The 1,153,433-nt window shown below is 41.6% G+C and overlaps 1 protein-coding gene and 2 long non-coding RNA genes across 9 annotated transcripts; 2 read left to right on the forward strand and 1 right to left on the reverse strand.

Moving 5' to 3' along the window:
• Window positions 1-299,740: 299,740 nt before the first annotated feature.
• LRRC4C (leucine rich repeat containing 4C) lies at window positions 299,741-916,683 on the forward strand. 7 transcript variants are annotated; one of them, XM_083750681.1, is made up of 6 exons: window positions 299,741-300,511; window positions 534,872-534,961; window positions 619,520-619,690; window positions 770,321-770,407; window positions 830,823-830,995; window positions 914,017-916,683. In XM_083750681.1, the coding sequence occupies exon 6, from the start codon at window positions 914,059-914,061 to the stop codon at window positions 915,967-915,969; it is 1,911 nt and encodes a 636-aa protein (XP_083606807.1). In that variant the 5' UTR covers window positions 299,741-300,511; window positions 534,872-534,961; window positions 619,520-619,690; window positions 770,321-770,407; window positions 830,823-830,995; window positions 914,017-914,058; the 3' UTR covers window positions 915,970-916,683. The 7 variants fall into 7 exon arrangements, with proteins under 7 accessions (XP_083606807.1, XP_083606803.1, XP_083606805.1 ...); XM_083750677.1 differs by lacking the exon at window positions 830,823-830,995; XM_083750676.1 differs by lacking the exon at window positions 534,872-534,961 and having other exon boundaries at window positions 299,742-300,511.
• LOC310851195 lies at window positions 859,670-873,450 on the reverse strand. Its single transcript, XR_014567615.1, has 5 exons — window positions 873,321-873,450; window positions 870,946-871,017; window positions 868,795-868,939; window positions 864,609-864,655; window positions 859,670-860,050 (listed from the first exon to the last, which is right to left on the reverse strand). It is a non-coding gene; the product is annotated as an uncharacterized lncRNA (long non-coding RNA).
• A 47,567-nt stretch (window positions 916,684-964,250) lies between the features above and the next one.
• On the forward strand, window positions 964,251-965,366 carry LOC310851223. Its single transcript, XR_014567622.1, has 2 exons — window positions 964,251-964,738; window positions 965,217-965,366. It is a non-coding gene; the product is annotated as an uncharacterized lncRNA (long non-coding RNA).
• The last annotated feature ends 188,067 nt before the right edge of the window (window positions 965,367-1,153,433 follow it).

Genomic DNA, 1,153,433 nt, shown 5'->3' on the forward strand with positions numbered 1-1,153,433 from the left:
AACACAGGTTGAGGAAAACTCACACTGTTGAGGGCTACCTAGCGACAGCGAAGCCAGTGAAGAATGTGTACTTTGCTGTCTCCATTACATCCTTATTGTGCCATCCAGCAGAGCTTTCCAGGTAGTGCAGTCTGGCCTTTGGTTGCAGAACTATAGCTTGCTGAGACTTGCTTGCAAAGCACTTTGAGGATAAAATCATTTGCATCCCCCAGGATCTTGACTCCGCTGTTATAGCAGAGGAATCTCAAGGGGTGTCCAGAGCACTGTCTAGTCCTGTGCTGGATGAAGTAGAATCTTTGTGAATGAGAGAAAATGTGTAAAACATGAACTGATTGATCGCTGGATGAGGAAAAGGTTGGGGGTAAGAGGCACTTCCTGGGAAGCCCTGTGAATAGTACTAGTCTTGAGAAAGTCATGCTGTGTGGATCCATCTAGTTAAATCCATCTTTGGTTAGTTTTTTTAAAAGGCATCCAGTTAATAAAAGTGGTTAATCTCTTTTCATCAATGTCTTCAGGATGAAATTCAGTTCTCAAACCACCTGTGACACTGGGAGCAAAGGAAGTTGAAGAATAATGAACTTTCTGCAACTACAATTTAGTCTGCACAGATGCCAACCCAGGTGCAAGGATTATAGGCATAAAATTGCAAGAGACTCCATGAAATAAAAGCAATAAAAAGCTAAGTCCTAAAGAACTCTGTGGGGAAGAAATGCAGATGTCTTACTTTTGTCCAGCTACACGAGAATACTCTTTTCATATTATTATTCAGCTTTGTTATCTAACCAACATGGTTGCTACTTATGGGAAACAGATACGACTAAGCAGTAGCTATCGCTAATAAAATTCCTATTTAAGGCATGTACTTTGCCTCCATAAGTATATATACTGTATGTTTGGTTCATAATGAATAGGTACAAGCATTTTGATGATTCTCTGAAGAAAGCCCATTTTTTTGCACTTGGAAGTCTACGGTCTAAACCCTCAGGTACTTTTTATTTACAGGAATAGCAACTGTTGGTTGATAAAACAATATGCCTTTGTATGTGATTTCTTTGCTGGTCAGTTAAAGGGGAGTTTTCACAACAATAAATGTCAATAGTACTGGGGGGCTCTAAAAAACCCCTTTGCACATTAGTACTGCTTTAATATAAAAATTCAATCAATTAATTTTAATGTAAAGTTAAATCTGATCTTTAAAAGCTGGCTTATCCATGAGATTTAAAGTTTGTGTTTTTGTTAGATATTGTCAGGGAACTGCCATTGGAGCCAGAGGGAGAGGGAGGGCTCCAGAGGGATTCCGGAGAGCGTCCCGGGAGGGAGAGAAGCAACCCATCTTCTGGGGAAGGAAATCAGCGTAGCACCAGTGGAGAAGGGGGGCAGATGGGGGAATCGGCGAGGGGGCTCCATGACTCCTCGCCGGAGACCAGCGGGGAGAGCACGGGTCCTCCGCTGCCCACACCCTCCCTGCGCAGAAGACTTCTGTGCAGGGAGAGTAGGCGGAGACTAGGCATCAAAGAGCTTCTTTGCTGGAAGAAGTTCAAGAAACGCCCACTGACGGATTCTGCCAGTGATTGAGACAGCCATGGGTGAGTGGCTGCCCAGACAGAAAGAGTCCACCCAGGTAACCCAGCCAGGTGTGGCACCGATTTACGCACGAGCAACCCCTAGAACCATTACAGATATATTTTTACCTAGATTAGATTTTAAACTACTTTCGTATAATATATCACCATTTAAAAAAAAAACAGGTCAGCAAATGACCATCACTGTGTATGCAGGTCAGGCCAGATTGAAGACTTTGTGCACTATATTCTGTACTGTTGTTTATAACACTCATCTAGGGATAGATCCCTGTCTCCTTTTCAGAATTTTCTAGAACGTTAATCAGATTATTTTCAAATTAGTTTGGTGCTAGCTAATGTAGACTAGCTTCTACTGATAGGGCATTTATATATGTGCTATAAAGCTACCTGTAATGGTTATAGGGGTTGCTCGTGCATAAGTTGCCGCCATTCTTGGCTAGGTTGCCTGGTTAAACCTTTTCTGTCTGGACAGCCCTTCACTTCGTGGCTGTTTCAGTCGCTAGCAGAATCCGTCAGTGGGCGTTTCTTGAACCTCTTCCAGCAAAGAAGTTCTTTGACGCCAAGTCTCCGCCTACTCTCCCTGCGCAGAGGTCTTCTGCGCAGGGTGGGTGTGGGCAGCGGAGGACCCGTGCTCTCCCTGCTGGTCTCCGGTGAGGAGTCCTGGAGCCCCCTCGCCAATTCCCCCATCTGCCCCCCTTTATCCGTGGTGTTACGCTGATTTCCTTCCCCAGCCGATGCGTTGCCTCTCTCCCTGCTGGGCCCTTCTCCAGCATCGCTTGGGAGCCTTGCCTCCGCCTCTGGCTCTGATGGCAGTTCCCTGACACTACCCTATAGGTAAGAACTATGTGCCTTCATCTGTACATGAGCACTTTCAATTTTATGCCTCCAGAATGATTGTTCCCCAGCCACATTAGGGGATGCTGCTTGACAGGATGTGCATTGTTGACCCCTTAATTAGTTCTTACCTGTAGGGTTCACACACACCCACATACATATGAAAGCCATACTGTGGACACAGCCTTCCAGTCAGTTCTGAGGCCTAAAATCTTTCATTTTGTAAATGAAGCATAAATGAAGACCTTGGAAATCCAGGTGATGCCTTAGAGTTCTGCTTCAAGCACAGCTAGATGCTGTGATTTCACTTCTCATTTTTCAAATGTTCATTTATTTATAGACTTTTAATTGTTCTGGTTTTACTAGGGTGATGGATGGAGCAGATGTTTGGGTACCCATGCCTAGATCTATAAATAGATGCTTCTTTGTGCAGAAAATAGTCTTTGTCTATATTCCTGGTAAAGATTTTCTATGAAAGGGCAAAAGACTTAAACTTTCATATAGCAGTGTGATCGAATCCAAGCAGTAAATCAAAAGGGGAGAGTGAAGAGCTAATGTTTTCTTTCTCAAACATGAGGGCCAAACCCTGTCTCCTGATTAACACATAGTGCACATCGAAACAGTTCTGCGCCCAGGTTCATCTGTGAGGGTCAAGCTCCTGCTAGCTTGCAAAAGCTGTGGGAAGCTCACATCACCTTGAGGTCAAAATTTGCATTGTCAGGACAATGCTTCTTTCCTGCTGTCAGATAATGAAGCATTTGAGTCACATTTCTACAAAACCTAGAAATGTTTTTACAGTGGTGCCCCGCAAGACGAACGCCTCGCAAGACGAAAAACCCGCTAGACGAAAGGGTTTTCCGTTTTGGAGGCGCTTCGCAAAACGAATTTCACTATGGGCTTGCTTCGCAAGAAGAAAGCCCATAGGGAAATCTCCGGGGACCTCTTTTAAATGCTAGCGGTGAGGAGCAAAGCCTTTCCCCACCCCTCCGGCCTTCAGAAGAGGTCCAGGAAGGCCGGCGGGGGCCAAAAGGCTTTGCTCCCCACCGCCAGCATTTTAAAAGCAGTCCGGGATAGCAGGAAAGCGCTTCCCGCTATCCCGGATGGCTTTTGAAGGCAGGCGGGGGGGGGGGAGCAAAGACTTTTGCCCCCTGCCCACCTTCAGAAGAGGTCCTGGACCTCTTCTGAAGGCTGGCGGGGGGCAAAAGTCTTTGCTCCCCCCTGCCTGCCTTCCCGGGAGAGCGGAGAAACGCAGCGCTGCGTTTCTCCGCTCTCCCGGGAAGGCAGGCAGGGGGAAGCAAAGACTTTTGCCCCCCGCCAGCCTTCAGAAGAGGTCAGGGGACAGACTGTCCCCAGACCTGGTCTGAAGGCGGTTTCCATAGGAACACATTAATTGATTTTTAATGCATTCCTATGGGAAACCGTGCTTCGCAAGACGAAAAACTCGCAAGACGAAAAGACTTGCGGAACGAATTAATTTCGTCTTGCGAGGCACCACTGTACAGACAGTAGGCTAACATGAAAATGGAACCATATATGCCACTGCCAATTAAAGGAATGTGATCCAGAATGTACTGTTTATTATAAGAGTATATATACACCATGTTAGCGCCAGGAAAAGTCACACAAGTTCGTTTGCTTTATTTGGCAGGCGGTTTTGTGGACGGGTCCTGTGCCTCTCTGGTGAACCAGCTAGTGCCAGGCTGGATCATATGCCTGCCACCCAATCAGCCAATGGTGGCAGGACTTTGTGGGCATTTCCTGGGCACAGGACCAACCACCCAATGGTGGCACTTGGTCCCATGTCCAGGGCTTGCATATATTTCGGGCCTGCCTGGCAATTTGGCCTCTTGGCTCTGTACTGAAGAAACAAAAAAAGCTTGTAGCTATAACACTCCCCTCCAAAATGCATGATGTGTCAACACCACTGATATTTCAGCAACAAGTGAAGGCACGCTTCTTTGCTTAGGATTTTGAGAGGGGTGAAGTTTAATGCTGATGGGTAGAATTTCTTGATGCTGCCATCTGGATTTTTATTGATGCTTTATGTAGGTTTTTAATGCTGTATATCAGTGATGATAAATTTGCGGCCCTCCAAATGTTGCTGGACTACAACTCCCATCATCCCTCACTGTTGGCCATGCTAACTGGGCCTGGTGGAAGTTGGGAGTCCAACACCATCCCTGTTGTCTGTGTTCTAGCCTGTGAAAAACAGTTTTAATGATCTGTGTTTTCCACCTTGGAACCTTTCGGTAAAGGGCAAGTTATAAATACAATTTCACTCTATGACGTCAAAGAGACTTGAGGAAGTGCCTCTGCGGCATCAGGATTCAGGGATAAGCTAGAAGTGGCCAGGATTTCCCACAGTACATTTTTCTCTTCAAAGCAGCTATATGGGAGCCTTATTTTGTGGGAATGTTTCTAAGCCCTCCTGCTGAAACAACTACAGTGGTACCTCAGGTTACAGACACTTCGGGTTACATATGCTTCAGGTTACAGACTCCGCTAACCCAGAAACAGTACCTCGGGTTAAGAACTTTGCTTCAGGATGAGAAAAGAAATTGTGCGCTGGTGGCGCAGTGGCAGTGGGAGGCCCCATTAGCTAAAGTGGTACTTCAGGTTAAGAGCAGTTTCAGGTTAAGAACGGACCTCCAGAATGAATTAAGTTCTTAACCCAAGGTACCACTGTATTAGCATCACATGGGCTGTGCCTCTGTGCCCATGTGATGCAAAGCGCACCATTGCATTGCCCCTCTCAGCAGCAGTGATGTATGGCATTGGGAAGACAGGAGAGCAATGCAGCTCCTCTCTCAGTAACCAGCATTAACACATGGTACTGAAAGACAGGAGAGCAATGCAGCCACCTCTGCCCTGCCTTGCTGGCCACTCCTGTGCACATGGAACTGTATCCAAATGCTTATTTCCTTCAACATTCTAGCACAACTAGCCATCAGTTTGATTAGGACCATGTTTTTCAACCGCCATCACAATACATTGGACCCTCCAGATATGAACTTAATTTGTTCTGGAGGTCCGTCCACAACCTGAAAAGTCCATATCCGGAGGTGCCACTTCTGCACACATGTGCAGTGTGCAGAACGCTTCTGCACATGTGCAAGGTGAAACCCGGAAGTATACACTTCCGGGTTTGCTGCATTCACAAGCCAAAGTTTACGTATCCGGAGGGATACATAAGTAGAGGTACAACTGTATACTAATACTGATAATCCAGTTTTATTAAAACAATTTGTGAAAATATAAATTGCCACTTCCTTTGTAGGTTATATTAGTTTTCCCACTTTGTCTTTTAAGGTCACAAAAAATCTCCTCAAAAACATGATGATCAGTAAGTCTTTTTTATGACCTCCAGTGTGTATCAAAGTATGTCAGTAATTTTATTTTGGTGCTGGCATTGTGGAAGTTTTTGTTGTTGTTGTTTCTAAAAAGAAGGACAAGTCATATGCCACTTCTTCGAGCACCGAGAAAAACAAATCTTTGTTTTTTTCAGTCTGATTACTTCTGACATCTCAGCAGTAAATATGGATCAGATCGCCTCATTGTTGTGGACAGGGCACTAAATTCCCCATAATTCTGACCTTGTAAAGGAATAGGGGAAGTGTTTGTGTGAAATGGGCTTGCTCTGCAATAGATGGAAGAACAGAAAACATTTTAGTCCATAAATGTACAAGGAGCTTCTCTTTAGGGAATACAGCTCTGAAATATAAGTTGCATCCTTACGGACTTCAGCACTAAAGCCTTGCAAACAGAATTTATATCAATGCAGTGATTGCCTTTGGTTGGTAGAAGAAGATATATGAGGAAATTAACATTGAAACAATTATTATTATTTCACACAGAGAAAGCCTAACTATAAAACAGATGGACAACTTCTTTAGCACCCTGGGCTCTCCCTGGAAGCATATTTATTCTTTTATTCATTCATAATTATATTTTCTGCCAAATCTTGTTTGAGGTGGCTCACATAAGTATGAGGCAGAAGAACCTCATAAAATATTAACACATCTAAAAACAAACCATTAAAACTATCCCAGTCCAGAGAACTAAAACAGCAGCAAAGAACACTGGCAATTAAACTGTTCTTATGCAAGCGAAACTAGACTAGGCATGTGTGATCAGAGGAATCTGATAATAGCAGCTGGAAGGCCTGGGGTCTTTAACCATTTCCGTTCAGAATGCTTTTTAAAAAATGGCCGCTTACCGTCTTGCTGGTGAGTGGTGGTTGCGGCCTGACACATCACCTCCTCTTTCACCTGGATGCATGGCACCATTTTATGATGTTTTCCCATCCCCTCCAGCCACCGCGGAGGCTCATGGGTTCCCACCAAACCTGTCCTTCAAACGAGCCTATCCGTGGTGGCCCTGGGGGGGGGGCATGGCCAACTACTTAGCCTGGCCAACAGCTCAGCACAGCACCCAGTCGGCTGGGAGCATCACCCACCCTCCCCTTCCCTTTATTATTATTTTTTAAAAAAATATTTTTATTAACAATTTCAACATACCAAATTATCAATCCAAATCCCAACGAAAGAACAGTGGCAAGAAATACTGATGAGCTATGCGGAATTGACCAAATTGACATACAAACTGTGGGAATAGGGCAATCGTGACTTCAAGGAAGAATGGGAACTCTTTACCAATTATCTAAAAAGACAACAAAATGATCTGGACTCCTTGGCAGCTTTTGAATAAACATCCACTAATTTATTAGTTGAGCATTTGACAGATAAGGCAAAGATATGTACAATTTTAGAACATGCAGAGAACAACATGGGCAAAGAAATCAGAGAGGGGAGCTGAGGGAAGTTCTTGGTGGGAGGGATGGTAGTGGTGGGGAAAAAATGTAACTGATTATTCCCTTCCCTTCATTATTAGTTGATTACTGCTCTAACCATTTCCTTTTCAGCTAGGAGACCTTTGCTGTGGTCTTTGGACTGTTGCCATATTAGGGTCGAGGAAGGAATTTCCCCTGCTCTGCAGGTTTCTCTTTCCCCATAGCACTGGTCCCAACTTGGGCGGTTTAGGCCTTGGGTGGAATCCTATAGTCTTTCATCCAATCGGGGTGTGATGAAGTGGTGACTCACCCACCCCCTGTTCCCTGCAGTGGCGATAACAGGGTGCCCTATTAGAGGGGTCGGGAGAGAAGTCTCTGTCCAAAGAGCCAAGTGCGTAAGGCTAGTGGGCCATAGAGTTTCCTTCAGCGTTTGGGGAACAACCCTGCATTTTGTGATGGATCCACCCCTGAATAAACCCTGTCATGCTTCAGTCTTCCAGCAGGGGGGGCTGAGAGGGATACACACCCAAGGCCTATGCCAAAGCTTCCTACACCTGAAATCAATGAAGTTGCGGCTGTTTAAATCCCAGACAGTTGTTGTGTCCATTCATTTTACCACTCAGCAGTTAGGCGTGCTGGGAGGGGGGGGGGACTTTGCAGCTGGGCACGCAATAAGCATTTGTCCCATGGTTGGGAAAGCAAACTGGAAGGCAGGGTAAACAGGGCTAGCCCTACGGTAAGGCAGAATGAGGTGATCACCTCAGGTGATGGTTGCCGGGGCAGAGTGGATGCCGGGTTAGCATTAGTGTGGAAAGCTAATGTTGCATAGTGCCTCAGAGACCAAGTTGTATACCATGAAGTCCCTGATTCAAATATATCATCCCCGCCATTAATGCACTAGGCAACCCTCCTACTTCTTAGCTATTCATTGCAACATGTGGACAATAATATCAGCATAATTGCAGAACTGCTGTCAGGATTTCAATGATAATGAATGTGCAGCACTTTGAGCACTCAAATAAATGATTGTACATAAACACTATGATTACTAATGTGTCTGTGAAGTTTTTCTGTGCTGGCACAGAATCCGTGTATCATTTGCTCTCTTCCTTCCTTTAAAAAAACACGCAAAAAACCCCCCACCAATAATATTGTTATTGTTTTTACATGTTACAGATCTTCAAAGAACAGTAAATTGGAAAAAAATACTACCCTTCTCATTACAGTGATGCCAGCAGCCCTTAGAACAATACAATTCTAGTCACTTATCCAAATGAATAAGCAAATCACTGTTTAAGATTACACTAGCTAGAAAATTTTTGTAGTGTGAGGGAAATTCCACCAGTTCTTCTTTAGCTATGTAGATAACAAAGGCCTACTAATCTGTTGTAAAGGTGTCCTTTCATTTTAAGCCTCAAATTTTCTGCCAAAGCTAATGCCATACTTTCTTATACTCTGTGGCAACTGAAACTCCTTACAGAAATTTCCAATACTTTGCTAGTACTAGCCTAGCTGCCAACAATAACTGACCAATAAGGTGTTTGAAGTACAGGTTCAAGTTATCTCCTAATTAAAAAAAAATATGAGTAAGGCCAGCTCTGGTGATTTAACAATGCTTTTGTCCTGTTGTGGCACACGGTTTCCCAATGCAAATTTCTCATGCTTTAACATGAAAGCACAGATTGGGCATCTGTATGGCAGTCAGATGATTGTTTCCCAGTCACCTAATATTTTACATCAGCTTCATGTAATTTGGAAGTATGATCAAATAATGATCTTTGATCTCTTAATGTCTGGCAGCATTATTATCTCAAAGTAAATGTTGTAAGGTTGGGTCCTAGAAGCTATGTGAAGTTATACTTTTGCTAGTGGGTGTGCACCAAATCTGTGTGCATCAGAAACATGGGATTTTGAACCACAATCCTGGAATTCCACCTCCTTTATGACATTGTATCTGAAAGTCCAACTTTGTTTTTGTTGCCATAAACAGCATATTTTCTTGAGAGTTGTCCCTGATACAGCAAATGAATAATCAGGCTGCAATATTCTGTTCATGTTTGAAATGTACAGATTTGAGTGGCAGATGAAAATGATAGACTTTGCAGAACTGTTGAAGCTGACGGGAAAAATCCGAAACCAGCATGATCAAGTATTCCAAAAAGATTGGAGTAAATTTATACAAATTTATACAATATTTGAAAGATCATTGTAAGCAATTAACAACACTGGTACAGTTATTTGAAGAGTTGTAATGAGAATTTTACCATTCTGTATTTATTTAAATTCTGTGGTATTTTATATATTAGAATTGGGAAATATATAAAATGCTGTGATATAAAGGTTAGTTTTGAAAGCCAAGAGGCGGGAGGGAAGGAAGTTGACAGGCTCGAAAGAGCCAAAGAAGTAAAGTGGATAATAATGATGTGATTATATAAGTTTAAATGGAAAATTAATAAAAATTATTTTCTTAAAAAAGAAATGTACAGATTTTCCCCATCCCCCACTCAGAACTAACAAATTGGAGAGAAGAAGAAAATGAAAATAGGTGATATTGCCTATTTGAAATGCATGCAAATCTACCACATAAATCTGAACAGCAGCAGAATACTGCAAAATCTTTTTTTTAATAAAAATTTTATTAAGATTTCAACAAATTTTTTATCGTAACAAAACAAAAACATAGAAAACACAACACAGAACATAGAAAACAAAAAACACATATAAGTTCAATTCTTAATTTCTTATACCTTACTTTCCCGACTTCCTCTTGCCTCCCCTTTCTGTATTCCAATTTCAAATTTATTTCCAGCAAATCCTTCCTTACTTTTTAGCTTACTTTTAATATTGCTTATTCTCCTTAAATTAACCATTACAGCTACTAACCACTTAATTTCTGATCCCACGTCATTTTAACACTCATTAATTTTGCTATATTTCTTTAGATAGTCCTTGAATTTTCTCCAATCTTCCTCCGCCGTTTCTCTTCCCTGGTTTCGGATTCTGCTCGTCATCTCTGCCAAACCCATATAGTCGATCACCTTTATCTGCCATTCTTCCACGGTGGGTAGGTCTTGTGTCTTCCAGTACTTTGCAATGAGTATTCTTGCCGCTGTTGTAGCATTCATAAAAAATGTTCTATCCTTCTTAGACACCAATTGGTCAACCATGCCCAGGAGAAAGGCCTCTGGTTTTTTAGGAAACGTATACCTAAGTACCTTTTTAAGTTCATTATAGATCTTTTCCCAGAAAGCCTTAATCCTTGGGCACGTCCACCAAAGGTGGTAGAATGTTCCTTCAATTTCTTTACATTTTCAACATTTATTATCAGGCAAGTGGTAAATTTTTGCAAGCTTGACTGGGGTCATGTACCATCTGTAAATCATTTTCATAATATTTTCTCTTAAGGCATTACATGCCGTAAATTTCATCCCAGTGGTCCACAACTTTTCCCAGTCAGCAAACATAATGTTATGACCAAAGTCCTGTGCCCACTTAATCATTGCCAATTTAACCGTTTCATCTTGTGTGTTCCATTTCAACAGCAAATTATACATTCTTGACAAATTCTTAGTGCTGGGTTCTAACAGTTCAATCTCTAATTTTGATTTTTCCACCTGGAAGCCAAATTTCCTGTCCTTTTTAAAAACTTCCATTATTTGATAATAGTGAAGCCAATCTCTCACTTTCCCTTTTAATTTCTCAAAACTTTGCAATTTCAATCTATCCCCTTCTTGTTCCAAACTTTCCCAGTATCTCGGCCATTTCGCCTCCATATTTAGTTTTTTAACTGCCTTTGCCTCCATAGGCGACAACCACCTTGGAGTTTTACTTTCCAACAAATCTTTATATCTAATCCAAACATTATATAATGCTTTCCTGACAATATGGTTTTTGAAACCCTTGTGAGCTTTAACCTTGTCGTACCACAGAATACTGCAAAATCAAGGTGATTAGAGGAAGGGAAAGGAGATTGTTAGCCGCTTTGAGACTCCTTCGGGTAGTGATAAAGCGGGATAGCAAGTCCAAACTCTTCTTCTTCTTCTTCTTCTTCTTCTTCTTCTTCTTCTTCTTCTTCTTCTTCTTCTTCTTCTTCAAAAGTGCCTTATGTGGGAGAGTAAAAACATTGGGGGGGGGGGTAGCTCCAAAACTATAGTGAGCATAGAATCCATTTTTATACTGTAATCAAAGTATGAATACATAGCATTTTAAGCAGAATTTATGATGAAATGACAACCAGAGCCTGTTCATTTGCACCACTGATATGCTCTGCATTTAAAAGGTTATTAAAGAGTTGTCAGAAAGTCAGTATAGTGCTGGCAATTTACATCCTTTACTGGAGAAGTAGGAAGCAGTATTTGTGACTCTGGTAATTTTCTGCAGTTCACATATTGCTCATATTTTAGAACTCTGTATGTGCAGCATTCATTTTCAATTAATTAATTTAAAAATGTATTTGGTTGTAGTCTTATACTCACTTTCTTGGGAGTAAGCCCATTGAACTTAGTGGGTCTTACTTCTAAGTAGAAATGCATAGGATTGTACTGTACAGTGCCTTCAAAGCAGCAGGCCCAAGAACACAGTGCAGAAACTCCTTTTGCTTCAGATGAAGAAGGTAACTCTCTAATATAAATAGGTTTGTGCGCTGGAGATTTCCAACAGTTATTCTATATGCACCATTTTCCCTCCAGTGCATGGAAATTCTTGACAGACTTGTAATCATCATCATCTTGCATTCTGATGAAGAAGAAGATTGTGCACTGCAACAAGCTATTGGGCAAATCTCCAGCTTCATGGCTGAGTGGGAGCAAGGCCCACTGAATTCAGCGCTGCTTACTTCTGAGTAGATACGCTTAGGACTGCCGTGCAATAGACTATTGCTGAAAAGAAGAAACTCCCAATAACATCCAGCAATTCTTTCAAGAAGCTAAGTGGAAGAGAGACCACAGATGGCGAGACTCTTTCTAAAGGTATGCGATGGAGATTTGGTGATGGACTTTATCTAGGTAAGTAAATCAATGTTAATGTTACTGCCAGACTCCTAATGCTTTGAGCTGGAGTCAAAACACTATTGTCAAATGAAATCGCCAAGCCTGGAGCCCTGCCCGGTAGACACTTTGAGCCTATTACTAAAATCTTAGTTTTGTTCTGATTTAATTACCTACTCTAAATACACATGACCAAATGGTTATTCATTCTGGACGTTTATTCTTTTATGAATCAATTATGGGAGGAATATATCATCACTGTCATTAAATGTGAACAGACACACTAAGCAAGATGCATTTATTACTTAAACATCAGCAATTCAGTCCCAGCGGCCTATCAGATGTGTCACTTACTCCAAATATGATTGTGGGCTGTTGCCTCATATAGAATTATTCTCAAAAGTGCCTCATATAAAGTTATTTAGGGAATGGAAGTGCAAAGTTTTATTGGTCCCAGGACTCAGTTTGTGCCAGGAAACAAACATGGAACCAGTTTCTGTTCCCCAAAGCTCTATCGGTGACTTTGTGAGCTGTAATATTAGGATGTCTAGATTTAACCTTCAAACACCTTTTCTGACACTGTCGATCTTATTTTACACAGAGGAAAAGGAAGACGGCATAGAACTTATCTATCCTAAAGTTGCTTCTCGCTCAGCAAATGAATGCACCATAACCCTCTTGCTAGATCTATGTCTGCTACTTTTTCACAATATGCAGGGCAATCCATGTTTACTCAGAAGTAAGCCCCCTTGAGTTCAATGGGACTTGCTTCCAGGTAACTGAGTATATGGATTACAACCTTAATCTTAAATATATCCAAGAGTTCTGCAAGTTCAGCACCTACCTACCACCCACTGCAATGTGCCCTTCCCTTTCATTCCAGCTTGTGTCATTCTTCTTTAGAGTCTTCCATGTTGTCTATAACCTGGCAGTGATATTCATGTATTTGGGGGTCAGGTTTAAAAAGTAGTAGCTGTGATTTTCCGGCAGTCTTAGTTGATTTGTCAGTTTCTATCTACAGAATAAAAATCTGTATGTACATGCACTTGGGAAATCTGGTCCAACCAGGCTTCCAAGGTGGATGTATACATACAAGGTGGATGTTAAGGATGTATGTATACAGATATATTACCCCTAGTCTGGATGTGTTTGCTGCAGAAAACACCAGTGTAACACTGCAGTCATGACAACTATAATATGTGGTGCTGCACTTCCTTATTTACTACTGAAAATCAGTGGACAAGTGCTCATTTTAAAGCATTTCAGCTACACCAGAAATTATCTTGAGTAAACAGGGGAAAATAACTGTCACTGAAATGCGATGAAACAACACAATGTAAAAAATTTAAGGGTAGAGATTAAACAGATGTAAATCACAGTGAATATCATATTCCAAACTCCCATATGTTCACGGCTTCTAGGGAAACAGTTCTTCAAAGTCCCTGCCTTATCTGTTAAATTAAAGGTGATCCTTTTTTCCTTGCTTTCATTATGATGAAGGATGACAAGCAGAGTTCTGCAGTGCAATTCTAGGCATGTCTACGCAGAAGTAAGTCTAGCTGAGTGCAACAAGGCTTACTCAGAGGTAAGCGCAGATTGGATTTCAGTACGAATGACCTTTATGAATTTAAATTGTTGATGACTTTTGTAATTGTCTTTTTATTTCATATCTTTTCACAATTACTAAGTAATAAAACATTAATCTTTTGCTTCACGTTTAGATGGTTCATTATGCATAAGGCTGGAAAGAAGCAAAACTGGCAACTCTCAAGCACAGTATAATATTTCTGTTCAACTTCCTTGCTCAGACAGGGCTGACTGAACACTAATTAAATAATCCCCTGTGTGAAGGGTTAGAGGCATTGAGCCGCATTAAAGTTTGATGCTAGAATTTGATTATTATTATTATATATAGAATTAGAATACTCCAATATATATAATCTTCCAGTATATCAACCATCTTGGACCCTATGCTCAGCAGGGGAGGCTTTTTTGGTGGTGCTGGCCCTGGAGACTGATTGATGTTCCCCCATGATAGGGCCTTTTCAGTGGTGGTTTCCCATTTGTGGAATACCCTCCTCTCTGAGGTGCATCTGTCTCCCTTATTACTGACTTGCAGAAATTTAAAAAAAAAAACACCCCAAAACATTTCAGGAAGTTGATGGCTGAAAGACACTGTTCCTAGCAGCTCTGAGATCACAAGCTGATAATGTTTTTCCCTGTTATTTGGAATGCTTTTACAATGGTACCTTGGTTGTCGAACTTCATCCATTCTGGGAGTCTGTTCGATTCCTGGAACCGGTTGAAAACCAAGGCACGGCTTCCAATTGGCTGCAGGAGCTTCCTGTACACAAGCAGAAGCCGCAGAAGCTGTGTCGGACATTCAGCTTCTGAAAAACATTCACAAACAAGAACACTCACTTCTGGGTTTGCGGCGTCTGGGAGCCAATGTGTTTGGGAGCCAAGCTGTTCGACAAGCAAGGTACCACTGTACTGTTTTTAATAATGGTGTGTTTTTTTTAGTATATAAATATTTTTATAAATAAACAAACACTGCCAATCTTTGTGATCAAGTCAAAGCAAAATGTATCTACCATTGTCTTCTTGCCTGCTTCAAGGAGAGTAAAATTGCAGCATGAGATTTATAGAAACAGCTACATGTTAGGACCTCATGTTGGGAGCACAATTTGTTACACTGGGGAAAGGAAACACCGTGATAGCTGGTTTACAAGATGCAGACTTTTCAGGATTTCTTCTACACTTTGGAAGAAATGAGACATTTTAATTTAGATAGGTCTTTGGCCTCCTAAGCTGACCGATTATTGCCATTGCACATTTAATGAAATCCGTTTAATTTGTTTCATTGTTACGTTTTTCCTAACTGGTTTACAGTATATGTTTTCATTGGCTATTGTGTATTTTATTGTTGTTTAGCCACATTTCCATTTGGTGGTAAGGTGGGATACAAATGTTACAAAAAAAGTGAATAAATAAGAAAAAGGAACAATACTTTCCAGAACCATAGATCAGCTGAAGCCAATGCAAGTCACAACATATGACAGGGAGGCTCAAGACGTCATTATTGCACTGAACAATGACTGCCACACATTACAATTTTGTTTTCTTTCTTTTAAAAATAAATGTAGCTGAAAGATTCATCTGGCTTGTGGTTTTGTCAATTTTATCTTGGTGTCTTAGAAAATACGTGTTTCCATATTTATATTTAGACACTCTTTTCTCAGGAGGCAGAATACGAAGTGTCAGTACAGAAAAAGTGAGAGGCTGACAGATATTTCTGAGTGTATCAAAACAATTCCCCCCACCCCAATACAACCCAAAACTTAGTCTTACTGATTTTAAATAACACTCTCTCCCCACCAGCCACCTTGGGGGATTTCAGAAACCCACAAGAGAATCTGGAAAAGGCCGTTTCCTTTATTAACAGCAAACAGCAAACCACAGGGATGGGGAAAGTATTTTTGGTATAAGAAAAGAGAGTGTCACAGAGATGGGTACGATGAAATGAAGAGACAAACACTGGAATGAACATTGTTATTTGAAGCTTGTTCTGTGGACAGTCAGACATATTGATGGATGAATACCCACCAGTATTTCAGTATATTTCCATACAGTATCCGCAGATGAGGTTATTCCCAGCATCTTCACTTTGGAAAGTGACAACTAATTTATTCACATGGCCGAGCCTACTTCAGTGCTGCAGAACTAGGATGGACCACTGATAGCACAGGAGGGCTGCCAACGTGTTGTTAGCTTTGGGATGTTACAAGGGACAAACCGATGATCAAAAGCAACTGCAAAAGTGTGTCGACTCATGCTTGCTGACACAAAAAAATTCTTCTGGGGGTAGGAGGTAGTCAAATGGTGTTTGTGTATTCCTTCTGCAAATGATCTATCCAGCGCTCTGCATCCTATGTGTGTCCAGAGAGACTGCCTACCACATGCTTGCCATGTCATAGAATCATAGAATTGTAGAATTGGAATGTACCTAGGGGTCATCTAGTCCAACCCCCTGCAATGCAGGAATCTCAGCTAAAGCATCCATGTGTCTGATAGCCATAGCTGTCAACTTTTCCCTTTTCTTGCAAGGAATCCTATTTGGAATAAGGGAATTTCCCTTTTAAAAACAGGGAAATGTTGACAGCTATGCTGATAGCTGTTTGCTATTTTTTAAAGTGAAATCCCTTTTTGCTTTTAAAGAAAGATGAATCCCAAGACCGTAGATTTTAATAAAGGGAAGGACTTTCTCTTAAAAACAACACCAGTGAGCATATAAATTTCCAGCACTCAATAGCCAGCCTTCCTGAGCTTCCATTAAACCCCAGAGGAAGATGTCATGAGATAAACCCTCCCATGTGACTTTTCCATAGCAGGGTTTTTCAGGATATAGAGAGCTGGAGAAATGTTTAATGGACCACCTTTGGCCACCTAGGTCAAAGTTCAGCCTTGCACCCACTGAAATTCTATAGAAATTTTGAAGCATTCTGAAAATGATGCAGAAAACAGAAACCTCTTTCAGGAAATTGTAGGATAAATTTCAGCACAGCGCTCCTAGCAACGTTCAACAGCTGAGCCCTCCAAATGAATCTTTGCAGTATGCTGTCCTTTCCTTAGAGAAAAGGGAGAGAGTGAAAAAGAGAACATCTTTTTAAAAAATAAATAAATTGCCAAGTCACATTGCTAGCTACTGCTATATGAAGGTCATATTCTGCACCTACTGCTACACACTGCATTTATTTATTACCAACAAATAAATGTATCAATACATGAGAAATTAATTCAAGGTCAATGGCGAAATGCCTATTGACTAGGATTATCCAGCTGCTAACAAGGTAGGCTGCAATATTGTCTTTGTTGTCAATATAAACATTGTTTTTCTACCATCATTGCATCAACATCGAATGTCAACACTGGGATAGCAACCTAAAATAATTCACACAAATAAAATAAAAGGAGAAAAGCTGGATATACCATGAAGATGCTTTGTGGCATTTGATGCACTTTTATAGGTTCTGCTGGAGTGGGATGGAGGCAGTGATTGATTGATTCAAAAATCAAAGAATAGCCACTCAAGCAGTGGAACTGTAAGCTGTGCTCCCACCTTCACCAGAATAGGTACAAATGGCTATATGAATGCTCAATTGTTCAAAGCTGTCACTTTGTGACGCCACCAAGCTGTTTTTTTCTATCTCAAGCTATTGATTCCTCCAGGGTTGATACTGGCCGTGATCTTTAAAGTGCCCTTTATTGCATGCCAGGAAAGCACTTTCATGTGCTGCAGCACTGACTTAATATTTAAAGCAAGGGGAGTCAATGTGATGCCCTCCAGTTGGTGTTAAACTACAACTCCCACCAGTCCCATTGAGCATGGCCAATGATCAGGGATGTTGGGTGCTGTAATTCAACAGCTTCTGGAGATCATCATGCTGACTACCCTTTGGTTTAAAGGCTGGTAATGATATGGGAAAGACCCACACAATTGCTCTATGAAAAGAACAATCTCCTTTAATGCTGATACGTCCAAAAGGCTACCAAAGCCCTGCAGTTTCTAGCTCAGAGATAGCAGCTGGATAGAAAACAACAACCAGATTCTATCTATTCCTTGCCCTTTCCTAACCTCTACACTTAATCTTATGGTTCTCTGGAGTGCCCAAATAGCCTGCTCTGTTTTTCCAAGATGTGAAAGTGCTACAGAACATGGTTGATTCCAATTCCAGCTCCAAATACTCCAAGTCTAAACTTATATTTAGAAGATTTATCCATCCAGCACCTTTTTTTTTTTAAAAAAAATCTTTATATTAAGCTCTCTATGTACCAATATTAATTACAAGCCAATTAAAATTATAATTGCAACACAGAGATTAGATAAAGGCCAGACTGCTCTCAAACAACAGAAATCAATTGCTATAGAGAATGTTATATAGCCTGCAAGGTTGGAGCCAGAAATAATACAATATCATAAAAAATGCTAGGTTAGTTAGATAGGTAGCCGTGTTGGTCTGCCATAGTCAAAACAAAAAAAATCCTTCCAGTAGCACCTTAAAGCTCATACCAAGAACTAACTTAGTTGGTCTTTAAGGTGCTACTGGAAGGATTTTTTTTAAATAAAAAATGCTGGTAGCCTACATAATACTACTCATTTTGTTTAAATTTATAAATGCATTCCCCACTTCCCACAATCAGGTTGCCCTACCAATAGTTCAGAAGAGCCCTAAAACATGTATTAAACATGTATGTGTTAACATAAAGTAAAAGAACTCCAGCTATGAAAGAATATTGGACAAATCAGTCTGTAACAACGGCTTTCCTTGTCTGATTCCTAGGGCAATGTTAGTGGATGGCCAGGTAGTCCAAGACTTGAACCATTTGTGGTGGGCCCAAGATTGCTTACGCTTTCCCCTTTAATATTATTTATTGTATTTACTTTGTTTATAGGGTGGCTGGCTGTGTTGCTAAGTCCATTATGGTCCCTAGACAGAACAACAATTATTCATCCAGTTTTGTGGGGCAAATTTTAGGATAACTGATCACGATCAGAACTGTAGGGTTTACTGAGCTAAGGAACTTTTGCAAATTATCGCCTTACTTCTCCAGCTGGTCTCTTCGAATGCAGCCTTTAGTGAAGGGAATCTTGCGTTTCCACGCCTAAGGGCCTACTCAAACAACAATTCCAGCACAAGGCAACTGGAGAGCAGCACTCTACTCCTAGCTCTGATTGTTCCTGTCTAACACTTGAAAATTTTTGATAGCATTAATTGAATTGAAAAGGTCAATAACTAGCTATATCCAGATGTGTTTTCTCCCACTGAAGAACCATGAATAACACTACCTTTGTTAATAATTTATATACAACTACTTTCTGAAAATGGTACACATACTTCCCTTTTAATTAAAGAAATGCTTGTTTTCGGGAAACAATACTTGATTTCTCTAAATGTTATCTTTCAGAACAATTTATGTGAAGCACAAAAACTAGAGAGGTTCACATGACGTCAACAGCAAAGTGCTCTAAACAGGAGAGGCACACCCCTATTGTGGCCGACATTCTCCATATAGGCACACTCCATTTGCTTTGAAAAATAGCCCAATTATACTCCATTTCAGCGTGCAGAAAAATGATCTATCCACATAACCGCAAACAATAAATCTAACACTTAGGAAAGCACCCCCATGCAATTAGTTGCAAGAGTGAAGCAATTTACTTCAGAAGAAAACAAATACTTACTTCTATCACTCACAAAGGACATACATAAAGTCCTCCTATTATGTGAGAATCCTGCAATTTATTGCTGATACGCTTTGTTAAAAAGTTGCGGCCCTTTTTTCTGTCAAGACTTCCATATGTGGATCAGAACTTTATGTAAGTGTTCTTGAGATACGTTCAGTGTTTTTTTTCTGGGGGGGATGCAGGGGTACACATACCCCTAAACATTTTGTGAATCTAAGTTTGGCCTCATTGAGGGGCAGTATTTCAATAGGAGTAGGAAAATGAGAGTACTATACCCCTAAACATTTTTTAAGAAAAAAACCCCTGGATTTGTTGCATCGTGTAGCTTGGCCACCAAATTTTATGCCAGTGCAAGCGAGTTATATCAAGGAGGCGCAATACAGTGGTAGTGGTCAGAAAAATGGAAGCAGTGGTTGGAAAGAATGCTCAGTCTTCCCAACTTATCATGTCAATGAGGATCATGAACTGGTGATTTCACAGTGCCACATGCAGAAAATAGCAGTGTTGTCAAAATGCCATGCCACAAGACAAAAGGCCTTGGTCACATGTACTTGGTCACACACACAATGTAAAAAGCATGATAAAGACCACACAGAACAACCCCCTCCCAAACATAGGCATAGATGGCAGAAATATCCCCAAACCAGAGAATAAAACCTGATCACCAAAGAACAGAACAGCAGCTATCCACAAGCAGGACTAGTAATGCAAAAAAAGCAAATTACGGTAGATGCAGCATTTGGGGAGTGCAGCCTTCAGTCAGGGAATGCCTAGTCCAAGCTATAAATATTTGCCAGTTACACCAGGACACAGCTGAGACAACTTGTATGCTACAGGATCATTAACTATCACCCTGAAATTCAGACCTTGCCCCCTCTCACCTTGGCCTTGCCTCACCTCAGTGGCGTAGCATGGGTTGTCAGCACCCGGGGCAAGGCAAGTAATTTTCGCCCCCTAACCCGTGGATTTGCGCCCCCTAACCCGTGGATTTGCGCCACCTAACCCTAACCCCCCGATGCTGTGCCCGGTGCAGCCGGCCCCCCCTGCACCCCCCACGCTACGCCACTGCCTCACCTACCTGTCTGCCTGGGACTACTAACCATCCCCTTGCTTGGGCCAAGACCTGTTCTCAGTGGTGAGCATTCTTATTAATAGAGATATGCACAGGGTTTGATAAATAGACTCTTTAACTCATTTAAGGGCCAACGAGGAGGTCTCTCCTAAGCTCTGTCCCCTTCAACTGGAGCCTGAACCTGGGGTTAAGCATGAACGGTATATACTCCACCACTTAGAAAAGCATTGAATAGCACAACAGCCCCTGAATAAGATGAAACCTTCCTTGGAGGTTTTTAAGCAGAGGTTGGATGGTCATCTATTATGGATGCTTTCGTAGACCCTCAGGGGACTACAGCTCTACAATTCTATGATTCTAAATCCCTAAAATGGCAGTCTGAGTCACCATTCAAGACATCAGGACAAAGACTATATGCCTCTTCATGTTCTTGAGTGATCATGCTTCCTTATCCACATATCCAGAAATTATCAATGAAAGAAGAGTTATTTCACTGATGCAGATAATTTTGCTTGCAAGTCTGAGAGGATAAACAGAGGCATGTATTTGGGACAAGCTGTGAGCACAGGTCTTCTAAGTCTTAACATGGGCCTCCAAACCACTGAGGAACATCATGAAATCATACATAATGTTTTGTTTGTTATTCTTGTAACCCTCATTAGTCAGAATCCGGAACAGGATGTGTACTGTCACCATAGCAAACATGATGTGAAAGCATATTAATTAGTGCTTTACCTGTTTGCTTCCAAGAAGAGTTATCTCAGAAGGCATTTTGCTTAGGACTTTATAGGGTTTGCTGTAGTTCTTGATTTTTTCAAGCACTTATTGCTATAGTGAATGGCACTAGTGAAAGTGAAGCAGCAACCATCTTAGACAGACCTTAGGATTGGTTTCCCCTCATAACTGAACACCACAAGGCTGTTCACAAATCTGTATTTTGCAAATTTCAGACCCTAACAACACAACGTGAAATAGTGTTAACTTTTGTTTTTGTAAAAAATAAATAAGAAAGAATTTGAACTGATTCATAATGCTGATTCTTTCTCCATCACAACAATCTGAGGAAGTATTAGTATTCTCATTATTTATACGTCATTTGATGACAGAATAGGCACCTAAGTGGTTTACAAGTATAAAGATCAATTATACAAGGATTAAAATATAAACATCCATAATTAAAATGTACAATTAAAATACTCAGTAAAACAATCTCAATGAAAACTGCGCAATAATTAAAACAGAAGAGTCAGCCTGAGAGATCAAAGGAATGTGTAGATAGGTGCCTCTTTAAAAATCGGCAGAATGCCAATGCAGATGGGGCTTCTATGATTTGAATAGGAAGTGCATTTCATAACACTGCTCCCACCATTCCATCTATTCAAAAGCTTGGGAAGAGAAACTGAAACACATTGAGCTATATAAGACCCCTAGAAACTCAGGGGTTCTATCCTTCACCTTTTTTTTTCTTAAGGCAGTGTTGATGCCTTAAAATATACAATTAACTCTGCCGCTGTCCATTTTTTCCTGACAAACATTTGAAAGGAGAAGTTTGCATAGCCCCTCAAGACTTTCATCTTTTTTTTAGATTACAGTAAAGTGCTTTTGTCAGTGCTGGACTAAGAAGAATTGCTGGTTCCAACATGATTTTTATCTCCAAACACTTTCTTCATGATTAGGCCTTGGTGGTGGACAGTTCACATTAAAAACAATCTGTCATTAGTTTTAACTCTAGAAGTTGACCTTTAAAAACTTCCTGAGGTTAGTGTAATGTTATCTATTTGATGTTTCATTTCTTAATTGGTTCACAGTACTGTTGTCCCAAAAAATGCTTAGCATTTGAACTTGCTCAATTTTTTTTGCAGCGCTTTTAAATGGTATTCAGTCCGGGATTTTGATTGGATATGTTTAAGAGGGAGCCATAGTTTGGATCAAACCAGTGCCAAAGCAGAGGTAGTAAACCACATGTGACCCTCCAGGTCTCTCTCTCTCACTCTGGTTCTCATGACTCTCTCCAGACCACACCCACTTCCCAGCCACACCCCTTCTCTGAGAGCCAGTGTGGTGTAGTGGTTAAGAGCGGCAGTCACATAATCTGGGGAACCGGGTTCGTGTCTCCGCTCCTCCACATGCAGCTGCTGGGTGACCTTGGGCCAGTCACACTTCTGTGAAGTCTCTCAGCCCCACTCACCTCACAGAGTGTTCGTTGTGGGGGAGGAAGGGAAAGGAGGTTGTTAGCCGCTTTGAGACTCCTGAAGGGGAGTGAAAGGCGGGATATCAAATCCAAACTCTTCTTCTTCTTCTTCCCCAGGTCACACCCCTCATCAGCCTTGCTTTGCACCGTCCTTGAGTGTTTTAGCCTGGCTAGAATGTGTCCATGAACTATAATAATGCTTCTTGCTTGCCCACATGGAGGCTAGATGTGTGTGTGTGTAGAAACTAGGCTACTGTACATGGGTAAGATGAACATCTGTTGTACTGCCCACTTTTGCTTGTTCCTCTGCTTCCCCCTCTGCCTGGCACGTGGCCTCCAGAAGGTTGCCTAATGGGAATGTGGCTTTTGGGCTGAAAAGGTTCCCCACTCCTGTGCTAAACGGACAACAGTTCACCTACTGACAACTGCCCCAGCTGGGCCACATAGTCACCATCTTTCTCAACTCCTCAACTATGTATTCCTATTCATTTGATTTGATCAGCAGTTCCTGTGCACTGAAGGGTTATAGCTCAGTGGTAGAGTATCTGATTTGCATATGGAAGATTATCAAGTTCAACACCTGCCATCAGGTGCCATCAAATAGGGTTGGGAACATCCCCTTTCTGAAACCCTGTGAGGAGCTACTGCCAGTCAGTGTAGACAATCCTGAGCTAGATGAGCTATTAGTCTCACTCTGTATAAGGTAGCTTCCTAATTTCCTAACTCTGTTCATGGCATACTCCAACTGGAGTATGCAGCTGGAGTATGCAACTGGAGTCTTGCAGCCTTCGGTTCTTCTTGAAAAGTTGCTTCAGAAAGACCCTCAGGAAGAGAGTTGAAGGTAGAACAGGGGACTGAAGGGGGATCAAGTGAAAGCTGGCCTTCCCTGCTCCTTCCAGCAGGAGCCTCCGCAGGATCTCAGTCCCTTTCGCGAACAGGAGGAGCCCTTCCATTCATGGAAGGTAAACTCTGGACACAACTCACAGTCTCTTGCTTCAATCTAGAAGTCAATAGCTGAGGCACCTAAGCTGAAAACCCTGCCAAATCCTCTGTTGCTGAAAACGCTCTTTGGAGATGGTGTTAAAAAAACCCCCTTTGCTTCCCTTGGTTCATGAATAGACCCAACATCAGTATAAGAGGCTACCATTGCAAGTGGCCACTGCTGATCTGAATCGCTGAAAGTATATCAACAATGCTGGACCTGTCAGGTGATAGGAATGAGGAAGAGGAACAAAGGGAGAGAGAAGGCAGTAGCTAATCCCCCTCCTTGCTATTGTGGCTCTCTCCCTATGCCCTATCCCTTGCAGGGAGTGATTCATTAGGATTTATGAGCAATTTATGAGCAACAGCACTGCTACTCCAGACTGCAGCAGAGCTGGGATACTCGTCTTGTGACTCATGGAGTTCCCCCCTCCACCCCAACAATGTCTCTGCTCCTGATACAGCACAGAAGTCAGCCAGCCCCACTCTGGTGTGAAAAGGAAAAAGTGAAGAAGTAGTGTGGGTATAGATGTATGAACTCCAACCTGCAGTCACCCTGCAGATCTCCTTCCAATATGGACATAAATCAGGAGCTCACACAACTAAGGTGCATAATGGGGGTGGATCCCAAGAATTTGGGGCTATGCTAAGATCTGGATTAAGAGCCCAGGAAGACAGTTGCCTGTCAGTAGTCTATGATATATAACAGGTTTCGGAGAGAGGCCAGAAACGATAGGGTATGTTCATTGTGCTGAAGGCTTGGGGTTTACCCAAATCATCAAAACAAGCATCCTGAAAGCAAGCAGGAGATTTGTGGCACTCAGTGAGTAATCTATGCCTACTTAAAATCTTTTGGATATAACACTATATATATTGGAGGCAAATCACCAGAGGAAATAGCTTTTTAACTTGAAAGCTAGAGGCTTGAAATTTATATATATCAAAAAATACTTCTGAATTTCCACCCATTTCAATTTTTACATGGATCAAGATAGAACCAGAACCGTTTATAGTAATCTTTTTCCAGCTGTGTTCATTCTTGTTACTTTTCTCGTTCCTGGTATTTTTCTCTCCCCCATGTCCCTGAGTGATTCCAACAAAACAAGGACACTGTAGTGATCATGATGATGCCATAATGATATGCAGCCAATCAGATTTGGCTACAGAATTACATCACTTAGTCTAAATAGAGCCAATTGAGAGGGAGGACAATGCTTTCTGCATTAGTCATATGAATGACCCCAGTCAATCAAATTACTGATTGCTATTCCTTGGCTTGTGTGAAAAATTCTGCCCCCTTTTGATGAAAACCTTGGGAAATAGCCCAGGTTTATGCGTGTTTCAAGGCTTTTCATGCTGGCAAAGATGCTTGCAAAAAGGCAACCTGCCTTTCAGCTCAATTAATTCCTGCAAAATGTTACTTTCCATTGAATTAATTCCTTTTCCCTTTTGAAAACAAAGCTAAACACCTATTTCATAAGCATTAAAAGTCAAAACTATCTGTTCTGTCTGGATTTGCAGCAGGAGGCTTGAAATAGTTTCTTCCCTCCCCACCCAATGACAGCTGGAGTACCTGAAATGTAGCAGATGCACAAATGATTTTCCCACTAGAATTGAACAGCTTTAAAAATTAAACTTTTGTTGTGGCAGTTTTTGAAATCAACTGAACAAAATGTGCTGTTTCTTTTTCCCTTAGAATACTTTCAAATATCTTTCATTTTCTGGTGGGCTTTGCTTTAGAGGCAGTTCAGATGCTTCATTACTTTTTAATTTTTTTTATTTTATGTGATCTGTGATCACTGAAGTTGTTTGTCTTGAAGTAAATCTCAGAGGGCCATGATCAGAAATGCCCTGGAAGTGAGAAAAAGGACCAGTAAAGCAAGGAGATATGTATGTTTGTGTGTAAAAACAGAACATGAACAGCTACAGAAAATGCCAAGTACAGAAATGAGTTATCATGGATCACAGGCCATGACTCCTTGTCTGGCCATAAGCTTTTCCTTTCAAAAAAAAAAATAACCTGTCACACTTAGAGATGGGTGAATCTGTCAATTTCTGTTTCTTTCAGTTTCATTTTTCTAATCCTAAATTCTAATCCTTACATTTCCACATCAGTTGATAATCTATATCTATCTATCATCTATCTATCTATCTATCTATCTATCTATCTATCTATCTATCTATCATCTATCTATCTATCTATCTATCTATCTATCTCTATCTATCTATCTATCTATCTATCTATCTATCTATCTATCTATCTATCTATCTATCTATCATCTATCTATCTATATCTATCTATCTATCATCTATCTATCTATCATCTATCTAATCTAGCTATATCTATCTCCTCATGAAAATTCATCAACAACCTGGTGCAAATCTCTCCAAATGACATGCAATTGTGACTGATATACACATGGTTGCAAACAACTTCCCAATAATAATAATAATAATAATAATAATAATAATAATAATAATAATTTTATTTATTTGTACCCCGCCCATCTGACTGGGTTTCCCCAGCCACTCTGGGCGGCTTCCAACAAAATATTAAAATACATTAATTCATATATAACACATGTACATGTTATTTTCACACTTTCCACTTATATACACATTATTTGGTCAAAGTACTGCATCACAACATAAAAAGAAGTGTGAATTTAAAGGGTAGGAGTGTTTCAGTTCACATAGTGTTTTGGGAAATGTGAATTAGGTAGGCTTCCATCAAAATCTGAACCTAATACAAATTTCTCTTCCCATCCCCAAGGAAGACCCTTTCCACACACAGATATCCATTTCAGAATCATCATCATCATTTATTAAATTTCTATGCCACCCTTCACCTGAGGATCACAGGGCTGTTTACAATATGAAAACACAAAAATACAGACCACCGTAACAAACAAAAACAACAACCCCACAGTTTAAAAGGCCAGAGAACGTTTAATTAGATAAAGGGCTGGGAAAAGAGGAATGTTTTTGCCTGGTGCCTACAGATACGTAATGAAGGCACCAGGTGAGCCTCTCTGGAGATAGCATCCACAAGTGAGGAGCAACTGCAAAAAAGGCCTGTCCTTGTGTTGCCACCCTCTGGACCTCTCGTGGAGGAGGCACCAAAAGAAGGGCTTCAGATGGTTATTGCAGGGTATGGGTCTGTTCATACGGGGAGTGGCAGTCCTTGAGGTATTGTGGTCCTGAGTCATTTAAGGTTTTATAGGTCAAAACCAACACTCTGAACTGGGCTCTGAAACTAATTCGTAGCCAGTGCAGTCCGGCCAGGATTGGCATTATATGCTTGAACAATCTTGCCACAGTAAGTGAGCTGGCTGCTGAATTCTGCACCAGCTGAAGTTTCTGAACCATCTTCAGAGGCAGCCTCTGTTAGCATTTCACTCCTCTGTTGCAGGATGTGTGATTGTTACATCCCATGTCTGTGCTTACTTTCTAGATTTGGAAAGCCTGAGAATGGAAGTTAGCCTTATCTCTTCCACTTTGTTGTGTTTTTGTACTTTTTAGTTTCTATTCTCTCTCGGAGCTGAAGTGAGAGAACGCCATGATCGCTTTGTGCTGTATATACTGCTTAATAAAAGCTTAGAATGAGCACACCAATCACCACTTGGTTTCTGCTAAACTCTGCTGAGTGTGTGTGCAGCAGATTTATGGGACGTCCTGGAGCTACACAACTTCAGGAAGACACCTGGAGAGGTTTGTCTCATCTCAGGGGCTGTGTGGACCCCCCAGTGTATTCCGACAGCCTCATGTATAATGTGTTGCAATAATTTAGCCTAGAGGTTACCAGAACACAGACAACAGAAGTTAGGCCATCCCTGCCCATTCGGAATTTGATGACAAGCACTGAGGCCTTGCTGCCGCACCAACACAGATGAGGCTGCCCAACTCTGATGGAGGCAAGGGGGAAAAGCATTCAATATTGGGGCCACCCAATATGGGTTTATTGAGAGCAGTACTTGAACGGGAAGAACCATGAGTTTGGCCCCTTACTCTACTGACACAAATATTCATAGTTTATCTCTCGGAACAGCAAATCTCAAATTCACTAAACCTCAGGAGATTTTTTAAAATAAATAAATAAATAAATAAATAAATAAATAAATAAATAAATAAATAAATCATGTGCCCATGATACAGTGATTTTCCTTTCTTTTCCTAAAACCACAAAACAATATCTGAATCACAGGTGCCAGGCTACAGTAAGGAAAGGAATAAAACATCTTCTATTTTCTTGGACCCAGTGGGGAAATAACAGGAGTGAATGCACCTGCTGTGTGATGAAACGGAGTGTTTTCAGCTTGGACAAAGACTAAGGGAACGCATGGCGTGGTCTTGTCTTTTTCTTTCTCAAGCTTGAAAGCCAGAGTGCAGTGGACATTGCTGCAACCTACACAAAATTCTGGTGACAAGCAACGATGGGGTGACAGTTTATACTGCACAATCCTTTTATTCCTGGAACGATTAAAGCTTATGTCAGCTGACAACTGACAGTCTTTGCACTTTTTAGCTCTCTTTGTGATCACTGGTCTCCTCTCTTTGCACGATCTCAAGGTGCTTTCATATTATGTTATGGAATATATACAACTATATTTTCCCCACTTTCTGCCAGAGAGCGGATTTAGATAGCTGAGATGCATGCGGCTGTTGCTTAAAAGATTACTTGTGCACTAGTTCCTGCAACCATGTATGGAAATGGGATCCTGTATCTTTCAGCATTATCATCCTTTCATGCCACTTAAGTGTTCAGACACTACAACTGAACGACTTCTCCAGTGGTTAAGCTCAGGGTGTTTGAGATCCCTATTACAGTGTTGTTCATAGAATCAAAGAATCATAGAGTTAGAAGGGACCCCAAGGGCCATCTAGTCCAAACTCCTCCAATGCAGGAATCTCAACTGAATCATCCAAGACAGATGGCCATCCAACCTCTGCTTAAAATCCTCCAGTGAAGGAGTCCGCAACCTCCTGAGGGAGTCCATTCCATGTGGAACATTGTTGTTCCACTTTGGGATAGGGAAACTGAGTAAATCAGAGTAGGGGGGAACGATTCTTTTCGCACCCATTGTTTCTGTGCTCTAAATATTCCCAGGGGGCTTCGTCCTACTTGCAGGGTTCCAGTAACACATTTATCATTGCAAACACATAACCAGAAGTCTGTGGAGTCACGTCATTTGGGGGAGGGGGTGATTTAGTGTGCTGAAATCATGGCAGCAGAAAAGTTTAAGCATATCCACCATTTCACTATCAAGCCCTCTGTCCCCAAGCAACTTCATTAAACAAACAAAAACAGCATCACTACATACAACTGGTGAACCCCATTTGTCAGAATGGAAGTTATTGCAGAGAAATAACAGCTGGAAAATGTGTGTGTGTAGAAAGAGGGAAGGGGAAAAAACATGAGGAGAAGAAGAGCTGGTGGCAGCAGGCGCAAGGGAGGCCGCAGTTCGAATTGTCGGCCATCAGATTTTCCCTCTTCATTTCAGACTCCAAAAACATAACAGTAAACGAAAATGAACAACCAGCAGTTGAAAGCACTTGGTGTCATGTCATTCACTCCTTCAAGAAGCCCCTCCCCCTTTTCAAAAAAAGTTAAGAGTCAAAATATACTTAAATTCCAGTTTTTCAGTTGTTGGTTAGTACACAGTTCCAGTGGGACTCCCTCTTTGCTCATCAGTGATCTCAAGGGCCACTGCTATGTTTCTCTGGACCACAGATCCAAGGAATGGATGAGAGACCCCTGTTGCCTTGCTGGCATAGTATTTGGAAGGGGAAACCTTAACTCTTGCAGAAGGCACAGATCTATGTTACCTGACTTTGCACTCTGCATACTCCAAAATTAGGAATAATCCTTCCCTTCCTTATTTTCTTTACTGTGTGTACTGCGGCACACTTCTCTATTCTCACTTTCCCTAGGCTTTGGGTGGTTAGGAATTCTTTTACTCTTCAGGATTAAGGTGTGTGAATCAGATTTGCTAGTATTTCAGGGCCACAGATTTTATAGGATTAGTATCTTAACTGCCTGTAGATGGCAGTGCTGCACTAAGAACACTGGAGGCTGGTGAAAAGGTGACTGACATATTAGTTAGCGTGACCTGCTAATGATAAATTTGCAGCTGCGACTTGTAGATGGAGGGCTGTTTATCCCCACCCCACTTCAATAATTCTTCAGTAAACATTTTCCTCAGCACCTTCATGACAACAAGAAAGCAAAGGGGCACTCTTCACGTGGTTTCATCCCCACCCCCCGTACTTCATTCTGCTTGTTGTCATTGCCGTCTTCAGTTGCTGATGATTAATACTGCACCACAAGTAACAAGGAAGGCGAAAAGTTACTTGTGAAGGTGTTGCTGTAATTGAGCAGCAGCCTTGATGAAATGCTGCATGGTGCTGAGCCTCGCTAATGAGAGCATTTACTTGAATTTGCTTCCCTCTCCTCCTGGGTGCCTGTGTTTTCACGCTGCTAGAAAGACTCCATTAATCAATAGGTTTTTGCTGGGGACTATGTATTTTAACAGTAAATTGTCAGGCGCAATCCTTTGCCACGCCGCTTGTCCCTCAGCGCTGTTTTTTCATTGTTCCCCTATTAATCAAACGCGCAAAGGTGAGGATGGCAGCTGGGGGGAAAACTTCCACAGGTTTTTGTTGCTGTTAAACATTTCTCATCCTCAGACATTTACTCAAGGAAGCCTCTTCCTAACACCAGTCTCACAATTACTGGAGATGAGCTCTAAGGTTTTTTTTTGTTTTAGTCTAAAGAGAACATGCCTGTGCATTTAAGTTATCGTCACTCCATTACTAAGGTTCCATCTGCACTATACATTCAAAGCAGTATCATGCCACTTTAAACAATCATGGCATCCCTCAATGAATCCTGGGAACTTTAGTTTGTTGAGGATGGTGTGAGCTCTCAGGAGACCACTATTCCCCTCATGGAGATACAATTCTCAGTGTGGTTTAACAGTCATATCCTTTTCTCAGGGAATGCTGGGAATTGTAGGTCTGTGAGAGATACAGGGCCTCTTAACAATTCTCAGCACCCTTAATAAACTTCAGTTCCCAGGATTCTTTGGGAAACGCTTTTGCTCTTTTCCTATGTTCTTTATGAACCCCAGGTTGGAGAAGGCTGGTGTCTGCATTGCTGAACTAGAAAAACCAATAGTCTGACATACTTATGGGTTGGGGCCTACATGGCCGCCTCCATCCCTCCAATCCTATAAGAACAGTTCTTCTATCCGTACATAAGCGTGGACAACCATCAGTGTAGGGACTTGCCATGTGATCGCAAATGTGTTTAGTTAGAAGTAAGTGGGACTTTTCTTCTGACATGTGGCTGCAGCTTAAATGAAGTTTGTGTGCTTAAATCGCATTAATGGCACAAGGTGGTCACAACTAATTTGTCTTGGACTTAAGGACATGACTGACTTTCTCCAGATTGGGGCCAGTGTGTTCAGGAATGCAGCCTAAGCTAAGCCATTAGCTCATAAATTGCCTGTTTTATTATTACCTACATTGGGCTGAAGATGCAGATCAGCCTGATTGAACATGGCCTTTTCATCTAAGCCTCACTGGCTCTTCTGCTGTGCTTGCTGCAAATTAGGCCAGCCATACACCTTTTATTCTTCCTTTCGGTTTAGCATTTAGCTCAATACATTTGCAAGAAAATGGAAGGTGACTCGCAGTTATTGGGTGATAAATGGCGGTGATCATTGACAACCAAGATGTCAACCCCAAATATCTGCTGAAGCATGAAATGATATCTATCAAAATCTCTTTATTCGAACATGAGTTGAGCGTGCCAGAGCCCCTTTTGCACAGCATATTTCTCACTTTCAGTACACGTAATGCTAATGAAGAATAAGCTTTTATTCCTCAAAAAGGCTATTGATCCCAGAGGATATAAGATTACTTCGAAATGCGCACTCTTATAGTAGCATATAGTAGCATTGATGTTGAAACTGACCCACTCATAAGAAACTGGGGAAGAGCAGTCAAGCAAAATATAAGTTTTTGTTTGGTTCCTCTCCATTTGATGGTGGTGACATGGAGCAGGAGAAGGAAGATGACGGTCAGTTTTGAATGAGAGCCAGGAGATGTGATCAGACCCAGATTTGAGGGAGGATGCAACCTCAGCCTCTCTTTTCTTCCCCTTCTCCCACTGTAGGATCTAGATTATGGGACAGCAGAAATTGCTGCCCTACATTTGAGTTATTTTGGGATTATTATGAGTTCACATTGAACTGCATTGTTTAATAGAATTGGGTCCCCCCCTTTACTTATATGCTACTGCGTTTTTTGATATGGAAATGTTGTTTGCTTATCTTTAATACTGTTATCAGCTGATTTGAGCTCAACGTTGCTGTTGGGAAACCAGCATACAAGTATTTAATCACAGCTGCTCCATGTGGTGAGGTACCAGGGATAGAGATCAAAGCCTCTCACACAGCAAAGAAGTATTGTCAGTGCTTTGTTTCAGGGGGTACTCAATGGTACTCAGTACTGGCACATCTTTTTGTAAAAATGTGGTACTTACTGTAACAACTTCATGGTGAGTTTTTTTCTAGAAGATAAGCACTGAGTATCCCTATACACTAGAGTGACTCCTTCCCATCAAGAGCATTGGTTGTCCTCAATAGGAAGGTCTAGGCTGAACAAGAACACAATGAGAGTCAATGGCCCATCTAGTCCATCGTTCTCTTCCCACAGTAGCCAATCAGATGCCTGTAGGAAACCCGCAAGCCAGAACTGAGCACAATAGCAATCTTCCCTCCTGTGGTTCCCAGCAATTGGTATTCATCAGAAGCATACAGTCCCCAACAATGGAGGTAGAACATAACCATCAGGATTAGCAGCCACTGATAGCCTTGTCTTACATGAATTTATCAAATCCTTTATTAAAGCCACCCAGGTTAGTGGCCATCTCTTCCTTTTGAAGGAGGTGAATTCCATCATTTAAGTATGTGCTGTGTGAACAAGGACTTTTTAAAAGTCTGCCTTTAATCTTCCACCACTCAGCCTCAATGGATGCCGCTGAGTTCTAGTCTTCTAAGAAATAAATAGAGAGAACCTGAAATTTCTCGCTGTGGTTCAGTTTGGTATGTCAGTAATAGCACCCTCTAGCCTTTGGCCCCCTAGCATGATCTCTCAGGTCTGTTCTGTCCCCCTTATCTCTAATCTGTGGCTAGACCTCCTGGTCTTCATTTTCTTTTACCTCTGATTCTTGGCACAACTCAAGGCCCACTTCAAGCTCTGCCTCTTTCTTTCTTTCTTTCTTTCTTTCTTTCTTTCTTTCTTTCTTTCACTCCAGAGTTTTCTGTTAGTGCACTCTACTTTTTTATTGAAAAGTAAGATGGCAATTTATACTTCCTTAATTGCACATAAGCACCAGTTGTGTAACCTGCATATCATCTCCTTTCCCTACCTAGAATGCTGCATGAGTGTCCCAGCCAGCTACTTAGTCTAGTACAGAACCAAGAGGGTTGATTGAATGGGATCAAATTAGGCCATGAGTTTTTTGACTACAGATGAAGTGGTTTGGCATAGGCATTGGGTAAGCATTTATTTCTGGGCTGCTACCGGAAATTGCACCAGGGTCAACCTGGCAGCAAGGATTCCTATGACTTACATCAAATAGGGGCATCCCTACAGGGATCATCACCTCTAGGAGTGCTGAGGCCCAAGCCCCACATCTGGGCAAATGGACAGAAGCAACTCCATCATGGATCCCTTTAATGGGAAACCATATTTCTGGAGAGGAAAGCGAGGCTACAACCACCAGGTCTAAGGTTACCTAATGCCTAAACCACCAAACTTGTCACGATTGCTATGGGGTAAGCAAAACCTCCAGGTCATAGCCAGTTTGCCTGATAGGCAAATTCCTACCTGGCTCCAAAAATACGGCAACCACCGCTTCCACAGAAAGATCAATTCAATGAGTAAATGCCCAATTACTGGAGTGGGTGGGTAGGTTAATCTGATGAAGAAGAGCTAGGTGTTGGGGGCTGGTGCGGGCTGTTTTAAATCCCCAGGGAGTGGACATGAGGGAAGCCTGATTGTTCCCTCGGGCCCACCTCTGGAGAGCCCAGTTCTGATGTGGAGCTCACGCTCTGGCAAGGAGAGACTTCAACACATAGCCCTGCATCGTTGTTGGGGTGGGCGAGGTACTGGTCATCCTGCAAAGGCACCACACCCCTAAAAGGGGGCAAGCAGACTTTCGGGGGGGGGATATGCTAAGGGGTTCAATTTCTCTTTGTGGAAAGGACTTTTCCCATCAGCTGTTGAAGAATATTGAGGCCACGTATGCTTAAAAGAAGCCTGCAACACATCTTGCTATGGTTGTGAGGCAGCTGATGTGTCCATGACAATAGAGACATTTGTTGTTATCATTAGTGGTGAACCTTGATGGGTGGAGTTTAAATGATACCACCTGCAAATTTGTTTTGACACGTGGAGATCTATCTGAGCTCTCTCAGCAGGATTTGCAGTTCTCAGTTTTCAAGATCAGCCAACTGCAAATGTCAATTTGTATTTGAATTTTAGATTTCAGAGATACATCTCATTTTTAATGCAGATATTTTTATCTTTAGAGACTAATCTTTACATAATCTATGCACTAAGTACGTTGCGATAAAGATACATTTTGCTACAGACTTAATATTTCAGCCAATTCAGTCTCCTTTCAGGTAGTTCCATCAATTCATAATATTGATAATTATTCTCTACAAGAAATATATATTTTTAAAACAGTTATTAGAATCAGACAGAACGAGGGAAATTTAAGGGTGTTCCCGCAAATTGCTCATTCCATTTTTTACAGCTTGAATACAGGATTTCGTTTCACAAGTCCCAGCAATACGGATCAGTGACTTGAGTAATCCTTCTTATCTTTTGTGTCCTGCAGGGAAGAGGACTTGAACAAAATTGGAGAACTCATTCAAAAACACACACAAGTCAGTCTTCTGCAAAATCTTTTCTGCAGTTCTTGCTTAGCTCTAAACCTTTGACTGTTTGAAGACAACGAAGGTGAGCAAATGTGAAGCCTATGCCTTTTGACGAGAGAGACTCCTTTTTTACTGCAGGACTTCACTGTTTCTCTTTAAAAGTGAGTTTTAAAATGTCATACACTGCGCTGTTGACTATACCAGCTGTAGAGTACTGTTCTACTCAGGAAGATAATCGTTTAAATTGCTGGAAGACTTACCAAAATCTACATCGCTTTCATTGATCAGTGAAGTGTTTTCAGCAGCATGATAATTTGCATTTCTGAACCACTTATGTCTGATAAAACATGTGCATATGCACATGGAGCCTTCATAACCCAAATTACCAGGTCTGAGGAAGAGTGACCTGTAGCCCTTCAGATGTTGGACTGAAATTCCCATTATCTCTGATGATTGATCATGTTGGTTGGGGTTGATGGGAGTAAGAGTCCGAAAACATCTAGGGTCACAGATTGCTTACATCCGGTCTAGACTGTTAAATGGATATTAAACCATCATAGCATAAAATGGAATTTCTGCTTTCAGAGACAGCATATTTCCAATTTCAGCAAGAGATGGTTATGCCATTATGTCCTGCTTGGGCACTTCCCAGAGTTCTCTGTTTTCTGCATAGGGGTGAATGAATTTGTCAACTTGTGGTTTCAGTTCTTCACTTCAATTTGCTTTTAAAAAGTTTGCATTAAAATGTGTATCCATTTTTGTATACAACATACCTTAATGGACATATTTTTGTAATCAATTCCCCGTAGTATAATGCTTTCTTGTATGTGTTTAGCACTTTTTCTGTATGCATGTTTTGCTAGAAGAGCTTCTAGAAATATTCACTGAAGGATATTTTTTGAACCACACCTGCTTTTGGGTTTGTGTAGTTGTTTGAGAAGTGTGATTAAGTTATTTGGATTAAAATGCAATCTATGGGTGGTATTCAACTAAGTTTTACTCAAAGTAGCCCCAGTCAATTTAATGAACATTACTATGTCAGCACTGTTAATTGTAATGGATCTATTCTGAGTAAAACTTTGTTAACTACCAACCCTAAATTTATTTCTCCCCCTATCTCTAGTTTCACTCCTGCAAAATAGAGTACTGGACTAAATAAATAGGTTTTTAATTGGATCTGGGAAAATTCATGTCTTCATTTGGGCTTGTTAGGTGAGAAGGAAACTTCCTAGCATTTTAGAAAGTTGTGGCTTATTTCGCTTGACCTCACACTACCCAGCCGTAAATAATAATTTCAAAGGTTGTTGGATGTAGATTGATTGCCATATATTAGTCCATAAAGCCTTGTGCCCTATCTACACGTGGGCCATACAGTTTGGAAATAACTTATTTTGTAGGGGAAGGATATAGTACATCACATTCAGTGAAATTTCTAACAAAAGAAACAAGTATATCAAAATGAAATATGAAGAACAGTTCTCTAATTGGGAATGGGGCAGTTCTTGCAATGCCTGGTTGTCTACATGGAAAGCTGGTACCTGCATGGTACCCACCTTATCCAGATTCTTCCAGGTGTCCAGGAGCTTAAGAGCTGGACACATCAATCCTTTAGAAATAACAACTTCTCACATTCCTTATAGGGCTCTGTGATTCGTTTGTGCTACTTTTGAAGTGGCATCCACTAAGCCACAAAAGATTCCTCTGCAAATAATTCCATCAGTGATGGCATCTGTCTAGCTTATGCTGTAAAGATTCTTCAGGACATCCCAAGTATGATGGGATGCAACTATTGCAAATGTATTCATGGGTAGCCACATTGACCTCAGTGGTCCTTGCTTACCTGCTCCATCTTCACTGTATGAAAAAGTGACTGCTGGGTAATTTACTAATGCCCATATGCATACAATTTCCACCTACATCATGCAGCTGGAAGTGAAATGTTTTGGCACTATGCTCCAGTACTAATAAGCAACAGCAATATTTCCAAAGCTTGTTTTCTTCCCTTCAGAAATAAAGATCCACTGTCTGTACCTAAAGATAATTATGGGAATACACTAAACAAAATCAGCAGCATTCTCCCCAAATTAAAATCCAGTTTTTAATGCTAGTCTTTATTACTAACACTCATGAAAATTTTCAGAAATGTTTGGTATTCAGTATGCTTTTGGAGCAGATGAGTTCTAGAAGATGCTTATGTTTTGTATAAACCTGTGGTTTTATCAGGCAGAAGCTGCTGATGTAAAGAACTTTGTAATTTCACCCAGGTTGCTACTTTGGCCTCCTGTTCCAAGAACACAACTGGAGCATACTGTCTGCCAACGCAGCAATGCCTGTCATGTCTTATCATTTAATTGTCAACCGAGAGCATCTATGTATTTGTACAGCAATTCTGACACTAAACAACTGCAGGTTTACTGTAAAGCAACCCAAGTTAATGTATTAGAAATGCAAAACAAGCAATGATATTTATCAGCCTTTTAGACTTAATTAAAGCAATGACAAACCTAAACAGCATCTTAAAAAGTAGAGACATGACCTTGCCAACAAAGGTCCATATAGTAAAAGCTATGATTTTCCCAGTAGTGATGTATGGAAGTGAAAGCTGGACCATAAAGAAGGCTGATCGCCAAAGAATTGATGCTTTTGAATTATAGTGCTGGAGGAGACTCTTGAGAGTCCCATGGACTGCAAGAAGATCAAACGTATCCATTCTTAAGGAAATCAGCCCTGAGTGCTCACTGGAAGGACAGATCGTGAAGCTGAGGCTCCAATACTTTGGCCACCTCAGGAGAAGAGAAGACCTCCCTGGAAAAGACCCTAATGTTGGGAAAGATGGAGGGCACAAGGAGAAGGGGACGACGGAGGATGAGATGGTTGGACAGTGTTCTCGAAGCTACCAGCATGAGTTTGACTAAACTGCGGGAGGCAGTGGAAGACAGGAGTGCCTGGTGTGCTCTGGTCCATGGGGTCACGAAGAGTCGGACATGACTAAACGACTAAACAATAACAAAAGTGGCACAATAAAAGTGGACCAACAGCACAATCCTTTAGATGTTTATTCAGGAGAGACTGGCTGATAAGTGAATGTGGATATGATTGCAGTCTAAAAACATGATGCCAAGTTGAGGAAATCCTGATGTGTCATCTTCTTTGGTGCAACCACTGATTGGCTCCTCTGTGTGGGGAATAGGGTCGATCCACCCCTATGAATGTTCCCCACCCTCCACAAGCCCACCATTTTAGCAAGCATAGGTTTGGGAATACCCATTTGCTTAATGCCTTAGCTTTCTCTCAAAACACAACTGAAGATGAAAATGACACTGTGTTGTGCAATCCTTCTTCCCAAATCATTCTAGAGTGTAAAACTTCTTTTAGCCACAACTTGAATCTTGCTCCAAGTTTCAGAAACAGCTTTTCCAGAAAGAGAGCGAGAGAGTGTGCACATGAATATTTCATTTTATTCATAACACTTAATCAGTAGTTTTATTAATCAAGGTTCACATTTTCTGCAGTTTCCCTTGGGCTGACAGGTGTGTTCATGGGGATTCTAATGAGGGTCAGATTGCACGTTCCTCATCAGGATGTTCATAAATAATTTTTTCCTGCTCAGCTAAAAATGTTTCCTCCTGATGGCAGGATAAAGTTGTTGCAAATTTCAAATCTGCTCATCTGGGATCCAATTGTTGCAGTTGTTTGTGAATGTTGTTCAACCTCATTCCTCTTTACCAATGTTCAAAAGAGCTGGAAATAATTTCTCTGCAATTTCAATTTATGCAAAGTTATATAACCGTAAACTAGCATTGCCATATTTCTGCCCAGACAGCGCTTCCGACTGGTGTATTGCAGGTATATGCGAGAAATGCTGGACGTATGACAACCCTACCATAAACTAGTGTTTTATCATTATCTCCACTAGCATTGATCACAAAATCAGCAATCAGCTGATATACCCTTTGCAGGCCTGCCATCTTTGCATGAAACTTGCTGAGAATATGTTACCCAAGTTGCCAAGCTCAGCTTAGACAATTCACATTATTAACCATTCTACAGTGTGAGCAATAGCAAGAACATATAAGAACCTGCTGGATCTCATCCAGCAGCCTGTTTTCACAGTGGCAGGGGTAGACCTTGGTAATATGACACACACTGTGATTCCAAAATTTGAAACAACACACACTCCCTTCCAGTCCTCACGCTGCCTTCCCAAAGTGAGGCACGAGGCTTTTGTATAAGATCTATATGTTGGTGCAATTTCATTTACAAACAAGTACAGAAAGCCCTTACAACCCATGTATCTCTATGGAGAGGACTATTTCATCAGTGAACCTATTATGTGTGTGCCTTACTGCTACTTTTTGTGAACGATAATCCAATAAAATGTACTCCACGTGTTGTTTTTATGTTATGTTTATGGTGTTACTGTTGAAAACCAATAAAAAAAAATTAAGTACAGAAGTAACGGTCTGTGAATATATATATATATTGTGTGTGTGAAACTTGTAATGCAGTCTGAATGGAGTTCCATTGACCAAAAATTCTTACTGTACTCATATTGCAAAATGAGACTATTATGAATTTATGTGTTGATTTTGTACCTGTGCAGTCTGCAGTCATCAGGCCCAACACTCAAAGCCAGCCGTCCATATTGTCACATGATCAGAATTTGATATTTTAACCCTTCCAGATGTAATTGACTGCTGAAACTGACTAGAGTAAACTTTTTTTTTTTAATGGAGATGTAATTTACTGAACAATACTTTAGCGTCTGAGCAATCAATTGGCCCAGGTATTTCCAAGTTTGAAAAAGCCAGGGACACCCCAAGGGCATGCAGCATATGAATGTGACCTTTAAAGTACCGGTAATTCACAAGTCCTGCTGTTGGAGGAAAAGAAAATGCTTGTCTTGTGAACAGCAAACTGATCAATAATAAAGTTCAAAAAAGTAAAGTTCACATCCTCATGCCAATGAAGCATACAGGTTGGTACATGTGACCTACAACCACCAGTATTGTAAGACTGAGTGAACAACTAACTTTGGAGAGTCTTGCATTTTCTGATTTCTCATTCCTGTGGATGGGCCACATAACTCAGTGGTAAAGCAAATGCTTTGCATGCAAAAGGTCACTATGGTTTGGCTTGGTATAAGGTAGCCTCCACCACTACTTTTCACAGTAAGCCTCTAAACATTTCTCAGTTTTCTTCCTGTCTAATTTCTAGATTTCTCCCTCCCTGTTGCCCCAGTGGCCCTGATTCTAATTGCTGAAGTTCACATCAGAACTTTCAGCTCGTTTTAATTATAAGCCAGGGGTAAAAAAACCTCTTGAAAATAAATTGGATAAAATTGATATTGTTATAATGATGCTGCTATTGGAATGATATTGGAAAATCAATAAAAACATATTTTAAAAAAACCTCTTGAAAATAGCCTATTTTTTCACCCCGTGAGGCAATTCCTCAACCCTGTTCACATCTGCCATATTGACTGAATCACTAGTACTTGAATTTATACACTTTCAAATTGAATGTGGTTTTATGCTTTTAAGAATTTTGATAACAATACCATTCGTTATCTTTGTTTGCAGCTCCTGAAGGAGTTTTGTACTCTAAAACATGTAGAGCAACAACAATAAAGATCTTTCTGCAGTAACCACTGGAGGTTGGCTCCTCTTTGCCTGACACAGACTTGTACAAATTTCCAGATCAGTTGGGGCCATCCTTGGTGGAATATTGCTTTTAGTTTATTATTATTTCTTAAATCACTATAACACAGAAACATAAACTCTCGTATGTATGTTCAGCACTTCGAAGACTGTAGCACCAGGGATCTGTACCTGCAATAGAAAACTATAGCACACAACAAATAGAGCTTTCATATCTCTTTCACATTATCTAAGAAGATAGTGCTTCTTCATACAGTCAGTTCATAAATCCTCTTTCACAAATAATGAGAAATTTACTCAAGTGATGTACATCCATGAGTGGAGTGGACCAAATGCAATAGGAAGGGGCAGATTAAATGTTTTCCAGGTATAACGTCCCGGGTTCAATCTCTGGCCTCTCCCGTTAGGAGAGAATTGAGTAACAGGAGATGTGAAATTTTACTATCACATCTGTAGTGGGCACTGTTTTATCAACAATTCTACTTTAGATCTTTTAATTAGCATCAAAGCACTAAAGCACTTGGGCTCCATGATCACTGCAGATGGTGAAAGCAGTCATGAAATTAAAAGACGCTCGCTTCTTGGGAGAAAAGCGATGACAAACCTAGACAGCATCTTAAAAAGCAGAGATATCACCTTGCCAACAAAGGTCCGTATAGTTAAAGATATGGTTTTCCCAGTATTGATGTATGGAAGTGAGAGCTGGACCATAAAGAAGGCTGATCGCCGAAGAAAGGATGCTTTTGAATTATGGTGCTGGAGGAGACTCTTGAGAGTCCCATGGAGTGCAAGAAGATCAAACCTATCCATTCTTAAGGAAATCAGCCTTGAGTGCTCACTGGAAGGACAGATGGTGAAGCTGAGGCTCCAATACTTTGGCCACCTCATGAGAAGAGAAGTCTCCCTGGAAAAGACCCTGATGTTGGGAAAGATGGAGGGCACAAGGAGAAGGGGACGGCAGAGGACGAGATGGTTGGACAGTGTTCTCAAAGCTACGAACATGAGTTTGACCAAACTGCAGGAGGCACTGGAAGACAGGAGAGCTTGGCATGTTCTGATCCATGGGGTCACAAAGAGTTGGACACGACTAAACAACAACAAAAGCTTTTTTGTTGGCAATACTTTAAAAATCTAATTTTTCACAGAATAGTGCTAAAATGAGTGTTACAGTGCTTATCTTTTATTTATAATTATTTAAAATTTTAGAAGGATTGTAGCTCAGGGTTAGGGCATCTGTTATGTATGCAGGAGGTTCAAAGTTCAGTCCTCAACATTTCCATGCAGGGCTGGAAGAGATTCTTGCCTGAAAGCCAGAGAGGTGCTGCCACTAAGTTCAGACAATCATTGCGCTAGATGGACCAATGGTCAGATTCAGTATAAGGCAGTTTCCTATGTTCCTGGAGTCCACTTTAAGATGAAGTAGACCGTAGGCTAGGTAAGTAAATAGCTTGTTCTGGTATAAGGCAGTTTCCCATGTTCCTAATGCGGACTTCACAGAAAAGTGGTCTGTGGATCATTTGTTCAGCTGCCCATCCCTGATGATAGAAATAATAATTTAGGAGGCTATTTCTGAACTCCCTTCCCCTCGAGCAGCTGATAATATATCTAGCAAAAGTTTACTTGTTAATGAGTGTCAGGGATATTCATATTTAAATTCCATGACATGTTTCTGCTATTAAATGAGAAAATTATTTTTAATGCCTCATTTAATGGAAGTGAATCAGTCAGATATACTCAGGATAATACGAGTGCTGCAATTACAAGGGCTGTACCAGGATTTTATTTTATTTTTTTAAAAAAGCACATGCACACACAGAACAACAACAACAGCTTAATTGGAACATCCTTTCCTCAGTGTGGATTTTCAATTACCCAGCATTGATGTGGTATGTCATGCATATACATTTGTACTGAGAATATATTTTCTCCTCCCTCCTCTGGCTGATGAAATACAGCTGATTGCAGAACTGTCAAATCTGATATGCCAACGGTGATTCTTCAAAGGACTAGGCAAGATTAGCAAAACTGAGGAAGGGCCATAGCTCAGTGGTAGATCATCTGCTTTGTATGCTGAAGATTCAATCCCTTGTATCGTTAGATAGCATGGGGAGAGTCTCCTGCCTGAAACCCGGGAGATCTTCTGCCTGTCACTTTAGCCCAGGGTTTCCCAAACTTGGGTCTCCAGCTGTTCTTGGATTACAGTTCCTATCATCTTTGACCACTGGTCCTGCTAGCTAGGAATGTTGGGAGTTGTCGTCCAAAAACAAGATGGAGACCCAAGTTTGGGAAACCCTGCTACTGAGCTGAATGGGCCAAGTATAAGACAGCTTTCTATGTTCCTAATTTAGAATCCAAATGAAAATTAGATTTTGTGCGATCCACAAATGTCACAGCCATGCTCCTGACTTGATGGCCGATCCCCATAGTGCATTTGATGCTCTTCTTGGTCCAGGTAAAAGAGAAGGGCTGTGAATACAATGGGGAGGTACCTTTCTGCCTTAGCCTTTTCAAAGGCCTCTGGGGTAGAGGATTTCACAGAGGACTTCAGATTGCTTGAGGGTTGAAACTAGCATTCCCCTCCTGTTCCTGACAAATGCAGGCCAATAATCCCAGACTTTAGTCTATTACTTATATTCCCCATAGAAGAATTGGGTTCAGTCCCCAGCATTAGTATCAGGATGATGTGGCCCACATGTCTGAGAGTCAGGTTATGACTTATTTTTAGAGGATCTCCAGAGATGATTTGTTTGAGCTCTTGTTTGTTTCTAGTAGAAGGAGGACTAGCTGGTGCTGATCACCTACAGTGGCCTTTAATTGGGGGTTTACAGCAAAAGTAAATTTAAGATATTTGGGAGTAAAAGACCTGCCACATAAATGGGTTAAGGACACTCTTTGGTCAACCCACACTGCATTGCTTTGTGGGTGCTTGCGAGTGTCCTTTTGCACTGGCAATGTGCATGAGGGGCCACAGTGTGCTTGTTAGGTTCACGTGCCCAAGGCTCTCTCAGCAAGGAGGAATAATTTCTTCCAATCCTTGCCTTCACCGTTAATGAACTGACATAAGATCAGAGACCAGATGATGTCTGCTGTATGCCTTATCAGAGTCAGAATAAATGTCCTTTCAATATTTTTACTTTTTTGAGACTTGCAAAGCTATAAGGTTCTATTTAGAAATCACCTCCAGTACAGTGGTACCTCGGGTTAAGAACTTAATTCGTTCTGGAGGTCCGTTCTTAACCTGAAACTGTTCTTAATCTGAAGCACCACTTTAGCTAATGGGGCCTCCCACTGCTGTTGCGCCGCCGCTGCACAATTTCTGTTCTCATTCTGAAGCAAAGTTCTTAACCCAAGGTAATATTTCTGGGTTAGCAGAATGTATGTAAGTGTATGTAACCTGAAGCGTATGTAACTTGAAGTGTATGTAACCCAAGGTACCACTGTAGTAGATAATGAAGCATCATTTTGACAAGCCTTGAATGATGATGTGTGAGTTGACTCTTCTTCATTTTATTGCCAAAGTTGAGTTGGTAGCACCAAAAGAGTACTGCTAAATTTGACTTAAAAACTGGGTGCCAAAAAGAAAGAATAATGGCTGGGGCTCTGTGGAGGAATAGCACAGCTGGTTGGCTATGCAGGAAAAGCACATTGGTTTCCAGTTGATTGTAAGGGTCACCAGGGCAGTGGATGGAAGTGAAGATGGCTCCATCAGAGCCTATGCTAATTCTTATTTGAATCCATACCAGCATCTGTAATATATGTATCAATCCCATGCATTTGGGCATGATCTATCAGCAAATTAAATTTTGAATGAAAAATGTCTGCCCATTCTGGACATAAAAAGTGTGTTCTGTTCATTTGACCCAATACAATGGCCCAGCAATCTGCAATGCTTTTCAAAAACCTCCTATCATTCTACATAAATTGCAGTGTTGCATTTGATAGGATTAGTAAAACAGAAACCCAAACGTATGGATGTTCTTTAGTTATTTTTCCACCTTTGTGAACTAAGATTGTGTTTTTGGCTGAGCCCCCAAAGATACAAAATTGAGGGCTTCAGGATTACTGGAGATCAGAGCACAGTTCATGGGAAGTCTTATTTCCTTACTAAGTCTTCTTGCAATTGCTGTATCTGTCAGATTAAGGAAAATCTGAATTTGGTGTCTGTTGCTGCAGATCGAGAATGCATTCTTAATTAAGGATTTACAAGATAATTGCATTTGATTAAAACACAGTGAGCTCAGTTTCACTTGATTGGTAATTAAAGATTTTTTTCTTGGCTGTTCCACTTTCCATTAGCATTTAGTGGTTAATCACTCTGGAGCATACTGGAACTGGAAAGTTTAAATATAAAATTCAAGGGTGAGTTATCTAGGTACTGCACACAATACAGAAATCACATGTTTTCTACCCAGTGTGCTTACAACCTACTCAACAACACAGAGCAAAAGATTTGATCAAGAATTGACGAGCATGAGATCAGATCAATTTAAGGAAAGCAAACAGCACAGGGTTTATAAGGCTATAGTGGTCTGTGGCTGGTCTGTGGGAGACATGGCCCTGGAAGCTGTAAAGGATGATGGGGAGATGATTATGGACAGAGCAGAGGAGGCTTTTCTAGGTATGTGTAGCTGGGGAAATCAATCAGGACTATTTAACAGAACATATGCAGAATATAATCCTAGCATGTCCATGGGGGAGTACGTCATATTCTGTCCTGTGGGGCTTACTCCTTAAGAGTTGTGTTTAGGTTTGTAGTCTTACACATCTGTGCATGTTTACTTAGAAGTAAGCCCCACTGTGTTCAGGTAAGTATGTGGATAGGATCTGGAATGGCTGTTTTCAAAGGTAAATGCTGTACCAGTTCCTGGCCATAGGGGGAAATGGACCCAATGCCTAGAGCAGTGGTAGTCCACATGGTCAATCCAGATATGTTAAACTACAGTTCCCATAGTACCTGATCATTGCCCATGCTGATTCAGGCTGATGGGACTTGGAGTCCAACAACATCTGGAGGGCTCCACATTGGATGTCCCTGGCGTACAGTGTTCCATGTATGGAAGAGATACTCCCTGTTTCACACAAGTTCCTTAGGTGTTCCATCAACCTTCCATGAACTGCCAAAATGTATGCTATTTCTTGAGAGCATATATATTTCAAGCCATTAGTTCCACACACCATTGTTATCAGTAAATTAATGGCCTATACACAATAGCTTACCAAAAAAAAAAAAAAAAAAAAAAAAAGTTGTCAGAGGATTCTATTTGTAATTTGTGCCTGTCCTTAAAACAAGCTGTCATTCTTTAAATAGAGGCTGTCATTGTGAATGCTAAAATTGTAAAAGATACATTTCCAGAAAAGGGAGGGCAAGCACAACTCTTCCCAGGGCAGATTTTCTTGGTTTACAAAAGTACATGCCTTGTCTCTTCTTTCAGGTTATACAGTCTTTCTTACAAATCATTTTTTTAAAGAAACACTTTATTTACAACATGGTCCACAACAACTCATACATACAAACAAACCCACCACCACTGACAATTTAATTATCTTTTTTTTATATAATATTTTTTATTGATTTTAAGAATACAGAAAAAAGAATAAAGGATAGATATAAGAGAATAGAATAAAAGAATAACAAATTTCCATGTTCTTTTTTCATCAAATCTAAAGGACTTCCCCACATCCTCCAGACCCTGCATTCTCTGTCATATAAAACATCAGCAATTTGTTAACTTATTTCAAAACTTATTGTATCTTCCATTTTATCATGTTCCCTGATTTCAATTTTACTGTAACCCAATTCTTGTACGCTTTGTATTAAACACAATAAAGCTGTTTCATTATTTTACCTCTAAATTCTTGTGTCTTAATTTTCATTTCATTAACTTACATTTGCTGAAGCTAGAGTTTCCTAAAAGGTGCATTTTTTTTTAACATTCATACAGCTTATAGTGTTTTTTCAAATAGTCCTTAAACTTTTTCCAGTCCTCCTCAATTGTTTCTTCTCCCAAGTCTCGGATTCTGCCAGTCATTTCAGCCAATTCCATATAGTCCATCAACTGCAATTGCCATTCCTCCAGCGTGGGTAAATCTTGTGTCTTCCAATATTTTGCAATCAAGATCCTTGCTGCTGTGGTAGCATACATAAAAAAAGTTCTGTCCTTCTTAAGCACTCTCTGATCCACCATGCCCAGAAGGAAGGCCTCTGGTTTCTTAGGTAAGGTAAATCTCAGTACCTTTTTTAGTTCATGATGGATCATTTCCCAGAAGGCCTTCACTTTCGGGCAGGTCCACCAGAGATGAAAGAATGTCCCTTCCGCCTCTCTACATTTCCAACATTTGTTGTCAGACAGATGGTATATCTTAGCTAGCTTGACTGGGGTCATGTACCACCGGTATACCATTTTCATAATATTTTCCTTCAAGGCAGTGCATGCCGTAAATTTCAAACCGGTGTTCCATAACCTTTCCCAGTCTACAAACATAATGTTATGCCCCACGTCCTGAGCCCATTTTATCATAGCGGATTTGACTGTCTCATCCTGTGTATTCCACTTAAGCAGCAAGTTATACATTCTCGAAAGTAGTTTACTTTTTGGCTCTAACAATTCAGTCTCTAGTTTCGATTTTTCCACCTGGAATCCAACCTTTTTATCTATTTTAAAGACCTCCTGAATTTGCGCATAGTGCAGCCAGTCTCGTACCTTAGTTTTCAGTTTTTCCAAGCTCAGCAACCTCCAATTGTCTCCAATTTTTTCAATTATTTCCCAATATTTAGGCCAATGGGCCTCCATGTTAAGTCTCTTACGTGCCTTGGCCTCCACCGGTGAGAGCCACCTCGGAGTCTTATTCTCCAATAAGTCTTTATATTTTGTCCAGACCATCAAAATTGCTCTTCTGACAATATGATTTTTAAACAATTTGTGCACTTTGACCTTGTCATACCACAAATATGCATGCCACCCAAACGCATTGTCAAACCCTTCCAGATCTAGGACGTCAGTGTTCTCCAATAAAATCCAATCTTTCAACCAGCAGAAGGCTGCAGATTCATAATATAACCTCAAGTCTGGCAGGGCAAATCCCCCTCTTTCTTTCGCATCAGTTAATATTTTAAACTTTATTTGGGGCTTTTTGCCCTGCCAAACAAACTTAGAAATATCCTTCTGCCACTTTCCAAAACATTCCACCTTGTCCACGATCTGTAGGGCCTGAAACAAAAATAACATTTTCGGCAATACATTCATCTTTACAGCAGCTATTCGGCCTAACAAGGAAAGTTTCAATCTTGACCATCTTTCCAAATCTCTTTTGATTTCTGACCAACATTTCTCATAGTTATCTTTAAACAAATTCAAATTTTTGGAGGTCAGGTACACCCCTAGGTATTTTACTTTTTTAACCACATTCAACTCCGTTTCTTTAGAGAACTCATCTGTTTCTGTAACTGTCAAGTTTTTTGCTAAAACCTTGGTTTTTTGCTTATTTAACTTAAACCCCGCCACCCGACCAAAGTCAGAAATTAATTCTAACACTCTTTTAGTACTGGAGACTGGTTCCTGAAGTGTTAATACCAAGTCATCTGCAAATGCTTTCAATTTATATTGTTTCACTCCGACCTCAATTCCCTGAACCAACCGGTCCTTTCTAATCATGTTTAGCAACACCTCCAGAACTGAGATGAACAATAGGGGGGATAGGGGGCACCCCTGACGTGTCCCTTTTTCAATTTTAAACTCCTCTGTCACCACATTGTTTACTATCAATTTAGCTTTTTGTTCTGTGTAGATTGCTTCTATACCATTTTCAAACCCCCGCCCCACTCCCATCCCTTCCAAATTTTTCTTCATGAACATCCAAGAAATATTATCAAAGGCCTTCTCTGCATCAATAAAAATTAAAGCCGCTCTAGTATTAAGGTTTGTTTGTAGAAGTTCCAAAATGTCAATAATATTTCTTGTGTTATCAAACAAATGCCTACCAGGGAGAAAGCCAGCCTGGTCCTTATGAATCACTTCATTTAATACTTTTTTAAGTCTACTTGCCAAAATATCTGCAAAAATTTTATAATCCACATTTAGGAGTGAGATGGGGCGGTAATTCTTAAGTTGAGTCTTTTCAGTTTCTAGTTTAGGTATCAATGTGATGAAAGCTTCTTTCCACGTTTCCGGTGCCTTCCTTCCCTCCATAATCTGGTTACAAACCTCCATCAAGGGTTGTATCAAATAGTCCTTTAAAACTTTATAATATTTGGAGGTTAGGCCATCAGGGCCTGGAGACTTGCCCAATTGAAGATTTTGAATGGCACTTTCAATTTCTTGCTGTGTGATGTTACAGTTCAGGTTTGTTCTCATTTCCAGGGGTATTTTTTGTAATCCATTAGTTTTAAGAAATTGATCCACCTCGGAAGCTTTTTGTGGCCCTTGTGAGTAGAGTTCTTTGAAGTACCTCTGGAAACACTTTCTGATTTCCTCGGGTTTCTGAACCATTCTCCCTTCAATCTCTAGATTTGTAACTGTATTAAGCTTTTGTCTCTTTTTCAACTGCCAGGCTAGCAGTTTCCCACACTTATTCGCCGATTCGAAGGATCTTTGTTTCATTTGTTTAATTTTCCATTCCACCTCTTGATTTATCAATTTTGAATATTGCGCCTGGAAAAATTTCACTTCTCTTAGCACATCCTTCGACTTAGGCCTAGATCTTAATTTTTTCTCTCCTTCTCTTATTTTCTCCAATATCTTCTCCTTCTTTTCATTCCAGAGCCTTTTCTTAATCGTGTTTTGTTGTATTAGAAACCCTCTCATAACTGCCTTACTTGCGTCCCAGATTGTTCTTTTTTCCACGGTGGTATTCAAATTTATCTCAAAATAGTCCTTTAAAGTTTTTTGGGCCTTCTTCACAATCTCCTGATCTCTTAATATAGTGTCATTCATTTTCCATCTAAAGGATCCGGTTGTATTAAGTCTCAATTCCACTTTCAAGGCATTATGGTTGGAGCAGGTTTTTGGGCAGATTTCCACTTTTCTAGTCTTAGGTGCCAGTCCTCTAGTTGTCCATATTTGGTCGATTCGTGTCCATGTCAGATGAGCTTCAGAAAAGAAAGTCCCTTCTTTCCCTAGAGGGTTCTTAACCCTCCATATGTCAACTAAGTCCATATTGTCTGTCATTTCAAAAAAGGTTTTAGGTAGTCTGCCATCTTTCGATATGTTGGCACTTTGGGACTTATCCATATTTACAGACACAACCCCATTCATATCACCCAACATAATGATGTTATTATAGTCCAAGTAATCCAGCATAGTCTCATGCAGCTTCCTGAAAAATTCCGATTTTCCCTCATTTGGAGCATATATTCCTAATATCAAAAATTTTTCTCCTTGTGTCTGTATTTCAATCGCCAGAATTCGGCCATGTTCATCTTTAAATAAGAATTTCGGTGACAGGCTCTCCTTTGCATATATCACCACTCCTCTTTTCTTAACTTTGTCCGAAGAAATAAATTCTTGGCCTAGTCTTTTATTAATTAACACTTTTCTGTGGAGCCTTGTCACATGTGTTTCTTGTAGGCAGATAACGTCCAATTGTTCCTTTTTCAAAATGTGAAAAACTTTCCTTCTTTTTTCCGGGGAATTTCCGCCATTTATGTTCCAACTGAGAAGCTGCAGAGACATCCTGAATCAATTGACGGGTTCTACAATGGGGTGTCTAAGCTTCCCTCCGGTCCCGGAGGAAGTAGTGCTGGTCCAGATCCAGGTGGTATAACTCTTGAAGGTGGTCCCGGTGGTGGTGGAGGCCAAGAAGCTACAGCTCCTTTTTGCAGGTCCTCCTCGTGGTCGTGTAGGAACTTCTGCTGGTCTTCAGGTGATTTAATTTTTATTTTCCTTCCTTTGTAAGTAAATGAAAGTCCTTGTGGAAACTCCCACCTATAAGGAATTCCGTTGTGTCTCAACAATTTAGTCAGGTCTATATAGGTAGTCCTAAGTTCCAAGAGATATTTAGGTATATCTCTGTAAATTTCGGCCCTTTTGCCTTCTATCTCCAAAGATTTCTTGAAATGTAGGCCTAATATCTTATCCCTCTCTTCTCTTGATCTCAGAACAACTAAGCAGTCTCTGGACTTGTCTTTCTTTACAGATTTTCCCAGTCTAAAGGCTGTCACAATTTTAAAGTCCTTTTCTTCCTCAATTCCCCAGAATTTGGAAAACAAAAGTGTCAGAAATCCCTCTAAATTGTCTTGCTCCAGTTCCGGGATAGCCCTTATCCTGAGATTGCTTTCTTTACTTTTCAGTTCAACCAATGACAGGTAGGCTTGTTGTTCCCCTACCTGTCTTTTCAGAGGCCTTACTTCCCCTTTAATTTCATCAACCTTTATATTCGCCTGTTCTGCTTTTTGGTTGGCTTCCACAGCTAATTTGTAGTATTCTGCCGTAGCTCCTTGCAGTTTCTCAATTGCCTGAGTGTGCTGTGAAACCTGTTCAGTTAATTTGCCAATAGAGGATGTAGCTTGGTCAATTTTTGATGTTTGATTGTCCACTTTTTGATTTAAAACTGCCAGTTGTTCCAAAATTTGTTTCAAAACTGTTTCAGATCCTCCAGTTGCCATATCTTCTGCGGCAGGCTGTGCAAGTTCCACCTCCTGTGCTGTCAGCACAGTTGGGACGGATGATCTGCGGTGATGAGTTAAAGTTGTTTGCAAGAGTTGCCCAGATTTTTTCTCTTTTTCTTTATCTTTGGCTTTAGCTGCTCTTGTTCTCCCTGAGCCGCTCATTCCACACCTGCCTCTGTTCAAGGTCAAATGATCTTTTGTCCCATGGGAAAGACAGGTCCAAAGTATAAACAAATTAAACCACAAAGAATTTCAATAAAGTTCAATTCCCAGGCCACTATACTTCCACAGTCCTATAGGGGGAGTATTTCAAAGTTTCAAAAAAGAAAGGAACTATTTTCCGCCATTGAAGTTCCTATATTCCCCATGTTAAATTTTTGTAGTTCCCAAACACAAAAGGAAGGTTTCCAAGGCTTCCAGTCTCTTAAAATCCAGCCACAAGGTATCAAGATAGGTCCAAGCAACAATGTTAAACATTAATGTCTCAGACTATGCAACAGTTTAAATTTCTGCAACAATGTCGTCAATTTGACAGCAGTTTGACAGTTCTCTTCTATACACTGGCAGCCCGATGACGGGGTTATCCCTTTCAACTCCGTTTAGCTCAAAAATAGGGGGACAGTTCCAAAAAGTAAAAGTCCATAAATTTCACAATTCTTTCCCTTTTATCCTCAAAATGCAAAGTCTATCAATGCACTCTTTCTTCCAGTTTTACAATCCCTTTTAAATACTTCAGCTCGCTTCAGAGCCCTTGCTTTGATCTAATTAGCAGAGTCGGGAGGCGGACTTCCTGTTACTCGCCTCCCGTTTTCAGCCGAATTTCTTCAATTTAAATTAAAAATTTAAACCCCTTACTCACGGGTATGTTACTCCAATTCCGATATTTTCAAGAAGAAAGGTCAGCGCTCATCAGCAGCAGCAGCGCGGCTTTGCTTCCACGAAAAGAGCGATGAACTCACAGCGCCGCTCCCCCTTTCACGTTCCGGAGCTTCTGGGGGGGCTCAAGGCGCCCGCCGAGTCCCACGGCCGCAGGCTCGCTCTGCCTGTGGTTTTTCTTGATGGGTCTCCGCTTTGCCGCAGCGGACGACCCTTTTTCGCGGAGCCCCTCTTCACAGCGCGAAGAGGACCGCCATTGCTGTTTCGCGCCGCCTCCGGAAGTCCACTGACAATTTAATTATCAAGATTCAACTCCTATCCCTTACACAAAGAAAACATAACATAAAAATAAGACTTCCTTTATCCTGTAAATGGCCTCCTCATTTACTTCTTGTATACTGTTTCTTTTATATGTGATTATTACAATTTTTCCTAATTATGACTTAAAAAACCACAGTCTTTCTTACAAATCAGTTACATTTGTTGTGAGACATTAGTGTTGAGTACAGTATTATACCTTTATCTTTTACATCTTTGTTTTCTTATGGAACAAAATATATAATTAAATGCCAGCTTGTCGTGTTCATGCTAAATTTTCGGCGAACTCAACCTTTACATTGTCTCTGCATGGAGGAGCACTAAGGGGGAAGGTCATTATCCATTATCTTCTCCTTTCCCTGGTGCTCACATCATCACCAATGGACAGGGGCGAGATTTGCTGGTGCTATGTACTTCTGCACAAAAATGACCACACCTAGAAATGTGGCTGCCCACCTAAAAATAGAGGCTAGCTACAGGGCTGCTTGTGACCAAAACATACCTGTCGTCCATCCATCGATCAAATGTAATACAGAAAATACACTGCAATAGTCATCATGAGATTCCTGTCCTACCAACTCTGTAATAAAGCAAGTCTAGTAATGTTTTGATTTCAAAGATGGGTATCAGATTAGTTCATAAAGTGAGGTTGCCTAGTCCTCTCTCAAGCTCCTCCAAAACCAAAGCCCGGACATCTCCTAGAAGCGTTGTAAGCCTTTTCCATTTGGGTTGGGCTTTGGGAGATGTTAGGAGTTGGGAAGACAGGGTCTGAGTGAAGTGAAAGGGAGGGCCTTCTCGGTAGTGGCGCCCACCCTGTGGAATGCCCTCCCATCAGATGTCAAGGAAATAAACAACAATCTGACTTTTAGAAGACATCAGAAGGCAGCCCTGTATAGGGGAGTTTTTAATATTTGATGTTTTATCATGTTTTTAATATTCTGTTGGGAGCTGCCCAGAGTGGCAGCGAAACCCAGAAATATACTTCCGTGTTTGCCGCGTGCATATCTTCGAATTACCGACGGTTGAAGAGTGGCAGACAAAGATGATGGACTATGCGGAACTGGCAAAGCTGACGGGGGAAATCCAAAACCAGAGTGACCAAGGGTTCCAGAGAGAGTGGAGTAAATTTATTCAATATATGGACAATTATTGTAAACACATAAAGACACAAGCAGCACTGAGATAAATCTCACAATGTTTAATAGAAGGAAGCTTCTACATGTACTTAAAGACTAAAATACTATGGGAAAAGGTAGAATTGAGACGGTATAAATGTGTGGAAATATGATGTAGTCATATAAAAACCAGATGACCGGATGGAGGGAAGTAGAGTGGCTCCCTGGAGCAAAAAAAATTGTAAAAGGAAATAAGATGTTATAAAAATGTTAAAAATTGGAAAATCACACACACACACACACACACACACACACATGGAAAAGACCTCTCTCCAAGTCCTAAGGAGAGCTGTTGACCATCACAGTAGCAGACCCTCCAAGTGTGCCTATTTTCTGTTTTTTAATAATATTTTTTATTAATTTTAACACATAAATTATAAAATGTACCACAAAACTTATCACTTACACAATCTTTTTAGACTTCCATCAACACCTCTGATGATCCACCGTTTTAACCATTTCTTATGCATTTCTTAACTTTATATTGCCTTTACATCTCTTAGCAAATCATCCTCCCCCTTGTCCATTTTTACAATACTTCTAATAATACTCCTCACAAAACTTCTTGCAACCCTACAATTGTTGTCTGTTCTTCACAATTACTTTTCAAGTAGTCCGTAAATTTACTCCAGTCTTCCGTGAATTTCTGGTCTCGCTGGTTTCGAATCCTTCCTGTCAGTTTATCTAATTCTGCACAGTCCATTAACTTCATCCTCCATACTTCAATCGTCGGTAACTCTTCTTGCTTCCATTTTTGGGCCAATAATATTCTTGCTGCTGTTATTGCATATAAAAAGAGCTTACATTCCTTTCTATTTATATCACTCCCCACAATGCCTAATAAAAATGCTTCTGGTTTCTTTATAAATGTATATTTCAACATTTTTTTCAATTCATTATATATCATCTCCCAGAAGCATTTCACCTTTTTACATTCCCACCCCATGTGATAAAATGTTCCCTCTTTTTCTTTACATTTCCAACATTTATTACTGACTTTATACATTTTCGCTAACTTGACGGGTGTAATATACCATCTATACATCATTTTCGTCACATTTTCTTTTAGGGCATTGCATGCAGTAAATTTTAAACCTTCCTTCCCTAATTTAAATTCACCCAATCATTCAGCTGTATATTATACCAAAATCTTTGGCCCAGAAGTGTGCCTATTTTCCAGGGACAGTCCTGGATTTACGAAAGCTATCCTGGCTTCTGATTTGATCCCATAATGTCCTGCTTTTCCTTAGGATCTATTTTCATCAGAGAAATGTTGGAGGGTATGCAGTAGGAATACTAGTGGGCTGACTCAAGAGAAGAAAGCTCCTTATAGCCTATTAAGAAATACACTATGCTTGTGTCACTGTGGTAGACTCTACAGTTAGGTAATAGGTAACCCAAATTCAAGTGTAATAAAATCAGTGATATTTACTCAGTAATGCTGTTCCTTTTTCCAGGGCGTGCACTTGCTCTGAAGATTGATTATGCTATTTATTGTGCAAGCTTGTAAAATGCAAAGTGATTAGATGTACGGCTACTGCTTAATCCCATCTCTGTCACTCTCTTAGTCAACAGTGGCACAGTTCTGGCGGCTTTGCATGTACTTTTACAAAAAGGTCACATTTAGCCATCAGCGCTGAAAAGCAATCTTGAAGGGCAACTTAACTGCATTATAATGAGAGCCAGGAGCACCTTACAACATTCCAACTTCTATATGATACACCAACTTTTCTTTAAAAAGAGATAAATATGGTGGCAGTGGTATCTCTCAAAATGTAGCTAAGTAAATCTGGGGCTTCTCTTCTGCATCCTGACCCCATTGGAAGAGCGATTGCATGAAAAAGCAATAAACCAATATTCTGTAGCTTCAACAGATCTGTCATTTTCCCCCATCCTTTTAATCAAAATACAATCACACATATGACACTTTCAGTCCTGGAGATGTCTTGGGATGAGAATTCAACTTCCTCAGTGTCAGAATATTATACAGCTCTTTCTATTTATACAGGGTATTTATATAACTCATCATTTTTGGCATATCTGTACACATCTAAACAGTTCAGGATTTTAAATAATTTAACTCTCATGGTTGCCGTCAAAAGAATCCCAGGAATTCATCTTACCCAACGTCATATCAAGCCTCAGAGGGAAACTGTTAATGTTTCTGATTCAAAGATGGTTGAAATATAGGTGAGAGTGAGTGACTTGCCCAAGTATAATTTAAACCCAACTTCTTTTTTTAGCTTACACTGTCAAATATGCATAACATTCAGCTCACAACATAAAAACACAACACATGCCACTGCTTTCAAAAGTAGAACAAAGTGCATTCAAGCATTCAGAATGAAAACAAGGCTACAATTTAGTAACCATCTCCTGTTTTCCTGTGTGAAAGATCAGCTATATATAGTATTAAAAACGCCCAAGGAAAGTATAGCAAACATGACTGAATGTGTGGTGTATTTAAACAACAATCACACTAATCCTCTTACAGATGGCCTGATTCAGGGGTGCCCAAACATTTTTCAAAGAGGGCCAGATTTGATGAAGTGAACATGCGTGAGGGCCGACCAAAGTTGTCCAGCTTTTAGGATTGAAGAAGTTGTTGAGCTTTTTGTTTAGGATTTAACCCCAAAGTTGTTGAGCTTTTAGGATTGAGGTTGTTGAGCTTTTTTAAGGATTTAACCCCGGTACATAGCGTGTTCTCCTTCATGGAGAGCATGTGTTGAGGTGGTGGCTAGCAAGACACCCCACTGTTGCTGGGCAGGAAAAGAGGTTGGCCACCATTATCATTGAGCTCTTCTTGTTGCTGGGGAGCTTTATATGTTGCCATTTTGTGATTGACAGCCATAGCCTTTAAATACCCTGCGCACAGCGTTGAGCTTCCTCTTTTCGCTGCATGCATCGAATCACACCCCCCCTATTTTCAGGGCTGTTTGCTTTGACCTTGCTATGCCTGTCATGGGGTTGTCTGCTTTTGGGGCATGGGCCCGGGAGGAATTTTGTCCATTTGGCTCATTGGCTGGTGCCATTTGGTTTTTGCCTACTGCGTAGCAAATCGTCACAACTTGTAAGGTTTGTGGTTAGGCATTGGTTTTATGAATTGGTTGGTGGAGGAGTATGGATTTGCTGTGACTGCCCCTCCAAATGCTGCTGCCGCAAGGGTATTCCGTTAAAGGAATCCAGGGGCTCACCATGCTTTTGTCTGCACCCCTGTCAAGGGGGCTAGGGCCACGCAAGAGCCCCTGGGAGCATTTGGGGTGAGGTGAGGGCCTGGCACCCAACTCTGTCTCTCTCTCCCCAAAATGTTTTCCCTTTCTGACTTCACGGGCGGGCGAATGTCAGCCTGTCCCCGTACGGGGTCAGATAGTCGCAACCAATGCCTAAGCAACCACTCACATTGCTTGTATTTTAATAAAGTTGTGGCCAAAATTATGCCAAAAACCTTAAACAAAAATTATGCGTCAGTTGTGTTTTATTTGGGGGGTGTCTTGGGGACCTCGATACACAAATACTGCCATGGGGGCACATAACTCCACTGCTTAGGAGCTTGCACTATGTGTCCATATACTACCAGGTCTAGTTCAGGGTTCTTGTATTTATAGACAAAGTGCATGAACATTATTTGTATCCACCTGGAACCATACACAGCATTCAGTATTGTGGGTCTCATTCTGTAGAACTGCCTGCCAGCTGAGATCAAACTGATTCCCTTTCTGCTGAACTTCAAGTACTTGACCAAGACCTTTCTATTTTGGCAAGCATCTTAAGTAAGTGGTACTATGCCCATTTATTAAATTTATGTTTTATCTGTGTGGCTTTTTCATTTATTTTAAGTATTGCCTTACTTTGTTTAATTGTGTTTTTTTAAAAAAACTAGGAACTGGCAAACTGCCCTTTTTTGGTATTGTTTTTAACCTTCCTTGCAAGCCTGAGCTCATTCTGAGCTTTGGCCTGCCTGATCTTCTCTCTGCAACTGTTGGCTACTCGTGTATACTCTTCCTTTGAGATTTCCCCTTTCTTCCATTTCTGATACACCATCACCCGTTTTAAGCGAAACGACCCCACTTTTTTAAAAAGGCACCCCAAGCTCTGTCCCAGGGGCACCTTAATTTTATGTGGCAAAGTGCTGCTGCAGGAATTTTGCCTGTAGGATAAATAAATGTGTTAGCTCAGAGATGGAAGCAGGAAGAAATCCCAATGGTGGTAGAGTGGAGAGCAAAATTAATAGAATACGCCGAGCTGGACAAACTAACAGGGAAAATAAGATACTTAAAAGATCAAAACTTTATTGAAGACTGGGGGAAATTCGTGGGTTATCTGGAGAACAAATGTTTTGTAAATACAACGTTAGTGGCATTTAAAGAGGCTTTGTAAAGAGCTAACAAGTATTGTTTAATTGAAACAATTGTAAAAAAGGAGGTACGAATGGCAATATGAAAGGATGGGATGTGATTCTAAGACTCAAATACGAATGAATGTCAACATCGCTGAAGGAAGCCCAAAATGATAAGAAATGCCGAAACTCGAATATAATGTATATAATGTATATTTAATCGAACTCAATAAAATTTTAAAATGCAAATAAAATAAAATAAAATAAATGTGTTTTTTTAATTGACTTGCACACCATTTTTGAAAAACACATTTATTTGCAGCTTTCCAACATAACATGTCTCAGTTTTTGACCTAGGGTATGGACCCAGCTACATTAGTAAAGAAACAGCGATTTGAATGCGTTATAATCACCACAGAGATGGCACCAGAGAGCAGGAAATTTTAAAACACGATTTTCCATAGAGATTTTTTCTTTTGTTATAACAATCTAATTTCTGACTTATTTATAGCAATTTTCTCCTGTGTTTAGATCCATCCTATGTCACTTCTTCCAGCTGTTTTCTTTCTTGGAAGGTATTGACTTACAAAATATAGGACCTGAGGGACACAGTTGAATATGTCTCTTTAAGGTACACGGGTGAAGGGAAATCAAACTTTTTTTGATCTGAATACCGAAAACAATGTCTGACAGTAAAGCAAGTGATATCCGTTGAAAGTACAATCTGGAAGGAATTTATATTTTGTTTGACAGAGTATCTAAAGATGAAATCTTGGTCTTTCAATAATAAAATAAAAATAAATCTCAAGCAAACTTGAAAAACATAACAATCAGTCTACAGTATCCTCATCATGAGCTGAATTAAATACAAGGCCTGTAACCATTCTGTTGATATGTGAAGGAGCTTTCCAAATGGAATTATTTAGGGAGAAACAAAAACAGCAATTGTACAATTGTGAGGAGAACTTAAGCATTTTGCTCAAATGGTATGGCAATTAGCAATGATGACAATGTGATTTATACTAATTGAGATTAAGTCAGACAAAACGGCAACATTAGTAATCATTTGAAGTACTGTATTACTCATTATACTGTGCTTTGTAAACATCTCTCTTGAAATTAAAAAGTAATTAGTAGCATTTTAGTCATTTAATTCACTATAATTAGGATTTTCGAGAAAGTACATCCTGGCTGTTGGAAGCTTTTACTGTTTGATTTGAGAAAGTGGTTTTGTTTGCTGTTGATATTTAAAACTTTAAGCAGTACTTTTCGTACCGATACGTCATTCACAAAGCCAAAAACCAATCATATAATTAGAAGCATTATGTAGGCTTTTATTGGAGACGGTCAAGGATTGACATCTCAATCTATCTTAATACAATAATGAGTTTTGGCTAGCCCAGAAATTAAGGCCTTTCAGAGTTACTGTTTCGGAGTCAAATGAAAGAGATCAGAGAGATAGTATTCTTGAGGTGCACTTAGATAAATTTGCAGTATATCCATCATTAGCTAAACCGACCATTGACACAAGGAAAGATGCTGAAGTGCATAGCATTAAATATATCTGTCATTTGCTAAATGAATATATGCAGTGGAGGTGCCCAATTGCCCAACTTCCCAAATTCCTTGGAAAGAAAACAGGTGAAAATCAGTGGACCATTTCAGATTAGATCCCTCCCCCAATCCAGTCCAACTCATGGAGGAAGTGAGTGACCACAGTTCTTCCTTGCCTACTCTGCCATCCCCACCTGTATGTGAGGGATAGCCAGATTGGATTATATAAGTATAGGCATCATTCACACCATTCAGGGGCACATCACAAAAGTGGAGACTTACCACCAGGTACGCAGGGGGTGGGGGACTTCATTCATTTGCTTCTCTCCATGCACTGGATAGACTTGGGAGAAAAGTACTGTCTGAACTGGCTTATCACCATGCTTCATTATGTACGTTAGGCTGGAACCGTCAAGCAATTCCTATGAAAGGGACAAGACATGATTCTCCCAAGTTTTCAAAATTTGTATTTTAGTGGCACTCTTTCCCCTTGTTCCTGCCCTCTTTTTCAGCAGACTGATTCTAATAAGAACCAACAGAATTACCTAGCACAGAGAATGCCCCCCCCCCATTTCTCTGTTCCCACATCTTTCAAATACTAAAGGATTTGTCTGCATCCAACTTTGCTGATGAATGAATACACAGCTGGTGGTCAGGAGAGTTTTACATTGGTTCTATGTGATATATCAGCAGCAACATTTTTTTAAAAAAAGAAGAACTATAGAATAATAATAATAATAATAATAAATTGTAATTTATTTATATCCCACCCTCCCTGGCCAAAGCCGGCTAATAACAGTAAGAAGAAGCTTATTATACAGTCATTCATGTTTGTAACTTTACAGATCAGCTATTGCAATTGAAATGACTTTGGAAGTGGCAGCTGCTAGAGAACATGGCTGTATTTGGGGATGTAATACATCAGGGTGTTTGGCTTTTCCCTTTTCTCTGCAGTGGTCGCTCTTCCAGTTCCGGTTCAAAGTAAAGATCCAACCAGGCTTGGGCAAGGGTATCCCAGGAAATATATTTTTCATATGAACATCCTAATTTGTTGAATTCTGCAGATAATGAGAATCTACACTTGGTTCTGATTAGGGTTTTTTCCAGCTGGAACTCATGGGAACTCAGTTTTGGCACCTCTCTGGTTGGCGCCATTGCTAATATAAGAATATTCAACACATCACCCCATATCTTTCCCAATCTGGGTTCTAGCCCCACATTTTGGGACTGAGGCTGCCTTAGTTGCTCCTGTTGTAGAATTGTAAAGGTAGAAGGGATCACAAGGGAAATCTAGTCCAAGCTGCTGTAATGCAGGAATCACAGCTAAATAATCCCTGACAGATACCCATCCAACTTCTGTTTTAAAACATCCAACGAAGGAAAAACCACCACTTTCTGAGTCTGTCCATGCTAGTGCTGAACAGCTCTTACTGCCAGAAAGTTCTTTCTAACTTTTTGTTAGAATCTCATTTCTTGCAATTTGAATGTATTGGTTCAGGTTCTACCCTCTAGGGCAGCAGAAAACAAGCTTGCTGCTTCATCCATGTGACAGTCCTTTAGATATTTGGCTATCATATCACCTCTTAGTCTTCTCTTCTCCTAGCTAAAGATACCCAGCTCCTTCAACCTTTCCACATAAGCCTTTGTTTCCAGACTCTTCGTCATCTTGGTTGCCCTCCCTTGCTTATGTTCCAAGCTTGTCAACATCCTTCTAAGACTTTGGTGCCCTGAACTGGACATAGTAGTTCAGGTGGGTCTGACCAAGGCAGAACAGAACAGTACTATTACTTCTCTTAGTCTGGGCACTACTATCTTTTAAGGTCAATCTGAAGGACTTTGGGGCACTGGTGGTTATTCCATCACTCCTTCCTGTTCTAGCACTTTCCCCTTCAAATCAGAGCAAGAAGCAAAGCTGGTGAAAATGTCCAGACCAAGAGGCCCGAGAAGGTCCTGTCACATGGCCGTTTCCTCAGTCATTTTTAATTGTCCAGTTAAAACATCTTAGATGTTCACCTGAAAATGCAAGGCAGTCCTTCAGATGTTCTGAAAGATGGTTAAAAAGAAGAAGAAAATACTTTATTTCTCGTTCCATGTGGGCTGGGTAGCCTACATGCATGCCTTCCAAGATGTCAGTGTTATATTAGCTTAAGCTCATCATGGCATGCTTTGTTGTTTTACCTCACGACATCCTGCTGATTCAAATAATCAGAAGTGACAATCTTGGCTAACTGATTGGGTAGCAATATAATTTGACTGATTATAAAGAATAGTGTACAAGGCAGCAATGATGTACTCCACACTCTCTGCTTCAGCACACCTCAGGAACCCTGGCTGTGAGACTAGCTTGAGACAGACAAACCGTGTTTGGCATCCCTGAGTGAATGCTGCAAGACAACTGAATTTACCCCAGGACTCAAAACTGGCAAAAAAATTCACATCATCCATCGAATTGTAACTGACTTGGGAAGAGAGAATCACACTGTAATGGATGAAATCCATCTTCCCTTCAGTCTGAATCAGAACCTTTAATGAGAGCTTATACTGGTACAGCTTGAGGGCTTTCTTACGGTGACAGAAAGCCAAGAAGGAAAAAAATACATTTTGATCCAGCTTGGATAGCATACTTGGTACTTAGCATACAGTTAGCGCATTGCAATTAATGCAGCCTGACAAGGCACTTTAATTGACATAATTGGTTCTGCAATAATCAAGTATCCAACTGTCAGGGATCTTGTGACTACCTTGATTAGTACTAGGGTTTCATCAAATGTTTTTTTCTGTTTCATTCAGGGTGCCAGAATGATTGCTAGGATGGATGGATGGACCAGGTACCCCAGTATTTATTTCTTCTTTTCATTCCTGTTTACAATTATTTTTCCCCAGCTGTGTTGCTGCCACTTAGCACACACTACATATTCCTTTGCTTGTGATTAATGAATCCTTTTCCTGGGATAATTTTACAGGCGATCTCTAGAGAAGCAGGGATGTAACCAATCACAATCTGACACAATCTAAAGCAGCATCACTCCGGGCAAACAAAAGTAATCCAGAGTAAGGATTTGAAAAGTGTTTTCAAACTTCAGCTGGTACAAAACATCATACATTAAAACATGTTTAAAGCACATAGCTCCCCCCAAAGAATTCTGAGAACTGTAGTTTTCCCCTCACCGATTCCCTACAATTTCCAGCACCTTTAACAAACTGCAACTCCCAAGGTTCTTGCTTTCATTGTATAATGTTGATGCGATGAGTCTTTCATTGGTCAACATTGCTAGCTCTCTGAATAGGTAAATACATCTGCTCCAATTTGAAACTTTGTGGGCAAGCAATATGAATGACACTCAACTCTGCCTCTACCCCTCTTTTTCATCTGTGTATTCCAGGGAGGCTGTGGAACCCCTGGAGACTGTTTTGTGGTGGATGAAGTTGAGCAATCTTAAACAGAATCCAAGCAAGATGGAAGTGAAGTGGGGAGAAGAATCACTGTCTCTTGACCAAGTCCACAATCTGGGCGATTGTAGACTTGCCACTTTGGAGGAAAGCTCATGGGGCAGCTGTGGCAAGGAATATTATTTACCTGCTTCAGTTGGTATTCCAATGTTAACCATATTGTTGTTGTTGTTGTTGTTTAGTGTTTAGTTGTGTCCGATTCTTTGTGACCCCATGGGCTAGAGCATGCTAAGTATGTTAACCATACCTAGACATATTTAATCTTGCCTTGGTTCTGCTTTCCCAAGCTTCATTACTGTAACGTGCTTCATGTGGCGCTGTTTATGAAAAGTGTTTTGAAACTTCAGGTGGTACAAAATTCATTTATTCGCCTTTCTCTTTGGGCTGAGCAATGGAACATATTGCACCTACATTATATGACTTGATTTGGTTGTTGGTTTGTTTCCAGGATCAATTCAAAGTGCTGGTGATGATAATTATGAGCAGTTTGAGACCAGGTTAATTGATAGACAATCTGCATCCATATGAACCTGCAAGGCAACTGATTGAACCTGCCCTAAAGATATTTGATACCAAATGGCTCATTGAAATCTGGAGCTGTGATCTGAACTCCATTAAAGTTTATGAAACTGTGTAGAATAGCCCCCCCCCCCCCCCGGGAAGCTGTATGAACATTAGCAGCTCTTCATTGTACAGAATCCAGGTGGCCAAAAGCTGAAGCAAGAACTGAATGTGATCTGTTAAAGTATATTAAAAGAATTTCTGCTATGCCAGTTGAGCATTTTCCCATGCAGTGCTATATGCAATTGGATGAGAATCAATTGGGCATTTTCCTGTGCTATGCTGTGTGAAATTGGACAAGAACCAACTCTGGAAAACAGCTTGTCAATATGTTTTAGACTATTATTATTCTCCATACCTGAGCTCTGCATTGAGCTTGAATAAGTATCAACTAGGTCTGGCTGTTCTGGATAGAATCTAGAAGGGACCTGTAACTAATTAGAAACACCAAAATTTCCCCTTAGAATCCACTCCTGAGAACAGAACATTCTTGAGTTGATTATGTCACCAGTTTCCTTAAGAAAGGCCTTTATTGAGGTACTTTTCCAAGTGCTGCCCACCACAGGCTTGAATGGATGCTATAGGAAGGTCCCATATGCAGACAGACTTTGTATATGTGGTCAACCTCAGATGGAGGGCCTCACTCATTATCTATTAGCCTGCCCCTTATATAGAGACCCAAGAGATTGCTTTCTGAAACTTCTGTTCATACAAGCAAGCACATACAGCTTACTAGAAATGGTTTGGTTTCTTTTGAAGGACAATAATAGCTTTGAAACATATAGAGTGGCCCTTTATGCCATGGCTGGGGAAAAACCAGGAGAAAGGAGTTAGATAAAATTGCTTTGGTGTGAAGGTTTAATCTGAAATCAAGCTAGATTTAAGCTTTTTGGTGTCTCTAGTATCTGCTCTTTCACGATGGATGCAGACTTATTTTATGGATGTATGCTCTGTATTATTTTATTAATACTATTGCTCCAAGTTTGTCATGGTCTTTGGCTAGAACAATAAACATATGAACTTATTAACCTGCCTGTACCTTGAGGCTTCAACTGGAGGACTTGCTTAAGAGCCATCAGCAAAGGCAATCAGACTGATCGGCACTCAAAACAGAGTCTTCTCAGCAGTGGCCCCACAAGTGTGGAACTCAGTTGCTTCCGAGACTCAGCAGGCCTCTTCCCTGCCCATCTTTAAGGGGCCACTGAAGACTTATTTCCCATGCTGAGCTTAGAGGGGGGCGTCAATGCATATTGGAGTTTTAGACTAGGCCTTGTATATATTTATACATTTTTGCAGGCATTTGGTTTTATTTTTAGAGGAGTCATGGAATCAGTATTTTATTATTATGCATTGAAATCCTCTTGCTGTAAGCTGCTTTGTGGAGAAGCATTCTCAAAAAGTGAGGCATAAATGCATTAGATAGATATATAGATAAACAAGCTTGCCAAAGGGAACACATTTTGCAAAAGCAAAGTTTTCAGCTCAGCCTTAACTGAAACAATTTATTAATGCTACTCACAAATTTCTTCTCTTCTCCCAGCATTCTTTCACCTGCTTTGGTGTAGAAGATAATAGCCAGTGACAATGTAATATTTAAATAATGAATACCAGGGCAGTGGAGAGGTGGGAAGAGGGCAGATTCATTCAGGATTTTAATGGTCCTTTACATCAGCCTGTCCCTTTGCCTCAGGGAAGCAGTGCTTGCTTGTAATTGTCAACACATTCATTAACCAAAGGTTCAACTTTGCTCTGGTGTGTCTAGGTACAAGTGCCAAGCCCATTTAACACCTGCCAGATATGCACAAATGGCCTCATAACAAATAAACACTCAGCCCAATGACTCTGGAGTCTTGGCAACTCACCTGAGGAGCTGGAGATCAATAGCGTCAAAATGAGCTTGGGTTTTGTTTTGTTTGGATAATGTCGTTGCAGGAAAAAATGTTGTCACATTGAATGAGAAGCAATGGAAGCAAGCAGGTGATTTGCAGTTCTGGCAGCATGGAAAGAATCCTAGGATGTCTCCAGACCATCACTATACTGCAGGAGGAACAGAAGCACATGCTGAAAATTCAGGCTTCTGCCATTAAAGTGAGTTCATATGCTTTGTCACTCTAGCATGACAATTCCACTACTCCTCCCCCCCAAAAAACCCCCATCCCTGGCTTTTTGTAGTTTAAAGAGTGATGGGAAAATGCACTGAAACATGTGAAATGAACAAATGATGTCCAGGGAGATGTATAAACAACCTGCACGCAAATCAGGATAAATGTTGTATAATCACCCTATAACCAAATCAGAACAAATGTTGACTAAAGAAAGACTGGACATAGTCCAAACTCTGCTTAAGCTTTGTGCAAGCAAATCAGGATGAATGTTCAATAAACAGGTCACCTGGAGGACCCTCCAACAGCCTACAGACTTTAAAAAAGTAAAAGAAAAGAAAATAGTTGTTACTTGACCTGCAAGATACTGAATGTAAAAAAGGTCCCTTTTCATCCATGGTTGCCTCCCTATATCCTCACCAGAATGAGAGCCATGTCTGATAGCCCTCATTCTCAATGCCTCAAGGACTGCCTCTTTCCATATGAACCAACCTGGTCCCTGAGATCATCTTCTGAGGCCCTTTGTTGTGTGCCTCCTCCTCGAGAGGTCGGGAGGGTGGCAACACAAGAACGGGCCTTCTCTGCAGTGGCTCCCCGTCTGTAGAATGCTCTCCCCAGGGAAGTTCACCTGGTGCCTCCATTATACATCTTTAGGCGCAAGACAAAAACGTTCCTTTTTAACCAGGCCTTTGGTTGATTTGATTGACATCCTTTTTTAAAAAATGGGGGGGGGGCTATTGGATTGTTGTTTTTATTTTAATTAGGTATTTTGATTTTATTCTGAGACCTCCGGGTATAGAGTGGTATATAAATTCTAACAACAACAACAACAATTGGAGACAGCATTGCAACTGGCAAGTGGGCTCCTGAGAGACAGCCTGAGAGACTGGCCTCTTCAACAGCCTCAGCTATTGTAGCTGGAGTCAATCAGGGCCCCACCCTCCCAGACCAGCTGGAAAAAGGCCTGCCAGGCAGGAAGCAGGTCTTTCCAGAACTCACAGCCAAGTTAGTTCTAAAGACCAAAAGCTTTCCGTAAATCAACATGTATTACAAGATTGCTAGCCCCCTGAATTGTTATTCTTTACTGATTGTAAAATAAAATAACTACACTTCATGATGCAGGAATGGTAATTACACCATAGTTAAATTACAGTTATGGTGCCATTCTAAAGTGCAATTCGTAGAATTAACCTTCTGTTTAGCATTTTGCAACAGCTACATGTACCACATGTGCCAATTCCAAATAATTAGAAGGTAATATATTAAGTATGACATGACTTGGGGTAATTATGAGCAATTCTCTCATTTAGTTAACCTTCCTGTTTCAGGAATTAACTGGCAATTACAGAGAAGAAACAAAAGCAACCACAATAGAAATAATATCGCTCATTTCAGGCCAAAAAAGCCATGTGTCCCAAATGAACTCGATTCACACTCAAGAAAGGTGTGCTAGGATGGCCAGTCATGCCATAATGGAGGTGGAGATGCATTTGTATCCACACCTGGAAGGAAGAGGCAAGATGTAGCCTTTACTAACATGCCTGGTGAATAACTATGGGATTCCTGGTCACTAACTTCAGAAGGGCAGAGCATCAGATGTTCAGTGGCATAGCATCTGCTTTGTAGGCAGAAGGTCCCAAGTTTGATGTCTAGCATCTTCAGGTAAATGTGAAGAAGTTCCTGTCTGCAATCCTGGAGAGCCACTGTCAGTCCACGTTGACAATCCTCCACTGGATAGACCAGCTGTCTATCTCAGCATAAGGCAGCTTCCTAGGTTCCTAACATTAACATACAAAGTGACCACTTAGGTATTGCCAAAGTCTGTCCACCATTTTGTATCTTCTCATCCAATGATCCATTTTAAGCTTTCATGGAACAGCACAGTAGAAAACACCTGGGAAGAATAAGTACGGCTCTGAATATGTTTATAGGGACCCCTGACCATTAGGTCCACTCATGGCCGACTCTGTGGTTGCAGCGCTCATCTCGCTTTATTGGCCAAGGGAGCCAGTGTACATCTTCCTGGTCATGTGGCCAGCATGACTAAGCCGCTTCTGGCAAACCAGAGCAGCGCACGGAAACACCGTTCACCTTCCCACCGGAGTGGTACCTATTTATCTACTTGCACTTTGACATGCTTTCGAACTGCTAGGTTGGCAGGAGCAGGGACCGAGCAACGGGAGCTTACCCCATTGTGGGGATTTGAACCGCTGACCTTCTGATCAGTAAGTTTAACCCACAGTGGCACCCATGTCCCACTGTATTCCTTACTGATTTATTTGTCCATCCCAATTCCACCAGGCATGCTCTCCATATAAATAGAAATAAATAAATAAATAAATGTGATGAAGTGCCAAAGAAGACTGAAATGTTCTCAAACGTGGGAAAGGGAAACATTCACATAAATGTCAATGTAAGAGTAAATTTCTTCTTAGTGGGGAACCCAATGTTGTTTTTCTTGTTGGGATTTTGTGTGTGTATGTAGGTGCATGCATACATATTTCTCTCTGCTTTGTTTAGATTGCTTCCAATGAAACCTACTGTGCATAGAACTAACTGGCTGACAGAACTTTCCCCACTGCCCTTCCAAAAATGCAGAAACGCTGATGTTATGAGTGATTTTATTTGACTTCCATGCCAGGCCTTCAGAGAGGAGAGGTGGTTCATCAGCTAATGGGACATACACTGTGCTTCTCACTTGTTTTCTTGTGTTATATTGATTAGAACAGCAGGAGTAGATTTGCCATTCAGCCTCTTTCAGTCCAACAGCCTAATAGCAACTTGAAATGTACAGAGCAGTACCTAGCAAAACAGATGCAGTGGATAGCAAATGAGAAAGACTGTGTGTTAGCCTCTTCACACACACACACACACACACACACAGAGCACTCGCCTCAACTTTCTTCTCTTCTCATATAAGTCACTTTAGAGAGCAGCTTTCATGATATCTGATTAATTTTCAGTTTCTGAATATATTCTCAGACTGAGAGAAGCCCCCCCCTTCCCAATTACTCTATGCAAATATGGATGTCTTTTAAAGAAAAAATAGATTGGACTTTTTAGATTGTAAAACCAAGTAGATCTGTTGCTGTTTACTCACCTTTTCAACAAAAACAAATCCCAGAAATGATAAAATAAGGAACATCTTCGTATGACAGAGGAATAAAGGAAGCACATTTCACTCCCTACCAAACTCATTTAGCCATGATCCTTGAAGTAGGCCAGTAAAGTTATAGGGGTGGGGGGTAGGAGATCAATAGGGAGTGATGCAAATCATGAATAATAAGAAAACTATCTTTCTCAAAATAGAAACGTACCCACTGGTCTTGGTCAAATGCCATTCAGATCCCCCTTAAATTGGGATGTATGTGTGTGAAATGAGCGGATGGGTCTCTATGCCCAGCTCCTCCAACTAAGCCAGCCGTCTGCCCATCAGTCAGTGAATGGGCAGGAGGACCACTGGTGTGATCTCCATAACCAGCAGCCAGTAGAAAGAACCAAACTAGGATGTCCTAAGGATAGGGTAGGACTGAGTGGTTTCAGTAGATTGCACAATGGCATGGGTATCTATCTGAGCTGGACTGCTGCACCAATTCCAGGCTGACACAGTGATCTGGTTGCCTCTACCTTTCAGTCCAACTGCCATATCACGGGCAGTTATCCCCTCGATCCCTACAGAAGCAACAGCCAGGGGATATGGGTGTGGTGCAGCCTTAAGGAGGAAATACTTCATTCAGTGTATAATTAAACTGTAGAACTCGTTGCCCCAGGATTCTTACTACAGGTGCTCAGAGCACATTGAAACTTGCTTATTTGTGTCCAGGAAATATGCCTGTCTGGTACACAAATGATTGGAAATTTAGCTCTACTGCTAGGAAGCCCTTCTGTTGGCTTTGCAGAGAACAGGCTGCTGTCTGTCAAGTAGAGCTGGCCCAGACTAGCATGTTTACTATAATATACAGGAGCACAGCATGTCTAACACTATGCTGGAATGAATGAATGAATGAATGAAAATCTTCATGGTGAAGAATGAAGGAAATGTAGGCTTCCCCTGGCCATAGCAAATCTTTGCTGGTGGAAAGGGTGCAGAGATGGAGACCTAAAGCCAGAAGCTCCGGGAGTTAGTCAGACTTAGTTTTACCCAGCAAGACTTCTCTGGAAAATAAACTGGAAGGAAGATTTCCAGGTGCATAAAGATTATCTATCCTTCTTGACAAAAGGGTTGGTAGAAGTACTGGATTCTAGATGGATGTGTTTCAGTTCTAATTCACAGGTCACACAAGTACTCAGGACTCTCAATAGCTAATTTGCCTTTATTGAATTAGGAAGTGTAGATTGAGTTTTAGCAAAGCCAAGAATGATGCCTTTGGATGTGGAGATTATTGGGCCAGCCAAGGAGATCTTTGAAAGTGTGGATCAGACCAGCTACTGTTTGACTCTACTCATCGCCTTTGAAGGCTCAGATTGGGCCAACTGTCAAAAGCAATCTTCTTCATCAGAGGACAGTTTTGAAGATCACTAACCTCAAGGTCTCTTCAGTGGAAGATTACTCACTGCATTGGGAAGCAAGGCCACTGCATAAATTTCTTCTGACCCCTGAAGAACATTTCCTGTTCCCTGAAAATAGCCGTTCCTTGGGAGGAATGCTGAGAAAACCTGGATTCAATGCTTCAATAAAGCATAACCTGCCAGCTAACCTTTGGTAACAAAATAGATAATTTTGAACTAAGATGATGGTGTGGACACCCAAAATAGAAGTGGAATAGTGCTCCGTTGTAACAGAATCCTTCTACTACCACTACCTGGTTTAGGAGAGGGGAGGGGAGGGGAGGGAAGGGAAGGTTGTGGCCTACACCTGCCCCTGGGATCCGGGGGTGTGGATCCTGTCCGAAGCCTGGGTATTGGCTAGGGCCACACCACGCCCCCATCAGGGACCCTGGGGAGCTTACAGTTGATGTACATCAACAAGGCTTCCCCTACTGATGGTTGACCCTTATGAGACTATCTGCATGACGGGCAGATGTCAGATATAGTTGGTGCAGTTCCAATGCCTAAGCCAATACCGCTCACATCTGTAAACAATAAAGTTGTGGCCTTATTTATCCCATTAACCCAAAATATTGGTGTCTGTGTGTTTCATTATCTAAGAAATGGGGTGATGTTTGGGGCCTCGCCATGCAACAGGATTCTCCTGCCATGACCTAAAGCAGCTTTTTGAAAAGACAGCTAATATATGAGTGATATATGGCGTGCTCTGGTCCATGGGGGTCACGAAGAGTTGGACACGACTAAACAACTAAACAACAACAAATATGAGTGATAGATCTATTTTTAGATAGAAAGTGTGTCAGCCAAAAATTATTTACATTTCCAGAGATGCTGTATGACTAACTACTACCATTCTGCCTTTATTGTACCCAGAGTTTCCTTCTGGAAAGTCACACCCTTGAGACTTGCTTTCGACAGGAGATACAGCAATCTGGCTTTTAAGGCTGTGAGTTGTAAGAACATGCAGGACATTGACCTGAAGTGAATGCATGCACATTTATTGTTTTTTTTAAATTCCTTTCCCAGGAAGCGAGATTGAATTTCATTTGATGAAGATCTCATTTTGTGTGTTCACTCAAGAGGAGGTTTGCTTGGGCTTTGTGGAGGCCTTTTTCCAACAGGAGGTTCAGCCAAAGTAATCAAATCTTGCTTTGGTGCTTGAGATGCAGAGATTGCAGTGAAAAAGTGGTATTTAATGCCCTCTTGAGGCAAATCATTATGATAAACTTGGACATGCTGATCCAATTAGAGCAATATTCTGCAAGATATGAGAGGGGAAGGATTGCCTATGCTTGCCCAGTCTGATCTGCTATAAAACAAAGGGGTGAACAGCCTCATTCTCATAATATCATAATAGCTTCTACTGAAGCAAATAGAATTTGAGCAGACAATACCTTGGCAAAATATACCTTAACAGCCTAATCATATATTTTGTCTCATGAGCATGTAGGATTCAGTAAGTGAGTGCTTGTACTGGCATCAAGTGGCATATCCTTCACACATGCTGTGAACTGACCTAGGCCTGGAGGATGCCTTTACCAGGCCAGTGTTCCTCTTTGCTGCCCGCTCCAGCATGTACATACTGTAGCACACCATTTTAGGCAGGCATTTTATATGGAGTCTCTATTTGTGTACACATAGCTTGGTTGAACTATTCCCTTTCCTTAGTTGAGAGGGTGTCAGGGACAGTACTGAGGAGGCCTGCACTGAGGAGGAATGGTGGGAGTTACCCCTCCCCCTGTTCCTGCTCCTGCATCTTCTCAGGAGCAGGAGGGCAGTATAGATTTGGAACAGCGGTTTGCAAAGGGGCTTAGTTCAGAAGGCAGAAGCTGGGAAATACTGGATGGGGAACAGCTAGGAGAAGAAACACTGGAAGAGAGGGTCAGCAGATTCACAGTCTCTGGAAAGCATTGTTCTGGTCTCCCCAAAGTTTTGAAGACTTCAGAAAGTCTCAGAACAGCAAGCTCAGAGGGTAAAGATCAGATTACAAAAAGTAGGAGTGGTGTAGATTAATAGGGATGTAGGGGTGTGTGATCTTTCATTGGGAGCACTGACATTTCTAGGAGATGTGTTCTTTGTTCTCTCACTGTGATTATTAAAGAATTCTAAATGGTAAGACTTTCCTTCGTTTGATCTCCTTATCTACTGCCACAGTGGGAGGAAGCCGATTCCCTGAAGCCTGACACAGGGAGAATACTAGCATGGATGCTGCATGAATCATGCGTCCATGAGAAGCACCTACCTCACAAGCAATTTGTCTGGTGAAGGGGACAGTGAGAAAAGAATCACTAATGTGGTAAATGTATGAACTATAGAATCTTAGGTCAATATAGGAACAGCCTTCAGCTACACTGGTACTTTCCCTACAATCCTGTCAAGGCACTGTAAGCTGCTATGATGTAAGAAAGACACAAAACAGTGACAAAGTCCATCACCCCCACCTTGGAAATCCTCATGCCAATCACCCCCACCTTGGAAATCCTCATGCCAAATTTGGCCATGATACCTTGAGAAGCAACTGAATTTATGGCTATCTTGATTCAAAATGATGGCCAGTGGCCCAAAATCAACAAAAATGGCTGCCTCCACATCAGGAACTTTCATGCTGAGTTTGATGATAATATCTTGAGAGACATTTGAACACTTAGACAACAAAAGAAATAGAAAAATAGACAAACCGTTTTCCAAAATATATAGGATTTTGCAATCCAGTTGAGAAAAACCTAACAGCCTCACTGGAAACGCATGATATTTTTGATATGTTTTCTAAACAAAGATGATAGTGATGAATCACCGGATCACATGATTTACCTTTCCATGGAATTAACATGAAAGGACTCCCAACATTGTTACAATGTTTTGCAGAATCACATCAAAAATATTTTCTTTAAACTAGGGTAGGTTCCATGCAGATAATTTTATATAACTCAAGACTATAAATTAAATAAGCTCTTCATTTTAGAAAGTGCTTTCATTCTATGAGTCACTCTTTCTGTTCTCATTTTGACATAAGGGGTCATGGTTTCTGATGTGCATAGGATACAATTAAATGAGCAGTATTTAATTTTCTAGGCAGTAGGAGGCAGTGGCAGCCTAAAATTGAACCTGAAACCTAATGTGCTCTAAACAGACACACCTGTCTCAGAAAAATTATTTTGGCATTGTGGATCAGAATTCTACAGTAGCCAGTTCTCTGGAATTTCTCCAGCTTGGAATGGTTTGGAAAAGTTTGGTACACCATCTGGATTCAAACTGTGTCCCACAGAATCAAAAAGTAGGCCCAATCCCCCTTCTCACTCGGGAAAAGTCTCACCAACTTGGACAACTAGATCTCTGAAGGCATCTGAATCAGTGCAGTTTGGAACATTTGGGTCTACTATCTTGATTTAAAATAGCATCTGACAGAGTACAAACGTAGATAAAAACCAGTTCTTCCATTTTGAGAACAGCCATGTCAAATTGGGTGACAATAACTCAAGAGGCATCCACATGCAGACAGAGCAGACAGATTGACCACTTTCCAAAATATATAGTAGAAGAAAAGAAAGAAAAATAACTTTAAAATGAAGTGTACTTGGGAGATTCTTCAGCCTCCAGTACCTCATTAAATGGTTATTCATACAATATGTTTCCTTGCCAACAACTTCACCAGTAAGATACATCACAAATGGTGAGTAATAAATCTCTGTGAATATTTTATGGCTCTCTCTGGTAATTAAGATTTAAATGACATCTTCCATGTACAGCCTATAAAATCAGAATCCAGAGATAATTTCAGGACAGACTAAGAAATATGAACCCTTATATTATCATTCCAAAAATCCAATTAGATCAAACATGTTCTGGACTTTAGGACATCTTCAATCAGGGATAGGCAACTGTTTTTGTCCTGAGGGCTACATGTGGAGATAGGTGAGTTGTCATTTGGCCCCATTTTTCTTGGACTACAGCTTTGGAGGCCAGACGTTTGCTGATTTTGAGCATTAGCTCATGACTCCAGATTCCTTTATCCATATTTGAATTATGATACTCCCATCTTGAATATCACATTTTGAATTCCAAATAAGGATAGAAGAGAAATCAGTTTTAAATGGCACAAAATTTGATGCTTCCAAACTGAGCAGACCACTTCTTGCAGCCACTTATGTCCAAGCTGCTTATGCATTGTCAGACTTTTTAAAGCCTGATTAATTATATGCAAGATTATACACCAAAATTACAAACCAGATTTACAAACATTATTCATATTAAAGTGTGAAGCCCCATACGGCACTATACCTCTGAAGCATAAATTTATAAGGATAAATGCAGAAGTGTTTTTCTCAGTATTTTGCATTGTTGTATGTCACTTTTTACTGTATGTGCCAGTAACTTTAGGGAATCTAGATTGTGTGTAGGTTTAATATCCATATGTTATACAGTGGTACCTTGGATTACAGACACCTCAGGTTACAGTCGCTTCAGGTTACAAACTCCGCTAACCCAGAAATAGTACCTCGGGTTAAGAACTTTGCTTCAGGATGTGAACAGAAATTGTGTGGTGGCAGCAGGAGGCCCTAGTAACTAAAGTGGTGGCTCAGGTTAAGAACAGTTTCAGGTTAAGAACAGACCTCCAGAAAGAATTAAGTTCTTAACCTGAGGTACCACTGTACACAGAATAATGCATATAATATGCAATAATTGTTTGAATATTTAGTGGAACCAGTAAAAAATTCCTATTGTCTTTTATTGACATCAAGGGTCATGAGGGGAATTAGAAAAATCCATGCAGATAAGCAAGTCTTCGATATTTTTGGAAAGTTCCTTCTCTATCTCAGATTTGAAAATCTGGAAGTTAATTTAAGGCTGATCAGAATGACCAAGCAGATGTACTGCATATGTATCTGCGTTGCCTTACATTTCTATGAAGCCTCCCTTTTCTGATGTCCTACAAGCTCCTTGATCCAATGCCACCAAAATTAGGAATAGTAGCTTTTTTAAAAAAATGTAACAATGAAACACATACAACTTTCCACCTTTATTAATGAATGTTGCTTAGCCTTTCTCTTTTCATATGCATTTTGGGGAGACAAAAATGCCATATCCATATATCTAACAAAATGTTGGAACATGTCATGTCACCTATCATGTCCTATTGCATACTGTATGGCTGCAAAGCGAAAAGCCTTTCTAGCTGTACTGTTGATCACATTTCTGTGCTTATAGAGACATTTATATATTTACACTGATCTTGCATATGGTGGATAGTCTGAGCAGTGAAACAAACTTGTTCCACTTATTCAGGAGCTGGCATGTGTGCAGCTTGATGATTTAGTTATGAATCTGTAGTGTCAGAGTTTCATCTCAAAGCTTTCTAAACGATCTAGTGAGGCATGCAGAAAACAGCTCTTTTCACTTTCCCATCCCTCTCCTTGCGCAGAATGATGAGAAAGGGGGGAAGGAACACACTGCAGTTCCCATAAACAAGGCTTCTAATCTTTACGGTCTTGTCTCGGGGGGGCAGCAAGACACAGTGATAAAGCTAATACATGGTTATGTATCTCGGAAATGCCAGAGATAAATGCGGGACAATGAATTCCCCTCACCACTGCCTGCATTTTTAAAGCCCAGTTTGGGCGCAAGCCAGCTCTCTCGTGAAATAAGATGGGATTCGACATGTTTGTCAACCTCTTTGTGCTGACAAAACACATGGATGCCATAGGGTAGCCTTCCAACCTTCCCTTTCACGTGCGTGGAAATCAGGTGCCTGGGTCAGACAGTCAAATCCTTACATTCTGCTGGCATGTACCTGAACTGATTGCAGAAATGGAAGGAAGGAATTACAGCATTTTGTAAGCTGCTGTAGAAGCTGCCTTTTCTCTCATGCATATGCAAGAGATCAGTCACAGGTTCAGCCCTTGGCATCTTCAGTTAAAAGGATCAGGTAGCTGCTGATGGGAAAGGCATCTCTGCCTGAGACCTTGGAGAGCCGCCGCCGCCACCAATCAGAGCAGATAAGGCTGGGTAGATGGACAAATTATCTGGCACCTGTTGGTATGCTATGTTCACGTTAAAAACAGATTTCTCCCTCAAAGGCTTACATAAGAAACACCACATTGAAGCTGAAGCAAGATAAAGCGAGTACAAGAAAAAAGCAGATGAGGATAAATAGGTATGCAAGAGCCACCAGATTCATCAAAACGCTTTGCAGAAAAGAATGTTTTCATCAGGAATGTGGCATGGGAGTAAAGGGTTAACACCTGATGATCATCACCAGCCCCCCCCCCCCCAAATTGGCTGCTGTTTGAAGCTATAGGAAAGAAAAAGTGAATCCCATAGGACTTTCTCATATGACATTTGCGCTCGTGTGAATGCATAGGTTATTAGGTGGATGCCATAGCACATGTCTTTTTAGATTGTGAACCCGAGGACAGGGGCCATCTTATAACTGATTTTTGTAAGCCACACTGAGAGCCTTTTCATCTAAAGAGCAGGGAATGGGTGCTGTAAATAAATAACATAATGATAAATATCCCATGAAGGCTCACTACTTTGAGGGAGGTGGAGCATAAAACCATATTAAATACATTTTGATGATGCCTTTAATAATCAGTCTTATAAGTGGTCCTTCAAATGCAGAAGAGCAGCCTAAATTTATAATCTTATTCTGATTTCCTGCAAAGAGATTGTTCAGCATACCATTAAACTAAACTAAACGCTTTTTGCCATTAAATAAAATGCTTTCTTACTGGCTGAATTTCCAGAAATAAAAAATAAAATAATAACGTACAGACAAATGATTGAAGCAGTTATATTTTAGAAAATAACATTCCAAATGTACATTTGTTTTCTTTCTGTTCCTTCAGACAGGAATTCCCAGAAGAAACACATTCTATCCATGAGCCTGCTCATTATCTAGAGACTCTTTTCTTCCCATATTTACTATCCAAACTGTTCAGCATTGAAAAGGCCTCAGGCTTCTGCCTTTGATCTCATCAGTTCCCACAAAAGCCTGTTTTCTTTTGTTCCCTGGTAGCAATCAAAATGGTTTTGTACCTGTTTTGAACAGAACCATAGGAGGATTTGCTACTTTGCAAAATATATTTTGCTCATGCGACACTGTGGAAATATGTGGATTTGTTCAATTAAATGTCCAGCACAAAGACATTGTCACTTCATTCAGTCTCATTTCTGATCTTGGCAGGCATCACATTTATGTCTTGAACCAGCTGTTTGGAAAACTGCTGCCATGTTGGCTCTGCAGTGTGGCAGACTGAAGCAGTCCATAGACCCAGGGCTCCTGGCATGATCCCAATACTTCAAGCAGGCTTGCTCTTGGTTTCAAGTTAAATATGCAATGCAAACAGAGCACCAGTGCAGAGTAGGGGACAAAGTGTTAGATGAGGATCTGGGAGACAAGGGTTCAAATCCCCAGTCAGTTATAAAGCTCACTGTATAACCTTGGGCCATTTGCTATCTCTTAGCTTAACCTACTTCACACAGATGTTTTGAGCTCCTAGGAGCTCCTTGGAAAATACATAGATTAAAAAAATGTAATCATAAGTTTTATCAGCTTTACTATAGTAAAGAACTTGGGTTTTATCAGCTTTACTATAGTAAAGAACTTGGGATGAATTCCACAGAACTAGAAGGTTACCAAATCACACTCTTTATTGCTGTAAGAAAGCTGGGTCCTCCCCAAGGTACAAACAATACAAACATGTAATAAATACAAACAAAACAATACAAACATGTAATAAATTGTGGGTTGAATGCCAACTTTGCTGCCACTCAAGGGATGCTCCTACTGTCCGAAGAGGTGAAATGACTTTTACCAATGCCACCTTCCCCCTCCAACATCTTGTGCCTCTCCAAATCTCAATGTAAGTTTGGAGGACCTTCCTGGTGGAGGTGGGAATTGGCCACAGTCACCTCCCCACTTCCAGCAGCAGGATCCTCTAATGCAGACTTTCTCAATGTTGGGTCCCCAGATGTTGTTGAACTACAACTCCCATCATCCCTAGCTAGCAAGGCCAGAGGACACAAGGATCTGGGGACACAAGGTTGAGAAACACTGCTCTAATGGATCAAAAGCCTTCCAAGGGCAGAAGTTCTTCTGTTCTGGATCTGATGTCTGGTTACTCTGAATATCTAAGTGAAAATTGGTGGTTATGTATGAAATTTGTGTTAATTGTCATGGACTGGTTGGATGCAGAGGAATGGTGGGAGCAACCTGCTGGGGAATCACCAAAGGAAGAAGTCTCAGAGCCTGGGGAGTGGTGGCGGGACAATGATGAATGGTCACAGAAGGAAGAGGGAGCAGACCAGGAAGAGGAAGTGTTGGAATAGTCTGTGGCAGAGAGAAGTCAAGAATCAGAGGCAAGCGAGTAGGATGAGGGAGGTCAAGAGGCAGAGATGAGTCAGGCTGATGAAGAGTCATGAGTGTCTCCCAACAAGTTTCCATCCCCCTGACTTCCAGAACAAGAAGAAGCCTGAAATGGGAGGAACAAAGACAGGTGGCACACAGGAGTAGTCTCTGGTTGCTTGGAAGAAGCCCTGGAGAGGAGACATAGATGGCCGTAGGGAGGTGGGGACCTTTAGTTTAAGCAACAGATTTCATGGAGTAAGCCCAACAGGGAATGAACTGCTGTGCTCACGAGGCCTGAAACGCTGTGAGTTAACTCCAACTTTGAACCATGTGATTTGCTGACTGGCTAACTCTGTGACATTATTGAGATGTCAGTTGTTTTATAATGTGGCTGGGTGGTGGATCTTCAAATACAGTTCCTGTAAGGAAAAAAAAACAGAGATTATTTTTTAGAGTGCTTCATTTGAGTCTAAAGAAACTATCCAGCCTAGAATCACTGCAGAGGAAGAAGGAAGTGAAAGTACAGCATCTATTTAGTTATTTTTTTATACAAATCTGTAGACCGCTTAATGATTAAAACCTTGGTGCAGTTTACAAAGAACATAAAATATACTTGAAAATTATCAACAGAAGGCAGGAGTTAAAAACAAGTTGACCTAAAAAAGCATGTCAAATGTAGATATCTGGGTAGGCTTATATAAAGTTATTTAGCAGGTGCCAATATCTATATAGTGAAGGTGCTGGCCTAAAGTCCATAGACAGGGATTTCCAGAGTGTAGGAGTTGCTTCACTGAAAGATGAATTCCTCACCAGTGTGCAATGGACATTGTGTGGCATTTGCAAAATTACTAGTTCTGCAATACATTTACAATACAGCTGAGCATTACCAACTGGGATAAAATGCATAATGAACCAGTTTGGTTTTTCCTGTTTTTCTCTGAAATTTAGTCAATTTCCCATGAAAACATTGGTAAGCACAGAAAGTCCCAACCACACGAACCATCAGTATTGTGGGAGCCTAAAACCAGCTCTAAGTTTGCTATAATCACCGTAAGTATCACAATATCTGCACACCTATATTAAGTATCTGGCTTCTGCTTATTGAACTGGAAGTTCTGGAATGCTCGACTGCCACATTTGATTGGGAGATGAACACTTAAAAATAGTCATTCAGTGTGAAATGAATTGGGCTTGAGCTTGTCTTTGATAAACATACAACTGCTGAGAATACCCAGTGGGCAAAGGGAGGAGAAGAAAGAAAAGAAAGACATTTTTATTGCAAGATGGAAACTCATCAGTGTATCCATCAGTGCACTTGCACGCCTTTTGAGTATTTGCATAAATTATTTGGTAATTAGTAGCTTTAATTGCTTTCTGACACTAAACATTAGTTTGGCTGCCCTGCTATGCATTCTCAGTCAGAACCATTACCATTCATGTCATTGGAGTTTAATTCAAGGCTATGTTTATCACTTGATTTCTCTTTCATTAAGTAGATTCAGATGATACACAGCACCACAGGACAGTGGCCTGCATTCTGAATGGCAGCCCCTTCCACAAGTGGAACCAGTTGCCTGATCACGTGGCATCACCTTCCACCCACCCTTTTCAGTCCAGTACTGAATGTGTCATTAACTCATTTGAAACAGTGAATTACTATTCTTGACCTGTGATGGCCATTCACACATTCAAGTTATTATGTGATGTTGTTGTCTTCCAGTAATGATTATGCATGTATTGACCAACTTTATTTCACTATTGTCATGAAATGACAGATGGGGCTTGTCAACCTGCAAAGATAACCCATCTAGGAGAAGGAAAATTCTTATCCGAAACCTCCACTGCCTTGTGGGATATCTCCAGGACAAGAAAAGCCTAAGGAGTAAATCCTACAGAAATCCAGAGTGGTGTCCCTAAGATGGTTGGATAGCACCTTATATGTCTCCTTTGAGCGACTCCTGCAGCCAAGCTGGTGTCAGACATATTGCTCTGCTTTCCTTTGGACCACATCAGTGAGATGGAGGGGGGGGTCTTATCATCTGGGCAGCCCAGGACCTCCATACAGACTGCCAAGGTTTGCACCCCAGGGAGGTTACTTCAGTGCTGCTAACAGTGGTTTGACTTCACCCCTGGAGGTACACTCCATTGTCTATCAAGACAGACGAATGCAAACAAATCATGAAACCAACTGAGCAGTGATCTCTCAACTACCAGCTCCCCTGTGCTATTCCCATGGTGATTGACCCCATGCTTCTATTAAGCTTTTCCCCATGGGATGGGAGGGGATTTCTGTCAAAATGGGGAGAGGGGTGGTTTAAAACTTTCCTCTCCCTGCAATCCCCTGACCGGGGAACATCTAAGAGTGGTGAAAAAGAGGCTGAACTACAGAAGGAAATTGATCTTCATCTTGAGTTTCCATCATTCTCCCCTGCTGCTTGGCTAATCAAAGGGAGTGTATGCTATGGGCCATGAACTATTAGACAGTGAGCCACTAACGGTTCAGAAGCACAGACTGCAGACTTCTGAACAAGAAATAGAAAAAATGCATGTTTCTTGGAGTCTATGCATAATGACTGGAGAATGTAGAAAATTCAGTCGATATATGCATGTTAAAGGTAAAGGGACCCCTGACCGTTAGGTCCAGTCGCGGACGACTCTGGGGTTGCGGTGCTCATCTCACTTTACTGGCTGAGGGAGCTGGCATACAGCTTCTGGGTCATGTGGCCAGCATGACTAAGCAGCACACAGAAATGCTGTTTACCTTCCCACCAGAGCGGTACCTATTTATCTACTTGCACTTCACGCTTTCGAACTGCTAGGTTGGCAGGAGCTGGGACCGAGCAACGGGAACTCACCCTGTCACGGGGATTCGAACCACTGACCTTCTGATTGCCAAGCCCTAGGCTCTGCGGTTTAACCCACAGCGCCACCCGTGTTACACAACATTTATTGTGTATTACACATAATGGTTGGGAAATTACATAATGGTTGGAGAATGCACATAATTCAGCCCAGATATGCACATTCCATAAAGCCTGTTGGGGATTATACATAGTGGCCACAGAATGTACAAAATTCAGACAGCATATGGACTTTCCCCAAGGCCAGTTGGAGATTATATATATTGACTGGGGAATGTACGCAATTCATGGCAATCGTATGTTCACATTTTCCTTGAGGCCTGATGAGTGTGTATTATGGCTGGTTGTTAGGCACATTAACTGCTAAACTTATATCTCCTTAACACAGATAACTTAATTGTGCAGGTATAGAGATAAATTTGATGTAACAGCTTGAGTGCTATTAACAAAGCATTTTGACTTTGTTCTCCTGAGTTTATAATGCCATCAGAGCTGTGAGATACAATTGCAACGTTTTTTTTTAAAAAAAATGTTCAATTGGCCGCATCATTCTCTTTGTTATTATTCTGATTGTTGTTACTATTATTCATGTCCCATTAGCTTCTTCACCTTGAACTAATATGACATTTCACTGCTATGGGAAATCAATGGGGCAAAAATTTCTCATGCTTCCACAAACAATTACTGTTGATTTAAGTACAAAGACTAAATACCACATAGACAATATAGATAAAGAGATTAGAAAGGGTAAGGAGAAGCCATTCATTATTGGGCAAGTTATTTTAAAAATGTGTGTCTTGTGCAGAAAAGAAAAGAAAAAGTTTCATTATTGAATGACCGTAACTTGACAGAAAGTTGCTTTCAACATAATTCGGTAAGGCCTTGCTTCTGGTAATGGTTGCAAACTTCAGATTTAATTAGAGAGTAATTGCTCTTTTAAATTATCCCAGTTTGCTGTCTCTGCACATTCTTCCCAATCTCTTTTTGAATTTATTTGTACAGAAACAATTATTTTCAATATAGATCTTAAGTCATTTACCCCCCTTCAATGTATGATGATTTACAAAATTGTATGATTTTACACTGCTTGTCCAGAGTGTCTGTGACTAATTTGCAGCAGACACTTCAGCAGCTCTTGAATGATCATCGGGTTGGCCATGCTTTAGTTCCATTGAAATCAATGGTAATGAAGTTAGTCGTGACAAATTGTCCCCTTGATTTCAACAGGTATAGAGTATGGATAAGAGGAGACTGAGAGGAGATATGATAGCCATCTTCAAAGTTGGGTGACCATTTGCCTTGGATTCTTTAGTTGAGATTCCCACATTGCAAGAGATTGGACTAGATGACCCTCCAGGGTACCTTCTAATTCTATTATTATATGACCAACAGTCTGAAACCAAGCTACTGCATTCTGCACAACATTCTGCCTCAGCCTCCCTCAACCTGGTGCCCTCCCACCAGCTGCTCATTGGGCAGGCAGGCTGGGGCTGATGTGGATTGTAGTCCAAAACATCTGGAAAGCACTAGGTTGGGGAAGGCTGCTCAACACCAAATAGACCACCAAACATGTAATACGCTAATTAGGAGCAGATGTATCTATCAATTTTGCTTTCTCTCCGCTTTCCAGTCTTAAGTTCAGTTGTCCATATTTCAACAAGAAAATGTCCACATGAAAATTTATCAGCGTTTTAGTGTGACAGTTCTCCTAATATCCTTGGCTGGATGGTTTCGTGGGAGCCGATTGAAACTAAATCCTTCGAAGACAGAGGTCCTATGGCTAGGTCGGGATGGCATGGGGATGAGGGACCAACTCCCTTCTCTTGCGGGGGCCCAATTAGTGCCATTGCCTTCCGTTAAGAGTTTGGGTGTAATCCTTGATGCCTCCCTTTCCATGGAGGCGCAAGTTACAGCAACAGCCAAGGCAACATTTTTCCACCTTCGCCGCATCAAGCAGTTGGTCCCTTACCTTTCCCGCCCCGACCTGGCCACAGTGATCCATGCGACGGTCATCTCCAGGCTTGACTACTGTAATTCGCTCTATGCGGGGCTGCCCTTGAAGCTGTCCCAGAAACTCCAGCGGGTACAGAATGCTGCAGCGAGGCTCCTCACGGGGTCTCTGCCATGGGAGCATATTCACCCAGTGCTTTTCAAGCTGCACTGGCTCCCAGTGGAGTACAGGGTCAGATTTAAGGTGCTGCTTTTGACCTTTAAAGCCCTTCACGGCCTAGGACCCTCGTACCTACGGGACCGCCTCTCCTGGTATGCCCCACAGAGAGCCTCAAGGTCCATAAATAACAACACCCTAGTGGTCCCAGGCCCTAAAGAAGTTAGATTGGCTTCAACCAGAGCCAGGGCCTTTTCAACTCTGGCTCTGGCCTGGTGGAACGCTCTGCCTCATGAGGCCAGGGCCCTGCAGGATCTGATTTCTTTCCACAGGGCCTGTAAGACAGAGTTGTTCCGCCTGGCCTTTGGCTTGGAGCCAATTTGATTCCCTCCCTCTCTTTTTTTTCTTTTCTTTTCCTTCTCCTCCTGCGATGAGGCTACATTTTAATATTTTAATGTTCCGTTATTTTAATGTTGTATTTTATTTTTGTTTTTAAGTTGTAATCATTCATCTTGTTTTTATTATTGCTTGTAAGCCGCTCTGAGCCTGACCTTGGCTGGGGAGGGCGGGGTATAAATAATAATAAAAAAATATTATTATTATTAATATACAGATTTTTTTTGGTATGCAGTTTTCTCTAATGAACACATTTTTACAAAGCACTTTAATGCATTTTTGCATGCTATTGGCACTGATATATGCATTTTAATGCACACTTCAATGTCTTGTCATCTTTGGCCGTTGTCTGGGCTCACTTGAGCTGGAGCTGATGGGAGTTGGAATCCAACAACATATGGAGAGCCACAGATTTCCTATCAGGGCAGATTTAGAGCTGTGTGAGCAGTGTGTTAGAATTCCTGCTCCATGATTGCAGTCATGGGATTGTTGTCTTTCACATGGTGGTGTATGTTTTGACTCCACAGAGTGGGAAGTAACAGAGACAGGATGTTTGTTTTACTGTGTTCCGTGAAGTGGGACTATTGTCCTTTGTTCTTTCTTTTTGCTGTCTGATGCTAGAGAGAGAGGGAGCCATGTTGCAGTGCTCTGTGTGTGTTTATATGTAAATAAAGTAGATTAGCCAAAATGCTGAGTTGCTGAGGTCTGTTACGCAAGCTGCGAAGACTCTGCGGATCCCTAAGTGTGCCGATGTCTGTTGGCATCGGTCGCTGTGATGTTCGGGAAGAAGAAAGCTTCTGAAGCTCCCGAACGACCGACCAGGAGGGATGGAACATGCCAGTCAGGCATGTGTCTCTGCCAGGGTCCTACTTGAGAGTAGGACGAGCTCCTGACATAGTGCACAGGGACTGGGTGTTGAGCTGAGGAGGCACCATCACAAAGCCCGGTAAGTGAGTGAGTTGCTAGGTTTTGGGAAGGAGGTGTGAGGCTCTAATAGGGTCCTAGAGTCCTCCAACCTCCTTTCCAAAGCCTAGTTAGCACTTCCCCAGATTTGGGAAGAAGGAGGGAAGGCTCTATGATCCTGCCAGAGCCCTTGTGCCCCCAGGCACCTCCTTATCCACCTTTGGGATGGCAGCCTGAAGACTGGTGGGGGAGGTGCTAAATTTTGGCCTCACACAAGGCACCATAGAACCCAAGTCTGCCACTGTTCCTATCCTTGTCTTAGATCAGGCATCCCCAACCTGTGGCCCTCCAGATGTTTTGGCCTACAACTCCCATGATCCCTAGCTAACAGGACCAGTGGTCAGGGATGATGGGAATTGTAGTCCAAAACATCTGGCGGGCCGAAGGTTGGGGATGCCTGCCTTAGATGTACAGGGCAGTCTTGTGTGTGCAAACAGGCTCACCCCTTGGTTGTGTGTGATAACTCTATCTCTTCCACAGCTATGTGGTTGGGCACTCACTATGGAAGAGAAAAGAATGAGGTGGATAAAGAGTTTCAGAGCTGTGCCCTAAGCACCAGCTGCTCATGAAAGGCAGGAGCTTTGTGATCTCTGGTTCAAATTAACCCCCAGATAGTAAGGCCCACTCTTTCTTCTGCAAAGTAATATTTCCAAATTGCTTTAAAGCCTGGCTGCACGTAGGATTAAGGGAGCAGGGCCAGATCTGTCAGTTTGTTTGTGGCTTGCTTTGGAACGCTGCTATTTCTTGAAGGGGAAAATACTTTGTGGCTTTTATAGCCCCTAGAGAAGCAGGCGAGATTCTGTCACCTTTTGATTTATAGAGTGCCTTTTGACTAAGTAATCAAAAAGGGCAAGAGATGTGTATCATGGGATAACAAGATTTATGAAACATGAAATCCGCCCGCCCCCTTTTTTTGTTGATCATATCAGACTGAGCATTCAGGTGAGGAGGGAGACAGAAGAGCTGGAGGTGGGAATTAAAAGCCGGAACATGATTTACAACTTATCGGGGCTGAATACAGATGTATGTGTGCACAACTCTTTTGCTCTTAATATTGGAGACCTATCTGAGAGCCTGCTGGGAATGTCAGTAATTACCAGCTGGGAGTCTGACATACTGCAGATCTGCAATTACATGCACTGGAGACCAATAGGAGGTTCAAAACAATTAAATATTAAAGGGAAATGAAGGACAGCAAAGGAGGAGGCTGCAGGCTATTTTCATAGACCCTGCAGCTTTAATAAGGTAGCTATTTAAATTGCGAAGACGTCCCCAGGGTAGCAAGGGTGCTTTTCTGTCCCCTAGCTCTGTAAAAGTTTTGGGGAAAGCATTTGTCTTCAGAAATGCAACTTGACATATTTATTTCGAGCTGTTGACACCGTGGATTTCCAATCCTCCATCCCTGCATTTGAAAGTGAACCACTGCGTGATTGTGTTAGAATGTCTGTGTGCCTTACTTTACAGAGGCCAGTTCTCTGTTTGAAGGTGCCCTCTGTTTGAGTAGGGCATGCTTAAGTACATTTCATGGAGATTAGCTCAGTGATTTAAAAAATAATAATTAAAAAAATAGGGGTAAAGTAGCCCAGTCCCTCCAGCTCAATGAGATCTTATTGTGTTAGTGAAGAATCCCAGTGCAGTTGTAACATTGGAAGAGAACAGGAGTAAATTGCCAACTGAAACAAGAATGAGGTAGTCGAAATATATATAAAAAATATAAAAAATTGTCCAGTAGCACCTTAGAGACCAACTAAGTTTGTTCTTGGTATAAGTTTTCGTGTGCAGATCTGAAAAAGTGTGCATGCACACGAAAGCTCATCCCAAGAACAAACTTAGTTGGTCTCTAAGGTGCTACTGGACATTTTTTAAAAAAAATTATATATATTTCGACTGTGTTAGACCAATACAGCTACCTACCTGAATCAAGAATGAGGTAATTTTTGATCACAGCCAGTCTGCCAGTCAGAAAGATCATTGATGAAGAGAAATGAGAGAGTCCTGGGCAGGCTTATTTAGGGGTAAATCTTTGGACTTATTTTATACGTTCCAGGCATGACCTGCACTTTAAAGCTCCGTGTCCAAACATCCTTTTCTTTTTCTCCTAACATTATTTGTCTCCTTAGTCTGGGATTATTATTATTATTATTATTATTATTATTATTATTATTATTATTATTATTATTGCCTTTCCCTCAGTGACTTAAAGCTGAAATTTGTTGGGCTTACGTATATTGGTGGAAATGGCATTGGGCAGGATCAATACAGTCAGTGATTTTTTTCTTTAAAAACTGTTTACGGGTGCTCTCATTTTGACTCAAGAAAACCACCATTTTATAGTTCAAATCAGGAAAAATAAATACAGTAAGTGGACAAAAGTACAAAGAATGTGCATTACACCAGGAAAGGAGATGAAGCCGCCATCGGAGGTGGTAACAATGAAACTGACCAGTCACCGTACTAGATTCCAACTCCTACTTCACACATTAAACATCGTCTGAGACTCAGGAAACATCGTGACAGGAAATGAGGCCTCCATCAGGGGTAGCAACAGAACTGATGATTCCCTGTATTAGAGAAGAAACTATTCCTTTTTAAAAAATAAATTTTAAAAAATTAGGTTCTTCTCTTGTTAGATTCACAAAATGTTTAGGGATATGCGTACATCTGCGAATCCTGAGAAAAAAGCACTGAATATAGTGCCCCCCCCAAGGGGCCTAAGGGAGAATGATTGGCCATGGCATGCCCTAAGCTTATGTTAGGGGCCCTGCATAGCTGGAATATTTCACCCTGGTCACCTGTAAGACCAAGCTTGCTTGGCTTGCACCATGCTGGGGCACAATGCTGGGTGATTCCTATGGAGGGAGTTGTGGTATTTCCAACCCTAACAAAGGACCCTTCCATCAGCAAGGGCTGGTGAAAAGTAGAATGGGATCCTGGCCCTTCTGCTATGTCAATCCCACTTCCTACTGTGGTCAATAAAGATTTGGCCTGATTTTACCCAATCCTGACTCCTGTCTAGTTATTTCACCACTGTCACAGGGACCCAATTTTTGCCTGCCAGGACAACCTCCACAGCCAAAAATATGGTGTGTTTGTGTGTCAGCAGAGAGTGCTCAGCTGCCCCTTTCAAATAAGCATAAGGGGCAGAAAAGAGAGGGAGGGAGAAAGGCAAGGGGTGGAGGCAGCATTTCTCAAGCAACATTGTAGTCACAACCAGTCTTAGAACCAGAACACTTGTCTATGATTATAGAAAGGATTTGGTGCAAGTGACGCCAACATTCCAGAGGGGCAAAAAAGCTGCTGTAAATATGTCCTAAGAAAATAAGTTTCAGTTAGCTTAGTATGTAAAGCCAGAAGTTCTAACCAGTTAATTGGTATGATTAATTAATTAATCAGATATCAAAAATATGGTATTTTAATTAGATTTTAATTGTAGCTGGCCCATGAGAGCAGGTTTCAGTGGTTATGATGATGTTCTGCATAATGCAATACTGGTGTCATGTAGATGAAATAACCATTTCTTAATTAAATATCTTCTTGGTTTCATCTGTGTTCAGATCCTCCGAAGTATCTTTTACTCGCTTACATAATCAGTTAAATGTACAATAGTTAAACAAAAACATTTAATCATAAATCATAAATCAACCCCAAAACATTTAGAGCAGCAGCCTAATTCAGACACAACCTCTCCTTTAGGCATCATTCCTAAAGAAAATAGTTATTGTAATTTCCCCCCTCCCCAAATAACTAATCTTTGCACATTGCATAGAATAACAGTGCAATCCTAACTCAGAATTCCTCCGAATTCAATGGGGCTTACTCCCAGCAGGTAAGTGAGATCAGGATTGCAGCCTAAGATTGTAGAATTATATATATCTGCAGGTGAGGAGGAAGATGTGGTTGCTCCCCCATGTAAAAATGCAAAACCATGTTATAAATTGGGGATGAGGTACCTGTGGCTCTGCAAAGCTGGTCCAACTACTACTTCCATCAGCCCTAGCTAACATTGCCAGTGGGAAGGGATGATGAGAGCAGTAATCCAACATTATCAGAAGGGTATTAATGGGCTGATGAAGTGCAACAGATAACATCTCTTACTCAAATGTCGGCCTCATCTGCTGTCCACACCAGACTCAATATACGCTGTTTACACAAACGGCTCTGACTACTGAAGTGCAGCAGGATAATAGCCCCATAATGATGTTGCTTGTAAAGAGCAAATTAGCAGCCCCATAAAGCTTCTTTGAAGTGCTGCATCATGTTTTAAAATGTAAAAGAGGTCTAACTTTTATTTTTCTATGTGGGGGAGAATTCCTCTCACCTACAGGCTGCTGCACTGCTATGTAGAGCTCAACCATTCAGTGCTACATAATGTGCAGATCAAGGGTATAAATGTCTCTGCAATGGACTCAAAAGGAAAGCGTAAGTGCTCAGCCCCATGGAAAATGAGTCTGCAATTGCACTGCTATATAAATGTGGAGAAATGCAGTTCCTCATTTCGCGGGGAATAGATGCTAGAAGCAATTTCAGGTCCTTCTTTTCTTGTCTCCTTTTAGCATTGTCCTTTCACTGATGTCACAATAAGCACAGAGGCTCTGGAAACACTGAAAGGATGCATTGTTTTTCTTCACATTGCCTTCACGGCAAAGGAAATTTGTAACAACAGAAAGAGAGACCTTGTAAGGGAATTCCCCCATCCGCTCATTCCATGGCAGTGAAAGTTGCCAAAGTGATGTGAAGTAGCATCCGACTCCATTTTTGTGTGTGTGTGTGTTCTCAAACCTACTGCTCAAGCTGCAAATCTGAGCCATTCACTGCCATCCTAAGGGTACCCAATGGCAACACATCACTAAGAGGACATCTCTTAAATGGTGGCAGGTACAGTTGGAAGGCAAATAGTAAATGAGAGCTTTTTAAAAAATTATTGCTCTTTACAAGTAACATTATTGTGGGGTTATTTGATCCAGGAGCAAGTTGGTACTTTGTCATGCAGCAGCACTCATCCAAAACATTCTTTAGTCCTGTGCTTTTGGAACAGAGGCACATCAGTGGGAGAAAGTATTGACTTGCTGCATCACACCAAAGGCCCATTCTATTTTAAGAGGTGCCAAGCAATATGTCATTAAACCCTGGAATTCACTGCTGCAAAATGTGGTGGCAGCAACCAACTGAGATCGGGTGTGTGTGTTAGATAAATTCATGGCGTATCAGGCAATTGGTAGTATGGTGTTTGCCTCCTAGGTGGGTCATAAGGAAAGGGTTAAAATGAGTGTGATATGATTGGCCAGTGGAAACTGTTAGGAGGAGTTAGGGTTAGAGGGGGAGTTGTGTGAAAGTCATTTGAGGGTGGGGAGTTGAAGAAGGAAGAGGGAGGATATAAGTCTGTGGGTTGGTCGAGTTGTGTGGTGAAAGAGTGAGAGGAATTGTTAGGTGGAGTCAGATAGATAGTTGGAATAATCAGTTTGAAGTTGTTAGGAACGAATAGGACAGTTAAGGAACTAAGATTAAGAAACTGCCAAGAAAAATTAACTGTAACCAAAAGCTTGTTCATGCCTATAAAATAAACTTGATTATTTGTTAATGTTACAACTGACTGGACTCCGTGTGTACCCGTGAGAAACGGGTTGGTGGCAGCAAAGAAAGCAATCACAGTGGTGGCACAGGGTCAATAGGCCGTCAAACGTCCGGGGGCCCTTTGTGATCGCCACAAAAGCTACTAGTTATGATGAGTATACACTACCTCCAGGTTCAGAGGCAGCATTCTTCAGATTATCATTTGCTGAACCCTTTAAAAGTTCAGAGACAGAGATGGTATGCCTCTGAATACTACTTGCCAGAAACTGCAGGAGATGAGAGTGCTCTTGTGCTCAGGTCCTGCCTCTGGGCTTCCTGTAGGCATCTGGTTGCCCATTGTAAGAACAGGATGCTGGACTAGATAGGCCACTGGTTCTTCTTTGGTTTGTAAAAATGGGATTTTCAGCAGGTGCAGCTATGCTTGTTGAAATCCCCTTTTCTCCGCAGCTATTGGAGCCCTGTACCCCTTTTTACCTGACCACTCTACTAGCATGCAGTTACAATCTGTTCATTATGATTCCTCTCTCTAACTCTCCTTAGGCATTCAGGGAGAAACATGTTTGGACTTAAAGTGGGAAGGGGAAGGAGATGTGCAAGCAAGTTGCATCCCAGTGCTCCCATCAAGCTTGCTTCTCTCTCAAACCTGATGCATTCAGGACAGAGGTAGACATTTATCCCTGAAAGGAAATCCTGCACAATCCAAGGGATGATTCAAACTGTTTTCAGCAGAACATGGTTAGAAACTCCCTGAGGAACTTCGCACTGAACACATGGAAGTTGGGAAAGAAGGGATGTTGCATTCACTGGGATATTGGAAGTGTCGGGGGGGGGTGCACACCCAGTACCCTCTATGCCAAGAGTGGTGAACCTTTGGCCCTCCAAATGTTGCTGAACTACAGCTCCTAGCAGCCCCAGCTGGAATAGCCAGTGGCCGAGGATTATGGGAGTTGCAGTTCTATAATATCTGGAGAGACCAAAGTTCCATGCATCAGTTATGTGCATGTTGTGCCCTGGTGTGTATTTTTGAATGCTTGAAGAAAGCTTCCAATTCACCATGAATTAGCATTCATTGTTGGAAGCACAATGTGCTACATGTGTGGTTGTATGTATGACAGAGACATCATAATTTTCTCCCTGTGTAAAATATAACTGTAGGAAATTACCAAAGAGAGCAGGATATCACTTGTCCTCATAACACTTATAGGTTAGAAGGATCCTATTAATGTCTGATTTTAAATAACTTTGCCCTGAGCTTCCTAGCCAAGCAGAGATTTATACCAGAAAGATCTGTAGACACTCCTTTGGGGTTGGCCGCTATGCTAAGGAGATTGATTAATGCTAGTGGATTTAAGCAAATAGATAAGGTATTTGACAGCATGGCTAATTCCAGGTAGCAGTGAAGAATGGGAATCTCATCTAGGAGACACTTTCATGGAGATGAGAAATCCCTTAACCTGCTGTGCATCTATCTTAGTGATCAATTCCTTCCCTATATCCTGTCATGATCCCTGAAAGCCCTGTTTATGTTATCTGTGTGCAGAATTTGTTAGGGATATGCGGAGGCTAGAGAGACAAGCAGCAGCAGCAGCTAATCCACACTTACAGAATTTGTTGCTTCTGTAGGTTTGCTAGTATTCTAGCTTGAATGTATTTCAAAGATGTTGGCCCAACGATGTGACTTAGCACAACACAGCTCTCTATGCTTTCTGTTTGGGGTAGCCTTTGCTTCTCAGAGCATTTATTTATTTATTATCCTACAGTTAATTAAAATATTATGTCTGTGATGTAGCAACTATTGTGAGTCTTCAATGAAAGCAAGATGTTCAGAACATATTTTTGAATTTAATTATATAGCTTTAATTTCTGCCAAAAAAAGGAAAGAATATTAATTAGAGGCAAATATAGGGAATATATTACCTGGAACAACTTTCCCTCCACCAGGGGTGTGTGTGTGTGTGTGTGTGTGTGTGTGTGTGTGTGTGTAAAACGATGCTACATGATGACTGAAGGTGGTTCCCAAGGAATAACATGATGGCTGCCCTTACATTTTTGAAACTCATCTCCATTTCAAAACTCATTTTGCTAAGAGGTGCTGCTGTTCAAGACAAGCAAGCCCCACTCAAATCCATAGAACTAGTTCCCCAGCAGTTTGGAAACTTGCTATTTTCCTCCAGTATGCACATATTTTGCTAAAAACCAAATGTCTATTTTCCTTTACATTCCCTGTTTGACTCAGGCTTCAGCAACATGCTGAGAAGAAGGCAAACAGCTAGACTAGAAGAGTAGTATTAAAGTACTATCTTGACTCTTGGGAGGCTAAGGACATATAGTGCAATCGTAGATGGGCAGAACTAAGCCACAATGAATTCAATGGGAATCCCTCCCTGGTAAGTGTGTATAGGATTGCAGTCACAGGATTATATCAAGGTGCCTTCTACCATGTTAGATCATTGGCTCATATAACTCAGCATTACCTACACTGACTGACAGAAGTTCTCTGGGGTTTCCATCAGCAGTCTGTTCGAGCCCTACCTGGAAATGTTATCGTGCAAATGATGCGTTCTGCAGCTGAGCTACTCCCCTTCAAGTGTCTTCTCATCACATTTGCATTGACTGAATACTGTCAGCAGCCAAACTGGGATATGTAGGAACAAAATTACAATTGCAACAAGCGGCAGCAATAAATTTCAAAAGCACTTTACAAATTAATTTAAAACATTTTATAGCAACAAGTGACAACTATAAAATAGGAATATAAGAAGAGCTCTTCTGGACCAGCCCAATGGCTCACCTAGTCCAGCATCTTGTTTTTACAGTAGCTGACCAGATTCCTATGGGACCTGAGCACAAGAGCACTCTCCCCCCTTGCAGCTGGTATTCTGACTGTGTCTTACTGTGGAGACAGAGCATAGGCTTCATGACTGCTTCCAAGGCTGGAGGCAGTGTGCTTCAGAATACCAGTTGATGAAAATTTGCTATACGAATTTGTAAAGTGTTGGTGAGATTCTTCTTCTTTAAAAAATACACTCCAACATGGCTGTTGATAGTCTGCAGTTTTTGTTGTTCAGTTTGATTTCCTTCTGGTTTTCTGCTAAATACTCATACCATGCCGTGTCTGAAATCCGTTCTGGATTAAATCCAGCCCAGCAAGAGACCTTTTCAAGGCCAATTTAGAAGCATGATTTGCTTGTTATCGATCTTATCTAAGCCACTCTCTGAGCCCTTTTTAGATAAAGAGCTGGCTTGAAATACTTTAAAAGAAATAATGCGTATTAGTTCTGCAGCCCTATGGTCTTTGGCTGTGTCCCATGGACCCAGTGGAAGTGTTGGGTCTCTTTCTCTGAAAAGAAAGGGTGATCCAATGTCAGATGCCCCTTTGCTGCCACCATGGAAACATTAGAATGGAAAAGAATGGGTGAAGCTGTGGCTGTGAAGGAATGCTTCTTTGCAGCTGTGGCCTGAATTTGGTACTGTATGATTTTGACACTTTGTCCTGTTGTGCCGATTTGGCAAAGTTTGGATAACCTAGGGAGCAATCAGGAGTTCCCAAGTGCCTCTGACCCCTGCCAAAAATGGTGCAACAGGGAAAGGTGCCAAATGTATGCATCACCAAATATTAAGCTGGGACTGCAAAGTAACCATTTCATCACTGTTGGATCTCGCCTGGCAGCTGATAGTGATTGCCCAGTCCTGACCTAGGCCATCTTTGCTACCAGCTAAGCATTAGTCCGCTGCACAATTCTTATATTGTTACTGATTAATACATTTGGCAGTACTGCTGCAAAATCTCCCTGTCTGGTATAGGCAAGTGCTATGAAGAGGGACAAAAAATTCAATGGCAGAGAACGCACTTTGCATGCATAATTTCCTGGTTTCATCATTTGAATCCCTAATTAAAGAATATACATAGACAAAGAGAAATGTTTCATTGCTTATCTTGACGCTAGTACTGAAGTCCCCCAGTGGAAATGATCAGCAGTAGGTTCAGGAGAGTCAAAGAAAGCACTTATTCACACAACACATAATGAAATTCAGTGCCACAAGCTGAGGTTATGATCACTAGCTTAAGGTTTTGGTTTTTTTTTTAAGTCAACTTCATAGCAAGTAGACTTATTATCAGCTATTAGCTATGAGAGCTAAACAGGAACCTCAATGTTTTAGATGTATATAGAATATCAGATACCGGGCTTTGTGGAGGCATTTGGAAATAGAACATTGGTCTGATCCTAGCTGGGAGCATCTTACATAGCAGTGAAAGGAAAGGCCTCACTCTAAGACTTTGCCATGTTTTTCTCAATTAGGCAATATTGGGTTTGTTGCTCCAGCCAGTCTATCAAAGAGTAACATGGCAAGGAGAATGTGGATAGAGAATCTCTCCAGTGTTCTTATACCCCAAATCAAAGGCACGCTGGCTATCTTTATTTCACAAACAGAAAATGGACACTTGCCTTTGAAAAGGTACCAACTGCAATAGCGCCGACGTCGGACACATCTTAAAAAAAAATAAAAATGTAGACGTGCCAGAACGTCAGACCTACTTAATACCCCAATTCGCCTGGAGACACAGATACAAAAAAGTCCTGACAAAACTGCCTGAGCCTGATGTAAATGTTGCTGAGCCGTCCTGATCCTCACATGCCTGGAGGCTGCATTTGACAATAATCGGCTCGATGCTACGCATTAATGTCTGCACTCCATGAACCTGCCGTTGAAAGTGTTGAAAATCTTTGGGATCTGTATTATAGCACAGAAGGCTGTAATTTTCTGAGTTGGAGAATCTGGATCCTCGGGTGTCATTTCAAATAAGTCCAGCTGCAGCAGTGCTGGTTTAAGCCCAGAAGAGAGATGCAGCTGGCTGTGAGGGATGAGCAATGTGAACCATAAGTATTGCCCTACCGATGATGCCCAGGGGCGCTCTTCACATGATTCAGCTAGTCTTGCAGGTATAGCAAGGACTTAGAGAAATCCCCTTCTTGGGTCCATTATGTACAAAGATTATCCTATCATTTCAGGCAATGCTTCCTTAGGTTGTACAGTGCACCCAAAGCTGGACTGAGATGATTACAGTCAGAGCAGGGAATGCAAGCAGCAGCACTAGTGGCATAACAAGGGAATTGGGGGGGGGACACCACATTTCATCATTATCTATAATGCTAGGGATAGCTTCGTCTTTCTCCAGTTTGTGTTCAGTATGACTGGAATGATCAGAGTGAGAGAATTTTGCAGCACCTAGCAGATGATTCTGCTAACCACTGAATCATCACTGTGAGGGAGGAGGGAGGGTTTGCAAAGAAGCATCATTTTAAATACTTGACTTTCCAAACGTTAGCCCATACTTTCTCTGGGAAGACTTGTTTGAGCAGGCATAAAGTGGAATAATAATAATAATAATAATAATAATAATAATAATAATAATAATAATAAAAAAAAAAAATTATTTGTACCCCGCCCATCTGGTTGGGTCTCCCCAGCCACTCTGGGTGGCTTCCAACAAAATATTAAAATACAGTATTCCATCAAACATTAAAAGCTTCCCTAAACAGGGCTGCCTTCAGATGTCTTCTAAAAGTCTGGTAGTTCTTATTCTCTTTGACTTCTGGTGGGAGGGTGTTCCACAGGGTGGGTGCCACTACTGAGAAGGCCCCCTGCCTGGTTCCCTGTAGCTTTGCTTCTTACAGTGAGGGAACCGCCAGAAGGCCCTTGGCGCTGGACCTCAGTGTCTGGGCTGAATGATGGGAGTGGAGGCGCTCCTTCAGGTATACTGGGCCAAGGCCATTTAGGGCTTTAAAGAACCTATCTGGATGCATTTGGGGAAGGAGAGGGGGGAAACCCCATTGAAATAGTGGCACTTACTGTGGCTCCTGCCACTAGCATACTGTTTAGTTGAATCCTGGTCTAGATCTGGAATGTTTTGGTTATGAAAGAGAAGGATTGTGTTGTGCTGTGTAGCCTCACACATTCCACCTTACCATTGTAAATCCTGAGCAAGGTTTTGCCAGTTTCTTCAGTAGGTGCTGAACTCGGAGTCATCCCTCTGAGGTTATCATTGTTGAACGATGTAGAAAACACCTACATTACAGAGATGATACACCACTTTCACTAAATACACACCAGAAGCTAGTGTTATTGCTGGGTTTGATAGAATTCCTTTCAGCTGTTGGTTTTCAAACAACTGATTAGGAAAGACGTTTACTATTGCTGAAGGCTTTCCAACTGCTTCTATAAAGGTTAGTAGTAAAGCCTTAATATTACTCCTGGCACTTGGGGGAAAAGGTCTTTTGGGGGACTATCACAAGTATATAAATGTTTCATTCGGCTTGCATAAAGCATTATTATCTTGGTACACAAGACTTATTTATAGGGAAGAACTTGACAGCTGAATGCCCCCACCTCCTCATATTTCCCTGTGGCTATAAACTTTCAATACTTTGACAGTCACAGAATGTTTTTATCATATCCTTAACTGGTGTTTTCCCCCTCTCAGTTAGAGCAATTTCCCAGACTCTCCTTCAATAAAACCAGCCACAACCAATTTTGCTTAGTTTTGAGGATGGGGTGAAAGGTGGGGGTTGCTTTTCTGAGTCCATATAGCCTCAGAAAAGCCTTGTTACCCAGTGTGAGAGACATGGGTGTGCCAAGAAAATCAATGTGCCCTGTATAATCTCCCAGAAGCACCCTACAACAAACCAGGTTGATGCAGTTCCTCCCTCCGCTGTCTGTAACGTTCTGGTGGCTGCTAATAAGGTTCTTTCTAGTGCTGAAGGTGAGAGCACAGACACTGCGGTACTGCGTGCACTTAGAGGTGCTCAGCTGGAAGTCAATCTACTTGCTCTTCCATCCTTGCTTCCTTCTGTTTCTCTGATGCTTACAGAAAACAAGCACTTAACAAGACCCTTCAGAGACTCTCAGCCTCTGACACGGTTAGAAGAGAGACTTTGAGAGTTCCTGCAGGAGGCCTCAAGCCCTGCCCTCTTCACCCCTGCTTCCCTCTGGGTCTGTCACGTACAGAAGGAAATAAAAACTTATTCTCTCTTATGATTCATTTCTGGAGTCTTTCAACTGTTTAGGAACTTTGTGATTGGTTATAAGTTGAATATGGAAGGCCATACGCTGTTTACTTTTTTTAAAAAAAATAATAATCTTACTTTTCTTCTCAGATCAAGGTGGCTTGCAAAAAGCAAGTAATGAATACATATCACATGCAAAAAGAAAACCCATCACACATGCACAATTAGAAGCAGTGCAAAAAAATTAGCCCATCTCCTTTTTTTAACGACTAGGCGGCAACTACCAGCAAGGTCATTGACTGTAAAGGGTAAAGGCAAAGATTAGCTGTTTCAACCACATAGATCATAGAGGTATATTTATCAGACAGCTGTAAGAAAGCCAGTGGTGGTGTAGTGGTTGCAGTGTCAGGCTAGGACCTGGGAGACCTGGGTTCAAATCCCCACTCGGCCATGAAGCTCCCTGGGTCACGTTTGGCCAGTCACTGCCTCTCAACCTCACCCACCTCATAGGGTTGTTGTGGGGATTAAATGAGGAGGGAAAGAACCACGTGTGCCACCTTGAGCTCCTCAGAGGAAAAGGTGAGATATAAATGCAATAAAGAAGTAAGAATAGCCCTGCTGGATCAGGGCAGTACCCCATCGACTCCAGCATCCAGGTCTCACAGTGGCCAACCAGCTGTCTGGGTGAAGCCTGCAGGCAGGGTCTAAGTGCAAGAGCACTCTCCTCTCCTGCAATTACTGGCAGCTGGCATTCAGAATCATATTGCCTCTGACCATGGTTAGTAGCCACTGATAGTCTTAGTGATAGCCAGAGTGGTTGAGGTTCCTGACAGAGGATACTCCATGAGGCTCCTCACAATCCCTAGTGCAATGGGTGATATCTCCTTTGGATTCCAGAAGCTATTTACGCCTAACTATTTATGCCTACTTAGGGTTGCCAACCCCCCAGGAATGACTTGGTATCTAGGTCTGCCTGCTCCCTCCCTCCAGGTGGCAGGGAGAGGAATTGAAAGGTGGTTGAGGGTACCACTCTTACTTAGGCTATCTAAGCAGAGGCGAATGAATTATGTCCCCATTTCAGCTGGACCTGAGAACATCCCCTTTAGCTAATATTTTTAACTTAATATCCAACCAATGATACATTTGGTCACTTGTTAGACACCTGACTATGTTTTCTTCCAAGTTCCTGCAATTTTCACTAGCAATTTTCAAAGAATATTTTTCTTGCTGCACTTTGCTTTTTTTGATGAAAGATGGCCATGACTCAAAAAGGTTTTGAAACCAACATTCCAGTTTCCAAACTAACTGTAAATGGGCTGTTGACTATTATTATGCACACATTATGCTCAACATATGCTCAGCATATAGTCAAACATAATGCTGTTAATTGTTTTCTATCCAATACCAAATGTAGGTTGCCCTGTGTCTATTTTGATTTGGCAGCAAAACTGGATACCTCAAAAATAGTTTCTGGGTACTAAGGAGTTTGTGCATTACAAGAACAATAATTTTCAAAGAAAGGTTCAACCTATGAGGACTTATGGGATGTTAGATTCAATTATCTAGAGAATACTGGTGATATCAGTGTTCATTTTTTTGAAGAAAGGAGAATGGTAATATGGAGAAGAGGTATTAAGCCCATGCAAATGCATTTTGTGAGGTTAAAAATCTCATGCTTACACACACACACACACACACAGAGAGAGAGAGAGAGAGAGAGAGAGAGAGAGACAGTTTTGTTCGGAAAAATGTTTAGCGGTACTCTAATTTTGACTCGAGAAAATCACCATTTTATAGTTAAAATCGGGGAACATAAATACAGAAAATGAACAAAAGTACAAAGATTCACAAAATGTTTAGGAGTATGCGTACCCTGTGTACCCCAAGAAAAAAGCACTGTGTGTGTGTGTTTGTTTGTGTGATTGATTGATTGATTGTTTTTGTGTGTGTGTATCCACTTTTTCAGCAATTCATAGGAGCTATGTAAAACAGTGCCCAAATGTTTGTGGGGTGATGGGAAAATTTTATCTGAAATTCTCAAAGTGGGATGTTGCCTTTAAGATAAGTCTATGAGCTGGGTGGCGGTAGCCCACTTTTTCTGCACTTAAGAAGAGTTGCATTTCTCTCCTTTATTTCTCAGAACCACCACATATTGGTGGGAACAAGTCTTTGTCAAAACTCTTCCTTCTGTGCAGTATACAGGGAGGTTTCAGGAGAAATGGAGATGAATGTTGGAAGATTCAGGACAGATAAAAAGAAGGGCTTCTTCACACAGTGCAAACTATGGCGTTCACTCCCACCGGAGTCAGTGATGGCCACCAACTTGGATGGCTTTAAAAGATAACTGGACAAATTCGTGGAGACTAAGGCTATCAATGGCTACTAGTTATGATGACCAAGATCTGCCTCCACAGTCAGAGGCAAACCAGGTGCTGAAAACCACAGGAAGGAAGAGTGCTCTTGTGCTCATTCCTGCTTGTGGTCTTCCCATGGGTATTTGGTTGGCCACTGTGAGAACATGATGCTGGACTAGGTGGCCTGTGGGCTTGATCCAGCAGGATGTTCTTATGAGAGGGGGAAAGTTCTCCTTTACCTTTTCTTGTTCTTCAGAAATCCCATAGGTACATTTGGCTCATATTTGGCCATAGGGTTGCTGATATCCCCAAACCTGAGACCTTTCCTCCACCCTCCTGAAGCCACACCCACACCCACACACCCACCCACACACCTGTGTGCCACAAAGAGCATTACATATGTCTAATTCCATTCTTTTGGAACCCTAAAAGCAGACAGTTGTGATTTTCTACTTACTTTTATTAAAAGTAGCATACCACCTGATATTTTCAGGTGCCTTTCGCGATCCAGGAGAAAAAGAAAAGAAACCTCTCAGATAAAGGGTTTATATACTTAAGTCTCTCTCATGCATCTGCTCACATGGCTGCCCATCTTCCTGTTAACTGAACACCACAACAGACTCCAAGAAAACAGCAGAGCAGTTGATTAATTGGACAAAAGATAAAGAGGACTAGCTCTGAGGCCAGCTTACACAGATTTGAACTGATAGAGGGCTGAAGCACACATGTAACCAAGCACACACATACACACAAAAATCAATTCTGCCCATTGAGTCATAGGAGAAGCAATTGTTGCTCTTCATTTTAACTATTTATACACCATATACCCCAAAGGGGAACATGATACTTGAGTGTGGATAGTTTGCAACCTTCTCTCCTTCGCTAAGGTCATAAAAGACTTTAGGTTTGTACTCCCCTATTAATAGCACACAGACATTACTCAAGGAGTCCTTTTTCATCACAATACCCTCTCCAAGATAGATAGTGCTTAATGAAAATGTATTGCACCTCTTAATGCAGCCTACATCTCAACAGAGAGTCACAAATTTTAATCATTTAAGGATGTCATTTAAATATTATCTATTCTCTATGAATATTTGATGTTCATGAAATATTCCTCAGAAAAGTAAAAATAACACTTGCATTTGCTAAGAGATTCAACAGTAGGAGTATCCAAAAGCTTATTTCACCTCTAGCGATGGAGTCCATTTCTTCTCTCTGCCCAATAAATTGCATTAGGCAGAAAGGAACAGTTGGTTGTGGTGATCAGATCCATTTCCCTTTAATTCTGTGCTGTGCTGCTTTTGTGTACTACACACAGGGCACAGAACTATAGAGTTCTTTGGGGATCCATTTCTATTTAGCTTCTCTGTGTCTTCATGCAGGAACATGTTGCTATTCAATGAGATGGATTTTCTAATGATTCTACCTATTCTAGATCTTACATATAATAGCTTGACATTAAATGGAGAACACTACTTACAACTGTGAGGAATGGCTTTGGGCACTCACAAGCTCCATCTTATACAAATCTATTAATGGGGAAACATGAAAAGGGCATCCTGAAACAGCCCATTAGGTGGACCTACACTGATGATAGCTTTGTGGTCTGTGGCTATCCAAAGAAAAGCTGTGGATAATTAACAGAGCAATCCACCAGCCCACATTTGTCACGCTGGAGGTGGGGATTGCATGGGGCAATGGTGTCCCTCCATTTAGACCTGCCTGGCCTTGCTAGCCACACCCATTGGGGAAGATCAGACGGCAAGGAGCACTCTAATGCTCTTGCCCCAATGATAGGTGAAAGAATCTGCTGGGAACATTCCTGGCGGTGGTAGCCAACAGAATCCTTCAAAGTATGGCATGGTGGGGGATGCCACAAGCTGCACAGTTGCTGCTGCATCCAATCCTCTCCCCAGGTCCACTGTTCCAAGTCCCACATGTCCAGCAAGGAGACAGGTGTTTTCTTTGTACTTCATTTTTTTTAATAATATATTTATTAGCAATTTTTTAATTTAGTTACAATTCCAATAAACAATACCATATAACATATCTTTTAACATAATCTTCTTAACTTCTTTGGACTCCCTCACATCTCCCGCTCCTGCGTTCCTAGCCAAAAATTTTTTTCCCAGCAAGTTTATCCCCTTATTTCGATTCTTATTATCTAATTTTCCAATATTATATCTCTAATTTTTAGTATCCTTTATTCAAATCTTAAAGAATTAAATATAACTTAAAATTTTTCCAAAAATTTGTCTTTTCTTAAATTTAACTTTTCTTCATATATCACTTCCTCTATCTCAATGGTGCCCAATTGTTTACATTCTAGCATCCTCCTTAACATTCATATAATTTACAATATTTTTGTAGATAGATCTTAAATTTCTTCCAGTCTTCTTCCAACGTCTCTTCTCCCAGGTCTCAGATTCTGCCAGTCATTTCAGCCAATTCCATATAGTCTGTCAGTTGCATCTGCCATTCTTCCAGCGTGGGTTTTCTTTGTACTTCAGCCTCTGCACTACTAGAAGTAGGCTTTGGTGTTTGCTTGCAAACCATCCAAAGGCAAGCGCTGGCTTAGAGAACCCAGCTCTCCTCATTCTCTTATTGGCCCAAATGGCCTCAAGTGTTCCTGTCACCCCATCCCCCCAGGATTGGCAAACTCTCCAGTCCTTCTTCTGAAGGGTGGGAGGGAAACATACTTTCACCTTAAAGGTGGGAGTGATAGAATCATAACCCCGATACCTTCACCCAAATAAAAATGGATCAACCAGTTGCAAAGCATTTCAATTCAGATAATCACAGCCTCTCTGATTTATCAGTCATTGCAACTGAGATGACATTTAATTCAATGACACTGGAAACAAGAGAAAACATCTGGGTCTGTTGACTCAACAGCTTACGAACGCGTGGCCTCAACCTTAGAGGAAGTATCTGAATTACTCAGCTGCAGCAAATGCATCTGAATATTCTATCCTTGGTGTCATATAACTTCCACTGCGATGACACAATCCTTTAATTCACAGCTGAAGAAGGTGGAAGCCGAAAGGTTTTGTTTAAGACTTTAATATCTCAATTTTGTTAGTCATGGTAATACAGTGATTAACTACACCCTTCTAGGATCCAGAGCAAATTTGTCTGAAATGCTGTTTTTGAGAGAGTGAAAGTGTGTGAGAGAGTTATAGAACAGCCCTGTGAATGTGTATCTCACAATATAAATGCAACCTGTGTGGGTTGCACATAAAGAGAGAGTCCCAATTACCTGCCAAGACACACTGTAATTGGGTGCTGCTTTGCAATTAGTTTGGTGGATCGTTATAAGCTATACAAACCTGCTATGGTAGAAGCAAACAATAAAAATAAAAAATAGGTACGACTTGAACATCCTATACTGAAAGGCAGAATATTTAAATGCATGTAATAAATAAATAAAAACAATTAAGTTTTACTAGGTAAGCAAGTTTTAGCAGAGGTTCCAGTTCAGATTTCTGGTGGAGTATTGGGATTTGGGTGAGGTGGCAAAATTCACACACCTGTTCTTGGCCATATTGTCCAAAGATATTGTAATTCCCAGACCATGCTTTAATATCTCCTGATGAAACCCTTTAACGGGTATTGTGCTTATTAGAGTTGAGTCAAAGCCTGTTCTACAAGTTCTCAAAATTTCACTTGCAAAATAGGCTTCCATGGGACATTTTAGGATTTTGTTTTGTAACTGAGGGTGTGGGACTGAGCTGCTTTTATAATTGTGAGGGGTGTGTGTGTTTCTTTCTTCCCATCAAAATTTTATCCAGTGCTCTTCAGCCTCCCAGGGTGCCTGTGCTTCATGAACTGGAAAAGCCACATGGGAGGAGTTATCTCATGATGTCTTCTCCTGGGTTTTAAATAAGTGCAAGGAACTGGGAATAGCAGCCAGCAAGCACCTTAGGTGACTGCAATTGGCAATTTTATTTAAGAGAAAGCCTTCCTTTCTTTAAAAGTAAAAAAATAAGCTTCATTTAAAACAACAACAACATCCTCAGGTAATTAATTCAGGGGAGGAGAGTATCTAATGTATTGTTTTGTTATAGGAAGGCTAATCAGGATTCCAGTCCAGAGTCACATAGACTGCAGTTCTCCATTAGCTCAAGTGGCTCATTGATCTCAACTGAACTTACTTATAGGCTGCTATATAGAAGCTTGCTCCCACATGTCATGTACAACAGGGATGGGGCTGATGGGAGTTCAGAGTCCAGCAACTTCTGGAGGGCCACAGGTTTTCCATTCATCCCTTAAAGTTTCAGCTGCCTATGTAGCTGTGAGGGAACAACAAAACAGTACTTTTCAAGGGTTTCAATATGACCATGTTCAAAGGCATGTCTGAATTTGATGGTGATTTGGGGGGATTTATTAGATTTATCACTTGCTCTTCCTTCCAAAAGAGATCGATTAATTGATTGACCAGGTAGTTGATGTTTTAATTTATTTTTTACTGAAATAAATCAAACAAATCAGTAGAAAAAATAGAAGTACATATGATTGACCAAATAGGAATGTGCTTATATGTATTGGTTTAGTCCTTCAACCAGGACACTGTTACATTAAAAAACAAGCAAGCAAGCAAAAATCAAACCTGCCTTTTAGCCGTTCCTAACTCCACTCCACTAAACCCTTGGCCTCAGCCATATAGCACTGAGAAATCTGTCACAGCCATGGATTAATTTTGTCATAAAAAAATGATAATCTCCCTGAGTCACTCTTTTTACTAGCTCTGTTTCTCCCCTGCATTGCTATAAAAGAGAATGGATAGGGACAGGGTTTTTTTAAAAACAAAAACAAAAAAATCTTCTCTTTGCTGTGTTGTTCACTCACCTCCCTTTGCCCACATCTAAAGATAAAAACCAGAAAGATAAGTCAGGCATTGGCTGTACAGCTTGCTAAGCTTTGTTTGCAGGTTCTTGCTTTGAAAATTGATAGCTGGTGTAATCCTAGTGGTCGATTGTAGGAGGTGAGCCAGGAAGTTAGCAGCTCAGCACAACACCAATTCTTTATAGGTTGTACCCAACACTGAGTGAGTGCCATTCCTCTCATTTCCTGTCCTTGCCCTGTGTAGGTCCCAAATCTGCTCCATGTCTCCCCACCCACCCTCTGGATCAAATTTTAACGTTGTACAGGGAGTATGTTGGACAGTAAGATGAAGTTCCATTGCACAGGTGGAAGTCTTTTGTACAAGCAAAATAGCAGCGCTTGTAATTCTGTATGTTTGTCTATTTAATTTCTCTTTTTAAAAAAAGTTTTATTTTTTATTTACACTTATATATGTAGTATAAGTTATGGTTATTGTACACAGAAAAAGTGAGGTATTATTATTATTATTATTATTATTATTATTATTATTATTATTATTATTATTATAGCTAAATTGGGTTGGAATGCTATTCACGTTACCTGGGAGTAAGTTCCACTGGAGTTGGTGGGACTTGCTTCTCAGTAGACATGTATATGTTGGGATATGAGTGCAACACTGCTGCAAACCAGTAGCTTGATGTTGACATCACATGATGTGGCTAGTCCTGGGAAAGAATGTACCAGGCAGTTCTTATCAGAACGGTTCACAGGGATTTGTTCTGTGTGTAATATGAGACCTTCCATTTGTGCATGTGAAGGAAGTCTTACTGAGTTACTTGGAAGAGACTGAACTAAACGGTCATGTTTTTGTACAGCTGTAAAGTCAGAAATAAACTGTAGAGATGTAGACTTTCTGACTATCTTCTTTCTCCTGCTAGTATGCAAGGAGCAAAGGGGTTGTGCATATTCCACGCTGGGTCTCCCTGGACTTCTGGAGATGCCAGCCAGGGCAGATCACCGGTAAACAAGCCTCGGGAATCTAAGAGGGGGGCCAGCCTCTCCCGAGGGGGCTAGTTTTCCAATGGTATAGGGCTGCACTGTTAGTTTGCTCCACATTTTAGCAAACCTTCCCTCAAACAAACAATTTGGGGGAAATCTGGAGACAGTCTTGGCACTATAGAAATTTGGATATGGCACCAGGCCTATGAGATACTATTCCAGTTACCCCTTAAAGCAGCCTGCGAGAAGTGAGGTTACAGGGACCCAGCAGAGGGCCTTCTCGGTAGTGGTGCCCACCCTGTGGAATGCCCTCCCACCAGATGTCAAGGCAATAAACAACTATCTGACTTTTAGAAGACATCTGAAGGCAGCCCTGTTTAGGGAAGTTTTTAATTTTTCAATATTTGGTGCCCTGCAGATATTTTGGACTGAGGAGCTCATTAGTCCCAATCTGTGCAGTCATTCTGGCTGGGGCTGATATGAATTGTAGTGCCAAGTGTCAGAAGGACACCAGGTAGATGAAAGCTGCCCTAAATGATGTAGATTGCATAGCAAAAATACCTGGAGGTTCAAAAAGCTTGAGTGACTAGGTATGTCTTAAGTAAATGGCAAATCTGAACTACTGACAAGGCATGATGCACTTCGAGAGGTAGGGAGATGCACACCATGAAGGACCTGTTTGGGTCACTGTCCATTGGGCATTGCCTAACAGCCAAGCCACCAGAAAGGCCCCCTCTGCAGATCTCAGTAGGTACATGCTGGAAGGGCTACTTCTTCCAAAAAAAACCACAAAAAAACGGGCCATATAAGTCAACACCAACTCCTTGAATTAAGCTCAATGCAACTAGGCCATCAGTACAGGTTACAAAGAACTCAATAACTGAGCATTCTGCATTGATCATTCCAATGGTCATTGTAAGAGGATATATTAATTACATTTCACCCTCTACAGACCCACATGTGTGGGTTAACTAACAGGCGAAAACACACACACACACACATTCTTCTATCCTATTTGGTTGAAACACATTGGTGTACTCTAGCTGGGGCTGGACCGTGGTTTAGTTTCATTTTAGTCCTCAGGGTTCAAGTGATGATTCTACCATTTTTTTCTTGGTTTTCTGGTGACTCTGGAAGTATACTAGTTCCAGTCTCACCATGTCCTATCATGATTTATTTATTCGATCATTTTCTGTTCCACCCTTCATCATAAATATCATCAGGGCCATTTATACAAGGTTACTGTCCAATCAAGCTGCAGCTTCCAGCCTCACTTGTGTGTTCTGAGTGGGATTAGTACTGACATGTGGGATCTGCAATGAAATGTTGCAGTGCATCCCCCATCCAAAAGGAGGGCTCCTGTTCAGTGTTCCAGTCAATGATTCTCTTTAATAATGGGTTTCTATTTCTCCATCCCCCTTACTTCCAAGTTCAGACTTTTCTGTTTCATTTTACAATACTCACTCAGCATTCCCTGACCACCAAATAATCCTTAATGGGTTATGTTTGGGTGGAGGTTGTTCCTTCCCTCTTTTATTTCTTTTTGTAAAGATTTTACTATTGCAGGATCCCCAAGAATGCTGATTCTTCCTGCTTTTCTACTGACCGTAATTCTGACAGCATTTGAGACTTGAATTTGCTTGTAGAAAGAGTGGGGTAGTCAATACAGAGAGAGTTTATGCTGCTATGCCACCTTCTTCGAGCTATTTTACCCCTTCAATAAATCAAAGTACTCTTCTGTTTGGGGCTACAGACCCAGTGCCATCTGCCAACCCTTAATTTATGTTAAATTAAATGAAGAATATTCTATCTGCCAATAATTGCTAGCCATGAAGTTAAGAGCATTACCTTAAGGCCATCTCCAAACGACTTTTGAGTGTTAATAAGATGGGAGTTCAGGACACAGTCGTAACAATAATAGAATTTGAAAACATTAACCCACAGCCAATAACAGACTGTCACTGCAACTCCGTTAAAGGCAATAATTGATAGAAGATCTCTGGTGCCTCAAAGCAAAGTATAAATATTTCAGGAAGCTCTTTGACTGGCTTGTAATGAGAGCCCTCCAGATTTAAAAGTAAAACAAGGGACAATGTGAGGATATATCTTTCTCAACAAGGACAAACATCTTAGAGGATCTACAGTATATCTTAAGGAACCTTTGTTGAGAGGGTAATTAAAAGAAATGAGAAACGGGGCTAAAATATATGGAATAAAGATGAACTCAAACTAGAAAAAGGAAGGAAGTTTTGTGAGTTTCAGTATAGACATTTCAAGAGTTTTAGTAAGAAAACTACAACTAAGAGGAGCACATTTTTAGAGTTAGGGATGATTTAAATGCTTGTAATGCACCCTTGGTTGTTGTTGGTTAAAACCACAGAGCCTAGGACTTGCCAATCAGAAGGTCGGCAGTTTGAATGCCCACGACGGGGTGAGCTCCCGTTGCTCAGTCCCTGCTCCTGCCCACCTAGCAGTTTGAAAGCACGTCAAGTGCAAGTAGATAAATAGGTACCACTCTGGCAGGAAGGTAAACGGCATTTCCGTGTGCTGCTCTGGTTCGCCAGAAGCGGCTTAGTCATGCTGGCCACATGACCCGGAAGCTGTACGCCGGCTCCCTCGGCCAATAAAGCGAGATGACCCCAGAGTCGGTCACGACTGGACCTAATGGTCAGGGGTCCCTTTACCTTTACCTTTAATGCACCCTTGACATCTCCCACCCCCACTTCTTGGGAGAAAAGGGGTTAGGGGAGGGGTAATACGAAGTGGCGAAGCAGCTTAAACCGTTCCATTCGTCTCATTCCAAAAGTCAAAATCAAACTTTTCCTCCCAGTCACAGGCAGGATTCCAAATGGTTACTATAGTGAACTAAGAGGCATTTCATACCGAAACATTTTTTTTCTGCAAAAGCAATGTCTACACTACCATAAATATTACAAATTCTTACTAGGGAAATTAGTATCAGCCCTTCACAAGTACTATTCATTCCTCCTCCTCCTATATACTTTCCATCGTAACAACTGAGTTCCTACCCCAATCTTTGCTGTTGCCATCCCTCTGTCTCAAGAAACAATGGAGTGTTCCTCCAGAAATGAAGTCAAACCGCTGGAAAATCACAGTGCCTGCTGTGGCTGCAGAGAGCAGTAGCTTGTAACTGCTGCCTCCCATGTGTGTTAGCGGCACTGATATTAGCTCTGTGGCACACAAACCTGGATAATGTGTTTGGAGGTCCTGGACAGTGCAGATGACAGGACCCCACCGCCTCAGCCTCACTGGTATGGTCCAAAGAAAGCAGAGCAATACATTTGGCCCCAGCTTGGCTGCAGGAGTTGATGGATGGAGGTGTACAAGATGCCATCCAACCATCTTAGGGACTCCACTCTGGATTTGTGTAGAGTTTACTCCTTAGCCTTTTCTTCTTCCAGAGATATCCCACAAAGCAGTGGGTATTAATTTTTCTTTGAGGTTTACTCCCAAAGCTTTTCTCATTAATGCGCACAGCTGCAAGGCAGCAGAAGTTTTGGTTCAGAGTTTTCTTTCTCCTAGATGGGCTACCTTCCCAAGTTGACGAGTCCTATCTGCCCCTCACTTCCCAGTGTGGTGTAGTGGTTAAGAGCGGTAGTCTCGTAATCTGGGGAACCGGGTTCACGTCTCCGCTCCTCCACATGCAGCTGCTGGGTGACCTTTGGCTAGTCACACTTCTTTGAAGTCTCTCAGCCCCACTCACCTCACAGAGTGTTTGTTGTGGGAGAGGAAGGGAAAGGTGAATGTTAGCCACTTTGAGACTCCTTAAAGGGAGTGAAAGGTGGGATATCAAATCCAAACTCTTCTTCTTCTTCTCTGCAGCGCATGCAGAAACTACCGTCTTCACTGTTGGATCCACTATTGGTCTTGTTTGCTCAATCCACTGGAGTTTGCCTTCACATGCAAGGGAAGTATTTAAGTCACTGAGGGTTTGATACCCATCGGGTAATCTCACCTGATTTAGCCAACCAGATAAAGCCGTTTCCTGGGGTGTGGCTGCTGTCACAAGTTTCTAGGAGCCACAGGTGAGCAAACTACTCCAGAAGTAGCACAACATGGGCCCACCAGAGGTACTACCCCTCCCCTAACATTCCGTACTCCCAAGTCTTTGTACACTCTATAACAGCCATAGGTAAACTTCAACCCTCCAGATGTTTGGGACTATACTTCCCATCATCCCTGACCACTGGTCCTGTTAGGTAGGGATGATGGGAGTTGTAGTCCCAAACATCTGGAGGGCCGGAGTTTGCCTATGCCTGCTCTATAATTAAGCACAGAGGCACCAATAGAGCAAGGAGAGGAATATGGGAGCAAGTTTAAACCATGGAAGTATATAAATTTTGCTAAGTTACATGTATTTAGGCTTATTTTCAATAGGAGATTTGGACTGGTTTTTCGTTAAAAAGCCAGGTTTTGATAAGGAATTTGAAGGGAAAGAGAGGCAGAGTCTTGGTCTTGTCTGACACAGGACATCTCTCCTACTGCCCACCCGAATTCACTAATAATTTAATTGCTTTCTATACATTACATCAATGAAGCCGTTCTCAGATGTCATTTGCTTGGGTATCTTTAAGATAGGCAGGGCTAAAATGGGCATGCGGAAGAAAAATGACACTTCTGCCATCGCTCTCGGGAGCAAGGAGGGAGAAGTCACCGGTGCATTATCCCATCGTTTGTGATAAATTAACCCTGACATGCCGCCAAACTTATGTGTATTAATAAGTTTTTCCTACTGATCCCCAGTGGCAGTCAGATGGGTTCATTGGTAGATTGTGGTGGACACTTAAATGTCTGAGCTGGGCAAGTGGAGATGAGCTGTCATAAATTATTAGCTCTGCTGAAGGAACAGTGCCAGGAAGTATCTGGCTGATGACTTAAGAGACACCTAGTAAGCAAAACCAAAGCCCTGCTTGCTCGGCAAATTGTGGAGCCATGCTAAGAAGTGTCTAAACATGGGGAGTGACCGGTGTAAGATGCTACAGCATCCCTGCAACTGGGGATTAAAAAGCTCTTCATCATTAATGACTTTAGATTAAAGCTCATAAACAAGATGCTTCAAAATTACAAGACGAACATATTTCCTTCCAGGCAAGTGTGTGCGTGCCCCTCAACGTAATTGACAGAGCTGATTAACTTCTGGTGGCTGTGAGAAAAACTTCATGATGCTGGCAACCTGCATCTCTTTCAACTGCTGTGTATCTCGGTTTAAAGGGAGGATTTCTATTGACAATCATCCAGTCCACTGCTTAACTGCTAAGGGACAGAGTGGAATGGGTGTAAGAAGAGACATTGAAGCGGAATGGGGCAATTGATTGATTGCTTTTGCATCTGAGCCCTCTGCTGCAGACTCTTCAACACAGAGTAATCAGCAGGGTGTTACCCTTGATCTGCCAGTAAATGTAACAGAGGTGCTCTTGGTTCCCCAAGGCTGTACTCCTCCTTTCTTAGGTCCCATCAGCACTATACATTTAAAGCAGTATTGTACCACTTTAAACAGTCACAGCTTCCCCCCCAAGGAGTCCTGGGAACTGTAGTCTGTTAAGAGTACTGAGAATTGTTAGGAGATCTCTGTTCCCCTATTTCCAGAGAAGTTCAAAAATCAATCCTGCATTCCAGAAAATTCTTCTAGGGTAAACTGATATAGGAAAAGTATACTTATGTGCTAAGGTAAAGACACTAAGAGGGCAGCATGAAAAGGACACCATGAGTCCTTCAATCCCAACTTTGCCCTCCCTGAGCAGATTTGCGAGGCTGGAATCTGATCAGATCCCAGCTTCGCAAAGCAGCTAGGGATTGGTGTTGCTTCGGTAGCATTGGTGGCAAGGGCTGGGTTGACATGGGTGGGCTCCTTTCGTCCTCTTCACACTATGCCCCCCCCAGCACATGTGCGCCCCATGTGCCATGGGCATATGCTCTGCCACTGCTGTACAGTGAAGACTCAGGGCTTTCCTGTTAATAATAATAATAACAACAACAGCAACTACAATGATAAAAAATAGTTTCAGTTTGATCACAACTATTTATTCCCGATCATCCTTATGAAATTAAATAAGACTGTTTCAGAGGAAAGCACTTAAGCAATGCAGCCTTTCATTATGGAAAGTATTTTGTATGACAGTAGGCTGGGCATTTGGGAACAACTAAGTAATTTTGTTTTGATGTGTATGTTAATGTTTCTGCTTAAAATCAATAATTGCTTAGCACACTTTCTGGCTAAGATTTCCAAAATTGATTTCCAAGGTAAATTTGCATTTCATAATAAATGTGACGCTTTCCCTAACACTATCAGTCATTCTTTTCCCCAGGGGACATCCTACCTACAGTGCAAAGATCCTTTTGCTATTATTGATGAGTGAAAGCTTAAATCATCAGTGCTTGGTATGTTGAATTGCTGGTGTATATATTTACAAAATATCAAAATAAGCTGCTGATAGTTTGTACAGTTCTTGGTTAATATTATACTAGGCAAGTTCAACTAATGTTTTATAATGGCATGCAATGTAGCTGATTCCTAAACACATTTTGTGACAGTGCTTGACTGATACTGTACGTGACTGAGGTTTGCTCATAATTCCTTCTGTCCATGATCAATGAGTGCCTCTTTGTGTGTGTTTGGGAGCAGGAGACTCTGAAGTAAATTCTGTCATTCTCATAGCCATTTCCAGTGTAAAACACTTAAAGGACACTTCAAAACTTACATTCTTGTAAGAATCTAAGCATATAAAGTTTGAATATGACAAACATGTTTGTAAACACTTGTCTCATGGAAATTCACATATCAGAGAGCTGGGGTTTGTTGCTTGTCCTTGAGGGGTGTAGACTCTGAAGCAATAGCAAACCTGATGTTTGGGATATGATCCCATGAATATGTACTTGCCCTTTATGCCTTGCATCCTTATCTTAAACATGTTTCTTCCATGGGAGCCCCATCTGTGATTTACGGTTTTTACTAATCAGTAAACTGATTAGGACCAGGATTTCAGGGCTGATCTATGCATACATGTCCTCAACCCCAAGATACCATTATCATCCCTTGACTTATGACATATGATAAGTTGCACTTGAATGTTTGAATTGCCTCATATGAAGATGAGAAGATGGCAGTTCCTGCCAGCTTCTCCTCCTCCTCCACCACCACCACCTCTGTCCTCCTCCCCTCAACACATTGATGCTGGACTTTTTTCTGTTTACCTGTTAAGGTAAAGGTAAAGGACCCCTGACCACTAGGTCCAGTCGTGACTGACTCTGGGGTTGCAGTGCTCATCTCTCTTTATTGGCCGAAGGAGCCAGCGTACAGCTTCCAGGTCTTGTGGCCAGCATGACTAAGCCGCTTCTGGTGAACCAAAGCAGCACACGGAAATGCCGTTTACCTTCCCGCCGGAGTGGTACCTATTTATCTACTTTGACGTGCTTTTGAACTGCTAGGTTGGCAGGAGCAGGGACCAAGCAATGGGAGCTCATCCCGTTGCGGGGATTCGAACCGCCGACCTGTTTACCCGTTAGCTGCCAACAAAGTGGTAACAGTAGGCCCTTCCTCAGGAAGAGGCATTGAATGTGAGGTCAGCTGGAGAGCACCTGTACCACATTAAATGTTTGTGGGTTTTTTGGCCACCTAAAACAGCAATTTGCTGCCAATGTGCTGGAAGTGCATGCCTTCTCAGAGCAACCTAACTCACAATGCCTCACACTGAGGAAGCCCCCTTTTTGCAGAGCAATGCATCGAGTGTCCATCACCACCACTGTTGGCAGCAAGTGAGTAAGTAGGTGGGAAGAGAGGTAGGATCAGTAGGAAGGAATGTCAGGAAACAGAAGCAGTGGGCCAACAGGTGGGAATGGCAGTGGGCTAGCCAGCTAGTCCGTTTCAATAACCCTGAGCCAGCAGATGGGGGCTAGAGAGTGCATGACCTCTTAACCTGCCATGTGATTCTTGGTTGGGCTGACCTTTCAAGTATGCTGGGTGGGCACTGAATAAAAGTGTGCTCTCACTCTCCACTATGCACATGCTCTGGATATTATTCAATCAGGTCTAAAAGTTAGGTACACACACTGAGCAATATGTATACATGACTTCTATTCTGCTCTTATTTTCTTGCTTAGAAATCACCTTTCTCTTCATATCCCCAAATAAATGTCTATAGTCACTAAACACACACAGAGCATATTGAAAAGAGCTGGACAAATTGTAAGGCTGTGGTTGGCATCATAATTTTGTGTAGGCTCATCAGAGGTTTTCCTTTCTTCCCTCTCTGCTTGAATTTAAATTCACACTGAATGTGCTTCCCTCTTTCTCTTTGACACGGGCTCTGCCAATGGTGAATGATGACTAAATACCAAAGCATTATTTAATGCAGCCTAGAAAGAAAGTAGTGAATGATAGCCTATTACCACTTTACACCAAAGATCATTCTCTAAGTTCCAAGGCTGTTCTCTTAGCCATGCCAGAAAAAAATTACACAGGCACTACTAGTTTTTATAACCCCCTTCGGCAATGTGGGAGCTATAAACATGATGGGAATGAAGTCTCACCATGTGTATCTAATAACACCAAGGAGAGGAACTAGAGTCAGTGCTGACACAGCGTTCGACTTGTATTAAAGATTTAACATATTACCTCCCTATCTATTGGTGCGTCTTCTGTGGCCTTTATAAAGGAGAAGGAGACATGACTAAACCAAGGCATGTGTGTTGGTCTGTGCCTGGTTTTATCATGCGTAACACAAACAGCATATTCATATCTTCCCACCACTACCATCTCAAAAGAAGCAGAAGCAGGCAAAATAGTGAAAAAAAACCAGAACGACGAAGAGAATGTGTAGAAGCTGAAAGTTAAGGAAAGTGTGTTTTCTGACTAAGGTGGGGCATTGGGCTAAAAATGAGTCTACCATATTCTCCACAAATGTGTACTACTGCAGAAAACTCTAGCTCTCAGTTTGCCTCCAGTATGGAACACATTTGTTCTGCCAGGAAAAAATACCACGCTGAATAAGTGGTTTAAGGACTGGTTTAAGGACCATTTTACAAACCCTCCAATGTTCCTCAGATGAAAATAGGGACATTTCTCATCCCCCGCAACTGATCCTCTTTGACACCCCTCCCCCACAGAATATTTCCTGTCGAAGGAAGAGTGAGTGCCCCCCCCCACTACAGGGCACAACACACACACCCTCCACTGTCCTGAGAAAACCCCTCAATCCAAATTTTATTTTATTTTTTGGTAGATTTACAAAAGAATAAATAAATGACATGCCAATAAATAAATTTTAGAAAGGGGAAAAATTAGGTGTGGAAGGGAAAAACATTATTTATTTATTTTTTAAAATCAAGAATCCTTGCACTCCGCTTCCCCTTTCTTCCCACCCAGGGTGGACCTGCCCTCTGCCTGCCTCTCAGAGCCAATGCATCTTGCAGGGCTGGGATAGCTTTTGTGATTCTGGCACTGTCCCTGGAAAATTGAGACACTTGGAGCCTATGGGCTTCTGCTGTGTATGCCTGTAGCTGAATGCCATTTTCCTGCACAGAACATATATCCATATAGGAAAACTGTCTTGTGTGAAGAGGTCATTAGAAAGCATTAGAGAGCAAGTTATGGAGTTGTTGTTTCTTTAGCAAACCTGCATAGATTGATATTTTGTTTACTCTTCTAGGTATCTGAAACACTAAAGGCAACTTAAAAGTGAGCTCTTATTTCCCTCCCATAAAAGGCACCAAAATAATATGTTCCTCAGATGCCTGAGCGCATGATTTTATGCCTAATTTGAATGTTCAGTGACTGAAAATAAGTTGATCATATAATTACAAGTGAAAATGGTCCATTACCCTCATAATTTTCCATTATGGAAGCATACCGGCATGACTTGTCTGTACTGTTGGAGCAGCTTTTCAAACATAGTATGGCCACTCAGGCAGTTTTGAAGAGGCTGAAATACACAAATGGATGCATGCCACAAAGCTCTGAAGTTCGTATTTATCATCATCATCATCAACAACAATAACAACAACAACAAAATAAACTAGCTGGTGCAAACTGTACCCCTTTGGAATCAATGCTGGAAAATGGCTATTGATTTCCGTGGATATGGAATTGATCCACTATTAACTTTTGTTTCAGCAATCAAGTTCTGGAGTAAATTCATTGATTTGTCATGTTTGTATTCTGGCCCTCCTCTCATCTCAGGTAGCATAGGTGCAGCCTTCTCATTTTATGTTCACAATAAACCTATTGTTGAGAGAGAGAGAAACAGACAAGACACTTGAAACACAAAAGAATTTAATGGATGAATGGAGCTTTGAGCCCACATTCTCCTACCTAGCAATCTACTGGTCTGACTCTATGTATGTTTTATGCATAAAGACTATATTCACAATGGGCGCCCTATTGGTCTATGGCACCAGCCCAATGCACAATCTTAACCAGTGGGGTACACAATGGCCCTAGTAATGAGCAACAAGACATGGATGAATCTATCAACTTTTGTTACTCTTGTTTCTCATTTTTCCAATCTTTCCAAGTTCAACCACCTACAAATCCACCTAATAGCTACCCCATCAAGCCCACATTTTACAAGCTTATCTGCAAGAATTTCATGGGGGACTTTGTCAAAAGCCACCTAACAGTTATCTCGTCCAGTCCTTCATTTTACCAGAGTTGTGGACACTTTGCACCAACCTGCCTGGAGGTGCAGTGTTTGCTAAACAGGTTCCTAGTAGGGAATGGGGAGACATGTGCTCACATTTTAATGCAAACATACCTGATATGCAATTATACTTTAGAATGCATATAACTCCAAATTTTGTAATGAGGTTCTCATACCAAAAATGTGCATATTAGAGGAAGGTTTGCACAAAATGCATATATTACTGAAAATTATGTAGAATGCATTATATTAAGGGAGATAGCTTGAACAATGTGTGTATTAGAAACAAAATGTGTTTAAGTGTATCTATTGGGATAAATTAGTAAAAAGATAGGTATGAATTTTCATATGGACATCTTTAAAAATACAAACTGATGCAGAAATGGGATAATAATAATAATAATAATAATAATAATAATAATAATAATAATTTATTATTTGTACCCCGCCCATCTGGCTGGGTTTCCCCAGCCACTCTGGGCGGCTTCCACAAATATCAAAAATACACTAATATGTCATACATTAAAAACTTCCCTGAACAGGACTGCCTTAAAGTGTCTTCTGAATGTCAGGTGGTTGTTTATCTCTTTGACATTTGATGGGAGGGTGTTCCACAGGGCGGGCACCACTACCGAGAAGGCCCTCTGCCTGGTTCCCTGTAGCTTTGTTTCTTGCAATGAGGGGACCGTCAGAAGGCCCTCGGCGCTGGACCTCAGCGTCTGGGCAGAACAATGGGCTCCTTCAGGTATATGTCGCTGAAAAAAGAATCAAGATTCAATCACCACAATTTAAGGAGGATATTGACAAGTTATGTGTGCAAGGAATGTATGAGAGGAGGGTAACCAAGATGATCAAAGGTTTGGAAACAAAGCCTTATGAGGAACAGTGAAACGGTTCAGGGAATTTGGCATGCTTAACCTGGTAAAGAGGAGCCTGAGAGGAGATATGATAGCCATCTTCAAATATCTAAAGGGCCGTCACATGGAGCAAGCTTGTTTTTTCTGCTCCAGAAGATAGGACCCAAAGCAATGGATTCAAGTTGCAAGAAAAGAGATTCTGACTAAGCACCAGGAAGAACTTTCTGACCATAAGAGTTGTTCGACAATAGAACAGACTCCCATGAGAAGTGATGGACTCTCCTTCCTTAGAAGCTTTTAAGCACAGGTTGAATGGCCATCTGCCATGGATGCTTTAGTTGAGATTCCTGCATTGAAGGGGGCTCTGAAGGAGATGTGAAAGATGCATGGCATCCTCAACCCTCCTCTTGTCCTCCTAGGTTCTTTCAGCCTACTCCCACACAGGGTGTAGTAGGGCAATGGTAATGCTGACTAAGTAGACTAAGTAAATCATAGATGAGATGCTTTCTGTTGTTTTCTTTGAGACAACCTGCATTCCAAACTCTGCTTGTTCTATATTAATGGTAGTATATTAATTAGGTTGTTATCCAGTCAGCAAACTGAATCACCCTGCTATGAAATCTTAATTCCATGTAGTTGTTGTCTGTATTTATTAAGCCTCACTGCAAAGGGAAAAGAGCATGGGGAAATCAGTTTTACTGGTGACATGCTGCACCAAAACAGTCAAAGCTTGTAACCCGCTTCACATTCAGAATTATTGCAGGCTGCCTTATATCATCAGATCTTTCATCTGTCTAGCTCAATGTTGCTGTGAATGGCTGGCCAGGGTTTCAGAGGATAGTGTCTCTCTCTCAGCTCTCCCTGGAGCTTCTGGAGATCAATCCTGGGGCCTTGGGCACACAAAACATGTGTTCTCCTCCTGAGCTATGAGCCAATATCTGGTTTTCATTGTTCCACTTGTGGATTTGGTGAGGAAATTGAACTGAAACTCAGTGATATGCTTTTGTTTTGGCAAGACTTTGTGCAATCTCTTGTACAACATCCAGGATGCAAAATGCACAACCTCTTGCATAACACCTCATGAAATACCTTGCACTTCTCAAGATTTGTGCTAACACAAGAGCTCAATACACTTGCTTGCACTAAGTCCCATTTTCTGTTGGATCTTCCAATAGCTCCTATTCAACAGTCTGTAGAACAGCATCATCAAAAGAAATTTATTCCACTACCATATCACTGGTACCCACCCATAGTCTAGTTAACTATCCAAAGTTTTCTAGATAGTATATCAATATTTTCCTGCTTAACAATCTTCCTCTTCATTGTTCTGTCAAGTCCATAGAGACCACAGTTTGTTCCCTCACTCTGGTCCTACTTGAAGTTGTCCAGGGTGGAGTGGATGGACAATTTCTTCCCTTTAGCTGTCCTCAGCCATCAGAAGTAAAGCTGGGTAGGACCAGAAACTGGCCTTTTCAGTAGTGCCACCCTGTCTCTGAAATTTTCCCCCTAGAGAGATTCCCCTGCTGCTGTCATTGTTCTCTTTTTGCTGCTCTTGGCTGTGAGTCGTGGAAGACCTGCTTCCTGCCTTGAAGGCCTTTTTCTACCTTGCCTGGGAGGCTGGGGCCCTGACTGACTCCAGCTGCTGAACAGAATCTTGGGCTGAGGTATTGTGGGTTGTTATTTTTTGGTGGGGGAGTTGTTGCTGCTGTTAATTTTTTGTATCTTCATTTTGGATTTTATGATTTGTGTGGATTTGTTCATTTTGGTTGTGCACCTTTTGATGTTTAGTTTACTGTTTATGACTACTTTTGTTATGTTTGTAGTTATGTAATTTTTTATACGTTGTAAGCCACCTTGAGCATGGTTTTAACTTTGGAGAGGTGGCATATAAATAAAATGAATGAATGAATGATCAATTGAAATAAAAGCTTTTGCATTTCCCCTCTTAGATCCATCTGTTTTAAATGAATTAAACTCTGAAATTTTTATCTACACCATTGTGTCATATTTAAAATTTTACATTATTGTGAGCATCTTTGGAAAACCTGTTGAGGGAAAGTCGGGGTGTTAATCTTGCAGGAAGGAAAGAATCCCCGCTCCACATGTTTAATGTGCAGTGCAAGAATCTTTTGCCCAACATGGGGCTCAAACCCATGACCCTGAAATTAAGAGTCTCGTGCTGTATCAACTAAGCTATTATGAGATGCACTTCTTTCTAGTGCTGACTTAAGTTTTAATGGCAGAAAACAGCAACCTTGTATTTTTAAGCCCTGAGAATGATTTACCACCATTCATATACATACAGCAGATCATAATACATCAAGGAGAAAGGTTACATAAATGACAATGTGCAATTTTATATAACAATAATATACCTTAATGTATAAAAGGCAAGTAAACAGTAAAAACTCTCATTTCCCATAAGCTGAAACAAGTACAAAGGGGTTAGTGTGTTTGTGTGTTTGCACACACAGACACGTGCATGTGTTTATCCTGATGCACCTGGAGACAATTTTTCAGTGTATTCATGTCAACTGTGCTTCAAGCAGAATCACTGATCAAAACCATCCATCTTGGGTCTTAATTAAATAGCCCTAGAGAATGGAGTACCACAGGGGGCAAAGTCATGGTGAAAACTGTAATTATTTCCTAGAGATATTGATTTTCCACTAATGATTTTAAATGGTGCATAGTTCTGCATCTAATCATCTTGCCTGGAATGTCAGGTGGTGATTTGAAACTTCTGGTCCAAGTGAGACAGGCCTATTTGAGCAATTTCCCATGTATATATTTCACCCATTAAAAAGTTCAGGGGAAAGTGGTCATCTTGAGTTGAATAAAAAAGTTTGAATCCTCTTGGGTATCTTAAATGAGGAACCAAAGAAGCCACTGGGTGTCATTTCAGCTATTTTACTGGGGGAGGAATATTTGTACAGTGAATAGCACATTTGGTACTAAATAAATCAGAGCCTTGATGCATTCATAACCCTCAACTGCCCCACATTTGCCAGGACCACTACAGAAACAATTAACCCATCACAGATTCTTCCTTTGCCCTGAGATATCCCAATTTAAGCTGTTCTAAAAGGGGTAATGGGCTTGTTGCTAGTTTGCAGTTTTAGCCTAGCTGCAATTTTGCCCATTGCCCCTTTAAGAATCGCTTGGCTACCTGTCTTCTGTCCCCATCCATGGATATATTATGCAGAGGGGAAGTCCCCAGGTGTTTGGAGCCTGCAGCATCCAGTAGGATGCTGGGAGGCTGAATGTGTTGGTGCTTTCTTCCCTTCCCGCCCCTACATCTCCCCTTCTCTCTCCAAATTCATCTCTTTCTGCTTTTTGTACCCAAACAACAGCTCCCCTCCCTTGCTAAACAGTTCCCACTCACCCACCAATTCAAAGCTGATGCCATATTTTCACAGGAATCATATAACAATGGGGATGAGAAACATTGAGATGTGTAAAACATGGAGTAACATTTTCCTCAGGAACTTATAGGAAGAAGAGAGAGATAGCAATTAAAAATCCACTTTATAACTTCTTCAGCCCTATAGAACAGGTACCCGTTTTAGCATGGTGGTTTGGAATTGGCATTCTGGTGGAATATGAACTTCCTCAGAAAATAGAAACATATTCTATTACTAACTCCATCTCTGCTGCCTAGTTACTAAAGAAAATTCCTATCTCATTATCAATCAATCTTTACTACAGTCCAGAGACCCAACAAATTGTTACAAAGCAATACACAATTCATACAGCCTACCTCCAGGTTAAACAAGCATTTTGTTCAGAATATAGGGATCATTGGTTCTTGCTACCACTGATAGAAACTTGGCCACTGCTAGTGTTCTAGCGTTTGTCTGGTCTTCCAATAGGAACCTGACAATAGTGAGCCTCTGATTTTCCTGGGAAAGGTACCAGCAAGGGTAATATCAGTTCAGCCCTGGCTTGCTCATATTTTGCACAGTGCAACAAAATATGTTTTATGGAATCGATGTCTTGAGCACACGAGCAAAGTCTGTCCTGGTAGGGAACTCCTCTCAACCTGCCATCCAACACTGCAGAAGTTAGGATGTGAGGGCGATCTGGCTGCGACATCTGTCACCCCATTGATCGCCAGGGTTGATTCGGCTGATCTGGCTGGCTAGGTGGGTGTCCCCTTCCTCCCTCACTGCTCCATGTGCGTCCCTCCCGAAGCTGTGCGATCGGTAGAAGAGGACGACCATCCCAGATAGAAGGAGTGTGCCGTTCTTCGGTCAAGGGTATACGATAGCTGTGCTCCCCTGCTAGAACTTCCAAACAAGCTCAAGGTCCATTTGTAGGAGAACATAGAGTAGTCAAGCTATCTCATTATTTTCTCTGAATATTAGAAATAAGAAAGCCTCCCTTTGTGCTTTGCCCTTTGTGGCTTGTTACTTTTAATTTGATCTGGAACATCTGCAAAAAAATGGCCAGTGGCAATTTCACTGCAAACTCGTGTTTCCTCACTAAGAAATGAACCTGATGCCTGTAAAGGTTCTTAAAATGATGGGAAATGCAGTCAAATCTCAGGATCTGCATCCAAAGATTTTGAGTACATTTGGGTATCACAGTGAATGGGTATATTGTTGCAGCAAAAACACAATGTACCTGTTAGTTTATATGGTGCCAGAAGATTCCTTGGTTGCTCATAGGTTATCTGTTTATTGAGCATTTACCCTGATTTGAAGTTTGTGGGTAGGTTGGAGGAACACACAGAAAAGTCTATTTCCTTCTGTTCATCCATTAGATATCTCCACCCCATTGCAGCATGGCCTCTTACTGTGAAAGCTATTTGCCTTAGTTCTTTACAACGCGTGTTGTTGATTTCTAACATAGACACATTATACATCAATAGAGACATATATTGCTTTACAATATGTACATTTACATATTTAATGCTGTATGAATAGAAGCACCACTTCCCTTTTCTTGTTTCTGGAGTGTTTTATCTCTTTGAGAGCCAGTGTGGTGTAGTGGTTAAGAGCGGTGGATTCGTAATCTGGGGAACCGGGTTCGCGTCTCCGCTCCTCCACATGCAGCTGCTGGGTGACCTTGGGCTAGTCAACTTCTCTGAAGTCTCTCAGCCCCACTCACCTCACAGAGTGTTTGTTGTGGGGGAGGAAGGGAAAGGAGAATGTTAGCCGCTTTGAGACTCCTGAAGGGGAGTGAAAGGTGGGATATCAAATCCAAACTCCTCTTCTTCTTCTTTTGCTACCTGTGAATTTTATCTTTCATCCTCAGTTAATGTACTAATCTTTTTGTCAAATGAGAACCATCTGGATTTGACTGCCCATTTTTGATCACTCAATACCCTCATTTAAAAGGGGAAAATTCCTAACCTTCCTTCACACAAAAAAGTTTCCTTGACTTATAGCTAAACTGTCCCTCCCTGAGTGAGGGACCTGAGACAGGATAACAAAGTTTTTAATGAATTGAGAAAACAATGTATCCAGAGGGTCTGCAACCCCGCTTACCTTGGAGCAAAGCCCATTGAATTCAGTGGGATTTACTTCGGAGTATACATGGTTAGATTTGCAACCATACATGTTTTTTTTTTTTAATGGGCCACTAGCTACTTAATTAATTTTGAAAGAGAACACAAAGAGAAGGTATCACAGAGAAGAGCTGCAGGAGACATGAGGCTGAAAAGGAGTCCTCCAGCTGTGGAAAAGAAGAAGAAAAAACAACAACAGAGAAAAAGAGTGAGCATCAAGATCCAGGCTCTGCAGTGAAGTCACTCCAGCAGCCCCTTATAGACTGGGAAAAATCATTAATGTGTATATGTGTATTTGTGGATGGTACTGTGGTCTAAACCACAGAGACTAGGGCTTGCTGATCAGAAGGTCAGCGGTTCGAATCCCCGTGACGGGGTGAGCTCCCGTTGCTCGGTCCCTGCTCCTGCCAACCTAGCAGTTCGAAAGCATGTCAAAGTGCAAGTAGATAAATAGGTACCGCTCTGGCAGAAAGGTAAACGGTGTTTCCGTGCACTGCTCTGGTTTGCCAGAAGCAGCTTAGTTATGCAGGCCACATGACCCAGAAGCTGTCTGTGGAGAAATGCCAGCTACCTCGGCCAGTAAAGAGAGATGAGAGCCGCAACCCCAGAGTCATCCAAGACTGCACTTAACTGTCAGGGGTTCCTTTACCTTACTCTTTGCTATATCCTAAGAAAATATAAAGAGTTCTCCTGGACCAGACCAAAGACCCATCTAGTCCAGCATCCTATTTTCACAGTGGCCAACCTGATGCTTTTGGGTAGCCCACAAACAGGACCAGAATGCAACAGTGCTCACCCTGCTTGTGATTCCCAGCATTGGTATTCACAGACTTGCTGCCTCTGACTAGTAATCACTAATAGTCTATCTTCCATGAATTTGTAAGTCGGTTGTTCCCCAGGTTGACATGACCAGGAGCCTGTGGGCCACTGACGTCATGTTCTGGCACTCCTGTGGCCTTAAACACAACATGCACTTGTTTTAATATTTGTGAATCCAATTTGATAGTAGTAGCATACTGAAAAGTATTTCTATGCATCCCAGAAATACCAACTTTGTCAACTGTCTTTTTAAAAAAGATTTCTGCTTGGGCTAACATTTTCCCCATTTTGTCCAAGCTAGGGAATTGAAAGTTCTGAGGTGGGTCAAAAGAGATTGCACATATGAAAGGCAACCTCATAGACCCCAAAGGCTAATTGTGCATGACACACAAAAGATAATTTCTTCTTTTCCTACTGTTAATGTTTTGAGCTTGTGCATGTGTGGCAGTTTCCTTTAAAAAACTAAAATCTCAGTAGACGCATATGAGACACTTCAATATTTCATGGACCATTAACCTTCTCTGTAGTTGCTGGCATAAAGCTGCTAAATACGAATTAGGATCACTGTGGTTTTAACCCATGAATTATTGATTCAAGCAACTCTGGGAGTTTTTGAACATTTAGAATGTAAGATACTCTGTGTGGATTGTAAGAGCACATCATACAATTATTTCAGTCTGCATAACTTGAATATATATATATGTGTGTGTGTGTGTGTGAGAGAGAGAGAGAGAGAGAGAGAGAGGGGGGGAGAGGGAGAGAGAGAGTGTTGTTTGATGGAAGGAGTCTTCTTGTGATAGAACAAGTATTCCTCTGATCGAGGAAACCAACAGAAGGAGTCTTCCTGCTTAAAAATTTGATAGATCAGCATGAGGTTATTCTTTGCTGTGCATTGATCTTCATAATCCTTGCAACAGTGGTAGTGAACTTGTATTACTAAGCTCTATAAGCCTGATGCAGGGTTTCTAAAGAACACAACTACAGCAGAACTCAAGGAGCTTCCTGTGGGGACATAACAGCAGCCTACGTAGCCTTGCCAACGTTTAGGAATTTTAAATTGCTTTTAAATGGCACAATAAGCTCTCTCAAACTTGAGCACTATTGTGGTGAAATTCTCATCTTTACAGAAATGTAAAACCAAAATAATGTTAAGAGGATCAAAAAGGGTGATGTGGGGGCTTGAGCTGTGTTCCTCCCCAAAAGTGAAATTGCATACACTATCCAATAGTTCAGGGGCCATCAAACTTTTTGGTCCCTTGGTCACATTTGCCAACTTGAGAAACTGTCATAGGTACCACAACATCACACAATGCAACCTAGTCTATTGGCTACAGTAGAATCCTCCATACAAGCCTAATTTCAGTGGGAGTCATGGTTCCTGTAGACATCAGAGAAGCTTCTGTGGATACATGGGCACTATCAGGGCCTTTCTTCTAGGAAAAAAAGGTGTCATGAAGTTGTTACAGTAAGTGCCAAACTTTTAGCCAGTGCTTTTCTTCTAGAAAAAAAAGGTGCTGGCCCTGCATACTCTTGGGTACCCCCAGAAAAAATGCAGAGCAGTTTATAAACATGAGGTCAAAGCCCACAAAGTCATGTCGTTTGAGCAAGAAGCCACATCTTCCCCAGGCATACCTCAGGCACCCTCAAATCTGACCTGGGGAGAACCCAAAGGACAGATTTGGGAGGCACATGGTGGGAGAAGAGATTATATTGTACAAGCAGAAGTCTTTGTGAGAATGAGACAACTTCATAGGCTATGCCACATGATGAATAAATAAGACAACTGACCATAGAAGAAGAAGAAGAAAGAGCAATGGAAAGTGGAACACAGCCCCCAAAATCCTTGTGCAGAAGGGAAGCCTTAGCCAGCTGCTTTGAATGTCTTTTTGCATTTATGCTCCAGCAGTTTAGTCCAGGAAGGTGATAGCTGACAGGAGTTCAATATCTCACAGTAATAGACAGACTATCCTATATTGAATGGATCAATGCCTTGATTAAATGCTGTAGATGCAAGCCAGTTGGGGTGATCAAACCTGTTTGCTACTATTGATGTTCTTCTGCAACCTGCTGAACCATTTGGTCAACAAAACAGAGTGGTGTGTTACAGCGCGACAATTACAGGCAGCACATTTGGTAATAGATTCACCCAGAGAAGCTGGTGTTGCTGTTTTCAAACAGCACAATTGGAACGCTCCACTTCAGTGGCTTCACAGAATCACTTAGGGACTTCAGGACAATTTGGCTTAACATCTAACAGAAGAGACACATTTTCGAGCGCATCCACTTGACTGGTCTTGAAACAGCTTAGATGGAAAATTTGTAGCTTGGATTTTGAATTCTGGTGGGTTTCCTCCCCCCTAGCAAAGCCCATGCAAGGGATTGAGATATAAGCTTTTTGAAGGGTGTGGGGGGGGGGTGATTGAAGAAATGAGCCTTCAGTGAAATCCTAAAGAAGTAACCCTTATAGAGTAGGCTTTTAGGGAAGCATACATACGATTGCAGCCTTAGTCTCTCTGATCAGAGACGCACCCCCTATTTAAAACAAACATTTTTGTTCTATCCATAAAACGGTATGGCCTTAATGTTGTATTGGTTGTTTGGCCTTCTTTAACATTGAATTTAAAAGCGGGGACGGTGCCAGGCATTTCAGTGAGTTTTCACTCTTATCTAAACTGATCATTTCTTAAAATTGCTTTTCATTCCCATTTTCCCCTGCCCACTCCTATTTCAAAACACATTGGGTTGCTCAATACAGGCTGTCTGAAGCTGTTTGCAATAGCGAAGCATCATCTACATAGTTAGGAACAGCTGGATTAGCAGGCTATGAGCATATTACCCCATTTTAAAACAGCAACTTTGGTTTCCCTTGTCTTCTGGGCTCAGTACTAGGTGGTTACTTTAATGTTTAACATCATGAACTGTGATGACGCCTCTTGCTTGCTTGCCTGAATGAAACAGTGTGTGAGAGAGATTGTGTGAGAGAGAAACAGAAACCTCAGAATTTTGCATGACTGGAATGAAGTCTACTATACAAAAGGTCAGACCACACCTCTTTGGCCCTGCCAACCCCTGGCCCTTGGAAGGCTGCTGACAAGGGGATATGGCCTTTGGGTTGAAAGAAGTTCCTCACCCCTCATCTAGAGTGCTATTTGGTTTAGGCCCTCTATGTGAAGTCCCACTTTTGTTCAATTCTATCCTTCTAAAGAGAGAGAGATTTTTTAAAAAATGGGTTTAGGCTGACCAAGTGAAAAAAATGACCACCTCTTTCTAGAAAAAGAGGTGTCATAACTCACCATGGACACTTCCCTCGTTCTCTTAGAACGGCAATGGTGCCCACCTGAGAGGTGCCAGAATTCAGTTCCAGCGAGTTCCAGCTGAACAGAAGCCCTGGGCTCCATTAATAGTTTGTATTGAAGAGAGGATTCCAGCAGCTTTTATTTCCATGACAAGTATTCAGCACAACTACATTAAGGGTGTTGGGATCCCTGTCCCCCTTTTCACCAAGGGTCCTTAACTGGGTTGCTGTACACTTGGACCTCCAAATGGAGCACTTGCTTCTCATAGTATGTTAAGATGACTGTATGATGGAGGTGAAGTGCACATGGCTGCTCCTCTGCCATGTGAGTCAGTAAGGATCAGTGGTATTTAACTTAAGTTTTATGCAAAGTAGGCCCATTGAAATTAATGAGCAAGACTTAGTTAAATCTATTAATTCCAATAGGTCTACTTTGAGTAAAGTTAGTTGACTAGCATCCTGTGTGTCGGATTCAACTAAGGGAGTAAGTACAAGTGTTCCTGCTAGAAGAATGGGGCTTCCCCCTCCCTCTTCAGCCCCCTGCCAACTTGCTCCCCCAGAACAGCACCTAGCAACTTCAGCAATTCATTTTTAAACCTCGTTCTGGAATTCTGAGTTAATTGTTGGCAGAACCTTAGCTGAGCACAGCTTCACTGGCCTCCAAGTCAGAAACTGGCACCTCCTTTCACCAAACACTGTCGCTCATTTGCTTCAGATCTAAATCCTAATATGGACAGCAAATTTTCAGATGACACTGAACTGGGAGAGGTAGCTAGTGCCTCAGAAGACAGAATCAAGATTTAAGATGACCTTAATGGATTGGAGAAAAGGGCCAAAACTAACAAAACAAATTTCAATAGAGACAAATGTAAAGTTCTGCATTTAGGCAGGAAGAATCAAATGTAAGGTGGGGATAACCAGCTTGCCTGTAGCACATGTGAAAAGGATCTAAGGGTCTTAGTAGACCACAAGCTTAACATGAGTCAACAGTGTGATGCAGCAGCAAAAAAGGCTAATGCTATTCTAAGCTGCAGCAACAGAAGTATATGCAGGAAGAACTTTCTGATGGTAACAGTGGAGTGGACCACTTTGGAAGGTGGTGAACTCTTCTTACTTGGAGGTTTTTAAGCAGAGGTTGGATGACCACCTGTCATGGATGATTCAGTTGAAACTCCTGCATTGTAGATGGTTGGGTTAGAGGACCCTTGCAGTCCCTTCCAATTCTACAATTCTGTGATTCTATTGTTGCATTGTGGGATGCATAGTGAACCTTTGGAAACAAGTAAGGCAAAAAAATGATCAAATATTTTTTCAAGATGTACTGAGAAGATACTAAAACAGAAGGGTTTTTTTAAAAAAAAATTAAATAATTTACAGAACAATCCTATACAAGTTTAGGTAGATATAAGTCCTATTATGTTCAGGGAGGCTTACTCCTTAGGAAGAGGGTTTAAGATTTTCATCAGAACGTTACTTGGAACTGAATTTTTAGATGTAAACCTGGTCAAAGAGGCCAGCTGCTTCTTTAATTAAAAATATTGAAAGAAGTTTCATTCCATAAAACTCAAGAACTTGAGATTTGTTCTCATTTTTAAAATATAAAAATAAGAGAACAAATATGCTATTACATGGTTCATATCTCCATAGCTATAGGGATTGCATCCAGTCCTTCTGTTTTAACACAATTAATTAACTTCATTGCACATCTTTAGCTGTGAAGAACCATATCACAAATTAAATTGCTATAGGCAAATGTTTTTGTTTTGCATGTAGGAAGTTTTGTAAAGCATAAATTATTTCTTAAAAGGATCTTCCTCATTTTTTTAAAAAAAAACATTCTCAAGGTTTTCTTTTGTCTGCTGCTATCACAGTGAGTGGGTGATTGGTCCCCCCCCCCCAACTGACAAAAAGCTTAAGAGGATTCTTCAGTCTTTTGGGGCAAATGGTTTAATCACTCTGTGTGACCACAGGTCCAAGGGAGCAGAGTCAACATGTTTTGTACAGCATTTTTATAACTCCATAGCTCTAGGCAACAAATGGCACTGAAGGAGCAGGTCAAGTCTATGAATCTTGTGAAAGCAGCTCTCAGGGACTGTGAAACAAAAATAGAGAAGTCACTTATCTGACACAGATATTTTTTAAAGATCTCCACCAATTCCTGCAGTGTAAGGCTCACTAACGTTCTCAAAAGACAGAAAGGAAGTGTCACACACACACACACACACACACACACACACACACTCACATCTAGTTTCCACACTAATAGATTTTTTTAAAAAAGGCTTTGTGTGTCATAAACAAACACTTAAAATGGGGCAGGGCTTGTGTCAGGCACTTCTCTAAAGTAATTGGAAATAGCTAGTTAATTAAGAAGGGAATACACTTCATATCCTCATTACAGAAATCAGTAACTTCATAAAAATGAAGATTTCTCATTCCAATGTGACCTACACAGAACAAATGCCAGCGAAGAAATTTTATTAGCTGCTATTCTCTTTCTTTTAGGGTTTTAATAGCACATATACAGTTTAGTGTATGGTAATTCCAATTTTTGATCCCACCCAAGTTTATTTCATGATGTCATCCTCTGCTAAATGTATTTCCATACCTTAACAAATGTCAAATAACTCGTTGGACTAACGTTGCCAAAGGATGTTGTAATGGCCATTATCATAATTGGCTTTAGAAAAATATTATATAAATTTGTCACAGGCTACTCTGATTATGAAAGAATCAAGCGTTCCATATTTGGAGACTGCATACCTCTACTTTCTGAATACTGGAAAGGAAGATCAGGGGATGCTTTCTGGCTTATGGTCCTTCATGAGAACCTAGGAAACTGTGTTTCATAGAGGTAAATGCTATCTCTTCTATGGTTTGTTTTCGCCCTAAGAATATTCAAAGGTTATCAAAGGTAAAGTTAGAAGCATGCTCTTGAGGCAATAACTGGGGTAATAACTGGGGTATTTCGAATATCGTAGATAATAATCTCTGTTCAGTTGACAAATCAGTTCTTATTCTCTAAAACAAGAAATATCCAGACACAGTCTAGTAGACAAATTTAATTTTAAAGCATAGGAAGACAAAACTCAAATATGGTCAAATTCTCATACTCTTTATTTATGCTGAGAGCTCTTTGCTAAATGGGACTTTTCAGGAGGAAGAGGAAGAATTTATTCACCATGCCACCATTGCCCCATCAATCTTACCTCCTCTTGGGAAACAATCAATGAAGCAGTCATGTTGATTGTAAAAATGTATGTATAAACACATGCCCACTGGGAAGTATTAATTTGTTTGATGATAAGTCAGAAGCTAGGCTGTCATTACATATACTTATCTTGGCTGGCATACCAAAGAGTGCTGGAATGAATTGAACATCAGTTACACACCATGGAGGTGTGAAGTTTTAGAAGGAATAAAGAAGCAATTCTATAAAACTGCAAAATGAAAGCTATAGGGTTAAACACAGCAGTATTTACAATATATTATCCATATATAACATGTTCACAAGTGAAAACTCAGTACTGGCTCCAACATATGTCTATCATGATTACTAATAAGTCAATCACTTTGTGCTTCACTACTGACAGCTGACCATGTGAGCAACCTTCATTGAAAAATATTGTGTTTCAAGGCAGGGGTGGAGAACTTGCAGCTCTTTGGATCTTGTTGGACTCCAGCTCTCAGAATCTCTGACCATTGTTGTGCTGGTTGGGGCTAATGGGACTGGGAGCCCAACAGCACCTGGAGAGTCACAGATCTCTCCTCCCTGGTGTAAGGTGACATTAGATAATGTCTGTGCTGAGATCTACAATGGCTTATTCACATATACAAGTCATAAGAGATGAACAAATTATGTGTAAATCAGTCCCAGTGCAGTGGTACTTTGGATTACAGACGCTTCAGGTTACAGACTCTGCTAACCCAGAAATAGTACCTCGGATTAAGAACTTTGCTTCAGGATGAGAACAGAAATTGTGTGGCGGGTGCAACAGCAGTGGGAGACCCCATTAGCTAAAGTGATACCTCAGGTTAAGAACAGTTTCAGGTTAAGAACAGGCTTCCAGAACGAATTAAGTTCTTAATGAAAGTAAGTAAAGGGTTTTTATGTACTGTTTTCTTTTATGTATTGTTTTTGTATTGTTTTTTAATTGTATTGTCTGTTTTCTACTTATATTTTTTCTTCATTTGTTTTTTTCTTTTTCTCTGTAACCTTTTTTAAAAAAAATCTTAATAAAAAATTATTTTAAAAAACCAAAAATGAATTAAGTTCTTAACCTGAGGTACCACTGTACTGACAACATGCTATGCAGTGCTGGTAACTGCTTCTTGGTAACTCACAGCCGATTGCTACACTTGCTTCTCTTGCGTCAGTGTCTTTGGTTTGTTTGGCAGGTCTCTCTGTGTGTACTGCTTTCCTTGGTGGTCATGGCATCTTTCTCCCTTGTCTGGAACCCTTTGATATCTCTTTGAAAACCTGCCAGCGCTTAGACCTGCTCTTGGAATCTTTTGTTGAGTAATGTTTTCTCTCTCCCACTACTCCATAGCTGCCTACCGTTACATCAACTATGGGATACCTTTGGCCCTCCAGGTGTTTAGTTCCCATCAGGTTCTTAAAGCATGGCCAATGACTAGGAAAGATGGGAGTTGTGGTTCAGCAACATCAGCAGCATCAATCTATACCCGCTTACAAGGGAGCAAGCTCCATTGAATTCACTTGACCTTACTTCTGAGTTAAAATGGTGAGGATTGCGGAGGGGCCACTAGGGGCGCATCGGAAGATGGCTGACAATAACATCTCTCCGACCCACAGGGGGTAATTAGGAGGCTATGATGGGAGTAAATAGCCTCCCTACCCCCCCCAGGTTTGGGGGGGCTGCCCTTGCCTGCTGTGCCCTATACCACCCCCGAATTTGAGGGGATGGGAGCACTAGGCAGAATGCCCTCCTGTGGATTTCGGCGCTCCTGGACGCCGCCTCTGATCCGCGCCGCTAGCTGCAAGAACTTCAAAAGGAACAATTAGGAAGAAGCAAATGCACATATTTCAAGGAAGGAGGGGGAGTAAAGACTGCTAACTGAAGAGTTCTCTGATAAATAAGATGAGTCGGAAGAACAAGAATCAATCTTGAGAAGACAGCCAAGACTCAGTATGGCAAAGGGACTGGATGGGGGAGGGGGAAAACTTTTCTTTCTTTCCTCTATGTGATTAAACAAGACCCCCCCCCCCCCACAAGTCAGAAATGCCGCTTTAATGACTTAAGCTGTAGATTTACGACTGTGTGGAGATAAAGTTTCTAACCAAAGCATGTTTTAAGAAAAGCGTGGAAAGTTTAAGAGCTCTGGAATGACACAGTTAAAAATACCGTCGCCATATTGGTAAGCTCTGTCGGAAGACACGAGTCTGGGAGGTGGAAAGAGCTGTTTTTATACTGTGGGTGAGACTTCTCAGTGGGACTTAAGAATGACAGACCCTGAGATTAATGATGGAAAGAGCGATGTTATTTATGAAAGTGATGATATATGGAAACCATCATGATATGAGGATTGGTCAAACGGAAAAATCCACACAGGATATAATTGGTGTTTATCTGCTTAAGGAGATTATCAGAAGAGAGCATAAAGGAAAAAGAAAAATGTACGAACAAGATGAGATGTGGAAACAGCAAGATAAGACTGGATAGAATTATGAACTTTATCTGGATTGATTTGGATATGAACGCAGTAGCAAAAAGATGATCTGAATCCCCTTTGAAACTTGAAATATGGGTCCCCTCAACAAAAATTTAAAATTCGGCTTTGTAATTCGGAATTTATGTGATCTGATTTGATTTGATTGGTCGGTTAAGAAAAATTATATTTAAAAAAAAATGGTGAGGATTGCAGCCTCAGTCACTAAGCGGGACAGATGAAGGGATGCTTCAGAGAATGTGAGAACAAGCAAATAAAAGACAGTCATAAAGGGCCTTTTTTTAATAAAGTGTCAATCAGAGTATAACAAAGGGACTAGAAGATACAGGATCAGATGCTCCAAGTGTCCCTATTTTCCAGGGGCAGTCCTGGATTTACATAAGTCACCCCAGTTTCTTATTTGATTCTATAATATCCCGCTTTTCCTTAGGGTGTCCCCATTTTCATTGGAGAAATGATGGAGAGTACGGAGTTATGTGTCGTGGCTGGGGCAACCCAGTCAGATGGGTGGGGTATAAATAATAAAGTTGTTATTGTTATTGAACAGGATGTCCCTATTTTCACTGGAAAACTGTAGGAGGGTATGCAGGATATACCTCCGAAGTAGGGGAAAATTAATATAATTGTTACTAGGTCTGACGTTACAAACGCTTCAGGTTACAAACTTCGCTAACCTGGAAGAGTTACCTCAAGCTGAGAACTTTGCCTCAGGATGAGAACAGAAATTGTGTGCTGGTGGCGCAGTGGCAGCAAGAGGCCCCATTAGCAAAAGCACGCCTCTAGTTAAGAACAGTTTCAGGTTAAGAACGGACCTTCGGAATGAATTAAGTTCGTAACTAGAGGTACCACTGTACCAACATAGTTTGCCAAAAATGAAGATTTCTAGGGAGAAAATGGGCAAATATCGTGAGCCATTCCAGTGTTTTAGAAACTTGGACTTTGGATTTGTTGTGCTTTCTTCACGGTGTAAAGGAGTAATGCCCAGCAAATAACTTTATCTGTGGAAGTGTATGGGGTCTGGTTTTACTCTTTGTACTATTTAGGGAGCTGAAGGAATGATGTCCTGTTTATTATCAACCCAGCCTATGCTGTAATACAGAGTTATGTGGAAATGTAAGTAGGATATGCCTCTGCAACTGGAGTTCCCAATGAAAGAAACAGATTTACAGGTTAACGTTCAGTGCAGCGGAGAATCAGGAGAATGGCACAGAAAAATAGGTTAGGTCAGGCAATCAATGGTTGTATTGATTGTATTGTGATTTAAAGGATTATAGAAATTTCATCTAATAGCCCATTCAAGCTATGTTTGAAAAGTTTTACAGCAAGTGCAGGATTATGTATTGTTTACCTTGTTGCTTGTCACACCATAATTACTTCCAGTTTTCCTTTTTTGATTATAACCCCTTCTTGGTTCTTTGAGAAATTGTGTTTGTGTGAAATGAGGCAGAGACAAAGAAAGGATCAAGAAGACCAAGAAATTGTCACCAGTCAATCACAAGGATGGTACAACCTGAGGCAAACTGTTAAGATCCTAATAGATAGCCAAGTTTATGAAAGAGTATGTAGATACTTTGTGATAAAGCATATAATCAATGCCTTTCTTAAAGGGCCAAGAAAACTTAAATGCAATTCTAATCCTGTTTATTCAGAAGTAAGTTCTATTTAATTCAATAAGGATTACTCCCAGGGGTTATGATTATAGTGGGGTTAAGATTACAGTTAAGGCAATATTGAAGAAATTGCAATAGAAGGAGCCCAATATTTAAGAGCCAGGTAGCATTATAACAGAGTGTAAATTTACTATGTGAGGGTACAATGGGGACCAGCAGGCTAGCCTACTTGTGTAGGGTGACCTTGTGGAGCAGGGAGCCTCCTGGACTTATAGAGACCTCCTAAGTGCAGAAGTATAGATGTATAGAGGAGGAGCACTTTAGACAGTTGCCTTTCATGAGTTGAAGGCTGCCTGGAATGGCAAAAGCAGGGTAGAGCTAACACACGTGTTCCCATTGTAGTTACCACTACTTCATGTGGTAACTTGACTGTAGCACCACAACAGATGAACAGGTTTGACAGTCAAGCAAGGAGGTCAAGGCACTCCGTTGCTCCTTTCCTTGACCCAACAATAACCCAAACTCTTAATAAAGAAACTCAATAAACTACTTAAAGAAGTATGTAGGTAGAATGCAAGCAGGGGGGTGGGGGCTTTCCAATGTTTGGCACTGTCTGTCACAAGGACACAACTGAGACCAGGAGAAAAACTTAAATTAGGGCAACAAGTAAATCAGGAGGAGGGTCTGTGTAATCTGTGTTCAGTGCTCTGACTTCCAAGTTTGATTTTCCATGGCCTAAACAGTCTCTTCGGCATTATACCAGGCCAGCTTAAGGAATCACAGCCATGTCCTTGTGGTCTTATGATCCAACCTGCATACAGCAAAGGTGAAATACTGACAGTAGAAATGATAAAAGCTATCTGTTAAAGAGCAAAAAAGAAAAAGAAAAAGAAAAAAAGAAGTTTCCTGTTCACCAATCAAAGCCAGAATGTTTCTGCCACAGAAGGAGCTCTGTCAGGCGAGTTTCTAGGACATAGCTGCAATAAAACATAGCATCCTAGGTTTTCATCTTGAGTTGAGAATGATAAAGAATCCTATATAGAGTCATAAATCCTCAGCTTCTAGTCTCCATTTAATCTTCAGCAAGGACCTTTGTCTGACAGTGCAAAGAAAATTGAGTTGCCTAAGCACATATTGGTCAATAGTTTCTCACTCAAAAGCCTCATACTTCCCATTAGCAGATTCATTAAGCTGTAGTGTCATCAAAATGTTGGACATTAATTCTCACAGGGACAGGGCAAGGAAATTATTGTTAGATCAGTTATGTCCTAAGGAAAGGGGAGCTTTCCACCTCCCTCTGTGTTCTCTCATCCCCAAATATAATCAGCAACGTGGAGAAAATCTAGTCTATGCTGCAATGATGCCAGGAATCACAAAATAGGCTTTTGTAGCAATTTGTGGCTGACCTACACAGACAAACCAATTGTGTTCACAAGCAATGGTGAAACCATGAAAATGAGTGACCAATAAATGTGGCATATTTGATTATGTGCATACATAGGGGCATGCCCAGCATAACTTATTATGTATGGTGTTCCATCAAGCCCCTTTTAAGCCTCCAGATGTTGCTGCCTGACTGGCACTGCAAACAGCAGAAAGGTTCTTAACATTCAGAATATCACTATCTTTTCAGCCTATTTTAATTTTTATTTGTTTGCCATTTGAATGATTGTCTTGCTTTAACGGAAGCTACTTTTTAGTTCAATTGAGGGGAGGGCCATAGAGAAAAGCTGTCAAATTCCATGCCACTTTCAGTATCCTTTTTGAGTTCTAGTGCTTCAGCCACTGAGAAAAGTCATTGTGTTCTTTACTTAGGGCTCAAACATCATTGAGAGGGTAGGCAGAAAATGGAATGCTAGTAAACTTCAGACACTCTGAAGTCTTTTATCAGTAAGGGACTTACATTTTTAGAAGTTAGAGTGGTGCTAAATCTGTGTTATCTAACAATGTAGCTTCCTTCATCAGCCATCTATCTGAAATCTGGTATACCATGCTCAATTTCTTTCTCTTTTGCTATGAAATGTCCCTTTCAGGTATCTATAGTAAGTGCTTGTATCTGACCCCTCCTTTGTCTTTTTGAAGAGGTTTGGGGGGGATATTTTTTTTAAAAAATGTGTCATATACTTGGATTGCTGTTCTTCAAGTTTCAGATTCCTCCTCAGTTTTGAGAAATTAAGCCCCTGAGAGGGAAAGTAGTAGATGCAGGATTGATTCTGCAGGAAGATTCTGCCTCCCTACTTCATCTGGTAACCCCACCCCACCCCACCTCCCCGCCGCCATTCAAAGATGCCAAATTGATTTTAATGTTTCTGCTTTAACTTAGAGAGTTATAAAACTCTCCAGAAAGCATTTTTAGTATTCTAGTCTGTGTACTTTAAACTTGCAGATTTTTACCTGTGTCCTAAACCCCAGTTACTTGGAAGCAATTTCTATTGATCTCAGTGTAAATTAATTCTAAAGAAAGTGTGATGTTAAGGTTGTGCCTTTTATAGCATATTTACTGAAATCAATGCAACTTCAGCCAGGATCAGATGAGGTCTGCCCACCCACTAACCCACCCACATTAGCTGGATGCATCTGATACAGTGATCAGCACTGACGCATGTAACAAGGCTAGTAAAATTTCAATAAGAAGCTGTTTTCATACCCCCTCTAAAACCGAGGCAGAAAAGTTGATAGAACTTTTTGGATTGTTGGATATTTTTTGTTTCATTATTGATACAGAGATAGTGATGCATCATTGCCACATGACCCGGACAAACACCAGCTCCCTCGGCCTGAAAGTGAGATGAGCGCCGCACCCCATAGTCGCCTTTGATTGGACTTAACCACCTAGGGGTCCTTTACCTTTACCTTTTTACCTCAACTAGCAGAGGGAACATGGGGACTGTCCATGGTGCTGACTGTTAAACCATCCATGGTTCTTATTGCTGCTCACATGAAACTGCTGTGACGCAGGCTGGATCTAGACACATCAAAGAAGCGTTTCAGTTAAACACGTTGTAAACTTTGTATGAGAAACTCCAAAGCGCCATCTGGTGCCACAGTGTTACAATGCATATACAACACATATAAAGTACCTTTTCTTTGCCAATATGGCTGAGCCCACAGTGTGACATGGCGGGTGGTGAATTGATTTGCCTTGGCCTGGTGTCATGCCTAAACTACCTCAGCTTGACTGTTTTTCATATGACCTACTTAACTGAACCTGATCTGCTTCCACCTGGATTTACCCAAATTGGCTGCTTCTTCGCTTGCAGGCCCCAATCCCTCTCAAAACAGTGGCAGCCATAAAGTGAGGTGGTGGCAGGGAACTTTGCGATGTGATGACATCACATCATGGTTTTTCCCCATAGTACTGTTATGTAAAGGAGAGGAGATGAGGGATTTCAACATCCAACCATCCTTTTTAGTTGTATACTGGAGGGAATATATGGTTGTAATTAAGGGAATTCATGTAGGCAAGAACCTGGAATTTGATTCATACTCAATGAGTGGTAAAGTCACTAATATGAACCCCTAGGAAAAATAGGAATTGTGAGAATTAATAAGCATGATAAAATACTTCTAATTATTTGATTAATTACTATGGGGTTTCTTCCCTGCCCTTCTACTTTAAAAACTAAGTATTCAGGTGGCTAACTTAAATTTATAGACTATCAATGGAGAAAGAGCAGTCATAAGGGATGTATTTAAATGGCTATGACACCACTCATGTAGATCGTCACATTTTTGCCACATGGGATACCATGTAATTTTGCTTTAGCATCATGCTCTGCATGTGATTTCCAGTGTTGATCCAGTTGTAATTGGTAGAACAAGCAACTATTCAATACCTGATTTGCTTCATTCTTGATAAAGAAAGTGAGTTGTGATAAGGCAACTAGAAAATTGGCAAGAAGAATTGGCAAGAAGAAAGGGCACAGGTCAGGGTAATAAAAGAGTCTGCCAAGGAATACTTGGCAATGTGAACAAATTCAGGGCATCGGGGTCTATTCACATTCACTTGTGGATCCCAAAGGAACTGGCTGAGCAAATCTCAGAAACATTAACTGTAATATAGGCGCACTCATGGAAAATTTAAGTGATCCCAGAAGGCTAGGAATGAGCAATTCTAGTGCCTACATTTTTTTTTTTTTAAAAAAAGAAAGCAGCATTCTTAAGTACACTTGCTTGGAAGTAAAAATCCTACTGAAATCAGTGGTACTTGTTTCCAAGATCTGCTGGCTGATTCTGGATTGTTCATTTAAATAGGTGGACCAAAAGAAATTCTCAAACATCCTTTGTCCAGACTTTAGATTGGTCTGGGCATTATTTAAAATGGATTTGTAAGATTCAGCCACATACCATTTCAAAATTCATACCCTTCGGTCAAGCTCCACACAATTACTGTTTTAAAACAAAAGTAAAAAGGACAGGTCTGCACCCTGAGGCACTTACAACCAATTTCTACAATTGGGTAACAACAAAAGGAGAGAAGAAGAAGCAAGAATAAACAATGGATTGATGTGAGTAAATGAAGTTACTTGCATTTAAGCACTGCTCCAGTTGGGAGCGAGACAGATAGAATCTAACTGTTGAAAGAACCTAACATGAAAATGATTTGACCCAACACCAAATAGAGAGGTCACATAGTGAGCAAGATGGAAGTGTTATGGACCACAGCAATCCCCACAACCCTCCAATCTGTGCTGATGGTGCACTGAGGACCTGGGCAGGCATAGCTGGGCAATAGTCTCTCACTCTTGCTATTCCAGGCCAACTCCAGTCTCTCACCCTTGAAGTCGCCCAGAGACAAAAACACACACAACAGCACTCCCCCAAGGGGAAAAAACCCAACACAAGTTTTAAACCACACAGCAGTGCCCAAATAAATACATTTAAAGGGTGTGAGCTCTTGTTCTGATTGCATCCTGAAGAAGCCCAAAGAGGTAACCACCTTCGTTGTCATCCGCCACCAGCAAACTGGGTTGTCTGATTTCTGCTGTCATTAAAAGATAAATGCATGAACCTGAAGGGAGGTTTAGTTGCAATCATTCATAGGATAAAGATCCAGTTCTGCACTTGAAGAGCTTCTCCACGATATATCCTGAGAAATCTAAACATTTCCCCCTTTTTATTTTTTTGGGAAACTTACAAAGCAAGGCTGGAGTTGGGAAGGAATGTATGAATAAGCTTAGCATTATATCTCAGTCTCTACAGACTTGGAAAATTCATAACATGATACATAACAAAAACAACTTGGAAGAATCTTTTCAAGAATTGTTTTACGAATACATTCTTGTGAATTACATTTTAACAACTGGAGCATTGGGTGTAATCTTGTTGACGTCAGTGCAGGTTTTATGAAATGAAATTAATATTAGAGTGGGATGCTCTGATAATGGGTGCCAGGAAGGCAAATTCTATTTATGTTACCATGCAAGTCTTCACTTCCAATTACTCAGTACATGCTCCCCTGTGGTCCTTACCATCTATCTTGTGAAAAACAGCATCTCTCTGGGGGAAGGAAATATATTGATCTGTCTCTTGGTAATCCTTGCTGGCAAGTTATTTAAATAAGCAGGGAAAGCTGAGGGGAGAATGGTTTATTTGCTGCACACAAACCTCTCAGCTGTAAGGCAGGACAACCCAAGGCCTACATCCTACTTACATCTTCTTATCCACCCACCATCCTGTGCACTTATTGGGAAAATAAGTGGCTGTTCTGCTCTTAATCTGAACAGCCTTGAGTAAGGCACTAAATATCATGAGGCAACCAGCTATTATGACAATGAGAACACAACCATTTCCAGATAGTGGTGTGATAAAGTCTATTGGGAAATGCTCTTCTAATTTCTCATTCATGCAAACAAACCAGATAAGATATATTCCGCAATTCTCTAGTAGAGGGAGGACCATAGCTCTGTGGTAAATAATTTGCTTGGTACATAGAATCTCTTAGATTTAATCCCTGGCATCCCCAGGTAGGGCTGGGAATGTTCTCATCCTGAATCCCTAAAGAGTCACTGGCAGTCAGTGTAGATAATACTGAACTAGATGGGCCTATTGTCTGACTCAGTATCTTTATTTCTCACCCCCATACAGGCATTCACCTCTAACTCATAGGTGTAGGCATACACACTAGGCAACCCCATTGGCTCCAGGCCTGCCCTTTCCGCCTTGATTGAAAAGGCCTTCATTTTTTCCTGAAGGTTCCCTGAAGGGAATCTTCATCTTTCTCTGAAGGTTCTCAGCATGTTCAGTCAAGGCCCCTTCAGGCCGTATGCTCACCAGGCTGCTTTATGCCCTGAAGTGTTTTTGCCTAGCTAGATTGTGTCCTTGAACGAAGATCATATCTCTTCTTTGGATGACCTTTGGCATGGCTGGAATGTATTCAACTGTACAACGGTAAAAGCAGCATCTTCTGCCTCACCCACCACTGGCAGGTGGTTCTCAGAAGGGAATGTGGCCCTCAGACTAGAGCCTGCTATAGGCTCTAGAAGTAGGCTATTCATTTACAAAACCCCATTCAACAAAGCGTGTTCTCCTTCATGGAGAGCACGTGTTGCGGTGGGGTCTGCTGAGCCACCCCTCTGTTACCAGGCAGGGTCTCTAAAGATGGTCTGGGGCAGTGATTGGTTCACTGGGTTGCTGGGGTAAAAGTTATGTTGCAATTTTGGTGGGAGGGGTAAAATGTTTAAATACTCTGCACGCAGCCTGGAGCTTTCTCTTTGCTGTGTGCAACGGATCACCTGCCCACCCGCCCTTGAGTAAGGGGTTGTTGCATTGACCTTGCTATGCCTGTCATGGGGTCATCTGCCGTTGGGGCAGGGGCCTGGTAGGAATTTTGTCCATCTGGCTGATTGGCTGGGCCATTTGGTTTTTGCCTACTGCGTAGCAAATCGTCACAACTTGTAAGGTTGCGGTTAGGCATTGGTTATAAATTGGTGGAGGAGGGGTTAGGATAGGCTGGGCCTGCCCCTCCATGGTTGCTGCGGAAAGGAATCCTGGGGCTTGCCTGGGGCTTGCCATCTTTTCGTCCAATCCCTGGAATGGGACTAGGGCCGGCAAGCCTTCGGGGAGCATGCGGATGAGAATTGAGGGTCTGTGACTCAGCTCCATTTCTCCCCTACTTGCTTTCCCCCGCACTGTCTTTCGGTGGTGCCCGGAAGTCAGTTCTGTCCCCAGGCGGGGGGACAGATAGTCTTAACCAATGCCTAAACAACCACTTACGGTTTTGTATTTAAATAAAGTTGTGGCAAAAATTATGCCAAAAACCTTAAACAAAAATTAAGTGTGCGTTGTGAGTTATATGGAGGGTGGCTTGGGGACCTCGACAGGCAATAGCAGAGCAGTGCAGAAGCTGCTTTTGCATTCCCTACATCTTCCAATATTCTCTGCCTATTGGAAGAATGTAGCCAGAGTGAATGATCTTCCCATGTGAACATTACACAGCTCACAGAATGTGTGACCAGACCACAGGGTAGCTGCTCCTATGCTACAACAGGAATATATGAAGTGGATATGAGAGTGTGTAATTGTCTTTATCTCGCTCCACTTGTGGGATAGAAAAAGAGAGAAAGCAGTTTCCCGTTGGCCTGAACCCATAAAACAGGGTTTGTGTATTGAACGGCAGAAGTTCATGTTTCAGATTCACAAGTATTATCCCTGCTGCCAAAGCCCTAGAGGTATAACTAGGCCTGCTATTATTACAGGTGAGAAGCTGAAAACTGACCTCTTCTTGCATCTTCTTACCTCCTTTTCACTCCAAGCCTGCTAGGAGCGTTAGAAACAAGTTTTGCCAAGGCTGATGTGCTGGCAGCTGCTGTCTCACACATTAATAAAGTCTGTTGTGATTACAGGGCAATGTAAATCATCAGCTTCTTTTTTCTCCAGCAGCAAAAATGATGTTGAGCAAACTAGCGTTAACATCAGATTTATGCGAGCATTTATGTCAACAAGTCTGCTGGAATTTGTTAGATATTCAGCCACATACTTTGATTCTTGGCTGGCGCATGTTAGTGCATCGCTTACTGAATGAGATGCAAAGGTTGACTTTGTCACAAGCTCTATATGCAGCATATGCCATATATCTTAAAGAGTGCTTAGCCACACTGAACATGTGTGTCATTTTACTACTGAAACAAGGGACATAAAGCAGACCAACTTTAGAGCCTCACTAAGTCTAAGCATTTTTTGAAGTCCAGATACTTGCATTTTACAAGGGGTATTCACATGTTGCATTAAACAAGTGTACTCGAGTTTTATACTTGAAGTGGAATTTTGAAGAATTCAAGGAACAACAGAAACAGGAGCGGATGTCCCACATCCAGAACAGAAATCAATACAGATGAGTATTCCCCCCCCCCATTTATAATTGTTTACTAGAAACAATAACAGTTGCCCACACTGGTAAATAGATACACAAGTAAATAAATTGAACTTGAGAATGATTATTTGTTGTTCCCAGTCACACACATATGTTATTAATGACATTTTGGGGCTGAGTAGGGCAGGTCCATTCTTTTTATAAAAATATATATTTTTATTTGCACTTTTAATACAGAAACAAAAAACACACATCCCACATCCCCTTTCCTCTACCCACCAATTATACAACTTTCATACCAATCACACCATACAACTAAAAACCTAGTGACTCCCCTCCCACCCTCTTCCTGGTTTATTTTTCTCCTCAGTCACGTACAGTGGTACCTCAGGTTACATATGCTTCAGGTTATATACACTTCAGGTTACAGACTCCGCTAACCCAGAAATAGGACCTCTGGATAAGAACTTTGCTTCTGGATGAGAACAGAAATTGTGCTCCGGTGGCGCAGCAGCAGCAGGAGGCCCCATTAGCTAAAGTGGTGCTTCAGGCTATGAACAGTTTCAGGTTAAGAACGGACCTCCAGAACCAATTAAGTACTTAACCTGAGGTACCACTGTATTCCAAATTTTTAGCCTTCAAATTTCTTCCTCTGTTAATTTTTGTTAGCTCCTATTCTGCTGGATTTACTCAAGACCTGCTAGGGTTCTTAAAATATTCAATAAACATTTTCCAATCCTTCTTATATTCCTTATCATCCTCTTCTCTTATCCTATTCCTTATACCTGCCAATTCAGCATATTCAAGCATTTTAAACTGCCACTCTTCCTTAGTGGGTACCGTACTCATTCTCCACCTTTGTGCCAATAAGATTCTAGCTGCAGTGGCGGCATATAATAATAAATTCTTTTGTTTTTTAGGGACTTCTGTTGTTGCCATTCCCAAGAGGACTGCTGTTGTTACTTTCAGTCTGCAAATGATGCATAATTGATTGTATTTCCCCCACACATTTGCATTAAGTTTCCTTTACATTGATTATTCCATTGTTAAGGTATAAACAAGGGAATCAGTTTCAGCAAATAATTTACATATATTCAAAGGGTGTATGAGAGGGAGATTGTGTGTATGAATGTGTCTGTGTGTATATATGTGTATAACAATGCCTATATATATATATATCTATTGTACCTGTCCTTCCTCTTTGAGACTGAATTCTGATCATAGGGTACCTTCCTATTGAGCCACAAAAGACCTTATCAACTGTAAATGACCACGCAATCCTGGCAAATTGCTCCAGTAAACAAACTCTTAAAATTAACAACTGTGCCCATGTGCTTATTGGCAACCACTTCCCCTTCATCTAAGATTTACAGGCTTCCCCCCCACGCCTTGAAAGTAAGCCTCGCCAGGGCTTAAAGTTAAAGGTAAAGGTACCCCTGCCCGTACGGGCCAGTCTTGCCAGACTCTGGGGTTGTGCGCCCATCTCACTCAAGAGGCCAGGGGCCAGCGCTGTCCGAAGACACTTCCGGGTCACGTGGCCAGTGTGACATCGCTGCTCTGGTGCGCCAGAGCTGCACACGGAAACGCTGTTTACCTTCCCGCTAGAAAGCGGTCCCTATTTATCTACTTGCACCCGAGGGTGCTTTCGAACTGCTAGGTTGACAGGCGCTGGGACCGAGCAACGGGAGCGCACCCCGCCGCGGGGATTCGAACCGCCGACCTTTCGATCGACAAGCCCTAGGCGCTGAGGCTTTTGCCCACAGCGCCACCCGCGTCGCCAGGGCTTACACCTTAGTAATTTGTTCAACAGCAAGGATTGAAGAGCAAAGGTGAGTGAGTTTAGAAAAGAGGCAATGAAAGATGGTACATGATAGAGGTGTATAAGATAATGGAAAGAGTGGACGGAGGTCTTTTCTCCCTCTCATAATACTAGATTCTGGGAACAGCCAATGGAACTGAATGTTGGGAGACTGAGGAAACTCAAAAGGATGCACTTCTTCACACAGTTCATATGTATAGTGATGATTACCAACTTGGGTGGCTTTAAAGGAGCCCTGAGTGCTCACTGGAAGGACAGATCGTGAAGCTGAGGCTGCAATACTTTGGCCACTTCATGAGAAGAGAAGACTCCCTGGAAAAGACCCTGATGCTGGGAAAGATGGAGGGCACAAGGAGAAGGGGACGACAGAGAACGAGATGGTTGGACAGTGTTCTCGAAGCTACTAGCATGAGTTTGACCAAACTGCGGGAGGCAGAGGAAGACAGGAGTGCCTGGCGTGCTCTGGTCCATGGGGTTACGAAGAGTCGGACATGACTAAACGACTAAACAACAACAACAACAAGCCAAGTTTAATATTGCAACCTTTGTTTAGAATGGTCTTACTTGATTTTTTATAATTGCATCAACTACTTTACTTGCTTTAATTGTCTGATTGTATTATATAATCATATCATATGCTTATATTACATAAGGACCATGGAACCTTATAGTGAAGGGCAGATAATAGACCCTATTAATAATTTATTTAATTATTTATAAAAGTATTTATATATCACTGTCTCATAAAACATGGAAGTGCTATACTGCAATAGATACCAATGCAACAAAACACCATAAAAGCAATACGAAACAACCATTAACATGGCTGTCTAAATAATAAACTCTGTTAAAGGCATTAAAACTTCAAACCAAGTGGCAATGCTAAGAAAGAAAGAAAAGTTGAAAGAAAGAGCTGCCATTACACCTAATTGGATTTTCTTCTTTGCAAATTAAAGTACACCTGCTTTGGGAGGAGATGTTTTGTGGAATCCTTCCAGTAATTAGGAAGGCAAGGCAGGGCTGTCAAAACTGTTTTCCTGCCTGCCACTCTGTTGGCAAGAAGCTTCTGGGGGCCCTCTTTAGTGGCTTTGTGCCCACACCCCCCACTTATTGAGCCTTTGCAATGTGACAAACGAACAAAATTTTCATTTTATAACGTCACAATTAGAAAATTCAAATAATAAAAACAAAATGAGCAAACCCAACATAGACCATAAATACAGTGCCATTCAAACATAAAAGAGGTGGGGAAAGAGGAGCGAAGGAGGAAACGGTCTCCTGCTGGGCCTTCTGATCATGTACTTTGCAAAAACAGCTCCATATAGGAAGTCCATATGTCCAAGCACCTAGCTGCTTGTTGTTGCTTTGTATTGAATTTTGCAGTACATTAACAAGAGACAAAACTGATATTACTCTAAAACATTCCGAGTGTTGTATTTATGGATTTATCCACCCATCCCTGCAAGCACCCAGGGCAGTTTACAATAAAATATCCCATTATGAAACAAAGAAAACAATTGCAAACCCAGGAACATAGGCAGCTGCCATTGGTTCATCAAGCTCAGCATTTACTACAAGCTCAGCATTTTCTACGTTGATTGGCAAAGACTCTTCAGGATTTCATACTAGCTGGTCCTCTTATCCTACCTGGAGATGCTGAAGAATGAACCCCAGACCTTCTACAAAGCAATGCAGGTGCTCTCTCGCTGCATTGCTGCCTTTCAAGGCTTCAGGGAATCCTAGTCCTCTCACGGTGGGATGCCAAGAAGCAGAAAAACAAGGAGTTCTTATGAAATAGTTTATTCAGTATTCACAAAGAGAGACAAAGGAATGTTGTCTCTCTTAGATAATGGCACTGTGATATTGAATTTATTATCCATTTGCTAAATTGATGCTTTTGTCCTATTTTAGTTTGTTGATACGTTTTGTAAACTGTCTTGTCTTCCCCATCCCCAGTGCTCTGGATTTTTGGTATCTTGAATTATTGTTGTAGCCACGTTTGGCACAGCTCACTGTGGAAAGGCAGTATATAAAATAAACTAAAATCAGTCAATCAATAGCTATGATTATTGACAGACAAGGGGAGTGGCCTGTTAGGGCACAAGGTCCTCTGGTCAATAAAATATATCAAAGTGTACTTCTTTTCTGGTCTCCAGTCCAGGGGAGTCTGTTCTATAAAGAAATAGAGCACTGCCTTCTAAAGAATCCAGCCACTGGTACTAGCTGAGTACTTCCATCTTTCTTAGTAACAGATGATATTCATACTGATAATGGGCATGCCATAACAGACATCACTGATTGGTGGCACAACGAGGAGGTGTGGGCTTTCAGAGTTCAGCATGTCTTTGAAAATGATGTAAAACCTAACAGAGTAAATGAGATACACTCAACAGTGAAGGGCTTGTAATACTTGTCATGATGAATCTTTCACACAAAATTAATGCTTAGAGAGCACTTCGGAATATAAAATGTTTGGTAAAGCAAAACTAAAACCAGCCTAAAATAAATATCCACTAAAAACAAAAACAAAGAGTGGCGATGTAATATAATAATATGCAGCTGAAAACCAGTAACAATTCATGACCGGGTGAGAATATGATCTACAGCCCAAAATAAATATAAAGGATATTAGGAAGATTAGTGTATGAGACTCTTAACACAAATCAAAATATACAGTACCAAATTGGATTGCTTGCTATACAAGAACAATGCTACAAATCTAATAGAGTGGATACGCTACATTATAAAACAGAAGCTGTGCACTTGTGTTTCCAAGCAGCAGATAAATACTCCGTAGTAGCACTATTCATAGCAAGGTACTGAAGGGTGATGAAGATAAATTAAGGAATGGCTGTGAGGATCAGTAAAGACTTTCATTAAATATCTCATTTATTTGTATTTCATCCCACATTATCATAAAGACTCAGGGTGAATATATTTATAAATAACAACAAAGTAATAAGATCACATATAAACCATCAAGATGAGCCCATGCAATCCAGGTTGAATCCCAACACTGCCATATACTCTACGGCAGTTTATGTCTGGTCACTAAAATAAATTTTATATAGGGCTTCAAGTGAAGCAAACTTAATAGAGAATAAATGCCACTGAACCCGATGGAATTGATTTCTGAGTAGATGTGCTTAGAATCCCACTGTAAAAAAAAAAAAGCATCCTTTGGTGCAGTAACTAGACGAAGGTAGTTCTGGAAGTAATTCAGTTCAATTAATGTTTGGCACAATGGATGTTTGTAACCAAATTTAGGCTTATTCAGGTGAAGCGAGAGGGGTGGCAGATTTCAGTAGGTATTGCCTGTGCTTGGGAGCTTGGGTTGGGAGCACCCAAGCAGAGGTGGAGGAAGGGAGGGTGCGGAGGGGTGGCGGTCCGCTCCGAGTGTCATCACTGAGGGGTGTGTGACAAAATGACAAAAATATGAGGGTTTTTTAAATGGGCTCATGAAACTTTTTTGTTCCGTCAACAAACGTAACCAAATGTGGCTGGCACTGGGCACCACACTGCGGGGCCCGACACTTACAGCAGGGCCTGCAGCGTGCCCGAGTCATGTGACTCAGAAACGGCAGTGTGGGGCTTGTGTCTGCCCTCCACCTCTCCCTCAGTTGTGTTACAGTCGAGGGGGAAGCGGCAGAGAGGCCAGTGTGGTGTAGTGGTTAAGAGCAGTGGACTCGTAATCTGGTGAACTAGGTTTGCGTCTCCATTCCTCCACATGCAGCTGCTGGGTGACCTTGGGCCAGTCTCACTTCTTTGAAGTCTCTCAGCCTCACTCACCTCACAGAGTGTTTGTTGTGGGGGGGAAGGGAAAGGAGAATGTTAGCCGCTTTGAGACTCCTTTGGGTAGTGATAAAGCAGGATATTAAATCCAAACTCTTCTTCTCCATGCAGCACGCCCCGCCCGCATGGACACCGCACCCTCCCCCCAGTTGCAGGATGCATGGGCTGCACCCGAGCTACACCACTGCGCTCAAGGGGCATCAATCCCAGCTGGGCTTCTGTTTTGCACCAAATTTAAAAGGTGCCAAATGCAAGCCCCAGTTGTAAAATAACAATGGCTCCTGGTTGTTCCTTTGCAGCTGGACCTTCACCTGTTCCTCACCCATCACCACATACCATAGAATCATCGAGGTGGAAGGGACCCTGACCCCCTGCAATGCAGGAATATGCAGCTGTCCCATACAGGGATTGAACCTGCAACCTTGGCATTATCAGCACCATGCTCAAACCAACTATGTCTGGTGCAGAGCAGATGAGCACAGTTTGTGGAAGACTCCCTCACAGACCAAATGAGGACCCCTTCTGGACCTAGTCTGGCTTGTGGGTGAGAGGTTTCCACATGGCTATCCTAAATGGATCGGCAGTGGGTTTCAGATACATCTCCTTACTTAGCAGTGCCAGGGATTTGAGCCAAGGTCTTGTGCAGGCAAAACAGATGTTCTACCCCTTAGCAAACAACCTTACTCTTAAGAAGGGGAAGCTTTTTAATAAATGCCTCATACATTGCGAGCACCACACAATGTAGGACCTAAGGCCCATGGGCAGCCACAATTCCATTGCTCATGATCATCGTGCAATGAGGACTGGTGACTTAAATATCAGGTGAGCTATCAGAAAAGCAACACCACAGATATACATTCCAAATAACCTCAGCTGTTGTGTACTCAATTGCAAGCTTGTGTGAGCTACTCCTTATTTCACCACTTTCAGATTGATAAATGCCAGCATTGTTTTATTTATTTGTTTAACTATCTGCTCTGAAGCAGGCACCCAGGTTCAACAAAGACTTACACTTATCAATTAGCCACTGTTCAAATCTAACTATTGTTGCATCAGCTGAGAGCCTTGTGTGTGCTCCCGTCAAAATATGGAACTTCACTAAGAGTCAGAGAGCCTCTCCTTTCAATTTGTTGGACAAGGCAACTCCTCATATACATCCCTACACAGAAAGTCTGCTCTGACGCAGGCTTCCATACCGCTTATACAGTATTATTCCTTTCCCTGCAGGCATGTTCTGCCCTTCTCAGCAACAAACAAGTGTCACAAAAGTATGCTTGATTGCATTATAAATGTTTCCACAGAAGGCTTATTTGCTGCACTTTTTTTAGGTCATGGCTGAAGGGAATAGCAAGTTGTTTTTATTTTGCAAGGTGAGACTAATTTCTAAATAAATAAAGCTGAAAAATATCTGTTGCGGCACTGGTGTGCTGTCCCACTACTGGGTTGAGAGAGGTTTTTTAAAAAAAACTTCCAGTGTGAAATATGTAGCAATATCTTTTGTTTATAATCTCTCATAAAAAATATTAGAACAAGCCTGAGCAGAATAATCATAAACTAAGTCATATGTAATAATTTCTCCTAGTAGCTCCATTTGCAAACAAGATATTAAAATTCCTTCTGCTAATCACCTTTCAACAAGCCAGTATGAGAGTAAATGAAGTATGAAAGTAGACTAGGGATGCTGATTTGCCCATTTAAGAGCCTCCATAAACAACTTTACCTCAAGGAGAGCTACCAAACTGCTGAGATGCTTTTTCAAATGTGGAAGTTTCTTTCTTTAATGATTTCTACCTTTACTTCTCTAAATAGCTTACAAGAGGACTGACAAACATGAAAGCAATAAATACAACTGTTAAAATAACCTTATAAGAGCAGGGGAAGACAATGTTTTAAAAGTAGATCGATAAAAACATTAAACTAAAAGGGTTTTTTTTAATGGCACAATACAAAAGGTCATAATGCATGCCTGAAGGGGTTAAAAGTGAAGAAACTAACCACACTTCTTGAGGGACAGAGCTCCATAATATGGGTGCCACAACAGAAAAGGCTCTGCTTCAATACCAATGAGTTGTGTGTGTGGAACATAGGAAGCTGCCTTACACGAAGGCATCCCATTGGTCCCTCTAGCTCAGAACTGTCAACAAGGCCTACCAGTGGCTCTGCAAACAGGAGTCTTTCTAGCTGCGCTTGGATCTTTTCCATGCAAAACATATGCTGTGCCCTGACCCACAAGTGGGAAACATATTCTATGATTCTATAGCAGAGCCTCCAATGCTGAACTCAGCGGTGGAGGGGTCAAATGGTGGTACCCCAGTAGTAGGAAAAAGATCAAGTGGAGTTTGGAGTTTGGATTTGATATCCCGCTTTATCATTACCCTTGGGAGTCTCAAAGTGGCGAACATTCTCCTTTCCCTTCCTCCCCCACAACAAACACTCTGTGAGGTGAGTGGGGCTGAGAAACTTCAGAGAGTGTGACTGGCCCAAGGTCACCCAGCAGCTGCATGTGGAGGAGCGGGGAAGTGAACCCGGTTCAGCAGATTAGGAGTCCACCGTTCTTAACCACTACACCACACTGGCTCTCACAGACACCCAAGTAAGAGTGATGTTGATATAAACATATGCACAAGATACAAGCCAGAATAACAAGCAAACACCATTACAGTGGTGCCTCGCAAGATGAAATTAATCCGTTCCACGAGTCTCTTCGTCTTGCGGTTTTTTCGTCTTGCGAAGCAAGGCTATTAGCGGCTTAGTGGCTTAGCGGCTTTAAGAAAAAGGAAACAAACTCGAAAGAACTCGCAAGACGTTTCGTCTTGCGAAGCAAGCCCATAGAGAAATTCGTCTTGCAGAACGACTCAAAAAACGGAAAACTCTTTCGTCTTGCGTGTTTTTCGTCTTGCGAGGCATTCATCTTGCGAGGTACCACTGTATGTAAAGAACAACAATTCTTGTCCAATCAACACAGTATATAGAGGACAACACAACAATTCTCCAAACAATACAGATGAAATCTCAAAGACTGAACCTCATTTTGTGCTTCTTCAGAAACCAATTGAAGAATATGCAACCCCTAATTGCTTCAGTTTTTCTTTGAGATTTTTCTCTCTTTCAGGGGAACATTCTTACTGTAAATCCTGTTTAAGTTCTGTTGCATCCTCTTGTCCCTCCAAGGTGGTTGTAACTCTGAACACTGTGGTCTGAAAATGAGGAATTTTCCATTCCCAGAGGAGGGGTGAATACTGTATATAAAAGCTACTTGAACTGAGTCTGGAAATAAATGAGTAGTCAGTGCAGATATAACAAAACTGGCCTAATATTATCAGCAAAGGGTGTTCCAGAAATCTGGAGCCTGAATTGTCTGCCAGATGAAGTTTCCAAATGCTTTTCTGAAGAGAGCCCACTTTAGATTGTGCTGGTACTGAAGGATTTCAATGACAAAAGGGTTAGACTTGATGTATCCTTGGCATGGACATTTGAGGATACTGTCCAAAAGAAGTAGTTTGGCACTAAGGCAACCCTTGAACTAACATTAAGAAGCCATGTACTAGGAATACAGGACCAAATCAGTGGTCCATCTAGTTCAGTGTTTCCACACTGACTGCCAGTACCACTCCAAAATTTCAGACAGAGAATCTTCCCTAGCCCTCACTGAGCATGGAATTAAACCTGCAAATCAGATGTTTTACTGCAGAGCTACCACTCTTTCCCCAAAGAACTGCAGAAACTACTGACTAAATTTGCACTACTGTGAAATAAATTCTTAGAAATTAACAGTGTTGTATAGTATGAGAGACTGTTTCATATCCTTGTAAAAGGCCCTGTATAAGATCTATCTAAGAAGCATGCAAACAGGACATGAGTGAAGTTGCATGCAGTTGTACTCAGAGGTGGCAGAGAATTAGAACTAGCTTAAAAATTAGTCTACCTGCCCTCCTCCAAAATATATATTCACAATAACTATTTAAGTGACTGCCATACAAAGAAAAGGCGACATTTATAAAAGCCAAATTGGTTTGGGTTTAACTTGGTCTGAGGCCTTTTTATTCATGCCTAATTGGCATACCAATTATAATCTCCAGCTTGCACATCTGATCACGCCAGGCGACAGTCCTAATTTAGACCATGGCGCTGTTTCCTTAGCCATGCGCTCCTGGCATATGCAATGTCAGGGGTGGGGTTGCAAAGGAACGGTTGTGGGAGTTAGGTATGTCTAGCCTGCAAAAGAGGAGATATGTGAGCCATCTTCAAATAGCTAAAGGGCTGTCACATGAAAGATGGAGCAAGTTTGTTTTCGCCTGCTCCGGAGCATAGGGCCCAAACCAATCACTTCAAGTTATAAGGAAGGAGATTCTGACTAAACATCAGGAAGAACTTTTTAACAGCTTGAGCTGTTTGACAGTGGAACCGACTCCCTCCGGAGGTGATGGACTCTCCTTCATTGGAGGTTTTTAAGCAGAGGTTGGATGGCCATCTGTCATGCATGCTTTAGTTCAGATTCCTGCATTGCAGGGGGTTGGACTACATAACCCTCAGGTTACTTTCCAACTCTACAATTATATGATTCTATGAGGGGGGAAATGGGCTACCTGGTTTGATTGCTTCCCTCCCCTCCCCTCCTTTTCACAGTGTGGGCTTCAGCCCTTACAATCACACTTCTGAGGCACTTCATTGTTAAAGCTGGAAATTGTTTCACAAAAAAGATGTAGCAGTTGAACTTTTTTTTTTTTTTTGGCCTTACAGTGATAACTGCTGACACAGTAACCAAAGTATTATGTTAGATTTATTCTAAAAATAAAAGATAGATTTCACAAAGAGTGCAATGCATGTGCTTTCTTTCTCACACTAACATCAATGGGACTCGTGCATAACTTTGGATTACACACAGAAAGAGACACACACACACTATAGTTAATGAACCTTCAATCTTCTGAAGTTTTTCCTCTGGTTGTTTTCAGTGTCCACTGGGAATAAACCACAGGGAAAAGCCATCGCCTTCATGCCTTTCTGAGCTTCTGAAGCAACTGGCTAATCGCTATTGGAAGCAGAGAGTTGGCTTAGTCAGACCTTTGTCTAATCCAGCAAAGCAATTCTCATATACGCCTTTCAGACACAGAGAAATGGCAGTAACTCATAGGACTGGATAGCAGCGGGGCCTTGATGCTTTCAGAGAAGAAGCAGCCAAGCAATGGGGAAAGGAAATAGTTTCACACATTACAACACAATCTATGTGAGCTTCCCTTCAAACTAAATCCAACTTCCTCTTCTTTTCTTTTACATTCCTGGTATTCTACCTAACACAATCTAATTGCTTAGTATCTAGAAGAAGAAAAATAGTACAAATTCTGTGCTTTATTTTTATTTTTAAGCACCTTGGCAGTTTGCAATCCCTACTCATTTTCTTCTTCTTAACCTCCTTGTCTCTTCAGCCTACGTGATATGCCAGTATTCCCCCACAACTACATTTAAGTCACTAGAAGCCAACTTACATTGTCTTGCTGGAAATAGGGGATTAATTGTTTTTACTCGGCTCTGTAGGTGTTTTAATGGAACCTGTTATATGCTTTATTGAGCCACTTACATCCATTTACTGTCAGAGATGTGCAAGGATGAGAAAAAGCCACTTTGCCAGCTCTCTGCTCTCCACTCAGGGAAGTATGACGGTACCCATTATTCACAGATACATGCATTTTAGCATGTAATTACCTGCAGTGAATCCGGCATCAAGCATCTCTCTTAGGGAAATCTATTATTTAATCCTTACACCCACCTCCGGTGCCTCACTGGGGAGGAGTTTGGTTTTTTGAAAAGCAGAGTTTATTCAGCTTAACCACTCAAATTGTGTTACTTGGACTTAAGGCAATGTCCAGTTTTCATTTCACTGGTCTTAAGGAAAGGTTTGCATTTGCATTTGTAATTGTATATGAAGGTGAAATGGGATCTAGGCTCAAGTTCTTTTTGCAAGCTTCCTCTTAGTATCTGGTTAGCCACAATAAGAATAAAGTGCTGGACTAGATAGACCACTGACCTGGACCAGAAGGATGTTCTAATATTTTTTAAGCTATGCTGTTTGTCTCGACCTACTCTCCATCTGTATATGTGTAACATATACATCATATTTCTCTGGCAATGTTTACCTCTAAAGGAAAACCTGGTACAAATTACCTTGAATGTGATTAGCTGTTAATTCCCACATCAGAAAGGGGCCATCAATTGTAACTGGAGACTGGACTGCAATAAGTGAAATTCTCAGGTAAATCATTGGATATTTACTTGAACAGGAATGGATTGAATGGTTGCCTGATCAATTATCCATGTAAATGTACTGCCCTACCCTTTTAAAGCAAATAATGTATTAATTGTTCAAGCCATAAGGCTATAAAAATATCAAGCAGAAGGTGCCAGTGAAAACATCACAACATACCAACAATAAGTATGCACACAAAACTATCTCAGCAACTACTAACCATACCATTTATACAGAACGATTGTGGTGTTTTTGGGCAGCTGTGCAAATCAAGGCACCATTTGCAGCTCACCACTTATAGCATAATCATTCAAAAATAGATTTTATATTATCATAGAATCATAGAGTTGTAAGGGAACCAGAGAGTCATTTAGTTCAACCCAATGCAGGAATCTCAACTGAAACATACTATATATGCTTAAGAATTAATTCTAGTGGGTTTAAACCTTAAGATAGAAACATTGGTAGCTGCCTTAAACTGAGCCAGACCATTGGGTCAATCTAATGCAACATTGTCTACCCAGAATAGCAGTAGCTGTCCATGGTATCATGCAGGGTTCTCTCCCAGTCCCACTTGGAGATTATTGGGGATTGGGCATACCACATTCTGCATGCAAAACAGCCCCTCCCCAAATGATGGGGCAAATGATTGGCTATTTTATGTTCCATACAGAAGCAAACAAGGAAGGGGAAATGGAAACTAAGCTCACAACTCAGGAAAACCACCAAGCCCCTGCTCCCAGACCCATTAACCCATTAGTGGCCTTTTCTTCCCAAAACATTGGATATGAATTAAAGGCTGTTGCCTGTTCCAAAAGAAAAGGAAGTCTCACTGTGTTCAGCGTGTGTTAAGATTGCAGCAACCCAATTAGTTGATGTTGGGAAGCCAACCTAAAAGTTTTCCCCCATTCTGCTCTAGCAGCAGATGCTTTGCTTTCTGATAAGTCCAAAAATTGTTGAAAAGATTTTTGTGCATCTGAGTTGAGCGCCTAGTGATCAGCTCAAAATGTGGCTGGGAGAACCATGGCCTTCAAAAACAACAAGCTGACTAGCTGTGGGGGCTCTGCTTGAAGTATGGGTCACCTTAACTTCAGCTGAGTGTGAAAACACCCTTACCTGCTAGTGGATTTCTTTTATATTAAAATGAACTGTTCTTAAGAGAGGCAGAGGAAACAGCAGATTGAGACTATGGACTCTGACAGCTTCTTAAAAGGCCAATCCTCTGGCCTTTTCCATTCCCTACTCTCCCACCTAGCATGCTCTTGCCTGTGGAAGGCATTTGGTTCAGGGAAAGGTTCTGGCCCTACAGGTATTAGAGATTCTTCTGAGGGCCTCATGTCCACCAGACTTATTTGTCTCTCCAACAGCAGGCTCACAATCCTGCACTTGGTCTGGTTCTTTAGCTGGAGACTGCGGCTTCTGACTTGGAGCTCTGATCACTGCTAGACTCTGGCAGTCATGGCAGAGATTTTAATGAGTGAATGCTGAAGCACCCAAGGCAAATATAATGCTGAACTTTCAAAAATTGAAAATGCATAATAATCCCTATTATCTGAAGTGGGAACCTCTTGCTCTGTGATCCTGCATACAATCTTCCTTTCTTCCCCCTAGATGCCTCAACCCTAGCATTCTTGCAGCCACCACTCTTGCTGTGCTCAAGCAGCGTCCAGACATTTCTATCTTCGACTGAGGTTTTGACAGGCCAGTGGGGGTACCTGACAGGCAAAGTAACAGGTCCGGGCTGGGCTTTAATAAGGAAGGAAGATCAATTGTACAAGTTTAAACCTGCCCTACCTTAAAATACTTGACACATTCAACAAACTACCTGTTACTGAGCCAAAAGCAAAAACACAAAATAGCAATAGCATGTTTGGCATTTGACAATCATGTAAGGCGATACCCAGTGTTAATTATACTGAAAGTCAACCTATTGAAAGAAATTAAAGTAAGTAACCTGAGACCATTGCAATGGTCTACTCTTCCTATAATTTGCTTGGTTCTTACATAGAAAACAAACTTCATTATAAAGAAAAAGGCTGTTGTGACTTGGGGTACAGTAGTTTTCAGCATACCAAGATTTAAAACAACAGCAACAAAACCCTAAATTATACTGAACTACAATTAAAGGTTGAGCACATCCTAAACGCTTCAAGACTGGGGTCAAGACTGGGGTTTGATAATAGGCAAAAGCTATATAGCCTATTATCAAACTACAAAGTCATCAGTGTTTTTTTATATAGCCACAAACAAGCCAACCAACCCCAAAACCAAGGCTAATGTGGGGGGGGGGGGGCGAGGGAGAGAGACAGAGTTTAAATTTCATGCTTGCAAAATGTCAGCTTTAAATAAGCCATGCAAGAAGTCTGTCTAAATGAATGAGTCTATCACTGGATATGAGAAGTCAAATGGGAAATGCTATTTGATTGTTAGAATGAAATGCTCGGTGTGGTGAAGAATAGATTAGGGCTTCTCACAGTCACTGAGCAGAGATAATAGGAGATGATATGAATGTGGTAATAGCAATTTGTGATGGGCTTCATAACACTTGTAGCATGTGTGTGAACAGGGAGAGCATAGGGACATTATTTTCATTTCTCTACTTTAATATATATACATAAAATGAGCCAAACATATTTACTTGAGATATGCAGTACTACATGTTGCTCACAATATGAAAACACCACAAGGCAAGGCAAGGCAAGGCAAGGCAAGGCAAGGGGTTCTGCAACCAGTAGCCTTTCTGAAACAGTATGCTTCTGGTCTTGACGGTGTGAAACCAAACACTTTCAAGATGGCAACACAGAGAGAACTTCCCTCTCTATCCTCTTTTCAACTGAAATACCTCCCCGCCTCTCAATTTCAACCAAAAACCCAAGATGAAATGAAGTGAGACCAGCCCTGTTGTTCATATAATAGTGTTGCTAGAGAGAAAAGCTGGCAAATAGTGAGAAACAACAAGCCTGTTTTGCTTCAGTAGTGCTGTGGCCACATATACAAGATTCTACAAGGTCAAACATTAATTTTCATAGTATACGAAAGGTGAAAATCAAAGCCACAACAACAGCCTGAAGTAAGGAGAAGAGACGCCACTGCCACTCACACACTCCACTACTGCTGCCACTGCCTCCTCTCTCCCCTCTTGGTACTGCTAGTGGCTGGATCTCTCCCCACCTCCCTTTTGCTGCCGGCCTCCTTCCCTTCCTCCCGGTTGCACATTGAGAAATGGCAGGGTGGAGGTCCTCCCTCTGAGCAATGATTTTTGGGCAAAGGGGCTGGAAAATTCCTTGTGCCACTGCCCCTTTGTTGCACTAGGTAGAAGTTTTACTTTGATTAAAAACAACAACTATAGATACTTTGCTCTGAGGAAGGGTGCCTGTCTCTTTCTCAGAGCAAGGCTAATGGGAGAGGGATAAGGAAAGCTCACATAGGTGGTAGCAGGGTGTGGGTTTGAGCCGGCAGCAGGGCAAGCAAGCAGGAGGTCCAGAAGAGGCAGAAATTCACCATGCCACATCCTCAAGCTGAGACCCTGTTGAAAATGTGGCTGCAAATCACTGTTACTTGTCTCAGCCTCCTATCCTTGTTAGATTTGGATTTCGGATTTACTTAAATGAATATTGATTTACAATGTGGAATCTGTGGAAAGCAACATACGTTTTGTGTACTGTGGGGAAAGTCCTCCAAGGCTGCATAGATATCCACTCCACTTACATGGAGGTAAGTCCAACTGAACTTAATGGGACTTACTTCTGAGTAGACAAGCATAGGAATGCACTGTTGTAGTCTTATCTGCAATGGTTAATTACCAGCTCATATCATTGGTGTAGTGCTGCCAGGAAACCTAAATATTCCATGCATATCACCAAGATAATTTGCTTGTTACATGTTTCTTAGTCATCTAATTATCCCCTCGGTGTTTGCTAATATGGAGTTACAGTAAGCCCTATAAATAAAACATCCAGCATTTCAGTCCAATTGAACAGCAGCGGACCTCATGAATGTGAATGTTTTTGAAGGCATAGGGGCCAGGATGAAGAACGGCAGCATTCGAAAAGCAAAAAATGTTGTTTGCAGATAGATGATAGATAATAATAATAATAATTTTTTATTTATACCCTGCCCTTCCCAGTTCAAAAACCGGACTCAGGGCAGCTAACAACAAATTTAAAACACTTAATTGATGCAACAAAAAACAGCAAAAAATATGAATAACAATAAATTCAGAATTCAAAAATCAATTTAGGGGGAAAATCCATCCAATAACATTAGATGATCACCAGAACTATCTGGCTAAATTAGTCCTATCTGGTCCAGCATGGAGACCAGGGGAGAATTAGCTGTGGGATCCCAGAGCGGGCAATCTTCATAAAAAAGGCAGGTGGAGGGAAGGAAGGGGAATAAAAGATCAGGCTAAGTTCAAGTTGAAAGCCAGGCGGAATATAAGTGAATCTTGTCCTGCAGTTTCCCCTATAATGGGGGGCGGGGAGCAGAAGGTAGACTGAGATCTTACTGGTAGATCTCTGAGTGATTTGCAGTAGATCAGCAAGGATCTGACTCCCAACTGTTTCAAAGATCGCAAACCCAAAAAGTTGTTTTTTCTTCTAAATTAGATTGCCAAGAAGAAGAAAGCTTGTGGGGAACCTAGGAACGGTTTGTATTTGTGCGGAACGACATTTGCAAAGGAAGGCTTATACATCCGCAGCTGAACACAAATGGATTGTCCGGGGGGGGGGGTGGAGGTGGGAGTGGGAGGAGCTCGTTCCTGATTGCACATTCAACCATTTTGCAGATGTCACACTGAAGAGTCAGATGTTGAGGAAGTGGAGCCAGGAGGAGCACATTCCTCCTCCCCATTGGTATACATCCCTTGTACACATGCAGAACATCTGGAAAAGCCATCTTCCATTGTTCAAAAACAAGTTTTGTAAAAGGAGTTACTTTCAAGAGCTGGCATCGTTTTCTTTAGCAATGCAGCCTCTTGAGATCTGTCTGAAAAATGCCTAGCCGAAAAAGAGATATAAAAGAGTTTCCTGGAGCCGCCCCCTGCTCACGCTCCCTTTTGCAGTGCAATGGCTTGGAGGGAAGTCGGGTACAAGGGGAGAAACAAGCCAGATTGCTTCTCTGTAGCCTCCACTCCTCTGGAGAAGGAGCTCAAGAATGATCAGGCATAGTACTAGTCCAACACAGTGGACCCATTGGAATGAATGGATCCAATCATGACCATTAACTTCAGTGGGTCTACCCTGAATATTCTAGCATTGGTTGCAACCTTCACTGTTGAAAGGTCTGTATCCCCTCTTGTCTGTCTTTTTGATGGAGAGAGGAACACAGGTGGGAGCTCTGGAGGCAGTGGTGGCACAGCACACATTGCTGGTTTCTACTTGAGTATGGGTGAAACAAAATACTTGAGCATGGATGAAAATGGGGATTGTTGTGCATGCAAATATATAAAAGAGCTGGCGATAGCATCATATCTACAGGTCTCTACTCTGGCTGTTATCACACTATTCTTCCTAGACAGGGTGATTGATGTATAAGAAACATACTTGTTGGCAGATATTGGTTAAAAAGTAATCACCTCTTTCTCTTAATAACAAGTGTTGAGAAGCTACCTCCCGTAGGATTACACATTATAGTTACAGTATAAGGGACATGTCGGAGGAATTTTCCTCATGATTAATGGTGTGTCAGTGACTAACAAAGCCAGTAATAATTGTTTGCCACTCGTTATCAGGTGTTTCAGCTTTCTTTGTGCAGAATGACAATTTGTCAGGGAGAATCTTGCACAACTCTTCATTACAGGGTTACGGTGCCTTACAAACAAAATTCAGTCAGGATGAAATTTTGCCACCATTTCTTTTTTCCATTTTATTTCCCCCAGAGAGTTTGTTCTTATTTTGCACAAAACAATATTTCATGTTTTGAGACAGGTATGAAATCACAGGCAAAAATGTCAGGAAAATCCAAAAATAAATATAGATTTCCCCCCTCACTTTCCAGACATTAGCCAGTGAATTCTAACAACTGTGGTTATGGGAAAATCACAGGAACAAAGGAATCTGCTTTATATCTAGTCAGACCATTGGCACATCTAGCATAGCATTGTCTAAACTGATGGGCAGTAGCTCTCCAGGGTTTCAGATAAAAGGGATATTTTCAGACCTACCTGGACATCCCAAGCATTGAATATCAAACCTTCTGCATGCAAAGCAGATAGTCTAGTACTGAACTATATCCCTTCCCCTGTCACATCCCTTTTTTGTTATCAAGATTTAGAATTGCCCACATAGGATTAATAAAACTATTATTCATTGTAATCATAGAATTGTAGAGTTGGAAGGGACCCCAAGGGTCATTAAGTCCAACCACCTGCAATGCAGAAATCTCAACTAAAGCATCCATGATAGATGGCCATCCAACCTCTGTGCAAAAACCTCCAAGGAAGGAGAGTCCATCACCTTCTAAGGGAGTTCATTCTACTTTCAGACATTTTTTATTGTCAGAAAGTTCTCCCTGATGTTTGGCAAGAATCTTCTTTCCTGTAGCTTGAAGCAATTGGTTTGGGTCCTAGCTTCCAGAGTGGGAGAAAACTCCATCTTTTGCTCAATCTTCCACGCGACAGCCCTTTAGATAGTTGAAGATGGCTACCATATCTCCTCCCCTTCATGGATCACTGTCTTGCCGTGGCAAAGGGGCTTGAAGAACTCAGAGAAGCTATGAACTATGCTGAGCAGGGCACCCAAGATGAACAGGTCATAGTGGAGAGTTTTGACCAAACGTGATCCACCTGGAGGAGGAACCGGCAAGCCACTCCAGTATCCCTGCCAAGAAAACTCCATGGACAAAGACAACAGGCATATTTAAGTTATGACGCTGGAAGATGAGCCCCTCAGGTCGGAAGGCGTCCAACATGCTACTGGGGAAGAGTGGAGGGCAAGTACAAGTAGATCCAGAGCTGATGAAGCGGCTGGGCCAAAGCCGAAAGGACGCTCAGTTGCAGATATGCCTGGAAGCGAAAGGAAAGTCCAATGCTGTAAAGAAAAATATTGCATAGGAACCTGGAATGTAAGAACCATGAACCTGGGTAAGTTGGAGGTGTTCAAAAATGAGATGGCAAGAATAAATATTGACATCCTGGGCATCAGTGAACTAAAATGGACGGGAATGGGTGAATTCAGTTCGGATGACCATCATATCTACTACTGTGGGCAAGAAACCCGTAAAAGAAATGGAGTGGCCCTCATAGTCAACAAAAGAGTGGCGAAGGCTGTACTGGGATGCAATCTCAAAAATGATAGAATGATCTCGATACGAATCCAAGGCAGACCTTTTAACATCACAGTAATCCAAGTTTATGCACCAACTACTGGTGCTGAAGAAACTGAAATTGACCAATTCTATGAAGATTTACAACGCCTTATAGAAGTGACACCAAAGAAGGATGTTCTTCTCATTATAGGGGATTGGGATGCTAAAGTAGGGAGTCAAGAGATAAAAGGAACAACTAGCAAGTTTGGCCTTGGAGATCAAAACGAAGCAGGGAAAAGCTAATAGAGTTCTGTCAAGAGAACAAGCTGGTCATCACAAACACGCTTTTCCAACAACACAAGAGACGACTCTACACATGGACATCACCAGATGGGCAGCATCGAAATCAGATTGATTATATTCTCTGCAGCCAAAGATGAAGAAGCTCTATACAGTCAGCAAAAACAAGACCTGGAGCTGACTGTGGCTCAGATCATCAGCTTCTTATAGCAAAATTCAAGCTTAAACTGAAGAAAGTAAGAAAAACCACTGGGCCGGTAAGATACAATCTAAGTCAAATCCCTTATGAATACACAGTGGAAGTGAGGAACAGGTTTAAGGATTTAGATTTGGTGGACAGAGTGCCTGAAGAACTATGGATGGAGGCTCGTAACATTATACAGGAGGCAGCAACTAAAACCATCCCAATGAAAAGGAAATGCAAGAAAGCAAAGTGGCTGTCCAATGAGGCCTTACAAATAGCGGGGGAGAGAAGGCAAGCAAAATGCGAGGGAGATGGTGAAAGATACAGGAAATTGAATGCAGATTTCCAAAGAATAGCAAGGAGAGACAAGAAGACCTTCTTAAACGAGCAATGCAAAGAAATAGAGGAAAGCAATAGAATGGGAAGAACCAGAGATCTGTTCAAGAAAATTGGAGATATGAAAGGAACATTTCGTACAAAGATTTCCATAATAAAGGACAAAAGTGGAAAGGACCTAACAGAAGCAGAAGACATCAAGAAGAGGTGGCAAGAATACACAGAGGAATTATACCAGAAAGAAATGGATGTCTCGTATACCCCAGGTAGTGTGGTTGCTGGCCTTGAGCCAGACATCCTGGAAAGTGAAGTCAAATGGGCCTTAGAAAGCACTGCAAATAACAAGGCCAGTGGAAGTGATGGTATTCCAGCTGAACTATTTAAAATTTTAAAAGATGATGCTGTTAAGGTGCTACACTCAATATGCCAGCAAGTTTGGAAAACTCAGCAGTGGCCAGAAGATTAGAGAAGATCAGTCTACATCCCAATCCCAAAGAAGGGCAGTGCCAAAGAATGCTCCAACTACCGCACAATTGCACTCATTTCACACGCTAGCAAGGTTATGCTTAAAATTCTACAAGGAAGGCTCAAGCAGTATGTGGACCGAGAACTCCCAGAAGTGCAAGCTGGATTTAGAAGAGGCAGAGGAACCAGAGACCAAATTGCAAACATGCGCTGGATTATGGAGAAAGCTAGAGAGTTCCAGAAAGACATCTACTTCTGCTTCATTGACTATGCAAAAGCATTTGACTGTGTCGACCACGGCAAACTATGGCAAGTTCTTAAAGAAATGGGAGTGCCAGATCACCTCATCTGTCTCCTGAGAAATCTCTATGTGGGACAAGAAGCTACAGTTAGAACTGGATATGGAACAACTGATTGGTTCAAAATTGGGAAAGGAGTACGGCAAGGCTGTATTTTGTCTCCCTGCTTATTTAACTTATATGCAGAATTCATCATGCGAAAGGCTGGGCTGGATGAATCCCTAGCCGGAATTAAGATTGCCGGAAGAAATATCAACAACCTCAGATATGCAGATGACACAACCTTGATGGCAGAAAGTGAGGAGGAATTAAAGAACATTTTAATGAGGGTGAAATAGAAGAGCGCTAAATATGGTCTGAAGCTCAACATCAAAAAAACGAAGATCATGGCCACTGGTCCCATCACCTCCTGGCAAATAGAAGGGGAAGAAATGGAGGTAGTGAGAGATTTTATTTTCCTGGGCTCAATGATCACTGCAGATGGTGACAGCAGCCACGAAATTAAAAGACGCCTGCTTCTTGGGAGAAGGGCAATGACAGGCCTAGACAGCATCTTGAGAAGTAGAGACATCACCTTGCCAACAAAGGTTTGTATAGTTAAAGCTATGGTTTTCCCAGTAGTGATGTATGGAAGTGAGAGCTGGACCATAAAGAAGGCCGATCGCCGAAGAATTGATGCTTTTGAATTATGGTGCTGGAGGAGACTCTTGAGAGTCCCATGGACTGCAAGAAGATCAAACCTCTCCATACTGAAGGAAATCAACCCTGAGTGCTCACTGGAAGGACAGATTGTGAAGCTGAGGATCCAGTACTTTGGCCACCTCATGAGAAGAGAAGACTCCCTGGAGAAGACCCTGATATTGGGAAAGATGGAGGGCACAAGGAGAAGGGGGCGACAGAGGACGAGATGGTTGGATAGTGTTTTCGAGGTTACCAGCATGAGTCTGACCAAACTGCGGGAGGCAGTGGAGGACAGAGGTGCCTGGCGTTCTCTGGTCCATGGGGTCACGAAGAGTCGGACACGACTAAACGATTAAACAACAACAACAACAACACCATATCTCCTCTCAATCTCCTCTTATCCAGGCTAAGCATACCCTCTACCATTCCTTATAAGGCTTGTTATCATTCACGTGTTCTCTAAATTCATGGTGGGAGGAGTGGGACCATGCCAGCTTGCTCCCATGAGCCTGTCAATCAGTGGAAGTGGTCCCTACATGTATGCCAATCTATATAGGTGCTTAGCAGCCCTCTCATATTCAAGTGAAAACAGAGGTGTCAGGGACATAACCAGAAGAAATATGTGAAGGGAATGAAAGAAAGGGGCAAAAGTGGATTCACAATGGTTTATCTCAGGTCTTCTTTTCAGCCAGAATTTGCCGGAACTCAGGTCTGGCACCTCTCATGTGGACACCATTGCAAACCCTCCAAGTGTCCCTATTTTCCAGGTATGTCCCTGATTTAGAGAAGGTTTCTGATTTGATCCTGGAATGTCCCACTTTTCCTTAGGATGTCGCTATTTTCATTGGAGAAATGTGGGTGTATGATAGGATGTCACTATTTTCATTGGAGAAATGTTGGAGGGTATGGAGTTATCCAATCCCCAAGCCATGCGAAGGCAATCCTGTATAGGGAAGTTTTGTTAATGTTTAATGTTTCATTATGTTTACTATATGTTGGAAGCTGCCCAGAGTGGCTGGGGCAACCCAGTAAGATGTGTGGGGTATAAATTATCATTATGGAATGGGACTTCCCTATTTTCATTGAAGAAATGTTGGAGGGTATGCCATTGTCATTCTAAAAGAATACAGGTGGCATTCGTGGTGAGTTCCGGCACCTCTTTTTCTTGAAAAATAGCACTGGTTAATCTACCGTACTTACATACTAGATGATCAGTGATTGGTGAGAAATCTAGAGCCTTGACGTTAGGCAAAAAAGGCAGCAAAATAAGCCTAATCATGTCCACTCAGAAGGAAGTGCTGTTGAATTCAGTGGATCTTACTCCCAGGTAAGTGGGGTTAGGATTGCATCCTTAGTGAGGAAAGCATCCAGGGAATGGAAAGGGCAAAAACAATTGCCGTAAGATTGACGAAGAGTGTGTTCATTCATTTCTGGCATTATTTTAGCAAGAAGAGATCTAACAACAAGCGGAAATAAGGAAAATGCAATTCTCTTCTAACTCTTGGTCTACCCCCACCCTTCTTTCACTCTGCTACAATTGCTCAACATTTGGTTACAATCTCTCCCCCCCCCACACCTTTAGATCTTTAGAGCGGAAAAGTAGATGAACTGCCAGTCAGATGGTCTGCAGAGTCCAGCAGCAAATAAACAAGTGCTGTGGTTAATAAAATGAAATGCTGCTTTGCTAATACAAATTGCGTCCACCAGTAAGAGAGAGCAAATAACCTCTGTTTATCAGTGCCTGGAATGCACCCAAATGTTGTTCTTTTGGCTGAAACATTTATCACCCTGAAAGAATCATTCAAAATGAGGTCCCTAAACATGCATAGGTTGGACTTTTCATTGAACTTTCTGTTGTTTATTATTAGGCACGGTAATAAATTCTAATAGATTGGAATGTATTTGTGCTTGGGTGAGACACACACACACACACATATAAAAAAACCCTACAAGGTTATTAATAAACTATTGGCTCTCTCGCTCTCGCTCTGTGTGTGTGTGTGTGTGTGTGCATGCGTGTGTGTATATATATAGTCCATATATATAATATTGAATCTCATATACAATAAATCACACAATTGTCTAGCTATGTGGTTGTTGAAGTCAACTGAAAATTACGCATTCTGAAAATTTAATGGTTGCTGACATTTCAACGGGGCTACACTAATGAATCACCAGGTAATTGCAGCTGTGATTACCAGTTGTGATCATGATTAATAAGAGGTATTGATTAATCTCCCAATAACTCTGGCATAGTTTATGGCTAGAAGAATAAGCCACACTTCATGGGATGCAGGAAGCATGATTAACAAAAGCAATAATAAAAACACTTCACTCTCATTACAGAGCTGTCCTTGGGGGACAAGATTTGTGGAGGTGGAAAACATGGATAGATTCGCTAGAGGTGGAAGCCAAGGTAAAACAACATTATGCCAAAGATTGCCTTAATAAAAGAGACTTATAGGGAAACCAAGGTGCATTTTTTATCATGATGAATCGTCCCTTGGTTTGCATTCATTACACATACCCCTCCCCTTCAAATCAGCTTTCATTATAATAGTGCATTACTTTCAGTCTATCCCTGGCTGCTGGTGCTACTTTCTAAGTCCTTCAGAGAAAATTAATAAATCCGGCAATGTGCTCCATGACAAGCTGTTCACAATCAGTTTCTTCAGCAGAAAATCCTGAACATTTGGGGGAACAACATCAAATGGGAAACAATTTTCCCCTCATTTGAGTCAATGGACATGAAAAGCGCATTAGCGGCTGCCATTTTAAGCGCTGATGAGCTTTGCCACTGCTTTAGATGCCGAGTGTGGTGTTAAGATATGCAGCAAAAAGTATAGCTTTTTTAAAAAAAAGTTTTTAGTTTATCCAATCTTCAAGCATCCATCCAAAACTAGAACCAAAAAACCAAGTCAACTGACATTTATTTAAATAGGGCTTGGTCCATGAAAACCTAACAGTGGATTGTGCAAAAAGGCCTTTGTTTTTAACTCATCCTAAACACTAAAAAGGATGAGTTAAAAACAAAGGCCTTTTTGCACAATCCACTGTTAGGTTTTCATGGACCAAGCCCTATTTAAATAAATGTCAGTTGACTTGGTTTTTTGGTTCTAGTTTTGGATGGATGCTTGAAGATTGGATAAACTAAAAACTTTTTTTAAAAAAAGCTATACTTTTTGCTGCATATCTTAACTTAACACCACACTCGGCATCTAAAGCAGTGGCAAAGCTCATCAGCGCTTAAAATGGCAGCCGCTAATGCGCTTTTCATGTCCATTGACTCAAATGAGGGGAAAATTGTTTCCCATTTGATGTTGTTCCCCCAAATGTTCAGGGACGCAGGTGGCGCTGTGGGTTAAAGCCTCAGCGCCTAGGACTTGCTGATCAAAAGGTTGGCGGTTCGAATCCCTGCGGCGGGGTGCGCTCCCGCTGCTCGGTCCCAGCGCCTGCCAACCTAGCAGTTCGAAAGCACCTCCGGGTGCAAGTAGATAAATAGGGACCGCTTACCAGCGGGAAGGTAAACGGCGTTTCCGTGTGCGGCTCTGGCTCGCCAGAGCAGCGATGTCACGCTGGCCATGTGACCCGGAAGTGTCTCCGGACAGCGCTGGCCCCTGGCCTCTTGAGTGAGATGGGCGCACAACCCCAGAGTCTGTCAAGACTGGCCCGTACGGGCAGGGGTACCTTTACCTTTTAAACACTAAAAAAAGTAGAATGAAAGCCATCCAGTGTGCCGTGTGTAGTTTTTCATGGACACACTTGCACATATGGTTGGGATCCCAATAGGACACAATTTAGCCCTTTCCCTCCTTTTCTCCACAACCATTAGTCAGGCACAAGTACACACAGGTCCTGAATGTACGTTCCCAGGAAATCATTGAAGTAAGGAAGTGGGATACATGAATCAGCTGTTCATGTATCAATGTTTGGGTATAATTCTTTGTGCTCAGATAAGTGAAATTTCACCTAACAAGTGTTGTGGCTGTGGGACCTGAATGTCATTCTGAACGCACTGCAACACTCCTAGCCATTACTTCCATACAGGAGAGGCCTTCACATGGGTAAAGTGGGGCATAACCCTGCCAAGATTCTGAACCCCCCCCCCCAAAGCCATGTTCAGTCTTTTTTTCCTGTCACCCACAATCACATTAACACATATTCAGTGACGGAGGCTTTCTAGAAGCTTCTGTCCTCTTCTTAGCTAGTCATAGAACTCATAAACAAGATTCCCCACCCCTATCTCCCGGGGGGGGGGCACTTGAAAAAAAACAAAACAGACCAAGAAACTATCTAACTATCTAACATAGAAAGGGTTTGGGGTAGGGTGGGGTCAAGGCTTACCCTTCCCCCAGCTTTCGTTTCTCTCAGAATCAAAAGTAAGACAAGCCCCCAAAACACACAAAAATAAGGAGGTGGAGCACAAGCACAACAACAACGGGCAGAAAGATACAGAGTGAGGCACTTCTTTGGGTCTCAATCAGTTTAGTCTTGAAAGGGAAGCACCAACACCTTGAACTGGGATCAGAAGTAAATAGATAACCAATGCAACATTTCAGAATCTTTACTAGGATCCATCCTAGCTTTACCTGTCAAAATCTGGCAGCCACATTTTGTACTCCAAATAGCAGAGTAGCCAGGCTAGTGATAATGTGCCTCCAAGCTACTGTTTTTTCAGGAAGTGCAACCAACACCATCTAGAATAGAAGGGATGAGAGCCACTCACCCCACATCAACTACCATCCTGGTCTCAAGATTCAGCTTTAGTTTATTTGCTATTAATCCAGCCCATTACTGAATCCAGGCACCAGTTAAACACCTGCAGTGTCGCACTTGACTCAGGTGATATGGGGGTGGGCGGGGACTGAGTGTGATCAGCATATTGATGACAACTCACTCCAATTGTTCTGATGACCTCACCCAGATCTAGCTCAGAAGGTAGCTTCCTGTAGTCTTATGTATCCATTATCTGCTGATTGTAATTTACCAAAACTTATAGAGTTTTGCTGACTAATTAGTGTGACATCCAGCTTCCTTCTCTACAGGTCTGTTTCCCAGGTTGGTCTGTGATTATTGCTTCTTCCTTTTTGGCAAATGGGCTATAACATGCTGTTTAGGGATTATTTATCACTATAGTGTATCTTTTATTTTGGAGATGTATTAAACTTTACCAATAGTTTGCCTAGTGCTGGGGAAAATCATGAACTGTGGTTAAAGCTATGATGCATTATCACCAGGCACTAAAATGGAAACAAGCACTCCAGGTGTTCACATTTTCAGGAAGTGTTCTGCCTGAGTCCATTTAATGACAGTACCAGTTTGGTATTGATCTAGAAGGAATGAGTGCAAAAGACAAAGAACAACAGCATAACCCTCTGGGCATTGATCCAACCCAAGCTAAATACTTTTAAACCCTGTTAATTTCACTGGGGAAAATCTGATCACATTGTTTAATGCTTCCTTTGAAATAAATTGGATTTGAATGTGCTTAATTTTGCCTGAATTCTGCCTTTTCATCATTAATTGGCAAAGGTGTGTGTGAATTCAGATGAAGTCAACAAGTAGTAGCCATTTATGTGAAAGCGCTGATATCATCATAGCTGCCAAGTGGTGAGAACAATGCTGATACAGCCACATTAAAGGAGTTGAGATCCTTATACAAAGCCACAGTCCAAGGATGTTTGAAAAAGTTGATATTTGTGGATCCTGATAGGAACTGACCCGGACTAAAGTATAGATTGCAATGTAGCTATGCATCAAATCTCATAGTTCTCCAAATGGCATTAAATATAAATGTTCTGACAAGGGCAAAGCATGACTTTCAGCTCTGACTATAGTCTGACCCTCGCTGACAGGGAATGAACCTTCCCAGTTCCCTTGCAACAGTGACAGAAACCTTGCTAGTAAATTCCGAAAATACAAGGATGAAAAGTGACCAGGAAATGGTGGGACTGTTAGGTTTCTCCTGATCAATAAATGCAGAACACAATATTCACCGAGCACATGTTTGCCTGATGCACATTTAGAATCATTCCCTTCAGTAGGCTATGTTCCAAGTAACTGATTAGGTTTTGCTTTACTAATTTGTGTGTCTCATATATCTGGCTTTCTGAGGTAGGCATGCATGCAGCAGCCAATGTCATGCTGCAGCATACTGAGACAGAGAAGGAGTGGGATCAGTGAGGTGCAAACACATCAATGGAGCCCATCAGGTGCTCCATATGGCACACTTGCACTGATCATGTCACTGTCACACACACAAACACACACACACACACACACACACACACACACACTGTCCTGGTACACTGCAGCAGCTCAGTCGCACAGTGGTCAGTTGAGTCCCATAGCCCCACTGTTGTGATGATCCCCAGCACCTGCCTCTGACAGTAGCAAGAAAACAAAGCCACCAGGCCATTGCTCAACTAAGGCCTTTGGGGCCTCGGCTTTCACCACATTGTACTTTGTGTCGATGGCAGACTTACAATAAACCACACACTTCCAATGTTGTGAGAATAACCTTCAAATGCTTTCTGTTTAAACAGTGTGTCGCTTCACACAGCTGCTGTAAACACCATGGTGGGCCCTAGAACACACTGGTTTTACTTCCTGTAGACTTTTCCATTTTGCATTTTTATATGAACAATTTGGTTAATGATGACACCCAGCACTGTTAAGTCATTTCATTTTTAATTAGCTGTGGAATTAAAGTGGGTTACATTTAGACCTTATTTAATTAAAAATGGATAACCCATATTTCACAGGAAAAGTACAGATCTTCTCTGAACTTTCCCCCTTCTTTTGCCATACCACAGACATAATTAACAGGAAAGGTTCCAATAAATTCTTAACAAGAAAGGGCAGGAATTTTCTTTTCCTTAAAAAAAGAAAGAGGAAAAAAAAGACAACAAGCTGCTTCAACACTGTAGACTTTCTAAGGGGTTGGCAGGAATGTTTATTATTCAGCTCAATATACCACGCTGACATTTCTTATCATTTCAGCATAACGGGGGCCAGAGGGTCTGTAAATAGTATTTGCCTTCTGGCAATTTTACACAATGATAATGTCCTTTGATGTCTAGGCTGTACCCAACTGACAGAGACCCTGAGGCTATCTCTGTGCTTCCAAAAGTTGATAAACCCTTTTTTCCCCAGTAGCTAAAATGTAGGGGGGGGGATACCCACCAAGCCCCAAACATAAAGCAATAGAAATGTGTTCAATTATGGAATTCATTTTGCAAGAAGAAAGGCAGGCATCACTAGCTTGAAGGTTACAGGAGAAATCTTAAAAAGAAGAGGACTCCTAGAAATCTGCCTTCGGCGTGTGCATGCAGAACATCTAACATATTGCAACACAGAAAAAGATTCTTCCCATAATGTTGCAGTCAACATTCAAACAGCACATTCGTGCTATGAAATTTCTGCTATGCAATATACTTAAGCTATAAACATGGGCCCCATGCTTGACTGCTTATGGGCACAGAGGTTTCTTGTCACTATCCAAAATCTTAAGTTTCCCACATTTCTATATCTGTTTGCAAGTTAGTTAGTTAGTTAGTTAGTTAGTTAGTTTGTTTTTTAAAAAAAATCTGTCATGAAAATTCATAAGCATTTTTGTGCTATTTTCTCCCATTATTATTATTACAGTGGTACCTCGGGTTAAGTACTTAATTCATTCTGGAAGTCCGTATTTGACCTGAAACTGTTCTTAACCTGAAGCACCACTTTAGCTAATGGGGCCTCCTGCTGCCGCTGCGCTACCGGAGCCCGATTTCTGTGCTCATCCTGAAGCAAAGTTCTTAACCCGAGGTAATATTTCTGGATTAGCGGAGTCTGTAACCTGAAGCATATGTAACCCGAGGTAACGCTGTATTATCATTATTATTAGAATTTATATACCACCCTATACCTCGAGGTCTCAGGGCAGCTCACAGAACAAAATCAAAATACAAAACCACAAAATACATAATCAAAATGAAAACAACAACCCAATAACCTCCACCCAACCCCCTACCCCACATTTTAAAAGGGTACAGGATGTCAAACAGATCAGCCAAAGGTCTGGTTTAAAAGGAATGTTTTTGCCTGGCACCTAAAGGTGTGTAATGAAGGCACCAGGTGACCTTTCCTTGGGAGAGCATTCCACAGATGGGGAGGCACTGCAGAGAAGGCCTGTTCTCGTGTTACCACCCTCTGAACCTGTTGAGGAGGAGGCACATGAAGGAGGGCCTCAAAAGATGATCTCAGGGTCCGGGTAGATTTATATGGAAAGAGGCGTCCTTGAGGTATTGCGGTCCTGAGCCATTTAAGACTTTATAGGTCAAAACCAGCACTTTGAATTGGGCCCATAAACTAACTGGTAGCCAATGCAGTTGGACTAGGATTGGTGTAATATGCTCAGAACGTCTTGCTCCAGTGAGCAATATGTTTCTATGCAATTTTGCATAATATTGTGCACCATTATATTACATTATATTATATCCATGAAAATTCACTAGAAGTGCAAAACTGTTCGATGAAGATATTTCTCTTTCAGCAGGTATTTTAAGTATGCTCTGCTATGCCCATTTATTGAAATCATATTTGGTTTCTGTTAGTTTTAAACGTATTATTTGGATTGATGGATTGCCTTATCATTTGTTCTGTAAACTACTTTGTGACCATCTGTGGTGAAAAGTGGTCTATGACTATTGGAAATCAATAAATATCTGTGATATATAGGCCTGTTCAGAACTGTGTTCCACAGAAGCAATGAGGAAGACTCAAATATACAGGATTTCCATGCACATTGTGATACGTATTTGCAGTACAGTGGTACCTCGGGTTAAGTACTTAATTCGTTCCGGAGGTCTGTTCTTAAGCTGAAACTGTTCTTAACCTGAAGCACCACTTAAGCTAATGGGGCCTCCTGCTGCTGCCGTGCCACCAGAGCACAATTTCTGTTCTCATCCTGTAGCAAAGTTCTTAACCTGAGGTAATATTTCTGGGTTAGCGGAGTCTGTAACCTGGAGCATCTGTAACCCGAGGTACCACTGTAATGGTTATTAGAGATTTAAAAATATTAGCAAAAGGAATGCTATGATTTAATCACCTTTTGACTGACTTATGAGTTCATGAGATATCATGTAATATCTGGATAATCAAACTATGAATCATAATTGCACATACTTATTTGGGTACATAGCAATTCTTACTTCAACCGGGTAAACTGAAACTTTGAAGTGCCCTGAAATACATATTTTCCATCTTCAGTATTATCCCATGTCTCCTAAACTATAATATATAAGCACTTTGGTTTAGTGATCTGTGAGGCTAGAACGTAATATAAATGGATTTCCACATTGTAGCAGAATGATTTTGAACAATGATGCTTGAAGTGGTGGAAGAACTCTATAAAGGACATAATATGAATCATGTCTAAGAATCAGCATTATGCGCATGACTCAGACTCTAATTTGCATAGAATTTAAACCAGTGATTCTTTTGCCATTGACTTTAACTGTATTCAGCTTCCTTCAATACGTTACCAATATTATGATAGATAATTAAATAATAAGCTACATTCCCCAGCATTATTTAGGCCAACAAGGATGCTGCATGCAAACCCACCCTCATTTATTTTATTTTTTTTGCATGATTCTGGCAATCATGATGCAGTTACGTTCTGGCATGAGGAGGGTGGTAAGGGGAATATATTAGAAGAGAGCTTACATCAGATTCTTGCCTAACTCAGGGCACTGCTAAGGGATGTTCTTTACCAACCATAGTTTTGATTTCTTAATTGCTGGGAGTTGGCCCTTGGGTTTGTTTCCAATTTTATGATTCTATGACTTTCTTCAAGAAAGAACTAGCAATCTTTAAAGGTTTTCCTCCTTTGCCCCAGAGGGAAGTGAAACCTTCTTAGAAATAAGAGAATCTGCATGATTCAGTTAAAACCAAGCATAGTGTCCTACATACCCAGAGTAGACCCACTGAAATGAATAGAGATTACTAAGCTAGCTCCATTCAGTCCACTGTGTCTGTTCAAAGTAATACTTTGGGTGCATTCAAATGTGTGGTTAAAACAATTAGAACAGAGCCTCTGGCCAAATAGTGGCTATCAGAACTGTGAGAGAACAGCCTCTAAATCTTCTGCTCCTCAAATAATCACCCTTTATTCTTTGATTTTGCATTGCAAAAATAGTAATGATGGGAAATAGCAGCTGCTGGCATAGTCCATTGTAAATAATGTTCACACCTGGCCAGTGGCGGGAGGAACTAGCTGGGCATACTTTTCTACCTATCACAGAAGTTTAATACAGTTGCCAGTTGAAAAGTTAGCAACCCCAACTGCAAACAAAGCCATTCCCGTAAGCCTTTAAAAAAACCAGTTTGGTTGCAAACATGAAACCGTTGTATTTCTTTTAAAAACAGCACTCGCATTTCCCCCGCCCTCATCCTCTGCTTCCTCCCCAATGCACATTAAGTGTCATAAAAACATGAACAAATCAATGCAGTGCCTTCATTTCTTGCCTTTACATTCAGGGCAATGGCAGGTTTGAAGGTGTCTTTTGGGGGCAGCTTCAATGCTTTCTTTCCACTCAGAGAAAAACTGTATGAGATGAAAAAGGGCCTCTGAGATTTAATTATCTTTCTATATTACCTCTTGCCAGAAAGAAAGAAAGAAAGTTAGTGTTTGACAGTGTTATTCCAACTTAAGAGTTCAGCTCTGGATGCTCCTTTTATTTTGGGGAGGCATCTATCATTTTAAATAAAGTACTCGTATCTCTTCCCTCTTCTGCCTTTGCCCTCGCTGTTTCTCTCTTGTGCACAGATGTATTCATTTAAAAGCAAAAATGGAACAATTATATTACCACAAGGAGGAACTCAGTGTTCTTATGTTGAAAGTTTCTCAGTTTATTATGGTTCACCCTGAACTCATAACTGAATATTGGGCGGGTGATTGGGTGGCACTTAACTCATTTAAGCAACTTTTTATATTGTAAGGAAAAATGTTTTTACTTTCTCTCTGCCATCTAGGCTTCTGCATTTCCACACAGGTCATATACTGTAACAGAAGAAGCTCTTATACTTGTCCATTTAGCCCAGTATTGTCTGACTGGTAGCATCTTTCCAAGGTCTCAGGTATAGAGATGTTCTCCATCACTTGCTCCCTGAACATTTAAAACAGGTGTGGGGGACCTTTGGCCCTACAGATGTAGCTGAACTACAACTTTCAGCACACCATGACTCACATGCGTGAATGAGCTAGCACAGTTCTAACATCAAATAAAAGCCTTTTGGTATTACCTCAAATCTCAATTGAGTTTTCCTTCATATAAGAAGCTTTTCAGTTGAGTTAGTTCATATATTGTTGTGCAGTCACAGTGTAGAGAAATTTAAGTAATGTATATGCATGTGAGAAGTAGCTTAAATATACCGAGGTATAGGGCGATATATGGAACCATAGTATAAAGACGTCATTCAGGTGTTGGCTCCTTTACATTAAATGTACAGGGTGATTCATAATGAAGTATAAAATTTCCAGGTACTATAAGACAGTAACAGGCAGCGACACAGACCACAACTGTGAACCATGAGGTAAAAGGTTGTGCGCTCTAGGGTTGTGCGCTCATCTCACTCTATACGCTGGGAGCCAGCACTGTCCGCAGACACATCCGGGTCACGTGGCCAGCGTGACAAGCTGCATCTGGCGAGCCAGCGCAGCACACGGAACGCCGTTTACCTTCCCGCTGGTAAGCGATCTCTATTTATCTACTTGCACCCGGGGGTGCTTTCGAACTGCTAGGTTGGCAGGCGCTGGGACTGAACGACGGGAGCGCACCCCACCATGGGGATTCAAACTGCCGACCTGACGATCGGCAAGTCCTAGGCGCTGAGGTTTTACCCATAGATACTATAAGACAGTAAAAGGCAGCGACACAGACCACAACTGCGAACCATGAGGTAGATGTACTCATAAAGTTTGTGTTCTGCTACTGAGGGAAGTAGCACGTGTTATGTGACTAGTCAGGCAAAATGGCTGTGTCTGCAATGGAGAAGGCATTTTGTGTTCTTGAACTTTGCAAAGCGCAATCTGTAACTGTTATGTGATGGCATTTTCGATCGCATTTCGGGGGGGGAACCTCCAAGGAGAAAATGTATCTATGATTGGCATATATATATTTTTTGAAACTACAGGCTATTTGTGCAAACTACAACTAATCCAGAATGTGGCAGCTAGACTGGTGACTGGGAGCGGCTGGCGAGACCACATAACACCGGTCCTGAGAGATCTGCATTGGCTCCCAGTACGTTTCCAAGCACATTGCAAAGTGTTGGTGCTGACCTTTAAAGTCCTAAATGGCCTTGGCCCAGTATACCTGAAGGAGCGTCTCCACCCCCATCATTCAACCTGGACACTGAGGTCCAGCGCCAAGGGCCTTCCCTCACTGCGAGAAGCGAAGTTACAGGGAACTAGGCAGAGGGCCTTCTCGGTGGTGTTGCCCGCCCTGTGGAACGCCCTCCCATCAGATGTCAAATAAATAAACAACTATCTGACATTTAGAAGACATCTGAAGGCAGTCCTGTTTAGGGAAATTTTGAATGACTGATGTTTTAATGCATTTTTAATCTTTTGTTGGAAGCTGCCCAGAGTGGCTGGGAAACCCAGCCAGATGGGTAGGGTATAAATAAATTATTATTATTATTATTATTATTATTATTATTATTATTATTATTAAACTTAAAAGTCCTGGACAACTGTGTGTATTGGAAGAAGTCATTTTCAACAGAAATGGATTACCGGTTCGATGTGTGTTATGTGACACAGATAGAACATCTGTGACTGTTTCTAAAAAAACAACAACCTTTAAACATTCCCCTACAATTCTGTTACAGGTAACATAAGATATATCACATTCTTCTTTTTTTATAGTGTGTTGAAACTGTATACTTCATTATGAATCACCCTGTATTATATGTGCATACTCATAGCTACCTAGTATTTGTATACAACCAGAAAGGAATCTGATCCTTGCATAGTTAATATCTATATTACAGTTGTGAGTGTATCTACTCCTGAGTCAGGAATCCTGATTCTACTTTGGTGTACAAAAGATGTAATGTAAGAAGACAATCTAAAGTGAAAGAGTGGATACAGGATTAAAGCACACTTTACAAAAGTATTCCTCTGATTTAAAATCTGAGCATTGTTGATCAAAATATGAGAATAATATTGTGATACTATTTTATTAGTTGATTCACTTCTGACTACCGCAGCACTTTGAAGTACACAGAGTATGCAGTACATAAAATACTTGAAAGCATTAAATTCTACAGTAACTGCCTAGCCCAAGTTAAACCTAATTTAAATAATTCTGGCTTTAGCATCACTTCATTTTTAAGTGACATAATTAAGCGCTCTTCAAAGGAAAATAGACTCTGATGCTTCCAATATTATTAAATATTTAAATAGCACATCAGTGCTGTAAATTTTCTGATGGTTTTTTTTTTTAACCAAAGCAGATCAAATGAAAACATCACATTCTGTTGTAGTAAGTGTACCCAGTTCCTTGAATTATTCACCACTATATATTTATAGACATAAAATATACATGCAGTAACTCTACAAAGTAGTGCCTGGGTGAGTCTAAGAAAGCATGTTTGGAATATGTTTTGCAATACTCCAAATCTCAGATTAAGCATAAGGACTGTTTTTTGCTATGTACATCACAATGGGGATTGCACTGAAACATGAACCAGATTGAAATTAAACCAAGCTGTAGCTGAGAAGGAAGGCAGTATGACTATATTGTTTAGGGTATTTTTCTCTCTCCTCCATCTGCGCAAATAAAGAAAGGGCTAAGGAATTCCGTATTCTTAAACTTGAACTAGTGGCAAATGTTTCCCTTAAGATTTATGGGGTCAGCAGCAAAAAAGTGAAGCTGTAATTATTTGTGTCCTAGGTTACCTTTGCTTGCAAATTACCTCCCCTGAATCCCATCGTTTAGCTCTTTTAGAGAGCCAGTGTGGTGTAGTGGTTAAGAGCGGTGGACTCATAATCTGGTGAACTGGGTTTGATTCCCTGCTTCTCCACATGCAGCTGCTGGGTGACCTTGGGCTAGTCAACTTCTCTGAAGTCTCTCAGCCCCACTCACCTCACAGAGTGTTTGTTGTGGGGGAGGAAGGGAAAGGAGAATGCTAGCCGCTTTGAGACTCCTTCGGGTAGTGATAAAGCAGGATATCAAATCCAAACTCTTCTTCTCTTCTTCTTCATCTAGGCTTTAACCAGGGACTCTGTGTGGGGAGTTTCTTCTTCTGGGTAACAGGGGCATTGCTTTAGTCATCTGAGGAAAAGGTTTTTTTATCCTGAGAACAAGATTTACAAGCTTCAAAGCCCCTCAAACCCTGGATATTTTCAAGATTAAATGCATAAACCGAACCACCAAACACCGCTTGTGACTTCATGGGCTTCACAACGAAAAGGAAGGGAGGCAAGGCAACCATCCAAACTAGCCGCTCCTCCTTGGGATCTCCTCTGTTCTGTGACCATGTGGGTATATAAGTCAATAATTTTCAGTTTCTAGGCTGGTTCACTTTCTATCTTCATTTCTTCGATGGTGTTCTGCTTGTGCTTTTTGAATTCTAATGGGCTCTCTCTCAAAAGTAGGCACTCCAGCTTAAATCACAGATGTCATGATGGACACGGTGAGAAATATCGCCCAGTTCTAGCTTGCCACTTGAAAAAGCAAGTGGAGACTCCCCGCCCCCCAAGTAAAGACACTTACAAACATTAGGATGGGATACAGAGGCTTATGTACATTACTTTAATAAATGACTTTGTGTTTGATTTTGTTCCTCCTCAGTCTTCTAATGCTTTTTGAAGTGTAATGCGCTGCAGTAGAGATTTACCGGCTGGAAGTCAAAAGTGGCAGTGGAAAGAGGAAAAGAAGAATACAACACACACACACCATTTTTTTCGGTCTAGAAAATGTGATTTAGTATACTAAAACATAAGATGGGATATATTGTGTATTTGCTTGTGAAAGTTGGGGCAGTGTAGTGACTAAGAGTGTGTGCTCTGAACCAGAAAATCCCCAATCCCTGATTCAGATCTAGTATTGGCTTCAAACACACTAAGACAAGATCAATCTGTCTTGCCACTACACTATGATGCTGTACTTCTAGGGTTGTTAGAAAAGGTCACTGAGATAATATATATGAAGCATTTTAAGCTCACAAAAACTGCTCTATAGTTATTAAGTCCTATGGATTGTCTAATTGACTTGGTGGTACTTGCGTATATTAATGTAGTCTGCAATGTTGGCAGTTTAGATTATTCCAATTGTCACTTTTTTAAAAAAAAGAAAGAAAAAGTATTAATTTTTTTCTCCAGCAGCCTGCCAAGTTGTGGAAGATGAATGTGCATTGTGGTTTTAATCCATGTGCCAAATTAAAGAGAGAGATATTCTGTATAGTTCATGGTGGCTTTAAATGAGGAAAGAACTCTCTGTGTATATAAAGAATATAGCTTGCGATCACCTCATTCTAGAAGTGGTGCCTGAGTAAAAACTCATAAATAGGGAACCTGTAGCCATCTAGTTGTTGCTAAACTCCAACTCCCATAGTCCAACAATATCTGAAGGGCCAAAGGTTCCTCACCTCTGTGATAACACTTTACCAATGTTAAAAAGACAGGCCATGGGGCAGGGATAGCTCACCTGTGGACGTCCAGATGATCTGGGGACTTCAGCTCCCATGAATCCCAGCCAGCACAACCAATTGTCAAGAATGATCAGAGTTGAACTCCAGCAACATCTGGAAGGGCCACAGGTGAGCCATAAAGAATGACATATATTTATATATTTTAAAAATGGTTTATTTATTTCCTTTGTTTGATAAACCTTCTGAGGTAGGTGCAATGGCTTCTTTAGGCTCACACACTACAATGGAAGGTTCAGTATGTCACCTTCAGTTTCCCTAACAGAAGGAGACAATATCATGAGGAAAGTCAGTGAAGATTTATGGGCTGTTGAACACCCTATTCCCTCCCCGCCGCCTTTCCCAACAACTAATGTGAGCAATAAAGAACCACAGAACACAAAACCACATAAGTCTTTATGTCAGTTTTGTCACTTGGATTCAATATATCCTGGTATGAGATGACAGTCTGCTATTGTGTGGGTGACTATCCTAAAAAAAGGATGTGGCTTGCCCCCTTTACCTTCACCAAGAAAAAGAATACTTCTAAAATTTTGCAGATAAATTAATCCATTTGTCTTGTTTATCCCTCCTGATTTTTGGGCTTTGTACTCATTTGAGGTGGCTGTCACACTTACCTCTTCCATGTTCTTTCCTCTTCAGTGTTTTTTTTCAGGGGTGGGGGCAGCAGAGTGCTATCAGATCATCAATAATTCCTGACAATTTACTCCCTTTTCGGTCAAAAACAACAAAATCTAACCATTGTGTTGAGTGGTTTCTCCCTCCCTCCATTTTCCAAATGTCATAGATAACGGTCCAGAAGAGATTTGTCACCTTCAGAAAATGAAAACTCACTCTGATGCGTGTAACTCTAGTTTGAACTTATCACAGTACATTTTTTTTGTCAACACTATCAATAGTGAAAACAGCATTTCAAGCCCCCAGAAATGGATGGCAAGGCAGGGCATGTGAGTTCATTTAGTTTTTTGTTTTTTTAAGACTTAGAAGAAGTCCTGAAAAATATATAATTGTAACAGAAAGTTTTCTTTTGTCTGTCTGAGTGGGTGAGATGTGGTCAGGTACCACATACATTCTGAGGAACATATAGTAAATAAAAGTGGAATTCAATGTTGCACTATAACAACACCTGCATACGTATTTCAGCTTGCCAGATGGAATGACCTCTTCCTTCCTCCCCACATGTTCTTCTGGGTCAGAGCCACTACTCTTCTGCAGGGCTTCTGCTGACTGGGTTCATTAGGTAAATCCTACGCTGTACAACTGCTGGTGGGACTCTCTCTCTCAAAATGTAGGCCAGTGCTCACATCTTTAACAACAACATCCATCCATTACCAAAAAGGATGGTGGGGTTTACTCTACCAGCCTCTAACAACAACAAAAAGACATAGAACAATTCACCTCAATCAGACTAGAGAGCATATAGTCTTCCATGCACCCCCTAATTTTGTGAGACACTCCATGTACAAACAGATGCACACAAATAGCCCTGTTATAAAAGTGATGATGCCATTCAGTCTGCTACTTGAGAGGAGGTGTAAGATAGTGATGGCCAAACTTAGCCCTCCAGCTGTTTTGGGACTACAACTCCCATTATCCCTAGCTAAGAGGACCAGTGGTCAGGGATTATGGGAATTATAGTCCCAAAACAGCTGGAGGGCCAAGTTTGGCCATCACTGGTGTAAGCAATAAAATTACACCCTTTCTGCAAACCCTCCAACATGTCTAGGCCAAATACTGGGCCGCAGTACTGGGCAAGTCACACGACCCATGTGAGATTGCTGTGATTTTTCAGGCTGAGATTGCAGTGCCCAAAATAGCTGCAGTGCTCTTGCATGAAAATATGGGATGTCCCAGTTTTCCCAGGACAGTTGTGGGGGATGCTCACTTAAGCATCACTTAAAAAGGGGACACATTGAGTCGGTGGAAGAAGACTGGAAAAAATGTAAAGATTATTTACAGAAATACTGTAAAATTAATGAATGTTAGAAAAATGTTGGAATGAAGTTATATGGCTTTAGCAGAAATGTTATAAGGAATTAAGTATAAATAGATTTTTAATGTATTAAAGGGAAAAAATAAGGTTAGAATAAGTTAAGATAAATTACAGGACAGAAAACAGAGGAAAATGGAAAGGAATTGCTGAAACAGTTAATTGAAGTGGAATACAAAAAGGGAGGTGTGAGGAGGTCGTGGAAACAAGTGAATGAAAGATAAGATACTGAAATTATTGGATGTGTTTTAAATTGTGTTTGTTTTGTTTTGTTAATTCAGTGTTTTAGTGTTAGTGTTACGTAGTGTTTTTGTTTTTGTATTGTATTGTTTTGTTGTTTTGTTGAATTCCTTTTCTTCCTTTTATAGTCTTTAAACTGTTAATAAATATTTTTTTAAAAAAAATAAAAAGGGGACACATCAAATTTGTATGTTTGAATTTATATTTATAAAAGCAAAATATAATTTTATACTTTAAATAGAAAGTCAATATATCTCACCTAATATAGTGCTAAAGGATGTCCTGCTAGCTGTCCTTTCTCAGCTTCTCAAAGAGGCTTCTATTTTTCTGCCTCATTCTTGGGGCTTTTTCAAATTGTAGAATTTCTTCAATTTTTTTGTGGGTGTGGGTTGAGCTTTGTTTATCATTGCAGTGTGACCCTGGGTGGTGTGCATTTGCTTTTCTTTCCATTAAGCATTTCTCCAAGCTTTGCAAGATCCCTGACTGCAAGAACGTCGTGATCTGGAGAAAGCCCATACGAGGAACTTTAATTGAAGTGAGAGAAGCTGGTCTGAAATCAGTGCATTCACTGTTTTTGCTTTTAAAATAAGTCCTTCGTTTTACATTTTGCAAACAAAACCTTCCTATTCTGTGTTCTTTAAAGGGGCGCACGCACGAAGGTTTTCCTTTGAAACGACAACAAATAACTACCAGGTACACAATAGGCCACCTAAGGATGTTGTGGGGATCTCAGGAGGGATTAGCACCCAGGGAGACTTCAGAGTACAAACTAAAGGAACGATTATATGAAAGAATGACACTTTCAAGCAGCCCTTGGACACAATGAAAGTACATTAAGCACAACAAAATCCTGCACCCCTCTCATGATAATGTTGCCAATATTTTCCATTCTCTTTGATAATTCTCAAATGGAGTTTATTGCACTATTAATTTTTCAGAGAATGGCAAAAATAAAAACAAGACAATTTTGGGCACAGCACTAATCTTGTTACAGCGGAGAAGAGTGCAACGATGTGACCTGTATGCTATGGGCAGTTACAACGCCTTCCCTCCTTAGGATTTATTATGTTTCACCCTTCATATAGAGGACCCCTTCAAATAGAGGACTGTCAGACTTGCAAGTAAAAATGTGCCCTCTGCAGCATCAGACATATGTTGACTTTACTTTCTGCTCAGCCAATAGATGATGTCTTTGTCTTAGCAGGATTTTATCATCTAGGTGGGCTACTGTGATACCTACTTATTATAAAATAAGAATAAGAATAATACTTCTTGCATTGAGGCCTACTAGCTGCACATTGGACAAGTCTGCAGCTGAGGCCTATGCTCACGTCGCTTTGAGGACTGTTTTACACCTTGAAGGTGCACACTAAAGCTTTGCTCAGTCCACGAACTCTTGTAGCACAAGGCAGGGATATTGATGAAATGCCTGTAAGCTTTGTTGCTAGCGGCTGAGACTTTAGGGGTGAGGAATGTGTATGAATTGGCTGCAATTGGAACATCCTGCCTTCCACCCTCAGCAAACAGAATCTGATTGTCAGAGCCATTCCACTCCCCCCTTCTAATTTTGTTTATTCTCGGGTTCTTAGCTATGCCTCATTACTTCACTTCCCCTGAGGCAAGAGTGACATTTTTACAAGGGCAAAATACATGATTGAGATAACAGAAATAGTTTAGTGTCCAAGAAACAACCTCAGACAAGTTAAAGCTGTAAGGGTTTAAATTACAAAAATTAATGTACTCTGTGCTTTTCTAATTATGTTTTGCTATTTCCCCGCTTTGCTGTTTTGCTGTCTAGCCAATGTGCCAGCTGAAAAGCTGCTCATTGCTACCTTATTTTGCTTTCTTTATTGAGCATTTGATGCAGAGACGGAAAAGGGGGAGAAAATTACAGTTATAATAATATTGCTTTCATTCCATTGTTTTTGTTCCCATAATTAATACCATGTTCTGCACTGGAGAAGGATGAAATTATACCCTCATTACAGAAATAATTAAAGTCAGATTAAGCGAATTGATTCATTTTCCCCCTACTACTAAATTTTATTCTCCTTCTGGCACCAAGACAAAAGCCTAAGTCACAAATTGTACCAATAGCAGCAGGGTATTCAGCAGAGATGAAAAGTGGATTACATGTTTTCCCCAAACTCCCATAATGTTAGTCTGGTCCCCAGAAGATTAGTGACAATAGTGGATGAAATATTTTGCTGTTGCTCCATCATGTTTCTACCAGCACTCCTCCCCCCTCTCATTTCCATCCCTTTTTCACTGTTGGCATTCAGAGTTAAAATAACAGCCATAGCTGAGTGGTAGAGCATCTGTTTTGCATGCAGGAAGCCTCAGGTTCAATGCTCAACATCTCCAAGTAGGACTGGGACTGCAGTCTGAATTCTAGAGAGCTACTGTCAGTCAATATAGACAGTTCTGAGCCAGATGAACCAATGGTCTGACTCAAGGACTTTGAGCTAGTCTGCTGACATCTTTGTCCTTTTTCTTTGAAACTTCAGTTAGTTTCAAAAGACGTCACTATGAGACATGGTGGAAATGGTGAGCTCATGGTACTAGCTGCAGTGTTCTTTGGATATTGCCTATCGATTTTGTGACTAAGGGCAGAATTCAATGTCACACAACTTGAATAAAATATTGGGGGAGCCCAGGTAAGCCCCACCCCGCATAATATCACAAGATGCGGCACATGTGAACCATTTGAATAGCAATGCTCATCAGCTTTGGGGTGGTGGTGGCAGCCCCCTCAAATAATTTATTGTGGGGGCCGAAGGGACCTTGGCCCCTAGGAGTTGGCTTCCTCCCAATCCTTCTATGCTGTTCTCTTGACCACTCCCCCCAGGCAATTTCTGTTGGTGTGGGGGCACACAGGGGGAAGATGGGCAAAGCTTCATTGTACAAGTGAAAGTCTTTGTTCAGGACTTCCACTGTCAGGATTCAGTAACTGAATCCCACTCTATGATCTTTAAAATGGAACCTAAGATGTAGAAATGTAGAGATGGAGCCAGCCTAGAAGGCTGTTCATAAGATTCAGTCTCTTGTTTGATTTCCACCTCTGAAACGACAATGGATGGATATATTTTCCCAATCCAGGGCAGAGTAAAAATGGCTTCCAAAATTCATCACTGTTTTTGCAGGGTTGGGGTATACCAGCTATTCTCTGGGAGCAAGCAGAATTCTCTTGCTATTTGGGGATAATCCTAAAAGAAAATTCTGGGGAAATTCTCTTCTTTTATCTTGATTAAGTTTCTGAATGAAACTATATTGTTAATACATAGTGGTGGATAATAGAAGCAATAGACTAAGAGTCCCCTTTTTTTAGTTAGCATTGTTGGGTGAGAAAACTTGCCCAGGGGTGGGGGTGGGAATCAGGGGCATGCAGATTGAACAGGTCTAGGCTGGTAAGGTAATGCAAGCCTACATTACATTTAAAGGAGGGGGGGATGTTTCCACTTTAACAAGGACTAGAAGAGAGTTTCAGAAAGCAAGACTGAAGCAAACAAAGTATTGCTGATACGCTCAGGTGTATGCACATTTAGCTTTAATTAGAAGATGGCTATTTGCTGTTCCAGCAAAAACAAAATCTTAACAACAAAAATGTGCCACATGACTCCCTTGGCAAATGCAAAGAAGACTTACATTCCTATTAAGCAGAACAGAAAGATCAGCAGAAAGAAGAAAAACAAAGGAGGATGAGAAAGCCCATGAACTGCTTCCTCAACAAAGTTTGGGACAATGGCAATTGCAAACAAAGAATTACGGTAAATGGGAATGGAAGTAACTGAGGTGGCTGCACTTTGTACTACTTGGAAACTATGAAATTCTTCCTTAAGAAGGCAGTGTGCAATGATATTCCATCTTCAGACAGCCTATGCCTATTTCTTTCTGAAGTAGGGAAGAAGTCATAGGGAATGGCTGCTAGGTTATCCCCCAGACTCTCAATCTAAACATTCAATGAGATGGCACACAAGACTCTGAAGACCAAACAAGATATGATGTGGAAATCTCCAACATCCATATTGTATCAGTATTGATTCTTTTCCCCACATTTCTCAGCTAAAATCAGTTTTGGAAGGCATCTTATATTAGAGGAACAGCGTGGGGAAATAATTACGGTACCCTGCCCACTTCAGCACCGAAGCCTCAATCAGGCCTCACAGCTACAAAGAAAACAATGCAGAGAGATCCAGTCAAAGAAATCCCATATCATGTCTTGGCTTGCTATAGGCAGAACAGCAATTTGAGGAAGTGTCCAAAGAGCACTTGGGTTCCTTAACACACCAATACTGGAGCGGCAGGCTCAGAAGATGTTGAATCACCACCACCACCATTTATCAAAACAATTGGGGGGCGGGGAGTGTCTATAAAGTTGATACTGAGATTTTCAGACAACCCCACCCCTAAATCTTGTGTGTTCTTTGATCCTTACATCTTATTTATGTTTCCCTGTATCTTGGTTAAAAATGATGTGTTAGAGAGAATGTTCTTAATTAACCTGTTTGCTTACACATGAGTATAATGAACACCTGAATAGGGCTTTTGCTGCCGCTTCTAAGACCTATTTGGAAGAAGGAATAACACATTAGTTGAAGAGTATAATGCAGCTATTCTATAATTATTATTATTATTATTATTAGATGGCCCTTTAACCGGAGTTCCCATGGCAGTAAACGTACAATTTCAACAATAAAAATGTGAAATTTATCATAAAATACTACTGGTACATCCTTTACAACAGAAAGAAAACAAACCAACAATCCTGCCAGTCTCCAAGGGCCATGCATAACAGATATGTCTTCAATAGACATCCATGTGGAAGAAAAGTGTTTATTCAATGGGAGGGAGTTCCACAGCTTGGGTGCCAAAACTGAGAAGGTCCTGCTAGGAATTGCTGCAGAATTTGCCACAGCTATAGGTGGAAATATCAGCAGGATCTCCCCAGAAGACCTCAAATCAATTATCAATCACTTGATAGCACCCTATGATCATTAGTAGGATACAGCCAAACTTTCAACCTGCTGATTTTTTCCTTTTCAAAATAGACATAACTACTACTACTACTTTACAATGTTCCAACAGTGCAGGTTATCTGGCCATGCAAACAAGCGCCTGGTGCAAAGGATACATGTAACAACAACATTACTCCAATAAAAACAATACAACTTTGTTTTCTTAGTTACATTTTAATAAAGTGTTATGTTCTCCAACTGATCCAAGCAAAGATCCTTCCAAACTGTTCTTACCTATCTTTTCAGGTAATATTGAAGAATGTAATTGTTTCTCAGGTGATCTATTGCAGAATGCCTAATAAGCCTTCATGCAATCCTCTGGGGAAGCCATTACCCTTCTAGTCTTTGAAAGGACACTGTAAAATGGAACTATTGGGCTATTCTTTAGAGGTTCTTCACAGAAGATTGATAGCCAGCAAAGCAACAGTCTAGGTACAATGCCATATTTCATTAGGTGAAAGAAATATTAAAGTTCCCAGCAGGGATAGTATCAACCTGAGGGGTTGAAACAACAACCAACAGGGACTTCTTGTGGTCTGTTTTCCTCATTACTGCAATGAGGAACTCAAGTGTGTTGTAAGAGGTAAGAAAAATATTTCTAGTGAGCCCTTCAGGAGAATTTTTCTCTTACCAGAACAGTAGGGTTGCTGGCTTTTACACAATGCTGAGTGCCATTGCAGGCACATGGTCCTGCTTGTGTGCACTGGCATCCATCAACATCAGCTTTCTGTATATTATTTGCTTGATTCAAAATGCAGCAAATGAATACACAATCGTTTATCTGTGGAAAAGTCAAAATTACTATCAGGGATTCTTTGTTGTTACCTTGATTTAAAGGCAAGCTGGCATACACAAACTGTAAGAAGCCCTCTCTCACAATGCTGAAACTTTACTTGATTGCATTATCACACACACACAAATACAGGCACAAAGGTAGTTCAAGATATAGGAGCTGTAATTCATCAAAACAATTCAGTCTCAGCCAAGATAGGCATGAAAAGCCTAAGACACCACAGAGATACTGATGGGGAAAGAGGCTATGTGCCACCTGCTGGTGGATTATCCTAATGTACCTATCTGTCATCAGAACTCTTGCAACAAAGACATTTTTTTTAAGAGTGACTAACTTCCAAATCCTAGCTTCAACTCTCTTAGCAGAGAAAGAAATGGCACCATAAAAAAAGTTATAAACAACATGCATTCATCTATTTATTCCCCTTCCTTCCTGGTCTGGAATAGCTTGCTAATCACACTCTGAAGTTTATGTACCATCATATGCCACCATCATTAAAGGGCCAGGTAGGTTAATTGATACGGTAAGTCAGCCACCAGGAAATGCTGCAATAAATAATGTTTCCTAAAGTGACTGTACTGGGTTAAGGAAAACAGCGTGGCAGTGGTGAACTTTGTGGATTCTCTCGTTTGAAATATATATATGTGTGTATTCATTCATATGTAAAACAAATGCTGGTGTGCATTGACATTGTAATTATCAGCTTTCCCCATTCTCTGTAATCAGACCTTAACATAAATAGCATGGGGTGATTTAAGGCTCCATACTTAAAAGCATATATAGGATTGCACTCTGAGGATTCAGTCCTGTGCACACATACCATATTTAAAGTAAAGTAAGTAATATGGAAGTAAACCATATTTAACACAGCAGGGCTTACTTCTGAGTAAAAATGCATGAGATCAGTCTATACCGGTAAGTGTATTTTTCACATTGTACTGTTAAGGTTTGACTATTGTTCATGAGACTGAAAAGAGTGGGCAAGAGTAATTTGTGAGACAAATCAACTTTGTGGCCAATGTATGTTTTACAATTTCAAAAACAGCTTTAAGCATTGTTTGAAAGCACTAGGAAACAAGCCCGGTTGAGTTCCATGGGTCATAGGCCACTTCACTACATGTATCTAGCACTGCAGGCCAAGATTGTTTCAATTCACCTGGGAGATGAATAGGAGATTCTTGTTCACTCATACAGTAAAAAGAATCATCAGAGGATTTTGCCTGACGTATATTTGAAAAGAAGTCTGTTTGTGTGAAACATCTGAAGAATTTCAGGTGAGATGGAGGGGGGTAGCAGGAGTATCCCTTGGGTGACATTGTTGTGTTGTAAGGCAAAATGTTCCAGTTGGAAAACTACAACCTACCTCTCTCTCCCTCAGGGAACCCAAGAGTGTTTTTAAGGTGAGGAAGAAATATGTCAATGCAATATTAAATCAAACAATATTGAATCAAACCCCACCCCCTTGGATTGAAAAGACAGCTCATGGACATTCTAGAACAGCAGATGAATGAAAGGCTCACTGTTAAGAGTTTGGCCTCTTGACTCTCAACCTCAACTCTATATGATGCTGACTCTTCTCTCCTCTCACATTAGTGCTCCAATCCTCCATCCACAGCAAACTCTGCTCCCAAAACACCACAAGCAAGATGGTAAACTCAGTTGCTGGGTTCTATAAAACAGGCTTCACCTCTACTTCTTGACTTTTTCTGAATTACATTTAAATGCAACAGCATTTGCTTCCTCTGCCTGGCCAATCTGGGGGGTGAGTGGGGTGGGTGTAGTCTGTTAGGATTCTTGCTCCGTGTTTGCAGTCATGAGATTGTTGTCGATCACATGACGGTGTATGCTTTTATTCCAAAGTGTGGGAAGTGACGGAGACAGGATGTTTTGGTATCACTGTGTTCCGTGATGTAGGACTATTGTCCTTTGTTCTTTCTCTCTTTGCTGTCTGATGTGAAAGAGGAAGGAGCTGAGTCAGAATGCTCCGAGTGTATTATATGTAAATAAAGAGGATTAGCCAATATGCTGTGCTACTGAGTTTGTTACATGAACTGCTAACACTCTGCAGGATCCCAAAGCATGCCAATGCCTTTTGGTATCAGTCACTGTAATGTTCGGGCTGGAGAAAGCTTTTGAAGCTCCCCAACGATTGACCAGGAGGGAGAGCCGGGCATGTGTCTCTGCCGGGGTCCTACATGCTAGTAGGACGATCCTAACATAGCCCCCGGTCCCCTTCAAAAGCTCCTGTTCTCTGCAAGATTAAAAGAATAATTAACCAGGTGCAGTTCTGGATAAGTTTAGCTGTGCTTGGGAGATGTCTTGGCTGGTGGTCCATGCCTGATGCCCTGGGTATCTCAGTGGGATTGGGATAACGCCTGCAATGGCATTGATAACTGGTTTACTATGCCATTTGTTTGCTAACGTTTCAATCAGTTTGATTCCCTCTATAACCCTCTTTAATTCCTCTCCCCTGCAAGTGCAAGCAGCATGATACTGTGTGTGATGTTTAAGAGCTGATTCAAATGTTTAGCAAAGGCACATGGTACATTAGCTGAAGAGGACCTTGCCACAAGCTTTTGAAAATATTTGAAACAACTTTCCCTGTCATTTATTCAGACTTGGTGATGATTCTTCTTATTCCAAAACAAACCTCTTTTTTTGTCTGTGATGAAATCCGAGTATCAGTTCTTTCTTCCAGAAATTTTTATGAAATAAAATACTTAGAACCATCCATCAGTGAGCACCATTCTTTGCTAGACAAGATAATAAACGTTAGATTTCTCTTCTGATCCCAAATTTATTCCGTAATGACTTGTGAGTTGTAAAGGTGCCTGTGTGTTGAATGCTCGAACAAATGTTCCCTCCATCCCATAGTATGATACCTTTTTCAAGCATTTTGCTTTTTTCCTTGGCCCAATTAGCCTTTATGGCAGTACGTGTTATGTAGCAAATGCAGCTAGCAACAAAGAAAATCCCTTGAGCTCTCGTCATGGGGCAAAACAAAACCTGCATCCAGGAGCTCACAACATGATCTCTTCCAGTAATGAGCAGTTTCAAACTTTATCTTAGAGCATCACAGACTCTCAGTACATTATGCGACTGAGAGCCCAGCACACTTCCATCAATTAAGCACTGTCCCAGAATACACTGGGATGTCCAGAAACAGTTATACCCAGGCCTTGATTTCATATTGTTACAAGTTTCTGGGAACCCCTCCATCATAGGCTCAGGTTGTGTATATAAATAAACCATATGTTTTAAAAACACCACAGCCTCTGCCTGAACCCTGGGTAAGGGCCAAGAATCCTGTAATCTTACACTACTTAGAAATTGGTGTGGCATGCAACAACATGAACCTAGATCATCAAAGCCAACAAACAGGCCTTCCCTCGTTTGTTACTTTAGTGCATCACATAGAACATGATTTTGTTTGTTTGTTTTTTTGTTTCTCTAAGGAAAAGAACCCCGCAAATAACTCCAAATTATTTGAGGGACATAAGACTAATGTATTAATAATTTTCAGGGAGACAAATGCTACCTCTCATTTTGTCTCCATATGTGACTTGTCAACCTACCCTTTGTACGCCTGAAGCAAAACTGTGATATTATTCATACTTGTATCTGCCTTTCCTGGTACAACTCAGTTAATGCATACTAACCAGATGAAAGTTGAACTGAAATCCTATACTTACTTATCAGCAGGCATGAAACCCATTGTAAGTTCACAGGCTCAACTGTGTTTGTCAGCAGCTTCAGAGAACAGTTTATCATGTAGTTCCTGAAATGTTGCATGAGTGGCATTCTCCTATGTTACTACTAACACATAATAAGAATAATATAAGTTGAGGTGGTGAATGCATTTTTGATGGCATCTTCAAAGAGCCTTGGAATATTGGCAGATATTCATTAGTTATTCAAGACAATCCATTAACAATACTCCATGTATATGGGAAGAGCTGCAGCTGAGTGGTATAGCACCTGCTCTGCATGCCAAAGGTCCTGGTTTCAATTCTGGACATCTCAAGGTATGGCTGGGAATGTCTGCTGTCTGAAACCCTAGAGAGCCTCTGTCAATCAGTGCAGACAATACTCAGCTAGATAGACCAACGGCCAACTCAGTATAAGTCAACTGCCTTGTGTTTCATATTCCAGAAATATGCAGTCCTCTTTTAAAATTAAAGAAGTGCATCTGGAAATCCAATGTACAGGACATATTCTCTTCTCAGGGTGAGAGAAATGATTAGTGGTACGTCTATTACAAAAGGTCTGTTTGCCTTCATGGCATACAATAGGACTTATCTGTACCTCTCAAACTTTTCAAAGGAAGTAGTAGATTTAATTGTGGAACACCCTGGAAGCCATGTAAGCCATCCACTTTGTTGTAAGTGGAATAACTCCGAACTCTTAGGCAAGCATTGTTGTACACTTGTAATTTACTTACATTCACTATCAGTGACAAATATGTCATCCTGGAGTCCTTTCAAGTCGTTGTTCTAAAATAGCTAGGGCAATCTAAGTGCTGCATGCTGGCTGTGCCTAGTGAATTGCAAAGACCAAAGATCAAATGTATCCCTTTCCTCAAGCAAGCACCTCGAGAGATCTACCTGGTCAGTGTTCTCTGCAGCAGACTTGCAGTGTCGATTTTGCTCATTGTCATCTTGAAGCTTGTTTAGTTTTAGAAACATGAGGAGACCTGTCCGATCCACATCTGGCGTGATAAAAAGCTTATGAGACACTGAATCAGATGGCTACTTGATGTATCAAGTTAAAGACAAAGTGTTTAAACCAAGTGGTTTTGCCCATTTGGGGTTGGGGCCAAGGTGTGGAAGTGCCTTTATGAAACAAAAGCCTCAATTTTGTATCTCATTATAACAAAGTATTCCGTTATTCCTCAAAGAAAGGAAACATCTATGGAGCTGTCTCTTTACCTTCACAACAACCCTATGAAATAGATTGGTTGGGATGGTGATTGGCCCAAGTTCACTCACCCAGGGAGCTTCACATATTTCTGCATATCTGAATCAGAGTTTCCCCAATCCAAGTTCCAAATTGTTCTCTGTTGACTTTCCAGTCTAGGTGACACTCAGGTGTATTTTTGTTCATTTTAATGGATTATTGAAAGGGCCACATCTGTTGGAGATGTGAGCAAGAAAATACATGTTCAACGTAAGTTGAATCGCCAAAGCGAATATAGGTTTACATTCAATTGCATCACTGTTTTAAAACAGAGTATTTCAGGTTTATGGTTTGGTGTTTTTTTTTCTTTAACTACATTGATCTCTGTTAAAACACCTGCTCTGTTTCTTATGAATTGGCTCATTTGTCACCATATTTTCTGAAAGAGGATTTCATTTGCTTCTGGAGTAAATGCTAACGGTGTTTCTAAAGTGTTCTGGCCTGCCATACTGCTCTGAGAAACCATTACAAAATATACTACATTTGCCATAAGAGCTTTTCCCGTCATACCCACCATATCCAATTAAATTTTCATCCTAAAGCAAAACACTTACAGTTCATGTTTGAAACAAACACTTGTCATTTGTAAAAAGCTCATCCTGAATGTTAATCACAGCTTCCCACTAAATGATTGCGAAGAACGTACATTTTATGTTGACATCTATGTGTCTCTTTCTTCTTTAAAAAAGAATAATAACACTGATTTGTTGAGCGCAATGTAATTACAGTTGAGAGAAGTTCTGAAGACTTCTGTAAAATATGTATATTTTAGTCTAAGAGAAAACAATATGCGTTAGTGATTCAGCTTACAAATGTACCGACTAATGATGCTATTCTTGTTTATTTCTTAAAGTTAAGATGAGTGTTGTAAGAACATTAATCCTGCTGCTTTTTCACACTTTTCAATAATATTTGGAACAATCCATCAAAAATCTCTTCTGTATAAGCCCTGTTGAAGTGAAATCTGCAGGAACAGATTTGTGCTATTTTTGAAAAGCACCATTTGTGTAACTGGGATTGTGCAGGAGGCACTCCAGATTCCTTCTGTGCATAAGGAAGCTTTCACCTGTTAATGTAGCTAAAAGTGTTGAAATTTTATTCCCAATCCTGAATAAGCATGTTCAGTGAGGGGGCGACACTGCATCAGTGCACCATCCATTACAGCTAATGGAACTGCTTTAGTATCTAGGAGAGGGAGTTGCTTTCTTTGTACAGAAGAATATGACCAGAATGTGTAGCTTGTTAAGAAATGTTGCTCCACTCTCTTGAATAAAGCTTAACTACAGAGAGGTGTCAATAAGTCACCAGACTGCAAAGTTATGGGTAACCGTACTGAGGGCTTTTTCTTATAAGAACATTTCTCAGACACTCCAATGTTCTGCCTGAATATATGTGAAAATATAAAAATGTAATAGGGAGAGCCAGAGTATTCATGGTTGTTGTTGTTGTTGTTACCTTCCACATATATTTCTTTAAATGATGTACATAGCATAATGAAAGCAACTGGGGAAACCCCCCATACAGTTTAAAACAACTCAGAAAAAAACAGCAAATTCCCCCCCCCCCCTGTGTATTTTTCTGTGTATAAGACTAGGCTCCCCCCCTTTAAAATAATGTCAAAAATTAGGGGCGTCTTATACACAGATATATCTCCCCCCATTTTCTTAAACCTGAGTCCCCCAAAATCAGGGGCGTCTTATATATGGAAAAATATGGTAACTGAAAAACAATAGGAGATGCCCATGACAGAGACCTGTTCATTCAGCTGTGAAAGCTTGTTTATGTCTTAAATAACATGTTTTAATGCTTATTAATACCTATTAATGTATTACACAAATCCCATATGTAATTCTCAGGAGTGAAGACAGTGTCCTTGTTCAGTCATTCATTTATGTGCATTCTCAGGATGTGTGAAGGAAGGATGTCTGCTAGATTCACTGCCAATGTCCCTGTTCCTGCTGGTCTGCAGTCTCAGACCTTAGTCTGTTGAGCAGAACATCTGAAGCGGGGGATCTTTGTGTGGTCATCTGAATGCACATGGAATCCCCCAAATGTATGGGAATCTAGCATGACAGGGGTTCCCACTCACATGGCAGATTACAACCACATGAAGAAGAATGCATGGCAAGTCCCCCTTCAAATCTTCCCAGTTCATTGCAAGGCCAGGGAAGAGGCCAGTAGGGATGGGGATGTTAGGGGCAGGGTTAGCACCTGCAAGCCTAAGAACATTAAAAAAGCTCTGCTGGTACATAATGTCCAGCATTCTCTCCCCACAGGGGCCTTGTTACCCATGGAAAGCTTACAAGAAGGATCTTGAATGCAGCAACCTACTTCTCCCTTCAAGCATCGTCAGGGAGCACTTGAAAAGAGCTTGAGTGCCCCCACTTAGGAGGGTGAGAAGACCACAAGAGGCAGAAAGGTTAAGAAACCATCTGATAAGTCAAGTATTTCACCATCCCCTGTTCATCCTGTGCTTGGAGCGATGCTTTGATCTGAGCATGGCTGCTGGTTGAAGGAAACATAGGGAGGAATTCAATGGCACACTATGCCAATCATTTCAGCTTACCGACAGAACAACCTACTTTCTCCTACCATGTGCTGCTCTGGGGGATCTCCTGACCCCCTCAGAGCCATTGGGAGGCATGGGGAGGGGGGAAGCCTTGTTGTGCAATCAGAATCCACTGATGGGACTCATTAGTTGGGTCCAGCCCTTTATTGGCAACATGCTTCACATCTTGGCTGGTTGCAGCATAGGGGCCAACAAATTTTTCAGTTTTATTTCTCTCACCTTCTCATTTTTCCAGTCTTAAGTTCGCTACTCTGCATTTCCACATCAATTTGCAATTTCCTCATGAAAGTTTATCAGTATTTTAATGTGCATTTTCCCCTTAATATACATGTTTGTATGCAATTTTGCTTAATACACAGATCTTTGCAAAGCAATTTTGCCTAATTTTTTTATATCTTATTTTCACTAATATGTACATTATGGGCACTTTATCTCACTATGTGCATTTTGTACACATTACTTGGCTGGAAAACTGCACTGCAAAATTTGGAGAAGTGTGAATTTCAAAGCATGTGTGTTGTATTTTGGTTCTTGTGTGTTTTCAAAAAGTGTGAATTAGATCTGCTTTTAAATGTGAACTGAAATGAATCCTCTCCCATATCACTTCAAGATTAGCCATGGGTGCTTCCTCTGTGTGTGTTTCAAATATTGACAGGTATGAATAATGTGGGATATAGTCCCTGGATTTTCCACTGAAATTAGTATCCAGTGTATTGGCAAAAGGGAGAAGCTGGCCAATCTTGAGTTATTGAAAATTACCTCATGCTCTGATTTTCTTGTTCAACTAACCGCTTCCATCACACTGGGGAATCTTGTGTGTGTGTTTGTTTTGTTAACTAGCTGCCACAATAAATGACCCACCTTGCAAATCTATTTTCATTAATACATCTATTGGCAAGGCAGGAGAAGGGTTTCTGCACAGACCATTTTCTTTGCTATTGTTGCATTTTTCATTCATCTTTTCCCCCCTTAAAGAAATCACGTCAGCATAATATATTTTATCATGACTGACAGAGCTGTAATGGATTTTTTTGCTATTGTCATCAGATTACTGAAGAAACTGGGGACAAGTTTCACCAGTCTAGCCCCATATGGGTTTGACAGCTCTTAACTTATAAATTATTGTGTACCTTTTTTAGAAGTTGATTACCTTTTTGTGGGAGTGGGACAGAGAGTTAGATATAAATAAAAGTAGACAAGACAAAGCACTAAGATGTCCTGCTTGAGCTGTTTCTGTTTCTGAAAAGAATGTATTCTCTTAACTTGGACCTCATTTTCATATTTGTGTGTGTGCCCACACAGATGTGCATGTGCTAGTTTTTACCTTCAACCCTGTATAGTATTTATATTCTTCCTGATTAAGAAAATAAGATGTGCCTTCCTACTTAGTATGTTTTAAATAACACACACACAGTTGTATACAATATGTATAATGCATAGTGGAGTGCCTGTGATTTCTGGTATTCTGTGTTGCCTGTCAGCTTAAGTGTGGGCTACATCTGGAAATCCCTCTGAGTCAGGATAATACTTGTGCTTGCACACTGCTTTGGTAGAGGGAAACAGCTTGCCCGAAGCTTCCTTGTCCTAAATGGCAAAGAGTGAATAGAAAGAAGAACCATGGCCTGTCAGGGCACAAATGAATCTCATAAGGGCAATTCTGAAAGCAGATGAAACCAATCACTATGAGGAAAAGGGTCCCTGTCCATTGTGGCTAAACCAAACTAGAAGACAGGGGGACAGTCTTATGAGGTCTCACATTTGTGATGTTTAAGGCTTGTATGTGGTGAAATTGTGGAAGACCAGAGTTTTGGAACCAGGGTCTCATGAGGTTATTCAAAGGGAACTGGGAAACAGGCCATCAAACTGTCAGGCCATCTGAAAGAGCAAGGAATCAACATGGCCCACCTGCCCCCTTGGGAAACAGAGTACAATGGGCTTTTTTTAGCACCAAGTGTGCACAGAAGAAAATTTTGATGTTGCGTTCATGGTTAATGCATGTGTTACATTAAACCACCAGAGAAAACTGTTTGTCTAGTGATCTAACCATACCCCCCTGCTTGTAGCCTCTTTGATTTAGTTAAATTCATCCCTAAAAGATGAAAAATTTTGTTGATTATTTGCTTACGACTTGCTGAGACAAAATGCGTGTTGTTTTCTCTTTCTCATCACTCTCTGTTAATCTCTGTTAAAAATGAACTGTCAAAGATTTATTTTAATCTTTTGAAAAAGTTGGATTTTATTTTGGTTTACTTTTTTAAAAAAAATGTTTCTGCTGTGACTTGTTCGTAAACTAAATGACAGGGTGGTTTTAGTTATTGCTGTTTTAATCTACTGAATGTTCTTATCTCCTCTAGCACTCTTTTGCCAAGATGGCTAATGGAGGGGGTCGCAGGTGGGGGCAGAGAGAGAGAATCACAATAAATGAAACAGGAGTCTCAAGTACCCAGAGGATTCCTTGGAAAATCTTTAAAGTTTCAAACAAACACCACACTCATCCTATTTGCCGTAGCAAAATGCTGCATAACTGAGAAAATTGTCACTTATTATGTCCCTGGGGATGCACTTCAGCAGCAGTAACAACTTAATCCAAAACACCTTGAAATTAATGAAAAGACTTGGGTTGTAAGATTTATTATTTGTGCCAGAAGCTATCAGCCTTCTCATTCGCATCCACTATGACTAGTATACCTAAAGTATATTCATTCTTTGTCTCTGAATAGGTTTTTATTAATTTAGCTGAGCCTAACAATTGATATTTTCTCTCTCTCTCAAACACAAGCACAGGATCATTATAACTAAATTCCAAATGGACATAACTCCTATTAAGATTTAGAGGTGCTTCATCACGTCAGGAGGATTTGCATACAGAAAATAGATTTCCACATCTTTACTTAAGATAAAACCATGCAGTCTTTCCCCCCTTCCCTCTGCACTGCTGTGGCTGTGGTCCTATACATAGGAAGATGCCTTAGTAAATGGTCTACATAGTTCTGTATTTTCTACATCAGTGGTGCAGAATTTGTGGCCCTCCAGATGACTCCAACTCCCACCAGTCCCAGACAGCATGATAAATGGTCGTGGATGATGGGCATTGAAGTCCAGCAACATCTGGTGGGCCACATGTTCCCTGTCCCTTGTCTGCAGTGACTGGCAGTGGTTTTCAGGGGTCTTTCTCAGTACCATCAGGGATTAAAACCTTATCCTAAACATATAACCTAAGTTTGAGCGGATGTTTTGGCTACATTTTTCCATGTTCCTGGGACCCAATGAGAGGAAATAAATAGTTTAAACAGTGAATGGGGAGCACATGTTCACCATATGCCCCACTATTGCAGATTTGAAACAAAGTATTTTCTACATATCGTTTTTCCCCTGAAAGATGTGTTCATTTGCTATTTCTGTAGTACATATGATCCTTCTGTACATTATAAAAAATCCCTCAAACTATTTAGGAGTAACTGGAGCAGGACGTGTCTCAGGTCATATCTATTTTTAAGATGTCACCAAATCCATACATTATGGTCTGACTTAGCAAATATCAAGTTATCAAGGAAGGAGAGTTGCAGCAAAATGTTGCAGCATGGAGGGCCCCTGTTCAGGGTTTCAGCCCGCATCTTTTCCAAGATGCTGTATTCCATTGCACACTTCCTGTTTTTCCATTCTCCCTTCTCCAGCTGTGGTGCATGTGGTGCAGCAATTGCATCCTCCTGGTGGTGGCACTGCGAGGTCAGGGGAACCCCTGTTTGGTGGCTGCAGGCCCATAGCTGTGTACACCTGCAGGATAATAATAATTTATAATAATAATTTCTTATTTATACCCTGCCCATCTGGCTGGGTTTCCTTCTTGTTCTGCCCCATCTCTGTCTCAGTAAATACAGCACTGCCATCACCCTCTCATGAACCACTGCCGGTTCCATGTCACCAGCATCTCCTTCAAACTGGGCCTTCAGAACTACTGCTATACAGTGGTGCCTCGCAAGATGAAATTAATTCGTTCCGCAAGTTTTTTCGTCTTGCGAGTTTTTCGTCTTGCGAAGCATGGTTTCCCATAGGAATGCATTGAAAATCAATTAATGCGTTCCTAGGGAGACCGCCTTCAGACCAGGTCTGGGGACAGTCTGTCCCCGGACCTCTTCTGAAGGCTGGTGGGGGGGAGGACTTTTCTCCCCACCGCCAGGCTTCAGAACAGCCTTCTGAAGGCTGGCAGTGGGAAGAAAAGCCCTTCTCCCGCCGCCAGCCTTCAGAAGAGTTCCTGCAGGGCTGCCTAGGCTGCGAATAGCAGCCTGCTGCCCGGTGCGAGGGACGCTCTGAAGCAGAGCGCCCCTCGCGTGGGGCAGACATCTGCAGCTTGGGGAGCCCTGCCGGACTTCCCCACAGGGCTCTCCAAGCTGCGGATAGCAGCCTGCTGTCCCGCACGAGGGGCGCTCTTAAGCAGAGCGCCCCTCGGGCGGGGCAGACATCTGCAGCTTGGGGAGCCCTGCCGGACTTCCCCACAGGGCTCTCCAAGCTGCGGATAGCAGCCTGCTGCCCCGCACAAGGGGCGCTCTTAAGCAGAGCGCCCCTCGCGCTCGGCAGACATTCACAGCTTGGGGAGCCCTGCGGGGAACTCTTCTGAAGGCTGGAGGCGGGAGAAGGGCTTTTCTTCCCACCGCCAGCCTTCAGAACAGCCTTCTGAATGTTGCCGGTGGGGAGGAAAAACCCTCTTCCCACCGCAAGCCCCGGGAAGAGAGGAGAAGCTGTGCGCCTTCTCCTCTGTTCCCGGACCTCCCACCGCAAGCCTTCAGGACAGGTCCGGGAACAGAGGGGAAGGCGCGCAGCTTCTCCTCTGTTCCCGGGGCTTGCGGTGGGAGGAGGGTTCCCCGCTGTCCCCGGAGATTTCCCTATGGGCTTTCGTCTTGCGAAGCAAGCCCATAGGGAAATTCATCTTGCGAAGCCGCTAAAAAATCGGAAAACCCTTTCGTCTTGCGGGTTTTTCGTTTAGCGAGGTATTCGTCTTGTGGGGCACCACTGTAATGAAGTGGGGTGAGAGAAAGAAATTCTGTGCTTTTTTTTTTAAGCATTACACATAACTATGGAATTAGGATTGGCAGTAATCAATTTACGTTAAAAATGCAAATGTGAAAATTGGGGACATTCAATGCCATCCGAATCAATTAATGATAGGTGATGAAGTTACATGTAAAACTTAGGTAAAAAGCAGTAAAAGTTGTCGTAACCTGAGCAGGGAAAAGACAAATGGACAAGGTAGCTGAGTTTATGATCAAATATTTAAGAGAATGATTACTTAACAGGGAAGAGTTGCTGATATAAATATGCCTGTGTTACTTTACTTTCATATATCCCATTGAGTAGATCTACTGTGTTCTGTGAGCTGTACCTAAAGTTACTTAAAAGCTTTTCACTGCTATGTGTTAAAGGGAAAGAGTAATAAATAACTTAGGAGAACAAAGTTTTGACCTTTCTTCCTCGCTATGTTCTTCTAAGCTTTTATTTTTAATTCAGCCCCTGGATTGGGTGAAAAGTTGAAACCAAAGCAAAACAAAGTAGTTTGTGGAAGCTACATATCCAGCTAGTAAAACACATTTCACTTACTGTGGGGGAGGAGGATGGGGGATGTGTCTATAATGGTGGGCTTGTTACATTTCCCACCACATTCTTGTTCTATGATTAGCTGGATTCAACATGCTAGAGACGAATCCTTGTACAGTGGTACCTCAGGTTACATACACTTGAGGTTACATACACTTCAGGTTACACACTCCACTAAGCCAGAAATAGTGCTTCAGGTTAAGAACTTTGCTTCAGGATAAGAACAGAAATCGAGCTCCGGCGGCACGGTGGCAGCAGGAGGCCCCATTAGCTAAAGTGGTGCTTCAGGTTAAGAACAGTTTCAGGTTAAGAGTGGACCTCCGGAATGAATTAGGTACTTAACCCAAGGTACCACTGTACCTTCCCCACATCGCATAAAGATTGGTCATAGAAGTAATGATATTTTAAGCTTGATTTTTATTTTCTAATATCTTATAAAAAATGGCTTATAGTGGCAAAAGAAATTAAGTGAGATCACTTAGAAACTTTTTAGGTTAAAGAAATCTTGGAATGATCAACTGCCTCTGAAAGTGGTAGTGGCATATCCAATTTCTTTTCTACTTCCATTACATCTAGTAAAGGAGGAGTCAAAATGGTGCCTTTCCGCCTGCTGTTGACTATAAGTTCCATCATGCTGAGTCAGCATTCTCTGGTTTGGTTGGCATCTGTCTGTCTCGGGAGACAATGGAGGAGTGCGCCTTTGGGGTGAAGTCAAACTGTTGAAGGTAGCAGTGCTTGCTGTGGCTGTAGAGACTGATATGGGAGAGACAGGTATTATTGCAGCTGGGGCAGACGAAGGTGTCTGATTGTGCTGCTGCAGATGCCCCTTGGCACTTTTTCTCTCTGCGCTCCCCCAAAGTGGTCATTCCTCCTCTGGTCACTGCTATGGATTCACAACCTGACTGATCGTCTCCAAGCACTGCAGTTGTCTGCAAGGGATCCCCACACGGCGGGGTTGATGTTGCCAGCCTTCATGTCACATATGCAGACATAATTCATCTGCCAACAGGCCTGGTGCCTGAAGCCAGCTCCCCATGGTGCATGACCTTGGGGATCTTGCCATTTCCCATTCTGTGGATATGACCAAGCCAGCAAGAAGTTGTAGTCGAAAACATCTGGAGGGCACCACATTGACTATCTCTGTTCCAGCACTCATTAACTATGTTCTGATGTCATAACATTCTGAGCTTCCCTATTCCATGCCCCCATCATTATCTGCTTATGTCTAGTGGGGAAAATGCAGAAAAGTTTGACAGTAAGTTATGGAGGGATATGCGGCAACCAGATGTGTGGCTGCCATTTTTGAGAAAAGCATCACATTGTCTTAAGCAGGGCTTTTTGTCAGACGCAACTCACCGGAACTCAGTTCTGGCACCTCTCAGCTGGGCCTTATTGTCAAGGAAGGTGTTCATGGTGAGTTCCAGCACATCTTTTTTCTAGAAAAATAGCATTGGTCTTAAGTAGTTTTGCCCTTAATGAGCATGGCCACAACAGACTGCACTGTGGGCTTTTACATTGTTGCCTCTCCTCATCCTGAAACACTAAAAGAGGCTCTGCAGGATAGATATATGCAAATGAAACCTAAGGGGACAATCTCTCCTACTCCCCAAAAAATCCAGACCAATGAAAATTGAGCCTCTTCAATGGGCACAGACTGCTGAGTGTTGAAAACAGAAAATCTGATAGGAGAATAGAATGGAGTATCCTAAAAGAAGGCATGTTTGGCTGGCTGGAACCCTAAACAAGATCACTGCACACTGCAACATCTGTAGTTCCATCTGTAGACACCGGCCTCTCATAACGCACCTCACTTCCTTCTGTGTGAACCAAGACATAGGCAAAGGATTCTTTAGCCTATTTTCTCCCCAACCTGGTGAAATGTTCTTAGAGTTCTTCCCCTTCTGCACTCCTGTGCCTGCCACTTATACACGGGCTAATAGGAAATTGGAGTGAACTTCTGAAGTGCATTAGGAGAGAGTTAGGTTGAAGCTTCTCTTGCTGTTCAGATGGTGTGAGAGTTGGTATTAAAGGGACCTGTTGAGTGAACGCTGTTCCAATAAGTGTTTCCCAAAGCCACTGTTACTGCTCCCACCAGAGCTGAAGGGCCTCAAGAGTAATTTGCCAGTGTTGCTGGCCTGCCATCCCCTGTTCTGTTTATCGAGCGAGTCAAGTTCCTGAAGTAGAAGTGAGTTTGAGTAAAAGCAGAAGAGATTGTTGGGACATAAGGTGGCAGAAATGGTGAAACCATGTCTTTTAGTTTAGATGCAGATTTTGATGCTGGAGGTTAGCATTTCTGTCCACTTCTGATGACCCAAGAACCTTCTCTGAAATGTTTTCCTCCTTATTCATTTAACAGTACAACATCAGCAGCTGCCTGCAAATGCTACACATACTAGTTCATGCTATAGACAGATGAATTGTCCTCTGCCTGTGAGTGGGAATCAATCATCATCACAAAATATTATAGATCATTTCATTTCAGGCACTCATATTAGGTTTGATATTAATGGTTTGCCCTTTAAATGAATGTGACGGCCTGCGTTTTGTAGCGCTTGAATAGTGGTTGTTTCACACTGTGTTTGTGGTTCTATCAATCCCAGGTAGGGGATGTACAGTGTGGTTGCTCCCTTATTGACAAGTTGATGTCAGTCAGCCGATTATTGATCTCTGGGGACTGTAGTGAGCTGTCTGTCTTCTGAATGTGTGGTTCAGATGAACACTGTGTAGAAAGGGCAAGTGGTATATTTAGTCAGCTTGAGAGCTGCAGAGCAGAACAGGAAATACTTCCTTTTAGTTGCTATGAAATCCCTCTCTATGTATTCACGTTGGCACATCCTTTTTCTCCATGACAAATGACAGAATAGCACATCAGCAGATGCCACCACTCTTAGCAGAAATTAGGTTGTTCTAACAACAGCTACTTTGTGTCAAGCACTATCATTTGCAGTCCAATCATAGCATTTTAGCATTGGCAACGGCTGCTGCAGGAAACCTCTACTTACCCAAGCTCTGCTCTGTAAGATTGCTTGTGTGTTTCCAGGGGTATGGATGTTTTGATGTGCAAACTTCTAGCCTGAGAGACACACAATTATATCTGTCATTAGCCACATCTGATTGTAGCCTGGTGCCTTTACAACAAGGAGCCACCATACAAAAGAAGCTATCATCAATTTTTGCTGGGGTGCGGGAGAGAACTTCTTCAAAGATATGGTACACTCCAGTTCTAAAAGGGGGGGGGGGAGACTCCATATTGAAAATAACTGTGTGGTATGGAAGGCACATATATTGACAGAGGTAATAAAGAGAATGGAACAGCTCAGCTTCAAACTAAATTCAGAGAAATAATATTTCTGTCATCCTGAAGCAGCACTTGTGCCCAAGGAGCACAGTAAAAGTTCACTGATGTTTTTGAAAAAGGCTATCCCAGGCTGTTCTCCTTTCCCTCTCCATACTCATAGAATCATTGAATTGTAGAGTTAGAAGGAACCCACAATGGCCATCTAGTCCAACCCCCTTCAATGCAGGAATCTCAGCCAAAGCACCCATGACAGATGGCCATCTAACCCCCGCTTAGAAACCTCCATGGAAGGAGAGTCCACCACCTCCTGAGGTTCCACTGTTGAACATCTCTTACAGTCAGAAAGTTTTTCCTAATGTTTACCCAGAATCATCAGGGTCCCTAAATCAGAGGGCCTAAAATACTGTATACCTAAATTTCGGAGGTGTGGTATTGCTATGAGAGCTCCAAGGGCAAATCTTAGCAGTTGTGTCACCTGGGGTGATGATACACACACTAGATAGGTGCATGGGGTTAGGGGCCTGTAGGGAGTGCTACTGGCCAGTCAATAGCAGCACACCTGCACAATGTTGCTGTCCCTCCTGCAACATTACTTCAGTGTCACAGCCAGCCATGTCTTCTTTCAGGATAGTCTGTTCCATCCACCTGACAGACAATATGTTGCCACTACACATGCTCCTTGGGAACAGTGAAAAAACTTTAAGTAGCTTTATTCCCCACCCCACCCCCTATTTCATGTAATTTATGAAAGGGGACCAGAATCTCAAAGTTCTTTCCATTCCTTTCCCTTCCTTCTCTTAATCACACAATTACAGCAAGTTTCAACACTGTGGCAACATCATAATATAGTTTATTAAACCTCACACCGTTTGAATGATGGGAGCACACCATTTAGCTGCCATCAACATTTTGACTGCAGTTCACAAGGTTCCAAGGGAATTATGGTGTCCCACCCACCCCTTTCCAGTCTTATTATATGAGAATGCAGGGTCATCCCATAAAACTACTGGCAGAAGATTGAGAAAAAGAAAAAGGGAGAAGTATAATTTAATAGAGTACAGTGCTCTGATCCCTGGGAGTGTGTTCCAGAAGCCATAGGATTTTGAGAATCGCCTTCGCTGTGAGTGGAGATGGACATCTGCCATTGGAAGCCCCCCACAGCCCAGCCTGTGCGGAAAGGGCTGCCCTGGCACTCGAATGGCAGACTGTGCAAAATGGGGGCCTTCCAGAGTCATGTTGGATGCAGGCCGGAGGCCCTCCCCTCCGTTTGACATGTTCCCATGATGGAAGCAGGAGTTCACCAGCCCGGGAGCTGCTGTACTTTTCCCTCCAGTTGAGTCTCCACCTTCCTCCAGAGCAGGTGTGAGACTGACAGGGCTCATGATTTGACAGTTCCACCGCTGTTGATTCTCCCTCTTCCACCCTCATTTGATTGCTCTTTCCCTTATGCAATCTACAGACATAGGATGTGGTGCTGGTCACTACCATATATGGGTTGAAAAGAGGAGCAAATGCAGGTAGGTCTATCAACAGCTCACCATGCTGGAGTCTCCATAAATAGAACCTCCATGTTTGGAGGCACTGTATCTGTGAGTGTGATGGCCTGGGATTCCGATTCAGAGGATGAACCAGAGGAATCCCAGCCTGCACAGGAGTCCCCGCCTCCAGGGCCGGCTGAACTGGGGCAAGGCCTAGATGCTGAAGAGCCTGCACCTGTGGCAGAGCACCAGGAGCTGGCCCCAGGTGAAACCCTTCTGGCCCCAGAGGGGCTTGAGGACTCAGTGGCTACAGGTGAGCCTCCTCCAGGGCCCAGTAACCCTTCGGCCTCTCCTGATCTGCAGAGGCTTAGGGCAGAGAGGCGAAGGGAACTGGTTGCTCCCAGGAGGAGTGCTCGCCTTAAGGCCAGAGGAGGCGGGGCTCCTGGGGGCCGGGACCGTCCCTGGCCTTAGAAGAGGATAAAAGCCCAGTCAGCCCAGTCCCAGGTTGCGGGAGCAATGTCGTTGTTGGCTTTGGACCTTCCTGTGTTCCTGATCCCTGCTCGGCCTCCTGTTCCTGACCATCCGGTGCTCCTGTTCCCTGCTTGGCCTCCTGTTCCTGACCATCTGGTGTTCCTGTTCCCTGCTCGGCCTCCTGTTCCAGTGTTCCTGTTCCCCGCCCGGCTCTCCGCCTCGGACCTCGCCCCTCTTCGTGTGGACTCAGACTACGCTCACGGTACCTTTCCCCCGGGTCCAGCACAGTTTGCTCCCGCCACACCCGCACTCCCCCTTCGTTGGGGTGCGTTCGGGAAGAGCCAGAAGCCATGGCTGACCAGGCGGCTGCGCTGGTGGCTTTGGCCCAGAAGAACCAGGCCTTGACTCACACCGTGCAGCAGCTCAGTGACGCGGTTACGACACTTCAGCAGCGCTTGGAAGCCCTACCGGCTCCTGGGGCCGACACCCCGGCTCCTGGCAAGTACCCAGTGGCTTTGCCCGAGAAATTTGATGGGGCCCCGGCCAGCTTTCCCATGTTCCTCGCCCAAGCCAACTGTATATTCAGGGGCGAGCCCGGAACTTCCCTGACGACCGCACCAAGGTGCACTTCTTGATTAGTTTGTTAAAGGACCAGGCGGCCAAGTGGGCGTTGCCGCTACTCAGGCAAGACTCCCCCTTGCTGGCAGACTATACGGGGTTTTGCAATCTTTTGGAGGCTGCGTTCGGCAACCCCCAGAAAGGGAGTCAAGCCAACCGGGCGATTCGACGGTTGAAACAGGGCAAGTCCACGGTGACCGCATATACCACGGAGTTTCGGCTGTTGGCACAGGACTTGACCTGGAATGACTCGGCACTGCGGGACCAGTATCTCGAAGGGCTTTCGGACGAGATACTGGACCAGCTGGCCACAATGGAACGCCCCACCATGCTAGACACTCTCATTCAACGGAGTCTACAGATAGACGACCGGCTGGAGGATCGTCGCCAGGCCCGGGGCCGCCGACACCTCCAGTTCTCGGCACCAGTTTCTTCCGGCAGCCCCATGGTCACAACTGAGTTATCGGAGGAGCCTATGCAGCTCGGGGCAGTGCGGCCATGCCTTTCCCCCACAGAGAAGGTGCGGCGTCGGGAGGGGAATCTATGTCTGTACTGTGGCGGAAGTGGACACTACGCTCGGTCCTGCCCTGAGAAACGCCAGCCGCAGGGAAACCGCCAACCCCCAGTAGCTGATGGCCCTAGCTACCGGGGGTCCCAAACAGCGCAGAATGGGCCCGCACCAATGGACTTGCAACATCTTATGGTTCCGGTACGTTTATACCCTCCAGGTGGGCCCTGGATTCTTACCCATGCTTTGGTGGATTCAGGAGCAACCCGTTCTTATATGGACGCTGCTTTTGCTGCCCATCATCAGGTGCCACTTCGGAACAAGCCAGAACCGGTCCAGGTGGAAGCAATTGACGGACGGCTCCTACGTTAAGGAGCCGTTACTCAGGAGACCCAGCCCCTGGTCCTGTGTCTCCAGCAGCACCGGGAGTTGCGAACTTTGGACATTGCCTCTATGCCCCGGTTCCCCCTAGTGCTCGGGATGGACTGGCTGGAAGCTCACAACGTTCAGATTGACTGGGTCAAACGGACTGTGCACTTCCCAGACCCATGTTCCCATGCTCAATCCGAGATGCTAGCGGTCGCGCCCACAGAGGAGGCAGCACCCACGCTCCCAGCCGTGTACCAGGACTACCAGGACGTGTTCGAGGAACGGGGGGTAGACCAGCTGCCGCCGCATCGGCCTTTTGACTGCGGCATAGACCTCCAGCCTGGAGCGCCCTTACCAGTGAGTCGCTTGTATTCTCTAACAGAGCCAGAGCGGGAGGCTTTGCAGGACTTCATGCGCAAGAACCTGGAGCGTGGGTTCATTAGGCCTTCCACCTCGCCTACCGCGGCACCAGTGCTCTTTGTTAAGAAGAAATGTGGGGAACTCCGCCCTTGCCATGATTACCGAGCCCTGAATAAAATTACCATCCCAGACCGGTACCCCTTGCCCCTTATCTCGGAGTTGCTGGAGCGGGTGCAAGGGGCACAGGTGTTCACCAAGCTGGACCTCCGGGGGGCCTACAACTTGATTCGGATCCGAGCCGGGGATGAGTGGAAGACAGCGTTCGGGACCCGGTACGGGCAGTTCGAATACCTGGTTATGCCTTTCGGTTTGTGCAACGCGCCTGCTGTGTTCCAACGCTACATCAACCACGTGTTCCAGGACTTGTTAGACAAGTACGTGGTGGTGTACTTGGATGACATACTGGTTTACTCCCGTGACCCGGCTCGCCATGAGGGACATGTCCGGACCGTGCTGCAGTGCTTGCGAGAGCACCGTTTGTACGCAAAGCTCAGCAAGTGTGAGTTCCATCAGCGGACTGTGGACTTCCTTGGCCACCGGCTCTCTCCAGATGGGGTGCAGATGGACCCTGGGAAGGTGACAGCGGTTCGAGAATGGGCGGCACCTCGGAACCGCAAGGACCTGCAGCGTTTCCTGGGGTTCGCCAACTACTACCGGACCTTCATTGCAGATTATGCTCAACGCACCACTCCGTTGACCCGGCTACTGCGCCCAAAGACGCCGTTTTCCTGGGACAAGGAGGCAGAGGAGGCGTTTCAGGTTGAAGGCCTATTTCCAGAGGGCGCCAATCTTACAACATCCTGACCCCTCTCGACCCTTTGTGGTGGAGACCGACGCCTCCAGTACGGCTCTCGGTGCCGTCTTGTCTCAACAGAATGGACCTGAAGCGCCACTCTTACCCTGTGCCTTCTATTCCCGCCAGCTCCTACCAGCGGAGCGTAACTATACGGTGTGGGAGCGGGAACTACTGGCCATCAAGGTGGCCTTTGAGGTCTGGCGCCACCATCTTGAGGGGGCACGACATCCGGTGGAGGTGAGAACCGACCACCGGAACCTGGAGTACCTCCAGACCACCCGCAAGCTGAACCAAAGACAGATCCGGTGGGCGTTGTTCTTTTCTCGGTTCCAGTTCCAGATCCGCTACATCCCTAGCTCTCAGAACCAGAAGGCGGATGCCCTGTCCCGGAAACCTGAAGACAACGCAGACACGGTACAGCAAGCAGTACCCACCACGATCCTACCTCCAGCTGCATTCCTGGCCACCCAGGAGGCGGAGCCACTGCAGGCTCGGGTGCGGGAACAGCAGCGGGTCGACGCTTGGGCTCAGGAACGACTCCGGGAGCTGGCTGAAGGGTCCAGCCCTCAGTATCCGGGGCTGGTCCTGCATCAGGGCCTTCTGCTGCACCACGGTCGTCTGTACATCCCGCCAGGGCCACTGCGGCTGGAGGTTCTCCGGATGGCCCATGATGCCCCAGCAGCGGGGCACTTTGGACGGTATCGGACCACCCATCTAGTCAGTCGTGAGTTTTGGTGGCCCCACCTGAAGGCTGACGTGGCTCGCTACGTTGCTGGTTGTGATGTCTGCCGGCACGCCAAGGGCCCTACCGGGCGACCCCCCGGCCTACTTCAGCCATTGCCAGTTCCACCACGCCCTTGGCACACGGTTTCGTTGGACTTTGTAGTGGACTTACCCCCGTCTCGTGGCTGTACCTGCCTTCTAGTTTTCTCCGACCATTTCACCAAGATGGCGCACTGCGCCCCCTGCCCATCTGTACCCACAGCCAAGGAAACCGCTCAGCTGTACCTTCAACATGTCTTCCGCCTGCATGGCCTACCTGAGCGTGTGGTGTCCGACCGGGGCGTTCAGTTCACATCCCGGTTCTGGCGAGCATTACACCAGACCCTCGGGACAGAGGTCTGCCTCTCGTCAGCCTACCACCCACAGACCGATGGCCAGACGGAACGGGCGAACGCGGTGCTGGAGCAGTACCTCCGGTGTTACTGCAGCTACCAGCAGGATGACTGGGTCGACCACCTGGCATTGCCGGAGTTCGCCTACAACAACGCGGTGAATGCGTCCACCCAGCAGACCCCGTTCCAGGCCAGTTACGGTTATCATCCACGGCTGTTTCCAGATGTGCTGCCGGCATCCGCGGTTCCAGCGGTGACGGAGTGGCTTCAAGAGCTCCAGTCCCAGCAACAGCTTTTGGTGGAGCAACTGCACCAGGCCAAGGAAGCGTACAAAGCCCAGGCCGACTGCCACCGCCAGGTGGGGCCGGAACTTCGCGTCGGTGACCTGGTTTGGCTCTCCACTCGCCACCTCCACCCCTCTCGACCTTCGCGGAAGTTGGACGCCCGCTTCACCGGCCCGTTCCCTATCGTGGACCAAGTCTCTCCTGTGGCATTCCGTCTCCGGTTACCCGCAACCCTGAAGGTTCACCCGGTCTTCCACAGGTCCCTTCTGAGTCCGGTGGCCCCACCCGACGAGTTCCACCCGAACCGTCCCCAACCGCAGCCAGTGTTGGTTCAGGGAGAGCCTGAGTACGAGGTGGAACGCATCCTGGACTCCCGATACCGCAGGGGAAAGCTGCAGTATCTCATTGACTGGAAGGGGTACGGACCGGAGGACCGTTCCTGGGAACCAGCAGCCAACGTCCAGGCACCTGCCTGCCTCCGAGAGTTCCATGCAACGTACCCCGGCAAGCCGGGTCCGGACCCTCGGTTGAGGGGGGGGCCTGGGAGGGGGGATGGTGTGATGGCCTGGGATTCCGATTCAGAGGATGAACCAGAGGAATCCCAGCCTGCACAGGAGTCCCCGCCTCCAGGGCCGGCTGAACTGGGGCAAGGCCTAGATGCTGAAGAGCCTGCACCTGTGGCAGAGCACCAGGAGCTGGCCCCAGGTGAAACCCTTCTGGCCCCAGAGGGGCTTGAGGACTCAGTGGCTACAGGTGAGCCTCCTCCAGGGCCCAGTAACCCTTCGGCCTCTCCTGATCTGCAGAGGCTTAGGGCAGAGAGGCGAAGGGAACTGGTTGCTCCCAGGAGGAGTGCTCGCCTTAAGGCCAGAGGAGGCGGGGCTCCTGGGGGCCGGGACCGCCCCTGGCCTTAGAAGAGGATAAAAGCCCAGTCAGCCCGGTCCCAGGTTGCGGGAGCAACGTCGTTGTTGGCTTTGGACCTTCCTGTGTTCCTGATCCCTGCTCGGCCTCCTGTTCCTGACCATCCGGTGCTCCTGTTCCCTGCTCGGCCTCCTGTTCCTGACCATCCGGTGCTCCTGTTCCCTGCTCGGCCTCCTGTTCCTGACCATCCGGTGTTCCTGTTCCCTGCTCGGCCTCCTGTTCCAGCGTTCCTGTTCCCCGCCCGGCTCTCCGCCTCGGACCTCGCCCCTCTTCGTGTGGACTCAGACTACGCTCACGGTACCTTTCCCCCGGGTCCAGCACAGTGAGTAATAGCTGCTGGAAAGTACCTGTGCACTTAGAAGCATCTTAGTGGCCACTGGGAAACAGGGTGCTGCCCTAAATGGATATTTCAGCGGTCCAGCAGGATTCTTCTTATAGTTTGATGTGTGAGATAGGGGAAGCGATCACACAGTTTTGAAGTCTGTTCCAGATCCCATGCATCAGGTATAGTTAATGTTTAACGTGAGACAAACAAGTGACGTTTTCAATCTTTGTTGTTAAAATTAATTCTGCTGCCTAAAAACAGAAACATGTCAATGTGTACTGTAGCAATTGTCTCCTTTATATGTCATGTGAAACAACTATGGTGATAATAGAAACTACAACGTAAGGTGCAAAACCCACAGCTTGTCACGCTACAAAGAGGAAGGAGCAAGGAATGGGTTTGCAAAAGGAAAAGACAGGTATCCCAAGAGACTATTCACCATTTCAGATGCTGGAGTTCAACTGTTTCCCAAGTCCAAGGGGAAGCTGTATGTCGCCAAGAAACTGTGTACAGTGGATCAGCCAGCCGCCTTTTACATATTGCTGAGAGCTGCAGGATTTAGTCACCGAGAGACTGAGTCACACTGCCATCTACAGCCTGCTGCACTAGACAACAATCATCATGAAGGGTTGCTCTGACAACAGCGATGCACCATTTCTATTTTGGGTGGCTATTGCTTTGCTGCTGCATGATTTCCAGCTTTTCTCGCCGCTTTCGCTGTGGCTGTGACAGCGTGCTTCACTCGCTCACCAAATACGGAATGTTCCTCGGAATGAACTGGTTGCACTACTGACTGTTTGTACTCTGCGGTGGCAAGGAGAGCAATGCCGATAGAGCTAACACAGACTGCTTTCTCCCCAGCCTCCGTCAGAAACATTCTAAGTCAGTCTGCCAATGCCACTTTTCTCACTTTCCCCTTCTCAAAGAAACATACTGAAGATACATGGAGAAGCACACCTGATTCTGCTTCCTAGCTCTGAAATTCCCCTTTGGTTTAAAGGCTCATTGAAAGCTAAGCTTGGGCATGTATCACAAGCAATGTAAGACTCCCATCCCACATGACAACACATTCAAATCCTTTACAAATAGATTTTAATGTTTGAGGATAGGTGTGGCAGTGTTGCTGTTTCCTTCTTTTTCACGTGGTCTGGGAGCATAAAAAACCTTAAAGACAGACCTCCTGAATTTCTACTCTGCAAAACAATCTGCAAGCTGAAACACAGCCATCCTCTGACATTTCAGAGCGCCGTTCTCCAGCCCAGTAATGTGTACAAAAATGCACATACTTGCGTAAAGTGTGCATAGAATAGTGGAAATAACATACATAACAACATTCTATTAGGGAAAACTGCCTTGCAAAATGTGTATATTAGGATGAATGTGTGCTACGATGTTGCAGAATTCTCATGAGGTTGTTTAAAAATAAGTAACTCAATCAGAAACACTTGTGGCTATCTGGAGAGCTGACTAGGAAAAATATGAGAGAAACCTGATAGAAACTAAACTAAGATAAACCAAAATGGACAGATTTACCCATCCTTAACTAGGATCCAAAGAACAATACATGTACTTACACTTGATTGGAGTATAAATAAATTATTATTAATTATTATTATTATTATTATTTGCAAGTGCACTCCAAGAGTTGCCAACGGGATTCCCTGTCTCTGGTAGACTGTATGTGAATTGGACTCTGCACTAACCACCCCATTGCCAGCAATCTCTTGTCGAGAACTGCTGCTTATATTCATATATTACCAATATGGGCAATTTGAATCCATAGTCTGGATTTAACATACATTCATTTAACGAATTTCTAACCTGCCTTTCAGAGTTTCTGCCCTCACAAGGCATTTTACAACAGTTATAAATAGTGTGAAACCATAATCATATAAGAGATCATAATTTAATAACATTAAAATAACATTGAAAAGATAGCAGCAGCTAACAGAAAGAAAAACCATCTCAAATGGGAAAAATAAACAGTTTGAGTACCATAATAATTAAAAAGCATTTTAACATTTAGAAAATTAAAAGATACTAGCAGATAAAAAGAATTCAAACAGAGAAATCAGCAGCCCAAGTTCTTTATGAATAAGATCAGAATTTAACAACATCCATGAAAAAAGAGCAATATCCACACGGCAGAGTAGATCAAGTGGCATCAGAAAATGAACAAAATATTCTTGTTTTCATTCAGAAAGACTCTAATGATGACCTCTGAGAAATGAATTCCACACTCATCTGGCCTCCACTATTGTACCCTGCACTGTCCCCTCGCCAGTGCTGTCTAGGCATGAGAGGCAGGGGCGGAGGAAGGGGGTTGCGGTCCTCCCCGGGTGTCACCACTGAGAGGGATGACAAAATGCTGGCAGCACTCACTGCAGGGTCTGCAGCGCGCTTGAGCCACACATCTCTCCTGGGAGAGATGTGGTGGCTCGGGTGCTCACAGGTTCCACAATGCCTAAATGGTCTGCCCGCTGCCTCTCCCCTCAGCTGTAGGGCAGCTGAGTGGGAGGAGGCAGGCAGACTCCGGAGGCCCCACGGTGCACCCTGCCCCTATGGGTGGCTCACCCCATCCTCACCCTGCCCCTATGGGCAACATGCCCTGCCCCTGGACGCCCCACCCTGGGTGCCCGAGCGGCTGTCTCAAAGGGGAAAACCTCCAGAATGAGCATTGGTTGTTCACGTGAGTGTGCAGAGTTTCGTCTCATTCGGACATTCTACACATATTTAGAAGACTTCTCTTTCTTCAAACCTTTCCCCAACATTTGGGTAGCGCTGTGTGAGGGTGGGCTGCTGCAGGGCCTGACAAAGGGGGTGGTGCAAGCATGTATGGACCACACAGTCTGCCCACACAATATCCTATGGAGAGAAACGCCTAAAAGGTATTTGGAAAAAGGAAGGGAAATGCCCACCTTGACACTCAGATCTAGGTGTGCGATTCTTCAGAGCATGGCTTGGATCATGAAAGATGCACCTGGTCCATATTGCAAGAGTGTGCTTTAATTTCAGGATTTATGAAATGTTTGCTGCTGTGTAGATGGAGCCTATGCAGTTCAATCTCCACTTGTCGAAAAATGAATGCAAAGGCAAGTGAATGAAAGTTCTGTGCATTCTGCATTCATTGCATTTTGGGGTATGCGGGGAGTGGGGTATTTCCTTTAGTACAGTGGTGGCAGCAGGAGCTGCCTTCAACAGCCACAGTGGCAGTTGTGGTGGCTATTTTATTTGTCTTCGCTGCTGCATTACAGTGGTACCTTGGTTTTCATACTTAATCCATTCCAGAAGTCCGTTCCAAAACCAAAGCATTCCAAAACCAAGGCGCACTTTCCCATAGAAAGTAATGCAAAACAAATTAATACGTTCCAGACTTTTAAAAGCAACCCCTAAAACAGAAATTTAACATGAATTTTCCTATCTAACGAGACCATTGATCCGTAAAATGAAAGCAATAATCAATGTACTGTACTATAAAATAAATAAGACAGTGCTGTAGATGATAAAAAATAAAATAGTTTTTTTTTCTTACCTGCACTGATGGTAGTCATTAGCTGAACTGGGTTCCACACAGTCACAAAAACAAATTAATCGAAAAAGTCTTAAAAACAAAAACACAAAATAAATAGCAAAAATGAAAGCGCCAAACTTTATCTGTTCTGGAAGTCTGTTTGACTTCCAAAATGTTTGAAAACCAAGGCACAGCTCCTGATTGATGCAGGTGCCCTGGAAACAATAGCTGAGAGCTGCATCAGATGTTTGGCTTCTGAAAAATGTTTGAAAACCGGAACACTTATGTCCGGGTTTTCAGAGTTTGAGAACCTAAGCATTTGAGAACCAAGGCATTTGAGAACCAAAGTACCACTGTATTATGGAGCATTAGGGTGGATAGGGGATGTCCAGTGGCTTCCAGAGAGAAACAAAATGGTTGCTGCTAGGAGAGGCTGCTAGTGTTTATTCTGCTGTTGCCACTACCACAGACAATGGTGAAAATTAGTACAAAATAATGATAAAATGGGCCGGGGAAACCCACAACACCTGCAGATAACTGTGAGCTCTGAGATAAGTGGAGTGCTAATGACTGTAATCACAAAAACAAACAATATTTTAACAAATGACAAATGAAACCAAGAAAGCTTTCAGTAATTAAGCCTTGTGCATGCAAGCCTAGGCCTGCAATGTTACATAGGTTACAGATAGCAAGCCAGAAACATTCTTAATGTGTGCAACAGCTACTTATCAAAGTAGAATAGGCTAAAGTCTGGCCACAAAAACAAAACAAAACAAAACAAACAGACAGACAAACAAACAAACAAACCCAAGAATACCCACGACCCTTTTCTGTCATTGCATTTACGGCAAAGTCAATACTTCAAGCAGAGAAAGAGGCTGTGTTCCCTTCTTGAAATACTTCACTGAGGAAGAAAGTGTATAGCATCCAGCCTCATCAGCAATGCTTAGCAGTTTCACAGGCTGAAGGGTCTCATCAGCACTCAAGACTTCTCTAAATATACTATAAAAGTACTCCACTTGTCATTCTTAATGAGTCTCTGCTGCCACTTAAAGTGATTGGAGCTCCATTTATAGGGTTGGTTCCCCCCCTCCCCCAACTGAAACCATTTAGATCTTGGAACAAATTAAACAAATCACAGTTTACATTTCAATGTGAGGAATAGAAATGTTGGCATGGGGAGGTTTTTAAACACATATGTTCCATTTGTAAGGCTTCTTCAACCTAGGGCCCTCCACATGTGTTAGACTACAACTCCCTGAAGCCCAAGCAGCACAGCTGTAGTGGGTTGGGCTGATGGGAGTTGTAGCCCAGAACATCTGGAGAGCACTAGGGTCTGCAAAGCAAGCCACGAAAACTTATTTGCCTCCTTCAGGTGTATTTTTCACACATTGGATTAGGGTGTGAGGTAGAAGCGGGGCTATGCTGCATGCATAGAGGCCTCCTTCTCTTGGCGTTCGTATTCTACAGTGGTACCTTGGGATGCAAACAGGATCCGTTCCAGAGCCCTGTTCACATCCTGAATAGAACATAAGATGTGATGGTGCGTCTGCACATGTACAGGTCTCATTTTGCCGCTGCTGCGCATGTGTGCGATGTCATTTTGAGCGTCTGTGCATGTGTGCGTGGCGAAACCCAGAAGTAACACATTCCGTTACTTCCGGAGTGCAACTCGAAAGCACTCAACCTGAAGCACATTCAACCCGAGGTATGACTATACATCTGAATGGGATGGTGGTTGTGGTGGCTCAAACTATAGAGCGTGACACCAGGGCAGTGTTTGCCTGCATGTGAGCAATAAAAAGAGGCTTATTGCATGGCTTCCTTTAAATAAAGGGGTGCCAGATGGAGAATCCAGCATTTTCGCCTGTTTAAATGCTGTATCCGACAATAGAAAATAACAGCCCAATAAAAAGAGTCCCACAAAACCAATCTCCTTTTTGGCACAACATTAACAAGGAACGTTCACCCTTGACCTTCACAGCACAAAGGCATAATGGGATTTTGTATAAAATGAGTATGTTTCTTGAACACTGAGGATTCGGCGATAAGGAGAAAGAAGACAGAAGTTCATGAGACGAGAGGAAATGAAGATAAATGGTTCAAAGAAGGCCTTTTAATTTTTTTAGACTTTCAAAACCACTCATTGAAAAATTGTTCACGGGGTGGGGGATTTTCAGTGGGGGTGGGGGATATTTCTTTTTGTAGAAAACTTACTTCCTTTTCTATCGATGTAGGCAAATAGCAACCAAAAATACTTTCAAACAAAATATTAAAGCTTCCTCAAATTTTGGTCTCTCTGTTGATGCTGCACGGCCTGATCGTACATATCTTTTACTCAGCAGTGAATCCCACTGACAGTCCAACTGCACATTATGGCCTTCACACTTTTTTGCTGGGGGGGGGGGGAGTGAGCTTAAATGGGCCACTTTATTCTGAATAAAAAGCTGCTATGCAGATACGGATAGCAAAGAAATATGATTCAGTTTGCATTTAAGACTGAGCCTACCTAGTTTACATTTTTCAACACAACACACAAACTGAAATGCAGCCATGCTTTGAAATTTGTACATCTCTGAGATTTGCAATGTGGTTAACTAGCAAAGTAACATGAACTAGAACAAAAGACCATCAAAGTGGTTTACAGGGCAGTCTAAAAGACTCATTTAAAATCCCAGAAAAATCATTAAAAACAGACTTTAAAAAACCCTACTAAAACAAAATCAGTAATTTTAAAACATACTAAAATTACACATCAAATCACAAGCTGATACAAAAAAGTTTTTAGCTGGGCTGATCAAGCAGGGTTTTTCATATATTCTTAGACAATAGTCCTGATAGTCCACACAATTTCCAGGAATCAGCAGATTCTTCATAGTGGCCTTCTCATGTTTTATCAAGTGTTTGTGTGTGAGAGAGTATGTGAGTGTGTAGAAAAACCTTTCCTTGAGGTGCAATTGTACTTCTGTGTATGCAGCACGGTGCCAACCAGGATGGGAACAGTTTTGTGGAAGACAAGTCCTGGGAGTCCAGCTGTAGAGCAGTCAGGATGTTAGGAAGCAATTCAGGTTAGCTTTACATAATTTATATATAAAGGGTGCTAAAAAGCTATTTCTCTCCGGGAATGCACACTAGCTTACGTAACCTTAGATGGCATCATAAAGCCCATTCATGCACTGCCTCATTCCATTCGAAAATATGAAGGATGATGACAAAAGAAAAGCCTGCTAGCTCTGAACACTGGCTTGCTCTCCTTGGCTTTCTGTTTTTCTTCCCATCCCTAGCAACTTAATTCCTTAATAAGGGCAAGTACTGCACACAGAGAGCCTCTTATGAAATGGATTTTCCCATTGAACATGCCCAAAGATGGCAAACCTTGAATGAAAAAGCTACACTTAGTGGGATCTTTTAGCTAAAATTGACTTGATCAGGCAACAGTCATTTCTATGCCAGCAAAGCTAAATTTTGTGAGAGCATTATGAATGTCTACCCAGGATAAAAATGAACCAGCAAGAAAAATTGTCTTCATTGGGAAGAATAACAACGTTGTAACCAGGTACTGGTGTGGACACTCTGTGAGAGTTTGATGACTTAATCTTAGCAGGATTGCATTTGGTTTGACTGTTTTTAAGGAAAGTGGCTAAACAAAAAGCAAGTGAAGAAAAGGATTGCGGTTCTGGATAAAACACATAGCATGGAAACAGTCTGACTAGTATAGAAAAAGTCAGAGACAGATGTGGGGGGAGTTGCTTGAAGAGCAAAACATAAATATAAGCAGTTAACCACATTGCCCAATGAAGTCAAAGCTGTGTCCCAAATCAGACACAGTTGAATAATGTGATTTTAAAGAGTTGCTTTTAAAGATTGTATATTTAGTTGGATTTGTTTATTAAATGTATGTACTGACTTGGGTCAATAAAAGCTCACAAGGCAGATCAATGATATAATGGAAGAAGCAGAATATGTGGAACTTGTCTATATCAAGGTGCACTCCAACCTCAGAGCCGACCAATACCATCTGCCCTGTGGGAGGGGAAAATAGGTAAAAGAGGCAGAAAAAGGAACATCAAGGCCTGCTCCCCACTTCACCACAGAGTCCCCACTTCATCACAGGGTCAACTGACACCATTTGCCCTGTGATAAGCTACTGTGGGGCCAGTTCTTTTGTTTTGTATGTTCTTCTTGATTTATCTGCGTGTATGTATATATGTGTGTGTGTGTGTGTGTGTGTGTGTGTGTGTTGCTAGCTGCTTTGAGAACTCTAGATCTTACTAGTAGTAGTAGTAGTAATAATAATAATAATAATAATAATAATAATAGTAATAATAATAATAACAATAATGATGATGATGATGATGATGTAATGGAGGTAGGCAGTATATTCAATTACTGGTAATAAGCCTGTGACTGTAGTCATCACAAACTGGGAAGTAATTGAATCCAGTGCTCCATAAAATAACATATTTCTGGATTAAAGCTTGATAACATCTTAGAAATGGCTCAAGATTGGTTAATTAAGAATAATTCACATTCTTATTTTTTTTAATTAGATGATGATGGTGATTTATGCTGCAAAGTAGTTGTGGGCTTTGGTTTCTGAAACACCTCCAAGGCAGACTACAGAGTTATTTCTATACAGTAATATATGACAGTCTTACCTCTGAAGCTGGTGCATATGCCAGAGAAGGTGGCCAAGATATCCAATCTATACAGAAGGCAAGCTTTGTTTGCTTTCAGTAACCAGTAGTTATGCTCAGCACTTTATATTAAGTGCCCTACTTCATATGGCACTTCATTTAGAGCTAATAAAATAGTGATTGGATGTTAAGTAAATACTGAGCAAGTATTAAGAACATCAATTTATTAAAGTATCACAATTATGCAACACAGCAGTCAGAGTAATTTGTAGCTAATTTGAAAAGTGATCCAAAATTCATGCAAAAACTCAGCACTTTTTTTGCTCTTTACTAATTTGGCTGAAGCTGCTTAAAAAAACAAACCAAAAACAAAAAAGAACCCCTGGCACATCCACTTTCCTTATAAGTCTTCAAAAAGCAACTCTTGCTTTTGTCTTAATTCCCTTTTGAATTTATTACTTAATTTTGGTCGCCAAAGTGTTGCTGATTCTTGATAGAGACATTGTCACACAATGGATTGCCCATTCTTTTCACAGCACATTTCAAGGGCCTGGAAAGCGTAAGCCCTACATACCAGCAAAAGCATTAAGAGAAAGTTATATAGGAAACTACCAAACTATCCAACGATTGGAAGAAGTGGCATATAAATTTAATAATAAATACATCTGTTTTCCTTTCAGGGCAAGAAAGGGCTCCTGTGAGATCAAGTACTGATTAAATTAGTACTTGGGTGTTTCCAGACTGTTGCTATTTACTGGTAGGATTCAGTCCCATAATGCAGATGCAGCTTGCACAATTAAGTTGGCCGGAAAGTATTGAGCAACAAACCCATTTCCCTAAAGATCGGACTTCTTGCAATAAAGAAAGTGACTGGAAAATGCCCCGAGAAGTGTGAAATAACATTTGCTTTGATGCAGAATCATATAACCTCCCCACAAACGACGGTCTTTAAAAATAGCCAATGTTGTCTAACCTCCCTGCAAACAAAATGGGATGAATGCTTAAGAAACAGGTTACCCGGATGTGCCCATTGTCTCTCATAATTGTAGTATTCTGACTGTCTGTCATGCTGGCTGTACCATTTAATGGTCAACACTGCAGAAACATGGTGGCATGCATCTTTGTGAAAACTAAATATAGGCAAAAGGCCCAGAATGACAAGGAAAGAACTGGAGATTGCTTGGGAGTGTTCCATTCTGAGAAAGTGAGCCCACATCACAGAAATGAACTGCTGCTCTTGCTGGATAAGAACCAAGGGAAGCAGGTTCTGGAACAATGAAGAAACTGTAGTTTTCAATACTTGCAAAGGAAGAGATGAACTGAGACCTGTAGGCCAGAAGACACTTTTTGTACCTCTTTCAGTCAGGAAAGTCACAACTTTGGCGGTATCAGGCCTTAGGCGGAATCCTTTAATCTATCTTCCCCAAATTGGGGGTGAGCGTGTAGCAGTGACTCACACACCCCTTCTCTTTGTGGCGGCGATACCAGGGTTCCCCGTTAAAGGGGTTGTTTGAGGGGAGGCTTTGGCCATACGCTGAGAGGTTGTCATTGCTCTCCCTTGCGACAGCAGTGTAATGGGGGCGGGCTCTCTCTGCTTGAACATATGTTCTCCAGAGCCAGCCTATCCCCCCCCCCCCATACACACACTCTGGATAACCCTGATGTTCCCCAGATCCCTGGCGGGGACTGGGAGGAATAAACACCCAATGCCTGAGCCAAGGTCTACCCACATAATAAAGTTGTGGCCAATTTTAATCCCATAGCACATCATCTTGAGTCTTTATTCCACACGGAGGCCACTCAGGGTTTTGAGGGGTTCTGCCTGTCCACGCAAAGTGACATAGAGCAATGGATTTGCTGCTTGTACAAATGCAAAGTTGTTTTTCTCCATCTTTACTCAACCGAAATGTTCTGAAACACCATTTGAGTTTTCATCAGCCTCTCATTCTAGATGAAGCCAAATGTGGATACTTTTGCCCCAGGAACTTCTCCCTGTTCAGGAGAGAGACAACCACAGAGCAATTTGGGGAGGGGGGGAGGGAGATGTTCCTGCAACCAGAAAAGTCAATGAGGTAGTACTATCATCATAATAAAGAACGTTAGAAGTTTCATTCATTATCTGTGGCATCCAGGGATTGCACCTATGCTGTTTGGCCTCCTTTTTGATCAAATAAAGTTTGATCAGGCATTTCTAATATGACTTTGGCTTCCAATGCCTCTGCAGGATCTATTATTCATCCATTTTTCTGGCTTTCTTCCTAAAACATTATGACTCAAATCAATGCATCTTTGGCTATTTCTTGGGCTTTTTTGTTAATGTAAAATATGAAGACTCCTTAAAAAAATGTGCTTTTGGTTTATCTATAAGAAGCAGTTCTGCATGCAATAGTACAGACAGCAAGGGATAGGGAGAAATTTCATTCAGTTTGCATTTTAATGCAAAAGTCTCTAATTCTAATTTTCTGAAAAAAATATGTCAACAGAAACATTGCTGTCTTTTGAAATTTGCACTTCCCAATATTTTGTGATATTTTGCAAGTATTTCTGTGTACAAAAATGTATGTGTTAGGGGAATGTATGCATAAAAGGAGTATACCAGTGCAATTTTCTCTTACAGATTTTTCTATGCAATTATGCCTAATGTACACATTCCTGAAAAGCAATTCCATCAATATATAACATTTTATGCTTTTTACCCTGATACGCACTTCGCTGCATACTTTGTCTCAGCATATGCATTTTGGTATGCATTACTTGGCTGGAGAACCACACTGCAGTATTCAAAGAAATATACCGGTACATTTCGAACAAGGTCTATGTTTTGGGTTGCGTATTTTTTCCAGAAAGTGTGGACTTGGTAGATTCACCTTTAAATGCAAACTGAATTGAATTTCTCCATACCTAGCTATGACAGAAGACAGAAAAAGAACTAGCACTATTCTTAAAGCCTTGATCAAGTATACTTTCACTGGACAGAGTGTGACAGATCTGCATTTTCTCTCTATCACTTATTACATTTCTGTCACTTCATCAACTTCTACATACCTGTGATTTACCATATCTCTGTGATAAACCTTTGATTATGAATGCTGTATACTGACCTGAGCATCTGTATACTGTCCAAAGCTCAGTATTTTTATTTGATATTATTGTTAAATTTATATCTCACCTTTCTCACCTTCCTTTTATTCTCAGAACAGCTCTGTGAGATAGGTTAAGCTGAGAGAGACTGGGGCTGGTCCCAGGTTGCACAGGAATGTCCATAGGTATTTGAACCCTATTCTTCCAGGTCACAGTCCAACACTCTAACCTCCACACCGTACTAGTACATGGTGATTGTTCAGCATGAAACACATACAAAACACATCTGAATGCAAACCTCCTGAGAAGACAAGAACTTCTCTAGCTCCCATCTGCAAGTTGCAGGGAGCTTAGACCACATAGATGCTATTTACAGAAAGTAAAGTAGCTTAATGCACAACAGTGGGATGCAGAAGTTTGTGCATTAGTTTCTAATGGACCTGTGAGTGCATTTAGGCCCCTAAACTGCTGAGACAAAAGAAAAGCTATTGCCTGGACAGCACTATGGATTCCCTGTGGCTGGGCTGAGTGCAACAAGGGGGAGCCGCAGAGAGGAGCACCATTTTATTAAAGATGACTGTTTCGGTGAAGAAGGAAGAGAGCGCAGGGAGAGATTAGTGGAGCTGCTGACTGTGCAGAGAGGGAACAGATGTTGGAGGTTAATGGAGCATTAGGAAAAAGGAGGGGGAAATCAAAGTTTCCTAATACCTGCCATGGCTTTTCAAGTCACAAAAAGTTCTTTGTGGAGAAGCACAAGGCCGACTCTCAGTTGGAAGTTTAGAATGAGGCAGGAGTGAATCCCTTTTGAGCTTTGGTGTTGCTCAATGTGAACTTAACGCACCATAAACACTGACTGCTGTCATTTTACTGCCATGGTTTGTTGTTGTTGTTTTTAATAGGCGTCTCCCAATGAACTGTAATAGATGACAAAATTGCTTTTGCGGAGTCAGGTACATGTGTACAGAGATAGAGTGTGAAATCCCCATAGGGCACAATAAAACATTGAAATAGTGGCAACTCCACTGGTTGAACTCTACCATGTTAAGCAGAAGTTCTATGTCAGCAACAGCCATTCAGAATGTGCAGTAGTGGTGTAGAGACTCTCTACATAAAGCAGCAAATATACAACAGCTGAAAACAGGAGTCATCAGTGTGCTGTCTTCCAGCTCTTGCTGAACTCCAGCAGCCATCAACCTCAGCCAACCTACTGCATAGTACTATTTTGGAGCCATCTACCAAAGAAAGTGTTCTACATGGAACAGCCATTCTCCTTGAAAACAATGACAAAGTTTTTTCATGTTGGCATTTAATGTTTCTCCAGGTTTTCACCCCATTTAGCATTCACATCTCCATTTATTTCCATGGAGCCCTGCTATGGGCATTTACAACTCCCATGATTACCAATGAACCTTCAGATAGGTTGCCTTCAGATTGTTTTCAATGGGCATACTTGTAATCAGTATTTAAAGTGTCCCCTGCCTGCATTGCACACTTTTTGGAGGGGTGTGTGTGTGTGTGTGTGTGAAAGGGAAACACTGGGGAATGGGGGATTTTGAGTATACTGAGAAGGGGCACAATGATGCTGCTCTTTAATATTGATTCAGCCCCCCCCCCAAAAAAAAGAACCCTTAATGGGAGTTATCTCCCCTGAACTGGATGACATGATAGTATTAATTTATCTTCTTACACTTCTTCTAACTTTTCCCCCAATTTTAATATTTTTAGGAAAGGAACTTTATAGTGTGTAAGCACTTTGAGGGAACTGAAAAAACACTACACAAAATAAGTGAAAAATATATTTCATGATAGTTGGCTAATCTGATCTGCCTGAAAAATGAATCCACAAAACAAGGCTTAAAATATGAACACCATGCTAAATGCCTTATGTTGCTGGAGAGCCAGTCTCATCAGTAAGGAAATTCCCAGATGTTCTCTCTTTTTCATTTTTGACATCCTCCTTCTGTTTCTTTCAGCCTGCAGTTTCTCATCCTGCTGTCTGAGGTGTGTTTTCTTAAAATGCTGTCATCTCTAGTTAATGATAAATAAAACACTTTTAAAAGAATGCAGAAGGCAAATGTTATTTTCCTTCAGAAATTATCTTCTGAAACAAAACCCTTTGTGTCCCCATGGTTAAGGCAGAGAGAAGCAAACAAAACCCTCCGACGACAAGATGAAAGAGTTTAATAAATTAGATGTTGATGTGAGATGGAGTGGAGTGACGCTCTACAAGTATTTTAAGGGTGAGTATAAATATGTAGGGAAAGAATGAATGACTGGCTGATCTCAGCAGGCCTCGGTAGGATTAATAAAAGAAACAAAACAATGGAAAATCTGTGTGCTAACTGACAGCAGCTTTTCACATTAATAGGCTGCTGAAATGGGATTTCTATAGAAACAGGTATAACTTCTTCTCAGAAGAACTGTACCTTTTTGGATTGCAGGTAGAAGATTTGATATTTGAATGCTTACTTTTCTGAGTGGGAGTTGGGATTAACATATTAGGAAGACACTGAATACAGGATACCTCTCTTACTAGAACATTTCCCCCTTTTTCTTTTGATACATAAATACCTATGGTGAAAGTATTTGGTCATCCCCTACAAAAAGTCTGAACTCGTACAAGCCAGGGACATTTTTAAATTATTCTGCTGTTTTAAAATAAGCAGTTTTGGAATTGAATGCATATAAACCTTTCCATACTCCAAAATGTTCTTTTTCCCCAATGAGAGATAACATTCATATTGTTGAAAAAAACGTTTTCTTATATGTTTGCAGTTCCCCAAGAAAAATCCTGTTGACTTGGAAGCATGCCAAATACCGTACATTGACATACATTTTGATATTTTCTACTTTATTTTGGACAATCTCTTTGGGGTTTTGTTGTAATCCAGTATTTACAGAGCAATCTAAGCTCCCCATTGTGCTAAACTGGTGAAGGTGGTGTTTGGACTAGGCGGATGCGTCCCTCCACAAAGCTCTCTCTGCTAAGACTCACTTGATCAATGCAGGACTCTCCCTTTTGCCGACCTGCTGAACATATGGGTGTGTAGGAGCACTACCAGTGGGATATCTACTGGCAGTACCCAGTGAAAAACCCAAAACAGTGAATTCCAGAGGTGGGAAGGGGCTGAGCTGGGCTGAGATTGGTTGGATCCCAAACCAGTCTCATGGTGCAATGACATGGAGACCAACTACTGCAGAGTCTGATCACTGCAACAGTTCCAGGCTGATACAACCATCTTACTCCCTCCTGCTACCTGCCCTGGCCACTATGTACACCTGGACTGCAGATGGCCCTATTGCTCCACAAAGCCATCCACTGGGTGGGGATGTTGGGATTGTAGCCTTAGTCATGCCATTCCCACTCACAGTCTGACAACCGATATGGCCCACAAAGACGTTATGGTATGAGAACCAACATAATGCAAGCAGGCATCCACTTGCCTAATAGCACTCCTGCCTCTTCTTCCACCTTCTGCCCTCCCCTCCACATCCTTCAACTCTGCTCCAGAATGTTGGGGTACTCTTGAGAGCAAATTTTGGGGGCAGAACCAGAAGTCCTATTGTTCAAGCGAATGTCCATTGTGCAACTGTATGGACATCTTTGGGTGGCACGTATGATATAAACTGGGCTTTAAATCAGGCTATTGAGACTGAGCCTTTAGACAACATTTTTGTTACAGAATCCATTGTATTTACACCAACCATTTGTGCAAGCCTGTATTTTTTCAGCCTCTCAAGATTTGTTATTATTCCTTTTCGTGTTGTTTCCAGGTTGTTGTTGTTGTTTTTTAAAAAGAAGCTCAATACATGATGACGCACGATTATGCAACAAATTCCAGGAGCAAAAACCCAAGCTATTAATTTGGCTTGTGTAATTCACCTTAGAAAATCATGGGTTATATGTAATTAGTGAGTGAGAAAATGTATTTGTTGCAAGCGTTCTTTGGAAATCAAGCCAACATCATTATTTAACTAACAAACGATTTGCATATTCATAATTTTCTCCGTAAGGTTAAACATCTCTCAGAGGTAAATCTTAAGAAAGCAGCAGAAGCAATTTGGGATATTTTACCTTCTGCTTCTGTATAATCTCCCACATGCTTCTTTAACTTCTCTATTCTTCAGCTGCGTCTTTTCTTAAATTGTTGTGTGGCATTGTTGCAGTCTATTAAACCATTTTTGTTTCCCCCACGTAAACAGTTACACTTCTATAGCAGATAAAGTGATTTTCCCCCCTTAGTATACATTTGCAGCTCTATCAACAGCAAGTGAAAGCCTTGGATGTGCCACGATTTTCGATCGTGACAAAAAGGGCTTTATAAGTGGGTGGCATTAATTTATAATTATTTTGCTTTTTTTTTTTTGAAAAAAGAAAATTGTTGGGTGTATTTGGGACACCAGAACCAGCTTTGCTAAAGGAAGCGTGGCAAGATTAAAAGATGTTATCTTTCTCCTCCTTGGTTGAAAATTACTTCTAGATAAAAACTGCAGATACAGGGGAAAAGTTTAAACTGTTGGTGAGTTTTCTCATATGAGGCCATACATCACCTTTGAAGGAATGGATCTGGCCTGGTAGAGTGCATCAGCCATCTCTCTCCCTTTGTCTCTCTTCACTACACACACTTTTGTCAGTGTGCAATGCCCTCCCCCTCCAGTTGTCCTACATTTGCCATATAGGAGCCAATGTGGTACTTACATTCCAGGTAGGAGATAGGCAACTATCCTCAAGTCACTAATATTGAAATGGTCTCGTTAACTTCAATTAGATTACTGTTGAATAAGTGATGTGGGGATTATAGCCCAAGAGAGTGACATAGTATAAAGTGCATATATATGACTGGCAGCCTCCCACGATCATTGGAGAATTTATAGCTGCTCAAGACCATTTCTAATTAAAGCAACTGGCCAAGGTAGTTAGCAATGCAAGCAAAATTAGGATCTGATCAGTTGCATATTTTAATACATGCATAAATTATATTATTTCACTTTAGGGAAGTTGGATGCAGCAGAGATAAATATCTGCCTTATCTTGGAATATTAAGAAGCAAGTGCTTAAAAACACACATCCAAAAACAGCTGTCTCCTAGACTGATGGTACTGCAACGTTTGCCAGTTTAGCTGGTCATTGTAAATGGTGTTTTCTCCTTAGTGAGCTTTATTTCAGAAACATGCATTTTTTTCATTGGCAATGGACTATTATGCTAAGTGAGGCTGCCCTTGGTGATACTTTCAGATGCTGCAAAGTGCCGCAGCTCACCTTCTGACAGAGGTGTGCCATTGCAGGAGGGTTATGTCATGACTCACCTGCCCTATTATCTTCAATGTAAGCTTCCAGTAATGACTTTATGAACCACTCAATGACCACTTTGATCAAGTGGAACAGTAATCTACTCACTAGTTTAGCATCACTATGTCTCATGAAGACTGTAAGGGCATTCAAAGAAGCATTATTCATATATGTTCTTCAGCTGTGGTATACCCAAAGCCTTGGTCTAGCATTCTGACCCCTAACCCCGAAAGCAGTATGAAATGTTTTAGATGGCCATTGATAGATTAGGATGAGCTGAGAGGATGATGATTTGAATAAGTATAATGGAGCTTTGTGGCTTTAACATTTTTTACTTGACCTGAACTTTTGGAATAAGCTATTCTATAAAGCAAATGCATCAATTTCAGTCTACAGCAGATAACGATGGCCAGCAAATCTTGTGATTGTAGAAAAGCAAAGATTCCTATTGTCAGTGAGACCAGCCTCACTTCTCTTAAAGCTCCAGGCTGCAGTGGCAACTAGCCCCAGCATCAAAAAGTGGTCTGTGCAGGATTGGTCCTTGATATACTGCCACTGCTAAGCAGAGTCTTGCATGAGTTGGTTGGGCAAAACCCCTGGTACTGTAGCATTTGCGCTGACTTTATCCAGCCTTGGGTCACATTTGAAGATGATGCATTTGGATGTTATTGCAGATAATGGCCTGGATCCAACATGCCAGAGAGACTGCTTGCCATATTTTGTGTACAGGTATCTGTAGGATAGATATTTGCACAAGATGATATAGGGGGCTAAGAGTAATCATGTGGGAGGAGGATCTTCCTTAGAGTTGGCCATGCATGCAATCCAAGTCATGGGCAACTAGTCAGGCAGCAACTAAAGGCCCTGAATGGAATTCATACCAGCAAACCAGGCATAGGCAAACTCAGCCCTCCAGATGTTTTGGGACTACAACTCCCATCATCCCTAGCGAACAGGAACAGTGGTAAGAGATGATGGGAGTTGTAGTCCCAAAACATCTGGAGAACTGAGATTGCCTATGCCTGATCAATACAATGCTGATCTGCATATAGCTATATAGTTCTGGTCACCACATCTCAAAAAAGATATTTTTGAGTTGGAAAAGATTTAGGAAAGGGCAATCAAAATGATCAAAGAGGTAGAGGAATTCCCTTATGAGGAAAGATTGCAATGTTTGGGCCTTTTAGGTTTAGAAAAAAAGGTAGAGTTGACTTGATAGAAGTTTATGAAATGATGCATGCTATGAAAAAGGGGATAATCCCCCCCCTTCCTCTCTCAAAACACTAGAACTCATGGATAAATTCAGGCTCTCAGCCTTGACACATGAGATTAAAAAGTAAGTAAGGGGCTGGAGAGGTGTATGTGCTTCTGGCATTTGCACATATTGAGTGTGAAGGTCTGAAATGGGCTTCTAAGAACATTCTGCTGAACACATTCTTAAACGCGTTGAACTGTCTTATCAGGATCTTGAACTGACTTTATTGTTGACTTGATTTTGTTTTAAGAATTTGTGTTTTATTCTGTTTGGATTGTGTATATCCCTCTGATGGCTTTATGCTGTGAAGTGGTCTATGAATCTGTTTAATGGTGAACAATACCACCATCCCCTCCAATTGTGAGGAGGCTTATAAGAGCATTCAGGAAAGCCGACGTAGAAGTCCCTTTCGGTTTTTCTCACTCAACATGGGAAGGCTGGTTGTGGAGTAGGCACATCCTTTGCACATGAGACACTGAAGGCAGAGGAAGCATGGATTCCTCTTCTCAAACACTTTTTTCCCCTTTGCCCTTCAATGTTCAGTCTGAGCACCTGTTGAGACTGTGGCAGTATCCAGCGCTCCTGTTCTGATAGCGCGAAGCAATGGGATTTCCCCCTTCTCTTTTCTCCCCCATGTGCTCTCTAAATCAAAGCTGGAAATTTAGGAGGCTTTCCACAGAAGATTTTGGAGGAGCCCAAAGGGAGGCTGTTGTGCCAATTGGACTCGATTGGCATGGCCCCATGTTGTTACTTTTATTATTGTAGTGATAGGATTCTGTGTGGCAATAAAAGTGTGGAACTATATGGGAATTAAAAGTGAACGGATTGTGGAATGAATTAAATGAATTGTAGTGAATCAATGAAGGTGAATGAATTGTAGATGAATGTATATTTTTGAACATATTATTTCAAATATTATTTCGTGGTAACACCCAGATTGCCTAAAAATAAGTTTACACAACTTGAGAATTATGCCAGGATGAAGCACTTGAGTATTTTATGCAAATAAAAACATTTTTTCCTGATTCCAAATGTTGAAACTCACACTCTTCCTTGGGGGGGGGGGGGAAGATCCAGCACATATTTTATCATTTTCACCCCACAGAGTATAGCAAACAAACTGATTTATCAGCAATTTGAAATAACTTTCACATTTAGAGACCAAAAGGATATTGCTTCAAACTGTTTTATCAGAGCTGATAGGAAGGACATTTCTGCTCAGGCAATTTTCAAAGCATTTTGAACATTTCTAACTCTCTGAATAGAAAATTGAAACAGTGACATTCAGTATCCTCTAAAAACTAGACGGGTGGGAATATTTAACAGCTGGAGGTATGAGTGAGTATAGATATGCAGCATTATCTTGGTTGTACCTGCAACGTCTCCAGGTGTTTGATTACTGTGACCACTTGTTCCACGAACCTCCTTTGGTGTTCATTTGGAATATATTTCAAGTAGATGGGTTTCCTCTTTACTGATAAACCAAACTATTTACAATATCAACTATTTGCAAGGCAAACTAAGATGTTTACTTCACAAAGGGGTATAGCTCTTTAGACCGAATGTTGCAACAGTTAACAAAACAGAACACACTTTTTACATCACTTCATTTGCAGGTGGACATGTATAGCTTTGAAGAACTCTACAACAGATGTGCTCTTCATTAGATTCAGGTTAATGCAGTGCTATTTTTCTAGAAAAACCGGTGCTGGAACTCACCATGAAAGCTTCCCTTGTTCTCTTATAATGGCAATGGCACCCACCTGAGAGGTGCCAGAACTGAGTTCCAGTGAGTTCTAGCTGAAAAAAAGCCCTGGGTAAATGCATGTTAAACTATTCATACCTTGTATTAAGAATATACGTAACCAACATGTTAGACTCTGAGATTCCCAGAGTCTAACAAAGGCATTAAATTGTTATGGCTAGATTGACAGATTGAATCAACTCCCTTATCCCACAGAAAGGCTCTCAGGTTTCAAAAACCTCATTCGCATTATCTCTCCTCCCAAATTTGTCTTTCCCTTAGGCATTTCTTGGTGTTACAGTCAACATCTTACAAAGGCTGCCACTGGAGACACAAAGATTGTTCACTTTTCTGTTTAACTAACACAGCATACATTTATTATGCTAAACACGTTGGTTAAGTAGATTCTTAATACAAGCTGTGAATAGTTTAACACGCATTTTCTTGAACCATTGCCACCCTCCTCTGCACACATTCCAGCTTGTCAATATCCTTCTTAAATTGTGGCGTCCAGAAATGAACACAGTACTCCAGGTGTGGTCTGACCAAGGCAAAATAGAGTGGTACTATTACTTTCCTGGATCTGAACACTATACTTACAGTACGTTAAAGCAAAACAATGAAGGATTTTTTTTAAATAAAAACCCCCCAGCTTAAATTATACTTTAAACTTTTTAAAAAAAGAAAAATACCTTTACTGCTGTGATTTTTAAATATAACAACAACAACAACAACAACAACAACAACAACAACAATAATTCCAGAGGTTTTCAGTCCTCTACTGGAAATGTTTTGGAGAACCTCTCCTCTATGAAAGCCCATGGACCTTGAGAAACAAATAACTAAGTTGTAGAAACAATTGTAAACCCAACCAGTTATGTTGGTTAAGGAAACCATCAGAGCAATTAAATGTTTTTAATTATCAGTGATGCTTAGAGACAAATTTAGAGACGTTATTAATAGATGTAAAAGAGAAACTGCAGGTACAACCAAGATAATGTTGCATATGTAAAAAGAGAAACTGGAATTTCAGGACAAGGCATTGATTTTATGCTTGGACAAATAATAAAATAAAATAAATGTATCAAATAAAGAAAAAAGAAATGAAGAGACTAAATTGCACAGAGTAACAGAATGACGCAGGGCTTTGTGGAGACCCTGATCTAACTCAGAGAGAAACTTTACTCCAGTTCACTGAGGTACACCATTAGAATAGCCCATGAAGCTTCTAATCATATAAAGGAAGGGAATGTGTATCTGAGGTTGGATCCCTGGTAAAGTCTATATCAGAGTGGAAAACCTTTATGTGTGCAATTTTGTTTCAACATTGTAGTGAAACATTGTAGTCAGTGGTAGTGAAACATGAAATCCTCTACCAGGCCTCCCTAAATTCCAACACAACTTTCCCAGGTGTGGATTCTCAAGTGCTTTTAGCTGTTCAGAAGCTGTAGAAGTATTTGAGCAGATGTGAAAGATGGCACATTATTTTTGCCCAACTGACAATGTTATTCTTTCTGTGTACGGTACGAGGACCAGGATTTTTGCTTAAAATGATAAGCGGCAAAGCTTTAGCTCTCACAGAGGAGTTCAAAGTTTTATTGAAGTTCCCACTGAAGTTTATTATGTGAAGGCTTTTTTATTTTATTTTAGTTTTAATCTGTATATCCACTTCAAATCTCCAGGTAACATTTTGCTGCTTTTATCATCACTTCATCCCTATGCCTCCTGGGTTTTGCTGAGACCCCAGTCTCTTTCTTTCTCTCTCTTTGGAGATATTTTGTTATCACTGAGGCGATAGAATCAGAGACTCCAGTGCATTTTAGCTCCCCTGGAAATGCATTTTCCCCCTCAGTCCCTTGAATATGTGACAGACAGGAAGAAAAACACAACAGGCCTCATTCTATGAGAGGGAAAAATCCTCTGTTAACCTTCTCTGAAAAATATAAGCACCAAATAAATCTTTTTGAAATTGTTCATTAAAAGGAATCCTGGGAACAGCTTTTACAGCTGCAGGGTGTGTTGGAAGGTGCTCCTCAGAGATGGAGACTACCAGCTATTAGCACTGATTTTATTTTCTTCTGCTTTCCCCTGAGTGTGATTTGTTTAGAAGAAACATGCAGGAGAAGATGAAAGAACACCACCTGTTTCTTAAACCAGGTAAGAGAAAAATGTATTGTGTTAACACATCACTGAGCATCGCTAATCAATACAGTAGTACCTCTGGTTATGCGCTTAATTCGTTCCGGAGGGCCGTTCTTAACCTGAAATTGTTCTTAACCTGAGGTACCACTTTAGCTAATGGGGCCTCCCGCTGCTGCTGTGCCGCTGCCGCACGATATCTGTTCTCATCCTGAGGTAAAATTCTTAACCTGAGGTACTACTTCCAGGTTAGCGGAGTCTGTAACCCAAAGTGCTTGTAACCCGAGGTGTTTGTAACCCGAGGTACCACTGTACATCATATACAGTAGATGCTCGGGTTGTGAACGTGATCTGTGCAGTAAGCACGTTCGCAACCCGCAGCGTCCACAACTTGCAGCACCGCATCTGTGCACGCACAGGTCGTGATTCGGTGCTTCTGCACATGCGCAAGCGCAGAAACCCAGAGGTACCCTGTTCTACTTCTGGGTTTGGCGCAGTGCGCAACCCGAAATTGCACAACCTGAAGCATCTGTAATATGGTAAGCTTGAGTTTGTTTGAGAATCATGCTTAATTACTATATGGGGGGGGGGGGAGATGAGAATGAAGTATCTTCCTTAGGAGGAGATGGAAAGTTTTCTAGATACTGGATGCAGGACCTAGCTGAAACATATACCATTTTGTTGCGCGAATGTTGCCTGGCTCTTCATTTTTGAACATACCACATGCTGGAATGGAATGTGAGGAATTCAGAAACAGTTTCAGGAATTATTCCAGAGAGTAATGAACTTCTAAATACTGTTAATCCGATCTTATCAAAGTACTGCACAGATATTTCAAAATGCAGTGTAATTTTACAACTGGCAGTTCATGGAAGGTGACTGAATGGGCAACAGAGCAAAATGGAGCTAACGTGATTACTTATACTGGATTGTAATACCCGCATAGGGTTGTGCCCTCCCAAACTTTTGTTCCCGAACACCCCCCCCACACACAATTCTAATCCAGATTGGAAATGAGGATTTTAGTGAAGCTGGGATTGGATAAAAGTCTGCTCCTAACCCAATCCATCCCCCAAGTAGCACCAAAAACAGCATTTTTGGCATTCATTGTCAAACTAATAGATCCATCTACAGGGAGATGATCTAGAATCATAGAATCATAGAGTTGGAAGAGACCACAAGGGCCATCGAGTCCAACCCCCTAGTCTAGACTAGTCTAGTCTTTTATTATTTTTATGTCCTCAAAGAATGGAAGCTCCCAAATTATTATCTGTTCATTTTGGGATTTCGTTTAATTTAGAAGCCTCTATAGTTCTGCATACTCAGGAAGTTCCCCAAATAGAAACTACCACCACCTGAGTTCATTATTAGAGAATATTCTAGTTTTTAATATGCATGGTACTTGATCTGTAATAATTATGACCTTCTGCTGTTTTCCTTCCTTCCTTCCTTCCTTCCTTCCTTCCTTGCTTCCTTCCTTCCTTCCGGCACTCCAATTACTATTTTCTGAAAGAGTCTTGGGATTATGTTGAAGACCATAACTCTTCATTAGGAAACATGGACAACTTAATATTTGCTTTGTCTTGCCTCCATTTCCAAAACATCATTTGTACACATATTTAGGGAACTACAGCACAAACTATTTTGTTGGGTAAACTATTTGATTTTAAAGTACATTTTAAAATATTTGATTTCCCTCAATGTCCATAGGCCTTCTTAGTGGTAGCCCCCAACTGTGGCACTTGCTCCGTATAGAGTACCAAAAATTGGCATCTTTCACCACCTACTTAAAACTCACCTGTTTACCTGACCATTAAAGTATAGATTTTTAGTTGCACTCCCTAGAAATAGTGCTATGAGTTGTATCACCTCAGTTGTACTTTCACAGTTAGTTGATTTTTCATTCTTTGTGATACCACTTTTCTTTCTCTTTCTTTGTTTATAAAAGCATACACACACACACACACTGCCCGCTCACAAAATATCAGGGCAGTAGACAGCAATGTAAAACACTTAAAAACAACAACCCACAAGCAGTACAGAACAATAATTAAAATGACTGGCTACTCAAGAAAATTCTAAACAACTTCATAGGCCTGTTGGCATCAAAAAAGTCTTCAAAGAGACGCCTGAAAGTCAAAAGTGAGGCTGCCTGCCAAATCTCTGCTGGAAGAGTGTTCCACAGCATGGGACGAGTGACCCTAAATGCCCAGCCTATAGCGGAGGCCGGTCAAAGCTCTGTTAACTCACCCTGGGACCTTAGGATGAAGGATGTGTAAGAAATTCCAGAAATAAATAAGAATTGTAGATATGTAAGAGTATTCTGAATCCTGTGTCAGATATCCTTATTCTCCGCTCCTCACAGAACTACAATTCTTTATATTTCTTGGAGGAATGCCATGAGAGTCAAGCTATTTTCTTTCCCGGAAATTACTGCTCAGAAAGCCCTTACTACGTTTAACAGGAAAGCGATGATATAATGACTAGGTAGTTTGAAGAAGGTATATTAAAAAGAAGGCAGATTTTAAAGATATAAGAGACTTTTTTTACAGTGCCGTGTCATAACTGCAGTTACAGAAAGCTGAGGGAGTTAGAAGTGGGAGACTTAATGGCACTTGCAATTGGCATCATGGTACCATGATCAGAGACAAAACGTATTATTGGGAAATGAACTCAGAATCAGACAAAGTTCTGTGGTGGGTGGAATACAATATTGCAATGCTGCAAGATAAGCCAGACCTATTGGGCATGGAGAAGACAAGAAGATCACAGGTGCTTAATGCAGTACAGAGACTACCTAGCCTCTTTTACATGGAACATGCCCCCTCAGAGATGTCCATGTCAGTGGATGCCAGGATTGAGCACCCTCCATTTTGAATGGGGAGAGATGCAAAGAGCTTCTTCCTGTGAGCAAGTACAGTGGAGGCTAGTATAAATGCCTTTTTATATTGATGGAGGGCAAGCCTGCACCTTTTCGAAGTTCAGTCTATCTTTCTGCTCTTCTAGATGTGGCAGCCATTTTGTGCTATTCCACATCTCCATGGCAGCCATTTCATAACTGGTGGTCACAGCACTCTCTTAAAATGCCAGATTTGCTTGCTGCCACCCCATCCACGCCAAATGGCAACCCCTGCTTTACACAATGCTGATGACAGTATTCCTCACTGGAAAGATGTCAGTCCAAAAGGAAGTAATTTTTTTGCTAGAAGCCAGGCAAATAATCAAAAATGGCAAATTAGATGCTGGGGCACAAGTTAATATCATACTTAAATTCATTCTTCGTGAAATGAAAATTAAGGGTGTGTATTCAGAGAATTAAAAAAACTAAGCTCTGAGAATGGAATAAGAATCTCATTCCAACTACGGGCATCTGTGAATTAAAAATTAGACACAAGGGAAATATTATAACAGCTCAGTCTGTAATTCTTCCAGGGGAAGAAAGTATCTGTTATTGGATGAAATGCCTGCAAAACCCAGAATTTAATTCAAACAGTATATGCTGTTGAGCAGCAAGTCGTAAGTACTATAGAGGGCCAATCCCCTGGTGTATTTCATGGTATAGGGAAGCTGTCAACGGAAGGCTGATTGAATTTCATTCCCCCACCATTTAAATTCCACCTCTTGCCTTAAGAGAGAAACTGAAAGAGAAACTAAACAGATTGGTTGCATCAGACTTCAGAGCGACAGCTTCCTGGGCAAATTTACAATTCGGTGTAGAGAAAAGATTACTTCCCTAAGGCTATGTGTAAATGCAAAATGTTTACATAATAATAAATAGATACACATATGTTTCAACAGTCCCCATTTCCCTGAGAAAGATATGGTTTCCCCAAATATGCTCTAGGAATCCAGGTGAATAAATTGCCCAACAATTGTCCTAATTTCTTTTTTTCCTTTTAATTTTTCAATTTTCTTTTTGTGCAGCTGAAATATGTGTGCACTGTGGTTCTATCAGATAACATATCAGTGGGTTTGCCCCACTGTATATGTGGTTTGTACATGTGGTTTGAATTCAGCAGTGTTGCTTAGGTCTCCCATCACTGAAGACGGGGTTATAGCTTTCTGTGCTTCATGGAATGCATGGACCTCCAGTGTAGCATTGCTGGGTCCCTCCCTCACTACCATCCCAGCCTGAATGGGGTGCTAACTTGTCTAGGGCACTTGAAATCCAACTTTGGTGGCTTTTGAAGAGGTGGAAGATAAGTTATCAGTAGCTGCTAGCCATGATAGCTATGCTTTGCCTCCACAGTTGGAGGGAGCAATGCTTCTGAATACCACTTGCTTGAAATCATAGAATTGGAGAGTGCTGTTGTGCTTGTCTTGTCAGCAGAGCCTTTTTATATTGCCAGGTATTTATGTCCAGGCAATTTAGATTTTTTCTCCCTCACCCGTTTATACCAGGTAGTGTAGGAAAGATACTTCATCAATATGAAAACCCAGCTGGAGGAAGTTTAATCAAACAGTCAGTCAATCTTAAATTAAAAAATAAGAATAAAACACCTCTCGTTTTAAAAATTACTCCCATTAATCAGCAGCAGGCATAGCCAAGAGAAATAAATGAAACAAGAGCACCTCTTGCAAACTAAGGCATTTAGTTTTGGCCTAGAAACTTTTTGGCCAGGAACGTAAACAAGGCAGTGGAGTCTTCCTGAATGGAAGTACATTACTTTACAAGACAATTGTTGGCGTCTTTAGTATAGTCTGACCTTGGTCACAAACAAATTGATTTGCACATGCACAACCCTATTAAGTAGAAAACTGTAGAGCAGATGGAGATAATTAATTTGTAATTAAAGAATCAGCACAAACCATACAGACAGCATTTAACTTACGTTCTAGAAAGTGACCTATCAGTGCTCAAGCATCCCTGGAGAACTTGCATAGAGTGATAGATGTCAAAGGAGTCAGAGGAATGCCTTCACATTTATACAATAGTCCCCTTGGTAACTAGGATTTCCTGAACTGGATAGAAAACATTCCACCATAACAAGCACAATTCAGTATGACTTAGACAGAAACTTCATTAAAATTTTGAAACTTACTGAACATGGGGCTGCATTTTCTGTTGCCTTCAATGGTGTGCATGCACCAGAGCTTTGACTAGAATATAGATGATAGGGTCTAGTGTGTTTGAGAATATACAAAGACCTGAATAATCTGCAAAAGACTTTCTTTTCCCTGTGTGTGTGAATATGAAAAAGTGGGTTGAAATTAACGCTGGGTGCACTTTTCATTGTAAAATTTACACAGAAGTAGATCTGCAACATAATCCTTCTTAAATATTTTCACCTGCACAGTACTAAACAATGTCTCCAAATTTCATTCACTTACCATTTTGTTTTATTTCTGTAAATAAAAAGCACATAAGGCAAAAACCATCCCAATAAAACCAACTGATTCTAACAAATGGCTGTAGGATTCTTTTTACCTCAAGCAATGTTATATTGTAGCAAGAAAATGCCTCATGTGATTTTTCAAGCAACATCTGGCTCACTGATATAGGCAAAGGGTCCTTTTTCTGACACTCCAAACCCGAGGGGGTGGGGTGGGCAGAGGGAGATCATGTCACGCTAATCATGAGGCTGGACTCTGTACCTTGGCAAATAATTCTTTTGTTGCAGCAAAAGCCAAGTGTGGCCTGGGTTCTCTGCCACCAATAGAAGAAACTATACCTTATAGTGCAGAGATGCCACTTTCCACCCTTGACACAACAGGTAGCCTTTAATCAAGGATGCAATTTTCTGTCTGTGTGTCATACAGTTTGCCTTTCCTGTGTTCATTTCGTAACCATAGGCCTGGCGCATTTGCTGGGTGTGACTAAAATGAGATATATGCAGGTGATGCCAAGGCCATAGTTGAAGTTGAAGCATAGTTAAAGCATATTTATTTTGCCAGGGCTGTGTTTGCACCTGATTTATTCATTGCTAATAACTTGATTTAAACACCTTGATTTACAAGTATCTTTGTCAGCATACCATATCCAGAAAATGCATGATCTTTAAGCATTGTCCTCTGGAATTCTGACCTTACGAGACCAGCAAGCCATCTGGATAGAAATGCAGATGCTTAGTCAATGCAGTCATCCATTCTATAAAACTTTGTTCAACAGCAGTGGTCTGTTAAACCCTCTTGACTTCAACACTTAATTTCTTCCTGCATTAATTAATCAGCCCTTGTGCTGACATCCACAGCACTTAGGTAGTGAACACAAGCTGTCCTGGCAGCAGTTCAAGACTTAAATAATTCTGAAGGATTGTATATGTGGTAGGAGAATTTCAAAGCTAGAAAGTCACATGCATGGAACACTGTTTCAAAGTAAGATATTTCTACACAACATCTTAATTTTGCCACACTAATTTGAAGGCAGACATGATGTCTAATATCATTACCGTCCTCCAAGCACTTGATTCTGCACAATGGGGCTCCCATTATTCTGTCTCAGCTTCTGCCAACCTAGCAGTTCAAAAGCACACCAGTGCAAGTAGATAAATAGGTATCACTGTGGTTGGAAGGTAAACAGCATTTTTGTGTGCTGTGGCTTCAGTCATGGTGTTTTGTTGTGCCAGAAGCAGTTCAGTCATGATGGCCAATTGACCCAAACACCAGCTCCTTCAGCCTGAAGCGACCCCATAGTTGCCTTTGACTGGACTTAACCATCTATGGGTCCTTTACCTTTTTACTGTCCTTCAGCTTCTCACTATCTGGCAGGAATTACTGGAAACCAATATGCTTAGGGGTGCTGTTTTCCTAAAACTTTTTTTGCATACAATTGTACACAAGTGCTGGATTATGCTATAGGTGAAGAACGCATTTGACCTCTAGGGAACATTCATGGTGGTGTAGATAATTGAGGGCTCCTTATGAAGATAATTCAAGGTTTTGTGAAATGGGATATCTGTTCCCATCTATATAACAAATGTCTTCATCTTCAAGTCTTACAATTCTCTCTTTCTTATTTGACCGGCCTAGAAGCTTTTTCAGGACTCTCCCTCCCAGCCATTCCATATCCTACCAATGTACCTGTGAAGCCAGGCTTGTTTGTTCTTTGTTGTTATTGTAGAATAGATTGTTTGGATTAAACGGATAGGCTGCAGTCCTAAACCTACATCTTAACCAGCTTTGCTGAGAGGTGGAGCCACCACCACATCTGCAGACTGGCTGTTCATAATGACAATAACAGAGGGTGTGCAAGGGAAGTGGGGGATGAGTAGGACAATGGGTCCAAATTCCTGAACCATCTCCAAGCTGCCACAGGGATATGGGTTGGATCAAACCTGATGCAGCCAGCTGTGACAGTGAGACCTGCTTGGGGTCCAAGGGATCTTGGGCCAGCTCAGTCCCACCCACAGAACATCCTTGTTCAGGGCTTCCTGCTGGTGGGGATGGCACCAGTGGTTCTCCCATCCAACTATACATTTAGCAGGTGGAATGGGGCATCAGTGGCAGTCAATAGGAGGCTAGCTTAGCTGGCAGTGGAGAGACACCATCTCTCAATCCAGCACCCTACCGCCAGAGCCTAGCCTAGGGTGGAATTGGATTGCTCTATTCCTTTCACATTTGGCATGTAAGTGACTGTTCATTCAGGGAAAGACATCCTCTTGGATTTTGCACTTTCACCATTACAAATATTTGGGAGCCTTCTACTTATGTGGCTACCTGACTGCAGAACTTGGTGAGGGAGGCTGGGCTTCATCTTGGGCTATAAGAGACTAGCTGGTCAAATTCTTCTTGGTTGAGCAGGGAACTGAACCCAAGTTGTATGACTGTCTAGTACAGAACAATTTTAAAAGAAATGTTATCATGATATCCTTTTTCTTGTGTTATTTCAAGAAATGAGGGAGCCTGCAGAAACAGAGGAACCATGGTAACTTTTTTGTAAATGAGTGAAAACCGGTTGTGAAGGACGTCAGGCAAGCCCAATCTGATGAGTGCCATTATAAAATGGAACAAACTAGAGAGCAATCAATGAAAAGTGTCCTTCTCTTAAGCTATAAAAGGCCTTCTGACTTAGAGTGGTTGTCAGCTGTGTTCTGGGCACTTGGATGAAAATGTATCAAGTACCCTTAGCTGGTTTGTGACTTCAGGCAAACTCAAGGGTTCTTTGTCACAGAATAAATCTTAAACTATTTGTGACTTGTACCTCCCATCCTGGATTTTCCCTAAACACACACATCATTAAAATGAGACAAAAAGTAAAGGTAGCCAGGCTGGACCATAAGGGAAATTGCAAAATAGGACCATACTTTTATTAGCCCAACTTTTATTAGGAAACATTTTTTTTCAAATAAGAAAGGAGACAAATCTGAGTGACAGCTGGTTTTTGTATTTGCAGATATGGGGGATCAGCCACCAGGTGGTTTTTTTCTCCCTGGGATGTCTGGGTGCAACTTGAAACTGCCAAAGCATCTGAAAAGGCCTCATTTGAATGTCTGCTGCCTCCCCCTGCATTCCATCTTTAAGATTCTTACATGGCCAATGGCAGGAGCAGCCAGCAGGGAGGGGCACCACCATAGCCCTGGCCTCCTAACAGCTGCTGTGTACCAGGATTGTGAGTGAGCAGGGGAGGGCGGAGATCAAAGCAGGAAAGTTCACCGGTCAGAGTGCCAGATTGGCTCTGCTAATGAATTTGAATGGTCACAACCTTGCTATATTGTTTTTAACACTTGATTGGAAGCCGCCCAGAGTGGCTGGGGAAACTCAGCCAAATGGGCGGGGTATAAATAAATAATAATAATAATAATAATAATAATAATAATAATTAACCTAGTTTGCTTTCTACCTGTTCTTCCTCTCAGTAATTGACAGTGACATTCAGCGTTACAAAACTAGGGGAGCAATGCTGTGCCCTGCCTGCACTTCACTGCTGACAGCTACTGCCATTTTGTGACATTTTGATTGTGCAATGAAGCTATTTTCCCAATATTGATTTTGGAATTATTAACTTGCCTCATCACCATGCAACCCCCTCCCCCCCCAAACCCTCCTGTTATCTATTACCCATCGATTCCCAAAGCATCCCCTTCCCAAAAGACTGAACAAATATTTGGCTTATATACCTTTGAACAACAGCAGAGGAGGTTTCGCTTCAATTGAGCTTCAATCAGTTCATCAAAAATGTTTGCTGAAGTGATTAAAATGTTGTATCTTATCCAGATAAGTTTCTTTATTTCCTCTTGTGGTTTCATATCTGGCCTCCAGCCAGGATTCATGATCTGGCATCCAGTCAGGAAATGATGAAGAAATTTGACATGGCAACATTTCTTTTGCCCATAACCCTTCATTTTCACTAATGGATATTTCTCGATAGGGGACGCAATAGAGTTGCAAGTACAATCAGTCAGTAATTGGATAGGTTTGACTTCTGATCCGGATATTTAGGTTCTGCTGTTGTGCTCTGTTATCTTCATCCCTCCATAGGTATGATTCTATCAAATTTGCATTCTGCTGGGGAAAAAGAAAGGATAAGCAGTTACAGGTGAAAATTCAATCTAGCTGAGGGTTTAAGAGTAATTATGAAATATACATTCAAACGTGTTCCAGATATTCATCCAATTAAAAGCAACCCACAAAAAAGTGCAGCAACACTCTGTACCTCCTCATGCTTAAAAGCTGTGGTGTAATATACGCAATCACTGCAAATATATCTGTACTTGTTATTTAAGAATTTAAGGCATTTACAGATTCATTGAACTAGGGTTGGTGATTTATTTTTTATTTTTTAAAAATCAGTCTGCTGGTGTGAGAGGTAATTAAAAATCCCAGCTTGTTCTACTGCAGCCTCACAATTACACAGCTTCAGAAGTGCTATATATATATATCATGTGTCTTTCAAGTAATTGATACAGCTTTTCCCTCACCCCACCTCTCCCAAAAAGAGAAATAAAAAGACAGATTAAGCAGATGACCTGGGATAATTTTTACTTTTATTCGTATCTTCCCTTAAGACCCATTAATGGCTGTTATTTTGAAGAAAATAAAATAAAAACCCTAAATCATGCTAATGAGTAGCAACTCACCCTGCCAGGATAACATCAGTAAGTCAGTTCCTGAAGCTCTGAGGCATTTTCTTCTGGTGTTATTCAGAGTGCACCAAATTGCACCCACATTGGAAAACAGCCTTTCCCTCACACATACCATTGATCAACTGCCCACCCCTTGGCAGGTCCAAGGCTAATCCAAGACTAACAAAACAACAGAAATTAGATGACTCGAGCAAAAATCCACATACATATAGAAGACATAATAATAATAATAATAATAATAATAATAATAATAATAATAATAATAATTTTTATTTATATCCCACCCTCCCCAGCCGAAGCCGGGCTCAGGGCGGCTAACAACAATCAACAATCAAACAATCAGATATTCACACATTCTAAAAATATTTCATTATAAAAATCAATTAAAATCAAATTAATGGCAACTAATTAAGCAAGATTCTAAGCAGGTTGCCAGAGGAGGGAGTCAGGCTGCGCCCTGACCAAAGGCCTGGTGGAACAACTCTGTCTTGCAGGCCCTGCGGAAGGATGTCAGGTCCCGCAGGGCCCTAGTCTCTTGTGACAGAGCGTTCCACCAGATTGGAGCCGCAGCCGAGAAGGCCCTGGCTCTAGTTGAGGCCAGCCTAACCTCTCTGAGGCCTGGGACCTTGAGGATGTTATTATTTGCAGACCGTAGGTTTCTCTGTGGGGCATACCAGGAGAGGCGGTCCCGTAGGTACGAGGGTCCTAGGCCGTATAGGGCTTTAAAGGTTAAAACCAGCACCTTAAACCTGATCCTGTACTCCACCGGGAGCCAGTGCAGCTGGTATAGTACCGGATGAATGTGATCTCAACCCACGTAGAGCGAGTTACAATAATCCAGTCTGGAGGTGACCGTCGCATGGATCACAGTGGCTAGGTCAGGGCGAGAGAGATAAGGGGCCAACTGCTTAGCTTGGCGGAGATGAAAAATTTCTGATGCTCTATGGCCTTCTTCCTGTCACTCTTGATGTCAGTTAATGCCCTGGTGGATATTGTACCCAGGTCCCAAGACTGGACAGGAAGGATTTCCCTGGGGCAAGTCTCTGGTTTCTGCCTACAAGTTTGGACTTTCTTTCCGAAAGAACTAGTTCTTTTCATCACCTATAAACTGCTCAATGACCCCCCCCCCCCGAAAAGCTGTATTTCAGCTGTTTTTCATGTTCATAATCATGGTTTGTTAAAAAAGAAGTCCAATATTATATAATAACACAGCATTTTTCCTGCAATAGATATATATGAAGAAGTGTTATTTTGGATGGTTTCATTTGGATAAAACTGCAGTACACATTGAGCCCTATGAGAAGGCCTAAAAATTAAGATAAATCAGACAGCATGTTGAAGCAGCATGCCTTTTTGACTAAATAGCAGGTGTATTTTGCTACAGGGACTGTTTTATTCTATGCCATTTTGCCCAGGAGAACACATAACAGACGAGGAAGTGCAAAGTCTGACTGCTGTAACTCTCATAAAAAATGTTTAATTAGCTACCCTTTTTTTTGTCAACCCCATAAAGAAATATTCTCTCTCTCATCCTTTCCTTCTTTAGCTCTTGGAGAAATGGAAGAGATTGCATCTCCTTTATTGCTGAAATAGATCTTCTTTAATGCCTTGGAATTTCTCCTTGGTGTCTCAAATCAGCAGAATTCAGGAGACATAATGAGAAATAGTGAGGTGAGATTTAAAGAGAAATGCATCAGATATCCGTACATGTAAGGCTGACAGAAGATCTCCCCCCCCCTCCCCACACTACGGCACTGACAGAGTGAGCTTGTAACACCACTGTGGAGATGAACTCTGGGAGATTTTGAGCGATGCTTTAGGCTCTTGAAGAAAATGAGAAAAACCAAGGTTAAAAAAGTGCACAGAGCTAGATAAGGAAGCAGAAAGGGTAAGGAATTATTTTGCCTGAGTAGCAGGAGAGTGGAAGAGAAGCCTGCAGAAGTCAAGCAGAAGAGCAGAGGAAAACATGCTTCATTTTATTTGTTTTAAAGAAAATAAACAAAACAAAACAAAACCACCATCAGCTCACAGTATCATGCATGAGTATATACCCAGGGGTGGGATATCACTTTATCTCAAGGTAAGCAAACTGTTGTCCTCCACGTGTTGTTGGTCTCAAACTCCCATCAGTGCCAGCCAAAGTGGAAAATGGTGAGAAGGCTGATGGAGTCCAGCAACATTTGGAGGGCAACACATTAGTTAGCCCCTGGATCGAGTGATCCCTTGAGCAGAACTTCTAGCCTCTGCGTACCTCAAAGATAGGCTCCAGATTTTTTTTGGTGGTGGGGGGTGGGGGTGGGGATCCTTCAAAACAGCATAGGAGTGCTGTCAGGAGTGCAGGTAGATAGGGAAATTGGGGCAGGGGAATCACTGCTTCAGCTTCTTTCATTAGCAAGAGACTTGATGAAAGACCTTTCTGGAGCTAAGCCAGGGACAGTGCCATAGTTAGTGTGTTAGATCAGGGCCTAAGAGACCAGGGTTCAAATCCCACTCCACCATGAAGCTCACTGGGTTACAGTGCCTCTCAGCCTAACCTACCCCACAGGGTTGCCGTAGAGATTAAATGAGGAAGGGGTGAAGCTGCATACAACCTTGAGCTCATTGCAGAAAAAGGTAGAATATAATTAGTAAGTAAGTAAGTAGGGACGCAGGTGGCGCTGTGGGTTAAAGCCTCAGCGCCTAGGACTTGCCGATCGAAAGGTCGGCGGTTCGAATCCCTGCGGCGGGGTGCGCTCCCGCTGCTCGGTCCCAGCGCCTGCCAACCTAGCAGTTCGAAAGCACCTCCGGGTGCAAGTAGATAAATAGGGACCGCTTACCAGCGGGAAGGTAAACGGCGTTTCCGTGTGCGGCTCTGGCTCGCCAGAGCAGCGATGTCACGCTGGCCACGTGACCCGGAAGTGTCTCCGGACAGCGCTGGCCCCTGGCCTCTTGAGTGAGATGGGCGCACAACCCCAGAGTCTGTCAAGACTGGCCCGTATGGGCAGGGGTACCTTTACCTTTTAAGTAAGTAGGACGTGGAGCCTAGGACTTGCCAATCAGAAGGTCGGCAGTTCGAATCCTGCGACGGGGTGAGCTCCTGTTGCTCGGTCCTGCTCCTGCCAACCTAGCAGTTCGAAAGCACGTCAAAATGCAAGTAGATAAATAGGTACTGCTCTGGCGGGAAGGTAAACAGTGTTTCCGTACGCTGCTCTAGTTCGCCAGAAGCAGCTTAGTCATGCTGGCCACATGACCCAGAAGATGTACGCCGGCTCCCTCGGCCAATAAAGCGAGATGAGCGCTGCAACTCCAGTCAGTCATGACTGGACCTAATGGTCAGGGGTTCCTTTACCTTTTTAAGTAACTAAGTAATATATAGAGTGTGCCATATCACTATATTTATATTCCACTTTTCCAACTGGCCTTCAAGGAATCTGACAATAAGTGAAAAGTGAAAGGTTACAAAGGCTTGGCGTGGAGGTGTTAGTGACAGCAAATGTCCTCTCCCTGTTTAGATTATGTTTGCACAATATTGTGCTGCTTGATCTTACAAATTCTTGCAGGAGTTCAAACCTACATGTTGGGGGTCAGTGAAGGTGGAATTATATTGTGAGTTGTGCAGTTGAGGCTTGAGAGTAAAATTATAGAAGATGGACTCTGAAAAGGAAAAGGAAATAGATTATAAGCCGGCAACAGACATTTACAATGTGGCCAGACAAGAGGGGGACCGAGAGGCCAGCTTTCTGTTCTCTGAAGGAAAAGGTTAGGTGCCCAAGACCTGCTTGCTTATTTTTCATCGGTCAAATATGCACACACAGAGGGTTTGTTTTGTTTCTACCCAAAGTGGAGGGAGGAGGGGAGATTGAGGAGATCAGGACATGGAAAATGCAGGTGTGAGACAAGTATACATTATGTCGTAGGCTGCATTATGTGTAAGTTAGCATGTCCATGCATCACAGTAAAATTTAGCATGTCCATGCATTTACAGTAAAATTAAGATTTTAAACAGCTTCCGCTTTGATCACTTGGAATTTGCACCAGAAGACATTGCATTCTGCTGGGTTCTCAGAAAGACTGGCAGCAGAGGGTGGGGGAAGCTTTTGTTTCTATTATCTGTTGAACATGTAATGTTTCAGCCTGGTTTCAATATTTCATAGGAAGGTTGTCACTAGAAGCCCCTTGGCAGCTGATTGTTTCTGAACTGTTAGCTCATGGCTTTTAAATGCTGGCCATTTACCATTGCAATTGTTCCTTTAAGCTGCTGACCTCAGCAGGCAGCAAGCACTTTGGCGGGGCTAATCACACCTCCCACAGAGCCCTCCTAAAAAGGTGTGGAGCTAGCACCTTTACAGTTGTGTGCACAGAGAAGGAAAAACAAAGGGGGACCTTTCCCCATTATGCTCTCATTTTTATATACACTTGTTTTGACACGCACGTCTATGTCGACACATCAGAGGCAAATGCATGAAAGCCAAAGTGACTTATGCTTAATTAAAATGTTTTCTAAATTATGACTGAGCTTAAAAGCAATTTGATATACATAGGCCCTGGACAAGGATGGCGGGGGAAGTTCCGCAAACTGGGGTCAAAACAGCAAACAAGTTCAGCGGGGAAGGAAAACGACATAATATTCTTTAGTGATTCAAGTTCCAGTTTCACAGATAATTCATGAGACCACAGGGTCTATGACTGCACGGTCAGATCCTTGTTTGAGGGAGCACTAGGCACAGTGCTCAAGACATTTTGCCACTTGAGGCAAAACAGAAAATGGAGCATCTTCTCTGCCACCCCCCCACCATTGTTGCCTCCTCCTCCACTGCCTGGAGGTGACTGAAGATGGCCTGGGGGAAACTCTGGTGTGCTGAAGGTGGTGAGGGAGAAAAAAGGAGGGTGGAGAGGAGACCAGAAAGCAGATTCTAACTAAACATCTGGAAGAACTTTATGATAGCAAACAGCTATTCAACAGTGGAATGGAGTCCCTCGGAAGGTGGTTTGCTGTCCTTCATTGGAGGTTTTTAAGGAGAGGCTGATTGGCCATCTGTCATGGATGTTTTAGTTGAGATTTCTGCATTGCAAGGCATTGGTCTAGATGACTCTTAGAGTTCCATTAAAATCTGTGATTCTGCGATTTGTTACTCACCCTTCGCCGTAATGTCCTGAGATGGATTATAACAATAAAACATGTATTTATTTTTAAACAAACCATTACAATAATAGAACACACAAAACCATTCTGAGTGGAACATAACACAGGAACACAATGAAGATGCTGGAAGCCCCTCTGTAGAAGTAGAGCTTCACAAGTTACAGGGCTGCCACAGAGAAAGCCTTCTCCCCAGCTGAGGATGACAAAACTTTGCAGATCTTAACACTTGAGAAGGTTGGTCAGCACAGAAATCATCACAAGGTCAGGGCATTTTGGAAAATTAAAAGGGTGGCTAGATCCAGCCACCTGGCACTGGTTGGAGTGCTAGGATTGGGAGGTCAGAATAAAGTTAAGGGATGCCTGGGGCAGTCATAAACAGTTGGTCTGGGGCAGTTACCGGTCAGGCAATGGACTCATTGGCCCAGAGCAGGAGCCATGGAACAAACCAGTAATCAGGGTCATAGGATCAGTCAGAGTCAAAGAAGTAACCTGAGAAACAAGCCAGAAGCCAGAGATCAAGTCAACACACCATTCTCAGACTCAAGCATGTTGCTTAAAGCAGACTCCAGGCTGAATTCTAGCTCTGTTAGGTAATAGCTCAGAACTCACTTGCCTCACTATCTCACTATCACTATCCCTGTCAGCTCAAAGCAGCAAAAGGAATTGAAGATGGAGGAGGGTGTGCAGAGCTGGTAGACCTGATCAGCAGAATGAGCCATTCTGAGTTTTAGCCCTAGTGAGTGAATGTTTTCATAATTAATTCAAGCTCTACAAGAAAGCTACAAGACGGAACACTTTTAGTCAGATTTCATGGATGGGGGAGTTGAGCTTTCAAATAATTACTCCCAAACAGTTCACAGCTGAGATGGGATTTTAACCAAGACCTTAAACTACATACCCACTGGATTACATGGCCTCTCTTTATCCTGCAACCTGTTCTACATTCGCCAACTACCATGTTGCAGAACGCCATAGGGATTTTCAGCCTTGGTAACTTGACTATGCCCACCCTTCTCCCTCCTACTAGCATATATTACATTTGTTGGCAATGCTCTTGAACTTTTGAATACACATTTAAAAGCTTTTTGTTCCTCTTTAAATAGAGCCCCATAAACTAAATCATAATATATTCATTTAAAAGAAATTTTGCTCCAAAGTAAAAATTAAAAGAAGAAGAAATTACTGGCACACATTGCATTTATTCTTTGAACAGGTTTATTATTACAAGACATTTGTCTAAATGGGCTTCAATGTATTATCGATTTTCTATCACATTGCATTTTCTAAAATATGGAATTATCATTTTTTCCATTTTCTCTCTCATCACCTTATCTTGTGTTATAGCGCTCTCATAAATTAATTCTACATTATACTGTATGTTTCCACACTCCTTTATAATGCTGTGCTAGCACATTGTTCCCCATGTACAGCAGGGTCTCCAACCTTTTGGCTATTACAGAGTCATATATAATTGCTCTGGTTCACACAAAGAGCCAAGCAGCATGATCCAAAAAAGAAGCCAAGGCAAAAGACCAAAAAAGAGACAAAATTAGAAAAGGGAAAGTAAAGTATGGAGTAGAAAGAAAGAGAAGGATAGGCTGAGTATTGTCGCCAGTGCTCTGGTAGCCTCCAGACTTGAAGGCTTTAATGCACTCTATGTGGGCTGACCCTGAATTAGGCCCAGAAGTTACAGCTAATGCAAAAAGTCAGATAATCCAGGGCAGTGATGGAGGAAGGGGAGTGCGTTCAACCCTGGGTGTCAATACTGAGGGAGGTGACAAACTGGAAATAATAAGTATTTTTTTAAAAAAAAAACTTAGTGAAGCTCCTCTCTTCTCTGGTGGGTGGGGCTTCCAGAGTCACAGATGCCTTGCCTTGGAACCTTTGCCCCAGCCCCAACTCAGCTGGCCAATCGACTGCAGGCTGGGAGCAATGTAAAGGCAAGGAAAGGGCTGATTCAGCCGAGGCTGACTTCCTTAGCACCCCACCAGCAGTGGTTGGGTTTTTGGGGCCGCTGTGGTGGCCTGCCGAGGAAGCAGCAGCCCACGGAGGCCAAGACTGCCCGTGGAGGCCAGCAGATGTCACGGAGGCCAAGGGCGCCTGCGGAGGCCAAGGCAATCGCCAACAGCAGTTGGGTTCTGGGACGACCTCTTAGGCTGCTGGGCGGCTTTAGCCCCTGTCAACAGCGGTTGGGCTCCAGAGTGTGCAAGTGCCACGGACGATCTCCTGGGCCACTAAGCCAAAGCTGCTTATGCTCACAATGTTCAGTAAATAAACCAGAAAATAACACTTGCGACTAAGTATCTTATTTTTCCTTCTTTTAATAATTTCAATGGGGAGGAGGGTTTGAAAATAATTTTTCGCACCGGGTACCACCTGACCTTCTTACACCTCTGATCCAGGGGTCAAGAAGGCCAATGGCCCAAAGCCACAGGAAGCAAGAAGCAGCAAGGTCTGTCCAGGAACAACGAATGTTGTTTCCAGCAATTGACTGAGGCTGGAATCCCTGCTTAAGAAAGCTGGTTCTCATCAGGAGCAAGAAGGCTGATCAGAAGCAGGTAGAATCACTTTGCCTTCTGGTCCTTCAGGCTGCTGCTCAGCAGGTGATGCCAACTCCTGGCCCATGACAGGCAGAATATCACCATCATGGTACACAACGTCTGAAAGAATTGCACTGATTTCCGCTGACCATTTCACAGTGGGGTGGCTGGGAGGGAGGGAAAGATTGTACCCCAGGTACTCAGATATTTCACTTTTTTAGAACCTTCCTTTCAAAAACAAAGTGGGAAGCAAAAAGACACACATTCTATCATGTAAGCAAGATGCAGGGAGAGTGAGAAAATCTTGCACATCTTTGACTCACATTGACTTGACTGAATTTTCCCCTTCTCTTCTAAGAAGGTTGACAACAGTTATATAACAGTTGTATGACAATGCTGCTCAGCTAAGCTCTGGAATCAGCTAGTGTCTCTTTAAAAAGAGGAAGAAGAAGAAAAGGAAAAGGGAGCTTCAGCTCTTCATGCTACTTTGGACGCGGGCACTGAAATTCCTTTTTCTCCTTTGAGAGCAATAGTCAGTTGTTTTGGTGGCAGGCATTCTGGATATAGACTTCAATAATAAAAAGCCAAGGATTTGTGGCTGATCAGCACATTGGATCCATCAGTATCGGATGAGAAAAGGGACTAAGAGGAAAGTGGATAACTTTATTCTTGAACATATTGAGCCTAATTTGCTAGTGAAGCATTTAAAACAGAAACATTAGATAGTTGGAGGTGCTGGCTTAGTTGGAAGGAAAAAGTTAACGGGTACAGCTGGGTGTTATCAGTACAAAGGTGGCACAGAAACCCATGGAATCTGATTTCCTATTGTGTTCAATGGAGCTAACTCACCAGCAAGTGTGTCTAGGATTGCAACTTTGTTGGGATTTCGATATGAGTGATCCATATTCATGGCCAATTTACCAATCACGTTTCTTGAAATAGTATAGCTGATTCTCTGCTTTCCTGTTAAGATGCCCCCCCCCCCCCAATTACATATTGTGATATTTACTGTTAGCTCTATATTTCCTAGTGAGAAAGATTGAGGCAGTGGTTTGTCTTGAGCCCTGAATAATTGGTTTTAGCATTTGAAAGAGTTGGTAATTCATCAGAGTCACTTAAATAGAAACTATGCACCTTGAGCGGCAATAACCGCTTATGGCTTCTGAATCGTTCCAAGCCTGGAGGTGTTCCAGGAGAACTGTACTTTTAATTAGCAGACATATAGGTCTCCTTCAACGTACAATGAAACCAATTCTGATATCAGTCTAGTTATGAAGCATTTCCACTAAAACATTTGACTCTGTACAGTTGAATCAGAAGATCAATAAAGCGTTGAAGGAAAGACAATATCTATGGGGTATAATTTTGAGTAGCAATTGGTGGTAGTAAAAGAAGCTGAGGTCTGTGGTAGGGTCTATAAGCCATTCATTAATTGAACACTACAAATGGTTAGATACAATTATGATTTTGAAATATATCATTTCTGTTCAATGTACAATTTCAGCATTACATGGTGTTTTATGGTTGATAAGACAGTGCCCACTTAATTTTGTAGAAGTCACATAGATGCACAGGAGTCTGCCTTATCCTGTGCCAGACTACTAGTCTATCTCACTCAGTATTGACTACAGGGATGGGTAGGGGATTTCCAGGGTTTGAAGAAGGAGACTTTTTAAGCTGTAACAGAAGATGCCAGGACTGAAACCAGTGCTCTACCACTGAACTATCTCCCATCCCTTTATTACATGTTGCAATAGCAAATAGTTAAAGGAGCAATATGAACTGGGAGTGGTGGGTCTGAACCAAGCAGCAGAACCACCTACATATCAGAAGCCCTACCATTCATGCTGACCAGTGCATTTTCATCCCATGTTGGTGTGTCAGCTCCAAGCTCATCTAGCAGAGAGGCCCAGCAGCTGCATTAGCTTAGGATCCTGCAGACCCTTGGCTGGCCCAAATCCCCCTCTTCCTTGCCCCCACCCCACTCCACCCCAGAAACACAGTCGTTTTTATTTGTATGCTGCCTTTCCATAGCTAAAACTATGGCAGCTTACAATATTGTTACAGGCCACCCCAATCCCTACTGAGCCGTGCATGGGATTCCAGGGGTCTTGGCCTTCAATCAGAATCCATGGTCCTTTAGAGAAATGTAGATGCAGCAGAGGCTGCTGTAGTTTTAAGGAACATGATTTACAATATTCACATATTTACACATGAATTTAGATGAAGTTATAGGATGCTCAACTCAAGAGGGGATTATTTCTCACAGCAGTATAGAACTGGAGCCCAAGGCATCTCTCCCAGCCTCCCTTCAGGTAGCCTGCTAAAGAAACATCTTTGTCCTTTTCTCTCTCTGCCTTGTTCAAGTCACCTTTTTCCTGTCACCACCACAGAGTTACCTTGGCAACCTTCCAAATCCCCAGTCTCTGCTCACACTTCAAGACAGGGGGGAAGAATAGTTCTTTTGCATTGCCAATGACCCTCAATAGCCCTGTATTGTTTCTTAATGGCCCAAGCTTGGCCAGATCATTTTGCATAGGAATTCCTCTGCAGCTTGCATATTCCCTTCATGTCTAAATAATCAAAATCTTACCATTTATTCATTTCTAGGGTTTGGGGAGAGCCCCATAAAAACTTATAGCAACATGAAAATATTTCGATAATTACAAAAGTAGTAATAAACAATAAATAAAACATGCCAAAAATACACAACGAAACTGAACCATTTCCACATAATGATAAATAATAATAATATCAAAAAGATACAAAGATTAATATGAAGAACAGCAATAAAAAACTCCAACAAACCTCCCTAAATAATATTGCAACTCAAGAGCACTGGTAGAGTAAGGCAGGTGCGGGGGGTGCGCTCCACACTGGGTGTCAGCCATGAGGGTGGGTGACATTGCCGCACCCCCCCCCCACGCTTGCTGCATGGGCGATGCCCCCAGACGCTCGCTGTATGGGCGGAAGGCTGCTAGGGACGATGCTGCCACGGGTGACTAGCGGCACCCCTCCTTTTTTTTAAAATAATATTTATTACTTTTGAACCTTACAAAAAGAAAAAGAAAGAGATGAGAAAAGACGAAGAGAAAAGGCAAAAAAGAAAAAAAAGAAGAATAAAAAGATACAATACAATATATAAACAATACAAAACACAACCTTAACACATTAAACTAAACAAAGCAAAACAAAAACAATTTAAAAACATACATCATGCCATTTCAATACCCTATCTTTCATTCCCTTGTTTCATCGACCTCCTCTCACCTCCCTTTTTGTATTCTACTTCTATTAATTGTTTCAGCAATTCCTTTCCATCTTTCTCTATTTTTTGTCATATAACTATCTTAACATATTTTTAACCTTATTTTCCATTAATACCATAATACTTAATTATGCTTAACTCCTTATAACATTTCTACTAAAGCCATATAATTTCATTCCAACATTTTTGTAACACTCATTAATTTTACAATATTTCTATAAATAAACTTTGAACTTTTTTCCAATCTTCTTCCACCATCTCTTCTCCCTGGTCTCGGATTCTGCCAGTCATATCTGTCAATTCCATATAGTCCATCAACCTGGTGATCTTCTGTCCGAGGCTCTTAACTCTTTTCCAAGTCCCTTCTGCAGGTCTTCTCCATATTTATACATGCATTTTACTTTGTCTTCTACTGATCTTGTTCTTATTTTCCTTCCTTTGATGCAGAGGAGTAAGTCTCGAGGAAGCTCCAACCTAGCAATGCTTTTATTCCTTCTCGACAGGTCAGCCAAATTTCCATAGTTGAAACTGAAATCCAAAAGGTATTTCAGGACATGTTTCAAAGTTCCTCCAACTCCAAAGGCCCCCACAACTCCAATCTTCTCCTGACCCAAGTCTAGGTCCCAAAGGTCAGTAGATCCCTGCATGAGGGGGTCTATCCAACTCTCCTTCTCCAGTCCAAGCAGGGCTCCGATCCTCAAAATCTGACTTTTTCTAGATTCGATCATAAAAGGCCTCAACTTATAGTCCTCAATTTGCCTCTGTAAGGCTGGGGCTCCCGCTTGTATTACTTTAGGTTCAACAACAGCAACAACTTTTTCCTTCGCTTTCTCCACAATTTGCCATGTCAAAGTAGATTCCTGTATCATATCCTGAATAATTTCTGTATTGATGTTCACTCTTTGTCCCAAATTTGTCACTTTTTGTCCCAAGTTATCAATTTTAGTAGTCATAACATCCGTCTTCTTGTGGAGCTGTTCCAACAAATGATTTATCTTACATAATGCAATCACTAAAGCTTCTTCTGTCGACATTCTTAAATGGTCCAAGGTCAATCCCTGATTCTCACAGTTTCTTATCTTGCAGCTCAACTCCTGTAACAGTTTCAAAGGCTCCCTCTAGAGGGAAACTGTTTCTATTTGTATCGATCCTTTTAAACACAGTTCAAGCAATAAAGTTAGTTTCAATTTTCAGTTACTTTTCCTCCTTTTTAAGCGCAGAAGAAGACAATGTAAACAATATATTTCTCTTATTTAACTAGCTGTCAACATACGTTCTATTCACAGTCAATGGACTTTCTCAAAAACGTCAATCCCACTAGCAGCCCGTTTCCAGGTTCAGAGCGGTGGTAATTTGATTTTCATCACTCTCTCCTGCAAGCTTACTAGGTCCAAAATTTCCCCCCTCTTCTCCTGCTTCCAAGGGGGGTTTAATGATTTTAACTGATGGAAATTTAATCCTTTATGAAAGGCTTTCCAAGACTTTAGCTTGCAGCGTCTTTGCTTCAATCTATTTACAAAAGAGGAAGGCGGACTTCCTGTTTGAAACTTTCCCATTTCGGTGCCAAATTAAGATGTTTAAAGATCCAATTTTCCATTCTACTCACGGGTAGTTGTTTAAAGTCCAATTGTCCACAGGAAAAAGTCAGCGCTTTCCGGCAACAGCAATGCGGCTTCACTCCGTGAAAGAAGCAGTCAATCCGAAGCACCGCGCCGCTCACCCCACGTCGCTCCGGATCCCCGAAACTGGGTTTCCCCACGAGTAGGGGAGGCGCAAAAGGTGCCAGCCGAATCCCACGTCCACAGGCTTAGCAGCACCCCTCCTGACACTCTCCGTGCAGGTGGTAGGCAGCTAGGGACGTGTGCCATGTGGGCGGCTAATCCTACCCCCGCAGGCTGGCTACCCCTGCCCGCACGCTGCTCCGAGTGCCAGGGCAGGTAGCTCCGCCCCTGCCCAAGAGTTGAACATTAGAGGAAAGTTCTCAGTGATAAGAACTGTTTGATAATGGAAGCAATTCTCTTGCTTGAGGTCTTCAAGCAGCATCTGGGCAGCCTGTGTTTGAGATGATGTAGCTGTGGATTTCAGGCCTGGAGCAGAAAACTGGTCTAGATAGCTCACAAGACCCTTTGCAACTCCTATTCTGTTGGTTGAGATGCCCTATCCCCTTCACTCTCCTCCAACTGCCACTCCATTTCTCCCACCTCCCATTTTCCCTTGTCACTCTTGCTCCCTTCCCATTGTCTGCCAGGGAATACCTTATTTGGATATATTTGTCTGGTGTTGTGAACATAGCCCTCCCCATCTGACCTTACCTAAAAGGGTACATGAACGGGTATGTCTTTCAACAAAGGTTTCTGTCAATTTCCAAGTTAAAATTGGGATGAACAGAAAAAGAGAAGAAGAGCTTGTTAGATTAGGCCAAAGTCCATCTAGTCCACTATCCTGTTCTCACAGTGGCCAAACAGATGTCCATGGGGAGTCCATAAGGAGGATACAAGTGTGAAAATGTTCTCCCCACCTGTGTTTCCTAGCAGCTGTAATTTAAAGGCATACTGTCTCTGAAAGAGAACATAATAATTGCAGCTAGTAGTCACTGATAGCCTTATCTTTCATGAATCTGTCTAATCATCTTTTGAAGCCAACTCATGGTACGCTACACGAATGCATAATGAACCTCATCATGACATTCCTCTCACTGTCTGGTGTGAGGAATTTGTTTTTTTTTTTTTTTTTTTGCTGCCTCATTAACATTGATTGGACTACGGTAGGTAATTTTTCAGAATGAATGTGCAGCGCTGTTAAGTCTGAGACCACTGGAGTTAAAAGTGTATTTCTGTCATCACCAGCAATTTCCCTATGAACACTTTTTTCCTCTACAGTGATTTGTGTTTGCGTATGTCATGACAGCTTCTCAGCTGATGGTGACTCATAAATGCAGAGCCCAAATAAGGTTTATTTATTTATTTGTTTTGTATTTTGTCCGCTTGTCCAAAGTGATTTCGTTTTGCGAAAAAACAACAATAACAACCTCAGTGTTATTTTATAAATGCTCTTGCTATCTGTGATGCATAATGCATCATATTGTGCATTGTAGCCAGGGAGAAGTTCTGCATGGATGGGTTCTGTTTAATGAAAAACCCTGTCCTGGATTTGGAGAGCTGGAATGTGTTCCGTAATCAATCACTATGTGTGTGTACACAACCTGTGGCTGTCAGTCATTAGCCAAGTGCAAGGCGTCACCAGGTATACACAGATGCAGGTATACACAGATGCAGCACATCTCAGGGGACATAATATCATGGGCTGTGGGCTTTGACAGGAATTCATTCACGTATTTAGTGCTTGGCTCAAATCATAGAATCATAGAATTATAGAGCTGGAAAAGACCATGTGGGCCATATAGTCAAACCCCCTGTAATTCAGAAATCTTTTTGCCCAGTGTGGGGCTCAAAACCACAACCCTGGAATTAAGAATCTTATGTGCTACTAACTGAGGTATCAGGGAGATCTGGTGTGTCTGCAAGTACCCCTCAAATAACTTGGAACAGTGCTGAATTCCATTAAATTGTGAGTGATTAGATTATATCTAGTGCTCTGCTGCACCCTACCCACTGATTTCATGAAACTCTTTGCACCAGTAATTCTTCTTCCTTCTTCACAGCATTGGGGAAATGTTGGCGGATTTGAAGGTACCAGGTGGGTTGGGAAGTTGAACACTTACTCTGATGATTAAAGTTATGTTTGTTGAGGCATGTGCAGAATCTTCTTCTCCTTCTCCTTCTTCCTTAAAAAGATAGAGAGAATCCTCATTCCATTTGCCAGAACTGTCCCCAGTCAATGCACTTCCTAAATGGCCATGGGAGGATGTTGCATTATGACATCATCCTATGGGCATTCCAAGGAAGCCTTTGTCTGACTAAAGCTGGTCCACCATCTGTATATGTTTTTAGAGAAAGCCACTTTGTCCATGTTGATACCTAGAACACTGCGCAGATGTGTGAGATATAAAGGACACAAATGATGTTCTTCGGGCCCAGTCCAAATCTGCCTGCATGCAAGTAGGCGCATGTAGCAAATAATGGCCCCAGATGGAGAAGCACTGCATCGGAAATAGTAGCCAGCTGCCCAGATAGTTCAGTGAAACTCAGATGAGTATTGTGATGTGGTTATGGATGAACATTGAGACATGCATGAGCTGTTTGTATGGATCTCCCTTGATGGCTGGGGGACTTGATACACAAACATTCAAGAAACTCAAAATAAAGGCAAACCATGCCAAGAAATCAAAAAGCTACCCACTGTAGGGGACATCATAAACTGTGACCATCAGCCATTATATAAACAACAGCCAATTTGACCTAGTTGTGGTCATAATGCTATTTAAAGGTAGTCATAAGCTTTACCGGCCTTAATATGGCAATTTTAAAGAAACTGGCCTTACTGTTTTTGGTTACATCTATTCATTAATTGATGATAACTCCAACAAATGGAATTGGACAGCCATTTCCTAGTTGGAAAGAGAATTGTTGTTTTCAGCTACACTTTTTAAAAAAAAACTTATTGAAGTATTGTAGGCAGCTCAGCTGTGACTGTTAGTCTTGCAACTATATAGTCCTATAGTTCTGGTGCTCATGGTGATGAATTAATATTCTGTTTTGCTTTCATGGTTGAACAAGCATATTTACTGCAGCTTAAAATCCTAATTATTTTTGGAACAGATGCATAAAGGGAATTTAAATTATTGGCAAGTGACAAATGTAGACAGTACTTTCAAACAGTAACATTTCTGCATTGTAGATCTGTGGGTTTTTCTACTTCTTCTAAAGCCAGTACTTTTTGCTTTAGTAGGATGTGAACAGCTGTTTGTGGCTTTCTCCAGAATGGGAGCTATGGACAAAAAGGAATTGCCACTGGAGAAGCCAGAAGGCACTTCTGGAAAGGCTGCTGCTCTGGTCACATTAAGGCATACTGAAGAACAGTAGTGGCGGCGGCAGCAGCAGCTGGGTAGCCATTCTGTTCCTTAATAGTCAGAAGCCCATGAAAAACAGCTTTCTACATACTTCCATAAATCTCCAGGACCTTGACTATGAAGCAGCCTGGGGCTGGGGAAAGAGAGTCAGCCTTGGATTGCAAACTCCAACTTTCAAGTCTTCATCTGGTTAGAAAGACTCATAGAGTGGCCAGCAGGGGTGGACAAATATGCCAATGACAGTTTCTCCCTCTTTCTCATTCCCCCCAATATTAAATTCAGTTTGCCACATTTCCACATCAGATTGCATTTCTTTCTTTCTTTATGAAGTCCTCATGAAAACTTGTTAGCATTTTACTAAGTATTTCTCCCAGTATACAGATTTTTGTATGATTTTTTTGTCTAAAACATATTTCTGTAAGTACTCTCCCCCAATTTAATGCGTATAATATTTCCGCTGATATGTGGAGTTTTATGCATTCTTCAAATACATGCACTTTCCTACACTTTTTGTAGTTGGAAAACTGCATCACAAAACTCAGAGAAGTGTGACTTGAAAAATGCAAACTAAAGTAGGTTTCTCTGCCACCCTTAGTGGCCAGGCAGCACCAAGGACTAAACACATGCGTTGGATAAATTCACCAAGCAGCACCTCTCCATTTAAGCAGTTACACAGTATAAAATGGCCTTTTCCTGTGTATAATAGCAAGTCATTTCAAAGCATTGGGTTAGGAACTACTCCAGCACTCTGAAAGCCTTATTAAAGGTCACCATAGCACAAGGAGCTGTTGTTCGGAAGGAATAAGGTCAGGAAAGGTGAAGCCCTGCATTCTTGCAGATCCATTGAGTAAATTGTTTTTGGAATACTATTGATGTAATGCAAACAAATAATAGATTCATTTCAGCATTTGGAGGATAAGGAGTCAAATAAGCTACAGCAGGCTACCTTGCCTTCTATTCTTGGGCACTATCCTAGGGTCTGTCAGGCAGATCAGGCTGCTGAACTAAATAAAAATGGAAAGGGAGCATTGTTATGCATATTTGGGCTGAAGTAGTGCTCTTTTCCTCTTCAGTCTCATGAGTTCTGTCCATTTCACTCACCATTTCACTCAGTTTCCTTAAATGCAGAAAGGAAATTTATCAAACTGAAGAATGGAGCACATGTGCACTCCATTACTTGTGTCCATTTTTAAACAAAATCTCTCTACAACGGATCGCTTGTTAAGGTTTCCAAGGCATGGCTTTGAGGATGTTAATTCCAAGCATACCTAGTTCTAACCCATATCCATCACTATTATTATAAATAGTAGAACACTAAAGAAAATATGTATACATTAAACACTTTGGTCAGGAGAAATGCTCAACTAGAGCAAAATTAAAGGAGAAACAAGCTGACTTCATGCAGTGGTCCCAATTACTTGGAAATGCAGGCTCCTCTGAGTCATATGAGCCATACAGATGTGCTGTCCAGGGTGCTGATACTGGAATATTTTCTGCATGCATATGTGCAGACTGATATGGGCTTCTGGACAAATGAAGGCATAGCCTCAAGCAGAGCCCAAGAAAAGCCAGTTGAGGTCTCATGCTGGAATCAGATATGGAAGGAAGGTCCCATGATTTCCATCAATGTGTGATTATGGGTGCTATCATAAGATCCTAGTTCACTGGTGTCTTAGGAACATGATCTGATCTTTTTAAAGATATAATTAAGGAACAGGAGTATGAATGTGCTCTCATTTTGTAGCCAAATGAAAAATAAAACAATAGTACCCAATTCAATTTTATACTGAAAATGTATGGATAAACAAAAATGACTAGGAAAAGCGAAATAAAAATACCAATCCATTTCATTTTCCTTATTTTTGATAGTTTTGCATTATTGGTGCTTGTTTACATTCACTATAGTCTGGACTAAGTGTACAGCTCACACAAAGATCATAGGGATAAGAAAGACAGAACAATGAAAGTGAAAGTGTAGAAAGCTTTATTTTGAACGAATCCTGAATAGGTTACAGAAAGAATCCAAGGAGTGTGGAAAGGGGGAAAATGAAAGCTTTATTAGTTTAAAAATGAGTCAGGCTGTGTCAAAGCCCTTTTAAAATTGCTCCTTTGTCCAATCTTTCTGAAATTTGGAAAATGTAAAAAAAGTTGACTGAATAATTAAATCGCTCTAGTCTATTGCAATGACTGAGTAAAGTATATTAATTTGGTTTTTAAATTATTGCCAAAATTGAAATGAATGAATTCTTTTGGGTACTTAATACATAATTATGGCATTTTGATATTTATATTTGATTACATGCTGGAATGAATTAAGTAAGTCATTAAACAAAAAATAATTTTAAAAGATCCCGTCTTTCAAAGAACAAATGCTTTTAAGGTGGTTTGCAATAAACACTAGACTACATTTTTTTTAAAAAGCAACAGAAAGCATAAGGAACTTTCTCATTGGGTAGCTGGTAGTAGAACAGATGTATAGGGGGAAAGGGAGAATCCAGCTGGAGTGGGCTTCATATACTGGCTTGGAGAAGTGCTAGAGCTCACTGGCAGAGTGTCTGCCCTGCAAGACTCAATCCCCACTGGCATCTCCAGGTGGGGTTGAGAGAAACTCCTTCCTGAATTCCTAGAGAGCTGCTGCCACAGTGTATAGACAATACTAAATGAGATGGACCAATGGTCTGACCTGTTCCTATGCAGGCTTCATCCATGCCCCTCTGTTTTTATATACATTGTGCCATATATTGCTGTGGTTCTAATTTGGGGGATAATTTTTTGGATAAAATGTACAATTCATAGGGCCTAGTGTCAGGGACTGGCTGGATGGCAAGGAGGGGTGGGAGGCACCAACTAGCTAACCCCCTAGGGAAGCCTCAGAGGAGGAAGGTTCAGAGCCCGGGGAGTGGTGGTAGAACGCTGAAGACAGGTCAGAGGATGAAGTGAGGAGAGGAATGGTTGGCTGCTGAAGGACATGAAGAGCTATGCATGTGGCAGAACAATGAGCAAGGGCTCCCTCCCACCATAGTTTATGTGTGATGGCCTGGGAATCTGATTCAGAGGCTGAACTGGAGGAATCCCAGCCTGCACAGGAGTCTCCGCCTCCAGGGCCGGCTGAGCCAGGGCAGGGCCTTGAATCTAAAGCGCCTGCACCTGTGCCGGATCCTCAGGAGCAGTCACCAGATGAATCCACTCTGGCTCCGGAGGTGATTGAGGACCCATTGCCTTCAGGTGTGCCTCTCCCAGGGGAGTGTCAGGGGAAGGTGAGCCTCCCCCTGGGTCTAGTAACCCTCCAGCCTCTCCTGAGCTGCAGAGGCTCAGGGCAGAGAGGCAGAGGGAACTGGGTTCTCTCAGGAGGAGTGCTCGCCTTAAGGCCAGGAGAGGCGGGTCACCTGTGGGCCGGGACTGCCCCTGGCCTCAGAGAAGATAAAGGCCAGTCAGCCCGGTCCCAGGTGGTGGGAGCAATGCCGTTGGGAACCTGTTTCTGCCAGCACCCAGACCTGTTTTTCCGGAGTTCCTGACCACGCCCGGCTTCTTGCCTTGGACCCCGCTTCCCCCTTGGTGGACAGTCTCCAGACCCTCGGCCCAGGACCGGACCTTGTTCATGCCTCATAGTAACCCCCCCCCCCCGGGACCAGGACATTATGCCTATGTGGGCAACCTTCAGAGGAGGGGACTTAAGGGGTAGTAGGAAACAAGAACTGTCAGTCCAGTCAACTGTGCTATGGAAGCTGGTCCTGCCTTGAGGCTTCTCTCTGTTGTTTGCTGTTTTCTTGGCTAAAGAATTAAACTTCCTGCCTGTCTCTGCATTTGAGTGCTGACCTGCATCTGACACCCTGACACTCTATTTTTTTGCTGTCTCTTAATGAGGAGGCAAAAATAGGTGGGAACAGTTGGGTGATGGGAGCAAACACTTTGAATTGTGCTCGGGTGTGTGCAAATCTACGTCACCTGCATTTCCTCAAACAATACGCAAACTGAAATGCAGGCATCCTTCAAAATTCACAGCTCTCTGAATTTTGCAGTGCAGTTCTCAACCTATATGATGTATGCATATGACTGTATTAGTGGAAATAGCATAGAAAGATGTGTTACATTACGGAAAAATGCTTGTGAAAATGTGTATATTAGGCAAAATTGCATTAAAAATGTTTATATTAGGAGCGATGATGATGAATTTTCATGAGAACTTAAGAAAAGACCTTGTAAACTATGGGAGGAAATGTGGAGAACTGAATTTAAGAGTAGAGAAATGAGAAATGAGAAACTCAGACTAAACTGAAAGATGACTCCATCCCTACACAAGACTTGTTAAATTCTCTTGTAGTTAGGTATATGAAGGGATTAATCATAATTTTACACATTCTCTGTTCTCTATTGTAATGTATTTTTGCAGATCTGAATGCTTCCCATTAGGAATGGATTAATTCCCATTAGGAATGGATTAAAGGGACGCGGGTGGCGCTGTGGGTAAAACCTCAGTACCTAGGACTTGCCGATCGCATGGTCGGCGGTTCGAATCCCCGAGGCGGGGTGAGCTCCCGTTTTTCGGTCCCAGCTCCTGCCCACCTAGCAGTTCGAAAGCACCCTTAAGTGCAAGTAGATAAATAGGTACCGCTTTATAGTGGGAAGGTAAATGGCATTTCCGTGTGCGGTGCTGGTGCTGGCTTGCCAGATGCCGCTTTGTCACGCTGGCCACGTGACCTGGAAGTGTCTCCGGACAGCGCTGGCTCCCGGCCTCTTAAGTCAGATGAGCGCACAACCCTAGAGTCGGACACGACTGGCCCGCAAGGGAAGGGGTTCCTTTACCTTAATCAGCTTCATTGCTTTTCATCCCACCCCCCAATTTTAAGAGCAGTTCATCCCATCCCATCAGTTTTTTTAAAAAGAAAAATTGCTTGAAAATTTGTGCATATTTTCATGTTCATTTTTCCTAATTCACACATTTTTGTATGAAATTCTCTCTCTCTCTCTCTCTCACACACACACGGCAAGCACTTTTTGTTAATGTATTGCATTTTTGTTCATTGTTCTCACTAATATCTATGTTTTTATGCACTTTTGCCTAACATATCCAGTTTTGGATTTGAGAACTGCATCACAAAATTTGGACAAGTTTACATTTTGAAGGAGAACTTCACTTTGGTTTGAGCATTGGTTGGGGATGTTGGGTGAATCAGGTAGATTCACATTAAAATGCGAACTGGATGAATTTCTTCCCATCCTCTATTCCCCATACCAAAATGGGATAGAGATGGTACAGGGTATTATTTTGATAACATGTTGTGGTAAATTAGTTTCCTGATCTTACTGATATATTTCTACTCAAAATATTTAACACAGTTAAAACAACAACAACAATTGTATTATAAATTCTATAAAAGATCTCCAGGGACAGACACGAGAAGCAGACGACCTTTTTCCTTATCCCCTCAATCTGTGAGTTTATGGCATTCATGAGGATGAGAGTAGGTTGTGATCAGCAATTTGTGAAATGTCATCTGCATAAACTAAATGACTCATGGGAAGAACCTTAATACTTACACATGGGGGGAGGGGGAGGAAGCATGCATGCAAGCCCAACATTCGATGCTGACAATAATTTCAGATGTTTTGGATCTGATTTTCTATACTAGGAATTATTCAGGACATTTCCCCCACTGTTTATTTGCAAAAGACTTCGAACTTTACAAATGCTATTATCTATCTATCTAACATCTATCTATCTGTCTCTCCCTATTTCAATTCAATGTGCTCATGTTAGTGTTTAAAGCCCAAACAACTCAGGACACAAATACCTGAAAGGCTATCTCCTCCCTACAGTCCTTCTCAGGTGCTAAGATCAATTGCCCTCAGAAGCTCAGAGGGTTAGCAGTGGCCCAGGTGAGGGCATTCTGTGGCAGCCCCTCAGCAAAGGGAAGTACACACATTTTTACCAAGGCTTTTGACATGTGAGATGTATATTTTTAGCTAGCTAGGTGATCTCAAAGCTCTGGGAAGAGGTAGGCTTAGAACAAGTCAAAGTCCCATGCCTCAACAAGCCAAGATGCTGCAATCAGCAGGCAAAGTATAAAAGGGCAGCATTGCTGAGGTGTTGTGTCTGCTCAACTGCCCATGTTGGTGGACCTCAGCTTGGATGTTCCAGGATCTCTATGGGACTGTACAGTGGTACCTCGGGTCACATACGCTTCAGGTTACAGACGCTTCAGGTTACAGACTCCGCTAACCCAGAAATATTACCTTGGGTTAAGAACTTTGCTTCAGGATGAGAACAGAAATCGTGATCCAGCGGTGCAGCGGCAGCAGGAGGCCCCATTAGCTAAAGTGGTGCTTCAGGTTAAGAACAGTTTCAGGTTAAGAACGGCCCTCCGGAACGAATTAAGTACTTAACCTGAGGTACCACTGTACTTCACTTTAGGCACATGGATTGACCCTGGACTGGGGACTTGACATACTGGTTTGCTGCCAGGTAGGCCAGGGGTTCGGGACACCTCTCAATCCCACAGTCCTAATCTAGGTTGCCAGCTATACACTATTCTTTATTTAATGTCATTTTTGCATGTGAATATGAGCTGATCGTCCCACTAGCCCGGGTGATTTCCTTAAGCAGGGGTGGAGAAACTCTAGTCATTCAGATGTTTTTGTACTACAGGTTCCACACTTTAAGCATTGAGATCAACACATTCTGTCAATCTGTATGTTTTGCAGTATACGCCTGAAAACTTCTTTTCGGTGATCAGTCTCATCTTCAGAAAGACCTTTGCACTTTGCACCTTGAATGGTAAAAATAGGGTGCACCATACACAATATTTGGCCTAACTGGCAGAACTCACCTGCCTTAGGAAAATGGTGTTGGAAATAAGCCATTCATGTCAAAAGACTATTGCACCTGACAGGTGGAATGCATAGCTTATTAATAATTGAAAATGATTTCTGTGGTCTGTTACTGATGGAATATTTAATCATTTCTTCAGTCAATATCAGTGTCCCATTTATTATTCATTAAAGATAAATAATAAGTAATGCATCTGGACTGAAATGTGTTACACAAAGATTATTAAGAGCAACCGGAGTTGATATATTATTTAGAAATCGATTAAACTTTTGTACAGATTTTAAATAGTCCCTCGTCCCTTTCAAGCTGATCTCCCACCCTGCCACACCCCCCGCCACTGCTTTGTTTTGTTTAAGGAGTAGTTGGGAAGCGATCTACAAGAAAGATTTGGTAAAGCAGCACTTGGAAAAGAGCAAATCTCACAGAGCTGTTCTCGTAGAGACACATGCTGACAATATCAGCCAGACCTGGCTCACATAGCTTCAGCCTCTGATGTGAGAGTTAGTCTTCTGCTTTTAGCACCTGCTGTGCTATGTCAAGGTAACTTTGCCTTATTTTATTCTGGTGCTCTTGAAATCACAAGCCGGTTCCCCCCCCCCTTCCATTTTCTTTCCAAGTTGTGTTTGCTGACTCTTTTGAAGGACTTTATGTATCATTCATAGAGGCTACTCTTTCCCCCTTCTTTTTCTTTAGTTCTTGCATCTGTAGGTAGTGCCAAAGATCAAGAAAGTAGAACTGCACTGCTCCCCCTGTTCTGTTGTTGGTCTCTCAGCACTGGTGGAGTAGAAGAGGGACGTTTCCTTCCTTCCTTCCTTCACTCTGCCTCTACTAAGCAGTCACCTGGTAGTAAAAATATTATTGTGTAACACAGGACAAGCCAACTTGGTGCCCTTAAGAAGTTTTGGACTCCCATTAGCCCCAGCCAGTATGACCAACAGCCAAGGGTATTAGAAGCTGTAGTTCAAAACATCCAGAAAGCACCACTTGGACTAACCATGGTGTAACAGATTGACAGAAAGTTAACTAACCACAATTGCTCTTCTCTGAAGCATCTTGATTCTACCATCTACTTTTTTTATCACCTCAGCTTCTTTTGACTGACTTGTGGTTGAGTTTTGGAGGAAAACCAGGATTTGGGGAGGGTTTGAAAGGCCTGAAGTATTATTACAAGTACATAGGCGAAGCCACATCCGAATATTTATTCTACATTTAGCATTTAGGAATGGATGAAACTGCCTTGTATTGAGTTAGACCGGGCACTCCCAACCTGCGGCCCTCCAGATGTTTTGGCCTACAACTCCCATGATCCCTAGCTAACAGGACCAGTGGTCAGGGATAATGGGAATTGTAGTCCAAAACATTTGGAGGGCCGAAGGTTGAGTTAATCTATTTCAGTATTGTCTACAATAACTGACAATGGCGTTCCAGGATTTCATACATTCCCAGTCCTATTTGGAGATACTAAAGATTGAACCTGGGATGTTCTGCATGAAAACCAATGCTCTATGACTAAGCTATGGCCCTTATTGTCTGATAAGGATCTCTGTACACCTGAATCTAAGCACTTTCAAGATAATGGCCCAAGCCCATCTGCAGTGCATCATGACTAAGGCTGCAACTTTCAACACACTTGACAGAGAGTAAATCCCACTGAACTTGTTGAGCATTAACTGCTGACTGTTGATCATTAACTGCTGTTCACAGAGTTGCAGTGTTGAGTTCCATCGAAAGCAATAAGACTTAAGTTAATCATGGCTAGCATGTCCCATCAGTTTCATGGGACATTACTGATTTTGCCTGGCTTGGTACCAAATATTTCAGGCTGGTTTAGTTAAGCAGGCAGTTCAGAGGTAGAAGCAAATAAGTCAAATATGACAGTTTCCCATAAATCTGGAGCTGTCAGGACTAGGGAAGCAGAGGAGCTTTCATTTTACCAAAACACCAGGCTGAAGAGAAAATTTTAATACAGAAGAAAGTGTTGCCTTTGGCTGTATTCTAATAAACTAGACAATTTACAGCAGGTGCCCTGCTGTGTAAGTGAGTACCACCTTCTCACCTGTCATGCTGGAGACAGGTGAAAATAACTCCCACTCTGGATGTGTCCACAGAGAATTGTCACAGACTTTGCCCCAGAGCATCTTCTCATTAAAAGTGAAGGGAGAAGACAGAGTGTAAATATCCTCACCTTCATAAAGGATGGTTCACTGATGGTGGTTTTACTGTAACCGGTTACACATATTCAGGGACTGACAAGAAGGAGAGGGAGATGAGGCTGGAAGCTAACAGAGACACTAGTCTCCAAGGTACACCTAAGGGAGACCCCCTTCAAACATGCCATACTCCCACAAGGAAATGGATTTTAATTATTATGCAAAGTACCTGAGGTTTTGTAAAGAGCTCTGATGCAGCAACTCAGAATTTCCTGTGGTCTAAAGTGTGAGAGCTTGCTTAAGCAATGGGAAAGCATTTTTGCATCATTGCTCTTCTTTGCAAGCTTAGTAGTTTTTCTTTTTTTTTCTTTTACTAGAATAATGGTCCAGTTAGCATTAGTTTAGATACTTTCCCACCTCAAAACCCACAAAATCAGAAGCTTATACCTTCCTAGCGTGTTTTCTGATGGGACTACACTGGAGGTGTAAAGCATAGGTCTGGACTCCCTAACTAACTGCAGGAGGATGATTTGCTGCAGGGAAGCAGTGAATGGGAGGCAGTCCTTAGATCTTCCTCCACCTGTTCCACAAGCACCAGGGATCAATTCATGCAGAAAGATAGTATTTCATTCGTTGTGCCATACTGTGTTCCTTTCTTCCTTTACCAGATCTTATGGGGGGGGTGCAGTCTGGGAGTGTTTCTGTTTCTCTTTCATCTCTCCCCCCCCAACTCCCAGTTGTAAAACACCATCCATTAACTGTGTGGGATTTGCAGTAAGGGGACTTCACATTTTTCTTACCTATAACTATATTGATTCTTGTGTAATTCACAGCCCTGCCTTTGACAGTTATAAATTCCATGCGAAAGGAGCAAGAGGCTACAGACCAAGCAAAGGCAGAGATGATCAATGTTGGCTTTTTAACCCCTCCTCTATGCCCTGAGACGAAGCTGCCATTAAATTTGACTGCACAGTGGAGGGAAGTGTAGATTAAGTGGCACAAAGAGGGCTACTAGGTGCTTTTGCCTCAGCCACAGTCGACTGTTTTGCACTTCTGAGCTCTCCAGATAGTAGAGAAAATCCCAGAGGGAGCTTTACAAGGAAATGGGGTTTTTGTGTGTGTAAGGAAGGGAGCCCTGGAGATTCCTGGTATCTTTGTAGCATCTGTTCATTTGCACTTACGCAAGAAGAACATATGGAAAGCAAGCATGGACACCGGAAGCATAGAGGTAACATCTGCTGAGCCCTGAAAGAGTGCTGCAAGGTGATGTGGGCCGAGCACTCCAGAGATACCAGGACTCGATGCACAAATGTGTCAGGGAAATATATGTCCTTACCTATTGTTTTTTTGCACTTTATCAAAGACAGAAACGAACAGGGAAATATATTAATCTGTCAGACTATTTTGTAACGATTGAAAGACTCAAGTCTTTCTCTTCCTGAAACAACAGCAACAAAAGCATCCAATCTGCAAGAAGGTTATGTTTCAAGGTTAGGTGTACATTAATTTAATAACCTTCAAGTGTCATGCCTGGGAATTAAAAATACATAACCCAATCCTACTTGGCTATGGTTGGTATGAGTATCAAAAATGCATAATACAAGGTCTGCTTCATACGGTACATATGCAGATAAGCATCCAAGGGCAGGCAGAGCTTTAAACCTGGAAATCCCTCATCTCCTCCTATGTGGCACTGCTTAGATGACTAGATCAGTCATTCAGGCAGTTAACTGTGCACATTAGTCAATTTAGGAAATGTATAAACCAGATCTAAGGCTTAAGGCTTCAGACACTGAGTGAGGGCTTCAGAGCTTTTGGGAGTGGACCCAGGGGCTAGAAAGAGCAGCCCTCCCTCAGTTTCTTCTCCTCCTAGCCAGATGTCAGAATAGGAAGGCTGAAAGCTGGGCTTCTTTTTTTCTTTGTTATTGCACATACATCACAAGAGGGAAATGTCTTCTGGGATATGCAGTTTCCTTTCATGTTCATACCAAGGCAAACTCTAGATGAAGGGACTACAATTCCCAATAGGTCACCGAGCAGTGGTTGCTAGATTTCTAACAAGCTGGCATCTCTAGTTAGCAATCATTCAAACACATGTTCAAAAGGAAGAGTGGGTGGGCTGAATACAAATATTGTGCCAGGCCAAGAAAACCCATGCAATGTCTCTAATTGCACACACAAGATCAGAGCTCTTCCGTACTCTTAGGGGCTATCAGGGTCCTGGGACAGGAGGCAAAGCATGCTCAAAGACAACCTCTCACTTCAGACACACATTTTATACCTTCTCACATGTTTTGCACTCTCTCACTTCAATTCTACCAATTCACACTTAATATTGGTTAATATTGTGTTGAACACCGCAGAACCAATCTGACTGCTTTTGAGTTCAGCACTTTAGAAGACCTGTAGATTTGGGTATAGTATGAGTTGCAAGTTACCTTTCTGTTGGTTGTCAGAAAGCTGGGGTAAGTTATACATCTGGGAGCTGTTCTTTTGCAGCTGGTCATTGGCAGCATGATGCCAAATGACATTCAATTGTAACATACTCCCCCTCCCCCAAGCTAGAGGCAGTGGGGCTTTTGTATTTGAGTTTTTACAAACTGGTTTCTTTTATAAATAAAACAATTGGTACATTGAACTTTGCAAGCATATTTAATATGCCACAGAGAGGTTAGTCTGGCCTCAACTAGAGCCAGGGCTTTTTCGGCTGTGGCTCCAATCTGGTGGAACGCTCTGTCAGAAGAGACTAGGGCCCTGCAGGACTTGACATCTTTCCGCAGGGCCTGCAAGACGGAGCTGTTCTGCCAGGCCTTTCAGTCTGACTCCCTCTCCCCTTTCATAAGAACTTGCATGAAAGCGGCCTCCGAATTTTTCTCACAGGTCCATATAAGTTCAGCACAAACAGTTGGGCCTGGTGAGCATTTAAGGTCCCCAACCCTAATCTGCGGGTTGCCATCTGATTGGATTTTATTCTGATCCTGATCTGATTTGAGGATGTATTTTAATTGATTGTCTGATTTTATATTAATGTGTTATACATTTGATGTTAGCCGCTCTGAGCCCGGCTTCGACTAGGGAGGGCGGGATAAATATTTATTATTATTATTAATAATAATAATAATACTTTAATCTTCACTGAAAACTATTCTTTAACAATGTGCATACACAGAATTACAAATGTTTGCTTAAGTTACTCATGCCTAGTGCATTTAGATGTGCTTACCCTGTTTGTGGTTTTGCCAGCTAATGTCAACTTCCTCTATAGCATATAGTGAATATTCAGGCATAGTGAGTGTCAGGGCATAGGGTTTATCCCTGGAAGAGATTCTGTTTTAAGTCCTGTTAGAGTTATATACCTGCATCGATTCTCTCTATTATTTTACAAACCATCACTAGGGGTGAGCTCAACTGCTGAACTCTGCTGCAGAATGATTTGATGGATCTGAAAGGTCTCCAACTACATGCAATGGTGACAGTGATGCTTAGGGACATCTGCAGGCTAAGCTAGTCCAGAAGTGCCACTGGACTAGTAATATTATTCCTCTGTGATGTCTGAGTATGCAGCAAATAGCCTTATATGGCCAGTGATGCATTTGTACATGAATACATTAGGGTTAGAACCTGGTACAGAATTTGGTCATCCTATCTAGATCTCATGCTGAAAAATGTTATTTATGGTGCCAAACAAAGCTAATAGACATAAAGGGGATTGCCAAAGGAGGATAAAAGCCATGAAAGCTGGTGAAAGTTTTTTTGAAGTAACATGCACCCAATGTAACCCAAAGATGGCACACTGTATCTTACAACTCAGAGGAAGTTCTACAATACAAGCAGCACTGAGCTCTTCCCCCACCCAGAGCATCTGCAAAGGCCCACAATCGCTTAGTGAAATGGAGCTGTGTTCTTGTATGTGGCCTACTATGACAAATGGTCATAGTAATGTCACACATAGAAATTGCTGCTAACGTAAGGCCTGGTGCATTATATATTTAACTTCTCCACAACAATCCAGTCACAGAGCTGGACTGACTGCATGTAGGAGAAAGTGCTGGCGTGCACAGGATTCTCCTCCCTCCAAACGCTGAAAACATTTCCCCACTTTAATCACAACCTGCTATTCTTATGGCATCTGCATTTATATCTGTTTATTCTGCAATTCAGCTCCATTTGCATATACCACTTGATACCATTTCCTGAGGCGGCCCCTTTTTCATTGTCGAAATGCCGAGGTCCAGTGAATACCTTGGCAATGCACCAGCGGGCATGTTTGTTCCGCCAGGTGCAGCAGTGAATAGCAAAAATCCCTAATCAGCTCACTTCACAACTCATCAGCTTCATGCTCTTTAGTGCTTGTAATGCTAGTGGGGTGACTGGTGTAAACCGGACTTAGATGTTCTTTAAATGGCGTTGCCTGCCTCCACTAAGTGGGCACAACAAGGGAGAAGAGGTCACTGGAATCTGCCTCTTTAAGAATAGCCTGCTGATTTCTTTTCCTGCTAATAGCTTATTTAATGTTCCTTCCAGAAAAGGAGGTGCATACATCAGTGAAATTGCAATACATAGACACAGGCAACTATGCCCATGTGGACAAAATAAGCCTGATTACAATCTAGATGCAATTATAAATGTTGAGGTTCTGTTGCCAAGTGTATTATGGCCCAAATACACTCTTGTAAATAAGTGATTTGAGGTTTCCTTCCTCCTACACCAGATGCAAGCTTCCACTTGCCAATGGATGCAGGATCCCATCAAACAAGGGAAGTAAAAGAGGAAGTGAAAGACATGAGCCTAATCTTGTTCCTTCTTGCTCCAATGGGGGGAAGAGCTGGTAAGTCTTAAAAATATTAGCATAGTGAATCATTAATTAAGGGCAGACAGTTGGTTTTTTTTTATGATGTGACAATGATTAATTGCTGATTTTCTATTTTTGAACCAACAAAGGAACAGAATAAATTAACGATGATGCAAATATAGCTCGATATCCATAATTTTGTACCAAAAGTTAAAGCAGCCTCTAAAATATGGTTTTCTCTACAAGCAAATATGGAGACCTCGTCTAACTCCCAGGCAGCCAGGGATGAAAGAGGAAAATGCTGGAGAGTCAGGTAGATAAATGTTGTATGAGGGGGAAAGAGGTGATGAATAGGCTGTACAAAGAAGCAAAGGAATGGGGAAGGTATAAGGAGGGAAACTCTTAGTATTCTTGCATTTCTTTTGGCTCTTTTAGGGTGTTCTCACTAGTGCCGTGCCAATTTTTTTTTTAAAAAAACACCATTCAATTTACAAGAAAATGATTTGTGTTTGAACATTATGAAGGAGAAGATAAAATGTCACTGAAATTCTGAAGGCTGCAATGTTTTTGTTACGTGAAACTTCCATTCCAAGTTTTTAATGTGTATTTTTGGTTTCTATGGAAGCCACCCAGAGTGGCTGGGGAAACCCAGCCAGATGGGCGGGGTACAAATAATAAATTATTATTATTATTATTATTATTATTATTATTATTATTATTATTATTATTCCATTCAAGGTGGGCAAGGGGTGTTGGTGAGTGCCCTTTCTTTCATTCACCAAATCATTTCTCAAGTTTCCCTCACAGTGCAGTCTTCCTGGGTGCCCACATTTCCTGAAAACCCCATGATGTCCCTTAGCTGGGTTTTCTTGTAAGCACAGAAATGGGTTTCGAAGCTGCCTACCTTGTGCTTGACAATTTTTTCATTGCATGCTCAGGCGCTTGGTAGCCAGCTTCTTGTGCTTCAGTGAAAGTTGAGGGGATGTTGTCAGCAACATTTCGCATGGGGATTTTTCAGATCAAGAAATGCAAGCAGCTAGGGAGGCTGCAGATTGCTGGCAGAATGTTTAGTGGGAAGACACACAGGCCATCCACAGCCCCCTTGCAACAAAGTAAGCTGAATTTCACCCCGCTGAGAATTTTAAAGAGTCCTGAGAAACACGCTGAAAAATAGAACGCTTTTTCAGGATAAATCTTTCAAAAAATTGGAGAACAGGACTGTCTCTCACACATGAGAATGAACCAGTGGGTCCACTATGGCCAATATTAAGTGTGCAGCTCTCCCACATGCTTTCTGCTCATGAGAGGACTGAGAAGACAGTGGCAGGAGGAAAGTAATTCTCACATGTGGGGCAGTGCGTATAGAAGGAGGATGCAGTGGGGAATTGATCATCCCCTATTTACTTATTTCCTCTTGTGTGTCCTGCGATGCTTGTCCTTATTTCTAAACCTTGTTTAAGTGGGACAAAAGTAAGTGGGAAAGAGCCATTTTCAGATAGCTTACATAATCTGGTCAATACAGGTTTTACATCACTTCGTGAGCAGATGTGGTGATTGTCACGGATGCTGATTTCCCCTAAACATGTCAGCCACATGGGAGTACAGGGGGAAATTTTTAGATCCAATTTCACTTGAGATGGAAGAGATATGTGTTCTCTTCTTGAATGCTGCATTTCGAATAAGGATAACCCATGGATCCCTGTAATAAATGAAAATAAAAAGGAAGAGGTGGGGGCATGCTTTGCTTCAGCATAACATGCAGTTTGTCCTTCAGAATATAAGATCCAGAACTGTTCTTGTTTTCGTGGTGTATTTTATTATGGGTTGTTATTTATATTTTATGATTTGGTTGGTTGTTTTTATTTTATAGCATGCCATGGAGTTATAAATGCCTTAAATAATAAATATCTAAATGCACAGTGTTCTGGCAGTTTCTTTATTTCACACCTTCCAAAATTCTAGTTTTGGTTTGAGACTCAACCCTTCCCTGACTGTCTGTCCCCTCTCTTATAGGAGGAAACTTTGTTGTGGTTTTCTAAGTAATTAATAGTAAATTAAGGTGTTTTAACAAAGTGATGGGCTGAAGTTGCTGAAAACAGCTCAGCTCTCTGTCAGGTCCTGCAAGCTTTGCAGCATGTTTATGGGTTTATTAAAAGAACTTACCCAGCTTTAAGCAACCCAGCTGCTGATGTTTAACAAAGTTTCTTAATTAGCTGATTTGCCAGTGTACAAAGCTGAATATGCCTAGACGAGAATGCACAGATTTGGGAAGGAGGGATGGGCGAATCTGTCAGTTCTGATTTCTCTTAGTTTCACATTTTTCAACTCACACATTTTTCAGTTCACGCATCAGTTTGTGATTTATTTATTTTTAAAGAAGTCATAATGAAAATTTATTTTAGTGTGAATTTATCCTAATACAGTGGTACCTCAGGTTAAGTACTTAATTCGTTCCAGAGGTCCGTACTTAACCTCAAACTGTTCTTAACCTGAAGCACCACTTTAGCTAATGGGGCCTCCTGCTGCTGCTGCTGCGCCGCTGGAGCACGATTTCTGTTCTCATCCTGAAGCTAAGTTCTTAACCTGAAGCACTATTTCTGGGTTAGCGGAATCTGTAACCTGAAGCATATGTAAGCTGAAGCGTATGCAACCTGAGGTACCACTATACAGCCTTTGTTTTAATTTTGTAATTTTCCCTAGTGCACATAAAAACAGTCTGGATCAAGCCCACAGCCCATCTAATCCAGCATCCTGTTCTCAGCGCGGCCACCCAGATGCTTGTAGTAAGCCTGCAACCAGGGCCAAAGCTCCATTTCTCTCGCCCCTCAAAAAATGGATTCCAGCAACTTGTATTCAGAAGCCTATTGCTCCTGACAGTGACTTACATGAGTTTGACCAAACTGTGGGAGGCAGTGGGAGACAGGAGTGCCTGGCGTGCTCTGATCTGTGGGGTCACGAACAGTCTGACACAACTAAACAACAACAAAACTGTGCATCTCACCATAGTGGGAAAGATGACCTATATGCACACTCAGTCTGCTGTCCTGGTGCCCAATGCTGATGGGCATCCTCAAAGTCTCTGGTCTCCCATCTTCATCTTTAAAGTGGACATGGCCCAAAGAACCCTTCCCACAGAGGACTCCTCCCAACAGAGAATTGTCCTTCGATATCCCTTTGTGCTGGTACCGGGGGGAAGGTTACCGTTGGCGTAGTCAAAGTCCGGTCCTGGGTCACTAGCCTGGAAACAGTTCACAAGGAGGGGGGCGAGGTCCGAAGCCAGAAGCCGGGCGGGGACAGGAACATTGGAGGGACAGGTCTGGGTCCGGGCAGGAACAGGTACTCAACAACGACGTTGCTCCCGCAACCTGGGACCGGGCTGACTGGCCTTTATCTTCTCTGAGGCCAAGGGCGGTCCCAGCCCCCAGGAGACCCGCCTCTCCTGGCCTTAAGGCGAGCACTTCTCCTGGGAGAAACCAGTTCCCTTCGCCTCTCTGCCCTGAGCCTCTGCAGTTCAGGAGAGGCTGAAGGGTTACCAGGCCCAGGGGGAGACTCACCTGTAGGCACTGAGTCCTCAACCACCTCTGGAGCCAGAGTAGATTCACCTGGTGCCTGCTCCTGAGGATCCGGCATAAGTGCAGGCACTTCAGAATCAAGGCCCTGCCCCAGTTCAGCCGGCCCCGGAGGCGGGGACTCCTGTGAAGGCTGGGATTCCTCCGGTTCAGCCTCTGAATCGGATTCGCAGGCCATCACACCCTTTAAATACAGTGGTTCCTTGGGTTAAGTACTTAATTCGTTCCGGAGGTCCATTCTTAACCTGAAACTGTTCTTAACCTGAAGCACCACTTTAGCTAATGGGGCCTCCCACTGCTGTCGCGCCGCCAGAGCACAATTTCTGTTTTCATCCTGAAGCAAAGTTCTTAACCCGAAGTAATATTTCTGGGTTAGCTGAGTCTGTAACCTGAAGCGTATATATCCCAAGGTACCACTGTATAGCAGTAGGGACAAAACCCCAGCTGAGGGGTTTGATCCAGCCCCTCTGAAACTACTTCTGATGGCTCTCCAACATTTTTTGGCAGTGACACATCTGAAGGGTGGTATGCCCAGCATCAGCTTTCTAAACCACTTCACTCCAGCTTGGGGGAGTCTTTGGTGTGGTGACCAGAGCTCTTTTCCTCTTACCAGTGCAAGGAAGGGCAAGCCTCCTAATTAGCAGCATGAAAAGAAACATCAAAAGGAGAAAGACCCCAGCAGCAGCTGCTGCTTCCCACTTTGCCTCTGCTGGGCAATTTCCACCGTGCCGAGTGATCTGGTCAATTTTGTATTGTTGTGTCCTGTGTCAGTATGTGTTCTGTATGTGAAATTGGCCACCCACGTTTGGTCACATCCACCACTGGATGTGGTATGGTTGGTGAAGGGTGATTGTTGGCCAAGGATAATGTGACCCTCAGTCAAAGAAGGTTAGCCACCTCCAAAACAAACCTCTTTAGATTATATGCTCATTCTACTGTCATTGTGTATGCATAGCAGAGTGAGAGAAACTGAGGGAGGGCAGGTGATTCTGTATTTTTATCCATCCATTCTGTACATCTAATAGAACAGGCATAGAGGTCATGCTTGTCTTTTATATTTCCACAGAACCTTTTGGGATCCAGTAGAGTCCTGCCTGTCTCCCCAAAGGCTGCCTTCTTATGGATGACTCTTAACATGTTTTGGCCTTGCAACTTCCCAATACAGTGGTACCTCTAGATATGAACTTAATTCGTTCCGGAGGTCCGTTCTTAACCTGAAACTGTTCTTAACTAGAGGCGTGCTTTCTCTCATGGGGCCTCTTGCTGCCCCTGTGCTGCTGGCACACGATTTCCATTCTCATCCTGGGGCAAAGTTCTCAACTTGAGGTAACTCTTCCAGGTTAGTGGAGTTTGTAACCTGAAGCGTGTGTAACTTGAAGCGTATGTAACCCAAGGTACCACTGTAACTCGAGGTACCACTGTATAAAACAGTCTTAAATGACATTGCTTTTAGTACACGTTTTGGAATGTCACTGGAATAAAAGCCTATATTTAAATAGCAAGCATTGTTTCCCTATAATTGTGTGTGTTGTGGATAAAATAAAACTGAGGATGGAGGCTTTCAGATCAGGGGAGGAGCCTCAGCCGCTCTCTTCTGGATTGTTCAAAAGTTGGCATGCATAAGTATTTCCTCTTCATCACACCCTCCATACTCCCCAGCACAAATTAGAACCATTTGCAGCAGGCTGACATCAAGCCCTTACGCTGTTGTTCAAAACAATTTTCTAAAGGGCACTTTTAAGCCCGTCAGCATGTGCAGTGGGGGAGATGACAGTTTAATTTAAATACCACATCTGACAGGTTTGGATCTCAAAGGATGCGTTCCCTGGCTGTGCATATGCATTTTGATACTGTCAGTTTGCCTTTGCTGTCTCTCCGAGGTGATCTGCTGCTGTGCCCTATGTTTTCCTAGCCACTGCTTTCAGGAAAGAGCTGGGAGACAATCAATGGCAACTAATGCAGTGTTAGCTGTGTGATGTGGATCTGTAGGTCATACATGAGTGAGTCACATTCTAACAGACAGCTTCATTATGGCAAGGCCATCCAGCATCTAACTCAAGCTTTTCTGTCATGGAGTAAAGGAATATAAATAGAAAGCCCAGTGTTGTCTTGAGTCCAGCTAAGAGATTTACTTTCCCACTTATGAACTATGCCATAATTATGTTGACCTGCATGGGAATCCTGTTGGTCTAGCCACTGAACATATGTCTAGTTCCATTTTGAACCCCTGAATCTATCTTGGATGGGGTTGGATGTCTGGCTTGAAAAGGCTTAAGGAATGCTTCAGTTACTCTGATACACCCTGTCCTCTAAACATATCTCCTCCTGGGAGGAAACCATTGGTCCCTTAGTGGAACTGTTTTGTTACAAAAGGGCACAGTCTGCATTGACAGGAACAAATTGTCAACAAATGAAATATTATCCCCCCTCCCTTTCTTTCGTTTTCAATGGTGGCTAGCAAAATGTGGTCACTTTATACTGATTAAAGAAGCACCAGGATGCTTCAACCGAAACTGTATTCAGTTAACAACATTCCACTTGAGATGATTAATTGTCGAAGTGACTGGCTCCTGGACATGCCTGCTATCATGTCTTCCTCTTCATATTTCAGGGAAGTTCTACATTATTGTTCTACATCTCCCATTGCTTCTGACCATTGTCCATGCTGACTGTGGCTGATGATGAGCCAACTCAGGTGCCATCATTTTTTATATGCCAGATTATCCTCCACAGGAAGCAAGGCTTTCCCTGAAACTGCAGATTGCCTTGCCATGGCCTTCATGCCATGGCCCTTTCCTTTTGACATTTTGTAAGCAGCTTAAGGCACCTTTTTTTCCTTTTACCCTGTGCTATGGTTGTTGTCCCCCCACTCTCCACCTGGTGTGCGAGCATCAGCATCATGGAGGTGAGATGCCCATGTGGCCTGGCCTGGTCCACTGGGCGGGGTCAGGACGTGTCATGTGATGTGTCACATGATGCATTATGGGCAAGTCGGCACCTCTGTTAGGATGCTTCAACTTTACATACCAAGTGGACTGCAAGAGCACTTTAAAATGGAACCCGTGGGCTGCACACTGCCTCGTAACACAGGGAGGGAAGCAAACCCAAAATTTGGCACATGCACACCAGCCCTTGTGCTGCCTGCCTAAAGTCCACTAAGTGAGGCACTGGGCTTTGGAACGGAGGCACGAGGCTATGGTAGGGTCCTAGAGCCCTCCCACCTCCTTCCCAAAGCTGGGAAAGCACTAACTAGGCTTCGGGAAGGAGAATGGTGGACACTAGGACCCTGTCACACCTCCTTCCCAAAGTCCAGCACTTCGCTTATCCAGCTTCAGGAAAGCAGCATGTGGGCTGGGTGGGTGGTTGTATTAAATGTTGCTGGGGGTTGCCAAAAAAGGCATTGATGGCTGCATGTTGGACCACCCTGCTTTATGTGAATGATGAAATTGGACAATTCAGTAACTTTCACATCTTTGCAAATATCTGGTTCAACAGTCTGGTTGATTATGCCCACTTTATAATCATTGTTCTTCCCAGCATTTCTTGGTTTTGTTCAATTTATTTCAATTCTGCACACAACTGTACAGGCCAACTTTGGTGAAAGCTGTGCAGGGTTGAGACTTCAGTGCAAACAAGCTTCGCATAGTCTGTTGCTGACTGCTCAGCCACCAGACTGGCCATTTCAGTGGCATGTTAGCACAGGCTGATGTGATGACCTTTCTGGTTTCCATGACTTAATAAAAATCTAGGACGTGTGTGTGTGTGTGTGTAGAATGGCAGATGTAAGTAACACAGTTGATTATCAGCAAAGTTAATTTAGTGGAAAATTGTAGCGAGATAATTAATTCTTTAGTCTGAAACAATGATGTAATATATTTATGAGAACGGTTCAAAAGAAATGATGTCAGCCTTGGTGTCAGAATTCTTTTAGCATATTTCAGTCAACATTCTGTTGACAGTTAGGTGCCCAGCATGACTTTAGTACCGTATGTTGGAAGAGTTCTTATTACAGTTTGGATGGGCTCGTTTTCTGAACACTGTAAAGTCTTCTTCATGCTAAACTCATCCAGTGGGTTGAGCATCTGCTAATTAGATGAAGCCTTTCAAAAACGTGATCATGCTGACATATTTCCCACTGCTATTCTCACCCAGTGTTCATACCATCTGCTACATGTGGGGGTAATTTCTCAGAGAACCCAAGTACCTTCAGCTTGATTTGCACAACTAGCTTCTCCTGCAGAAACTTTCTGTAGTTTCCATGAAACATCACAGTGAAGCAGCCATACTTTCATTTAAAGAAATTAACTGCCTCTGATTGAAAGCCTGGCAGATGTGTAAGTACATCTACATGAGTTGGCTTCCCCCTTCAGTTCAGCAAACAGGGAGTCCTGAAGCTGCAGGGTTTTTTATGTGACTGGTGCCATGGATCCTCTGGGTGGGTTATGTGGACCCCTTGAAGTCCATGGACCACCATTTGGGAACCACTAGTCTAGATTGCTCATATTACCCTAGACACATGGTAGCATTTTTGTATTTTGGTGTTTTTTATTCTTTAAAAAATTGTTACAATAAGCTGGTATTCATTTATTTATTTTCGAAAGAATCTTAGAACACCCACGGGTCATTCTGAATCACTTGCAGTATGATTAAGTAAATCTCTGGATTTTGACACATATATTTGATTTGAATAATGTGCATATAGAGCACTTATAGAGCAAAACTAGGGGTGTCAAAATGTAAGTTTCATTAAGTGCAATGGGACTTGCTCCCAGGGCAGTATTTCTAAGTTAGTAAAACTGTTACAGAGGCTGCATCTCTTAGTGCACTGGACATTAATTCAATTAATGCAATTTTATTTGCAAGTATAAGTTCAAATTGGGTTCAAGCACTACTTTGAACATTTCTGTGCAAGTGCTTCCCATAAGGTATGAGGTCTCATGGTCAATCTCTGTCAAATCATACACCAGGGCTGACCAAGACCTCCAAGAGATAGAACTGAGTAAGCAATTCAGTGATAGATTGACCATCTTCAGGATAAGGCAACTTGATACGTTCCAGTTTAGCCCCAACATCTGCTGCACTACTGCATTTTCCTGTAAAAACTTTCCCATTCTTCCTGTAGATATACTCTGCGAACCCAAAAGGTTGTATGTTATACTGGTGGTGCATGATAACATAAACAGGAGCAGAGATCACCTTGTATGCCTCCTCACCTTGTTTCTTCCAGCATAAGAAACTGGAAATAAAATAAGTGGCTTAAAAACAAGGAGCTGGAAAGGAAACATTCCATAATTGCAGTTGTGGCTGCCTTCAGGGCACCTGCTCTGATATATTTCTATATCAATCCTACAGAAATTTCTTTCAATTCTTGCTCTGATTTATAAGCCATGGACATTTTAATAAATGCACTTGTCACTTTTGCAGGATGGATGGCTTGTTTGGAGCCGTTCCATGTAGTGCTGATCTGATGAAGACTTGCTGCTCTGTCAGCATGGAAACCCAATCACCTTAACATTAAATTTTAATCAGGACCAAATTACTTTTTTTGTTCGCAGGACTCATACTACATATCCAGTATTTGAACAGAAAGCTGGTTTGTGACTGAACGACAGCGGCGATGAAAGGTCAATAACATCAGTTGGACTGATGCAGGAGGATGCAGTTGCTTGCAGAAATTAGAGCTGGTTTAAGTGACTAAAAAGGATTTGCATCTTAGCCTCATTCAGCATAGAAATATGAAAAATGTAATAGAATAGAGCAAAGTGTAAGGCAGTCTTTCCCAAACCAAGAACAAAAGACATCCCTGCTGGATTAGGCCAGTGGCCTATCTAGTCTATCATTTTGTTTTTACAGTGGCCAACTAAATGCTTATGGGAAGTTCACAAGAAGAACAGTCCTTTCCCCTCCTATGTTTCCAGCAACTGATAAAAGCAGATCTCACAGCTGTGTTGGATGGAGCAGTAGCCTGAGACACCTGGAGATCACCAGGTTGTAGAAGACTGGTGTAAGCTGACTGATCATGTCGTCTAGTATACAGAACAAAGTGAGACAACATCATTATGGTAAGTGTAAGATGAATACGCATTTATCATTCCAAGAAATGGTTCCCCGACTGCACAGCATCAGCTTTCTTCTGAGAGTGAGGGTGTCATGCAAGAGGGATTGACTCTTTGTGCCATTACACAAACAGGTCTTGGTCATTATATTAACAAGAGATGTTCTCAGAGCCCCAAGTCCATTTGGGTTTATCAGTACAATAACTGCAACTCAATTTGTTGTCCATGTGCATTGAGTTGTTAGATAATTGGGAAAAATATATAGAAGCATATAACTTGCAACTGTCCTCAGCAGTTAGTTATACAGTCTGTGTGGCAGTGGAGCTCGTTTTCAGTGTCATTTCCAACAGCACGTATCATTAACAGATGCTGTAAACTAGGATCTCATAAGATGACTGTCAGACCCTCCAAATGTCCCTGTTTTCCAGGGACAGTCTTGGATGAAGTTGTCTGTTTCAGATTTGATCCTGGAATGTCCTGCTTTTCCTTAGGATGTTGCTATTTTCATTGGAGAAATGTTGGAGGGTAATGGCTAAATCCATTGCAGAAATGTAATTATAACATTTTTTTAAAAAAAGAAAGGGAGGGCCAAAGACATAGAAACTTGATGACTTGAAGGAATAAAGATGAAACTTGTATGAAGACGATTCAAATACTATTTGTGATCCAGCTGGCATTGTAGACAGTGAGATACACACACACACACACACACACAGAGAGAGAGAGAGAGAGAGAGAGAGAGAGAGAGAGAGAGAAACAAAATACTTTCATTCATTCAGCCTTTATTGGCATAATCAGTAACAAAATAAACATAAAACAACATAAAAACTTTATCACAAAAGTAATTTCTAAATAAATGACCTCGTTTTAGTATCTCTAAAATTTGTCATCTCATATAAATCCATGAGTTTTTGGTGGTCTCTAGCTGTTGTTTCTCTTGTTCACAAAGTCAATAAAAGCATACCATCCACACCATATATTTCATCTCTAGCATTCTGCATCTGCAAGGTGATTTTCCTTAAAATACTCTAACTCTATGGACATATGTTAATTTGACATCACCTGTTTGCTACTGCCAAGTGCCCTGCTTATCAGTAAGATAAGATAAGGCACACGGGTGGTGCTGTGGTCTAAAACACTGAGCCTCTTGGGCTTTCCAATCAGAAGGTCGGCAGTTTAAATCCAACCTAGCAGCTTGAAAGCACACCAGTGCAAGTAGATAAATAGGTACTGCTGTGGTGGGATCATTTCCATACACTCTGGTTTCCATCACAATGTTCTGTTGCAGTTTAGTCATGCTGGCCACATGACCTGGAAAGCTGTCTGTGGACAAATGCCAGCTCCCTTGGCCTGAGAGTTGAGCGCCACAGTTCCATAGTCTCCTTTGACTAGACTTAACCATCCAGGGGTCCTTTACCTTTACCTAAATTATTGATTTCTCCATCAAGTATTGATAACAATAATATTTGTTCTTTATCAATATTTTGGTTCCTTTGTTTCTCATTCTTCTTTAACAATATACCAAGAAGTATTTACTATATTACACTCCCACCACATATGAAAATATGTTCCATTTATTTTATTACCCCTCCTGCTGTTATAGTTTATAGGTGTGGCTTGCCTTTGGTGCAGTAAGATATCAGCAAAACAATTTTTTTTAAAAAATTCTTATTTTTGTTGTCATTTTGCTAAACGTCTTCCATAACATCTTTTGATGACCAGATAAATTTAGATATCTATAAATCCTTCTCTCATACAGCTTTAAGTCCCTCCAAAGTTTCTGTAGATTCTTCTACCAGTATACTGCTTGTTTGTTTTTAATACCAGGGGTGGGACAGAATCTTGTGAATTAAAAATGTGTAAGACGCCATATTGCCAGACTCTGGGCTACTGGTATATTAATAAAATGCCAAATCCTTAATAAATATTGTACCTTTTCCATGACATCCTCTCATTTTAATGTCTCTACTCCCTTCTGCAGATTGTGCAGTTTGTTTACTCCTCTTGCTTTCTAATTTCTATATTGTCTTCAAGTTTTGACAATAGAAAATAATTCATGACACAGAAAATATTTATATTAAATCTGGATTCCTTTCTAGGCTTGCTATGGACTCAAAGCTCAGGCACTCTATCTATCCCTTTCTTCACCATCTGTAAGGGCATAGCAAACTATGTAACATATTAATTGTGTGGTTTAAAACCATTTCAGGGAATTATTATTATTAAGTCCTTGCTTTGGGGTGAGGGAATTCTGTTGGGACCACAACACATAGGGTGAGTAGCTGTAAGCTTTTCCATTCATAATGTGATCCCAATGAAAATTACCACCATGCCATTGCAAAAGTAGGGTAGAGGAGCATTCATTGGTGCCGATTGCAGTAAGTGAATTTCAGTGGAAATGCTCACGCCAGGGATTACATTTTTTTTTTAAGGTTGTGACTGAAATTACATTTAGTACAATATGTAGCCAGGTCCTTAAAATATCCTTAACTTTACAGAATCTTGCTGATAAAATATATAGGTGATAAAATAACACTGTATGTGGGTATAAACATATTTTTACATTTTGTAGTCCCTGGTTACTCTCAGAGATTTTCACACAGTTCTGACCTAAAATAGTATTTTGTGACATTGCAATGTTCTGTCAACCGAATGTCCTAAGGTCCTCTGACAGGGTCCAAGAGATGTGTTTTTTTTAAAGCCAAATATTTTAATGGATTTCAAGGTAATGGAAATTCCTTGCAGTGTTCTAAGCTACAATCTAAGTGAACAAATTGGCATGGGGAAATATGGTGCAAACATAATGCTATAAGAATTATGACTGTTAATTAGTTGTGGGCATCTTCTTCTGCCTTATTTGCCTTTGTAAATTCATCAACTTGTAAAATACCTCAGTGTTGTGAAGATAATAAGGGTTTGCAAAGCTGATACCTTCTGTTTACCACACAAGGTCCTGAATTTGCTAGTTAGAATGGCACTTTTTAGCAGAGAGGGAATTAGTTGATTAACTCATGATGGTCCTTTGGGCGAACCCTGATAAAACCATCAGATCAGTGTGACATTATACAACACAATACTAAGCAGCATTGTGTATGCTTTCTGTGATCACAAATCAGCTTTTGTGAATTACCTGCAATATATTATTTATTTCTCAAAGTCAAAGCATTTTCCCAATAAATAATTCAAACAGGGTTACCATATTTCAAAAAGTAAAAACCGGGACACCCTGAAAATTGCTGAGCCTTTTTTGGGGGGGAAACTCCCCAAATTTGTTGAGCTCTTTTATACAAAAATGCCCCAAACCCATGATTTTTTTATTGACTTTCCTAAGATCCAGGACAAAGCACCACCTTTCACAAATTCCCTCTGGAAGTCAATTCTGCCTTTGAAATCCCAGTAATGTCCAGGAAAATCTGGACATATGGCAGCCCTAATTAACACATCTCTATAGCTAGATATCATCATGATATCCAACTGTAAAATATGGTGATGAAAAATATAGCTATAAGTTGTGTCCAATGAAGTTATACTCAGAGTAAACCATATGAAATTAATGGACCTAAGTTGGTGATGTTTATTATTTTCTATTCTGAATACAACTACCATTGGATACAACCCTGTGTGGGTATCAGAGAGTGTTGTTAATCAATCACAGCAGTTCTAGTGCAAGTCAATCCAGCTGAGTGGATACAACTGCTCCCTTGGTTACATAACCACAGGTGAACCATTAGGTGAAGGCTTGCCTCCAGCAAAGAGTCCAATTCAGTTCAAGACATAAAGAACCCATGGATGAAGAAATGGAAGCATGTGGCAGCTGCAGAAGAGGATGCACTAACCCTTCCTCAAATCCTTCCCTTGCTTGTCAATCATGCTGAACAGTCAGGGGTGTGTGAGTGTGATAGATAGAGAGATGCGTATATGTATTAGTAAAACGGAAGAACATGTGCAACACACTAGCCCACAGCACCCTAATCACTATGGGGGACAGACCAAGATTATGCCTGAGAGTCACCATTACTTACCAGTCTGTTTTAAGAGCTGCTTTGTCAAGTTTTGTGATTATGTTCACAGCCACAAGTTAGTGGAGAAAACAAATGCCTCCCATGAAATCACAATCTTGCTCTTGCAGTGGAGAGATTGTTAAAACACTTAATGATTATCTGTAAGAGGATGATTAAGGACTTTATTGATCTGCGCTATCGTGTTGAACTGAGCCCAGGGACTATGCAAACCTGGTGCATGGTGGGAAGAATTTGCCCAGCTTAGGATGAATCCAAGGTAGTCCTGGCAGTGCTTGCCAAACTTCCGGAAAAAGTCACTCATGCTATTTCCCCCATACCTCCAGAAACCTCTGAGATCTACTATGTGGCCCACTCTCAAATTTATTTCTTATACCTCATGCATTTGACTGAGTTGCCCCTGTCACTCTGGATGGCTTCTGACAAAAATACAAATAAAACAAAGTGAAAAGAAAAGAAAAATCAAACATTAAAAGCTTCCCCTCTTCCAAAGAATTATGGGAGCTGTAATTTGTTAAGGTTGCTAAGAAAACCTCTATTCCCCTCACTGAGCTCCCTGGGAATAGAGATTGTTAAGCAACTCTTAACAAACCATTGCTCCCAGAATTCTTTCCCCATGATTGTTTAAAGTGGTATCACAGTGCTTTAAATATATGGTGTGAATTCAGCCTTTGATACAGAATCTTTCTCAGGATCCAGCTGTCTGACTCTGTCCTTAATTCCTAAGCATGGTGTTTCTTTTGGCTTAAATATTTTAAATGGATTGCTAATTTGGGCAACGTATCATTTTATAGTCCATGCATTAGGAAGAGTAATTATCACACCAGGTGTCCATGAAGCAAGACAAGGAGCCACATTTGAAAGCACAATTAGTACATTAGGCTCAGTGTTTTTCTATCGGATATTTCTTTTCCCCTACCTCAAAGGGGCATGTATGCTGAGGGTAAATTCATTAAGGAGTTCAGACACCTCGGTAATGAATGCTACGTAAAGGCCAATAAATAAAATAAAATACCAGTCCCGCCAGGCACTGGCAATGGATATCTGAGAGTGAGTGTGCCAAATAGCTTTGAGAAGTGGGTAATTTATTCAGGACTCACAGGTGATTCATTTTGATTACTAAGCTTTAATGTTCTCTCACCATTTCACAATGCACATATCACATCTCTAGGCTTGACCATGCATAGCCAGACCTCTCCTGAGCTCTCTCTCTCTCTCTCCTGCCAAGCCCATCTCTGTACATCAAAAATAAAACTGTGCTTGTTCCCTCCCTTCTGACATTTGTTATTTCCCCCTCATCTGGATAGTTCACTTGCCCATTCACAATTTAAAGCATGGAGTCTCATATGCAAATTGACCCCCACAGTGTAGTGTTTCTCCCCCTCTACTGGATATCTGCAGAACTGCAGGTGTTCCCCAGAGTAGTATTATATGGTACAAAGGATTCAGTTTTGCCAATATTGCACCTGCAATTCTGTACCAAGAAGTATGTTGAATGGGACTTACTGCATATGGGACGTAAGTGTGAATAGGATCATTCTGCCAAAAGACAAACAAACTTTTAAGTTCTGTCTCATCCCTCTCCCCCATAGTTGCTGTGCAGTAGTCATTCTGTCTCACTGATATGCCATCTCTCAAAATGTCAAGCTCCAAAAGGAAATGTTCATAGAATACAAATACACCTCTGCCTTCAATGCCTTTCATTCATACAACTGACTAGATTATGAACATATCACTAAATAATTAGAATTGTCCAATAAGCATGCAGACTAGAGCAAGAGTGGGGAACCTTAGGTCCATAGGTAGATTGTGGCCCCCAGTTTTCTCTATCTGGCCCTTGTAACTCTCCCCAGGCCACACTGCTCACCAGCTCTGCTTCACACCCCAAGTATTTTTTTAGCTGTCTGGAATGTTTGCTTAGGACTGTCACATTTCAAAAAGTGAGGGTTTTTTTTTGGGGGGGGGAGTTGTTAAGCTTTTATTATTATTATTTTAACGGAAACTTGCCAAAATCTACATTTCCGACACGGATTGCCATTTTCACAGAGATTTCTGCAATTTTCACCTGGACAGATTCTGACAGCCAAATCCTGAGTTCCAGTCATATGGCAACCCTAGGTTTTCTTGAACTCTGATCTTGCCTCTTGCTTTGCTGGATAAGAGGGGTGTGGGAGCAAATGTAGAAACAAGCCTGATCTACAAAGGTAAAGTAAGTTGTTCCTTTCACTTTTCCCACCAGTGGCATGTGATCCTCAGAAGGTTACCCAGAAAGGAATCATAAAATTGTAGAGTTGAAAGGGACCTCAAGGGTCATCTAGTCCATTTGGCCCATGGCTGAAAAATGTCCCTCGTACCATGTGTAGATAATGATGTATTTCACAGTATAGTTATTTTAGAGCAATCTAATTAAATTCTGTTTAGTTGTGGATTTTTATTTTTTTGAATGGAAATTAAACTTTGAATGAAGTATGGGACAAAGTGAGGTGGAGATATATATTTCTGTTTTCTTATGCAGAAGACTGGCTGTGGAATCTTTCTGAAAGCTTTCCCACATGTTCACAAGATCAGCTCAAGTGGTCCTGAAAACTTAAAGATGTTTGGCACTTGCTTTTCTGACATTTTCTGTTTGAGAGCCAATGTTGTATAGTGGTTAAGAGCGGTAGACTTGTAATCTGGTGATCCGGGTTCGCGTCTCCGCTCCTCCACATGCAGCTGCTGGGTGACCTTGGGCCAGTCACACTTCTTTGAAGTCTCTCAGCCCCACTCACCTCACATAATGTTTGTTGTGGGGGAGGAAGGGAACGGAGAATGTTAGCCGCTTTGAGACTCCTTTGGGTAGAGATAAAGCGGGATATCAAATCCAAACTCTTCAAACTCTAAATAATGATGATTGGATGATGACCATGTGGCACTGGGGTTATCAATGAGTATCTGCAAGTAACAGACAACAGAGGCCTGCTGGGACAAGGAGTCATAATCATACTGAGTGGAAGAAAATAGAATGTGGCAAAAGCTCTACTTAAGGCCCAGAAACAGGAGGAGATGTGAACTCTCAGGAGGAAGGAAATGGATTCATAATGACAGAAGGGCCATAGCTGAGTGGCAGAGCATCAGCGTTCCCAGTATCTTCTGCATAGGAGTGGGAATCTCCTCTCTGCAACCCTGGAGAGCTGCTGTCACTCACAGTAGACAATACTGAGGTAGATGGACCAAAATGTTCTTCACTACTGGATTTGCTTCCACAGGAGGCACTGATGCCACTAATTTGGATGGCTTTTGAAAGGGGTTAGATATATTAATGAAAAATAAGGTTATCAGTGGCTACAAATCTTGACCGTGTTCTACCTCTAACCGCAGGAAACAGTATTCTTCTGAATACTAGTTGCTGGGATGTCACAGGATGCTAAACCAGATGGGCCACAGGCCTGAGACAACACAGCTGCTCCTATGCACTTATTCCAGGTGAGGCTGACTGGCTGGAACACTGAAAAGAAATTGCAATGTTTTGGGATCCCCAAGGATTATTGTAGGGAAACAGAACAGTTAAATCCATCTCGACCCTGCTGATGTCTGCGGTGGCTTGGTTTCTGGTTGCAGAAGAATGAACAGGTGCAACATTTCTCTCCGTGAGTGGCAACACGTCAGTGCTGAGTGAATTGCTCCCTACCGAAACTGTCATAGGTTAACACACAACTTGATTGGTGTTTAACACTTGTATGTCACTATGAAGGGCACGGTGCTATTATCTATGTCTGAAGAAGCAGCAAGATGAAATGTTTCTCTGGCACTGGAGGCAAAATTTCTTAAAATGACAAGGCTTTTCTTCTTCCTTAGAAGTGGAGAGGAGTATTTATGATATTGAACATTATCAGCTGACAGTACAGTTTATCCCACTATTAGCATACACCGACACTTGGCTCTGCCTTTCCTTTCTTGGTCTGTCACCATTACTAGGATACACCATTCTTTGATCATAGAATGTCATGAGCCTTAATACTAACAGTGTGAGGTAGACATTTGTAATTGACACATATTGCCATGTAAAGGTAGAAATATATGGTGGAACTGAACACCTCACTGTGGTGAACATTGCCTTTAAGTTGCACTTTGCCAGACAGACAACCTCCTCCTCTTCCCTCCAACATGCTGTTCTGGGAGTTCTCCTGACCCCCTTAGAGCTAATTTCAGGTGTTGTTGAGGGGTGGAAGAGGAGGAAAGCCCCTTTGTGCAAGTGGAAGCCCTTGAGCAAGGCTGCCAGGACTTACGTATGAGGTAAATTCTACCCATAAATAGCCAACTAAGTCATATTCAGGGTAGATGTACTCAAATCACTGGGCTTACTCTGGATATGACTATCATGTATATCAGGGATGTCCAACTTCCAACCTACTCCCACTATAAAAACACTGGCAGTGATCTAAAGTTGTTGAGTTTATTGGGGGAGCCTTCACTAAAGTTGTTGAGCTCTTTTTTCAGGGAAGAAGACCCAAAGTTGTTGAGCTTTTGGGGGGCAGGAACACCCATAGTTGTTGAGCTTCTTCTGGGGAGGCTTCAGCAAAGTTGTTGAGCCTTTTTGGGGGGCAGTGATATATAAGGATCACAAGATCGACCAGGGACGCTCCGAGGTCAGTTGGTTGATCGTGATTGACCAGTTGGACATCCCTGATGTATATGACATGATTCAGATATGGCATGCAGATAGCTTCTGAAGATTCAGGCAGTGAGCCAGGCCACATACTACAAATTAAGACAACTGCTAATGTCACTAACCAAACTTATATACCTGGCATTTCTGTCTAGAATAGAAGTGTTACATCACTGGAGGGGGAATTGATTGTGTGACATTCTTTGTGCTGGTGCACCATTTGGCATATCCAACTGTATTGTTTTCTGAAGCAGCAAGCCTTTCATCAGGCTGTTAAAGTCATGGAAAGTTCTGCCAGTTCTGAGTTACATTCATTCACTCCTGTTTGCTAGAGCAACAAGCCTTCTGTCAGACTGTTGAATCTTTGAAAGTTTTATGTTGCATTAATACAGGCCTATTTTACCCAGGGAAATCCCATTGGCTTTTATTTCTGCTACAGCCACTTTATTTGCATTTTATTTGCATACACATCTCTCCAAACTGATGTCAGTGATCTGGATTTTGAACTCTCTGTGTCCCAACATTTTATGCTAATAATAATAATAATAATAATAATAATAATGAATAATGTTATGACAGTTTCATTTTCCTTGCTATTTTTATTAGTTTTCTATGGGGTTTTATGACAATAAGCATTTATACTTATCTGATTGCAGGGTGTTTATATGTCTTTCTGTTAATCATTCATTCATCCCATAATTTTCAGCTCATTTCCCTGTCAGTTTACTAACCACAAGAAGTCTGGTGCTTTGTGGTGCTGTTTACTTTTTGAAGTGGATTTTTAGTGTTAGGCCAACAGGAAGCTGTAATCCACTTTAATTGTGCAAGTCTAACTTTTCAATATGTGCATTTCAATATTGCCTCCTGAAAAATAGTGACTGTCACCATCAGTTCTGCGACAGACATTTGTGTAGCACTATGTTTTACAAGCTTTTCTGATGGGCTAAAAAAGAAAGTGTTTCCCCACACTTTCCAGTGCATTGCCTCATCATTTTCCTTATCACAAAGAGTCCTTTGCAGAAGCAGTTTTGTTGCAGAAAAGCTCAAGAACCAACTGTAACTTGAATTTGCAAATTCGTGATTGAATCCTGCTCCAAAAGACCTAAAAATTTAAGATGTGCCCCTCAGATGAAAAAGGGAATTGAAATTCAGTTCTGTAGCACAGTAAAGTTTGGGCTTAATTTGGGCATGTTCTTAAGATGGCTAAATATTTTGAAACTAATCCTTACAGCTTCCTTTAAGGAGCATCTGTTTGAATTGCAGAGAAATTAATAGCATCCATTTTAGAATAGCTTAATGGAACATATGCATTTCCTTTGATAGCATCACTCAATGTAGGCTGGGAGAGCAAGGTTCTAGTCTCCATTTGGGAGCACAGTTAAACTATAGAACTCACTCCTGCAGGGGGCAGTCACGACCATCAACATGGATGGCTTTAAAAGAAGATTAGACAAATTCATGGAGGAGAAGGATATCAAAGGCTACTAGCCATGATGGTCATACTTTTCCTCTGGGGTCAGAGACAGTATCCTTCTAAATACTAGCTGCATGGCAAAAGGCAAACTGAAGCATTAGAACTGTTACCTTTTGCTAACAGGGTCCCTTAAGGCAAGCCACTAGGCACAGAAGTTTCTGTCATCAATAATGGCTGCCACCCTAATAACCTTATTGTGCAATGTATGCTGGGATATCACCCATTCATGTGCTCCTATCTTAAAGTTGAAAAAGTGTAGGAGTGTCTTCACAATTATGACTGTTAAAATGAGTGCCACTGGAGCACTGCGTGCAGCTAACAACAACAACAACAACAACAATATTTATACCCCGTCCATCTGGCTGGGTTTCCCCAGCCACTCTGGGCAGCTGCCAACAGAATACTAAAAATACAATAAAACATCAAACATTAAAAATGTCCCTAAACAGGGCTGCCTTCAGATGTGAACCAGCCCTAAAATAATATTAACAATAATCAGTCAGGTCTTGTATCCATAGCAGTGACCGTAGGAGGAATGATCGCTGGGAGAAGCGCGGAGAGAAGAAACCATGGTGCATCTGCACCAGCACAACCAGATGCCTTCATCTGCCCCAGCTGCAACAAAATATGTCTCTCCTCTATCGGTCTCTACAGCCACAGCAAATGCTGTAACTCTCCAACAGTGTGACTTCACCCCTCAAGGTGCATTCTTCTGTTATCTCTTGAGACATACAGATGCCAGCCAATAATTATTATTCATGTTTTATATCCAGTAATTCTCTTCTTATGGGTGGAACCATCAGTTCTGCTGCCAAATGAAGTGCTCATTTCACACCTAATTTGGATTAACCTTAGAACTGTCAAGTGTTTTGCTTCCAACTTGTCTGAAGTCTAGTAAGAAAAAGAATAGTTCTGTTTCAAAACATTTCTTCCTAGGGACACAATCGTTAGACATAGCTCCTAATTATGTTTACTACACACCTCTCATTCTCTTTCTGCTGAATAAGGGGGAAAGACTCTCCCCCTCTTTTTCTGCTGACCCAAACGATTTTTCTTTTTGCCATGATGCCCAAAGACACTTAAAACACCATTGTTACATGACAATAGGCTGTATGCATTTGCATTTTGAACATGAGCTGCAAATCCAAATATCCAAGGGGTGAAATAATGAGCTTCACCTCCTTTCTTAGGAAATGTGCTACACTCTGTTCAAAATTAGGTTGTCAGCTGTCAACCCAGGAATTCCAAACAAAGAAAAAGTATTCTGGCACCTTGTCCTCAGCCCAATTCTGCCACAGAACCCTTACCATAGTGGATGTGCAGGACAATGTAAGAAGCATATTCTTTCAGATAACCTGGTCTTAATTTGTGCAGGAGTCTGGAAACTAATAACAAAACCTTAAACTGGACTCAGCAGCAAGTTTTCTGCAGGTATTTGGTTGGCCAATGTGAGAAGAGGATGCTGGCCCATTGGCCTGATTCAGCAGGGACTTCATATGTTCTTGGAGAATGAGGGGGCAAGTATGGGAAAGGGGAGATGAAGGCTTGATTAATACTGGAAATGAATATAGCAAGTCAGTAGAGAGTCGCTTTAACCAGTCACTTTAACTAGAATTATCCTATTTAATCACTGACATTTGGTATAACTAAAGTGACTGATGTGTCTGCAAGAAACATGAAAAACACACCAGTTTCTTAGTATTTAAACTTGCCTGTTCACACACTTACTAATCACACTTGTATTTCATACTCTCATTTGACTTGACCACATCTTTCTGGAATTTTGTTGGATTGATCTAAGAATAAGTCTATAATGGGTCTAGGTCTTTTTGCATGTGTTCAACTCACAAATCCATTCTGTCCTGTTACTGCAGAAGAATTTGTATTTATATTTCCATTTAAATGTCTTTTAAAAAAAAATATATGTTGTCTCAAAATATGCACGACTGATGCTTCTTTGATTTGAGACTGGGGTTGGAAGACAAAGGAAAGTTGCAAAAGTTGGTAGAAATCTAAATTTCAATTTCCACATTATTCCAGAAGGTGCCAGACCAGGTCATAGCAGAATTCCCAAAAACTGATTTTCTCAAGCATCCCTCATGTCAGGGCGACCCAGGTCCTTGGCGCTTCTACAGATTATGTCAAAAAGAACATTTAGTCTTTTCTTTTTGCTACAGCTTTTGAAATCCTGCAGATATTAAGCTTCTTATATCTGGCAATTCATTAGAGTATTCAAGTGTGGCCAAAAAGTTCTGAGTCATTCATTTGCATTTATTATACACTCAACTTTTTCTGCAATAATTATTTAAGGTAAATACACTTTTAAAATCTCTCCTGCATTATCTGTTACAGGATTTATTTTCACTCTCCTTCCCAAGACAGGGTAGTCTGACTTTAAGCTGAATAATGTACCCTGAGTGTCATTGGAAGTAGCCTGGAAGTGCAGGACAAATGAGCATGCTACCTGAAGAATAAAAATGTATTTTGTGGAGAAATGAAGACAGGTGTGGGAAACCTCTTTCAGCCCACGGGCCGCATTCCCTTTATGCATTCTTCTGAGAGCCAGATGGGTTAGAGTCAAAAGTGGAGCAACAAATGTAAGTTTGGCTAGTTTCTACACACACTAACATACTCCCCTCTATCCTCTATCCAGACAAGCAAAAGGCATTGTGGTTAGAGGACCCGACCCCCGCGAAGTAAAATGAAGACACAGGGACACGTGATATAAGGTTAATGGGCTAGAAAAGGCCACAACTTTATTGATTACAACAATGAAAAGGTATTGGCTTAGGCACTGGATCGCGAAACAAGTGGGTTTATTCACCAGGGGTTCATCACCTGTTGATGCTAATCCAACTATAGGCTCACCCCTGATGTCACCGAGGGTCGTGCCATGGCCTCCCGCCAAGCAGGCTTCGGACGGAATACATGACCACCAGATTCCTTTAATGGAATACCCCTAGACATTGAAGGCATAGGCGATGGCCACACCTAGCACTTCGACACACCACAACACATTATTCCAATGCCTAACCTACCCACCAATACCACCAAAAAGTTGTGACGATTGCTACGAGGTAGGCGAAAAAACCAAGAAGCCTAATGCCAAATGGAAAAACTTCTACCAGGCCCCCCAGGCAACCGGGGCGACCAACCTAAGGTCCATAGCAAGGCCAATGACCTAAGCCCTAACTCAAAGGGAGTGGAGGGTGGGTGACTCGCACAGGATGACAAAGAGAAATGAGGCCGGGGAAAGGCTGGCACTGCAGCATAAAGGCTGCTGGACACCCCCCCCATGGCACCTGGTTGGACGGCCACCGGGGGGGGGGGGCGTGAGTGCCAGCCAGGTGAGCTGGAGGCAGGGGGCAACGCCCCCTGCTAGGAGCGGTGTTCGGGCTCCCGTCCACAACCACTCCCCTCTCTTTCAGGGAGGAGAGTCTTTATCAGAGTAAACTAAAAATAGCCAGTTTAACATTATCGCTTCCCAATAGTTTCCTCATTCCTCCAAGACACTGACCCTTGACACGTTATCAGCCTACAAGCAGCCTTCTGAAGTTCTATAGCTTCAGCTTTGAGTTGTAATTTAGAGGCACTGGGGGGTCTGTTGTTTTTGTAGCTATCCAGCAGTCCTCAATATGTCAGTGCTGGTTTTTGCTCCTGCTGTTTCCGCTTGCAGAACCATGGAGGGCTTGGCTAAAATAGCTGCTCCTGGAGTTCAAGGGGAACAGCCTCCACCCAACTCCTGCCAACATTTGCTACTATGGTCTCTACTCGGAGCTTATCAGGCACTGGCAAAGAGCCACGGTTGTTTACTTGTAATATGGCCACTTGCCATTATACAAATCTGACCGCAAATAACTAATAATAATTTTACATATGAATCAGATTTCAAAAATTGTTATAAAAGCTATACCTCTATAGTAATAGGATCTCCATAGTAATCATTAGTATGCACTAGTACATAAGGCTGGCGTAGACTGCCTAACTCTCCGGTGAATCATCTGCTCTATCCAACTTCCTCACTTTCTACACTGACAAACATTGTCCTCAAAATTATTCCAGCAGTTCTCAGTTCTGGCATTAACTTCCTCCTCCTTCAAGATTACACTTGTTGACACTTCAAATGTCACTTCAAATCAAAGTTGAATGATTTTTGGAAGCAATTCCGCATCATGGTACCCCAAGCGGGCCACAGAGGTGAACATACTTGTGGAGTACCTATAGAAAGAAAATATTTACTTAAAGTGGCACCCTAACAGTGCAGATCAGCAAACCGATCTATGCTCTCAAGGGCACAAAATGCTGTCTTCTGGTAAACTAATCACCCATTTTAATGGTGGGTGATTCTGTCAATTTCTCTTTCTCTCAGTTTTTCATTTTTCCAATCTTGAGTTCAATTCATATCACCTTGCTTTTTTTTTTAAGTCTTCATCAGGATTTTACTGTGATTTCCTCCTTACATCCATATTTTGTATGCAATTTTGCTGAATAACCACATTTTAGGGAAACAATTTCCCTAAATATAATGCACTTTTGTATGTGACCCGCATATGCATTTTTGTAGACACTACTTGGCTTGGGAAGTGCACTGCAAAAATTCAGAGAAGTGCAAATTTCAAAGGATGACTGTTTTGGTGAATGTGTGGTTTCAGAAAGTGCAAATTAGGTAGGCTTGCCTTTAAATGTGCACTGAATCAAATTTCTTCCCCACCCCTGGTTCCTGTCTAATACAGTCAAAGTTTGGTTCTCAAACGGCTCCGTTTTCAAACGTTTCGGCTCCCAAACACCGAAAGCCGAGAAATAAATGCGCCAGTTTTTTAAGATTCTTCAGAACTTGAATGTCTGACATGGCTTCCGCTTGAGTGCAAGAAGCTCTTGCAAGCTGCGCCTTGGTTCTTGAATGTTTCGGAAGTGGAACAATCTTCCGGAGCAGAATATGTTCGACAACCAAGGTTTAACCATACCAAATATATCCGTTAGTATGATTGGGCTTCTTTGTGAAGAAGAAAAAATGTAGGAAAGAATCAGATATACGTAGACCAAGAACAGGCCTACTCTACACACCATCCTATCTCAACTTAGTAGTAGCTTCCACTGCCTCAGAGGACGTAGCCTGGTACAGTCCATGTGAAATTTTTGTTAGAAAACTATTTTTCAATTTGGCAGGATGTGTATATTTAAGGCAGGGGTGGGGAACCTTTTTCAGCCATAGAGCTGCATTCCTTTCTGAAGTATGGCCAGAGGTAAATGTGGCTGGAGCAATCTTTGTACAGTCAGCTATTTTCTACACATGCTCACATACCCTACTCAGTCCTCCATCCAGGCAAGTGAGAAGCATTACTGTAGTTCAAGGAAACATTTCAGCCGGGCAAAAACACTCAGGGTGTAGAGCAGGGCCAGGGAGGGATGTGACAGGACTTTGGTCTTTCAAATTTCACCTTCCATTCTGCTCAATTCACTGCATCACAGTTGTGACACCCTGCAGCGCCCCCTAGGCTTGAGGCGCAGAACCGGCTACACTGCCCCAAATCCACCTGTGGGTGAGACAGTGAGGGCTAGGGAGAGGTCTGAGGGCCAGATAGAGAAAGTCGCTGTAGACTCCTGGGCCTGGACTTCCTCACTCCTGATCTAAAAACGCGAGCTCTCTCATCCAAGGTCCAATGGTACCATTTAAGCTATGTTGCACAACTGCCTGCCTTCAGAGTCTTGCTGTGTTCCTCCTGAACCAGAACATCTAACGCTAGTTCCATTAGACACACCTTACAAAAAAGAGAGTATGGTGTGGCAGTGAGAGTATCAGATTGAAATTTCTATTAGGCCATGAAACATACCAGAGGACTTTAGACTAGTCAATATCTCTCAACCTAATCTGTGTCATAGATTTGTTCGTGATCGTATGGGAGGAACTGGACACCTTGAGCTGCCTCTTGGAATGTGGAGAGATAAATATATGATGTTAAATTGACAAAAAAACAAGTGTCTTCTGGTCAATGTGTTTAATGTGTCACCTTTATTCAGTTAACTAACGTTCAACTTTGGAAGGCCCATAGCTCCATGGTAGAGCCAGGGCTGGATTGAGGTTTGATGGGGCCCTAAGCTACTGAAGGTAATGGGGCCCTTCATATGTCCAGCTGTCCTTTGTCAACAACAAATTGTTGCTGTTTTTTTGTGTTGAATATATGCTATATAGTAATTTATGGACCTAATAGGTATCTAAAGCCATTTGCACATAACAAAATATGTATTTTATTAAAGTAATTGTTGAACTGAAATACAATTAAGAATAAGTTTATCTTACATTTTGGAAATGTACATCCAGGTGTGTTTTTTCCCTTTAATTTTTTGGGGGGGCCCCGAGAGAGTGGGCAGCTTTCTGTAACCTGTGCTCTTAACTTCTATGATTTACAAATAACTTACCTTAGATATGAATCACTGATCTCCATTGGGGTATCCTGTCCCACTTTATAGCCTTAGCTAAACCAGTATGCAGAAACTTCCCTGAAGTATGTGTATGCTTGTTTGTCATAAGTTTCTCCTCTTGTGGCTCTTGACTGAGTCATATCTAGCAGCATCTGCTGGATAGATCTGGGATTGCAGCCAAGAATAATTTACCTGCTCAAACGCCGAGCAAAGCTTGGCACAAGCAGTAGTGGCTTCGATATTCTGAGGGAACAAATTCCGCTGAGTGCAGCTCTACACACGAATTTGTACATGGATGATCAAAGATGAATGCACTGGTGGGGACAGCCACTGCTCAGCCAACCTTTTACTCTCTCCTCTTTGCTCCAAGGCATCTCATTAAAGCCAAGGCATTGTATGAAGAACTTCATATTCACATTCCTGGTTTTCTTTTCTTTTATAGAATTGGGGGAGGAAAGAGTAGAAGCAAATATCCCATTGACACTGAGGGAAAACAGCTGAGAATGAAACTGGGCTGGGGAATGGAGGAAACTGCACCAAGTTTTGACTAGTCTTGGTGCAGTTTTTCACTCTTTCTCCAACCCCACACCCCCAGACCCCCCTCCCAAAAAAAAAACCCCAGGTGATATTTCTAATTTCTTTCCTAAGGACATTTGAAAAGGTAGGTAGATAGATAGATAGATAGATAGATAGATAGATAGATGATAGATAGATAGATAGATAGATAGATAGATAGATAGATAGATAGATAAATAGATAGATGATAGATGATAGATAGATAGATAGATAGATAGATAGATAGATAGATGATAGAGATAGATGATGATGATGATAGATATAGATAGATGATAGATGATAGATGATAGATAGATAGATAGATAGATGATAGATAGATGATAGATAGATAGATAGATAGATAGATGATAAATAGATAGATAGATGATAGATAGATATAGATGATAGATGATAGATAGATAGATAGATAGATAGATAGATAGAGATACGATTTCAGCCACAGCACTGAATGGCCATTTCCACATAGTGCTTCAGCTGTGGAGCCAGAACCTTAAAGATTGCCCCAGACTCTTCAGAGCCTTATTTACTTAATTTGTCTCTCTTTCAGTGAACATTTCTTTCTCTCTTAACTGCCAAGGCATGGCTGTAGGCTTCCAGGGAATTGAGCACTCACTCTCCTTTATATCATCTATCAAATAAGATCCCTGCCTCTGATCTTCCTTAACAGAAGTAATCCAAATAAATTCTTCCTTTGCCAAATGTGGAAGCTGCCTTCATGGAGCAAGTGCAAATGAATTCACAGAGTGCTCCCCCCTCCCCTAGAAAACATGCAGGCACAGACCTGCTCTCTTCCTCACACACTTGTGCGCGCACACACACACACAGAGAGAGAGAGAGAGAGAGAGAGAGAGAGGCACACAGACTACGTAGAATGCCTTGAAGAAACTGTAGCTAACCACCTTATTAGTATTCCTCTCTCCACTGTGTTTCACTTGCAGCAAGGGAGGGCTGAGCAAAATGCAGTAGAACAGGGACAGAGACAGAGCTGGCAATCATCTCAATGCAGGCTGCTGGATGTAGGGGGTGGAGGGGGGATGCAGCAAAGCAAGATTAATAACCTTGCCATAATCCCGTGCACCCTGGCAGGAGGTGCCTCTGGTGACCAATCCGTCCCTCTCTTGATTAATTAGACAGCGTGAGTGAGTGGCTGGCAGTCCACCTGGCTTTTTTGAGGGGGTGGGGGGCTCCCTGCATTTGCCGTTCTTTGAAACCTCTACCCATCAGGGAAGGTAACAGTGAGACGTACCATCTGCAGCATACACAGCCGCTATTGGAGGCTTACCACTGACAGTTTTGCTATACAGTTTTGGTGAGCAAGGAGCAAGGTGTATCGTGCAGAGGGGGGATTTCTATCATTGGGCCACTGATTCCCCCCCCCCCCAATAGTGTTTGAATTCTGGACTTACTTTTGGCAAAGTCTCTTGGACACCTTTTCTCTCCCTCCCCTCCCCAGGGTTGGATGATCAGGAAATGATGGACCATCTGAAAACTAATTTTTGTGCTCCTGTGTGACTTCGGGTACAGCTGGAGGAATTTTAATTGCCCTTGGAGAAGTTTTATTAACAGGGGGAACTACCAGAAAGGTAAGTGAGAGGTGTTGCCACCTTTTCCTTCCTTCCTTTTTCTTTCTGTTCTATGAGATTTTTTCCATGGTTGAAAAAGAGATTTGGGTATATAGAGAGAGTGCCTAATGCCATGCTGGAGTTGCCTCTAGGTTCAAGTGCTTGTCTTTTACAACTCCTTTGCTCTTTCTTTGCTGGGCAGGATAGCACCTTTCAAAGACTCTTGCATACTGCTGATGTACAATGTTTTGAAAATGTATTTTGAAAGCTTGTTTTAGAGGATTTCTGTGGCTTGTGGAAAAATAAGTGTATAGTATACACTAATAGCCTACCTTCCTATAGCCTACCTCTATTGAGGCATTAACTTGGATTTGAGTCCTTGTGTTCCCTTAGCTGGTACTGGGGTGTTTTTTTTTACCCCTTCCTCCTCTGTGCATTTCTGCCTGCTCAGCTGAAATGATGGATATGTGGGTTCAGAAAGCTGCTCCTGCTACTCTTGGCTAGTGTAGATTGATAGCAAAATGGGAATTAGTCAGGGTTTGTGAGCTGCTGCTTCTTATATAAAGTTTCTCTGTGATGTCTGTGTCGCTGGTGGGACTTGGGTGCACAGATTTATCTTCATAGGCTGTCTTTCTTTTTCTTGCCTGGTCAGTATGTTAGCCACATCTGATTTTCCTAGCCCCTTTCAATGTTTGTGCGAAGGTGAGATGCATATATACATCTAAAGCAACACTTGGACCACTGTGGTTTACTGTGACAGATTGTTTCCCTGAGTCTGGTGGTTTAGTTTTCATGTTCATCCTTGCTTCGTGTACAGGTGTTGAAGTGAAGGATCTGAGATTCTCTTAGCCTTTTCCACCTTGCAATTAGTCTTTCAGAGTGAAATGTGATTGCAGTGGAGTGACACGAAAGGACTCCTTCACCGGAGTATTTTGATTGCCACACTGGCATCACATTGGTTTTTCAAGAGGCTGAGGAACCTTCTGTAAATACAGGAGTAACGGTTCCCAAGAGGGCTTGCTGGGAATATCTTGCTCCATCTTAGTGCATACATGTGAATTATTGGATGCAGTTTGAGACACTTATTGGATGTGAGATGTATACAGTTAGGAAAAGGCAGAGGTTGCATCATGTCACGAGCGATCTTTTTATGCAAGTCTATATATATATAATGTTTAAATGGTGATATTTGATACTTAACCTATCAATAAAGGCAAAACTACTTGATTGCCTTTTTATTTAATATGTTCAATAAAGAGAGTTTTATTTCCTTAAAGGCTGTGGTACAGTTAAACTGAAAACTTAATAAAAAGCCTCTGTCACAGCACAAATCAAAGCGCCTAGTGATGCCGTGTGTGTGTGTGTGTGTGTGTGTGTGTGTGTGTGTGGCTTGCCTGTCACTTTCTCCTTGAAGGTTTAGTGATTGTTTTAGCAGAAAATAGATTGAAGAGGGGGAGGTGTTTAAAGAAGGTAAGGTAAACCCAGATGCATTTTCCTTTTCATCTCCTGAAAGCAATATGCCAGCCTGCCATTCGCGTTGCTGCTCTGAAATATGACATTCCAATCTCTCTCTAGTTAAGATGACATTTACTTTAGATTTGTTTTGCTTTGGCATTTCTTCTACAAACTGCCTGTCCTTCCATTCAACACAAGGATTGCAAATGCTTCGTGACGGTATTCATTTTCTGGGTTTGAAAACATTTTACATACATCTTCGAAACAGTGTCTTTTGAGATACAAAGATCTAAGGTGATGGAGGAAACTGATGTTGCATGGGATACCCTGAGGATATCAAATCTAAAGGTGCAGAGAGGTAACAAGAGACAGTCTTGTGCTTTTACTTACTGAGGTCGAGCTGTCCTCAGCAGGAGTTTGGAAAGACTTTCTACTTGACATGAGGCAATCATTGAGTTGCTAAATAGGTGAATAGATGATGCTGTCATTTGTAGTTGGACCAAATTGCATGAAATTATCATATGAAAGTGAGAAGCATTTCTGTCCTGCAATGCTGTCTGCCCGTGAGTATTTGTTGGGTGCCTCTTAAAAAAACAATTTGTAACACTGCATTATTTCCATTTTCAACCTGGATTTCAAATCAGTGTAAGTTATCTGAAAGTCATACTGGATAGGATTTCAAATCTAGACATTCATAACTCACCGTCAGATAGCAAACATATTAACTTGGAAGTAAGGCTTGCTAAGTTCAATGAGACGTACTCCAGAGTAATGTGCCAATGAGAATGTAGCATTAAAACCCAACAAAACTGTGTTGGTACATTTAAATGTTGATGCCCCCCCCCACCTACTCAATTATCCTTTAAAATCCAGCAGAGCTAGACTGTATTGCAGAACTACACCTCAACCAATAAAAAGGCGGTACTGACATATTCTGTGGCAAACTAGCTGATTTATGAAAATCCAGGAGCATTTTGGGAAGTAAAATAGAAACTTGTATATGGTCTCAGAGAGTGTTTCACTTGGTTTATTATAGGTATGGATTTTCTTTTTCAAGTGTGTATGTTTCCCCCCCATTTCAACAGTGCAGAAGATACCACAGTTCATTCTGTGGGTATATTGCTTCAAGTATTATGTAAAAGTGCACCTTTCTATATTCTGGTACTTGTCAATGTGTTGCTATGGGAAAGTCTCTGAGATGGCACAAACCAAAGTAAAGTGATACTGCAGTGAACAGTCCTCAGCAAAGATGTAGGCGAAATGGAAATCTGAAAACATATTATTCAAACATTTTAAGAAATGTGGTTAACAATTTTTTAAAAGTTTGCTTCTTCCTCCTTGAGTAAGGTATGATCACTCAGTTGTTCCTTTTGCTGCTGAAATCATTTAGCCCTCCAGGCCCTATGACTCTTGCTCCACATCCGAAAACCCTAGGCACTTTACACATGAATTCTTCCTTTCCTCTGAAACATGCTGGGATGACAACTGGCAAGGTCATCTTGGAATGCTAAATAGGAAACAAACAAACATTGATCTACCAAAAACACAAATTGTGTGGGCTGAGGATGATGCGTACAGCCAAGTGGTTAATTATGTCTTCTTAGTATGGAATAGTATGTCCCATGGAAGTGATGGTGGTGGAATTGGTGACAAATTGAACAGCTGTGATAGTTGAAGGAGTTACACCTAAAGTCACTGTGCTCATCTTTTTTTGACAATAAAATTCCCTTGTAGTGAATCAAATTATGCAGATGGTGTGGTTGCCAATGGGAAAAAATGGGTGTTAAAATAAGAACCACTGGGAAATTGTTTTTATTGCATATAGAATTATTTAATTCCCCTCATAACTTTCTGCTCATTTCAGAACAGCCAACTTATTCATGTTTCTTTCCTTCAGCAGATGCCTAGGATAAAGCTTATTAAAGAGCCTGAATGTAATCTTCCCACTCCTTGAAACAGCAGTCTCATAAGGACACCATCCCAGTGACCTAGGTACCTAGTTCATTAAACCCCCTTTGAGCTCTCTGAACTTAGAGCACCTTTTTGCTGTTTGTCCTTTATGAAGTGTATGTCCGTTTTGCTCCAATTGGCTCCTGAAGAGACTTTTGGACCTATGCATTTACACCTTTTAAAACTTTTTCTGGTCAGTTTTACTAAGAAGCAGTAGCTTCAAGCATCAGATTCCAAAAGGAAAGCATCATTCTGCATTTTGTATTTCTTAAATCAGTGATGCCTTAGATCAGTACAGCTCCAATCATCCCGGACTATAGGTCAGGCTGGGTGAAGTTGAAGCAGTTGAAATCCCACAACATCTGAAGAGCCAAAAGTTAGCCACCCCCATCTGAATTTATTAGCTCCTGCCCAAAGCAAAGGGTGTGACCTGGACCTTTCACATCAGGTGTAAAATGCCTAACTCTAGCACTGTTTGTTTGCTCTGCTCTAAAACTGTCTCGTTGACTAGTTCAAGTCATCTTGTCAATAGTAACTACATATCAAGTGTTAAGAACTCGTATCAAGAATTCTCTATGCTAGGGATGGCAGAATGTAAACCACATTAGATATCTAGCAGTTTGTGGTTGCTGGGATTCTTGCAAGGGATGGAAGACAAAGTGGACCATTGCCTGGCTCAGCAAGACACTTTCTTAAGAAATGTGCACATGAAGATCATGTAGCACATACCAGATATGTTTTTTAAAAGTGAAAAGGGTCCCAAGTAAACACTGTTGCTTTATAAAATAGAAACAAAACCTTATTTATAATTTGGTGGTAGTTTCACCACTTTCTCATCTACTAATTCTTGGTGTTTGGGGTCATTGCAATATTAGTAGATGGGTTTGGTTGCAAGAATACTTTGAAACTCTAAGCTTCTAAAATGATGTACAGTGAGGAAAATTTATTGAATAGGCTAATAGCTATTCATCAAACAGTATTTCATGAATCTAATGAGTAATGGCAGGGAAGCTGAAACATGGGATGCTCTCATTTGAGTTGTACGCATTCAAATTATGGTTATTTTAAGGAAGTAAAAGCAATCATCCTTGCTCTTGCAGAATTCCATTTTAAGAAAAATAATAAATAATGATCATTTAAAACTGATAAAGCACCTACAATTTTCTAACCACCGTACATGCATTAAAAATAAGACAGACCTGCCTGAAGACTCACAGTCTAATAGATGAGCTACAAAATGAAAAGGGGATGGGGAGGAAAGAGAAAAGCAAACATTGGAAAAGCTGCTTCTTTTCTGGCTGATAGATGGGGGCAGACTGGTCCTTACTATGCCTTTATGTTCATTCACACAATGTCGCTTTGCCAACTTCTTGAAAAGTGTGACACTACTGTCAAAGCAGAATGTGGGCCCATCCATGACCCATGAATCTGACTGTGAGCAGATATGAGGAACAATGAAGAACCTCTGAGGTGTGGTTTAATTACTTAGAAATTACTTACTTAGGTTCTAGATACGGTATGCACAACAGCATTCTGGGTCACTGAGATTTTCAGAGGCCCTGCTGATGTTGCCACACTCTCCTGAAATTAAACCAGAGGCCACTCGAAGTAGGGCCTTTATTGTGGTGGCATCTGCTGTGTGAAATTGCTTCCCTTTAAAACTAAGGCATGCACTTATTACTATATGTTTTTGGCACACACCAAAGTATTTTCTGTTTGCTCAAGCATTCCCGGATCATTGCTATTGACTGGTGTGTGTTTTTTGTGGGTCACCCTGGAGGAATTTATATTACTACCATGTATTGTATCATTTTTATTTGGTTTTGTATTATCATATGGGTTTTGGACACTCCTTTGAAATTCTCAAATATTAAGCAGTATACAGGTGGTGACCATTTTGCACGGGGGCTCCATTCCTGGCCCCAGTGCGCGTCAGTGGAATGCATATAAGTGCACCCCACCCCATTCTGCCCTGTCCCCATTTTCCCCACCCTGCCCCTGTTCCAACCCAATTCTTCCCACCTCCACCTCCCTATTCCACCTTCTGGGTCCAAAAGGACCCACACGTTGGCTATCACATGTCAATTGCACAAGCCTAAAATGATTGCCGCCCGTATCAGTGTGATAGATGCCTAAGGCTGTAATCCTAGACTTATTTGCTTACCTGGGAGTAAGCCCTATTAAATCCAACAGTCTTAAATAACAAGAATGAGTTGGTAACAAGATAACAAGAATCAGTAGTTCATTTGACCCAAGTGAAAATATAAATGTGTTCAGTCATCTGTTAACAGTGTTTATGTAATTTGTAAATGTGCTGTTGTTGAGGTTCTTTAAACATAATTCCTTCTTGAACCCAGGATTTTTTAAAAATAATGCTTTTCCATTGAAACATTTTAGAGAGTTTATTTGCAGAAAATTGGCTATGTGTTTAACTTCTTAGAGTACAAAAGTAGCAACAGCATAACAGTGACCAGAGCAAGCCAGTCTAGGACAGAACTCATGAACAACATTGCTGTACTACATGCAATGATTCTATTCAGAGCAAATGGCATGTGATGTCCAAATTGTCTATCTCTATACACATATAAAATGCAGTAGCAGACATTGTAATTCATGCTAGCAGAGGCTGCCTAATGCCTTCCCCATCGATGGTTATTTTGCTAACTCCAACTTCTTACAGCAGTTGCTACAGACTACTTATTTATATCCTAACCTTGGTTTTCTAGGCAAGAGGACCATTCAGTGCAGCCTACAATATCTTAAAATAAAGCAATATAACAAAATGAGAGGCATACTTAAATAAATCATCAAAAACAATGAAAGCAGTGTGAAATTGCAGATGCTTCAGAACAAAACAGTCAGGCACAGGAAAATTAACCAAAAATGCAAGTATTAATGTGCTCCTGAGTGCAGAACAGGGATGGAGATCCTGTGATCCTCCAGATGTTGTTGTACTTCAAGTCCCATAATTCTCAGCCAGCATGGCCTATGGACAGAGATGATGGAAGTTGTAATTCAACATTATCTGGAAGGCCACAGCTTCCCCAACACTGCTGTAGAATGGTGTGCACTTGCTACACATTAGTTATTGATTTGCAGAACATGAATATTTATCCCCATCATGGAATTATTTTGGGAGCACCATCAAATAAGTTGAGTGTAGGTTAAAGCCTTCTGGATAAATCTGCTATGTCCAGCTACAAAACAGACCTGCTGCCTTTGATCACAATAGGTATACATTCTATTTAGCATGCCATTAAACCTTCCTTTGAACAAAATTCAGCAAGGCTGCAATGCTATGCTGTATGGAAGTAAGCATCACTGAGGTTCATAGGAATTGCTTGAAGACACATACCTAAAATCAGGCTGCATACTCCTTGCCTCTTAATCTCTCCAGACCTCTGTATTTTGGAAAGACTTCTTCATTATTATGCAGTCAGCCAGAGGATGAAACTAAACACTATAAAGTCTACTTAAGTCAGAAGCTGAATGTAGCCCAGGAAAAGTTTTCTGTATTATTAAGCTGTGTTAGAAGAAGCTCAATATGAGGATAAACTGTACTAAATACAGACTTTGGAAACCAGATGGTGAATACTGTGTGTTCTTTGCCTCTTGTGCCAGCTTTTTGGAAGAGACTATTTTTGTGATGCTTGAATTTCAAGGCTATTTTGCAGGAATCTTTAACCATAATTGCCTCTTTTGTACCAGTGTTCTTCTTTCACATATTACATTAACATGTATATTGGTGGCCGGTGATGGTGGACGTCAGACGCTGAAAAGTTTAGCGTAACTTTGAAGGCCCTGCACACATAAGCTCCATGAATGGAAGACCCTCTCTGCTCACAGAGCAAAACTGTTGTATCCACACCATACAATATGGGCATATATAGGCTGAGTCAATGTGGTCTGGAATGCCAGAAAAGGCAGAAACTCAGTGATGCATACCAACCCTACATATGCAAAGGTCAATCCATTACATTTTCATTTATATTCTGACATTTATATTCCATTTTTTCCATCATGGAACCCAAGGTATACGTCTGGTTCCCAAGGAGGCATCTATCCAGGTACTAACTAGATCCAGACTTGCTTAGATTCAGCACAGCAGTAGCTTCATGTATATCTAGGCCATGTCTTAGGATGGTGCCTGTATTCTTGGTAAGGTGATGTGAAGTACGACAACAAGCAAATCTATGGAAACACCAAAAGCCCAAATACCAATAGTAGGAAGTCAGCCATGACATCTTCACAGCCGTTCCTGGTCCCGCAATTGTCAGTCATATGGTTGGAGAGAAGGGCAACACCTCCTGAAGTCCCTAAGTTGGATATAATGCAGAAGTCCATCAAAGAACCTTACAACCAACCCAGTACAGAGGTGTGCATGCTTTTATTTTCTCCTTTGCCACTGACATCTATTGGATAACCTTGTGACCCTTATTCTGTAGGAGGTTAGTCCTCAGAAACCATAAAAGTACTCACAAAACCAGGATTCCCTGGCAATCAGCTTTATAGAATAAGCAGCTTTTCCCAGTCCTGAGAATAGTGACAGAGGAGAAAGGTAACTACCCATCCCCTCCCTTGCTCTTAAGAAGTTGGCATTTGCAAGTTAATTTTAAGAGACTTACAGTAAGAGTCTCCTTCACTTTGTAAAAAAGACAAATTGTTTTCTCCTTTTGGTTGGTTCTAAAGATGCTGTTCCAATGCACAACCCCTATTAAGGTTAATGAGACTTGTACCACTATTTGTGAATTGCAAGGTAACCCAGTAGGATAGGGTTGTTGTTGTTGTTGTTGTTGTTGTTGTTGTTACAACCACCACATGAATGCAAAGCAGTGCTGTGTTTCATTTGCCCTCTAGTTACTCCTGTTAAGTTTGTGACTAGGCCAGTGATGTGGTGGTGGTGGGGATGTGGCCCTCCAGATGTTTCTGGATCAACTCCCATTTCTCCTTATCATTGCCCATGCTGGCTGGAGGTGATTGTCACATGTTCCCCATTAGTGTTTTAGCCCTATGAACTTTGTGAATGAATGAATGAAATGTCACTCACAGGCTAAAGCCACTTAAAAAACATTGTGCCTCTTTTAACAAACTCTGAAACCAGCAAAATATCTGCTGTTATGACAGGTGTGTGTGTATGCATGGAGGGAAGCCTTGTGTTTGCAAGGAACATTGATAATGCTCTGTGCATGGGCACACATTTGTGTTACTGAAGCCATGCACACATAGCCACATCCTGGGTTCCTTGGCAGTAAAGATGGGGTCATGATTTGGAGGTTGTTGATCTGTTCTTATCCTCAAAATTCCAGTGCACTTGAATATGATGCTTGAATTCTTCTCCATCTCTGTGAACATCTAACTTTCACTTATGTGGGTTGGAGTATAGGGAATAACTTGAGGAAAGAACCTGCTTCCTAGTAATGGTAACTTCACCATTGAGAACTAGGCCTTCAGTTGTGCTTCTTATGCTGCAAATGTGTAACATCTTCCGGTATGTGAGTCACATTGAACTCAGTGAGGCTTACTTTTGAGTAGATGTGCATTTTGATGCCTAAAGCAGAAGAGCAAAAACAGTCAAGGTGCATTGTAACCCATGTTTAGTTCTGTCTGTGTATTCCTCAGGAACAAAATGGAATGCAAAATCCTCTTTGGCAATGCCTTATTAGATCTCACCCCTTCATTCATCCACATTAGTCAAAGAGTGAAGAAGCGTCTTCTGTTTTCTCTGTTGGCTTTCCTCATACTTTGTTGGGGATTGAGCTCTCAGCTGAAATAGTGCTATGTATGGCGAAGCCTTTCTCATCAAGGAAACGTTGATGATCTTAACATGTTACTGGCAATATAGTAGCTGCATTTCCCCACCTGTCTGCCAGTGTAGTCTCTTCTATTCACAAAAGAGCCTCTGAGAAAACTGGCAGTGTTCAGCAGTACATTAATATGCAGCTCATGCAGCCTGTCATTGACATTGTGCTGGGGAGAGCATCTTTCTTCCAAGTGAAGCACTAAAAGTCCTGGATCGTCTAACCTGAATCCTGAAGACAAATCCTCTTCACTTATTGCATACCTGCAGTTATTCAGGATGGTGCCAAAGTAGAGTATCTAAGTGCATTGATGACTAATACTGCATGCTTCCCAGACACACTGAGAGTGTGAGATTCTGGTGTGTGTGTGTAGGAGAAGATCTCTTATGCAGGAGAATTCAACTATTAAATAGATTGCTTGATCTGAAGTTTGCCTTTTAGATGATTTAATTAAAACACAGAGGAGCCGTATGTTTCACTGCACAGTATTTATTGCAAAGTAAATGCAAATATGTTCCAATCAATACAAATAACTCACTACTGCTCTCTCTCTTTTGCCCCAAGTTCAAGGTTTTACTTATTGTTTCACTTCAATGCACATAGTTTTAAAAAAAGAAAAGGTAAGGACCCCTGGACAGTTAAATCCAGTCAAAGGTGACTATGGGGTGCGGCACTCATCTCACTTTCAAGCTGAGGGAGCTGGGATTTGTCAACAGACAGATTTCCGGGTCATGTGGCCAGCATGACTAAACCACTTCTGGCGCAACAAAACACCATGATGGAAGCCAGAGCACACGGAAACGCCATTTACCTTCCCGCTGCAGTGGTACCTATTTCTGTTCTTGCACTGGCATGCTTTCAAACTGCTAGCTGGCAGAAGCTGGGAGAGAGCAATGGAAGCTCACCCTGCCACAAGGATTCGAACTGCTGACCTTCTGATCAACAAGCCCAAGAGGCTCAGTGGTTTAGACCATAATGCCACCCTTATCCCTGGGTGTAACATGATGTTTCAAACCCCTACATAGAGGTGGATAGAGTAAGTAGAGCCAGGCAGTCACATTGAGAACAATTCTCAATCTGTTGGAATCCTGTCACTTTAATAAGATGGAATAAGGAAGATATGTGATGATTCAATACAACAAAAAATTAACCATTTGGAAAACTCACAGTTGCTGCTTTTGACCCTAGCAACAGCTTCACTAGGTGTAATAGTTTCTATCTTTGAATGATTACCATAAAACAGTGTGTCTCTCATGTGTTGGTCCAGAGGGAATTTTCCAGACAATAATGTGATAGTCCTGAAGTGACAGCTTTAACTATCTAACTCTATGAGAACAAATAGATCTCTAGTTATTATGTGGCTCTGAATGCATTCCTTACACTCCCCCATCCCACCATTCAGCAGCCTTAAACTGAGTCAGATCCTTGGTTGACGTATCTAAGTATTCAGGTGGGTAGCAGTGTTCGTCCGATGCAGTCGAAATATATAAAAATAAAATTTAAAAAATTGTCCAGTAGCACCTTAGAGACCAACTAAGTGTGTGCATCCACATTTCTTCAGATACACTGAAACAGAAGTCACCAGACCCTTATATATAGTGGGAGGGTGGGGTGGGGTTTTCCTCAGGAGGGTAGTAGGAGATGGGTGATTGACAGGTTTACCATAGCCATTGAGTCAATCACCCATCTCCTACTACCCTTATGGTGACTTCTGTTTCAGTGTATCTGAAGAAGCGTGCATGCACACAAAAGGAGCAGAGGATACAGGTGAGAAATTGACACCTGGGGGCATCATAGTAAGTAGTGTGAGATATCCTCAACACTGGACTCACAGATACAAAATCTTTGGTGAGGTAGAATGTTGTTTGAACCTCCCATCCAAATAGGCAGAGGGCATACCCGGAAACCCTAAAGCTGTGAATGAAGATTTCTGTTTTAAGGAGCTGCAGTAAGGCTTGTAAACTATTGCTCCAAACCAAATGTCGTGTTATATAATGGGTACTAAGTAGAGTGTGACATTTGTGTGATTGAATAGATGTCCCACTATTTGGAATAAAGATGGATTTAAAAAAACTACACCCATGTAAATCTGATGGAAGATAAGGTATATGGAACTTCCATATTAATCCCATAAGTCTACAGAGTACAGTGGTACCTCTACTTACAGACATGATCCATTCCGTGATGCCATTCACACCCTGAAAAGTCCATAAGTAGAGCGCCACTTCTGCGGGTGCGCATGACATGATAGAGTGCTCCTGCGCATGCGTGAAGCATGCAGATCTCTCCTGCGCATGCGCAAAGCCGAAAGTAAACACTTCCAGGTTTGCTATGTTCATAACCTGAAAAAATGCAATGTGAAGCAAACGCAACTTGAGGTATGACAATACTTCTCCCTGAATTTACACAAGAGCTTTCAGCTGAAGTTCACAGTTCTAGGAAGAATTGGGGGGGGGGGGGGTAGATGGTAATTTCAGTCAATACAGTGCAAGTGCAACATGAATGAAGGTTCCTAGGGTGAGCCATTTTGTCCTGGCACCAACAGCACTTTTATCAAGCTATGAGTACCACCAGCACCTTGTATTTTACAAAAAGAAAGCACTGTCTGGGACATTGAACTCAATGGACCTTGCTCTGAGTTGGTACGCCTGCCTAGGATTGCTATATTTGTTTATATGTTTGTTTCTTTAGACATTTATATTCCATTCTTTTAATCCCTATGCACAATTGCACCCGACAGTTGAAAATCAAAATCACTTAAATAAAAATGCACTAAAAATACATTAAAATCACAAATGGTAATCACATCAAGATCATATAGGTTTGTCTATGTAACAATGTAATGGAGGGAAAACAAAGCACATTAAGACACAAGGAGGCAGAGCAAAATATGGTTGTATAAATGAATAGAAGAGCCTTTACATGGGTATTGTTCCAATTTGTTAAGGGGATGCTTTTGAACAGTGATATAAGGTTTGAAGAATACATTATTTGTTAGGACCAAGAGAGGAGGCATACATCTTTAAAATAAATCAATTTAAAATGGGAAGCTGTTTTAGCTCAGCCTTAGCATTGATTTCTTAAGTTTACAAACAGCATTTTGGGCAAAATCTCACAGACATTTGCACAGCACATAAGATAATTCCTACGTGCATGAGTTCCCAAGTGCATGCTCTTCACTTGATGACCGTCTCATCAAATGATGCCTTGAATCTGACAAGGCTACTGAATCAGCACTGTTTGAGCCTTCCAACTGAGCACTGAAACACAACATTAAAACACTGCATTAAAAACAGTTCTGAACAACTTCCAATTACAGAAATAAGGTCACACACTTCTGTTTGTTGTGGGCTTCTTTGGCTCCTGGGAAAACACCCAATCACTGATCAAAGCACCAAGTAATGTGATTGCGAGAAGGAGGGGAGACAGGCTTGTGTATGGGTTGCACATGAATGATGTTGCTTTACCATAACTCTGAGACTCCATAGGGCAGAATCAGCACTCTGGAGCAAGATGCAGAGGGAAATGTGCTTTGGCGTGGACCTGTTGCAGCATGGGGGATGAAATGGCAATTAAACAAAAGAGAAGAGATGGAGAGTATAGGGCAGCAGTCAAATGGACCATCCCCTCTGCCTAGCCCCAAGATACAGGTTGTATGGGGCTCCAGAACTCACAGCCCTGAGCTCAAAGGAAGCTGCACTGAAAGACACACATAACTTATTTTATATTCAAAAGGAGTGGGACAGGCCTGGTTTAAAACCAAATGATCACCTGTAGGCCGCAGCTCAGTGTCAGCATTATATGAAGAAGGTCCCTGGTTCAATCCCTGTTATCTGAAGATAGGGTTAGGGATGTTCCCTGTCTGTAACCCTGGAGAACTGCTTGCCAATCAGTGTAGACAAAGCAGAGTTTAATTTCTTTGGGATTTCATCTATGCCACATTGGCAGCAAGAATTTTAATTGCAAAAGTTTGGAAAGGAGAAGCTATCCCATCCAAATTAGACTGGCAAAACAAATTGCGAGAATATGCAGATCTAGCCAGAATATCAGCAAGGTTCCGAGATGGTACCAATGAAAAATTCAACAGAGAGTGGGATGTATACAGAGTTTATTTAAAAGAACATTGCAAAAATATAAATCCGTTGGCAGGTCTGGAATGACTTTCTGCATGTAATAGTAGGAGAATCTTGTAAAATTAATGTAATTGAAACAACCTAGAGGAGACAAGGTTTAGTGTGCAGATAAAGAATATAATCTGGGAACCAAAATGGGGGGACCGGAGGTCATGTTGAATCCAACTACAAAATGTTATATACACAACAAGCACCAACTATGGAATGAATGTATGTTTGTTTATTTTCATTTTCATTTTCTGTTTATTACTTATGTTACACAATTTTTAAAACCAATAAAGCATATATATATTCTTCTTTCTTTGGCGATCATTCGTAGCTGAGTAAGATTGTCTTCCATAAACACGGTTTTAACAATGAGTAGGTAAGTGATTGTGGTGGCCAGTTCTGGATCCACACGCCCTTCCAAAGTGGGGACATCCGGGTGAGAGTTGATCACGATGTGGATTTGCCAAGCGTGCCTTCTTCTTAGCATGTTTCTCCCTTGTGTACTGAGTTTGAGTGCCTTCAAAGCCCATGAGACCTTCAGTAAAGGCTGTTCTCCAATTAGAGCACTCGCAGGCAAGTGTTTCCCCAAAAATGATTTTATACTACATTTTTTAAAAGTTGCCTTGAGACAGTCTTTAAACCTCTTTTGTTGACCATCAGCATTACGTTTTCCATTTTTAAGTTCAGAGTAGAGTAGCTGCTTTGGAAGACGATCATCAGGCATCCACACAACATGACCAGTCCAACGAAGTTGATGTTGAAGAAGCATTGCTTCAACACTGGTGATCTTTGCTTCTTCCAATACACTGGTATTAGTTTCGCCTGTCGTCCCAAGTGATGTGTAAAAATTTTGGCGACACCAGTGAAAATCTTTCGAGGAGTTGGAGATGGAATATATAACATGGTCCATGTTTCACAAGCATACAGTAAGGTTGGTAGTACAATAACTTTGTAAACAAAATGTAGGCCCTCGTCGAAAGATAACTGCCCAGGTAGGAGAAGTAATCAACATTTTCCAACGTTACACCATGTTCATATATATAAAAAGACAATGCAGAGTTAGGTGGACCAACCTGATTCTGTAGAAGGCAACTTCCTATGTCTCTAGGTGGGGCTGCTTCATTGCTATTTGGTGGAAGCAAGGGATAAATAACAACCTTAGACCAGCTTTCACAAAACTGGTTCCCTGCAATTATTTACTCTACAACTCCAAGCAGCCACTGCCAGCATGGCCGGTGGGACTTGCAAGGCCAAAACAGCAGGCAGGTATCTGCCCCACATTGTCATTTTTGGAGGGCAACATATAGCAATGTGCATGGAGGTTAGATAGCAAGGATCCTTAGAAGTTAAGCTGTGTTCCCAAAAGAAAAGGGAGGACTCCTTTTTAATTTGAGGCATGGGTGCTGTTATGGCAGAAAGTTGGCCATTCCAATCCAAATGAGTACCAGTAACTGTGGTACAGCTACTGGATGAGCTTGGTGAGGTGGCTAAGCCTGGTGCTGGTTTTTGAACTAACTAGTGAGCAGAAAGAAACAGCTTAGCTTTTAGCACATCTCTATCCATCTCCCCTGCCTCCGCCTGCAATACGGGAGAAAGGAGCATCTAAAAGGTGCAAAGGAGAGAGATGATTAAAGGACTGCAGCAATATATAAGTACTTGCTACTGTTCCTTTCTACTTCTCAAAGATCCAAGTGATTGCATGAGCTTTCAGTGTCCAATTATGTTGAAACTTGACTTTATTGCCACTATTTCAACAAAGCTGCATGGCTTTGTAACAATTTTATTAGAAAAAGAAAACAGCAACCCACTTTATTTTTATCCCTCCATTCTGTTCTGTGTTTAAATGGCATATAATTGCATTTAATAATCCTTATGATTTCATGTGAGCCACCTTGAGGGCATTTTTGAAGACCAAGGGTGGGCTGGAAATTGACAAAACATATAATGACAATTTAAACCAGGATATTTCACTGGATTTTTTATTACAAAAATGTGCATGTGTCTGATACAACCACCTCAAATTCTAAGGGTGCTTTTTTTAGGGGCTGGGAGAATCAGAATGCCTGGAATTCTAAGGTAATGGTAGTGGGGATCCCAATGCCTTTTACCATCTTATCCAGAGCCTTGCTCAACTTGACAGGCTTATTTTTAAAAAAGCGCTTTTGGTCTGTTTCCCCTCCCATTGAAAAATAAAGGGAGGGAAAGTGGTGAGAGAGCTTTAAACATTCTCAGAAGCACATCTGAAACTTTCCCAAGCGTGGCAGGTGTGTCATTGGACCAGGAGAACTTTGGATTAAACCAAAGTTTGATTGATGACAAATTAAAAACCTTACCTGATACCATTAACAGCCTGCTGCATCAGGCCAATGAACCACCTTACCCAACATCCTCTTCCTATGGTGGCTAGCTAAATGTCTGTGGGAAGCCCAAAAACCAACCCTGAGCACTGAGTGCAACAGCACTGTTTCGATCAGTGGTTCCTACCAACTGGCATTCAGAGGCATACTGCCTCCAGCAGTGGAAGTAGTACATACCATTGCGGCTAGTAGCTATCAATATCCTCCATGGCTTTGTCTAATCCTACTTGAAAGCCAGCAAAGCTTATTGGCATTAGTGGTGTAGCCTCTCTGCCGCCTCCCCCTCAGCTGTGGGATGGCTGAGGGAGAGGCGGTGGGCAGACGTAAGCCCCACGCTGCCATTTCAGGTAGAGCGGAGCCTGCAGGCGCCCAAGCCACCATGTCACTCCCAGGAGAGACGCATGGCTCAGGCACGCTGCAGGCCCCACGGTGAGTGCCGGCCCCCATGGTGTGGCACCCAGTTCCAGCCATGTTTCGTTATGTTTGTTGACTGAACTAAAAAGTTCAAAAGTGAGCCCAATTTTTTTATTAAGAAACCACACTCATATTTTTGTCATTTTGTCACCCACCTCAGTGATGACACCCGGGGTGCACCGCACCCCCCCCCCCCGCACCCCCTTCCTCCACCACTGGTTGGCATCACTGTTTCTTGTGGGAATAGAGTCCATAACTAGATACTAGGTAACTTCCTTTCACCTGTCCTGAATCTTCCAAGCTCTAGTCATAACCACAGAAAAAGAAATTCACCAATTCACCAATTTTTTAAAAAGAAAATTTCAACTAAAATATTTATTATTTTATTTCATTAAATTAACACACTGCTTGATTGTAACAAACAAACAAAACCTCAAAAATTTACAAAAAGATAAAATAATTTAAAAAATCAATATTACAACCGTGCTTCCAAACATACAGATGTTACAATACTAAAACAGATTAAGATTATCTCAACTTTCTAAATATTTGGGTAGGCTTGTCCAAACAAGAATGTAAGTGTGCCTTTACATTAAAATATATGCCAAATAATGATAAGCAAAAGTTTAAAAAAAGAAAATTAAAATAGAAAAAAATTGAAGGAACTAATATAGCAAAATCTTCCCGTTAAATCTTTAAATTAAAGCATCCGATTAAATCTTTGCCATTTGCCATGTTAACCCCAAGCAGGAGTTACATGAGTTCTAAATGCAACTCAAGCCAGTAGTATGGCTGCTACATTCTGGATCAGGTGAAGTTTCTCAGTCATCTTCAAGGGCAGCCCCACATAGAGCACATTGCAATAATCCAATCTGGAAGACGTCCTGGAGTGACTGAGAGGAAAGTGAAGATGATAAAGATGATAATAATCCAGTGGAAGGCTGTAGTTTTATTGAGGATAAAACAGTAAAATCACAAAGTGAATTGCAAATAGTAGTAGTAATAAATGGATGTGAGTAGAAAATGCATGTGCTTAGTACAATCTGAATCACTGACGTGACTCAATAGAGCTGACAACTGTGCCCCCTGCACAAGCAGATCTCCTAGGCCTTCAGATAGCTACCTCAAATGCAGAAATGTTGCAGGGGATGCTAAATTATTCACTGTTACTTCATCTTTATGCCAGGGAAACACCATGTGCCATGTTTCTCTCTTTCAGGCAGATGTACAAGGCACAAGGCACTGCCAGAAAAAAATTGGCAACAATATGGTCTGGTAAATGACCCTGGTGGCATTTAGCAACTCTCACTTTTTCTGTGATCATCATGTCACCCAAGAAGAGCATTCTCTTCTCTCTTTTTCTTCTGTAGGAGAGGAATGGAGTGGAATATTCCAAACCAGTAACAGCACCAGCCAGTAGAAATTCCAAGGTCTGACAAGTAAAAAAGATTGATTCAATGTGCAAAAGCACTCAAGGCATTATAATGAATTTTGAAATATCATTAAAGTCATTTGTAACAATAAAAGAGAAGAAAATAAATGAATCATAAGGAGTATGGCTTTTAGAAGATTGGGAAAGTCTATGGTCTCTTTGAAAGATTATTCTTCATTCTGTTTTAAAAGGAGTGGGAAGCACATTCTTGACCAGTTCAAGTTTTTAAGTGTTCATGGTGGAATACATTAAGAAGGAAGGAAGAATGGTGAAAAAACCCAGAGGTGGTGGTGGGGTTTTCAGTTATGCCTTTCTTTAAAATAATCCATTGTCCAGCAATACAGTCAACCAAATTGGTTTGATGTAGCTTTCAAGGATAAGTATCAGGATAAGAAGTGATATATTTTACTATATTTGCTGTTCTAATGCAGAAGACTGAAGTCTCTCCATCTTGAGGTACACCTGTTTTGGAAGATGTACCACATAGTAAACTAAATAGAAATGACATCACTTTCCAAGTGAAAACTGCACACAACTCCTGATGGGAGTCCAAATTTATGACAGTTAATATGCACTTACTTACACCCTGAAGGGTGCCATTAAGAACTTCCACCCTGACTGCTTACTAAACCTTTTATGCCTAGAAACCACCCGGTCTCTCACTCTCTCTGTCTTAACTGTGCTCATGTCATTTCAGGAATCCTAAAATAGAATATACGGTAATCTAGAAAATTCATTTGTCTCAACTTTGGGCCTTTTCTTGTAGTTATCATTTATAGTGGTGCAACCGGTACAGTGGTGTAACTACTTTGAGGTTTTCTGCAATCAAGCATTGTGGTTCGAGGACCCGAGCCCCGCAATGTGAAATGAATATGCAAGGACACGTGATATAAGGTTAATGGGCAAGAAAAGGCCACAACTTTATTGATTACAGCAGTGAAAAGGTATTGGCTTAGGCATTGGATGTCTAAAACAAGGAGGTTTATTCACCAGTAGGTGGAGCCTGTTGATGCTAATCCAACTATAGGCTCTCCCCTGATGTCACCGAGGGTCGTGCCATGGCCTCCCGCCAAGCAAGCATTGGACAGAATACACGACCGCCGGATTCCTTTAATGGAATACCCAAAAATTGAAGGCATGGGCGATGGCCACACCTAGCCCTTCAACACACCACATTATTCCAATGCCTAACCTACCCACCAATACCACAAAAGTTGTGACAATTGCTACGAGGTAGGCGAAAAAACCAAAAAGCCTAATGCCAAATGGAAAAATTCCTACCAGGCCCCCTGGACAACCAGGGCGACCAACCTAAGGTCCATAGCAAGGCCAATGAACTAAGACCCTGAGCTCAAAGGGAGTGGAGGGTGGGTGACTCGCGACGAGACGACGGAGAGAAGAATGAGGCCGAGGAGGAGCTGGCGCCGCAGCAAAAGGCTGCTGTAAACGCCCCCTCGGAGGCATCTGGTTGGGTGCCTGCCGAGGGGCGTGGGCACCAGCCAGGTGAGAGGAGGAGGCAGGGGGCTAACGCCCCCTGCTAGGGGCAGAGCTCGGGCTCCCGTTCACAACCACTGCCCTCTCTTCCAGGGAGGAGAGTCTTTATATAAATTTTATGACATAAATAAATATGGCAGCAATCATTAGCTGCATACAAAATTTCATCACAATAACCAGCTTTGCAATGGCTTGGGTAGATGTGTAGTTCCTCTTCTAATCTTATATACTCCCACAAAATGAGAAATCTGAAAAACTAGGCTTTAAATACCCTGCCCTCCAACAAGGCTGTAAAAGGGTAATCCTTGTGCACATGTTCATCACACCAGAATTTCCTGGCTAGAGGAGCATGGGGACAAGGGTTTATAAGAGTTGAGACTACAGCCATATAACTTTTTTCCAGTTCAGGCAAATCCCACCATTAGTGTCTCGCCAATTCAAAGTTCACACTTTCTGTTGTTTTCTTTTCTATCTCGTGAGTAACCCTGATTTGCTATTTTTTCTCTATGTTGTGAATTGTACGTGACGTGTTGCTTTTCCAAGGTTTCTTCTCTGTCTGTGCACATCACAAGACATTATAAGGTTGGGATTACTAGTGCAACGGTAGCTCTTGAAGCACCAGCATCATGTATCTTACCTAATTTATACTTTCAAGCAGCACACATGCAGCAAGAGGCCCTTGGAGGGGTAGAGGGTGGGGACAAAGAAGGAGGTCACAGGCCACCGAGTGGCATTTCTAAGCAGAGTGCCTGATGTGCTGTGCTCCATCGTGACCACTAGGTGTTGCTCTAGATCTGCATTACATTGTGACTTGAAGCATGTCACCACAACACAAGCAAATCGTGACTCTTAAAGGATGGTTCCTCCCAAATCAAAGTGCCTCACTTCATTAAATCAGATTTCTTCTGAGCAAACATAAGGCAGTTGTTCTAACAACTGATTAGTTAATTAGCCGCATGTGCTAATGGGATTTAATTGGCTTGGAGTCGAGAACATCAATCCAATAAACATCAGGGAAACTTTGTCTGTTACTTCAGAGGTGCTTTTCACTTTAATCTCTTGATGCTTGAAATACCTGGAAGTGTTATCACCAACTGAAGAACATAACGTGAAATGTATAAGAATGCTGGCAAAGGGGCCCAGCTACATCTTGTTTTGCTTGGTTGTGTGCTTTGTCTCAGTCTGTTCTGTTCCTAGAAGGACCCCAACAGTTCTGAGGTGGAACACTAATAGTGGGGGTATTCAAAGTTTTTGTGGCTTGGGCTGGTTCACGGTCCCACAGATGCTGCGGTGGGCTGGCGTGCACGCTCAAGCTCATGCCCAAACGCTATTTTCAGTGCTCCTTCCAGTGCAGAGGAAGCGTGTGCAGCTTCCTATTGGCTACAGGAGCTTCCTGCAGCCAATGGGAAGCTGGGCAGTGTCAAGAAAGGCAGTCCCCACTCTGCTCCATGCTGGTTTAGTGTGGTGCACGGGAGCTAACCGAGCAGGCGGCGGGGGTCCATGAGCTGCTTAAATGGCCCCATGGGCTACTTGTGGCCCATGGGCCTTAGGTTGCCAACCCCTGCTCAGATTAGTCCCTGTTTGATCAGAGTCTTAAACCTTAATTAAACATGTGATGAGGAGTCTACCCAGACTGCATCTCCTTCTCCCTGTCCCTCCAGCACTCGACTACCACCCCTTTTGACAGCCCCAGATAGCTCCAGGTGGATAGACCAAACCTGGGGCAATTTGGAGCTGCCTCAACCTGCTTCAGCCAAGTCACCGGTCTACCTGATTCAGCCTGTTTAGGTTTGGGATCCAGGATTCAGTCAGAGCTGGTGCACAGGCCTAACATTAGCAGCTAAGCACTACAATTATAGATAACTACTTTGAGCAGAGAACATGTAATAGCATATGAATATATGTTTGAATCAGGTTTAAGAGGGAGAACTTTTGTAAGGCAAATGGAACACACTTTTTTATCATCCCAAGCCTCCCCATTTATTGCAGATCACAAGCAATTCATGCTCAATTTTTGTGCTTGCTTGATTTTTTTTTTAAAAAAAACCCTGCTAATTTTCACCCTTTAAAAACCCCCAAACCCTTCCCCTGTATTTTGCAAGGGAAAAGAGCCATTTTATTTTTCTTGTCACTGGAGAAATCTCACTCGACATTTAGTATGGGACATTTGTTAGAATGTCAGGTTGATAAGAGCTATTATTACCCTGAACAGGTTGAAAAGGACAGTTGTCTTGCTATATTTTCCATAATGTACTTTCAGGCTGACAGCTCTGCAACAAGAAAATGGTTTTGGTTTTTTTAATCAAACAGACTTTAATTCAATTAATTAGACAATATTTCTCTCTACTCTTTTTCTCTTCCTTTATTTCTGCAACATATTTCATGAGTGTCAAGGTCCTCAGTAAACTGCAGCACAATACTATAAATGCAAATGAGCCCTAGCTAAGAAATATTTTAAAAAAATAAAGGGGATTTTAAAAATCCAAAAATGGAAAAGGATGACTACCGTATGTGCAAATGGTTAGGTACTGCTTTGACTTCAGCTGCCTACTATGCTTTTTGTTTGTGTGTTTATCTGTCTGTCTGTTTGTCAGTGTAATACATATACTGTTCTGATATGTGAATAACTTGAAATATAATATTTGTTTTGCTTCAGTGTCACAGAGGTTGTAAACATGTATCTTTTGTTCACAGTTAGGAGATTGTGTTATAAATTGCAGCTCCATATGGATAACCTCACCGGCTGAGGTAAGATGGCTGTTGACCAGCACAAGAGCATTTTGGGTGGCACCTTCAACACTTCAGAACAGCCTTCTCAGGGATCCTTGCCTGGTGTCCATCTTGACGCCAGGTAAACATCATCTTATAATCCAATACAAGTTATTATGAATCATACTATTGGTTATTTTCTTTGTTTTCATTTGCTGCTTGGTTGTTTTTTATATTGATATTGGGTATTGTTGTTGTTAGTCATCATCATTGGTAAGCCCCTGCTGGGCCCACACCCTGAAGAAAAACCTGCTCTCTGACTAAGTCAAGGGGATCCAAACTTTGTGGCACTGGAGGCAGAGTTGCAGGGGTGGAAGCCAGCCCAATACCTAGGTCTGATCCAGAGTCTCAGCCTATTGTATCATGGGCTCTTCAGCCAAGGACTCCTGAATCAGGACATCCAGAGTCTGCATCCACCCAATCCCTCCATGCCAGGGACCTGCACCCCAATGTTGACTGGTCAATGGAGACAGCACACCTAGAGGGAATTGTCAGAAAGGAGGAGGAGGCATTCCTGGCTCCAAGCTGGATGTGCAACCCATTAAGGCTTTCTACTCCTTAAGGAAAAGGGCAGAGTCATGAGAGAGGTTAGCCAGTTGTGTTTAAATGCACTACATAGGGTTGAAATGTGTTCCTTTAGCTCTGATCATACTTCTTGCTTGCCTGGATGGAGGATGAAGAGCTTATGATATTTATTTGCAGTGCGGAAATGTAGCATGGTGAACAGAGAGAGGTAGGAGTCACATCCATTGCCTCACCCAGTTTTTGCCTCTGCCCCTGGCTCATCCATCACTGACATATGACACTCAGAAGGTTGCCCAGGATGGAATGTGGGCCTGGGACCAGGGAAGGTTCTTCACATCTTCTCTAAACAGAGTTGACTGAAGGTGCTGGTGGGTGAGTGAGCATCTGTGAGTGAGAGAGAGAATTATTTTAACGCCACATTTCTGAGCACCTGTCTTTCTATTTTGCAAGGCTGATCACGTGAGCAATTCAGGAAGTGGACAGATGTCAGTGAGCAATTTATTTTGCATGCTAAAAGCACCTGCTGAATAACAGCATAGACGTTACAATCACTAATATAAAGAAGTTCATTGAGGAGTGCCTGCTTTATTATTCTTTCCAGAGAATATAGTAAAACTTCCTGCTCTGTGTTTTTTTGTTTTGTTTTCATTAAAAATGTGTATACAATGATAGTGAAGTCAGGAAGTCTTGAAATAGCTATTTGTGTTATTTTAGCTGGCTTTTATGGCTGAAAAGGAATCAAATGTCCAAAGTGCCTTTTGTGCCACTTGTACATTAAGTTGACAGAACATGAAGAAAATGCCTTGAATTTCTCATTATTTTCTCTATAGCTATTTAGATGAGAATTAAAAAACATAAAAAGCCTCCAAATTGCAGCTGAACATTTGAGGCGGGAGTGCACCAAATGTGGATTTTCCTTCATAAATAATACACATCTGGCTGGAACCCAACCCAGTTTGGGGGTGATAGACATAAATGGAGTGGGTGAGGAATGGTCGTTGAGGAAAAGTCAACTTGCTATGGTAACTTTTCGTAAGAATAACAATAACCTGCTAGGACTACGTTATGTGCATTTAGATTTGCTTGTAATTTACAACTTCTCATATAAGTCTAGCTCCAGTTATAAGTCTACGCATTAATTTCTTGGGGAATAACAGAGATCTTTGGTAATTAGATAGATGGGAGATGTCTAATGTTTTTATAATGAAGTGTCTGCTTAATTGTATAACAGTCGGTTATACAAGAATTGGTCTGATAGGTTTGTTTGTTTAAATATATTCTGCGGTTGTCAAAATTTTAGTATGCTTTAATGGGATGCAATTACATATTTTTTTCTGCCTTTTTCTTGGAGACTTTTCAGGTGATAGATACTTCAATTGTTTTCTCCTCAGTTTCAGTCCAAGGACTTAATAAAACATCACTGTAGTTTTTATTATCTCTGTTGAATGATCTGGCCCTCTAAAACCATTTCCATTTTCACTGGCTGTTCAAGGCACTGAATTAAATTCCCCCACAAAAAATGACTTTCTAGAATTTGGGAGCTGGTGGTGGCATAAAGAAATGAGGGGGAACCATTTCAGTGGCTATCACTTATCCTGGAGTGATAAATTAAAGATTTTGGGGAAGAGCACAAGATTACAGGAGAAATTTCTGTTCAAGGAGCGACTGTGTTATGAAGTGTAAGGTGGTGGTGGAGGAAAATCAAAGTGGAACTTTGAGTGCAGATGTTTGGTTTCTTACTGCCAGTGCCTAAAGTAAAACAATTAGGCACTGAGCTTTATTATTTGGAAGGGGATTGTATTGTTTTTGATTTAAAATATATGTCTGGATTAATTAGGGTGGCATATCCTATTTCACTGCTTGAGGCAAAAGGGGAAGTGCTGTTTTGCCCGGCTGCGGCCTGTACCCTGTTGCCTTCATCGTCAGTGTCAATTTCCAGTGAGATCTCATGTGTTCAGCATGATCTCATGTGATTTCGGTGAAATCTCACCAGAAAGCAGCACTGATGCTGGCACTGCTTCTCAGCAACATAGTGGGCAGGGTGCTGCCTCAGAGGCTTCTGCGGCCTGAGGCAGTGACGTCACCTCACCTAATAATTGGACCAGCCTGGGGATTAATGCAATGTCCTGTAACCTCCATTCCAGTGGGTAGAGTTTCCAGGGCATACCACAAGGCTGCCATCGCCACTAGTTCTGAAGGCTGTACAATATCTCCAGGATCAAAGGCAATTTGCCTCCAAATACCAGGCACTCAGAAGGACCTTTACCATCATGACCTATTGGTGGGCTTCACATAGGAATTCCCACAAGCTGGCCACTGTTGGAAACAGAATGTTGTCTGGACAATACGGGCCTTTGGTCTGATCCAGCAGGGCTCTTCTGTAGGTTTGTCTCAAAATGTGCCATGTGTAAATATTTCTATGGCTGCGTACAGCTAGGCTGCTTTAATCTGTTTGACTGCAATGGGACTCAAGCAACCTAAGTCATATCCCCTAAGCACCCTATTAGGAAGTAAATTCTACTGTAATCAGTGAGATTTACTTCTGAGCAAACACACAGAGATAAACATTGTCAGTCTTCTGTGACAAAAGATCTGCTAGTTTTCCCCAGAGCTAAACACAACTATCACACCTTCTCTGTCCCAAATATTGGAAATATAAAACCCTAAAACCCCAAGTATTCTCCTTTGTACATTAGCCTGGGCTGCTTGGTTCATATTGGCATCTCTGTTGCACCATGCAACACTTTCATATCAACGCATGGGGGGAAAACGTGCACAGTGAAATAGCCTTGTTTGAAGAAAATGCCTGGCTTACTGCAAGTCCAATTTTCTGTCTCTGCAGAACACAGTGTGTGCTTTTTCATTATTATTTTTCCAGAAGGGCCTTCACCTAAATAGCCAATCCAACTAGATCAATGACATGATTATTTGTTCCAAAATTAAGTGGATATAGAGGATGTGGGAGATAAAGATGGGAGGGGAAAAATTGATTCAGTTCACATTTAAAAGGCAAATCTATCACATTTGTACTTTACCAAACAATATGAGAAGCAAGCACAGCCATCTTTCAAAATTCACAGTTATCTGAATTTTTGTTATGCAGTTCCTGGACCAAATAATGTTTAATGCATATACTGGGGGGAAGTGTGCATACAAATGAATATGTTAGTGGAAAGTAACATAAACACATGCATTATATTGAGCAGAATTTCTTGCAAAACTGCATACAAAAAAATGTGTTTGTCATGAGAAATTCACACTAAGATACTGATGGATTTTCTTGAGCATTTTTTGAGAGGGGAAGAATGTTGCAAATTGCTGCAGATATGTGGAGAACTGAATTTAAGATTGGAAGAAGAACTGAGAGGACCCAAATTTACAGAATCCTCCATCCCTTGTGGAAGATAAAAGCTGAATTCCCAGTGGCTCCTTGTCTTCTTGTTAATTAACTCCAACAAAATCACCCTGCTTGGTGTTCCCTCCCCACTCTAAGTAGCACTCTTGATGCTGCATTGCACGACTTTTGAATGCCTCTTGCGGTTCCCCACCGACTCGCCCCACGCTGGCCTGCTGGCTGCCCTGTTGTAGCTGCTTCGTTTGCTCTGTGGCAGTCCTCTTTAACAGGGCCTTGTTTTCTCTGAGCCTGTCAAGTGTCAAGATGCTGAAGGGGGCTTGAAAAGAGCTCTGGAGTCCCTAGTGGTGACAGAGGAGGAAAACAAATGGCTCTTTCTTTCCCCCTTTCATTCGCCGGGAAGTGTCTGGGAGCGAAGACAGCAGCTGCACCACAGTGAATGCTAACTAGCGGCTGGGAGGGCATCAAGAGCTTTTTTGATGCTGTTTACTAATTCTGACATGGTGGTTTTGCCACTTTAGATTCCAAGCTGCTGTTTTGTGTCACATTTGCAATAAGTTTCCTCAGCAGGGCTCTTTTGTCCTTCAAGCGCCTTGTAAAAAAAAGTATAAAGAAATGTCTTTATATTAAAGGAAACAGTTTGACTCGAGAACAATGGGAGTAAACAGGTTGCTTCCCATGGTTTGTTTTCTTCTTGTCCCCCCCCCCTTTTTAATCCCTTAACCTTAAGTCTGTTTTGAACTGAAAGGCACTGCAACGCTGGCCTCAGAGTTTGTGGGCTTCGTATGCCGGGCAGGCTAATCCTTGGAAGGGAATGGCGTTGAGTTCAAGTGAGTTTTCTTTCAAGTAAACGTGCAGAGGAGGATTGCAGCAACAATTCTCGGATGTCTCGGGGTGTTGTTGTTTAAGTCGATGGACCCCATCTGCACTATACAGTTAAAAGCACAATCATACTGCTTCAAACAGTCATGGCTTCTCTCCCAATGAATCCTGGGAAGCAAAGTTTGTTAAGGGTGTTGAAAATTGTTAGGTGCCCCCTGCCCCCCTCACAGACCTTCAGTTCCCCAAACGGCTTAACAATCTTCCCAGGGGACTCTGGAAATAGTAGGCTAATAGTGGTCAACTGACAACTCTCAGGACCTTTAACAAACTATAGTTTCTAGGAATCTTTGCGGGAAGCCATGACTGTTTAAAGTGTTGTGATACTGCTTTAAATTATCTGCAAGTGAGCTATGGGAGAGAAACTGCCATTAACTCATCTGCACAACTCAGAGGTGTGGAACGTTTGCAACTTGAGGGCAAGGAGCTTTCTACAGAAGAATCAGTGGTGGGTGCAGACCCTCCAATTGCCTCTATTTTTCAGGGACAGTCCCAGATTTACAGAAGCCACCCCAGTTTCTGATTCGATCCCAGAATATCCTGCTTTTCCTTAGGACATCCCTATTTTCATCAGAGAAATGTTGGAGGGTATGGAATTATCTGACCCCCGGGCCATCTGTATAGGGAAGTTTTTTAATGTTTAATGTTTTCTTATGTTTTTATATATGTTGGAAGTCACCCAGAGTGGCTGGGGCAACCCACTCAGAGGGGCAGGGTATAAATCGTAAAATTATTGTTATGGAATAGGATGTCCCTATTTTCATTGGAGAAATGTTGGAGGATATGTGGGTGTGACCTAGAAAATTGGCCATGCCTGGCCCAGCAGCGTAATTTTAAGCTGTGCAAATTCTTTGGAGGGCCAGATACTGTTCACATGTCTTACATTGCTGCCTACTGATATAGTCAATGTAGATGCATCATGATATGAAATAAGTACCCTTACCTACATTACTGTTCTGCAGTACGAGCTGATCTGTAGCCTGGAGTCTTCTTTGAAACTCTTAAATGTTTGCCAAAAGAAAAGAAAAGAAAACACAGTTGGGTTTGTCATATTGTAACACATCTGCAGATTTATTTATTCTTGCAGCTTTCCTTTGAGTAGAAAACAGCTGAAGTAATGGCAATGGAATTTTGCAGGCGTTAAAGAAAAGTGACATGACCCATCTATATGTATAATAGTTGAAAAAGCATTTTCTGAGCTGCCTCAGCACAAGGTGATTGGCCATCTGTGTCCCCTACTGAAATGACAAGGCAGTGAAGTTCAGTCTTTGGCATTTTCTGCATACAAATTTCCTTTCCTTTTCAAAGATTTTTTAAAAACCTCATTGAAATCAGAAGTGAATGGTAAAAGTCTTAAAATAATGCAGGAGCAAGAACAGGGTTTGAAACTGGAGGAGCAGGAATGGCAGGCGAGATAGAACAAACTCTCCATTTAGGTCCATCTCAGCTAGAAATAAAGAGATGGCACTTAAAATGCTTCATGAGTTGGACTTAACACCTCGGAGATTATCTTATATAAATTCTACACTTTCACCATACTGTTGGAGGGGATGCCAGCAAGTGGGTACCTATAGACATCTCTGGTGGGATTGTGTAAATATACAAAAGTTATGACTTTCATATCACCATCACAAATTGTAGCATAATGACCACCTCATAACCAGAACGTCTAAATATATTTGAAGAAAATGATAAAGGGTCATGTTGTAAGGAACTAATGACCCACATGCTTTTTTTAGTGGTGGCTCCTTGTTTGTGAAATGCTTTTCTCAGTGAGGGCCACCTGGTGTTTTTGCTGCCAGGTAGAGACTTACCTCTTCCCCCTCCCAAAAGTTTTGGATGGACTACATTGATGCTATTTGCTTTTTTTGTTTTTTCTGCCAGTCTTTCTGCTGTTTTTAGGGATCACTTTATTTTTTTATGAATTGCATGTGGCTTTCTGTGAATGTGTTTTCCATAAATGTGTTTAGATTATAATGTATTTTTTACTTAAGCTTTTAAATATGGTGTAAGTTACTTGGAGACCATTTTGTGTAACGAGTGACCAACAGCTTCAGTAATATGTTGCTGTTGTTGTTTATTTGAAACCAATGAGAGGGGAATTAATTTACTGCCAGAACAAGTAGATTTGGGATTCAGTGGACCTAAGGCCATCCCACACACTCCAGAATGCCTTAGATCAGGGCAAAATACAACTATTGTGTACATGTATAAGCATGGAGCTTTCTGGGGGGGGGGGGTTCTAAATCAGTAGAACATCCAGCTGGCAGATCTCCACCCTCCTATTCTAACATCTCTCTCAACTGGACTTCAGTAGGGGGTAGGAGTGCTCTGTAGCAAATGTATTGTGGTATTTTTTTTAAAAAAAATAATGCAACTGTACTGTCCCTTTAAACTGGTGCAACTGTCCTTTGGATGTGTATCAAGTCAGGAGCATGAACTGTGCAGGGTGTTCAGAGTAGTTGATAGTGCTATCTTTATGGCAGGATATACTTAGATTATATAGGCTTTCGGTGTCTGTCTTATCTTTATAATTCTTGACTGTTAAGGACAAGGCTTTCTAGATTATCCTTCCGTTTAGTTCTATTAGTCAGCAAACATTTTGCTCCAGGCTGGCATGCACAAGGCCTACCTAACTCTTTTTAGAAGTACGCATGTGTTGCTAGAGAATGAACAAGCTAAAGGTGTGAGTGATGTACGTGCTCTCCACTTCGATAACACTGTCAAGTTGTTTAAATTAATTAACATCTCATGCTGGATACGTCACCGTGACATGTCATCTGACAGGTTCAGCAATTTGCTTCTCAGCTCTGTATCATTTGTCATCTTCACTGCTGGGAGTCGAGCAATATGCATCCAGGTATGCTTAGGGAGTAATTATTTAAAAAACCCCAAAACCTTTTCAAAAAAGATTTTTTATTTTATTTTAAGGATCTGACAGGGGAGTGTGCCTCTGCCCACTTGGTGGCCCCATGGTCTCCCCCCAACACTAAAATTATGTTTGAAAGAAATGTTGTATTGCAGCAGGGTATAATGTGGTCCCATGACTGATTCTCCAGTTTGCAAGTAACATATGAACATGCGAACAGCCTGCAGGATCAGGCCAATGGCCCATCTGGTCCAGCATCCTGTTCTCACAGTGACTGACCAGATGCCTACAGGAAACCCACAAGCAGGAATAGAACAAAAGAGCACTCTCCCTTTTGTGGTTTATTCAGAAACATTACTATATTCAGAGCATAGTTATCATGGCTGGTAGCCACTGATAACTCACTCCTTCATTGAATTTGTCTAATCCTCTTTTAAAGACATCTAGAGGCCTGAACTGCCCCTGTGGGAGCGAGTTCCATAGTTTAACCATTTATTCTTTATTTACTTATTCCATAAAATTTATACACCACTTGATTGTAAAACAACAACAACAAAATTCAAAGCAGGTTAGAAAGGAAATAAAAATGAAATTATCAGTACAAGGGGTTAAGCACAACTATTTAAAACATTCAAAAAAAAAAAAAACTCAGCAATCATCTAAGAAAAAATGTAAACCTACATTTACATTCCACATGTCTGGATAGGCGTTATCTTAAAAAAAAATGTTTTTACTAGGTTCTGGAAAAAAATACAGGGAATGCACCTGCCTGATGTTAATACGCAGGGAGTACCAAGGTGTAAGTCATGGGTAGGCAAACTAAGGCCCAGAGGCCAGATCTGGCCTAATCGCCTTCTAAATCCAGCCTGTGGACGGTCTGGGAATCAGCGTGTTCTTACATGAGTAGAATGTGTCCTTTTATTTAAAATGCATCTCTGGGTTATTTGTGGGGCATAGGAATTTGTTCATCCCCCCCCCTCAATATAACCCGGCCACCCACAAGGTCTGAGGGACAGTGGACCAGCCCCCTGCTGAAAAAGTTTGCTGACCCCTGGTGTAGGCGCTGTCACACTAAAAGACTTAGAAAGACACTAAAAGATTCTTAGAAATGCTGACAGGTATTGTGTGGTACCTGTAGTAGTGCCAGATCCGCTGATTGAAGTGGTAAAGTAGGCATATATGGAGAAGACAATCTCACAGATAAACTGGTCCCAAGATGTTAAGGGCTTATATACAAATAGTAGCCCCTTGAACTAGCCGAGTAGCTAATGGGCAACCAGTGCAAATCTCTGATAAGGTCTCACCTTATATGCTGATAAGGTCTCCCTCATACCAGTAATCGTGCAGAATTGTGCACTAACCACAGGTTCTGGATCAAGTGCAAGGCAACTCTCACATCAGATATTTGAGGATTCACTGAATATGGTTGACAAGTCAAGATACGCTCTTGACAACTGCCTGTGTTGTCTGTCAGGAGCCATTGATAACACCTCTGTTGTTTTAGATTAGAAATAATGGATTAGAGCAGTTCTAATATGCTAATATTTTGCAGGGAGTTCATATCAAATCCACCTATGGAACCTGATGTGGAGACTACAAGTAATTTTGCAGGCTATAGATGCTTGCCACAGAACTGTTAATATTAATTGCTTTGGTTAGGCTTCTTGACAATGACCACCTGGTGCTGTTAAACTATAGACAATCATGAAATGATAATTATGAAATTATCTAGCCACATAATATCCAGCATCCATATCCTACATAGAAAGCTTTTTGTTTCAAACGTAACATCCGCACAACTCTGTTTCATATGTGGATTAGGCACATTTGCACATAGCAACCCCATCAGTGCTAGTGATGTCACCAATACTCATAATTATTCCACCCTACAAATCTAGCCTGTTCAGAATTCCTGTATGCGTAACAAGGCCTGACTCTGAGCCTCCTAAATGGTAATACATTAGCAATTAAACCTGAGACTGATTATGATTCATGTGATCTTTTTATGCACCTGTGTAGCTTGCGTGGTTGGCATGACAAAACAGTGAAACCCTGCCATCTTTCTGCATGTTCAGATGTTGCTTTCTCTAATATTCAAGGAAATGAAAAGGTCCACTCTTGGCACAGAATAAATATGCTTAAACTCTTCAGTTACTGTTTCCGCTTCTTTAAAAGTTTGCATCTGATACTGTACAATAACTGACTGCGTAGAAAGATTCAGATCAGCTAATTTGTCCACCACATTACTTTGTATATTGAGCCATCAGGGAATGGCACATTGTGACACATTACCTCAGTAACCTGTAAAGGGAGACAGGAAGAAACTGCAGTGGCGTAGCGTGGGGGGTGCAGGGGAGGCTGGCTGCACTGGGTGCAACATCTGGGGGTTAGGGTAAGGGGCGCACATCCACGGGTTAGGGGGCGCAAATCCATGGGTTAGGGGGTGCAAATCCACGGGTTAGGGGGTACAAATTACTTGCCTTGCCCCGGGTGCTGACAACCCACGCTACGCCACTGAGAAACTGTGGTGCATTTTGCACACAGATGCAGCATTCTGGTCTGAACAAAGTCCCAAAATCTAAAATGAATGTGTTGGATCATTAACATGTTAAGTGATGCTCCACAAACAAGATCAGAATGAAGCAGTTCCCTCTCTGTATTATGACTTCTCATCATCCAAAGAAATAGCAGTAAACTGAGGAGAGATAAAAGAGAGTACATTTTCCTACAATGCATAATTAATAGTTGGGGAGCACTGCAAAAAGACATTGTGCTAGGCAGTAGATTAGATTTCTTTGCAGCAGATTGGAAAATAATAACGGAAGATGGCTCTGTCAATGGCTATTAGTTAACATGGCTCTATGTGACCTCCAGAGACAATTTGTATCTCATTAGCCACTTGCAGGGGGGGGGGGGATCTAGGATGGTGAACTAGATGGGCCTATGAGTCTGATCCAGCAAGGCACATCTTATTAACATACAGAAATGGAATTCTAAAATCTGTAACAAAATTGGAATGGGGGGGGGGATTTTGCAAGTATTTCTAGATACTTCACGCTGAACTCAATTTATATAATCTAGAAGAGCTTTGCTTGCTAAATCATGGTTTATGGTATCCTGGCAGGCATACATTATTGGTTTTCTGTTCTCCGTGCAGGATAACCTGTCACTCCGAAAGCAGTTTTTCTTTCTTGTTTTCATGTACTGTAATCTCCATGCATTCATTTCAGTGCATCCACTCACATGCAGTAAGTTGAGACTCAACTTACATTATTCTTGCCCTCTTAACAAAGAAGGAACCTGTGTTTTATGCTGATATTGACTCACATGAGACCACCTGGCCTGGGAAGTTGGGGCTGTGACTGACTCCAGCTACAAATGCTAAGGTGGCTGAAAAGACTCTTGGGTTGGGGCATTGTTTAGATTGGTCAGGCTGAAAGAAGTCTAGGCACATGTTACAGTATATGTATTTTTTGCCCACAGGGGAGAGGTATTTGAAAGTCTCCAAAACATGTTAGTTTATTACTGGCAAATATTCAGCCAAAGTAGTAGTAGATAAGCAACTGAATGTAACAACAAATGTTTCTGAGGAACTATGAGCTGTATCTTACTAAATCCTACTCAGAGTAGACCCATTGAAATTAATAGACCTAAGTTGTGTCTGTTAATTTTAATGAGTCTTGCCTGAGTACAGCTAACACTCAATACAGTCCTATTATTGTCTTGTAACAGGGAGATCGGATATATATATAATAATAAAATTGAATTTTTGCATGCACATCAGAAGATTATTTGTTCATTATCAAAGCACATGCACATTAGCTCAGCAGTTCTCATCCTTATTAACATAATAAACACATTATAATTTCTTAAGTATGTTAATTATTGAATTTATTCCAATAACCTAAAACATTCATATGTAGGGTTAGTGAGATATTGGTACTGCCGGTCAGTGTTAATTGCAGTAGCGTTGTAAAGCAATACTTGCAATTAGCTGGGTCTCCATCTCTGTAACATTTTTCATGTCTGATTAGTACCTAATGTCCTGACAGCAAATGAATTTCATCATGTGTAATTGGTTTGGAAAATTGGGAATTCATACTGCACAGATCTTCAGATGTGTGCGCCCCATCTATATTTTATTGTGCTCGTTGTTATGAAGTGTGTGACACAGATTGGCTGACCTGCTGTGATGTCATGGAATGTTGTGACTATCAGGGAACAAAACTGTCAGAATGTTTCCAGTTCAACTTCTGGGAAAGTTATCTGTTTGTCTGGGTTTACAATTTCACACAGGCTCCAGCAACAGGAGTAGTTTTGTGGGGCAAGAAGATGAATACATGAAAGAGGACCTATACACAGGGAGTATAGGACCTATTGTATCTTTTTCTCTATAAGACTCACCTTTTCCCTCCTAAAAAGTAAGGGGAAATATGCGTGCGTCTTATGGAGTGAATGCAGGCTGTGCAGCTATCCCAGAAGCCAGAACAGCAAGAGGGATTGCTGCTTTCACTGCGCAGCGATCCCTCTTGCTGTTCTGGCTTCTGAGATTCAGAATATTTTTTTTCTTGTTTTCCTCCTCCAAAAACTAGGTGTGTCTTGTGGTCTGGTGTGTCTTATAGAGCAAAAAATACGGTAAATGATAGGGAGCTAAGAGACCAAGTGGCTGAATGCATAATGCAAACAGGCAATAAACTAAGACACCTGACAAAATAGTAGGTGAAGGAAAATGGGAGCTAAATACAGGGCAGCAGAAAGTACAGTGGTACCTTGGGTTAAGAACTTAATTCATTCTGGAGGTCCGTTCTTAACCTGAAACTGTTCTGAACCTGAGGTACCACTTTAGCTAATGGAGCCTCCTGCTGCCACCATGCTGCCACCATGCGATTTCTGTTCTCATCCTGAAGCAAAGTTCTTAACTTGAGATATTATTTCTTGGATAGCGGAGTCTGTAACCTGAAGCGTCTGTAACCTGAGGTACCACTGTATACAGAAATGAGAGGTAGCCCAGAAGAAATGTTTGAAGTTGGGGTGGGCAGGAGTGAATGCAGATGCAGTGTATAAAAAGGCATGAAACTATAACCAAGAAACAGATTTTAAAAGAAGAACAGATTAGGCAATGGGCTGAAAAGCAGGGACTTGGGGAAACAAGAAGTGGTAGAAGCACAATAAAAAAGTCAAGGAGAGTGAAAGGTTCAGAGATAATCCTCCTTTTGAGTTTGATGTGGGAAAGAAAGGTATACTTTTGACAGAGGCTGGGTAGGGAGCCTGCTGGGCAGAGGACGGTGAAGTGTAGAGTCCTCTGGATGCAGGACTCTGTTCAGGCATTCTTATGAACATGCATATGTTGTAGAGTGGACTGCACCTCTCATTAGAGATGGGAAAACCTAGTGGGGGGGGGGGAATGGAAAAAACAAAACAGGCGAGAATTCTGGAGTATGGGGGGAGGGGTTCCCCAGAAGCCATTTTTTGTTTTTCTAGAAAATAATAATAATAATAATAATAATAATAATAATAATAATAATAATAATATTTTCTTTTAGGTTGACCAGAATGTTTAAAACAAGGTGTCCATATACCGTAGTTATTCCCCAAAATGATTTCTAAAACTGTGTAACAAGTACCAGTATCTGATCAAAACAATTTTTGTACACTGAGGACAAACAAGTCCTGAGTTGCACATGACAACATTACTCTCACATGCAAGAGCAAGATGCATTTCTGCTTCTTGGAGGACGCTACCATTGTCACAGGAGAGAGAACAAGGATTCAGTGCTTTGTTTGCTGTGACCTTCCTCTTGTCAACATAGTTGGTGGGTTTGTTTGGGGAAAAGTACATAATTTTGTTGCCATACAATTCGTGCTACTGCAATTCTGTTGGGTCCAAGATTCAAAAGCAGATATGTAAGTGATGACAGCATAATAATAATAATAATAATAATAATAATAATAATAATAATAATTTATTATTTATACCCCACCCATCCGGTTGGCCTTCCCCAGCCACTCTGGGCAGCTTCCAAAAAAAATATTAAAATACTGTAATACATCAAACATTAAAATCTTCCCTAAACAGGGCTGCCTTCAGATGTCTTCTAAAAGTCTGGTAGTTGTTGTTCTCTTTGACATCTGGTGGGAGAGCATTCCACAGGGAAGGCGCCACTACTGAGAAGGCCCTCTGCCTGGTTCCTTGTAACTTGGCTTATCGCAGTGAGGGAACCGCCAGAAGGCCCTCGGTGCTGGACCTCAGTGTCCAGGTAGAACGATGGGGGTGGAGACGCTCCTTCAGATATACTGGACCAAGGCCATTTAGGGCTTTAAAGGTCAGCACCAACACTTTGAATTGTGTTCGGAAACATACTGAGAGCCAATGTAGGTCTTTCAAGACCGGTGTTATATGGTCTCTCCAGCCACTCCCAGTTGCCAGTCTAGCTGCAGTCTATTTCTGCATTTGCCTGGATTACAAATAAAATAGCACACTTAGGGCCTGATGTTGGAAATTAGGCAAATGTAATTTGTAATTATTATCTGACTTTACTTTTAATATACCAGACATGATAATTCTATGGTAAACTGAGTTATACATAATGCATTTCATGTTCCTAATATGACATATTGATGTTTGAGACATGAAGAATATTTTTTTTAAAAGAAATGTTACATTTTCCTGAAAATCCGCCCCCCCAATAAATTATGCCTTTGTATGAAATAAAAAAAAACTTTTCCCCATGAATGTTGGAATCTTATTTCATATCTGTCATGAGAGCATTGTTTTTCTATAGAGCAAAGAGATGGTTCTCACTATGCACAGCAATATTTTACTGAAATGTCACAACATTTTGCACCATTTGGACAAATCTAAGCTGTCACAGTGCCAAACCAAACACATCCTTGAGAAAATAAATACCCTTCTTCATGCTCTGAATGATAAAGGGAGATATATGTGTTTCTTAATCTCTTGGAAGGGGAAGCATTATCCTTTGGTGAAATTTTCTTGGACAAGTTGAATGAGAATCACAAAACCCACTGTGTTCTGTTAGTGACCATCTGTCATGGTAATGCACGCTTTGTTATGTTCATATTGGTTCTCTGGATTCTCTTCGGCTAAGCTTTTTTTTTGTTTAAATCAATATGTGTCTGTCTAATATCATATAAGTTCTCAGCAGTCTTTTCATCACCATGTAAGGACATAACTACACAGCAGGTGTCTTCCCCGTGGTACGCCAGTAGCACAGTATGCCCTGTTTACCTCAGTCACTCTCTATGTACATTCCGCAGTAGTCAAGAGCATTCATGCTGAGTGGTGTCTGTCAAGTGTGTGTAAAAGGAGTTGAACAGAGAACTGAACCCCCCCTTCCGCTGCACTACAATTTTAGACTGAATCTGCTTGAAATGCCTGTCACAGAATGGTGCTCCCATCTGTTCACAAGTTCCCTAAATTCACACTTCTTTTTCAAATTTCCCAAATATCCTTGGGAAAGGAAAAGCTCTGAGAAAAGTCTCATCTCCACAGTGAGCTGAGTTGTTCCAAGGAGTATCTTAGCTCACAGACCATGCCCTTGGGTATCACCAGGCTGCCATTTCTGGGTGGTGGGGAAGGGTGTTTTAAAGCATGCCCTGGAAATGTAGGTATCTGCATATGAAGTGATCTGTTGCACAGATTTCCCTGTGAAGAGCAATTGACCGTTAAAGCACTCTGTAGCTCTGTGAGGGGAATAGAAATGGCCTCTTGGCACTCTTGACAAACTACAATCCTAATGATTCTTTGGGGGAAGCAACAACTGTCTAAAGTGGAATGATACTACTTTAAATGTATAGTGGGGATTGGTCCTTAGTCTAAGTCTGCATAAGCTTTGTGCAAGTAAATCTGGATGGATGCTCCAAAGGAAAGTTATCTGGAGGAGCCGCTTCTCCTTGTTCATGTTGTGGCGTTTGCCTCCTAGGTGGGTCATAAGGAAAGGGTTAAATGTGTGTGAAGTGATTGGCCAGTGGGAATCCAAGGGGAGGAGTTAGAGTTAGTTGGAGTTGTGTGGAAGTTAATTGGGAGTTGGAGAAGGAAGAGGGAGGATAAGTCTGTGGGTTGGTCGAGTTGTGTTGTGAGAGAGTGAGAGAAACTGATAGGAGGAGTCAGATAGACAGTTGGGATAATTAGTTAGCAGTTATTAGGAAAGGTATAAGCCGGTATAGAAACTAAGATTAAGAAACTGACAAGAAAAATTATCTGAAACCATAAACTTGTTAAGGCTTATAAAATAAACTTGCTTATTTGATTTAATGTTAACAACTCTCTGGACTCTGTGTGTACCTGAGAGAAACGGGTTGGTGGCAGCGGGAAAGCAATCACAGTGGTGGCACAGGGATCAATAATCCGTCTGGGGACCCTGTGTGATCGCCACACATGTGAATGACAATCTTCTCCATATAGCTCCCATGCTGTGTTCCTTTACTAAAGTTATGCCTTGCTTTATCCCAATTGTTGGTGTGTTCCTTCTTCTCCCCACTGCCACCCATGCAACATATTTTTTCAGTTAATGGAATGAATATTTTTCAATTACAAGCACAAGCTTTTCAAACGAGAAAGCAAATGTCAGAGGGGCAATGGTAAAAACCAGCTACTTCATCTACCTTAGCAATTAATGTATTTATGAAAATCATATATTGATTTATGTTAATTAGATACAATTTAAGGGTAAACGTCTGGCTAGTGTTGCTAAAGGGCATCAGCTCACTTTTATTTTAAGTCTCCACACTGTTACTTTTTCTCAAAAGTCTCTGTTTTGTCAAATGACTTCATTGAGCTTTCCACTAAAATGCCATAGAGGAGAAATTGACTATTTTGATCCCTAGGGTATCAATGTAAAATAATAATAACAACAATACAAGCTGGTATTCTTTCTGTATAAGTAGCTTTTTCCTTGCAGCTAAACATTTCTTACAAAAGCTAACATTAGGAACAGAAGTAGTGGATATGGTGTAAGGAAAAACAGGCAGTTTTGCCATAGACTTTCTGCTCTTTCGGGATCAAAACTAATGACAGTGCAATTCATTTTAATGGGGTGCACAGGATATGGGAAGCATTTAGTTACTGAGAACAAGAGTTAGTATATCTGCTTTCTTATTAATTAATTTATGGCTGTATGAGACAATGAAATGCAAAAGTCTTCACGACACTCTCTCTGAAATCTCAAGTGGCATCCAAAAGTATATAGCACAAACAGGCAGATCATTTTCTAAGATACCTTGGAAGTCAAACGGAATCCGTTCCAGAAGTCCGTTCGACTTCCAAAATGTTTGGAAACCCAGGTGTGGCTTCTGATTTGCTAAAGGAAGCTCCCACAGCCAATTGGAAGCCACAGAAGCCCCATCGGACATTCGGCTTCCAAAAGAATGTTTGAAAACCAGAACACTCACTTCTGGGTTTTGATTGTTTGGGAGCTGATTTGTTCAGGAGCCAAGGTGTTCAAGATCAAAGGTACAACTGTATATGGTAGGTAGATTAGAGAGAGAGAGAGACTAGCCTGACTCATTAGCACTGGAAACAAAATGGAACTCACATTGGGCAGACTTCTGTACATGTCCTTCCAGAATATGTCACAAACATTACCACTGATGAGGTCAAGTGCAGACAGCTTTCTCTCTACCCCTACCTTGCAGTTATACCCCCACACTGTTAAGAAATCACTGGCTTTAATGTCTAAATACCATCTACAGGATGGAAGAATGCAGCAGAACAATTTCATCCCCTGAGAAGAAAAAAGAATGTAGACAGTGGAAGTGAGTTGCATAGAATATGTGTGTGTGTGTGTGTGTGTGTGTGTGCGCGCGCGCATATATATATGTATGTATGTATGTATATATGTGTGTGTGTGTGTATCTACATATATATATGCATGGCAACCAGCCCGGAGAATCTCATGCCAGAAGAGTTGCAATTACTTACTAAATGTGTTCTGCTTATCCAGAGGAGATGGATTAGCTATCTAGCCATTTGAAATGCCATCACTACGCCACAGCAGATAGGAATTAAGACTGCCTGCTCATTTAAAGGTGCCTAAGATGATAAGCACCTGTGTGGCTGAGCAGCCATCTAAGAAACTGGACAGATTGGTCTCCTAACATGTTATATTGAGACCACTTAAGAAATAATAGTATCAAATTGAAGCATTATGGGAAGTAGATAGGAATGGCTGTCACAGTTAATATTCTTATTCTGGATAAATACATATGGAAGGCAACATATTTACACACAAGGGTGCTTATTATACCTTATATTTCGCTATGCACAGTACATGGGCATGCTGTGAATTTTGATGGTTACTGATCAGATCTGGACCACCTGAACATGTATACACATCACTAGTATACACAAATCTTTTCACATTTACTGTCCGAGAGATGGAAAGGAATTTCATTTAGTTCAATTTTTAAGCAAACCAACCTAATTTGCACCTCGGACTAATGCACAGATTGGAATGTAATTATCCTACTGATTTCACGCTGCTCTGAATTTTATGGAACAGTTTTTAGCTTTAAAAAATTAACAAAATGCATTTTTTAAAAAATCTGTATCCCACTCCCACCCTCATCAAGGAGTTTCCCCTGTCAGCTGGGTATGATTAATCAGAAAAGAAAAAGTGGGATGTGTTGCTGTTGTTGTTGTTTGGGGGAAGGGGGGAGAAACATTGACTGTTATTTAACTTCATGGAAAAACCTGGACAACAGAGCTACTTGAAAGTTTGGGCACTCTTTGATCCGCCTTAACATTCCTTTTTAATGGTGCAATCTGACTCAGAACAATATCTTTATCCTCACAAATTTGCCTCATTATTTGGAGTAAAGAAAGAGCCAATACACATCCTTACAGGATATCCAACTCAGTATACTTTCTTTTTTTCAGTGCTTCCTTGTCAAGGCGCAAATATATTTGAACCTTATTATATTGTAGATCAGGGCAGCCCAACTTTACATACCACATCGGGTGCAAGAGTACTTCAACACAGAACCTATGGGCCATACACTGCCTCGTTATGTGGAGCAGGGGGGATTTAGGCCAACATTTGATCCCCCCCCCAGCCCTTGGCTCTGGCAGGGTCCTAGTACCCTCTTGCCTCCTTCCCAAGGCTTGGAAAGTGCTAACTAGGCTTTGGGAAGGAGGACTCTGGGACCCTGTTTGAGCCCTCAGGCCTCCTTCCCAAAGCCTAGCACCTCGCTTACCTGGCTTGGGGAAAGCAGCACAAGAGCTGGGGGCGTTTGCTTCAAATGTTGCAGAGGACTGCCCAAAAACACCTTGAAGACTGCAGCATCCTGTTTTAGATGATGCATTGGTATAGGTGGAGGAAGGAGGTGGGGCCCATGTCATCAATGTTGGAATAGTCTCCTTAAGCAGGGATACATGGCTGTGTACATGGTCATGTATGTTGAATCTATTGGGTCTTTGGTGTAACCATGTTCTTGTATGTGGAACTCCCAAAATGTATAGGACAGGCTGTTTTAGGCATGCAATATTGTTTATTAGAAGAGAGTGATATGAGAATTAATGAAACGGGGATTAAGTTTTGCTGGCAGTGGACGGTGGTCATTAATTATGAGTTAGGCTTCTCTCTCCAGCTGCTTCTTATTGGGGATGATGGAAGAAGTATTCCAAATCACTAGAGGGCACTAGGTTGGGGAAGGCTGCTGTCATACTTTAATCCTGTGGCAGAAAATGAATATTCATTCATTGTTCATGTTGCTTTTGTCCTACAGAGCTTTGTAAAATGTCTGGTTGATCTTCCTCACTAGCTTGTGGAAACTGATATGCAGTCAATGATTTATGAATGGGACTAGAAAATAAACTTGAAGGAGGCAATGTTTTTATAGGAGACTTCATCCTCACAGTTCCTTCTCAATTCCATATTCACTTTTCACACATCTATTCTTTCTAAGTGCCCTAGTTCCATCTGAGACAGAAAAATGGAAGCCTGGTACTGGATTTATAAGGGCGCAGTAAGTTTTTTATTGATAACATTCAGATTACCACAGACTGGCTGGAACAGCAGAGAGGTTTAGTTAGTGCCCATTCTATAGTAATACATCTCATTTGTCACTGGGCAAGCTCAGCAAAGAGTGAGCTAGAAAAGATATGTTATCTCTTTGTCCACTCACAGGCAAAAATATTGATGGTTGGCTGCAGGTTTTAAAAGAGCCAAAGTGCAATGAAAATATCAGAAAAGCAAGCAAGCGAATAGCAGGATAAACCCTCTGTTCATCGGAAGAGCCTTGCCAAGATCAGGCTGTAGGCAGTGCCCATGTGGTTGAAGAGGTTTCACTGTCTTTCCCCTGGGCTAAAAGTACCACTCTAACATCCACTTACTACCAGATAAAGCTCTGTGAAGATCAGCTACAATATAAGAACTTTTTCAATTGGTGTGTTCACTCTCACTAATGCCCTGTGAATTTTCGTTTGTGAATGGGAAAGGAAGGCTAAAAGAGAGTGATGAGATGTAGGTCTTCCCGATTGAAATTTATTGCCATCTCCATGTTTAGGCAGCCCTTCATCAAGTTGCCCACATTGAGTTTCCATCTTCCTCTTCAAGGCTCTGTTGCCCACTTCCTTGTTCGCTCTTTCTCTGGGCCCAATCTATACAACCACCTAGAGGACTCTTGACGTTGCTTGCATGCTTGGAGACAGCAAGTGAACACAGATGTAGTCCACAGGATGAGAGAGTATCCAGAGAATGGTAGTCCCCTCCCACCCCCACCCAGCAGCGATGTGGACCTTGACAATGCCTGGTCCTGGCACCACCTCTGTTGCAAGTCAAGCTCTTTACTCACTGGACAATTCTAAAATACCTTTTAGGATTTGAATATTCATATAATACCCTCCCTATCCCTGACTGCCTTTCAAAATATCTTTACTCATCTCCTGTAATTTCTTATTTCATTTTCCTTTCACATTCAGTATGTACCTTATCCCTCTTCTCACTGCCAGTTTCTTTCATCCCTCCTCCTAGGTCCTTTTGCATTCACTTCTTCCTCCTATAAACAGTTTCCCATTTACCTTATCTTATCCATTCCCAATTTATTTTTCCTCCTCCTCCTCCTCCTCCTCCTCCTCCTCCTCCTCCTCCTCCTCTGTCTCATTTTCCTCAGCACTTCCTCTAGCCCTTTCTCCTCATTGAGGGGGAAAAAATTCCTTCCTGGCCGCCCATCTTGTGCCGAGCATCTCTATTTTCCAACCACCTTTACTTAGCATCCCAGAAGTTGCTGATGCTGACAATGGTCCATCCAAAAGGCTATGGCATGTCAGGGGGAGGGGGCACAGAGGCACTGAACAGGCTGTGGCAAGGAGCCACTCCCTGAAAGTAGCACAAGGCCCACAGGAGGGTCCCAGCCCACTTTCTGACACTCATTGACTTATAAACTTCATTTTATCACTCTGCTGAGAAACCTTCACCTGCCTGTTCATGAGCTTGTGTAAGCAGCCCTTGGCACTGCTCTCTGACACTGTAGAAGGACACCCCTCTGTTCAGTGAACCAGTGAATTGAATGAGAGATCAACGGTGGGGCGACTGCTCTCTTTGTGTTTTTCTCTGTTGGAATCTAGGAAGCCCAGCTGCTTTTAGATGCCAAGAACGGAGGAGAGAACCAGATTTCACACTGAGAATAATTAGGAAGAGATGGGACTCGTTTAATTATTTGAAGGCATCATTCAAACTATTGCATGGCAACTGCTGTGCCCTCTGGTTCTTCTGAATGCAAAGTGGCCTCCTTTCTTTTTTAAAGCCTCAATGCTGGGACAACCAGGGCAAAAAATACTGTGAGAAATTCATAAGAGTAAAAAAAAAGAGAGAGGGGAAAAAAGAGGGAAAGCTTTATTTTTACGATCTCCTCTTTGACTTTCTGGCTAGCCAAAATGATTTCCCACTTGGCAGCTTCAAACACCTTGAGTTAATCCATTAAACAAATCCTGTGAATCACCTCCTTGACCTCCTTTCTCAGCAGAGAGCTTTGATTGGAAGACTGATGGCAGAGGAGGTCCCTCTGCAGCCCTTTTCCGAAGCAGCGATGCAAACGTCTGCAAGCGGGGGGAAGAAGCGTGGGGAGGGATGGTGAGAAGAACCAAGATTCCTTTTCCACTCATGAAAAGAAATATATGAGGTTGGGCTTTCAGGGGGATGGGGGGAAGGTGTTGGTAACCATGGCAACTCAGGGTGCATTCTGCATAAATGTAAAAATCCCAGCTGTTTAGAGCCATATGCAAGCTATATATAACCACTGCAGAAGTGATGTTAGCTTGAAATTATTAACTCTCTTTTTAAGGAGGTAAGTGTGAGTCCAAATCTTCATATATTTTGCAACGTGGTAATTGCTTTAGCATTTTATCATTAATCCCCTTCTGGGAAAGGTAGAAGGGTGGCTTGTGTGTCTACGTGTACTGAGTGCAGGCACCATCTTTTTGCGCCCGCTCTACAAACCTCCAAGGACTGGCCAGAAGCAACTCTCCAGGTGGGATGGAGCCTTTATGCTATATTCCCAGGAGATGGAGAAGTGGGAAGCATGTGGCAGTGGGAAGGTTGTTTTGGTCCTGCCAGTGCAGCACATTGACCTTCATCCCACCCAGCGAGCCGCTTCTGGGATTGGCTACCCTGCATCAGGGTATCTACAAGTTTCACAAGACGTTATACCTAGCATACATACAGTGCCTATTCCAGAATATGCCTCTGGAAATCACACATTCTGCAAGAAATCATGGAAACTGAGCTTGACGGGAGAATTGACTTATATGATACAATTTCAATTCTTTACTATTTTAAAAAAATAATGCTGTCTTTTGTGGCTTCGTCAAGGGCTCCTGCATCCTTGCATTGTGAGAAATACTATATGGAAGAAAATAAACAGAGGAGACTTGTAAATAATAGCAAGTCTCCCGGCCATGTATGATAAATAAACATTGCCTCCAAGCAGTCAAGATGGAAAGCTTTGGTAAACTGGAGAGTGTTTCCTTCAGTGTGTCACAAGTAGTTAATAGAAATGATGTGTGGGGAAGGATGCTAGTTTTTTTCACCTGGGGGAGTAATATTTTATGGACTGATTTCAATCAAGGTTGTTGTAGAGGAGTCATATCTATTATTAATTATTTTTATTCATTTATTAATTCATATACCACCCTTCATCCATAGATCTCAGAGCAGTTCACAATATAAAAATACAATATAATAAAATACATCATATTAAAAACAAGACCAAACCCCCCCAATAAGGACTTCCGGTCGGCGCCAGCGTTTTAATGGCGGTCTTAGCCTCGAGCTCCGAGGCGAGACTGCTCTGCGAGTTCGGGTCTGACCCGCTACGGCGAGCGGGGGACCCCTAAAATCGCAGGCGCTGAAGCCTGCGAACAAGGAGACTCGGTGGGCACCTTTGCGCCCCCCGGTACTGCGAAAGAGCCTTTTTAAAGGCTCCGGAGCGGCATCGGGTGTGAGCGCGGTGCTGAGAGTCGCTACCCAGCCCGCAGAGTGAAGCCGCGTCGCCATTAACGGAGAGCGCCGATTCCTTCCTGAAACTACAATTGGCATCGATACCCGTGAGTAAGAACTTCAAAACAACCATTAACGGGACTTAAAAACTTGGATTTGGCTGAAAACGGGAGGCATTAAATCAAGGAAGTCTGCCCCCCGGAAACTGCATGTTTAATCAAGCAACGAAAAAATCAAGTTGTTTTTATATGACAAGTGCTTTTTAAAACTACAAGCCCGACATCAGAGAGTAACCTCCCCCCCTTTTGGGCAGGAATAGGGGGGGGGGGAGAAAAAAAGAGACATTATTAACCTGCTGAAAACATTAAGAGAAGTCATCCCCCTTCACCGCTAAACCCCCCTGGTAGGGGCTGCCTGATCAGAGTTGTATCGCCGGAAAAGGGGAACTGTCAAAAGGGAGCTGTCAAAATCGGACGGCAGATGTGAATGACTCTATTTGATAAAAAGTAACGGTTTTGGCTTATTTAGAAGATTGTTTTACCTTGATATAAAGTAAAGTTCGTGTTGGACTATTGGATTTGTATCGATACATGCTTAAGGCTTCTTTGTGACTTTCACTTTTGGGATACATTCTACTCCCCCTAGAGGGAAAGAGAGACATTGTTCCATTGGAAAAAATAACAGTGGGATTTTCCACTTAAACCTTTCCTGTGAGAACGACCTTGGCTATGAGCAATCCAGTGGAGGAAATATCAACAAGGGCCAGAACAAAAGCACAAGCACAAAAGAAAAGGGCCTCCACGGCAGGCTTACCAGCTGCACAGGAAAGAGTAACAACAGCATCAATGGATTCTATGACACAGGCACTGCTTAAAATAAACCAGTCTCTAGAGGCATTGACAAAGCAATCCACAGACAACTCCAAGAAGTTGGCAGAAAATTCCAGAAAATTGACAGAACTTACAACAAGATTAGACCTGAACACAACAACGATTTCATCTCATACTGACTCCATAAATAAATTAATACAGGAAAATACAGAAACGAGGAGGATAGCCGAGAGTGCTCAAAGTACGGTTGAGGAATTTAAAGGAAAATTTGTTCCAATTGAGAGGAAAGTGGGTGAACATGATGCAACCTTGGCCTTGATGGAACTTGAGAGAAAAGGGAAGAATCTGAAGCTGAGACTTGTCCCTGAGGAAGAAAAGGACGACCTTAAGGGATTCCTCACAGAGAATATTCATGGATTTTGGTTGGAGGACTGGGAAGGAGAAGAGGATTTTGAGATAACCACAGCCTTCCGGCTGGGCAGGAGACAAGGCAAAAAGCCGAGGGATTGTCTAATCACATTAAGATCCAGAGAAGAGAGAGATAAAATATTAAATCTACATTTTCAGAAGGCATTGGTGATAGGAAATTCTCAGATACAGATTTTTAAAGACATCCCTCGTTACATTTTGCAAGTAAGGACCTACTTTAAAGACCTTGTTGACCTGCTGAAGGGAAATAGCATCCCATTTAGGTGGGAATTTCCACAAGGATTGTCCTTCAACTTTAAAGGGAGGAAGATAAAGATCAAAACAATACAGGACAAGGACCAGTTTTTGGAAAGAAACTTTGAGGACTTACAAAAAGGGACTGTGACCCTAAGAGAACCAACAGACATTTCAAATCTATCATTTGGACTTACTTCACCACCACCAACCGAAGAAGAACAATTATTGGGTGCGGTCGGAGGAACAGATACCCATCAATAAACCAAGATGTCTCTGCAACTATTAACCTGGAATTGCAATGGTTTGAACCTTCCCCGAAAAAGAAAACAAGTTTTTTATATTCTAAAAAAAGAACAATTGGACATAATATGCCTCCAAGAAACACATATAGCCAGAACCCACAGGAAGCTTCTGATAAATAAGAGACTAGGATTGGAATTTATATCATCAGATAAAGTCAAAAAAAGAGGCGTAGTGATGTACATTAAAGAAAAATTGGTCCCAAAAATGATATTTAAGGACGAGCAAGGAAGATATTTGGCAGTTGAAATTCAATCGCAAGGAGAAAAACTTTTAATAGTAGGGGTGTATGCACCTAATGAGGGGAAGGCGGAATTTTTCAAGAAACTGCATGAGACTCTATCAGACTTTATGGACTATAAAATTGTAATGATGGGCGATATGAACGGAGTAGTCTCCACAAACATGGACAAAGCCCAAAGACTTGTGATATCCAAGGACGGGAGACTACCAAAGGCTTTTTTTGAAATGACCGACAATATGGACTTAATAGACATTTGGAGAACAAGGAACCCTCTAGAAAGAGAGGGAACCTTTTTCTCCGAAGCAAAGATGACATGGACTAGAATTGACCAAATTTGGATCTCCAGCAATCTGGCATCAAAAGTTAAGAAGATAGAAATCTGCCCAAAAACCTGCTCCGACCATAATGCTGTAAAAATGGAAATGAAACAAACAACGGCGGGAACATTTCGATGGAGAATGAATGACACCCTCTTAAAAGATGAAGAAATCTACAAGAAGGCCCAAAAAACTTTAAGAGAATACTTCGAGATAAATTTAAGAACAAATGTGGAGAGAAGAACAATCTGGGATGCAAGTAAAGCCGTGATGCGTGGTTTTCTTATCCAGCAGAATTCCCTAAAGAGAAGAAAGCAAAAGGAGAGGGAAGAGAAAATCCTGGGAAAAATAAAGGAAGAAGAGAAGAAGTTAAGATCTAAACCAAAGTCACAAGAAATATTAAGAGAAATAAAATTCTATCAGACGCAATATATGGAACTGATGAATCAAGAAATAGAATGGAAGATAAAGCAGATGAGACAAAAGACATTTGAATCGGCAGATAAATGCGGGAAACTGCTATCATGGCAATTGAAAAAAAGACAAAAACTGAATACTGTAACATCTTTGGAAGAAGATGGAAGAATAATTACTAGACCAAATGAGATAAGCAATTGTTTTCAAAGCTTCTTCAAAAAACTGTATGCGCAAGGCCCAACAAACGAGCAAGAAATAGAGGAATTCATCAGAAAATATGGACTTTCAAAAATCTCAGAACAGAATAAGACGACCTTAAATGGGAGAATAACAGAACAAGAAATAGAGGGTGCCATTCAGAATATGAAATTGGGGAAATCTCCAGGACCGGATGGTTTAACTGCAGGATATTACAAAATGTTAAAAGAATGGTTGATTCAACCATTGAAAGAAGTTTGCAATCAAATTTTGGAGGGGAAAAAGGCTCCCGAATCGTGGAAAGAGGCATTCATCTCACTTATACCAAAGACAGAGACTGGCAAAAGCCAAGTAAAAAACTATAGGCCTATATCACTGTTGAATGTGGATTATAAAATTTTTGCAGACATTTTGGCAAAAAGATTTAAAAGAGTGCTAGTAGGGGAGATTCATAAGGACCAAACAGGCTTTCTCCCAGGGAGATATATGTCAAGTAATGTGAGAAATATTTTAGACATTTTGGAACTGTTGGAAATGGACATTAACAAAAAGGCAGTTTTGATCTTTGTGGATGCGGAGAAAGCCTTTGACAATATCAATTGGAGTTTTATGATGAAGAATCTCCAGGGAATGGGGGTAGGCCAAAGATTTCAAAATGGTATAGGTGCGATATATGCAGAACAAAAAGCAAAATTAATCGTGAATGGTATGGTGATGGATGATATATCAATAGAAAAGGGTACACGACAGGGATGCCCTATGTCTCCCCTCCTGTTTATATCTGTCCTGGAGGTTTTGTTAAACATGATTAGAATGGACCCGCTGGTTAAAGGTATTCAGGTCGGAGCGAAACATTATAAATTAAGGGCATTTGCAGATGACTTAGTTCTAACATTGCAACAGCCAGAGGAGAGTACGAAAAGAGTGTTGGACCTAATTGAGATATTTGGTCAAGTGGCAGGATTCAAATTGAACAAACAAAAAACCAAAGTGTTGGGGAAAAATTTGATACCGGAAGAAAAAGATAGATTTCAAAACGTAACGGGTTTGGAAATTGTTAAAAAAGTTAAATATCTGGGGGTAAACTTAACATCAAAAAATGCTAACTTATTTAAGGACAATTATGAGAAATGCTGGACAGAAGTCAAAAGGGATCTAGATATATGGTCTAGACTGAAACTTTCCTTGTTAGGCCGTATAGCTGTTATCAAAATGAATGTATTGCCGAGAGTGTTATTCCTGTTTCAGACTTTACAAATTCTGGACAAGATGGAGTGTTTCAAGAGGTGGCAAAAAGATATATCTAAATTTGTCTGGCAGGGCAAAAAGCCCAGAATTAAGTTTAAGATCTTAACAGACGCAAAAGATAGAGGGGGATTTGCCCTGCCGGACTTGAGGCTCTACTATGAGGCAGCAGCTTTTTGCTGGCTAAAACAATGGCTACTTCTTGAGGACACAGACATCTTAGATCTAGAAGGTTATGATAATAACCTCGGCTGGCATGCGTATCTGTGGTATGACAAGGTGAAAGTGCATAAGAGTTTTAAAAACCATATGGTACGGAAGGCATTGTATAATGTCTGGATCAGGTACAAAGATTTAATGGAAAATAAAACCCCCAGATGGTTATCACCAATGGAAGCAAAAGCAGTTAAAAAACTTAACATGGACTCAAATTGGTTAAAATATGATGAAATGTTAGAAAAGGATGGAGAAAAGTTTAAATTAAAGAGCTATGAAAAATTAAAACATAGAGTTAGAGATTGGCTACATTACCACCAAATAAATGAAGTGTTTAAGCTGGACAGGAAAGTAGGATTCCAGAGTGAAAAGTCAAAGCTAGAAACGGAACTGTTAGAACCCAATACAAAAAACTTATCTAGAATGTATAACCTGCTGCTGAAATGGAATGTACAGGATGAAACGGTAAAATCAGCTATGATTAAATGGGCACAAGATGTTGGTCATGACATTATGTTTGCTGACTGGGAGCAGTTATGGACCACCGGTTTGAAATTCACAGCATGTACTGCTTTGAAAGAAAATATTATGAAAATGATTTACAGGTGGTACATGACTCCAGTCAAGCTTGCTAAGATCTATCATTTGCCCAATAACAAATGTTGGAAATGTAAGGAAGCTGAAGGAACCTTCTATCACCTTTGGTGGACCTGCCCAAAAATTAAGGCCTACTGGGAAATGATCTATAATGAAATTAAGAAAGTCCTTAAATGGACGTTTTCAAAGAAACCAGAGGCTTTTCTTCTGGGCATGGTGGGCCAATTGGTACCGAAGAAGGATAAGACTTTTTTTATGTATGCAACCACGGCAGCAAGAATTCTTTTAGCAAAGTATTGGAAGATGCAAGAACTACCCACTCTGGAGGAATGGCAGACGAAGGTGATCGAATATATGGGATTGGCAGAGATGACCGGCAGAATCCGTGACCAGAGGAAGGAGGCGGTGGAGGAAGATTGGAGAAAATTCAAAGTATACCTTAAGAACTATTGTAAAATATCGGACGGTTAAGATGTCGAGAGGCTAGAAACAAAGAACTACAGCTGTAAATCGTAAATTAAAGGGGGAAACTTAATGAGAACATATAGAGAAATTGACTGAAGGGTTGCTGACACAATATAAAATAATGATGCAGAGAAGGGGAGGTATGGGGAAGTCATGTTTTATGTATTTGTTTGTGATTTGTTTGTTTTTCCTATACCCTTGTTCCCTGTTTTTTTTTCGTTTTGTAAAAACAATAAAAAAATTATGATAAAAAAAAAACAAACCCCCCCAATAAGCCCCCTCCCTCTCCCACAATCTAATACCAGACCTTATTTTATTTTAAAGATGAAGCACATATGAAAGAAACTTACAAGTCAATGGTCTGGTTTGCACATCATGCTAAGTAGTGGTTTAATAACCTTTAGTTTGCTTACAGCCAACAAACCATTGTTTGCTGTTGGTGAATAACATTGGTATGTTTTAACTTCAGCTTGGCATTACATGTTAACCCAACATGCTTCCTTAACCATGTTTTGCTGGGCTACCTCGTCTGTGAAGCTGTAAGATGAGAGCAGCTAAAAAACAAACCAAATTTTAGAGAAGCAATCCATGATCGGTTTGGCCATCTGTGGGGGCAACTCATGGTTAACTCAGGATTTGCTAAACAAATCATAACTAAACAAACTGTAGCTTAGCATTATGTGTGGATCCACGCCAATGGAAATATATATACAGGCTTTGCTTGCAAATGTTATTTGGATCCCACTATGTCTCAGTCTCAGGGTGATAGCCCCATATATATTTATTTTCTTGGTACATGTGGCCCTTTTACTCATCCAGATACAGCATTGAGAAAGAACTATCTCACAGGGTTACATTCAATGCTAGTGGAAGCACAGACAGGATGCAGAAGCTCCCCGCCCCCATTTTCTTCCCATACCCTTTAGACCCTTGAACCTCCAAAAGGTTTCCCAGGTGGTTGGAACTGATGAGCATGCAGCATTCACCAGAAATTGAGTAGACTCTTTCATGTAGCAGTACTCCAATGGCTCAAGATTCTTCCATCTAAATTCAGATATCCCTCTCATGCTGGAGTTTTATGCAACAATGCACCTGTGCTGGTCCCGGGGGGGGGGGAGGTTACCATGGGGCGAGGTCCAGGACCTGGGTCAAGAGTCGTAGTCTGTCCTCCATGGGTGAGGTGGGGTTCAAAGTGAGGAGCCGGGCAAGGACAGGAACTCTGGAGGAACAGGACTGGCTGCTGGCCAAAACAGCTCTTCAACGATGTTGCTCCCGCAACCTGGGACCGGGCTGACTGGCCTTTATCTTCTCTGAGGCCAGGGGCGGTCCCGGCCCCCAGGTGACCCGCCTCTCCTGGCCTTAAGGCGAGCACTCCTCCTGGGAGAAACCAGTTCCCTCCGCCTCTCTGCCCTGAGCCTCTGCAGCTCAGGAGAGGCTGGAGGGTTACTAGACCCAGGGGGAGACTCACTTTCCCCTGACAGGGCTGGGAGAGGCGCACCTGTAGGCAATGCGTCCTCAATCGCCTCTGGAGCCAGAGTGGATTCACCTGGTGCCTGTTCCTGAGGATCCGGCACAGGTGCAGGCACTTCAGAATCAAGGCCCTGCCCCAGCTCAGCCAGCCCTGGAGGCGGGGACTCCTGTGCAGGCTGGGATTCCTCCGGTTCAGCCTCTGAATCAGATTCCCAGGCCATCCCATCACCTCCTCCTGGTATAAATAATAATAATAATAATAATAATAATAATGATGATGTGCATCTTGGGTGTATCCAAGGAAAGTCCTTCACTTTAATGTTTTGCTTTCAAGAATGCAAAACTAAGGTTGTTGTTGTTTGAAGTGTGGCTCTCTCTCTCTCAAGGTAGGATATGCCTGTAGTGTGAAAGCTGTGTGCTAAGGCCCAGCTAACCTCAGACAAATTTTCGATTTCAATCTTCCATGGCTTGCAAATTGTGAAACAGCTTCTGGCACTGCTGAGAAATGTTGGAAACAGTCACAACACTTCACAGCTAAGAGTTAAAAGCTGATGGTGCCTGGTGTCTGGCTCGGAGCAATTGTCATTGCTTCAGCCATTTGCAAGAGTCCCAGCAGTTGTTTCATGGCTGCAGGGTATGCCTGGAAATTGCTAAATATTGCCTACAGTGCTGTGCTAAAAAATAATTGTGTGTGGTGTTGTTTTTTACAGCTGTACTCCATTAATTAATGATAAAATAAACTGCATTTGATCATTATCAAAAGGGAGAGAAAATACCCATGAATTTTCATGAATGGGACTAGGATTTTTGTTATGGTTACCTTAATTTCAAGGTGGCTGAAGGGTCTGCATTCTGTAGCCTTCAATTACTGCCCAAGTGAAGACATCACAAATTACATTCTTGTAACACTAAAACATGTTTTAGCATTGCATCCTAATGCAGCCCAATTTTATCCAACAAAGGCAATGTTGTTGTTGCTCTTAAGGGTGAATGCTACATGCGGGTGGCGGGGGTGGGGGTGGAGAGCCTACATGAGGTAAAATACCGCCACAAAATCTTATTAAACCTGAGTGCTTTGGGGGACTCATCTCTATATTGGCATCTGCCTGACACATGTATTTTCTTAAAAATAATAATGCTTGAGTCATATATAAAAGTGCAGCTGTGAGAGCCTGTTCTGAAGAGGTACTTCGTCACTCTTCAGAAGAGATGTCCCTCCCAGCTAATCAAAGCTACCGCATGGTGCCAAGCAAAGTTCCAATGTTACTTGCAAGAATGACTCAGGCATTTTTATCACATACTTTCTGATAATAGGCCCATGTAGCAGCAATGCTGCGCATGGCTATGGATCATATTATCTAACGAGTGAGGGACGAGGAGGCATTGCACAGCAATGTTATGATATGTTACTGTGCCGAGCTCAGTGTATTTCCAGTGAAAAATTTCTACCATGTCATTGTAATTTGAACAAAAAAAATAAAATCAGAGGCTCTAAACATTTGGCAGGAAAGCCTGGAGCTTCTGGCCCTTTTAATATTGCTTTCTTGATAGAAACTTGTGAAGATTTTTCACTACTCAGAGATCTTGATTTATCACATGAACTTCATGCTGAGCAGGCTTTATTAATGTGTGTGTGTGTGTGTGTGTGTGTGTGTGTGTGTGTGTGAGAGAGAGAGAGAGAGAGAGAGAGAGAGAGAGAGAGTTAACACACCAGCTCTACTACTATTTTCATCCCTTTTCCAGGGATTTGAGTTGTACAGGTAGCTTATGTGAATAGAACAGGGTCCCTGGTTGAGTAATCCTTCCTCCTTGCAAGGTAGGGGAAGGAGATACAGTGGTACCTCAGGTTACATACGCTTCAGGTTACAGACTCCGCTAACCCATAAATAGTGCTTCAGGTTAAGAACTTTGCTTCAGGATGAGAACAGAAATCGTGCTCCGGCGGCGTGGCAGCAGCAGCAGGCCCCATTAGCTAAAGTGGTGCTTCAGGTTAAGAACAGTTTCAGGTTAAGTACGGACCTCTGGAACGAAATAAGTACTTAACCCGAGGTACCACTGTAGTATGATCATCCTCTGCTCCACCTCTTCTCCCCCTCCAGAAAAATGTTGGGAAATAGGAAATAAGTTTGGAGATGGTCTTCATATTGACTTTGACCAGGGATAGAAAAGGAATGTTCTATTGCTTTTCCTGAATCTGGCATTTTCCTTTGGTTCGGCTTCATTTTCTCTTTTCTTCCCAACACACTTTTGGAGGAGATGAAACATTATTCAGATAATGTTAGCCTTTCGACACTTCTGCCTTTGCATAAGACTTTTTAAAAAATCAGCAAATATTGTATCCTTCAGAGAGATTCTTTTGCTAGATTCACAACTTGTATTAATGTTGTGAGGAGCAATGTGGCATAACTTAATGTTAATATATTGTAAGCAGCGGGCCTTGAGCTTGTCTAGCAGGGTCTTTGGAAAGGGTGCATGTCCTCACCTGCTCAGCTACATTTTGATATGCTTCTGCAGTTTATTCTTCCCCATAAATATTTATAGCTGTTCATACTTCAGTGGTTTTGGGGGGAAAGCTTTCATAGCCATCATCTTTGACTTAACAATGCAACCTGAAGGGAATTGCTTTGCTAAAATACTAAAGAAGTTCAGAGAATCTCATAGAGTTGGTCCTTCATGAAAGTGAGGCAGCATTTCTGCTCCTACACAAAGGTCTCTGCCATTGCTTAATAATAATAATAATAATAATAATTTATTTATACCCCGCTCTTCTGGCTGGGTTTCCCCAGTCAAGAGGGGAGGAAGCGCCATCACCTGCCCCGCATATTGAAGGGTAGTCCGATAAAGGATTATGGGGGGGGGGCCTGTCTGAAGCCAATGGAGGTGAGGGCCTAAGGCACGCCCCCGAGCTGTGACCCCGGGGGAATTCCTAGTTGATGTGCATCAGCAGGACTCCCCCTTCTGGTGGTTAACCCTTCCCGGACTTCAAGCAGACGGGCTGAAGCCGGATAGTCTGTTAGGACCAATGCCTAAGCCAATACTGCTCATCACCTGTAACCAATAAAGTTGTGGCCATATTTAGCCCATTAACCTTAAATAATTGTGTCATTTGTCTTTATTTCCACTGGGGGAGGATGGGAACTCACCACACAACAACAACAACAACAACAACAACAACAACAACAACAATTTATTTATACCCCGCACTTCTGGCTGGGTTTCCCCAGCCACTCTGAGCGGCTTCCAACAAAATATTAAAATACAATAGTCTGTTAAACATTAAAAGCTTCCCTAAACAGGGCTGCCTTCAGATGTCTTCTAAAAGTCTGGTAGTTGTTTTTCTCTTTGACATCTGGTGGGAGGGCATTCCACAGGGTGGGTGCCACTACTGAGAAGGCCCTCTGTCTGGTTCTGTGTAATTTGGCTTCTTGCAGCAAGGGAACTGCCAGAAGACCCTCGGAGGAGGACCTCAGTGTCCAGGCAGAACAATGGGGGTGGAGACGCTCCTTCAGGTATACTAGGTGTAGAAACAAAGGTTAGGACAGGATCCATACCTGGGATCCATATAGCATTGTGCCAATTTTTCCTTTTGGCTTTACCAAAGAGTTTCCAAGTATTTAGAAATAGGTTTTCAGCAGATAGAAGAGGCTGTGGGGAATAGGGTGGCTACTTCTGCATCACCCCATACAACAGAAACCCATCAGCCACCCATGGAACAGAAGAAAGGGGCAAAAAAGGACACAGATTTGCATAAAATTTGCTAATGTTAATTAATAAACATTATTTCTAACCTGCGCTTCATTGTTCACAAATCCCAGAGTGAGAAAGAACATTAATATACAGTAAAAGCAATGTTTTATTTAAATTCAACGTAATGTAAAACCATCACTACAACAGCCTAATAAAGGGCACTGTAGTATCCTTCTTGTTCCAAAATCTACCCCAGTTGAGTGTCCATGAGTTTATTTTAGCCCCAGAACCTTCTTGCTCTGAGGAGGTTCAGAAGAATCAGCAACAGCTTTTTCTAAACAAAGAAGTGGTACTGTGTTTTCTATTTTATTGTAACTTTTAAAAAATCAATGCCTACTGTTGTAATAATCTTCTATAAACTGCTTTGTTAGGTCCATCTGAAAAGCAATATAGAAATAACAGTTTTTAAAAATGCTGAAGTTCATAATAACCAGCTTTATTAATGAACTCTGAGGACTATAATGTTTGGTCTGTGGCAGCTAGACTGGTGTTGGTGCTGACCTTTAAAGCCTTAAATAGCCTCGGCCCAGTATACCTGAAGGAACGTCTCCACCTCTATCATTTAACCCGGACACTGAGGTCCAGCTCTGAGGGCCTTCTGGCAGTTCCCTCACTGCAAGAAGTGAAGCTACAGGGAACCAGGCAGAGGGCCTTCTCGGTAGTGACACCCACCCTGTGGAACACCTTCCTATCAGATGTCAAGGCGATGAGTAACTATGTAACTTTTAGAAGTCATCTGAAGGCAGCCCTGTATAGGGAAGCCTTTTCATGTGTAATGTTTTATTATGTTTTTATATATGTTGGAAGCAGCCCACAGTGGCTGAGGCTATCCAGTCAGATGGGTAGAGTACAATTATTATTATTATTAAATCCATTTAATTTCCCAGGTATCCTGGTAGCAATGGACACTTCCAAAACTGCTCATTTAAAGTGCCCATTGCCCCTGGTTTATGTAGTGGCAAGTGCTTCTCAGTTGAATGGATTGGGCCACAACACATTTGGAACGGCACATCCCAGGCTCATTCGTTATGCTGAGCTGCATATTCATTTGCTGTTTAGATTATAAGACGAGTGTTTTCCTAGCCCATTTCTAATCTAAAGAAAAGACACCACCTTGGCTATTAGAGAACCATAAGGCAGGTTGCTATAGAGTAAAGGAATATGATATACAGGTACTAGAGCACAGACTTCTGCAATGTGTAATGATGAGTTGGGGAAATTTCAAGTTTGCACTTCTCTGACATGTTGGCAAGCATGGCTAAGTGAGGTTGGGAGAGCATCCTGGTGCCAGCCTCAAAAAGGCGGTGGGGAGGGGGACACACTGGGAGGCCTCCAACCCTTTAAGTGCCATTGGGCTTTTGCTCAAAATGGGGCTGGGTGTAAATGAGTTCATTTGAGCCTGATGTGAATTGAGTCAAAATTAACTCAGCTGAGATGAGCCCAGCTGGGGGGAGCTTGCCAACTGCAAGTGGACAATGAAGCTTGCTAATATATATCTATACTGATTACTTGTAGATATATTAAATGCACCATTTGTGAGAAATAAAATATATGCCACAATGCACAATATAAAATCTTTATTAGGCTACAAAACAATGCTTTCTCTTACTGCTTGTGGAAAATATATTCTTAGCAGTAAAATTCAATGACCACTGCCTGGAGCTACCAAAGACAAACGAGGGAGAGACGTTCCTCAAAAACAAGCAAAAGAAACCCCGGCTTGAGTGCTGAAGATTTCATCCAGAATTAAAGTGAAATGAGAATAACTGTTCATGTCGGCTTCCATCTCTCTTCACTTCATTTTTTTAAAAAAGAAGAGCAATAAAGCAACAAATTTTCTGACTCATAGATTACAGCCAGCTTCCTTAGGCTACACATTCAAGAGACTAGCCCAAGACATTTTGCTGCCTGTAGTCAAGCTACCCAAGGCCACTTAAGTCAAGGTACCCAGATCAAGGTATCCATGGCCACAACTTATTTTGGCACCTGCGGCAGAGCATTCCGCAAGTGCCTCTTCTTCTTCCTGGCAAAAATAGTAACAACAACAAAAAATTGAATACCTGTTATTTCATGGCACACAAAATCAGCTGTCTAAGATAACTCCATCAACCTGCCTAGTGGAAGGGCCAGCCCTGTGATATATTCACAAAGCTATATAGCACAATTGAAGAACTGAAGAATAAGTTCCTGTATTGTTTATATTCCACATCCATATGGTAGGTTCATACGTTGTGTTGCAGTGAGGGTACTGTTTTAACATAGCTAAGTCCTTTGCTACTCTGTGAATGTTTGAATTGGGGGTTCATATTGTACACAGACTTTCGAAGGCTTATCCTGGATGGATTTGCTGATTGGTTTTTCCTCTGGTTTAGTGTTTTATTTAACTTTTGATAATTCAAGTAATTGATCCAAAAGTAGGGAATCAGAGATGAGTAATCCATTTGCGTAATTCTAGATTTTTACCAATGTGCAGAGAGAATATTACAGGTGAGAATGTGTGCACCCTTTGCTCTTTGGCACTTTGCCAGAATCAGTTTGGCAAGCCAGCTTTCTCTTATTAAAACAAAAGACACTGTCTCTAAGGAACCTTGTTAGACAATGATTTAAAAGGGAGATTCTCTTGAAGAATGATTCCTGCTTGATTCATTGTAACTATGCATATAAAAATCAATGACACTAGACTTGACAAGGAAAAGTCCTTCGGTAATGGTTGTGTCATAGGACAGGTTTGCGGTTACAATGTACAGCCTTGAGAGCACATGCTTTGGCATCTCCTAATTATTATAAGGAGTACTGGAAAGCTTCATTTATATCTCTCTGGGGGAAAACACATTCATTTATACATCTCTTACGGTGCAGAGTTGTGTGTGATCACATGGGCGAGACAATTCACATGACAGTCATCACCAGTTGCAGCTGGCACAAGTCCAGTTTCCTAGCCATGCAGAGTCAAAAACATTCTCTGCACAAAGCCCCCACAAGGCCAAATTAAAATCATATTTAGAATTTTGACATTTAGGATGCAAAGGTACATTGTACTTGTATAAGAAACACAAGCGGGTGGTGCTGTGGTCTAAACCACTGAGCCTAGGGCTTGCCAATCGGAAGGTTGGCGGTTTGAGGCCCCGTGACGGGGTGAGCTCCCGTTGCTTGGTCCCAGCTCCTGCCCACCTAGCAGTTCGAAAGCATGTCATAGTGCAAGTAGATAAATAGGTACCGCTCTGGCGGGAAGGTAAAAGGTGTTTCCGTGTGCTGCTCTGGTTCGCCAGAAGCGGCTTAGTTATGCTGGCCACATAACCCGGAAAAACTGTCTGCGGACAAACATCAGCTCCCTCGGCCAGTAAAGCAAGATGAGTGCTGCAACCCCAGAGTAGTTCGCGACTGGACTTAACAGTCAGGGGTCCCTTTACCTTTACCTTTTAAGAAACACAAGAGCATAGGACCAGATATGAAAGAACCCAGGAAGGGATCAGTAAGGGCTAGTGTATAATACACACATAATTATGGGGTAAACCATGGGAAATTTATGGGACCAGAGTTGCTACCTAATGCTGCCTGAGGCAAAAATTTAAAGGCAACTTGAGATATTCCTGCTCAGAATAAACAGGGCTTGGGAATCCAGTGGAGACCTAAAGGAGAGGTGCAAGGATGCTTGAAAAATGTACCCAGTGCTGATCATTTCAACACAGATCAGCATGGGGCAGGTTTGTCAAGATTCCCCCCACTCTTCCAAGTTCTGGTTGTGCATGGGAGACTTGGAAATCCCAACCCTGACTGATCCATTTAATCTCTTTTCCCCTCTGATTATAGAGAAATTGAAGCACTTTAGGCCTGGGTGCTGTGGGAGGGGTCAGGTCCCTGGCTTCACCGGATCCATTCTCCCAAGTTGGGGTGGGGCACACACATCCACACAAACACACACAGCAGCAGGCACATTAGCAAGCCTGTAATTTTGCCCCTCTTCAGCCAGGGCCACATGCCCTCTTTTGCTCCTTAGATCCAGCACTCTTTTCCTGATAAAAATTCTGTCCCCAGGTTATGTGTCTTGTTGCGGGTGGAAGATACACAGATCCTTCCCCTTTCTGTTAGCAATTTTCTTAAGAAAAGTTGAAAGGTTTCAGGGAAAGTGTTAATAACCCACACTCTGGTGCTGTTCTTGATTGAGTTTGAAGCCTCTCATCAAAGGTTGTAATGAAGAAAAAACAAAATCACCAGGCGATGCTCCACATGTCTCCTGCAGGCATCAGGTCTTGCTCTGCTTTTCATTCTCACCTGGAGTGATTGCAAAGCATTGGGGGACTGGCTGAAGTCTCCTTCTAGCAAAATGCTCTCATCTGACTGTTGCTGTAATAAGTGTTCTGTGCAGGACTGCTTGAGAGCTATGGCTTCAGACTCTGCTGAAGAGGGGATTACTAAATGAGGTTTTTGAATATAGCACAAAATATTCTAATTTGGGGAATAAACTGAGTGGTGCTTTTGATTTATTTGCAGTTGTGGGAGCTTTTCACCTGGTCAAGAAACATAACCTTGCATTTCCTTTGCCAAAGTTTGCTTAAAGAAAACAAAAACATTCATTTTATTATGTTGTAAGGGAGGAGAAAACAACTTTAAGAGTTTTTTCTCAGATGGCATGAAATTATGCATCATCTTAGTAAATTTGCCGAAATAAAACCCTGCAATCTTGAAATCTTATTACAGATTTTTCATTCTTTCTCACCTTCATACCATTCCATTCCTAGCCTGAGGCTCAGTCTTCAGCTGCCATAGATTGACTTTCTAGTCCCCCCTCCTTCAATTAATTCATGATATTTTGGCTTCTGATCCATCTATTTTGAAATTCAAAGCTTTGGTTGCTTATAGGCCTGTTTCTAATAAGTGACAGAAAATTACTCTCTACTCATGGGTACATAGACCGTTTAGGGAAATTTTGGCCTTGATGCTAGTTTCTTCAGAGTGTTTTGACAACCCAGGTTGCAGGAGCCTCTAGCAAATCACAGGTACTTATAATCATGTTTGAGCAATGAGATATTTCACATGCTGGTTATGACCTATAAAGTCCTATATGGGTTGGGATCTCAGTACTTTACAGAGCACTGCCTCTCCTATATACTTACCCATACTCTAAGGTCATCTACAGAGGACCTTCTCTGTGTGCTCCCTCAAACTAAAACTTAGAGGGTGAGCATGAGAAAGATGGTGTTTTTTATGGTGCCTCCTGCATATTGCCAGCTATGGACTGCAGGCCTGCAGATTTAGGGGAGCACAACTGGTTTGGTTGCACTGGGCATGCAGCCTCAGGGGGCCCACTGGGAACACTGCAACCATGATTTAGAATGAGGCAGAGGGATGCTGAATTCTGGCCACTGAAATTTGAGACCCCAAGATCCGCCACTGCTCCAGCTCTTTTAAAATTTGGTTTTAAGTTCCTATATGCATTTGATGTGTCTTTTAGTTCCATGCTATATATAGATTTTATTCTTTTGGTTTTATTTTGCCGCTTTGTACCCGAGTCTTTATGCTGGTTGTCGCCTTAGGGGTGAGATACAACGCGGTGTGAAAGGGGGTGCACCTGTGCAACAAGTCTTCTCCTTCCTCTCTTCCTACCAGCTACCCACACACATTGGGGACCCTGTGGAATAGATTTTAGGGGTACACGAGGGACTGGGTGAAGATTTCCATTGCACAATTTCATTTAACTTATATATTTAAAGGCACTTCTAAACCACTTAATACTTAAGAAGCTCCAAGCAGTATAGAAAAATACAACATAAAAACAATAAAACAGCCATCATAAAACAGAGCTAGAACATAAAACTCAGTAAAAACAGCATTTTAAAAACAGGAATTCAGTAACAACAGGTCCATTCTTATGGATTGGCAAAAGCCTGTCATATCATCATTGGATGTTACCCTTAGTTTATTGTAGTTTTATTACATTTTTTTCTTCTCTTTTTATTTGTATGGCAACCAGAGAATTGATTTTATGAGTCTTGTGAATATAATAATAACATATGTTACAATAGTGATATTTAAGGAGCTAGGAGTAGTATCTCCGTGTTTCAGATGCGATTATTTAGGAGCACCTGTATGGTTTTCGTGCTGTGCCACAAATACATCTAAATGGGCCTGTTTAATACATTTAGTTAATACATTTAGTTTAATACAACTAAATGGGCCTGTGCAGACTTTTAGATAAAAAACTGAAACATAGCTAACTTAAATTCACATTTCTCTGAATTTTGTGGTGCAGTTCTCCCATTATTATTATTATTATTATTATTATTATTCCCTTCCCTAAGGGCCAACCACAACATATGTCCACAAACACATGTATTGGGGGACAGTGTGCATACAAATGCATTCATTAGTGAAAATAACATACAAGAAGACATTATATTAGGGGGAAATGCTTTCAAAATGGCTATACTCTGCAAATTTGGTGATAAATTTTCATGAGGACTTAAAAGCAACAACAAGAACAACATAAACTGATGTGGAAATGTGCTTAAGATTGGGAAAATGAGAAACTGAAAGATCCCTACATAGAAACAAGATTCCCCTCCCCAACCCTTTGAGAGCAATAGTTCTAAAGTATAGAGGAAAAGACGGGAAGAAATGAAAGCTGGTGATGTATGCTGTAAAACTCTTAAATTGTGAGCTATGGGAATAGGTACTCGCTGGAGATATCTCTCTGGAGAGAAATATGGTGGAAGCAGGCAGGCAGCAAAGCATCACAAACATTAGCATTCAGCCTGCATTTGCTGAACTCAGCCAAGAAATATGAATAATGCAGAAAAATGAGGTGATTCAACGCACTGGATTAGGCCGTTCATCTTCACCTTATAATTATCTCTCTCTTTCTGACTCCAATAATTTTTTTGGGCAAAGGGAGAGAGTTATGAATAAATGCACTGAGCTCCACAGGGACCCCTGATCTGTGATGACACAGGTCCGCTTGTGAGCACCAGTGGATGAAATCTGTATTTGTGATGGGGAAATTCCAAGCTTTTCAGTTTAACACCATTGTCTTGACCAAACTTTTCAAAATAAGTTTTATGTCCAAATCAAGTGAATCTGCACATTGCAATATAGGTTCATTGAGTTAAATTGAATGTTCCAAAAGTGTCAGCTTAAAGGCTACTCTGTCACTATTTGTTCAACCTATGTCTGTTTGATCATCTGAATTGTTTGAACTGTCCTTTGAATGGCAAAGATAATGCAGAGGTGGGCTTTTTCACCAGGGGCACCAAATGTACTCCCTGCTGAAATACCAGAGGCCCTATCCTTATTGGCATTCTGCCAGCTCTTGATGGTCGACTTGTTCACACAGGCATTCCCTTGATCTCTCAACCTGAGCCTCCTGTTTTAATTACTTTATGGTTTTAATGGAATTGTTTTATTCTAAATTGTAGAACACACACACACACACGCACGTACAGGCAGTTTTTATACATTGTAAATCGCTTAGAAGGCTATTTCTGCATTAAGCGATCTATAAGCAAACAAACAAGAAGATAAACAATGCTAAACTCTGTGTATTAATCAAAATGGAGTGAAATCAGTCTCCTAGTTGGGTAGGATATAAATTTTATGGCTCTTATTAATAGCAGCAAAACAGGATGCAGCTGTCACTGATTCAAGCTCTTGGAAGATGGAATGAACTGTGGCATATGTTTACTTCATGCTCTTAGGAATATGCTCTTGGTGCGCTTCTCTCCCCCCCCCCCACCCTCACAAGCCACATTCCAAAACACTTCTCATTTCCCTCAAATGATTATGAGTTTGTGACACACCAGCGTTATGTGGGCCTTGATTCATTTGCTGCCCTTTCCCCACTGGCCATGATGATAAGCATTTTGTCTACAGCACATTAAACATTAAAAACCTTCTTTGCCGTATCTCTCTTTTTAATGTGCTTTATTTTGGTACCAGTCCAGACTGTGGAGACAAAAATCCCCTTGGGACTCAAAGTAGAATACAATTTGCTTGGCAGTTTTGGCTGTAAACATGATAATAAATGAGAAGATGAATATTCATTAATACACATACAAGTCCCCATGCCCACCTTCATTTCCTTTCCCCTATCTTCACTCGATAACACCTTTTTAAAAAATCCCGTAGTAAATGTTAGTTTTCCAGGCTAGAAATATTCACTCAGTTGCCTCCCTGTTTAAGAGGCCGGCCTACTTGCTTAAAACCCAACAGAGTCCTTTTTACTTGACCTCCAATTTGATATCCTATGCTCTTTTAAAATAATAATTTATTATTATAATAATAATTTATTATTTGTACTCCGCCCATCTGGTTGGGTTTCCCCAGCCACTCTGGGCGGCTTCCAACAAAGATAAAAGATACACTGAAATGTCACATATTAAAAACTTCCCTGAACAGGACTGCCTTCAGATGTCTTCTGAATGTCAGGCAGATGTTTATCGCTTTGACATCTGATGGGAGGGCATTCCACAGGGCGGGCGCCACTACCGAGAAGGCCCTCTGCCTGGTTCCCTGTAACTTGGCCTCTCGCAGTGAGGGAACCGCCAGAAGGCCCTCAGAGCTGGACCTCAGTGTCCGGGCAGAACGATGGGGGAGGAGACGCTCCTTCAGATATACTGGACCGAGGCCGTTTAAGGCTTTAAAATGTGGTCTTTTGGGGGGGGGGGTGTCTTTTTGGGTTGTTGTTTTTATTTTGATTATATATTTTGTGGTTTTATATTTCAGTTTTGTTCTGTGAACTGCCCTGAGACCTCTGGGTATAAGCTAATAATAATAATAATAATAATAATAATAATAATAATAATGTCGTGGCAAAATCTGTCTTCCATTTTTGCAAGTGTTCTTCCTTAATGAAAGAGGCTTCCATTTTCCATTCTCAGTAGTGCTGTGTGCCAGATTTAGCTGACTCCCAAACCACAGAATCAGGCCAATTCTGGGGAAGGGGAATACAGGCTTTACCCAACACAGGTGGAGACAGCCCCAGATTTTGCTGTGGGTTGGGCTGAGCCAGACTGGGCCAGGAAGGAGAGGCAGGCATCAAACAGAAAGAAGGAGTTGTCAGACAGGAAAAAGAAGCAGGAAAAAGGTCTAGGAGGAGACAACAGGGATCTACTGGGCCTGGTGCATCTTCCCAGAGAAAAGCAAAAATGTTGGGGGATGCCTTCAAAAGCAGGTTCAGGGGGCTCACTTTTGGATGTGGGGTTCAGGGTGCTTCTTTGCAAGTAGCTTTCCCACCCTATCTTTCCTTCTTCCTGCCTTACACCTCCCTGCGTCCTGCCCAGTGCCCCAACACCTAAATCAGCATGTCACAGGACCAAATCCTCTGCTCACCTGCTGTTGATTCAGTTCTTCAGGGTACAGAGAGCTCCTTCATGAGCACCTTATCTGTAGGGAAGCCACTTGCAAAGCAGCACCCCACAGAATTTAACACCACTGCTCTTGGTTGGGACAGGAGGATGGAGACACTCCTCCCCTACCCCCAAACATTTACTTCAGTGTTGTTGCTATTAGGTTTTTTTTATCATCAAACATTAACCCCAGACCAAAATTGATTTGGGGCCATGTCTAGGGGAGGTTGGGTTGGCCTCATCTGGTGCCCCAATTCTCAGGGCATTCTCAGGGCATACCTGTAATATCTAAACCTTTGCACAATTGGGAAAAAAGACATACAAAAATTTCTATGGCAAAAGAAAAAACCAAGGATCAAATATAAAATAATAGATGAGAAACAAAGGAGGGGAGGTTGCTCTCCTGGATTTGAAACTTTATTATGAAACATCTTGCTTAAAATGGATGAAGGAATGGATAGAACTGAAAGATGCAAATATTTTGGATTTAGAGTGGGCTGATCTGATTTACGGGTGGCATGCGTATGCATGGTATGAAAAAACCAGAGTTCACAAGGGTTTCTTTAACCATGTGCTTAGAAGAAGTTTATTTAAGGTTTGGACACAATGACATTTTAGAAAGGAAGCAGTTGTAGTAAAAAGGTGAGCTATGGATACGATTTGGGGGAAGTATAAAGATCTCCTTGAATACCAAGAGGATAATATAAGACTAAGAGACAGGCAGGATATTTCTAATTGGATACCTGATTGGTTTCAATATTTCCAAACAAAGGAGAAGTTCAAAAAAGATAAAGAGGATTTATTCAAGAAAGTTCAGAATTTGAAAAAGGGATTCTGGGGCCTAATAAAAAACTAATCACTAAAACATATAAGCTATTGCTAGAATGGAAACTAACGATGAACTTATAAAGGAGGCAATGATTCAGTGAGCCATTGACATTGGGCATAATATTGAAATTGACAAGTGGGGAAATTTATGGAGCCACACAATGAACTTCTTTGCATGTTTCCAAATAAGAGAAAATATGAAAAAAATGCAATACAGATTGGCCAAAATGTATTTTAAAAGATGCAAAACTCTGTTGGAAATGTCTAGAAGCCAGTGGCGTAGCGTCGGGGGTGCAGGGGGGGGGGCGGCCGCACCGGGCGCAACATCGGGGGGTTAGGGTTAGGGGCGCAAATCCACGGGTTAGGGGGCGCAAATTACTTGCCTTGCCCCGGGTGCTGACAACCCACGCTACGCCACTGCTAGAAGCTGAGGGTACATTTATTCACTTATGGCGGAAATGAATTTTGGGAAATAGTGTTCAACAAGTTTTTTAAAAAATACATTTCCTAAGAAACTGGAAGTGTTCCTTCTTGCCATAATTGGGTATGAGATACCAAAAGAAGAAGAAGAAGAAGACCATAACTTATTCTTATATGCAACAGCAGCTGCAAGGATAGTATACACTAGATGCTGGAAACAAAGAGAGACCCTAGGGAAAGAACAGTGGTTAAATATATTGATTGAATATGCTGAGCTTACAAGTATGACATCCAAAATAAGAAATGTAGATTTAGGCGAATATTTACAAAAGTTCGGTCTTAAATACAAATTCCAGGTAGGGGATACCTTTTGACCAGCAGTGACAATATAAAGGACATGAAAAGGTTGAAAATAAAGTGAAGGTATTATTGCAGGCATAGGCAAACTCGGCCCTCCAGATCACCCCTAGCTAACAGGACCAGTGGTCAGGGATGATGGGAATTGTAGTCCCAAAACATGTGGAGGGCCGAGTTTGCCTATGCCTGTATTATTGTATAGGCAGCTAATTAAGATGTACAAGGAACTGTCATGTAATGTTGGGTTGGAAGTCCAAAAGAATTACTGTATAAGAATGGAAAATGAAATGAGTATATAACTGAAAACTAACAACAACAACGATAGAATTCCAGGAAACAATTCCTGTAGGGACTTTTCTTAGCATTCCATATAAGAGTTTGTCCCGAAGTTTTCATTCTTTCCTCAGTAGCAAATCCTGACTTAAATGTCTGTAATCATGTGGTTTTGATATTTTGAAGAATCCCCTATTTCTTTCTTCACTAACTTAAATATTATTAATATCATCTTTGAGAGAAGAAAAGGCTAAGCAGTAAATACTACACAAATCCAGAGTGGTCCTAAGGTGGTTGGATGGCATCGTCTCCTTCTGGCAACTCTGGCAGTCAAGGTGTTGCCAAATGTATTGCTCTGCTTTCCTTTGGACCACATCAGCAAGGCCAAGCATGGGGGGGGGGGTAAGACTTGTCTTCTGGCCAGCCCAAAATCTCCATACACACTGCCCAGGCTTGTGTCACTTTGGTGCTGCTAACATAGCAAAAACAATGTGGGAGGCAGCAGTTCCGAGTTACCCGTCTCTGCAGCCACAGCAGGTGCTGTGATTCTCCAGTGGTTTTCACCCTCAGGCATGCACTCCATTACCTCTCATGACAGATGGATGCCAACAACAACATTTCTGGCATGGGGCTCACAGAGTATTACATTGCCCCCTGAAGGAGCGTCTCCACGCCCATCGTTCTGCCTGGACACTGAGGTCTAGCGCTGAGGGCCCTCTGGTGGTTCCCTCTCTCAAGAAGCCAAGATACAGGGAACCAGGCAGAGGGCCTTCTTGGTAGTGGCACCCGCCCTGTGGATCGCCCTCCCACCAGATGTCAAAGAGAAGAACAACTACCAGACTTTTAGAAGACACCTGAAGGCAACACTGTTTAGGGAAGCTTTTAATGTTTGACAGACTATTGTATTTTAGTATTTTGTTGGAAACTGCTCAGATGGGAGGGGTATAAATTATTATTATTATTATTATTATTATTATTATTATTATTATTATTATTAATTTCCATGTGGATTTTGCTATCTTTCCATGACTGCAACATCTCTCATATGAAAAAGCTGCATAGTTAAGATGAGTTGGTAAGCCACAGCAAAAATATTCAGTATCAGAACCAAAACCTGATTTTAACCCAAAGTACATGTAACATGGAGTCCACTTTTATTTTATTTTATTTCACCATATATTTTGATCCCTGTCCCTTGCTGCCTTTCCCCCCTCTCCCTACTATCTCTTCTGTCTCCCTTTCCTTCCACTCCTTCTCCTGCTATAAGCAAACATCCCAAATAGAATGCAGAGTGATGACCCTATCTCAGGTAAGAGTATGAACCAGTAGTGGATTTCCTCCCCTGAAAAACAATGAATTGTGGGAGCCAGCTCATCAGAATGGCTTTCCTTCCTGCAGCTTTAATGCCACTTTTAAACAGCTCCATGTGCTTTCAAAAATTGAAATCTGTTTGTCGCCTTGTGTATTTTTACATACAGATGATAACAAAGGCACTCAAGGCAGTGTGGTTATCATGAAGGTAAATTCACCTCCGAGGGATTAGATATACTTGGTTGGTTCTCATTTCTTATCATTCCTTTATCCCTCTAGAGGTATAATAATCTTAGTGTGCCTTTATGTCTTTAGTAAAGCAACGATTTCCCCTTGGAACATGTCCTGTGCCAAGGACTGAGGAACAGAATGGAAGAGACTCCTCTTTTTTCTGGTAAACAGCATTCCGGTAAAAGGACAATGAAAACAAATAGGAACAACAACACAAACCCAGAAGAACAATGATGAATTCTACAACCAACTGCCACCCCACCAGAAATATTTTCTAGCTTGCTCATTGTCACACACTGACAAATGAAGCACACATTTCCAATTAGCATTTGCAACTGGTTGCATACCATCAGCTAACAGATAGTAGATTAATGTAGCTCTGGGAAAACAAATTATACAGTAAAGTACAGAATGTAAATTGCAGCCTTTCATTTCTGTAAAAGTCAGGAGCAGGGTCAATTCATACTGTGAAATGTCATGAAAACACCTTTTATCATTCCCTTTAACTACTTCACGGCTTTATGTTAGCAAAGACAGGGATACAGAATTCTCAATTTATGTCTTGCAGTCAGATGCCTCACCCAGGAAATGTCAGTTTCATATCTCAAAGCTGGTTCTTTGGTTGGTTCCATATCTGAAAGTTGATTTACTGAGAAAAGAACTATTATTGTGTACCAAAAGTAAGGTGCTGGGACTGTGCGACTATTTAAGCTCATACTCTGTCACCCTTCCCAACCCAATTTCCAAAACCCAGTTAAACTTCAGGTGCAGTACACATTTCTACCAGTTGCTTGGGGGCTATGTAAATATTTTTTTTCTGGGGACGGGGGCAGGTTCTTTTTCACCTAATCTATGATGGGTGTTATTGGCTGCTGTTAGGAGGAGGTTGCAGTTAAACAGGTCAAACTCATCATATCTTGGCTGAAATATGTGAGAAATAGTGCTGGTAAGGATAAGAACAGTTCATCAACTTTCTGGGTGATCATTCTGCCCAGAGGCCAGCTGCTCAGGGCCGTGGTATTCTGTGGGCTGTATACTGAGCATCTTTGAGGTGGACCTCCCTAACCCAGGGCATCAGGAGCTGTTGAGGCAGGAAAGGCTTCCTACTGATCTTAATAGTATAGCTCAGGTGCAGGAGACATGGCTAGTCCTGCTTCTTGCCAGAATACAGTTGTCCAAGGTAGTTCAAATTTGGTGAGATTCCTGCACTGCTATTTTCCCTCTGAAAAGATCCATGCAAATAATAAAATGTAGTTCAACCCATACTTTGTACTACAAGGTAGCTGGGTCTTGCCTCTTCATTACGTGGTAGAGAATGGTAGATGTAGAGTGCCAAAGAAATTTTCGACACAGCATTAAACTGAATATCACAAAGATTCAAAACAGTACTCCTGGCTTGATCCAGATTTCAGATGTTTCCAGGAAGCATCTATTCATGATATTATCATGCATCAGAAATTAGTCAGAGAGACAGTCACCGAACAATCAGAAAGATCGCTTGCTGGTTCTTCTACCTGCCCACCTCATTCCACCAATAAATCAAAGAGAAAGTAAAGGATTACCTTGGTGCTTGTGTTGAGATTTCAAGACATTTAGAAGAATTGTTATTCTTGATCATGCAAATTGTGCATTGTTTTACAAAACCACCTGATGCTAACTTAAAGCATTTGGCATGGCAGGTTTTCAAGGCTGGCAGGTTTTCCTTTGCAACCCTCTCATTATTTCAAACCCACACAAAGGGAATTAACATTTCATAGGCAAGGTTGGAGGATACATGCACTAGAATTACCAGTATCTCAGCCTAAGACGTATTTCTTATACCATATTTCAGGTTAGAAAATATAAGAATTTCTAATAAGATATAATTAGTCCCATGTGTCTCTGCCATACCAGCAAAGCTATTCATATGCCACTCTTGTCTTAAGGAATACTGAATATAACTGACTTGACCACAGGTCCTGCCCAGCTGATCCCAGAAAGCTGAAGGAGTGAGGTGGTGGTACACAGCCACATGTATTATTTATGTTTGGATATGCCTCCTGGTGTGTGCATATTACATGAAAACAGTCTTCTTTTAGCTATGTGGGACAGGACATGAGCACTGTGGTTTCATTATCCATGCATATGCAAGACGAGTCTGTATAGAAATAAGTCAGTTTGATGATCTGGGCCATTCCTGTTGTTGTTGCTCCATGTAAATTTCTCATTTATTCATTCTTTACTAATAATATAATAGTAAGTCTTTGGAGTACTGATTGCCATTCTTTTCAGCCTACTGCGAAAATGTACTGTATCAGCTCTGATACAGAATATCTGGTATGATTTATGAGCCCCATGGTTTAATCTCAGAGGGTAGCCCAAAGCAGGGGCACCTAACCTCCAGTTCAGGGGCCTCATCCAGGCCCCCAAACTTATTTATTTATGTATTTATTTATTTTCTATACCGCCCTATACCCAAGGGTCTCAGGGTGGTTCACATAAAATATCAAATACATAAAATCAAAACAAAACCAACAACCCAATAACCCCCCCAAATATTCCTACCCCCCCAAAAAAAGGTTGACAAATGGCAAAGAGGCAATAACTTCCCTCCTCATCTGACTTCCAATAATTACTTGATGAGGGGAGAACTGTGTGTTTGTCTTCTGTGAGCCCACTTGCACACAAGAGTGTGAAGTGGCCTCCGGATGATTGGCAAAGGGTGTCTGTGTTGCTCAGGACAAAAAAGGTTAGCCACCCCTGGTGTAAAAGCATATGCTACATTCTTCTGTTGAAGTGAGGTACAGTGGTACCTCAGGTTACATACGCTTCAGGTTACATGTGCTTCAGGTTACAGACTCCACTAAGCCATAAATATTACCTCGGGTTAAGTACTTTGCTTCAGGATGAGAACAGAAATCGTGCTTTGGCGGCGTGGCAGCAACAGCAGGCCCCATTAGCTAAAGTGGTCCTTTAGGTTAAGAACAGTTTCAGGTTGAGTACAGACCTCTGGAACGAATTAAGTACTTAACCTGAGGTACCACTGTAGTTTGGACATGTCTGGATCCAAGCTGTCTGGGTGAGGGATCATTTTCGAACTGTGCTGTTTGGTACAAAACCAGGATAATCCAATCTGGAAATTTGCTGAGCAGAGTCATTAGGGTTTAGCCCTGCCCAGACCTGGAACCCAATTGATTGCTGCCAGTGATGTAGAAAAGCCATTGAATCAAAACATCCCTCGGGGCCACAGGAGCAGAGTGGATAGTCAAGCATGAAGGAGATTCAGAGCCACTGCAAAGCAGGAGCGAAAACGTGGGAAACTTTCTGAAGCTTCTACTGTGTCCTGGACTGGCAGTATGGTGGAGGCAGGGGGCAAAAGAGGTGGCCAGCAATTTATGGTGGTTGATGCTGCCTACAAGGCAGGAGCCAGGTCAGGGGGAGGAGTGAGAGTCAGGTGTCAGGATGTGGCAAAAGAAGAATATGCTGTTCAGGCAACAGATGGGTCAATAGACTCCCCGCCATCACCTGCTCCACTTTCTCCTACAACCAGGTAGGGTTTGAAGCAGGATAAGCAACTTATGGCTTCCGTGCAGAAGTCTCGTGTTGCAAGCACACGACCCATCAAGGAAGGGTATATAAGCTGACAGATGTGTGGCAGTCTCATTGTTGCGGCAACTGCTCTGCAGGGCACAGATCTGTGATGGACAGTTGCTTAGTGGCTAGAGTGGGTGTGTGTCCAGAGCAGTGAGTGAGCTTCTGTAAGTGCTTCTTTGGTCAATAAAGACTTAACTATCAGATATGTGCCTTCTTTAGTTGGGGTGGGCCAGGACATACTGCAGGCCAATATTCTAGTTTTATATTTTTTTATTTTTTAAAATGGTGACAATATTTTTTAAAGTGTTTTCATTTGGAAACATAATGTAATAACTCATCATTCAGGTGACCACCTTCCCACTTTGAAGCCTATTTGAAAATGAAGTCACTATCTGAATTTATATTTGCTTGTTCTTCAGACTGAACAGGGGTGCAAATTGGTAAAACAAAAACTAATTGTGGCTACATGACCCTAGCTCTTTCTTTCTCTTTCTTTGCTTTTCATTTGCCCGCTGTCTTGTAAAGACAGCAGTTTTTGAGGGAAGTAATTTTAAATGACTGAAATAAGTAATTAAAAATTTATTGTGTTTTTAAGCAGTTTGAGCAAATGGGGCGGCGGGGGTGGGGGCAAGGCATACTTGCCTCCTCATTTCTTCACTTTGTAGCAATAAACCAGAAGCCATCTAATGAACAATTGTGAATGTTTGTTTGTGGGGAGAGAAGAAAATTAGCCTGTGGAGAAGAAAACAAAAACTGAAGATCAGCTTTAATATGCCATGAATATTTCACAAGAAACAAAAATAAAGCCTACTTGTTAAAGCAGTGGATGGATTTTTCCATGGCATCCAGATCTTCTTATTCATTATATTTTGAGAGAAAGAAAAAAATGGCCCCTCTTATTAACCCCCACTTCTCTTCCTGCTTCTGTGTGACATATAGCTTGCTCAGTTCACTTTGTCCTCGAGAGAATTTGGAGGTCATTCTTCTTCTTTAATTCTGTTCTCTGCTTGTGGCATACCATGGGTCATATACATAATGTTGGTGAAAGATTCCTGTTTGTGCAACAGAATTTGCTTCTGCTCCCCCCCCCCCACGCTCCCCAAGTCTACGCTCCCTGGGTGGAGGGGAAACCCCTCCAGACTTAGAGGTTGAGTGAGCATGAGGAGAGGGTGTGAAAGTTTCATTGCACAGCCAGAAGTCAAACAACTTTTTTGGGTGCTATCCCATGGCTTGAATTATCCAGATAAAACCTGCAAAAATTGGTGTATGAAAAATTCCGTCTTGAGATGTGTGTGAGTTAATGCCATTTTGGTCCTTCCATTTCATTGATTTTTATGTAAGAATTTCATGTGGTTGCATGAACTGTCATAGAAGAGCAATTCTCCTCCACGGTGTTCAGATGTAGGTGTGAGAGAGGATAATGTACATGGTTTAATCTGTATTAGAATAGGTTTGAAATACAGTATCATGAGAATGCTTGGTGAGAACAAATGAAATACCTTGCTTGCATGGTAGAGATGGGCAAATTCTACCCAGTTCACTTTGCAAAAATGAAAAATGATATGAGTTCCTCTAAAAGAATAAATGGAAGATAGGTTTTTTTCTGTGTCAACTCAAGACTCAGGAAAATGAACCATCTTTTCGATTCCCGTTAAGTGCCATGTTGTAAGGGAAAGTTGTAGCAGAGGACTGTTTGTTTCAGTCAAAACAGTAGGAACAGCAACAAAGTGTTTCAATGTAGAGTTTGCCTCTTTGAGATTCCATCCAGATATGTCCATTCTTCCGGAATAGTGCACTCCATTCCTTCTCCCCTCCCAATTTTCTGTTTCCCTACAACAGACATTCAGCATTCCATGGCTACTGAGGATTCTCACCTATCATGAGGCTGTGGGGTTGGAGGTGGGATGCCCACTTACTCGCCCCCCCCAATTCTTGCTGGACTTCTGCATGCCTTGGGGTTCCCCTAAGGATGCAAATGAATCTGTTTTGTTTATTAGCTATCCTGTTTTGGCTGCAATTATTTGCCACCCAAGTCCAGTATTAGAGGGAGTGATTCTTGACCTCTTCTATCCTAGATGTTGGAATCCCTCCAGTCAGCTAGTTAAACATTGAGTGTGATGCAACCTCTAACCAAGTAAATTGGAATAAGTGAGAGGTGTAACTGGGATGGATGTATAGCCTGGGAAGAGTTCCATGACCAAGACAGAGAAGGCTGAAGGGCCACATACCAGCATCCCCACTACCCATGCTTGAGCGTCTCAATCTCTGTCTTAAGCAATGGCAAGTCTGTGGGATGAGAAACCTACAACTATCCCTAACTTTTATTAATGGCATTAATAATAAAGACACACTTTTTAATTAAGAAGACACCCTGAGTCTCTCCCACTCACCCCCAGAATGCATTCTCTTGCAAGTAAAAGCAGGGGAGAAAGATTTAATGAGGTCTTTTGCTTTTGACCTGATTAAGTACTTGCTCTATTTTATCTTCTTCTGCGCTTGGCCTCTGCAGCTCATAAATAGTCCTTGGGATCAGTACACTGACAAGGCCACTGTAGGCAATAGGTTTCCTGCCCTTCTTAGATATGATGATTGACAATGTAATCTGAGAGAATGTTATGGTGTCATGTCTGCTGTGATATATTATGAACATTCTCGATTGGCTACCAGGCTTTTTCTTAATTGTGATGGAGCGCAGCATTAGATTTATTGATATGCAAAATACAGCCACACTAACCAGATTTCCAGCATCACCTTCATACATCTTTTCGTTTTACTTAGGGCTGAGTCAAAGGGATATTTTTTGGGGCGTGGGGAGGTGGAAAGCCGAGAATGATTTAGGAAGGACATCCCCCCCCCCAAAAATTTGATGGTCCAAATGGGTTTCTGTCAGCACCATTTTTTTTCCTGGAAGCCAGCCCTCAGCCCCTAAAATGAGTGTCATCACTGAAGCATGGGGAAATGAAGTTTTCCCTTGCTTGTACTTGAACACTTTTATCTTGTTATTGGTTTTATTTTATTTTTTTTTATTTTTTTAGCAGTTTAGATATTTTTTCAACTGATGTGTTTATATGAATTTTATGTTGTAGATAGCTTTACTTAATTTTTCTAAAGAAAAGTGGAATACAAATTTATAAATGAAAGAATGAACACTTCAAAAATAAGAGTGGGAGTGAAGGTGCTGTTGCAATTACCCTGACCCCCTAAAGAATTTTGAATCACTTCAAACTTTCCCTCCCCATATTGATGTGAGGAGATTCCACGGACAATGGACTTCCATGAGATGTTGTTGTTGTTTAGTCGTTTCGTCGTGTCCGACTCTTCATGACCCCATGGACCACAGCACGCCAGGCACTCCTGTCTTCCACTGCCTCCCGCAGTTTGGTCAGACTCATGCTGATAGCTTCGAGAACACTGTCCAACCATCTTATCCTCTATCATCCCCTTCTCCTTGTGCCCTCCATCTTTCCCAACATCAGGGTCTTTTCCAGGGAGTCTTCTCTTCTCATGAGGTGGCCAAAGTACTGGAGCCTCAGCTTCACGATCTGTCCTTCCAGTGAGCACTCAGGGCTGATTTCCTTCAGAATGGATAGGTTTGATCTTCTTGCAGTCCATGGGACTCTCAAGAGTCTCCTCCAGCACCATAATTCAAAAGCATCAATTCTTCGGTGATCAGCCTTCTTTATGGTCCAGCTCTCACTTCCATGAGATAGAAGGAGACAAACAGCAATAGTGGGTGGTGGAACTAGCATACCTTTAGGGACCTGGCTTCCAACCTGTTTGGTTTCATATGGAAAGCTGATGAGCCTTGCCTAAAACTGGTGCAGGGGATGGTAAGAGAGACAAAACATGACTGTGAACATGCTTTCCATTGCTGCAGCAGAAGCAAGAGGGGAAATGTTCTGAAATCCTCACAGTAGCACTCAAAAGCAGTTCAGGGGATAGGTGGTGAATGCAAGAAATGAACCTAAGCTCTGCTCTGCTCCTTCGTTGGACTAATTCACTGTGGAGCTTTTGTAGTACAACTGCTTAGATGTCTATTGACTGGTAAACACGCTATGAGATGCAGCTAGACTATTCCCCTTTTAATATTTCAGTTGCCTCGAGGCAGCAAAAAAAATGTCCAAGAACAGGAAACTAACGAAAGCCTTTTCAGTAATTTCCTCCTACAGCTTTGAGCCAACTCTAGGGTCAAACCATTTGGTCTAACCTTTTCACCTTTCCAAGCTCAAATGTAATTCAAATGGAGAGAGGAAAGGCTAAGGTAAACAAAAATGGAACCGATATATAGGAATGAGGAAAAATATTACCTCCTGCTTAACTCTGAATTCTCTTGGACAGAAACAGAATTGGTGCTAGAAATCAAAGCAACTTTATCTAGTTGCCAGAATTTATTTATTAAATGTTCAGAAATTTAGCTCCTGATATGGATGGGTCCTTCCACACACACCATTTATAGTGATGTAGCTGCTGTTCATTTTTGGAGTGAAATTGTAGCAGACCATTCACACCATTGGTTGCAGGTCACTGGTTTTTGGGAGAGTGGTTGCACGGGATATGTTCAGATTGAGAAATCTTCTCTGGTTGTAGCCACATCACTTCTTTTCTTGTGTTCCTCCAACCAAGTAAATAGCAAAGTTATGAGCAGGCACAGAGGGTACTGATACCAGCGTAGGTCACGAGACATGCATGAAACTGCAAATGGTGCAGTAGAGTAATGATTCTAAATCGTGCAGGAACAGGTCCAAAGACATAGTTCTGTTCTGAACCATAAGTAGTTTTTACATTGCTAAATGCAAACCCTGTAGTGCTAAAATGTAATAAATTGGAACTCTGTCGCCGCTTTCCCCTTAAGAGTAGTGGGGGGAGAGACATGGATCTGCCCCTACCCACATAAGGGTGGTGGGGAAAGGAAAAAGCCTTGCAAGTATGGCAACCTGTAAAGTTAATGATGCAAAATGTCTGCCAGAACTGTCTGACTCACTTAGCAGAAGATGCTGATGGGTGCTGCTTGCATTTTCAAGCTCCAGAGAAGCTTGTTACTTCAGCTGGAATGATTGTTATTGTCTCACTTTATTTGTCGTCAAGGACAAATTCTGGAATAATATGATTTCAGGCAAAAGGGAAAATATGGTTGGTTGAAATCTGATATTTTATGCCAATTTATTACTCAGTAACGGAACTAGCTTTATTCCCTATGAATAACAGGAGTCCATACTAAAAGATACACTGACAGATTATGGATTATAACAACGTTTAAGTGGGAACTTGGGTAAATACAGCCTCCCTTTCTCTGCCTAATCCTGAAGACATGTTACTGAGCCAACTAACAAATGCTACCTTAATATAACATTATCTGTTGTTGTTGTTGTTGTTGTTTGTTTTACTTTTCCTTATTGTTAGCATCTCTAGATATTTATGGAATAGAGCATTTTTCTTGCTGTGTGCTTACTAGTCCATGGCTGTTTATTCACAGTCACTTGGGAATAATTTAACAAATTTATTACAGCATAAGCTTTCATGGACTAGAGCTCAATCTGTCAGTTGTGTCTGGTGAATTGGACTCCAGTCTGCAGAAACTTACATCATAATAAATGTGTTATTCTATGATGTTAACAGAGAGCACCATTTCATGTCCATTTTGAGCCCCTTCATGATCAGCTTGGCAGTTCCACTTATGCAACCTATTGAAAAGGGGTTTACTCAATGGCCCAGTCATAATATTATTTTAATTATTAAATTTATATATCTCCCTTACTATTAGGATCACAGGGCAGTTTACAGTATAAAATCACAAAAATATATAACAAAATAGGAAGCAAAACAATAACTCCTCCCCCCAGTTTAAAAAGTGATTAATTCACCAAAGGTCTAGGAGAGAGGAATGTTTTTGCCTGGCACCTAAATATATGTAATGAAGGTACCAGGTGAGTCTCCCTGGGGAGAGCATTCCACAAACAGGGAATCACCAGGGCAAAGATCCATTCCCAGAGCTCTTGTGAAGGAGGCACACAAAGAAGGGCCTCAGAGGATGATCACAGCTCTGAGTTGGATGAGAGACAGTCCTTGGAGTATTGCCGTCCTGAGCTGTTGAAGGCTTTATAGATCAAAACAAGCACTGATGGTATCAGAAGCTGCTAAGAAGTCAAGGAGAATTAACAGGAACACATTTTCTGTCTCTTTCATAATGCAGGGTGACCAAAGCAGTTTCTGTGCCAAAAGCCTGATTGAAATGAATCTAGAAATCAGTTTCCTCAAAGAGACCTGTATCTGGTCCATGATAACCACCCAATAACTTTGCCCTAGATGGGGTGACTGTTCACCTTCTGGTAATTATTTTCATATTCTGAATCCATGGAGGGTTTCTTAAGAAGTGGTCTTACTACTGCCTACTTAAAGCAGGCATGGAGCACTCATTCTCACAAGGAAACATTAATCACCTCCCTGGCCCAGTCAGCTGTATCTTTCCTGTTAGTTTTTATCAGCCAGGGCTCCAGAGTTCAAGTGGTTGCCCTGATCAATCCAAACAACTTGTTCACATCATCTAGCCTCACCAACTGAAATGCATCCAACAAAACAGGACTGGACATCGCTCTAGACACCCATTGAGATTAATCTGCTATAACAGCAGAGTCAAGATCCCAGTGGATGCAAGCAATTTTACCCTCAAAAAACTTCCCCATTGCTTTTATGGATCATGCCATCTGATGAAATTTGAGGCCTAGAGTGTCGAGTTCTTTCCCCACCATTTTCATGGGTGAACCATGAGGGAACAAAGGTACCTGTTTGCATAAATGGTGATAACATGTCCAGTAATGGTAACTGTTGTGTCATGCAATGCCCACTGGTGTGAATGAAATTTAAGGAGACATGGCAGTATATTTTTCAGAAAACTACAGTCCACAATGCATCAGGTAATTCAGTGTGAAAGGAACATTAGGAACTAGGAAAGAAGTGCTGGCATTATAACCAGGAAAACGAATGCAATAATCCCCACATCTTAATGCACCCATAAAATACAACGGTGTGTGGATAGTCCAATATAAATCCACCACTAATACACTATTGTTATTGCATCAGTGACATACTGCAGAATACACCTGAGGGAAGAAAAACATGAGTTTGATAAGGCTAAAGATAGACTATGTTTTTTCCTCACTAGACAAGTAGATGCTGTGTGTCTGTCTTAAAAGGTTGAAACAAGAGGACAGTTACTGCTTTGAAAAGCATATCACAAAAGTACTTTGTGGGGTTAAAGCACAGGAGACAGCAGGTAGCAAATGTTACAAATGGCAACAAAACCTTCAGCTGAAAGTGCTGCCTAGTGAATTAATCAGTGCATTCAGTCATAAGGCCAGAAGCAGCAGGACAGAGGAAACAAGGAGGTTAGGCAAGAAAGAGGTTTGGAGAGGAGATATGAAAAAGATTGTCAGTGAGGCACATGAAAGCACAATGGTCATGCTGCCGCCGCCTTGAAAAATAAAGGAAGAGAACAGAATATTATTGTTTATGGAGCCATCACTTCTGAAAGAGAAATTCGGCTCCAGTGATACTGTTGAGACATCAGCAGCCGTTTTCTTCTTGTTTGATTATTAGTTTGGTTTGTGATGTTCTGCAGCTTTTCATTGCCCAACAAAAGAAAAATTGACAATATTTTCCAGTAGCTGTCATAGGAGGGACCACTCACTTAAGGCGAATATTTGTGTTCTCTACCTTGGCTGCTTCCCCAAGGAACACCAAGGAATGCCTGTGCAGATACATGTGCACCAGTAGATGCCCAGTTGATAGCACATGGTCTACAGGCTAGCTTGTCACTGTGTTTGCATTCCCATGGGTGCCCACATGTTGGGGAATCTGGTTCTCTGAACAGACTATGACTACAATTCTCAATTAGGGTGGTAGGATGGAAAAGAGAATGCCATTAATATCTGTGTAGAAAGGGGAATTTCAGCAGGCATACCCTGCATGGCAATTTACATTGGCAATGAGTCCTGATTTGCAGATGACAGTCCTCAATTTGATGGGCTGCTGGAGGTCAGTCCTGTTTTTAAGGGGCTCTCTGGCCAAGTCTGGCTTAAAGATGATAAACCTGAAGAAGGAAAGAATACGAGCCTTGAGGTTTCCCATCAACACTTGACACCTAGGCAGGCACACTGGTCACCTAGTATGGTGAGATGTTTTTGGATTTAATTATTTGAAAAGTCACACCTATACATATAAATTAGTATATACACATTTTATACAATTGTGTGTTCTTTCAAGTTCTTTGGGTGAGGCATTCCTTCCCCCACCCACAGCCCCAATCTGGCTCTCATTGTCTGTTATTCTGGCTTCAGGCCTGTTCTGGACCATTGGTATTGGCTTAAGTGGAACTGCTCCAAAATGAATTAGCTCTTCCATAACACCGCTTCACACCCTAAGAGGAAAATCCGGCCTTCATCCAAAGTATCATACTTCAGCAACTACAATGCATTTTTAGTTCTTTCAGCAGTTCTACTGTTACAGATTTTTATGTTTGAAAATAGAAGGAAAGCTCATCTTATGTTGGGTCCTTGCTTTCCTCCTAAACCTCATTAAAGCTACACACAGAGTCCATCAATAATGAGATTGTCCCTCTCAGCAACCCTCATTGTCCATTCATTTTTCTTTCCCACCTGCGCCCACAATGGTGGCTGTTTGCTCCCACATATATTCAACAAGGCATCACTTGTAAGCTGGCCCCCATTCATTTCATTCCATTCCTGTTTGAAAAGCCTGACAAAAAGCCCAGTGAAAAGCCTTTCAATGCAAATGTCACTTTAATGACTTGGTTCATTCACTGGAGGGGAATCCATGATAACTTGACTTCTCCCTCCTGCAAATAGAAGAAAATGTTTTCATAAAGCCCCCAACGTGTCCTGTTTGTTAATGAAAATGCCCTGGTTTGAAAACCAAAATCAGCAGCTCCGAGAGTCTTGATAATGCATTCCACCCCCACCCCCCTCACCAAGCCTCTAGCCTTCTCTCTGTGTGTATCTGACTTTAGAAATTCATCTGTTTTCCATGCCTTTCATTTGATTCATTTTCTCCACAGAGAATTTTCCCTTGAGGATTAGAAGCCTGATAGGTTTGGTTCCTTCTGAACATGTTTAAATATCAAATTATGGGAGAATTACATGTGTAGTTACCCTTGTTAAAGCCAAAGGACAAACAAGCTCAGTCTAATTTTGACAATCTGGGTTTGAGGTTGGTTTTAGAGTCATAAGTTCTTATTTTTTGTTTACTGTCTTGAGAGAGCAGAGATAATAAAAACCACAAGGATTTAACATTAGAAATCTGTTCTCTAGTCAGTCTTTGTGCACAAACCCAGCACAATGCTATTAAGCAAGGGAGATGTGGCATATTGGCATACTTCAGCCATTAGAATTCATTTCAAAATGCAATTTAAGAACATGAGATTTGCCTTGTGTGTTTGGTAACCTCTCTAGCAGGGATGGGGAACCTGTGACCCTCCAGCTGTTATTGGACTCCAATTCCCATCAGCTCCAGCGGGGAGGACAAATGCATGGGGATGATAAGAGTTGTAATCCAACAACAACTGAAGTGTGACAGGTTTCCAGTCCTTGATCATAGAATCATATATTTGTAGAGCTGGAAAGGACCCTAAGGGTCGTCTAGTCCAACATCCTACAATGTAGGAGTCTCGGTTAAAGCATCCAAGACATATGGCCATCCAACCTCCATTTAAAAAATTCCAAATGAAGGAGATTCCACCTTCCAAGGGATTCCACTGTCAAATGGCCCCCATTTGTTCATTCACTTTTATTTGAATAAATAAAAATAAAATTGTGTTCATTCACTCATTTTTAACTGTTTTGGTCCTGCTTGCTAGTTTCTCATAAGCATCTGATTAGTCAGAATATATGACTAGATGGGTTTTCAGCCTGATCCAGCAGAGCTCTGCTTATGAAGTCATTGTTTTGCATTGAAGAAATAGACAAGAAGTCAGGGAAAGGTCACAGGAAGAGTGAAAGCAAGAGAGCAGTGAAACTAATAGAGTGGAAACCTTTATGCAATTTAGTTAGACTGCACATTTGAAAATTCCTCTTTTTAAAGGAAATTGTCCTTGGAAGGTTGGAATTTGTGTAAATATTAAGTTGTTTGGGTGGAAATAATCAAATGTAGCATAAGACTGGCTTGATCACTTATTGAAACGAAGGGTGGGAAACAGAAATTAATGAATCAATAAAAATGACTGTGAAATGGGACAAAATAGGATTTAAATGCAAATATAAATGGGGAAATGGGGGGAGTTCTGCCTGCCCCTAGTTTGAATAGATGGGATGCATCACTAAAGTTTCTAGAGTTGCCTTATCCAAAGAGATGAGGCTAATGAAAATGGCTCCTAATATAAAGTCACATGTAGTTTGGGCCTCACATCCTTTCCTCATATAATCCCCTCTAATATAATGAATGTGTTGTTTTGCAGTAATAGTGCTAAAGAGCCCTAAGCATCTCTTCCCATTTCAATTTAAGGAACAGCAAGTCCAAGCTGAGTTTTCTGCCTTATCTCAAAGCAATGCCGGCACATTTGCTTCCTTACTTTTGTGACTACCACTTGTTTGCACCATTTAGGAAGTGTGTTGCATTTGTAAATGTAAACATTTACACTCTGTGGGCATTTTTGCTGTAAGCATTTTCAGCATTCGAGTACTCTGTGTTTGTCTGTGCCTGAGGTTAATGTTTTGCACAGAAGCTAATACTTAGGTGTGTGTCTCTACTATTTGTATGTAGGTATCAAAAGACAACAAAAAGTAGGGGAACTGTCCTCAAAGTACTGTTTTCTTCCATTGCCCCTTCTGTTCCTTATATCAGTCTATTGCCTCTGTTAACATTCTTCCCACCTCCAAGAACATAAAAAGAGCGTGCTGGATGAGGCCAATCACCCATCTAACCCAGCATCATTTTCTCACAAGGGCCAAGCAGGACCTGAGCACTTCTGATTCAGAGTTTTGTCAATTGTACATGCTGGTAAATTGTACAGCAATGAGAACAGGTTTTTCTTCTAGAACATGGCTGTAGCCATAGCAGCCTTGGGAGCAGAACTAGGAGAGTCAGATCTGAGAACCAACATGAACTGGTCTGCATTGGGTCCTTTTCTAATGTGCATAGATGGAATTGTCTAATGCGGTTTGTGTTTTGCTGTACAGTGGTACCGCGGGTTACATACGCTTCAAGTTGCACACACTTCAGGTTACAGACACCGCTAACCAAGAAATAGTACCTCGGGTTAAGAACTTTGCTTCAGGATGAGAACAGAAATCGTGCTCCAGTGGCACGGTGGCAGCAGGAAGCCCCATTAGCTGAAGTGGTGTTTCAGCTTAAGAACAGTTTCAGGTTAAGAACGGACCTCCGGAACGAATTAAGTACTTAACCCGAGGTACAACTGTATTTTAAATCATTGGAAATTGATGGAAAGGGGGATGCACGAATAAGCAGGGGAATGTACAGGTGATTTGGTTTACCAGCTCTGAGCTTGCAGCTGGAAATGATGCATCACCATGGCACTAGAACTGACTATACCAAAGAGGTAATGGGAGAAATGCTTTAATAACAAATAACAGCCCATTAGTAGTAATGATGGTGGTGGTGGTTAAAAAAAAAAAAAAATTGTATCCCATCCATCTGACTGGGTCGCCCCAGCCACTCTGGGTTTTCCAACAGGGTATACAAAAACACAACAACAATACAACAGAACATCACACATTAAAAAATCCCAAAACAGATGAAGACTTTCTGAGTGGTAGCCAGACAGCAGGGGGGTGCAGTTGCTGCCATAGTCAGGATAGGGGCAAGGCCTCTTCCTGCACCAGAGATTTTGTGGAGCTTCCACATCTCACAAGGCTAGGCAGCATAGCAGGTCGGGGCAGCATGGTGGACCCTGTAAATGGGCTGGCAGGCTCCACCACCAGCCTCTGTCTTGCTTCGTGGACTTCAGGGCAGTACATGAGGGCCCCTTTGGACTTGTTAGTGGTGCACCCAGAGGAGAATGACTTGGGCAGCAGAAAAGACCTGACCTGGAGCGGTCAGTGAAAGTGGATCTCACCCCAACTGTAAGTGGGTTTCCAAAAATAAATAAATGTCCAGACAACCAGATTTGAGGGAACAAAGTTTATTTTGATTGGTATCCTACTGTAATACCCTGAGGTCTCATGGCAAATAAGAACCGGTAATCAGTTAAATAGCTAAAACATGTGAAAGGATCCCTGCACTAGGGGATAACTTTCTGCCTTTCAAAGTAATTGCAGTGGGGAAAACACTGGTGCAAAGTGATCATTGATTTCTGAGAGCGGAGCCAGCCTCCACATCCCTTAGGATGGCCCTAGATGCAGTTCTGACCCTTGAAATACAATGATTTCAAGGGTCAGAACTGCATCTAGGGCCATCTTAAGGCAAAACAAAGGCAAGCCATTAGTGGGAGTTGGAGTATTTGAATTTCCCAGCAGGAGTTTAAAAACAGAAAACAACAACAGAGAAGAACCCCTGAGCTCAGGCTGCTTGGTACACTTCAGCAGCCTGTTGCTGCACCTGCTGCTGATCCTCCACAAGCTGCCAAGGCTGACAGACGACAGCTCTCTGCAAGTGCAGGAAGCCTGGCAGTCAGACTGCGCCAGTGCCTACTTATGATATAGCTGCTGCTCTGTCCTTCTGTGCCCCCACTACCTCTGAAAGAAATAGTAGGACATCCTATGATGCTTTGTCATCAGCTGGAAAATGTTCTGTGTTTAGAGTTCAGAGGAACCAAGATTCTTGATGTTACATTTTGTTCTGTGATGCTATGCATTTCTTGGAATATTTGGAGGAAAGATGCAAAATTGGAAACAACAACAACTTCCCCTTTCTCTCTCTCTTTTAAAACATCTACAGTGGTACCTTGGGTTAAGAACTTAATTCGTTCTGGAGGTCTGTTCTTAACCTGAAACTGTTCTTAACCTGAGGTACCACTTTAGCTAATGGGGCCTCCCGCTGCAGCAGCACAATTTCTGTTCTCATTCTGAAGCAAAGTTCTTAACCCGAGGTACTATTTCTGGGTTAGTGGAGTCTGTAACCTGGAGCATCTGTAACCTGAAGCGTCTGTAACCCGAGGTACCACTGTACTTAATTATCCTAAGAGTGAATTTCACAGGATGTTTAGAAAGCAACGTGGGGTTTCTTCTGTTATATTTGATTGGATGTCTGTATACTACTAAGAAATTGACCACATTGTCAGGACATTGATAGATTCTTAATGCAGAAATTCTTTCCCACGAATTTTCAGTTTGTGAGGCAGAGACTTGTCGGTACCATTTTTAGTCCACAGCCGAATGAAAAACTGGGGGGGGGGGGGACAAAAAAACCTGTGCCTTTTCTTGTCAAGTGTTGTCATCTATGCTCCCAGTTCACCTACTCTAAGCAACACTAGTCCAGGTGCCACCTTTCCAATCTGAGGTATGGATGAGTACCCTACGTATAGGAGAATTGGGAAATTCTGACAAAAATGGAAATGGGAGTGAAAATTGCCATTGTTCGCTTCTTCATCCCATGTCTGAAATGGAAATCAATCAAGTGAATGTGATTGATATTTGCAGTTGTTATTGCTTCCAAATTGTAATTTATTACGCCCGCCCCTAAATAATATGCATTGTGTTTCATTTGCAGTTAAATGAGTGGGACAGAATAATGTAATGACAACATTATTTACATAATTAACAACCAAAGCTGTGTAATTTCACAGACAGCAGAAAGTGAGGAAAAAATAACATAGTTTTGGGTGCAGGGGAATGGAAGCAATGCTGCATGTGACATAGCATGGAAGGGAAACAGTGCCTTCTTATATGCCTACCTCGGTATATAGTATAGTTGGTGGGGGAGGGATGTTTGAAAGGAAGAGAGATGGATAACAGGACCAACCAAACTATAAAGTACATCTGCCTGACCTCCCAGATAGGCAGCAGCATGATTCTCCAAGTAACTTAGTATTCAACCATCATTTTCCTGGATAGGCAAACTCATGTGTAAAGGTAAAGTGATGATATGTCCTGAGGAAAACAAATTAATCTAGTACATAGCAACAAGCTAGTCTAGCCATAGTTCTTCTAACAAGATAAGTCTTTTCTCAAACCATAGGTTTCCTCCTCAACAAAATGGGGAAAATATCTACAGAGAAGCTTGAAAAAGCCATGATACTGATGATGATTAAAAACACATTTTAGCTTCATACACTGTGTGTATTACAGCTCAATTACCCTCGGCCTTGTTAAGTTGCTTCTGTGCTATAGTAATTTTATTAGGATACATTATGAAACATGTCCTACCACAAATAGCCATGGATCATGTCTCATTTTTGTGTCATCTTGGTTGTTCCTGGAAGATAAAAGCAAATGCAAGTGAAATGTTCCACATCCTTTAATATTAAAGGAAAATACAAGGGGGGGGAGTATGTCACTTACTTGTGAAAATTTATAATAATAGCCATAATATTTCAAGTTGCAGATGGCAAAAAGAAAATAACAGTCTTATCTTAAACTGATTATTAATCTCTATTTAGGTTTCAATTACTCCCAGGTAAGTAGGGTTAGGACTGCAGCTTGATTCAGATACTCTGCCCAACTATTTTCTCTATCTTTATTCACTCTTTTACTGCCACACTACTTTTTCATTGTCTTATATATTTATCTTCAAATACAGCTCTTTTTCATTTGTCAGGAGGCTAATGCCTATTGTCGTTTTTAATATTCCACATAGGTCAGGATGCTAATGTTTATTAACGTAGTACTCACAGCTGCAGTCGCAATATTATCCCAGTTGGAATAGGTGTGGTGGAAATTGAGTGAGACATAGTTCACAATTTTGGTTATCTTTCATTCCTAAGGTAAATTCTAAAATGACTTGGGCTGACAGACTAACTGAAAGTCAAACCTTTTTATGGAAAGATTCTTCACAATACATATTACAATACATATACAGCTTAAATACATATTAAAACGTACTGGAAAAAACTATAATTTAATATGAACTTAGAGAAACCAAAGCACAACACAATCTATACAATTCTATTTACAATCAGCCACTGACAGTCATGATGAAAATGTGAGTCTTCAAGGGATTAAAAGTGTTGAGAGATGAAGCTGCTGTTACATATGATTAAATTTCATAACTGCTCAATTACCTCTGTCAGTTTTACTGCTCCGCCCCCGCCTTGAACTGCACACTGCAGTCCAGGCTTAAGGTTGTATTCTGAACTTTCCATTAATAGCATGGAAGGTTTTGGATGCACCTGAAATATTCTCAGGTGAAAGTGGGGAGAAGAGAGAATATTCGCTAGTTCCCCTCTTCCTTGCAGCCCACCCCTAAGTCCCAAAGGGTCCTCAATTTCTCTGGAACAGATTTTAAGAAGGTGCAAGTGACTGTGAAGGGAAGGGAAGGGAAGGGAAGGGAAGGGAAGGGGGAAGCAGTGGAATCCCCTCCCTTTTGCTGTCAGGATCAGAGTTGGGATCCAAGCCAATGTACTCAATTCAAAATGGTGCCACCAGTACAAAGCAATTGAAAGTGAATGGGAATATGAAACAAATGGGTTTTGTTTGCCTTTTCCCTTAATTTTCATTATAAAAACAAATGGGCTCATTTGTTTTCTTTTAGCTTTAAAAAGAATAACTGCCTATTACAGGGAACATATGGCCCCTAAGCTGCATGAATCCATGTGTAAGATTCATGAAGGATGGTAAAAGGAGAATGGTCTTCTTGAATTTATATATATACATTTCTTTGTGACAGTTTTTCAAAATTTGTATGTTTTGGTTCTCTCTGTACAAGGTATGAATGCTTAAAATATGATGTATAACTTGAAAATCAAAATGAGCAATGCTTCCTTGTATTTCTTTTACAAAATGAACTGTCAAAACTACATCCTACATCTTTTTCACTTTTCCTTTAGCAGAGAATAATAGCTCTAATAACAATTTTACTGTCACTTGTTGTTGTTGTAAAGGACCAGCAACGCCCATAGAGTGGCCATGTTTAGACAGACTGTCCAAGACTGTTTTCAAGCAATGCCTGAAATGCTTATTGTGGATCAATTATTGCTGATGAAGGTTGTGTAAACATAAGCTACCTTATTCAGTCACAAGCTCATCAGCTTGATAACCAGGTCCTTGGCCAGTGAAAGAGTTCTAGTTTCCAGTGACAAACTGGTTCTCCACCTCTGTGAGAAATAATTTGCCTAATAAGTGATTAAAAAACCCAAAACAGGCAGTTTTTCATACTGCTTTTCTGGCAAGCCCAAAATTCCTACTTGACCCACAGTGACCAGTAACAAACTGGTACTGCATCCAAGTGAAAGGAGATGGATGCCAAATAATGAAGAGGACAGGGATGGAGGAGCAGCCTTAACTTGCCCTGCAGCCCCCGCCCTCACTGGCACCAGCATGGAGTGCAAAGCTCCATGTAGCCATGTCCTGTTTCTTTCTCTCCTTGCTCCCAAAGTATGTTGTTGCTCAGTGAGCCTTTGGAGCAATGGGGAAATTTGTCAGGTTTTGTTTTCTCATTTTTTCCTGAATCTCCAGTTCTCCATATTTCCTCAACAATTTGGTAGGGTGTTTTTTTTGTTTTTAAGTCCTCAAGAAAATTGATCATTAGTCTAATGTGATTTTTTCCTGTTGTACACATTTTGTATGCACTGTTGCCTGATCTAATTTACTTTTGTATAATATACTTTTATATGTTAGTTTCAGTAATATATGCACATTTTACTCTAATTTGTGCATTTTGGTTGAAGAACTGCAAAATTCAGAGTAGTGCGAATTTTGAAGGATGACTGTTTCAGTTTGTGTATTGTTTCAGAAAGTTCATATTAGGTAGTTCCACCTTTAAATGCAAACTGGATCAAATTTCTACACCATTCCAGTGATCTTGGGACATGATTCTCTTCCCTCCTCCTCCTCCTTCAAGATACACTGATTTTTCCCATACCTAAAAATCCATTTAAAACATATTTGTGCTTTAGGTCTATGTTCTTGGACCAAACTGAACTCACGTCACTGAAAAAGCAACATATATGTTGTTCTCACAAACTCTTTAAAATGTCACAGTCTACGGTTTCAAATACAATCCAGCTGTCTCCCTGAATTCTCAATGAGATGGAAAACATGTATTGACTCTTTTGATTACACTGTGAAATTTCACAATGTTCCCCCTGCTTTTCTTGGAGGCGGAGGAAACTGCCAGCAGAATAACCTCTTCTTACCTACAACAATGAGGGTGATGGATGGGGGGGGGGTCAAAAGGGAGTAAAATGCAGAATGTGTTTTCCACTACACATTGCTAATGTAGCCTTTCCTCCCACACCACAGAATGGATTTAAGACCAGGCATTTGGAGGGAAAGGGTTTTTTTTTGGGGGGGGGTAGACATAGACCTGAAGAGGGAGGGCCACGGAAAAAGGAGGTCTTCCCTTGTAAGCGTCCCCATTGAGGGTATGGAAATCTCTGCCACACTTATTCTTTGATCATTGGGGAACCAATGGTGGTAATAGAAAAATGGGGCACACTAGGGAAGATTGTGGAAGGTGTTGTATCTATTGGATCCAGCATTTTTCCACCCTCCCACTCCCCCTAAACTCCTCTGAAAGCAAACAGGGAGCATTTCAGCCCTGCAGTACTTGGAGGGAAAATTGTTTTGGGGCAGCAAGCACCAGCCCAAAGAGGAAAAACTTGAGAAATGTTGCCTCCCCCCCCCCATGTTCTGCCCTTCTGGGAGGGGTACTAGTTAGGCAGTTTCTTTTCCTCAGTTTCTTTCTCCTGCCCCCAACTTGCTAGGATTGCTCTGCCCAGGTGTCCTTTAGCATCTTAAAGCTAAACATATTTATTGCAATCTAAAACTTTGTGACACTCCATTTGGCTTCATGGCTCTAGTCCATGAAAATGTATACTATAATAAATCTGTTCATATTTAAACTACCACACGTCACTCCTTTGGGTTTGCTTTTACAGTGAAAGAGGGCTCTCTCTCTCAAGAATTTAGCAAATCAAGCAATGTCTCCTGAACATTGGTTAAAGGGGTTAAAGAAGACAAATGCACTGGAATGAACACTGTAACTCCCAGAACTCTGAATTCTGAACTCCCAGACAATATTCTTCTGCTCTCTGGCCATTTTGAAAAATTCCTTCCCATCAGGTCTACTCCAGAATCTCACATTTCAAAAATGGCTCCTTGTGTGAGACAACTCTCTTTTCTAGTGTGAGAAATGGAGGGAGTGCCAGGAGTTTTGACAAAATTCTTCTCAGTCAGTCATGTGGGATTCACACACACGCACACACTTTCCACCCTGTAGATGTTCATTTCTTCATACACAAGGTGAGGTGAGGTGAGGTGAGGTGAGGTGATCAGGGCTGACCAAAAACATTTTGCTGCCTGAAATGAAAGATGAGCTGGCAGTTCCCCACTCCCGCAATTCCATGCACATTAGCCAACTAGACTGGATGATGCGATAGCATCCTTCACCTCACTCAAGAGCAGCAAGCTTGTTTAGGAGGTAGACAATAAGTCATGTGGCATACACAGGTCTTTGTCTCACCACCCTCTCCTTCATCACCTGCCTGAGGTGGCCACTTCTCTCTACCTAGTAGAGAGAGGAGTTCTTCTTCTTCTTCTTCTTCTTTTCTTCTTCTTCTTCTTCTTCTTCTTCTTCTTCTTCTTCTTCTTCTTCTTCTTCTTCACAACCAGCAGAAGGACATTTACATGTGAAGGAGGATGCCCCAGTACATAGACTGCTGTGCTTTCAAACTCTTCCCACATCTTCCGCTCATAGTGTACTCCTAAAACAATTTCCTTACCTGTGAATATTCTGCTTTGGTATATTCCAGTAACATTGCATTAACAGATCTATCGATCTGGGAGAATATGTTTTACTACTCTAACTACTTCAACACACAAAAATTCCTTCCAGTAGCACCTTAAAGACCTGAAGAAGTGTGCATGCACACGAAAGCTCATACCAAGAACTAACTTAGTTGGTCTTTAAGGTGCTACTGGAAGGAATTTTTTTGTTTTGACTATGGCAGACCAACACGGCTACCTATCTGTTACTTCAACACAGTACGAATAATCTTGATTGATATGTCAAATATGACACCTTGACCTTAGAGATTACAGCAAAAATAATTTAATATCATTTCTTCTAATGTGCATAATTATAAAATCATCCAGTTAAAGTTTTAGCTATTCATATCCTTAGTCACACGGCTTGAGAGATCATACTCCTCATTAGTCTTGCTAAACTTTTTCCCCTCAGCAAGTTTTACCAGGTTTCCTCTGAGACATCTTTCTGCTTAATGACTATGTGCTTTAAGAAAAGGCCAAAAGTCTGGGGTGGAAAGAAAATGTTTCTTTATCTTCTTCCAAAGGGGAAACAATATAAGCATACAGCTTTATATTTAATGCTTAGTAGTTGTATTCATGTTTGGAGGTTAGGGAAATTTATTCTTCATGTTTGTGACACCAAGGAGTGGTATATTTACTACATATCAGTTCAGTGATTATGCTGTGAATGTAAGACTATCCTCAGACCATATGCCTGAAATGAACTTCATCCAGCTGTGACCAAACCATCCTTCACATAGTTTGACGCCTGTAGAATTAGCATAGTTCAGGGATGGGAACTCTCCAGATGTTGTTTGGCTACACTTCCTGCCATCTCAGACCATTAGCCATGTTGGCTGAGGCTGGTGGAAGTTGGAGCCCAACAACATCTGGTTAGCCACAGTTTCTCCAGTTCAGGCATAGATAGTTGAATACAGACTTCCTAAGGAAAGGATTTGTTGCTTGTTTATATTGTTTTAATGTGTCTTGTGTACAGTGCTCAGATTTCCTTATGGACGAAGATGAGCATGCAGAGAAGAACATATGTCAGCATGTGTCCAATAATTTTCAGAAGGAATAGTTTAAACATGGAATAATTTCAGTGCCAATCAAGTGGCAACCGTAGTAAAGTTTAATTTCTTGTTATGGACCTCAATATGGCAGCAAGTGTAAAACAATAGGCCCACTGCTTTAGAATATTATTTTACAATATGAATAGGATGAGGTGAGGCTTGCATCTTCTGTCAAGCCTGAGATTCTTACTTGGACATCAGAAAGCTTGAGTGAGAGTTTCAATAAGGTATTCAATCTTTGCTTTGTTCTTCACCTCTCGGCACTGCTGACTAAAGCTTACACCAGTCCTGGGATTAATTTGCAGGGCAGGGTCTCAATTACCCCATCCCTTTCTTTCTCCTTGAGGGATGGCTGATGTGTATCATTTCCCAGAGTTGCCCGTAACCCTATTTCATGTTGTGTTTATTCCTAGCACAAAGAGGGAAAGCTGTATGGTCTATTTTCAGACCTGCCATGAATATTTATATGTTGCCTACATCTTTACAAATTAGAGAGCAGCAAGATGAATGAGGGCACTGAATCAAAGAAGACGTACAGTGTAATGCTGGCAGAAGTTTACTATCTCATTACTATTTAAAACCTGATGACTTGGAGAAGGGAGGCAGTCTGCATCTATTTCAATATATGTCGCTAATGCTCTCAAACATGGAGGGTAAGATTTTGATCATTTAGTCGGAAGGGTGAAAGGTGGGAAAGAGCTGAATACTTCATTTTCAGAAAGAATTCATTTTCAAAGTGCCAATAACACTTTGTTTTGCTAATCTCTAATTTACCACCAGTTTAGTTTCTTAAATAATATTCTCTCTGCCAGAGTGATGTGCTCATAATTGTCTTCAGGATTATATATTTTACCGTGTAAATAAAACATACAACATTTTGCCTTAGGTGTTCTGCTAATAACTATTTTGTATTTATTTAAGTTTTTTTTTGTAGACGGTTTACTATCCACCTTGAAGCACTTTACCAATATTGCCAAATGGCTATTGCAGTATATCAGGCATGGGGAACTCACTGCAGTCAAATTGCCTTCTGAGCAAGCTTCTGAGGGCCACATGCTCATGGTGGGTTAGGGTCAGAGGCAAAGGTGGGCAGAGCAATGCATGCAGATTTGATCTTTGTACAGAAGTGTAATTTACACACACACACACACACACACACACTCTTCTGTGTCCTCCTTCCAGGCGAGCAAGCAAAAAGCATGATTAGGGTTCAAGTAGCAATATCAGAGAGCTGGACCATAAAGAAGGCTGATTGCTGAAGAATTAATGCTTTTGAATTATGGTGCTGGAGGAGACTCTTGAGAGTCCCATGGACTGCAAAAAGATCAAATGCATCCATTCTTAAGGAAATCAGCCCTGAGTGCGTGCTGGAATGACAGATCATGAAGCTGAGGCTCCAAGACTTTGGCCACCTCATGAGAAGAGAAGACTCCCTGGAAAAGACCCTGATGTTGGGAAAGATGGAGGGCACAAGGAGAAGGGGACAACAGAGGACGACATGGTTGGACAGTGTTCTCAAATCTACCAGCATGAGTTTGACCAAACTGCGGGAGGCAGTGGAAGACAGAAGTACCTGGCGTGCTCTGGTCCATGGGGTCACGAAGAGTCGGACACAACTAAACAACTAAACAACAACAACAAGCATTATCAGGGTTTCTAAAAAGAAATGTCATTTTACTCTCATATGGTAAAAGACTGCCCAACTGTCATAGAATTGTAGAGTTGGAAGTGACCATGGGGATCATCTAGTCTAACCCCCTGCAATGCAGGAATATTTTTGCACAATGTAGGGCTCAAACCCATGGCCCTGAGATTAAGAGTCCCATACTCTATCAACTGAGCTATCCCAATGTGTTGTTTGTGTTGGGGAACCTGTGGCCTTCCAGATGCTGCTGGACTACAGCTCCCATCAGCCTCAGCCAGCATAGTTAATGGTCAGGAATTGTCGGAGTTGTAGTCCAACAGTGTCTGGAGGGCCACGGGTTCCCATCCCTGATTTAGACTTTGTTTTAGAGGGTATAGTGTCTGTTTCAAAATGGCATATTCATTTTGTTTATAAATTTTTATAGCTCTTCCTATTTCAGTTCACTCTTCTGCCTAGTTCTTCAATATTATATTTTTTCCAATGTTGGCACATTACACCCAAGTTGCTGTAAGAACCGTGGACTATGTGTAGGATATAGACACTGACGCTTTTTGAGTACCAGACTGCATCAAGCTGTCAACATGGATACAAACAACCTGCAAATATGTACAAACATGTACAAATCACAACTCAAATATTATATAATGCTACCCCTTTTTTTGCATGTTTTCAAAACCACCTTTCGCCTTGTGCATCCCCACATAGTTATCACATTCCAAAAGATATACAAAATTTAGTATAATATATATACACCATCTAGTAAAGCGACACAGCTAATTTTGTGCAGTATGATTGCATTGTCAATGCCAGGAATTTGGTGGGCTGCTTGTAGTATTCTCTGCTCCAGTTACCAAAATATGACCCCCAATGTACTATGCATTTTTAAAGCAGTATCATGCTACTTTAAACAGTCATGGCTTGCCCCAAAGAATCTGGAAACAATAGTTAATTGAGGGTGCTGTGGGCTGTTGGGAGACCTTTATTCCTCTCAGAAAGCTACAATTCGCAGAGCTCCCTATAGAGAAGGATTTATTATTAAGCCATTCTGCAAATTGCTGTTCTTTGGGAGGAATAGTGGTACCCTAACAACTCTCAGCACCCAAAACAAACTACATAATCCCAAAATTCTTTGGAGGTAAGTCATTCTTGTTTAAAGTTATATGATAGCATAGACGGGGCCATGATTTTGAGGGAGTAAGGGCTTGCTTCTGAGTAGGCATGCATAGTATTTCACTATAAATTTTGCAAAATACTTGGAACTTCAATACGGTTATATATGTCTACAGTTATAGATGACAAAGTAAAATAAATAGAGCTTAATCTCCATCAGGAACTAAAACTTAATAGGCAACACTTTTCTTCCATTCTTCACTCTAATAGCAGCAGCACTGAGGAAAACAGTAACACTCTATCCTCATTTAAAAATCAGCATCAGGTAGTTTTAATCCTTCACTGTCTGACACATCCATAGCACACAAAAACTTCTTGCCTTTTTAATATATACATTCCCATAGCAACCAGGCATAGTGTATTACAAGTCACTCTATTTCCCACTCTCCTCCTATTAATGTAGAACACAACAGCTGAATCTTCTCTAGAACCATTCTTGTTTTGCTTTTGCAGTGAAAACCTGCATGTTTCTCAGGTTGTAATCCTATACCCAATGAACCCAATAGAACTTGCTTCTGAATAGGCAAGTACACAGTTGTGTTGTGAGTTGGTTTACAGCAGCCTTCTCCAACCTGGTGCCCTCCATATGTTGTTGGACTAAAACTCCCATCAGCTCCAGCTATTGTCAGTGTTGAGGGTTGATGTTCCAAACATATGGAGGGCTCCAGGTTGAGGAAGCCTGGTTTGAAATGTGTTTTCCTCATCTCTTATATACCTGAAAACACCCCCACTTCTATGAATGTAGAACTGTGGACAGAAAGCAATTGGACAACTTATAGCTATCTTTGGAAGGCTATAAAAATAAGTAATTTGGTTCAGCCCGTGAGTGCTGGTCATAACTTTGTTCATCAATATTATTTAAAAATCTCAGTTTGCCACCATTTACATTGAGGGGGGGGGCATCTTAGCGCAATGGGGCTCCATGGTTGACAATAACTTGGCATCACAGCCCAGATCACAGCTTGATCTAGTGAGAATCAATTGGTTTTCTTCAAGAGCAGCCCCACAAACGTTTCACTGCAGTAGTCTTACTTGGCAGGTGACCAGAGTATAGATAACAGTGGCTAAGCTCTCTCTGTCCAGGAGGGGTCAAAGCTAGTGTGGACATTTTGTTTTACTGATACCCAGTTATGATGCAGATCCTTTTATTCTTTCATTGGGAATATGACATGAGCCACTTGCAGATATTTGTTATGAGGTGAAATGCCCTCCATGCATTTATCACTCTTTGTCTTGGGCTGTAGGTAACAGAAGACTAGAAAACATCTTTATTAAAGCTCACTATCAATATGCTTGGCCGTATCAACATTATGATAAAATTACAGTGGGTCTCTAACCTTGGCTATTATGCAGTAGTAGCTTTGTATTAACCACTATCTATAAATTAACACTGCTTGGAAGCATATTAGGCATATGAAGCGTGGAGCTGTCTTATGTTATTACCCAACCAATCTCCTGTAATAGTGCCTGATTCACCTCTGCTTTTGTCAGGTCATTTCAATTCTTCCCTAGTTAGAATACAAGGTTTTTTTAAAAATAACTTATTCAGATGTTGGGTGATACAGATGTTGGGAATAAACAGAACACTGAAATAGTTTAATGGTGTAGAAAAAAATTTATGTGAATATGTGATCTTGGCGCTGTGGTCTAAACCACTGAGCCTCTTGGGCGTGCTGATCAGAGGCCGGCAGTTCGAATTCGTATAATAGGTTGAGCTCCTGTTGCTCTGTCCCAGCTTCTGCCAATCTAGCAGTTCAGATAAATAGGTACCACAGCAGCGGGAGGATAAATGGCATTTCCATGTGCTCTGGCTTCCATCACAGTATTCAGTTGCACCAGAAGTGGTTTAGTCATGCTGGCCACAAGACATGGAAAGCTGTCTGTGGGCAAACGCTGGCTCCCTTGGCCTGAAAGCGAGATGAGCACCACACCCCATAGTCTCCTTTGACTGGAGTTAACCGTCCATGGGTCCTTTACCTTTCTACCTTGTGACTTATTCCCATTTTCTTTAACATGGTGAATATGTCACTATATATCTGCATTGGTACTCCAACCACCCAGTGAACTTTATAGCTGAATAAAGATTCAAGCCATGACTAAGTTAGCTGAACTTAGATGCCATTGAAATCAATGGGATAAGTTAGTCATTACCTAATTTAAGTCCCATTGATTTCAGTGGTAACTAAGTAAAACTAATTTAGTTTGGATCCAAGCCCAGAGCTTTTAAATAATTGCTTCCTTTTTCTTTATTTGCTGGTGTTGTTATTGACTAAAGTATCTCATGATAGGCATTAAAATAAATCATTTCTAAAAAATTATGTCCCTGTTTCTTACTGGACTTCTCCCTCTGCCACACCAACACATGCACACATGGACAATTAATTTAGAGGTAATTGTTAACTGAAGATACATTCTGGATAACTTTTGATGTAAGCCTAGTATTCTGAAGTTCCACAGCTTGGCAGCCACAAGCTCTTCTGCATCTTCGGTTCAGGACAGGCATGGGGAACCCCAGGGCCCAAATGTGGCCCTCCAAGCCTCTTTATCTGGCCCTTTGGACTCTCTCCAGGCCACACTCACTCTCTTCAGGCAATGCCCCTCAACAACTCCACTTCACATTCTTCTTAAGTGTTGTTGCCAGGTTGGAATGTGCCATTGAACCCTTGTAATGCTTCTTGAATGGCTGGACAGAGGATAGAGAAGGGTGTGAGAGTGTGCCAACTGTGCAAAGCTAACTTTTACATTTGTTCCTCCACACCCTTTGGCCCACCGCTAGTATGTGCCCCGCAGGAGGGTGCCCAGAAGAGAGTGAAGCCCTCCTGATAGGACTGGTAACAAGGATTGGGTACCCCAGACAGGGGGTTCTTAGCATCCAGACTTTTGGAAGTTAGTTGTGAAAAGGTGCTGCACTGAAGGTATTATGATGCTTTTATGATGCTTTTCACCCCTCTGGGAGGGTACAGATCCAATGTAAAAAGTAAGTCAACTCATGTGCAAGAACTCCAGTATGAAAGTGATCAAGGCAATCAGTTTTCCTGCAGGTTGGGAGGTTTGTATATGACTAAGAAAACATAATAGACATTTTCTGCACACAGGTTAAGAGGAGATGCCCAGAAAGTGTACCCTATTTTATATTATATCTGTATGTTGTGTTCTTTCAGTTAAATTATGATACGTTTAATCCCAGCTATTGGCATTCCTCTCCTTCTTCACCTCATCTAGTAGAAAGAGATATTTATCAGTCAGGATGGGACATTCTAAAAATCCTGATGGTGAGCAAAGTTGCATGGATTCCCCCCCCCCCCAATTCCAGTCTTGCTCCTTGAACTTGGTTTAACACAAGGTGCTCTCCCCACCCCCATTGGCTCCAATAAAATGCAAACAATTGGAACAATGTGCTCAATTATTGTATGTATGCAGAAGTGGAGAGGGGCTAAAATGGTCAACCATGTTCCACTTTCTTTGTAAAGTAAGTGGAGCTAGCAAAAACTGCTATGTATCTCTAGTGGGCCAAGTAGGCGACTAGTTGCCATAGAAACTAATGACTAGAAAGAGTGCAGGAGATGGCATGACTCCCCAATGCCTTCTCTGGATTCCTTGCAGATACATCCACTCCATTTCTACTTCTCACCCAGTCCCACCTCAATCTCTCCCACTGCATTTAGGATAGAAAGGTTGGTTTTGGATGTTCAGGCTCAGTAAGAGAGCAAAACTGAGTAGATGAGTTTTATTTCCAAAATTTATATACTTATTCATTGTTTCCATGAGAGAGAGAATGTTTTGAGTTTGGAGATCCTCCTCTGTGATTAGCTCACCACTGCCTTCCCTTGTTTGTCCCCAGGCAAAATTATCTCTCAGGCAATGTGTGTAAAATATGTACAATTACAAAAGGTAGGAAAAATACAGTTGCCATTAACATTCAGCATTCCTGAAGGGCTTTATAGGTGGAAACTGGCAACACCAACACAGTAAATAATATTTGTTGTGGCCACCATTATCCCTAGCCTGCGCTGCAACAACACTAGTTTTGAGAATTTTCAGCTCGTACTAAAAAGTAATAGGAGGGAAAGGAATGAAGGTGCTGCTGAGAGTACTTATAAATTATTTGAATGCGGTCTTTGCCAAAGATGTTTTAAAACTCAATAGCAGTGATCAGCACGTTTCTAGTTTAGTGAAATCGCTTGTTAGTATACTAGGAATAATAGAAAGTGTCTGACCCTTGAGACTTCCATGTCCCGTAGCATAGAAAGTAAATGCAATTCATTAGCAACTATATTTTTAAAATGTGACATTAAAGAGTGGTGCCGCATATTAATATAATAGGATTGGGAAAGCAATCAGGCAAGTAAGCCACTGATGGAATGTGGGTTTATATGTAGGGAAGGCTCACTAAGTTCTACAAAATAAATAGGTAGCTTTCTATGAAAGTGAGTTCTGAAAAGCTATGAAGACCCATGACAGTTACCAGAACACGCTTTAACTCTGTTGATCAAGGTCACTTCCAATATTTATATGCAAGAAAGGGCTAATGAAAAGGGTTGATATACAACTGGGCAGTCAGAGGCTTAATACAACTGGTCAACTGTGAACTACAGTACATTTCAGATATAGTGTGCTGCTCAGAAATGAACATGTCTATCCAGCCTTTGATACACAAACTTTGAAAATATAATTGAACTTGACTGATTCTTTTGTTAGAAGAGGTGGCCTGGGTTCTGTGCTACTCCTTCAATAAAGGAATCAGTTATTTCTTTGCTACATTTGTCTCAACCATTCCACATGCTAAAAAGACAAGATTCTGTTCACATTAAATAGCAGTTTATTTCATTAGCAATGGAAGCTGCCACACCCAGAGTCATCAAAGTTCCAGATTCTTGAACTCTTGTCCAGGCTAAATCTTTTACTAACTCAAGTAATTCAAGTATGGGTTTTGAGCAGAACCCATAGTTTAAATATCCAGACTTTCTATATACAAGCTGTAGATTCCAGATTCCAGAAATGTGACCCTCAAAAGAACAAGAAAAAAGTTTTGATTGAGATAGAATGCTACAGCACAAGGTCATTTTTGTTTTGTATCATGGTCTGTGGGGCTAATTTGTGGATTAGTTTTCAACTGTGTCTGCCTCTTGTTCTAACCTTAATGACACAAAAGGGTTCAATAGTTGCCAGTATATCTCCGATAGAAAAGTATTTGTTAATGGCTTCCATCCAGTTTTGTTAACACAGACTGCTTTCCAGAGCAAGCCCTTGTTAGCTCTCAAACACAAAGTTACATACCTTCGGTGCAGATTTGTGCTAGGTTACAGTTGAAAATAATGGTGTGAGTTTCAAGTGCTTGGCTGCACTTGTAGTTGGATAAGTTGTTTGAGGCACATATTTTATCATAGCACAGGAAATGTAAAACACAATGTTGTAAGCAGAGGCAGTGTGTACCTAGGAAAACAACAGGAGATGTACTAGCTTTTAAACTTAGAGCTGTGTTTTAATTTTGGTTTTAATAATTTTAAAATATACGGTAAATAACAATGGCCAACAGTCATGCAGATGTTAGGCAGAATCCCTGCCTTCTTCATTTACAGGAAAGCCCATCTGACAATATCATGGATGTTTTAGCTAGCATGGGCGCCTGTGAAGGCTGCAGAGTGCAAACCACCAGAAATATAATTTTCAGAATTAAAGAAGGGACACGTTTGCCACCTTTAAAGTAAGCAAAGGCACCACAAAAAACCTGCACTCCACTTATGCGCATTTCTCCAAAATGTTCTGTCCCTTTTGATCTTTTTCAAATGAAAGTTGTTTTCTCATTCATTGGTGGAGAATGGTTGGAAAAAGATGCAGATTACATTTGGGGGGGGGGGGATTGCACTGTTTAAAATGGAAGGAAAAGAGGTGGAATACACCTCTTTATAATATTATAAAGAAATATTACAATATTTCTTAATTATAATATAATATAATATAATATAATATAATATAATATAATATAATAATAATTAATATAATATAATATAATGATACAATACAATGCAATGCAATGCAATACAATATAATATTGAACTTCCTGCTTGCATCCTATGTAATGCTTGTTATTTGTTTTTTTTTTATAATAATATTTATTAAGTTTTTGTTAACACAATAGAAAACATACATAATAACATAGTATTTTCCAATATCCACATTTAATTCTCATCTTTTGACTTCCTCACATCTCTTGTTCCTGCATCCTAAATTCATAAATTTTACTAGCAAATTATTAACTTGTTTCAATTCATATAATATATTTTTCCAATATTTAAATCTCAGATTTTAGAATTTAAATCACTTTTTTAGAGACTTGGTTATAAGAATTTATCCAGAATTTGTCTTTTCTTTCAATTACAATTAGATTTGTATTCCTTGTAACTAATTTGTTGGAGCCATTCTATTGCTAATCTTACATCTTTCTTAACATTCATACAGTTTACAATATTTTTGTAGATAGTCCTTAAATTTCTTCCATTCCTCCTCCATCAGTTCTTCTCCCAGATCTCGGATTCTGCTAGCAATCTCTGCCAGTTCCATATAGTCCATCAGTTGCATCTGCCATTCTTCCAGTGTGGGCAAATCTTGAGTTTTCCAGCTTTTGCGATGAGTATCCTTGCTGCTGTTGTAGCATACATAAAAAAGGTTGGATCCTTCTTTTGCACACTCTGGCCGACAATGCCTAAAAGAAAGGCCTCTGGTTTCTTAGGGAAGGTATACTTAAATACCTTTTTCAACTCATTATATATCATTTCCCAGAAAGCCTTCACTCTAGGGCAGGTCCACCAGAGGTGAAAGAATGTTCCTTCAGCTTCTTTACACTTCCAACATTTATTGTCAGACACATGATATATCTTTGCAAGCTTGACTGGAGTTATGTACCACCTGTATATCATTTTGATAATGTTTTCTTTCAAGGCATTACATGCCGTAAATCTCAGACCTGTGGTCCATAACTTTTCCCAGTCCGCGAACATAATGTTATGCCCTATGTCCTGTGCCCATTTTATCATAGCTGATTTGACCGTTTCATCCTGTGTATTCCATTTTAGCAGCAAGTTATACATTCTTGAGAGTAACTTAGAGCTGGGTTCTAACAGTTCTGTTTCTAGCTTTGATTTTTCCACCTGGAATCCTAACTTTTTATCTGACTTAAAAGCTTCTTTAATCTGAGCGTAATGTAACCAATCTCGCACTTTCCCCTTTAATTTCTCCAAACTCTGCAGCCTCCAATTGTCTCCATCTTTTTCTATTATTTCCCAATATTTCGGCCACTTGGCCTCCATATTGAGTCTTTTCGGGGCCTTAGCCTCCATTGGTGATAACCACCTTGGGGTCTTATTTTCCAATAAATGTTTATATTTTATCCAGACGTTGAAAACTGCTTTTCTGACAACATGGTTCTTGAAAGCCTTATGTATTGTTATTTGATTCTCTGTGACTTATCATGGGTGGTGCAGGAGTGGCTTCATGGGTAGCTTCATGAATTACCATAATATCACCAATGCAGTACTATGCTCACAAAGCAAAATCACATAGCCTCCCTCTCTGTCACACACACGCTGCCACAATTCCAGTCTCAGCTTTGGACTAGAAAAGTGAAGTGAATGTAGCTGAAATAGAAAAATTTCTTACATCTCCATGTTGAAAGCTGCTAGGGATTCGCATGGCATTTTAAAAAAGCACTTTGGCTTCCTTGATGCCAGTGTTCAGTGCTTGGAATACATTTTTCTCCAATGCACTGAATGTGCTTGTTAGGGCCTTTAATACTCCGCCTAGGCTCAGTGTGTCTAAAGGTATGGAAAGAAAGCAGCCCACTGTCAAGTGTGTAGACAACCACTTGCAAGTCTCTTGTGTTTTCAGCTGCTTCTTCTATGAAAACCCCAAATAGATAATTTTCTATTAGTCTTATTAACTGCATGCATTTTATTTGGTTTCTTCGAGAAATAATTTGTTATCTTGGCAATTTTGACATTTCCAATTATGTGTCTGCGGATGTTTCTGCAGGATTCACATCTTGGGACTTCAAGTCACTCTTTGCAGGGGATATAGATATATTTCCTCGAGGTCATACTTGCAGGGCAGCCTTCACTGACCTGATGCTCTCTGCATATCTTGCACAACAACTCACATCTGTCCAGGTCAGCATATTTGTCCTAGGGAGAGCAGCACCCAAACCAGGGCTGGATTTAGGTTTGATGAGGCCCTCGGCTACGGAAGGTAATGGGGCCCTTTATATGTCCAGCTGTCTTTTGTCAACAACAAATTGTCACTGTTTTTTGTGTGTTGAATATATGCTATATAGTGATTTATGGACCTAATATGTATCTAAAGCCATTTGCACATAACAAAACATGTATTTTATCAAAGTGATTGTTGAACTTATCTTATATTTTGGAAATGTACATCCAGGTTTTTTTTTACTTTAATTTTTTTGGGGGGCCCCAAGAGAGTGGGGCCCTAAGCTATAGCTTGTTTAAATACAGCACTGATCCAAACCACAATCTACTGTTGCTGATTAAATAGGGTTGCTCATCATATGCGTCCGGTGTCAATGTTTGCATCATTTTTGCTGAAAGAAGATGTCTGAGTATGGATGTCAAATTACCCTTTTTGTAGGACTATTCATCCACAAAAGTAGGGAGGGAATTTTGACTGTTCTCATAGGGAAGAATCAGATTTCTAGGATGTGGGGGACAGCTGTCGTACCTTACATTACAGATGAAGTAGTTAGGGTAGGGTTTTTATTTCATTAACACTTTTTTGAAATCTCGCAACCACTGTTTGCAGCTGGCAGGATGCTGTGTCTCCACAGCCTTCTGAGTGCCTTCAGTCATGTTTCTCTTCCTGTGCCAGTCAGATTTCCATGGAAAAGGTCCTCTATAGTATTGCTTCCTTAGTGATTGCCAAAGAAAAAGGAACACAGCCTCAGAAGTATCTCAGAAGGCTGTAGAGATGGGGAGTCCCACTTCATGGTGAGCAAGACTCTTTTTACACAGCCTTCTAAATTCCTTCTGGCTGTGTTCCTCATTCTGTGCCAGATCACCATGGAAACAACACTATATACCATTGTTACCATGGGAATCTGATTGGCACAGGAAGAGGAACACAGCCAGAAGGATTTCAGAAAACTGCAGAGTCTCATTGTCCACAATCAGCAGCCAGTGAGGCCTTTGCTTTTAATGTGAAAAATGGGGGGGGGGTAGCTTTCTGTTACCTTGTCTGTGAAGCTGAAATCCTCATAAATTACTTCTGCCCCATTCTAATTTTAGGGAATTTTTTTCCCACCACTCCTTTTTCCTATGAATGCTCTGAACCAGTTCATCAAAAAATCGGGGTGGAAGTTCTAAGCAAGACACAATCTCTCTCACTTTATATTTAAGTTCTGCAAAGGAGAATAACATCAGAATAAACACACCTCGTTTCCTCCATTGCAGTTGCATAGTGTTAGTGTATCAAGATTTGTGCTAGTGGAAATGTTACCAGTATTGCTAGTTTGATTGCAATATGCATTATCTTTCAATGGGTCTTAATCATAGGAATTTATCCCTAGGATTGAAACCTCAATGTGGGAGACAAAGATTTAAAGATTTTTCCATAGGATCTAATAAATCATTGGGGTGAGAGTAGAACTCTGAAACAGTGAAATTACACCACTATTAAAACTTGTTTGGGGGGGTTACTTTCATAAAACTGGAATGGGGAACCTTTAACCCTCCATATATTGTTAGATTACATACCCAACAATTCCTGACCTTTGGCCATGGTGGCTAGGGCTGGTGGGAGTCCACTGACATCTGAAGGGCCACAGCTTTCCAATACTTGTGTAAAGGCTGCATTTTTGTACTTTCTGTTCTATCCTGTAGACCCCAGTCCTGCTCCAGCAAGTAAAAATTACAACCTCTTAATTTACCCTGTTTGTGTTATCTGAGGTTCCCCTACTTAGCAAGTTATCAGAGAAACCTAAAGCCTGAAAATACTTGAAAGTCAGAGATAATTCATGGTAATTTGAAGATTCTGGTGCTCTCTTTGTGTGATAACAGTCTGATCACATGGCATGTGAGTTTCCTTTACTGGCTAGCTTTATAGTCCTATGATTTGGCAGAGAGCTAACTTCAAATGGAGAAAATCCTGTGTAATAAGTGCAACTACTATATGAAAAAATATAGTCTGGAAATTCTATCAGATTTTCAGTCTATTAGAAAGCAAGTGGTGAGCAGGGGAAGAATATTTCTTAATATTTCTGTAATTGTTGACAGTCTCCTTCCCCTTGCAGTTTCGCAGTGGTCTGACCTGTCCTAAGCAAGAACCTTTGAGGCAGAGTCTCAGCACCTCGGACAGCTCCATGTGCACAGCTCCTTTTGACAACAGCTGAAGGATGACTGAGGTCTTAAATTCCTCCAGCTACATTTCCAGTTCTTAGTTCAAGCCCATGCCTGAAGAGTGTGACCTTTTAAAAGGGCAAGCCAATTCTCTTCTGTGGCTTTTTGCCTGTTGCTTAGAGCTCAGGGGAAGTCTTCGGTGGTGGCCGACATCTGAAGCCCGCAGGTTCATGACCATCCTTTTGGAATGGAGAACCTGGTCCAATTTCTCAGACAGACCTGGACTTCACAGGCTGATCCACCTCTGTGTGTGTGTGTGTGTGGGGAATAATAATTAAGTAAAAATGGCATTTAGATCATAAATTAAATTAAATTATAATCTGTGTCAGTAAACAATTTTTTAGCAGGGTAGTGACCCAGGGAGTAGGTAGTTATTGCATTTCTTCCATAAGCAATTACAATAGAACATAGGGAGCCGCCTTATACTGTGTCGCACCAATGTTCCATCAACTTCAGCATTGTCTCCCAGCCCTACCTGCGACCTTCTTCATACATAACAATTGCTCCACCACTGAGCTATGACCGTTCCCTATCAGTTTGTATGCAATTTGTCACATTTGCATCTTCCCTTTTTCTTAATCTATGTACTGTGTGTGTACACTCACAAACACACACACATTACTAGATTGGTAAAACATTCACAAGCCTTGATTGCATATGGATAGCTATCTGTAGTGGCTTTAATATTATTAAGTTTGTTAACAAATGTAGCTATCACAATTGAAACATTACTCAGCATGTCATACACATTTATCTTTTTATTGCAAGGGATTACTAATACATTTCATTCAAAAATGTAACAAAGGAAGTCTATTTTTAATATAAAAATGTATATTTGCTTCATCTATCTTCTTTTAAGTATGTGCAAGTCAATTTGAGCGTGCTTGCTGCTTTATATAGCTAAAAATATTTTCTTTCTTTTTAATATTGCTCATATTATTTTTTTCTGGAGTGTACGGGGTGTTAGGGGAGGGGTAGTACCTCTGGTGGGGGTACATATAATGCTCCTTCTGGGGTCATACCCCAGGAAACAGCTAAACCAAGTGAGGGTCTCAAATCTTTGGTGAGTTAGGGACTTCCCCTGCATACAAAGACAGGCTCTGGTGGATTGAGCAGACAATTCCAATAGTGGAGCATGTGCACATACTGTAGAGGGAAGTGAGGGGAAGATGGGGCTCATCTACCTGGGAAGGTAGTCCATCTAAGAGAATGAAAACTTTGATCTTTAACCCCTGCTGCCTTGCAGGAGACTAAAAGGCTAAGGAGTAAACCCTACACAAATCCAGAGTAGAGTCCCTAAGAGGGTTGGATGGCATCTTGTACACCTCTTTCCTGCAACCCCTGAAGCCAAGCTGGTGACAAACGTATTACTCTACTTTCCTTGAACCATATCAGCAAGGTGTGTGTGTGTCTTGTCTTGTGGGCAGCCCATGACCCCCATACACACTACCCTGATTTGCGCCCTGGGAGGTCACTTTGGTGCTGCTAACACAGTGGTTTGACTTCACTCCTGGAGGCTCACTCCATTGTCTTTCAAGACGAGGATACCAACTATTTTTTACCCAATATATAGCAGTTAGACCTCTTGGCATGTCAGTTTCTTTCTGCCCAGTGAATATGTCTCCTCTAGAATATCAGAAAGAGTGGTGTAAATTCCTACAATGCTTTCATCCTGAGGACTGGTATGCAGGGGAAGCCAGTGACAACTGTGGCAGCCCAAACTCATATTGAAGACCTAGGATACCTTAAGAGCTGGTTTGGTGTAGTAGAACTGCCTTCCTGATGCCAGCATTATTGCATATTACCTAGAAAAGGCAGGGCTGGGAGGTGATGAGGTCGGGTCCATGCAGATAGTTGCACCTGTGGAGCCAGCCTCAGGCTCCTGCCAGTGCATCTACACAACCTTGGCCTTGTTTCAGGTAATTTGCAGCAACACCAATGTTGGAAAAGCAGGTTTGCTCCACCTGCCATCCATTACTGGCCATGAGACAGGCTTGTAACATGTTTGTAACTTGCCCAAGGCACTTCTGGCAGGATGGCAAGTCAGTGATTGTCTAAGACTACCCATTTCCTTGTTTCAGAGGAAAGAAGTTTAAGAATGGGAAGTGGCAGGGCTCTAAACTGGCTGACACCCCCAGATCTCTGTTCGTTGGAATTAACTAACACTAGGTTCTCTTTTATGCTTGGTGAATGACTGCTCAAAGACCCAGGGTACTATAATAATTAAGCCAGAAATCTTTAGCATGTTGAACCCATTAGATTAGGATCACATCATACAGATGGCTGCATCACTCCTGCACTTACTTCAACAGGCCTATTCATACTAAGGTTTGCAGCAACCTTAGTCATGCATCATGTCAATGATGCAAGTAAGACTGTTGAATAATCTGTTTTGAGGGATTACAACAGATGCACCCCAGCAGCATCTCCCTAAATTAATCAGACTATGTTAAGTATCCTAGCAGATTATTAAGGGGTTATTGACACAGAAGTGATTGCTAATTGAGTTCGATACAGAACATTTGCTACTTTCTTTCTATAAGTTATTTATACACTGCTTAATTACCAAAGTTCCATACACCTTTGAGGTTTTTGTTTTTGTTTTAAAGTAAACTTTCCAGTAAAATATTGTGCTTGTGCTGATCTGAAATTCATTTCAGGCTTTGGACAAATGTGTTAGTTCTGATAACAGCACTGCTGGAAGACGACTCCACAGCTGATGTCCTCTGTGTCATATAAAACAATATATTTTTAAAGTCCCATCTGTGTCCTTTTCTATGGCTCACAAGCTTAGTTGGGGAAAGCTGTTGGAAGTAAACAAAGTGAGCTGTTTCAATAGGCTGACTAATGATCCCCACTCCACAATGACCCAGTATCTCAACATTTGGAGTATGCCTTTGCTCTGAACGGGAAAATGAATGCATGCAGAAGTCCAGGAGTTCAAAGGCCAATGGATTAGCCTAATCTCAATACACCTCAATTTGTCTAAACCCTTGATTTATTGCCTTTCATGAAAAGGTCAGAATCAGCTAGGCTTCTCATTGTGGTCCAGCTCTCTGTTCCTGAGCACTTTCAAGCTTCTTTGGTGTAAGCTCCAGCCACAGTGGGCTTATTTTATCAAATGACTGTGACTATTTAAAAACGAGTTATACTCTGTGGAGTGCTCTGACAATGTGGGTAATAAGTAGAGGAAGCTTTTGAAGGTTAAAGGGAAATGTTTGGGGAAAGTTAATCTGGTTAGCAGGGGACAAAGAGCCATCTGCAGCATGCTCTGTTCATAGGAAAGATAGCCAAATATTTTTCCCCCATCAGAGCCTTTCTAGAGGATCATTTTATAGCACAATTAATGTGCACTTTCTGCACACTGTTGGGGGAGATCAAGTTATCTTTTCAGAAGGTAGAAGTGCTTCTGTTTATTGTCTTTCTCAGCACTCACAGTACTTTATCTTTCCTGAGCTGGGAAACCGTCAAAAGCAATTGTTAGTGCCTGTATAGAACAAGCTTGTGCAAACGTAATGAACAGTATGTCCCGTAAGTAGTCTTTGACACCACAAATGATGAGTGGCACAACCACCATTACTATGTTTCTTTTTTGCTTCCTTTTTTTACTACTTAGAGATTGACATTTTCCCCTATTGTATCTTTACAGCTTTTTTTAAAAAAAAAGCTGTGAAACTGAGCAAGGCTGTCTCCCAATCTGTGGAAGTACTCGACCAGCTGGTGAACTGTTCCTGCATCCCATTTCTCCATTTTATACATTCTTCAAAGTCTACTTGCTCCTCTGCTTCAGTTCTGAAGCACATAGTAGCCACAGTCCAACACATGTGCTTGGCATCTGAAGCCTGTTGAGATCAGCTGTTTTAAACATGCCCAATGTTATTTTGGATCGTAACTCAAAACGTCAGCTACAGTTATGGTAACCTTCACAACACACAGCCATCCCTACTTTCTCTTTCTCCATATCATCATATCTATGCCTTGCCCAGCACAGTTATGCTCATCCAATATGTGGGGTACACAGTAACCCACCACTTATTTGAAATAGGGTTATTTTGAATGTAGCTCTAAAGAAAGAAGCCTCGATCCAAAACAGTTATATTTATGGTTTAAGCATGCCTAACTATTGCAGTGGATTTTGCTCAAAATGTGAGATTTTGAATTATTTGAATTGTTTGATAATCATATTTATTTGTGCCTGGAGTTATTTTCAAGGTAACTCGGACAGTTAAACCAATAGCAATGGGAAGGTTGTTGGTTAGGAGGACGAATTTGTGAACTTTGGTTTTCCAAGTTTCTCATATTTGCAGTCTTGTTCATTCTCCACTTCTACACATCAATTTGTGATTTCTTTTTTTTTTAAGTCATTGTGAAAATTCATTGTCGTTTTAGTATGAATTCCTCCTAATATTTTAAATAGTTTTGAACAGTTTTCTGAACAAACACATTTTTGCGACCCATTCTCCCCAAATATAATGCACGTGTGTATGTTATTTTCACAAATACATGCATTTTATACAAATATTAGTCTAATCAATGCCTTTTATAGGCATTACTTCACTGCAAACTGCATTGCAAAATTCAAAAAGTGTACATTTTAAAGAATGTCTGTATTCCAGTTCCCATATTGTTTCAAGAAGTGTGAATTTGGTAGATACATCATTAAATCTGTATCCAGACAAGAATTCCGAGGAACTCAGTACTTGACGGAATATTTAATTTTATGAAATAAATAAAATAAACAAATATTTCCTTCCCAAAGCTTTGAGATTCTATGGGAATGCTGTGGAACGATAGTATAAATCCCTCCCCCCAAAAAGCATTGAAGTAATTCTGCTGGAAATCTCTCTCTCTCTCTCTCTCTCTCTCTCTCTCTCTCTCTCTCTCACACACACACACACACACACACACACACCACTGCCACTACTACCACGACCCACATTTTTGCACATATTCACTAATGCACTGTTGCCTAATAATAATAATATTTATGTGTGTGCTTTTCTTGAATATACACATTATGCATAGTTTCTGGTTATGGAAGGTTGGCTTTCAAACCACTTCCATGCTTTGGTCCATATATTCTTTCAAGTTGTATGGAGTGGTTAAGTTCTCATTAAAATGATAGCAGACTGGATTTCTGCCCCATCCCTACTGGCAAAAACAAATGTAAAGAGGGAGATTCTAACAGCTCAGTATTTTTCTAATTCTGTCGCCCCAACCTCAGTTATTGCCTCTGTATTCTTCAATACTTCCGTCCTTTGGGAAGCTGGACAAATTTGCTATCACTGAGCGGTGAGTCAGCCAAAGTTAAGTATTCCCTAACATTTTCTAAAACACTTCAGGTTCCAAAATTTGGAGCCCGAAACCCTTAAGGGGCTGGTACCAATGTTAGGCATATTTCAAATAGGATGAAACAGTAATTCTAAATGAATAACATAAATTAATAAAAAATTGTACTGCAGCAGAAGCTTTTTATACTATTTGGGGTAGCTTTCTTATTCTACAAAGCCATTTAAAAATTTCATTGCCTCCCTATGTGACTAATTATTTTTTATTTCCCTGGCTGAAGCCCAGTGTAGTGTACCCATTCAAAGTCTATGTGAAGTAACTAAAGTATGCTATGCAAACTTCTTTGTAATGTTAAACTTATGGCAAAGGGACTTTAAAATACCTTTTGGGTGCTTTGCAGGTGTCTGTTTAATATGCAAAAATGTTGACTTGCTTAAAGGTAAAGGTACCCCTGCCCATACGGGCCAGTCGTGTCCGACTCTAGGGTTGTGCGCCCATCTCACTTAAGAGGCCGGGGGCCAGCGCTGTCCGGAGACACTTCTGGGTCCCGTGGCCAGCGTGACGAAGCTACTCTGGCGAGCCGGCACCAGCGCAGCACACAGAAACGCCGTTTACCTTCCCGCTATAAAGCGATACCTATTTATCAACTTGCACTTAAGGGTGCTTTCGAACTGCTAGGTGGGCAGGAGCTGGGACCAAAAGACCAGAGCTCACCCTGCCATGGGGATTCGAACCGCCGACCATGCAGTCGGCAAGCCCTAGGCGCTGAGGTTTTACCCACAGCGCCACCCGCGCCCCGTTGACTTGCTTAGGTCTGTATATATTTATTTAGAGTATCATTCTCTGTATATATTTATTTAGAGTATCATTCTGCCAATGTAAGCCCCTTTGCTTTGGCATGCGCTTTGTTATCTCTTGTCAAAGTTAAGAGGATTTATTGGTGCTTTCTCTAGATCACACCATTCATTCATTCATTCACTCATTCATGTGAAGTAATTATAATACCTAGCACTGTGTAAATTAAAATAGCATGCAGAGTTTTTTAGTTTCCACTTTCATTGCACCAATGCCACCCTGGGCAGAGAGATATATAAATATTTTAAATAAAGAATGAAAGTCCTGCTGGATCCGGCCAAAGGCTTATCTAGTCCAGCATTTCATTCCCCACAATGGCCAACCAGATGTCTGTAGTAAACTCACATAAAGACAATAATACTCTCTCTGATTGCTGTCCAGAGACAGGTATTGGACGTCATGTATAAAGCAGGGTAGGGAACCTCTGACCCACGCACCTGATGCTTGGAGTTTGCATACACCTGTGCATGACACTTTGCAAGCCCCTCACAATCAGTTCATGCCATGTTTGTACAGCCCTCCGGCTTTGCCATGTGGTTTGATTTCAAACCACATGGGCAAAATATCAGTGTGACATACATCTGTTTCTTGACAGTGGGTCTAGAGCCATACATCCTGGTTTTCTTAGACATATATGAGATTCCACTCCTGAAAATGGCATCCGGAAGGAATTTTTGGAACTTGGCAAAATGTCCATGGAAACCCGGGCACATTGTAACGGGGGTGATTTCTTGCTGAAATCATTATTTCTTTCACAGCCGCCTCGCTCCCCAGTTCCCTCCAGTGTTGTTCTCTCTATCTCTCTCTCTCTCTCCCCTCCTACCTTTTATTCTCCCTCCCTCCCTCCCTCCCTTCTCCTCTCTCTTTCTCAGTGCAGGGCTGCTCACACAGACCCTTCGCCACCTTCCCAGGCGCCAGCAACCCTATGGGAAGTGGTGAGCGACAGAGGTGAGCGATGGTAGCAGTGGTGTGTCTGGGTTTTTGCCCTTTGGAATATTGCGACCCTACAGTCGGTCACCCCATCCACCTTTCACATTTGGCCCTCAGTCTTTGGGGAAAAAGATTGATGTTTCCTCTAAGCCATCCTGACTAGTAGCCATTGATATCCCTCCATCTAAATTGGTGGCAATCACCACATATTGTGGAAGTACCACCACATCCCATAGAAGCAAATCTAATACTGCATAACTGTGCACTTTGTGAAGAAGTACTTTTTTTCTGTGGTGAACATCTCACCCTTCTGCTTTATAGGATGACTCTAAGGTTATTATTAGCCACATAGCAAATGGAAGTAAGTACCTAAAGCAACCTGCCGTGTATACAGCTGAGGCGAGATGTGAACTAAGGACTGTCTGTGTACATGCTCTTTCCCTCTTTAAGACAAAGCTCAAGTTAATATGGTTTACACTGGAAGACAAACAAAAGTAAAGACAACCTAATGAAATTATTTCAAACAAATAAATCCATGCAGCTGAATTGCATGAACTGGGCACCATCATATGTGATCTGAAACATAGAAGGAGATCTGCCCACTTTCTCCATTCTCCTCAGCAAAAGAAAGTTTACAAGCATAAGGTTTGGGGGGTGTCAGCGTGGGTAGGAGCATCATAAGCATATGTCTGAGGGGAGGAATTACTCAATGGCAATTTATTTGTTTTGATTCGTGGGGGTGTGGTTGGGGAACATGCAGTAGAATTAGGAAATAGCTTTATATGAAGTCAGGCCATTGGTTCATTTAGTTCAGCATTGTTGACACTAGGGGTAGAGACCATCAGGCCTAGGAGCCACATGCCTCCCCTCTGGCCTCTCTATGTACCCTCAGACCTCTCCCCAGGCCACACTCATCATTGGCTCTGTGCTGTACCCTCTTTGAGTACTTTTACCAGGCTGGAATGTTTCCTTGGACTCTGATAAAACTTCTTGGTTGGATGGAGGATGGAGGTGTGTGTGTGTGTGTGTGTGTGTACAGAAACCTTTGGCTTTTGTGTGTGTAGAATATAGCCTACTGTACAATCATCTCTTGCTCCACCCACCTGTCTCTGGCACCACCCACCACTTGCATGATGTTCCAGGGAGGTTCCCCATCAAGAAATGCATTCCTTAGGCTGAAAATGGTTTCCTATCCTTGGTTTACACCATCAGTAACTCTTTTGGGGTTTCAGATGGTGGAGGAGTCTATCTCAATGCTTCCAGAAGACACTGGTGATTGAACCTCAGCCTACAACAGTTTAAATTTGCATTAGGTTTCACTCATATCATTTCTAGGGATGAAAGTTCCTTCACAATGGTTGTGCGAGGGCCGGATTTAGGTTTGATGAGGCCCTACTGAAGGTAATGGGGCCCTTTATATGTCCAACTGTCCTTTGTCAACAACAAATTGTCACTGTTTTTTTGTGTTGAATATATGCTCTATGGTAATTTATGGACCTAATAGCCATTTGCACATAACAAATAGGAGCCAGCACAACACAAAACACTGTTGCTGTATGTAGGTTTCATTTTATTTGTTTTTTATCTTAAATTTTGGAAATGTACATCCAGGTTTTTTTCCTTGAAATTTTTTTGGGGCCCCCAAGAGAGCGGGGCCCTAAGCTATAGCTTGTTTAGCTTATACATAAATCCGGCACTGGGTCGTGCTGTAGTATGTATCCCTTAAGCTGTTGTGGCAGTATGTCAGATCTTGCTGTAAGAAAATTCTGAAGCAGAGGCGCTTGATCTTTGATAGTATTTTCTGAAAGGTAGGAGATGAAGGCACATGGCAGCATGTTGTAGAAAATTGGGATTTCCTAATGAAAAAAGCATCAAAGGAAAATATCCATCACTGTTGACTAGGGTAATATAGGTAAGTCATATAACATTTAAAGAAACCTGCTGAATTGTGAGCAGTGACATTTCAGTCATAATAACAGACTTCCTTAAACTAAGTTAATATATTTTAAGCTTGTTCTGTCTTGAGACTTAATAAAACCAGGGTACTGAGTGATTGCCCAATTGTAAACAGATTGGTTCACGTTTTAAACAATGTCAGGTTTAATTTAGCTGCTATATTAATTTGTGTGTGTGTTTTAAGGAAAGAAAACAAAATAGGAATTGTTATGTAAGACCTTTTTCCAGCAATCTTGCAACTGCTGTATTGATGTTCACAAGCACTGCACAGGTTCATAGACATATGAGATGTTAGGCAATTTGCACTGTGTTTGGTTTGCTTTCAGGTCTATAGCCCCAGAGTATTGTGTATTGTTGTGGGAAGTATTGCATTGCTAGGCCTGCTTTAATCAACAGGCCCTCTTGGTTGCCCACATGCTAGCCCCACCCCCCACCCCATTATCCAGTTAATTTCAGCAAGTGACTTCACATGACAATGGCCTTGACAATAATCAGATGTGATATTTTACAGACAACTGAGAATTCAGGTACATTTTGACTAGGCTGTTCAGTTTTGTGGTACCTTCCCCATCACAATATCTCTGCTGGTATCCTTTCATTTGATGGTCCCAGGTTTACTTTTCCCAACATCTGAAATGAAGGCACAAGGCAATAAGTATGGCTAAATGATGGCAACAATATTATCTATCTTCTTAGAGAACCTGCAGCATTTAAAGAGTGATTTAATCATGGCTACCAGCAGACATATTTAAGAAGACTTTCCCTGAGCTGTGATCTAGCCATTTATCAAATATTAACTGGACATCTGTAAAAAATGGTTTATTTGTATTTTATATAAAATGTGTTTAATCGCTTTTGTTGCACACCACTATGAGGGCTCAAGACTGTGAGGTGGTTTATGAATTTGTAAAATAAATAATAAAATCAGCCCTGAGGAGGGAAAATTTCCAAAATGAACAACACCATCCTGACTCAAGCCTCCAACACCCATATTTTGCCTATCACCACCAATAACACGGCTTACCCATTGCTAGGGGCCTACCCTACCGGACTGGCACAATAAATATGTGTCACTGTTGTTGTTATTATTATTATCAATAATAATGTTTATACCAGCTGGTGAGATCTAGCCTGGCATATTCTATTGCTAACCAAAATTCAAGTGATATGTTGCCATGGGAACTAAATAGTGAATTGCTTCTTGGTGCCAAATCTTTATTGAATTGTTCTGAATAGTAAGAATAATCGGAGAAGTGGGCAGATGAACCCCTCTCAACAAAGGTAGGTTGTAATCCAGTTCTGTGTCTAAAAGAAAAGGAGTCTGAGGAGAGAAACTGCAAGTTGAGGTAGTTTGAAGCAGAGGCAGAGAACTGAAGGTTTTGGACTCTAGATGCATCTTAGGAAGCTACCTGTCTTCCTAGAAATCTAATGTGGGATCAATGGATTTTGACCTATCTGTTGGAGTGCTTAAACTCCATCTTTGTACAATCTGCTCTCTGAGAATTGGGATGTGTGTAGCTATATCTATCTAACATCTGTCTAGTTAAATGGCCATTCCCCTGCAAGACCTCTCTTTTGGGGGCCTTTCCTGACACAGCCACGCACTAACCTTAACATCTAGCAGTTCTGGTCTTCACTTTTCAAATCTTCATGCACTCACATCATCCAGGTCACAGCCTTTGCTAGCTGTGGTTAAGGAAGCTGTTGAGGTTCCTCTCACTTCTGTTTTTCTCCTTTAATTTTTTCTAATGCTAGATACTTGTGTTTCCCACCCCTCTCTTCATTAGTTTCCTCCCCTTCAGGGTCCAAATTGGCAAAGTGCAGACTTCCTCTGAATGTGGTGCTATGGTTGTTCCCTGTCTAGTGAACAGGGAGTTCTTATGCAAGGAAGTGCAGCTGGAGTCCAACTCCCACTGTCCCCTCTAGGAGTGGAGAGTGGTCTCTCTCTGATACATTTGCATGCTGCAGAACCATGGAGTGCAATGAGAACACTGGCTCTTGCCAACAGAAGAGCCCTCTGTGTTCCAATAGTGTACCACAGCCAACCTCAAGAGCCTGTATATAGCATTAGTGCTTGATTAACTGAAATTCCTCCCCGCTGCACATTTTCTGTAAAGCAGTTACTCACCTCCTTTAGCTGAAAGGCTGTGTGACATACCACAGTGGCATGGTTTCACTGTTCCCGTTTGATTTACTTCAGCACTTAATTGAAATGAAACCTAGTGAAAACCCTGGGTTTTTTAAAAATAGTAACTTTATTATTTTCCCTCCCTTTCCTTTAAAGAAACAAAAGCACAACTTTTACTGTTGCTTCTGAGGCAATTAAGATAATTAAGCCATTTGAGAACTAACAACCAAGTGACCATAGAACCTCTAATTTTTTTTAGGGGGAAATGCAATAAAATGGCACAATTGGTAATTGGAATTTTAACGTCCCTTCCCTGCATTTGGAGAATGAAAGAATGTGTTGCTATTAAATCTGTGCCTTTTAAAAGATGTTTTTCTAAGCAAAAGAGAAAATTAAGCAAATGGATTATAATTTGCCCCCAGATGGATTAGTCTTTTTAACATTTTCAAAGAGTTAGTGCCTTTCACTTGGAAATACCCAAGCATATGCACTGCACTCTTATATTTACCATATGGAAACAAATCCCGTTGATTTCAGTGGGATTTGCGTAGGCCTTGCATTTGGGGGTGCTAGCTGTATAAACTGATGAGACCCTTGCTGTTGATGAATAGATTCATCGACATTGTTTCCATGTTTTTACTGAAAGCTGATTATTCCTCTCACACGTGAAAGTTTCCTTACAGTGGTACCTCGGGTTAAGTACTTAATTCGTTCCGGAGGTCCGTTCTTAACCTGAAACTGTTCTTAAACTGAAGCTCCACTTTAGCTAATGGGACCTCCTGCTGCCACCGTGCCGCCAGAGCATGATTTCTGTTCTCATCCTGAAGCAAAGTTCTTAACCTGAAGCACTATTTCTGGGTTAGCAGAGTCTGTAACCTGAAGTGTATGTAACCTGAAGCATATGTAACCTGAGATACCACTGTATTTCAAAAAGCCTACAGAAATGTGGGCATGACAATTTTGCCATAAACACACACTAGAATTGGAGGAGGGATACCTCCACTTGAAGTGTAGCAGAAGTGTGCTGAGTTCTGGGGAGTGCTGGGGAAGTGCTGGGGAAAGAAGGGGCTTTGAAATGAACAAATCCTGCCCCTTTCTCACCTTGCCCATCCTAGTGAGTAAATGAATGAAAATTGGTCATCCTTTTGCTTCTCACTCTGTGTGTGTCTCGCTTAAGGAAAGGGTGAAATATCTGTGATAATGAGGCATTAACTGAACCTGGCCATCTCTTTGTCTGCCTCCTGTACCACCATTAGCTTGAAGGCTTCCATTCAGGAATTTGAATAGCAACTTTATTTGCATGTGTTGAACTTTACATGATGTGAAGTATTTCCTGAGATGAGGCCAGTATGAGGTTTAATAATAATAATAATAATAATAATAATAATAATTTTTTATTTATACCCCGCCCTCCCCAGCCAAGGCCCGGCTCAGAGCGGCTTACAAGCAATAATAAAAACAAGATGAATGATTACAAACTTAAAAACAAAAATAAAACACAACAATTAAAATAATGGAACATTAAAATATTAAAATGTAGCCTCATCGCAGGAGGAGAAGGAAAAGAAGGGGGAAAAAGAGAGGGGGGGGGAGGGAATCAAACTGGCTCCAAGCCAAAGGCCAGGCGGAACAACTCTGTCTTACAGGCCCTGCGGAAAGAAATCAGATCCTGCAGGGCCCTGGTCTCATGAGGCAGAGCGTTCCACCAGGCCGGAGCCAGAGTTGAAAAGGCCCTGGCTCTGGTTGAAGCCAATCTAACTTCTTTAGGGCCTGGGACCACTAGGGTGTTGTTATTTATGGACCTTGAGGCTCTCCGTGGGGCATACCAGGAGAGGCGGTCCCGGAGGTAGGGTCAGGCAAGATTCAAGATGGAGAATCTCATGTCATATTTAAGTTATGTCAATCTTATACTCATGCCATGATCTACAGAGATAAACCATAAGTTCAGATTCACACACAGGCAATTAAGAATACACCTATCCACAATTGTTTAACTTTTATTATGACAGCCCTTTAAATTTCCTGGTCGAAGAACAGTCATAAAATTACATACCGCAAACAAAAATACCTTAGTATTTGTACTAGAAACTTGTATCATTTTCAGAACTTACCGTTAATGATTCTGGATAACAATGGGTCCATGGTGAGGATACATACTCTTCACATAGTTTGTTAATAATAGTTGATGCTGGGTAGAATTCCAATTGGATCATTGAGAAGAATCTAGAAAGATGTTTTTAATATACATACAAATGTCCAACATCAAGAGGATATTGTAGCAGACATTGTATTTAACTTCAAGAAACTGATTTCATATTGAGAACATGGAAATTACATTAAGAGTTGAGACATTTATCTATACCATGAAACCTCATTTTCCCACTCTTGTTGCTAACAGTTTCAAAAAGAGATCCTTGCTCCTCTTATTCAACAGACGTGGAATAATATAGCAATGGATATCCTCTTTTTCATTAGCAAGTGAAGAAAGGCTTTGCTCCTGAAAGTTTGTTATAATGACATTTCCTGAAACAGAAATGCTATTTCATCTCCACTAAATACATTGAAAACCTTTGTCATGCCAAATACTTATAAGATTCAACTAACATAACCTTCAATGGACACCACATATCTGAAGTGTTAATTGTTGCATCTTGTTGGAAGTCAGAAATAGACACTGCTTGGAGCAGAGGTCAAATGTGATCATGTTTTATTTCAATCCCATTGTAAGTTTCTTTACTAATTGTGAGTTGTTCTAATATAGGCTATTTTTGTTATTCTGCCTCTTAAAGATGCTTGATTGTCCCCTTATGCTGCCAGTACAAATCCTTCCATTTATTTGAATGGAAGTGTCATTTATGAAACTACTAAAGCTTGTCAGAAGATGTACAGGTCCTAAGGGAGTAGAATATATGTCAGTTATTACTTACACCAGTATAAAATTTTGAACTGAGTGAGATTAAATCTCCTTGAGGAACAACTGTCATTCACTTCTGAGGTATATATTGGATGAAGCTTTGGATATTAGTTCAAGTGTTGATATATCATTTTCACTTGAGATGCTGGTTCTTTCAATAATTGCTACCGGTTACATTTACTAGGGGTCTGCATTGACTCTTCTGTGTATCCTGAACTGCGGTGATTTGGGTTGTAATATTATGTTCTAGAGGGGGATTGTGCTATTAATAAGGCATCGTAGGATGGATCAGGGACTTCCTAAGCTTCAGAGTTGTTTTGTGGACTTCAATTTTGCAAAAGGTCAAATGAATAAGAATGAGTGACTATTTCAATTCTGGTTTCTCCTTATTTTATTTTATTCATCCCAGACAAAGAGAATAAACACTGAGCTGATGGGAGAACCACTCCAACTATCTTTCTGAAATGTGGCAGGTTTTGGCCCTTCAGAAGGAGTGACCATGCAACTTCCCCTCCCAGACTTTTCTGCTTAATTCATTTTGCAGAGTTTCTTTGCCTGCAAATTTAATCCACATATGTGAAAAGGAAGTGCGGAGATATAGCCATTCTATCATGAATGGGGACAAAACAGAGTTTTTATTTAACAGGTAAGATGTGAACCAAAATAATGAATTAAACTGGAGCAACACAGAGCAGATCTGAAACAGACTGGGATGCTTCCAAATGCTGCAGATGCAAGGTGACTTTTGTGTCCACTGCACAATATTTCATGTATTTTCTGTCACTTGAATGCAGCTACTTCTATTTCTTAACCTGAGTTTTCTGAAGACTGATTGTGAATGGGGAACAATAAGTTAATTTTATACCAAGTGACTCAGAACTCAAATTACAGATTAATGCCAAGGGAGTGCAGTGTGACTCAGAAACAGATTATTAAGTTTTTTAAAAATGCACAGATACAAGATGAATGTTGGTGTCCACACACATCCCAAGTAATAGTGATGGCCTTTGACCTAAACTATCTTACTTCCAACTTTCCCCCCTCATGTGGCAGAAATCCCCATTGTCTTATTTGCAAAACTAGCATTTTTCACCCCCTGTTTGACTTATTTACTTTATATTTTAACAGGGCTGAGTATATTGCATTGCCCTTTTAATACAGTTTTCTTTGGCATCTCTGTAATCCTGCCCTCCTTATCAAACAGCTTTTATCATTACCATATAGTACTTTTAAAAACAGGATCTGATATATTTTGGAAACTTTTTTAGTTTCATTTTCTCTCAGTAAGTCCATCTTCTCATTCCTTCATTCTTGTCTTTGTTTAAGTCCCACTCAAGTAACTCCTTATTTGAAGATCACATAGGATAGTAGGAAGTATGCAGATTAAACCTCCTGTCTGCTCAAAAGCTTTTGGCTATCCCCACTACTGGTATATTCCTAACTCCATTTCCCCCTAAATGTCTGCTTAAATTGAAACTTTCTTCATCAAACACAGATGTGATACCTGATGGTTCACTGGCTAAGATTTGTATATGCTCATCCCATATTGCTGGATAGATATTTGTTAGATAGCTCTGTCCACTATGGGTAATTTCACCAAAAGTGCACTCCTCCATTGTCTCCCAAGACAGACAGATACCAATCCAGCAACAATGGACATCCATAAGACATTTTGAATATTTGGTTTAACTGAAGATTCCTCCATAAGTCTTAAAAGTTTTTCTTTCTCCTAAATCCAATGTACCAGCAACAATAAAACATCCACTCTGTAGTAACTTTCTATATCCAGAATACCGAATTTTCCCTTCCTACTTCCTTAGCAGCCCTTGCTGTTTTACCTTAGTCTATTAGCCTTTGCCAGTCCTGTAGAAAATAAATACCCTACCTAGAATTACATTTGAATACAACAATATCATCAGGTGGTCCTAAGACTGCTAGCTATAAGGTCACAATTGTTCCTCTTTCTGAGGATGAAATTCCACAGGTGAAATTGCAAAATCTTAAGGGGAAATATATCATACTTACTGATAAAAGTGAATACTACCAACCTATAAAAGTGCTCGGATGAGCAAGCCATGTGTGAGTGCTCAGTGGAGCAGAGTCTAAGTTGGTGAACTAAAATCCCTCCTTCTACTTTCCACCTGGCTTGGCTGACCATTGCAAATCTCACCAAGAGCTTCTGATGAGATCACTGCCCATCCTGAAAACTGATATTTTCACTGTGTTAGTTTTGTTACCATAGAAACCTATTTTTCTGACATAACTGACTAACTAAACATGGTTAGTTAATTCTGAAGGGATTGGAATTGGAACGACTGGTTCAGTTTTTAAAGATATTTTTTTCCAAGCCCTGAAATCAAGGAAAAACAGAACTCAGATCAAGATAATATATTTGAATAAGCAAAGAAGGTTGTTTGTTACTTGCCAATTTTACCTGGTATTTATTTCAAGGATGGAAAAAAATGGATGTATTGCAAGAATGAATGGATACAGCTGATTATGATGGGCACTGTATATTGGTAATACATTATATAGAATGTTGTTGTATGGAACATTGAGACATATAACTAAATATGTTTCTCTTCGTTGATTTGTAATGGCTTTCCTGAAACATCATTTCCTAATTCACATGTTGTCTTTTGTATGTACTGAAAAAGCTCTGCAAATAAGCATTCACAAAGAAATGAGGTTGTAGCAGAGTTAATGAAAAATACAACATATCTGATCAATCTAACTCTTCTTAGCAAGATTTTGATTAGAGCATATTTTAACAAGTATGACAGAGAAAATATTGTGGAAGGATTAAATTAATTTAATAAATGAAATATGAGACTTGTAAGGAGGGGAGAGTGCTTACTATTTAATCTCATATCATAGCTATTAAATGCCACAGCAAGATTCCCCATCCTTACAGCCCAAGACTATGTACATAGACTTGGAAATACATTCCACTGATCTTTATTGGGAACATGGGAATCTCTTTAATTACTCTTGCATTCCTCTAGTATGCTGATGTTGTAACAACTCTATTTCTCCATAATATCTGAATCAGGAGAGGCTGTGAAAGCTCCAGATTGGTGTCTGATTGCAGTGGTGGACTGGATGAGAGTCAATAACCCCTCTGAATCCTAGGAAGATGGAGACTCTTGGGGTGGGTGGTTCTGAGAGATTCACAAGTTACCCAATTTGGATGAGGGAAAAAGCAGAGACATCACCTTGCCAACAAAGGTCCCTATAGTTAAAGCTATTTTCCCGGTAGTGATGTATGGAAGTGAGAGCTGGACCATAAAGAAGGCTGATCACCGAAGAATTGATGCTTTTGAATTATGGTGCTGGAGGAGGCTCTTGAGAGTCCCATGGACTGCAAGAAGATCAAACCTATCCATTCTTAAGGAAATCAGCCCTGAGTGCTCACTGGAAGGACAGATTGTGAAGCTGAGGCTCCAGTACTTTGGCCACCTCATGAGAAGAGAAGACTCCCTGGAAAAGACCCTGATGTTGGGAAAGATGGAGGGCACAAGAAGAAGGTGGTTGGACAGTGTTCTTGAAGCTACCAGCACGAGTCTGACCAAGCTGCGGGAGGCAGTGGAAGACAGGAGTGCCTGGTGTGCTCTGGTCCGTGGGGTCATGAAAAGTCGGACACGACTAACCGACTAAACAATAACACTCCCTCTGAAGACGCAAGTCTATTTAGCCCAAAAATGGAAACAAGAAGAAATACCAACAAAAGAAGAGTGGCAGATAAAGATGATGGACTTTGTGGAATTGGCGAAGCTGACCAGAAAAAATCCGAAACCAATGTGATCAAGCTTTCCGAAAAGACTGGAGTAAATTTATATAATACTTGAAGGACTATTGTAAGCAATTAACAACACTAGCAGGGTTGTAAGAAGACTTGTAATGATAATTGTCACTACCCTTTATTTTTATTTTAAAATTGTGATATTCTGAATGAGTGAAACGTAGAATGGAAAATGTATAAATGCTATGATATACAAATGAATTTTGAAAACCATGAGGTTGGAGGGAGGGAAGTCGACAGGCTCATATGAACAAAAGAAGTAAAGTGGTTAACAAATATGTGTTTAAATATTATAAAATGTGGAATTATTTAAAAAAATTATAAAAAGTAGAAGGCACAAGTTTATAGCTTGAGGGTATTATTAGATTAAGTTCTGTCACTTTGAAGCCCAAGTGTCATTTGTGGCTAGGCCTTTTACCAGGTCTGTCTGCTTTGCTAGCTGTAGCCATTCCTAGACAGTGATAGCCTGACCACTGTCATCCATGCATTGATAACCTTGAGGCTGCCAAATTTCAGAAGAATATCCTCAGTATTTTTTCTGCATGGACAACCTTTACAGTTCTGGGGTGCCTGATAAAGATTCACTTAATCACCCCCTATTGTTTTATATAGAGACTTTTATGAAAACAGGTATGTGTGTGAGAGAGATACATGAGTAAGACACCTGTCAAATTAAATCTGGTATCACCTTTTGTGTTGTAAGTGAAAGAAATTTTTTCCCATCCCTGTGGTTTTCTGGGCAACAATTTTATTATTAAAATGGCATACATTGCCCCTAGAAAAATAATCTGCGACTTGCCAGAAGAATGAGGAGGGGAGGTAGAGAGTTATGGGGAGAGGAGGTGGAGAGTTATGGTTTATGGCTTGTGCTCTGCTCAATTGGCACAAAAACTGACAGAAATAAGTGCAATGTGGGCATGTGGCACAGAGGCAGAGGGAACTGGATGTTCAGCATGATCCAAACAAACACCACTAGCAGAACTAGCAAAGACCACAGAACACTCAAGAACAATGTGACACATCATCTCAACATCCCTTCCCAAAGCACTGTGATTACAGAACTCTGATAAAATCATTGCCTCTGATTAGAAGCTCAACCTATCACCAAAAGCCTCTCTCCCCACCCAGCCTCATACACCAAGCTTGAGAACAATTCCTCTTCCTCCTCTTCATGATCCTCCTCCTCCATTTTGCAAACATTGCAAGCACAGTGTTTTTGGAAAAAGCAGGAGGCCCATCTGATTCCGATGTGGAAGGTCTGTAGCACAGTAGTAGGAGAACATCTGCTTTTTTGTGCAGAAGGTCCCAGATGTGGTGTAGTGGTTAAGAGCGGTAGTCTCGTAATCTGGTGAACCGGGTTCGCTTCCCCACTCCTCCACATGCAGCTGCTGGGTGACCTTGGGCTAGTCACACTTCTTTGAAGTCTCTCAGCCCCACTCACCTCACAGAGTGTTTGTTGTGGGGGAGGAAGGGAAAGGAGAATGTTAGTCGCTTTGAGACTCCTTTGGGTAGTGATGAAGCGGAATATCAAATCCAAACTCTTCTTCTTCTTCTTCTAAATTCTCCAGGTAGAACTTAGAATGTCTCCTGTCTGAAATCCTGAAGAGCCAGTGCCGGTTAGTGTAGTAGACAATGCTGAGCTCCATGGACCAATGACCTAAGCTGTATATGCAGCTTCCCATGTTCTTATGTACATAAGAACCATATTCTTATATTTGCTAAGGATGCTTAGCCAAAACAGAGACAAAACAGAGAAAACAGAGAGGTAACTGACCTTTGAAGACCACATTGATAAGAGGGCTGCCCATATTTTATAGACTGGAACTTGAACAGAAAAGTGCAAGTGGCTTTTGCCTCCATCAGTTCAACTGCCCTTCCCTGGCAAAAAGGATCACGAATCTTTTGGCATGCAAAAATGATTTGTATTCTTATGGAGGGTTAACTTGGTAACTGCCACTAGGTGTCACACTGACATCATTTATTGAGGGTCAGGCCAAGGAATTTCAGAAATACTGAGTGGGGGATGCAATCTGTGTTGGAAGGTTCATTTCTCACTATTTTTCTTTGTTTCCATTGTAATTCATCCAAACAGGCTGACTTTGCAGGCTGTCATCACAGCGGGATAGGTGCTGCAGGTCCAGATTTCTGTTTGTTTTGCTTCTTGTGATCAGCTGTATTTAATACTGTATGGCAACTTGTGAAAGTTCAGAATATTTGGGTTCATATACAGGGCTCAGTAATTGTCCTCTAGAAATTGCCTTTTTTCCATTTAGAAAAAGAGACAGATTCCAAAGGAAAATGTTGCTACTCCCTAAGGTGAAGCTGTGCTCAAAATATATGGGGGGATAAAAATGAATGATGTCTTTATTTGCTTGAGAGGCATATATCTGAAAAAATTTAAAGCACAGCAGACTCTGGAGCTTGTCAAGCTGGAAAACAATGTAAACAGGTTAGAAAAACACACCTGTTTTGTATATTATTTCAGAAGCTGAACATTAGGTGTGTGTGTGTGTGTGTGTGTGTGTGTGTGTGTGTGTATTCCTTCCTCTATCTTAAGTATAGCAATTGCATTTTCTCTGTCTATTGGATCAAGATGCTTAGTTTTTCTCAATTAAATTATAGTCCATTAAAATAACCTAAAACTACTGGCTGCATCTAAATTTTTCTATGGTCTTTTTTTCATTTTCTTTTCTTTTCTTTTTGCCAAATGGGCTGTTTCTGAAGAAACAAGGCAGTTTTCTCAACCATCCATTATTTTTATTTTATTCTTACTCTGATTGCATTTTGCTTTCTCAGCACCATTATTTCCTTGATTGGTTGGGATTTTCATGTGGTTAATCAGGGGTTGTGGGGTGAATGGGATCATCTTAATCTGCTGTGTAGCCAATCAAGTCTTGCTGTTTGCCAACATCAAGCAAAACAAGCAATGCCATTTTAATCAAATTCCCCTTCAGCTTCCTGCAGTACCTCCAATGTTGTTCTAGAAGGTTCTCCAGCCCCCTGGACCAGCTTTCTGGGGAGAGTATAGAATATTTTATAGTGCAATTGATGTGCAAAGAGGCTGAGCCATATTGCTTGAGAGCCTTCCAACTAGAAATGCCAATATGTCAAAGGGCTTAGCTCAGGGATAGAACAGTTGCTTTGCATGCAAAATAAATAAATAAATAAAATAAAATAAAAAAATACCCAAGGTCCTCAATCAATCTCTGGCATCTTCGGGTCAGACATCTGCTTGTCATTGTAGACAATACTGGGCAAGATGGACCCAATGATAAGATGATTTCATTGTAACTTTAGCATGCCAAGCATGTGCTCTGTCACAAAACCATGATCTTCCCTTCCTTATACCTTCACTGTGAAGTCCTTGACCCACAGCACTTGCCAAAATAATAGGTAGATTAATTCATGGTGAAAGGAACTCCATGTGACTAAAGTGGATCATCCCTGTGTGCCTCTTCCTGGTTCCACCCTCAAGACCACTAGGCACCAAACAAAGATCTGAAGAAGGACCCAGCATATTTATGGGTTCTGATTGTGTGGACAAGTTTGCAGGAATGAAGTTGACTTCCCAATCAGCCCTTCACTCAACATATGGAGGTTGGGAAGAAGAATACACATAAGCCACTCCAATTCTTCAACCATCTCTACTTCTGCTAACTGTAGGTGGCCATGAATTTGCCCTACCTAAATCATTTATATTATTTTATTTTACAGTCATACCTTGGATTCTGAATGCCGTGGTACTTGGATGTTTCGGCTCCCGAATGCCGCAAACCTAGAAGTGAGTGTTCTAGTTTGTGAACATTCTTTGTAGCCCGGACATCTGACGGGGCTTCTGATTGGCTGCAGGAGCTTCCTGCAGCCAATCAGAAGCCACACTTTGGTTTCCAAAAGTTTGGGAAGTCAAACGGACTTCCGGAATGGATTCCGTTCGACTTCCAAGGTATGACTGTATTTGTAAACTTAGAACTGTATTGAGCTAAAATTAAAACTTAAAAAAACCTAAATAACATACTCTAGTTCCATTCTGCAATTCTCTGCAGCTGGATTTTAAAAATTTATTTATTTATTAGTCAGTATCCAAATAGATTAAATCCGTCAAAACAAAGTATGAGAAAAAAAGGGAGGCTGGAGGAAAACCACACTGTCCTTTCATTCTCCTTGTGCCATGGTAAGGTATAGGAGCAACTTGTCCATCCTAATAACATTTGATATTAGCAGCATGCTGAAGAGACTTATTTGAAATGTTTAAAAGTCAGGTCTCTCTGCCAGGATTCAAATGGTCAGCAACAACAATTGCAGCTCTGAACCTAAGTGTGGGAATGCGGGAGAAGGGATTTCAGAGAGACGGCTGTCAAATGAGATTATATTATTAAAAATGCAACTCTCTGCCTGTCAATTACAGCACATTTTATGGTCTGTAGGAAATGCAGCTGATTATTAACGAGAATGCTAGGTTAATAGTGTTTGCTGAGACTTATTAATCAGGAAACCTGGGAATGCGCAGATAAGGAAACTGAGCATGGGCGGGGGGGGGGACACACTGATTTAATAGACAAGGGGAAACACTGCTGTTATAATACATCAAGGCTGGAAAGGGTTTAGTCTTATAGAGCAATCCTATGCATGTCTGCTTAAAAGTAAGCTCCGCTGAATTTCATGGGACTTGGTGAGTATAAGATTGCACCCTAGAGAACCTGAGGAAATGTTGGCTACAAAAAATTAGCAAAATATGAGTATCCAGTGGCTTAACAATATCCAAAGCAATGAAGTGAATCATTATAAGATATGATACAAGTATCCCTTGACATATTGCAGAGGTCAGTGCTGAATATTGTTATTCTGAACACTGTCATTAATTTATTCTCAAGAATAGCAAACCTTCTTTTTAAAGGTATATATCAGTTTTATTCTCAGTTCTCTTTTTCCACGTAATGATGAGAAGATAAGTAACCTTTGAGAGCTCTACTGTTTCAACAACGTTTGCTACCTTCTCCAGTTCCTTTGGAGACTAATGGTTCATTGGTCTTTGGTTTGACATTAATAATACCTTGCTTTATAGGAACATTTTTTTCTTTACTTGTCCAGCACAGAGACTGAAAGTTATAGATCATAATGACTTAGCAGCTAAAAGAAAGAAGCAAAGTGATCTATAAATTTGAGATACCACCTAGCAACGTGTGAAACTCTCTGAATAAATGTTGTTAGCATTGTCCCAGCAATATTTTGCCTTTCCTTGATGTTATTTCACTGTTACTCTTCTGAAGGCCCCTTCACCCTGGCAAACGCTACCAAATATTTTTAGCAATCTTCAGTTCCCCACCCCTATTGTAATAGGACATCATCAATGCCCCTGTGGTTTTCTGTTTCTTTCCTTTCACTGCCTCCATAAGACACTTCCAAGAGAAGGTTTAATTAAAGAATATACCCAGGTATTTAAATGAGCAAGTTTGTTCCATGGCCTACGGATCCAAGCACCATCTATACCTACTGTAGGACTGTGCTTGCAAAAAATCACAATCTTGGTCTTAGACTAATTTATAAATAGTTCAGTCCCCCCACCAGGTAAAGTAATCATTAGTATCATGAACCAGACAAACTTTCCATGCAAAAAACCCCTATAGATGCTCATGTTCTAATGTTTATTTTAAATATGTGTTTTCCTAAGCAATTTAAAAGGGTTGTCATTGTTGATTCTGCCAACTGAAGTGAAGTGCAACTCATTGCAATCTAAAGGGAGCAGGAGAAGCTTCCAAGACCTTTAACTTCAGCATCCAAAATTGCTCAATGGCACCATTGTGTAGAATTCCTGCTCCATGATTGCAGTCATGGGATTGTTGTCTATCACATGACGGTGTATGTTTTGACTTCACAAAGTGGGAAGTGATGGAGACCAGATGTTTGTGTCACTGTGTTCCGTGAAGTGGGACTATTGTCCTTTGTTCTTTCTCTTTGCTGTCTGATGCTAGAGAGAGAGGGAGCCACGTTGCAGTGCTCCGTGTATGTTTATATGTAAATAAAGTAGATTAGCCAAAATGCTGGGTTGCTGAGTTCTGTTACGCAAGCTGCAAAGACTCTGCAGATCCCTAAGTGTGCTGTTGTCTGTTGGCATCGGTCACTGTGATGTTCAGGCTGAAGAAAGTTTTTGAAGCTCCCGAACGATCGACCAGGAGGGAGAGAACATGCCAGTCTGGCATGTGTCTCTGCCAGGGTCCTACTCTAGTGTAGGACGAGCTCCTGACACATTGGACCTGCTCCACCTGTACTCTTATAAGTGATAATAGCATGAGTTTCTAAAGGAAAATTAGCCTGAAAGGCAGACCTGAAAAAACCATGTTACTGGGGAAGAATGCAAAAAGTGAGTGCAGTCACCAACCCAATATTCCTTCCACAGTCCCCCACGCCCATTGTACGCCGCTGCTGCCACCCTCCGACCCTTGCTGCAATGCAGGGGCTGAAGCGAGCCATTCCAGTTTTAGACTTGGGACTCAGCTACACAGGTCAATTCATAACATTAAAATGTGTAATTAAAAATGCAACACGAGATGGTGCTGTAGAGCAGAATCCAAAGTCCATGGCATATTCCCCCCCCGGTAGCATTTTTTTCTATAGCATTTTTTATATCTGTATAGATCCAACCTTGGATTCATTGTGCAAAGTAACTGTATAAAGGTAAAGGGGTAAAGGGACCCCTGACCATTAGGTCCAGTCGTGACCGACTCTGGGGTTGCGGCGCTCATCTCACTTTATTGGCTGAGGGAGCCGGCGTACAGCTTCCGGGTCATGTGGCCAGCATGACTAAGCCACTTCTGGCAAACCAGAGCAGTGCACGGAAATGCCGTTTACCTTCCCGCCGGAGTGGTACCTGTTTATCTACTTGCACTTTGATGTGCTTTTGAACTAGGTTGGCAGGAGCAGGGACCGAGCAATGGGAGCTCACCCCGTCGCAGGGATTTGAACCACCGACCTTCTGATTGGCAAGTCCTAGCCTCTGTGGTTTAACCTACAGCGCCACCCGCCCTGGGGACCTTGACACTCAAATATTGTCCCCCATCACAAAATGTAGCACACAGGAGAAGAGAAATGAAACCTCCTCCCACTTTAACTTCCTTGTGCTTCATTCTTTTTTAAATGCAGTTTTTCCAACTCCTACACTGATCTCACAAAGCGGGAGGGTTGCTTACAGTGACAGTATGCAGCAAGGTCATAAAAGGAGTGGGCGGGGGCTTACTTACTCCTCAACACTTCATTTCTGTGCTAAATAGACCACCCCCCAACTCTCTGAATGAGGCAGCCATGTGTTTAACAAACATGAGAGGGACCTGAATATCTGGTTTGGCCGAAGATCCTTGCTTTTAGTTTTTATAGGCCATTTCCAAACACAGCCTTCACCTGATAGTCAGATCTAATATCAGACAAATGCTTTCAGTATTAAAAGTTTGTTTGATTGTTCAGCTGTAAAATGGGAAAGGCGCTAGAAGCCTTATATTATCACTGAGCTGTAAAATGAAAATATTGCACCAATTTACAGATCAGCTAACAAAGGTCATGTGTATGAAGTTGCTTTATTCCCCCCCCTCCCCCTAAAATCCATTATTCCGTTTGTTGTTTTCTTCTTACATAGATCCTGAACTTGAAAAGAGCAGAGAGAGAAATGTTGGCAGCCAAATTGAGCACCAGTTCGTTGACTCTCTTTAAAATCTTACTTTAATACGCTTGACCGAAGTGCAACCTCTATTCCCTTCCATTTTAATGTGAGTTCCTGCTATTGTAAGCAACCCAGAATTAAATGTTTAATCTAAAAACACTGTTTCTTTTACATAATAAATGTCGCTGTATAATGTTAGACTACTCATTAGCAAATGTGCTGCATGCCTGACATCACAGAGTCAGTTGAGAAGCAGGCATGAAACCATTTAAAATTATTTAAAGTTTCCCATTTATGGATAGAAGGACAACTTCAATTACAAAAATAATGCTTCTTAAAATAGAATTTATTTCTCTTTACAACAATCTGAGATTGCACAGTGATGTGCTGTGATACGAACACTTTTATCAAAACAAAACAAAAATCATTGAAGCCAATGAAGCATTTACAAAACTCCATTGAGATGGATTCTAACTTAGAATTAGAATTTGGAGCCTGATTACAAGGTTACATTAGAAGCCTTCGGTAAACAGTATATTAATGATGACATTAAAGTCATTACTTGAATGTTCTCAATCTCTTTTAGGACAAAGCTGAACATTGAGTTTTCATCCATTGGTTAAAGATGGGGGGATCTATAGCATAGATTTAAGGGAGGCTGCAATCCTATGGTCCCTGAGAATGTATTTCATTAGATAATTTACAAAACAGGACACCTTCATCTGCCCCAACTGCAGCAAAACATGTCTCTCCTGTACTGATCTCTAAAGCCACAACAGGCACTGTAACTCTCCAACAGTTTGCCTTTACTCCCAATGGCACACTCTTACACTGTCTCTCAAGACATACAGATGCCAACAACAAGGAGATGTTTATATGGTTGCCACCGAATGGCCCAAAGGCAAAAGTGTTTATTTAGAAAAGCTAAAATTGTATTTTCACCAGATTTGTGCTTTTGGGAGAGTTTCCAAGATGGATTCCAGACTGAGAACAATATAAAGAGAAATCAAGAAATGAAACCAGTTATTGTTTTGTGTCACTGCGGTAGCATACATATATTATGGTGCATTTCCTTCTCCATGGGTGGGTGGCAGAAACTTCTGCCCTTAGAGAGGGAGGTCTAGTTAAAGAGGTCTCCCTGGAGCAATAGCAGCAGAAAGGTTTGCTGTTACAGCTTCTCTGCTGTTGCTGCTCTAGTAACAGAGAGGGCAAAAAGAGGGGTATTCTGTGGGCATTCCAAGGACAAATCAGAGGAAGTGTTGGCTCCACTGGAGACAAAACCTTCCTATCATACCCTCCAACATGCCTCAGTGGGACATGCGTCTTTTCGGGCTGTGTGCCCACAGGAGACAGGTGATTCATACGAGAGACAGCCTCCCTTCCGCCCATTCTCATTAAAGCCAAAATGGGACAACCTGGGATTCAGACAGAAGCCAGGATGGACTCTGGAATTTGTGGTGTCCTGATCAGTTTGGGCAGTTGACAGCCACGTCCTATTTCCTTATCAAACTCTGGAAGCTAGGATAAAAATATTGCAAAGGAGGCTTAAATTAGGGTTGCCATACATCCGGAATTTCCTGAACATAGCTGGGATTCGGCTGTCAGAAACAGTGTCCAGGTGGAAATCACTGAAACGTTCAGGCAACCCATGTCAGAAATGTAAATTTTGGTGAATTTCGTTAAAAATAGCTCAAAAAACTTATCTTTGGAAAAAAAACCTCAACAACTTGTGTGTCCAGATTTTCACTAATTAAAATTGATGTTTCTCCCTCCCTCCCACATTCTAACCTGCTGGTTTTAGATTTGGCAGCTCATTTGACATTATTGTTTTGTTTATTTATCTGTTGCTTACTGCATAAAATCTCAAAGCAATTACCAATGGAGGGAAAGACATAGTACAAAATTTAAAACAACAAAAAGATAATAGAATGTTATTTGCGAAGAAGAAGAAGAAGAGTTTGGGTTTGATATCCCGCCTTTCACTCCCCTTCAGGAGTCTCAAAGCGGCTAACAACCTCCTTTCCCTTCCTCCCCCACAACAAACACTCTGTGAGGTGAGTGGGGCTGAGAGACTTCACAGAAGTGTGACTGGCCCAAGGTCACCCAGCAGCTGCATGTGGAGGAGCGGAGACACGAACCCGGTTCCCCAGATTATGTGACTGCCGCTCTTAACCACTATGTGCTCATCCTGCAATATCATAAAAAGGATGAATCTTGTCCCACTCTACTAAAATGTGAATGCCAATGCAGAGTTGGGTATCATCATACCATGTGACCCCAGTTAAGAATCAAATGTTAAGGTACATTTTTAGCAGGTGCCTAAAAGTTGCAATTGGTGGTGCCAGTCACCTCTCTTTGGGAAGAGCATTCCACAGTTGGGAGCCAACAACAAAAGGCCCCTGCATCTTCCTTGGTGCATGGATGGAGGAAAAGAAGAGCCTCCGTTGACAAAGACAGGATCTGTGTAGGTTCATGTACAGAGGCACTGGATACTGAGGTTCTGAGCCACATAAAGCACAGGTGGCGTTGTGGTCTAAAGCAATGAGCCTCTTGGGCTTGCCAGTTGGAAGGTCGGCAGTTCGAATCCACATGGCGGGGTGAGCTTCTGTTGCTCTGTCCTAACTTCTGCCAACCTAGCAGTTCAAAAGCATGCCATTACAAATAGATATATACGTTCCGCAGTGGCGGGAAGGTAAACAGCCATTCTCTGAGCTCTGGTTTCCATCACGGTGTCCTGTTGTGCCAGAAGTGGTTTAGTCATGCTGGTCACATGACCCTGAAAGCTGTCTGTGGACAAATGCTGGCTCCCTCGGGCTGAAAGCGAGATGAGTACCACACCCCATAGTCGCCTTTGACTGAACTTCACCGTCCAGGGGCCCTTTGCCTTTATAGGTAAAAAAAAATACTATAGCCAATGGCATCAAAAACTGTGAAGAGATAAAGGAGAATCTGCTTTCTGATGAAGGGGAGATATGGTTTCCATGTCAAAACCAGGCTTAAACTCCAATTGAAATGGATCTGGAAAATTGGTCTCAGCCAGGAGAGCTTGGATCTGGTTAGCAACCACTTGTGCCTAAGAAGGGAACATTAGTGATTGATCAGTAGCTGTTTTAATTTTCTGGATCTAGGGTGGGCTTTACCACCTCCTCTGGCAGGGACCATTCCCTCTTTTATAGAGGAGCTGATCACCTCTCTGACCCAACCAGCTGTCTCCTCTGTACTTGTTTTTATCAGGCATCCTGGAGCCATGCCACAACACCCTCTTCCCCCACCAGGCAGGACTGGTCCATGCAATGAATAGATGGAAAGAGTGATTTTTCTCTGCAGTATGGACAAGTCCATAAGAATTAACAATTTAATAGGGTTTTCTGATTTTCAGCATATAATGGAACTTGGCTCCTGAGAAAAGTAATTGAAGTTCAAGTGCAGAAGAAAATCATTGGGGTCTTTTTCTTTTTTAAAAGCCATTTGTGAGAATTGAAGTAAAGTGTTTCGCAGCAGTGCAAAAGAGTCCTGTCATTTGCCCCTCTTCTGTGTTGCTTAATTTTTTTTTACTAAAACTTGTCAGTGTTAAACTCTGATGGAGCAGTAGAACAAAGGTGAAAGAAGCATAGTTTTATAAGGATATATCTTTTTCCTTTAAAAATGCATATGCACAAACAGGTAAAACAAATAAAAAAATTTAAAAAATGTCCATTAGCACCTTAGAGACCAAATAAGTTTGTTGTTGGTACAGTGGTACCTCAGGTTACATACACTTCAGGTTACAGACTCCGCTAACCCAGAAATAAGACCTCGGGTTAAGAACTTTACTTCAGGTTGAGGACAGAAATTGCGCGGAGGCGGAGTGGCGGCAGCGGGAGGCCCCATTAGCTAAAGTGGTGCTTCAGGTTAATAACAGTTTCAGGTTAAGAATGGACCTCCAGAACGAATTAACTCGAGGTACCACTGTATACGAAAGCTTATACCAAGAACAAACTTAGTTGGTCTCTAAGGTGCTACTGGACAATTTATTTTATTTTATTTTTATATATTTCGACTGCGTCAGACCAGCACGGCTACCTACCTGAAGGTAAAACAAAGAATCAATTCTGAACAAAGAAATCACTTTCCCTGGCTAATAGTCTGTGTCGTTCAGGTCACAAACCAAGCATGTGGCTAGTAACTAAATTGGTTGTCCATGGCAACTGACACTCAGGTGCTCTGCATATTTCATATAATCTCAGAGTTGGAAGGGACCCAAGGGTCATCTAGACTAAGTTCCATTTTGAGTTGTCATGGCTAATATACAATGATAGCAGGAGAATCCATGAACTACATTGGTGTATCTAAGAACTGTCCATCACCACATATTTAGCTAGGGCATTCCAAAGTTAATTATGCATTGTGCAAAACTAAATTCTTATATAAATAATTTTGTATTCATCAGTCAAAATAAAAGTATTATTTTCAGGACCTTTTTTAAGGCTCATTTAAGCTTTTATGGGGCTCACAATAAAAGAGAAAATAAAATAGAATTGCCATAAAATTTAATGCAAAACCAACCAACCAAGTAGGCAGGTAAAACATCAACAGAATCAACCGCTTAAAACAAGTTGTGATTTAATTATTTATTTTAGTGGCATATCTCATGGTGTTTGCACCTGGCTCCACAGGGTGCAAAGAGTGTTGCACTGATAACAATATAAGGGGCATTTCTTCCAGAAGCGGGGATGTCCTTATATGATTCATATCAGACTACTTCATGAACAAAAGACCTGCCTAAATAATATGCCTTTGCCTTCCAGTGGAAGTTCAATTGTGTCATGGCAAGGAATTTCAGAGCTTCAGAGCAATCAATGAGAAGTCTTCCCCTTGAATACCCACTAAAGATGTTTCAGATGTTGGCAGGACAGAGAGAAGAGAGAGATCTCTTGAGGGTCTTTAGAATCTGGCCAGGCTCATATAGTAAAGTTGTATCTGGATTTGTCCTTGAAAGAAAATATCAAGTTCTGATGTCAGTAATATTTAAATATCATATTTCAGAAAATGTGGTCAGATTCCATCCATCTTTAGACTGTTGTCTCAAAGCCGCAGCTGTCTTTCTTTATGGGGGGGGGGGGGGAGGACAAAAGGAAAAGAAAACAACTAGAACCTTCCACCATGCATTGTTCTCCACTATCAACAACAAGGATCAATTGACAGGGCTTTAGTCTTCTTCGTAAGGTTTCGTTTTGAAAACTTTATTCATTTTTGAGACATAAGAAATAAGAAAACAAGTTGCTGTTGACTCATGAAGTCATATTTCCTAAAGAGGTGCAGCGGCTCAGGAAGCATAGCTCAAGTCCACTTTCTGAATAGTCGGCTTGTCCATCAGTGGGTGTTGACCTTGACATGTATAACAAGAGGGCCAGAGTATCACAACTAATATCTACTACCAGGTATCATTACAGAAACATTCCATTTCTTAAACATTCAGGAGGCCAATGGAAGTATTCATTGCATTTTCCATATTCTTGTCTTCTCCTGTTCCTTTCTTACAGGAATATTCAGATTCATTATTCATTACTGACTTTGCAGCTAAGCTATAGTGCTGGAGAATTCTCTCTTCTTCCCCTTAGAAACTCACTGGCTCTGCCACCTTTGTAGATATCCTGCTGAATATTGATATGGCATACTAAATGGTACATTATGAGCTGCATTCTGATACTGTATTCATAATCCATTGAATTAACTATCTAAAGATCCCCTCACCAGCCAATGTACTAGCCAATGCACCCATTGGTGACCTTCAGAAATGTGAATTCCTACATAAAGGAGTTTTTTTCTCACTCCATGCCAATTTGTTACTTTATGGGTTTTTTTAAAGTACAATGGTTTCACAAATGTGGGCATTCTTATCTGTGAGGTATTTCTGAGTGAATGACTGTTGACTTGGGGGGGGGGGAGGCATTTGTTTTGTGTAAGAAGTAAGTGGATATATAATGCATTTCCCAACTTGCAGGCAGGAAAGCAGGACAGAAAGAATTGTGTAAAAAAGAGCTTCAGGAATAAGCTGTTTTCCACCTGGAGATTTTGCTCTGGTAGTTTGATCTCCATGTATATTAAGTTCTCATTCCGCCTGATGAGTGACAAGTGTGACCCATATTACTCCATCCTCTTTTGCTGTTGATCACCGGTTGACCAGAAAGTGTCGCCACACCTCTCTTTGTGGATATTTTATTCAACAGCATAGAAAGGTGTTGATTTGCAGTTTCTAGAATCCCTTTGGACCGTTGGATAGGCTTCTGGTCATGGTTTCATGGAAACATCTAAATCAGAGGTTTTCAACCTTTTTTGAGTCCACAGGTTCCTTGAGCAACTACATTCTTTCCGTGGCACTCCTGTGGGGCTCAGAGACCCAGTTATGTCACCCCTTGCCTGCAGAGCTGGCAGCCTCTAACCCCTTTTTGAACATCCTCCTCTCCTCTCTACTTGGGATTCCTCTGGGCAGCCACTGCTGCGCCCCTGATCTTGGAGGTGCCTCCCAGAGGCACCATTCACTTGTGGAGCTTGTAGCCACGGCTGCTGCAACAGCTGTGCAAATATTGGGGAGGCGGAGACACGAGAGGGCATTAGAGGAGGGAGGGAGGGAAGGAAAGAGAGACAAAGGCCAGTGTTGCCCATGGCATCCCTGAGCATCATTCATGCCATGGTACACTGGTTGAAAACCACTGCTCTAAATCAAGGAGATGCAACAAGTCTAAGATATAGTAAAAAGCTGTGAATGAGAAGGAAGAACTGATTCTGAACTGAGATGCCTGAGAAATTTGGTGTCTTGGCACTCCAGTGCAAACTGACCTCATCCTCTTCTCCAAGACTAATGTGCGGATTAGACCACAATGAATATTCATTGGATTTTGCGCTTTTCTGAATGATGCGATAGTAAAAAACAAAACAAAACAAACAAACAACCATGCCAAAGCTGCGTTAATTTAAAACGTATGTTCAGCGACAAAATATGCTGAAAACATCACAATAAAATACATGTTAAAATATATACCTGAAACATATTTTTAGAGGCACATTTACATTCATTTTTTTCATATATATATATATATAGAGAGAGAGAGGGTGCAGATTATTCCTCACTCACATTTGCCCACCTGCTAGGGAAGATGTGGTTGTGACATCGGCAAGCTCTGGCCTTCCTTTTACAAGGCTGTCTTAGAATCATAGAATTGTAGAGTTGGAAGAGATACCAAGGATCACCTAGTCCAACCCCTTGCTATCGCAACTAAAGCATCCATGATGACAGATGGCCATCCAACCTCTGTTTAAAAACATCTCTCTCTTTCTCTTGTGTGTGTGTGTGTGTGTGTGTGTGTGTGTAATCCTTAGTTTGAATTTCAGGGAAGCTCAAATTATTATTAAATAAACCTAGCAAAAGATTGGAGAGGTGATTGGTATGTTTAAAGGTTGTCACCAGATTTCCGCAAAATGTTTTGACATTCCAAACAACATTAATGTACACCACCACAGGCGTGAAATTTGATGGGAGATACTGGAAGAGTTTCATTTCAATTCTTGTGCATGTATGGAAACACATACCCCTAAACAATTGTTGTGTGCCTGCTTAGTTAGCGGACCTTTATATCACTGAGAACTCCAAAGTTCAGTTCCCAGTAGCTGCCTATTTGTGTCCCTTTGATAAATTGGTATAATACAATATATGAAGGCTAATTCTCCTCCCACCCCAGTCCTAAATGTTCTGAATAAGAAAAGCATCATCACATCATGAATGCGCTTGATTTGGCTGCTCATTTATTATTTAAAATAAATGAGAAGCTATATTGCCAATGAAGATGCACTGAAATAATCAAGTTCTGCTTTGTGCAGCCCTTCATAACACTGCAGACCGGGAAAGAGTGATTTGAACGGTTGATTGAAGAAATAGATTCATTGTTTGGCTAGTTTGCATTTCATAACTGAATGTGAAAATGCTAAGTGTGTTCCTCTTGAGCTCCCCAAAGGAGAAAGTTGCATAGCTCAGTCAAGAGGAATAGCACTTCTTTGATCATTACAGACTCATGGATATTTGAACTGAGGTCTGACTATCATTATTTCTTTCAGCCAATCTGGTTATTAAGCTGGAAACAGATCATTGCTTCATTTTGCAACACTTTTGCCATTTATAGCAATAAATGTTTTTTAATGGCAGCCAAAAATGTAGGGCCATCATAATAAAGTGGCGATATAATGAATTTGGGTAGCCTTCCTTGCAGAGAGCCTGACTTTGCACACATCATGTGATAAAAGGAAAGAGGAGAATTTATAAGTATTTCATGTTCTTTCCTTTTGTGAGCTCCAGAGAAGAATATATTGGGTGTCTTAGGTATTTCTCAAAACTTCTTGTTTCCTTCATTTATTGTCAACACATTCAGACTAAAGTGATTGGCCATTCATGGTATGGTATGGTGCAACAGCACAGGAACTAGTAAGATTTTTGTGTTGATGGAACTTAAGATTTTATCAAAACACATTTCCCATAATGAATGATTACCTTATTTGTTGGTCACCAAAAAAAAGGTATATTCACTTTGCATTGATGCCAGATTGGTCCCCACCACTCGTTCCTGGTCATGATGAAAGTCCATGTTTTCTTCCTTGTACTATCTTTCCAAACCCAGTGGTGTTGGATAAAAGTTTGAATGACTTTAACTGTTAACAATGCTGAAAAGTTGCACCACTTGTTCAAGACAACGTCCAAACTGTATCTAATAAAGATAAATGGTAGTGGTGTTTTTTTTTTATAAAAAATATCTAAATTGTATTTGTTTATTTAAAACATGTTTACCCTTCTCCTCAAGCAAGAAGTCTCCCACAGCAGCTTACAGAATAAGGTAAAGGTAAAAAGGTAAAGGACCCCTTGACAGATAAGTCCAGTTGAATTTGTCTATGGGGTGTCACACTCAGCACCAATTTCAGGCCGTGGGAGCCAATGTTTGTCCACAGACAGCTTTCCGGGTCATGACTAAACAGTTTCTGGCACATGGAGGACTGTGACGAGTGCCAGAGTGCACAGAAATGCTGTTTACCTTCTCGCTGAAGTGGTACTTATTTATCTACTTGCACTGGTGTGCTTTCCAACTACTAGGTTGGCAGGAGCTGGGACAGAGCAATAGGAACTCATCCTGTCACACATATTTGAACTGTCAACCTTATGATCAGCAAGCCCAAGAGCCTCGGTGGTTTAGACCCCAGCACCTGATTCCCACACAATAAGACTAATAGCAGACAAGATGCTCCCTTGGTACTCTGGCCAATTCTTCTCTGCAGATGCGGCAGGGGAAAGTGAAAAAATGTGTGTGTGTTGAGCTTAACTTATTAATAATATAAATTGGCTAAGGGTCTTCACTGCTCTTTAAACTTTTTTCAGATGCACTTGCAGCCAGGCAAGACTTTCTGGAATGCCCATGGGCCAATGCAGTATCATCTTCCAGGATATTCTTCTGGGCTGGCTTTATTTCTTTTTCTTTTTAAAAAGCAACAGACTCCTTGACCAGTTTATACCATTTATAAGGTAAACACAACCACCTAGCTCTAACCTCTTGAATGTTCTATCCAAGTTCTTGTACTCTTTCAATGAGTTTGGTTTCTCCTCCCCTTGATAATGGTTGAAAAAGCTTTGATGAAAAGCTTGGTTCAGCATTTTGTCTGCTCACTTGCTTGCTTAGAGGGAAATGAGCAGGTGGCAATGAGCAGGGAACAAAACCTTATGAAAATGTATACCAAATCATGCCAAAGGACTGTTCTTTTCGTGGTGAAAAGAAGGTGGGAGAGCATGGTTTTGGAGTGAGTGATCTTATTAGACACATACATAATTTTGTTGTTGTTTAGTCGTTTAGTCGTGTCCAACTCTTCGTGACCCCATGGACCAGAGCATGCCAGGCACTCCTGTCTTCTACTGCCTCCTGTACTTTGGTCAAACTCATGTTAGTAGCTTTGAGAACACTATCCAACCATCTCATCCTCTGTCGTCCCCTTCTCCTTGTGCCCTCCATCTTTCCCAATATCAGGGTCTTTTCGAGGGCATCTTCTCTTCTCATACATAATAGACATTCATATATCAACAACATTCTCTTTCAGGAACTGAAGCAAAACATGCAGGGTATTTATTTGAGATTTCTGGGATTTTTTTTTAAAAAAAATACTGTTCATGTTCTCTGGATATGTCTATCAAAACAATCAACGTTTGTCCTAGGTGATCTTCAGGGACAAGTGAGGTAAGCTCCCTTGCTGAGGCACTGCAACCCACTTAACCTTTTCTCATTAAGATCACCATCTACCAGAATGATGGCCTTTCAAGCATGCTGCCAGCTTGTTATGCTGTGCTAGTTGCCATGGTAACTGATCACCTCCAAGGTATGACAACGTGGGAGCTCAAGGTATAGACAACACTTGTTTTCAGAACAATTAATGTGGGCGATTATCAATGTTTGAATCTGCAGAGTCAAATGACCTGATCTGGGTCATCTGAGCAGACCTATTTTATTCTCATACAGCACTCATCCAGGCAGAAAACTACTTTTTCTAATTTGTGCAGCAAGTAAAAAATAAATAAATCACTCACTTAAGAAGTTAGCTTTTATTTTCTTCATCATATATTTTAGATGCTTCTTTCTTGGAAATAACTTGGTCTTTCTTGTAAGTATCACATGAGGACATCAGCACCAAGCACCTAGTACATCGTATTACTCATATGAATGTATAAGTAAATTGATCATACTCTGGAAAAAATATGCTACATAAACAAATGAGCCTGTATGAATATGGTGGCACTGTTTTCCCAAGTGATGGAAAAAGCATATTTTTATCCTTAGTGTGGGCTTTGAATATGATGTATATGCTATATTAGGTGAGGAACAACTAGTTTTCCATTCAGATAATTGTCTCTGGAAATTCAGGTAATTAAAATTACGTTGGGTGATCATTCTCTTGAGTACCTACATACGACTACTTTATCATACATTATGATAAAATGAAACAGATATGTGGAGAAGTGCTACTTTCCACTTGACAGGCTGACATAATAGCTGTTCACAAGTATGTCCACCACATGTATACTCTACTCATGGGAGGAGGTAGAGGACTATGTGCACTGGCCACACCCAGTGTCCACCAGCCTTCCACCTTCACGCATACTAAGGCCCATCCATTCAACAGAACCTTCAAGTGTAAACAAAAAAAATTCCTTCCAGTAGCACCTTAAAGACCAACTAAGTCAGTTCTTGGTATGAGCTTTCGTGTGCATGCACACTTCTTCAGATACACACCTTCAAGTGTAGGTAGACATGTTCTCCACTTGCTTGGGAATCCTGTGCACTTGGGGATCCCGATCATACAGAAAGTCCATGTGAATATAGAGACTTGATGGTGTTCCTCTGATGATGCTGATTTTGGGGGCAGGTGAGTGTGGATGTCAGGGACAAAGCTGACATGTGGTCTACTACATGTACTGTATACACCATTCACATTGTATACCATACACATTGAGGCTTACTAGTCCTGCAGAAAACATAGTTATGTTAGGGTCAGAGAGCTTTGGGTCTTAAAGATATGCATGAACAGTCACCTGTTGCCATATGTGAAACAAGGAAATGCAATATCTTGAGAAAATGAGTTCTCCCAAAACAGAAAATTTTAGAGTAGCAAAGAACACACACAAAATTCTTGCATTTGAAGGTGAACATCAGAAATGCCAGATGGAGCAATATCATCACAGAGATGTGTCAGTTTCTTTCTTTCTTTTTAATGTATATGTGACTTGGGAAATCACAAAGGTCTTCCTTCACATAACTGTTTTCTTATTATTCTTCCATGTTGTTTTCTGTGCTTCAGCTTTTGATTCACATTCTGGTGAGTCATTAAATGGATAGTTGCCACCGAAACTAAAGCTAAAATTTGTTAACCCTATGCACAATTTAAGAGGCACAGAGGGAAGTAGGCAGATGATAAGCAACAACACAGAGATGCCTTTGTAACACGTGAAGAGTCAGGCATGATGTTCAGCAGCCCATTTGCCAGATCTGCTCCTGTCAAACCAAGTGAGGCAAGCCTTAACAATGCATACTAGGAGGTAAGAATCCTTGGTGACTTTTGAAAGCACTTATTTATACATTTTTGAAGGAGTTGTTGTAAACAATTAAAAGATGTGTCCTTGACAAATGGAATCCTAATACTTTCCAGGGATTGATAGATCAACTTAGTTTCAAATTGCATTGCATGTTCATTGTCACTGTAAGTCTGTTCCATCACATTCCACTTCTACATATGTACAGTTTTGGTTATTTTAAGCCTGAAAATTATTATCAAATTATGCATCCTGTTATGAGGTGATCTTAAATGCCCCCAACTCCACTTCTTGTTTAACAGGTAATGGTTGTTTGAAGTGGCATAACCTGTAATGCAAGAATTTCTTTAAAAGGCAATCCTTGAATCACCTCATAATAGTGTAAGTTAGTCCTTGTCCTGATTTGCAGAAATGTAAAAACCAACTGATAAGTATGTTCCAGTACACGCAGTTCAGAGGTGCAGGTTGGGTTAGATGGTGTTAGAATATAAACTGATCAAATTTACTGAGCATCCCTAATGTTTTCACGATCTCTCTCTCTCTCTCTCTCTCTCTCTCTCTCTCTCACACACACACACACACACACACACACACATGCAAACATTTAAATAGTTTCAGAATGGGTCTTGAAAGTAATTATATTTTGCCACATTTTAACCCCTCGTGGATGAAAGTCAAGAAGGGTTGAGATCATAAAACTGTTAATTAGGCTTAGTTGCTTGTGCATGCTTTGAAGTTGCACACGGATGAACAGATGGCAAGCCATCCTAAACCCTCTGTGTTAGTGAAGTGCTGTCATTTCAGATCAAGGCGGCAGTTCATTAGTACAAAGAGACAAAATCCATTTTCTCTATAGTAGGACATTTCAGCAACAGACTTGATCATAATGATTAATGGCAAAGGGAAAAGTTGTAAAAGCTGCTTTGGTTAATCTATGTGCAAATGTGTGTATAATTTAGAAGGCTGGTCTTTGAACTTAGTTGGGCCTAATTATGGACATGACCCAGCCAAAGTTAAGCAGTTTCCAGTTCCATTGATCTAAAAGGAAGAGGGTTAAGCGTATGCGTAACTGCCTCACTGAAATAAAGGTAGCTTAGACATGCTTTACTTTGGCTGATTTCCCATGTTTGTTCTATCCTGGTTTTACAAGGAATTAAGGCCCATTTAATTCTGTTATGTGGAATTGATTCAAAATAACTGAGATTTTATGAATTCTTAAAAGGTGTTTGGAGATCCTCAGTGCAGCTGTTGCAAAACTGAATAATAGAACGAGTATTTCTGTGGTTATATATCCATAAACTAATTCCGTGACTAACCTATTACAGTGGTACCTCAGGTTACATATGCTTCAGGTTACAGACTCCACTAACCCAGAAATAGTGCTTCAGGTTAAGAACTTTGCTTCAGGATGAGAACAGAAATCGGGCTCCGGCAGCGCGGCAGCAGCAGGAGGCCCCATTAGTTAAAGTGGTGCTTCAGGTTAAGAACAGTTTCAGGTTAAGTACGGACCTCCAGAATGAATTAAGTACTTAACCTGAGGTACCACTGTATAGGCCATCTATCAGTCATTTTGTAAAGTATTTGGCAGTCAATGACAACTATCTGACCAAGCAGAATATTGAACTCATTTCTTATGGCTAATGACAATGAAGATGCTGTTGTTCATATGTACTCCTCATGTGAGAAATAATGTTGCCTCCAACTATTTGTTAACTGTTGTCTTAAGTAAATTGTGAAACTCTTTGATTGGGTCCTGACCAGTCCCATGAGGAGAAGTCCTGCACAAGAACTTTCGCTTGTACAATGCAACTTCCCCATCTGCCACCTCTGCAGGCCCAAAATTTCTGGGGTTGGGACAATCCCCTGGGCAATGCATTGAGGAGTAGAGAGGGGGGATTGTTCCATTTGGCAATCTGCAATCCTTGTGCAAACATAACGTGTGGAAGAGCACAACAATGAATTCTACCCTTTAATTCCTTAATAAACCAGTTTAGCAAACCTTTAGCATTGTCAGAGATTTCGTAGTGCAATCCTATGCATACTTACTCAGAAGTAAGTCCACCGTTTTCAAATCAGCTTACTTTCTAGTATGTGCGTGTAGAAACCCAGCCTTAAATTCATATTTATTAAAACATTCTAAATATGGTGTTTTTTGTGTGCTAGTAAGTATGCAATGGTCACTTCCTCTTTATGATTAATTGATGTATAGCCATTGAATGCATAATGTAAGCTTGAGGGTTTGTTCTTCCTCCACTACACATAGAGAGTATAACCTATGGTAATCTACAGGGCAAAGTGTGCACACCTGTAATCACAACCCATGAGAACTGTTCGCCCCCTTTTTGTGGGAATGAATCCTATGAGTGGACATATGTGCATATGACCAGGTACATGGCCTCTTGTATTGTGCAGCCTATAAATGATGTGTTGGTAGTCTATAAATGATGAAGGAGAAGAATAGGCATCTTAGTTTCACAAATACCATAAAAGAAAGGCAAGGCTTTGGTCCCCACTTTTACCCTCAAGTCTTATAATCTATATTAATAGTGACTTCATTTTTGCAAGTTTGGGGGAACCCAAACAACAACAACAACAACATACTTTACAAAGAACCCTAAAAGGGGGTAGAGGCACCAAACAGCTGGACAAGGACTGAGCATGCTCAGTGGCTACAAAATGTGGGCTTTCCTGTGAGCAAACAGGAAATTGGGGAGTGGGGAATAGAATTGAACATCCTAGGAGAGGGCATGGCTAGTTGTCTCTCTGTCTGAAACCTTAAACACTTTGCAATCTTTTGTTGCTGGGCCTACTTCCACAGAGACATTATTCTTCATTGGATGCATCAGTTATACTTCTGTTCACTATGAAATATTTCAAAAAGACAAAATAAATAGATCCCATCATTGCCGTCATCACCATCCTGTGGACATATACCCAATTAGCTTTCTTCAACTTGTCCTCACCAAGCACACACTGACACACGTACTTTACATTCACTAAAGTCGTTGGCCAGTTATCCTGATTAAAATAGGATACTAAGCTTTTGGTGTCTTAACAAGGATAAAATGGTAACAATTTCCAATCCTTCTGTTCAGAGAATGATCAGATCACCATCTGCGGTCTGGAATGGGGAAGTGGCATGAGTCATTGTTGTGGTTTACAGATTCCTTTGAGCATCTGGTGTTGGCCTCAGACTTATAGAATATATTTGACTAGAGGAATCTAGGATACTTGGTATAGCAAGGGACAAAGGTCTGCAAACTAAATCCTTTTTATGATTCTCCGGCAATTGTCAATCAATCAATCAATCAATCAAACCTTTATTGCATTAGCATACAGCCATAGCAAGATAAGACAAAAATGCAAGAGACAAGCAACCAAACAAAATTCAAAGCGATATTACTGGCGTTATGACATTTAAATTACCCTAAGACAATAATGTAAAGATTTAGTTGCCAGCGCCGGGAATCCAAAGTGCGGATGTATATAAAGCATATAATGGCCCAAAAAAAGGCTCGGCACATTAGGTTAAAAGGTAATAAAAAGAATTCAAACAGGTCCAGGTCTAGGACACACTACCCAGTCAGAGTAGCCCTGAGTTTCAAAGCCTGCACTATAAAGATTGCCACCCCACGTGAAATTTGGGGATTTGCGTCCACAAGAAGCGATTTCAAACAGTCTTCCTTAGATGTGATGATGGATGGGATCAAGAGGAGGAGCTTAGTTCTTATTAGCTCATAAATAGGGCAGTAGAAAAAGAAATGTATGAAGTCCTCTACTTCATTCATTGTGCATGGACATAGACGCTGAGTAATAGGGTCTTAGAGTAAATCCCCTGCAAGAAGGCCGTGGGTATAGAATGGAAACGGGCCATGGTAAACGCTCTTCTCAAATTGGGCTCCGTCAGGTCTATCAAGTAGTTGGCAAGTGATCTTACCACTTTCACTTTAGGAAGCCACATGGAGAGGTGAGCTGTGGTGGACTGTGCCCGGTCCATGGCCTCGTCTCTTGTAAGAATCCAGGCCCGGATTTTATGTTGGTCCCAAGATGACAGCGTGTCAAGATCTGGGAGGAAGTAGTGTGCAGTAATAGTCTCCATGGCCTTGGACCATTTGTTGCTATGAGAACAAGTTAAAAAGGCTTGCCTGGCTAGAAGGGAACCTGGGGCTTTGATTAATTTACAATAAAAACTAATAATTCTAATGTGGGCTCTCGCAACAATGGAGGAGAGGCCCAGTTCTGTTCTTAACTGTGCAGCAACCGAGCCCTTGGGGAGACCCAGTAACTTTCGTGCAAAAGAGTTTTGTAAAATCTCGAGCCATTGTAGTGTTTTTTAATTCCACCCCCAAATTTCAACCCCATACAGTAACATCGGGAGGACTTTGCTGATAAATGCTTTTCTGATTGGTGGAACCAACTGGCCGCCTTTTGCAATATGCAATTGAAAAAATAAGAAAAATCAATATAAATTTTTAAAATAATATCTTATAATTCTTAATGCTCATGGTAGTTGGTGCCTCCATCTCCATCACAGAATGGCTCTGGCTCTAGATAATTTGTGTAATGGTTGCTATTGGGCATATATTTTATCTACAACTGTTTGTATAATCCTATCCACAGAGTCTCATGCAGAGTGATCCCCGCCCCCCATTGACTATCTACATTTGTTCCCTCATCTCTCTTTTTGCACACTAGTTTCTAAGCCCTGGTCACTTTATTAGCTTCTGGAAAGGTTTTTTTTAAAAAAATCAATCAATCAATCAATCAATCCCAATGCCCACTGGAAAGTTGTTAGATCAGTTTAAAAGTTGCATTGATTTTGAGCAAATAATTAAACTTAGTTTTGTAACAAATTGATCCGAGCTGAAGAGCCCCTGAACTGCTAAGAATTCAATAAGCAAAAGTGAAGACGCAAATGACTTTGGAGTTATCAAGTCTTTGTCATTCATCAGCATGATAATCTGACTCATCATCACTCACAGGATCACAGAGTAATAAATAATTATTCTGTTTCATCATTTGTACTAGTGTAGTATTGTTTTTCTGTTTGCTTTTCTGTAAATCAATTTCATCGAGAAAGATGGGTGGGTGCTTTTGTCCCTTTAAAATGTGTCTTAGAGCAGCTTACAAATAATGCTGTGAGATGTCAAATGATGAAGGCATTGCTGCTGTGGAGTGCTGTGTGTAATAATGTTCAGGAAACTGAGACATTAAGCATACATTGTTTCTAGACGATTTAGACTTTTCTTCATTTGGGCTTGGGGGCAATATTCAATATGATTCACTTCAAACCTGCTTTTCATTATGATATTCTTCTTAAGGCTCAATACAAGAAAAGAAATTTATTACAATGTTGCTAATTTAGGCTACCAGCATACTTTCACATATCTCCATGGAGATGCACAAGAAAGCATACAATATTTACAGAAAATTCCTCTTGGAACCATTTGCCATACTTGTTCCTCAATACAGATCAAGTCTATCAACTTTGGAAAATGTGGCAGTAGAAAATTGCTGAACACTTACGAGAATGTACAGCCTGATTCTCAAACTAATTGTTCTAATTTGAGCTTTTTATTTTTAATATTACTATAATTTCTGCAAAGGTGGTGGTAAAACCACTTCAGTTTGGAGCTTGTGCATATTGAATGATAGTATGAACATCTCAGGCATGTGTCAAATTTTTAGATATCGCTGACCTTTTAAATTAATCACACAAGTTGCTTTCATTGTTTTCAAATACTTAATCTTTCCCACTTTGTGATTCAAATCAGACAGGTGTTACTAAGAACAACATGGACTCTCTAGCTAACTTGGGTTACATATTGTAAAAGTCTGGTGTTTTATAGCCTCTGGAGGCTGCAGCAGCCTGATAGGATCCCGCCAGAGCAGTGTCGGAGCTTCATGCTCTGGCGCCGGGGGCGAAAAGCAGGTGTGGCGGGGCTGGAACACGTCCTGGGGGCGGGCATGCAGTCCAAAGGGGCGGGGTGCGTGTTCTGGCGGCAGAACACGCCACCCAGCACAGGTGGGGGGCAGCTGCGATGGAACCCCACCGGGATTGCGCTGCCGGGGGCGGTGCGCTGCCCCCACATTCCTCTTCCTCCGCCAGTGCGTCAGAGTAGGGGTGTTGGAGAATTCCATCAGAAACAGAAACTGGAATGGAAATTGCTGGTGTTTGCTTTTTTGTCCCATATCACGAATGGAAATTCATCCAGTGAATATGCTGGGAATTTGCTGTTGTTGCTTTCACTCCACAAACAATATGTAACTGATTACTCTCTGTCCCCCTGTCCCCCAAATTTGCACTGCTTTTTATTTCCACTGAAATGAATGGGGTGGAATAACATAATGTCATTTATGGAATTTCACCACAACAGATAGCAAGAATATATTTTTTGAGGGAAGCCGTGTACTTTTATTTTTTGTTGTATGCAGCAAGCATTTAGCATTTTTTAGAGGGTGGGTTGGGTTGTACATATTTAAGGTTGTATATTTTCTGACTGAAATTTAGTTCAAAGTTAGCTCTTCAGCTTCCTGATCTCATTGTATTTGCTATGCTTTCCCTGCCTGTTTGGAGAGAAAAAAGTGTTCTCAGAGCCTTAGAAGTCTCTCATGAAAAGTTCTTCCTTTGTTTCAATTTCAAAGGAAGTTTAATTACAAAGTATAACTTGAATTCTCTCAGGAAAGGATTGAGGATAGCATTTCCTAGCCATAATACTCCCCCGCCCCATGTAGCAATCCTCTTTAAAAAATTTTTTTAAAAATTCTTCTCTTTATGAATTAAAAAAAATATGGACAGTTTAAAAGGAGCTGAAAGACACATGACAGGGATTTCAAGTTCCCTAGACAGCAATGTTCATGGATACAAGGGGAAATGTTTGCCATGTGCACCTTCTCACATCATTGTCACACAGTGACAGAAGCTCAACTGGCCTTTCCTTTTTTCTGTTATATTTGAAAATGTTCAATAAATATTATTTTAAAAAAAAGAAAAGAAGCTCAACTGGCCAGTTTTCACTCTTTATTTTTCAGAGTATGATTTTATACTTAACCCAGCACTAACCTTTGCTGAGCCATGTCAGAATCTTCCCTTATCAATGTTCTTTGAGAAACAAGATAAATTCAGACAAGGCATGTGAATTAGGTTTGGAATCTGCGTGTTTCCTCCTTTCCAACATATGCTACAACTAGCTCATTACCTTTCTTGTTAGCGGCAAACCATACTACCTTGTGTCCTCTGAACTGGTATACTATGGTTTGTGCTTGCCTGTGTGAAGAATTAAACTGCTTTATTCCTCCTCCAAGTCACTGTCATCTCCCTTAGAAAAGGAGAAGGGTATCACAGAAGCAGGGCCTCAGGTGTTCTCAGGTAGTATCCGGCTCATAAGTGGGGGAGAAGATTGGCAACTATGCCACTAGGTCATGACCCTGTTATTGTCCTTGTATGTATGACTACCCATTGCATGTTAAACTTGCTAGGTTAGAAATAGTTACCTATTTCTCTGATCTTAGACCTCTTAATTTTATGATCAATATAGACATAAAGTTAGGATTTCCTGATAGTGCTTACATGAATATTTCCTCAATTATTTCCAGTATATGTTCATTTTATGATCATACACAACCCTGGTTATAAACCCATACTGATTAGACTGTTTAAGACTACCTGTAATTTAAGAATCATGAACAGAATGGTTTTAGGAGAAATAGCCAGCTAGAGTGTTGACAGACATGGTTTCTGTAAGATGCAGGGAGAAGCAATTTAGGATAGTAATCAATTATCTTTGCATTCATTTAACAGCTACAATCTAGTCATTGCAGGGGGAAATGTATTGGCTTGTGGGGGAAATAGAATCATTTGAGCTTCTGCCATATAGTATCAGTAAAGGTAAAGGACCCAATGACAGTTAAGTCCAGTCAAAGGCATCTATGGGGTGTGGCGCTCATCTCGCTTCAGGCCGAGGGAGCCGTCGTTTGTCCACAGATAGCTTTCTGAGTTATGTGGCCAGCATGACCAAACCGCTTCTGGCATAACGGAACACTGTGAAAGAAGCCAGAGTGCAAGGAAATACCATTTATGGTACCTGATGCTGTTGCATATAGAAGTTGAAGGAGAGTTAGAAGTAATATGCTTTGGGCACAAGGGTGATGAAGCATATACTTTACACATATAAGGTGTATGTGCCAGCAGTGTGCATTGGCTTTGTGCATTGACCATATGATAAGGTGACTTGAGGTGATCTGCAGGTCTTCCCTTCCCTCTTGAGTTGAATCATGATGCCTGCCACTCCCCCAAACCAGATCAGCCCAAAGCCTTGTGTTGTTCTATCACTCTGATGTTTCTTCTGTTCCTTATAACTCCCTGTTTTGCTAGGCCAGTGGGCTAGCCAATGAGGCTGTCCAAAACGTTGCCTGTGGAGCACTGACAATTTCTGGCAGATTTGATCCACTCTGGAAGGACTCCTTTGTCTGTAACTTTCATTGAAAGGGAGTAAATGAAGTTTTTCATTTTTAAATTCCCCATTATAGTGAATGGGAAGAAAAAGAGGACTTTGGATTTAACAGATCAGATTCATACTTGATTAATGAATTAAATCAAAATAACACCGATCATATCTGAAACAAATTGGACTGCTTTCAAACACTACAGATACAGGGAGATGGTGAATATTGAGATCACTGCAGATCATATTGAGAATAGTTGCTGTCTATTTTTTGTAGTAGAGGATATGGTAATAACTAGATTTCATTAGTTGTTGGCTTGATACATTCTTTTCATTCTTTTCTCATACCTCTGATTTTATTTCCTTTCTATTTGTCTTGCACATAACTCCTTGATAATTCGATGAACCTAAGAGAATCAGAGAAGGGTGTACATACATAAACAAGCACCACAGAAGTTATGAGAAACAATTATTTCCACAATTTAAGGTTCTCAGATACGTCTAACAATAAGGGAATAGCAGATAGTGCCCAACCAAAATGCATTCATTTATTCATTCCTACAAAGCACTATGCCCTCAGTTTGTCTGATTTCCACTCTAGCAATATATATTAGGAATTAGATAGTAGGAACAAAATAGAAGGTTTGTATGGAGATGCTTTAACCTGCTCCCGTTGAAGACATCCTAATTTAAAGGAAGCGGAGATTTGTGGCTACAGAAAGTGGAAGCAGAAGCTTGTCAGGCACCTTGCAAGTTCAAGGTGTTTGCTGCTGTGACTCCAGCTCTCTGAATTATCTCCTTTTAGCAGCTTCTTGATGCTACCAATTTAGGCCATGTCACACTTCCCATGTGCTTTTGGGAGGCCCTGCTAGACTCTAAATTATATCAATGTATTTCAGAAAAGGAAGCTATCTTTGCCATTCCTGTAATTCTATAATGGGGAAAGAAGGAATCTGTTTCAGGAATTCATAACATTTTATGTGAGGGTTGGGGGTTGAGACAAAAGTCAGTTTCTTCAAAGAACATAGTATATCTCATCAGAAGTGAACATGACAATGAATGGCAGCATTAAAATAAAGGTACCCTTTGAATTATTGTTCAAAGGCAGAAATGTTTCATACTGGACAGTGTTGAATGTAGACCAGGAAGGATGGTTTTGTGTAAGTTATGGCTTTCTCTAGAAAATGCAAAAGATCCCAATGGTTTCATTGGGGTTGGGCAGCTGGAATTTTGAATGATTTAGGTGGCATAGAATTGCAATATATGTAATTAAAGAACCTTCACACTGGTGAACTTAATTGCTTTATATAATGGTATTGTGTAAGCAAAAAAGGAATTTATTGATCAGAATATTCAATGCAAGAGCAATAAAAGGGAATGTACAAAGTCAATGCCAGCCTTAGACAACTTGCTACCTAAATTGGAGAGATACCTCTTTCTCCTATACACACACATACTGCCAAGGCCAATCCTTTTAATAGTTGCGCAATTCAGACATCACTTCCTGTTCTTAGTTATCTTCCTTCTATATAGTTATCTTAGTTATCTTCCTTCTATATACTCTAGGGGAGGGTCACATCACCCTATTGTATGAGGAGCCAGCCCTGTACATGGTGGTAGAGTGTCTTTAAGTTAGAAGAAAACTAGGAGCGGATACTGACTTTCACCTTCATGAAATTTCAAGTGAATGTCAAAAAACTCTGCTTAGGTCAAATGCTTGTTCACATTACCGCTTATTCTGCATCCAGTGCACTTCCTCTGCTGATTTTTGAAGACACATTGACACAACGTTAGCCACAATCCTGTTATTTCATATTTTTATTTTTGCGTGGCGAGTTCCCGCCCCCCCCCCAGTGGAAATAATGACACACGACACAATTATTAAGGTTAATGGTCTAAATAAGGTCACAACTTTTTTTGGTTACAGGTGATGAGTGGTATTGGCTTAGGCATTGGTCCTAACTGATTATATCCAACTTCAGAAGTCCGGGAAGGGTTAACCACCAGTAGGGGGAGTCCCGCTGATGCACATCAACTAGGAACATCCCCGGGGTCACCACTAGGGGGCATGCCTTAGGCCCTCACCTCCTTAGGCTTCGGACAGGGCCACACACCCCGGAATCCTTTACCGGACTACCCTTCAACATGCGGGGCAGGTGATGGCGTAACCTCCCCTCTTCCATCTACAGAGCAATACCAATGCCTAACCGCCAATACCAAGAAAGTTGTGACAATTTGCTACGAGGTAGGCGAAAACCAAGTGGCTGGTGCCAATTTGCCAAGTGGAAAAATTCCTACCAGGCCCCTCAATGACGACCAACCAAGGTCCATAGCAAGGTCAAAGAACGAAAACCTTATAGGGCGGGAAAAGCAGGAACAGCTGGTAAGTGGAAAGAGGAAGATCCCCGGATGCATCCTGCTTTAAATAAGGCAGGCCACACCCCCAGAGCCAGCTGATTGGCTGGCCAGGAGGTGACACGGCCAGGAATCCCCCCCAGTTGTACAGTGACTGGGTTACAGCCGCCGCACACTTGGTGGGGCCATGAAGCCCACAACTCCACCTCTGCTGAAGGGTGGAAGTGGCTTTCTCAAACTGGTTGGCTTCAAACTGACTAGAAAACTTAAACCACATTCACTTTGTACGTATGAATGGTGTGATTATTTGAGGCAGCTTTTGGGCGTGCACTAATGAGTGCACACATGCAGACGAGATGCGTAGGTGCTCTGGAGCGGTAGAGAGATGGATAAAAGGGTTGTGTGCTTTTTGTGAAGACATCACATCTCCTCTCTGGTGTAAACAGTATCATGTTAACACTTCTTGAAATGCAGCAGGGGAAAATGGCCTTCCTGCATTTTAAACTCCTAATTCAAAAATACCCTATATGGTAGTCATAGTGATGAATTTATAAAGAAAAGTGGGTGTTATGAAACAAAGGAAACAAGCAAACAGAAAGCAGCATAGCATTAAGGAGGGAGAATGATTCCCCCCTCAGCACACTTTCTGACTTACTCATGCTCTCCTAACTGTCCTGAGGCATATAAACCTGTTACTCAGATACACCCATTCATCATTACACTGCTGCTGATGTTGTTGTAGCTTCAGTTCTGGGAAATTCCGTCCTTCACTGCAGGGCTTGGAAAGATTCTGAACTGACAAGCCAAGATACCCAGAGCATTTCTGCCTTTCCTACACGATAGCTATTAGTGGTTGATATTGCTTTGATTAAAAGTTGCATATTTCCCTCTCCAACATCAAATGCATATTCTCGATGCCTCTTGTTCAGCTTACATTCGGGAGAAGAAAACACAAAGCTCTGCCTTACAGAGTGTAACAATGGCCTTCCTCCTGCCCCACCTCATCATTAACTTCATTTCAATCAGCAGCAATCAGTACCCTTTAACCCGCATAAACCAAGCATAGCAGGTTGTTATCAATTAAGTGACACATGCTGAGACATGCTGGCTAAGGTTTGATGATAATGTTACTTTCACAAAGGACAAAGTGGAAGATACATTTCCCTTGTACTAAACTGAGCTAATTTTAATTTGTCTCAGTGAATGCAGTCAACACAGAATTAAATATTCTTAAACCTGGCAGGTCTAATTCTGATTTGTATCGAAAAGATAAGCATTTGAAAATATAATATTTGACCTGTTATCTGTTATCTGGAAAATATGCAATCTTCTTTCAGAATTACCATAGGTACATTTTTATCCAGTTAATTAATTTTCCTGCTATGGGTAACTTTCCCTCTGGGAGAAAAATCACTGATCTGAGCCCACTGATTTTTCTTTCATATCTAGACTTCTGCAGAGCCCCCCCCCCCAAGCAATAATGGGACTCAGGGGTGCCAACTGAATAAAGTATTTGGGAAACAGGTAAGGCCGCCCCACATAATTGATCACACATAGCATTTGAATGACAATGCCCATCAACTTGGGGGGGGGGGGCTCCTCCAATATTTTATTTGGGGAGGTGAATAGACCTTTGCCCCTAGGAGTTGACTTCTAAAATGGGACTATATCACAGAGCTATTTCAATATTCTACCTACCAAGCCACTGTTACAAGAATTTTAAGGTCGCACACACACACACACGCACACACACGCACACACACATATAAATTTATATATGTTCATAACTGTATATATAAACCACATGTCTGAAACCCCACAGACTAGGTCCTGAACAAATTGACCTCAAATATTTCTCTGCAAGGTCAAAGTGGGAAACATTCCCCTTGTCTCTTTCCTCACAAATCCTGTCCTCACAAATCCTGTCTTAAGGGCACATTCAAGATATGAACAGGGTGTGAGCAGGGTTTTTTTTTTTACTTATATCACCACACTGACAGTACAGTGTTCCTGTGGTGCACATACTTTAGCAATAAATTATTAAACCCATTTTACAGAAACCAATCTTATAGGGATCATCCTATAACCCACTAATCCCAAGGGATCTGAATTCCTCAAGTCAATTCATTGCAATTTCATCACAATGAAGGTACTTAAAAAAAAAAAAGTTAACAGATTTTTAACTGTTGCCAAGAAGCTTTGAAAAACAGGTTTACAATCAACATTATGGGGTGTCATCTTCTGTGTACCATTAGCAATGCCCCCTTCAAAAAGCAAAAAAGGAAAGTGAGAGAGTGAGAGTTTATTTTAAAAAACCAGGCATTTGTGGGAGTGATCCATGGCAGAGGGGTTGTTGTTTTTTCTTTGTGAAGGTCACATTATTTTTTAGATTACATATGGATTAGATTGAACTGGATTGCCACTAAGTGAGCCAAGAAATGGAATACAAAAAAAGTCAATTGCATGAGGAAGCTTTGAACAATGCAAAGTCATCTGATAAATATGAATGAGACTATTTTCTTTAGTTATTTTTTATTTCCTCGCCAAGGCCATAACTGATGCCTTTGCTTCTGCTGGAAAAGATGACAGACTAATTGTGTCTGCCTAGCACTGGGTTGTAAGTTTACATTATGATGCATGTGTTCTGTCATTATTGTACTGTATGGGAGGATAATGGCTTTGACTGCACTATGCCACAGGCAAAGCTGCTTCTAAAAGTCACTTAGGAATCAACATAGCAGAAGATTAATCTGCATTTTTTTATTTACTGTGCATCTAACTCAGGCTGATTATTATTCACGGGAGGTGCTGCATCTTGCATATTTCCCAGCAGACTCTCATAGCACCGCTCCAGTCCAGGAGTATTTTGGTAATGGATCAGTGGAACAAGCCTCCCGCTTCAAGAATATAGCACATCAGTGCTTTCAGAAGGCATTAAAGTTAAGGGAAATTCACAAATACAGTCACAGCCAATGCCCGCTATTAACAGCTGTGATAGAGATTACTCCTCAGGCACTGTGGCAAAACCTATCCAGAGTGAAGATTGGAGGCTTGTGCAAAATTAGTTCTGACATGGTGACCAGATCAATCTGCATGAAGCTAGGCTTCATTTGAAGTAGCACAGGCACTAGATCCTGACTTGCCTTTAGTGAGGAATTGTACCGGGACCTTGGCCACTGGCCTTTTTTGTTTTCTCAATTGCTTTACAGTGATAGCAAACAGAATAGAACAGCTATGCCGCAGGACAGTAAAGTTCAAGCATAGGTGTGAATGCTCCTGGAGTCAGTGAGGCATGGGTATCATTAACATTAAAAGAAAGTGACTTTGTGGCACTGTGAAGCCTTTGAGGCAAAGAGAGGGATAGCTGTACTGGGGTTGCTAGCACTTTGAGCAGCCGTTCAGTCTGGTTTTCTAGTTTCAGATATTTATGCATTTGGGCAATCAGCTGGGCAGAATGTCATCAAAAACAGCAATGGCTTCCCCCCCCCTCCTTTCTCTACGGTTGCCTGCTACAGCAAATATTTATGAAGATATGGATGGTGGGCTTGAGGGGGGGAAAGCCCAATTCCAATTAAAACCCACAATCAAGCCTTTTGATTCCTTGCAAAGTGGATTCCTCTGTTGCCCAAATGGTGTGCTTCCTGTGCATAAAGATGGACGGCATAAAGATGGGATCAGGATTGCACCTGCAGACTCTGTCTCATTATTGTAGTCAGCCTCCAGATATCCATAACTCCACCTGCACAGGTTCATATTTGTATATATGCCAATATGAATGTAGGCACTGTACACACAAATCTGTAGCCTCCATTTTCCAGAAAAGGTATTTGGTATTCACAGCCTATGTGCATTGAATTCTACGCATGCAGCTCCTGTGCAGATGTGCATGGAAATTTGGTGTCAGGCCATTAAGTACAGTCCTACCCTTTATATGTATATTTGTTCACATGTAGAATATTTGCACAGGGCTAACATAGCATCATGCACTTCTCTAGTAATGCATGGAATGCTAAAACAACATAGAAATGACATATGACTTGTTTGTAGTGACAGTCATTGGTATCATGGGTGAAGCATATGTACTGCCTCTCATATGTTTTCCCCTAATATTAGAGTGCTATGGAAAGTATGAGTACACAGGAATTACAATCACACTGCTTTGTTAACATACATATTTATTGGACATTATTTAGTCCAAACATTCAAAATTCCAGCTCTCCAAACCTGTAAAGAAGATTTTGTATATTTATTATATCCACATTGCCTTTCCCTTTGATGAATTCAGTAACGTACATTAAGGTCTTGAGAGATTCTCTCACTTGGGCATTGCTTGACCAGAGCTAGACTTCCTTAGCGTATAGAACATGTAGAACATTGACCTGTTCAAAGCTGGCTTTCAGAATGAGCGCATTTGTGGTGCCGAAATGTTGCTTTTGTGCAATGTTTCTCTTAAATAGCAGTCTTCCAGGATACGTTTTCTACGACTGTTTACCACAAGGTGCCACTGTTGGCTTTACTACGAAGTGTCACATTTAGATAACACTTTGAGTCTCCTGCTCTTTGAATTAATGCCATGACCCTGCCACAGAACAATTGTGGGCAGCAGCATGGCAATAAGTGCCTGAAAAACTACTGCTCTTGAATGAACTTGGTGAACTTGATCTCTTGGAAACCCGGCTCCAAATTTTTGTGTTTAATGATGGAGCAAACAGCCCTTTGGTAGGGCTAGTAGGAGCCTTCTGTACTCCTTTGCCTGCCTTCCTGACACTCTCTGCTTGACGCAAATGTCTACATACACAAGGAGTGAAATTTATTTGTCTTACAGTTAAGATCAATGGTAGAGCATTTGTTTTGTATGTAGAAAGTCACAGGTTTGATTCTCAGCATCTCCAGGTAGGAACCCTCTGCCTGAAACCCTAGAATGTCTCCGCTATCCTGTGTACCATATTTTTTGCTCTATAAGACTCACTTTTTCCCTCCTAAAAAGTAAGGGGAAATGTGTGTGCATCTGATGGAGTGAATGCAGGCTGCACAGGTATCCCAGAAGCCAGAACAGCAAGAGGGATTGCTGCTTTCACTGTGCAGCTATCTCTCTTGCTGTTCTGGCTTCTGAGTTTCAGAATATTTTTTTTTCTTGTTTTCCTCCTCCAAAAACTAGGTACGTCTTTTGGTCTGGTGCGTCTTATAAAGCGAAAAATACTGTAATTGTTTGTGTATTAGTTGCAATATTTATAGGCTGCTCTCCCTTGAATATTTCCTATCCCAGATCAGGGAAGAAAGTAATAAAAACAAACAGAAGGAAACAATTACAAAAAATACAAAATCATATAGAGGTCCAGTAAACAGCAAAGTACCTTATGACAGCATTGTTAAACAAGCAAAACTACAGTGAGATTTTCCAGTTTATCCAAATATCTAGGTAGAGGACAAGACAGTCAAAGAAAAAGAGCCCTGTTCTATGCCAACAGACTCTCACTCAGCGGTTTCTGAGCAACTTAACACCTTTCTCTCCATACTCTTAAACCCTGAGCAGTATGAATTGTTGCCCACAAGCATCCATAACAAGAAAGTTGCCTCTTGTCCATAGAAGGCACAGAGCAAAAAACAAGCACAAAAGAAAAGGAGGGTGCTGATAAGCCACAGCCAGAGTTTTTCTCCTCTTCCTACTTCTAAGAAAATGCAGGGCCTGAACATCAGTAAGGCTGCTTGTGAGGCACATTAACCCTCTGATTTGGTCGTGCAATTATTGGATGCCTGGTCACTCCATAATAAGACCATGCCCACCCACAACTTGATCATGGATCAAGTTTTTCAGAAACTTGGATGTTTTGGGGCAATTCTATTTTTTCTTAACCAAAACTCAGAAACTCAGAAAGGCTTAGGGGGAGAGGAGGATGCATGTCCCTACCTCCTATCCTAATTTATTTTCCCTATTCAGAATAGTCCAATGTAGCAATTGCTAAGCATTATTTCTCAGTAAATTACATCACTTCAATGTCCCAGGCTCAGGTGCTTCTGCTGGATGGGGCTGATGGGAGATGGAGTCTTACAACATCTGGGGGGCCACTGGTTCCCAGCTCTCCCTTGAAATAAAAGCTGCAGTGACAGTACTATTCACTTTTACTTTGAGATGCCTCTGGCCAAATCACGATGGGGGGAACTTTTCAGTGTGATCAGTCACTCAAAGCAAAGCTTATGTATATTCTGTTATTCCAACAAAACTGATAACAAACCCATAGCAATATCATAGTTGTTCTTTGGAAGCCGGGAATAGCCCACCTGTGAACTAGCAATTTTAGATATAAAATTACTCTAAAATATAGCATGCAAATTTAGTAGGTTTTGCAAAGTAACAAGGTGCCAAAGTACAGAATGCTTTGTAGCAGCTTCATGCCAGACCTGCTAGGCAACATTGTCTTAACTTTGCTTCTTTTACTTTGCAGTTTTATTGTAGCAGGGAAGAAATTCTCTCTCTCTCTCTTTCTCACTCTCTGGTCTAACAGGGAAAGCTAAAGATAAACAAGGTTGAGGAATGGCTCAATTGTCCTGTAATGAAACAAATGCTCTCTGCGGATGCTTTCATTTTAAAGCTATTACCCCTAGAATCCTCCTTATTCTCTGAACTGGCTTTTTGTGATGATTAAAGTCTTGACTGATGATTATTCCCTGTGTTGCTTTCATAGAATTTATGTCCTTCTCGCCACCATTATATATGTTCCTTGGTCCTCTCTTCAAAACCCCTCCTGTCACCAAAAGGGGTGGGCTAGACCAGAATGTTATTGGCATTTGAATCATCATAGCTGCTTTACCAGTCGAAATGTCTAGAGACTCAATCTAATACAGAAGCAAGTAGCAGAAACCCAGGATTGCAAGGTTTTAGATTATCATTCCTGGGCCATGTTTAATAGTCCCATTTGTGAAAGTCATTTTCCATGTTTTACATTATTGTTCAAGTGACTGGGAGCTTAGAACAAATTTAAAATGGTGGTTATATTTCTGTTTTATAGGAGCACAACAAGAAAGTAAAGATTTTTCACTAGGCAATTGGCTCCCCCCCCCCCGCAGGATAAAAAATGAACTGCATATCAAACACCTTGCAATTATTTTTTTAAACATTTTCTGATTTTGGGGAAATGAATCTCTTCCAGCAGGTATAGAAAGCTCCTGACCTACAGACCCAGAATGCAATACACTTTTATATCTGGCTCACCAGTGGTCTTGCAAATTTGTCACAAGGTGCAGTAAAAATAATAATAAAATAAAATAAAATAAATCACTCCATTTCCCTCTGTATACATTTCATATACATCCTCACTGTATTGCTATATCATGTGCACTCAAAAAACCAAGTGGTGCCAATCTGCCAGAGCAAACACCTGCAAAATCAAAAATACAAAAGTTGGCCAGCCTTGCATTGAGGGTTGTATTCAATGGTGCCCTTCTGATTCAGCTCAAAATTGTGACCTAGCTAAGGAGTCATACATTAAGATCAACAAGGGAGGGCAGTACTCAAGGATGCTAGTTGGCAGCATCAAATAAAGATGGCAGTCACAAGGTCAAGATTCTGGTTTCACCCAGATCCTGCTACAACTTTGGCTGTACAACCCTTTACGTGTCTATTCAAATATATGTCCTCTCAAGTTCAATAGGACTCACTTCAATGGGACTCCAACCTTTTAAGACTATTTGCATGTTAGTGTTTTCAGGTAATAGAAACAGTAGGATTTTTTTTCTTTCATGGTAGCTAACACTGAATTTGTTCTTGAGTACCGGTAGTGGTATTGTTCTCCAGATATGTCTAAAGCTGACACCAGATTTGTCTAACATTTCAAGGCAAAACAAATTTGGCGGAGATAAAATGTTTCAGAAAGGAAGAGGGCATGCTTTCACATCCTTCCTAAGGCTGTAAATAGGGAGACATTCTTTCTCCTAACTTGTGTATCATTTTGATCCCAGCTGCAAAACATCTTTCTGACTAGAGGACGCTTGCAGGTCAGCGTACTCCCTTTGATGCAGGAGCGGCAGAATCTTGAGTGGCCCTGTGGTTTGCTTTTTTGTCAAGTTGTTAAATGTGTAACACATTTCACAAGACCCAATTGACTGAAATCAGAGAGGGGAAAGTCTTAGAGAGCCGCCATGCTTGACCTCAAAACTGATTGCTTCTGTGACTCAGATGGCTTGACTAAAGCACCAGCTCAGCATCTTGCCCTGGTATGAAAGGCTTGCAAATGCTTTGGATTGACCCTGCGATGTGTTTTCCTCCTGATCCAGTATCTGTGGTTAATATTTTGATAGTTAAAGTGGCAGGGTTCAAGGACAGCGGAGCTGCAGTGAGTGCGAGCTATGAATTTCAATCCAGTGTGTTTACCCTGTGCCCTTGGAGAGATTAGTTTTCTGCTATTGTTTGACAAACACTGAGTACAGAGGCACTAAAAAAAGAAAAAGAAATAATTGGCATGATCTCTCTCTTTCTCTCTCTGTCTCTTACTTTCTATTTCTCTCTCCCAAACAACCAATGTTAACATTTTTATTTATTTTATTTAAATAATTTCATGGCTAGCATTTTCTCTTGTCACAGCTCTTTCAAGCCTCTCTGAAAGCTTTCCTGGCAGAGATGCTGTTGCCGTTTCGACATGCCGTATTACTGGAAAGAATAAAACAAGCTGCAGCATATGTAGGGAAAGTGAATGACACAGAACCCAGAATGGCAAACTGCCTGTCCATTTACAGGCGGGGAGGAAATGAGTCTGCATTTGGACGTACTCTGTAATCCATCTCTCCAGCACATACAACTTGTTGTTTTGTAATGAAATAAAAATATATACATGTTGCTCTTGACCAAACAACAGAAACTGCTGCAGAACTAAGGCCTGCAGAAAATGTGGCTCTTATCTTACCTGCATTTTAAGATCTGGATTTTGCTTTAATACTTCAGTACAAAGCAGAACACATTTATGTTCAAACTCAGCAGCCATTCTTTATGGCAATGGTTGAGTCTGGGATAAATAATCTCAGATAGCAGCAGTCTTCGTCATGTGTGTGTTTTGTTGGCAGTGAAATAGCGCCACACAGACAAGCCACATTTGGGCGTTTGAAACATGAAACCAATTCATCTGCTGTGATGAATGGAAAACAGGCCCACTGTGATGAATGGAAAACAGGCCCACTGTCCAATGGAAAACAGGCCCACTGTCCACTGCCCCATCAACCTCCATTTGCCCTCTGCCAGCTCTCTTCAATCTGCCATCTTACTTGCAACCAATCTAGAGTTGGTTATCTCTAGACTGGTTATCCATTTCCTTCTCCTTCATCATAGTATTGCACCTTGTAGGAAAGAGGGGACAAAACCACAGCCAGTTGATTCTATTCATTGTTGGCTCTGCCTCCACCTACCATTGGTCTCCTGCCCTACCAGCCCTAAGGCACACTAGTCACCACTTCCCACTGTGCTGTGTCTTAGCCATACTATGTAGTCTGGTTCACAGGAAGCCTCGAAAGTTCTTACATATTGTCAGAAATTTCTGGGTAGCTGCAGCAGCTATTGGTGGTGGTATAGTCAGACAGAAAGGGACATTCTAGCCCTGTCTCCATGCATTCTTTTGCTCACATCATCCAGCACTTCTTTTTGTGTCACTGGAAAGGAACTAGATTATCAAAGCATTCTGGGAACTCACTTCTTCTGGTACTGACAGAAGAATCTTCACGCTGTTAGAAGTTGTGCAGGAGGACCAGTAGTGGTACCAAGTGAAGGATGAGAAGGTGCTTTTCAACTGAGTGTGGTACTTGCCAGGAAATAGTTGCTACTGCCAGATGGAAGCTCTAGATAAATAGTGCCTGTGTGAACCAGGAACACATTGCTTTTGGGTGGCAATCAGATGGCGGACATGAAGCTGTCAAGCTCTGTAGCCTAAACTCTGAAGCCAAGATCTGTTCTGGGGAAAATTAGGCAGCTGCTTGTGGGCTTTCTGTGGGCATGTGGTTAGAGTGCCCACTTACACTTTGCCAAAAAGGAGGAAATGCATTGCACACACACCCTGCCAAGAGGACAAAAAAGGGCATATAATATGCACATCCTAGTTGATGTGTGTAGGTCATCTAGAAACTATTCCTTTAGTTTAAATAACAATACAATGCATCTTGCTGTATTGGGAAAAACTGATCAGTTGACTCGTGTGCCAGCTCAGTTGGCTGTCCAGTGTTTTTGATGGCCAACGTCAAGGCTCTTAATCTCCCTTTTTATAATGTTCTTTATATTTAAAATGCACTTGGATTCAACAATCCCCCAAATAGAGGGCACCTTCAAATGGATGATTCTCTAATTAGAGGACTGTCATTTGTATTGCAGGATACATGACCACCATACATAGAATAATAGAATACTAGAATTGGAAGGGATGCCAAGGGTTATCTAGTCTAATCCCCTGAAATGCAGGAATCTCAAGATGACCATCCAACCTCTGCTTCCAAACCTCCAAGAAATGAGAGTTCACCACCTTCTGAGAGAGTCCTCTCAATCCCTCAACCATTCCTCATAAGGCTTGGTTTCCAGACTCTTGATCATATTGGTTGCCCTCCTCTGCACACATTCCAGCTTGTCAATATCCTTCTTAAATTATACTGCCCACAATTTGACACAGTGTTCCAGGCATGGTCTGACCAAGGAAGAACAGAACAAGTACTATGACCTCCCTTGATCTGGACACTATACTTCTGTTGATGCAGCCTAAAATAGCATTATTTTTGTTGTTGCTGCATCACACTGTTTTCTCATGTTAAGCTTGTGGCCTACTAAGACCCCTAGATCCTTTTCACCTGTACTACTGGCAAGCCAGGTGTCCTCCATCTTATATTTGTGCAGCTGGTTATTCCTGACAAAGTGTAGAACCTTACATTTGTTCCTGTTGAAATTCAATTTGTTTGATTCCATATAATTGGCTACTGTGGGAATAGAATGCTGGTCTATACTTGGGTCTGATCTAACTAGGTTCTTACATATATTTTTTTTTAAAATGAAATAATAGAGTTTAGAGGCACTCTGGACATCTGGTCTGTTCCAGACCCCTATTTAAAGAAGACCAGACATTTCCTCCCTGTGAAAGAAGGAAGTCATTATAGACTAATAGCCAAACATTGTTAAATTCAAGCAGACCTTTTTAGAGTAGTCAAAGATGACCATAAGCAGAATAAAAATAGAGAAGGTCCATCCAATTCAACATTTTGCCTATTGATTGTGCTCAAGAAGAAAAAAGCTGTTTCACCAGCAAGAATTGATGATGATATATCAACATTCTGGAAATTCTGGAAATAGGAGGTATACTCACTTTGAGGTAGATGACCTTGCATTTTTGAGAAACGGCAAATACTATGCTATAGATTGGTTGTTGTTGTTTTTAACTCTCCTGTCTCTTTATAGTATTTCCCCCCTATGCTAAGCATCCCCAATTGTTCAAGCCTTTTTATGTGGAAAGAAATCTCCTCCTAGATCATTCTAGCTGCTTTCCCTGCTCACTGCATGAAAGACAAAATGAGCTGAATTGCATACAGTACTCTACATGTGCATGCATTGTGCACTTAGGTGATGCTAGGATTTGAAAATCATCTTGCAGCTTTGTATCCTATAGTAAATGAAAGTGTCCAGGGAACACATAAACTGGATACCTGTTTTGATTTCCTAAAGCCTCTTGCCTTCTTTCCCCTGCCTCCTGGTCATGGTAATTTGTATAACATATTTTATATTCTGACACCTTTCTATTTGGATTCCTCCTTAAAATGCTTTGCACTAAAGCATCTATGCCAGTCAGATTTGAAGGATTAATGCTACATCCGCTCTGATGCAAATCTTGAGCCATTCAACTCAAATCTGCAATGCTGTAGTGGCTTTTCATTGGGACATTTAATTACAGACTCTTGAGCCAAGTGTTGCACTTGATTTAGATAAGGAAATGGGTAAACTGAAGCTGCAGACAATTAACTATGCTTGCCCCAACACAGGGACAAAAGTCCCTAATGAGCCAAGGAGAAATGATGGTTTCTTGCATATTGCATAGTTGAACTGAGAGTCGGCATAAGACAGCGTGTGCTGCTCCAAAATATGGCCAATCAATGACATGCTTGTGTAGGATAAACTCTTTTGATGTCACAAGTTTGGCAGCACTTGAACTTAACCCTGCAGGAAACAATGTCCCCAGGAAGCGTGTCGAGTATGATCTGCTTCCAGGATTTCAAAGAAGCTCGCTTGCATTGCTTCTGAACAATATGACAGGATGAATAATAACTGAGATGGGATAGCTCCCTCCACTCATTTTAGTATCTCAATTTGCCCAAGTCTCCAATTATTCAAAAGTGTCGACGCTTGGCACAAAGATATGGAAACGGAGCTATAAAGCAGAATTTGCTGCTGCTGCCTCAATGAGGGTGAGAGGTGGCAGCCTTGGTGAAAGAATTTCACAGTGACTTGTCAGCAGAGGCTGTTCTCTAGCAATTTTATTCGAGAATTAAAGTGAAACTTCCTTTGAAATAAGCTTGGGGAAAAATAAAACCTGTCCACATTCCTGGAAAGGCTTAGAAACATGGACCTAAAAATAGAAAGCACCGAGAGATTCTGAAATGGGTATATATTTCCTCTTCAGTGATCCTCTCAGCACATTTTTGTGTGCCTTGGCTGGACGATGTCCATTCTCTCACAATTTCAGGATGCATAGCTATACCCTTATAGAGCAATCTGACATGTGTTGTATTTCTGATATGGTCACTGATGCAAAATCATTTCATATTATGACATTTTACTCAGGGCATTGTATCAGACCAGTCAGGATATTAGAGCAGCCACTACTGATGAAAACCTTCACCTAAGATGAACTATATACTGTAAATATACATTAAAAGACAAGGAACTCACCCCCCCCAAGACCTCAAGCCAACCTTAAATTGAGGTGTTGTGGTCCTGAGTCATTTAAGGTTTTATAGGTCAAAACTAGCACTTTGAATTGGATCTGGAAACTAATTGGCAGGCAGTGCAGTTGGGCCAGGATTGGTGTAATATGCTCAAACCGTCTTGCCCAGTGAGCAACTTAATTGCATTAGTTTCTCCCAGGTGCTGCAGGCTGCTCCTAGATTTTTGTGATAAAGAAGCAATTGCTGATCTCTGTTTTTGATAACCATAAAGGCTAGCAGTTGTGGACTCAAATGCAGTGGTCCTGAGGCCACCAGGGGAAAGGGGGTTGGAAGTATAAAGGCAGTAAAGAAAGGAAGACAAGACCTGGTATCATGGGCCAGGAGTCAGCTTCACCTGCTGAGAAGCAGCCTGAAGGGGGATTGACTCCACTTGCAGCTGATCAGCCTTCAAGGACATGGAGGAGAAGGCACTGATGAGAATCAGCTGGCTTCAGCTTTCTTAAGCAGAGTTTCCAGCCATAATCAGATGCCGGTAGCAATGCTTGTAGTTCCTGGTCCCACCTTGCTGCTTCCTGTTTGTCTTGACACCTAGCCATCGCATTCCCTGACTTTTGGGTTTGTTTGGCTTGGAAGAGCTGCTGCTGTGAGTAAGACCATTTCCTACTTCTCAGTGTCCAGGTATGAGTCTGCCTCAGAGAAATCATAGTGAGCCATGAAAAGATTTGGGGTGTGAGGCAGAAAGTAAGTTGGGCAGTGGGAAGAACGTTTTGCTTGGGAAGAGAAGACATGGATTGGAGGTGCACAGAAGGCAGAAACACCACCTTCTCACAACTTTTTGTTGTGGGCCTCACTTCCTGTACAACTGATGCTGTGGGTCAGGATGGAGATAGAATCTCCTCCAGTAGAAGATGAAAGTCTGTTGTATCAGGCCAATAATAGTCCTGCATCCCCTTCTCACACCTGGCCAACCAGATGCCTGTGAGCAACTGGTAAGCAGGACCCAAGCACAAGAGCATCCCCTCCTGTGGCTTCCAGCAACTGGTATTCAGAAGCATTGCTGCCTCCATGTCCATCATAACAAGGAGCCATTGACACCTTTGCCCTCCAGGAATTTGTCCAACTTTTTCTTAAAGCCATCCAAGTTGGTGGACATCACTGCCTTTTGTCTATCCTGAATCTTAATCTTCTAATGTTGGACTCCATTAGATGTCCGCACATTCTGGCATTATGAGAGGAGGAGAAAAACTTTTCTTTATCTTTCTCCAGGCCATACATAATTTTATACAAAAAGATGGCATCCTTGTGGTACATACTTTCTCTAACAACGCGTAGCAACACCTCACTTACCCGATGCTGTGACATGATTGCCTTTTCTTTTTCACTCTTCCTGCCAAAGGCAAGACAAGTGTGAAATAATTCAGATGGTATGAATAACATAAGCAGCACTGCATGTTACAAATAGCATGACTTGGTGGGACAATCTTGGGAGTTAGCACTAGGCCTTTTGAAACATTTAGTTCCCTCCCTGTGTGTTTGGTGAAGTCTTCTAACTTGCAGGTTTTTTTAAAGCATTTCTGCCACTTTCCTATTTCTACACATTATCCATACGTTTCATCTTTATAGCAATATGTTCTACATCAGTAGCAGCTTCAACAGGTCTCCTTTGTGTCCTAGGACAGGATCAATTTCACACAGCTTGCTATCATGCTTTCAAAAGCATGTTGTTGAGAGAATAAAGTGGGGTGGTAAAGTAGCCCTCTTACAAGAAGTCTAGAAATACAGTATGTATAAATAAATATTGCACCAAACAGTCATAAATAAACTTCTTCGTCTTTAATGCATAATTGATGCTGAGTAATAGCTGCTAACACATCTGAATAATAATGCTACATTTTAAAGCTATTTTCACTCCCTTTTTTTTCCTGCCTGCCTCAGCCACACAGTCAGACAGTTAAAATATGGTCAAATCTTCCGAGTCTGGCACAGTAATTTTTAGTTAGAATTCCCAGTGGGCTCTTTAAAAAACTAATTAGTAACAACCATTAGTGTTGGCTTATTCCTCAGCATTAGACAGTAAATAAGCAGCATGGATTGCAAAGTAAACACCCCTCAGCACACTCAGAATACTAACCAGGTTGGTTCTTTGCTTTTATATTTCTGGTTGCCTACTAGAAAGAACAGTGTAATATGCTATTCCGCAGAGACATGCTTCTTAAAGATCTGCACTGGCTGCCTATATGTTTCTGAGCCAAATTCAAGGTTTACAGATGATTTATAGAGCCCAGAGTGACTTGGGACCTCAATTCCAGAGGTTGCACTTCTCCTTGTTTGTTGCTGCCTAGGAGTGAAGATTGTCTAGGAGAGTAGTCCTCCTTAGGAACCACCAGGAATGGTACGTCTGCCTGGGGGTGACACAAAGGCGGCCTTTTTCTGTTCTGATATCTTTGGAACTTCTTCCTTCTTAAAATCCAGCTGGCTCACTGATAGCTTTCAGATGCCTGGTTAAAACCTCGCTGTTTACTTAGCCCCTTTGAGCAATAGTGCTGCTGTTACTGGAGATTGCTTTCACTGTTGTTTCTATTGTACTTTTTATTGTGTTGCTGTGTTTTAGCAGTTTTAGTTTTATTTACTTGGATTAGACAAATCCATGGAAAACAAGGCTATCAGTGCCTACTAGCCCTGAGAGCTATGTTCTACCCCTACTTTCTAAGGTAGTTTGCTTTTGAGTATCAATTTCTGGGAACTGCAAGTGGGATGAAGACTCGGGTAGTAATGCACAAAGATGATGCCTTGCATATTCCTCCCAAAAACATGTTAGTTGTCTCATTGTCCACTGCAGCAAACTGTGGTTTGTTAAGGGTGCTGAAAGTTATTAGGAGACTCCTATTCCTCTCACAAGGGACACGGGTGGCGCTGTGGGTTAAACTACAGAGCCTAGGACTTGGCGATCAGAAGGTCAGTGGTTCGAATCCCCGTGACAGGGTGAGCTCGGTCCCTGCTCCAGCCAACCTAGCAGTTCGAAAGCACGTCAAAGTGCAAGTAGATAAATAGGTACCACGCCGGCAGGAAGGTAAACGTCGTTTCCGTGTGCTGCTCTGGTTCGCCAGAAGCAGCTTAGTCATGCTGGCCACATCAACTGGAAGCTGTCTGCGGACAAACGCCAGCTCCCTTGGCCAATAAAGCGAGATGAGCGCCGCAACCCGAGAGTTGGTCACGACTGGACCTAATGGTCAGGGGTCCCTTTACCTTTCTTCCTCTCACAGAGCTATAATTTTCAGAGTAGCTTAATAGTCAATCCCTCTTCCCAGGAAACTCTTCAGAATTGTAGCTCTGTGAGGTGAATAGGAGTTATTAGAAGACAACTCCTACCTCCACTGCTTCCCTTCCACCTATATAAATAGTAACTGTTGACTTTTTGTTGTTGTTGCAGCCATTTTACAACATGTACAACCAGATCTACAATGAGATTAAACATTCTGTGTAGCATACTTATGATTTTTAAAACAGTAAACTGTTAAGAGTTGGATTGTGGCTGCGCTAGCGTGAAAACCTACTATATAAGAGCTGTTGCGGAGTAAAGGAAAACAATTTACAGTATTGTATAAAAGCCTTCCAGTTATTTAATGTTAATATTTATACCTGGCAATATTCTAGGCATTGTATCAAGTAAAATAAAAAGCATCATCCCTGTCTAGCATTCTCAGGAAGGTCAAGAAAGACAAATGCTCACTCTCAAACTTATTTGTCTGAATTAAAGGTTACTAGTGACAACACAGCTGAAGGAAGAATAGAGTGAGTAAGGTTTAGAGGTGTTTCGCTTGTACTGCTTAAGAATTAGACTTGATTCTTGTTTTTATGTGAAAGTACTTGGGAAATCTTGCTCTTTTTTTCTATATTTGATTTACAATGAACTAAACCCATGCCACTGTAGACAGGCTGCTACTTCTCCATTCTATTGAATGCACTCTATTGAATCTTTCAGAGACACCTTGCAGAACTAGTACTTGGCTATTTTTAGTATCCCTAATTAAAAGGGGGGAGCAACAAACCGCTCACTTTTCATGCTAATGCATCACACACATTTGAAAACAACAACATCAAGTCTTACTACCAAAAGTGTGTAATGGTAATCAGCCACTCTGTTGTCATTCAAGTTCAACTTGCTTGATATGAGGGCAAAGTTTTTCTAGACAGTACAGTCTGAAATGTGCTGAATACTACAGGGATAGGAAGCTTTTTAAAGCCACCTATCTGAATCTGAAAAGAAAAGAGGGGTCAGATAGAAAAAGATGAGACCTTTTGAGACAGAGAGCTGCTTTCCAAGGCTTACTTTTCCTCTGAGAACTCAAATTATTTCATTGATATTAATTTATCTTCTCCACTACCTCCCACCATATCTGTAATGTGCTTGTAAACCATGCCTGGCTGGAATCCTTGCCCTTTTCGCCAAGTGAGACCTTGCCAGCTTGGCTTGCACCACAAAAAGGGCTCAGCACTGGGTGACTCCCATGGAATGGGACTGGCGTGTTCCAATGCCAGCAGATCCCATTACACCAGTAGGGGGTGAGTGGAATAACCCTACTGGCATAGAAACCCATACCCTGCCTACTGCAGTCTATTGGTGTAATTTCATCCCAGCACCTGGTGCCCTGGCTGTTCATTTGCTGCTCTTCTGGGATTCAGAATGTGCCTGCCAGGGCAAAATTGTCCAAAATCACACACACAAATAAGACTCATTCGCATACCCCATGTGATGGGGTATAGCTAGCCCTCCAGAATATCTAATTAAGAGCATGCTTGAAGGGCAAGCCTGACATGTGTTGGGAAACTGGAGATAGTTCTGTGAACTCTTAACTGTAATTGTAAAGTGACTCCATCTGTATGGTAGAAACAACAAAATAATCTATTTCCACAGCTTATAGCAATTGGCCTTGGGGGTTGGTTATATTTCATGCTTAAATTGGGGTTCACATCAGGGGTTTTATCTATACATAAGAGGGGAGAAGCAAAAGCCATGGAAGGTTTTGAAACTAAGGATTTGGAGTTAGTAGTAGATTCAAGAGCACATGGGAAATCACCTTAGTAATTTTTGAGGGCTATCCAAAAAAGCAAAAAAGAGGAGCTCTTCCAACTAGTTAAAAGCATCAGTTGATTTCATTCTTTGACCCCTCTAGCACTGATCAGTGGATTCATTCTGCCACGGACTTAACATTCCAGAGTTTTCGTAAAAAGCAATCTAAGAACGAGGGCCTAATCCAGGATTCCAATATCCAGAGGAGTTACATATAAGCTTCCAGATGCAAGGTGCTCTTCAGCTAAAAGTGGCTTGTCCCTTATGGCTCTTGGAGCTGCTATAGCCATAAATAAATAACTCAGACAGCCCCAGCCTCTTGTATGGTTCACTTCTCACTCATAGGCATATGATAGATTCTTTGGATCACAGCCCAGGTCTTGATCATCACAAAAAATGGGCAATGTTTCAACTCTTCAAAACATCCAGTTCTGAGCTGAAGTTGCAATCTGGCTAACTTTTTAAACAGCTTTCCTCTTTAGGATTAATAGAACACTCCACAATTTAGCATTAATCTCCTTAATTTGGATGGCATTCCATAAACATAGCATGTATCAGAAGAATGCCAAATTCATTCCATAAACATAGCATGTATCAGAAGAATGCCAAATTCACAGGTCAGTGCATTAGCTCCTTATCATTAATGTTCCAATCGTTTAATTCTTCTACACATACTTTGTGACATACACAACTCTTAGGAGCCTGTGCAAAGGATACTTGACGACCTGCAAATGCCTTCAGGAGTCCAGGAAGGAGTTAAGCTCATTGATAGAGTACATGCTTTGCACCCAAGAGGTTCCAGGTTCAATAACTTGCATTCCAGTCTGAAACCATAGATAACCATGGCCAGTCAGAATAGGTCAGAGGTAGCCATGTAATGCACTCTGGATATGCCCTCCACATAGTCTTCTCTTTACATCCCTGAACACTGGGAAGCAGACTGGGGCTGATGGTAGATGGAGTCAAACAGCATCTGGAGGGGTTTTGGTTGTCTACCTTTGAACAAGGTGGACCAATGAACAGACTTGGCAATTGTTTAGAAATTCCTGGATATGAGCATTTAAGGGAAGGTTAGGCATCTGCTGGTAAACTTCCTTCTTATTAAGAAGTAGCTAGCTCAGTGCATTGAATAGGGATTCTGGGTCCGTATTTTACTTTTTGCGTGTTTGAAGCAGGGTTGTAATTTTTTCTTGGTTTTTACAGTTTTGTAAATTGCTTTGAGGTTATGTTATGTTGCTTTATTTTTTTACAGTCAAGTGGCGAATGAATTTTATGAACTAAATACATAATAACAAAAGCAAACAAACTTGAGTGCTAGTTGGCAAACTGCAACTAAATTTTGAATCCATCTCAGAATTGGCCTCTGGTGAAAGAGCTACTGTTGGGGAGCAGGGGAACAAAAAGCCAAACTTAATTTATGGTTGGGAATTAAGGCTACGTTCCCATTGGCACTTACTCTGGAGTAAGTCCTATTGAGCTTAGCTAGCTTTGCTTCCAGGTAAACATGGATTCCCATCGCTGGTTTGCTGGAGGTTATCAAGCACTTGGCATTACAAATAAATGATGATTGCAGCTGGAATCTTACCTGAGTGAACTCGATGAAACTTACTTCTGAGTTCCCATAGGATCTGTCACTTACCTCTTCTTCAACAGAATTAAGTCCTTAAGCAATGGCATTTCTCATCATAACTTGCATGCAACACAGTCAAAGGGGGGAGGTTAGCTTGACTCCCACGGTGACCATCCAAATGCACCAACATGGGGAGTGGGATTGTTCAAACAGTCTTCACATTATTACTGACCAGCCTAAATGGTGAGTGGAAGTGAGCATACTTTGAGTGTTGGCAGGAGCACCTGCTAGACGGGGGGGGGGGGGGGGAGGGTCTTTTGGCATGCTTCCATGCTTTGTTTAAGCAAGCATTCTATGGAGGGAATGAACAGCTGACAACCTGATCAGTGCCTCTGAGCCCAGGTTGTGGCACACAGGTGAAGGGATTGGAGATTTTTTTCATCCTTCACTATCCTAGAATCATAGAATCATAGAATAGAATCATAGAATCATAGAGTTGGAAGAGACCACAAGGGCCATCGGGTCCAACCCCCTGCCAAGCAGGAAACACCATCAGAGCACTCCTGACATATGGTTGTCAAGCCTCTGCTTAAAGACCTCCAAAGAAGGAGACTCCACCACACTCCTTGGCAGCAAATTCCACTGTCGAACAGCTCTTACTGTCAGGAAGTTCTTCCTAATGTTTAGGTGGAATCTTTCTTCCATTGCTCCGTGTTCGCTTCTCTGGAGCAGCAGAAAACAACCTTTCTCCCTCCTCTATGTGACATCCTTTTATATATTTGAACATGGCTATCATATCACCCCTTAACCTCCTCTTCTGCAGGCTAAACATGCCCAGCTCCCTTAGCCGTTCCTCATAAGGCATCGTTTCCAGGCCTTTGACCATTTTGCCCTCCTCTGGACACCTTCCAGTTTGTTAGTGTCCTTCTTGAACTGTGGTGCCCAGAACTGGACACAGTACTCCAGGTGAGGTCTGACCAGAGCAGAATACAGTGGCACTATTACTTCCCTTGATCTAGATGCTATACTCCTATTGATGCAGCCCAGAATTGCATTGGCTTTTTTAACTGCCGCATCACACTGTTGGCTCATGTCAAGTTTGTGGTCAACCAAGACTCCTAGATCCTTTTCACATGTACTGCTCTCAAGCCAGGTGTCACCCATCTTGTATTTGTGCCTCTCATTTTTTTTGCCCAAGTGCAATACTTTACATTTCTCCCTGTTAAAATTCATCTTGTTTGTTTTGGCCCAGTTCTCTAATCTGTCAAGGTCGTCTTGAAGTGTGATCCTGTCCTCTGGGGTGTTAGCCACCTCTCCCAGTTTGGTGTCATCTGCAAATTTGATCAGGATGCCCTTGAGTCCATCATCCAAGTCATTGATAAAGATGTTGAATAAGACCGGGCCCAAGACAGAACCCTGTGGCACCCCACTAGTCACTCTTCTCCAGGATGAAGAGGAACCATTGATGAGCACCCTTTGGGTTCGGTCAGTCAGCCAGTTACAAATCCCCCCCCCCCCCAGCTTTGCAAGTTCCTGATTTTAATAATGTTTTGGCTTTTAATTCCAAATGTTTTGTGTCCTCATTTCTGTTGCAATCTAAATTTTCTATTTCTGTATTAGTTATGTAAATAACTCTCTCTCTCTCTCTCTCTCTGTGTGTGTGTGTGTGTGTGTACACACGCATAAAATCTTACCAACTGCAATACTGGTCTTAAAAACAAGCAAACAGCTATATGTGTTTTGGAGCGTCTTTGCAAATGAAGTAGATGCATTTTTCTATACAAAGTGGCTCACTGTTATTAGTTGGTTCTACACTAAGAATTGCACATTGTCTGAGCCTGTAATATAGGGTGATTTATAGTAAGTAGTACCTTTCAGTTTGGAAAAGTGGGAGCTATTCCAAAATGTGTTTTATTGTCAAATAAATATTCTCGATGGAGCATTTATATGATAAAGGTATATAGTTTAAATTGAACATAAGAACTGTTGAGCATTTAATGAAATATTTGAAGGTCTCATTTCCTCACAATGGTTATGCAGAGTATGCCTTAAAAGTCTTCTGTTTTGTGAAGTGGGCTTTCATAACTAGAGAACGTGGCATCTTGAAATTCCTGTCCCTCCTCCCCCCCCCCTCTCTTTTGAAAGGCATGCTGATTCAAACAGTGTTGATTACCTTACTGTCTTTATTGATTAGATGCCTGCACATAGTGACTAAGGGGATCTTTTCAACAGAATAAAGTGGTGTTTTGTGGAACTGTTATCATCATATTAACATTAAGTATGCATTTACTAACAGTGTGGGTTTCAGTGTTGGCTTTTCTTTATGCTATCCATGCACATCCTCCGAAGATGCCAGGCATGCACTATGTATTACACAACAAATGCAGGAATACCCAACTAATTGTCATATTGTAATTAACCAGGCATAGGGCCTTCTTGGTAGTGGCGCCCACCCTGTAGAATGCCCTCCCATCACATGTTAAGGAAATAAACAACTATCTGATTTTTAGAAGACATCTGATGGCAGCCCTGTTTAGAGAAGTTTTTAATGTCTGATGTTTTGTTGCATGCTGCTGATGGGAGCTGCCCAGAGTGGCTGGGGAAACCCAGCCAAATGGGCAGGGTATAAATAATACATTTTTATTATTCATTATTCTAAGATGGCTTGAAGGGGGCATATGCATGGGAGAAAGTGTTTAAACCATGGATGGGGAACTGTGAGTCCATGGGCTGAAGGTGCCCCTCCAGACCTCCGTATCTAACTACACAACTTTCCCTGTCCATAGATTCTCCGCAGGAATTGTACCCTACCTAGTTTTTCATATCTCCTTCCATTTGCGTGTGTAGGTCCCCAAGCCACCCCTCAAAATAATTCACAAATCACATATAATTTAAGTTTAAGGTTTTTGGGCACTATTTTGGCCACAACTTTATTAAAATACAAAATCTGTGAGTGGTTGCTTAGACATTGTTTATGACTATCTGTTTTTTTAAATAATTTTTTATTGATTTTCCAATTTTATCGACACAACAACACTAAATAATACATACAACAACAGACACACACAAAAAACATAAATCCTACTTTCTTAACCTCCTTTTCGTAAGCCTCTTTTCTCGGACTTCCCCATACCTTCCCCTTTTTGCATCCTAGTTTCACAATTTTTCAGCAACTCTTTTAGCCAATTAAAGTTTAAACTTATTCTCCTATTCAATATCACATTAAATCAAAAAGAATAAATATAGCTGTAATTATACATCTTCCTTTCCCTTCACACTTTAACACTCCTCGATTTTATAGCGATTTTTAAGATATACTTTAAACTTCTTCCAATCTTCCTCCACAGTCTCTTTCTCCTGGTCACGGATTCTGCCGGTCATTTCTGCCAGTCCCATAAAGTCGATCACTTTCGCCTGCCATTCTTCCAGCGTGGGTAGCTCTTGTATCTTCCAATACTTTGCTAGTAGAATCCTTGCTGCTGTTGTGGCATACATAAAAAAGATCTTGTCCCTCCTTGACACCAGTTGGCCCACCATACCCAAAAGAAATGCCTCTGGTTTCTTATGAAAAGTACATTTAAGTACTTTCTTAATTTCATTATAAATCATTTCCCAGAAAGCTTTAATCTTTGGGCAGGTCCACCAAAGGTGAAAGAAGGTACCTTCAGTCTCATTGCATTTCCAGCATTTATTATTGGGCAAATGATAAATCTTAGCAAGCTTGACTGGGGTCATGTACCACCTATAAATCATTTTCATAATGTTTTCTCTTAAGGCATTACAAGCCGTAAATTTTATACCTGTGGTCCACAACTGTTCCCAGTCAGCAAACATAATGTCATGTCCTAGGTCCTGTGCCCATCTAATCATTGCTGATTTAACAGTTTCATCAATTGTATTCCACTTCAACAGCAAGTTATACATCTTTGATAGGTTCTTAGTATTGGATTCTAACAATTCAGTTTCTAACTTCGATTTTTCCACCTGGAACCCAATTTTCCTGTCTGTTTATGACTATCTGTCCCCCCACCTGGGAGAGAACTGACATTCCAAACTCCATCGGAAGCCAGTGAAGGGAAAGGTAATGTTGGGGATCAGTTGAGCTGAGCGTCAGTCCCTCAACGCTCACCCAACCAGCTCCCCAAAGCTTGCCGGCCCTGGTCCCATTTCAGGGATTGGATGAAATCGTGGCAAGCCCCAGGATTCCTTTAACAGAATTCCCTTTCAGCACCATTGGAGGGGCAGGCACAGCCTATCCTGAGCCCTCCACCACCAGTTTTTTATAACCAATGCCTAACCGCAACATTACAAGTTGTGACGAATTGCTAAGTAGTAGGCAAAAACCAAGTGGCACCAGCCAATCAGCCAAATGGCAAAATTCCTACTAGGCCCCTGCCCCAACGGCCGACGACCCCATGATAGGCATAGCAAGGTCAACCGCAACACAGGGCGGGAGGGCGGGTGATCCGATGCACTCTGCAAAAGAGAAACCAAAAGCCAGAGTGCCCCAATATTTAAAGACTATGGTCCCCCCCCCGATTAGCTACATCCGATTTGCCCCAGCAACTGGTCAACCAATCGTTGCACCAGGCAATGACCATTAACCTGCCTGGCAACAGAGGGCTGGCCTGATGGCCCACCCCGCAACCTGTGCTCTCATGTTAGGGAGAACACGCTTTCTCTGACACAAGAAATAAGCCCACTGTGAGGAAAAGAATATAGGGAGTGTCATGAAGTAGTGATCCTGTGAGCAAGTACCACTGGGCGGGGTCCCTCAGGCCAGGTGGTAACAATTAGTCCCCCAAATGGGGGCATGTGATAGTGTTGGCTGGTTGCCAGCATTCCCCAGTCACTATAAATCTTCAAGTTCACCTGCATGGGGAGAAAGAGGACACACCGTGTTTTAGACTTGCTGTTGATGTTCTGTAGTTGATGCCAGAGAAAAAGCCAATAAAGTCTGGTAACCCATTCGGTGCCTGCGTGTGATTGATTAGTAGCTTGGAGGGAGGACTCAGGAAAGCGACCCCCTCCTTGACAGGGGGTACATGCAGGAGCACCTACTGATTCTCTGCTTTGCCCTCCACATGCATCAGGAAAACTTTTTGGAGCATGTGTTTGCTAAAGGAACATGTACTTCCACCTAGAATGTCTAATGGAATTATGATTAATCCTATTTTCCACACACAAAAATGTTTTTCATTAATTCATGGGTTGTCATCAAACTGTGCTAAGTGTTGTATTGTTATTTACCCTTCACTCTAAGGCCCCAGGGTGAGTTTTAACAATTAAAACACAATATTTAAAAAAACTGCTTAAACAACTTAAAATCTTAGATATATGGAGCTACTTATGCTTGGAGCAAGGGGCTTCCCCTCATCTCCTCTTCTGCCCTCATGCACCCCTTAAATCTGTTCTGGGTTCCCCTCCACACCCCCAGAGCAGATGTGGGGACTGTATGGGGCAGATTCAGGGAGAAGGGAAGGGAAGTCAAACTGCACAAACTGCACTATTTAGTTGAATACCGCCCATGCTATTTAATATTGTATACCACCCTTTATACAACTATATTACAGGGTGGTTCATGATAACAAATTACAATGAAATCAGGGGCATAATTAAACACTACTAAAGAACTCCCACATAATTAAAACAAACACACTGTCCAAATTCACGTTAACATCAAAACCAATTTAAGCAGCAAAATAAATGACTCAGCTACAGTCTTTAAAATGTAAGTTCCTGTTTTAGTGATTTTTTTTGTTTTTTTAAAAAATAAATTAAAATTCCTGAAGATAAAAAAAATGTCTCAAACCTCCTAGTATCTGAAAGACAACAGAGAAATCAGATGAGCTTCCTTATTGAAAGAATTCCATACATAGGAGACAGTCAATGACAGCCTTTTGCTGCTACTTTATTTTTGATAGTGGTATTCTGATAAAGGACTTCATGGAATATTTTAACTCCTCTGTAGGTTGGTATGAGAGAAGATGGTCCTTAAGGGATGTGGGTCTTCCAAAACAGGTTGAATTCCACTTTCCGTATTGAGGAATTATCCATCTAATATTGCTTCTGTCTTGTCATGATTGAGATTCAGTTTTCCAACCCTCCTCCTCTTGGCCATTGCCAAACTCAGGAAACAATTCAATTATTCCAGCATCTCCCCTTCATCAGATGATACCATAGGAGCCAAGTTCCCTTTGCCACCCCCTAAAATATTTGAGGGGGCTGGGCCCCCCAAAAGTTGATGGGCATTGCAGTTCAAATGGTGTGCATGTGCCACGTCTTGTGATTGATTATGCGGGGTGAGGCATACCTCGGCTCCCCCAATATTTTATTCAGGTTGACACCCCATATGACACGGAGAGAAACAGAGCTGGTTGTCACCTGCCTATTGATGGCACTTCACTTCAAATTCCCAGGTGGCCTTTCTTAGCTGTTCCATATGGATGTTAAATAGTACGATGAAGAAGATGTAATACTGTGGAACCCCATACAACCAGAAACAGGAATGTGAGTAATCCATACCAAGCCACTAAATAGGATTAGAACTGCATGACTGCCCTGACTGACTTCATGGTAACCCTCACAGTTCACGGTGTTACCATGGTTAATGGTATCATCAGCCATTCAGAAGTCCAGGAGAATCAACAGGGTCATGGTCCCCCTGTTTTTCTCCTGATACAAGTTATGCATTAGGGTGAACAAGGCAGAAACCAAGCCTGAAAGCTGACTGAATTGGATCTAGTAAAACAGTTTCACTCAAGACCACATAGTAAACCAGCCATCACACTCTCTCTATTACCTTTCCCCCAAGGGGGATGCTTGCTGATAATTATTATAACTCTCTGGGTCCACATCTCTCAAAAAAGTTAAGGTACATGATACTCAGGATGCAATAGCTGAGAAACTGCCATTACTGCCAGCAAGTAGGCTTCATGGTGGGCTTTCACATTAGTTCTCGGCCTCTATCCCTGCTTCATTGCGCTGTGCTCCTTGGTAGTCCATGGAGCTTAAAATGCTCTGGAAATTCAGAAGAAGTTGCTTCAGAGCGATTGTGCTCAATTCAGAGTGACCAGAGCTTTGACAGCATCACCAGCCCTGAGGGTCCTGAGATATAACACATTTATAAAATCTATATAAAGAAATGGAATTTAGTTTGGGGATTTAATTTCTAACTTACCAGTATTAATAAGATAAGTTAGCGATGTGTGACTGCTAAACAAGATGGTTGCCATTATGCCCCATTATGTCACTTACTTTATGTAGGAAAGTTGCATTTACCTCTCATAACTGAAGTACGCTTGTAGAAGAATGTGCTATCTCCACAGCAACTAGCTTTCCCCAAGAAAGAAAGTCCAGTGAACTGTTTCTGTGCAGTTAACATCGACCATTTCCCCCTGACAAGCCCATTATACTCTTTCATTTTACTAGCTACATAATTCAAATTAAATGTATAATTTTGATCAATTTTTAAGAGATGTTAAAAATGAAAGCTTAATGTTGTGTTCAGGCAATTTCCACACACACACCCCGACACAATCACCATTCAAATAACAATTAGTAAATTGTAAAAATGGATGGAGTATTTCCATGGGAAATGAGAATTACAGAAAAAAATATAAACATGAGTGAATTTCCATTCTTCTCCATAATCTTTGTTTGTGTGGGCTGACACATCCTTAATTGTAGTCAGAAGATAAGTACTTTATGCACTGCAAATTCATTCTGGCAAATTCAAAGTATTATTCCTTTATCATTATAGTTACTTGCCTTAGTCTCACCTGACAATCTGGTGGCTCGACAAAAGAAGCTGCATCAGATCTGTAAGAGGATCTTCCATAGTTTTTTTTTGTGGGTTTTCTTAATTCAAAGTACCCCTTTGGGGCTGTTCATTTTATCAGGGGTATGTTTAACCCTTTCTTGCCAAGATTCAACTATCAAAATCACCTTCTTTAAGCCACTCTTTACCTTGCAAGGGAGTACGTGTTGTGTGTGAAGCATAAGCATACAGCTATAGTAACTGTCTATTTTTTGCACTATTTTTGTCTCTTTTTAGATGGCATCTATGATTTTGTGTAACACTCAAGGCTATGCTCCCACCTGGGAGTATGCTGCCCACTTCTTGTTAGACTCATTACATGGCCATTTGTCAGTCTTTCACTTCTTATCTTCTTAACAAGTATGGTTGTCACTGCGTATCCAGCCAGCTGAGGGGTAAAAGCCATCTGTCAGTCTGAATTATTGCCCAAGCAACTTGTTTTCCAGTAGTCCACATGACTATTTTGATTCCCTCCCCCAAACTCTTAATCCCATCTTTTTGTGTCTTTACAGTGCATTTTGACCATTTCCCTCACCTGTTTATTCAGGCAGGTGATGGGAATCCCTCTAGAAGAGCTGCCTCAGCTGCATTGTTTTTGCAGCACTGAAGTGATGTTGCTGGGGAAAAGGCCTTGGAAGTGTGTATGGAGGTCCTGGGCTGCCCAGACAACAAGACCTCCCTCTTGGCTGCACTGACATGGTCCAAAGGAAAGGAAAGCAATACATTTGGCACCAGCTTGGCTGCAGGAGTTGCCGGAAGGTGGTGTACAAGGCACCAGCCAACCACCTTAGGGACTCCGCTCAGTGGCAGAGGAAGAGGTGTGCAGGGGGAGCGCCCCACCCCTGTCAGCTTCACCAAAGTGGGGTGCCATCGCAGCTGCCCTCCCCGACCATGCTGGGCGCCATGCCCCCGCAGGTGCCACACCACACGCCCAGGACGCGCGCCAGCCCCACCCCTGCCTGGTCTCCGCCCCCTGGTGCTGGAGCATGAAGCTCCACCACTGACTCCACTCTGGATTTGTGTAGGCTTTACTCCTTTGTCTTTTCTTCTTTCAAAAGATGTCCCATAAGGCAGTGGGTAAGAAGAGGTACTACAGCTGCAATGTATGTGGAATTCATGACAGAGGCAAGCTTTGCCTTTGAAAAGCTTTTACTCTACTTCTGTTCCATATAGGCTATTATTGTGGATACCTTTGCTCTCCATCCATGGTGTGTCCTATTACTCTTTTGTTTCTTTTTCTGTTCAAGCAAATTGTGAACAAATTAATTATAAAGGGGGATACTCCTCTCTCTCTCTCTCTCTCTCTCTCTCTCTCTCTCTCTCTCTCTCTCACACACACACACACACACACACACACACACACTGTTCAGCACACAATTGCTAGGATTATTCTCTTGTCCATTAGTAAAAGGGTGCTTCATTTATACTCTGCACCTTTTAAAGAACACTCCAAGACAGATTATGTGGGTGATTTGCACAGAAATATTAGAGTGAAGTGATGGAAGGGAGTGTCTGGGAGGTGCAATGAGGAGATATGCATTAGGCAATAAATGATGTCTCAGTTTTAATCTTTCTACCTACACTCCTTATGGTGCTGCCATGTGGCTCTTTTTATCATTTCTTACTTGTCTGTCTTCAGTGATTGAACCATGATTACAGCTTCAAAGTTTCATAATAATCTACAGAAAAGGGACTTTGGATAAACTGGGATTGCTCCTAGGGATTTATTTCATTTTTTTTTAAAAAAGTGCTTTTATTTTTAAAAATTCTTATGTTACAAAGCAAATAAATAAGGAAAAATACATATGGCCTCTCCAATTTAAATTCGTGGAGTCTTTTTCACAATTCATTTACATTTGTTTGGTTTTCTTCTGGAGAATGTAGTTACAGGGAAACAGCAGTTTATGATCCTAAATTTGCTTAATTGGAAATTAATAATAATAATAATAATAATAATAATAATAATAATAATATTTGTATACCACTCTTCATCCAAAAATCACAGGGCAGTTCACAACTTAAAAATAAAAGATGAGGACACAAAATACATAACAAACAACAATACCTTATAATCTCCCATACAACAACACATTTAAAAGGTCATATAAAGTTTAATTAGCCAAAGGCCTGGTTATATAACTTGATTGCACTTGTGGGACTTACTTCTAAGTAAAGATGACAAGAATAGGTGTAAAAGCATCTAACAAACCATTTGGACTCATTTATGACTATCCTCTGTAAGCTATTATAAAGCTACAGTCCACATAATGAGTCACAAGCAAGATGTGCTGTGGTGACCTGTTCTGATCTTGACGAAAAATCCATGGTGTGTGATAGGCAAGGCATGCCAGTAGTTGCAGCAACATGAAAACCCCCTCTGACCAACTTCTGAATAAGACTAGACTTGGACTGAATCCTTTCATATTCTCAAGACCAGAATATCCTTCACAATTGCTTCCCCTTCTTTGAACAGAGGAAGACCTTTTCAAAAAGTGGGCCTCTAGTCTCCCTTCTCAGACATCTCCTTCCAGATTTGTTGGCTGTATCGACAGACCAATGTGTTGCAGAGTTCATTGGGGGTTCAGTTACTGAGCGTACAGTCTCTTGAGGTCCCTCTTCAGGGTCCTAGGTCCCAATCTGATGGGTTCAGGCATTATAGCATCTCCCCTTCCAGTTCCTCTGGTCTGACAAATCTGACTGGGTATGTTTAACCTGGAGAAGTGAAATCTGAGAGGTGATCTGATAGCCATTTTCAAGTACCGGTATCTGAAGGAAGACGGAGCAAGCTTTCTTTCCTGCTGCTCCACATGGTAGGACAGAAGCCAGTGGATTCAAATTACAAGAAAGGAGATTCCAACTTAACATTAGGAAGAACTTTATGACAGTAAGATCCTTGGAAGGTGGTGGACTCTCCTTTTTCAATACAAGTTGGATGGTCATCTGCCAGGAATGCTTCAGTTGTGATTTCTGCATTGCAGGGAGTTGGGGCTAGATGACCCAACAATTGTAGAATTCCAGCTCTACAATTCTACGATTTTAAGATATATCAAAACTTTGAGGCAACACTATGGATCTTCTACCCATGGGCACACTTAAGACACACTTAAGTCCTGACTTTGAATACAGGCTCTGTAGCTAAGATGTAGTTAAGTCTGGTTCAAATTAAATCGTGGTCCGGGGCAACAGATACAGGGAGATATACCTTGCAACTTCTTCATCACCGCTTCTTTAAATACCTTAATTATACAATCTATTATATTTTACTTCCTTTACACTTTTCTTTTCTTTAAAGAATCCATTCCAATTGGTCTTAGCTCCTTAATACAGTTCCGTCACAGGTGATTCTGTTTTACTTAAGGCAAAGCCACTTTCACCTAGACAATACAATCTGAGTGTCTAATAGGAGAGGCAACTATTTCAAGCTGGAATTATAGGAAGTTGGGGAGGAGAAATGAAGTAAGAGTGAGCCGAAATGGTACACAAGGAAATACTTTTCCTGGAATGGCCAGAACCTGTAGGAAAAATTAGCATGCAGAATGCAAATGAATCTAGCGGAAGGGAGCTAGATTAGCAGGCTTAAGGGGTTTTAGAAATAAATAAAAGTGAAGACGCTGACATCTCAGAAGAGGAATTTAAAACACTAATTACAGCGGTGATTCTTTTAACATCTCTGCTGATACTTATTCATTTAAATATTTTTTAAAAAAATTGCACAGAATATAGGGCATGATCCACTGGGAAGCTCTGCATGGGTCCTGTCCTCTTTTAATGGGGTTTGAGAAGGAGAACATGCCACCAGTTTTTAATATTGCTCACTCAAGTCCTTCCTATGGTTGCAGGTGATAGCCAGATGAAATCAATTGCAATGTTTGTTTGCAATATTAATTTATTTTGGTTGGGTCATTTGCAATGATTTTGCTTGGAATGTCTAGTCCTGAAATGGTGATTAAAGTTTGGCAGTTTTCAACTCAAAACAGCTTGACTGCTTGTGTGTGTAGTGGTAGAGAGCTTGTCTCTTGCTACAGGCATATACGTTGTGGTTCTCCAGTTAATTTTGAATGGAAAAAAGAGGTGCATGAGTGTGTGTGGGGGGGGTGTTAGAAAAGAGGAGAAAAAGTTAATTGCGGAGGGGGGAGGGGGGAGGGCAGCTAGTTAGGCATAGTGATACAGTAAGAAAATGAAATAGAATGACCTCCAATAAATTATAAAAAATAAAATAAATTATGGAGACACAGCTGCTCTCCTTAACACCTTTCTACTCCATCTGCATTCTGACCTCCTTATCGGTTCCAATTGTGGCAAATGTATAAGAGCTTATTATTTCGTAACCTTCTGAGCACAGGGTTTTGGATTGTTTTTTTAATTAGCATTTTAATTGCTCATCAAAGTAATTGAAGACAGTGTAGGAAAAATGGAGCGGTTGCTAATCCCTTTGGTGCCACCAGTCAACACTAAGCTTTTTCCCAAGGTCAAGCGGTGTGAAGTTGTGATAGGAGGGGTTTTCTTTGCTGGCTCCTTGGTGACTCACTGCAGCCTGACCTAATACCCATTGAAAAAGGTGAGATGAGAGAGAAGTGATACTTGTATGTACCAAATATATGGAGATGATATATCCCCCCACCAATTCCTCATGGGCATTTTTGCCATAGAACAGAGGAAATGTACAGTGCTATGTGCTAAGGCAATGTTTCTCTCGAAAACGCACATGATTCCCAGACTATTAGAAAAATGCAGCATGCACATTTTTGATGACGAAAGGTGAGTGTGGAGCTGTTGTCCTTGCTTCTGGTTTAGTATTAGCAAACCAGTTCAAATACATAGGAAGGAATCCTTCATATACACCCTATGTATGACTGACAGCTCTATAAATGACAACCATGATGAGTGTGATCTGTGGCAAATAGTGGAACATTTCTGTTCAGAATGCCAGCCGGCCACAATTTCTTTCAGGAGACTCCATTACATTTGCTGCTTCCAAGTTTTCTGTCCCTCCTCTCCTTAACAGAACAGCACCATTCTGTGCCCACTGATCCTACTCTATGCTTATTGGACTCTTGTGGGGCTCTCCCCCTTTTTAGTGCACTTCTGCAAAGCGTACAGTTCCCCCAGATCTGTTGTTACTTCCCTGGGTGTTTTTCTCTATCCAGAATTGTTCATACTTGTCCTCAATGTGCCACTTTCAATCTAGATTGATGCTGGATCCTGCCATCTACAAGGGTTGGATTGGTTACTTGATCCACAGTTGAAAATCCTCCCTTGTTTAGATTATCCCTGCCTTTTCTTCTCTGCACATGCTCTAGCTGAATGAAGAAGGAAGGGGTGATTATAATCTTGTTATATGTTCCCCCGCAAAGTCATTGGACAGATGTGGGGTAATATGGAATCAATCCACAATGAGCTTTGATTTTTGACTCTGGAGGGTTGAAGAGATAACCCAAAGTAGATTTTCTTTTTTTTTTTTTTTGCGGGGAGGGGGGAGAGGTGCAGTAGCACATGAGGAGAAGAGAGGGAGGTAAGTTATATTGAATCAGTACTATTTTTTCCATTTCTGCAATGATAACTGATACGACCCTTTGTTTTCCGGATTAGGCAGGTGACTTAGGAGGTGTAGTTGCTTGAACTGTAACTTCACATATACTTGCTGTGGTCACTGTGCATAACTTGGGACTTTCTCTCTTGGTGTGCAGCTGTCAAAGGGTTGTGGAGGTGCATGAATTGAGAACCTGTGACTTGTGGGTGTTAGGAACACTTAATATGCACACCTGAGCCCCTGGATGCAAGTTCTGTTCAGAAGCAGTCCAATAAGCAATGGGAACCTGGTAATTAATGGCACTGCTCCTGAATGGCCACAGTTCAGGTTCACAGGGAGTCTGTTCAACCTGCATTCCAAAGTGGCTGAGCCTTGACATGAGCAGAAATCTGTATCACCAATAAATTATAGGGCCAAGGTGTGCATGATGCCAAATATATGTCTTTGTGGCAGGTCTATAGACATATGGCCCAGTTAGGATACTCCAGATACCAGTTCATAAACAAATATATAACAGCTGCTGTTGCCAAAGTCACAAGTTTATTAAGCTTCTAGTAGAATACTTGAGAGTCTCTGCCTCAAACTCGGTCAGAAGTGTAAAAACAAAAACAAAAAACAGGTGTCCAAGAATAGTTTATCCGATCACCCAGCTGCTTTACTTAAAAGGCCATTGCAATTTGAAGCACATGAGGGAAATCAATTGGACTGGCTCCTGAGAACTTCTGGCAGTGTTCCACAAACTCTTAACTACCAATGAAAATATATTTGTTTCTGAAAAACAATTTGGGGAAAAAAACTTTGCTTTTAAGATTAATTTAAGATGAGTTGATATCAAATGCAGATATTTCTTCCTCTCAACTGAGATTTTGATGAGAGTCACTCAGTAGACTTAAGAAGCTGCTTTTTCCAAAAGTTGAACAGATGTGGGTGTGTACATTTGACTGTATTTGAGATAACAGCACAAGCATCCAGATTCCTCAGAGGTTTCTGGTGTGGGAGAAGCCCACTGCATTGTAATGGAGAAAGCAGCAGGGGAAAAAGCAGAATGGAGGCAGAGGAAATATAATTACTGCCTAGACACAAAATGTGTTTCTTTGCTTTTGTTCAAATGCAAACTGTAATTTGGCATGGGAAGCTTTAAGTTCTAAATGTGTGCTAGGGCGTATTTGCATATCTTAACTGTGGTGTGATTTGTCAGCTCCAGAACTGTTTGCGGGTTGCTGAATCTCATGAAAACCCACAACCCCACCTTTATAAATGGCAGCAGTTCCTAGTAAACCAAGGGCCAGGTAGTCCTACTGCTCTGTAATAAATGAATTGGTTGTATGGTATTAAACTATTCATCAGCTGGTGTCATGGAATGAGAAATTCTTTGTACTAATTTAGCTGTTGTCCACACAATAGCAGCTACAGTTTTGAAACAAACCTTAGGTCTTCCTGTGTTTCTTGAATTCAAAAACATTTGGGAATGGGGTTTTGGCTTTTTGAGAACTAGTACAGTGGTTGTTGTTGTTGTTGTTGTTTAGTCGTTTAGTTGTGTCCGACTCTTCGTGACCCCATGGACCAGAGAACGCCAGGCACCTCTGTCCTCCACTGCCTCCCGCAGTTTGGTCAAACTCATGCTGGTAACCTCGAAAACACTATCCAACCATCTCGTCCTCTGCCGTCCCCTTCTCCTTGTGCCCTCCATCTTTCCCAACATCAGGGTCTTCTCCAGGGAGTCTTCTCTTCTCATGAGGTGGCCAAAGTACTGGAGCCTCTGCTTCACAATCTGTCCTTCCAGTGAGCACTCAGGGTTGATTTCCTTCAGTATGGAGAGGTTTGATCTTCTTGCAGTCCATGAGACTCTCAAGAGTCTCCTCCAGCACCATAATACAAACACATCAATTCTTCGGCGATCAGCCTTCTTTATGGTCCAGCTCTCACTTCCATACATCACTACTGGGAAAACCATAGCTTTAACTATACGGACCTTTGTTGGCAAGGTGATGTCTCTACTTCTCAAGATGCTGTCTAGGCCTGTCATTGCCCTTCTCCCAAGAAGCAGGCGTCTTTTAATTTCGTGGCTGCTGTCACCATCTGCAGTGATCATTGAGCCCAAGAAAGTAAAATCTCTCACTACCTCCATTTCTTCCCCTTCTATTTGCCAGGAGGTGATGGGACCAGTGGCCATGATCTTTGTTTTTTTGATGTTGAGCTTCAGACCGTATTTTGCGCTCTCCTCTTTCACCCTCATTAAAAGGTTCTTTAATTCCTCCTCACTTTCTGCCATCAAGGTTGTGTCATCTGCATATCTGAGGTTGTTGATATTTCTTCCGGCAATCTTAATTCCGGCTAGGGATTCATCCAGCCCAGCCTTTCGCATGATGAATTCTGCATATAAGTTAAATAAGCAGGGAGACAAAATACAGCCTTGTCGTACTCCTTTCCCAATTTTGAACCAATCAGTTGTTCCATATCCAGTTCTAACTGTAGCTTCTTGTCCCACATAGAGATTTCTCAGGAGACAGATGAGGTGATCTGGCACTCCCATTTCTTTAAGAACTTGCCATAGTTTGCCGTGGTCGACACAGTCAAAGGCTTTTGCATAGTCAATGAAGCAGAAGTAGATGTCTTTCTGGAACTCTCTAGCTTTCTCCATAATCCAGCGCATGTTTGCAATTTGGTCTCTGGTTCCTCTGCCTCTTCTAAATCCAGCTTGCACTTCTGGGAGTTCTCGGTCCACATACTGCTTGAGCCTTCCTTGTAGAATTTTAAGCATAACCTTGCTAGCATGTGAAATGAGTGAAATTGTGCGGTAGTTGAAGCATTCTTTGGCACTGCCCTTCTTTGGGATTGGGATGTAGACTGATCTTCTCCAATCTTCTGGCCACTGCTGAGTTTTCCAGACTTGCTGGCATATTGAGTGTAGCACCTTAACAGCATCATCTTTTAAAATTTTAAATAGTTCAGCTGGAATACCATCACTTCCACTGGCCTTGTTATTTGCAGTGCTTTCTAAGGCCCATTTGACTTCACTTTCCAGGATGTCTGGCTCAAGGTCAGCAACCACACTACCTGGGGTATAAGAGACATCCATTTCTTTCTGGTATAATTCCTCTGTGTATTCTTGCCACCTCTTCTTGATGTCTTCTGCTTCTGTTAGGTCCTTTCCACTTTTGTCCTTTATTATGGAAATCTTTGTACGAAATGTTCCTTTCATATCTCCAATTTTCTTGAACAGATCTCTGGTTCTTCCCATTCTATTGCTTTCCTCTATTTCTTTGCATTGCTCGTTTAAGAAGGTCTTCTTGTCTCTCCTTGCTATTCTTTGGAAATCTGCATTCAATTTCCTGTATCTTTCACCATCTCCCTAGCATTTTGCTTGCCTTCTCTCCCCCGCTATTTGTAAGGCCTCATTGGACAGCCACTTTGCTTTCTTGCATTTCCTTTTCATTGGGATGGTTTTCGTTGCTGCCTCCTGTATAATGTTACGAGCCTCCATCCATAGTTCTTCAGGCATTCTGTCCACCAAATCTAAATCCTTAAACCTGTTCCTCACTTCCACTGTGTATTCATAAGGGATTTGACTTAGATTGTATCTTACCGGCCCAGTGGTTTTTCTTACTTTCTTCAGTTTAAGCTTGAATTTTGCTATAAGAAGCTGATGATCTGAGCCACAGTCAGCTCCAGGTCTTGTTTTTGCTGACTGTATAGAGCTTCTCCATCTTTGGCTGCAGAGAATATAATCAATCTGATTTCGATGCTGCCCATCTGGTGATGTCCATGTGTAGAGTCGTCTCTTGTGTTGTTGGAAAAGCGTGTTTGTGATGACCAGCTTGTTCTCTTGACAGAACTCTATTAGCCTTTGCCCTGCTTCGTTTTGATCTCCAAGGCCAAACTTGCCAGTTGTTCCTTTTATCTCTTGACTCCCTACTTTAGCATTCCAATCCCCTATAATGAGAAGAACATCCTTCTTTGGTGTCACTTCTATAAGGTCTTGTAAGTCTTCATAGAATTGGTCAATTTCAGTTTCTTCAGCACAAGTAGTTGGTGCATAAACTTGGATTACTGTGATGTTAAAAGGTCTGCCTTGGATTCGTATCGAGATCATTCTATCATTTTTGAGATTGCATCCCAGTACAGCTTTCGCCACTCTTTTGTTGACTATGAGGGCCACTCCATTTCTTTTACGGGTTTCTTGCCCACAGTAGTAGATATGATGGTCATCTGAACTGAATTCACCCATTCCTGTCCATTTTAGTTCACTGATGCCCAGGATGTCAATAAGGTACCTTGGGTTAAGTACTTAATTTGTTCCGGAGGTCAGTTCTTAACCTGAAACTGTTCTTAAACTGAAGCACCACTTTAGCTAATGGGGCCTCCTGCTGCCGCCGCGCTGCTGCTGCACGATTTCTGTTCTCAACCTGAAGCAAAGTTCTTAACCTGAATCACTATTTCTGGCTTAGTGGAGTCTGTAACCTGAAGCGTATGTAACCTGAAGCGTATGTAACCTGAGGTACCACTGTACTTATTGTAGTTTCATCACTTGGATGCTGTTAGACCTATTTAGGCTAAATCATTGTCTATATGAAATTACTGCTATTGTTCACTAAATCCATTTTTGTTTTATTTTCCCATACTAACACCTTTTAAAGGCCACTATTTCTTTGTAATTAATTTGTGTTACTTGAAAAAAAATTGTAATGCCTATAAGGGAAATCAGAGTTCACCATTTCCTCAACTGTAACTTAAGAAACATCAAAGGTAGCACCTGAAGTTCTTTTAAAAAAATAAATAAATCATTCTTTATTGAGATATTTGTTTGGTGCCTATTCTGTAATATCTTCATGGTGACATTTTGTGGCATTTTGATGCAGGGTGGGATAAAGGGCTTTCTCCTTTTCAGTGCAATCTTAGGTTACTTCCAAATGTCAACTTTCCCAGGTTATTACAATGCTTGTGAGAGATCAACACACCTGACACCCACAGTCTAAACATATTAGCAGGATCAGTATAGCTGGTATTGCAACCATTCATCATGTAAACCCAGTGATGGTATTTCTGAAGTCCTGTGATCAGGTACCTCTTCTTTGAGGTACCACCGCTCTTACTTTCTACCTGAGCTCTAGCATTGTTGTTGTTGTTTAGTCGTTTAGTCGTGTCCAACTCTTTGTGACCCCATGGACCAGAGCACGCCAGAGCTCTAGCATTACATTAACTCAAAAAACTGGCATTGGAAGCAGCTACAGTTGATACTGATTTTCATTTGCAGAAATCTTTTTAGAACAATTTGTAGTCAGGCAAAGTGTCCAAAGAATTTCAGGGGTGGGTCAGAACATGGACAGGCACATTTCTCTAGGATTAGCAAAAAATTACCACTGAGCTTTTATGCACTCCTGCCGGGAAGGAGCAGAAGTTTAGTATTAGATGTCTTAGCATTAGCTGCTAGGTTGTGTTGCATCTTTCACCAGCAAAGATTGTCCTACTGGTTGTTTGATGGGAATAGCAGGGAAAGTTCTCACAAGCTGGGCCCTGATCTACTCTATCATCTCAGATCTCCTACACCTACTTTGGTACTTTGAGAAGACTCCCCCCCCCCCAAAAAAAAATGCACAATTGTAACTTTCTATCCACGAATACATACATGGATGTCTGGTGCTGAAGGATATCATTAGGTAACAATGGCACTTTCTTTTTCAGTGTCTCAGATTTTACAACCCGTGTTGAAAAATCATGCTGATTTCCTAAGTTTTGCATTCAGCCATGGGATTCTAAACTGAAACTGGAGGAGGTGCAGCAATCCATATTCAGCAGGAGGGAAAATTCCTGTTAAGTCTTCCCCATTTGACCCTAAGGCACTATTCTGCTTAGCAGTGCAAGTGTAAATAATCTTTCCTCACTTTTCTGACCCTTATCTGTTGGGAAACATATCATAGATTCTAATCTGATATAGCTGTCTGTTGTAGGCATGTCAGAAGTCAGACTTCAAAAAGTAAACATGATTTGGTGTTGCTTCCAGGTGAAAGTACTGTTTAGAAATCCGTTCCATTTGGTATCCCTGAAGGTGCCTGCATCAGAGCTCCAGTTGCCTATAGCAACAGATGACTGCAGTAAGAACTCACCAGTAAACAACCATGTTATGTACTCTGTTATTGTATGAAGAACTAGTAGCAAAGAGGGATTCCCAAACAGCACTTAAAATAAATAACATAATTAAATTTAATCGGAATACTTCAGTTAAAAACAAAATGCAGAAATACAGTGTGACTTGTGAATCGGGCTAATAACTTATGCACAGATGCCAAGAAAATAACAAGGGTTTAAAAAATAAATAAATAAGATATTGTTATTTCCCATCTTTCCCCTCTTTGGTATGTAGGATCTGACTCATATTTTTTAATGAAATCAGTGAAAAGTTTGCTGTTTACTTAAGAGGAGGGGTAAGGGAATGTTGTATACCAATACTAATAACTAAAGCCAACACAAAAAAATGCCTCTTCACTTCAATGGCTCATTTTTTGCCACCAGCGAGAGTGGGGGTCAGGGACTGGCTGAATGGTGGGAGCTTGCCTCCCAAGAGCCCCCCAGGGAGGAGTCCAAAGAGGACACTTTAGGACCCGGAGCTTGGTGGTAGGGCACTGAGATGCAGTCAGCAGAAGGGACATCCTGGGATCTGATAGAAGCAAGAGACTTGAGCGATCAGGGGGGAGGAGTCCGAACAAGGAGGGCATTCTAGGACATATTAGAAGCTGAGAGTCACAGCGTGCATGCAGACAGTCCCAGCCCTGCTGACTCTCCTTCCCCCTCTCTCCCCACTAAAGTAGGGTCCTGCACATTGCTGAGCAATGAGCCAGACAGGCCCAGAGGAGGAGATCACCCCCTCAACACAGCTTTTGCCTGCTTAGGAGGGATCCAGAGTGAGAGGCTAGAGGGGGAAGGGTGTGCTTAGAGCTTAGTTTCAGCAATGCCTTCATTAAGATGTACCAGGGACATTGCTGTGTTCCATGCCTTCCATGTGTGTGCCTGCCCTGGCTTGTTGATAGCTCCTTGACAGTGAGGAAGTATTTTGGGTGATATTCTTGAGAGCAGAATAAATTCTTGAAAGTTGTTGTTCCTAGAGGTGTGGGGACCCAGGGCAGGATCCTAGGCCCTGGAACACATGCTTCTCCTAAAACCATGTTCTATACCCTTCTTGTTTTCTTGCCTGACTGGAATGAGTCCTTGGGTACTTATATTGCCACTTGCTTGCCTAGATGGTGTGGGAAGAAACTTCTGGCTGAAACCTGGCTTTTGTGTGACTAGAATGTACCCTACTGTACAAAGGTATAAGTTACATCCAATGTTCCACCCACTTTTGCCTCTGGCCGCATTTGCTACTGAAATGCAGACCCTGGAGGTTCCCCCATGAGGGAATGTAGCTTTCGAGTGGAAAAAGTTTCTCCATCCTAGGACTTTTTTAAAAAAAATTCGCTATCATTTAAACCTCCCCAGCTCCACAAAAATCTGTGTGACATTTTGCTTACATGTGTGCTGTCTTACCTTGTCCTGGATAATTGCATGTCCCCTGGTAAACACAATCCTTCCCTTGGTCCCAGGACTCTAGTTGTGAAGAGTAGCCTTCAAGTTGTCTGAAGGTACTAAACCGGACTTGTATTGTATGGAGCTCAGAGCCTTCTTTGCGGAGTGAGGGGAAATGTGAGCTCCGTGAGCTGATTAATCTGAAGTAATTAACTTTTCTTCCATGTGAGACCATACCACACTATTTAAAATATGCATAAGGCAAATGAACAGCCCAAGGAGAAGTGGGGGGAAAAAATCAAAAATGGAACTCCAACTTAATGGAGTCGTAACGTGCCTATTTCCCTACCAGAAGGCAGTCAGGTATTTCATTCATCTCATTTGGTAGAAATGCTGTCTGCTCAGGTGCAATTATAGCCCAAATACCAGTCCAATAAAATTGGCTGTTATGCCTTCTGTGTGAGCACTGCATCCCTTTACAAGCAAAAATAAATTTTCTGCTTTTCCTAGTTGCCCAGGTCTGCAAAATTCATTAGACAGTTGATTCTCAAACTATACTTTTGTGCTTGTATATATATATATCTGCTGAGCCTGAAGCATTGTATTTTTTTTAAATTAGCTCCTCTCTTTTTTTGGATAACACCTGAAGAGTTTTGTTTCCCCTTCAATGGTAAGAATTACTGATTTATACAGATTAATGTTCCATATTATTTCCATTTGCTTGGTGACTTCTGGACCTCAGCATAAAACAAGATATTTAACAAGGGAAAAAGTAGTAGGTCGTTGCAAAATAAATGCAATAAAGCATTGAGCAGGTTACCTAATATGTTTTGAGTTACTGGATGAATGTGTGCAACAATATTTAGGAATTTGTAATCTCTTGTTGGGGCTCCTTATAAATTATGTTATTTCTATAGGGAATTAGTCATCCTGGTGGCTGCAGTTTTCGATCTATGCTGAAGTTAGTTCCTGCACCAATAGTTGTTTCCTTCTGCAGGTATTGGTATAAGTTTAGGCTTAAATATAATGGCACTAGTTCAACTCAATCTGTGTTTGTCTCTCTTATTCAACATGATGGCTTAATAAAATCAGCATAAGGTTCCAAGGGTGTGCTACTACAATTACCAGGATTTCTCAGATATACAAATTCAGCAGTGAATTGAATGTTGTGTGCTGCCTATGGGCTCTTTCCAATAATGGCAATAGCAAGAACAGCAATAACAGACCTATAAAACTATTACTTAAGTATCTTGCATGTTGTTGTTCTGTCTGTAAAAGAATTACATCATTACCCAGAACATGCCTTGCTGTTTCCTGCAATGGGTTTTGAAACCAAGGTTAATGAGTGGATACATCCTGTGGTTTACCTGATGACATTAAATGAGAAGAGAGAATGCCATCAGTTCTCCCTCTTAATAACTGCTTTGGGAATCAATGTTTTGGTTCAAAAAGCTTCACAGCAGCCTATGTTGTATGTAGCAGCACAATTATTTCTATGTTCTTTGAGATACTGATGGCAACATATTTTGGAAATGGGAGAGGATCCAGGAATAAAGCCTCTCAGGGAAGAAATTCCTTCCTGAGCATAGATCATGGTATGAGGTAAGTCAACAGGTGCAGGGTCAGCCAAGGCGGTTGCTATGGCAATGACTCAGTGCTGCCTATATAAGTGATTAAGGCAGGTCGGCTCATTAGTCAGTCTGAGTCTTGTGAAGTGGGTTGGAGTCTGTGTTATATCTTGAAACCGGAGCAGCAGAGATTCTTTGTTGTTCTATATACCTGTACCTACAACCTGATGTATTAATCAATGTCTGGAACTGTATTACTGAAGCCTTATCTTCTGCAGCAATAGTTTTCTCTCTAATTTTTTTAATGGAATTGTAAGCTGCTCAGAGAACTTTTGGGTAGGACCTCAGTCAGCAGAGCATGAGACCCTTAATCTCAGGGCCATGGGTTCAAGCCCCATGTTGAGCAAAGAAGATTTGAGCATCACATGGGGTTGAACTAGATGATCCTTGTGTTCCCATCCAACTCTGCAATTCTATAATTCTACGATTTTGGACCTTCAGCTGCCTCTCTGTGGAGACTGGAACTGGGGACAACTTCCAATGCATGGGTATGTCACCTAAGATTCCCACCATTTTTTTAATTTTCATAAACTGCTTACTGGTTTTATTACAATCAAGCAGTATATAATTTTTGTTAAACATTAATAGATTGGAGTTATATGTTCCATACAGTAAGCCCCAGTTAGAGACTTGGCTTCTGCATTGGTTCACCATTGCTGCACCATGCTGCCACTGGGCTTGGCTAAGGCACATTCCCACTGGGAGACTGCAAAATTTGAGGAAACATTTTGGACACTTGGCATTAAGGAAGCATGATTTTCCATGAGGGAACGCCCTAGATCTGCATCATAGTTCCAGCTGGTTAGCTATGCAATTTCCCCCTTCACAGAATGATCTTCAAAACCCTATTCTTCTCTGCAAAAAAACAAAAAACAAAAACAAAACCCAGTCTGGACAAATGTTCAACAGATTGGGGGTGTTACATCTGCACCATTCCGCAGAAAATAAACAACTTGGAAGCATGGTGGATTAATGGCAGCTGGTGCCTAGAGCCAGCTCAAATATACATATTTGTAAGAATTCATTTCATTGTCATCATTTGGTAGCATTTGGTTTTCTTTCTTGCATATGCTGTACTATTTAATGCAGAAACGTGCAAACGGTTGACTAGTGGAACTTGTGCTCTTAAAATTGTTCATTTGTATATAATCTAAGCTTTGCCACTGCCTTTTCCACAATACATCTGTTTCTTAACTCAGCACGATCTTTTCTTCTTTTTTTTCCTTTTGGAGAAGTAAGATAATCAGAATCTCAAAGTAGGCCATTTTACTGCTGAAGGACAAACACAACAGTGGGAATTTCAAACACTGTGCAGCATGCTTGCTGGAAGGGGTTTAACGATTTAGGCAAGTTCAACATTTATATAGCACAGAGAAGTGCAAATAGCAATATTCACCCAGGATAGAGTTACACTGATGTTTTAAGATTTAGTTGCTCGATGGCAAGTTCTTTCTTATTCATGCCTTTCTTTCCTTTGTAAGATTTATGTTGCACATTTTTTCAAAAGCTGCAAGTATCTAAATGAGCAGGAAGGAAAGATCTGGATGTGCCCAATAATTTATAGTGGACAGAAAAGGAGCATACATAATTGACACAACAAGCTGCAAAACACTGGGACAATTACATTTTACACTTAGTATAGTATGTTTCAAAAGGTTTGCTTAATAATTGATCAGTTGTGATGCCTTAAAAGTAAGGGAGGGGGAAAAATCTATTATACTTAATACTTAACTAAAGGGAGATTTGCAAGGCAAAATTTGCAAAGTGCTTTGGTAATCGTGGCCTGATGGATGAGTAAAGAATCTGACACATTGGCTGGGTGGAACTTGGATCACTTTATTACATTTAAGTCAAAAAACACCTGCAGAGGGGAAACAACCATCAGTGCAGAAATTAACTCCAAAATATCAGGTGAAGCCTCCATCCACCAGAGTGGCAAACCTGTTTTGGTAGTAAATATGGGTATGTGGTACAGCTGTACCCCTTTCTCCAGGCCATACCATGAAGTTAACCAACTTCCATTTTGCACCTTTTCTCCTTATTTCCTTTTAATAGGGGGTCTGTCACTGTAGTCTAAAGTGAAGTGGATTGCACAGACTGGCAATATTCTACAGGATCAGAATTGCATGTCGAGGTCCCCTGGCCACCCCAAATAACTCACACAACACACAGAATTTTTGTTTAAGGTTTTTGGCATAATTTTGGCTACAACTTTATTAAAATATAAAAAATGTGAGTGGTTGCTTAGGCATTGGTTGTGACTATCTGCCCCCCAGTGGGGGACAGACTGACATTTCACAAGCCTGCAAAAGTCAGAAAGGGGAATACATTTGTGGGTAGCGACAGAGCAGGGAACCTATCCTCAGCCTTCCCCAAGGGCAACCAGGGGCTCTTGCATGGCCCTAGCCTCTTGACAGGGTTCAGACAAAAGCAATAGTGAGACCCTGTATTCCTTTAATGGAATCCCTCACAGCAGCATTAAAGGGGCAGGCACAGCCAATCCATGCCCCTCAACCAACCAAACCATAAACCAATGCCTAACTGCAACCTTACAAGTTGTGACGATTTGCTACACAGTAGGCAAAAACCAAATAGCCCCAGCCAATCAGCCAGATGGACAAAATTCCTACTGGGCCCCTGCTGGGGTCTCCTGCTGTAGCTGCGCTGCCGGAGCACAATTTCTGTTCTCATCCTGAAGCAAAGTTCTTAACCTGAAGCACTATTTCTGGGTTAGCGGAGTCTGTAACCTGAAGCGTATGTAACCTGAAGCATATGTACCACTGTATGTACTTTGTAATGTACTTTCACTTTTACTTGGGTTTTTTTTCCTGTTCTCTTGGAGCTCGAGTGAATGTATGCCATTATGCTTTTTTCTGTACGTAGTGTGTAAATAAATAGATTAGCTCTATGTTGTCTCATGCTTCATGCTGTTATGCCAGAATTGTAGTGTGCATATACCATGTGGTATATGTCGCTGAGCACACTGGAAGAGAAGGGAGATGCCTTTTCCAGAGCTGTGCGTACTGGAGGATGCTCAGAGTCAGGAGCAATCATGGAGCAGGAATTCTAACACAGAGTTCCGGGAGCTTGCAGCCCGACCCCAGGGCGTTTTTCCAACAGCTCACTCCACACATTCCAGCTTGCCCCTTTGTACATTCAAACTGAACATCTGAAGCAAGATCGAGTACCTTGGAAAACATTGATTCTACAGTGGTGCTGAGACTATGAAAGAAGAACCCTGTTCTTGAATATTTGCATTATTGGACTTCTTTTTCTTTTCATTAAATGCTTCATTTTTAAAGATGACATTTGGTGGGCCATGCTGTTATGTTGTTGTTGTTTTACCTACTGTTGTTCCAAATTTGTTGGGAGTCAGGTAGATTTTATTTTATATATATTTATTGTAAATTTTATAGGGCAGTAGGGTGTAATAGAGGGCTTGTAGATACCATTAAGCCTCTCTCTTCTCCCCCCATAATTTGAAAACTGGCTGAGTGATCCCATGAATAGCTTCTCACTTCTGAAAACTGGCATGTTCCACTGCAGAAATAAGGATTTGAGCCTTTGGGACTAACTCTAAAGGATAAGAACAAATTAGGCTAATATAAATCTGCATTTTCATATAGCCAAGGTGAAGTTATGTCTTCAAGAAGGAAGATGTTTTCCTCTGACCTGTTTTTTCCTCTGGTTTTGTTTTGCTACTCATCAGATGGTGTGCTTACATTTTCTTTAGGGAGAAAAGTTCATTTGGATGTTATTGTTTATTGTGCACCAGAAATATTCTTTATTCCATAGTATAAATTATGAAAGATAATGCAAGCTCTAGTGGAGTCTCACAGGTGAATATAATTCTATTCTCAAAGCCAATAAGGAGCAAAAAGATTTAGAACAATAGATTACACTGGGCTGCATAAGCACGCCAGTGGGCCAGCGGTTCATGTTAATACTGTTGTTGTGGTTGCTACTAATATTTGTTAGATTTATGATCCTTGCTGTGCCTAAAGCTGAAGGAGGATAACAAGATTGCCTGCTCGCATTCCTCCTTATGAATAGTCTGTGAAATACGCAACTTTCAAAAGTGTTATTTGTACTTCACATGCACATGCTGAAATTCTGTTCTGGATACGTACCAAAATCTGCACCCAAAATTTAAAGCCCAAAGTAAGTGAATCTACAGGGAATGTTTTATTTTCTAACACAATTGGGTTGATTTTGACTCCCTTCCCCCCAGGAATACAATCTGTTTTGTGGGAATTGAATAGTCAGTAAATTTAAAAAAGGTGGCATTGAAAGATAATCAAAATGGAACATTGGTTTATGAGGTCGTGAGGAAATATCTGTGTGGCTTGTTGCTAGGGAGAACACAAAAAGCTATCCAAGGCTGGAATTTCATTGCATTCTCAGAGTTTGGCAGGTGCAACCAAAATGTTTTCGGGTATTTCAGTTATTTAACCATGAGATATAGGAACTTTCTTTTTCCCCAGAAGCCAAAATAGTTTCAATGAACAGAATGTGCTATATCAATACATGCACACTTGAATCAGCCCTGACTGCTATTCCACTTAACAATTGGGACACTGTTCCTAAAAAAATAAAAAATAAAATAGTATCTTTCTCAAAATCATCCTGGTACTTCAAGGCAGAGCCATTTTCTCTGACTGATAACAACCTAAGTTTTTTAAGGCAGATGGGTGATCACCCAGTGGTCCAGGCCTTTATCAGGGGAATCTGGGTTCATGGTCTTGGTAAACCTACGGAATACTGGGAGCCAAATTACTTTTCCTTTTTTAAGTATCACTTGCCTACTACCATCCAAAAACCTAAAATGATGGGCTTCTACCTCACAGCAAGCTTGTAAGATAAAATACCATCGTTTCAGGTTTTTGGATGACCACAACTAATACTAAAACTGATACCAAAAAAATTAATAATTTAGTTAACACTATTCAGTACACAACAAAATTATTATTTCGTTTTTAAGAAAAAAACTTCAAAGTGGTTTATGACCTACATCAAATAGAATAATCCTGAATAAAACATTACGGAAGAAAATCAGATATAAAATATACATTTAAAGCAACAAAATTAAATAGGAAACAAAAATATTACCTTAAAGGTTTCAAAGTAAAAAAATACAAAAGAGGTCAACTACATAATGCAAATTCAACACAATAAAGTTAGCAAACTTAAAAAAAAAATACAAAACGAAGTCAAATATAAAATGCATATTTAAAACAGCAAAATATTAAAATATTAAGCTTACCTTTTGTGGTTGCTGCCAATGCGAGGATAAATAACTGTAAAATATTGTGTACATTAGAATTGTGTAATGTAAATCATAAATCATAATATGTTGACTGTTTTCTATTCTTACTGAAAATTCTTCCTATATATGCAATACCTCTTTTTCTTATTTTATTTATAATGAACAGTGTGAAAAGATGACTTAAAACACCAGCTGTACACCTGTGCTTAATGTGTTGGTTCAGCTCTATTTCTCAGACAATGACATATGTTTCATGAAGCAGGCAACAGAGAAGAATTCATACTGTTCTTTCTGCTAACTGTCCAGAACCGCAGCCTTGTATTTATGAGACTGGCGTCCCTCAGGGTTTTTCTCTAAATTTAACAGGAGCTGCTCACTTGAGGCTGACAAAGTTCAGGCAGAGATACAATAGCAAGATGGATAATATGTAATCAAAGAGCAGCACTTTAGGGAGAACCTGTGGTGTCCTCATGCCAGCATAACGACCTTGTGTTTATTTAAATAAATATCCCCAAGCAGAGCACTGTCGAGGAGTTCAATAGCACATATATTTCTTCCATCATTCCCACTGGTGAGGAAGCTTGCTCTGAAAGCGCCGTCCCTAATTGAAAGGAGTCTTTGCACTCATAACGGTTAAGCCTATTTCATTTATTTATGGCAAGTAACTGAAATACATAGGAAAGGGGTTGGCTGAAGTCAAAATTGAGATAAATGCCCCTTCTGGGCTTGGTGTAAAGCCCAGTCAGATCTCCTGTGATATTTCTGTATGTGATGATAATACAAAGATAATACAAAGTATCTTGTCCTCACAAGCCAACAACTTGTCCATAGGAAGTCTGCAAGCAAGCAGGACATAAGCACAACAGCACTCTTCCTACAAATACTTTTTTTTTTTTACACCATATCCCCCAACTGTCCCACTTCATTTGGGACATCCCAGAATTACAGAAGTCATCCAGGCTTCTGATTGGATCCTGGGATGTCCTGTTTTGGCTCCCACAACAGCGTGGCCCCCAAAGATGCCCATTTTGGGGGAGCATGCTCTGGCGCAAGTCACCTGGTTCCTGTGGGAATGCAGCCTCAAAAGCTGCATATTTTGGGGGCCCTGACTCATGCCAGAAGAAGAAGTTTGGATTTGATATCCTGCTTTATCACTACCCAAAGGAGTCTCAAAGTGGCTAACATTCTCCTTTCCCTTCCTCCCCCACAACAAACACTCTGTGAGGTGAGTGAGGCTGAGAGACTTCAGAGAAGTGTGACTAGCTCAAGGTCACCCAGCAGCTGCAGGTGGAGGAGCAGGGAACCAAACCCGGTTCACCAGATTACAAGTCTACTGCTCTTAACCACTACACCACAGAGCATGGCTCTGAAAGATGAGCATCCTGATTTTCCTCTTCTGCATGTTGGAGGGTAACACACACACACACACACACACACACACACACACACACACAGGTTCTGGGTTTGTTGGTTACTGGTTCCCTGCTGGCAGAAAGGCACGGGAAACAAGATCAACAGGAAGACAAAAGTTTAAGAAGTTAACAGAAAGAAGGACTAGGCAGCCAAGGAGCCTTAACAATGTAATGGAAGAAACTCGATACAATTAGAAGCAGGTAGTAGAGATAAAGGCATCTCTCAACCCCCAGCACCTGTCTTTGACAACCTGGTACCCTCCACTCTCATGAACCCCAACCACAACAATGAGGAGCTGTAGTCAAAAATATCTGGAGGTACTCAGGATGGCAAAGGTGGGTTTGGGGAACTAGGGATAACAGTCTGCAGTCTTTCTGGATTATGGCTCTGGTCCTATTATTGTTCTTCTCAAAGGACAGAAATATTTTGAAGGCCTTTTAATGGACAATGCTGAAATAAAAACACAACTCTGTCTGGAAAATAGACAAACTCCTTCAAAATATCACTTCTGCTGGGTTGGATTCCGGCTTGGAGAGCAGTCCTATGCGCAAGCAGTTGACATACAGCAATCTGGCATAAATTGACTTGGCATAAAATACACCAGATCCAAATTCCACTCAGCAGGGGGACTACAGCTGGTTGAACTGGCCAAAGCCTGGAAGAGGGACAACAAGCCTTTAAAATAGTGTTTGAGTTACACTACCCTTTTTGCCTACTTAACCTTTACTGGTTGTGAGGTCACAAGACCAACCTGAACATGCTTAGGAGCCCGCCTAAGTCCCCCACCCTTCTGTCATGCCTCCGGAATGCCCCATTTTCCAGGCTTAGTGCTGGCTCATGATCCACTGGGATGAGCCAAGGATGAAGAGTATCTCTGGTGCATCTCTGACTGAGTGACAGAATGGGAGTAATGCCAATGCACCTTGGCTGTGCCAATAACCTCCCAGCTCAGCCAGATATCCACTTGATCCTAGCCCTGCTCATCCTGGCAGAACTTGCGATGGGATTGCTTTCTTAGGCTCAAAGCAGACCTATTCAGTCCTGACAAATTTAAGTCCCATTATATTTCAGTGGATGTATTGATTACAGTATGATTACTGGGTTGAACCAATAGTTTTTGAAAGGAGTACGATAAAACGTTTTTCTGGCCAAAATTCTTAGGCAGCCGAAAATGCATTCTCCCCTTCCCCATGATGATGATGATGATGATGATGTTGGTTTAGCTGCCACATGAAATTTTTGTTGTTTAGTCGTGTCCGACTCTTTGTGACCCCATGGACCAGAGCATGCCAGGCACTCTTGTCTTTGCTGCATGAAATGGAATTCCTATTTATCATTACAGGAATTTTCAATAGGCAGAAATACAGTTTCAAAAATCCCGCAGCCTCTCCTCCCCCTCCCCCCTTAGGTAAGTCCAGTATGAACAAGTGGATGGAAAGGAGTGACATGCTAATTGGTTGCTACAGAAATCAAAGAAGCCCATAAGTGTGTTGCTGAATGAATTTGATTCTACGGAGAGTACAAAAACTGTATGGATTGAGAGACGACTGAATTGGCATAGAAGTTGACTGGGAGTCAAATATGTGCATTTTCTCTGAGCAACCAGTCAATCACTTTAAGTGGACAGTTCTTCCCTGATCTTAAAAGCATTTCTACATACGTTGCCAATATTTACCTGCATCTGCTTACAATCTCGCTTGATTTCAGTTACTCTTACAGCTATTGAGGGACTGCCAACTATACAGACTCTGATGATGTCGGGATTTTTGGATAATGAATTGAAGTTGGCAATGAATCCAAGTTGGCAAGTGTGATCCATTGTTGTAGAACTATTCCCCCCCCCCCAAACAAAATTCACTTTTGAAGTTAATCTGAAAAGGGGAGGGGAAATAAAAGGAAGTTCCTGGGTAGCCTGGTTGCTATTTCTTTTAAGAGCATGACAGTCTTCTCCTGCTGTCGCCACTGGCCTGCGACTGCTTCCAGCTTCCTTCCTCTCCATGGCAGGAGGAGGAGCTAGAGCTGCAGCCATTGAGGCTGCACCACATTCGGCTCCGTGCTTGGCTTCCTTGGGAGGAGCCTGAGAGGAGCCGAGCACAGCTGCAGGCAGCACAGTGGAAATGGCCATCACTTCACTTCCTCCTGCCACTACCACTGACCTGGGGCTGCCTCCAGGCTCCTCCCCCTCTGTGTCAGGAGGAGATGGAGCCATGGCTATGGAGGCCATGCCATGCTCAGCTCCGTGCTTGTCCTCCTCAGGAGGCCTTCGGACTTCGGGGGGGGGGGTTAGCCCCCTCCCAAAATTACTGGGGGAGCCCTAAAGGGCTCAGTCCCTAGGAGATGGTCTCCTGAATCTGAACAATGTGGCCTGGTGTGGGGGGTGGGCAAAAGGTGAGAATGGGAAACTTGCCTTCCTTCTCCCCAGAGACCCCCACAGCCCACCTCACATTTTCTTTTGAGGAGGTGAATGTGACCAAAAGAGAGAGCACGGGATGGAAAATGTTGTTCTATGAACTTCCCTAAGTTAATTTGTTTTAGGGTCCAACACTGTATATATTTTATTTTATCTAAGGGTGAGATCCAGTGTAGTGCAACTAGACGTCTGCTCCTTCCTCTCTTTCCCCTGCAGCCTCTTGTATCCCTGAAATCTTCTGTGGGTTAAGGCACCCCCCCCCACCTGCCATTGCACAAGTGAATTTCTATTGTGTAAGTGGATGCAGATCATTAGATGTCACCCATAATTTAATGGGGAGTTTTTCTCATATACAGGCACCACTTCTCAAGGGTGATGATCCCATTTAAAGACCTCAGCTATGCTTACCTGTTGCACCGAATGTGGTTTATCCGTTAAAGACTGACAAATCTACTGTTGTTACAGGAATGCTTGTAAGAAACCCTGAGCAGTGCCCTTAATCCCTGTGAGTACTCTTGCTTGTAGCCCTTTCATTCGCCAGAGATGCAACTGTTTGAAACATTGAGCTTTTAATCAAAAGCAAACCTTCAGTAAAACTAAATTAGAGTGACTGATAACACTGTGGGATTTATAGTTTGTAGAAAAGTCCAGGTGCCCAGACAGTTGTATCGATGTGTTGTCATGATGTGCAGTGAAGAAATCTTAGCAGGGCAGCAGGGACATCTCTGTGTTTATTGATCTGCAGTCTTCTATGGAAAATACTACACTTCTGAATTTTTTGAGTGGTTTTATATCGATAACGGCTTCTGCCAGAATGAAATCTGCCAAAATGAAAGCTGCCAAACTGATTGGGTTTGTCAGATGGGCAAGCCCCCAACCCTTTTACAAAATACCCCTCTTGTCTCAAAATAAATAAATAAATAAAAGTGCATATGACTTTACAGTTGCAAGGAGCCAATGGAAGAATGTTTTTGCTGCAGTAACTGTCAGAATAAATACTGCATACTAACACAGCATTGTGCATGATATATACCAGTAATGCATGCATGAGTGTGCACAGTAAGAATCATAGGACTTCACATAAATTCTGAGGTACGCCATTTGTACTATTTGGTGTCTGTTCTTAATATTGTTGTGAGTTTAAGAGGGAGAAAGTAAGCTGCATGCAGGTCGTTCTAATCCCTGGATCCCATAAATGTTAAAATATATCCCAGGCTATATATGCAATTGCCTGGGTGACGGGCCATTAAGAGAACAAATGAAAGCGGGCTCTGTGTGAGATAGCAAATCAGTGGCGCCTCTCCATCAACTTAGTTGCTGAAATGTGAAAGAGTGCATAAGGCCTTCCAGCCACCTTAATTTTGTTTTGGTTCTATTTAGATGATGAATAGATTGATTAGAACTGACCTTTCACAGGCACACACACTCTCTACAATGAGCTTTACAAGCAAACAAGCTGACCATGCATTTCCAACACACTGCAAATGTTGCCACCGCAAAGGCAATGCAAAGGCCAGGAGCACCATATTGCACGAGAGAGACGCACCCTATTGAGTTCTGCCCCACGAGAGCTCTTTTGAAAAGAGTGAAATTCTGTTGAGGCAGGATCTGCAGTACGGTGTTCCCTTCATATATGGACCAATACAGAAGAAACTCCTTACACAAGATATAGCTGTTTTCTATTTTATTTTTTGCCTTTTGATGCACTAAGGAAGTAAAGTGTGGAGTGGAAGAACAGGTCCAAGCCCCCCCCCCCATGCATCTACACTCAGCAAATAGCTGGTCAGTAAAGCACTGCATCCAGAGACCTGTGGATGAATAAGAACCCATCCCCTGCTTTCCTTCCTAAGAGGAACACAGCCATGCAATTGGGCATCTACATGCATGTGTTCACCCTTTGCATCATGTGTTGGGATGTGACACACAACTGATCCTTCACCATGGAGAAAGGATCACCGACCTTCTAAGGACACAAACTGGGCTTTAATTTGTGATTTCTAACATCCCTTCTTTCGTCCAAGAAGCTCAAATGTCATGCCTAATTCCCCCCCCCCCCCATTTCATCCTCTCTCTGTCTTTTAAAATAATAATAGCTATTTTTGCCTTGACACTGAGATTTCTCTAACCCTTGCTATGTTTTAATCTATTAATTTGCTAGACGAATCAGAGAGCATATTCGGCAGCCATTTTCTTCCTTCTTCTGCCAATAGCTTCTGTACACAATTTAAAATGCCATTTTAGAATACGGTAATTTAAATGATAATATAACAACTTATTAAGAGAGGACTGGAAAGCACAATAAATAGGACACAAGTATGTTTTCGCTTGGAATTGATCTACGCATTGCCTGGCAATCTACACGTTACATGCAAATGTTTGCAACTATACCCGGATGGCCTATTTTTATTGTTTTAAAAGTCACTTGGGGGGAAGAGAGAGAGTGCTCAATGCAAACCTCATCCATCATTTCTTCCCTTGCAGGGTTTAAAAATTGGGTTTGCTAAAATTAGGCAGGGACTTACATTACACCGAGGAAGCCTAAGAAATAGAATAGCTGAAAAGATTCCTGTTGGGATAGAACCATTGGTTAGATACAGTTCCTGGAGAAACTTTCAATTTGTCTATCAAGTCAAGCCCTCAGTACCCTTTACAACAATCTAACCATGATACTAATTCAATAGCTTTGTAGATTACTCTATATTCCTCTGTCCCATTATGCATGCTTGCTTCTTCCTTTTTGCTTTTTTTTTTTAACATTACTGACCTTAGAGCAATATTATTGTTGACACAAATTCCACTTAGGCTAGGTACACCTTGTAATGGCAAATTGCTTATATCTGTAAAAAGCAATCCTTTCATCTCTGTATATTTTAGACTGTATATTTTTTTTCTAGAGAATAACCATATGGAATCATAAAAGTGATTATGACCATTAAGCACCAGAGACCAGAGACCTCTTTGGGCATTGCAATCGGTGTGAACATTTGGAGGGGAGGGGCAGTAGGGGCAAGCATGCTCAATCCACCCCTACCTGTCACTGTTTTGGGAACCCTCCAAATTGTGGAGGGTGAGTGTTGCAGTGGGCATGTTCGGCATTTGGGGAGCCACCCGATGTGCTTTAGAACTCAGGAAGGACTTCCGGGTTAGCGCCATCAGCGAATGGCGGAGTTCCTCCGACTGGAGGAACGGGCTCCGTGGAAATTGGGTCTTCCCGTCACGGCGAAGGCAGGGACCCGCTAGAAATCCCAGGCGGAGAAGCCTGGGAATGTGGGGTTTGGCAGAGCACCAAGAGCGCCTCCCCTACTCACAAGGAAACCTCTTTTTTTGGGCTCTGGAGTGAAGTGGGGTGAGCAGCGTGGTGCTGCGAACCGATTGCTACTTTCACGGAGGGAAGCCGCACAGCCATTGCCGGAGAGCGCTGACTTTTTCCTGATGACAATTGGACTCTAAATCAAGTACCCGTGAGTAAAAACGGAAAATTGGATCAAGAAATTTGTGAAATTTGTGAATTAGGCAACGAAGCGGGAAGGTTTAAACAGGAAGTCCGCCTTCCGCTTTTTGTAAATAGACTGAAGCAAAGACCTTGCAATCTAATAGCCTGGAAAATTGTTTTAAAGTTGGAAATTTCCTGCATCTACAACCAATAAAACCCCCTTGGAAGCAGGAGAAAAGGGGGGGAAAATCGACTGCTTAATCCTGCAGGAGGAGAGTAAAGGAATTTAAGTTTCCATCGTCCCAAACCTGGGGACGGGGTGTCAGGACAGAAACTGCTTGAGACGTCCATTGATTGAAAGTGGAGCACTTTGACAGATAGTCAAAAAAAGAGAAACAAATTAACTTCAACGCTGCTTTCTGCATTTCTAAGAAACAAAGTATTTGAAAACCGAAAGTAATCTTCTTTGTTGGATACATTTTAAAGATAGATACAAACAGAAATTGTTTCCCCTAGAGGGAGCCTGTCAGTTTGTTGTTGCAGTTTACTTGGAGACCTTACAGCTGTGAGATTGAGATCGTGGGACCAGCCATTTGACCTTGAACAGAAATGTGTTGGAAGGAAGTTTTGGAGTCTGCCCTTGGCAAGACAAATGCTTTGCTGGAGCAGCTGCATGAGAAAATGAACTTGATGAATGAAATGTTGGACTTGATGACTGCTGTAGCCAGTGAATATGAAATAACAGGAAACAAGGATAAAGAAGTTATACAGTGACCAATTCAGGAATCTGGTTTGACAGGGCAAGTCCAAGGGCAGATGAAGACTGTGATTACACCTCAAACAACACAAATGGAGAGATCCAAAGTCCTGCAGGAGCAAAAGCCACTGCATTGGAAGATTGAACTTGGAGTTTGTCTGGAAGTGTTTGGAGTCAAGAAAGCTCTTAACTCTGGTGGGACTATGAAACAGGTTGACAACTATCTTTTGGATAACTATTTTTTGGATTACAAAGATGATGGCGGGGAGTGGGACTGTGGGGAATGGGCTAGTCTGATGAAGGAAAATGGAAATTATCACCGGTTGGAATTCTCCGGAGACCCACTCCCCAAGGAGAAAGGGAAGAAACTACGAAAGAAACCAACAAAAGACAAAGAAGTGCGTAAGCACAAACAAGAACAAGAAAATCTGCAGAAGGGGCATAGAAGAGACTTAAGGGCCTCGGACATAAGATCACCAGATTGATGGACTGGATGTAATGGTCAGAAAGGACTGACATAACCCGAGACCAGGAGGAAGGGACGTTGGATAAAAATTAGAGGGGGGAAAGTTTATAACAAGAAAAATTTCTTTTTATTTTTGGAATTAGTGTAACACTAATGAAATATCAGGGAATATGCTGGAAAGGAACTAATTGGCTTTAATAGAAAAGATTTAAGGGGGAAGAATTTGCTGGAGTAATGAATTAAATTAGAACACAAAAAGGGAGGTTTCAGGTTTAACATCAGTAATGAACATATTTAGATTTCAGCATCTATGCCCCCAAAACATAATCTTGTACAAAGGCACATTAGATGAGTACATTGACTGCTAATACTTTTGTCAACAAATGTTGAATTACATTTTTTTATATAAAACACACACACACCCTGATTTTAAAAGTCCGAAAGGAAATATCTGTTAAAGTGACTTGATTAAAAATTGAAGTGAAGTACCAAATAGACTGAACTGAAACCAGAATACTTATGTCAGCAAATATTTGCAGCCAGACCCTCTGCAGAAAAAGGGTAAGGCATTTCCATCATTCCACACCAATGATTTTTCAGAATCATTTAGTGTAAACAAGTGGATATTTTTCCCTCTGAGCAGTTCCACTTAAACCTCGTTCCTAGCTTGATGGTTTTAACATGAAAGAGATGATTGACAATGAACTGGAAGACTGTTATTTGCATAGGGAAGTTATACACCTGAATCAGTTGAAGTTTAAAACGGCACAGGATTTCTAGGTTCATATACATATATTTTTAGATGAGCTCTCCCAGGTATCCTGAATCTCAATAAATTCTTCAAACCCAGGAAAGCACAGACTTTAGGTGCAGGGTGCAAGAGTGTCTAATGCATTATGATCTATAACCTGCTGCCACACAGATTCAGGTCAATTGGGATAAGGTTCAGAAATCAATTAGTACTGTTATAAATTATTATAAGAATAGGTGGCAATGGTGATGATGATAAAATATGTATGGCACTGACAATCGTAAATGACCCAGCTGATTATGTGTGGTCATCTGCGTGGATCTTTGCTGCAATACCCACCTGGAGCAGTGGAAATTATGTTGCAAAGATTCATATGACTGACCCCAACCTAATTGGCTGGATCATGCAGGTCACATGACTGGCCCCGCCCCAGAGACCTCATCATGAAAGACACCCTGATGAGTCATTGAGGGGAAGATTAGAAACATGCCAAACAAATGAATGCATGTGGATATTCTCCATGTGGCAGCAGCTGCTTATGGATAAACAGATATCATGAGGCTGGGAAAGCAGCAAGGAAAACAGCATAGGAGTATAGGAAGCTGCCTTATACTGAGTCAGACCATTGGTCCATCTTACTCAGTACTCTCTACACTGACCGGCAGCAGCTCTGCAGGGTTTCAAGCAAGGAGTCTCTCCCAGCTCTACCTGGAGATGCTGGGGATCAAACTTAGGATCTTCTGCATACTAGGCAGATGCTGAACCACTGAGCTATGACCATTACTCCAAGGCACCCTGGCTGCCTTTAATCCATCCAGTGTGCACATTAGGACAAAGAGCGCTGCAAAAAAAGGTGCCATAGGCTTCCAGGGCTCTAGGCCAGCTACCAGAGAGAACAGTTAGAGTTCAAATTACATGGGAAATCAGATTATGATTAAATGTGATAATGCTCTGGCAAAGGAGACAATTGCCAATTATTTTCAAAACTGTAATGGCTAAGTAGTTTATTTATAATTTCCCTCCATTCCACTTCCAACTTCCTTTGATTCAATATTAATTTCTACTGGGACCTGTTGCTTTTCGTTAAGGGGTTGAGAGTTATTGGAGGAAAGGACTGACTTGGCAGTTTGCCTCCTCACAGCAGGATTGATCGTCTTTCATTAATGGAAATGCAAGGAGGAGTCCAAGGCAGCAAAAATAATTGATCTATAGTAGAAACGCTCTGCGTTCCTATATTGCCTGTGTGAAGGACTATTTGAGCAGCAATCTTTATTCGCTTAAGAACTCTGCTATGATCACACATGACACATGCATAGCAAGCTGCATTATACTGTGCCAGAATATTTGTCCATCTAGTGCAGTATGGCCTCCTCCAAACTTTTGGTGTGTTTGCAAACCTAAGAAACCATTGTGGGCACCAAACACACCTCACAGCTAAGAGCACATTGCACCCTATTACGTTGGCTACAATAGAATGTTTTTTTCATCCCCAATCTCAAACCCTTTGGGGGCACATGTGGAACTTTGGGGGCACATGTGGACCTTTGGTCACCTTGTTGCTCTTCTTTGATGGTCAACAGCTCACCAGGATCTCCATATTGCTCATCAGTTGCATCCTGATCCTTTGAAATGCAGATGTCAAGGATGGAATCTCAGAAATGGTGCAGAAGAGACACACATCCTGTCACTTGATGGATTGTACAGCATACAGTTGCCATATAGAAATAGTATCCCTTGAAGTACCTGTGAAAGAAGTGTGACTTTTATTCTAGGATACCATGTTGGCTTCCTTTTCTTTTGTCATGGATGCTGTTTTCTGGGATAGATTTTCAGTATCTATTCAAAGCTGAAAACCTGTGTAAAGAACTCCAAAGAAACCCGAAAATAAGCTACCTTAATTACCATAACAAGGAAACCTTTCTACTTTCCCCTCTCTCTCTCTCTATATATATACACATACACTTTCCCACCACCTTATTGTTAGTGATTAGAGTGAATGCATAGTTCTCAGAGCCCATTTGAAATGAAATGAATAAATGTTATCAATACATAAAGAGAGCTGAAAAGATCAGCTATTAATAAATCTGTGCATTGTTATAACTGGGGTTTTCAATAGAACAAACCACTACATTTTCTTAAAACCTCAAATATGCCTTTTTACTCTTTTGTGCCTGACCTATAAACAAAAATCCAAAACAAGTGAACAAGCAAGCCCCTTGCACAGCTAGAGCAGTGTTAATGAGTGTCAGTTTCCGATCAGAGGCTTGCTTCATTGCCTGCCAAGAAACATCAGTTGTCATGGTGATTAGATGCTCTTCTTTATTAGACCAGTTGTCTTTAAATACAGCAGTATATTGCTGGAGGTGGCTTGGATGTGCTCATCTTTCTGCTGCTGGGGAGCAAGAGGTGGGGGCTGCAACGTGCTGAATCCTCTAAAGATTATCCCAGGTAATACTAGTTAGCACCACAGTGTTCTTGGTCAGCATGTAAAGAGTCCTTTACTTGTGTGCCTCTTTGCAGAGGTCACATTCATACCATATATTTAAAGCACTACGATACCACTTTAATTGGCCATAGCTTCCCCCAAAGAATTCTGGGAGTTTTAATTTGTTAAGGGCACTGAGAATTGTTAGGAGACCCATGGGGCTTGTCAACCTGAGAAGGTAGCCCTGAGAAGGAAAACTCTGATCCTAAACCTCCACTGCCTTGTGAGATATATTTGGGAGGAAGTAAAATGCTAAGGAGTAAACTCTACATAAATCTGGAGTCCCTAATACCTTGTATGCCTCCTTCCAGCAATGAGCGCTCTTACAACATGTCAGTGATGTGATGACAAGGACCTTGTGCCAATCTGTCTTTGGCAGTTGAAATCAGCAAGAGTCTTAGTGGAAGTGTTGCTGGTTAGAATAAAAACAATATTTCAGATTCAGTAAGAGCGAATTTTTGAAAGAGATGAACAAATTTACTTATTTTTTTATCTTGCTGGAAGAATATATATTTTGCTAGATTGATTTATTCCAGTCAGAGTCACATGTCTGCTGCAAACACTGGGGCTTTATTAGACTACAGTATAACCACATGTTCCCCTTCAATGTAACATAATCAGAACTCTCCCCTGTGTCTTTTTCTATTGCTCCAGAATTTGACTTGTGTTCCACATCCCCTTTGGGAACCTCTAGTGCTTTCTGTGGAAATGAAGTCTGCAATCGCATAGGAACAATATGGCCTTTACTGCAAGTCGTTGTAATAAGAGCCAATTTCACATTTCATATTAAAGCTTATAAATGAAAAGCATGATTAAAAAGGACACATCAGGAAAAAATGTGCATGCAAATATACTCCCTCGCTAAAGTTTGCCAGGGCATGAAAATGCTGCAGATTGGCCATGCTGCTTTATCAAAATGCTATAATTTCTGAGCATTTTGAGAAATGAAGGACATAGAAAGGCAAAGCTAGGATTTGCTAGCTTAACCTCAAGAGAATCTTAAACAATACCAGTGATAATGTACCTGCTGCCAAGGTTATCAGCAATAAGATCTGGGGAGAGAACAGATGAAAAATGCTATTTTGCACCACTATCCTATGCATGTTTACTCAGTCTAACTGTGTTCAGTGGAGCTTATTTTGAGGAAAGTGTTCATGGGTTTGCAGCCTTTATCTAAAAGATTCAGCCCCAGTGTTCATGGCCATGTGACTAAGGAAATAACCCAGGGGTCTATTATTATATCCCCTTCTCTCTACAGTGGTATCCCTTGCTTTTAACCCCACATTGCAGATTGGTCTGAGAGAGTAGGACACAGCAACCATGCAGTACACTTTGTGTTACGCCCCTCTTACTGGTGGAGGGGCTGTTCTGAGAAAAAGCCCTGAAGTGTGGTCCATTATTAACATAGATATCGTGTTGCAGCAAAAGTCAGTCTACTTAAATTGTCCTCTCGGATTTCATTCATGATAAATCTAGCAGTGGACTCGTAATGTAGTGAACCGCGTTCGCTTCCCCGCTCCTCCACATGCAGCTGCTGGGTGCCCTTGGGCTAGTCACACTTCTCTGAAGTCTCTCACAGAGTGTTTGTTGTGGGGGAGGAAGGGAAAAGGAGATTGTTAGCTGCTTTGAGACGACTCCTTAGGGTAGTGATAAAGTGGGATATCAAATCCAAACTCCTCCTCCTCCTCCTCTTCTTCTTCTACCACCACCTCCTGTTCCACTGTTTTGCATACAGACTGATTGCACATCTGAAAGTCTCTCTCTTTCTCTCTCTCTCTCTCTCTCTCTCTCTCTCTCTCTCTCTCTCTCTGATGTATTCAGCCAAGTCATTCTGTTTCTACTAGGACTTCTGCTTGTGCAGTGGAACTTCTCTCCTTCTCCCCTCTTTCAGCACATATCTGTTTTGGAGTTCCTCTGACAGCAACCCTTGAGCAGATTTGAGGGGGGCATAGGCTGTATGTGAAGAGGAGAAGGAATAGAATTTTCATTGCACAAGTCTTCGACCGATACAACCCTTTCCAAATTTTGCACAGGAAGTAAGACCCAAGTTAGAGCAGGAATTTGTCTTGACCTTTACTTTCTAGGCATGGGTCTGAGTGGTTTTCCTCTTGCCTTGCTCCTTTCCAGGGAAAACCTGCTCTTTAGAGACAACCAAAATTGCCACTTGCCCCAACTGAATGCTAAACAGTAATTTTCCCTGGGAGGAAGCAGCCAGACAAGAGGAGGTGTGGATAAGCCTTTTTTTTTTTTTTTTTTTTTTGCTCTCTTGGGCAACACAAACACCATGCTCAGATAAGACATACACACCAGGAATATATTTTGTAGTGGGCTTCACTTTCATTTTAGTATTCCATAATGCTGCACTGGTCTCCTTCCAGTTTAGATGAGACAGGTCCCCTCCTCATAGAACTGTCCGTACCTATTGAATCACACATTTTAATTGAAGTCTGGTTTTATAGTTTTGATCAATGTTTACCTTTCCTGTATTGCATTTCTTGTATACTGCTTAGAGATTATTGTAGCTGAGCAGTATGTAGATGGTTTAAATAAATAAATAAAATTTAAATTAGTGCTCTGTTTTTATGACTGTTAGAGCCAAAGCACTGAACCTAAGAATAGGGGTTTTATCTTCAATATTCCCATTAGATGATCCAGTGTCTCATGGGACAAGAGGAATGTATCTCCCTTGTTATCTCATTTCAAATGATTCCAGCTTGCCTGCACATTCCTGTAGCTGAATTGTTCCCCCCAAAGAACCTAGGAGTGGGGAATTATCACAGTGAATTAAAAGAGAGTTTCTGCCAAAAATATCATTTCTGAACCAAAATGTCAAAGAAAATCAGGAGGTTCCAGCCCAGACAAAACATCTGAGGAATTGGGAGGAAAGAAAAAGAGTTATTGGATGGGCCCAAAGCAAAATTTCAAGGTGAATTTTCAGGTTCTAAGACATTTCAAGGGATGTTGATAAAAGTTGTTGTTGTTGTTTTAAAAAAAGAGGGGTGATCTCTGTATGTCTCAGTGTCCCTCGAACTAAGAAGTCTAGGTAGAGCAAAATAAATAAATCATGCCCCATCTCTTTTCTCTCCTTAATAGTACTTCAAGTAATTATCAGGAAGCCATGCAGTCACTGAGCAGATTCTTTCAAATCAGACAGGGAAAGCCACTCAGTGACACAGCTGTCATTTCTTGCATTAATAAAACCTCTTGCTGTTTGCTCAAGAGTGACTGTGCTGGTGTGCATCATAGACACAGTGTGTTGTCATCTACTGCTGCTTCCTTTTTTTGACCAGTGTTACATTGTCCTTGAGTAAGAATGCTTTGCTAGCTGGAAATCCTGAATAGATTCCTAAATTCTGCTTCAGGTTTGAATGCTGCATTCCCATCCTCTAGACACCCATTCCCCTTTTGAACCTGCCTGGGTAGTTTCAAAGGAAAATAGGCAGCTGTAAAAACCATGGGTTTTCAGAGTACTCAAAATTACACCCAGTGATTTAACGATTCCCCCCCCCCCCATGTTTCTATTCTGCCTTTCTTCTGCCATGGAATCCAAAGTAATATATATGTAGTTCCCGAGACACAAAAGAGAAGCAATGCAGAAGACAATAAAGACCAACATTATTTCAAAATGGAATGCTCACACTCTGCTAATAAGAGATGTTATAGATGACACAAGCAAATTAACCTTGTAGTGCTATAGAGGACTGGTATTAGCTAAGCTAAAATAAATTATCATACATATTTTTTTTTGGGGGGGTGATATTTCTGAATCTGCCATTTGAACTCTGAGACCTTTGAACATTCAGCCGGAATGTGCAATTTTCACTTCAGTATTTGAATGCTCAATTTTTACTTCAAAATCTGAATGGCTTTTGACATCTTGTGATTGCTTTGATTTCAGGAGGCTTCACATATGAAATCTCATACATTTTCACTTATGAAATCTCCCAAGTTGTCACTGTCAAACGCTAATTACCATTGCTTATTATTTATCAGATCAGATGCTGTCAGATACTAAATATGATTGCTTGTTATCTGTTGTGGAATATGCATGGGGGGTGTAGACAAATTAATCTGGGAAACATTCCATGAAGATTGAACACATGGGAGGACCCCAAATATATAATTTTGTATTAGATATAAGTGCTCCCTGACACTAGCCACAATTGTATTCAATATTGTTCAATATCAACTCCGATATCAAACACGGAAAGGAAATCATTCAGTGTTAAATTCATATATCAAATATCTATTGACTATTCACCAAATATTTATGCTATCAGAGAAGATTGGATATCAAAAGATCAGATATAACACAAAAACCAGGCCATATTTTAATGAGATCAACAAAAGCATAAGACTGGGAAGACAAAGACACTCCCTCCCCCACAAAAAAAAAGTTCATTTTTTTAGTTTACTATTCAACACACATTTGCTGGTGGAGAGAGGACATTTAGCCTCAAGCAACAGCATTCAGGAGGAGTCCTTTCTGACCGTTGAATTTCTTCAACCTGTCTATGGCAATTTACCATTCCCTCTAAAATCAAAACTGTACATGCTGACATGAGCATTCTATGATCAGGTATCTCTGTATTATTAGCTTTGACTTAAAAGCAGCTATGTGGATGTTGGCACTCTGAATTGGACTGGAGCAGTGGTGTGCCATTTCCCCAATGTAAATCACAGTTTCCCACAAAGATGCTGTTTGTCATGTTGGGGGAAAATAAAGTTACTCGTCCTGTTATTGTGTTTTCTGCTGCAAGACATATAGCATCAGGGATCAATTTAATTTGGGACCATGGCATGAAAGAGGAAGAGGAAGAACAAGAAGAAAAGGATTAAGCACCCCTCTCCCGGCACTGCTGCTCTTATCCAGTTCAGAGCTCACAACTTGGAAGAGATGTGCTTGATTGAGAAGCTGCTGTTAGGGCAGAATGCTGCGGCACAACGGCTGACAGGAGTGAGACCTTATCAGCATGTAACACCTCTGCTCAGAAAGCTGCCCTGGTTGCCAATCAACTACTGGGCCAAGGTCAAGGTGTTACTCTTAGTAGATAAAGTCCTTAACAGCTTGGGACCAGTTTACTTGTGAAATGCCTTGCCCCATATATGCCATTGTTAGTTAAAGTTTTTTTACATTTGTTTCTTCTATGCATGTACGAAATGCGGGAGGCAGGAAATAGGATTGGCTGGCCTTGCCTCCACTTGTTCAAGAGTAAAAGGGGATCACAGGGGTTGAGGGCAGAGCTAGTGAGTGCAAGCCTGCTTCCTTTTCTGCATGGAGTCATATAAAGAGGGCTTAAGGATTGTAAGGGGCCAGAAGATCCATCCCTATGATTCAGTTGCCTGACCTTGAGCCATTTTGCATATTTTACCCTTCCCAGCCTAATGAGCTCAAATATCTCATTCAGTGTGGTGAGTCTGATGACCTCAAATAGAGATGCTTCAAAGTTGTGTTTGTGTGTGTGGTGTTTTGTTTTGTTTTGTTTTGTTTGAAAGGCTACCGGCAAGCGAGCATTGCCCACACCTTCTGCCACAATACTGGATCTAATGGTCAATCAGCTTGGTAATCCTTCCTCAAGGACCAGTCCTTGCATTTAAAAGACAACACCAAGTCTTACTGCATTGTACAGAAGTTTCCTTTTTGCAGAAGTTAAGGGACAAACTTGAATGGCATTACCTACGAGTTAGTTGCTCTGGCATTCCTGCTGCTTAACTCAAATAAACTGCTTACATGAGCACTGAAAGGGTGCAGCCAGGGTCAAGAAGCAGTCTGCTGAGGTCCATGGGGTCAATGCAATAAACTGAGACTGCAAAATAATTCAATAGATTACATGCTACTCCTCTTTCAACATGCTGCTAGCCATTCCCTTAAGGCATTCCAATATGTACTATGGCCTACATTTTTTGAGCTGGAGAATCTGAATTCCAGCTTTGTGTTGCAGTTCCAGGGTATGCAGCAATTACCTATTTACCGTGGACTTCGTTTTACCACTTTCTTCTGCTGTGTTATTTCCCCCCACCTACCAACACTAAATATACTAGCAGCATGTGACTTGATGGTTACATCATTGGCCGTCAGTTTACAGCAAACAGTTTTTTAAGCATCTGCTCCTCTGTTTTATGGATCAGAGTTCTCTTTATTGTCTTTGACAAACTCCAGATGTAAAATGGCATGTGATTATTTTTTTAAAATTATGTTTTTATCATTCCTATGGATTTCTGCCAGGCTGCAGCCGTCTGCTATCTTTAGCCTGGACCCTCAGGCCAACTTTGGCTCTTGGCCAGATAACTTTGGCCCGGTAATGTTTTGCCTAGAGATGTGGAGAATTTGTCCCATCTATTTATTCAGAGTTTTCCATTCTTCCATCACAAAGTACTGAATTTTCATGACAAATTTGTAGCATGTCTCAGATATCCACTGAGTTTCCAAACAACTTCCAGACTTCGGCACATGCCCAGGTCTGCTTCCTTACCTGTCTTGTGCAGACACTTTCAAAGCATAGCAATAAATACAGTTAGTAATGGAGATCTTTTCCATTATGCTAGATGCACACACACACAACAAAACCTATCATTTTTCTACTGGGGATATATACATCGCAATCTGGTTTTTCCCAACATGTAGGCCACTTCCATTATAACCATGAAGTAGGATTGTGTGAAAACATTCCCCCTTATCCCATTCACTTTGTTTAAGACTGCATTGCATGTTCGGTCAATTTTCACAGAGTTCTGGTATTTGCTATTGCTCATTGTTCATGATTCAAAGCACTGACTGGCTATTTTGCTTCATGCTGAGCTTATTACTCATCACTTCCCCAATTATAGGAGACAGAGATTCATCTAGCTTTTCTGTGTAATCTGAGCTATTGTCATCAGTTCCTCATTCAAAGCCTAGATCCAGTTAGCTATTGTGCAGTGTCAGGCTATTTCTCATGGTGTCAGGCTATTACTCATCAGTTCCCTATTTAAATGACAGACCCAAATAGCTATTTCATCCCATTCCAGGTTATTGCTTTTCGTTTCTGGTGTCAGCAAAGAATTGACTAGCCAATGTGGGACAGTTTTCCACTGGCAAAGGAATGAGAAATGGGAAGCTGATTTGTTCAGGAGCACTGAGCATGCACCAACACACACAAAGAGAAATCTTTATCAGGGAAAATGCAGTCCATAGTACCCTTGATATTGAAATGCATTGCTTTTGCTATGTGAATCCTGTTGAAAATAATTTTGCTGTGGTGTCTGATCCCTTCTTTACAGTAGCTTGTAAAACCACCACCATGTGGATGGGGGGGGGGGGTCATCCCAGTGATAGTTTTAATGCCTCATTCCTTATTCTCAGCTCTGTCAATGACAGGAATGGGATTTTCAATTATCCATATGGGATTTCCAGATGTGAAAGCTATAAATGGGAGCTGTCAATAAGTGAAAACAATTTCCAGCAGTATCATGTATTCTGATGCATGTTAAATGTTGCACACGTTATCTGATTATTTTCAAATTAACTGTTGCCACTACCTACACCAGTGAACCCACCCATGGGGGGGCAGTTAAACAATGGCAGCAATTGAAGCAGTATATTAAAAATGGTTCATCTGTACATATGTGTGATGAATATGCTGGATTTAGTTTTAGGAAGGACTGAAGCTATTTAGGAAGGAGAGCAGCCATTTTGCATGTAGAAGGATACAGGTCCACCTCTGGACTCTTATAGTGCTGGCAAATATCTATATCTGAAATACTGCAGTCTTTGCTGGTCAGTATAGATAGTTGCGAGTTAGATGGACCCATGCTCTGATTCACAATAGGCACCTTCTTCTGTCAGTAATAATAATAATAATAATAATAATAATAATAATAATAGCAGCTAAATATGTTCCTGAATCATTTAATCATTATTCTAAAAGACTAGTTTATAGCCAGATAGTGAAAGAAAATGATGAAAATGAAACCTGATATATTACAGGCACACTTGTCAATTTCTACAATCACTGTGGCTATGATACAGTTGCTACAATATAAATCATCTATAATTAAGCAATATGAGTGTACTTTCTTGACATGTTTAATGGTACTGGAGGAGGTAATGCACTGCACATGAATTTTGCAAATTGTTTGGATTGAATTTTTACACAAAGACATTTTGGCAGATACTGGAAATGCCTTCAACAGCACTGATAGTCATTAGATTGTTGAACAGTCACTTAAGGCAAATGGTGTTCTACACTGTGGATTAAAGACCAGGACAAAACACTGGAGGAATGAGGGAAGAAAAGCTGTGAGCTGGCACAATGAGAGCATGTCCACATCATGAACTAATAGGTTTTCCGTGTTATAGGAAACTTATGCATGATTGCCAACTTCTCTGATTCCCTTCTGAGTCTTGAAAGTTCTTAAAGCACCAGTTGCTGAATCTGCAAGTTGAGAAGGAACACTTGCAGCAAGTTCAGGTCCCAACACTGATGTTGTGATGTGATAGCCTAGTTGCTGCTGCTTACCTGGAAGGAGAGGGGGAGGGGGAAGCAAAGGGGAGATTAGTGCAGTGCAAACACAGCAGCAGCAACAGCAGAAGGAGCACTGGATTGGGTCTGCAGGTGCATTTGCACTGCACTGACCTCATTGCCAACTTGATCTCTCCCTCTCTTCCTCCCAGTAAGCAGCCAGCACTGACTCAGCTGCCAGGAGATGCCACCCCAACTGCTACTGGATATGAACATTAAGTGGATTTCTTTTCTTTTCTAACATAGTTATCAGTTTACCCCTACTTACATTGAATCTCATTTTCATTTTGTTGCCAATTCACCCACTTGACAACAATCATAATTTGAATGTCTCTCAAAACTGATTACCTATCTGTAATCTCAAAACTGAATGAATAAGGAACAAATTGACACTTTTTACAGGGTGCTGAGTTTTCACTATCCTGGTTAACTGGGCCCACCTACTTGGTTAATTCACTGCTTAACCCTTAGCCCAGCTAACTTATGAACAAGTTACATAGTACTGGTTTCATAGCAGATCCATAGGGAGCTCTACCCTCTGCTTACAAGTTAACAAACCATAAAACCAGATGGGGCCCTTATAAATGGTGTTGAATTCCAAATCCCATCAGGCTCCGCCAGAATGGTCAATAGTCATGGATGATGGGAGTTGCAGTACAACATCTCAAGAGCCACATATTGCCTGTCTGCATTATAGGACAATAGGACAATGCATTTGCTTATCCAGTCATTGCAACATTTCCATAAGTGCCTTTGGAGAAAAGTGGAGAGGAGTTCAAGAATATATGTGATATGAATAGATAATTGTACAAGTCATTCTTCCCAGGAACCTTTTCCAGCTTTCTGGTGGGTGTCAATTTGAATGGTTCCCATCCTCCATCAGCTTTGGTCCAACATTATATTCTAAAGGCATTAAAAATCCAAACAATTTCTCTCCCTCAAAAAGACTGTGTTATAATGGCATGTACATATTCACAGCTATGTTTCTAGGCATGCTAAGGAGAAAGCTGTCCTGTTAGGGTCCTCAGCTAACAGCTTCAGCTGGGACTTTGCAAGGCTCATCCTCTCTACAGCGTGCTGTGTAGCAGCAAGATGCCAGTGACAATGTGTGCTGTGTACAAAGGGGGTCGATGGGATTAGCAGAAGCAAACAAGGAAGGCTGTGATGTATAACAGAGAGGGAAAGGGACAATCTGGTTGGACTGAACTAAATATCAGGGCGGGGGAGGGGGGTTAAGACTATCAACATTACTCACAGTGTAGATAGGTAGTTGCCTTACACTAAGTCAGGCCCTTGGTTCATCTATTATCCTGGAGAGAATCAGGATTGAAATTGGGACTTTTTGTATGCAAAGCATGTACTTTGGGGAGAAATACATTTAAATATGGACAAACTTCCAGGAGAAGGGTGTGTGGAGTGGAGGTTAAAAGGCAAATACTGTGGAAATGTGGCCATGTGAACTGTAAAATGGAAAGAAAATGAAAGAAAATGAAATTGACAGATTCATCGATCCCTGGCAAGGGGGAGAGGGATCTGGGTCTTGTTCTGTTATAACATCCATATTTTTAAAATGCAGCAATTCAAGTTTTAGGGTAGAGGATGTTTTTTGCTCCGAGAATAAATGGGGTTCTAAAAACCAAACAGTTTTCCTCAAGCTAGAAAATATGCTCAGTTCTATTGAACCCAGCTTCAAGCCTGTTTGAATTGTCGAGCAGCAGTACTAGAAAATAACATTCCCCAGCACTCCTTTCATTTGGCATGTGCCAGTGCCAGAGCAGCAGCAAGAAAGAAAGAAAGAAAGAAAGAAAGAGAGAGAGAGAGAGAGAGAGAGAGAGAGAGAGAGCTGGGAAAGGATTTGGTATGTATCTCTGTGTTTGTGTGTGGATCAGCAGGAGGGTGGAAAGAAGGGTGAAGGGAAAGCTCACTTCTGCTATGGCTTGGACTTTAATTTGAGTTAGAGAAGAACTTTCAGAGTTTTAATGCTTGCATTACAAACCTGCTTGGATTTGCAATTTCTGAATTAGGCTCAGCTAATGTTCAAATCCAGCGCTCCTCCTAGTGCATGTATACTATGTTTGGGACTCAAATGCATCTGGTTCTTTGACAGATCCTCCTCCTCTTTCTTTCTCTATCATCATTTATCTTTCATTTTCAAACCAAGGTATTACAGGTTAAATATAGTGGATAGTTTTTTTTGTTTTGTTTCACCAACACCACTTCCCCTCTCAATCCCCAAATGTGTAATTGCATTTAAATATCAAGTACCTGCTTAGATAATATGCATTGTCTGTATTGTCTGGTAAGGACAGCATCTTTTACATTCCTGTTTGTTTGTTTTTTTATTTTGTACAGAAAGGAGTTAGATTTATGGGGTGGTAATTGCTGTCATAATGGAGTATTGCAGAGAGGAATGCCTGGAGAAGGCATTTGCATTTGTAATGCTGATCCAGCAAGAGGGTGTTTTGATTTGCTTTTCAGGTCAAGGGCTCATCCTGAAGGCAACACAGAACAGCTGAGGGTGGGTGGGGGGAAACAAACCAAACCAGAGGTTAGATAAGTTCAGAGTGAAGGCATGGCACAAGAAAGATAGCCTAAACGTCAGACAAAGTAATGTGTTAAGTGGATTGCTCATGAACCATGAGTGAGTCATGAAATAGCCATACCTTTCTACAAGGGTGACAATGAACTACATTCACAATGTTCAATTTTATTATTATTATGAGATATGATTTTAATAATGGAAGGAAGCAAATGGCCATCTTTTGTTCCAAACCCTTTGATTACCATACAATTGTGTTATTGCCTTTGACAGTAGTCTGACTGACAGACCCAAAGTTTGCAAGCATGATAAACGGGAGGAGTATTTGGGGGCAGGGGTTTCAATTCTGTGTCAGAAAATCTTTCCTCAAGCTGTAAGTCAGGCTGTTGATAAAAAACAGAGGGCCAGGGGAAAAAATAACCCAAACTCCCCCATAGTGACCTGTCCAACAACGGTTCCCACCAAGCTAGAATTGTCTGTGTTAGACGTCTTAGGTCTAAAATCTGAGCTTTTGTAGTGCTGGTGCAGAGCTATTACTGTATTGGCCCGAATATAAGCAGCACCTTTAAAATTCGGGGGGGGGGGGGGGCGGAGAGACAATACCCGAATATAAGCCGATCCCTTAAAATTATGCAGGCACTCACACCTGTTCCGTTTTACAATATGTCTGTTTCAGCAACGATAAGGTAAAAAAAAGCCCACATTTTTGTAAGGTTGCAAATTTAAGCCACACTTTAAGCCATGGTCAGAACTTGGAACAAAGGTGTGGCTTATATTCAGGCCAATACTGTTGGAAAAATGCCCTGGGGGTGCCTGCAAGTCCCCCAATCTCTGAGCATCCTCCGGTAAGTGCAGCTCTGGAAAAGGCATCTCCCTTCTGTTCCAGTGCACTTCCTAGCAACACATACCAGCTGGTTTTAGCACACTAATCTTCTGGCATAACAGCAATTAGATTGTGACATGGTAGAGCTAATCTACTATTTATTTACACACTATGTACAGGCAAAAGCATAATGGTGTCCGTTCTCTCCAGCTCCAAGAGAACAAACACAAAGAAATAAAAGCGAAAGTAAAGTGTAACAGTACCCACAGCGGAAGAGATAAGACAGTCTTCATTCCACAGATTCGTCCCAGACAGGCATGTGATTTACAACAATCTCATCTGCAGCATCGGAGGAGTGAAATTGCTAACAAATACGGTATTACTGATGTTTTGAAGAGTGGTGGAGCCAACAGCACATCCACATTCAAGCCACTCATGACAGCAGCCATGGAGGTGGGGGGCAGGCAGACTGGACCTAGGGATGGAGCCTGACACCAGCTGGAGCTCACTGTGGAAGCAGCTCAGCATCCATCAGCCCTGTCCTACCTTCAGAACACTCCATTTTGAGACATCAGGAAATACCAGGCTCAATCCAAGGCATCTCCAGGATTGATGCCCTGGACTGGAAGATAACCCTGTCTAAAATCCCAAAGAGCTGTTGCCAATTAGTGAAGGCAATACTGAACTAGATGAGTCAAAGGCACTGGTGGAGGAAGAGGAGTGTGGGGGCAGCACACCGCCCCCGGCAGTGTGATCCCGGTGGGGTGCCATCGCGGCTGCCCCTCCCCGCCGCGACGCCCCTGCAGGCCACGCGTTATGCCCCAGGACCTGCAACATGCCCTTGCGGGCAGCACGCCCCACCCTGTCCCTGGGATGTGTGCCCCACCCCCAGGACGTGCGCCAGCCCTGCCCCCGCCTGCTCTCTGCCCCCTGGTGCTGGAGCATGAAGCTCCGACACTGGTCAAAGGCAACTTCCTCACTAAAACCCCACCCATGAGAATTTGTCAAAATTTCCTCACCCCTTTGACAATGTTCACCACATTTTCATTTCTTATTATGTAATGGAGAATGGACCAAAAAAAAAAAAAATCATTGTTTGGTGTAAGAGGGAATCAACACAACATTGCTGAAAATGTCCTGCTTGTCTTCTACAAACTGCCCCCTCTTTTCCTCCCTGAATTTTCATTAAAATCTCATCTTTTTTCAAGGACTTTCGCCTGTAATTGTTCTGTCAATGTCTTACATTTGTGTAATAAAATATCCTGATTAAAATGCAAGCAAGCAAGCAAGCAAACAAACAAAACCCGCCACCCTGTTCTATAACTTGATGGACATCTGAAATGCTTTTTTAAAAAGATCATGGTGACATAGAAAGATGGGACATTTCCCCATAGAACATCTTGTAATCTTGAAATGTTCCTCTATTCATGTTATCTTTCTAAATTAGATTATACATTATTTAGGCGAAAGCCCACATCTTTTTCTGAAGGCCTGTGCTTTTTTCCACAATGCTTCTTCATTAACATCTTCGTTGCACTCTGCTTCTGGAAAGGGTGGCTGAGTAAATAATACTTACTGCTTGCATATTTAGTCTGGGACTTTGAAGTTATTTTTCACATTAAAAAGACATACAGGATGAAATCAACCAAGTTATTTAAAATGATGAATGTCTAGTTGATCAAGAATGACTAATCATCCTTAATCACTCAATTATTAATGATTCGTGATTTTAGTCATTCCTAATCAAACCATTAATTATGTTTCATTTCCCCCCCCCATTGTGTTAGGTGGTTGTGCATGTTTTCTTTGATGTATGTAGTGCATTTATTTATTTATTTGATTGATAGACAACTTGCTCATCCCAAGTGCTTACAGAACAATGTAAGATTTTGCATTGAGAACAGGGGGGAGGATACCCTTCCATTTGTTCTTCTTGGGCAGAGTATGTGGCCAGAGTATCCTTCCTTTCTTCTACAACCATCTGCCTAGTCCTTGAAATCTGAATTGAGGACTCTTCCCTAGGTCCCCCCACCTAATGAAGTGAGATGCATGGTTTCTATGGGGAGGGCCTTTTTGATGGTGGCACCCCATTTGTGGAATGCCCTCCCCAAAAGGCTCCCTTGGAGCCTATTGGATGGCCTTTAAGTGCCAGGTAAATACTTTTGTTATTCCCTGAATCATAGTGGGTACATCTAAATGGTGTGTTAGAGTTTAGCTTGAATCCTTTCTTATTCTTTGTTGGTTTTATGTTGCGTTTAAATTGTTTTGCATAAGCTTTAGATGCTTACGTTGGTTTGTTGCTGCTGTGATTTTTATGGCTGTTTTAATGCTTTTACCATGCAAGATTTTGAACAACATTTGTGTGTGTGTGTATATATTTAATGTTTGTGTAAACTGCCCAGAAAACTAAGCTGTATGGGGAGTATACAAATAGAATAACTAACTAACCCTGCAATCTTACGGCTCTGGAAGGCTGCCCCAGGGGCTGTAGGAAGCATCTGATCTCACTTGCTGGAGAAGACAGAGATCTGACCTCAGAAAAGTTGATCCAGCTTCAGAGAGGTTTATATGCCCACATGAAAGCCTCCATGGCCCTTTGCCCTGCCCAAACTAGGCCTTTGCCTGTGGATGTTGGAGCCAAAATCAGGCATTCTGGAGGTGGATTAATCAGGAGGAGCCATAGCTCTCCCAGTTCCTTGGCATGCCTCCAGACCAGGGAAGAAACTGTGCGAGCCTTGTATGGAATATGCTGAATTTCCTTTCCAGTGTTCCCAATGGCAGGGGAATAGGTGTGTGGAATTAAAAATGGAGAAGTGTGGTGATGCCTATCTACCCCTTACTTCAGAACTTTGGCTATTACAGTTCAGTGTAGAATCACAGAAATGTACAGTCAGAAGGGAACCCAAGGGCAACCTAGTCAAATCTCCTGCAATGCAGGAATCACAGCTAAATCACTACAGTTTTTGTGATGATGTGATTTTGTGACTTCCAATCGTGCTTCCATCTTCCGGACCGGACCTTTTGGACTGCACCCCCAATGAATCTGTGACAAAGAAAGGGGGAGGGGAATTAGATGGTTCATGGAATCTCGTGCCATGTTCCATGTCAGAATGATGTATACATGGATCAGGCATCCACACGTATATCTCTTGTTGGACTGTCCTGTGCAGGCATAAAAGACTGGTGCCAGAGGATCTTCCAACTTCCCACAGCTACAGAGCTGTGTGTGCCATTTCATTTGATTACACAGTAGTCCCAATTAGATGTTCAGGGCCTTTGACATCAATGATAAATATATCCTGCCCCCTTTCCTTCCTTCAGTCATGGTGTCCTGCTTTACATATAACATTCATACCTTTCAGTCCTATATATAGCATTCATACCATATCCAAAAGAGGGACGTGGGCAGCGCCGTGGGTTGAACCACAGAGCCTAGGGCTTGCTGATCAAAAGGTTGGCGGTTTGAATCCCCGCGACAGGGTGAGCTCCCGTTGCTCGGTCCCTGCTCCTGCCAACCTAGCAGTTTGAAAGCACAAAGTGCAAGTAGATAAATAGGTATCACTCCAGCGGGAAGGTAAACAGCGTTTCTGTGTGCTGGTATGGTTCTCCAGAAATGGCTTAGTCATGCTGGCCACATGCTGGCGAAATGAGCGCTGCAACCCCAGAGTCGTCTGGACCTAATGGTCAGGGGTCCCTTTACCTTTTACCATATCCAAAAATATTTTGATATTTCTAATTGATAATGTTAACGTTTGTTTTATTTTCTGGAAACTGCTTCAAGGTTTTGTTTACAATCAAGTGGTTTACAAATGTTGTTAAATTAATGAATTAAAACACCTTCCTTTTCCCTTTAATTTTTAACATTTTATCACAATGGGGTAAAAATACAGCCAATACATTTGTTATAATACTTTTCTTCATATTATAGCTGGCAGGTAGTTCAAATAAAGGTTTCTACCGATGCAAAAATTTAATACACTAAATTAGATCAAAAGTATGTTTGCTTGACTAAGACAAGGTATGTTGAATACATCCAGTGAGATAAAGAAAGATGCAAGAGATGAGAATTTCATCAAAACAAATTTGCCTGATTAAAATGAGTATTTGCTTAAGCTTTGTGTTACTCCTAAGGCAGCAGTTTTGCCTGCCTTATACTTGGAAGTACAGCAAGCTAAATCCATGCCATTATTCCTAGTAGCACTTTTTGCATCTAAGGTGTCAAGCCAGGCAAATTGTCCTTCAGCTGAGATGCTTTCTAGAGTGGGGATTTAGTAACAGAAATCCTGGCTGTCTGGAGCTTCATGCTGGGTTGCTCCCATGTTTAAAAGAAGGTTGAAAATATTTGTATAACAAACAACGGAGACATAGGCTGTGTGAACAATCAATCATGCATATGTCAAAGCCACTGGCAGGGTCTTCTGAAAACAATCTGTACTTTTTTATTGAAGGGTTTAAGAAAGATTACACAGCAACCAACACACCATCAAAGCTTCAAGAACAAATCAATGTATGGCTTACCTCCCAAGGTCTGTCCCCAGGTTTTATTGTAACTGACAATGGAAGTGATGCCGTAAAATACCATGCATTGTTGCTTCCTTGCTGTTCCCACATGACGTTCTTTATCCTTGACATGCTGCATCACTCAAATCAATGGAGGGTGACATTGAGGCCCCTCAGATCACTCCTTCCACTAGTCTAAGCTCCCTCACCCACCCATTGCTGTCACAGAGCTTGCACCCATTAATCTTTTTTGTGACTTAATTTTAAAACAGCGATTTGCTTTATTTTCTCAAGGATATCAAAAGCGGTGTAGCCTCATTTATCTGATTCACTCAGGGAACATCCATAGCATTAGAGGTTATGCAAGTATGCAGGCTATTTGCATACAGCTCGTCCTTCCCTTCTCCAGCCACTAAAACAGCTAGAGACTGAGAGCAGCCTATCTTACATATTCCAATGTAACTTTGAAGGCATGTATAAAACTCCTGGGACTTTCTCCCCTTACAGGCTTAAGGCAGCCTGGGCCTTATCCCTCAACAAGTACCAACTGGAAGGAGGAAATTAAATGTACTGGGCTAGATTTGAGTCATAGTTTTGTCTCTTGACATAAACAATGACTAAGTTAAATTATTTCCGGAGGACTAAAGCACAACTTACTTAGGCTAGAATTCTAGCCCCCTTGATGGCTGGGCATGGGATAGTATGCTGCTCAATCCCGCATCTAGTAGCACCTTGGAGACCAACTAAGTTTGTTCTTGGTATGAGTTTTCGTGTGCATGCACTTCTTCTGAAGCTCATACCAAGAACAAACTTAGTTGGTCTCCAAGGTGCTACTGGACAATTTTTAATTTTTTTTTATATATTTTTCTACTGCGACAGACCAACATGGCTACCTACCTGAATCTAGTCCCCTGTCTGTTGGCAGAGAAAAGCACTGCTGGTGTGCTGTGATGGGTTGAAGGGGTGGGGGTCTCCAGTATAGCCTAAGGTTACCAGGCGTCCCTGCTGTCTCCTAGCAGCTGGAGCCAGTAGGGGGATTCAGATATGACAGGAGCACTGCTGCTCTGCTATTCTCCAGCTAGGATTGCTGTGCCCATCTGTATTCAATATTTTACTTTCTGCTATGTTATGGGTTGTTATGTACAATGAGACAATGAGCTGGCAATATGACTTGCTATGAACTCAAATAAAAAGGGCATAGTAAAGCTTTAATTATCTCAGCATAGGAGACAGCAAAAGATATTCATCACTTGGAAATCTCATTTTTTATATCTACCTACTTCCCCCTCTCATTTGCTGCAGGAAGCTCAAGATAGGCAAACACTGGAGCTTTATCATGTTGTCTTCACATGACTAAATTGGGTCTATTGGTTCAAGTCCACTATTAGATAGCTAAACAGACAGACCCAAATAGAATTTAGTTTCAGTTGCTAAAGGTGTTACTTAAAATGCTTTATTCAAAAAGCATTACCAAGGCAAATGCAGGTTCTAATATTTGAACCCCAGTTTTGATTATTTAATTTCTCTTCTTTTCACTTGATTTGTGATCTTTGGCTTGTGTCTGAGAACAAAAAAGAAAAAGAAAGAAATACAGTCTTGTTAGTCTAAGCAAAGCTTTTACAAGTTCCCTATTTGCCAAAAAAAGAATTGCAGAATCATGTTTTCAGTGACAGCTCAAATCAAAGCCCACAAAGTATATTTCCCAAGATGCACCTGATTCTGCTGTTCTGATGTATTTCAATCACTTATCTCTGGAGAACTGTCTTTTTTCCTCTTGACAAATTAGGTAACTTGACAAAATTGATTTAAGATCTCTGCTGAGTACTTCCCATGAGACATTCCTGTTAAATTTAGGAGACTCTTGGCTGATCCAGGCCCAGGAATTGTCCGTAAGTGAGCTGGTTTGTTTTCAAGTGTGCATACTGAGACTCTCCCTCACACAGGAATTTGTGCTTTTTAAAATACTGAAGAAAAATAGATACTGAAGAAGGAGAATGCTCAGTATTTTGCTGATAGATGAATGACATAGTGTGTGTGGCATTTTTAGCCCTCAATGCTAGGTGGAGGATACAAAATGTTGTCCAGACTTCCAACACTTGCGTGTGTGTGTGTGTGTGTGTGTGTGTGTGTGGATCTCTTAAGAAAGAATCCCCAACTCTGAGAAATTGTTGAAAAAAGTTTGTACCCTGCATCTGTTTGCTCACATGGCCCTCCAAATGTCTTAACCTACAAATAGTATGGAGTATTTTGAGAGGCTGCACACACCTCTAGGTCAAATTGATATATTTTATAGTGGCTAAATTTCACTGATTTAAGAGAACGTTTCTGTTTATTGTTGCTGTTGTTGTTGTTGCTGTTGTTGTTACATCAGTGTGCAGGGTACTTTGCAGAGTAAAGAAGGCTGGATCCCTGCCCCTAAAAGCCAACAATCTAAAATCTTACACAAAGGAAAAGTGGAAGTGGAGACAGGCGTAAACAGCTTTGAGGAAAAGGGCAGCTTTGAGGGGATTTGAAGTAAAAGAAGTGGCATCACACATTGTGGAAGATACTACAGCAGGGGGGGGGGCGTATATCTTGCAGTATAATGTTGTTATTGTTGTTGATAACATATTTACCTCACTTTTGGTTGGAATCCAGGACCCAAGTTTGGGGCAAGTAATCTTTGGTGAGAGAACCCCAGCAGAGATCTAACATTAACAAAATACATGGTGAACCATTTCCCCTCTGACTTGAATTGATGTGGAACAGCTGAAGGCTCAATCTTATATGGTTCAGTTTAGCATGGAGAGCTAGTATGCTAAAGTGCTAGTGAATCTCTCTGTCTGCTTGTATTTTCACAAGGTTTACTTCTAAGACCAGAATAACTGTATTATAGTAGAGTAGATCATGGTGTACCGCCATCTCTTAAAGTTTATGTAGCTAGTGTGTCTGTGCTTGTCTTGTGTCATGTGACAATAAACACCTTAGACTCTAAACTGAACTGAATGAGTAAGGAATTTTCGTAACCAGGAACTCTGGAGAAAGCTGACTATTGGAAAGCAGGAAAACTCTGGTGTTCTGCTGAAGACTCTGCTGGAGCTGTGCATGCTCTTCTGATCACACTGGCTGAAATGTGGAGTAATACCAACAACAGAGGATGGGCCCAAGTCTCAGGTTATGGGCCAACTGACGTCTACAACTCAAAACAAGGTGGTCCCTTGGCTTCATTTTTCACATCTGAGGCAACGCTTAACCACATCCTTTAGAAAATATGCTTGGGAGCCACAGTGTAGCTTAGTCTTCCGGATGAGATGTAAAACCAGACTAATTGTGGTAGTTACAAACCTCATTAGTCATTATGTTCTTCATGAAACAGCAGAGGGCTTTGCCATTGTGTTCTGACCAAATGTCAACATTAGCACTTGTGTTCCGACTCCATAAATAACTGCTTAATGTTTAATTTGAAAAAGTGTTCTTTGCATCACTGCTTAGACCATAGAGCAAGGTTGATAGATGAAGTTAAACTTCATCTATCTAAAAATGGCTGTACTTCAAGCTTGGATGACATTCTTAATGTAGATGAAGCAGGGATGGGCAGGGGACAATGGGAATTTCAACTGACCAACAGACCTTGCCTAGAATAAGTTTGGCTGCTATTTTGCCCAAGAATATTCCATTTCAGCTTCTCATTAAAGCCTGGGTCCCATTTGGCCAGTCTCCTTTTCTTTTACAAGCTTCCTAGCCTCACAGGACAAAGCCCCAGTTATGGTTTCCTGGTTCCTGAAATACTGATTTCTGTGAAGGGTGCCTTCCTCACTATTGGCTCTCTGAGCCATTACCAGCCCCTCAATCATCAATATATCTGTCACTTTGCACAATGGCTGCTCCACATTACATGCAACTAGCTGTTCCTTCTGTCAATTTAGAATGAGGAGAGATTGGCTGGGTTCTCATTGTGGCCACATTCACACCATACATTCACCGCAACTCAGAGATCCTTATGAAGAGGAATTGATAGTTAAACAGTGCTGAGAATTGTAGCTCTGTGAGAAAAATGTTGGTCTCCCAACAACTCTCAACATCCTTATTCCCATTGAAATTACAGTGGTACCTCAGTTTTCAGATGTCTCCATTGCCAAGTGTTTCGGTTTTTGAACATTCCTCGGAGGTTGAATGGCTTCCACTGCATGTATCTGTTGTTTTTCACAATTTTCTCTGTTGAATTGGCAGGCCGCCCTCTGCTCATTGGTTTTCTAACGTTTCGGAAGTCGAATGCTCTTCCAGAATGGATTGATTACGTTCGAAAACCGAGGTAGTTACTAACTTGTCCCATTGATTTCATTGGTGAGACTTTATCTGCTTAGAGTAGACACAACCTACTAATTTACTAAGCCTGAAGTGAGTTCAGTGGGATCATTATTACTATTATTATCATATGCACATACTACTTAATGCAAAAATATGTAAACATTAAAATATGAACAACATACTTAAAACTAAAACAAAATACTAACACATTTATAAACATCTATAAATAAAACATGTGATAAACAAGCCAGTTAAAATAGCACAAGAATTAAAACAGGACACGTAGGCCAAAAGATCAAGGGAATGCTATCAGAATGCCAATACAGGTGGGGCCTCACTTATTTCAGCAGGGAGTCTAAGAATGACAAAGTATGAATCCAACCCATTATTCCTTGCTGCCTGCAAAAATGCAGGAGATTATGCCTTCACAAATACACAGATATAGAATGTCATATGCACTGCTCCATGAAAAGCAGGAAAATAGCAAGGCTGTATCATATCAGCTCCTCTCACTTCATGAAGATATACATGTTGACACCAGTATCTTTTCAAGTACTCAAGTCTTTGTGCAAAAAGAGGGACTTTATTCAATTACCTATCATACTACCTTTCTGTTCATAGTTATTCTTATTAGTATTCTTGATGAGCTTTGAATCACTGAAGCAATTAAAATATATTAATATATCCCACTTTCTTAGGGAAATGATCGGATTTTAGTACTGGTCTTTTTTTAAAAAAAAGTATTAAATAACCTGAAGTTTTTCAGCGATGACACTAGACTATTTCCTTTATGAAAGCACTTAGTCATTCACAGTATGACTTGAGTCAACAGAAGGATTTTGGTCTGTGCCCTAAGAGGGAAGGCAATTTTTGCCCATTTCCCTCTGCAACCCCCATGCCATCTTTCACCCGTTCCCCAGCTCTCAGGTGCTCATGCTGGGTAGGGCCACTGGGAGTGCAGTGGGGAGAGTATTTGGCAAAAGTTCTCTCTTCTCTTTTCCCATTTGTGGACACATCCATTGGATCAAAAGCCCTTCCGTGAATATTAGGGCACCAGTTGAAGCCCACTCATTATTTGTAACTTTGGTATCTTAAGAATTCTATTTTTGTTTGTTTGCTTGCTTGCTTTTTAGTTCTTGGGGTGCCATCTGATAAACATTCAGGCCCCACAGAAATTAGTGAAGCATGCAAAGATCTTTTATAAGACAATTTAAGTCTATTTAACTTTTGGTTTTTCTTCTTCTCTTCAGAAATGAATTTCTCTCATACAAAAGATCATGATGGCTTAAAGATATGGAGGCCAAAGAAGATGTCATTTGACTGGATATGCTGAATATTGTGTGAGTGTACTGCTTAATTGCTTCATAGTGGAACTTCTGCTGTCAATGTTGGTTAGCAAATGCATTTTGGTTTTCATCAGAAAGATACCCTACTCTGCATTCCTAGTTGATGTCAGCTGTCAAATTAACATGAGACCAAGCCATATATAGCAAGGCTAGGACCACATGCTCATTTTCCCCCAACTGTGATTTGCGAAAGTACTTCCTAGAAGTCACAAGCTGCTCTTCAAACTCATGAGTTCCAAAAGCCATTCACTGGTAAATGAGAAGTGTAACCTTTTTCTTCTATGCCTAGCATCTTATGGTGTCAAATCTCCAAATTGCTTTTCGAAATCAGTGGAGAGTAAAGAGATGTTTTGGAATTCCAGAGGCTTCTGAAAAGGTGTTGGGAAGATTTTCCATAGACTTTTGTACATCTCCACCCATATATTTCCATTGTGCTTTATTCTGTAGCTTCGTAAGATAGGTGTTTTGTGCTGGGCTAGGTCACTGCAGTGCTTTGAGAGAGCACTTAACAACAGAAAGCCACAAATCTCCTTTAGTACATAATTAAAATGTCCACCTTCAGAGAAGATAAATAACTGACATTTCCAAAGAAAGACTTTTGTACTTCCATAAGAAGGGTGTTTATTATTTCTCAAATCTCCGAGTATACCAGCTAAACTGTTTTGTACTTCTTGAAATGTTGGTTTTTAATACAATCTAACATTGTAATTTTATGTATATAGTGTAGCTTGCTTCTTTGAGAGGACTTTGTCTAGAAATGTGGTCTATAAATATATAAAGAAAAAGAAAAGAAAAATGAAATGAAATGCAGGCAACCAGAGAAATTATGGAGGCAGAATGTCTGGATGCTTGTATTACTTTGTTTTTTCTCTCTGGGGGTTTTCCCCTCCGGAATTAGTTTGGTTATAAACTGAGAATGCCACTCCGCTGAGCCTTGAATGTGCCATCTGCTTTGGGAAGTAGGAGAGACTTCTGGGTGGCTTTAGTTGGCCTGTGTCATGTATCATAGGACAGCCATATGCCTTTTAATCCCTGCTCTCTTAATCCCTGGCACAGCCCCCCTTCCACCCTTCCCTTTGCACAGTGGGCTTCATTGCTCCCTGCCTTTTGGGGAGCCAAGGGGTAAGTTTTTGTTGGTTTTGAGATTGGTTGTCCCTGTTCTCCTTTTTCACCTACTTCATACTATATGATTGACTAGGATGTGGTATTCCTTGCTGCCTAGGCTTTCTGTGGTCTCTTCTTTTGTCACAGCTGCCAGGTTGGGCCATACAGAGTAGGGTCTAGGGCTACTTTAGATGAGCACTTGAAGGCATCATCTGGGTGAAGAGCTGCCTTGCAACACTGAATCTTAATGCTGCCTGGTTTAGTGTGGTTAAGGAGAGTAACCTCACTTGAATCCCAGATGCTTCTTCCCTGTGAACACTGTCCAGTGGGGAACAGCCAAGGATTCAATCTGCTTGCTTTTAAAGCTGGCTAACAATAAAGGCTACACATCAGCCACTTTATGAATCTGTGGACTGGAGCCCGGGTGTGATGGCCTGGGAATCAGATTCAGAGGCTGAACCTGAGGAATCCCAGCCTGCACAGGAGTCCCCGCCTCCAGGACCGGCTGAGCCAGGGCAGGGGCTTGAACCTGAAGGGCCCTCACCTGTGCCGGATCCTCAGGAGCAGACACCAGCTGAATCTGCTCTGGCTCTGGAGATGATCAAGGATGCATTGCTTGCAGGTGCTCCACTCTCAGCCCCGTCAGGGGAAGGTGAGGTTGCCTCTGGGTTGAGTAACCCTCCAGCCTCTCCTGAGCTGCAGAGGCTGAGAGCAGAGAGGCGGAGGGAACTAAGTTCTCGCAAGAGGAGTGCTCGCCTCCAGGCCAGGAGAAGCGAGTCACCTGTGGACCGGGGCCGCCCTATGCCTCAGAGGAGATAAAAGCCAGCCAGCCCAGTCCCAGGTTGCGGGAGCAACATTGTTGGTAACCTGTTTCTGCAGACACCCTGTCCTGCTCTTCTACCAGAGTTCCTGACCTCACCCGACTCCTTGCCTTGGACCCCGCTTCAACCTTGAACAGCCCCCATACCACGCCCCCAACCTTGGACTGGACTCGGACCATGCCACACCGGGACCAGCACACCAGCGGTGTAGTCCATCTGAGAAAGTAAAGTCTGGGGCACCTAGAGTTAGTCAACCTCACAGGGGGATAATTAGTTATAATTCATGCTCCTTGCAGATTCATGCTTACTTATTAGTTAATCTGTGGTTTTATACCCCCCCCCCCCCCGAAACAGTTGTCAGTATCTTATTCATTGGCATGTGGCAAGGATTCTCACATGTTTCAGTGTGATGTCTGCCTTTGTTGCAGGCACCTTAGGGTTTTGTGGTTTTGGTTTTTGTTTAAAAAAATCTCCTAACCTCAAAGCATTAGTCTCTATCACAGAACTGTTTCTCAGTAGACATCCATACATCTAGGAAAACTCAAGCCTTTTACTTTTTAAAGGGCATCGCAGACCAAGATTGATGATAATTAATAAAGCTTAGCAAAGAAAATTATAAAGGCCCCAGATAATCAGTGGAGTGACCTGGTGTCTGATCAGTTCTTCTCCCCAGAAATAGCATCATGGTGACCTTTATGCTGCAGGGATGCCACATATTAAACTACAGAGCCAAAGACAGGTTTAATCAAAGTGTACATCTCTTTTAGCACTGAGAACGTACTAAGTAATATTAATGATGTGCACAGAGGTATTGCACTAATACACAAGAGAAGGACAAGACGCTTTTTGCTCTAGCTTCTACTCTAGCAACATCCCAAGTGATGTTGTCCTGACGTTGCAAAAGCGTGTTTAACATTGCAGATCCTGTTTGCCAAAAAGTTGGATGGGTTTGCTGAGAGCCAAAACCTGTTTCATACTGAGAGTTCTCAGATCTTCTGCTCTGGGATGAATGAGTACTACAATTTTGGTCAAAACAAAAAAAATTCCTTCCAGTAGCACCTTAAAGACCAACTAAGTTAGTTCTTGGTATGAGCTTTCGTGTGCATGCACACTGTCTCACTTACCATGTCTGGATTTTGAATGAATGCCTAATTCTGTTATTTTGATGTCCTTTGAGGAGTGGCTATTTATCTATGTATTCCCAAGCAAGCTAGAAAATGTGCTGCAGAACCCTGTGCACATTGTTGCTTATCATTATTTGTTCCCTGCAACTTTTAAAGGGTAGTTGTGTTAGTCGGTTGCAGTAAAAATAACTAAGAGTCTTCTGGTGCCTTAAAGACTAATAAATTTACTGTGGCATGAACTAGAGCCTACTTCATTGTATCTCTTGAATTGTATGGTCATTTGGCACCACTATTTCAAATTCCTTCTTTAAAACTATGTATTGTCTAAGCAACACTAAATTACAGTTGGGAATGGGAACCTATATTCCTAAACCATGATGAATCATTGTGTGCACCATGATGTAGTTGACTCTGGGGCAACTGAAATGTCCTTAGTATGGTGCACAAGAAATTGACCTAGGATATCCTAGTTTTTGCGTCCCATGTTCTCACCCATATTCCTTTCCATTCCTATACAGGAAGGTGTTGGTTCTTGTTTGTAGAGTAACATCAACCCATTTGACTGTGTTAGTGGGGTTTTCTGAATCTGCCTGTGTCAACAGGAGAGTGACACAGGCGGTGGTGATGTGATGGCCTAGCAGACCTTGTGTCTCTTCCTATATGCCTGTTTGCAGATACAGTGACAAGCAGGATTGAATTAGCTATTCAGTCTCCGTATCAATAGCTAAATGCCCTTGCTGCATGTTGCTGGCTGGATGCCACATACCTCACAAAGTGCCCAAAAGAGAAAGTTTGCCCACACCTGCTTTCCTAATAAGGCCTTAAGGGAATGAAGTACCAAAATGCATTTATACATATTTCACATAGAATGAAATGCATAATGTCCACACACTTGAAATGAGAGATCTGTCTGGGATTTTGTCATATGTGATACAAATTCTGCCTGATGCCATGTAAAGATCATATTGATTACCAATACAAAGAGATAGCCTTTCATTTACAGGATATACAAGGGTCAACAACTTTTTTTTCTATATCCATAGGCATATTTTGATTTGTGAACCAGTGGTGTGGGTGCTATCTGACACAGCTTTTGCTACTTCCCCAGATCAGTAGCCACAGCCCCCTGAAAGACATTAAGTACACTGCTTTCCCAAGGGATATGCATAAAAGTTGTATCCCATAAAATTAATCTGAGCCTTGAAAAGTATATAGAGCTGAAAGGAGAAGTGGGAAACGGTGTCACTCTTCCAACTACCTTCTTCAATTCTATCTACTTTTCAAGAGGTGAAAAGGTAACCATCTCACCATATCATGACCAAGAGGGCAGCTAGTGTGGGCTCAGAGTTTTTGCGAGACCTCATGGGTATCATTGTGCCCATGGGCACTGCATTGGCAACCCATGCCATAATAGATCATAACCAGATCTGCAGAAGGGAATGGATTTTCCCCTTTCCATGATGGAAATAAAATGGGCACAAATGTGAATGGCATGTCATCATTGATTTTGCTATTTTACATTGTTTCCATTGATTTATTTTACTTTTATTGTATTTTTCTTTTGTATTAACATGCCGTTCAATACCCTGCAAGCTTTTGGCCAAAGAGCAGTATATAAATATACTTCAACAACCTATTGAAGATTTAAATATAAATCTTCAACATTCAACATACTTCAATGAGCTCAAAATTCAATGTATTTCAATTAGCTCAAGAGTGCCTATATTTATAAAATGGTGGCTTTGTATGCCCCTTATTTTACACATCACCGGTCCATAGTACATTTGATATGGCAGTCTAATTGATATCTAATTGATATCAAGTCTAATTGCATCTGGGATTTATAAAGTCATTAATTACACTGATGTTGGGAAGAGACATGATCCAGAAAACATATTATATGCTACTTTTTTGTCTTCAAAATCATATGCATCATATGAGAAACAGTCACTCTGAGCCTGCACGTTCGTCTTGTAAGAGCCATTTTCTAATTAAAATAAGGTTACCAGATTTTTTTCAAAGAATCCGGGGACACTTTTTTTCTTGAAAAGAGAAAAAAAGTTATTTTTTTTAAAAAAAGTTGTTTATTTTTACAAAAATTAAGAAGTACTATCTTCTCTTTTGTGGTCTCCTCTGTCGCACAGCCTTCCTCTGGGCCCCGACTTGCTCTCTTGGAGTGCTAGCCACCGTGGAGTAGGCTCAGGTCAGGCCTGGGCTTGACCACGTGTCCTTGCCCTCCCGGTGCTCTCCTACCTCTCCTCCTCAGTGGCACGGCCAGGTTGGGGCTCCTCTCTTTTTTCTCCTTCCTCTTTCTCTCTCTTCCTTCTCCTTCTCTCCTCCTTCTTCCTGCTTTGGCCCCGGAGCGCCACTGGGCAGTCGGCTGGGTGGCTGAGTGCTCTCACTCCCAGCTCAATTTGGGTGGTGGTGGGGAACGGTTCCCCCAGTTGATGTGGCGGGCATCCCCAGTGCCCCCTTGGCAGTGGCAGCAGCAGCAGAAGTCTCAGCAGCCCGGAGCCAGCTTGGTAGCATAGTTGGCTCTGGCTGGCTTCAGGAGTTGCTCACTCCGCCATTTTGACTTGCCAGAAGTCCCCATATGATGTGTCTTGTGCCGATGAACCAAGCACGCAACATTCATTCCCTACTAATAAACCTACAACACATAAAATATAAATCCAGAGACATTAAATGAAATCCAGGGACATTCCAGGGATGGATTTTGTCCGGGGGACAAATTTGTAAATCTGAGGACTGTCCCCGGGAAACAGGGATGTCTGGTAACCATAAATTAAAAGGCAGCAAATGCTGCACTTGAACATTGTGAACTATTATTTACCATTTTGTATAAATGGGCGAAAACATAGCATAGAAATGTGCAACAATATTTTATAGCAACATGCACAAAAGCTTTGTTTACTGAAACTCCAACTTGCATGCAAAAACACCTTTTAGCAGTGGTAATAGAAATTACATTTCAATCAATATGCTCTTTGCTATTAATCTGTTTTTTCTTTCATCTGAAGAGACCATAATAATACATTCAGCAAATCATACTGTTTAAAAAAGTAATTTGAAATAAAAGTGATTTTGAATCCTTGAATTCCAAGCACATATTTTTGGCAGGAGTAATTATATGTTCTCTTGCTACTAATGTATGGATTTATGCTTGCCTCCTGGATTCGTAAGTGTTGGGGGGGGGGTGTCTTTTCTAACAAATAAAAGTATTTTTCTCCCCTGGAGAAAGGCATGATCCAGATCTGCTTTCTTCATTTGTAAGTGTGTACAGAATTTCAGCCATCTACACTTGACTAGCACTGAAATGTTTGACTGAAGTTAAAAGCAGCTTTAATTGATTTGTCTGAGGAATCACTTAAACATTTCAGCCCTAGTCAGGGGGGCTGTGGCTCCGGGTGCAGATTTCTGAGAGGGCGCAAAACAGGCAACCTCACGCAAGTGCCCCCCCCCGTGGCGCAGCCCCGCACTCCTCTCCTAGCATTGCAGGAAGCAACACTCGTGGAGAGGAGCATGAGGGCAGGCCGGGCTGTGCTGGGGGTGATAGCATTGGGACGCCTGTTTCACACTCAAGTGCTGCGTCAGCTGGGTGGACAAGCAGAACTTGTACATGCAGTGGCGTAGCGTGGGGGGTGCAGGGGGGCCGGCCGCACCGGGCGCAACATCTGGGGGGGGGCGCGCGTGCTCACACTCACAGCTCTCTGCCCCTACCTAAAATCCACGGGTTAGGGGGCGCAAATTACTTGCCTTGCCCCGGGTGCTGACAACCCACGCTATGCCACTGTGTACATGGAATTTAAAAATAGACAGTAAGTGCCTTTACTAGTGGGGCGAGCATTCCTTAAAAAAAAAAAAACAACTGCCATTTTTGGATCCTGGAATTTTTCGGATCCTGGTGCCTTTGAGGGTGGAGCACCACAGGCAGCATGTGGTTGTTGCATCATTCTTGCACCATCACCGCCCTTGCAAGGCTGCTGGGGGTTGCTGGTGTGGGAGCACAATAGGCCTTTCATTGCCTTGCCACTGCCTTCAGGGGCCCATCAGAAGCACCCACCTCCTGGGCCCCTAGGCTGCATGAGAGCTTTGGCAGCCACTGAGGTGCTGCTTGACAGGCTCTTGGTTTGACTTCCACTGGAGCTTCTGGATGCTGCCCCCAGGTGCCCCCAGCGCTCCTTGTCGCCAGCCAGCTGCAGGTTCTTCATAGTGGGAACCTGCTGAGGAGTGAGCCTCTCAGCTCCAGCCCAGGCGCCTTCCCTCACGGGGCAGCTGCTGCTGCTGCCCTGGCCAGCTGGGCTCTGCCAAAGACAACGAGGGCAGAGCAGCAGCCGGATCTGGATCAGAGCATTATCTAAAGCAGTGTTTTTCAACCTTTTTTGGGCAAAGGCACACCTGTTTCATGAAAAAAATCACGAGGCACACCACCATTAGAAAATGTTTAATATTTTTTTCTTTAATGGCAAACAAAAATGTTGCAGACCGTTCTCTGCTCAGCGCTGAGCCGTCGGATGACAGCTCCGTCTCTGCACTGTGTGCGGAGATGGAGATGTCAGAGCCCCGCTGCTCTCTATGGGGAATTGGATGAGAGCGGACCGCCTGTCCGCTCTCATCCGATCCCATCCGATCTGATCCCCACCCAGGACGGATGGAAAATAGGGTGGACACAGTCTGGCGCCCGCCTAGTAGGTGAAAATTTGACATTTTAAAAAAATCTTTCAAGTTTTTCCCACGGCACACCAGGCAACATCTCGCGGCACACTAGTGTGCCGCAGAACAGTGGTTGAAAAACACTGATTTAAAGTCCCCAGCGCACCACCAGCCCTGCTGTAAAATGCACGTCGGGGAGAGACCCATCTGTTGGCTTACCCTCCATTGACACAGGGCCCCTTGGATGGAATCCGTCAGCTCACCATTGCCAGGAGGATGCTCACCCGCCTCCCTTATTACTGAAACCTCCCTACCGGTACCCAGGAGTGGCTCAGATGCACGGTTGCTGCATCCCCACACTGCCCTCCCCAAGCAGCTTTTAAGGCTCAGATCTGAGGTGTATGGTGCAAGAAAGGTGCAACAACCATGCTGCTTGGGGCTGGTGTTGCTCCAACAGTGGTAGGTGCTGTGTGGGCTCCACTTGTCCTCCACAGCTTGCCCCACCCCCTGCATGGGTGTGTGCACCCCACCCCATCCTACCCGGCATGGAGACATGCTCCGCTGCTGCAAAGAGGCATACAAGGGGCCAGCCAGTCATCTTAGGGACTCCACTTCAGATCTGTGTAGGGTTTGCTCCTTAGCCTTTTCGTTTCCCGAAGATATCACACAAGGCAGTGGACATCCTTCTCCTAGATGGACTGCCTTCCCAGGTTCATGAGCCCCATCTGCCCCTCACTACCCTGTACAGCCCATGCAGAAACCACCTTCTTGACCATGGTATACAATAATGCATAAAATATTCAGGAGTCATTTTACTTTTAGAAGATCCTAGAAGAAGAAGGAAAAAGTCAAGATCAAGGAGGGAGACGAGAATTCGCAAGAATCTTTGTTAACAAGCTCAACATTGAGATTTTCAGAAACTTTGATCCCTATTTTCCACCTTGGTAGGATTGTGGAATAATCTGAATGCTGAAGACAGTAAACTGTGGCTCTGACAGCCATGATTATAGTTGTCTCCCTGTAGAGTCTTGCCTGTTAATCAAACTGGCAGAGTTGCTTCATATATATATATATATATATATATATATATATATATATTCAGTTGCATACAATGAAGCGGACACTGGATCACTTCACTTCTTTGTGGAACAACTTGGACAAGCTTTGCCACTAGCTTTCTCAAGGCAACGTAAGTGAAATATCTGAAATACCATGTTAAGCTTGGAAGTAGCAGACCTCAGCATAGTTCCTCCGCTAACCATCAGCGAGTGCCCTCAATCATGCCGACATGCTTTGCTTTCCATGAACTGTATATCAAAGCAATGACAGAGGGCATTTTTTCCTTGTGGAAAGTGTGCTTTTCAAAGCACAGAGTTGGATGAACCTTATGAGATGTATAAAGGAATGATATCTTTAGAAGTCATGAGGATCTAGGCAACGAAGCCTAGAAGCTGGAGCAGACAAATTGGTTTTCACCTGGAGGCCACTTTCAGTTGCTCCTTGTTCTTGCTGTTAGCTTGCTACACAGATCAAATATTTCTTCCTCTCTGATATAGTCTTCATTCTGTGTGTGTTCATGCAGAGAAAATGTATTGATCAAGTGGCATATTGGCTGACAGAATTGGCTTCTTTCATGCAAGCGATACCTGTAAGAAATTACTAAAAACATTGTCCATGTGAACATAGAAGACAGAAACATAGAAAGCTGCCTTATACTGACTCAGACCATTGGTCCTATTGTTTTGTCTCCACTGACTGACCAAGGCTCTCCAGGGTCTCAGATAGATTGATGCTTCTTGTTTGCCTGGATGGAGAATAAAGAGGGGTGCTTAAAGGCAAGGAAACTTGAATATGGTTACAACGATTCACATTCATTTCTCTGATTTGATCTCTAAATGTGGCCACTTTTGCCTCTGGCCCCACCCACCAGTGGCATGTAGCCCTGGAAGGTTGACCAGAAGGGAACATGGCCCTCAAGTTGAAAAAGCTTCCCCACCCCTCCTCTGTCATAAAGATTCTAGATTCAAAGTATTGAAAACAGCTTGTGCAAAGGTCTTACTTGAGAAGCTGTGCAACTGGAAGAACCGCTTCAGGATTGTGATCACTTTTCTCATGCAATGCTCATCAAAAATAGCAGTTCGCGAACAGAAGACGCCATCTTCTAGCTGAAGGACACTGTTGGATCAAAGTAAATCACAGCTCACACAATAGGATATTCTTACTTTTCCTTTCCACTGCAGTCTCCTGTGACTCCCAAAAACTCTTCCACAAGGCTAGAGGGCGATCCAGCATGGTGTAGGATGTGTGTGCCACATCTGGTTGGTGTAGGAGAGGGGAACTGGCAGGAATTGAGTGAGTTACCTTGTCCAAACAGGTTTCCCAACTCTTCCAACAGATATTAACAGCATTCTAAGGGTCTGCAGTGAAGAGGAGAGGGTACAAAGTGACATTGCATCAGTCAATTTCCCACATAATTTGAATCTAACCTATGGTATTTGATCTTCAGTGTCTAGGCTACTATGATTTTCAATTGTCTAAATCTGTGAGTAACATAACATGTTCCTAGATAAGCAAAAAGCTGCCTTATACTGAGTCAGGTCATTGGACCATTTAGCTCAGTATTGTCTATTTTGACTGGCAGAGCCTTTCCAGGGTTTCAAAAAGGAGATATTCCCAGTCTTACCTTCTTATGTCCATGTGGTCATCTCTCTCTCTCTCTCTCTCTCTCTCTCTCTCTCTCTCTCTCTCTTGCAAATTCCACACTAGACTTTTTTTTCTCAACAAAATTTTGTGTATAAACATTTTTTTTCTAACTGGAGTGGAATATTGCTTGTTTTTCATCATCTTCAATATTCTGGGAAATCATCATAATTGCATTTACCATTTTAGTCACCTTTCTCTCCCCTTCTTTCTCTTTGTGCAGTGACGTTTTCAGTAAAACGCAGTGGCTATTTTTAGTTGAGAAGATGAACATTCCAGGAAACTTCATTGACATTTCTTTTTAGGTCATTAAAGAAATGAAAAATGTTGATGCTGGTAAACTACTCACTCCAGAAAGGTCATAGAAAACAAGAGAACATGACCTGCACGCTCAATAATATATATATATATTTAAGTCTTCCTCATCAAAGGGAGTTTCAAGAAGCTCCATTTAATAGTAGAATATGAACCCCAGTCCAACAAATTTAAGCATGTTTAAATCTATTTAAATCCAGTATCATTTAGAAGCAGTCAGACCAAGCTTAGTTGTGCATCATTCACCATCTGAAAACACTTAATTGTGCATTCTTCCCCATGTAAAAATGCACAGACCTAGCTTAGTGATCTTACAGGTCTATACATGGGCAGATAACAGATCATCTGGGGAGATTCTACCCACTGTGCTACAGAATATCACAGGACGGGCATGCAAAAATGGGCATTTTCTACCATTGTCTGTGTACTGTGGAATGACCTTGCCTCTGCCACATGCAGAGCAGCAACTATCAATTCCTTCAGACATCTTTTTGCCCAGGTTTTCCCTGAACCATAAAATTGGATGATGTTTTACACATTTGAATATTTTGAATTTCTGTTTTATTTTATTTTATATGCTTGCATATAATTTTATATTGCCGTTTTACTGGGTTTTTTTGGTTATTAAAAAATAAGGCAGTATATAAAATTGTTCTGGTAAGGAGAGTAGGTGTATATTTTTAGGATCCCCCTTATTTCTGCAATAGTTAGTTATTTTAAACTGTTTTAATGCTGTGTTGAAATGTTGTGTTTTAATGTTGTTACCTGCCCTGGGACCTTAGGGTGAAGGATGGGAGGAATAACAACAACAACAACAACAACAACAACAACAACACTGGTCAACAACAAATTTGTTGCCTGTGTTTTTTCAGTTGATTTAGGACGAATCTAATGCGCTGAATCCAAAAATCACATTGGTTTTGCTCAATCAGGTCAAGTTTTTGAGCTATGGCCACATGTCGGTTTTTTGTTTTTTTTACGTTTTTGTTCACATGTACGCTTGTGTGGAGCACTTTAGAAGAAGTTGGTGGGGATAAAATGCCATGTCGAATAATTATTTTGATTGGGAATGATTATTTTAATGACAAGAAGTATTCAGGTCCAATAGTTCTGGGTGATTATGTCGAAAAGGGATCAGTTTGAAGTCATAAAACCTCAAAATCTTCCATAAATTAGTGCGGCTCCATAAATTGGTGGGATCAACAGAAAGAACTGGAGCAGCCTCAAGTATCCTGATCTTCAATCAGCACGTTGTCCTGTAGCTCATTGTGATGAAATTCCAGTGCCTATCTTCGGAGAACTTCCTGACATTAGTGACGAAGATGCCTCCACTGTTGAAGGACATGAAGAAGAAGAAGAAGTGATTCTTGAAGATGATGTTCCACATCCATTTTCCCAAAAGGAGTTGAATGATCTAGTTCGCGACCTCAACTTGTCAAAGGACTCTGCCGAACTGTTGGCATCCAGATTGAAGGAAAAAAATCTCCTCTCTGACAGTGCTTGCATCAGCTTCTTCCACAACTGGCATCAAGAGTACCTCCATTTTTTTCTCGGAAGAGAAGGACTTGGTGTACTGTGCAGATATTGCGCAGCTTCTGCTCAAGCTTGGAGTGCCACAGTACGAACCCAAAGATTGGAGACTGTTTATTGACAGCAGCAAGTGATCACTGAAATGTGTTCTGCTACACAACGGCAAACAGTTTGCCTCTATACCCCTGGCTCACTCGACTACACTGAAGGAGAACTATGAAGCGGTGAAGTATGTGCTGGAGAAAATTGGTTATGATCAGCATAAGTGGTTTATTTGTGTTGACCTGAAGATGGTGAACTTTTTGTTGGGACAACAGTCTGGCTTCACCAAGTACCCATGTTTTCTGTGCATGTGGGATAGTAGGGACCGTGCTCAACATTACACAAAGAAGGCCTGTGCGGGAGGAATTGGTGCCTTGCAAAAAAAGGAACGTCATCAATGACCCTCTGGTGGCCAGAGACAGAATACTCTTCCCACTGCTGCACATCAAGCTCGGCTTAATCAAGCAGTTCACCAAGGCTCTGGACAAGGATGGTGACTGCTTCACTTACTTGTGCCAGGCTTTTCCAGGATTGATCATGGAGAAGTTGAAAGCTGGTATCTTTGACAGTCCTCAGATCTGTCAGCTCATCAGAGATCCAGAGTTTGGAAACTCAATGAATGAAGTGGAACTGGAAGCGTGGAAGGCATTTGTTCTGGTAGTGAAGAACTTTCTTGGCAACAATAAGGCCAGAAACTACGCAGAACTTGTCAACAACATTCTGACTGCTTTCAGAAACCTGGGCTGCAACATGAGCGTCAAGATGCACTACCTATTTTCACATATGGACCGGTTTCCTGAGAACCTGGGTTCAATGAGTGACGAGCAGGGGGAGAGATTCCATCAGGACATGAAAGAGATAGAGACCAGGTATCAAGGTCGCTGGGACGCAGTCATGATGGCTGACTACTGTTGGACTCTGAAGAGAGACCTCCCTGCCGCTGAGCATTCCAGGAGTTCCAAGAAATAGAAGTTCAAGCCCTGAAGTTTGAAAAATGGTGAAGCAACATGCAATTTACGTATACTTACCTTTATCAATGCCCACCATTCAGTCTACAGTAAACCTCACCTGATGGAGAGAAACGGATGCCATTTCCTGATTCAGCAGTGCAAAAATACCCTAAATCAGTTGTAGAAATCTAGACAACATTCAAAAAGTAAAAAATTGTTGCCCAGTGTTAAAAGGTTAAAAGCCTTTTGCTGAAAGCAGGTAGATGAAATATTCAACTTATATATGTTGATAATGGTTTCTATAGACTGGATTTCTTATCTCCACTGTACGTTACAGAATGTAGTGCATAAGCATTTTAGACAAGATGTGACATTTTCAGCTCATTCAATATCTCTCTGTGTTTGTGGGAACCTTAAGGCAGGGTTCTGTTCACTCTGAACTGTTGGATGAGTCTAAATATGGTGGCAATGTATTGTTAATATGCATAATTTAGTAGGCATTTTGCAACTCTTCTCAGCTCCGGATTGTTTCCGACACTCACTCGATATGTCTATGTAGATACTGTAACTCATTAGCAAATGATGTTGCTAACAAGCATATTAACATTTCTAATACTCAATAGCCTTTTCGAAAGCAAGCCAGCTGCAGCCCGCCCCTTCCCCCAAATGAATCAAATTGTCTGGCATTCTGGCAACCTGTTATGCACAAAATAATCTGAGCAAGGTAAAGAGCTGGATCTGTTTCAGAAATGAATGGATGCTGGAAAAAAGCAAATATTCCCAAGGGGAGGTGGATGGCAGATGGTAGGACATGCAAATAAATTGGAAGCACCGTAAGTGTTAATCTGAAGGATTTTAATTATTTTTACAATTAAAGATAGGTATGGGTGATGGTGTTTTCTACTGTTCCTGCTGCCTTCACTTTCTATAGGTCCTAATAAATAGTTGCTCACATTTTTTTCTACATTGAAGAACTATAGATTATTGTAAGGTAAAAGGTAAAGGATCCCTGGACTGTTAAGTCCAGTCAAAGGCGACTATGGGGTTGTGGCACTCATCTTGCTTTCAGGCCAAGGGAGCCGGTGTTTGACCACAGACAGCTTTCTGGGTCATGTGACTGGCATGACTAAACCATTTCTGGCACATGGAACACCATGATGGAAGCCAGAGTGCACAGAACTGCTGTTTACCTTCCCACCGTAGTGGTACCTATTTATCTAATTGCACTGGCGTGCTTTCGAACTGCTAGATCAGCAGGAGCTGGAACAGAGCACCGGGAGCTCACTCCATCACGTGGATTCAAACTGCTGACCTTGCAAGCGGCAAGCCCAAAAGGCTCAGTGGTTTAGACCACAGCGCCACCCGCGTCCCTTATAGATTATTGTACAAATTAAATGGAAGTGTGCTATGCCGAGACCCAATCTTCAGTTTCTCAAAAGTTTTCTTTCCCTGCAGAAGAGGCTTCCTATTTAGAATTTATTCAGATTTTTGGCAGACGCAGGATTGAGCTTGGTTTATTGTTGCAAGATGGCCATGGGTTGTTTGTGTATTTTTATTTCCAGTTAACGTATATCCAACACTCCATTGCCTCCCTAGCTCCCCAGTTCTTCGTGATCTGGAAAAAAAACACCCATTGGGGGAGAAATTTCAAGACATCTTCTCTTGAGCTTTAATCTTTCTGACACTAAACATAAACTTATCGTACCAGCAGTTCTAGGATGCTCCACAACTATTTCAACATGAGACCAAACAGATCAACATAAGAAAGTGTGTGTGTATGTGTGTGCTTGGAGTGTGTTGAAAATTCAAAACATATAAGTGAATATTTACAGATATTCAATTTTTAATGAGCCCACACAGCTGATTTTGCATTTGTACCAAAAGACAGTCTGGGGATCAAAATGTTCTGTGCCATTGAACAAAACTGCTATGTGGCATGAAGAATAAAGACCATAATGTGGAGAGGAGTTGGTACTGATTATAGATTAAGTTTCCTTTTAATTCTTCCAAGCTCTGTAATGATACTGTTTCAGGACTGGGTGCTGGAAAAAACACATGGGTAAATGGTAACTGGCAAACAGAGACAGGGTTAACATATTTGTCCCTTTATCAAACTATCCTTTTCAACAGCTATCATTTGTCATTCCGGGAAGATGTTATGTATCTTGGCTGACCACTGCAGCTTGCTGCATATTGCCTTCATTTGTTTTTATTTTAGAAAAGTTCAGGAGGCAGAAATGTGATTTAAGTGACCCTTTTCATCCTTCACTTTGAAGAAGAATGAAACTGACAAACTTCTGACACTTGCAAAGCTCCCTGTACATTCCTCTTCTTTTCCTCTCCTCTCTGCCCCATCTTAAAACCCCTGTCATTTGAAGGTTTGCTGGTTTGTTTGTTTGCCCAAGTCTCATAGTAATGGTTTTTATGGTATTATTTATTTAAATACACAGATAAATGTATTTCAGATTGATTTACTGAAATGTAATGCATATGGAAACAAAGCAACATGCAAGAATATTGACGATTCAGTACCACAGATACTTTACCTTTCCTGAGCACTGCTGCTCAAGGAAATATTTCAAAATCCCTAGGAATGTATAAATACTCCTCACCTGTTGGGAGTGAGATCACATCTGCCAACCGTACAATCCATGCAGCCACCATGCTCTGGCCACAGCCTCTACTGGCTGCATGTTAGATGCACATGGTCCTTGTATGTGTAGAAGACCTATGTGTTGCATAACACTCCTCCACATGAGAAATTCTAGCCAATCAGGATTCTTCTGTGTGCATATATCAACATGTTTGGTTGCAGGGTGGCAATTCTAGAGATAGTCCAAGTGAACCTATGACCCCAACACACATTTTTTGAACAGGTAACGCTCACAGTGGTACAACTGCTGGCATCCTGGGAAGGACTGCTCCAAGGAAGGAACGGTGGTATTAGATCTCCTTACCCCTTATGTGCCCATTTGACTGCTTTGATCTGTGGAACTGGTACTGTTAGAAGTGTTACATAATACTCGTTCCACACTTGTAAGAAACAACAACCTATGGACATCAGGCAGCTGTCTTCACTGTGCTCTTTTCAGTGCCTGCTTAATTTTGTTTGTTTAAGCAAACCTAACCAGATTTTAAATGATCTTTCAAATGTTTTTAATAGCTTGTTTTTAACATTTTATTGCTATTTTTTTCTTGTAAACTGCTTAGTGATTTATTCATCCTCCTGATATGGAGAATGTCAAGGACAATGGGGGCAGCCACATAAAAAGTGCTGGGTCTTGGGAAAAGAAGGCTTTACATTTCTAAGAGATTTAGAAATGGAGATTCCATCACCAGACCTTTAGTGAATATGTCCAGGCTGTCTCACTTGTGTTTTGTGTTTAAGATTTGCTCAGTTATTTCTGCAGAAAATGTAATGCAAAAAAACACACCCATTTGTGCTTCCTCAGTTACAGTGAAGGACTTAATAGATTAACTGAAGCATTGACATGTTTGTTATATTAATTTGTTGCAACCTGTAATTTTCATTCTCTCCACAAGCTTAATTTTCTAATCTGTTCTCCACTCGCAAAACACACATAGGCAATCAAAGCAGGAAAGGGGAACAGACGGGCTTGTTATGTTCAGATGGTGCAGTCTAATTGTGGAGTTGTCCTTATAGCAGAAACTCATACTTTCCCTTTGATAAGAGAAGCTGCCTGAATGTCATAATTTTTTGAGTAAGCTCAAGAATGGGACAATTTGAAGAGCTGTTGGTTGACCTGGGATGCTGTGAAAGGCTTCTTCTTCCCTCCAAGCAGTAGGTTGCCTGTGGCAAAGGCTATTTCAGAAAACCATAGAACCATAGAATTGCAGAGGGTCCCTGCAATTGTTGTTGTTGGCATCCATCTGTCTTGGGAGATAATGGAGGATTGTGCCATTGGAAGAGAAGTCAAACTCTTGGAAGGTTACAGTGCCTGCTGTCGCTGTAGAGACTGAAGCGGGAGAGACATGTTTTGTTGTAGCTGGGCAGATGAAGGCATCCAGTAGTGCTGTTGCAGATGCACCATGGCATTGCTTCTCTCTGCATAGTCCTTTTTAAAAAGGCATTCAAGTTGGCGGCCATCACTGCTTCCTGTGGGAGGAAGTTCCATGGCTGTACCTATGCACTGCATGAATGAGTACTTTCATTTAGCTGTCTTGAATCTCTCAGCAACCAGCTTCATTTGATGCCCACAAATTCTAGTGTTATGACGAAGAAGCTGAAATCGATGGATCTGCCTGTTCCTACTCTCAAGCTATATTTATATTTCTTCTTGATGCATGAAGCTCATATGACTAAGTACAGGTGAGCCTAAATATATATGGAATCCCCCTCCCCGAGACATTAAGTTTGATTTTCTGGGTTGCTGTTGCTTCATTTTTTAACTGGAGGTGGGTAGGTGGGGAATATGTGGAAGTTTCTCCTAAGTATGTGGAAGCTTAAAATGGATGTCAGGTTCTTCCATCATTCCCAAAGAGGAATTTAGAAATGTGTGTGGGAGAACAAGACAACCCTCTTCCTTTGTGAATTTCAACCTGTGGAGCTAGGTTGATTAACTGTGACTGCTCTTGGCTCAGTCTGAAAAATTTACTACCTAGTTTACTGAGTCATTGGACAAGCATTAAACTCCATTGATTTCAGCAAAGCCTGACCACAAGTCTACACTAATATTGATGACAGCAGTTTTAAATTAAGCTTCTGGATGGTTTCCCTCTGTTTTCATTCGTGGTTTCTAATATTTATTTAATAACTCTTTCTTGTATCATGTGTTCTTTTGGTGGCTCACAAATCCCCCAGCACTTGCTTAAATTGAAATCCGCTTCTCAAACTAGTGCTGTGTTGAGCACAGGTCCTACTTTGGCAAAACTCCAAAGAGCCATTTGGCTTTCCTGCTTCTTTCAAGAAATCAGGAAAACTTTCATTGGTTACATGAGTGAAGATTGTGCTTTTTTATATTAAATGGTTTCTTTTTTATTCTCCATGCAAGCTAAACAAAACCACCAGGATACACTCACTGAGGTGCACCAATTTTTTCCAGCAAGGAAGCACTCCCTTACTGTGGCCACACAATATTTTGTGGTCACAGTGAGCCTTTGTGAGATGTCTAACACAATGAGCATGTAGAGGAAGAGTTAAAGAATGGAGCACAAAAAGTCCACCTGGCACCTTGTACACTTACTATTGTAAGAGCAGTTTTTCTGTCCACCCCCACCCCCTGTGAAAATTCTCCAAGTTTCTCCCTGCCATGGGAATTTCAGAGGCCACTTTGATTTGCCCTCTCCTCTCCAATTTTTATTTTTTTTAAATTGTGTGAAACCTTCAACACAGTGCTACATCAATGAGAATGTGCTTTTGGCACACAGTTCCTTTCTCTGGTCGATATGATGGGGCACAAAAGTGTCAAGAAAATATTTTGTTTTATTCTCGACTTGGTGCTGGAGGCCTATTATTATGCTATAGAACAGCATGACGAAGGACTGATAACCTCACACCACATGCCTGCCATTATTCTGTGTACAAGACATCATCAACTAAACAAAGACCTTAATAAGACTTTGGATAATCATGTAGGTTTTCACTTAAAAAAGAAGAAGAAAAGCACTTCACATTCTGCTCCCATCTTCATAAATATAGAGAACCGTTCAGCTTGCTGCTAAGTCCAGAAGCTGTGTTGCTGCCTTCCTGCTTAGCAATGGAACTGCTGTGAAATGTTAGGGGTTTGCCTTTTAATTTGTTTTATTTTTTGGGCAACTATCACCATGGTAACATGAGTATCCTTCATGGTTTGAACTGATAACTGCCTGAGACTTCATTTAAAAAGAACAAAGTTAACAGCTCTTGCGGTGAGTCAGAGTATAACTTGAATAAATGAAGTAGTATTGTTTCCCAGGACAAAACATGGTCAGTTTAATGATTTATTGTGTCTCTGAAACAAATAACAGAGAGCTGCTTTGTTTCTTTTGCCTTAGAAATAGTAAGATGTCTCTTCCCCTAGCCTAACCTACACTAAATCAGGCTAATTCTACCCTGGGCTCTTTCAAAATATAATAGGATACATAAATGTAAATATGGTTGCATCTGGCTAATATCCATATACCATGTGTATCTGGTGGAAGAATGCATTGGGCCCCATTGATGTAGAGGCTGGCATCATGAATGAGTGACCAAAAAGAGAGGCCGCAAAGTGTGAATATTGATGGGAAGGCATGCAAAGCAGGTCTTAGTTTAGGATGGTGAGTCTGGTGAATTTTTACAGTCTCCTGCTTATTAAGTATAAATCCATTCAAGCCCTACTATTGAGATGCATAACAATTTGTGGAATCAAATCTTCACATTCAATTAAATAAGCAATTTTAAGCTTGTGAAATGGACTGTACAAATCAATCAATACAGAATGATTTCTCCATAGCATCACATTTGTTTACCTTGGGCAACTACACAGGGGAACAAAATGAACTTGCAGACGATTTCAACTGTTTGAGCTTGATCTGAAAACCACAGTGGCAGATTTTATTAGTCCATGCCACACCCCAGCATGCACGGGTATATTTTTATTTGCTGGTGGCCAAAAGAACACTGTTTTGTACCACAGCGGACTATAAGACACAAAACTGGGCTGAAGGACCACATTTTATTAACTATCTATGCAGGATGTTCAGTGGGATAAATACAAACCTCATCTGCATGTTGTCTCCCACTCCCACCTCTGTTATAGGTGAATCCCATGCTGTTTCCAAGCATGTGAGCAGTTGCCATAAATCCTCCTAGTTCTTCAGTGCCCCACAGCTGTGGATGTGTTGATGGAGGAATACTTTAGGCATGGTCCCTGGGCCCAATACTTTTGGGTGGGTGAGGCAAGGGTTCTGGTCTCTGTCTCCTGAGCCCAATGGGCACCTACAGAGCAGAGCTTCCTCTTCTGGTTCCCTTGCCATTTGAAGTGCCATGGACACAGCAGTGAGAAATTCTTCTCAGTGGCAAGGCCTGGTGTTCTCCCCAGAAAGACTCACCTGGAGCCCATTGTGACATCTTCGAAAAACAACATCTTTCAATAACAAAATACTTTTTTTTTTTACTTTTTTTCATGTTGTGAAACTTCTCTTTATCTCTTTTTACTCTAGTTATTTTGGTGTTATTTTTATGCTGTTTGTATCCATTTGCTGCTTTCAGCTTGCTTTGATGTATTTTTGCTTTATTTTATAGTGCTTTTAATAGTTTATTGTAAGGCCCTCTGATAATATGCTTGAAGGGCAGAGTGTAAATCTCAATAATAAACAAAGCAGCAGATTTTGTGAATCCTTTATATTGCATCCTCAACAGCCACTGGCGAGTAGGTGATGCAAAAATGTATAGCACTCTTTGCATATTCTTTCTTTGCACTAACAGGAAGATTGTTAGGTAAAAATGTCCCCTAACGTGGCATTTTGCCCAGGAAACAGGTCATTGTACATTTTCCTGATGTTCAGCAGGATGCATCATTAATCCTCTTTTTAAAAAATACAGAGTAGGAAAATGTCTTTTGAGCAGATATATGGTGTACTTATCTATCACTGTGTTGAATAAAAGGCAGCAAGATAATTCAGGTATTAGACACAATTAGTACAATAATGCTAACCTCACTACAAGACTTTGACCTCATAGCAAACCTTGTTGAAAGAATAGCACAATCTACACATATACGGAATGTTTCCAATAGGGTAGTGTGTGTGTGTGTGTGTGTGTGTGTGTGTGTGTGTGTGTGTTGTCTAGCTGGCCTGGTTTTATCAGCATGTACTGGTATTCTGATGCACACAAGATTGATCATTTGTGCAACAGTCAATTTGTAGAATGGCAGGATGTGGTTACAACTGAAGCTCATTTTTATATTCAAAGGAATAAGATTAGCCTTACATTTCATAATATGCATAACATGTCAAGGAAATTATGGATTTTAGTATGCTTTGCAACTACACATTTTAAATGTGTGGTGTGTGTTTCTTAAGTAGTTGGACATATGCAGTAGCTTCTGAATTGTAGATATATTTGCACAAACTTTCTTTGAAATGTCTCATTATATAATGTGTCTTGATGAGAAATACAGATTGGTTGAAATTACTTATAATCCTTTCCTAGCAAAATGACAAACAGTCAGGTATATTGGAATAAGCCTGCTCCTAAATACTTCATCTTGGGTGGATGTGTTCTATTTCATAATTCCAACCTTCAGTTGCTTCATAGCAAGATGGAATTATCAATCCTTCTTTTAACATTGAAATCCTGTTCACATCTACTCAGAAGTAAGTCCCAATTCTACCAGGTAAGTGTGTAGAACATTGCAGTCTCAGATGTCTTTAAAATAATAATTAAGGACAGCTTCAGTAAGTGTTCAGTTTTTAGTATAGTTAACCCATAATTCATATTATTAGCAGTGCTAGAGTCAGAACTTAACAAGCCATTTTAACAAGTAGTATTAACTGAATAATTTAGTTCCCTGGTATTAACACTCTTCAGAATAGTAATTCAGGTGGTATATAACATAAAATAACTTCTGTTACAACTGCGTGAAAAGAGAACTGGGAATGATATATTGGGAGAGGGTATGGAAGCTCATCAGGGACGCAGGTGGCGCTGTGGGTTAAAGCCTCAGCGCCTAGGACTTGCCGATTGAAAGGTCGGCGGTTCGAATCCCTGCGGTGGGGTGCGCTCCCGCTGCTCGGTCCCAGCGCCTGCCAACCTAGCAGTTCGAAAGCACCTCCGGGTGCAAGTAGATAAATAGGGACTGCTTACCAGCGGGAAGGTAAACGGCGTTTCCGTGTGCGGCTCTGGCTCGCCAGAGCAGCGATGTCACGCTGGCCACGTGACCCGGAAGTGTCTCCGGACAGCGCTGGCCCCTGGCCTCTTAAGTGAGATGGGCGCACAACCCCAGAGTCTGTCAAGACTGGCCCGTACGGGCAGGGGTACCTTTACCTTTACCTTTATGGAAGCTCATCAGTCTCTTACTGTGTAAGCATTCATGACCTTTACTACAAAATTACAACTTGGAAAAGAATTGAATATTGAAGGGAAGGGAGTGGAGATAATGCTTGCTGGATGTGCTCAACAAGGTACATATAAAATAGTGTGTGCTGGGCATGGCATGTCAACAAATACAAATATATTGGAAAATATTGAACGGCAAGGGATAGTAAACCCACCTGATAGAAGTTATACCAGAAGGAAATTGTTTCTTTATTGTCCGTATGGTGTAGTAATTGGAGTGCAGGAGTATAAAATACATACTTTAAAATATTTTTCTGTGTCTTTAAGGATTTTACATCTCCATTCTTCTGGGCAGAATTTACTTGGGTATACCTCTGTTGAAACCCATCTGTCTAGGTTCCAGATCTGCCGTTCAGATGCCCAGGCATCCTCTCCTGCCCCCTGGTCTCTTTCTCTCCAACACAGACACACACACACACACACACGCACACACATGCTCACAGAGTGAATATCTTTCTCCCTTAGGAAGAAGTTCCTTTTGCACAAGGCTTCATATTTATTTATTACACCATTGCATATTTAATTTAAAGGACACAGGGCAGTGTGGTTGTTCTCCTTTGACCTCACTCCCCCCCCCTCAAAATGTTGTAAGGTGTTGTTTCTGTCCTACCTTCACAGATCCCTTCTTTCTTTTCAGAGAGCAGAAGTAGAAAACTTATCTATCATGCAATATGCAGCGAATGGGAAAAGGGATATTATGCAAGCAATGCTAGATTGGGCATTCATTTGCATGAATCAAATCCCTATGGTAGGTGGGAGGTTTTCCCCTCCTGTTTGTTTGTTTGTTTGTTTGTTTTTTCAGGCAGAGGGCCTTCTCGGTAGTGGCACCCGCCCTGTGGAATGCCCTCCCACCAGATGTCAAAGAGAAAAACATCTACCAGACTTTTAGAAGACATCTGAAGGCAGCCCTGTTTAGGGAAGCTTTTAATGTTTGACAGACTATTGTATTTTAATATTTTGTTGGAAGCTGCCCAGACTGGCTGAGGAAACCCAGCCAGATGGGCGGGGTATAAAAAATAAATTTATGATTATTATTATTTCATCATCTTAAAGAAGCCCATGTATAATGGAATAATGCACACTTGCCAACACATTCCATTTTAACACTGTTTTCTATGACTAGCATAATACTGCTAGCTCTTGAGTCTAAGCTGCCCCGGGCATTGCACGCACAACTGACTGACTACTTTGGACAGAGAGCACAGCAGCAGCAGAAGCCACCTCCTGTTATTAGGCACAGATTGTTGCTTTCTTCCCTTTGTGCCTGCTACCTTTCGCTGTTGAAGTCAGCCATACTCTTTGAATTATTGCCATGGCTCATTTGGCTGACAATAGAGGTGTCCTTTAAATACTTGGCAGGGAGTTTGTGCTTTGCCATCACTTACCTTGAAGAAGCTGACAATAGGATAAGACAAAGAAAGAGCAATTTACTGAAACCGGACAAGGGAATAGAAATGAAACAAAAAAAAAAAAGAGAGTTTGTCTAAATCAGACCACCTCTTACTATGAGTGCTGCTTATATCTCAAGCACTCGTGCACTGTCCTGCAAGCACAGAAATGTGGGGCACTGCCAACTGTGCATTGGACGCAGCTGTCAGATTTTATTTTATTTATTTTTTTTAGAAAGTCTTCTCCTTTTAAGAAAAAGTTACAGATTTTTTGTTGTTGTTATGGTAAAAAAAAAAAGGAGTTCTCTCAAACAAAATCAGAAACAACACCAAGCTCAGACACTTTGTTGCCAGCCTCCCTGGCTTCCCAAGCTTCAGTGAAAGCTCAGGGGAAGATGCCATGAAGATTCTACATGTGCGTTTTTCAGAGCAGGAAGTAGAGGCAGCTGGAGTGGCTGCAGAGTGCTGGTAAAATGTATAACGGAAAGAGAAACACACACACTATTTGTGGCCACCTTGCAACAAACGTGTAAGATTGGCGGATCTGTTGTAGTATTCTGAGCATAAAATCTTGGCTTGATTCGATTTTTAAAAGAAGGTTGGAGCTCTTGCATTTATAGAACATTACTTTAATTTCACCATATAAAATATTGTACATTTTAAGTGGCAGTTAGCTTTTCACCCATTTCTCTTTGATATTTGTTATGAAAGACTTTGGCCCTAGTCCAGAAAGAGACACCTTGTGTACAACTGTAGGCTGTATGCTTGTTCCCATTATTGGGTGCCATCCCTGCTGAAGCAATGGAAAGGTCTCTGAGCTTCAGCATCAATTGAAAATCTGGCAGAAGAAGGGGAGAGATGAAGTTGACTGTAATCAGTTAACCTTCCCTTCAAGCAGGTGATTGGGTCTATGAAAAGATAATGCCCATCATGTGTTTAGCGGGATGTGTGCCATGCAGGGGCATAACTCATAAATCTTATTATTATGATGGATATATGAATGCAAACCTTCAATTTTTTTTTTCTGTTGTTCACAGTTCCATTAATAATTTAAAAGCTAACCAAATAAGAACAAAATGTGTTAAATGTTTAAGGCCCTTCCCATTTCCTTCTAAACTATGGTAGGTAGGCAGTTCATGTCAGCACTCCTCTTTATTTCATCCGCCCAAGATGCCATTCCCTTCTATATTGCCTAATGGAATGTATACAACACTTGGGAAAAGCAGCAAAAAGGCTCATTTGCACAGCTGATCCAGAAATTATGATTCATGTTCATGGCATGCAAAAGTTGCATCAGGGTCTAAAAAGAGAGGCAGCACCAGGTGTGCTTGAATAAATAGAATCCAGGTGGTATCATTTCAGAATATTGGATTCAACAGGGAACATAAATTTTTCATGATCTGGAAAAGAGTCTAAGTGGGGAAACATTTTCATCAAGGTTGCAAATATTGAACGGAGTAAAATGTCAGGCAAATGTTCAATAGTCATTTCAGTATGGGGGTGTTGTCTGAAAACCTCCTCCATACCAGGGGTAAACTGGGGGACAACAAAAATTGAAACTAGGGATGGGATGGGGGTTAGAAAAAAAACTCCTCCATTTGTACAATGAGTCATTATGAGCTCAGTTCAGGCTTGGCTTATTTTGACCCACACGATGTTGACACTCTCTGCTGCCAGGAAGCCTTTATTGTCATGAGTCCAACCGTTTATCAGAGCTCACTCTTACAAAAATAGTTTGGGGAGATGCAATGGATTGTTCACAGAAGGATCTAGACTGCCATCAATGGGAGCAGGGATGCTGGTGTGAATGGATGCAATAGACACAGCCTATTTTTAATTCCAGCCTGTGGAACTTCTGTAGATACTAACTATATCTAGCATGTTGTAATATCACTCATTACCTTTTTGACAAACACATCAAGGAAAAAACACCACATGGAGAGTTGAGCCTGAGACACGTCCCCAACTCAGTACCTTTGAAAGGTTAGTGACTCACTTCTGCACCCTTTCTAGAAGATCAATTGGATCTTGTCATCAATTTTCTTACTACAATAATGCTAGAAGGAACCAAAGTGTCCTGTTACAGATGCATGGAAAGAAGTAGTTATGGGAAAGACTAGCAGGGAATCGATGCCTAGAATAGCTGCTATTATGAGATCAGTTGTTGTAAGATTTGTGCACTGTTAAGAAAGTTTGTTCCACACTTGAGTCTGACTAATGAATGAACAGCATTCATAATTTTCCAAAATTTTGCTGCAGCAAATATTACTGTAGGGACAGATAGCAACTGACTACTGATTTGTGCTGGTGCCTTCCTTTGCTGGTATCCATGTGCAAAAGGTGAGTCTTTTGATAGACTCTTGAGTTTTTTTCTGTCTTCAACAATTATTTATTGTAGGTTTGAATGAATGGAACAGAATAAATGGAACAGCTGTTCCATGTGTTCAAAATCCCTGCCACAAATGCAATCAGATTGCTGAATGAGGGAGGCTGACTTTCTGATATAGGACTGGGCAGTCCTTTCTGCACCGAGGTCTGCACTGGAAATGTACCATTCACATGAGGAATGCAGTTCATTCACTCTCTTTAATTGCTTCAAACTAAGGATGGTATCCAATGAAGTGGTTCTGTTAGTACAAGGATTTCCATTTTGCAGTGGAACATCCCTCCCTATCTTCTCCCCATGCAGCCCCTCTCCATATCTGCTCCAGAGACGTACAGTAACCCATGAATAGATTTAGGGGGCATGTAGGGAGTGCAAGGAGGGGAGAGGGTCGAGAAGTATTTTGCATACCCAGAAGTCCTTGAGCTAATGGAAATACTTAATTGGATAATGCCCTAACAATATTGCCTATGCTTTTATGTGACTTAATGAAACCATAACTAGGGAAAAGATTACCCTTTTAAAAATACACTTAATCTAGAATTGTTAATCTGAACTGTGTTTTGCTATGTCAAAAGTACCGTATTTTTTGCTCTATAAGACTCACTTTTTCCCTCCTAAAAAATAAGGGGAAATGTGTGTGCATCTTATGGAGCGAATGCAGGCTGCACAGCTATCCCAGAAGCCAGAACAGCAAGAGGGATTGCTGCCTTCGCTGCGCAGCGATCCTTCTTGTTCTGGCTTCTGAGATTCAGAATATATTTTTTTCTTGTTTTCCTCCTCCAAAAACTAGGTGTGTCTTATGGTCTGGTGTGTCTTATAGAGCGAAAAATATGGCAATCTACTGGGTTTAATTTAGCAATGCAACAGAAGAATCCTATATGTAATCACATGAAATAATATCTGTGTATCTCTAGTATCACTTGGTCATGCCCTCATCTCATTGTTCTGTACTTCATTGTAGCTTTAAGGCCTAAAGCATCTGCCTCAAACTTGAGTATTTTTAGATGAATAGGCTTTACCAGGTAATTTTGATCTACAAGTCAACTTAAAACACAATAACTAAACAGTGTTAAAAATGCATACTGCTGCTGTCATGGCTTTTGGGGTTTTCAATGCAAAAAAAGCCTTCTACTTGCATTGAAAACCTCAAAGGCCATGACATGGCTCACTTTGCAGGTATGCTGAAAGATGAAAGAGAAGAGTGAAAATTTGACCCATATTTGCTGCATATCAAACGTTCAGTGATTTAGGAAGGTCCCTTTATAGTTCTAAGCATTATTTAGATGTGATAAGTCTCTTGGTGTCATAAAGTGGTGCTTTGTTCTTCCCAGCAGGGCTTGTAGCTAGGTCACATACATCCTAAGCTATGACAAAAGGTTTACCTAGGAAAAACTTTTTATTTTTTAAAGACAGGTATAATATTAACAACATTTAACTTGAAAAGTGCTGTATAAATGCTTTCAAAAGCACATTACATGCATTCTATAAGCCTCAGTGGGAGGCATTCTGTACGCTATGCCTGGGCTGCAGAGAACCCTGCTCACCATGCTGGGAGTCAACGGAGTCTACTTGCTGTCTTTGGCCCTTGGACTAACAGGCTGCATTATGACAGGGGGATCTTGGGTGGTGCTGCGCAGCGCTGTGTGTCCAATACTCTGGTGTGAGGGCAGTTGTTGAGGATAAGGAGAGGATGGAGAGTCAAGAAAAGGCTGTGAGTGGTGGGAGGCCCTTTCCCCATCTTCTGGACCTCCTGGGGAACTCAACAAACCTGCTGCACCTGGAACTGGGTGTGGTGAGTGCATCTGAATCAGACACGGGTGTGGGCAGCCTGAGTATGTACCATCCATCCTGGGCCTGCTCATGAAAAGCAAACCTAAAGTAAGGTGACCATCTGTTTCCAGGAACTCTTCTTGTTCTGAGACTTTTGTGGGTGAGCTGAGAGTTTGTTTGGACCCTGGGTGAGAACCTGGAGGCTGAAAGTGAGGATGTGTCAGAAGGGAAATGAATTGATATTGGTTTATACATATTAATAACTTTGAATTAACTGCTTCAGGGGGATGCACATGCAGTTCCAGTGTAAAATATCTCCCTGTCATTGCTTTACAAAGACCTGAGGAACTCAAAGCCCAAACCTAGAGTTGATATTGCTTTCCCTCCATATCAAAACGTTGAGGTAGACTTGGATGCAGGTGAACAAGTAGAAGAATTTCAGAGAGTGTAATGAAGTTGGATAAGAGTGGTTGGGGGAACCCAGCCAGATGAGCGGAGTATAAATAATAAATTATTATGATATATTATTATAAGACTATTGATGTTTCTTTGGACTCTGAACATGTGTGTGTCTGTTTGAGGGGTGGGTTGGGAAGTCCTCTACATCCTTAGCCAAGGCTTCTCTCACTCCTGTATGAGGAGAAATAAGGATGTACCAAAGAGCCTAGTTGGGTGAGATCAAATATATATGTAGTCCTAGTCCAATATCCTGTCTCCCATCATGACTAATCTGATGCCTCTTGATAAGCCCACAAGCAAGACATGAGTACAGTAGCCCTCTCTCACTGTTGTTCCTCTTAAATTTGTGTTTAGAAGCATATGGCCTCTGACACTGGAGTTAGTCTTCTTCCTTCTTTGGCGATCACTCGTAGTCGAGTAAGATTGTCTTCCATAAACATGGTTTTAAAAGTGAGTCCCTAAGTGACTGTGGAGGCCAATTCTGGATCCACATGTCCTTCCACATTGGGAACATAAGTTTCAGGATGCAAGTTGATCAAGGTGTGGATTTGCCAAGTGTGCCTTCCGCTTAGTGCATTTCTCCATTTCATCCTGAGTTCGAGTGTCTTCAAAACCCACGACACCTTTGGTAAAGGCTGTTCTCCAATTGCAGCTCCCAGTTGTCGGTGTTTATACTACATTTTTTAAAGATTTGCCTCGAGAGAGTCTTTGAACCTCTTTTGTTGACCACCAGCATTACACTTTCAATTTTTAAGCTCGGAATAGAGTAGTTGCTTTGGAAGACGATAATCAGGCATCCGCACAACATGACCAGTCCAATGAAATTGATGTTGAAGAATCATTGCTTGGACACTGGTGATCTTTGCTTATTCCAGTACACTGGCATTAGTTCGCCTGTCTTCCCAAGTGATGTGTAATATTTTTGGGAGACACCGTTGATGGATTCTTTTGAGGAGTTGAAGAGGTGTTTATAAGTGGTCCATGTTTCACAAGCATGCAGTAAAGTTGGTAGTACAATAGCTTTGTAAACAAGCATTTTGGTTTCCCTATGAATGTCCTGGGCCTCAAACACTTTGCAATTCAATCGGGAGTTAGTGCAACCATCATGACCATAAGGCTGTTCTGCATTAATTTGTCTAGTCCCCCTTTAAAGCCAGTCAAGCTGGTGGCTGCAGGGCCGCCTTTACCCGGGGGTGCAAGGAGTACGGGGCACCTGGGCACCGAATTCTGTGGGGTGCCAAAGGTATACCTACTGTATACCTGTCGCTATCGATCGGCGGCAGTGAAAAGCAATGGAACAAAAGCCACCCCCCATATTCTCGACGAGTCAGGAAACAAAAGAAAAGCAGTTATTTCCACTGCATTGTTGCTACAGGTGACAACCTGTAACCATCGTTGTTACAGGTTACAGGTTGACAAAGGTCAACAACTTTGGCTTTCCCACTCCCCAAGAAAGCTAAACAACTTTGAGTTTGGACCCGCCCCCCAAAAAAATGGAGGCGTCTAAACTAAATTTGGGGGCGCTGGACAGATATTTGCACCCAGGCGGTGCATATGCTAAAGACTGCCCTGGGTGGCTGCCACCACATTTTTTAGCAGTGAGTCCTGCGAGTGAGATGGTCATGCTTCCAGATGTTCCTTCCAGAGGCAACTTCTAGGATGGAATATTTACAACTCAGAGAAACAGTAAACACCCCGCCATCAGAAAAGAAACAGCTCTTAAACAATCGTCTGGGCAATGGTTAGAGTGATGGAAAGCTGCTGTGTTTCAGAAATGAAGAGCTGCATGATATGTTAATAGTAGAGCCACTTTTAAACAAGATGCATTTCACAGCCTTCAGCAGCTGAATCTTTAATAATTTGCACACAATGAAAAATGAAACATTAGAAATCTTGATGTAAATGCCTTTAACCCAATAGTTTTGCTGCCTTGAAAGGCTCTGCTTCTTTTCTTTTTTCTCTCCATCATTCCAAAATAATACCGAGGGCTTTTACTGAAGTAACAGCAGGGGTTCCACTTCAAAACAAATCTACATTCATAATGCTTTTTGGTGTGCTCAGGAATTTGCATGCTGCTATCTGAATGCCCAGATGGCAAAGCCTAGGTGACTTGAGTGGATTGAGTATTTTGTTATAAATGTATCCGGAACCTTTTCTGTTTCACCTGTTTTCAACTAGAGAGAGGTGGTGGATTTTTAAAGCATGGGGCTTATTCTCCAGTTGGACCTGACTGACAAATGCCTTCCATGAATGTCTTCTCTCTACCTAGCTATTAAAGTATTAGCAGGCAGTTTGTGGAGAAATCAATGGTTTCCCAGCATCATATACATATTCAGCTGCTCAAATTGTTTGAAAGTTGATATTCAGTAAGTCAGCACAGATTAAGTATATAATATGTTTATTAAAACCATCTGCATGCAAGAGACACTATTGAACTATCAGTGTTATCAGCAGCATTTTATTTTTTATGTCCAGGTGCACAAAGCCAAGTGCAGATTATTATTTCCTTTAAAAATAGTACACAGGTGTGAGATAGCAGCAATTCCCAACCTTTTTAGTATGGAAACCCAGAAGTCCAGATTTACTTGGTATGGTAACTCATCAATTTATTGACACGTGAATGTTGGATCTTTGCTGCCAGGCATGAGAGAGTGGCTCCAAGTGTTAAAATATAAGAACCGAGCCTTTCAGATATTCAGTTACTAGTATTACAAGTGCATGGTACTTTTGAAGTTCACAGAGCCCCTGTTATTTTCCAAAAGCCTGATAGGAGCTTTCAGTTCAGCCTTATATAGATACTATTCTAGTATATCCAGTTCCACCAGGTAGCCTGACAGTAGAAGCATCTTACTTAACTATGAGTGGCACCAAAAGCATGAGGAGAACAAAAGTTGGGATGGTTTCTACTTTTCAGACATTTGAAACTGAAAACTGTCCTGCCAGATGAGAACTTGAGGTGGGCAACCTGCATGCTACCACATCGTCAAGGTCATTTGTGTTGAATGAAAACAGAAATCTCTCTCCACCCAGTATTTAAGTGTAAGGCATGGGTAGGCAAACTAAGGGCCGGGGGCCGGATCCGGCCCAATCGCCTTCTAAATCTGGCCCACGGATGGTCTGGGAATCAGCGTGTTTTTAGATGAGTAGAATGTGTCCTTTTATTTAAAATGCATCTCTGACTTATTTGTGGGGCCTGCCTGGTGTTTTTACATGAGTAAAACATGTGCTTTTATTTAAAATGCATCTCTGGCTTATTTGTGGGGCATAGGAATTTGTTCATATTTTTTTCCCAAAATATAGTCCGGCCCGCCACAAGGTCTGAGGGACAGTGGACCGGCCCCCTGCTGAAAAAGTTTGCTGACCCCTGATGTAAGGTGTGTGCTTCTGATGGGATGTTGTGGTAGCTAGTAATATACATTAAAGAGGCATTGGTTTTCTTTCATCTTGTTCTTGAAATCACCAGGGGAGCTTGGCATTCTTGAAAAGTGGGGAACATCAGGTCTGGCAGGGGAAAGTGCCTCCAGTCACATCTTGTTTCCATTTCATGTGATGGCTGTATGCAGAGGCTTGCTTGAGGTAAACATGGATTGCTTCATAGGCCTAGCATAGGTAGGAATTGTAGCCCTGTTGAAACTGGGGCATTGCATTCTCTGATCTGTTATACCATATACCACAGATCTCTGGACCATGAAATCCTAATGGCATTTGCATCTGACTCTTTTTACTGAGAGAAGACAAGACTGGAGGGAGTAGGGAAAAGACAACTGAAAGAATACCAGTCCCCCCCCCTTCCCTTTTTGTAGCTAATATGACAAAAATAACAATAGATTGTGCTGCCAGCATGGTTTCCCCCATGCATGGAGACACCCTGGGGCAACCCGTGGCATTCCTCAGAAATAGTGAATTGCTGAACAAGGTAAGGAAACTACTAATATTATTATCTGACATGCACTTCGGAAGTCGTCCTGCTGTGGGAAGACATCTCCTGAGGCTGTGGTGTAAAGGAGGGGTCTCATAGAAAGGAAGTAATTTATCATAAAAGAAGAAATACAGAATGGATTTCTCATGCAGATTAGTCAGTAATTGTGCTTCTGTGATGCATTTAAAATAAGACTTAGTAAGTAATGAACTACAAAATTAACTTGAACTTTGCATCGTTGTACACATCAGACCAGTACATGAGACAGTTACCTAAACTGAAATATCTTTTCAGGAGCAAATATATTTTTGTTCTTGATTAATAGTCCCTGGAAATGAGAGGTGCATAGATTTTTGAGAAAAGGAGCTGTCAGCTGCCTGCTTTTAAAAAAGACACATTTTTAATCAGACACATTTAGGGAAATGATAACTGCCTTCTGTAAGAATCTATATAATCAATTGGACATAATTAAGGTGGTGCTGTGGGTTAAACCACAGAGCCTGGGGCTTGCCGATCAGAAGGTCGGCGGTTCGAATCCCCGTGACAGGGTGAGCTCCCATTGCTACGGTCCCTGCTCCTTCCAACCTAGCAGTTCGAAAGCACGTCAAAGTGCAAGTAGATAAATAGGTACCGCTCCGGCGGGAAGGTAAACGGCGTTTCCGTGCGCTGCTCTGGTTCGCCAGAAGCAACTTAGTCATGCTGGCCACATGACCTGGAAGCTGTACGCCGGCTCCCTTGGCCAGTAAAGCAAGATGAGTGCTGCAACCCCAGAGTCGTCCGTGACTGGACCTAATGATCAGGGGTCCCTTTACCTTTACCTTGCTGCTTACAGTTTATCATCTTCAGACTAAAACGAGTTTTCTGCATCATTGCCTTGGAACTACAAACAAACATTTGTGAATCTTGATAGATGGGTATAGTATAATACATGTGAAGTCCGGTGGGGGGGAGTAAAGGGCAAGCAAAATTTGCTTGTGATATGCTCTCTGTGGCATTCCACCCCAAAAGATACCCACCTGAAACTAGCCTTACAACCAGAGGTGGGGAAATTTTTTGTCCTGGCTGGTCCCCTGCCCTGTGGGTGGCTGGGAAGGAAGGGAGATAGTGACCAAGGACTGAACACTACGTTCATCAGCTAATGCCTAGGTAATTCATTCTTGCTTTGTTCAGGATTTGGGTGCATGTGGGAAGTTCTTTGCAGGTGAAAATGGGGAGACGTGCTGGGCCAAATTAGGCCCACAAGCCAAAGGCTCTCTACCCTTGATTTAGGAAAAGGAAAAACCCTTTAAAAAAGCATTTTAAGGGTAATCAAAAGAAGTGCAGGGGGCTTCCTTGATGCTTTGTAACTTATCCCAGAATTGAAGCCTGATTTGGGGCAATTTCCCCCTCCACAAGCTGTCTCCTATGTCTCGTCCCACGTTGTTCAGAAAGGTCCCCAAACCTCTGGGGAGTCACAGATGGCTATAGGGCGAAGGAAGGGACAGGAAAATGTCCTTCCCTGATCTTCCTTATATTACCTTATGATCTAAGTCATATTTTCATTTATGGTTTTCCCATACTTTTGTCTTTCCGTCATGAAAAGTGGTCCACTTATATGTTTAGAAATATTATTTGACTATGAAGAGGGTATTGGAATAAGAATCATCTGTGTTTTGAAAATCAGCTGGAACCTTGTATGTGTATCTTTAGAGACTGGAAATGAGCAATACTATACTGTATGTCACTCCATAAATAGCAAATTCAATTAGGAATGTAATACAGTACCACATGCACTTTAAACATATCTTCCTTTTTTGTCTGTGTATTCAATTAGTGGTGACCTACAAGGAGACTTGACCTCATTCATTCTGTTAAAATAACTTCACACAATGTAGCTCTGTATGCAAGTGTTTTCTGGGAATCTGCTGCTAGTATTGGATAAAGCAGCTGGTTGTTGTTTTTTATTTGCCTTCCTGCCTATGGGCATTTTGTAACATGTTCTTGTCTTTTGCGGTTGGGTTCACTCCATCAATGCAACTTCTGCACCGTGTTGAGGAACAGATGCAGAGTGGGCACATCTTATTTTGAAATTCCGTTGGCCTTTTCACCTCCTTTAGTGTGTTGTCATAAGAACCAAGTTATTACTGGCTGGAAAGGTAATGACAGATGGAAGGAGACGTTAAGCAGTAATGTGCTTTTTGTGTGTGTGTGTGGTGTGCCTTGACTTCAGTGGCATGTACCATATATTGAACTGCAGGAAATGTCCCTAGGCAGATATGCTGCTTGTTGGATTAGAAAGAGATAAATAATGGAATCTTGCTGTTCAATGCACCTTAGGAGCTTTGGAGAATACAATACATGTCTGCAATACACCAGGACTGGGATTAAATAAAGGCCTACTTGTGATATTAATATAGGTTAGCAATCATGATATGGTTTTCTAAAAAATAAATAAAAAGAAGGTGCATCCTTTGGAATGCAGGACATGGAAAGGTATAAGTTCTCACTCCCCAGTTAGGTAGAACTCTCTATATATGCTAATCACCACTAGGAAAACATCCCATTGGTGCCACCCTACTTTCTCTACATCATGCATAATTGTATAAGCCTCTATCATGTTCCCGGTTACTCACATCCCTAGATTGTAACCTTTCCTCATAGGGGAGTTGCTACAGACTCTTCGTCAATGTTGTTGCCTTTTCTGCCCCCTTTCCAGCTCTATGCTGTTCTTTTTGAGATGCAGTGACCAAAGCTTTTGTTATCGTTATTACTGAGCAACCTCATAGCCACCAAGAACTGTGTGTTCAGTGCTGTGGGTCCAGTTTTCTGGAACTTCCTCCCAGTTGAGGTCAGACAGGCCCTCCCTGTTGAACATCTGGCGCCTATTGGATATTTTTTAAATTCCAACTCACAGTTTGATTAAATTTTGATTTTATATTTTTAACTGATTTTCTGTATTGCTTTTTTTGTGTACACACTTTAGAGACCATAGTAGTTAAGGGATATATAAATTGTTTAAATAAATAAAAGATAGCTTTTCCTGAGCTGGCACTGCCTTTTCAAATCCCTTCACGGTATATATCAGGCATAGGCAAACTCGGCCCTCCAGATGTTTTGGAACTACAACTCCCATCATCCCTAGCTAACAGGACCAGTGGTCAGGGATGGTGGGAGTTGTAGTCCCAAGACCCATCTTGAGGGCTGAGTTTTCCTATGCCTGGTATATATGAAGTTAGGAATCCTCCCCTACCAAAATGTGCATCACTTTATACTTACTATTTAAGCAAAGGTTTGGAGGCCATCTTTCAGGAATGCTTTAGTAGTGGATTTCATCCATTAGTAGAGAGCAGAACTGGATAATTTTGGGGGCCTTCCAACCATGATTCTACTTTCATTAAACCACATTTGCCATTTCATTGCCCATTTGCTCAGGTTGGAGAGATCCTTTTGTTTTCAACAACAGGAATAATTTGGCATCATCAGAGAACTTGTCCAACTAGCTACTCACCTCACCACATTTATTTCTAAAGTCAAAAATCACCAGTCAAAAATGCAGATCCTTGACAGACACCACTTTTTACAACCTTCCATTATAAGAACTGTTCTTTAAGTAATTACCAATCCATAAGTGGACCTATTGTGCATTACTATTTTATTTTGAAGCATGTGCTTCATCCAAAACCTAAATTCCAAGGTGATGTACATAAAGTGAAATACCAGTATTAAAACAATTGGAAAAAAATATATCAAAATAATGAAGTCTGAGAAAAGAAGTTATACTCTTATTCCATTTTGAATGTTCAGGTATATACTATAAATTTCCTTCCAGTAGCACCTTAAAGACCAACTAAGTTATTTCTTGGTATGAGCTTTCGTGTGCATGCACACTTCTTCAGATGCCTTCTAAGACCCTTGGGTATAATGTCCAGGTTCTTGCATTTAGTAAGAAAGAAGATATCAGTCTGTACCTGTGCAAGTTTCTTGGTGAGGTTGATGGACTTCCATTTCATGCGGCTCAAGTGGTGCCTTCCATAGTTCCAGTTACAGATAGGTAGCCGTGTTGGTCTGCCATAGTCAAAACAAAACAAATTTCCTTCCAATAGCACCTTAAAGACCAACTAAGTTATTTCTTGGTATGAGCTTTCATGTGCATGCACGAAAGAAGAAGAAGTGTGCATGCACACGAAGAAGTATGCATGCACACGAAAGCTCATACCAAGAAATAACTTAGTTGGTCTTTAAGGTGCTACTGGAAGGAAATTTGTTTTGTTTTGACTATGGCAGACCAACACGGCTATCTATCTGTAACAGGTATATACTATGTCATCCCTATGCACATGTTTGCTGGCACTCTTAGATAAATCTAAAAAGTTACTGGGACAGATTTGTCTTTGGAAAAGCCATGTTGATTATTCTACAGTAAGACTTGTTCTCTGTACTTGATGTCATGTTCAGCAACCTACTGTGTTTGCTAATTGACCACTATAGTTGAATTAAACGTTGTTCCAAAACAGATTTTCATTTGTTCTGATCTATTATTAGAACAAACATTAACAGGCGTGTATAACAACAATTTGTTAAAGCTTTTTGGATTCCGCTCATTGTGAATATAGGACTGTTTACCATTCAACATTTCGCAGCTAGAAATTGGTGGAATGGGGGAACTGTAACTTCACCAATTTAGGTGATAGGCATTCTGAAAATGTGATGCTTGGGAGCAGAACTCATTCAAAAATGCATAGAAATGGAAAATATGGCAGATAACGTTGTTTGAAAATCCAAGCAGCCATCTTGAAATCAGCCACTACTTTCATTGAATCCTGTGTGTTTACTCCATGTAGTCTTTGCAGGAATGCATTCATTTGAATTGCATCAAGTTATTTTTAAAAGCAGAAATATGCCTATGTTCTATTAAGCAGGTCCTTAAATTTTTATACACAGGGAAAGTTATAATGTAGGTTATATCTCTGTTTAAAATACTCTATTCAAATTATGTAGATAAAAGTGTCTTCCCCCTTTCCTTTTTACAATACATTCACTTTCTTGATAATCTCATTTATGTAGAAATAAGTAATAAGATGCAGGAATCAGCCGAGGGAGACCATAATGGTACTCTTCACATGGAAGCTGGGTGCAGCCAAAGCCATGGGAGCCAAATTTAATGAGACAGGTACTGTCAGGGAAGCACATAAGCCATAAATTAGCATCATAAGAAAGAAGACATATAAAAGGACCACAGAGGAAATAAAACATGTTTGACTGGTAAAATACAGTGGTCTCCAACTGAGGGCAATCACAGACTCTTCACAATGAAAAGCAGCAGACAGAAGAGCATTTACTTATCACCCAAATGAGCTCATGATGTTGCAGATATAAACTTAGAACCTAAAAGCTTGCTATCTGTGCACAAGCGGAGAACTGCAAGCTGCCTCCTGTTAGGAAGTGCTGGGGAAGACAGTGCTGGTTAAATCCTCTTCCTCAGTCTCCTAGCTCTTCCAGCTATGAGTGCCGGTCTTACTACAGAAACCTGAAGAGGACATCAGATCTGCTGCATTTTATCCGTCTGGGCAACCTGTTGCAGAGAGGAGGCTACCAGCACCTTTCTTTGCCATTCCACATGACTAGTCTTTGATCTAGGACAGGCATAGGCCAACTTGGCCCTCTAGATGTTTTGGGACTACAATTCCCATCATCCCTGACCACTGGTCCTGTTAGCTAGGAATCATGGGAGTTGTAGGCCAAAAACATCTGGAGAGCCGAGTTTGCCTGTGCCTGATCTAGGATGTTCAAATGTAATCACTTGTGCACTGAGGGACATGGAAGAGCTTGGCCACATTTACTTACCTACTTACTTGCCTTCCTCTCAAGTTGAGATTCAGGGCATCTTAGAAAACCAACATTACAAAACTAGTTTCAAGCAATGATTAAAGTGCATTAAAACACAAGACCTGTCTGAATAAGAGGGTCTTAGCTTAGTGTGCTAGCCTCTATGGCTCACCACACTCCCAGCCATGTCCCCATTCATCCACCATCCATGCATCTGGTAAACACATAACAAGGTACGCACATGTACATCCTCCAAGCAAGCAGGGTGGTGGTGGTTCCTTCACATACACATACACTGAATGTGTAACTGGTGGGCACGGAAGGGGCAGGGTAGCCATGCAGCCTCATAGCCCTTTCACACAGGCTTTCAATGTAGGTTTTATTTGTGTGTGGGGGGGTGGCTTATAAGCCTCCCTTCTGCCTATCACCCACGGTGCTGACTTGCTCTGTCTGCCTGACAGGTTGTCTTAAGGTACTGGCATCTTGTAGATAAATCTCTTTTTCCCCCTCCAAAGTTTAGGTTCATCCTAAGAATTTGACTGAGATTGATTCAAAGCCCATAAAATGAAGCACTTCTGAATCCTCTACCTCATTGGCTTGGACAGTCTTAGAGCAGAGCTAGACAAAAAGTGGCAATATTCAACTAATGTTTTGTGTGAGCCTAGGATTAGCGGGGCAGAATATTACGTTGCAGAAGGAGAAACCCTTCAGCCAATGGAATGTTCACCTTAGTGCTACACTGGATGCAATTTAGTATCCACAGCTTTAGCCATAACAGCAAAATGGAATCTCTATGTTCTGAAGCAGGCCTGGTATAGTTTTTTCCCCCTGCTTCTACGCTTCTCTATAGCATCTGAGTGCTCCTCATTAGAAGTGTGATGTGCTGGACTAGATGAATCCAGCATGGCTCTTCGTATGGCTGTACTGCAAAGCCCACTTGCAGAAAGGAGAAAGTAAACCCTGAAAATATTCAAGAGGCGATTGAAATGTTGCTGAAAACAACTATCTATTTTTGTTTTCATCCAAGCAACAAAATGAAATCAGAATGGTTGGTGGCTCAGCACTAGTTGACATCTGAAAGACCTTGGATTATATCAATGTTTGACCACAAGGACCTCATCAATAGAGAATTCAGAGAAGGGTGCCTCTTGGAAATTTGGAGGTTTTGATTCCTGACTGAGAAGCTTCAGTTGTAATCTATGTAATTAAATAATGAGCACCTGAATACAGCTGCATTTAGGAGAAATTGGCTTCTTTCTTTCCTTCCCTCGACTCTTCCTTCTTCCGTTTTGCCTCTTTCTTTGATGTGTACTCTTTCATCAAGAAGTATTTATATACAGAAGGGGTCTGTAGATGTGCTGCAAAATAAATAGGTAATTGAAATCTCCCATTGCCCTTTGGTTCCTTAATCTTTGATTATTCTAATGTCTGCAATTATGGTTTCTCATTATCCACAGAAGTTGCTTTTATGATGAGAGAAAATTAAATTGTGTGCTGGGATGTTTGCTGTTAGTGCCTGTTATTTTTACCAATGTGCAACAACATCAATGACATGCCTTTGACATTTACACAAATAGTGGTGGTGGAAGTCCCCCCCCCCCAATTCTTTCCCCCCTTTGCTTCCTTTACCCTTCTTTGCAACATACTTTCTGCTGTAAAAGGACAGATGTTTGTAGAATATTTCTTGTATGTAGAGGCATACATCATAGAACTGCATCATATAAATTTTTTGGGGGGGTGAACTTTGAAGGAATAGCAGCGTTTCAGTTTGCATATCATTTTGGGAAATGTCAATTAGGATTGTTTCACATTAAAATGTGAACCAAAACAAACTTCCCCCCAATCCTGATTTATTATCCATGCCTGCTCCAAAATGTCCTTTAAATTTCTGTTTGCTTTAGAATCATATTCCAGAACTCTCCCATATATTTAATGATGCCTTGAGGCAACAAGTCTAGTTTGGGTTCAGTATGTCTGTAATCTTGGCGATATTAAAGTATCATCATGTATCCATTTCATGGAAAAGCACTATTTATTGGGTAATAAGAGGTCTACCCTCACCCAATGTGCTTACCACCTGTCATCTGTTGAATTTCTTTCTACAGCAATAATAATAATCCTATTGCAAACTGAACTTAATGCTGCAACTCCTCCTTTTCCGGTTTAGCTGGTAAACTTAGTTGAAGAGAGTCTATACAATGAATTGGCTACTTTGCAATAGAGTGAACTATCCACAAAAGAATGAAGGAAGTATTCAAGCTTGCTATTTTACACAGGTATTTCTACTCACTCTCTAGGGCCAACAATCAGAAGCCAATGAAAAGGCTGGCACTTAATTTATTTTTTTACAAGCCAGCTCTGTGTCATGATTCCCAGCAGCAAATATTACACTCGTAATGCAAAGAAGACTTTTGAGTGTACATATCTCATTGCTACCTACTTCCTCCCACATATACCAATTATTAGCTATATTATCTGCTTTGTGAGCTCTTTCTCTGAAACTAAAAGAAACCTTTCCAGAATTTTCAAAGCAAATAACATAGCTAGATGGCTGAGAAATTTCACACCACAGTGCCTTTCTTTCTAGCTACAATTGGTGAGTGACCTTATCATTGTATAAGCGAAACAACAGGTTTGAAAACCTATAAATGCTGTTCAGTAGCTAAATTGGCAGTGGTTCTCCACTAATTAACTAACTGGGAAAGTTATACACAGCTAAATATTAGTAAATAATATGCTGGTGTACAACAATATAAATATAATATGACAGATAAAGACAGGTTTCCAAAATAATTTATTGTTTTTGAAAGTGTGAATAAGGTTGTTCATTTTAAAATGTGAACTGAATATATATTTCTTTTCTCCATCCTTACGGGAAGAATAGGTTTAGTGATGGCAATGGTATCTAAACAAATGCTACATGAATATCCGTTGCTGGAAGGCAATCAACAGAGAAGAGCTTTTGCCCTCATGCAAAGGAAGCAGCATCTGGCTGGTCAAGGCAGGATGCTGGTCAAATTCTCCTCTGATCTGATCAATCTCACCAGTTCAATCTAGTGGGTCCAATGATCAAGAAGGTAGTTTCTGCATATGTAGTAGAGGAAAGTGAGGGGCAGATGGGGCTCATCACCCTGGGAAGGTATCCCATGCAGGATTCCTTCAGGATTCTGGTTCTAAATGTCCATTGCCACGAAGGATATTTTTGGGAGAAGAAAATGCTAATGAGTAAATGCTACAGAAATCAGGAGTGTAGTCCTTAGATGGTTGGTTGGCCCCTTGTATGCCTCCTTCCAGCAACTCCTGCAGCCAAGCTTGTAATAAACAATAACAACAACTTCTTATTTATACCCCGTCCATCTGGCTGGGTTTCTGTAGCCACTCTGGGCAGCTCCCAACAGAATATTAAAAACACGATAAAACATCAAACATTAAAAACTTCCCTGAACAGGGCTGCCTTCAGATGTTGTCTAAAAGTCATGTAGTTGTTTATTTCCTTGACATCTGATGGGAGGGTGTTCCACAGGGCTTTCCTTTGGACCACATCAGCCAGACTGAGAGGGGGGTCTTGTCGTCTAGGCAGCCCAGGAGCTCCATACACTCTCCTCAGGCTTGTGCACCTTGGAAGGTCACTTCAGTGCTTGCTACCACAGCAGTTTGAATTCCCCCACCCCCGGAGGTGCACTCCATTGTCTCTCAAAACATATGGATGTCAACAACTGAGAGAGGCAGTGAACAGGAGTAAAAGAGAGAGAGAGAGATGTGGTTATATACAGTGGTGTCTATGCACAAGTACTTTTCCTTTCTCTCCTCCCCCCATGCACAGCCCCCTTCACCAGTGTCCTCCAAATCTTCTCTTGCAGGTACAGTGAGAGTAGAAGTGGAAATTCTACTGGATGATGTTCTGTTGCACAAGCAAAGTCTTCCTGTGTGATATTAGATGATACCAGTGGTTTTGTGTGTCTCTTGGAATATTACAAGCTCCCTGAAATTCCTGTGTGTGTGTGTGTGTGTGTGCGCGCGCGCGCGCAAGCTGAAAATGTTACATGTTAAATACAGCACTACCCTAAGGATTATTAAACACAGACTTAAAACAAATTTCAGCTATTCCGGTGCATTTAACCAAAACGAGCATGTGGGGGGCAGGCGGGAAAGCATTGCTTAAGAGGTAACTAATCTATGTGAAATCATCTCCTGAAAAATCTCTTCAAAATTTACTGCCCAGTGGTGGTAAATGTACTTCAATAATAGAAGCATATTCCTGCCAAGACAGTGTGAAAGACATTTGAAAGACATAAAAATAACAGAATGGTCTCATAATAAAACAGAGGGAGGGTGGTGGAATACTGGATTTCCTAACAAGCAAATCCTACACTCTGTGTATCAATCATGCTCCTTTGCTGATGTCTAGAAAACTGAGCAAGTAAGATCTTGACAGCCAAAGCATGTGTTGTAATTGTTTTAAGCTTCTGGCTGGTAAATTAGTCAGAGGTTGATCAACAGAAGTAAAGCCAATCTGCAGAGGGTCTCCCACCCACTTTGAACTGCAAGAATATAGTCTTCCTGAAAGGAGAAGGATGTTGTTGAGCCTTCCACAGACATTTTGGAGGTAAGAGGTACAACAATTTTGCTGCTGCCACATGCATCCTTTGTTGAATCGAGCTAGACCAGGGGTCTGCAACCTTTAAGACAAAAAGAGCCACTTGGACCCGTTTCCAAAAAAACAACAACAACTGGGAGCCGCAAAAACATTGCAACATTTAAAACAAATATAACACTGTATATATTGTTTCTTGCCTTAATGCTGTATATACAGGATCGTGCAGTCAGCTGTCAATCTCAAGAAAAAAGGACAAATAGCTAATTAAAATATTTAATTTACAACCAGTAAATTAAATACCACTTCAAAACAGTGACCAGTGTATATGGCCCCTTTCAATGCAGCCTGCTTACAAAGGCGGGAAAGACCAGCAATAAGCTGTTGCATAACGTTCCCCAAGGAAAGTGTTAGCTATTCACCAAACTTCCCCCTGCTTAGTTTAAAAAGGGGCTTCAGGCAACTAACTCCCACGTGGAATTTCCTATAGTAAGATGGCGGCCGCCTCAGAAGACCACATGGGCAGATAAGATGGCTGCTGGGACGATCCGGTTACCCAGCAACAGCACAGCTGTTTCCGACGCTTTTGAAAGCAGCCGGCAAAGCAAGCGTTGGAGCGCCGAAGCCACCTAACCCCCACAACTAGAATGCTGCGCATGTGACCAAATGGCGAGGACTTACTTTGCTAGAGACAAGCCCCGACACTACCACAAGCCTCCCTCTCTTCGCACCGCCCAGCCTCCCAAGAAAAAAACCCCACCTCAAACAGTCACAAAGCACAAATTCCACGCGACCACAACTTGCTATGCCCAATAATCAATGCCCCAAAATGCCATAGAAAATTAATCAGGGCCCCAGTGTACCATAAATCATAATCAGTGGCTGATGTAAATAATAATTAATAATGAGGCATTCGTCATTATAAAAATACCTTTTTATTATTCATTTGTTTGACCCCTCAGAATTACTCCTCCTCATAGAAATAAAATTAACAAGTTACCTTTTTTTGAGTGTGTGTTCTTCACTCCCCTTCAAAACAGTGACCAGTGTATACGGCCCCTTTCAATGCAGCCTGCTTTCCCCAAGGAAAGAACAATTCACCAAACTTCCCCCTGCTTAAGTTTAAAAAGGGGCTTCAGGCAACTAACTCCTCCGCCTCCTCCCCTCGCCTCCTCGCCTCACCTCGCCTCCTCCCCTCGCCTCCTCCCCTCGCCTCCTCCCCTCGCCTCCTCCCCTCCACTCCTCCCCTCCACTCCTCGCCTCCTCCCCTCGCCTCCACTCCTCGCCTCCTCCCCTCGCCTCCGCCCCTCGCCTCCTCCCCTCGCCTCCTCCCCTCGCCTCCTCCCCACGCCTCCTCCCCTCGCCTCCTCCCCTCGCCTCCACTCCTCGCCTCCTCCCCTCGCCTCCTCCCCTCGCCTCCGCCGCTCGCTTCCTCCCCTCGCCTCCTCCCCTCGCCTCCGCTCCTCGCCTCCTCCCATCGCCTCCTCCCATCGCCTCCTCCCCTCGCCTCCTCCCCTCGCCTCTGCGGGTCGTGCCATGGCCTCCCGCCAAGCAGGCATCGGACAGAATACACGACCGCCAGATTCCTTTAACGGAATACCCCTAAACATTGAAGGCATAGGCGATGGCCACACCTAGCACTTCGACACACCACAACACATTATTCCAAAGCCTAACCGCCACCCGAGCCGAAAGGCTCGCCGCCAATACCCTCAAAGCTGTAACCAATCCCAGATGCTTTGCTGACACTAGCTAACCAAATGTTGTTCCCCAGATTCGATAGGTGGACACCGTCATTCCGGTATAAAGCTTGGTTGCCGATCCGGATACAGTCATGATAAATGACTCGGCCATACAAAAAGTGCACCCAACGGGCTATTGCACGATTTAAGAGTTTCCTGGGTTTTTCAATGGCCATACAGTTCTGCACACCGTGCCACACAGTTCTCTTCAGGAAGGAGGACCAGAACACCGTTGTTCCGGGACACAAGGCAGCCACCTCATCCAAATCTCTTTATGTGCCACGACAAGTTCACACTTCTTCTGTTAACAAGGTCATTTCCCCCTAATTGAAGGAGAAGTATGTCAGGAGGGCCAAACGTGGCAACTCTCCCTCTCAGCAATGGCATAAGCAATGCCTCGTCACGAAAACCAGGAAACTCGCACTCCAGGTGGCTGTCAGGAGGGCCAAACGTGGCAACTCTCCTTCTCAGCAATGGCATAAGCAATGCCTCTTGACGAAAACCAGGAAACACGCACTCCAGGTGGGTGTCAGGAGGGCCAAACGTGGCAACACTCCCTCTCAGCAATGGCATAAGCAATGCCTCGTGATGAAAACCAGCAAACACGCACTCCAGGTGGGTGTCAGGAGGGCCAAACGTGGCAACTCTCCCTCTCAGCAATGGCATAAGCAATGCCTCGTGACGAAAACCAGGAAACACGCACTCCAAGTGGGTGTCAGGGGGGCCAAACGTGGCAACTCTCCCTCTCAGCAATGGCATAAGCAATGCCTCGTGACGAAAACCAGGAAACACGCACTCCAGGTGGCTGTCAGGATGGCCAAACGTGGCAACTCTCCCTCTCAGCAAAGGCATAAGCAATGCCTCGTCACGAAAACCAGGAAACACGCACTCCAGGTGGGTGTCAGGATGGCCAAACGTGGCAACTCTCCCTCTCAGCAAAGGCATAAGCAATGCCTCATCACGAAAACCAGGAAACTCGCACTCCAGGTGGCAATCCGAGGTTAAAAGAGAAGAAAAAGGAAAAGAGGGAAGAAAAAAAAAATACGGATAAGTAGAGGTAAAGGAGCAAGGCGCATTCTAACGAATGTAACCTTTATAAGCGTTGGATTCCACCGGCCCATATCCTTAATCTCATCCACTGGCAGGCCCAAGCGTGCAGCTGTTATGGCGGTGCCAATCCTGAATGAGTGTGCCGCATAATCCTGGGAAGATAAACCACAGGCATCAATAATTTTGCGGAGTGCCCTTGTGAATTGGTGTCTCAACAAAGGTGACCCATCCTCGTGAACCAGGAGTGGGTCAGGACCGGGCAGTCTGAGGTAAAGGTACCATCTAGTGTCTTTTGACCGGGCATGGGCCCCGCTGCACTGAAGCTGTAAGTTTTTACGAGGGGACCCATACCTGCCTGGTCTGTTTTGGATTGACGTATGTGCACAGTCATGCTAGTTTCGGTCAACTGCACTTCCTCCCACTTGCGTTAACCTCGGCTACCACTTCACCAACCCTCAAGGCACCAATGAAGGCGATCGCATATGCTGCAGAAAAGAGGCGGGCCTCGAACTTGGCCCAGCAGATTGACCTAAGCTTTGTGCGTATCTGAGATAGCAGCCCGTAAGAAATTGGCTTACGGCTCTAGGGGGGTTGTAGCCTGCCCCAAACCTCAATAACTCTGCGGATCAGGAAGTAACTACACGGGACAGAGGAAAACATGGCTTTAGCAAAGAAGCTGATGGCGACTATGCGTATCTTTAAAGTTTTGGGGTCCCGTCCCAAAACATCAAGATGGAAAAGGTATTGCAGAATGTCGTCTGTGGTGGGTCGCACGCTAGGCAAAAGCCCCAATATCCCTGACCTGAAGCCCATGAGTTCCAGGTGCAAGCAACCGGAAGCGAGACATCTGAGAGCGAGACCCTTAGGGTAAGAAAGGTTGTGGATTAATCTAAACTCACCATGGGTCTTTTTGGGTACAATACCAAGGGGTGAGATATGCAGGTTTGGGAAAGGGAGGAGTACGAATGGACCAGCCACCCTCCCTGCGGCCACTTCCTTAGCTATTTTCTACTTCTGCAACCTCAAGCCTTTCCCTTACTGACATCTGGTTAGGGGAAATCCTTTGCAATTAAAGAGTCGGTTACTGGTATTCTGAAACCCTCTGACAAAACCCTTCCAACGAAAGGATGCTGTGCTTCCGTCTGGATAGCTAGACAAGAGGTTGCGGAGAGGAGGGAGCTGGATCAGTGGAAATACTAGACCCAGAGGGTCCCTATCGTCTAGAATGGTGGAACCCCCGACCTCCCCGAAAGGGCTGCTTCTCTTTGTAACACGCTGCGGCTGGGAGTACCCCTGCACACCTCTCGCATTCGTGGGATACTTACCAGACTGCCTTGGCATGACCCCTTATTGAATTACCAACGCACCTTGCGCTTTGGCTCCCTGCTTAAGTCTGGCTTACCCATGCAATGAGAATCTAATGGCTTCTTCTCAACATACGGGATGACCGCCACCAACCAGATGCCCCTTCCAAATTGGTCCCAGCGTGCTTGCGGGATCCTGGGAGCCTTCCTTCAGAACTTTTATCATAGCTAACGGTGGCGGCCCCCCATGAGGCACATAGGCTGTTCTGACTCTTCTTCCGTGTTGCCCATTTTAAACTTGCTCCTCTTACACACGTGCTCCTTCTTGGTGCGTCTTTTGCCTGACGGTTTGTCCCCCTCAGCTGTCTGAAGTCCTCCCTCCAGCTGCTGTTCCTCCTCACCGCCTGACGAGGTGCCCAATTCTGGAAGCTGGACCCAGGGCTGCTTATTCTGCGAAGGACTAGAAGAACTGGACACAACAGGGTTATTGACACAGGCCGGCGGCCTCCTCGCAGGCGACCCAATGCAGTTCTGAGGACCAGATGATGCCGAGTGAGCCCGAGACCTAGTTTGCACTGCTGCAGTTACTGTCCAAGAGCTTGGGCCTGCACCTGAGAACTGAGAATCGTTGAGGAGGTCGGCAGAGGTGCCTGGAAGGTCATCAAGCTGGGTGAGAGGCGGGCTCTCCGGGACCACCTGGGCTCTCCGGGACCACCTGGGTATCTGATATCATATCAGGGGTAGCAGCGGAGGGCATGGGGTTAGGGGATTGATTGGAAAAAATAAATAAATAAATAAATCGCTACTCATAATCATCAATGAACAATCTAAATGCATTTAGGCAGTCTAAAATAGGTTATAATCCCGTCTATGTGGCGCCCCCGATGAATCACGGCTATTGGCACCCATGCAGCCTGAGGTGTGAGCTGATTCCGTTGCAGAGCGCTTCCTCTTAGGTGCCATGGATAACATGCTAAAGCTACTGCCACAAACACAAGCTACCGCTTACAAGCGGTTGTACAGGGACATGTAATTGATTCTGGAAAAATATACTAATTAATGATTGTTCTACTTATAATAAACAATGATTCCCAAGCATTCCGTTAAATGTTTAATTGTTTATGCCATAAGTATGTGCTGCGTGTGTTATTTATTACTCTCTCTATATATATTAATTTATTATTATACATATATATATATATATATATATATATACACACACATATATTAAAAGATGCTTCCTACTTCATATTATAATATCTCATTCAATCCCCTGCAATGCAGAATATACTGGGGTCCCGTACAGGGATCAAACCAGCAACCTTGGCATTATAGGCACCATGCTCTAACCAATGAGCTATCTAGGCTCTCTAGAATTGTGTGGGACCCCAAGGGTCATTTAGTCCAACCCCTTGCAAAGCAGGAATATGTAATTGTTCCATACAGGGATAAAACCTGCAACCTTGGCATTATTGTCGCCACGCTCTAACCAACTGAGGGTTCCGCAAAATATGTAAATTATATATTATTATAAATGAATTTTATTTTATTTTATTTGTTTATTTATATATTTATCTATAGATTTGTTCAATTAATTAATCAATTTAATCTTGGTATGTGACGTCATTCCACTTATTCTCTTTTATTATTATAATGTATATTATCATTATTATAATTAATTAATAATTAATTTATTATGATGATGATGATGATAATTATTATTATAATTATTATTATCATACTACTATTATGATAATTAATTAATAATTAATTTAATATTATTACTTATTCCTACTCTAAATATCTAAATTAAGATTTATTACTATTATTATAATCATAAACCAATTATTAATTTATTATTATTATTTATTGTCACTATAGTTTATGATAAAATTGCTTGAAATCAAGTGCAATGCCTTTGTCAGGTAATCAAATAAGCAATTCTTAAATGAGAATATCCTAGTATCCTGCCACAGCTTCCAAGGAATCAATTGCCCCCACAGCCAGGCCCCCTGGCTGCACTACCCTGAAATGCAGTGATCAGCAGCACTGGAGCTCTGGCCACTCCCACCAGGACACAGTATATGCTGGCTCCTAAACAACTGCAAAGCTACACTTTGTTAACCAAGGCAGGAAGATGCTAATTGCCCAGTTGCCGGGCGACCAGCAACAAATAGCTTGGCGATCCTCAAGCTGCACAGGACACAAAAGCTAACCCTGAGAAGTACCTGCAGGGCACACCTCCTCTTTACAAATGGGCAGGCAACGGAACAAAGCCCTAAAGTATCTCTCGTTAGCTGCTTTGCTGCTTTGTTTACGCACTCAGCAGTGGCTTCTATGGCAGGAGAATGAGTCACTCAGAAAACAAACAACTGCTGACCAAATATCTAAAGGGAGGGGGGATGTAGGAGCTCAGAGCCCAGGTGGTCTTGAACGAAATGAAATAAATGAAGAAACAAAGGACTAAAGCAAGGTTGGGGGGGGGGGAGTAGATGAGTAGATTCCCTGTTCAACAGCAAGTTCCACAGGCAGAAACAGCCAGGCTAAGTGAAGCCCCCCAAACAAAACACCCTTTAAAGAAAAGTACCGGTTGGAGATTTAAAACACACGTGGGAAGCTTTAACAGACGTCCCCTTGCCTATAGTAATTCTACAACCAGACCAGCGAAAACCACCATTCAAATTACTAACTAAAAGGAGGCCAGTGGGTTTTTCTATAAAAACGTAGGAGGGGGGAAAGCACAACGCCGTGTGGCTTTAAACAATGAAAAAGGGGACTTAAACAGCAGCGAGCAGCAAGCTAAACAATGAAGTAAAGTGAGCAGCAGCCAAACAAGAGAAGCCGCTCTCCTATAAATAATAGTATAATAGTAAACTTCAGGGAAACATAAGCTTAAACTTCCATTAAAGAAACCAGTTTTATATGCAGCTGTCCCTTATGGGGATCGAACCTGCAACCTTGGCATTATCAGCAGCACCCTCTAACCAACTGAGCAGGGAAGGATTAAAATTAACCAAGTGAAACCCCAGGCAGACATGGAAATAAAATACCCACTTTAAAACCAAGCGGGTGGGGGAGGTAGAGGGGGGGAGAGCTCGGAGCACAGGGGAGGATTAAAGCTAAAACAATAAAGAAGGAAAAATGGAGGTAATAACAGTGGTCAGCAAGGAGGTTTGGAAGGAGCAGCCGGCCCCTGAAATTGTGGACGCGTGGGAGAGGGGGGGAGCGCAGCATAAAGTCTGTTAAGGCAGAAAGGTGAAACGTTGCCCGCCAGAAAATGCCCTGACCACGTGTTCCAAAATACCAATAGACCAGTAGAGGAGGATGAGTTAAGATGGACCCTCCTGCCTGCAGACACTCAAAGCAAACACACAGACACCAGCAGAATACACACCACGACCATCTTAAGGACAAACAAAAGGGAAGGATTACAGCTAAAGCAATAAAGAAGCAAAATGGTGCAACAACATGATTTTAGTTAAATAAACCCCAAGGGGCAGAAGCAGCTTTGCCTGGCAAAGCCCGTCAACAAAATACTATTTAAAAGGCAAAGAGAGGCTGGGTTTAAACACACAGTCGGCAGGCAAAAGGAGGAGGAGCGGCAGAAATGCAGCTGGAGAAACTGGGAGAGGATAAGCAACGTTGTTCACAACCACGCACAAACCACTTTAACAACTATAACTGGTGCAGCAATGGCAAAGTAAGGAGCAGAGCTAGCCTTGATGCTATGTATTAGTTGATATAATTGACCCCACCACAAACACACACACGCCGTGACAAACCCCAGGTCGGCAGCGGTGCCCCATAACAGCTGACTAGCAGCTGAGATTCAAAAGACGTTTCACAGCTCCATACATTCACAGGCAGGAAAATTTAAATACAGCAAGCACAGCGATACTGCAAGCACACAGGCGCACACACAGACTGTCCCTCCTTAGATCGCCAGGGCGCTGAGGAACAGCACACACACATGCACACACAGAGTGGCTATCCACAGGTCGGAGGAGACAGCTAAATAATACAAATAAAAGGAAAGTAACCAGGCAGTGAAGAATACTGCACTGTGGCAAAAAACAAAGTCGCTAACCCAGCAACAAGTACCCAAAAGAAAAGGAGGACTTTAGGCAGTATAGTCGGGAGGCAGAGAACACTAGAAGTAAAGTCTTAAAGGGTAACGTAGAATTTCCGGAACTAAATAAGCTCAGCAGATGGAAACAATGAGAATAGGCTTTGGAAATCTAAATGAGAAAATAAGGAAGAATGAGGGGGAAGCATTAGGGAAATGCAAGGTACAGGCAAGGGGGGTTAGCTTGGACAACAGCAACCACATGGCGAAAACTCCCTTTTAAAAAAGTCGTCTTCAAAGTACAGGCTCCACGTGGTCGCTCAGCTGGGCACATGGAAGAGGAGATCCTGATGAGATGACTCGCCACGGGACGACGATGAGGAATGAGGCCAGGGAGAGGCTAGTGCTGCAGCAAAAGGCTGCTGAACACGCCCCCTCTGTGGCACCTGGTTGGATGGCCACAGGAGGGGGCGTGAGCACCAGCCAGGTGAGCTGGAGGCAGGGGGCAAATGCCCCCCTGCTGGGCGGTGCTCGGGCTCCCGCCCACAACCACTCCCCTCTCTTTCAGGGAGGAGAGTCTTTCTCAAATCTCCCATTGGTGTAGTGGCATGAGGAAAAATGCTTGGTTTAGAAGGTGAGCAAATTGTACTGAATGGCTTGTCATACTGAGACAGCTGCTGTAAATCCTATTTAAATCTTGTTGCATGTAGGGCATTGCCCTGTTGAAAGCAGAGCTATACTGTTAACCTCATCCCTATCACTGGGTCTTGTTCATTCACTCACCACATGATGTGCACAACTGTCAGCAGAGAAATTCAAATGTGCAAGCTTCTATTTGACCATTCAGCCATTGGAGAAACCCTATTGTACAGTAGTCCTGATTGCGCAGTGTCCCCACACATGAGACAACCACACAAAATGTGCAATTGTTGCAGGAAGAAGGTCTTATGGTTAAGGATGTCAGAGAATTCCAACCAAAACAGAAACAGTATATACCTAAAGGTATACATTGAAGGTGTTAGGGGAGCCTCCATGGGGAGAGCTTTCCATAAATGGGGAGCCACCATTTGCCTTTCCTTGGCATTGAAATAAATGGGGTAGAATAATGTAATGACAGAGATGCGGGTGGCGCTGTGGGTAAAACCTCAGTGCCTAGGACTTGCCGATCGCATGGTCGGCGGTTCGAATAATCCCCACGGCAGGGGGAGCTCCTGTCGTTCGGTCCCAGCTCCTGCCCACCTAGCAGTTCGAAAGCACAATTAAGTGCAAGTAGATAAATAGGTACCGCTTTCTAGCGGGAAGGTAAATGGCGTTCCGTGTGCTGCTCTGGTGCCAGTTCGCCAGAGCAGCTTCGTCACGCTGGCCACGTGACCCGGAAGTGTCTGCGGACAGCGCTGGCTCCTGGCCTCTAGAGTGAGATGAGCGCACAACCCTAGAGTCTGTCAAGACTGGCCCGTACGGGCAGGGGTACCTTTACCTTTACCTTTACCTTTACCTAATGTAATGACAACATAATGTGCATAACTAACGGCAGGTGCTACATAATTTCACAATAGCAGACAATGAGACAAATAATGTAGTTTTTGGCAGAAGATGCACTGTAGCAGAACAGAAACAGAAAAGAACAGAGAATGATGCCTTCTTGCATTCTACTGGGGGTAGGAATAAAGACAGATATGCCCTATCTATGGGCTACAGAAAGTGAGGAAAAGTGATGAAGAAAGGATTATGTACACCAGGCTCACATGACTGTTTTTGGTTTTTGTGTCAACAGGAAACACTGCTTCTGATAGATATCATCCAAAGTCTCAGCATCACACAGCCTGGTGTTTCTGTGAATTTTCCCCCATCAAGCATTCCTAAATATAAGATAGCAGATTTGACAAAGTTCTATGCAGCTATAAACAGTCACACTCTTCAGTTAAAGCAATGAAATCATTCAATTCAGATTATTCCCCACCCTTAAAATATGCAGTTATTGACAAGGGCTTCATTACAAATGAATTAAAATGCCGTCCCTGTGCTGACTTTGAAAAATATGAGCTACAAGTGCAGTCTGCAGAACTGACAAGAATCCAATCCCACTGCTGAGTGTAATGGGACTGGAAAATTGGCTGTAATTAATAACTTAATCTACACATTCCATCTGTGAAGCAGCAAGATGGCATCTCACAGCAGCACTGTGGCAAAGCATGCTACATTGTATTTAAATGGATGCAAAAAGGATGCAATCCTTCTTCCTCTGATCCTGAAGAGCAAGGTGCAGAGCGGAGTGGGTTCCCTACATGGCTGCGGACTAATGTTCCCTTTCCCCATCATGTCGCTCACTCTTAGGGCATGGGAGTGTTCTTCTGGGTGAACTGCAACATTGCCAGGCCATTAACAACAAATTTAAGGCCCCTACCTTACCTTGAATCATTCAATAACTTTTCTTCCACTGCATAGACTACTCAAAGTGGAAGGAGTTAGCCAGTGGACACTTAAGAGGTGAAAGGGGATAGCCTCCCTCAGCTCACTATCAATGGACTTTGGATCTTATCCAGCAGAACAAAAGCACATCCAGCATGGGAGAACGTGGGATCAGATATAGTGCACTGGCCCGCCCCACTTGGAGGACTTTTATTTTACAACAAACTCTGGTCAGTTACGCAAGTCAGCTTTGTAACTCATTGCTTTTAACTGACTTGTTTCCAAACTTATCTGAATTACATGCAAATGCAGCCATGATGCAGAAATAGGGAGAAAGAATTTTGTGGAAGGGATTGAATCATTATAGAAATCGAAATCTGTTCAATAGATTGGGGGGGGGAATGGCAATCACTCTTTAATTTCTGGCTTATTTTTTTAGCAAAACAAAATAAGCCTCCTGCTTTTCCCTATGTACTTCCTCTATTTAGGAAATATGAAGTCTAACATCTATAAATTATAGCAGAATGCTGTTATTTCTTTGACACAATAAGAGCTGCAATAATTTATTTTAATGATGTCACTTAAAGCAAAATTTAAATATAATTATACTTTATGATGGTTCCAATTAACATGTCAAATAACTGTAAAGCTAAGAGTTTAAAAGTCCAAAGCTCTATTATGATGATAGTCTGTCATGTTACTCTTGTGCCTAGGGGTCTTGGTCTATGATCAACGTCCTGCTGAGTTAGCCTGATGGATAGAGTTGTACTTGGGAGGAAGAAATGGGCACTTACATTTGTGTTTAATAGAGAACAGAAGTGGGAGGAATAGATAACTAGTAAAATGATAAATAATGTGTGACATCCCGTTCCGAAATCAACATGATAATATTAGCTGGTTTCTTCAGAAAATCAAAGGATATTGGACATTAGGTTAGACAGTGCTCTACAAAATTCTACATGATGTATTATATCTGTAGAGTAAAATTAGAAAAGTCAGTTAATTGATATACATTTGAACTTGTATGCAAAACAGCATTAATATCTTCAGGAAACGGTTGAATCCCAACTGTTCATATGTGCTGCTGATTATTATTATTATTTTACTGTGCTGTCAATGACACACAAAGGGAACACAGGTGGCAAAAGAAAATTGTCCAAATGGGCTAGGAGGTATTCTGTTTTTTGAAATGTGCAATGTGTTTCCAAAATTCTCTGACTCAGATTTTATAGCTGCTGTATGGATAATTCTTGTGAACCCATCTTCTTTTCAACTCACTTTCCATGAGTGGGGGGCAGGCACAGGTGGCTGAGTTCACAAACGCTTGGGTTAACTTAGACAGACATTTTAATACTGGAAGTTTAAATATGGAGGTGAACATTTAGACGTATATCACATTGAAAGCAATAGACAGTGTATCTTTTGGTGTTCATTCAGGGCAGTGTTCCAGTGCATGTTTGATTTCCATCATTTGTTTCTGAAAGACACTCTGGTTTCCATGGATATCTGAGATCATGTGTTCATGGATATCTGAGATCATGTATCAAAGTCTCCAAGGAAATGTGCAGGTTGCATTACAGACATCCTGTGCTTAACTTCCCATGTGCTTAACTTCACTCCCAAAATAGTACTAACCACATCCCAAAATAAGTGTGTGGTCTTTGATGGATCTAATGTAGATGTGATGTTAAAAAGTATCTTTTTTAATAACCCAAAGTAGAATGGGGGGGGGGGATAAAAGTTCTATGGATATTTTTTTCTTATTACCTTTTAGCACAGAAAAGCAGTAATAATAATGTAGTGGATTTTTATGTGTGTTTTTTAAAATAAAGTGCTTTAAATCTTTAGACCTGAATACTGCCATGGTACACCTTGGGATAAATCACATTTCATTGGTACTGCAGTGTTTTAGTTGCAGGTAAAAGCACTATATCAAGAGAAATAATGCATTGATTTACATAGTTCTGTGTAAGTTGGGGCAACTATGTAAAGCTGATTTTTGCAGACAGAAATCAATGAATTTCTAATATGTTGAAAATTATATTGCCAAGAGGAATCCCTGTACCCTATTCAATTTCTGTGAGAACAGAACTGTGATTATTAGTGGTGAACAAATCACTATTAGGTTTGCAACTAAGTTAGGTTTATGCTAGGTGTATTTTGATGGAAATATGTATTTATATTGATTTATTTCAACAATTTCTACACTGCTGAACACCGTAGGCTCTATATGTTCTACAATAAGATTACAAAAAAAATACACTCGAGATGAAAGCAGTTAAAATGAGCCATAAAATGGCTTATTACCTGCCACCTAGGGGGGAGAGGCAGTTGTGGACCAGTGCAGCTGTGGCAGCAGAGCGATCTTCCAGCTGCATCCAATCATGGACGAGCTTGGGGGCATGGTTTAAGAAGTGGACCAGACCCAATTTTGGGAAACACATGGCTACCTCATAGCAATTGCCACAACTTGATGGTGGATAAGGCACTGGGTTGGATCCTTAGTCTAGGTAAAAGTGAGGTGGGAGACCTCCCCTCAGTCCAAGGAATCAGGGTAACCCATCCAGGGGAAGGTGCTTCTGTCCGGACACCCAGACAGGGACTGATGGCCATAGCACCCCAAATATGGTGAGGGGGTCACCCTGATGTACGCCTTTAACCTTGGCCAAATCTGCCAAATAATCAACCAGCAGACTTCAAAAGAGGTGGTGGTATAACACTGGACAATAATGGTTGAGTGGACCATTTTATGAACAACTATGTACCATAATTGTATTTAAGATTATGTCTCCCCCACATGCTCCCAACCCCACCCATTGTTACACTGCTGTAACATTATGCTAATAGAGTTGTGTTGTGAAAATACGCTACGCCATCACATCTTTGCAACACAGAGAAAACTAGTATGTCAGGGAGAAGGGCTCCAGCGAAACCTTTTGGTGGATATCTAAGTTTTCTATGTGCAGGCATTTTATTTATTTATTTATGGAGGAGTATGCTCTTATATGAATTAGTCTCCCTGATTCTGTAATGTGTATTGGCAAAACACTGTTATGTTCCAAAATTCTGGAGAGGAAAAAAAATTAAATGAAAGGAAGGAAAGCTTTGACCAGTTTTCTAAACAGTCACCAAGGAATTAGCCCTCTAGACTTCCTGAGAGAGGATTACAGGACAAGGAATAATTGCTCCTCTGTGTTATTTAAACAAGGGGACATTGCAAAATGTAATTGTGGTGCAGTGAAATGGGGATGAAAGCAGCTCTGCCAAAAACATAAGCCAACTGGAAGTACTTATGAACCAAGGCTATTAAGATGTTGATGAGAGAGAAGAAAAGTGGTTGGAGCAATATTGTAGTTCGACAACAAAATTGGGAACATGCATTTTGAGGAAAACAATATATATTCAGTTAATTAACATGCACACACACACACACACACACATGCTGCTTACTCAACAGAAGACCTCCAAGCACTATAGAAAGTATTCAGCCACTGAGAACTACAGAGCTATTTTAGACATATCCAAGTGTTTAATATTTGAGGCTCCCACCCTTTCACCAGAAGATCTTTAAAGCCAAATAGCAACAACTTTTGAAAAGTCATTCAATTTAGTTACAGGTGCATTTTCTGTGGATTAAAGCAGACTGCCCTTCCCTAGGTTCACTCAGAAACAGGCAAGCTACTTTCACAACTATGAAGAAACAGTTTGTTTCAGACCTGCTCCAAATTCTGTCTACTATCCACAGCACCCATCTAACCACCCACCTCCAGTGCTTTCATTTGCAGCCAGGGATCATGGGCAGTTGCAAGACCCCACAATTCTCAGTTGAAGATGACTGCTCCACAGAGAGAACTTGCTACTTGTACAAGCATCATTTTGAACCTCAAGTAATGGGCCAATGATCACACAATGCAAAGATATGGCAGACAGCTGAGTCTCCCTAGGGGAAGTTCTTCCCCTGAGCTGTGTGGAGTTATTTTTTTCAGCTGAGATCATGGTCACTTCAAAGCACTCAAAATCTGGGAGTGCAAAGATCTTATATGCTACTCACTGCACTCCAGAGTAGGGATGTCTGATAATTCCAACAGAAGCAGGAGCAGAAAATGCTACAATTCTCAAGTTCATCTGAAGTCGGGAACAGAATTCAGGCAAGCAAATGCAAGTGGTTATTTCCTGCTTAAAGAAAAAAGAAAAAAAGTTTCACTTCCATTGAAATGCATTTAAATTCTGTATGTTTTCCCCCCCCCATATTGGATAGTGAGGTGAATAATGGAGGTTTTATGTAACAGAAGTTGAACTGTAATGGAATGGGAACAGCATTGATTTTGACAAACCCAGGATGAGATGGAAATCGCTGTCTTCTAACATCCCTACTCCACCGGAGTAAGAATTCTGCCATCCCAATAAAATTCTAGTAGGGCAGGAACACTGCCCCCACCCACTTAGAGAATTCTCTTGCCTGAAGGGGGTGTTTCACCTCCTTCAGAGGTATTAAGGAGAGCCATGTGCTTCTGTCCTACGCAATCTAATGGAGTGGTGTCAACAGAGAATTCAGGCAAGAGTTGTATCATTTGCAATCGCAATGATTGAAAAGCCAAGGATCTTCAGTGCTGTGTTTCTGTCTGTCTCTGTGTCCTCCCCACCAGGCATTTTAGTGTTTTCCAGGTATAGGCAGCAGGGTGTTTTTCAAGCACACTGAACTCTAGCCACAGAGAATTTTCTTTCAGGCCAAGATAGTTCCTCTGTGGAGGGCACTCCTGAGCTGTGAAAAGCTGGCTCTCCTCCCTGGGGTGTTGGGAATTTGACTGTGGCTAGAGAGAATGTAGAAAGAGGTCACATTTGCCTCTTATTTTTTGAGAGATTTGCAAACTAGCCAAGCTTGTATAAGGGACCAGGCCCTTCACTAGCATATTCTTATTTGATTTGTTATGTGCACGTTGTGGTGTGTGTGACTGCTGTTTGAGAAACAGAAGCTCAAAGCTCCCTTGTTCCAAACTCGTTGTGCAGTTCTTTCAGTCCTGGCCACAGTCAGCTTAATATTGAGTGCTGTGAATCAGTCATGCAGTAAAAGGTGGGCTGTGCTAATGGATCCTTTGCTTTAAATTATAAATGACATTTGTGGATTCCTGTGCAAACCTTTAAGTGATGGCTCTCTTAATTACAGTATTGAAGATCTGCCGTTTCCCTCCCTTGCTGAACTGAACTGACCACGACTTTGATCTGTGACTTTATTAGCCATGCCTTTCAGGAGTGTGGAAGTGAGAACTCATTATGGAAAGTCACTTCAGTGATTTCAGAATTAGATTTTCAGTGTCACTGATTGATCCCTGAGGCTCCAAAGAACCATGCCAAACAAGTGGGCCTAAAATAAGAGGATGCTGTATGTATTTGTGAATACAGATATCAGTTGGTGGAACAGGTGTAATAAATGTAACTGCTTTGGTTGGAGACTCTTCAGGGCAGGTTATCGAGTGCAACAGAAGGACCAGACACCTGTATCTTCCATCGCAGTGAAGAAGATGCAGGTGCACTCTCAAGCCATAGTGTGATATGAGTGGCAAGGGTTTCATCTGTCATGTTTCCCTCTTCTGAGGGCTATTAATAGTGCAAGCCTATTTCTATTGCATATGGCCACTTAACCAGCATGGGTGAAGAATGCCCTCAGGCTTAGTTATCTTTATAAAAAGGTAAAGGGACCCCTGACAGTTAGGTCCAGTTGCGGACAACTCTGAGGTGGCGGCGCTCATCTCGCTTTACTGGCCGAGGGAGCCGGAATTTGTCCACAGACAGCTTCTGGGTCATGTGGCCAGCATGACTAAGCCACTTCTGGTGAACCAGAGCAGCCCATGGAAATGCCGTGTACCTTCTTTCTGGAGCAGTACCTACTTATCTACTTGCACTGTGTGCTTTCGAACTGCTAGGTTGGCAGGAGCAGGGACCGAGCAACGGGAGCTCACCCCGTTGCCTGTATTTGAACCGCTGACCTTCTGACTGGCAAGGCCTAGGCTCTGTGGTTTAGACCACAGCACCAACCATGTCACTCAAATAGAATTAATGCATCCTTATCTGAGGGATAAGGGACGCGGGTGGCGTTGTGGGTAAAACCTCAGTGCCTAGGACTTGCCGATCGTATGGTCGGCGGTTTGAATCCCCGCGGCAGGGTGAGCTCCCATCGTTCGGTTCCAGCTCCTGCCCACCTAGCAGTTCGAAAGCACCCCCAAGTGCAAGTAGATAAATAGGTACCGCTTTATAGAGGGAAGGTAAACAGCGTTTCCGTGTGCTGCGCTGGTGCTGGCTCGCCAGAGCAGCTTCGTCACGCTGGCCACGTGACCCAGAAGTGTCTTCGGATAGCGCCAGCTCCCGGCCTCTTAAGTGAGATGAGCACACAACCCTTTGCGTGAGTTGACTTTTACAAGGTGTGAGGAGCTCAGGATAACTTCACTGAATGCCTTCAGGACACATTTTTGAGATGAGGCTGGTATCAGGTTTGTACCAAGGTTCATGATGGAGAATATCATGTCATATTTAAGTTATGTCAACCTTCACTTATGCTACAATCTACAAAGACAAACCATAGAAATAAGTTCAGATTCACACACTCCTGTTTGCAAGCAAGACCTTTTACAAGTATACAGGCTAGAGACTTGGTTTAGATCCTATTGACAGTGGTTTTTGGTGAATTTATTTATTTATTAAAAGTATTTATTAAATCTTTATCCCATTGCTCTACAGTTTTAACGTTTCAGACTAAGTTTTCAATCTGCAAAACACAAGTATGCCCCGTCAAACACAGCTGGAGATACTTCCAATCAAGCACGCATAGGATTGCACTATAAATCCAATAAGCCTTGTGTTTAACAAGCATTCCAATTAATTTCAACCAAAGTCCCAGGTTCCCTTTCACTTGAACTACAGCTGTTCATCAAGAGGGGTTAGATAACAAGTCAGCAAAGCAATTTCTTGCAAAAATCAAAAGAACTGGTGGAACAATTAATCTATCTACTGTGACCACAATGTTTAGTTCTACAAAATGTGCAAAGAAACCATTTATACGACTGGGAATTAATGGTTTCTGTTTATTTACCTCACAAATTAAATGTCAGGACATTTTTTTTTTATAATTGCATTGGAACTGAGTTTGGTGGAGAATCTGGAAAACAAAAATCATTATTGCCTTCCTGTTTGTCTGATAAATCAGACTAGAGAGATTTGTATCCATAATGACATCCAAATGTAATAAAGAGATCAGCACCTTAATTTACTGGTCCGTGATAATTACCCTATTTGAAAATGGTTCATCATTGGTAACATTCAGACTGCATATAGAACAGTTATCTGAAAGTATTAACTGTGACAGGTAGCAACCGTCTTTTAAAAGACACTATAAGAGGATACAGAGAAGATTTGTGTTTGCATTTGTTCTGGAAGCTGAAACCAATTGCATTTTAGGTTTGGCAGGGCTTCTAATCTAGTCTTCAAATCTTGTACTACTTTAGTCTGTGGTTCTTTCACTCAATTACTCAAAGTTCTTTCAGAGCAAATTGTTTTGACTGTGTGTGGATTTGTTTTGCATTCCTTTGCCAAAAAGGGGAAAAAATGTTTGAGGGCAAGTCCTTTCATTTCAGATAGTTTGCATCAGCTCTTAAGCACCGTGGATTTCCAGTGTTCACTTTTTGGTATTTGCTTTCAGGTGAGGATTTCCCTTACCCCCTTACAAGCACAGAGAATTCAATTCTCTGCTCACTTATATTTTGTGCAGATGGTCATTTTAATTTGCTTTCAGCAGAAACCACATGTTTGCAAGGTGCCTGATTGATTTTAAGAGATGGTTACATAAAGGCTTGTGTGTGTAAGCGTTGGCAAACATCTAACAATATTTAATGGTGTGATGTGCTTCATAATAGAAAGGATCTTTCAAAATGCAATGTGGGCCTTTTAGTTCAATAAAAGGAAACAGTTTATTTTAGTTAAGTATAGCCCATTAAAGCGACTTCATTTTCTTTGCCAGTACCCTTGCTTCTTATGACACACATTGATTCCATTCTTTTCTTTCTTATGAGGATCCTTTTGTGCTAAGAGCATCATTAACAATGAAAGGTAATTTTGATAGCAACCAATGGGATTTTGTTTTATTTTTGTAGGAAAGAGACAACTCGTTTTGCCAAAGCTTAAAGTCACTGAAATACTGTAGGTTTGACACAGGATCAGATATGTTCATTGACTATTCTACTAATATTTTTGTGTGTGTGTGGCAAAGGAGTGGAATGGTATAAAAATGGGTGAAAAGGTTTAACCTGAGAGCAGAGAAAATAAAATCAATAACCTGCTGGCATTGGTATTGTTTGCCATTATCTCTGTTTTACTATTAAGAAAAACAAGTATAAAATAAAGCTGAGAACACTAAAAATGCAGATTGCAGTTTCATAGGAAGCCACATTTTTATTTTGTTCTTATTCCCATTTACTAGTGTTCAAAATAAGATTCAGGGTCTAACTTTAGACAGCTAAATGAGATATGAAATATATGCACATTATCCAAGTACCCCAAAATTTGAGGGAGCCAAGGGTTCTGCTGGCTTCTGCTAGCACTTCAGGATGGTTGAATCAGGGTTCAAGGTCATCAGTGGGAATTTTGGAGGGGAGTGGAATGGGGAGCAGTAAAATCAAACACTGAAGCTGGCTAGTGTTTCACAAAAATTGAGAATTACTTTATTTCACAATGTCACAAGTTTTGTAAGAGGAGAGTATCAATAATACCAAGTAAGTATTCACGCAACAGTGGATATATGCAAGCCCAATTGTAGCCATATCGGGGTGTTAATGTTGTGGTTCGAGGACCCGACCCCGCGAAGTGAAATGAAGACACAAGGACACGTGATATAAGGTTAATGGGCTAGAAAAGGCCACAACTTTATTGATTACAGCAATGAAAAGGTATTGGCTTAGGCATTGGATCGAAACAAGTGGGTTTATTCACCAGTAGGTGGAGCCAGTTGATGCTGATCCAACTATAGGCTCACCTCCTGCTGTCACCGAGGGTCGTGCCATGGCCTCCCGCCAAGCAGGAATCGGACAGAATACACGACCGCCAGATTCCTTTAACGGAATACCCCTAAACATTGAAGGCATAGGCGATGGCCACACCTAGCACTTCGACACACCACAACACATTATTCCAATGCCTAACCTACCCACCAATACCACAAAAAGTTGTGACGATTGCTACGAGGTAGGCGAAAAAACCAAAAAGCCTAATGCCAAATGGAAAAACTCCTACCAGGCCCCCCGGACAACCAGGGCGACCAACCTAAGGTCCATAGCAAGGCCAATGACCTAGGCCCTAACTAAAAGGGAGTGGAGGGTGGGTGACTCGCCACGGGACGATGATGAGGAATGAGGCCAGGGAGAGGCTAGTGCTGCAGCAAAAGGCTGCTGAACACGCCCCCTCTGTGGCACCTGGTTGAATGGCCACAGGAGGGGGCGTGAGCACCAGCCAGGTGAGCTGGAGGCAGGGGGCAAATGCCCCCCTGCTGGGCGGTGCTCGGGCTCCCGCCCACAACCACTCCCCTCTCTTTCAGGGAGGAGAGTCTTTGTGGTTCGAGGACCCGACCCCGCGAAGTGAAATGAAGACACAAGGACACGTGATATAAGGTTAATGGGCTAGAAAAGGCCACAACTTTATTGATTACAGCAATGAAAAGGTATTGGCTTAGGCATTGGATCGAAACAAGTGGGTTTATTCACCAGTAGGTGGAGCCAGTTGATGCTGATCCAACTATAGGCTCACCTCCTGCTGTCACCGAGGGTCGTGCCATGGCCTCCCACCAAGCAGGCATCGGACAGAATACACGACCGCCAGATTCCTTTAACGGAATACCCCTAAACATTGAAGGCATAGGCGATGGCCACACCTAGCACTTCGACACACCACAACACATTATTCCAATGCCTAACCGCCACCCGAGCCGAAAGGCTCGCCGCCAATACCCTCAAAGCTGTAACCAATCCCAGATGCTTTGCTGACACTAGCTAACCAAATGTTGTTCCCCAGATTCGATAGGTGGACACCGTCATTCCGGTATAAAGCTTGGTTGCCGATCCGGATACGGTCATGATAAATGACTCGGCCATACAAAAAGTGCACCCAACGGGCTATTGCATGATTTAAGAGTTTCCTGGGTTTTTCAATGGCCATACAGTTCTGCACACTGTGCCACACAATTCTCTTCAGGAAGGAGGACCAGAACACCGTTGTTCCGAGACACAAGGCAGCCACCTCATCCAAATCTCTTTATGTGCCACGACAAGTTCACACTTCTTCTGTTAACAAGGTCATTTCCCCCTAATTGAAGGAGAAGTATGTCAGGAGGGCCAAACGTGGCAACTCTCCCTCTCAGCAATGGCATAAGCAATGCCTCGTGACGAAAACCAGGAAACTTGCACTCCAGGTGGCTGTCAGGAGGGCCAAACGTGGCAACTCTCCCTCTCAGCAATGGTATAAGCAATGCCTCGTGACGAAAACCAGGAAACACGCACTCCAGGTGGGTGTCAGGAGGGCCAAACGTGGCAACACTCCCTCTCAGCAATGGCATAAGCAATGCCTCGTGACGAAAACCAGGAAACACGCACTCCAGGTGGGTGTCAGGAGGGCCAAATGCGGCAACTCTCCCTCTCAGCAATGGCATAAGCAATGCCTCGTGACGAAAACCAGGAAATACGCACTCCAGGTGGGTGTCAGGAGGGCCAAACGTGGCAACACTCCCTCTCAGCAATGGCATAAGCAATGCCTCGTGACGAAAACCAGGAAACACGCACTCCAGGTGGGTGTCAGGAGGGCCAAACGTGGCAACACTCCCTCTCAGCAATGGCATAAGCAATGCCTCGTGACGAAAACCAGGAAACACGCATTCCAGGTGGGTGTCAGGAGGGCCAAACGTGGCAACACTCCCTCTCAGCAATGGCATATGCAATGCCTCGTGACGAAAACCAGGAAACACGCACTCCAGGTGGGTGTCAGGAGGGCCAAACGTGGCAACACTCCCTCTCAGCAATGGCATAAGCAATGCCTCGTGACGAAAACCAGGAAACACGCACTCCAGGTGGGTGTCAGGAGGGCCAAACGTGGCAACTCTCCCTCTCAGCAATGGCATAAGCAATGCCTCGTCACGAAAACCAGGAAACTCGCACTCCAGGTGGCAATCCGAGGTTAAAAGAGAAGAAAAAGGAAAAGAGGGAAGAAAAAAAATACGGATAAGTAGAGGTAAAGGAGCAAGGCGCATTCTGTATGCAACAACAGCAGCAAGGATACTCATCGCTAAGAACTGGAAAACTCAAGATCTACCCACACTGGAAGAGTGGCAGATGCAGCTGATGGACTATATGCAACTGGTCAAGATGACTGGCAGAATTCGAGACCTGGGAGAAGAGAGGGTTGAAGAAGACTGGAAGAAATTTAAGATTTATTTACAAAAACATTGTAATTTGGTTGAATGTTAAGAAGGATGCTAGATCATAAATAACTGCCCACCACTAAATTAGATTTGAATTTGATGATAAGTGAGATTAAGGAAAATATAAACCTTTTGGAGAACTGTTAGATTGTATTTAAATGAGTGGATATAAGATTGTAAACAAGATGATAATTTGCTTGAAAAACGTTTTAACGATGTAAGTGGGAGCGGGAGACGTGAGGGAGTCCAAAGAAGTGATGAAAATATGTTATGACATAAGTAATGCTGTTTATTATTTATGCATTTATATTCAAAAAATTTAATAAATATTTATATATATAAAAAAAGGAGCAAGGCGCATTCTAACGAATGTAACCTTTATAAGCGTCGGATTCCACCGGCCCATATCCTTAATCTCATCCACTGGCAGGCCCAAGCGTGCAGCTGTTATGGCGGTGCCAATCCTGAATGAGTGTGCCGCATAATCCTGGGAAGATAAACCACAGGCATCAATAACTTTGCGGAGTGCCCTTGTGAATTGGTGTCTCAACAAAGGTGACCCATCCTCGTGAACGAGGAGTGGGCCAGGACCGGGCAGTCTGAGGTAAAGGTACCATCTAGTGTCTTTTGACCGGGCATGGGCCCCGCTGCACTGAAGCTGTAAGTTTTTACGAGGGGACCCATACCTGCCTGGTCTGTTTTGGATTGACGTATGCGCACAGTCATGCTAGTTTCGGTCAACTGCACTTCCTCCCACTTGCGAGGAATGAGGCCAGGGAGAGGCTAGTGCTGCAGCAAAAGGCTGCTGAACACGCCCCCTCTGTGGCACCTGGTTGAATGGCCACAGGAGGGGGCGTGAGCACCAGCCAGGTGAGCTGGAGGCAGGGGGCAAATGCCCCCCTGCTGGGCGGTGCTCGGGCTCCCGCCCACAACCACTCCCCTCTCTTTCAGGGAGGAGAGTCTTTGCCAGGAGCATTCATCAACACAGAAGCAGGGAAGCAGCAAGTAGCTTTGCCCCTAGCGCTTTCTTGAAGAGTATAAAAGCCTGTAACAAGAGTTGCATGTTTGAAGGCTCTATTGCTGGATCACCCTTAATGATGTGAGCACCTTGAATTGGTCCCTGAAATGCAAAACATTATATTTAGTGTAATAAGACCCATGCAAAAAAATTCAAATCTTTATGTGTGTGTATTATCAGATTACCATTGTAACATTAACTGGTTGTAGTTAGGGGAAACAAATGTGGAAAATGGAGTAAAAGGAAACTGACTTACAGCAGACCTTAGATATGATGTTTCCAAAATTAGTTATATTACTCATTTTTTCTGGCTTCTCTTTCAAAGAGAGGAGATGAGGGAGAGAAGTCCTTAAACCTGGAAACAGGACAGTACGATAAGTTGTAATTTTAATGGAAAGATTTTATGGTATGGTTCCTAGTGAGTAGTTTAGTTCAGTCTCACATCCAAGCATAACCCATTTGATACTACAGCAGTGTCTTTTTTTCTAATATGCTGACTCCAGCATTCAGCAGAGCAGGGAAATGATATCCATTGGAATCCGCCCAGGTTTTCTTTCCCCTTATCTTCTAAGACACAGAGAGATGTACAGAGAGGGTTATGAAAGCAAAGAGTGTTCTGAGCTCTGGTATTATTTTAGAATTATTTGTTTTATTTATTGAATGTATTTATAAAGACTGAAGTTGGTGTTTTCCCAGTAGCTGGGAAAAGGGAATACAGCAGTTTCTCATTTCCTTGATAGTCAAGAGGCTAGTCTTAAATGCATATGTTCATACTAGAATTCATAAGATGTGTGCATACACATGAAATGCATGTTCCAATGTGTGAAATCTGGGCTCATTAGCACTTTTGTGGTGATAATGGCAACACTGTATTTACTAAGCCTTCTTTTATTACATTGTAAAGCAAGTTAGGGTCAAGTCAAGAAGATAACCTCGTCAATATGAGTCTTTTACAATTCACCAAATGGCACACTTTCCCCTGATTTCCTGCTAGAAAACAATGAGTGAATTGTCTGTTATATATTCATTTGTATGCTGTTGAATAAAATATTTATGTCTCTCCAGAGACCCCATAAAGCAGGGACTTCTAAGCTCTTGTGATCCTTTAAATATTCAGCAGCACTTATATCTAAAATGCCTTGTCTTTGTCCGCATGATAACAATATAAAATCTTTTCACATTTTATATCAGATAGATATAAAATCTATCATCTATCTATATCTATCTATCTATCTATCTATCTATCTATCTATCATCTATCTATCTATCTATCTATCATCTATCTATATCTATCTATCTATCTATCTATCTATCTATCTATCTATCATCTATCTATCATCTATCTATCTATCTATCTATCTATCATCTATCTATCTATCATCTATCTATCTATATCATCTATCATCTATCATCTATCTATCATCTATCTATCTATCTATCTATCTATCTATCTATCTATCTATCATCTATCTATCATCTATCTATCTATCTATCATCTATCATCATCATCCATCTAATCTGTCTATCTATCATCTATCTATCTATCTGTCTATCATCTATCATCTATATCTATCTATCTATCTATCTATCTATCTATCTATCTATCTATCTATCTATCATCTATCTATCTATCTATCATCTAAATCTATCTATCATCATCATCTATTGATCTTCTGCCTAATGTTACCTTTAGAAAATAAATTACTTATTAACCTACATATCTTATTTTTTAATCACCTTGAAAACACTGTGTAAGGTGACCTGTGCAAAGTTCTCTATGAACTGTGAGCCAGCAAAACAGTATTAACTGATCTAGCATATTATGAAGATATTGTAAATGCTCAGCTATTTGTATATGAAAGTAGAATTGTTACTGAAATCTATGGTTCCTTGGCTCAGGCTACAGACATTGGCAACTTGTAATACTTGTTTAAAACACAAGGTGTTTTCCATTGTCCATATTTTTCTTTGGCTCTGATTTTTTTAAAAAAATAAAAGAAAAAGAAAATTATCAGCCTCATACCTGGCATTGCTTGTCAATTCTGTCAAACCTAAAACTCAGTGCAGTTTTGAAATCATTGATTAAAATCACGGCCGTTTTGAAAGGTGCAGTCCTCTATCTCGATTCAAAATGTCCAATTGCTTGGATGTCTCATCCAACTATGCCTTTGTAGTAGACAGCAAGTCTGTGATGTATTGTGAATTAAATCACAGAGGGTAGCAATTTTATCTACGCCTTCTTTGGCCCCAGACCTTCCAGCATTTTTCTGAGGGCATAGTTTCTTGCCATCCTGTGGCATGTTGTGGAGGTGATCCATTAGGTTGGTTGCAGAATACACTCTGCACAATTTACTCCTGTATCTGTCCCTTATTCACCATAGTCTTGTTGGTATCCTTAGTTCCTCACCTCTCTGCTCGTTTTCTATTGGCCTGCCTGCTATCATTAGTGACACATTCCTTAGGGCCAGAAATCCACAACAACCAGCAAATCCCAGGAGGTGAAAGAAAGAAAGAAAGAAAGAAAGAAAGAAAGAAAGCTAGAGATAGACCCATTTTTTGTTCAGCTGCATTGAAAAGGAACATGCTCTTTCTGAAATTCGTACTGAAAAATTGAAGCCATACATCCACGGATAAAGAAGCAATTTAACACTTTTCTATTCATGCTCCTGTGGCCTGCTCCATACTTCCTCCATCACACCTGCACCTGTGTGTGAGGCAGCAGAGGGTTGTGAGAAATTGTTTTTATGTGAGCTTCAAATGAATGCCTGAAGAACTAGAGTGACAATAAATAAATAAATAAATAAATAAATAAATAAATAAATAAATAAATAAATAAACGAGGCAAGCCTTTATTTATTTATTTTCCCTTGCAGGTTTCCCCCCATCATTCACACTAGCATATTTTGTCATTACTTGTATAGTTTTACTGATTTGGTGGTCATTTTTTCCTGGGGAGCCATCTTTCATGTTGAGCTGCTTACTAGGTTTTTAATTATCTTTTTTGCCTGCCTGACAGACTACTTCTCAATGCTGTCTGCCACCGCAGAACAAATTGAATTGAATAGGGCAGACTGGTGAAGGATTTTGAAGACTAGGACACAAATCCTAGCATGATTTCCTTCAAGGAAATTCATGTTTTTTGGGTTTATTGCAAAGAAGTATGAGGCTCGTACTTCAGATGTGTACCAGAATATTCTCTAGTTCTTGATTTATCATCTGCTACTTTCCTAGAGCAAGTTGTGGCCATTAACTTCTCTGTCCATGAATAAAGTGACACAGCTGTGGATCCAGTTGCAATTATTGTTTAATATTGTTGAAGGAAGCATTGGGTTTGGCCTCTGTCCTCCCCCTCTATCTTCTTAGCTCAGTGTTCAGCAGCATGAACTAGCAATGTAGTTTAATACCATTTTAACTGACCTGAAATGTAGCAGAAGATAATTCTCTGAAAACTTTTTCTGAGAATGTTCTTTTCAAGTGTTCTGAAAAATGTTAAAGATTCCATCCCATTCTACCACTACCACCTTTAAAGGCTCAGGTAAGAGGGAAGTTAAGGGACAGTCTGAGGTCAAGATAAATAGAGGTTCAAACAGGGGCTCAGGCAATAGGCAAGCTGAGGGGCTGTCCAAGACCCAGACCCAGACACCAGGTACATGAAACAATGCTGGTAGCAAGACATGGTTCTAGCACCTCTTACAGCCTCACATTGAAGCTTTTGAACCAGAATCTTACCCTGGGGTAAGCTGTAGCCTCCTAGAAGTTTCTGCAGAAAGTTCTCGTCATGAGGAAGACCCTACTCCTGAGCAGTCCTTTACTCACATGGAGGCATCTTCTGCACCAGAGCACTCCCCATGATAGTGAGGGTCTCTGCCTCTTGAGATGCTACTGCTCCTAGGGTCTTGGAGGTTGTTCTACCTCTGCTTCAGATGCCAAACTCCCTTTCTGTGGATATTGACCTCTGCCAGTCTGCCCTGAGGGTCCTGGTTCTTTCTCACCTGTTCTGAGCTCGTCCTGAGTTTCTGGGGGCTCCAGATCACCATTGGCCAGATCCTCCTTAGAGGGGGGGGGGCATGACATTGCACCTATAAAAACTTAGCCTACCAAATAATCAGTTGAAATTTTACTCAGGTTACAATGCTTGCATCTCTGGGTATGGAATCTTTACACCGTAATTTTCTTACTACTGCATCTCTATAAATTCAACTAAATAGGTAAAGGTAAAGGACCCCTGGACAGCTTAGTCCACCCAAAGGTGACTATGGGGTTGGGGCGCTCATCTCACTTTCAGGCCGAGGGAGCTGGCGTTTGTCCACAGACAACTTTCCAGGTCATGTAACCAGCATGACTAAACCGCTTCTGGTGCACGGAAGACCATGACAAGTGCCAGAGCGCATGGAAACGTTGTTTACCTTCCCACCGCAGCGGGGTGGGAAGGTAAACTACTTGCACTGGCATGCTTTTGAACTGCTAGGTTGGCAGGAGCTGGGACAGAGCAATGGGAGCTCACCCTGTCGTGGGGATTTGAACCTTCAACCTTCTGATTGGCAAGCCCAAGATGCTCAGTGGTTTAGACTCAACTAAATAAACAAAATAGGACCACACAAATGTGAAATGACTGCTATGCAAACATGAACTTTGCAACAGCAGCTACAGCACATTATCACTCCTCCTTTTTTCCTTGACACAAAGGACATGTCACAACACTTTCTTGCATGAATATTTCTCTTTCAGAATAAGTGTCGAAAGATATGGGGAAAGGTAAATGGATCTTTCAACCTCTCTTCTGAGCTTTTCTTTTACATAGTGTGCCGTATAAATGCTACCCTACTGGGAAATAATCAAAGAATGTTAATATAATACTGTGGTTCAGGAAAGAAACATGACAGCAATACATTCCTGCAAATTGAATTTAATGAGCTTCTTAGCACTACACGAGTGACTCTTTGAAACACAAGCTATTCAATTTAGATCATTTTGATTATAATTAAATCATTTCACATTTATCACGGGGGCAAGTTGAATCTTAATTAATTAGACACTTGTATTGAAAGGTGATATCATTTCACTTTTGTGTGTCTCTGGTGTGTATGTGTGTATGTGTTGATCCCCACCCCACCCTGAGCAGCAGCCGGTGCTCTGATGCAGATGGTTAGGCCATGGCCAGAACTGCCAAACCATTAACACTTAAAGAAGTTGCCCAACCTATTTCCAACCATCATGACTGAGCTGAAGCCAGAAGCCATTGGATGGTGATAGTAGTGGGGAGGTGCTTGAATAAGGAAATCATGCATTGGGTCCTCTAGAGTCTCTACCCTCAGATTATGCACACCCAAGAAAACAACTCCCTCCATACAAGGAGGAAATTGTGTGACAAGAAGTCGGGTGCTAGGCTTCAAGTGAGAGAGGACTGCTCCTTCAAGGCCTTCCACTCCTCAAGGAAAGGGAAAAGCTTTGTTTGAGCAAGCAGCTGCACATGGTTCTCTCTTGTCCCCTTGTTCTTCTTGTCAGGGACAGCACAGGAAATTTTATCTGATAACAATGCATGCATATCCCCCAAACTTCATTTTCTTTCTTTATAGCTGGTAAGGACTTAACAGCATAGAAATGGAAATGAGTGTCCTAGCACCTGAATGCCTGAGAGCAATAGAGCTTCTAGAAGAGGGAGTTCTATCTTCTAGAAGGCAGTTCTATCTGCCTTTTGTGACAGGAGTCTCTTCATTTTGTGGGACCCAGCTGGCATTAGCAATTGTCAGCTCTGGCAGAGCAGAGGAGAGTGTGTTTCCATCGGGCTTCTGAGCAGGAGGTGGGCCAGAGAGATAGCACAATGGGCTCCCCTTGCCTAAGTCCTTCTGAGTTAGTAGGGGCATTGGGGGCTGAAGGCCATTCTCTCTCCTGCTCTCAGTTCCTTGCCTCATCTCTTAAAGATGGAAAGTCCAGCTTCAGATTCATGACAGAAAAATTAACAAATCCCCCCCTCCCTCTTCCCCATGTTTATCCTCTTCTTTCTTTTCCCGCAGCTCATGGTCTGCATCCTGTTTTCATTACATCATCTCTTTTGGAACTGCCTTCAAATTCTTATCTTGGAGTGAACTGTTCCTAAATGGATGCTTCTTTTGTCTTTCTATTAATAAACATGTTTTACTTAGTGAAGGGCCAAAACTTAAGAAAATAACTATTCCCTTCCCAGAAACTTTATGACGACACTCTACCATCTAGGCAGCACCAATACTTCGGAACTTCCTTCCCTTGGCATCTTCACTGTACTGTTTTTGGTGCCTACTAAAAACATTCCTGTTTAGACTAGCCTATCCAGATGTTTAGAAAGTTGAGGTAATCCTAACCTGTTTCAGTATTCTAACTTCTGTATGCTTTAATTTTTTTGTAATTTTTTCTTGATTTTACTATTTTATGTTTTATAAATCGCTTTGAGGTTGTTGTTGTTTTTACCATCAAGCAGTGTGCAAATTTTATGAAATAAATAAATAAAATATAAGAAAATGTAAACCCAGGGGTCCGAAGGTTTGCGTGTGAACTCCTGCTCATTTAGCTAATGTACTTCCAGCAAGCTGTTGTTAATTTAGGTTAATGTACTACTTTCTGAGTCAGCTTTACCAGTTGCATAACAATCAGTCCTTTGGAAGGAATAAATCCAGGGACTCTTGGAGTAAAGTACTTCTTCGGATGCCAGATTAATTCCCCAATCACTCATATTTATATATATATATATATATATATAAAAGAATCAGGTTCAGATGTATGTCAGATACAACTGCCCCTGAGCAATATGGTAACAACTGTGCCCTCTTCTATTGCTTCAATGGGATTGGAAGCTGTTCTGCACATTATACTTGAAATGGGAAACATCCCCTCCTTAATTTCCAGTGAGTACACATATATATTCTGGACCAATTCTGAATCTAGCCAGGAATAGTTTGCCTGTTACTTGAACTAGTTGGTTGTTGGACTGTACTACTTCACACTAAAGTGTGGGGGTAGGGGTAAAATTTTACAGCAAAAAACAAGCGCTTCCCTGCATATAGTAATAAGTGATATAGCTGTAAATAAAACTAGTACATAAGAGAGTAGTCTAGCATGTCAGAATTTAATCCATCACCCACCATTTCAAATTGCAGTCCAGAACTCTGCAATTTTCGGATGATAACCAATATTGCGAAGGTGGATTTTCCATAGCTCCTTCCTCTCCTACAGACTGTTACCCCACACCAGACCTGCCCCAGAAGGTCTACCAAGTGTTCAAAGCAGATTTGGTGAATGTACAAGAGGCTGCAGGAAGAGTAAGTCATGACTTACAGGAAGAGTAAGTCATGTTGCACAAGCGGAAGTCTGTTCTGCTAGCAGACAGGTGCAGTTGGATCTCAGCCTCTGTCTGCTATCTCATTCTGCACAACGTGTTGCCCTCAATCAAACACAAATTTAAGGTTACTTGAATCCATTCATTTTGTTGGGTTTAAGCCTGTTTAATTTTGTTTTGAGTGCCTCGTTATGTCTAAAGATGTTAAGATTTCCCTTAAAGCAACTTTGTTCTATATCAGTTTACTGGAAAGGTGATGGTATTCAAGGCTGAGTAGTGGAAAGACATTTCGGTTAATACTTCAACCAGCAAAGGTAATTGTGTAGATTCCCCCAACCCCGGTCATAAAATGCGTAGATATCAGCAATTTACCCTGCACAGTGCAGATTTGGAAGAAGCTCAAAGTGTTTGGAATTGCTACATTGGCACTAACTACAGTAATGTAATCATATAACCAGTCATGACACAGTGGGCTTTTTGGCGCTAACATCTCACTTTTTCTGCAGCAGAATGCAAAGTCTGTCATCCTGTCATTCTATTTCACCATCTCATATTTTTCCTCTTGCCTCCCTTGACCTGGAGAAATTGCTCTTCACCCTTCTCTTTCCCCCCTCCCCTACTGACACACAGTGTTGAGATTCAGCAACTGACTGGCTGGCTCTCTCGAGAGTCAGCGTAGGATAATGCCTTCTAAGAATCTCATTCCAAATCTTTTTTGAGGGGGAGAGAGTGAGTTGATTTAATAGTCAAGTGCACACCTGTTTGCTGAAACACCATCACAGCAACTGAGTTTATATATTTAATCAACAAAGTAAGCACACATACCACATGAGGAAGGCCGACAGGGAGAACAGATATATGAGAGCATAATCCATTGGTGTGTGCTTTATTCCTGCGCTTGGTTTTTCCCAGTAGCTAACTGCGTGAAAGATTGTTATTTCTTTATTCTAGAAGCATCTAAAAAAGGAACCCACATTTTAAGGAAGGAATGAAGCTAACTATATACTAAAAAGCAAGGCAGAAATACTCGGAAATGATTACAAGCTGTGCTTTGGGAGTCAATCACAAAAATGTAGCATTTATCTGAGATCTTAGATATGACTTTGTTTGCCTCATGCGTGTTTTGCTGGAATTAGGATGGACACTCTGCACATGCCCCAACATCAACAAAGTCTACATTCAGGAAATAAGGTAACAATGCCAATCCATATTTTAAAAGCTTGATTAGGATAGGAATGCTCTTGAAATTGCACTGCACTTCAGGTTTGCATTTCAATGAAATTCAGTTCTTTCTCCAACAAAGTGGTCCAACAGATCAGGAGCTCTAAGACCAAATGCCTACGTAGGTAAATGGCATCATGTAGACCCACTGGATCCCCCAAATAGGAAATCCAGAAAATGGACCATGTAGACTGAAAACCTGACTACCAGCAGGGAGATGAAGGTTGCACACCACCCATAGAATAGGATTGGGAGTCCGGGCCCAATCAGATGGTGTTGCGCCAAAGCTCTCTTAAACCTTGACCATTACTGGCTGTGGCTAAAGGAGTTCACAACTGGAGGGCCACTAGCTGTTGAAGGCTGCCAAAAGGAGTGTTTAACTCATGTAATCTTGTCCCTTTGAAGCAAGTCAACGGTTCCTAAGGTGAACATTGATTTTTGATCTTACAATTTCCCATTTGTTCTGAGCTTAGTGAGAGACATGGCGGCTTTCACTACTGACAAAAGTATTTGTGCACATCACATCTCCCCCATTCTACATGGCATGGATACACAGACCACATAATATCTTTCTACGTTCCATTTTAGCAGTTTGTCATGTAACCAGTGACAAGGAAAAAAATGCATGAAGTTTAACAGCGCCCACACAATGTGCATGCTCATCGTTATTTCCATCTCTAACAGCTCCCATTAGTAATGCTAAGAGTGATGAAGAATGACTTGCTGTGGGAGTTATTCAAGTAAATAAAAGTACTAGCTGGAGTAATGGCATATGGCAAGATTCCATCTTTGCATCTATTTTGAGAATCTTTTAAGAATATTTACATTTTAATGTGTTTGGAGTAGGAATCTCCAGTCATATTTCTTCATTATCTTTCTGCACCAAACGTTCTAAACTGAATCCCTTTCATTACAATTTTTACTATTATTTTTCTTTTTTAAGAAGGAGCTGTGAGGCTCAAAATGAAAGTTGTTCCTTTAGTTCTGTTATTTTGTAAAAGCTCTCCTTTTTAGCACACACACATACACAATCAATATGTCTAGGTTTTATTCTTTCTGTATGATATAAGCCCTACACCACAGAGAGGAAATGTAGATTGTCAATGACAGTACTGGTATTCCCAATTTAATGTTTGCTGCCAACTTGCAAAGTAACAGTACAAGAGGTGGTTACAGGGGGGAAAGTACTAGGTCAGTACAGTCTGCAAGAAAGCATCTCTTGCAACCACTGTAGATATCAGTAACTTGGACCAGGCCTTTCAGTGGGGCTTCTCCTTCTCTGTGGAACAGCATACCTGTCAAGATGCAACAGGCACCCACTATCTGTACTTTCCAGAAACAATGGAAGACATTTTTGTTCTGACATTGTTTCTCAGCTGAGAAAAATGGTCTCTGTCATGGGTGTCCATTGTGGTGCTTGCATTTAACTGCTATTTATTTTTATTTTCAATAGTTTTTTTCTCGTTTTTTTCATTAGAAAATAGCACAAAGAGAAAGAGAGAATGAGTTGTTCTCATGAAAATCCACCAGCATTTTACTGCTAATTTTTCCTAATATACACAAGTTTGTATGCAATTTCGTATGCAATTTTGGCAAAGCAGCTTTCCCAAATATATGCAGTTTTACATATATGTGTACACATAATTGGACTACATAACTATATTGCAAAGTACAGAGCAATGTGTGGCTGTGTTTTGGTTCTCATATTGTGCAAATTAGGTTCACCTTTAAATGCAGGGACGCAGGTGGCGCTGTGGGTTAAAGCCTCAGCACCTAGGACTTGCCGATCGAAAGGTCGGCGGTTCGAATCCCTGCGGCGGGGTACGCTCCCGCTGCTCGGTCCCAGCGCCTGCCAACCTAGCAGTTCGAAAGCACCTCCGGGTGCAAGTAGATAAATAGGGACCGCTTACCAGCGGGAAGGTAAACGGCGTTTCCGTGTGCGGCTCTGGCTCGCCAGAGCAGCGATGTCACGCTGGCCATGTGACCCGGAAGTGTCTCCGGACAGCGCTGGCCCCTGGCCTCTTAAGTGAGATGGGCGCACAACCCCAGAGTCTGTCAAGACTGGCCCGTACGGGCAGGGGTACCTTTACCTTTACTTAAATGCAAACTGAATCAAATTCCTCTCCCATTCCTAGTAGGGCTTTTGTTTTCTTCACCTTGCAGAAGATATCACTTGCTAAGTATAGATTCCACCCCATGCAGGGAGAAGGAATTGGAGAAATTAACCCAAAGCAGTGGAAAATAGGGGGGCATTAACCCCAATAAACTAGGGAAAGTAAGGATCTGCTGTTTGGCAAAATATCTCAGATCTAAACCAACAGTGACACAGTCCATAAACTACTGATTCCCTCTTCCCTAGCCAACATCCCCTCCTGACTTAAATGCATCCAGAACCCCTACAGGATTGTGCCTTATTTCCCAGGAGGAGGTATTTCAATTACTGTTTTTAATTAATGGGAATTTCTAAGCACAACTGAGTTCGGGCAAACAGAAAGGAGTACTCAAAGCACTGCAATTAGATACCAAGGCATCCTGTTGGGACTATTCTATCAGTTGGTGATTCTTACATCTGATGGGTTGGGGTTGGGAATAATGGCCAGAGGAACTAGCGAGAACCAGTGCTATTCTCTATCCCATATTTCAAAGGACAGTGGCCATGGTGAATGGAAGAGAGCAGATGATTCATTTTCTTTCCAACTCCACTGCTCTGCCCACTTGGTGTAGAGATTGAATGTCTCCTATGAGCTTGTCAACAAAGCTATTATTCCACTCATTGGTCAATATATGTTCATTTTCTGCTGACTGCCCTGGGAATCGATGCATTGTATGCTGATCTTTTCCTTGAGTTCATTTTCCTCGAGACGCTAATGTCTAATCCTCTGTTCATCTGCATCATGCAAACGTCCCGATTATGTGGCTTTCCAACTGCTGAAATAATAATTCTCTTCAGTGGAGACTCAAGGACAAAAGGAGGTGATAAAAAATTATCTGTGTCTTTGTGAACCTCTTAATTGAAGCAAGCAACACTGCAGTTTCATCTCGCCCATCTCTAGTTCACCATTTCCTTCTTTCTCCCCCTTTCTAACTTGAATTTTACAGGGGTGTGTGGAATTGTTCTGGATACAACAGTGTAAAACATAAACAAAGATGTGATTAAAAAGATGCCAAATAGAATTTAGAAGCTAAATATTCCTTTAAAAGGGCATTAGGCAAATGCTTGCATCTTGATTACCCCTCTTCCTCCAAGAATACAATTTATATACTAGTACAGTCAAGTCAGAAACAAAGCAGTGAAAACAGATCATTTTACAGTGGATAAATGACCCTGTATATCTCTGGCTTGGAGTGTTAACATTGATATAGAAGATAAATGGGAAACAATTTTTCCAAAAAAAGTAATTTTTCTACTTCATTACTCAAGTCATCCAATCTTGTTTCCTTAACTTGCTTGTGATTGTAAGATCCCAAGATCTTTGATGCTATGAGCAATAGACAGTTGGTAAATTGGACTTTCTTAGAAACTGAATAATCTTTGATTTATCAGCAGCAAGCTAGTGCCTAACTTAGACCTTCCAAAGCTGCAAAGGGAACCTCTTTCCACCTCCACTGAGAAGAATTAGCAAAGAGGCAAACAGAAGATCATGACAAAGAATTCACTGAATGTTGTCAAATACAGAGTTCTACAAACCTTGAACAGAGAGAGATGTATCAGTTGTTTTCACAGCCATGCAAACAATTACCAGATACCCTTTTATACTTTTTAGTTTTGATTTCTATTTATTAAAATGCAAAATCAAACATAGAACAAAATCATATCAGAAAACAGGTTTGAAATAGTTTAACAGATACAAAAGGCCCTTTCCCCCTTTCTATCCCAAGTTCCCCCATCAGCTTGGTTTCATTTCTTGGAAAAATGGGAAGTGTTTCTGCATTTAAATTACTTGGAAAAACAGAGGCAACAGAGCTACTCAGAAGATGTTGGCATTCCTGACCTTTCCTCAAATACCTTGCTAACAGCAAGATCCAGTTCAGGAATTTGAGTCTGTCCCAAATCACCCTAATTTTGCCGTTTTATTTGGGGTACAAACAGATCCAATGCACATCCCTACTAAATCACAGAATTATAGAATTGTAGAGTTGGAGGGGACTCTGAGAGTCATCTATTCCCACCCTCTGCTATGCAGGAAAATCTGTTCTATGGAAGCACAATTGCTGGATTGAAACCAAATCTATTTTCATTTCTTATGATGATAAGCCATTTGTTGAGGATGCTATATAGGCATCATAACAACATCTGGTTGTAGCAGCACTAGGTGGCTGCCTTATGTTCCAGAAAATATTCAAACTAAGTTTGGTTCATCTAACAGATATTTACTGACAAGAATTATTTGCAGCTAAACAGCAGGATTATGAGGATGGTAAAAGTAATAGTGGTGCTGTTGCATGTTTCTTGTCCAAATCTATTTTATACAATTTCAGTTGCATGTTCTTTATACTCCTGGGAATCATCTGTAGAGCTAACTCCATATTTCTGTGGATCTGCAGGTGCCTGAGGGAGTTCCCCTTTCTCTTAAACTTGCCTCTAGGTGGGTGCAAGTGTCCTTCATTTTGGTCACACCTCCATCTCCCCTCATTAAAAGTCAGGTCCCACCCCTGTCCCCAACAGCACTTCAGGCAATTCTGTCCATTCAAGCTGTGCAGTTGTGATGAAATCGGACATGGCAGTCACAGGAGAAGATGAAGCCAACAGAACGAAGAAGGGAGCAAGCAGTGTGGTGAGCAGTGGCAGCTCCCTGAGTGTTTAAAACACCACCATCCTCCTGCTTGTTCCTGTCCATTACTCGATCAGCAGGTCAAATGGAGAAAGGTGGTCCTGCTTGAGCATCAGAAAGAGTGCACAAACCTCCTAGAATGGTGGATGGAAGGAATAATTGGGGAGTCACAAATAACTCAGTGGTAGAGCATCTGCTTTGCATTCAGAAGTCCCCAGGTTCAGTCCTAGTCCTCTCCAAGTAGGGCTGGGAATGATCCATGCCTGAAACTCTGGAGAGCTGCTGCCAATCAGTGTAGGCAATACTGAATAAGATGAACCGAAAGTCTAACTTGATATAAGGCAGCTTCCTATTCCGCAATAGGTTTGTGTGGTCAAATGAACATCTGGAAAGGAGTACAGAGAAACACCTAAGGAAATAAGTCTGTTCAGGTGTAGATAAGTTTGTTGTACGCGGCAATTGGTTTTGTAGGATATGCTCCTTCATGTATATATGTTTAAAAACAATGTGTTCTACAACACTGCTGTTAAATTGTAGTAATAAAGCAAAAACACAAAGCCCAAAAACACTTTCATATTTCCTATTGGTACAATAAAATAAAACATATGTAAAATAAGTAGCATTTGTATAAGTAATATCCATAGCAATGGCATAAACTACACAGAAGAAGAACTGAGCAATGAGTGGTACACAGATATTTAATATGTACATATTTCTAGACATTTTCTAGGCTATAGAAAAATATGAATATGAATCCAGGAAATAACTATTGGGACTTGACATCTATTATGTATTATAAATTTAACAGAGGTTGGGGGGGGGGGGTTCTTTTCTTTTCAAAACTATGTATTTTGCAGAGCTTAGACTCTTATGACTGCCTGTGGCATTGTATACTGTTGTGGCCATATATTTCTGACATTAAGAAATAGGGGTAGGGCTATTTAGTTTTTGTGTAATTTAGTAAAATCATTGCCATAATAGTGCTTCTTCCTTTGTTGCTTCAAGTCATTATGGAACACAAAGAATAGGAGGTGTATATAAATATAAAAATATGTTATTAAATTAAAAGGAGTATTTTATTTTATTCACAGAAACTGAGAGTCCCAGGTGGAGACTTTGAAAGGGTTAGGCAGAAATGTCTAGATTTCTGATATATTCCTGGTCTCCCAGCAATGTATTGGGTCACATTCAGTTTAGCCTTCATTCTACTAGAAAAAGGATATTTGAAATTAGATTACCAATAGTTACCTGAGGTTATCCCAATCAGCAGTTTGAAGTTGTTGTGCTCAGCATTTGAGAGGAAAGAATGTGCAGTTTTGTTTTCTGAAACATGGTAATAATCGCAGTTGTTAGAGCAGGCAAAAAGACGAGTCTTGGCAAAATTCATTTTGAGGCATCAAAATTTATAAAGCAGAAAATAGAAGCTGGTGATGGATAACATCCTTTCGTCAACCTGACAAGAAATGCAGCCCAATCAGAATCTAAAATGTGAGGGCCACAAAACAAGCTGAAATGATTGGGTGGGGGCAAGCACACCTGATTGAAACATAATGGAGGATGAGGTTTTGCTTTGTTGTTTTTCAAATGAACAAACATGTATGTGATGCAGATGGATCCCACCTCCTTTAAAAGGTTGCTATACCAGAAATGTGGGAACATCAAAACCAGGATCAGCGCTCACAGAAAGTTGGGACGGGAGGATCTGACTATCAAACATCTGTATTCAGTGAGGGATTTTTCCCTCCTCATCTACATATGAATCAAAATACTTTAACCTGCTAAAAAATATTTTTCCTTTCCTTTCAAGACTGAATGTGTGTTTAATCAAAGCAAACAAAACCTGCATAATCTGCCACATTTCATTGTCCAAATGTTCATCTGTTAAACTATCACTTTCATGGAAGTGATGTTGCATGTAGGGTTGGGGAAGAATCCAGTTTTCTCTATATTTTGGAGCAAACCTTCCAATTTTGCCTTTGATGCATGGATCTGATAATAGATTAAGCTGCATAACCAATGAACCAAACTGTAAATGGGTACATAAAGTTTTAATGAGAATGGTCTAGGGGCTGCCTCTTCTCCCACTTAACATTTGAAGTTGCTAAGAGCAGATCTGTTGCCAGGCACTAAAACATCTGTTTTAAAATATTCTCAAGAAGTAACTGTCTTTCATAATATGCGGACCCTTCATATGGGAAGAAAGATGGCCACTCCCATATACCTATGTGGACCACCATCTTTTTTTCCGTAGAATGTCCCTGGTAGCCTTACAAGGATAGAATTTGTTCACATGTATGCACTTCCATGAGGACTTGCTAATATATCTTCAGTCTAGATAAGTATCTGAAATGATCCACTGATGGACTACAGTCTTCCCAATAAACATTTCGCCCCTGCTATTAAGTGGGGAGTCCAAAATATGACCATTTTTTTTACTCTTAGCCACTTATTCTGGTTCCCTATTGGTCAGAAAAAAAGATTTGGGAGCACTATGTTTTGATCCAAATAGCGTACCACCCTGTCCTATCATATTGTCATCTTGGAAATGAAAGACAAGGACAAATATCATCTGGGTAGTAGTTTTTAATAGCTTTCTGAAGAATAGAAATATCTGATCTTGCCTGGGAATGGATCATTTCTTGTCCTCCGTTGTGTGCATTTCCAGAGACAATATGTAACCTCCTTGCAGAAAATGAAATATAGTGATGGCTGGTACAAGTAATAAAAGATATGAAATTCATTTGAGATTTAATAAAACAATATTGAGAGATTGAAAATACTGTCCTGAACTCTTCTGACATAGTGGCTTCCATAGCTTCCTTTAAACATAATGTATGCTTGAGGATTATTTTCTAATACCATTCAATGTATTTACTTTTTTAAAAAGAAGAAAAAAGGATTTGAAATATATTTGAAATTACTGAAAGTTTTGGAATTTTTAATTATCAGTGCAGTTGTCTTTTAAATTAATCCCTACAGAAAGAAACTGGCTTTGATGATTCTTTTTTCTGTCCACAGTTTGAGAAGGATGGTAGCTCAGATTTACCATAGGTTTAACTTGATAAAATCAATTTATGAAACTGCTACGTTCATCAGATAGACTGTCTACTCAGAAGATTGACAAGCATTGATGGTTTGTGTTTGAAAAAGAAAAAGGTGGATATAGCTAGATTATATAAATTTGAAGGAGATATGCCTGCCCATACCTTCAATATGAGATAGGTTGCAAAAATATACAAGTGTGGTATCATATATGCTATTCATGATCCAACCTTCTGTGCATTCACTGGAAGGTCTGAACAGATCCCTTCATATGTAAATGTACCGGTACTTCCATATGGCCAGGATCCTTGCAGAAAGCAAGCTGTAAACCAGGCATAGGCAAACTTGGCCCTCCAGATGTTTTGAGACTACAATTCCCATAATCTCTGACCACTGGTCCTGTTAGCTAGGGATGATGGGAGTTGCAGTCCAAAAACATCTGGAGGGCCAAGTTTGCCTATGCCTGTTGTAAAACAGAGTCCTTTTTGCATAGCTTTATGTACACCTTATGTTCAAAGTCTTGGGATGTGAGTGTACTACAGGGTACGCAAAGGTTTTGAAAGAATAAATCATGCCTCAAGAACTAAAGCAAGGCCTCTTCCGGCAGATTCAGGGCTTGTCTGAGTTTAAGTGGTATCTCTTCACAATAACCCTGAACTGAAATGGAAGCTCCAAAGTGGCTCGCAGCACTTCAGAAATTCAGATTGTTTAAAATGAAAAATGTGCAGAATATTTCTCCCCAAACTTGTCATAAATGAAAAACACCAACTTGGAGAGATGAGGGAGAGCAAAAGCTCTTGTGGGACTGACTGACAGATCTAGCTTCCAGTGAGAAGGAAGGGTTTTACCAGGCCTCTCCAATCACAGTACTTTGGGGGCAGGGGTGTTGATGTAATGTTATCACTTGGTTATTGTTGGTTGTATATTCACCACTAGTTCTGCTAGTGCTGCTTGCTTGGAAAATGCTGAACATTCAAATCCATTTGCCTCTGTGCCACATATCCACTCCTGTCAAAACATTTTTACACTTAGTTTCTGTGACCTTTGGTGCCAGTTAAGCAGAATACAAGCCTGAAGCATCTCCCCCGTTCACCATAACTTCTGAGCCACTGCTTCTATCCTTCTGAGTTTTTTCCCCAGGTTATTTTCCCAGCTCAGCAAATTCAGTTTTAAAGGTACATAGTAAAAACAACAACCCTAGACTGATTTGCCTGCGGTTTTATAGTAGGTGTACCTTTATAAGCATTAAATTGTAGAGCTAGTCTAATTATGCAAGGTGGTTACATATTGTCTCTGGAAATGCACACAACAGAGGACAAGAAATGATCCATTCTGTTGGGAGCTGCCCAGAGTGGTTGGGGAAGTCCAGTCAGATGGGGTATAAATAATAAATTGTTATTATTATTACAGTCATACCTCGGGTTACATACGCTTCAGGTTACATATGCTTCAGGTTACAGACTACTCTAACCCAGAAATAGTACCTCGGGTTAAGAACTTTGCTTCAGGATGAGAACAGATATCGTGCTCCAGTGGCACAGTGGCAGCAGGAGGCCCCTTTAGCTAAAGTGGTGCCTCAGGTTAAGAACAGTTTCAGGTTAAGAACGGACCTCCAGAACAAATTAAGTATTTAACCTGAGGTACCACTGTATTAGGGACGCGGGTGGCGCTGTGGGTAAAACCTCAGCGCCTAGGACTTGCCGATCGTCAGGTCGGCGGTTCGAATCCCCGCGGCGGGGTGCGCTCCTGTTGCTCAGTCCCAGCGCCTGCCAACCTAGCAGTTCGAAAGCACCCCCAGGTGCAAGTAGATAAATAGGGACCTCTTACAAGCAGGAAGGTAAATGGCGTTTCTGTGTGCTGCGCTGGCTCGCCAGATGCAGCTTGTCACGCTGGCCACATGACCCGGATGTGTCTTTGGACAGCGCTGGCCCCTAGCCTCTTAAGCGAGATGGGCGCGCAACCCCAGAGTCGGACACGACTGGCCCATACGGGCAGGGGTACCTTTACCTTTACCGTACCACTGTATTATACATTCCCATGATCTTGTTGCTTTAAAGTAGGGTTGTACTGTTTTCTTAATTTTAATTTTTTTATATGTGCAAAACTACTTTGAGGGTTTTTACAATCAAGCAGTGCATAAATTTTATGAAGGGGGATGCACTTTTGAGTTACCTGGTGGTTTCTGAGGTATTGCCCACATCCACAGGCACTGCTGTGCAGTCATAGATAACAGTGAGAAATAATTTTTTGCTCCCACTCAGTTGCACTCATGACCAGTTACTGGCAGGTTGTGCCTAACAAACTGCTTCACTGATTGCTGCTGAATATTCTGTTTTCGATATTGCTTTTCATAATTGAACAGAAATATGTGCAGTTCCACCAGAAAACCCCATCATCACCTCTTCTTAAATTTAAGAAGAGTTTATGTTTTTGGCAACTGTAGCAATCTATTATTGTTTTGCGGCTATTTCTGTGGAGAAAATGTGAAGCATTTGAAATGTTTTAGTATTTTTAAAGACTGTTTATATAGAATGAAATAATTATTTCAATGTCAATATTTTCCTACCCAGGTCTAAGTGAAAAGAAAAACAGTGGGGAATGGTCAGAGGGAAGAACAAAAGCAAATTGCCCTATTCAATCTGTTGATGAGGAGACATACAGAGTAAGAGACAACAAACAAACCAGCAAATGGACTCCATTTTGGAAATTTGGGATGTTTTCCAATGAAGAATCCTGCACAGGTAATCCGTTATTTATTTATTTTTTCATTTCAAGTTCCGTGACATTTCTCTCTTCCAAGAATGTGTGCATAGCTGCACTGTGAGTGCCATTTCTATTTCATCCATGTCATTTGTTTTTAGTAGTCTGTTACAAAGAGGAGGAAAACAACCTTGTAAAAATATTACTGCTGATGGTGATTTATTTTTTGGGGAATTGATGTTAAGCTGACCTTAAAATTGATGATGTTGGACACTTCAGTGAAGTTGAAATAGCAGTAGGACAGTCTCTTCTGCATGAGTCTTATGGATGTGTCTGACTTTGTTGTCAGCGTTCCATGTTGTGAATGTGGTTGCAAATTGTGACATTATCACAAAACATAGTGTTTTGGGAAGTTGACTATTTCCCCCCTTTGTGAGCTCTAAAGTTGGCTCTGGCAGCTTGATGCTGCAATCAAATGAAGTTATTTTGTATTTAGTTTGGAAGAGAACTTGTTGCATTCCATTCAGTGCCATGATAACTTTCAAAGTCATTCTTCCATATGTGAATTCAAACTGGTGTGTCCAGATGCAACCCATTTACACATCCTAAAGCAGCCTTTCCCAAGTTGCTGTCATCCTGATGTTTTGTACCAGATCCAGTAGGCATGGTGAACAGTCACATGCATAGGATGTGTATTTCAAATCCTCGGGAGAATGTAAGGTGCTTTTCTAAAGGACTACAGGAACATCCTAATACCATTTTAAAACTTTGATCAAAGTTCAAAACCATGTCAGGATAGCTGAGGCTGGAAGACTATATAAATAAGCCTGCTAAATTACATTGTCATCATCTCAGCACAGTAGATTTCCATTCTAGCATGTTGCATTAAAGAAGAATGTACAGTGGTACCTCGGGTTACAGATGCTTTGGGTTACAGACGCTTCAGGTTACAGACTCTGCTAACCCAGAAATAGTACCTCAGGTTAAGAACTTTACCTCAGGATGAGAACAGAAATCGTGTGGCAGCAGGAGGCCCCATTAGCTAAAGTGGTACCTCAGGTTAAGAACAGTTTCAGGTTAAGAATGGACCTCTGGAACGAATTAAGTTCTTAATCCGAGGTACCACTGTAGCTCACCCCCCCCCCCCCGCAAAGATACAACAAATCTTTTCCCCAAGTTCCCAAGCTATGGAAGAAGAAACCCAAAAGACTTTCAGTCCATTGGCTTCTTCCACCTGCTGTTGGACAAATCCCAAAATAAATTTGGGTCGATATAGGTGGTCATGATAGAAAACTAGCACCTTAAGAATCTACTCCCTAAATATGATGAAAAGCCAACTCTCTAGTGTTCACCAGCAAGTGACAACTATTCATTAATATGACAGAAACAGCTTCAGTGGCCCTAGTGGAAGAACTCAAAGCAGCCATTCACCCCTGCTGATTATTCAGGACTCCTCACTGGCACTTTACGCTGTGCAGTACAAATCCATATTGATCTTCTTATATGAACTGAGAAGTTGGAATGCCTTGTTGGCAGCAAGTAGGAAGCCTACTGATTTCTTTTCTTTTCTTTTCTTTTCTTGGAGAAGACATCCAAAGGGTAGCCCTCCTTGGAAATGCTTCTTCACTAGCTTAGAAGCTTATGTGCAGTTATGTATGGTTTTGTTTTGGCACATATATTTTTCATTGTCTACATGAAGCCACCAAAAGAATTTGACTGTAAATTTGAAATTAGGGTTTACCAGTATGCTTATTACACACTGTTCTGCAATTCATTATCAGTTCCTAGCAAGCATATTGTTCTCTTCTGAGACACTATCTGGGAGTGATGGTTGTACAGAATCAGGTCATTCTTAACTGTCATTTGGACCAGCCAGAAGTGATGTCAGTGGGAAAGTCAGGGAATGTTGCAGAAATAGGTTTACCTTTGATCATTGGGACGTTGGTTGCCTTCTTGGATAAGGTGCACAATGTGGGAATATTCCAGGCTTTTTGTTGTCCTCCAGTTGTATTGCCAACCTTTTGATTGATTTTTATTGCAATTCATTTATTTGTTGCATTGATTACTTTATTTTTTTTAGTAATACTGATTACTTTATATTCATGTTTTTAATGGTATCTAGATTTTCATGTTTTTAATGTTATCAGGATTTTATTATGGTACGTTCTTACCTGCTTGTAGTTGCTTCAAACTTTGCTGACACAATGGATCACAAATGCTTGAATGACACTCGTAATTAACAATGTATGATGAGCCTTATTGAGCCTACAGTGACTATTGCTGCTCTAATGAGACATGACAATTTGAAGTAAAATAATTTGTTGACAGAAGACTTAAACAATAAGATACATCTGACAAACCTATGTGAGTTGAACATTTTGTGCTCTAATTTATGTGAAGATCTAAAAAAGAAAAAACATTTAAAGAATACCTTGTGAAAAAGAAGGAACAAAAAGGTCCAGAATGTGTTTATTATTATTATTATTCTTTCTAAAGACCACAGATTACAGAAAATTGTGTAACCAGCATGATGCAGCCTTGTGAGCAAGTCAGACATATGGGCCAGGCGATATCCCGTAGGATAATGCATGGTGCAAAACAATAATAATAACTGTACCTGGAAAATAAAGGTCACCAATCATAGTTAATGCCAAGAAATAATCAAGGATTTGGTAGGACCTAGTAGTACAAAGTGAGAGTATATGTATATATTTATTTTAACCTGAGAACATCTATTCATTGTGGGCAAGAAAAAGGAGGAAATTATAGGAAAGGCTGAAAAGATATTTTTGTTTGAGGGAGGCATTCTTATTATCCTTATACAATTTATGTGGCTCACACAGGATAAAAGTGTAGTCTATAAAGTAAAGCTTCCCACAATTTCTCCTCCACTGTATAGCACTTTGCTCAAATTCGATTATAGGTGAAATGGACCCCTCAGACGCATGACTATTGTAAGAGGAGGGGAGGAGATTTTCTCTGATTGCCCTGTCCTGCGATAGCTCCCTCCTCTCCCCAAAATATGTTCCAGAGGGTTGGAGGAACTTACAAAACAGTGTAGATGTGCTGATTCCAAAGATGAATTTGATTAAATTCTCTCTCCTCCATTTACATTAGCTGATATGCTTGCTGGGTTAAAAAAAAAAAAAATGTTGCATGAGTGGAATCCCTGTAACATTAGTCTAAGAGCTCCTAAATGGATCAGATGCATTATTTCATTTATTTGGAGAAAGGCGGTCTAAACATGGATTTGACTATGCATGTGGCTTAAATGCCTTAACTGAAATGAACAGAGACCCCACAAGTGTGCATTCATGCAACTGTTGTCTTGTTCTGTCTTTTGTGGGGTAGATAATAAATATATCTACCAACTTTGGAAAATCAGTTTTACTCCTCCAACTGACCTTGAAGAACTTGTTATGTGTAGCTACAAATCTCATCAACCTTAGCGCATCAGAATCTGGGCTGGGAAGCAATTGGGCAAAATACGGTAAATTCTGGAACAGGCTCATGGCTGCCAGGTAGAATCTGCCAAGGAGATGGCCTGCTTTTTTTTACATATGGATACACATTGAGATTTTCTGGCTCATCCCAAGGTAATATTTGCTGTGGCAAACGTAGGGAGATGATTCAAGAAACTGGGGGGGGGGGGAAGCATTATTACTTATTACTGAAAGTCTTACTACAATTAACTGTCAAAATAGCTGCTGTTTTAGGCTTCATCTTGACTGATGTTTCCCAGAACTGCTTTCCGCCATGCACACACAGGCATGGACAACTTCAGTACTGTACATGTTATCATTACAACTTCTCCATTTAAGGAAAATATTGTATCTTTGTGTGTGTATGTGTGTGTTTTTTAAAAAAAGATGTATGAACTACTGGTGATACCTGTGTAGCATTGCAACCCCTTCCCCACAAAGGAATGGTCTGTTAACTACCTAGGCCCTGAAAAATAACTTTGTGGTCTTTGTGGCTTTTGCATAAGAGATCCGGAATTTCAACTGAGAAGCCTCGTCTTTAAACATTCACTTCAGATAACATTTTCCAAAAGCATGCAACTAGAATATTAAAAGTGGTTCTGACTTTGAACATTTACAACTTTTTTTTTTTAAAAAAAATATATGCATTGGCTTGTTCCCCATGTCAATTTAAACATTCACTAGTTGTGGGATCGTTATGAGAAGATCCAGACTTCACTCATCTCCTGGAAATGAAAAACTTTCTACCAATGCAAACATATATTTGCCTTTATGTGTTCTTTCTTTAATTTAACTAGCACGGAGGCAATATCCCCCCCTCCCCAATTTCTTGTCGATTTCACTAGTGGTAGTCAGGGCTTTTTTTCAGCTGGAACTTGCCAGAACTCAGTTCTGGTACCTCTCAGGTGGGCACCATTGCCATTATAAGAGAACAAGGGAAGTGTTCATGGTGAGTCCCAGCACCTCTTTTTATAGAAAATAGCAGTGGTGGTGGTGTTCCATGTAGGCTTTGCAGGCAAGACCTGACTAGGTAGTAACATGAGCTCTTTCTTCTGTTTAGTGACATATTTTGCCATCATTTCTCCCCCATACAATGTCCTTCTTCAGATGATGGTGTGTCATGATATAACAGCATCTTATGCCCATTGTGAGAAACATGACAGCTCTTCAACTAGTAGAGGCCTCCCCCACAAAGCCACCAGAATTTTGGGATTTAAACTGATGTGCCTTCATACAATTACTCTGTGAAACTTCTGGACAATCAAGAATAATCTTCCAGGGAAGAAAAATCAGCCATCTGTTTATGTGAACCACTTGATAGACTTGTTCCTCAAATACTGATCAGGTAGCAAAAGTGGAACGCATCTATAGTGAGAGCTTTCATCAAAGTTCTAAAGGGACTCTGTTGTTTAGACCACAGTGCCACCTGCGCTCTGTCCCCGCTCCTGCAAGTATATAAATAGGTAAAAGGTGTTTCTGTGCGATCTGTTTCTGTCACGGTGTTCCGTTGTGCCAGAAGTGGTTTAGTCATGCTGGCCACATGACCCAAAAAGCTGTCTGTGGACAAACTCCAGCCTCCTTGGCCTGAAAGTGAGATGAGCACCACACCCCTTAGTTGCCTTTGACTGGACTTAACTTTCCAGGGGGACGCAGGTGGCGCTGTGGGTTAAACCACAGAGCCTAGGGCTTGCCGATCAGAAGGTCGGCGGTTCGAATCCCCGCAATGGGGTGAGCTCCCGTTGCTTGGTCCCTGCTCCTGCCAACCTAGCAGTTCAAAAGTCTGTGCACTGCTCTGGTTCACCAGAAGTGGCTTAGTCATGCTGGCCACATGACCCGGAAGCTGTACGCCGGCTCCCTCGGCCAATAAAGTGAAATGAGTGCTGCAACCCTAGAGTCATCTGCGACTGGACCTAACAGTCAGGGATCCTTTACCTTTACCTTTTACCCAAGTTCTAAAATATGTAGGAAAAAATTTAAAAAGTGACCTTTGTGAAGTTTTGTTGGATTTGAGAAATATCTTCACTTTTATCCAAAGATAATAACTTTGAATTTTATACAGAGTATTACGGGGAAATTTTAAGTGCTTGTATGATTTCTCTGACATTGTGAGATGACATTTTAAACAGATAAGACGACACCATTAGGAGATGGTTATACATCTCTCTGGCAGTTATTTTGATCACACTCTGACTGTGTGAAATTGCCCAATAGCTGATAGCAAGCAATCTCTGAACATGTGTTGTCACTGCATGGAACCCATTATGATGAGTCTCTAAATTACATAACCCAGGGGAAGTTGAGCAGTAATATTGCAAATAAGAGTTCTTATTTGAAGGGTTTTGTATTCTTAATCCAACTTTGGATTTATTACACTTGTTCCTGGAAAGCACTGATAAACTAAAAACCCTGACAAATGCTCAGTCCTTGGGAAACTTCCACTCTAGAGTTGAAAATGACTTTGTGTATCAGACTGGAGAGTGGGGTGTTTTGGAATTGCAGAGCAAATTATTCCAGCAGATAAATTCTGCACAGCTGATATATACATTAGTGAAAAATTACTGCATACTCAACAAATACTTCTTATGTGGGACAGGACAGCACAGCACAGCACAGCACAGCACAGTCTGCAAGGGTCTTAGCTTGTTGAAAGCAAATATAACCATATATTTCATGTTTTGTTTGATGGCCAATCTTCTTTCTTGCGGTACTTAAAGTGAGAGGCACAACTGTTCACTGAATGCAAAGAAAGGATGTGTATTCTTCACATAAACTGTGTAGATAAGCAAAAAAAATGGTAAACGGAGCAAATATCTGGACTTTAAGTAAACACTGATGGAGCCTGCATAAACTCTTGGGATTGTGCAATGACAATGATGTTCAAAAAAGGCAAATTCCATGATGGGGAATCTTGGGAAGATGATTTGGGGGGGAAGGGGGAAGGGTGTATTGTAATTCATTTATACATATCTCTGGGACAGACCATACAGAAGGCTGATCACCGAAGAATTAATACTTTTGAATTATGGTGCTGAAGGAGACTCTTGAGAGTCTCATGTACTGCAAGAAGATTAAACCTATCCATTCTGGAGGAAATCAACCCTGAGTGCTCACTGGAAGGACAGATCCTGAAGCTGAGGCTCCAATACTTTGGCCACCTCATGAGAAGAGGACTCCCTGGAAAAGACCCTGATGTTGGGAAAGATTGAGGGCACAAGGAGAAGGGGACGACAGAGGATGAGATGGTTGGACAGTGTTCTTAAAGCTACGAACATGAGTTTGACCAAACTACGGAAGGCAGTGGAAGACAGAAGTGCCTGGCGTGCTCTGGTCCATGGGGTCACGAAGAGTCGGACATGACTAAACAACTAAACAACAACAACATGGGACAGCTACATCTGGACTACTGTGTACAGTGCTGGATATTATAGAGTTGAACATAAAATGGACAATTGAAATACTGTGCTAGTGTCAATGGGGGCTGGTAGGGTGCAGGGCAGGGCAGTTAATAGTGTGCAGAACCAGAGGTAGGTACAGCCACAGATAACCGTAGGTGGATCAAGCAACTGAGTACAGGCTTTCCAATCCATTGAACACAATGGGACTTCTAAGGATTCATAGGATTTGTTCTATATATTCTGCCCCCATCTCTTAGATGGCCAGATACAAAAAAGGACAGGACTCCTGCCCCTAGTTATGTAGAAGAGGGCAAGCTATTGATTGCATCTATATGTCTCAGGAGTCAATGGAGGAGTGCACCTTAGGGGGTGAGGTCAAACTCTTGGAAGGTTACAGAGCCTGCTGTGGCTATAGAGCAGAGCTTTCCAAACTGTGCGTCACAACACGGTGTGTCGGCTGCAGTGTGTAGGTGTGTCACGTGAACACTCTTTGTGCTCCTCCCAGGGCTGGAAAGAGGTTAGTTTAACCTCCAATTTGCTAGTAAAACTGAATTACTGTTTCGTGAAATGATGCATGTCTAAAAAATGTATCACCAACATGAAAAGTTTGGAAGGCTCTGCTGTAGAGACTGATGTGGGAGAGACATGCCTTGTTGCAGCTGGGGCAGATGAAGGCATCTGGTCATGCTGCTACAGGAGTACCATGGCATTTATTCTCTCTGCACTCCTCCCAGCAGTATTTCCTCCTCTGGCCACTGCTATGGGTACACGACCTAACTGTCTCCAGGCACTGCAAGGGATTCCCACACAACAGGGTTGAAGTTTCCAACCTTCATGTCACATTTGCATTGCATCACATCTTTGTAATGCAGAGTTGGTTTGCCAAGGGGCCCGATGCCTGAAGCCAGCTCCCTGTAGAGTACGTCCTTGGGGACCTTGCCATCTTCCATTCTGTGGACATGACCAAGGCAGCATAGATGTTTCTAAGTCAGGAGTGTGAACATGCTGGGAATGTGGGCTTGGGAGAGCACATCCTTGTTTGAATCTCTGTCCTGCCATGTGACACTCAAAATCCTCCTGACACATGTGGAAGGGCAAGCTATATCTTCCAGAAGTCTCTGTTCTACACAGGCATTAAAGTTTCAGGGTCCTTTCCTCTTTTACATCTGGCCTCTCTCTCACTCTTTCTTTCATCCTTCTGCATCTGTGCACCATTCTTTCCTAAGCACAGAGTGCCATGAATGCTTGCGTGTGGGTATTTTTTGCTGTTGTTGTTAAATTACCAAAAGCAGCATCTTGTTCTCGCTTCTGTTAGTGAAACAACTTAGTGTGCAGTCAGTTAAATTACTTCAACAACCGAGGTAAAGAATTCCACAAGCACTCACTACTGGGTGTAAAAACAAGCAAACAATCAACCCAATAACAACAAATTAAGTAATAGTTTGATGCCCTTTTATTATAACCCCAATCTGCTGCCTGAGGCTGCCCCCTCTCTTTCCATAATGTCAGGGCCGATGTCAGGGCCGCCTCTGCAAGACAGGAATAGTTGCATAGTTTTACGCATCCTTTCAGGTACTTTAAAGCACAGACTAAGGGGAAAAAGTCATTTCAAGCCCTTTCAATTTTGGCTTCTCTTTCTGTCATTCAAAAAAATAGCCCCCTTTTTATGGAGGTCACCTTCCATCTCACTGGGTGTGAATTTGATGGCAAGAGGGAGAAATGCCTTCTCTCCTTGTTTGTATAACAGAAAGCTTTCAAGCTGATCTCATCACTCTCTGACTGCATTTTGTAGGCACTGACATCAAGTCAAAAACATTTTCCTTCTTCAGTAAGAGACAGGGAGGAGCTGAGTGCCCATGCTATGTGCTGCATAGAATGACAGGTTGGTGAATGGGAGTAAGGGTACATAGGGCAAATATCAAATAGTAAATGGGGTTGTCTGCATTCGCCTTACATTTAGTTCCAGGCTGACAGCATAACACCTAGAGGTTATTCTCATGATGGGCATCAAAGAGTCAGATGTGAATGGTTTTCCTTGATGCTTTGACTTTTATTTGGTCTCATCAGCAAGCGCTGTAGAGGAACAATGCCTGTTGCAATTTCTCTTCTGCGGTGTTCAAAACTCAACTCAACTAAAACCCTAACAGAATCGCCCCAAGGACAATCAGTTGAGGGTGGCTTCTCAAGTTCCCTGGCAGTTCTGAAGGAAGAATAGCGTGTGAAGGAGGAAAAAGCACATATCCATTGTGGATAATAATAATAATAATAATAATAATAATAATAATAATAATAATTTATTATTTATACCCCGCCCATCTGGCTGGGCCTCCCCAGCCATTCTGGGTGGCTTCCATAAAAACCAAAAATACAGCAAAATATCACACGTTAAAAACTTCCCTGAACAGGGCTGCCTTAAGATGTCTTCTGAATGTCAGGTAGTTGTTTATCGCTTTGACATCTGCTGGAAGGGCGTTCCACAGGGTGGGTGCCACTACCGAGAAGGCCCTCTGCCTGGTTCCCTGTAGCTTTGCTTCTCGCAATGAGGGAACCGCCAGAAGGCCCTCGGCGCTGGACCTCAGCGTCCGGGCAGAATGGTGGGGGTGGAGACGCTCCTTCAGGTATACTGGACCGAGGCCGTTTAGGATCATGGGGGGAACAAATTCAAACCTGTTGGAGAGTTCGTGTCTGCTGTGGCTGTAGACAGCAATACAGGAGAGAGATGTTTTATCACAGGTGGAGCATATGAAGGCATCCAGTTTTGCTGCTGCAGAAGAACCATGCCATTTCTTCTCTCTGCGTTCCTCCCAGCAGTCATTCATTTTCTGGTTACTGCTGTGGATACACAACCTGTCTGTCTCCAGACACTGGGTCATCTGTAAGAGATTCCCATACAGCGGGGTTAATGTTGCTAGCCTTCACGTCATGTTTGCAGACATCTTTGGAACGTAGAGTTGGTCTGCCAACAGGCCTAGTGCCTGAAACCAGCTTCTCACAACCGATCCAGGAATTAGTTCGATGGAGGTGCTGTAAACGTAAGCACTCTCTTTGCACATTGCTGAGAAATGTGAAAAGAGAAGTTCTTTTGGAATTTCTCAGTAACATCCTTAAGATAAAAATGCTTGAGCTCAACTCTGTCTAATTTCAAATAGGGGATGACTACTAATGATTATTCAAAGGTGATGGAAAGTATCTGTGTATATTCTCAAACTTGCCTCTTTGTTGTCATAGATCTATTTTTTCTGGACCAAGCTACACCTCAGTTTAATCTAACATTGCATATAAATAAACAAGAGGAGCTATATGATTCACATTGATGAATGATTACAATCACCATTAAACTTAAAAGTTTGTAAAGTCCACTGGAAATATTATAACATTTTAACATTTTCAGTAAATGTTACAACCAAATGAGTGCCTTCAATACATGTTCAAAGGTCTATCTGTTCCAGACAAAACTATTTACAATGTCACTGGTGTGTCATTACTCTGCTTTTTGACACAGAGATTTCCTGTATTTCCTATTGGGCCTCATGTAGCTTTTTTGATTATTGGCAAATGCCAACAGTCACCAACTTGCTAACATGTACATAAACAGGGAACTTCCGATTTGTGTGCGACTGCTGACACCCACCCACACCATTTTCAGCACTGGAAGGGGGCGGAACGGGGTGGGCTGACTTGTGCAATGCCTCAGAACGCAACCCCCCAGGTAAATACTTACAGTTCAGGCAAAAATCAAATAAGGCTGTGAGTTCCTTTTAAAAAACTATAATGCACCCCACTATAACATGTAAATCAAGTCCTCCGTCAGAAGACAATACGTGTGAAAGTAATCCTGACTCCTGAAGGCCTCCAAATTCAAACAAAACTTAGGTGAGACAGAGACAGGGTGGAAATGAATTTGTGTGTGTGTGCGTTTGACTTTTCATCTGCCATTGGAATTGTACATGAGTGTCACTTGTTGCATTTTTTAGTGTTTCCTTTTTTTTAAAGTGAGAACTGCGGAGTGGAGTGATGTAGGGTGTGTGTGAAGGGTGTGGTCATTGAGTCTTGACAGCTTGCTTCCTGAATTCCTGATTTGTGTGTGCTCTTACATGTGAGGATGCTGTTTGTGCATGTGACATTTTTGAGATTCTCAAGACATATATTGTAATTACTATACGTTGTGCTCTGAAGCTATATCTCGATGTATTCTTTATTTTGTATTTTATTCACTCTTGTTTCATTTTCATTTTTACTTATGTCTACTGTTTAGAGACATTTATTGCTTGATTGTATTACTTAAAATGCGGATTGTTGTTAATTACTAGTATTGGTTGCAGAGAACATGGAAATTATATATATTTATATAATGCTGATTTTTGTTGTTGGAGGAGTTATACTATTTAGAGATTTGTTGGAATATAAAGCAGTATATAAGTTCAAGAAACAAATGGCAAGCCAGTTTTAATACTGGCCTACAGATGCTCCGTTGGTAGTGGATCCAGGAATGGGGCATGTCTAGTGAAGCCATGGATCCATGGGATCCTGTTCCTCCTTATTCTCCTGAGAATCCCAACATAGGCCCTTAAAGTACCCCAGCCCTGGAGCTGGCACAGTTAATTCTCTCCTGTTGACTGTAATGAGATTGGCTGCAGCTCCCCATTATGGCTGCTGTAAACTGGCAGGGATTTGGATGTTGCAATGGTTCAGCTGCTGACTTTCCTCCCCCTGTAGGGAGAATTGCTCAGAACATTTTCATCTGAATGCATTCAATTATTGTATTTCCACAACTGCTGTGGGGATGAGGGGCGGGATTGCCATCAATGTGGTATGCTTTTGCTATCATTAGCGCTTGGTTCCAAGTATGGGCCCAGAGCATCTTTGCCCATTCAAGCATACATTAATGTACAAGAGCCTGCCATCAATCCACCTCGCTAAAGCATCACTAATGACGAACGCAATGCTGTGAGTGAAAAAACAGGAGGTTTTACCGTGAACAAGTTGCAGTGATGAAGCTCAGTGCTATTGCATTCCCCAAATGTTCTAATAAGTTATTTATTCATGCATTTATTCCCCGGGAGAAATGTTTTTCATGAGGATGATTTCCTTCTCTTTGCAAGGAAGAGGTGTTTTTCACACAAGCGATGTTAGCTCTATTGATTTTTCTAGTGATTAACATGGGGAAATGAGTGATTTGCCAACAATATGTTGCAAGTCCACTATGTTGGACACATAGAGAACTAAGAAGCTTAAGCAGGGCAGAAGTCAAGGACTTGGAATAATGTAAACTTCTGTTGCACTTGACATTTTGAGCTCCCTCCTCATTTTCTTTTATTTATTTATTTATTTATTATTTATTTATTATTTTTTGCTGAGGAGTTCTTTGTGTAAAAGTCCATTCTTGGGCATTACTGTCACTTCTGCTTTGACTATGGAACATTAACTCTGTTTTTGTTGCTCACATCTAGCAATGATGAGATGAAACGTGGCATATCCAGGCTGATAACCTAACATTTTCATACTTTTAAATGCGTGTGTGTGTGTGCACGCACGCACACACACACACTTAAAACTCTCCTTTTCTTGCTGGTTTCTTTGGTTGACTATTCCCTCTGTTTAGAGCAGAACAGCAAGGAAGGTAAAGGGAAATTAATACATCCATATCTTTACGAATGATTTTTCTTTCTCTTGATTCAATGAGGTACATGGTTATGCTAAAAATGAAAATGTTTCAGGATTCTATATTGCAATAAATATCCCTCATGCATCTCATTAGATTCTGTAAGATAAAATGGGGTTTCATGCACTGCAAACCCTGAAGTGGAATGCCTCAAAACAGTGGACATGAACTTGTTGGTGAATTTCCACATAGATCATAGGAAGATCTCTTGTACTGGGTTAGAACTATTTGTCTATCTAATCTTATAGGGTCTACTCTGATTGACGGTGACTCATCAAGATCTCAGGCAGTTGCCTTTCACATCATCTGAAACCTGGTCCTTTTAAACTTTAGGTTTCAGAGGATGAACCTAAGACTCTCTACATACAAAACACACACTGTACTACTGTGCTTTGGTCCCTCCCATAGCTTTGTAGGGGAGTACCTGATTGCTAATGACAGTTGAAACAAAACAAAAAAATTCCTTCCAGTAGCACCTTAGAGACCAACTAAGTTTGTTATTGGTATGAGCTTTTGTGTGCATGCACACTTCTTCAGATACCAATGATAAATGATAGTGTTAGAAGCAACTGGCATTCAGATCAGTTCACACTATGAAGAAGAAGAAGAAGAAATCTAGTGCCATTCCCCCTTAACAGAAGAGTTATAGGGGGATTATTTTCAGGGCTGGGTTGAAATACAAGCCAGAAAAGAAAACCCCCAACAAGTATTTTGTATAGTTAAATTTTCACCTCTATCTTCGGTACATTTTATTTTATTTTATTTTATTTTATTGATATGGCTAGTGGCTAATGCAAATAAAGATACCGGCACTTCCGATTCTGAATTTGAGGCTTATAATGGTCATCTCTTTTTTGAGGTGAGTACTCTGAGTATCTGAGACTTGTATCCATAACCTTGGAAACAGAAGTGTTGGTCTCGGTCTCAAGGGACTAAAGTTCCCAGATTTCCTTGGCAAATGGAATGATTTGAAGCAGTTTAAGGCCCCTATCTTGATATACCCTCACAAGGAAAACAAACAGTAGGTCTTTCAGATCAGGGTTAACTAGCCGATGATATTGATGAAGTAAATCAGATAAAGGCAATGATTAAGGGAGTTGTCTGATGGTCTCCTTGTGCCAGCCATCTCTATATTGTGGCCTCCAGGTGTTTTGTACTATAATTCCCATCAGCCCCAGCCAGCATGACAAATGATCAGGGATAATTGGAGTCCGAAACATTTGAAGAATGCCATGGAGGGGGAAGTTGTTTTGTACTGTCAGTCTGGTTATTCAGCTACCTGCTCCATTATTCTAACTCGGACAGTATTCATCAGTACTGAATTAAGTAATTAAAAAGAAGTGAATGAACCAGCAGTGTAAAGTCTGGTATTCTGCACCTGCAGAGCAAACATGCCAGAGTTTAGCTTCTGCTCTCTTTAGAGCACTGGGTATTGCTTGGCAAGGAAGAGAAAAGTCTCAGGTTTGTGATAAATCTGTGCATGCTGTCTTCTGCCTGGAATCACTAATTCACTAGGACTTTCTTATGTCCACCGGAGGGTCATTCATTTTCTGAATTGCTCAAACCTTCACACAGAGACATGCACACTCTGATTTTGGGAAGCAGCCGAGTGAATGTGTGCATCATTAATTTCCATGGCCTGTGCTGAAAATTATCCAGAATGTTTTCCATTAAAATTCAAGGTTCATATCTTCACACCTTCCATGTAGCACTGCTCCAAATTAAACTCACTTATAAATTAGGAAAGGTGCCAATGCAATCATAGTATATAGCTTAAGTGCTAGAATGATTTCCTGGGTTTAAACTAACTAATTCTCTTCCTGCTTTGGTATGTTTTCAGCCCTCCCCACTCCTACTCATACAGCCCTCCTCAAATTTGTTAAGACCCATGAGATCATACTGCTAACGTGATTTGTAGGGTAAGAAGAAGAATATGAGACTGAGTGGAATGTGAATGGAAAGGTAGCTTTATATTATACTGATAGACGTTAAGATTATTTGTTCTTGTGGAAGTTCATTGAACAATACAGAGCACGACTTAGTGGCTTTCTTTTTGAAGCTGTCGTAGGGGCATGTTCCATAATTGGTTGGGCATCTGTTGTGAGCATACCAATCACTTCCCCACCCTTTAGTCTAATACAATGGTCATATCACATTTGTTTTGTAGGCATATTTTTGACATATACTTGGCACACACCCTCTGTTTAAAATCAAATAGTCCAGTAGGAGCTTTCATTACAAAATGTATGCGCCCACGGGTGAACCGGTAAAAGCAGTATTGACAAACAAAATATATGTTCTGGGTTGTTGCTTTATTCAGGGAAAAAGCAAAAATTTCAAAGCTAGTGGCAGATTTTGCTAAAGCAATGGGACTTTTGTGATACAGGAAAACCTTGCATTATTAAAACTACTTGTGTCTTGCTGACAGTGAAGCTTGAACAACCTTACCATGATTTTGGGGCTTCTTTTTGCTATGCAAATAACAGGGATTGATGGCAGTTGAAGTCATGACTTGTGCAGAACGTTCAATTGACATACACCAGGAGACCCTTACAACCCCTGTAAAAACAACAATTCTTGTGGAGCATGGAGACTCAGGTTATAGCTCTCCTGACCTTGACATATTTATCTGCTTTCTTCAGTAGAGGCAACATTTCTGTGTGCCTAGAGTCCAAAAGTTGTATTCTCCACTGGGGTGAATTAGGAAGCCTATATGTGCAAGAGTTCTGAATGCACATCATAGTGCACACTGGATATTATATACTGGAATATTATATATGGAAATGCCTTAAAAAACTAAAGGCATACCTTGCATAAGCTTTACAAAATGTGATTGTGATCCCAAGTCTGTTAACAGAATTACAGTCCTCAAGACAAATGAACTACCACTGAACTGTTTAAACTTGAGCCTCTCACTCAGTCACCTTTCCTTAATTAGTCCTACAATAGGGATCCTTGACAATGCAGAGTTTTACATGATTCTAAGTTCCATAGAAGAAAATTGGGCTTACTGCAATGGAGTATGTTAAGGATTACAACCTTAGGCTGTAGGCATAAAGGTAAAGGACTCCTGCACGGTTAAGTCCAGTCAAAGGTGACTATGCAGTGTGGCGCTCATCTCACTTCAGGCCAAGGGAGCCAGCGTTTGTCCACAGACAGCTTTCCAGGTCATGTGGCCACATGACTAAACCATTTCTGGCACAACGGGTCACTGTGATGAGTGCCAGAGTACATGGAAATGCCGTTTACTTTCCTGCCACAGTGGTACCTATTTATCTACTCATGCTGGTATGCTCTTGAACTGCTAGGTTGGCAGAAGCTGGGACAGAGCAACAGGAGCTCACCCCATCACACAGATTCGAACCACCAACCTTCTGATCGGCAAGCCCAAGAAGCGCAGTGGTGTAGACCATAGCGCCACCCATGAACTCAATGGGACTTACTTGCAAGCAAGATTGTGCTGTGCCAATTGACTCTTACTATAGGGTTTGAAATACCACATGACTGTGCAGAACTACTGAGAAATTGAAAATGTTTTCTTTCTTCCTTTTCTGTTTGGAGCAGGAACCTCCAAATTCAATTGGGGAAACACTTGGTGGCAATTTCCTAAATTTGTGCAACAGTAGGAACAACTAATGTGGCTTTTGCATCTCTAGTTGCCTCCTGTGAAGCTTCTGCCATCCCATACCTCCTATCCCTTTAAAAGGGTAAGAATATCCTGCTGTGGTATGCTGGAAAAGAGGCACATCTTGGTCATAGTTGCTGGCAGCTAGCTGACAAAATGCTGACAGCAGCATAATAGCTTTTTTGCAAATGAAATCCATCACCTTGGGCCGTGTTCTCTTCATGTCTCATAACCTAGTAAACAGCATCTGGCCTCTTCTTGACTTTATGCAGGCAAATCAAAGCAAAGGCACATGAGTGGAGAGTGGAGAGGGTGTGCTCTAGGGGAAGAAAACGCACTTCCACTGAAAGTGCTTTTCCACTCTTTGCAAGCAAGGGAATGGCTGGGTAGAAATACCCAACTTTTCCATGTAATAACGTAGCACCTTTTGTTACTATTCTTCCTTGAAGGAGAAAAAAGGAGGGAGGGATAGCTAATGGCTTTAGAGATTTCTCTCTGTGTAACAGAGGTACGTGCAGAATCTCCTCGTGGGACTCAGGCAAAAAGGTATTATAAAGTAGCAAAGATCTCAGTTTGAACTCTGCTCTCTCAAGAGACATTGATGAGCTCTCATTACACTAGGCAGTCAGACATATTTTTTATTATTTTTTTTTTTTGAAGCTGAGTAGCAACAGGAAGACAGTAGTGGGGATGGTGACGCAAAAGACCCTGGGCCCAAGGACACATGCAAAGCCCCTCTTTCACACCCTGTGAAACATAAATGACAGAGTTTTTTTTTAAAAAAAACCTGGGCAATGGCCACTCATGACTCCCGAGCCTCCCCATATCTCCTTCCCCCTTCCCCCTTTGTTTTGCCTGATCGGGCGAGGCTCGGGAGTCGCGGGTGGGTGGCCATTGCCCTTTTTTTTTTTTAAGAAACTCTGTGCATTTATGTTTCACAGGGTGCAAAAGAAGGACTTTGCACCTTGCCTGGCAGAGAAACCGCGCACCTTGTGCCCCTCCTGGGCAACGGCTGCCTGCCCACGACTCCCGAGCCTCCTCCGATCTGTCAAAACAAAGGGGGAAGGGGGCAGGAGATCTGTACCACCAGACGTCCCGGTTCCCCTTTGGCAGTGGCGGCAGCAGCGAGCAGTGAGCAGCGAGCAGCTCCTGAAGCCAGTCAGAGCCAACTGCGCTACCAGGCTAGCTCCGGGGTGCTGAGAAGGCTGCTGCCATGTTTCCCGGGGACAGATTTGCAAATCTGGGGACATTCCGGGGACAGAATTTGTCCAGGGACAGATTTGCAAATCCGGGGACTGTCCCCAGGAACCAGAGACGTCTGGTAACCCTACGGCCTAGTGGGTAGTGTTTGTCCTCAGTGACCTTACGTTGTGCCTGTCTAAGTTGCTCCTATCCAAATTCCAGGACTATTGCCAGAATAAAAATTTCACAATAATATTATGTTATTATAGACATATAAGTGTTATTTTCTCATGCTCCTTGTGATTTAATTAATATTAACTGGGATGTATTTAAAGCTTGGAAGAATGCTCATTTAAGCTTGCTAGGTCTAGTAGCTCATTAATCTCTTGAAAGATGCCATCTCAGATAAAATGCTTCATCAAACAATAGTGCTTCAGTCATAAAAGAATATAATAGCAAAAGCATTCAAAACTGAGTTCCTAATGTTCCATTTCCTAAATGAGGCAGCCTATTAGCTTGATCTCTGCCTTACAGATGAATGGGAAGATTGCATGCTTCACACAGAACTTTTTATAGTTGAAACAATTGTTCCTGTCTCCCTCTGTTCATGTGTCTTCTTGCTTTATATATCATATTGAAATCGTTTCTCTCTCCCAGCATGACACAAGCCCTTTTCAGATATTCAGTGGATGTGTATAGGAGAAAAGGAGGGAAATCACAATTGCACACATTGTCCCTGCTGACTCTTGCCACCACTTCAAATAGGTTTTCTCAGCTTCTCATATAAATCCTGAAGTACAACAGAACATTTAAGCATGGATGCTTATAAAGAGCTTAATTCTATAATGCTGCAGTCCTAATCCCCTTGATGTTGATGGCTGGGGGGTAGGGTTAGGATAGCACATAGTGTCCCCTCCTCTGGTAGCAGAAGCTCCGTCTCTAACCAACTGGGCAATAAATGACCATCGAGAATAACCAGCAGAAAGCCCACAAAACAGCCTAAATGCACTCACATATCTTTAATACTTATTAGATCAACCAATTTTCTTACTTAAATATAACTTGATTCAAAAATGGATATGCATTTTCACGTAAATTTTAAAAAAGGTTTCAAATTCTAAACAAGGTATTAAGTCCTAAATATAACATTTTTTTTATATTAAGCCTATGTTAAGCCTTGAATATAATAGTTTCCCATCATGCTGCTGAATGTTGGTTTTAAAAAATCAATTTTATTTCTTTAATCAAGTGGGATGGAACCCAAGAAGTTCACTTCCTTTATTCATGCTCAAACAACAGATATTAATTAAGTGATTAAACAAACTCATCAGATGTGATGCCATCATCCATCACTTCCTTTTCTACCTACTACTGGATCAAATTTCCTTTCCCAAACTAGGAAACTATGTTTTCTATAAACCATCTCTTGCTTTTATTTTCATACTTCACTTATTTCTTTACCCTCTTTCCCCCTCCTATTTTGTTCCATGCCACTCATGCAGATTTATAGATCCCAGAGGAAGCTGACTGTTCCTTTTCACTGAGTTCCTCCAGCTCAATTTCAAATCCCAGCCTCAATGGGCATCATGTGATTTATACACAGTCACTGGAGGATCAATTCAACTGCAGAGCCTATTGAGACACATGGAAAACCCACTTTTATGTAAAAATTTATGTCACTTGTGACAGTTAAACAGCTGATAATTTCCCCAAAACTAGACGAGCCACATTTTTACTCCAGTGAAGGACTGGCAGTTCCTAGATTTATTCCCCTTTCTACCCCCTTTTCTCCTTTTTATTTGAAATGTCTGGTTTTGCTGCTCACAGCAGGAGATCTCCTGTCTCCTATATATCATATTGAGGCCACATGAAAGATTGTACACACTACTGCTCCCAGCATGAGTTATGACTGACTTTATTACAGCATATTATATAAGCACAGGGAACATGCAACTTAGTTGTTATTTTCCAGAGGACTGAAACATTGCAAAACTTATCTTTATATTTCTATTCCATTCATTATTGGCTCTAAATCTCCTCCTCTGCCTTTCTAATGTCTCTGGCATATCAAGTGTTGCTTGATTCTTGTGTCTGCTTGGGAGGCAAGAGGAAGCATTAATGGAAAATATTTGTGCTCTTGTATTTTTCCCCTCCTTATGGGCTGTCCTTCAGCCTAAGGTAAAGGCAAAGGTACCCCTGCCCGTACGGGCCAGTCTTGACAGACTCTGGGGTTGTGCGCCCATCTCACTCAAGAGGCCAGGGGCCAGCGCTGTCCGGAGACACTTCCGGGTCACGTGGCCAGCATGACATCGCTGCTCTGGCGAGCCAGAGCCGCACACGGAAACGCAGTTTACCTTCCCGCTGGTAAGCGGTCCCTATTTATCTACTTGCACCGGGAGGTGCTTTCAAACTGCTAGGTTGGCAGGCGCTGGGACCGAGCAGCGGGAGCGCACCCCGCCGCAGGGATTCGAACCGCCGACCTTTCGATCGGCAAGTCCTAGGCGCTGAGGCTTTAACCCACAGCGCCACCTGCCTAGGACAAGCCAAATCTATTGCTCAGCAAAGAATAAAAGATTTGGATGTACTAGAGTTGCTTACATCAGACAACGCACCATGTACCTCACACTCACTTGGTCTGCCTAACCAATGTATGCCACATCTATATTTTCTAAAAATAACCATGTACAGAACAGAACCCTTCCCAGTGGTTGCGGCTCGACGCAGAACCTCCTCCCCACTTGGGCACGCCATGCCATCTTTGCCTGTCTCCCTGTCTCCCTCAGCTGCCACAGAGGCTCACAGGTTCCCGCCAAAACCTGTCTATTCAAACAAGCCAATCCATGGTGGCCACGGGGATGAGTGGGCGGGGCATGGTGAGCGGATCTAAGGGAGGCAAGCTTTGCTCAGGTCCTTCCACCATCTACCTAGCCTGGCTGACTCCCATTTGGCTGGGAGCGTCACCCACCCTTCCCTTCATTAATAGTTTTTACTGTTCTAACCATTTCCTTTTCAGCTAGGAGACCTTTGCTGTGGTCTTTGGACTGTTGCCATATTCGGGACCAGGAAGGAATTTCCCCTACTCTGCAGGTTTCTCTTTCTCCATAGCACTGGTCCCAACTTTGGCAGTTTAGGCCTTTGGCGGAATCCTATAGTCTTTCATCCAATCGGGGTGTGGTGAAGTGGTGACTCACCCACCTCCTGTTCCCTGCTGTGGCGATAACACGGTACCCCATTAGAGGGGTCTCCGTCCAAAGAGCCAGTTGCGTAGGGCTAGCAGGCCAAGAGCTTCCCTCAGCGTTTGGTAGGCATCCACATAAACCTGTGTTTTGCAATGGATCCACCCCGGAATAGACCCTTTCATGCTTCAGTCCCCCAGTAGGGGGGGCTGAGAGGGATACAAGCCCAGTGCCTATGCCAAGACTTCCTATATCTGAAATCAATAAAGTTGTGGCTATTCCAAATCTCAGATAGTTGTGCTCATTCATTTACCACTCAGTAGTTGGGCGCACCAGGACTCTGCGGCTGGGCACGCAAGTGTCATTTTGTTGGCACATATTAACATTTTACCCTCCCATATCTGAGACGGAAGGTTTACTAAAACTCCCTTCAAGGCCAGGTGCTGTCCTTACAGTCATTTAGAGCTTGAAATGGTCTCAGATGTATTTTTTTCTACTGTGGAATCTAGCAACAGGCCAAAAAATGCATAATTATGAGGCAGCTTTCTGTTCAATCCTTAGGGAGCCTTTTGAGTTGCATCGAGGGGTCTAATAAATTCCTGAATGCTGTAATATCTGCTAGCTCCCAACTTATCACATTTGTTCTTCTGTGGTTATGGTTAATTTTTTAAATATATAGAGTGCTTTTTTCTAGGGGTACATAGCACCAGCACCTCTTTTCCCTCAAATGTTAGAAGTGTACCAGCACCATGTTGTTGTTGTTTAAAAAGCAGTGTGTGTGTGTGTGTGTGTGTGTGTGTGTGGATACAGGTATAGATATATAATGGTTTGTTGACTGTTATAAATATTTGCTTGATATCTGAGGTCTAGTATGCACATATTATTATCATTAGTAAAGTCTTCTCACAGAACAAAAGTCTATCAATTGTTATTGTATTTGGGTGGGTGAAAGGTGCAATAAGCATTAGTGGTGAATTCATATGTATAACATAAAATGCTAAGTATGCATTAACACCTCTGCCAGATGCATATGGACAGGGAAACACTATTCCCCCCATATCCTTTAAGACTGCATTTGGACCTTGTTAAATGCACTGAACTTGTGAATTTCAGATTCATAACATGAGAGCTATCCTGATTGTAACCCAGTTCAATCAAAACTGTAGAAGCCAGCTCTGTTATTTTCAAAGGCATCCCATAAATTTTTAATTCATAAAAATGTCATCTTCTATGACTGCAGAGTTATAACATTCACAGGCATAATGCTAAGCACGCTTATTAGTAACCAGATGCTGAAGTATGTGTGTGGCGGGAGGAGAGTCCCATGCCTTTCACTGAGGCTGAACCTGCAGATATGAGGAGGACCAGCTTTGCTTTTAAATATCTCACTTGGTCCCAGACTCAAACTGTATAGCCTACGTATAGCCTGTGGCCAAGTACAACCTAAGCCGCAGTGGTCAGCAAACATTTTCAGCAGGGGGCCGATCCACTGTCCTTCAGACCTTGTGGGGGACCGGACTATATTTTTTGGAGGGGAAATGAATGAATTTCTGTGCCCCACAAATAACCCAGAGATGCATTTTAAATAAAAGCACACATTCTACTCATGTCAAAACTTGCTGATTCCCGGACCATCTGTGGGCCAGATTTAGAAGGCGATTGGGCTGCATCCAGCCCCTGGGCCTTAGTTTACCTACCCATGGCCTAAGGGCTTCTGTATAGTCCAGTATTCTGTTCTCATAATGGTCAACCAATGCCTTTGGAAGCCACAAGCTAGACCTGAGGTACAACAATATTCTCCCCACTTCTGCTTCCCCATAGCTGGTATCCAGAGGCAGAACGTACCCATCATGGCTAGTGGTCATTAATAACCTTAGTCTCCATGAATTTTAAAGCCAGCCAAGTTGGTGACCACTGTTATTTCAGTATGTTCATTTGCCTGTCCCGAATCTTCCAACATTGATGTTCCTGAGTTCTAGTATTATTGCATCTTTATCAGCCTTTCTTTTTAAATAAGCCCTATGTATTTTAACATTTCCTCAATAGGAAGTTGTTCCAACCCCTTGTTCATTTTTGTCACTCTTTTCTGAACCCTTTCCAGTTCCACAATATCTTTTTCTGAGAAGAGCTGACCAGCAGCTGGATCCTCACACAACATTTGTACAGCAGCAGCTCTTTCATCGGGCTATGTCAAAATGTCTGAGAAAAGAATTTTTGGACAATTTTGTTTTCTCCTTTTCAAAGCTGCTTCTGAGTTGCTGGAGAACCCGAGTGTTGCTGCATAATTGTCATGGGGAAAAACTTTCCATCCATGCACCCAGTTTTAGTACTGTTTATATTATTTTATTATTGTTGAATCAAGCAGTGGTCTTGCCCCCTATTTCTTCCAGTCCTCAACTCTCAGCTTACTGCTTGTTTCCTTCACCAATGCGAACTAATAACATTTCATTCAGCATTAAGTGATTCAAAATTTCACTTCTCCTCCAATAATATTAAGTGAACTCTCCTCCTGCATTTCACCACCCACAAATAAGCATGGAGAATTTTGGAAGGTTTATTTTTGCTCAATCCTAGTTTTGCCTCTCCCAGAAATGTAGAAAGCATCTCTCTCTTTTTGTATTTGTGTGCTTATATTACACCTAAAAAGAAGCGACTCCTGCATGTTGTGGATGGGTAATAACCTGAAATTGGATTTGTGTAGTCAAGAGCAGCATTAGCTAAACGAGTTGTTCCTTTTTTAATGAATCAGCTGGTATACTCTATCCAAGCTAGTATAGTTTATTCGCATCACAGCTTCCCTCTACAGATTTACACTCAAGGCTGTGAAGCCTGACTTCATTACTCTGGCTTCAGCTCTGAATCCAGAGGACCTTTTACTTAGCACTTGCTTTGCATTAAGAAATATCAAAAGGCACTTTATATTTACAGCTCTTGACAATGCTTTAAACCTCACAGGTCGTTCTTGCTAAATTAAATAAAATCTGCAGCACAAACTATGCAAATGTATTTTGTCATTCTCCTCTCCAAAGTGCCTTTAAGCATTCCATCACAGGAAGCATGATTAGGTTAGGATATTTGCTTTCCCATAAGCACCTGTTGAGGGTTGTTGTTTTTAGTGCATTGTTCTTTGCTGAAGGCAATAAAGTTAAATATTTCCTTCTCTAATGAAATGACATTAACATTAATGATAATAAATAACGTATCTATGTGACCAGGGTTAGAACAATGGCTTACAGTCAATTGATGTTCTCTTTAGTGTTCCTTACCACAGTGTATAGAATACTAAAAAGTGGATAATGTAGAATTTTAAGGATCAAATGATTATCAATACTTTCAGATGTCTGAAAACCAGAACCTTCTGCTAAAACCAAGTCTCCGCCCTCAAATAATCTGCTGTAAGTTTCTGTTACTTTCCCCCTCTGCTAGGGATGAATGAATTGATCAATTCATCTTCTCCCAGCAATCTTTTCTGCAGCAATTTGTGATTTTTTTTGTGGTGTGTGTGTTGTTGTTAAGGAATCCCCATGAAAATCATTAGCATTTTAGTGAGAATTTATTCTAATAAAACCATTTTGTTATAAACATTTGAGAAATATACACATTTTTTTCAAAATACTTCCCCCTAATAATATATAGTTCTGTGCAGAGCAATTTCCCCTAATATAATGTATTCTGTATGTTATTTTCAACAATATATGCAATATATTCATATTTTAGCCTAGTAGCTGCATTTTTGAAACTGGGTTGGAGAATTGAATTGCAAGATTCAGAGAAGTGCCAGTTTTGAAGACTGGCTGTGTTTCAGTTCATGTATTGTATCAGAAAGTACGGATTTGGTAAATTCACCTTTAAATGCAAACCAAGTCAAGTTTATCTGCCTTCCCTCCCTTATTTCTAGAATACAGTTACATTTTTAATCTCCCAAGTCCTGTCAGAGGCTCACTTCTCTAACGCCTTTCTAAACCACTGAAATCTTTACTATTTAGGGAATGATCTGGCTTTAGTTTTGAATTTTTTTGGCAGACCACAATTTCCCCCCCCCTATCTGGACCAGGAATTACCTCCTTTCCAATTAATACGCTGGAAATATCAAAGTGACATTATTTCTCTAATCAGAGTCTAGCTCGCTCTTCACACTTCCATGGATTGTGGATGGAAAGAACCAGTTGTAAATCAAAGCCTTTGCTGCAAAAGATGTGATATCTGGCTATTTCTACCAGACCCATTAGGTAGATAAGAACAATTTTCTCTGGCTCAGCTGGTAGAGTTGCTATTTACTGCGTTCTTATGTTAGCCATGCCTTTTTGAATAGATTTAGTTACAGCATTTGTATTACCCTTGGAAGTCAGGGTGTGATTTAATGATTTACTCTCTCAGCACTAGATTAAATGGGAAGTATTGTCAGTTGATCAAAGTATAAGATATATTGGATTTTTTTCTCTCGTAGCATCTTTGCTAAGTCAGGCATAAAAAAGTGAACCAGTTCACTGAACTGAGCAACCAAGTGATGTTAGTAAATGCATAGCCCTAGGCGGCATCCGTGATGGCATTTTAATCTATTTTTAAAGATCAGTTGCATTTTTTGTGTGTGTCTGTGAAGTGACAAGGGGCCTTAAGAAAATCCTGACTGTGAAATGTGTCAGTGGTACAGGATTTGAGTAAGTTTGGTGCAGACCAGCACAATAGGTGCTTCATAAAGTTGAACAACATGCACCATGCATGTTGATATGCATTTGACTTTACAGTGACATGTTTTGCATCCCAGTCTGTATGTTACTTTGAAGTGAGGCTTATGTTCTCCACAGGCCTTTAAAGTATTTCAAGAAAAGCTGTGAGTAGAACCAGATGAGAGCACACATGTGCAGCAAGATGTTTTAAACAAGCTATAGCTTAGGGCCCCACTCTATTGCCCCCCCCCAAAAAAAAAGTAAAGGAAATTTCCCCCCAAAAAAATATAAGGATAAAAAACAAATAAAATAAAACCTATATACAGCAGCAACAACAACAGTGTTTTGTGTTGTTTAGGCTCTTATTTGTTATGTGAGAATGGCTTTAGATACATATTAGGTCCATAAATTACCATATAGCATATATTCAACACAAAAAACAGTGACAATTGTTGTTGACAAAGGACAGCTGGACATATAAAGGGCCCCATTACCTTCAGTAGCTTAGGGCCTCATCAAACCTAAATCCAGCCCTGCCTAAGAGGGAGGATGTTTGGGCTCTGCTATAGAAACCAATATGTTTTGACCCAGTACTCATTGTGGGACCTTAAGCAACATTGAAGGCCATTTCTTTGTAGCACAGGGCTACGTTGTACAGCCTAGCAGCCTCCCGCATTCATTTTTTCTGTATGTGGGACATTGGCTGAAAACTGCTTACCGTATTTATCATCATGTTTATTAGGATTACTGTCAGCTGAATTCCATTCATTTCTGTTCTATAAATAGCACCCCCTAAAACTGTTTGAGAACAGAGCCAGTTTAGCAACCCAGAAACTTACTTGCTTTTATTCCAGGTCTGAAGAAAAGAATGTATGAATGAAAACTACCATTTGGTTGAATTCAATTTTTTTGTTTGTGTTTTAATCCTGTGTTAGGGATCAAGGATAAATATGATTCAATTTGCATTTAAGGTCAAAACTATCAAAGCTGAAATTTCCAAACAATGTGAGAATCAAAACATAGCCATCCTTCAAAATTCACACTAATTCAAATATTGTGATCCAATTTTACAACCAGTGTTTACAATATGCATATATATGGGGGGAGTGTGTATAAAAATTGGTTGAAATAATATACAGAAATGCATAATACTATGTGATGTTGATTGAAAAAATGTGTACATTAGTCAAAACTGCATAATAATATGTTAAGTGAAATTCGTATTGAAATGCTGAATTTTCTTCATTTTTTTAAAAATGCTAATTGATGCAGAAATGTGAACTGAATTTAAGGTTGGAAAAAAGAGAAATTGAGAGAACCAAAATTGCTTTCATTGCTACCCTCTGTATGATCATCACAGAGATGAAGATTGGCATGAATGCCACCTGTGACTGATTGCATGGCTACAAACTTCTCTCCCATTGTCTAACCTTATTCTTGCTTTTCTAAGCTGGAGGCCTGACTACATAAATGTGCTTTGTGAAGACTGTTCAGATATGGCAGCCTGAACAAAATTAGTTGGTCTTCTCTAGGCTCCTCTCAAGAACCATATCCCACCAGTGCCTCCAATACTTTGCTAATTCCCACCAGAATCTGGGAGGCAATTCACGTTTCTCTCCTATAATTGTTTTGCTTCCTCCATTGTCTCTCCCATAACAGATCAACTGAGAATGTCCTCTTAATCAGACCATCCATACACTGAGAGGGACTGTCTGTTCCTGCCTCACAGTTTTGGAACTTGGGATGAAGACATAAATTGAGACTGTATGTCTTGTATTTGGCTACCTTCTTATTCTTTTTCAGCATAAAGAAAATACAATGTGTTATATCACAATACATTTCATTTCTTTCTTCTGTCTTTTTTCTGTCTCTTCTCCAAATGCCCTACTTTTTATCTTATTGTCTCCTTCCCTGTCATCAGCTTTTGTACACATCTCCACAGACTGGCATATCTGTAAATTGCCTCAATTCCATCTTCATGAACCTCTCTGAAATTTTTATTTCTCTGTTACTCTTTAGGGTAAGGGTGGGGAAACCTCTTGCCTAGCAGCAAGTTATATCTCTTTTATCTTTCCAACTGATTCTCATAACTATTTGGGCTCTGTCAGCCATGTCTGTGTTTACTGAAGAATGTACTTTCTGAATGCATTTTCCTTCAGAGAAGTAAAAGCGGCAAAGAGAAGGAAATCTGTGCTTTTTGTTCATTCAAATAGTATATTTTTCATTGGACACAGCTAATCTGTTACTCATGGAGGAGGGGAGGGTCTGTACAACTGAAAGAGAATGTGCATTATTGAAATAATAATTATCTGTGGATCTTAAATGAAAATGGGGACTGTTTTCCTCCAGGCCTAATCAGGATGTTCAAGGCATCCATCCTAGTTCCAGCAATGTAGATCAAGGCCAAGGCCATATATCTATCATGGATTGGGCTAGTTTGATCACAGTGGTCCAGGCACTGGTATGTTCAGGACTAGAGACTGTATCCAAAGTGACTCTAAGTGACTCATTCCATCAATGCAAGGAGTTCTGTTTGAGCAATGGAACTTCCACCTCCTTCCCTCCCCCTGCATACCATCTAAATCTGTTCTAGGGGCTCTGCCAAATCTCTGGAGCAGATCTGGGGAGGGTGCGGGGTGTGCACATTGGGGGAGGGAGGAAGGAAAGTTCCATTGCCTAAGTGGATTCCTTGCACTGATGTGAAACAACAACAACAACAACAACAACAACAACAATAATAATAATAATAATAATAATTTATTTATACCCTGCCCATCTGGCTGGGTTTCGCCAGCCACTCTGGGCGGCTCCCAACAGAATATTAAAAACATCAAACGTCAAACATTAAAAACTTCCCTAAACAAGGCTGCCTTCAGATGTCTTCTAAAAGTCAGATAGTTGTTTATTTCCTTAACATCTGATGGGAGGGCTTCCACAGGGCAGGCACCACTACCAAGAAGGCCTTTTGTCTGGTTCTCTGTAACCTCACTTCTCGCAGGGAAGGAACCGTCAGAAGGCCCTCGCCGCTGGACCACAGTGTCTGGGCTGAACAATGTGGGTGGAGACACTTCTGCCAGTATACATTATTTAGATACTGCCCTGGATTACTGTAATGCACCCTGTGCAGGTGCTGGCACAGCAGGTTATTCTTACTCTGACACTCCTCTGGTAACAAGAACATAGTAGGCTGGTTCTGAGAGCAATTTCATCTCTAATTCTGATCCATGGCTTCATTTCCTATAAGTGGAGTGTCATAACCTGGGGTCATGAGAGGAAACATCCATGTTTGTTTAAGCTAGGTATAGACAGTGTGCAATCTGTGTTCCTTTTGCATGAGTTCACTCAATAAGACAGTCCCTTCCATTATACATATTAATCATTTATAAATAAATATTCATTACATATTTAACATAATTTCTTTAAATGCTCATTTCTAAATATATATATTTCTCTCAAAACTAGATATTTACCACTTTTTCCTTAAAAAAGAAGAAGAAGAACTGTGCCAAAAACAAACATTCAGGAAATGCAAAAGCTTGTGTGTGGCTAACCATTTTATAATTCACACATCAGCTCAGGAGGTGCAGATGAAGTCAATTCATACTGGAAATCACAACGATCAAATTCCTCAAGCATCCCTAATTTTAACAGAAGCCCATAGCTTTATTGATTATGCTGGCAGAAATCAATCCATTGATTCAATCAGACAGTCTGGCAAAACTCTCTTGAGTAAAATGAAGCACCTAATCAGGTCAGACAGAACAGCACTTCTCCCAATTGTGGGATATTTTTGCTTGAGGCTCATTAAGCCAGATTGTCCACTTTTGGATTAGGGGATAGCTGTCCACTGGGTGATGTGTTCCACTGGCTAATTTAAAATTGGCAAGTTCTCATCAATGTAGTTATTTCTGTGCTCCTATTGCTTTGTTTATTTCATTTTAAGGGTTGGTTGCTTGGCATTCAGCATCAATTTGTTCTTTGTATGAGTACTCTTTTTGTTTGTTTTCTGCTTGAAGTGATTCTCTATGTAGAATCACTTGTGCAGTGTGATATGATGTTATGATGGCTTTTGCAGGAACAGCTGGCAGAATCTACATAGAAGATACTTTAGGCTTAATAGTTTGTCAAAGTCTTTGCACGCAGGAAAGGACAGTGTATACAAGTTCTGCATCTCCCTTTCCCTTCCCTTCCTTCTTTTCTCTGTTTACCAACATGGCAGCTTCTGGCCCAGAGGCTTTAGGCCCTCATGAAACGCTGTCAATTTTCCTTTAAAAATATGCAGATCACTCTGGGTGTGTGTGCAAAGAGCATACAGAAAAGAACCTTATTTGATCCCTCCAGTTCTAACACACTATTCTTCTTAATGGCCTTCTCTCTCTCCCTCTCCCTCTCTCTTCCTCTCTCTCCCTTTGCCAGAAGCAGTGAAGCCTCAACCGCTGCAAACAGCTGATACTAGCTGTCATCTTTGCAAACCTTGCAAGATTGGGCAGGGCTCTGCAACAAGCACTAAATCACTAATTCCTCTGGCATGCTTTGCAACATCAATCATGAGGTGTCCTATAGAATTCCCTTGCAGTTTAACATCAGCATCCAATCTGCGCAAAGTGGTTTTGACAGTTTTTTAATGTGGTGAAAAGAGCCCTTCCAATATGCAGCCTGAACAAATATTCATTAAATAATCTAGTGAGTTTATTTACTTTTAAAAGATTTCTCTGTGTGGGTCCCCCAGTGAAATGTATTTTTATATATAAAGCCGTAGCATAGACATGCCAAGCATTTATGAGAATAGATTATTATTATACTGAACCCAAAACACACAAGCCCTATCATTACATCACTAAAAGCCTAGTGGCTCAGGAGAAAAGGGGGTAGAATAGGGGGTAGCTCCTTGCCTCATCCTGCAGCTGAAATGCCTACTTTTGGATTAATTATGCTGACTAAGCCAGGATGAGTTATGCCAGTGTATTGCCAGCAGAACCAGGATGAGGGACAGCCTCATCCAGGACAGCCCAAGACTCACCTATTCCCAACTTGCTCATCTTGGCTTATTTGGGTAATAATAATAATAATAATAATAATAATAATAATAATAATTTATTTGTATCCCACCCTCCCTGGCCAAAGCCGGGCTCAGAGTGGCTAACAACAAGTAAAAATAGCAGTGTACATAAAATCACACAGTCAATTAATTAAAATACATTCTAAAATCAATTCAGAATCAAATTAATGGCAACCATTGGGTTAGAGTTCTATGAGGATTACAGAAGGAGAGAGGGGGTCAGACTGTGCCTTGGCCAAAGGCCTGGTGGAACAGCTCCATCTTGCAGGCCCTATGGAATGATGTCAAGTCCTGCAGGGCCCTAGTCTCTTGTGACAGAGCGTTCCACCAGAGCGGGGCCATGGCCGAAAAACCCCTGGCTCTGGTTGAGGCCAGCCTAACCTCCCTGTGGCCTGGGATCTCCAATATGTTTTTATTTGAAGACCATAAGGTCCTCTGTGGGACATACCAGGAGAGGTGGTCCCGTAGTTATGAGGGTCCTAGACCGTATAGGGCTTTAAAGGTTAAAACCGACACCTTAAACCTGATCCTATATTCCACCGGGAGTCAGTGCAGCTGGTATAGCACCGAGTGAATGTGATCCTGTGGCAAGCACCCTGTAAGGAGTCTCGCATTCTGCACCTGCTGGTGTTTCTGGGTCAGTCTCAAGGGCAGCCCCACATAGAGTGAGTTACAATAATTATCAAACCTGGAGGTGACCGTTGCATGGATCACAGTGGCTAGGTCAGGGTGAGAGGGGTAAGGAGCTGCTGACAGGTCTAAAAGAATCAGCAGCTCTGACCCACCTCGATCCAGCTGCCTGCGCAGATCATCTGTTAGGGTGACCCGAGCCATCTTGGTCCCATGACCAGAGCAGAAGCCGGGCTAGAATGGATCCAGAGCTGATGTTTCATCCAGAAATCCACTAAATTGTTCAGCAACCACTCCAAATATGGGTTTGGATTATGCTGTAAATCTCAGTATCACCCCCACAACTACCTAGGCTTCTTTGATATCACTGAATGAGGAAGCCCCTCAAGCTATCATATAGAGCCTACAACTAAGGGCATTTAATTGTGTGTATTCATTACTATTATTTTATTAGAAAATTTCTACCCTGACTCTCAGCCCCACAAATGATCCATAAGGTAGCTTCCAAATTAAAAGCACAAAAGTATGTTTTTTTAATAATAAAAAAGAGCTTTAAAGTGAATTTTTATAATCAGTTAAATCATTAGCAGCATGAGCAGGGTCAAGTGTTTTTTAAAAAACAAATACCTCTTCCCAGCAGGCTGTTACAGGGTTTTTGTTTGTTTGTTTGTTTGTTTGTTTGTTTATGGATATAATGGATACTGGTTTACTGTTGATGCACTGTTATTAGGTTCATGGTTGGTAGTGAACTGCTTTGAGCAAAATATACACAGAGATGTGGCATATAGATAAAATGGCTACGCTTGTAATGCGTAGTATAAGAGACCCATAAGGGTGAAGATATAGTGGTGAGGTTCAGATAAGTTGGGAGAGAAAATAATGATTCAACATCTGCCTAGTCCCTCTTTCAGCTCTTGTCCCAATGGGAAGGTTCCTGGTTACCTTACCAACCTGTTCTCTGGACTGCTGTTTCTGTTGGTGAATACCAGGTGCGAATGTCACCCATGATTTAATTATGAATGAGGGGGCCCAACCTGGCTTGTATCATCACCAGGATCTAAGCTTGTGCTATATACTCAGCATTTAGGACTAAGTGGTACCACTAACCATGGTTTCTCCTGGGTAGACTGTCCAGGTTAGATGTGGAAGGCACTATTTGGTGATACCTCTGTTCCTTAGATGGAAGTTTCCAGAAACTGATGCTAAGAGATTATGCTACTCCTTGGCTGTCATGATTTGGGGTTCTATTTTTTACTTCCATGCTGTTTAACAACTACACGAAACCCCCTGAAAGAGGTTATCTTGAAATTTGGTCTGAAGTGTTGCCACTATGTGGATAACACCCAGCTTTATCTTTATTTTTCATCAGATGCTGGTGTGGCTGTCCTGAACAAGCGTTTGGTTACAATAATTGACCAGATGAGGGTAATTGACCATGAATCCCAATGGTTTCCCCCTTGCCCCACTCCTCTCCTAAGGAAAACCCACTCTTTAGTATGAAATCAGAGCAAACATCAATCCTGAGAAAACCTGAATTGTTGTTTGCTCCAATTGAGCGCTAAAGAGCAGTTTCCCCATAGGAAAGCAGCAGGACTAGAGGAAGTGAGGTGCAATCAAATATCGCTGCGTGTCAAATACAGATATCCCATATTCACAGAGACTGTTTGGAACATTTTCAAGCCCTCAGATAACATATGGTGAACATTCAATGGCAACATTTACATAGGAGAATTTTTCCAATTATTTCATCCAAAATCGTTTCGGTTCAGAACTTTATTGGCTCATATACTTGATATCACATTGGGTTCTGACTAGGTGGAACATTGCTCTTCCTGGCCTGAAATAGAGTGATGATTAGTAACATAAAATCAACACTGTTCCGCTCAAACAGTAAAAATAAATCACCCCCCCCCCGCCACAACCCTACTGTTTAGCATTCTAATATGATCCTACATGAAGAAGAATTGTATTTCCAGCAGTTATAAACTCTGAAGAAACCCTGCATGCTATTTGAATCCAATGAGTCTTCTGTACCCATAGGAGCTCAAATAACTGCAAAAGACTCAGAGAAAATGGAGTCTAGCTCTTACCAGTGTTGAGAAATTCATTATATGTTCTTATGAGTGGTGATAATGGATCCCGACAGTAGTGGCAGCAGCCAGAGAGTAGTGTGGGTGGGGCTCATGGGCATAGCCAGCATTTTTGTTAGGGGGGCAGAACCTCAGTTTGCTATGTATTTTTATTGAATTTTATTGATTGGGGTCAGCTGCCCCTCCCTGCCTCCACTTGGCTACACCCATGGTGAGGCTCCATTATTCTCTCAGCTTACCTACATAGGGGTTCGCTGCTGCTTACCAAGAGAGGGAGGGTGCTGTGCTAGGAGCTCAGTGTGGCGTGTGGCTGGAGAGCCAATATGTTGCTCTAGCTATCATGTGCTGCATTGAACTGAATTCCCCATGCCTCAGACCTCTCTGGTGGCAGCAACCCTATGGGCTGGGAAGTTGGGAGAACAATGAGGGTCCCCCCACACATTTCATAATTGCTACTGGCTGCCAATCCCTACAGCCATAGAGAACCATATGTAAACTTGGGGACTTGCAGAATTATGGATATTTATGTTATTCTTCTTTGGCAATCACTCGTAGCCGAGTAAGATTGTCTTCCATAAACACGGTTTTAACAATGAGTCCGTAAGTGACTGTGGAGGCCAATTCTGGATCCACACATCCTTCCGCAGTGGGGACATTGGTTACCGGGCGGGAGCTGATCACGGTGTGGATTTGCCAAGCGTGCCTTCCTCTTTGCACGTTTCTCCCTTGCGTCCTGAGTTCAAGTGTCTTCAAAGCCCATGACACTTTTGGTAAAGGCTGTTCTCCAACTGGAGCGCTTGTAGGCCAGTGTTTCCCAGTTGTCAGTGTTTATACTACATTTTTTTAGATTTGCCTTGAGACAGTCTTTAAACCTCTTTTGTTGACCACCAGCATTACGCTTTCCATTTTTAAGTTCGGAATAGAGTAGTTGCTTTGGAAGACGATCATCAGGCATCCGTACAACATGACCAGGCCAACGAAGTTGATGTTGAAGGATCATTGCTTCAACACTGGTGATCTTTGCTTATGGATATTTATGTACAATTGTCCCTTATAACAGTAGACCAGGGGTGGAGAAACTTTGGTCCTCCAGATGTTGCTAAACTACAGTCCCCATCATCCTTGGCCCCTGTCAAATATGAACTTAGAGCTGCGTCAAAACTTCTCTATCAACTTTTCAGTCTGTGAACTTTCAGCCCTCCCCTCACTCAATTTTGTCAATACTTTGATAGGGGAACAACGTTCGACCTCAACCAAGTGCTCCTCTTAACTTCAAGTTCATTTTGTCAGTTACTGTTCACAGCTGTGATCATAACAGCCATTTTCTTGTTACTGTGCCAGAAGAGAAAACAGGATAGAGTTGCCTCGTTACCTAGGCAACTTGTTGATGCTTTCCCCCTTGCTATCTTGTACTGTGTTGTAAAGCACAACACTAGAGGGGGGAAGCAGTAAGGATTTACCTAGCTTTTTGACATAAAACTGGAGATAGGTTGGGTTTTTTCAAAAGGAATTTCATACTACTCATACACCCCAAACTTCCTTTAGAAGTTTCTTCTGGCCAGAACTTTGGAACAGCCTTAAATGCAATATTTTACAATTTGTTCTTGAGTGATTTGCAGCTATTCCTGTGTATATAGTCCTAATCCCAAAATAGGTTTTAAACCTCTCAGTTTCTCCACCTCCTCACTTCTTGCCCCATCCCCCCCACTATACTATGGTTTAATAGTGAATATGCTATTTCTTTTCTTGAAGAAAAGGAATGAAAACTTTTTTATTTAAAATGTCATCTTTCACAGGTAAGTACAAATAAAAAGCAGGAGAGAATGAAAAAAAGCAACAATTCCATTCTGACATACTAATTAAATCCTACAAGGCAAGCCTGAGCACTGCAGGACTCAGATAAAACAAAATACCACATTGATAGTAATGGCAGTTTTGTTTTCAGTATATAAAATATTAATGCACTAAGCTAGAAGTGCATCCTAAGGTGTTATGGACCCCATAAAATTTTTAATCAGATCCATCGTAAGCACCAAGCCTCCTTTGAGGCCTATTTACAAGAAGGAATCTGTAGAGTGGTGTTTTGTTTTTATTAAAAAAGGTTTTAGTTCTGAGAGAAATTGCATTTCCACGGAGAAAGGAATAACTGTCAGGTTTGCAGAATTTCAGGTCTACAAATTTCTCTCTGAGTTAAATAGATTTTCTCATTTTAATCAGGCACAATGGATTAGCACTAGCATTAAGTCCTTGGGTTTTTTTGTGAAAGGACAATGGACATTTTTTTTTCATTCATAGGTAAGATCTAGCATTACTTTGGAATGGATTTTCTTTCAGCTCAAAGGATTTGTCACCTACATTCTGCATGGTTCACATCCAAATCAGTTAATTAAAAAATAATAATGAAATCTTTCCCCTACTATCATCTCTTGTTATACACATCTTGTCACTCCCAGTTTTCTTGGCCCTGCTTACTTTAAAAATCATTACTGTATGATCTAGGCTACTGAAGGGTCCCATCCTTATATTTATGAATCTATATAGCTTTTGCTGCTTATCTATATCAGAGATTCAAACAGGCAATAGTACTGGAAGAAGAAGAAGAATAAATTGCACAGTAAAGTATCTACAACACCATTAAATGCTATAAAGTCAAGTTACACATATGCCATTGGCCAATAAAAGTCTGCACAAATAAGAAGGTCCTGCAACATCCCCAAATAAATTTTCAGGTTAGAGCATGGCTAGCCTCCTGGGAAGTGACTTTTGCTTTGGCAGACACACCATTAACAATGTAAGCCTATGCACCTATGCACACTTAAGAGGAAGGATCACCAAAGGCAGCAGAAGGTATTTGTAAGTAAACACGCATAGGCTGACTGCAAGAATGCCTTTCTCTATGCCTTCATTAAATGGACTCAGTTCCCAGATGATGTAGCCCAGAAGTTACTGTCAGTTGATATTAGAGATCAAAACGGACTATAGCAAAGGAAGCTAGGTCTGTAGGATGCCTGCCACCTTATCTTTACACATGAAAACCAGCAACTTATATTGAACTTGACAAACTATAGGAAGCCACTGCATCCTTTTGAATGCTAGTGAGAGATGCTCCCCATGAATGACTTCTGTCGGGTAGTAGCAGCTTTCTGGCCCAGCTGCAGTTCCGTGCAGAACAATTTACAGCAGTCTAGTAGTCTAGCCTTGCGGCAATGGACAGAAGTGGAGGAAGAGAAACTGGGAGTGCAGATGATGCCAGACAGTGAGAATAATAGACTGTAGTTTCTGATACAGCTTTATTTTGCCACTATGTTGGCAATTATTTATAGGATTATGTAGAACCCATGGCATACTAGGCACTATTCAGTGTGGCACTGTTTTACACGGCACTTTGCAGACAGAAATCACAATAATCTTTGAATAATAATAATAAATAGAACCTCTTTAAGTAGGGCTGCCATACGACTGGAATTTCCCAGACATTGCTGGGATCTGGCATTCGGAAGTTGTGTCCGGGCGGAAATTGCTTAAATGTCCAGGAAAATCCAGCCATATGACAACCCATGTTGAGACTTTGCCAAAAAAGCTCAGCGACTTTGGACCAAACTAGAAAAAGCTCAACAATGGCTGTATCCGGATTTTCACCTTTTGAAATATGGCAACTCTACTTTAGGTAATTTGGTGAGCTGAAAATGTGGGGATCTTTAGTGAAAAATAAATGATGAGTCAAGATGTTTAAAAGCAAATTATAGCTGTCAGGGAACTGCCATCGGAGAGTCAGGTGGTGGAAGGGCTCAAGGAGGCTAGGAGAGCTTCGGATGCGGAGGAAGGAACCAGTAGGGGGAGAGGGAGAGTTCCTGCAGAAACTCAATCGGAGGAATGGCTCCAAGATGTTTCCAGTGAGAACAGCGGGGAGGGCTCAGGACCTCCGCTGGGGACGCCCACTCCGCAGAAGAAACTGTCACGCAGAGAATCCAGAAGGAGAGTTTCCGTCAAGGAACTCTTATGTTGGCGTAAATTCCGGAAACGCCCACTGACGGATTCTGCCAGCGATTGAGGTAGCCACGCACCCATGGCTCCTCGGACTGGGAAAGTTTAGGAACTGATGGTAAAGCTTGGAGGACTTAAATGCTTACGCACGAGCAGCCCCCTTTTCCCATTACAGCAATCCGTCAGTCGCTGACGCTGCTTGTGCGAAGGAGAGGCATCATGAGCAACCCAACCGGAGCCGGAGGAGCAGGAGGAGCTGGAGGGGGACCAACTCTGGAGGAGAGAAACAGAGCTTTGGAGCACCAGCTGGCACTGCTAACGGCGCGGCTCGAGGAAAGGAGGGCGCAGGATGCACAGGGGAAACCCACTCCCATCGGAAGGAAGGTACCTGGGTTGGTACAGAAATTTGGGGGTCATCCAAGGAACTACCAAGCCTTTAAGACAGAGATGCAGCATGCACTGAACCTGCAACACGATGACTTTGCCGATGAGGAATCGAGAGTGGCTTTTGTGATTGGACACCTCGAGGGAGGGGCTAGAAATTGGGTGAGACCCCTGATGGCAAACAATAATAGCGCCTTAAAAGACTTGAGGAAATTCTTTGGTGCGATGGACTTGATGTTTTCCAGCCAGATTGAACAGGGCGTGGTACGCAGACAGTTAATGGCGTGCAAACAGAGAAATCAATCAGTCAGAGAGTATTGGGCACAGTTTACCATGCTTATACATAAATTGGGGTGGGATCTGTCTTCGGACCCGATACAAATGCTGTTTGAAGAAGGCCTAGCCCCAGCGGTGAAAGATGAACTTTCCCGCGCGCCCCGTCTGGAGTCCATGGATCAGCTGACCAAGGCAGCACTTGCGATTGGTGCGCGCCAGGAGGCGAGAGCGCTGGAGAAGCGGGAAGGGAGAGGAGAGCGTTGGAATGATTTCCGCATTCCTGAGATGCCGGCACAACCTTCCCCGCCAGTGGAACCGATGGAGATTGGAGGAGCAAGCGCGCGCGGAACTTCAAATGTTAACGAAGGGCGGAAGAAGGAAGGGAAGAGCACCAAGAAATGTTTCCTTTGCCAACAGCCAGGACATTTTGCCAGGGTCTGCCCGCAAAGGAAGGGATGGCAAGTAATGGTGGGGGCTGTTGGGAGTGAGGAGGAGGGGATTAAGGAGCAAGTAAAAGCCAACGCCTGGCTGCCAACGACAGGGCACAGCAGTCAGGCCAAGGATCAGTGAACGTGCCCAAGCCTGAACCCCCAAGAGCTGCTCTCGTCGTAAAGGTGCTGCTAGAGCTACCCAACGGACATCCACTCACTATAAAAGCCCTCTTAGACTCAGGCAGCTCCTGCAATTTCATGAGTAAGGAGTTTGCGTCAGAACACCAAATACAAACGCTGCCCTTAATTCCTTCCTTGCAGGTGACAGCGATTGATGGGAGGGAACTGCTGGGAGGGGAAGTGAACCAACAGACGGTCCCCATGACAATGAGAGTGGCAAGGCACACGGAAGTCATTGCATTTCATGTAGCCACACTAGCGGGACCTCCCATCATCTTGGGAATGAGCTGGCTGGCGCTACATCCCACTAGTGGGATGGCACCAGCAGACAGTCTCTTTTGGGTCAGCGATTGCCTAGAGCACTGCAAGGGAAGAGAAATGCAGGGGCTGGCTAGGGCCAGTCTTGCAGGGATGGCGGTGGGGGAAAAGGGAGAAATACCCCAACAATACGCCGATCTGAGTGACGTCTTCAGTGAGAAGGAAGCAGATAGACTGCCCCCGCATAGACCCTTTGACTGTCAAATTAACCTACTCCCGGGAGCCCAGCTACCAGTGGGCAAGCTGTACGCCATGTCAGACAGGGAGATGCAGGAGTTAAGGGAGTTCATAGACAAGAACCTGAAACGAGGTTTCATCAGGGAGTCAAGAGCGGTGGGGGGCAGCCCAGTGTTTTTTGTGGACAAAAAATACACTAATAAACCCAGGCTGGTCGTGGACATCTGGGCCGTCAATGCAGTGTCAGAACCTGTGGCCTTTCCCATGCCCAGGATTGACGACATTTTGACCAGGGTGAGGAAGGGAAAGATTTTTACCAAGCTGGACCTGAGGGGGGCGTATAACCTGATACGGATGAGGAAGGGGGATGAATGGAAAACTACCATGTTCACCCCCTTGGGGGCCTTTGAGTATCTCGTTATGCCCTTCGGACTACAGAGGGGCTCAGCCTGTTTCCAATCATTCATGAATCACGTGCTGGGACCTTTGCTCTATAAGAACTGTGTAGCCTTCTTAGACAATGTGTTAGTCTACTCAGAGGATGAAGAGCAGCATGTCCGAGATGTCCGAGAGGTCCTAAGCCGACTGCAAGCAAACCAGCTGTGGGTCAAGCTGGAGAAGTGCCAGTTCCATACTAGAGAGGTGGAATTCCTGGGGTACCGTTTGTCAGACAAGGGATTGGCCATGGATCCTAGCAAGGTCCAAGTGGTACTGGAATGGAAGACACCCAGAACCAGGAAGGACGTGCAGAGATTCCTGGGGTTTGGAAACTTCTATCGGAAGTTCATCAAAAACTTTGCCCACTTAACGGCTCCCATCACCGATTGTCTCAGTAGTAAGAAGAAATTTGCATGGACGGAAGAGGCGCAGCAAGCATTTGAAAAGCTAAAGAAAGCGTTCGCTTTGGAAGAACAGCTCTTGCACGTGGATCTACAGAAACCGATAAGGGTGGAAACAGATGCATCAGATCGAGCGGTAGGGGCGGTTCTGCTCCAGCTGGGGAAGGATGCGTTGGACTGGAGACCGTGTGCCTTCTTCTCGCAGAAGTTGAATAAATCCGAAATGAACTACACAGTGTACGACAGGGAACTGCTCGCCATTTATGAAGCGTTTCGACGATGGCGGCACCTGCTAATAGGAGCTCAGCACAAGGTCCAGGTGTGCACGGACCACAAGAACCTGGAATATTGGCGAACGGCCAGAGTACTGAACCAGAGACAAGTGCGATGGGTGCAGGAATTTTCCAAATTTCATTTTGAGATTCGCTACGTACCGGGACCAGAGAACGTGAGGGCGGATGCTCTCTCTCGAAAACCAGAGTATATGGAGGGGGAGGGAGCGCCCGAAGAGAGACATGTCATCCCCAAGGACCACTGGGTGTGTGGGGCAGCATTGGTAGGGCAACGAGAACTAGTAGAAGGGACAGAGAACGATGAATACGCCCAAGAGAAGCTCAGAGGGCTCAGGAGAGCCGGGGAGATCACCGGGGGGTTTGAAGAAAAGAACGGGGCGTTGTACTACAAGGGGGCCTTGTACATACCAGAAGGGGAATTGAGGGGTAGGGTACTCAAACAACTGCACGACAGCCCCACCGCGGGGCACTTTGGGCAACACAAAACAATGTGGTTAGTTACCAGGCAATTCTGGTGGCCCAAGGTGAGGGAAGATGTACGAGAGTATGTAAGGGGGTGCGACCGCTGCCAGCGAGCAAAAGGGGAAAGGGTGGCACCAGCGGGGTTGCTAGAACCATTACCCACACCTGAACGGCCATGGGAGGCAGTTTCCATAGATTTCATGATGGATTTACCAAGATCCAAGGGGAAAACTGCGGTAATGGTAGTGGTAGACCTGTTAACCAAGATGTGCCACTTTATAGCTTGCTCACATGCGGTAACGACGGAAGAAACCGCCAGGTTGTTTGTAAAACACGTTTTTAGGTTGCATGGCGCCCCCTTGAGGGTGGTTTCAGATCGAGGGAAACAATTTGCGTCCAGGTTCTGGAGGAAGCTCATGAGCTTACTGCACGTGGAGGTCAATTTCTCAACTGCCAAACACCCAGAAACAAATGGGCAGGCGGAAAGGGCAAACAGTATTCTGCAACAATATCTGAGGTGTTATGTAAATGACAGGGAGAATGATTGGGTAGAGAAATTAGCCCTGGCCGAATTTGCGTACAATAATGCGGAAAATGTGTCCACGGGCATGAGTCCATTTTTGGCTAATTATGGGTGTCACCCCAGGGCCTTTCCAGAGGAAGGGGGGGAAGATGGAGCGTACCGGCAGCGGAACATTTTGTGGAAGAAATGGAAGCAATACACCAACAGCTCAAAATGAATTTGGATAGGGCCAAGGCAGAATACAAGAAGCAGGCAGATAGGAGCAGAAGGGAAGGAGAGACCATAAGGGTGGGGGACCGGGTGTGGTTGTCAACACAAGGGTTACCGTTCAAGGGGGGTTGCAAAAAATTGCGGCCAAAACGACTGGGACCCTTTGAGGTTATACAGCAGGTCAATACGGTGGCCTTTAAACTCAGGCTGCCAGACAACATGAAACTGCATCCAGTACTCCATAGGTCATTACTATCACCATACAGGGAGGGGCGAGAATTTGGGAAACGCGAAAGTGGGGTTCCTGCGGCACCGCAAGTAGAAGAGAGGGAGCGGAGCAGTCATGTAGCAGAAATTCTCGACTCTCGGTGGAAGGGGAGACAGGTGGAGTACTTAGTGGCATGGGAAGGGGAACCGGAGTCCGAAAATACCTGGTTACCGGCAGAAACGGTCAAGGATGAGGTCTTAGTAGGAACGTTTCATCGCCGGTTCCCGAGGAAGCCCCAGCCCTTGGCTAGGTTCTGGGATGAACTCTTCGGCACCACTGATGAGGAAGAGGAGTTTGAGGGGTTCCCAGAATCAGGACAGGAAGAGGAAGAAGAATCAGATGGGGGAGAGTATGGGGGGAAGAAGGGATAGTAGTAGGTGGAGGGCGGTTTTCGAGTCATCCGAAGATGAGGAGGATTCTTTCAGGGGGTTCCCAGCCTCACCACCCAGAGAAGAGGGGGAAATGGGGGGTGAGGGGGGTCCTGGAGGGGAGGTGGATGTCAGGGAACTGCCATCGGAGAGTCAGGTGGTGGAAGGGCTCAAGGAGGCTAGGAGAGCTTCGGATGCGGAGGAAGGAACTAGTAGGGGGAGAGGGAGAGTTCCTGCAGAAACTCAATCGGAGGAATGGCTCCAAGATGTTTCCAGTGAGAACAGCGGGGAGGGCTCAGGACCTCCGCTGGGGACGCCCACTCCGTGGAGGAAACTGTCACACAGAGAATCCAGAAGGAGAGTTTCCGTCAAGGAACTCTTATGTTGGCGTAAATTCCGGAAACACCCACTGACGGATTCTGCCAGCGATTGAGGTAGCCACGCACCCATGGCTCCTCGGGCTGGGAAAGTTTAGGAACTGATGGTAAAGCTTGGAGGACTTAAATGCTTACGCACGAGCAGCCCCCTTTTCCCATTACAATAGCCAAGGCTGCAACCCTATGCATTTACCTGGATATACCTGGCCTACCCCCCCCCCCAAAGTGGTTAAGATTGAAATAATGAATATGTTAATGATTTAATGGCAGAAGTCAGGTGGGGTGGCAATGTTGCTCTGCCCTCAACACCACCCACCCCACTTGCTCATGGTAAAGTCAAAATAAATGAAGAAAGCAAATGTTTGGATAGTCTAGAGAAGATTCTTTTTTATATAAACTTGACAAGAAGGAGATTTAAAGAATTGGGCTTTTCAGAACACTTCAAACATTAGGGTAGAACATGGATGGGTGGGCATTCTGGCCCCTTCTTATTAAATCTCACTAATGAAGAAGTAGTCTTTTACTCCTGTTCATACCATTCACAGAATAGAGAAAGAGTACTCAAGTTCACATCTGTGGCACATTTAACAGTTCTGTTGGCTCATAAACGTAAACGTATTGTGCAAAAGCAAAGCCAACAAATAATACTAGAGCAAATCAACAGGTTTGGTGGTTATTGCTTTTTTAAAAAAGCTTTGCAACTATCTGGCTTCTATATTTGTTCTTTATTGAGCTGCCTTATTAATCACAGGGCAGAAAGAAATCACACTGACAGATGAGCTTGAAAGTGTGTGTTTGTATTGGGTGTTTTACCATAATAAGATGGACTCGGAAAGTTTCTGTGCAATACTTCCTCAGCTCAAATAGGTTTGAAGATTATATAATTACAAGTGGAACAAATAGTATGCAGTTGCGTGTGTAGGTCCCCAGGCCACCCCTCAAATAACTTCACACATAACACGTAATTTAGTTTTGGTTTTTGGGCACTATTTTGGCCACAACTTTATTAAAATACAAAACCAGTGAGTGGTTGTTTAGACATTGGTTATGACTATCTGTCCCCCCGCCTGGGACAGAACTGACATCCCGAGGTCCGATCGGTAGCCAGTAGAAGGGAAAGTCAAACCTGGAGGTCATTTGAGCTAAGCGTCGGACCCATGCCGCTCACCCCAGCAGCTCCCCGAAAGCTTGCCGGCCCTGGTCCCATGACAGGGATTGGACGAAATCATGGCAAGCCCCAGGATTCCTTTAACGGAATTCCCTTCAGCGCAATAGGAGGAGCAGGCACAGCCTATCCTGACCCCTCCACCACCAGCATATTATAACCAATGCCTAACCGCAACCTTACAAGTTGTGACAAATTGCTGAGTAGTAGGCAAAAACCAAATGGCACAGCCAATCACCAAATGGCAAAATTCCTACTAGGCCCCTGCGCCAAGGCAGACGACCCCATGACAGGCAAAGCAAGGTCAACCGGAAAAGAGGGCGGGCGGGCGGGTGATCCGATGCACTCTGCAAAGAGAAAGAGAAACCAGAGTGCACCAATATTTAAAGACTATGGTCCCACCCACCCAATTTGCAACATACAATTTGCCCCAGCAACCCGGTTATCCAATCACAATGCCAGGCAACAACTATTAACCTGCCTGGCAACAAGAGGCCTGGCCCGGCGGCCCACACCGCAACACGTGCTCTCATTTATTGGAGAACACGCTTTGCCCATATATCAGTGGTGGCTGGAGGATTTTGAGGCTGACGGGATGGAAGGAGGGACAGCACAGAGCAGCCTTGAACCCTGCAGGCAGCAAATCAGGCCTGAACACTGGGATCTTTATTTCCTCGCCCAGCAGGAAATCCCCTATTTTGGAGGTGATGATGATACATTTGCAGCTTTATGTTTGAGTGTGCCTGGGTTTTAAAAGATTAAGACCCTGCTGGGAAGATGTTTTGTCCTCCATCTTTTCCCTATGCATAAGGGAAGCAAGATCACACCTTTCCATCCTGCTCAGCGGTTGCACCGCTGCATGAAATACCATACTCTCCAGCTGCCCCGAAAATGCCAGGACCACCACAAAGACCCTTAACTTAAGCCATCACAGTTATCACTTTGTCACGCAGAGACCGGAATTCCCAAATACAGGCCTTTCCTCCCTTCTTCAAAAACAAACCTCAAACCTTTCTCCACCTTTTCATTCATTGTGCCTTCCATCTCCTGGCCAGGCAATGAGAGAAACAGCAATGATTTTTGGGTTCTCATTTGCACGCTCTTACCATTTCCTCAGCGACATCACATGCAATGGGGAGGGTCCGCTCTGTGTCCAAACCTCTTAGGTGCCTGCCCAGTTTCTCTGCATTACTGCCTCATTTTCATTGCCACTTTTGTTTAGGAACCTGAAGTGTCGCTGAGTCCCCACCACCTGTGTGTGTAATGGGCGATTCCTCTTTGGCTCCTGCTTTGAGAGATGCAGAGAGATCTTATCCTACCACTTGGCTTAAAATGAACCAGAATAGATTCCTAGAGAGGAAGGGGATTTGGGAAGATGGGGAGGGGTCCTCTGGAGCAAAATCACCTCCCTCCAAAGCACCTTCCTGCCTGGCTTCTCATATGGATGGGGAAAAGACAGTAATCTCTCCCATTAGCTGAATTTGTGGCTCCTTCTGAAATCCGTGCATTTGGGTGAAGGGGAACCCCAGAGTAGCTATGGAAAGGGATCCCTGGGGGTGGGTGTCTGTGCAACTGATCCATCCAGGATTCACCACTGCAGTTACTTATGCATTCCTAATTTGCTCAGAAGTTTGAAACACTAAAAAAGGGAAGTTTATGTATCCCCAAACTCAAGTTTGTATGTCCCTGGACCCAGGGTCGGATTTTGGTTTGATGAGGCCCTAAGCTACTGAAGGTAATGGGGCCCTTTATATGTCCAGCTGTCCTTTGTCAACAACAAATTGTCACTTTTTTGTGTTGAATATATGCTATATGGTAATTTATGCAGTGATATTTTAGGGGGCAGGCTAACAGGCAGGGTCCATTATTTACATCATAGGAGCCTACAAAACACAAAACACTGTTGCTCTATGTAGGTTTTATTTTATTTTTTTTTTATCTTATATTTTGAAAATGTACATCCAGTTTTTTCCCCTTTAAAATTTTTTGGGGCCCCCAGGAGATTGGGGGCCTAAACTATAGATTGTTTAGCTCATACGTAAATCTGGCACTGCCTGGATCCCCAAATAAACATTGGGATACCCCATATCATACACCTGCACAGTCAGAACAATGATGGTTGTTCAGTTATCATGCTTTCAGTATACTCATAAATGCATGACATTACATAGTCTTAACACACACACACACACACACAGTCATTTGTATTTATTAATCTGGGGTTTTCTTTTTCCCTCAGGCGTCCCTAAATGCATTGCATAAATCCAAAGATTTCTGTGCTTAAAATACTATAGTTTCCTCTAATAACTTTTATACTTGACCAGGAGGAAATGCTCAAGCAGTGATACTGATGTAGAATAGAATGTCCCTATTTTCATCTGAAAAATGTTGGAGGTTATAAAATATTCAATGCACAGTGAGGGAAGTCAATTGCGCTTTTCAGGGCTCCTAACTGGATATTTACGAGTGTATGTCCTGTTCAAATGTTACAGCTAGGCAACCAACTAGGTCAGGGTGGGGAGGTGGATTCTTGCTCCCTAGCTGTGTTTGTGGGAGAAGATACAACTCAGTCCAATTTTACATGATTGGATCCAAGTTTCATGTGTTAGCAATTGAGCTAGAAGTCACAAAGTTTTGATTTCCATGAAGAATGAAAATTATTACTATGAAGTGAAACATTTCTTAGCATCAGCCAATTAACTAGCATTTGATTAGAATTCTCTGCATGTTTATGAACTAAATCCTCTCTCTTTCTAAATATAATGTATATATTAAGTCAGGGGAATTCATGAGCATTTCAGTGTTTCTCAGCTGACAGAGCTCAACAAATTATTATGTTAGGTCAGCATTTAAACATTGCTCTTTGCAACTGGATGCGGATTAAAGTGTAATTATAAGTTCTGTTTGTAGCCTATAGTCCTGAAGTCTTTTGGTGAGTAAAACACATTAATAGATAATATAACCTTATGGAACAAATAAAACCTGATCAGTATTGCAGTCTCAATTCTGTATTATCTCAATTCAAAACACACAGTTTAACTTAAATAAAAAGCAACTGCTAAAAATATGAGTGTCTGCTACATGTCATACAGGTACACAGATAGCACTGTTGAGATGGGGTGGTCCCAGAAACTCACAGGTATTTTTTTAAAAAGTAATTTGAAATAAAAAATGCAAAACTGAATAATCATCCTCTCATATCATAAGACTGGGAAATGCTGGATTATTATTTTTTCATTCTCAACAATTGGGGGGGGGGAGAATGAACAAATCAAGCATTCACATTGCAACTGTATTCTTTCTTAAAACAACAACAACCTAATTTAAATCACATATTTTGATTCACAGATTACCAAAATTCAGGGCTTTCCTCCAGCTGGAACTCACAGGAACTGAGTTCCGGCAGCTCTTGGGTGGGTGCCATTGCCATTATAAGAGAACAAGGGAGGCATTCATGGTGAGTTCCAGCACCTCTTTTTCTAGAAAAATAGCACTGCCAAAATTACTAGCAATCCAAATCTAGGCTGTAGTAACAATGCCCACATCATCTTCATTCGCAAATGCTTTGGAAACTAGAAGAAATTTACATGCAACAAAACATAATTAAATTACAAAAAAAACCCCTGTAAATTCCCTTGCCCTTTATCCTTGCCTGCTTCTTTTAACTTTGACTCAGAGAGAAGGCAAACAACTCACATAATCTTCATGTTAATGACTTCTGAATCTCATTGTAAGCCTATAGTTTAAAAGAAATTGTACTGTGCTGCTTCAACCAAATGTTGTAATTCAGCAGAAATAGACTGGATATGTTTGTTATTCAGAGTTCTGTGTTTGTAAAGGACTCCCATTGACGTCTGTGAAATTGCAAAGTCTTTGTATTCACAACTTTCTATAACTTGACAATGGAAAAACCACATTTGTTTTCTTAGAGTGCCATTTTTGCTGCAGTGAGGATGGGCTGATTCAAACATCATGTTAATCACATTGCTTTGGGTCTTAAATCTTAAAATACTGAGTATCTGGCCATTTTTAGGAAAGAATTAAGTGCTGAAAGGGACAGGTTACATTTAGCACTGTGGGCAGAAAAAAACTGTAGTTTTCATGATCATTTTTCAGGAACGAAAAGAAAAGATGGCATCACATATCCAGCAGGCATTGTCCAGAAAATGTGTCATTTGCCTGCGTAATGTTATTGGATCATTATCTCACCCTGATTAGCTAGAATCACATCTAGGGAACCATTACTTTTACCTAAACCAGCTTCATTTGCCCCAGTTGGCTTAGACCACCCATTTAACATGACTTGTCTTTGCTTGAATCTAGTGACAGAGCATGTAGCTAAATCTGGGTGTGCTGCATCATAATAGGTAAAGGACCCCTAGATGGTTAAATCAAGTTAAAGGTTATATGGGGTGCGGCGCTCATCTCACAGTGTTCGTCCACACACAGTTTTCCGGGTCATGTGGCCAGCATGACTAAAATGCTTCTGACACAACAGAACACTGTGACGGAAGCCAGAGTGCACAGAGATGCTGTTTAACCTCCCGCTGCAGCAGTACCTATTTATCTACTTACACCAGTGTGCTTTCAAACTGCTAGGTTGGCAGAAGCTGGGACAGAGCAATGGGAGATTGCCCCATCGGACGGATTCAAACCGCTGACCTTCTAATCAGCAAACACAAGAGGCCCAGTGGTTTAGACCACAGTGCCACCTGCATCCCTACGCTGCATCATAATAATACAACTGTCATTATATGTTCTATAGGAGAAAAAGATACATATCAAAGCATCGCTAGTGAACATGGATGAAAAGACTATTCTGTCATTTATTAACAGTGAAGGGAGTTTGTGTTGGATAAAAAAGAAAAGGAGAATTCATATATGCCAGGATCCAAGTTTGGGACAAGTGCTCTTTGATGAGAGAACATCAGCAGAGATTTGAAATCATACAGCACGCAGCAAAGTAAAGCATAGAAATATAGGCTGTTAGACCTTTAAAATATGCCCTTGTGAATTCCAGAAGTTCCCTCTTCCCCTAGCGTAAAAAAGACCACACGTTTGGAAAGTTAAAGATTGGTTATTTACAAACTCCCCAAAGGTCAGATTCATGTGCTTTCCCATACAGCATTCAGAAAATGTTGCACAGGCAGTAAAACGTGGTTTAGTTACAAAGTGGTTAAAACACCTATATTATTGTTACAGGAACTCAATAATGGCTTGTAGTATGAACTTGGACCAACCAGCTCAGACCTCCTCATTGAGCTTCTCAGGTATACTGAAGAGGAACAAAGACTTGATTACCTAGTACAGGCATAGGCAACCTTCAGCCCTCCAGATATTTTGGACTACAATTCCCATCATCCCTGACCACTGGTCCTGCTAGCTAGGGATCATGGGAGTTGTAGGCCAAGACATCTGGAGGGCCGAAGGTTGCCTATGCCTCACCTAGTTCCTCCCAAGGTGAGGAAAGCCTGACAGGACAACCTACTCTTTATGAATTAATTAGAGTTAAGCATGGTTATCCTACAGTTTGCTCCACCCCATCTACAGGAGGAAGGCTTGTGTGGCTACCTCTGGCAGAGAAGGGGACTAAACTACTCATCACACCACCTTAGGTAGCCAACAGGAGGGAGGAAGCTGTCTTCCATAACATGAGATTCCTTCCTCTTAGAGACATAGCTGTCAACATTTCCCTTTTTTAAAGGGAAATTCCCTTATTCCAAATAGGATTCCTTGCAAGAAAAGGGAAAAGTTGACAGCTATGCTTAGAGATCAAGCACAGCAGGAAACATTGAGTGTGAACAAGTTGATATTTTTCACAATGACCAGATGTAAGTAGTGGGATCCCCCAAGAACCAGTATTTGGACCTGTCTTTTTAAACTTATTCATAAATTGCCTGGAGTTATGGGTGAGCAGTGAGATGGTCAGATTTGCTAATGACAAAAAATTGTTCAGGGAAGTAAAAGCAAAAATGCATTGTGAAGACTTTTGAAAGGATTTCTCCAAAGTAGGTGAATGTTCCAACATAGGTTTCTAAAAGTAGTAATTATGAAGAATGCTGGGGGGTATTTAGGGGGGGGGGAGGAAGTCATTTTTCTGTCCTATATCTCCTCCATCCCTCCATGCATTGAAAGGTGTCTCCAACATACATTTCACCTTCTGTATTTCCCTTCCTTACTCCCACCTTTCCCTTCTGCCCTTCATCTGTCCCTTGGCACTTCTCCATTTTGCATCAGAACTGGCTGGATCTACAGTGCTATTACAGAACTTCTCAGAAATAATATGTGAACTTTTTGCCTTCCCTCAGAGGCATGTTCTTATATATATATAAGCTCTGTTCCAGTAACAAGAAGCCGAAAGCACCAGCCTGAAGATGACGAGTGAGACCTCGTCGAAACGTCGCCTAGACACCCCAACTTTTACACGGGAAGACACCCGAGGACACCAAAACCTGCATTCCTGTACCCGTGAAAATCTACGAAAGCATATATATATATATATATATATATATATACTTCAGTGCCAGGCATTAGAGACATGTGGATGAAGTGCAGCAGTGCCAAAGCCAATGAACTGAATCAAGTTGCACAAGACATACACTGATTTCTTGGCATATACAGTAACCTGGCTACAAAATGTTATTTAGTTTCCAGAGCGTTTAAATAAATGTGTTCTATTCCAGGAGAGGGTCTTGAACCCATGGAATGTGAAGCAGTTATTTGAAGTTTATATAGAAACCTAGTACACATGAATTACCTGGCGGACAAATCTGCTTCAATACATTTTTAATAATTTTTAGATGCCACCCAACAATTGTGGCTCTGCGAAAGGAATAAGGATCTCCTAACAAGTCTCATCACAGGGGACGCAGGTGGCGCTGTGGGTTAAAGCCTCAGCGCCTAGGACTTGCCGATCGAAAGGTCGGTGGTTCGAATCCCTGCGGCGGGGTGTGCTCCCGCTGCTCGGTCCCAGCGCCTGCCAACCTAGCAGTTCGAAAGCACCTCCGGGTGCAAGTAGATAAATAGGGACTGCTTACCAGCGGGAAGGTAAACGGCGTTTCCGTGTGCGGCTCTGGCTCGCCAGAACAGCGATGTCACGCTGGCCACGTGACCCGGAAGTGTCTCCGGACAGCGCTGGCCCCTGGCCTCTTGAGTGAGATGGGCGCACAACCCCAGAGTCTGGCAAGACTAGCCCGTACGGGCAGGGGTACCTTTACCTTTACCTTTAACAAGTCTCATCACCCTTAACAATTACAGTTCCCAAGATTCTTAAGAGGAAGCCATCATTCTTTAAAGTACTACGATACTGCTTTAAATGTATAGTGCAGATGGGGCCTAAGTATAAGTCACATACTGAAATCCACAAGTAAGACAGGAAACTGAAAGGGAATTGTTATCACCATCTTTCCTGTTGGAAGTGCTCAACATAAGATTGTGGGTCTTCGGTTCTGAGGGGCCAAGCAAAAATACTTCAGATACTTTCTTCTCTTTTTACTTTTCCAGCCTGACCAGGATACCTATATATTGCACCAGTGGGTGGTGTGTGCTGGTTGCAGGGACTTACTGGTACTGATTGTACTCTTCAGCTAGTTATAAGGTGCAAGGCCAGCCTTATGAGTTGCTCTTCCAGCACAATGGTTCATTACATGCACCTTTTCAAACTTTTATATCAGAAACAATGATAGCTAGAAACTTGCTTTAAAATAATGAAAGCTGGCTGCCTTGGGATGTCAAGTTCTGCTCAAGAGACTGCATAGTCATTATTACTGATTATTTGCAGATCCGTTGTTAAGGTTGACTTGATTGAAGAGGATACACTCCAAAGTGCAGCATCATCATCTTTTTATTACTGTGCAGAATGATGTTCTAATGACATTTTCCTAGTGTCCAGAGGCCTTATTGAGAAGTTGTTCCAAGTGCATCAAGAGTCTTGACAATCTTTTCTTTGGACAGCAGAGCCAGGAGCTTCACTTGACCACTGTCAGATTCTGTATTATTGTACTAACTCTGCCAGATCCTGACACCTCATTTCCCCATAATCCTCCTGAAGAGAGTCTCCAGTGCCAAGCCGACTTAAAATAGCCTGAAGTATGAACTCATTGCATCTTAACTCATTGATGACAGTTTCTAGTCAAGTGAATAAACTGAAACCATACTTTTCATAACCTGTTCATACTGTTTGTTTCTTTATGGAGGTTTATTGATGTGCCAGTGAATTCAGATGCAGGCTATGTTGCTGAGTGTTCATTCATGCCAAATTTGCTATATTAATTTTTGCCTGCATTGGTTTACTTTATCTGAAATGGGTCACAAAATCCCAAGCCCCTGCGGTGCAGAAATCACAGCTAAAGAATCTCTGAATCATGAACAGAATGAATTTTCTGAACAAAAGTCAGAGTACCATTTTTTATCTACTGTACTTCCAAACAGCTGATTTGCAGAATTTTTAGAAGGGCATCGGGTGTAGAGTAGCGCTCTTGGATCAAAGTTGGAGTCATACATATTGGCTCCTAATGTATCTTGGATATGCACTTTGAGATTGTGACTGTAGCTGTATGGAAGTGAGTTTAATTCTCCAGTGTTTTTAATATTACAAAAAATAACAACTCTCTTGATCCAACACACGCAAAATTAAAAAGCATTATTGGTTCTGTGAAAATAGTTCTGCCTCAGCAGAATCCTCTTCCATCACTTTTGTTTAATAGGTATTTGTATAATAAAAGATTTGTTTGATTTTAGCAATTTATCTATTCAGCTCCTTTTCTAACTCCCAGGTTTTAATGTTAAAGCCAAACATTATCCCTGATGCAATAATGCTTTGCATATTCTTACATTCCTGTTGTTTTTTTTTTTTTAGCTTTTATTTTCAATGCAAAATCGTAACAAAAATTACAAACATTGAATACACAAAAACGAAAAAACACACATCTACAAAGCAAAACCATATCATAACATACATAAACATAAATTGACTTCCTTCCTTTGTTCTAAGACCTCCAAAGATATTTACTCTTACTGTATTGTTGTGTCTAATTAGATTACTTCCATCTTTATGCTTTTTTACATCATTTTTCTTGTTCTTTAACCCTGTAAAGCATCACTCATTACATACCAATATACTGACTCCAGAACAATGTTTTTTCATATACTCTTTAGCACAACCCCATTCTTTTAATAGTTTCTGGTCCGATTGTCCCCTTACATTCCTGTTTTAAAGCATCATTCCCCACCACATTCTGTTAAATTGATGTAGCTGCAGGCCAACTCAGATGGTGCCCTTGGACTTTTTTTGTTTTAATTCTCTAAATTTTTATAACACTTTTCCGCAAGGCAGAGTGATTTATTATGAGAATCAGTAAAACATTATAAAAATACAAAACCATAACCATGCATTATTAAAAAAAACAATGCAATAAAACTAGTAAGTCAAGATAATAATCTGTTTGGCATTCATTTGTAATCCTCAAGCCCAGGAATCAAATGTTGCCCTCTAGGTGCCACAATGTGGTCTTGAGGACTCTCTCCAGGTGATCCTCTTCCCAGGAACACACACACACACCTTCACTGAGTTCTTTTTTTACAGTCCATGAACTCTGATGAGGCCTCTTGCTTGCTTCAGTGGAGGACTTGTGGTAGGTGTAGAAACCTATGGCTTTTGTGGAGCTAGAATGTAGCCCACTGTACAAAGGAAAGAGTTATATCCATTGCTCCACCCATGTTTTTTCCTGACACCACTGGCATGCCTAGGGCTGGCCCACTCATGAGGCAAGGTGAGGCAACCACCTTAAGCAACAGGATCCACAGGGGCAGCAGATCTGGTCTCTAAAGGAATGCATCACCCACTGCTGCTGCCATGGTGGCACTGACAGCTGTAGTGTGCTCCTTCAAGGCCAGATCTTCCAGTTGGTCCCATTGTAGATCTTTATTTGCTCCTTGTTCCCACCATTGATCTTTATTCCCTGCCTGTTCCTGGTGCAGATATTCACTCACCCCTTCTCCCCTGGCAGGTCCCCTGCCCTCCAACATGTTTTGGTTTGCTTCAGGTGTCAAAATGTATTGAGCTGGCCCTGGGCATGCAGCCCCCAGAAAATGGTACATGAGAAAATGTGGCTTTCAGGCTGAAAAGGTTTCTCCACCCTTGGTCTATGAAGGTTGCCTGGTTGCAGTAAACAAGTTCCAAATTCATTGTCTGCAACAGAAACCTCTGTTTATACAACACTGAAGAGACGTGTAGGCTGAAATCTTTAGTTATTTAGTTATTCTTTATTTATTAATTTTGTACACCACCCTTCATCCAAAGATCACAGGGTGCATGGTGACTGAATATGATGATATTTTTTCCAAGCAAGAAGCAACCTCCCCCAACACAAAAGAGCAGCTGCCAAAGGCTTAAACCAGGGAAGCTGCCCCCCCCCCCCCCGTGATGTTGTTGAATTGCAACTTCTGTAATTCCTGACCATTAGCTATGCTGGTTGGAGATGGTGGTAGATGAGGTCCAATAACATCTGGAGAGTCACAGGTTCTCCTCTCCTGGCATAAGAGCAGAGGGCTACATCCAGCCCATAAAGTTACTCCCAATGGTCCACCCGCGCTTTCCCAAAATTGAGTGCTCTGCTGCTTACCCACAATTCACTTGTAAATAAGTCTCTTCTCCCTTTGGCTCAGCACCATTGCTAAAAGATATTAGCATACAGGAAACAGGAAGGATAACTCTGGTTTCCTGCTTGCTAAGATTGTCTAGAAATGGTTCATCTTCAAACATTGTACTATGTTGGCGTATCTTGGAGTCTCTAATTTCAGTGGTGTTCTGTGCAACGTCAAAATTCTGCCTCCCCAACCTTTTGCCTTCCATTTTACAGAATGGTTTTGGTGTCCCCAAGGCTCCGCACCCAGTGCAACTGAAGCAGTAGTGCTCCCTTAGGTTCACTTCTGCTATAACGGGGAGGAGAGAAATCACTGTCTCATTTTCATTATTTGAAAATGAAGCGGGGTGTTATTCACCACTGAAAGGATGCAATGGGGAAGTGGGGCTCAACTCAGAAGCTCTTGATTTTTAGGGAAGGATCTCAGAAGAGCTGTGTGTGTGTGTGTGTGTGTGTGTGAGAGAGAGAGAGAGAGAGAGAGAGAGAGAGAGAGAGAGAGAGAGATGGTTTGTGTTTGTGATGAGTGTGTTGCATGTGTGTTGTGGGTTTGGCAGATGCATGTGCTTTTGGTCATATCCACTACCGACATGCAGGCTCCAGAGGGGTGGCTGTCAGTGTCGTGCCCCCTTCCAAAAAAGGATAGTCACATCTACCTTAAGGCCTCAGGGACTTTAAATAACCAAACAAAATGCTATCCACATAGTTGCAACATCCATTTAAATTCCAATAGCATGCGGCAGAGCATCCTGTAGGTGTGTTACTGTCACACCTGAGATTCCACAAAGTCTTCTGTCTAATATGGCATGGAAGCCAGGAAATAAGATGGTGGATCAAATTAATTTGGATGAGGTGGTGTGGGGAATGTATCGGTCCTACTGGAACGGAATGTCTTGAGTCGGTAGTGCAGGGAAGAGACAGAAAAGGGGGGGGGGGATGTGTGGCTCAAATACATCAGAGGGAAGGTCATGCTACAGGTTGTCCCAGAGACAATTGCAATTGCATTAGTACTTTCGAGCTTGACATTAAATGTCATGTTCAATTGCAGTGTATTTAAGGTGATGCCTGTGGCTGGTAGGAGTGGTGAAAAGGCAGACTGAATGTTTTATCTAATAATAACCCAGAGATTAATGGGAATTTGGCCAAACACTGCTGAAAGAGAAAGAGGGGAAAATGTATCTTTAACTTCATGTTTCTAAACTGCATTTTCTCAGCTTCAATGCATTGTGTTCTTCATTTCACTGCCACTTTATCTCTTAATACAATGAGAACTAGAGTAGTGTATTCTTATTGTTTATTATTATTATTATTATTATTATTATTATTATTATTATTATCACCATCCCCTTTCTCTCTCTCTCTCCTGGTCCCAATTCCTTGAGGTGGCACTAGATTTTCCTTGAGGTGGCACTAGACTTATTTACTAATTCATTATTATTTTTTTGGTTAAATTTATTCAAATCACAATATTTCTAATACACATGAACAAACCCATACTCAACCAATTTATTGACTTCTTTTATTTGTACTTCTGGACATAACAGCAGCCTGTGGAAATGAATTCCATGGGTTAGTTTCACAAATCCCATGTGTGATGAAGAACTTGATTTTTTTGTGACATTGTGTAGTGCTTAAGGTGTCAGACTAGGACCTGGGAGGCCAGAGTTAAAATCCATACTCAGCTATTAAGCTCATTGACTAACTTTGGACCAATCACTGCCTCTGAGCCTAACCTACCTCACAAAATTGCTGTGGGGATTAATTGAGAAGGGAGGACCATATACTGTATTTTACCCTGAGCTACAAGTAAGTAAGTAAGCAATTATTTTTTTAACAAAAACATTCTTTTGTTTTTGCTTCTTCTGCATTTTCCTCATCAGACTCCTTAGTCGCCAGGACAAACATTGTTTTCCCAAGGTGGTGGACTTCTTTCTTTCTTTTCCTTCCTTCCTTCCTTCCTTCCTTCCTTCCTTCCTTCCTTCCTTCCTCCCTCCCTCCCTCCCTCCCTCCCTCCCTCCCTCCCTCCCTCTTCATTTCTCCATTCTTCTTCTTTTTTAAGATGAGCCTTCAGGATTGTACTTGAATGAATGTGCAAATCATTTGCTATCCATAAGCAACCATTTATTCATATCAACTAAAAAGGAGAAGCACCGGTATATAGTAAGCCATAAACAGCAGCAGCTCATACACACATCAGCACCAGACAAGGGAGCTAGATATTGATCAGGACTCAGTACAGAAGCCCATGGTATGCTGTCAGCAAAGCAATCTCAGAATTTACCAGAAGCAGACATCCCTGAAATATATATTCCTCTTCATGAATTACAGGGTAGGTAGAATGATACTTAAGCCCATCTCTATTAAGGCAATATAGACAGCTCCATTTATTTAACCCAGGGTGGCACATGGCATAGGTCTCCATATGACAATTGCTTTCAGAATAGAGAAGTTGAATTGCTTCTTTGAAAACACCAAATACATAGAAAACATTTAACATGATATTTAAACCTTCTGAATAAGATTCTGATCCCAGGGTGCTTTCGGGCAAGTGATTCTTCCATATACGTTCAGACCCAAATGTTTGTTTTGAGTCTTAGGCCCAACATGAACGGCCTCTATCACATTGTTGCTTTTGTGGTTCCCCTGCCTACTTGAAGCTTCTGCCCCAGCTGATTAGGATGGTGGTAATGGTTATGAACATATAATGCACATTATCCCCACTGCACAGATAACATTCAAATAATGTCTTACAAAGGGTCTCAGAAGTCACCAACACTTTCTTCTCTTTGTTGTATAGCAGAATTCTACATTAAAAGGAACATGTCACCAAAATAGGTCCCTCACTTTCCATGTTGAGCTTTCCTGTCCCTCTTGATTACCTGTAGGACATCTTACATTATGTCCTGACATAGTTATACTGTGTATTTATTGAGCTGCACCATGATCCACATCATTGGCTGTAGCCAGTGGGGACAGAGAAATACTTAACACAATGACATCAGGATTTGGCATGAGTTGTACAACACACCTGTAGGGAAAGGAGAACTCAACATGAGGCAGCCATTATTGGCAGCAGCGCAGCGTTTCTTGTAACGTGCAGTTCTATTCTTATAAATTAATGAGGCCCTGCTACATCTCCCTGCAAAGACTCAGCTGGGACTGATTTTGTGATTCCAGTAGGGGGTTTATTTCTTGTGTGTGTGTAGCTGAAGGCTACAAAGGACTAGTTTTCCATAAAGTATGCTTTTCACTTAACTAATGACGTGCGTTTTCTGCCTCTATGATTCCACCCATTGTGTTAATGGAGAATGCTTTGATTAAGCTCTTTAATCATGTGGCTATCTTTCTGGTATTGTTTGTGCCTTTTAACCATTCTAAATTTAAAATGGCACTTGAATGTCGATTTTCAAATAACTCCTAACTAGCTAAAGTGACTCGATTGACCAAAGAGGATGTTGGATCCTATTTTACTCCTTTTTTGGAATGATTATCCCTGCTGATTTTTTGTATGGCAGACAAAGCAATCTGCCATGCTGGAGCGGGGCTGGATGAAGTGAAGGGATCCCTCTACCAAGCTGTGCCTGGACCCATCAGTCTCTGCTGGTGGTGGAGGTCCACTCCCAGTGGAGGAGCCCCATCAGCAAGAGGCATACAAATGCAGCTACTCAAACAGGAGGGAAGCAGAAGCTACCACCAGTGGTAGCCAGTGGAAAACAGTTAAATGTGGTATTGAGGAGTGGGGTCCTCTGGCCAGAGCAGTCTTTCCTATTGGGCTTACTGGCACATTGCGCCAGGGCACTGGTCTCTCAGGGGCGCCCCAGCGAGTGGGGGAGCTGCACGGCTTTGCTGGCGGCCTCCCCTTTCCCTGCACACCTGCCAGCTGTGCCCATCAACCATATGGCTGGTGGGCTGCAGCTTCCTTCCCAAGCCTCCGCAGGAGGAGAGCAATCCCTGCAGAGGCTTGGGAAAAGGTCGACAAGTTGACAACTCTAGGAAACGGGGAAGGGGGTGCCCAAGGGATCTTTGCACCACGGTGCCGGATATGCTTAAGATGGCCCTGCCTAAGGCCTCCCTGCTGCTGTCACATGTTGGCAACAGTCATCATCCAAGTCTCTTTGCTGCACCAGCCCAGGAGCTGCCATTACAAAGAGGCATTTATTCTGTGTTCCCACCCCCCATTCCACATTGGCCGGCAAGAGTGTCAGTGGTAGCCTGCTCTGTTAAGCTCTAGTGCTGTTGGCCAGGGCTTTGGAATGCGCCCAGAGTGTGATTTGGGCAGGCATTTTCCCACCCAGATACAGGCTTGATTTAACAGTAGAACAGCCTTGAGCTTGTTGTACTGACAAACTGGGAGTTGTATGAACTGAGATAACACCTGTACAACGCTGGTCTGTTTACCTACAGAACTAGGCATCCTGATGTACAAAAGGTAAATGCAGTTTTATTGTACTTCTAATGAAATACTGATTTGGTCTGTGCAGGTAAAGTCAACATTTCCACGCTGCTATATCCCACGACCTTTTTAGCAATCACCAGCATTCCCATTTATGAAAGCAGGTTGCAGAGTGTGGTTCTTTGTATTCCAAGTGTAAACTAGCTTGCCTGCTGTTTTAAGAGGAGCTTAATGAGAGTGCCAGCACTTCATGATGAAGAACAGTTGCCAGATTGCATATGCTGAAAACTACTTAGCCATGATTACAGGTTGTATAAGACATACTGTTACTTAGCCAGATGTATATAGTGAAACCTATTTAGCCATGGAAACAGGGTATTTCAGACACATGACAAGCAGATCTTCCAAAATGATAGTAACTCCCCCCCCCCCTGTCTAGAAAAATACATGCTAAATTTATTGACAGATAATCTCATTTTATTTGGATACTTAGCACAGTGTGTGCGCTAAGTCTATTTTCACCCCATGCCTCCATATGCAAGCAAGTCTGTTCCATCCCATTTCTGTGTGGATTTCTTAGGGGGGAAATCTAATATATTTAAAACTAACTTTTCATTTTGGAAAAATACTGTGTTTTGAATAGCTTGAGGCTGCTTGGAGAAGCTGCAGAGTACATCACCTATTTCACAAAGTAAGTAAGTAAGTAAGTAAGTAAGTAAGTAAGTAAATGCTCCAAAATATGTCTGCATATTATGACACTGTCCCTTTTTCAATAATTCTCTGGGATAAGAATGACTGTTTCCGATGTACTTCTGAAGACAGCCACCTTCTTTTCTGTACAGTGTTCCTGGTAGTGTCATAGGAGCATTGTATGGGGGAAAGATGGCTGCTCCTGCTGGTACATGGGGAGCAGCCATATTTTCCCATACAATTACCCAACAAGTGATGGCATATCCAAATGTGCTGCCTCTTCCTAGAATATATTCAGAAGCACTTTTATTCTGTGGGGAAGGCATTCTGAATTGTAGCCTTAAATTGCATTGTAAATACATACATACAAGCACACATTGAAAGCTTGCCCTCAGGCTACCTCATCAAAACATAAGTAATCAAATGTGTAGGGGACGCGGGTGGCACTGTGGGTAAAACCTCAGCGCCTAGGACTTGCTGATTGCATGGTCGGCGGTTCGAATCCCCGCAGCGGGGTGAGCTCCCGTCGTTCGGTCCCAGCTCCTGCCCATCTAGCAGTTCGAAAGCACCCTTAAGTGCAAGTAGATAAATAGGTACTGCTTTATAGCGGGAAGGTAAATGGCGTTCCATGTACTGCTCTGGTGCCAGATAGCTGGAGCAGCTTCGTCACGCTGGCCATGTGACCCGGACGTGTCTGCGGACAGCGCTGGCTCCCGGCCTCTAGAGTGAGAGCGCACAACCCTAGAGTCTGTCAAGACTGGCCCGTATGGGCAGGGGTACCTTTACCTTTAATCAAATGTGTAAAGAAAAGGTATGTGTAGCTGCACAGTCCCATATCCCATTTTGAGTGCTGGTTCCAGAGGTGCAGAGAAGTTTTCTCCAAATGCAAGCCAATGGAGGTGATCTGTTGTTACACTGGTCTTTCCTCCCCCGTTAGCCATTTCTTCAGATCAATGGGAAGGCATGCCCAAGCATCATATATCTGAAGCAATGCTTCCATTTGGACCTAAGCTGAAGCAGGCTGTGCCCAAAGGGACCCAAGGTGAAGCAAGCCACAGTCTTCCTGTTCACAACCCTAGGTCTTAATCAATACTTTGGGAGGCTGGGGTTTACATTGTCTAAAGATATAAAATAAGTGATCCTGGCTGAACTGAAGTGTGGAATTGAGCATATCTGATTAACCTCTTAGTCTGGTTGGGACTAAGATGCTCTTTTTATTCCCCAGCCGTTTCATAAGCTTTCTGCCTCGGCCTTGTTCTGATCAAGCAGATGTGCATGAACTATTCTGCTAGCTTCTTTCCCTCCCACAAACATCCTGTTTATTTATCTTGATTACACTGTAATGCTTTCAAGTCACAGCCCTGACAGTGTCATGTTTAATTTACCTAATGAATATAGGATAATTTATGTGCTCATATCCTGCCCTTCTGCTTGATGATGCATTAACGTTCAGCTAGATTCCTATCGGCTTCAATTTACTTTTCAGGGGAGGGAGGGGGGAGAAACAGCCTTCAGTTTTTGAAGGAATTCATATAAGGTTCATGAAATCAACCTTGCTAAAATTTGCAGTTATTTCTTCTTTTTCCCGTGGTCCCCAAATCGGTTAGAATCAGTGGCTTTGCTCCCAAAGGGAATCCTGTCATCTCCTTGCACTTTTTGAAATGATGAGTATTGAAATATGACAGGGCAGGCTGTGGAAGCAAGACGTCTTTGGTAGACATTGCATCATTTATTTCTAATACTTTGAGAATCTGAATGGCCTCTCTTAAGCACAGTACTGCAATTGTATCTATGTATACCTTTGGTCCTCCTTATAACTTTTGAATACTTGAATAACATGGACAAATGAATGAATGGGGACTTGCGGAGTGCACCAAAAGATGCTAAAGGTAACAGGAAGTTTTGCTATCCCCCCAGTACTGGAAGGAGGAGTTGTGGCTCAGTGGTAGAGCACAAGCATTGCATACAAAAGGTTCAGTCTCCAAATAGGTCTGGGGAAACCCGGAAACCCTGGTGAGCCATTTCAAGGCAACACAGACAATACTAGTGCAGAAGGACTGGTAGGTTGGAGTGGCAGGTTGACTCTGCCTAAGGCAGCCAGCAATCTGCGTTGCTTTCCTCAGCTTGTAACTGAATTGGGGTTTCTTCCTAATACATTACTTGTTGTGAAGATCTTTAGTTCTTGTATGCATTTAAGTTGCGTGTCGAGGTCCCCAATACACCCTAAAGGAAAACACAATTGACACTTAATTTTTGTTTAATTTTTTTGGCATAATTTTGGTCACAACTTTATTCAATTACAGCAATGTGAGTGGTTGCTTAGGCATTGGTAGCACTAACTGCCTCCGCACGGGGACAGCTCTGACATTCACATCCCCCGCGAAGTCAGCAATGGTAAGTCACCTGGGGAGAGAGACGGGACTGGGAACCATGCCTCACCTTTCCCCAGCATGCTCCCAGGGGCTTGCGTGGCCCTAGCCCCTTGCCAGGGGGTTTCGGACAAAAGCATGGGGGAGCCCCTGGGTTGCTTTAACAGAAAACCCTTGAAGCAGCAGCAGCATTTTGGAGGAGCAGGCACAGCCGAATCCATACGCCTCCACCAGCAGCAGCATTTTGGGGGGCAGGCACAGCCGAATCCATACCTCTCCAGCAACCAATTCCAGACCATTGCCTAACCGCAAACCTTACAAGTTGTGACGATTTGCTATGCGGTAGGCGGAAACCAAGTGGCACACACTAATCAGCCAAATGGCAAAATTCCTACCGGGCCCCTGCTCCAAAGCAGACGACCCCATGACAGGCAATAGCAAGGTCAAGCAAACAGCCTAACATTAGGGAAGGGAGGGCGAGTGATCCGAAGCACGCAGCGAAAGAGGACGTCCATTGTTGGGTGCCTTGTATTTAACAAATAGGGCTGTCAATCACTAAATGGCAACATGTAACAGCCTGCCCCAGTAACAGCCCACCCCTGCTTACGAGTTGGCCAAAGCATCTGCCCAGAAACAGCAAGGTGTCTTGGAATCCCCAACCGCAACATGTGCTCTCCGTGATGGAGAACACGCTTTACCAGCCCAAGGTCAAATTACTTACTATTTTAATTAAGAAATATTCTCTCCATTTAAAAAAGATAAAGAAAATGAAATTCTTAATGTAATGGGAATAGTGTGTTTTGACTAAATTCTGGCTAGCATTTTTTCCGCAGGGCACATTTTTTCCCCGCTTGCATTCTTTTCTCATTTTTTGAAGAGGGGGCCCTAAATTCATATGTGCTATATTTATGTGAAACAGTTGTGGCATTTATTCATAGAATAGAATAGAATAGAATAGAATAGAATAGAATAGAATAGAAGGGACCCTGAAGTTCATTCCAGTACAAACTGGTTGAAAATCACCAGCACTAATTTTCTTACCCAATGGCATGCGAAGATACTTGAAAAATTACAGGCAGACATTACATTTTATTTTTAAATGATTTTCAGATATAGATTAGGGCAAGAAGCCATTTACAGTGTTGCTTAATGAGGCATAATGCTTCCTTTTGTCACTTTCTAATGGAGCCTAGGACACAGAGGAAGACTGACAGATTTCTGAGAACTGGAAATTGGTGCTTGTGCTGCAAATAAAAATGAATTGGATTATTCTGCAATCCTGTGCCAATGAAAATGGGGGCTATTTAAAATAAATTGTATGACATTTCTAAGAGAAATGTAATTGAGTGTTTAAATGCAATCAATTATTTGATGTCTGAGTTAACAGAAGCAAATGGAGAACAAAAGGAAGATACTTTACATTTTTATTTTATGTACTAGAGTACAAAATGTGTGATGATGAATGGTGACCTCACAAAGTCAGCACAGTGATTTCCATTAGTGGTCACAGCACCTTTCTTGTTCCCAGTTCTTGCCCACTGCCACATATTCAAAAAGGGGCACTTTAGGAACTTAATATTTTTTTCCTTATACAGTCATACCTTGGTTTTCGAACATAATCCAGTCCAGAAGTCCATTCGACTTCCGAGAATGTTCGAAAACCAAAGTGTGGCTTCCGATTGGCTGCAGGAGCTTCCTGCACTCAATCAGAAGCTGCAGAAGCCATGTCAGACATTCAGATTCCAAAGAACATTCAAAAACCAGGTTTTCGGCGTTCAGGAGCCAAAACGTACAAGTACGAAGACATTCAAGAACCAAGGCACGACTGTACTAATGATACTATTATAATACTTTTGAAAGTAAGACTTTCTTCAACAGCTTCAAGATAAACCTCAGTAAACTTAAGGGCATAACAATTCTCATTTTATTAACATGTGGGAGGGATTTATTGTTTAGAAGTACCACTGTTTCAAATAGAGTGGCAGGAAAATTCTGATTCAAGCAGATTTTTAAATTGGATATGGAGGAAATGATATCTGGGATGCTTTTTCCACCATCCATTTGAAATGGAAGAGTCCGAAGGTATTTGGGCAGATGTGTGTGTGGATGGGGGCTTTGGAACATAAGAAGAGCCCTGTTGGATCAGGCTAAGAATCCATCTGGTCCAATACTTTGTTCTCACAGTTACCAACTAGATGCCTATAGGAAGCCTGCAGTTCCAAAAAACTGGCATTCAGAGGTATACTGTCTATGACAGTGGGTATAGAACATCGTCGTTGTGACTAGTAACCAATGCTAGTCTTGTCCTTCATGAATTTGTCTAATAATCTTTTAAAGGCATCCAAGTTGGTGGTGTGGCTATCATTACTTCTTGTGGGAGCAAATTCCATATTTTTACTGTCCACTGAAGTATTTTCTTTTGTCTGACCTGAAACTCCCAACATTGAACTTTATTGGATGTCAGGGTTGTTAAGAAATATCTGTGCCTGATGTGCTCTTCTTGGTATACCCACCTCTTGCTTCTTGGATAGAGACCTTTATTGAGGAGTCATCGCTTTCAGGCCAAAGCCCAGCAGGCCATGTGACTATTCCTGATATTGAAGTCTTCTAGTATTTGGAATTTTTGGAGAAAGATAGCCAGAGACCATGTCTTAGATATGTTAGTATCATTTATGCAGGGAGCTTTTCCAGTTTGGAAAAGTTCAAGCAAGTGTTTCACCAAAGGCACGCTGAGTGTCAGGAGTCCAGGCTGCCATCTTGATAACACAGCACGCGAGTTGTAATTAGCTTGAAGATTTATTGCAAAGCAAACAATTAGCCTCTGATGCTCTAGCCGAGCGTCCGTGTCTTATGATTCAGTTGACCCTTCTGAAGAGTGCTTTCTGCTTCTGCAGAATATCCTGAACCTATGACCCGTACGTTTCTGGGTTTGTTTTCTGTCTAATACTTTCCTCATTCGTCTGCGCCTTGGGCTCATGGGGTTAACTACCTCCTCTTCCAGTGAGGAAATGCTTCCCCTCCTGCCTTCTGAGCCTGCCTGTGCTTCTTTCTGCATTCCTTGCATTGTCAAGAAGGGGGTGAGTTGACAGCCGACTGCTTCCAGCTGTCTGAGAGAAATGCAAGCCTCTTCGTGGCTGACTGCATTCTAACTCATGCTGTACTTCTTTACTTTGGGCAGACGTGTTCATGACACTGAGCTACTACTGGTCTGAGAGAGGGTAGCATTGTGTGCCCCATTGCATAATTTGATCAGCTTTGTGTCACTCAGCCTACACTACAGATAGTACTTCTCAGGGCTGTCTTACTAGGGCACTAGGGATGTAGGACATGTGGGTGCCAGGCTCTCAGGGACGCCTGGCCAAGAGTCTGGGGCCCAAGAGTTGAGTCCGGGGAAGAGCCTGCCCATTGGTCAGAGTGCCATGGTGTGCTCTTCTGCTGTGGGCAGCTCTATGCCACAAGTTCAGGGTCAAGCGAGACACTGAGGCAGCCGGCCGACTGCACCCTCCTGCGTGCCTGGGACTGGGCAACCTGGGGGGTGGGGGGCGCCGGATGGATCTTTGCACCCTGGCGCTGCATATGCTTAAGACAGCCCTGGTACTGCTATCTGCTAATTGTGTATTTTTTTGTTTGAGCATGCTTTTCTTGTTAGAGTAAGTGAGAAAGAACCATCTATTTCCAGAAACTGAGAGAAGATTCTTGAAGATTTTTGAAGCATTGAGGTGCAAGATTGTTTAGTCCACAGCAGCTATAAATAGCTGGGGAGCACATATCTGTGGACTTGCATTATTCCTGCAGAGGAGAGACCGCTGAGCTGAGTGCTGGCAGCATGTAGGACTGAAGTGTGCCTTATAATCTGTGTGGTAGTAAAGCTGTAAATAGTCTTCTAGCGTCAAGTTGGATGTTGCCTTTCAAGTAAACAATGCTGGAGTGAGGTTTACCACTTCCATGTGTTTTATTGCCATCGGCCATGTGCAACTTGATTCTTTCAATGCGAAGCTGTGCGATCATCACTCTGCTATGCAAGGGAGCTAGCATACACACAAGGAAGTGTTGCTGGACCACCCTCAAGATTTATGGGTGGAGATCATAAAATCTTCATTTCTTCCTTCATGAAACACAAGGTGTCACACATATGATTTCCAGGTGGCCACCCACTGACCAGATGCAAATATGCTTAGCTTCAGAAAGGTAGCTGTCTCATGTACTTTCAGATCACAGCTTGGGCCACAATAAGTGTCCATGTGGCAAAAGTCCTCCATCTGAAGGGCAATCTGAAAAGGCAGATTGAAAGAGACTTCTACTGAAAGGACTGCCTAGCTCAAGTCCTCTTTAAGGATAGGTTTTTTATAATAAAAAAAATTGCAAGGGAGAGGAGGACCTTGAAACTGCCCATAAATATCACCTGAGCAGTAGACTGAGCAGCAACACAGGTCACCTAGTCAAAGTCTTCCTCATTTGGATGAGATATATTGTGTTTCTGTTTCAATTATAATTTGTACCTAGCCAGATGAATTATCATATACACATTTTATGCAAATCTAGGTCCCATCACTCCCTGTCCCACCCCCCGTTGGGTTCTAAATTTAGTATTATGGAATCTATGGCAATGAAGAGAGCATAGGAATGGATAGTGTTGTAGACAATTCTGTACCATTTCAAGATTTAATATGGAAGCAAAGGGAGAGTCTAGGTGTTCAGAGAATAGAATTAACAAATAGATGGACTCTCTCTTCTTCTATATTCTGTGCATTTAGCCATGCATCAATACCAATACCACCTTTACATACTAATAGTGCCATTAATATTCATCACTATGCAGCTTTAAATTTGCAGCTAAAATGAATTGGCCAGCAGAGAGACACACAAAAAATACACCCCAAGTACAGTTCTGCACTATTTATTTCAATTATATGCCAGGGAAAGAGCAGAGGCATCACAAAAAGAAAAGGCTTCACAGGGAAATGTTTGAAAGAACAGCTAGAAAGTTCATATGGACAGTATGTGTGGCAGTAGATTTTATAATTGGGATGTGTGGGCCACCTTGCCTTCTTGCTCCTGCACTGAGGCCATAGACAGGGGTAATACAACGTCCCTAGCTGCTACCATGCAGCTGTTTCTACAAGGGTAAGCATTTATGAAGTAAATGGTGCACATCTGCACTCTTTTACCAAACCAGATTTGCAGTAGAATATTATATTGGCTGTGACAAGACAGCCGTCCGTTTTGCATCGCAGCAACTTATGAGGAAGAATTGGGGAATAAGTAAAGAGAAAAAGGGGTATATGAGGTAAGCACACTATGATATCTCTGAGAATATTAAGAATGTTAAGAACACATCTCTCACACTACTGAATAAGCACATCCATCCCTCATATCTGGCACTAAGGAGAAGGAAGTACAGCTTGGAGACACACATTAACTCTTGCACTTTCTTTTTAGAAATGAAGCATTGGCCTAAGGTAGCTATTAAAAGAATGGCAGCATTGATTTTATCTCACTGACCTCTTGGTGCAAAATGCCTGGCGGTAAACAGTATCTGCAGATCTCTAGGAACGTGTGCATGATTCATAAGCACTATATTGGTATGACATGATGATTTATTGCTTGACCAGAGTGCCGTGCTCTCTGGATCCTGAAGGATTTCCCTAAATAGCCATTTGCTTCATTTCTTTTCTTGTATGGAAAGTTCTGCTGACAGTAATGTGAATTTAGTAGATCGGCTGAAGGTAATGTGGATTCAGTGTTGGAAACAATGAGTTATGGGGATGGTATCATTAGGGATCCTGCCCTCTGACTGCCACAAAATCCTTAAAAATTAAACTATTTCACTTTATGGTATATAAGAAATTTTATTGACATTGCATGGAAGATTTCATTTTTATATGATTTCATTTTAACCTTTACTGATGTGTCAAAAGGCTTGCTTGTATTTGTATACAGAAAAGTCCTAACTGCTGTAAGACTATAATAGTTGGCATATGCAGCCCTTAAAGGTTATTGATGATTAAGTGGTATAGATAGATAGATGATAGATAGATAGATAGATGGATAAGTTTTTTCTGTTTTAGTTTTAGGCTGGCTTTAATGTATGTTTTATTTATCAATTGATGTATGTGTAATAAATAAATAATATGAATTCTATTAAATAAAATAAAAATAAGAGTGTTAATGTGCATCCAATTAGGAGCCTCTGAAGCAGTGTTTCTTAACCTTTTTAAAGCCCATGTCCTTTTTTGGTGAATATAAAAATCCTATATCCCCCTTCAAACCTTACTCCCTTTATTATTTTATTTGTATTTTCAAAATGATTAAAATACCATGACTTCTAATTATAAATAATATTTGGGAGCCTTTAATAAAACCAAATCAAAGAGCACATTTTAGTTCATTTTCAAAATCCAGTCTTTTGCACTACTTTGTTTTAATAGCTATTATAGCAGGAAAGGGAGGAGCTATAGCTCAGTGGCAGAGTACCTGCCTTGCATGCAGAAGGTCCTGGGTTCAATCCCTGGCATCTCCTCTTAATAACAAGGAATCAAGTGGCAAATTGGGGACGCGGGTGGCGCTGTGGGTAAAAGCCTCAGGGCCTAGGACTTGCTGATCGAAGGATCGGTGGTTCGAATCCCCGCGGCGGGGTGCGCTCCCATCGCTCGGTCCCAGCGCCTGCCAACCTAGCAGTTTGAAAGCACCCCTGGGTGCAAGTAGATAAATAGGGACTGCTTACTAGCAGGAAGGTAAACGGCGTTCTGTGTGCTGCGCTGGCTCGCCAGATGCAGCTTGTCATGCTGGCCACGTGACCCGGACGTGTCTGCGGACAGCGCTGGCTCCCGGCCTCTAGAGTGAGATGAGCGCACAACCCTAGAGTCTGTCAAGACTGGCCCGTACGGACAGGGGTACCTTTACCTTTATAGCAGGAAAAAGCAGTTTCTTGAAGGCATGCAGATGAAAATGGACAATGCGTAGAACCTGCTCTCCTGTTTTGGGGTGTAAAAGTTGTTAATTCAAACAAATCTTTCCCAAAGTGAATTGTTTGAATTCATCTTTGGCAACTGAATTACACCGAGTTCCAAAAAGTCCTCTTGGGAGATGCTCTGGCAGGGACTGAGCATCAATGACAAAAGGGTTCCTCACACTGAGCTCTGCAATCTGCAGGATGGTCTGCTCAATTCCCTCTGCCAGCGCATTTTGTATTGACTGCAGAATCAAATTGCCAACCAATGAAGCTTTTTCAGAGGGTTTCTGGATGGTTTATTTCAAACTCAGTCTTGACTAAAGTTGATCTGGTCAATTTGAAAGTCCTGACTAGGAGATGGAAGAGATTAGTGAGTAATGCCAAAAGGAGTTAATAAATTCTTAGCAGTTCTCTGGATTGGCTCACTAACTGGATTTCCTCAGCCTCTCATTCACTGGTGAAGTTCTGTCTCAGTCTCATATATTTGTGCATGTAATGAGGGACGGGAACATGGTGAGTGTAGCAGTCCTCCTCTCCCCCCCCCCCAAGAGTAAAAACCTGTTTTGTTGCTGAAATATTAGGCACTGAGTTTGTTCATATAAAAATATAAACAGAGCTGGAAAATAAATTGAGTAAAATTGAGATCAAAGTGTGAGATGGAAATTTTTTTAAAAAAGGTGTATGTTAGCCTGATATATTTTTGTCTTTAATGTGTCATCCCTACATGCCATTAGTTTTGTGAAGGCTTAATAACAGAGTCTGGCATCTTCCATTAAAAGAATCTCAAATTACACTAAAATTCAGCTTTTTTATTTAAAAAAAGTGATTTTAGAAATATGAAACTATTGAATCAGTTAGTACTGGAAAGTAAAAAAAAAAAGACATATGTTTTTATTGGAGCGTCATCCATCTCTAAGTGAAATTCAAAGTAACATATCTTTTCATTAAAAGTCTGTGCTCAATCCACAGGAGAAAATCCACTGTGTACTGCTCTTATATAACCCTCATTCATTGCAATGTGAAATTTCCAGGAGTGGTGTTCTTGTGGCTTACACCTGCGATGAAACATTCCTAATTCACATGTATATTTTGCACTCATTTAAATAGTTTAATTAACTACAGTGAGATGAATGAATGTTCATTGTAGTCTGCTATTCCTCTGGAGATATTGTCATCATAATTCTTGTTGGCTCCTTTCAGCTCCAAGTTTGCTGAAAGTGACCAGAATGAATTATTTCATGCAGCCGTCAAACCCATAAATAGGTTCTTTCAAGTCATTACTGAGTCACTGGCAAGAACTTAGTTGTCATTTCCAGTACTCTCATGGTGGTTAACTACAGAAAGCTACAGAGTTGTTAACTTTATCTTTTGTTTTTATTATTATAAATGGAGTATGTCAACTGAATGGGTGTTGTAGTTTGTTTTTAAATAAAATGTTACTAGCACAGCAGTGCATAGCTTAACATTAAAATGTGGAAAACAAGTTGGCTATTTTTGTACCAGTGCTAAAAATTATTCTCACAGAGTTCCCTTACGTGTTTTCTGTGCATGTGCCTGATTATGATACCTGCTGGGCAATTCCTGATGTTCTGCTTTCCTTTCCTAATATGCCCTGGGATCATTTTCTTTGTTGTCCCTCTTCTCCTCCCATAGTTTTGTATAACTCTAAAGATTATAATGAGAGAGGTGTGTAAGAAGCTGTGTCTGTCTAGATAAGCATCCGTATAGAAAAACAAAATGAGAAATGGAGTTCTAGCCAGGAAACTTGTTGAATTGTGAATCATGCTATTATTGCTGTGTGCCACTGCTGTAGGAGTGAAAGCAAGGAGGCACTTTCTCACTCAGCTTCCCGCCCCCACCCCCTTTGTCCTGACAGCTCTGCATAAATGTTGGCTTTCTTTGTTTGCTGTGTTTAGTATCCAAGCTGACCTAAGAAATGCAGTATAGGATTGGTTCTGCTCTACTTTCCCTTGTTGGAGAAATAAACAGTAATTTGGCTGATGCTGTCTGAGGTCAGCAGAGAAAATAAAACCCTCAGAAATATAGCAATGCTCAATCCTTAGAAAGGTCCACAGACCTTTATTCATCACTCTCTCCAGCAGATGCCCTCATGGGCAGAGCAAGATGGAAGCATCAGCAGTCTTCACTCTGCACTCTGTTTCTTTCTAACCACATCTATACCTGCCCCACACATGAAACTGTGTTCCATGTTTTGAATAAACAGTGCACAGCAGTTTTCCCATTACACACACTGATCTGTTTGGATCCAGTTATAGCAGGGATGACCAATATAATACATATAGCTTTAAGAGTATCTTCTGCCTGGTTTAAGATGGGTAACATTTCCACTTTGCTGTATGTATGTATGTATGTATGTATGTATGTTGTATGTATGTTGTTGTTGTTGTGATGGCCTTATTTTTCTTCCAAGTTGCTCAGAACAGCTTCTTCATGTCGCTTCCAAGTGCTCTCCTAGGCTAGAGACTAGATCCCCTTCAGCTGTTTAAACATATTGTGTACCTTCGGACCATTCTCTGGGTGAGCATAATCCCTTTCTTCTGTATGGTGCTGCAGCATGCTGGTCATCAAATCCCGTTTCCCTGATCCTCATCGAGCAGAGTATAGATTCATAAAAATGTGAAGCTCACTGTTAAATTAGGAGGAAAGCTTCTCTCTGCCCTAAAGCATTTGTGTAACTTCCCTTCAACAGTAATGGGATTTTTGCAAGCATGCCCACGGGACAATACACCTGAGACTGTTTCATCTAAGGCTTCTGTGATGCTGAGTAGGTAAGATAAAAGGAAGCTATCCTTTTCAAGCAATTTCTTCCTTATACGTATTTCTGGAGAAGCCAGTAAGGAGAGACTAACACAGACTAGCTTAGCCACCACTATCCTTATCTGCTTTACTCTGCTAATACGGCATGCCCTTAACAGAAGGGGAAGGAATGAATAAAGAAGATTAAAATGCTATCATCCAGCTGCCTCTAGTTATCCCAGTTCATGAAAAATAATAGGTAACATAATATCTAATCAGAACATCTGGCAATACATAGGGTAGTTAAGCAACGGGATGGCTGCAAACTGCCTCAGGAGTACATCAGGTGGCTTGGTATTACATTCAGTTTACTGTCCTTATGAAAGGTTGACAGAGCCTCACAACTGTGCAAACTTGCTGGATAAGACAAAACGGGGCTGCATGCTTATGTAAACATTTATGTGGGGCTACCTTTTATGACTACTTGGGAACTGCAGTTTTAGAAAATATTAGTAGAAGCTAGAAAGTCTTCTCTTACACCAATCTTCCATTATCTAGTTCAGTTCCCAGTGTGTTTCTGGACTCACTTTAAGACACTCATTTGGACTACCTGCAGCCTTATGACTACCTGCAGCCTTATGAATCTGCCAAGTCCATAAAGAATCCCAAGATCCACAGAGTTGGTCAACATGATGCCTTTGAAGTGTGCAACAAAACTTCTATCATCCTTAAGTGTTGACCATGCTGGTTGAGACTGATGGCAGGTGTAGTGCAAAAACAACCGGTGGACACCGTATTGGTTACCCCTGCACTATTGGGAAGGATTAGGCAATCCTCTGCAGGAATGTGTAACTCATTATAATATTAGTGAAAAATAAATAAATTGGCCATACTTCACTGAAAGATCCCAGAGCAAAGCACATATATTCAATAAAGTATCTTAAATAATATTAACAATTACTTTAAACCGTCTGTCTATCTCATATCCTGGGCAAAGCCCATGTCAGAATGATGTAGTGTGAGAGGGGCTAAGTTTTTCTTGCAACTGTAGCCTTTCCCATTGCTTATATGGTTATCATGTCCCTTCACAACAGTCCTATGAAGTAGTTCAGACTGAGGCTGAGAGAATGTTCAAAGGGTGAGCTTAATAGAAACAGAATTGAAAGGGACCACAGAAGTTATACAATCTAACCCTCTGACAGTGCAGGGAATGTATTGCTACACCAAAATCCATAAGAGGTAGCCATCCAGCCGTTGCTTAAAAACCACTAATGGAGAAGAATCCCTCAGCAGCATTTCTGAAATAATACCTAATGGGAACAGTGTTGTGACATAACATTATTTCCATGGAGCATTCTGTTCAGTAATGTTGCTAGGCTACTAGAAAGAAAAGAAAAGGATGAAAGGAAAGAAAGGCAGGGGGTGGAGTACCTCTCTACTACACTTAATTGTATGATTCCCCTATACCAGGCATAGGGAAACTCGGCCCTCCAGATGTTTTGAGACTACCATTCTCATCATCCCTGACTACTGGTTCTGTTAGCTAGGGATTATGGGAGTTGTAGTCCCAAAACATCTGGAGGGCCAGTTTGCCTATGCCTGCCCTACACACTCCACAAAGTTGTAAAGGTCTAATAGCCCGGGACTATTTAAAACCATGTCTGCACAATTTCTGGCCCATGAAGCAAAAAACAAAACATCAGGAGTAGCTCAATTCTTTGCTAAGTTGCTTTGAGACATTTTGAGAAATTTAATAACAATAATGGCTCCTGTTTTGCTGCATGCATTTAAGTACAACAACAGGAGAATTGTCAATACTTGAAAGTCTGGAGCAGAATAATAGAATTGTAGAGTTGGAAGGGACCCTTAGGGTCATCTAGTTCATCCCCCTGCAATTCTAGAATATCAACTAAAGCATCCATGACAGATGGCATCTCACCTCTGCTTCAAAACCTGCAATGAAGGAGAGTCCACCATCTTCCAAGGGAGACCGTTCCACTCTTGAACAGCTCTTATTGTCAGAAAGTTCTTCCTGATGTTTATTCAGAATCCCCTTTCTCATAACTTGAAGACATTTGTTCCTAACCTCTGAAGCAAGAGAAAACAAGCTTGCTCCATCTTCCATGTGACAGCCCTTTAGATATTGGAAGATGGCTATCATATCTCCTCTGAGTCTCCTCTTCTCCAGGCTAAACATACCCAACTCCCTCAACCATTCCTCGTAAGACTTGGTTTCCAGACCCTTGATTATCCTGGTTGTTCTGCTCTGCACACAGTCCAGCTTGTCAATATCCTTCTTAAATTGTGGTGCCCAGAACTAGACACAGTACTCCAGGAATTGTCTGAATAGAGATGCACTATTACTTTGCTTGATCGGGACACTGCTTCTGTTGATGCAGAATATCATGGGGGACTTTTTGTCAGAAGCCTTACTGAAATCAAGATACACTATGTCCCTAGCATTCCTCAAGCTTATAACTCTATCCGAGAGAGAGAGAGAGAGAGAGAGAGAGAGATTTGTCTGGTATGACTTCTTTTTGAGAAGCCTATGTTTAGTGGAATACACATTGGCATATTTGGGTGGCTCACTTGGACAGGCTTTTCCTAAACTGAGGAGCAGACTATCTTGCAATAGCCCATATAACTTGATAACCTTCTTGGCAAGAATACTGGAAGTCTGAAGAAATGTATGTATTTGAAACCCAGGGGTTGACTGAAAACTGAAAAACTGAAAAATATCACTCTAGCAGACTGAAAGAGAATCCTGTGGCTTTTAATCTTTAATCAGCTTCCTTTTGTTGTCCAGCACACACCTTCAATATTTCAATTAGCATATTTTGGTCTTTTTCATGTCAAAAAAAAAAAAATGCTGCATATGCAGCAATGTACCATCCACAAGTCAGCACTTCAATGCATTTGTGAACTCCAAAGCATTTCTATACAGGATTCCTCTACCAATCAAAGATTGTCAAGGGTCAATGTAATTGAGGTTGCCAGCTCCAATTAGCATGTTTGTATTGGGGGGGGACTTGGAAGGCAATTTTGACCAGGTGGGTACTGTTCACTTTCTCTGTTCTATCATGATTTCATGTAATGGGTTTACATTCTATGAAATCATAATTATTTCCATCTCTGAAGTACTTATGACACAGATCAATGCATCTCAATGTATTTTTAAAGGCATTAGCAAAATTAGACACTGACAGCTAGATAGATATCTTAATTGTTCCAATGACAGAAAACATGACTTTTTGAAGTCTCATTCCTCCCCCACTCTCCGTGACCTTGAATTTGAAGTGTTAAAGTTTCATTTGAGTTGAGAGCAATTCAGATTGTCAGAAAGAGAGGTGGTAATAGGCTTGTTCTAGTACTTGAGATGGAAACAATTAGAGCTAGATATTGTTCAGTTTCAATTTCCAGAGAAAAATTTCAGTGGAGTAGAGATTAAGCCTTTCCAAAGTTTTAAATTCCACTAATATTCACCTTTCTTATTCCTGTTTTGCATCTTTATCCTGACTTGATTGCTGTCCTTTCCTTCTATCTGAATTAAACCTTAATTTAATTAAAGCCATACAACTGGGTTTCATGTAGTTAATAGTACGACATATTGCAGTTACAACCAATCTGATTTTGTTGTGCCATTTCATCACGTTAGGACAATGTAAATATATATTTCAATATATCTGATCCTTGCAACATACTGGAAAATTGTCACAAACAGGAAATATTTTTCAATACCACATTATTATTATTATTAGTCATCTTAGTAGTCATAATCATCATCACAGTAATATATTAGACTCAGCTTTAGGAATAATGGCTTAGTTACTGTTTCCATTCTTTCAAGTACCTTAAATCCCACTTTTTCCAGTTCCCAACCTTCACTAACAGAAAGTGGAAGGCAAATTTGTTGATTTCTCCTTTCCTTTAGCTTGTATGCCCTGCCCCAGATCTACTCCAGAAGAGTGAATGACCATTTACAACTGTATGGGAAGCAACATAGGATGTGCCATCCTACGTTTCTTGTAGATAGAATTTCTCTGATATTTAGGCTTTGGTGGTTTCTGCAGTCATGCCCCTTTAGACTAGGCTGCTAGCCACCTTATTATTCCTATTCATTAAAAAATTAAACAACAAAAGGAAGGAAAAAGGAAAATTCACAAGATGAAGCCGTGATGGTTATAAATTAGCATGTTACTTCTGCCTTCATGCGGGACAGGCTTCAATTGTTTTAAGTCATCATTAGTAATAATATGGTAGTGCTGTACCCAAACTTTCTCCCACATTTTTTGAGCTTTCTCCATGAATTAATGAGAAAAGAAATTCAAAAATTATCAAATGAGAGAAAAAATGTCGGTGAAATTCTCAAGCGTTGGGTGCAGGATTTTTGGAACAGATACCTAACTTTCAAGGTGACCAAGGAGTGTTTGTGAGTGCCTATTATTTAATTTTACAAGTCATTTCCCCAGCCTTCCTTGGTACCTGGGCATCCTGATAACCCCATGACATCCTTGGCTCAGATTTTCTGCAAGCATGAGGGTGTAGGTAGGCTCCCTTCTGTGCACCTGACAGCTCTTCATTGTTATTTTTAACAGTGAAGTCATTTTGCATTTAAAGAAATAGTTTTTGATTTCTTTTTTAAGGGAAAAGGAAGAGCTTCTCTAAAAACAAAACCAATGAACACTGATCTCAGGCATTCCATAGCCAGTTTTTCTGGCTTCTCGTTCTGCAGTTCAAGCTTAGAGGAAGGTGTTATAAAGTAAATGCTCCCATTGAGTGCACGCGCTCTCTCTCTCTCTCTCTCTCATATAGAAAACTTTGGTAGCTGGGGAGGCTGCACAACTGTAGAAAAAAAAAGTTTAATGGAAAGAAACACAGACATACCTCCACTGTTGACTACGTCATGGTGGTAAGGTAATTGCAACTCCCCACTAACCAAAGATGTTCTGAAGTACCGTACCTTGAGAATAAGGCAGCATAATGGAAGTCTTATTTTACAGGGAAATAAAAAGTTTTGAAAAGTTGGAGAAAAGGTTTTGGCACTGCGCTAAAATATTGCTATAAGAAAAGAGTGATAATGTTTTGAGTTGTCTGGAGTTGTAAGAAAATGGTCAGTACAAGGAGCAGAAATTGACACAATCTTGTAGCACCACTTTCTGATCATTGCAGCAGAAATTGGTCCCCAGTGGCTGGCCTTCATGTAGCATAATTAGTGTAACTGCAGCCCACGTCTCTATATCATACATGTATATTTATAGACATGTGAACCATCTGCATTACCCAGTTTTTAAAAGAAAAAAATAATAATTCTCTGAATATATTTCTTCTAAAGACTTAATTCACTGAACGAAAGAAAAAACCTCAGCAATGGTAGACTACAAATCAGTGAACGACATAATGGCCAGCTCAGTCATGCTGAAGATATACATATAAAAAAGCAGTGTAAGAACCAGTGAGGTGAGAAGAGACAGTAGCACATAGTAGTTAGAGCAGCCTCACTCAACCTTGGGTCCTCGGGAAATCTTGAACTACAACTCCCATCATTCCCAACATTGGCCATGCTCACTAGGAATGATGGGAGTTATAATTCAACAATGTCTGGGGGTCAACAGTTGAGAAAGGCTGGGTTAGAGTGCTGCCTATGTCCTGGGAGACCAGGGTTCCAGTCTCCACTCAGCCACGAAGCACACAGGGTGACCTTGGAACCATCACTATTTTTCCTCAATCCCAAAATGCCTCAATCCCACTCCAATTTGAGATTGAAGGTCCCTTACAGAATTCTGAGCTTGCTCAAACTGTGTAGCTGTGTCTCTCCCCTCAGTGAAGCATGTGATTGCCACCTGCACTGAGCTCAATGAAGCTGAGGGACCACAAACCTGGACCTAACGAGTCCCTTGATCTTCATCTGATCAACTTGTAAGCTGGGGTGTGTTCTCTTGCCTGTCTTGGTCTCTTAAAGTGTACTTCCTGCTGTTCGCGATGCCTCAGAGCCTGTCCTGTTCATGGAGAAGTGGGCACCTCTGGTTCTGGTGATGTGTCTACTTCCCCTGGCTCCTGTGAACTGTCGGCTGCCCCTCTGACACCCTGTGTTCTCCGTTGTGTACCTCCTAAGCTCCCAACCTCCCCTTCCCTGGGCATGTTTAGCCTGGAGAAGAGGAGGTTAAGGGGTGATATGATAGCCATGTTCAAATATGGATGTCATATAGAGGAGGGAGAAAGGTTGTTTTCTGCTGCTCCAGAGAAGCGGACACGGAGCAATGGATCCAAACTACAAGAAAGAAGATTCCACCTAAACATTAGGAAGAACTTCCTGACAGTAAGAGCTGTTCGACAGTGGAATTTGCTGCCAAGGAGTGTGGTGGAGTCTCCTTCTTTGGAGGTCTTTAAGCAGAGGCTTGACAACCATATGTCAGGAGTGCTCTGATGGTGCTTCCTGCTTGGCAGGGGGTTGGACTCGATGGCCCTTGTGGTCTCTTCCAACTCTATGATTCTATGATTCTATGATTCTATGATTCCCCATCCTCAGCTTGTCCTGGTGTGCACCAATTGTGGCTACACCCTTTGCTGGGATCCTCTTTTCCTTCCTTGGTGTCTTGCCAGTTCACAACACCATATTACATCTGTAAACAATAAAGTTGTGGCCTATTTGATCCCAATTGATGGCTTGCCATATGTTTATTTCCTTTTGTGGCTCTCCCCTGGCACCCATGGGCTCACTGTGCCTGGGCCCACAAGAACCCACTCTGCTGCCATGCCCTATATGGTGGGCAAATTACATTTTCTCCAAACTGACCCCATGGTACTCTTCATCTGCAATACAGTCAAGCTGGGTTTCAACATAGTGCCCCCACTCCACTGCTTTTGTGTTCCAGTTGAGGATCAGTTGCATTAAACAGAGCATTAAAAATGTTCCTTGCAGATGGTGCCCTGAGAAGTAAGATTACAGGTCTTGAGCGGAGGATGTTTTTCACAGCTGCCTGTGCCTGGGAAAGCCTCAGAGAGTGAGTCACCCAAGCGATATTAACATTGCCTATGCAAATGTTGTTGTTTTGTTCTTGGGATGACTCCTTTGGCAGTTTGAGCAGAAGGAAAATATATTGGAATCACTGTAGAGGGCAAATCATTGGTGTAACAACCTCACTTTTGTTAGCACATTTTCAAAACTCCATAGCGTTCTCTGATACCTTGTTGTGATGGATGGATGTATCTTGGGTTTCAGTTGCTTTCTTTGTGTTATGTCTTGGTTGTGGTGATGGGTCTAAATAAAACACCCCACATGTTCCAAAATAATCAGAATCCTTTTGAGTTTAAGCACTGTTTTTCCAGCATGTTGCTGGAGAAGAGGCATAATGCAAGCTGTTTCACCTATTCAATGAACATGTAGAAGACGGAGGGAATTGGGCGCATACTGTTAGAAATAGTGAAATGGTCACGTCAGGTGACAGATGCTAGGAAGCAGGGAGCAGGGTGAGGTGCTGCAGGTTAGTGCTGCTTACTTAACCCATATGTCCCACCCTGCACATCTAAGCTACCCTGCTGCCACAAGTGCTGTCTGTTCCATAGATTCAACTGACCACCTGCCTGCCTTCTGTATGTAGGGTGGGAGACACCAGGCAGCATGTCCAGAGCCTACAGACATATGCCTATGTTTATCCACAGGTCCTGCTACTACTTTGAAATGAGCACATGGAGGCCGAGAGAGATGTGGGGATCAGCAGTGATGATACCACTGGGGACATGCTCACAATTTGTGCAGAAACAGCAATAGTGGTGGTCGATTAAAGATATTGATTCTCTCATATCATATCATATCAACCCACATGAATGTAAGAAAACATAACACCCTAGCCAAGGATCACTGCCCATGCCCCCATTCAATAATTATTATAATGCTGAAGGCTCTATAGTGGACTAAATCATAGAATCATAGAATAGTAGAGTTGGACGGTATGCTAAGGGTCATATGGTCCAACACCCTGCAATGCAAGACTCTAACCTAAAGCATCCATGACAGATGGCCATCTGACCTCTGTTTAAAAACCTCCAGTGAAGGAAAGTCCACCACCTTCTGAGGGAGTCCATTCCACTGATGAACAGGTCTTACTATCAGAAAGTTCTTCCTGATGTTTAGATATAATCTCCTTTCTTGTAACTTGAAGCCCTTGGTTTAGGTCCTAGCCTCTGGAGCAGGAGAAAACAGATTTGCTCCATCTTCCTTGTGAAAGCCCTTTAGATATTTGAAGGTGGCTATCATATCTCCTCGCAGTCTTCTCTTATCCAGGCTAAACATACCCAAGTCCCTCAAGCATTCCTCATAAGGCTTGGTTTCCATGCTTTTGATCGTGTTGGTTGTCCTTCTTCAACCAAGTTGAAGGAATTGGTTACCAGTTTGTTCAACCAAGTCATTTATAAAGTTATCGAACAACAATGGGTCCAGGACAGACCCCTGTGGCACCCTACTTGCCACTTTTCCCTATTAGTGAGACCCTTTAGTGAGCAACTAGTTACAAATTCACCTAACAGTTACCTCATCCTGTCCACATTTTACTAACTTCACCACAAGAATATCATGGGGGTTTTGTCAAAAGCCTTACTGAAATCAAGGTACTGTAAGTCCACAGTATTTCCCTGATCCACCAAGCTTGTAACTTTATCAAGAACAGAAATGAGATCTGTCTGGCATGGTTGTTTTTTGTTTTGTTTTGTTTTGTTTTGTTTTGTTTTAGAAACTCATGCTTGCCTTAGTAATCACAGTATCCTTTTCTAAGTGTTCACAGGCCAACTGTCTAATTATGTGCTTTATGATCTTTCTTGATATCAACGTCAAGCTGATCGGTCAGTAGTTACCTGGAATAAGTTGTATTAATTCGCTCTGCAATCCTTTGCTGATTAAATAGCCAGGAAGAATTTTCTTTATAGTAAAGGTTTAGTAGGAAAACAAATTTCGGGGGAATCCACACACATATAAAAACTGTTCTGAAAATGCTTTTTAAAAGCATTTTAAAAAATACATTGAATTTTCCGTAAGGCTCGCCATCGCCATCTAGTGTCACATTGTATATTGCAATTAAAACACACTTGAAACGTTTTATTTGCAGCTCAGTCCTTTGAATGGTTGTTTGAATCTTTGAGTTTTTCTTAAGAAAAGGACCAACTTTGTGTGTACATCCTCTGAACATGCAGCGTTTCCAGACTTGGTGTCTAGCACCTTCTCATCTCACCCCTTCTTGTGTGTTTTGAGCTGCAACACAGAAGTTGGCCTAAGAGTTGACTCTTTAAGGAAATAATAGGTGTGACTGCACAATGGTAGTCTTTTGACTATATATCATATTATTGCATTTTGTGAAGGCGTCTCTCTGATTTACTGCGTAAAGCAGCATTGTATCTGTAGCCATGGGCAACAAGGAACTGCATGAAGATGAGTGGATGGAATTCTGTAATGGAAAATGTGTGGGCTTTGGCAGAAGGGATGGAGTACTCTGTTCACTATGAGTGAAAACAATTGAACTGCCTGAGGAACCATAGAGGGTTGATGAAGGACAGGCAGAACCAGGGCTTTTTTCAGCTGGAATTCACTGGAACACAGTTCTGGCGCGTTTCAGGTGGGCACCATTGCCATTATAAGAGAACAAGGGAGACAGTCATGGTGAGTTCTGGCACCTCTTTTTATAGCATTGAGTAGAACTGCATATCTTTCCCCTGCAGACTAATAGGGAAGTCCCCCACCCCAGGCTAGTAACATTCATGAGCTTGTTTACAAGGCTGGTGTAAAGTTTTCATTTTTACATTTGGTGAAATCCGAATGAATTTCTGATGTGCCACAAGCTCAGAGAGAACAACCCCCACACTGCTCCCCATTCTGAAATGCATTGCTGACACAGAATGAGAGAAACAAGCAGAACATCTAATTAATAATGGGGTTTCCCCCCCCCCCCATCTCTCAGCATCCAAAATGGAATGTTTCTCCTGTTTTATTTTATTAGTCACACAACACACAATAATGCTTCATTTAACTATGTCAAAACCAATCTTAACTCTCTGCTATTTACTTTCCTTTGTATAAATTTTAATGCATTTTTAATTCCACCCCACTGGTTGGTAAACCAACCATTCAAGTTATTGCTGCCCTGTAATGTATTTCAGTCATTTCTAATAAACCTGGACCTTAAGATGATTTATTATTATCTCTTTAAGCTATAAAAATGCATTTGCTTCCTCCAACAAAGTGGGCACTGCAGACATTTCATTAACAAGGATGGATTTTAGTGATACAGGACCAACAGTGTGCCAGATTATTTTGAGTAAAGTTCTTAGATGCTGGCTCATGCTTTCGAAAGGTTATTGAAAATAAAAGGGAAATGCCCCATAACAGAGAATCATGTGATGCATAGAAAGATATTCACACCTTGATTTTCTTCTCACAGGTCCAAAGAGGGCAGAGTGTAGGAACCAAAATGGCTTTTATATCTAGATTTGTATGCATTAGCCCATATCTAGATTTATTCATGTCTTACCCATTTAGCATCCAGTAGCGCGCAGAGTCCAGTTGATCAACCAGATCCTTCAGATTGACTTTTCTAGTAGGGAGCCACAGATAAATCATTGTTGCTTGAATGGGGTTTTGAAAATCAGCATTTCTGCTAATTAATAACATTCCTGTGTTTCTTTTGTGGGAGGGAATGGCTGTTGTTGTTTTTATTTAGTTATTTATGTGACTTGTTATTAATCCTGTGCTGCAAAGGGATTTACCGAAATAGGTATAATCTGTCAAATGCGTGGGGGAAGAGGTTGGTTTTAACCTGGTGCCAGTAATATGTTAATGATGGCACCAGGTGTATCTCACCAGGGAGAGCATTCCACAGATGGGGAGCTACAGCTAAAAGACCCTCTCCCTGTACCTCCCTCAGAGCGGGTATCTAGCAGAGGGCTTCAGCTTCTGGGTAGGTTCATACCAGGAGAGGTCCTCTTAGAGAAATTGTGGCCCCGAGCCATAAAGGGTTTTTATAGGTTAAAACAAGCACTTTGAATTGGGTTCAGAAACATTCAAGCAGCCAGACTGAGCCAGTGCAGATGTGCAACGTGATCAGCTCTCCATGAGCCTGTCAGCGATTGACCCATTTTGAACTAGCTGCAGTTTCTGAAGTCTCTTCATTTGAGAGTGAAGATAGAGCTGATCATAAGGACATTTCACTGAATGTCTGCACAGTGTTCTAGTTTGTCTGGCATGTGGCCCTTTTCAGAGACACAGCTATGACCCAAGAGGCCCACTCTGGAAGAGCTGACTCAGAGGTATGGCCATTCGAGAAATGTTATTAGCATGCTTTGCTGGTTCCAATGTCATGTCAAGAATGAAGTTTCATTCTACCATTACCTCAATGTGTAGTGAGTTTCTACAAAAAGACGACGCAGAAGACAACAGAAAGGGTAAAACATTAAAAATGTGTTTCACAATGTCAAAAGTTATTTGGGATGATTTATTCAGCTGTAAATAGAATCAAGAGAAAGCTGTACCTAAGGCCTGGACTGTAGTATATTAAGAGGAGGGTCGAAAAACAAAGATAATCAAGTTCAAGGGTGATGTTACATGTGATCCCCTAGCTTGGGTGCAGATTTAATTTTCCTCAACTGGCTCTTTTACAGAGCTAACAATACATGAAATTATTAGTTCCCTTAAGCCAAATGAGACCATGATGCAGTCCTTGTTGGTTCAGTTTTCTACTTTGTAAAATATTCTATTTCACCTATGGCAATGTTTCCCAATTAGCTAAGTACGATGGACACCATATTTTTCAAAAGCCAAGCCATGGACCCCTACTCTTAAAAATGTTGATTTCTCTTTTTTATTATGTGAATGTTGTGACAGACCCCTAGGGTCCACTGACCACCAGTTGAGAACCACTGAACTACAGTATTCTAAATCTTGACCCTGAATCAGTGAGTGGTGGGCAGGTCTCATCTAGCATATAAGTGGGGGCTTTTGGTAGAACATTCCGTTGGCTTTGTATTTAGAGATATGACATGATTGACTTTGACTGAAGGCTCAACACGGTGCCTCTGGGTGTACATGTGCCCGCAGAGGCCTTTCCTGGCACCCATAAGGTCTCCCCACAACCCTGAAATTAGGGTTGAAACGTTCTATTGTAGATGAAATAATAGGTTTTGTTGTGTGCTTGGTTGAGGTGTGTGCGCGCTCAGAACAGTTTCTTCAGTTTGCAGACGTATCCATTTGAGTACATCAGTCTCCGTGCTGCAGACGTTTAGCCTCAACACATTAAGCTGGGGTGTAGGAGCAAATATGAGAGGCGGGGCCAAAAGTCCCATTCCCGCTCTCTTGCGTGATTATAATTGGTATGGGAGGGACAGCAACTGGATAGGGCTTATTATGAGTCTATACAGTAAAGCTTTGCCATGTTCCGTATCTTTATATTTTATGGGTACAAAATGATTGGTGGTAGACAGTAGGGGCAGTTGAATAGGGAAAAACTGTGTCCAAGGCTTTGTGGGCTTTAAATTAGTTCCCTGACACAAACTGAAATTACTTTCCAATCCATATTGACATATGTCAGTTATAGCCACTTAATTCTTCTGGGCAGAGATAAAAAAATGAATAACTGTTTATTATTATTTTCTTCAGCAACTCTCAGGAATGTGTATTGACTCCTTTGTTCATCTTTGATGTTTATCTCTAACTGAATTAATACTTTTTCTTGTCATCTTTCATATTGGTTTTCACTGTTGTATTAACAGCTATGATGGAACATCAGCGACAGTACACATTTTGCTTCTTAGATTGTGAGCATGCTTATTTTCATTCTAGTGCCTGTGTCTAGGCATATTCAGGTTAAGAAGGTTCCACTTCTTTCAACACACACCTAAGATCTTCTCAGAAGTGAGGGACTGGGGTTTTTTTTGGTTTTTTTAAAGCCATAGGTTTCAGTGAATAACCCTTCTGCTTTATATGGATGTGTTTTGTTTGTTAACTGGGCATTGATCATTGTGGCTGTAGTGGGGTCAAATGCCCCTGTTCCTGGGGTGACCCAAAAACCAATAAAATCACTGTCAGGGGTGGAACGATATACTGTATAGTTTAAAAATCATATCTAATTGAGGTTAGGCTGATTGAGGCTTGGACTATAGCAGGGATAGGCCATGTGGTGTCTGCCAGTTCCAGACTACAGACTTCATCAGACCCGGCCAGCAGGGTCAATAGTAAGGTATGGTGAAAATTGCTTTGTAGTCCACCACGTCTCCAGGGCACCACATGGACTGCTCCTTCGGATACCATTTTCTTGGACCTCTACACAATTCCTAGAATTTTAATTGATCAGTCAATTAATTTCTATATTACCATTCCAAGGATCACAGGGTGATTTACAATATAAAAACATGAAAGATATAAATTTATTTCTAGTCTCTTAGACAAGGTATAAATACATTTTAATGTAAGTTTATTTTAAGGTTAGTTGACATTTGCTATATAACTATATATAGCTTTTTTAAGATTATCCCCAAAATGAGGATGAGGAGCATATGCCACCTGAAGATAGGACTTCTTACTCTCCCCAACCACTAGGTAAAGTTACCCAATTTGACTTCCATTGGCTTTCAAAATACCTATTTTAAAACCTAAAATTAATCTCTAGAAGTATTTACATAAGGATTACCTAGTATCTCTTTATTCCCATCCTCCACGTACTAAAGGATCAGAGTTAAATAATTTGGCCCAATTTTGGGGGGCTTTTTGAATTTATTTAATTGTCTGAAACCCATATTTCAATGTTAAATATGATTTATTTATTAAATTAATAATTAATGAGATTGTTGGTTAATGTTATAGCTAACTTGTTTTTGTAACAGATACCAATTAATTTCATTTACCATCCAGCCATTTCCTGTGTTTTCTCCTGTTTGATAACAAATCTATAGCACTTGTGCTTCCCCCCTTTCTTTTTTTATAGGAGATGAAGAAAACTCATAAAAATGAATGACCAGTCCTCATCAAATTGATGAGCTGTAGAGGCCTCCTTTGATCCCAGTACATTGAAATATTACATTCTGAAGAATCAGTTTAGCTAGAAGAAATCCAGAAATAAATGCAATGGCTCTAAATCAATCAAAGGAACTTAAATATCCCAAGGGCAAGTAGAAGTAAAAATGGAGAGCTTTTCTTTCTTTTCTTTTTCCTGAAATGATGACAAACAGGAAAATCAATATGACAGGCTGAGACTTTGCTTGTACTCAGAGTCCAGATCCTACCCAGATAATATTAGTTTTCCACATTGCATAAATCTAAATACCTGCAGTCTTAGAATAGCCTGACTTCTAGGGTGACTATTTATATTTTTACCTTGTCTGGAATTTGAAACCCAAAGCATTTTTTCCCTCCTTTTTCTGTAGTGGATGTCTCTCGTGAATGTAACTGTATAAAAGGAACCCACAAATCATTAAGACATAGAAGAAGACCCTTAGGTGGAGAGTGGGATAAATAATCCTTGGTAAACAAGCAATGAGGGAATAAAGGTGTCCCACATCCAGCCATCCATTTTCAGCGTATCACACACAAACACCTGCCTGCAGGGAGAAAGAAACAACTGAAATTGATCATTTGTGTTTCTCTTGGGACACTAGTCAAAAGCTTCACAATTATAATACATTTCATGTCTCGTGGCTTGCATCTGCCAACAATCAGATTAACTCATATCAAGAACAAAGGGAGAATGCTGTGGGTCATGTATTACACAATATCGAAAACAGGATTTTGTCATCGGTTCTAAGTTCTGGGCTATAAGATGAGAGTTTTCTTGGGTAGTTGGGTATGACTTGAGACTGTACCAGACATTTTAATTTTCCATGCATCTAGATTTAGGAAGAACCATACTTTTAAACAATCTCCCCACTGTGCTGCTCTAAATCATAGGTGGAACCATTTCCATTCTGACCATGGTTTTTTCCTCCCGAAACAATTTCCTGGAAGGTGCATACTAGTAGTGGGCTGGGCCAGAGGCAAAAAAGGGGTGGAGCAAAGGATGAGACTTTTATACTTGTACAGTAGGCCACATTCCAGCCATGTAAAAGCAAGAAGCGCTCTCTCTCTCTTACACACACACACACACACACACACACACACACATCCATCCATCCATCATAGTTCAAGGACAATTCCAGTCAGGCAGAAGACCCTGAAGAAGTCATGAAGCAGGGGCATGGATGATTGTGCTATGGTAAAAGAGGGTTTGGCCAAGGAAAATTCCCTAGAGAGTCCAGATGGTAACATTTAGCACTGACACCTCATGCTCCCCAGTGGCGCAGGAAGTGGGGTGCAGGGGATGCGGGCCACCCCGGGTGTCACCACTGAGGGGGTGGTGATGGCTTGGGTGCAGGTTCTGCGTTGCCCAAAATGGCAGTGTGAGGCTTGCGTCTAGCCACTACCTCCCCCTCAGCTGCCTCCCCCTCAGTGGGCAGACTCAATGGAGGCTCCGCTGCTGCTGCACGAGTGGATTGCAAGGGCGGGGCTGCTGCTGGGTGGCACACGTGAGGGTGATCCGGCGCTGCAGGCACTGCTGGGGACCTTTGCCCGGGACCTCTTTGCTGAGCCACAGCCACACAAGGAGCGGGAGGCAGAGGAGGCGAGGGCACAGCTGGATCCTCCCAGGGCACACAGGGTCCCTGTGCATGTAGGCAGCAGAGGGTCAGTGCACACGTGCCCGCTGAGCATGCTGCTCTTCTGCGTGGGATCACTTGCTCGCGCCACTGCCATGTGGCCCGGGAGCAGCTCTGCGTGAGCGAGATCCTCTGCAAAGTGCAAGGCTCAATGTAGTGCGTCCATCCCTGGCTCACCCCATCCCCAGCTCGCCCTAACCCTGGGCGCAGGACATGGCTTCCGCATTAGGCGCCCGGGTGGCTAGCTACGCCACTGATGCTCCCAACCCTGTTCTAAATGATATTTAGATAGATAGCCACTTTTCTATTATATAGAGTATATCCCTACTTCCCAGGCATGCATATATCATGTGGAATCACTGTCTTCTTTGTTTCATGACTCAGAAGTGTTAAAGAAAGTGGATGGCATTTTGTGGAACGTTCGTCTGGATTCAGGCTGAGTTTTCTCGGCTGCAAATTGATGAAATCCAGCTTATTGGCTTTTTGATTGATTTTAACCAGGTTAAGGCTCCTGGCCAATGAATTTGCTCTTGTACCTGTTGGAAATTTCTGTTTGCTGCAAATAAGCACTAATTTCTAGCCAGTTAAAGTGTAAGCGAGGAAAGATACATAGAAGATCTAATTATAATTCAGATGCTTTCAAAAGCAAATCCAGGCTTTGTGCTTCTATAATCTTTCTCTTCAAGCAAAGTAAAGCAATTACACTTGTCCCAGGACATGGATGTGTGCACAGCAAGGGCACTGGCTCCTGGGGAGCCAAGGCTCTGTGGGCACCCCCAATCTCTTTTTTTGAGGGAATTGGGACCCCTCAATGTTCAGAGGGCCCTACGCACGATGTCCTGATGTCAGGCAATGTCAGGGCAGGCCCTCTCAATCCTCCAGAGAAAGTGGCACCTCTGGTGAATTCACAGTACCCCCTCCTATATTAGGGCAATAAAATGGTTTGCACCACAAATACAAACAAATGTTTGAGGGCGGGATGAGAATTCCATTCATTTTCGGTTTCCGGAGGCGGCGCGAACGGTAATGGCTGCCCTCTTCTAACTAGAAAAGGGAAGCTCCGCTGAAAACGGGTCGTCCGCTACGGCGAAGCGGAGACCCACATCGGAAAACCACAGGCGGCAGAAGCCTGTGGTCTTGGGACCCGGTGGGCGCCAGGAGCTGCCCCCAAAACGTTGAAGGAACCCCGTAAGGGGCTCCGGATCGCGGAGGGGGTAGCGGCGCTGAGGGTCGTTCCGCAATCAACGGAGCGAAGCCGCGTAGCTGTTGCCGGTGAGCGCTGACCTTTCTTCCTGGAATTTGTGTTTTGGAAAGCAACAACCCATGAGTAATAAGGACTTTTTAAAAATCTAAAGATTTAAAAGTTACGGAATTTGGCTGAAAGCAGAGTGACGAAAAAAAAGGAAGTCCGTCTTCCGCTGCTACTGAACTTCAAAGCAAAGAGCAGGAGGAGTGGAGGCAGAGAGTGAACTTTTAACCTAATGGATCTGAGCACCCACTGAACTTCTTTTGAAGCAGAATAGGACTGTAAGCATTGGATTTTATGTTTTTGATTTGGACTGTGATATCCTCTTCTATTGGAATTACAATTTAAGTAAGAAACCCAGGTGAAGGAACTGCCTGAGTAACTGTAGCAGTCAGTCTGCAGATCTGGATACTTTGAATATAAATTTGGAAACAATCTGAGGGGGTCTGGATTTGCTACTTTGAGGCACCATTTGGAATACCAGCAAGCACTGTTTGAGACATTGTGTTCTTTTAATACCAACTCTGCTAAAATCTATTATTTGAAGGTTCCTGGACATTAATTCTGATTTTATGAACTTTACTGGAATTGATCTCTTCCCGAAAGACATTTTAAGCTCCCCCTAGAGGTTTTGGAATTTACAGCAGTGGCACTGTTTTACTTTCTCTTTCCCGGCCTCCTGTTTGACTGTTACCATCTGGGCCGTCTCTTTCTCATGGGAATAACTCAGCTTGACCTTGACTTTTAGATAACTTTGGAATGAGTGGTGCAAGGAAAAAGGAGCCTAAAGAAAAGGAACCTAGAGTAAGAACTAGACAAACAACCTTAGCCTCAGCCTTACTGTCACGTAGATCGTCTGTGCCTATTTTGCTTTCTGAGGAAGAAGCTGTTTCTCTGCCACGGGCAGGGGAAGGAGAAACTGAGGAATTACAATTGGAAGATATGGCCTCAGGAACAACTGTTTCTATTTTAGAGAAAATCTATGAAAAATTGGAATCTTTGGACAAGAGAGTGGAATCTTTGGATAAAAAAGCCGATGAGCAAACATTCAAAATCGACCAAAACACAGAATGTTTAAATAGACTAACTGGACAAGTGGCACAGAATGCACAAGCAATTGGAGAATTGAAGGAGGCTACAGGTGAAAATCAGAAACTGGCTGAGGATACCAGCCAAAGACTTGGAAAGTTAGAAAAAGAGGTGAGACCACTCAGTAAACAAGTAGGTGAACACCAGACCTACCTTTCTATGATTGAATTGCAGAACAGGGAGACTAACTTAAGGATAAGGTTGGTACCAGAAGTGGAAGAAGACAACTTAGCTGAGTTTCTGACCAAAATATTTTCCAAGTTCTGGAACTTAGAGGAAAAAGACTTTAAAATCGTATCAGCTTTCAGGCTTGGAAGACTTATAAAGAAAGACAAACCCAGAGACTGTTTGATAACATTGAGATCAAAGGAAGAAAGGGACAAGATCTTGGGCCTGCACTACGGAAAGTCACTGGACATCTTGGACAAAAGAACTGAAATTTACAAGGACATTCCTAAACAACTCTTGGATCTTAGATCTGAGTACTTGGAACTAGCAAGATTGTTGAGGAGCAACTCAATCATCTTCAGGTGGGACTTTCCTCAATGATTATCTTTTACTTTTAGAGGGAAGAAGATTAAAATTAGAACATTGGAAGATAGAGATAAATTTCTGAACGCGTACGGAGAGGACCTCCAAAAAGGACTCGGATTACCCTCAGGGCCTGGAGCACCAGAGGCACCTGCACCCTTGGATTCTGAAGACCCAGTGAACAAGGTACCACCCCCAGAAAAATAACCAGATTTATTCAGGATGTCTCTGCAACTTTTGAGTTGGAATATAAATGGCTGTAACATTCCGGAAAAAAGGAGGAATATTTTTCATATATTAAAAAAGGAACAATTGGACATTATTTGCTTACAAGAAACACATGTGACTAGGCTCCATAGAAAAGTGTTAATAAACAAAAGACTTGGTCAGGAATTTATATCTTCAGATACAGTAAAGAAGAGAGGCGTGGTGATATATGCAAAAGAGAGCCTGTCACCTAAATTTTTATTCAAAGATGAACATGGAAGAATTTTGGCAATCGAAATACAACATCAAGGAGAGAAGATTTTGTTATTAGGAATTTATGCACCAAATGAAGGGAAATCGGAATTTTATAAGAAGTTGCACGAGACTATGCTGGAGTATCTGGACTATGACAACATCATTATGATGGGAGATATGAATGGGGTCGTATCAACTAACATGGATAAGTCACAAAGCCAAAATGTTACGAAAGATGGCAGACTACCAAAGACCTTTTTTGAAATGACAGACAATATGGACTGGATTGACATCTGGAGAACGAAGAACCCCTTGGGAAAAGAAGGAACATTCTTCTCTGAAGCCCAGCTGACTTGGACAAGAATCGACCAAATATGGATAACTAGAGGTCTGGCACCCAAGGTCAGGAAAGTGGAAATCTGCCCAAAGACCTGCTCCGACCATAATGCACTGAAAATGGACATGACATTATTACCAACCGGTTCCTTTAGATGGAAGATGAATGACAATTTGTTTAGAGATCAGGAGACCATTAAGAAGGCCCAAAAAGTTTTGAAGGACTATTTTGAGATAAACATGAACACTATGGTGGAAAAAAGAATTATTTGGGACGCAAGCAAAGCCGTGATGAGGGGGTTCTTGATACAACAGAATGCTGTAAAGAAAAGAACACAAAATGAGAGGAAAGATAAGATCTTGGAGAAAATTAAAGAGTTAGAGAAGAAGTTAAGATTAAATCCGAAGTCACAGCCGATTCTGAGAGAAATTAAACTCCATCAGGCACAATATTCTAAACTGATAAACCAGGAAATAGAGTGGAAGATTAAATTAATGAAACAAAAAACGTTTGAATCGGCAAACAAATGTGGGAAACTGCTGGCTTGGCAGTTGAAGAAGAGACAAAAGTTAAATATAGTCACAAACCTGGAAATTGAAGGAAGAAACATTCAGAACCCCGTGGAGATTAGAAAGTGCTTTCAGAAATATTTCAAAAAATTATACACTCAAGGGCCGCAGGATGAGGTTGAGATTAAACAATTTTTGGAAAAAAATGGACTTAAAAAACTGTCACAAGAAAATAGATCACTCCTGAATAGTAAAATAACACGACAAGAGATCGAACAAGCCATTCAGAACATGAAATTGGGCAAATCTCCAGGGCCAGATGGCCTGACCTCCAAGTATTATAAGACATTAAGAGACTATTTGATACAACCATTGATGGAGGTCAGTAATGAAATTATGGAGGGAAAGAAGGCGCCGGAATCGTGGAAGGAAGCTTTCATCACATTGATACCAAAATCAGACACTGAAAAGACACAACTCAAGAACTATCGTCCCATCTCCCTTTTAAATGCGGATTACAAAATATTTGCTGACGTTTTGGCAAGCAGACTCAAAAGAGTTTTAAATGAAGTAATACATAAAGATCAGGCAGGCTTTCTCCCAGGTAGACACATGTTTGCTAACACAAGGAACATTATTGACATTTTAGAACTTTTGCAAACAGACATAAATACAAAAGCAGTGTTAATTTTTAAAGATGCGGAGAAGGCCTTTGATAATATCTCTTGGAAATTTATGAAGGGAAATCTAAAAGAAATGGGAGTGGGACGGGGTTTTGAGAATGGGATTGACGCAATATACTCAGAACAAAAGGCAAAACTGATAGTTAATAATGTGGTTACAGAAGAGTTTAAAATTGAAAAAGGAACACGACAAGGCTGCTCGATTTCCCCTCTGTTATTTATTTCGGTTCTGGAGGTGCTCTTGAATATGATCAGAGGGGACCGGTTGGTGCAAGGGATTCAGGTCGGAGCGAAACAATATAAACTCAAAGCTTTTGCAGATGACCTAGTTTTGACTCTGCAGGAGCCAGAATCTAGTACAAAAAGAGTATTACAACTGATTCAAGACTTTGGTCGGGTGGCGGGATTTAAACTAAATAAACAGAAAACTAAGGTGCTGGCGAAAAACTTGACAGACACAGAGTCAGAACAGTTTCAGAGAGAAACAGAATTAACTATGGTAAAAAAAGTAAAGTACCTAGGGTTAAACATAACAGCAAAAAATCTGAGTCTATTTAAGGACAATTATGAAAAATGTTGGTCTGAAATTAAGAGAGACTTGGATAGTTGGACAAAATTGAAGCTTTCTTTGTTAGGCCGAATTGCTGCTATTAAGATGAATGTATTGCCAAAGATGTTGTTTTTGTTTCAAACATTGCAAATTGTGGACAAGACGGAGTGCTTCCGGAAGTGGAAGAGAGATATTTCTAAATTTGTCTGGCAGGGCAAAAAGCCCAGAATTAAGTTTAAGATATTAACTGATGCGAAAGAAAGAGGGAGCTTTGCCCTGCCAGACTTAAAGCTGTACTATGAAGCCGCAGCTTTCTGCTGGCTAAAAGACTGGCTACTTCTCGAAGACACTGATGTGTTGGATCTGGAAGGTTTTAACAATGCTTTTGGTTGGCATGCATACTTATGGTATGACAAAGTTAAGATCAATAAGGCCTTTAAGAACCATATTGTCAGGAAAGCAGTATTTAATGTCTGGACAAAATACAAAGACTTATTGGAAAACAAAACTCCGAGGTGGCTTTCCCCTCTGGAAGCTAAGGCCCGAAAAAGACCCAATATGGAGGCCAAATGGCCAAAATATTGGGAAATATTAGAAAAAGATGGAGACAATTGGAAATTGCAGAGTTTGGAGAAAATGAAGGATAAAGTGCGAGACTGGTTACATTACGCCCAGATTAAAGAAGTTTTTAAAAATGACAAAAAATTAGGGTTCCAGGTGGAGAAATTGAAGTTGGAAACAGAATTGTTAGAACCAAAGACTAAGGTATTATCAAGAATGTATAACTTGCTGTTAAAATGGAACACACAAGACGAAACGGTTAAATCGGTTATGATAAAGTGGGCACAGGACATTGGGCATAACATTATGTTTGAGGACTGGGAAAGGTTGTGGACCACTGGGCTGAACTTCACAGCATGTAATGCTTTGAAGGAAAATGTAATGAAAATGATATACAGATGGTACATGACCCCAGTTAAACTTGCCAAAATATACCATTCGTCTGATAATAAATGTTGGAAATGTAAAGGAAATGAAGGAACATTCTTTCACCTCTGGTGGACTTGCCCTAAAGTGAAGGCCTTCTGGGAAATGATATATAATGAGTTGAAAAAGGTATTTAAGTATACCTTCACTAAGAAACCAGAGGCCTTCCTCCTGGGTATTGTCGGCCAGAAGGTGTTAAAGAAGGACCGAACATTTTTTATGTATGCAACAACGGCAGCAAGGATACTCATCGCCAAGAACTGGAAAATTCAAGATCTACCCACACTGGAAGAGTGGCAGATGCAGCTGATAGACTATATGCAACTGGCGGAGATGACTGGCAGAATCCGAGACCTGGGAGAAGAAAGGATTGAAGAAGATTGGAAGAAATTTAAGACTTATTTACAAAAATATTGTAATTTGGTTGAATGTTAAGAAGGATGCTTGATCATAAATAATTGGCCACCACTAAATTAGATTGGAATTTGATGATAAGTCAGATTAAGGAAAACATAAACCTTTTGGAGAATTGTTAGATTATATTTAAATGATTGGATATAAGATTGCAAACAAGATGATAATTTGCTTGAAAAACTTTCCAACGATGTAAGTGGGAGCAGGAGACGTGAGGAAGTCCAAAGAAGTTATGAAATTTTGTTATGATCTAACCAATGTTGTTTATTATCTGTGCATTTCTTTTATAAAAAAACCTTAATAAATATTTATTTAAAAAAAGAGAGAATTCCATTCATTTTCTCCTTGCCGCTTCCTCTGACAGAGGATAAGCACTAATAATTTTAGTTGGGAGATAGTTGCATGTAGCAATGTATGTTACTTAATTGCTAAAATGAGGATATATCGATCAGAAGGAGTGTGTATATCTTGGAGTAGAAGAAAAAACCTGCATTCTAGGAAAAGCTATAATGTACACTTCATTGATAACTACATTTTTTAAAAAACAAACAAACACATTTTTCATATTTGAACTACCTCCTGGGCAAAATTAATTTGCCTAAATGTAGATGCAGCAATTACATTTTGGTACCACAAAACAATATGCATATAATTTGCTTCTCTCTATCAAAACTCCAATATTGTTAAATCCAGCTCTCACAGTAATGACTCACATTTTGGGGAACTGAATGACTCATGTTTTGGTGAACTGAACTGAACTAAACTAAATTTAATAATTATTTATTATTAAATGTGTTTATTAAACATATATCCTGCCCTAACTTCAAAGTAGCCCAGAGTGGCAAGCAACAAGCAATAAAATATTTTTTTTGAAAAAAACCCTTATTGCATCTTTAAAACCATTCCAGTATTGATGCAGACTGTTTTGTTCTCTATGTTCAGTGGATCATAAGAAATCCATGCACATTTTTAACTGGTGGTCAGGCATCATGCATGGTAACTGTGACATCCTTGTTTCTCATGCTCCTTCCATCTTCAATGAATGATAAGCCAGTATGTGCAATGCTGGGTGTGTACACCCCTGAACCAAGCTACACGTGGAATCCCTCAATTTATCCATGTGAGAATCAGGCCTAATTTTCTTTATAATGCAGTGAGATTTACGCCACAGTATGATTTGCTCTGGAAGGAGGATGGGCACGACAATGGTTTGTTTGTTTCCTTCCTTGGGGACTGGTTCTGCTGAACTTGAAGCAATTGGGGTAGAGGCACTTAAGTAGTTAATGGAACATGACCACTTAAGCAGCATGGTAAATATTCAATTCAGCTGAGGCTCATTGAAGCAAATAAAAAACCAAAGCCCCGTAGAGATTTTGTCAAATGAAAAAAGAAAAGAAAAACATGCCAAGGTCCTTTTGTGGGATGAATAACATTTCATATAAATAACTGGCACAATTGATTGCTCTGCATTTAGTTAGCCTATTATTCAATTTATTAAGGGTGGAAGAACAACAGCTAACGATAATAAATCCCTGGAGAAGAGAATGAAGTGGGCAACTTTCAGAATATTTAAGTTCTCTTTTGGCTCTCAGTTCACACTTCCCAATATGTACTCCATTCTGTTTAATGACAATATTCATTTCTCTCCCAGTGTTAATGGTGTTGCATTTCATTGCTCTACAACAAGGTCAATCATTGTCTGGCTTTGTATGGAAAGCAAATGGAAGAAATGTCCTGGTCCCCCAAAACAAATTGTATTCATGCCAACAAGGTTTGTTTTTGTCAAAAACAGCACCCTGAGAATCTTGTTACCTGGTGTTAACGATGCACAAGTTATGTAGAAAGGTGAGTTGGAGCTGTCTAAGTTTCTGCTACTGCAAATAATGCATCAGGAGGTCAAGATTTTGTTTAGAAGTAGATGACTCCACCTAGATTTGGTCTCTTTCCCTGGCACATGTTTTAAGCCATAATTCTATTCCTTTTCCACTTTTATCTGTGCATTTTCTCCGAAGTCACAGCCGATTCTGAAAGAAATTAAACTTCATCAAGCACAGTATTCTAAATTGATAAACCAGGAAATAGAGTGGAAGATTAAATTAATGAAACAAAAAACTTTTGAATCGGCGAATAAATGTGGAAAACTGCTAGCTTGGCAGTTGAAGAGGAGACAAAAACTAAACACAGTTACAAATTTAGAGATTGAAGGAAGAAACATTCAGAACCCTGTGGATATTAGAAAGTGCTTCCAGAGATATTTCAAAAAATTATATACTCAAGGGCCGCAAGATGAGGTTGAGATTAAACAATTTCTGGGGAAAAATGGGCTACCAAAACTGTCACAAGAAAATAGATCAATCCTGAACTGCAAAATAACATGACAAGAGATTGAACAAGCCATTCAGAACATGCAATTGGGCAAATCTCCAGGGCCAGATGGGCTGACCTCCAAGTATTATAAGACATTAAAAGACTATTTGATACAACCACTGATGGAGGTCAGCAATGAAATTATGGAGGGGAAGAGGGCGCCGGAATCGTGGAAGGAAGCCTTTATCACATTGATACCAAAATCGGAAGCTGAAAAGACACAACTTAAGAACTATCGTCCCATCTCTCTCTTAAATGTGGATTACAAAATATTTGCAGACATTTTGGCAAGTAGACTTAAAAAAGTTTTAAATGAAGTAATTCACAAGGACCAGGCAGGCTTTCTCCCAGGTAGACATTTGTTTGCTAATACAAGGAACATTATTGACATCTTGGAACTTTTGCAAACAGATATAAACACAAAAGCAGTGTTAATTTTTATAGATGCGGAGAAGGCCTTCGACAATATCTCCTGGAAATTTATGAAGGGAAATTTAAAAGAAATGGGAGTGGGACGGGGCTTTGAGAATGGGATTGATGCAATATATTCAGAACAAAAGGCTAAATTGATACTCAACAATGTGGTTACAGAAGAGTTTAAAATCGAAAAAGGAACACGACAAGGCTGCCCTATTTCCCCTTTGTTATTTATTTCGGTTCTGGAGGTGCTCCTGAATATGATTAGAGGGGACCGGTTGGTGGAAGGAATTCAGGTCGGAGCGAAACAAATGACCTAGTTTTGACCCTGCAGGAGCCAGAATCTAGTACGAAAAGAGTATTACAATTGATTCAAGATTTTGGTCGGGTGGCGGGATTTAAATTAAACAAACAGAAAACTAAGGTATTGAAAAAAAATACAGAGTCAGAACGGTTTCAGAGAGAGACAGAATTAAATGTGGTTAAAAAAGTAAAGTACCTAGGGGTAAATATAACAGCAAAAAATCTGAGTCTATTTAAGGACAATTATGAAAAATGTTGGTCAGAAATCAAGAGAGACTTAGATAGTTGGACAAAATTGAAACTTTCTTTGCTAGGCCGAATTGCTGCTATCAAGATGAATGTATTGCCAAAAATGTTGTTTTTGTTCCAAACACTACAGATTGTGGACAAGACAGAGTGCTTCCGGAAGTGGTAGAGAGACATCTCTAAGTTTGTCTGGCAGGGCAAATAGCCCAGAATTAAGTTTAAGATATTAACTGATGTGAAAGAAAGAGGGGGCTTTGCCCTGCCAGACCTAAAGCTGTACTATGAGGCCGCAGCTTTCTGCTGGCTAAAAGACTGGCTACTTCTTGAGGACACTGACGTTTTGGATCTGGAAGGTTTTAACAATGCTTTTGGTTGGCATGCATACCTATGGTATGACAAGGTTAAGATCAATAAGGCCTTTAAGAACCATATTGTCAGAAAAGCAGTGTTTAATGTCTGGACAAAATATAAAGACTTATTGGAAAATAAAACTCCAAGGTGGCTTTCACCGCTGAAAGCTAAGGCCCGAAAAAGACCCAATATGGAGGCCAAATGGCCAAAATATTGGGAAATATTAGAAAAAGATGGAGACAATTGGAAATTGCAGAGTTTGGAGAAAATGAAGGATAAAGTGCGAGACTGGTTACACTACGCTCAGATTAAAGAAGTTTTTAAAAATGACAAAAAGTTAGGGTTCCAGGTGGAGAAATCGAAATTGGAAACAGAACTGTTAGAACCTAAGACTAAGGTACTTTCAAGAATGTATAACTTGCTGTTAAAATGGAATACACAAGATGAAATGGTTAAATCGGCTATGATAAAGTGGGCACAGGACATTGGGCATAATATCATGTTTGAGGAGTGGGAAAGGTTGTGGACCAGCGGGCTGAACTTCACTGCATGTAATGCTTTGAAGGAAAATGTAATGAAAATGATATATAGATGGTACATGACCCCAGTTAAACTTGCCAAAATATACCATGTGTCTGATAACAAATGTTGGAAATGTAAAGAAAATGATGGAACATTCTTTCACCTCTGGTGGACCTGCCCTAGAGTGAAGGCCTTCTGGGAAATGATATATAATGAGCTGAAAAAGGTATTTAGGTATACCTTTACTAAGAAACCAGAGGCCTTCCTTTTGGGTATTGTCAGCCAAAAGGTGTTAAAGAAGGACCGAACATTTTTTATGTATGCAACAACGGCAGCAAGGATACTCATCGCTAAGCACTGGAAAACTCAAGATCTACCCACACTGGAAGAGTGGCAGATGCAACTGATAGACTATATGGAATTAGCTGAGATGACCGGCAGAATCCGAGACCTGGGAGAAGAGAAGGTTGAAGAAGATTGGAAGAAATTTAAGAATTATTTAAAAAAACATTGTAATTTGGTTGAATGTTAAGATGGAGGTTAGATCATAAATAATTGACTACCACTAAATTAGATGCAACTAGGATGCTAAGTGAGATTGAGGAAAAATCATAAACCTTTGGGAGAAATATTAGATTATATTTTAAATGAATGGGACATAAGAATGTAAACAAGATGGTAAATTGCGGGCAAGAACTGACAATGATGCAAGTGGGAGCGGGAGACGTGAGGAAGTCTAAAGAAGTGAAGAAAATATGTTATGATATATGTTATATTGTTCATTATATTTGCATTTATGTTTAAAAATCTTAATAAAAATATTTTTATTTTTTTTAAAAAAAAGCATGCTGTAGTTGAAGTCTGTAGGGAAGGATGTAGGGTTTTCCCCAAGAGCAAAACTCTTCTTACAATACTGATAAAATGCCGCTCATCATTCTGAATCAGTAAGAAGTCGAACCTGTAGGGTCATGTTAGAGAAGGAAGTTTGAGATACCATATGATAAAATTTCTTGCTATCTCCACTTACGGAAAATTAGCTCTATATGTGTCTATAGTGTTTTTGGCATATATAGATATTGCTGGTTTGCATGCATTAGGGGGGCTTTAACACATAAATAGTACGGTTTATGTGTTAAAGCCCCTCTAATACATGCAAACTGGCAAAGTCTATATGTACCAAACACACTTTCCAGCAAAATAAATGGATTGGTATAAGCACATTTATATTCAAATTAAGAGAGAACCCCCAAATGCTCCCTCACTTTCTTATCTTGTTGCCCTATCACAGAGATTTTGGGAAGAGGCTAAACCTATCAAGGTTGAATGGAAACTTGAATGTGAGCAGGTCAGCTTGAAAAAGGGCTGTCCATCTCCCTTCAAATTTTATGAGCTGCATGTTTTTGATAGTTTCATTTATATTTCATTACGGAGCAAACCAAATGAATCGACAGAGAAAGCAATCAACACACAATGCGCCCGCTGGAACCTCTAATGTAAAACGGTGGCTGCTTTTGTAAACATTGCCAATTACCCAAGGAGGTACTCAAAAGAGAAGCAATCGCCTTTTTTGAAATAAGAAAAAGGGCACTCTGGACTACATCCATATACCTGTTAGCAGAGGCAGACTGGCTCCTTTCTCTTTTACAGATATTAGAAAACACTAATACTGGGCACAGGTTATATTTATACCAAATAAGAACCTTAGTATGCATTATAGAGTAACTTACTACAGTCATCTCACTGTTTTCTGTTCATATGCTTGTTCTCATATTTGCTCCATCTAAAATATGGAGATTTCCGGAGGCTCGGTTGTGTTACTTTGTTGCAGCAGAAAGGACAAAGGGTTTTATGGAACCCTAAAAGCTTACTGTATATATTGTGGTATAAGCTATTGTGGAGGACAGCCCATTTCATCTGCTATGTGGAGTATTACACACAGTGGTTTTTCCCCCGGGGAGACAGTAAACAGTGTGTTCAGTGAGAGGTGAAGTACAGAAAAGTACATTGTTAATTATGTAATTAACAATGGTAAGTAACAAATATTAATTGTGCTTCTTGGTATTTTTCTTGGTATGTTAGATCACTTTAATTTGGTGAGTGCATGGATACAGGAACACACAGCTAGAATTATTTTAAAGCAGTTTGTGCACGTTTGTGTGATTCTGCAATCACTATCAACATTGCAGTGGTTTAATCAAGACTACCAAACTGAATCTTTAGTTCGGGGTTGGGGACTTGATTTGGCTGTTGGTCCAGATCTTTATGTCCTCTTCCCTTCATGGGCTGAATTTGACAGCTGGGTGGGGTCATTCACCTGAGATAAGGGGGAAAGCACCACACAAAGCTTGTAAAAAGCCAATTCAGTGCCATGAAGCTCTGCTGATCAGCAGGCTTGAAGTTGTTGCCTCTCAGCTTGGGGTGACTTCCAAGTCCCCTTTCTGAAGGAGTTGGCTGCAGATTCAGTTCCTACAAATAAGTTCCTTATCTAGTTTCATCTGTATCTGCCCCACACCTGACAGCATTTTCCAGATTTTTGGAAAAATGGCTTTCTGGGCCAAATTGGGACTCATGCTGGGCCAAGCTTGGCCTGAAAGTCAGAGGCTCCGCTCTGCTGCTTTAGATGAACCTGAACACCAACTGTTAACATTTTAGAACAATTACAGATAGGTAGCCGTGTTGGTCTGCCATAGTCAAAAAACAAACAAAAAAACCACAATTTTAGAACAATATTGACTGGAAGGGACTACACAGAGAAGCACAATAATATGTTAAGCAGAAAGGATGAAGGACCTTGATATATTCCACCTGCAATTAAAATTCTTGGAAAGGAGATGTCTTAACAAGTTTCAGATATGGTGTTGGATTTTGGGGTACAGAGGGGAACTCTTGTTCCCCCTAACCCCTGAGGCTGGGACATAAATCTCTGTGTCCTACCCAGCCAATTTAAAAAAACATTGCTTTAAGTTAAATGTTAGGAAACACTTCCAAGCATATAAGACCAGTTCAACAATTGCATCAGTTGTCGAGAGAAACTGTAAAATCTCTTTCTCCCAGCTTTTTAGTACAAGTTTAGACAGTTATTGCTCCAGGATTCTTAAGATAGATGATGCCTTGTTTTAGAACAGGTGATTGGCCTACAAAATCCATTGGGTCCCTTCCAGCTTCATAACTCATTAAACAAAACCATGCTACCTAACATTTTTGTACAGCACAATCCCAGCATTGCATTGCAGGGTCCTGTCTTGTTGTCTGGATTAATGCACATGTCTGCTGTCATGCTTTGAAATGACTGATGGAAGATGTTCTTTTTTAATAGCTCCTTTGTATCTTTGGCATCCCCTTCATCTTTATAACTTCCTCTATCTCAAACCATTTAGTATACAATGGGTATTATTCATTTATAGATTTACAGCAGAGATCTTTCATCCTGAAGGGTTCCACAGCCCTTACAGTCCAGCATACATGCATGGGAAATTCACTGAACCAGAACTGAACTCTCTGGCATTTGGGAAGTTTGTGTTGTCCATAGCCCTAAATCTGAACCTCTTCCCCCCTTGGCTAACAGCCAAGATATCACAAGAATCAACATTCTGGGATGTAAGGCCTCATAGCTATAATTTGTATTCGGTCACTAATTTTGAACAATTTAAATAAGGTTATATTTTTGAATAATTTTCATCATAAAAGAAATCTAACTTCATCTCTAAAGCAGAGACCAAAGGAGAAATTAGATTCCAGTACAAGCTTAGGGTGCTTGAAAGAGGCAACACTAGTTAAAACTGCTTTGAACAAAATGTACATGGAATGGAGAATTGGCTGTAAATGCCTTGGGCTTAAACCCAAAGTCAAGATTAAAGGATCTGGTGGTTCCATGCAGAGTTTTGGGAGGCCTTGTATCTTAGACAGTTGTTTCCACTGCATACTCTTCCATATGGATCACAAGCTTACAACCCTTTCTAGATCAGGTTGCATTTGCCTCCATTATCATTCTGGTATAAGTGCACCCATTGGCTAATAATAATAATAATAATAATAATAATAATAATGTTATTATTTATACCATGCCTGTCTGGCTGGGTTTTCCCAGCCACTCTGGGCAGCTTACAGCAAATCTAAAAGCATAATAAAAACATCAAGTGTTAAAACCTCCCGATACAGGGCTGCCTTCAGATGTCTTCTAAAAGTTGTGTAATTCTTTATCTCCTTGACATCTGAAGGGAGGGGATTCCACAGGGAGGGCACCACTACCCAGAAGGCCCTTTGCCTGGTTCCCTGTAATTTCACTTCTTGCAGTGAGGGAACTAGCAGAAGACCCTTGGAGGAGGACCTCAATATCCAGGCTGAGTAATAGGGATGGAGACAGCCAAGGCTGTTTAGAGCTTTAAAGGTCAGCACCAACACTTTGAATGTTGCATGTGCTGTGGGGTAGATATTTTTCATTGTGAAACTAAAGTAATCTCTGATGCCTGCTGTGATTCGTTTGTGGAGCACCTAGTAAATAAAAGGGCACATAACTGATTTGATTCATATGTCACACTACATGTGGAAGAAGAAGAAGAAGAGGAGGAGGAGTTTGGATTTGATATCCAGCTTTATCACTACCCAAAGGAGTCTCAAAGCGGCTAACATTCTCCTTTCCCTTCCTCCTCCACAGCAAACACTCTGTGAGGTGAGTGGGGCTGGGAGACTTCAGAGAAGTGTGACTAGCCCAAGGTTACCCAGCAGCTACATGTGGAGGAGCGGAAACACGAACCCTATTTACCAGATTACGAGTCTACCACTCTTAACTGCTCCTCCACACTGGCTCTGGAGTTTGCACTGCAAGCATGCTTGGCCTTCCCTGAGCAGAAGGAAAAATGTCAGTTATTGAATTTGAGGTTGCACGGGCAAGCTGCTTAGAGAGGTTCTGCCAACCGATTGACTGCTTGATCCCTGCTTTCATAGATAGTTAAAGCCAGCTGTGAGTTGAGTAGGGGCTCATCAGAAGATCTTAAGTGTTTGGGGGTTAACAGAGGAGAATCAGCAGCCAAGCCACTTAGGCATTTAAAGTAAGAGCAAACATTTTGAAAAGGCCCTAGCAAGTGTGGATGCTTCAAAAGAAATGATTTCTGTTAAAAGAAGAAATTTTAGATCATGCATATTAACTTGTGGATTACTACATTGTTTACGAGCTGACCTTTTCAAACCTCCTTCAAAGACAGCTCTATCTAGAGCATATTACACCAATTTAAAACAGAAGTCATCAGAGCATAAATGATAGTTTCACAATCTCTTCTAGCAGTGATGTAGCTGGCATATTAGACAGAATTCATAAAAGGCACTCTGGGCCACAGCTGCCACCGGGAAATCCAGGAGGAAGTCAAGGTTTAACAGCACCTTCCATGTGGATCTAACAGTGGACTGCAAGCCATCCCGATAGTCAAATCCAGCCAATCAATCCACACTATCTAGACTGGTTTATTTACCCTTATTCCATCAACTCCTGATCCAAACACATATCAAGAACTCCACTGCCTTACATGGTCTGATTCAAATCAAATAGACCTGGGCATCGCCAGCATGCTGATGACACCAAACCCCATGTCCTCTGATGACTTCTCCTAGTAGATGTTGAACAGCATAGATGGCAGTTTGCAGCTGAGGAAGTGTGAAAATACTATTTCTTCTGTCCTCTGTAGACTGATGATTCCATATTCTGCTGATATCCTATGTGGAACAGAACTTGGAGGCACCGGGCTTCAGTGTTTCTGTTCATGACTCACTGGCAGAAGACAGATGGTAGTACTGGGAGACCAGTGTTCTTCCCAACAGGATTTGCCCTGTAGAGTTCTGCAGAGTTCATTTCTCAAGCTTTGTAACATTAAGCTGTTGGGGTAAAGTCATCAGAGATTTGGGAGGAGCTTCCCTCAGCATGATGGTGCTACAAGCTCTGCTCTCCCCTTCCTTTCATCTGATCAATGTAATGCAGGGGATCCCCATAACATGTGCCTGGAAACAGTGAGGCCAAATAAATTGAAGCTCAGTCAAACATAAGAGACGGTACAGCCAGGAAAGGCTCGTTTGTCTTTTCTGGATGGTTCACATTTGCCTTTAAGGAGAAGAAATACAATTTAGGGCTGCCCCTGATCTCTCAGTGCTCCTGGATACTCAGGTGGCAGGTTGGCATCAGTATTGCCTCCCCCTCCCCTGCCAAAAAATAAAGTGTTCAGAGTGAATGATCAGTACTATATAGCCTAGATGCATAGTATATTATCTGGAGAAGCACAGCAAAAATTACAAGGAATTCTGTGTGACTGCAAATGATGACAGATGTTTGTGCCACTTTGCATCCTGAAGCTATCAAAGCAGTGTACAAGACAATAAAGCAATGGGCAAAACAAATAAACAAAAAACAGTTTTTTAAAGCAATCAAACCATTCTTACAAGTTCAGTGAGGGTGACATGCCGCCTTATTACTAAGTGTAAAATTCAAGCAAATAAAAGGGAGATGCCTGCAGCAAAATGAAAAGATGTTGGAACCAAACACACACAACGCACAAAAGCAACAGCTTAATTAACAGTGTTAATTTTTGGCAGCAGAAGCTTTAACCATTCCTGCTCTCCACAATTCCCACGCTTGAGGAGCCACAGCAGCCACTTTTTGTATGGCAGGGACACCACTGCATTTTAATAGCTGGAGTTGGCTCTTGTGGGATTGGAAGCTATTTCTACAGTGTCTACCTCATGTTATTTAAAATGGAAATTGCTTTATTAAAAACGAGTCTCTTTCAGTGCATCTGTTCCTATGCAACAGCAAAGGTAATACTTGCAATATACGGCATATTTAGAAATGTTATAACTCTGGTGGAATACCCTCCTGGGAGCCTTATGTAAGTCTCCTGCTGCAGCTCTTTGTTCTCTGTGCGTGTCAAGTTGTTAAACCAGCTTTGGCTAACCCCAGAGTGTCCGTATCCCAAATTCTTTTTCTTTTTTCTTTGGATTAGTCAAGCATGCAAAAATATTTGATTTTATCAGTCTGAAGGTGTTGCTCAGGTTGCTATTAAAAATGGACTTTGTTTCACTCTGATATTTTTTGCATCACTGAGATTTCAAATCTCAAGGTGAAAAGGGAGCAAAATGATTCATTCTCACTTAGCCGATACATAAAGAGCCTAGTCTATTGTTATGCAGTGGTGTTTTACTTATAACCATCACTTGCAAAAAGGGCCCAAATGCTATTACACAAGTTCTGAGAACTGGCATAGCTGAAAACAGGAAATGCCACACAAGGGACAGGGTTATGGGCTAAGACCTGAAGACAGGCCTCACAGTTCCTAATGCCAGCACATTTTTCATTTGCTAAAAACACATAGCAAGCGGCTGTGTGTCAGGTCAGAATAGAATCATAGAACTCTAGAGTTGGAAGGGACCCTGAGGATCATCTGGTTCAGCCCTCTGCAATGCAGGAATCTTTTCCAAAGCATCCACGACAGATGGCCATCCAGCCTCCAAACCATTCCACTGTCGAATAGCTCTTACTGTCAGAAAGTTTTTTTTCTGATGTTTAACTGGAATCTCCTTTCTTGTAACTTGCAACTATTGGCTTGAGTCCTGCCCTCAAGAACAGGAGAAAACAAGCTTGTTCCTTCTTCCAAGTGCCAGCCCTTAAGATATTTGAAGATGGCTATCATATCTCTTTTCTGTCTCCTCTTTTCCAGGCTGACAGATTGCCTTGAAAGCTCAGTTTCAATGTATAGGGAGGAATAATTAAATCAACATGCACTGTGGTTCCAATCCTGACTCGCAACACCCCGCCCAAGTTGCTGCTCAACATCAACAAAAAGTAAAACATTGTGTGTGAAATGTGATCATGCAGTTTCTTACATGACCTAGTTTGGCCCTAAAGCAACGTACAAGCAATAAAACAACCTTTACATATAAACACATGCTGGAAAAGAATATTGTATTTTAAAATGTGGAGTCCTAGAACTCCTTCACAGAAGTGAGCATACATGTCTAACATTGTACTGTGAGCTAGCTACCCCTACTGACTGTTTCTCTGCTATGGATTTGCACCATGACCAATTGATCAGAGTCACGTCTACTGGCAGATTCATGAAGCTAGATGGTAACAATTCAGTCAACACATACATTAGTGAGTCAAAACTATCCATTTAAGAGATACAGTTATAACTTGGACAAGGGATTTTAGTATGGTTGCCCCTGTTCTGTGGAACAGCATTCCTGTCAAGATGTAACAGGCACCCATTATTTGCACTTTCTGGAAACAATGGAAGACATTTGAGCCATGAAGCTTTCCTAACTGGATGACTAGGTCTCCATTTTGTATTATTTTAAAACTTAACTTCTACTATTTCAATAACTGTTTTTTTAGCTGTTTCATTACATTTTCTATATTGTCTCAGGGCATACTGTATATGAAAGGCAATTAATAAATAACAATAGCAATAATAACATCTCTACGGTATATCCAATATACGGAAGAAGAATACTACAAAACAATCAAATAGCAGCTACAATACAATATTAATTCACCAAACCTTCCTTGTTAAGAGATGTCTTCAACTAATGACTAAACATGAATGAAGAGACAGTTTGATTTCCATAGGGAGGAAGTTCAACAAGTGTGGTTGATGCTACCAAGAAAGCCTTGTCGTGTGCCACCACATCATGAGTTCCACTTGCTGAGGAGATCAAAAAACAGACCTCCCCTGCAGTCTGCAGGACCTGTACTGGCCAATATGGAGAAAGCCTTTCCACCAAGTATGTATGACAGCTTCAGGGTGAAATTCACTAAAGTCCATGTTATATTGTCAACTTAATTATATCATCATAGTACATGCCCCTATTCCAATTCTTGGAATAACTGTCACCACTTTAATAAGATTCTGATCTTATTAAAGTGGCAACAATTATTCTAAGAATTCACACAAACACAAAACTGATATTTTCCACAGGGTCCCTAAGAAATTGGTATGAAGCAGTTGGTTCTTTGGGGTGAGGTGTCTGTTGTTGTAACCAGTGAATAGAATAATGTTGGGAAGGATATTCTATTAACTGAGTTGCTGAGGTTTTATTTTTAAATTCTACCTTTCACTGGATGTCACGTTCATTCAGATATGTTTTCAAAAAAAGCAGTGTGTGTTGAGTACATTCTCTATGAAGCTAGTTGTATAGATAATTAATTAGTGAGGTTGGCAATGACTGCTCTAATTGCTATCTGAGAGGCTAGTTTATATTTGCCAACATTCCCTACCTTCTAACAGCCAGCCTCCAATTGGAATGTTAGCATTAAATAGATAAAACAGCCGGTGGAGATTTTTAACTCCATCTAAAGAGTTTATTGTCATTACTAGATATCCAGTGGCTTCGCTGAGATCAGTTGTCACTTCCATATACATCAATCCTAAGTGGAAATGAAGTAGGCATTCAACAAAGGTGGGCACTCAACTATGTGAGCATCAGTGATTGAATTGCTACAGGCAGAACCCAGGGAGGCCCTGTCCCCCTTAACTAGGCCTCCTGCTTTAATTCTTTTTGCACCCAGGCACCCTGGTCTACCCACTACCTGTTCCCATCTCACAAAGACCTTGAATGTTAGGAGAGTAGGAGGATAGGGAGTAGAGTCTAGTGATGATAAGAGAGCCTCATCTGGTCTCCTTTCTGGTAAAAATGACATTTTCTGATTGTGAGTAATGGTGTTAGACTACAAGTCTCATCATCCTTTGCAGGAAATGATGTTCAGCATCATTCGCAGGCAATAAAAGATCTAATTGTGGTCTAATAAACACAAAGTGTGTTGTGAAGTATGTTGAGTGATGCTTATGTTGCTCTCATGGGTCTGGACCAATAATCCTTAGATTTGGGTTTCACACAACAGTAGACTGTGGAGGACATAGAACACTGTGGAGGCATTTTTTCCACCAGATTCCAATGATTGGCCTATTTTGTAGGTTCGGGAGAGATCTGAGGCATTTTCTCCCAAAGAAGACCCTGCAACTTGAAACCCTTGTTCCTGAAAGAAAACAATGGCTTCAGAAAAAGTAAAACAGGCCTTTACTTAGCCAAATACAATGCTCAGGGGAAGGAGGCTGAGTCTTGACTATGTAGCCAAGAGTATAAACACTTGGGCAGTTTCTCGAGGCCAGTACTAAGACAACTTGATGCTTCTGCATGAGAACTCTTCTGGTGGTGCTGAACTCTGAATAAGTACCTTAGTCCTTGCCCAGGGTCTTACCTTTGCCGTACTTTCCATTCTATTTTGCAGCCCCAGGACTACCAATCTCCATCTTACTTGGGCTCTTGCCTCTTTTTGGTGGTAGAAATTGTAAATTATCTCCAATCTGATGAGTTCAATCTGTGCTATCTCCAACCTAGTGGGTTGGTTTTTTCCTGTACTGTGGAGCACTAACAACACAGATATACAAACACAGACACATTTGTCATATAGTTTGCAGAGGTATTACTATAACGCTGTGAATGATCATCTCATTCCTCAGCACACCATTTTTTTCTGCCACTGAAATCCAGTTTTATCTAACTCTGTTTAATCTTGCTGTAAACTTCTGCTTGATCATTGCACACAATGCCAAAGCAACATACAGATTATCCTACTTGTTGAAACAGCTCGAGGCATGAACCATTGTCATCTGTGATTGTGTAGCATAGCAGAAGGTCAGTTATTGGAAGAGTGTTACTTTGAGTCAGTTGCATGAAAAATATCCCAAGGACTGAGTTGTATATCAGGCTGAGCAGCTGTGAGGGTTTAGCTAAAAGATTAAAGTAGCAGAGCTCAAATATTCAGAGTTAAATAGTAACTTCACAGGGCCCAGATGGTAATTATTGCTGTGTAAATTTAGCTGAAAATATTTTATAATGCAATCTTAATGCCTCTCAATTGTTACATGGTATTAAGAAACATTGGGATCTATAGGATCTATTTCCACTTGATGGCTGTGGTCCAGGATCTATTTCCACTTGATGGCTGTGATCTACACAAACACAGTCTCCTAGTTGCCATGGAATCTCTCTCTGCCATAACCCACAGAGAGAATCCTGTGCCCCAGAGGGGTTATGGATCATGGTTTATGCACTTGGCTTAGGATGCTAGTATACTCTGCCATGTTTAACTTTGTTCCAGTGATTCATCTTCCTGCTTGATTCCTAAACAATGATATTGGCAAGGCTACTTGACCAGGAATTGAGCTTCCTAGATCAGAATGGAATACATACACCCTAGTCCAGCATAGGGCTGGAGTTTAATGGTGCAGCATGCAAAAGGCCCCAGGTTCAGTCCCTCACATCTCCAGGTTGGATTCGGAAAGAGACTCCTATCTGAGACCAACTGCTGGTCCATGAACCAGTACTGAGCCAAATGGACTAATGGTTTGATTCAGTATACTGGAGCTTCCTATAAGTCCTGCATTCACAACCAAGCTTCCATTTGCATATCAATGTCACTTGCTATAATCTCTGTGCATATCAGCAAATAGGGGTTCTGAATATGAATGCTGTCTATCAATGGCTAGTACTAGTGATGGCTAATATATACCACATCCACAATCAAAGGCTACCAGTTGCTGGGGGGAAAGAGCAGGTTGTTGCACTCCTGACCTGCTTTGAGGCTTTCCACATGGATATGGTTAGCCATGGTGGGACACTGAAGAACTTGCTGGATCAGGCCAATGCCTGTCCTGTTTTTCACAGTGGCCAGCCACATACCCATGAGAAGCACATAAGCTGCACCTGAGCACAACAGTACTCCCATGTCCTGTGGTGTCCAACAACTGGCATTCAGAAACATACCACCTCTGATAGCAGAGGTAGAACATAGTCACCAGGTTTAGCAGCCATATTGTGGGAGGTGTATGAAGAAGAAAGCTTTTTGGCTTCCCAAATAATATTATTTTGCAGAGCAATTCTATGGTAGGTGTGGATGGAGAGAGTCCATAGCAAAGCAATCCTTACTTCCAATATCCTGATGGCATGCTGCAGCCAGGGTGAAAGGTGTTTCTGAGAGGCTTTATTTTTGTATTTAATGATTACTACAATATATTCATACCTTGGTTTTCAAACTTAATCAATTCTGGGAGTCCATTCGACTCCCAAAACCATTCACAAACTAAGGCATAGCTTCCAATTGGCTACAGGAGCTTCCTGCACTCAAGTGGAAGCTGCGTCGGACATTCGGCTTCTGAAAAGTGTTCACAAACCAATTTCGGGAGCCAATTTGTTTGACAGCTAAGCCATTCAGGAACCAAGGTACCACTGTACAAGCAATATAAAAATACAGCATTAAAAGCAGTTAAAACCATAGAGATAACCTGTCCTCTTAGCATGGAAAATGATGATAACGATGACTCCAAAGCCAAAAATTCCTTTTTAAATCTGGACCAAACATATTTTCCACATTCAGACACCTTTACATGTCAAATTGATTCCCTGCAACACACACACACACATCACTGCCTGCTGATGTCATGTGCCCTGAGAAGCTGAATGCCTGGTTGGGAGGTGAAGTCAGGAGAACTGATTGAAACCAAGATCTAATCTGATTTTTTGACTCCTTAACCTTTGTGGTAAGTTCTGTCCCTGAATTTCAACAAGTCTAAAGAAATCTAGTAATTGCTTTGTGATAAGAAGGGCTGCACTAAAGGATTTTCCTGAGGCTCAGACTATTGAAGGTCCAATAAACCTGACAAAGTCCATGAGCCCCAAAAGGCCACTGAGGTTGGTTCAGCTGGAGGCTAATGTACACTGGGGAAAGGTCAGATGGCTATAGAAAAGCCAAACAGCCGCTGTCTATTCAGCATCAGAGAGTGCTGGAGCCAAGTGGGAAGAAGAGTATACTTGGTATAAATCAGCTTGCTTGTATATTTTTGCCTCTTTTTTTTTACCCTCACCATTCCATTTCTGCCTTTCACAGCTGCAAGCCACGAGTGTCTAAGATGAAGTTCCCCCACAGCATGCCTACAAATGAGAGGGAATGGCCCACTGACTTTCCCTTTCAGCCACTATGCTCTCTCTCTCTCTCTCTCTCTCTCTCTCTCTCTCTCTCTCTCTCTCTCCCAAGATCAGAATGTAGAACACAACATGGACAATGCACTTTTCCATGAATGGGCAATCAAAGATCTCACTCACCACTTGCTTTTCATAACTAGGCTAGGTCTGTAATAAAGGTATTAACAAATGGAAGTGCTCAAGGAATAAGAAACACTGCACCATATTGTAGTTTTCTGGGAGTTCTAGAATGGACCTGTACTGTTGGAAGTTAGTTTCACTTCTGTATGTGTCGCAGTTTTCTGTACTGGTGTTCAAAGAGCACAGACGTGTGGATGGAGTCTCTGTATTATAAGACTGTAAATAAAGTAGTTTAGGAACTACAATAGAGTCTTTCTTCTGTTATGATATGCCAGAAGATTGGCGTGCTCTTCTCAGGAGAGAAGGGTCGCTTATCATCGGTCTCTCTGGACTGAGGGAGATTTACAGCCAGGGACATAGCTGTCAACTTTTCCCTTTTATTTCGAGGAATCCTATTCGGAATAAGGGAATTTCACTTAAAAAGGGGGAAACGTTGACAGCCATGGCCACTGGAGAGACACTCCAAAGACTTAGGAAGTTGGTAGCCTTCCCGGGGGCGTGTTTTCAACACACTCCATGAGAAAAAGCATTTCAGCTTGCCAGACAGAACAATCCTCCCACTGTGTGCTGTTCTGTGGGTTCCCCAGAACTTCATTCAGAGCCAATTCCATGAGGGAGAAGAGGGGTGAAAGCTCCGTAGCAGAAGTGGAAGTCCTTGGGTGGGCTTCCACAGAGGGGACTCATTAGTTAAATACGGCCCACAGTTCCCAGGATTCTGTCGGGAGCATCATAACTGTTGAAACAGTACAGCAGGGCTTTAAACGTATAATGTGGATATGGCCTCCTTCTCTGTACACACTGAAGAATTATCACAACGTGCAAAGGCTTTTGACACAGGACGCGATGTGAGGGATTGCAACAGTTCTTTAAAATAGCAGTCTGTCTGACAGAACGAAGGTGTGAGAACAGCCCGTGGCACTTTTGTCAGCAGGATTCTTTCTGCTGAGTAGAGCCTGACAAAGCATTGAAATTTTCAGATCACAGGACATCCAGGGGAGGTGAATGTGCAGGCCATCAGAAGCTTACCAGAATTTTCTGAACATATGACAAAATTAATTAGCATTAATTAATTAGCCATCAGCTGAAGAATTGTTTACAGGGGAAAATAATTTATATCAAAAGGTAGCAAAGATTTGCTATAAAATAATTTATAAAAGAATTTGCTACAAATAATTTATAGCAAAAGGTGGGGAATATTTGATGTAAAAGCTATTTTATCAGCACCATTTCTCTGTTTGAAGTATATGGTAGAAATTAAATATGTCAATTTGCCCATCTCCTATATTTTTAAAAGGGCTTTGTGAAAATGTCTCAAGAAGTAATTTTTCAGGAGAGAGACAGGTGGAGTGTGATTCTTTTGGTTCTTCTTGATCTCTCAGCTGCTTTTGAGATCATTGACTGTGTTATCCTTCTGGGACTACTCAGAGGGAGGGAACAGTTTTGTTCCTACTGCAGGGCTGTCACCAAAAAGTAATTGCTCAGCCCCAGGGCTTTTGAATTGTGAGGGTCCCACAAGGGTGCATGCTATCTCCTTTGCTATTTAACATTTATCTGAAACTGTTGGACTGTTGCCCAAGGATTTGAAGTGCTAGTGAAGTGCTAGATGGGAGCTAATTAACTGAGGCTGAACCCTAACAAGAAAGAGGAGCTGTGAATAGTTGGTTCCCATGTCCAAAAATTAGGTGTATACCCTGTCCTTGGAAGTGTTGAATTCTCCCAAATGAACAGGTTCATAGTCTCAAGTGGCTTCTGTGTCTTGGGGTATTTGTACCCAGCTTAGGCTATTCACCAGTTACAGCCATTCCTCACCAGGGATAGTCTGTCCTCTGTTGTCCATGCTCTAGTAATCTCCCACTCGTGTCATGGGGCTTCCTTTGAAGATAGTCCAACAGCTGCTGGTACTGCAGAATGCAGCTGATAGTTTGGTAGGTGGGATCATGTATTGCTGGTCCTGAAAGCTCTGTGATGGCTGCCAGTAAGCTCCTGAGCCCAATTCAAGGTCCTAGTGCTATCTCAAAAATCCCTAAATAGCTTGGGACCCAAATATCTAAAAGAGCCATTTCCCCAGTATCAATCTCCTTGGGCCATACAATCAGCAGGAAGGGCCCTTTTGGTGCTGAGGCTGGTTGACATTGACCCATCACAGGGTCTTCTGGATGGTGGCTCCTCATTTGTGGAATGCCTTCGTGGGTGGGGTGCATCTATCTTCCTCATTATTGGCTTTCAGAAATAACTTAGAAACATTCCAGTTTCCCCTGGAAGTTGATGGCAGATACTGCCCATGGCAACCATGAAATTAATAACTCTGGTTTTAAATGTGTTTAGATGTTCTTTTCTTTTTTTTATGTGTTTTTTATGGTTTTGTTCTTAAATGTTATAAATATATTTATATTCCAATTTAAATTGTACTGGTTTAATATTTTGATGTTTGCTGCCCTTGGTTCCTTTTGGAGGAAGGGTGGGATAGAAGTTTAAAGATGATGATATAAAAACATTTCTAAACTGATTTCTTTGTAACGGAATGGAAGTAACAAGTTAAACCAGTATGAGGATGTGAGAATTGAAAAAGGAGGCAAGACTCTTATTCTCATTGTTTTAATGCAGTCAAGGCTATATACACAAGCTCTTGTTCAAATGTCAGAACAAAGTTTATTGTGGTTGTTTTAGAGGTGCATTGTTGTGCCAGAAGACTAAAATCTGATGTGCAAAATTCAATCTGTGAACCTTATAAGTATCCTCTTTCTCTTACACCACCTTTAAAAAGTCCTCTGTTGAAAGCAATGGATCATGGGTCAACGGAACAATTCAAGGACCACAATTCTTAGTTGATTGAAACAGATTTCTACTTGCCTTACCTACAAACTTAAATTTGAGAATTCCCATTTTTGATTGTGGTGGCTGGAACATTTGCAATCCTTTCTGCTCACTTTGAAATTGGTAACTTTATCAGCTCCACATATGCCAAATACCAATCTGCTGCATCTGGCTGTTAAGCTGTTTAATCTCTCTGGGGGGATGTTGGTTCAAATCCATGACGAACTATCATATAAAAATATGTCCATACCAGATGTCTTTTAACTTCTGTAGCTTTCGAAGCTGGGACATACACTATAGTTTCTCGATGTTTCAGCAAACACCTCAAGCTTGCCTAGTTCGTTTTTCTCTTTCTTTTTGCTGATTGAAACTTCCACAGGTAAAGTGGAGTAGAGATTGTAATAAAATATGGCCTGAGAATGCGATGCTTTCTCTGTCCCTACTGAGTTCATAAGACAATTTATATGTAACCATCTGTGGGATGCCTGAAAGCACAGCCATATGTGGCCCATAGGACTGTCTTTAGAGTCCGGAAAAGTTCTCTGTGTGAAGATTGGGGGGAGAACTCTGGTGATATTTTGAGAGTTGTTTGAAGAGATTGGGGGAGGAAAGAGAGACTGAAAACACTGCAGAGTAACTATGGAAATATAAACCAGGGAGAATGAAAAAATTCCTGTTTATGGATTTTCCAGGATTTCAAAATGTGTGGGGCATTGTATGGATACAAGAGGCTGCTTGCTGCCAACATTCATTTTCCACTTCCGATGAAAATGGGCATGGGGGACAGAAGTAGTTTGCTCACTGCTGGTGGTAATTTAAGCATTAACTTATACCTTTTAATAGTTCCTAAATAGGGCTAGAGTGATGGAGACCATAGGAGCCAACTCCAGAGGGCTGAAGGGACCCCCAATAAAAAAATTTGAAGGGGCCAAGTTGATTGGCATTGCCATTAAAATAGTGTGTGTGTGTGTGTTGTTCCTTGTGATCAGTTATGTGGGGTGGGGCTTACTTGCCCCCCTCAATATTTTATTCAAGTTGGTACCCTAGACAAAGACTGAGATCTACAAATGATCCCACCTCAGGGCTGTCATTGCTCAGGGCTGTCATTGTCTGAGTATTCACTCACCTGTGGACCACTCATTTAATTTATTCCATCTCTCTCTCTCTATCCTACCTTGAACTATAAACCCTTCTGAATTATTCACCTTGCTTCTTCCCCTCTCCCTCCCCCCCCTTCAATAAATTCTTCTTCTTTCCTCCTCTTAGTTTTAAGTCACCCGCTGTTTCTTTCATTGTTTCCTTTCAGGAAATATGAAGGTTGAAATTTTAGTGATCTTGTGCTATTTTTGTGCTCTCTCGTTTTTTTCAGATATGTTTTATATCATATAACTGCTGTTGGCATATAGTTTTTGCTGTTTTATTGGTTTTTTAAAAACAACAACAGCAGCAACAACAAAGTTTAGTATGCTTTAGAAAAGATCAGGAAAGAGCAACCAAAATGATGAGGGGGATAGAGTTACTCTGTGAGGGGAGATTGTCATGTTTGGGGCTTTCTAGTTTACAGGAAATGTGAGAGATGACATGACAAAAGTTTATAAAATTCTGTACACATTGGCGGAACTACATTTTTTGGACCCTGAAGCATGAACTGTTATGGGACCCCCTTTTCAACCAGCAACCAAGTCTGGGTAACCACTGTCATCTTCTCCAGTGGGGTTGTTAAGACCATCTTCATAACATCTGTGCTACTGTCTCTCAAACTTTGGGATTGTTGAAATATATACAACAACAACAAATATCAATTTGATCCATACAACTCCAATTAGGTCTACTGAACCCATTGATGATGCAATGTGGACTAAAGTCAGTTCTGGGGCCCCTCCTGGATTAGGGGCCCTGAAGCTTAAACTTCATTAGTTTCACAGTAGATACGTCTCTCTCTTACAGCACTCAAAGACTTCCAATGAAGCTGAATGTTGGATAAAAACAGGTATTTTTTTGATCACTATATAATTAAACTGTGGAATTCACCCCACTGGGAGTGATGGTTGCCTACTTGGATGGCTTTAAAAAAGGATTAGAAAAATTCATGTGAGATAAGACTAACAGTGATTGCTAATCCTGATAGCTTTCTTCCACTGTCAGAGAGAATGTGTTTCCAAATTTCATTTGCTGGAAAGCACAGAAGGGGGAAGTGCTTACCTATGGTAAGTGACTGGCCTGTCTTGCATGCTTCCTATGGTATGTGACTGGCCAATGTAAGAACAAGGTGCTAGACTGGTTGGGCCACTGACTCTTCTTAACATTCTTATGTATCAAAGCTCACCAGATATGAATTTGGATCTTACCTCAACACTGGTGATGAGGCAGTGTAATTCACTGCATGTAAACACAAACAAGCTAGCAATGGGCAAGCTGTGTGTTACATACACTGTTTTCCTGAGTCCCTGCAAGGGAAAGTGTCGGGATCTAAATAAATATATAACAATAATAGTTACCCAACGTCCTATCACCAATCTGCATTCCACTGTACCTGCCGCCTGAGGTAGTCTCCTTACTTTGTCAAATGGTAGGGTCTTCCGACATGTTTTTTACCATTACAGATTTATTTATTTTTTCAACAATAGTGGCATATTTTGTTTTAATCACTAAATGACACCGGACTTCATTGTATCAGGTATTTCCTGTATCTGTTCTTTTCAAGTTGGAGACTTGCAATTCCTGTCTAGCATCCTGACTGGTGTATCCCTTAAGCCTTCCAAAACACCCTCTAAACAAACACAGTTCACTGGGTTCTCTAGGAGCTGGAATTACTGTTAAACTGGTTTAAGTTGGTGGTGCAGGTGTGTGTTATATTTTAGCAGAGAGAGCATAGTAAAAAAACACACCAAAAAACCCCACTCCTTGCGTTCGTGGAAAATGCCTATTTCTTTGTCTTTTGACAACAAGGTTCCTACTGTTTGCATTAATCACATTCAGTGCTTTATAATTAAATATGCAGTGCTAATTCAAATAATTAAAATTAAATACAGCAAATCATCTCAAACAATGTAAGGGAAAGCAGAAGTGGAAAAGCTGTGTTCCAAGGTCTTTTAATAAGTTTAGATTTGTTTTAATATAAAAAGGCATAATAACAGGGTTTCTAGGTATTTCTTTCATTATTTAAAGATTCTTTTCATAAAATGAACATGCTGGCACCCTTGTTCTGTTTTCACAGTGTGTTCATAATTACAATTTTTTAAAAATAAAACTCAACAGAGCAAACTTATAATAAGGTAAAATTACATCCATGAAATAATATAATTTTCCTAACAGCTAACTATTTTTCCATCAGCAATAAAATTCAATAGTCACCTATTTCCATAAGAGAATTGTAGGCGTTTTGAACAGGAAAATGTCATGGTGGTTTGTAACCTTTTCCTAAAACCACAAAAAAACCTATATGAAAATTAGCTCACCACTCATGGTATTCAGGCTGCAATCCTCTAGACCCTTAGCTGGGGAAAAGTCCCATTTAACTCTTGAGCTATATTTACATACAGTGGGCTCTGGCTTCCATCACAATGTTCCGTTGCTCCAGAAGCAGTTTAGTCATGCTGGTCACATGACCCAGAAAACTGTCTGTGGACCAACGCCGGCTCTCAGCCTGAAGTGAGATGAGCGCCACATCCCATAGTCGCCTTTGACTGGACTTAACAGTTCAGTGGTCCTTTACCTTCACCTTTACCTTTTACCCTCCAGATCTTGTTGAACAACAACAACTATCTAGCTCCATAACTAGCTGTTATGAAAATTATATTATTTCATAAGATGCAATTTTACCTTATTATAAGTTTGCACTGTTGAGGTTGTTTTTTTAAAAAAAATTGTAATTATGAACACACTGTGAAAACAGAACAAGAGTGCCAGTATGTTCATTTTATGAAAAGAATCTTTAAGTAATGAAAGAAATACCTGGTCCATTGGCCATACTAGTTGGGGCTGGTGGGAAGCAATGTCTGGTGGACCACAAGCTTTAAAAGGATGGAGTTTTAGAAATAATATATGGAGTGTTGAAGGCTGGAAATCTGTGCACACTTTAGTGGGAGTATTTTCTATTAAATATAGATAGTTTTGCTTCTGGAAAGATGGGTGTACAACTGCACTGCAAAATACTTGCTAAAACTAATACAGTGGTACCTCGGGTTAAGTACTTAATTCGTTCTGGAGGTCCATTCTTAACCTGAAACTGTTCTTAACCTGAAGCACCATTTTAGCTAACGGGGCCTCCTGCTGCCGCCGCGCTGCCAGAGCACGATTTCTGTTCTCATCCTGAAGCAAAATTCTTAACCTGAGGTAATATTTCTGGGTTAGCGAAGTCTGTAACCTGAAGCGTATGTAACCTGAAGCGTATGTAACCCGAGGTACCACTTAAAACTGGAACAAGTATTGTGCTGCAAAATCTTATTTGAACTGGATTTTCAGATATATATTATTGTATGTCAGTCTCTTTTTCAGGTTTAAATTTTAAATATATAAGAGCTGACTAACTAAGAGTAAATACGATATGTTACCGTTATAGGATGAGATTGAGATGTTCATGGGTTGAAAAAAGAAGTCACTCACCTTCAGCATGGAAGCTGTCTTCATGTTAACTGTTTTAACTTGGGATTTGATTTTGTTTTCTTGGTCTACAAGCATGGAAGCTGATCTTATTTATTTACCTAATATATCCATACAATGCACAATACAGTCTATAAGCAGTTTACAAAATAACAAACACAGATGTACAGATATGAAAGAAACAGAGAAACTGAGGAACTGCAAAGTAAGGCAATGCAATGCCGTATTAAATAAAACTACAATACAATAGAACAAGTAAATAATACCCCAACAAATTTTTATCTGATCACGTTCTCCATACCATGTATATTTTGTAAAACATCATGTCACCTCTAACTAGCCTTTTCCCTAAACAAAAAAGTCCCAAACCTTTCCTCATAGAGGAGTTGTTTATCCCCTTGATCATTTTAGTAGCCTTTTTCTGAACCATATTCAATTCTACAATATACTTTTTGAGGTGATGCAACTAGACCTGTTCACAGTACTCCAAATGTGGTCCCACCATAGATTTGTATGATGAAATGATGATATTGACAGTTTTATTTTCAAACCCTTTCCTAATGATCCATAGCATGGAATTGACATTCTTCACAGCTGCCCCACACTGGCGAGCCCTTCCTTCTCCTGCCTCCCTCTTACCAAGGCACATCCTGACTCACAAAACGTTACACACCACACTCTGATTTACATCTACACAAATCATACACTATCAACTACTCACTCACTATCGCTCATCACATTCCACTCACTCACAACCGCCAATACTTGCAAATGCACCACCCACTCAATCACTCCAACACCTCCCACACTCAAGTCAGCAACTGCTCTTGCCAGTCACTCCTTCAACTGAAGAAAAACCTCTTTAGAAAACACCAAGGAGAAAATGAAACCATTCGCTGACAGAATTGTATTGTCAGGCTTCGAGGAATTGGCTTCCTCCCGGCATGGCAGTGGATAAGACATCAAAGAAAAGGAACACCTTACCAGTTAGAATCTTTAATAATCACAGCGAGAGAACAAAGAACATATCTCCTAGAAATGGTGGTGTTCCCAATTAAGGGACACTCTCCCCTCCATCCCTATTAATCTGCGTCACTCCTATGACATGTAATTTGAGTTTGCACCCTCTGTGCTTCTGTTCTGACACTTTCTGAGCTCTTCATGACTTTGGAGAAGGGGGGATGGATGCTAACCAGATAGTTCTAGTTTTTCTTCTGCTAGCTGTTTGCCATCCAATATTTCCCAGCTTCTGGCTTCTGAACTATGCCCCTCTGCAAACCACTGTTCCAAATCTATGCTGTCCTCCTGCTCCTGAGAAGATTCAGGATCAGGACCGGGGGAGCGGGCGGCTCCCACCATTCTTCTTCAGTGCAGCACTCCTCGGCATGGTCCCTGTCATGTATAAATAATGATACAAATTGCAGCTCCTCAGACACACAGGTAGACTGTTTCTGACAGCTATCTGGCTCTCATTCAGATTATAGAGATGAGCAGAAAACCCCCTTCTGCTTTTAGGAGACCCTGACCAGGTGGACAATTTTCAACTACTTTTAGGGGGCAAGAAAAGTTTGTGGAAGTGTTTTTGGGGGTCATTGTGTATGTGTGTCTTCCATAGCTTACTTAATGTTATGAGATGGTGAGGATTTCCCCTCTTCTGTGCACTAAGAAGTGCTCCAGTCAGACACAATGCACACTGTAGCCCCACTTGCCTTCTCACATCTCTCTGTAGCCTTCCAGCTTTGTTTCTGACACGCATGGAAGGACTCAGGATTTCTGGGCAGTCCAAACTGAATTGCAAAGACATGGGTTCTGCAGGGCAGCCCATCTTTCACTGCAAGGACAACAGCTGATATGTGTACAGATGCTTAAAAGTATATTAAAAAGGACGTAAAAAATACTGACATTTTTTGTATTTCGTTACAGGGAATAGTCTTCCATATTTCACCATTTTGTGTTTTTCTCCTAGCATTGGTTAGCAAGCAAGAAAACAAATCTTTATATACGGTATATTTGAATTCATGCCATATGTTTCATATAAAGAAGACTTCTTGAAATAATCACAAATTATGCATCCATTATATGGAATTTTAGAATCACTTCTCAGGAATTCAGTGTTCAAGTTCCCTTGAACTGTTTCTTTAGTAAGCATTATGATTTATTTTTTCTCTTTTTAGTTTTGTGTTAGTTTTTCCATTTGTGACTCAAAGGCAAAGAGAATGAATACAGACCACTCTAGTTAACAGCAAACAGTTGCATTAATAGTCTCCCATTTCAGCCACTTATTCTCCACAATGGTTTTTTTGTTTTGTTTTGTTTGGTGGTTTTTTTTTTGGTATATTTTATATAGGCATTGCTCACAGAATTAGGATTTCTGATCATCCCAAGTGAAGTGAGGCTTTTGGTTTAATAACAGGCACATTTGCTTTGATTGCTTGGTCAGTTTGTTTGTAATGCAATAACTCCACTGAACATTAAAATACAATAATGAAATTCAGTATATGTGTTCAGGGCACAATTATATGTTTCAATACTGAATAGCTGTGTGACTCACTTTTCTGCATTACATTAGCAAAGTGGAGGTGGAAACGCAAAAAAGTGACTTTTTGATCACATATCCCTTGAACATGAAGACGTTGAATTAAAAGCTAACACACATAATCATGAACTAAGTTGCATTTTAAGTAAAAAACAAAGAAACAAAAGCACCATTTTGATCCTAGCACTTATTTTCAAGAGAGCCAGACATGAGTGTGTGTTACTTGTTCAATTGGAAATGCTAATCTTTCTCTTGAACTATGCAGGTTGCACTTCCTCCTCCTAAAAAATTAAAATGGAGCTCAATGACTGTTGCCCCATTACAATGTTCTCACCTCTGCCCTGGCCACACTGAGTGCCAAAACACCATACTGCTGTATAAGATGTGACATGTTCAATCAGCAGCAGCTGTCGAAGTGGCAGCATCCTTGTCCTTCTGTAACATTGGTCTGCACATGAAAAAGGAGGAAATCTAAAGATACTAAAGGAATTTGATCTTTCTGAACTCCAATATGAAATGACTAGATGCTGTCAGGTGGCTGCAAGCAACTCCTATGGCCAGTTGCCCAGGAACGTACAAAGACAAGGAAAAGTTTCTTACCATCCACTTTTTATTCAGCATTTAGAAGAGAAGGGCTTTGGAACACAGCCTCTTGGATAATGGTGTTGTCCCAAGTGAATCTCCACCCCTTCCGTCTCTCCCACTCTCTCATGCGTCATCCCTAAGCACCCTCTGCCCTTGAGCTCTTTGCTCTCCTACTTTCAAGGCTCACTGAGTTCTGGGAGGGGGGTCTGGAATGTGTTCTAAAAACACTGTGTCCATCAGTTGTCACCTCCATGGTGCTTTCTCTTCTTCCTCCTCCTTTCCCATTATTTTGCAACCTTTCTGCTCATCTGCCTCTGAGCTGTGATCTCCCTCAAACCTCTGTTGTAATTCTGAACTGTCTTCCTCTTCTCAGGAAGAATCTACACATGTCTAGGACTCATGTGATGATTGAAACAGAACTTACCACTGGATTTCTCCCATTAAAATAATAATAATAACAGTTTTCAAAAGTATAAACATATAAAAATTTGGGTTTAAATATTTATTTTGAGAGAAAACACACACATTTAAATTCACATTTTAAAAGAAAGCACCCATAAAATTTCATATTTGAAATTGAGCACCTTTTTTATTCTCATTGTCACAGATTAATTTGGACAGGGAAGGGAACAGAATTAAAGTGAAAAAACAGACAAGAATTAGATTCACTTATCCCTTGGGAGAGCTGATGAAAATGACAGACAGATAGATTCTATTTTAAAAATGAATGAATAGATGTCCTGACATGCCTTTACTTGAATAGAGATGCACAAACTGTGGATATGTTGACATGCATATTGTTGTATAGTACCTAACATATGCAGACAAAGCCTTCTATATCTTCGTAACAATGAACTAAATGTATAACATGTATACAATGCCTACAAAAATCAAATGCTATGATGTAAACAGTTTCATTATTCAAACATAATCCATTAATCTACTGCTGCTATTGACAGAGCCTGCCAACAGTGTTGAATTTACGCAAATAGCTTTTCTTGGCTCAAATCACTCCACTTCTAAATTGCTTGATTCAACAGGATGCCTGTCCATACTCCCATTTTGACTGACTGAATTGTGAGTCTACCTTGCCCAGCATTTGCTTCTTGTGCCTTCACCCAGATGCCAGAAATGAAACAAACAAGCACACATGCACATGATAAATCTGCAGCATACTTTAATTATGTTTTCTTAAGAAACTCACAGACCACCATATGAAAATTCTCTTATTAAGGAGAACAGAATCTGTGCAAGATCTAAGTAGGAATCCCTGAATTGCACTGCGGTATCTCAGCAATCTCAGCGACTTCTAAAAAACAGTAGATAAACATCTAACTAAAAGAAAAACTATGACTCTAAAGTTACCATATAAGAAAAAGGTCAGTATGTAAGAGTAGAAGAGAGGGAGACATCAGCTTTGTAAAACTGAAATTTATGTCTCTAGTTTAAAAAAACACCAGGTTCAGGATTGGCCTAGTTTATAATTGGAGGGAATGATGTTATCTGAAAATGAATTCCTTTCAGTTCCTCCTACCTCAAAATCAATTTTAAAGGTGCCTTGCACAAAATATTTGGCTTTTGAGAGGGTGACTCTCTTATGTCTGCAATTTTCAGACTACTTACCGTCAAAACACTTACGGAGATTAATTTATTCCTTTCTTACACACATAGAAACAGTAACAGCTGCCTTTGCAGGAAAACTGGTGCACCTATTCTGAAATTTGGTAGGATTGATGCCCTCAAAAAAATTGGATGCAATTCTGACCAGAAATAATTTTCAATAAATTATACCTGATTCCTTTTTTGAAAAAAAAAAAAAACAACAACAACCCAAAATATCAACTCTAATCCAGTGGAGTCTACACCACCTAATCCTCTGACGTCCATTTTGGAGAGACTCCTTGGTTTGACACCAGTTAGTCAGAATCTTTGTATGTGTTGGATTTGAGTTTACGGGCCACATGTTCTCCTGCAATGATTTTGCAAATTTTTTTGCAGATAAAATCGCTCAGATTCGGGAAGAAGTAGACTCCACCGTGGGAGCAGGGCCGGGGCGGGAGAGTGCTAGAGTTCTGTCTAGTCAAGTTGAGTGGGATCAATTCCAATCTGTTACCTCCGAGGATGTGGACAGGCTGCTTGGACGAGTGAAACCAACCACCTGTCTCCTGGATCCTTGCCCATCCTGGCTTATAAAAGCTAGCCGGGAAGGACTGGGCGATGGGCTTCGTGGGGTGGTGAATGCTTCCCTCCGTGAGGGAGCCTTCCCAGACCCGCTGAAAGAGGCGGTTATTAAACCGCTTCTTAAAAAAACATCTTTAGATGCGGCCACGATGGCCAATTATCGCCCAGTCTCAAACCTTCCATTCTTGGGCAAGGTGATTGAGCGAGTGGTTGCTGAACAACTCCAGGCACGCCTGGAAGAAGCGGACCATTTGGATCCCTTCCAGTCAGGATTCAGGCCTCATCATGGGACTGAAACTGCCTTGGTCGCACTGGTTGATGATCTCCGGCGGGCTAGGGACAAAGGTGAGAGCTGTTTCCTAGTTCTGCTGGATCTCTCAGCGGCGTTTGATACCATCGACCATGACATCCTTCTGGACCGTCTTGAGGGGCTGGGAGCTGGGGGCACTGTCATACAGTGGTTCCGCTCCTTCCTCCTGGGCCGTGTTCAGAAAGTGGTGGTGGGGGATGAGTGTTCAGACCCCTGGGCTCTCACTTGTGGGTTGCCTCAGGGTTCTGTCCTCTCCCCCATGCTTTTCAACATCTACATGCAGCCGCTGGGAGGGATCATCAGGAGGTTTGGGCTGGGTGTTCATCAGTATGCAGATGATACCCAGCTCTACCTCTCTTTTAAATCAGAACCAGTGAAGGCGGTGAAGGTCCTGTGTGAGTGTCTGGAAGCGGTTGGAGGATGGATGGCGGCTAACAGATTGAGGTTGAATCCTGACAAGACAGAAGTACTGTTTTTGGGGGACAGGAGGCGGGCAGGTGTGGAGGATTCCCTGGTCCTGAATGGGGTAGCTGTGCCCCTGAAGGACCAGGTGCGCAGCCTGGGAGTCATTTTGGACTCACAGCTGTCCATGGAGGCACAGGTCAAATCTGTATACAGGGCAGCTGTTTACCAGCTCCATCTGGTACGTAGGCTGAGACCCTATCTGCCTGCAGACTGTCTCGCCAGAGTGGTACATGCTCTGGTTATCTCCCACTTGGACTACTGCAATGCGCTCTACGTGGGGCTACCTTTGAAGGTGACCCGGAAACTACAACTAATCCAGAATGCGGCAGCTAGACTGGTGACTGGGAGCGGCCGCCGAGACCATATAACACTGGTCTTGAAAGACCTACATTGGCTCCCAGTACGTTTCCAAGCACAATTCAAAGTGTTGGTGCTGACCTTTAAAGCCCTAAATGGCCTCGGTCCAGTATATCTGAAGGAGCGTCTCCTCCCCCATCGTTCTGCCCGGACACTGAGGTCCAGCTCCGAGGGCCTTCTGGCGGTTCCCTCACTGCGAGAGGCCAAGTTACAGGGAACCAGGCAGAGGGCCTTCTCGGTAGTGGTGCCCGCCCTGTGGAATGCCCTCCCATCAGATGTCAAAGCGATAAACAACTACCTGACATTCAGAAGACATCTGAAGGCAGCCCTGTTCAGGGAAGTTTTTAATATGTGACATTTTAGTGTATTTTTCATCTCTGTTGGAAGCCGCCCAGAGTGGCTGGGGAAACCCAGCCAGATGGGCGGGGTACAAATAATAAATTATTATTATTATTATTATTATTATTATTATTATTATTATTACCATTCTAGACACTTGTATTGCAGCCTGGTACCAGTATGGGATGTGGGTGGCGCTGTGGTATAAACCATTGAGCCTTGGCCTTGCTGATCAGAAGGTCGGCAGTTCAAATCCCCACAACGGGGGTGAGCTCCCGTTGCTCGGTCCCAGCTCCTGCCACCCTAGCAGTTCGAAAGCATGTCAAAGTGCAAGTAGATAAATAGATACCGCTCCAGCGGGAAGGTAAACGGCATTTCTGTGTGTTGCTCTGGTTCGCCAGAAGCAGTTTAGTCATGCTGGCCACATGACCCAGAAGCTGTCTGCAGACAAATGCCGGCTCCCTCGGCCAGTAAAGCGACATGAGTGCCACAACCCCAGAGTCATCCGCGAGTGGACTTGGTCAGGGTCCCTTTACCAATGGCATTGGTCATGGTCCCTTTACCTTTACCTTTTTACCAGTATGTTTCTCATTCATAATGTACTTTATAATGTTTAACAAGTGGAAGGATAGCAGTCTGAATTATTATGAAACCACAACCCGGGGGTGTGGGGAGGTTGTGACCATTAATGCAGTGATTCATTCAGAACATGTCCTACATTGTGCTACTTGGATGAAAGGTGAGATATAAATGTAATAAATATAAATATGTACGTAAGTCTCCCAAAGCCACTTTCCCCTTTAAGCCCTGTTCTGTCCCCAATAAGCAGGGGACGCCTTTGCCCAGCAGTGCTGTAGCCCATAGATTGCAGCAGAATACTGGGCAAGGTTTTTCCCAGTATCTTCTCTGTGTGATGGGCTCATGGGGAAAAGCTGTCCCATGAGCCCTTGCTGCAGAGGGAAGGAGAAGTCTATATAAGGCTGCTTTCCCTCAAGCTCACAGCCATTCTGCTTTGAGAGCATCCTGCCCACCCACCCTCAGCTTAGAGCCTTCACTGAGCAATTTGGAGGCGCTGGTTAACAGGGCCAGAAATAATATTTTTCTCTCTCAACCTGATTGGCACTTGGTTGGGTTTTCTTCTGCCATTCCCTCGGTGGCTTTCCTTTGTTAGGCAGAAGAACATTGTTTGTACAAGGGCAGAAATGGCAATGAATAGGATCAGCATAGTATAGGGCAGCCCCCATAAGGGACCTGTGGATTGACTATGGCAAATCCAAGTGTGGGTTAGCTATCTGCCTGGTTGGAATCTGACCCCTGGTTGCCCAGTGAGACCTTGCTTGCTTGGCTTGCACCATGGGAAGTTTCAACAGTAGACAACTCCTGTCATACAGGTTTGGAGTGATCCAAACCCAGCGCATCCATTCCATCAACATGGGGCTTGTGGAATGATGAACTGTTCCTGGGACCCAATGCCATGCCAACCCTTGCCCCGCCTGCTGCTGTCAGTCAAGATTTGTCCTGATTTTATCTCATCACCCTTGTAGAAGCTGGTTATTTTGCTGCTCTCACGGGTCACATAATGCTCCTGCCTGGGCAAATGCAAGGCTGCGTGTTCAAGATCAAAATGGTAAAATGGAAGCTTGAAAATTTCAGTCTGGATTCCAGAGTTGTTTGGGTTGTGTAATTGCAATTAATTAATTGATGTATTGAAAGATGTACACTACACCTTTCAGGGTAAGAACATGCTTGCAGATAAATGATACCAGCTCCCCACACCCTGATCATTATATTTTGAAAGATTGCATCGGTATGGAATTATTTCTACTATTGCTTTTCTGAAGCAGAGGCAGGCCTGGAGTGTTCATTTATTAGTATCTCACTGTGTAAAGATTGTATTTGGACTAGTGTCGGTTTTTTAAAAATGTGAATGTACAGTTGCAATTAAATATGACTCACACAGCAGCAAAATCTGCCAAGGACTAGCTTAATTGAATTCAAGATGAGTGGCAAGGTAAAATGAAGAATAAGTTTCTCAGAGCAGGAAAAATAACTTCTCTTTATCTCTCTCTCACACATAAACACAAAATAAAATTGTACTTTGATTGCAGCCCAGCTTGACTGTTCTACACTCCATCCCTCTAATTGCAAGATATTAAAAGAAAGCCAGAAAACATTTTGAAGAATTGGCATTGCATTTTCTTTTTGAAAATCATCTTTCTACATCAGCACATGTATTTCAGACTAAGGCAATCTTGTACTTAACCTGTAAGGATGGAATTCTTGCACCCCAATCTCAAAGAGCTGAGAGATATCTGGGGTTCTGGCTAATCTAAAATTTCCCCCTATCTCCCACCAGTCTACTGTTACTTCTGCCAAAGCTCTGACAACAGACCTGCAAGGGCATCAGAAATGCCTGTGCTCACAGCTAGGAGGCCTGAAAGATGGGAGAGATCAATGCTATCCTTTGACCCCCTAGGATGTGATTCCAGGGACCATAGGACTGTGTACTTAATTGTGCAGGATTCCATTGTCACAATTATAAAATGATTTGTCTTGGTTTTGTTAAGTTTCCCTACTTCATAATCATAGTATACAGTATGTCACTGTAATTTCTTTTGCATTGTGTGTGTTTTACTTGGTATGTCAAGCAAAGAACTGTTGTCCTAGGGCACCCTGTAAACTGAAAAGAGAAGTACAGTGGTACCTCAGATTAAATACTTAATTCGTTCCAGAGGTCCGTTCTTAACCTGAAACTGTTCTTAACCTGAAGCACCACTTTAGCTAATGGAGCCTCCTGCTGCTGCCGCGCTGCCAGAGCACAATTTCTGTTCTCATCCTGAAGCAAAGTTCTTAACCTGAAACACTATTTCTGGGTTAGCAGAGTCTGTAACCTGAAGCGTATGTAACCTGAAGCGTATGTAACCTGAGGTACCACTGTAAATAAATACACGGGACTTCAGTTATCCTGCCTTCCTCCCAAAGTTTGTACGGGGAGCAAAACAGACACTTTCTGGAATGATAACATTTTGAAGACTTTCCTAAAGCAGACTTATTAATGCAGGGGTACGCAGGTGGCGCTGTGGGTTAAAGCCTCAGCACCTAGGACTTGCCGATCGAAAGGTCTGCGGTTCGAATCCCTGCGGCGGGGTGCGCTCCCGCTGCTCGGTCCCAGCGCCTGCCAACCTAGCAGTTCGAAAGCACCTCCGGGTGCAAGTAGATAAATAGGGACCGCTTACCAGCGGGAAGGTAAACGGCGTTTCCGTGTGCGGCTCTGGCTCGCCAGAGAAGCGATGTCACGCTGGCCACGTGACCCGGAAGTGTCTCCGGACAGCGCTGGCCCCTGGCCTCTTGAGTGAGATGGGCGCACAACCCCAGAGTCTGTCAAGACTGGCCCGTACGGGCAGGGGTACCTTTACCTTTACCTTACATTAATAGAGTGTTGGGATTTGCAGTTTTAGATGTGACAATTCGGCTCATTTAGAGTACTGGATAACTGTCCTCATGCATGACATGTTCAGTCAAGTAGACGAAGAGCTTGTTAGCAAAGAAAAGAAAAGAATGCAATGTCATATTCACAAAGACACAAGTAAATACTTCTGTTCCTGTAAGTACTTTTTAGGCCTCACAGGCATGGGACGCAATACAAAGTGCATCCATTTCTTAATAGCATACTTTTGATTTTTGAAATACCAATGCACTAATTTAAGGTTTGCCAAAACCTTAGTTTCAGATTGGAAATGAATGATTTTCCTCCCCTTTCCATGAGTTAATTGTGGTCTGCAATACATGAATCCTGGTTTCACCTGAAGACTTCCAAAAAGTTAAGGTCCCTTCAGAGTGGTATGTTTTCGTAAATATATTCTGCAATATTTCATTGACACAACAATTGTGCATTGGTGAATTTATATGGGATCACCCATGAATCATTCTGTTTTATTAATTTTTCTTCAGTTTGTCACTGCTGTTAGTGCATTATTGTTTTCTGGACAGACACTCATAACAATAACAATAAGAATTTTATTAAGGTAAAGGTAAAGGATCCCTGGATGGTTAAGTCCAGTCAAAGGCGACTATGGGGTTGTGATGCTCATCTCGCTTTCAGGCCAAGGGAGCCGGTGTTTGTCCACAGACAGCTTTCAGGGTCATGTGGCCAGCATGACTAAACCACTTCTGGTGCAATCTGATGGAAACCAGAGCACAAAAACTCCATTTATCTTCCTGCCACAGCTGTACCTATTTATCTACTTGCACTGGTGTGCTTTTGAACTGCTCGGTTAGCAGGAGCTGGGGCAGAGCAACAGGAGCTCACTCCATTGTGGGTATTTGAACCGCTGACCTTCCGACTGGCAAGCCCAAGATGCTCAGTGGTTTAGACCACAGCGCCACCCTATGTCACACATCTGGCTGGGTTGCCCCAGCCATTCTTCCAATATAGTGCAACAAAAATGGCGCATACAAAGCAGCAATATCCTGGATCATTTGTGTTATGAAAATTTACAGGATTTCGGCAGAAATTTATGGAACATCCCCTGATTGGAAATGAAGCAGTAAATGTGCAGGCACAAATAGTATTGAGAGCAGGGTTGCATATAACCACCCTGTACCATGACAAGTACAAATCATCAATGCACAATAAAAAGGACATCTTGAGGAGTCCTTAGTTCTGGAACTGGAGAATTTGCAGTTTAGTTCACCTTTTGATTTCTTTAGTTCACTTGCAACTTTCCTCGGCCTCCCATTTTTGATGCACATTTGTATTGAAATAAAATGCTGCCAATAAACCTGTTCAGGAGGATGTGCCAGGGACTAACAGTAGGAGGGGGAAGAGAAAAAATTGACACCGCTTCCACCAGCAGGTGGACAACATTCCATACTACCTTATGGTCTAATGTGTTGGCATTGTATGTGAACTTTCAGGTCTTTGTACAAAGCAACAGCCTCTTTTATTTAATTAAAGGACCTTTCCAGTACAATTAAGAGCTTATTTTATTGCTAAGAACTTTCTCAGTCTTACCTACAGTGATCCATAGTGGTCAGACTGACATTTCTTATATGCATATAAAATAAAGCACAGAAATGCAATGGTTTAATTTTGTTCAGCAAAAGCTTCACAATTCTCATATAATGGAACGGTTTGTTATAGCTGAACGTCATAATGGTCAATTGAGTCTGTCATAAACATTAGCAGATTATTTACCTCTGGCAAATCATTCCTGCAAGTGATCATGGGTATAAGTAACTACTTTTATTAATTTATTCTCTGATGATTTTTGTTGTACAAAAACAGGAGAGGCTGTTAAGATTTAGGAGAAAACAGTTGGGATGGTGAGAATCTATCACACACTGCAGAAATAGAAGCATGTATTATTACTATTTTTTTTTTAAGTGACATGTTGAGAATCATGAATTCTGATGAGTATAAATAAGTCTGTTCACATTTTCTTTAAAGGAAATCCAACAGATTTACAATGTATCATAAAAAGCTAGGGAAATGTGAAAGCTAGAAAAATAATAATAGCATATTCAAAGATTGCACTTTTCCATTCCCTCTCTTAATTCCTGAACCAAGTTGTGAAATTTTGTACAGAATTTTGAGAATTGCTTTTACTTATTTTTTGTTCTTATAGGGGAAAAACAAGCATATTCAGGCTTCAGTCTTTCAATTATACTGAAGAAATCACATTTAAGCCAATGAGAAATAAACAGCCCAGATTGCTGGTTTTGTGTATACAGTTACACAGATTTCTGATTTCATAGATGAATGAGGAAAGATGAATTTTAAGTTTCAACGTGAGGCACATTTTTTTTTTGTAAAGTGAATTCAGTTAAGACAATGGGACAGGTTTCTGATGTCCTGACCCAGAAGTTAGGTAAAAGTAAAGGGGCCCTGATCATTAGGTCCAGTCGTGGCCGACTCTGGGGTTGCGCACTCATCTCGCTCTATACGCCGAGGGAGCCAGCGTTTGTCTGCAGACAAGAACCAGAGCAGCGCACGGAAACGCCGTTTACCTTCCCGCCGGAGCGGTACCTATTTATCTACTTGCATTTTGACATGCTTTTGAACTGCTAGGTTGGCAGGAGCTAGGACTGAACAACGGGAGTTCACCCCTTCGCAGGGATTTGAACCACCAACCTTCTGATCGGCAAGCCCTAGGCTCAGTGTTTAGACCCCAGTGCCACCCACATCCAGAAGTTAGTTATGCCTAAATCCCATTAGAATCGGTTATGCCTAACCCATTGATCTGAACTGGAGTTACGCATGATTCACTTTATCTGAACTGACATCTTTTCCTCAGGTTAATAGGTGGTACTTGAGACCCGACAATAACAGCTACATGCTAAGCTCCTGTCAGAAGCTGCTGGGATTTGAGGATGACTGCCCTGTGAAGTAAGCCACTGAGCTTCAGGTGGAAGTGTTTCAAGGTAGTATTCCCTCTGGCCCTGGACATCTGCTCACCAAGCTGGTCATGATGATCCTTCAGGGACAGGAAGCAGTATAATAAGACTTCCTGTCCCAATCAAGTCTTGCTTAAGCAGCATGGTACTTCCAAACTTCAGCATGTCGTTGAATCCTTTTTTAGTCTTCTGACCTGACCTTTGTTCCTTTCTCTTTATTTCTCCCCTGGTTCTGACTTCTTTTTTCCAGTCCTGGTTACTTGCTTGCCCCATGGATTCTGACTCCAGCAGACCTCAGACTTTTGCCGCTGTCCCAGTCATGACAACTCCATTCCTCCTCCAGTTTCATACTTCCTAGTGCAGTTAATTGCATGAGATGATGTTATAAAATTGTGTGTTTCATTTGCCTGTTCCACCTTCATTGGCTGCTGCTGGATGAGGGAGGGGTGGAGCAGGAAGAGTGAAGGAGGATGCAAAACATTGGAATGCTAGGCATAAGTAGATTATATCATATGCTATGGAAGGGAAAGAGGAATTAGATGTGTAGTTACCATATTCGGTGGAAGTAATGCATTAGGCATTATATCAGGTTTGCTCCTTTGATTTCTTGTATATGCAGCTTCCATTGAAATCATTGATGCATTACGTAATGACATGCACCATGACTCACACCACATTGTGATGTCTGCTGATCCTCCTTTCTATTAGTTGATACAGCCATTCCATGCAGAAATAAATGGCACAAAGTATTTGAGTCAAGTTGTTGTTGATCTTCAGTCTGGCAGACTGTCTTGCCAGAGTGGTATATGCTCTGGTTATCTCTCGCGTGGACTACTGCAATGTGCTCTATGTGGGGCTACCTTTGAAGGTGACCTGGAAACTACAACTAATCCAGAATGTGGCAGATAGACTGGTGACTGGGAGCGGCCGCCAAGACCACATAATACTGGCCTTAAAAGACCTACATTGGCTCCCAGTACATTTCCAAGCACAATTCAAAGTGTTGGTGCTGACCTTTAAAGCCCTAAACGGCCTCGGTCCAGTATACTTGAAGGAGAGTCTCCACCCCCATCATTCTACCCAAACACTAAGGTCCAGCGCCAAGGGCCTTCTGGCGGTTCCCTCACTGCAAGAAGCAAAACTACAGGGAACCAGGCAGAGGGCCTTCTCAGTAGTGGCACCCGCCTTGTGAAATGCCCTCCCACCAGATGTCAAAGAGAACAACAACTACCAGACTTTTAGAAGACATCTGAAGGCAGCCCTGTTTAGGGAAGCTTTTAATAGTTCATGAATTAGTGTATTTTAATGTTTTGTTGGAAGCTGACCAGAGTGGCTGGGGAAACCCAGCCAGATGGGCGGGGTATAAATATTATTATTATTATTATTATTATTATTATTATTATTATTTAGAACAAGGTGAAATACACTATTATTTATATAGCACCATCAATATACATCATTCATGTCACTCTAAATGATATGTGTAGGTATGGCCAGACAAACACATTCACACATACACCTTGTCTCTATTTTATAACAGTCCATATGTCCTGTGTTTTAATGGAGTAAATTTTTTAAAAAAATATTATTTACAGCCACCTTAATCCAGATGTGTTGACTTTAGCTGCACACCAAATTTCACATTTCTGTGTATTGGGAAAATATGTGTTTCCTTAATACTTAATCTAATACCCAAGGTAAAACATATTTAGATGTGATGCCTGTTGATCCATTTTAAATCACTCAGCAATATGTCCATTGATTCTAATGATTCACTGTCCTGACTTTATGAAGATTTTCTTTCTAATATTTCCTTTGCTACATTTGATCATCCCCCCCATCCAGAATTTTACCATTTGAGGAGTAGAAAAGTGCTATGTGACATATCAGGCTATGACGATGTAGCTTAACACCCTCTGCTTTTGAAAGACACATTATTCTCTTCAGCCCTTCTTATATCAACTCATTTTATGGTTAGAATTTGGAAATGAGGTGGGAGGGCAGGAGTGAAATATGAGCAATTTCTATAGCAAGAAGTGAAGACGAGAGAGAAAATGTCAGTGTGTATGACTCACAACTGATGGCTGTCAGTTGTTAATTCTATATTTGAAAGTGCCGAGATGAAGGCATAGTGGGGTACAAATAACCATCTTTTACTGCATATTCCTTCTTTGTTTTTCCTTGTAAGTTATTCTTCAGGCTCTATAAGGAAGAAAGTAAATCTTTCTGAATCCATATCCGTATAGCACTGGTAGAACAAAAAGCAAACAAGTTAAAAATAACAATCTACATATCAGTTAGTTGCTCAATAACCATTTCCATAGGGCAACTGCCAAAGGAGGGGAGGAGTTTGCCACTTGGAGTGAAATATGTTTCTTGGCAAGCGACCTTTTTTATTCTTTTTTACTCTCATGTGCTTGTGCAAGACTTCATAAGAAGAGCAATGCTCTAGGGTGGGGTGGTTCTAAAAAACCACCAACCCTTCATTTCCAAGTGTTGTCTTCTGTTGTTGAGGTCAGAGTGAGCTTTTTCATTTGCTTATTTTCATGATAATCCACGTGTACCTTGTGTTAAGAGGAACCCACCTGAAAAGATTATGAACTACGAGTGTCACATTTGTAAACAGGTAGCATCACCTTGATGACAAAGGTCCGTTTAGTTAAAGCTATGGTTTTCCCAGTAGTGATGTATGGAAGTGAGAGCTGGACCATAAAGAAGGCTGATCGCTGAAGAACTGATGCTTTTGAATTATGGTGCTGAAGGAGACTCTTGAGAGTCCCATGGATTGCAAGAAGACCAAACCTATCCATTCTGAAGGAAATCAGCCCTGAGTTCTCACTCGAAGGACACATCCTGAAGCTGAGGCTCCAATACTTTGGCCACCTTATGACTAAAGAAGACTCCCTAGAAAAGACCCTGATGTTGTGAAAGATGGAGGGCACAAGGAGAAGGGGACGACAGAGGACGAGATGGTTGGACAGTGTTCTCGAAGCTACCAACATGAGTTTGACCAAACTGTTAAAGGCAGTCGAAGACAGGAGTGTCTGGCATGCTCTGGTCCATGGGGTCACAAAGAGTCAGACACAACTAAACAACAACAGCACTCTCCTCAGCTTCCTATTTCCTCATGCACTGGTGCAAAGGGGCAGGCTGTGCCTGAGACCAGTGAAAATTCTTCGTGCTTTGATGTGCACTGGCCACCCTGCTTAACAAAGTATCATTCCCTGATACCAAATCAGTATTCTGTTTTAATTCAATCTATAATCCATCCAAGTAAAAATGTTGTTTTTTTTTAATTTAAAAAAAGAAATTCCCAGGAGCATGTGGGAGGGAAATGTTGAGTGCTTTGCTCCAGAGCACGACTTGTAAATAAGCCCACAAAGGTACTAGCCAGAAAAACATCACCTTTGGTTACCCGGCTGGTAGGAATGGAGGAGGAATCTGATTTAAACAGATATATACACATAATTTGGTAGGTCTGGCCAGATTGTGCTTTGCTGGTATCAACTATCTTATGTCTGAACTACCTGAGCGTTGCCAGGTTTATGGGTTGTTGTTTTTTTAAAAAAGAAGTCTGACTAATTATATGCAAAATGGTAGGGGGAAAAACAGAAGTATTTGCAGTGCTTTTTACCCTAAAAAAATGTTTAGGGGTACTCTACGCATATTGAAATACTGTCCCTCAATGAGGCCAAACTTAGAATCACAAAATGTTTAAGGGTATGTGTACCCCTGTGTCCCCCCAGAAAAAATCACTGAGCATTTGTTTGCAGTTGTATGAATCATTCAATGTGTCTGTTTATGTGCTGTAACTTTTGGAAATCTGGAATGTCTATACCAGGCATAGGCAAACTTGGCCCTCCAGATGTTTTGGGACTACAACTCCCACCATCCCTAGCTAACAGGACCAGTGGTCAGGGATGATGGGAGTTGTAGTCCCAAAACATCTGGAGGGCCGAATTTGCCTATGCCTGGTCTATAGGTATAATCTGTATATATTTTTCTTCCTATTGGAACCCAGTTTGTACCCTTAAATGACATTAAATGACTTGCTATTTTGTTTTCTTCTCTGATAATTTGTAACATTCAACTTACTGTTGAGAGTTGACAGAACACACTGTGTAGGTGAGCTGTTTGTTTTGGCTTTAATATCTCTTTCAAGGATAATTTAATATAGTTGCTGTGTATCTGGGATGTGACTAGTCTCCCCCACCCCAGCTCTCTCTTACAAATCTATTCATCTCTCTCCCAGTTCAAGACAGCTTTCAACATAGTTTAAAACTAACAAACTATTAAACATTATTAAGTCAGAACTAATTAAAATAAATTAATCAACTAAAACAGCAGCCAGACTGTGGCCATAAGACTATCAAAACCTCTGTAGAGCAATTAGTAGCTAAACAGCTTCATAGGAAGCAGATTAACAGAGAGCGTTAAGCGAATGTCAATCTTTTGTTCCAATCTGCATCATTTTTCACTTAGGCTGTATCTCATCTACACTTGTGTTGCCCATTTCCACAGTTTGGAGAGATCCTTTTGAAGCTCTTCACAGCCTGCTTGGTATTTTACTGTCAAATAATCATTTCATGAGTGCCATGCTCCAACTTCTTCACCTCGTTGTTCTTTAATCTCCCCCAGTAGCAACACAGATCCTTGAGGAACACTTTTGTTTATTCCACTCTGCTATATACTTTTTATTCCTACCCGGTTCTAGTGTTTGGAATACTGGTGGTGACCCAGTTTCTGTGAGTCATGACAACCTTTCCTAAGTTTTACCTGAGTTCTCCTTTTTTTTGCACATGACTGTCAGCTAGACACTATCCAGTATCTTCTTGACCATGTGAACTGCTTCCCATCAGAAATTGATATTTGATGGGTTCCTGCAAGGCCTAGGCCCACAATAATGTGAATAACTAACAAATGTATAGACTAGAAAATTGTGTCACCATTTCAAATTACAGTGGAACCTCGGGTTAAGAATTTAATTCGTTCTGGAGGTCCGTTCTTAACCTGAAACTGTTCTTAACCTGAAGCACCACTTTAGCTAATAGGGCCTCCCACTGCCGCTGCGCCGCCGGAGCACGATTTCTGTTCTCATTCTGAAGCAAAGTTCTTAACCCGAGGTACTATTTCTGGAGTCTGTAACCTGAAGCGTCTGTAACCTGAAGCGTCTGTAACCCAAGGTACCACTGTACACTTTTCATTCATGTAAAAAAGAAATTATAACGTAAAGCAATGTGTATTTTCAGGAAGGAAAGCTAATATGGTAGTCATGTTGTCTCATGCTTTTGTATAGTTAAGGATGTATGTCCTGAAAGATGGAGTATTTTCACAGAAGAACATTGGTTTGCTGTTGTGCTATCAATCTAGCAAGTTCTGCTTTGAAGCTTCATCTTTTCACAAAGATTCAAAATTTGACTTTTCCCTCTGCCATTTTCTTAAAAATAAATCTTAGGAGAACATATATGTGTTATGGTGACAGTTATATTCTATCTGCTTGTGTTTCTCTTTGATTTCAGCAGTGTAAGGTATTCTGTGTTTTACTCCAAGGTGTTGTATAATGTTCTGAGAATAATCAAAAGATGAGGAACTATTGGCCAAGGTTAGAAAACACATTGATTTTTTTTTAGTATTCAAAAGTATGAATGTAGCTTATTGATATTTCGGGTTGCCTTTAGGGAATATTTGTTTTTTTATTTTCTCCCAATCAATTTTGACTTGTTTGGTTGGATAGCATAAAGTAGTAATAGGTTTTCTCCCTTCTTTGGGGAGGAGAAACTATGCAAACTACAGTGCTTTCAACATTTTGGCAATCTTTAAATATAATAATCCAGTTTCAGAGTTAAAGTCCGTGGAGTTCCATTGGCACTCCATGAGGAGGCAACAAAGGTGCCTCTTTGCTTCCAGGCTGAATGTAAGGCATTAATGCTGACATACAATGTCTAAACAACTCAGGGTCCAGGTATCTAAAAAAACACTTCTTCCTGTATCAGCCTGCCTGAGTCTTTAGATCTAGAGGAAGTCTTCCCATTGTCTCACTGCTGGGAAAATTTGGGGTTATTCTAGCCACCACTTTCAGTGAATTTGATGGAGGCTTTGTGACTGTTTTATGGTTCATATTAGGGTTGTATTTATGTACACATTACTGAGAATTGTTGTTTTAATCATGTCATAAGCCATCGTATGGGCATCATGCCATCCAGTATAGACAAACTCCCTTCTCAGGTCGCAACAATAAGAAAAGGGAGTATTATGTAGCTGTTCTCAGTTTCGTAGTTCTAATCTCTTTTGGTTTCTTTTTTGGTTTCTAATAATGCATGGATTAATTTTAAGGCAGCCCAACCTTTTCATTATTCCTGATCTTACCACTAGATTCTCTAGTACTCTTGCAAAAAATAAAATAAAATGTATTCTTTCTAATTTTAACATTGTAAAACAGAACTAACACATTTCACTATCAGCACTATATAATGCAGTCCTGCTATCTTAAACGGGTGCTGTGTCATTTCCTTAGAGCCAAAAGCATCTTGTTATTTCTGACATTTCATTTGGATTGCATTTGGAATTTTTCTTTAATAAAAAGAGATTCACTTTCAGTATTACCTACCAATATATGAGACCTTTAAGATATCTGCATCAACTGAAAAGAAATTACAACACTTCTTTCTGAAGTCTACTTTTAACATACGCTATATCTATCTTTGTTTTTGGCATGACCTTAAATGTCATTCAAGAAAATCTCTTGTGTCTAATAACAATGCATATTTATGGGTTCACTTTAATCCAGAAGGATCCAAAAGCTTTTGCATACAAAATAGGGATGGTATAAAAATTCTCAAGTTTCAAGTCCTGATGCAAATTCAGTTGTTTCACAGGAATTTGCATTAGGATGGGAAATTAGACTTGCCTCTACTGCATCCAATTTCAGAACTTTGCAAGAGATAAAAGGAAATAAGGGAACTTGGACTGAACCATTGCCGAAAGCATATATATTACTTCACAGAGGATAGGTAGACAAATACTTAGAGAGCTTCAATGAATCCTGATCACTATTGGGGCAAAAAATCTGAAGAATGGATATTTCTACAACTCTTTCTGACTACAGAAAGAACCAAAATATAACTCCAATGGTTAAGGCATATCCAGTGCAACACAGAAAGGTGACATTTGGCACCCAGGTAATATGCAGCTCAGTACACAATAACCATCTTCAGGAGTTAAAAAGTTCTAAGCTTATGGAAGGTGTGGGACATTGAGCACTCAGTTCTAAAGGGGCTTATAAGCTTGTCTCTTTGCCTTGCAATAAACACATGAAAGTTGGGGTGGATGGGATGAGGCCAGCACACATGCCCTGAAACATCTTATCCTTGGGATACTAAAAGAGCGCTAATTGTAAATAATAATAAAAAATGAGTCCATTTTGCACAGCTTTTCCCCTATAGCAGGCTTTCTCAACCTTGGCCCTCCAGATGTTTGGAGACTACAGTTGCCATCATGCCTGACCACTGGTTCTGCTAGCTAGGGATCATGGGAGCTGTAGGCCAAAAACATCTGGAGGGTTGAGGATGCCTGCCCTATAGCAACAGTTGAAAAACATGGAAATTCTACCTGTTCTTGCCTAACGAGTTAGCTATCAAGTCTAGAGAGGAAATAGTCTACAGTGGTACCTTGGGTTACGTACTTACCGTATTTTTTGCACCATAACACTCACTTTTTTCCTCCTAGAAAGTAAGGGGAAATGTTTGTGCGTGTTATGGAGCGAATGCCTATGGATGGCGGGGGGATCTGCTGCAGTAACCCAAGGTACCACTGTATCTAGATTCCAGTGATAACTGTTCTGCTTATGTGCAATGTAGGCAGCAAGTGGCAATGGTGATCCTGGTGGTGATTTATGGGAGCCATAGGCCAGCTTTTCTTTCTCCTCCAGGTTAGACAAAACTAGCAGCAGTGGAAAAGAAGCGGTATTAACAAAATTCTTAACAATCAAGTTATAGAGTGTTGTTGTTTTTCAGTTGTACTGCATCTCATATTAAGATAGTTGGACCTATTATTAAAATATCCTTCATTTTGTCTGTACTAAAATACCAATTTTCCCTTATTTAAATACCATTCAGATTGCACTTGAAGAAGTCAATTCTTAAAACAACCAATACAGTAACATAGAAAAATGATGGGTTAGGGATAGATAAATACATACTGAATGGTGAAATCAATACTTTGTCATTATACATTGCCAGAAAGGTCAGCATTCATGCTAATCAGGGAAGGTGCAGAGCCTCCAGAAGTCAGTCATGGAGAGGCGCCTTGTACAGAGATATCAAAGGGACTTGATGTCCAGTTTTTCAGCATCCCTAAATGTAACTCACATCATAGCTGGAATGCAAAAGCAGAAGATATAATGTACCAGCTGTGCTACACCACATAACTTAACTAGCATAAATTGACAGGGAAATTTACACTTCACAAGATGTGGTTTTTGAAAGTATGATATTATCGAAGCTGGAATGTGGCTAGGGCAGCAGTACACTGCCTTCACCTGCAGAATTTCAGAAACATCCTCACACCTGGCTAATAATTTCTGAGATATCTTCACTGCTGTCAGTAAGCATTGTGTTAACAGATGTTATTTCCTCCTATTAGAATCAAGAATTCATGTTGCTCCTTCCTCTTCTGTATTCAAAATTCCTGTGTGTGGAATCCCCCACCCACACTTTAGATAAAAGAATGGTGAGCGTCTTCCTCATAAAACATCCTTGGTATATGGATTAGTGCAAATGTCATCCTTGCCCCCCCCCCCCCGCAAACTGTGTTACATTCCCCACACAGAGCTTCAGCTCAAAGCTTTGCAACAGTAAATTCAGTACCAAGGACAGCAAAGAACATCTGCCACAATCCTGAGCTTTTCCTCAGCAGCCTTGTTTTCAGTGAGTTCTCACGTTTATGCTTTTAAGCCCTTCATAAAGTTTAAGAAGAATGAATAAATCAGGGTCCTGTCATTACAGCATTACATACTCTGATAGCAATTACCCTCCTCCCAAGCTTCAGACTGTTGCCTTATAGCTCAGCCTTTCCAAATCTGGTTCCTTGCAGATGTTTTGTATCCCTGACTCCTTGAACACTCTGTCTGACTCAAGAGGGTTGGAATGCAGCCATGTCTGGAAACCACCAGTTTGGGCACGGTTACGGTAAAACCTCAGCGCCTAGGACTTGCCGATCGCATGGTCGGCGGTTCGAATCCCTGCGGCGGGGTGCGCTCCCGTCGTTCGGTCCCAGCGCCTGCCAACCTAGCAGTTCGAAAGCACCTCCAGGTGCAAGTAGATAAATAGGGACCGCTTACCAGCGGGAAGGTAAACGGCGTTCCGTGTGCTGCGCTGGCTCGCCAGATGCAGCTTGTCACGCTGGCCACGTGACCTGGAAGTGTCTGCGGACAGCGCTGGCTCCCAGCCTCTAGAGTGAGATGAGCGCACAACCCTAGAGTCTGGCAAGACTGGCCCGTACGGGCAGGGGTACCTTTACCTTTACCTTACCACACTTATGTAGCACGGACGTTCCACACTCAAACTGAAACAGTGTTTCCCATAAATAATTATTTGTACTGGTTTCAAAACGTATGAAAGTGCTCTGTTCTGGGCAAATCTAGGTTATCCAGTTTCACTTTACTTTGCTGGTACTGAATTACACAACCAAATAAAAAGAGGGTCCTACTTCTCACCGTTAATCAGCAGGTGGTGGTAGCAGGTTCTTCTGTGGAGGATTAAAGAAAATCTGGACTTTCCAGCTTCCTGATTGAGGCAGAGACCTGCAGGGGCCATATCCCTGTAAGAAACTCCTGGAATATCACATTGCATAATGCTCAGGTTTTTAATAATAATAATAATAATAATAATAATACGGTAGTTAGAATTAGAATTAGAATTTATATACTGCCCTATACCTAATGTGTTTCAGAGTGGTTCACAGAATAAAATCAAGATGTAAAACCACAAAATACCTAATAAACAACAACAACAACAACAACCCAATAGCCCCCCCTTTTTTAAAAAAAGCATGTCAATCAAATCAACCAAAGGCCTGGTTAAAAAGGAACGTTTTTGTCTGGTGCCTAAAGATGTGTAATGGAAGCACCAGGTGAACTTCCCTGGGGAGAGCATTCCACAGACAGGGAGCCACTGCAGAGAAGGCCCGTTCTTGTGTTGCCACCCTCCAGACATCTCAAGGAGGAGGCACATGAAGGAAATCCAGCCATGGTCTTTCTTTCTACTAGGTCCAGGTACATTAATTCATAAGTGACTGTTGGACTCTGTAAAAACACTTCAGTAAATGTAATAATAAGTATATATATAACCATGAATACAACTGGATAACTTGCTTCAAGCCCCATGTTGGACAAAAGATGATTCTCGTTGTCGCTTCCACCTCTACAATTCTATGATTCTGTGAACATGTGCCTTAGAATCATAGAACTGTAGAGTTGGAGAGTACCCTGAGGGTCATCTAGTCCAACCCCCTGCAATGCAGGAATCTCATTTGAAACCATGCTGGACCCTGCTTAGCTTTGCAAATGCTCTAGCAGTTTTATTGCTGCACCACTAGGAGATCTCATTCTGGCATATTTGTGAACGCTTTAAACTCACAGATTTTTCCATGCTGACCTTTTACAAAGTTTATAGTTGGAACAATAAGGATTCATTTTAGCAAGATGGGTTGTTGGCATTTCATTCTTTCAAAATGTCTGTTGTTTCCAGTCAAGCTCCCCATGCTTAGTGAAGCAATCTGGAGCCTGGAGCAATACTATCTCATTACCACTGCCAGTACTTACACATGAAATAGGTTTGTGCTTGGAGACACCTACCAGGAAAAAGAGAGATGTTGTAGAAATGGCAATTGTGATGTGATATGTTTTTTTGTTTGCAAAGGAGAAATCATACACATTGGAACTTCTGCCTCAAGTTTAACCTAATTTGATGGTACTGTGTTGTTATGTAATAGGAAATGATGGAATGCTTACACATCTATAATATATGCTTATATTTTGGTATTCTGTTTGTGACACGAGGAAGTAAAAATTTGAAAGTTGTACAACATTGCAGGAAGACAGCAACTTAAAACAGCCACGAGAAACAGAAATGTGAAAATAGTATGTTTACTGAGTTAACATACTTGTGGGCATGATCCTTCCTTCCTTGATTCTCTCTCTCTCTCTCTCTCTCTCTCTCTCCTCCCTCTCCACCCTTGTGATTTATCAGCTGTTTGTGAGAGCCAAGAATCATGCAAACAGGACACGTAAAAATAGATGTACGCCTCTAGATCTCAAATCACACAATAAATTCAACTAAGTTATATTCAGAGTGGACCCATTAAAATTAAAGAACCTAACTTACACATTATTTTTTTTAAATTTCAGTGGGTCTCTTCTGAGTAAAACTGAATTAAATATCACCCTATTGTTTCCCTAAGTTTGAGACACAGACTCACTCCAGCACCCCATTATATGTTGATTTAGCCCACCCAGGCTGGAAGCTTGAACTAGTGTCTGAAAAACTGAAATTGAGAGACTGGGGGCTCTTTGTGTTCTTTATATATTAAGAGTAAATATATATATTATTGTAAATATAGATCATGAATCTATAGCTAAATGCCTGAATGATGGAGAGATGGATAAAGAAGAGTTGTCTGCTAGAGCATTTCTTCTGATGGAGAAGGGAAGAATAACTGGGTAATTTTCACATATTATGCAAAATAGAACCATAAAACCAAATTAGGACAGCTTGAACTATAGATGTGAACAGGAAGCTCTGACATCAGATGCTGGGGGCCAGAGAACTTCACTTAGGGCAAGCTAAATTATTTGACAAAAGCGTGCCTTGCTGACCTGCTGATTATATTTTTGAATCATTTTCTCTTAATGCTATTGAACTATGACTCCCCACCCCATGTACATGCACTTCTTTATTGGAAGCATGAAAATATTAGGCAAGGAGTGTAGATAACAAAAAAGAATTGACTTGCATCCTAAATGAAATCCTTGAGATTCTTATGAACATATTCTATGCACTGCAGTGCTCAGAAATTAGGGCAATACAACCATTCAGGGGATTCTTCCAGCTAGACCCATTGTAGCAGCCTACATCTGCTGCAAAAAATGCAAAAGGTCAGGAAATGGATGGAGCATCCAAATGGACCAAACAGGAGCCAGGATTGTACGGGAAAGTGCTGCTGAATAATTTCATTATTTATTGTCAGGGAGTTGCATGGCAAATGGGGAGGGCAAAACTGAATGGTGATCATGCCAGGCTTGGAAAATTATTTCAAATCCATAGGGATTTTCATAATACCACCTGCCTTTTTGCCAGCAGCCTTGCACAGAGCTAATCATGATTTCAGTGTCCTATGTGTCTCCAGATAACCATAGGCTTTCCCCCCTCCCCGCCGCCTGTACCGAGTAGAGCATAATGCTGTTTGCACTGGCACAGCTCAGGGAGTTTCATATATTTGGGAAGCCACACTGTAAATTTATTAGTGCCAGACTTATCAGCTCATACCTTTTACCACCAAAAGCAATTGCATGGAGGTGCTTGGATGAAAAGAAAGCTCCAGTATGTACAAAGCACGGGAATCTTTCTAGAACCCATTCCAAGTTGGAGATGAATTGTGAATATTTACTTATTAATGTTGCGCTTTGTGTGTCTCCATAATTAAACATTACCTTAAAATTTGGAAGGTTGAGTTGATTAGTGGACCATTTCAAGCCTGCACAACAAACTCAGGCAGTATGTTCTCCCAGCATCCAGCATCCTTTTCTATATCTCACATTAACACAGTACCAGTCCCTTATCCTCTTCTTTGTAACCTCCTTTCATAGTAGTTGACTTCTTGACAATGGTTTTTAACCTCTACTTTTACAGTTCCTAGTCATTACCCTTTCTCCTTTTTATGCCTATCTCATCTACTGATCTGTTGTGTGTTGACTCTTCCCCTTTTTCATCTTGACCTTGAATACTCATTTTTGCTTTTCCTTCAGCTAATTCCATGGAGCCTCTGGGCCTTAAAATTCTGCAGTCATGTCTTCTAGCAGGAACAGGGACAAGGGTTCACTTTCTCACTTGACTCTTTTGACAGCTCACCTTGAAGCGTAATCCCCCACTCTCAGACTTTGGCTACTATCAGGAGCTATGGGGAGCATAGCTGTCAATGTTTCCCTTTTTTAAAGGGAAATTCCCTTATTCCAAATAGGATTCCTTGCAAGAAAAGGGAAAAGTTGACAGCTATGATGGGGAGTAATAAAATTGATTTAAAAACATGTTGGGAGGGTTCCATTTTGCTTATAGGTTACTTGCCGCCATTGCTTGATATTTAAGTAATGAATTGTCAGAGTTTATAGAAGCCTCAAATCTGACACCATTAAAAATGTGTGATGAAACATAGTTGTGACATAGCTTCTGAGGCCTTCCACTGAAGGGATCCCAGATAAGAGTTTGGAAGGGAAAAAAAGAGTTTGAGCATTGGGACAACGAAGAAACTTATTCTTACCTCAAACTAGTACTGGTCTCCAATTCCAGCCCCAGAAAGTTCCATTGCCATTGTTGCACTATTGTCCTGCTGCAGCATGGCTCTTCTGGGATGGGCACGTGGTCCCCTCCAGCCTACTTGGAGAGCATCCTTGAGTTCCTTTGGGGCCATAGGAGCCACAGCCATGATTGACAGAAAGAGAACAGGTGGGAGCTTCTTGCTAAGTGTGATTCTGCCCTGCTTATTCTTGCTTAATGTTAAACTGCAGTGCAATTTACGTGTTCTCTGCCTTCCTTCCCTCTTCTGTGTTGTTTTGTTGTGTGTGCACAAGGTGTTGTTTTGACAGTTACTGATGAATGTCAGATCATGGAATGAATTATTCTTGCAGTACTGTCTCCCCCTCACTCCTCACTCTCTGCTTTGCAATCATTTATACTCCCACACTGTTCTGTAGGAAAGGACCAGAATGTGCTTATATCCTTAGGACCACTTAACCTCCTTTACCTACTTCTTGACACTCACTAGTCTCACCATCCAGAGTTATCAACTTCTTGGAGTTTTCCTCACTGCTCAAGGCCTTGTTCTCTGACCTTTCTGCCCTCACATATTCATATCCACTGTAATGCACAGGGGGGAAAGGCAAATTTTTCTTTTGTCTCTCCCCGCTGTCATCAGCTACACATTGAATCTTCACTTTCTACCACAGAATCCGCCCCCTGTGCCTTTACATTTCTTATTAGTTTTTATTATTTATTAAATTTGTATACCGCCCATCATTCGAAGACCACAGAGTGGTTGACAACAGATGAAAGGAGAACACAAATGCATAATAAAAATGGGAACAATAAAAATACAAAATCAATAACCCCAATAATTATTATTGCATTTAATTCCCTCATTAGTGAGGAATACTGTGTGCACTTTTGGTAAACAAAAAATATTGCAGTGCTGGGAAAGATGCAGAAAAGTACGACAACTTTATAAGGAAAAACTCAACCTTTGTTGAGTTTTAAGCTTTTAAAAAAGGCAAATGAGGGACATGAAAGAGGTGTGTTAAAATTATGCATGGTGTGTAAAAAGTGAAGTTTCCCCCTTTCATGATACTAGAATCTGAGGTCATCCAGCGAAACACAATGGTGGGAGTTAAAGGCAGATGAAACTATGGAATTTGCTACCTCAAGGTGTAAAGATAGTCCCAACTTGGACTAAGAATACCCCTTAATGGCAGTTGGTGAGGAATATTAGTGGCACTCCTGTGTAGCTTGTAGGCTTCTGATAGGTATCTGGTTGGCCGCTATGAGAATAGAATGCTGGATTCAATCAGCCTTTGTGGTCTGAATCAGCAGGACTCCTGTTCTTAAGTGTGGTAAACCTTGATGCAGTCTTCAGGGTGTACACTATGACATAAGGCTTCAATTTGGCTCTGAAAGTTGTCAGAGCAAGGTGTCTGCCTTGGAGCTATTTGTGGTCCTGCAGACTGTGTCCAGGGAATGCTTCCTCTCTTATCTTTATTGTCTCCAGATGGCCTTCACCCATTCTCCTACAGTTGTCTAGCTGCTGGTTTCTGCTGCCTGCCAAACTGTGATTCCAACTGGTGCCAGTACATTGTGTCCCATCTCTGCAGGCCTCAAACAACCAAGCAGGAAACTGCTTGTCTAGTAATCTATTTACTGTAACTACTGCAGATAACGGGAGATATGTAGCCGCTCCAGCAGCATATCTCTATTTCCTCATATCCAGAAACCTAAGAAGGGCTTTTACTCTTGCTAGAAGCTCGGCCTTGCCCTCACCGGTTCTGGGGAAGGCTTCTATAGAAGGGTCCCGTACAAACAGAGACTTTGCGCCTGCCCATTAGGGGAAATAGGAAGCCTCAAACATATATATATATATATATATATATATATATATATATATATATATTAGGTGTCCTTTTTATGTTGAGATACATAGAGACACCATTGATCCTTTGCTGAAGAGGCTTGCTGATCTTTCAGACAAGTCTAAACTTAATTCTCTCCTCTTAGGCAAAGATCAGAAGATGACCTGGCTGGTAGCCAGATTCTGCACCCACATTTGTAGGCACAGATCATCCTCTAGAATAAAATAGCTTACTAGGGAAATGCTGAAGTCGCCCTTTGGGGTGCCTCAGGGTCAATTTTTTATGGTAGTCCAAATCTCAGTTGTACGGGTGTATTTATATATATCACTTTTAACTCATGAGCTATTGCTGCAATCTGCTCCGATTGTATATTTTATCTTTATTAATGCTGTTTTTATTGTGTTATGTTATGTGAGCTGGTCTTTGACCGTAATAAATTATCTGTCAACTGCAGAAAACAGAATCCATGACCACAATCACTTACGACACAAATTTCCTTACATTATACATTGCTTGTTGTTGGTGATTCTTGTCGTAATGAATAGGATTTGAGGTCTTTCAATAATGAATGGGATTTGAGGTACTTTGGTGTAGGATCTGAGTGTTCCTTCTCTTCTTTGAAGGCATATATGGGAACAATCTAGCCCCAAAGGACAGAACACATGACATAGTTGTTAATTAATCTGACTACAGACAGAAAGCACAGTGCTTGTTAAAAAAAAAATCATGCAGGTAAGGGGGCATTTAGTATCTGACCTTCTTTCCATCTTTAAATCGCTCCAGGCTCTTTGAATTAAATTTGAATCTTCCAAGACAGTATCAAAGAAAAGGTTCTGCTACATGTCTGACATGCCAAGTCCTTTTGCTCACCCCCAGTGGTAAAACTACTGAATCACAATCTCATTGTACATGGACTCCCACTTATCCTGGCATAATAGCAGCTTGTTTAGTTGGATATCCTCACAGAATGAGAACTTACCTTGACAGGACTGGTGTCATTAGGGTGATATGGTTTGTGCTGACATTCATTCAGAAACACTCAGGTAGTGTTCAGCATGCGCAGCATGAGACCTATATCTCCCATTGTGTTTTGAATGCATTCAGAAACAGAGTAGTGACAAGGATTCCACAGGACCAGCATGTTTCATACTTGGCCAATTCTACCACGGAGTAAAGTGAAGCAATCTGCTTCAGGTGGTGCCATGAGAGAGGATGGATGAATGCAAGGATGGAGTCTTGTTGGCACACCAAGACTTTTCAAAATGTTGGGTTCAGCAGGAAGAAGGCATCTGGGCTCCATTTTCAACAGTAAAATTTTTGGTCTTGTACTCACTTTACTTGTCAGGTCTTCCTGGCTGCCCTTACCTTCAGCCTGTGTTTTGGGTTCTAAAATGTGTTACCCATTCACTATTACCAGGAAATCTAAAAGTGGCTGTACATCTCCCCACTAGGGGTAAAAATTTCAGGTGCAGAAACCCTTCCAGACTGAATTAAGCCTTCCAAATTGCTGATGCAGTGGCTTTTGTGAGAGAACTTTCCTCCATTATCAATAGCAGGGCAATATTTTTTATTAGGCCAGCTAAAACACCAAAATCCATTTTTGTTTCATATTTTTGAGGGGTGGGCTTGGGCCTTGTCTCTTGCTTTTTCTTACCTTAAAAAAGAAGAAGAGGTAGCCGATGTATATATTCTTACTCATGCATCTTTAAACCTTCCTTGTGGTTGTTTGTGTCAATAATGTTTACATATTGAAAAGGAGATAATCTGTGTTTCAGAAGTATGAGCTATAGCCAGCACTAAAATATGGGGGTGGGGAAGCTTTCTCTTCCTGTGAAATGAAACAAAATGAAACGAAATGAAACCTTTCACTTAGTAGTACCCAAGATTAAATCACATATATTAGACTACTGAAACCAAACCTATTGCATGAGAAAGTCTACTTAAACGTTTGCTTCTCCAGAGGTTTCCAAGGAAGTCCTTGATGCCCTGACCTCAGGCACACATTTTTTGTGAGTGGACTAATGAGCCTCTATCATATCAGTAGCAGAGAGAGCAGAGTTAAAAGATGTCTTACAAGTTAATTACATATATAGTATGCATGCTTTGCATTATTTTCACCGTGCTGCCTTGTTTCTGGTTTCTTTTCCTTTTCTAGAAAAATAAACATTTTTCATTTTATTGGGGAAAATCTCTTTGCCTTCTCCTACACTGCTCAGCAGCTGACTATCAAAGAAGTGCAGCATCTCTTACTCTACACATTGCACCCCCTTGCTGTCAGATGCTATGGCACTTGGTTTGGGTGGAGAAATTGTCAAGGGCATTCTTCCTTTTTACATCTGATCAAGTGACAAACCCATTTTGACAGGGTGAAGTCAACCCAAGTGGATTTCATTGTGTGGGTGGGGTGGTGCAACTGTCTCAACAGTTCTCCAAACAATGATTCATCACATATTTTTTAAAAATTTCCAGAAGTTGTCTGAGCCTAGCCTGTGGTAGTAAATTGACATATGGAGATATTCTGGAATATTCATGTCTCTTTAACCGTATGCTGAAGTCAACTCTGGATGAAAAATGAGAATGTAGATTTGGTTTGTGAGAGGCTCACTGCAAGGCAGAACTCATAAACAAGTTGCATCTTACAACAACCCGAGCTACTGAAAATTGGAGTGGTGAGGCAGTTTGCTGGGCAAATTGCTGGCCACTGCTATGCATCAAGAAAAAAGCACACCAAGAACTCAGGCCAATAAATTTCACTAGTGGGAGTGGTCCCTACTCACAAATCAATGGTCAATAGTAACAAAAACTAGTCCATTCAAAAGTATGTATTCTGACAAGGATTACAAACTCAAACTCATAAAGACATGTATAACACAATAATTTGTTACAGAATTAGAGGTAAGAGTTTATGAGCAGAGATAAGTTTATGTTTGTCCATAGTCAGATTCGGCTTGGAGGTCTTAGTTTCAATCATTGAGCAGAAGTCAGAAACCAGGACAGGGCCCTGTTTCGATGTATTCACCTTCATCAGCTGGACGTATCAAATATTACATGAAAATACATTTAAATTCTAAATTATCATAAACTACAAAACAGTCATAAATTATAAAACAGTATTATATATCATTTATATAACATTTGTTTCCTTACCTAATTTTTAAAGGGTCGTGTAAGTTTGAAAACTTTCAGATAAATATATCCTGTTATTTTCTACATTTCTCAGGGATAACAACTGAAAATAATCAATATTAATAATAATTACATGTCTTGAATCAAATTAAAAACTCTAAGGCAGCAAATAATTATATGATTCCTCACCTACGTGTGCGTAGATCAACGTGTATCTTGTATGTAGGTCCATATTTCTACCACATTGAGCAATGACTGTGTTTTGCCACTGTTGGCATCTGTCTGTCTTGAGAAACACTAGAGTGTGCCTCCAGGGGGTAAAGTCAGACTGCTGTGTTAGCAGCACCAAAATGACCTCCTTGGGGCACAAGCTTGGGCAATGCGTATGCCACTGACTAGCTTCACCTGGTTTAGTCACCAGCCGAAGCTGTTTCCTGGGGTGTGGCTGCTGTCTCATGCCAACTGCTTCTAGGAACCACAGGTGAGAGCTGAGTGCAGGGTGGGGACCAATGGTGGACAAACTATGGCAGAAGGAGCATGACGCGTTCTCCACCAGTGGTACTGCCACTCCCCCAACACCCCATACACCCTACTACAGCATTGCCTCCAACCCACAATTTCTGCCTCGACTAAACTGACATACCTTCATATAACAGATGTATCTATTTCCATTTAACTACCCAAGACACATACATTTTTGATAATCTGTAATATCCATGTCTCTTTTCCTGCAGGACCAATGTCACCTTCATCACCAGCCGTCATATTTTTTATTGTGCCGACTGTCACTTCAGTGCAAGCATCCAAAATGATTTCTTAAGGTAAGGCTGATCTAAATTTGAAAATAAACCAACAGGGAAGGATATAAAGGTGAGCTCACATTTCCCACCTAAAATCTCAGCTCCATTCTCGGGGATATGTGAGGGCGCAACTTTATTTTGAACAGCCTCTGATGGTACCTGCAGAACTTTTGAGATCTTATTCTCAAAAATCTTCTGGGTGTGGAATATATCTGTGTTCCCTCTTTACAGTTAACGATGGTGATACATGATGATGGCTTTTCTTTCTGTGCAAACATTTTAAACTGGCATTTCTGCATTTTTATTTGGCATCACAACAATTATGTCTTGAAGGTGTATCTGAAAGTTTGTCACATTGAGAAAGAAATAGCAGCATGCACACCATAATGTGAGAAGATGAATTAAGAGAAGATGAATTCATGAATTCTGGGAGAGTAACTGTGTTCATCTGTTGCATACTGAGATAACCTAGTGCTGCAGTCCTGTGCATCTAGGAGCAAGTCCCATTGAACTGGATGGGTCTCATTTCCGAGTACACATGTACAACGATGGCACTTTAAAAGTGTTAATACATCTGTTGCGGTATGCTCTATATGTAAGCCAGAACTTTCTTCACTAGATGCATGGAATAAATAGCAAATATCCTGCAAACACATTCAACAAAGGGGAAGGAAAATGTTGTGTGTTGTCTGAATAAGTGTTGTTGTTCCTTTCATGAGATCAGTGCATTTATAGATGGACACAACATGAGGCTTCTGGAGTTAGTTGACAGATCTGGCACAGTGTTATCAAGACTGACTCTGTGACAATGGAGAATAAGAAGACTGGCTAAAGAGCAGGAGACTTTTGTTGTGTTGTTGAGGATGGTAGTGTTGGTGGAGCAAAGATGAACAACAGTTGTGCTTTGTAGGATGAGACAGAGAAGAAAGCAAGCCTGGGGAGATGGCATTCTTTGGATTGGGGGAATTATGTGCAGACTGAGAGGAAAATAACTGTACAGTATCTGAACAATTTGCCTAGGAATGATTTCACTAACACACTAAATTTAAACTGTGATGCGGTTGCATAGGTATCTCTTATTCCCACCCCCCCTGCCCCCACAGCTAAATACCTGAGTTGTCATTACGTTCCTTTGTATGTGATGGTCTAGTAACATTGTGAATAACAAGGAATCATTCAGGTATGCCTAAGGAAATGAAAAAAAATAATGGATCATCATGATTGTTCCTGTTCAGTCAGATATTGACAACCTCTCCCCTCTCTCACACACATACAGCAGCATAAGAAGCAGCTCCCCATTAAGAGACCCCATGCCATTGTTAAATACATGTGAATATTAAAACCAGATGGATAGGGCCAACTATGAGATCTTTCCAAGCTAATAGACACCTTTTGCCTGTAAACCATGTGCTCTATCACTGGATTACAACTCTTCCTCATCCTGGAGATCCATAGCTGAGAACTGACTTTGTGCCTGCTGTCATATTCATTCCTTGAAAAGCAGCCCACATGCCTACTCTACTGATTTGAGCATGAAGCTATTTATGACAAACCAAGTTGTTTCCCAGGTTTGTGTTGGCACTTGATGAGGATGAAACATGTGCCAAGTATCGCAGTTCATAAAGGGACACCATTTTTGTTTGTTCACTTTTTTCTTACACGAGAAGAAAGAGAGAAAAGGCTCCCAAATATCTGACATGCTGAGAAAACAGTATTATCCCCCTTCTCTACCCTCATATCAGAGCCTCTGAAAAAAAATTGCCAAATGGAATTTTGTCAGCTCTCCTGAAACTGTTACCACCTTTGGGGCTTAGAAGAAGACGAAGAAAGTTCAAGCCTAGAGGGTAATTTATTTCAAAATCTATAAGCACCCGAAAATAGAGGACTGAAATGAAAGTGTCTTTAAAACTACTGTGAAACGGCACCAACTTTCATCTGTGAATACTTGAAAAGAATACAGGAAACTGCACCTACAGCATATGTGGAAGAAGAAGTTATTATCTAGTTGTGCCGTGAACCTTTTTCTCTTGGTAGGGTTCTTCTGCATTTTTGTCAGGTTTCCCCAGACACATATTCACAGAGGTTTTCCCTCCACCTTTCCTCCCATTTCTTTGTCTCTCATTCTGTCTGGTGTAGTTCACACAAACAGCAAATGAAGTGGTAGAACTGCTTGCAGTAGATGCTAGGCAGCATAACTGAATGCTCCTCCATATATATCTATAAGCAAATATATTCTCAGGGTTGCGGGTTTGAGGTCCATGTTGGGCAAAAGATTCCTTCATTGCAGGGGGGTTGGAGTAAACGACCCTTGCAGTCCCTTACACACACACACACACACACACACACACACACACACACAAACGTAAAAGGAAATAAAGGGGGAAAGCCCCAGTGAACTCAGCAAGACTTGCTTTTGAGTAGACTTATATAGGTTGGCGCAGTTCCTTCTTATTCTGCGAGCTGACAACAGTTTATTGAAAGCATTTGAGACCACTTATTGTTGAAATAATAGGCAAGGAAACATCAATATTTCTAAACCTAACCCATAATATGTGCACATGAAAGAGCCCTCACTCACACAACCCTGCTTTTGTAGTCTGAAGTAATACAGTTCAGGAATGATTTTAATGATTTCACTGGTTGGAAGTAGTCCGGTCTCTCTTCATGTCACTTTTCTGAGGTGTTCCATTGCCAAAAATCAGGTATTGTCTTTCTAACAGATATAAATAACCCTCCATATCTAGTTGTTTACTCATTTGTAGTATGTAGTGTTTCTAGCGGAAGAGTCCTTGTCCTTGGAGAGCGCTGTATCCATTTTCTTCAGTCTGGAGCAAGAACATGCAGCTGTGCATTTAGGTTGTGTGCTGCAAAGTGAATGTAGGATTGCATCCTGAAACTGACTGGCTTGGTTTATATTAAAATTCAGGCTGAAGAGGGAGGAAATAAAGGAATAAAGTGAGTATAAATAAATAGCTGAGATTCCACATTTTCCCAACACCCCCTTTAAAAAAAATACATTCCTAATTCTTTTGCTTTACTTCTTTTCAATTTTTTTTCATGAATTTAATGTTGTGCCTGATATATCACTTCCCCCTTTTTTAATTGACATTTTACTTTTGAAAAATAATTTACCTGAAGGCTTCTAATGAATTAATGGTTTAAAAAAGATTACAGAGGAGATTATGTTGAGGAGTGGAAGAACCATTAGTAGAGGAACTGTAGTATCTGTTGTGCTGCTGTTTTGCTGTTGGATGGGAGCATGTCCTGTTTTACCTCCCATTTGCTGCAGGGGCAAGGAAAAGTAATCAACTATGCCAGCTTTAGGACAGATGTAAAGTCATACCGGTTCCTGGGGAATGTCAGTGTGGGGAAGAGAGGCTTGGGGGCAGAGAGAATGTAGTATCGCCATATTCACTCCCAGTATGTCCCATTTTCTATTGCTTTGTCAGTGGCACATGGTTAGTGGGCAGCTATGTGATTGGAGCTTCCCATCAGCTTGTTGGAAGACTGGGGATGTAAGCACCATCCTACTGGCATACTGGCTGTATGTTCCCTGCACTAGTGGAGGTTAGACCATTCATGCAAACAGGGTGCTGCCCCTCCAACCGCTGGCTGCCCTCATCCAGCCTCCACCTCGCTGGCTGCTTACTTCCATTCAGGACAGGGGGTGCCGCTGTCTGTTAACTTCCTCATCCACCCTTGTCTCTGTGTTCCCTCAAGAGGGAGCGGGATGGAGACAAAACTAGGCTTAGCTGGTTCTGCCTGTCACCTGCTCTCTGTAAGAACAAAGGAGGCTGTAAATGGCATGAAGGGCTTTGACAACAAGAACAACAAAGCAACTACTGATTTCTTGAGTTGCCACAATAGTTTGCTGGTGAGGAGGGGATTGCTACAGAAAGCCGCCATTCGCTCTGGATCCACCTAGTGTTGGCCTTTCTGCCTTCAACCCTACCAGTCCCAATGAGCACCAGCCACAACTGCACCACACTCAAAAGCCCCTAAGGCAGGCATAGGCAAACACAGCCCTCCAGATGTTTTGGGACTACAATTCCCATCATGCCTGACCACTGGTCCTGTAGCTAGGGATGATGGGAGTTATAGTCCCAAAACATCTGGAGGGCCGAGTTTGCCTATGCCTGCCCTAAGGCCTTACAGTAAGCATAGAATTGTGCCTTTTAAATGCAGTCTTTCAAAATAGTCATGCTATCTCTTTTTTTAACTAAATTCTCACTTTTGTCTTTATTCCATTATAACTTCTGCCTTACTTTTCAAGTTCTTGTTGAGTTCTTCCTGAGTGTCTACTGTGTTTTTACTAGTTTCAGCCATCTTCAAATTCAAGACAACAGATCATTACTTTTTTTAGAGTGATCATCACTTTTGCATCTCTCTTCTGAACTTTCAACTAAGTTCTATTTTGACTGTATTCCTTCATCTCCAAAACTACTATTTCTGATATCTTTGTGTGTGTTTGTCTTACACACACAAAATGTTCAGTTCTTCCTGGAATAAATTTCCTGGTGCTTGGCACATTTTATTTTTATTTTTGCCTTTCTGTTCTGGAGTCCTCATTTTCTACATTTTTCTTACCACCTCAGTTTATTCCAAAATTTACCGATAATTAGGGGAACTTCACTATTTAAAGATTGGCAGAGACTACTCTCTAAATTTATTTGGCAAGGAAAAAGACCAAGGATTAAATTCAAATTGCTCACGGATCAAAAAGACAGGGGGGGATTTGCGGTCCCAAATTTACAGTTATATTATGAAGCAGCATGCCTTTGTTGGGTAAAAGAATGGATTGTCATTAAAAATAAAGATTTGTTAGATCTAGAGGGTTTTAATTTAAGATTTGGATGGCATGCCTATCTGTGGTGGGATAAAGGAAAGAAACATAAAGATTTTTCTAACCATATTATTAGAGGGCCACTGTTAGAAGTGTGGGAAAGGAATAAAAAATTATTGGAACAGAAAACCCCCTGGTGGTTATCACCAATCGATATCCTGACAAAAAAGAAAATAAACACTGAAGGGGAAAGATGGACATATGAAGATCTATTAGTTAAAAAAGAATCCGGGTGGAGAATCAGACCATATGAAGAAATAAAAAATAAGTTGACTGGCTGGATTCAATATCACCAAATTAACTCCATGTGGACGGAAGATAAAAAGATTGGGATAAATGAGAAGAAATCTAGATTTCAGATTGAAATAATAGAAGGAAGAACAAAATTACTATCAAAAATGTACAACCAGTTACTTGAGTGGGACACCAAAGATGAGGAAGTGAAGGAGGTGATGGTGAAGTGGGCAGTGGATTTAGGTTATAATATAGAGTTTGACAAATGGAAGGCATTATGGTGTAAAGGTATGAACTTCACGGCATGTACAACACTCAAAGAGAACATGTATAAGATGATGTACAGATGGTACATGACGCCGGTAAAATTGGATAAAATTTATAAAACAGGTGATAAAATGTGTTGGAAATGCAAGAGTAAGGAGGGCGACTTTATACATATGTGGTGGTCATGTGAGATACTTAAAAATTTTTGGGAATCTATCTATAATGAATTTTAAAAAGTCCTCAAATACACCTTTAGCAAAAAACCTGAAGCCTTCCTCCTGGGGATAATTGGTGAAGAAATCAAAAAGGAAGATAAAACATTTTTCCTATACGCAACAGTGGCTGCCAGAACCCTCATAGCACAGTGTTGGAAAACGTCTAAAATCCCAACGATAATAGAGTGGCAATCTAAATTATTTGATTATTTAGAACTGGCAAAATTGACACAGAGAATAAGAAATCAAAAAAGTACAAAATTTAATAATGAATGGGATAAATTCAAGATATATATGGAAACAGAAATAAAAGGAAAATAAAAATGTTGATAAAAAACAAATATATATTTGAAAAAATCACAGTAGGTATGAGATAACGCTTACTACGTAAAAATTGCTTGAAGAATGAGACACTGCAGATAAAAAATATGATAACTTTTTTCCGAAATCGAGATAAAGGGAAGTTGATGAGTGTTTGTCAATGTAAGTTGAGTTGTCTATGTTTTTATGTATTACATGTTTCGTTTTTCTTTTTTCCTTTTTTTCCTTTTTTCTTGGCTGTGTAAGTATGTTTGTGATATGTATGTATGTTAAAAAGCAATAAAAAATAAAAAAGAAACTTTTTAGTTCAGTCAACAAACACAACAAAACGTGGCTGGTACAGCGGGGCCTGCAGTGTGCCCGAGCTGCGCATCTCTCCTGGGAGTGACGTGGTGGCTTGGGCACCTGCTGGCTCTGTGCTGCCTGAAATGGCAGTGTGGGGCTTGCATCTGCCCACTGCCTCACCCTCAGCTGTCCTAAACCTGAAGGAGAGGTTCCGCACAGAGTGCCCCACCACCATGGGTGGCTCATCCTGCCCCCAGCTGCAGGACGTGTGTGCCACACCGGGCACTCGAACAGCTAGCTATGCCACTGGAATACCCCTTCAATAGGTAAAGGTAAAGGTACCCCTGCCCGTATGGGCCAGTCATGACCGATTCTAGGGTTGCACGCTCATCTTGCTCAAGAGGCCGGGAGCCGGCGCCGTCCGAAGACACTTCCGGGTCACGTGGCCAGCGTGACAAAGCTGTGACTGGCAAGCCAGCACCAGCGCAGCACATGGAAACGCTGTTTACCTTCTCGCTGGAGCGGTACCTATTTATCTACTTGCACTTAGGGGTGCTTTCGAACTGCTAGGTGGGCAGGAGCTGGGACCGAACGGCAGGAGCTCACCCTGCCACGGGGATTCGAACCGCCGACCTTACGATCAGCAAGTCCTAGGCACTGAGGTTTTACCCACAGCGCCACCTGCGTCCCCTTTAATAGCTTCATGGTAAAACTTATGGAATATCCTCTGGAGTACGCTGCAAAATTGCCCAAACACCTAAACATTTCTGAAAATAGGTTTATTTCTTGGATCAACAAGCCTAGAGTTGGAATCACTGCTTGTTGATTTCTCAAATACTGTATGGCGCTTCCAATGTGTCTGTAGGCTCACATGAATTGCCCTTCAGGATACATATTTGTTTTTATCATACAGCTTCCTGTATCTACAAACATTATACCCTGTAATCTTGATGGATTTTTTTTCTTCTAAAAAAGAAAAACAAACAAACAAACTGGCTGCAGTTCATCAAAACAAAAGAAAGTGTGCAACTATTCTGGAGAGTGTTAGCTAGCAAATGCTGTGAAAGCAGTTTGGTTACCAGAATTTACAAACGTCTCGGGCACTCTGCTAAGGAAACTGTACGCTTGCAGATGGCAAGGAAGACGAGGAAATATATACTGGGAAGAAGCCAGAATCAGAGTTAATAAATTATGTTGTAACCTTTATTTTACATACAGTTACAGCAAACTGAGCTAGAGGTGTTAGAATATGCGTGCGTGTTTTCTGCTCTCCAGTTACCCAATGAATTTGTTTGCCAATCCATGCCACAATTGTGTCTCAGATGCTCACACTTTAGCCTAACCACCTGTCATGAAGCCATATGGTGAGGCTGAGAGTGGTCCCATCATCGGCTATTGCTCCGGTCAGTTCACTGGTCCTTGCCTCCATCGCGCAGGATGGCTCAGAAGAGGCATCCCTCTCCAGTCTAAGTGGAGACACTCCCATGTTAAAAGGGTTAGAACGGGGGCACCTGCCTAACTTTAGACCTCCCTTCTCTTCATCTTCTGACCCCATCTCCTACTGGTGAAAAGTAAGCTGTTATCTAAGAACACAAAGTTTCCTACAGGGGAGGTGAAACAGTAACCAACTGAATCCTGGAGTGAACTTGTTATTGTGGTTGGGTTCTGTGGTTTGCTGGCCAGGAATGCAAGGCATTCACTGATGGCATTGGGGCATATCAACAGCAGTGGGCTTGACTCTGCCTTTCACCCCTTAATATTTCACCAGCATATGGGCTAGGTTATTGCCTCAATTCAGGCTATTGGGGATCTGAATCTTTGCTCTCCGCAATACCAACACTGAATAAGCTTCAACCACATTTTTCACTCTCAGTCTCTGTTCTTCTACTCTGCCCTCACTCCGAGAAAGGGAATAATCAATAGATTGCTTGCTGTCAGCTGGAAAATTTAAAAATTAACAAAACTTAAATTTTCAAAAGCCGTCTGACAATGCATTGCACTCCTGCGACATATCAAAACATGGATAATCTTTTGTGTGCACCAAAGAGAACACATCAAAACAATTTTCAGACCATCCCTGTAGCTTAGTGAATAGTGAAGATGGCAAGATTGATGAAGGGTGGGGAACATCTTTATTATTATATTAGATTGTTATGCTTCAGCTCAGAGGATACAAGGATAGTAGGAAGAAATGCTTCTGTAGTTTGAAAACTACTTCACACCCTCCACAGTCAGGTGATAGCAAATGTTTATCCATACAATTCCTGCAGCAGGAATATGCTGTGTTGCCATAAAACTTGTGTAGATATGCTGTGGAGCCAAGCAGTATTATCATATTCAATAATGATTTGAATTTTTTTCCTTTCCTTTTTATTTCCCTTCATTATTCAGAAGATGATAGATGATAGATAGATGATAGATAGATAGATGATAGATGATAGATAGATAGATAGATAGATGATAGATAGATAGATAGATAGATAGATGATAGATAGAGATAGATGATAGATAGATAGATAGATAGATAGATAGATAGATGATAGATAGATAGATAGATAGATAGATAGATGATAGATAGATAGATAGATAGATAGATAGATGATAGATAGATGATAGATGATAGATAGATAGATAGATAGATAGATAGATAGATAGATAGATGATAGATAGATAGATAGATAGATAGATAGATAGATAGATAGATGATAGATAGATAGATAGATAGATGATAGATAGATAGATGATAGATAGATAAAAGAGATAGACAGATATATGATAGATGATATAGTGTGTGGGTGATTCCATTTTACGGCTCTCTCTCTCTCTCTCTCTCTCTCACACACACACACACCACACACACACAAACACACACAAACACACACTCATATATATGAGAGAAAGAGAGAAGACAGACAGTCGTATAAGAGGCATCTGGTTAAACTACCAGTTGGGTTGTGGGTGTGTTTATGAAGAGATCCATGGAGTCACAGATGTCACAGTTGCAGATCTTATTAGGACTGTATTATTAGGGTGTGGGGAGTCCCCCCCCCCATGCTATACAGAAACTGTGGTGCACTTTGCTTCCAATCAATGCAATAAATTGCTATGGCATTCTGTTGAATTATCATAATCCAGCCACTGAGAACTTTTCCTTCATGGGATAAGTGTTGCTTGGTTTATTGCTGTTCTAGGGCATGCAAATCCTTCCTTAGCTACAGTTGTGATAATATTTTATCAGACAATTCATTGCTTCTGTTAGATAAACATATTTTTGAAATAAACTCTAGTTATTATTTATATTGATTTGTTCTTCACTTTAAGTTTCAGTTAATAGGAAGATAATTGCAACTGCATTTGTAAAAAAGAAAAAAGAATATAAGTGAAGCCAGTGTTGAGCACATTCTGCTGGATTATTTTTTTATGATGAATTTTTCATTAAAGTTTTCAACATAAAATACAATAAAAATCACACTAATCTAGAGAAGAAAAATAAAAAAGCAAAAATAAAGAAAAGAAGGAAATGAAGAAGAGAAATAAGAATAAAAGGAAATGGCAAAGGCCTCTGTCAAATATACATCTTAACCCTTATTTCACACATGGAAGAGTGAACCCTCCCAACTTTCACCTGGGAGCTTTGCCCTTTTCCCTCAGCCTGAGAGATCCTCTTTACCCTGCCTCTTGCACAGGGCCTTCATCTTCAACCCATCACTTCCCAGTCCTTTCACGTTCATCTTTCCCCCAAAAAAGGCCAAAAGAAGCTCTTCAATGTTTATTTTCATTAAATGTCAATCATTGTCCTTTTCTGATCCAGTATGGTGAAGTTCTCTCCAAGGGTAATCCATAATTATTTGTTAGATCTTTGTTGCTTTATACCCAATTCCACATATTTCAGTCCCATTTCCTGTTGGCCATGATTCTGTATCCTTGCTTAAAGAAAAAAGAAAAAACATTTTCCCCCATTTCCAAACCAATTTCCAAAATCTTGAGAAATATTCAGTATACTGTATTGTATTGTTTTAATTAGTGTTTTTATAGTTGTTTTGATTTTGTGTGGAGTGCCCTACCTAGGTGGTTGGAGCAGCCAAGTATTTCATTGTCCCTGAGAGGGGGCAATGACAATAAAGATATTGTTATTATTATCATTAGTATTATTATTAGTATTAGTAATTGGACCCCAAGCCATTTAGGGCTTTGCATACTTAAATCAATTGATCCCAGCAACTACCCAGTACAGACGGCTGCAGTGTTTTCAACATAGGCATTGTATGGCCTCACCTCACTCTGCCTCATGGCAGTGGCATTCTGTGATACCAGAACTTCTGGATCATTTTCAAGAGTAGTCTCTTGGAGAGCACATTGCAATAATACAATTATAAGGTTATCAGAGCATGGATTACTGAGACCAGGATATCTCTATTCAGGAACGGCCACAGCTGGTGAATCAGATGTGAATCACAAAATCCTGTGATGCAGTTTGCCAACCAATTTAATCTAGGGAGTGCATTTTCCCAGTGGCCTAGCATTTTATGTAACACTTAACTTAGCCCTTATTTACAGCACCCATAACACAGAGAGATTTTTGATGACAGGGTGAACCTGGATCTCTGGGGTTTTGTACACACTCCCATTTTCTCTTCATTCAGTGCTCTCCCACAACTGGCTTTTGATGCTGTGTACATGATGTTAACTACTATCCACATCCCTCCCTGTAGTTTCTGTGTCCAGGGCAGCTGTCTACCAGCTCAATCTGCTACACAGGCTGAGACCCTATCTGCCTGCAGACTCGCCAGAGTGGTCTGCTCTGGTTATCTCCCACTTGGACTACTGCAATGCGCTCTACGTGGGGCTACCTTTGAAGGTGACCTGGAAACTGCAAATAATCCAGAATGCGGCACCGGTGACTGGGAGTGGCCACTGAGACCGTATAACACCAGTCCTGAAAGACCTACATTGGCTCCCAGTACTTTTCCGAGCACAGTTCAAAGTGTTGGTGATGACCTTTAAAGCCCTAAATGGCCTCAGCCCAGAATACATGAAGAAGCATCTCCACCCCCATCATTCAGCCCGGACACTGAGGTCCAACTCTGATGGCCTTCTGGTGGTTTCCTCACTGCGAGAAGTGAGGTTACAGGGAACCAGGTAGAGGGCCTTCTCAGTAGTGGCACCCACCCTATGGAATGCCCTCCCACCAGATGTCAAGGAGATAAACAACTATTTGACTTTTAGAAGACATCTGAAGGCAGCCCTGTTTAGGGAAGTTTTTAATGTTTGATGTTTTATTGTGTTTTAATATTCTTTTGGAAGCTGCCCAGAGTGAGCGGGGTATAAGTAAATAATGATGATGATGATGATGATGATGATGATGATGATGAAATACTGCATTTGGAGGCAGTTCCCCCCAAATGAGCTCCAATCCATTTTGTAAATGTTAACCATATATGAAGACCTCTATGCTCCCTCTCTGCCCCGGTGTAGACAGACAGCAGACAATCCAATCATACTGGTGTGTACAATGACAAATGGATGTGATTTGAAACAAGCAAAATAAATAATCCCAACCTCAGTGTGTTTTAAGATGCTAATGTGAGCACAGCCATGGTTACTTCCCACAGCAGTGGCCTTGAAGGAAGAAATTAGGGCAGAATAATTTAGGAGAGGATCACAATCCAAATATCTATACAGTACCAGCATGACATGAAGTGAGACAACGGTAATTTCACTCTTTCAATCACCAGCTATACTCTTTTTCATTATTAAAAAATAAAGCAACTAGTAAGGAACACTATAAATGTGATATTCCCCATATATGACTGGTGAGATTATTCCCATGTAGAGGGGGAGTGTGACCATTGTCATATATGAAGAATGAACTTGGAATGTAACATTCACAGCTTCTTATTGTTCTCCACTGTGAGATGCTCCATCAACCACAGTTTCAAAAGATGCACAGATGCCACTAGCTTCTTTTCCAACGATCATCAGACATTTCAATGAAGCAATCTGCCTCCTATTGAAAAGAATGGATGTAAAATGCAGGCATCTTCTATCACAAATTGTTGCTCTTGACTGAGACTTGCGCTGTTAACCCAGCTGGACGGCTGCAAAAGCAAACAAACAGAAAAAGGCTCTGTGGGGATTGGAATCAAGTTAACAAGGAGCATCTGCAGCATTTTAATATTTTCCTTCCCAGGAAATAGTTCTCTGTTCCTAACCAGACGATACCTGAAATGGGGGCTTAATAGCTTAATTCAAGGTTAGATGAAATACAAGTCACATGCAACTTCCCAGGCACTTCTGCACAGAGCTCTGGAACTAGCAAATTTATTCTAAAATGAACTTCTCATCCTCATTATTCTACATTCATTTGGGAAACCGTGGCAATGCCATGATCCAGAGAAGGGAAAGGGAAGGAGAATTTTGGACAAACACTGCCACAATCACATAATAACAGAATTGATTGGAGCTGGAGAGTGAAAACTTTTCACGGAGCAGAGCATTTGTTAGGAAGAAGCTACTTATAGAGCTTAGCAGGCACAAATCGGGACCGGGGAGACAAATCCTTTAACTGAGCTTATCAGTTGTAAAGCCAGGTATATATATGGAGAGAGGGAGAGAGGAAGTCACTGAGAGTTATTGGAAAGGGCAAGTTTCTGTCCTACACCAGCTGTCTTGGGCATGGAGACCCATTGCTAGACTTGCTTGGTTCCTTCCCAAAAAGCTATCCAGTAAGACTGATCCTTCACAATAAGTTTCTGTCATGTTCTAAAGGCAGAATTCCATGCAAACACCCTTTGTGGTGTTTTCTTCCATTCCCAGTTCCTCAACTCATTCTCTAATTGTTCGAGAAGTTGACATCGGCCATATGAGGACTGGCATTTGCAATATACTTACAGTTTTCATAGGCCAATAATGTGTAATAAAAGCTGAAGCCCTCTGGTTCATGGAAGATTTCCACAATGTGTGTGAGTTCTGAACATTTGCCCATCCCCAGTGCAGCTTCCTAGGAAAGTAGCTCCTTTACTTGCCTCTTGTCTTGAGGGAAGAAAAAATAGGATACAACCTGGGTGGCCCAGATCCAAAATCCTTTGATTTGATGGGCAAAACCTCCTAGTGATACTATATGATACAATGGAAGTGTTTGGCAAGTTTAACATCAGAGTGCTTTATATGACAATTATCTGCTACATTCCAGCAGTTGGAGACCCCAAAGTTGTTTCCTTCTTCCCAAGGCTTCTAGGAAGAAAAACCAGACAAATAAACCACAGATTTTACCTGCAGTAAACTAGGGGTTCCCAGACTGCAGTATGTCTGTAAACATGCAATAAAAGTCATACAGCTTCTAACACAGTATGTTATGGTAGCTGTAGCAGGCAGCAATTTTCAAGTTGCCTAGAAGAGGAAAAGTTTGGGAAGTTCTGACCTAAGTAATAGTAACTCCCCGCACCCCGTTGTTTTGCCAAATGCAAGATGGGTCTTTTAAAGTTAGATTCAGAAGCAATACAAATGCAAGTGGGTGAGAAGATTAAAGATTTTATTCCCAAATAGCAAGCAAAATATACATTACCAAGCAGCGCTTCAATCTGCCACAGAGAAGCACTGTGGCCACTGCTGAGCTTCTGACTGACATGCCCCCAAACCAGATATTTTATAGACCTGTGTCCTGTTGGGCTAATACAGGCTCAACCAGAGCTACTTTACATCAAAAGACAAAAATGCCAGGCTATACATAAAAGGCTTTGCTGACCAGTGTCATCAAAGACCTTTTCACAAGGGATATTGAAAGTAATGAAACACAGATAGGAGAGTTAGGAAGAGACCAAAGAAGGAAAGGTTGACCATGTCAGATCATGATCTCCTTGAAATTACAATAATCCTCCACAATAATTATCCCATACATCCTTATACCACCAGTATTAACATTTCCTTGATTATTTGTGAGGAAGCCAGGGCACTTAAATCAAATTCAGTTTTAAATGTGGATTTTCCCCATTGGGGGGGGGGGACTATAATATTTGAATCACTTTATAAATCTGTGACCAAGGGCTGTGTGTGATGACCACGAGATTGAAATCATGCCCCAGTTTCACACTTTGTAAAAATGACTCAGCTCAGAGCATTCAGAGGCAGCTTGACTGGACTCAGAGGTCTGAGACTGCTTCATTCCACCCAACCCATTCACTACAGAGAAATAAAAAAAAATATGGCTATAACTTCACTTCTTTTTGACAGAAGTGGATGAAAGTTTCAGCTAAATTGGTTGTCTAAGTGGAGAATGTCTGCCAAATTACAGGCAAATAGGTTTTTGCATGTGTGTGCTGGACACGTCTAAAATGTTTATTTCCAAAACGAAATGGCTATTTGGGGGCAGAATTGGATGAATACTGCCAAAGTTCAAGATAAATGCTACAGTTTTCTCCCCACTTGTGATTCCCAGCAACTTTCTTTTTTTAAAGGGAGTCACAGCTTTTAGGAGTCTCATTTAAATCTCAAATTGTAGCTACAGCACAGCTCTGAATACAGTCTAATATTCCTTTTAACTTTGCCAAAAATATACATTTTAGGAATCCTTAATATTGCTGCAATTTAGAGTGTGAATTTCTAACTAGTTCTGGAATATATACACTGAAAAATAGAGATAATATAGTCTACGAAATAGATATGATTAAACACATATCAGAGCTCTAATATGCTGAGACTAAGGCTTTAATTTCCACTTTAAAATTTTATTATTTTTAATATGGCTATTATAATTTATCAACTAATAAACCAGAGAAAGTTAAATGACTAGCCCCTTAGATCATAGCTTCAAAGCAATTCCACTTGAAAGTGTTTAAACTAACTGCAACTTGAAAAAAGGCAAAATATATTTTTCTGTAATAAAATATTCCAAATTAAATGCTGTTATCTTGTTTTCAAGAGAAATGGACATGCATGTGGAATTCTTTCCCTCAACCCTTTTTTCTTTTTATAATGCCATACAAATGCATTTTGACAGCACTCAAACACAGACAAATTTTCCGGTCTCCGATCCTAACCCCACTTACATGGGTGCAAGAAACATTGCATTCAGTGGAACTTACTTCTAAGGAGATATGGTTAGGATTGCAGCCCTAGCATGATTAAGCAAGATTTAACATTTTAAAGTCCCATTTATTTCAATGGTTTATGCATAAATCTGTGATCTAATCTGGATTGGAGTATGACAATGACTACTCCCTTGATGATGTCTTATTAATTTATTCTATCCATTAACTTCATATTCACCTCAACATTAGTTACTTTCAAATACTAGGAAAACATGGAATATTGTAGCTGGGAAGAATTCAAACAGCAAAGCTGAAATCCAATGCCTACTTAACCTGGGAGTAAATTCCTGTGAAACTCAATGCACTTAGTGGGCATAGATCCAGTGACTCTTATAGCAATATCAGTATCTATCAACCATATTTACATATCTACCTATATCTATCTATCTAAAGGGGAGCTGAAAGAGAATGATATATAGCATATAATATTTTTTTTCATTGGTTTAACTCCAGGGAATAACAGGACTTGGGAAGAAAGAGAAAAGTTGGCTGCTTAATTTTGAGAGGAAAGCATGCAGGAGTGGAATGAATCATATTCGGATATGCTTGGCTTTCAGCAGCAGCTTTTGATTCTGAAGACTTCCCCTATGCATGAGTCAACTGGGAGATTGCCCAGTCCCTGTCCACCCTTGAAAATTTTAACGATGTGTGAAACTTCATCAAGTTTGGATACTCAGTCTTCAATTGTTTCTGCATGCTGAATGTTAAACATTAAAAAAAAGAAGAAGTTCTGAAGCTTGCGGCTCTGGAACTTCCTGCTATGATGAACAATTTATGCTTAGGGCAAACTATGTTCTGTGGAACAACTCCCTACCTCTTCAGACCCCTCTTCAGTAGACTTCAGCTTAGCAGTAACCCACACACTCCTGAAAAAGTAACACAAATGTGGGGGTGTTTGAAATGTTTTTCTGCTCCAAGTTTGGGGTAAGTAAGATGAAGCCCAACAGCCATGTGTGTTGTGTCAGGAGAAGGAAGCTGGCATGTGTCTCCTGGGATCAGTTTTTGCCTGATCCCAATTGGCTGAGAGAAAGCGGGGGGGGGGGGGAAGGACCCAATATATTTGTTTGGTTATCATTCACTTGGTTCTCTCATGTGTAAATTGAGTGTATGATGTGCATAAAACTGGCCACTATGCATATTCATCTGCTTCCATGGATTATGTGTGCATAATTCTTCCACGAAGAGGGAATTGTGCACATTTCCTGGTCAAATATATATAATCTCCAATTTTTTGACTCAATTTTGTCCATTTTCTGAACATTATGCACCATCCCCCAACAGGCTTTGGGGAAGGTGCATATCTCGACTGCATTTTATACACTCGTCGGGCAGTATATTCATTGTCCAGTGAGCAAACATAGTATCCAATAAGCATGTTTTCTTCTATTTCTTGTTGAGTGCAATCTGCACTCTCCAGGCTGCTTCTGACCCACTGCGTAAACTTACACTACCCACAACATACCATCCAATGATCAGCAGGAAGAAAGGTGGGGCTCCAGATAAATATTTTTGTTTTTTATTTATTAAATTTAACAAATAATTCAGAGAACATTTGGAAGTGGTGAAAAGGGGGTTGAGCTGCAAAAAAGGCTCCTTTGGAGGAAAAGGGATATAATTTGAATAAATATTAATTAAATATATGTGCCCAGAGCATGTACAAAAAACATTTAAGACATGTGCACTGCCCAACCCCTGTTGGGGATTATGCAAAATAGCCAGAGAATAGACAAAATTCATCAATATATGCACATTCCTCAAGGTCTTTTGGAGAGTGTGTTATGGTGACTGGAAAATGTTCAGCATTCCCTCACTTTGGAAAAATTATATGCACATTTTCAGTGAGGCCCGGTAAATGTGCACAATGACTAGCTGTTATGCATATTTACCATTCAATGTACATTCCCTGTAATATATTCAGAAAGAAAACTTTAAATGTTAACTGGGAACTTGGGGAGATGCTGTACTACTCTGATGGTGATCATGTCCTGGAATAAGGATAAGAAAACTGTAGCTCTCCAAATGTTGATGGACTATACAGCTTCCAGTATCGCTGCCAATTGAACATGCTGTCTGAGGCTGATAGGAGTTTGTTGAGCAAACATCGGGGTGGGAACAAGTCCACCAGTTCTGTAGAAGGACTGTGTTGAAGGTCTCCTTCTTTGTAACAACTCCAGTGAAACATGCAGTACCGTGTCATCTTACTCCCAGAAGTCTGGGTTAGAGCAAGTCCCTTCTCTCCTTCCTCATATCTGGATCCCAAAGGGAGAACCTGTTGCCCCCCAGATGTTAGACTCCAATTCCCATCAGCCCCAACCAGCATATCCAATGGTCAGGGATAATGGGAGTTGCAGTCCCTGGGGCATGCAATCTCAGCTTTAGCGCTAGCCTTCCCTACTGAACCTTCCACTGATCTCCATGATCTGAAGGCCTTTAAAGAGATTTTGATGGCTTATATTTCTTTGTTACATTGGGTAGAGGTGGATGTGAAACCACTGAGAGACTATCCTAATGAGACTATTGCTGCAATCCTATTTGCGTTTACTTGAAACTCCTGTCGAAGAAAGTGAGGCTGGCTTCTGAGTAAGCATGTACGGCATGGGGCTGTAAATAAAGTGTGTGTGTGTGTGTGTGTGAGAGAGAGAGAGAGAGAGAGAGAGAGAGAGAGAGAGAGAGAGAGAGAGAGAGATCTGACAGGAAAGCATCAACATGCCTTGTGCACTCTCATTTTCCTTGGCTAATTCCCCTGCGCCCCCCCCCCTTCCGTGGCTAGGCGTGCACCTGTGAACACTGCAGGCAGGCTTTTAAGAAAATGAGTTTTGACATTCCTTTCCTGAAGATGAGCCCTTGTTTTTCAATTACTCCTTCCCCACTTTCGGAAGTTTCCTTGAGGTTAACAGACCCAAGGCTGTTTCCCAGCTCTCCGCCGGGTGGCAGCAGTGCCCTATCGCAGGAGCGCCTTTTGTCCTGACATCAAGTGCTAATGCAATTGACCAATCAGTGCTAAGATGATGGGAGGTAATTGGGTAATTGTATTTTACTGATCACAAGGGGGGGGGGGGATGTAGAGAGATGAAGGTAAAGGGGGTGGGGAGATCGACGGAGAGCAGGAAAGCTTGTAAGCAATAAGGCTGGCCCGGGGCCCTCTCTCCAAATCTCGGGGTGCCATTGCATAGCGCAAAAGGCGAAAGAGCGGAGCGCGCTGCCTGCAACTGGATCTCCGGCTTCTTCCTTTCCTTCCCCGAGGCGGGAGGAAGAGATCAAGGCGGAGCTGCTGGCAGGGCGGAGAGCGAGCCGCCCAATTGTGTGACCGAGTGATGGAAGGGCTGCAAGGAGCCGCGTCCGATCTCCTCCCAGGAATGTGCCAGCGGGACTGACATGTGCCGGAAGGCGGGGAGAACCGCCCAGCGCCGCTGCGCGGGCGCGGAGTCCAACTTGTGGAGCTAAGATAGAGAGCCAGGCGCCAGATCGCCTTCCTCGCTTGGCTTGCCGCGAAATTGCAGGAGGAGGAGGAGGAGGAGGAGGAGGAGGAGGAAGGCGGCGGTGGGGGGCGGGGAGCGGAGGGGGTGCCAGGGAAAACAGCCCCCTCCCGTCACGGCCATCATCATCGCCGCCCCCACTTTACATTTATTTTAAGGGTGTTTGGAGTGCGCGCGCGCGCCTCTCTCTCTCCCCCCCACCCCCCCCCCCACCAGCCACCCCATATTCCCAAAGAACAACTTGATCACGGGCATCGTCGGTCTTGGAAAGGCTGGCTGTGCAAAGATGGAGAGGGAGGCGAAATGAAGAGGAAGGGAAGCCCTGGGCTGGTGAAATCCAGCGCGGAGGAGAAGAGGACGCCTCCCGCAGGGGGAGTTTGCACGCCGGGAAGGATCGGGAAGCAATAGCAGGACGTGCAAGGAGAGAGGGGCTTTCGAAGCCACCCACCCTGGGAGCGGACTCTCCTTTAAAAATAAATAAATGATGATGATGGATTCTTAACAGCTGGTGGGAATTTTTTCTCTCTCTTCCTGCTTTCTCCTCCTGCCGCCAACAAGCTCGCCGCCGCCGCCGCCACCATCAGCATCTCTTTGCATTTGATGTGCGATTCTGGGAGGGGGGAATGCAGAGGAGTTGGAGGCAAGGCTAACGGATATAATAACGCGGAGAGTTTGGCGAGGAGAAGACGCGGATGCTCCGGATTGCTGGTTTGCTCCTGGCTGAAATCAGAAATCCGATTGCGCACTGGGTTGTGATTGGAAATCTAATCAGATCCTGGGATCGGCGAGGGGGGAGAGCGTGAGAGCAGCGGAGGGGGGGCAGAGAGGGAGAGAAGAAAAGAAGAGCCCCAAAGTTGGCGTTTCTGAGAAAATAATTTCAGATGTTGCAAGGGGACGCGCCTCGGTGGAGGGCGGAGGGGGAGACACGGGAAGCGCGGCCGTGGGAACCCCCGATGTAACGTGGACGCACATGGATCCGCTCGCAGAGAAGGAGCCGCTTGGCCGGAGCTGAGCAGACATAACAAAATCGTGTTTTTAAACCAAACAGCGGCCGTTTGAGACAGACGGGGCTGCCGCTGCTGCTGCTGGTGGTGGTGGTGGTGGCGGCGGCAGCAAGGGAAACCTCCCGCAGAAGCAAAAAACGCTTCTCTCCCACCGAGAGGGATTCCAAGGTGGCTGAGGATTGGAAGAAAAGGGGAGTTTGGGGGGCCGGCGGGGAGGATCCAGCATCCCCGGAGAAGATCCAAGGCTGGAATAAAAAAGTTTCTCCGAGGAGAAAGACTCCCCCTCCGCGGCGCGGAGAGACCTGACCTTCCGCTTGCTCTTTTTGAGCAGCGAGCGGGAGAGAGAAGCCAGCTGCCCGCCTCGCTTCGGCCCCCGACGACGAAGGCGCAAGTTGAGAGACGCGGGGACATTTGAAGCAGTAGCCACGTCCTTAAGAGCGACGGGGGGAGGCGAGCAGGGAGCCGCACCATGTAAAGGAAGGTGCCGCGGAAGCAGCCCACTCGCGGTGGATTGGAGCCCGAGCCCGCCTGGACTGAACTCTAGATGGAAAATTGCAGATGGATATTGAATTTCCTTTCTTTTTTCCTTTCCGTCAAATTGGATTTGCTGCCGAAATGATGTAGTTTTGCCCTCCGTGGTCTTTTTCTGTTTCCCCCCCTTTGTTTCCCCCCACACCTTTCTTTTCTTTTTTTTTTTCTTTCCCCCCCCTTTTCCCCATCGGAATTTCATTCTGGATATTTCCCTCCTTCTGGGCGATTTCTCAAAGACAGTGAGTGCCATTTTTCTTCTTCTCGCTTTCTGCTTCCCGTGTCTTGTTGCCTGCCATTAGACACATGTGATGGAGTTTGAACTGGGTTCTCTCCCCCCCCCCCGCTTGGGGTTGGGGGTGGTTGGCTGGGCTGGGGGGACAACCGCGAAACTCCATCCTAGCTTAATGTTTTCTCTCTTTGCGGGGGGGGGGGGGGAGGTTGTGCCAGCGAGCTTTGCTCCGACGTTGCGGCTCTCTGGGTGATGCCTGTGCCTTGAGAAGGGATTCTGCCTTCGGAAAGCCCCTGCAGTGTGTGACGGTGCGTTGCTTGATTCGCTCACTGGCCGAAGGCTGCCAGGTCTCTCATGACAGCCTGAGGAGTTTGATGTACGTACACACACACACACACAGAGAGAGAGAGAGAGAGAGAGAGAGAGAGAGAGAGAGAGAGAGAGAGAGACTTGGGGAAGACGGAGATTGGAAATCGAAGGGATCCTATGTAAAGGACACCATCCTGGCAGACCTTGCGGGGCAGACATGGTGTATGAACGTGGGAATATGGTAATAAGGCGAGCAGGTGGGAAAAAGGAGGCTGTGCCTTTGGCATCCCATGGCTTACAAAAGGCGATTGAGGGAAGAGAATTTAGGGAGCTGCCCCCCAAATACAAACACACCACAAGCGCACTCCGTTCTACACCTCTTAGCTCCTTTTGGCTGTGGTTTGCTGGGTAAATCCTTCTTGCTCCCCCAGGACATGCCTTTGGCAGCGAGATTATGGGTCCATCAGCAGAGACGTCACTATCTGATCTCAGCTACTATTAGTAATTCTGTGATTGCTTGCAGCTCATTCAGCTTTCCGACTTCTAGCTGGAGGAGAGGCCCATTGGATTCAGCGGGTCCTTTAGGACTGGGGGGCAGGGGGCAACGGCTTGATCCCCAGCATGTTTACCCAGAAATAAGTCCTACTGTGTTCAAGGAGACTTGCACCCAAGTAAGTGTGCCTGAGATCGCAGCCTCACCCCTCACTGTGCCAATGCCAACAGTGCATTGGTGTTGACTGGTCTTCACCTAACTTGGTGGGGGAGCCAATAATTGTGGCCTATTTCTTTGATGGGGAAATTGAAGCTGGGAAGCACAGGCTGGATAACCTGTCCACTTAAGAATGCTAACTCTCTGTTCCCCAAAGGATAAGATCTCATCTGTATGTGGATGTAGAGCGTGGAAGCAAAATCAGAAAAGAGCCAGGATTTAGCTTGACTTACGGTGGAATGGCAAGAAAAGTTGGGGGCAATTTCTTCCATAAAGGGATCCGTCTCTTTTGCTTTGCCTTCCTTGCCTGTGTGCACCACTACCTTCTTGCTAAATGTGACTCCTTTTTTCACATGCGACTCATACTACCATGTTTGCCTCCATGTGCAGAGAATAACCCTGAAAGACTTCAGGTGAAAATGTAAATCAAATCAAAATGGATGTAGGGGGCAATGAGAAAATATAGGACTTCAATGAACTTTTCATCCCTCCCTCCAATCCCAGTCCTTTGTTTCTTTCTTACTGGAAGATGGAAGTCTTCGTTATTATTTTTCCTCCTCTTTCTATTTGGGCAATCACATCTGAAGTTGCTTCACCAACTGCCTGCCCTCCTACCCAGCAGCATAAGCATTAGACATAATTCTGAGGTATACTTTGAATCACCTGCTTGAAAGATGGGGGTGGAAATCAGAGCATCTCTCTTTCAAAGGCATCCCCCTGCTTTGGCCCTTGATTTGAGTGTTAGTTACTTGGAAAGCAACAAACCTTTGACCCAGCTTCCAAGGTTGTCCATCAGATATTTTTTAACACAAACACATATACACATGGAGGGAATTGTGAATCGGGTCCTAATCCTGCAATGCCTTTAACAAGACACCCAGCAAAGAGTCACTTCCATTCTTTACATATTTCCCTTAATTAAACAAGTTGAATTGTGTTTTCAGGCAATTATTTATTGTTGGTGCCCATGGGGGGTATATATTAGTCTATCTAGGAAACTGGTTGATTCCCCCTTATCCTGCCTGTGCATATTCTGTCATAAATTGCTGTCCTGCTATGGACAGTTCTTGCGGCAGCAATGATGGAGCATGAATGGATATTATGCTGGTGCCAAACAAGTCCCGAAAGGAGATGGAGAAGGCAAAGATAGTGTGGAAAAATCAATCCTCTTGCCACAGGATCACTCTGCTGTTATCCCATAAATCAGAGATCATTAGGCAAAGCCACCCTGCCATTTGACAGTAGGGTACTGCCATCACTATTTCATGCTGGGCCAGAGAAGCTACAAGGATAATACCTAAGCCCTGAAATGTCACTAAGTATGTGTGTGGGAATAGTCACAAACTGGGGATGCAACAGGAACAAACCTCACTGCTGTGTAGGAGTGACTGCGCGCTTGCAGAGATGCTAAATCCAGTTAGTATGGGAGCTAAAAGCATGTGGCTCAGGCTGGAGTTTAGTACTCTCCATCTTGTAATGGGAGGGACTTTGACATTCAGGTGTGCATTCCAGTATTGCTCCGGGGAAATGTTGGAAGCACCCAAAACATGCTCAAAAACCTTGATTTGCCCCTTCCTTATGTTGGATGAGCAACACTGATTCCATAGTCGCCTGAGTGGAAATTTTATGTGGCTGACTCTGTTTTCTATTGCCTGTGTCAGAATATAAGTGCAACATTCATCAGCATCTGATAATTAGCCAAGATGCCTTCCTATTTTTTCAGGATAAAGGGGTAAGCAATTCTGCAATTACATCAGGCAGCTAGGAAAGTGACAGCCTGGAGTGTGTGAATAGGGAACAATTTTGTGTATAAAAAAAGAAATGCATGAATTGCCAGTGAAAAGGAACAAGCACTGGCTCTAAAAGGCTTGTTTCATTTGCTGTGCTTGGTCTTGGACGATCCAAGATTAGCTAATCTAAAAATGAAAATGATTCTTAGCCGCCTGATAGTTAATGATGCAAAATATTTACCATCAAAATCTTGGAAGCAATGGTTTCACACTTCTGAGGTGTATGTAGTTTCTGTTGGGTAGAAGGTTAGTCCTTTGCTTTGCCTTTTCAGAAAGCCAATGAAAGATCCAACACCATAATAGTATATGTTTATCTTATGAATATATCTTAGAAAGTTTCCTTTTCTCCCTTCTCTCTCTCTCTCTGTGTCCTATATATGTATAGCATTTACATATCTCTGTCCTGATACTTTTGAGTTATGGGGAAATGTGGGCAGTTTATGATGAGATAGCTCTACATTCCATTCCATAAAAATTGGCAGTATAAAAACAGTGTGTGCATACAATATATGCTGATATGTACATGTATTATCAGGGACTTGAAGGCTATAACTTGAATTTTGCAAAGGTTTCTCCTCTTGTTCCTTTAGAATAAGGAATGAGTTGCTGTAAGGCATTAAATATGCATTTTGGGGGAGTTAAAATTATCTACAGGGCATTTTGAATGAGAAAGTATAGTCTGCAGAACTGCAGTGTAAGAATATATCTTTCTACTAATGTGTCTTCACATTAAAGAGGTTTTTGGTCCATTAATAAGAATAACCAGTGATGCAAAATCCTGTAAGCAGAATTTATGTGGATCCTTTTCTCAAGATGTGGGTACCTGTTTAAAGACCAACTCAATTAATTTTTAGAGAAACAACATTGCTAATTGATAATGGCAGTGGTTTACTAGCCATGGGGATCTTGATCCTGCAAGCCATTATTTATAGCAATAGACCTTTTAGTGTGGACAGCCCATTTTCTCTTTAAGCAGGATTTATTTCACTTTGCAAAAAGCTGAGAGATGTGATGTTGGGCTGTGATTTATTTTAAGCTTACAAAAAGGAAGCAACTTTTCTCCCTGAAAAGGTAATTGTTGACTTTCCTAGACTGATCAAAGGACTGGCAACATATTTTATGCACTGACTGGTAAATTTTCATAGTGTTGCATAACCCTCATGCAACAGCAGAAAGGGTACACATGTTACTAGAAAATCTCTAAGCTGTTCATTTCACTTTCCTGCAGTGATGGCTGTGTGTTTGCTTAGCTAATATGTGGTTGATTATTAATGTGGCAGAAGTATGTATATGATCCATTTGTACTGATTAAAGGAGAGGGGATGGGAAATAATGTTGTTGCAGACTAAAGAAAGGCTTAAAGACACACACACACCAAGAGAGGGGGCATTTGCATTTTGTATCCAAGGAAGCAAATACAGAAAGCTGCAGTTTTTTCTGTGCATTGTATAAATGTTGCCATAGTGATATTTCAGGGCATGTTATGTGTTTTTTTTGTGTGTGTGTGTGTGTGTGTGTGTGTGTGTGTGTGTCCCACTCTCTAGAAGAGCTTGTCTCCCTTCTTCCTGTCTTTTTTAATCTGGTTCACAACAACAAATATTTATACAGAACTCACTACAAAAAGAAGAAAGAGAAAAGGTTTCCTGTTTCCTGTTCCTATCCCAAACTGTTAATGTTCTAGACTAGAGCCCTAACTGGGAGCTCAAGTTCCACAGCAGAAGAGGAGTATGAGACACTTTCCTCATGCTGAGACACTGAAAATATTACAATATTTTCTGTAGTGGTGGTATGTTAATTGGATCGCTCCAGGCGAGTGAAGTGTAGCTGTTGTTGACAATTAGAAACAGCAAACCTGCGTGGGTTGAATCTTTATCCCTGTAACTTCTGGGCAGACTACAATGCCTATCAGGCTTAATGCAGATTCAGAAACACGTATAAAAAGATCCTTCACTTGTGATTTTGCAAGCCAGGGAACAAAATTATCACTGTGGGTTGGGGGAATGGGAAAGTGTACTTGTAGATGGAAGGAAAGTCCGTTTATCCTTTGCTGCAATATGTTTGACTGGTTTTTGTTTCATTTTTTAAAAATTAGAATTAAAATTAATGGAGTTTTTTGTATTGTTTGTTCCTGGTTTACTCTGATAACCCCTAATCTATAATCATAGCTATGAAAAACAGGAAACCATTAATGCTCCTTTGTCTTGAAAAGCCACAGAGATTCAGAGCCTGGACATAGCTGTTCAACAAATGGATCTCTCAGTATTTATCCTGCAGCAGCAGGATTCATGCAGCTTGGTGTAAGCTTAACTTTCAGAAGCCAGGAAGCATTTTAATGATGCAGCACTTGCAATTTATGGGATTTTCACCCCATAAAGCCTAAAGACGACAGGCAGGTTTTTCCTCTCAGTTTTTATTTTATTATGCATAAGAAGTGTTCTGGGACATCCCCAAATTCATTTTGCATCTTCTTCCTTACACATTTCAGAAATAACTGTCTGAAAATTTCATGTTGCATATTTGAGATGCTACATGGGGAACCAGAGGACCCCTCAACAAGAGGAGCTTATTGCTTAGGCAAAGGCAGTTTTGTCCTTTTCCCTTTGCCTACATCCACAGGTGTCAAGCCTTGACCCAGCACACAAGGCTCCCTCATGTGCGATGCAATCAGCAGGGTCATCACCTCCAGATGCGAGGCAGCGGCTCATTAATTCCCTTGTCAGGTCTGAGAGTGAGGAAGCTGATATCAGGTGGTCTTGGAGATTTCAGTTGGCTTTCTGCATGCTAGACTGGAAAACATTCAAATGTCATTGACCTGAATGCAATCTGCTAAAGTGATAATATTAAGCAAAGAGGCTTTCTGCAGCTTTCTCCTGGTGTTTATCTTAATAGATATCTTAATGGGGCACTACTACTACTTTTGCAGTAGTAATTGAGGCTCTCCTGTTGCTGTGGCATGCTATAGGATTGTAATCAAATAGTTATGGTTAGTTTGTGGATATGTTCCTGCCCCCCTTCCCATATCATGTTATCCTGCTTTCCTTTCCCTGTTATCCTGTTGTTAAGAAGGATTCAATTCTCTTTCCAATTGACTCCTTTCTGGGAAACACATTTTCCATCTACAAAGACCGACTAGTTCATTGCGGCCTGAGTTTTTGTGGGGAAGGGCTTATTTTATAATGCAATTAGCAGATGAGTACCGTAGAGTGTGTGTATTCATCTTGCCTGGGCTAAAAGGGACATCAAAGACTCAATACAATCTTGATAGGTGACTGTTCTTCATACTTCTATGAGGAGTCTAATGTATAGTGCTGCAGTTTGGTGATGCCTCAGCCACGCACTCATCGGTAACAAACATCTCAGACCCTTGATTTATTAGAAATTAGAATGTGACAGTGTATAGCAGACTTACCCAACATGGTGCTCCAAATGTTTGGGACTTCAGCTCCCATTAAACCCATCTAGAGTCCCATCATGCTGGTGGGAGCTGTACAGGAGTCCACCAGGTCGGGGGAAGCAGGTGTATAGGACTCTTAGCCATAGAAGCCAACTTCTAGGGGCCGAGGGGTCTTTGGCCCCCAATAAAATATTTGAGGGGGCTGCCTCCCTCAAAGTTGATGGGCATTGCCATTCAAATAGTCTGCATGCACCTTGTCACATAATTGATTATGTGGGTGGGACTTACCTGTCCCCCCTCCCCCAATATTTTATTTTGTGCTCTTAGATTTTACATAGCTTTGCAGTAGAAGAAGTTTTTGCAGGTGCATTTTGTCGAGCAGAATTAGGGGAAAGAAAGAAAGCTGCATCCATGGAAATCACTTCCTCTGCACACAAAATATAGAAGTTCTGTTGTGCTTTGTGTCTGGCAGTTGCTTCTGATATTGTTTATCAAGCATCTTTCATTTTTTGAAGTCTTAAGGCAATAGCCCTAAGCATACTAGGCAGTAAATTCTACTGACATCAATATAAATGATATGCATTGGATCAGTCTGTAAGTTTAAATTCTTTGAGCACAGTTTGCTTAATATTTCTGATCATTCAGTCATCTTTTACAAGGTTTCCATTAAACGTCTATTCTTTTACTGAGTTATTGTGAGGGGGGAAAGAAGATTAAGCTGTGAGGTCTGGAATAAAGATGGTCTAAACAATAAAATACTTATTGCATAGGCTGAAATATGATACATGTTTTTGTGCAGTGACATGTTGGGTTGAAATACAAACCAACAGTAAAAGTAAAGGGACCCCTGACCATTAGGTCCAGTTGTGACTGACTCTGGGGTTGCGGTACTCATCTTGCTTTATTGGCCGAGGGAGCCGGTGTACAGCTTCCGGGTCATGTGACCAGCATGACTAAGCCGCTTCTGGCGAACCAGAGCAGCACACAGAAACACTCTTTACCTTCCCGCCAGAACGGTACCTATTTATCTACTTGCACTTTTATGTGCTTTCGAACTGCTAGGTTGGCAGGAGCAGGGACCGAGCAACCAGCAGTACAGTACCCTTAAGAGGAATAAAACCATCCAATCAGCTAAAATACTATCCTCCAAAATATCTGGGCAAATTAAAAGGTTTTTAACTAGAGCATAAAGAAAAAAGAAAAGATTCTATTGTCAGTGCCAGGAGGCCATTTCACAGAGTGGTGCCACCACCGAGAAGGCTCACTCTATATAATACACTCCTCTTAAAGGTGGAACATAGAAAAGGAACTCTGCCTGCAATCTTAGGCTATGAGAAGATTAGTCCAGCAGAAGGCACTAAGATCTTGAACTGGGCTCAGTAATGAATAGGGAACCCGATGTAATTCCTTTTAAGCTTATGTAACATAGCTGCATTTAGGTAAACTAATCAAAATCTCACTGATGCTTGCTTTCCCTTGCTTTTGTTTTTGTCTTGAGATAAGGCCATGAAACAAGATATGGGTTTAAAGGGCCACAACCTTATTGCTAGTACTCCAGAATGTATAAAGAGGTTGGAATGAAACACCATCTATCATAATAAATAATGATGATTTCTGAATGACACCACTCTGGCACAACCTTACTTGATTCTTGCTGTACCTGGCCTGCTCACCAAAATGCCGGCCGAGGAAGCACCTGTTTGCTTCCAGGGTGAAAAGGCAACCCTTCTCCATCCTTTAAGCTGGCTGGCAATAAGAGATAAGAGTGCTCCAGCACCATGTTGATGCCATACAATGCTCAGAAGGACAGTCAATTCCAGTATCCCTCCCTGCTTGTTGTACTTGCCTGTTGATGCCAAAACAAGCACCAATCAGCTGAAATGGAAGGAAAGAACCACTTGGGGGACAGTCAAAATATCATTTGTCACTTGGTTTTCTTGTAGTTGAATGTGAGAAGCTGGTTATTGGGTGAAATACAGATACTGTTAAAAAATAACTGAAATAAATTATTCCTTTTTTTAAAAAAAAAGACACGGCATTGACTGTGCAGTTCTCTAGGGTTTCAGATGGGAGTTTTTCATGTCCTACTTAGAGATGCTCAGGACTGAACATGGGACCATGTGCTGTACCACAGAGCTACTATAATGGCTCATTAACATTTGTTAGTCAGCATTTGAAACTTCCATTACTGAACATAAGCAGTGAGCTTACATGTGTGAAGCATCTTTGGTTTTGGGAAAAGTAACGTGACAGATGTCATTCCTTCTTGTTGGTAGTCACAGATCAGAACTGGCCAGACCACAATTGTTGCCAAACCATCAGCTGCTATCCATACTTGCTTCTAAAGGTTCCCTTTCCATTTCAAATGCTATGCTTTACATCTGGGGTCAGCAAACTTTTCCAGCAGGGGGCCAGTCCACTGTCCCTCAGACCTTTAGGGGGGTCGGACTATATTTTGAAGGGGAAAAAATGAACGAATTTCTATGCCCCACAAATAACCCAGAGATGCATTTTAAATAAAAGCACACATGTAAAATAAAAGCTCATGTAAAAACACGCTGATTCCCGGACCGTCCGCAGGCTGGATCTGGCCCCTGGGCCTTACTTTGCCTACTCATGCTTTACATCTTTGCACAGTTCTTTCCCTAACTCCTAGTTGATGGAACTAGCTTATTGCTGTTACTACATGCTCTCCAAAACTTTGTATTACTTTTTGAGCTTCTTAAGATGTTTGGAGCACTAGCTCACATTTGGCAATGTATCTGATGAACAATGTGGTAGGGATAACAATTTATATTTCTTCATTATTCTAATGAGTGTGTGTGATTTTCAGTACTAGGAGAAATATGAGTTGTTGCTCTCATCCTTTATCTTCCTTATCCGATTGCTATCTACTTATTGCTATCCAATTGCATCACCCCAAAATAACAACTATCCGTAAAACATGCTAGGCACAATCCAGAGAACAATCTGAAGTCCCGTGGGTTTCAGTGTAAGAGATACTACTTCATTAGGCCCAATTTCCCTATTGACATCAATGTGGCTTAAAAGTGCTTCCTTGGCTGGCTTAGCCCTACTGTTTATGTGAAAGTAGAATGTAATTGTATCTCTTTAAATACTGCAGCAAGCAAGACAAATGGGCTGCAGGCTGTACTCTAAGTCTCTTTATCTGAAGCATTCTGGTATCAACAGGACAATGGAACCTTAGTGGGTCTAATTTTCCATTGCCTTTGCAGCTGCAGAGTGTTTACATTTTGCATTACATAATGCAAAGTAAATGCAAACTACGGAGAGCATCATTGCAAACATGTGTGTCTTCCTTAAATCTAAATAGTGCCAAGGGAAAGCTGGTGAACAATTTAAGCTCTAGTATCTTCTGTATGGTTGTCAGATTTCCTTGCTTTCTTTCTTCTCATGGGTTGTCTCCGCAATAAGGCTGTTAAAGCATTCTTTAAATAGTGTGGTGCACTTTAGCAGTAGCAAGCCTTTACATGCACTATTATATTAAAGCACTTTACAGGCAATGAAGTAATTGCTTTAAGTAGAGTGTGATCAATTAGGGCTGTGTAGGAATATTTAAGTAAGTAAGCCCTGGGTATGGTTTGAATGGACCTTGTGTGTCAACTGTCTCTTTAAGAGCCATGCCTGATCTCCCCTCCCTTCTCCATGTGATTTCATCTTTAACTCAATGGGGACTAGTTGGAATCTTATGCTGTGTACACATTACCATTTACTCCACCTTGGACTGCTGGTATTTGAAGCTGAGTACACATGACGGTAGCCACAATCCTTGGGTATCTTGTAGCTTCTTGAAAAGTAGTCCTGTTTGATGAGCTATACCTCAGACCAGCTTTCTTCTGATTAGAAAACTTAAGCTGAGGTGTGTACATTTCAGGCAGCAGTTGCACATGAGCAAGTGACAGATAGCAGCTCCAGTGAAGTGGAGTTCAGCATGTGGAAGCAAATCAGGTAATGGGCACTGGGTGGAGACCTCTCTGTCTGCTCGCTGGTCTTTTCAGCAGTATAAGAATATGACTTGGAACCCATCAAAGGGGGTGCCTGTATAGTAAGTTCTGTTGTTCAGCAATAAATGCAACTATTCAAGTTCTCCTGATTAGGACAGACCTGTGGCATTGTTTCATCACTGTTTTCCACTGAAGGTAGCTTACAGCTAAAATAGAAACAGCTAAAAAGCAATAATTAAAAAAAAATACACACACACATGCAGTGGTGGCTGCATGCTAGTACTTTGGCTCATCTTCATTGATGCATGGATGTCTCTTAGTACAAATCCGAGGAATACTGCTCCACACTTCTCATATTTATTGACTCAGTTACTCCGTGGCATGGATTTCAGAGCTGTTAGACTTTATGGAAGAATTTGTGGCTCTGATATCCCACTCCACGTACTGGTATAACATTATGGGAGTATCGAAAAACATATAATCCACTTAATTACTCTGAACATGTGTGCATGAGAGAGTTTGTCTGCCTATATTTCAGTCCTGTAAATTGTTTAGGCAGGACATTTCAGCACCTGTGTGTGGTTCTGAGTGTCTGCCAAAACTTATTTTTCCTTTAACCAAGGATTTGGAAGAACTTGTTTCCCTCTTCTGTGCATAATAGCCTTCCAAATTCTGATAAAAAGTAATATGGTTTGTTTCCCTGTGTGTCTGTCAGGGGCTGGCTGGCTGCTGAGAGCAGTCAATATTGGCTAATGACACTACTGTATCAACCAGCTTACTTTCAGTAGTCATGATGCTTTTTTTGAAAAATTGCAGATTGATATGGGAATAGATTGATCTCCTCATCCCTGCTTGTGGCACAGGGACTAAAGAGCTGGAGTTTGGCACACAGACCTGGTTTAGGCCTTCACAGTACTCTTTCAACGTCTGATAAAACGTTGTTTAGACCAGCCTACCCAGATGCTTAGAAACTTCAGGCAATTTTAATCTGTTTCAGTATTTTTACTTTTGCATGTTTTTAAAAGTATAGTTGTGGATTTTTCTTGATTTTACTGCTTTATCTTTTTTAAAAAAATTGATAGTCACTTTCAAGTAACAAAACATACCTATATTAGGAAAACAGAGCTTAATAGTTGTACAGAAAAGAAAGAAAAGTAGTGGCCGAAGGTTGCAGTTTGAGACGTTCCAAGAAAGGCAATCAAATGAAAGTGTCTCTCCATAAGGTTTCAGAAGTTGATGGAGGGTGAAAGCCATGTTTGATTGTCTTAACAAAGTCAATAAAAGGATACCATGTTGTATAGAAGGCGTGAGTCTTTTCCCTCCCAGATCAATATTCCTTTTGTGAAATGGTTAATTAGTCCTTAAGCACAATGTCCCATACTTGTGAAATCCAGGCTTCAAAACAACAACAACATTTAATTTTTAATTTACCGTAATTTTTTTTGCTACTCAGGCTGCAGTTAGTAAGTGGAGAACAATGTCTTTATTGGTTATGTTCTTAATCTGAAGAGTAAAATAAGATAGCAGGGCTAATTTTCGGTCTGGTTGTAGCAATTGTTCAATTAATTGTTTGAAAAACGTTTTCTCAAAAGGGAATAATTTTGGGGCAAAGCCACCACGTGTGTACTAGATAAATTGCATTCCCGCAAGCAAAGATTGAATGTGTTATTACTAATTCTATATAATCCAGCTGGGCACATGTACTAACAATGTGCTATCTTTAAAGCATTTTCTTGAGTTCTGATTGAGATTGATCCAAGTGGTAGTTTATTCCAGGCTTGTTCCCAGAGTTGTTCCTCTAATTCTTCTCAAAAAATATTTTCCCCGTTTTAGTTTTAATGAAGTGAGAGGAAGTGTAGCCAATTTTGTGAGGCTTTTATATACCGTAGTTGGGAGATGATTCCCTTTCCTAATGGGAAAATGTATAATCTGGTGTATCTATAACCAGAGACATGGTATATCTCCCAATATAAAATTTATTTTTGCAGCTGCAAGGAGCTTTTGTTCAGTGCAGAAGTCACTGAGTTTATATAATCCCACCATTTCCCATGTAGCAAATGAGGCTGATTTGGCTGCTGTGTGAAAGAAACAGTTATTGAAACCAAAGGGGAATCAAAAGGTAAACGTTTCAGTCTCCATTGCTTCCATATGGTCAAATCTGATTTTAGAAAGGGGTTAATAATGTCTTCTGGTGCCTTGTTGTCCATTTTCTGACAAGGGAATAAAAGCATAATGTCGTTACCTCTATCATCTTCCAGTTTTAACCATGGGAGCTGGCATAAGCCTTGTAAAATCGAAAGGTTATTGTGCAAGTGAACAGAGTCTTTATACCATTTTAGGATAGGTATCGCTATATCTCCTCCTTTTGTGACCCTTCTTTCTTGACCAGGGGTTGGCAAAGTTTTTGTGGGTTGGGCCGGTTCACAGTCCCACAGATGCTGCAGTGGGCCTGAGTGTGTGTGCGCATGCACGCACGCATGTGCAAACACTATTTCTGGCGCTACCTCCGGTGCAGAGGAGGCGTGCACAGCCTCCCATTGGCTGCAGGAACTTCCTGCAGCCAATGGGAAGCCAGCCAGCATCACAGAAGGCAGTCCCCGCTCCGCTCTGGGCCGGTTTATCATGGTTCACGGGAGCCAACCAAGCGGGTGACGGGGGTCCCTGAAAAGGCGGTGGGGGTCCATGGGCCAGTTAAACGACCCCCATGGGCTGCTTGTGGCCCATGGGCCTTAGGTTGCCGCCCCCTGTTCTTGACCCTATATTTTTTGGCAGCTATTAACATGAAATATGGGTGTGCTTATTGGTGAGACTTGGAATAAGTAAAGATGGCTGCAGTAACAGCATCATTTTTTTGCTATAGAAGCTTTGCCCAACCATGAGAATGTTAGCATTAACCAGTTTTTTTTTTAGCTTAGTTGTTAATTTTTTTTATCAAGGGCATAAAGTTCAATTTTTATAGTTTAGATAAATTCTTAGGTATGTTCACTCCCAGGTATTTAAAGTAGGTAGTAAAGGTAAAAGGTAAAGGACCCCTGGACCAGTCCAGACCAGACCAGACCCCTAAGTCCAGTCATAGGTGACTGTGGGGTGGGGTGCTCATCTTGCTTCAGGGGAGCGGGTGGCGTTGTGGTCTAAACCACTAAGCCTCCTGGGCTTGCTGATTGGAAGGTTGTTGGGTAGGTAGTAAAGAGTTTCAGGCTAGTTGTTTTCTGACTTTGCCGTTGTAGGTTTGACAGGGTGCATATACACTCACTCAAATTCGATGAAGTTAACAGTGAACTCAGATATCTTGCTATATATAGCAAATTGAGGCATGACAGCAAGTAATGAGGTTTCAAGAAGAGAAAGGAATAGCACATCATCATCTGTGATCATATTGATAAGATGGGTTTTTCCAAATAAATCAAAACCTTTTACAATTACCATTTGCTTCCAGTGCCAAAGCTCAGGGTTCTATGGCCAGGCAAACAGCAGGGGAGACAGTTGGCAGCTCTGCTTCATGCTCTGGCCAATGGGAAATGTCAAAGAGCATTCCCCATTCACGAAAACCAGGGTCACTGATTCATAGTATAATTAATCTTTTGTAAGCCACTTCAGGTTTGTTTGTTTTTTATAATCAAGTATTGATTTTATGAAATAAAAAAAACAAAACTAAGTTTTGAACATCTCCTATAGAGAGGTGCATGGCTAAATGGGATTTTCAGATTGCAGATTGCTGGGTTGGATTATCAATTGGAATGACAGAAAGAGAAAGTGTGATCAAGCCTTTACCCTCTTTCGACAGTTTCAGTGTAACATCTGAAACAGCAGCTTGGTAACCTCCCCCCCAGCAGAGATGCTTGTCTACTTTATTCATCCCACACGGCAGAGATGCATAAGTCAATATGTTGGGCATTAAATCAGAAGCGTAGCTGGGAAAGTGTAGGAATCGCTTGAGAATCCTGTTTCTGACTGCTTCCTTTTATGTCCAAGGCCAGCCTCAATTGCACTGTTCGGGATATTTGATTATAGGTTCTATTTACTGTGCACTCTGCTTTTGCTGTGGATGTGTATTGTAGGCAGTTCTTTGCAAACCTACTTGCCACAGGTGACAGGAATCAGGCTGCTGATCACAAGCTTCTTTTCATGTTGAACCAAATAAATGTGTACTATTTGGATTCCATACACATAGAGTGTGCTTTCAGCAAACCCACTAACTTGACTAGTTCAGGATTCATATACCTTGGCGTGACTGGGACACCCTATACTATTGAATATGTGCTTTTTAAAAAAGAGAGGATTGTATCCATTACTCAGAATTACCTGAAATGTGAACATAACCATTTGGGGTCAACAATCACATAGTTATTCTTAAATGTGGGTAAGATTGTCTTATGGGTAGCAAGACAAGCAGAGTATATTTAAGGTTTGGTGCTCAGTTATTGCAAGAAATGCCTAAAGCCCTTTCAATAATAAATAATAGTTTAAAGTATAGTAATTAACGTATTTCAGCGCATTCAGTTTCTGTGGGAATGAAAGAGATCTGAATTAGGTTTCCTAGTAAGATATTCACTCGCAACACCATATTTGCAGAGAACTCAAGGCTGATGTTAGTCTAAGCTCATTAAATAATGCTACTGGCATGTGCAGATAGAGAAAGAACTCCTGCTGATTCTGCCATAGTTTCTCAATGGAGGAGTGATTACAGCTGATTAAAAGCAATGAGCAGGGTTTCCTACGTTATGGCCTTCATTAGGAAATTTATTGTTTTGCTGGTTCAGAATCGGACTGTAGGACATGAATGGGTAAAATGGCAGAATCCAGTAACACACCTGCCTTTCCTGAAATGATTGCCAAGGATAGAAGAGGTCAAATCCAATACTATCACATTAATAATATTGATTGAGAAAGTTTTGTGCTGCACCTTCTTGTATGCTAGTACTGTTTGAGGTCATGTGTACATTCCTATGCTGCCTGCTAGGTGCATAATGCATTTTGGGGAGGTATAGGTAGAATGCATTTGAGTCTCATTTCATGATAGAGATTATCTCAGGCCTTGTGAAGCTACATAGCAATTGCAATGTAAGATGAAAAACTAAATGTTGTCCAATCAAGCACTGGATAACCATAGACCCTACAACTGCATCACTGCTTCTCACTACTGGAAGATATTATAGATTCCACCCCCCTGCAGTTTCTACCTCCAGTGCGGATTTACATGTCTTTGAACAAGTACAGTGAACTTTGAACTTTGAACTTCGAACAGTGGTACTTTGGGTTACATATGCTTCAGGTTACATACGCTTCAGGTTACTGACTCCGCTAACCCGGAATATTACCTCAGGTTAAGAACTTTGCTTCAGGATGAGAACAGAAATCGTGCAGCGGCGGCGCAGCAGCAGCAGCAGGAGGCCACATTAGCTAAAGTGGTGCTTCAGGTTAAGAACAGTTTCAGGTTAAGAACAGACCTCCAGAACGAATTAAATTCTTAACCCGAGGTACCACTGTATTGTAATGCAATGGAGAGATTACCTGCCCCCATATCACACATATTCAAATAATAAAGAAGTGTCATACGATTTCTTGTATGAAGAAAGATATAAGATTTCTTCTTATATCTCCTGTAATAAGAAATAAAAGTTCTAGTAAGTTCATCTGTATTCAAATGGGTGGGGGCAGGGTGGTGTTCGGTCTAGATCTCACACTGGCTTCACAAATATTTTTTGCACAATTCCAAAAAAAATTATCACACCACCACCCAACTCCCATGAGCTCTCTCAACCTCCCACCATGAGTCCCTGAATATTCTGTTCCACAACTGCCAATCTTTCCCGCATTTTCTGATGGTGGCTGTAGTGAGATTTTGCTGGAGGCTCGCTCTTTCCTTCCCTCTAGACCCAAAGGATTCATTTGCAGCCCAGGTGCCAGGACCCTGGTATGTGAACTTTTCTCAGGGTAGCTGAGCAATTTGGATGCTAGATGTTGTTGGTGCAAGAAGCTTTGGGACTTGTAGTTTCGGCAGCCCCCTCCTTCCTGCAACCCGTTTTCCAGGAATCAGCTTTTCAAAGCAGATGCTTCACTGAGATTTTTCTGTTGCTTTCCTTGGCCCTGAGGCATAATTCCATTAGAAACGAGAGGGTCCCCCATGAGATGTGGGCTTTTACTGCAAAGCAGCAGAGTTTTATTTCTTCAAGGAAAGATTTTGAAAGCAGGGTGTGAGCATATTTTCTGAGCCTCAGATTGGCTCAGGAGATAAATTTCCATTAAAAAAAAGTCGGGGGCAGGTACACAGTTTGGGAAGCTCTGGAATACAGTGCTTTCCCCTGATACCTGGGTGGTGATGTTTGCTAGTCATGCCATTCTTCTCTTTGCTCAGTTGTAGCCTTTTCTAGAGAGGATGGTCTTGGCCTCCATTATCTGTGCATTAATTGAGCACCCTTCCTCAGACTGGACTACTGCAGTGGTCCCTACTAGATATGTGTGAAAATGGCAACTTGAAATTTTCCAAAGAGAAACTGGGGAAGCCATTTTATGTAAATTATCCAAGGGGAGGAGAGATTATCTAGCACTTTCTTGGGGTTGGAAAAGCTCAAATACACAGACAGACAGACAGATAGACAGAGGAAATGATGGAGGAGGAGATGGACTTATTTGTCCCCCTGTAAATTACCAAAATGTTCCCCACCAAGAACTGACAACAAAATTGAGGAAAACATTTGCCCCACTCTTAAATTAGAAACATTTTATACCCTTTATAATGTCATGTGCAATGGGATTTTTTCAGCATCCTGTATTACCTTGGACATGTCACCTTTGGTTTCTATACACTTATTATTTCACAATTTTGATTGTTATGTAGTATCTTCCATTTGTTTTGTGATGGTTTCAAGGTCCTTTTGAAAGCATTTTGGACTTGCTTAATTGCTTGCACTCTTAAGTATTCAGTAGTTTGTCTCTTCACATTTCTCTTTTTGTGTTTTAAAAGCCCAGGGTGTGATTCATGTTAGTTTGCAAGTCTTGATGTGAGCTTTTTAGACTCAGGGTTAGGATTTAAGTCCTTCCCTGCAGTTAGAGAACTAAAAATAAAGGAGCATTATTTTGCATGCCCTGGCTGGATCACATGTCCCAGGCAGATGATGTTTGTGGTGAGCTTTGCAATCTGCTACTCCCACTGGGGCCTTTTCTATTGAATGGACTAACTGAATGAGTCAGTTCCATGGCTCTCCAGGAATTTTCAGCAGAATAATTGACAAATGATCTGCAAAACATTTCCCCCCCAGCGTGCATTAGATCAAGAAATATCAATGAACAGTATATGATCCACAAACCAATTGAAATGATGTACTTATTTTTGTTTGTGTGGAAGCATGTGATGAAACAAGCATAGGTGAGTTGTGGACCACAGCCCTAAAGTTTAATGGTGTATGGGGGGGTATAATATTTATTTACTTAATTGTGCATATTTTATAATTGAGTTATGCTTGCTGCATGGGGATGACTTCATTAGTAATTTTCTTTGCACTGATCCAACACAGTGGATTTGTAATAATTTAGTACAGGATGGTTCTTGACCATGCTTGCTGGAGCTGGTAGCAGTTGCAGCCCAACAACACCCGGTAGTCCTGTGGCACGCACTGGCAGAAACTTCTAGTACGGTGGGAGAATGTTAGGGCTGTGGCAAACTCAGTTGGCAGCTTATATTCACTTCATTGTCTGTCCCAGTCTGACAAGAGCATTACTGTGATGCACTAAGTAGAAACAATCTGTTGTAATCAATGGAGAGCTCAACACTTGCACTCACATTTTCCCCTCCAACCACCAACTTCATTGATCCTCTTCAGGCACTCAGGTTCATGGTCAATGTAATAAACAAGGGGACAAGGAGACTAGTGTGTCAGCTCTGGTCCCATTGCCCATCTTGTGGCCGTCCATGTGTTCAAGAGTGACTGTGTGAAGCAGAGAGCCTTCTCCATCTGCTTAGGTTCCCTGTGCATTTTAGAATCCTGTTTTGTTCCAGAGTTGTAAAATGTGTTATGAGTCTTCATGGTTATAGAACAGGCTTCCTCAAACTCAGCCCTCCAGATGTTTTTTTGGCCTACAACTCCCATGATCCCTAGCTAGCAGGACCAATGGTCAGGGATGATGGGAATTGTAGTCTCAAAACATCTAGTGGGCCAAGTTTGAGGAAGTCTGATATAGAAGGTTCCTTGCTTTATACAGTTTCCCTCAGGAATTGTGGAGAAAGCAAAGATCGCTGGTGGTGGACTGGAGACCACACACTCACCCCTGCAGCCCTCTCTCATGTGTTAATGCAGAATCTCAACACATGCAGAGGGTTATTGAAGGTGGGATTCTGACTCACTTGAACTCCATCATGGCACAGTTCTGGGACTATATAAGGACCCACAAAGGAGCACAGTTCTTATGTCAAGATGTGAAGTGCATTTCTACACCAGTCAACCCTCTTGTCTTGCAAGCTGCAGCATACAACAGAGAATTCTTATAACAGGGAACCTGAAGAATTTGCTGAAAGGGATTACTTTGTACAAATAACAGACAGCCAAGGCTAAGAACAAAGAGGTTGGAGCAGGCAAATAACATTCCTCTCAGAATACTTACAGAGGCTGTACTGTGAGACCAGCAAGTGGCAGGAATGCCAGCTCCACCACTGCAACCAGGACTGCCCAACGGAGATACTACACACAGGTAAGCAAAATAAGGGCTTAGCAGGGTTGGGGGAGGCCTATGCCCCAGAACTGACCCCTGGACACCTTTCATTCCTTCCCTTGGCTCCAAGTGGTGCCTAGAGCACTCACACATGCATGGTCATTCTGTCCTCCTATAATGTGGAAAGTATCTCCCATATTGGGCAAATAACTACTGTGCAGGAAAGGCAATGCTGTTGGAGAATGCCAATCTTGACCCATGAGGCAGGGTGAAGTAGCTGCCTCAGGCAGCAGAAGTCCCCAAGGCAGTGCCTTGCCTCGCTGGCACCTCTGCCATTGGGGAGAAAGCAGCACCAGCATTGGTATCAATTTCTGGGGACATCTTGCTAGAAATCAGTGCCAATGCCAGCACCTCTTCTGCAGCAGTGGTGGCACGACGGTGCAGAAGTGGCAGGGTGGGATGGTACTTCCCAACTTGCCTCATATGGCCAAATGGGGTATGTCGGCCGTGGGGAATGCAGAACTCACATACACCCAGGTAAGTTTTCATCACACATTAGGGAAGGTTCTGGGTAGCCTTGCTTAGGGACTATCAAGCACATCTTCACTGCTTGCTACCATTGGTCAAGAACACATGATTATTATCCCCCCCCCCCTTGCAGGCTCAGAATCAGGAGATGATGGAGCAGAACAAGATTGCTGAAGACCATTCCAGTGGAACTTCCTACATTGAACTTGAGGAGTAAGTATTGCCTGGGTACGTTGTTTTGACACACCAATTGGGGCTGGAAGAGCATGCACAATGGGAAAGCACTTGGGCTGCAGCATTCCTAAGCACACACTTGTGAACCCCAAAGGAGCACATGAAGCTGCTAGCCATTATTCAGGACTCTCCTCATCTTCCTCTTTTCTCTCTACAGGCAAACTGCAGAAGCAAGGATGTTCCTTGCCTTGGTGCTGGGCACACCACAAGCAAGACCTACAGCAGCAGTGACCAAGAGGAAGCCAGCTGATCCTATCAGGGTTTCCTTCTTTTACCTCCATTAGTTCCTGCTAGTTGCAGAAGTGCATAGCAGACAGGAAAGGAACTGATGGAGTACAGCATTGCCTAGCTTATGGATGTGATGATGGGGAAAGCTGCTTTGTTTCAGAGGCATAAAGGCCAGGCAAGAGCAAAAAGTTTGGCAATCCTTTTTTTTAAAGTGATGCTGTCAGCACTTACTGTGCCTACAATTAACAGTGTGCAATAAAAACTGTGAGTGTCCCCTTTGCGCTTCTGTATTCCTAATGGTGAGTTGATAAGGAATATGCCTCCCATTGTTACTTGTCAGATGTTTTCAGAATAGGGCATACACTACTACATGGAAACAGGTTCTTCACCACCACACCAGGACAGAAGAGAGTGAGATAGCCCCCTCAGGGGCCTATGCTGGGAGGGTAGGTGTTCTAAAGAATGTTATCTTGAATTAAGAAACAATCCTCAGTGTAGTCCATGGGTAGGCAAACTAAGGCCCGGATCCGGCCCAATCACCTTCTAAATCTGGCCCACGGATGGTCCAGGAATCAGCGTGTTTTTACATGAGTAGAATGTGTCCTTTTCTTTAAAATGCGTCTCTGGGTTATTTGTGGGGCATAGGAATTCATTCATTTCCCCCCAAAAAATATAGTCCGGCCCCCCACAAGGTCTGAGGGACAGTGGACCAGCCCCCTGCTGAAAACGTTTGTTGACCCCAGGTCTATTCAGCTTCTGTGAGAGGAATTGGCGGTGGCAGTGGGGACAAACTTTGTCCAAACAAAATTCAGAAATACAAAATCCATACATCAAAACTGGATTCAGAAATCAAAAGTGGATTAATGGAGAATTGCTATTGCCATCGGTTTCTCTTTGGCAACAAGATAAGGTATTTTGGAATTCCAAAACCTGAGGAGACATTTCAAAGAGGCAAAGCTGTAAGTTTCTAGTCCATACTTTCTTGAACTGAATCATCTGCCATTGGATAAAACAGATAGCTTGGGATTAAATTTGTCTCCAGAAAAAATGAGTTTTACACTTTGATGGCATCTTCTATGGAATTTCTCTATGTTCTGTTTCTGCCCGGATGTCATACACAGTTATTCAGCATCACCATGATATACAGGGTGTCAGCTGATTCCTTGGGGATAATAATAAGAGATTCTTGTTCTTATATAGATACCCAACTCAAATTTCTTGATTTATGTAACTTTAATTTTCGTTAACATATTGAGTTTTCAACATTCCATAACACAATAAAAGTATATTGTACCAAAGAACAAGAACAACAAACCATGTGGTCATTAAGGAGGAAGAAAAATGGTAAAAATAAGCCAACAAATAGGGATTAATTACTCTCGGTTCATGAATCAGGACAATGCTAGTTGGATCCACTGTGAAGCTTTGGCAAATAGAAGGGGCTGAGATTCCCCCAAGGCTTACACTGGAGAAAGGGGTGGTGGAAGGTGATTTTGGCTGATTGCCCCTTTCCCTTGTAGTCACAAACACTGCTCCAGAGAGTGCTCCAACCTTCCAAAGTAGGGGGTTTTTTTGGGGGGGGGCTGCAGAGGGTGAATAATTGGTAAAAATGACCTCCATCCTTGTTCCTCAGCAGAAATGCTTAGTGAGCAAATTAACAGGAATGGGGAAGGGCAGTACACCTGCTTTGCATGCAGAAGGTCCCAGATTCAATGCATGGCATTTTGGAAAAGCCTCAGCTAAATTGCCAGTAAGTAAAAACAAAATTGCTCTAGTGGACCAATGATCTGATTGGGTATAAGGCAGCTTTCTGTGCCCTTTTATAACCAAACCCAAGGAAAATAAGTTACACGTGTCCTAAGACAATGTTATACATACTGGGTAGGACAGTGTTCTGCTGGTTGTTATCAGTAAATAATAATATATAATGGGGTGAGATTTAGAATGTCTTAATTTTAACACCACCAGTATAGAAGTGCATTTTTCTGTCTTGGCATGATTCGAAAGAAATGGTTAATTTGTACTTAAATTAATTTGTCTTTTATTTGCAAGATTAGCAGTCTCTCTCTAAATTCTCCAGTACGACATGTTTTCTTTGGCATTTGTTTCCCATCTGTTAGGTTTTAAAGTTGACTAGCTTGATTTGTTTTGCAACCTGGCTTGTGCTTGTTTGTTTGATTGTTTAAGGAATTAATTAGGTTGAAGAATAAGAACTTTCAAATCTGCACAAGTTTAAAAGAAAGACAATGGGATGCAGTGGGTCGGCAGTTGGGCTCAGACTGGGGTGATCAGGCTTCAAAACCCGACTCCATCATGAAGCTCTCTTCATGGACCAGTCTCTCTCAGCTTAACCTACTTCACAAGCTCCTGGGGGGGGGGGGAGAGAAAATGAGGAGGGTCATGTAAAGCCCCTAGAGCTCATTGGAGGAAATGTGGAGATTTTATATATATATATATATATATATATATATATATGCAGGTTTTGGTGTCCTCGGGTGTCTTCCCGTGTAAAAGTTGGGGTGTCTAGGCTAGACACCCCAACTTTTACACGGGAAGACACCCGAGGACACCAAAACCTGCATTCCTGTACCCGTGAAAATCTACGAAAGCATATATATATATATATATATATATATATATATATATATATTATATCTGAACACACTTACTACCTGCAGAAGAAAAAAGCATGTCTCCATATCTCTCATGTCATCCTCCACACATCTCCAAAGCAGTGTCTAGATTTAATACAGCAAGACAAGAAACATTAGTTCCTACCCATGTGGTATACATAACTCAGATTTACACCACCTGTGTTCTAGCTGCCAGCCCCCTGTTTCATTGCATGTAAGTCACTGGAGTTCAATGGGGAGTTACGTGATCCACATTACTCAGTGCGAGTTCTGACATGGAGCTTCTATGCCAGGGGTTTTTGTGCAGGGCCCACTGCTTTAGCACTTTTAGTGTGTACACATTCTGGCAAAACCTTAAAAATGATCATTTATAGTCTTTCAACCATCAGGGCATCACGTCTAACCTTTTCCTTTAATGGAGTATGTGAGAAAAATTATACTGTACATATGTGGGAAGCCTGTGTATTTTACTTAAATATTAGTGTCTTGTCACCTGCTAGAGCTAAGAAGATATGCTTTTTTGCTGACACTAGATTTTTGCTAGAGCTGAAGAGAGCCAACTAGCCCTGTTTCCTTCCCTAAGGCAATATATATGGCATGCCTGGAGCATTCCTACAACCTTTGTAGTCAGTTTATTGCCAGAATCTTCAACTTCTTTTTATGGTTGCTCCTCTACATATTTTATCATCCTTGAAACTTCTCATTCAGTGATCCCTCTCTAATTGTGGCTCTACAAAATGAAAATAGTATGTGAGAATTTCCTTTCCTTTTGTATTTTTTTGGCTTTCCATTTTTGTTATCACATATTCTTTTTCCTCCCTCTGCATAAACAAAGAAAGTTTGATTATGGGTTTATACATAAGACTCCTCCTTACAAATTTCTGTGAAAGGCTTATAAAATAAAATCAAGAGCAAGTGAAAATAATTGCAATTAAAAATTTAAGAATACAAGAAGATGCAGAAATACAAAAGTCAAAACTTCATCAGGGACTGATTTGATCAGAACAATGGGACATGCTTCTTGCTAGATATATATAGAGATGTTTGGTTAAGGCTTTGGCTCAAATAGGAATCCCTAACTGTAATTTGTAATTATCAATGATAATTTTTCATAACAATTGCCTTTGGGGGTGGTGTGCGGCTTATGTGAGAGAGAGCCATCCATTTGCTTTGTGTTGTCTGGCACACCTGGTCTCTATTTGTGGTATATGGTAATTTGGCTTACCTAAACTGATTGAGAGACCAGGAACTGGATGGAAAATCCTCCCTTGGTAGAATTTAATGTGTAGTTGTACATTACAATTCTAGGGCATTTTCAATTAATGTTGAAGGAAGCTGGAAAATCTAGCAGAATATGGAGAAGGCTAGGTTAGAACATAATGCGCTAGCTCTCAGGCACAACAAATCTTCAACCTGGGTAGAACATTCAGTCACTTTCTGAATGGACACAGTCCTAGCAGGACTGATTGCATTTTTCTCTCCTAAATATCTGAATTTCCTCTAATATTCTTTTGCTGGATTAGTTCTGCTCATGTAAATTCATCCCAGCTCAGCTGAATGAGTCAATGAAAGCTGGAGGGAGGGAGGGAATCCAATCAGAAACATGTTTCTGTTCATCAGTCCTAAGAGGAAGTCTGAAAAGGAAGAGGAAGAGAACAGAGGAAGAGCAGAGATGTGCTGAAATAGAGATGAATCCTTTTCTAGCCTGTATCAGAGTTGTTGATTAACTTCCTATTTTCCTAGATCAGAGAGAACACCACATCTGGTGTTCTGAATGTACCCTGCTCAAAGTAAAGGGCATAGTGCTTAGCAATCCTTCTGCCTGGATGCCAGAAATAGTATCTGAACTTTTAAGCAAAAAGATAATATATAGATGCGTCCTATGAGGTCATAAGCAAAAGATGGCTAATCTCTTTGAGGTACATAGCAACTGAAATACAAAAAGAAAGAGGGAAGAGATAGCTTATCATGACATTACTATGAAGCCTGAAGGGACAGGTAGATGGTGTGATTAGGAATAACAAGAATCCCAACTGACGAGTGAAATGTTAAGGTCCCAAGGTATTCTACAGAACTGCATGCTGTTAATCGGTGTATTTCCATCTTAGTCCTTGCAACAGTTCAGGTTATTAGAAGCCAGAGGCAAGTCAGGCAATCCAGCCTCAGAAGGACATTTACTGTGCTAGCATATTTCTTCACAAGCCTTTAACCTAAGTGATAATTAAGAGGTGAAAAATGTGCTTTGAATGATCTCTATAGAAGTGTGCTTGTGATATATGCTGGGCGTAATAATAATCTACACTCGGGTGAAAATGCCTCCTTCATATTACTTTCAAGATGTGATTAGAAACCTTTGTTTTCTAAGCAGGGTAAATAGTTGGCCTGGGAGAACCAAAATCTTATTTTTGCCTGCCTAATGGAGTGCTGGTTGAAATGGAGTGACCCCAGATACACTCCTCTGAGATCCTTGGGGTTGGGTGGAATACAAATGTTATAAATAGGCATTGTTTTTTTGGCTGTAACCTGTGCTGGGGGTTAAAAGAACCTTTTAACATCATAATTATGTCTTCAGATCTTCAGTGCAGGAGAGTCTGTGTATTTTACAAGACGAAAGGAATAAATTTCTAGGAAAGCCTAAGTAGCTGCAAACAGCTGTACCGAATCTTAAGCAGTCCTTTTCCAATATTGGCCATTATCTGATGCTATGGAGAACAGAACAATTATGTGGTACTCTGCCCCCTGTTTCTGACAAATTAACGTCCAGAAATTTGAGGCATGAGGATGGAAGGGCTTGATCCTTTGACTTCCAGTCTTGATTTCTAACACCTCTTATAGTTTTCTCAGCTCATTTTTTAATCTGTAATTTTAATTGATTTTGGGGGCAATGTAACAATGTAACAATCATATATCCAGTTTACCCTACCAGCCGTCCTTCCCTAGTCCACCCCAGTCTCAGGGCACCCCTACAAAAATGGGGAAAGTATCTGAGCGGTTAGTAGTTCATTCAAAAAATAAAAATTACCCAGTCTTCACTGCTAAGGCATTTTACATCCCTTGTGTAGTTGCTTTTGCATTTTAAAATCAGTCCATAAAAATTACCTTTATAACATCTATGCAGCCAGAGTTAATCACTTTTTAAAAAACCCATTAATTTTGGTGGGAGAGACTTAAGCATGTGTTTAATTCCACCACTGAAATCAATGGGACTTATTACGAGCATTATTCCTTGGCTGGATGGATCACACTTACCATAAGGACAGTTGCTTGTTGCATTCAGTACTGTATAGTTCAGGGGCTGCGTTAATTTCTAGGTCCTAGTGCCTAGTCTAGTGCCAACAGTTCCTGGATCAACTATTTATTGTTCTTTAGAAAAATGTACATATTTCAAAGAGTTCTGTCCCACTTTCCCCATATACATTGTTGTTTTAACTGCTATAGCACACAAGCCTCTGTGCCACAAAAGCCCGTGGAGATGATAGGATTAGCCTGTAACCACCTGTTAGTTTACAGTTTGTGATAATATAGTACTTAAATAAATTTGGTTTGCAGAAGAGAGGGAGAAATACAGAACACTGGTTTTAACACTTGTGTACTTTATGTATTGTTATTGTTTCTGTTCATTCATGTGTGATATAGAGGATCATATCCTGAGAGTCCACACTAGGTGTCGTGCAAGAGGCTTAGGCCTCTTACCGTATGTGAGATGAATCAATGGGGTGGCATACTGTAGTGATGTTGAGGGGGGGGGAGGGAATGAAATGGATAACTGGGTTTTCTAGAATTGTTGGATTGGCTATATCCAATCCACTCCAACTGAAATTCAGGGACATATGAACCCTAAGACTTTGAAAAAATGCTGATTATTACTATTTAGCTTTTCTGTGAGACTTGGTTCTTACATATACAACAAAGCAGATAATTTATAAAACCATTTCCAGAGTAATATAGTACTTTTACACCATATTTAGACGCTTGCATGTATGCTTGTCCATTTACAAATCATCTCCACCCTCAGCAACAAACATAACTAGCATGTCAGAGAGAAGGCAACCTTATATGCAGGGGATTGCTTTATGGTATTTGAGAGCATTTAGACAAGTAAATCCCTCACACACAACCTGAAGTAGTGCAGTCCAAAACTAGGTTTAAATTCTGTCTTTGAGACCCGAGCAATGTGCCAAAAATAAATTTTAAAAATGGAGTTTTCTATTTTTTGTTTGTTTGTTTGGCAGTGCACTTAACCAGGCAGTCTCCTTATATTTTGCTTACTGTGTAAGCATCACAGATACCTAGAAGTTGTTTCAAACATGCCATAATGGTTTTCTCCTATGAAATGAAAGCTGACTTGGGAGGAGGGTGAAATTACCAATGCAGCAGCAGCAGAATCAATCTGGTGATTCTCATTTGTACGAGGGTCTTACACCTGAGATGGAACTGGGATAATTTGTCTGGAAGGAAAAAGAAGGTTGATCAGTGGAATACGCTGGGATTTAAATCTAGGTCATTACTCAGCCCTTAGTCAGAAAACAAAACGGTAACTTTCAACAGTGCTGCAGTTGCCATCATGTGTGCTAGAGCTTACAAGTCCTAAATCCAGGTGTTGCTTTTATGGTATTTCTCAAGAAAGCAAGGTAGGAAACTCAAGGCTGAAATTTTCAGAAGGGTTTGGCTGCCAAAATCAGTCAAGCTAAGGTGAATTATTAATACAGAAGAAATTCTATTATATCTAGGTGATGAAACTGGGGTGAATTCCAAAGGCGCAGACTTAATAGCATTGCACTCAAGGTCAGTGGTTAATGACTGTAAATCTGGAGTGGCTTGATTAGTAATTTCTTACTTCAAATACTCATCATGCATAATGGAATTGGGGTCTAATGCCGTCAATTGTTGGAGATCTGGAACTAGGGTGAGATGTTCACATTTCAGAGAATTAAAATTTGCTGACTGAATCCTCCTTAAAATAGCTAAATAAAAAGTTATTTTAAGAAGCTCCAGCCCCACTCCCCAGTTCCTGGCCTGCAGTTATTTTGCTTGACTTCACATACACACACACCTTTTTGTGTGTGGTTTAAAATATTAAACCTAGATTATTCAGTCTGCTTGGACAGATTTCACTATGGAGGATATCTGCATAGCCTTCTGATACAAGAGGCGACACACATTCCCTTCCAATCAATAAATGTGATTTAGCTTAGCTGTGTAGTTGCATGCATGGCTAGATCTGTTTTATATAAAGGCAACAGTTTTGCTGCCTCCCAATCCAGCCCTGATAACATAAGGGACACTTTCACAATGTTTGTGTGCAGAATTTCTTATTTCTAGTCACCTAGCTTGTGTTTTTTTTTAATGTTTCATTTCCTCAAATGCAAACTATATGTAACTTGATATGTAAGGGCCACTGATTTATCCATTCTGATATCTGCCTAAGTCAAAGAAACTGGAAAATTGTGGATAGGTTAACAAGAAGGGAGCAATGTTTTATTTATTATTAAATTTCTATCCTGCCTTTCCTCTCAAAGGCGAACAGAGCAGCCATACACAGTTAAAAACATTGAACATTTTTAAACTTTTGAAAATACATCTAAGCACAGCACGTAAGTTCTAAGATGCCCAAACCCATCACATCTGAGCACTAAATACCTGGATGAACAGGAATGTCTTTAGATTTAGTCTGAGACTATGTACACATCATACATTTAAATCACATCTATCCCAGCCCTGCGGAGCTGTGGTTTATGCCTCACAGAGAAGAACTCTGAACAAAATACAGTTTTCAGGATTCTTGGTAGGGGGTAGGGGGTGCTTTAAATGTATAGTGTGTATGTATGTGGGGACAATGCATGTTGCCAAAGGGGGAGTCCCATAATTGGGGCATAACCATGGAGAAATATAGGCAATTTCTATTCTGCTCTCTAGCCCTTAAAGTGGCTTTCAGATTAAAATCACAATATAAGAATAAGAACAATGAGATTAAAAATAAACGCTTCACTTGATTACTGAAACACAGAGGAATTAAAAAAGCCATCCACCTTGAGAGAGGGGAATTGAACCTCTTTTAGGAGGAAATTCTGCAATCTGGGTGCTGCGACCAAGAAGGACTGCTCTTGTGTCTCTGCCAAGCACGTTTTTGAATGTAGTGGAACACAGAGCATGGCCTCAGATGCATTGCCTGGGCAAGTTCACTCTGAATTGTGCCCATAAATTAACTGGAAGCCAGCACAAATGAAAAAAAGTGATATACCAGGAACCACTTGGATTGCTGCTTTTTGCAGGATCTGAAGACTCCAAACAATCTGCAAATGTAGACCCACATAGAGTAGTCCAATCTGGATGTGACCAGAGCATAAGTGACAATGATCAAATCTGCAAGACTGGGGAAAGGAAGGAGCTGATAAACATCTCCAGGACATCCACCAGGACTTCCAGGAGCAAACACAAGGTCCAGGCATAAGCCATCCAGCACAAACCATAACTCCAAACCTAGGTAATCTCTCCTACATTGAAGTGATGGACAGCACCAATGAATTGATTGGATGAAGTCCACATGCAATCCATCAATGTGCCCAGGCAACAGTTCAGGTGCTAGGAAAGGAAGCAAGCTATCTTCAACGTATCTATCTTCAACATATAGAATACCTGTTATGAACATACCACCAGTATGTTTTATGTAAGGAACAGCTCTGCCCATATGAAGTGCCCTGGACCCTGTGATCATCAACAGAGCCCTGCTTGGGGTGCCTCCTCTATGAGAGGTCTGGAGGGTAGCAACCCAATAACAGGCTTTTCTGTTACAGGTGGGTAGCCGTGTTGGTCTGCCATAGTCAAAACAAAATAAAAACCAAACCTTATGCCAAAGGATAAACGGACATAAATCGGACATCAGGAATCACAAGACAGAGAAACCAGTAGGAGAACACTTCAATCTCCCAGGACATTCTATACAAGATCTCAAAGTAGCTGTTCTATTACAAAGGAATTTCAGAAATAGACTGGAAAGAGAAGCTGCTGAATTGCAACTTATTACCAAACTTAAAACCATGGAGAGACCTGGTCTGAACAAAGACATTGGATTCTTATCTCATTATACATGACAAAGCCATTTTTCACCTTCTCACCCCTTACTTTTTCCTGTAAGACCTATTGCAGTCGTTAAGAGTCGTCAACAGGCTCATCACAGCTATCTGCCAATCACCCATTCCCACCACCCTTCTGAGTAATACCCCTCCCCACCTTCTCACTATATAGAAGGGTCTGGTGACTTCTGTTTCAGTGTATCTGAAGAAGTGTGCATGCACACGAAAGCTCATACCTAGAACTAACTTAGTTGGTCTTTAAGGTGCTACTGGAAGGAATTTTTTTATTTTGTTTAGGCTTTTCTGTGGTGGCTTCCTGCTTATGAAATGCCCTCCCTAGAGAGGCTCACCTGGTGCCTTGTTACGTATCTTTAGACACCAGGCAAAAACATTCCACTTCTCCCAGTCCTTTGGCTAATTAAACAATCTATGAGCTTTTAAATGGTGTGTGTGTGTGGGGGGGTGTTCTTCTTTTGGTTTGTTGCCTTGCTATGTGGTTATGTATGTTTATATTATAAATCACCCTGTGATCCTCGGATGAAGGGCGGTATAGAAATTTAATAAATAAAATTAAAATAATAATTGTATCCTTTTTTGTGAATAATTGCATTGACCACCACTTCTGAAGAGTGAATCAGTGCTTAAGAGAGGATCTTTCCATTTACTGAAATTCATTGCTGGACTCTAACACAAAGATGGGAAAATATAAACTCCAGCATGGATTAGTACTTTGACAAAACCTGCCCTCTAGTTTCTTGGAACTTTTCTTGCTCCACAAAAGAGACGTATTCTGCTTCATTTCTGGCACTTCCAAATCTATTCCAAATTTCATTGAGTGCAGGATTTGGAGTTTCACATAATATTTGTTTATATGCTACTTGTGCATATTGTTGGCTACATTCAAGTAAGAATTTCCAAAACAACCACCATTCATTCATACTAATAAACTGAAATGAGATGCTAAAATGTTTCTATTTTACTTTATATGGAAAGTGTTGGGTGATTCTCCCTCTCCCTCCCCCTTCCCTGCAAGCTAAAGTAGTTCAACATCCTGTTTGCAGTTTTTAAATCACTGAAGTCAATAAACTTTTGCCTGCTGTTCACAATAAATAGGCTTGCCCATACACTGAGTTCTATAATGAATCATTGCTTACAGTACTAAATGGTTCTGTCAAAGAAGTATGCCCATCATTGCTGATACTGTATGGAATCTTGAGCAACAAAAGCTTGTGCTGTGCAGCTAATGGAAATTATTCATAAGTGTCCCCTATTGATCAGATGTTTGGAAGTGTAGGACTTCTTGTTTAGTCTCTCTGCAACTGTGAAATCCAGATGGCTATACTCTCTGCAGCATCGCTTTAGCTATGAAGTTGCAGCTGTCCATAAATGTGTAGCAATATAAATGTTTTAGTGATGAGCTGATTGCTGTGAATTCACTCTTGGTAACTCCAAATGTCCTAAAACTCTGTCAGAATGCATTTTATTTTGGAGAATAAATATGTTGCTGCACTATTTGTTGGCTGGTAATAGTGCCCTTAGAGTTTGTGATTGTTGCCAGTCTCCCAAGATGGGGAGAAATGGAAGGGGAAGCAAAACACAGTAGTAAGTGGACAGCACAAGCAAGGGTATAAAAGAAGTTGTCATCGGTAGGAGATCTGGAGGGGTTGCATTACATACAGTGGTACCTTGGTTTTCAAACTTAATTCATTCCGGGAGTCGTTTGACTTCTGAAACCATTCGAAAACCAAGGTGCAGCTTTCAATTGGCTGTTGAAGCTTCCTGCACTCAAGCGGAAGCCACGTTGGACATTCGGCTTCTGAAAAACATTCACAAACCGGAACATTTACTTCTGGGTTTGCAGCGTTTGGGAGCCGATTTGTTTGGGAGCCAAGCAGTGGCAAAGCTGCATGCTCCACTACTGGGTGCGGAGAGCAAATGGAGGCATGGCGTGCACCCCGGGGGCGTGGTACCTGGCGCTTGGGGGGGCACGGCGCGTGTCCGGGGAGCGGCGCCGCAATGGCATCCTACCAGAATAGTGGTGCTGGGGGCGGTCCTCTCCTTCTGCACTCCTGTTCCTCCTCCAGTGGAGCCAAACCATTCGAGTACCAAGGTACCATTATATTTGTTTGGGTCAAAGAATGACAAAGGGCACTCTAAGATCTTTGCTCAACTCAGGAGAAAAGGTATTTACAGAGATTCAAGCAAATGCTTAGTTTTATAAGGCTGCACTGCTGAGGGAGCATCAAAAGAGAACAGTCATAACTGTCACAAAGAAAAAAGAAGCTGTTATCACATGTTGGGTGAACAACATGCCCAATGACATGGGCCAGATGGCATTTTTCAGGGAATGTTAGTTCTGGGCTTCCATATCACTCTGGGCTTTACTGAACACATAGCCTATAGGCCCTGGAGCATTCAATAAATAATAAATTCAAATAAATTCAAATGTGTAAGCATCTAGGAAAAATGTGAATGAACAGCATAATTTTTAAAGGAGAAATCAGGCTAGATCATTTTGAAAATGTGCAGCTGGAAAGTACTGCTGGCACGTGTGGATTTAAGTGCTGTCTAGCCCAGTCCTGTGCATGAGTTTCTTGCTTTATTTATTCACAGAAGTTGCATTGCTCTTTACAAAGTGGTTTATAATGTAATGAGTACAAAAGTAATAATCAGTGAAAGCCAATAAAATAGCAAAACCACAACAATGCAGCTGAATATATCTGAGCTCTGAAAGATTCACAGATAGGCCAGAAATTATCGTATGAAACTATTTTTACAATACAGAATAAAATGTTCACATAAAAAGGGTAACCACAATGATTGTTTATGGGATCCCCCCCCCCCCCATCCATAAATGCCATATATATATTTAACTTGTGCTTTAGGTTTAACAAATGTACATTGGGGGATGGGAAATATGACATCTGACATTTTATCCCCTACACGTATCTTTAGTCTTTATTTACCTCCTGCTTAGATTTTTATAAGGTCACCCAGATGCCAGTGTGATGTGTGACCTTATAAATTATTATTATATACATATTTAATAAAAAAACCTCAACTATATTAAATGCCAAAGCCATGTATCACAGAATAGTTCTATTAGAGATTTCCCACCACCACCCTAAAAAGAATGATTGAGTGTGAAAATTGTGAACATGAGTAAGATAAACAGCGTAGTCATGCAAAGTTTATTAAAAGGGGAAGGAGGGGTTGGAGCAAGAAAGCAATATTTCTAAAACATCTCTATTTTGTGAGCACGGGCAAACCCCCTTCTGTCCCCCCCCCCCCAGCTCTCCTTAGAAGAAAAGGGGATATTCCTTTCCAAAGCCATGTATTGGCGTATTATAGAGCATGGTCAAAGTCACATATGCATTTATGTTACTTGGTCACTTATATCTCCATGACTTCTACTGCAGAGAGGAGCCCAAAATTTAATTCCCTCTTTTTCTCCAGTGTGATTGTGGTGATGTTGTTCTTTGTAAATTCCTCATCTTTTGGCTCTTTCCGCAGTTGGGTTTGGCAAAATAACAGCTCAGTCAGAGTCAGTGCAGTGGCGGTGTCACATTTTGTGTGCTTTCTGTGTGACTCCAAACAGCACACTGCTCGTAAACAATTGGCACAAGAGGGCTTTGATACTTGTTCCCGATATACTGATCTTTATTTACTGCTTGCAAAAAAAAAAGTTTTTTACATACGTGAGTATTAAAAATTGTATCTCTGCCTGTAGTCTGAAGTGCAATAGTTGATTGTACTGCCTAAGTCTGCATATGCTGGTGAGGCCTCAAATGTCACAGTTAAAACAGGATTTCATTTTTGCCCCTTTATTTGTTTAGCTGCGTACATTATGAGCTATATACCCACTATAATCTGCATCCTGGTTTTATGCATCTTTATATTTTTTCCTTTTCTGAAGGAAAAAGATACCTGTTTCTTTTCCCTCTAAAAATATTGTCAGGGAACTGCCATCAGGGCCAGAGGGAGAGAGCAGGCTCCAGAGGGATTCCAGAGAGCGTCCCGGGATGGGGAGAGGCAGCCCATCTTCTGGGGAAGGGAATCAGTGTAGCACCAGTGGAGAAGGGGGGCAGATGGGGGAATCCGTGAGGTGGTCCCATGACTCCTCGCCGGGGACCAGCGGGGAGAGTAAGGGTCCTCCTCTGCCCACACCCTCCTTGCGCAGAAGGCTTCCGCGCTGGGAGAGTAGGTGGAGACTAGGCGTCAAAGAGCTTCTTTGCTGGAAGAAGTTCAAGAAATGCCCACTGACGGATTCTGCCAGCGATTGAGACAGCCACGGGCAAGTGGCTGTCCAGACAGAAAGGGTTCACTCAGGCAACCCAGCCAGGTGTGGCGCCAGTTTACGCACGAGCAACCCCTAGAACCACTACAAATATGTTGCTCAATCTCAGGCTTCTTAATGAAAGGATGTTGCTATTTTTGCTGGAGGTTTTAATTTAGATCAGCACCCTTCCCTTGGATTTAGTTAAACTTGCAAAGAAGCTAAAGGCCTTGTCCATGTGAGAGGTTACCACACCTATGATGACTACCTTTGTTTATTGTCTCTCTGATATGGCCCAGTTTCCAGGAATTGTCATGACGCTCATATAGTCAACTACTCCCTGATAATAACATATGTTATTGGCATTCGGTGTCTGGACTACTATGCAAGGCATAGAATTATTACCTCTAAGAAGTAATTAAGTTGGCATGCTTATTTGAGTGATTTTATCTTTGTTTGGAGTGGTCTCCAGCATAGAGCTTCTCCTTGATCTGAGGACTTGGCTCATTTACTTCTGCTCTGCAAGGTTTTGAGTTCTCTGTCATAGATGGATTGCCTTTCTAGACCAAGACCCCCTCAGCCCCCCCCCCCAGTATTTTCCATCTGTAAAATAGTTTTCTAGAGTATCTTATAATGCTGAATTCATGTGTTATATAAATAGGTTGTACAGATGACAACCAATGGTCTGTCTCTGAGATCATCTGATTGAGTTAAGTGGTTTTAGTTTTTGTATCTGGTGGTCTGGATTGTGGGAGGTTGGTCTTTGTCAGCCTTGTATCATATAGGCTTTTTTCCATGATGGTGGTAGACTTGTGAGCACTTGTAGCTGTGTTTTCTGTTGGCTCCTCCAGTGTATGGCTGGATTCCATTGTTGTTTTGCACACACACCCTTGATGCAATCTACAAATCAGCTCCTACCTAACTCAACAGAAGCTTTCTGTGTATATCAGTTGATGTGGTTAATAACAAAATGCATTATTGCAATGTTGTGGCAGAAGAGAATTTTTCATTTCAGGTGGCTCAGCAACCATATGCATGAATTGAGTCAAATGGGACTTACTCCCTGGCAAGTTGTTATCAGATTGTAGCCTTAGTTAGTTTACTTTTTAACAGGTAAATAATTGAGATAACCAGTGTGTCCCCCCCCCAAAAAAAAAAATGTTTAGGGGTACTCTCATTTTGACTCAAGAAAATCACCATTTTATAGTTTGAATTGGAAAAAATAAATACAGCAAATGGGCATAAGTACAAAGATTCACAAAATGTTTAGGGGTATGCATACCCCCAGGAAAAAACACACTGGAGATAACCATTAAAAGAATGCAATAGCAATTGTGTTCCTAAGGCATTCATTATCTTCTGGATATCACAGGTGGGCCAAGTGTTGTTGTGTTCGGAACAGGTCCATCTTGCAGGCTTGCTACAGACATTTGGTTGGCCTCTGTGAAAGATGGGCCATGGGCCTAATCCTGCAGGCTAGTTCTATGTTCTTATATTTTTATTCAGAGGCATACTTTATGACAGGTTTGGGTAGACTTCAGGCTTGACAGATCTACTTTATTTTTTTGCTAAAACCTTAATATCTACCAACTAGAGCCAGGTGCAAAAGCCATAGTTAGGATTAAAGAATGGAGTGCCTCTGAGAACACTCTGAGCATATGATTTGGCTTACAATGCAAAAACTGAATTGATCTCACAGTCCTTTCACCCAAAAATCAACTCCTGGGTGTTAATTTTGCTTTATTATAATTAAGACTAATAATTGCTATTTATATAGCAGGAATACCATAAAAGTCTTAGAATCATAGTATTAATTTTGTAGACCCCTCTTTAATGTTACTTGTCTGTTATATACCCTTATTGCTGGTGTAGTGCACACTCTCTGTGACTGTGCAATAAACACTCTAGTGCTTTTCATGAAAAGCAAGTGTATCATTGGTGCCTGAACTGCCTGTTAACATGTAACCCAGTCCAGAACCCATAGAATTCTGTATCTAACCCATGAAATTTCAGCCTCTATAGTTTGCTACCTCATTGTTTTATTATTAGCTTATATAGAGGTCAGTTTGCCACAATATACACATAGAAAACAATGTGCTACCCAGTTGCTTCATTTTATTTCTTCTCTGCGAAGGCTTGAATTTCTGTGGTCTGTGAAGGATATTTGATGCTGTATGAATGTTTTTGCAATCCTCATTCTGGTAATCAATGAGATGTAAAATTGCAGCAGTTCCATGCTGCCTAGAGCCTATGCTGACAAACCTCATTTGGTTTGTCAGAAGGCATAAACCACTCATTAGACCACATCATTAGCTCAGTTTCCTACTAATGTGAAGGAAAAGTGAACCAGGCCAGCTCTTAAGGTGATGATTTTTTTTCCTTGCTTTTGTAACTTTAGAATAGCTGCAGTGATAGTGTAACCTGAATCTCTACATGGTCAGGAGCATCTGAATTAAAAACTGTCCCTTTGAGGAAAGAGTAATGTCCTGAATTTGGAAGCTATTGACCGGAACTTGAATAGTTTGCACCTAAAATGCTTTAGGGTTATACCCTATCCTCCAAAGTTTAGAAAGCTTTTTAACCCATTTTGTAACTTTACAACACATTTCAAGGTTGAGGCTTGCCATGGCTCCAGCCCAGACCACCACAACAGACGCTTTTACTTGTGAGTAAGGAAGAGATCTTTATTGAGACAGAGAAGAGATACAAGTTCAGCCATGGGTATCAAGTCACAGCTAGGCTAGAGGCAGTGATGAAAGTGTAGTCCAAGATCAGGACAAGGTGTTTAAAACTGCACAGAAGCAATGGAGCTCTCCGAACAGGTTGGCACATCCACTCACCAAGCTTCTAAAGATGTTGCAAGGCAGGATTACTCATTATACTCTCATGTCTTGCAGGACAGTTAAACATGTAGATGTTCACTGTTTCAGGGGGACATATCTGTTGCTAGCTATGGGAGCACCAGTGGGTCCTGGGTGAACAGGATGTGCCCTCCTCTTCTGACTACAGTTCCTCTACCCCTAAGAGTTGGTGGCTCCTAAGGTGCTATAAACTGTAGCTCTGTGAAGTCAGAACCATTACTGAACTATAGTTCGCAGGATTGTCCATGACTGTTAAAGTGGTACAATGGTGCTTTAAATGTACATTGTGGGTGTGACCTAGAAGGTTAAAAAATGACATGAGGTAAAACTGAGCTCCTCCCATATGGCTGGTGCTTCTCAAGTTATGCACATGGCTCCCATGACACAAATGTACTAACATATGGCGTATTCCTACCCCCCTCACTGCATCTCCGAAAAGTATCTAGTGTGCCCTGTCGAAAGCCTGGTTGTGACTAACCATGCACAATGAATAATTGTACTAAGAAATGCCAGCATAGCCTCCATAAGTTGTAATTTTTGGTCAAATGATTCATAAGTCATTACAAATGAAGAATAATATTTGGATATTATAACTGATCATTTCATGAAAACACATCAACCAGGACAAATGGCTGAATTCATTGCATAAATACTTTGATTACTTTGCTCAGACTACTGAAGCAAAATGACACAGAAAGATGTTCAAGCATATGGAGATGCTGGGCGGGATTCAGCTGTCACAAGGGCTTTCCCTTGCACAATGAGGATTCGCCTCCATCCTTACACGTCCTGAAATTGGCTCTAGAGGGGCCATGAGATCCCCTGGAATAGTGTGAAGGGGAGAAAAGGGGGAATCGGTTGGTCTGGCAAGCCAAAATGCTTCACCTTAGTGTGGTATTAAATTCCATTGAAGTTAATGGTCATAGGTAACTTAGGCTCATTAATTTTAATGGGTTTACACTGAGCAAGACTTAGTTGAATACAACCTTTTTAGCTCTTAAGCACCCTGCAAATTTTTATAGTATTTATAGACCATTTCTCAAACCGTTTTTATTTCTTCCAGCCCCCTAGCATGTCATTTCTTTTGTATAAGAGCAGTATTCTCTGCTGTTTGTAGTGCGACATTGCAGTGACCAAGATCTAAGTTTTGTTTTCTTAATGGCTTCTGCTTCACCTCTCCCTTGCACTGAAAGAGGAAAGTTCATCATGTATATTTCTAAATGAAACCTTGATGCTACTGTTGTTGAAGACCTACTGAAATTGACCTAGTCATGTTTGGTGATTCTTTATTTTTTAGGTGGTGTTAAAAGGCCACAGTCCTTTATACACATCTATAAACTGCTCATCTGACCACATTATTAGCTCAGTTCCTTCCAAAAGTTAAATGGAACCAGGCTAGCTGTTAAGGTGATGTTTAATTTGGTCTAGGATCTTCAGACACAACATGAGAATGGTAAGGGAAAGTACTTTTTATAGCAATATGTTTGTATTTTACCACCACTAAAATACCTAATTTACTCTTCTATAGATGTGCACTATGCTCCACAGTAAAACAGTTACTGCGTATATAGTGTGAGAGGAAAGCCTAAATGTATTACAGATCAATCCTATGGATCTTCAACAACTGCACTGATGTAAAGAAGCAGTTTTTGTTACAGCCTGTGGTATATAAAGCATCCCCATATTAATTTCTATAAAATACCGAAACCCCTTTAATTTGCTCAAAGTTTAATGACAATTAGGATAGAACTGCTATGTCTCTACAAGGCTCAAACATGCATAAGGACCTTCATGTCCCTAAGGCTCCCCTTAGTCAGTTATAGTCAGAGTATAGAAAAAACAGATGTTGTTTCACTGAACTACGACCCTACATCAGGATTCTTGGGCTGTTGGGTGTCAGATATGCCACAATACCTCACCTTCGTCTCACACCATTGGAATCAAGTAATACTCTTGTGTGGGACAACTGGTAAAGCAGTAGTAATCCAGTCCTACTGCCAACATGAAGGGACCAGTTGGGACCATGCCCCAGCATTGCAACTCCCATAAGTTGCTGTGTGTAAAACAAAAAATACAATACCTTCAGCATTGTTGTATTTCTACTCATAGACTGGTGGAATTTTCAGAATTATGTGTCTACTGTTGCCCTCTATTGGACAAGCTGTTAAAAAACTGTATTACTTGTCTTGAGAAAATTATGCTGTGACATTTGTTCTACAGACTTCAATGGGAGTAGGTGCTGGTCATATCCATTTGGATTCTATAGACACAGAGAATTCAGAAGTCATATTAATGAAAGTTATATTTCTTCTACTATTGGTGTTGGTTTAACATTACCCTAAAACCACTAGAGTTTTTTGAGATCCAGAGAAGAGTCTATGTTAGAGAATCCCATGTATGAAACTTGCTCAGTTCAGATTAGATGGGCACCAATGATCTGCCATGACAACTTTTCTCCTTTGAAAATAATAAAGCAGTTCCCAATAAGGATGGAGGAGGAATTTGGTAGGCTTTCTACAGCAGATTGACTCAGTCCAATGGGCCAGAATTTGCTTGCAGCTGGAAGTGCAACTCCCAGTTTGCAATGCCATTTTGGTGTGTAAAAATTGCTCTCAAAATTATGGGTTGCATCTGACAAAGTCATTGTTCCCTCTGGACAACTTGCAATCAGACAATGGAACTTTCCCTCCCCCTCTCCCCTCCAGGGGCACGTGGGGAGAGGAGAGGGAATGGAAGTTCCATGGTGGGAACAGAAGTCATTCTCCATTGAACAATCTGGATTTTGGGTGAAATGTGTGCAATTATGCAGTTAATAATGCATGCAGTTTAAATGCAAACATTTCATGTATGCATCCTTTCCAAAATGAGTTCCAAGCTTCCTGTTTGCCAGCAAAAATGAAACAGGACAGACCTAAGCTGACCTATCCATCTCGAGTTCTCAGTAAGAGGACTGCAAGCTGGGTTTAATGAGATAAAATTTGCAGGCATTTTGCACCCCCATTTTTTTATTTCTCAGAAGCTCCATGGCCTCTGTATTTCTCATACTCAGATGACAGGTTTCTCCTGGTAAACCATGAGTTGCAGACCATTGACTTCTGTATGACTCCCACCTCCTTTGGGTAGGTTTTACTTGTGAAGAGCTATCTCATTGATTGAAAGGCCACCACAGCTATTGAGTTCGCTTGTCACGAGGGGGCTCTGCTATGAGCTCCCTCTTTCTTGAATGAATGCAGCAGTCATTCAGTGTCCCTGCTGCCCACGTAATACTGAATGAAATATTCTCTTCATATTTTAAACAGATTGAGACTATGAAGAAAGACTGGCAGTTTGTAACAAGAGGGTTGGCTTCTATTTTGCTGGCCCCAAGAAAGAAGTCCTTTGTCTGTGTAACTCAAGCAGATAGACTAACCACTAGAGCACCTGCATTATTGGCCAGGAACGGAGAAGGGCAGAAGATGGACTAGGTATTCTGGTAGGTTTATTTTCCATCTCCTAACTATTTATGTGAAATCCATTTTTGCTTTGCAAAAAATGCAGTGTCTAGGAATGTTCTTTGTGAAGGAATGTTTATGATCATACATTGAATCCTTGAGCGAGATTTTTTTGGCTTTAGAGCCTTTTACCACAACTTGAGAAGAAGATCGCGGAAACTGGTTAGTTCAGTTTTGCAGACAAATCCTTTGTGTGAACAGAATTAGAAGTAAGCCCCATTGAGTTTCTGGCTGGACAGGAATATGGCATATTTTGAAATGGCACAAGAAGATGAAGCAGCTATTTCATTTTGCTACATAGTTGTGTGACTCTTCAGCAATTAAAGTTCTGGTGGTGGTAACAGCACCAGGCTCATCTCCGCTAGGAATGCACAATCTGCTGAAGTCCTACACTTTTATCCAACTGTGTTTAGAAGTTAGGGGAGAAAACACTCTGTGCAGGCTTAAATGAACCCTCTTGTTTATGACTTATTTTCAAATGAAGTCTCATTTTTTATGATAACACTTATGTTTAAATTATAAGGAAGTGTAGTACTGTATATAAAGAGGGCTTTAGGATCATGGTGGTTAAAAAATGAAATACAAAAACCTCTTAATTCGTGCAGTTTCTACCACCTGAATTATCATTCTTGGTGATTTTAGCTTTGGGATAGTGATTCTTTGTGATTGTCAATGTGAGCTCAGTTTTTGAGTTTCTAGGTTTGGAGATCCTGTTGGAATGCAGAAAGCTGCTGAAAGAAGGTCAAAACAATAAAAATAAAATGGAGGCATATATGATGATGATGATGATGATGATGATGATGATAGGATGGATTTCTCTAAAGATTCTGTTATAAGAGAAACAGAGAGTACATAAATATTGCCACAATGTCTTAGAAAATCTGACATTTTATTTTGTGAAATTATTTTTCTTTGTTTCTTCCTCTTACTTGTTTTCAAATCAGCCAGTCAGAACTGAGGAGTTAGTAAGACAGGTACAAAGCTGTCCCATAAATTCACTAGGTTAAACATGCTGGACCACAAACCACTCCTAAATACTCCTCACTCATTGCTCCCCCTTTCACTAGTGAACTTCACAGTGTTGTACAAAGACAAGCATAGCAGGAGTGAGAAAACCCCAAGAAGCAAAAAAAAAGTTGTGTCTTCTCTCCAACCTATTAATGTGAATTTTAGCAGTCCATCTTAGAAACCCACTGTGAATGCCCAGGTCTTTTAATAGCATAGATGTGCCTCAATTCTTAAAGTAACCATTAATTGTGATAATAGCCATAATCCCACAGAAAAACACACTGGCATGCAACACCATCCCAAGTCAATAGAGACCCATCTTTCCCTACTAGGCCACCTTTGTACCAGGCTGTTTTTCTGATGGGGAACCTCATTGACTTGTGATTCAGGGCAGAGCTTTCTTGGTGGTGGCATCCTATCTGTGGATTTTCCTCTTCCTCGGGGCTTTTGGAAGAGGTGGATGTGTTTTCAGCCATGGGTGTTGCCTGCTGTAGTGCTGGGATGGTGTGAATTTAAAACCATTATTTTAAATCATGGTTAAGATTGTAAATGTTTATTATTATTATTGAAGACATTGAATGGTATTTTGTAACCCCCTCGCATCCTAATCAGTGAAGGGTAGTTTTTCTAAAAAAATGAATGAATGAACCAATGAGTACTCAGAAGGATCATTCACCACCAGGCCTCTGCACACCGATAGTCCTGTCACTGAATCTGAATTCAGATGACAGAAACCTCAGTCTGTCTGTTTACGGGCAGGGGAGTCCTCTGAACCCTCTGATCATTCAGTTGTACACAACATTACTAATACTCTGTGTCAACCATGGAGGAAATGTGGCAATTTCAAACTTCTGAGCAGGTACAATGTGGTTAGTAAATCTGAGCATCAGCCCCTGAAGGAAAAGAAAAGGTGTGTGTGTAATTTGCTGCTCAAGGAAACACACACCTGGGATTTTCTGATATTGTTGGAAGTAGCAAATGTGAGCAGGACTGAGGTGAAAGGGCTATTTGAGATGAACTGTGACTGCCTCAGTTCTCCTTTCAGCAACTCATGCAGAGGTAATGGCACAGTCAAGCATGCCTGTGCTGAACACCTGCCATATCCCAGCGACCACTATGTGACTTACCAATTTGCCTTTCAACATCTAATCTCAGTTTATGCACTTTCCCTTCACTCCCATCAGCCACCTGTGCTGCCCAATACTCTGGCCAATACTGATTACCTATTTGGTCTTGCGGTGGGGGAGGAGGAACACAAAAATGGAGCCCAGATCACTAGTGCTCCCCCCATTCTCAACTTTCTTAATAGGAGAGCAGTGCCTCTGTGCACAATCCCCCCCCCCCCCCGTATCTCCCAGCTCATGCACTGGACTTGTCTCCAAGCCCTTGTCTTTGTGTGGAAACACATTTGCATATGCTAATAAACTTCTCTTGCTGAAGACCCAAAATGCAAGTCTACTTCCATTGCCATTGCTTTTCTTTTGCACTGGATTTATTATGGTTGTTGCTGCTGCTGTTAATCAGTGACCATGTACAAAGGCATTGCTAGGCTAGGCTTCATTGTAAGGAGAAGAAACAGACAGACAGATAGGGGGAAAGGGATGGTCCCTGACCCTGGGACACTGAAGTATGGACTCAATTAGTTAATTGAGTTAAAGCACCCACCACACTTTCTATACATGAAAGTTAACACCATGAACTCTGAACAATTGTGCAGCTTATCTCCTAAGCCCCAGAAAGCAGACTAACCTCTTTGAATTTGCTCAGCAGCGCTGTAGCTGAGCTCTTATATAAGCCAAAACCAGCTGGGAGAACTGCAGAATGGCAAAACTTAAATTTCAAACCATCAGAAAAGCTATAGTTATGGGAAAGATGCAGGGGCGGGGGAGAACCCCCACCAGACACAGTTTCTTCACAGATGAAACTCAGAGCGGTTTCATCAATAAAGCATCTGCCACCAATCGTACTGAACAGATGGCAGCAGAGGGAGGGAAGAAGGTCCATACACCTGTATAGATAAAAGGTTTCATCATTATTTACATGTGATATTAGCTGCATCCTTTGTGGGGATTACGTTATGTGTTTACAGTATTGATTTCCTTGCTCTTAGCAGCCATAGGTTAATGTTTTCCTGAACCAACCTCTAGTGTAGAACAGGCCTGGCAAATGTGCTGAGTCCAGCAGGAGTTTTTAATGGGGGGAAATGCGCAATCCTAACAGCAGGAAGAGAAATGGGAAGCTGTTATGATCCACTGCTGTGGTAACCTCCCTGTATGGAAAAAGGCTGTATAATAATAACAAAATGATGTCATTGTCACTGTACATCTTAGTTTGGATTTAAATGTGAATGTCGCTTTGATCATGGTTCCCCTCCCCAAACATATATTCCACATTTCAGTTTCTATGCATTGCATGGTGTTCAGAGCAGCTAGAATTGCTTAAAGAGAGCACTTTCAACCATAGTGCTTTCCATGCTTGTATGTGGTATGCAGAGTCTAGGTAGATCTTCAAAGGGTCAGCAATACTTCAGGAGAGTATAGAGAGTACAGTGTTTACTTCATAGATATTCATTGCGTATCTGAAAGGAGTTTCCAACTCCTTTCATCAAGGGTAGGATAATTGGCAGTACCCTTGTATATACAGAGCTCCTGCCATTCTGATTCTCAAAATTCTAGATTTCTCCCCAAAATCTCATCCTGTTCTGTGAACTGCCTTGAGACCTCTGGGTATAGGATGGTATATAAATAATAATAATAAAAATAATAAACAATTAAATAAATATTTTCTCCATGTGAGAAAACTGAGAAACAAGAGAGGAGGAAGGAATGGCAGATCTCTTTCCCACTGCTGCTATGAGTGCTGCTATGGCTGCAGTGGAGAGGAGGAGAAGAGGAATTCTCCTTTCCATGTTTTGGGGGCAACAGCAACAGTAAAAGGAAACACCCTCTTGTTTGGGGCTTTCCATAGGTTTGATCCAAAAGATGCAGCTGGTACATATTGCTGTGGCCTGGTTGTTCAGTGGAGCACCTGAACACACAAACATTGCACTTGTGCTGAGGGAACTGTATTGCCTTATGATCAGCCACCAAGCCATACTCAAGGTCTTCGTAACCTAAAGTCATGAGAAATTTGAGACTGGGTTACCTGAAAGATTACCTGCCCCTGTGTAGATCTGTAAGATCACATAGATAATCTGTGGAAATTCTACTTGTGGCTCAGTACCCTACAGAAAATCATAGGTCAGTGACCCCAAAACTTGTACTGTATTTTCTGCTGTTGACCTCATACTGCGGAATGCCGTTCCCCCTGTCACGCGTCAAGCACCAATTGTCATTTACCATACTTCAAATGTCTTGGGAAGACTTATCTTTTTGCCCAGGCTTTTCCTGACCCCAGAAGATCAGTCCTGTTTCATGCATCTTAATTTCAGCAATTGTGTCAGCTATTCTAATTTGACTCTTGCTTTCTTCCATTTTATTCTATTTTAAATATCTGGCTTGGTACTAACCCCATTTTCTACATTATGCAATGAAGCACATTAATAACCATATGTGGTAAAAACAAAACAACTAAACCTGTTCATGCATGCTTAGCTTTCAATTTATTCAGCAGCATTATCCCAGATTGATCATAAAGCTCACCTCTCTCATGTGTGAATTGGGTAATATATTATCATATGCCTTTACATACAGTGGGGAAAGCCTCCCTGTTCCTTTGTTCTTCAAAATGAATACTAATCTATTGTGGAAAGTTGAGATAAACAAGAAATGATTTTCTAGTTAGTTGCTTCATTATGACTAACGCACACTGTTAGCCTTAATATGAAGTACTAAGTAGGATTTGGACCATTGAATTAAATACTGTACAGCCACATAATGCAGCCAGCACAGCCTGCCAATGCACACCAAAGCAAGAGATCATTCACTTTTCTCTAATTCAGAATCTTCGATGAACCATAATTCCCCAACTCCCAGCTTTCATTAAAAAAGAGTGTTTCTACCATTTGTAGAACCTAAGATATGAGGCCAAATTCCTTTTTTTTGTGTGTGTGTGAGAATCTAGCCTACTCCTACCTTTCAGTGGTTTTGAACCAACAAATGAAGCCATAGCAGTGACTAACATTTAGGAAAGCAGAGCTAACCAATTAGACAAAGAGAAAGCTCAAGTGAAACTTCCATTATCTAGACCCTTGGCTTATTGCTAATCCTTTTCTGCTGGTCTTTCCTAGTGGAGAAGTGATTGCCGCCCCATTGAAACCAAAGCAGGTATCCAGCATTTTAGTGTAGCAGTGATTGTGGAATAGTATGTCAACTCAACAACAGGTAGTAGCAAAGGTAGGGGCTTGTGATCTTCTTAACTTGGGATTAGAAACAAAAACGAACAAAAAAAGGTTTTCTTCTGAGTTTGTAAATCTTTTGAAATTTATTCTCTTAATGCCAATGCAAATAAAGTTCATCATTATCACATCCATACTGCAGGGGGCAGGATTGTGGCTAAGCAAGCATGGATCATAGAAGGTCTGCAAAATATCATAGTGCTGTTATACCCATTTTGGTGAAGGGAGATGGAAAGTAATATATGACAACGCTGAAGTCCTGTACTGTTAACCTGGCTTTTGGGGGAATGAGGGATGCAGTGAGGAAGGTGCTGTAAAGTTGCTTGTGGACGTAATGAAATTAATTAAGGGCTGGATGAAGTGAAAGGAGCCGAAGAAAGGACTGAGAGTCTACAAAGTGAGTGGAAAGGTGTTTTCTGGATGTAGCTCCACCAGTAGATGTGTCTACCAATAGATGTAGCTGGATGTAGCTCTACCAGTAGATGTGTCTAGGTCTACCAATTTAGATCTGCCAGAGGGGTGACTCTGCAATACTTTTACACACAGTGTGCAGTGTGTGAGTGAGTGTACAAGGTAGGGCACTCCTACCTTGTTACGTTATAAAACAACCTCCCTGAGGGAGACTAGTCCGTTTTCTTCATTGCTGGAATACTGCCAGTGACTGAGAAAGCATTTCTAGTTTGATTTTCAATTATATTTTTTAAATGGGTTTTGTTCTGTTTTTCTGGGTTTTATTATGAAATAGCTTGTTTCTTCCAGTATTTTATGGCCTTGGATTTGTATACTTAGCATTTGAATTGAGCATGTTAATTGTTTTCAATTAAATGTTGTAAGCTGCCTTGAGCATTTTGTATGAAAAAGCATCTGATACACAGAGCAAATCTTCTTCCTCTTCTTTGGTGATCACTCGTAGCCAAGTAAGATTGTCTATCATGAACATGATCTTAACCACAGTGGGGACATAGGTTTGTGGGCAGGAGTTGATCACAGTGAGGGTTTGCCAAGCGTGACTTCCTCTTAGCACATTTCTCCCTTTCATCTTGTGTTCAAGCGTCTTCAAAGTCCATGACACCTTTGGTAAAGGCTGTTCTCTGATTGGAGCGCTTACAGGCCAGTGTTTCCCAGTTGTCAGTGTTTATACTATATTTTTTAATATTTGCCTTGAGAGAGTCTTTGAACCTCTTTTGTTGATCACCAGCATTACGCTTTCCATTTTTTGAAGTTCAGAGTAGAATAGTTCCTTTGGAAGACAATAGTCACAAATGATCACAAATCCTCACAATCCTCACAAATGACCAGTCCAACAAAGTTGATGTTGAAGAATTATTGCTTTGACACTGGCAATCTTTGCTTCTTGCAGTACACTGGCATTAGTTCTCCTGTGATGTGTAAGTCCAACTCACCATGACAAGGTGATGATCCAGTGAGTGAGACAGAGCAAATAAATAAACAGTGTCTCCACTTACGCTCCCAGTGGCAGGGCTCTCTGACATTTGGAGTTACAACTCTGGTTTCAAGATCACATAATGATCCTGTTATCAGGTTATTACCCTGCCTTTTCATGTCTTCCATTCCCCCATATCTTATGATGACTGAGCAATAGCTGTGCTGTCCTGGTGCCCATCCTATAAATCAGGGGTTCTTAACCTGGTCCCTACCACCCACTAGTGGGCATTTCAGGATTCTAGGGGGGGGCAGTATGGGGTTCTACGGCACAAGCTGAATCCTCCTCCTATCGAGCACTGGTGGGCACCAAGAAATTTTACCATCAAGAAAGATCCATTAGCGGGCAGTAGGTATAAAAAGGTTGACTACCCCTGCTATAAATAAAGGCTGGACAAAGTTATATAGATAAAAATGCATGAAAAAGAGTGTGGAAACATTCTAGGATTGTGGGGCCCTTCGCTACTTTCCCTGCACATATATATATATATATATATATATATATATATATATATATATATATATTGCCATGTGTCATCTTCCTTGTTTCCCCCCAGGTCAGTGAAGCAAAAGAAGTTCCTCTCATTTCAATTTGCCTCTACCACTGTATTCCCCCTCCCTTCAAACAAACAAACAAACCTTTTGAAAAACCTATGCCTTTTGTTGCATAGACAGAGTGAAAACTGGTCTCTGAATATCATTTCTCTCCACTCTGCATGATGCAAGATCTGCCGGTGAGTCAGTGATGCGGCACAATCTCTCCCCCTCTCTCCTCCAATGCCAACTACTCAGAAACTGCATGACTACTTGAAAGCGTTAGTGAAGTAGAGCACAGGATATTCCCCAAGACAATGAAAAGATTTCTTCAGGAGCTATCTGTTCAAACAGAGAGTTTGACAAAAGACCCATGTCCATTTCCACAAGGGACCGTGATTTGTAGATAGGGAATTCAAAGCCCAAGCACACTTCTGATATGGGTACCAAAGGCTGGAGGGTGTGTGTGAGATGTGGTTCTAATCCCAAATAAATAGAAGATGTCCAGCACTTCTTTTATTGGCCAAGCACAATCTGATTGTATTTATTTTATTACAAAAAGAGGACATTGGGATGCCCAGTTAAGAGATGAAAAACAAGCGTTTTTTTCTTTTCTTTGAAAAAAATAAAAATCTCCGTTATAGACTTTCACAAAGAAAAAAAAGTGGAGGGGGGGGGGAATGAAATCCCTCTAGAATAAATATAGACTATGAAAGCACTGTTGAGGTTGCTAAGCAGCAGTGGCCAGAGGAACAGAAAGCAAGTGAGGCTTTGAAACAGAACCAGTGACTTGTGGGTTAACTGGAGTCATTGCTTACTCTGTTGTCTTTTGTTGCTAGTAATAGATGAAGGATGCAGCTTTCTTCAGCTGGCGGGAGGGTATTTTAGGCAATTAACATTGAAAGGCAGGTTTTTGTACCTCTCTTCTTGTTCAACACAGAGGAATCTGATCTTATAAATATGCTAGTTTACTTTTCCCATTGATGTGTGTTTTGGCTTTGTTATTTTACACCTGTCAACTGAACAGCATTAACTGCCTACATACCATAATGTACCTTTGCACTTTGGGGTAGAATCCTTTAATGAAATAATTATTTTTTTCTGGTTGATTGGGAACACCTTTGTCATAGGGAAAATCAGCTGCTTACCAGCCCTTGCACACATTCCAGTCCCCAGATCTCGCCTGGGCAAATGAAGCCTAGTCGTTTTCTTGCCTGCTGAATGTTGGTGCCATGGAACACAATCCAAAAGATAAAAATTGTTCATTTGACCTTCCCTGATGTAATAAAATGTATACATTGTCATCAGTAAGGTTGAGCCTCCAAATTTGCAGTTCATGAAAATTCTAGGGATCCTGTATGGTTTCCCTGGCCCCTTAAGTACTCTGTTCTTGGATACATTTGCTATTTGTATTGTGATGTTATAATGAGGGCTGTCTAGCACATTTTCAAGATGAGTACAGTCCAAACACACCTTATATAAATGTTCCTGTCTGAAAAAATAAGTGGAAAACAACCCAAGAACAACAAAAGCCTTGAAGACCACCAGTGTATCACCATCCAAGTATCTTGTGGCTTTTGAAAGAGGACATGATAGAGATTTGTAAAATTAGTCAAAGAGTACTGAAAGTAGCATAATATTCGCGTAATATTAGAACACAGTCTTCCAATGAAGGTCAATTCAGGACTGATGAAAGGAAGTATTTCTTCACACCAGAACATAGTTAAATTATGGGATTCAGCATCACAAGATGTAGCGATGGCCACCAGCTTGGACAGCTTTAAAAGGGGATTAGAGAAATTAATGAGAAATAAGGCTATCAGTGGTTACTAGGCAGCAGGCCTCTGAATATCAGTTGCTGGAGAACATGAGTGGGAGAGAGATACTGCACTCAAGTCCAGCCTGAAGCCTACCCATAGGCATCTGGTTGGTCACTGGGAACAGAATGCCAGACTAGATGGATCTTTAGACTGGTCCAACCATAATTTGTAAATGTTATTTAAAGTACTGTGGGGATGGAGGGTGTGGGAGAGGTACACAGATTTAATAGAACAACAAACACCCTGGTGGCTATCACCAATCGAAGCTTCGCTATTCAGCTGGGGAAAAGGGGAAGTGGCCTACATACAGAGATTTACTGAGAGACCAAGAAGGGAAATGGAAATTAAAAGATTATGAAGAAATTAAAGACCATTTTCAGAGTTGGCTGCATTATAGACAATTATATGAGATGTACAAAGAAGATAATAAAAAAGGGTTTAGATACACGACCTCCAGATTTCAAAAGGAGGTTATAGAAGAAGAAGTGAAGCTGCTGAAGAAAGCATATACTGTAGTATTCTTCTAGAATGGGAAACAAAAGATGAGGAGGTCAAATCAGTTATGATCAAATGGGCACAAGATATAGGACATAATAAACAATTTGAGGATTGGGAAAAGTTTTGGAAGGTGTATTTGAAATTTACAGATTGTTCTCTCTTAAAAGAAAATTCTATGAAAATGATGTATAGATGGTATATTACACCAGTACAAATGGCAAAAATGTACAAAACTGGGTCAAATATATGTTGGGAATGTAAAGAAGAAAAAGGTACTTTGTATCATATGTGGTGGGAATGTAGAGAAGTTAAAAATTTTGGGGAGATTATATATAATGAATTAAAAAAAAAGTTTAAAATGACATTTGCAAAGAAGCCAGAAGCGTTTTCTGCTAGGGATTTTAGGACAAGACCTGCCAAGAAAAACAAAGAATTTATTTATGTATGCAACAACAGTGGCAGGAGTCTTGTTAGGACAAGGATGGAAGAATGAGAAGGACAACCGTGACTTCAAGGAAGAATGGGAACTTTTTACAAACTATCTAAAAAACAAAACAAAATGATTTGGACTCCTTGGCAGGTTTTGAATAAACATCCACAAATTTATTAGTCGAATATGTGACAGAAAAGGCAATGATATGTACAATTTTAACATGCAGAGAATAAAATGTACAAACAAATCAGAGAGGAGAGCTAAGGGAAGTCCTTAGGGGGTGGGAGAGGAAGGGAAGGGGGAGGGGGGAAATGTAATGGGTTCTTTTGATTGATAATTTGTTTTGTTAAAATGGTTTTATAAAAATATATTTTAATAAATAAATAAATAAATAAATAAATAAATAAATAAATAAAGCACTGTGGGAAGAAAACCTTTCACTTGAAGCTAGGTAATATTCAGCTAGTCCAAGCACTAACTTCAATGGGACTTACTCTCATGTAGGTGCATATAGCAGGGGTAGCCAACCCAGTACCCTACACAGGTTGCTGCACGCAGGCTCCAAGTCAACACTATGCTAGCTACCCCACCACATAGAATTTCAATTTTAGACAAAATTAATTCTCAGGTGCTTTTGGAAACATTTGACAAACTGGCTTGCCTTCTTCATATTTCATTAATGTGACTTTTAATACCTGCTAAGGGAGAAGCATTACAGGTTGTGTGAGAAGGAGAGGAAAGGAAGGCTACTATCAAGGTGGTGGCAGTGGTGGTGGTGGGGACCCTAAAGTAGAATATTAGAAGAGAAAGTTACTGTAAGTTTGTTTTTTGTTGGGTTTTTTTTGCCTTCCGTGGTTAGAAGTACAAAAAGCAGAGGATAAAATATGTTATCACAGAAAATAGGAGCCTTTGATTCTCTCTCACCTCCGTTCGCACAGCCTGCTAAGAGACCCAGGAAGATAGTTATATCTATTTCCCCGCCCAAAGTGAAAAGTGGAACAAAAATGCTGAACTTCATACAAATGATGATGGGGTGCAAATTGGCTGCAGCAATTCAGGAAAGAGAGCTTGAAGTCACCTTAGAATATCAGCTCAGTGTGTGGCATCGGGGGGGGGGGAGGCAACTTTATTAGGAGAGGGACTGTTGTTGTTTTTTTAAAAAAGGAAGTAAGTTAATACTCCCATATAAATCTAGGACCACTTTAGAATACTGTGTACAGTTCTTGCAGCTCAATTTCTTATTTTGTTTTGTTAAAGATACTGTAGATTTGGACAATGAAAATGCATTAATTTATGGAACTCATTGCCACCAACTGTGATCATAGTTGTTTGCTTTGAGATGTCTATTAATGGTTGCTAACTGCACTAGCTAAAACTGAATCCTCCCTGTTCTGAGGAAGTGTACCTTGTACATATTACCAGATCCTAGAGACTAGAGCAGGAAATGTCTGCCTCCCTCATTTCATACCTGTGTGACTTTCTTTGATCTCTGCTTACTGTAGAGTGCCAGCTGGCCTCTTGATCTGATGCAGCAAGGTAGTTCTTATCCCAGCAATAGCAACCTGCCTGTTAATTTGAAAAGTATGTATCACACTGTATTTCATGCAATGAGAAGGAGCATAAAAGATGCATGCAAACTGTCTGGGATGATGGAATCGAATGGCTCAAGCTACACGTCACATGAGAAGGCACAGGACTGCGGTGGGGAATCTGAGGCCCTGCAGGTATTGTTGGACTCCGGTTCCTAAAGCCAGTGTAGCCAACAGAAAGGAACAATGGGAGTTGTAGTCCAGTAACATCTGGATGGAAACCTCCCCCACCCCCATGTCCTAGGATATGGCTGATGCTTCAGCAAAGCTCTTTCCTGTACCAGTAAGTCAACAGTAAGTCAATGCTTGCATAGATAGAAGGACTGGAAGTGTGTGATACTGAATCCCACCCTATATATTCAGTGTGATTTTCAGCAAGTCAGTTACTGCCTGCCCTCCTGGAGCTGTCATCATCACCTCATAATGAATAGCTGGGACTCCCAGTTGTAGTTAAAGCTGGAGGAGAGATAATTACAGTGCCGTGGCATTTCTCCAAGACTGCATGAGGCAGAAGGATTGAGGACTATAGGCCTCTACTGTGTCTATGGACTAGTATGGCTTGTAGCTCTTTGTTTCACTCTCCCTTTAGTGTGCATTTTCTTTGATATTTTTAATGTTTGGGGGCTTATTTATTTTTTATGTCCTCAATTTTGAGAACGCCTTTGAGTTGAGAGGTCTGAGCAGTCATCAGTGAAAAGGCCCAGTGTTCAGTCCTATGTTTTAATGGTGAGGTGCTCAAAGCAAGGCCTCCATTTACAAGCATTTGATAGGAAGAAAATATATGTCATCATCTTGATTCATCATCACCATCATCATTTGTTACATTTGTAGACTCCCCCACCCTTCTATAAAAGTTCTCAGAGCAGTGAGAACTTGGCAATAAAATACAAAATAAAACATCAGCAATAAAAAAAAGAAAACAACAGTATCTTCTTCAACCAAGCCTCTTGCTAATTAATATTCTGTGGCCTTTAAATGTGCTTGTGGGGGTATTGTTTTTAACTGTTTATTTTGTGCTTTTATCCTGTATTTTTATCTTGTGAATTGCCCTGTATATAAATCTAATAAAAAATAAGAATAACCAGTGGCCACAGAATACATAGAAACAAAACAACAGACAAAAGCACCGTCAGCACGACAGCCCTCACAGGTCAAATGGAACAGATGTATTTTCAGTAGGGGACAAAGGATGCCAGCAAGTAGAATAAACATACCTCCAACTTGGGGGGGGGGGGATTTCATCATTGGGGAGCCATGAGCCCTTTCTGGGCCTCCAACATTTCTGCATGGCTAGAAATGGCTTCTTCGTGGCCCAACTCCATCTTGCCACATTTGGGGGGGAAATGTCACGCTGTCTTCATGTAAAAACAGGCCATAAAGTCCCCTGCATGCTTCCTCAAAAATCCTATTATTTCAATGAGTGCTAAGGATTGCAGTCTTAATTTTATGTGAGAAAATCCATTTTAAAGTTCATTTCTGTTCTGTTCCTTGTATTAGGAAGCAGGGCTGGAAACTGTTGTATGCTAACAATACACACTTTATTGTGCTTTAATACAAGTACGGGTCATTTTACTTAACCTTCCAGCTTGTTCTCTCCCACACAATCTCTTTGTGCCCAGAAAGAAGTGAATGCTGACGTAGGTTTCAAAGTACTGGAATAAAATATTCATTGTGGCTTCAGCTAAGAGTCTGACTGCTACATTCTGAACCAGTTGCAGTTTCCAGACAAGCCTACCATGCAGCCTAACATCAAACTCATTGCAGGAACCTAACCTTGACATTTTTGCAGGATAGTTAATGGTGACTAGGTTGTGCATGCCTAAAAGATGACGTGGTTAGCATACTACCAGAGGTTTTTCTATATCAAATAATATGGGAGACAAGACAGAAGCATGCAGCTCCCCATAAGGAAAGGAGCAGAAATGCCCAAAACCATCACTTGAATCATCTCATCAGGTTGACTGAGCCATCTCAAAGTGGTGTCCCCAGTTACCAACCCTGGCAAGAGATCCAAAATAATACCATGCTTTATGGCGTGAAAAACCATTCAGGGTGGTTCAGACAATAGTTGGCCCGAGGCAGGTTCATTCCCCAAAGCAGGCTAAAAGCTTAACTGGAATAGTTCCAGATCATCAGCGTCATCCAAGAATCCCTAGTGTTGGGCTGCCATGGTACACTTAAGAACCTTGCTTACAAATGAGTGTTGATAATTATGTAACATGTCGGGATTAGAGAACGTTTTTCAGAAGCAGTCTTACAACTGCAATTCCTAAGCCACCTGGGGACTATTTCTTCTCTTAAATAGGCAAACATGCTGGCTGGGACTGGTGGGAGTTGTGGTCAACACAGGTAGGGGAAGGCTCTTTGAGCCAGGGATGGCATAAATAAAGCATGCAAGGGAGTTGCCACAGTTCTAGAACTTAAAATTCTTCAGCCAAGCCACTGTCACTGTTTGCTAGAAATCCCTTCAGAACCATCAGTTTCTGGGGGTGAACCAAACCAGTTGTCCAACACCCAAGTAGAGGCTTATTGACATTCTGATTCTAAAACTCACAAGATAGTGAGTTTGCCTAGAATTTGGCAAGGAAGTTGTTAGCATATCCCCCATTTAGTCATCAGTATCATTTTACTCAACAGAAAACACCAAATGAGGACTATGACCTACCACATGCATAGGATCTAAAACAGAGTTCTTCAACCTTGGGTACCTGAAGTTGTTGGACTGCAACTCCCATCTTGTTTCGTGGTCAGGAATGATGGAAGTTGCAGTCCAACAACATATGGAGACCCAAGGTTGAAGCAGGCTGGTTTAAAACAGCCTGGCACAACCCCCAGGTTGACATGGCAACAGCAGCAACTTATGAGGCAATTCACTGGTGAACTAACAGCTTCTGCCACTAAATCGGGGACAGGATTTCTCAATGCAAATCTATGTTCAGGAGCTCGCTTTCAAATATGGATTACTGGATGAGGACATTAGTGCAGAAACAGAGCTTCATTATACACATTGTAGTTCTCCGTATTTTCTAAAAGATGGTGCTTTAACATGCCCCACATGTGAGATTCACTCAGCCCTGCTAAATTCAAGATGGGAAACTACAGTTGGATGGATTTTTGTTGCTTCAATCCCAAAATAACCTCTTTCTACCTCAATCCTTTATTATAGGTAACCACACTAGCATATGATTGATTTCTTAAAAACAAATTAAACATACATGGAAGCAACTCCTAAAATGAACACCGTGTGTAACTTTTTGAAATAAATGATATGTTTAAATGTCCTGTTTATTTATTAGGGGAAAATATATTATAGGATGCATCCCTTCTGTTTATTAACTACTTTGTGTTCATTTGGAAATGCATAGATTGTTGTCTTGATTTAATTCAGTGTATTTCTTTCTGTATTTTTCATCACAAGCCTATCTAAGCACACATAGATTAAATATGTATTAAATATTTACTATCTAAGAAAATCCTTAAAATAAAATATATCAAAGCAGAATAATAATCTCCTATGTCATCCAGGGACACTGAAAATTTATTGATCTACAAAATTAAATGAACACCCCAACCTTAAGTATACAGCTTGAAAGAAAATGGGATAGAAATAACCGTGATCTACTTTCAAGTGGGCTAAATATAATAATTAGCATAAGCGATGAAGTAGAGAGCTGGTGCTGACATAACATTTTGATGGATTTTCTCCTTGGTTTTCTGTGTGTCTGAAGCAGGGACACACAGCTGATTGCAGCAGCCACTTCTGTGACTAGAACAAAGGCATCTTGACATTTTTCTAGTCACAGAAAAAAAGCAAGTAATATAGATTTGTCTGCTTCACCCTAGGAGATGGGGAGCATGTTGACTGTGATGATACTTCCCAAAAACAACAACGTGCTATTGATCAAGTGAAAAAACAAAACAAACATTTTTTAAAAAATTCTTTCTAGAGAAATAAAATGAAAAAACGAACAAACGATAGATTACAAATAAGTAGAATGGAAAGTTCACCATTTTAAAAGTCAACTGCTCACTTATTCTTCTGCTACATGTTACAACAAATGTACAGAGTATCTTAAGTATTCGAAAAGAAAAGGGAAAAAAAAGTTATACCAGTGGTTGACAACATGGTGCCCTCCAGATGTTACTGCACTACAACTCCCATCACCCCCCAACATGTCTAGAGTTAAAGGAGTTGCCCAACAACATCTGGAGAGCAGAATCTTGGCTGCCCCTGCCTTATACCAGGTCGAAAAGAATATTAAATTCAATTGTCATGTTTCAATATAACAGTTTAAGGCTGCAATCCAATACACAATGGAGCTCATGTTTGAGTAGGTGTGTATACGATTCTGCAGATAGAGATGGAGATATGAATATGAATGCTACAGGCTGCTTATAATACATTCTATATTTGTGTTCTATGGAGTTCTATAGAGTTATTCAGGCAGCCCAGATATATCCCAAACAGTAAATACCACAGATTAAAGACAGAAGCCTTATTTCTCTTTACATTTCTCACATTCTGCTTCCAAGGCATTACAGAGCTTAATGTTAGCATGAAATAAAATGGAACTTTTGAAAGGGAAAAAGCTTGCAACAACCCAGAGCTGTTTTATTCTTTATGGAATTCCCCTATGGAGAACTCGTGAAAAACCTCTCCTATTTCCTGAGCCAATATTCATCAGATTGCTTGGAACATTTTGTAGATTTGTTACTTCTTTCTTTCTTTCTTTCTTTCTTTCTTTCTTTCTTTCTTTCTTCTAAAATTATACAGTACCAAATGGACTTTTAAAACATATGTGCTTCAAACTGTCCTGTTTAAAATGTTTTGAGCTGGGTTTTTAAACTGCTGCTGTTTTTAGTTACTGTATTGTGTGTGTGTTTTTGTTTTGTTTTGTTTTTTAAAGGTTTTAATGATCTTTTGTAAGCTGCCTCAGGAGGGCTTTGCCCTGAAAGCACATAAGCAGTTTAAATAAATAAACAACAAACTTTCTGAAACATTTTACATCAATTGAAACATCTGAACTGCCATCAGTATATCAAATGCGGTTGGAATAGGTTTAGAATTTTAGGAGAAATAACCTCTGGGTGACTTTTGATGATACCCTGGGACTAGTGGTATAACAGATATTGACCCAAAAGTTCAAGATACGACTATTTAAGGACAATCAAGAGTAGAAAAAACACATACATACACCATACAGGTCCAGGTACATTCTTGATTTCTGGCAACTGAAGATTCATCTCCTGAAAGACAGAAGTGCATCGCCTTGGAAATAAAACTTATTGCACAGACTAGGCAAAGTGGGTTTTGTTTTGTTTTGTTTGTTTAGGATAGAATAAAAGACAAGACAAACTGAGTTCTATGACTGTGAATCTAACTGCAGGGATGGTGGTGCTGTGCTGTGCCAGTTCTTTATGATCAAATAAGCAAGACCACCAGGGCTATAGGTGAGAAAAATGGCATATCTGGTTAGAACCTTGGGGTATATCAGTACTATGTACAGTTTGCATCAGTGCTATGCAGAGAGTACAAATTGCCACCAGTAGAACTGGTGGGATTCACCTAATGAACCCAGTCAGTAGAAGCTCTTCATGAGAGTTTTCACTTGCAAATTAAGCTTTCCCATCCCCTCTCCCCGCACCCCTGAAATTGGCTGGGGGTGGGTGGGATAACCCCTACAACAGCTGAGGAGCAGAGGGGGAATTTTTTCCATCTGGCAAGCTGATATGCTTGTTCAGACAGAACATTTGTAATAGTTCATGGTTGAATTCCACCCTAAGAATCTTGTGTGGAAACAGTGAATTTATTTGATTTGTCTACAAAGCTCAGACATTTTATACAAAATGCTCCAAAAACAAAACAGTGGTTGTACTATTTTGTTATCATGTAATCCAGAAAAGTAGGGCAGCTTTTGAATATACCAGAGGGGGGAAAAATCTTTTGTGGCAGTTATTATGTGGACACGTTGGAAATGCTTGTTTGCATGTTGTTTTAAATAAGGATGAATTTGATGCTGCTTAGATCAATGAGGTAATAGCTCTTGTCAGCTATATAGAAGATATATGATGCTGTGAAGCTTGTCCCTAAACCTCTGCCAATGCATTATGACCTAAAACTTTCCCTCCTATTGTGCATATAAGATTCTAAGCAAACAGTGCTATTAACACTAATTGAATGATTGGATATGTGATGTTGGCAGGAATCCACAAGCAACTGTGCTGAGACCCCAAATTCATTTTATTTGCTGATCTTTATTAAGCCATAAAATGGGCCAAATCTCCAGAGCTGAAAAGGTTTAAACTGTACATTTAGAGCAGGCAGAACAATTTTGAGCTCGGCTGGCTTCTTGTAAATGAGATTTCTGACACAGATCACAGTGGACAGAAGTATCCCTATAAAAAGTGGGTTTAAAAAAGAAAAGCGGGGAGTGGAGGTGGGGAAGCCAGATGACCCTGAACTCTGTTAGCAATAATGAATGCAAAGTACATGAAAGCTGTGCTCTCCTTCAAGGTCACAAAGTGAAAACACCAATTACTTATTTAAATCTTGTTGCTAATGAGTACGATTAGAGTGCTTTTTTTAACAGGGGAAAATGGTTGGGGCTCATATAACCCTGCATGTTAAGAGAAAAATCTCTTGTTTAGCTATCTCTTCTTTTTTTAAAGTATAAATGATTTGCAGAATGCTGCCAAAGTACTCAGTTGCAATTAACCTTATAAACTCATGTTTCTGTAGAGATATGTTATGTTCCCAGCAATACAATTGCTTGACATACAAGGGAGAGGATGTTCATGGGCATTTCCCCCATTTTCTTTGAATGGATTTTGGGAGATATTCTTCATTTTTCATATACTTTGGAGTCAGATAGGCAAACATCCCCAGGGCACTGTGATGCTGTTTGTCTGTTAAGTGTGAGCTGTATTAACTTTGTTGGGACTGATATATCCCTAATGCATTGATAGACTAATGAGTTAGTTGGAATCACATTCAGCAGTGTGGCTGGGAAGTAAAGTGTTTGGCACAAAGACTCTCACCTGATTTTAGTGGATGGGTGTTTTTAGCTAAGCTAATTTTACCTATGCTAATTTCATACCAGTAAGGATTCTGACTCTGTTGACTACTTTGTAGCATGATTAATTGTTTTCCCAGCGCCACTATCCCACTTTTGGTCCTGCTAGTGTTCAGCTTTTGCTGGGTCAGGATTGCTCTGACACAATGATATTGTTGTGCATGACTTTATGAACGTTTACTATCAATTTGGTTGTGATCCTATAGCTCTGTCCAGCAGGCATAACTCAGGCTAGCATTGCATTGTTTGCCTCATTGATTTTTCTCAAACTAGCTGACAAGCAGCCTAATACAAAATGCCAAAAGAAAAGAATTGCACACATATATATGTAGTAGTGTGTGTGTGTGTGTGTGTGTGTGTGTGTGTGTGTATTAAACTCCCATCCTCTAGAATTCTATATAATCTATGCCGATGCTGTGTAAATCATTCATCCAAAGTTGAAGTATGCTACTGAATACAGTACTTATTGTACAGTAGTATTGTACAAAATGAATGCTGAAGCAGCAGTCATTGTGCCAGGATTTTGGCATGGTGGCTGGTTTGGGGTGTCTAGAAATGGGGTCAGTGGGTTTTTTTTTATTCTCCCCCCTTTTGATTTTGGTTGATTGATTGATTTATCCAGGGTAAATATGCTAGTCATGGTGGTTTACAGCATATATATTTTAAATAATACAATGTACTTAGAGCACCACAAAACAAAACAAAACAGACTCTCAGCAGCTGAAAAATAATAAAAATCTAGTATTTTAATCCAAAAATAAAAGCAGGAGTGGATAAGATGTTATGGAAAGAGACAATCCCTAAGGTATTCTGGACCTAAGCCATTTAGGACTTTAAAGCCATTTACAGCCTGATGCTGCCACAGTCAGATTCTGACAAATGCAGGACATTCTCCAATTTTAGTACAGAATAGCATTTAAAATCAAACGATGCTTATAGTCCTCGTAGCAATATTGCCAATACTGGTTTTGCTGGTGCCTGGCAAATGGACACATGAGCTTTTAGCCTAATAAAATATATATCATACTCTTTCTGCATGATTCTGATTTTGACATCGTTCTAAGGATATATCATTCAAAAGTTAATTGGAATCTTTCATAGTTATGTGAGTTCTTTATAAAAAAGCAGTATAGTATAATGCCTGTGCTGAAATCAGCAATAGCATGCATTCATAACCTGTTCATTTTATAAGCTTGCCTCTTTTCCTAGATTACTTGAAACTGACATTCCCATGCATAAAACAGGCATTACATCTGTCTATATGTGGATCTTTCCAAAGGTATATATAGAGGTGACTCGGGGAAAAGCTTATGCCTGTACCAGTAGCTGCTGAATAACTTAGGAGGCAGGATGATGGCACTGTCTTGTCTAGTTACCTTCACTTCCCAATCCCCATATGAAGGCAAAGTGAAAAGAATGACACAAGATAATTAAGCATTTCAGTTTTCAAATGCTCTTTACTAGAAAAGCTAATTGCTTATTTCATAACCTTCAGTCCACCTCCCCCCACCCGCCAAATGCCATTCACATATGGTCTTCTTCATAAGCTCATTTTCTATTTAAACGTGATCTTATTTATGAAAGTTAAAAGGAGAATTGATTAACCTTCTGTTGGCTTTCTCTGCCATCTCTGAGGTTTATACCCTTGATCTCCTTTGAAATATTCTAGTAGCTCCCCCTCCCCAACAGTTTAGATCTGTCCTTCCTTGACTTGGGAACGCCATCATATTTGTGTCCAATTAAAAAGCTATCCGAGAACAGAGAAACACTTTGCTTAGATTTTATTGGTTTTCAGCAATGCATTACAGTATATATTTATATCCATCCATCCATCCATCCATCCATCCATCCATCCATCCATAATTGCTGAGTGACCCTCATCATTTGACATTCCGCCATTTCTACTGAAAAAAACTGCATTTTTGTATCTGAGACTGCTATCCTATTCATGTTTATATACCTTTTCCTTCACATAGTACTTAATATTCTACCTTCCCCTTTCATTGTATACTCTTATCTCAGATCCTTCTAAGTCCGTCTCATAGAAATAGTCCCTGAGTTGTGAAGGATGCTGCCATCTGAATCCATCCTTTATTTGCTGAATGCATCATTAATTCCAAATGCACATCCCTTGCAGAATTAAGTGGTGCATGTGGTTCATTGGGAGACTCATCCTCCAGAAACTTGGTCTCTTCTTTTAAGTGTCATTTATTTCATTTCAGCTTTTTTTTTATTAACACCAAAGTTATGGTACCTCAGGAAGAAAAATATATATGCTTGTTTGCTTGGCCATTTTTCAAGTCCTAACCCTTTTGAGTTTTGTTTTGTTTTTAACTTAACTGGCTAAAGGTGTTCTTGCAATTTGCCTCAAAAAGATTTGTGCTGCAATTTACTATGGTAGTGGTACAAGGATCATTTGCAGTTGATTGCTCTTGTGTATTAGCCCATTCCATTCATTGAAATAGCATAATAGCCAATACATAAAGCTTCTTAGCCCATTGCCTTCTCCCCAGACCAGTTGTAATTCACAGAAATATGACCACTACTTCACTGATGGAGCAAGAATTCAACCACTGTGCATCTCCCTGGACACCACTGATGTGTCTGGAGACCCTGGCACACACATTGCCCTGAGAACTAATCTTTTGTTACATAGCATCTGCTGGCCTTCCTCTTTGACCTTGAGTTTTGAGCCTGATTCTGATGGAACTATCACAGAGTTTAGCAAGTTGCCCTGAAATGTTATGGGATACATTCTCCAACATCAAGGTACTCTAGGTTGTTCAAGACTATTGATAAGGGTGACTCCAACCCTTTAGCTTCATCCTTTTGGGTTGGTGCATAATTTAGATGCATACTGTACCAACAAGGATGAAGGAATGCAAAAGTTTATTGTATCTCCTCCGAGTTTACTTGAGCATATAAAGTATTTCCTGTCACCTATAATATCACTTTAAGCCATTTTAGGAATTGTCAGTACCCTTTCAATACATGACATGGACAACTGGCTTGATTTTCAGATCAGCAAAGTTAAAATCTGCTGTAAATTCAATAAGAAACAAATTAGAGTACGTTGTTTAAGCCTTGAAAGTTTGATGCATAGTGCACTGAGAAAACCAATATAATGACTGCAGTTACATTTTACAGTGTATATCTATACCACACACATGTAGCAAGCAAAGGGAACATCTTTTTTCTCCTGTCATCTCCCTAAAAACACATTGGAGTCCTCTGCAGTGTTTTGTGCTTCATCTTGTGGCATGAAGGAATAAGGATATATTCTTTGTGATGTTTGAAGAGGACAGCATGGGGAGGTACGCTCATATATTTGAAGTGTGCCAAAGCTTTCCTCTTTCCTCCTCCTCACAGCATCAGTTCTGATCCAACAGTGATGTGACTCCTCCTCAGTCGTCCTCTTGGTATTTAGCTGCTGAGATCAAGATTTGGGCTATAGATGCAAAGAACTGAAATGTTCATTGTAGTTTGTGTGAAAGAAGAAGTTGCATTGTACTGACTCTCTTTCTTCAGGCGGAGTCAGGTGATGAAGATCCATGTTTGCATCTTCTTCAAAGAAGTGAGTTCCCTGTTTGGGTTGGGGGGAAGGCAGCCTTTATTCACATATACTGTATAGGTAGAAACATTTAGAATGAGCCAATTGAGCAGTTGGTCATTAAATATATGTCAGGTTGAAAAGGGGCAGAAGTCCAGCTGACAATATCACAGACTGCTGTGGACACTGACTGATTTAGGGCAATGGATGCAAGTTTAATTTTGGGATGTTATTAGAAGGTTCACACAGAATTCACACAGAAATATATTATAATCTATTTTCTTATTTCAGAGGTAGCTTTTAACAGGTGTGGGAATGTCATGTCAGAGGAAAAGGCTTGTTTTTATTTTTGCTTTCAATAGTCACCTTTGTCTAGTAGCATCCATTTGGCTCCAACCTACATGTTGGCAGGAATCTGAATTGTCCTTCCACAGGTGTTTCTCTTCCTTTTCAGTTGATAATCTACTCTTTATTCTTCACTCATTTCTGAATGGAGAAAAAAAATAACCATAATTGAAGTATTTCAGAGTGTCACTATCTTCATTATAGATGTTAGATCATTTTCCTCAATATTTTCAGTAATAGGGCTGAGGACTTATTTCAATGAAACAGGTTTCTAGACCACACAGAGTGGGGCAGAGAGGAGGAAGGATTTTTATTTGAAAATCATACTTAAAATCATGGAGCGGCTCTGAATTTTGCCTGTGAACACATTTGAACAAAAGTACAGCATTTAGGTTATGTTTGAAAATATGACACACCCTGCCAAAAATGTTTTATTCTGTTTCTGTTAGCTGTTGTTCAGTCATCATTCCATCTGTCTTCTACACCTCTTCTAAAACCTTTACCTTCTTTCTCCATTCAACACATAATTCTACAAACTACTATCATATCATCTCTTACTTGCCTTTTTTTCTAAATTAAAAGTCCCAAATGCCGCAACCTTTAGTCATAGGGGAGCCCCTGTACCCCCTTGGTCATTTTGGTTGTCCTTTGCTCCCTAATCCAAAATTTTAAGGGGAGAATAGCTTCTCATCTGGCCAGTGCAAGAGGCTTTGCTAATAGCGCTTTCAGATTCATTCACACAGTTTATAAGTACTCCCAAGCTTAGAAGAAAAGCAGCCAACTGGAATATGGCCGTAAACTGTTAATGAATTTATGAAAGGTGTGCCTGTTTACCTCATTAGAGAGGTGTGAATTCTACTTTCTTTCAGGGGCATTTTTCAGTTCCCATCTTCTGCAAAAATATTCAGGAAAAACAACACCCTCCCCCTTTTGAACCACCCCTGTAGAAGCCATAGCCGCTGAAATGACTAAAGCACGACTTTTTTCTTTCGCTGGGATTTTTGTACAATTGGGTTGGCAGCCCTGTATATCTTTAATGGCCATGCTACCTAGAGCTGCCGTTGTTGCTATTAGCAGCAGGTATTCTGCTCTCATATCAGTTACCGGTTTTATTCTTTTGTTTTTCACCTCAGATGGTGCCTTTCTTTTGGCTGCTTAATGGCAACTTTGCTACAGAACTCTATGGGGCAACCTATCCCCGAACACTTCTTTAGCCCTGTGCAGAGACATCTAAGAGCTTTTCTCCCTGAGTTCCCAGCAGGAGTTTCCTACTTGCTTTGTATGTTCCAGCTAACACAAATGTACTTAGGTCCTGACTCCATTGCTAGGAGCCAGTCTAATGAGCTGTCACATGGAGACGCTAATGGCAAGGCAGACTGATGTCCTTTGCCTGTTTGCATGATCCCACCTTTAGAGTCCACATAATGTTGCAGGTCTTAGACTCTAACTTTAGTATATTTGTTATATTTTAAAGTATATTATATATGTTGTTTGCATTCAAAGGTACCGTATCTTTCTGTGTATAACACACCCTCGTGTATAAGACACCCCCTCTTTTTTGGGACTAAAAATTGAGAAAATGGGGGGAAATTGCCCAGTGTTGTTGAGCTTTCTTTTCAGGGAGGGGAATGCACAGACTCATTGAGCTTTGGGAGGGAGGGGGTTGCTGAAGATTGCTCACCCACGAAGCCACCAAACATCTGAACTCTTGTCGAGAGCCAGCACCAATCAGCCGCCCTATTGCCGCAGCTGCCAACTGCCAGAGGACCTTGATACACCCACCAATAACCCACAAAAAGGCAACTGCCAATCTCCTACTCACTGCAGCCACCAATCACCCATCCCAACTCTCCACTATCCGTGTATAAGACAAGCCCCAATTTTTAGCAACATTTTAAAATAAAACAACAATGTCTTATACATGGAAAAATATGGTATCTCCTTGCATGTGCTATCAGATCCATTGTGACATAGCTCCGTGTCCACAACTTAATGAGCTCAAGGCTGCCATTTTTCAAATGCTCATGAGATCTGAATAGGTTTTGTTACTTCCAAGCTGTGCATACACTGGTTTTTCTCCTCCTCTAATTGCCCTTTATTCATGTTACATTTAGCAAGTCGCTATGTGCTCAGACTGCTTCAGTCTGTGATTTGGGTTCCAATCTGCTTTGTTTTCCCTATTCACTCGCATGGCAAGTTTTCGGTGGGGAGGGAGAAACTATAACTTTTTTACCATTTGGAAAATCAGCAGGAAAAGCTTTGCCATGCTTCTTGGTAATACTGGAAGCCTGTGGTGAGGTGTGCTTGTGTTGTATGTGTTTTGGATGTGTATCCATCCATGTCACATCAGATGTACACTTCTTCAAACTGGCACAAAGCAGATGTGAGAAGAAATGTGACATGAATGGCCTTCCATTTCACCACAAACTTCCAATGCTAATTAATGGCAATAAATGAACTCGTGCTACATTTGAGGGCAGCTTCTGGCTGCATAGAATATGCTCAATATTATTAACATTATCATTTATTAAATTTGTATACCACCCTTCTGTTCTGTCCCTGAAGTATAGCTTTAGACACTTCACTTTAATAGATGCAAACATCTCTTGTGAGATTCAAGGGTGTTTGGCATAAAATAGTTTAAATATTGCGGAATAAGGATGGTTGGCTATGAAAACAATCAGGACATGTGGATATTGTGATATTACATAATGCATCTTCATGTAAGCATGACACATTGAAAACTGACTGAATTTCAGAAAGGCTTCCAGAATTTTCAGATCAGGTGTGGATTTGACAGATCTACAGTGAATGAGTAGAATTTTGAACCACTCTCAACTGACCATTTCATCTGCTAACTGTCTCAAAAGAGTTGTGCTCCTTTCCCATTATATAGGTAAAGGTCATGTAGTAGAATCATAAATATTGTGTAGGAAACCAGAAATATAATAAACACCCATTTTATCTACCATGATAGCAGATATTCCAATATACTAGGGGTATGCAGTGACCACCAGATTCAACTTCTGTCTGCATTTGTAGTGTTTGGAAACAAAATGACCTGTTTCAGGGCTGCTGTGTGTCATTCCAATTCAATTTGTTATTCAGGTCCTAAATTGATGTGTTAAACCCAAAAAAGAGAACAGTAGCATGTGCCTCCTCATTTCTTACTACAGCTGGTTAGCCATCTCATATTGGTTAGCCAACTGTGGAATGAGTCACGCAACCATTTTTTTGAAGTGATGGAGGCATCACAAAGTGACTCTCAACCTCAATATACAAGTAGTAAAATAGCCTTGTAAAAAGGATATTCCACATGACCAAATCACTACCTGTCACCCTCTGATAAATTTCTGAACACATTTCAGAACTTAAAATCCAAATCCTTTTTGTGTTTAAACAATCAGGTTGCCTATTCCAGGGATGCTGAAAAACTGCACTTTGGGCATCTGTTGGATTTTCATATCAGGCAATATATGCAGCCAAAGGCGTAGAAGTGGAATGCTCATATATCCAGGAATTGGGCAACAGTTTCCTCTCTTTGTGCCAGATCACTGATATGTGAAAAATAAGCCCTGAGGTCCAATTCAGAATCCTTTTCTGTTCAGCATGCAGTGGGAACTCTGGAAGAAAGCTCATTTGAGTCATTGGACATCCAAATGGGAATTCTGCAAGACAGATGAATTTTCCTTGAAAATTTCACACCATCCCTGGTTCCATGTCACATTTAGTGCTCAGGTTTCTGATTGCAGATGAGTCTCATTTAAATCTTACACTGCTCCTTATGCTACATGACAACATCAGCACTGTTGTTTCAACATATAATTGGCCATGCTGAATAGATGTTTTAATGGTGAAACTAAAATCTGATATTATCACGATCATATTGTGATCATGGTGTTTGCTTTTATTAGTCTGGTTTAGCAATTTCTTTCACTATTGTTATGAATTTTGAAGTATTTTCATTTCTTTCACTTTGGTGAAGCAGCACCCTCTCTGCATCTGTTGAATTGTGAAGAATGTGGATACATTAACCTAGAAAAAGTCTACCTTTCTAACATTATGACAAGTATTTGTAAATGCTTCAAATTCCCAAATGCCAGCACTTTTCAGATCTACTGAAATTCAAACTTTTAGGCTTCTGCACTACCAAGAATTTTGAAATTCTCTTGTCAAACAGCTCAATCTCATCTTTCCTATTTCTGCCTTGAATAGGCTAGTCTTTCCAATGATCAAGAAGTATGGCAGTTGTGGTCCAAAACATCTAGAGGCAACAGGTTAGGGAAAGCTGGAATAAAGTGTTTACACATGTGTTTCCTGAGCTCTGTACTAGTAATAGGAACCCTCCATTTGAAGTAACAGCTCTACCAAGATTCATGCAGTTTTTATGTGGTCAAAAATGAGTTCCATATATGCAAGAGAATCAGCTTTTCATTGATCCACATTGAGACCAAGGTGACCACAGTGGCTAGGAGGGTGTATTTCCAGCTCCAGCACTTCGCCAACTAAAGCTTTTCCTGCATAGGGATCCATACTTTGGCAACTTCTATATTAGACTGTTGCAATACTTTTTAGGTGAGGATTGCCTTTGAATATCATTCAGAACCTGCAAATAGTACAGAATGCTAGTCACAAAGTTTTAAGGACGTAGTTGAAGGGAAAATAAGCTATGATCTTCAAAAGACAATCTACCAGTGGTTGTAACTTTGTAAACCATATTAATATTTATGAGACAATTTTATGTCACTTTCCAGCACTTGCCTTTTTAAAAAATAAATAATAACCAAAATAGAACACAGGTTATCAAGTGATAAGTAGAATTGCCAAGTAGAGAACCTAGCATGTGGGCATTCTGCAGGTTTAATTGCATCCATTTTACTTTACAATAAATAGGCTGAATTCGGTGGATGGATCCTTCAACTCTGATTGCAGCCTGCATTGCAATCCCAAGATTATCCACTCTCTCATCTATCACTGTGCCAACAGATTTAACATTTGCTTGGTTACACTGATTTCATTATACCAATATTAGTGACTTTTCACTAATCACTGTTCTTGATCAAGTATTTTCTTTCTCATTACTGTTTTATTTTTATAGTGATTCTTACATATTTGAATATGGACTTAATTTTTGCCCGACAAGTCAGTCATTAAGATATTGTCCATTCAATAATACTGGCTGCATGAGCAACTACATTGCATAAGTAAAAGTCATTATGATATCTGTGTTTTCTGTCTCAAAAGTACTGTGCATTTCTGTAGGGGTGGCTGTTTTTATGCATTTGGAGCTGTATATATAACTGGTTTTGGCTACTCTATATGAAAACGTTTGCCCTATTGTTATACAACATTTGGAGAGGACATAAACTGTGTGTGAACATTTTATTGACAGGAAGATGTGCTAAGTTATGCACTGCAAAACTATGTGTCTGAAGGCCACCTAAGGCATATTTGTACTTCCTGCTGTTGCTTTGTTTCAGAAAGTGGAAGGAGGAAATAGACATTACTTAGGACTGCTTGGCATATTTTGGAAAAAACGAGTTCTTGTTTCCCTACCATGTGAACCTATGGAAAACACTTTGCTGTATGGAAGGTGGTCACGTGTCTAAGCATAAACATTTTCATTTTTGTTGGATTGTGACCCCAGTTGATGCAAACCCTTAGCTAACTTTGTAAAGGAGGCTCAAACCATACTGAAAAAGGGCTGAAAGTGCCTCTTTTACCTCTCTAAATCAGTCTTTGAAAAACATTAGAACTCATTCTCAGGAATATTGAGTCTCAATCTTAATTATTTGAAAATGACTTTAAAGTGTTCATTCGAAAGGTGCTGTACCTAATAATAATAACCTCCTGCAATTTTATGAGCTGCATATCTTGAAGGCCTCTTTTCCTCCCACATATGCACATTTATTCATTTTAGGCCATATTTTACTTATTTCATGTTTTAGTTTTACCACTAAATAACGATTCAGTATTGTGTATACATATATCAAAGAAGATTTATAAGATACATTATTCATGTTCCACACCAAGCACTTGAGTCTTTAATTATAAAATAAGCCTTTTGAAAAACATAGCGTATTTGCCCTTCAGCTATGTCTACCATGCGGAGGCATACAGGGAAAGCAGCAACATTGGAAAGTAGGTTGTAAAAACACTTCAGTAGCTGGGGAACCTAGATGTATACTGTGGGTCACATGGTGTTTGTTTCTACAATTTTAAATCATTCAGAATTGGCATCCCCATTTGTACTTTTCTAAGGGCATGTTTGCAGAGCACCAGCCATGTCTTCTTGGAAGTGTCTATGTGATTACAGCTTTGCCTCTTGTACCGCCACAGCCAGTTTGGTATGAAAGGTGTGCGTTGCATCTTAGCTGTCTGAAGGATGAAGGCAAAGGGAGTCAATTCTGGGAAGAAAGAACACATAGCAAAATATGGATTGTAGCTATGGCAACAACTTTAAAGTTATTCGACATGGAAAAGTAAAAATGTACTGATGTGCGCATAAGAAGAGCCTTGTTGGAACGGTTTGAAGGACTGTCTAGTCCAGCATTCTGTTCTCACAGTAGCCAACCAAATCCCTATGGGAGTCTGCAGGCAGGATGTGAATGCAACAGTACTCTTCCCACTTGCTATTCCCAGTGAATGGTAGACAGTGACACAGTGCTGCTGACAAAACAAGAACAAAGAACTTCAAAGACTAACAATTATCCAAAACCCTGACAGGACTAATACTGTACAGAAAACAGTCCTTGATTTTGTATTCCCCAAAGAGGTTTCTGTTTTCCTGCCTTGTTTGCAGGGCACTATATAATTTCCATATGTTGGGCTTACGTTATTGTTTCAAGGTGGCCAAGGGAGGTGTGTTTCCCTCCCCACTTTCATTCATTAAAACAGTTCTCTGTTAAGTATTTATCATTCTGCAGTCTCTCCAGCTACCTGTGCTTCCTGGTCTAAAAAAGACCCATAGGAAGAGGATGCCTTCCCCTTTGATGAAGAAAGATGAGGAGGGTGGTTATCAAATGCTTGAAACTGGTGCACTCCCTGATTTTGTTTGGAAGAAAGGTCATTTTCCTTAAAAAGAACTCAGTCTCCTTAGCTTTCTGACATTACAGGAAAGTCTATCAGAAGACACCTAGAATTTTCCAGAAGTGGAGACACTTAGGAAAGCGTAGACCACCAGAGAGGAGAATTGTAGAATGAAAAGGAGACACTTAAACATCACAAAAAAAAAAAAAAATCTCAGCCACTTCAAAAGCCTTCAGAATTTCAGTGAAATGTTCTAGACCCATTGATAATTTGCAAATACAATTCATTTTCTCATTAAATGGTGGTTTTAAAAATCAGATTTTATTGACACAGCACTAGTAATGAGATTGCCAATGCTGTGCTTAAGAGCTGGACTACGCAAGGAACAGAATAAGTGTAAAATCCGCATATGAAAAAGAGGACCGCACCACTTTGAACCATAGGTGCTCTTCTGCCCACTGTAATGAAATTGCCCGGCAGACCAGAATGGAAGCTTCTGACTCCAGGTCCGACCACAAGACTCTGCCTACTAGTGACCCACTGATTGAATGGTTCAAAAACTAGGCTTCTGGCAGGCAATCCCACCCTGCAATGTAACCAGTTGGAGTGGCCCCACACATCCTGGCTGCCCAAGGTGATAGTGACTGACCTTCGAGGGGCCACAATTGCCACCCATTCAAACCCATGGTCCATATTAAGAAGCTCTGTTGATATTATAAATGAGAAAGAAAACGAGTAGGTTACATAAAAATAAAGTAAAATGGTTTATTCTCTAATTAATTCAAACCCATGGTCCATATTAAGAAGCTCTGTTGATATTATAAATGAGAAAGAAAACGAGTAGGTTACATAAAAATAAAGTAAAATGGTTTATTCTCTAATTAAACTGAAGAGGAATATCAAAGAGGATTCCTCATTCAAGTGTGGCCATGTGGTGCTTAGGTCCCCTTCTATCATAGGTGCCGGGACCAAGGGGCCCTGGGTGCCATAGCTCCCACAACATTTTAAAGGAGGGGCCAGGTACCCACAAGGTGCAGCACAGCTACATGTGCATGGCGTGGGGTTGCATGTGCTACATCATCATGCCCCCCTGATGTACACACACTATGTCACCATGACCCGCTATGTGAGCGAGTGACATGAGCATGCTGGCGGCATGATGCTGTAGCACACAAATGCCGGGGGACGTGATGACATAGTGCGCACCTCCCTCAGTGTGTGCGTGTGACCTGGTGATGGCGCGCGGCCCTGGGTACCCATGGTCACACTTCTAGGGCAGTGTTTTGACAATCATAACACATTCTGTACAACAGCACATCATATCCAACATGTGCACAGAGGAAAATGGCCTGCTGTTACCTTTCAACCACCCAGAAAGTAAAAGAGTCTTTCAAACTATTTCTGGAAAAACAGAGCCATGAGGAGAGAATTACTGGTCAGCACACAGAGGATGTTTGAAATACAACAACTAGGTTGCTATTACTGAGGGGGCTAGGACGTTGCATCAGGTAATTGTGAAAATGGGCATTTTGTTCTACACAACATTATCTTCCATGCTTTCTCCTTATCAAATTATATAGAGGACTTAGTATGACAAACACACAAGAAATGGATTTCATATGTTAATTGTGTTAAGCATACTGAGATCACAAAGAACACTAAACAAAAGAATTGCTAAAAAAAGTTGGGATTTTGCTTTAATGGCAAAGTGGACATACTATATGGGAAAAACAAAAGACAGCAACAAGATACCTTTATGTTAAATTGGGAACCATTTTTTGGACATTGCATAAAAGCATATTGCTTTTCCAATCAAAAGGTGGCCTTGGAATATTTTAAGATTTTATATGGTACAGATGCTTTAGAGTAAATAGCATAAATGATTGACTTTATTTATACTTTGGATTTTTGTATGTCTGTGGTTTTTGTGTCTTTTCCCCTTTTATTCTGGTATTGTCAAAATAATATAATAAACGAAACAACAGGTGGAAACAAACCAGAATCAATAAGCAGTAACTAGAACGTCTGCAATATATATACACACACAAAACAGCAGAGGAGCAATGAGAAAAACAAAGTGATGGTGGATAAATGAAAACGACTTGTTTATCTTTAGGACAAGGACAAGCACCATGCATACTAGAAAGTGGCTTCAGACATAGTTATGTGAAGGTAAAAACAACAAAGAGACTTGCCGCTTCATAACGACTAACAGATTAATTGTTGCATTACAGTATATGCCATAATAAATCTGTTAAAGTGCTACCAGACTCTTTGCTATTTCTGGTGCAACACACGCAATTATCCACCCTGAATTATGCACTCAAGTGTTCTGAAAGCAACTTCAAACATTGTGCATCAGTCTGAAGCTTCCCACAGAGCACAGGCAACAAGCATGGAACACACACCCTGCGATATATGAAAGGTCACAACCTTCCACTCTTCAGGACAGGAGAAACTGCATATTGTTGGCTGCAAAAGAGGAATAAAACGAAGCAACTTTGGAGGGAAAGAGAAAGCAGAGGTCTGAGAAAAGGTGGGTGGAATCTTGGCGGAAATGGAGTGGAAGTCAGGGAATTCCTAGCAAGTGTCCTGTGCTTTTAAACAGGTCCATTAAAGGATGAAATTGCACCGCCAATGTACCAAAACCTGTTCTCTAATTCCTTGAGAGTTTTATTCCATCACAAAAGAGGTTTCTGTTTTTCTTTGTCATTTGTGGGGCACTTTAGGATTTATTTATTTATTTGTTTTTTAAAAAAGAATTTCTTTAAAATTTTGATAGGTGTGGGATTCAACTTAGTTTACCTCACTGTGTTTGTGGGCTTTTCTTATTCTTCCCATAAAACATCCCCCCCCCCCCATAAAACACTTCTTCATAATTTGAAAAGCCCTGTGGGAATTCTTCTATATGTATTTTTTGTTTAAATATTGTTATTTTTTAAAAAATCCCTCTCTTCAACTAAAAAGGTTCCCATAGTATAGCAATTTACATATCACTACAAATAAGCAGACATTACTTCATGACACCTTCCCATATGCCTTAATTGAAGTGAAGGAAGCCAGAGAGGGTGGGTACTACTCATCAATTTTGTTTTAAAGGAAAGTATTTCCTTTCACCATTTTTTTAAAAAAATATAAATAAATAAAAAGACAAAGCCTTTCCGCAGTTAATTCTTTAAAAGAGTTTAAAAAGAAGAAGAATTTTTTAAAAAACAGAGTGCTAGTAAAAATACGAGTCAAGATAGCCAAGGGGAGAATGGCAGAGCCAAAGGCAAAAGTTACCAGCCATTTGCCCATGCAGTTTGGAAGTGAAAGGAAAGGGTGGTGTAGAATAGAAGATACCAAGAGACAGCTATGCAGGAGTAAAGTTAAGCAAGCTTGAAAGTGGAAGCTAAATAGCCCGTGTTTCTCCAGTCTCTGCAATGCAGGAGATCTGCCTCTGCACCAAAACAGGTAAGTTGCAGCAACACAAAAGAATAGGCCTGGATAGTTCCACACAACACTTTCCAGTATGTAAGAGAACGCCTCTCCCTCACTGTTTTTTCTATGCTTGCACAAACAGAGATTTGAAACATGGAGAAATTTATTCTTTAACAAAGGGGTGCAAAGACTAAAAATGGCAAGAGCATCATTAGCAGCATTGTTGGGCTACTCGGAACACATCATATTGAGGAGTAAAACTTGTATATCTTTTATTAAAAAATCTGCATAAATAATTAAACATGGCTTCTGGTATAAGTTGGCCTAAATAAAGGATTTGAATGTGTTTCACCACTTACTAATCAAGCTGAGTCTTCATTCCCCTTGATGAATACAATCTCATGCACCCAGCTAAATGATACACTGTGCTTATGTAGCCATGTTTTGATTAGGCACAGATGCATTTAATTAGCAGTTTGTTTGATCAATTAGAAAATGAACCCTAAAGTCACCTACTTGCGTAGATCTGCTTTGAACAAGAATTTTAATCTTAGTGATGACTCCTAAAGAAATGAAGGGGAAAGAATATAATTAAACCATTAGCACATGGGGGGAAAGCCTTTGCTAGGTGCGAAGCAAGGAAAGCAAAGAAAGCTTTAAATGCTAAACATATAGATTTCCAAACAAAGCAGAGAGTCAAGTGGCTCATGGGGTGCGCAATGGGATATGAAGCTCTAAACTGAACCCCCATCATTAGTTCTTTGAATATTCTCTCAATCAGTAATGACCGACTGTGAAATTTTCACAAGTGCTGGGAATTGATTTTCTCTCCTCCTACTGAAATCAATGGTGAAATTCCCATTGACTTCACCACTGGAGCAGAGTTAGATCAATATTTGAGTGCTCTTGAAAATACCATCTGACGTAAACATCATTATTATGTGGCTACAGAATTTATGGTGTTGCACCTTCACTTTTCATGGGTATTTGAATTATAAAGAAGTTCCAGATTACACCAAATTGTTGTTATATTTATGTATGTAGGACTTTACATAGTACCAGTATGACAGATGCCAGTCCTAAGATGCACACAATATAAAATAGACTCACTGAAACGAGACATAGGAGAGACTTGGAGGCATGGGTAGACAGGAGAAGAATGAGTGATTACTTAATTTCCAAGTACTTTAACTTAGTTACAATAGCAACTGGGAGCATGGAGACCCCCTATTCTCATCACAGAGCTACAATTTCCAGAATGGTTTAACACTCAAACCTGCTTCCCAGGAGATTCTGAAGATTGTAGCTCTCTCAGGGTAATACTGTACAATCATGCTGACAACACTCAACACCCTTAAAAACTACAGTTCCCAGAATTCTTTAGGGGAAGCCATGACTGTTTACAGCGATACGATACTGCTTTAAATATATAGTGCACATGGTGCCTTAGTTTGTACCAGAATTCACCATGATCCAGTTCCTTAAGTATCCTTAGTCACTTATTGGAATTCTCGCCTCAAGGAGGCTCACCTGGTACTACTAACTTCATTAATATATTTTCAGCACTAGGCGAAAAACATTTTACTCAAGTTCCCATACCTATTAACATCTGAGGAGATTTTTTTTACCCCATAATTTTGTAATTGTTTGTATAGACTTGTATTACTATTCTGCCATTTTAGCATTCAAGACAATGTGTAGTGAATTATTGTATTAAATGACAAAATATTTATCCTACAGTATACAGGATTTAACTATAGAAGGAATCCCCCCCCCCCTGTAGTGCCTTTAAGTCCTCTTATTTTCTTCTTCTTTCCTCTGTAATTTGGGCTCTGGTGTGATTATCAATTTATAACAGTAAAACCAAAGTGTGGCAAGATTAAATCAGCTGTGCAGATACACACAAGTATTTTGTTGCAAAGCTGAGAATGAACCAGCTGGGCCCCGTTAGAAAACCATTAAAAAATCATTCCTACCTGGACACTATTTTCTGAGGTGATGCTCACTTTTTCTTTGATAGCATTTAAGACCAGCATAGCTCCTCTTTCTCAACAAACTTTCTTCAACCCTGAAACCTTGATGCTACTAAGTTTTTTGTTGGGCTCCCCCCCTTCCCCCCGAGGAGGACAAATGTAATATTCCATACTGTTTGCCTGCACTGTTGGAGCATTTTATTAAACTGGTGTTTTTATTTTCCCTGAACGTCAAACTGGCAGCCTCTAAAATTCCCTACTCACAGGCTGTCTGCAAAAAGTGCCCTTTACTGTCGACAAAGGTGTGTCTAGAATAAGCACTTTTTCACCCTCTGTTGGGAATGGTTTACTGCTGCCAAGTTGAGGGAGCAGATGTACTTGGATCACAGATAAAAATGTGGACAGAAGAGGAAATTCTATTTTAATGGAGGAATATACAGTAGTTAAGGTATAGAATATTATGTATTTATTGATTCAGTTTATATCCGCCGTTCATCCTGAAGGAGCCCAGGGTAGAAAATGCAATGACAACAACAACAACAACAATTCAAAACATTATAGAAATAGTTTGAAACATTATTTCAGGGTTGCCAAGCACAGCATCTTTTGGCCATCAAATGCCTGGTTAAACAGGAATGTTCTTACCTTCTCCTGAAAGTCAATAATGAGGGAATTCCACAAACAGGGAAGCACCACTGAAAAGGCCCTGTCATGGGTCAATTATTGGTAGGGGCACCAAAAAGGCCTCACCTGATTATTTTAGGATTCAAGAAGGTTGATACAGAGGAAGGACCTAATTTGATATATTTGTGTCATAAGCCATTTAGTGTTTTATATGGTAATACTACCACCTTGAATTAGGCCTAGTAGCTCACTGGCAGCCAGCGCAGTGCTTTAAAGACCAGCAAAACATGGTCCCATTGGGCTGCCCCACTTACTAGCCTAGCATCCACATTTATAGCAGCAGTCTTCAAGGACAGCCCCCCATATAGCAAACTTCAGTAGTCCAGGACTGTTTTGGAAGGGATATTTTATTAATAGTTTTGAATGATATTGTGAATGGTTCCAGGGCTGAGGCTGGAATGTTAAAGGCTGAGGCTGGTGAGCACCTATAAAATGCACGTGCTCAGCCTTTGGGGCCTTTTCAGAAGATAACAGAGTTGTTCTGCCTAAGTTTCTGTAATTGCAGATAGTATTAATTTTCTGGCCAGGCCTAGTATAAAAACTTTCTCTCCATGCTCCAGGTTCTGAAGTGTTGTAAACCAAGATTTTGGCACAGCTACCCATGACCCCAGCCTTGTAGACCACTACTATTAATTAGAAAGACAGAGTACATTGTATCGCAGCGCCCTTCACCTTTAAGCTAAAGCATTAATATTGGCTACAATCCAGTGCACTCCAATCCCACTGAGCACAATAGAACTTATTTATAAGCAGACATGTATAGGATATTAAGATTTCACTGTTAGTAGAGCTCAAGTCCCCTGAAGCCTGTCATCAGTTATTCTGGGACAAAATTACTGGGCTGATTTCAGAGCCTGGTCTCCTAGGCCATCAATGCAGATGCTGCAAAATGCCCAGATAGGAACCAAATATATTTGTCCATGAACCAAATATATTTGGAAGGGTTTTTATAAGTAGAAATGTTTATCTATGGGAGAGATATTGGGGGACTTGGCTATAAATAGATGCCATGATTCCTACTGCATTTTTGCTCTTATAAATTTGCTCTGTCATCTCAATGACAATCCAAAGATGTACCCTCAGGTCTGAGGAATTATTATGGATTTGGACTGAATGCAAAGGAGGATGCAGGATAAATCGACATGTTAAATTGTTTCTGAAAGCTGCAACCACTAAATCAAATACTAGGTTGCTAAGGGAGATATGTTTTTCTATTGTTCACTAACCTGTAGCAAGTAAATAAGATAATAAAGAGGAAAGGGAAGCCTTAGTCACAGATGGCCTAGCAATTAAGTAGAGTGAGGTGGTTGCCTTGGGCAGCTGATTTTGGGTGTCATGAAAGGGAACAATTTACGATTATTAATTTTTTACTGCCAGGAAGTGGTAGAGACAAGAGATTTTCTTTATCGGGTGTCAAAATAAGTTGACTGGTCTTAGTAACAGGGAATGTGATGTGGAGGGGGCATTTTCTGTTCTGTCTCAGCCAGCAACTTTTACTGGGCCAGTCTTCATCTTAGCAGATGTGTAACATGATTAGAGTGGTGAATGTTTAATGCAAATCAAATATGTACATAAAAAGTAGCCTTTGCACATATCAAAACAATCCAAAAGAATTTCCTCCTTTATAGTTGGAAACTTTATTGTTAGAAATTTACAATATAGTCTTAGAAGGTTACTGGCTGTTCAACAGCATAAAAATAAAATTGCATTTCTTTGTATGGCATTGTTGTAAATGGAGCGTGTTGCTATTGTTGCTTAAATGAGTCAGTGAAATTATTGTGGTGGACAGGGGTTTGAGAAGTGGCTTTTCATTCCAGGATTCTTTTTCAGTTTCTCTTTCAATTTCAGATATACAATTCAACTGATTATTTTTTCCCCTCATCTGCTAATGATAAAAAGATCTTCACTGATCAAAATTTGCCTCTTTATATCTCTTTGATGTGCAAGTACGTTGCGTGTTTGCTCATCTTAGCATTTGTAGAGGCACAATTGAAAGTTGTTATTGCTATTTTTAAGGAGGGAAAACCAGGAATCAAACTTCTTACCTGCATATAACTGTCTAACGGTGTTTTATCTGCGCATTCCATAGCCAGTCTGCAGCTGTTGATCCTGTTGGAAGTAGGTCAGAGGAGTAACCCTTTGACTCAAAAATGCCAGTCATGTTCATTCCCCAGATATGACTCATGATCCCTGGAAGCAAATTCGACAAGCAAACTGAAGTAGAAGATGTTAGAGTTACAGGATGATTTTGTGGAATGAACATTTTAACTGAATAAACACTGATAAATTGGGGCATCATTTGATTGCAGATTAATCATCTTATTTAATCAAAGCTAGCCATCTTGGGATGCATATGGAGTAGACAGCAGGAGAAAGAGCATATGTCCTGTGTGGGTTGCTGTAGCAAGTCAGGGTAGAACAAAAGGGGAACCAACACAAGGTTTTGTGCCTAATGATGTTCTCTTGCAGAGTGACCCCAAGTAATGCAAAGTGTTCTTTTTGCCTGTGTTTTTTGCTGACCATGCTCTCCCCAGCATATCAACTCCAAAAAGTCGTGGGATATGTATATTCCTAGGAACCTGAAATCTCTATGAACAGACAAGCACCCTGCAAAACAACACATTCACAGGCATGCTGACAAGTTTGATTTACATTCTGAGGACAAGCAGAATCTCTTGGGGAAATGATAATTCATAATTCACCTGAGCATTAAGGGCCAGATAATTATGAAATTTAAGAAGATCACTACTTTCTCCACAACCTTAGCTTATTTGATAGTCCCCTTTTCAGGATATTTTTCAGGATATAGTGAAAGATTGACCCCTGACTTGGAACAGCTCCAGCCAAACTCCACGTAGGTGTAATGTAAAGATAAGAGTGTTATAATTCCAGTCTCAAGCTTCTTCTTAGATTCTGACTCAGTTGAGTTCTTATACAGAGAAATTAGGTATGAGCCTTGAAACTTAATGACACCCTTAAAAAGGTAAATGTGCGTACCTAACACCCCTGAGCGTTAAGTCCAGTCGTGAATGACTCTGGGGTTGCGGCGCTCATCTCACTTTACAGGCCAAGGGAACCGCCGTTTTTCCGCAGACAGTTTTTCCGGGTCATGTGGCCTGGATGACTAAGGCGCTTCTGGTGAAACCAGAGCAGTGCACGGAAACACCATTTACCTATTTATCTATTTGCGCTTTGACGTGCTTTCGAACAGCTAGGTTGGCCAGAGATGGGGCCGAGCAACGGGATTCGAACTGCCAACCTTCTGATCGGCAAGCCCAAGAGGCTCAGTGGTTTAGACCACAGCACCACCCGTGTCCCTTTAATGACACCCTTAGCCACTGTTAAACTTGGATTCGGGAGGTAGGACCCTCAGTGCAGACTGACTGAAGATCCGCCTATATCCAAAGCCACCAAGCATGAAATCTCTTGAAGAATTGCCATGCAATATACACAAATCTCCACAGTCTTCTGGCACAGCTCCAGTAGTCCTGCCAGGAAAATATTGAAGAATGATGAAGTGCCAGACTGCAGGCTAAGATGCTATTTCTTTACATTGATCAGGGAAGACATAAAACTGCATAATGTATATGACAACAGTGTCTCATACCGAATGCAAACGAACTGTGAAAAAGACTGTGAATTAAAAGTGGAGACACCATATGTACTTTTCTTTGTTTATTTGTTTGTTACACAAGAAAATCGTTGGTAAAAACCAATTTAAAAGAAAATAACCCAATATAGGCAGGAGACCTGGTAAGAAGATAACAATGACTCATTCCATGCCTGGAACTTGTTAGTCCAAGTTGGCTGCTACTTAGAAGTTCTTTATCATTCAAAACACCCTCCCGCTGTCTCTGGGCCTGCTTCCTAACTTTCCTTGGGAACTTTGATTCGTGAACATCTTCCTACTCATTGAATAAATGTACTTATAAACCAGGGTTGCCATATTTCAGAAAGTGAAAATCCAGATGAAAAAGTTGTTGAGCTTTCTTTGCAAAATCTTAAAATATTGACTTTTTTGAGCTAGTTTTAAAGGAAATTTGCCAAAATCTAGACTTCTAACATGGGTTGCCATATGTCTGGATTTTCCTGGAAATTTCAACGATTTCTGCCCAGACACTGTTTCCAACTGCTGTATTCCATCTACGTCTGGGAAATTCAGGACATATGTCTGCCCTGTTATAAATTACATTTACCTTGTGCCTCCTGGTCAACTGTTAGCTGAGGTCATCTTCACCCTTTAGCCCTTGTGAGTTTTATGTTATGACCTGTTAGGACAGGGCAAAGAACAAGAAAGGGTAGAAGGAAGAGAGCATGCAAAAATTGCTGTTGCAAACTACAATTGATGCTACAGGAAATGGAGGTGCTGTGCAATTCTTCTTACAACTGATCTGAAAATGACTCATGCTCTAGATTTCAGTTCCCATAACTTCTTTTGGGGCTTTTTGGGTTGCTAATATTGTTATAGATCTGACTCTCCCAGGAAACTCAAGCCCCACTATTTTATTGACAAAATATTTAAGGGTTGGGGGTTGGGGTTCTGCTCGCTCACCCCTTGTGATGTTATTTTCTCTGGAACAGATAAGATATTGATTTTAACATGTTATTCTAGGTTCATCAACATGACACCCACAAAATATATCAATAAATATCCCTTCAAAAATCCACAGTGAATTAGAGACTGTTGGCTCACCCTCTCCTACAATGAACATGGCTCCTTAAACATGGCCACATTTCATTGGATGCTATAAGTGGGCACACACTCTTCTGTTTTGAGTGGTGCAATGGCCATACTGTGTTATGCCACAGTCCCAAATAACAACAGCAACAATGTAGTGCTATGCCATGCCCCATGACACTCAGTTTGTAACTGGCGCCTACAGCACTCTTTCCACATTCCAAATATGCCTCTTGCCCAAAACGTTTGATGACTCTGTGTATATTATATCCAGTGCTATATTTTTTTTGAAAAAGAGGTGCCAGAACTCATTATGAACTTATCCTTGTTCTTTTAGAATGGCAGTAGTGCTCACCTAAAAGGTACCAAAAGTGAGTTCTGGTGAGTCCAGCTGGGGAAAAGCCCTGATTATATCCCATATTCTGTGACTTTGGTAACATTCTGTGGCTTTGGTAATGTTAACGTTTTGTAAATAATACCCATTGCCAGCTTTTAATCTGAAAACAATTCATATTGACTTATAGCTTTTAATATTTCCTCATAAACCATGCAAAATATCACCCAACTGCTTTTCTTTTTCTTTTTGCATATATTGGTATGTGAAAAGGGAAGCCCTTACCCCAGCAGTGCACCTTCTGGTATTTAAAACAATCTCTCACAGCAGGACGCAATAGCACTTGAAATGATTAAAACGAGCACTAAAATGTCATTATAGACTAATGAAATCCTGTCATCAAGCAACACAGGCAGGGCACTTCTGTCAGACTCTAGAAGTTGCAATAGACACCTGGTCTGAACAAAGACCTTGGATTCTTATCTCATTATACATGACAAAGCCATTTTTCACCTTCTCACCCCTTGCTTTTTCCTGTAAGACCTATTGCAGTCGTTAAGAGTCGTCAACAGGCTCATCACAGCTATCTGCCAATCACCCATTCCCACCCCCCTTCTGAGTAATACCCCTCCCCACCTTCTCACTATATAGAAGGGTCTGGAAACTTCTGTTTCAGTGTATCTGAAGAAGTGTGCATGCACACGAAAGCTCATACCAAGAACTAACATAGTTGGTCTTTAAGGTGCTACTGGAAGCAATTTTTTTTGTTTTAATAAAAATGAAGAAAGTGAAGTTGAAGTTTTGGATAAGGAAGGGAACTAGGGGGACTAAGATCAACAATATTTCCCCTTCCCTTCCTCCTACTCCCACCCCCATCTACTAACACAGAATGCGCTGCTTTATCTGAAAGAATATGTTGTCCAGCATAGTGCCCCCGAAGCAACATATTTATGGGATCCTATTCTATCTGTTCCGGAAGAAGTTTCACTCAACTTAAAGGTACTCTGCTACTTATGGATCCATTACTGACCCTTGCTTAGTTTCCCTGTATGGACAGAAATAACATGGTTTTAGTCGCCTATGCCCTGGAAATCTCTAGGTTGCCAGATTATTAACTGGGACCAGAAGATCTGAGCATTTTACACAGATTCTAGCCCAAGTGCACTGGCTGCCAATTACTTTCTGGGCTCAATTCAAAGTGCTAGTTGTGACCTCTGAAGCCACAGGACCCCAGGACCCAAAATACTGCCTTTCCACACATGAATCAGCCTAGACACTGCAGTCATCATCAAAGGCTTCTACTTTATGCTTCTGCTGAAGCATAAAGATGGCAATAGCTCAAGAATGAAATCATAGGTTTCATGTTTTAGTTATTGGATTGTTCCTGGAAAAAAATATCCTCATGAGCATATGTGTGAGCATATTGCACAAGTGAATGACTTCCATTTCAAACCTGTAATCTGCAGAACCAGACAGCTTCTACTCTCTTGTTAAAAAAGCAAGCAGTTCAGTTGCATAACATATCCTTGCAGCTTCATAGAATACAGCATATAACTCACATGAGCAATCTTTTGCCTGGAAAATGTGCAATGGATAGGGATGGAAGGAGCTGCCCATTTTGGTTCCCTCAGTTTCTCATTTTTTTCCTATCTTAAGTTCAGTTTTCCACATTTCTGCAGCAATTTGCACTTTTTATTTTTAAAAAAACATGAAAATCCATCAGCATTTGGCAAATGTACATATTTTTGCAAGTGATTTCTCCTACTATAATGCACGTTTTATGTTATTTTCAACTAATATACTCATTTTTTATGCATACTTTCCCCTAACAGATGCATTTGTGCTGACACTGGTTCATTGGGGAGCTATATCTCAAAATTCAGATATGTGTGCATTTCAAAGGATGCTGGTGTTTTGGTTCTCATGTGGTTTTGGAAAGTGTAAATTTTACGGATTCACCTTTAACTGCAAACTGCATCTAATTTCTCTCCCATTTCTAACTATGAGCAAGCCTGATGAATTCTGCTTGCTTCCCTGTTATGGCAGATAAAATGAATTTGCTACGGCACAACTGCAATTAGTGAAATGCATGTGTCTGTGTTATTTCTGTAGGGGTAATAATTCCGTGTTGAACTCTGAGCTCATAAATTGCTTGTCACTGTCACATAATGACAGGAAACTTTGGCGTCCCTAATTGTGCCCACCACAAAATCTCCCTCCTTCCTTCTTTCTCAGCTGTTCTGCCAGAACATATGAGAATTCAAACAATGATGATTGGTTTCCATTGGTACAGAGCTATCCTCTGGAACATTGAGGGAAGTGATAGTTCAAGGCTGCTCCTTTTCCTCTTTTCATCATTGCCTAGTGTTGTTTTACTTTGCTCATTGCAGAGAGAAACAGATTATCCAGTGTGTGGGCTGGCAACAGCCAGCAGGCTTTCTCATTTTTCCTGCAGTACAACCCAGTGGGGATTTCCAGCAATTTGAAACGTGTATGCATTCTGGCTGATCTGTCGTCATCGCCACCATTGCCCGCAGTGCATACCCATAAATTCCCAAGGCAGACATGCCATTACACACAATATGATTTGTACTGCAGCAGCAGCTGGTGAGATAGAGAGATCTCACAGGATGCTGCACAGGAGGAGAAATATTCCCGCACTGGATCAGTCCATTGGGCCATTAAACCTCATCCATTGCCTCTGGCAGTGGCCACTAGTGGAGGCTTCAAATGAAAACACCACAGAAAGTATTGGGCACAGTGAAGAAGGTAAAAAAGGGCAGCGCTTGCTTGAACATGCCATTAACTATCAGCTTCCAAATTGCCATCCATTCACACATATGAACACATACACACATGTAGAGGAGACCTGGTGTGTGTTTGAATGTTGCACTCTCAGGAATGCTGGTTCATACTATGCTTGAAAGTGCCACTGCAGTTTAAACTTTGTATACAGACTGTACATAATAGGGCAATTTCACTGTACAGTAACATGTTCTAGAGCAGCCTTTCTCAACCTGTGGGTCCCTAGTTGTTGTTGTTGTTGTTGTTGAACTACAACTCCCATCACCACTAACTAGCAAGGCCAGAGCTCAGGGATGATGGGAGAGCTAGGGACCCACAGGTTGAGAACGGCTCTGAATTATCACTCTCTGAATTATGTTAGACCACACCCATTTTACTCTATTCCTCATATTGTATGCAACACATCAGCCATATATCACAGCCAACCAGATGATCGCATGGTGGGCTATAAAAGAGGAGACACATCAAGCAAAGCACTGAGAGGCAATGCATGGCTAGAGAACTGTGTACAGTCTGGGTGTATTAGATTGATCAGGCTACTTCAGTGTTTTGTAGGTCAGTTTAAATTGAAGCCACCAGACAAGGGAGCTTGAACTTCACCAACAAAGACCAACTGCCTTCTTTTTACACCCTTGAGGATATATAAAGTGTTGGGCACATTATAATTGGATGCTACTTGCTGAGCAAAGTGTTTATTTTCTTAGTAGGTGGGAGACAGTGGATTGCACCTTTTACGAGGCCTTTATGGTAATATTATTATAGATAATCGTGCAGGAGAAACCACTCAAATGCAGCAATTAATGTCCAATTTGCTTTTCAGCAGCCCAAGGCTGAACTGCTGTGGTTGTAATCCAGTTTAATGACTGCTTTAGGGGGGAAAATGTCATCTGATAGATGTTTTGCTTTTATAATGGGCATCTTTGCAATCTTCCCAGTTGCCATCACTTAGCGCAACTAAATGAGCACATTAAAGGCAGGCAGAATGATGCACAACTATGGAAAACTGTAGCTGAGCTGAGGAGTTATTTTTAGCAAGAAGATACTGATGACTAGTGGTGAGAGCAAGAGTTGCCTTCAGGAAAGTTAGGATTTAGAATTCATTATTGCCTGTGAATTATAGACAACATCTTTAGCTCTTCAGAACTGGGAGATTATTTTCTGCATGTTCCCTTGTTTTCTAAGGCTAGTAAAGGAGGATTACTTCTTTGGGACATTGGCCTACTAATCAACAGTAGTGAGCGCTCTCATTAAAGTGTGCTGCTTCATAGCTAATTCCTTTCCTCCACTGATTTGATATTTTTGAGCATCCTTTATGCAGAGAAAGGTTTAGACCAGAGACAAGCATGCTGATGAATGAATAGCCTTTTGCCTTTAGTTTATGTGAGCACAGCTCAACTATTTTAGGTGGCACAAGCTCAAGCTTGCTTATACTGATAGCTCATAGACCTGGTGGGCTACAAAACTGCAACACTACAAAGCTCCAAATAGTCTGGGTTGTTCTGTGCTGGGCTGAGCAACAGTAAGGCTCAACAAGAAGTTATTATCTGGACAGAACTATCTGAAGCAGATTATCAGGTACCTCAGGTTACAGATGCTTCAGATTACAGATGCTTCAGATTACAGACTCCACTAACCCAGAAATAGTACCTCAGGTTAAGAACTTTGCTTCAGGATGAGAACAGAAATCGTGCGGCTGCGGCAGTGGGAGTCAGTCCCCATTAGCTAAAGTGGTACCTCAGGTTAAGAACAGGTTCAGATTAAGAATGGACCTCCAGAACGAATTAAGTTCTTAACCCGAGGTACCACTGTATCCATATCTACTACTACAGTGTTCAGAAATTCTGACTGTTGCCTAGCCAATCCAGCAATGTTGAACTCTCTGTCCATCAGCTGATGGCAGTTAGGTGACTCCACCTCTGCATTCTGCAGGGATTGGCTGCATAACCACGTTCCCCATGGCAACTGCCAATCCAGCCAGATCTCTACCTGCACCACACCTGTCCAGGACAGGAGGTTAAGGTAAACAGTTTCATGGGCCAAGCTGGAATCTGTGCTGTGCTGGATTTGGCCTATAGGCCAGAGCTACCCCACCCCTAGCAGATAGAGAAGAGTTTGCATGATTCCTATATTGTATCACATAACACCAGAAGGCTAATGAAAGTGGACTAAATAATATATTTGCCAATGTGGGTTGAGTTAAATGCATGGCAATAGTTCCACAACTTGGAATATACTTATAAACAGGATTCCATGGCATATAAAGCCTCTACTTTGCTAAAGCCAAGCAGGTATAGGTCTGGTCGGTGCCTAGATAGGAGGTTGCTGGGAAGCACATGAATACTGGGTCCAAGAGAGAGTAAACAGTGACATGTAAATGTGAGAAATAAAAACTATTTCAGTAAAGATGAAAGTCTATGGATCTGCTGTCTGGGTTCTTCTCATATTGCTGCTTTGGTTGTGAACAATGACCTTAGATGATTCCTCTTTGTTAATGGAAAGTTCCAACCAGCATTCCCTATCCCAGTTCCCATGGGAAAGCTATTTTGCTCCTACATATAACAAGCAATAGATGTTAGCATATGTGCACAAGTGTTTGGCATTAAGGAGAAGCTCTTCTGTAATTAAGATCTTAGATAATTACATGATTACTTTATTTTGCAGCTTCAACAACACTCCCCTCAAAATATTTTAAATCAAACCTTAGTTTGTAGAAATTAATTACAGTACTTGGTTAAAGCTTTCTGTGAAATCACAGAATTAGGACAGCCTGCCATCATATTAGGATATTTGTCTCTTTGCTCAGATCCAAAAGGTAAAAAGTCTGTTGCCTTTTAGAGTAATACATAGTTTTCCTTCCCGTATCAGAGAAACTTGTGCGTATGTCATTAGTAATCCACCCAGGCTACTTTGCTTGCTTAAGAAGACCTGCTTTCCTTGTTGCCTTTTTCTCTATCTTCACTGGTAACTTCCTTATAGGCTGAGCAGCTTTCTTTTTGTGTTCCTCAACTTCTTAATGAGAATCTGAAATGCATATGTTGGTAGATGTCTCACTTTGATCTGCGTATAGACTGATTGCTGCAAGGACTCTTTCCTCTAGCATTTCAAATATTTTAGATATGAGTTATCCATGTAAATCTTAATAAATATTTATTTCCTCCACGGATAACTCTGGCAACAGTACAGCTTGTACTTTTTAGCTTTATTATAAAGGGATGATCTTGTAGTTGTCAATGTTGATTTAGATTGGTGGAAAACCTCAAATCTGTGGGCCAAAATCAGAATCTCTCTTCATTTCAATGGTAGTTTTATATTGACATTTCAATTAACAAATGGCTTTCTCTGACTTCAGTACATCTATCAACCCATTTTTTGTTTTGTTTATGGTAACTCCAGGCCTATTTTATTGGTTTATTCCAGGAAAGAGATCCTAAATTCTTTGGTTCCAGGAAAGAGATCCTAAATTCTTTGGTTCCAGGAAAGAGATCCTAAATTCTTTGGTTCTTCAAAGTGCTGTCTTTGAAGAACCAAAGAATTTGATCATTCTCATACTGAGATGGTTTGGTCATGGTTGTCCTGACTATTCAAAATGTATTATTTCTGTTTAGTGTCCATTCAAGAATGTGTTCACGAATTGATAGTGTCCAGAGAGAAAGAGAGATGATCCCTATCCTTAATGCATCACCTTGGAATCTGGAGCAGAAACTTGAGCTTGATAAGAGAACATGGGACAGGTGTCCACTAGGAAGGCAGGCTTGGGGAAATCTGTCTCTAGCATTGAGACACCTGTCTTGGTGCTTCCAGCTCTAGCATAATGCAGCCCCCCCCCCCGCCTTTTTATTTAGAGCCACTTGCTCACGAAAAAAGCGTGACTTTTATGTATAAGGATCTGAAAGCTTTGTCTGGTTACCCCTTGTTTCCTGCCAACTCTTAAGCCAACCACCAACTGCTGCTTTCTGTTTGTTTTAAGTTGCGGAATGATTATGGTCCCAGAAACCATGGCTAATAAAGAGCTCTGCTTTAAGCAGCACTGTGATTGGCCTGGTGAGTCACTGCACTACTCAGTTATTAAAGGTACAGGAGCCTTTCCCTCTTTTCCATCTGGCCACCTTGCCAAGAACTGCTGTTGCTATAGCTGAAAACACTGAGTGGGAAATGTGTGTGATTAAAGCAGGCTTCATTTATGGTGAATTTCAGAACATTTCCAAGATAAAGGCTATCATTTTGAATTTGTGCACTTGGGAGACTGGGGAGATTCAGTTTGAATGGAAAATGCCTTATAAACTTGAAAAAGGGACCTGGATGACCTCCCTAATGATGATGTGGAGGAGGGCATTGTTTTTGAAAGTCTCACCAGCAGATTAAACTCTTTGGCTTCAGATTGACTAAAAGTAGGGATTGAGCAGTATGATTTGATGTGTATTAACCCAAAAAGTTGAAAGCAGAGATAAAGACAGTACCAGTCATGGGAGTGACATTGACCCTAGTAAACTTACTGAATTTTATTATGAGGTATAATTTTAAGGCAGGAACACTGAGCTATTAATATAGATTCATTATAAATGGTTGCTGATTGCAAGCCCGGTAGTATGGGACGTTGGTTCTTCAGATAAAACATTTCTGAACCAATTTATGGAAACTGCAAAACCTTGATAAGGACGTACAAGTTTAAGATAGTGTAATGGGTTATAAAAGCACTGTCCACCCTGAGGCAGCTCATGGAAACTGATAGCAAATTGTGTGTTCTGATGCCTATGGTTATTCACAAAATGGCGATTTTCATGGCCATTTTTCAGCTTTACTAATTTTGGTTGAGAAGTGTATGCTAATGAAGATTTCCTAACCAGTCAAAGCCGGCTATAATAAATTGTACATAGTGCAATGCCCTGCTGCTTCAGACCTTCTGTGGTCTTTTGTAGTGGGGGGAGAAAGGGGGGGAATCCAAGAAGACAGAAGTTACACCTTTGTGGAAAAATTGCTATTTGAGGATCTTTTGCATATATTAATAACAATATAATATAACATACAATATAATAACATACAGTGCTAAAAATGTACTGTATACTCAGAAGTCAAGTCTATTGAATTCAGTTGAGCCTACTCTCTGGCAATCGAGGTTAGGATTGTAGCCTATATATCATATAGAAACTTGAGGATCAAACAGCCATCAATTTGTTATATTTCCCCTTTTCCTCTTTTCTTTTAATTAAGCAGCATACATAAGTACATTGATTCTTAAGACAACAGCAGGTTTTCCCTTTGGATTAAGATATGCATGCCATAGTATAATCTGATCAGACAATTCAGAACACTGACTAGTTGTAAATATTATACTATGATTTCACTGTCACATAGATTGCATCAATTAATAGTCTCGGAGGAGGCTGGGAAGTCCCCATTGTTAAATAAGAAATAAGCATGTAGATTTCAAATCAATTTGGCTCCTGTTTATATCAGCCAGGTACTTATGTAAATACTTGGAGATTAATAGGGTGAGGTGAGTGAGATGTCAGTGTGAAAGCCAAATCACATTCCATGAATGTGAAAAGCCACACAGAACTGAGTCTGAACATCAAATGCACATTGGTATTATACTTTGTGTAAGGGGAATGCACTGCAGTTAAAATCTGTAGCTGTACTTTTAGGCAAGCTTCACTTAACTGAAGATATCAAGTCCAGGAAATTGGGGGAGCACCAGAAAAGAGAAGAAACCTGTTGGGATTGTAAATTATTCTTAGAAAATATGATATTCTAGTTAAGACATCTTGCTGTCTCTTTCCAGCAGAGAGTACAAAATGTTAAACATTGTATTCCCCTTCCCATTGGTTAAGAGCTCATCGTTGACTCTATTTTCCTATTTCTTTTTACTACAGGCAGCTTTGCAGCTGATTCCACATGTTTAATAGTGTCTGGGTTAGATTCCATTCTGTATTTCCAGGTTCCTTGCAGTATTTGTTTGGCAGTCATCTGGGTATTTCCTGTAGCACTACTCTGATGCTTTCCCTAAAGGTCAGCCCTTCTTCTTCTTTTAAGCAAGAAGCTGTTGTGAAAACAGTGGTAATCTGTAGGCCAGCTGACTCTGCCCTTAAAATAGTTCCTGAGCATCAAGATCCATGCCAAGGTGATGGAATTTTTAATGTTGCCCAGGCATCTCCCCACTTACCTCCCATTTCCTCAATGCATACACCATTCTATGGTATAGATATAAAAGAGATGAACCTGCATTTTATGATCCACAGCAGCTACAGTAACTAAAGCTTTGGACTAATTGGCTCATTTTCTTGAAACATCCATTTGTCAATCACTCACAGCAAACATTAGACACGTCTGTTGGAGATTTGGGTTCTACCTTGGGACTTGAATGGAATTCTCTTTCTTTCCTTATGCAGCACTACTAATTAGAAATATGCTCTTTTGGTTCAGTGTGCCGAGATTAGCTTAATTTCAGTGAAGACATAATGCTAGGTCCTCGGTTTAAAAATAGGTACTGCAGATGTTTCTGCAGAGGAGAAAGCTTTGAAAATATCTCCTTGGCTGTGTAAGGTTCTGTGCATATGTACTTAGTAGCGGAGCATAATTATATTTTAAATTAATGGGTTACATATGACTACCCTGGAACAATGCTGGACTGTGGTGACTCAGTAGGTAAGTGATTCCTCTCCTCTCCCGAGGCCCTAATTCCAATCTCTGCTGCATTGTATGTATGGCTTTGCATATGTATATATGTAAAATATGTGAATATATTAACTCACTAAATCAGTCTCGCAAGATCAAATTGATTGTGCTGTTGTCTTCAGCAGGAAGATAGCCTATTTCAAAGGGCTTGGTGCTGCATTCCTCTAGAAATGAGTGGGCTGCATAGAAATCACTCTTTCATGGAATTACTTCTTCATGAAACCTTTATTTCATCTAATTCTGGTTAATGGAATACATTCAGTAAAAGCAGTGTTGTTTTTTATCAGACTGGGCAAGACTGGTCAGCTCTGACCGTTGGCCATGTTGGCTGGGGCTGATGGGATGTGTATCCTACAACATCTGCTATAGAGTATCTCAGAGTAGCTTTGAGGAATAGTTTGTCTTCACTGTTTTTGGTCCAAAGTTTTCATATTTTAAGTTTCAAATGTCATATTTATATTCTAAGTGTTGGTCTATATATTTGAAAGAGTTAAATATTGGCAGTTTTGTGGGGTATTTTATAAGCCATTTCAAATAATTGCTTGGGTTTTGAATGGGAATCTTAAAATGCATATAATACCCACTTTATTTGTAGGCTATGTATAGACAAGAAACAGAGAGAGAATGGGGGGTGGGGTGACAGAGAGGACTAAAGGTAGAATCTGTCCATAGAGCAGTACCCTCCAGATATTGCTGGACTTCAGCTCCCATCATCCCTGACTGGTAATGATGGGTATTACCATGCTTACTGGTAATGATGGATATTGTAGCCCAACAACATCTGGAACAACAACAACAACAATAATAATAATAATAATAATATTAAAAATATATTTATACCCCACTCATCTGTCTGGGTTTCCCCAGCCACTCTGGGCAGCTTTCAACAGAACATTAAAAACAGAATAAAACTCCAAACATCAAAAACTTCCTTAGACAGGGCTGCCTTCAAATGTCAGATACTTGTTTATTTCCTTGACATCTGATGGGAGGGCGTTCCACAGGGTGGGTGTCACTACTGAGAAGGCCCTCTGCCAGGACGGCACAGTGTTCTAGATGATGATGACAGGTTCTAAATTTAACCCCATGATGTTCATATTATAATACAGTGGTACCTCGAGTTACATACGCTTCAGGTTACAGACACTTCAGGTTACAGATTCCACTAACCCAGAAATAGTACCTTGGGTTAAGAACTTGGCTTCAGGATGAGAACAGAAATCGCACGGTGGCCGCGTGGTGGCAGCGGGAGGCCCCATTAGCTAAAGTGGTACCTCAGGTTAAGAACAGTTCCAGGTTAAGAACGGACCTCCAGAACGAATTAAATACTTAACCTGAGATACCACTGTACTGGCATCGAGGGATTTATTTTAAAGCAGAGATTGTAGTCATATCTCTGAGGTTATAGTTCTGAGCAATCTGTGTGATGAAGGAGCTGTGTTGGGTTCACATATATATGACTAATCTTAATTTCAAGGTGTGAAATTGCACACAATAGATGGATTTTCAGGCTTTAAAACTGAAGCTTAAAAGCCGCATAATGGAAGAAATCTCAGGCAAAAAAGCAATGTAATCTTCTTTTTAAAGAGTCAGGCATTTGTCCTAGGAGAGAGGGGGGGGGAAACCCCAAGGGAGAGGAGGAGGAGATTGTTGACGTTTTACTCAGCCCCTTTGAAACAATAGCACTATAGTTTGAATAAACTTTTAAGATTATGTGAAAATATTAACCAACTCCTTTCTTGAACAAACAGGGTGTAGCGACAAAACATTAGTGTATGAGAAACAGTTCTTCGCTTCATAGGTAACAAGGAGTAGAACAACGGAAACCATAAATTACTTGGGGTGTGAGGCCTGCTTCCAGCACGTCCACTTGGCTACACCTCTGTGAGCTGCATGGTTGGCAGCCCTGAGAAAGGGCCCTACACACATACCAACAAACATGTTAGCCCAGGATTCCCCCTACAGTGGAGGCACTTTGCACAATACATTAGTGCACATGTACACCTCCTTTTCATCATTGCCAAATGCGCAGCCAGTAGGGGCAGGTGTGAAGGAATGAAGCTGATCCTTCACATTTCCTTTTAACACAGGCATTGCCAGTTTTTTGGGGGGCCCATGAGCACATTTGCAAATAAGGGACTGGGCACTGTGTGTATGCATACACATCCAAACACACAGCAGAATGTCTTCTACTGACTTCATGCAACCTTAATTTCCACAGCAGGAGGGGACCCTGTGGCTGCCAGAGAAGGCCAATATGGTTGCACGGGCGCTCATGGGCACCACAATGGTGATCCCTGTTTTAACACATGGGAGGTTGTGTGAACTTCCATTGAGCATCTGTGTTCATCCTATCTTTAATCTTTTGCCCATCATATATATGCTAGACCTCTGATAGCCCTCCAAACTGGTTGTTTTGTTTTGGTTTTTTTTTTTTTGCTTTCCTTGGAGCTTTAATTATTTACCTCTTCAAAGCTGCCTGGCAGTATATAAGCTTCTCCCAGTCCTTTATTAGACTCTTTCACCTTTTGCATCCCTGTAAAACCATGCAGTGTTGAATAAAAGTGACATCTTAGGTTCTCTGGAGAGTTTGTCCTAAACACTTGGCATTTGTTTAACATTTGCATCATTTCAGTAGCATGTTGCAAACCATCTTCTAGAGGTCAGTAATATGGGTACAATTAACTATTAAAATCCATAGATTAACTGAAATACAAGGATAGCCATAACATTTTAAAATCCTGTACAACACGGTATAAAAGTATGGCATGCACACTATGGTATTTTCCATTCTATAACCCAGTACTATGAAAACCATCATTTATAGTTCAGATTGGGAAAAATGAATACAGTAAATGGACAAAAGTACAAAGATTCACAAAATGTTTATGGGTATGCGTACCCCTGTGTACCCCCCCCCCAAAAAAAGCACTGCTTATAGTACTGAGGACTGTGTCTGTCTGTCTGTTAAGAAGACAACATTATCAATCTTTCTGGCAGGCATTTAGGACTCTCCAGTTGTTACCTGCCATGCTGTTAAATTGCAGATAATTCTGGTGGGTCAAACAGGTAATTAACAATGAATCAAAGATTGTACTTCATTCACGATTATTAAAGAGCATTTTGTTTGGTGTTCTCAGATGGTTTATGGAAGCTTTTCCAACAGTGTTTCCACACCACGTGAGTCAACTGAGTTGGCTTTGGCTGTGAGATTAACTCTTGAGTGGCCTTTTGAAGCTAGAATACCTTCTGATCAGTCTGTGCAGTGATCCTAAACAGTGTTAGGGTTGAGTCTATGACACCAAAACCATAAATGACGTGCTAAGTGTTTCTGACTTGTGCATTTTTTTTTTTAAAAAAACAACCCTACAAAGTAGTGGAGAAATTATTGTTATTATGTATTTATTTATTTATACCTTGTATTTTTCCCTGACAGGGATCTAAGACAGCTTCCCCACCAGCCATCATGCATTTCCCATCAATTAACTGAAACACTCTCTACACCATAAAGTGCCCCTTTTAGTTCATTCAGCTTTCATCTTCAGCATAAGGACATGTGTGGGGTGAGAGTGGGGACAGGGGGCTGCTCCTGTGTCCTATCCTGTGCACCTTCTCTGTAAATCCCAATGTGCCCTGTGGGAGGACTAATTGCAGTGGCAGATGTGGTCGATATTGGGAGAACTTGATTGGTGAGATATTTGTTGCATTTTCATTTTTCATACATCTGTTTTGGGAAATTTGATCCTTTGCAAAATTGCTGTGTTAAAAAAAATTAAAATTGGGCCATCAGGCCAGGCCAAGGAAGTGAAAGAAGCTGGTAGGTCACACTATTCTGGATTATGCTTTGATCCAGCCAAATGGTGACAAAAGTACTTATATGATGATCATGCCTAAAATTGTATAAAGCACTGTAGAATAATAATAACAGGATTGTAAGGGGGCAGGAAAACTTAGATAGAACTTCATATATGTGCAGCATCTTGAGGGATTGGACTCTGTGCTCTTATAGCAGGGTGCAGTACTCCAGTGGTTCATATACAGCGGTCTCTCCTCTGTCAAAATCTTCGCAGAAGACTCAAGTATCACTTTGTTAACTTTTATTATGCTCAGGTTTGCACTCCCTCCCCTTTTTTTCTTTTTTCTTTTTGGAAATTGTTCAACATATATTGGCATAATTATGATGCATAATTATACATAAAGTGCCAGCCCTTCAGAAGTCATTTTCCTGCCCTGAATATAAATTTAATAAATAAAATATTGTAGGTTGGGGGTATTGTATTTGTTTATGCAATTGTGTGTTTTTATATTGTAAACTGCTCTGTGATCCTTCGATGAAGGGCAGTATAGAAATTTAATTAACTAACTAACTAACTAACTAACTAGAGAGCTTTCTCAGAGATGAGAATGACGCACAGTGCACAAATAATATGAGGAAAATATGAGATCTCTCTGTCAGGAGTTCAGCCTACACTCGAGTAGGACCTTGGCAGAGACACATGCCCGACTGGCATGCTCCCTCCCTCCTGGATGATAGTTCAGGAGCTTCAAAAGCTTTCTTCTGCCCAAACATCACAGCAACCGACGCCAACCAATACCGGCACACTTAGGGATCCGCAGAGTTTGCGCATCATGTGTGACAGACCTCAGCAACTCAGCGTTTTGGCTAATCTATTTTATTTACAAATAAACACACACTGAGCACTGCAACACGACTCCCTCTCTCTCTAGTATCAGACAACAAAGAGAAAAAAAGAAACAAGGACAATAGTCCCACTTCACAGAACACAGTAACACAAACATCCTGTCTCCGTCACTTCCCACTCTGTGGAGTCAAAACATACACCATCATGTGATAGACAAAAATCCCATGATTGCAATCATGGAGCAGGAATTCTAACACTCTCATGCCATCCATGTGTGGCTAAATATGTGGATGTCATTAATAGATGCTGTAGAGTGGTAGAAGACACAAATTTCTGTGAATAATAAGAAGGGAAACTTAAACTGTTAAATTTCTCTTACTGTTACATTACTTCAGTCAAATTAACTATCTTTCATTTACTTTATTTCCTAATTAATTTACTAAAATTAATGTCTCAATGTAATTTAAATTTTCAAGGGTATAACTTCCACCTAAATCACAGGCAATTCATTACTTCAACTTTACAATATTTCCTATATCAAGGGAATAATACGTTAACCAATGAATACCTTCCCACATTCGATAGATCTTATTTAAAGCTGATTTAAAAGGGCCTATTTTAACCTGAGTTATACATGGATCAATTAATTTCACTGACTGATATGTATAAACGTAAGACTTTGGTTTATATTCATTTTTTAACTACAGTTATTTGATCCTGCAAAATCACATATTCTTTCTCAATTAACATATTCCCCATGCACATGATATGAATGACATTTTATTTATGAGGTTCAATAAAATTGAGGAATACTTTTTTTTATTAAAGAAAGCAAAATGTTTAGGCCTACTGTGATGGCAAAGATTGCAACCTGCCCTTTAAGACGGATGTTCCACTTCTAGGGTTGGAGGCAGTGTGTCTCTGAATTCCAGTTGCATGGAATTAAAGGTGAGGACAGTGGAGGCTAATCTGACTTCCTTAGGGCCCGGGACCTCTAAAGTGTTGCTATTTATGGACCTTAATGTCCTCCACGGGGCATATCAGGAGAGGCGGTCCCGTAGGTATGAGGGTCCTAGTGTTTCTAGGTATCGTTACTGTGAGCAGTAAGCTACAATGCCCAGGATTCTTTGACAGCGAAATGAGTTTCAAAGGTGCTTTAAAGGTATAGTGTGCATGCCAACTGCCCCCCCCAAATGTGGCTCAGTGGATCAATGTTGGTGGTTCAAGCCCACCTGGGACAGCTGTGTGCAGAATTCCCACATTGCAGGAAGTTGGACTACATGACCCTTAGGGTATCTCCCAACTATACAATTCTATGCTTCTGGCACTTGAAAAACCCGCTGGCTCAGCCAATTTTCTATCCTCGGTAGAGTATGAAAGCAATTAGGTATGGGGTGAGTAATAAAATGACAAATTTAACAACAAAAACAAAAACTTTTAAAAAACTAAACCTTTCCCAGTTTTGGAAATCTCAAAAAGGAAAAAGTTAAGAACACTATGAATGTTGATACCTAGGAGCAAAATCAAAATGACAGAAGAAATGGTATCCACCTCAAGCTAGACTAGATTACTTTTCTCACCTGCTCAATACTTTCTCAGAGCTGAGCTTCCAGCTCCATTTGCAGCCTCCTTTCCTGGCTTCTTCCTTGTGCAGTGCTTCCACTGTGCTTCCTTACTTTGTCATTGAAATCCTGCTCAATATTGAACCGGAGCAGAACTCCAATGTATAGATAGCAGAGTAAAAAAATTAAACATATTGCAGGATTCCCACAAAATAGACGAGAGGCAGTTGTATTTTATCCAGCAGAGCTTTACTGCTACTGAAGGCAAATGAGCATAATGGTCACAAATCTAATACATTCAGGATTGGCACTGTCCTTAAGAAATCCAGTTGCAGTAGACTTAACTTACGATAACTTATAATAAGTCTAAAACTTTAACAATACGCATGCTATATACAGAACACCACACCAGAAGGAAAGAGAGACAGAAAGAAAGAGAAAGTGAAACCCAGGCTCCTCCTTGCCTATTATTATAGTCAGCATGACCTTGACAAAAAGATAACAGAACCAGTTTAAACCAGCTGTACTCAGCTTATCTGAAGGAACAACCCAAACATCATGAACCTTCTCTTGTTTCTTTCACATAGAGAAGCTTCTCTTGAATTTAGTAGAATGGGAAAGATACATTGGATCAATACTTTATGTACTAAGAAATGCAAACTGACATACTTCCACAATGTTTCAATTTGTTTCCCCACCACCACCGTTTCAGCATTCACACAAATACTCCCTTTTTCTCTCTCTTCCACTATGATCATACTATGTTTCAACTGTCTCCTTATACACATTATTTCCACTCTCCCCCTGAACCTAGAAGGGGAGTACACTTGTGGATAAGTTTCCATCCTTTCAGCCTGCTCAATTTCTCTCCCTTAAATCTTGAGGATACATGTTTCCTTAACTACGAAGTTGCTGGGCTGCATATTTTTTTCTTCTGTTAATTTAGAACAGACACTTATTTTCTTTAACAAAAAGCAAAGAAGGGGAAAGAAAAAAAATGTTCTTGTAATAAAGGAGAGAAAATGAAATGGTGCAGCAGTTTCCTTCACACCTACAATCAGTCATATACCTAAGATATAGTTTGGTAAAATGCTTCCTTAACTTTTCCAGACAGATTTTGCAGTCTGTCACTATATGTAAAATGGAGGAAAATCTGTTCATTTATTCTTCCCTTTATATGAATAAAAAAGGAATCAAAACATCAAGGATTGCAGTTTCCAGATTTTAATACAGTACTGATAGCTTTATGCATATTGTTATAACTTATTAGATGTGTAAAGGGATCCCTGACCATTAGGTCCAGTCATGGCCGACTCTGGGGTTGCGGCGCTCATCTCGCTTTATTGGCCGAGGGAGCCGGCGTACAGCTTCCGGGTCATGTGGCCAGCATGACTAAGCCGCTTCTCGTGAAGCAGAGCAGCGCACGGAAATGCTGCTTACCTTCCCGCTGGAGTGGTACCTATTTATCTACTTGCATTTTGATGTGTTTTTGAACTGCTAGGTTGGCAGGAGCAGGGACCGAGCAACGGGAGCTCGCCCCATCGTGGGGATTCGAACCACTGACCTTCTGATTGGCAAGTCCTAGGCTCTGTGGTTTAACCCACAGTGCCACCCGTGTCCCGCATTTGATGTGTAGTCAGACCCTATTAAGATTAAGCTTTGAGCATAATGGGTAACTCTTTCACCCCTGCTTTTCTACTACGTATTGCTAATTCATGTTTGAGTTAAATCTATGAAGTTGAACTAGACTAAAGTTTTCTGCCCATTGTATAGCAGGGTGAGGGGAGGATGTTAGTATTTCTTTGCTATTAATATGTTGAAAGACTTAATCATTACTTTTTCAGAAGTACCACTATCATATACCTGAACAAAGAGTACATAATTGCCTTGTTTAGAGTAGGGAAATTGGAAGAGGTAAATATTTGTTGTTGTTGTTTAGTCATTTAGTCGTGTCCGACTCTTCATGACCCCATGGACCAGAGCACCCCAGGCACTCCTGTCTTCCATTGCCTCCCACAGTTTGGTCAAACTCATGTTAGTAGCTTTGAGAACACTGTCCAACCATCTCGTCCTCTGTCGTCCCCTTCTCCTTGTGCCATCAATCTTTCCCAACATCAGGGTCTTTTCCAGGGAGTCTTCTCTTCTCATGAGGTGGCCAAAGTATTGGAGCCTCAGCTTCAGGATCTGTCCTTCCAGTGAGCACTCAGGGCTGATTTCCTTCAGAATGGAGAGGTTTGATCTTCTTGCAGTCCATGGGACTCTCAAGAGTCTCCTCCAGCACCATAATTCAAAAGCATCAATTCTTCAGTGATAAGCCTTCTTTATGGTCCAGCTCTCACTTCCATACATCACTACTGGGAAAACTATAGCTTTAACTATACGGACCTTTGTTGGCAAGGAGATGTCTCTGCTTTTTAAGATTCTGTCTAGGTTTGTCATTGCTTTTCTCCCAAGAAGCAGGCATCTTTTAATTTTGTGACTGCTGTCACCATCTTCAGTGATCATGGAGCCCAAGAAAGTAAAATCTCTTCATAAATGTCACTTTATAAATGCAAAGTTATACAAATTTCCCTGAAAAGGCTTTACCTGGCTATATATCATAGAATCAGTGAATTGTAGAGTTGGAAGGGAACCTGAGGATCATCTAGTCCTATATGGGGATCAATGATATCATTTTTTAGACAAGATCATGGGTTCTTTTCATTTTTCATTTGCAATCATTTATCCAAGCCTTGAGAAAGAATTTAAAAGGGAGGGCATTTCTTTATTTTGCACTAATGTAATTAGTCATAAATAACAGAGAGAGGGGGAGAAGCAATTTGATGTAGGGATATTTTAGGCATTTTTGATGTTGCATTGGCTAATAAAGAGAGACACTTGTGACAAACCTATACTGTGTCATATGTATAAGTTGTACATCAAGCATGGATTTAGGAAAATATTGGTGGTGGGTTAAAAAAAATCAAAGCATGATTATCCTCAACTTTCAGGTAACTTATGTGATAGCTGAGGTCCAACATTAATTGAGGAGAGCACCACATGTACTTGAATGTATGTGTGTCTGTATTAATACTGCAAAAAAAAAAGCAACTAGAAAACAGAATAGCTTGTACAAATCATGATGTTGATGGAAAAGAAATACTACCACATGCCATGAAATTACCGGTAATATCACATACCTCAAAGAACTTGTGTTTTCCTTTAACTTCACAAACAGACTTTTATTGCAATCCCAAGCACCGTTGAGATACAGCATTGGCAAGTTTTAAACTAGAGCGTGCAGGCATTTAGTCAGCCCTCTTGGGATTGGATCGACTTTCCCAATCCCCACAGTTGTTTTTCACACTTTGCCTTTCCTTCTTTCCTCACCTCTAAGTAGAAAAGAAAAAAGGAGAGCGAAGTGTGATCAAGTTTAGTCTAGCGAGCATTTTTCTCACTCTTAAGTGTTGCTTGTTAAATTTCATTTTTGAAAAATGTAGTTGTTTTTAGTGTACCTGTAAGTGAGTGTGAAATAAAGCACCCTGAATCATTAAAAAAGAAAAAACCCAGCAACTTTGCTTCCTGCTGCTATATAATTTTAAAATGGCTAGGTAATTTGTACAGTGTTTAAGGAAAAAAATAAATCGTACCAGAGCTGACAACTTGGACACCAAACTGCAGGTAAATGCAATTTAAAACAGCGGATTTAGTATCCCTTTGGGGAGAAAAATGAGGTTTTAGATTAGAAATGCTTGACATACCATTAATTAAACTGAAAGGTACATTCCTGTACTGCTTTGATACCTTATAGGGAAGCCACCAAATTTATGTGGCTATAGTAAATGATAATCTTTCAGTTCTGCTGCAATGATATCTGGCCCTTCATAGCATAGAACTTCAAGAGAGCTTGGCTAGTGGTCAAAAGAGGTAAAGAATAGCTGCTTTGGTTATCAGGTTATTTGGTTATTCCTGTAGACTACATCAATGGAATGTTGTTTAAAAGGACACTTAGGAGGAACCCTTGAAAGCATTTATTCGTTTACTAAAATGAAGCTGGTATGTTAGGACCAAATCTCCTTGTAACTGTATGTGGATGTGGTCAACTGTGGTTGTCAAAGGAGTAGGCTTGCCAGCCTTCCTAAAGGCATAGGGAAAGGTAAAGGGACCCCTGACCATTAGGTCCAGCCGTGACCGACTCTGGGGTTGCAGCGCTCATCTCGCTTTATTGGCCGAGGGAGCTGGCGTACAGCTTCCGGGTCATGTGGCCAGCATGACTAAGCCGCTTCTGGCAAACCAGAGCAGCGCATGGAAACACCATTTACCTTCCCGCCAGAGCAGTACCTATTTATCTACTTGCACTTTGATGTGCTTGCGAACTGCTAGGTTGGCAGGAGCAGGGACCGAGCAATGGCAGCTCGCCCCATTGCAGGGATTCGAACCACCGACCTTCTGATTGGCAAGTCCTAGGCTCTGTGGTTTAACCCACAGTGCCACCCGCGTCCCACAAAGGCATAGAGGTACCCCCAAAAAGGGTTTGAACAGAACCTGCAATACATATAGTACACAATGGCTGACTTGCCGCACAATTTATCTTAACACAATTGTGATAAGAGACGGGATAACTCACAGCCAAACCACTTTCAGCTAATCCTTTGTCTCTGGGCTCATGAAGACAAATGCCATAATAGCAAAGGCCAGCTGTCAAGAATCATTGCCGATACTGATGGATAGATTAGGTAACATGGCGTGTGCATGTTGCTCCTGCTCTCATGTAATGGAATTGTGGTCACAAAGCCTTGAATCCTGCAGTTGCTATTTGTCATGTGCTGAACAGCAGCATTGTGCCTGGTCAGCACTTGGAGGGGAAGGTGTCCAGGGAAATGCAGACAGTTGCAGGAAATGACTTTGTTGATTCATTAAGTGCAGCTTTCCCATTTTCTATTAGTTAGCCAACACTGTAGCTCCATGCCAGAGGGCACTGTGCCATCGGAAGGGCTACTTATTTGAACGAGACCCAAAGACAGCGCCTTAGACACTTTAAGTTGTTAACACATTTGTGACAAATTATCTTATGGGTGATAGTCAACTGCATTTAACTCAGAGTAGACCTATTGAGATTAATGAACATGACCAAGTGAGGTCCAATAGCTTCAGTGGGACTTCTCTGAATAAAACTTAGTTGAATACCACCCTATATTTTTAATCAAGCCCTGCCATGCTCCTGTAGGTTGTATGGGTGGGGTAGAAATAAAATATTATTATTATTATTATTATTATTATTATTATTATTATTATTATTATTAATGGTTTCAGGTAGCACATCTCAGAGCATTTTGAGCAGTCGATACATGATATTCATGCTGTGTCTATGTCCCACATGCTTGTTAACTGCAAGTCCACTGAGAAGAGTCCAGATTCAGAAGGCTCTATAAATGAAAGTCATTATTATCAATTAGCCCACTCAGGCTGCAATGCTATATATATATTTACTGGGAGTAAACTCAATGGGACTATCTTTTGAATTGCCATGTTTAGGACTGCACTGTAAATGCCCATGCTAGAGAAACAAGATCCTATGAAGTACATGTAAAGATCTGCACATGATCCATGGAAATGCGTTACTCTGCTATACTTTAAATTGCAGGTGTCTTGTTAAACATATTGTGATAAAATCAAGTGGGGGAATTACAGCTTACTTATTTAGGTAGCAAAATGCTTTAAAATGTATATGGTTTTAATATATTGTTTTATTCCCTCACCCCCAGTTTTGTAGTCATTGTAGTTCCCCCTTCGGATGCGCGCACACACACACACACACACACACACACAGACTTAAATATGACTGAAATAACAGCAGAACAGTTGCTTTATATTAGTAATCTTCAAGCAAGTAAACAGATTTCCCTTTTTAAAAATCAATATTGCATGGATTGGTTGTGCACTGTTGTTCCACCCTTTCATGGTTCTGAATTTCTTTCAAAAAATTTGTAATTTTCAATTTCTGCATAAACTGTTCTTTCAACTAGTCTATATTATTTTTTGAGTCCAGCCAGCTAGGCCATGCACATGAATGACCCTGCGCATTAAATTACCCATTACCTTCTTTTCTTTTTATCGTTAATGGAAAAGTAGCAGTTACATTTCAGCTTTTTACTATCCTTAAAGATTCACTGTTGAGAAATTCATAAAGGAGAAAAGAGATAATGTGGACAGCAGTGCAATTTGTGCTGGTAAATGCCAGGCCAGTTTCATAGATTATTTCCATATTTATGAAGGACTGAACTGGTCCAGCTTGCTGATTTCCAGCATGAAATGAACTTCATAGTCAACAGTTCATTCACCAAGCTACTGATTGTGGCTTTCCTAAGTGTAGTAGCTGTAAACTTGTCACTTATTGACTTCTTTAGGTATATTCCAAGTTTTATAACCTCACTATGTATGGTCTGTTAACATCACCATGTTTGTTTGTTTGTTTGTTTGTTTGTTTGTTTGTGAGATATTTAATCCCCATTTTACAGATATGATATATAGATATGGATATTAACAATGCAATATGTGAACAAAATGCCTAATGTCCACATATCTAACAACAATCTAAAGGCAACTACTGCAGTCACAGTGCCTTCCCTCCCCGGCCTAATACTATGTCAGGTGCGACAGAACAAACACAAGCAGACAACAATCTGGATAAAAATTGGCCACAACTTTATTGATTACAGATATAAGTGGAACTTGGGCTCAGACATTGGGTGTATATCCATTTCACCCTCCTGCCAGAGGGCTGGAACTGCTTCAGGGTCATGGCATGGATTAGGGCCTCCCCAATACGTTGATCTACTGAGTTGGCCATCCTAAGGCTACGGCTGGAAGCCCTATGGCTCATCTGCCCTATGTTTGGCTTCTGGATAGGAGACCCCTTCCAATGGGGTACCCTGTCAACAATACTAAAAGAGTATTGGGCGATGCACCACTTCAACTAATGTTTGACAACTAGGATTCCACCCAATCCCTTAACCTTTTACAGATGTTATCTATAGATAGAGATATCAATGTAATATGTGGACAAAATGCCTAATTTGGACAACAACAATCTAAAAGTGACTATTTCACAACAAATAAGAACAAGGAAATCATTTTAAACAAACAAACAAACAAACAAACACCCTGCAGATTGAAACAGCAAAATAGAGGCACATGATATAAAATATCACTTATAAACAATGGAAATAAATCACTCAATGTATGAAGAAAACAAAAACACACATTGAAAATATCTGAATCAGTTAAAAGGTTTTGACCTGAAGGCTGAAACTCGAGAGTGAAGGCAGCAGTTGAGGGTCCCTGCCAGAGTATTCTGTAAATAGGACACTAACAGCAACTGGGCATCTCCGATGTGTGGTGAGGAGCTTGGCCAGGGGACTTTGATGATGATATCAACTCTTGTGCAGGTTCAGAAGGCAGTACTTTTTCTAGATACCCTGGACTGTAGCCACATAAGAACTTCAAGGTTAACAGCAGCATTATGAATTGTGCTTGGAAACAAACAGAAAGCCAGTGGAGCTGTTTTAGGATTGGTAAAATATGCCACTGGTGCCACTATTTTGCAACTGTAAAGCTCATAAGCAGCCAACAAAGATAACCCCATGTTTAACACACTACAGTAGTTACAAGACTATTTTTGTGCACATGAGCATTTAATTTTATTGACAGTGATCCATGAAATTTTGGATTCCATATTTTAATTATGTCTTCCAAAGGAGAAACTACATGGGACATGTTGTACTTTACTTCTGTTTCTATTATCACTGTGGATAGTGTCGGATTTAGCAGACTATTTAAGCATTTCTTTTCCTGCCATTGATTACTCAAAATTACCACAAAATGTTTTCTCTAGATAGAAAGATAGACCTCATTGATACCAATTTCACCAACATTCTGTATTATTTGTATTTGTTATTCTTGCCAGATGTACTGGCATAACATGCCATTGGTGTAATACTTTTAAATTCTCCCTAAGGATTTGTTGATATAGTTTTCTTTCATTGAGTCATCCATATTTTGTATTTAATTCTTTGATTAGCACTCCAAAATTCCAAAGGGTTTGCTCCCCATTTGAAATCTACTTTTTTTCCCACTCCAAAATTCTTAAAAACCTCCAAGGAAGGAGAGTCCACAACCTCCCGAGGGAGTCCGTTCCACTGTCGAACAGCTCTTACTGCCAGAAAATTCTTCCTGATGTTTAGTTGGAATCTCCTTTCTTGTAACTTGAAGCCATTGGTTCGAGTCCTACTCTCCAGAGCAGGAGAAAACAAGTTTGCTCCATCTTCCATGTGACAGCCCTTTAGATATTTGAAAACGGCTATCACATCTCCTCTTAGTCTTCTCTTTTCCAGGTGCTGACAAAACAAGTAGTTAGTAATAGAAGTAACTATTTTCAATGATAAATTGATCACATACCCAGCTCCTTCAAGCGCTCCTCATAAGGCTTGGTTTCCAGACCCTTGATCATCTTGGTTGCTCTTCTCTACACACATTCCAGCTTGTCAATATCCTTCTTAAATTGTGGTGCCCAGAACTGAACATAGTATTTCAGGTGTGGTCTGACCAAGGCAGAACAGAGTAGTACTATTACTTCCTTTGATCTTGATACTATACTTCTGTTGATGCAGCCTAGAACACCATTTGCTGTCTCTTTTTAGCTGCTGCATCACACTGTTGACTCATGTTAAGCTTGTGGTCCACCAAGACCCCTAGATCCTTTTCACATGTACTGCTAGTTAGCCAGGTGTCTCCCCATCTTATGTTTGTGCATCTGGTTCTTCCTGAATGAGTCCAGAACTTATTTGTCCCTATTGGAATTCATTTCAGTTAATTGTAAATGTGTCCCCATTACTTCCATGCCTACACACAGCTTCTCTAAAGCTGCCTCTTAATTATGACCCCATCATTTTTAATTTATTTGCTTCATAATATTTATGGACACTTAGTTCTCCTCATCCCCATTGATCTAATTGCTTTTGCCTCAGGTTCTTTGCAAGTGTTGGTCTTTTCCCTTGATAAATGAACTTTGTGACTTTTTTTCTGCCATCGTGCCAAATCTTTTGAATCAATTGTTATGGCGAATGTTTGAAAGAAGTGGTTTTAATTTTGGCAAAGCTAACAGTTTTATAGCACCAGTTCTTTCCATAATTGTTAACTATAACAGAGACCATTCTTTAATATCTTTTCTTTATTTGTCTAATCACTGGATTTGAGAGACAATACGACACTTCAAAATCCCCCCCCAATGATTTATATTTAGATATGATTGATTATATCTCTAAAAATGAGCACATATTGAAGTCCAAATGATAGACTTCACTGATGTTGCAGCCATACAATCTATGCTGAAGAATATATATTAAGAATGTTAAGTTTTTAAGTTGATTTTAGTCACATGAATGATAAAATAATTTAAAATGGAAATGCATGATAGGAATACTTAAGACCTACAATTCTGTCTTTTTTATGTTTTTCTTCTTTTTTTACATCATTCAAGGAAAGGTGGTCATGTGTCCTACTTAGGCTGTGTTTACACCATTCATTTAAAGTAGACTTCCTCAACCTTGGCCCTCCAGATGTTTTTGAGACTACAATTCCCAGCATCCCTGACCACTGGTGCTGCCAGCTAGGGATCATGGGAGTTGTGGGCCAAAAACATCTGGAGGGCCAAGGTTGAGGAAGCCTGATTTAAAACATATTTACCGGTAAACATGTAACTTTAAAAAAATGCCAGGAGTTGCAGTTTGTTAGGAGTGCTGGGAAATGTAGCTCTCTGATGGGTATACTGCAGTTCCTGGGATTATGTGGAGAAGCTATGTGCTTTAGAATTGAAGGTGCCCTTGGCTTGAAGGACAATCTGGCCCAAGTACTGTTTCGTGATAAAGAACCATGGTCATCTCCAGGCTGTCATTAATTGGCAGAAGGGATTCACGTTGGGGGGTGATTCTGGATCTGGCTGTGTCACTGGAAGCTCAGGTTAGAGGTGCTGGAAGTGCCTTTTACCAGTTGCATCTGATTCCACAGCTATCGCAATTCCTGGACCCAAGAGGCCTTGCCCCAGTAGTTCATGTGCTCAGAGATGTGCACTGGTTGCCAATTTGTTACTGGGCCAAGTTCAAGATGTTACTTTTAGTATATAAAACCTTTAGCAACTTGAGACCAGTTTACCCATAAGATCTGCTTACCTTACATATCCCCACTCAATTTCTGCTGTCAGTGGAACTGGCTTACTACAGGTGCCACATGATACCTGTTCTGCATTTGTAAGAACTTGGTTGTTTAGTATGGCAACACCTACACATTGGAACTCCCTGCCTATTGAGATCAAACAGGTGCTTTCCCTGTATACTCTTTTTGGTGCCTGCTGAAACCATTCTTGTTTAGGCAAGCCTACCCAGATGCTTAGAAAGTTGTTTTAGTATTTTAACTTTTGTATGGTTTAAAGTGGGATTGTGAATCTTTCTTAATTTTATATATATATATATATATATATATATATATATATATATATATATATATATATATATGCTTTCGTAGATTTTCACGGGTACAGGAATGCAGGTTTTGGTGTCCTCGGGTGTCTTCCCGTGTAAAAGTTGGGGTGTCTAGGCGACGTTTCGACGAGGTCTCACTCGTCATCTTCAGGCTGGTGCTTTCGGCTTCTTGTTACTGGAACAGAGCCAGTTCCAGTAACAAGAAGCTCCAGGCTCTGTTCCAGTAACAAGAAGCCGAAAGCACCAGCCTGAAGATGACGAGTGAGACCTCGTCGAAACGTCGCCTAGACACCCCAACTTTTACACGGGAAGACACCCGAGGACACCAAAACCTGCATATATATATATATATATATATATATATATATATATATATATATGTGTGTGACTTTTTACATTCAAGCGATGTATACATTTTATTAAATAAATAAACACTAGAAAATTAGGTTCAGACCGTTAAATAACTTTTTTAAACAAAAATAAAAATAAATAAATCAGACTTTTTGTGGTTAGGAAAATATGAAGTTAAGACGTAATTAATGGGAAGGTGTGTAAACACCACACTCTCCATCTATGGACCTTCCAAATCTGTTCTGGGCTTTTCCTCAACCCACCAGAACAGATGGGGTGGATGCTTAGAGACCACAGAGAGAAGACAGCAGGAGTTTCATTTCTCAACTGGAAGTCATTGTGCAAATAGGCTTTGTTTGATGCAACCCTTTGTTTTCTCCTTTCTTGTAAGTGGGGAGCATAATGGGGTAATTTGAGATTGCTCAAATGCCCTTGTTTTTTCCTTGGTTCTTCTCTTGCTACTACCTGCCCAGGTCCCTACTCTCCACAATCTTAGTCGCTTCCTCTCATCCTTTAGCCTTGCATTCCTATTTAGCTCTGCAGTTGAATCAATCTAGTAACATGCTCATCTGCTTTTTAATGATTTAAAGCTTCTGCTCATTTTTGTCATATCAGAATTTGCTGCTCCAGCAAACAGTTGGCTCCAGTGAAAATTTTCTTATTGTCTCTGTCCTGAGAGTCAAGGCCTAGTAACTGCACTTGATGTGAATGATGTGATTAGCAATCATGTTGTGTTGCTTAAAACATCAAATACCAGACACAGGGCCAGGATTGTCCTCAGGAGTACAATTGTCCTCAGGCTAGGAGAGTTTTACATTTTCCCTTCCCAGTCACATTCTCAGTGAAAATTCCCCCAAAGCAATTTGCATTAGGAAAAAAATTCCCATTGGTACTAATGGAAACTTTTTTCCTAATGTAAATTGCCACAGGGGACAGATTTTCGTCAATATTGTGGCTAGGGAGGGAAGCCTTAGCAAATCCCTCATGGGTCATTTCCCCCTTCCCCAAGCCTGGTATTTAACTTAAAAGCCACAAAGTAATTGATAACCATGCCATTCATATAGCCTTTGGTTAGGTCCTCAGGACTGAATTTAGCTTCCATGTTGCTGTAACTTATCCACTTCACTTGAGAAATGGCAAACAATATCTGAGCTCTGGTTTTTTCATTCAACCTTTGTACAGCCAAGCTTCTTACTGGCTTCAGTGGCTAATACTGTCTCTTGTGCAACTCCTTAAGACGTATCCATGGCTCTTCAACTTTTAACTCACAAAATCCATGTTGAGTGCTGCTAGTTTCCCTTCTGAGTCATCACACAGCTTTCTTAATTTTATGTCATTTGCCACCTTTAAAATCAACTTGAGCTGTTTTCCCTGTTGCAATATTGAAACAGATACAAATATTGTACGCAGGAGTGCCTGTGACCTATTCATTGCTCAGCAGTGATAGATCTGGTAATAATGTGCTTGAAATTCTGGCTGTGCTGTACTTCGTAACACCCGGAGTTTAATTGAAAATACACTCTGACCTTGGTTTTGTTCACTGGGCATAGAAAGGACATAATTGCCGTGAAGCTGCTGAGAGACATTATTTCAAAATGTCATATTGCTAATTTTGGATTTACAAGTCCCTCCTACAGAAAGAAAATCCCCAAATCCCAATATAAAAACCAACAACAATGTGTCGCTGTTACATAAAACGTCAATAAAACAAGTAATTTTCCAAAAAATTAACTTCTTGCTTCTCCACACCTATTTTTTGTCTCCAAAATGCCATAGCGGTATAATAATTTTATCCCTCCTAACAGTCGAATGCTCATTCATAATTACATAAACAGCTTGTAAACTGTAGACCACAAAATGTCTATGTTCCAATCTTACATTCAGAACGTTTCCATAGTTACCAAGGACAAGAGGTATAGTCACTGTTTGCTGGACAGCAGGTTTTTAAGCATTCGCATCCATGGCCTTTCATGCAATATAGGGTCGTCACCCCCAAGTATATGTAACCTACAATGAGTTTCCAGGCTGGGTGCTTTGATAATGTGACATTATGTAATAGAATGGAATGGTGACTGTTTCAGATCTGAAGTATTTTGCTATGTTAGTTCACTCTAGTATGTACCAGAATTTCATAACCTGGGTGACTTAACTTTATCCACCCCATCATTCTTTGCTGGGTGATCCTCGTGTAAATTCCAAAATGCACTTAGCAAGTACAGTTCTCTCACAGAGTAAACCTATTCATGCATACTTGGAAGCAAATTCCATTCATTTCCCCAAATATGTGTGTATAGCAGGTGCTCTCCAAATGTGGTTGGGATATCAACTCCCATTTTGGCCGTAACTAGCAAAGCCAGTAGGCAGGGAGGGCCACAGGTTAGCCATCCTGGTTTATAAGATTGAACCCTAAAAATATTATCCCCCTTTATTCTTTTCATGACATTATTGCCACACACAGCTTAACATGCAGCCCTACCAGCCTCCCAAGACTGTAAAGCAGGGAAGCAGTGGCATGAGAGTTTGCTTCCATTCAGCCGTGCCTCTCAGTTAAACATGCTAAACTTTTGTCCTCCTGCTTAATGTTGCTCCCAACTTTTTGTTTACTGATAAAGGAATGGGTTGCTGTTTACTAAAGAATTGTTTGTTACTCAGTTTTACTGTTGCAGACTCTCCAAGTGTCCCTATTTTCCAGGGACATTTCTGATTTAGAGAAGCCATCCTCTGGGTTTCTGATTTGATCCTGGAATATCTCGTTTTCATTGGAGAAATGGAGTTATCCAACCCCCGAGCCGTCTAAAGGCAATCCTGTATAGGGAAGGTTTTTTTTTTAATGTTTAATGTTTTATTATTTTTTTAAATATATGTTGGAAGCTGCCCTGATTGCTGGGCCAATAAGATGTGTGGGGTATAAATAGAATGGAATTGGACATCACTATTTTCATCAGAGGGACGCGGGTGGCGCTGTGGGTAAAACCTCAGTGCCTAGGACTTGCCGATCATATGGTCGGCGGTTCGAATCCCCGCGGCAGGGTGAGCTCCCATCTTTCGGTCCCAGTTCCTGCCCACCTAGCAGTTCGAAAGCACCCCTAAGTGCAAGTAGATAAATAGGTACCGCTTTATAGCGGGAAGGTAAACGGTGTTTCCGTGTGCTGCGCTGGTGCTGGCTCGCCAGAGCAGCTTCGTCATGCTGGCCACGTGACCCAGAAGTGTCTGCAGACAGCGCTGGCCCCCGGCCTCTTAAGTGAGATGGGTGCACAACCCTAGAGTCGGACACGACTGGCCTGTACGGGCAGGGGTACCTTTACCTTTACTATTTTCATCAGAGAAATGGTGGAGGGTATGTTGTTGCTCCCATCCATGCTCTGGTCTGCCCACTGTGTGCTACCATCCTCTCTAGGAAGCACTTCAGGGTTCAGAAGTGCTCTGACACAGTAAGGCCCCAGTCAGGTATTCTTCTCTACTTTGTTGCCGGTATGTTTCCAGGTCCAGTTCATGGCGCTCACATTAAAGCTTTAAACCCCAAATAACTCACACACCAAGTATCTGAAAAATGGCCTCCTTTACCACAGATCCTCTCACAGGTGCTAAGATGGGCAAAGAGGGCCCTTATGGTAGTTCCACTCCCTCAGAGGCTCAGGAGGAGACAGGTGACCTGGGAGAGGGTATTCTTTGTGGTAGCCCCTAAGTTGTGGAACTCCCTCCCTACGGACGTGTGTCTGGCATCTTCATTATACAATTTTTAGCACATGCTGAAGAGACACCTCTCTACCCTGACCTAGCATTCACCCTAGTTTTTGTGATTTTTTTCAGATACGATTCTTAATTGTTCATTTTTAAACAAACCCTGGGACCTTAGAGCGAAGGGCAGGTAATAATTTACAACAACAAGAACATATACTTTTGGAAATATTCCTGTGCTCCACTCACGTTCCCCCTTCTTATGAGACTATTGTTGCTCAAACTGTGGGGGAAACTCTGCTCTGCTATGAAGTCAGCATAATCAGTGATTGGGGAGAAATACCTGGGGCTACCGTGGGAAAGGTGGCTCACACTGTGTGAAAGAGACTTGAAGAAGTGAGCAAAGAGAAGGTATATCTGTATAGAGGCATACCCCGTATACAGGGGCTGGTTCTAGAGTTGCTAAATTGGTAGTAAGAGTAGTATTCAAATGTCAAGTGAGAATGCAGGAGAAATAATGGCTCAAAAGAATGGGGATATACAGATTTTCCCCCATAGGAGTATGCAGTTGGAGACTGCCTGGATGGATGTTCAAGCAGCAGCAGGAGAAATGAGCTCCCCAGCAAAGACAGAATCTGATTTATTGGGAGAACGCACAGGTGGCCCCCTTCTTTCCTGCTACCCACACATTTCTTGTACTTTCTGGCTTTGCTCACTTGCTCAGCCTCATCCCAGTTGCAGCAGCATTAGCCCAGTTTCTGGTGCATAAGAACACAACAACAGCCCTGCTGGATCAGCTCAGTGACCCATCCAGTCCAACATCCTGTGCTCACAATGGCCAACCATATGCCTGTAAGCTGGACTGGAGTGCAACAGTGCTCTCCCTTATTGTGGTTTCCAGCCACTGGTATTCAGAAGCCTCTGGTCATCAATGAAGAGTACAGCCACTGTGGCTAGTAGCCTTTGACAGCTTTAACCTGCAACCTGGAGAGAGTCTCCTCCTGTGAGTTGAGAACTGGCCTCGTGTATGTTCTGCAAGACTCCACACGCAACTGGGCACACATGACAGACTCCAGTCCACTTGCATATGCTTCCCTGGGAGTAGGTTTAATTCAATGAAATAGTTAGGGCTAGTGTGGAGCTAACTGTGTGCATTTTCAGACTGATAACTTATTACAAGCTAACCATTGAGCACATTGAGACTTGCTTTTGATTTTTGAGTAAATGTAGAATGTGTGGATGATCCGTTTGTTCAGAAAATGCTGACTAAGCACCTATTTGTTCTGACCTTTGACATCAGATATATATTTAGGACCAACCCTATTCTTCTGTAAATTGTTTTAGCTGGCTTTAATATTGTATTTTATAGCACTGTAAGCAGCCTTGTAACCTCGCAATGAATGTCAGATATGAAAATGAAGATGATGATAAAAATAAATAGTGCAAATGCATGGACACTGATGGACTTACTTGGCAGTGATAGGACTTTTTACATGTCCATGGACAATTTCTCTGTGGGATGTAGTGTATGTGTGTGTGTGTGTGCGTGCGCGTGTAGCCCTGTCCAGTTTTGGGATGTGGCCCCAGATGACTTGCCAGAGGGGTATTGTTGCCCTCTGCCTGAAATGTTTCCCTCTCCTGCTATGAAGGTTTCTCATCATCTGAGTGCAGAAAATGAACTTTAGACTCCTGAGTTCAAAGCTTTGGAGGCTTCACTGAAGTTATGTTGTACATATATTTTTTGCTCGGCATTGATTTCTCAACAGCATACTCTTATGACCCACCTCTGTTACTTAAGTATCTTAGTTTGAAATCAAATTCAGATAACTTTCACAACTCCTTAAATATTCAAGACTGGCTGCACATGAAGAGCCAACACAAAGGGGTCATTTTAAACTGCACTCCTGGATGAAGAAGCTATTTGTCAAGTAACATAGACTCAGTGTATTGTGTTGAGTAGAATGTCATATTAGGGCTGGAGAGTCCAAAGCTCAAGCATCCATTCAGCAATGAAGCCCACTGAGCTAGTCACTATATCTGACTATCCTGCCTCATAAGAATTTGTGAAAATAAAAAGGGGGAACCATATATGCGGCTGTTTTGAGCTGCTTGTAGGAAAGGAAAGGCATAAGTGAACAAAAATACCCAGTCATTTCTGAAAACCTTTGCTATCTGAGAACCTAGGCCAAATCAGTCCCCTGCAGGATGCTTTCTTACCAGCCTAGAAGCAAAAGTACAAAAGGAAGGGACTAACTCCTGGAACATTAATAACTTGGATAGATTTGGTTCAAATGTGCTAAAACTGTTTCCCACTGCGACCCTAGGTCTGTTCTTCCAGAAGATAGGCTGTTGTCAGTCTAGAATTGCTGGCCCTCAAAGGAGCACTCTTTCCAAGTACAAAGGAACACTATGTGAATTACTTTGGACCATTTAATCAAAATAACAGAGTGCCCTCATAAGGTACTAAGGGAAGCGGCAGTGACAAAAATTACAGCTATTACAGAAATTAAGTTCTACTGTGAAAGGAAACAAAATGGCCATTTACTAATTGACTTTGAAGGCAGAAGTGGGAGGTGTTTCAGGGTTGCCACTCACAGATGCTACATGGTGATTCCTTGGATGCTGAGAAAGGGAAGGGAGGGGTGCTGCAGTGTGAATTGAAATGCTGGAGAGCTTTAACTTTATTTCCTTATGCTTTGTCAGAACATGGGTGAGGACATCAAGATCCTTAGTGCTGTGTGTATTTTGGTAAATCCAATTCCATTGGTGATTTCCTCAACCATGCCAGGGCTTTACCAGAGAGATTACACTGAGAAACTAGTTGAGTTCATAGATCAAAAACTAGTTATAGCCCTGGATGACTAAAGTCTTCTGTTCTTGCTTAAGAGAAGACTGGTTCTATGCTTTAGATGGACTTTAAAGAACTTCTTGTAAAGGGCATCCAAAATAGCAGCATTCTCCATTGCCAGTCAAAAGGCTTTGATTAAATTAGGAACTGGAGTAAGATTGAGCACAAACAATTTTAGGAAGTTCCACGCTACTGTCCATTTTAATAGAGGCTTTGGCAGGAAACTTTCCAGTTCACATTGTCCTGGTTTGCTAGATCCTTGCCAACCAACCTTTCAGAAAAAAACAACATCTTCAGCCAAGGTGTTCATGATGGGACTCACAAATGGAGACAGAATAGTGCTCTCCAGCAACACTATTTGTGGAGTGGGATGGCTGTGTTTATGTGCTACCTCATGCATATGTGTTCAAAACTGAATATTGGTTTAATGAGTAAAACAAAAATAAAATAATTCAGAATTAGACATTGCTTCTTCTTGATATGTACTTAATTTAATGCTCGTGTGAGGTACCTTGATAGTACTTTTGAGGGCTGATTCAGTGAGATATGGTAGATAATAGATAGATGGATACATACACTGTCATTTACGTTTTCAGAATACACTCATTGGATAGAGAGGTAGATGAGATAGCATACCTATTTGCTTATGCTATTTTTTAGGCTATTTTTATTTTTCTCAGATTGAAACGAACCTGCAGGTATGTTAGTAATATGTTGATAATTGTTTACAAAGCAAATCTGTATCTGAAGCTCCCTTTAATTACAGAGGTGTTGCTATTTAATCATTACCAGGTGAAATATTCCTTGGCATGAAACCACTGCATTCAGAATACACTGATGCGATTTTGATATATTCTCTTCAGTGAGCACACGTGGTTTATAAACTCGGTGGTCTGAATATTTACGAGGTTTCTATTTCCTGAGTTACTTTGGATTTTTCTTTGATTAGCTGTCTGGTCTTCCTTTATTTCCCTCTTGTTTGTTCCTTATGATGTAGTCCTTGAGAATAAGGAAACTCAAAAACAGCAAAAAGCCTTCAGAAGATCAATTTCCCTTCAGGAGTTACTGAAGTGAGCCTTAGATAGCTCAAGGATTAATAATCCATTAGAAAATCTTGTGTCATTAAACCACTGATTTGTATCTTAAAGTGGTCAGTAGAAATTTCAAGTTAGAAACTCTTGATTTAAAGTAACTTGGCTAGATTGTTATGAGTTGGAATGATAGATAATTTATCAGAGGTCAAACTCTAAGGACTTGTCCCATGCCTAGAAAGTATGAGTCCAAGCAGCGTTGTTCCACTTGACCCATGCTTTCTAGACATGGGTATCAGCATAGCTGTCAACTTTTCCCTTTTCTTGTGAGGAATCCTATTCAGAATAAGGGAATTTCCCTTTTTAAAAAAGGGAAACGTTGACAGCTATGAGTATCAGCTGTTTTCCCCTTGCCTTGCTCCTTTTCCAGGGAAAACCCACTGTTTAGCTTTAAATCAGAACAAGTGGCAGTCCATGGAAAACCTGATTGCCATCTACTCTGGCAGATTTCCTCCGAGGGAAGCAGCAAGACAAGAAGTGTGGATAATCCCTAAATAGTATTCAATTAGCAAATAACTTTTCCATTGAACATGTTCTATTAAAGGTGTTCTGTGTACACTCAAACTCCAAAATGCTGGGAGGGGAGAATATTGATTTTAGTTTGGTTTAGTTTAGTTTAGAATTTATAAACAACTCTACATTCAGAGAATACACAAGTGGTGTACAGAAATAGAATAAAATGCAGATCATAAAACAGTGTTAAAACCTAAATTCCTATGGCACAACTCTGCCTGGTGATTATACTTGCATTCTCATTTTCCTTTAGGGAAGTGTATAAGTTAGTAGACCTTAGCACATGGGCGGGCAAACTAAGGCCCGGGGGATGGATCTGGTGCAATCACCTTCTAAATCTGGCCCTCGGATGATCTGGGAAACAGCATGTTTTTACATGAGTAGAATGTGTGCTTTTATTTAAAACACATCTCTGGGTTATTTGTGGGGCATAGTAATTTGTTCATCCCCCCAAAAAAATATAGTCCAGCCCCCAACAAGGTCTGAGGGACAGTGGACCAGCCCCCTGCTGAAAAAGTTTGCTCACCCCTGTCTTAGCACAACCTAAATATATATACATTTCCCCATTTTATGTTCACCATCTTGAAAGTGTTGTTATATCTTTTGTTATAGATATTCTTATAACTGGAATAAACAGTGCTATGGCTTCTTCAGTGAAGGTCCTCAGCATTCTGCATTCCTCGCTTACTATAGTTTTAGATAAATAAGTATCTTTGGTAGTTACAAAAGTGAATGTCACACCAGAATTTAGTTTGCCAGGTGCTAACTACTTGAAACTCCTGGGGCCAGATGCAACTAACCCATTCCACAAGCAGAAGCCCTCATAATGACTTCTGCAAGTGTGATGGGGATTACCTCTCCTCTTCTTCCCCCTTGACTCCCACAAATCCACTCTGGGAAATCCACTCTGTGTAGGAAGAGAGGAAGGGAGGTTACTGCATCAGGCACTGATATAGGTCAGTGGAAGCATAACAATCTCCTTACTGCTATGTTGAATTCCATCATTGCCTTGCAGCCAAGCACTACTCATATTGCGGAACCTATTCATTTAAAGACCCCCAATTCACTAGGAAAACAAGTATCCTCTGCATCTTCCATAATTCCTCCCACAATCTTCTATCCAGTCTTGATATGATGCATCTTGTCATTTGGACGGGGCTGTTGTTCAGTACAGTAATGTACTTTACATGTCAAAAGTTGAACCTGAGACCTTTTACATGTAAAGTACATTACTGAATAACAGCCCCGTCCAAATGATAAGATGTATCATATCAAGATTGCTAGTTCCCAGCTCTGATATGAACTGTAGCAAGCTGGGTTTGGTCACATTATTGTTTTTATGGAAACAATATAGAATAATTGAGAGAGGACTTTGGTCCCATGTTTCCTTTATCTGTTTTATCACTAGCTAATGTGATTCATTATTCAAGCATAGTCCTTTAGGGAAAAAGAGTAGGCAAGACAAAACAAAAAGACAAATGAGCAACATTCTTTTTAGTTGCTTCTCTGCTAGTCTTTCAACATAAAAGTTGTGCAGCACAAGTGTGTGTGTGTGTGTGTGTGTGTGTGTGTGTGTGTTTACTTGGAAATAGGTCCATTCTGTTAAAAGTGGGGTGTTTACAAATGTAGCCTTAATGTGTCATCCTGTGCCAAAATCCACTCAAGGATTGCACTTTATACAACCATAGATCTCCTACTCTTCCCAGCACCTAACTAGACATGATGCTAATTGTGTCACTTGCAATCACATTATTAGTTTTTCTGTAGTTAATTTCAGGCATGGAGCTCAACTTTTATTAAATTGCAGGGGAGGCTGGACCTTTATTTCCCCTCTTGCAATTTATATGCAGACACAGAAAACTCGGAAAACTCTGGTTGACAATAATGGGAAATTTCCCCCTTAAACCTAACTGCAGCACCGGGGGGGGGGGGGATTTCCATCAAGATCATGAAAGAGGAGGGAAGTGTTAAATCTCTACCTCCACGCCAAAAACAACAACAAGACTCCCTTCTTTTCCCAGAGACACAACAACACACCATGTATGTGTGCCCCAGCAACCATGACTATCGGCCCAGAACAATTATCTATAATTATCTATTAACTACAATTATTATTTCAGCAACCTTGCAAGGGATGCTACTGCAGCCATGGTGTTGAGTATGTGCATGTTAATAGTGATGTCAAAGCAAAGAACACATCAAACAAAAACATTTTGCACAGAGAAGAACTCCCTGACAGTAAGAGCTGTTCGACAGTGGAATTTGCTGCCAAGGAGTGTGGTGGAGTCTCCTTCTTTGGAGGTCTTTAAACAGAGGCTTGACAACCATATGTCAGGAGTGCTCTGATGGTGTATCCCGCTTGGCAGGGGGTTGGACTTGATGGCCCTTGTGGTCTCTTCCAACGCTATGATTCTATGAGACGCTTGATAATTTTCAGTGTTCCGGTCTACCTCAGGAGGTTCTGGACTCTCCTTTATTGGAGGGTTTTAAGCAGATGGTCATTTGTCGTGGATGCTTTAGCTGGGATTTCTGCATTACAGGGGGTTGGACTAGATAAGTATGGCCATCCAGACAGTTTCTGGGGTTTAGCAAGCACAACCTTTATCTCACTTCAAGTGCTGCAAATTAAGAAATAGTTCACTTATCTCAATTTTGCTCAGAGAGGCACTCTGATTTGGAGATTGGCCACTACTTTGTGGTAGGGATGGAAGGAAAGTTTAATTCAAAACACATTTAAAGGCCAATCTACCTAATTTGCACTTTCTGAAATATTATGAGGATATTGAATACAAAATCATATATTGGTGGAAATGCATTAATACTATGAATCTGTATATTGGGGAAAATGTATTAAAATGGAGAAATTTGCACACAGACACAAAAAGAATTTTGATGATGTCTGAGGAACTTAAGACTGAAAATGTGGGATACTAAGAGAACCAAAATGAACAGTTTCACCATCCTTCCTCTGTAGACATGACTGCAGCTGAGATATTGGAATGAGCTGCTTGGGTTTTAGAAAGATCATATGAAATATTCATTTTTAATTATTAGTGGTTGACCCTAGGATGGGTTTGGACCCTGGTAAGGATGTTCCTTTTTTATATGAGGAAGTTGCTGTATTATGGGTCAGACCACTGGTTCCTCTTCCTCAGTATTGTCTAGGGGCAGTGGTTTATAAGTTTGCAGATTAGAGCCTTTCTCAGCCCTGCCTGAAGACACTGGTGTTTGAACCTGAGAACTTTTTCATACAAAGTGCTGCAGTCTCTTCCCTGAGGCATGGTATAAAAGTTAACAGAAAATGGACTGGGTGGGTACAGCAGGTACCTTTATTAATAATTTGCATATGCATGTTCATCATTTGGTGGCTTGCTTGCAACAGATCAAAAACCACAAATTATTTTCCAGATCTCCTAATACCGTTTTTCAAATAGTAGTTTTCAACAGAAGCGGTTCAAATATTTAGCAGAAATGATAGAGAGATTTACTGTTGAATGATGACCTATCAAGTGTTATGAATATACAGGTGAGCCAGACATTAGATTGGTGTCATGGTCAGAAACAGCTCTCACATAACCCTGTTAAAATATTTATTTATTTATTTATTTATTTATTTATTTATTTATTTATTTATTTCTACCCTGCCCATCTGGCTGAGCCTCCCCAGCCACTCTGGGCAGCTTCCAACAGAACGTTAAAAATGCAATAAAACATCAGTCATTAAAAACTTCCCTAAACAGGGCTGCCTTCGGATGTCTTCTAAATGTCATATAGTTGCTTATTTCTTTGACATCTGATGGGAGGATGTTCCACAGGGCGGGCGCCACTACCCAAAAGGCCCTTTGCCTGGTTTCCTGTAACTTCGCTTCTCACAGTGAGCTTTAAGGGTCAGCACCAACACTTTGAATTGTGCTCAGAAATGTACTAGGAGCCAATGTAGGTCTTTCAAAACCAGTGTTATGTGGTCTTGGCGGCTGCTCCAAGTCACCAGTCTAGCTGCCACATTCTGGATTAGTTGTAGTTTCCGGGTCACCTTCAAAGGTAGCCCCACGTAGAGCACGTTGCTGTAGTCCAAGCGGGAGAGAACTAAAGCATGCACCACTCTGGCGAGACAGTCTGCAGGCAAGTAGGGACTCAGCCTGCATTCCCGATGGAGCTGGTAGATAGCTGCTCTGGACACAGAATTGACCTGCACCTCTATGGACAGTCCAAAATGACTCCCAGGATACGCACCTGGTACTTCAGGGGCACAGTTGCCTCATTCAGGATCAGGGAGTAGTCCCCCCACCTGCCCGCCCCCTGTTCCCCCGTATAAAAATACAGTTGGTTGAAAACAAATTGAACTAAGTTTATTGATGATTAAACCTGTGCTTTAAAACAAAATAATAAACAGGGGTACATCAGCAGGCACTAAGAGAGTGTTCCTGAACACACATACCAGAACACATTTACAATACTCCTGGGATGGTGTCGAATCTGGGGGACTCAAATTTCAGTGGCCCCCTATGCAGTGCTAACCCTCCCCTCCTACCTCTCGCCTTCCATTCTACCTCATAGTTGTGGAATGCCCTCATAGGCGCCGACTCCATGGGGCCTGAGGGGGCCCGAGCCCCCTCAAAAATTCGTTTGGGGGGCTCTGCCCCCCAATAATTTAAGAAGATTATTAGTTATATTATGCTTTGTAAAATCACAACATTATATTGGTATTTTTTATTTTCCTTGTTTGACGATAGTTACCTTTTAAAATACATTCAGTAATGAGTTAAAACAAAGCCACTCCCGATCTAGAGAGGGGGTGGGGTTGCGGGCTCTCGACCCATCAACAATCTCGCGGGTCAGCCCCGCGAGAAGCGGGGATTCCCCCTAGCTCATTAATATTCACCGCCCACAGCGGCAGCCAATCGGCTGCCGCAAAGGGCGGGCCCTCACAGGTTCACTTAAGGTCAGGGCAGCCTGGGGCTCGCCCCTTTCGTTCCCCCAGCAGCAGCGGTTTGGAGGTGTTGGGCCCCCCCAATATTTTTTATAAGTCGGTATGGGCCCCCGCTCCCCCCAATATTTTTTATAAGTCGGCGCCCCTGAATGCCCTGTGTCACCCCCGAGGTTCTGTATTTGGTTCGGTTGTGCTCCCCTAAATCCACCTCTGCCTGAGAGTAAGCTCTATTGGACACTGAGAGCTGATTCCCATGTGACACTAAGCCAAACAATGGCTTGGTGTGACCACACAAACCTGAGGTTTCCTGTAGAGGAGATAGCAACTGCTGCTGCTGTACTGTTGTGGATTAAGGTTTGTCTTGCTCAGAACAAACCATGAGTGGTAAACCCAGGGGCAAACCTTGGTTTGCTGAAGCAATATAAACCATAAGCCTGGGTTTGGGCAACACACTGAACCAAATTAAGACTTAACTGGCAGCAGAAGACGCAGAGGAGGAGAAAAGTGGCCATTCTCTCCTCTCTGGGAGCCTGCACACTCCTGCATTTGTACAAAGCCATAGTTTGGCTCTGCAAACCAGCTCATTTAAACATGTGTAAACATGTGTAGGACTGCAGTGTCCGAAATGGCAAAACACACCAGATTCATTTCAATAAACAGCGTCCTAGCACCTGCTGAGGTTCCTTCTTTCTGCTCTTTTCTCTTGCTCTTTGGTGCTGCTTTCCGTTTTTTCATTCTAACCCGGTGCTTTTAACCTCTCGTCTCTGAGGAAACGTATGGAATACAGTCTTCACAGTGCTGCACAAAAGCTTTAATAGTTTTCTGTTACTGCAAGAAGCTAGTGTCAAACATGCATAAGTAAATTCATAAATATATATTATCTGATTATAAAAATCACCTTTTACTAAATAGACTACTATGTGAATAATAATATATTTTCACCCTGTTTTTCAAAGTATACCATTTCCACCTCCACCTCCTTACTACAAAATGAAACAATTTGAAGCTTAAAATGGAAAACCTTTGGCTGATAGTATTTTTGTTCAACTAAATGCATGTATTATGCATCTGTGTGCTTTGGGTTATAAATGTGCTTGGCGCTTGCTGTAATTTATAAGACTTCACTTTTGGCTGATTTATAGGAAATTTCATTAATCTCTACAGCACAGGGACCTTGCAGTGAGTAGCAGATTGAAAATGAAGCCAGGGCTGGGTTTTTTAGAAGCTACCACAAATGAATCAGCACTGAGAGACTTTGAATAGTAATGATCATTTGCAGAGTCGAAAGGTCTTTTTTCACTTACACTAAGATCTGAAAGAAACATTTTTGGAGGTAACACTGAAATTGCTAACCCTGCAGCTATGGGAGATATATTTTTTTCTGTCGTTTAAATAGCCATTCTTTATTCCTGTGTTCAGCACACATTTACTAATGAGACTTTCTCTGCTGCTATGGCCAAATATAAGGATAGTGGAGAGTGTATCAGGAAATCAGATGAGTCTGCTTAATGGTGGGAGAGAGCTGATGCTCAGCTCAGCAGTTCACAGAAACTCCTTTTTATCTGCTTTCCTGAAAGAAGCAAACAATAAGCATTTGGCGAGCATTTCTATTCAAATAGTAAAAGCTTTACTTGCACCATTCCTCATTTCTATGTTGTGTACACCATGGCGACTGTCCTTTAGGGGAAATAGCACAAGAAGTAAAGGCAATAGGAGTCTGCAGATTTGACTGTGTCGCATAGACCATACATGCATGCTTGCCTTTTAATCACTGCTCTTGGTAAACTAGAGGCAAACTACATTGGCCACATTTTTGGTTTAACATTCATACAATTGTCTTGACTTCTTTCCATGTTTTTAAGCAGCAATGAGGTTTCAAAATGTACCATTCTTGGTTCTTGTTCTGAACTTATTCCCTGACATGTTGGGTCCCCATCTTAATTGTTAGAATTTCTGTATCAACTGAAAAACAAACATGGGCTATGACATTCCAGTTCCATTCTATGCATGGTTTCATGGAAGTTCTTCTTGATAAAAAAAAACAAAAACAAGACAAGCATATATCACAACAACGATAGTGTTGCATTTTATTTTATTTTATTTTATTTTATTATTATTATTATTATTATTATTATTATTATTCATTTGCAGAATTTTTTCATGATTTCCAATATTGTATTCAATCATGTCCCTTTGCTGCCAGAAACAGCAGAGGCTTCCATCAGCAGAATCTTGCCGATTCTCCCTCTCCCCTCCTTGTGGCCCCTGCAAATCTGTTCCAGAAGATTGAATGGCCCTTCAGAACAGTGTGGGAAGGGGTGCAGGGCGCTGCAAAAGGGAGGAAGAATTGGCACCACTGGAAACGATCTTATATTTCAGTTAGAATTGTATGCCATTTTATGTGTTATTTTCTTTTGGTGACTAGGCTGCATAGTTCAACAGAGAGTTCAAAGGCTCAAGTAGCAATTTTAAGCCTCCATTAGTATATTAAGATGCATTCCCCAGAAATTTGTAGGCAGGTGAATGGGAAATTATGTGTATCAAGTATTTCATAAAATTACCATTTTAAAAATATATAAAGTTGAGGAAATTGTAGTGCAAATTAACAATTGGAGCTAACATGATCCTTCTTTATTTGTTTCTTTCAGACTATTGGAACTCCTGAAGGACCAACACCAAATAAATTATGAATGTTGAACAAGATGACCTTACATCCACAGCAGATAATGATAGGTCCTAGGTTTAACAGGGCCCTATTTGACCCCTTGCTTGTGGTGCTACTGGCTCTTCAACTTCTTGTGGTGGCTGGTTTGGTCAGAGCTCAGACTTGCCCGTCTGTCTGTTCCTGCAGCAATCAGTTTAGCAAAGTAATTTGTGTGAGGAAGAATCTGAGAGAGGTCCCTGACGCCATCTCCACAAACACACGGTTATTGAATCTCCATGAGAACCAGATCCAAATCATTAAGGTGAATAGCTTCAAACACCTGAGACATCTAGAAGTCTTGCAGCTGAGCAGAAATCACATTAGAACAATTGAAATAGGGGCCTTCAATGGTCTGGCTAATCTCAATACTTTGGAACTTTTTGACAATCGTCTTAGCACCATCCCGAATGGGGCTTTTGTGTACTTGTCAAAACTGAAGGAGCTTTGGTTGCGAAACAACCCCATTGAGAGTATTCCTTCTTATGCTTTTAATAGAATCCCTTCCCTGCGAAGGTTGGACTTGGGGGAATTGAAAAGGCTTTCATATATCTCAGAAGGTGCCTTTGAAGGTCTGTCCAATTTGAGGTATTTGAACCTTGCTATGTGCAACCTTCGGGAGATCCCTAACCTCACGCCACTTGTAAAACTGGATGAGCTAGACCTTTCTGGGAATCACTTAACTGCTATCAAGCCTGGGTCCTTTCAAGGATTAATGCACCTTCAGAAATTGTGGCTGATCCAATCCCAGATTCAAGTGATTGAAAGGAATGCCTTTGATAACCTTCAGTCGCTAGTGGAGATCAACCTGGCCCACAATAATCTAACACTACTGCCTCACGACCTCTTTACACCTCTCCGTCTAGAAAGGATCCACCTACATCACAACCCTTGGAACTGCAACTGTGACATCCTGTGGCTCAGCTGGTGGATTAAAGACAAAGCGCCCTCGAACACTGCATGCTGTGCCCGTTGCAACACGCCTCCTAGCTTGAAAGGGAGGTACATTGGTGAGCTGGACCTGAATTACTTCACGTGCTACGCTCCTGTGATTGTGGAGCCACCAACAGACCTCAACGTCACTGAAGGCATGGCTGCAGAGCTGAAATGCCGAGCATCAACGTCCCTGACCTCTATATCTTGGATTACTCCAAATGGGTCTGTTATAACACATGGGGCTTATAGGGTTCGGATTTCTGTGCTCAGCGATGGCACGTTAAATTTTACGAGGGTGACTGCGCAAGACACGGGCTTGTATACATGCTTGGTGAGTAACTCTGTTGGGAATACCACAGCTTCTGCAACACTCAATGTAACTGCACAGGAGTGTATTACTTATTTTTCAACCATCACAGTAGAAACTGTGGAACCTTCTCAGGATGAGGCGCGGACAACAGAGCAGGTTTGGCCCACACCGGTCATTGAATGGGACACCACCAATGTGACAACCTCTCTCACACCACAGAGCACAAGGTCAACGGAAAAAACGTTCACCATCGCTGTGACAGATTTGAGCAATGGGATTCCAGGAATAGATGAGGTTATGAAGACTACCAAAATCATAATTGGTTGTTTTGTGGCAATCACTCTTATGGCAGCGGTGATGTTGGTGATTTTCTACAAAATGAGAAAGCAACATCACCGGCAAAACCACCATGCTCCAACACGAACTGTAGAGATCATTAATGTGGATGATGAGCTTACAGGTGACACGCCTATAGAAAGTCATTTGCCCATGCCAGCAATAGAGCATGAGCACCTAAATCACTATAACTCTTATAAGTCTCCTTTCAACCACACAACAACAGTTAACACAATAAATTCAATACACAGTTCAGTGCATGAACCATTATTGATCCGAATGAACTCGAAAGACAATGTGCAAGAGACTCAGATCTAAAACATTTACAGATTTAAAACACAAGACAGTTTATTAAAAAAAATGACACAAATGACTGGGCTAAATCTACTGTTTCAAAAAAAGTGTCTTTACAAAAAAAAAAGAAATTTATTTATTAAAAATTCTATTGTGAGAGAAAGCAGACAAAATTATGTGTATTCCTCAGAACCTCTTTTTGCTGCACTTATTTACCCTACTTCTTTCCTCCCCTTTCTTCTTCCCCCTTCCCAAGCCCATTTGCCATATTTTTCATAGAACAACTTGATTCTCTAAAAAAAAAATTTAAAAAAACTGGTCTAGGGATTTTTGTAAGAATTCTGTTAACGCTTTGGGAATTTTTATGGTGAATTCTAGTGGTGAGATTCGGTCTATTTTGTCTTTCTTCATTTCATTTTCTTCTCATGCCCTTTTTGAAATGGTTCAACAGGGAAATGGATGTTAGTGGTAGATTCATAAGAACAATCAAGGAACAACAACAGCAAAAATAACAAAATATTTTATTTTTATTTTTATTTTTCACATAATGACCTGTTCTGTATTTCCTGAAGGGACCATTCTGTGGAAGAAGAAAACAAAAACAAAAACAATCCAAGAAATTAATTTTCATGTGAGCATCTATAAAACCCATGATCTTTTAAACAATTCTAGAACCAGGATTTGTAGTTCAAACACTAAAATAAGATTATAAATAAAATATTGTTGGTTTTTTCTGTATTTGGACAGAAATCATTTTTAGTGTGGCTTCTGATGTCAAAAGGTGGTTAAAAATTCTACATTCCCCTCTCTTGCATTTTCCTAAAAAAAGAAAACTTTATAACTTACAACAGTTTGGATTTTAACTCATCATTAGTAATATATTTACTTTTAGCCTATGTAAACATTAGCATACCATGTGTGAAGAATAGTGGCCAAAATCAACCCGGTTCATATTGTATTGGTGGTTTGCGACCTGCTGCAGCATAATTCCATCTCACCCTGCTCAGATAATGTGAAGAGTCCTGGACCACATGGAAGGAGCCCGTGCTGTGGTCCCTTCATACACCTACACTGTCAAGGGGAAAGGCTTGCAGAATGGGCTTCTCCCCACATATGGGTTTTTTTTATGTTACTTAAACAGTTCAGGAAGAAGCCATCCAACAACTGCCATAACACCAGCCTATCATGGAAAGGGGTCTTAACTCAAGCTGAGCCAGAGATCTCCATGCTCCATATTCATGGGACCATTAATCCCCCACAAAAAAGGCTGGGTATCAGTGGCTTTCGGGTGACAGACAAAATGAAGAATGCTTGGGTGGTGGCTGGGCTTAACCTTAAAGTTGAGGTGGCTGAGGGTTTTCTTCACAAACAAACAAACAAACAAACAAACAAACAAACAGGCTTTATCGCCATTTCCATTGGAAGCTTGGGTGGCTTCAGCAGCCTGGAAGTCTTCCCTTTGGAATTTGGAACAGAGTTGTCCTGGTAGAGCAAAATTATGTCATAATGTAGCATCAATCACAAGTGGATTCTTGGGGGCTTCCCATTGGTATTCCCCTCCCCCATGTCAAATAAAAGAGGAAACCCCTAGTCCACCTTGACTTAAATGCAAGCCAACCCCCAACCAAAAGTTTGTAAATTTCATCCCCCAAAGATTTATCCATACTTCTTGATGCCATCTGCAACAAATAAAGATAATTAACCATAGAATACATTTAAAATTCTTTCTGGCTTTTGGGACATCTTCCAGAATGGGAAGAGGACATGTGGCAGCAGCGAGGGTGGGAGGAGTTAGATTTGACAGGACGGGTTGTATAATATTTTTTAAAAATGGTCCTAGGCCATGGTTTTACTTACTATCGCTGATATAGAACTAAACATCCACTCAGGTCATTACTTTGGTTGAATGAAAACACTCACGGATGCAAATATGAATGTTGTTTAACTATCCAGCACAATCAAAAGATGTCTGAGCATGATGAGCTAAAATGCAATCAAGGTACTAATAACTTTCAGGAAGCAACTTGCAACATCAAGGGGTTAACAAAGAAATTAAGATGTTTTAACAAATTGTTTTGGTTAGAGTCAGACGAATGGAAAAAGTAAAAGCCATAAGTGCTACAGTTCCCAAATGAGAAGGCAGATGTGGAGTCCCTGTGGAACCTTTTGGAAGACGTGTCTTCCCACCCAGCTGTACAGCAGTGATACAATCAACGTGTTGGTGGAAATGTGTGAATCTATTTTTTGTGATGTGGGAAGCAGATCTTAGTGGAAATCATCCTCTGGTGAAATAATATTCTTGCATTAAAAATGGGGAAATGGGAAGCAGCTTAGATGACTCAGTGTACCAAGAGCAGAAGTAAGGAGTTTTTTTGCATATCTCCCCACCCACCAACTACTCATCACAGCCAGTGTCCTAGAGCCCAACCATCCAGGCATGCTATGTACTACAATTGCAGCAGTAGCTCTTGAGAGAACTCCATCTCCCATGGGTTACAGGGCACAATGATATGCTGATCCACAGTTCATTATGAGCTCAGACTCCAGGATGCCTTGGGTGGTGAGGAATGGAAAGAATGTATCTCTTCCACATTCCATGTAAGTCTTTGAATGAAAGGGAAATGAGGTATTTTGGGAAGTGAGAGTATACTGGAAGATGTTTGGGAGGATGGAAAGCTGGTGGAGAGTGGAAGTTATGTTTTGAGCCTCTGAAAATAAAGTTATTTCTAAATACATAATTTGGTAGTAAACCAAGCCAGTCTGAGGTGACTCAGGACACTGCCATGTCTAACCCTAACTCCAGCCGCCATTAACATACCTCTTACCAGCACATGTCTCTGAGTTTATCCTAGTGATAAAGCACTACACAGGGTTGTTCTGTCAGGATCCCCTTCTGGTACTTGTACATGACATCTGTTAAGGGTTTCTAGCCCTTTGAAACCCTTTTACCCCCATGGTGGATGTAAAATGGGAGAAAAGCTTCTCAGCCTGCCCAGTGCTTATGCAAGTGGCAAGGACTATTTTTCAACAGCTTGGAGATCTTTCAGGGTGTTCCAAACAATGAAGGGAAAGGAACACAAGCCACGAGGTAGGAATGTTTGGTCCTCCTTGTTTGTCTGGGCAAGCAACTCCTCTTAAGAAGGTGGGTGCCAAAAGACAATTTCTTATCAAAACAAAAAAGAGTTGTTACAGAAAAGGAGCAGCTGGGAATAGCATTAAAAGAGTACAACAAAAGGTTGTGTGTGCAAATGCATTTCTACACAGGCTGGCAAAGCTGAAATACCAGAGTCCTCAAAAGTGGTAGTCTTAGAAGCATCATTCGGTTTCAAGCCATTTCCAAAAGTTAAGAGGGATCCATTTCAAAATGGATGTATACAAACTGGGATGTGGGCAACTCCAGGAAAACTCTGTACTTCACTAGGAGTGAATTCTCTCAGGAAAGCAGCAGCTAGGGAGAAAGGAAATGCAACTTCCATGAAGACTTTTATCCCACTGTTTTGCAGAGCAAACAGTCACTACTGGTAGACCACATCCAGACCCTTTTGTCACAGTCTAATGGGTAGCTGAGAGGTCCTCAAACAGACTATAAAAGAGGGGCATGTGATCAGCCAATTAAGAGTAGGACAGCATCCATCTACCAAAGGATTAGCCCTTTTATCTATGCAAGAGAAAAAATCCAGAAGACAAGCAGGTAAAGTGGCCGACTCCATAGCATGCTCCCAGTGACAGGATTCAGACAGAAGAAATGTAATATCTGCACCTTTTAAGTAGAGCTGGACCATTTGTTGCATATGTTGACTGAGTTAAAACAAATTGATGGCCTGTTTAAGAATAGGAACTGGAGGATCAAGCTGGTGACTAAAACAAGAAAAATGTCACGGGTATGCAGCAGAGTCCAGACCACTCACAAGTTTTAAAATGAAAGGTTTTGAGACCCAATATGGGAGCCAGAAAGTGGCTCATGAATGACCCATTTAACTGATACATTCTTATTAACTTGATTTGGGGTTGGGATGCTAATAAAATAGTCAACATTACTATTGCTGAAATAAATATCTTTGCAGTCTGGTCTTTTATGTATTGTACTGTTAACTGAATTAATAGTGTCAAAAGTTACTGGCATTACTGTGAGTTGATTGCAACAAGACAAAATGAATGTGTGTTGACATTGTTTCCTGTTGGGTATTTGCACATTTGTCTAAAGAACGCCACATATTAGGGGCTGAAAACTTGAAATCTTGGAGAAGGGGAGTTCCAGCTGAGATGGGAAAGGGATAGGTAAAAGGAGGAGACACTCCCATATGCATTTCCTATAGGCTTCCCACATTCTTGTCTCTATTACATCTTTTCCTGGAGAGTTTCTGTCGCATTCCCTTTCTCAACAGCTGGTGGGGATGGATTTGGAGAAGTAAGCCTGGCTTTTGTGCTACACTGGTAAAGTTAACTGAAGACAAACAGCATATGTTAATGTTGTCTATTTTTTGCATGTCTGCAGAAGTATGCTAATCTTATTTATCCCCCATGCCACTGCAAAATATTTTATTCTGGACCAGATTTTAAAGATTTGGAGCTCTGGCTGAAGAATGGAATTCAAAACTATGGCATGAAAGAAGTAAAAGGATCTCATTCCTACTTTCAACTGGACCACTATATTCTTATAAGAAAGTTGAATTCACATCTTCATCCCTATGAGGGGCTAAATCAAAGTTGTCTCAAAAGATATTTGAAAACCAAATTCATGTATATTTATTCCAGTGTACAGTGGTACCTCAGGTTACATACACTTCAGGTTACATACGCTTCAGGTTACAGACTCCGCTAACCCAGAAATATTACCTCAGGTTAAGAACTTTGCTTCAGGATGAGAACAGAAATTGTGCAGCAGCAGCGCAGCGGCAGCAGGAGGCCCCATTAGCTAAAGTGGTGCTTAAGGTTAAGAATAATTTCAGGTTAAGAACAGACCTTCGGAACGAATTAAGTTCTTAACCCGAGGTACCACTGTAATACAAGTATACCATCCACTAGTAGGCAGAGGATACCCATGAAGAAGAAAATTTGAGAAGTGGCTTTGCCATTCACAAGTCTTCTGTTTGGGGGCCAAAGTAGATGCTATTTTAATGGTGTAGGTAACATCCACGTCAGATTTCAAAACATTTAATCGTAGGCACAGATTAGGGTGACCTTCATTGGGACCATATCACACAGGGAAAACAGGCTTAACCAATCATTACTCTTCCCTTCTGTGTTGCAGTTAACCTTAAGAAGAAAAGCTCATATTGGCTCAAACTGGGGTTTTTTGTGTTGTTTTTTTTAAGTATAATTGACTTATTGAGAGTTTTTTCTTTCTTTCCAGGATCATGACTGGCTTGGGGAAGATTTAACCTCCCATCCCTGTGCACTGCAGTCCTTACGAAAATTAGTTCCCATTTAGGATTAAATTTTAAATAAAGAAACTGAGGTGGCTGCTGATGAAGCCATGTAATTAATATAAGTTTAGTTTGAACTTTGTTTGTTTGTTTTACATTTACAAATTATAGAACCATGAGTTTGGTCACAAGAGGTTGATATATTAAAAACAGAATTTGAGGAAGACTGCAGAGGTCCAAAAGTGTATAAATGGAGCTCAGTTACAAACATGAGTCTGGTGCATTTCTAATTGAAATCAAATGCCTTGATGGGGTTTATGTAGAGTATAATTGAATCAATGCTGAGACCCAATGTTGCCTGTCAACGATGTAAGATTATCTACATATGATGGGCTCCCTTCCTCATGTGGTAAATTATTGCAACAAAATCTAATAATCTAATTGAGGATAATGATTTGTATGTCAAATCAGAATTTATTTATCTAAGTATTTTTTTCCTTCTCCGCAATCTAGTCTATAATTTATGACTTTTTTTTTTGCTAAAGAGTTTTAATTCATACTACTCAGTCTTTAGAGTGAGCAAGATCAGCAGTCTGTAGAAGAACTGACCTGCTTGTTGTCTCTTGAGCAAACTGAAATGCTTAACACAGCTGTGATGGGGGCTGCATTTGCTCCTAAGACTGCCAGGTGACTGTTACAGGCAGAAGGGCAAACCTGTAAAAAGGACCCTGAGTGTGGATTACCAGGAAGCATCCTCTGTGTGGGACACAATAAATGTACCGTATTTTTCGCTCTATAAGATGCACCAGACCACAAGATGCACCTAGTTTTTGGAGGAGGAAAAGAAGAAAAAAAATATTCTGAATCTCAGAAGCCAGAACAGCAAGAGGGATCGCTACACAGTGAAAGCAGCAATCCCTATTGCTGTTCTGGCTTCTGGGATAGCTGCGCAGCCTGCATTTGCTCCATAAGACGCACAAACATCTCCCCTTACTTTTTAGGAGGGAAAAAGTGAGTCTTATAGAGCAAAAAATACGGTAATTTGTAATACTCTCCCAGGAACGTTTTGCAAAATGTCGTTGTTTTCTCTTTTTCCTGAAATAGCATTAAAGACTAAGGGAATTTAAGAAAGGGAGAGAGTGTGTATACACACATACACACACAGAGAGAGACATATGAATCAATGTACTTAATTCCTCAGTAGAGAGATTTCCTATGACCTGTCTATTTGCTGGTTCACCATTAAAAATGAACTGCTAACATTTTTCCTGCAGCCCCAGTCAAAATCAATAGAACATTGTGATGTAGTCTACTCAGCAAGTGCAGATGTAGTTTGTTCAACATATCTGGTTCATCCCAGGGCTGCTGTTTGTCCAAATAACTGGATTTATACCAAAGGACAGGCTGTGTACTTTGAGCTGCATTATCCAAGACCGGGGAGGTTTCCAGAAAAAAAATACCATCACCGCTCCCTTTTAAACCTTTTTCCTAGTTCATGGGTAGGCAATCTAAGGCCCGGGGGCTGGATCCGGCCCAATCGCCTTCTCAATCTGGCCCGCGGATGGTCCGGGAATCAGCATGTTTTTACATGAGTAGAAAGTGTCCTTTTATTTAAAATGCATCTTTGTGGGCATAGGAATTTGTTCATTTCCCCCCAAAAATATAGTCCGGCCCCCCCCCCACAAGGTCTGAGGGACAGTGGACCCCTGTCCTAGTTCAACCATTTTCTGTCTAAATTGCCATTGCTTCCTTAATTTTCCTATTATTCATGTGAGAATGAAATAAAGGGGTTTTTGTCTGTTTGTTTCTTAATAATCAGGAAAATATTTAATGCTTGGATTCTGTCAGGCACCTTTAAGTTTGTGGATGCTCTTAAGCATCCCAGACTCTTTCTACATATATACAAGCTCACGCTGAATTGAGAAAATGCAGAAAATTCTAATGTGTACAATGTGCCCATGCTGTAGAGAAAGATCTTTATTTAGGGGGCATTTTGGAGAGACGCAACAAATGCATTTAGAGCCACTTACATAAGAATCCAACTGCAACTCTTGAGGGGAAGGAGTACCTGCAGACATTCTTCTCAGACACCATCTTAAAACAGCAACCCAAAGGGCAGTGAGGGTCCAAGCATTTAGCTCAACCACTAGAAGGAGATGGTGGTCCTGTGAAGTCATTTAAGACCTAGGACTCAATGTGCTCTTTTTCGATAGTAATGTGTATTAGGTCCTGCCCACACCATCTATTTGATGCACATTTAAAGCACATGGCCTCACATTTATCAAACATTTCTGAGAATTCTTTGGGGGAGGCCATGTGCTTTAAATGTGTATGAGATGTGCATTAATTATATTGTGTGGCTGTTACCTTACTTAAACTTGTAAGAGCTGTAGGGAACCTCAAAGTCCAGACCCCTGTTGATGCAGAAAATCCAGTTCACTTACTTCAAAATGTGGCACACCAGCCCTGCTGCATCTGGGGGTTCCCCTGCTCATTTTTGTGAGTGTGACCCTGAGCTTCTACTGCAAAGTCCTAACCTAATGGCACCACTAGAAGAAAGCAAAGTGCCAAGATGGGTAGAGGTGGCCCAGGATTAGTTCAGCTACAGTTATTCAGTGTCTGCCCAGAGGTTCTAGCAGCCAGTATATGGCAAATGATGTTACTGGTTTATCCAAGTGCAAGTGAACAGATGCCTCTGACAGGTTCAGCTGAATGAGTTCAGACTCATTCCCTATCTCTTAGCAGCTGTATTAAGGTAGGAAAAAATGTAATAACTTATAATAAAATTCTGTAGCTCGAATTGAATTGTATATTCTCTGGTCTCATTAAGATGAAAATGAAAGGGAAATCTTCAATGTTTTATCTCCCAATTTATTATTAATTCTTGATTATCATTATAATTAATTAAAGATTCTTGCCTTTTATTTTCATCAGACTTATGTGACAGAAGGAACAGCATAATAAAGTAGCCCTGAAACTTCACTTTCAAATAACATCACTAATATACAAATTCATGTTTAACATCAATTGATGTTCAGTGTGCAAATGGGAATGGGAACATCAATTCACCTTTGAGATGGACCTTAAAATGAATTTCTGGAACTTGATAGGGTGCTGTGAGGGTCATACTAGATGAAATGTCAGGGGCACATGAAGTATATCTCCAGATTTCTCCCCCACACACATGTTAACGGTGTGGTGTGGTCCAAATTTGATTGGACCAGCAGTAGATGAAGTATTTAATGCATACTAAGAATTCTTTCCCAAGTTCTTTTGGAACTACTGTGGAAAAGATACATTCACCCAGTATCGCATCCACCTTGTATGGGAAAGCATTTTGATAGGTAATGCTTTGGCATCATAGGATTAGAAAGAAGAGAGATGTACTACTAGTATCTTTATATGGTCCTAAGAGAAGCTCCTCATGGTATCCCATGAAAAATGTTCTCTCTACAAAAATGAATAGTGAAATATTATTTCTAAAAATATTGTGCTCAACTAACTACTCCATGGTGGAGAAGTGCACTAAAATGAGGGGCTTTCACTATTGTCTGTGGAACAGTGAAAGCTTGGTGCACAGATCAACTTTTTTGAGCAAATGGAAAATCTGGCAATGCTGTTGCTGTTTACACATTTCAGTAGGAGCTATTTCCAGTCAACAAACCCTGAATTTTCTTCAGTTTGGGGATGTGGAAGGAATCTGCCAAACTCAAGAAGGACTCACTTGACTCCATCTGGTCAGATCACGAAATTACAACAGGTAATAAATCTGCTTCTGAATCCCAGTCCTCTGAATCCTTTTATGGGGTGGTCTGAGAGCTGTAGCAGTACCGGCCATGTTTTCCGCATACGTTCCAGCTAATTATCAAATCCCATAACTTCTAAAGTGACTTGGAGCATTTCTTGCATACTTTATGCAAGGAGATGAGTGCACTAACCTTTTGGAGTTCTAAAGAGCTGGATTGTCTTTTTTAAAAATGAAAAGGAACGGAAACAGCACTACACGCCTCAGATCACATTGTAAGTGCTGTATTTTTACCCATTATGTGCTGTGTAGATTTATATGGATCTTTTCTTTTTTTTAAAAAAAAAAACAACTTAGAAAACTGGGGCAGATCAGAAGACTTCAGTGGATCTGTATATCCCAATTTCAGGTAGATGAACCATATTACTTTTTGAGATTCACTCCAGTTCATCAGTTCTTAACTAATTAGCCATTTCAGAAAGTTCTTTCTTTTAATATGACTAGACTCTATATTTTCTAAAAGTTTTCTTATGCCTTTTTGTGCATGTGAAGAAGGGATGGAAGAGAAATTGGAACTAGTTCACATTTAAAGATGAATCTACCTGATCTTTCCTAAACAGTCTGAGAATCAAAGTGTATCCATGCTTCAAAATACATTTTCTGAAGGGCCAAACCTCTAATTTCTAGGACAAAGAAACCCTAAAGAGATGCAAACCCCCCCCTCCATTACAAGCTCATGACTTGCTGTCATGATGTAGTACTCAGAACAAAGACAATGGAGACAGAGTAGACAACGTTAACTTGAAAATGAGACTGCTCTATCCTTGCCTCATAGACATATATATATGAAAGTGATATAAGACTTCTTCTATTTGCTTTATTTTATTTTCACCTTGAATTTCCCATAGGCTCAACAAAGTTCTGTTTTTATAGAAGCATCAAAAAATACCGGTAAAAGTGAATAGGCATATTGACACAAGGAGTTGCTTAGGCTGAATCAGATTACTAGTTCATCTGGCCCAGTATTATGTACTGTTACTGGCAGCTAATCCCTAAGGATCAGCTGCTCAGTATCCTTTTAACTACACATGCTGAAGAATGAACCTGGGATTATCTTTATGCACATATGTGTTTACAATTGAGATACTATAATTCCCCAGAATGGGTTTTATTTATTGGACCTGGGGACCATTTCTGTAGCCAGGTGTGCACTGGCTGAGAGCTGACTCTCAATTAGCATATTGCAGTGGAACCTAATTTGTCAGTTGAGAGGAAGCAATTTGCAGTGAGAAGATCATCACATTTCTCTGCTCCACTTGGGGCCTTTCTGGAGCAGTGGTGCAAAATGGACCATTCTTGAATGTCAACCTCATTTTTACAACATAAGAACATGAGAAAGAGCTGCATTGGATCACATCAAAATTTAACCTATTCTCACAGTGACCAATCAGGGGGAAATATGCAAGTAGGACATGAGTATGGTAGGACTCACCCTAACCATGTGCATCAGAAACTGATACTGGATGTAGTAGACAACCGTCATGATAATCCCCATTGATAATCATCATTTTCCATGGATATTTTTGAACCATCCAAGTTGGTGATTATCTCTGTAGCTTGTGGTAGTGAAATCCATTGTTCATAGTTACGTGCTGGGTGAAGAATTACTATCCTGAATATTCCAAAACTCAGCTTCATTGGACAACACCAAGTTCCATTATTATGAGAGAGGCCGAAAAACCTCCATGCCATACAAAATATATGTCGTACATGTCTTCTGTTACTAAACTAGAAAGCCTCAAATGCTGCAACCTTTCATCAGAGGGGAGCTGCTCCAGCCTCTTGATGATCTTGGTTGTCCTTTTCTGATCTTTCCCAACTGTTCAATCTCCTTTCTGATGTGTAGCAACCAGATCTGTAGAGTTTTCCAAATGTGGTCACACCACAGCTTTGTTTTAAAGTGGTGGCTTTATTTTCAGTCCCTTTCATAATAACCACTAACACGGAATTGGCTTTTCTTCACAGCTGCCACTCACCTGTTCAGACCCCATTAGCATATATGTGAAATTAGGGGTGGGTCCCCCCCATTGTGCATCACTTTACACTTGTTTATATTGAACTGCACTTGTCATCTTAATTTCAATCCATCCTTGGGCATTTATTCACGCCCCCTTTTTATTTTGGCAATTCTATCTTGAATAATACTTTCCACCATTTTTCTTGGAACAGATGTTAAGCTAACTAGTATCTAATTTCCAAGATCACCCCAGATCTCTCTTTAAAAAATGGTGTTTACATAAGCCACTTTACAGTCCTCCGGTTTAGAGTCTAGATCTTTGGGACAACCGACCTAATTTTATTAGAATATCAGCAAATTTGCATTTGAGTTATTTAAGAACTCTCAAGTTAATGCCAATTGGATTTGGTGATTTATTTTTCTTTATTTATTTTTCTTTATGAAACCTGAGTAGTGTAGTGCTTGTACTAGAGCCTTGGAGACCAGGTTAGTCATGATATTTCAAGACTGATGAGGTGTTAAGAACTGTGGGACCCATCTGCTGCAGGCAGCCTGTTCCACATGTGACAAACCCATTTTTCCTACCTATGTAACATCTCTACATAAAAAAGAAACCCAAAACCCAATGAAAGTTTCACACTTCCACTCTTACCTATGCTTGCCAATATGTGCTGGTATTTCCAAAATTGCCAAAATCAAACGTGAAATTTGTTGCAGTGTCTGCTTCCAGTGGTAATTGGGCTCGTCACAATCACAGACCAGTGACAGCCAAAATAGTTTGGGCTTCCTTTTTCAGTTTATTGCATGTGCAATTTAGTGTAGCATTGCAATGGACTGATCCTGCAGTCAGCACTGATTTTTTGGGATGATTGGTTTTGCAGGTGCTTGGCAGGGGTATATTACATCACCAAACATATGCTGCTTTATGTCAATCAGTCTCTTAGATGAAGACCCTATAATGATATCATATTATAATTATGTTTTGGAAGTCATGTCACAAGGTGGAAGAGATCAAATAATAATTAAGGCACATCTTCTGCAGCAAAATATTTGGCATGCGTAATAATCCATTGTTTCCTGACTTTGAAACAGGAAGGCAAAACCCAGCATGATGCTCAATTCTTTTTTTTCCTGATCAAATGCATTTTGTCATGGAAAGATATATCAGAGAGGCGTTTTTATATTGCTATTTACTATGGCATCTGCATGACATAGATTTAGGGAAAGCTACAAAATGCAAACTTCACTGTAGTATTTCTACAACTGCAGCATTAAATTAGAAATTTGTTTTATTGTAAAAAAAGAGAGAGAAGAAGAATAAGAAGTGTTATAGTGGCAGTAGAACAAGGTGAACATGTGATTTAGCAGTCTCAAGTCTCTCTCCTCTACATTCATAGGGCTGGTTGTAATTTAACAGGCATGCAGACTATCTATGAAGTCATATTTATCCCTCAGAATAGCTGCACACTGCACTTCCTAGATCTGAATAACCAAATCACATTTGGCTTAAGGGCAGGGCTTTTTTTCCAGCCGGAACTCACTCAAACTCAGTTCTGGCACCTCTCAGGTGAGAACCAGTGTCATTCTAAGAGAACAAGGAAGGTGTTCCACCACCTCTTTTTCTAGAAAAACAGCGCTGCTTAAGAGCCTGCTGGATCAGACCAATATCCCATGTAATTCAGCATCCTTTTCTTGCAGCTGCCAACCAGATGCTATGGGAAACCCATAAGCACTCTCCTCTATTATTATTTCCAGCAACTGGTATTCAGAAGCATACTGTCTCTGACCACGTGTGGGGAGCATAGCTGTTGTAGCTAGAAAGTCCTTCCTCTCGATTTACAACTAACAGTTCAAAAAGTGTCCCCAGCAATGTGTTTGTTTAATTGTTTTTTGACCAGTTCCGTGAAAAGCAAATGGCTATATAGTTCCCCTCTTGTTTGCCTCCAAGAAACCTTTGCATTAAAGCTCTGGCTGAAATCACTGGGCTCCTCCTCAAGCTAAACTATGCTGCTGGATCTATGAATAAATCTTTGAACCCGCCACCTTTCAAACCACTTTGGGCTCTTTTCTCAGGCAGCACCAAGTACTTAATTTCAAGATTTGACAACACTATTTAAACAATTTTTGTCTGAAACAGCTCAAACACACACAAGGGTGGATGAATCTCATAATTTTGGTTTCACTTGATTTCTCATTTCCCCAGTATTAGGTTCTCTTCATTTTCACATTAGTTTTCTTTCTTTCTTTTCTTTCTTTTTAAAATGCAATTCTGCATGAAATTTGTCTATAGTCATTTCACCTAATTCAATCATTCTTATATACAATCTTGCCCAACGTGTCATTTTTTGCAAGCAAATTTCCCTAGTATTTTTTTTCTACATTATTTTCACTAATATGAGCACAGCATTGGTGAAAGTGTCCCTTTTCTATTTGCTTGTGATGTTCAGTTCAACACATTTATTGTTAGGCCACATTATCCCCATGATTCAGTGTTTAGCCATCTCATAAACAAGGGGAAAGCAAATGGGTAAAGTTTTGTGCCAGTTGAGGTTTGTAATACATACCGTATCTTTTGCTCTATAAGACTCACTTTTCCCCTCCTAAAAAGTAAAGGGAAATGTGTGTGCGTCTTATGGAGTGAATGCAGACTGCACAGCTATCCCAGAAGCCAGAACAGCAAGAGGGATTGCTGCTTTTACTGCACAGCAATCCCTCTTGCTGTTATGGCTTCTGAGATTCAGAATATTTTTTTTCTTGTTTTCCTCCTCCAAAAACTAGGTGCGTCTTACAGTCTGTTGCATCTTATAGAGCGAAAAATACGGTAATTAACGCAGGTAAACAAGTTCCTTTGCTTCAGTTTGAGATGGCTTCTTGTCAACCATCCACCATATTATATTCATATATAATCCTTTCTGTGTCATGTTTCTTAATCTGTTTAGTTGAGGAATCTCATAATACCACATAATGATTTACCAGTTTATTTAGTGCAGATTGGTGGTATAATAATTTGTCCACCTAATTCCATTTTTGCATTTGAAATAGTTCCCTTTCATCTGTTTTGTTCACATTTCCCTGGGAACCAGAGAAGCTGGGTTTTCTGAGGTGTTGCAGGTGGTGTTACAGCTTGGAATACTCTCTTAAACTTTTCTTGATCTCTTTTATTCAAATTATTTTGACACATTTCTTTTCCTACTGTGTTTATAGATTCACTGTCTCAGATTCAACTAACATGCCATGCTAGTGGAAGGCAGTGCAAGGGCTCCTGCCAGTACTGTGGGGCTTTCCTTTTCTCCCCCATCATGTGCCCCAAATCTGCACAAGAGTTTCCTTCCCATGTGGTTTAAATATTGCATAGATTGCTGGGGAGGTTTGGGATGAAGCTGTGAGGAAGTGAAACTCTGTGGGTATGCTATGTCTCAGTCTGACAAAGTATAAAGCAGCTCTGTATCTTTCTATGTCCATATGCTGTGTTAGGATTGTTTCCATAACAACACAGATGTCTCCCTTGACAACATGCCCTCCCCTCCTACACGTGTAACCTTGTTTTCTGCATTTCTAACATACATACCCAGGAAACTGGTACATCACACTTGGCATTCCCTTTGAAGTCCACACTGGTGAACAAAAAATTCCCCATCATCTGACTTCTAAAACATACATCGCTAAATCTAATTATTTTGGAAAGGAAATGAGCAGTTATCCCCTCAAAGCCTGACTACTTTAATATTAAAAGTGAAGGATTATGTGGCCAAATATATATTTACTCAGAAATATGTTCCACTGAGAAAAGGGGCCTTACTCCCAAGTAAATGTGTATGAATTGCAACCAAAGATAAATAGTTGATGCCCTTGATGCTGTTTCAACTCTCGCTGTCCTGAAAAATAAGATGACTCTTTCCTGGGATCATTCCCACCCCCTTCCCCCATGAGAGAGCAGGGTGATTTCTGCTACTATGGGGGCCTGGTGGGGTGGGGTAGGGGGGATTTCAGGGTGGCAGTGATTTTTTTTTTTAAAAAAATTATTATTATTTCATTTGCATACCACCCTTCGTCCGTAGATCTCAGGGTGATTCACAACATAAAATGACAATGTAAAAACACAAAATACATAATAAAAACAAGAACAAAACCACAAACCAATACCCCCATCCTCTCATCCCTTCCCACAAATATTTAAAAGGGGTAAAAGATGAATCAGCAAAACACCTAGCGGAAGAGAAATGTTTTTGCCCAGCCCCTAAAGGTGTATAATGAAGGCACCAGCTGCACCTCCGTGGGGAGACCATTCCACAAACAGGGCACCAACTCCAGGGGGGCCTGGGGGCCTGGGCATCCATAAAACAATTTGTGTGGGTGCCTGGCCTCCATCCCCCCTGCTGTTGCTGTGTGCCAACCACTGGCCACTGCCTTACCTCTGGTGCCCTGCATCTGGGCCAGAGCCTGCACCAGGGGTCTCTTTGCCATTACGGCCTGGTTGGCTGCAACAGAGGATCAGAGTAGGGTTGCTTTACTATTAAATGAGGTAGCCATGTTTTCTTCTCCCCACCTCAGCTTAAAAATCTGTGATAGGATTAGGGCCTGACAGAAACAGGATGAAGCAGAACATGCTGCTGAGGAGGTGAAGGAAACAGACATGCACTCATCCCATTCAGTAACTTCAATGAAGTCAACCCCAAGGAAGGAAGGAAGGAAGGAAGGAAGGAAGGAAGGAAGGAAGGAAGGAAGGAAATGCTGAGGCAACTCTACAGCTGCCATGATGTTTTTGTTTCTTCAGAAAGAACTCCTTGGTGAATAAGACTTCAACTTGACACCAGAACTGGGGGCAGTATCTTGAGAGCTATCCAGTCAGGCTTCTTGATATTCAGTTTCACTTGTTTAGGCATGAGGAACTAGTCAAGATGCTGGAATCCATCCACACACTTGACTTTTCACAGCTGAGAAGAGCTAGCAGGTGGATCAACTGACAAGGTGAATTCAGGGCGTGATTAATGCCCCGTTGTGCCAAAAGTGGTATATGCTGCCTTCAAAGAGGTATAGCAGCAACAGATAAATAGTCTGGGAGTGCTCCTAGGCTCAACCTTATAATCCCTTGAAGCTCAAGGGATTAGTGGCTTTAGTGGCTTAGAGCACATTAGGTCAGCTAGGACTTTTCCTAGACAGAGACAGCCTGGCTACAGCAGTCCATGCTCTGGTAACCAGCCAAATAGATAACTGCAGTGCACTCTATATGGGGCTACCTTTAAAGACACCATAGAAACTGCAGCTAGCACAGAATACATGTTAGGGATGGCATATCCCTCCCAACCTGACAGCAATCACCAAAATTACATTTAGCAGAAACATCAGCACAATGTACACATCATCAAATATGTGTTTTTGTTGAGAAAGAGTTGATCTTTCAATTGAGAAACTGTTGACTGTTATTTTTGATTAACCCATTGGTCTTTGTTTACTTTCAACACCTCAGATGTCAGAGACACCCTCAGAATCGCTCCATGGGTAAGTACATCGCAAGGAAGGCAGTCTTCCATTGCCTTGATCCATTATATTTGTTATAATGTGAATGTTAAGTATACCACTGCAGACTTACGGTAAGTTTATTTTTCTCCAACAAAGGTTAGAAAGCTTGTTAGTTATTTGCAGTTTTTGAAATTCAGTTTTAGGTGTGGAAGCAACCAACAATTACATGATATTGGTATGCATTTTTAACTGCTCATCTGAAAATTGTTTAATGTGCAAAGGATTGGCTACATCTCTCCTTTAAATACCAGTTGCTATAGTGAATTCAGTGTGATCTGGATTCAGGACTTGTTCTGCTGTATCATTCTTCTCTCATGATATTGTATCCCAGATCATTCACTGAGAACATCTGCAGTAACATCACTGGCCATTTCCTGAGTTGGTGATGTTCATTTGACAACAAAAAACTGAGCCTTTGTGATTGTCCTCAGTATTCTGGAATACTGTGTCAATAAAGATTCAGCAGAAATCTTCTGTTTCAGCTTCTAAACTGATTAAATCTTTTCCTAGTAGTCCATTGATTCTCAATTTTTACATTTAAATATATATGTATTATATATATATATATACACACACACACACACACAGAGAGAGAGAGAGAGAGAGTATACTTTTAAGTAGATTTGTTGTCAACCACTCCATTATTTTTTTAAAAATGAATACTTATATATTTATTTGCAAAAATATTTATATACAAGTAAGCAAATATTACTGAGGGACTAGAATGAAATAAGGACCTTGTAAACTATGCTAAGCAATTTGAGGTGTAATACGCAAGGAACTCAAATATTTTTATTTTATTGTCATCTATTCCTCCATGTGCCAACACTTTACACTTCACATTATGGGAAATGGTGCAATTGTTTATTCCCATGAGGACAAGAGTTCATTAGCATGTTATGTTTGAAAATAATAGCTATGTCATACTCAAACCCATGTTAATAAAAAGAGGGTCTCTCCTTAGGTTTAGGCTTGAATTAATTTAAGCCTAAGTCTAACCGTAGAATGTAAATGTTAGACTGACTTGCAAAATGGGACCCCAAAATGGGATAATATAGTATTATAGTGCAATAATATTATGGCCATGCAATGACTAAACTCTGCCACCCTGATCAGAGGCAGCATGTTTCTGAATGCTGGAGACTGTAGGAGAGGAGGGCGCTCTTGTTCTCAGATGCTGCTTGCATATTCCCCAGGGGCACCTGGTAGGCCACTATGACAGCAGGATTCTGGATTAGATGGAGAAATGGTCTGATCCATGATTCATGATTATTGCTTTATTACGATCCAATGATTTTCATTTATACAAAAATAGTGGGAGTTCTCTTTGAAACTTTTTCAAAAGGAGCTCCAGCTCCTTAAAACGAGTTGAAAAAGAAGCTTTCTACAACAACAACAACAACAACAACAACAACAACAATAATAATTGAATGGGACTGACTGCAGGGGAAATGCTCACAGGAAGCTCAGGCTGTTTGCAACATTATTTGGCTAATGTTTATGGGTTGTATCCAATGTAGCATTAAGGCTAACATTCTGTCAGCCCAAAGATTTCTTCTTGCACAATGGAACAATCTTCTCTGCTCCTTCTCTTGTGTACCCCATAAATCTGTTCTGGCAGCTCTACAACTCCTCTGGAGCAGATTTGGGGATGGCAGAGGGCACATATGGGGGAGGGACAGGAAAATCCCACAGTGCTAGCCAGTGCTTTTTTCTAAAACAAATTGTCAGGGGTTCAGAAGGAGAGACACAGGAGGGGGAGCAAATGGAGAGTGAGGAGGAGGAGTACGAGGGGGGCGCAGACAGTGACAGTGGCCAGAGTTATTCCACAAGCCTCTCTAGCGAATCGGAGGACTCACAGAAGGGAGCGCTGGTGGCCAGAGCGAGGGGGGCTCCAGGGGGGAAGCCCCAGGAGGAAGGGGCTAGCGGGGAATCCCTGAGCAGCAGTTGGAAATCAGGACCAGCTTCTCCACCAGAGCGCAGTGGGGAGGGGGAGTCCCAGGAGTCGGGACCAGTGTCCTCACCACCAGAGGGAGGAGAGGAGTCAGGTTTGGCAACGCCCACATCAGGAAGCGGGGAAACGGTCAGAAGGAAAGTCACCGGCTGGGCGCGCGCGCCAAGTTCAAATGTACAGGAGCGCGGCACAGCGGGGAGCCCGGGAAGGGAGCCAGGTCCTAAAGCCCGCCGGAGGGAGGGGCAAGACTCAGGAGGCTCAGCGTCAGAGGAGTCCAGGAAGGAGGGAACCCCAGAGGGCAGAAGGACCCAGCGAAGGAAAGAACAGCGTAAGAGGTGGAGCCGGGCTAGAATCTTAAACTGGTGTGGGTGGAGCAGTGAGTCAGAGGGGACTTAGCCGGTCTAGCGTCGAGACGTGGGTCTGCGCGCCCAGAGCTTGGAAATGGAAACTAAACTTTAATAAAGACTTTTGTATATAACATCCACTGGGCGTTGGTCCTCTGTGAGCTGGGACCTAGCGGCAGTCCTGACAGTAAGTCCCCTCTCACATTTTCCACCAATTTTACAACCTCGTGGAGTGTGGGAAAGCGGCGAGGGGTGAAGATTGGTGCTTCGCGAGCTCACGAAAACCAGGGAAATGACTACCGAAGAGAAGATAGCGCGTCTGCAAAACGCAGTGACGCAGCTGACTGCAGAAATTGCGGCGTCCAGAAAGAAGGAGCAGGAAGCAGCTGTTGCCTGCCAGGATCTGCGAGCCAGGTTAGAAGTGCTAACTACACAGAGGCGACCGGCCACCAGACCAGAAGGGATTGGGCTGGGGAACAGAGGAGGGAGCCTTGTGTCTCACTTCAATGGGGACCTGCAGGAGTATCCTAACTTCAGAGCAGATGTAATATATGCACTGCAGCTGCTTGACAAGGACTTTAAAAATGAGGAAGAAAGAGTGGGATTTATTGTTTCGCATTTACGGGGAGAGGAGAAATCGTGGCTGCGCAATCTCTGGAGAGATAAGGATCCAGCCCTCCAAAATGTGGGTGCCTTCCTTAAAGTGATGGATGCGTGTTTTTTGTCGGAGATTGATGTGGATATCGCTAGGAAACAGATTCACGGACTAAGACAAGGTAGAGCCACTGTAAGGCAATATCATTCACGATTTTTCGCATTGGTGAATGTATTGGGCTGGGAGAGAGAATCGTCTGCCGTCAGAGATCTGTTCTGGGAGGGGCTGAACGGAGCTGTGAAAGACGAAATTGCAAGGGGGGAGAGACCCCAAACCACCAAGGACATTGTGGAGAGGGCACTCACCATTGGGGTTAGGCTGGAAGGACGCCCTTGGGACAAAGAGGAAGGGCATTGGGGACGCACGCCAACGAAAGCACCACCCCCCTTTCCCAAGGAAGCGGTGCGCGCTAGATCCCTGCCTTCACTGGGAGGGGGAGAGGAGCCGATGGAGATAGGTGGTGCTAAGGCTCAGTCAGCACACAGAGCCCTAACGCCGGGAGCAGTCAAAATGAAGCCTCCTAGAGGGACCAGGAAGTGCTACATCTGCGACAGTGCTCAACACATGGCGAAAGAGTGTCCCCAGCGGTTTCACAAGCACACTGCAGCCGCAGCGACAGTAACAGAAGCAGTTCAGCTGAGTGAATCACAGCAGGAAAACTCCACTGTCTGGCTGGAAATGGAGCCACTGGGGGCCAGCCAGACAAGTCAGTGAAGCAATCCCCAGTAATGTTACAGCCCACAGACCCCCTCCCACCCAAACCAGTAGTGCAGCTCACCGCATCCATTCAACTTCCCAATGGGCTCACTGTGGAAATCCCCATTACCATTGACTCTGGGAGCAATGCAGATTTTATAGGCATGGACTTCATCCAGCAACATGGCATAGCCCTTCTGCCAGCGACGGTACCTCTGAACGTCGTCACGGTGGACGGCAGGGAGCTACTGGGAGGGCAAGTGCTACAGCAGACGCCGCCAATGGTGATGCGCATTGGTAATCACCGCGAAGTCATCAGCTTCAACGTCACCCGCCTGTCAGACACGCCCATAGTGTTGGGAATGAGTTGGCTGGATAGGCACAGCCCGGCATTAGCTTGGTACCAGCGGCAACTGACCTTCGGCTCCTCCTACTGTGCAGAACACTGCATCCTGGCTGACTTGGACGATGAGGGGCACGAGGATGGACCACAGCTGAACTTGGGCATGTTGCAAGCGGTACCTAACAAGTACAAAGAGTTTTTGGAGGTCTTCTGCGAGAAAGAAGCGGACAAGCTGCCTCCCCACAGACCCTACGACTGCAAGATTGACCTCCTGCCGGGGGCGACGCTCCCGACGGGGAAGCTGTATTCCATGTCTGAGGATGAATTGCAGGAGCTCAGGGAGTTCATAGATCACAACTTGAAGCGGGGATTCATCCGAGAGTCCAAGGCGGTGGGGGGCAGCCCTGTATTCTTTGTAAAGAAGCGGGACACGCCCCAAAAGAGGCTTGTAGTTGATTACCGCGTCTTAAATGCGAAAACTAAGCCCTCAGCCTTCCCTATGCCCAAGATCGATGACCTGCTGGCGACGGTGCGGAAGGGTCGCATTTTTACCAAGTTGGATCTGCGCGGAGCGTACAATCTCATTCGCGTGAGGGAAGGTGACGAGTGGAAAACGGCCAAGTTTACGCCGCTGGGTACCTATGAATATAGAGTTATGCCTTTTGGATTACAAAATGGCTCCCACTGTTTTCAAGCATTCATGCATCATGTCTTGGCGGGTCTTCTCTACAAGAAGTGCGTCTGCTTCCTGGACGACATCCTCATCTTCTCGGAGTCGCCGGAGGCTCACGAGAGAGATGTCAGGGAAGTCCTGCAGCGGCTGCGGGAGCACCGGCTTTACGCCAAGCTGGAGAAGTGCCAGTTCGACAAGACGGAGGTGGACTTCCTGGGCTACAAACTGTCCGACATGGGACTCGCCATGGACAGTACCAAGGTACGGGCAGTGCTGGACTGGAAGAGCCCACGCAATTGAAAGGAAGTCCAGAGATTTGTCGGCTTTGCCAACTTTTATCGCAAGTTCATCAAAGGTTTCGCCATGCAGACAGCGGCCATCACTGACACCCTCAGTTCCAAGAAGCAGAAGTTCATCTGGACGGAGCAGGCAGAGCACTCCTTTCAGAAGCTCAAGCACCTCTTCACGTCCGAGGAACACCTGCTACACGTGAACCCCAGCAGGCCCATGAGAGTGGAGACGGACGCGTCAGACAGGGCCGTGGGGGCCGTCCTGTTGCAGCAAGACCACCAGGGGGACTGGAGGCCGTGCGCTTTCTACTCCAGGAAACTCAGCAAGTCGGAGCAGAACTACACCATCTGGGACAGGGAGTTACTGGCCATACATGCAGCCTTCAAGGCGTGGCGGCATTTCCTCGTCGGGGCCAAACACAAGGTGCAGGTCCATACAGACCATAAGAACTTGGAGTACTGGCGCACGGCGAGGTTCCTGAACCAGAGACACATCCGCTGGGTGGAGTTCTTTGCAGATTTTGACTTCAGAATAGAATACATCCCTGGAAACAACAACATCATGGCGGACGCGCTGTCCAGGAAACCGCAGTATCTCGAAGAAGAGGCGCCGGCGGCGGCCAAGCATATTTTCGCACCAAAGGCGTGGGCATGCGCGTCAGCCACGGTGGACCTGGACGCGGTGCGTCGCGCGCTGCAGACGGACTCCTTCGCGCGAGCCAAGAAGGAGGAGGTGCGTAGCGGCACGGCGAGGGACGACGACTTCCAAATACGCGACGGCCTGCTCATCCGCAAAGGAGCCCTCTACGTGCCGGGAGACAACCTCCGCGCGAGGGTCCTGCAACAGCTGCACGACGCGCCCAGCGCGGGACACTTCGGCAAGGAGAAGACGGTGGACCTAGTAGCCAGAGACTTTTGGTGGCCCAAGATGAGGGGGGATGTCGCGGAATACGTCAAGAGGTGCGACACCTGCCAAAGGGCCAAACCAGTACACCAGCCGCCGGCGGGCCTGTTGGAACCGCTACAGACACCGTTCGAACCGTGGGAGAGGGTGGCCCTGGACTTTGTCACGGATCTGCCCAGCTCGAGAGGCAAGACGGCAGTACTCGTGGTAGTAGACTTGGTCACCAAGATGGCCCACTTCATTCCTTGCGCGAAGGTGGCCACAGCCGAGCAGACCGCCAAGCTGTTTATAGACCATGTGTTCAAGGTGCACGGCCTACCACGGTCCATCCTGTCCGACAGGGGGCGCCAGTTCATATCCAACTTCTGGCAAAAGCTGATGGGTTTCCTGGACGTCAAGGTCAGCCTGGCGTCGGCGCGACACCCACAGACTAACGCACAGGCGGAGAGAGTCAACGCCATCATGCAGCAGTACCTGAGATGCTACGCGAACCAGCAGCCCTCGACCTGGGTGGACTACCTACCGTTAGCCGATTTTGCCTACAACAACACGAAACACGTGTCCACGGGGGTGACACCGTTTTTCGCCAACAATGGGCGGCATCCCAGAACCTTCCCGGGTTTAGAGAAAGTGAGGGAGGGGGAGCCGCAGGGAACAGAGGCCGTGGCAGCGGAGTTGCAGGAGATCCACGAGCAGCTCAGGAGGCAGTTAGAGATGGCGAAACAGGCTTACAAAGTGCAGGCAGACCGACACAGGAGGGTTGGGGAAGACATCCGGGTAGGAGACTGGGTCTGGTTAGCAGCCCAGGCAGTTCCGGCCAGATCGTTGGCCAAGAAGAAGCTCGGGCACAAGCAGCTAGGGCCTTACCAAGTAGAGGCGCAGATCAACCCAGTGGCCTTCCGGTTAACACTACCGGAGGGGTCCAGAATGCACCCGGTCTTTCATAGATCAGTGCTCACACCCTACAAAGAGCCCCACAGGTTTCAGGCACCAGGGACAGCGCCAGACCCACTCAGGGAAGCACCCAAAAAGGAGGGGTCGCCGAGAAGGGGGCCACTCAACGAAGCCACAGAGATTTTAGACTCAAGGTGGGGGGAGGACGGGATTGAATATCTTCTCGCCACAGAGGACACCCCGGCCAGCGCCAACAGGTGGGTGCCGGATTACGCATTGGAGGAGCAGTTGCTCAAGGAAGAATTCCATACACTTTTCCCGCACAAGCCTATGCCGACGGGCTTTTTCGATGATTGTCTGTTCACACCCACACTCTCGGCCAGCACTTTCCGGGGTTTCTCGTCAGCGGAGGACTCGGCTCCGGGAGGCAGCTCCCCAGAGGGATCGCTCTCAGGTTTTGGCACGGGGGGATCTTATTGGTGGGAGGACCAACCCGAAGTGGGATGGCGCAGAGACATGCCGGAGGGACCCTGGGAAGTGGCGTCACCTCAGACGACAGGGGGAGAAGGGGTTTTGAGTGATTTGGGGGCGGCCTCAGATTTCGAACACACCGCCCAGGAGATGGAAGCGGAGGGAATCGCAGTCGACGAGCCCATGGAGGACTTTCCGGACTTATCACGATGGCTGCATGCCTCGGGGGACGAACTGTATCCTGAACTCACCCCGACAACTCTAGAGCACCCGGAACCCGCACCTGAAGAGGGGGAGGGGGGAAGGGGGGGCTTCGAGGGGGGATGGATGTCAGGGGTTCAGAAGGAGAGACACAGGAGGGGGAGCAAATGGAGAGTGAGGAGGAGGAGTACGAGGGGGGCGCAGGCAGTGACAGTGGCCAGAGTTATTCCACAAGCCTCTCTAGCGAATCGGAGGACTCACAGAAGGGAGCGCTGGTGGCCAGAGCGAGGGGGGCTCCAGGGGGGAAGCCCCAGGAGGAAGGGGCTAGCGGGGAGTCCCTAAGCAGCAGTTGGAAATCAGGACCAGCTTCTCCACCAGAGCGCAGTGGGGAGGGGGAGTCCCAGGAGTCGGGACCAGTGTCCTCACCACCAGAGGGAGGAGAGGAGTCAGGTTTGGCAACGCCCACATCAGGAAGCGGGGAAACGGTCAGAAGGAAAGTCACCGGCTGGGCGCGCGCCAAGTTCAAATGTACAGGAGCGCGGCACAGCGGGGAGCCCGGGAAGGGAGCCAGGTCCTAAAGCCCGCCGGAGGGAGGGGCAAGACTCAGGAGGCTCAGCATCAGAGGAGTCCAGGAAGGAGGGAACCCCAGAGGACAGAAGGACCCAGCGAAGGAAAGAACAGCGTAAGAGGTGGAGCCGGGCTAGAATCTTAAACTGGTGTGGGTGGAGCAGTGAGTCAGAGGGGACTTAGCCGGTCTAGCGTCGAGACGTGGGTCTGCGCGCCCAGAGCTTGGAAATGGAAACTAAACTTTAATAAAGACTTTTGTATATAACATCCACTGGGCGTTGGTCCTCTGTGAGCTGGGACCTAGCGGCAGTCCTGACACAAATGTTTAGGGGTACTCTCATTTTGACTCAAGAAAATCACCATTTTATAGTTTAAATCGGGAAAAGTAAATACAGTAAATGGACAAAAGTACAAAGATTCACAAAATGTTTAGGGGTTTGCGTACCCCTGCGTACCCCCAGTAAAAGAAAAAAACAACAACTGGTGCTAGCACTAATCATTGTGATAGTCTTCAACTATTTGGTTGGATACTTCCCCATGATTCTCTGGATTGCACCAACACAATCGCACAATCCCACTTTCATAATCCCACTTTCCTCAATCTCTGGCAGACTAGTATAATATCTTAAGGCAGCAAACCTTGAGAATACATTAAAACATACATTAAAAGTAAATTGTATTGAATTGAAATTGAAATTTTACCTCTATTCAGGCATATGGAAAATAACATGGGAGGACTCAAGCTATGAGGCAAGACCATGCATGCACCAGTCCCACTCCTAACATCCCCATACATGCTGACTCTACGCTCCAGATCTTCATGCACTCATGTCTGAATGGGGATTCTTTTAACTGAATGTCGTTAGAATTCTCTCTGCCACTAGGAGCCTGTGCAAAAAGATTCCCACTGAAAAGGAGGGTTCTAGCCAAGTTCAGGTGAAAGCTCAACATCTGATGTTTAGAATAGGGGGCAGGGCTGGCCTACACAGGAATACTGAAGTCAAGTTCTTTTGGGAACTTCACATAAAGCAAAATACTGACTCCTCAAGTTCTTTTGGGAACCGTATTTCAGACTGATCTGCAAGTCTGTTTTCTCTCTCCCCCTCTCTTTTTCTACAGAACATTAGTTATTTCAAACAATGTCATTTCCACCATTTCCCACGGAACATTGTTCCAGTCTTAGTTCTAACTTTTAGAAAGGTTCTCCAAACATACAGCATATATTGTCCATTTCTTAATTTCACCCTACATTGGAGGGGGAATGACGTAGATGATCTAATAGACATTTCCTATCTCTTATTTTTATGATTCACCGATTTTGCAAATTGGTCAAAAAAGCAATCTAGTTAGTCTTTCATGTGCTTTATTGCTAAATGGTACATTATACTTCAGAAATATTCTGATTTTGCTCTCAGGAAATTGCACTTCCTATGCTTTTCTCCATTTTATGTCCCTACTCCTCTTCCCTACCCAGTCTTACCTCCTTACCATGTCCATCTTAGGTCACAAAATATCCTTTTCTACTAAAGACCACACCTTCAAGATAGAAACTGCAGGGACAATCAACATTTTCTAGACCTCTGTATCTATTCCTATGATAGGATTAATTTTTGAAGATGGGTGCCTGCTATCAGCACATGTATAAAGGTCTCTGATTTCAGAAATTGGGTCTCTTTTTAATATTGTCAGTCTTGTTCCACCGATGGCAAGAGCACCATACCTGACATTTTACCTAGAAGCAGTTTCTAAAAAGAAAATGGTTCTCTGGTTAGGGCCGCACTCGGGCACCATCAGTACTTGAATGTCCATTATCTCCTCTGTTACATCTATTTTCTTTAATTCTCTGTTCAGAATACCCAATCTCATGTCAGTTCATTAGTCAACATGCAAGGAAGAAAGAAGCAGTTGCCCAGTCTCTTAATAGCAAAATAACCATTTGCTACAATGTGTGATTGGAAGCGCCCATTTTCTTATTACAAACCAGAAGAAAACCCTTGATAGATTTTGTAAAACTAAGTGTGTTGCTTTGCAGTCCAGACTGTCTCCCCTTTGACCACTTATCACTGCCAAAAATGTATGAAGCTCATTCACCATCAATTTCCTTTCCCATAGCTATTACTTCTCATGAAATGATGCCCCATACTTCCTGTATGCCCTTCCTCAAAGTGAGATCCACTTTTCCAGCAAAGCTTTTCTTCTCAGGTATGGCCTCAATTTCCTACACTTCCACTGTCATATGACTTCCTCCTGTCATTTGTCAATATCAGAGCTCTCATCCCCTTCCCTATTTTGTTCACTTAATGTAGATTATAAACTAGTGGACAACAGGATCACCATTCTTTTGGTGTCTAAAACATTGGTATTAAATAAATGTCTAGGTGTACAAGTAGCAGTAGCGACACTTCACATAGAGCAAAATAGCTTTTAGTCAATACCAGCAAGTTTACAAAAAAAAATTCTGTAAAAAAACAAAACAGGTAAGCACATATACATGAAGTTCAAGCTTATCCTGATCCATATTTACTTGTCATGCCAGAATTTGTCACACCAGCATTTCACTTAGCAGTTTTTATGTTGTTTGTTATTTGTTGTTCTATATCCAATAAGACTAGAATAACATACAGCAATCAGATCAATATACTTTCTTAATCTACCTCTTCTCTCCTTGGTATTTTAAAAGTAAGGTTTACAGCTTTCACAGATTAGTAGAGATGTTTGATGAATGTTGTTTATTCAAAGGTTTCCATAACTCACCTGATTAACCAGATATAGGTAGGTAGCCGTGCTGGTCTGCCATAGTCGAAACAAAAAAAAAAAAAAATCCTTCCAGTATTGGTTATTGTTATTGGTATGTGCTTTCGTGTGCATGCACACTTCTTCAGATATCTATTCAGATATCATATCTGAAGAAGTGTGCATGCACACGAAAGCTCATACCAATAACAAACTTAGTTGGTCTGTAAGGTGCTACTGGAAGGAATTTTTTTATTTGTTCTGATAAACCAGGTTTTACATTCCTACCCCTGGCAGGGCTGTACATCACTAGCCTGCAGCAGGGTTTCTCTTACTTAGTCGAAGGAAAGAACCAGTAGAAATAGGTAGAGTCTGGAAGCTGGTCTGGTCTTCTACTAATAGAAGTGCACCATTAATTCACTGTGTGTGAATACACCACAAGCAACAACATAAAGGTAAAGGTAAAGGTACCCCTGCCCGTACGGGCCAGTCTTGCCAGACTCTGGGGTTGTGCGCCCATCTCACTCAAGAGGCCAGGGGCCAGCGCTGTCCGGAGACACTTCCGGGTCACGTGGCCAGCGTGACATCGCTGCTCTGGTGAGCCAGAGCCGCACACGGAAACGCCGTTTACCTTCCCGCTGGTAAGCGGTCCCTATTTATCTACTTGCACCCGGAGGTACTTTCGAACTGCTAGGTTGGCAGGCGCTGGGACCGAGCAGCGGGAGCGCACCCTGCCGCAGGGATTTGAACCGCCGACCTTTCGATCGGCAAGTCCTAGGCGCTGAGGCTTTTACCCACAGCGCCACCTGCGTCCCAAGCAACAACATGCCAACCTTCAAATTTACATAGGAATCCATCCATTACATTAGGCAAGGGCACATGCCAGTTACTACTGATTTCACTGAGATTCATTCCCAAATAAATAGGTGCAGTACAACAACAACCTTTTTTATTTAACTGTCAGTCAGAAAAAAGTACATTTGTCAATACACAGTTAAAACATCCAGGAAGATTTTAGAACTTAGCCAACACTAAAATGGGCTAAACAGATAGCCCCATATCAATACAGTCAATTATAGTCTTGCGACGCTTAAAAGCTAAAAAAAGAAATTTGGCCACCAAGGAAGGTATAGCTCTAGTGACATTATTCAGCAAGTGTAAAACCTGATTTTCTCCAGGTAGGAAGCTAAATTGACATAGGAGTGGGTCTATAAAATTTTGTCTAAGCTCTGCATAAGAAGGGCAAGTCAAGAGAATTGTGTTCGGTGGACTCAACCACACCCATGGCACAATGACAGGTTCTCTGGGCGTATGGTACTCCCCTGTACCTTCCCCACAATATCGCAGAGTCAAGGACATTTAATCTAGCCGCTGTAAGAAGTCTGCGGTATTCAACATAGTGAATTTCTGCAAGGTAGGGGGCTGGTATGGTCCGATAAATCTGGTCCCCTAGGAACATCCCTGGTTTTATCTGGGCTATGTCCTCTTGTCTGGCAATGTCACTCAGTCTCCGGAAGATCACAGCTCTAGCTTGATTGTACGTCATAGACTCAAAGTAAAGGTGAGACAATCCGCAGGATTGAACCTCGTTAATGACCTCCCTTTCCCACGATGATTGGAAATCATCCCTCAATATCAAGGGGGCAATACCCACTGGTTTAAAACAAAGCTTGAGCCATAGCCAGAGCTTCGTCTTCAAGGCCACATACCGTAGAGCTTGCCAGCCGACCTCTAATCTCATAACTGCACCCGCTACTGAGGGGGGAATCCTAAGGATGGCTCTAAGGAATCGTGTTTGGATAGAATCCAGTTTCAAAAAATAGGTGCAGTATTTTATCCTTACAGAGATATTACCTGGCAAGAAAATGCAAATGCTTAAGTTAATACAACTTCTATGCTTGTTAGCTGTATATTCTGATTATAATCTAAAGGCAATACATAAGGTAATAATCTGAATGGGCTGCCTTCAGATGTCTTCTAAAAGTCTGGTAGTTCTTGTTCTCTTTGACATCTGGTGGGAGGGCATTCCATAGGGCGGGTGCCACTACCAAGAAGACCCTCTGCCTGGTTCCCTGTAACTTGGCTTCTCACAGTGAGAGAATTGCCAGAAGGCCCTCAGTGACCAGGTAGAACGATGGGGGTGGAGATGCTCCTTCAGCTTATTACTTATTTTTTTTTAAAAAAGTGATGTAGTGGTTTGATTGTTGGACATGGAACCAAAGAGTGTGATTGGAATTACTGATCAGACAAGAAACTCATGAAGTGAGTTTTGGGCCAGTCACTATCAGGGTTATTGTAAGGATAAAACGAAAAAGAAGAAAAAACACAACTGTATACCACCTTAAGGATATAACTGTGATAGACACTGATGTTTCTATGGAATGTAACTAACTGCCAACCAAAGATGACTGATGTGTTTGATGGGCACCAAAGAATTGTTTTTTTGGTTTAAGCTGATGATGATGAAGAAGAAGAGTTTGGATTTGATATCCCGCTTTATCACTACCGGAAGGAGTCTCAAAGTGGCTAACATTCTCCTTTCCCTTCCTCCCCCACAACAAACACTCTGTGAGGTGAGTGGGGCTGAGAGACTTCAGAGAAGTGTGACTGGCCCAAGGTCACCCAGCAGCTGCGTGTGGAGGAGCAGAGACGCGAACCTGGTTCCCCAGATTACTAGTCTATCGCTCTAAACCACTACACCACACTGGCTCTCTGTAGGGGAGAGAGGAACTCAGTCTCCATTCCTTGTCTGCTTTGACCTTGTGCAACTGAGGGGATGAGCTGATTAGTGGCAGACGTGTTGATGACTCTTGAATGGGTCTATTAGACATGAAATTGGATGGCTAAATTAATTATGAATAGGCTACTACATGCCCAGCAGTCATAGTAACAGCAGTCACTGTTTAATTTTGCCATGGGTAGTTCTTCCACAAACAGTAGATTCCAAGATATTACTTCCAGGTGTGTAATTTGGATTGCCAGCCTGCTTCTCCATGGCCACTAGCATTTGATGAACTGGGAAAGGGGGAAAATTTTCTCCACTATCCCCTTTTAACTGATCCAGGATTGCTCTTAATTAATACATGGATATCAACTTATTGTTTATTGAATTGTTTGTTCTTGGGTTCTTGTTCTTTGTTTTACTGATATGATATGGTGCTGTTGTTCTGTAACAATTTGATTATAGATCATTTCAATGATTTTTTAAAAATGCTTTGCTTTTGTTGAGACCTGCTTTTAGCTCATATGCATTGCTGGGGAAGGGACACATAATTGTTTTTGATCTACAGCTCTCAAGTGCAAAGGGGGAAAGATTTGAAGCGTGCAAAAGAGCAAGCTAACTATATTCCAATCTGATCACCACAACTGCTGTTTTTCATCTGCAGCCTTAATAACTATCACCAGAGCAAGCTGAAAAGTGAATCTTGCTAGAATTTAGACAAGAGAGTAATGGATGGAGTTATGGAGGCAGATCCCTAAGAGCTTCAATAAAGGTCACGGTCTGAAATCCAGCAAAAAATGGTGGAGCAATAATTCAGGAAGACAAGAACATACAAGAGAAACAGACAGACAGATAGACCAATCAGCCACAAGAGGGCCAGAGATTGGCTGCTGTCAAAACAAAGTTTCAAATCTGACCTGGAAGTATTTATTGTCATGTGAGGTCAAAGAACCATTGGGTTGTCTTATGGGCAGAACTGTGCCATGACCTTGGCAGAATATATGCACCTTTCAGAGGGACCAGTCACAACCTGTCATGCTACAGAACAGCTTTGTACTTTCATAACCCCAGTCCTGAGTTTTCTTCTATGTTAAATTCTTTATTGCTGATTGTTGTTGCTCAAGGGGCCCCAATGTGGTGCCTCCCCAGATGATGCTGGACTCCAACCTCCATCCACCCTCACCAGCACAGCCTATGGTCAAGGACGATGGGAGCTGGAGAACAACAATATCTGGAGGGCACTGCCTTGGCTACTATTCCATTCCTAGACCAAAAAACCTTCCGTGAAGGCCTTTGCATGGTCAAGTTGGCAATCACTTCACCTCTCTTTCCATTTCCCTCTCCCTCTCCCCCACTCAATCCCAAACATGAAAAAACTATTTTTATTGAAGTGCAAATGAATAAGAATTAGGATCGAAATCCTCAGCCCTAAGAGTTTAGGATGAATTTGGATGTGGATCGTAACTTCACAGCTGACCTTATGTAGACTGAATCAAATTGATCTGACCTCATTGCCTTGGGCTTTTCAAAATAATATAAATAGGTTGCCACACTGCACACTACTCTGTGATATAATCATCATCTGTCTTCCAGCCTCCTACAGCTCCTCTTTTGTCTGTGGGATTTATAACAGCTTTCCTTGCTTCTTAAAGTATCACAGTAAATTAACAAGAGAGCCCACAGTATGAAATTCTTGGACAAAGAAAAGGGAAAGCAAGGAGGGAGGAGGCAGGGAAGCTCAATCTGTTCCTCCTAAAAGTTTCATAAGGAACTTCCTCCCACCCTCACCTTCTGTGTTCCTTCCCATTCTTTCATATAACCATACATGCACAATTCAATTCACCAATATCCTTACAGGCTGCAAAGCTACGTATATTGCTTACTTGCAAATGAATCCAAGTAGGACTGGCTTCCAAATATGCATAGAATTACACTGTAAATTGATAAAAATACATGCACAGGGCAGAAAAAATATCTTCCCTCCCACAGAAAACAAATATATATAATTATGTGAAGCCTCTTTTCCCCACATCTCTTTAGATGTATTTCACAATTGAAAGGGGAAATACAGTAGGATCTATTTAAAACATAAAAAACCAGCTTCAAAATCCAGGTGCCTAATCAGCCATTTGAAATTGCATGATCACTTCTCTGCGGTGGATGATTTGTTTTATTGCCTGAAATAACACAATTATGTCACATCCTCTTCAATCTATGGATAGAAAATGGGGAGGAGTGATAAGAATCCATTATCGCTTGTTTCATATATGTAATCTTTGCCCAAGAGGGTATAAGAAAATTGTGAGTTGCCATGCAGGAAAAAGTTGTTCTCTCTCCCTGGGCATCTAATAGGAAAGTATAATAGTATAATTTGCAACTGAGTTATACACAGTGCTTTTTTTCCTTTAAAAAGTGTTTAGGGGTACTCTCATTTTCCTACTCTTATTGAAATACTGCCCCTCAATGAGGCCAAACTTATATTCACAAAATGTTTAGGAGTATGCATACCCCCGCGTCCCCCCAGAAAAAAGCACTGGTTATACAATTTCAGCTGATTTTTAAATCAGGGAACTTGTGGCTCTCCAGATGTTACTGGTCTACAACTCCCATCATGCCTGACCACTTGCTGGCTGGGACTCATTGCTGTAGTAGGGCAAAGGTTAACTACTAACTGCTGATAATTCTCCTAGGGGCGACTGCATAGCGATAGTGAGAGCATTACATAACTGGTCTTCTCCTACTTGTTATGTTAGTTCGCAGAATAATTGGATCATTTCTCCTATTTCCTTCTTTGCTTAGGCTGTGAGTTCTGTCACTTTACTGCAGTAGGAGAGCTGAAAAGAATGCCAATATATTTCACATCTGGCAACCAATGTGTCCCTTTGGTTTCAGATAGTACATGGGTAAAGGTAAAGGGACCCCTGACCATTAGGTCCAGTTGTGACCAACTCTGGGGTTGCGGCGCTCATCTTGCTTTACTGGCCGAGGGAGCTGGCGTACAGCTTCCAGGTCATGTGGCCAGCATGACTAAGCCACTTCTGGCAAACCAGAGCAGTGCACAGAAATGCCATTTACCTTCCCGCCGAAGCGGTACCTATTTATCTACTTGCACTGTGACGTGTTTTCGAAGTGCTAGGTTGGCAGGAGCAGGGACCGAGCAACGGGAGCTCACCCTGTCAGGAGGATTCGAACTGCCGACCTTCTGATCGGCAAGTCCTAGGCTCTGTGGTTTAACCCACAGCACCACCCGCGTCCCTTAGTACATGGGTAGACAAGTCTAAAAAGAACAGGACACACATTTTCATGGCCCTCTAGCAGCTATTGTGATTCATTTACCAGAAGTCATGTATTTAGTGTTAACTCTGGAAGTGTAAACTTGACCCTGACCAAACGAAGCTTCCTAGAGCCTCTGAGGGAGCTTGGTCTTGCTGTCTCCTTCACTTTCTCTTTTCCTGACAGGTCTTCTCTACATGTCTTCCTCCTGTTTCACAAAACAGTGCCAACTAGACAGAAGACACTAAATGCCCAAGTCGCCTGGACAGTGAAGTGGAATGGATGGTGCCCAGCCTAACCATTAGAAGAATCTTGCATACAGCCTGCTCCCCCTCCTCCCATAACAATATATATGGCTTGTATGTGCTACTGCTAGAACAAGAAGAGGAAGAAACAAGATGAGTGGCAGAGTATCTGCTTTGCATGCAAGGGTTCCCAGGACCAGTCCATGGCATCTCCAGGTAGGGCTGAGAAAGGTCTCTGACTGAAACCTTGGAAATCCACTGTCAGTATTGATAGCACTGGGCTAAATAGACCAAGAGACTCACTATTCTCCTCTGTTGGGTTAGTTTGTTTGGCTTGAATTTCAATGGCTATTGTTATGTGTGGCGGCGTGGTTGCTAGAGAGCAATCAGGAAAGACTCCCCTTTAGTCTTTTTAAGGCTTTATTATCTGTCCACAACGATCACAATGCAGATCAACTCAATTCCACGTCTGCTCAGTCGCTAGCAGAATCTGGGAGTGGGAGGCCCTTAAACTTTTTTTGACCCCCATCCTACACCTCTCCTCTCTGCGTGTAAGTCTTCTGCGCAGAGAGGTCGTGGGCAAAGGGGGACCTGCTTCCCCCCTGCTTTGCTCAGGTTCGGTGTTGCGACTCTCCCTTGCATCTTCCGAGCCCTGCATCCCTTCCCCACTGGAGGAGTGGCTTCACCCCTCCCCGGAGGACGAGCCGCTTCTCACTATCTTTGGCGGCTCCCTGTAACCCAACTGCCCTTCCACCTCCCGCCTCTGAGCTGATGGGAGTTCCCTGACAGCTATCTATGTTCTCTTGGTTGTCCTTTTGTAAGCATTTTGCTTTTTCATTTTAAGACACCTAGAGTATTTTTGTAGTGCAATATGTGAATAGTTTTATTTAAAAACAACAAAATAAGTTGTCCGAAGTGGAGGAGAGCAGAGAAATCCCTGCCCTTGATACCGTCTCTCTATGCCTGTCAGTGATACACTCTGACACCTTCATTTCATTCTCATCTTATATTCTAGCATGAAGCTTCCTAGCATATACTGTGACATCAGGACTGTTGAGGCGGAATGATTCGGAAGCTGTGGGTGAAGAAAAGATAGGAGAGGTGTGTTGGTCTCTTTTTACCAGTACAATAGTCAAACCTGAATGTTAACCTAATTGCCTATTAACATTCTTTTTTCTCTGTACCTACTGTATATTGCTAAATATAGATAGTTTCCTTTTGTAATATTAAATTTCTTTTATGTTTTCTGAATAGTTGATTTTGCCCTATTTGAATTTATTACTATGTTTTGTAAACTGATTTTTCTCCCTAATAATAATAATAATAATAATAATAATGTATGTTGATAAATATATGTTTGTTGCAAGTCACTTTGGTCACATGTCATTGTGAAAAGGTGGTACAGAAATAAATGAAATCAATTATATCACACATTTTATGAAGCTAAATTGATAATTGGTTTTCTATATGTCTCCTATAAATGTGATATTCTATTTCCTAGAGGATAAGGCTATTGATGCCTACTAGTCATGGAGACTGTGTTCTTCCTCTACCCTATGCCTTTGTATACTGGTTTCTGGTACTTATAAATGGGATGAGTGAGGTTGAGCTTTGGTCCTGCTTGCAAGCTTCCCATAGTCACCTGGCTGACTACTGTAAGAACACAATGGTGGGCTAGATGGGCCTTTGGCCTGATCCAGCAGGCTCTTACATTCTTATGTCATACTGAAGACTGCCACAGTCTCTCACTGAAGGTAGCATGCAGGTTGGAAGAAAAGAGTCAATAAGTAAACTGTCTTTGAATGTATTGTATTGTATTGTATTGTATTATTGTATTGCATTGTTTTGTATTGTATTGTTGTATATTATATATTATAATATAGCTATAGCTACCCAATCTTTTTAAGGTGCTTCCAGATGGAAACTTATTGTGTAATCAATACCGCTCACTCTCACAAGTTTCTTGTGGCATCCACACAGCGAATCCAATGTAGCACTCAATGAACCTTCTGTCAGAAGAAGGATTTCCCCTTGAGCAATGGAATATTCACCTCTCCTCCTTCCCCACTTCTCAAGATCGCTACACAGTAAATGTAGGTGGTTACTTGGAAAGTATAATCACAGTACATGTGGATTTGAATACTGCACAAGACCTCAGTATTAAAAAATGCAAATGGCTATTCCCTCCCCCCCCCCCCCGGAAAAAAGAACCCAATCTTCTACTGTGTGCATTGTTGAGAAGGCTAGTAGTTAGCTATTGTGCACTTGGACACTGAAATTCCATAGTGGAAGAAGGCAGTGGAGGGCAGGGGAGGCAAAGGATAGGAAAATGCATCTCAGATACATTTGGTCAAGCTCCTCCCACTGGTTTGAGGAGCAAGCAACAGAATAGCAATAAATATTACATATCAGGAAAGGGGAATGTATTGGAAGCTCATAGGCCAGACGTGCACACAGGAAAAATCAGATCTGAATTACCAACTTGCAATAGAAGAATCCATCTGGAAACACCCTTAAACTTTAGTATGCTAATATTGTTTTATGCTGGCATTTTATTCTGCCCTATTACAATTTGATTTTACTGGGCATTTTGGGCCATACTTTGTTTTGAAAGTTTCTGAAACTTGGCTGAAGAACACTTATCACAGAGCTGCTGTTTTAATACACATAGTGCTATTTAGCAGGAGCTTTCAGGACAAGGTGGGTTATGGCAGCCAGCAAATGAATGCTACAAATCAAGAAGCGAGGAGGAAGTATCCAAATGAGGAAAGGAAAGAATTTCTCCCTCCACAAGTTTATGAGCCAGCTGGGAAAAAATCCTTTCCAAAGCCACTGTACTAAAGTTTCTCCTATTGAGAGCGTATGACCAGTTCTGCCTAAGGAACATAATAGGTTTATTCCGAAGTCAAATTATTCTAGGTATGTGTTTTCATAACTTTAATACGCCTCACGACGAGGTCAGAAACAAAGCCAACTAATATGGGAAAATGGGACCAGGTCAAGCCAGGAAGGTGTCATAATGCCACACAGTAAAGACACCGTAGCCCACCTCTTTGCATGAAGAACGTAGCCCTGCATAATGGAAATCATAGATGATTAACATGGCGAAATCTGAGTGCTCACAGGCATTGTGAATTGACCAGACACCCACCGTTCAGGCCAGGGAATAATTGCTATCACCAGTAAACAGGGGCTGCTGTCACCATGCCATGGGTGGGGCTGTGTTGCTATTTAACAAGCTGCATGTCACTGCCAGTTAATGAGGGGGGAAGGGACAAGGCAGTGGGGAGCTGAGCACAGTGGAGGTACAGCATTGGGAGCATTGGATTGGATCTGCCACCATGCCTGCAGAGCCTCACTTCCCTTCTTGGTAACCAGCAACGAAGCATGGCGGTGGGAAGCTGGTATAGCAAAACCACCTCAGCCATGCTCTTCCAAACTCTGCTGCAGTTTATTTTATTTTAATAATGAATGTTATATTAGCCTAGAATCATACAGTTGGAAGGGACCCTAAGGATCATCCAGTCCAACCCCCTGCAAAGCAGGACCAGGAAACTGTCTCAAACGGTATCAAACCTGCAACTTTGGCATTATCAGCACCATGCTCTAACCAACTGAGCTATCCAGGTGTTCATTATTACACTTCAGAGCCAAACAACATCAAACAACCTTGCTTGTCAAGAAAAAAGGAAACAAGTGAAGTAGAAAGGGAGGGAAGGAGAGGAGAAGGACATGTGAAGAAGGAAAGGGGCAGTGTAGCAAAATAAAATAAAATAACCACCTCTATAGTATGGTGAAGAGACTGAAAGGGAAAATTTCAAACAATGTAATTTATAACCAGGTTTTATGAACAAAGCAAGATATATTCAGTAGCTTATCAGCTTTTTCTTTTCTTTTCCAAATCTAGGCTATATATGCTCTTTCCTTCAAATGACATTTCCCACCAGATAGGCCTTAAAATGGGTGGTGTGCATTCACAGATCTCAAAAAGACCCACACAGAGACAATGTACCTCTCAATTGAAACAGGCTCTTCTTCTGTTTCTTCTTCTGTGAAGTACAGTGTACTGTACTAAACAATGTTTTAAGAAATAGCTGCATATTATAAAGTAGTTATGATACCATTTTCACCAGTAACAGTTAGACAGAGTTCGCTTATACTAGCTTGCCATTTAGTTAAAACGTGAATATTTGCTTTTCAATACAAATTAAGAATGAGACATAGAAGAGTTTGGATTTGATATCCCGCTTTATCACTACCCTAAGGAGTCCCATGGACTGCAAGAAGATCAAACCCATCCATTCTTAAGGAAATCAGCCCTGAGTGCTCACTGGAAGGACAGATTGTGAAGCTGAGGCTCCAATACTTTGGCCATCTCATGAGAAGAGGACTCCCTGGAAAAGACCCTGATGTTGGGAAAGATAGATGGCACAAGGAGAAGGGGACAACAGAGGATGAGATGGTTGGACAGTGTTCTTGAAGCTACCAGCATGAGTTTGGTCAAACTGCGGGAGGCAGTGGAAGACAGAAGTGCCTGGTGTGCTCTGGTCCATGGGGTCACAAAGAGTCGGACACGACTAAGCGACTAAAAAACAACAATTTCATTTTTGCATTTGAAATAGTTCCCTTTCATCTGTTTTGTTCACATTTCCCTGAGAACCAAAGAAACTTTACCCTTTACTAGAATTAAATACACACACAAACAAAATCAATTAAATGCATACAGTTAATTGCAATAAAAACAGAATCGCACCAGCCCTTTCATTAAAAACAGAAAGCTATAGCTCAATGAAGACCAAGCATGTTGAGTTGGCATGGAATGTTAATTGGTTTGGCTTGGGATGTGTGTGGATTGGAGTGTGCTGGAAAAGGTGGCTGAGTGGATAGAACCCTGAACAGCAGTACTCCACATTGAAATATTGTTCCAGGCCCCACTTGTTCTGTTAGTAACCATGTAACTAAGCCAGTCAAGTTGTGCTTTATTCTGCACCATTTTTATTTTAAATTAAAAGCTAAATTAATTTGTATTAACATTGTGGCCTCAGAAGAAGAAAAGAGTTTAGCCATTGTACCTTACTAGGAATGGGTAAATCTATCAATTTAGATCTCTCTAAGATTATCATTTTTCAAATCCTAGGTTCTGTTACCCATATTTCTACATCAGTCTATGTTGTTTTCATAATTAAAATCCCCATGAAAACTTGTCAGCATTTTAGCATCACTTTATCTTAATAGATGTCTTTTTTCAGAGCAATTTCCCCTGGAATACATTTTTGTAAGTTACATTCATGCACATCTTACTTTAGTAGATACATTTTTGTACACAATACGTGGCTGGAGAATGGCAGTGCAAAATTCAGAGAAGTGCAAATTTTGAAGGATAGCTTTGTATCACATTGTTTTGGAAAGTGTAAATTAGATAATTTTGCCTTTAAATGTGAACTGCATTGAATCTATTCCCCATTCTCATTCCTCACACAGCTTTCCTGATCTCTGTTGCCCTCCGTGTAGCTCCAATTTGCCTCATGGGAAACACATGGTAAATAGATTCATACCATCGTACATCTTTAGGCCAATTCAAACACTGAGTTTTTGTAGTGCGAACAGTTGTCTGCCATTGGCACTGCACATGGCTATGATCAAATGGGAGGAAAAGTTAGCATGAGCCTTGCCAGAAGCAATGCCCATGCTAGGGAACACTTTGTTGTGGAATCACTCTTCAGTGTATCCTTATTCAACCTGGTTCTGGAGAACATTTCCCCATGCTATTGCAAGCACATGGCTTCTGGGATGTAGGGAGAAAGTGACAGCATGAGCAGACCCTTTGAATTCCCCCAGAGACTTAACACATTTGCAATATGTTTGGGATGTGACTGGATGGTTCTGCACGTTGGCCCTGCCATGTCACCCCACCCGCTTTGAATTTCAATTTTTTTTTTATCTTCCTACTTTTGTCTCCAAAAAAAGTGGTGGGTTGCTGAGCACCACTGAAAGTAGGATAAGGATTTATATCTATTCTGAGTACCTGCAATTATACACCTCCAAGAGAAGAAAGGCCTGCATCACGATCCCCTTGGCAACTGCAGTCATCCGTACAATGCTTGCTTTACATCATACCCAGCCACGCGAGTCTATTCAGCCAGATATGAAGCACAGAAACAATGAATTGTTTTCCTTAAAGGAAACTCTGATGAAATTTGTTTTTTGGGGGGAATCATCTAACCAATTTAAATTTAATTTATTCTGTTAAAAAGGCCTGCATAATGGCACCAGCTAATTCTTAGCGGGGTTTAAGACAGAAATATGTTTAAGATATATTTATAGCCTTGTTTACCTGTTCCTTTCGTTAGTTTTCTGCCTTCCTACTTACTTATCTATAGAGCAGGGCTGAGGATCCTGTGGGCTTCTGAGAACCAGTTGCTGGAAACCACAGGAAGGGAAATCGCTTGGACGTTTCCCATAGGTATTTGGTTGGCCACTGTGAGAACAGGATGAGCTATTGGCCTAATCCTGCAGGCTTTTCTTATGTTCAGATGTTTGCTTTGTGAAATATACTCGGAGTCCTGCAGTAATTTCATGCTCTTTATTGTAGCTTGTAAAACAGTAATTGAATCCCCCCCCCCAACCCTCAGGCTTTTATATACATTATTTACACAATGAGTCCTGTCTGATTGGCTGATTCTGCTTCCCTCCTGGAGCCTGATTGGTCTTCTCCTGCAGGCCAATCAGTTGTTGCATTCTACAGTCCTACCTGCCTATTGTTCTAGGATGTACATAACACTTTGACTAGTCAGCTAAACCAGGTGAGGATAGCTGATGGGTCTCATACCCTCTACTAGTTAGGGATGTCCCCTGCAGGCAGAGACAGGCTCTGGCAGATTGAGTGGACAATATCAATTGCGGTTCCAAAGTTTGAGAAGGCAGTTTCTGCATATGCTATTGAGGGAAGTAAGGAGCATATGGGGCTCATCAACCTGGGAATATAGCCCATCTAGGAGAAGGAAAACTCTTATCCTCCATACACACTGCCCAGTTTTGCTCCCCAGAGAGGTCACTTTGGTGCTCATGACACAGCGGTTTGGTTTCACTCTCGGAGGCGCACTCTGTTTTCTCTTGAGACAGGCAAATGCCAACAACAATGCTATTCTTTATCATGAATTTTCTTGGAAGCTTTTACTCTGCTCATTCCGAGGGTGGCGGCAGGGAATTGGCATATATGGTGAAGATGTTCGTCACAGAGAACTACAATGTGAAACGGAAGCAAACTTTGGACAAAAAAAAAATGAATAAACTCTGGCTCATGATTTAAGAATGCCTGGGTGTCTGCTTTAAGGGCAAAAGCGTCTCTTGTCTGCCTGGACCCTGCTGGAACATGAGAAACAGAAGGCTTGGCAATGCTTTAGTGAAGCTGAGATCATGTACCAGAATGAAAAGGGAACAAGACTTCTTAGCAGCTCCGAATGACCTTTAAGAGAGTCTTTGTACGCTGATAAGGCTTGGGAATATGTCAATCTATCCTAATAATTAATTAAAAAGGAAAGAAAACCTCTGTTTTTACAGGTGTGTGCTCCTGACTGCTCTCTTCTATGCTTAATGTTTCTAAAAGGTTTTTGGTTGCCCTCTGAGAGAAGAAAGGATTTCTAATTTTGAGCATGTCCCTCCTTCAGTTTCTAAAGTCATTTTTACTAGCCAGTCTTTTTGGACCTGAATATCTGGCTCATGAACAGTTTTGAACAGATGTAGAATCCTGCCTTTTAACTTTCCCCATATACTTTTAATCTTAATTTTACTTTCTGTTTATTCCCTTGTGAGGCTCTTATTTCACTATTCCAACTTGAAACAATTTCCCCTCTACAGTGGTACTTCAGGTTAAGAACTTAATTTGTTCTGGAGGTCTGTTCTTATCCTGAAACTGTTCTTAACCTGAAGCACCACTTTAGCTAATGGGGCCTCCTGCTGCTGCTGCACCACCGCTGCACTATTTCTGTTCTCATCCTGAAGCAAAGTTATTAACCTGAGGTACTATTTTGGGGTTAGTGGAGTCCGTATCCTGAAGCGTATGTAACCTAAAGCGTATGTAACCCAAGGTACCACTGTACTTTTACCTAAACCTATTTCCCATTTGAACCAGTCTGGAGCCTATGCACTAGATCTTGGAATCATTTCCCCACTTTGGGCACAGAAGTCAATTCCTTGGACCAATATTGCCTACCCCAGCTACAAAATTAATCATTAGTATAAACTGCTATAAGCCTGGGAATTTAGTAAGCTTTGAACTAGTTTAAGTTTAAGAGAATACAATTTAGAGCTTAGAAATAGTATGCGTTATCAGTATCTATTTGGTTACCTATTTTTATTTGCCAGTTGAATATCATATTACATTTATGAAATGCTCTCTTATAGTTCATTTGTACATTGTTTTTATTCTTCTCTTTTAGATATTGCATAATTTTGATATTTTCATCATTTTTTGCTTTGATTTAAATAAAGCATTTCAATTTTTTAATTATATTTGGTCTGACTCGTGTCTCTTTTTGATTACCTCCACTAGTTCAGTGGACCAAGACCTTGAATAAAAATTTAAGCACTTAGTAATATGGAACATTTGGAACTTATTCCCAGGTTGCCCTGCTGCAAGCTCAATGTTAGCTGCATTCAATTTCCCCTCCATGAGGGATGAGTTGAACAAAAATTTTTTAGAATGCTGAATAAAATGAAGGATCCACTGTACCATGCCTCCTTTAGCTGCCGTGACAGACTGGCCTTACTCTTTTCCCAGAAGGCCAACAGGGAACAGGTAAGACAGAAGGTAGATAGAACAGAACAGGCCAGAAGGCTGTAAAAAAAAAATCTCAAAAGACTAAAAAAAAAAACCAACAATTTTTTTTTGCTTCCTCAAGCAGTAGTTTAGACAATGGTAGCCCCCTCCACATATAACCTTCCTGTAAACTTGGTCTGTGGAGACCTGCCCCTCTGATTCCACTCCTGGCTAGGGATGGACAAAATGTCAGTTTTGGTTTGTCTCAGTTTCTAAAATGTCAGTTCCCCACATTTTCAAATCAGTTTGAATTTTCCCCCTCTAAAAAAATTATTTCCAATTCAACGGTAAACTTCTCAGAATATACACATTTTTGTAAAAGATTCCCCCTAATACAACACAGTTTTGAATGTTATTGTTCACTAACATATGCATTTTAGTGTACATTTTACACTAATGTGCACTTTTGTACAAATACAGGGGATGGTGAGCAGCACTACAAAATTCAAAGATGTGTGAATTTCAAAGAAAAGCTGTGCTTTTATTTCACTTCAGAAAGTGTATATGCCTTGAAATGGAAATGGAATCAAGTTTTTCTCCACTCCATACAACTAGCACATGACTTCTCTTGCCATCCATGTGTCAGAATGAATGTCAGAAGCAAGGAGGCCTTAATCCATAGGCTTCTAACATGCGTAGGCTTTCCCATATCCTGCAAACCTGATCACAGAGAATTTCAGGACCCGGGAAAATCTACAGAGAGATCCGTGTAGAAAGACTCCACTTCCTCAAATGTTGAGAGGGAATAGGAGAAGCTGCGCATTGTTGTGGGTGATGTGAAACACATGATGATGATGATGATGATAAATTACTTACACCCCACCCATCTGACTGGGTTGCCCTAGTTACTCTGGGTGGCTTCCAACAGAATATAAAAAACCTAACAAAACATGTGCTACAGCCTTTCTTTGCATACTTTCCTTCTTTACATGTGTAATGCCTGAAGGAAACAGGTGTTTAGAGAACCACCCTGTTTCCTGTTTGTTCAGACATCAAAATATCTGAAAATTGTCAACAACCTGTATGCCGTTGCTATTTCCCCCCACCTAAAACTGAACATATTAACAGGCTAGTCCCACAGCCAGCACTGTATGGCGATAACAGTAGACCTCCTATGTGCTTTCAGAAGCTAAACAGAATAGCTAAGAATTTACAGCAGAAACAAGTCACCATAGTAACATTGACAACCGTCCTTCAAAATTCCTTCAAAATTCCAGCCTCATCCACCAGGCACAACCATGCTTGCTGATAATTCCCCCGTGCATGGAATGCATTAATCAACATGCAGTGATCATCAAGAATCCACAGTGTTGTCACAGAAATTACACCACACACACACACCACATATACAGTGGGTTGGAGCCATTAATCCACAGTTTATCACCCACTATCTTGAAATCCTAAGGAAGTGGTAGAAATATGAAGGAAATTTGACCACCTTATCCTATCAGGCTGGCAGGGTAGAAGAACAAGGCTCCATTCCTGTGTTTCTAGTGGTGTCTCATAGGTCTTTTGTCACAGCACTAATTTGATCATTCTGTCAGTGCAAGCATTTCTGTTTGCCTGGTGAAACAACCTTCCCTTTCCTCCTCCCACACACTGGTATATGGGTTTGCTTCACCCTAAAGAGCAGGTCCGGGGGCGAGGAGGGGGTGCACAGGGAGGAGGGATCCTGCTGCACTAGTGGGAATCCTTGCAGTGACTTCTGCTAGTGCACTTGGTTACCGGTAGTTCAGTCTGGGCCACAGTTACCATGAGCTCTGAGGTGCAAAACTTTCTACCTCCCACATCTTGCTATTTTAAATGTCTGAGTCACCTCCCTTGAAATAAGGTAGAAGAACAGTCTGATGGAAAGACTGTGGAATATTGTGTTAACTGGTGGTAATATGCTTAGTCTCTTTAGTGAATAAACACACAATTCGCAAATTCAGGCAGTGACGATAATAACAATACTTAATTCTTCCAGAGTGCTATGGATTAATATTATTAGCAGCATAATGTGTTAGTCCCTGCAAAGATGCCATTTAACTTAGACCTACCGGTAATCATTATGCCTGGGAAAGTAAACTTGAACAGAACACTGCATGGACCAGTGTGTTACATATGGATGATGTTTGTTTTAAGCAAACAGTGCCATATGTTCTTACCTGCACTTAACCTTTTGTCACTTTCTAAGAACTGGTACTAAATATAAATATACAGTCTATGCACTTGTAATAAAGGCAAGTGGGTGCAAAGGAAACATGAGAGTATCCTTTAAAAGAGGATTTGCAGTGGAGGTGCCTTCAAAACGTGATGACAAGAGTAAAAACTGGGGAAAGCCCTGTGTTAGCTTCAGTTCCCCATTGCTGCAAATTTCATTATGCTAGTCTAGAAGAAACAACAGCATTTGGTCCATAGTGTGACAGTCTCTGTGACCAGTAGCATTAGAGCAAATTAACTACATAGCTATCCATTAGTACCTTGTTTTGCCACAGTAACAAGTGATTATGAATGGATTCTTCATATGATTGTCCCTCAGTTTCCACATGCACAACTCCCACCCCCACCTCCAATGTGCCTGAAATCTGTTCTGGTTTTCCCAAACCCTTTGGAACAGATTTGGGGGGCAGTGCAGGATACACACAGGGGTGGATCCTCCCTCTCTCATTTTTTTTTAGTTGAATACCACCCATGAGTTTGTCTCGCTCTTCCTTTCCTGAACAGTGGAAATCTCTTCACTGCACAGATTTTGCCATATGCTGGAAAGCGCACCATTTTACCTTGGCCTTTGACAGGCAAGATATTTTGTTTTATGGTACCCACCTCTTCTGCTGAATTTATACTGTTCTGTCCCATTTGGAACCAGTTGTAGAAATGGAAAAATTTTATCTGATTTTATAATTTTATATTCTATCATGTTAACCCACCCTGAAATGTTATTGTGGAAAGCAACAACAACAAAATCATATACATAGAACATTTATAGCAGGGGTCGGCAAACTAAGGCCTGCGGGCCGGACCAAGCCCAATTGCCTTCAGGATCTAGCCCACGGACTGTCTGTGGATCGGCATGGGGATTCTGTTCATTCGGGCTGTGCCATTTCCCCCTTTGCACCATTCCATTTCCCTCCCTCTCCCTCACAGACACTGCAGCGGCGCATTCTCCCTCCTCCTAGCTTCTCCCCGCCCTGCCTAGAGGAGGAAGGGGGCTGGACTGAGCTTGAAGGAATGGGTTTCCCAAACCCCAAAACTGACTGTGCAGGCAGTTTTTAAACTGCACCAAAATCCCCATTTCTCCTTAGCTAAAATGCATAAACTTTAGCCATTGAGCAAATGCAAAACAAGAACACAGCTCTCTCCCTTATCAGTTTGACGGCAAGACTAGCCTTGACTTTACCAGTAGAACAGACACAAACATATCTTATGTCCTGACCACAAATGACGCAGAGACCCAAGTCTGGGACTGACGCCAGATCATGTTCTCGGAAGTAGTGACCTCTTGCTCCAAGATAGGAGTAGGAACAGGAATATCCTTTTATGGTCAGGAGTGCAGGAAGGAAGATCCCTTTATGGTTGAGAGTACCAGAGCAGGAACATATGTGATGTCAACCTGTGTACGTACGCCAACGTGGTTGGGCTCCTAGGGGAGGAGTGAGAGGGTGCCTGGAGGATATATAAACTGCATGAAACCTGTCATTTCTTTGTACTTGCTGTGGACTCACCACACAGGTGCCTTCTGCTATCCGGAGAGCAGAATAAACTCTTTCTTTGAACCAAACTCGGTGTCATTTTGACTTCCTTCCTCCTGTCCCGCAGCAACGCAGACCCAATCGGTGAATTCCAATAAGGCTACAAGCTGGCTGAGCATCATTTTAAGCAGCTCCTCTCTGGAGCCAGCCCTTTTGCGCCACTCATCTTCCCTCTGCCGCCGCTTCCCTGGTGCTCCTGTGGGCCAGAGAGCGGAGCGGACAAGCTTGCTCTGCCTACCCACGAGAAGCAGCAGCGGTGGTAGTAGTGGTGGTGGTGGTGGCAGCAGCTGGGGCTGGGGGGTGAGAAGGCGGACTACTTGCCCCCCTTGCCTCTTCTTCCAGCCCCCCCCCATGCCACTTCTGCGGCCTGCCACAAGGTCTGAGGGACAGTAGACCGGCCCGCGGCTAAACATTTTTGCCGACCCCTGATTTACAGGGTTGATTTCCTTTGGAAGAAATGCCTCTGGAAACTTTTGGTGGTTTGAAAAAAGTCTGCCTTTTACAAATAGAGTTTGTATTGGTACCACATCGGGCACAAAGAGTGTAACTTCCAAGGCAAGCAACTTTCATTAGGCTCAAGGCTTAACCACTTTCGAGCAACCTACTATTCAATCCTGTCTCGTCACATCAATAGTCAGGTTCAGTACATTCTGTTCTTTTGCGAGTAGATGTTATTCTCAAGCTAACCCTAATTACTTTTTGGGAACTGATTGTCTGGGTGCTGATTCCTAGAAAAGCAGAATGGCATCGTCTACACAGAAGAGGGTGTAGAAGTAGGCTTGGGAAAACCTCAGATTTTGCTGAAGTACAAACACACACATGCACACACACAAGCCCAATATAGAACGTGCATGCTTAGTCATGACAAAATGCTAGCTGACTGTTGTAAGGAAAGGAAAACAGAAAATGGGGGGGGGGGGAATAGAATGGAGCATCGTGGAAGCCAGTATGGCTGGTGCCCCAGTCAGGAGCATAGGACACTGCAACATTTTCTTACAGGTCTCTCTTGCTCTGCCTATTCCAGGTAAATTCTGTATGACTGGTAATTAAACCAGATTCTGGGTTTCCTATTCATAGAGAACTACTCATTTCAACAACGGAATTGTTGCTGCTCACCTGAGAGTATTCCAGACAAGTTCCCTTCTGATATTCACTGACTGACTGGATGAAGGAGGGGGAAAGAGGAATCACAGTAGCAGAGGCAGCCCTCACCCTTACTTCTGTATGTTCTGCAAGCGCTGTGAGCTTGTGAGCATAGACCAGGGACAAGAACATAAGAAAAGCCTGCTGTATCAGACCAGTGGCTCATCTAGTCCAACATCCTGTTCTCAGAGTAGCTAGTCAAATGCCTATCGGAAGGGTAAAAACAGGCCCTGAATGCAGCAGTTCTCCTGTCACCTGTGATTCCGCAGCAACTGGCATTCAGAGGCATGCTGCTTCTGACAGTTGAAGTAAAGCATAGCTATCATGGCTAGTAGCCATTGATTGCCTTTTCATCCATTCTTTTATCTGGGGAGGTTGCCTAGAGAGGACTGGGACCCTTGGCTTCAAAACATTTCCCCAGCTTTCTCCACTACTGGTAATTTGAGATGGGTAGGAAGTACCAAAATGACCACACATTCCCCTTGTGCAGTTGACAAATGTATGTCCTTCATATGAACAATACTACAAGTGTAGGCACAATGAACTTCTAACCCCCAACATTAACTTTAAGAAGAAACCTCATAGCTATTCCCATAGCCATTATAACACAAGAGGCCCTCCCTTATGCAATGTGACACTTGGACCATTCACTGAACTCAAAAATCACAGGAAAATTACAGGAGGGAGCTAGTGGAGATAAATTAGATTAATTCTACCTAATAAATGTTGCACAAATAGGCATAAATGCTCTTTCTCTAGTTGTGTGCATTGTTCTGTACCTATAAGGGAATTATATTTTTCGTTCTTCCAGTCATTAAAAATAAATATGCACAAATACACACATACCTCACAAACATATTCCAGTAGTGTGGTTTGCCCAAAAGCAATCAAATGCTTAATTTAACAAAAGTTTAAAAGTTACATCTTGGAATTGGAATGCCAGCTCCTGGCTACCTTTGCAAGATTGTTTTGGTTACCAGGCAACCAACAGGAAGCTTGTCATAGACCAAGCTGGGTCTGAATCAATAAGGATGTGTCAACAACTATGATATTAGTTTAGGCAAAATAGATGGGAATGGAAGGTAAATGTCCCCACTCTGCATGCTTTCTTGACATACGCCAGCTGACTGAGGGCTGTTCATCGAATGAAGCTTGGGGTGTCAGCATGTCAGGACTGATACAGTGATGAGACACTCTCCCTCTGCTCCTTTTCAATTCTGTTAAAAATAGCAGAGTAAATCAAATCTATTCCTTTTATGAAAGCAACACTGCCCTGGGGCCTTCAAGGCTCTTATTGAGAGATGAGTTCTATGCCTCCCTGTGATATGAGTACTCGTACTGTTATTGAAATGGAACAATGGCAGGCATTCTGTGGACAGCTAGTAGCAGCTGTTGATCAGAGCTCTATGGCTCAGTAACTTCAAAGGATGGAGGGGAAAGACTGTTTTTCTACCACTCTGCTGATATTGAAGAGTACAGCACGTTTAGGTGAATAAGCTGGTTTCACTTTTGTTTTTAAGATTTACTTTTCGTTATCTTTGAAGCTCTCTGTTCTCATCTGCTTCCTTTTCTGTCTCCACTAACATTGGTTCTCTGAGTCATCTATTCTGGGCAATCTTGCATTCTGTATGGCCTTTGATCTCCTTCTCTTGCTCCTGCTTCTGAGCCATTATGTCTGGAATAGGCTCCCCCTGTCCATCAGACCACTTCCTTGTCATCATTCAAATCCCTTTAACAAAGTCTTCTTCATCCAAGACTCTGCTTTGGTGCTCCTCTCTGCAAGCTGGTCTCAATGTATCCTTAAGCACCATCTCAAATAGGATCTGAACTGAAACCCAGACAAGACCAAAACCTAGCATCTTACATTTACCTTCAACCTGAACTAGAACCCAATCAGTCTAAGCAGAAAACTGAAAGGGTAACCAGATACTTTCAATAACCAGGGTTTTGGTTCTTCTTTCTATAGATGGTAAACAAGGGCTCTGGTATAACCTGAGAGACAGAGAAAGAGATAAAAAGGGGGAGTAGAAATTTGGCTCACATCACACAATACATACTTGCCATCCCACCCATAATAAAACTGCCCATGCAAGAGGTAGAATGTGCCAACAACCAACAGGTGACTGTATCCTTTTTTTATTCTTGTGTGAGTTGTTTGCATATTTGACTGTTGATACTTGTGTGATACCAGTTATTTTTGGAAGTGGCACAACATGGATCTACACACAGACTACATTTCCAGGAAGAGGAGAGGAGAAGAGAAAGGGTTTGGTAATATCCTTCCAATATCCTACTGTTATTATCACTCCATGTACAAACTGCTCCTCTTAGAAGAAGAAAAATAATTGCACAAACTTTTGCTTATGTATATCATTAGTTCAAAGGAAGAGATGGACCCACAACCATCATGAGTAGACCCACAAGCACAACTACAATTAGCCTGAACCTGAGGGTGCACATCTAACTATGGGCCCTGAGGAATGGATGATACCAACTTCTCTGGTGGTCAATGAAGTCTTGCTGAGCTTCCACAGCTGCCATTTAGAAGGAGCAAACTGCTCCCCAAAAGGGCATGGCATTTTAACTGGCATTTTGCAGCATTCAGGCAGGCCTTCGGTGTTGATAAATCTAGGCCACACTATAAAATTCTAGCAGTTGCAACAAACCTGCTATAAGGCAGTTTCTTCACTCAGTAGCAGGATTGCTGTCCATGGTCCTGAGGCTCCTGTCCCTGCATTCCTGACCTAAAACTCTTATTCCTGTCCACCAGAAACTCAATCCAGCATTTGGGAAATTTTAAACCTGCTTCCCATTCTCTTGTTTGAGCCATTTCCTCTTCCTGGTGACAGAGATAACTATGGAGCAGAACATGAACTAAAAGATGGTTCAAATGTGAATGTCAGACACCTGCATGAGTGAACAAATTTCATAGTGTTGGAGGAATTGTGAGGTAATGTTCCATGATGACCTGTGATGTTCATTCACATATGCAGGTCAATATCCTGATGTGAGGCCAAGTAACTAACATGCATGTTTAAACCATCCATGAGATGCCTTTTTCAGGAAAACTTCTCACTGGTTCAGATGACACAGACACTGAGCTTTTTCAAGAGTGAAAAGTCTAAGAAGAGGCACTTGGTGAAAATCATCATCCAGGCACATTGCTTTTCTCTCTAGTTTTGTTTTTCAATGAACATTACCTTCATAAAGCTGAAGTATTGTGCACTATTGGGAAAACAATTAAAGCTGAAGTGTATCAATATTTTTGGAAATACTTGTGACTCCTCCTATACAAGTGGCCACAGACAAAGAAGGGGTCACATTGCTCATTGGTAAAGCATTTGATTTGCATGCAGAAGGTTTTGTTCCTGACATCTCCTGGTAGAGCTAGTTATGTGCCCTGTCTGAAAGCCTAGATAACCATTGCTAGTCAATGTAGACACTCCTGAGCTAGAGGAACCGAGGGGTCTGGCTCAGTCTAAGTCAACTTCCTATGTTTCAGAGCATTCAGGAGCAGAGGTGGTGGTGAAATTCCAAATACAGGGATATTTGATGTGACTTCTTCACTAGTCAGTATTCCCGTGTCAGGACAGAGACTTTGACTCAAGAGTGCTTTCAGGCACAAGTGCTTCCACATACTGAGGTGCCCCTTAAACGTTAAAGGAGTGAATGTGCTTTTCCATCTATATTCTGTAGTGTTTAAAGACTACATGAGGTTGTTGATTTTTCAGCAGTGCAGTAATTATGTGGGACAAAACCCCAGAGAAAACACATCCCATAGTTGCTAATGTAACATTTAAAAAGCACCGCAGTCCTGAGAGAGGACTATACCCATAGCTCCTCACCTCCCAACATCTGCATGGATTGGATTACGCTTTTAGCCCTTTGTGTTTCTAATGCAGCACTGAAAATTTGTCAACATAATGAAGTAGCATCTTCATTACTAATGCTGCTGATTAATAACAGTCAATATGCTGCCAGGTACTAACACAGTCAAGCTCATTTTCCATCCAAGAGGTTTAAGACTTTGAGGTTCCTGCCAGAACACAGCACTTTTCAAAGGAATGAGAAAGAACAATTAGCTGCCCAGTTCCCATTAGATTGAGTTGGTCACTTTGCCACTAACTTCAGCCACCTTGGTACTTTTTTTTTTTAATCATTTCTCTCTCCAGAGCTTGACACTGAGATAACCTCTTTATTCATAATTGCATTGAAGTACAACAACCTTGTGTACTCTTCTGTCACTTGCTGTGGTGCCAATGATATAGATATAGATTAGATATAGATATAGATATAGATATAGATCTCACTGGCACCACAGCAAGTGACAAAAGAGTACACAATATGTGTACACACACACACACACACACACACACACACACACAGAGTTAGACCTTGCAGCTCACAAATTCTAAACAAGATTTAGTCCAGAATCCCTTCCCTCTTAGAAAGCTGCAGCCTAAGGCTAGTTTTATTTTTATCACACTACAAAGTCTGTTAAAAAAACAATGGTTCATGTTGAGACACAGATGGAACTGGGACCAGCAGATACAGCTCCCCAACCATTGCATGGAATCACATTCGGAAGAGATAAACACAAGTGAGCGATCTGTTATAAGGCTGGATGCTGCATGTATTCGTCCATATCTACCCATAAGTAAATATGGATTTTGTTAAAATGTACTTGAGATGCTCAAAATAAAACATGTTTGGCAAATCTCAGGATTGTTGGTACGTGGTATTTTGGCAATATAAAACACTCTAGATTTCTATGTGCCCCAGTTCCATATGTGGCTCACCAGGAGTTGAAGAACACATAAAACTATGACAATTCCTCACACTGAGCCCCATTCCCACACATGCTCACAACTACTGGCTGATTATTTTTCCAAATTATTTTTATTATTTTTACAAATTATTACAAACCAAACCAATTTAATTTAATTTAATTTCTTAAAATCAGCTTTCCTGCTCCGGTTCCAAACATATGATCATAATCATTTCCTCACATAGCCACATCCTTTCTTAACTACTGGCTGATTCTTGACCATTTAAGGCCATTATATGTTAGGTATCTTGCAAGGAAAGGAAGTTCCACAGTTGTGTAATAACCATTGGAAATATTCTCAACACCTGAGTCTAGCTATCTAAATTTGTGTAATATCACATATTGGGAGGAGTGTTACCCTTTCTACCTTGGTAAAAATCACTAAGAAATATTAGTTCCCATACATCTTTCAAAATGGAGTCGCGGCACCCCATTAACCCAGAATCCTGTATGCTGAGCTGCAGTCATCACGTTTTACTGCAATCCCTTCTACATCTTCCCACTCCCGAATAGCAGCTGTGACTATGTGTTCTCCTCTCTTTAACTCCCTTGCAATAGATTCTGCAGCTTTAAACACTTGCAATTTCCAAAGTACAAAAGATTTGGCAGATATAATATATTATTTAATGAGACGTTTCAAACTAAAGAAATAGGTGATCCACTCTAATCCTGCTCCACAGCATTCTCCTTTCTCTGTTGGTGTAAAACATTAAAAGCCTTCTTTACCATGTGTTAATTGGTATAAATGGGGTTAATCTTTATAAAGTAGAGATTATCTTGCTTTAGGCTGACATACAAGGAAAGACTTAATTAGGGACAAAAAGAGTGAGAAAGACAGAGAGATTTGCATAATGAGAAAGTAACAGCATAGCCAGTCTGCCTGCCAATCTCAGGAGGGTTTGGGTGGGGTTCAAGTCAGGCTGAATCTGGAAGGAACTGGGTGCGGCACACTTGGCACTAGCATGCAAATGTATGCCACGCTGGCACTGGACAGGGTCAGAGCCTACAAGGCTGCATAAGTCTACTCTGTCCTAACCCACTCTTTTTTTTATTTTGCAGCTCTCACCCAGCTACCTTTTCATCCTAGTGTAGGTCTAAAGGTAAAGGTAAAGAGACCCCTGACCATTAGGTCCAGTCGTGGCCGACTCTGGGGTTGCGGCGCTCATCTCGCTTTATTGGCCAAGGGAGCCAGCGTACAGCTTCCGGGTCATGTGGCCAGCATGACTAAGTATGACTAAGCCGCTTCTGACGAACCAGAGCAGTGCACGGAAACGCCGTTTACCTTCTCGCCGGAGCAATACCTACCGTATTTTTCGCTCTATAAGACGCACCTTACCATAAGACGTACCTAGTTTTTAGAGGAGGGAAACAAGAAACAAGAAAGCAATACAAAGCCTCTTGAGCGAAGAGGCAGGATCACCCCCGCTGCGCTCAAGAGGCTTTGCGTGGCTATCCCTGAATCCAGGAGAGCAAGAGAGATCACTGTGCACCGATCCCTCTTGCTCTTCTGGCTTCAGCAATAGCTGTGCAGACTGCATTCGCTCCATAAGACGCACACACACTTTCCCTTACTTTTTAGGAGGTGAAAAGTGCGTCTTATAGAGCGAAAAATATGGCATTTATCTACTTGCACTTTGACGTGCTTTCAAACTGCTAGGTTGGCAGGAGCAGGGACTGAGCAACAGAGCTCACCCCATCATGGGGATTCGAACCACTGACCCCCTTAATATTTGGAGGGGGGAAAGTGTGTCCTATAGAGCAAAAAATGCGGTACATCTCTTGCCCTGTGCTGTGTGGTGAGACTGCTTTACCCTTCTGGAGAATGGGCTAATAGCTAACATAGCCATAGCTTATTCTTCTGTATGTATTTATTAAATTGATATCTTGCCCTTTTTACAAGGGTGCCAGGGTAATATTTTGCCCTGCATCCAGTCTGTGATGTTGGTTTGGCCTAGAAAAAGACCCATGTGTTTTGCCATTGAGTGAGGAACTGAACTTTGGGTTTCCCCACACAAAGCCAACATCCTAATAAGGGCATCCCTGGCTTACAGTGGCAGGATTTTTCGTGTATTTCTCATTGATGGGTGAGACATTCATAATACACAGCTCAAGGAACGAGTGGGTTGATGCTAAACAAGGACAAGCTGCAGTGTAAGTTCATTGAATCAAGCAACCTTGGAGTGCGTAAATGTATTCAGAATGTTTGCATGCATTAAAAAGGAGGGCTGAGGGTGGAATAAATGTGTACTATGAAGAGCTGCTTGGATTTTAGGTCTCTGAAGGAAGTGATTCCCATATCTGCAGGAACTGCACCAAGAATCCATCTTTCTGCACCTTATTGTATAACATTTGGGGGAAGGACCATTGGTTAGTGGTAGAGCATCTGCAATTCAAAGTGTTGGTGCTGACCTTTAAAGCCCTAAACGGCCTCGGTCCAGTATACCTGAAGGAGCGTCTCCACCCCCATCATTCTGCCCGGACACTGAGGTCCAGCACCGAGGGCCTTCTGGTGGTTCCCTCACTGCGAGAAGCCAAGTTACAGGGAACCAGGCAGAGGGCCTTCTTGGTAGTGGCGCCCTCCCTGTGGAATGCCCTCCCACCAGATGTCAAAGAGAACAACAACTACCAGACTTTTAGAAGACATCTGAAGGCAGCCCTGTTTAGGGATGCTTTTAATGTTTGATGTATCATAGTATTTTAATATTCTTTTGGAAGCCGCCCAGAGTGGCTGGGGACGCCCAGCCAGATGGGCGGGGTATAAATAATATATTATTATTATTATTATTATTATTATTATTATTATTATTATTATTGCATGCAGAAGGTCTCTGGTTCAATCCTTGGTGTTTACAGAAAGGGCTTGAAATGTCTCCTCTCTGAAATGCTGAGAATCTCTCCCAATCAGTGGGGACAATACTGATCTAGATGGGCAAAGCTTCCATTGTTTCTGTTGTTAAAAAGAAGATGCACTCTGGTGGAGGGTGGTGGTACTGGAGGTGGGAAAAGGATGGACGGGGGTTTATAGGGATATAAGAGTGGAAGACATAGCTGTGGGAGCCATGAAGAATGCTGCAGGACAAGTTGCTTGTTCTGGATTTGGTAGCAGGCAGGGAGCTTGTATAGGAATTTAAGCATCATATGAGCAGATAGTAATACTGCAAGCCTGATGATCCACAGCAACATGGAAGAATTAAACATGTCTAGAGATGGGAGTGTGCTTACTTGTGCTCTATGCAAGCACAGCCCATACACATATATGGCATAAATTATGGAAGACTCTATGTCCCCATGTGACTGGGGACCTTGCCAAAATTAGGGGGCTGGTTTCACCTAACAGCCTTGTCAGTGGAAGACTACTGCTTGCACAATAGGTCTTTCACCTTCTCCTTCTGTCACATGTCCCCCGCACCTTTTATAAGTTTTTACAGATACATGAAGGAACAGAACCCATCAGGCACATTTCTGCTGGGATTTTCTCTCTGATGCCTTTAAAGGGTATTGTATTTGAAGGGTCACACCACACTTCATATGTACTGTAGTTCCATCCTCTCTTATCACTACTTAATGCTTGTCAGTCACACTGGGATATAATAGTGGTTCCAATTTCTTGGGTGTGTTTGGGGTTTAATAAATTAAAGCTAGCATCACATGCAGATCAGAAAAGCTCTAGGAACAATGATGCTGCTTGAAAAAATCACCTCTACATAACCCTACAAAGGAACGTGATTTGTCTGTTAAGAATATCTGAGTACCAGTCATTCTATCTGTAATATTAAACAACATTTACACAAATTCTTGCTGTGCCCAGGCTTCAGGCCAATCTGCAATTGCTTTAAAAAGTACAATTACCTTTCATTTGGAGACTCAGGATGGTATTCTCAAAGTGACGTGGTCTGATCTTGCCATTGTTTTTGCTTCAGAAAGTTTGTTTTTGAAAAGAGGCATTGTTGTTGTTTGGGGCATTCATATTGCAGATTCATTCAGAAACCTCTGCAAATATTACTTTGAAATAAATAAATGAAGAAGTTACTCTGTAATAATCTGGTTCTCGAATAAAAAATAAAGTGAACTGCAAGGGGGGAAAACTACTCTAGGAGTTGCCAACAGAGCAGCTACTAATACTGTTCTGATTTCCCGTGGGATTTTATTTACACAACACACTTCCTAATTGGGCTCTTTAATTCTGCTGTTGGTATGCAATTGCCTTGTTGGCAGATTCTCAAATGCCAATAATCAAAGGGTTAAGCAAGATGATTCATTTCCATTCAACTTTCATCAGTATTTTGTGGTTTACCTTTTGAACAAAAACCCTTTCAAAGGCATGTTAACACTCTTGTAAGTATATAGTGTTTCTACCCAGACAGGCAATAATCTTACATTAACAGTATGGAGTCAGTTGCTGCTTCTTTCTTTCCTTTCTTCAGATAATAATTTTCACACAAATGTACAACATTTTCAAATTGCTATGATAACTATATTCTACCGCCATTGTAGGAGACAGCATGCCTCTGAATGCCAGGTGCTGGGAATCACAAGGGGCAAGAATACTGCTGCACCCAGGTTCTTATTGCGGGCTTCCCCTTGGCACATAGTTGGCACTGTGAGAACAGGATGCTGGATTAGGTAAGGTAAAGGACCCCTGGATGGTTAAGTCCAGTCAAAGGTGACTATGGGGACTATGGGGTTGGCACTCATCTTGCTTTCAGGCCGAGGAAGCTAGCGTTTGTCTGCAGACAGCTTTCCGGGTCATGTGACCAGCATGACTAAATCGCTTCTGGCACAACGGAACACCATGATGGAAACCGAGTGCATGGAAGTGCTGTCTACCTTCCTGCCACAGCGGTACCTATTTATCTACTTGCACTGTCATGCTTTCAAAGTGCTAGGTTGGCAGGAGCTGGGACAGAGCAACTGGATCTCACTCTGTTGCAGGGATTTGAACCGCTGACCTTCTGATCAGCAAGCCCAATAGGCTCAGTAGTTTAGACCACAGCACCACCCACATCCCAGGCTGGATTATATGGCCAGTGGCCGGAGGCAGCAGGCTATTTTGTGTTCTTACATGGGCCAGATTTACTTCATGCACTGATAGCACTTTAAACAGCCGAGGCTTCCCCAAAGAATTCTGTGTACTGTAGTTTGTAGAGGGTGCTGAGAGTTGTCAGGAACATCCTATTCATCTCTCAGGGCTAATTCCCAGACTGAGATTAACAATCAATCCCTCTTCACAGGGAACTCTGGGAACTGTTAACTCTGAGGGGAATAGGGGTTTCCTAACAGTTCTCTGCAGCAGCTCGCTCTCATATATGTTTGTTTTAAGCCGACACAAAAAGGTAACAGAAGACTTTTCAGCATTCACTTCTGGACAACCTGCCAGGAGCCAGATGCCAGAAGTGGATGGGCCTGACACAAAAATGGGCAGAGCAATCGATGTGATTTCTTTAGCAAACTAGTACTCGTATCTCCCCTCTATCCTTCATCCAGGCAAACAAGAAGCATTATCAGAATTCATAGATACTTCAAGCCAGGTAAAAGCCCTGAAGGAGACTGCAAAGCAGGGATACTCAGTGTGTCATCTGGGGAAAGGATGTCTGTGAGGGTATGGCCTGGGAGGAGTCCCAAGGGTCAAACAGAGATGCACAATGGGCTGTGTTTGGCCTCTGGGCTCATGGTTATTGCTATTATTTAATTATTTATTAAATTTGTTAGTCGCTTTAGCTTGCCCAAGGAAAAGCAAAGGGACTTGCAACCAGGCAAACCTCTCCGGTCCTGTAACATCTGAAAAGTACTTAAGCAAACTACTCATCATTATTGCACTCTGAGCACTCAATTCTTCATTGATTCAAAAGTTGTTGTGAGGGTACTGCTGCAGTCGTCTTTTTATATGGTTGTCCCTGGTGTGCCTCACAGCCTACCAGAGCCCTGCCAGTTCCTTTTGAATTGCCCACCAGGCAGCTATCAGCCAGAAATTACTTTTGATGACTGCTCACCTGTGCCACTGGCAAGATCATCCTAGAAGTGAAAGGCTCCAAATCCTATTACCAATCCCCTAAGATTACCCCAGCAAAATCCATTTGTGATTCAAGAAATTATTTACCTTGAGAGATGTGCTTTCTTTGGATGGGTCTGCAAACAAAGAAAAGATTTATCTGTTTGCTCTCCATTGAGTGAACCTCTAAAGGAAGATAAATTCTCCCAAATTACTGAAAGCCCAACTTTAAAAGCAAAAAATACCCCGGAAAAAAACAAAAGCTGAATCCACTTGTTATTTACCGAAACCAAACATCAAGTAAAATGATCACGTCCTTCCCACCCCCTCCCAAATCAGCATTACAATAAAAGCTTAATTTGAAGTTCCATTGGTGAAACCCTGTTGACACCTATCTGATCGCCTTGGGTGTTATTCAGGCTTCTGAGAATGTTAAGAAAAGAGCTGCTAAGTCTTTGAAATGATTTCCACTCTCAGAATATGACTGCAAAGCTCAGTCTGACCTGAATTTGTTATGAGACTTTTAGAGTCTAGCTTATCAATGTTAGCATTAATTTTCTCAAGCAAAACATAAGCAGCAAGAAATAGCACAGGATAATGTTCCCAGTGGTGTTTCTCCGTGCTCTGCTACTGCTTAATATTAACGTGCCTACGGTATTATTTTAATTACTAACATTGAACACAGAAGCTTTTCAAACCTATCATTCCAAATGGCTTTGCTTCTTTTCTTTTCGTTTTTCCAGATTAATGTTCTAGTATCTATGGTTTTGCAAATAAGCGCATACTGAAATATTTGGAATAATTTCTCTTGCTGTTGCCACTGCCAACCTGACCGGTTTGAAATTTTTTAATTGATGGTGAAATGATGAGGGTTAAAAATGAGAAAAAATTGCATTTCTGCTGTCCCTCTGATCCTCTGCAACAGACCCATGGCATCAACCATAGAGAGATAAGGAAACAATTGTGGATTCCTTTAGTCTTCTTCAGAGGAATGTCACACACCTTCTCTCAACATGTGCTACTCTACCCCCACATGGTGTCCTGGGTCTAGAACAGTGGTGGCCAAACTTGGCCCGCCAGCTGGTTTTGGACTACAACTCCCACCATCCCTAGATAACAGGACCAGTGGTCAGGGATGATGGGAATTGTAGTCCCCAAGCAGCTAGAGGGCCAAGTTTGGCCACCACTGGTTCAGAAGCTGTAGCTAGTGCAAAAAGTGGTAGCTCGACTGCTCACTGGGATATGATGTCATTGCTGTGGAAAAGAATTGCAGGGGCTGCCAGTTAGTTACTGGGTTAAGTTTAAGGTACTGATTTGGATGTATATAGCCCTACTTCTCATATAACCAGTCAACCATACTGCTCTCTGCAGATGAGGGCCTCCCAAGGATACCATCTTATCAGGAGGTCTATTCCATACTTTATAGAAATTGGGCCTTTAGTGTTCTGTCACTCACCCTTTGGAATTCTCTTCCATTAAATATTAAACAGGCACCATATCTGGTCACTATTAGGCCACACTGGTTTGTCAGTGTGGTAGGCTGCTGCAGAATTTCACCCTTCCACAAATTTTATTTGCAAATCCAAATATCTGGTTATTTTGAGATTACTTGACAGTTCCCCTTTGTCTCCTTTGCCCCCATTCACATTCTGGCAAACTGAGCTGTTATATTCTTAACATTCTGGCTCATGGCCCCTGGCAGTAAGATAGTTCTTGCAGCCTTGTCAATGATTTTCAACTAGAAATCAACAGGGGGATTTGGGGTCTTTATTGATCTCATAGATATTTCAGTGTCTTTTGATACTGTAAATTATGAGAAAAGCTGGGAATTACAATGGTAGGACCTGAGTGGCATTTGTGGGGTTGCTATCTCAAATGAATCTACTCAGTTTCTTAGAAAATGTTCCCAAAGAGGGAGGCTGAGTGATTTCCCTCATATTTCCTATGAGGCTCACCTGTCCTAGGTTGATGCATATGTAAAGTAACTGTGAGGCCATGGAGTTATTTTGGAGTTAACCTTTTAAATGTGTCTTGGTCTATTTAAATCTGTGATAGCCAGGCACATTTTGTATTCACCACTGTTTAAGTCCTAATGGTGCATATGATTTATTGTTTTACTGTGGTGGGCCTTGCATTTTAAAACATTTCTTTATTTTTGTGTTGTAAGCTGCCCAGATTACTGTGGTTGTTGTTAAGGGTGGCATATAAATGCTGTGAATAAATAAATGTTCAGAGCTATTTATAGTGCTTTCCTATGCTTGCCTGCTCAGACGTATGTCCTATTCAGTTTAGTGGGACTTACTCAAAGGTAAGTATGTATGGAATCAGAACCTGGAATGAGGTTTCAAACTGATCATCCCACCTAGATATATTTATTTTCTTCATCGGATCCAGTCAGATAGCATTTCCCTCCTTTCCAGAGACTTTTATTTTCAACGGCAGTGTGAAAACTGCCCTCTGAAAGTGTGACACAGCTTTCACGTCCCCAAAGGCCTTATCCGTCAACCTCTTTTCCTCTCCCAGCTTCTCCAAGTCAGCCACTTTGGTCTCAAGGGAATGAACTCATTTCCTGGAAGTCAGGAGCTCATTACACCATGTTCAGTAGTCACATGAGACAGTCTGGATAATAAATTAGGTAGCCTCCACACCCCACTGTCTCTACCTACATATCTTTTATGGCACCACAGCTATCATTATCAATGCTGTTGTTGTTACTTAATTTACTTGGAAGTCTGAAATCTGTCAGGTCAGAAAGGAGTAATCTGCCCTGGTGTCCCTTCCGCACTGCCAAAACTTGCTCAGCTGCTTAACTCACTTCTTACTGTGGCTTTATACTTTGTCAGTGGGGTTTATATACTGAGTCTGCTGGGGTTCCTTTTTTGTTTTTCCTCCTTCTACTTAACCCCCCCCCCCCCCGCCTGTCTCACTCACTCACTCACTCATTCACTCACTCGCTCACTCTTTGTGTATGTGTGCTTTTGTGTTAGTAAATACTCATGGAAAGTTATAAAAGCCAAAAAAGAGCGAGCCTTTGCTTTTGAATTTGGATATAGCCCGTGCTATAAACATTGACTTATTTGTTTACAGAATGACTTGGTTTTCCCATCAACTCTTTCTAAACAGAAGATTTATAAATTCTACGAGATCACTATTTTTTTAAAAAAACAACAACAACACAACAATGTAGGCTTCCTGACAATATAGCTACCACCATTTCATGAGTTTTTAAAAAAGCAAATGCAAGGAGGTAGAACGTCATTATCGGGAACCAGCAGTCAGAGTATTAAAAGAGGAAAATAGGACTTTAAAATGTGGTGCTGATCTTGTTGCTTTAGCCGCAGGGTTATCTGCTTGCTTTTGCCATCCTAGCATTTGCATCCCAAATGTTTTCCATCCAAATAATCCAAGTTAATGAAAGGCAAGGTGAATCTGGTTTCTTCAAAATGACTCATTTGCTGCTGCTCAGTAAATGGCCAGGAGGCAAGGGGGCTAAAACTCGACAGTCAGAAGTCACTTCCCTTTAAAGCTATGGTATCAAAAGATATTTCAGTTCCGTTTTGTTGGAACTGTAACAAATGTGGCTCATTATATAACGAGGTTCAGTTCACTATCCTAGGCAAGCAGGAATAAACCCCCCCCCCACCAAAAACCCTTAAGACCTTTTGCTTAATTCTAGCAGACAGTTTCTAGAGATTGTGAAGATATTGCATGCCATTGAAAGACATGCAGTGTGAGAATAGGTGAGAGCTTCAAGATTTAATGGCATCTACTCAATTCACTGGTTGTTCTTTTTCTTCTTTAAGATAGGGAGACTCTGGGTATAAAGAGTGATGCCAAGGATTGAGTCTAGCAGAATCTGACTGGCCTTGTCCAAACGGAACTGTGAAGCAATTGCTGAGGGTACGAACCCTTTTCAATCCCATGGTCCTCACTTTCCAACAAACCATCATCATGTGAAACAATGGCAGAGTTGAAAAGCAGCAGATAAACCTCCCCAGGACATACCAGGCAAAGGCTTTCCAAAGTTGTTATTGAAACATACATGAATGAAAGGGCCACAACACGGAAGTCCCTGCTCTTCATTCTAACTACATGGAAGAATGGAGAATCAACACAGCAGAACTTAATGAGCAAGGGGACAAGTGAGTAAGGTATTCTTAATTGTATGCAGGTGTTCATGGCTTTGAAAAAATGCACCCAACACTTTCCATCATAGTGGGCATGTGTAACCTTGCCATCTAAGGTTCAGCTCTAGGGAATCCTATAACTGCAATACACAATCTTCAATACCAATTCCAGCTCTGCGAACCATATGAAACGACCCGGACCCTGCCATCATAATCCGAGGCCCTTCTTCACGAGCCCCTTCCATGAGAGATCCAGAGGGCAGCAACATGAGAACGGGCTCCCTGTTTGTGGAATGCTCTCCCCAGGAAGGTTCGCCTGGTGCCTTCATTGCATATCTTTAGGCATCAAGCAAAAACATTTCTCTTCAACCATGTCAATGGCTGATTAAAATTTGACGTCCTTTTAAATGTGTTTGTGGGAGGGGGCTATTGCTTTGTTTATGTGATTGTTTTTATTACGTATTTTGTGTTTTTATTTTGTACTTTTATGCTATGAACCACCTTGAAATCTCCGGATGAAGTGTGGTATACAAATTTTAATCATCATCATCATCATCATTTGTATTTCCAGTTTAAAAACATTTACTTAGACCTGAGCTAGTTATTGCACAGAGTCTTTGGTTACATTAGACGCATAAGTAGCGTTTCCTTCCATTTTCAGCAATTGCAAACCTGAATGGTGATTGCTCATAGCAGTGTCTGTGTCAATGCTTCCACACAGAAAGTGCTGACTGAGAGAACCACTTTTCAAGCCCCTTCACATTTTTCCAACGCTTGTGTAATTTAAATCTTGAAGCAGCAGACAACAAGAGTTATCAGCTTTTCAATAAGAAACAATCACCCTTCCGTTATCTGTTTTAGGAACATAAAAGCCACTAAGACCCTTGTTCTCTCTGTAGTGGGCTACAACTCCTTAGTCTGAAGCTGTGCAGTCAAGACAGTGATATGCCACCTCAAAACTACATTATTGTTGTTGTTGTTGTTGTTGTTGTTGTTGTTATCCTCATTATTGTTATTAACTAATTAAAAATGTATGGAAGTGAGAGCTGGATCATAAAGAAGGCTGATCACTGAAGAATTGATGCTTTTGAATTATGGTGCTGGAGGAGACTCTTGAGAGCCCCATGGACTGCAAGAAGATTAAACCTATCCATTCTTAAGGAAATCAGCCCTGAGTGCTCACTGGAAGGACAGATCCTGAAGCTGAGGCTCCAATACTTTGGCCACCTCATGAGAAGAGAAGACTCCCTGGAAAAGACCCTGATGTTGAGAAAGATGGAGGGCACAAGGAGACGGGGACGACAGAGGACGAGATGGTTGGATAGTGTTCTTGAAGCTATCAGCATGAGTTTGACCAAACTGCGGGAGGCAGTGGAAGACAGGAGTGCCTGGTGTGCTCTGGTCCATGGGGACAACAACAAATTAAAAATCAACAAAACAGGTGGTACAGGATAATAGTGTAACAGCAGGTGGGAAAATATCCACTCATGGGGGACGAAGTGTATTTTGACCAATTAAAAAAGACCACATAATGATTATCTGAGGCACACCTTGGAGGGGAGTCATTCCACAACCTAAGGACTACCATAGAGAAGACACTTTAATGTACTATAGAGGGAATCAGTTCTGCTGAACTTAACACCTAGGCAGGTTGATATGAAAGGAGGCAGTCCTCCATGTCAATCTAGGCCTAAATAATATATCCAGGTTCTAGCACATCATTTTTCTCTGAGTTAATCTGAGAATTGCTCATGGAGGAGAGTCCTTAAATGGATTCTCAAAAGATTTATATAGCTGCAGTCATTAACAGAATTTCTCCCACCATTTCTAGTTCCACTTAAATGAGTACAAACCAGTCTGCAGAAGATCAATGAACAGTTCATTTTCTAGAGGCCATTTACTTAAATAGCCTTCTGAATGTGGGGAAAGAGAATATTGGCTTGCTTGTTTAAACAACAGGAATTGCCCTATCCTTCAACCAGCAAGGTTCAATTCATGATCCCAAAATAGTGAAATGAGTATCTGATTTTGCCCACCCTTGCTTTTTTATCCTAAATTTGTATATCTTACTGAACCAAACTTTTCCTATTTTTCTCTCTGTGTGTACAGAAATTTTAAAGGGCAGTATAATCTAACAGTTCCTGAAGGTAATTTATTGGTGTCTTCATCAGAGTAGCTCATTATATATATCTTGCATATTATATTGATTATCAAATGAGTTGTCAGATAATGTTTTGCTTTGGACTTCCTTTTGGAGGGTGCTGCACGATGTTTTGCACTTGATAATACTTATTTTATTTATCTATCTAAAATATTTATGATCCACTTAATAATTTATAAATCTCTAAGTGATGTACAACATAAAAACAGTAAACAATGCCATTAAACAAAAATATCACATAAAGCCAGTAATATGGTAGTACAAAGGCATATAAAAACAAACAAGTACAGAAATTCAGGGAATTCACACCGAAAACAACAACAACAACAACAACAACAATAACAACAACAGAGCATAATATTATGGGTCAGGAGATGCCTTTGTATTCCAAGTTTTGCATTACCAAGTGAAGCCTCTTTGCTTTCCTGAGTGCCAGTGCATAATAATGAAATTCTCTCTCTCTAATTAGTGCACCTTTTATTCAAAGACAATCTTTGTCTTCTGTTGGTTTTAGATTTCCCTTATCACCAGCAAACCTGCTGTAGCTAAAAGGAAGGATGAGTTATGTCTTTCCATAAAAACTAAGGTGTGACATGTTCTCCACCATGCACTGTATCTGAAGTACCGTTTCTCATATAGACATCCTTGTTCCTTTTAAACCTGACTGCCCTGCCCAACCAAACACATAGAAGCTGATGGTGATTTATGTGAGGTCTTGCTTTACTTTTGAGCAGCCAGGCAAGGGGTTGTGCTCTGCTCCTTTCTGTAGCCAAAAAGGTACTCTCCGGATTTTGGACTCCCAACACCCATCAGCCCCAGTCAGGATAGTCAATTTTCATGGATAATGGAAGTTGCAGTCCAATATTTGGAGAGCACAACATATTTATCTGACAATTCAGGATCGTTTCTTTTCTGTTCATCATCTGAAGTAGACTTCTGAAGGACTCATTCAAGTCTAGCCTGGTTCTGCATCTAAATGCAAATTCCATGAGGCTGCTGGAGTCCACTTAGCATTTTTTTAAAGGGCTTGACTCATGTGCAGAGCAAGCCAAACTATAGGAAGCCAGTGAAATTTATGCTGCGATAGCTTACACCAATTCCAAACTCTCTTCAGGAGTAGGGCTATTGCTGACTGAGCTAGCCCAAGTCTAGCAGAGGGAACAAGTCTTTAAAATAGTTTGACTTAAACCATATTTTGTGCCAATAGCTGGGTTCCTAGGTCATGTGAGCAAGCTGACTGAATTGAGATGGCAAAAATGATTGCATCAGTCAGGGGATGCTCCAATCAAAAATTCTATACAGAATGGGAATGCATAGGGGAATACATGAAGAAATATGGTGTTAAAGCACAACTCTTATTAGGCAATTGCAAGTGTGTAAGGACAAAATAAGTAATTATAATTTAACAGTTTTCATGTTATTCTTTTATTAAAGCAACTAGAAAAAAATATTATGATGGGAAGATCTCACACAGGTGAAGGGAAGCAGTGGGGAGGAGGGGAGAGTTAGGTTGAATTTGGGAAATAAAATAATATATGGGACAGCAGAAGATATAATAGATTCTTATAGAATAGTAATATATTCTAACCAGAATAGAAATACAAAAGGGCAAGTAAATGTATTTTTAGTATTTTCATTATTGTAATAGTTATTATTATTTCTTATCGGTAGAAGGCAATGTTAATTCAGCCTTCGTTTTGCTGTCTGTATAATTTTCTTTAGTCAAAAAATAAATAAAATAAAATAGTTTGTCTTAAACCATATTTTGTGCCAATAGCTGGGTTCCTAGGTCATGTGAGCAAGCTAACCAAATTGATATTGTGTTTGGTTTACTCCCTAATTCTTTGATTTACAGTGCAGGACAAGCAACCAAAATTGGGAAGGGAACTATTTCTGCAGTACTACATTCCTGCTGTGATGCATTTGGGTAGAGAAGAGCCCAGTAATCAACCAAATTCAACTGTAAAGAATTGATTGGTTCTAACATCGTCCAACTGTCCAGACTAGATTATTGTAACATGGTTTGTTGGGGGCTGCCTTGGAAGACAGTTGTTCAAAGAAAGGAACTCCAGCTGTTTCAGAATATGACTGAAAGAATGATTATGGACTCCAGGATACATTACAACGGTAGCTACATAAAGCAAGAAGCATCAAAACAAAATACAGTATCAGCAATACAATAACGTAAGTATGTTATCGTAGACATGAGGGTAGTGAGAGAAAGTTCAGTTTATGTTCATACATCTTTCTGCTGTTTCCAGCATATTTAAAGCTATAATGGAAAAAGTTAAGAGGCCATTACACATCTGTTTTCTCAGTGTGTTTATGATTTTCCTAAAGTATATCATTCAAGATACTATCTTGGGTATAAATTCTGTCAATAAGCGTTTGCTCATCTTGTAGTTGCATCAGCAGAATTATAGTAACGTGCCTTTTCTTCAGTTCATCTCATTTGGAGTAATGGTCAAATACAGCATCCTAAAAATTGGTTCCCTTCCTCCATTTCAATTTTGGTAGACTTTTAATACATTGATTAGATTATCAGGAGAAAACATTGTTTTTGTCCACGAGAACCCTTGAGGTGATAAGCAATATAAAAATATCCAATATTAAGCAACAGTACAGATTAAAAACACCAATTTAAAAATTGAACATTATGAAACCAACCCCCACCCCAAACCCAGAGCGTGGAAATAAACAGCTGCAAGCTGTGGAAAGAGTCAAAATGAGGAAAGGATAGAAAGGGCTGTTAGAAGCAGAACAGCAGGATTGTTCTGGTCTCTGACTAAGCAAACCTCCTGCTGATCATGTGCCCTGCACATTTCTTATTTAGTTTATGTGGCTCATCGTGAAAGATGAAAGGGCGGGGGGGGGGGGGAATCATGTAACACCTATTGGCACTTCTGGGATGAAAGCCTTTATTTTCTTTATAAATGCAATGACCTTGTGGGCTGTAAAATGAAGAATAAGGGCTCATATTTACTGGTACAGATAGAGCTGGAGCTTGTGGCTAAAGTCTACTGCTGCACAGCCTAATACACCCCTACAATGCCCACTGTGAGAGTTGCAGATGAGCGGGGACAGTAAGAAACAGGTCCGACAACTGCATCTGGTCCCACCCTCTGGGGCAGATTCTGAGCACTGTATCATCTCTTCTTCTTCTTCTTCTTCTTCTTCTTCTTCTTCTTCTTCTTCTTCTTCTTCTTCAATTTAATTATATTAAAATGTTGCACAGCATCCTAATTTCCAAGCGGTGCAAGTTTCCAGAATTTTCAGACACTTGCTCAGGGTTCAATTTCCATGGAATGAGGGACATTGGAGACTGTGGTGTCTTTAGGATGTATGGTTTATTTACATATATAAACAACCTGAACCTACAATGGAGGGGCTCACAGCACTAACACACTTAGACCTTGCTTCTCCCATAGCCACAGCCTTGGATTCTGGCATGCATGGTCCTGTCTCTAAGCTACCCAGCCTACAGCCTGCTTCTAGCTTCCAGCTCCCTCACACAACTCAACTCTGGCTTTTGTCCTCCTAACTACCAGCCAGCTGAGGGAATGGGGCTCACCCATTTGCCTTTTGGTACAGAGCCACTTTGTTTGTTACCTTAACATACTTTAGGAACCTATTATTCCCCATGCCTGGCTAATTCAATAATTGAATATTTGCTGGATCCATGAATTAGAAGGGACTCAGGCATACAGCCTAACTCCCCCTCCCCCCCCCAAAAAAATCCCTCACAACACTAATTTAATTTACAAAAAATATACAATGAGGAGGCAGGTGGCTGGTTTACATATACATTTATTATTTTTACTTTTAAAAAGCACTCTTCTTTTCCACAGCAAAATCCCAAAGGAAATGTGCTGAGCATCAGCGCAAAAGAAGGCAATTCTCTCCACACCAAGACTTTTCAACTCTTATCATTTCTGTATTGGACAGATATCATTAATTTGGGGGATTGTGGAGGAAATGTTCTTATATGGGCTATGTGAATGGATGCTACTTTTATAAACTGTTATGTATTATAAGACAATCTAATATCTTGCATGTTTGTTGGTTGGGGGTTATGGGATTAACTTGTTATCTGCAACAAAAACAAACTGGAAGATGGTGGATTTCATTGAGGAATGGATAGACAGGGGGCTGGCTATCTGGAGTTGTGAATGGAAAACCTCTATCTCCCTTGTTGTTGTTTTTTTGTGTGTGTATGTATTGAAAGTCACATACCAGAAGCTATTTCTGGGAGTAGCTGCCTTTGAGAGTTTAGATTAAGGTGGATCTCAGATGAGCACAAAGGTTTTATATGCCTGGGAGAAAAGTGTCAAGGAGCCCATACTGAGTTATTATAGAGAAGAACAGTCGCAACGCAGCGGGGAATTTTGCCCACAAGGAAAGAGGATTTGCACTTAACCCTTATTATGTTCTTTTGCTAAAATGGGATGCTGCTTGCATGCTAGCAAACTATCCTTTTTATATCTATATTCGAAGAATCTTTATTTTGTCTTGATTCTTTAAAACCTTGTGGACTCAATGTATATACCAATGTATATACCAACAGCGGAGCTGCTACGGCCAGGCTGCAGCCTTTGTATGCTAAGTTTTGCATTACCAAGTGAAGCCTCTTCACTTTCCTGAGTGCCAGTGCATAATAATGAAATTCTCTCTGTTTAGTTAATGGACATTTTACTCAAATACAACCTATGTCTTCTGTTGGTTGTAGATTTCCCTTATCACCAGCAAACCTGACCCGGAGGCAGAGCTGCGCCAGGCACAAGCGCCGCAGCCAAGGCGCAGGTCCTTCTGGTGTTAAGGAGCCTGCTGTGGGGACGTGTGTTTACATCCACCTCTCAAAATTGTGCCTGGGCCATGACACCCTCCACTCTGCGCCTCTGACAACAGGGATCATACCAAATATTGTGTAAATAAGCCACAAATTGTGGCTAAGGCGAGACAGAAGATTCACCGTTTCACATAAAATAAAATTCAAATGGCAGTGCCATGGGAAGTTGCCAATAAGTGAGGACAGAATAAATCCTAAACGCTCACTGCCACATCTTTAAGCCCTTCAAACCATGATGAGCATTGCAGCTACGAGTCCATCCTATGGCTCACTTCCAGAACTCCACAAAAAGTATTCAGACATTTTTAGTACTAAGAATCTGATGTCTGTGGCTGAGGAGAGCCATAGTCAAAAACACCAGGAAGGCACCGGGCTGGAGACGTTTGACTTAGAGGCTCATGTGAGGGAATAGTCTGGCCTCTTTGTATAAAAAGTAGGTCATAAAAAAGCAGATGCAAAGGAAAATAAGACATTTCTACATTTGATAGTATAACTAGAGCTGGGCTGAAGCTTTAGTCCCAGTTTTTTCAGCCATTCATTCTAAGATGACACTGCCTCCCCTTGCCCCAAACATTGGAGGCAAGAAAATTCTCTTTCTCTCTCTTTCTCACAATTTTCTTGGAGCAGTCGCTTTGTTGCTTGCCTTATGTAGCTTTACAATATGATGTAGTGTTTTTTCTTATGGGCATTCCAGGAAGTGCTGAGTGGGTGAGGAAGTCTCATGTCGCTGTAAGGGGTTGTGATACTTTTTTTTTTTTAGTTTAAAAAGCTGGAGTGGGGGAAAGTAGTCTTGCACTTTTTAATTCTTTCAATGTTTAATTGTTTTTTAATGATGGCTTTTTCTGTGTTTTTCTTATTTTTTATTTGTAAGCCACCTTGGGACCCTGTCAGGGAAAAATGTGTAACAACAACATATTATTATTATTTATACCCCACCCATCTGGCTGGGTTTCCCCAGCCACTCTGGGCAGCTTCCAAAAAAAATATTAAAATACAACAGTCTGTTAAACATTAAAAGCTTCCCTAAACAGGGCTGCCTTCAGATGTCTTCTAAAAGTCTGGTAGTTGTTTTTCTCTTTGACATCTGGTGGGAGGGCGGGAACTAGATGATAGATAGATAGATAGATAGATAGATAGATAGATAGATAGATAGATAGATGATAGATAGATAGATAGATAGATGATAGATAGATGATAGATAGATAGATAGATAGATAGATGATAGATAGATAGATAGATAGATAGATAGATAGATAGATGATAGATAGATAGATGATAGATAGATAGATAGATAGATAGATAGATAGATAGATAGATGATAGATAGATAGATAGGATAGATAGAGATAGATAGATAGATAGATAGATAGATAGATAGATAGATAGGATAGATAGAGATAGATAGATAGATAGATAGATAGATGATAGATAGATAGATAGATAGATAGATAGATAGATAGATAGATAGATAGATGATAGAAAGATGATAGATAGATGATAGATAAAGGTCACTTCATAATGTTAGTAGGTAAGCAGCTACTTTTCTCATCTCAAGAATATACATTGAACATTTCTCCCAAACAGCCCTGAAAGCAGCAGAGAACCACTCTTTCTTTTCATTGGTGTAGGCAGTGCTTTTTTCTAAAAAAAAATAAAAAATGTTTAGGGGTACTCTCATTTTCCTACTCATATTGAAATACTGCCCCTTAATGAGGCCAAACTTAGATTCACCAAATGTTTAGGGGTATGCATGCCTCTGCATCCCCATTAAAAAAGCACTGGGTGTAGGTATCTGTTTGGGCCTATCTTTAAAGGATACGAAATATAATTTCAGTACATGCAGATGTTCTGACACCTGCAACCCAAGCTGCACTGGCCAAAATGCCTTCTCTTCTATGCAATTATTAAATGCATACTTTGATCAACTTTGCATATGGTCACCAAAAGCTGGGACTTCAATTTGTAGAAATGGGCATTTTTATCTTTCTCTAGTAGCTATGGATGGGATCTCTTCCCACAAAGCTCATTGATTATGGGCAGGAGTCAACTATATTTTTGCATGTGCAACATGACTTCCCCCTTTTCCTTCCTCTGCATCCCTATATCTTCTTTGGATGGTTGGGGGAAAACACAGAACAGGTTTAGGAGGTGTGGAGGTGCATGCTGGGGGAGGAGTGGAAGTCCCTTTGAGTGAACGGAACTTGTTCCACAGACAATTATCCTACTTAGTGCTACATTGACTTCCACCCTGTATAACTAAGACAAAACTGGAAAAAAGATGCTGCTTTAGTTGTCTTTTTACAGCAGTAGGCCAGAATAGATGCTGGTTTATTGGCAGTCAAAACACCTGATATAAATATTCTCATGCCAAATATAACAAACTTGGGAAATGGAAGAATACCTCCAAATAGAATGACAGCAAGAACTGTTTCAGATAGTTCTTTGCTCTTGCTTGAATAAAAGAAGTTTGGAATACTGCAATTGCAGAAACACTTTCCCCCACACACTGTTCACATGCCCTAAATTCTTTTCAAAAAGATATGCTGAAGTTATCACAGATGGTATATTGAATATCACATTTAAATAAAAAAAATTATGTAGAACTTGGCTCCCCAAAATTACCGCAGATATTAAGAGATAATTGGAGTCTAAAAGTAGATTATCTCATTTGCAGACTAAAATATCTTGCTGGGAATTAATGATAAAACTACTAAAGGGACAATAGACTAAATCATGGAAGCTTATATGGATGTCTACATATGCAGGTGACTTGCTAAAAGTTTTTTTTTTCCTTAAGAGGTTGGTAGAATAAAAGAAGCTGGCTTGCTATTATCATGAAAGCTAGAACTTTGGTTACATACTAGTACAGTGGTACCTCAGGTTACATACGCTTCAGGTTACATACACTTCAGGTTACAGACTCCGCTAACCCAGAAATAGTGCTTCAGGTTAAGAACTTTGTTTCAGGATGAGAGCAGAAATTGGGCTCCGGCGGCGCGGCAGCAGCAGGAGGCCCCATTAGCTAAAGTGGTGCTTCAGGTTAAGAACAGTTTAAGGTTAAGTACGGACCAACGGAATGAATTATGTACTTAACCTGAGGTACCACTGTATGGAATTTCATTTTCCTCACCATGATAACAGTGCTTGGGGACTCTTTCCCATCCTTCACCATGGAGTTCAAAGAAAGTGACATTTAGCTCAGTACAAGTAAACTATGTAACACAGAGTCATTAGTAGCCTATAGAAGAAACTGAACGGCAATCAGAAATAAAAACAGCACTACAATGGTAGGAATATTCTGATCTCCTCCAACCCTACAAGCAAAAATGTATGTTATGACCTGATGCCAAAAGGAATACAATGATGAAACCAGATGTACCTCAGAAAGGAGGGCATTCTACAACCCAGGGGCCACCAGAGAGAAGGTCTTCTCCATCTCACACACCACCACAAACTGCACAGCAACATACCCTCCAACATTTTGGGAAGGCAAAGTGGGACATCCCTCCTCACGCCATCCCGTCTGCCTTTCTCTCACTCTTTCCCCCACTCACACACCTGATCTCTGTGTTCCTTCTCCAACCGAGCTGCTCAATCTCCATGCTCTTTTGCCCTGCCCACCTGCAGGAACTCTGTGCTACTATCACCACCATCGGAACCCCAATCTCCACACTCCCTCTCCCACCCATCCACCGACATGATAGCCACTCTTTTTCATCTACCCAACGTGCTAAACTAGGGCACTCTGGGATGAAGGCGGAGCCCAGGGTGCCTTTAGAGAAAGCAGAGCCATCCCACTTATAATGGGGCATTTGGCAGGTATGCAGCAACTGCTGAGAAGGTCTCCCTTGGGCAGCTCTAAATAGAAGGAAATCCTCCTACATATATAGAAAGCCCTAGTTATTTAGGCCTTTGCATGTCAATATGTAGCTATCTGAAATCAAAATCTGGACAGCTTACGAGTACTGCAAAATTTAAAATATGAAGTAACAATAACTTGCTATTGGACTTCAAAACAAGCGGCAATCAAGGATATTACATGCACACACACACACACACACACACACACACACACACACCAACTACCAATACTTTAAAGGCAAGATCTGACCTATATCTGTATGATGCATTGGGTTGTATTCAATATAGTGCTATGGTGAACATTCTGCAATAATATCTCCTCATTGAGCGGAATGTTCTCCCACACTGTGCACCCTCTAAATCCATTATGAGTTTCCCCACAACCAGATTTGAGGGTGGGAGGAGTGCAGTGGGGAGCAGAGGGAGAATTCCTCTTGCACTAGTGATAATCATGGAGTTGCAAACCTTTCTAGTGTTTCCAACCCAGCAGCAAGATATGCTCTAAGTATGTCCCCCACTTCTCCCTGGCTATTTAGACTCTATCTCACCCCCCCTTTTTTTCCTTTGGAGCTTTGACCAGCTTAGGTATCCTAATTAAGTTCTTGACTCAGCAGGAATACAGCTATGGGTAATTTTATAGCAGTAAACAACATTGATATAGAAATCTCTGTTGGGATTTTTGCATCTGATCTCTTTGACTTTGCTATGGTTCCAATCCACTCTTAATTTGCCTCAGTGACATGCACGCTCCCTTAGCATAGGTATTATTTCATCTCTGGACTCCTAGCTTCTTATTTGATGTTTTCAGTCTCCTCTTTCCAATTTTCTTTGATTAGCCTTTCCTTGAAAGGAAACAACAGCCCTTGGGATATCTTGTTACTGTACCTGCACTCCTTTGTTATATACCAGCATGTCCAGTTGCCTATGAATAGTTCTGCCTGCTTATCTGGAAATGTATGACATTGGTGAGATACATGAGTCATTCATAAACACCAGCTCCTAATGGAAGAGGCAGAGAATCATAAAGTGTTAGAAAACAATAAAAGGTTACGTTGTCTAGAGATGCAACTTTTACTAAAGGACACAAAGTCAGTGATAAAACATGTACGTGTAAATGGAAGAATGAAACACCAAACCTACTGAAAGTATCTCTTGCTGCCTCTTATTAGTACTGAGGTTTTATTGTATGATGTTTTATTTCCCCCTTATGGTACAGATGCCTCAGCAGCTAGGGGAATTAATGCAACTTGCAATTTACCACCGCTCTCTCCATATAAGCAATTTAACCAAGCTCCTGGTATCAAGAAGCACTTAAGCAATAGGAAACCTAGAGGGGATTTTAAAATCCACAGGTTTTTGGGTTTTTAAAGTGATACACTGGGCCTGCCCTAAAACCATTCAAATGATTATTAATTCCTTGGGTACCATTCAAAATGATGGAATGATGCAGTTGGAAGCAGCACAGTATTTCTGCAGCTGTATCATCACAATTTCTACAGTACGCTATGAACTCACAAATCTCTGCAGGTACCTGGAATGTGGAATACCGAGTCTTTAATGCAGACAGTCCTAGGATGTGTTTGCCAGGGCACACACACGTGCTATTAGAGATCTGCCCCTGAACACCAGGAGAAGCAAATACATTAAATAACTAGTGACTGCCAGCAACCCAAAGGGGAGGCAGCTGACTGTATCTTTGCAGGCCCTGCAGCTCTGGGTAAATTTGCTCTCTCTCTGCACTGGAAGTCCTGAAATGTTCAGTCACTCCTAATGCAGTGGTGGAACAGAGTTATGTGATCCTACCTCACAGGGTTGTTGTGGGGATTAAACAAAGCAGGGGAAGACCATATGCCCCACAGTTAGCTCATTGGAGCTAATTTTTCCTCAACACAAGGGAGGAAACCCAGAACAAACAAACTGATTTGGCCTTTTCATTTGATTCCAACCTGATGTGAAAAGTGGGAATGAGAGCAACAGGGAAAGGGGGAAAGAACCATGTAAAACAAAAAGCATACATGAATGGCCTCTTTCTACCACAAACACACTTCTACCATAAACACATTTCATAAAATACACCATCTTTTTATCATTACCATCAGAGCTGATCAATAGCCTGCAGCCTAGAACACCTGGAATTGGAAAGCACTTCTCTTGGAAGAATATATATGAGGCCTTGGGGCCTATCTTGTTGGCAGCTTATGATTTTCCTAATTGGGTTTCTGTTGTACACAGCCAGAAGCAGAGGAAGTGTCCCGGGGGGAAAGCAGATTCCGCTTATTCTGGAGTACCTTTTGCTGCAAGGCATGAGCTGTGCCTGTGCTTAACTCCTATCCTACGTTGGTTCAATGCATGTTTCTGTCAACTGTGTTATCTTACAATAGGAATGAACCATCCTGTACGTCTGCACTCTGAAAATGGAAAGCACTAAAACGATGCACTATAATTAGCACCGTCTCAGTATGACTTCCCTTGTCCCATGCAATTCAGTTAAATCCCCTGCCCGATTGAATATTCACTTGTGTGATTTGGGTATGCATTCATATTTGTGGAGCCAGCACCCCTCCCCCCCATAAGAGTCTCCTCTAAAGGTCAACTTTTAATTTCATGCAGCCATCTCAGCCACATTTCACTAGCTGCAGCTTCTAGACCAAGCTCAAGAGCAGCTCCACATATAGTGCATTGCAGTAATTCAGCCTGGAGGTTACCAATGCATGAATGACAGTGGTCAGATTATCCTGATCCAGATACGGTCAAAGCTGTCTAACATACTACACTGTCTTTGGGAAAAGGTGACAGTTCAGTAGGACACGTGTTTCATTTGCAGAAAGTCACAGGTTCAACTCCAGTCTTCTTCAGGTGAAAACGGGGAATACTTCTGCTAGAAAGCCTAGTAAACCCCTGGCAGTCATTTCTCTCATTTCTGCACAGTCATTTGTGCTATTTCAGGGCTCTTCCACCTTGTTCTTCCATGCCATTCTTACCATATTTCTGCATACGTAGATCCTGAAGTTCAGTTCTGAGTGGTTCAAAGCAGGAAAATTGTAGCTGTTATCATACAAGAATCCTCACATGTCTGCCAAGGACAGAAGTGAAGTCTTCTGGTCATGCTTTAATGGGGACTTTTGGAAGTGTTCCAGTGGTTGAAGAACATCTGCAATGGGGGATTTAAAAACAAAAGTCCCAGTTCATTGGGCCCAGATGCTGCCAAATGTATTTTGGCTGGAAAAGTCACAAGCTGAGTGGGAAATTGCAACTATTACACAGCCAAGGAGATTTCAATACAGATACAACAAGCATGGAAGAACCCAGAGGAAATAACTCGGAGGGAACACAACTATTCATTACCATAAGTAATTAATGCTGACTGAGCTTGATAGTGTGAGAACCAATGGTGGCTGAGCAGCCTGCTGCTAAGGGTAGTGACCATGCAAAGCCTGAAGAAAAAAGAATGCAGATAGCTATAGTTTTGGGTGTCTGAAAGCCTTTAATTAATACCTTAAGAGTTGGTGATAAGGTAAATATCGGGCAAGTTTAACGAAAACTCCCAGCTGTGTTGGAAACCATTCTAGAACAAGTTAAATATCTTATCCCAGTTACAGCACCACTCTCATTCCTTGTGGGAAATTTATACATTGGCATGTCCTGAGGCCTTGCTAAGTTTGCTTTTCCACATTGTGTTTAACTAATGGGCCACAACCTTCAGCTGGCTTTGCAAGTGCAATGTTGCAAGGCTAAATTTGTAACCCTGCTCTTCTCCTTTGTACCTGACCACATGGTGCATCTCCATGTGAAGACGGGATACTCTCCTGTTCCCATTCCACTGTTCCAAGGTGGGAACTAGCAAATATCCTAGAGATCGCTGATGCAGTTGCACTAGACTTCAAAAGTGCTAGAACATCACAAGCTCAGCAGAAATGTGAGATGATTTCCACACCCTCTGCACCTCCAATTTTAGACCTTAATGGGGGGGGGGGGGGGAGAAGGTGCTAGATTGCCAATTGCTTTGTTTTAGATGACAATAACCAGCTCCAACTTTCCTTTCTGAAGTCAGTAGGGAAAACAGGATCTTGTTTAGGGAAGCTTTTAATGTTTAATAGACTATTGTATTTTAATATTCTGTTGGAAGCCACCCAGAGTGGCTGGAGAAACCCAGCCAGGTGGGCAGGGTATAAATAAATTATTATCATTATCATTATCATCATCATCATCATCATTATCATCATCATCATCATTATTATTATTGGCATTGGACAGCTGAAGTGCTCCATGCACCTCAATAGCTTTGTATTAAAATAGCAAGCCCAGGGCTCTTCTTCAACTCAGTTTTAGAGAAGGAAATAAGGCTCTTCTTCTATGAGGTTATGCTGAAGTTCAGCCAAGCTTCAGGGACAGTCCCTGCCCTTTCGTCAGCTCTAACCTGGAGGAAAATGCTTGGGTTTCTCATTAAAGGGTGAAAGAACACTTATCAAGGTGAGAGTGGTGAACAGAATTTTGGACACCTGTGTTTAACTAAAATTGTAAGAACATTTACCTGATGACAAGTTGTATTGCTAGTTGCCTGAACATAGTTATATATGATGTCAGTGCTTGTAACATCGCCACAATCAAATGGATGGTAGGTGTAGAGAGCCTACAAGTGCGGAAGGCTCTCTCATTGCACTCAGGAACCTTGAGAAAGCATCACTGTGAGCCTTCTGTATGCATGGGCATTCTGTGCACACAAAGGGGCATGTGTAGATCGGAAATGTTAGGAATATAAGAAGAGCCTGCTGGGTGAGGCAGTGGCCCAGCTTCCTGTTCTTTCAGTGGCCAACCAGATGCAGGACCAGAGCACAACAGCACTCCTGTGGTTCCAACAACTGGTATTCAAAAGCAGACTTCCTCTGACAGGTGAGGTAGAACACAGGCATTAAGATTAGTAGCCTTTGATAGCCTTAGCCTCCATGAATTTTCCCAATTCTCTTTTGTGGCCATCCAGGATGTTGTCTGCTGCCATATGCCAACCCCCCATAAGCACTTTTCTTTACATTTTGATAGCAGGCTTTCTCCCCCTTCCCAGTTCAAAAGGTTGCTTATGCCTCACTTCAGCATGCGCAACAACTAATCTACACAAAACCTACCATACTATTTCTTGAGCACAGCTGATTTATTTTGCAAAATGTATTTAGAAGGGATTCTTTGCTTAACTTTATTTTTCTGAAAATACTTATAACAGACACCCTCCATATGCACTCCCAAGAAGCATTCCATGCACATACCATGTAAATGATACAGTCAAACATGGAATATTAACATTTAGAAGGGATTCTTGAACATTTCCATCAGTTCAAGGAAAGAATTTTACAGAAGGATGAAGAACGGTTTTTGGTGTTTTTTGTTCTTTCCATGTGACGAGTTCTGTAAGGGAAGGATGCTTTTACAGAGCCTGACTCATTGCTACTAAGGAACCCTACATTGTACATTTAAACTAATATGCAGCGTCAAAGTGAAAGTTAAACTTAAAAAAATAAAACGGTGAAATGTACTTTGGCGTGACAATTGTAATTTAGCATTTGGATATAATAGGAGCTGGGTGAGTAACACTATGTGGGGGGGATCTTCCAAATCTACTCATCTCTTCCAAAAGAATATACTGATTCACTACAGATTTGGTTATAATAACTTTATTCCTGGCATTACTGTGATTAAACTTGGTATATTTAACTAAGCAATGATAAATTAAAAGCTGTGGAAATCTGGGTGGGTGTGAACAGATGAGTAATCTTAATTAGAAATATAATGTGCCCATTATTCAGTGCAGCAAATGAACTTTTATATTATGAAGTGCGTAGATAAAGGCTTGATGTGGGGTGCATTACCATGTTAGCTGGAGACAAAACTTCAGTGAACAGAGTAAAGTCTCTTCTTAAACTCTTGTGGAATAACTGATCTGGAAATGCAGCAACCAATTTCCTGCTTTGCTGAATATTTGCTGACTATTAGAGAAGGACCTGTCGTATTACACTACACAAGACACAAGAATATATGGAATTGTGTTCACATTTTTGAAGTTGCCGCTCACCAGGGCTAGAAATAATTCTTAGCCAAATGGTTTTTATGCCCAGAATCACAAACGGACAGCATACTTCTGAGGCTGACACTCTAAGACCACTAAAGAGTTGTTAACTGAGATTAGGGGAAATTACCAGTATTATTAATATTATTGCTATTATTAGTTGCTATGGAACAGCTGCTAAGCAGAGGATTCATACCTGTGTGGTGCTACTTCACAAGTAACTGGGTAGTCACCCATGAACTGTTACAGTTCTTCATGGGACCATGTTAGATTTTCTCGACAATTGGCCATTTATGTGTATATTTATTATATGTGTATATTAAGTTAATAGCACTATGGCCACTGCTCCCAGTTAGTTGAACAACATTTACATCTTATACCAGGTCCCAGACACCACTCATGAATAAGTTTAGAGTGCTGTTTCTCTGGTCATTTTTATGACTTGCTGTTCTGGGCACTGTCATTTTAGGTGTTTCAATACATTATACTTGTTTGTCGAGACTGGAACACAAATGTAGTCAGTTTACATGAAGATACCTAGTTCACCCATTTCTACAACATTTCCTCTGTGTAGCCCTAGTAAAAGGTCTTAGCTACTTTTGAAACATAAAGCATAACATAAAACCAATCAGGAAGATAAACAATAACACATTACAATAGAAATATACAATAAACTAGGGAAACAGCAGCAAAAGCTTGGACAACAAAACAAATTCATCTAACCAACAAATCGTCATAAGCCATCACATGCATGTTAGAATAGATAACCCATAAACTTCTTATACCTAACCAGTTCATAAAGTTACTAAGACCCGACCCCCCCCCCCGCTGTCCATGTGTATTATTGCTATTGCTATTGCTATTGCTATTGCTATTGCTATTGCTATTGCTATTGCTATTGTTAAAGCAACGTTCACTCCTCTTTTTGGATATTGGGAACTAAGCAAATATTTAAATAAAAGAAAAATAAAGAACATCACCAATAGTTTATGTCCACAAAGCGTGTTCTCCCTAACAGAGAGCACGTGTTGCGGTTGGGGGAACAGGCCACTGTGTTATGACTAGGCAAATTTGGGAACCCAAACCTGTAAAGGGTTAATTGGGTTGCTGGGGATTTTTGAGTGTTGCCAATTCGGAGGAGGGGTCAGAATCTATAAATATAGGAGCCAGACGTTGGGAAGTCCTCTTGGCTGTTTTGCAATGGATCACGTGGAGCACTTGGACAATCTTCTCCTTGTCTGGTTACATTTCTTTATTTCTTTATTTCCCCTTTCTTTTAATCCTCTTTAGTCCCTTAAATAATTTAATTCCCCCTTTTTCCTGTTCGATTTCCCACCCCACCCCTTACCCTGCCCTGTGGGAAGATTCTCCCTGTATCTGTGGCTTGCCTTTCCCAATAGGGAAAGAGCCCCCGTTAGGGGCTTTCTTTTGCAAAAGGTTTCCCCCATTTCTCTTGTTGAAATTGTGGGGCTAGTCAGGGCTGTTCCCAGCTTAGCTGGAATCACTTTCGTTTATAGTATCCCCATAGGTTGGCTTTATTTTGAGTGTGTGCAGCGCTGTTGGCCAAATTTTAAGCTAGCCTTGGGTGGGAGCACTAATTTGGTTTCCTTTAATATTGCTATGAGACTAAGATTCTCAAGAGCAGAAACAGGGAGGCCTATTCGGCCTGCACATTAACTTCCAAGCCTAAGTCTGCTACAGGTAGCAGTTAATTGTTAAGTCTCTGACGTGACTCATTCTAGCTATAGGAATGTATCTGCTTGCAGGCCCAGTTGCTGCTAATGTATATCTGAGGCAGACAGAGGGCCCTAGAGGCTCTCTGTGCCTCCAAGGACTACGAGCACTCTGTATATGCTCTTGAACTATGCCGTTTCTGAGCAAGTTTACTTTCTTTAAGTTTTTTGGTTTGTTTGTTTTTTGCCCTGTTAGTGGTGTCTGCCATTTTAGAGACAAGCCATTGTGGCTTAGTGGCTAAAGTGTAGGACTAGGACCTGGGAGACAGGGTTCATATCCCCCTCTTAGCCACTCTTATAACAAAACAAAACTAACTGCTCCTTTTGGGCTATTCTGTTGCTGGGTAGTTCTGCCCATTTGTGATAAAAGAACTTTGGGTTTCTTGAAGGGGTGCTTCCCCCTAAATAGGGCTAGCAGGGGTACCTGGACAAGCTGTGGGCTACCTCAACTCTGCTATTTCACTGGAAACATTTATGCCTGGCCTAGCAGGTGATACTTGGGCTTTGCCCTAGAATTCAATGGCCTGAAAGTGTTTCCGGCCTGAATAGTGTCCCCATGTTGACCACGAAGCATTGGTTTCACTGGGTCAGCGCATAGTGCCGGTAATGCCTAGGTTGCAGGATTGGTCCCTGTTTGGGACAGCTGCATGCTCCCCCATTGCTCTACCTGGACACTTAGGTCCTTTTGGTGGTTACCTCACTGCGAGGGATGTAACGGGCGCCACGTTTGCAATATGCAAGTGGGAGAAAGCACCTTTGTGTGCCTGCATTGCAGTTTGCTCTGTGCGTTGCAGGGCACGGCGCTGCACGGGCTGCAATTGTATTGCATTGCATGAGAGATTTGCAGTTGCATTGCACGGAGGGTGTGTGTGCATTGCACGGAGTGTGTTGTTACATGGCACAGAGTGTGTTGTTGCATTGCACGGAAGGTGCGGTTGCATTGTACGGAAGGTGCGGTTGCATTGCACGGTGTGTGTGTGTGTGCATTTCATGGAATGTGTGCATTGCATGGAGGGTGTAGTTGCATTGCACAGAGTGTGTTTTTTGCATTGCACGGAGTGTGTGCATTGCACAGAGTGTGTAGTTGCATTCCACAGAGTGTTTTTTGCATTGCACGGAGTGTGTAGTTGCATTGCACGGAGTGTGTAGTTGCATTGCATAGAGTATAGTTGCATTGCACGGAGGGTTTGTTTGTGCATTGCATGGAATGTGTAGTTGCATTGCACAGCGTGTTTTTTGCATTGTAGGGAGTGTGTAGTTGCATTGCACGGAGTGTGTAGTTGCATTGAACGGAGTGTGTAGTTGCATTTGCTTGGAGGGTTTGTGTGTGCATTGCACGGAGTGTGTAGTTGCATTGCATGGAATGTGTAGTTGCATTGCACAGCGTGTTTTTTGCATTGTAGGGAGTGTGTAGTTGCATTGCACGGAGTGTGTAGTTGCATTGAACGGAGTGTGTAGTTGCATTTGCTTGGAGGGTTTGTGTGTGCATTGCACGGAGTGTGTAGTTGCATTGCATGGAATGTGTAGTTGCATTGCACAGAGCGTGTGTCGGAAAAGGAAGCTGGCTCGGCGGCAGCTTTGTCAGGACTTCTTTAGGGGTTCTGGCCAGCGTCGGCCCTGTAAATTTACATTTCACGATGGCAGCACAAGATGCCCCCTGCCCAAGTGGGGGCTGGAAGCTGGCAAGCAATAGCTCAATACCATTTGCCCATATTCCCATTTTATTTAGGGATCCAGTTGGATATCGTTGCTAAAACAAACCACTTGCCTATGGAGAAGCTGTCTGCCTTGAAGGAAGTTATTTTGTAATACTTCCTCTGTAGCAAGTGATGCTTCATCAGATCCGATCTTGCTGGGTCACTTAATTAATCTTCCCACTAGGCCAGGCTGCCTGCGGCCTGAGGTCCCCTTACCTTTGTGTACGCCTACCAAGTGTGGTGAAGGCAGATATCAGGCGATGGTAGCAATTCCTGAATGTATGCAATAGTAGTGCGCCAGGGTAGGATACCTTGAACCCGCACAGGGATTTTCAGGTTCATGCTGGTGCTGCTGGATCTTTGCCGTTTGGTTTTATTTCAAGGGCTGATGGTGTGCAAAGCTATGGCCTCAAGCCCGGTGTGGTGAGGCAATCATGTGACATAACTTTTCTTGAGTTTTTCCCCATTGTAGTAGCAGTTCACATGTGGCCCGAGGAGTTCAGTGACCATCGGATCTGCTTTTGGTCTGATAACCAGGTAGTGGTGAGCGTCTTGGCAAAACAGTCCTCACGCTACAGCAGATTCTCTGCCCCTCCGCTCACGTTTTCGAGCTGCGCCACTTAAGGTTTAATTGTGCTCTCTACTCTCCAAAATTACGGGATCCTTTAATGATGTTGCTGATACTCTATCCCATTTTCAGATGAAGCGCTTCAGATCCTGGGCTCCAGACTCAGCTGTTGCCAGATTTTTCCAGACCACCTGTGGCATTTTGACAACAATTAGTAATTACAGAGAGCAGCAGCTTCCAGTTCCCCTTCTGCTTTTAGCTCTTATGGGAAGGCCTGGATGGATTTCTTAGCCTTAAGCTGGCAGTCCTCGGCCATTCAGATGAATTGGCCCCCATCCTCTGAGCATATCCTGCAGTATTTGGTCCACCTGCTGCAGATTGGGCGCGCTGTTATAACTTTCAGAATTCAGTCCGCTGCAATGTCTGTTACATTGAAGCTTTAATTTTCAGAGACCCTTGTATAAGGTTTGTAGTGCGCAGGGCCTTGGAAGGTTGGAATAGGCTTCAATCTCATAGGACAGCGGGCAGGAATTTGGTCAATTTTTACCTATGCAGTATCTGCAACAAGTTAAAACTTGTCTGCTGGTTAAAGATCAAGGCGAGACTCCTTTCAGTAGTCCATTGCATTTTCGCACTGAGGGTTGGGAAAATGGTTGTTGGTGCCAGCACGGGGCTGAGAGTCTGGAGGCTTATTGCTTCAGGACTTTTTCTTATCCTTTGGAGCTTGTCATTAGAGTCGGGAACTCAAAAACGGACTTAGTGGGCAGGAGTGCCACAATCAGGCTTCCCGCCACAGGTGAGGAGGGCCCTTGCCCGGTTATGGATAACAGAATATTTGGCTTTTCATTCCCTGGGGGCTGGCCCGCTCCTAGTGCATGAAAATGGGTTCCCGTTAGCCAGGCATCTATGTGCTTACGTTGTGCACCAGTTATTACAGCCTGCGGCTTGCTTACCGCTGAACACGCCTCATTCCTTACGATTAGGTGCTGCTGCAAAGGCTGCACACTGGGGGCCTGTCAGTAGACAGGATTGTGAATACGGGTCATTGGAAGTCTGACGCTGAGAAGGGTTATATCAAGAAGTGTCAATTGATGTCTGTGCTGATGCTTGTCTGTTATTTCCTTTTTTCCATAGGAGCAGCTGTGCACATTTGGGCCACAGCATTGTACACTGGGCTGGCAAGCGCGCTGACGAGTCTGGACTGGGGTGCCATCTCAGTCTTCCTGCCCATGTTAACATATACTGGATTTCCAGATGGGAAATGCTTTGGGAGGAGATCCTTCCTTTGGTGTGGTCGAGTGTGACCTGTGCAGGTCCTCCCGCAGTGCTGGTGGTACAGCTGGGCGAGAATGATTTTGCCATCTTCCTACAGCATGAGTTTGCATTCCTGCATGCAAGAGGACTTGGATTGAGTTGATGGCAGCTCTCCCTGGACTCATAATAATTTAAGGCATTGGTTCAAGGTGGTCTGGAGGGGGGGGGGTTGGAGCACCTGTCCCCTCCAATGCGCAAATATATTCCATTAAGGGAATCCAAGGATTCGCTAGTCGGGAACCAATGCCTAGACAAACTACCATTGAGCAGGCCAGAAAGCATGTTAATAAGGCAGTGGACAATAGAATAAATAAAATAAAATAAAATAACAAGTAAAATAAAATAGGTCCTTGCTTTAGGTGGCTCTGTAATATTGCACCCTGCTATTTTCTTCAAGGCTGTTGCCCTCTTTAGGGCAGATGGGCTGCATCTTTCCCCTAAGGGGAACGACACCTGGCGGGATGCGATTGCCTTGGGATTCTTTGCTCCCCCACAATGTTTGCTGGTACTGACGATATGGTGGGGCCCAGTCGTCAGTGCTGCCCTGCTGAGGTCAGGTGCAGCTAGTCGTGAACCAATGCCTAGACAAACTACCACCGAGAAGGCTGGAAAGCGTGTTAATAAGGCAGTGGAAATAAAATACAGGTTGTTGGAAATCGAATGCATGCAAAGGTTATGTTCGTTAACATTATTGGTGTCTTACAGTTTTGCTTGTTTTATCTTAGGTTTAGCAGCTGTCCGCATTTGGATGGTGGGGCACAGCATCATGCATTGAGCTGGCATCAGTGCACGGCAGTCCGGATTGGGACCGGGTCTCGGCCTTCCTCCACATGTGCAGTTGCCTTGGCTGTCCAGACTGGGAATGCGCCGGCCAGAATTCCTGCCGCTGATTCGGAGGCAGGTGCTGCTGGAAGGGCCGCCCACTGCTGTTGGGGTGCAGCTGGGTGAGAACGACCTGGTTTCCATGGACTGTTTTTTCACTATGTGCTGCAATTTTGGGTGACCTGGAGGAGCTGCGGGCAGTGGTGCCGACAGCAAAAATATTTTGGTCAAAGCTTTTGCAACGACGTGTTTGGAAGGGTAGTCGTTGCCCAGCTGCCACTGAAAGGGTCAGAAAGCGCATCAATTCTGCTGTGTCTAAAAAGATTTTTGAGCTGGGGGGAGATGTGATTTCCCATCCTGAGATTCTTTTTCAGGCTGCATCCTTTTTCAGAGCTGATGCCGTGCACCTTTTTGAGTTGGGTGGAGATGTGATTTCCCATCCTGAAACTGGTCGGAGCTCCTGCCTCGGATTCGGAGGCAGTTGCTATGGGAAGGACCCCCATCGGCCATTGTGGTGCAGCTGGGTGAGAACAACCTGGTTTCTATGGACTGTTTTTTCCTGCGTGCTGCAATGGAGACGCTGCGGGCAATGGTGCCAACAGCTAAAATTTTTTGGTCAAGGCTGCTACAACGGCGCGCTTGGAGGGGCAGTCGTTGCCCAGCCGCCACGGAGAGAGCCAGAAAACGCATTAACTCCGCAGTGTCGAAGATCGCGGAGCTGGGCGGAGATGTGATTTTTCATTCTGAGATTTCTTCTCAGAAGCCATCCTTTTTCCGAGTTGATGGCGTGCACCTCTGCTTCTGGTAATGAGGCATGGCTAGGTGCGGTGGTGTCCAAGCTGAGGTCTTGGCTGGGGCTGTGAGTGGTTTGGCGGTGAGCTGGAGTGCTCCTTGGCGGTTAGGCATTGGTTAATTGGTTCTTGGAGGGGTAAGTGCCTATCCCTCCAAATGATGCGGAAAGGGAATTCCGTTAAAGGAATCCAGGGGCTTGCCATTCTTTTGTCCTTGTCCGTGGTGCCGGACTTGGGCCGTGCAAGCCCCACCGGAACATGAGGGTGAGAAGTGTTGGACTGATTCCCGGCCTCATTTCTCTCCCAATACTTGTTTCCCATGCTGGCTTCCGGTGGTGTCCGGAAGGGACCAGCTCTGTCCTCTGGCTTCCGGTGGTGTCCGGAAGGGACCAGCTCTGTCCTTTGGGGGCAAGGACAGATAGTCAAACCAATGCCTAAGCAACCACTCACATTTTTTGTATTGAAATAAAGTTGTGGCCAAAATTATGCCAAAAACCTAAACAAAAATTGAAGTGTGAAGTGTGAATTCTTTGGGGGTGGCACTGTGGGACTCAACACGCAACTAATGGATATTTACACTCTTAGCTTGTAAATGGCGATCAAATTATGTCTAGATCCATCCATTTCTTCTCAGGTTATTTAATACTTAAGACTGCATTGCAAGTTAGATGTGATGCACCTCCTGGCTATACAGTGGTACCATGGGATGCGAACAGGATCTATTCCGGAGCCCCGTTCGCATCCTGAAGCAAACGCAACCCGCGTCTGCATACTCAGGTCGCGTTTCGCCACTTCTGCACATGACATCATTTTTACTGTCTGCGCATCTGTGCGCAGCGAAACCCGGAAGTAATGCGCTCCATTACTTCCGGGTCACCGCGGAGCGCAACCCAAAAATACTTAACTTGAAGCACATTTATCCCAAGGTATGACTGTATAGTTATATCAAGAAAACCTTGAAGATCTCGGATCTTCACCACTAAATTGAGAAGACCATTCCAGAATATGTGCATGGGGAAACTCTTTTCGTGTGTGCCTCTTTTTCTCTGCTTTCTTCATCCTCCAGCTAATTGCATTTTTTAAAGAGACCGGACAGAATACAACTACTTGGCAGGGGGTGTCAGCCTTTTTCCCATTTCCCAACAAAGGCTGTGATGTGGATAAGTAAAGTTCAACTTGCATTTCTTTTGAGCTTAAAAAATCCGTGCGGCCTCTCCACCGACAGTGCCTTCTCCTCCACGTCTGCCATGCCCTCTGCTTTATGCACACCTGCCAACTAATTACTATGCTGTTAACCTCAGCAGCACTGATGTCAGACCTCTGCACTGTTGCTATTAACAGTCTGCCAACAGAACAATTGCAAAAGAGGAGGGCTTGCAAACACGGAAAAATTCTCATATGCTTTTTGCTAATGAGTCCCTACTGCTCCAGACCAATTCTGGCTAGGATAGGGAGGTGATGATGCCACTACCTCTATGCTGATTTATTTATTTCTAAACTGCACTTTTATGAAAACACACACACACAAGACAAAGTGGTGTTGACCAATAGTTTCCAGTTACCGTATCTTTCGCCCCATAAGATGCACCTGACCATAAGATGCACCTAGTTTTTAGAGGAAAACAAGAAAAAAAAAATCTGAACTAAACAGTGAATGTATTTTTGTGGTTCTTGCTGTGGCCACAGACATGACATGTGATCTGATGGTAAATTTGGGGTGACCCAATGCAAAAATCCTGAGGATCCATGCTTTGTAACCAGGTTTTTGCGGCATTGCGGCCCCATGAAACAGTGGATGTGTGATTTTTTTGGTGCAGGTGTAGTCATGGGGATGCTATGTGATCTGATGGTGAATTTGGGGTGACCCAAGGTAAGAATCCTGAGGATCCATGTGGATCTGTGCTTTGTAACCACATTTTTGCGCCATTGGCCTGGGCAGACCATCGGGTCTTCCTGTTATATACCTGCTGGGATTGACAAGGCATCTGACCCACACCTGAATCTCATTTAACTCTTTGGGGGGGAATTAGCACCACATGTCATGTGCATGGAAGTTGCCAAATAAATTAACCAACTAGGGTTACCGTTAATAGCACCAGTTTTCCTATAACTTGATATTGCTGGATAGTTCTGATGAACTGCAAAAGCATTTTTAGTTTGCTTTCTGTTGCCACCCTGGAACTTTTCTTTATTAGTGCCACTTTATTTTTGGCCTGTATTTTGGGACGCAGGTGGCGCTGTGGGTTAAAGCCTCAGCGCCTAGGACTTGCCGATCAAAAGGTCGGCGGTTCGAATCCCTGCGGCGGGGTGCGCTCCCGCTGCTCGGTCCCAGCGCCTGCCAACCTAGCAGTTCGAAAGCACCTCCGGGTGCAAGTAGATAAATAGGGACCGCTTACCAGCGGGAAGGTAAACGGCGTTTCCGTGTGCGGCTCTGGCTCGCCAGATGCAGCTTTGTCACGCTGGCCACGTGACCCGGAAGTGTCTCCGGACAGCGCTGGCCCCTGGCCTCTTAAGTGAGATGGGCGCACAACCCCAGAGTCTGTCAAGACTGGCCCGTACGGGCAGGGGTACCTTTACCTTTTTACCTTATTTTGTACGATTCCTTACAAATGAAGGAAAACAACTGTTCGCCTTGTATATGTTGATAATATGTTTTTGGTTACTTAGAGCAAACAAGAGTGTACAGAAACAAGATTGGGTGCAGGCCTGGCCAGGACATATGTGTGACCCACTTGCGACAAAGGTGAGCTTTGTGCTTGCTTGCTTAACAGCTGTTGGGAACTTCAAGGTCCCTGCTCTCCCTTTTTATGGTCTTTATATTGGGCGTAGAGACTCCAATAGAGAGCATTCCATGTCAAGAAGAAGGGCAAGTAGGCACCCTATAAAATGACAAGGCAGGAGCTACACAAAGCAGGGCCTTTTCACTGGTGGTGCCCATTGTATGGCTCGCTCTTTCCAGACCTGCTCTCTTTTGGCCTGTATTTTGGAGCTTTATAATCTAAGAAGACTTTGGAATAAAAGGTTGACAAGTCTTATCAGTCGCTGACGTATCAGCGTATTTTATTTGCTGTTATTCTGGGTTCCTGGTCACCAGGGTTTACACCAGCGTAATAGAGTTGGCCAGGACGAAAGAATGGATACAATTTATGATCTTTCTCCATTGTCACCAGGGGGTTCATTAGTATGCAGATGATGCCCAGCTCTACCTCTTTTAAATCAGAACCAGTGAAGGCAGTGAAGGTCCTGTGTGAGTGCCTGGAAGCAGTTGGAGGATGGATGGCGGCTAACAGATTGAGGTTGAATCCTGACAAGACAGAAGTACTGTTTTGGGGGGACAGGGGGCAGGCGGGTGTGGGGGACTCCCTGGTCCTGAATGGGGTACCTGTGCCTCTAAAAGACCAGGTATGCAGCCTGGGAGTCATTTTGGACTCACAGCTGTCCATGGAGGCGCAGGTGAATTCTGTGTCCAGGGCGGTTGTCCACCAGCTCCATCTGGTACACAGGCTGAGACCCTACCTGCCCGTGGACTGTCTTGCCAGAGTGGTGCATGCTCTGGTTATCTCCCGCTTGGACTACTGCAATGCGCTCTACGTGGAGCTACCTTTGAAGGTGACCCGGAAACTACAACTAATTCAGAATGTGGCAGCTAGACTGGTGACTGGGAGCGGCCGCCGAGACCACATAACACTGGTCCTGAAAGACTTACATTGGCTCCTAGTACGTTTCCGAACACAATTCAAAGTGTTGGTGCTGACCTTTAAAACCCTAAATGGCCTTGGCCCAGTATACCTGAAGGAGCATCTCCACCCCCATCGTTCAGTCCAGACACTGAGGTCCAACGCCAAGGGCCTTCTGGCAATTCCCTCACTGCAAGAAGCCAAGTTACAGGGAACCAGGCAGAGGGTCTTCTCAGTAGTGGTGCTCGCCCTGTGGAACACCCTCCCATCAGATGCCAAAGAAATAAACAACTATCTGACTTTTAGAAGACATCTGAAAGCAGTCCTGTTTAGGGAAGCTTTTAAAATTTGATGAATTATTGTATTTTAATATTCTGCTGGAAGCCGCCAAGAGTGGCTGGAGAAGCCCAGCCAGATGGGCGGGGTATAAACAAAACAAAACAAATAAACAAATGGAATAGGACATCCCTATTTTCATTGGAGAAATGTTTGACGGTATGAGATCACTAACTGCAAACCACTGGTGTGGACTATACAAAAGCTATACAGTGATAAAGAAAACATCAATAAAAGCATCATTTTAAAAATCCATAAACACTGCTTGATTAAAAGACAATTCTCAGTCTGGCCTCTGTTTTCTGTGCTAGCTGCAGCTGTTGCACCATGTACAAGGGTAGCCCCACTTAAATCATGTTACAGTAATCAAACCTTGGGGTTACCAATTGGGTCAGGCCATTGTGGTCCAGGAACAGATGAAGTTGGCATACCAACCACAGCTGGCAGTTAAATAGAAGTAATAAATCATGGAATTTATTTTTAAAAGATGCAGATATTGAAGCTTGCAGTGGATAAGGAACAGTACAAGAATAGACATGTTCTTCCACATTAGCAGCTCAGTCTTATGCACATATACCTGGAAGCAGATCCTATGTATTTCATTGAGAGTTATTCCTCAATTTATCATACCTGTGACTTTGAATTTGTTTTATTGTCAAGTTATTGGTAGTGCTGTTTTCTTACTTACTATTGCTCTTTAAAAGGAAAAATCTGAGCCACCTTGGGTTTTTATTTGGAAATGGAAATAAATATATAAATGTTTTTAATAATCAAAATAAATAAAACCAGCTTTCATTTTTGCTGCCCGTTTGGCCATTTGTCTCCTTACTATAGGTCAGATCTGTTAAGCTAATGCTGTTAATTGCATATTGACATTTTCATTAACCTTATACAAATATTGTATTCTGCAGTTTTGAATAGATTTGGTCTAACTGCAAACAGCAATCCAAAGTGCAACAATTATTGCATTTCACTGATGGGTAAGGCAATCAAAAAACAGAGAGAGCTGAAGGTTGAAAGATACCTTTGCAATAATCTCCTGGTTTTGTATTTAAAGGAGGGAAGGCTTGTTTGTTTTCGTTTTCTCTTCCCATTTCATTTTCTTTCCATTGGAACCAACAGGATTCACCTCTGACACTAGAGAGGAATAACTGCAGGTCTCTTTGTAGCCTTACAGAGGAAGCACCTGAGGCTGGATTTCCCTTTCTGAGGGCTGGCTTGTTCTAACTGATCCTATGACCTTTGGGACATCCTTCCGGGTACCATAGGATTAAAATGTAATAGATTCATGCTGGAGATTCAGAAACGAATTTAGTCACTTAGTACCAGCTGCACTGATTGCCTATTTATTTCTGGGCTCAATTTGAAATGCAGTTGGGGATTAGGGCACTTCATGAACTGCCTTTGCTCATACATCGTCATCAGTGATTTTACAAGCAACTGTAATGAAGTAGTAATAGAAGTAGCAGTAGAAATAATAACAATAAATTAGCCCACCCCTCAGCAAGAAAGGTGAGCTTAAAATAAACATCAAACACAAGTATATGAACAAACTAAAATGCTTACCAACTCAATTTCACTCCACTAAGGGGCAGGGGTGGAGCAAGGTGGGTGTGGTGGGTGTGGTCCGCCCCAGGAGTCACCTCCGAGGAGGGTGACAAAATGCAGTGCAGCATTCAACGTCTGTGAGAGATGTTGTGGGTGGGTATGGCACGTACAGGCTTCCCACTGTCAAAACTGTCCACCCGCCATCTCCCCCTCAGCTGTAGGGTGGCAGGCAGACTCCTCATCTCAATAATAATAATAATAATAATAATAATAATAATAATAATAATAATAATTTATTAATACCCCACCCATCTGGCTGAGTTTCCCCAGCCACTCTGGGCGGCTCCCAATCAAATGTTAAAAACAGTGCAGCATTAAATATTAAAAATTTCCCTGAACAGGTGTCTTTTAAAGATAGGATAGCTGCTTATTTCCTTCACATCTGAAGGGAGGGTGTTCCACAGGGTGGGCACCACTACCGAGAAGGCCCTCTGTCTGGTTCCCTGTAACCTCACTTCTCGCATTGAGGGAACCGCCAGAAGGCCCTCGGTGCTGGATCTCAGTGTCTGAGCTGAACAATGGGGGTGGAGACGCTCCTTCAGGTATGCTGGGCTGAGGCCGTTTAGGGCTTTAAAGGTCAGCAGCAACACTTTGAATTGTGCTCGGAAACGTACTGGGAGCCAATGCAGATCTCTCAGGACCTGTGTTATGTGGTCCCGGTGGCCACTCCCAGTCACCAGTCTAGCTGCCGCATTCTGGATTAATTGCAGTTTCTGGGTCACCTTCAAAGGTAGCCCCACGTAGAGTGCATTGCAGTAGTCCAAGGCACGTGATCTCCCCAAAAGAAGCTCATCAACTTTGGCTCTCCCCCAAAATATGAAATAAAATCAAACCATATTCAATGGGGGGTGGGGGTGACAAGAAATTTTCCACACCGGGTACCACTTGACCTTGCTTTGTCCACTGCTAATGGGGATGGAACCAAGTGTGCTTTCCTGAGGAGAGCATTCCACAAACTATTAGCCATACTTTTCATTCATTCATTCATCACACAATGCATTTCCTCAATCCCTTTCCTAACCTCAAAAGATCTGTTTCTTTTCCCCCGAGTGAATTTCCTGCACTATGCCAACAAGCACTTTTTCGCTTTAAATGTACCAACCTATTTTTTCTAGTATGTACTTGGATCTTTCCCACACTGTACTGCCCATTTGGAGACACCCCTGGGTATTTTCATTCCAACTCTATTTTCATACACACAAACCTTATGCTGAAATGTTTAATTTGTGCATATTTCTCATTTAGGAAAAAAAAGGTCCACAAATCAGGTTTTCAGGTGCTGATTAACCTATTAAAACAAGGGGCACCAATTTTCCCTTATAGCACAGCTGAAATGTGAATAGAAATAAGAGCATGTAGGCAATGGATCTGTGGTCATTAACTAATCACACTTGAGCACTGGATATGACTGGAGAGAGAGTCTGTGTGTTATTTTAAAGGAATTGAACCCTTATTCTAATTGACAGTGTTCTAGTGTTTTCCATCAGGGAATAGCGCCTCAGGATTTCTGCCCTGTATGCCCTAGCCTTGCATTTATATTGAAAGACACCATAAATTAGCTGTGGTTCTGCACTCCTTTGTGGCTGTTACTTGCACACTCCATCCCCAATCCATTAAATCAGAATAATTTGATTTAAGTCAATTTAAACAGATTAATGCCAACGCGGTTAAATCATCTTAAATCTCCCTACTTCAACTTAACAAGGCTGTGGTTTGGGATATACTTTCACAAGTTTTTTACATAGCAATGCATGCCCTTTTTGACCTCAGAAAAAAATCCAATTGATCTTTCAGCAGCTATGTTATTAGAATAAAAATAGTCCAGAAGTTGAATTTAATATCAATGTGATTTTGTGATTTTTCTCCATCAAATTTAGGTTTCAGAGGACTGGATGCTCCGTGTGACAGGAAGTGACTGGTGTACAGGGTTCCAGTTTGAGTGCAAGAGAAGCAACTTGTTCCAACTGAGCATGATGCACTGGCTGTCTCTGATATGAAAAAGAAAGCCACATTCACTTCATTGTTAAGCTGAGGTGTGTACATTCAAGATACCCATTGCACATGTGCAGATGGCAACGTATGGGCAGATAACAGCTTCATAAATATGAGTTAGGGTGTGAGGGTCAGGCATGAAGAAACAAAACAGGTAATATGCATTGGGTGAAGACATCCCTGCCCTCTCTCCGGTGTGTAAAGCAACTTGAAATCAGTGTGTGTGGTGGTGGGGATCACATTGCATTTTAAGCCACATACATAGCCACAGTTCCTTTGGTGCTTACCTTTTTACCTTCTGGCTTGAAAAAGGCAGGGGCAAACACTGGGGCAGACAAAGCTGCAGGTGATCCAGGTGTGAAATCTTGTCATTGTAAGGTAGACTTCTGAGTCCCTCTGCCCCAGCTATCCTCCTTGCCTCCAGATGAGGTGCAGCAGATGTGACAGGGGGCATTGGAAAACGCACCCCAATAAGCTCCACTGACTTCAATAAAAAGATTTATGCCAATATATCTGAGGAAGGCAACTCGGCCTTCAGGGCTTTCCTAGCAATGAAGATGATGTGGAGCTTTGATGGAAATAAAAGATGCTGAATAGTTCTGCAGACTTGGATGGGCTTTTAATGAATCTCTGTAGCAGATATCTGATTCAGGATGAATGGAAATAATTAACAGATTGGATATCTGCAAGCAACAGGCAATTGGATTATCTGGAGATAATTTGTTTCCATAGACTTTTTTTTTTACTATCTGCCCATCTGCAATATTTCATTCTTGTCTTTTAATTCTGTGGAAGATTGTCCTCAAACCTGGTTTACCCATAGTACAATCTCAGTGATTAGATCATCGCTTGAAGAAAGCTACCACTTTTTTTTCTGTTAGGATTGTATATAGCCAGGCTACCCACTTTTACATCCACTCCAACGTGGGGATCTTTAGTTGGCAAGATAAGGGAGTAAATTCCATCATAAAAAATGTAGGAGGAATTTTAGAGGGAGCTGAAAACAGGAGAACACTATGAAGCATTCTGCATATAAACAGAGACTGGTGCTGTACTGAAACCTGTCCTCCAATTTCTCAAAGGTATTCTGAAAAGAGCTTACGTTTTCCTGCCTCTTTTGCACAGCACTTTAGTGCTTCTTTCTAATTCAATAGGTGCATGATTCAGCTTTGCTATTATGAGGCAGCCATGGGGGTTTTATTGGGGGGGGGCATTTTAAAGGTGCTTTTAAATATATGGTATGTATGCAGCCTAGGTCTCCTCACCATGAGATGTGGAGGATGACTAATTTGAAAAGTGCATTTTTCAGTGGTAAGTCAGTAAGTAACCCTCTGCCCATCTTGCCTTGAAGGTCGCTCACACAGCTATGAGGCAACACAGAGAATTGTGCTCATTGTACAGCATGAGAGTTAGGCATCAACTGACCATGTTCCCATTGTGAAGAGCAAAACATGTCTTTTTTAATGGAAACAACATGTACAGCATGTGGAATTAGGAGAATATTGCCATCATTTAATATCTAGACATTATGGGTATGGATAACATAAAATATTCTCAGAATGGGTTGACTCATTCTGTTGGAAACTTTCCTAGAGGGCATAGACCTGTGATCCCTTTACTCAGGTTAGTGACATTTAGTGCTATTTTTCCAGAAAAAGTGGTGCTGGAACTCACCATGAACACCTCCCTCGTTCTCTTAGAATGGTAATGGTGACCATCTGAAAGGTGCTGGAACTGACTTCAGGTGAGGTGAAAAAAGCCCTGGTGATATCTCTTTTCTATGTTAGGTAGTTTCTGAACTTATTGAAGCCCTCTGCCTTCCCCACTTTTCCTTTTGGACTAGTCTTTCCGGTACAATTACTGTCAGATAATAAAAATAATAATGAGCACTCAGTTGAATTTCATCTGAACCATGAATGCTAAGAGGCCATAGACAAGATGTTCTCCCAGCTTTAGTCATTGCCATGTATGTGTGATATGGGGATGATTTTGTTGGCCTATGGTATACGGCTATAATTATCACAGATTTTGCATGTTTTAGCAGTCAGAAAGGGCCATATAGATAGATTGTTATCCTCTTGTGCTCATGAGCCACCTCTTGTGCTGTTTGGCCAACATCTGAAGAGCTTTATTGACATGGATAGGGGTAATTGAAAGCTAAAAGAAGGGGCAAGGGAAGAGACTGTGTTTGGGGAACCAGCAATCAGTCATCTGGGAGACACTTCCCCATCAAATTTCTCTTCAGATATGAAGTACTGGTGAATAGGTAACATATCACTGTTTCCTCTTACTTCAAGAAGCCTTCAGCAACTCTATTGTATGGCAGTGTGTATCATACATTCCTCACCCAACCACCCCTCTGTCTAGCAACCAAAACATCCTCTACTAAAATAAAGGAGTGAAGAGTGCCAGACTTGAACAACAGCTCATTTAAAATGTGAGCTTATTGTTGGTTATTAATGCTGCTCTTATTGAAAGGCAGCACATGAACAAAAATGATAAATCGTGGTAGACACAATTAATCAGATATTGCAGCCACGAAATATTATTCAACCCTAAGGCTGATAAATATCCAGTTTTCTTAAGCATCCCAAGACCTGGACAGAGGATAGGCCATGTATCCACAGGAGAGGAGGAACAAAATGACATGGTACTCCTGCATCAGCACAACTGGACGCCCTCACCTGCCCCAGCTGCAACAAAGCATGTCACTCCCTTAGCAGTGCCTGCAGTCACAGTAGGCACTGTAACTCTCCAGCAGTTTTATTGCACCGCTAAGGTCCACTCTTCCATTGTCTCCCAAGGCAGATGAATGTTAACCAAGCAAGCAAGCAAGGACAGAGGAAATATTTCACATTTCACATATTTATTTACTTAGCTATCTATACAGTGCTATCTTTCTAGAAAAAGAGGTGCTGGAACTCACCATGAATACCTACCTCATTCTCTTAGTATGGCAATGGTGCCTACCAGAGAGGTGCCGGAACTGAGGTCCTGTAAATTCCCCCTGAGAAAAAAACCCTGTATCTAGAGAGCTTATATCCTGCTGTATTTGCACTGTCTATAGTCCCCAATACTTAATGGAACATGTGCAGGATGGTACCTTGTGACATCATTTCTTATCTGCTATGCTTGATCTGAAATAAACAACAACAACAACAACAACAACAACAACCCCACCCATCCGGCTGGTTTTCCCCAGCCACAAAATATTACAATAGTACAATAGTAAGTCCAACATTAAAAGCTTCCCTAAACAGGGCTGCTTTCAGATGTCTTCTAAAAGTCTGGTAGTTGTTTTTCTCTTTGACATATGGTGGGAGGGCATTCCACAGGGCAGGCACCACTACCAAGAGGCCCTCTGCCTGGTTTCCTGTAACTTGGCTTCTCGCAGTAAGGGAACCGCCAGAAGGCCCTCGGCACTAGACCTCAGTGTCCGAGCAGAATGAGGGGGGGGGTGGAGACGCTCCTTCAAGTATACTGGACTGAGGCCGTTTAGGGATTTAAACCAGGAGTCAGCAACCTTTTTCAGCCATGGGCCGGCCCACCATCCCTCAGACCATGTTGTGGGCCATTCTTTTTTTTTGGGGGGGGGGGAATGGACGAATTCCTATGCCCCACAAATAATCCAGAGATGCATTTAAAATAAAAAGGACACATTCTACTCATGTAAAAACACGCTGTTTCCCAGGCGGTCTGCGGGCTGGATTGAGAAGGCGATTGGGCCGCATCTGGCCCACGGGCCTTAGGTTGCCTACCCCTGCTTTAAACCATCACAACACCTATCTTCCTTGTCTGCAGTTATCTTCCTTGCATGCATAAAAACGGGCAAGCATGAGAGTGGAATTACTATTGCAAAACATGGGCTTCCCCCAGCTACAATTATGTTTCCTCATTCTTCCCGCAGCCACGACAGTTTATCGCTAATGCGTCCATTGTCCCTTGCAGGCTTAAACAATTCAGGACTTGTTCCTAATGACTTGTAAAAATAGGAGAAGGCAGTGCCTATGGCCAAATTATTATTTTTAAAAAATCTTTTGGAGATTAATGCTAATGTAAGGTATATTTTCTTCCTTTCTCCTTAGGAACTGTTTTAATGACCCTGTCGCTTGGTAATCCATGTCCACTGACTGCCGAGCAATGCGCATTGCAAATGTCCTTGCCCGTTCCATCTGAATAGTTAAATTAGCACAGAGAATATTTGCACTCTGTTTCACTGATGGTATTTCAAGTGGTTGCATGAGAGGGAGTGATTTTGAAGTGTGTCCTTGCATGCATATGTATACACTAGGGGCCTGTGGATATGCATAGATTCACACAAATCCTTCATTTCCATTATACAGATCCTTCATTTCCAGTCAGTGCATATCCTATAACTTCTTCCTTAAATCATATAACATTTATGCTACAGATGTTCTGGTTTATTTTTGCCCTGCTTTGGACAGAAAAAGTGGAGTGGTATTGGAGAAGCATTGCAGAGCAAACTAAAGCAGACTACATCCACCACTAATGCACTATTATTATGCTAAGAATGTTTCAGAAAATGTACACAATAAAACACCAATCTGGAGAGGCCCTTTATCTCAACCCATTTCCCCAAATTTCATATTGTCAGCTGGCTTTGATGCCCTTCCAGCCACTGAGAATAGCTTTGGGTCTAAGAACAAGCATAGAACGTGGCTATTGACACATAAAATTCTTGTTCATCTCTTGCAAGGATACCTGAATAATTTATCCATAATGAATTCCAATCCAAAATGACCCAATCTCTACTTCTCAAACTAATATGTGGATCAAAACTTGGCTACTAGATTCCACACTTCTCCAAATGTTGTGATGCAGCTCTCAGCAGAATAAATGTATCAAGACAGGCATCTAGAGATGTTTGGAAAGGTTTGTTTAATAAATGAATAAATAACAGAACATGAAGTTATTTTTTGGTTACTTATTCAGAAATGATGAACAATAGAAAGTGCAGATCAATTGTATTCTCATCTTCTCCTCTCATATTTTCAAATATGAAGCCATTGACAGGTAAAGAAAACTTTGACATTTGGAGATCGAATGTGTCATATATAAATTTTATTCATTTAGTTGACAAAATTTATAGATAGTTGAATGGAGTCTCTGTAAAAACTCTCTAAACAGTTTGCATAAAATAGTGTTTGTAGAAAGGTGCCACAAAAGTTAACAGAATTTAAATACAAGTATATATAATGACATTATCAAAAAATAAATAAATAGATGAAACTAACACAATTTTAAAAAAGAATTCTTAATAAAATTACATGCCTTGGTAGACTTGCCAAAACAAAACAAAAACAAAACCCTTTTGAAGTATGTTGAAAACTGTACCATGACTCACATCTAATGTTAATAGGCAAGGAGTTATAGAGAATGGGTGCTGTCACACTAAAAAAAGATCATTTTCTCACAAGTGCAAAACAAACATTATATGGCACATTATATGCCTATTTAGATCAAGGAGGCATATTCATTGTACTCTTTTCAGCCTGTGCCAGAAACCTCCTTACTTAGGCAAGCCTACTCAAATGGGAAGCAGGTGGCGTTGTGGGTTAAACCACAGAGACTAGGACTTGCCGATCAGAAGGTCGGCGGTTCGAATCCCCGCAACGGGGTGAGCTCCCGTTGCTCGGTCCCTGTTCCTGCCAACCTAGCAGTTCGAAAGTACATCAAAATTGCAAGTAGATTAATAGGTACCGCTCCAGCGGGAAGGTAAACAGTGTTTCTGTGTGCTGCTCTGGTTCGCCAGAAGCAGCTTAGTCATGCTGGCCAATAAATCAAGATGAGCGCCATAACCCCAGAGTCGGCCATGACTGGACCTAATGGTCAGAGGTCCCCTTTACCTTTACTCAAATGCTTAGAAAGTTGAGGTGATTTTAATCTGTTACAGCATTTTAACTTCTGTATGTTTTAGAATAGGGTTGTGAATTTTTCTTGATTTTCTTGTTTTAACTTTTTGTCAGATGCTTTGAGGGTATTGTTTTTTCTTTTTTTTACAGTCAAACAGTGTGTGAATTTTATGAATTACAAAACAAATCAAGTTCCACAGATAAGGGCACGTATTGGTTAAGATGATCCTTCAACTAAACAGAAGACTTTGCACACTAATAGTAACACCTTGAACTTGGCCCAGTAAAAAATAAATATAATTAGCATCCATTACAGCTCTTCAGGTAGATGTGAAATATGGTAACTGAATTTTGATCCTGTCAGTAATTACGTTGCAACATTCTGCATCAACCACAGTTTCCCGACCAAGTGCAAAGGAAGCCCCACACAGAGTTTTAAAGATGGCTCTAATCCTTTTGATAATACTAAAAGACACTGCCCATGGCACAGCTGGCATATCTAGTGTTGGTGTGGCACAAAATACAGTAATGCTTGATCACTAAAGGTCAGAAGAGAGTAGTGATACCTCCGAAATTCAATATATCACAAAACAGGAAACCTAATGCATTGATGAAGTGAGAGGCAGTAATTCATCAGGGAATGTTTAGTTCTGAAGAAGCTCCTGCTCAAAGTATCGTTTTGCAGATTTGGCAAAAAGCTCTCCCATGAGAGCTGACTACATTTCACCATTCTGACTAGTTTAGGGAAGATCTTTGAAGGGAGTAGGAGCTATGCTGGCCATAGCAACAAGATAGAGGTTTCCTGGGAAACTAGAAAGGCTGGGAAAACACAAGAGGCACCTGTAAGAGTAAAAGGGGAGAAATTCTGTTTGGTTTGCATGTCAGTGCAAACCTACAGTGGTACCTCAGGTTACAGACTCTGCTAACCAGAAATAGTACCTCGGGTTAAGAACTTTACCTCAGGATGAGAACAGAAATCGCACACCAGCAGTGCGGCAGCAACAAGAAGCCCCATTAATTAAATTGGTACCTCAGGTTAAGAACAGTTTCAGGTTAAGAATGGACCTCCAGAACGAATTAAGTTCTTAACCCAAAGTACCACTGTAATTTGTATTTCCCCAAACAATATGAGAGCTGAAACGCAGCTATCCTTCTAAATCCACACTTCTTTTAATTTTGTGGTATCATTCCCTGACCAAATAATGTGCACAAACATGAGTATATTAGGGGAAAGTGTGCGTTAAAAAATGCATTATGTTAATTATTTTATTACATTTATTGACATCTCTCCCAGAACCAGGACTCAAGGTGGTTCACAAAAATTAAAACAATTATAAATAAATAAAAACTTAGCTAAAAATGTATAAAAGGTTATGGTTAAAAAAATACATAAGCAATCTAGAGAATGAAAGCAACATAAACAAAATCTATTAATATGCAGATAATTTTGGGGAGATGGGGAAAACAGTACAATACCCCATTCAGAACCATTTCTTTAAAAGCAGTCAGTTCCCCAAAGTCTGCTGGAATGAAATAGTTTCCACCTACTGGAGGAAGAACAACAAGCAGGGAGCCAATCTAGCCTCTCTAGGAATGGAGTTTCAAAGCCCAGGAGCAGCCACTGAGAAGGCCCTCATCTGTGTTCCCACTCCAGTGTCTGTGAGGTTGGTGGGACTAAGGGAAGGGCCTCCTCTAACCAACTCAAAGCCCATGTAGGTCTCCTCTAACCAACTCAAAGCCCATGTATGGGAGAATAGGGTCCTGCAGATAGCATTAAAAATGCATTATGTTAAGGGAAATTGCATACAAAAATATGAATATTAGGATAAATTCACATTAAAATGTTGACAATTTTTCATGAGGACAGGGTTTTTTTTATGGGAAAGTAAAGAACTGAAGATCGGGAAAATGATAGAAACCAACATTGACAGATTGTCCATTTCTATGTAGGAGTCACTAATTAGTCTACTATCGCATGAGACAACTGACACAACCAAGGTGCCTCAAGGTTAATCTCTAAAATGTATTAAAATTCCTGGAGATAAATGAAACCTAAGCCCAAATGCTTTATTGTCTATTTTCTAGCAATAGCAGCAGCCTCACATTGTTGCAAAACAGCAGGGAACTAAGCAAAAAGCAGGGAGATGCTATTTTTAAACTAAAAGAACAATGTTCACACAGTAGAGGGGGGAAACCCTAAACATGCTGAAGGTGCAAGGAACAATTATTAGACAGGTGGTAAAAGAGAAGTTTCCCTTTGTTCGTCAAAGTGTGCTGCTGTAACTGAACTGCTTCATCATATCTGATGCTGAAGGGTGGAGGGAAATCTCTTTTCAAAGGCATATGACAGGAATAAGCTCTGTAACATCTAAAGAATGGCAAACAGCAATGAATAATGAGGAAGTGTTTGGTTGTTCCTCAAAATCAAAGTGAAATTTGAAAGTATTAATAAAATAGGAGGCACAGTCGGAAACTAAACCTTTATTAACAACTGCAGAATGACAGATTAATTTAGAACACAATTCCTTTTCATCTGACAATGTTTTTTTTTCTGGGGGGGGATAACCTTTTAAGAGGTAGAGCAATCCTGGCTCAACCTTTCTATCCTTTTAAACATGATGTGAAGCTTTCAGGTTTATAACATATCCTCTCCTTGAAACAGGAGTGATTAGTAGAATACATTCATCTGCCGAATCACTTTTGCAAACAAAGAGTTATTATTTGAACATAGGGACATAAAAACACTGCCTTATACCAAGCCAGACCATTTTTCTGCCTAGGCAGAAGCACTTCAAGGTTTCAGGAGAAACCTTACTCTACCAGCAGACACCAGGATTTGACTCTAAAGCCTTTTGCATGCAAATTGCGTGCTCTGCAACAGAGCTAAGACCTTTCCCTTGCCTGTTGCTGAACACAACATGTAGTGGGTGACAGGTTGGGAAGGCAATGCTTACCTGACCTCCTGACAATGGAGTCCCTGCTGTTTCCTAGAAAATAGAGTGGAAGGGGCGGGGTGGTGGGGAGTTCTGGGCTGTGCAAATGCACCAGCAAAGCCATTCCCACCATTCGTGACTGATACAAACTTGATACTTTCAAAACAAAAAAATTCCTTCCAGTAGCACCTTAAAGACCAACTAAGTCAGTTCTTGGTATGAGCTTTCGTGTGCATGCACACTTCTTCAGATACACTGAAACAGAAGTTTCCAGACCCTTCTATATAGTGAGAAGTTGGGGAGGGGACTTAGTTGGTCTTTAAGGTGCTACTGGAAGGAATTTTTTTGTTTTGACTATGGCAGACCAACACGGCTACCTATCTGTAATTGATACTTTCAGTTGTTCTCAAACCAATTTTGGCAGAGGGTCTTTAGATAATGTTGGTCTTTGTTCAGCTGAAGATCCTGTTCAAAACATGTTATTCAGCCAGTAGCAGTGGGACTGTGTTTAAAGGCTTTGCCAAGCATTATCCTGTAGAGTAGAGTGTGTTAAGTAGCTTTGAAACCTACTCTGTTTACTCAGCCAAGCGGGTATCTTCCAGGGAAGTACCGTAAATGATTCAGTTGCAGTAAACAAAGGATCCTTTCTTTATCAATGTCTGCTCCCAAAATCTAGACCTCTTGCTCTATCTCTTTCTTCATAAAACCTCTCCTCAGGACAACTCCTCCCACCACATAAACATGCAAACTTTAAGGACTGTCTCTCCACATGTGCCTCTCCACTAAGCCCTATGGACTACATTTAAAGATGTATAACTGATGTTAAAAATCTTTTGTTATGTTAGAAATGAATTTAATATCTGTTTTGTTATTTAGGTATATTTTCATGTAGACGGTTTCGGTTTGCAAACAAGAAATATTGAGGCTGTTGTGTAGCTATTTTTGGACAGGTGTTGATTCACGTTTTCACACACAGTTCCGGGGCTCAAATCACTTTAGGGACCCAGGTCAAACTTGTAATATGGACCTCCTGTCCCCCCTGTGTCACAAGTTCTTCCTACAGTACCATTTCACGGGTCATTGTCCATTAAACTTTAATTAGTTTAATGTTAAGTAAACGTTCAGTGCGCTTCCAACGCCATAAATCTTATCTCAGCAGAGAATTTCATGCAGTGGTTGAAGAAGGCAGGAGAGTCAGTACCTTTTAATGAAGAATCCTGGAGCAAGCACTTTGGAACTCAGGAAAAAACTTTATTTACAAAAGAAAAACCCTGGCGATAAAGCACACATGCTTTTATCTCCGGCATAAAGAAAACTTTACTCCAAACTTAACTCATATCAGCAAACACGCCCATGGCCACAAACTGAGTCTGCGAGTCAGGTCAAGGGGGGAGGGGAGAAAGAAAAACACACTGGTGAACTGACTATTTATACAAACTAACTCACATTCCTGGATGCTTAATGACTTCCAGCTGCTCAGTGATTAGAGCGACTTGTTACCTCTTAACCCTTTAGTACCAACAGTCATCTCCTGCATAATTTAATTCTGAAATTACCCTCTCTATATTTCTGAAATTATACTTTCACCCACACTGGGGCTTTATTGCCATGACCTAATGTTGCTGCCGCTGCCACCACAGAAACATTTATTTTTATTTTTGTTTAACATAACATCTAGCCTGAAGCCAAGTCGAACAAAACTTGCTGACTATTGGGTGATTTTGTTGTTGTTGTTTCCAATAAAAGCATTATCCTGTTGATGTTTTGATATATATATGTACAGTGGTACCTCGGGTTACAGACACTTCAGGTTAAGGATGGACCTCCGGAATGAATTAACTTCTTAACTCGAGGTACCACTGTATGTGTTTTCACACTCTGGTCTTCAACTGGTGGCTCGGGGCCCATTGGTGGGTTGTGGTCTGATTTAAGGTGGGTTAGAACAGAGGCACCACCATGCAAATTAATGGAAAAGATTAAAAAACGGCATTATGCGGGGGGAGGGGGGACTTTAATAAAAAATCTTACAAAGGAAAGAAACAAGTCACCAAATGCATATTTAGGTTGAAAGTGGATCCTGGATCTGAACAGTTTGAAAATGTATGTTCTAATAGACCATCCTAGTGGTATATATTCTATTATCAGGCTTTGGGGAATTGGCTTCCTCCCCCGTGACAGCAAATAAGAAGATCAATCAAAAGGAACGTCTTACCAGTTAGATTCTTTAATAATCACAGTGAGAGATAAAAGAGCATGTCTACCTAGAAATGGCAGTTTTCCCAATTAAGGCTCACTCCCCCGGTCCCTATTAATCTATGTCACTCCTACATCTTGTAATCTGAGTTTGTACCCTCTGCACTTTCTGTTCTGACACCTTCTGAGCTCTCTGTGTCTTTGGGGAAGGGTGTGAGTGAATGCTGTCCAGAGACTGTGAATCTGTTAACTCTCTCTCTTCTTGTGTTTCTTCTGCTAGCTGTTCCCTATCCAGTATTTCCCAGCTTCTGCCTTCTGAACTATGCCCCTCTGTAAACCACTCTTCCAAATCTATACTGTCCTCCTGCTCCTGAGAAGATCCAGGATCAGGGGGAGGAGGTGGCTCCCACTATTCTTCTTCAGTGCAGCCCTTCTCAGCACAATCCCTGACATCTATAAACAGACAAATTAACCTTTAAAGCAGTGTGGCCCTCTGGATGATGTTTGACTAAAATTCCCACCAGCCCAGTCAACATTGCCAATAGTCAGAGTTGATAATTGTTGTTCTCTAGCAATCTCTAGGCCAACAGTTAGTCATATCCTTATATAAAGCTTTAGTTTAGCAAATTGCAAAATAATTCATTTTTACAAAGTCAGCTGATTGATTTCAATGGGATGCATGGTCAGTTATGCAGTCTTCTTTTCTATCTTCTCATATGCTTCTATGCAGATGGTGAGCCAGTTCTTGAAAGAGGAATCACAATTCTGCATATTCCTCACTTCCAGCATTCCCAACAAAGTCGTCCCAGTAGTATGAAATGGGGAGGAACATGAATGAAACCTGGTTGGAGTGAAGCCATTCCAAAATCTGGTGCTCAGGAAATGGAGCCACCCAAAATGCCTTGCAAAGTAATTTTAGTTTGATTCCAAAGCAGCCTTTGAAATGCTCAGTTGTGTCGCTGAAATATGAATCTGTTGCTTTTCCAAATTCAGGGCAATATCAAGATGCAGTCTATCTGGGCACTGTTTCATCTTTATGATCTAAATATAGCCATACATCAATCACTGTATCAAGCCAGCCTATGAATAATCACTCACATATTTTGTCAGAGCCATTGATCAAATATCAATAGAAAATGCAAGGTTGGCTTTTATATAGATTGCTGCAGAACATCAACAAATTCAGAGAGTTAGTAAGCAATGCCCTGTGAAGAGATAAGCAAAATCAAACAGGGGATGGGTGGGGTGGGGGGAAGAGAAAACTCAAGAGAAACTGGCAGGTTCAGAAACAAGTTATACAAGAAGCAAAATGGCAAATCTTACAAACAAAATGAGAGAGGGAGGGAGAGAAAGATAGGAAAAACCCAGTTTCTGTGGAGAAATCTTTATTGTCTGAGTATGAAAAGATGGAGAAATGATGAACCTTATAAGAAGTAGATGCCAGTCTGAATTATTAAGGATTAGTATTCTGAAATAGCAAGAATATTGCTGGAAGAAGCCAGTGTGGTATATCGATGGAAGTACAGTGGTACCTCAGGTTACAGACGCTTCAGGTTACAGACTCCGCTAACCCAGAAATACAGGTGAAACTCGGAAAATTAGAATATTGTGGAAAAGTTCATTTATTTCAGTAATTCAACTTAAAAGGTGAAACTAATATATGAGATAGATTCATGATATGCAAAGTGAGATATGTCAAGCCTTTATTTGTTATAATTGTGATGTTTATGGCGTACAGCTGATGAAAACCCCAAATTAACAATCTCAGAAAATTAGAATAGTAAATGAAATAATAATAATAATAATAATAATAATAATAATAATAATAATAGTAATAATAATAATAATTTATTATTTATACCCCGCCTATCTGGCTGGGTTTCCCCAGCCACTCTGGGCAGCTTCCAACTGAATATTAAAAACAGTACAGCATCAGACATTAAAAACTTCCCTAAAGAGGGCTGCCTTCAGTTGTCTTTTAAAAGTAAAATAGTTGTTTATTGCTTTGACATCTGCTGGGAGGGCGTTCCACAGGGCAGGTGCCACTACCGAGAAGGCCCTCTGCCTGGTTTCCTGTAACCTTACTTCTCGCAATGAGGGAACCGCCAGAAGGCCCTCGGCGCTGGATCTCAGTGTCCGGGCTGAATGATGGGGGTAGAGACGCTCCTTCAGGTATACAGGACCGAGGCCATTTAGGGCTTTAAGGTCAGCACCAAAACTTTGAATTGTGCTCGGAAACGTACTGGGAGCCAATGCCGGTGTTATGGGGTCCCGGCGGCCATTCCCAGTCACCAGTCTAGCTGCCGTATTCTGGATTAATTGCAGTTTCCGGGTCACCTTCAAAGGTAGCCCCACGTAGAGCGCGTTGCAGTAGTCCAAGCGGGAGATAACTAGAGCATGCACCACTCTGGCAAGACAGTCCGCAGGCAGATAGGGTCTCAGCCTACGTACCAGGTGGAGCTGGTAGACAGCTGCCCTGGCCACAGAATTAACCTGTGCCTCCATGGACAGCTGTGAGTCCAAAATGACTCGCAGGCTGCGCACCTGGTCCTTCAGGGGCACAGTTACCCCATTCAGGACCAGGGAATCCCCCACACCCGCCCGCCCCCTGTCCCCCCAAACCAGTACTTCTGTCTTGTCAGGATTCAATCTCAATCTGTTAGCCGCCATCCATCCTCCAACAGCCTCCAGGCACTCACACAGGACCTTCACCGCCTTCACTGGTTCTGATTTAAAGGAGAAGTAGAGCTGGGTACCATCTGCATACTGATGAACACTCAGCCCAAACCCCCTGATGATCTCTGCCAGTAGCTTCATATAGATATTAAAAAGCATGGGGGAGAGGATGGAACCCTGAGGCACCCCACAAGTAAGAGCCCAGGGGTCTGAACAATCATCCCCCCCCACCACTTTCTGGACACGGCCCAGGAGAAAGGAGCGGAACCACCGTATAACAGTGCCCCCAGCTCCCAGCCCCTCTAGACGGTCCAGAAGGATGTTATGGTTGATGGTGTCAAAGGCCGTTGAGAGATCCAGCGGAACTAGGAAACAGCTCTCACCTTTGTTCCTAGCCCGCCGGTGATCATCCACCAGCGCGACCAAGGCAGTTTCAGTCACATGGTGAGGCCTGAATCCCTCAGCAAAACAAGGACTGCAAATAGAGCAATATTGGACCTCTGAGAAGTAGAAGCATGCACATGTACTCAGTACTTGGTTTGGGGCCCTTTTGCATCAATTACTGCCTCAATGCGGCGTGGCGTGGATGCTATCAGCCTGTGGCACTGCTGAGGTGTTATGGAAGACCAGGAAGCTTCAATAGCAGCCTTCAGCTCTTCTGCATTGCTCGGTCCCATGTCTCTCATCTTTCTCTTGCCAATGCCCCATAGATTCTCTATGGGGTTCAGGTCAGGCGGGTTCGCAGGCCAATCAAGCACAGTAATCCCATGTCCATTGAACCAGGTTTTGGTACTTTTAAGAGTGTGGGCAGGTGACAAAGTCCTACTGGAAAATGAAATCAGCATCCTCATAAAGCTCATCTGTGGAAGGAAGCATGAAGTGCTCCAAAATCTCATGGTAGATGGCTGTGTTGACCCTGGACTTAATGAAGCACAGTGGACCAACACCAGCTGATGACATGGGTCCCCAAATCAACACAGACTGTGGAAACTTCACATTGGACTTCAAGCATCTGGCATTGTGTGCCTCCCCATTCTTCCTCCAGACTCTGGGTCCTTGGTTTCCAAATGAGATGCAAAAGCTGCTGTCAGAGCCACCCGAGGTCCCAGCTCACAAGAGACCAAAGTCCAGTCCAAGTTATATACAAAAGGTTTTATTGAAGAACATTGTTGTCGTTACATCCAAGCTCCGTGGCTCCGCATCTGTTACCCTTAGATGTTAGAAGTCCCCTCTGAGTCAGTCCCGCCCCTGCACCAGCTTAAGAGGCTTGTACTGCTCCACCTTTTCCTCTCTTTCCTTTTCCGCAGGGTCTTCCTGCCCCCCTGTGCTCCCTCCCTCCGGGACTCCCCCGAGGCTGAGTCTTCTGCCGCCTGCTCCCCCCTCCTTCGTGCTTTGGGACCAGGCTCCTCCTCAGGGCTCTCCTCATTTCCGCGCGCCTCCGCATTTGAACTTGGCGTGCGTACGTTGCCTCTGACCTTCCTTTCGACCGTTACGCTACTCTCGGTACTACACTCCTCCCCTTCCGGCAGGACGTTTTGCTCCGAACTCCTTCCCCTCTCTGCTTCCTGTTCTGCTCTTTCTGACACACTGGCAACTCCACCCCCTTCACTCCGTTCCGACGGAGAGGCCGGTCCCGATCTCCAGCCCCCACTGGGGATTCCCCCTTCGTTCCCCTGCTTCTGACTGCCTCCCTCTCTACTGCCCCTTGGCCTGACCAGGGGGGCTCCCTTTTGGGAATCCTCGGATTCACTTGACGGACTCACTGACAACCTCGGGTCGTCGTCGTCCTCTTCCTCGTCGCCCTGGGACCCCTCCCCCTCGCTCTCTGTCCCTGAAACCCTGACAGCTGCTCTCATCAGAAGAGATTTGGTGAGCCATGTCATCAGCTGGTGTTGGTCCACTGTGCTTCATTAAGCCCAGGATCAATGTAGCCGTCTACCAGGAGATTTTGGAGCACTTCATGCTTGTTTATTTAAGATGTAAAATACTTCCAATAAATGTATAGTAAATAAAAACATACACACTTTCAAAAAAAAAATACAATCAAACTACCAATACAAATGAGTACAATACAATAGAGTTATTCCCAGTGGCATTTTGAGGGAAGATTAAGGATCTGAAAGGATCTAGCAGGAGGAGTTCGAGAAAACCTGGAAGCTATCTTGTAAAAAAACAAAACCTAGAAAGACTAGAGTGGTTCCAAAAGACTAAAAATGGCGGAAAGGAACAATGGAATACAGTGGTGCCTCGCTAGACGAAAAGAATCCGTTCTGCGATTCTCTTCGTCTAGCGGTTTTTTCGTCTTGCGAAGCAAGCCCATTGACAGCTTAGCGGATTAGCGCTACAGCTGTCAAGCGGCTTCCAGCGATCAGCTGTTAAGCGGCTTATCAGCGCAACAGCTGATAAGCGGCTTAGCGGCTTAAGAAAAGGGTGAAAAAAGTGAAAAAAACCCGTGGGGGGATGCAAGATTTTTTTCGTCTTGCGAAACAACCCCATAGGGAAATTCGTTTTGCGAAGCGCCTCCAAAACGGAAAACCTTTTCGTCTAGCGGGTTTTTCGTCTTGCGAGGCGTTCGTCTTGCGGGGCACCACTGTAAGTATGTCCCAATGACTGTAGTATATTTCTTTCAGTGTTTTCAGAAATTGTACTAGTTTAAAAAGGCATTTGCTGGCAGACTTGACCTGCTGTTGTAATCTATCCTCTACTGCATTTATGTGTGTTACCACTGGAGAATATGGGACGCAGGTGGCGCTGTGGGTTAAAGCCTCAGCACCTAGGACTTGCCGATCGAAAGGTCGGCGGTTCGAATCCCTGCGGCGGGGTGCGCTCCCGCTGCTCGGTCCCAGCGCCTGCCAACCTAGCAGTTCGAAAGCACCTCCGGGTGCAAGTAGATAAATAGGGACCGCTTACCAGCGGGAAGGTAAACGGCGTTTCCGTGTGCGGCTCTGGCTCGCCAGAGCAGCGATGTCACGCTGGCCACGTGACCCGGAAGTGTCTCCGGACAGCGCTGGCCCCTGGCCTCTTAAGTGAGATGGGCGCACAACCCCAGAGTCTGTCAAGACTGGCCCGTACGGGCAGGGGTACCTTTACCTTTACCTTTTACCACTGGAGAATACAGGGGGAAAAATATCTAGATCAATCAGTTTATCTTGTTTTCCTCTCTCATTTCAAATACTGAAATGTTATCTTTCAGCCTTCTAAGGAATGCATCTAATCATCAATTTACAAAACTCAACATAAAAATTTAAAAGCGGACACATTTCACACTGGCATTTACTATTATGTTTTTTTTCAAGCAATTCCTTATATATATATATTTATTTGTGATGACATACATCAATACCAAATGGGTAAAGCAGAACAGAGCCAGTGTGGTGTAGTGGTTAAGAGTGGTAGACTTCTAATCTGGGGAACCGGCTTCGCGTCTCCGCTCCTCCACTTGCAGCTGCTGGGTGACCTTGGGCCAGTCACACTTCTCTAAGGTCTTTCAGCCCCACTCACTTCACAGAGTGTTTGTTGTGGGGGAGGAAGGGAAAGGAGAATGTTAGCCCCTTTGAGACTCCTTAAAGGGAGTGAAAGGCGGGATATCAAATCCAAACTCAATTAATATTAAACAAATGCCAAACAGTAACACAGAGACTGAAACATTAACTTAGACCACAGTGAAAGCCCATATTTGATACTGAAATATTTTGGCAACTTCCGTATCAAATGGTGGGAAAAAATATCATTGGTTTTAGGGCACAGAAGAACAAATATTTGTAAATTTAAAAACAATTTTCCTGAGTGCAGAATGCCTGCATATTCAATCCATTTGGTACAAAATTTTGTAACTATGTGGACAACTTAATTTAGAATCTTCTGCTTGGTGACTGGAAGGTCTATCTTTTGATTATTTCTTATGAGGACTGCAACCCAAAGTCTATCAAAGATGTACATAATGCTCACATCCATTTTGGTTGATATCCCTCCCCACCCACAATATACACAGACACACTGTAGTTCTGCATTGTTGAAGTTCTGTATTCAGTTTTCAAAGCCTACCTTTGATAAAGTTTTTAGTGTTATAAACATTGTCAAAATACTGTTCAACCTATGAATTGTTCACATTTTCTGTCTCATTGCCTGCTCTCTACCTGTGCATACCAAAGACTAGGCATTGTCTCACTACTGATTAGTTTCATGCATTAAAAAAGATTATTATAATTATAATAAGTTAAGCACTTAGTGTTCTGCTAAGCTTCATACAAATAATGAAATAGGCAAGCCCCTTCCAGAAGGGCTCGCAATCTGAACAGGAACACAGTGAATTATGAATTCCGTTTGTCTGGTGTGATGTTTGGAGGCAATAATATTTGCACGAACACTTTCATGTAGTATGTGGATCTGAGACAAAATAAAGACAAAAGATAGTCAAAGTTCCAGATCACTTTCTGGATCATTTCTCACAAATTATTCCCATTATTTGGGTGCATAACATTGGAAAAATTGTGCAACTTTTGTCCTTTGAAATGGATGATCATAGGAAAAGGAGAAAAGCATGATGTTCACTGCATTTAAGAGATGTGCACCCTTGTGATAGGAACCCAAGTAGCCTCAGTTTCTTACAGCAAAGCATTCTACACACTACTTTATATATGCAACCATATTTTTCATACATTTTCCCCAACAAACAAACAAATGCTGTCATATCTTGTAGACATACAAACTATAATGGATTCATGCAGATTCCCCATACACTTTAACAGCATAATGGCACCATGTATACATTTCCCTTCATTGACATAAATGGTTATGCCGAGGTCATGCACATGAGAATCAGAATGCACAATGGCTGGGCAGCAACTAAGAACCCAGCACCATTTAATTGCTGCTCCATCTGTCTTCTCCATTGGTGATGTCTCCGCTGCTTCCATGTCCTTCCTCAGAAATGGTGCCATATCCTTCTCATTTCTCTCCCTGGTGTTTACAAGGAAGACCTACCCACCTGCCCTAAGGTGCTAGTGTCCTACTTCACATATGAAGGGCTTTCAGAGAAGAGTTTTTCATTTGAAGAAGATCTCTGTTTGAAGATCTGCTTAAAAGAGAAGTCCTCTGCTTTCAGTCTGCTTAAAAGAGAAATAACCTTAATAAAAGGAGAACAGGGACCTTGAACTGAACCATCAACAGTCAGTACCTGGACAGTAGCCTAAGCAGGCACACAGTCCACCATTGTTCCCACCAAGGTGAAGCATATTCAATTTTCATTCAAATTATAGTCACTGTTATTGCTGACATCCATTGGTCTATATATATAATGTGGGTATATATGTTAATTTCCTAGTCCATAAAGCAAAATACTGTACAGGGAGGAGAGGCGAGAAGATGTTAGAATCTGGGGGTGCTCATCACTCATGTCCTGAAGAAGATTGTCAGTGTCCTGATGTCAGTTTCAAGGTCCCAGGGATTAAGGAACAGTGAAACTGTTTGATGGAATACAGTGGTACCTCGGGTTACAGACGCTTCAGGTTACAGACTCCGCTAACCCAGAAATAGTACCTCGGGTTAAGAACTTTGCTTCAAGATGAGAACAGAAATTGTGTGGTGGCAGCGGGAGGCCCCATTAGCTAAAGTGGTACCTCAGGTTAAGAACAGTTTCAGGTTAAGAATGGACCTCCAGAATGAATTAAGTTCTTAACCTGAGGAATGTTTACTTCTTCAAAAAACTGAGAAGCAGGCATTTTTGCTGTTTTTATTGATATTACACTGTCATATAAGCATGTGCGTTTCTGCAAGTATGCGTAAAAGCAGTCCTTAGAGTGACTCTTTGAACAAATTCAATCATTCTATTAGGGTGGTCCCCCCCCCGCCCCCGAAATATTTCATTTCATGTCATTTAATTTCCTCAGACAATATGACATTGCATTGAAATGGCTAAACTGTCCCTTTGGAGCAAAAATGCTCAATGATCTAAATAATTGAAGTGTGGGACCTCGATAATAATAAATTTAAGGGGTGAAATGGTGATTGGCATTTGCATGATTGTTGATTCCTTTGTAGTGAGAACTTCTCCAGCACCTTTCTCAATTGGCAATAAGCCCTTGAGGAGCAAAGAATTATGCAGCAAAGAATCATAATAATGTAAGAGCCCTACTGAATCAGACAAAAGCCCATCTAGCCCAGCACCTTGTTCTCATGGTGGCTAACAAAATGCAATGGGAAGCCCGCCAACAGGGCATGAATCCAACAAAACTCTCCCTAATTCTGATCCCAGTGACTAATATTCAACATTCATTCTCACTGCTTTTGATTCCAAATAACTGGTATTCAGAGACACCCTGTTTCCAGCAGTGTGCCTGCATGTGTATCAGTTTTTGTATCTGCACAGAGGATTAAAGTTGTATACCATGGCAAAAGGTCTGCTGGATCATACTTGAGTATCATCTTGTTCAACATCCCGTTTTTATCAAATGCTTTCTGCAATACCTGCAAGAAGGGCCTGGAGGAGAGACCTCTGCCATTGCTTCTTCCAGTGCAATTAGTAATCAGCTCCCACAGTTATGATGTCTAGCAGTCATCCATGGACCTTATTCCATGAAAGTGCCCATATTTATATACTGTGTATATTTATATAGCACCTTTGTGAGTGTACACACTGTACACTCACACTGTACATGTAAAACACATATAAAGTGCACCCAAGTAATCTTGAGAACTGTAGCTTTTGCAGAGTGCTGGAAATTATAGATTGGTGACTGTGAGGTGTAAAGTACAGTTCCCGGGGTTCTTTGGGGATGCTTTAAATGTACTTTAAATGCATGGTGTATACACAGGGCACAACTACACAGTTGTTTGTTGTGGACCCGGTGATGCTCATGCCTGAAAGTTTTGCATAACATTGACATGATGTCATCCTCATCAAAATGCTATCTCATATTTCTTAAATCTGGATTTAGCATTTCCACAGAACATCCAATATTTTTTTAAAAAAACACAGAGAAATGATTAAATGGGATAAAAGAATACGGGATGGCATTTTGATGAGAATGACTGTGCAGATGTTGCAGGAAAACTTGCATGAGTACTGAGTTCACATTGATGTGTCTGCTCTCACTGGGAACTAATTTGCCTCACCCATGTGAATTTGAAAGAAGCTCCAGCTGGTCTCTCCCAGGACCACCAGCAGGTATTCTGCTGGCCTTCCCACCTGCCTGTGCACTCCTTCTGGGATGCTCCATGTCATAGCACATGGAGGGAGCAAGCAAGCGGGTGAAGGGGGGACAGGCAACCAGGCAGGCAATGGACACACACACACACACACACACACACACACACACACACCTGCTGCCACTGCTGTGCCCCCCTTGTTCCTCCTGGAAGCAAGCCGGAATCAGAGGGGGGTGCCTAGCTGAGAAGGAGGGAGGTGGGAAGGTTGGCAGAGGGGGGGAGAAAATGTCGAGGGGGCTGAGAATAAGAAAATTATTAGGAGGGGCAAGGGACCGTGGCATCCTAGAACTGGTGCCTATGATCCTCTCTAATGTTCACTGATCTCTTTGAATGCAGTGTAACAAACTGAAGGAAAACCATTTACGCTTAACAGAAGAAGAAGAGTTTGGATTTGATATCCCTCTTTATCACTACCCGAAGGAGTCTCAAAGCGGCTAACATTCTCCTTTCCTTTCCTTTCCTTCCCCACAACAAACACTCTGTGAGGTGAGTGGGGCTGAGAGACTTCAGAGAAGTGTGACTGGCCCAAGGTCACCCAGCAGCTGCATGTGGAGGAGTGGGGAAGCGAACCCGGTTCACCAGATTACGAGTCTACCACTCTTAACCACTACACCACACTGGCTCTCGCAAACTTGATTGTCTCCCCCCTGCACACACTTTTTCTTTTCTTTTTTTTTAAAAAAAGGATGATGGCTGTGTTGTACTTCAAATTAGGCTTGTTAATTAAGTGTTACAGGTCTGCTGTGAAGCAAGTCACTGCAGGAAAAAAAGAGAGAAAAATAAGTGGTTACATTTGCAAGATGTACTGTGATCTGTGCCAAAAGAACAGCTTGCTCTGAGAAGACACGGGAGCTGATGCGATCCAAAACTTTTAACAGTGAAGAATAGACCATGGACACACATTTTTTACATAACACTAATAACCATAATGCATTTTGCTCTCAGTGCTATGCATCTGCATATATAAACCTTTCAGAGTGGCACAGCATATAGAACATTTTAAATTGCTAAAGTTCAGGGGTGTGCATCAGATTTGGATAAATCCTAGTCCCCGTGCTTTTTTTTCTGGGGGAACACAGGAATACACATACCCCTAAACATTTTGTGAATCTAAGTTTGGCCTCATTGAGGGGTAGTATTTCAACAGGAGTAGAAAAAAGCACTGCCTATACCTAAGTAGATAAATAGGGACCGCTTACCAGCGGGAAGGTAAATGGCATTCCGTGTGCTGCGCTGCTCGCCAGATGCAGCTTGTCACGCTGGCCATGTGACCCGGACGTGTCTGTGGACAGCACTGGCTCCCAGCCTATAGAGTGAGATGAGCGCACAACCCTAGAGTCTGGAAAGACTGGCCCGAATGGGCAGGGGTACCTTTACTTATACCTAAGTGAGGGACACAGGTGGCGCTGTGGGTTAAACCACAGAGCCTAGGACTTGCCGATCAGAAGGTCGGCGGTTCGAATCCCTGCAACGGGGGGAGGGGGGAGCTCCCGTTGCTCGGTCCCTGCTCCTGCCAACCTAGCATTTTGAAAGCACGTCAAGTGCAAGTAGATAAATAGTTACTGCTCCAACGGGAAGGTAAACAGCGTTTCCATGCACTGCTCTGGTTGCCAGAAGCGGCTTAGTCATGACCCGGCCACATGACCCGGAAGCTGTACGCCGGGTCCCTCGGTCAATAAAGCAAGATGAGCGCCGCAACGCCAGAGTCGGTCACGACTGGACCTAATGGTCAGGGGTCCCTTTACCTTTACCTTTATACCTAAGTGGGTAGCTTTGGACAGATTGAGGGTTAGTGTCTCTCTGAAGCCACTGGCGGAGGAAGAGGAGTGCGGGGGGAGCACACTGCCCCTGACAGCATGATCCTGGTGGGGTGCCATCACGGCTGCCCCCCCCATGCTGGGCTCCATGCCCCTGCGGGCAGCACCCCCCGCCCCCAGGACATGTGCCGGCCCTGCCCCTGCCTGCTATCTGCCATGAAGCTCTGCCACTGTCTGAAGCACCTTGAAACAGAGAAAGGACTTCTAAATATATCTGGACCATTTTGGAGATTTTGGTTTGTGTGGTTTTTTTTAAAGGGAAAAAACCCATCACCACACTTCAGAGGGTATGGGCTTGTCCATACTTCTGCTTCTCCAATGCCAACGGTTTTCTGTTTGACCTGAGCTTTCTAGGCATGGGTGAAAATGTTTTCCCCTTTGAACCACTCCTTTCTCAGGGAAAACCCACTCTTTAGCTTTAAATCAGAACAAACTGCAATCTGCAGGAAACCAAATTGCCCTTTGCTGCAGTTGTGCACTAAAATGCAGTTTCCCCAGGGTGCTGCTTGCTTGAAAAACACTGGACATTCAAACTGTGCCACATACCCACAATTCCACTCTTCCCAGAGAAATTGGGAAGGGGACAGAAAATTATTCTCTTAAAAATACACTCAAATATATCACAGTCGGATGTGCAGATATATATATATATATATATATATATATATATATATATATATACACACACACACACACAGTGGTACCTCGGGTTCAGGTTACAGACTCCGCTAACCCAGAAATAGTGCTTCAGGTTAAGAACTTTGCCTCAGGATAAGAACAGAAATTGGGCTCCAGCTGTGCAGCAGCAGCAAGAGGCCCCATTAGCTAAAGCGGTGCTTCAGGTTAAGAACAGTTTCAGGTTAAGAACGGGCCTCCAGAACGAATTAAGTACTTAACCCGAGGTACCACTGTATAATCAATGTGGTTTTTTTTAATAATAATTTTTATTGGTTTTTTAACAAAAAGACAAACAAAACACAAAACAAAAACATATAAAAAACATTTAAAACATGACTTCCCCATACCTCCCCTTCACTGCATCCTTGTTTTGCAGCTCTTTAGCAACCCTTCAGTCAATTTCTCTAGTTGTTTTTGTTTAGTCGTTTAGTCGTGTCCGACTCTTCGTGACCCCATGGACCAGAGAACGCCAGGCACCTCTGTCCTCCACTGCCTCCCGCAGTTTGCTCAAACTCATGCTGGTAACCTCGAAAACACTATCCAACCATCTCGTCCTCTGCCGTCCCCTTCTCCTTGTGCCCTCCATCTTTCCCAACATCAGGGTCTTCTCCAGGGAGTCTTCTCTTCTCATGAGGTGGCCAAAGTACTGGAGCCTCAGCTTCACAATCTGTCCTTCCAGTGAGCACTCAGGGTTGATTTCCTTCAGTATGGAGAGGTTTGATCTTCTTGCAGTCCATGGGACTCTCAAGAGTCTCCTCCAGCACCATAATTCAAAAGCATCAATTCTTTGGCGATCAGCCTTCTTTATGGTCCAGCTCTCACTTCCATACATCACTACTGGGAAAACCATAGCTTTAACTATACGAACCTTTGTTGGCAAGGTGATGTCTCTACTTCTCAAGATGCTGTCTAGGCCTGTCATTGCCCTTCTCCCAAGAAGCAGGCGTCTTTTAATTTCGTGGCTGCTGTCACCATCTGCAGTGATCATTGAGCCCAAGAAAGTAAAATCTCTCACTACCTCCATTTCTTCCCCTTCTATTTGCCAGGGGAAGAAATGGAGGTAGTGAGAGATTTTACTTTCTTGGGCTCAATGATCACTGCAGATGGTGACAGCAGCCACGAAATTAAAAGACGCCTGCTTCTTGGGAGAAGGGCAATGACAGGCCTAGACAGCATCTTGAGAAGTAGAGACATCACCTTGCCAACAAAGGTTCGTATAGTTAAAGCTATGGTTTTCCCAGTAGTGATGTATGGAAGTGAGAGCTGGACCATAAAGAAGGCTGATCAATTTCCTTGATGTAAATGTTTACAGCTGTAATTCTCTATTTCTTACCCCCATACATCTTATCAGTCCTCAATTTTACGACAATTTTTAAGATATATTTTAAATTTCTTCCAGTCCTCTTCCACTGTCTCTTTCCCCTGGTCACGGATTCTGCCGGTCATCTCTGCCAGTCCCATAAAGTCAATCACCTTTGTCTGCCATTCTTCCAGAGAAGGTAGTTCTTGCATCTTCCAATACTTTGCCAACAGGATCCTTGCTGCTGTGGTCGCATACATAAAAAAAGTCCTATCCTTCCTTGGCACCAACTGGCCGACCATGCCCAAGAGAAAAGCCTCCGGTTTCTTTATAAATGTCCACTTAAGGACTTTTTGAATTTCATTATAGATCATTTCCCAAAAGGCTTTAATCTTTGGGCAGGTCCACCAAAGATGATAGAAGGTACCTTCAGACTCATTACATTTCCAACATTTATTATTGGGCAAATGGTAGATTTTTGCAAGCTTGACTGGGGTCATGTACCACCTATAGATCATTTTCATTATGTTCTCTTTTACGGCACTACATGCCGTAAACTTAATGCCGGTGGTCCATAACTGTTCCCAGTCAGCAAACATAATGTCATGACCGATATCCTGTGCCCATTTAATCATAGCTGATTTAACCGTTTCCTCCTGTGTATTCCATTTCAACAGCAAGTTATACATTCTAGATAGATTCTTAGTATTGGGTTCTAGCAGTTCTGTTTCTAACTTTGACCTCTCCTTCTGAAATCCTAATTTCCTGTCCTGCTTAAATGTCTCATTTATCTGATAGTAATGTAACCAATCTCGAACTTTAAACTTTAGCTTCTCATGACTCTGGAGTTTAAACTTTTCGCCATCTTGTTCTAGGATTTCACAATATTTTGGCCAGTTAGGTTCCATGTTTAATTTTTTCACCGCCTTGGCTTCCATTGGTGACAGCCACCTAGGGGTTTTACTTTCCAACAAATCTTTATATCGAATCCAGACATTATACAAAGCTTTCCTAATAATATGGTTTTTAAAGCCTTTATGCACCTTTACCTTGTCATACCATAGATATGCATGCCAACCAAAGTTATTATCATACCCTTCTAAATCCAAAATGTCTGTGTCTTCAAGGAGTAGCCAGTGTTTCAACCAGCAAAAAGCCGCTGATTCATAATAGAGTCTTAAGTCCGGCAGGGCAAAACCCCCTCTATCTTTTGCATCAGTTAAGATCTTAAATTTTATTCTGGGCTTTTTGCCCTGCCAGACAAATTTAGATATATCTTTCTGCCACCTCTTGAAGCAATCCATCTTGTCTAGAATCTGTACGGTCTGAAATAAAAATAACATTCTAGGCAATACGTTCATCTTGATAACAGCAATTCGGCCTAACAAGGAAAGTATAATCAATGTTGTGCCCCAAGGCCCCCAAGCCCTTTCCCAAGTAAATAACTTCACACTGACACGTAATTTTGGTTTAAGTTAATGGGCAAAATTTAGGCCACAACTTTATTGATTACGGCAAAGTGAGTGGTATTGGCTTAGGCATTGGCAACAGACTATAACTGACTCCTGCCTCTCTGGCTGGTAGTCTGAAAGGGTAAACACCAAATGAGGGAGCTCCATCGATGGCAACCAACTGAAGCTCACCCCAGGGTTCCTATGGTCCTGGCATGGCCCTAGCCCCTCAAGCAGACTTCGCACGAGATCCAGGACCCCCAGATTCCTTTACTGGAATACCCTTATTCATGGAGGGGCAGGTGATAGCCGCACCTCCCCTCCCACACACTTCATTAAGCCAATGCCTAATCGCCAAACCTTACAAAGTTGTGACTATTGCTAAGGGGGTAGGTGCAAACCAAGTGGCCACTGCCAATTTGCCAAATGGAAAAATTCCTATCCAGCCCCTGTTCCAAAACAGGTGACCAACCAATATCCAAAGTAAGGCCAAAGCAGCAACACCTACAAATAAGGACAGGAGGGCGGGTGTTCAGCAGCATGAAGCAAGTGTCTCAGTCACGTTGCGCTGCTACTTTTATAGGCCCCCGCCAATCACGCCACCTGCACTGATTGGCTCAAACGGCCTGGTGTGATTGTGGGGCCATACAGACAAGGCCTGGGCCACGCCCAGCACCTTCAACCTGGCAGGGCTTGTCTCAGGGGCCCGTGCCCAACCAGGATCCTTGTTAAAGAGCATCTCATCTATTTTCACTTTTTCTAAAAATGTGAATTATTTACATCCAGTGTCAGCCAAATGCATTTTGCAAAGTCTTGCTATACCAATTCCTCCTGCCTTCCTCTGTCCTCCCTCAGGGTGTGGCCCAAAGCGGAGTGCTTTACCCTGCAGGATAGCAAGTGTTGACACTTTTTTCCTGTCTCAATAAATAAATGGCAAAGCATCTCTCACACATACACCATGCATTGCCAATGACTTTTACAAACAAGTATCATGAGAGAGAAATATGATGAAGCAAATAAATCTAAACACAGCCCCCAGTGTCACCACAAGATTTAAATCTGCATGGTGGTTGTGTATGACATTTCTATTAGGAATTAAGAGCATGTGAAAGACGCAAAGATTTGATGTGCAAAATGATATAGCAGAAACAGCATTCCAAAGGGTAACAGAGATATTTAAAAACGAACAAATTTCATAAGAAGGCAAAAGGAAAGGGGTTATTGCTTTGCCTTATTTCTGTTCTTGTTTTTATTGTGTATTTGTGTTTTTAACTTCTATTTTTATGCCGCGAACTGCCCTGAGATTTGGGTGAAGAGTGAAAAACAAATTTAATAAATAAAAAATAAAATACTAAATAAAAATAACCTCATAGGTATGCTGGTATGTTGAAAATAATGATGTGCTCAACATTTCCACTGTCTTCTTTTCCAATCATTCTATCAGTTATGAGAAAATATATTTCATTAAAATATTAAAGGGGAAATAACATTCTAGGTAGATTCTCATAGGTGGTGTGTATGGTTTTACTTGCACTGGTGTTAATTCCAAGGTGGCCAAGGGGTGTTTTTGATTGTTTCTACTGTGGTGCCTTTCTGATATACAATGAATGTAAATTTCACCTGTGCACTATAGGCTACTTTCTACACACATTTGCACACCCTTCTCTGTCTTCCAATACAGACAAGTAAGAGGCTCAAGGACACCAGAGTCCAAGGACACATTCTGGTGGCCTGGTGAGGAAAAGTGTGTGAATTGGATGAGTTCCAAAAGGGAGCTGGAAAAGGCTGGAGGGCCACATTCTGCCCCTGTTTCTTTGGTTTCTCATACCTGGGTCAGCAGGAGCCTTATACTTAGTGTGGTGTCTTGTGCTTTCAAGAGATGTGTTGCAGTTTCTAACACAACCATTAATACTACAGTGGTACCTCGGGTTACATACTCTTCAGGTTACATACACTTCAGGTTACAGACTCCGCTAACCCAGAAATAGTGCTTCAGGTTAAGAACTTTGCTTCAGGATGAGAATAGAAATCGTGCTCCAGCAGCATGGCAGCAGCAGGAGGCCCCATTAGCTAAAGTGGTGCTTCAGGTTAAGAACAGTTTCAGGATAAGTACGGACCTCCGGAACGAATTAAGTACTTAACCCAAGGTACCACTGTATTATACTTGGTGGCAGCAACAATGCTTTCCAGATAATTACACTAACATTATTTTGGATCTCACCCTTTCCCTTTTGTCCTTATCTTCATGTAGGTAGACACATTATCTCAATTTAATGATAGGGGCTATGTAACATACTTCATTCATTTGTTATTTTATAGCAGAAGTGCTAGATTGTAGCCATTTAGTAATTATATACTACTGCTTAGAGGCTCTAAGTTCTCATTTTTTATTATTTCTTTCAGAAACCCAAATTAGACTGTAAAAAGGATGAATGGGGACAGAGTGTCCAGTTGCACTATCTGTTCTACAACATTTTTCTAAAAGTTGCTATCTTTTTTAAAAAGAGGACTACTGTATGTGAATGGAGCCAGCATCCTTTCCAACAGCTATTATTAACATCAAGGTATATCTTGTTTTGTTTTTTTAGTTTACCAATGATATACCAACAGTGCAAGACCTCAGAAAAGTTTTATTTTAAACGGCCCATTATAAAAATGTAATTCTATTTCTCTTCTGAAATCATTATGCCTAGTAGGAGTCATCTTTTCAGCTATCTTCAACCCCTGCTCATACTTTTGTACACATCTAATTAACAATCTCTTACATAGATGCCTTACCAGCTACCTTTCTCAAGGTTGTTCACCATTTAGAGGTATACAAAATATTGTACCAAAAATACTTAATTGTAACATGAAGCAAAGTGATTTGGCTACCCCCATCTATCAAGATGAAGTGTAAGGTCAATAAAGTGCCCTGAGATGGAGCAGCATTCCCAGAAGTCCTGTTCTTTCTGTCTTTCAGTAGTTTATAGCTCTATCTCCACCCCACACTCCACTCTCATCTCTTTGTTTCTGTAGGTCCATGGACTCTGCAAAAAGCGAGTCCAAAATGAAAGAATGGGGAACACAGAGCTTCATTTTACATAGACTGTGCTTGGAACCTGAATTGCTGATCATAGCCAACCAACTTGGCTTTAGAAGTGGATTGCACAAATGGGAAAATAAGGCTACTAACTCTAAGGGATGTATTCCACTTCCACTGTTGGAAGCAGTTGCTTCTGAACACCAGTTGCTGGAAACGGTAGAAGCAGAGAGTGCTATTGAGTTCAAGTCTTGCTTATGTGCTTTCCATAAGCATCTGGCTAGCTGCTGTAAAAACAGGGTGCTGGATTAAATTGGCCGTTGGTCTGATCCAGCAGGATCTTCTTGTGAGTAAGGAAGGATGGGTTTGTTCAAAAATAGTATTAGAATCTGAAAGTATAGCCTACTGCTCAGGCACACATTTTACTTAAGAATGGCTTGATAAAGTACAATTTGACTATTTTGTTATGAATTTGGGTGTGTTATGACACCTCTAACCCCTGGATCCAGCAAATGTTAAAATATAATCCAGGCTGGCTTCTTGATTAGGTGATCGCCTGGGTAACGGTCCATTTGTATTCAGGGGCTTCTTGTGAGATGGAAAATGGGTGGCAGCTCCTCCCTCAACAGACAAAGTCAGGAGTAGAGTTTTTGGGCTGTGATGTGAACTAGAGGGAAAGCAGCAAGCTAGAGAGAGAGTCAGAGCACAATGGTTGATTTCTGTTTGAATCCAAGGCTGTGGCTGTGAGAGAAGCAAGGGGTGAGAGAAGCTAGGGGTGGTAGTGCTCTGAACACATCCATCCGCTCAACTTATATATATGAGTAAATAAACCATATAACATAAAGACAACACAGTTTCCACTGCACCTCATTCTGAAGGGAAACACGGTAAGTGCCTGGAACCCCTGGAATCTCACACCACTCAGAGATTAGGGTGGTATGCTACAGTATTTACTGGTATATATTTATTAGTAAATCTGTGCATTAGAAGTGTGCTCATTTATGCATATTTTAGTATTACATACTTTCTTTATAATGTTGAAAATAAAGCTATTATTTTTAAAAAATTAGCAGAAAGAAAATGTATGTGATGAAAACAAATAAAATAACAGAATAAATGTAATTTGTAAAAATGAATAAGTGCAAATTTAAATAATGGAAACAAATCACATTGCAGGGCACATCGTTAATAAGCACTAGGCAAAAGCTTTTACTCACTTAAAAAAACATGATTGGTATAATTGGGAAATACTGCTTTATTTTTGAAAAGCAAGCCTCCATCATAGGATAGGAAGCCTTAAAATGGTTCACATACCTTATTCTTACTGTGTGAGTTCTGCATTCACTTTTGCATGTTGTAGAAGAAAGAGATGAACTAGTCACTCTGACTTTTATTTCCTATTTATGATTATTTAATGAACAGTTTGAGCAAACACATTTCAGCCCCTGGGCTATCAGCGAAGTGTTCACAAAAGCTGTTTCTTTGTATGTTATTTACAGTGCTGGATTGGCCTCTTAAATCACATGGTGTTGTTTCTTTTGCTTGGAACATTTAAAAAAAACCAGAAAGCTCATGAATGAATAGCAGTAGACAAATCTATTTGTTCTTTCGCAGAACCCTCAGCTCCCTTTGATATTATATTTCATGCAATAATATTAGGAGGAAAAATATATACACACGGTATCTATCTATTTGCATACACTTCAGCAAATGGCAAACGGCAGAGGAATTGAACAGTTAAGCAGTCAGCGTGATGAATCTCCACTGACACTCTCCTAAAGCACTCGGCTAGTTCCAGTTGCTTAATGAAACTAGGTTCGCCCATCAGAATCATCCTGGTGAAAAATGTTACAATTTCTGTCTCACTGCACATAACACCAGCTTAACAGATCTAGAGATGTACTTTGGTGCTCCCAAGCCACAACTCTAAGTATGAGCCAGTGATCTTGCTGCAAACTTCCCAGAAAATTGGTAATAACAGACATGCATGATTCATTGAACAATTCTGAAAAAAAGGCAAATGAAGAACTTTTACAGAAATATTACTGACAGTGTCTATTTCACTCCTTAGTTTATTCGGTGCTCTTGCTCTTTCTCCTTTTCTAGCTGCTGACTGTTGCTGCTATAGGCACACCTCTTTCTTCACTTTCCTGGAAAGAATCAGTGATATGTTTGATTTTAAATAATCTTGTGTAGTACCAAAGGTGACCTGATTTCCCCCGTTTGTCAAAGAAGAGTGAGAGTGCTCTCCAGATTGCTTATGGGTCCACACAGCTACCATTACTTTTTGTGTTACTTAGAAAATACCAATTTAAACCATGGGATCCTACACTGGAGGAAGATCTTATACCACTTGAAGATTTTATCTAAGGGAACATTCCACCCTAACACTAGATAAAGCTACCCAGTTTGATTCCTATTGTTTTTTATTTTATTTTTTTGACCTGACACACCACCTAAAGTTCATTTCCACCTCTGCTATAAAGGTTGCTTAGTTTCTATTTATTCCTGTTTCCTACATATCAAAGAACCTCTGTGTTTTGCCTTAAAGGTAAGTGCTGGGGGGGGGGTTGTATTTACAAAGATGAGGAATAGGTCACTGTTATGCTTCTTCATCATGGGACTTGATACCACCATATAACTGCCCAGCACCTGAAAGGACTTCATTTGCATGTCTGCAGTCTGCAGTATAAAGCAGTCTTCATGTACATTGTCAGTTGATATAAATTAACATATTACCATTTACAGTTTGTGTCCCCTATCAAATCAAAATTCAGTTGTCTATGGATCAAACATTAGAGGATAATGTATATACTGTAGATAGGTAAAAAAGCTAAAAGACCCCTTGATGATTAAGTCCAGTCAAAGGCAACTATGGGTTTGTGGCACTCATCTCACTTTCAGGCCAAGGGAGCCAGTGTTTGTCCACAGACAGCTTTCCGGGTCATGTAGCCAGCATGACTAAACTGCTTCTGGCACAATGGAACACCGTGATGGAAGCAAGAGCATACAGAAACACTGTTTACCTTCCCGTTGCAGCGGTACCTATTTATCTACTTGCACTGGCATGCTTTCGAACTGCTAGGTTGGCAGGAACTGGGGCAGAGCAACGGGAGCTCACCCCATCACAGGGATTTGAACTGCCCACCTTCCAATTGGCAAGCCCAAAAGGCTCAGTGGTTTAGACCACAATGCCACCTGCCACACTACAGTTAGTTCAGCAGAAGGTTACAAGGGTGTCCTCTAGGATATGCCAGAGAAGCGTGGATTTTGAAAGATGACTGTGTTTTGATTCACAAACTGTTCCATAAAGTGCTGATAAGGTAAGTTGACATTTAAATGCAAACTGAATTGAATTTCTCCTCCATCCCTACTATGAGCTCATAATAAACCAACAGCGTTTCTGAGTTCTCTAGTAAAAATATGTGACCTAATTAAACGTCAATGAACTTCAGTTTGCACACTTAATCCAAGCTGTGTCCAGGACAGGTTTCCCCTACCTCTCCCCACACTCTCAAGAGAGTGTATTAAGAATCAAAATTAACCTTCTGGTTAAAGCCCAAATCAAAATATGAAATCCTCAGCGATCATCTCATTGCCTCATCTGATGTCCAATTTCCTTGCCGCTGCTGTGTATGTTATTTGGTTGACAGTATGCATTGCTCAAGTTTGCCAGACTCGGATAAAAAAACCACACACCATCCTTCTATTCAATTACTTTAATTGCTTGAAGTGCTGAGGTCTGACAGAACATGTTAATTACAGTCTCTTGCTCAATAATCTCCATTATCTGCTTTCAACTTAATATTGCAGAAATGTAAAACACTCAGAGAAGAAAGGCTCCTTGCATCTCATGCAAACTCAGACAGCGGAATTGTATGCTTGTGACATGATGCAGTGCTAGCTGTCCTCAGCTTTAGTCAACTCAGATAACATACTGCACACCTTATATTCTAGAAAAGAGAATGCTTCTTTTAAGGATATTGCTTTTAAGATAATACCACAATTAATCCAATAAGCATGATTCCTCTCCCATAGGCTGATTGGCATATGTCTGTCTTGGGATACAATAGAGGAGAGTGCCTTGGGGTTGAGGACAAAATGTTGGGAGGTTGCAGTGCCTGCTGTGGCTGTAGAGACAGTTACGGGAGAGACATGTTTTGTTGCAGCTAGGGTAGATGAAGGTGTCCAGTTGTGCTGCTGCAGATGCACCATGGCATTTCTTCTGCACTCCTCCCAGCGGTCATTCCTCAATGCTATGGATACATGACCTGACTGTCTCCAGGCACTGCAATCATCTGCAAGGGATTCCCACATGACAGGGTTGATGTTTCCAGCCTTCAGGTCAAGTTTGCAGAAATCTTTGTAACACAGAATTTTTAAAAAAGAAAGGGAATTGGGAGAGGAGAATGCGGTGGCAGTGGGGAACCAAGCTCAGAAACTGATTCTTAGTCATGAAATTCTTGTATTGACCAGCTAGAATTTAATGATTTGGGGGAGAAGGAGCCCAAAGTTGCTTGTCTTTTACCAGAGTGAATTGAGATGTGCTACAATCCAATGGAACAAGACAACATTTCAGGGAGAAGCCTGATGGAGCTTTTCTTTAAGAAGAATTTATTGAGAGGCATTGACAGTCCTATCTCTCCATGGTGAAAAGACTGGTGCTAGATTACAGTTGAGAGAAAAGTCTAACATAGCTGGTATCTTGGCAGAGCTGATAGAGTAGCCCTGAAGTCCCATCTCTCTATATATCCTGTAGTCTGATGGAATATGCAATGGGTATCAAAGTAAAAGAAACTAAAATAAACTACTGTCAAGCCCTTGGATGAGTCTGAAATTTTATCTTACCCCTTATATACCCAATTCAACATTGCACTCTGCAGGTGAGAGCCTCCTGCAGATATCATCTTATCAGAAGGTCTATTTGGCGCAAGGTAGGGACGGTGACAATTGGAAATTGCAGAGTTTGGAGAAAATGGAGGGTAAAGTGCGAGACTGGTTACATTACGCCCAGATTAAAGAAGTTTTTAAAAATGACAAAAAACTAGGGTTCCAGGTGGAGAAATCGAAGTTGGAGACAGAACTGTTAGAACCAAAGACTAAGGTACTATCAAGAATGTATAACTTGCTGTTAAAATGGAATACACAAGACGAACTGGTTAAATCTGCTATGATAAAGTAGGCACAGGATATTGGCTATAACATTATGTTTGAGGACTGGGAAAGGTTGTGGACGACTGGGCTGAACTTCACTGCATGTAATGCTTTGAAGGAAAATGTAATGAAAATGATATATAGATGGTACATGACCCCAGTTAAACTTGCCAAAATATACCATTCGTCTGATAATAAATGTTGGAAATGTAAGGAAAATGAAGGAACATTCTTTCACCTCTGGTGGACCTGCCCTAAAGTGAAGGCCTTCTGGGAAATGATATATAATGAGCTGAAAAAGGTATTTAAGTATACCTTCACCAAGAAACCAGAGGCCTTCCTCTTGGGTATTGTCGGCCAGGGGGTGTTAAAGAAGGACCGAACATTTTTTATGTATGCAACAACAGCAGCAAGGATACTCATTGCCAAGAATTGGAAGACTCAAGATCTACCCACACTGGAAGAATGGCAGATGCAGCTGATAGACTATATGCAACTGGCAGAGATGACCGGCAGAATCCGAGACCTGGGAGAAGAAAGGATGGAAGAAGACTGGAAGAAATTTAAAACTTATTTACAAAAATATTGTAATTTGATTGAATGTTAAGAAGGATGCTTGATCATAAATAATTGGCCACCACTAAACTAGATTGAAATTAGAGGATAAGTGAGATTAAGGAAAAGACAAATCCTTTGGGAGAACTATCAGATTATATTTAAACGAGTGGATATAAGATTGTAAACAAGATGATAATTTGCTTGAAAAAACTTTTTAACAATGTAAGTGGGAGCGGGAGATGTGAGGAAGTCCAAACGAGTTATGAAACTTTGTGTATGACATAAGCAATGTTGTTTCTTATTTATGCTTTTTTCTTATAAAAATTCTTAATAAATATTTATATATATATAAAAAAATATTTGGCGCAAGGTAGGAATTGGGTCTTTAGCATTGTCAGACTTACCCTTTGAAATGCACTCTCCTTGATATTAGACAGGTAACATTTGTGTTGCTATGGGCATGTAGTGAAGACCCATTCTCTCTCAATGAGCCTTTTAAATTAAGATTTTCCACAGTCTGCATCTATATTGGATTTTTATTAAAGAGATTTCTAATGTTTTTTCACTTGTTGTTTGCTACCCTGGGCTCCTTTGGGAGGAAGAGTGGGCTATACATTAAATAAATAAAGCAATCTTGAACCCTGGCCCAAAGATACATTATTGATCCACGGGTGCCACATTTGTATCCCTATTGGTATTTTTTTGTTGGTCTGATAGTATAGTTGAAATAGACTTGCAGTCAGGAGCTTGAAGTTTATGAAGCTCCAGTTCTCCATCAGTTAACTTTGCTGTAATAAATCTAAAACTGTTCTTTGTGGGATATGTTTAACCTCTGCTTTGGTATGTTTGTGGCTACATTTTGGTTTACCGTTTTCTCAAACAGTTTTATTTTCACTGATTCAGCCTAGAAACACCAAACAGAACACAAAGCTAAGCCTGAAGATCCAAAGATGGAGCCATGTGGGAATAAAGATTTTGGTTCTTTATCCCAACTCCCAGAATGCTCAGGTCCAAAATCCCAAATAAGACACTCTTAGACTCAGTCAGGGATTGAGCTTTATATTGTAGCACAACAGATGAATTACACAGAATATAAAAAGAATAAAAGAAGCTTCTGTGTAGAGCTCTGGTGGTTTCTTCTTTTCCTGTTAGGCAATAAAGAGATCCATTTTTATTTTATTTTTTGCAGATAAAAAAGAAAGAAAAGAAAAAGGGTTGGCTGTATATACTCATGTCATTATTTAGACCTCAGCATGACTTAGACTGTTCAGTGACCATTGTGATAAGGCTCTGCAAGTAACTGGGTGCACAGAGTAGTAGTAGTTGTTTTTAAAGAAAATTAAGTCTGTATGACACAGTTTTAAGGGTACAGCTACACCTTTTAAAAGACAGTTCTATGATAAGAATTATCATGTAGCTTCAAACAATCAAGGTCCATAAACTGATCACTTATGTTCTGCTTGAGGGATGGCAACATTTTATGAATTCTGGCTTTAAATTATATTTGTTTGTTTGCTGTGACCCACTGTAAGATCACATGTGATGAATGGCAGGGTATAAACCTTGTAAATAAATAAATAAATGAAATAAATAAATAAATAAATAAATAAATAAATAAATAAATAAATGTGATTATTTATGCTGGCATGGGAAAGTGGTAAACTGCATTACTAGTCCCCATCACCAAGCAGATAAAAAGGGCTGGTGGCACTGGGTTTAACTCTGTGGTCCTATATCTGCTTAAAGGTAAAGGGACCCCTGACCGTTAAATCCAGTCATGAATGACTCTGGGGTTGTGGCGCTCATCTCGCCTTACTGGCTGAGGGAGCCAACGTTTGTCCACAGACAGTTTTTCTGGGTCATGTGGCCAACATGACAAAGCTGCTTCTGGTGAACCAGAGCAGCGCACGGAAAAGCCATTTACCTTCCCACCAGAGCAGTACCTATTTATCTAGTTCCACTTTAACGTGCTTTTGAGCTGCTAGGTTGGCAGGAGCAGGGACCGAGCAATGGGAACTCACCCTGTCATGGGGATTCGAACTGCCTACCTTCTGATCAGCAAGCCCTAGGCTCTGTGGTTTAGACCACAGCGCAACCTGCATCCCTATATATCTGTTTAGTCGCTGCTAATGCATACCCATAGTTCAGATATGATATACTTTAACTGGTGATTACAATTGGGATGAGCATATGACTTAGCCCTTCCTAGCATATAGAACATTGTATGGAAAAGGGGCAAAGATGCAGGGAGTCTGGAGTGGACGCATGATATGGGGTAGTGGGGATGAGGGTGCTAGATGTTTGCCTGTGTTGCTGTTTCAATCACCCTCCACATTTCCCTCTCACTCATAGTATGGCTACACCTTCTAAAAGACAGTTCTATGATAAGTATCACTGTGTAGCTTCAAACAAGCAAGGTCCATAAACTGATCACTTATGTGATTCTATAAAACCTTTAGCCAATGCCTTGTTTTCTTCACTTTTTGACTAGTCCTCTGAATATTGCAGAGACCAGTTGGGGTTGGATTGCTTTCTCTCAGTTCTTTCCCACCCTTCCCAATTCATTCTGTTCCCTTCTTTATTCCATCTTAGACGTCATTTGTTGCCTCTTGTTGGTATCTTAGTTACTGTTAGTCTTTAGCAATAATAGTTAGGTAGGTAGAGCCACTTCCCTCCTCCCTGATGCCTATTTTTCTGCCTATAACCCCTGCATCTAAATCTGGACTACTCTGCCCTACCTGCAATAATCTGAGGCTGTCCCAATGCAAATGAAGTGACACCCAAATCTCTCTGAATCTGCCCGATTCAATTTGGGACTTCAGAGCTGGCTGAGTCCATTGCACCTTCCTAAAGCAAGCTCAATAAGTTTGCACTAGTAGCATGATGGAGCCTCCATGAAGCAACCATGGTGTAACCACAGGCAGAGTTGGTAGAGTTGCTACTAGTAGCACCAGCACGACCACCTGCGGATCTACCTGTCTGAAATTCAGCAGGGTTAACCCCTTCTTTGCAGGCTATCACATCTGCACGTTCCATGCACCTATGTGGAAGCACCGACATGGCCATTTGGGTTTCCTAGTGCTGCTCATTGGGAGGATCTAAGATTCAATTTTTGGAATATTGCTTCATATTCAAGGACAAAGGCGACCCCCCCCCCTTGAAGCAATCTGAACTCAATAGGGGTCCAATCCAAAGTGCTGAGTTGGGCCCTGAAGTGAAGCAGGATGACCTTGCACACCTCTAATTTTTGCAGGTAATTTTCACTAAATAATGCATTTTGATGCACACATAACCCTCATATATCCATTTTTATACACATTACTTGCTGGACAACTGCACTGCAACATTCGGAGAAGTATACATTTCAAAGGACGGCTGTGTTTTGGTTCGTGAATTGTTTTAGAAAGTGAAGATTCACCTTTACATTCACCTTCAAATACAAACTGAATTGAATTCCCCCCCCTTCCCTACCCATCACTATGCATGATACTTTACTAGGATCTTCTCCATATGCATGGCCATAAGATTACAGCTTTAGCTGCTTTTTGTTTCACTGTGGGGACTTTCTATTGCTCTTTGGCTTTCAGCTGCTTTTTGACACAGGTGTGTTGGCAACACGTTTACTGGAAAACAGAAGCTCTCTAGGACCCTATTTCTGTGAGCACAGTTTGCTCAAGTGCTGTTGCCAGAATACTGCTGGAAATACTTGAGTAGTTCATTAATTGCAGTTCCTGTTTAATCTGTTGCTGAAATTCTTCTTCTTTCTTCATAGATGCTCTCGCCATTTATCACAACATTTGGAAAAAGAATGCTGCCAATTGCAGTGAGAGTTTCTCAGATACACATCAAGGTGTGAGAGACTTTAATGAAGCACCTGTAGAGTTGGACTTGACTAATAAAATGATCCTGTAGAACAGAAGCTGGAATCTTTCTGAAACTCTCCCCGCTTGCTTCTTGGAAGGTTGCTTGTTGTCTACTGGCAAAACCAGCCAGGCTTTGCCATTTGTTCATTACTAAACAAAGAGAACGGAGTGATCCCTACCTACTAAGTAGGCTCTTGGAAATTCATGAAGTAGAAAGTCATTTTGGCCTTGTTACTATTGTTTTAGACCTCTGTCTTTCCTGTTGTTTGTGCTTCCAAGAACCCTTTGAGAATGAAAGCTAAATCCTCATTAAAAATAAGGATCACTTTATTCCTGCATTGCACCAAAACAGAAATGCAACTTAAGTTTGTTTCCTTACACACCTTCCCTTTCATTAGGAAGGAAAGAATGCAAATAGTTGGGCCCAACTAGATGCTACACACAGAGGGGAATTACATTCTCCCTGGCACATTATTATTTTTAACTTAAAGAAGTTTTGAGTCCTGTGAGGCTGTGTAGTAGATAAATAAATTGCAAGAGAGGATGAGGCAGGAGGGGGAGGGGGAGCTGTGGCGATTGAGGCCACGCCATACTCAGCTCCATGCTTGGCCTCCTCAGGAGGCCTTTGGACTTGGGGGTGTTTCGGGACTACAACTCCCATCATCCCTAGCTAACAGGACCAGTGGTCAGGGATGGTGGGAATTGTAGTCCCAAAACATCTGGAGGGCCGGGTTTGCCTATGTCTGCCCTAGGGGATGGTGTCCTTGCTTCTTTTTCTCCTATATACAGAAGGGGACAATAGCCAACTAATGTGTCCCATCAATGCAAGGATTTCAGCTTGCACAACAGTACTCTCCCCACATGTGGCCCCTGCAATGAAGACTTTCCACGATCCTAGATATCAGATTTGGGGAGGGCACCAGGTGCACATGAATGGAGGGGGGAATTCATCATGCTGATGGGACACAACTGGAAACCACCTAGGGTTTGTTTTTTTTTAGCATCATCTGTTCCTTGATTTCACACTTTTGTTATGTAGACAACACTTGTTCCAGCAGGCGACAGACAAATGGAACATTCACCCAAGTGTGCACCATCAAGGTTTTCCATTACCTGTCTCATATATTTCTTTTGTAAGTAAGCACTGCCTAGAACTCTCTCTTTTAGATCGGGAAAGAGTTTTATTCACTCTACCTGTGTCAACATTGCTAGGGATGTCCCTGACAACTAAATGCTTCTCTGAAGCTTATATAAAAGCATTAGATTCACAGTCTGTAAGAGACTAAGCCTACTTGGAAATTGTCAAGAGCCACCCACTTGCAATCATTCTTCTTTCTTGAATGCAGAACAAATGATGGAGAGGGGAAAAACACACCTTCCTACGCAGTATTAGGTGACAATACAATTAAAGGGGGTGGGGAGAGAGAGTTGTGTGGTCTCTTTTTTAACCAATGCAATCTCCTGAAGGACAGAATAATTATACCATATGACTCAAAGAGAACCGCAGTGCTGGAGTCAAATCAAATCAATAGTTCTGAATCTACTTTGAACACATTTAAATTGTTACACCCTGATCTCCTTTGGTTTAGGCTATTGATTATCAAAATGGCTTCAGCACTTTCTGTTCTGAATAATTATACCCTATCCTTGATGTTTTTCTTTTTCATAGCAATGACCCCCCCCCCCAAAAAAAAACCCCAACTCCTGAACAACAACACTACATGCAGTTTAATAAATTATTGAATTTGAGAAGGTAGAAATTTGAAGATATACAACTTTAATTTTCTTAGATGATCAAAAAGGTTATAGATGTCCATAGACTCCATTATAATCAAGTTGGCAGCTCTCCGACTCCTCCTAGCAGTCATTTCTCTTCTGGTCATTCTTGTGGATACATGACCTGACTGTCTATCTCCAGGTACTGTGGTTGTCACAGTTAATATTATTATTATTTGTTAAGCAGCAAATCTTACATTGACTCATGCACACAGCGGAAAGCTCCTTTAGGTGCTATTAGCTGAATCTATAAGATAGTGATACCATCTGCCACTGCTTCTGTTCATGACCAGTGGTTGAAAGTTGCCTTGTCAGACATATGAAACTTCCCACTCCATCTAATTGTCATGCATAACAGAACAGGGAGGTTGTAAAAACCCTTATATTACTAATCTTATATAATTTATATTATAATGCAAGGCTGGTGTCTTGCAACAGAACCATAGGGATCTAATACCAAGGGATCTGTCTAATACCAAGTCAGAACATTCACCCAGATATATTTGTATTGTCAACACCAGCCTTCCTCCAAGCTGGTGACTTCTAGATGTTTTGGATTATAGCTCTGCTCATTCCTGACAATTGACTATGCTGGCTGGGAGTGATGGGAGTTGTACTGCAAAACATGAGGCTGAGGAAGGCTTACCTATGCCTACCAGCTTCGGCACTCCAATATTTCAGATAGGGTCTCCCCCGGTCCTCGTGGAAATCCTTTTGCATACAAAGCACCTACTCTACCACTGAGCCACAGTGCTTCAATGTGTTTTCTGAGGCTACCTTTCTGCTTCTTCAGAGCCTCACCCTTGCTTCCTAGAACTTGATTAGAGGAAAAGCAAAAGCCCTTGCTACCCCAGTATATTGCAACAGCTCATGTCCTCCCATTTGGCTTTACAGAAGTTGAGAAGAGTTGCTAACTACACCCTATATGTTACACTACTCTCTTTTTAATATGACCAGTATAATCAATGATATTCAGCATAGAAAAACAACCACACAATTAAACTTCTGCATAAAAGGAAAGCAGAGAGAATAGGGACATAAATCTGCCTTCCGATAAGAATATAGATTTTGTCAATAGTTATCCCTTTAAAAGTGTCCACTAACGGCCCCATCACATTTTGACTGTATTCCTAGGGTCGCGTAGAGAACTTCTGATCACACAGTGATACTGTGAAAGACCTTCTTGCAATTACATCTTTCACATAGCTAGCAATACATTCCTGAAACTCCAACAGTCTTTATACGTTATAAATTGTGATATACCAGAAGGATCTGTGAACAGTGAAGCCACAGTGTGAGCATGGAAGTGATTATTGTGTGTGTAGGTCCCCGGGCCACCCCTCAAATAACTTCACACATAACACGTAATTTGTGATGGCCTGGGATTCCGATTCAGAGGATGAACCAGAGGAATCCCAGCCTGCACAGGAGTCCCCGCCTCCAGGGCCTGCTGAACTGGGGCAAGGCCTAGATGCTGAAGAGCCTGCACCTGTGGCAGAGCACCAGGAGCTGGCCCCAGGTGAAACCCTTCTGGCCCCAGAGGTGCTTGAGGACTCAGTGGCGTCAGGTGAGCCTCCTCCAGGGCCCAGTAACCCTTCGGCCTCTCCTGATCTGCAGAGGCTTAGGGCAGAGAGGCGAAGGGAACTGGTTGCTCCCAGGAGGAGTGCTCGCCTTAAGGCCAGAGAAGGCGGGGCTCCTGAGGGCCAGGACCGCCCCCGGCCTTAGAAGAGGATAAAAGCCTAGTCAGCCCGGTCCCAGGTTGCGGGAGCAACGTCGTTGTTGGCTTCGGACCTTCCTGTGTTCCTGACCCTTGCTCGGCCTCCTGTTCCTGACCATCCGGTGCTCCTGTTCCCTGCTCGGCCTCCTGTTCCTGATCATCCGGTGTTCCTGTTCCCTGCTCGGTCTTCTGTTCCAGCGTTCCTGTTCCCCGCCCGGCTCTCCGCCTCAGACCTCGCCCCTCTTCGTGTGGACTCTGCTTACGCCCACGGTACCTTACCCCCGGGACCAGCACATAATTTTAGTTTTGTTTTTTGGGCACTATTTTGGCCACAACTTTATTAAAATACAAAATCAGTGAGTGGTTGTTTAGACATTGGTTATGACTATCTGTCCCCCCGCCTGGGACAGAACTGACATCCCGAGGTCCGATCGGTAGCCAGTAGAAGGGAAAGTCAAACCTGGAGGTCATTTGAGCTAAGCGTCGGACCCATGCCGCTCACCCCAGCAGCTCCCCGAAAGCTTGCCGGCCCTGGTCCCATGACAGGGATTGGACGAAATCATGGCAAGCCCCAGGATTCCTTTAACGGAATTCCCTTCAGCGCAATAGGAGGAGCAGGCACAGCCTATCCTGACCCCTCCACCACCAGCATATTATAACCAATGCCTAACCGCAACTTTACAAGTTGTGACGAATTGCTGAGTAGTAGGCAAAAACCAAATGGCACAGCCAATCACCAAATGGCAAAATTCCTACTAGGCCCCTGCGCCAAGGCAGACGACCCCATGACAGGCAAAGCAAGGTCAACCGGAAAAGAGGGCAGGTGGGCGGGTGATCCGATGCACTCTGCAAAGAGAAAGAGAAACCAGAGTGCACCAATATTTAAAGACTATGGTCCCACCCCCACCCCCAATTTGCAACATACAACAGCAACCCGGTTATCCAATCACAATGCCAGGCAACAACTATTAACCTGCCTGGCAACAAGAGGCCTGGCCCGGCGGCCCACACCGCAACATGTGCTCTCATTTATTGGAGAACATGCTTTATCAGAATATCCACAGTAGTGACTTCTGTTGCTTGAATCTCTGAGACAGACCCTGCATCAAATACAGTGACTTGTGTTTCATGGTACTACTGTTATAAAAATTCTGAGAAATGGGAGTTATCCATCTTAGCGTAACTACATGCACTACATCTTTCCGCAGGGCCTGCAAGACAAAGCTGCTCCGCCTGGCCTTTGGTTTGGACTTATGTTTCCCTCCCCTTATGGTTTTGATCTATGGGCTACTATTAAAATGAGGCTGCATTTTAAATGGTATTTTAATCCCTATGTTAATCTCCCCTTTTTTTCTCCCCCCCCACCATTATGTTTTTATTGTAATTTTACTGGTGTTAGCCGCCCTGAGCCCGGCTGTGGCTGGGGAGGGCGGGGTATAAATAAAAATTTATTATTATTTATTATCACCCCTCAATGCACTGGTAAGATGCATGTCACTTCTCACTTGCTTCCCGGAGTAATTGGAACATAATATTTGGCCACTGTGTTGAGTTTAATTAGATGTAGTGGTTGTTTTAAAATTTTAATTTATTTTTTAAAGTGCAGAATCCACAGGTATAATTCACTTCATAGATTGGGAACTTGTGGTCCACCAGATGTTGTCTGACTCAAACTTCCATCATCATCAGCCAGCATGGCCAGTACTCAGGGATTATGGGAATTGTAGTTCAGAAACAATCTGGTGGGCCAACGTTTCCCCATCACTGTTGTGGATGAACAGAGGAAACATCTAAGATAGTCGGCATCCTTAATTTTTATCATCTTTAAACAGAGCATGCAGTTTTAATGCTGCAGTGTTTTGTGAAACCTACAGGAAGCATCATGATAAGCCATATGGCACAGTTGTTGTTGTTTTTCTCCTTGACTTGCTCTCAGCACATGAAATGGTGTAATTTTCTCCTGTGATTCAATGTTACTATTGTATTAATTGGCTCAAGTGCTTTCAGTAGCAATAGGAAACTGTTTGCTTTGCATTTAGCCAGAATAATTATAACACTCAGATCTCCTGACTGTCAATTCTGCCACCATTAAAAGAAATGCACATATTACATATCATAATATGTGCATGAGAGAGTTCAGATGTGATATACTTTAACAAGTGGGATGAGCATATGGATAACCAACATATAGAAAGAAGATTGCCCTCTGATACATATAACTTGACATTGCGTACTGATGTTTTGAGACTCATTCTCTTAACATAATATTTACAGCAAGCTTTCTTGATTTCAGGGGCTCTGGTGACTATGGGGCTCCTCAGCTCATATAAAAGGATTTGCCTATTCAATAATGCCCACAGACTATTGACTTTTTACTGTTGATTGCCTCTTTACACAATTGATGAGCTCAATTAAAATCTTGTAGAACTGGTTGAAATACAGTTCAGGGAAGTTTTTAATATGTGACATTTTAGTGTATTTTTCATCTTTGTTGGAAGCCACCCAAATGGTAAATTATTATTATTATTATACATTGTCTGATTATTCTTCATTTTTAAATGATCATATCTTCAAACTTTATTTGCATGGCAACCTATTTTAGTACACCACATTCACTCTTCTGAGGAATCTAAAAATAAGTACAGTATAACTTTTTCCCCTATTTGGCAGAAGCAGATTAAATTTGCAGGCACATGAGCCCCTCAAGAGTGGATTAATCCTGCCAAATTGCAGGCCCAGGGATTTTGAGAAGAATATAATGGATTATTGCTATCTCTGTTGTCTTTTTGGTGCCTAATGAAATTCTTCTTCCAACAAGCCTTACAACTAGAGCTCTTTCGCAGTCTGCATCTGTATTGGGATTTCTTTTAAAGATTTTAAAAATGGTTTTATGCTGATATGGTTGCTGTCTTAGGTTACTTTGGGATGAAGGGTGAATTATTAATGCAATAAATAAATAAAAATACAGTAAAACAGCACAATTTAACCAACTTAGACTTAGGACCCTTTAAATCCACTGATTTCAGTGAGTCTACTCTGGGCACCACTGATTTGCCTATCACCCACAATATGCAATTGCAATGATGTTTCTAAACACAGAACAGGTTCTGCAATTGTCTGCTGCCAGCCCCCCCCCCTTCTGCTGTTATATTGCTTGCTCAGCTGAAAGGCAATAAGAATATATTGGAGAATATTTGGCTTTGTCTATGTGTGCAAGAGAAGAATGCCTGGGAGATGTTAGATTTAATAGAAGAGATAGCATATCTCTGAGACAGCTAATAATGCCATCATGGGACAAAATGACTAAAAATCTATATTCTAAAACAAGAAGCATATGCTTAAGCAAAGGGAAATGGAACAGATAAGAGAGAAAAAGCCCCTGTGTCAAGCGGCACTTTTGGTTGTTGTTAACCCTGAGGATTACAAAGGTGAAACTCCCAGACAGCAAAAATTGTGACACCAGCAATGAAGCAGAGAACACTAGGCAGAGATGAAATAGGAAAACAAGGTGCCTTTTCACATAGCATTTGCCTGGTGAGTAGATGGAAAGCAATGTTTTTGTTTCTTCATTTCTTTACTCTTAAAGATTGCTACTTTAGACAATTGATGAGCTCAATCAAAATCTTGCAGAACTGGTTGAAATGTGCTCTCTGATTATTCTTCATTTTTAAATGATCAGGTCTTCAAACTTTATTTTGTTGAGTTAGAAGCAGATGGCTTTGCTTGAAAAGCTAACACACAAGTTAAGAGTTTGCTTGTGGGCAGAAAAAGAAACTTTTAAATCTGTTTGGTACATGCTTGTTAGCATAGCAGATCATGGACTGGCATCTCCACCAACATCTACTTGACCCTGGACACAATTAGCTGGTTTTCACAATTTCTCTTTCACTCTGGAAAGAACATTCATTTACATTGATTTAACTGAGACTGTAACTCTCAGGTGCGCTCAGTTTTTGGTACTGAGAAAACAATGATGGATCTAACAGAGAATTTGTGATTTCTTTCAACCATGTAAGGTGATGTGGGAGGTAAGTAAGTTGTTTAAATTGTACACATTTGAAAAATCTAATCAAATTTAAATCAAAAACAATTTGCTTTATAATTTTTAATATATGTGCAGATTCCCACTGCCATTTGAAAACATTGGAGGAAACAGTGTGTTGCCTAGACAACCTATGCTTATTAAATTGTTCATAAATTATCTAGAGCTAGGATTGAAATTCAGGAAACCCAGTTTTCCAATGATACCGGATTGTTCAGGGTGAATAAAACAAAAGGGATTGCGAAGAGCTCTCCAAACTGGGCGGATAGGCAGTAGAATGGCAGGTGAAAATCAATGAAAGCAAGATGGTACAACTCCCTATGAGGAAAGGTTATATATAACATTTGTGGCACTTCAGTTTAGAAAAAAAAGACCTGTCCAGTCTGGAAAAGACCTTCCTCGTTGGTTTTGCTACACAAAATGAGACATTAATTCCCTGAATAAAGTCCTCCCCACTGGCTTCTCTTATTGAGGTAAATTTTCTACATCTTGGAGAGTGGAGTAAACAGTTGTGTCCACAGGAAAAAGACAAGAAGGGCTCTGTTGTCCTTGATCATCCTTGGAAGTATAGGAACAAGGGTGTTTATAAGGGTGATCATTGTTTGAAAATGATCAAAGAATAGAGTGCCTTCCAAATGAAGAAAGGTTGCATCATTTGGGAATTTAAGGTGAGTATGAGGTGACATGATAGAAGTTATTTCAAAAAATGCAGGACACAGAGAAAGTAGATAGAGAAAAGGTTCAACAAAGCTGAACATTGGAAGATTCAGGGCAGATAAAAGAATACTTTTTCACTCAGCACATACTTAAACTATGGAACTTGCTCCCACAGGAGGCAGTGATGGCCATAAACCTGGGTGGCTTTGAAAGAGGACTGGGCAAATTCATGGAGGAGAGGGCTGTCAATGGCTACTAGTCATGACGGCTATGCCTTGGTCCACAGTCAGAGGCAGTATTCAGAGGCAGTATTCAGAGGCAGCTTCTAAATGCCAGTTGCTGGAAACCAAAGCAGGAGAGACTGCTCTTATGTTCAGGTCCTGTTTGTAGGTTTCCCACAAGTATATGGGTGGCTAATATGTGAAAAGAGTGCTAGGCTACATTGGTCCTTGGCTTGATTCATCAGGCTCTTCCTATGCTCTTATGAATGCTGCCAGTGTTCTTTGGCAATTTCCAGGGGATAACTGGCATGCAGGGGGGAAGTTTATCTAGTTTCTCCCATGCCCACTACTTTCCCCCAAGGTGAGATTTTTCATGGAGGCTTACATTGCATAGACAGAACCCTCACAGGGTGGCAAAGTGGGAAGGGAGAGCAGCAGGCAGGCTGAGTGATAAGAATATTTCCAGCTCCCACATCCCCCCCAAAAAAGAATCAATCCTTTCTGATGTTGCTTTGCAGTGTAAAGGTAAAGGGACCCCTGACCATTAGGTCCAGTCACGAACAACTCTGGGGTTGCGGCGCTCATCTCGCTTTATTGGCCGAGGGAGCCAGCGTACCGCTGGTCATGTCCCAGCATGACTAAGCCGCTTCTGGCGAACCAGAGCAGCGCACGGAAACACCATTTACCTTCCCACCAGAGCAGTACCTATTTATCTACTTGCACCTTGAGGTGCTTTCAAACTGCTAGGTTGGCAGGAGCTGAGACAGAGCAACGGGAGCTCACCCCATCATGGGGATTCGAACCGCCGACCTTCTGATCGGCAAGCCCAAGAGGCTCAGTGGTTTAGACCACAACGGCACCCACGTCCTGCTTTGCAGTGTAGCTTAGGAAATATAACATGTTGCATGGCATGTCATTGCAACCTCATGGGCTGCAGCATTTGGCACAGAGAACTTTATCCCATGAGCATTTTAGTTCTGCCTTTTCTAGAATTTTGGCACTGCTGCTCTGAAGGTGTGTTATGTTTCTTGAACTAGACTGACCTCCTAGGGAGAAGTGACTCTCAAATTCAAAAGGAGGAGGGAAAGAAAAGCAGAATAGGAAAGCCTCCCATCCAGTTTTATTGACCACAGCCTAGAGCATGGCTATGGGTTTATTGAACATTCTCAGCTTGTTTTCCATTGCATTCTCTCTGCTGTTGTGTTCTATTGATGTTCTACTGAAGCAGTAATGGAGCATGACATACCTGCAACAGCAAGCAACACGGGAGGTGCATTTTGTTCAGCAAACTGAATTGTTTAGAGTTTTGTCTTTTGCTTTATAAATGTTGCCAAGACATTCACAATATGCTCAGTACTGGGAATTCTCTGCACACAGCATCAACAACATGGCTTACAAACAGTGTAGGCTTTTCGAAAGTGCTCGAGTGATATTATGGCTCAAATCCAACTGATTTTCCAAAGGCATTTTCTGATGATTTGGAAATTAAAATTTATTATTCTTCCTGCATGTTTTGGCCACCTGAAAGCAGTTGCCAAACAGCCATAGGCCATGTGAGGCTCTAGCCACCTAAATCAGTCAAAGTGTGATGTGAGATGGCAACAATGAAGGGGGAAATGCATGGCCTTCAAGCATGGCAACATATTATCTAACAAACCTTAGAAAAAAAGAGAAAATGTTGAAAAAGATTATGTTAATATTAAATTATTAGTAGAAGTAGTTCTATGTTACACTTCACATTGGAATAGTCTCCCCTCTAACCTTGAGGTTCCTAAGAATGCTATGCCATTCTTGCTTCAAAATTGATATGGTGGGTTCTTTGTTCTTAGAACTTGGAAATCAGGTTCACCAGAGAACCCTGTTATGGACTCCTCCTAGCTTCCTGTTCTTAGGTTCACCCCCGTGCCAACTTACTATTTCAGAAATTACTACTGTTTCTTCCCTCAATGCCAACCTTCAATATGCACCCAGTGTTCCTTTTTTAGGAATTTATGTTGCTACCCTCAGCACTTAGCTTTGCAACATTTGGTCTTCTGCAGCATTGAGATAGAAGGGACCACCTTAATTATTGCCTGTCCGTACCTGACTTGGCTCCTGTAGTAAGCTCCAAATGTTTTGGGGATTTTCCTGCAGTTGTCTCTCCCTCTACTCTCTCCCTCAAGCTCACTGGTGCCAACCACAGGGGGCCCTGGGGGGCCAGGCACATACAAATTTTTGTTGTGGGTGCTCGGTACCTCGACCTCCAACACAACGTCTGGGGCCTCGCGAAGCACCAAAAGTCATGTCCAGGGCCTCACAGGGCCTCACAGATGGTGTCCAAGGCCTTGTGGGGTCTCTGACGTGACTTCCAGATCCTCTCAAAGCACTGGAAGTTGCATCTGAGGCCTTGCAGGGCTGCAGGAGGCCTCACGGGGCCTCCGATGTGGCTTCCGGGACTCCCAGGTGGTGCTTTGTTGCACACGACGTAACATGATGTCATGACGTCACGACACAATGTGATATCATGATGTCACATTACCTCACGCACACCACTGGGCACCCATCTGGGGCCTAAGTCAGTGTTCCTGCTCAAGATGCTACACCCCTCTTGGTGTTTGTGCCTTCCAGCCTTGCCTTGGTGTGGTTTTTTTTTGTCAGTGGAGTCTCCTGTGGGGACCCATGGAGGCACATCTTTGCCTCTTCACACTATTACTATTTACAGCACTCACAAATTACTGCTGCTGTACCTTTTCTCATATTTCTGTGATCATGTATATGAGAGGATGTAGTGGAAAGTGTGTGTGTTCAGGGCAATAACTTTAAGGTTGCTGCAGCTTCCTTTCCTAATCAGTAGGGCATTTAGGATGGATTTTTTTTGTTAAGAGTCAATTCATGAAAATGAACACTTTTATGAGGAGTTGGGTTTGTTTGTTTGTTTGTTTGTTTGTTTGTTTGTTTGGTAATTTTCTGCCTACAAACTGATCTGAGCAGGACTGATGCCCTGTTGGTTCTTTATTAATTTTTTTCAAGTTTAGTTGTTTTAGTGACATATCCCAACCATTGCAAGATTCCCTTGAATGGGGGTTCTGTATTAATTACAGTAACCCTTGGTGACACCAATAGAAGGAAGAAGAGAAGAAAAGAAGCAAGCAAGTGTACCTAGCTTTATCTTTGAATTATGGGGGTTATGGAACACAGAACATTAAACACTGGCAATCCAAGAAGGACCTTGGCTGACATGATGGATAATGTTTTGACCAAGTCAAGACTTATTTTGCATTGTTATTATCATCCTTTTTAAATCCTGAAAGGTCAGCTGTCAGAAGGAGTCAAAGTTTATCATCTTTTTTCTTTCCCCTCAGGTTTTTATTTAGCAGAAAATGATGATGAATTTCAAGAGGAAGTGCTATTTCAAATCTTTCAGAAGAGTGGAAGTCGGCATAGAGGATATTTCAGTTCATGTCAGCAGAGAGCTTGGCGAGTTTATAGAAAATGTTAGTAATGGAGAAATATATCACAATACACACCCTTGATCTGTACCTGTTGTCTTCTAATTCAAAGACATGAGGAATGCTCTTCAATGCTCAGCTTCCAAATATCAATATCATTGGTATGAAGGCACAGTCATTATTATGTAGGGAATCTATGAGAACATTGTTATTGTCTGAGATCCTGCTACATAGAAGATTAAGATGTAGCTGCCTTGAACATACCTCCTGACATTAGAGGTCAAGAGCACTGATAGGACAAGAACAAACATGTAGGGAGGATCAGATGGTACTAACAATCAGGAGCCCTGTATGGTCAGGATTCTAACTGCTGGAAGGATTATAAGTACAGTCAGTCAAACTTCATAACATTTCTCCTTTAGACCTTATTCAATGCAGAAATGTAAGGTGTGAGTGAGCAAAGATAGTGGGTATGTCTTTGTGCCCCTACATGGATAAAAATTAATAATACCTGGAGATAGTCATGTTAGAGAAGTGTTTTTTAAACAAAACCCCACCCAAGCTTACCATTTTCCTCTTCATTCTCTCAAATTGCCTATATCCAAATCATCTGTAATAGTTCCCTGCATTATCCCATTTTTTTGGTAAATTTTACAGCATATTATATTAACATATAATTTTTCTGTTAGCAGGTTACACAGAGTGTATACTGGTGATGGTTTTGAAGATACTGATTCTATAATCAGAATTGGGGCCTGAAATGTCAATTTTTGACCAAGTATTTGTTTGATGTTCATCAAACATGACTCATTCTTGGCAAAAACAGGCAGACACTCATGTGCATACAAATGATAGCCTCCTCAGAATGCCTGCATTTCACTAAATGATTTATATATTAACAAAGAGTCAATGACAGGCAGCTTCAGAACTGGAGCTCGGGATTGAATTCATTTCATTCTCTTGTTGTTGACATTTCTTGATTGTCCTGGTGTATAATGGGAGCATCAGTAAAACACTGAATAAAATCTCATTTCTCTTAGGCTGATTCAAAAGGAAGCAAAATGGCTGCCTGGGCTGTGCTTCAACATTTGTTACCCCAAAGAGGCTTGTATATTCTAAAACCAGTAGCGGGGAGCCCTTTTAGGGCAAAGGATTGAATTCCCCTGTGGGCAACATTTGAGGGGCCACATACAAGTGATAGTCAAAGCCAGAGGCAAAAGTGAGCAGCTTAATAGATGTGACTGAACCCATGCAAAATCAGAGGATTACATGTGCCCTTCTACCTCTTCATCCAGGCAAGTAAGAGGCATTACCACAGCGCACATTCCTGCTAAGAAAAAGCCCACAAAGAGGCTGAATAGCAGGCCAGGTGAGAGTCTTGAGGGCCTGACAGAAATGTATTGAGGGCCAACTTTGGGTTCCAAGCCTGAGGTTCCCCATCCATTCTCAACAGTATTGTGCCTTTTATCTCATATCCCTGAAGATTACATGTGAATAGTTTGCCAGATATAGGAGTAGGGTAGGTCTGTTGGCCCTTCCTAGGTGGGCGGCTTCATGGGCGGGCACCGTGTCTTCCCTATGAACCAGCCTATGGCTGGCCGGATTGTACCCCTGCCACCAAATTGGCCAATGGCGGCAGGCATGTAGGAGGTGTCACCTGGGCATGGTGCCTACTGACCACTAGCAGTGCTTGACACCACACCCAGGGGAAGGATAAATAACCGGCCGGTAGGGCCTTTCGACCTCTTTCTCGCCATGCCGGTTTACCTAAAAGCAATTATTATTTTTTAAGGGAAAAACATTACAACAACCATGCATGTGTCCAGGCAACAAAGGAATGGCATGAGCTTTGCTGAGACACAACTGACATTTTCTACTAAAAAAGTTCCAAGTGAACACTGCTGCGAAGACAATACCCAGTGATTTTCGTAGTGAAAGTAGCAACTGTAGCCAGACCCTCCAAGTGTGCCTATTTTCCAGGGACAGTCCCAGATTTACAGAAGCTGTTACAGTTCCTAATTTGACCCCAGAATGTCCCACTTTTCCTTAGGCCATCCCTATTTTCATTGGAGAAATGTTGGAGGGTATAGAGTTATGTGATCTCCAAGCCAAGGAGATAAGTAACTATACAACCTTTAGAAGACATCTGAAGGCAGCCATGTATAGGAAGGTTTTTAAAGTTAAATTTTTTATTCTGTTTTTATACATGTTAAAAGCTGCCCAGAGTGGCTGGAGCAACCCAGTCAGATGGGCAGGGTATAAATATTACTTTTGTTATTATTATTACGGAATAGGATGTCCCTAATTTCATTGGAGAAATGTTGGAAGGTATGACTATAGCTGTTCTGCTATATTGTTGCTTCTATGGCATGAAACAGATTAGGGAAATAAGATTTGATGTATTTTACCAATTCATGACATGCATGAATTTTCAAGACCTATGGAATATTACTGAAGCATAGCGCAAAACAGAAGCAGATAAATTGTATTAGGTTACATATCCTGGCTTGGGATCTTTATTCCTATGTTGGCACACTTTAAAGACATAAATTCTCTCAAAAGGCACATAATTCTTCAGATCTGCAGGTGCTATCATTGTAGTGCAACCAGTTTAAAAAATAATAATAATTATATAGCTGTGATATGGAACTACTGATGTGAGCATGCTCAATGGGTCCATACACCGACCAGAATGCTATTAGTTCTGGGACACCCCAAACTACACCATAGTGTCTTGATATATTCAGATTCAAGAAGCAAGCCAGAGTTTAGTTGTGGACTGTAGGTAATACACTACGGTAGGTAGTAGTAAACAGCAAAATCAGTACTGGAGGAAATACTGGAATTCAAGATATTCCATCAATGGAATAAAACTATGTGCTGGAACTTGTTCCACACCATTATTACAGGCCAGTGATACAAAAGATGATAACTTGACTTTATTAAGGAAGTGTTGGATGTTGCACAATGTTTGATGCTTTAACACCTCAAATGGGACCTTGCACATCTTTGTAACTTAAAATCCCTTTTTGTTGCAGGTGGGTGGGTTTATGTCAGAAGCAAAAAATTGAATGCACTGGTAACTCAAGCAACCTAGTGTCCTTGCTTCTAAAAGCATCTAAAGCTGCCTTCAGTCTCCATGCTCTCCTTATGGTTTCCCAAAATGATACCTAGTGTTCAGATTAATACCGAGATATATTCATTATACTGCTTCTGTGTATTTGAAGCTTGCAGCCAAAGAATAATTTTTAAAGTCAGATTAGGTATGAAGTTCTGCTTCTACTCCATGCGTTTTGGCCCCTCGTATGTCTTTAGGATTGATAAGTCACAATGCTTCAGTAACAGTGCCTGAGAGCTGTTCATTTATTTTAATTTTTACTGTTAAAGAAGTACAAATCAGTTAGTGCACCATACGCTAGTACAGGTTTCCTCAACCTTGGCCCTCCAGATGTTTTTGGCCTACAACTCCCATGATCCCTAGCTAGCAGGACCAGGGGTCAGGGATGATGGGAATTGTAGTCTCAAAACATCTGGAGGCCGAGGTTGAGGAAGCCTACTCTAGTACTTAGGGGTCAGCATTCCTAGGTTACTGGTGTCTCATGGGAAGACATCATGAGGTAACATCTCCTGACTCCTTTCTGCTGCAGTGACCAACTGTACTCTTCCAACGGTACTTTCCCCTTCTTCCACTTTTCAAGTCTCCCGGACTCTACAACATTTTCTACTAGTGGCTCAAGTAGCAGGATTAAAACATTTGGTCTACTAATTAGGTGTCAAGCTGTAGTTAGAATATAATCATCTTTGTTTGTTACTGAGCTGGTGCATTTGAAAAACTGGTGACTAAGGTGGCTAAATACAGAAATGACTTAGCAGAAGTTAAAAGCAACAGCAGAGCAAGAGGCTGTGTTTGCCTCACAAAAAAAACAGAGCTGCTCAATCACTACTTGACTGAAAGGGGATTTTTTTTCTTTTCCAAAGCACTGCAGGAAATTATAATATGATTTTTTTCCCCAGCTGTCAACATTACTGTATTAATGGACCACTTGAAAAGCAGTGCCCATATGCAAGATTTGCCTATATAGTTTTGTACTTCTGGCAGCAAAAACCTCTGTAATGGAAAAGCTCAGCTGGTGGTGGGTTAGAATATGCAGTTGCTCAAGAAACTTAACAGATTGCAAACAACTTTCTGTATGGAAGTTAAAAATGGCAAAACAGGGCTGGATTGTATGTGCTATATGTGAAGAGTAGGTTGACTTTGAAAGGTTCTTCTCCTTCCCAGCTTTCATTGCCTTTAAAGCACACTTAAAGTGCATTATTTCCCTCAAAGAATTTGGGCAGTGTGGTTTAGTCCTCAGAGTTACAATTCCCAGCAATCCTTAACAAACTATAATGCCTAGAATTCTTTGAAGGAAAGAATGTGATTTAAAGGTATAATGTGCATACACAGCCTAGGCTAGATAAAGTGGACCTGAAACAAAATAGGGCATTTTATCCCTAATGCCTAACAGAAGCACTCCTGTTCAGATTTCCAGCTAGCTATGCTTTCCTTCATGATATTCTAAGCTGTAAGGGGATCAAACAGGCCAGATTACTTCACCCCATCCCATTTTTCTTGTCCAGTTCAGCATTATCAGTCCTCTTGTGTGGGGGTGCTTGAAATTTAAATTTAAAGATTTTTATCTGAGTAAATAACCTGAACATGTTGATACCAACCTCCTGTTTCCCAGAGGCTCTATTTTGGCCCCAATCTTGCCATCATCCAATCACCTCAGTTAGCTGTTTAAAGAATAATAATCTATTTTGTGCATTTCCTTCTAGTGTGGGAATGGAGCATTACACAGCGTCACGAAACAGCCTTCCATGTGATTTAGTAGTCAGACTTCCTCCTGCACTGGATACAGCCAGCAAGCAAATCTTGGTGCCTATAAAATCTGAGTTAAGGTTTTGGATTCTGTTCTATCAAATGCACACTTGGAAACAGAAGTCAAATTTGGAGTGGTGTCACCCTTGTTGGTCCCTTCTCACCCCACAGTCATGAGAATTTCTACAGAACACTCTTTCCCATGTTGCAAAACTTTGTTAGGAGATCTTGGCCACACAGGAGAAGTCTATGCTGTCGTTTCTCCCAATCCAAGAATTGTCCCAGTTGTTTGGAACTACAAATCAGTCTAGGAAGAACCTGAGCTCCTCCATTGGAAACATAAAGTGAGAAACATAATTATTGCTCTGTTTGACTAACATCCCCTGAGGCAGCAGTGGGGAACCCAGAGGTCTAGACCTGGCAAGGAGCCTAATTTGGCACATCAGGCCATTTTCTCTAGGCATTCCCACTTGACACTATGTATTACATCAAGTGTGTGGCAGGTAAATAAACCTGCCAGAAGCGGGGTCTGCCAGCACCCCTTATCATCTTATCGGCAATGCCTGCACCGTTCTATGTTTCTGCAAGCATCACCATGAACATCAATGGTTGCAAACATACAGTCCCACCTATATGTCAAAATTGTTCACAGAGGTTGGGGGGACATTAGTATCTGATCAACCAGCTGCAAACAGTTTCCCACCCCTGGCTCTAGGGACTGCAAACAACTGTTTTTAGAAAAACTGTTAAGTTTACTACTAATTTTAAAAGGACAGCCATGTTGTTGTTTTTAAAAAACACATTTTCAACACACTGAAAAAAACAACAATACAGCTACTGTCTGGGTAGCTAATTGTTAATTACAGCTGAAAAAGAAAGACAATTGCTAGGGGACAGCTTCAAAACAACTTCAGTTAAAAGACATTTGCTGAAGTCTCTAAGTAGTAATCAACATTACATGCTTGCTGGTGTTCTAATAGGAGCCTAGTTTTGCTAGGGAAAAATGATTTAATTTCCTCTCACTGCAAGGAATAGCATTATAAATGTTTGGATTATATCAGTATTCTTTTAAGGTTTTCAAGAGTACTTGCTATGCTTCATGCAGATTAGCTTTGGAATGCCAAGAGTAAAGCATAAAGGAGAGAGAAGAGCAGCAAGGCACAAAGAGAAACTAAAAGTTGAAAAGGAAGTTTCCTTTGGGATCAGCACATTTGCGAAATTCAAGGATGGTTAAACATTAACAGCAACCTGCTTAGCTAATCTTTCCAAAAGAAATCCTTGCACTAAATACGCGTTATGAAGGCTGATACAGTAACAACTACCTCAATCCCTTGATATATTGCTTCTTTATCACATTTGCACCCTACCTCTTTCTCCAAGGAGCTCAAACCACTGCTGAACCAAAATTTCTCTTGTAGCTTTTCTGGTTTTTTTAACCTGACCATTCTTTATGAAATCAGAAATTGTATTTGGAAAATTATGAAAGGGGAGTGGGGGGGGATCTGTTTGGATGGGACATGGTGGTGTGTTGTTGTTGTTGTTGTTGTTGTTTGGTACTTATCTCACTTTCCAGGTAGCCAAGAGCCACATGTGGGTTTCCTTCCTTTCATTCTTCAACTTACCTGTTTAGTTGTCTGCCAGCAGGAGCCTTCCTGGGTGCCCATGTTTCCTGGAAAGATACCTATGGCATCATCACCTGGGCTTTCCTCTAAACATGCAGTAACATTGGTGTTCTTAATTTAGAGACACTCTCTTAGTATAAAGAAGTTGGTAATTTGAAGACTTGTTCATATCACCCAGGTAGACCCAAGACCTAGAAATTTGTGTTAGAGGCTCTGGAGAATAAAGTTGTTTCAAGCCATTCCTCATTCCAAAATCATTACACATGGGAAAGCTAAAATAATATGTGCTTAACAGCTGTTCATTGTTTTTTAACCTTTACAGACTTAAAAAAGACATTACCTTTTTAAAAGTACAAATACATCAGCATTCACTCACAAACAAACAAACAAACAAACACACACACACACATACACACACACACACACACACACAAGCCATGGGACTGCTCTGAAACAAACTCAGAGGCTACACTAATCTCAGGGCTCAGTAACCAACCTCTCTGGCTTCCTGAGTGTTAATTAAAGCTCTGTGGGAAATGTCACCAGGATAACTTGGCACTAGCATGGGCTGTTTCAGATCAAGAAGCTGGGGAGGCTGCAGAGTTCTAGAAATACAAAACAACACAGACACCACCCGCCACCATCTCACAACAATGAGCTCAGTCCTGCACGTGCTGAAATGATAAAGAAACTCCCCGAGAAAGGGGAAGAGAACTAGAAGCTTCTTTCATAAGAGAAGAAAACTTTTGGGAAGTTAAGGACAAGTGGCAGCATAGTGTTCAGGCTAGCATACACAAGAGGCCATTCTATCTTCACAAAGTCCCTGGGAAGTTAGCGATAGTGTCAAGTTTATCCAGTGAGCATAATGCCAGGTGGCTCCCCCAGGGGGAAATGATCCACTGAACTATTGTAACTACATGAAGCATAGTGAAGCAGCTGCCTGAGGCAGCAGAAGCCCCTGAGGGAGAACCCCTTCAGGTACCCCACCTGCCCCACCACTGCTGGCAGAGAAGCAGCACCAGGATTAGTGATGAGATCTCACCCAAATCTCATGAACTGTGAGAAATCATCACTGACGCTGGCACCTCTTCTCCACCACCAGCAGAAGCAGCATGGCAGCAGAGGTGGTGTGGCAAGTAGTACAGCAGAGCCTCAAGTGGCAAAATGGGATGCATCACCCCAACTACAAACTTACACATGTCTATTCTGCCTGTACCAGTTTGTTTGTGCTGATAGATTCTGCCTGCAAGCAAGAGAGTATTTGTGCTTGATTGCAATGATTTGTATTGGCCAAGTATATACAGCTGGGATGCCTGTGTGGTCCAGAGCTTGCCTTCCTACAGTAGCAGATACTGGTCCATACGGTGGAGGGTTGCTGTCTCCTTGGAGCAGTACAGGTGGAACATGCCAACAGTCAAAGTATGTAATTGTAGGCCTGTGATCCTTATTCAAAACTAGAGCCTCGGGGAAGGGGGAGTTTGATTTTCTGCGTTCTCCTAGTGTGAGATGGGTGTAGGAGAGTTGTAGTGAAATTACTGTCTTCTGCCTGGCAGCATGGGATGTTCTTTCTCCTTGACCTTTTTAATTTCCTATGGCACTAAACTCCCAGCTCTATAGTATGACATTGGATGATGGTACAAGGGTGTGTCTGGGTGGACATGTAACAGGGAGATTTGGTGGTGGGTTGCGGAATGTATATTTGGAGTGAAGCAGCTTCCCACTGGGGTGCAGGCCTAGAGGTTTGGTCCCTGTCCCCCATTTCAGCCCTACTACTACTCCACTGGTAGCTTATCCATTAAGCTCACTGGTTTGGTGGTCCTGTTATTGAATGCAATAAGCTCATCCCTGAAATGATTGTGGATGAAGGGGCAGACCTGGCATGTAATAATGAGTCGTATAAGTGACTGGGTGGCCTTGGTCTACCTCAGCTCTGTCCTTCAGGTTACTTGGTGCAGCACCAGTCTAGATCATGAGGTCAATAAGGATGTTGCTACTGTCCATAGAAGCAACATTTCCTTTGCCAGGAAATTTATCTTGGGATGGGCTTAGAAGGTCTGCATCTGGTGTCTAACTGAGTCAAATACAAAAAAATAGTCACGGCCAATTAAAGCCTCATTGCTTTTAATGGGACAGAAGTTATGGCTAACAGCTGGATCAGGGCCTTTATACTTGAGAGAAATTAATGCATAATTTTCAGGCATTTGTAGCCTGATTAGATCTTGATTTTTGTATGACTTAACATCCTCCATATAGTAATTCGGGATTGGGTTAGAGATTTCCTGCCATCTTTTTATCCATTTATGAAAAAACCCTATATAAGACACAGTAGTGTTCCATGCAGGTCAGATTGTTTTCTTCTATGCAGGAGGTGCAAAATAATATTCTGCCAAAAATGCAGGGTTTAGTAAATGCTAATTAATAAAATCCTAGTCAGTGAAAAAAGTTGCTGTTTGCCCCCCCCCCCTTACTTGACAACATGCATATTTATCTGGAGGAATTTTGAAAAGCCCAGGAAGAGGGGGCTGTAAAATCAGCTCAAATGTTGTTTTGCCTGGTTGAGCAAGAACAAGTGTCTGCTTTTGATAACTGTGTAGGCATCAGACTCAGAATATTAAAGAGTGTTGGCAGCTACAACAAACTGGGGCAGTTGCCATCACTGGACAAACCATGTTCTTACTGGGCAATTGGTTGCTAAATGTTCCCAACATTTCTCTTATTTCTTTGGGGAGGGTGTGGAATGAAATGAAGTATTTATGATTATTATTTTCTGCAAATGATGTTTCTCAAACTTAGCCTTAAATATACTATCACTTAGAGCAATGCAAGTCCTGAGAGGGGAGCTGAGTTATCAGTAGCTTTGTGTAAGTATCATGAAATGGAAAATAAATCTCAGATAATGGAATGAAAGCCTCTTTTCATTGTTGTAAAGCTTCTTAGTTAGTGGAGTGAGCTGAGAGGCAAATTCTTCCTGCCCCCCCCCCCTCCTCGCCACTATCAACACAATCATTAGCTTACTACGACAGCTATGGATTTTAGGGCTTCTATAGACAACCACAAGAGAGCTACATGGGATAGTTCAGAGTACCACAGACAAGCATACTATGCATTCCCCAAAATGTAAAGGGGAGGGATCTGTATGAACTCCTCATCAGTCTAACTTTGTCTACTTCACTTGTTATGGTATTGATCCAGCAATTTGCCTCTGGTGAAGTGGTAATTGCATAACTATGACTGAAGAAAGATGGGGAAATCTTCCATTTCTTTCCATTTCTCATTTTTTTTCCAAACTTAAGTTTACCTTACCACATTTCTGCATTGCTTTGTAATATTTTTTTTTTATGCCCTCATGGAAATTTACCAGCAGTTAGTGCACACTTCCCATTTTAACAAGCATCTTCCCCCAATATGCAGTTTTGTACTGTATGTTACTTTCATTGATATATGCATTTTAAAGCACGCTTTCCCTTAATAGTACACATTTTTATACACTGCATCACACAATTAAGAGAAGTGTGAGTTTCATAGTGTAGCTGTGTTTCATATACGTAATGAAACATATGCTCATTCATACTACTGCTATACTGAAAATGAACCTCCAATTTTTCAAGTTTTCTTTCCCTGCAAAAGAGGCTTCCATTTTTTCTGCCTCTTTCTCAGAGTGCTTTAGCATTTCAAGGTGCTGAACCTAGCTATGAATGGTGTCTGTGTGTATTTTCCATTAAATATTTCATCAATCCTCTGTGGTCTGTGAAGAAGCTACCTGCTTTTTCTGATCTGAAAAATCCTCATGAGAAAAGATACTTTATGACATCTGCCCCTGAACTTTAATTGAAGAGCATGGAGAGGCAGTCTACTGAATTTCTGTGATAGGTGCGGTCGCTGATTTTTGTGTTTCTGCCCTGATTTATTTAAAAGGAAGGTTTCACTTCAACAACAACAACAATGAATAGTTGCCAGGTGCACAGCAGGGAGGCTACCCACCTCCAGGTGCTTATAGGAAATCTCAGCTGAGGATGCCAAGGGGTTTTTCAGGAAATGTAGGCATCCAAGAAAGCAGAATTCAGAAGAGTGAATAGGTGATGTGTAGAATGAATGAAAGGACATTCACAAGTACCCCTTGGCCACTGTGAAAGTAAGTTATGCACAACAAAAAGGGCAATGAGAATTTGACACACAATGTCCATTCATAAGTTTCAAATGCAATTTCCTTTCTCATAAACTGATGGAGGATGTTTTGAAAAAAAAAAAATCACAGGAGAACTTGACACTAATTAATACCCATTTGTTACCCCATGCTTTCATTTCAGAATACATGATATTGAACCAAATAGGCTCCAAAATAACGAATGGCAAAGACCAACATCCCAGGTCAGAACATCATCAGCATCACACGCTTGAGGTGGTAGAAGATTTTGCCTATCTGGGTTCAAGAATAACCAGCAACCTCTCCAATGATGCTGAACTGGAGAAGTGTAAAGTGGTATCTCCTGTTATGAACAGGAGGCCCGGCCTTATCCTGAAAACTTCATAACCAAAGGCGCCCTTCTGCGCATGCATGTGGCATGCAGACCACTTCTGCACACACACATGTGGCGAAACCCGGAAGTATACACTTCCAGGTTTGCCACGGCCATAACCCGAAGATTCCGTAACCTGGAGGTTACGCAACACGAGTTACCGCTGTATTGGCAAGGCAGCTATAGCAATGGCACACCTCTCCAAAAGGGTATGGGAGAGTGTGGTGCTAACATCCAACACCAAGATGAAGGTCTGCCAGGCTTGCTTGTTGAGCACCCTGCTTTATGGAAGTGAGTTGTGGGCAATTGACAACTGTCAGGAGCGAAGCCTCAATGCCTTCCACATGTGCTGCATTAGGAAGATTTTGGGTATCACATGGCAAGACAGAGTTTCAAACGAAGATGTGCTTTCCTAAGCCCACATTCCCAGCATGTTCACACTCCTGTCCCAGCGATGTCTATGCTGGCTTGGTCCATGTCCACAGAATGGAAGAAGGCAGGATCTCAAGGATGTGCTCTGCAGGAGTTGGCTTCAGGCCCCGGGTTGGTTGGCAGACCAACTCTGTTTTACAAGGATGTTATCAAATGTGAAATGAAGGCTGGCAACACCCCTTGCAGATGACTGCAGGGCCCAGAGACAAATGGTCAGGTTGTGTATCCATAGGAGTGACAAGAGAAGGAATGACTGGTGGGAAGAATGAAGAGGAAAGAAATGGCATGGTGCATCTGCAACAGCACAACTGGATGCCTTCATCTACCCCAGCTGCAACAAAACATTTTTCTCTCATATTGATCTCTACAACCATAGACAGGCACTGCAACCTTCCAACAGTTTGGCTTCACCCACAAAGGAAGCACTCCTCCATTGTTTCCTGAGACAGATGGATACCAACAAAAAGAAGAACAGAGATACAGAGGAATAAATTGCAGCTAGCATATAATAATAATAATAATAATAATAATAATAATAATAATAATAATAATAATAATAATTTTTTTATTTATACCCGCCCTCCCCAGCCAAGGCCGGGCTCAGAGCGGCTTACAAGCAATAATAAAAACAAGATGAATGATTACAACTTAAAAACAAAAATAAAATAAAACATTAAAATAATGGAACATTAAAATATTAAAATGTAGCCTCATCGCAGGAGAAGGAAAAGAAAGAAAGAGGAGAAAAGAGAGAGAGAGAGAGAGAGAGAGAGAGAGAGAGGGAATCAAACTGGCTCCAAGCCAAAGGCCAGTGGAACAACTCTGTCTTACAGGCCCTGCGGAAAGAAATCAGATCCTGCAGGGCCCTGGTCTCATGAGGCAGAGCGTTCCACCAGGCCGGAGCCAGAGTTGAAAAGGCCCTGGGCTCTGGTTGAAGCAAATCTAACTTCTTTAGGGCCTGGGACCACTAGGGTGTTATTATTTATGGACCTTGAGGCTCTCCGTGGGGCATACCAGGAGAGGCGGTCCCGTAGGTACGAGGGTCCTAGGCCATGAAGGGCTTTAAAGGTCAAAAGCAGCACCTTAAATCTGACCCTGTACTCCATCGGGAGCCAGTGCAGCTTGAAAAGCACTGGGTGAATATGCTCCCATGGCAGAGACCCCGTGAGGAGCCTCGCTGCAGCATTCTGTACCCGCTGGAGTAGGATAATGGCTACCGTGAAATTCATCAAGGGATAATAGTTCTTCTAAGTCTCACTCTATAGTAGTGATGATACTGCTTTGCTTCCTTGCTTGATGTTAGAGTAGTCTGAAAACATGAGAAAAAAAATTATCATTGGTTACGTTCTAGCTTTGTGAGCATCACACATTCAGTCTGTTACATGCATTGCCTAAATCAATGAAATTCATCAATAGTCATCCTGTTGGTTTTCCATGGCGGAGTGGTAATTTTTCAGATATATTATGTGTGATCACTTGACTAAAAACTGATTTGCAGTAGAACTACATAATATGCAAATTCTTTCAATTAGAGGAAGAGAGTTGGTTGAGCAAAATGCATACAAAGCTTGAACTTGTTTTTCTGCCAGGGTTTTGGTTTGAAATTGATCTGATCAGATAAGGTTTATAGACAGATAACATCAACTCAAATGCCAAGGAAAGAGACAATGCATAGTAATTAGCTTTGCTGCTTTACTTGAAGCAGTCAGATAATGGGCTGTGCCTTGGAAGGTACTCAGTATCTGAGCATCGCTCAATACTTTTTATTCCCTATTGAAAGTAGAAAACACTTGGGGTGGGGGGGGGGGAGAAACAATCAGGTTCTTACTAATGACCATTGTAGCAAATGTATCCAATATTCTTAATTTTATTACCCCTACCCAGAAATAGGAAGTCCATCAGAAAGATTCTCTGTCATTTTTGCACAACAGCCAGCAATTAAATGCTGCCATAAGGATGAAACTGTTATTGTTCTGCATTCTCATCCCCATTTGAGAATAGCCATTTGGGAATTGGCAACTGTGTTTCTGCTACACTTCCTCATTAATTAAGCACACAGGTTTTAACTGGCAAGGTTTTCATTGATACCAAGGTTGCACTAATGCTTTTTTCAATATTAGCAAATACCTAAGCTTTTCTCAAAACTTTATGGCTAGAGATACTGATTGTAGTTGTTCAGTTATTAGACCTGAGTTTCAGCTAACCTTACATATAATAAAAATGAAAGTGCATCATGCAGTACTTCCTCTGGATACAAGAGAAAGAAAACTCTAGAGGAAGTACTATATGCACAAATGTTAATTGTAATTTGATGTCTCTCTAATCTTCACTCAAGGCTGGGTGTATTGTACTCTCTGTGACAGGTGTGAGGGAAACTTTGGAGTTCCAGTTGTTGCTGAACTACAACTCCCCACATCTCTGGCCTTTGCTCATGCATACTGGGGCTGAAGGAGTTGTCATTCAGCAATAGCTGAAGGGCCAAAGTTACCCACATCTGCCCTATGATGTATGGAAACGTGCATGCTTGCTCAGACATGCCTACATCATTTGATTATAGAACTGGAAATTATCGGCACTGCACAGGAAAAAAAAAATTATATAAGTATCTATTTTTTATAGTTATTTTATTTTTAAAAAAGTAGGGTCCTTTCCATTAATTACCCACAGCAAGTAATTTTGCTCTTTCCAAATACAAGTGCTTGCAAAAATAGATATGGCTTCTGTGTAGTGGTTTACTAAGATAATTATTATACTTGTTGCCTTTTGGGGAGTTTTCTACCATAAAATGTTGTAAGCACTATGTTTATGATGTGCTTAAAGATTCTATAGTGTTCAGTGTTTTATATTTACTGTGTTGAAGACTCTGGAGAATTCCAGACCTGCGAGGAGTAACAAAATGCTTGATTTTAAGAGCAATTTCTGTCTTTATTTTCCTTCCATTTCCATGGAATTCCAAATGGTAGATTTGACTTGGTTATGCAGTTGTTGCTGTTTTTAAAAAGACAATTTCTCTTTCCTTGAGATATTTTTGTATTTTCTCAAGGTAGCTACTGGGGAAGGAAAAATGTTGATATAGTTAGCTGGCACCAAGCAGAGGCTTGTACCTGCTGTAGCTTTATGATTATAAAGGAGATAGGCAGAGAGTTTGTGTGGCTGCAGAGAGTGCGGCTAAATGCGAAAACAAGCAAGAAACAAGTCAACAATTGCCAGACTCAAAAGTTATATCTGATGTAACATTTATTTTTGCTTTGATAAATATCACCCTCATCTTCCTTCAGAACAGCAACAACATCCAATACCCTCTTGTGAATACATCTAATTCAGTGAAGAGACATACTGTATATTAGTTTCCCTTCATAAACTATGCTCTAGAATGACTTCCAAGGCTGATTTGGGAATGCTCTCTTGAGCTTACCATGAGTGTGCCAAGTAGGATGGCTGCTCTAAACTGGTGAATTCACTTCTTCATGCTTAGCCAGCGCAGGTACAAACCTTGGTGTGCAGCCACATTTGCCTTACAGTGCTCACCCAGATCCAATATAGTTAACCTTAAATATTTACAGGGTATTCAAGCATTCTACTCATGGTTAACATGAATGCAGGGGTGAGCTGAGTAGCCCCTTCTCTAGCATCCACGTGTACAGCATGTGTCTGAAGGACAGATTCTTCTCATGTACAGGTTTCAACATGAGCAATCAGAGTTCCAGTTTCCATGGGGACCTATATACATGAAGCCTCCCTTCCTTCCCACCAGAGAAAGTGTATTCCTTTTTCCTTCTTGTGTGTTCTTAACAGTGAGTTGTTGTTTAGTCATTTAGTCGTGTCCGACTCTTTGTGACCCCATGGACCAGAGCACGCCAGGCCCTTCTGTCTTCCACTGCCTCCCGCAGTTTGGTCAAATTCATGTTGGTAGCTTCGAGAACACTATCCAACCATCTCGTCCTCTGTCGTCCCCTTCTCCTTGTGAGTCTTCTCTTCTCATGAGATGACCAAAGTATTGGAGCTTCAGCTTCATGACCTGTCCTTTCAGTGAGCACTCAGGGATGATTTCCTTAAGAATGGATAGGTTTGATCTTCTTGCAGTCCATGGGACTCTCAAGAGTCTCCTCCAGCACCATAATTCAAAAGCATCAATTCTTCAGCGACCAGCCTTCTTTATGGTCCAGCTCTCACTTCCATACATCACTACTGGGAAAACCATAGCTTGAACTATACAGACCTTTGTTGGCAAGGTGATATCTCTGCTTTTTAAGATGCTGTCTAGGTTTCTCATTGCTTTTCTCCCAATAAGCAGGCATCTTTTAATTTTGTGACTGCTGTCACCATCTGCAGTGATCATGGAGCCCAAGAAAGTAAAAATTTTCACTGCCTCCATTTCTTCCCCTTCTATTTGCCAGGAGGTGATGGGCCCAGTGACCATGATCTTCGATTTTTTGATGTTGAGCTTCAGACCATATTTTGTGCTCTCCTCTTTCACCCTCATTAAGAGGTTCTTTAATTCCTCCTCACTTTCTGCCATCAAAGTTGTGTCATCTGCATATCTGAGGTTGTTGATATTTCTTCTGGCATTCTTAATTCCAGTTTGGGATTCATCCAGTCCAGCCTTTCAAATGATGGATTGGGAGACAATATACAGCCTGGTCGTACTCCTTTCCTAATTTTGAAGCAATCAGTTCTAAAACAGTGAATAGAATATTCAGATAGAGCTAGTATGTCTTTCTGAATGGGAATGCACTCTCACACGCCCCAATTTGGAGGAACATTTTTTGGATTGAGGAACAAACATATCCCTACCTGGGCTCCTGCCCGTACGGGCCAGTCGTGACCGACTCTGGGGTTGCGCGCCCATTTCGCTTAAGAGGCCAGGGGCCAGCGCTGTCCAAAGACACTTCTGGGTCACGTGGCCAGCGTGACGAAGCTGCTCTGGCGAGCCTGCACCAGCGCAGCACACAGAAACGTCATTTACCTTCCCGCTATAAAGCAGTACCTATTTATCTACTTGCACTTAAGGGTGCTTTCGAACTGCTAGGTGGGCAGGAGGTGGGACCGAACGACGGGAGCTCACCCCACCGTGGGGATTCGAACTGCCGACCATACGATCGGCAAGCCCTAGGCGCTGAGGTTTTACCCACAGTGCCACCCGCGTCCCTTGTATGGAGTAGGGGGAGCTTAAAGGGGGAGATAGAGAGGCATGGAAGGCTGCACCACTGGGGTAATGGTTGTGTAAGATTAATTGACTTGAACAAAAATTGTGATTAGTTGACTTGAACTGGATTGTATCTGGCAACAGATACAAAAATGACAATATGTATAGTAACAAGACTTTCTTTTTAAAAAAGTGAAACAGTCCTACTTTGAACACTAGAAGATGATTTCCTCAGGAAAGCCATACATAAGCTAAGATATGCTAATATGAGCTTTACAACTAAATAGTTCCACAGCATATTGACATGCTCAAGACATGTTGTATAAGAAAAGGACTGTTTCACTAAAAAAAAAAGTTGAGTTGCATTCTAGATCAACTGTCCTCAAAAGTAAGTTAGTAGGTTTATAGTTTTATACAGAAAGAGATAAAAAATCATAACAGGAGGAAAGAAATTGGGACTTCTATAGTTTATCGTCTATATGGAGGTCAAGCAATTCTGCTTTTGCTCTTGCATGAGAGAGAGAATGAATATCCTTCTTGGTATTTAAGGAGGAAGGTTTGCTGATTCATGTGGCGCAATGAGTGGAAATGTCCTAAATTTGTGTGGAGAGAAAACCTCAGCAATTTTTTAGCTCGAGTATGCAGGAGGCTTGACTAAAAATATATAAAAGCAAAACTGGAAGAGTAAAGGGGAAATAAACACTTGCATAAGCAAAATCTATTCAGGTTCATAAAGCCGCTGGCAGATTAAGTGGTCCAAGATTGCCATAGTGTTCATTAGGCTTGCCATTAAGACTCTCTTTCTCTGTCTTAGAGTGGCTGACACTGGCTATATATAGAGAGATTATGGGGTTGAAGCACACTTCCATGTTCCTCCTCCTCTTGCTGTAATGCACTTGTCATGTGAATGAAGCTTCTGTACTGATTTCAGGCCTGATAAATTTCCAGCTCTGGACTGCAAGCTGAGGTAACTAGTGGTGGCATATTGCATAAGCCCAATCCTGTACTTTGTACATGTATGGAATGCGGAGTTTCAAATCCAATATGAAATCTGAAAAAAGTAAAATGTTCAAGCACCAGGGAGAAACAAAGGAATTTCAGTCTTGTTCCACACTAGGAATCAGACTCACAGAGGTGAATAGATGCAAAGGACACTGAACTAAGTTTGTATCCCTTGATCCTGTTTTTGGCAATGCCATAATTTCTTCATCAGGGCTAGGACAATACAATGGGGTCATCTTCAGCTGACCCAAATAATTTTCAGTCATACACTACAACTTCTTTTTTGCAATTTTTTCATGGCCCATTCCTTCCTAAACCTATTAAGTGAGGGATGGGGAATGTGTGCCCCTCCCCCATGCTGGGAGGCTCTGAGGAAAGTTGAAGTCCAATGACACCCAGAGAGTCATAGGTTTCCATCTCTGATATGTCCTTATACCAACTCTGCTATTTAAGATCTCTTGCCCTCTATTCCTGGTTTGTTTCGTTTCTTCTAAAGTCATTGTTCCATTCTGTTATCTTCTCACATGCTCTTTACATCTTATGCTTGCTCCTGCACTATCCTGCACAAATTTTTAGTCCTTGGATTTAACCTATCTAAATCTCTGCACCTCTGTTTCTCTTCACTAATCACTCAAAAACTCTTCTCAGTCCTTTCATTATGCATATATATGTTTGGTCTACATATCTTTCTCCCATTGGCACTATAAGGTAAAAAGATAAACGTAAAGGACCCCTGGACAGTTAAATCCAGTCAAAAGTGACTACGGGGTACGGTATTCTGCTCATCTCACTTTCAGGCCAAGGGAGCCGGCGTTTGTCCACAGACAGCTTTTTGGGTCATGTGGCTAGCATGACTAAGCCGCTTCTGGAACAACGGAACACCATGATGGAAACCAGAGTGCATGAAAACACCGTTTCCTTTCCCATCACAGCATCACCTATTTATCTACTTACACTGGTTGCTTTTGAACTGCTAGGTTGGCAGGAGCTGGGACAGAGCAACAGAAGCTCACCCCATCACAGGGATTCAAACCACCAACCTTCTGATTGGCAAGCCCAAGAGACTCAGTGGTTTAGACCACAGCACCACCTGCGTCTTATACATTTAAAGCAGTACCATACCACTGCCATGGCTTCCCTCAAAAAATCCTGAAACCTGAAGTTTGTTAAGGGTGCTCAGTTTTTAGGAGACCCCTATTCCCAATACAGAGCTACCATTTTCTGAATGACCTTCAGAAGAGGGATTGACTGATAAACCACTCTGAGAACTATAGCCCTGTGAGCACCCTTAAATAACTGCAGGTTCCTGGATTCCTTCAGGTAAGGGTAAAGGGTAAAGGGACCCCTGACCATTAGGACCCGTCGTGACCGACTCTGGGGTTGTGGTGCTCATCTCGCTTTATTGGCTGAGGGAGCAGGCGTACAGCTTCCGGGTCATGTGGCCAGCATGACTAAGCCGCTTCTGGCAAACCGGAGCAGTGCACAAAAACACTGTTTACCTTCCTGCCAGAGGGGTACCTATTTATCTACTTGCACTTTGACGTGCTTTTGAATTGCTAGGTTGGCAGGAGCAGGGACCGAGCAACGGGAGTTCACCCCATCACTGAACCACTGACTTTCTGATTGGCAAGCCCTAGGCTCTGTGGTTTATCCCACAGTGCCACCCACATGCCAATCCCAGGGCATTTTTCAGGGGGAACTATCTGGAACTCAGTTCTCAGTTCTCGGGTGGTTGCCATTGCCATTCTAAGAGAAAGAAGGAGGCATTCATGGTGAGTTCCAGAAGCTATTTTTCTAGAAAAATAGCACATTGTAAGCCATATCTGTTTGAAGTGTTATAACATGGAAATGAAAGGCTGTTCTAAACAAATTGGGAATTATGATGTGAAAAGGCAATATACACTTAAAGCAATTTTCTCCTATTCTTTTAAACCTTCTCTGAGGACCCACACTTTTCCATGTATTTTTATTACACTATGTATAAAAATAAAAAAATAATACTATTGTTGACAAAAAGCTAACATTACCAAAGTTAGAAATATAGTATTAGAGGGAAAAGTGATTGTACTGTACTGTCCAAATTAGAACAAATGCTTCAAAAGTAAAACAAACAAATAAAAATAAGTGACAATTGTCCTGTGAATCTGCTCAAGTTCTGTAAAAACATATATCCATAAAGTAGATCAGTTTAGATGGGACGCAGGTGGTTAAACCACAGAGCCTAGGACTTGCCGATCAGAAGGTCGGTGGTTCAAATCCCCGCAAAGGGGTGAGCTCCCATTGCTCTGTCCCTGCTCCTGCCAACCTAGCAGTTCAAAAGCACGTCAAAGTGCAAATAGATAAATAGGTACTGCTCTGGTGGGAAGGTAAACAGCATTTCCGTGCACTGCTCTGGCTCACCAGAAGCAGCTTAGTCATGCTGGCCACATGACCTGGAAGCTGTACACTGGCTCCCTCAGCCAATAAAGCGATATGAGCACCGCAACCCCAGAGTCGGCCACGACTGGACCTAATGGTCAGGGGTCCCTTTACCTTTACCTTTAGATCAGTTTAGTTAATAGAAGAAATTGCAATATTCCGTAAGACCAGTCTGAGATCTGTGGTATATTTGTTGTTTACTTATTCTGAGCTATGCATATCATTGAAACTGTTAAACAGATTCCCAGTTGCATGTCAAAGATGCTCTTCACTAGTACAGAATCAATCCTGCTTCAACCACCCCTGTTTCTCCATTGGCATCTTATTGTCATTTCTCCATAAGTCATGTCAGTCCCTGGATATATTACTGTCTTATCTGGCTGCATAAGTATCTATCCATGCAAAGAATTGCATCATTATTTGGAATGGTACCTAAGGCAATCATGGGCAACAATAGTTTCTGTATTAGTAACTTTAGAAGTAGATACAACAGTATGTATTTCAGAGAACATTGCTTCCATTGATTATTAGAGTTGATGTAAGGTTCACAGAATTTACATTATGCTGGCAGCATAGCCAGTTGCCTCTCTGTGGGGTTACCTGCTTGCATTAATAGGGTTTCCAAGGCATTGCTACATAATTGACACAAACAACTTATTTCTCAGGGCTTCCCAGGAGTAGTTATAATAAGCCCAAACAACTTGAGTGCCTGTCTACGTATCAACAGATTGTCATGCATACTGACATGTGCGCTGGGATCCTGGTGGTAGCCACTCTGCCAGCATAATGTAAACTTGGCCTAAGAAAATGTCAAGCGGATGCAACAAGTTGATACTATTCCAAAGTCAGAAGTAAGAGCAAGGTTGTATCAATCTCTTGCTTCAGTCTTTAAACCAGTTTCATTTAAATGAGTTCCCTCTCAAAATAGGAGATAAATGAGAATGACAGAATGAATAGATTGATAGGCAGTTTAACAGCAGAAGAGAGTCTTGGTATAGCCTCTTGAAATGTAAAATAACTTCATCTTTTGTGTGTGCGCGCGTGTCATCTCATCTCCACAGACTGAACTTTAGACAGTATATTGACATAAAATCAATACAACGGCATGAAAGGGTGCAATTCAAAGAAAGACCTGAAAAGCATAAAGTAGAACCAAGTTCTCCTTGGGCCTGACTACGTTTCATTCTTTATCTCAACATAGCAAGCTTTCATTCATGCAAATTCCATGCTAATTAGACCATTTTACACTGCAGATTTCCATTTGGAAAATTCTGGATAATGGCAGGTAAAGATGGAGTTTCTGTTCTCACCCTGGACAGTTCCTCTTTGCCACAGCAATGCATGTTTTGAAAGAGGATGGTTTTGTTTTGTTTTTTAAGGCAGCTAATAATTGAAAGGGGCTTATGAATAAGAATTGATGAAATAAGCTAGGCTTACTTATTTCATCTCCCTTCAGGCTCTATAAATCCTTCTTGGAAGGGATATCATATTTTATTTGCTAAACCCCTCAGGGACAGGAAATAAATAAAAATTAGTATTTGAAGGAAAAAGGATCGATAGGAGATCTGCATTAAATGTTCAGTATTCAGGAGATGATGGATATACTATGTCTCTCCCGCACACATGGCCTCAGTTATTTAACAGAAATGATAAAAAGAATAAATTGCTATATGCTACACCTCTTAACAGTATGTGTTTCTGTGAGCTTGCAAGTGGCAACAACTAAATGAAAAATACATTTTTAATGTGTGTCAGGACAGCACAGGAAAATCTTTTTTTGGGAGGTACAGATCGGGTAAAGGTAATAGAAGGGTTGGGGCAAGTGAGCCGTGATCCACGATCCACATGCTAGATTTCTGAAGTGAAATAATGGTATATTTCACTTTAAAACTGTTATACTGAACATATTTGTCTGAAGTGATCCTATTGATTTTGGAGGAGTTAATTTTCAAGGAAGCATGCTTAAGATTGCAGCCTTATTTGAATTCCCAGCTGGTTATTAACCAATAATTTATATACTTTCCCTTCAGGTAACTGTCGGGTTCCAGTAATGTGATGAGGGTGAGGAAATTAAGCTGGTTTTCCAAGGGGTGAGGAAGCATGTATCTCTCCCTCCGAAAACAGAAGCAAACAAAAAACCTCCAACTTTTCTGGTACTCTGAGCTCCAAGCACTGATTGAAGCAAGTGGACAGTGACAGGTCAAAACTGTATTGACTGTGGGCTGCCCAGCTGAAGACAGGCGGTAGCTGACCAGTGAGACACAATTATTTTTCTCACTGACAAAGGCAACCTGTAGCAGTCATACCTTATGCCAAGATTTGGGGCATCCCATGGCAGGCAAAGGTAAAGGGACCACTGACCATTAGGTCCAGTCACGGATGACTCTGGGGTTGCGGTGCTCATCTCGCTTTACTGGCTGAAGGAGCAGACGTTTGTCCACAGATAGTTTTTCCGAGTCATGTGGCCAGCATGACTAAGCCGCTTCTGGTGAACCAGAGCAGCGCACAGAAACGCCTTTTACCTTCCCGTCGGAGCGGTACCTATTTATTTACTTGCTCTTTGACGTGCTTTCAAACTGCTAGGTGGGTAGGAGCAGGGACCGAGCAACGGGAGCTCACCCTGTCACAGGGATTCAAACCTTCTGATCGGCAAGCCCTAGGCTCTATGGTTTAACCCACAGCGCCACCCGCATCCAGCAGGACAGAGTCTCAAACAAAGATGTGCTCTCCCAAGCCAACTTCGGATTGCTTTCTTGGATCTCCTCTTCTGGCTCTTAGCTAGCAGATGGCTCATCCTTACAGTGGATGGAAGCCACATTTCCCCATGGGCAGAGGACACTAGAAGTGCAAAGAGGGATTTAGTCTGCAGCCTAAAGATTTAACAGAATAGTGAATTTCCTGTCATTATAACCGGATAACACACTCTACTCACTTTGGAAATGTTCAGATTGTAAATGCATAAAAACTATGTTTTAAACAGATGTGTCATTTTTAATTGGTTAATTAGTGAATATTTATGCAACTAGCAGCCTGATTCTATGAGTCACTCTCCTTCCACAGCAGCATATAGGACCAAAATCCCTGTAACTTTGCAAGCACAGAGAATGGCCCTGTACTAGAAAGTGATCGAGACCTATTATGGCGGTTCTTGCCCTCACGTGGCATTTTAAGTGAGATGACTTACATAGGCTTGTGTTGCTAGCAGGGGACAGCTGTGCATCCAGCTGCTGCTGGAATGCCCCATTCCCCCATTCACAGGGCCATCTGCTGCAAACTTCTCTGTGATAAGAAACAGGAGCATGAGAAACCGAGGCCAAAAAAGGACACCAGAGCCCAGCAGGACTACAGAGGAACATAGGGAGGTGCCTTATTCTTGAGTCAGACCATCCAACTCAGCATGGTCTCTGGAATTTCAGTGGTTTTCCTGAGCCCCAAATGAAGCTGCCAAGGATTGAAAATGTATGCAAAGCAGGTACTCTATGACTAGGTCACACTCATACCATACATCTAAATAAGATTTATATATTGGGAACTGTAGTTTGTTAAGGGTTCTGGGAATTTTAGCTCTGCGAAGGGTAAACTACCCCCCCTCCCCCCGGAGTCTTTGGAACAGACACCAACAAGAGGTGGTGGATTCTCCTTCCTTGGAGGTTTTTAAGCAGAGGTTGGATGGATGCTTTAGTTGAGATTCCTGCGTTGTGGGGGGTTAAACCAGATGACTCTTGGGGTCCCTTTCAACTCTGCAATTCTATGCTTCTGCTGTTCATTAGGAGAAAGCCACTTGCTTTAAATGTATGGTGTGGCTGTGACCTAAGTTACAGCTGTCAACTGATGCAGACTTCCCCAAGGAGTTCCTATGTTGTCTTATGTGGCTTTGTTATTGAATTTGGCCTTAATGCTAAGTTGCCTCAAAAGGACTTGTATCTTCAGGCTGCAGTCCCATGCCTACTTACCTGGCAGTAAACCACTTTGAAACACTGGGACTTGCTTCTGGCTAAATATGTATAAGATTGTGCTGCAAAGCCAGACAATAAATTGTTTCCCTTCTTAGGGGTAACTATTTGAGTGACCCAGGAAGCGATTCATCAGAGAGACATTTTTATTTTTCTAAAGTAAAATATTATATATATATATATATATATGCAGGTTTTGGTGTCCTCGGGTGTCTTCCCGTGTAAAAGTTGGGGTGTCTAGGCGACGTTTCGACGAGGTCTCACTCGTCATCTTCAGGCTGGTGCTTTCGGCTTCTTGTTACTGGAACAGAGCGGGATCTCAATGTTTGAGTTCCTATAAATACTGTAGAGGGGGTGTGGTGTCTAGCCTCCAATGTTCTGGGCAGAGAGGAAGTTCCCAGGCTAGTGTGCCTTTTCTTCTTTTGTTCCTTAATTACTTGAGAGATACCTTGAGTGATTTCTTGAGTGATATCCTGATTTCTTGAGTGATATACATCTTGGACCTGACCAACCACTGCCTAACCAACACGTACTTCATCCACAATGGACAAAGATACAAACAGATAGAAGGAGCACCTATGGGATCACCCCTCTCACCGGTCATCGCAAACCTGTACATGGAACACTTTGAAACCAATGCTTTAGACAAGTCAGAACACAAACCCAAACTTTGGCTCAGATATGTTGACGACACCTTTGTAATTTGGCCACACGGGAAGGAAAAACTGGATAGCTTCCTCACACATCTCAACAACTTACACCCCAAAATACAATTCACTATGGAAATAGAAGCCAACAACCAACTTCCCTTCCTTGACGTCCTAATCTACAAAAAACCTGATGGCTCCCTAGGACACACTATCTACCAGAAAAAAACACACACCAACCGCTACTTACATGCACAATCACACCACCACCCTGCACAAATAAACTCCGTAGCCAAGACTCTCATCTCCAGAACCAAACGCCTGGCTGACAAAGACCACTTGACAACTGAGTTACAGAATCTCTCAAATGTGTTAATTGCCAATGGATACCAGCAAAACAGGATTACGAAGCTAATCCAAAAGGAAACACCCCCCAAAAACCAAGACACAGAAGAAAACAATGGCATGGCCCTCCTTCCTTATATCAAGGGCACTACAGATAAAATTAGCAAAATCCTCCATAAACACAATATCAAAACAGCTTTTTGCACCAACCAAAAAATAGCCAATATCCTCAGAAACCCCAAGGATAAAATCCAGTTGGAAAACCAAGGGATCTATGAAATACCCTGCAAAGTCTGCCCAGCCACGTACATTGGACAAACAAACAGACGAATAAATGCACGTATCGCAGAACACAAGAATGCCGTCAAAAAAGAAGAAAAAACTTCCTCTCTTTTCCAACACATGAAAGAAACAGGACACGAAATTAATTTTGCAGATTCCAAATTGCTCTTTAACACGGAACATCACCACAAGAGAATAATCATGGAAGCCATCGAGATAGAGAAACACCCTCACAACATGAACAAGCGTGACGACACATCCCGCTTGCCAGACATCTGGAAATTAGCCCTCCCCACAAAAACTGACACCAGATCCAGAGGCACACAGAACGCCAACACCAATCAACCACACCAGACCCAAACCCAGACCCTCTCCACAGATGAATTACTGACACCATCCAGTAGCCAATCCATGGTGGCACCTCCGGATGCTGCACCCCCCTGCAATCCCTACACAGATCTGGCTGACACAAGCCACAAAACCACAGCTCGCCCCTATACACGAAGCCAAGCCAAAGCACAACTAAGTGCAATACAGCCATCTTCTCAGGAAAACTCTTCACAAAGTTCAAGAGGTCAAGACACAAAGACTTTAGCAACTAATCCACACCTAATGACCCACCTAAGTGGTACTCAGGATATCACTCAAGAAATCACTCAAGGTATCTCTCAAGTAATTAAGGAACAAAAGAAGAAAAGGCACACTAGCCTGGGAACTTCCTCTCTGCCCAGAACATTGGAGGCTAGACACCACACCCCCTCTACAGTATTTATAGGAACTCAAACATTGAGATCCCGCTCTGTTCCAGTAACAAGAAGCCGAAAGCACCAGCCTGAAGATGACGAGTGAGACCTCGTCGAAACGTCGCCTAGACACCCCAACTTTTACACGGGAAGACACCCGAGGACACCAAAACCTGCATTCCTGTACCCGTGAAAATCTACGAAAGCATATATATATATATATATATATATATATATATATATAGTAAGAAGGGTTTACCTAGCAAGTGGTTAGAACTAGCAAATGCCCCAGTTGCTAGACACTTGATTTGGCTTTGAGCTTTCACTCGACCTCAGCCTTCTGCTTGAAGCTAGGAGTGTGAGCAGCGAGAATGGGGGGGGGGGGGGATGAAAATCTTTGCCCACCCCCTCCTCTGTCAGAGATATCTCTGACCTCTCTTTTATATGCAGCTATTCACATTACATCACGTCAAGTTTTCTCTTTCTGTGTAAGCTCTGTGATACCTGGTTTAAACCTTGTAGAATATTTCAGATGCAAGTGATTTAATACATTTTACATTGGAACTCTTTCTGCGGTAAAAGGGAATGTTACATGTGATAAGTGATTTATATACTGTGAATTGTCATTAGCGAGCTTGGTTTCCCTTTCTGGTGGATTGATTTTTGCTAGGTTTTTTTTTATCAGTCATAGTGGCATAGTGGCATCAGAAGAGCTTGGATGCTGTTGGCTTTGGTTATTTCAACATAGGAATTCATTTAAAATTTTAATATAGCAAGGTGAGAGCTGATGCTAAGTAGCACTTACAAGAACACAACCAGCAAAAAAATACTTTACGTACTAGAATCTCTACCTCACAATAATCCAGGGGCTCTCTAGACTGACATTATTCTACAGGAAGAGTTGAAGTGCATAATGGAACAAGGTTTGTGCAACTGAGGTCAATTAAAGTGCTGTGCTGACCTAGTGCAACAAGTTCACTTTTAAAAATAAACTGCTTTTGTGGTTAAGGAAAGCAATAGAAAAATGTATTGATGAGCATGGACAGAACAACAAGTGGGAGAGTGTACAAACACCCTACAAGCAAATTCAAAATCCAGTTTAGTTAGCGTATTAAGTAATGAAGGAAACAAAAGAGAAACTTGAGGCTGCACGAAGGGCTAATGCAATCTCTTAAAGAATTTTTATAAGCAAAATATGGCATGCCCTTCACAAATGAGGATGAATGCTTATATAACCGCCCTACAAACAATTCAGAACAAATTCTCCATAAACTCCAGCTATAACCTCACCTCTGCGTAAGCCTAGCACAAGCAAAACAGAATGAATAGGTCATTTCACAGCAAACACTTAAATCACAGCTAATTATAGAAGACCAAAACAAAAACCCATATTAAATAATATTTGATCAAGGGTTACAAGCCTATCTCTTACTTTCCCAATTTTCTTTATTGCTCTACATATATTTATTTAAAAAATCATTTTGAAATAAACAGAAATTGGTTTCACCCAGCTGTGCCTTAAATTCTCCAGGTAATTTCTCTTTCCCACCACTAGGTGGCCGTAATTTTAAAACATACCATTTCCTAAAAGTTGCACTGCAGACCCGTTTATCAAGCAGTTTAGGACATGCGATATCTATATGAAAAGAGGATGAGTTTTCAGTCTACCATTTTAACTCCAAAACGTAGCTCTGTAGTCCTAAGCATGTTTCATTGGAAGTAGGTTATATTGCTATCTCAGAGTATTACTTCCAAGGAAATGTTTTAGCATTGAGTGGCCAGCATTCTTATAGGTATCTTTCTGGCACAGCAGGCATGCATTTTTATTTTTTATTTATTTTTGCATTGCTCCAGCACCAGCTCTGGCAGGCCTCGTTGCCAGCATCCTCATTCCTTTCACGTCTTGACCTTGCTTTGTTCTGCTAATTTTATCAGATTTCTTTAGCTCCAAGCCTAAGGTGATATGACTACACATAAATCAGCGGGTGAAGTTAGTCCTTTATTTTTAGTGAAATTAAACAGGATGTAGCCGAACGAATAGAAATCGAAGAGGGGGGTGGAGATAAGGAAAGGAAAGAGGTTTACATATTTTTTTTTAAAAAAAAAACACACCTGAGCTGCTTGTTGAAGCTGCATAGGAGATGTAAATGACAGATTAGAGAAAATAAGTCTCATTTCAAGATTAGCTCTTCAATTTCTGCATTATAGTCAACTGGGCACAATTACATTTCAAATCCGTTTTCTTACTCCCCCCACCCCACCCCACCCATTGATGCCAGGGAAAAAATGCTGCTGTTTATTTTTTAGAAATAGGGAAGGTAATAGGCAAATATGGCTAATTACTTGAAAATTCCAGTCTGAGGTCTCAGCTTGAGCTTTCTGGAGAATGCAAAAAGGTAAAGGTAAAGGACCCCTGGATGGTCAAGTCCAAGCAAAGGCGACTATGGGGTGTGGCACGCATCTCACTTTCAGGCCGAGGGAACCAGCTTTTGTTCACAAACAGCTTTCCTGGTCATGTGACCAGCATGACTAAACCGCTTCTGGTGTGAGAGTATAGCAGGGTGTTAAGTGCCTTCCAAGTCTGCAATTCTATGAGTTCATGAAATGCCCACAACCAGGTACGGGGACGAAAAAATCCCTGTGCACCATACCCTCTAACATTTCTTCAGTGAAAATAGGGACATGCTATTCTACATTAGGAATCTTCTCCGATGTTTGATCTCGCTGCACACTCAGACATCATATACACTGGTCTCCTTTAGCCAATTACAACCTCTCTGCTAAACTTACCTCACAGGATTGTTATAAAGAAGAAGAAGAAAAAAAACAAGTGAGGAAAGGGATCGTGTACAACACCTTCCACAGATAAAAGGAATGAAACAAAATTTTAGCTGCAAGCTGCTTTGAGTCCCTGTCAGGGGGAAAGGCAGGATAAAATAATAAAATAAAATAAAATAAAATAAAATAAAAATTAGAAACTGAGAGAATGATTAGAAACATGCCAGAGAGTAAATCATATTGAACTCTGTGGGATCTAGTTCTGAGTAAAAATGCTGCAGTGTAAGGCTGCCCAGTCTATACCCAGTTACCTGTGAGTAAGCTCCATTGAATACAGTGGAACTTACTTTTGACTAGAGCTCCATTTACAAAAAAGGAACAAAAACTCCACACATTTCCTAAGAAATGGCTGACTGCTGAAGCACTGCAATGAAAGAAAGTAAAGTGGGATGGTGACCTTATAGGAAGGGTTTTGTATGTCAGTTTCACCATTTCATTCATTTTGTGCAGAGATTTTCCATGTAAACAGGACTCCTTTTTTGCATCTACGCACACACCACTTTTAATTGTTCTCCGAGATGTGGAGAGGAGGAAAAAGGAAAAAATGGGACATTCCAGGATCAAATCAGAAACCGGGATTTGACTGCAGCAGCAGGACTGTTACTTTCCCAAAAATGGAAAGAAGAAGAAGTCCCACCGAAAGAAGAATGGATACAAAAAATTATGGAATATGCAGAAATGGTGAAACTTACTGGAAAAATAAGAAACCAAGATAGCAAACTTTTTTATAAAAGAATGGAAATGGTTTATTGAATATTTACAAATAAACTGTAAACAGATAATAACATTGGCAGGATTATTGTAATAACCTGCAGTTTTATAAGAGTATGTATTTAAAGTAAATTAATAAATGAGCAAATTCAGTTATATTTTTAATATTTTCTGCATAGCCAAATTTATTTAAGGAACCACAGAAAGAGGGGGAAGGAAGTTGAGTTTAGAAAGTTAAAATGATTGTAAAATTACTGAACTTTATAAAACTGAAAACAACAACAACAACAATAGTAAACAATCAAACTGGGATGGCTTCTGCAATCCCAGAACTGTCCCTGGAAATTTGAGACACTTGGAAGGTATGTGTGCACTCTCATGTGAATGCAAATTGTTGATTTCCAATTGCCATGTAACGAAAAAGCATGGGACACAGTCATATGAATTTCAGACAGTGCTTATCGTTTTCTGTATTTCACGAATCTGGCAAGTATCTTTCATGCTGGGATGTATTTGTCTGAAGATCTGTGTATGTCTTATTTTTGCATCAAACAGATGCTTGTAATGTCAGACTATTCCTCCCCCTGGTTCAGTGTTGCCTGCATAGACTGGCAGTGGCTGGTGAAGCTTTTAGACAGCAGCCTCTCCCACCCCTAACTGGAGATGCCAGGGATCGAACCTGGGACCTTCTGCATGCAGAGCATCTGTTCTACCACACAGCTGAGGCCCTTTCCTTGCAGCTTTGAGCGTGTACACCTGATATCAAAGCAGCCTAAACACATGGCCTATGTCACAACGAGCAATTACGTATCTATTATGTACAAATAAAAGAATGCATTCATTCCGTGGGATATAAATACATACAGTATTTTTTTTATTCCCCTCATCTATAGAGCTGCCATTGATCAAAGGCATTTTTTTAAAGAAGAGCGATAGAGAGGCAACATGATGAATCAAGTCTTATTTCTCCCATTAGAAATGGTTGGAAAGATGAATCGTTTCACATAAATACGCACCTAAGCTAAGCTTGATTTCTCATGGCTCATCAGGACCTTTCCATTCAGTACCCCTCTTCAATTACTGAGGAAGTGAAGATGAAGGAAGAACAAACAAGCACGATGGCTGCATATGCTAGCCCGAGGCTGAAATAAATGCATTTTAAAATGGTGCTAAACCACTGTGACAGGAGCAGTGTGCTGGGAGGAAGCAGCAAGAGAGTCCAGCTGGAGAAATTAAATCTTTTTGTGTGGCAAACACTTAATAACCTCTTTGCTGTGTTGATGGAAATGATTAATGCAGTTCCCAGTGCAAGACACACATTTCAAGCGAGGTTGCAGTTAGAAGCTCTCTCGCTCTCTCTTTTGGGGGGTGTGCGCCTTTTCTTTTAAATGCCTCTACTACTGGTTAGATGCAGCATAGCTGGAGACAGAGTGAGTGGAAAGCAACTATTTCAGGCAACCCAACTCTACCTTTAACCAAACCTACAAGTGATTGATGTCTCCTTTTGCCGTTTGTGCCCTTGTACGTGGCGTTGATGTTCCTTGACTGCCAGTGTACTCTGATCAGACCTTGCTTTTATCTCGCTACCTCATGGACACATCTGTCACGAAGCTTTCATGGCCGGCACTCATTCAAACTCTTTTGTTGTTCCCACCATGATGCTCAACATCCATTTAAGAACAGTTTAATTCGGGCCTGTTCAGGATGCTCTCAAGCAAACAATTCAAAGTCATGGTCCGTGGAAGGGACATCTGCTTAGTAAGGGGCTGACAACATGGGGGACTTTCAGAGGTTGAACTCCAGCTCCCATCAGCCCTCGTCAGCATGACCAATGATTGGGAATTATGGGAGTTGCAGTCTAACCCTGTAGTAGTAGTCTTCCCACAAGAGGCAATCATGGCCACCAACTTCGATGACTTCCAAAGAGGATTAGACAAATTTGTGGAAGGTATGGCTATCCATGATCTCTAACCCTAGTGATTATGTTCCTCCTTGCCTGTCAGAAGCATTGTGCCTCTGAAGACCATAGAATCATAGAGTTGGAAGAGACCACAAGGGCCATCGAGTCCAACCCCCTGCCAAGCAGGAAACACCATCAGAGCACTCCTGACATATGGTTGTCAAGCCTCTGCTTAAAGACCTCCAAAGAAGGAGACTCCACCACACTCCTTGGCAGCAAATTCCACTGTCGTACAGCTCTTACTGTCAGGAAGTTCTTCTTAATGTTTAGGTGGAATCTTCTTTCTTGTAGTTTGGATCCATTGCTCCGTGTCCACTTCTCTGGCGCAGCAGAAAACAACCTTTCTCCCTCCTCTATGTGACATCCTTTTATATATTTGAACATGGCTATCATATCACCCCTTAACCTCCTCTTCTCCAGGCTAAACATGCCCAGCTCCCTTAGCCGTTCCTCATAAGGCATCGTTTCCAGGCCTTTTACCATTTTGGTTGCCCTCCTCTGGACACGTTCCAGTTTGTCAGTGTCCTTCTTGAACTGTGGTGCCCAGAACTGGACACAGTACTCCAGGTGAGGTCTGACCAGAGCAGAATACAGTGGCACTATTACTTCCCTTGATCTAGATGCTATACTCCTATTGATGCAGCCCAGAATTGCATTAGCTTTTTTAGCTGCCGCGTCACACTGTTGGCTCATGTCAAGTTTGTGGTCAACCAAGACTCCTAGATCCTTTTCACATGTACTGCTCTCAAGCCAGGTGTCACCCATCTTGTATTTGTGCCTCTCATTTTTTTTGCCCAAGTGCAATACTTTACATTTCTCCCTGTTAAAATTCATCTTGTTGGTTTTGGCCCAGTTCTCTAATCTGTCAAGGTCGTTTTGAAGTGTGATCCTGTCCTCTGGGGTGTTAGCCACACCTCCCAGTTTGGTGTCATCTGCAAATTTGATCAGGATGCCCTTGAGTCCATCATCCAAGTCGTTGATAAAGATGTTGAATAAGACCGGGCCCAAGACAGAACCCTGTGGCACCCCACTAGTCACTCTTCTCCAGGATGAAGAGGAACCATTGATGAGCACCCTTTGAGTTCGGTCAGTCAGCCAGTTACAAATCCACTGAGTGGTAGCATAGTCAAGACCACATTTTACCAGCTTCTTTACAAGAATATCATGGGGCACCTTGTCAAATGCCTTGCTGAAATCAAGGTAGGCTACATCCACTGCGTTCCCTTCATCTACCAGGCTTGTAATTCTGTCAAAAAACGAGATCAGGTTAGTCTGACATGACTTATTTTTCAGAAATCCATGCTGACTATTGGTGATCACAGCATTCCTTTCTAGGTACTCACAGACTGTTTGCTTAATGATACTGCTCCAGAATCTTCCCTGATATTGATGTCAGGTGATGTTATTTGGGTCCTCTATTTTCCCCTTTTTGAAATTAGGGACAACATTTGCCCTCCTCCAGTCTGCCGGGACTTCGCATGTTCTGCAGGAATTCTCAAAGATGACTGCCAGTGGTTCTGAGATCACATCTGCCAGTTCTTTTAATACTCTTGGATGCAGTTCATCTGGCCCTGGAGCTGAGACCAGTTTCTGAGAATCACAAGCGGTGAGCATGCTGTTGCCCCACAAGTCTAGCATACAGATTTCCCCATAAGCTTCTCGTTAGCCACTGTGAAAACAGAATACTGGGCTAGATGAGCCACTGGACTGATCCAGCAGGCTCTGCTTATGTTCTTAACATGTGGAGGGCACCATTTTGGCTGTCCTTGCTGTTCTATCAATATGATAGAACTTGGGTCAATAGACTCACCTATTTTACTTCATGCAGCAGAGGCCGGTTGGTGGTTGCTCCCAAACCTTGGCACTTCCCCCTTCAAGAAGTTACACTGACTACCTCCTTGTCCTTCTGCCTGCAGAAGAAGACTTTCTTGTCACATCAGGCTTTTGGGAACTGACCGTTTTTAATGAAAGAGCTGGTCCTATGCTAGGCTTTTAGTTTAGTTTTGTTTTGGTGGTGTTGGGGTAATTATGTGTATGGTTTTAATAGTTGTTTTTAATGTGTATATGATTGGCTTTTTCTATGTTTTTAGCTGTTCTTATTTTTATCTTGAAGCTGCCTTAAGTAGAAATAAATATTCAATAATATAAATAATTAAATAATATAAATATTAAATAAACTCTAAGGTGGCATTGAGTGTAGACCTGTTCTAATACCTGCACCCTGCTACCACATGCAATGTCTGGCAGGATTAAGTTCAAGAAGGTTTCCTGAAGGGTTCAGAGCAGCATGAGCAGAGAGCACTAAAATACACACGCATCCAGTCTACTAGGACTCTGTGGATTATCTGTAGTTTAGGTTGCTAGGATCAGTGTCTTTTGTATCAGGTCTAGATTTATTTATTGAGAAGTTCAGAGTCTGCAAATATCTAAGCTTCTTACAGGAACCTTGTGGCTTTCTTATGCTGCAGGCATGTATTTAAAATTTAAGCTGTGCACATTTGATTTTTCTCCCCTATTAGAGCCATGGGAGCCTGGGAAAGCTAGCCCGGTGAGTAGGTTAGGTTTTATTATATAGATAAATACATTAATGAATTTCATTAAATAAGGCTTACAATCCCTAGGAACAGCTTAATTAGAACCACCAGATAAATTACAAGTGGTTTTAAAATGAGGGCAATGAGAAGCCAAATGGGAAAGAAGGCACTAAAGTAGAAATAAGTTGGGTTTTTCTCCCCCTTTTAAGTCAAAGTCATGTGTGATGAGCCAAACTTTCTGTTCATTAGAATTATATCAGATGGCAAGGATGCTTAACCTTTGATTTGTAACCATTTCTGAACTTCTCCCTGGGGCCAGGCAATCGCTGATCTACATTATGTTGATGAGCCCCAAATAACAAGGTTATGCTGCACAATTCAAGAAGTCCATTTAAGTCATTGGTTATAGTAGGTGGGTGCTTACCCATTACTAGCTAAAGAGAATTTAAAAAATCAGCACCCCTATAGTAAATGTGAGTAATACAGCAAAGAATAAACTTCTTGCTATTCCCATATTTAATTTTTAGGAAGGGTACTTTACTGGGTTTTGTTTCATCTGCTAGCAGTTAATATATTTATTCACACATTACAATGAACACAAAGGTACAAGAAATCTCTACACACTATAGAAGTGTTTGCTTTCTATACAGCTGAACCGATTATCACACTCTCTGAATGTAATGTGTGAAACATGCAATGGTTTACTGGTAAATTTTGAACTGCAGGAGTTCATCATGGCAGCCCTGAAAGCTTCTCTCACAAGTTCAAAAATGAAAGGTGTTGTGTTGAGCCATTATTACACACACACAAACACCAAAGAAAAGCAAAATATAGCATAGCATAAGGATCAGCAGGACTGTGATGTTGCGCCTCCTGTTTACTTCTAACTGCTTAGATTCAACTTTTAAAGCACTTTGAGCTCCAACAAAAGCCAACTGAAATGTAACATTTACCTTTTAATTAAAAAAGCAAGCAATCTTGCAAAGATACATTACCCTTTAAAATGCTGGTGTGAAACAGGAACCTCATCAAATAAAAGGAGAGAAGTATACAACCTCTGCTTGATTATTTTCCTCATTCTTTGACTCCCTTTATGCAAATCTGTCACAAACTTGAAAGCCTCATTATCATCTCATTCACTTGCCAGAGAATGAGAGCTAACCCATCAATTAATTCAGAACACCTGCTGATAAGTGATGCCTTAGTTGCATTTGTACAACCCCCTCTTCCTTAAAAAAGTGCCCAGGGTAGCTAACAATAGTTATGATGTCATCAATCCTGCTTCAAAAACAATCCTGGAGGCATGTTGTACCACAATTCCAGCACCCACCTCTTCTGCTTTCTTCCCCAACACAACCTCCAGGGCTTTCTCTGCCACATACTTAATAGACTGAGCATTTGCACCATTCCTCCCTTCTTTTGCACACTGAAATTCCGATATGTGTGTCTTCTTTTGAGTCTTTTAGCTTGAAAATGTGACTTTCCCTAGGAAGTGCTCTGATGGGGGGGGGGGAATCTGGGTATATGAAATTACCTTATATGGAATCAGGGATCTTTCGCTGCCCTGCTACCCAACTGGAAATCCCAGACACTTTATGCTTGCAAAGCACATGCTGTTTCTGTCACCTTTGCCCTCCTCCCTTTGAAAAAAACAGGACCCATATGATCTTCTCATTATGGATTGAGAGCCAACCCATAAAGGGTTATGTCACACAATTCCAGTATGTGCCTAATTTCTGAGTGGCTAGGCCAGAAGTCTTGACAAAAAGGGAGGGGGAGAAACAGAATGATGGAGGTCGAGCGGGTTGTGGAACTGAGTAAATGGACAACTGCTAGAGTTGGCACATGGCAGCCATAATCATATCATTTTTGGCACAAGTCCTCTACGAAGGCTCTTTATCACAGCCCATAGGCACAAATTGCCCAGCTGTGACACATTACCAGTTCAATAAAAATAATAATATAATGCATCTGTGATCATTTAATATAGTATTCAGCACTGATGAGGTATTTGCCAAAAAGGGCATATGGGTGTTAATGATAACTCTCCCATCCTCCCCGTCTCAATATATTACACTTACACACACACACACACACACACACACACACACACACACAACCTATCTAAATGCTGGATCATCTGATAAAGCAACTTCTCTGCATTTGTAAGGCATGACTCATGCTGGAAGCTGAAGCCCTGGTTTTTCAGACCAGGAGTATTCTAAAGTGTGTGGAAGTGGAATCACATTGCTGGTCCCTTCCCTGACATTTGCATTTGTGACCATGCCCCTTCATATGTTTCGCAGCACATTATCTTGCAAAGAGGCACTTGCCCAGGTACAACTGTGCGCACATTCAATGACAACCAACAATCATTCAAGTGTCTGGATTGTGTGAGGTGCCTACCCATGTACAGCTGTAGACATGTATGTGGGTATGTACTGTATGCTGGACACAAAGCAGCAAGAATTAGGGCCAGAGGCATGTGCAATATTGTGGGTGATGACTAACAGTGTGGCCCCAGCAGCATTTAACATATTCCTGGAGAAGGTTTGCATAAAATTGTAATTCCAGACAGTGATAGACTACCCGTTTAAAACTATTTTCTTTAGTTCAGCATATGTTCATAGAATAATAGACTTCTAAGGTTGACCTACTCATCTAGTCCAGCTCCCTACAATGCAGGAATCTCAACTAAAGCATCCATGACAGATGACCATCTAAGCTCTGCTTAAAAACCTCCAAGGAAGGAGCACCCACCACCTTCCAAGGGAGCCCATTCCACTATTGACTAGGTCTTACTGTCAGAATGTTTTTCGTGATGTAACTTGGAACTTGAATCCATTTGTTTGGGTTCTACCCTATGGAGCAGGAGAAAACAACTTTGCTCCATCTTCCATGTGACAACTCTTAAGATATTTGAAGATGACTCTCATCTCTCATCTCACTCTCCTCTTTTCCAAGTGCATGTTACTGACAAAGCAAGTACAGTGGTACCTCGGGTTAAGTACTTAATTCATTCTGGAGGTCCATACTTAACCTGAAACTGTTCTTAACCTGAAGCACCACTTTAGCTAATGGGGCCTCCTGCTGCTGCTGCGCCGCCGGAGCATGATTTGTGTTCTCATCCTGAAGCAAAGTTCGTAAACCGAGGTACTATTTCTGGGTTAGCGGAGTCTGTAAAATGAAGCGTATGTAACCTGAAGCGTATGTAACCCAAGGTACCACTGTAGTTAGTAATAGAAGTAGCCACTTTCAATTATCAATGGAACACAGAAAGAGAGATACATAGATTGGATCCCTGCCCCCAAGTCTTTGTTTGCTGGCATCAAAATGCTTAGGATGGATTGAATTGGGTTGTACCAACAGCTATGCCAATGCACTTACATTTACAGTGGTACCTCGGTTTAAGAACAGTCTGGTTTAAGAACAATTTGGTTTACGAACTCCGCAAAACCAGAAATAGTGTCTTGGTTTGAGAACTTTACCTCGATCTATGAATGGAGGCCAATGGTGGAAGGGAACCAGCAGTGGGAGGCCTCATTAGGGAAAACATGCCTTGGTTTAAGAATGGTTTTGGTTTAAGAATGGACTTCCGGAACAGATTAAGTTACCAAACCAAGGTATCAGTGTATATTCACCAGGTGTTTGGGGAGTAAACCATAGGCTGAAATAATTGCAAAAAGTTGTTTTTACAATGGGACCTAGGCTGCCTTGAGATTTAAATAGCATTGTGGCAGAGTTCAGCTATGTCTATCTTTTCTCCTCCTCCTCCTCCTCCTCCTCCATTGCAAAGCTTTGGTAATGAAGCTGAATGAATGCAGATGGAGAAATAATAGCAGATGACTTGTTTGTGCAAGCTGAGAATTGCAAGGTTTTGTATTTTCTTTTAAAAAATGCTATTTACTATATGACCTAATCACAATTTCATACTGAGTGACTTGAAATGCAATGAGAATAATTCTGAAAATATCTCAGTTCTTTCATCTTGTTTAGAACTAGCTAAGCGAAACTCTTAGTTAATATCTTTGGTATTTAAATCTACTCAGTCTCAATAAAAATGGGACCTGGCATGTATAAAATGTGCTAGTAAGATTTATGTTAGATGTTTAAAAAGAATTAGGAGCAATGAAGCCTTTGATGACTTTTCTGCTACATTTTTACTGCATACTTATGAGGAAACAACATAGATAAACATGAGAACATCTTAGTGATTTCAATTCAAACTAGAGGTTTATTTTCCTCAGCTACTTCTTAGCTCATCTTTTTTCAAATCTGGTGCCCTCCAGAAGTTTTGGACTTCAATTCCCATCAGCTCCAGCCAACTCAGGTTGCAGAAGTCTGTCTTAGCAATAATTCCTTTCCCTATAACAGCTTGTAATGGAATCTTACATGTTTGAGATAAAATCTGATTTTGCTATAGAAAATTCCATATTCAACATATCAAATTCCATACCCAGCGTGCACCTAATATCTGATAGTAGTAGCTTGATTTTTTAAAATCCACATATAAACAATTAGGCTGCCAGACAATACTCAAAAGCAATTTTTAAATCAAAGTCTCAGACTATATTTCCCCTACTAGGCTTTTTGCCAGAAGTTTGCACCATGTTTTAGAATTGCCTCACTTTTTCTATTTCATTTCAAAGTTCCTTTTAAAAAGTACTGTTGGTGTTCCATCATGGACTGCCTTTGTTGAGTATAGATTAAATGATTCCTGTACACAATCTACTAAATTTAATCAAACCCTGTTATCTAAATCTTGATTATCCAAATCCTCCTGTTAATCTAAGTCACAGAATGTCCTCACTATGAACCTCTTCACCCATATAAACAGCCCCTTTAGTTATCTAGAGCTCTGAGCATCCAGATGTTTGAAATATTCCCTGGCTATTTACTTAAATAGGCATGTTCTCAATTAGAAATTCACATAGGATCTTTCTGTATTGAATGCTTGGTATTTTGTGTGCCAATATGACAGGATGTATATTTTCCCCAGCTAGAATCATTACATCAAGCTATATCATTATGGCTTGATGTAATGACTCTAGTTGGGAAAAACCACAGAAAACTTTACAGAACTGCCTTGTTGAAATATGATTTACAGTCATGTCTATCCTAGCCTTCATTTACCTTAGTAAATTCTCTAGCAGCAAATGTGTTCTTTTTCAGCTCTTACCACTTTGATTGCTGCTGTCAATATAGCAATTATAATAATGAATGTTGTCAGTCAAGGTTTCCTGCCCTCCAGACACTTAGTTAAAGCCACTGCGGTTACTGGTCTGGAAAAAATGTCAAGCACTTGGCACCTGTAAATTTGAAGATAGTACCAGGAATTTGAAATCTAGTCCAACTTGAACTGCTTTTTTAACCTGTTCTCTTTCTTTATCCTGTTGCTTAACCTTGCTCTTCTTGCTTAGCAATGCTTTACTTGTTTAACCGGTTTTCTTGAAACTTCAAAAAAATATATATTTATATTTCACCTTTCCTCCTAGGAATACAAGGCAGTATATATGGTTCATCATAATAATAGTAATAATAATAATAATAATAATAATAATAATAATAATAATAATAATACCTCACCCATCTGTCCGGGCCTCCCCAGCCACTCTGGGCAGCTCCCCACAGAATATTAAAAACACGATAAAAGATCAAACATTAAAAACTTCCCTAAACAGGGCTGCCTTCAGATGTCTTTTAAAAGTTAGATAGTTGTTTATTTCCTTGACACCTGGTGAGAGGGCGGTCCACAGGGTGGGTGCCACTACTGAGAAGGCCCTTTGCCTGGTTCCCTGTAACTTCACTTCTCACAGTGAGGGAACTGCCAGAAGGCCCTCGGAGGAGGACCTCAGTATCTGGGCTGAACGATGGGGTGGAAACACTCCTTCAGGTATACTGGGCCGAGGCTGTTTAGGGCTTTTAATGGCCAGCACCTCACTCTGTTAGGTAGATTAGACTGAGTGATAGTGACTGTCCTAAAGACATCACACTGGCTATTGTGTGGGTTGAAATCCAGTGTTCTGTGAATGCATTTTTTATTTTTTTGATACAGCAAACGTGCTCGCTTAAAGACAAAGAAAGGGAGGCAATTCTCACCCATTTGTCCCTCTTGCCACTACAACCATCCACATGCCCCAAAATCTCATCCAGAGTGTTGCGGGCATGGGAGAGTGAACAGCACATTGAAGAAAATCACCTACTCTTCTTTTACATCAGCAGACTGCTTTGCTGGATCCAAAGCCATTATGTGAGCAGAATGATAGCACTGGGTTTCACCCCAACTACCACACCACTCAGTAACTTGTTAACAAGTTGTTACAAGTAGATTAAGGCTAACAAAACCCTCTTAAAATGAAGGTGCTCTGTGGTGTTATTTGCATCGGTGAACAGAAAGCACAATGTACCTCTCTGGTGTGTGTTCTGTCGAAAAGGCTTTCAGGAATTAATGGGAGTCCATAAAATGTTTTCAAAAGGTTAGTATTTATGTTTTCATAAGCTGTTAGGGAAAGCCATTAAAAAGAATTAGATGGAATAAGAGAAACAAATTGCAATGCACAAGTTGGAAATCAGATCATTCTTTATATGTGGTGTTGTTTACACCAGAAAAGACCAGTTATGGCTAATAACCACACAGGGAAACCTAGAGGGAAATGGTATATATGCAACCGAATGAGTCTTTAATAAGCTGGATGTAAGTAATTCTCTTCCAAATAATGGCCCTTGCATTATATAAATGGCATCGGACAAATTAGATAGCATTCAAATAACAGCACTTTGAATGAGAACAGAATTAGAAAACATGGCATGCAAAGACAATTTAATCAGGCTATAAAGGAGATATAGAAGCTGATCTCACAAGGTTCTGGGCCCTCCTGAGAAATTCTAAATCTGTGCAAGTGAACAACCAAAACAAATAGCAATTTTCAAGAGTACATTAGATGCAGAAATCCTGCTAGAGGGCTATTAGGGCCATTGGGCTACAAGGAAATAAAAGACCCAATCAGAAATTACTCCAGAGGAATGAACTGCATTCTTTGCATGATTCTGCTGTAAAGTGCTTGTGTGTTGCATCTTTGGCAACCTGGAAGAAGTCATATAAAGTGAGATTATTACACAGCATCTCTCTATGGGTTGTGTGTCCAGTAGTGTCATCCCACTCACAGAAAGCTCTTTGATCCAGAAAAGGGTTCCGTAAATGGCAGGAGAGGGATGGTTCTGCTCTTCTCCAATCTGCTCCAGAGGATTTGGAGATCCTTTGGAATTTTTAGGGAAGTGGCATGAGCCTGGGGTGGGTGGGGATGCTGCAGGAGAAAGGAAGGATTTGCAAAAAGTCAATTCCCTCTCCCTTTCATTCGTGAAAGCTCCTACTGGGACAATGAGCCTTCCATTAATTGTGATGTGCAATTGGATACAGGACCAGATTCTCTATTTTTATTCCTTAAATTTGCATGAATATTTACATTTAAATGTTTTTAAGCATTTCCTGTAAAAAAAAAATCTAGACTTCTTTTGGTGTGAAAAATACTCATTTCCAAACTTCTTTTCTCCTAAAAGAAAGGAGAAAGGTAGTGTAGGGGCTCTACCCAGCAAGTCACTTCTGACTCCTTACATGTAAGGTAGATTTGTTGATGTGATATCATTAACTCCTAAAGACTCACAGAATCTCCCTAACATTTTAATACTAGGAGGGCTTCCAGTCCCCCCTCCATCCCCATAGCCTGCTTTCTTTGGTGTTTTAAAGGAAAAGGGACTGGTGGCTCCCTCATTTGTTGCAGAGATGACACCATTTTGTTCCCCACCCCCTCTACTTTAGACCCTTGAAAGGCAGTTTAAAACTGTCAGCTCCTTCAAGAGATGCTCACAGAAAGCAAATCCAACAAGAAAAACAATCCTGTGCTCCTACAGAGAAGTTGGAAGGAAGTAGATGTCAGGCTTATTCCCTGAAACATGCAGTGCATATCTAATTCAGTCAGCGAGTTATTTACTACAGCAGAAGACACCTCATGAGTTGCCTTTGTGTGTGTAATTCTGAAATTTGACAACTCGTTCAATAACTACATTGTGATTGTTGAGTTTCTGGTTTTGCACTTTGTTAGAGTAGAGAAAGGAAAAAGCTGCAGGATACCGTGGCAGATGAGTCAACATTAGCTGGCTCTCTTTTCTGTCAGAATAACCTATTTAATTAGCACCCACCAAAAAGAAGGAAAAGGTAAATGAGATTTTTTTTGGCCATTTAAACAGTAAGAAAGGCATGCTTTTGTGAACTGGTGTCCAAGTGTTAGTAAACTTTGAGCTTGCTGTGGAGGGATCCAGCTGGCATCTGAATAGCATATTCCCCAAACCTGTGAGCTCATTAGTCTGTTTTACAAGTTCCCATTAAGTTTTACTATAGGCCTTTTCTCCAGGAAGTGGGTGTGCAAGAAAATGTAGTAAAACAGTCCATGCATAAAAATGTCACTAGAACAAAATTAGAAGTTTGTAAGGCAAGGATAATAGATATGCCTTTCTTATCATTTGCTGACATTCCACACTTCTGATGATGGATTCTATGTTTTTAACTCAACACCAGAAAATAAAGCATTATATTCCTCTGTAATGTAAACTATTTCAGGTGCATATATCTTTCCACTCCCCATAGCAATTAACATAAGAAGAGTCTGCTGGATCCGGCCAATGACCCATCTAGTCGAGCCTGGATAGCTCAGTTGGTTAGACCATGGTGCTGATAACACCAAGGTTGCAGGTTCGATCCCTGTATGGACCAGCTGCATATTCCTGCATTGCAGGGGTTGGACTAGATGATCCTCAGGGTCCCTTCCAACTCTACAGTTCTATGATTCTAGTCCCGCATTCCACATAAATCCAGTGACTCACCAGATGCCTTTGGGAAGCCCGCAAACAAGCCCTGAGCAGAACAATGCTCTCCCATCTTGCAGTTTCCAGATGCTGGTATTCAGAAGCATGACTGCTTCTGACTATGGAAGCAGAGAACAGCCATCATGTCTAGCAGCCATTGCTAACTCTGTCATCCTTGAATTTGTCCAATCCTCTTTCAACAGCACCCAAGCTGGCAACTATCATAGTCTCAGGCTGACCAACAATGTGCAGAGCTCAGTGGACTGGGAGGCCAGCGAGCCTGAAAAGTCTCTGGGGTGTACTTGCCTGGATGCAGAGTCAACATCTGAAGTCAGGCCCAGTCCTAGGATCGGGGGAACAGCAATCCACATAGTCAGATGGTCCCAGGGTCAGGGAATCCAATGATTATGGGGTCAAGACGAGCAGGAAGCAACAAGGCAGGGTCAGAATCTACAAGCGTTGTTACCTGCATCTGCCTGCTGCAGGAAGCTCTGCTTAAGAAGGCTGAAGCCAGCTGGTTCTCATCAGTGCCTTCTCCTCTGAGTCTTTGATGGTTGATCAGCTGCATGTGGAGTCACTCCTCCTTCTCCCCCTTCAGGCTGCTGTTCAGCAGGCAAAGCTGACTCCATGACAGTGGTCACCACTGCTTCCTCCAGGACCAAATTCCACAGCTTAAATGTGTGCTTTGTGAAGAGGTAATTTTTATCTTTCTTGAATCTACCAAATAAAAGCTTTTTTGATGCCCATGAGTTCTAGCATTATGAGAGAGAGGTAAAAACATTTATTTATCCACTTTTCCATGCCAAGCATGATGATATATACTTTTATATTGTCACCTCTTAATTCAGTAAACTAAAAAGTCTGAAATGCTGCAACTTTTCCAAAGAGGGGAGCTGCTTCATCTCCTGGATCATTTGGGTTGCCCTCTTCAATTTCCATGGGCCAAGCTTTCCTTCGTGACGTTCCTTTCCATTAAAATAGCATTTATTGATATCACTTAATTTTATGAGCAGATGGGGCAGTAAAACACCTCACACTGCAAACTTCCAGTTAATTCCATTTCCATTTGTAGAAAAATGTGACTGCCAACTTGTGAGCTTTGGCTCCTGAGCTCTTCCACCCTATGAGCAGCATTAGCAACCTATTGCTCCTTTTTTGCACTAGCAATCTCTTCCAAGAACTTTTTGCAAATGGAGAAGCCTGCCCTTCTCCTTATTCCTTAGGTACCTTCAGAGGTCACAAAATGCTATTTATCTGCCAGCTAAATAGAAAGCTTTGTTGTGCTGGTTCCATGCCACCTCAAAGCACTTCCCCCCTAGTGAAATAAAGTTGAGCTAATTCAGAAATAGCACTCCAGGAAAAAAAAAAATGTATGTACTACTGGATTTCCTTGACTATTAACTATACATTATCCAGATCTGTCCTAAATTCACATCTTCTTGTACCTGAGTACACCAGCTAGATATTGCTAAGAGAGAAATCTATTTTTTTGCTTCCTGAGACTAGTTGTAAGGTCAGTCCTGTGCCAGTGTCCATACAGAAAAGGAATATCAATAAGATTTTCTGCAAAGACATAACTCCTCCCTTCTTCAATTTCTGTTTTCAATATTATTATTCTACTCTTCCCTGTTCAGTTAGTAGAAATAAACTGATTGGATTTTCACCCTGCAGAAATCTCCTTAATCCATAGCCCCCCCCCACTGTGTGTATCAGTTTAATCCACTCTGTCCACATATATATATATTCTTTTATATACAATCCAGTTGGATCAACAAGTCAGAACAAGTTAGAACCACTTCTTATATAAAGTACAATGTAAATATAGCAACATTTTCATGTGGAAGGTGACATAAATATAAGCAAATTATATTCTACTCCCCACCCCAAGTACTTTCAAGTTGATACACATAATCTAAGTATTCTGGGGGAAAATATATTTGAATTAGGGGTGCCAATGAGCTGAACCAGTGTGGTTTTCTCTGCCCTTTACAGCTGCAAAATCAGGAAGTGTTCATGCTCTCCTCTTCTCACACGGCCCAGGAACAGGAGAAGCCACACAAGCTGAACCTTTCTCTGAAAGGCTTCAATTAATCGCAAAAGAGCAGGTTTCCCCATCAGGTGTTGCCAAACTTTATGTAAATGGTGGCAAAATAATAAACAATGAGCTGAACCAATCCACTGTAAAGAGTATGTACGTGGGTTGCTACCCCTACCAATCCTTTACAGATCCTGGAGCAGATTAATGCTGAGAAAGAAAGAAATGCCATTGTCATGTATGCGTGCTGTACCAGTTCACAACCTCAGAGCTGATTTGTAGCCATGGGAATCACAGGGGCAGGCATAAATGCTCTGCTGCTAGACGTTTCAAAGACATTTGACTGACAAGTATCCATCATTCAAGTACTCTGAGCAAGTGATAGTGGAGGCATGATACATTGGGATATATTCTTTTGCCCTGGGAAAGCCTGTATCTAGATTGCAAATGCATTCAACTGAAGGCGCTTGAAGGGCGATGATTTGGAACGGGCTAGTATGGCATAAATCAAATGGGCTTTTCTACACTTTCTCCGGAGACAGTGATAAAATGCCTCTCCCCACCCCAACTAATATCATCGCCCTGTGTGTCTGAGGGATGTACTTAGGGGAGAGAATACTCAAGCTTTAGAATTCCCTTTTTTACTCTTTCCAGTTCTGTGTCAATCATGTATTCCTCACAGAAACCCAAGCTATGGTGTTTGTGAAGTGAATCCAAAGAGGGAGCAGGGGAGGCAGGGAGGAGGTTGCTTTATGGCTGCTAAATCTTTGACAGTTACTCAAGACCCTCCTCCCCCTTGGAATAATAATCAAAGGGAGAGAAGGGAAATGCTGTTTAAAATCACTTGCATTGTTTACCAGGAGAGGTTACTGAGGTGGAAAAAGCTATTAGGGCCCAAAGAGGGAGGTCTAGTGCTGGTTACTTTTACTGTCTGAAGCCTTGACTATATCTGATTCATATTCTAGAGGAATGTCCTTTTGTGGCCTGTTGAAAAGCCATAAAGGCTGCTGAAAGCAAGAATGACTGCCTTGCAAGTGCACCCTTTTCTCATTTCCATCCCTTCTGTCTGACTTTATTGGGAAAGCATAGGCAGCGGCTGTAAGGTGTTTTATCCCTCTGGTTTTTATGGTGTATTATCTGCCCAGCACACTCCCATTGCTAGGCCCGCTTCCCTGATGGGCTCACATTAGCATCAGAGCAGAACTCTTATTTAGCTGTCCGGCTAACATGTCACCAGGGCTGGATGCTCAGGAACATGATTTCTATTTTTTAAAAATCCACAAAATTAAGATGGAATTTACAGATAGGATGGGGAATTTTGTCCAGTCCATATTGTAGAGCAATCTGACCTAATTTGTTCCTTTTGGATACATGGATCAGAATGCCACTGCCTTTTTTCCTGTATTTTGCAACGCAGTTCTCTGCTATATATAAAAAGCTCAGAATGCATGGAAAATGAGTATATTAGAACAAAATGGGCTGGATTCAACAAATGGGTCTCATTAGCAGAAGCCTGAGGAAAGATTTCTGCAAGTGCAATAGTGCTTTCCTCCTCTCCTCCCCCTGTGTCCCCAAGCCACCCCAAAATGGCCCCGGGGGGAGGGGTAAAGACTACCCCCAGAACACCATGGGGGAAAATAGACATGAGATTGTTCCATCCAGAAAACAGAAATGCTTGTGCTGAGGAGCAATCTCTCCTTAGTGCTATGTTTAAAACTTCCCAAATGTTTTTATTTCACATGTTAATGCACTTGTTAGTAATGAACACACTCAATATTGAATAGCTTAAGCTTTGGCTTCTGAAAGCTTCATTCTTACTTATTGGAGAATAACAGGAGTAATGTCTCCATCACAGACCAACACAGAGAATCACAACTGAGGTGCACCAAAGCATTGGTCTGTGGAAATGGGTTTTTCTTATTATAGGTAAATGTCTTTTTCTTCATGTCTGACAAACATTTTGGTACCCTGACAATATTTCAAATAAAACATCAAGAGACACCCAGATCTCAAATTTCTAACACCTTTTGATAGCGTGTGGGAAGAACCCTGTCTGAAACCTTGGAGAGCTAAAAGCAGTCAGTGGAGACCAGAAGTTGAAGCCACCAGATATTGGACTTCGCTCATCAGGCCCAGCCAGGATGGCCAATGGTCAGAAATGATGGGAAGTACGGCCCAACAATATCTGGAGGACCACTGCTTCCTCACCCAAATATTATGAGGTAGATGGACCTGTGGTATAAAGCAGTTACATTTATTCCTATATCGGGGGTGGTGGAATGGGTAAGCAGATTTATGGAGCTGGTGTGTAGAGCATGGGCTTTCAAGAACAGATTTTTTTGCTCCTTTGTCTATAAATGAGAAATGTGATAAAAATGAGGTTTAAAATGCCTTTCAGTGCTAGTTTGCTTTGTGATTTCCATGGTGTAGGAGGAACTGTAGTGAGGCAAATTTTTATTTCCACCACCCAATGTGCCGACCATGAGGCAGTGCGGACCATGAGGTAATGCAGTGATATAAATTCATGTTCATCATCCTGGCAGACATGGTGACATTTGAAAAAACTTGTGAGCCAAGCTTTCTGTTTTAAAGTCAACACAGTTATAAACTGTAATAAATCACTGCAAGCGTCTAGGGCATATTTCAGAGACTTAGGGAACATTTATATAAATGATCAATGAACTGTCGGGTCATCTCATGTTGTGATCCTCCTCGCCATAAACATGTGCCAGATTAGTATGAGGTGAGCTTTTTAGGAAGCAGTTAATATAGATGAAATTGTTCTTCAGTTACAATAAGATTCTACAGGTAAGTTTGTTGGCTCCAGAAAGAAGTTGGGCTTGACAGAACCAGGAGATCAAATGGAACTGTCAAATGGGTAATGTCACAGACAAAAGCCATTTTCCAGAATTACAGCATTGCTGTTACTCTGGAGACAGAAATGGATGTGGTAGTGGTAGATTTATGGGATAAAATAGGGGAATTTGATGCCTGTCATGTATGCAAGGAGATACTTTGTTCTATGCTGTGTAGCAGTTTCTACACTTCTCAGTACAAAGTAGCAATAGGTTTTCACGCAATAGTTCTGTGCTAAATGTTGAATACTTTTTGCCCATGTTTCACACATATTATTATTATTATTATTATTATTATTATTATTATTATTACACTGCCCTTCATCTGAGGATCACAGGATAGTTTACTAACACAAATAGCACAAAAATACATAATTTTCTCTCTCTCGTTATATGAAACAGGAAGAAATTTCCTGAGGTTTTTTTTATGAGGGGGAAGGGAAGAGGGTCCTGGAACATTAGAGCACCTTTAGAAATTCAAATTGTAACCAAATTATGGGTCACAGTTTAATTGGTTGTTGGTCCAGTTAAGTTTCTGCCCCTTTTAATTGTGCTCATTGACACAATTTACCAGTCATGTATGTGGTATTTGTAATCTGTTTAAAATAAAAAACAAAAAACATCAGAATATTGGTTGTTAGGCCAAAAAGGTGTCACTTTGAAATTCATCTTTTAATTTTATTCTCAGAATTCCCCATCTCTTTGTTTTTCTTTTTAACTTAACACAAGCATCCATAATTAACATGAAGATCAGATTAAGGACTAGAAGTGGAGGAGAAATTTGGAACAGTCAACATCTAAAGGTGAACCTGCCCAATTTTTGCTTCCTGAAACAATTCACAATACTCCACATTTTGCAATGCAGTTCTCCAGCCAAGGAATGTGAACAAAAATGCAGATACTAGGGTAAAGTGTGCCTCAAAACATAACAAATAGAAATCTGTTATATCAGGCCAAATCTCTTGCAGAAAGATGTATATTAAGATGTATATATTAAGCAAATGCACACAATAATGTGATACCTGAGCACTAAAATGTTGATAATTTTTCATTAGAACTAAATAATAATAATCACAAACTGATTTGGAAATGAGGAGAATTGAAGTGAGGACTGGAAGAAATGAGTATCAGACAGAAACCAAAACCAACAGATTTACCCATCCATAGTCAGGGCCATGATCTCCATATCCCCTGCATCATTTTCCCACCAACAAACTCTTTTTTTTTATCCCACAACTGCATTGCCTTTCTTTTTCATTTATTGTTTTTCTTCCCCATCAGATTTCTATCTTTTGTGTTATGCTCACAGAGATGTTAATTTGTGCTCTTAGAAATACCACATTTGTCATCTGGCGGCTGGGCAGTCACACTCCTTCGGCAAAAGTCCAGCCGCTATGTCCCTCGATTGCAAAGATATTGTGCAAGTTAAGGCAGGAAAGTTAACTTGCTGCCTCCATGATTTTTGAACAGTGTTTGTAGATAGCATCAGCTCATCTTTCAAAGATTTTCAGATCCTAGAATACCCATTAAGAAAGAGATAATTGTTTTGATTTAATTTTATATGACATTTTTTCTTTCTTTTATCTCATACTTTCTCATTCCTATACCTGCTTTCCATTGTAAATCTGAGAACAATCTCTTAAACAGAATTAGTTCTAATAATATAGTCTATCCTCACCCCACTGCACAATAAAGATGGCTAACCCCACTTACCTTGGGATAAACCCCACTGAATTCAATAGCACTTCTGAGTAGACAATATTAGGAATGCACTGTAAGCCCTGCAGAATTATCTTAAAGATGCTATAGGTATGAGCAATGAAGAATTAAAAATATTATCTATTCTATTCCATTTTGGTTTATCATCACTCCCTGCCACTGCACATTTACAATAGCACCCAGAAAACCTTTCTTCCAAACATTAACTGGGTTTTCTACTGTTTGTTTGTATTTTATAGCATTATTTTACTGTATGTTGCCCTGATCTCATTAGGGAGGAACAGTGAGTTGCAAATAATTTTAAATAAATAAATCTTACCTGTTTGTTTTTATGTGACTCTCCCTGGCTCTGTCCTAACTCCTTGCTATATATACTAAGCCATCTCTCCAGGCAAATCTCTGCCGAATTATTTTCTGCTGCTTTTCTATATCCACAGTTGCTGTTGCTTTTATTCTATGCCACATTTTTGAAACTTGTTATTCCATGTTTATGTAAGCTGCCCTGGGAATCTGACTGAAGTCATGAATAGATACAAGTTGTTGTTGTCGTCTTCGGCATTTTAATTGAATAAGCAGATTTTCAGGTTTTAACAGAGAATGTAACATGACCACTGTACAACCATCCCAGCCATTCTAAAATTGAGAAACCTGCTACTGTCACTTTTACTACCAACAGCTTATATTCAATGAATAGCAAAGAATTAGAAGTAAAAGTGTTTCTGACAGAAAATAAGTTTGTGTCATTAATACTGAAACAGCAGCTTTTTCCATCATGGAGTGTTTGTTAATAAAAATACAGTTTTCATTTTCTATGATGTCTCAGCTTTCATTGATACTGAGTTCAGGGAATACCGTATTTTTCCATGTATAAGACTAGGTTTATTTCTTTTAAAATGTCAAAAATTAGGGGCGTCTTATACACTGATACATCTCCTCCCATTTTCTTAAATCTGAGTCCCCCAAAATAGGGGGCGTCTTATACATGGGGGTGTCTTATAGACAGAAAGATATGGTAAGTTGTCACAGGAACCCCCAATATCAAGTGTCCTTGCTGAGGATTCATAATATATGCTACTACATACAGTGGTAGCTCGGGTTACAGACGCTTCAGGTTACAGACTCTGCTAACCCAGAAATAGTACCTCGGGTTAAGAGCTTTGCTTCAGGATGAGAACAGAAATCATACTTCGGCAGCGCAGCAGCAGCAGGCAGCCCCATTAGCTAAAGTGGTGCTTCAGGTTAAGAATAGTTTCAGGTTTAGAACGGACCTCCAGAACGAATTAAGTTCTTAACCCAAGGTACCACTGTATAGAGAAACTCAGAACTTTCATTTGTTGTGGACAGGTAGTGACTAAGGTTAAAAAAAACCCCACACAGACTCAGTCATGTTGCCCCACTACTCATTTCATTGGGGGAGTTTGTCACAACATATTCTCTCCTTGTCTCTTCAGTCTGAGCCAAGTGATTTGGCTATCTTCGGCTAATCCTCAGCCACCAAACTACTCAACCTTCTTCTTTCATATTCCCCAGTCCACTTCTGTCTGGCTCATTTTTTCCTGCTTAATCACAATGCTCAAACTCCTTGAACGTTGGCCAGCATCTGACTCTATCTGTCTGTCTGCCTCAACTAGTCCAGCCCCAGCCATTCATGCTGTCTGGCTGAAAATTCCACATCTACGCCCACCAATCAAAATATGCATAGCTTCAACCCCTCTTTTGCATGCTGAGTATCCCACCACCAACTTGTCCTCAGAACTGCCTGTTAAGGCCCCAGTCCTAGTTAAATCACCCTTTCATTGAGCTAGCATGAAAACTTCCAAATGTATAAAGTATGTTGCTTTATATCATATACATTAAAACTTCATTCCCATCAATGTGATATCTTCACAAGGTCTGACACTCTTTAATAACATCTTGAGGAAGTGGTAGTATACCTTAGAGAAATGGAATCACACCTTCCCCAAATCCCTCACTTCAATAAGGAAATGTGGATATTTTTGCAGCAAAAATGTATGATCAAGAACAACAAAACTGGCCTTGCCCAGAGACAGAGCCTCTCACCATGGCAGCTTTTCTTACTAGCTTCTTAAAATATGGTAAATATGTAAGGATTGGAGAATTCTATCTCTGTGTATAAAAATAAAATTGTATAGATGATTATGGAAGTCCAGTATATGTGCCAATAAACAGCACCATGGACAGATCCAGGATTGATGTCATTTATTGGATTCTGAGCTGGCTCTAAAGGTCATGAAGCCTTATTTATACAATATATAACATTGTTACAGTCTAATAGTAAAAAGGTAGCTGGTTCACTTCCGGGGTTGCTGTTTGGTTTGTTCTGATTTCAACATCCCTGCTAATTAAAAGTAACATCACTTTTCTTTTATTGGCTGTCTGATTCCCCTCCCCCAAGCACAAGCTAACAAAATGAATTTCAATAGGGACAAATGTAAGGTTCTGCACTTAGACAGGAAGAACCAGATTCATAAATATAGGATGGGGGACACCTGGATGGGGTACAAGTGGAAAGGGTCTAGGGTTTTGGTGGGCCATAAGCTTAACATGAGTCAACAGTGTGATGCAGCAGCAAAAAAAGCTAACGCTATTCTAGGCTGCATCAACAGAAGTATAGTGTCCAGATTAAAGGAAGTAATAGTCCTACTCTATTCTGCCTTGGTCAGACCACACCTGTAGTACTGTGTCCAATTCTGGGAGCCACAATTTAAGGATATTGACAGGCTGGAAGGTGTGAAGAAGAGTTACCAAGATGATCAAGGGTCAGGAAACCAAGCCTTATAAAAAACAGTTGAGGGAATTGGTTATGTTTAGCCTGGTAAAGAGGAGACTGAGAGGAGATATGATAGCCATCTTCAAATATCTAAAGGGTTGTCACCTTGTCACCTTGTTTTCTCCTGCTGTTAAGGGTAGGGCCTGAACCAATGGCTTCAAGTTACAAGAAAGGTCATTCCAACTAAACAGCAGGAAGAACTTTCTGACAGTAAGCTGTTCAGCAGTGGAACAGACTCCTACAAGAGGTGGTGGACTCTCCTTCCTTGGATGTTTTTAAACAGAGGTTGAATGGGCGAATGTCAAGGATGCTTTAGTTGAGATTCCTGCATTGCAGGGGGTTGGACTAGATGACCCTTGTGGTCACTTCCAACTATGATTCTATGCCCCAGCTGAATGAAGAAGGAAGTGATTATTGTGATTTTGGTATACACAATGTCATTGGGCAAGTGTGGCCCAATTTGGGTGAGGACCACTCACCCAAATCTGTTTTCATCTGTCTTCAAATGGACACACTGTGAAGAAATGCAGAAACAAACTTGAAGGAAGAAAGATAGAAAATCATAGCTGAGATGTGTATAATCTTGATCATTCCCCTTATAATAAAAATGAAACAATAATCCCAAAAGAATTATGAAAGTCCCACATTTCAAGACAGTGCAAGGTCTTCTCAATGGATTTTGTTCTGAATCGTGTTTACCTCACAAGAAAAGAGCAGAGGACATTCCAAAACTCCACCTTTGCTATCAGACATCTCCAGTATAACCGTAGTAAATTTGCACTAGACTTGTAATATATATCATGCGAGCCATCTTTGAACTTGTCCTACCACCTGCGTCCTGTCTCCTAGTGTTGCAATCTCTGCCACTGTGTGGTAGCAAAGTGAGCCTAAAACAGGAATGATTTATGTGCATTTCTTTATTTAGAGCATTTTACCTTGCTTTTCTCGGAGATTTGAAGCTGTTTATAATACATAATTCATCAAACTGCAAATAAAACGTTTCTGCTTTAAATAAATACTCAAGCTCTTTCAGGTGTTCTCTTGATGCCGCAATGTAGTTTTCTTTTGCACTTCTTTTTTTACATCCTCTGCTGCAGGTTTTGTGAACTGTTGCTGTAGGGGTACCTGTCAATTAGGTAGAAGCCTTGGACATGACAAGGTGTGCAAGGTGCAAGGCGGTTAATGTCCAGGCCATGGAGTTCCTAACAGGGTGGATGGCACTGAGGTGGAGATAACCAATGGCCATTGTTAGTATGTCCTCCTCCACTGCCCAGTAAGGGCATTAAGATCAGCAAATGAAACCCATTTAGCCTTGCCACAGTCTGATGATTATTGGCTTCTGAAAATGCAGAGGCAGGCTTTTCCACTGGCTGTTGTTTAGTCGTTTAGTTGTGTCCAACTCTTCATGACCCCATGGACCAGAGCACGCCAGGCATTCCTGTCTTCCACTGCCTCCACTGGTAGCAGTAGTATTATGGAATACACTCCCTGATGAAATACAACCCTATCTGTACTGGCATTCCACCAGCTTCTGAAGACACACATGGTCATACAGGCATTCTCTTGATCTCTCAGCTCAAATCTTCTATTTCATTACTGTATTGTTTTAATGAGATTTGTATTGTTAACAATCAAACAACACCAACTGTGAAGCTCTTGAGGAAATGGAAATGTTTTAACACAATATGTTAAACTGAAGGGTGTTTCAACAATTGAATTCGATTACATTTTGAAAAGGCTACACTGACAACTCTCTCATCAAGAAAACATGAAATTCAAAATGAGATCCTCAGTGAAAAAAAGCGGGAAAGGTGAGAAGCAGGCTAATTCCACCAGCTCTATCCAGCATGTGTCTGGGCTTTCTGCCCCCCCCCCTTTCTCCATCAGTCCCCCTTTACTTGTGCCACTGCCTCCACCAGTAGCTATTGCAGGGGTGCATTCCCTGGCAGTCACTAGCTAGCAATCCAGTAGTGGTGATACTTTTTGCAGACCTTCTGAGCTGCCCTTGTTTCTCATTTCATCACCTTCTCCCATCACAACACCAACTGTGAACAGGCAGAGAGAAGGAGCCCAGGCAACGCACTCAGGCAGGAATCATGCACACAACATTTGTCCAAGTGGCAACAAAGTGGGCAGCAGTGGAAGATGTTCTCCAGTCATCAGTGTTGTATTAAGATTCAACCACCATTCCAGTTACCTTCTGTGCATAAAATACAGAGGAAGGCTGAACTTGCCCAGAAGAATCATAGAATCGTGGAGTTGGAAGAGGCCACCCCCACCCCACAATGCAGGAATCTCAGCTAAAGCATCCATGACAGATGGACATCCAGTCGCTGCTTAAAAACCTCCAAGGAAGGAAAATCTACCACCTTCCAAGCCAGTGCATTCCACTGTCAAACAGCTCTTACTACCAGAAAGTTCTGTATATATCTCCTTTCATGTAGCAGCAATATATCCTGGGGTGGCCCTAGGGAGAGTTTATGTAGCAATTTGCATTAGGCGGTATATTAGTCTCCATAGATTTAACAGTTCCAATTTCCCTGTTTGAGTTCTGCAGCAACATTGATGCAGTTGCTTATTTCAAATGTTTTACTTTGGAATTACCAGTAAGAACTCTGCAAACTGAATGTGCTACAATTTATGTTAAGGTTAATCTAGGCTCAAGTGTACTGTTATTCATAGAGCTACCTCTTTAACACTGGCTTAAATAGGATCAGTCGTTGACCCAATAAATTTATTGCGTCTCTGGCTCTGTATGATCTGTCAGATATTTTATTTTTTATACGACCACAATTTAGGTTGTCTTAACTGATTTCCAGCCTCCTGTCATCTTAAAATATGCTGCTTTTCTATAGACAATATATATATTGTGCTTACCAGCTTCCAGTTTTCCATGCACTGCATAATACAATGCAAAACAAAAAACGAACAGCTCGTTTGTCCCAGTGTAGCCACTTTACCATCCTTGTAAAGTGTAAAGGTGTAGCACCCTGTCAACATTGCTTGAATGCATCAGTGCTAAGAAAATTGTTCTGAGGGTATCAGAGGCTCAGTGCTGTCCAGCTGGCCATAGATAAGACTCCGGGCTCCCAACCAGTTCCAAACAATTGATTTATTTGACAAAGTTCAAACGTACATCTCCAGCATTTCCATTAACCTCCTTCCCCTTGTGCACAGTTACTCCCTCTAATGTTACTTCCTCCTTTTCCACACCCAGCATGCAAGTCTGTGAAAACTCCTCCCCTTACTTCCTCTGTGTACAGCATGACTTGTCCCAGGCTCTTCCTTCTCCCCTTCTACGTCAGACTGACTGTCAGACGACAAGCTGCTGATAATCTCTTTTTTTTAATAAATAATTTTTATTCATTTTTCAAACACATAATAAAAGCAAACAAAACACAAGACAAAAACATACAAAACATTTAAACATGTATAATTTCATAATCTTATATTCATAGACCTTCTTTCCTCCAACTTCCCCATACCTCCCTTTCGCTGCATCCTTATTTTGGAATTCTTTAGCAACCCTTTAGTCAGTTTATCTATTAGTTCCCTTTCATTACGTTTCCATAAACTTGTTAGTTACAGCTGTAATTCTCTACTTCTTACCCCTTGACATCTTAACATTCCTCAATTTTACAACAATTTTTAAGATATATTTTGAATTTCTTCCAGTCCTCTTCCACTGTTTCTTTCCCCTGGTCGCGGATTCTGCCGGTCATCTCTGCCAGTCCCATAAAGTCCATCACCTTTGTCTGCCATTCTTCCAGAGTAGGTAGTTCTTGCATCTTCCAATACTTTGCCAGAAGAATTCTTGCTGCTGTGGTAGCGTACATAAAAAAGGTCCTATCCTTCTTTGGCACCAATTGGCCAACCATGCCCAGGAGAAAAGCCTCAGGTTTCGTAGGAAAGGTCCACTTAAGGACTTTCTTAATTTCATTATAGATCATTTCCCAAAAGGCTTTAACCCTCGGGCAGGTCCACCAAAGGTGATAAAAAGTACCTTCAGTCTCATTGCATTTCCAACATTTGTTCTTGGGCAAATGATAAATTTTTGCAAGCTTGACTGGGGTCATGTACCACCTGTAGATCATTTTCATTATGTTTTCTTTTAAGGCATTACATGCCGTAAATTTAACACCAGTGGTCCATAACTGTTCCCAGTCAGCGAACATAATGTCATGACCGATGTCTTGTGCCCATTTAATCATAGCTGATTTCACCATTTCATCCTGTGTATTCCATTTCAACAGCAAGTTATACATTCTTCACAAATTTTTTGTATTGGGTTCTAACAATTCTGTTTCTAATTTTGACCTGTCCTTCTGAAATCCTATTTTCCTGTCCTGCTTAAATGTCTCATTTATCTGATGGTAATGCAACCAATCTCGAACTTTGAACTTTAATTTCTCATAACTCTGAAGTTTAACCTTTTCACCATCTTGTTCTAGAATTTCACAATATTTTGGCCATTTAGAATCCATATTAAGTTTTTTCACCGCCTTAGCTTCCATTGGTGACAACCACCTGGGAGTTTTACTTTCCAACAAATCTTTGTATCGAGTCCAAACATTGTATAATGCTTTCCTAACAATATGGTTTTTAAATCTTTTATGCACCTTTGGAAGCTGCTGATAATCTCTTTAGGCTCTCTATAACTGCTGGTTTCTGTCCTTTCATCTTTTCCCGTTTGCCTCTCCCTGACAGAGGGAAGCACCGCTGTACACAGTGACCTGGACTTCATACATGCAAATCCACAAACCTGCTTTACTTCTAGCTGATTCTTAACAAAATTGGAGGTTTGTTGCATAGTAACTCAATAAATAATTATGGATTTCTTGATATATTCCCTAGCAATCTCTTTTATGAATATTTCAAGAAACTTCCTCTTTTGCAGTATAATCCACAACAGGTATTGATCTCTACACATCACGTCCAGCACTATTCCTATATTTGGGTGCCCCACAAATGAGCACATGGGCCTTATTTATTCCCAAGCTATATCAGAGCAAAGGCCCATCTAGTCCAGTATCGTGTTCTCACAGTGGCCAACCACGGGGAATCGGTAAATAGGATCAGAGTCATCACTTTCCCCACTAGTAAGTTTCAGCATTTGGTATTCAGAGGCATACTGCCTCAGACAGTGTAAGCAGAACATAGTGTTATAGATTTTTTTGTGGCGGGGCAAACCCTATAAATTACTAAATGGTAGGATTTTGATTAATTGGGACATGGATGAAAGTACAAGCTACAGAACTGTGCCGGACAAGGAACCCCTGGCTGGTTTATGCAAGCCAGGCAGGCTGGTCCAACAAAGAGCAAATCTGTTAACATGACAAAAGGGGTTGATAGGCCACCTGAGAGGAATCCTTTGGACTGGGTAGACAGATGTTGCCAATTTGATAGGGTGTGTGTTTGACAGACAAGTTTTGAGCAAGATGTTCTGGGAAGAAAAAGAGGGAAGAACAAAGACTGGGATTCATCTTGGGCAGGCTGGCTGAAGGGTGGCTGGGAGAGAAGAAGAAGAAGAAGAGTTTGGATTTGATATCCTGCTTTATCACTACCCGAAGGAGTTTCAAAGCGGTTAACATTCTCCTTTCCCTTCCTCCCCCACAACAAACACTCTGTGAGGTGAGTGGGGCTGAGAGACTTCAGAGAAGTGTGACTGGCCCAAGGTCACCCAGCAGCTGCAGGTGGAGGAGCGGGGAAGCGAACCCGGTTCCCCAGATTACGAGTCCACCGCTCTTAACCACTACACCACACTGAGAGATCTTGGATTCTATGGCTGCACTGCTGTGGGGCACAAGCCCCTTTTGAAATGACCATGTTGTAAGATCTGGACTCCCACCATGCAGACTGAAGGTGTAAATAGGTGAATAAACCAGATTTCTTAAAGCTACAATAATCTCCACTCTTGCTATAACTTGGCAGAGAGTGGGGGCGGCATCCAACTTTTGTAGCGATCTTCCATCAATTTGTCTAATCCTCTTGTTAACTTGGAGACCAACACAGCATATTGCAAGAGTGAATTCCACAGTTTAATGGTATGATGTGTGAAGGTCTTTTTTATATATATCCATAAACTTCCAACATTCAGCTTCATTGAATGGCCCTGGGTTCTAGTACTAAAAGAGATAGAGAAAACCTTTTTCCTATTCACCCTTTCCACACATTTATAATCCTATATCCTTTACAATGTCTCCCTCCTTACCTTTTTAAAATTATAAATCTTTACTTGGCATTGTTCTATTTCTTTATTTCTTATCATTGTACAAACAGATTTTTCTTCTTTTATTTGTTTTGAATTGTATGTTTTTTTATTATTTTCACCCTCACTGGGTTATATTAACTATATTTACATATATTTATAAAGCCCACCTTCCTGAATCTCCCTGCCCCTGACCTGGTGGAAAGCAATTCTTGTGCCTCTCTTAGATGTATTCCATTACTTGGGGAAACCATCATGATTCATATCCTACTTTCACCCTACCTGCACTGCATTATAAATTATCATACAACCTACTTGTACCTACCCAAATGACACACTAAATCTTAGGAGGCAAAGTGATAACGTGAAAGACGCATAAATCCATAGGATACAATATCAGATTGGGCCATTGATCCATGAAGTTCTGTATTCTGTCTCCCAAAGTGATCAATACCTAACACTTCAGCAAAGAAAAACGGAAGAAAGAAAACAAACCACCCCCATCATAAAATCAGTCCATCTGCAGTTCTGTATGTGAGGAGTAGGGTGGAAATTTACTTTTCGCTTCTTGAAGAAAATACAAGAAATCTCTGAAGTATGAGGTTTAGTGTTCCCCATCCTATATCATACATTTTGGTATAAACAGTATTGGCAGCATTATTTGTTCCTTTGAGAAATCTGGCAGCAGCATTTAAATCATTTTCTTCAGTGAACTGAAAAAGCACCATGCACTTCTACTTTTTGTCTGTGCTTTTGATTGAGAAAGCTGGTCCTAAAAGCATAAACAGTTGGCCAGCTGCTGTGCTTATTGATGTCTTATTCTGGCACTTGTTTCAATGACTAAACTGTTATCTGATGTTATTCTCAAACTGACATCATTTTGAATGCTGTCTGAGAAATGTCTAGGCAAATGCACAACCTGAGGGCTCCATGCGACCCTCAAGGCCTTTTTTGGCAGCCCTCAGCAACATTTGATGCCCCTATCCTCCAGCCTTCATGTTGTCTTCCCAAAGCTGGGTAAGTAAAGCGCTGGGCTTTGGGAAGGAGGCACGAGGGCTTTGACAGGGTCCTAGAGTACCCTTGCTTCCTTCTCAAAGCCTAGTTAGCACCTTCCCAGCTTTCAGAAGGCAGTGTGAGGTTGGGGGTGGAGGCATCAATTTTTGGCTTCACTTCCCCACTACATGTCAAGGCAGTGTGAGGCCCATGGGTTCCATGTCAAAGTATTTTTGTGGCCCATCTGGTATGAAAAGTTGGACCACCCTGGTCTAGTGCATGGTGACCGTAAGGTGCAATCTAAGGCATTGTCTCCCCAGTCTCTTTTAATGAAAATGTAATGCATCACTTGCACTAAGGTATTCACTATTGCATAAAGGCATCTTGATCCAGTGATTCATTGAAGACACTGGAACCTCTGTGTGCATGTAGGTTTCTTCATTCATTTCAATGAAGTCAAACCTTGTTTGCAGAAGATGCCCTTCAGAAAGTTATACAGTGGTACCTTGGGTTACGTACTTAATTCGTTCCGGAGGTCCATACTTAACCTGAAACTGTTCTTAACCTGAAGCACCACTTTAGCTAATGGGGCCTCCTGCTGCCGCTGCGCCGCTGGAGCACGATTTCTGTTCTCATCCTGAAGCAATGTTCTTAACCTGAAGGACTATTTCTGGGTTAGCAGAGTCTGTAACCTGAAGCGTCTGTAACCTGAAGCATATGTAACCTGAGGTACCACTGTAATCAAATAGACTTGCCCTTATGGGAATGGATGGGCTTCCATTTGTGGAAGGGACTGAGATTCAGCACAGGCTTCGGGTGGAGGAAAGATGGCAGAGGAGGCTACTTTTAACAATTTCCCTCAGCTTCCAGTGCCACCTCCCACATTGTCCCAGTGGAACTCTCAAGCCTCTGGAGTAGATTTTTAGGAGGTTCAGGAAATCACAGGGGAAAGAAGGGAGTGATAAAAACCACCTCCTCCTTGTCTTTAATGAAAGTGTCCCATGAAAAGCATTTTCTTCCCATTAAATCAGCTTCCCATCTTGAGAATATTGTTTTCCTACATTTCTGTGCATAATGCTCAAAATATAGTTGCTTTTTTAGTATATAAGATTAGTTCAACAATTTTCTAATAATCCTACCAAGCAGGAATGGGGAACATGTGGCTCCCCATGGGAACTGTTGGACTCCAGTTCCCATCAGCCTCAGCCAGCATGGCCAACAGTACGTGATGATGGGAGATGTGGTCCAGCAACACCTGAAGGGCCACTGGTTCCCTGCTCCTGCTAGGAGAGCAGGGACCAAGTTATCTTTTAGGTTACATATGCTTCAGGTTACAGACTCCGCTAACCCAGAAATAGTGCTTCAGGTTAAGAACTTTGCTTCAGGATGAGAACAGAAATCGTGCTCTGGCAGCACCGCAGCAGTGGGAGGCCCCATTAGCTAAAGTGGTGCTTCAGGTTAAGAACAGTTTCAGGTTAAGTACGGACCTCCGGAACGAATTAAGTACGTAACCAGAGTTACCACTGTAGATGATAGATAGATAGATGATAGATAGATAGATGATAGATAGGTAGGTAGACACAAACATATTCTGTTTTGATCTCACAAACGTAGGGCAGTTGGGTGAAGGAGTAAAGGGGGGGGGCTCAGGAGATGTAGAAACCAATTGATAATGTGTGTTGAGGCATTACAGCAGGGAAAAATGAGGGCAGGATAGATGGAAGAGACCAAATGTTGAAGGAACTGACCCAATGATGTAAGGTTTAGTGTAAAGCAAGGAGAAACAGCTTGAATTTCACATGTTGATTTGAAATATCTCTCCCTGGTTACAGATATCTATTTGAGCATTAAGCATATATACTGGTGTGGTGGTGGTGGTGGTGGTGGTGGTGGTGATGATGATTTTCTATGAAAAAGTATATTTAACATCCTTTTTAGAGCAACATGTTATTTGGGTCACTTTTTCAACAACAACAACAAGACCCTTATTATTATTATTATTAAAGGCAGAATGTTTGGAGTTTTTTTTTTTGTAACTGATTAGCTGTTTTCCTAGTTGCTGTTAAATCAGGAAAGTGTTACAGAGTAAATAAGTCAGAAGAAGCAATCGTACATTTCTACTTAAAAAAAGATCCATTGCCCCCAAAGCCTATTATATTTTTCTTGACATTTTTCTGCCTAGGTAACTCATGCAGTAATCATATACCATATTGGCATTCACTTTCCCGGGAGGACTGCCCTATTGTTTAAGGTTGTAAAACAGCTGAGATAAAGCAGCATATTTTTTGGAGACCGTTAGGCAGAGCCTTTTCGGTATAGTTGAAGAACGGTGGTTATATATTTTATAGCCAGTGGGACACAGCAGTGCAGATGGTGTGCTCTTTACTGATGTATCAGGGCTTCCTTTGGACTCTAATTCAGTTTCTTTTTCAAAAGCATCCTTCTTTAGCCAAGCATTTCCTGTTATAATGAATTAGTTTTGCTACAAGAAGAGAAAATGAGCAAATATAAATAAAACCGTTGGCAAGGAAGACTATATTAAAGCTGAGATATTATTCAACCCTAAAGCAAAAAGTTTAAAAGTTATTAAATAATTTGGCATTGACTGTGCAATGACCAACATGTCAATTCAACACAAATATTTTCAAGAAAGCACTTACAACCCAAGGCTAAACTTTATTGATATTGGGAAAGAAATCCCAGGATCCGATACCGTTGCTGTGAATTGGTTCTACGTCAGTCTACTACATCAATTAGAGTTGTCTTTAGAGTTGAAATTTGGTGTTTGTGTGTGCATTTGTGTGTGTGTTTATCCCACGTTACAGGATGCAGCTAAAAAAGGGAATTAATCAAATTCCAAAATGACAAAAAGGGTTAGGGTCAGGGCTAGATTTAGGGCACAATTGAATCACTTAGCCTCCCATGCTGGTGATGCTTGTTGGGGCGACCACCACATCTGCAGACCAGCCACTCATGGAGACTGAGGCAGAGGGCAAGAGTGGGACAGGAGGAATGGGTGGCTGGCTCAGCCAGTGGAGGTAAGCAGAAGGATACCTCTACTTAATCCATCTTCACCTGGTCCTGTGTTAAATCAGCTAGTTGCAGTTAGTTCTCATGGAAATCAATGTGACATGTTCCACTGATTTCCATGAGAACTAACTGCAACTTGCAGGGCCATGCAGAGCTTGTCTGTGGCTTGATGCAGGAGTCTTGTTACGATAAAGTTATGAACTCAAACAAAAAAGCAGCTGGTCCCTGGGAGCCCCACCCCCCATGCCAGCTAAGCCCTCCAATGCCCAGGACAAATGTACCCACCTGGCGCCACCCCTGCAGGGGCCTGGCAACTTGCTTGGTCTGGAAACCACAAAAAGGGTATTGGATTTGTAGCATATGAAACCTTAATGGATAAAGTAACTGCCCTGTGATCCTCAGATAAAGAGTGTTTTAGAAATTTAAAATAAATAAATAAATAAACATGGTAACCTCTTGATGCAAGTTGCATATAGCTACAAGTCTGTTTCATTATGAGGAACGATGGATCAATACTAGTCCCTTTCGTTCTATAGAGGCTTTGCTTCTCCGTGGGATTAAACTGATGGTTCCACACAACATTTAACCTGTAGCTATATTTGCCCAAGAATCTGTAAATGCTCATCCCTAGGCAACTGTTCTGTTAATAATTCACTTCTACCTTATTTGGTTTCCCTTAAAGCAACTTATGCTTCTTAAGTTGTGCCATTTCCTGTATCCATTTGTAGACAAAACAATGATGATGACGATATTTTGCTACATATACCAATACAAATGTTTGACAAAAATGAACAATGGCTTGCCTGTTTGACATCATATGGTCCACAACTTAAGAAAGAAAATTGCACAGAGTGGAAAAATGGTTATTGCAGAGCAGGGGTGCCAACCTGAATAAAATATTGGGGGTGGGGCATAGCTAAGCCCTGCCCTGAAGAATCAATCACAAGATGCAGCACAAACACACCATTTGATTGACAATGCCCATCCACATTGGGAAGGCGGCTCCCTCAAATATTATATTAATAAAATCCATACTAAAATATGGGGGGGAAATGGAAAATCAGACTGCAGCTGACCTCCCACAGGGAATTTATACCACATAATGACCCCAGGATATAGCTGCTTACAAGTGCCTGTGCTTTGGTGCATGAAGATATCTTGATCTCCAGTCTTAAACACTTTTTCTTTTGAACAGATTTCATGCTTTTCAGTGCAAGATCTAAATAATGTGGACTGGGTCGGGATTAAGATGGCGATACTTTGTCCATAGTGGAACATCAATTCATGTTCTCCCATCTGTTTGTGTTTGCTTCTGAAAACATAGGTAGAAATTTAGAGGCTCCAAAATTGTGCACATATTAAATATTGGAGGTTTTAACTCATTACCATGGCAACTGTTCTCATCAGAATGCTATTTTTCCCTTAAGCTATTTTAGTATCATTAAATCCTTGGTAATGCTTTATTATTTGCTATATTTTAAGCCCATATGCATTTCAGCTTCTAATTTACTTAACAAATTGTGTCTGACAAAAAGAGAAAAATTATAGCACAATAAACAACACTATTAATTACTCCATGGAGCAGAGAGTCACCCTGTTTGTCTACATCACTATGCTTTCAAAATAACAGCAGTGAGTAATTAAGTATAAGCATATTCTATTATTAGGGTATAGATCCTTTCCTTAAATGTGTTTATTCCATGTATTAAATGGCAAAGGGAACCCACGTTCCTTACATCTGTGATCTTTACTCTTCTAAAACAAAGCAAAAAAGAAGAAAGGGGGGGGGGGAGGCAGGCAGCTTAATCACATGTAAGAAAAAGTATGTTACCATGGTAATGAAACTGTCATTTGTTATACTTTACCTATTAAAGGTAACCTGATTGGCGCGGGGAGGGTAATGGAAAAAAAGACAACATCCTCAAAATACAGGAAGGACATATGTTTCCAGGAACCTGGTATTCCTGGTTAACATTGAAGGGATAGGCTCAACAACAATTAGTGAGATGATATGGGTTCTTTTCTTCAAAAGTTTCAATCACTCACCCAGAATACCTGCATAAGTAAAAGGCCACCTGTAGCAGCAAAGCCAGGAGCTAATTTCATTAAAATCAATGTAATTCTGGCATAACTCTACTGATTCCAAATATTGCATGCCTGTACATGCGTACGTGAGAAAAATTCTGAACATTAATGCAAAGGCATGCCCAATTTTCCTTCAGCTGAAGTGAAATGCATTGAAAACTCTTATCACAGTGAAATCAATAGGAGCAATAAAAACTGATTCGTTTCCTTGCTGAATGACAAATTAGTTAATGGGCAAATTTGTACAATTTGAAAATTGAATTGAGGCTCTCTGGATTCTTCCTTTCGATAGAGAAAAGAAGAGACACCAAAGTGAAATAAGTTTCATTGTGGAGGCCAAGAGAAAAATCACCACAGCATTCAATTCACCTTGCAGAGCCGCCAAGGTCTCATAAGCTTAATGTTCCATGCCTTTGGTGAGCCATGTCATCCAAAAGCTTTATTCTCTTTCTGATATACATAAATCCAAAGCAAGGCACGATAGGCAAGTTATGAATATTTGGTTATTCATACAGTGCCAACTGAAATGTCCTGTACGTTCTTAATCGCACATGTAGTTGCATATTCTTTTTCGTGATAATAGTTTGATTCTTACTTATCAGAAGTCGGAAGAACACTATATATGAAAACTATATCTAGCTTTAAAATGCTTTGGGGTAGAGGAAATGCTACTTAGTGTTTGGGAATCTGAATGGGAGAGGGTCAATGAAGCCAGAACAACTTATTGGGACTTTTAAAATGTACACTGGCAACACATGCCTGTCACATTTTTGGCAGGGAAATTACAGGTACAGGCCCAACTAAGACATGGCTGGAGACACTGCTGGAAAGTGAAAGCTAGTTTGCTTCTCTCCTTTTCCCCCAGTAAAAGATGAAGGAAGCAATACAGTTTTTGAGTGAGACTGGGAGAAAAAAGGAAAGCTTTGTGTGGGGTTTTCAGCTCAGTGGTTATGGATGTGGTGGGATGGAGCTGCCCTCCATGGGGATGAATGCTGGGGCATTCATTTCTTACAGAAATCAGGAGGAATTCATCAGGAAAAGCATTGCCCTCTTCTCTCCCCTTGTACTGTTCTGGTGATTCTCCTGACCCCCCCCCCCCCCCGAGCAAAATTTTGGAGGGGCAAGGAGCATAAGGAAAGATGGGGGAGTCTCATTGAACAAGTGGCAGTCCTTGTGCAGGGTTTCCCCTAATGGGACCCATTAGTTGAATCCCACCCATCATTTATTTATTGAAGAATACTTGCAGCCTACACTGCCTCAACAACAAAACTGGGAGGTGGGTACAATAAAAGAGCACAGAGGAACCCAAAGGAGGGGGGGGGAATGTAAAGAGAAAGAAAAAGAGAGAAACAATGTCATAATGAATCCTCAGTTCAGCTCTGAAAGAAAGTTTGGAGATTACCCACTCATATTGCTTGAGCTTTATGATTCATTAATATACTATCTCTTAATAGTACATTATATGCTCATTTCTGACAAGTACCATCATACCTCTCTTTCGTGCGTCTTTGCCTTCATATTTTTGACTCTTGATGCCAGGAAAATTTGAAGCATAAAGCATTTGTCCCCTGAGAAATTTACAAGAGTTATTTTGATATTTTAAACTAGGTATTGTTTAAAAAAAAAACCACAGGTGTTATCTACACCTATCTTTCCACTGACTTTGATGCTCTCAAAGCCTTTTCTGTGGTATATTAAAAAGCTGAGTTCCTGCTGATGCAGTGTGTTTGCATACTCATGAAATGGTTATAAATGGAGCTGCTTCTCAATTTGTATGCAATTGACTATATGGCAGAGTTGCTAAACACATTCAATTTATGATAAGCAGTAAAAAAAAATCTTTGTTTCAGTCCAGTGGCTAATAAAATTGCAGCATTTCAGAAAATAGAAAAGAACTCAGAAAATACATGACTGCTAGAAAAATGTGTCCAATCTATCTGCCATAAAGTAGCTACTGAATTTTTTACTGCAAGTGAAATTTGAAATCAAACTAGGAGTTCCTTTGAAGGCAGAACATTTGAGGAATTTCAAGTGAGAAAAAGAGGTTGATGACATTAGGAAACTGTATGTACATGTGTGGTGACCCTATATACACCCCTATATTCTACTTACCTAAAGGTAAAGGTAAAGGACCCCTGGACGGTTAAGTCCAGTGAAAGGCGACTATGGGATGTGGTGCTCATCTCGCTTTCAGGCCTAGGGAGCCGGCGTTTGTCCACAGACAGCTTTCCGGGTCATGTGGCCAGCATGACTAAACCACCTCTGATGCAAAAGAACACAGTGATGGAAACCAGTAAGTGGGGACATCTTTGCCCAGCAGCACTGGGGCCCACAGATTGGAGCAATATACTGGACAAAGTTTTGCAGTGGGTTCATAGGAAAAAGCTGTCCCATGAGCCTTTGCAAAAGGGATGGAAAAGCCTTTATAAAGTTGCTTCCTCTGGAGCTCAGGGCAATTTCCCCTCAAGAGCTTCCCACTTGCCCACCCTTGAGTTAGAGCCTTCACTGAGCAATTTTGCATCACTCATTGGTGGGCTGGAAATGATTTTTTTCCTCTCTCAACCTGATTGGCACTTGGTTGAGCTTTCTTCACTTTTCCCTCAGTGAAATTATGGCCTTCCTTTGTTAGGTGGAAGAACATGGTTTGTTGAGGGAAATGGCATAGGAAAATGGCAGGATCAACATAGTAATGGGGGGGGCCCTCGTAAGGGTCCTGTGGGGAGGATTGGTTTGATTCTGTACGCTGGTCGCCCAGTGACACCTTGCTTGCTTGGCTTGCACCACAGCAAGGTTCAACACTGGCCAATTCCCATGGAATGGGTTTGGGGTGGTCTAAAACCAGCAGAGCCATTCCATCAATCAATCTGGGGTTTGTGGAATGATGAATGCCATGCCAACCCTTGCCCTGCCTGCTGCTGTCAATAAAGAATTGGCCTGATTTTATCCCATCACCATTTTAGTGTCTGGTTATTTCTTGCTCTCATGGGTCACATAATGCAATTTTTTCATTGTTTGTTATGTATACGTATTGTTACTTTGGAAACCATTTAGAGACTGTCTTCGTATCAGGGCCAGCCTGTCCATATGGCAGACTGAAGGAGCTGCCTCAGGTGGCAAAATTCAAGAGGTGTCTCCATGGGTGCCCTCCACCCACCTGCCGAAGGAAGGAGAAGAGTATATAAATATATGAAGTAAATAGTTAACATGTATAGGAAGGAACCAAACTGGGAGCATTAGCTCAGCTTCAAGTGTCTTTCATTTTTAATTGTATACTTGATAGTGGAAAAGAAAAAATAAAACAGAAAAAGAAGAGCAATAGATGATCCTGGCTGCAAGAAAAAGGTTCTATGCTTGGGAGATTTTTTTATGAGATGTGAATGTGTGTGTGTGAATTCCATTTGCTCTTTTCTCGTGCTTGTATGGAAATATCTTCAGATTTACTGCCCACATTGAGCAACAGACACACGTGGGAGCAATGACAAGTGTGAATGTGTGCATTTGTGCAGCTTGCATCACCTTCCCTATACTCAGCTTTCAGTAATGTGGAGGAGGCTGCAAGATTAAACTGATTAACCCATTGTATTTCCCCCCCCCCCCCCGTGCTGATCTTCCTATGCCAAAAATACCAAGACTAAGCAATAGCTCCATATACTTAAGGCAGCAGAAACTGCCATGGAGATGTACAAAACTGCCATGGAGATGTACAAAACATCCTAAGAGCTTATTTCAGCCTGTTTTCTTAGAAGTATAGGGCAGATAAAGCATGAACTGTGCTTCATTGCTCCTGACTGATATCAGCTTTCAACATCCATAAGAAATGTTTGAATGGTATAAATACAGGGACAGTCTTTCATATCATTTCACCAAAACTCTTCAAGTAGAAGCCCAGGGCCACAGCTGAAATTGGGTTGCATTTCAGGGGCATTTCCAAAGTGGGAAAAGAGTGATCCCTCCCCATATGTCCCTTGTATTTACTAAAAATGAAGACAAAATAGGGAATATATTTGCATATGTTATTTTTTACATAAACACATACTGGTATTTAAATAGAATTATTATAATTTAGTTGGAAGTGCATATTACCATAGGGGGAAAGACTGGGATCAGCAACCTGTGTGCCTCCTCGGTGTGTGCTGTCCAAGCGCTAATTGTTGATAGACATCTTCAAGGCCCCTCCTCTTTTTCTTTCTTTTTTTGCCATTCTTCATCTTTCAATCACAATGACTGGAGAGCCTTTCAAATAGAGGTCCCTTTCAATTGTGCCAAGGTGCACTCTGAAGGCAATGAGCCCACCACCTTGTTAAAGTTAAGTAGGTCTACTTGATATTAGATGACCACCTGGGAACCACATGTATGCCACCTTGGGTTACATGGTAGAAGGCAGGCAGGATATAAAAGTAAGTAAGTAGGTAGGTAGGTAGGTAGGTAGGTAAAAAAAGAAATAAAAGAGAGTGTTCTGTCAAGTAAAAAGCATGGCTACCATACCAGTGGTGCAATGGAAGGACAATTCAGTGTACAGGTCTTAGAGTTTTTGCACAGCAGCAACAGTAAAGTCATCTGCTAAAGTGGTGAGGTAACTGACACCTTCTTGCTGTTGCCCCAGAAATGTGATGATAATGAGGCTTTTGCTTTTGTTTGTGACAGATTAACATAGAGGAAGAAAGAAAATAATCAAGTAGAGGCTGTCTTCTTCTTCCTTTTCTTCCCACTTCATATTCATGGTTTAAATGCCAGAAGTAACAATTCTGTGTGATATTTTTTGCACTCATAATTAAAAAGTAAAGGTTGCCTTTCAGCTAACTGAAGATCTTTTTTTGAAAACAGAATCTCAATGTCTTTTACAAGTTGAAGCGATATATTTATAAGTGTGTAAGTCCCACATTGTTCAGTAAAGCTTACTTCCAGGAAACCATGCACAGGATTACAGTTGTTCTGAGCCAAATAAAATAAAATAAAACCACAGAATTGTAGAGTTGGACCCTGAGGGTCATCTATTCCAACACTCTGCAAAACAGGAATCTTAACTAAGGCATCAATGACAAATGACCACCCAACCTCTGCTTAAAAATGGCCACCTTCTCTCCAAGGAAGGAGAGCCCACACTCTGCTGAGGGAGTCTGTTCCACTGTTGAACAACTCTAACTGTCAGAAAGTTTTTCCCGATGTTTAGTTGAAATCTCCTTTCTTGTAACTTGGTCATCGGTTTTGGTCCTAGCTTCCAGAGCATGAAGAAACAAGCTTGCTTCATCTTCCATGTAGCAGCCCTTTTGATATTTAAAGATGACTCTCATATCTCCTTTCAGTCTCCTCCTGCCAGGCTAAACATGCCCAGCTCCCTCAACCATTCCTCATATGGCTTGATTTCCTCTGCACATGTTTCATATTGTGCTATATGTAATGCTGCTCTTTCATTATGTGTGAATGTACAATAATGGATCAACATAGCTGCCTGAATTTTGGAGTCTCCTTGTGGGTGTAGCGATGGGAAAATATCATGATGAGCTTCTGCTACATCACTGTACTCTACCTATGTCAGTAGATTCTCAGCTCGGTTCTCCATAACTTCCTGGGGTTGACTATTCTATCCTTACTTTCATATCAGGCTTATGTATAGTGCTGGGTCTCATTATATGCTTTGCAAAGCTCATTTCATAGCATTGTAATAGATTCCAGTCACAGGGAAGCAGCCACAATCATGTTTAAATGAACTCAGCAAATTCATGGCTATGGAAAAAGGGCAGGCTAGGAGGACTAGAGCCAGGACCGCCAACCTCTGAGGACAAATTCCTAAACTTATAGCCACAGGATCATAAGCTTGAAGCCCTGGCTGTCATGTACTGTGACTGGCAAGTATATATAACTCTGCTGGTTCTATTAATAACAGCATCTGCTGCTCTAGGGCTTTCACCCACTTTGTGGGTGTGCTTATTTCACAATATTGACTCATTCTGTGAGATGGCAAATTACGAAAATAGATTGTATCATTTTAGAAAGAGAAACACGCAGCATCTTAACGGTGGAAGATGAATTATATGTGGCCTGGCAGTTTAGGAGCTTGTGAATTGTACTTCAAAATGGAACTTAAATCTCCTAATGACCAAACAGTGAAATCTTGATGACTAATTGTAGAAAAATAGGATGTTATTTGAATTGGTGCAAAACAGCATCCACAGGAAATAGTCTAGTGTCAGAAGCAGAGCCCACAAAAGCTGTGAAATGGTGGCCTGAGGGATGTCTGGCAGGAATTCAGCATATGCATCACCAACCAATTTTGTCCTCCATCCTTTGGGCCCAAATTATGCATCTCAACATGTAGAAGGAGGAACTTGGGGATAGTAACTGAGGATGCATTGCTCTAGATCAGCCATATTGTGAGCATTGTGTTTATTATATCTACTGAAGTTCATCTGTTTAATTTTCTATATACCTGGGGATATATATTTACATTGTTGATGTCAGTGGAAAAATAATACGAGGAATTAAACATAACACTCTTCCTATTGCTTTTTTCAGCACAGATATTTGAGCTTGCCCAGTTGAATGATCTGCCCTCACTATGTTCTAGGACTTCTCCAGACCCCCAACAGCTGATTGGGGACAGGAGGAGGAGAGAAGGGGATGTCTTGTTGCGCCAGGGGGATTCATTGCCCTGACTCAAGCTAGCACACCTACTTAGTTGAATCCAGCTCAATATATCTTGGACTGTGAAATTCCCAAATCCATTTACTTGTGTCTTTTCATTTTGGAAGGATAATGGTGAAGATAAAACAAACATGGTTTTATCTCTACAATTAACCTTCACATTTAATCTTATAACTGGGATATATATCTCTTTTGGGAATTATTTTGTCACAGTAGGACTTGACTTTTATAGTAGGATGTCAATCAGTTTAAATACCAGTACTTAATTTAGGTGGATTGAGTCTCGCAGTTCTAGGAATCGGGGATGCTTGCGGAATTCAATCTTTCTGAATTATGAAGCAAAATGATCCGATTCCATGCTAAAGTTTGCAAATCAAAACTTAACTGTCCCACACTTCTTCAGATGTGCATTGTACCCAGATTGGCCAGGGTTCTGAATCACATGGGAATGTTCTAGTCACAGAGGTGAATCCCTGATTCAGATGTTTGCCTTCCCTGAGACAGAATATTGGCCCATCTAGCTCAGTACTGGTGGTGCTGTGGGTTAAACCACAGAGCCTAGGACTTGCTGATCAGAAGGTCAGCGGTTTGAATCCCCACAATGGGGTGAGCTCCCGTTGCTCAGTCCCTGCTCCTGCCAACCTAGCAGTTCGAAAGCACGTCAAGTGCAAGTAGATAAATAGGTACGGCTCCGGCAGGAAGGTAAATGCCGTTTCCGTGTGCTGCTCTGGTTCACCAGAAGCGGCTTAGTCATGCTGGCCACATTGACCTGGAAGCTGTACGCAGGCTCCCTCGGCCAATAAAGCAAGATGCGCACCACAACCCCAGAGTCGGCCACGACTGGACCTAATGGTCTGGGGTCCCTTTACCTAGCTCAGTACTGCCTACACTGACTGGCAGTGGGTCCCAGGATTTCAGACAGCCCTACATGGAGATGCCAGAGATGGAAACTTAGATGTTCTGCATGCAAAGCAGATGCTCTGCCAGTGAATTAAAACAAAACAAAAAAGACACTGAGTTAAGACATGCCAGCTTCAAATATGAAAGTGGTGAAAACCAAGTCACCAGTAGAAACAGAAGATATGGTCGCAGAAGCACACACTGCAAAGAGTTTACATTTCTCTCCCTCCACTTTTGTGCGCAACTTCATGTGTACATTAGCAAATTGGTCTCACCTTTCAAGTCAGTCATATGAGGATGGACAGGAACTTGGGCATGTACAAAACAAACCAAAAGTTCAGGTATGTTCAGAACTGACTTGTATTCAAAGCCCAACTAAACTGAGGAACACATATATGTTCTTTTCATCTGCTGTCCTCAATTGTGTGTATGCATACATATGTACATGCCCACACCCACCATGATGCATGTTGTTTTAAAGAAAAGAACTTGCCGAAAATCATCAAAACAAGAAAAGGAAGAGACAGGGCAAAAATAATGGTACAGAGCAATTTCATGTATGCTATTTTCTTCTCTTGCTGTAATGAGAAGCATGTGCTTTCTGCACAGCAGTGTGGGTTCACCGAACCTTCCCTTGCCTTTAGACAGCGATCTACTTGAGGCAGGACATGTTGCTTGTTATGGTTCGCCCTTTGTACAGCACTCAGCAATGTGCCGAGATGCCTTAACAGCAATAGAGCAAGCTTTGCGCTGGTAAAACTCAAAAGCTTATTTAGCACCACAATGCTTTTGGCTACAGTATATATTTTCCCTTGAAAAACGTAACTAATTGGGGGAAAGATTAATAAGTCCTAAGGCCCAGTGAGTAATTTTTTTCTTAAGTCTTGATGCAAGATGTGGGCTAGTTTCAAATGTAATATTTGTACATAACAGGATACAGGTAGCAGCTTTATGTCTGAATGAAAAGAAAAGAAAAAACACCTATGAGGACCTTGCAAGAAAAAAAAGTATACTGGAAAGGGAGAGCATATTCTTCTTTGTCTGCTCTCTGATGTTTTTGTTTGGCTGGAATTTGTTCAAGGAGGAAAAGCAGAAATACTATTTTTGTACTTCTTGCACTTCCTCACTAAATGTACACTTTTTCAGGTGATGGACATAAATGTGTCTCAGTCACTGGAAGTTTGAGAAACACTGATTCAGCAGTACAAGAAAGACAAACTGAAATACAACTTGCCCACTAATTATCCTCACAATGTTTCCCCACTGCATACTGGATAGGTTTTCTACTGGGTGATGCTACAAGCACAAATCATAATCCAAATGTGAGTCATGCCTCTTTATTTGGATTTAAGGACTGTTGAACTTTGATCCTGAACACATTATGTAGAAGTATGTTTCATTTAAATCGAGGACTTGCTTCCATTAAAATAAATAAATAAATAAATAAATAAATAAATAAATAAATAAATGTGCCCACTGTTGGTGTGGCTGCTGCAATTCTATTGAATTCCATGATAAAGAGTAATGCTTCTTTCCCAAGCACACTTATTTTACAGCACATTCCACTAAAACCCAAGTTTATATCATCCTTTTCAGATGTTCAGCGTAGGTAGAACGATCATTTGTGGTGGGGGGGATACAACCCTGTATTAGCAAGCTCCAGACCTACATGCAAGCTTCTCCTCAAGATCTACATATGTGTAGGAAGCCCACACACACCCAGCTAGCTCACCAATGTTGCTTACACAACCACTCTTTTGTCCAACATCCTTATCCTTCAGGCACTTTTCATGGAGATTCCAGACAACACTAGCAGGGCTATTGGCCTAGCTCAGTTGGTAGAAAATGAGACACCTAATCTCAGGCTTGTGGGTTAGAGCCACACATTGAGTGAAAAATTCCTGCACTGAAGATGTTAGATAGAATAATCTCCATAGTCCTTTCCAATTCTGTGATAACTGCCTGATCCAGCAGGCTCTTTTTATGTTCTGATTGTTGGCAAATCATTGTAGTCCACTGTTGTCTGTGCTGTTCCTTCAGATTTCTTGTTTCCAGGTTCTCTGCTGGCTTTATTGTGTCCTGTTGATCATCATTTGAGCATTAATCTTGAATAGTCACTTAACTGTCCAGCTGAATAAAAAGGTAAAGGTAAAGGTACCCCTGCCCGTACGGGCCAGTCTTGACAGACTCTGGGGTTGTGCGCCCATCTCACTCAAGAGGCCAGGGGCCAGCGCTGTCCGAAGACACTTCCGGGTCACGTGGCCAGCGTGACATCGCTGCTCTGGCGAGCCAGAGCCGCACACGGAAACGCCGTTTACCTTCCCGCTGGTAAGCGGTCCCTATTTATCTACTTGCACCCGGAGGTGCTTTCGAACTGCTAGGTTGGCAGGCGCTGGGACCGAGCAGTGGGAGCGCACCCCGCCGCAGGGATTCGAACCGCCAACCTTTCGATCGGCAAGTCCTAGGCGCTGAGGCTTTAACCCACAGCGCCACCTGCGTCCCAGCTGAATAGCCTCACTTAATTGCCCTAGTGTCTGTGGAGAAAGAGGCTTTAATTACTTATTTCCTCTAACTTTTTCTTTGAGAATGAAGAAAATACTTCTTTCTTTGTCGGAAAAGGGGGGTAGGGGGGGAATCAGTATTCTCCATTTACGGGAAAAGAAAGTAACAGTAGCATAATTCATACTAATACTTTAATTTTGATCAACTGGAACTCCACCCCACCCCAAATGGGCAGAACCTGTGAACAGGAAACATTTGATTAAGATTGAAGATGACCTTTGATGAACAGCCCTTCCACATGAGAAACTTTATTTATTTATTACTGTTGTGCCCCATTCTTCCTCCAAAGGAACCCAGGGCAGGGAATAAAAAGCAATAAAGCAATGCTTTTTTAAAAAAAATGCAGACTGGTGAAGTTCTCTACTTGGTCATGCTTGTTATAGAAAGGTCATGGCACGGGGAGGACATTTCTGGATAATATAACATTATCTTAACCTCTTGTGTGGAACCTCTGCTTTAATTGCACTTGCAGGTAACTGAAGAAAAGCAGCACTTTAATTCTAAAGGACTGCAATGTGCAAACAACCTAAATGGCAAGGCTGATCACCAGTCACATCCTTGAGAAGAAGTAAGCCAGGTACAACAAACAAGTTATTTTAAGAGATTCAAAATTGCTCTTTTTATTTTATTTTCCTGCTCTCTGACATGGACTTTTCTCTCCTTTCTCCAGATAATGTTCTCTTTGTTCTCTCCTATTCTTACCAAGATGGACTATTCTCTCTCTCTCAGTACAGTATGAAAGACATAGTCTTACAGCAGCACTGCAGCTGCACAGCCCCACAGATCTGGCTGCAGTATCCCTGTGCATGAAACTCCAGCCCCCTTGGAAATTGTAATATTCAGAATTATTCCACTTGAGTCACATTGTTATTATTATGCCTCAACTTGAAGAGGCAGCCTTCTTATTTTTGTAGACTTCATCTTGAAGAGGCAGTCTTCCAGACAGAAGGTCCATATATCTCACTACATATGAAAGACCCAGCTTTTTCAATCCACTTATTTGCTAAGATACATATGTATGTGTCTATAGTGCCTCCTTTATGGAGTGGGACCTTTATCAATGACTAGGGGTGGCATGGGCCTTCAACCAGTGGTGCTTCCATAAGTGATTTATTGCAAGTTGAATCAAAGTGGACACAGTAGATTATGCTCAAATCCTTCTGCTGATGCTCCCTCATCCTCTACCTGCCACCAGGTAAGCTCTGGGGCAGAGATAGGTGGTGGAAGAGATATGGTGCCTGTGAATATGCACAAATTCTAGTGTAGCTCCTTTTGGGGAACAGAAGGGTGATCATCCTTCATTAAAGGCTACAGTGGCAGTTGACATCAGCTCACTGGAAATATATCCATGGAGTGAAACCAATTCTCCTACGTGTTCTAAGAAGCAACGTAAAATGACCAACTGACACCTAAATCTTTCAAACACCTTATTTTCAATAAGCCATTGTAAACATTTCAAGTCTGCATGGACATTTTGTTGCAATAATTAGCACCACACAAGTTTAAGTGATCTGTAAACTGAGGTCATGCACATTTGGTTATGTTCAGTATGTTGGGGCATTTGCCCCCAGCAGTAGCATTTTCAGGAATACAACAACTCCAGTTCTTGTGTCCTTGATTCAATATAAAGTTATTTCTATATTCTGCCACAGTGCAAAGAGGATGTGGCAAAGTTATCTGAAAACTCAGTTTCATTGGCCTGTTCACAACAATAGCAGTTGAGGAAGTAATGCTCTTTCTAGACTGTATCGTGCCAGCCTTTAGGGGGCATGTCACATGTCCCAATACTCCTATGTCTAGAACATTGAAAATTAGATGTTGGGTAGAAGGGTTCTAGGTTTCTCCCTGAAATACTGGTTTTCTAATTGTTGGAGATATTTGTTAAATGGAGGAACATTCAATCACGTCAGTGTCCAGTTGCTGCTCATATTGGTACCAAACCCAGAATCAGTTAACTGCACACCTGCTCTTTATGGGAACTAGACATTAGAACCCTTTGTGCTTAATTATTGTTTCTTGATGTAATAGAAGTTTTCATTTCCTTCCCCCCTTCCCCATCCAGTTATATGTTAGCAAAATCTTATTTGAATTAGGGGGGGAAATGCAATTTGAAAAGTTTGATCAAGCTGTCATGCTCTAAAAGGCAGAGACGACCCTGGGGACAGAGATAATATTGCTGAGTAGAACAGGACTGGTTTGTGAAGAACAAATTCGTTCTTTTAGAGAAGTTGGCGAGGGATGAAAAGTCTTTTAAATGAATTTCTGATGGCATTAGGTTAGTGACGGTTCTCCCTCCCCCTCTCTTGTCATCTCTCTTTTCTTGCTAAGACAGAAGGGATCAGGACATCAATATGACACTTTCATAATGAACCTTTCAGCCGTGTCTTGTTTTCTACTAAAAGGGCAAACTTTTTTTGCATTAATGTACACTGAACAGTTCAACATGGGCTTTTTCACATTTGGACTCTTCTCTAAGTCACAACTGTATGACTGCATGGCCTTCCATTACCAAACAATGTGTTTTTTTAGAAGTTATTTTAATATCTCTTCTGACCCAGTGGAGCCATATGGCAATGTAGTAAACCACAAGGAGCAAATTATGTATCCCAGTACATGATAGTCTGAAAATAATATTTTTGGAACCGTATTGTGGCTTATCAAAAGTGTGTGCAAAGTTTGTTGATACCGTAAACTAGAACAGGCCTGTGGTTCTCTAGCTGAGGACTCCCAGGTTGCTTTTTACTGTTTTCATCATTCATTGTCAGGGAGTCATTGTTACTCATGAAAGTGGCCTCCTCCCAGCAGATGTCAGCTGTAGAAAATTTTGTGATCTCTTAATTGTCCAAATGTAACTTCCAGGAATTGTAGATGACCTGTAACTTCCAGAACACCTATTATACTTTTCATGCAGGTAGATCATTCCTAAAGCAGCGGTGGGGAATGTGCCAGCAGTTAGGACTGCTTCCTAAGGAACAATCAGAGCTCACTTGAAACTCCCAATTCTTCATTTGTAGTTGTTTCAATATGTACCCAACAACTGACATCACACCTGGCATATGATGTCAGGTAAGGGGCAGGTGACTGTGGCTTGTGGGGGAACAGCCTGCAGGCCAGACTTGGCCTAATTTTAATGAGGGGATATATATATATATATATATATATGCAGGTTTTGGTGTCCTCGGGTGTCTTCCCGTGTAAAAGTTGGGGTGTCTAGGCGACGTTTCGACGAGGTCTCACTCGTCATCTTCAGGCTGGTGCTTTCGGCTTCTTGTTACTGGAACAGAGCGGGATCTCAAGACACCCGAGGACACCAAAACCTGCATTCCTGTACCCGTGAAAATCTACGAAAGCAAATATATATATATATATATATATATATATATATATATATGGAGTAGTTTAATAATGTTACATCCCACAAAGTGTTAGTAATGAAAACACGAATAAAGTAGATTAAATATTAAGTGTGTGACAGAATATGGGAACAAATTGTGATCATTCAAATGTAGTCCTGATCACATTTTTGAGCAGTGAGCAGATAGCAGATGGTGTTTTCACTACTTTTTGGCTGTGCTAAAGGCTCTGAGCATGTGTGAAAGCCTTGTTGTTGTTGTTGTTTAGTCGTTTAGTTGTGTCTGACTCTTTGTGACCCCATGGACCAGAGCACGCCAGGCACTCCTGTCTTCCACTGCCTTCTGCAGTTTAGTCAAACTTATGTTAGTAGCTTCGAGAACACTGTCCAACCATCTCGTCCTCTGTCGTCCCCTTCTCCTTGTGCCCTCCATCTTTCCCAACATGAGGGTCTTTTCCAGGGAGTCTTCTCTTCTCATGAGGTGGCCAAAGTACTGGAACCTCAGCTTCAGGATCTGTCCTTCCAGTGAGTACTCAGGGCTGATTTCCTTCAGAATTGATAGGTTTGATCTTCTTGCAGTCCATGGGACTCTCAAAAGTCTCCTCCAGCCTTTTAGAGCACCCCAAATATACCCCATGATACTCTAGAACACTACTCACTACTTTGTTTATACATGCTTCAGATAGGATTGCCTTGGCCAATGGCCACCAGCTCATTATGCCAGACACACATAACATTTCCAACAGGGTCCAAAATATAACTCTTCAGAGATTTGAGAATATCTTGATCCATCTATCTATCAATCAATCAATCTATCTATATCTATCTATCATCTATCTATCTATCTATCTATCTATCTATCTATCTATCTAATCTAAATCTATATCATCTATCTATCTATCTATCTATCTATCTATCTATCTATCATCTATCTATCATCTATCATCTATCATCTATCTATCTATCTATCATCTATCATCTATATCTATCTATCTTCAGGCCATTTTTCACTGTGGAATCTAGGTGCACCTTTAACTCACATATGCAGTAAAGCAAGTCATGTTGTTCATTCCATTTCATTATGATATTGACCTTGAAGAATTGATTGTCATGGAAAAGAAAAACCTCTTTGAAAAGAGCCCCACAGAATGCCCTTTCCTAGGCCCAAGCTGACAGAATTTGCCACATGTGTGATGTTTTCCAGTATTCTAAACACTGTGGTATAAAAGCTATAAATGCTATAAATATTTATTAGCAAATAAAGCTCTTGTCAGTGGTTTTGCTGTCCAAGAAGCTGAAGTCTCTGATATATGTCAAGAAACATATTGCTTTTGTATTTTACAGAAGGCAAGAAAGAACAGCTGGCCAGATAAGATAGCCACAGCTGCTGTGAAGTTCTGATAATGCAACCTCATCTTTTATGCTTTTGCATAACATGCTTAGTTATTCAGAATGTATACTAATATATTGGACCTCCTGCTGGTACATTTAATGCGACTGCAGAAGCAAATAATCTATTATAATTAAATTGATACATAAAATTTACTGATTGAATTTAAGAGACTAGATAGTGGCTTGAGGTTCCAAATCTCAAACTACCCTACTGTCATTAGAGTCAGTGGAGTTTCAGGTTGAAATAACACTTTTAAGAAGTGGGCTGCTATGCTATTTAAGGGATGCACAACACACCCCTCCAATTTGAGGAAGGCCTGTTGCCTAGACAACTGTTAGAGCAACAGTAATTTGGACAATGGTGTCTATTTTAAAGCAGGATTGGTAAGAACAGCTTCCTACATTCATACTTAATGTATGAAAATATTTGTTTTGGTTTAAGTAAGACAACACTTTCAGAAATAGAATTTCAAATGACGATTTAATACAAGGATAAATCTTTTTGATGGTAGGTTGCAACTGGTTTGAGGAGCTAGTTGTGTTTGTATCAAAATCCTCCAATGGTATTATCTTTAACAGGCCTTGCATTGACTAGGTAACAATTTTATTTGAATGTTATTTTCAAAGTTATTCTAGCCTTGCAAATAACTTGTAATAGTTCCTAGCTGACAAACATTCTAATGCACCAACTTTCTCACATATATCAACAGAAGTTACTAGAAGCCTGCAGCCAAATGCTAGGTTGGTTAGTTCAAATTAGGCCACAATCACACACTTAAAGCACTATGATAGCACTTTAAACAGTCATGACCTCTCCCAAAGAATCCTGTTAGCTGCAGTTTGTTAAAGGTGTTGAGAGCTGCTAGGAATTCCCTATTCCCCTTGTAAAGCTACAGTTTTAAGAGTTCCCTTAGAAGGGGGATTGGTTGTTAAACCACTCTGGAAATCTTCTCTTTCACCTACCTGCTTCTCACTGTTGCCTATTCTGAACCATTCCTTCAGCAGCCTTGTCTATGACTTCCTGCTCCTTAGTTCCGCTCTCATCCATGCTCGGTTTTCATGTTCAGAATGCCCCACAAAAGTACTTTTGCTCTTAGGCCCTAGGTGGGGTTATAATTCCAGCCAAATGACAACCTCTCTTCCCTCACAGGTACACAGGGCAGTCAACAATGCTGAAGAACAAAAAGGATCAAATTATCTACAACTCCCACCCACTCTATTTAGGCTTCTGGAAGCATTTGTTTCTGATGCTATGCACATGCAATTAATCCTTTATATCATTGATGTCCAGAATCCTGCACTATGTGGTTTGGCATATGACTGCAGAAATATCATTTGCAAATGGGCAATAATGATCTTTTATCATTTCCTTTGTACTGAATTGTAGCAGCACAATGTTGATGTTGAGCAGTTTCCAATAAAAGGCCATGATTTAGGCTTTTATTAATACATTTCTTATAAATTGCTTCATAGGTGACAGACAAGCTACTCATTATTAATTTAGCTCTTTTCAAGCTGTGTTTAAATGGAAACTTGATTGCTATGCTCCGACCTGTCATCTTCACTCTGCCATAAAATTATGCTCTGAACATGAACACAAGAGGACATCAGAGCCTTTCAGTTTCTTTGTCTATGTAGCTCGAGCTGGCCAGTAGAAAAAGGCAGGAACAGATGGTGGCAAAGAAGAGGGGTTAGTAGATATGCTTTGACAAGTTGCAGTCTGAGATTCATGGCAACCATTCTAGGCCTTTCAAAAGCAGGGGTATGAACACACACATCACTAACTTCACATGCAAATCTGTGTTGGTGAACCTGCCAAATGGTTTTAGGCAGCCAGTGAGGGATGGAGAACACGGTAATGGGATAGGAGATCTTTGGATCTAGTGGATTGCCCACAGAACCCTGCCCCTGTGCCATCAGAGCATCACCAATGGCAAAAGTCCTTTCTATGGCAGCAGGAGAGGACTTCCAAAGATAGACCTCCCTATATCCCTCAGAGCAGGCAACCATCCTGCTCAGTCAATAAAGAGGGAGATTCACAAAATGGCCCTTGAGATGTTCTCCCAGGGATCAAAGGATTGCACAATAAGATTGCTTCAACTTTGTGTCTATAGTGACGGCATCATTCTATGCAAGTACTGTCTTAAATGAAGAGAAAATGCAACAGTGACATCAGAATTCCCTTCATCTCAGGCCAGCGCCAGAGTGCAATCTCTCCCAAATGCTCAGCAGACAACCAGCATGAATCCCTTGAACAATATTATTATGGCAAGCTTCAGCTGCAGAACACATCTCCAACTGTTTTCAGTTAAGGGTCATTTGATCAACTCAAATTACCCCACACTGGATAGCTCCAGGGAACAACAGAACCCCAAGGCTATACCTCGGGTCATTAACAAAAAACCTTAAGTCCAAAGTGTTAAAATACCAAAAAGCTTCTAACATCTGTGAGTTGCAATCACTGCATTCAGCTCACTTGAGCAATCCAGGTGTTATCTCTGAGGCTAGTGCTTCCCACCCACACAGACTGTGAAAGAACAGGAACACGGCGGAGGAAAAGAGAACATTCTTTTGGAAAAATGCCCTACAATAAGTCCATGAAAAGTGAGGAACGGTGTGGTTAGGAATGCAAACATCACATTCTCCCAGCTTCAAGTCCTGACTGCTAAAATCCCTGCTAATGTGTGAGCGAATCTATATCTATGTACCCCAGAACTTACTAAATCAATTTTCAGGCACTAGAAGAACATTCTGAACCTCTACTGATTGCATTCCTATTTATGTGTTTGCCACATTCCTACTTACGGAGCTCAAAGAACTATGGCATAATAATAATAATAATAATAATAATAATAATAATAATAATAATAATAATAATAACCGTTGTTACAAAGTAAAGTAGTTGCTGAGAAGGACAAAACAGACTATAGGCACACTCTTGAGATGCTACCATTCCTCCAAAACCAGCAGCAATATGATCCTGCCTTGGACTGTGTGTGTGTGTGTGTGTGTGTGTGTGTGTGTGTGTTTGAGTGTGTAAGGAGTTCCTGTTCTTTGTCTTACTCCTTTGACAAGGGTCACCAAGTGCTTACTGAAAAAATTGCCTGCTCACCTTCAGCAGCCTACAATACCAGGTGAAGAAAACATGGAAGTAGTGATCTAGCACGCCATGTGTTTGGGCCCCCAGTTTTGCTTGTAAAAATGCTTGGTTTAAGTAGCCAAATTCCCACCTTAAATGTTGTTTCCTAACCTGGTGCCATCCAGATGTTTTGAGCTACAACTCCCATCAGCCCCAGCCAGCACAACCAATACTTAGGGAAGAGGAGAGTTGTAGTTCAAAACATCCAGATGACACTAGGTTGAGGAAAGGCTGTGCTAGGTGTTAATTCCTTAGGGAATCCAGGCTGTGGCATACAGTGGGAGACAGAGAGGGCTGTTGTGACAGGCTGGAGGAATGTGTGAAGGAGATGTACATATGAAACATGTACCAGAATACATGTTTTGCATGAAGAATACTCCTGGTTCAATACCTCGCCTTTGCATTTTGAAATGTCTTAGGTAAGAGGGCTGAGAAATAGCCTTGAAGGGTCACTGTAGTGGCCTATATGGTCTGACTCCTTTCTCTCTCTCTTTCTCTCTCTCTCTCTCTCTCTCTCTCTCTCTCTCTCTCTCTTTCTCTCTCTCTCTCTCTCTCTCACACACACACACACACACACAATCAATGATAAAAATGTATACCATTATTGAAATCAGAGAGATCCAAATGTATCACAGCAGCCAATACCCCTCATTGAACAGGGCAGACAGCTTCATATATTCATGCGGTATCAGCCCAACAAAGATCTGCCACAGTGCTATTCGGGAAGGCAATGGCAAGCTCCTGTCTCCCCTGCCCTTGAACATGATGTAGGAGGATGTGCAATAAATGCAAAGCTCTATTCCCATGTTGAGGGTCTAAGGCAAATGGTATTGCGTGGCAAAGAAACTCCCGTGCCCATGACCAATGCTACAATCACAAAAATACCAATTTAACTGATATATGACTAGAATCAACCTTCCTCTCAGATTGTTTTTAATAAATATGAAGGAATTTATGTCATCTGCAGTGAGCAAGGCTGCTGCACAAACCTTTTTTTCCTTTTCTTTGAAGAGTTATCACTTCTAGGACAGATAATCTTTCAATGCTACTAGCTCAATTGTGCAATGTGCACACAGCCCTCTGTAAGGATGAGTGCAGTGATATGACAGGCACCAGAGGGCAGGAGGAACAGTCTTTCTTGAGACTGCTGGTTGGTGTGTGTGTGTGTGTGTGAGAGAGAGAGAGAGAGAGAGAGAGAGAGAGAGAGAGAGAGAGAGAGAGGACAGGCATTTAGCAGTACAAACATAAACAGCCTACCAAGTATGCTAGTGCCATTCAGGGATCAAAGTGGATAAGAGACTGGATCAAAAGCTTTTTCAACCTCACTCACCTCAATTAAGTAGTCTGCTATCACCTGAACATATATTATGGAGCATGCAAGTGATGTCCAAGGACTTCATTATCTACATTCATTGCAGAATAGAGAATTTTAACCGTGTGTATGTTGGAGATTGCTGTGCTAAGATACTACGAGGTACAGTGTACATATTACCATTTGGCCCTAGGCTACTATGCAGATCTTATACCTGCCAAAGCTATATTAGATGGATCTAATGCTTGGCTAATTCCTGAAACTTCACTACACAGTAGCAAGTCCAAGGGGGCGCAAATTAAATTGCACCAAGTCAAAAAGAGAATTGGAATGTATGTGTATTTTAATATTTCAGCTGAGCAGAAGACAACTGAAAATAAATTAAATATGGGTTTACTAATTAGGGGTAGGGGACCAAGCTGAAATTGACCCTCCACTTCAAAGATCAGTTCAGAAAGTTCTTCTTACCCCTCAAATAAATCTGAACAGAATGTGAACTTAAAATAGGGTTGTCATATTTCAAAAGGTAAAATTCCTGACACATGCAAAGTGTTGAGCTCCCCTCAAAAAAGCTTTTGGAGCTGTTTCCACTGCTGTTTCCATCACATTGCCGTACATTGGGTTTCCCCAGACATTTGGCCAATTCAGCAAAATTCCTCCCATGCATTTTCACCAGGACATGTTAGAAATTTTTAAGACGTATGGCAAGCCTAACTTAAAATAAATTTATCTGCCTTGCACTCAGACTAGATTCCTGCACCCCAAGCCATTAAATAGTGGCCAAGGTGCGGCTAAATATGTGATTCAATAACAAGAAACTCAGGAGGCGATCTTAATGGTTTCTCTTTTCAATCTCATTTGTCATAGTTTGATTTATATACAACTTAAAATTTCACTCCCACTATTCCCATCCCACTATGTAGGGGGGGAAGGCATCAAGATAATAATCACATTAAGCCTTCAGTATATGAGTGGATGCAAGGATGAATGTGCCATCTCTGTCTCTTTTTGTCATTCCCAGTCATCACCCAAAATTTGGGGGCAATGGGCAAGCATCTGAGCTGATGGCATCTTGCACTCTTGGCTACTCACCACCTGATTTAGAATTCTGGAAGACTGGGTCCTACATCATGCAGAATGCCTCCACAAGCTCCCTGCTTAACACAGTCATCCCTCCAAATTGTTCATGATGAACAGAAACAGTGATGGTCACACACATCCCCCCACCCCCGCATATTTGCTTAACCAATTATGTGAACATCTGAAGAGGTCTAAGGACACTGAAAGTGAGAGTCCTATCCTGGGTAATTATATAGAGGAAAAAGATGGCTGTCTCCATGTACCTATGAGGACGATCATCTCTTTTTCCATATAACAGGACCTGTAGCAAACTCACCCTTAAAAAAATACTTTGGAGAAATTCCACAAACATCCAGTCTTTGGGGTCATTTCTTTTGCTCACATTTCCCACAAATGCACTCCCACAAAAAAGCTTTTAAAACTATTGGCTCACTTCAGTTGGATTAAATAACCACACCTACCTTCTCCTGATTTCAATAGACCCAAAGTACTCTATTGAAACACATAAGCTACAATCCTGTATACAGTTTTGGCAATCTTAAACTCTTACTAGTTTTAAATATGCCTAACTTTTTGCTAAATCGTGGCCATTGGCTTCCATTCAAAAATATGAACATGTAAGATCACAGTGACTAGGGATGCTAGTGAATGATGTAGGCCGTTTGCAACACACCAGGCAGAGTTTTTGGTGTGGGCAGGTTCACAGCACAGTAGGGCAAGCTTGCCTGTAACTGAAGAAAGTCATTTCTGACTTAAGACAGCACCCACACAGTTTTAAATAATGCAGATCTTCATGCTAGGTTGAATAAAGTTGAGGCCCTAGTTAACCTCACATAAACACCTCACCTCTTTATTTCCAGCTCGATACTTGAACTCTGCTGGTTATATAATCCGAACCCGGTGTCCTCTGAATCACAGCAATTATGCAAAAGTAAGTTCAATTTGCAATCAACAGGACTTACTTGCTTGTGCCTAGGATCCAAGAAATAATGGATGCTTTCTATCAGTGCATTAAAACCAACCAGATTAGCATGAAACACTTGATGCTTCCTGTAGTGCAAAATGGCAGCTTTAAAGAATGGGTGTGTCGAATGATTATTCATGCAGACTTTCCCTACAATAAAGAGTGAGACCATCTCTTCATCAAATGAATTGAGAATGCCAGAGGCTCATAAGGTCGCCATTTTAAAAGTACATTCTGCTGGCATATATAAAGCCTTCTTTGTTGGTGCAGGCGCAGAATCTGTGCTCCTGTGATATAGTGAAGAAATCTGCCTGTTTGTCTCGGTTTTATATTTATACAGTTGTTGCTCAGCCCTAAAGCTGTTCTTTGAGCTCGTTTGAGATCTATGGCTGGAATAAACGTCACATGCTGCTGAATTATTATAAAAATAATTCCCTTTATTTACAAATATGACAACAAGCTGGCAACTTATACAGATTCTCCAAAGAATTCTCAGACTTTTCCCAGAGATGCAGTCCAATCAGAATGCTTCTTCTCCCCCTACCCCCACCCCATTTCAGGCTTGAAGCTGGATCCAGCTATTAAATGCTTGTTGACACATTTATCCAGTCTTGTATATTCCCAGGTCATAGAGGAAATAAATATTAGGATAATGCTCTCTATTTAAAATCCGAAGGGGCCCCCTCCTTGCTTTCTATTTCTTCCTAACTGCTTGATCCTAAGGGACTGTTAAGCTGCAGCACATTGTACACATCTGGGCCTTTCCTGATAATGTACAGATTATGTATCAGTCTCCCTGCAAGCTGTCTCTGCCAGGCCTGACCACCACATTCTTCTGCCACTGACAGTCACTGTTATAGATGGCTGCTGCTTCCAGCCAATTGTCAGAGTGCCATGCAATGTTAATTCAGGTTTTGTATACAAAACTCTCAGTATTGGGAGCGGGGTTTCCATGTTTTCTTTCTGCACTGCTTCTGTCCTGATCTTTCTTCACTGGGTATTCTTCAGTCATGGCCAGTGGCTTGTTGCAAGTTGCCAGGATGAATAAAATAGCAGTTTCCTGGTGCCTGAAACATAACTTGGGTTCATACCATATATTTAAAATGCTATGATTCCATTTTAAACAGTCATGGCTTTCGCCAAAGAATTCTGGGAGCTGTAGTGCATTGTGGCTGCTGAGAGTTGATAGGAGCTCCCTATTCCCCTCATCTTGCCTCTGAGGGTAATAGGGGCTGCCTAAGAACTTTCAGCAGGGGACGCGGGTGGCGCTGTGGGTTAAACCACAGAGTCTAGGACTTGCCGATCAGAAGGTTGGCGGTTCGAATCCCCGCAACGGGGTGAGCTCCCGTTGCTTGGTCCCTACTCCTGCCAACCTAGCAGTTCGAAAGCACGTCAAAGTGCAAGTAGATAAATAGGTACCGCTCCAGCGGGAAGGTAAACGGCATTTCTGTGTGCTGATCTAGTTCACCAGAAGTGGCTTAGTCATGCTGGCCACATGATCCGGAAGTTGTACGCCGGCTCCCTCGGCCAATAAAGCGAGATGAGTGCCGCAACCTCAGAGTCAGTCACGACTGGACCTAATGATCAGGGGTCCCTTTACCTTTACCTTTAAGAACTTTCAGCAGGGGACGCGGGTGGCACTGTGGGTTAAACCACAGAGTCTAAGACTTGCCGATCAGAAGGTTGACGGTTCGAATCCCTGCAACGGGGTGAGCTCCCGTTGCTTGGTCCCTGCTCCTGCCAACCTAGCAGTTCAAAAGCACATCAAAGTGCAAGTAGATAAATAGGTACCGCTCCAGCGGGAAGGTAAACGGCATTTCTGTGCGCTGCTCTGGTTCGCCAGAAGTGGCTTAGTCATGCTGGCCACATGATCCGGAAGTTGTACGCTGGCTCCCTCGGCCAATAAAGCGAGATGAGCGCCGCAACCCCAGAGTCGGTCACAACTGGACCTAATGGTCAGGGGTCCCTTTACCTTTACTAAGAACTTTCAGCAGTCTTAACACACTGAATGAATGAAATCTTTATTGCTAAAAGCTATAAGCCGTCAAAATTGGTCACAATGTGTAAAATACAAATAATTAATTTAAAACTGAACAGCAACAACAGCAAAGCAAGCATACAGAAATGCAAAAAATCACAAACTACATTCCTCAGGATCGTTTGGGGGAAGCCATGATTGTTCAGAGAAGTATCACAGTGCTTTTAAATGTATGGTGCGAATGTGCCATAGCTGGCACCAGGACAATTCGCAAATTGGGCAGGATACCTGGAGAAGCCCATATTGAGGAACAGCACACCTCACACAGAGATGGTCATTGGAGCAGGGCATTGTACCTTGAGCTTATCATGCGGGCAGGTTGGTATTTGAAGTGTTGGTCCCTCAACTACTTGGATCCAAAACTTTTTAGGGTGATCCAAAACTTTTTAGGGCTTGCAATGTAAGCATCAGCACTTTGAATTGAGCCTACAAAAGCAAATAAGGAAGTGTCAGAGACAGGGCTCCCCAGAGAGACAGAGAGTTAGAGGAGGAAGGAGTGGTTCTCCTTCCTTCTCAGCCATTTGAAGACAGTTCCCCACAACCCCCCTTCTCCTCTGCCGGAGAAGAGGAGATAAGTTCTCAGGGAAGAGAGAGAGGGCTGGAGAGAGGCCAAGGCACTGATCAGCGGTCTCTAGCAACAACACAAGAGAAGGATGATTCATCAGAGGAAGGAGTAGAATGCCAGCCAGAATCCCCCTGTGCTTGTAGGTTAACAAGGGTCAGGGAAAGCTGTCAATCAAATACACGAAAGGGGGGCTTCTGGAGGACTTCCTGTTAGCAGTGAAATGCCCAGATGCCTCGATGTCTTGAAAGGAGTCGGTAGCTGTGGGAGCGGCTCTGAATGTAATTACTGTACCGTATTGGCCCGAATATAAGCCGCACCTGAATATAAGCAACACCTCTAAAATCAGAGGAGGGGAAGAAAAAATACCTGAATATAAACCACTCCCTTCCTCGCTGCTCCTGGTTGCATACTGGGAGGGGGGTGGAGCCACACTGCATTTCTGGAAGCCATTCCCCTTCCTCGCTCTCTCCCTTCCTGGCCTTGGGGGAGAGGACGGGGAACTACACGTGGGGCGGGCGCCACTTTGCTGTTCTCCTGCCGCTGTTTGCCAGCTCTTGGCTGTATACTGTAAGGTCGTGAATATAAGCCATACTTTAACTTTTCACAGTCGGAATTTGGGGGGGGGGGGATGAGGCTTATATCCAGGCCAATACGGTATATAATAAAACTGCTTGAAAACTGACGGAGTTTGCTTGCTGACTAATTAAGCCAAGGAGCCAACTAGATTGTGACAGGAAGGCAGTTGTGTTATCTCTGAAATGGCAATATATGGTCAGACACAGCACTCCCAATCAAAACTATGAATGTCATATTTTGCACCAACTAAAATATATGTCGTAAGTTATCTAAATGGAAAGCTACCAGAGCATGGAGAACTGTGGCTAGGCTCTATTTACAGAAGTTCACCATCAGTAAGGATGGTGTAGCTTGCTGACTAATTAAGCCAAGGAGCCAACTAGATTGTGACAGGAAGGCAGTTGTGTTATCTCTGAAATGGCAATATATGGTCAGACACAGCACTCCCAATCAAAACTATGAATGTCATATTTTGCACCAACTAAAATATATGTCGTAAGTTATCTAAATGGAAAGCTACCAGAGCATGGAGAACTGTGGCTAGGCTCTATTTACAGAAGTTCACCATCAGTAAGGATGGGGGAGAAATTAAATTCAGTTCACATTCAGTTCTCTTTCTACAATAGTATATGACCCGAAACAGTAATCCTTCAAGATTTACAATTCTTTGTGTTTTGCAGAGGAGTTCTCCAGCCACATAATGTATAAAAAAATGCATATATTAGGGTAAAGTGCATCTATTAATGAAAATAGCACAGGCATAGATTGTATTAAAGGTAGCCGTTTTGCAAAAAGCAAAAAGAAAAAAAGAAAGTATATTAGAAGAAACACCCAAATGCTGATGAATTTTCATGAAGACCTTTTTTTTAAAAAAAAGAGTAAACTGATGTGAAAATGTGGAGAGCTGAACTTACGAGTGGAAAAACAAGAAAAAAGAAAACTAACAAGGAACACGTTTCTTGATGTGAAGTGAGTGAGTTAATGAGTATCATATTGACCTTGTGAGCATAGTTGTGCAGAATTGTTAAGCCCATGCATTTTTGCAGCTTTTGAACTAATGGACAGTAAAAGAGAGGAAAAGAAGTGAAACCATCTACCTGACTAATATTTTAAACTTTTGTTCACGGTCAGAAGGAGGAAGGGAAGGCATAATGGAGCTTTAAAAATAAAATCATATACAAGTCTTCCGTATCTTCTATACTAATAAATATATAAAAGATCCAGTAACACAATTACACTCAAATGTGCCCAAACAAAGCCCAAAGCCTCTTTGAAGGCAACAAGATTTTCTCCTTTAAGAGGATTTAAGCTCTCTAATTGAATATCTCTGGCCTCATTTAGATCAACATTTTTACTCTGTTTTGCTAAGGAGCTTTAAGTGCTTTGTCTGGGTTACTCTCTTCTGCTAATTTATAACTAAACTGCACAATGTCCACTGATAATTGGTAGTGCTTTAAATGGAGAAAGGAGATGGCATGTCATAAATATCCCTTTTTCTTTCAAGAAAAGGAAACCTAGAAAACTGAGAGCAGCCTGCTGCTCTTTCTCCTGCAATTATAAGAAGTCGTGCTCTTTATTCTCCTGCACTGCTTCACAAATAATGGTGTTTGATGCAAAATACCTAATATATGACATAGACTAATGGGTTTGATGCACTTCAGTGTGGCATTTCTTCCACTATTGTTGAGCAAATGGATCTCTCGGCTTGGGTATTTATGTGTTCTTTATCCTCTACTGGGAATAACCAAGGAAAACATGCAGCCACACACCAGTAGATTAAGCTTTGATCCACACATACAACAGAATAGGTCCTGAGGTGGTAGAGCAAATTGTTCCACTTCAGACTTCTGGCCCCGATTGTGGAAAGTTTCCAAACCTCCTGCAGCTAAAAAAAGAAGCATATTGGGGAGGGAGATTCTAGTTTACCCTCTCTCAGCTTGCTAGTTTTATACACATTTAAAACATATTTCTTTCTCTCTTTTTTAAGCTTGCGGGGAAAATTCAACATTGGGATCCCAACCATGCATTTCAAAATGGTACAGTCCATTCTAACCCTTTATTTTACTGCATGTGTAGTACCAACCCTTAGTAACACCAAGGCAAGGAAATGAGCATCATGGGCTTTGCATTAAAGGCATGTCAGAAGGCATGCTGTGAAAACATCAAACTGTCCAGCACCACAGATTACAGATAATCTTTACACCAAAGGGATGCATCTGTATCTAATTCTTTTCAGTAAGGCAGAAGGAAAACTCATTAGCAAAACCCATCACACGTAAAATGTCAGGGTTATTATTATTTTGCCTCACTCCTTTATTAAAAGCAGTCTGAAGTCACCACATCATCTCTCACCTCCTTCACTAAGGTACACTGAGCCAGCAGATAATTGGATATTCTTTTGGTTGCTTATGGGGGTGGGGGAGGAACAGGCCACACACACCAGGAGGAGATTCACCTCTACAGTTTCAACCTGGTATGTCTGATCATTTTGACTTGCAATGAATGAGTAAAAATGTAGATGGTGCATTGTGTGACAACAAGTTCACAGAAACCTGCCCTGAAATTTTAATTAGTTAGCTGTTTTTGAAATTTAAGCATCCTGGATAGCTTAACCTAGCCCCTCCCCCCCCCCGTCAGTATGGTAGAGTGAATTTGAGCCAGGGAAGTTTCAGAAACTACTTTGATGGAACAGGTAGCTCAACCTTAGAATATGTGAAGGAGCCAGACAGCCAGCTGCCAGCTTGCCCTGTATCGTTCCCTCACAGCAGCCAGGCTGCACTACCCTACACCATTGCCCAGTTGCGAATGGGCAGGCCACATCCACCCCAAACCCACCCCTGCACCCCAGGCTTCTTCTTTTCCCTCCCTCCACACCGACTGAAAGCTTTGGGCCCCACCCAGAGGCAGCTAAAGGGTGGGAAGGCAGTGTGTGCGCGCGCACACATCTGCCATGGGCATCTCTGAAGATGTGCTGGCATCACAAGATTTGAAAAAAAGAAGAAAAATGATTGGTGCCAGTACTGTGTTCTGTTATATACTGCCAGAGAAAAAACACTGACTCTAAGGACCCTTAACAAACTACATTTCCTATGATTCTCTGAGAGAAGTGATGACTGTTAAAGTGGTTTAATGCTGCTTTAAATGTATGGTACATATGAGACCACAGCAAGCCAGATTATGCTATCCAAACCTCGGTTCATGGTTAAGGTCTGTAATCATAGAACAAACCTTGGCTACATATTGTGGTTAAGGAGGATCTTAATCACAATCCTAAATTCAGATAATATACTAAGCCAAACCTCAATTTAATTGCCATCTACCCTAAAAAGCCTTGGGAGCAGCAAAGTGGTTGTAATTTCTTTCCCCCATTGCAGTATGTAAGCTGTTCTATAGAAATAGAAATACTTTATTGTCACTGTACCACATGTTTACAGTGAAATTAAACGAGCCCCCCCCCCCAATCTCTCAGTCCTTGTTACACTTTGTGTGCTGTCGTACGACCACCAACCCTGAACGTCAGCTGCAATGTTGCTGTCTTCCATTCAGCAGCCTCATGGCCCATGGGTAGAAACTGTTCTTTACCCTGTTGGTGTGGCTTATTATGCTTCTATATCTCCTGCTTGAGGGCAGGAGATTAAAAAGGTGCGGGCCAGGGTGTGAGTCATCCCTGAGAATGTTCCTCTTCTGAGGCAACTGTCTCCTGCGATGACATCTAGTGGACTCAGGGGACAGCCCATGATATTGTGTGCTGTCTTCACCACCCTGTGTAGGGACTTTCTGTCCATGACTGTCAAACCAGCATACCACACCGTAATACAGTATGAGAGAACACTTTCTATCGTGAACCGATAGAAATCATCAGTTGCTGTCTAACATTGTTCTTTTGCAAGACCCTAAGGAAATGAAGTCTCTGTTGGGCCTTCCTAACCACCTGGGCTGTATTGACCTTCCAAGTAAGGTCTTCACTAAGATGGACTCCCAGGAATTTAAAGGAAGAGACTCTCTCCACACAGCCCCCCCCCCGATATACAACGGGGCTAGTTCCCCTCTCTTCCTCTGAAATTCCAACACGATCTCCTTTGTCTTGCCAATGTTTAGGTACTGTC

This window comes from Podarcis gaigeae (assembly GCF_964106915.1).
Source record: "Podarcis gaigeae genome assembly, chromosome: 1".
NCBI classification, from domain to species: Eukaryota; Metazoa; Chordata; class Lepidosauria; order Squamata; family Lacertidae; genus Podarcis; species Podarcis gaigeae.

What these genes read in the sequence shown, in the direction of transcription:
- LRRC4C (XM_083750681.1), top strand. Translation starts at nt 914,059, where the DNA reads ATGTTGAACAAGATGACCTTACATCCACAGCAGATAATGATAGGTCCT.